At 39.1% G+C, this 1,071,361-nt stretch overlaps 4 protein-coding genes, 2 non-coding genes and 3 pseudogenes across 22 annotated transcripts; 3 read left to right on the forward strand and 6 right to left on the reverse strand.

Moving 5' to 3' along the window:
• Positions 1–3,359: 3,359 nt before the first annotated feature.
• On the reverse strand, positions 3,360–21,423 carry MCM4 (minichromosome maintenance complex component 4). 2 transcript variants are annotated; one of them, XM_078072403.1, is made up of 16 exons: positions 21,196–21,423; positions 20,654–20,818; positions 20,146–20,306; positions 19,950–20,051; positions 19,613–19,708; positions 19,436–19,531; positions 18,064–18,202; positions 15,473–15,693; positions 12,018–12,138; positions 9,643–9,902; positions 8,820–9,185; positions 8,240–8,367; positions 6,935–7,142; positions 5,666–5,894; positions 4,974–5,107; positions 3,360–4,123 (listed from the first exon to the last, which is right to left on the reverse strand). In XM_078072403.1, exons 1-16 carry the CDS (start codon positions 21,263–21,265, stop codon positions 4,031–4,033), a joined length of 2,589 nt encoding a protein of 862 aa, XP_077928529.1. In that variant the 5' UTR covers positions 21,266–21,423; the 3' UTR covers positions 3,360–4,030. The 2 variants fall into 2 exon arrangements, with proteins under 2 accessions (XP_077928529.1, XP_077928528.1); XM_078072402.1 differs by having other exon boundaries at positions 20,146–20,309.
• Positions 21,424–22,163: 740 nt separating this feature from the next.
• On the forward strand, positions 22,164–269,232 carry PRKDC (protein kinase, DNA-activated, catalytic subunit). 7 transcript variants are annotated; one of them, XM_036094045.2, is made up of 86 exons: positions 22,164–22,335; positions 24,037–24,113; positions 24,215–24,307; positions 25,846–25,920; positions 26,681–26,789; positions 27,550–27,662; positions 27,756–27,855; positions 33,962–34,017; positions 34,101–34,131; positions 34,627–34,784; positions 38,235–38,381; positions 40,147–40,311; positions 40,775–40,943; positions 41,478–41,527; positions 42,155–42,280; positions 43,581–43,733; positions 45,466–45,581; positions 45,912–46,071; positions 46,801–46,887; positions 47,328–47,447; positions 47,860–48,019; positions 61,161–61,267; positions 63,523–63,613; positions 64,703–64,866; positions 65,543–65,695; positions 71,326–71,433; positions 81,635–81,861; positions 89,624–89,718; positions 91,216–91,315; positions 92,446–92,579; positions 97,064–97,318; positions 101,185–101,408; positions 102,104–102,315; positions 102,705–102,837; positions 103,277–103,435; positions 104,283–104,486; positions 112,096–112,281; positions 112,674–112,778; positions 113,847–114,014; positions 115,682–115,809; positions 139,355–139,562; positions 142,384–142,562; positions 144,268–144,436; positions 144,709–144,774; positions 145,880–145,952; positions 147,030–147,178; positions 149,316–149,453; positions 149,648–149,767; positions 169,417–169,560; positions 173,503–173,654; positions 174,274–174,405; positions 175,600–175,711; positions 178,184–178,308; positions 178,394–178,543; positions 180,079–180,252; positions 181,082–181,180; positions 182,984–183,191; positions 184,867–185,056; positions 186,214–186,429; positions 191,006–191,118; positions 193,158–193,289; positions 196,248–196,427; positions 206,975–207,180; positions 210,065–210,203; positions 211,078–211,266; positions 212,161–212,385; positions 214,176–214,284; positions 215,891–216,002; positions 237,341–237,530; positions 242,893–243,067; positions 244,442–244,632; positions 245,434–245,614; positions 246,398–246,558; positions 249,864–250,075; positions 251,689–251,776; positions 251,866–252,009; positions 257,452–257,656; positions 259,057–259,124; positions 259,835–260,055; positions 260,373–260,465; positions 262,622–262,711; positions 263,134–263,205; positions 263,279–263,480; positions 264,309–264,497; positions 265,091–265,230; positions 267,370–269,232. In XM_036094045.2, the coding sequence occupies exons 1-86, from the start codon at positions 22,182–22,184 to the stop codon at positions 267,572–267,574; spliced, it is 12,408 nt and encodes a 4,135-aa protein (XP_035949938.2). In that variant the 5' UTR covers positions 22,164–22,181; the 3' UTR covers positions 267,575–269,232. The 7 variants fall into 7 exon arrangements, with proteins under 7 accessions (XP_035949938.2, XP_077928530.1, XP_077928531.1 ...); XM_078072404.1 differs by lacking the exon at positions 260,373–260,465; XM_078072405.1 differs by lacking the exon at positions 112,096–112,281.
• On the reverse strand, positions 104,521–104,661 carry LOC118536847 (small nucleolar RNA SNORA62/SNORA6 family; annotated as a pseudogene).
• A 50,888-nt stretch (positions 269,233–320,120) lies between the features above and the next one.
• Positions 320,121–321,409, forward strand: CEBPD (CCAAT enhancer binding protein delta). The gene has a single exon (XM_036094051.2). The coding sequence runs from the start codon at positions 320,192–320,194 to the stop codon at positions 321,011–321,013; it is 822 nt and encodes a 273-aa protein (XP_035949944.1). The 5' UTR covers positions 320,121–320,191; the 3' UTR covers positions 321,014–321,409.
• A 1,242-nt stretch (positions 321,410–322,651) lies between these two features.
• On the reverse strand, positions 322,652–925,112 carry SPIDR (scaffold protein involved in DNA repair). 10 transcript variants are annotated; one of them, XM_078072411.1, is made up of 20 exons: positions 924,971–925,097; positions 826,713–826,868; positions 825,797–825,863; positions 811,770–811,931; positions 803,439–803,602; positions 663,941–664,185; positions 640,992–641,092; positions 612,002–612,215; positions 471,645–471,840; positions 469,642–469,889; positions 394,917–395,057; positions 363,043–363,130; positions 361,728–361,871; positions 361,576–361,635; positions 347,500–347,686; positions 346,656–346,808; positions 329,749–329,842; positions 328,564–328,678; positions 328,213–328,266; positions 322,652–323,031 (listed from the first exon to the last, which is right to left on the reverse strand). In XM_078072411.1, exons 1-20 carry the CDS (start codon positions 925,001–925,003, stop codon positions 322,876–322,878), a joined length of 2,778 nt encoding a protein of 925 aa, XP_077928537.1. In that variant the 5' UTR covers positions 925,004–925,097; the 3' UTR covers positions 322,652–322,875. The 10 variants fall into 10 exon arrangements, with proteins under 10 accessions (XP_077928537.1, XP_077928536.1, XP_077928539.1 ...); XM_078072410.1 differs by having other exon boundaries at positions 347,500–347,710; XM_078072413.1 differs by lacking the exons at positions 825,797–825,863; positions 826,713–826,868 and having other exon boundaries at positions 347,500–347,710; positions 811,754–811,931; positions 924,971–925,103.
• On the reverse strand, positions 407,050–407,153 carry LOC118531136 (U6 spliceosomal RNA). Its single transcript, XR_004915001.1, has one exon. It is a non-coding gene; the product is annotated as a U6 spliceosomal RNA (small nuclear RNA).
• Positions 855,512–856,237, forward strand: LOC118531134 (cleavage and polyadenylation specificity factor subunit 5 pseudogene; annotated as a pseudogene).
• Positions 925,113–952,415: 27,303 nt separating the features above from the next.
• LOC118531135 (U1 spliceosomal RNA) lies at positions 952,416–952,555 on the reverse strand (annotated as a pseudogene).
• A 46,658-nt stretch (positions 952,556–999,213) lies between these two features.
• LOC118519157 (U1 spliceosomal RNA) lies at positions 999,214–999,377 on the reverse strand. The gene has a single exon (XR_004909033.1). It is a non-coding gene; the product is annotated as a U1 spliceosomal RNA (small nuclear RNA).
• Between the last annotated feature and the right edge of the window lie 71,984 nt (positions 999,378–1,071,361).

The following is a 1,071,361-nucleotide window of genomic DNA, read 5'->3' on the forward strand; positions in this document are numbered from 1 at the left end:
GTCTGAAATTTATTTCAAGAAGCTTTAAAAACTGAGGCACTTGGGGGTTTAGTCAGTTAATTGTCCAACTTTTGATTTCAGGTTGTGGGATTGAGCCCCACATTGGGCTCCCTGCTCAGTGTGGAGTCTGCTTGGGATGTCCTCTCTCCCTTTCCCTCTGCCCCACCCCCCACCCCACTTGCACTCTCTCTCTCTAATATAAAAAAAAAAAAAATCTTAAAAAAAAGTTTTAAAAATTGAATTGCAAATGTATTTTAAGAAATTACCTTAGATTTAATAAGTAATAGCACTCTCTTAAATATGCCCCCACCTGTTTGCTAAGTCATTAAATTCTGGTTTCTTTATTCTTGCAAAATTTTGACTCCTTTGGATGGAATTGATTATATTTATGATGGATACTGGAAGAAAAGCATGTGTATATTTGTGTAAATCAAATAAAGCCATTCTAACTAGCAAGTTTATCTCTCAGGGTCAAAATCAGAGAAAAAAATTCAAGTGGAATATATTATGCTATAGTGTTTTTGAAGAAATGTATTCATAGGAAATTAAGCTGAAACTGTATTGTCCTCGTAAGAAAAACCCATATTCTCCTTATTCTGTTCACACTAACAATACCGAGCACTTACTATACCAGTGTCCTAAGCACTGTAAGTTGGCAGGAAGCCATGAGTCAGGATGTAAGCCTGGCAGCCTGCATCTGTGCTCTCTTAAACCACCTGATACAAATAGGGGGATGCTCTTCAGACCAAGGTAGTGGCTCTCGACCTTTCCTACCCCATACTCCTGAGGGGTATGAGATGCTGCAGCTGAGTCATGAGGCACACCTCTCAGGGAGCATCTGTCAGAATTCAGGGGGCAGAGCTCTAATTTAACACATGCTCTTATTCTTCCATTCCACATCCTGAGATTTCACTGATTTCAAGAATGTTCTCTGATAATTTTTATATCCTCATTCTCCCTTCATAGGAGGCAATTCTCTTTACAAATATGTTAACATACATCTATTGCCAGGCACTGCACTGAGGTGATCACCATCCCTGCTTTCAGAGACCTACAGACCACTGGGCAAGTCATAGATGTGAACAAGAAATTCACCAGGGGCGCGTGGGTGGCTCAGTCGTTAAGCATCTGCCTTCCGCTCAGGTCATGATCCCAGGGTCCTGGGATCGAGCCCCGCATCGGGCTCCCTGCTCGGCGGGAAGCCTGCTTCTCTCTCTCCCACTCCCTCTGCTTGTGTTCCCTCTTTCGCTGTGTCTCTCTCTGTCAAATAAATAAAATCTAAAAAAAAAAAAAAAAAAAAGAAATTCACCAAAATAAAGTTAAATTCACTATGATGGAACCACTCAGCAACAGGATAGCCACATTATTTTCGTTCAACTAAAATTCCCTTAAAACCAAACTACATATACATTTCATTTGCATTGTATAGTATTTCCATCTTGGCATTGAATTAAAAGGTTTAGAAAAAAAAATTACTAATGTATAAACTTCAGGGAGAAAAATCTTAAGTCAACAACTATTTGAGTATACATTATTTCCCAAGCAATTTCAGGTACTGTCAGGACATATTCAATTGCAAATATGGCTTCCAATTTCCTAGGCATTACTGCAGGCTAAGAATTTGGAGAAAGAATCTGTCTTTATTTCCTATATCAACAACTCGGCAGAAGTGTATAATCAGCTCTGGAACTTTATGACACCTTGATTTCTAGCTACCTAGTACCTAGTACCTAGTGGCAGCGATGGAGTGTTTTTTAATTAGTTTATATTTGTACAAGGGACTCATCTTTTTGTGACCTTATTCAGTATGTGATTTAGGGGAAAAGCCAAGAGAGCTCATTCTCAGTGGCCATAGGATGGTTTCCAATTACTTTCAGGTAACTTTGCCTCACAAAACCCTACACGTGTAGTTTTCATGATAATGTATGCTATTTACAGCTTATCAGTGGCAAGCTCAAGTACAGCCTAAGAACCAGTTATCTCTGAATAACTCAAGAGATGTGAGTAAAACTTATTTCTAGTCTGAATAACATGTGGTCACAAGAACACAGTTCAACAGATTCAAACCTCTCCTCAGTAGAACATTTATGAAGAATGTATCACGTGACAGGCACCAAGGAAACTTCTCCGCGTGGTTTTGGAAATGTAAGGAATGTGTCCAAAAGCATTGAACAGTTAAAAACCTGAGTTATAGCCAGAGCATGGCATAGTTACATAAAGTTAAATTTTTAATCAGAAGACTTGACTTTTAATTCCAGCTTCATCTCTTGCTTTGGGTCTTCAGGCAAGAGATGAGACTTCTTGCTTCCTTCATCTATAAAAAGGAAAGACTGAACCTACAGAGTGGCTGACAATTACATATAAAAGGGTGTCCTACACAGTGAGTTCACTGAGGAAACTTCACTAGTAAAGTCACTTGCTGGGCAGTGGGCCTGGATCCTTTGGTGAAGCCCCAACCTAACTACCGCCTCCTTCAAAATATAAGGCATTTTGCAAACCTGTCAAGAACGGCACGTAAGAATGATGACTGACAAAAAGAGTTTGATGAAAATTTGACTCTAAGGGCACCTGGGTGGCTCAGTCAGTTAAGCATCCGACTCTTGGTTTCAGCTCAGGTCATGATCTTGGGGTCATGGGATTGAGCCCTGCGATGGGCTCTGCATTTAGCGCAGTCAGCTTGAGATTCTCTGCCTCTCCCTCTACCCCTCCCCCTTGTTCACATATGCTCTCTCTAAAATAAATAAGTAAATAAATAAATAATAAATAAATAAAATCTAAAAAAAAAAAAAAAGCCTCTAAATATCATTCCAATGTTAACATTTTAATGCTATTTAACCATTCAGTTAGTCCTATCATTTTCTACGATACTGGATTAATGAATGTTGATCCTAAATTATTAAAGAAAAGGCTAACTCATATAATAACTTCAGTGTTTCAGAGATTATTTATTATAGTCCTATTTCCATATAAAATTCCAGCCTATGGTGGTTTTATAAGAATAATGCCTGCTACGGAATGCCTGGGTGGCTCAGTTGGTTAAGCATCTGCCTTCGGCTCGGGTCACAATCCCAGGGTCCTGGGATTGAGTCAGTCTCGCATCAGGCTCCTTGCTCAGCAGGAAGCCTGCTTCTCCCTCTGCCTGCCACTCCCCCTGCTTATGCTCTCTCTCTGATAAATAAATAACATCTTAAAAAAAAAAAAAAAAAAGGATAATGCCTGCTAGGATTGAAATAAATTGGAATTTATAGTGAATTTTTTTTGTGCGTTCTAAAGTACTTACCACTATCATGAATTTCCATGAATATAGTGTTTATTAAAGCTTTTTTTCTTAATGAAAAATAATACCAGATAACCAAATCTTACTTATTCAATCATTTATTTAGGAAAAAGTTTACATATTAGGAAAAAGTAGAAGTGAACCTAGAATCTAATCATTTCCAACCACCTATTTTTTTTTTTTTAAATCTTATGGAAGCCATGAGAACAAGCCTCTAGAAGGAATTACACTTGAGAGCTGTAAGGGGGAGAAAGGCTCTGGTCCTTCATTACCTCACAATGAATGATATGCACTGGCTAAGTTTTATCTCATATTACAAAAACTTCAAGCATACGGATGATTGCCTTTAGAAAGTCCAGCACAAAAAACATGACCCATGACCCAGACTGCCATCTCCAAAAAAGACTGACATCCTCACATATACATACATACATACATATATATATGGCAATACAGATTAAAAGCCCTGGTGCTAAAATAATGGCACTTAAAAAAAAAATAGCCTCTACTGTAAATTGTAAATTGGCACAGCATTTTCACTTAAAATGTTAAACAAGTGAACACATACACTTCACTATGAAAACTGAACCTAGGTTAGGAAATTTTTATGGAGCCTAATAATGACTTTAGGAATCTATTTGCACTGACAGCAACAGTGGCAGCCGATTGGCCCCTATGCAGCACACATATGTACACAACTACAACACCCAAGTGCAGATAAGCCACACACAGACAGCACTGCTCACAAGAGCTTCAGAGCAAGCGGACAGTTTTGCCAGTTACTGTTAAGAAGTCATCATCAGCCAAGGCACGCAGGGCTTCTTCAAACATATCTTTGGTAATAGCCTTGGGGGAAGAGATGAAAACAATTATTTTACATGTCAAGTACTCCCTTAACTGTTAGATACACATTGATTTCAATGTAAAGAATCACCAGTCTCTTTTTTTTTTAGTGGCTATATACATTCCTTAGGTTCTAACTCAGGAGAGGCAACCATTTCCTGTAGAGGGCCTGATGGTAAACAGACAGGCGGGATGTCTACCCATATGGTCTGTAGAAATATAGAAATATCCAACTTTGCCCCTGTAGTGCTAATGCAGCCGCAGAAAATATGCAAGTGAAGAGGCGTTATGAAAGCGGGCAAATGGCTGGACTTGGACCCCCAAGTTCTTTTCACTGGGCAACCCAACTTTATTTACAAAAGGGAACCTGATCATTTCATCATTTAAGTAAGATGCATGGCTAACATGCATGGTTAACACTATGTATAATAGGAAGAAGCTGCAAACATCCTAAATGTCCAACAATTGGTTAGGAAATGATGGAATAGGCATGCAAAGGGATCTTACCCAATCATTATTGTTATTAAGTCTATTTGCCATCACAGATGATGTTAATAGCATATTTTTAATTAAAACCCAAAGAAAAAGCAAGTTATATAACAGTGTAACTCTAATTGACTATGTTCATTTTTCAAAGAAAAGACGTGTACATATACACATACAAAAACTATTAAAGGAATACAGCAAAATTTTGTGATTATTTCTTGGGTTTATGGGTGATTTTACTTTTTTTAAAAATCCAGATCTACATTTAATACTGAAATTAAGGAAAAGACTTAAAAAAACCTTAAAAGTAGTACTAAATTAAAAAAGAAAAACTCCATTATGCAAAAAATACTTATAAAACACCTACTATGTCAGATTGTCCCCGGATGTCTTCAAAAAGTTGCTGATATTTTAGAGCTGGTGTTTTGCCCTTAGATAAAATAAGTTTTTTCAATGCTTCAGCTAACTCTTCTTTCCGTTTACGAGAGGTGGCACTCATTCCTGATTTAAAAGAAATGAAAAAAAAAAATTAATGAAAGTATTTCTGCTACAAGGAATTTGAAATATTTCAAATTTCCATAAATATTTCTTTAGCAGTGTTGCTACAAAAAAAGGTTAGTGGACAGTGGCTGAATGCAAAAATATATTCAAAATTGTGAGTTCTGAACTCTCTGCTGTTTCCAATTCTCTATAAGCCAGTAACTGCTTGTTTCCACTGAAATGCAGTCCACATAATCTGTATAGCAAGTAGACAGCGCTCATTAAGAAATGAATTACTTCTTTAAAATGGACTAACACAGGTGCCTAGATAGCAGAAGAACACTGTGAAATTAGATACAACACTGTGTGTGTGCATGCAGTGTGCTAGGCATATTTTTCTCAACTTTTAACAGATTCTCAAAGAGGCCCTAATCTGAAAAAGGTTAAGAGCCTCTGCCACTTCAAATGATTTAATTGTTAGCTCAAATATGAAATATAAATTACTTGTATGTTAAGTGTATATATATATATGTATTAAAAAATTCTCATGTGCTCTTATGTTCAATGCAAACAACAGACCTGTAGTTAAAATAGATATGTCCACAATGCCAGTCCGGGGGTCAGTGGCAGACTGCTTTAGAGCTTCCCGATGGAGACGTTTTGCTTCTTCAACATCAACTGCTTCAACTTTGCTTGAGAATCGTACTTTAGCATGGGCTTCTGCTAGTCGAATTAATGACTCCAGCTGTCGAGGGTATGCAGAAACCATTCCTCGGCTGCTACCAATCTTCCTCATGTCTACATAAGCCTAGTGTAGACAGGAGAAAAAAAAAAAAACACCCAAAACTCCTTGTAACAATACTTCAATTTTGTGGCTAAACTCTGAACAGTTAGGATTCTATTAAATAAACTACCAGCTGCCAGGTGCAGTACTAAGGGGAATTAGAAGTCGGATCTTAGCCTTGGGCCTTATAGCTCATCAAGAAGGTGGTATCTGATGTGGCTATGAAGAATGAAGAATGGGAGTGGGCAGGGAGGTGTGTGAGGCTGGCACTCAGGGGACATGGTGTGTTGGGGTAAAGGGCAGGTCACAATTACAGCAGAGGACTATCAGAGCGCCTGTCTGAAAAAGGTGCTCAGGCACCAACTCTGGTTTATGCCCCTGCTGAGGGTTCATTTAATGAGTGAGGCATGCAAAGATTACTGGAATAATGAATAATGAATAAATAATGAATAAAGCTGAGTTGTATTAAACTCACATATATATAACATAACTTTATTTTTTTTTGAGCAACTCTCAAGTATATGATACAAATGGAAAATTACAAATCACCTATAACTTTCTTTGAGTATTTTCAGGTGTTTAGTTAGGATGTAAAGCCATCAAAGCACCAAGAACCTTCTTAATATCATAACGTATGAATAACTGAAGGTGTCATTATGCACTGCTGTCCATGTGAAAGGATACTGAAAAGTGAACACCAAGTACTCACAAGTCATTTTGCTTTTTAGAAACAAGCAAATGGAAGCTCAGAAAAATTAGATGACTTCTCCAGAGTTACAAAGTTACTAAGTAGCATAACTTCTATTTCAACTCATGTATTCCGATCTTAAATTCACTGTGCTTAGAAATATTAATTATAAAGAGTTTGTACGACATATATAAAAAAAAATCTTTTCCCCTTTTTTATCTTTGGAAAAGTCAATTTTGCAACGCAGGAGGAAAAAGTAGTTATAGGAAATAGGTTATCAATAAAATTACTTTTTTAAGGGAGATAGTCAGCTAGTTACATTAATGCTACTGGCTATAGGCTCAACAAAAACATTTTTCAGGGTTTAAACACGGACCTCAATGAGAGCCTGGCTGGCTTCCTGGCTCAGACGAGGCATGACCATGCTGTGGGCGTAAGCAATGTAGTCCTTCAGCACTGCCATGTCCATGAACTCCTCCTCCACTTGCTCCTCGCTCTGGTAGTACAAAGCGACGAGGTGGTGGGCCAGACGCCTATCATAGGCTTCGTCCTGAGGGTCCAGCATGAGGAATATCAAATCAAACCTGAGAAAATATTGTAAAAACACTGTTTTCCTGCTTGGGACACCAACACAGCCACATATGTAACTTAAAAATTGCTCCTGGGGATCCTGGGTGGCCCAGTCGGTTAAGCCTCTGACTCTTGGGTTGGGTCATGATCTCATGGGTTGAGATTGAACACTGCATCGGGGTCCGGGGTCCATGCTCAGTGGCAAGTCAGCTGGAGATTCTCTCTCCCCCTCTCTCTCTGCTATCCCCCCTCCCCTAAGTGCTCTCTAATTAAATAAATCTTAAAAAAAAAAATTGCTCCTGAGCCACCTAGGCATGTATAGTTAACATGTGTGTAGTCAGGGCTGCTGAGGGAGAATTAAGAGTCTGCTGTCCAGTTGTCTGGTGAGCCTTCAGATCAATCCCTTTCTCCCTAATCTGGCCCCAGCAGGCACCCACTCTTCTGGCCATTAGGTCTGCCCAGGAAATGGCTGGTCACCAAACAGCTCAGTCAAAGAAGTAAGATTCTTTCAAGGGAACTGTTATTGTAATTTTGAAGACTGGAAGATTTAAAGGAAAAAGCATTTAACTGTTTTGGAAAAAAAACAACAAAACACAACTTTGGGAACAAGTTGAATAATTAAAATCTAAAATCCATTTATGAATACTGTAAATACTATTATAATCTAAAATACTATTTATGAAATACTATTACAATCCATTAATGAAATATTTGTAGCAGTATGGTTGAGAAAAACTGTGGACTACACAACTCTAACAAATTTAATTTTTTAGAACCTTATCTGTCATGTGAAGCTTTTCTCTGTACTTTGATGATATTCTTTAGCAACTTTAAGACTGAGATGAGCAGTAAGTGATGGGCTTCTGAAAAAGATGCCAAGGTGAAATGTGTCCTAACAGCTTCAAAGAATGAATAAATGTTAAGGTGCTACCCACGGCTGAGTAGAGAAACACAGGCCTTGCCATGAAAACCTGACTACCCATGTTAGAAAACTTTGCATTAGAGGGAAGAACTTATGATGCTACCACTTATTGAATTTTATTATTTCCTTTTATCTCAACCTGAAAATTCTACAAATGAGCAAAGTAAGATCATCTTTATGTTCTCATACCTTGATAATAATGTGTGAGGTAGCTGGATATTTTCAATGGTAGTTTTTTTAGGATTCCATTGAGACTCAATAGGATTTGCTGCTGCCAGGATAGAGGTACGGGCATTGAGCTGGCAAATAATCCCAGCCTGTCAGAGAAAACAGTGCAGTTAGAAGCTTCACCCTGGTGCTAGCAGGAATAGCGTGAGCTATCTTCACCTGGTGTGCCCTTTGCCATATATCCACTGTCACCAAGAGCCACACATATCACCTTGGAAGGATGGTATCAACAGATTTATCTGGGACAATGCCATCCTCAGATTCACGCCAACAACTGTATTTTAGACAAATGTATGCTGGAACCACATTCTTCTCAGAAACTAAACCCCCTGCATGACCTTTAGGACAAACTCAAGTTCTGTGAATACCATGTATTAGTGGGTTAGTATAGCAAAAAAGATGAAAGAGGAAATAATCAAAGACATTTAGCTGAAACCCAATAGGAAAAGTATTCATGAGTTTCCCAAAGTTAGAACCAAGGTGAATACAGATGCTACATTTCTAAGTGTGCCCATGTTTACACATGGAGAATGGGCCTCACCTTTGCAATGGAAAGAGTCTGCTGTTCCATGACCTCATGTAGTACTGATCTTGTACTTTCATTCATCTTGTCAAACTCATCAATACAGCAGATACCATTGTCACTCAGGACAAGGGCACCAGTCTGCAAGACAAGCTGCCTTGTCTCAGGGTCTTTCATCACATACGCAGTGAGGCCGACTGCACTGGAGCCTTTCCCGGACGTGTACTGGCCCCTGGGGACCAGATTGTACACATACTGCAGCAGCTGGGACTTGCTGGTCCCAGGGTCACCACACAACAGGATGTTGATCTCAGCACGAAATTTGCCTCTTCCTGTGTGACTAAAATCCTTTCTTGTTCCACCAAAGAGCTGAAGCAAGATTCCCTAAACAAACATGTTTAAACATTCACTTACTACAGAGTAACTGAGATCTAGTTTAAATGTTAGAGGTATTTTCTTATCCTGTGAATAAAAAATTGTAATTAAATTAAGGGAAGGTATAAACACGACAGTGCTTTAAGTTATCACTAACCAGTTTATATAGAAGCACATACAACTGTGCCAGAATGGTGGCCATGTAAATCCCTATTCTGACCCCATCTGGCTTTTGCTATGTTTAGAAACATGTAAGTTCAATGTAGATATGAGGAAATGAACAAGGATGCTGGGATTCTTGTCAACCAACAACCAAGTTAGATGGTGAGCACCTTGCTCTGTGATCAGGCAACAGTTCTTATCCTTTAGGGGTGGGGGGGAGGGTGATGGCAGTAGGGGGGGATGTTCATGCCTTTTGATCTCAAAGAACTATAAATCCTGATCAAAGTTAAAAGTCCACTGCTACCTTCTTTATATCTTCGTGTTCATAAATGCTTGGAGCCAAGGCTGACGCAAGTCTCTCATAAATGTCTGGCTTTCTAGAAAGTTCCTTGAGCAATTCCACACGCTTCTCTGAAAAAAGTTTCTGCTCTGCTTCTTCATCAAGGCCATGCAGACGTTTTGCATCAGTTTTCCGATAGTGAATGACATCAATGTGGGTTTTGTAGACAGACTTCACATTACTCACTCTTGAGTTGACTCGAACAGGAACAGCTCGATAGATGCCTGAGGGCACAACCAAGAGATGCTTTTACCTTCCCTAAATGGCTCATAAACTAGCAGGCAGCACTTAAAAGATCTGAGGGCTGGCAGTGGAAGTGAGCTTTGAGCACACTGCCTTCATGGCCCTCCTAGAGTCAAGGACTCAGGCCTATATTGCAAAGCTCCCTGCTGAAGGGGGCAAGGCAAGTTGGGAAGAACACAGGTTTTTGAAAAAAAGCAGACCTAAAAACATGTTCATCTGTGACCATCCGTTAGCTCTATGATCTTGGGCACCTATCTGAGTATAACCATACTGCACATAATCATTCTGAGATTTAAATGAAATTACTCTGGCTTTAGCACAATGCTGGCCTACAGCTGTGTTCAATAAATAGTATTTTTAAATAGTATTTTCATTTCTCTTAAGTTGAATGTACAGAATCTGCTTAGTAATTACTTGGCTAGAACAAAGTACTAAAATCCTGTACCAAAAATTTGGAAAGGAAATCCTAAAAGCTCTTTTAAAAATGACTCGAATAAATAAATAAAATCTTTTAAAAAATTACTCAAAAATTATTTCACAGACAAGACAGTCTACTGAGTCAAAGGTAAAGATATGGTAAAGGAAAAATTACTACATGTTAATAATAAGAAGTGTTTCTAGGTGAATGGCCATAACCTCACATGCTTCCTAAAGAATGTAATTTAAGAACATTAAAAGAAATAAATGAACAATCAACCCTTCAACCATACCAACTCATTTATTCTCCAAGAAGAAGTTTCCCAAACTGACATTTGTGATGTTTATCTTTTTTGACTTTCAATCTAGAAGGCTTGGACTCTGGGACAATCCAATTTCTTGCTGTTTTCTGAGGAGCAAGCATCTGCTCTCTCTATCACAGGCTTCTCAGCAACTTACCATAGATCACCAATCCTTTTGTTTATTTAGCAGGTCAATGTAATTCTTTTTCAAAACATAAAAACCAGTTTATATGTAACATTCTGAGAGTACACAACCTTCTTCATAGCAAGCTGAATTAGGGATGGATGACTAAAGTGGCCTAGTTATCTTTACTGGTGCTTGCAATGATTCATCATCACAGAACAACATCAATACTTATTTTACATCTATATGGTGCTTTCCACAGCCCCCATCCCCAAATACGTTCACCTGTATCATCAAATTAATTCCACTTGGCAGTTGAGGGTATTACAATAGCAGATTAAACACTTTATCAAAGGATTCAGACAAGTAGGATGGCAGAACAAGGATTGCACATCTTTCACTAATGACACATTCTTTCACGTTGTTAATGGACTACAAGTGCTTTTATAACTTAAGATTGCTATGGGCAGCTGTTGGGCTTCATACTGGGGAGACACATGATGAGAAGTCCCAACTCACTGAATACAACCAACGGGCTACACCAAGAGCCACGGCCACTCCCTGGACTCAGTCCCCACCTTGACCTCAATGAACTGTGCCTGCTGTCCACACAAACACAGCCCCTTTGAGAAACCAGTGCTCATGTTGCTCTGAAGCATCAAGAGAAAGACTGGCATATTCACATGGTACAGTGGAACGAGCACTTTCTTGGCCAGAAGAGAGGAGGAACCCTGTGTCACAGATTCCCATAGAACCTCAGCTACAGTGAGCTGCCAGTCTCTGAATCTCCGCTTCCTCTAAAAATACCATAATGTAACTCCTGTACAGAAGCAAGGTGCTCTGACCCATTTCCTCTCTATAATAAGTAAATGTTAGCCCTTGGCTGTACATTTGGGAAGTAAGTAGCAAATTACTTAAAATTCCAAAATTGGTGAGTGCTGCTTCCTGGAGCTGCTGGTATAACTCCAATCTTAGCAATACTAGTCTTGTCTGAGTTGTTTTTTTAAGATACCAATGCTATCAGGTCAAAATACACTCATAGCTCTGGAACGCTGAGAGCAAAGAGCAAGCAACTGCAAGGACAACGCACTGAAAGGTTCCATACTGCTAGGTAAAGAAGTGATTAAAGCATTACAGGCAGGACCAAGCCTCATGCCAATGAATTCATGACCAAGCCAAAGGATTGACTAAAAAGTATCAAAAAAAAAAAAAGCAAGACATACTTATCTCATTAATACAGCCTTCATTCTTACCTGTAACGTTCACTCTGTCTCCAGGCTGAACCTTGTCAACAAGATCATTGTGAGCAAAAAGGATGACAGTATGAGGCGTCTGCCCTGCAGGCATATCTTCAGGAGACTCTTGAAGTTTGATCTGAAAGAGCAGTGGAAACAGAAAACTCAGGAAATGACAAGCATAATTCAGACAAAACTGCCAGTCTTTGTACCACTCTATTTTTTATGTTTACCACATTTTTATTTTATTAAAAAGATTTCATTTATTTAGAGAGAAAGCATGCATGCATGTGTGTGCACCTGAGTGGGGGAGGGATTGAGGGAGAGGGAGGGAAGCAGACTCCCAGCTGAGCATGGAGCCAGCTGCAGGCCTCGATCTTACAACCTGAGCCAAAAGCAAGAGTTCCACACTCAACTGACTGAGCCACCCAGGCACCCCTACCACATTTATTTTTAAAACACGATTCTTGGGGCACCTGGGTGGCTCAGTCAGTATAATATCTGCCTTTGCTCAGGTTATGATCCCAGGGTTCTGGGATCGAGCCCCGCATCGGGCTCCCTACTCAGTGGGGAGCCTGCTTCTCCCTCTGCCTCCCCCAGCTTGTGTTTGTGTTCTCTCTCAAATAAATAAATCTTAAAAAAAAGTAAAACACCATTCTTTGTTTTTATCTCCAGATAGCTAACATTTTTTTTTTTTTTAAACCTTTAATGTGATATGAACATACATTTTGTAAGGATATTGTGTATTTACAAATTCTCCTATCTGGGGGGTGTGGTCAGTGATTTATGTGACTGTTTTTCGCCATTTCAAGGTTGTAGTGGATATTGCTTTGTATAAATGTTTGTCTAAATTTCTAATTATGTTTTTAGCAGTTACTTCTAGAGATTTCCTGGGTGGAGAAGTACACACTTTTCAGGTTCACGGTTAAGCACTTTTGTGCATCTCTCCTAGTCACTGCGTGCACCTCATAAACACTTAGCCTGGTTACTCATCTAACAGGTATTTGCTGAGCACCTGGCATGTGCTGGACCCTGGTTCTAGGTGTTGGGGACTCCACAGTGAATGAAGTCTTCCCTCAGAGTGGAGTGAGGACAGACATTAACATTTAACAGTGACAAATGTAATGGGCAGAAGAAAAAAAGAGCAAGGAACATGGGCAGTGGGGGTGGAGGAGACGCTTTTCATAAAGCAAGGTTAGGGAAGGCCTTTCTCAGGTCAAGGAACCTCTAGGCAGAGGTCTAGGGGACGTTAGGGAGGAAGCCATGTGTTCTGAATGGTAAGAACAGCAAGTGCAAAGGTCCTGAGGCAAACCTGTGCTTGGCTGAGAAGCCCTGTATAAGGAAGTGGTTGAGACACCATCAGTGAGGTCTGTGGGTACAAAGGTGTGTTGTGGTGATGATGTTGGGCCACATAGTTTGGAGACTACTCTAGGATACTAAGTTTTATTTCAAGTCAGTTTGGGAGTCTTTGAAGCATTCTAAGAAAGAATATTACACTATAAGCTCCTTGGGAGCATGGTTCCACATTTGTATCTCTAGCTCTCAGCACCATGCTGGCATGACTTGAGGTACATTTGCTCCAATAATTGATAGCAGTATTAGATGAAAATTTAGATCTATAATTTTCAATTCTTTGGTTAGTAAAAACGTTGAACACTTTTTCACATTTGCTAATATTTTTCTTATTGAGTCCCCATATGGAAATTAGCTTTGTAGTATTTTCTTTTTTAAAGATTTTATTTATTTATTTGACAGAGAGATAGAGAGAGAGAGCACAAGTAGGCAGAGAGGCAGGCAGAGGGAGAGGGAGAAGCAGGCTCTCTGCTGAGCAGGGAGCCTGACGTGAGGCTCGATCCCAGGACCCTGGGATCATGACCTGAGCCAAAGGCAGCCGCTTAACCGACTGAGCCACCCAGGCGCCCCAACTCTGTAGTATTCTGAACATATTTTATTTAAATTTTAAAAAGTTGTGGGCGCCTGGGTGGCTCAGTTGGTTAAGCGACTGCCTTCGGCTCAGGTCATGATCCCGGAGTCCTGGGATCGAGTCCCACATTGGGCTCCCGGCTCAGCGGGGAGCCTGCTTCTCCCTCTGACCCTATCCCCTCTCATGCTGTTTCTCTCTCTCTCTCTCTCAAATAAATAAATAAATAAAAATCTTAAAAAAAAAAATAAATAAATTTTAAAAAGTTGTTTAAACATTGTAACAAAATTTAAAAAACTTAACAGTCCTTGTCCCTGTGCCTACTTTAACACCATTATAATCAAGACAAATAAATGATTTTGACTTTTCCCACTTATTTCTATGTTGTTTTAATAACTTCATCTTGACATTTTCATTATTAAAGGGGTGCCTGGGTGGCTTAGTCAGTTAAGCATCTGACTCGTAGTTTCAGCTTAGGTCATGATCTCGCAGTTGTGAGACTGAGCCCCGTGTGGGGCTCTGCACTCAGTGTGGAGCCTGCTTCATTCTTTCTTCCTCTCCCTCCCCTTTTGCCCCTCCCTGTGCGCACGCTCTCTCTAAAATAAATAAAATCTTAAAAAAAAATTTCATTAAAGACACAAAAGCCAAACTTCCTTTAAAATGTGTGAGAAAAACTTCAGAAAAATTGTCAACTCATTCTGTACCAGCGGAACAGCTGCAAAATGACAAAATTTAACCAAGTAATTTTTACCAATATATTTTTCAAAATATTTTAAAGTAATCTCTACACCCAATGTGGGGCTCAAACTTCTAACTCAGAGATCAAGAGTCGCATGCTCTACCAACTGAGCCAGTCAGGCACCCCAATTTTTACTGATCGTATGTTTTATATGCTTTTGTCTGATATACTAAATTTTTTTTACAAGCTTAAGTATTTCCTATAGAAACATCTCATGTTAAAATTTTTTTAAAAGATTTATTTTAGGGCACCCGGGTGGCTCAGTCGGTTAAGCATCTGCCTTCGGCTCAGGTCATAAGCCCAGGGTCCTGGGATCGAGCCCCGCATCGGGTTCCCTGCTCAGCGGGGGAGCCTGCTTCTCCCTCTCCCTTTTCCCCTCCCCCATGCCCGTGCATACTCTCTCTCTCAAATTAATAAATAAAGCCTTAAAAAAAGATTTTAGAGAGAGAGGGGAAGGGGGAGGGGTGGGGGAAGGACAGAGGTAGAGGGAGAAAAAGTCTAAAGCAGACTCTGCACTAAGCACAGAGCTGGATGTGGGGCTTGAGCTCTCAAGCTGAACAGAAACCAGACGTTTAACCAACTGTGCCACCAGGCACCCCTCACATTAAATTTATAAGTCAAAAAGTGGAGATAACAGTGAAAGAATGCGTTTTTCTCATTATAAAGTATCTTAGGCCATGAGAACGTGGCATATATAGTAACGACCTGGTGCTCACTGGCAATTAAAAAGGAACATTCCCATCCCAAAGCTGAAACCTTAAGCACTAATATGCCAAAGGGGAGGCCTCCCAGGGTACCCAAGAAGGCACATACCATCTGCTTGTCAGAGAACACAGAGCGGTTGTGGATCAGCGCCATGCTGTGGGTGGTGTGGCAGCGCTCACAAACAGAGGGCTCGGCAATGCGGCCACGGTCAATCTCCACCCGAGCTGTATGCGCACACACTTGGCACTGGAAGAAGGCCTCTTGCATCTCTGGAATCAGCTGGGATGTCCTGATTACCATGCCACTGATGGCAATAAGCTGGTCGATGTCTACAAGGAGTTGGGGAGAGAGGTCAGCTTATCCATCAGCCACTGCCCACAGCCCAGCCAGAGGTGGTCTCTTCCCTGAGCTATATTCCTACCAGGGCAGGTCTGGGTCTGCCATCAAGCCCAGGAGAATCTTACTGGGAGATGCAGAGGTACCTGGGGATGGCTGGGGTCACAGGTAGGTGCTGTGGCCAGGGCATGAATGTTTCACTGGGTATCCTCAGGTCTGGCCTGGGATGCCCTTCCTGTGTTGTCTTCCTTCTTCTCAACTCCGATGGACCTCTGGCCTTCTGCCCCATGGCAGGCATCCACCACCTTCCTGCTCATCTACCCCCTGCTCCCCTCCACCTTCTGGGTTTGCATTAGAAGCTTTACACTTTTGCCTTCTTTGCCCCATGTTCTTCTGCCTCATGCACTGTATCATGTGGAAGTCCTGCTGTCTCAGTGTATGTGAAATGCATTGGCTCCAGAGCCAGATGGTCTGGGCTGAGTACCTGTGTGACCCTGGGGACACCCTTAGCCTCTCTGTGCCCATCTACACATGGCAATAATGGCACCTACCTTACACTTGTTGAAGATTAAGAGCCTGCATACATCAAGCCTAATAAGAACAGTACTTGGCAGAAATAAGCACTATATAACTTAGCCAATCATTACCATCTATATAAGAAAGCCCTTGTATAGAATATTTTTCACTCTTGCTCCTGGTTTGGACTTTCCCTGATAAGAAAACTTTAACCTAACTAATTCCCACTGCTGGTTCCAAACGAGTTATACTGTTACTCATAATCAACAAAACATGGCCTGTAGTTAGCCACAGCTGGCCTTGTAGGTTGTCTCAGCCTTCCAGTACTTATTGCTGTTTCACAAGGTCTTTCCCACTTGGTCTTGTCCTCCCTTCTACCTACTTACAAATCTTCCTTTCTTCTCTCCCTACCGATCCTTATTTTACTTTAAAAAGTAACCTCCGTAGTATGTTACACAAATCAACATAAAAGTTAAAAACTTTTAAAATCAGTTGAGTATCTGGCAATTCCTCTTCCTCTGAAATTATGATAATCTCCAGTCTTACCCTGAAATTCTTCATGTACCAATGCTCTGCCTCTGAAAGACGAACTATAGCACTCTCAGTCTCCTACTTCCTCCAATGTCTCCACTGAATACCCTATCACAGAAGTGAGGTTGGGAACCAATTTCATAAGAAAATATGTATTCCTTTATTCAACAGTGAACTCCAACACTTGCTCCTTTGTTAGCTGTTTCATTTTCTTATAGTGACATTTGTGTCTTTTGCGCATTCATCTATAGGGCTGTTTATAAATTCTCAATAGTTTTTATATCTTAATCTTCACACACGGCAAATACCATGTTTGTCCTGAATTTCACTCTTATGGCCGCTGTCCAGCTTAGGACCCTGCTGCTCCATACTGGAGCTACTATTAAAGTCTCTTAACTGAACTTCAAAATACCTTGCACACTAGACCCACCATGAACTTCTCAAGAGTAGCAAAAGCTTTCTCACTTTCTTCTGAACAAGTATCAATGGCTCCCTACTCACTCTGGAATAAAAATCTGTATTAAATTGGAATTCAAAGCTCTTCAGGACCCAGGCTTTCCAGTCCTCACACAAACATTTCCTCCCTTACTTTCTGCATCAGCCAGCACTTATAACCTGCATATAGCTCTGCTTTGCTTCTGCCTACATCCCCTTTGTGCTGTCCAGTGTGAATTCTGCTTTCCAAATCCTTATTATAATTCAAATTTCTCTTTTACCATGAACTCTTCCTACCTGGGTCTAGCATTCTCCTTCCCTCCCTGGGCTGAGACATCTCCTGCACTGCTCTCTTGTTCTATGTTTTCTTTTATTTACTTTCCAAACTAGATTTTTTTTTTAAAGGTTTATTTAATCATTTGAGAGAGGGAGAGAATCCTCAAGCAGACTCCCTACTGAGTATGGACCTGAGATCATAACCTGAGCCACAATCAAGAGTCGGATGCTCAACCCACTGAGCCACCCAGGTGCCCCCCAAACTAGATTCCTTTCTTAAGCTCCAAAGAAGGGATTATATTTTGTATTTGTTTTCTGCAGTGATTTTGAAAACGTGCCTACTTAGTAACTGTAAAATTATTACATTTGGGCAAGTTCACCTTAAGATAGAGAATTGTCAAGAGTTACAACCTCTTTTATGTAATTTCAGTTAAGTTAAAAGAAGGTAGGGTGGGTTGAAAGGCATATAGGGTAAATGAATCTGCCATATATTTAGTCAATTTATAATCTATTACCACCACTACCACATATACCAATTCTTTTAAAATTCCTTGACGAGAAAAGATTTTATTTTTACGTATTTTCCTGCTATTAAAAAACATTACCTTCTGGATTCAGGTTCCTCATATTTTTCGTCTTTAATGCATTGAATGGTCTTACTTGAATCTGATGTTCTAAGATTGAGTCAGGGTAACGATCAAAGAAGATCTCATTGACAGCCATGTCAAAGGTTGGGATAACTTCCTATAAAAATGAATGTAAAGAAGCCAAGCTGTGTTTATATTTCCATCTTTAGAATTAAATACAAGAAATAAGGCATTTCATATTAGCAAAGTATAAAAACAAATACATCTGGCATAATCCTTAAGTATCATCTCTATATAATCACAAACATGCTGTTTAAAAACATTAGGTACATTGAGACTGAGCTCTCTCACCTCTGCATATTCTCATTTTGGTTAAATGTGGTCATATATATGAAACCTTCACAATGTACTGACATACCTTAGGCTTTTAATTAGTAATGAAAAGTTTCTGAACTCAGAAACTCATAACTTTTATGTTAGGGAACTCGACCAAGGTCACACAGCTATTAAACAGCAAGATCAAGATATAAAACAAATATAGCTGATACTTCAATAATAAAATCTGACATAAAGCTTAAAATAAAAAGGTTATAAGGGTGCCTGGGTGGCTCAGTTGGTTAAGCGCCCGACTCTTGATTTTGGCTCAGGGCATAATCTCAGGGTTGTGAGATCGAGCCCCGTGTCAGTCTCTGCGCTGGGTCTGGAGCCTGCTTAAGATTCTCTTTCTCCCTCTCCCTCTGCCCCTCCCACCCCAAATTAAAAAAAAAAGAAAGAAAGAAAAAGATTACAACACGGTTAACATAATCTGCTACGGACAGCACACAGTGTAATGCATTTATTTATAAAATATTTTTGCTTAAGGGATGCCTGGGTGGCACAGTTAGTTGAGTGTCTGACTCTTCATTTCAGCTCAGGTCATGATCGCAGGATCATGAGATCCAGCCCCAACTGGGGCTCTGCACTGAGCCTGGAGTCTGCTTAAGACTATCCATCCCTCTCCCTCTGCCCCCACACCCCCCGCCACCTCCTGCGTGTATGCACTCTCTGAAATAAATAAATCTTAAAAAAATTTTTTTTTCACTTAAGGTAATTTACTTCATCCAACCCAAGCAGCTATGAATTTTAAGATTCACCATTATTTTAAATACTATTAAGAAACAACCTGCCAATTAGACTATGACCTGCCACTGACAATAATACACATCCCAATTTTGGAAACGTGAAAGTGTGAGGAAATGTTCATCTTAAAGGAGAAGAAATATGATTTTCTTAAGTTGTGGTGCTCTGGAGGCACATTCTTTTTGCTATCCAGGAAATTCTGCTATTCAAAAACCCTCTAGGTGTTCTGGGTGTTTATTATAATTCATCAAGGTCAAAATCAAAATCTTACCTGTGGGTAGCAGATGAGCTGTCTGTATAGATTTTTGTCAAATGATTTTATGTGTTCACAGTTTACATTTAAAAATGGCTCCCCGATGACATTTATCTAGAAGAGAAAACAAACAAGTTATGTTCTGCTGATTGTTTTAAAATGCATTAATTTGATTTTATAAGACTATTTGATTACCTCCCCAAGTCGTTGCATGTACAAAGGTTCAGTAATATCTATGCCAATATTTTCCTCTTCTTTAGCCAGAGGGTCAATAAAACGCTGAAGGAATCTCTTGATGTGGAGAAAAAAAGAGTAAGTTTGATGCATTAGGAATAACAACTACTTACAATGCAAAATATTATGAGTATGTCACTATTTGGAGACAGACGTAAATAGTATTTTTTCTTTTTAAAAACATCAACAATTCTAAGCCACCTAAAATTCTACCCCAGTGTTACAGCTACTGAGGTACTGTTTATAAACCTTTTCTCCCAGCATTTTCAGAACCCTAAAGTATTAAGGTACAGCTCACCTGAAAATTTTCTTTGCATGTCGCCACATTTACATCTGTTCCCCAAATCACAAGTTTTTGGCCTAGAGACTGCTCACTCGCCACTATATCTTCTGTTGCTGGCTATACAGAAAAATATGATAGAACCAGTTAATAGGGAATTACCCATTTTATGTTCCCCAAATGCCCCTATCAGAAGACTGTACTGTGTACTCACCACATCAGACTGCAAATCCACCTGCAGGCCCTTCCGTGCAGACCCCAGGTCAGGCCTCTGCCTCACAGGTGTGCCTCTAACACCACTCCTTGGAGTTCCCTCTACCCGAGAGCTGGGAGTGCCATATGTCAGCGGTGAACTAACGTCAAAGTCAAGGGGAACTGCTATAAAAACAAATTTGAAAGTCTACAATAAAATTCTGGTAGCCTATCAAATCCTAAACTACAGCATGTTGGATTTAAGTCATCTAAGCACAAGAGCAAATAATATTCCTTGTAACCTGTGGTGGTTAAGATTCTGAGGACTATTAAACCTTCTAGTATAAAAAAGCACCAAAACTTTTTTTCTGTTCACTAAGCCCGAACATGTACCTATCTTTGTACTCTTAGTGAACATACTAGCTCATGTCCGGTTACATCAACTACCCGTTAACAAACCAGCAAATCTGACCGGCTAAAGCATCATCCATATATTAACCACAGTAGAACTTAGATCGCCAAAAACATACTTGAGGAATGTATTTGAGCAGGGCTGGAAAATAACATATCCTGCGCGGCAGGGCTCTGCAGGTCAGCTCCAGGTGAGGTCGGCATAGCCTGTAACTCTCCTGTAGAGGTAGAATCTTCGCCTCTACGTCTCTGATATGGTGACGACCTGGCATCTTCACTTCGAGCTTGTGACATAGAACACAGAAAAGATGGCCATCAATTCTCACGTTTGGTCTTCCGGGAGTTCCATCAAGTCTCTTGGGAACAAATACAAACCAAACAAAACAGAGACAAATGGGCACGGACATGCTTAACAATTAGAAAGGGTGGAAACGAGGGCCCAGCACTGCCTGCCTCACAAAAAAAGTATCTGCACACTAGACCTGACAGAGCATGAGCAAATGCCCGCCGTCCTCACATCTTACTCCACCTGGGACTTAAAGACTGCGCTCAGAGCCAGAAATCAGGCGCACAGACCAGGTCTCTCTGTGGTGGCGGGAAAAAGCCAGAAGAGGGGAAGGGAGGGTAACGTGGCGGGCTCGACTCACGGTAAAGGACTTACGCGTCTGCGCAGGGGTCAACCGCCCGCGCCGGCTGCCGCGGCGGCTCGGGGTGGACGCCGGGGAAGACATGGTGCTCGTGGAATCTGCGCGAGAAAAGGGCAGGTTCCACCCGCATCCGCCCCGGCTTCCTCCCTCCCCACCGCACAGATACCCTCTCTGGGCTCCGCAGTCCACACGCTGCTACCGGGGAAACTCGCCTCTGACGTCCGCAGGGTACCCGGACGCACCGCTCTCCTACACCCACGAGCGGTACAAGGTTTCGCGCCTTCGGCACCATTGTCAACGCCCTCGGCGGTGCCCCACCAATCACAGCAGCGCTCTCGCATGGCTCCGCCTCCGGAAGGTGCCACTGTGCACCAATAGGGGGTACTGAACGGCCTCCTTAGGCGCCCCACGGAAGGCAGACTCAAGCCTCGCTCGGTGCCCCCCTCCGTTTAGATGGTCTGGCCCCCTGCTCGACTGCGTTTTCGCGGGAAACCTGGGGAGTCCCGCCAGACTGTGTTCACGGAGGGGTTGATCTACACTGTATTGTTGGCTAAGGAGACTATTCTTTATCCCTTAAGCATCTTCATTTCTAAAGACATTACACATGCATTTTTCACTCTTTATCAAGGGATTACTTCGTAGATCTTGACCCAAGCCTCTAGTTTCTTTTTTCTCTGCCTCCGGTGTTTAGTCAACTCTAATTCACCAGCCATCCTCCCCCTCTATTTCCGGAGGTCAAACCGCTAGATTCCTGTTTCTCTCTAAGCTCCGATGTATGCATGCTAAGTGTATTGTATGCAACACATGCCTGCCAATATCTTAATTGACATCTCAATGGGCTCTTCCTACGGAGAAGACCCCTCTTTTCAGGGTCCCGCGGAAGTTTCCCGCCACCGCGAGCCCCGCCCCTGCCCTGGGAACTCCGCCCTCGTACCCGTGAGCCCCGCCCCCGAGCCCCGCGGCACTTTGGGGCGCACGCGCAGTGGCAGGTCTGGGCGTGATGGCTGACTCCGCGTCTGGTATGCGGGGTTCTCTACTGCAGTTGCAGGAGTCCTTGTCTGCCGGCGACCGCTGCAGCGCCGCGATGGCCAGTTATCAGCTGATCCGGGGCCTGGGACAGGAGTGCGTGCTGAGCACCGGCCCCGCGGTGCTGGGTGGGTACTGCCCCGGCCGCGCCAACGAGGGTCCCAACGCGCTTGCGCGTTTGGGTTTTCGCGTTTCCGGTTGTGCCGGGGCGGCGGGGCCTAATAGTCTAGAGTTTCTGTCGTGGTGGGTTTATCTAACAGTGTTTTGAAAAAGTCCAGTCGTTTGATTCTGGATTGTCGAAATTTCTGTGGTTATGTATAAAAACTGATTTGTCATGCTGCTTTTTTTCTTAGCAGGGTAAAGATGTTTTAAAAGTAAAGTTGGTGAAAATACCCTCAATTTGGCAATCATTGCTATGCAAAGGAGGCAGAGGGAACCAAAGGAATGTATTTTCTTTCACCTTTTTTAAAAGCGCCTAAACCCACCAGTACATTTTTGCAGCTCTTACGTTTGCTGTTCCCACTTCTGAGAAGCATTGCAGAAATATAACTGTATAGTTCTGCAGTTTTAACTTTTTTAGCAGTCCCTGAATGAGAACCTTTTGCTCCTTTGTAGTAAAAGTGCCTCTTTTCAGCACTTTTAAAATATATCATTGCAAGAAAACTTTTGATGCTATCTAGTACCTGTATATTGTCAAGGATATATTATTAATGGGGGGAAGTAAATTTAAAAAAGTAACATGTAAATGCTTTCTAGTCTCAGGGTTTGTGTGTGTGTGTGTGTTTTTTAATTTTAGAGAGGGGGTAGGGGCAGAGAGAGAGAATATCTCAAGTAGATTCTTCACTGAGCATGGAGCCCCATGCAGGATTCCATCTCACTACCATAAGATCATGACCTAGGATGAAATCAAGAGTCCCATGCTTAACCGACTGAGCCACCCAGGCACCCCTAGTCTCAGAGTTTCTAAGTTAGAATTCCTTTTTTGTTCCTTTAGTTAACTTGTTTATAAAGCAGTTCCAAGTTTACTCTGAATGTTTAGTATATGTTTTTTCAGGTGGAAGGTTATAGAGGAATGTATTAGTTTTCTGTTGCTGCAGTAACAAATACCACAAGCTGAATGGTTTAAAACAACATAGGTTTAACAGTCTTAAAATTCTGTAGTTAGAAGCCCAACAGGGGTCTCAACCAAACTAAAACCAAGGCATCAAGCAGGTCACTTTACTTTCTAAAGGCTCTCGTGTAGAATCCATTTCCTTTTTCATTCAGGTTGGCAGAATTCTTTGCAATTATAGGACTAAAGTTCCTTTTTCCTTCCTGATGTTCCCTGCTTGTAGAAGCCACCCTCATTTCTTGAATCATGGCCTCCATCTTCAAAGCCAGCATGGGTCTAGTGAATCCTGTGCTTGAAATCTCTCTTCTCTCCTGTTCTCTTTCCATTTTTCTTCCTCTCCCCTCCACTAGTAAGGGCCCATGTTATTATGTTGGACCCATGGATAATCCAGGATAATCCCCCCCCCTTTTTTAAGTCAACTGATTAACCTTAATTCCATTTGCAGCCTTAATTTCCTTTTTCCATGTAAAGTTAGTGTATTCACACGTGTGATATTGGGATTAGGGCTCAGGTATCTTAGGGTCCGTTATTCTGCCTGTATCATCCCAGTGGAATATCACCTAGAGTTTCCTGTTTTTCTTGTTTAAATACAGCAGCCTTAAGTTAGTGTTTACTTGCTTATAAGGCTGAATTGAGAAACATGCAGCCCATTTAGGGTGGGTTTATGGAGTGCTTCTTGGCAGCTCTCTTACCTTTGTCTTTTTTTTTTTTAATCCAGCGTTACAGACTTCCTTAGTTTTTTCCAAAGATTTTGGTTTGCTTGTATTTGTTCGGAAGTCACTTAGCATTGATGAAGTAAGTTGAAGATTTCATTTTCCTTTTCTTGTACATTCCTTTATGTTGGAGTGACTCTTTCTTGCCCATATTTACTACAATGTTTATTTCTTTCATTATAGTTTCGTGATTGTAGAGAAGAAGTCTTAAAATTTTTATGTATTTTCTTAGAAAAAATTGGCCAGAAGATCACACCTTATTCTCTTGAAATTAAGGTAAGGAGAAAAACGTATCTCATTATATACCAACATCTATTTTAACTTATGCTGTAAGTTAAATTTGGGTTTATATTTTATTCCTGCTTTTCTCATCAAGGAGTTTACTTATTTGTGCTTGATTGTGGACTAGAAATGTAGTGGGCTATTCTTTTTATAGATTTAATAAGGTAAGGCCCTTGTCAGAAACTACTTTGATAACTTTTTGCACATAGGATAAATAATGTATTTTATAAAAAGTCATAATAAATTTGGTTTTTTTAATTGTGAGGAGATTTCAAAACACTAAAAATTTTAAAGAATTCTTCTGCTGGGTAAGATTCTTATTTCATGTCCTTCCTGTGTGCCCTTTGGCAGCAGTTTAAGGTTTGCCTTTCTTGTGCCTCCGTTCTCTTTCCACTTGCCTTCCCCAGGTGTCCTTATAATTTACTGTGGAATTAGTAATCATAAAGTTGTTCTTTCTCAGGCTTGTTTATACTTTGAACAAGTGCCACAAGTTAAGTTGTTTTTATTGGTCCCGAATTGCTTTTAGTTCTTGGATGCTAAGATTTGATGAAGAAGTATATATTCAATCTGGGGTAATTTATAAGAAGCTATTTTATTAATTATAATTAACCCTAATATATGACATAATAATCATCAATCTTTTTTTTAATAGGTTTTAATTTTATTTTCTTTTGATTTCTAGCCTTTTGGGTTTGGAATCCTAACACAGTTGACCCTTGAACAACAGGGGGTTAGAGACATTGACCCCCTACATGCAGTTGAAAATCCATGTATTTGACTTTTGACTCCCCAAAAAGTTAACTACCAGTAGCCTACTGTTGACTGGAAGCTTTACTGATAAACATAAATAGTTGATTAGCACATATTTTGTATGTTATGTGTATTACAGATTGTATTTTTATAGTTGAGTAAGCTAGAGAAAAAATATTCAGGAAATCATAGGAGAAAATACATTTACAGTACTGTACTGTATTTATCGGAAAAAATCTGGGTATCCAAGTGGACCTGCAGAGTTCAAGCCTGTGCTGTTCAAGAGTCAACTGTATTTTAAAAAATTGCTTCAACAATAGAAGTAACTAACATCTGTAGAGTGCTCCATTGTTTACAGAGTTCTTTCATGGTACAGTTTGTCTTACTTATTTTTACCAAAACTCTTTGAGGTAGGTATTTTTAATCTCTTTAGCTCAGAAATGAGACTTAGAAGTTAAGAAACTTCACCCAAAAGTGGAGCCAAGTGGCCTCCTTCCAGAGTGCCTGCTTGTTTTATTAGACTGAGCTGGTCTGTTCCCAACCATTCTTCTCTGAATTGCTTTAGTTACTTTTAAAATTTTTGATGCTTGCTTTCTTGATATATGGCAACAAGTGCTATGGGAGGTATGCATGGAAGCATAACTTTTTTTTTTTAATCCTGCTCACGTGTCCATTTACTTTGTGTTTTTGTGACTATTGCTCCCCTCAGAGATGTACTTTTAGCTGTTGTGAAGAACTGAGATCTTATTGATGATTTTGGTATGTCTCCTTTTAAAACCTAGAATACTTGTACCAGTGTTTACACAAAGGATAAAGCTGCTAAATGTAAAATCCCAGCCCTAGATCTTCTTATTAAGGTAATTGTATTATTCTAAGTACATGTATTTCATATTAAACATACAACTTAAAAAGCAGAAAATTAGAGTTTTAAGTTATGTTTTGAGTGAGAGATGTTGGAGGCTAGGCTTTGGTCACATTGATGTATGGACAAGATTTTCTGACCATCACCTGTTAATACCCTGACCTTTTGCTCTAAGTCTCTTCGGGGTAGCAGAGGAAGGATTTTGGGTTGTGAGGGGAATTAAGAGGAAAAATAAGCAAGGAATGTACAGCTCCTGTTTACTCTCATCACCCTGACTCTTAAAACCTAAGGCTACTAAGAGTTGCCAGAATTCGCATCATTGTAGCTTTGAGTTCTTTCCTAAACCATACCATGAAAGTGGGTCTCTACGTTGTATTTAAGTGCTTCTTGGGTGCTCACTGTCACCTGTTTCTCTCTCAGATGCATCTCTTTTATTGCATCTCTATTTTAGAATTCCTTTGGGTCTTGTTAGTCCTTGTCTTAAGTGCCTCCGAGAGAATGGTTCTAGTCATATTACTGGTTTCTTGGGAAGGTAAATTTAAGTCTACACCCTCTTTCCCTTTGTAACCCCTGTGTTCTACCACCCACCTCAACCTCTGCCTCCCAAATAATCAAGCTAGATAGGAGTGCCGAGAGGCCAAAGAAATCCCTTAGAGACACGTGATTCTGGAGCTTTGTTTGTGTAGAAACAGTGCAGAAGAGGAAGCCTTGTCATTATTTTCCTATTTAGACAATGCTAGTTTGTATTATTTTAGTTACTTCGGACTTTAAGAAGTTCTAGACTCATGGATGAATTTAGAATTGGAGAGTTATTTAGCAAATTCTATGGAGAACTTGCATCGAAAACAAAAATACAGGATACAGGTGAGATGCATTCAAATGTTTTTTTTATTTTTATTTTTTTATTTTATTTTTTTTTAAGATTTTATTTATTTATTTGACAGAGACAGACATAGCAAGAGAGGGAACACAAGCAGATGGAGTGGGAGAGGGAGAAGCAGGCTTCCCGCTGAGTAGAGAGCCCGATGTGGGGCTCGATCCCAGTACCCTGGGACCATGACCTGAGCCGAAGGCAGACACTTAATGACTGAGCCACCCAGGCGCCCCCAAATGTTATTTTTAAATATTTTAACAAATTGACATTAAAAAATTAGTGTAAAACTTAGGTTTTTCTCTATTAAAGCATTTATATGTTTTACAGATGAATCCTTTTTGCTGAAAACAAACCCAAATGGAAATAAACAAAAACATGTGAAGACTTCTGCTTCTGAAAGTTTAATCTTTATGAAATGATTTATTTTAAGTAGGCTCCACACCCAATGTGAACCCACAACCCTGAGATTAAGAGTTGCGTGCTCTACTGACTGAGCCAGCCAGGTGCCCCATGAAATGATTTCTTTAAATAGAAAGCTCACACACAAAAAAAAAACCTCACAACACATGTCAAATGTTACTTAGTTTATAATAGTAGATTGGCATAAAATTTATCAGGAAAGATTCTGGTACATAAAACTAGATATTTTCTATGTCTTACTAGGAAATTACTTTTGAACTAAACACTCATACATTTTTGTTTATTTAAATGTAATTTTTGGCCTTCACTTATCTTAAATTTATTTTTCAGTTTTAGAAAAAATATATGAGCTTCTAGGAGTATTAGGTGAAGTTCATCCTAGTGAGATGATAAATAATTCAGAAAAACTGTTCCGGGCTTTTCTGGGTGAACTTAAGACCCAGGTATGGCACACTTTATGCTGTTCTGCTTCCAAAGATTTGATTGTGTTTTTCTCTTTTTTAATGATACCTTCTTTAAAACACTTTTTTTTTTAGATGACATCAGCAGTAAGAGAGCCCAAACTGCCTATTCTGGCAGGGTGTCTGAAGGGATTGTCTTCACTCATGTGTAACTTCACCAAATCTATGGAAGAAGGTATTGTTTGACTTCACTTGATTTTCTTCTTGGTTCAAAAACTATAATTCTAAAATGAATTGCCTGTTTATTTTTTTGAACTTTTAAACCAATTGTGGATTCACACAGTTGTGAGAAATAATACAGAGAGGTTCCATTTACTCACTTTCTACTACTAGTGATGACCACTTTTATAACTCGTACAGTAGCATAACCAGGATATTGACATTGATAAATCTGCCAACCTTATCCACATTTCACTAGTTTTATGTGCACACCTTTGCATATGCGTATTTCATTCTCTGCAGTTTTATCATGTACAAATTTGTGTATGCATCACCATAGTCAAGATACTAAATAGACCGTCGCCATAAGCACTCCTGCTATCCTGTAATAGCCACAGCCACCTTTCTTCCCCACCACCGCCCTCCCTCCACCCCAAACCACTACTTTTTGACTTGTGAATATGCTGCTAGAAAGTGCAAATACCTGTTGGAGTCCCTGCTTTCATTTTTTGAGGGATATACCCACCAGAAGCGGAATTGCTATATTATATGGTAATTCAGTGTTTAATTTTTTGCCATATTGTTTTGCAAAGCAGCAACAGCTATTTTATATTCCCACTAACTGCATAAGGATTTCAGTTACTCCATATCCTTGCCAATACTTGATATTTTCTGGTTTTTGATAATAACCATCATAATGCATGTGAAGTGGCATATCATTGTGGTTTTCATTTACATTTCGTTTATGACTAGTGATGTTGAGTGACTTTTCATGTGCTTATTGGTTATTTGCATATTTTCTTTGGAGAAATATAATTTAAGTTCTTTGCCCAGTTTTTTGATGGGATCATTTGACTTTTTGTTGTTGAATTGTAGGAGTTCTTTAGGTATTCAGATATCAATTCCTTACCAAATACATGATTTGCAAGTGTTTTCTCCCATTTTATGGGTTACCTTTTTGTCCTCTGATGTGTAACAATTTTTTATTTTGATGAAGTCATTATCTGTTTTTTCTTTTGTGGCCTGTGCTTTTGTCATGTCCATGAAATCATTGCCAAATCACTGTTGAAATGTTTATGTGCCTTTGTAAAAAGTTACTTGGGTGCATATGTGTGTGCAACTCTATTTCTAAGTTCTCTATTCTGTTCCATTGGTCTATGTATTTATCTCTCTGCCAACACCACACCGTCTTTTTGACTATTAACTATAGAGTAAGCCTTAATGTCGAGTAAAGTCCTCCCATTTTATTCTTCTTTTTCAAAAGAACTGCTTTTTTTTTTTAAAAGCTTTTATTTATATGTTTGTCAGAGAGAGAGAGCACACAAGCAGGGGGAGCAGCAGGAGAGGGAGAAGCAGGCTCCTTGCTGAGCAAGGAGCCCAATGTGGGACTCGATCCCAGGACCGTGGGATCATGACCTGAGCCGAAGGCAGATGCTTAACTGACTGAGCCACCCAGGTGTCCCCAAAAGAACTGCTTTTGAAATCATTTATTTATTTATTTATTTTTTAGTGAACTTTTTAAAGATTTTATTTATTTGAGAGACAGAGAATGAGCAGTGGGGAGGGGCAGAGGGAGAGAGAGAGGGAGAAGCAGACTCCCCACTGAGCAGGAAGCCCGATGCAGGACTCAATCCCAGGACCCTGGGATCATGACCTGAGCTGAAGGCTTGACCTGAGCAGACGCTTAACCGACTGAGCCACCCAGGTGCCCCTATTTACTTATTTTTAAGAAAGATTTTATTTATATATTTGAGAGAGAGCAAGAGAGAGGGAGCACAACCGTGGGGTGCAGGGGAAGGGGCAGAGGGGGAAGCAGACTCCCCGCTGAGCAGGGAACCTGATGGGGGCTCGATCCCAGGACCCTGGGATCATGACCAGAGCCAAAGGCAGAGGCTTTGCTGACTGAGCCACCCAGGTGTCCCTGAAATCATTTAAGTGCTGTGCTTTTCCATGTATATTCTAGAATAAGTTTGTGTCTACAAAACACCTTGCTTGGATTTTGATAGTCATTGCATTAAACCTGTGTATTAATCTGGTGAGAACTGACATCTTTGCTATGCTGAATTTTCCAATCCATGAACACAATTTATCTCTCCATTTATTTAGGTCTTCTTTGATTTCTTCCATCAGTATTTTGTAGTTTTTAGGATATAGATTCTTGCCTATGAATTTTAAAGTTTGCTTATTATGCTTTTCTTTATAGTTCTAACGTTTCCTTGTATCTCAAAATTAAAGTTTTAGAGGATAATCTAGCTAGGATGGCATTATATGCTTATGAAATACATTTCTTTTTAAAAGGCAACGAAAACTTTTAACCCTAAAAGATTCTTTAAATGACAAAAAATTCTCTATTTACTCTTCCTTACCATTTCTGTTCAAGTAATTGCCAAATTTTTGTACCTCCTGTGTGTTTGCTTTTATTAGGTTGAAACCCAACATCCAATGATTTTTGACCTACAAAAACAGCAATTTCATGTTTCAACCTAATATTTTTACTCACTCCTCTGTTGCTTACCAAGGATGTTGTAGTAGCTCTATGTGATTTCTCTTCCTTTGTTTTCTCTCTCATCTGTCCCATATTCTGTTGCCAGCTTCCCATTTCATCAGGTTCTGGCTCACAGATCACCCATTTGAAACCTTTATGATTCCCCTGAGATGAGTCACTTCCTCTGGCTTCTGTATTTTCCTGTTACAGTACTTCCTACGATATATTTTTAATTTATCAGGTTATGTGTTTATTTCTGTCACTTGCGCCTGCTGGTAGGTAATGTTGCTGATTTGTCTTTGTATTTGCTTGGCATATTAATTTATATTCAGTGAACACATACAGTTTAAGAAGAATAACAGAACTTATTGCTCATTTACCGTGTGCTAAAGACTATTCTAGAATAGTTGCAGGGAAAATTCCAGTAATAACTCTGGAATTTTCTAGATTAGGAAACTAGAACTAAGACAAGTTGCTTGTCCAAAGTCACACAACTGATGTTGTAGCAGAGTAATGGCTCCCAATGATGTCCTCATTCTAATACCCTGAAGCCTCTAGAAAGAAATACAGCCCTTCTGACACCCTGATTTTACCTCAGTGAGACCCATTTCAGATTTCTCATCTCCAGAACTGTATAGTAACAAATTTGTATTTTTTAAGCCACTCACTTCGTGATAGTTTGTTATAGCAGCAGTAGTAAATTATATAACCAATAAGACTAGGATTTAAACTTTGGTCTGAGGCTATAATTTATAGTTTTTCTGTCATGCCATGATCATGTGACATCAGGCACTAAATACTAATACTAATATTTTCATTCATACAGTATGTGTTCCTTGGGTGCCTTCTATCTAAAGAATGATGAGTTAGGTGTTGGATTCAGTGATCAGAATCACCAGATTCCTACCATCATGAACTCAGTTTAGTAGAGGAAACAGACAATAAATAGATGAATAAGCTATTACAGATTTCAGGGTTCAATTATGCAAACAGTTTGGGTACAGTGAATAGGAATACCAGAGTGTGGAGAGGGTAGAGGATGTATATAGCCTGCTGGTTCTTTGTGAGGAGGCAACAAGAAGCTAAGGCCTGCAGGATGGCAAGGAGACAGCTGGGAAAGAGCTCAGAAGAGCATGCCAGGCAAAGGGACTAGCAAGTACCAGGCCTCAAGCCTGGCCAGCGCACAGTGGTCAGAAGGGTTCAAGAGAACTGGCATGTCTGGAGTAGAGTGGCACACAGAGAGCTGGGGAGAGAGTGCACAGGATGTGGGGTCAGTGTGTGAGGGGATTTTGAGTTGGAATTTTATTTCAAATGGATTGAGAAACCATGTTTTTTCTCTGATGAATAGGTATGGGGTAGTTGATGTTTTACAGGGGTCTGCTTGACTGCTATTGGATGTGAAATTTGTTTTGGCATAGGATTGAGAGACTTTGCTCATGAATGTGGCTGTGAGCAGCTGAAGTAGGTGCAGTGGTGTTTAACCTGGGTGGGGCAGGTTTCAGGCAAAACCTGGCTTTTTGTTTTGGACATGTTTAACCATAGATGCTATGGAGTGTCTCAGCTTAGATGTTAAGGATGGGGTTGTATATGTAAGACTGGATCTTGCAGGAGAAATTAGACTTTAAGATATAAATTTGGAAGTTTTTAGCAAACAGGTAATATGTGAAACTCTGAGTGTGAGTAAGATTAGCTGGGGAGCAGGTGCAGAGAGACTGGGGCAAGGATGTAAGATGCATTGCTCTGGGTGGAGTCTGAATGCAAAGCCACCAGAGCTGCAGAGTGGGTCCAGGCAGGTTCAGTTGAGTGTTAGAGGACAAGCTGGACAGAGCAGGTTAAGGGTTAATAGGGTAAAGACAAGGTGGAATGGAAGGGAGGAAGTGGAGGCTATCTGCAGAAAACCTTTTAGAGAAATCTTAACAGAGGAGACCAAAGAAATGTATAGCTGAAGGGAGACAAGGTGGTAAGAGAGAGTTTTTAGAAATAGATACCGGAATTTGTACATTTATGTTCCTAGCAACACTGCCCATAATAGCTAAAAGGGAGAAATAACCCAAGTGTCCATCAACAGTTGAGTGGATGAACAAATGTAGTATAAACACACAACAGAATATTATTCGGTCTTAAAAAAGGAGGGAAATACTGTCCCATGCTACAACATGTGGACTAGAGGACATTATGCTAAGTGAGGTAAGCAAGTCACAAAGGTATAAATACTGTATGAGGTAGCAGGAACAGGGAAATTTATAGGTTCAGAAAGTAGAATCAAGGGTACCTGGGGCTAGGGGGCAGGGGAGTTAGTGTTTAATGGGTACAGCCTTTCTGTAGGGGATGATGAAAATGTTTTGGGTATAGATAATGGTGGTGAGTACACAACAATGTAAATATTTAACGCCATTGAATTTTACACTTACACAGGGTTAACACTGTAAATACTCTGTTATATATATTTTACCACAATAAAAAAGTAAATACAAGAGCATGCTTGTTGAGGGAGTGGTCCACTAGAAAGCAGAGGTGCACATAGGAGAGCGGACAGTGGAAGGCAGAGCCTGGGAAGGGTCACGGAGGTGATGACCATTCCCACTACTGAGAGCTCAGGCCCTTGCATTCCTGCACCTCACTGTGTTCACCTGAGTCCCCCCATTCTAGACCAACTGTGTGCTGACAAGTACCTCATGCCCTTGAGTCTGTACACCTCTGCCTACATGGTCACTTTTTATTAGTATTAGAATGACCTTTTTTTGAATTAGTTCCCATTCTTTTAGGCCCAGCTCAAGTGCTGCCATATCTGTAAAGCCTGTCTTGAATACTTAATAGCCAGAAGAAATCTCTACTTATATTAGATATGAGGAGCTTTTTAAATATTTCTTTTATGGAATTATCCTACAGACATGCTGATGTTTCTCTCCTCTTAAACCCTCTCTGACCCCTTTTCCCTCTATCTTCTTTGACAGTTGGGCTCTGTTTTTAAATGTATATCAGTCCTTTCGATCAAAGCAAACAATTCTTGAGCCTCTGCTGTTTGCAAGTCACTGTTACAAAGGCAGATAACTTACCGATGAGTAAAGCTTGATTTCTGGACAGCTGCAGTGAATACTGGTGGGAGACAGTTAAACAATTGTGGTGTCTGTCAGGTCAGGATAAGAGTCTTGGATTATACTTGTATAGCTGTTTTATCTTTAGGTGATAAGTTTACTAAGGTCAGAGATCATATTTTATTCATATTTGTAATTCCCATAGTAATTTGGTGTACTGTGTGCTGAATAAAAGCCTGGCAGTACAAGGATGATGATGATGTGCTTGGCCTTATATAATCCTCCATACAACTCTCAAAAAAGCTATATAGTGTCCCTTTTTATAGATAAGAAAACTGAGGCCCTGAGAGATTACCTAACAGAGCTTGTAAGTGATGAGGTGGAATTGAAACCCATGTCCTTGTTACACATTTTTTTCTTACTTTACTGTAGTAATAACTGCAGCAGTCATAGCTTGCAGCTCTTCAGCTGAAATGAATGATTGAAGACGTGATTCCTGAATTTGAGCTGTATGAAATAAAGCTGTTGGTTGTGAAGAGTTTCTGAGGTTAGATGATACTATTGGGATTTGTAACGGAGGCTCCTTTTTGTTTTCTCGCCAGATCCCCAGACTTCAAGGGAGATTTTTGATTTTGCATTAAAGGCAGTTCGTCCTCAGGTAGGATTAATATTACTCTAATTCTTTTATAGCTGAGACTTGCAATTGTCAAACATTGATGGTAATTTTTTTTTTTTAAATAGATTGATCTGAAGAGATATGCGGTACCCTTAGGTAAGATTGTATATTTAACAAGATGGACTATTTCAGATTTTTAAATTAATGTCTTGAGTAAACTTTTGCTTAAACTGTGAATGAGAGTCTTATGATAATGTCTCTGATGTTTCATATATAGTTATTTGGAGGCTCTTGGAGACTTTGTTTTTAGCACGCAAACTCTGGTTAAATGGTCACGCTTAGATTACATGATTTTAAAAAAATTACTTTGGAACATCTTTTAGGGGATCCAGATTGTTTGATACTGATTTTATCTAAATAAACCCTGATCCTACTTCTGAAATTTGTTCTGGGGGTCACTGGCCCATTGATTTAAATGAAGGTTGGCAGTGTTAGAACTCTGATCAGAATCCCTAAGTTATTACAGTATAGTGATAGTGGATCTTCATGAACAGTTTTAGTTTTGACATAGACATATACTTAAAGCTTTCTTAGTTTTTTATTCTGCTTTTTGTTGTTCTGTTTTAAATACAATGGTTTTTGCAATTGCAGCTGGCTTATGCTTATTTACGCTGCATGCATCTCAGTTTAGCACCTGCCTTCTGGACAACTACGTTTCTTTATTCGAAGTACTGTCAAAATGGTGTAGCCATACGAATGTAGAATTGAAAAAAGCTGCACATTCAGCTCTGGAATCTTTTCTGAAACAGGTATTCAACTTTTATTTAAAAATATTTTTTCCATGCAAAAAATTAAATTTCAGTTTTGTGCATGCACATTTGAAACATGAATACAGGTTGATCTATTAGCTTCTGTAGTATTTAAATTAAAAAGCTTGGTTATTGATCAGCTGCATGGGTGGCAGCAGGACTGAAAGAAGGGTAGGAAGATACCAGATCTGATCACAGCCTCAGAGGCAAGACCGGGAGAGTCTAATGGACATGAGAAATGGCAATGAGGAGGTAGAAGGAAGAAAGGCTGGGGGGTCGGGGATCCTCTGAGCCAGGGGCAGCCACGTGGGGGTGAGGAAACATCTCCTGAGAGGTGAGGGCCAGCTGTCATGTTAAGATGTTTGTGTTCCACCTTACTTCGAGAACAAGAAGAATCTATTTGCCCTTGTGTATTTTCCATCTAGTTAGGATGTGATTGTCAAATTGAGCCTGCAAATTTGGAAGTGCATCTCAGTTGGCTAGAGGGAATGTACTTGTGACTCTGAGCATCCAGAGGTGTCTAGAAATACCTGCTGTTCAGGCCAGGTGTTATGGAATTAGACTGGTTGAGTTGTCTCTGATGGAAAACTCTTTTAAGAGTCACCAAAAGTTTTGTTTGGAGCAATGTTATAAATGGTAGTTAAATTTACAAGCTATTCCATGAAGACCTGTCTGAACTGTGGCGCAGACAGTATCCCGTTGTAAGGATATACACAGTCTGTTTATAGGGACTTCAGTTGTTTCCAGCTTGGGGCTATTTTAAATAAAACAGTTAAGAACATTGTGACGAAGTGTTTTTGTGGACATATGCTTTCACTTCTCTTGAGTAAAAACCTAGAAGTGGAATTGCTGGGTCATGTGGTAGGTATATATTAAAATGTAAAAAAACTGCTGAACTCTTTTCAAGCTGCTTCCACCAGTTTAATTCCCACCAGCAAAGCATGGGAGTTTCTGTTAGCCCACATCGTCATCAACACAGGGTGTTGTTGGTCTTTTCAATTTTATCTCTTCTCATGGATGTATGATGTTACCTTACTGTGGTTATAATCTGAATTTCCATGGTGACTATTGATAATGATCTTTTCTTATAGTTACTAGTCTTCTTATATTTTGTGAGGTACTCATTCAGATATTTGGTTTATTTTAAAATTAGGTTGTATGTCTTTTTATAAATGAGTTGTGACAGTTCTCTACATCATTTGTATACAAGTCCTTTTCTAAAAATATTGCAAATAATTTCTCTTCTGTGGCATCTTCGAAAAAGCAGATGTTTTCTTAGCAGCATCTTTGAAAGAGCAGATGTTTTAAAGTTTAAGTCCAGTTTACTAGTTTTCCAACTTGTTCTTCCTTTCTGTGGCCTAAGAAATTTTTGCCTATCTCATGGTCGTAGAGATTTTCTCCTAGTTTTCTTCAAGAAGTTTTATAGTTCATAGTTTTAACATTTACAGTTAGGTCTATAGTCCATTTTGAATTAGTTTTTGTGTATGGTACAAAGTAAGGATTGCAAGTTGATCCCCCATTTTTAGCTGTGAGCATCATTTGTTGAAGACTTTTCTTTCCCCAGTGACTTACCTTGGTACCTTTGTCAAAAATCAATTGATAGGGTTTATTGGTGGACTCTCTATTTTGTTCCATTCATCTGTCTGTCCTTACATCAGTACCTCACTGTCTTGATTATTCTAGCTTTATGTTAAGTGTTGAAATTAAGTGGTGGATGTCCTCCAGCTTCTTTTTTTTCCATTATTATTTTGACTATTGTATGTAAATTTAAACATTGCTCCTGAGGGAAAGAAATTTTTCAATAGATTTATATGAAGTTCTTATAAACATTGTAGGATAGCAGCGTAGAATTCAAAAAAATGTAGAAGGGTACAAAGAAGACTTAAAATCTTCTGGAATCCTACCATTAAGGAAAAAAAAATCACCATTTTAGTGGCATTGCTTCTAGACCTCCTCCTTCCTTTCTCTGTCCCTTACTCTCTCCTCCTTTCTCTCTCCCTTTACCTCCTTTCATTCCCTTTCTTCCCAAGGGAAAGGAATGGGGATGGAAGAAGAGCAGTGTCTTAACATAAAGGAATATTCATAATTTCTGTGACTTTATGATTTTCCATTGTGTTGGGTGTTTTCCTGATAGTGCATTGAGAGCTACATGATTAATTTGTAATGGCAACATAATTGATACATAAAATTATATTTAAGTCCATATTTATATTTGTCCTCTGCTGTTGGATAATTGTTTCCAACTTTTTGCTACTATATGCGGAAAACAATTGGATAATAATGTATAAAAAGGATGTTTGCTGAAAGCACAATAATAAAAAATTAGAAACAGTTTATAAATGTATAAGCATTATAGTTTATTCATAAAGTGAAAAACTATTCTGTGATTAAGTTGATGGTGTTTCCTAACATCTTGAGGAACATGTTCCTGATATGCTTGTGAAGAAGGAAATTTTGAGGCAGTATGTATGATACCCCATTCTTCTAAAATAAATGGGGTTTCATTCAGGATTAGGGTATGTGTTGGTAGGTTGACAATGACAGGTAGATACCTTTTGTCTGCCTTTGATAATTATCTAGATTCTTTCCATACTTGTCTTTGTAGACAGTCTTTATGCTGAAATTAGGAATGATTTTTTTGAACATTTGTATTAGTTCTTGCATTTAGGTTACTGTCGCAGTATGGTAGATGGAGATCAACTTGCTTCTCAAAGTACTTTTTTCTTCCCTTGCCTCACCTAATTCAAGCTTTACAGTTTGTAGCTTATTTTTTTTGAAGGATGAGATGCTTTGTCTTTCTTACTGATCGTGAGTCCTGAGCTCTGTTTTGTGTTGCCCTAATGAGACACTGAGTCTGTTAATTCTGAACTCGCTGGCCGCTGGGCCTGCACGACTCTACACCACGCTGTGAGTTACAGACAAGCTCTAACTATGCTTTCTGCTTCATCAGGGAGCCCAAATTCAAAACCTGGTTTTTGTGCATGTCTTCCTACATTGGCCTGGTCTCTTTCAGTGCCTTTCTCTAGGAAAAAGGCATCACATGTAATAAAGAGAGTGTCTTTTCTAAATTTGGTGCAGCCTAAGGAAATTGAAGCGGTAGTTCTTTATCAATAAAAGCGATTGTGGGGGCGCCTGGGTGGCTCAGATGGTTAAGCGTCTGCCTTTGGCTCAGGTCATGATCTCGGGGTGCTGGGATTGAGCCCCGCATCAGGCTCCCTGCTTGGCGTGGAGCCTGCTTCTCCCTCTCCTTCTGCTGCTCTTCCTGCTTGTGCCCTCTTGCTTTCTCTGTCAAATAAATAAATAAAATCTTTAAAAAAAATAAAAGCAATTGTGTGGAATTATAACACATTGATAATATCTAATTAAACAATGCTAGCCTTTTTACATTATAATAGATTCCTTTGTTTTGCTATTAAATATTTCTAAAAAGTAAATATTATGCAATTGCAGATTTCTTTTATGATGGCGAAAGATGCAGAAATGCATAAGAGTAAGCTACAGTACTTTATGGAGCAATTCTATGGAATCATCAGGAACGTGGATTCAAACAGCAAAGATTTATCCATTGCAATTCGTGGATATGGACTTTTTGCAGGAGTATGGCTCATTAATTTATTCTTTTTATTTCATTTTGAGCATTTAAAGGAATATAATTTATTGCATTTTTGAATAGCATCTCACACTTGTGACAATATTGTTGTTACTTGCTTTGTTGTTAACTTGTTTTTTCAATGCCAACTATGTGCTAGGATTCTGAATACGTATTATCTCAAATTTTCATAACTCTCCTACAAGCTTTTAGGAGTATTATTCCACTTTTCAAATGAGGAAACTGAGACCTAGAGAAATTAAGTAACTTGTCAAAGGACACACAGTTAATAATTTATAGAGCCAAGACGTAAATTCAAGTCTGAAGACTTGAAACAACGTGTTTTTTCTACTGTGCTATGCTGCCCATTATTTATGAAGTAAAATTATAGTTGATGTCACTCAGTGTTTTAGAAAGAGAGGTTCTTGGGGCGCCTGGGTGGCTCAGTTGTTAAGCGTCTGCCTTCAGCTCAGGTCATGATCCCAGGGTCCTGGGATTGAGCCCTACATCGGACTCCCTGCTCCGCAGGAAGCCTGCTCCTCCCTCTCCCACTCCCCCTGCTTGTGTTCCTTCTCTCGTTGTGTATCTCTCTGTCAAATAAATAGATAAAATCTTAAAAAAAAAAATAGGTTCTTACGACAAGTATATTTAAGAATATTGATGGGGTGCCTGGGTGGCTCAGTCAGTTGAGCATCTGACTCGATTTCTGCTTAGGTAATGATCTCAGGGTTGTGAGATGGAGCCCCACGTCAAGCTCTGTGCTGGGCGTGGAACCTGCTTAAGATTCTCTCTCTCCCTCTCGCCTCCCCCTGTCTCTCCCCCACCCTCTCTAAAAAAAAAAAAAACATAAAAAAAAGACTATTGATAATAACTATAGTTATTTCCCTCTTAGTGGATCTCTGTGACTTCTACTTTATGGAGAAAATCACTTCCTACCTCTCTTTCTACAGATCTCCCGATCAGTGTCTACTCCCTTTTTCAGGGTACGAGAGCCCCTCTTCCCAGCTTTCTACTCTCACTACTCATTCCATTTCTGGTCATTTCCTCATTTGCTTCCAAATGATCTTTCCTTCTCTTGGTCTTTTTAATTTTCATCTTCACTTGTCTCTGTTGGCTCCTTTGAATATATATAGGGCAGAAGAACCAGTATGTGAGAAGGCTTAGAGGTAAATGAGAACATGGAATTTTCAATTTTATACACTATGGTCTAACCAACTTAAACTTGTTCACTGTAGTTAGAATATGTTCACAGTGTAGCTGGAGCATGATAGACAAAAAGGGAGAGGACTCTAAAAAGATTAGTCAGATCCTCAGGGAAGCTAGATTAGATCTGAGGTCCAAAGAAGCCTTTGAAAAATCTGAAGCTGAGTAGTAGTATTATCAGATTTGTGAGTTACAAAGATGGCTCTGGGTGTAGTGTGCAGAATGGTATCGTAGCTATTCCAGCTCTGAGTTTACGTCTCAGTTCCCCCTTTAGGTGACTACCTCACGGGGCGCAGACTGCATCTCATTTGTCTTTGATAGCTACCATCTAAGCAATATCTAGAATAGCTGACCATCAATAGATTTTTTTGTGTATAAATACATATTTAGAATATAATTACAGATTATTTTTAAAAGCATCTTTATGAGATATATTGTATTTTATAATTTTCATCTCCATTAAAAAGCTTGTTAATATTCAGCTTATCACATGGCTTAACATGACACCTTAAATAACATTATTTTGACATTGATAAGATTGATAAAGACTTTTGTTTGCCTTTCCGAAAGCCTTGCAAGGTTATAAATGCAAAAGATGTTGACTTCATGTACGTAGAGCTCATTCAGCGCTGTAAGCAGCTGTTCCTCACCCAGATAGACACTGTTGATGACCACGTTTACCACATGCCAAGTTTCCTCCAGTCTATTGCAAGTGTCTTGCTTTACCTTGATACAGTAAGTGAAATAATTAATTAAATTGAGCACGATCTTAACTATTTAATCTCAGTTCGTCAGATAATTTCACGGAGTCATATGAATTGTATGCATTTAGTACAGGCACCATTGTGAACAAGGTGACATTTTTAGTTAGTACTTTGTGTTAATAGAATTATTGTCATGAAAGTTGACTTTTTGTTATCCAAAGCAGGAAAAATTGTTACTTGTTTTATCTTTCTAAAAGATTTAAGATTGCTTCTTGAGATAGAATTGCACCTTAGGTATCGTTCAGACAGCTTTACTCTGATTTTTTTAGGCAATCACAGTAAGTGTTCAGCTTATTAGTAGATTGGATATAAGCCAGGTTTTTCATTTATCTAATATGTGTCCACTTGAGTTGTAATTACTTTGGATATTTGTATTATTCCTATATATATTTATTCCCTCCTCTAACTTTCAGTTTGCTCTCCATTTCTGATAGGTTCCTGAAGTGTATACTCCGGTTCTGGAACATCTCATGGTGGTACAGATAGACAGTTTCCCACAGTATAGTCCAAAAATGCAGTCAGTGTGTTGTAAAGCCATAGTGAAAGTTTTCCTAGCCTTGGGGGGAAAAGGACCAGTTCTCTGGAATTGCATCAGTACGGTCGGTAAGTTTGGAACTCACCCTTGTTTTTATGATGATGAATGACGAATACTTAACATGTTGTTTGATATAGATACCTTTCATATCTTTTTTTTTTTTTTTTTTTTTTAAAGATTTTTTATTTATTTATTTGAGAGAGAGAGAATGAGAGACAGAGAGCATGAGAGGGAGGAGGGTCAGAGGGAGAAGCAGACTCCCTGCCGAGCAGGGAGCCCGATGCGGGACTCGATCCCGGGACTCCAGGATCATGACCTGAGCCGAAGGCAGTCGCTTAACCAACTGAGCCACCCAGGCGCCCCCTTTCATATCTTTTGATGCCCCTTGGAAAACTCATGTTTTGGTGGATCAAAACCTCCTTTCCCATCCTTTTTTTGAACCTTTTTTTTATTCCTTTTGCTTCTGAATCTTAATAATCCAAAATTTTAAACCGAAGAAATTAAACTTAAAGGAAAAAATTGAGAGGTATAGTTACATTCAGTGAAATAATGGTTTGCTTTTTGTTGTTTCCTTTATTTTTGTTTTCATTTTCTTTTTTCAGTGCATCAGGCTTTAATCAGAATATGTTCTAAGCCAGTGATCGTTCAAAAGGTAAATTCCAAATCTAAAGTTTTGGTATTTAGTCTTTCGTCACTGAAAGTTAGAAGTGATACTGGGGTTTTTATTCTGTAAATATACAAAAATGGCCTTTTAGTTATTAGTCATGCCTCACATTTTGAAAAGTGTAAGACATAATGCCTCTCTATTTTTTCAGGTGAATAAACTTCTCCTAAGTTATGGAACATCCTTAAATGTAACTTTACTATTATTTACACATTTTTATAAGAAGGGAATATTTTCTCTCTTGAAACTTTGAGACAAAATGCTTAGGTGTGTCATGGAAGGCATATCTTAGTTACTCGAAGTTACAGGAAATAGGATGAGGTGGAAGATTGACCTGAGTAGGAAAGTGAGATAAATGACTCATAACACATTCCTTGGGTATTGTTTTGAAATATTTGTTCTTGCATCACTATTTTAGTCCCTGTTAGAAAAATCATGATTTCTTTTTCAGCTTGCTTATTATCCTTTCATACTATACTGTCTTCCTCAATCAAATTACAGTCTCCTACTAGTGGGTGTTTTAGCTTAGAAGACTCTGAAAATCAGAATGTAATGGCAGCCTTGCTTATTTTGTGAATCCACCAGTAAATATTGGCATGTTGTTTTCCTGCCCAGGGTGTTGAGTCTGAATCTGAAGATTATCGTGCATCAGGGGAAGTTAGAACTGGCAGATGGAAAGTGCCCACATATAAAGACTATTTGGATCTTTTTAGAAGTCTCCTGAGTTGTGACCAGATGATGGTAAAAATGACTATTTTAAAGTTATGAGAGTACCGTTGTTCCTCTAATTAGTCTCTATAGTTTAACCCTTAGGACTTTCAGAATTAAATTTTACTAACTTTTCCATTGGTTTTTTTTTTTAAGTACTTTGAGTAATAAAAAATTAAAATGGTATAAGAACAAAATTGTACAACTCATGTAAACTTAATAATTGCCGTAGCTGAGTCCTCATTTCATCCATGAGTAGCCAGTGTAGTATTTTTGATGCTAAGTTATTCTTCCTAACAGATCCAGCCTCTTAGGTAACAAAAGTGTAACAGTACTGTCACCATGGGAGAGCTATTCTCTTTTTATTTGTTAAAGATGAAGATTAAAAAGAGATAAATCTCACTGATTCAGTTGGTGTGAAGAAGATTGGTACACAGTTATTTACATTATTTATGATTAGAATAATGCCTCCTGCTTAATGTTTCTGGTAGATCTTTCTCTGATGTCAGCTTTAAGCCTGGTTCTAGCCACCATTTTATCATAGACTTTGACAAAGCATTATAGCCTAGGAAAAACAATTTTTGTCCATAGATGATTTCTATCCTGTGAAAAATCTTAAAGAGTTTTTAGTTGTTTTCGTATTGAGATAAAATAGTATAGCAGTGTTAGTAATTTTACTTAATATTTCTTTCTTATATGTGACATTAGATATTCCTATAGTTTGAGGTCAAGTTCCATAGAATATTTGAGTGAAGGCAGAGTAATTGGTCTATGTTTTTGGAATAGTAGAATATTTTCACTTTTACAGAAATGACAAATTATACTTTTAAGTCCATTCTAAGGATAGGTATACATTTTTTCACATGTATGTATGCTTACATGTGTATATATATGTGCATGCATGCATATTTTTGTGTATATACATAAATGTATAAGCATGTGTATTTTCACAAACATAAGTATATAATGTATGTGTATAGTATACATATGTGTTTTTACACACACACACACACACACACACACACACACACACACACTAAGTGAGATAAATGCCTTGACAAGGATTGGCCTAAATCTTCTCATTTGCCACTGTGTGCTTAGTAAGTATCTGTTACATGCCTGGGTAGGTCATATCTGACTGAAATGATATTGTCCTAGTAATTTAGGAAAGTGTCTACATTTTTCAGCTTGAAAACTTCCAAGTAAATCTGCTGTAGTTTACACAGAAGTTTCTATAATACCTAATTATGTGTATACATATATGCATTGTAATGCTTATACTGATACTTGTTTGCATTAAATTTTGAAGTTTATTATTTTTCTTTATTTAAAGGAGTCTCTTTTAGCAGATGAAGCATTTCTCTTTGTGAATTCCTCCTTTCAAAATCTGAATCGTTTGCTATATGATGAATTTGTCAAATCAGTTTTGAAGATTATTGAGAAATTGGATCTTACACTAGAGAAACAGAATGTTGGGGGACACGAGGTTAGAGGTTTTGTCAATAATAATTTTCCATCATTTTTATACCAGCTCTCTTTGTATGTAAGCATCCAGGGAATAATAGCACATTTGTAGAGTGTTGCAGGAAATTGATTTCTGCGGCATTCATGTGTGTCATTGATACTTTGCTATTTGAATAGCCCAGTGTGTAGAAAATGTTATTCCTATATTTGTTCAAAAAGTAATTTATATGTTTAATATTTTGAAACCACTTATTTTTAAAAAGTTGTTTACTAGGTTTTTACTCATTTCTTAGCAATAGTAAAGAGTTAAGTCTTACTTTGCGTAGAGGTGACTTTTTGTAGTAGGGTAGGGAAACCTGGAATTCCTATTGTTTATAGCTAAGGAAACTCCAAAGTCTGGGTACAAAGTATTAAATGTATTCTTGAGATAGTAGAATATAGGCAATAGGCAGAAAATGAAGAATACACCTTCCCTTTTTTCTGTATCCAGATTTCCTGGCCTGGATAGAAGGTAAGTCATGGTTTAAGGCCGCCAGCTAGAAGCTGCTCTGCTCTTATCTGAGGACAAGTTTTAGTAAAACACTATGGTAATGACACTAGTGTTGAAGGGCTTGGGTTCCAGTGGAAAACATCTAATTTGCTTTTCAGCCCAGTGATTTTTTTTTTTCCCTTAGATTAGATTATGCATGTTAGTACATGTGTACTTCCACTGCAGTACCGTGAAGTTAGACAAGAGATAATGGGGTGGATATGCAGAGGATAAATAAAGGAAGCAGTAAAAGGCCATTTATCACATTGACTGTATTGCATTTGTATTGTTCTATTTTTTATGCTAGTTGATGGGAACACCAGTGTGTGTTCTATTACTTTTTATGCTTTGTTTATGTCTAAAATAATTTCATTGAAAAAGTTGCTGAAGGGGCTTCCTGGAACTGTGTCAGCCAACAAACGTGCTTTTTAGGATACATGTCTTTGTCACTTTCGTTGTCTTCAGTGGCTTCCCTTGCACTTTCTTTCTCTTCTTGTTTTCTGCTCTCTTCTGTTTCCTGATCTTTTTACTTCACCTCCAGGAGGTCAGTGGTCACCTCTGTGAGCATTTCCCAAGTAAGCCTATACTCCGTCTTACCCTCCTTTTTTACAGCTTCCAGTCTGCATTTCTTTTCCTTTTTTTTTAAGATTTATTTATTTATTTGAGAGAGTGTGCTTGTGCACGCAAATTGGGGGAGGGGCAGAGGGAGAGAATCTCCAAGCAGACTCCCTGCTGAGCACAGAGCCCAGCACAGGGCTTTGTCCCAGGACCTTTAGATCATGACCTGAGCCGAAATCAAGAGTCAGCCGCTTAACCAACTGAGCCACCCAGGCGCTCCCCAGTCTGTATTTCTAATTGCTTGTTTAACATTTCCACCTGAGTTTCATAACACAAGCACAGTATGTTCATAGTAAGTTACTGTTACTTAACACGGTCAATTATTCCTCTGGTTCTCAGCTTGAAACCTGCAAGTCATTACTGACACTTTTTGTGTTCTGAAATTCTACCTCTGTCGAGGTTTTTTGCTTCAAAAAGTTATAGTCCCCCCTTTATATTTTGTATTTGCACCAATCACCTCACTTTGTAACTTCGTATGTGTTCTTTTCTTTAATGTTTTCTGCAAGCTCTGTCAGCTTTATTAAATTGTATTAGTTGTAATTTTGAGGACCCATCTGTACCTTTCTCACTTTGATACAATGTTTGTTTGGGTACATCTACTTTTAAGGATGAAAAGGAAGTTACTGGTGTTTGGGTGATCCCGACCTCAGATCCAGCTGCTAACTTGCATCCTGCTAAACCCAAAGATTTTTCAGCTTTTTTTAACCTGGTGGAATTTTGCAGGTATTTTTTAAAATTCTAATTATTTAAGGGTGGAAATCACCAGTTATTAGCTATAATATAGGAAAACCACTTACACAGATGTATGAAATGAAATAGTTTTAAACTCTAAAATTGCTTATATGAACCATTAAAATATATCTATAAACATACCAGCTTAGAATTACCATTGTTTTTCTCTTTAAAAGATGCTCAGGTGGGGAAAAAAGGGAATATGAAAATGTTCATATAATGGAATCATATACCTTTTTGATTATGTCCCTTATAATTTTGAAGCTAAATAAAAATATATGGTAAGAAATTCTACATTAAGCTTTTAATTTGTTTTTACAGAGAGATTCTTCCTGAGAAACATGTAGAATTTTTTGAGCCATGGGTACATTCATTTGCATATGAATTAATTTTGCAGTCTACACGGTTGCCTCTCATCAGTGGTTTCTACAAATTGCTTTCTGTTGCTATGAGAAATGCCAAGAAAATAAAATATTTTGAGGTAAGCTTTTTTTTTTTTTTTGTGGGGACATTGAATATTCTTTTGTTTTTTAGGTTGTATGAGTGTGTATAAAGGCATTATAAAAGATTATAGTATATTGCAGTTTTAAAACTCTTATTTTCCGTACTTTTAAAAACTGATAGTGTGAGTGGCAATTGAATGACACTGTTAAAAAAGTTAATAGCATTTCCTGTTCTGATTTACAAGCACTTGGCTAATAAGGTTAGATTAACAGAGGTTCTCAAAGTGTGGTCTAGGACCAGTATCAGCATTACTTGGGAAATCTATGCCCTTTGCAGGCTTATCTAATCAAAAACTCTGGGGGCAAGGCTGAGCAGTCTGTGCTAACAAACCACCCAGGTCATCTGATGGCTAGTGACATTTGAGAATAACTGAATTAGTATAGCTAACACTCTGTAGTCAATCATGAGTGGTCCAACTGGTTAAATACAGGGTGAGCAGTTCTCTTGGTTCATAGGTGTATGTGTTGGAAGACGGGGAAGGGGGGAATGGATTTAGCTAGGCCTCTGGCTTTTGACCAGCCGTTCACTTTCCATCTTATGCTTTCTCACTGTCCTCTGCCTGAAGTGTTGTCAGAGCCAATTTTTTTTCCTCTCTGCACAAGACCTTGGCAAAGTGAAAATGGAGTCACCCCTTAGAAGTGCTAGATTAGGACACACAAATCCATGATTATTGTTCACTTTACTAATTTACTGCTTTATTCGACAGGGAGTTGGTCTGAAGGGTCAGACACAGTCTCCTGAGGATCCAGAAAAGTATTCTTGCTTTGCTTTGCTTGCAAAATTTGGTAAAGAGGTAACTTTTAAATGATTTTTGCAGTGTTATCATGGGCTATTTAAAAAGGAAAGTATGTTGATAAAAAATCTTAGTGATCATAAATTATCTAATTACTTAAAAATTGGTTTGCTTAATCCAGATTGGGATTAAGGGATTAGGAAACACTGGTAGAGGAAAATCATTGTGTTTCAAAAGTCCCTTGAGTTTTCATGATACACCTTGAATGATTTCAACTTGAAACTAATGGATTCTTTAGCTCTCTTATAATGAGAATTAAGTACTTCAACAAATGAACTTTTCCTCAAGATTAGTGCTTAATTTGTAATTAAGCCATGTCATATAAAAGCTGCATGATCGCTTTTTATATTTGAGAATAAGGTAAATATTTTTTAGTTGATTTTCAAATTATAGGCTCTAGTCAGGTGCATAGCACTGTGTTTCTCTTCTTTCTTGTTAAGGTTTCGGTTAAAATGAAGCAATACAAAGATGAACTTTTGGCCTCCTGTTTGACCTTTATTCTGTCCCTGCCACATGACATCATTGAACTTGATATTAGAGCCTACGTTCCTGCATTGCAGGTAGATGCATGATCTTAAATCCATTTTCTTCACGTGATGTTATGTTTTCTAGAAAACATGGAAATATCAAGGTCTTGCCACTGCAGTCACAGTAGGTGCTTACCCATCAGACACCCCTGGTTATGCCACTTAGTAGCTTTGGGACTTGGGATACTTGGCTTGGCCTCTCAGAGCTTCCCTTACAGGTGGACGTGAGGATTAAACCTATGTGTTGAAAGTCTGCAGTATAACACCAACTACATAGACTGGTGGTGTTTGTTTTCCCAATAAAGACATGGGATGCACCTACTTACCTCCAGAAATATCTGTTAGTAGAAGGGTTTATTCATTAGAAACCAAAACTAATTGGTGTTTTTTCTTTAAATGTTAAATTTCCTACATTTCAGTTTACCCTGTTTGTATTAATATATAGATGGCTTTTAAACTGGGCCTGAGCTATACCCCACTGGCGGAAGTAGGCCTGAATGCCCTGGAAGAATGGTCCGTTTACATCGGCAAACATGTAATTCAGCCCCATTATAAAGACATTTTACCCAGCCTTGATGGATATCTGAAAACTTCAGCCTTATCAGGTAAGGTTTAGAAGAATTGTGATGTGTATCTTAAATAAAGTAGCAATGTAATAACTTCAATAGGACTATTTGTATTTTTATAATTTCTGAAATTTGAACATATTTAAAATAAGTTTGATATTTTTGTTATCTCCCGAATTTAGTCAGTATAATTGGGACATAAGAAATAACATTGGGGGGCGCCTGGGTGGCTCAGTCGTTAAGCGTCTGCCTTCGGCTCAGGTCATGATCCCAGGGTCCTGGGATCGAGCCCCGCATCGGGCTCCCTGCTCCGCGGGAAGCCTGCTTCTCCCTCTCCCACTCCCCCTGCTTGTGTTCCCTCTCTTGCTGTATCTCTCTCTGTCAAATAAATAAATAAAATCTTTAAAAAAAAAAAAAAAAAAAAAGAAATAACATTGGGACATATAATTGAGGTATTAAACCTGTTTTTCATTTTACTCACTTATATCCTACCAAGATTTATAAAATCTTCAAGGGCAAGAGCTCTATCTTTAATATCATGAACTCCTTATAAATCCTAATACACTGCCTTGAAATAAATAAATGAATTGTTAAATGGGAATTAAAACTATAAAAATTCAACACTAATTTTACATTTTGTTGATTTTTATTGGTTTTCCAAATATAATTGATGAAGTACTAATATTAGCCAGTTATGAAGAATTATCATAGTAGATATAGGTTTAGAAAAAGATTCAAAGGGAAAAAATCATTGGCCAGGCAAAAGTATACTGGTCAAGAAAAGTAGTAGAGTTCAGAAGACAGATTTACTTGAACCAGAATGAAGATGAACATTGTTATTAGATGGAGCAAAAAGAAAGATTCAGATTGGAGAAAGACACTGAAATATTGCTAAGAATTTAAACATTACTGTCATGAAAAATTAAGTGAATTAAGTGGAAAATTAAGTGTTAATTTGTACAACTGTATCTATGTAAGTCATTTTTTTGTTCAACTTAAGTTTTGTTGGTTTGGAAACATTTAAGTGGAAGTTGTGTGATACATTTTATTCACTGAGTCTGGTTTTTATGAAAACCTTGATGCATATTCAGAGTTTAAGAAGAGTTGCAATTTTGAGAGATTTTTCTGTAAATGCTAACAATAACAAGCATTATTTAGAGACAAAAAAATATAAGCTAGTTAATGTTTATAGCTTACTTAGGCTTTTGAAATTAACATTATATAAGGATTGCTGTTATTTGAGTAAATCACTAAAATACATGGACTTAGTTTTAAAAATGAATATATCTAGTAGCAAATGGTACTTTTTGCTTTCTGGAATTTAGTTCAGTCAGTCAGCTCATTGAAAAGATTTATGTTTCTTTTGGGGCGCCTGGGTGACTCAGTCAAGCATCTGACTTTGGCTCAGGTCATGATCTCAGGGTCCTGGAATCAAGCTCTGTATCAGGCTTCCCACTTAGCAGGGAGTCTGCTTCTCCCTCTTCCTCTCTCTCTGCCTCTCCCCGCACTCGTGCTCTCTCTGTCTCTCTCTCAAATAAATAAATAAAATCTTTAAGAAAAAAAAGGAAATGATGTGTTTATTTTTTTTTAAAGATTTTATTTTTATTAATTTGTCAGAGAGAGAGAGGGAACACAAGCAGGGGGAGCAGCAGGCAGAAGGAGAAGCAGGCTTCCCGCTGAGCAGGGAGCCCGATGCGGGACTCGATCCCAGGACCCTGGGATCATGACCTGAACTCAAGGCAGACGCTTAACCGACTGAGCCACCAAGGCATCCCATGTTTCTTTTAAATTAATAAGGGAAGATACTGTGATTCTTTTAAGCAGAGGATTTATCTACTCATAAATATGTGTACTGTAGATAATTAGAAGATAGGGAAAAACAGAGAGTGAGTAAAATTAAATAACAAAAGAAAATCCATAATCTTAAAAACTACTATTTTTAGTAATGTTTTATTTGAAATGATCAAACTTTCAGGATAGTTGCATTAATAGTGAAAGGAACTCCTGTATACTCTTTACACAGATTCCACAGGTAAGGTTTTGTTCCCTTTGCTTTATCATTACATGTACTCTCCTTGTATTTCAAGATAATATATGTGTGTGTATTTATACATGACATTTTTTTCTGAACCCTTTGTGAGTAAGTTGCAGGCATCATGGATATTTATGCCTAAATGTTGCAATGTGTATTTCTTTCCTTTTTTTTTTTTTTTTAAGATTTTATTTATTTATTTTAGAGAGAGAGAGCTTGAGCGGGGTGGGGAGCAAAAAGAGAGGGATAGGCAGACTCCACGCTGAGCATGGAGCCTGACGTGGGGCCCAACCCCATGACCCTGAGATCACGACCCAAGTCAAAAATCAAGAGTCAGTTGCTTAACCAACTGAGCCACCCAGGTGCCCCACAGTGTGTATTTCTTAAGAGTGAAGACATTATTTTATATAACCATGGTATCATCAAAATCAGGGAAAATAACATGGATACGTTATTCTTTTCTAATCTACAATCCATATGTAGATTTCTTAGTTGTCCATTTAAGTTCTTTTATAGCTTTATTTTTCCTGGTCCAGAATTCAACCTAGGATCGTGTGTTGCACTTAACAATCATAATGCCTTAGCTTCCTTGAATGTGGGTAGCTCTTCAGCCTTTCTTAGTTCTCATGATGCTGACATTTTTAGATTATAGGCCATTTATTTTCGATGTGGGCTTGTCTGATGTTTTCTCATAATAGGATTCAGTTGTACTATTTTGGCAGAAATACCCATAACTGATGCTGTGGTTTCCTCACAGCATCGTGTTGGTAATTGGTGCCATTACCAGTCACGTTCATTTTGACCATTTGGTTAGTGAGTTTCTGCTCCATCTTTTTCTAACTGTAAAGTGACTGTTTTCCCTTTGTGGGAGTTAGTCATTTGAAGTTCTCTTTCTCTCCTAAAGGAAGAGGTGTGTCCATGGCAGGAAGTGCAGTCAGGATTCTCCTACTCCAGAGTAGGAGTATTCAGTAGGAGTATTCAGTCCTAAGGCCTTTAGGTGGTACAGAGGAAGTTAGGTGTTAGGGTAGCAGTGGTGCTCCCCAGGAACATGAGGAGGACAGCCCTGAGGGGCAGCCTGCATGGGTGTCAGAGCTGGAGCAGAGTGGGGGGGCGCCTACATGTTAGGACAGCCTTATTGGGCATGGGGGTCAAAGCAGGATGGGGAAGGTTAAGCAGATTAAGGTTAATAGAAACTAGGTTTCTCTTTGTTAGAGAAGGGAGTTACAAATAGAGAAGGAGAAAACTAAAGTGAACCCTATGGTATTGGATAGGAAGTGTGAAATCATGGTCCTCCCACTTTCCCTCCCCCCCCCTTTTTTTTTTAAGATTTATTTATTTATTTGAGAGAGAGGGCACATGAGAGGGGGGAGGGTCAGAGGGAGAAGCATACTCCCTGCTGAGCAGGGAACCGGATGCAGGACTCGATCCTGGGACTCCAGGATCATGACCTGAGCCAAAGGCAGTCGCTTAACCAACTGAGCCACCCAGGCGCCCCATCCCCCTCTCTCTTTCTCTTCCTTTCTGGCTCTCTCTCTGTCTTTCTCTCACATGCACACACTTATTTACATACATATATGGATAAGTAAATGTAGAAATAGAAATGAAAGTGTGTGTGTGTGTGTGTATGTGTATGTATATATAATACATGCATACATTTCAGATGAGTCCACTGAAAGGACCTGCCTTGGAGCAGTGATACCTTAATAGTAATGAGCAAACCTATTGCCCAGATTATAGCTTCTAAATATCATTTTACCCTGGGGCGCCTGGGTGGCTCAGTCGTTAAGCGTCTGCCTTCAGCTCAGGTCATGATCCCAGGGTCCTGGGATTGAGCCCCACATCAGGCTCCCTGCTTCTCCCTCTCCCCCTCCCCCTGCTTGTGTTCCCTCTCTCGCTGGTCTCTCTCTGTCAAATAAATAAATAAAATCTTTAAATAAATAAATAAATAAATAAATATCATTTTACCCTAAAAGAAACCAGTACTCCTTGAAGAGATGACTGGCTCCACCTTGGAACAGGGAAAATACAAGATAAACCTAGAATATTGTATTTTCTGAGACATCAGTTCAAAGAATGATGGAGAAATGTCACAGGCCAAATTGGGGATAATTTGGATCAGCAAAAGAAGATAATCACAGGGGAGGATCAAGATGGTGGAGTAGGAGAATCCTGAGTGCACTTCCTCCCATGGACACACTGAAGCTACAATCACATATAGAGCACCTCTCTCTGAGAATGACCTGAGACTAACAAAACAGCTCTTTTATAGCTAAAGATAAAAAGTCACATTGAGACAGGAAGGGCAGAGGTGAAGACTGGCCAAGACCCTTACTCCCAGTGCAGTGACCCACAAGCAGGAGGAATATCATAGGTGTGGAGGTCCTCCCTGAGGAGCAAAGGGTTCAAGCCCTATATTGGGCACCCTTCCCTGGGAACCTGTACCAGGAAGATGAGCCCCATGACATATAACTTTCAAAACCACTGAGACTTAATTCTGGAAGAGCTGGAAGGCTATGAGAAACCAAGACTGCACTTTTAAAGGGCCCGTACACAGACTCACTCACTCTGAGACCGAGCACAGAGGCAGCAGTTTGAAAAGCACCTGGGCCATATGTGAAGGAGATTTATTGACTGATTTAAGAATGTATGCTGGAGGGGTAGAGCTATGTAGGAACTTTCTCTGGGAATGGAAGTGTTGATGGATGCCAGGTCTGACACTCTGTCTTGCTGGCACCAATTACCCTGCCCTGGTTTTCCTCTGTGAACCAGCCCTGTGCAACCTGCCCACCTTGGCAGACACCCCTCCAAAATGGCTCCCACCCCACTGTACTGGCAGGTGACTTTGGCCTGGACCAGTGCTCCCCAACCCCAAGTGGCTCCAACCCCACCACACCCTGTAGGCAACCTCAGCCAAGACTGCCTCCCCACCATCAGCTCCTGCCTTGCAGGGGCAGCCCCACCACCAGTATACCCAGAACAGTCATAGCCGGCCCTCACAGCCAGCAGATTAGATGATACAGAAGAATGGATTAGTGATCTAGAAGACCGGGTGGTGGAAATTACTCAAATGAAACAGGAAAATGATAGGAAAAGAAAAATGAATTTTTAAAAATAAGAATAAGGGCTCTTTGGGACAACATCAGGCATACTAACATAGGCACTATGGGAGTCCAGAAGAAGTAGACAAAGGGGCAGAAATTTTACTTGAATAAATAATGGCTGAAAACTTCCCTAACCTTGGGAAGGAAATAGACATCCAGGTCCAGGAGGCACAGAAAGTTCTAAACAAGATGAACCCAAAGAGGTCCATAGCAAGCCACATAATTAAAATGGCAAAAAAATAACAATAAAATCTTAAAAGCAGCAAGAGAAAAGCAACTAATTATATAGAAGGAGAACCCCACAAGTCTGTGAGCTGATTTTTCAGCCGAAACTTTGCAGGCCAGAAGAGAGTGGCATGATATATTTAAAGTGATAAAAAAAAAAAAAACTACAATCAAGAATACTCTTCCCAGGAGCGCCTGGGTGGCTCAGTCAGTTAAGTGGCTGCCTTCAGCTTGGGTCATGATCCCAGGGTCCTGGGATCGAGCCCCGGATCAGGCTCCCTGCTCATCGGAGGGCCTGCTTCTCCCTTTCCCTCTGCCTGCCACTCTGCCTACTTGTGCTCTCTCTCTATCTCTCTGTCAAATAAATAAATAAAATCTTTAAAAAAAAAAAAAAAATACTCTTCCCAGTGAGGTTATCATTCAGAATTAAAGGAGAGAGGTTTCCCAGACAAACAAAAACTAAAGGAGTTTATCACTATAAACCAGCCTTACAAGAAATGTTAAAGGGACTTCTTTAAGTTGAAAAGCAAGGGCATTAATTAGTAACAAGAACATACATAAAAATACAAATCTCACTAGTAAAGGTAAATACATAGTGAAGTTAGTGGATTAATCACTAAACAAAAGTAGTAAAATCAATTATACCTATGATAATTAGTTAAGAGGTATGCAAAATAAAGAGATGTAAAAATATTGAGTTAAAAAAAAATACTGAGTAAAAAACATGGGGGGGAGTAAAAATGTGCTACTTTTAGAATATGTTCAATCATAAATGACCATCAATTTTTTTTTAAAGATTTTACTTGAGAGAGTGAGACAGAGCATTGGGGGGGGTGGGCGGGAGGAGGCAGAGGGAGAGGTAGAAGCAGACTCCCCACTGAGCTGGGAGCCTGACGTTGGGCTCAATCCCAGGACCCTGAGATCATGGCCTGAGCTGAAGGCAGACACTTAACCCAACTGAGCCCCCTAGGTGCCCCTAGTGACCATCAATTTAAAATAGACTGCTATATACATAGGGTGTTATAAACCTCATGGTAACCACAACTCAAAAACCTATAGTAGATACACAAATAATAAAGAGAAAGGAACGCAAATATGCAGTGAAAGTCATCATATCACAAGGGAAGAGAACAAGAGAAGAGGAAAGGAATGAGAACTGTAACACAACCAGAGAACAATGAACAAAATGGCAATAAGTACATACCTATCAGTAATTACTTTAAATGTAAATGGACTAATGCTTCAATCAAAAGACAGAAGGTGAATGGATTAAAAAAACTAAAACTAAACAAGACCCATCAATATGCTGCATATAATGACTCACGTCAGACCAAAGGACAAAAAGACACATACAGACTGAAAGTGAAGGGATGGAAAGATCTCTGCAACTGGAAATTAAAAAAGAAAAGCCAGAGTAGTAGTATTTCTATTGGACAAAATAGACCTTTTTTTTATTTGAAATTTTATTTTTTTTTAATTTGTATTTTTTGAGAGAGGCTTGGATTGCTATGTACTGCTGTCTTAGGACTGCCTTTGCGGTATCCCATAGATTTTGAACCAGTGTATTTTCATTCTCATTAGTTCGCATGAATTGTTTAAGTTCCTCTTTAATTTCCTGGTTGACCCATTCATTCTTTAGCAGAATGCTCTTTAGCCTCCAAGTGTTTGAGTTCCTTCTAAATTTCTTCTTGTGATTAAATTGAGTTCAAGTTTGAAAGCATTGTGGTCTGAAAATTGCAGGGAATAATCTCAGTCTTTTGGTATCGGTCTAGACCTGATTTGTGATTCAGTATGTGATCTATTCTGGAGAAAGTTCCATGTGCACTGAGAAGAATGAGTATTTTGTTGATTTAAGATGGAACATTCTGTGTGTGTCTGTGTATATATATATACACAGACACACACAGACACATAACAGCGAAGTCCATCTGGTCCAGTGTGTCATTCAAAGCCCTTGTTTCTTTGTTAATCTTCTGCTTAGATGATCTCCATTGCTGTGAGTGGGGTATTGAAGTCCCCTACTATTAATGTATTATTATCAATGTGTTTCTTTATTTTGGTTATTAATTGTTTTATATAATTGGCTGCTCCCACATTGGCATATTTATAGTTGTTAGATCTTCTTGTTGGATAGACCCTTTAAGTATGATATAGTGTCCCTCTACATCTCTTACAATAGTCTTTGGTTTAAAATCTAATTTGTTTGATATAAGGATTGCTACCCCAGCTTTCTTTTGGGGTCCATTAGCATGGTAAATGTTTCTCCAACCCCTCACTTTCAGTCTGGAGGTGTCTTTAGGTCTAAAATGAGTCTCTTGTAGATAGCATATGGATGGTTCTTGCTTTTTTATCCAGTCTGATACCCTGTGTCTTTTGGTTGGAGCATTTAGCCCATTTACGTTCAGAGTAACATTGAAAGATACGAATTTAGTGCCATTGTATTGCCTGTAAAGTCCCTGTTTCTGTAGATTGTCTCTGTTACCTTCTGGTCTGTGTTACTCTTCGGGTCTCTCTTTGCATACAGAATCCCCCTTAATATTCTTGCAGGGCTGGCTTGGTGGTCACATATTCTTCACTTTCTGTCTGTCCTGGATATTCTCTCTCTTTCAGTTCTGAATGACAGCCTTGCTGGATAAAGTATTCTTGGCTGCATGTTCTTCTCATTGAGTACCCTGAATATATCTTGTCAGCCCTTTCTGGCTTGCCGGGTTTCTGTGGATGAGTCTGATGTTATTCTGATGTTCCTCCCTCTGTAGGTAAGGAACCTCCTCTTCCTAGCTGTGCTCTCAGTATAGCTTCTTTTTCTCGATGATTTGCAAGCTTCACTATTATATTTCAGGGTGTTGATCTATTTTATTATTTTATGAGGGGTCCTCTCTGCCTCTTGGACATGAGTGCTTGTTTCCTTCCCCAGTTTAGGGAAGTTTTCAGCCATGATTTGCTCAAATGTACCTTCCAGCCCTCTCTCTCTCCACGCCCTTTTAATCCCAATAATTCTGACATTGGTTTGTTTCAAGGAATCATTAAATTCTCAAAGGCTTTCTTCATGGGCTATTAGTTGTCTTTCTCTCTTTTCCTCAACTTGCTTCCTTTCCATCAGCCTGTCCTCTAGATCACTTATTCTCTCCTCTGCTTTATTGACCCTAGCTGTTAGAGCATCTCATTCATAGCATTTTTTTTTTTTAATATTTTATTTATTCATTTGAGACACAGAGATACAGAGAGAGAGAGAGAGAAAGCATGAGCAGGGAGAGAGGCAGAGGGAGAGGGAGGAGCAGGCTCCTCGCTGAGCCAGGAACCCGATGTGGGGCTCGATCCCAGGACCCTGGGATCATGATCTTGAGCCAAAGGCAGACGCCCAACCATCCGAGCCACCCAGGCGCCCCTCATTCATAGCATTTTTAAGTTCCACCTGATTAGTTCTCATTTCTGCCCTTAGAGATTCTGTATTGTCATTTATGCTTTTTTTCAAGCCTAGCTATTTTTTTTTAAAGATTTTATTTATTCATTTGAGACAGAGCGATACAGAGAGAGAGAGCATGAGCAGGGGGAGAGGCAGAAGCAGGCTCCCTGCTGAGCCAGGAGCCCAATGTGGGGCTTGATCCCAGGACCCTGGGATCATGACCTGAGCCGAAGGCAGACGCTTAATCATCTGAGCTACCCAGGGGCCCCTCAAGCCTAGCTATTAAGTTTATAATTGCTATCATGAATTCTATCTCTGACATCTTACTTATATCCATATTGATTAGCTCTGTGGCAAATAACATTGCCTCTGGTTCTTTCCTTTGTTGTGAATTCCTTCTAGTCATTCTGTCCAGGGAAGGATGAGTGAGCGAATGAACAGAGTCCAAAATGTCAACCATGACCCAAGCAAAATGCACCCTGGAAAAAAATCCAAAGTGGTCGGATGCCACCACAGAAAAACAAACAAAGCCAAAATGAAACTAAACAATAAAAAAGGGTGGGGAAGAGAGACTCTAATCTCACAGTGTGGACAAAGCAGGGTGATACACTTGTTCCTGATTGAATTTTGGTCTGTTAGAAGACACTACATCCCAAAATTGCAAAGAAAGCAAAACTTTATATATGTATATATTTATATATTCAATAAAATTGAGTAGAGTGAAAAAAGGACTGGAGTGAAGCATGTGAAAAAATAGAAGTTAAAAAGTGACTTAAAATGTAAGTGGGTAAAATAAGAATTCAGTTGAAACAGCAAAAAGGTAAAAAAAAAAAAAGAAATGGAAAATTTTAGACTGAAGGATAAATGAGTTGTGAGGAAACACCTGGAGCTCAATTTACTATTTTCTGCTGGTGCTAGAGTTTTACAGTCTTGTGGGATCCATAAGCTTGTCATTCACCTGTTACCTCCAGTCTATCTTCTCGTGGAGGGGTGTGCTGTGTTGCTTCTCAGGTATCTTTGCCTAGGCAGAGTTGGTTCAATGTAAGCTGGTCGTCTGTGTGGCTTCTGTTCCCTGGAAGCTTTCCACGCCTCTTCAGAGGGTCAGAGCAAAAATGGCCATGCCCAGATCTCCAGCCCAGAGCCGCAAGATCGCGGTCCCTCCTCTTCAATAAACCGTCCTGGTCAAACTGTCTCCACTTCTGTGTGCGCCAGACTCTGCAGACTCCCATGGTTCGTGCCCACTGCAACTCTCCAGGGAGGTGGGGAGTTCAAGGGACCCTGGAGTGTCTCTGCGCTTTGTGTCTTTGCAACCGCAAGCGGTTTGGGCTCACGCGCGCACCCTTCTGCGCTGCTCTCAGGTCACGGTTGGGTGCTGCCCTACTGCCCTGTCCAGGGCCGCCACCACCCTGAGAGCTGCTGCCCAGTTGTGGGCACAGCCGTTTCGTCCCTATCGGAATGGTAAATGGCCTGCACCTTCTAGTCCTTTTCAGGGTGCTCAAAGAGCCGTCTCCCTACCGGCCTTGCTTACAGTTTATGTCCACCGGAGATGAGAGTCCCTTCTGGGCCTGCTGACCATAACCAGTTTCCCCACTCCACTTCCTGGGCTCTCTGTCGGTTCAGGCACCCCAGTTCTTTCTGTGTCTCCTGGGATCCGGAAACTACAATGACCCTGAGCCCCTTTTAGAAAGGGATGTCTTTCACTGGAGCAGATTTCTAAGGGTCCCAATTTTGTGCTCTGGTGTTCTGTCACTTTCCAGGAGCCAACTTATGGAGGCTCCCTCCCCCTCCATTTATCTTCCAATAGCTCCCTGCAGATTCACGACTCTGCACCTCTTACCTTGCAAAAAGCAGTTGTTTTTCTTTTCTTTTCTTTTTTTTTTAAGATTTTATTTATTTATTTGACAGAGAGATAGAGAGCACAAGTAGGCAGAGAGGCAGGCAGAGGGAGAGGGAGAAGCAGACTCTCAACCGAGCAGGGAGCCCGACGTGGGGCTCAATCCCAGGACCCTGGGATCATGACCTGAGCCGAAGGAAGCCGCTTAACCAACTGAGCCACCCAGGTGCCCCAGCAGTTGTTTTTCTGCTTCTTGAGTTCCAGATATATTTTCTTACATCTCAGGCTGAATTTGTGGGTGTTTAGAATGGTTTGATAGATACCCAGCTAAATTCGAGGGACCAGATGAAACGAGGTCCCCTACTCTCCCGCCACCTTAAGAATGCCCATTTTTTCTTTTCTTTTTTTTTTTTTTTTAAAGATTTTATTTATTTGCGAGAGAGAGCATGAGAGGGAAGAGGGTTAGAGGGAGAAGCAGACTCCCTGCTGAGCAGGGAGCCCGATGTGGGACTCGATCCTGGGACTCCAGGATCATGACCTGAGCCGAAGGCAGTCGCTTAACCAACTGAGCCACCCAGGCACCCCTTAAGAATGCCCATTTTAAAAGTTTAAACCAAAATTATTAAACTTGTCTCATTTACCAAAGATGTGCCTTAATTATGTAATATGGTTTCCTAAAATGTTTCTGAATTAGTTTTTCTAAGATTTTTTTTTAAGTATGGCACATTTAAAGCCTTATAGTGAATGCTGAAAGCATTTTCACAGAATTACAGGAATATTCATTTTACATTTTACTTGTATAAGGCACAACAGAGCTCTTTAAAGAGACTTTATAATAATACCCTCCAGATATAGGAGAACATTATGCACGTAGGGAGAAGTAAAGGCCTTTGTCAATTCAGGCACATATATACGCCAGCAGATGCAGAGCATATTGCTTCAGTTCTGCAATTTGAGTCATAGCTTAAGAGACTCAAGAGTGAGACAAAACACTGACCAGTCCAGATATCAAAGAGCTGTTTTTCCCAGTGTGTGAAATTCTGAACTAATTTGAGCTCAAAGAAAAAATACCAAAAAACCAAAACAAACAAAAATCCAGATCCTCTCTTTATCTCTGGACCATCAGCTAGTGGATCTCTAACATCTGTACACAAAAGGTCACAAAGTGGTAAGCAGAGAATTCTTAGTTATTGCTCCCACCCATGGAGACTAGCTTATTGGGCATAAGCAAACCAAAAGCACAAAATTATAGAGGGGAGAACTAGACAAAGAGAAAGCAGAGGTAAGGTTCTGTTATCATTTGGGATTCACTCCGGGAGCCAAGAAAAGACATGGCTGGGATTAAACCATCCCTGAGGTGTCTTCCAGCAAAGCAGCTTACCTGGCTCTGTCAGCCAATCCACTGGACATCTCCAGAACTAGTGAAAAATAACTTTATAGCTTTAAAATTGTAACTACATTGGTATAAAGTGCACGTGTCAAAGATTTTATTTAACTCAGTAGTAATAAAGGAACTAGTAAAATGTTAAACTGGCTTCCACAACCTGAATCTAATCATGAGAAAACATTAGACAAATCAAATAGAGGGACAGTATACAAAATTCCTGGCATATAATTTTTTAAGTGTTCAAATCATGAAATTCAAGGGAAGAATGAAGAACTGTTTCAGTTTAAAGGATACTAAAAAGACAGGACAACTAAATATGACATGGTTCTGAACTAAAGATGTTATTAGGATCGATGGTGGAACATGAATGGAGCTGAGGATTAATTGTGGGTCATGTCTCAAGACAAGTATCCAGATTTGGATAGTTGACGTGGCTGTCACATAGGAGAATGTCCTTGCAGGACTGAAATATTCAGGGGTGGTGGGGCATCAGGTTGGTAATTTACTCTTAAGTGGTTCAGGAAGGAAGTTTTGTACCATACTTTAAAATTTTCTCTAAGTTTATGATCATTTCAAAAAAAATTTATAAGGAGATATTTTACAGCTCCTCATTGCTTCTCATTGAGTTTTCACCGTAATAGTTTTAGTGTCCCTTGATGATTATTCCTAATATTCATTAATGCTGTGATGGTTGCAAAATAGTAATTTTCCAACTCCCATCATTCCTGTATACTAGTTGGCATTTTACTATAAGCAGTAACTTTCTTTTCTCACCTATTTTTATTAGTAGGGACTTGTGGATCCTTACTTTTCCAATGACTCTAATCTTTTATTATTACGAATTTTGAAGCTCAGATTGTTTCAGATTTGGCTTTCATATAAAGAATGGGGGCTGGCTGCATTTCTTCAAGCAGCTCCTTACTTCTGGAACCACAAAGTGATTCAGGCTCCTCTTATAAATACAGGTCTGCCCAGTCTCTGGAGTTAGCCACTTCTCCAAGGAACCATGTTCCTTTTAGTAGACAATGATATTTAAACCAGGACAACCACTATAATTTCCTTTTGTTGTCGAAACATTTTAACCATAATTAAAATTAGGATTTTAATGCTTCTATTTGGCAATATTGTGTGTTCCCTAGTATTCATCAAAAAACTGAATGAATGCCATTTAAAATTGATTTTTGTTTACTGTTTATAGATGAGACCAAGAAAAATTGGGAAGTGTCAGCACTTTCTCAAGCTGCCCAGAAAGGATTTAATAAAGTTTTATTAAGGCATCTGAAAAAGACAAAGAACATTTCATCAGTAAGAAATCCCTTATATTTTCTTTACCTTAAACAATGCAGAGATTAGATTCTAATGCTTATGAAAAGTAAAAATCTTCATTTAAAATGTTAATTCTTATATATAAATTGCAGTATAGAAATAATTTCAATATGTTTTTAGCCGTAAGAATGTAAGAAATATTAATTCTTTGGTTTATTGTCTTGATCTTGTTTTCCTGTTTTCTTCACCTTCAGTGGATAATAAAAAGTAGTATGTTTCATATTCAATAAGCAATCAGAATATTGATATTATGGGTATGTAAGAGTGAATCATTTACATACTAGATCTTAAAATACATCATTTTATCAAATTTAATTCATGCCAGTTTTTGTGTTTTTTGGTGATGATTTCTTAAGATCAGGTTTTTGAGATGTGGCGTATAATGTAATAGGAAAAAAAGAATAAAGAGAGAAAACAGTATAGAGAAAATATGTATTTTAGGTATGAAGTGAAAATTAAAATTTGAAAAACTTCTTATGTTTAGAACTGATAATGCAAGCTCCAGGGTAAATTCTTTCTACCTCATTATCTTTGACAGCTTTTGATTGAGAGACTGCATACAACTGGAAATAGCTGTCTAAAATATTTAAATTATTTTATCACATATAAATAAGGCAAGTTAAAATTACTTGAGAATATCTCGAGTTTTGCAAATAAAATTTCTTTACAGATACATAATCCCTTATTCTCTAGGAGAGTGGTTCTTGAAGTGAGGACCCCTGTGGGTTCCAGGGTACAAGGCCAAAACTATTTTTACTCAGTGACATTTGCACTGTGGTGTAATGATGGGTAACACTGTTGGTTCCTTAGCACTTTATTAAATCTTGACCCTTGAAGACATGTCTTTTTAATGTTCTGTGTGATGAAACAGGAAGTATGCATAAAACAGTCTACCGCATAGTGCAGTGTAACAGTTCTCTTCAGGAAAAGCACTTTTGTGATGCTTTGAGCTGTGAGCTCAAGTAGCGACTTATTTCATGAACGCCATTTTTACTTGAAAGAACAACTGACAAGACAAACTGTAGCTATTCAGTATTTGGCAGAGATTTTATCTAAAATAAATAGAGTGAGCCTGTCACTTCAAAGAAAACATTTGAGATTATTTGTTGCCAATGATAAAATTCAAGCTTTTTAAACAAAAATTAAATTTTGGAGGGGCGCCTGGGTGGCTCAGTCGGTTAAGCGGCTGCCTTCGGCTCAGGTCATGATCCCAGGGTCCTGGGATCGAGCCCCACGTCGGGCTCCCTGCTCGGTGGAGAGTCTGTTTCTCCCTCTCCCTCTGCCTGCCTCTCTGCCTACTTGTGCGCTCTCTCTCTCTCTGTCAAATAAATAAATAAAATCTTTAAAAAAAAAAAAAATTAAATTTTGGAAAACTTGAAACCATCACCATGAGCTTGACAGCTTCTCAGTACTTAAAGATTTTTCTGAAGAGACTGGTGATATTAACAAATGTGATTTTTTTTTTCCATATGTAATGAAATGTGTCAACATTTGGAAGATCTGCATAACCAAGTAAACCAATATTTTGAGATGACCAGTACATTATGCTACCAAATCATGCATGGGTAAAAAAAAATCCACTCAAAGTGCAAGATAGACCAATGGATTTTAATGTAACAGACCTTACCACTTGTTCAGTTTTAGAGTAGTGTCAAAGAATAACCACAGTTATCTAAAAAGATTATTAAAATACTCCCCCCTCTTCCAAGTGTGGCCCAAACAACGTATCACCATAGTTGTTTTCTAGTGAGCCAGACAAAGAGATGCACAAATGTGAAAGTGTCACTTTCCTGAGGTTTTTAAATTTTATTTGGAAAATACAGTTACTTTTCCTAAAACTGTGTCATTTGTTAACATGTAACGGGTTTCATATTTTTAAATAAAATAATAACAATGTCAAGGTTTTAATCTCTAGTATGATAAATATTGATAAATATGACCCACTTTAAAAGTTCTTTGGGGATCCTCAGTATTTTTTAAGGGTGTAAAGGGTCCTGCCAAAACTTTGGAACTGCTGGCCTTGGAAATGGATATCTGACTGCAAAACTGGAAAACATGTGACTTCTTTCCATGAATTTGCAATAATATTAACAGCAGTACTATGTAGATATAATGAGCCATTAAGAGACATTAATAACAGAGAGGGTCGTAAAATAGTTTATTTTTTCCTCTCATAATTCTCTTAATTTTTAACTCTGTTATCATCACATGTATATCATTGTTCAAATTTGCAGAATGAAGCACTGTCCTTAGAAGAAATAAGGATTAGAGTAGTACAAATGCTTGGCTTTCTAGGAGGACAAATAAACAAAAATCTCCTAACAGGTAAACTTTGCTTTAAAATAAATTTACCTCTGTAGATGTATTTGTACTTTAATTTGGATGTGTAAAGATCATGGTATATTCTGGTATTTGCTCCTATATGTGATTTATATATTTTCAAATAAGATTACAAAGAACAGTATTTTGCCTAATGAAATGCTTTGACTATACCCATGCAATCTGGATAATTTACTACTAGTTGGGAAAATGTTCTAGCCTGATTTATTAAGTACATTTTCCATCTTGAAACAGAATCTAGTTTGACATTTTTTTAAAAATATTAAACATTGTGTCAGGAATTCAAAGTTAATCTTTTTTAAATCCGATATTCTTACACTAATCAAAAACTAATGATGTAATGTATGGTGATTAACATTACATAAAAAAAAAATCCGATATTCTTAGTATTTGGATATTTTTAGAGTGTTTTTGATTGGAATCAATATTTTAGATTAGTAAAAATTCATCTGTATTTTCAGTTTTGAAATTTCATATTAAGTATACTAGTGACTTTTGGTTATTTAGGAAGTTAGAACCTATACTGAGAAAATAAGTTTTACAAAGGGGAGATTTTTAATAAAAATATTGTTCATTTATCATTTTTCCACATAATACCTAAAATAATTCTTACTGAAAATGGAAATTAAACATTCTAGACTGTTAAATTTGTTTAAAAATAATTTTACTTTTTTTTTTTTTTTAAAGATTTTATTTATTTATTTGACAGAGAGACAGTGAGAGAGGGAACACAAGCAGGGGGAGTAGGAGAGGGAGAAGCAGGCTTCCCGCTGAGCAGGGAGCCCGATGTGGGACTCAATCCCAGGACCCTGGGACCATGACTGTAGCCAAAGGCAGACACTTAACGACTGAGCCACCCAGGCACCCCAAAAAATAATTTTACTTTAAATCAAAGTTAGAAATAGTTTGTCAGTGGTTTCTAATGTTGTAATTACATGTCTGAAGTAAAACAAAAGAGAAAAGGAAAGATGAATAACATACTTAACATGCTCTTCTTTCACTAATGAATTGTAGAGCAATTGCTATTAGAAAGATTTTGAATGAAAACATGCTCTTCCTGATTTTTTTTAACAGTTGCATCCTCAGATGAAATGATGAAGAAATGTGTGGCATGGGACAGAGAAAAAAGACTCAGTTTTGCAGTACCATTTATAGAAATGAAACCTGTCATTTATCTGGATGTGTTCTTGCCTCGGGTCACAGAATTAGCTCTTTCAGCTAGCGACAGACAAACTAAAGTACTTTTATTTTTCATTACACATTATTTAGAATCTCTGCTTTTTAAGACCTGAATTCCAATATCATTAATTTTATATTTTCCATAATATGGTAATTAGACAATGATTCAGTTATCAGAAGTAGTTGTCACTGATAAAAAGGAAATATCTAATAGATAATAACCTGGCAAAACATTAATACACCAAGACCGTTCATAATAGAAAATACAGTACAAAGGGCATTTAAAAGTGATTTCCAATCTGTGCACCGTTATCTCCTTAACCTGGGAGATTAGAAACACATAATCTCAAGTTTTTATGAAATTCATTTGTAAATTTCTGAAGTACTTTAAAAGTATATTTACTAAAAGTGATGGTTGAAAATGTGTTAACAATTGAAGCAAAGTTCTGTAGTAATGGCCACAGTGAAATATATTTCTTTGAATGTACTAGTCCCAATTTGTCTAAATCTTTTAAGTTTCAATTCTTACCTCTTGGATACAGACTAAAGTGCCCAGAGCGTTAATTTTACACAAGAAGTGCTACTTCCAGTTAAGTATAATTATATAAATTTATATATTTTACATCTGCTGTAAAAGGTTTCTTTTTAAAGGGCTAAATAGAGTTAACATTTCAAAATATTCTTCCCTTGTAAACCTGGAAACTTAAACTCGGTTGAACTCCTGGCTTATTTTAGGTTGCGGCTTGTGAGCTTTTACACAGCATGGTTATGTTTATGTTGGGAAAAGCCACTCAAATGCCCGAAGGTGATCAAGGTTTCCCACCCATGTACCAGCTCTACAAGCGAACTTTTCCTGTGCTACTTCAACTTGCATGTGATGTAGATCAGGTAAGTGAATGATTTTGAATCTGACACAGTTGCAAAGTTGGGTCTAGTTCAGTGATCGTCAGAGCTTGCTGCAGGTTGGAATACCCTGGGGATCTTAAAATAAATACTGCTGCTTGGCTGCTGCCCCTTCTGACTGATTTAATTCCTCAGGGATTTGACCTTAGGGATTGGGACTTTTAAAAGCTCTCCTGGTGATTTTTAATGTGCCACAATTTGGGAATGAATCACTGAACAGTTACTGATAGGATAGGCATCTAAAGCTGAGTTGGCAGTCTCCCCTCATGTAGGGACTTACAGTCTCAAGGAGTGAAGGAGAGATAAGTAACCATGTACAAGATTGCAAATGATGACAAATGGCCTCTGCCTGATGAATTTGTGGTAAATTCTCCATTGCTGCAATGAAGGAGAAAAAACTGGAATTCTCAGTTCAGTTGATGAAGCTAGTATATCTCTGATACTAGGGTGCACACATAAAAAAGGAAACTAAATGAAAAACTCATTTGAGGGGCGCCTGGGTGGCTCAGGCGTTAAGCGTCTGCCTTCGGCTCAGGTCATGATCCCAGGGTCCTGGGATGGAGCCCCACATTGGGCTCCTTGCTCCACAGGGAGACTGCTTCTCCCTCTGCCTGCCACTCCCCCTGCTTGTGCGCTCTCTCTCTTTCTGATAAATAAAATCTTAAAAAAAAAAAAAACTCATTTGAAAATATAGATGGAACATTCTTCACCATATATAAATGAATACAATCCAGCAAAGTATTAAGATGTGCTGTGAATAAATAGGATTTTTGTTTAAAACTGGAAATTCACCACAGAATCAGATTTCAGAAGCAGTGATTGTCACCATAGAAGCCTAAAAGGTATTTGTCCTGCTAAACTAGGAAAAGTTTAATGTTACCTTTAATACGATAAAGAATGTCTCCCTGAAGACTAGAGCCAAATCACCCCCAGGCATGAAGCACTAATGCTGCCTTGTGCTTGGGCCAGGACAGAAGCCCAAGGTGAGGAGTGAGTTGGCCTGTTGAGGGGCACCTCCAGCACCTAACCAGAGCAGTTCCTGTAGTATGGAGTGGTTGTTTAGTATTACTTCACATGCACTTAATTAATTATTTGAAGTGGTTAGTATTTGAGCCTCTCACCAGGCTGAGTTCCCTGAGGACAAGGACAGTAGAAAGGAAGGAGAAGAGATTATTATTTTGATTATAATTATTTTTATTAAACCTGGAAAGCCCCAAAATACCAACTGCTAAACTCGAGGAGTTAGTAAAGGAAGAAGCTGATGAATTACAAAATTCTCATATATGAGTATTCTTATAAATACATATATATTTTTTTTTTCTTTTAGAGAGAGAACTGGGGGGGAGGGGCAGAGGGAGAGAAAGAGAGAGAATCTTAAACAGGCTCCACCCTCAGCGTGGAGCCTGACACTGGGCTTGATGTCATAACACTGAGATCATGACCTGCGCCTACATCAAAAGTCAGACACTCAACCGACTGAGCCACCCAGGCGTCCCAGCATTCTTATATATCTTTAATATTAGTATTGACCACTTGGAAAATATGTAAATACGTCTACAGCATCTCATTCATAGCAGCATCAAATATATATATATAAAATGTCTATAAATAAATTTTAATATGCCAGGTGATGTATATTTTATGAATATAAAATGAGCATGCTCTGTACTTGAGATAGAAGAATCAATATTGTGGGGCACCTGGGTGGCTCAGTTAGTTGAGCATCTGCCTTCGGCTCAGGTCATGATCTCAGGGTCCTGGGATCGAGCCCTGCATCGGGCTCCCTGCTCAGCAGGGAGCCTGCTTCTCCCTCTCCCTCTGCCCCTCCCCTTGCTTGTGCTCCCTCTCTCTCTCTCTCAAATAAATGAATGGAATCTTTTTTAAAAAAAAAAAGAAGAATTAATATTGAAAAAATGCCAGCTCTTCCCTAATCAGTCATTAAGTTTGGTATCATTCCAGCAGAAAGCCCAGAATTAATTTCATTTTAACCCAAAAAGTAATCTGAAAGAATAATTGCTTGAGCCTAACCAAGAAAAATTTTGAAAGGGTAGAGTACTAAAGGAAGTCTTGCCTTAGCAGATGTTAAAATGAAACCATGTTAATTATAATAGCATTGAACTAGGCACAGATAGATTGGTGAGAGAATCTTATAGCTGCCAAGTGGACCCATGTGTATACATAAAAATTGTATATATGGTAGAAGAGGCTTTCTAAGTTAGAAATGGATCATTTAGTAAATCATATTAGACCAGTTGGCTAACATGAAAAATTAATTTCAAATTAAGAGAAGGAAAAACAAACTATATTACAGAAAAATGTAATGAGTTATAACATGTCTGTGTGTATCTTTGGATCAGAATGGTCTTTTTCATTGATAAAATATGTTACTTAATATAGAAACACATGAAGCTAAACGTGAATCTCCATCTCATCACCCTTTTCCCACTCTTATTCCCCTGGAAAAGCCACTTTCTCCTCTGCTGAAAGGTTGGTGAATATATGCCCAGATCTTTATAAAAACATGTTTTCACAAACATGCATATTCAAAAACTTTTATGTACAAAATGTGATTTCTGCTACTTGGATGGACTTTGTTATCATTACATTATAGGCATCCTTCCACGTCTTTCCCTAAAGTCTGCATAGAAAGGGAGATTTTCCTACAAAATATAGAAGCAGATATATGGAAGAAAAATATTAACGTCTTGACAGTTTTGACTTTATAAATGCTTAAAAATACTGAATGGCACAAAAAACACAATTTTTCTATGTACATAACGTAGGGAAATTTTCTTGCAACACTCCACTGAGGATAAAAGAGCCTTAAATGGGCAAGTGGATAAAGAACACAAATAGACAGTTGATAAATGAAGAGATATATATGGCCAATGAAAGATACTTTTAAATATTTCATCTTTTTAGTAAACAAGGAAATTCAAATTAAAATGATATTGTTTACATCTTTTGTCAAATATTTTATCTTATTTTTTTATTTTATTTTTATTTTTTATTTTTTTAAGATTTTATTTATTTATTTGAGAGAGAGAGAATGAGAGACAGAGAGCATGAGAGGGAGGAGGGTCAGAGGGAGAAGCAGACTCCCTGCTGAGCAGGGAGCCCGATGCGGGACTCGATCCTGGGACTCCAGGATCATGACCTGAGCCGAAGGCAGTCGCTTAACCAACTGAGCCACCCAGGTGCCCTTTATTATTTTTTTTTTTAAAGATTTTATTTATTTATTTGAGAGAGAGAGCGAGCACAGGCACGGGGACCAGCAGAGGGAGAGGGAGAAGCAGCCTCCCCCGCCCTGAACAGAGAGCCCAATGTGGGGCTGGATCCCAAGACCCTAGGATCATGACCTGAGCTGAAGGCAGATGCTTAACCGGCTGAGCCACACAGGCCGCCCCTATTGTCAAATACTTTAAAAAATTGACAGTGTTTAGTGTTGGCAAGCGTGTAGGGAAAGGACCTTGAGAGTTGTGGCTGGTGGGAATGTGAATGGACCCAGGCTATAGGTGGGCAGAGCAAAAGGCTGGGTGACCTGCACCCTGGTCCAATACTTTGATTACTACAGATGTGCTCAGAACAGTGTATGTGACTTTTCAGTGATTTCTTCCTAATAGTCAAAAATACCTGCATTTCTAATAATAGGATTTGGGCAACTGGATCATGGTATATCTATATATGAGCTATGAGGCAGCTAATAAAATATTGATATAGCTTATGTATTTATATGAAAATACTCAAAATTAAGAGGAAAAGTGGTTACAAAAATGTGTATTTATTTTTACATGTGCATATATGTATATTTATATGTGTGTAAATAAAAATATTTTGAAAGTTACAGTGATTTTGAATGTTCTCAGTCATTATCTTTGGGATACAGGATTGTAGATATAGTTTTCTACATTTTCTGTAATTTCTATAAGGTGTGTATATGTATATATATACATTTGTGTGTATGCATGTGTATTATATGTATGTAATTTACTTACTATGGATAAGAGAGTATAATTCTTTTGGGAAAAAAAAGTGATGCTTTAAGACCAAGTTAAACTTCCACACTTAAAGGTAAGAACTTGGGGCGCCTGAGTGGCTCAGTCGGTTGAAGGTCTGCCTTCGGCTCAGGTCATGATCCCAGGGTCCTGGGGTCGAGCCCCGCATCGGGCTCCCTGCTCGGCGGGAAGCCTGCTTCTCCCTCTCCCACTCCCCCTGCTTGGGTTCCCTCTCTCGCTGTGTCTCTCTCTGTGTCAAATAAATAAATAAATAAATAAATAAATAAATAAAATCTTTAAAGGTAAGAACTTTTACTTTGATTAATCCTAAGGTTAGAAAGATACTCTTTTGGGGAAAAATATCCAAGGGCAAGAGGACTGTGTTGTTTAGTCTGAGTCCCAAGACATTTTACATGGTTTTGACATTATATACATACCAAAGTGCTTCATTCTTGAGCTCAGTGTCAGTGGGGAGATAGAACTCCCCTGGATTTCTTGGTATTTCTACAGGAGCCTTAGCCTTCTGAGACACAGAAATGTTTAAGATACAAAATTTGCCTTCATTTCTGCCATAAACATTTTACTTTTCATATATGAGGATTAGATGTGTAATTATTTGTGTAGGTAATTGCTATGATCCAAAAGGATAATAAGACCTCTTTTAACTACCCAAGAGATCACATGGTCACACCAGACTAGGCCACCACGTTAAGCTCCCAAGGTTCCAGGAAGATGAGTACTGTCTCCCTGGGTATTATCTTTCAGAGGGGAGGAGTCCAGGCCTGGCAGACATCTGGGATTGTAAAAGCCAGAGACCCACAAGGCTCTCTGCTCCTGGAGAAACTTTATTTACATTCTAGAAGGTTGGAGTGAGAACCCAAGATCTTTTCCATCCCAAGCTCCAAGTAGTAAAGATTTTATTCCTTCTTTTTGGCAGGGTGAGAGAGTTGATTCTTTGTCCTTTATCTCTTCTTCTGTGATATGGGCTTTAAAGTTTGTGTACGTAGGGTGTTGATCTGACTTTCATTTTGTCACCACAAGGGTGTGAATCACGCTGTAGGGAACCACATGGTCATTATTTGCCTTTTTTTTGGGAGAGAGAGGGAGAGGGAGAACAGGGTGGGGGGGATGGGGCCGAAGGAGAGGGAGAGAGAGAATCTTAAGCAGGCTCCATGCTAGGCATTGGGGCTCAATCTCATGACCCTGAGATCATGACCTGAGCTGATATCAAGAGTCGGATGCTTAACCGACTGAGCCACCCAGGCACCTGGTCACTATTTGCTTTTTAGTTGAATAATGATAATGTCTCTGATCCAGAATACCTTATATGCATGTTTAGGATCAAATTAATGAAGATAAATATTTTTAAGAAACAAACAATATCTGCCTCCATAATTGAAGAACAATAAGTTTTAGTATGCATATTTTTCTCTGCTGGACTCAGGAAACAGCGAAGAAGAGCTAGAAAGAACATGTTCATCATTGAATTTTAACTAGAAAAGGAAACTAATAAAACCATTGTATTATTACTTAATTTTTCCTGTCATTTAGACAGAACTCTTTCCAATATTAAATTACTTTACCATAAAGAAAATAAACTCTAATGGTATTGTTCTTCAGGTGACAAGGCAACTATATGAGCCCCTAGTTATGCAACTGATTCACTGGTTCACAAACAATAAGAAATTTGAAAGTCAGGATACTGTTGCCTTACTAGAAACGATATTGGTAAGTAATGGTTGATTCTTTTCCTGTTATTTGCATTTACTAGTTATATTTGATCTATGTTTAGAACTTTAAGAAAAATTACCTGTCAAGATATCAAAATGTAGCTTGTAGCTAGGTCATATTGTCTTTTTTCTTTTGTTTTAGAGAATTTGTGAAATGACATTTTAACCGACAGGATGCCATAGTTATTTACTGAAGTGTTACTTTTAAATATCTACAAGCAGTGTGCACATTTTTTAAGATTTACTTATTTGAGAGAGAGAGAGCACACACAAGTGGGGGAAGGGGCAAAGGGAGAGAATCCTCAAGCAGACTCCCTGCTGAGTGCAGAGCCTGACATGGGCCTCAATCCCATGACCCATGAGATCATGACCTGAGCCAAAACTAAGAGTTAGATGCTCAACCGACTGAGCCACCCAGGTGCCCCTGCACATTTTGTTGTTGTTACTTTGTCCTCTTTTTTGGGAGAGTGGTTATAAGTTGAGAAACTTCATTATATTAAGGCTCTGTGTGTGTGTGTGTGTGTGTGTGTGTGTAGAGTAAAAGGAGTGAATAAGAATGTGCTTAGACTTTTCATCAATTGCAATACCCTCTTTAAAAAAAAAAAATCTATAGTACAATAATTAAGAGTAAAAGGAATTTTTTGAGCTTATCCAGTTTTCTCCTGCATTCAGATTCGACAACTAAAGAGCCCTAGAAAGAGTATCCATTTCTGTAGAACTATCCTGAGACTGTAGAGGTAGAATCATTAAGATTTGATCACTAGTTCATTGAAGGCAGAAGCAGGGAGGTCAGCTAAAGCCTTAGTGTCTTTTGACACTGATTTTATTATAATTTTCTGAGCTTTTGCAAATGAGTTTACATTGGATTCCTTTAAATGTCATCATATTTGATTTTACCTGTTTTTTCATCCAATAATTTGGTTTTGTCATATATTGACTTTGGAATCAGAAGCTCCAGTTAAGTGGATAGCAAGTTTGTCCAAACAGACTTCTTTTAATTCCATGTTTTTGTAAACTGATTCCAATTTGAATGTGTGTGTCACTTTCTATTAACTTTGAGAGGAGCCAGAGGAAATAGGGAATTTGACATTGGGCATCTGGACAGAGGAAATAAAGGCAGTAGGTGCTTGGTGTGTTTGTGAGGATTTCGGCTGTTGTGTTTTGCTTGCATGGGAGCATATTGCGAGGCAGGGTGGGAAGACATGTCAGGCAGAGCAGCAGAACATTGCATGTAGGGCAACCACATGCTCCAGTTTTCCCAAGACAGTCCTTATTATACTGGTTGTGTATGTGTCTCTCTTCATTCTCAGAGTTACCCTAGTTGGATGCCATGTTGTGGACAGTGGGAGTTAACTGAACATTTTAAATTAGGATGGTGATATGGTATCTGTGGTTTAATTCCCTGCAGTGTCTACCAGTGACTCTTGCCTATAATAAATACATTTAATTAAATTTAACTTGCAGCTTATTTTCATTCAGATGAATTTATTCTAATGTTTCTATTCTGAAGTTTCTGTCTAAGCTGTTTCTCTTGCCCTCTTGATCCTTGAAGGGGCTTAAGTAAGGGTTTCAGAAAGAAATCAGATAAGATCATGATAAAGTAAAGTGAGATAGTTGAGGAAAGGAAAGGTAAAGGAGGAAATGTGAAGTTGGTACAGCGCTTGAGTGAAAGCATGTCTATAGGTTTCCCAGGAAGAATTGCTAATTCCCTAATGTCACCACATGCTTTATTTACCACTGCTCTGAGAAGCAGTAAGTATCACCTCTTCACATTTCCACAGTTAATTGCTTCTTGAATTCGAAATAGCACTGTAATCAAAGATTTTGCATGTAGCAAATAACTGGGATGTTAGGTAGAAGAATTCCCTTATTTCAGTGTTCAGTATAGTTTTTCAAGTTAAACCTTTCCTACACAGATCTAAGAGGGAATTAGGTCTAGAAGGAAACAAAAACATTCAAATTTCCTTCTGTGCATTTTTTTTCAGGTATTTAAAGATGGCGCCTCTAGGAGACTGCTTTTATGGAAACTTATATTTTCAGAACCACATTTCCATATGATTTTTCTTTTTTTTTTGTTTCTGTATTTCTTTTTCTTTTTTTTTTTATTAACATATATTATTTGTTTCGGGGTACAGGTCTGTGATTCATGGGTCTTAAACAATTCACAGCACTCACCATAGGACATACCCTCCCCAATGTCCATCACCCAGCCACCCCATAACTCCCACCCCCCCTCCACTCCAGCAACCCTCAGTTTGTTTGCTGAGATTAAGAGTCTCTTATGGTTTGTCTCCCTCTCTGGTTTCATCTTGTTCCATTTTTCCCTCCCTTACCCTATGGTCCTCTGTCTTGTTTCTCAAATTCCTCATATCAGTGAGATCATATGATATTTGTCTTTCTCTGATTGACTTATTTCACTTAGCATAATACTCTCTAGTTCCATCTACATTGTTGCAAATGGCAAGATTTCATTTTTTTGGATGGCTGCATAATATTCCATTGTGTGTATACATATATATATATATATGTGTGTATATATATATATATATATATGTATATATATATACCACATCATCTTTATCCATTCATCTGTTGATGGACATCTTGGCTCTTAACCATAGTTTGGCTATCATGGACATTACTGCTACAAACATTGGGGTGCATGTGCCCCTTTGGATCACTACATTTGTATCTTTGGGAAATATCCAGTTGTGCAGTTGCTGGGTCGTAGGGTAGTTCTATTTTAAACATCTGGAGGAACCTCCGTACTGTTTTCCAGAGTGGCTGCACCAGCTTGCATTCCTACCAACAGTGTAGGAGGGTTCACCTTTCTCTGCATCCTCGCCAACATCTGTCGTTTCCTGACTTGTTAATTTTAGCCATTCTGACTGGTGTGAGATGGTATCTCATTGAGGTTTTTTGATTTGTATTTCCCTGATGCCGAGTGATGTTGAGCACTTTTTCATGTGTCTGTTGGCCATTTGGATATCTTCTTTGGAAAAATGTCTGTTCATGTCTTCTGCCCATTTTCTTGATTGGATTATTTGTTCTTTGGGTGTTGAGTTTGATTAAGTTCTTTATAGACTTTGGATACTAGCCCTTTATCTGATATGTCATTTAAAAATATCTTCTCCCATTCCATAGGTTGTCTTTGGGTTTTGTTGATTGTTTCCGTTGCTGTGCAAAAGCTTTTTATCTTGATGAAGTCCCAATAGTTCCTTTTTGCCCTTGCTTCCCTTGCCTTTGGCGATGTTTCTAGGAAGAAGTTGCTGCGGCTGAGGTCAAAGAGGTTGCTGCCTGTGTTCTCCTCTAGGATTTTGATGGATTCCTATCTCACATTTAGGTATTCCATCCATTTTGAGTCTATTTTTGTGTGTGGTGTAAGGAAATGGTCCAGTTTCATTCTTCTACATGTGGCTGTCCAATTTTCCCAACACCATTTGTTGAAGAGACTGTCTTTTTTCCATTGGACATTCTTTCCTGCTTTGTCGAAGATTAGTTGACCATAGAGTTGAGGGTCCATTTCTGGGCTCTTTTCTTTTCCACTGATCTGTGTGTCTGTTTTTGTGCCAGTACCATACTGTCTTGATGATGACAGCTTTGTAATAGAGCTTGAAGTCTGGAATTGTGATGCCCTCAGCTTTGCTTTTCTTTTTCAACATTCCTCTGGCTACTTGGGGTCTTTTCCGGTTCCATACAAATTTTAGGATTATTTGTTCCAGCTCTGTGAAAAATATCCATGGTATTTTGATAGGGATTGCACTGAATGTGTAAATTGTTCTAGGTAGCATAGACATTTTCACAATATTTGTTCTTCCAATCCATGAGCATGGAACATTTGTCCATTTCTTTGTGTCTTCCTCAATTTCTTTCATGAGTATTTTATAGTTTTCTGAGTACAGATCCTTTGCCTCTTTGGTTAGATTTATTCCTAGGTATCTTATGGTTTTGGGTGCAATTGTAAATGGGATCGACTCCTTAATTTCTCTTTCTTTTGTCTTGTTGTTGGTGTATAGGAATGCCACTGACTTCTGTGCATTGATTTTATATCCTGCCACTTTACTGAATTCCTGTAGAAGTATAGTAGTTTTGGGGTGGAGCCTTTGGGTTTTCCACATAAAGTATCATATCATCTGCAAAAAGTGAGAGTTTCACTTCTTCTTTACCGATTCGGATGCCTTTTATTTCTTTTTGTTGTCTGATTGCTGAGGCTAGGATTTCTAGTACTATGTTGAATAGCATGATGAGAGTGGACATCCCTGCCGTGTTCCTGACCTTAGGGGAAAAGTTCTCAGTTTTTCCCCATTGAGAATGATATTTGCTCTGGGTTTTTCATTGATGGCTTTTATGATATTGAGGTATGTACCCTCTATCTATCTAAACCCTCTGAAGAGTTTTGATCAAGAAAGGATGCTGTACTTTGTCAAATGCTTTTTCTGCATCTATTGAGAGGATCATGTGGTTCTTATTCTTTCTTTTATTAATGTTTTGATTTGCGGATGTTGAACCAACCTTGCAGCCCAGGGATAAATCCCACTTGGTCGTGGTGAATAATCCTTTTAATGTACTGTTGGATCCTATTGGCTAGTATTTTGGTGAGAATTTTTGCATCCATGTTCATCAGGGATATTGGTCTGTAATTCTCCTTTTTGATGGGGTCTTTGTCTGGTTTTGGGATCAAGGTAATGCTGGCCTCATAAAATGAGTTTGGAAGTTTCCCTTCCATTTCTATTTTTTGGAACAGTTTCAGGAGGATAGGTATTAATTCTTCTTGAAATGTTTGGTAGAATTCCCCTGGGAAACCATCTGGCCCTGGGCTCTTGATTGTTGGAGATTTTTTTTTTTTTTAAGATTTTTATTCATTTGAGACACAGAGATACAGAGAGAGAGAGCATGAACCGTGGGGAGAGGCAGAGAGAGAGGGAGAAGCAGGCTCCCCGCTGAACCAGGAGCCAGATGCAGGGCTCAATCCTAGGACCCTGGGATCATGACCTGAGCCAAAGGCAGACGCTTTACCATCTGAGCCACCCAGGTGCCCCATGTTGGGAGATTTTTGATTACTGCTTCAATTTCCTTACTGGTTATGGGTCTGTTCAGGTTTTCTATTTCTTCCTGGTTCAGTTTTGGTAGTTTATAAATCTCTAGGAATGCATCCATTTCTTCCAGATTATCTAATTTGCTGGCATATGGTTGCTCATAATATGTTCTTATAATTATTTGTATTTCTTTGGTATTGGTTGTGATCTCTCCTCTTTCATTCATGATTTTATTTGTTTGGGTCCTTTCTCTTTTCTTTTTGATAAGTCTGGCCAGGGGTTTATCAATCTTATTAATTCTTTCAAAGAACCAGCTCCTAGTTTTGTTGATCTGTTCTGTTCCTCTGGTTTCTATTTCATTGATTTCTGCTCTGAAATTTATTATTTCTCATACTCTGCTCGGTTTAGGCTTTTTTGCTGTTCTTTCTTCAGCTCCTTTAGGTGTAGGGTTAGGTTGTGTATTTGAGACCTTTCTTGTTTCTTGAGAAAGGCTTGTATTGCTATATACTTTCCTCTTAGAACTGCCTTTGCTGCATCCCAACAATTTTGAAAGTTGTGTTTTCATTTTCATTTGTTTCCATGATTTTTTTTAATTCTTTAATTTCCTGGTTGACCCATTCATTCTTTAGTAGGATGCTCTTTAGCCTCCATGGATTTGAGTTCTTTCCAACTTTCCTCTTGTGATTGAGTTCTAGTTTCAAAGCATCATGGTCTGAAGATATGCCGGGAATGATCCCAGTCTTTTGGTGCCAGTTGAGACCTGATTTGTGACCTAGGATGTGATCTATTCTGGAGAATGTTCCATGGGCACTAGAGAAGAATGTGTATTCTGTTGCTCTGGAATGAAATGTTTTGAATATATCTGTGAAGTCCATTGGTCCAGGGTGTCATTTAAAGCCTTTATTTCTTTGTTGATCTTTTGCTTAGATGCTCTGTCCATTTCACTGAGGAGGATGTTAAAGTCCCCTACTATTATTGTATTATTGTTGATGTGTTTCTTTGATTTTGTTATTAATTGGCTCATATAATTGGCTGCTCCCATGTCAGGGGCATAGATACTTAAAACTGTTAGATCTTCTTGTTGGATAGACCCTTTAAGTATGATATAGTGCCCTTCCTCATCTCTTATTATAGTCTTTGGCTTAAAATCTAATTTGTCTGATATAAGGATTGCCACCCCAGCTTTCTTTTGATGTCCATTAGCATGGTAAATGGTTTTCCACCCCCTCACTTTAAATCTTGAGGTGTCTTTGAGTCTAAATTGAGTCTCTTGCAGACAGCATATCAATGGGTCTTGCTTTTTAATCCAATCTGATACCCTGTGTCTTTTGATTGAGGCATTTAGCCCATTTACATTCAGGGTAACTATTGAAAGATATGAATTTAGTGCCATTGTATTGCCTATAAGGTGACTTACTGTATATTGTCTCTGTTCCTTTCTGGCCTATGTTACTTTTAGGCTCTCTCTTTGCTTAGAGGACCCTTTTCAGTATTTCTTGTATGGCTGGTTTCGTGTTTGCAAATTCCTTTAGTTTTTGTTTGTCCTTGAAGCTTTTTATCTCTCCTTCTATTTCCAATGACAGCCTAGCTGGTTATAGTATTCTTGGCTGCATATTTTTCTCGTTTAGTGCTCTGAATATATCATGCCAGTCCTTTCTGGCCTGCCAGGTCTCTGTGGATAGGTCTGCTGCCGATCTAATGTTTCTACCATTATAGGTTATAGAGCTCTTGTCCCGAGCTGCTTTCAGGATTTTCTCTTTGTCTCTGAGACTTGCAAGTTTTACTATTAGATGTCGGGGTGTTGACCTATTTTTATTGATTTTGAGGGGGGTTCTCTGTGCCTCCTGGATTTTGATGCCTGTTTCCTTCCCCAAATTAGGGAACATTTGCTAACATTTGCTCCAATATATCTTCTGCCCCCCTCTCTCTTTCTTCTTCTTCTGGGATCCCAATTATTCTAATGTTGTTTCATCTTATGGTATCTCTTATCTCTCGAATTCTGCCCTCGTGATCCGGTAGTTGTTTATCTCTCTTTTTCTCAGCTTCTTTATTTTCCATCATTTGGTCTTCTCTATTACTAATTCTCTCTTCTGCCTCATTTATCCTAGCAGTTTAAGTCTCCATTTTTGATAGCATCTCAATAGCCTTTTTGATTTTGACTTGGTTAGATTTTAGTTCTTTTATTTCTCCAGAAAGGGTTTCTCTAATAACTTCCATGCTTTATTCAAGCCCAGCTAGTATCTTTAAAATCATCATTCTGAACTCTAGGTCCGACATCGTAGTAATGTGTGTATTGAGGAGGTCCCTGGCAGTTGGTACTGCCTCTTGTTCTTTTTTTTTGAGGTGATTTTTTCCATCTTGTCATTTTGTCCAGATAAGAATAGATGAATGAGAGAGCAAAATACCAAAAGAGTAACAATGACCTCAGAAAAATATGCACTAAACAAATCAGAAGAGACCCAAAACCAGGGTTAAAGAAAGGAAAAAAAAGGGAAAGAAAAAAAAAAAGAATATGATCAGGCTGGTGAATAGAACAGAGCCACACACTAGATTTTGGGTGTATTTTGGTCTATTAGAATAAACTGCCTCCCCAAAAAAAAAAAAGAATAAAGTGCCTCCCCAAACTTTAAAGAATAAAACACTTATGTATATACAAAAATAAGAGTAAATACGTTGAAGTGATGGAATATGACTGTAAAGATGAAAATTAAAGATTTTAAAAAGGAATTGATAAGAAGTTGGTTGAAAAAAGAAAGAAGAAAAATTTTAAAAAAAAATGTGATCAGGCAGGAGACTAGAACAAAGCCATACACTAGAGATTTAGGGTATATTTTGGTCTGTGAGAGGAAACTGTATCCCAAAATTTTAAAGAAAGAGAAACGTATATATATACAAAAGATAAGGTTAAATACAATGAAGGGATAGAATATGGTTGTAAAAAGGAAAATTAAGAAAGATTTTTAAAAAGGAATTGGGGGCGCCTGGGTGGCTCAGTCGTTAAGCGTCTGCCTTTGGCTCAGGTCATGATCCCAGGGTCCTGGGATCGAGCCCCACATCGGGCTCCCTGCTCGGCGGGAAGCCTGCTTCTCCCTCTCCCACTCCATCTGCTTGTGTTCCTGCTCTTGCTATCTCTCTGTGAAATAAATAAAATCTTTAAAAAAATAAAAATAAAAAGGAATTGATAAGTTGTTGGTTGAAAATGAAAGAAAAGGGGCGCCTGGGTGGCTCAGTCGTTAAGTGTCTGCCTTCGGCTCAGGTCATGATCCCAGGGTCCTGGGATCGAGCCCCGCATCGGGCTCCCTGCTCAGCGGGAAGCTTGCTTCTCCCTCTCCCACTCACTCTGCTTGTGTTCCCTCTCTCGCTGTGTCTCTCTGTCAAATAAATAAAATCTTTAAAAAAAAAAAAAAGAAAATGAAAGAAAAATTTTAAAAAAATAGAAAATAAAGAAAATTTTAAAAATTAATATGGAAGACTAAAGAATCATGGGAAAAGCACCATGATTTCTATGTGCTGTATTCCCCTAGCTCTGGAGTTTTGCGGTTCTCATTGATTTGTAAACTTGGTCTTGGCTGGATGTTTTTGCTGATCTTCGGCAGGAGGGGCCTGTTGCCATGGTTCCCAAATGTCTTTGCCCGAGGCTGAATTGCCCCGCCCTTCCCGGGGGGGACTAAGTAATCTGCTCAGGTTTGCTCTCGGGAGCTTTTATTCCCTGAAAGCTTTCTCTACAGCTTTGGACAGAGAGAGTGAAAATGGCAGTCTCCCGATCTCTGGTGCTGGAGGAGCCGAGAACTTGGGGCCCCACTCCTCAGTGCGCCCCCAGAGAAAAGCAGTCAATCACTCCCGTCTCCCCGGTCTCTGGCCGCACTCCGTGCTTACCCGGCCTGTGACCGAGCATCTCTATCTCTGGCACACGACCCAGTGTGCAGTCTCCAAACCCAGCAGATCCCTGCAGTGCGCTCCCGCGCCGCTCCTCCCCGGGGAGGAAGGGGAGTCTCCCCGGATCTGCCGCTTGTTGGGTCCCTGCTGGAAGAGCAGTGGCTCGACTGTGCCGCGGATCACGGTTTATGGCAACTCTGAGCTGAGAGCCCACTCCTCGCCTCCGTCTGTGCAGCCGGTTTCCCTGCTCTGATACCTGGGAGTTCTGCCACACTCAGGCACCCCTGGTCTTCCTGTGACCCCGAGGGTCCTGAGACCACACTGTCCCAGCAAGGATTCCACCCCCCGCTTAGTCACTGGAGTCATGTCCCTCATCAGAGCTGACTTCTATAAGTTCCGATTTTGTGCCCCACTGCTCTATCACTTGCTGGTAGCGGCTGACGGAGGCTCCCTCCCCCCGCCATTTATCTTCCCGAATATCGCCTCGGATTCACTTCTCCGCACATCCTACCTTCCATAAAGTGGTCATTTTTCTGTTCAGAGAGTTGCTGCTATTCTTCAATCTCCTGTTGAGCTTGTAGGTGTTCAGAATGCTTTGATACCTATCTAGCTGAATTCCTGGGACCAGACGAAATTTAGGTCTCCTCCTCCACCGCCATCTTGCTTCTCCCCCATGATTTTTCTTTATGTAGCATTACAGTTCTCTTGGAACCCAGAAGGATCTTATTTTCTTTAACCTCAATAAAGCATCTCAAATACTGTTATAAGGTAAAATCACCAGAGAAACTTTTAGGATATAGCCATTGGGTTTCTTCAGGGAAAGGAAGAAATTTTGTTACTACATAATTAAAACAGTCTTTCTTTTTCTCATGGATTTTTCAGTTTCTTAGTTTTTTGTTTGTTTTTTAAAGATTTTATTTATTTGGCAGAGAGGGAGAGAGCAAGCAGAAGCAGGGGGAGCAGCAGACGGGAGAAGCAGGCTCCTCGCTGAGCAGGGAGCCCGATGTGGGGCTTGATTCCAGGACCCTGGGATCATAACCCGAGCTGAAGGCAGCCACTCAGCTGACTGAGCCACCCAGGTGTCCCGTTTCTTAGTTTTTTGGAAAGAAAGTGTTTTCATTATGTCAAAAGGACATTGTTATTAGAGTTTAGTTTCTAAACAATCTGATTGGTTTTACTTGTGCTTATTTTTTCTTGAATAGTGCTCTAAATTAATTTTCACAACATACTGTAGTTATACTCAGAAAAGACCAGGGTGTTCAGTTGACATCTTATGTTTTGTTTTAGGATGGAATTGTACACCCTGTTGACAGTACTTTAAGAGATTTTTGTGGTCGGTGTATTCGTGAATTCCTCAAATGGTCCATTAAGCAGACAACACCACAGCAGCAGGAAAAAAGTCCAGTAAACACCAAATCGCTTTTCAAGCGACTGTACAGCTTTGCCCTTCACCCTAATGCTTTCAAGAGGCTAGGAGCATCACTTGCCTTTAATAATATCTATAGGGAATTCAGGTAAGTAAGCCATATGACAGGGAAGAATATAAAATAAGTTCTTGAAATTTTTAGTAGTGATTGTGAAAAGTGCTGTTTATGTATCCATGTATTCGTATATCAGGCATTTAGTTAACTATTATGTGTCAGATGCTGTGCTATTTTCTGGGGATTAAAAAATGAATTAAAATACAGTTCGCATTCAGGAAGCTCAGAAACTACTGAGAAATACATACAAACATAATACCACAACAGTCTTTTAAATGCAACAGAAGACATAATCTTTGGAGCACAGAAGAGGAGTATCTAAGCCAGCTTGAGTAGGTTAAAGAAGTCTTCCTGTAGTGTTTATACTTAGATGAAGCTTAAAGGATAAATAAATCAGCCAAAGCATTTCAGATTAAAGAAGTGGGGTAGAGATAAAAAATAGGATGTTATATAAGGAGATGAAGACATACTATTTTCCTTGACTGTGGAGTTGGAAGTTTGAAAGGGAGCATAGTGAGACTGGCCTGGAGCCTTTGTTTGTATTGTTAAAAAACATAGGTTACTTCTAGTGACAACAAGTTCCTGGAGTTTTGGGAGAAGAGAGCTGCATGTTTAAATTTCCTCCTAAAATCCACCTGCCCATAGCTATATGGAGAGTAGATCTGAGTGATATAAGACAAGGCCAGGACACCAGTGAAGGGGTTGTTTCAGAAATCCAAAAAAAAAAAAAAAAAAAGAATCATTAGTCCCTGACCTAAGGTTGTAGTAGTGTTTGTTCATTCATTTATTGTTACTTATTAAGAATGTTATGTGCCAGGCACTGTGCCAAATGCTGATGATAAACAGATACAGCCATTCATGAGGATTACATTTAAAAAAAGAGATAGATAATAATTAATCACATAGATAATTGTAAAACTTGTTGCTGAAATCAGTTCTTTTAAGTAGTAGTAGATGATTACAAGTAATCTTATAATGAGGAACCTGACTTTGTTTGGTCCAGATAGTTCTCTCATGAAATGACAGTTATGATAAAGAAGAAGGAACAATTGTAAAAGTAAGATAGATGATAGAGAAGGATGGATGGATGGATAGGAAACTGTGTATGTGTATATGTGTACATGTGCACATTTATATGAAAATTGACTAGAGTTTGAAGCCACTATGTTATTTTTTTTTTAGCTTTTTAAAATTGTGAAACTTATATGTACAGAAGAGTGTTTAAAACATATGTATGAATCTGTCACAATTTTCAGATGACACAGTATTATATATAGAAAACCCTAAAGACTTCACCAAAAAACTATTACAACTAATAAATGAATTCAGTAAAGTTGTAGGACACAAAATCTATATATACAAATCTATTGCATTTCTATACTTTAATAACCAGTTATCAGGATGTGAAATTAAGAAAACAATCCCACTTATAATCACATCAAAAAGAATAATAAAATATCTAGGAATGAATTTAACCAAGGAGATGAAAGACCTATACATTAAAAACCATAAGACATTGGTGAAAGCAACTGAAGAATCAGTGGAAAGATAAACCATGCTCATGTATTGGAAGGATTTATATTGTTAAAATGTCCATACTCCTCAAAGCAATCAACATATTCAGTGCAATCTGTATCAAAATTCTAATGGCATTTTCCATAGAAACCAAACAATCCTAAAATTTGTGTGGAACAACAAAATACATTGAAGAGCCAAAGCAATCTTGAGAACGAAGAACAAAGTTGGAGGCATCATGCACCCTGATTTCAAACTATACTACAAAAGCTGTAGTAATCAAAACAGTGTGGTATTGGCATAAAACAGGTTAATGGAACAAAATAGCCTAGAAATAAACTCATGCAAACATGGTCAATTAATTTTTGACCCAGGAGCGAAGAATAAACAGTGGGAAAGGACAGTCTCTTTACTACCTGCTGGTGTTGGGAGAACTGGACAGCCACATGCAAAAGAATGAAACTAAACTAGTATGTTACACCATACACAAAAATTAACTCAAAATGGATTAAGGACTTGAATGTAAGACCTGAGAAGCCATAAAATTCCTGGAAGAAAACATAGGTGGTATGCTGTTTGACATCAGTTTTGGCAATGATGTTTTGGTTCTAATTCCAAAAGCAAAGGCAACAAAAGCAAAAATAAATATGTGGGACTGTATCAACTAAAAGCTCCTGCATGGCACAGGAAACCACCAATAAAATGAAAAGGTGACAGAAGGTGATCAGTATCACTAATCATCAGGGAAATGCAAATCAAAACCACAAGGAGATATCACCTCATGCCTGTTAGAATGGCTACTATGAAAAAGACAAGAAATAACGAATGTTGGCAAGGATGTAGAAAAAGGGGAACCCTTGTGCACTGTTGATAGGAATGCAAATTGACAGACCCACTATGGAAAATAGTATGGAGGTTCCTCAATAATTAAAAATAGAAGTACCATATGATCCAACAATTCCACTTTTGGGTATTTATCCAAAGGAAATGAAACATTCAAAAAGATGTATACACCCCCACGATTATTGCAGCATTATTTAAAATAGCCAAGATATGGAAAGTGTCCATCAGTGGATGGATGGATAAAGAAAATGTGGTATATGTATACAATGGAGTATTATTCAGCTGTGAAAAAAAGAATGAAATCATGCCATCTGTGAAAACATGGATGGACCTTGATGGCATTATGTTAAGTAAAATAAGTCAGAGAAAAACAAATACCTATGGTCTTACTTATTTGTGAAATCTTAAAAAAAAAAAAAAAAGACAAAATTCAAAGATACAGAGAAGAGATTGGTGGTTGCCACAGGCTGGGAAGAGAGGTAGGCAAAATGGGTGACTGGTCAAAAGGTACAAACTTCCAATTATGAAATAAATAAGTCATAGGGGTGTACAGACATTCCTCATTTTATTGTGCTTCATTTTTTAAAAAAGATTTTATTTATTTATTTGAGAGAGGGTGAGCGAGAGAAGATGGGGGGGGCAGAGGGAGAAGCAGACTCCCTGCTGAGCAAGGAGCCCGATGCGGGACTCGATCCCGGAACTCTGGGATCATGACCTGAGCCGAAGGCAGATGCTTAACCGTCTGAGCCACCAAGCATCCCTTATTGTGCTTCATTTTATTGCTCTTCACAGATACTGCATTTTTTACAAATTGACTTTGAGTAGGCACTACTTTTCCAACATTTACTCACTTTGTATCTCTAAGTCATGTTTTGGTAATTCTTAAATTATTTCAAACTTTTTCATTATTCCTGTATTTGGCATGGTGATCTCTGATGGTGATCTTTGATATAACTCTTGTAATTGTTTTGGGGTGCCATGAACTGCTCCCATATAAAACAATGACCTTAATTGATAAATGTGTGTGTTTTGACTGCTCCACCAACTGGCTGTTCCCCTATCTCTTTCCCTCTCCTCGGGCCCCCCTATTCCCTGAGACACAACAGTTTTGAAATTAGGCCAATTAATAACCCTACAATGGCCTCTAAGTTTTAAAGTGAAAGGAAGAGTTGCACATCTCTCAATTTAAATCAGAAACTAGAAATGATTAAGCTTAGTGCAGAAGGCATATCAAAAGCCGAGATAGGCCAAAAGCTAGGCCTCTTACACCAGTTAGACAAGTAGTGAATGCCAAGGAGAAGTTCTTGAAGGAAATAAAGCTGACACTCCAGTGAACACATGGATGAAAAGGATGTGAAACAGACTTATTGCTGATATGAAGAAAGTTGTAGTGGTCTGGATAGAAGATCAGACCAGCCATAAAACTCCCTTAAGCCAAAGCCTCATCCAGAGCAAGGCCCTAACTCTCTTTAGTTCTATGCAGTGAGAAGGTAAGGAAGCTGCAGAAGAAAAGTCTGAAGCTAGCAGAGGATCCATGAGGTTTAAGGAAAGAAGCTGTCTTCATAACGTTAAAGTGCAGGATGAAGCAGCAGGTGCTGATATAGAAGCTGCAACAGGTTATCTAGAAGATCTAGCTAAGATAATTAATGAAGGTGCCTACAGTAAGCAACAGATTTTCAGTGTAGATGAAACAGCCTTCTACTGGAAGAATAATCCATCTAGTACTTTCATAGCTAGAGAGAAGTCAGTGCCTTGCTTCAGAGCTTCAAAGGACAGGCTGACTCCTGTTAGAGGCTAATATAGCTGGTGACTAAGTTAGAGCCAGTTCTGATTTACCATTCCGAAAATCCTAGGGCCCTTCAGAATTATGCTAAATTTACTCTGCCTGTACTCTCTAAGTGGAACAACAAAGCCTGGATGATAGCCATCTGTTTACAACCTGGTTTACTGAATATTTGAAGCCCACTGTTGAGAACTGCTCAGAAACAAAGATTCCTTTCAAAATATTACTGCTCAGTGACAATGCACCTGGTCACCCAAAAGCTCTGATGGAGAGATATCATGAGATTATTTGTTTTCATGCCTGCTAACACAGTGTCCGTTCTGCAGTTAATGGATCAAAGAGTAATTTTGACTTTCAAATCTTATTATTTAAGACATACATTTCATAATGCTATAGATGCCATAGAGAGTAATTCCTTTGATGAATCTGGCAAAGTAAATTGAAAACCTGGAAAGGATTAACCATTCTAAATGCCATTAATTACATTCATAATTCATGGGAAGAGGTCAAAACATCAACATTCACAGCAGTTTGGAAGAAGTTGATTCTAACCTCATGGATGACTTTGAGGTAAAGGTTTAAGACTTCGATGGAGGGAGTAACTGCAAATGTGAAAAGAGCAAGAGAGCCAGAATCAGAAGTGAAGCCTGAAGGTGTGACTGAATTGCTGCAATCTCATGACAAAACTTTAATGGATGAGGAGTTGCTTCTTATGGATGAGCAAAGAAAGTGGTTTCTTGAAACGGGATCTACTTGTGTTGAAGATTATGTGAAGATTGTTGAAATGATGATAAAGGATTTAGAATACTGTATAAACTTAGTTGATAAAGCAGTGGCAGGGTTTGAGAGGATTGATTTCATTTTGAAAGAGACTCTGCTGTGGGTGAAATGCTACCAAATAGCATCACATGCTTTAGAGAAATTGGGTCTGGAAGGAAGAGTTGATCTATGCAGCAAACTTCTCTGTTGTCTTATCTGAAGAAATTGTCACAGCCACCCAACCTTGAGCAGCCACAAACCTGATTAGTCAACACCAGCCATCAACATCGAGGCAAGACCCTCCACCAGCAAAATGATAATGACTTGTTGAAAGCTCAGAAGATGGTTAGCATTTTTTAGCAATAAAGTATTTTTAATTAAGGTATGTACATTTTTTAGACATAATACTGTTGTGCACTTAATATACAGTACAGTGTAAACATAACTTTTATATGCCCTGGGAAACCAAAAAATTCACTTCACTCCCTTTTTTGAGATAATTGCTTTATTTTGGTCACCTGGAACCAAACTGGTAAGATCTCTGAGGTGTGCCTATACAGTACAGTATGGTGACCATAGTTAATAATACTGTATTGCATATTTAAAAGTTGCTAGGACAGTTGATTTTAAATGTTCACATCACAAGGAAAAAAATTTTGTAACTGTATGGTGATCCATGTTAACTAGACTTATTGTGGTGATCATATTGTAACATACAAATGCAGAGTTATGTTGTACTCCTGGAATTAATATAATGTTATATGTCAAGTATGCCTCAGGTTAAAAAAAAACTCTGTAAAGTTTCTTGAATGATAATAAAACAAGTTTTTGTATACTCACCACCTAGGTTAAGAAATGGAGTATTTTCAATATTTCAGACCTTCCTCTGCTCTGAACTAATCATTCTTTCTTTACGTTACTTATTCCCTTGTTTGTTTTTGTTTCATTTTGTATGTATATACCCTAAATGATATACTTTTGGATTTTGGAAAGCAGTAAAGGTCAGTGTTATCGCTGTTAGGTGAAGTATCCTGGGATATTCTGTTCAGTGGAGACTGGTTTCAGCTTCCATGAAAGATCACAGAAGTGCATTCCAAGGAATTAGAGTGACAAGGTTCATGTTAGTTTTGGGAAGCAGAGCTCTCCAGAATGGTGTGAAGTAGACTACAACTGACATCTGGGAGAAATACTGTCTGAGAGTGTGGACTGCCCTTTAAATTCTGCATCTCAGTTCCCATTGGTCCACCCCCATGTGTCAGGAGCATGTCAAAGGAAAATTCTCTTGTGGGATAAATGAGCACTGTCAGCTGCTCCAGATTGAACATGGACAGGAGAAGAACTTTACCTGATTGTGGTAGGCCAGATTAAGAGGAATTTAGGTTTTCTTCTTTATAGGTTGAAAAATCCGTACTGTGGTGTTTTGGTGGAGACAGCTTTAACAAGTCTCTTTTTTGGATCCTTGCTCACCTGTCAAGTCTGGGTCTCCTTGCCTCTCCTCTTGGATGTCCTCTGTACTTCTTCCCTGTGTTTGATCTTTTGTTTCCTTTTCCTCTCTTGTCTTCCTTTTTGGATACTATTGATTTGTTGGATCACATTCGAAGTGGCTTTTTGAGAAAAGGTGCATGAGTGATAAATTTTTTGAGATCTTGCATGTTGAATACTATAGATAGGAGTTCTCTTGTTTCCTTTCTGCATGCTAATGAACTGTTTTGTACACCTTTCTTTGGAAGCACAGTTTTAGGGCATCATTTTGTCATGTCATTTCTCTAATTACCTATTTTAGTTGGTGTTGATACATAAGCTAAAAACTATTATGCTCAGCCTGGCCTTTCAAGACCCCCCACACCCCAACTTTTGCAATCTCATCACAAACTGCTCTTCCAAGTGAACCTTTTCTTCTAGCTTTGCCGGTTTGCTTGGTGTCTCCTGTGTTTTTCATCTTGCCTCCATGTCTTTGCCCATACCACACATTTATGGGGAATGTCCTTTATTTTCAGTGTCAGATCGAGGTGTGTGACACTAGGGGAGATGTGGAGCTTGTGGAACTCTGACAGGCCCTGCCCCTCCCAGGATTCAAACTTAAAAAAAAAGAAACTGGGACAGTATTCCTGCCAAACCAAGCACCAGTTTGTAATTCTTGTTCTAAGTGCTCTCCGTCCTCCAGCACCTCACTCCAGTTCTGTTTGTTCCAGGAATGCACTCCTTCCCGTGGGCCGTGCAGTGACCCAGCACTTCATCACACAAGTAGAACTTCCAACTTACGCTATTCTCTGAACTCCTCTGAGACTTAGTACCTAGCCCTGTTATTTTATACTTAATCATTTGCTGTCCTGTGTTATTAAGGAACAGATTTTCGAGGGAGAGATCTGCCCTCTGCCCTTCACCCACCCATGAGTTTACTCTATATAAGAAGATGGTCCACAGACATTGTTGATTGAATTAATTATTTTCATGTGCCTGATGTGCTTGTAAGAAGGCTTAGCGTTTACTGTTGGTGTTGACTGACTTTTGGATAGGGTGAGAGCTCTTGAAATTCTTTTATTCTGAAAGAATATGGATGTGGTGTGAGACCTTTTCTATTAATCTTAATGAGGTGTGTGGAAGTGTGGTCAGAACAGTGGTTCAGAGCTTATGTGCTATGAGCAGTTCTACAGATGGAAGGGTACTTGTGTGCACAGAAAAAGCCACTGTTGTCTCTTGGTTTATGTACTTTTTGGTCTGCTCTTGAAGTTTTCTTTGAGAAGTATTTTAGGTTGCTTTATGTTTCAAAACATTTGAGCCATTTTTTTTTAAAACAAGTTTAATTTATGTGTTCTTTGATAACATTACTTTTTTCCCTTGTCACTCCTGCTTTATTGTTTTCCTAGGTGAGGTTCAATATTCTTTATTTTACAGGGAAGAAGAGTCTTTGGTAGAACAGTTTGTGTTTGAAGCATTGGTTACATATCTGGAAAGTCTGGCCTTAGCACACACAGATGAGAAATCCTTAGGTAGGTCTTATCTGAGCTTTTTGTTTGCACACCAGTTCTGTTTGCCTGACAAATCTATAAGAGCTTTTCCACTCAGGGGTTAAGCCTCAAGTAGTTCTCTCATAAGGTGGTGTTTTCTTTTCTCTCATCTCCCATTTAGGATGGTAAGTGTGAAGGGGAGATATGAGATATGCCCCTCTGGTGCCCCTTCAATGCCCACCTCCTCTAAGGCCCACAGATTTTCCAGGGAGTGCCCTTGGTGGCCACTGGGCTTGACCCCTGGCTGGTCAGAGATCCTGCCCAGGGCAGGTGGGACAGTTTTATTGTGCAGCTCCAGTGAAGCCAGCCAGTTACTGTGATGACACGAAATGTGAGAATGTACGATTGCACCATGTAAAGAAAGCTGGGTATGATAACCACTGAGATGTGGCCAGTGTCTCACTGATGACAATTTGAAACGTGGAAAATAGATCTCATTACAAGATTGTGATAAAGCTGTTTTGACCATAATTAAGAAATAATACAAAATAATAAGTCAGACATAGACTTAAATTAGCTAAGAGAGTAATAAATGGTAGTCTTTACAATTAAATTCTGTCTAGCAGGTATTATGAACATCCTGGAATTTCTGGGCTAGAAGTCTTCTTAGACATCTTCCCCAGAGAACACAAGCGACTGATCTAGGTCACATAGCTGTGTGTGGCAGAATGCTCTTTCACTTATCCAGATTTTATTTTGTTTGTTTTTTCAAAAGACAGGTTGAGCTCTATTACTCTTCATGTTGATAGCCTGCTATGGGTAAAAATGCTTAAAATTTAGCTCTTGTCATCAAAGAGCTTAAAATTGTTTATCTTAACAGCTTATATAGGTGAATTTTCTCAACAAGTGAAACTTAACTTTTAAAAATCACTGCCATATTTTCAAAGCATAAAAAGAAAACTTTTTCTCGGTTACAGAACTCAAGTTCTGTAAGGCTCCTTTCCTAAATAACCCGAGATGTCTGTGGATGGTTTTACTAATTTACTTTGGTTCTCCTACAGTGGCTATATTATTAAGCTATCGAATGGCTTAACCTACATAAGAACAAGGGGAGGTCAAGGAATTTATACCCCTTAAATAATAGGCTTAAATTGAGGTAAATAGGATCTGGCCTGGTATGTGAGTTTTGTAATACCCGTAGAGTCTCTTCCACCTCAAATCCATTATGTGAGGCTGTGCTTTGGCTGGCTGGGGACCGGTGGAGCAGTTTCTCATTAGGTGCAGTATTGCTGTGAGTGTGTTTGTGCATGTGCACTATACTATCCTGCAATCTTAAATGTGGGTTTTGTTTCTGTTTTGGGACAATATAAATCATTTATTTAAAATTTGCATTCTGAGGGATGAAACAATATTAACTCTATTGTAAAATTACCTTTTTAGTTAGTTAAAAAACTAGGTCAATAAACTTATAATGCTATTTTATTAATAATAATTAGCTATTTATCTCCTTTGGAAATATATTTTTATACTCGAGAACAGGTACAATTCAACAATGTTGTGATGCCATTGATCACCTAAGGCGTATCATTGAAGAGAAGTATGTATCTTTAAACAAAGTAAAAAAGCGACGTAGGCCACGGTAGGTGCTAATTGCTTCCCTTTTTTATTTTATTTTTTCCAACATAAAACCAATTCTCAGTTAGTAAAAGAATTTGGAAGGAATGTGTGGAAGCATAAAGAATCAATTTTCTAAACAAGGAATGCGTGGAAATAGTCAATTTCCAGGACACTAAAAAGCTTTGTGTTTGAAAATGCTTGGTTTAAGGTATAAATTTGTAACACATTTTATCTGCACTAATTTTGAATACAAATTTGGTGTGGAATTATTTGACTAGAAAATGCATGAGCTATTATGGGGTAAATTTGAAATATAAAAACTGAAATATTGAAATAGTAGCATTTTGACAGCCATGGAATTACAGAATTATGAAATGAAGCTACCCAAAGCCAAAGCAGGCTTATTAACCAGTGGTATCCAGTCTTGACTGTTAATTCCATTCTAGCAAGGTCTTATTCTCCAGAAGGATGGGGTGTGCCATGCATCAGCCCCTCCAGATCTGTGCAGGGTGTCTAGGGAGTCTGCTGGCTGCTACCACTCTGCAGAAGCATTGGCACATGTAAATTAGAAATTAATATTTTCTCTGTTGTTTTAAAATTGATCCCTTCAGATCCTATTGTTAACTTTTGACCTCTCTAGATCATTGGTTCTCAAACTGAAACATGCATCAGAATTACCTGGAGGTCTTGTTAAAGCATAGGTTGCTGCATCCTGCCCCCAGAATCTTTCAGTAGGTCTGGAGTGGGGCCAAGAATTTGCATTTTCTGCCAAGTTTTACAGATAATATTGATGCAGCTGGCTCAGGGACCACAATTTGAGAAACATTGCTTTAGATTTCAAATCCCCCTTTGTTTTAAGGTACATTGAAAAGGAAACATGAAAATATTGGTACTGTTGTTTTAAGAAATACTTTTTAACTTTTCCCTCGAGTTAAAAAAAAAATGAAGGTAAGCAGCATTTAGGACCAATATATTTAACCTGTGACATTTTGATGGCATACTAGTGATAATACATTAAAAATAAATTGAATGCCTTTTGATGAAGTTTTTACATGTGTGGCAAAATTGAGTTTATGGTTTCTGGACTAACATTTAGCTAAATGCTAAATGTTGGGGCATGTGTATTAAATATAGTGTGTTATCTCCATTTAGAGGATTTCCACCTGCGGCATCATTGTGTTTACTGGATGTGGTCCAGTGGCTGTTAGCCCACTGTGGGAGGCCCCAAACAGAATGTCGACACAAATCCATAGAACTCTTTTATAAATTTGTTCCTTTATTGCCAGGTATTGTGATCTTTATGTCCTATAAATTATGGGTTTTGCTGTTACCAGTAGTAAAAGAGATGTATACTTACTTAAAATGTAACCTTTCCATTATATAGATGAGTGTAACAAATAATACGTTCCTAATAAAAAGATAAGTATATTCAGTAATCATTACAGATCATTTGTATGACAAAGGATAAACTATGGGGTGTACATTTATCAAAGATTTATAGAAGGAAAGAAAAAAATCCTATTTTGATGTCAAACGATATAGAGGAAGTAAATTTAGAATTTCCCAGTATCTTTTTTATCCTACTACATTTTTGCTTTTTTATCTCATTTAAAGGAAATGAAGAAGGATAACCAGTGCAGTTAACATGATATTCAGTTAATAGTTAGTGAAATAATGCAGTTGTTTTACTTCACCATGTGATTAATAAGAAATTGCTAAACTACTAAATCTGAATGATCTCAGATTATTGTGATATTAAAGGAAAGCAATGAACCCATGCTTTTTAATAATTATTGCACTAAGCCATTAAACAATACTTACAGACTTGAAATATTACTAAATTTTTTATTACAGGAATAAATGTATTCTGTTTTCTCCAGTTAAGTCCAGACTGAGGTTTGGGAGTGTAGGTGTGGGGAAACTGTGCCTCAGGAGGGACCGAGGCCCTGGCTTCCCCCTATGGAATGCACTGTGCAAGAGTCCAGAACCAAGAGGTGCTACGGTGTCTGGATAAGAAAGGTCATGGTACACTACAAAACATGAGGAAGACCCAGTTCTTTTTAGAAAATAGGGTGGAGTACTACTTTGGGGCTTTTTCCTCATGGAAGAAGTGACAATTACTTGGTATAGTTCTAAAACTTAGAAGATTCTATTCTATATTTTGTTATACTATGGAATGTATTATGATGATATATGCCATAGATTTATATAGCATATATTGCAGTTGTGTTAGTACTACATATACTTTCTGGTATATAAATATTTGTCTATATTTATTTACTGTAATTATATATATAAAGTGGTAATGTGTATTTGGATTTTTAATGTAGAGAATTGTTTAAAAAACATCACTAGTATTTTATATTTGCTTATTGCTTTTAGTTAACAAAGTTAGTCTTATATGTTGTCATTCTTACAATACACCTATAAAGTCCATGAAGATTGGATGGGTGGAAGGGTGGGGCATGTTTTCCTTATTTTTATTTTTATTTTTTTAAGATTTTATTTATTTATTTGACAGGGAACACAAACAGAGGGAGTGGGAGAGGGAGAAGCAGGCTTCCCACGGAGCAGGGAGCCTGATGCGGGGCTTGATCCCAGGACGCTGGGATCATGACCTAAGCCTAAGGCACACGCTAAACGACTGAGCCACCCAGGTGCCCCAATATTTTCCTTATTTTTAAATGAAACTTTGGCCCAGATATTATATGGGTGCAACTGCTAGTTGGCAGATGTTACCTCCCCCCTCGGCGGATCTCTGACTCTCCCTCAGCCCACACAATTTCTAGTGTTGTCAGCTTGACTGATCCTAGACATTTCTATTGTTCTTCTCACTTGCCTACAATAGAGACCTCACGTATTTTCAATGAAATAAGTAGAACTCTGCTTCTCAGAATTGTTTCTGTTACACAAAGGATGCCAAGTAGTAGATGAACCTTGCCCTGCTGCCAATATATATTTTGTATAAAAGGAATGAACATTCCTTCACTTATGCTCCTCTGTGCCCTCCAATGTTGCATCCACCATTCTCTCTCTGTTTTCCCCCCAGTAGTTTTTTTCCCTTAAGTTTTTATTTTAATTCCAGTTAGTTAACATACAGTGTCATACTAGTTTCAGGTATACAGTATAGTAATTCAATAATTCTATATATTACCTGGTGCTCATCATGTCAAGTACACTCTTAAGCCCCACCACCAGTTAAATGATCCTTTAACCATCAGTTTGTTCTTTATAGTTAAGAGTCTGTTCCTTGGTTTGCCTCTTTTGGCCCCATACGTTCATTTGGTTTTTTTGTTTGTTTGTTTTTTAAGATTTTATTTATTTATTTGAGAGGGCACAAGCAGGGTAGGGGCAGAGGGAGAAGCAGATCCTGCTGAGCAGGGAACCCAACATGGGGCTCGATCCCAGGACCCCAGGATCATGATCTGAGCTGAAGGCAGACGTTTAACCGACTGAGCCACCCAGGAGCCCCTGTTTTGTTTGTTTGTTTCTTAAATTCCACCTATGAGTGAAATCACACGGTGTTTGTCTTTTTCTGACCGACTTGCCTAGCATAATGCTCTCAAGCTCCATCCATGTCATTGTAAGTAGCAAGATTTCATTCTTTTTTATGGCTGAATAATATTTATACTACATCTTCCTTATCCACTCATCAGTCGATGGACACTTGGGCTGATTCTATATCTTGGTTGTAAACAATGCTGCCGTCAGTGGTGTGTGTGTGTGTGTGTGTGTGTGTGTGTGTGTGTGTGTGTTTTAAGAGGGTGGGGAGCGGAGGAGGGAGAGAGAATTTCAAGCAGGCTCTACACCCATCGTGGAGCCCAACACAGGGCTCAATTGATCCTACAACCCTGAGATCATGACCTGTGCTAAAATCAAGAGTCAGATGCTTAACCAACTGAGCCAACCAGGTGCCCCACCCCCAGTGGTTTTTAAGGGACAATGTTAGGTGTCTTTTTAGATCAGAAGTCCTGTGTCCTAAAAGAGTACGCTGTTGTCAGGGCTGCTGGGCAACACCTAGATCAGTGGGCCATAATGACAAGTATACAGACATGTCCCTACGACATGTGTCAGGGGCTTCTGACTGCTGAGACTCATGTTGGACAGAAAGCCAGGGTGACAGCAGCCATAGTTCAGAGGAGGAGAGTGAGAAGGAGGCAGGGATTTGGGAAGGTTCCCGGCAATCCAGATGTGTTTTCCCAGGCCTGTCTCTTGGTCCGCATATTCCCTTACCCTCTTCTTTCTCTACACCTGTCTCTCTCTGTCCTTTCTGTCCTTTCTCTTCTATGACTCTTAGCTAGTATTTGATATAGAACTTAAATATTATTTTTACTCATTATTTTATTTTATTTTTCAATATTTAGTGAAAATAATGGAATGTTTAATAGTTCTCCCTAAAACAAACCTGAAAACATGATATTAAATCTTTTACTTCTATAGCGGTGATAGGTATATTTTAACACAATAGGAAAACTACTTCTTTTTACTACATCAGAAATACATTAGTGTTTTGAATTCTTCTCTGACTTCATTAGAATCAGGATGATTTGACCTTTTGAGCGTCACTGATTTCAGAGCATACAAAATAAAATTTAATGTTTTTTCTTTAGTTTAGAAAATGATTAATACCTAAAGGAAAAAATGCTTTTAAAAAGCAGTTAATTCGGGGCACCTAGGTGTCTCAGTCAGTTGAGTGTCTGCCTTTGGCTCAGGTCATTGATCCCAGGGTCCTGGGATTAAGCCCCGCATTGGGCTCCCTGCTCAGCGGGGAATCTGCTTCTCTCTCTCCCTCTGCTGCTCCCCCTGCTTGTGTGTGCACCCTCCCTCCCTCTCTCTCTCTCTCTCTCTCTCTGTCAAATAAATAAAATCTTTAAAAAATAAATAAAATAGGGACGCCTGGGTGGCTCAGTCAGTTAAGCGTCTGCCTTCGGCTCAGGTCATGATCCCAGGGTCCTGGGATCGAGTCCCACATCGGGCTCCTTGCTGAGCAAGGAGCCTCCTTCTCCCTCTGCCTGCCTCTGTCTCTCTCTCTCTGATAAATAAATAAAATCTTAAAAAATAAATAAAATAAAAACATAATTCAACTCTTATTTAATAAAAACTGCATTTAACTGAGTGATAGATGCTATTCTAAGCACTATTTCAAGTATTAACTACTTCAATTCATTTACCCTTTGTAGGAACCTCAGAGGTAGATACTGTTAGGATTCTCATTTATAGATGAGGAAACCGGGACATGAGAGAGGCCAGGTCCACATAACCCGGAAGTAGGATAGGAACTTGAGAGTCACAGTGCTCTTTTTGTGTTCATCCTTTAAATTAGTCCTGAAAAAAAGGGATAACAATTGTCAAGAAAAAAGGCAAGGGAAAGGATATGATGTTTATAACTGTTCAAATGGTATCCAACCATTTTTATAATGTTTAAAGTAACTGAAGAGGATGGCTTTGGTGGAAATACCTTCTTGGCAGTAATTACAGTGAAACAAGTTGTGATTGCTATAGTTAAAAAAAAAAAGATTATCCCTTATCATTCTGACATTGTATTGCTCTGGTAGGTACTTTATATGGGACTTTTATGGAAACTATATTTGAAATACTGTGATATTGCCAGTCTTGTTCTGGTCTGAATATGTTTGTTAACATATCAGACTTTTAATTCTTGTTTTTTATTATTGGGGGATGCTACTTTTAATTAGGCACCATGATTAGATTAATTTTAATTATGTGAAAGTTATTTATATGTGTGTTTTAATCTTGTTTCTTTTTTAAGGCAATACATCCCCTTCTTTATGGCTGAAGGATATTCTCAAGAACAAAGATACTTCCTTTCTCATAAACATATTTGAGGGGGGAGGAGGAGACTGTGATCGGCTGTCAGGCATCCTTGCTCAGCCCACCCTCTTCCATCTGCAAGGGTCGTTCAGCCTGAGAGCTGCCCTGCAGTGGATGGACATGCTTCTGGCGGCTCTGGAGTGCTACAACACATTCATTGAAGAGAAAACCCTTGAAGCATCTGAGATCCTGGGTAGGTAAAACCTACACCCCCAGTTAACTGTGGTCCAGTTCTACCTGGAGTCATTCTGCACAAAAGAGCAATGGGGTGTTTGACTAGACAGGCACCACTGTCTCAGAATCCCAGAAACAAAGGCGATAGCAGGGAGCATTAATTTAGTACTTGCATTCTTGAAGCTCACAGTGAGGGCAGGGTTCTGGTGTATATGACAGCACTGAGGCTACAGAAACCTGCCCAGTCTGTACTTCTGTGCCCTGTTTACAGGTTCTTGATGATCCTTTTATCAAATAACCTTTTGAGGTTTTCATTTGCATATAACACATTAAAAGAGTTCTTCCTGGGTGTCTGGCTGGCCCAGTTGATAGAGCATGCAATTCTTTTTTTTTCTTTTTTTTAGAGAGAGCATGCAAGCAGGGTGGGGAGGGGTAGAGAAGCAGAGAGAGAGGCAGAGGGAGGGAGAGAAAGACTCTTAAGTAGGCTCCACGCTCAGTGTGGAGCTGGATGCAGGGCTCGATCTCATGACCCTGAGAACAAAATCAAGAGTTGGAAGCTTAACTAACTGAGTCACCCAGGCACCTGGAGCATGCAACTCTTGATCTCAGGGTTGTAAGTTCCAGCCCCACGTTGGGTGTAGAGATTACTTAAAAGAATAAAATCTTAAAAAAAGAATGTTTATGGGGGCACTTGGATGGTGCAGTTGGTTAAGCGGCTGACTCTTGGCTTTGGCTCAGGTCTGATCTCACGGTCCTGAGATCGAGCCCTACATTGGGCTCCATGCTCAGCACTGAGTCCGCTTCACATCCTCTGCCCCTCCTGCTAATGTTCTCTATCTCTCTCTCCCTCTCTCAAATAAATAAATAAATCCTTAAATGTTTATGAAATAAATGAATTCTTCCTGACATGAGGCTCTGTAATCTTAATCCATGGTTTTTGAGTAGCATGTCTTTATTTTTCTTACATTTTCCTATTCCTTAGTGTTTTTATTGTAGCATGATGATAATAGTGTTGTTTACAGAGGATAGAATGCAGGGTGGAGTGTTTTGTGTGCTCCTTAGCCCATGCTGGGAAGAAGGAGATGGCAGGCTCCATCCTTCTAGTGACCTAAATGGGACCTCAGAAGGCGGGAGATGGCTCCTGGGAGGTGGGTCTCTCCCAGAATAGAGTACCCGGGAGCGGACCATAGCTGAGAGGTAAGTTGCTCTGGGCTTCGAGGTTCTCTGAGCAGGTTATTTTAGTCTTCAGGGGTTTCACCTAAATCCTCTCTCATGGGCTGAACATCCACCTTACCACTCAGACATGTTCTGTTATTTAAATGATTTTCAGTGTAGACAGAGCATCCATTCTGGTGGTGGCTGACTAAAGGAACTACAAGTCTCTAATTCTGTCAGAGCTGAAGTCTGTATTTCAGGAATTTGGGAGAAAGAACCAGGCTATCTTGTCTTCCTTCTAGCTTGAGGAAGTCAGAGCCAGACATGGCGGGGAGTGTGAAATATGGGTGCGTACACACATGCTCGGGTTCAGGAAAATAGATTCTATGCTTTTGAGATCTGACTCTCTAGCATGGGATTCTGCATGATTCTAGTATGGGATTTTAGAAGGATAGGTCAGATAAGTTCTGAAACTTTAAAAACAGCAATAGTATAGCTGTTCACTTACAAATAGTACCTTAAATTTGTTGTTTTAAGAGATCTATATCATTTTGAAAATTTCTTTTTTTTTTTTTTTAAAGATTTTATTTATTTGACAGAGAGAGACACAGTGAGAGAGGGAACACAAGCAGGAGGAGTGGGAGAGGGAGAAGCGGGCCTCTCGCGGAGCGGGGAGCCTGATGCGGGCTCGATCCCAGGACCCTGAGATCATGACCTGAGCTGAAGGCAGACGCTTAATGACTGAGCCACCCAGGCGCCCCTCATTTTGAAAATTTCAACAAGGAAAAAAAGCATAGGAAATATGTTAACCCCTCTCCCCTAATTGCATTACCCAGTGACAAACACTAAGACAGTATAGTCTTTACTTTTCTAAACTTTTTCTATACATATAATATAGATTTTAATTTTTATTTTATAACATAATGCGATTATTGCATGCTTTACTGTAATTTGCTTTTTAAAAAGAAACTTAACTTTTAAAGAGAAACTTAACATATTGGATGTCTTTTTAGGTCAGTAAATATACCTTGAGCTAATTTAAATGACCACATATTACTAAATTAAGTGAATGTGTCACAATTAAGCAGTCTTCAAACTGTTTTATTCATTTACCTTGTGAGGAGTGGGGAACATTAAAAACAATGTACCTTCTTTCAAACTTGACAAAAAATTCCCCGTTGCTTTCAGTTGTAATTTCTGGTGTATCATAAATGTGGGTATTTTAACATAAAACTGTTAACATTACTTAAAAAATGTATTCAGTGGAGCCTAAGTACTGTAGAGGTTTTTTTATTTAACATCATCAGCCTTAACAGTTCCTTTACTGGAAATTTTGCAAAGTTCTTGAATTATTCTTACCATTCTATACCCTTCACGGTTTTTTTATCCTAAGTCTTCTGTGTTTTTATGCTTATGTTTTTACTCATAACTCTTTGTCTTTGCAACAAAATGGTCTACATGTTATAGGTTTCTTCTGTGTTGCATTATCATTGCATTTGTTATTAGGGCACTTTATGTTTATTACCACTATAACGATATAAGCATAGTAAAAATTTTCTTGAATAATTATTACATATAAAAAGTAAAATTATATGGTTAGAATTCTATTTTTGTTTTGTATAGATTTTACTAAAAAATAACTTGTTCACATAAACAAGTGCCATATTTGAATGGTGCTAAATGAACTTGCTAAAATGCTCATTTTTTTCCACATTTAGCATATCTGTAATTGGAATGTGTCATACAGCCCCTGGTCTGTTGGATTCAAGGATATTTGGTGTTTGAAAATGAAATTCTTAATATTTTTCTCTCATTTCTTTGAATACATAGTGATCTGTCATCAAAATTATTTTTAATGCTCTGTCAAGTTGGCAATTTGATGAACTTAAATTTTATGGAAACAAAGAATTAGAAACCCTCAGACTTACAAAAGCATTTCTTTTTTTTTTTCTTTTAGATTTTTATTTATTTATTTGAGAGAGAGAGCATGAGCGGGAGGAGGAGCAGAGGGAGAGGGAGGAGCAGACTGCTTGCTAAGCAGGCAGCCTGATATGGGGCTCGATCCCAGGACTCTGGGATCATGACCTGAGCCAAAGTCAGACGCTTAACCGACTGAGCCACCCAGGCACCTCTATAAAAGCATTTCTTACTCAGTCATTACCTTTACTCTTTCAACATGTACACCGCTTTTTAAGACTGTCCCTTTGTTTGGGAGGTCTTGACTCTCTGGTACAAAACTACAGTAAGACTAAGGAGAGGAGAAAGTTGTTTTGTCTTTCTTCCATAAACAAGACTGGGGTAATCATGAAAGAAGTAGGGATGGGGGGACAGAGAACCAGTACCTTTGTGTTTTTAGACATGTGAGTTTTATGAAAAAGTCTCTTTGGGAGTTGATGCAATTGTTTCCATAAAAAGACCACTGCCAGAATTTGTTTCTCTGTTGCCTCTTTGAAGGACATTTCAGTTGTTTCTGTTTCTTCATTATTAAAAACAAAGCTAAAATGAACATCCATATAAATACATCTTTATAATTCTGCCATTATTTCATTAGGATAAAATTTCAATGCTGGATCAAAGCATATGAGCTTTTTTAACATTTGATAGAAATTGGTGTGCATATTTTTTAAAGCTTTTTTGAATTTTGACTAAAAGTATATCATGCCTATTTACATTAATCATAGTGGAGTTAGAAGGAAGCATATGTTAATAATTGAGTATAATTTTTTTTAGGTACTGAAACACAGTCTTCACTTTGGAAAGCGGTGGCTTTCTTTTTAGAAAACATTGCTATGCATGATATTACGGCAGCAGAAAAGTGCTTTGGCACTGGGGCAACAGGTCACAGACCCAGCCCACAAGAGGGAGAAAGATATAATTACAGCAAATGCACGATTGTGGTCCGGATTATGGAATTTACCACAACGCTGCTCAGCACCTCCCCAGAAGGCTGGAAGGTGGGTCACTCCTGGTGCTCTTAGTTTGAGGTCAGTACTTGGCACTGGAAAAATATTTTCTAGTACCTATTAAAAGTGGTTTTGGTTTTCTTAGAACTTTCCATTGCTGTAGGAGTTATGTGTTCTTGAAAGTAATAAAATTTTGCATGTACATCAGATTCTTATTGTGTGAATAAAATACAAAATAGTTTTTCTAAATGTTTTATTGGATATTGCATTTTATGCTATGATCAAACGTTTGCCTTAGGAAACATGCATTAACAAATATTTGTAAATGTCTGTGAGGCTTATTATATAAACAAAGTCCAGGCGATGTATCCATTTAATACATACTAAGTGTCTACTCTAAACCAGGGGCCATAAAACTATGGTCCACAGGCCAAATCCCACCTGCTGCCTGCTATTGTAAGGAAGGTTTCATTGGAACTTGTCTAAGCCCATTTGTCCATGTATTGTCTGTGGCTGCTTTCACATTATAATGGCAGTTAGTTCAGCAGCTGCAGCAGAGACCATAGGGCCCACAAAGCCTAAAATATTTATTTTCCAACCCTTTACAGAGAAAGTTTGCCAACCCCTGCCCTAGCCAGGCAAAAATTCCCGGCTTCATGGACCTTACACTAGTGAAAATCTAAGTGCTAACTAATGGATGTGTTTTGTTTTGTTTTGTTTTGTTTTTCCCAAATCATCTTTTACAGCTCCTTGAGAAGGATTTATGTAATAACAAAAACCTTATGAAACTCTTGGTGAAAACCGTATGTGAGCCCTCGAGCATAGGTTTCAATATTGGTGATGTCCTAGTTATGAATCATCTTCCTGATGTTTGTGTAAGCCTGATGAAAGCACTGAAGAAGTCCCCATACAAAGACACCCTTGAGATGTACCTCAAGGAAAAAATAACAGCACAGAGGTGGGCATTCAGATCATGCTTGGGATCAGTGTTGTGTTGGAATTTAAGGTTGTAACATACTCTGGCAGCTGCGTATGTTTCTGCTATAGCCCCATTTCCTAAAGTAAAGGATCTCATCAGTTGTTTGATTTTCATGCTTTCCCTGTACCTTATGGTAAGCAAGCCTCTGATGTGGCTTAGCCCCATGTTGATTTCCACGGTTGGATTAGCTCATGGGCCCTGTGTTCATTGTTAACCCATGTTTGCTTTCCAGGGTCATGTAATGAATTTGAGTGTCAAGTAATCAGTAAACACATTTATAACAGAACACACATAGTTTTTCAGTGTATCCTGCTAGTTTAGTGAGATTAATACTCCTCTCGTTTCTTTTTGTTTTTCTTACATGGCAGCATTGAGGAGCTCTGTGCTGTTGACCTGTATGGCCCTGATGCTTATGTGGATAGGGCCAAGCTGGCGTCTGTCGTGTCAGCTTGTAGACAACTTCACAGAGCTGGTTTTTTGCATGTTGTATTACCATCTCAGGTAACCACAGCCAATCTGTTTTTACATTTCTCTTAGCTTTATTAAGCTAATTAGTTCATTTATTTATATATATGTTTTAAACATCCTGTATGTATAGAATGTGCTGAAGTGGGTGTTATAGAATTACTTGTGCCAGACATGTGTTAACTTAGAATATAAATATAAAAATTTATAAATATAAAATAAAATGAAGGACATTTATATTTCCAACAGCCTTTTGAAGAACTTTAGGGACGAACTGCTATCGTGCCTTTGTGGGTAGGCAGTATAAATGAAAAAATATAGCATAGAAAGCAAAGTTGAGTGAAGATTTTCCTGACGATTAGAATGCAGTCAGTGTTAATGAACACGGATTTTTTTTAATTCATGAAAGGTGTGAAATTGTGTGTTTCTATAAAATATCTTATTACTGGATGTTTCAGTGTTGACTTTATTTTAGTCTGCAGATCAGCATCATTCTGTTGGCACAAAACTTCTTTCCCTGGTTTATAAAAGCATTGCACCTGGAGATGAACGAGAGTATTTTCCTTCACTAGACCCCAGTTGTAAGCGATTAGCCAGTGGACTTCTGGAGTTGGCCTTTGCTTTTGGAGGACTGGTAGGAACAGCAGCTACATGCTATGCTATCCTAATGATGTAAATATATAGTTCACTTACAGTGTGTTTCTAAAAACAAGAATTTAGCTGGAATTTAGTAAGTTCTTAGCTAAGCAAGTACTTTAATAGATTTATATGATCTGACTTCCTTTCTAAAAGGTTTTTTTTAATAAAAGAAATAGGACAATATTCTTCTTAAATTGGGGTTTTGTCTATTGCACTTTGTTTCCAGAAAGACTTTATAAGGCAGAGAACATTTTGTGAATATAAAGCTGAACTGTGTTGACACAGTGGCTTCCTCTTCCCCTGTCCTTTGTGATTTTCAGATGGCTGATTTGGGAGCACCCCTGGAGGATAATTCCAGAGGCACCACAGAAAGATATCTTCATGGATTTTCAAACTGTTCAGGGCTGGTCTCACACAGTCTAGGCTGTAGCTGAGATCTGCTAGCCAGTCCTTTGTGTTCATTCCTTCTACCTGTCTTCCCTTTCCTGTAGCAGAAAGCTCTTCTTTGCCCATTTGTTCACTTAATATAAACAAATCACATGTTTAAATGGTCTAAAAATGCCCTTACTAGCCTCTCCCCTCAAGAGCAACAACAACAAGATTTTCTGGAAATTTGGGAGAAACATGAGTCAAGGAAGATTTCTTTCCCAAAACGAAACCTAGAAAATGCAAGCTTGTTTAAATGTATACAATTCAAACTTGAACCCAGGCCTTCAAATACCAGGTTCTCTTTAGACCTTACTGTGTGATTTTCCACTTCCAAAGGTAGCAGCTTCCCAGGAATCTTTCTCTAATGGGTAAAATACATACTCCTGTCATTGTACCTTTCCTTGCTTTTTCAGTGTGAGCACCTTGTGAATCTTCTCCTGGACACAGCAGTGTTGTCTAAGCCAGCCCCAGGAGTGTCCCAGAGAAACATGGTCAGCTTCTCTCACGGAGAGTATTTTTATAGCTTGTTCTCAGAGACAATCAACACTGAATTATTGAAAAATCTAGATCTTGCTGTATTGGAGCTCATGAAATCATCTGTGGATAATCCCAAAATGGTAATGAATTTTTTTTTATTTTTACTTTTTTTTTACTTGTAGCAAGAATTACCATCAGACTCCACTCATTGGGCCAGAGACCCTTGTGGTGTTAGCCAGAGATTTGCCCCCCACGTCATACACTACTTACACTTGTGAGTTCTTGTGAAATTTTTACTTAAGTGAAGTATGTTTTCTTATATAATGCCTATAAAAAGATTGCCATATTCTTGAAAAATGTCTAAACAAAACAGTTTCTCTTCCCGAAAGGTTTAAAGCTCTTGCCAATGTTTGAAAACAAAATCAAAGGAAAGAAAACCCAGCTTTAATGAACATTTAATAATGTTAAGTGGACATTGAAACAGTGATTATTTTTTTTAATCTCTCACTCCCTCAGAATCTCTAGGCCGAATATTACAAGGCACAGCTATGTAGTATAAACTTTTGTGAAGAAGTGGTTTTGGATCTCATAAGCCTGTCATGAGGCCTGAGCCTGCCTTTGTTTTTGCACCAGCTGCCAGCTGGTTTTGTGCACTCCGGTGCTTTCTGTAATCATGGTCCTTTCACAGGTTGGTACAGAGAGTCATTATTTCCTGTGTGCTCCTGCTGTAGCCCACTTTGCCCCCTCACGTTGAACCTTGGATCTCAGTATTTAATACATAGTTGACTTTGGTTTGCTAAACTTGTAAAATTTTGAAATTTAACCCAGTCTGTAGATGGTCAGGAGCTGGGAACTATTGGGAATGACCATTTTAAGGGAGAATGCATAATTTCCTACTGAGTTAAGCTTTTATTCCAAGCAGTGCTTGTTGTCTGTCATAGGGGAGTATTTTGTGGCAGGTTGTACTAGGTATTTGTATTTAAAGTTAGAAATGAACTTTTAGTAGACCCGTGACACCCAGGAAATAGAACATTATGATCTCTGAAGCTGTTCAGACTTCTGGTGAAGGTAATGGATAAAAACCATACATATTTACCTCTACTTTCTCTTCGGTTCCCTCTAAAGTGACAGAAATGGGTCTTTTTTGTTTTGTTTTTGTTTTTAAAGCACAATGTTAAAAGACACATTAAAGGAGGAAAGACAAGAGTGACAGCATTTTGGAAGCTAGAAAGCAAAAAGACAAGTTATAACAGACTTTAGAGTCCAAGAAAACTGCAGTGTAACATAGTGGTGGGGGATGGGCAGCTGATTTGTGCTGCAGAACCCAGACTTTTTGGGGTCTGGTGATGGAGTCCCAGGCCTCCAGAGTACCAGCAGCAGGATGTGAAGGAGAGGCTGAAAAGAGGAGGACTGTGTGAATGTTAGCTGTCCCCTGCCAGGTCACCTGGCCTTGCCTTGTCCTCAAGGAACTGATCCTTCTGCATTTGAGGACACTGGGGGCAGCCAGATCTCTGGAAGGGATAAGTATCTCTGCACTGGGGCACTCTAGGCAGAGTTGAGTGTAGGATACCTTTTCTTTAAATTTTTTTGTTTTTAATTGAAAGACCTATAAAGATAAGAGTCATGTTCTGTATATAAACACCAGTATTTCTTTGAGCAATGACGTAGAGTTTGAAATACGTCACACTATATAAAAAACATTTTATTATTCCATAAGTGAGAACTCTTGTTTTGTACTTTGATCTCTCAAGTTTAATGTCACTTCTCCCACTCTTCTGACCTTAGTCTCCCACTAGTATTTTTGAACAACCAAAATGTTTCTGGTGTGTGCTGTATTTTTGTATTTTGCCCATTTTTCTTTTGGGGTGAAACTTCTTACTAATTTTTAAGAGATTTTTGTATATTAAGGATAGTAGACCTCTGTCATGTATGCAGAAAGTACTTTTTCCTATTGGCCATTTGTCTTTCAATCTCACTTAGAGTGTTTATTCTATACAGAAGTATTTATTATAGTTAAATTTATAAATCTTCTTTTCTATCATTCCTATCTTCCGTGTCATACTTAGAAAGGCCTTCTTCACCCCAGTATTATCTATCTAAAATCTGCCCATCTTTTCTTCTGTTACTTTCATAGGTTCTTTTTTTAACAAATATAAATAATGCAAAGAGCACATTTGCATATTCTTGAAAGTGAAATTTAGAATCGTTTTTTTGGGTTATCACCTTTTCCACAACATGGTAGGGATTTTAAGTGATAATATACCGAATATTGAGTAAATTTAAACCAAATTGACCTTTTTAAAACATAAGCCTACTTTTTCTAAGGTACGTCTTTCCATTTATTCAAACCTTTACTCATATTCTCAAATTTTTTTTGTCATACTATTATGTAGAATGCTATCATTTTATTCATCTAGTTACTGCACATTTCTTAAGAACATTTCTAGATATTGGATGCTATTCAGTTGTAAATGTAAATGGAACATTTTCCCTTTATATTTTTTTTTTTGAAAGATTTATTTATTTGAAAGAGAGAGAGAGAGAAAATGAGTGGGGGAGGGCCAAAGGGGGTGGGGGAGAGAGAGAGAGAGAGAGAGAGAGAAGCAGACTCCCTGGCTGAGCATGGAGCCTGACACAGGGCTCAGTCTCATGAACCTGAGATCATGACCTGAGCTGAAATCAAGAGTCAGACTCTTAACTGACTGAGCCACCCAGGCTCCCCACCTTTTTATTTTCTTTTCAAGGCTGTGGTATATCAGAAAACTACTGATTTTGTTTATTTTATAACCATTCACATGAATGAATATTCTTTTTCTTTTTTCCAAATTTATGGAGATATAATTGATATATAACATTTTGTAAAAGTTTTAGGTGTACAACATGCTGATTTGATTTAATCAAATTTGATAATCATACAGAATGATTACTGTGATAAGTTTAGTTAATGTTCATCACCTTATATTGATAAAATTTTTTCCATGCAATGAGAACTTTTAAGCACATGAGCATTTTTCGGATATGTGATACAGATTGTTAACTTTAGTCACCATGCTGTACATTACATCTCCAGAACTTAATTATCTTATAACTGGAAGTTGTACCTTTGACCACTTTCATTCATTTTGCCCAACTTCACATCCCCTGCCTCTAGCAAGCACCAGTCTGTTCCCTATGAGTTTGATTTTTTAGATTCCATGTATAAATGATACACAGTATTTAACTTTCTCTGTAGGATCCATTTCACTTAGCATAATGTTGTCAGGGTCAAATCTATGTTGTGACAATTGGCAGAATTTTCTTCTTTATAATGGCTGAAAAAATTTCATTGTATATGTATATACCACATCTTCTTTATTCATCTGTTGATGGACACTTAGTTTGTTTCCATGTCTTTGGCTATTGTACATAATGTTGCAGTGAACATGGGGATGCAGATATATTTTTTAGATAGTGATCTCCTTTTCTTCAGATAAATACCCAGAAGTGGAATTGCCGGACCGTATGGTACTTCTGTTTTTAATTTTTGGAAGGACTGCCACACTGTATTCCATAGTGGCTGCACCAGTTTGCACTCCCACTAGCAGTGCACAAGAGTGCCCTTTTCTTCACATCCTCACCAACACTTTTGTCTTTTTGATGCTAGTTGTTCTTACAGGTATGAGATGATATCTCACTATGGTTTTGATTTGCATATTCCTGATGATTAGTGATGTTGAGCGCCTTTTCATGTACCTTTTGACTACCTGTCTTCTTTGGAAAAATGTCTATTCAGTTCCTCTGCCCATTTTTAAATTAGATTGTTTGATTTTTTTTGCTGTTGAGTTGTATGAGTCCTTCATATATTTTGGATATTAACCCCTTATCAGATACAAGATTTACAGATATTTTCTGCCATTTTATAGCTTGCCTTTTCATTTTGTTGGTGATTTCTTTTGCTGTGCAGAAACTTTTTAGTTTGATGTAGTTCCACTTGTTTATTTTTACTATTGTAGCCTTTGCTTTTGGTGTGAAATCCAAAAAAACAATCATTGCTAAGACCAATGTCAAGGAGCTTATCCCTTAAGGAATTTTATGGCTTCAGGTCTTAAGTTCAAGTCTTTAATACATTTTGAGTTGATTTTTGTGTATGGTGTAAAATAGATTTCAAGTTTCATTCTTTTGCATGTAGCTGTCCAGTTTTCCCAGTACCATTTATTGAAGAGACTATCCTTTCTCCATTGTATATTCTTGGCTTCTTTGTCCTTCATTGTATATTCTTGGCTCCTTGCATGTGTTTATTTCTGGGCTGTCCATTCTGTTCCATTGATCTATGTGTCTATTTTTATGCCAATACTGTATTGTTTTGATTACTTTGACATAGCATGAAATCAGGAAGCATAATGCCTCCAGCTTTGTTGTTCTTTCTCAGGATTGCTTTGATTATTCAGGGTCTTTTGTGGTTCCGTACAAATTTTAGGATTGCTTGTTCTATTTCTATGAAAAATTCCATTGGAATTTTGATAGGGATTATATTGAATCTGTAGATTGCTTTGGATAATACCAACATTTTGGCAATATTAATTATTCTATTCCATGAGTACAGGATATCCTTCCAGTTATTTGCATCTTCAGTTTTTTTCATCAGTGTCTTCTAGTTTTCATCATACAGGTTTTTAATCTCCTTGGTTTAATTTATTCCTAGGTGTTTTATTCTATTTGATGCAATTGTAAATGGGATTGTTTTCTTAATTTCACTTTCTGATAGTTGGTTATTAGTGTATAGAAATGCAACAGATTTTTGTATATTGATTTTGTGTCCTGCAACTTTACTGAATTTATTGATTAATTTTAATAGTTTTTTGGTGGAGTCTTCAGGGTTTCCTATATATAATATGCCATCTGCAAACAGAGACAGTGTTACTTCTTCCCTTCTGTTTTTGATGCTCTTTCTTTCTTTTTCTTGTCTGATTGCTATGGCTAGGACTTCCAATACTATGGTGAATAAAAGTGGTAAGAGTGGACATCCTTTTCTTGTTCCTGACTAGGGAAAAAGCTCTCAATTTTTCACTATCAAGTGTGATGTCAGCTGTACATTTATCATATATGGCTTTTACTATGTTGAAGTATGTTCCCTCTGTACCCGATTTGTTGAGTTTTATCATGAATGGTTGTTGAATTTTATCAAATGTTTTTTCTGTATCTATTAAGATGATCCTATGATTTTTGTCCTTTATTTTGTTAATGTGGTGTATCACACTAATTGATTTGCAGATGTTGAACCATCCTGGCATCCCTGAAATAAACCCCACTTGATCATGGTATATGATCCTTTTAATGTATTGTTGAATTTGGTATGCTGATGTTTTGTTGAGGAGTTTTGCATCTTTGTTCATCAGAGATATTTTCCTGTAATTTTCTTGTAGTTTCCTTGTCTGGTTTTGGTATCAGGATAATGCTGGCCTCATGGAATGAGTGTGGAAGTGTTGACTTGTCTTCTAGTTTTTTTAGAAGAATTTGAGGATTGGTCTTAGTTCTTACTTAAATGTTTGGTAGGATTCACAGTGAAGCTATCTGGTCCTGAACTTTTGTTTGTTGAGAGGTTTTTGATTACTGATTCAACCTCCTTACTATTAATTGGTCTGTTCAAATTATCTCCTCAAGATTCAATCCTGGTAAGTTGTATATTTCTAGGAATTTATCGCTTTTTTTCTAGGTTGTCCAATTTGTTGGTGAATAATTGTTCATAATGCGGGGCGCCTGGGTGGCTCAGTCGTTAAGCGTCTGCCTTCGGCTCAGGTCATGATCCCAGGGTCCTGGGATCGAGCCCCGCATCGGGCTCCCTGCTCGGCAGGAAGCCTGCTTCTCCCTCTCCCCCTCCCTCTGCTTGTGTTCCCTCTCTCGCTGTGTCTCTCTCTGTCAAAATAAATTAAAAAATCTTTAAAAAATAAAAAAAAAAAAAAAAAAATAATTGTTCATAATGGTCTTTTATGATCCTTTGTATATCTTTGGTGTAGAAATACCTTTTTGAAACAAGGAAGTTAAGTGAAAGCCTCCCTGAATTCTGAACTTTGAGGCTTTTAGCTCTCTTCCCCCAGTTTGGCTCCCAGAATATGGTTGGTTAGGTATAATACCTTCAGGCAGGATATCAGAGTATTTTGACAAGCCTAAGAGAAAATGAAGATTAAGTGTCATCATTGCCCAGCCAACCTTCACTGATCCTTATTGCCAGTGACCTTGCCACTGCCCAGTACTTTTAGTCAGTGTCTCAATATGTGCCAACAGCCAGGGAGCACCAGGCATCGAGGAAATGGATTCTAAAAGGGATAGGCAGGTAAAAAGCTATTTGACACAGAGACTATTCAGTGAAATGGAAATGTAAAGAGAAAAGAACCACAGAAATGAAAGAGGACAGCTTATTGACGAAATAAGAATTGCTACTGAAAAGAACACTGAACAAAAAAGAACATTTGAGAATTAAGCATAGGCATCAGAAATTAAAAATGAAATGGGTTTGGAAGATAAAATTTAGAAACTCTCCCAGAGAATAAAGTAAAAAGACAAAACAGAAAGTAATAGAGAAAACATGATGAAACTTGGGATCCACTGATAAGGTCCAGCACCAGGACCTCCTCCTCAGGGGGAAGATAGGCCCTCAAGAGAATGTCCCAGAAATGAAGGCCTTGAGCTTCCAGATGGGAAAGGGCCATTGAGTATCCAGCACAGTGTATGAAAGCAGCTTTACATGGAGCAAATTTCTTGACAATTCAGAACCCCAGGGGCTTCACCATGAGAAAAGATTCTAAAAAGTTTCTGCAAGAGAACCTGATTACATTTTAAAGGATCGAGAAATCAGATGCCGTTTGTCTTTGCAACTGCAGAGTGGACACTAGAAGACTGTAAGCCAAATTCCTTTCACAATTCAGCAAAGAAGATTCCAACCTAGAGTTCTGAATCTGGCTAGACTATCAGTCATGTGTGAGAGTTGAATGCAGATGTTTCAGATGTGCCAGATCTCAAAGGAATCTTATCTCCTGTGCACTCTCATCAGTCAGCCAAGAAAGTGGAAAATGTTGGATCTGGGAAGTTGGCTCAAACACAGAGAAGGGGACCATTCTCCTGGAGGGTGCTGAAGTGACACCCAGAGGGCAGTGATCACAGACATTCCAGAGTGGGAGCTATGTTGCCACTGAGATGGAGCTGATAGACTTCCTGATGTGTTTAGATGTCTTGAGGTGATTTCATTAATTGGGGAGAGTTTGATGGCAAATAATGATAGGCACATTGAAAACAGCAAAGAAAGCAGGCAAGTTAATACTTCAGGGAGATCAGAATGTTGTGTAAAAATGATTGCATTGTCATAATGATAAGAATATTGAATATTAATCTAACCAAAATTAGGATGTCAGGTACTGGAAAGGTGTTGGGACAGGAAATGTGTGTGTGTGTGCAAGCATGTGTATATGCTTCTGTGCATGTGCCTGTATAACAGAGGAGAGTTAATTCTTCCTCTTGTCGAGAATGCTCCCAACTAAGAAAATAAGCAATAGGATGAACATGGTTTCATAAAGGAGACCACCTTATGCTTTTGTGGGAAAATTTACATGTTAAGTTTTTCTTCTCAAATTTGAGGAGTTATGAAATAAATAGCTATTACAGAAATAGCATCTTTATTTTCCAAGAATAGCTTTGAACTGAAAGTAGATTTTGTTATATATCCATCAGTCTTGATACTGAGGATTTTTCTTCAAGTACCACACACACTTATTTCAGGTAAGCACCGTTCTGAATGGTATGTTAGATCAGAGCTTCAGGGATCGAGCCAGCCAGAAACACCAAGGACTGAAACTTGCGAGTACAATTCTGCACAACTGGAAGAAGTGGGACTCCTGGTGGGCCAAAGATTCTGCTCCTGAAAGTAAAACAGCAGTGCTGACCTTACTGGCCAAAATTTTGCAGGTAACTTGAGAAACCTTAAAAAGGAAGTTGTTTTGGGTTCTGTAAGTTTTATCTTTAAAAATGTGATGGAGATTTCTTAAGAAGCTCATTGGTTTGATAAGTAAAAAAATATTTTCACTGGACATTTGCTGATTACCTTACATTTTATACTTTTTCCATTATTATCATTTATATTCATTATCCTTTCCTATACTTTACCTTTTTAGTGTCTTTACATGCATTGTCTTAGCAGATAGATTTAAAATATTTCAGAACAAGAATTGTTAAAATATTGTTGAAGCCGAAGAACAAATTTCTAGATTATTTCTGAAATTAAAAAACTTAGAAACTGTGTTAAAGGAAATTAGAGGCATAATATAGAAATGTATCATGTTTTATTTCCTCTCCTTTAGATTGATTCATCTGTATCTTTTAATACAAATCACAGTGCGTTCCCTGAAGTCTTTACAACATATGCTAGTCTACTTGCTGATCCAAAGTTGGGTTTACATTTAAAGGTAAGTGATGAAAAAGATTTTTCTTTCAGATTACATTCTCCATTATTTTCCCATTTTATATTTTTACATATTTGTGATGTTTTCTGTTTTTTATTATGGAAAATTTCACACATACTCAAAAGCAGAGATTACGTGACCCTTGTGTACCTGTCACTCAGCCTCAATAGCCATCTGTCTATGGGCATGTCTGTTTCAACTATGCAGCCACTCCTACCCTTGAAAGATATCCCTGGCATCATGTTATTTGATCTGCGCATACTTTTTTATGTCTCTCTAAAAGATAAATATAATCACAATGAGTTTCCCATACTTAGAAGAATTAATATTTGTCTTTTCATATGTGTGGTTCAAATTGGCTTTTTTGAGAATTGCTCTATTAGTGAATGACAGAATTTAAACTATTACTCAGTCATTTTTCTATTAATAACTATATCTTGGTAATTTTTAGAGTCAAGAACTTAATATTATAATTTTAAAGTCCTATAATAATTAGATTTTATGTTCTAATAAAATATGGCCTTAATGAAAGACGTCTTTTTAGTAGACCGTAAGGATATTTCTTTGGAATTTTCTGTTCTGTGGTTAATCAAGTTTCTCATTCCTCAGTATGAGGGAGCCTGGGAACTTTCTTGCCACGCAAGGGAGATAAGAAATACCATCTAGTTTCTTTTACTCTTGTTATAAAGTTCTGAATTAGCTCTACGAGAAATATTTATAAATTTTCCCATAGGTTGTTCAGTATGCTCTTTCCACACCAAACTTATCCAGTGTATCTTTATGAGAGTCTGTATTTGTAGAAGGAGAAATCACACAGCATCATCATACAGTGTCCTATTTAATTACACGTATAGCCCTGAGTTGGCCCGCTGGCCTCTAGAGTAGAAGCTGAGATACAGTATTGTGTTCAGGTTGGTTTTCAGTGTAATATAGAAGGTATTCTGAAGTCATTCATTGAATCCACACAATGCTTTATTTGCAAAGCCTTAAGAAAGCAGTAATTTTATTTATTCTATAGGATTCATAAGCCCTGACTGGTGCAATTTCATTATGTCTGCATTGCTCCCACAGGGTCAGGCTGTAATTCTTCTTCCATTCTTCACCAGTCTTACTGGAGGCAGTCTTGAGGACCTTAAGCATGTCCTTGAAAAGCTTATCATTTCTAATTTCCCCATGAAGTCTGAAGAATTTCCCCCGGGAACTCTGCGGTACAATAATTATGTAGACTGCATGAAAAAGGTTAGTGTTTAGTAGTACCAAGTGAAGTTAAAACATTGTATTTCTGTTACATTTCTTGATGAAAAGAAGTAAGTGAAATATTCAGAGCCAGAGAGGTATTGTAACTTTAAGAATTCAGTTCAATTCATTTTGAAAGCTGGGTAGCTGTGGAGGCAGATGCATATCTAAATCCTTTGGAATTCATTCCCTCCCGTTTTAAATTGAAATCTTTTATGCAGAAAAGCATTGTGAAATATTCTATGCATAATGTATAAATTTTGAAAATTAATGCCAAAAAGAGCTAAGAAATAGAATAAAGAAGTAGTGGTTATTTGAGAAACATTTAGTGATTATCACCTATATTATTTAATATATAGATGAAGGTCTCTAAAATACCAGTGGCTTAAACAAGGTGGTAGATTGTTTTTCCGTACTAGATTGTTGTTATTTATAGCAACTATATACAGGTTTCCCCTGCTATCCAGCAGTGGTACATTTCTATGAAAACTTTTGTAAGCCAAAATGTCATAAAGCAAATAAGCAATTACCATTAATTTGTATGGAAATTTTTTGAGCATTCCCAGACCCAAAAAATATCCTCTCTTAGGCCCTTTTGATACCAAAGGACACATCTTGCTAACAGGTGCACAGAATAAATTGAGATAAAGCACAGATGCTCAAAGACAACAGTTCAAAGCTATGGTGGCTTGATGCTGAGATGCTGAGTGTAGTTTCTGGGGAAAGAGCTTGGTGGTGCCACTCTCAATGCTCAGGGTACATGCTGCCTCTAGCTTGCCAGTCACCTTTCTTGAATGGTGCATTCCTGTAATCAGCAGGTCATTAATGGGGTGACATCATTATGTAGGTGCCATCTAAGCATCCTGTTTCCCAAGCAGTCTGTTACCTAACAGTTATAGTATCCGCAAAGATTCTACATAGATCTTTGGTACTTTCTCTTAATGTAAATGTGCTAATGTAAATATAAGTACAGTCACTGAACATTTGAAGGAAGCTTCCAACCTTAAAAGATGTAAACCAACAGGAAAAAGGAACTCAGAGGGAACTGAGTCAACAAAGGGAGATGGGAGGTGAGAACATCAAAGAAACTGTAAGAGTAGTTTCAGAGATGAGAGAAGGTATTGTGTCCGTGAAGTAGAACAAATAAGTGCTCTTGGAAATTAAATATATAGAAGCAAAATTTTTTAAAAATTCACAAAACAGAAGATAAAATTGAGGCTATTTCCTAGAAAGTAGAACAAACAGACATCAAGATGGAAAATGGAGGAGTAGAGAACATTAGATGAACAGCCTAGAACAGCTGCTATGCAGTGAAGATGGTGTGGAAAAGACATGTCTCCAAAATAAAAAAACCCCCAGAGTACCTGGAATGGTGAAGACAAAAACCTCAATAAAGTCACATCATCGTGTAATGTCAGTACCTGGAATCAGATCTTTCAGAAGATCCTGACTGCTGTAAGAGAAAAAACATCTGCAAAACCTTAAAAGAATCAAAACTCAAATATTTAACAAACGTCATTATATGCCAGGCATTCACTGTAGCTGCAGAAATGGCAAAAATGTTAGCATTTGTTACTTCTCTGTGAAACCCGGTTTTAATTTTCCATTTTGTTATTACTGGTAAGAACAAAACAAAAATAAAGATCCAAGAAAATTTTTTTTTTTTCTAGTTTCTAGATGCATTGGAATTATCTCAAAGTCCTGTATTGTTGCAGTTGATGACGGAAATTCTTTGTCGGGAACAGCATCATGTTATGGAAGAATTATTTCAATCTACTTTCAAAAAGATTGCCAGAAAGTAAGTCATTCTATTCTAGTCTGGGACCGGAGACACCATATACTTTTTATTTCTGTGGGGAATTATCTTCTCTGTTCCAAAAAAAGTTGAGTAGCAATTGCAGTCAACTCTTACAACTCAATTTTATTTTGTTTTTCTTGATGGAGAAAAAAAGACTTATTGTGAAAGTTTCAAACATTTTTTTATTGTGAAAGTTTCAAACATATGCAAAGCTAAAGGGTAAGCCTGTAACTGAACATCCAGATCAAACACGCATTAAGCACTTTCCAGCCTTATCAACCCTATTTTAGCCTCTTTTCTTTTGTGCTGTAGTTACTGAAATAAAGCAGATCCCTGATGCCATGTCATTTCACCTCTAATTCTTTTTTTGTTTTTTTTTTATTTTAGTTAACATACAGTGCGTTATTGGTTTCTGCAGTAGAATTCAGTGATTTATGACTTACAACACCCAGTGCTCATCACAAGTGCCCTCTTTAATAAACATTACCCATCTAGCCCATCCCCCACATTCCTCCATCAACCCTCAGTTTGCTCTCTATTGTTAAGAGTCTCTTATGGTGTGTTTCTCTCTCTCCTTTTTTTCTTTTCCCTCTTCCCATATGTTCATCGGTTTTCTTGGGGTGGGGGTGCAGGCAGACGGAGAGAGAATCTTAAGGAGGCTCCATTGTGGGCTCCATCTCATGACACTAAGATCATGACCAAAACTGACTCAAGAAGAAATAGAAAATCTGAGTATATCTTTAATAAATAAATAAATAGAATTACTCATTTAAAATCTTACAAAGGAAAGCCCAGATCCAGATAGCTTCCCTGGTGAATTTTCATCAGATATTCAAAGAAGAAATAAGACCAACCCTTCATAAACTTTTCAGAAAATAGAGGAGAAAGGAATACTTCCCAACTTATCCTATGAAGTTACTATAGACAGATAACAAAGCCAGACAGAAACATTGCAAGAAACGTATAGACCAATATCTTTCATAAATATAGACACAAAATTTTTCAAAAATATATTAAAAAAAAATTCCAACAACATATATATATTCTACAATATAATCAATTGGGATTTGTCCTAGGAATGCAAAACTAGTTCAGCATCTAAGAATCATTTAATAGTATATACTATATTAAAAGACTAAAGGACAAAACCACATTATCATTTCAGTAGATACAGATAAATTTTCGACGAGATCCAACATCCATTCATGATAAAAAGGACAAAGGTCATCTATGGAAAACCAACAGCCAACAAAATATTTAATAGTAAAAGACTGAATGTTATTCTCCTAAGTCTGTGAACAAGGCGAGGGCATTTGCCCTTTTCAATTCAACATGCAGTTTTGGGGCACCTGGGTGGCTCAGTCAGTTGAACTTCCTGGAGTTCAGAACTGGAGGTTCTAGCCAGTGCAGTCAAGCAAAAGAAAGATATAAAAGGCAACCAAATTGGAAAAAAAGGAGCAAATTCTTTTTTTTTGAGAGAGAGAGAGCATGTGTGCATATGTGGGGGAGTGGGGTGGGATTGAGTGGGCCGGGTGGAATGGGGCGGGGGAGAGAGAGAGAGAGGGAGAGAAGCCCAAGTAGACTCCGAGCTGAGTGCAGAGCCTGACTTGGGGCTCAATCCCATGATCCTGAGACCATCACCTAGCCGAGATCAAGAATCGGAAGTTCAACTGACACGCAGGTGCCCCAGAACTCTCTTTATTCACAGATGGCATGAGGTAGAAAATCCTAAAGATCTACAGAAAGCTATTAGAACTAATGAACAATTATAGAAAATTTGTAGGATATAGGATGTTAAAAAATCAATTGTTTTTCTATATATGAGCAGAAAACATATAAAACTATAATTAGGAATATAATTGCATTCATAATATCACCAAAAAGAACAAAGTACTTAATAAATTTAACAAATGAAGTACAAGACTTGTACACTAAAACTTATAGCCCATGTTCATGAACTTGAAGATTCAATATTGTTAACATGGCAGTTGTGTAAATTTAATGCAGTCCCTATAACAATTGTAGCAATACTTTTTTTGTGTGTGCAGTTTAAAATTTTCATTTTAATTATAACTTACTTAGAATATACTCTCTGAGGATACACAGTGAAAGTTTATGTTCTAAAATGCCTTGGTAAATTATTTTTCAATATGTGGTTATTAAACCAATTAGGTATCCTTATTTTAATTAATTTTCAGAAATAGAAATTGTTTATCTTTTGCCTTTTGATCTAATTTTCTTTTTGAAAATATAAAATATTTACATGATTTGGAAGTCATAACTATATAATGAACTGTATTTAAGAGTCTTGCTTCTGTCTGTGTCCCCTCTCTTATTCCTCCTCATCTCCCTTTTATTCCACCTCATATCTTCTACAGATCACTCCATGTCAGTACATAGAGATCTTCCTCAATCCTTTTTTAATTTAAATAACTGTATAATTATTCATTGTACAGAAATAGCATAGTATTTTGAAGCAGATTCCTACTGGTAGACTTTTGGGTTCAATATTTTGCTATTAAAAATAATAACACAGTGAATAGCCCTATGTATATGTAATTTTTTTTTTGCCTAAATATATTTTTTTAAATTTAATTTTATTTTATTATGTTAGTAACCATACAGTACATCATTAGTTTTTGATGTAGTGTTCCATGATTCATTGTTTTTCTATAACACCCAGTGCTACGTGCAATACATGCCCTCCTTAATACCCATCACCAGGCTCACCCATCCCCCCAACCCCCGCCCCTCTAAAATCCTCAGTTTATTTCTCAGAGTTCATAGTCTTTCTTGGTTCGTCTCCCCCTCTGATTTCAGCCCCTTTCATTTTTCCCTTCCTTCTCCTAATGTCCTTCATGCTATTCCTTACGTTCCACAAATAAGTGAAACCATATGCTAACTGACTTTCTCTGCTTGACTTATTTCACTTAGCATAATCTCCTCCAGTCCCATCCATGGTGATGTAAAAGTTGGGTATACATCCTTTCTGATGGCTGAGTAATATTCCATTGTATATATGGACCACATCTTCTTTATCCATTCGTCTGTTGAAGGGCATCTCAGCTCTTTCCAGTTTGGCTATTGTGGACATTGCTGCTATGAACATTGGAGTGCATATGGCCCTTCTTTTCACGACGTCTGTGTCTTTGGGGTAAATATCCAGGAGTGCAATTGCTGGGTCATAGGGTAGCTCTATTTTTAATTATTGAGGAACCTCAACACAGTTTTCCAAAGTGCCTGTACCAACTTGCATTCCCACCAACAGTGTCAGAGAGGTTACTGCCTATGTTCACCTCTAGGATTTTCATGGATTCCTGTCTCACATTGAAGTCTTTCATTCATTTTGAGTTTATCTTTGTGTATGGTGTTAGAGAATGGTCGAGTTTCATTCTTCTGTATATAGCTGCCCAATTTTCCCAGCACCATTTATTGAAGAGACTGTCTTTTTTCCATTGCTTATTTTTTCCTGCTTTGTCAAAGATTATTTGACCATAGAGTTGAGGGTCCATATCTGGGCTCTCTGTTCTGTTCCACTGGTCTATATGACTGTTTTTGTGCCAGTACCATGCTGTCTTGGTGATCACGGCTTTGTAATATAGCTTGAAGTCGGGCAACGGGATGCCCCCCGCTTTGTTTTTCTTTTTCAACATTTCATTGGAGATTTGGGGTCTTTTCTGATTCCATACAAATTTTAGGATTGTTTGTTCTAGGACTTTGAAAAATGTCATTGGAATTTTGATCGGAATGGCGTTGAAGGTATAGATTACTTTAGGCAGCATAGACATGTTAATAATGTTTATTCTTCCAATCCATGAGCATGGAATGTTTTTCTATCTTTTTGTGTCTTTTTCAGTTTTTTTCATGAGTGTTCTGTAGTTCCTAGAGTATAGATCCTTTACCTCTTTGGTTAGGTTTATTCTGAGGTATCTTATGGTTTTTGGTGCTATTGTAAATGGAATCGTTTCTCTAATTTCTCTTTCTACAGTTGCATTGTTAGTGTATAAGAAAACAACTGATTTCTGTGCATTGATTTTATATCCTGCCACATTACTGAATTTGCTGTATGAGTTCTAGTAATTTGGGGGTGGAGTCTTTTGGATTTTCTACATAAAGTATTATGTCATCTGCAAAGAGAGAGAGTTTGACTTCTTTGCCAATTTGAATACCTTTTACTTCTTTTTGTTGTCTGATTGCTGTTGCTAGGACTTCTAGTACTATGTTGAACAATAGCGGTGAGAGCGTGCATCCTTGTTGTGTTCCTGATCTTAAGGGAAAGGCTCTCAGCTTTTCCCCATTGAGGATGATATTCAACTGTAAGTTTTTCATAGATGGATTTTATGGAGTTATGGAATGTTCCCTCTATCCCTATATTCTGAAGTGTTTTACTCAGGAAAGAATGCTGTATTTTGTCAGATGCCTTTTCTGCATCAATTGAGAGGACCATATGGTTCTTCTCTCTCCTCTTATTAATGTGTTCTATCACATTGATTGATTTGCGAATGTTGAACCACCCTTGCATCCCGGGCATAAATCGCACTGAGTCGTGGTGGATGATCCTTTTAATGTATTGTTGAATCCTATTAGCTAGGATTTTGTTGAGAATTTTGGAATCCATATTCATCAGGGATATCGGACTGAAATTCTCCTTTTTGATGGGCTCTATGCCTGGTTTGAGGATTAAGGTAATGCTGGCCTCATAGAATGAGTCTGGAAGGTATCCTTCTGTTTCTATTTATTGAAACAGCTTTAGGAGAGTAGGTATTATTTCTTATTTGAATGTTTGGTAGAATTCCCCAGGGAATCCATCAGGCCTTGGACTCTTGTTTTTGGGAGGTTTTTGATCACCGCTTCAATCACATTACTGCTTATTGGCCTATTCAGGTTGTCAGTTTCTTCTTATTTCAGTCTTGGTAGTTTATAGGTTTTCAGGAAGGCATCCATTTATTTTATTTTATTTTATTATGTTATATTAGTCACCATACATTACATCATTAGTTTTTGATGTAGTGTTCCATGATTCGTTGTTTGCATATAACACCCAGTGCTCCATTCAATACATGCCCTCCTTAATACCCATCACCGGGCTAACCCATCCCCCAACCCCCCTCCCCTCTAAAACCCTCAGTTTGTTTCTCAGAGTCCATAGTCTCTCATGGTTCATCTCCCCCTCCGAATTCCCCCCCTCATTTTTCCCTTCCTACTATCTTCTTTTCTTTTTTAAACATATAATGTGTTATTTGTTTTAGAGGTACAGGTCTGTGATTCATCACTCTTACACAATTCACAGGGCTCACCATACCACATACCCTCCCCAGTGTCTTATCACCCAGCCACCCCATCTTTCCTATCCCCCCACCACTCCATCTTTCCTATCCCCGCACCACTCCAGCAACCCTCAGTTTGTTTCCTGAGATTAAGAATTCCTCATATCAGTGAGATCATATCATACTTGTTTTTCTCTGACTTATTTCGCTTAGCATAATACCCTCTAGTTCCATCCACGTTGTTGCAAATGGCAAGATTTCATTTTTTTGATAGCTGCATAATATTCCATTGTGTGTATGTATATATATATATATATGTGTGTGTGTGTGTATGTATATATATATATATATATACACCACATCTTCTTTATCCATTCATCTGTTGAGGACATCTTGGCTTTTTCCATAGTTTGGCTTTTGTGGACACTGCTGCTATAAACATTGGGGCGCACATAACCCTTGGCATCAGTACATTTGTATCTTTGGGGTAAACACCCAGTAGTGCAATTGCTGGGTTGTAGGGTAGCTCTGTTTTCAACTTTTTGAGGAACCTCCATATGTTTTCCAGAGTGGCTGCACCAGCTTGCATTCCCACCAACAGTGTAGGAGGGTTCCCCTTTCTCCGCATCCCCGCCAACATCTGTCATTTCCTGACTTGTTAATTTTAGCCATTCTGACTGGTGTGAGGTGGTATCTCATTGCAGTTTTGATTTGGATTTCCCTAATGCTGATTGATGTTGAGCACTTTTTCATGTGTCTGTTGGCCATTTGGATGTCTTCTTTGGAAAAATGTCTGTTCATGTGTTCTGCCCATTTCTTGATTGGATTATTTGTTCTTCGGGTGTTGAGTTTGATTAAGTTCTTTATAGACTTTGGAAACTAGCCCTTTATCTGATATGTCATTTAAAAATATCTTCTCCCATTCTGTCGGTTGTCTTTTGGTTTTGTTGACTGTTTCCTTTGCTATGCAAAAGCTTTTTATCTTGATGAAGTCCCAATAGTTCCTTTTTGCCCTTGCTTCCCTTGCCTTTGGCGATGTTTCTAGGAAGAAGTTGCGGCTGAGGTCAAAGAGGTTGCTGCCTGTGTTCTCCTCTAGGATTTTGATGCATTCCTGTCTCACATTTAGGTCTTTCATCCATTTTGAGTCTATTTTTGTGTGTGGTGTAAGGAAGTGGTCCAGTTTCATTCTTCTGCATGTGGCTGTCCAATTTTCCCAACACCATTTGTTGAAGAGACTGTCTTTTTTCCACTGGAAAATTCTTTCCTGCTTTGTTGAAGATTAGTTGACCATAGAGTTGAGGGTCCATTTCTGGGCTCTTTTCTTTTCCACTGATCTGTGTGTCTGTTTTTGTGCCAGTACCATACTGTCTTGATGATGACAGCTTTGTAATAGAGCTTGAAGTCTGGAATTGTGATGCCCTCAGCTTTGCTTTTCTTTTTCAACATTCCTCTGGCTACTTGGGGTCTTTTCCGGTTCCATACAAATTTTAGGATTATTTGTTCCAGCTCTGTGAAAAATATCCATGGTATTTTGATAGGGATTGCATTGAATGTGTAGATTGTTCTAGGTAGCATAGACATTTTCACAATATTTGTTCTTCCAATCCATGAGCATGGGATGTTTTTCCATTTCTTTCTGTCTTCCTCAATTTCTTTCATGAGTATTCTATAGTTTTCTGAGTACAGATTCTTTGCCTCTTTGGTTAGATTTATTCCTAGGTATCATAGGGTTTGGGGTGCAATTTTAAATGGGATCGACTCCTTAATTTCTCTTTCTTCTGTCATGTTGCTGGTGTATAGAAATGCAGCTGATTTCTGTGCATTGATTTCGTATCCTGCCACTTTACTGAATTCCTGTAGAAGTATAGTAGTTTTGGGGTGGAGCCTTTGGGTTTTCCACATAAAATATCATATCATGTGCACAGAGTGGAGTTTCACTTCTTCTTTGCCAATTCGGATGCCTATTATTTCTTCTTGTTTGATTGCTGTGGATAGGACTTCTAAGTACTATGTTGAATAACAGTGGTGAGAGTGGACATCCATGGCATGTTCCTGACCTTAGGGGGAAAGCTCTGTTTTTGAGAATGATATTCACTATGGGTTTTTCATAGATGGCTTTTAAGATATTGAGGTATGTACCCTCTATCCCTACACTCTGAAGAGTTTTAATCAAGAAAGGATGTTGTACTTTGTCAAATGCTTTTTCTGCATCTATTGAGAGGATCATGTGGTTCTTATTCTTTCTTTTATTAATGTTTTGATTTGCGGATGTTGAACCAACCTTGCAGCCCAGGGATAAATCCCACTTGGTTGTGGTGAATAATCCTTTTAATGTACTGTTGGATCCTATTGGCTAGTATTTTGGTGAGAATTTTTGCATCCATGTTCATCAGGGATATTTCTAATTCTCCTTTTTGATAGGATCTTTGGTTTTGCGATCAAGGTGTAATGCTGGCGTGATAAAATGAGTTTGGAAGTTTTCCTTCCATTTCTATTTCTTGGAACAGTTTCAGAAGAATAGATATTAATTCTTCTTTAAATGTTTCCTAGAATTCCCTTGGGAAGCCATCTGTCCCTGGACTCTTGTTTTTTGGGAGATTTTTGATGACTGCTTCAATTTCCTTAGTGGTTATACGTCTGTTCAGGTTTTCTATTTCTTCCTGGTTCAGTTTTGGTAGTTTATACATCTCTTAGAATGCACCCATTTCTTCCAGATTATCTAATTTGCTGGCATAGAGTTGCTCATAATATATTCTTATAATTGTTTCTATTTCTTTGGTGTTGGTTATGATCTCTCCTCTTTCATTCATGATTTTTTTTTTTTTTTATTTGGGTCATTTCTGTTTTCTTTTTGATAAGTCTGGCCAGGGGTTTATCAATCTTACTCTTTCAAAGAACCAGCTCCTAGTTTCGTTGATCTGTTCTGCTGTTCTTTTGGTTTCTATTTCATTGATTTCTGCTCTGATCTTTATTATTTCTCTTCTACTGGGTTTAGGCTTTATTTGCTGTTCTTTCTCCAGCTCCTTTAGGTGTAGGGTTAGGTTGTGTATTTGAGACCTTTCTTGTTTCTTGAGAAAGGCTTGTATTGCTATATACTTTCCTCTTAGGACTGCCTTTGCTGCATCCCAAAGATTTTGAATAGTTATGTTTTCATTTTCATATGTTTCCATGAATTTTTTAATTCTTCTTTAATTTCCTGTTTGACCCATTCATTCTTTAGTAGGATGCTCTTTAGCCTCCATGTATTTGAGTTCTTCCAACTTTCCTCTTGTGATTGAGTTCTAGTTTCAAAGCATTGTGGTCTGAAAATATGCAGGGAATGATCCCAATCTTTTGGTACTGGTTGAGACCTGATTTATGACCTAGGATGTGATCGATTCTGGAGAATGTTCCATGGGCACCAGAGAAGAATGTGTATTCTGTTGCTTTGAAATGGAATGTTCTGAATGTATCTGTGAAGTCCATGTGGTCCCGTGTGTCATTTAAAGCCTTTATTTCCTTGTTGATCTTTTGCTTAGATGATCTGTCCATTTCAGTGAGGAGGGTGTTAAAGTCCTCTACTATTATTGTATTATTGTTGATGTGTTTCTTTGCTTTTGTTCTTAATTGGCTTATATAATTGGCTGCTCCCATGTTAGGGGCATAGATATTTACAATTGTTAGATCTTCTTTTTGGATAGACCCTTTAAGTATGATAAAGTGTCCTTCCTCATCTCTTATTATAGTCTTTGGCTTAAAATCTAATTTGTCTGATATAAGGATTGCCACCCCAGCTTTCTTTTGGTGTCCATTAGCATGGTAAATGGTTTTCCACCCTTTCACTTTCAATCTGGGGGTGTCTTTGGGTCTAAAATGAGTCTCTTGCAGGCAGCATATCAATGGGTCTTGTTTTTGTATCCAATCTGATAGCCTGTGTCTTTTGATTGGGGCATTTAACCCGTTTACATTCAGGGTAACTATTGAAAGATAGGAATTTAGTGCCATTGTATTGCCTATGAGGTGACTGTTACTGTATATTGTCTGTGTTCCTTTCTGGTCTATGTTACTTTTAGGCCCTCTCTTTGCTTAGAGGACCCCTTTCAATATTTCTTATAGAGCTGGTTTGGTGTTTGCAACTTCTTTTAGTTTTTGTTTGTCCTGGAAGCTTTTTAACTCTCCCTCTATTTTCAGTGACAGCCTAGCTGGATATAGTATTCTTGGCTGCATATTTTTCTCGTTTAGTGCTCTGAATATATCATGCCAGTCCTTTCTGGCCTGCCAGGTCTTTTTGGATAGGTCTGCTGCCAATCTAATGTTTCTACCATTGTAGGTTATAGAACTCTTGTCCCGAGCTGCTTTCGGGATTTTCTCTTTGTCTCTGAGACTTGCAAGTTTTACTATTAATTGTTGGGGTGTTGACCTATTTTTATTGATTTTGAGGGGGGTTCTCTGTGCCTCCTGGATTTTGATGCCTGTTTCCTTCCCCAAATTAGGGAAGTTCTCTACTATAATTTGCTCCAGTATACCTTCTGCCCCTCTCTTTCTTCTTCTTCTGGGATCCGAATTATTCTAATATTGTTTCATCTTATGGTATCACTTATTTCTCAAATTCTGCCCTCGTGATCCAGTAGTTGTTTATCTCTCTTTTTCTCACCTTTCTATTCTCCATCATTTGGTCTTCTATATCACTAATTCTTTCTTCTGCCTCATTTATCCTAGCAGTTAGAGCCTCCATTTTTTATTGCACCTCATTAATAGCCTTTTGGATTTCGGCTTGGTTAGATTTTAGTTTTTTATGTCTCCAGAAAGGGTTTCTCTAGTATCCTCCCTGCTTTTTTCAAGCCCAGCTAGTATCTTTATAATCGTCATTCTGAACTCTAGTTCCGACATCTTACTAATGTCCGTATTGATTAGGTCCCTAGCAGTCGGTACTGCCTCTTGTTCTTTTTTTTTGAGGTCAGTCTTTCTATCTTGTCATTTTGTCCAGAGGAGAATAGATGAATGAGAGAACAAAAGGCTAACAGGGTAACAGAGACCCCAGGAAAATGTACACTAAACAAATCAGAAGAGCCCCGAAACCAGGGGGAAAGAAAGGAAAAGAAAGAAAAAAAAGAAGAATATGATCAAATATGATCAGGCTGCTGCATAGATCAGTGCCACACACTAGAGCTTGGGCATATTTTGGTCTGTTAGAAGAAAGTGCCTCCCAAAATTTTAAAGAAAGAAAAACTTATATATGTACAGAAATAATGGTTAATACGATGAAGGGATGGAATATGATTGTAAAGATGAAAATTATAAAGGATTTTATACAAGCAATTGACAAGATAGGAAGTTCATTGAATAAAGAAAGAAGAGAAATTAAAAGAAAAAAAAAAACGTGATCAGGCAGGAGACCAGAACAAAGCCATACACTAGAGATTTAGGGTATATTTTGGTCTGCTAGAAGAAACTGTATCCTAGAATTTTAAAGAGAGAACAATTTATATATATATACATATATATATGTATATATATGTATATATATACACAAAAAATAAGGTTAACTACAGTGAAGGGATAGAATATGACTCTAAAAATGAAAAAGATTTTTTATTTTTTTTTTTAATTTTTTTATTGTTATGTTAATCCCCATACATTACATCATTAGTTTTAGATATAGTGTTCCCTGATTCATTGTTTGTGCATAACACCCAGTGCTCCATGCAGAACGTGCCCTCCTCAATACCCATCACCAGGCTAACCCATCCTCCCACCCCCCTCCCCTCTAGAACCTTCAGTTTGTTTTTCAGAGTCCATCGTCTCTTATGGTTCTTCTCCCCCTCCGATTTCCCCCCTTCATTCTTCCCCTCCTGCTACATTCTTCTTCTTCTTTTTTTCTTTCTTAACATATATTGCATTATTTGTTTCAGAGGTACAGATCTGAGATTCAACAGTCTTGCACAATTCACAGCGCTTACCAGAACACATACCTCCCCAGTGTCCATCACCCAGTCACCCCATCCCTCCCACCCCACCCCCCACTCCAGCAACCCTCAGTTTGTTTCCTGAGATTAAGAATTCCTCATATCAGTGAGGTCATATGATACATGTCTTTCTCTGTTTGACTTATCTCGCTCAGCATAATACCCTCCAGTTCCATCCACGTCGTTGCAAATGGCAAGATCTCATTCCTTTTGATGGCTGCATAATATTCCATTGTATATATATACCACATCTTCTTTATCCATTCATCTGTTGATGGACATCTTGGCTCTTTCCACAGTTTGGCTATTGTGGACATTGCTGCTATAAACATCGGGGTGCACGTACCCTTTCGGGTCCCTACTTTTGTATCTTTGGGGTGCAATTGCTGGATCATATGGTAGCTCTATTTTCAACTTTTTGAGGAACCTCCATACTGTTTTCCAGAGTGGCTGCACCAGCTTGCATTCCCACCAACAGTGTAGGAGGGTTCCCCTTTCTCCGCATCCCTGCCAACATCTGTCATTTCCTGACTTGTTAATTTTAGCCATTCTGACTGGTGTGAGGTGGTATCTAACTGAGGTTTTGATTTGGATTTCCCTGATGCCGAGTGATATTGAACACTTTTTCATGTGTCTGTTGGCCGTTTGGATGTCTTCTTTGGAAAAATGTCTGTTCATGTCTTCTGCCCATTTCTTGATTGGATTCTTTGTTCTTTTGGTGTTGAGTTTGATGAGTTCTTTATAGATTTTGGATACTAGCCCTTTATCTGATATGTCATTTGCAAATATCTTCTCTCATTCTGTCAGTTGTCTTTTGGTTTTGTTGACTGTTTCCTTTGCTTTGCAAAAGCTTTTTATCTTGATGAAGTCCCAATAGTTCATTTTTGCCCTTGCTTCCCTTGCCTTTGGCGATGTTTCTAGGAAGAAGTTGCTGCAGCTGAGGTCGAAGAGGTTGCTGCCTGTGTTCTCCTTTAGGATTTTGATGGACTCCTGTCTCACATTGAGGTCTTTCAACCATTTGGAGTCTATTATTCTGTGTGGTGTAAGGAAATGGTCCAGTTTCATTCTTCTGCATGTGGCTGTCCAATTTTCCCAACACCATTTGTTGAAGAGACTGTGTTTTTTCCATTGGACATTCTTTCCTGCTTTGTCAAAGATTAGTTGACCATAGAGTTGAGGGTCCATTTCTGGGCTCTCTATTCTGTTCCATGGATCTATGTGTCTGTTTTTGTGCCAGTACCATACTGTCTTGATGATGACAGCTTTTTAGTAGAGCTGGAAGTCCGGAATTGTGATGCCGCCAGCTTTGCTTTTCTTTTTCAACATTCCTCTGGCTATGCCGTGTCTTTTCTGGTTCCATACAAATTTTAGGATTATTTGTTCCATTTCTTTGAAGAAAGTGGATGGTATTTTGATGGGGATTGCATTGAATGTGTAGATTGCTCTAGGTAGGTTTGACATCTTCACAATATTTGTTCTTCCAATCCATGAGCATGGAACGTTTTTCCATTTCTTTGTGTCTTCCTCAATTTCTTTCATGAGTATTTTATAGTTTTCTGAGTACAGATCCTTTGCCTCTTTGGTTAGATTTATTCCTAGGTATCTTCTGGTTTTGGGTGCAATTGTAAATGGGATCGATTCCTTAATTTCTCTTTCTTCTGACTTGTTGTTGGTGTATAGGAATGCCACTGACTTCTGTGCATTGATTTTATATCCTGCCACTTTACTGAATTCCTGTATGAGTTCCAGCAGTTTTGGGGTGGAGTCTTTGGGATTTTCCACATAAAGTATCATATCATCTGCAAAGAGTGAGAGTTTGACTTCTTCTTTGCCGATTTGGATGCCTTTGATTTCTTTTTGTTGTCTGATTGCTGTGGCTAGTTCTTCCAATGCTATGTTGAATAGCAGTGGTGATAGTGGACATCCCTGCCGCGTTCCTGACCTTAGGGGGAAAGCTCTCAGTTTTTCCCCATTGAGAATGATGTTCGCTGTAGGTTTTTCATAGATGGCTTTTATGATATTGAGGTATGTACCCTCGATCCCTATGCTCTGAAGAGTTTTGATCAAGAAAGGATGCTGTACTTTGTCAAATGCTTTTTCTGCATCTATTGAGAGGATCATATGATTCTTGTTCTTTCTTTTGTTAATGTATTGTATCACGTTGATTGATTTGCGGATGTTGAACCAACCTTGCAGCCCAGGGATAAATCCCACTTGGTCGTGGTGAATAATCCTTTTAATGTACTGTTGGATCCTATTGGCTAGTATTTTGGTGAGAATTTTTGCATCCATGTTCATCAGGGATATTGGTCTGTAATTCTCCTTTTTGATAGGGTCTTTGTCTGGTTTTGGGATCAAGGTAATGCTGGCCTCATAAAATGAGTTTGGAAGTTTCCCTTCCATTTCTATTTTTCGGAACAGTTTCAGGAGGATAGGTATTAATTCTTCTTGAAATGTTTGGTAGAATTCCCCTGGGAAGCCATCTGGCCCTTGGCTTTTGTGTTTTGGGAGATTTTTGATGACTGCTTCTATTTCCTTAGTGGTTATAGGTCTGTTCAGGTTTTCTATTTCTTCCTGGTTCAGTTTTGGTAGTTGATACATCTCTAGGAATGCATCCATTACTTCCAGGTTATCTAATTTGCTGGCATAGAGTTGCTCATAATATGTTCTTATAATTGTTTGTATTTCTTTGGTGTTGGTTGTGATTTCTCCTCTTTCATTCATGATTTTGTGGATTTGGGTCATTTCTCTTTTCTTTTTGATAAGTCTGGCCAGGGGCTTATCAATCTTGTTAATTCTTTCAAAGAACCAGCTCCTAGTTTCGTTGATCTGTTCTACTGTTCTTTTGGTTTCTATTTCATTGATTTCTGCTCTGATCTTTATTATTTCTCTTCTCCTGCTGGGTTTAGGCTTTATTTGCTGTTCTTTCTCCAGCTCCTTTAGGTGTAGGGTTAGGTTGTGTACTTGAGACCTTTCTTGTTTCTTGAGAAAGGCTTGTATTGCTATATACTTTCCTCTTAGGACTGCCTTTGCTGTATCCCAAAGATTTTGAATAGTTGTGTTTTCATTTTCATTGGTTTCCATGAATTTTTTTAATTCTTCTTTAATTTCCTGTTTGACCCATTCATTCTTCAGTAGGATGCTCTTTAGCCTCCATGTATTTGAGTTCTTTCCGACTTTCCTCTTGTGATTGAGTTCTAGTTTCAAAGCACTGTGGTCTGAAAATATGCAGGGGATGATCCCAATCTTCTGGTACCGGTTGAGACCTGATTTATGACCTAGGATGTGATCTATTCTGGAGAATGTTCCATGGGCACTAGAGAAGAATGTGTATTCCGTTGCTTTGGGATGGAATGTTCTGAATATGTCTGTGAAGTCCATTTGGTCCAGTGTGTCATTTAAAGTCTTTATTTCCTTGTTGATCTTTTGCTTAGACGATCTGTCCATTTCAGTGAGGGGGGTGTTAAAGTCCCCCACTATTATTGTATTGTTGTCAATGTGTTTCTTTGCTTTTGTTATTAATTGCCTTATATAATTGGCTGCTCCCATGTTAGGGGCATAGATATTTACAATTGTTAGATCTTCTTGTTGGATTGACCCTTTAAGTAAGATATAGTGTCCTTCCTCATCTCTTATTATAGTCTTTGGTTTAAAATCTAATTTGTCTGATATAAGGATTGCCACCCCAGCTTTCTTTTGGTGTCCATTAGCATGGTAAATGGTTTTCCACCCCCTCACTTTCAATCTGGGGGTGTCTTTGGGTCTAAAATGAGTCTCTTGCAGACAGCATATCGATGGGTGTTGTTTTTTAATCCAATCTGATAGCCTGTGTCTTTTGATTGGGGCATTTAGCCCATTTACATTCAGGGTAACTATTGAAAGATAGGAATTTAGTGCCATTGTATTGCGTGTAAAGTGACTGTTACTGTATATTGTTTGTGTTCCTTTCTGGTCTATGTTGCTTTTAGGCTCTCTCTTTGCTTAGAGGACCCCTTTCAATATTTCTTGTAGGGCTGGTTTCGTGTTTGCAAATTCCTTCAGTTTTTGTTTGTCCTGGAAGCTTTTTATCTCTCCTTCAATTTTCAATGACAGCCTAGCTGGATATAGTATTCTTGGCTGCATATTTTTCTCATTTAGTGCTCTGAATATGTCCTGCCAGTCCTTTCTTGCCTGCCAGGTCTCTGTGGATAAGTCTGTTGCCAATCTAATGTTTCTACCATTGTAGGTTACATATGTCTTCTCCCGAGCTGCTTTCAGGATTTCTCTTTGTCTCTGAGACTCGTAAGTTTTACTATTAGATGTCGGGGTGTTGACGTATTTTTATTGATTTTGAGAGGGGTTCTCTGTGCCTCCTGGATTTTGATGCCTGTTTCCTTCCCCAAATTAGGGAAGTTCTCTGCTATAATTTGCTCCATTATAGCTTCTGCCCCTCTCTCTCTTTCTTCTTCTTCTGGGATCCCAATTATTCTAATGTTGTTTTGTCTTATGGTATCGTTTATCTCTCGAATTCTGCCCTCGTGATCCAGTAGTTGTTTATCTCTCTTTTTCTCAGCTTCTTTATTTTCCATCATTTGGTCTTCTATCTCACTGATTCTTTCTTCTGCCTCATTTATCCTAGCAGTTAGTGCCCCCATATTTGATTGCACCTCATTAATAGCCTTTTTGATTTCTACTTGGTTAGATTTTCGTTCTTTAACTTCTCCAGAAAGGGTTTCTCTAATAACTTCCATGCTTTTTTCAAGCCCAGCTAGTATCTTTAAAGTGATGATTCTGAACTCTAGATCTGACATTGTACTAATGTCCGTATTGAGTAGGTCCCTGGCAGTCGGTACTACCTCTTGTTCCTTTTGTTGAGGTGATTTTTTCCGTCTTGTCATTTTGTGCAGAGGAGAATAGATTAATGAGAGAACAAAATGCTAGCAGGGTAACAACGTCCCCAGAAAATATACTCTAAACAAATCAGAAAAGACCTGAAGCAGTGGGAAAAGAAAGGGAAAGAGAGAAAAAAGAAAAAGAAAGAACAAAAGAAAAAAGAAAAAGATAAAGATAAAAACAAACAAAAGCAGAACAAAACAAAAACAGAATGTGATCAAATATGATCAGGCTGGTTTATAGATCAGTGCCACACACTAGATTTTGGGTGTATTTTGGTCTGTTAAAAGAAAGTCCCTCCCAAAATTTTAAAGAACGAAAAACTTATATATGTACAAAAATAAGGGTTGATATGGTGAAGGGATGGAATATGACTGTAAAGATGGAAATTATAAAAAATTTTAAAAAAGATTTGATAAGTTGTTTGAAAAAAGAAAGAAGAGGATTAAAAAAAAAAGAAAGAAAGAAAGAAAAAAGGGAGAGAATGTGATCAGGCAGGGGAGTAGGAAAAAACCATACACTAGAGATTTAGAGTATATTTTGATCTGTTAGAAGAAACTATCTCAAGATTTTAAAGAGAGAACAACTTATATATATATGCCAAAAATACGGGTAACTACTATGAAGGAATAGAATATGACTTTAAAAATGAAAAATAAAAATGTTTTTTTTTTTTTAAAAAGGAATTGATAAGATGTTGGTTGAAAAAGGGAAAAAGAAAAATTCAAAAAAAAAAAAAAGAAAAAAGAAAAAAAGACAGTTAAAAAAAATAATTAACTTTGAAAGACTAAAGAGTCATGGTAAAAAAGCCATGAATTCTATGTGCAGTATTCCCCTAGCCCTGGAGTTCTGCCGTTCTCATTGATCGGTAAACTTGGTCTTGGCTCACTGTTCTCGCTGATCTTCTGGGGGAGGGGCCTGTTGCCGTGGTTCCCAAATGTCTTTGCCGGAGGCAAAATTGCCCCGCCCTTGCCGGTCCGGGCTAAGTAATCTGCTTGGGTTTGCTCTCGGGAGCTTTTGTTCCCTGCAAGCTTTCCGTACAGCTTTGGAGGCCGAGAGTGAAAATGGCGGCCTCCCAGTCTCCGCCCCGGAGGAGCCGAGAACTCGGGGTCCCGCTCCTCAGCGAGCCCCCAGAGAAATGCAGTCAGTCACTCCCGTCTCCCCAGTCTCCGGCCACACTCCGCGCTAACCCGGCCTGTGACCGCGCCTTTCTATCTGGCACCCGACCCCGGGTGGAGTCTCCAAACCCAGCAGATCCCCGCGGTGCGCTCCCGCACCTCTCCTCCTGGGGGAGGAAGGTGAGTCTCCCCGGATCTGCCGCTTGTTGGGTCCCTGCTGGAGGAGCAGTGGCCCGACTGTGCCGCGGATCACAGTTTATGGCAACCCCGAGCTGAGAGCCCGCGCCTGGGCTCCGTCTCTGCAGCCGGCTTCCCTGCTCCGATACCTGGGAGCTCTGCCACACTCAGGCACCCCCGGTCTTTCTGTGACCCCGAGGGTTCTGAGACCACACTGTCCCGCGAGGGTTCCACCCCCCACTTCGCCACCAGAGTGACATCCCTCAGCGGAGCAGACTTCTAAAAGTTCAGATTTTGTGCTCCATGGCTCTATCACTTGCCAGAAGCGGCCGATGGAGGCCCCTCCCCCGCCGTCTATCCTCCCGAATATCGCCTCGGATTCACTTCTCCGCACGTCCTACCTTCCAGAAAGTGGTCGCTTTTCTGTTCAGAGAATTGTTGCTATTCTTTTCTTCGATCTCCTGTTGAGTTTGTAGGTGTTCAGAATGGTTTGATCCCTATCCAGCTGAATTCCTGAGAGGAGACGAAATCCAGGTCTCCTACTCCTCCGCCGAAAAAGATTTTTTAAAAAGGCATTGATAAGATGTTGGTTGAAAAAGGGAAAAAGAAAAATTCAAAAAAAATAGAAAAAGAAAAAGAAGAAAATTTTAAAATTGAAGACTAAAGAATCATCGGGAAAAAAGCCATGAATTTTATGTGCTGTATTCCCCCAGTGCTGGAGTTCTACCGTTCTCGTTGATCAGTAAACCTGGTCTTGGCTGGCTCTTCTTGCTGATCTTCTGCGGGAGGGGCCTGTTGCAGTGATTCTGAAATGTCTTTGCCTGAGGCAGAATTCACCAGCCCTTGCCAGGGACCAGGCTAAGTAATCTTCTCGGGTTTGCTCTCAGTAGCTTTTGTACAGTTTTCTGTACAGCTTTGGAGGACGAGAACTCGGGACCCCACTCCTCAGTGAGCCCCAAGAGAAAAGCAGTCAATCACTGCCGTCTCTCTGGTCTCCAGCCACACTCCATGCTCACCCGGCCTGTGACCGAGCATTTCTATCTGTGGTACAGGACGCCGTTTGGAATCTCCAAACCCAGCAGATTCCTGCGGTGCAATCCCACGCCACTCCTCCCCAGGGAGGAAGGGCAGTCTCCCCAGCTCTGCCGCTTGTTGGGTCCCTGCTGGAAGAGTAGTGGCCTGACTGTGTCGCGGATCACGGTTTATGGCAACCCCGAGCTGAGATCCCACACCTTGGCTCCGTCTTTGCAGTCAGCTTCCCTGGTCTGATACCTGGGAGCTCTGCCGCACTCAGGCACCCCTGGTCTTTCTGTGACCCTGAGGGTCCTGAGACCACACTGTCCCAGCAACGGTTCCACCCCCCGCTTAGCCACTGCAGCAACATCCCTCAGTGGAGCAGACTTCTAAAAGTTCCAATTTTGTGCTGCACTGCTCTATCACTTGCCGGTAGCTGGCTCCCTCCCACCGTGGTCTGTCTTCCCAAGTATCGCCTCGGATTCACTTCTCCACACGTCCTAACTTCCAGAAAGTGGTCGCTCTTCTGTTCATAGAATTGCGGCTATTCTTTTCTTCGATCTCCTGTTGAATTTGTAGGTGTTGAGAATGGTTTGATAGCTATCTAGCTGAATTCCTAGGACCAGACAAAATTTAGGTCTCCTACTCCGCCATCTTGCTCTCCTCCGAAGGCATCCATTTCTTCCAGGGTCCTCAATATTAGGATATAGCTGTTGGTAATAATTTCTTTTTTTTTCTTTTTTTTTTTTTTTTAAAGATTTTATTTATTTATTTGACAGAGACAGTGAGAGAGGGAACACAAGCAGGGGGAGTGGGAGAGGGAGAAGCAGGCTTCCCACGGAGCAGGGAGCCTGATGCGGGGCTCAATCCCAGGACCCCAGGATCATGACCTGAGCTGAAGGCAGACACTTAACGACTGAGCCACCCAGGTGCCCTGTTGGTAATAATTTCTAATAATTGTTTTTATTTCCTTGGTGTTAGTCATTATCTCTCCCCTTCATTCATAATTTTATTAATTTGGGTCCTTTCTCTTTTCTTTTGGATAAGTCTAACCAGGGGTTTATCGATCTTATGGGAGATCTTCTTTCAAAGAACCAGCTTCTAGTTTCGTTGATCTGATCTACTTTGTTTCTGCTTTCTAATTCATTGATTTCTGCTCTAATCTTAATTATTTATTTTCTAATGTGTCGCTTAGGCATCGTTTGTTGTTTTTTCTCCAGTTCTTTAAGATGTAAAGTTAGTTGATGAATTCGGGATTTTTCTCTTTTTTTGCGTGAGGCTGGGATGGCTATGTATTTCCCTCTTAAGACCGCCTTTGCAATATCCCATAGGTTTTGGACAGATGTGTTTTCATTCTCATTGGTTTCCATGAATTGTTTAAGTTCTTTGATTTCCTGGTTGACCCCAATCATTCTTGAGCAGAGTGGTCTTTAGCTTCCAAGTATTTGAATTTCTTCCAAATTTTTTCTTGTGATTTGAGTTCCAGTTTCAAAGCATTATGGTCTGAGAATATGCAGGGAATAATCTCAGTCTTTTGGTATTGGTTGAGACCTGATTTGTGGCCCAGTATGTGGTCAATTCTGGAGAAAGTTCCCTGTGTGCTCAAGAAGAATGAGTATTCTGTTGTTTTGGGGTGGAATGTTCTGTATATATCTATGAGGTCCATCTGGTCCATTGTGTCATTCAAAGCTCTTGTTTCTTTGTTGATTTTCTGCTTAGATGATCTGTCCATTGCTGAGAGTGGAGTATTGAGGTCTCTTACAATTAACGTATTGTTATCAATATGACTCTTTATTTTGGTTAACAGTTGGCTTATGTAGATGGCTGCTCCCATGTTGGGGGCATAGATATTTACAATTGTTAGATCTTCTTGTTGGATAGACCCTTTAAGAATGATATAGTGTCCTTCTGTGTCTCTAACTACAGTCTTTAGCTTAAAATCTAATTTGTCTGATATGAGAATTGCTACCCCAGCTTTCTTTTGATGTCCGTTGGCATGGAAGATGGATCTCCATCCCTTCACTTTCAGTCTGAATGTATCTTCAGGTTCAAAATGAGTCTCTTGTAGACAGCATATGGATGGGTCCTGTCTTTTTATCCAATCTGCAACCCTCTGCCTTTTTATGGGAACACTTATGCCATTCACCTTCAGAGTGATTATTGAAAGATATGAATTTATTGTCATCATGTTGCCTGTGAAGTCCTTGTTTCTATAGATTGTCTCTGTAAATTTCTTTTCTATATCACTCTTGGGGTCTCTCTCCTTTTATAGAACCCCCCTTAATATTTCTTGCAGGGCTGTCTTAATGGTCACATATTCTTTCAGTTTCTGCCAGTCTTGGAAGCTCTGCATCTCTCCATCCATTCTCAATGACAGCCTTGCCGGCTAAAGTATTCTTGGCTGCATGTTCTTCTCATTTAATACCGACTATGTCTTGCCAGCCCTTTCTGGCTTGCCAGGTGTCTGTGGATAGGTATGACGTTGTTCTGATGTTCCTCCCTCTGTACGTAAGGAATCTCTTCCCCCTAACTGCCCTTAAGATGGTTTCCTCAGTTTTAAAGATTTGCAAGTTTTACTATTACATGCTGGAGCTTTGGTCTGTTTTCCTTGATCTTGGGAGGGGTCCTCTCTGCCTCTAGGACACGAATGTTTGTTTCATTCCCCAGATTAGGGAAGTTCTCAGCTACGATTTGCTCAAATATATCTTCTAGTCCTCTCTCTCTCTCCACCCCCTCAGGGATCCCAACAATTCTGTCATTGGAATGTTTCATGGTGTCACTTATTTCTCTAATTCTGTTTTCATGGATTTTAAGCTGTTTCTCCCAGGCCTCCTCTTTTTCCATCTTTTCTATCAATTTGTCTTCTAGATCACTAATTCGTTCTTCTGCCTTGTTTACCCTAGCTGTTAGAGTATCTACATTAGATTGGATCTCATTGATAGCATTTTTTAAGTTCTGCCAATTCAGCTCTCATTTCTGCCCTTAGGGACTTTATGTTGCCATTAATCTATTTCTCCATTCTAGCTATCGTCTTTATAACTGAAGTCCATTTCCAACATCTTGCTTATATCTGTATCCATTTGTAAATCTGTGGCAAAAGTCACAGTCTCTTGAGTCGTTCCTATTTTGGGGGGTCCTCCTAGTCATTCTATTGAGGGGTGGTTGAGGGAATATACAGAGTCCAAATTATTCACCACAACCCAAGCGAGATGCACCTGTTTTATAGGGGCCGTAGTATTGTCGGCCTCTTGTTCTCCCAGCCTGTCTTCCAGGGGAGGGACCTGTCATGCAGTTACTCAGGCAACCCTGTTTGGGCAGAGTTGCCCTGCCCCCTGTGGTGGGGGGGGAATTGGGCTCAGTGAAAACCGGTTTTTTGGGGCTTTTGTTGTCTGTTGGCTTTCCCTGGTGGCTCCCCACGTCTCTTCCGAGAGTCAGAGCGGAAGAGACCGTTTCCAACCCTCTGCCTTAGAAGAGAGAGATCGCAGTCTGTTCTTCAGTGAGCTCTCCAGGCCAAGCCATCTCCGTTTCTGTCTGTGCTGCTAAAAACGGCAGCATCGTGAGTTGTGTGCCCCTCAGCGGTGCTCCCAGCTCTCCCTTCCAAGTCCAGGCACATCTTTGCCCTTCTAAAACCACCAGCCACCCCCAGTTCTCACATGTGGCCCCACCACTCCAGGTTTCAGTCCAGGGGGCTGCCCTAAAGTCCTTTCCCCACCTCTACCGGTCTGTGAGTCTGTGCCCCGTCCCCAGCACCAGAGGCTTTCGTGCACTGATGGTGCAGGATCCCGAAGGCTCCCTCCCCCTTCCATTTATCTTCCGATATCTGCCCGCGGAATCACAGCTCCCCGGATCATACCTCGAAACCAACTGCCTGCAATATTCTGTTTGTAGAGATTCAGATATATCTTCTTACATCTCATTCTGATTTTGTGGGTGATCAGAGTGGTCTGGTAGATATCCAGCTCAATTCAGGGGATCAGTTGGAATAAGTTCCCCTACTCCTCTGCCATCTTTTCCTCTCCTTCCTTGCCAATATATCTTTAGCATGGATTCCAAAACATAATTCAAAAGGTAAATGCGTTTGTAATTTTGCCAGCTTTCACCGCATCCCTTTTTTGGGGGCTATAATTTTTTGCATTTCCTCGGCAGTGTACAAGAGTGCCTATTTCATCACAGTCTTGCCAGTACAGTATATTGTGATTTTTTCCAATTTTATAGGTGAGAAAGAATTTTTCAGTGTTGCTTTAATTTATATTTCTCTTATTACGAATGAAATAGAGTATATATTCATATATTTAAAGCTCATTTGCATTTATTTTCAGTAAACTATCTGCTGGCCCGTTTTTATAATCAGATTTTGCTCTTTTTCTTTTCCTCTAACTCCTTTTAGCTTTCTCTGTAAGAGTTTTAAGGCTGTGCATCTCTGCTGTGCTCACTATCAGGAAGCTCCTCAAAAGAATTTAAATCTAAGATAGTGCCCAAATAAATATTACAGAAGCCCATGTAGCATTTAATAGTTTCCTGAGCCTTAAAATTTTATGACTGAATTACCTTCTAAATCAAACATTTTTGCCCTGGTTAATATTTAACTACTGAGTATCAGGATTTTAGAACTGGAAAAGGATTTTAATGATCCTTGAGTCTTAACCTCATATATTTGTAGGTGAGGAAACTAACTCTGTATTCTTGGTTTATAGACAAAATCTTACAGATGATCATTCAACTATCTTATATTCCAGATGAGAATATAAAGGGCCAGATGAATATATCTTTGTATAGGAGATAGGAATGGCAGTTTGTTACTAGGAAGAGACTAGAATTTTTAAATTGTAACTCCTGAGTTTCAAATTCTGGAACTGTGATCATCTTCAGGCCTGAGACTATCCCAAAGCCTTCCAGATGTTTTCTAAAGAAATCAGATTTGAAAGTAAATGAAAACAGTTCTTAATGCCTAAATTTGGCATGAAGATTTCTGGGGACGAGTACCATAATATGGTTCATGTACAAATGTTTCCTGTATTTCATGGTTTTTATGTATAATAATCTTTAAAGTTATTTATAGTCATTGGTGTTTATTTTGCTTGTTATGTGGGTAGGCACTCGTAAAATATTTGTTCAAAGCAGGGATGTTCATATAATTTTCTTTTTTTCTTAGGAGTTCATGTGTCACACAATTAGCCCTTTTGGAAAGGGTGTACAGAATGTTCAAGAGGGACGACCTACTTTCAAATGTTACTCGCCAAGCGTTTGTAGATCGCTCCCTTCTCACCCTTTTGTGGCATTGTAGCCTGAGTGCTTTGAGAGAATTCTTCAGCAAAATTGTGGTGGATGCCGTTGATGTGTTGAAGTCTAGATTTACAAAGGTATTGTACATCTATTATTAAATGTAATATTACTAAGAATTGACAAATCTCCTTGATCGGTGTCCTTAAAAATTGCAGTGTGTTCACTCAGAGGATCTTTAGTGCTCAAGGAGTGTTACCTCAACAGTTTGATAACAATCTGTAGTTACATGGTTCTGCATTAGGTTCCTGAGGGTGCTGTAAGAAATTACCACCAATGTGGCTTAGAACATCAGAAATTTATTCTCTTTTCGTTCTGCAGGCCAGAAATCAGCATCCTTGGGCTTCAGTGAAGGTGTTGCAAGGCTCCAGAGGCCCGAGGGGCAAATCCGTTTTTTGCCTCTTCCCGCTTTTGGTGGCTGCCAGCATTCCTTGGCTTGTGGCCCGATCACTCCTCTCTTTGCTTCTATGGTCACATTGCTCCTCCTCTTCTAATTGCTCTCTGCCTCCCTCTTATAAATATATGATTGCATTTAGGACCCACTTAGATAATCTCCCCATCTCTTTACTTGATTTTATCTGTATAATCCTTTTTTATCATATAAGGTAACATTCACGGTTCCAGTGATTAGAACATGGTTATTTGTAAGGGGATATTATTCAGCTGAATACAGTCTACCTGCACCAAATATTCCCACTTGCAAAATACATTTATCCCATCCCAATATCCCCCAAAGTCTAAATGCATTACCTCATCAACTTTTAAGTCCAAAATTGTGTCTGAATATCATCAGTTCAGAGTCCTAACTTTCATCATTTAAATCATAATGAATCAGATATGGGTGGGATTCTGGGTGTGATCTGTCATGGGGCAAAGTTCTTTCCATTTGTGGACCTGTGAAACTAGAAGACAAATAATGTGTTTCCAGAAGACAGTGGTTCAACAGGTGGGATGACTATTATATTCATTCCTGTTCCAAAAAGGAGAAAATGAAGTAAAAAAGAAGTTAGTGTTCCATAGCACTTTCAAGGTCCAGGCAGGCAAATTCTGTTAGGTTTCGAGACCCGGGAATAATGCTTTGTTGCTTAATGTTCTGCCCCTGGACCAAAGTCTCCATTCTTGGAGTCATTCTTCTTTTTTCTTGAAGGGTAGCATATATTTGCAGCTGAGTAGTTTTATCAATCTGTTTCTTGCCTGTAGAATTCAGGGAGTACAAGAGCCTTTTTTTTTTTTTTTCCCCATTTCATTTTGTCTCTGTCCCTTTCAGTCCAAGCTGGTGGTGTTCCTTCTGGTATGATGTTCTCAAAAACTATAAAGCTCTCCTATTTGTGTCTTGGAGGTTTACTCCATTAGATAAGAGAGTCCTCCACAGATCTTTGATGGATAATGGCATCTCTGTTCCTGGTTCTGCTGAAATGGTTGAGGGCATCCATGAGTACCATGCTTAATTTCTTCAGCACTAGCTCAAGATTGTCCAGCCACATCCTTGTTCTCTCCAGAGCCACTTTTCTAACAGTGAATCTCCTAATGTTAGCATCTTTTACCGTCTGGGTAAGCTGAGAATTTCTCAAGTCATCACATTTTGGTTCTTTTTGCTCAGTAGTTCTTAACTCAATTTATGTCTTGCACCTCACATTGTATTATAAGCAGCAAAGAATTGGAAGCTGACAGCACCTTCAACAAATTTGCTTGGAAATTTTCTCAGCTAAATATTCAAGTACATGGCTTACAAGTTCTGTTTTGTGTGTAACTATAGAACACTTACTCAGCTAAGTTTTCTGCCACTGTAAAACAAGGATCCTCTTTCCTAGTTTCCAAAAATATGTTATTTCCTTTTGAGACCTCACTGGCAACTACTTTAACATCCAATTTCTACCAAAAATGTGTTTATGATGATTGAGATGTTCTATAAGACAGTTTTAGCTTTTTCTGCCATGCTTTTCATTTCCTTCTGAGCCCTCACCACCAGTGCCTTCAGTGTTGGTACTTCTACTAGCAGTCACTATAGGCAGTTGGCTTTTTCTGTCTTGCATGGCAAATTTCTTTTAGCCTCTACCTATCATCTGTTTGTTAGAGCAGATCCAACTCTTGATACCAGAATGTGTATTAGTTTCCTGAATCTTCAGTAACAAATTACCATAAGCTTGGTGGCTTAGAACACCAGAAATTTATTCTTTCCCAGTTTTGGAGGCCAGAAGTCCAAAATTAGTTTCACTGAGCTGAATTTATGGTTTTGTCATGGCTACGCTTGCCCCAGCATCCCTGAATATCCACTCCTTGCCTCCTCCAGCTTCTGGTGGCTACTGGCATTCCTCAGTATGTGGCTACATCATTCTGGCCTCTAATTCTGTCATCACGTTGCCTTTTCCTGTATGTCTTATCCCTCTCTCTGTCCTCTTACAATATTACATGTGGTTTCATTTATGGCCCACAGGAACAACCCAGAATTGTCTCCTTATCTCAAGATCCTTAATCACATTCGAAAAGTCCTTTCCTGCCTTATGAGATTGCATTCACAGGTTCTAGGGATTAGGATGTGGTATCTTTAGAAACTACTGTAAATAGTTGAACATTTTGTTTTTTAATACATTGAAGTTTCACCTGCTATTGTCATGCCTTCGATAAGATTTTCTGCAAAAGCCCTATACTCATGTCCTAAGTTTACTATTTGGACATTGTACATTACTTCCTGCCACACTCAATATAACACATAAGTATTTATACCTATGTTCCTGACCTTGGGTCGTCTCCTATTGAAGTGATTCAATATCTATGTTAAAATTACTTTCTATGTAAAGAGCATTGAATATTAAATATATTTAATTGAATATTTAATATATTCAATAAACTATTTTTCGTGTTTGGTAAGACCAAAGATAATCATCTGTTACCTTTTCTTAGCTAAATGAATCTATCTTTGATACTCAAATCACCAAGAAGATGGGCTATTATAAAATGCTAGATGTGATGTATTCTCGTCTTTCAAAAGAGGATGTTCACTCGAAAGAATCTAAAATTAATCAAGTTTTCAACGGCTCATGTGTTACAGAAGGAAATGAACTTACAAAGACACTTATTAAGTAAGGTTTTAGTTAACTTTGTTATTTGATTTGTATTTGATTTGTTGTATTTGATTCGTTAATATTTTTGATGCATATATTTTTATGCTTGCATATAATGTGAATAAATGGTTAAGTTTGTTTAAATACCAGTTTTTGTAGTTTTCTTGGTTTTTTTCTTATGTACAAACTACTTAGATAGACTTTAATGTAGCAGGTTATTGGGTAGCATGTTTTATCCTATACTCATCTTTTACAAGGAATAAAACTTTTTTCTGTTATTACTGTTTTTTTCCTACCATTTTCCCCCCTTAATAGCTTGATATATTTTTAATGGTATGATTTACAATATGAAGGTATTTTATTTTTCCTGACTGCAATTTGAAATGAAAGGAATGGCAGTATGTTCAAGCAGGTATTCTATAAAATACAAAGTAATCGAATACATTTTCTCTAAAACTGGCCTTCTAATGAAGTTCCCTCCTAGCGAATATTGAATGCACACATTGCCATATCTCATTTTGCATATCCCAAACAAGCTTATCCTTACTTTCCTCTTTACCCTAATTCTTATTTTATATCCTCTGGGAATGACATCACCATCCATTCATTTGCACCAACAAGAGCCCTGTTTTATTTTTCCTTCTTCATCTCTCTAGTCTCCATGCACACCCTGTCAGTCACCAGATCTGGTGGATTTTATCTCCTCAGCCTTCCCAAGACTGGGGCCCTTCTTTCATCTTCCTTCCTTCATACAGTGTTGTAGCGCCTGGTGTTCTTTGGTGAACCACTGCAGTGCAGTCTCCTTCGTAGTTATTCTCCCCACTCCTGGGCTTGTCTCTCTCAGTTTTTCCATACTAATACCTCTGCAGTATGAACCTGATTGTTTCATTCTCCTACCTAAAACATTTCAGACTACCTAAAACACTTTAAAAGAACTTCATTTTCAGTATCAGGGACCAGCAAAATTTTTCTGTAAAGGGCTTGCCTGGTAGTAACTGTTTTCAGGAAATGCGTTTCGTAAGGGTACTCACCTGTCAGGCTGTCTGGTCTCTTGCAACTACTACACAGTACTGGAAAAGCAGCCATAAATAATATGTAAGTGAATGGGCATGGCTGTGTTCTGACAAAACTCTTCAAAAGTAGTTGGTCACCTGGGCACTGTTTGGAGACCCCATCCTGCAGAATGAAGTCTGCGCTCCTTAGCATGGCAGGCAAGCTCTTGTAGGAGCGCACCCCTCTCCACCTTGTGCTCACTGCCAGCCACTGCTGTACCCACCTCATCTTCTGTACACACTGTGTGGCTTAGCTCTTACTGTAAGTGACACTCTTCTCTCTGTTCGTAATCCTCACATACATTTTCCCTTTGACTAACTTAGAATTCAAAACACAGTTCTTATAATTTCTCTTAAAACCTTTTGTTGATTCCTTCACCTGGGTTACTATCCATCCTCCTTGCTTCCATCTCTTAACTTGTTGTGCTGGTTGCTGTTGCTATGCTTACCACAGTGTGGTGAAATCCCTGGACGCTGCCTTTGCCTTGAGATGGGCATGGGTTCAGTGACTTGCTTGTCTTTTATTTCCAGTACCTGGTACTATGCCAGACACAAACTTGACACTCAGAAAAGGCTGAACTGAATTGAGATCCTGTTGTCTAGCACTGTTGGGCTTGAGCAACGATTTCCCTGTTACATGAATTAATTTTTAACCTGGATCTACTCTGCAGATTGTGCTATGATGCATTTACAGAGAACATGGCAGGTGAGAATCAGTTGCTGGAGAGGAGAAGACTTTACCACTGTGCTGCATACAACTGTGCCATTTCTGTTATCTGCTGTGTCTTCACCGAATTAAAATTTTACCAAGGTTTTCTCTTCAGTGAAAAACCTGAAAAGGTAGACTTCTGAAATTTTCACAGTTGCTATCACTATAGGATTTCAAGTTAGACTATATAAATTAAAATTATATCATAATTTGCACGTTCTTATAATATTAAAGATGTAGCTCTTATAGTTCTGCATATATATATATATACACACACACACACATATATATTAAAGCTGAAGTGCTTCCACATGAGTTATTAAGTAGCATTAATTCTATAGTAGCACCAGTAATAAGGATTTCCACTATTCAGATATTTTTATATGATTCTTTGGATTTACAGAACTTGCTTATTTTGGAAAATCTGATTGACCTGAAGCGCTGCTATACATTTCCTGTAGAAGTTGAGGTGAGTGAAATTTTTCAGTGGGTTCCTGAGTTTAAAAAATTTACCAAGTACTTATAGAAAAAAAAAAAGTTATGTTGAACATGTTAAATTCTCAATATTCAAGTCTGCTTTGAACTATAAAATCTGGTAGTTTAATGTAGTTCAGCCCGAGGTATAATCTCAGGCAATTATAAAAAAAATTATCATAACTTGATTTTTCCCTTTCTTAACTAGTAAAAGATAGAAAATGGCAATAAAAGGAGCTATTAGGACATATCCAAGAAGTTGTTTGCTGAGTAAATTCCTCTAGTCAGTGAAATTGAGATCCATCCAGATACAGAATTATAATCCTGTGGCCTGCTTGGGTGATTTGGCAGGATAATGGAGGTGCTGTAAGCAGAAGTCATAGGGATAATTGGAAAACTTGCTGTGGCAAATGTGACAAGCTTGATTTTAGTCACGCTAAGTTTGACATGCCAGCCTCAGCAATTGGTGGGAGGTTGTAGGTGCAGCCTTTCACAGCCCACTGGAAATGGGAATTGGGCAGAGTGCCAGAGCTTGTGCACCATGGTCTAGGTCAGGAGCTGTCACTCATATTAGTGTCCATGGCTGCTGACTTCACCATGTGTGAGTGGTTCATGAGTTCATGTAAATGGTTGCTTCCTGCCTTGTGCCCTTTTGGAACAAGATTGGGAACATTTTTCAAGGTGTATGTTCAAGGAGCAAACAAACAAAAAAAATAGCACTCAGACACTCACTATATGTTACTTCTGAACTTTACTATAGCACTGTAAAGTGCTATGATATACCATAACTGTATAGTTAAGGAAACTGAGGCTCATAGGTCAAGTACAGACTATTGGTAATCTGGGCATGTGGCTACCAGAACTTAGTCTGCACTGCGTCCCAGAGCCCAGAGCGGGGAGGCAAATGCCTCAGTGGGGTTCTGCAGGAAATGCGTTTTGTAAGGGTACTCACCTGTCTTTGTGGATACTTTTCGGTGATTTTAAATTTGATAAAAGTCTTGTTTAAAAATTAATTTTTTTTGCCAAATTGCTACTAAAATTGAAAATGTGTGATCATGATTCTAAAAAGTTTTAAATTGTGTATTTGTTTTGCCTAATAGGTTCCTATGGAAAGAAAGAAAAAGTACATTGAAATTAGGAAAGAAGCCAGGGAAGCCACAAATGGGGATTCAGGTAGGATGTTTTCAAAATGATGAGAATGATTCCAATTTGTTAAGTAACAAATGGTATTTGCTATGTAAATAAAAAATATTTTAAATATCCAAAAACATTGAAATTGAGTTTGAAAAGATTTTAAGTGGCAAGTAGAATTATATTTTGAAAGAAATGCAATTAGCTAAACCTCAGAATGGCCAAAGAGGGCTGAGAAATGGTATGCTTTTCTTAATAGTGCAAGATAGGTTGATAGTTATTTGTTTGCATATGGATTATATTTATATTTTGTTTAAATACATTCAGAAATGTGTTAAAATATAAGTCCCATCCTGCCACTCCTCTGCTCCAAACCTCCCATCAGCTCCCACCTCCCTGAGGACAGAGCTGCCTAAGGCCCCTGACCTGCCTGCTGCCTCCCTGCCACTCTCCTTCCTGCTTACTCTGTTCTAGCAGCACTGTTCCCCTGCCTATGCTTGTAGGCACCAGGCTCACTTTGGCCCCAGGGCATTTGCATGTGATGTTTCCTAAACCTACAATAATCTTAGTCCCAGATACCAGCGTTTTGTTTAATACTAACCTTTGAAGGAAGTTCTCCCTGGCTTCCCTATTTAAAATTAACTGTCTCTTGCTCCGCATGCACCTTGTTTTAGTTTTTTGCTTAATTTTTCTTCACAGCTTTTTTTTCTTGACTTGAGAATAAAATTTGAACCAGTGTTGTAAATTCCTTACATATGTGGATTAGTTGTTTTTCAGTAGTATCTTTTCCCACATCTGTGTTAGACTTTATGTGCAAACTGTACCCCATCAAAATTTTAAATGCAAGGAAATTATGTTACTGTCATATCCAAAAATTGTGTATAGTTTAACTTAATTTCTCTGTCCATGATAGTAGAGAATAACTGCTCAATAATAACAAAACCAAAGGAGGTCTTTCCCCGTTTCCTTTTGCTTTGTTAATCTGGATAATCTGTTGAGAATCACAGAATAGAAAAAAGCCTTAGTTAACACGGTCTTTTAATTTTAGTATCATTTGAGCTTAGAGAAATACATTTTTTTATCAATTTAAATAAATATATTTTCTTCTTTATATTTCAGGTGGCCCTCATTATCTATCTTCCTTGTCATATTTGGCAGACAGCAGCCTGAGTGAGGAAATGAGTCAATTTGATTTCTCAACTGGAGTTCAGAGCTATTCATACCGTTCCCAAGACCCTAAATCTACCCCTGGTCATTTTCGGAGACAGGTGATCACATTTTGTATATTGAAAAATATTGTTGGCATTTGTAAAGGAAGGGGGGCTTCATTGTTAGGGGAAGCCAGTTCTCTGTGGGTAGTCCTCAGACAATAGCGTTTGGAGAATTTACCAGGATCTAAGTCCCAGCCTTCCATCCTATAGGCAATTGGATTTCATCTGTAGGATGAAAGGAGGAAAGAAGGCTCTCTCCCAAGGGTTGATTCACATTAGCCAGTCTCCATGAAATTAGTGTTTGAGGGGCGCCTGGGTGGCTCAGTCGTTAAGCGTCTGCCTTCAGCTCAGGTCATGATCTCAGGGTCCTGGGATCGAGCCCCACATCAGGCTTTCTGCTGGGCGGGAAGTCTGCTTCTCCCTCTCCCACTCCCTCTGCTGTGTTCCCTTTCTCGCTGTCTCTCTCTCTCTGTTAAATAAATAAAATCTTGAAAAAAAAATTAGTATTTGAAATCAGAACTGCATTTAAGGGTCTCCGGTGAGAAAGATAACTACCGTAGAGACTCAGATACCATGCTGATGTGACTGTTGTATTATCCTCTGCAGAAAATGAAGAAGCTGCTCAAATATTTGATGTTATCAAACTGAAATAACTAAATGCATCTGTGTTCACAAATGATAGCTTAACCTCATGAACAGAGCTAGGAAACGTGTAGGTAGATACATATCTGTGCACTTACAGAGGCACACCCATGTGTACAAATGTGTAAAACCATGAGCTCCACAGAACCCATCCAGGGTTCATTCAAGTTTTTCCCTTTCTGGTTTCTTAGACATGCACTGACTCACCTCTTCCTTCCCTCAACCCCTCTGCTGTCCTCTGAACACTGATGCCTTCCTGGAGTGTGTCCTGAACCACAGGCAAGCACCCCACTCTCTCCCTCCCCACTCCCAGACACCGCCAGGCAGCTCTTGTCCCACTCTGGTCTGCCAAAGTGGTTTTTTGCCTGAGGAGGACAGGAGCAGTACAGTGTTTTTGAAGTTGAGTTTGACTGTACTTTATGTTGCCCCTATGTTGGGCTTCTTCCTTTTTAATGAATGCTTCAAGGAGGAACCCATTCATTAATTCTTTCACCCAGATTATGTCGTACGTCTGTGGGGGGCATTAAAAAAGTACAACTTTGTTCTATTATGGCTACATTGTCTAGTGAGACTCATCCTTCATGAATAGGCTATTTACATTGAGGCATCTTGGGTTCAGTCCTCATGCCTTCAATTTGACTGCATGACTTGAGTCTCCAGTTTCAGATCTATCCAATCCTTGTGAGAAGCATCCTGACAAATAATTCTGGCTGAAAAACATGTCGAGTAGATCTGAATGCAGTCAGATACTGTGATTAATTCCTTTGACACCTTACCAGGTATATGGAAAAAGGGACATTAAGATTACTCTGATTGATTTTTATGGCTCATTATTTTTTTTATGTTTCTTATAACCCTGATTGTATAAAATTTACTGTTTATTATTTACAGTTTATTGTTCCACTCTGTGTGTGTGTAAAATTTACTATACGTGTATGTAAAACTTCAGTTCATCATTACACTTATAAAATGATTACCTCTGCTATAATTTCTAAGAATTTTAGGATCAACAGTGGTTTAAAAGTTTTGTTCTTTTATTGATTAAAATTTCAAGGCAAATTAAGGATTTTACATTTTTTAGTTTACTGAGAAAAAAATATAGGTGAAAATTTATCTTACAGTTGTGTTTCAGTAGTTCTGCTTTCTCCATAATGTGGCAACTAAGAATCATGGAGACTGTTGCTCTCAAGGTGTTGAGAGTTCTGGGGCCCCCCAGGACACAAACATTTGGAAAGATCTTAGTGTTTGTACAAAGCAACATGTGTCCGCATGGATGGTGTGAACTAAGTATGACCCCGGAGGGAGTGACCATGCATATAGAGATCAGAGGGAAAATATGTATCTAGAATGTAAGGAAGACATTAGGTCCTGGGTTTGTTTTTTTTTTTAAGTTGTTTAATAAGAAAACCCAACAAATGTGTTTAATATTATTACCAATTTATCATTGTTACCTTACTGTGTGTTTTATGATATTGCCCCAAAAGGCAGAATATCATATACACTAAAATTTTAACAGTTTACTCTGCATCATCGGATTCTTCCCTTTTCCTAGGAGCATAAAGACCCCATGGTCCAAGATGCTGTCCTAGAGTTAGAGATGGATGAGCTCAATCAACATGAATGTATGGCGACCATGACAGCCCTGATTAAGCACATGCACAGAAATCAGATACTACCTAAAGGAGAAGAGGTTTGTTTCTGCTAATCTTGTCTCATTTAATACTGCTTATTGGTATCATAGTAAGAACAAACACTTAATATCGAATACCAAATTCTATATCTACTAAACATTTTTTGTTGCTCATGTCTTTGTCATCGCATAATATCAAAATGTGAAGTTATTTTCTTCCACATTTTAAGGTACTCTTGAATGTATCATTTCAGGGTTCAGTGCCAAGAAATCTTCCTCCGTGGATGAAATTTCTTCATGACAAACTAGGAAATCCATCGGTATCATTAAATATCCGTCTCTTCTTAGCCAAGCTTGTTATCAATACAGAAGAAGTAAGTAATTTATTATTTGCTTAAAAATTCTTTGCAATTAGTAAGAAGGTGGAGGAATAGGAGGACGCTAAGTTTGTCTCGTACCTCGAATGCAACTAGATAGTTATCAAAATCATTCTGAACACCTGAGAAATCAGTAGGAGATCTGAGAAAACAAATGCTGCAAGTTTACCAGTAGAAAAATATGACCACAGGGGTGCCTGGGTGGCTCAGTCAGTGAAGTGTCTGCCTTCAGCTCAGCTCATGATCCTGGGATCCTGGGATCGAGCCCTCAGTCGGGCTCCTTGCTCAATGGGGAGCCTGCTTCTCCCTCTTCCTCTGCCCCTACCCCCCACTCCTGTTCTCTCTCTCTCTCTCTCTCAAATAAATAAGATCTTTAAAAACAAATGACCACATTTTGGAAGGTAGGAGGTATGGAGACTTGAATCCAGTGTGATATGGCTGAGGATACAGCTGAGGGGTGGGAGCCTGCTTAAAGAGAATACCACAAAATATTAATAAGCAATGGAATGCAAAATTGGAACTTTTAGAAGTCTGCTACAGTGGGGCATGTTCCTGGCTTAAAGGTGCTCGAATAGTGAAGCAGGGCAGAATTCCAGGTGTGACAGCATGCTCTCAGGATCCCCGGGGTCTCAAGAAGAACAGGTGGTGCCTGAGTGTGGCAGAGTTCCTAGGCATAAGAGCAGGGAAGCCGGCTTAGAACAGTGAGTTTAGGTGCCGGCTTTCTGCTCTGTGTTGACATAAAGTGTGTAGCAGTCATGCAACCACTTTCCTGGGAGGGGTCCAGCAAAAAGCAGAAATGTGGTGAGAACCGCCCGCCCAGGAAGAACAGCATGGGTCTGCCCCACAGGAGTCCCTAAAATTTGGAGTTTTGAAACTCAGTCTTGTGCCTGAGATAAAAATGCCTGGTCACAGGGCAGGTGAACACAGAGTTCTCATGGAAACTGGGGAGACAAGACTGATTGGTTGCTTCTCTGTGAGGGCTCACTGAAGAGTGGAGGGCGTCTCCACATTCGTCCTGCCCATCAGTGCTGAAAGCCTTCAGGGAGCAAAACAGTGCCACCTAGTGGAGTCCAGAGCTGCTTACACCAAGCCCTACCTCTGCTCATTAGAGGTGTTTTTCCACTAAGGCAAGTCCACCTGAGAATCAGTGCAACAGACCCCCCCCCCCCCCAGAAGACCAGCACAAACAACTCACTCTCACCAAGTTTATTAATCATAGGGGGTTACAAAGCTTCAGCTTGGGGAAAACACTATATAGCATTCTTCACATTTTTATTCATTAGTCTTTTAGTATTCCTTTTTGTTATTTTCTTACTTTTCCAAATCTTTTCTTATTCTTTTAAATTTTTATCTACATATACGCTTTATATATTATTTTTGTTTTCTTTCATTGTATTTTATTTAATAATTATATATGCATATAGATACAGATATAGATATAGATATATCTTTCTTCCTTTCATTCATTCATTCAACATTTTGGGATCTAGTTGCTTTTAACAAGACCAAACACAACCAGGATCTACTTTTATGTTTTGTTTAGTTTGTTTGTTTGTTGTTTTGTTTTCTTTTTTCTGTTGTCATTGTTATTGTTTTTTCTCCTTTTTTTTCTGGACAAAATAACAAGACAGAGAAATTCACCACAAAGGAAAGAACAGAAGGTAGTACTCACTGCCAGGGATTTAATCAATATGGATATAACCAAGATGTCTGAACTAGAATTTAAAACAATGATTATAAAGATACTAGCTGGGCTTGAAGAAAGCATTGAAGGCACTAGAGAATCTCTTACTGTAGAGATAAAAGAACTAAAATCTAGTCAGGCCAAAATTAAAAATGCTATAACCAAGATGCAGTCCCAAATGGAGACCAAAAAAAGAGGGTGAATGAAGCAGAAAAATGAATCAGTAATATAGAAGATAAAATGGATGGAAAATAAGGAAACTGAAAAGAAGAGGGAAAGAAACCTATTAGATCAAGAAGGTAGACTGAAGAAACAGCGATTCCATAAAGCAAAATAATATCCATATTACAGGAATCCCAGAAGAAGAGTGGGAGAAAGGGGCAGAAAGTGTATTTGAATGACTTACAGCTGAGAACTTCCCTAAACCGGGGAAGGAAATAGGTCTTCAAGTCCAGGAGGCACAGAGAGCCCCCCTCAAAATTAAAAATAGATCAACATCTTAACATAGTGAAACTTGCATATTACAAAGATAAAGAGAAAGTCAGGGTGCCTGGGTGGCTCAGTCGGTTAAGCATCTGCTTTCAGCTCGGGTCATGATCCCAAGGTCCTGGGATTGAGTCAGTCCCACGTCGGGCTCCTTGCTCAGCAGGAAGCCTGCTTCTCCCTCTCCCTCCAGTGGTGCTCTCTAGTGCTCATTCGTTTGTTCTCCCTCTCTCAAATAAAGAAATAAAACCTTAACAAAAAGATAAAGAGAAAATGCTGAAAGCAGCTTGGGACAAGAGGTTCTTAACCTACAAGGATAGAGGTATAAGGCTGGTAGCAGACCTGTCCACAGAGACCTGGCAGGCCAGAAAGGACTGACATGATATATTCAACGTGCTAAATGGGAAAAATAGCAGCCAAGAATACTTTATCCAGCAATGCTGTCATTCAGAATAGAAGGAGAGATAAAGACTTTCCAGGACAAACAAAAACTAAAGGAATTTGTGAAACTAAACGAGCCCTGAAAGAAATATTAAAGGGGATCCTTTGAGCGAAGAGAGAGCCCAAAAATAACAAAGATCAGAAAGGAACAGAGACAATCTACAGGAACAGCGACTTTATAGGTAGATAATACAGTGGCACTGAATTCATATATTTCAAGAATTATTCTGAATGTAAATGAACTAAATGCTCCAATCAAAAGATATAGGGTATCAGAATGGATAAAAAAAACAAGACCCATCAATATGCTGTCTACAGGAGACTCATTTTTAGACCCAAAGACACCCCCAGATGGAAAGAGGGGGTTGGGGTGCCTGGGTGGCTCAGTTGGTTAAGCAGCTGCCTTCGGCTCAGGTCATGATCATGGGGTCCTGGGATTGAGCCCTGCGTCAGGCTCCCTGCTTGGCAGAGAGCCTGCTTCTCCCTCTCCCTCTGCCTGCCTCTCTGCCTACTTGTGCGCTCTCTCTCTCTCTGTCAAATAAATAAATAAATAAAATCTTTAAAAAAAAAAATGAAACTGAGGGGATCGAGCACCATTTATCATGCCAGTGGACATCAAAAAAAAAGCTGAAGTAACCATCCTTATATCAGGCAAACTAGATTTTAAACCAAAGATTAGTAAGAGATGAAGGACACTATCTCATAATAAAAGTGTCTATCCAATAAGAATATCTAAGAATTGTAAATATTTATGCGCCTAACTTGGGAGCAGCCAATATATAAACCAATTAATAACAAAATTAAAGAAACTCTTTGATAATAGTACAATAATAGTAGGAGACATTAACACCCCATTTATAGCAATGGACAAATTATCTAAGCAGAAGATCAACAAGGCAACAAAGGCTTTGAATGACACACTGGACCAGATGAACGTAACATATATTCAAAGCATTTCATTCTAAAGAAACAGAATACACATTCTTCTTGAGTGTACTTCCCACATACTGGGTCACAAATCAGGTCTCAACCACTACAAAAAGATTTGAGATAATATCATGCATATTTTCAGGCCACAATGCCATAAAATTTGCAGTGAACCACAAGAAAAACACAAATACATAGAGGTTAAAGAACAGCCTACTAAAGAATAAATGGGTCAACCAGGAAATCAAAGAAGAATGTAAAAAATACATGGAAGCAAATGAAAATGAAAACATTACAGTTCAGAACCTTTGGGATGCTGCAAAGGTGGTCCTAAGAGGGAAATATATAGCAATACAGGCATTGCTCAAGAAACAAGAAAGGTCTCAAATACACAACCTAACCTTACACCTAAAGAAGCTGGGAAAATTACAGCAAATAAAGTCTAGATCCAGCAGGAGAAGAGAAATAATAAAGATTAGAGTAGAAATCCATGATAAAAAAAAAGAACAGATCAACGAAAGTAGGAGCTGGTTCTTTGAAAGAATTAATAAGATCGATAAACCCCTAGCCACACTTATCAAAAAGAGAAGAGAAAGGACCGAATCAATAAAATCATGAATGAAAGGGGAGAGATCACGACCAACACCAATGATAGGCAAACAATTATAAGAGAATATTATGAGCAGTTATATGCCAACAAATTAGGCACCCTGGAAGAAATGGATACTTGCCTACAAGCATATAAACTACCGCAACTGAAACAGGAAGAAATAGAAAACCTGAACAGACCATAATCAGCAAAGAAATTGAATCAGTAATCCAGAATCTCCCAACAACAAGAGTCCAGGGTCAGATGGTCCCCCAGGGGAATTCTACCAAACATTTAAAGAATTAATACCTGTTCTTCTGAAACTGTTCCAAAAAAAAAAAACAAATGGAAGGAAAACTTCCAAACTCATTTTATACAGCAAGCATTACCTTGATCCCCAAAAAGGCAAAGACCCCACTAAAAAGAATTACAGACAAATATCCCTGAGGTACATGGATGCAAAAATTCTCACCAAAATACTAGCTAATAGGATCCTTCAGTACATCAAAAGGATTATTCACCATGACTAAGTGGGATTTATTCCTAGGCTACAGGGGTGGTTCAGCATCTGCAAATCTATCGAGGTCATACACCACATTACTAAAAGAAAGGACAAGAGCCATGTGATATCCTCAGTTTATCTCTCTGACATGAATGGATAGAGGGAACGTTCCTCAATACCCTAAAAATCATATAGGAAAGACCATGCCTATAAAAAGTCATATAGGAAAGACCCACATAAATATCATTGTCAATGGGGAGAAACTAAGAGCATTTCCTCTAAGGTCAGGAATACAACAGGGATGTCGTCTCTCACCACTGTTATTTAACACCGTATTGGAAGTCCCAGCCTCAGCAGTCAGACAACAAAAAGAAATGAAGGGCATCAAATTGGCAAAAAAGAAGTCAAACCTTCACTCTTTGCAGACGACATGATACTCTATATAGAAAACCCAAAGGATTCCACCAAAAAATTGCCAGAACTGATACAGGAATTCAGGAAAGTCGCAGGATATAAAATCAATGCCCAGAAGTCAGTTGCATTTCTATTTGCTAACAGAAGAAGAATGAGAAATCAGGGAATCGATCCCACTTACAATTGCACCAAAAGCTGTAAGATATCTAGGAATGAGCCTAAGTAAAGAGGTAAAGAATCTGTACTCTGAAAACTATAGAACACTCATCAAAGAAATTGAGGCAGACACAAAGAAATGGAACAACATTCCATGTTCATGGATAGGAAAACAACTATTTAAAAACTGTCTATGCTACCCAAAGCAGTCTACACATTCAATACAGTCTCTATCAAAATACCATCAGCATTTATCACAGAGCTGGAACAAACAATCCTAAATTTTGTATGGAACCACAGAATATCGAAATATCCAAAGGAATGTTGAAAAAGGAAAGCAAAGCTGGAGGCATCACAATTCCAGACTTCAAGCTGTATTACAAAGCTATAATCATCAAGACAGTATGGTACTGGCACAAAAAACAAGACACATAGATCAGTGGAACAGAACAGAGAACCCAAAATTGGACCCTCAACTCTATGGTCAACTACTCTTCGACAAAGCAGGAAAGAATATCCAAGCAAAAAAGGATAGTCTCATCAACAAATGGTGTTGGGAAAATTGGACCGCCACATGCAGAAGAATGAAACTGGACCATTTTCTTACACCATACACAAAAATAAAGTCAAAATGGATGAAAGATTTAACTGTGAGTCAGTTATCCATCAAAATGCTGGAGGAGAACACAGGCAGCAACCTCTTCGGCCTTGGCCACAACACCTTTTTGCTAGACATGTCTCCAAAGGCCAGGGAAACAAAAGCAAAAATGAACTGTTGGGACTTCAAGATAAAAAGCTTTTGCACAGCAAAGGAAACAGTCAGCAATGAAAGGCAAGCTACCGAATGGGAGAAGATATTAGCAAACAACATATCAGATAAAGGGCTAGTATCCAAAATCTATAAAGAACTTATCAATCTCAACACCCCAAAAACAAAAAATCCAGTCAAGAAATGGGCAGAAGACACGAACAAACATTTCTCCAAAGAACACATACAAATGGCCAACAGATACATGAAAAAAATGCAACATGTTGGTGAGGATGCAAAGGAAGTAGAACCCTCTTACATTGTCAATGGGAATGCAAACTGGTGCAGACAGTTTCCTCAAAAAGTTAAAAATAGAACTATCCTATGACTGAGCAGTTGCACTAGTAGGTATTTATCTAAAGGATACAAACATAGTGATTTGAAGGGGCACATGCAACCCAACATTTATAGCAGAAATGTCCAGAATATGCAAAATATGGAGAGTGCCCACATGTCAATGGACAGATGAATGGATAAAGAAGATGTGTATATATATATATGCAATGGAGTACTACTTAGCCATCAAAGAAAACTAAATCTTGCTATTTGCAACAACATGGATAGAACTACAGGGTATTAAACTAAACGAAATAAGTGAGAGAAGGACAAATACCATATGATTTCACTCATGTGGAACTTAAGAAACAAAACTGATGAACATAGGGCAAGGGCAAGAAAAATAAAATGAAAACAGAGAGGGAGGCAAACCATGGGAGACTTTTAATTGTAGGAAACAACAGAGGGTTGCTGGAGGGGAGGAGAGTGGGGGTATAGGGTAATTGGGTGATGGGCATTAAGGAGGGCACTTGATGTGATGAGCATTGGGTGTTATATGCCACTGATGCATCACTAAATTCTACCCCTGAAACTAATAGTATATGTTACCTAAGTTGAGTTTAAATAAGAAATTTAAAAACAAGTCTTTGCAGTTACATATATCTACTGACAAGAAAACCCATAATAAAGAAACAAAGGATGACATTTTTGTTCTCTGAATAAGTTAGCCAACCATATTTATTTGTTCAACATCATTCTTGTCATTTTTTTAAACCTGAAAATTAAAATTAATTGTTAAAAATGATCTCTGTATGAATTACATGTGTTAGCAAGTTTATTTTTTTTAATCTTTTTTTTTATTTAAATTCAATTAGCCAAGGTATGGTACATCATTAGTTTCTGATACAATGTTCAATGATTCATTAGTTGAATATAACACCCAGTGCTCATCATATCATGTGCCCTCTTTAATTCCCATCACCCAGTTACCACATCCCCCCACCTAATTCCCTTTCCACAACCATCAGTTTGTTTCCCAGAGTGAAGCGTCTTTCATGGTTTGTCTCCCTCTCAGATTTCTTTCCATTCAGTTTTCCCTCTCTTCCCCTATTGTCCTCTGCACTATTCCTTCTGTTCCACATATGAGTGAAACCATATGATAATTGTCTTTCTCTGATTGACTTATTTCACTTAGCATAATACCCTCCAGTTCCATCCATGTTGATATAAATGGTAGATAGTCATCCTTTCTGATGGCTGAGTAATAATCCATTGTATATATGAATCACATTGTATATTTGAATCACTTCTCTATCCATTCATCCGTTGAAGGACATCTTGGTTCCTTCCACAGTTTGGCAATTGTGGACATTGCTGCTATGAACATTGGGGTGCAGGTGCCCCTTCTTTTCACTACATCTGTATCTTTGGGGTAAATACCCAGTAGTGCAAATGCTGGGGCATAAGGTAGCTCTATTTTTAACATCCTGAGGAACCTTATACTGTTTTCCAGAGTGGCTGTACCAGCTTGCATTCCCACGAACGATTTAAGAGGGTTCTCCTTTCTCCACATCCTCACCAACATTTGTTGCTCCCTGTCTTGTTAGTCTTAGCTATTCTGACTGGTGTAACGTGGTATCTCATTGTGGTTTTGATTTGTATTTCCCTGATGCTGAGTGATGTGGAGCATTTTTTTCATGTGTCTGTTGGCTGTTTTTATGTCTTTGGAGAAGTGTTCATGTCTTCTGCCCATTTCTTGACTGGATTTTTTGTTCTTTGGGTGCTGAATTTGATAACTTCTTTGTAGATCTTGGATACCAGCCCTTTAACTGTATTGTCATTTGCAGATATTTTCTCCCATTCTGTAAGTTGCCTTTTAGTTTTGTTGGTTATTTCCTTTCCTATGCAAAAGAGTTTTATCTTGAAGTCCGAATAGTTCATTTTTGCCTTTGTTTTCCTTGCCTTTAGAGATGTTTCTTGCAAAAAGTTGCTTTGTTCAAGGTCGAAGACGTTGCTGCCTGTGTTCTCCTCTAGGATTTTGATGGATTCCTGCCTACACATTTAGATCTTTCATCCATTTTGAGTTTATCTTTGTGTATGGTATAAGAAAATGGTCCAGTTTCATTCTTCTGCATGTGGCTGTCCAATTTTCCCAGCACCATTTATTGAAGAGACTGTCCTTTTTCCATTGGATATTCTTTCCTGCTTTGTTGAAGAGTAGTTGAGAGTCCATTTCTGGGCTCTCTCTTCTGTTCCATTGAAATATGTGTCTGTTTTTATGCCAGTACCATGCTGTCTTGATGATCACAGCTTTGTAATATAGCTCGAAGTCGGGAATTTTGATGCCTCTAGCTTTGGTATTCTTTTTCAACATTCCCCTGGCAATTTGGGGTCTTTCTGGTTCCATACAAATTTTATGATTTTTTTGTTCCAGCTCTGTGAAAAATGCCAATCGTATTTTGATAGGCGTTCCATTGAATATGTAGATAGCTCTCGGCAGCATGCATTTTCACAATGTTTATTCTTCCAATCCATGAGCATGGAATGTTTTTCCATCTCTTTGTGTCTTCTGCTATTTCTTTCGTAAGTGTTCTGTAGTTTCTAGAGTATAGATCTTTTACTTCGTTAGTTAGGTTTATTCCTAGGAGTATCTAATGGTTTTTGGTGCATTTGTGATTGGGATCGATTCCTTAATTTTTCTTTCTTCAGTCATATTGTTAGTGTATAGAAATGCAACTGATTTCTGTGCATTGATTTTGTATCCTGCCACATTGCTGAATTGCTGTATGAGTTCTAGCAATTTTGGGGTAGAGTCTTTTGGATTTTCCACATAACATATCATGTCATCTGCAAAGAGAGTTTGTCTTCTTTGCCAATTTGAATGCCTTTTATTTCTTTTTGTTGTCTGATTGTTGAGGCTAGGACTTCTAGTACTATGTTGAACAATAGTAGTGAGAGTGGGCATCCCTGTCGTGTTCCTGACCTTAAGGGAAAAGCTCTGAGTCTTTCCCTGTTTAGAATGATATTCACTGTGGGCTTTTCATAGATGGCTTTTATGATACTGAGGTATGTTCCCTCTATCCTTCTACTTTGAAGAGTTTTAATCAGGAAAGGATGCTCTATTTTGTCAAATGCTTTCTCTGCATCAATTGAGAGGATCATATGGTCCTTGTCTTTTCTTTTATTAATGTGCTCTATCATGTTGATTGATTTGCGAATGTTGAACCACCCTTGTATCCCAGGAATAAATCCCACCTGGTTCTGGTGAATGATCCTTTTAATGTACTGTTGGATCCTGTTGGCTAGGATCTTGGTGAGTATTTTAACATTCATGTTCATCAGGGATATTGGTCTGTAATTCTCCTTTTTGATGGGGTCTTTGTCTGGTTTTGGGATCAGGGTAATGCTGGCCTCATAGAATGAGTTTGGAAGTTTTCCTTCCATTTCTATTTTTTGAAATAGCTTCAGAAGAATAGTATTAGGTCTTCTTTAAATGTTTGGTAGAATTCCCGTGGGAAGCCATCTGGCCCTGGACTCTTGTTTTTTGGGAGGTTTTTGATTACTACTTCAATTTCCTTACTAGTTATTGGTCTGTTCAGATTGTCTATTTCTTCCTGTTTCGGTCTTGGTAGTTTATAAGTTTCCCGGAATGCATCCATTTCTTCCAGATTGCTTAATTTGTTTCCATATAGTCTGGTAATAATTTCTAACAATTGTCTGTATTTCCTTGGTATAGTCGATCTCTCCCCTTTCATTCATGATTTTACTAATTTGGGTCCTTTCTCTTTCTTTTGGGTAAGTCTGGCCAGAGGTTTATCAATCTTACTAATTCATTCAGAGAACCAGCTTCTAGTTTTGTTGATCTGTCCTACTGTTGTTCTGGTTTCTGTTTCATTGATTTCTGCTCTATATTTATTATTTCTCTTCCCCTGCTTAGTTTAGGCTTTATTTGCCGTTCTTTCTCCAGGACTTTTAGGTATAGGGTTAGCTTGTGTATTCGGGATTTTTATGATTTTTTGAGCGAGGCTTGGATGGCTATGTACTTCCATCTTAGGACCATTGCTGTATCCCACAGGTTTTAAACTGATGTGTTTTCATTCTCATTAGTTTCAATGAATTGTTTACACTCTTTTTTAATTTCCTGGTTGACCCATTCATTCTTTTAGCAGGATGTTCTTTAACCTCCAAGTGTTTGAGTTCCTTCTAAATTTCTTCTTGTGATTGAGTTCCAGTTTCACAGCATTGTGGTCGGAAAATATGCAGGGAATAATCTCAATATTTTGGTATCGGTTGAGACTTGATATGTGACCCGGTATGTGGTCGATTCTGGAGAAAGTTCCATGTGCACTCGAGAAGAATGAGTAATCTGTTGTATTAGGATGGAATGTTCTGTATCTATCTGTGAAGTCCATCTGGTCTAATGCATCATTCAGAGCTCTTGTTTCTTTGTTGATCGTCTGCTTAGATGATCTGTCCATTGCTCTGAGTGGAGTATTGAAGTCCCCTACTATTAATGTATTATCATTGTGTTTCTTTACTTTGGTTATTAATTGTTTTATATAATTGGCTGCTCCTATGTTGGGGACAATAGATATTTACAATTGTTAGATCTTCTTGTTGGCTAGACCTTTTAAGTATGATATAGTGTCCCTCCAAATCTCATACTGCAGTCTTTGGTTTAAAATCTAATTTTTTAATATGAGGATTGCTACCCCAGCTTTCTTTTGAGGTCCATTAGTATGGTAAATAGTTCTCCATCCCTTCACTTTTAATACGGAGGTGTCTTTAGGTTCAAAATGAGTCTCTCGTAGACAGCATATGGATGGGTCCTGCTTTTTTTGTCCAGTCTGATACTCTGTGTCTTTTCATTGGAGAATTCAGCCCATGTACATTTAGAGTAACTATTGAAAGATATGAATTTAGTGCCATTGTATTGCCTGTAAAGCCCCTGTTTCTGTAGATTGTCTCTGTTACTTTCTGGTCTGTGTTATTCTTCGGGTCTCTCTTTGCGTACAGAATCCCCCTTAATATTTCTTGCAGGGCTGGCTTGGTGGTCACATACTCTTTCAGTTTCTGTCTGTCCTGGATATTCTCTATCTCTCTTTCAGTTCTGAATGACAGCCTTGCTGGATAAAGTATTGGCTGCATGTTCTTCTCATTGAGTACCCTGAATATATCTTGTCAGCCCTTTCTGGCTGTCTGGGTTTCTGTGGATAGGTTATTCTAATGTTCCTCCCTCCATATGTAAGGAATCTCTTCCCCCTGCTGCTTTCAGGATAGCTTCTTTTTCTCTATGATTTGCAAGCTTCACTATTATATTTCAGGGTGTTGATCTATTTTTATTGATTTTGGGAGGGGTCTTCTCTGCCTCTTGGACATGAATGCTTGTTCCTTCCCCAGTTTAGGGAAGTTCTCAGGCTTGATTTGCTCAAATATACCTTCAAGCCCCCTCTGTCTCTCCACCCCCTCTTGGATCCCGATGATCTGATATTGGTTCTTTTCAATGTATCATTAAACTCTCTGAGTCTTTCTTCATGTGCAGTGAGTTGTTTTTCCCTCTTTTCTTTAATTTCCTTTAATTCCATCAGCCTGTCCTCTAGATCACTTATTCTCTCTTCCGCCTCATTGACCCTGACTGTTAGAGTATCCAGTTTAGACTGCATCTCATTCATAGCATTTTTAAGTTCAGCCTGATTAGATCTTATTTCCACTCTTACAGATTCTGTATTGTCACTTATGCTTTTTTCAAGTCTAGCTATTAACTTTATGATTGCTTTCCTGAATTCTGTCTCTGACATCTTACTTATATCCATATTGATTAGCTGTGTGGCAGAGAATACTGCTTCTTGTTCTTTTTTTGGTGAGTTCTTCCTTCTAGTCATTCTGCCCATAGAACGATGAGTGGGCAAATGAACAGAGTCCAAAGTATCAACCACAACCCAAGCAAAATGCACCCTGGAGCTCAATATACAATTTTCCCCTGGTATTGGAATTTTACAGTTTTATAGGATCTATAGGCTTGTTGTCCACCTGTTCTTCCAGTCTGTCTTCTGGGGGAGGAGCCTGCCACACTGTTTCTCAGTTATTCCTTCCTGGGTGGAATTGTCCCACTCCCTGTCAGGGGGATGGACTCATTGCAAACTAGTCTTCTGTGTGGCTTTTTTTCCCTGGAGGCTTTCCACACCTCTTTAGAGGATCAGAACAAAAATGGGCTATGCCCATTCCTCTCTGGCTCAGAGCAGAAAGATTACAGTCTGCCTTCTTTAACAAACCCTCTGGGACAAAGTCTCCACTTCTGTATACGCCCAAAACTGCAGCCTCCCATGGTGCACGCCCTCTGCAACTCTTTCAGAGGTAGTCCCAGGGGCCCTGGAGCACCACTGCCCTTTGTGACTTAAAACCACAACCATCCGGGGGCTTGCGCTTGCACTCAAAGCTCCTGGATCATGTCTGGGTGCTGCCCTAATATCCTTTCTGGGGCGCTACCACCCTGTGAGGTTTTGTCCAGTCACAGGCACAGGTTCCATTCCTTTTCAGGCTGCTCAGGGAAAGAGCGATTATTGACTTGCCGGGCTCGCGGTTTACAGCATCCTGAGCCGAGAGTCCCCTCCTGGGCTTGCTGACCATAACCTGCTTCCTGGCTCCACTGCTTAGGCACTCTACTGGTTCAGACACCCACTTTCGCTTTGTGACTCCTCAGATCCCAAGACCACAATGCCCCACCTAGAATTCTGCCTTTTCATTTCCAGAGCCCCTTTCAGAGAGGATGTCATTCATTCCTTAGAGCAGATTTCTCAGGGTTCCGATTTTGTGGTCTGGTGTTATATCACTTTCCAGGAGCCAGCTTATGGAGGCTCCCTCCCCCTTCTTGTTTATCTTCCAATATCTCCCTGCAGATTCATGACTCCGCATGTCCTACCTTGCAAAAAGCGGTCGCTTTTCTGCTTGTAGAGATCCAGATATATATTCTTACATCTCAGGCGGATTTCGTGGGTGTTCGAAATGGTTTGATAATCTAGCTAAATTCAGGGGACCAGTTGAAACGGGGTCCCCTACTCCTCTGCCATCTTGCTTCTGTCATATGTTAGCAAGTTTCTTATGGCTTCCATCGTAATTGGTTTTAGTAGCAAAAAAAATGTTGAAAATATTCCTGATAATGGTATATGAAAAATAGGTAACTCTTTTAGGTAGGTGCTAAGTTTATCAGTTGGTTTATGTATAGCACCACATCAGGGGAGAGCCTCTTCCACCAGTGGGCTTAGGGTAGATTTTTCAGAGAGCCCTTGAATGATGTGTAATGTGCAGTGGGAATTTATATTCTGTGTAGAAGGAACACTGTGGGGCAGGGATGGCCTCTGAGAGAGCCAGTCATGTCTGCACTGAATGCACAGACCATGGTACACGGTCTAGAGAAGAGTCAGTGGCATGGCTACATATCCTCGGGCAGGTGAGCTAGGCCAGGTTATCAGGATCCATATAGAGGGTGCGGCTCATTTGATGAGCAGTAGGGAGCCACTGATGGGTGCTAGGTGGAATGACGTGATCCAGTTTGCTCTATAGAAAGTCCTTCTAGGAAGCACTGCAAATGTGGGACTGCAACAGGGCCTGTGTTCCTCAGGGTCACACTTGATTTCTAGCTCCTAGGGCTGCTGTAACAAGGGTTACCACAAACTGGGCAGCTTAAACAACAGAAACTTACTGTCTCATGGTTCTGCAAGCCAGAAGTTTGATATCAAGATATTGGTAAGGATGGTTCCTTTTGAGAGCTCTGAGGGAGAATATGTTCCAGGCCTCTCTCCCAGGTTATGGTGGCCACAGGCATTTTTTGGCAAATGGATGGTATTTTTCAAGTCTTCACATTGGCTTTCCTCTCCGCATCTGTTTCAGTATGTACAAATTTTCTCTTTTAATAAGGATGTTGTCATTAGATTAGAGCCCACTGTAATGACCTCTCTTAACTTGATAGTCTTCAAAGACCCTATTTCTAAATCAGGTCATGTTTATAGATGCTGGGAGTTAGTACTTGAGCATCCTTTTGGAGGACACAGTTCAACCCATAATGCTTGGGGTCACACGTGATTTCTGGCTCCTGAGTGCTGACTTGATGGCTACCAAAAAGGGAACTGTTGTCTTTATTTTGGGATGATTTCTTTGTAGGCTGGGAGTGGGTAAGCAGGTTGACAAAGAAGCATGCTGAACTTGTTGACAAATGTGGATCTGAGGTGCCTCTGAGATGTCACTGGGAGATTCCCTGGGACTTGTGCATTTCCAGAGCTCAGGAATGACCAGGGGAATGGGTTCCAAAAGGAGATGTTCCAGACAGCCATTTTTTAATTTTTTTTTTTAAATTTTTAAATTCAATTTAGTTAACATATACTGTATTACAAGTTTTAGGGCTAGAATTTAGCGATTCATCAGTTGGATGTAACACCCAGCGCTCATTCCATCACATGCCCTTCTTAATGCCTGTCACCCAATTACCCCATCCCCCCACCCACCTCCCCTCCAGCAGCCCTCTGTTTGTTTCCTACAGTTAAGAGGCTCTTACGGTTTGCCTCCCTCTCTGTTTCCATCTTATTTTATTTTCCTTTCCCTTACTCTATGTTCATCTGTTTTGTTTCTTAAATTCCACATTTAAGTGAGATCATATGGTATTTGTCTTTCTCTGAATGACATGTTTGCTTAGCATAATATCCTCTAGTTCCATCCATGTCATTGCAAATGGCAAGATTTCATTCTTTTTTTTAAAGATTTTATTTATTTATTTGACACAGAAAGAGAGAGAGCACAAGCAGGGGGAGTGGCAGGCAGAGGCAGAGGGAGAAGCAGGCTCCCCACAGAGCAGGGGGAGCCCGATGTGGGACTTGATCCCAGGACCCCGGGATCATGACCTGAGCCGAAGGCAGTTGCCTAACCAACTGAGCCACCCAGTACCCTGCAAGATTTCATTCTTTTGGATGGCTGAGTAATATTCCATTGTGTGTATATATACGCCACATTTTCTTTATCCATTCATCTAGAGAGTCCATTGTCTTATGGAAAGAAAGATTAGAACTTGTGTTTACATTTATTATTAAAATTTCAACTTTATTTTCCTCATTATTTTAAGTTTTTATTTAAATTCCAGTTCGTTAAAATAAAGTGTATTATTAGTTTAGGTGTACAATTTAGTGATTCAGCACTTATATACAACACCCAGTGCTAATCACAAGCGCACTCCTTAATCCCCATCACCTGTTTAACCCATCCCTCTGCCCCCCACCCCTCTGGTAACCATCAGTTTGTTCTCCATAGTTAAGAGTGTGTTTCTTGGTATTCTTCCCTTTTTTCCCTACTATGTTCATTTGTTTTGTTTCTTAAATCCACATATGAGTGAAATCATATGGTGTTTGTCTTTCTCTGACTGACTCATTTCCCTTAGCATAATACCCTCAAGCTCTATCCACACCGTTGCAAATGGCAAGTTTTCATTCTATTTTATGTCTAAGTAATACTGCCATATATATATATATACACACACATATACAGATACATATATGTATGTGTATACACACACCCCCCCCCACAACTTCATCAGTCGATGGACACGTGGGAGGTTTCCATAATTTGGCTGTTGTTGATCATGCTGCTATAAACATCGGGGTGCATGTATCCCTTCAAATCTGTACTTTTGTATTCTTTGAGTAAATACCTAGTAGTACAATTGCTGGATTGTAGGGTAGTTCTATTTTCAACTCTTTGAGGAACCTCCATACTGTTCTCCAGAGTGGCTGCACCAGTTTGATTCCCACCAACACTAAGAGGTTCTTCTTTCTTTGCATCCTCACCAACATCTGTTGTTTCCTGAGTTAATTTTATCCATTCTGACAGGTGTGAGGTGGTATGTCGTCATGGTTTTGATTTGTATTTCCCTGATGATGAGTGCTGTTGAGCATCTTTTCATGTGTCTGTTAGCCATCTATTCATGTTTTCTGTGCATTTTTTAACTGGATTATTTTTTGGGTGTTTTTATAAGTTATTTTTATATTTTGGATACTAGCCCCTTACTAGATGTGCCATTTGCAAATATCTTCTCCCATTCCATAGGTTACCTTTTAGTTTATTGATTTTTTACTGCTGTGCGGAAGCTTCTTATCTTGACAAAGTCCCAGTAGTTCATCTTTGCTTTTACTTCCCTGCCTTAGGAGACATATCTAGTAAGAAGTTGCTACGGCCAATGTCATGGATTAGTTACTGCCTCTGTTTTTCTGTAGGAATTTGATGGTTTCCTGTCTCACATTTAGGTCTTTCATGCATTTCAAATGTATTTTTGTGTATGGTGTAAGAAAGTGGCCCAGTTTTATTCTTCTGCATGTTGCTAATTTTCCCAACATCATCTGTTGAACAGACATTCTTTTTCCCAGTGAATATTCTTCCCTGCTTTGTTTAGTTGACTATAGGGTTGAGGGTCCATTTCTGGGTTCTGTGTTCTGTTCCAGTGATCTACATGTCTGTTTTTATGCCAGTACCATACTGTCTTGATGACTGCAGCTTTGTCATATAGATTGAACTCTGGAATTATGATGCCTCCAGCTTTGCTTTTCTTTTTCAACATTCTTTTGGCTATTCGGGATCTTTTCTGGTTCCATACAAATTTTAGGATTGTTTGTTGTAGTTCTGTGAAAAATGCTGGTGGTGTTTTGATAGGGATTGCATTGAATGTATAGATTGATTTGGGTTAAATTGACACTTTAACATATGTGTTCTTCCTATCCGTGAGCATGGAATGTTTTTCCATTTCTTTGTATCATTTTCAATTTCTTTCATAAGTGTTTTATAGTTTTCAGAATACAGATCCATTACCTCTTTCATTAGGTTTATTTCTAGTTATATGGTTTTTGGTACAATTATAAATGGATCAATTCCTTGATTTCTTTCTCTGCTGCTTCATTATTGGTGTATAGAAATGCAACAGATTTCTGTATGTTGATTTTGTATTCTATGACTTTGCTGAATTTGTGTATCAGTTTTAGCAGTTTTTTGGTGGAGTCTTTCAGGTTTTCTATATACAGTATCATGTCATCTGCAGATAATGAAAGTTTGACTTCTTCCTTGCCAGTGTGGATGCCTTTTATTTCTTTTTGTTGTCTGATTGCTGTGGCTAGGACTTCCAGTATGGTGTTAAATAACAGTGGTGAGAGTGGACATCCCTGTCTTGTTACTGACCATAGATGAAAAGGTCTCAATTTTTCCCCACTGAGGATGATATTAGCTGTGGGTTTTTCGTAGATGTCCTTTATGATGTTGAGGTATGTTTCTTCTAATCTTACTTTGTTAAGGGTTTTTATCATGAAGGGATGTTGTACTTTGTCAGATGCTTTTTCTGCATCTATTGAAAGGATTTTCTTTTATTATTGTGTATCACATTGATTGCCTTGCAAATATTGAACCACCTTGCGGCCCAGAAATAAATCCCACTTGATTGTGGTGAATGATTCTTTTAATGTGCTGTTGAATTCATTTTTCTAGTATTTTACTGAGAATTTTTACATCCATGTTCATCAGGTATTTGGCCTGTAGTGCTCTTTTTTTTTTTTTAAGATTTTATTTATTTGGGAGAGAGAATGAGAGAGAGCACATGAGAAGGGGGAGGGTCAGAGGTAGAAGCAGACTCCCCGCTGAGCAGGGAGCCTGATGCAGGACTTGATCCTGGGACTCCAGGATCATGACCTGAGCCGAAGACAGTCACTTAACTAACTGAGCCACCCAGGCGCCCAGTAGTGCTCTTTTTTAATGGAGTCTTTGGTTTTGGTTAAAATTTCAACTTTAATTTATTGGTTATACAGATCTTCCTTGACTTAGAATGAGGTTACATCCCAGTAAACCCATCATAAGTTGAAACTATCATAAGCTGAAAATGCATGTAGTACACTTAATTTGCCAAACATCATAGTTTAACTTCACCTACCTTAAACGTGCTTAGAGCCCTTATGTCAGCCTCTAGTTGGGCAAAATCATACACAAAGCCTATTTTATAATAAAGTGCTGAATATCTCATGTAATTTAATGAATGCTGTACTGAAAGTGAAAACCAGAACAGATATATGAGTGCAGTATGGTTTTAAGTGTATCATTTGTTAACCCTTGTGATAGCATAGCTGACTGGGAGCTGCAGGTGCTGCTTGCCTCTGCAGCATCTCGGGAGTATCATCCTGCACATCGCAAGCTCAGGAAAAGATACAAATTCAAAATACAGTTTCTACTGAAAGCATATTGCTTTTACAGCATCATAAAGTCCAAAAATCTTAAGGTGAACCATTGTAAGTCAGGGACTGTCTGTAATTTAATAATAAAGTTTGTATTTGTAAATTATAAATCAACCAGTAGACATATATGGAGAGTGTTCCGACTTTTTTTAACTTATGGGGTGCATAAACAAAAAAGATTTGAGAGCACATAGATTTAAGCTGTAAGAGAATCCCTGAGGAAGCATATTTAATAAAAAACAAAGCAGCAAAGGTTAAGAAGATAGGTAGCTTGAATTATACTTTAGTCTGTTCTTTTACATCAAAATAGCTTTCTCTTGAAATTTCTAAAATAAACTAGATGGAATTTAGTGTATGGATGCATTTTATTTAGATTTCATAGATCTTGGGCAAATGAAGTCTATAACATAGTGACTTCTATAAGAATAAATGAAAAAAAATTAGCCACATGCACCTACCTAATTTTTGTGTTCTCATTTTTCATATACCCTATGCATTTGCATAAAATAACAGAATTCTCTAGAGCCACATATTATTCATATGGGACAAGATTGATATAGAATACTTTCATTTTGATTTTTAAGAGCATAGTTATATCACGTTTTCAATAAAGAAAAGACCAGTAATCCATTTCCTTCAAATTGTGGTTTCAGGGACCCATGAGGAGAGAATTCAACAAAGAATCTGATCTGATTAAGCAGAGTAATTGCTGGAATTTACACCTGTTTCAGATTTAGGTCAAGTCATAATATTAAATTTAGCTGATGAAAGACTTTTTTTTTAAGATTTTTATTTATTTATTTATTTATTTTAGAGACAGAGACAGAGACAGAGAGCATAAGCAGGGGGACGGGCAGAGGGAGAGGCAGAGAGAGAATCCCAAGCAGACTCCATTCTTTTTTTTTTTTTTTTTTTTTTTTTCCAAGCAGACTCCATTCTGAGCATAGAGCCCGACATGGGGCTCAGTCCCAGGACCCCGAGATCATGACCTGAGCTGAAACCAAGAGTCGGACGCTTAACTGACTGAGCCACCCAGGTGCCCCTGGAGGACAGATTCTTGAATTAATATTTTGCTTATTCAAAACAATTTTTTTATATTTGACTTTTAAATTCTCTTGTAGGTCTTTCGCCCTTATGCGAAGTACTGGCTAAGTCCCTTGCTGCAGCTGGTAGTTTCTGAAAATAACGGAGGAGAAGGAATTCACTATATGGTGGTTGAGATAGTGGTTACTGTTCTTTCATGGACAGGATTAGCTACTCCTGTGGTAAGAATGGATACATCTTTTATGCAGTACTATATATCAGTCTCTTGCTGATATAAATGGAATTTATGACAAGCTTCTCCTAATGACAGGAGTCATCATTTTTAGCATTAATTGTCATATTGCTGTGGTGCTGCTATACTAAATGGCCTCATACTGCTTTAGTTCTCTTTTCTTTTGTGTCTGCTTTTGATAATTCCTCTGACTTTGCTTTTATTTTTAAGCTATCAGGTGTTTTTTGTTTGTTGCTTTTCTCGGAGCTTGGAAACTAGATAACTGATTTATTAAAAATACGTGTGAAATAAATGTCAATGGGCCCTGAATATGAGGTCCTGAAAAATTCTGCTAAAACTAATGTCCGTGGATTTTTTGGCATTTGTTTTGCCAGCTTACCTACTTCCCTAATATTGTCTCTAGCCCATTAATGGTTGAGATTGCCAAAGAAGAGTGAGTACCAGATGAATGATACTGTGTCATACTGAGGCAGTCTTGTGGCTTCCCCCAGTACAGATTCGTGTGTGCTGGAGCTTTGCCCATCACTTAAAAACTTTAGCACAAAAGGTTTCATGTAATAGTATCCTGGGAACATTCCTTAATAAACATAATATATGGACATAGAGTTTTTACATGTGTCTATATCTGGATGCGCCTGTCTTATTTCACAGTAAACCGAATTTAGATTTCTTAGCTTTAATGTGATAAAATAATTTGTACTCTGCTAATAACATGAAAAAATTGTGAGTGTATAGTTTAACTTAGGTACCATTGGGAAAGATTGAGTTCAATGTCAGGTGCTTGGCTGAGCTTGAGAAACTGAACTGCTAAGTGTCAGAATAGCTGCATAAAGCAACAGTGAGTCAAAGTGAGAATCAAGTGAAGCCTTTAGTCATTTATTGCGGTAGTACAAGCAAGAGGCTAAAGCCAGAGGAAGCGTTGACTCCCCTTGTCTGTTTCCCCCATGGAACATTACAACATGGTCTGGTCTGATCGAGGTTCAGATGGATTAGCACAGATCTGGGTGTTATCTTACTGTTGAGGGAGCCCTGAATTAAAGGCTCAGCAGTTTTATGGGACCCTGGAGTTGAGAGGAGGGTGAGGGGGAAGGGACGGGAGTGGAAAAGCCCTGGGGACTGAATCAGTGAAGGGAAAAGTGTTCTCAGAGTTGCCCTTCCTCCCTATAAGGAGGTCTCAGCAGAGACCCCTAAAGAAGATAAAGAGACCAAGGAATGAAGATGCCTGGGCTAGGAATGCAAACATGTGACACAGCATGACCATTCTGGGGGTTGCAGGTCATGGATGGCTAGGGGTCTAACTGCAGCTACCCTTGGAGACTGCAGAGCACTGGCTGTGTTCCAGCCTGGTGCATGAGGTTAGCTTACCCATGAGGCCTGCCAAGTAAAGCCTTTTTCACTGCCTGTGGTTGGAACTGAAAAATCACCCATAGGCTTTTCATCAGAATCCGGAAGCTTCAGTAGACTGGCGGATTTCTTTTATAAATGGACTTTTGGATTCAAAAAATGCTTTTCTAAGCATTGCATGTTCATGGATTGGAAGAACAAATATTGTTAAAATGTCTATACTACCCAAAGCAGTCTCCACATTTAATGCAATCCCTATTGCATTAAACAATGCCAACAGTCCTAAAATTCATATGGAACCACAAAAGACCCCAAATAGCCAAAGCACTTCTGAAAAAGAAAAACAAAACTGGAGGCATCACAATCCTGGACTTCAAGCTCTTTTACAAAGCTGTAATCATCAAGAGTATGGTATTAGCACAAAAACAGACACATAGATCAATGGAATAGAATAAAGAACCCAGGGCGCCTGGGTGGCTCAGTTGGTTAAGCGACTGCCTTCGGCTCAGGTCATGATCCTGGAGTCCCTGGATCGAGTCCCACATCGGGCTCCCTGCTCGGCGAGGAGCCTGCTTCTCCAACCCTCCCCCCTCTCATGTACTCTCTCTCTCTCATTCTCGCTCTCTCAAATAAAGAAATAAATCTTTAAAAAAAAAAAAAAAAGAATAAAGAACCCAAAAATGGACCTTCAAATCTATGGTCAACCAATCTTCGACAAAGCAAGAAAGAATATCCAATGGAAAAAAGTCTCTTCAACAAATGGTGTTGGGAAAATTGGACAGCCACATGCAGAAGAATGAAACTGGATCACTTTCTTACACTATACACAGAAATAAATTCAAAATGGATGGAAGACTTTAATGTGAGACCGGAAACCATCAAAATCCTAGAGGAGAACACAGGCAGGAACTTCTTTGTCCTCCTCTGTAGCAGCCTCTTACTAGATACATCACCACAGGCAAGGGTGGGACCTCATCAAGATAAAAAGCTCTACACAGTGAAGGAAACAATCAACAAAACTAAAAGGCAGCCTGTGGAATGGGAGAAGATACTTGCAAACAACTTATCTGATAAAGGACTAATATCCAAAATCTACAAAAAACTTATAAAACTCAACGCCCAAAAAACAAATAACCCAGTTAAGAAATGGGCAGAAGACATGAGTAGACACTTTTCCAAAGAAGACATTCAGATGGCCAACAGACACTTGAAAAGATGCTCAACAACACTCATCATTAGGGATATACAAATCAAAACCACTACAAGATACCACCTCACACCAGTCAGAAGGGCTAAAATTAACAACTCAGGAAACAGATGTTGGCGAGGATGCAGAGAAAGAAGAACCTCTTAGTGTTGGTGGGAATGCAAAGTAGTGCAGCCACTCTGGAGAACAGTATGGAGGTTCCTCAAAGAGCTGAAAATAGAGCTCCTCAAAGAGCTGAAAGTAGAATTCAGTGATTAATCAATCACTTACGAACAACATCCAGTCCTCATCATGAAACTGCCCTGCTTAATACCCATCACCCATGTGGCCCATCCCCTACCCACCTCTCTCTGTCAACCTTCAGTTTCTTCTTCAGTTACCCTACAATCCAGCAGTTGCACTACTAGGTATTTACCCAAAGGATATAAAAATACAGATTTGAAGGGATACATGCACTCCAATGTTCATAGCAGCATTATCAATAGTAGCCAAACTATGGAGAGAGCCCCAATGTCCATCACCTCATGAATGGATTGAGATACATATATACAATGGAATATTACTCAGCCATCAAAAAGAATGAAAACTTGCCATTTGCAACAGCATGGATGGAGCTAGAGTGTATTATGCTAAATGAAATAAGTCAGTCAGAGATAGGCAAATACCATATAACTCATATGTGGGATTTAAGAAACAAAAGATTAACATATGCAAAGGGGGAAAAGAAAAAAGGAGAGAGGGAAACAAGCCATAAGAGACTTTAACTATAGAGAAGAAACTGAAGGTTGACAGAGAGAGGTGGGTAGGGGATGGGCCACATGGGTGATGGGTATTAAGCAGGGCAGTTTCATGATGAGGACTGGATGTTGTTCGTAAGTGATTGATTAATCACTGAATTCTACTCCAGAAACCAATATTGCACTGTATGTTCACTACCTAAAATTTAAATTAAAAAAAATGCTTTTGCTAAGTGAAATAAGTCAGTCAAAGAAAGACAGTTATCATATGATTTCACTCATATGTAGAACGTAAGGTATAGTGCAGAGGACCACAGGGGAAGGGAGGGAAAACTGAATGGGAAGAAATCAGAGAGGGAGACAAACCATGAAGGACTCTGGGAAACAAACTGAGGGTTACAGAAGGTAGGGGGGTGGGGGGATGGGTAACAGAGTGACAGGTATTAAGGAGGGCATGTGTGGTGATGAGCACTGGGTGTTATACACAACTAATGAATCGTTGAACACTACATCAAAAACCAATGATGTATTATATGTTGGCTAATTTGAACATAATACAAAAATATAACAAAAAATATTTTTAAAAAGTGCTTTCCCAGAATGGAATACTGCATATTAATATAGAGTTTCTGTACCTTTTTAGGGTGTCCCTAAAGACGAAGTGTTGGCAAACCGATTGCTTCATTTCCTAATGGAACATGTTTTTCATCAAAAAAGAGCTGTGTTTAGACATAACCTTGAAATTATAAAAACTCTTGTTGAATGCTGGAAGGATTGTTTATCTATCCCTTACAGGTATAAATTTACTAGATTTTGCAATATCATTTATACATTTTTAAAATGTAGCATGTTTAAATGGTGATTACAGTGAAATTTCATTACTTGAAACGATAGAAAAAGGAAGATAATTTGAAATCAAATCATTTGTAAGGGTGTAATATTGCTACTAGTCAAATTACAACCTCTAAAGTTTGATACTAGAAGCACCTGTGGACAGTTTACTGCCTCCAGGTGGCCCCTGTTCCATCTCCCAGCTCACCTCTGGCTTTGCTCACACACTGGGGTTATGGGGTGCCCTCTGCCTTTCACTGTCCCAGCCCAGGGGTAGACTGTAAGACTTTTCTTTGATTCCTTTTAGCACAGCCTGAGGTAAGCTAAAACTTTCCTAAGATTTCAGTATCAACTAAGGGAGAATCGGGGCAAAATTAGATCGTAAGAAATACAGACCTGTCCGTGTTGCACAGCTAGAATAACTTGAATGCATACAAAGAGGGTATTAACAAGAAGGGCGTTAGATGTAGGGAAAGACAAAGTATTTCTTACCCTGAAAATTAGCCATCGAAAATTTTATATCTTCTTGCTGCTTATTTTACTATATGATAACCTATACTTGTTCTTTATGCTTATGTTTCAGGTTAATATTTGAGAAATTTTCCAGTAAAGATCCTAATTCTAAAGACAATTCAGTAGGAATTCAATTATTAGGCATTGTAATGGCCAATAATTTGCCTCCCTATGACCCAGAATGTGGCATAGAGAGCATAAAGTGAGTATCGAGGAGTTTTGGCTTTGCTTCTTTTTTAGGTTAAAGTATAGATGAATTGGATTGACGGACTGGAGTGTGGTCTAATTTTGATAAATGTAAGGACCTAGACCCATGTTAAAAATATTTCTACCAAAATTTAGGTAGTTGGGCTTAGAGGTCATTTGGGAGAAGAAATATGTTAATGGAGTGAATGAGGAAAGTTACGTTTTTCAAAATTAGTGTAATTTTTTTCAAGAGTGATTTAGCAAATAGGAAGTATTAGGTATTTCCTAAAGTCACATTTTCAGCATTTGCTCTGAAAGCGACATGAACTCTGTGGACCATTCATGACCGGATCATGACCTGAAATGGATGCCTGGACATTGTGCTGCCCTGTCGCTGTACTTCTACTGTAGCTGCAGCCCCTGCTCCCTCTATCAGGACCCTTTGCGGGTGGGGGTGGATGCCGCCCAAGTCTGGAGGGGGGGGGTGCTAGTAAGATAATCCTGTACCATCATGGAATGGAAATTCATTGTCCTACTATTTCAGGATTTTTGAAAAGTCAGCGTTCACATCATGGTTACTGGAGATTTCAGCATGTCCCTTCTGAGCTTTTCCCATTACTTTGGAAGTGTCCCACTCTGGTTGGTCCTCCTGTGTTAGCCTCCTGGCACCAGTTGCACCAATCACCTGGTATCATAGACAGACATGTGGCTCCACACAGATTTAATGGGAAATAGTTTACTTTTAGACAAATTACCGTTTTTGAGCTTTGATTCCCCCAATGACAGCCAAACTTGAGGCTAACGTGATGTGGCCTCTGGAGTCTGGGGGCACTGCACTGGTACTCACTCTCCGCATTTTATTGTCCTCCTCTTGTCATAGCAGATGGCTTTCAAGGGTTGTCAGTAAATCATGACATTGGATAGTAGTTTTCTTTTTACTACAGTTTTTATAGCATCCAGCACTGTGTTTTGCTTTGACTACAGCAGGTCCCCTGTGATTGAACTGTGGATTTAATGTGCCTTCCAGGTCATGATGTCAGAGCCTTAAGTACATCTTCATATATGTTTTCACACAAATAATTTCCGTCATGTTTTATGTTTCATATTTTCTCAATTTGTGCTATTAATGTGGTATGAGGAGCAAAGTTGTTATATTTTTATGTCAACAGAATGTAATATTGTGCATGTTTATTTTCTGTATTTGTTACAGATACTTTCAAGCTTTGGTCAGTAATATGTCCTTTGTAAAATATAAAGAGGTATATGCAGCAGCAGCAGAAGTTCTAGGACTTACTCTTCGATATATTACCAAGAAAGAAAATGTGAGTGTGTTATACAATTTTAAATAAATACTTCTTTTTCAGTTTTGATTTATCATAACCCTTGTTACTTATATCCTCTATAAGATAATAAACCAAAGTGGGCATTCTGCATTTATTAATACTCCACTCTTCCCTACTGTATACAGTGCTCAGGGTTTTTTTTAGATTTTATTTATTTATTTGTCAGAGATCGAGAGAACACACACAATCAAGGGGAGTGGCAGGCAGAGGGAGAAGCAGGCTCCCCGCTGAGCAAGGAGCCCGATGTGGGACTCGATCCCAGGACCCTGGAATCATGATGTGGGTCAAAGGCAGACACTTGACCGACTGAGCCAGCCTGGCATCCCCAGTGCTCAGTATTTTTTAAAGAGGACATAAGATTTTTTTAAACACTTGGAAACTTGGTAAACATTTAAAGATTGGTAACTTTTTATTGTGAAAGTCAGGATATGAGTACTTAACCAGCTTTCATTCCTCTGAAGGTAGTGTCAGGATTTCCTTTTGGAGAAAATTACTCTGTTAGATACCTGCTGTGGTTAGTTAGGGCTAAGTTAACTAGTAAAATCCCCCACTTCCATTTTGGGACATAATATAGCTGTCAGACAGGACAGGGCACCTCAGGGAGCTTTCTCAGTCGTGTGTGCCCTGCCCACTTTACAAGATTGTGAGAATAACCTAACTGAATCTTTTAGTGCAATATACATTCAGAGTACTGCAGTCCTCAATAGAATGTAATTATTACAAATGTATGTAAATTTCATGGGCCAGTGTATGGAAATTACATGTTCTAACTTACTTGAAAAAAGCATAGTGGAATGATGCTTACTGCTACATCCCATGATGCTTACTGTCCTCCCATGGTTAGTAAGTGAGGTGCTGCATGTTTTGGAGCCTCCAAAACTACTGTCACTCATTGTGATAAGCCACTCTTGCCACGTCTCATTGCAGTCTGTCCAGGATGACACAGTTGATCATTCCTCCTGATTACCTTTGTTATTCCTTCTAGGACACTCTCTCGGCTCTCTTCCAACTTCCCTGGGAGTTTCCTCTCCCTTCCTTAGTGCCGTATTTCTGGCCACCTCCCTACCTCTGATATTGGTCCTCTTCTCCTTCCCTGCTCCCCTGTCAACCGTCCAGCCTGTGTTTGAAAACTGCCTCTATGTTCATGATTCTCAACTTCATACCTCTAGTCCCCATCCTCTCCTGAAGGAAAAGGTGGAGAGTGGGCTACTTTCACTCTCTGGCTGGATGAGGAGAGGTTTAGGCAAATCAGGAGGTCCTGAGGGCAACCACAGTATCCCAACACAGTGAATTGGACCCCTGCCTATTTTGCTAGTCAGGCATTTATTTGTGTTTAAAAGAAAATTAAGGGAAATAGACCCATTTAGGGAGATCAGTCTTCACTTATAATTTATTTTAGGGATTACCAGCTATTTTTGTAAAATAAAATTTATAAATTCAGAATAACCTTGTTATTATTACATGATTCTAATGTCCCTAGATGTTGGGTTTCAGTTTATATAATATGCTAAGTTTTCAGTACAGATGGAGCAAATTATAGCAGATCCCAGGTTTAATCTCTCTTCACTTAAATTTCAAGTTAGTAAGAATGATAAACACTTTTGTTTTACATAGTTCTCTTCTGAATATAAAATGGTATTGATTTAGTGTAGAAATTAGAAAAACAGAGTGAAATATAAAGAAGTCAGTGAGAGTCACTCATATTCTAACCACGGAATTGCTTTTGGCCCCTGAGATGTAGTCTCCAGTCATCAGTACGTATGTGCATGCACTTGTCTTCTGTTGTTCACCCATATTGTATTCTTTTATAATTTTGGTTATGTATGTTGGGTACTTACTGGCTGGCTCTGGGCTCTAGGGGTGCAGCCAAGGAACAGGGCAGGCCAAGCCCCTCCCTGCCTCAGGAAGATAGCATTTGGTGAGGGGAGATAGACAATACACAAACGAATCTATCATGGTAGATAGTAGTATGTGATGAAGAAAAAACAGGATATAGGGAGATAGACAGTGAGGGGTTGGTTGTTTAGATAAAGTTGCATGAACATTCTGGTTTATGTGAATATTTGACCAGAGATGTGAACACTGGCGTCATAAAATGTGTTTACACAGCATTTAGTCACTGCTTTTTGTTCAGCTTCTCAAATACTCGTTAGCAGTAATCTTTATCAACCTGCCATCTGACAGGGGCTAGACGCCACCAGTGGTAGAAGCACAAAGCAGGCGTGGCTGTGGCCTGGCTCACCCAAACGCACAGCCCCAGGGCCTCTTGTGCCCAGTGTTTATGCCAACCTGGGCATGCTCCTGGCACTATACCCTGTGAACACCTTTACCTTGTAGGTGATAGTATTCAACACCTTCCTTGGGTTCACTTAACTATTCAAGACAAACCTATTTTCAGTAACCAACAGAAGTTTCCACCTTTGTGAATTTGAAAAAAACTTACTTTTTCAGGTATTGGAGGAGTTAGTGTATGAACTGATCATAAAGCAGTTGAAGCAACATCAGAATACGATGGAGGACAAATTTATTGTGTGCTTGAACAAAGCTGTGAAGAACTTTCCTCCTCTTGCTGATAGGTAAGATGTCAGTTGTGGTGGATGTCCTGTTGCGGGAGAGGGTCTGCAACTGCCCTCTTACTCATTGGCCATGTCCACTGTTTAGGTTTATGAACACCGTGTTCTTCCTGCTGCCAAAATTTCATGGCGTGATGAAGACCCTCTGTCTGGAGGTGGTGCTGTGTCGTGCAGAGGAAATAACAGATCTCTACTTACAGTTAAAGAGCAAGGATTTCATTCAAGTCATGAGACACAGGTTAGTGTGAAGCTAGCCCTATATTCTCAGAGGCAGCTGGCTCATAAAATTTTGATTTGTTCAGCTTTCTCCTTCAACTCAGAAAGAACTTGTAGGTTTTCATAAAATATGTATTTGTTAAATTTTAATCAGAATTAAAGGTGGTGGGGCCTGACCCTCCTGCCTCTGCTTACCTGGCACTTTGGGGAAGCCACATCTCAAGCATTGTCTAAGGCTCTTCTCAGATTTAAAATGCATGGTTTTGAGTTCTGTACCCATTTTGCCAACTAGGAGGCTTCCATTATTTGTTAAAAGTGTTCATTTATTTTCACATTATACTATTAAAATAAATATTAAAAGATGCTTTGATCACTTACAGTATTTTTATTTCTCTGTATTTATTTATTTCTCTCTTCTTTTCCAGTCTTGTCTGTATACATATTTTTTTTTAAAGATTTTATTTATTTATTTGACAGAGAGAGACACTGCGAGAGAAGGAACACAAGCAGGGGGAGTGGGAGAGGGAGAAGCAGGCTTCCCACTGAGCAGGAAAGGTCATGACCCGAGCTGAAGGCAGACGCTTAACAACTGAGCCACCCAAGCGCCCCAGTGTATACGTATTTTTTACATAGGGACAAATTATTGATAAATGCCAATAACAAAGAATCTATGTTGTTACATTGTAATATCCTTCATTAGAAATTTACTCAGTATCTACTGTGTGTAAAGCATTAAGTTGGGTGCTTCAAGGAAGAAAAGATACATAAAAACAGGTGTACACGGTAGGGGCCCAGACTACCCTAACTTGCTTCTGACCTGCCAGGTGGCCTGACTAGCACTTGAAATCGTTTTTTCAAAATGTGAGATCCTTTATATTTAGTTTATTTTGTTTGACATTTCAGGTTTTTTAAAATATGCTTTTATTTTAGAATAACTGTATATTTATAGAAAATTTGAAAGATAATACACAAAGTTCCCACATACCCTTCGTCCAGTTTTTCTATGTCACATAATCGTGGTACATTTGTCAAAACTAAGAAATTAACATCAGTAAATTAATGTTAACTAAACTAGATTTTAGGGACGCCTGGGTGGCTCAGTCGGTTAAGCGGCTGCCTTCGGCCCGGGTCATGATCCCAGGGTCCTGGGATCGAGTCCCACATCGGGCTCCTTGCTCAGCAGGGAGCCTGCTTCTCCCTGTCTCCCTCTGCTTGTGTTCTCTCTGTCAAATAAATAAAATCTTTAAAAAAAAAAAAAAAAAAAAATTTAAAAAAAAATAAAATAAAATAAACTAGATTTTATTTGGCTTTTACCAGTTTTCCCACTAATGTTCCTTTTTCTATTCCAGGATCCAATCCAGGATACCACAATGAATTAATTTAGTCATTTTTAATATTCTAGCTCATGATAATTTTTTAAGATATAAGTTTTATGTTTCCGTTGTAACAAATTTTGAAATACAGAATAGCACAAAGAAGAAAATGTTACCTGTCATATCTGAAAGTATAATAAAAGTTGTTAAATTTGTGTGTTCTAAAAAATCTCTCTTGTTACAGAGACGATGAAAGACAGAAAGTGTGTTTGGACATAATTTATATGATGATGGCAAAATTGAAACCAACAGAACTCCGAGAACTTCTGAATCCTGTTGTAGAATTCATTTCTCATCCTTCTCCAGTGTGTAGGGAACAAATGTATAATATTCTGATGTGGGCTTATGACAATTACCGGTAAGGTGTACATTAACTTTTTTTTTTTTTAAGATGGGGGTGGTGGTAGAGGGGCAAAGGGAGAGGGAGAGCGAGAATCTTAAGCAGACACCACACTCAGCATGGAGCCCAACATGGGGCTCAATCTCACGATCCTGAGATCATGACCTGAACCAAAATCAAGAGTTGGACACTTTCCCGACTGAGCTACTCAGGCACCCCACTACATTAACATTTTATATTACTATTTTTAAGGGAGCATTTGGGTGCTTATAGCAATCTGGAACAGATTATAATAATAAAACATTTTTAAACATGATTAATAATTAAAACAAGTTTATTTTAGTATATTGACATGTATCCTTATTTTAACTCCTTTTATGTACCTGTGGGCTTTCAAAATGTGCAGTTACTGGTTGAGTTAGTTAATAGTGTAATTTGTTTTTATAGTTATCCCTTTAAAATTTACAAAATTAAGGAAATGATCTCTGTGGGATGTCTTCATCCTACAGGACTTCCATCACACCACTTCCCGTAGGGTGTGAGCCTGTCCTAGGACCTCTTAGCATTCCCAGGGAGCCCTCTGCAGCCCTCCTCCCATTACCACTCTGCCCCATGCACCTGAGCCCTATCACATTGCAGGTGGAGCTGTGACAGGCACTTGGATAGGCTTGCAGAGGCACCAAAGAAGGGTGTCAGGGTACATACTCATGAGGGTAGGTTCTGCTGTGATTTGGGAAGTTAAAGTACCATGGGAAAAGATTATTTTTTAATTCTGGATGGTGTTGTCGGGATTGCACAAAAGTGATAGACAATATTAATGTTTTGTCATTTTGTTATTTTTTCTCAGAGATCCAGAAAGTCAAGCAGATGATGAGTCTCAGGAAGTATTTAAGTTGGCAAAAGATGTGTTGATTCAAGGGTTGATCGATGAGAACGCTGGGCTTCAGTATGTGCTTCTCCTGGAATAATTGGGCCAGGACAAATAAAGTTAGGGATATTTCTTCCTAGATTTGCACTGAGTATTTTTCAGCAGTTTTAGAATTATATTTATAGTATTGGCATTTTCTTTGCTTTCTCCATTCATAGTGTTTAATAAACCACATTAAGACTTAAAAATCCTGACAAGTTATTTTAATATAAAAGTCTTACAAAAGTGGTATGAATAAAGCTTTCTCTGCTCATGCAGTGAATCAGTGTCTCAAAATGAAAAAATCTGTAATGACGATTATTATGTTTCTCATTTAACTCAAATAGTTGAGATCACACTATACGTATTAATATTGAGTGAAATGTTTGAAACTTTAGAAATAAGAGAAAACCATAATATTGATTATATGGGGAAGTATAAATGATGATTATTTTCTTTCGGGTTTGGCCAGCAAACCCTGAGATGGTGAATGAAAGGATTTCTCCCAACACCTTCGTTAGGAGAAAGGGGAGGCCTGGGGGCCAGACGCTTGAGTGGCGAAAGGCCTTGAGCCAAGCTCAGTCTCCGCTTTTATTGTGAGTTTAACTAATACACCATGTGCAAGGCAAGGAGTTCGTGAAGTATGTGACCACTACAGGTGCCTGTATTTTAAACCCACTCCCTGGATGAGACCCTTGAGCTCAGTAAGAATCCGGCTGCGTTCAGCCAAGAAACTTCAGAGGAGGCCCAGCGTCCGGGCACTCCTCCTTTGATTTTCAATTAGTCTTATCCAGGGAGGCATATACAAGTCAGGTTTTATCTATCCAGGCACTGTGAATCCTCAGTTTTCCTCTAAAATGCCAACCCTGTTAGTTTTATGAGTGTTTTATCAAGTACTAATTATATAAGAAGGGACATAAACTTTTTGTATGGTTCTATATTTCAATTTTCCTTTCTGCCACAATTTTAAACTCATTTTGCTTTTCAGAAATGCATTTGCATTTCATAAGCATTCATAAATTGTAAAACCTAACCTGTATTTTTCTTTAGCAGGGGGAAGGACAGAGGGGGAGAGAGAGAGTCTTAAGAGAGAGAGGATCACACTGTGTGGAGCCCAATGTGGGCTTTGATCTCACAACCCTGAGATCATGACCTGAAATCAAGAGTCAGACTCTTCATCATCTGAGCCACCCAGGCGCCCCGAGCCTAACCTGGTTTTTGTTTTTGTTTTTTTTAAGATTTTATTTATTTATTTGATGGAGAGAGACACAGCGAGAGAGGGAACACAGCAGGGGGAGTGGGAGAGGGAGAAGCAGGCTTCCCGCGGAGCAGGGAGCCCGATGCGGGGCTCGATCCCAGGACCCTGGGATCCTGACCTGACCCAAAGGCAGACGCTTAAGGACTGAGCCACCCAAGCGCCCCCTAACCTGGTTTTTAACTGGTTTAAGTTTTGAATATTTTATGGCACTAATTTTTGGAATGAATTGTTTTAGCAAGACAGTGAAGGAATACATATAATTTCTTAAGGTGTTTTCTCGGTTTCCAAATAGTTAATATTATATACTCATTGAAAACTTCCCAGACAGTAGAGATGAGAATAACATCATCCAGTTTTTCACCTCTTGTTAAATATGTTAAGGTTTTGGAATATTCCCTTCCTTCAGTGCATATTATTGTTCATGACTCAGATTAAACTCTTTATACAATTTTGGGTGTGGTTTTCCTCTGTGTTAAGCTTTATAGAGATGACAAACTGCCTTCTCCACATGACACTGTGTATAGGACATTATTTCTTATTTGCCAGTATCTGAGAAATATGCTTCTTTCCTCTCTGCTTTTCAGATTAATTATTCGAAATTTCTGGAGCCATGAGACTAGATTACCTTCCAATATCTTGGACCGATTGTTGGCACTAAATTCCTTATATTCTCCGAAGATAGAAATGCACTTTTTAAGTTTAGCAACAGATTTTCTGCTTGAAATGACCAGCATGAGCCCAGATTATCCAAACCCTGTGTTTGAGCATCCTCTGTCAGAATGTGAATTTCAGGTGAAGTACTTATCTCTGTAATAATAAATTTTATAAGCTTTTCCTGTCTTTTAGTCAACAAACATTTTCTAATAGAGTTAAACTAGCTGTCTTTTATTGAAATATAAATGATGTATGACATATTAGTTTCAGGTGTACAACATGATTTGATATTTGTTTGTATTGTGAGATGATCACCACAGTAACCCTAGTTAACATCCATCACCACATAGTTACAAATATTTTATCCTTGTGATGAGAACTTTTAACATCTACTCTCTTAGCAACTTTCAAATATATAATACAGTATTATTAACTATAGTCACCGTGCTACACATTCTATCTCCATGACTTATTTATTTTTTAACTGGAAGTTTGTACCTTTTGACCCCCTTCACCCATGTCCCCTTCCCCCCATCCTCTGCCTCTGGCAATTACCAGTCTGTTCTCTATATCTATCAGTTCACTTTTTTTTTGTTTTGATGTTGTTGTTTAGATTCCACATGTGAGATCATGTGGTATTCGCCTTTCTCTGTCTGAAATATTTCACTTAGCATAATGCCCTCAAGGTCCATCCATGTTGTCACAGATGGCAAATTTCCTTCTTTTTTATGATTCAATAATAGTCCATTGTATATGTGTGTATATGTGTACACACACACATACACATCACATTATCTTTATCCATTCATCCATCGATGGATACTAAGGTTACTTCAACGTCTTGGTTACTGTGAATAACGCTGCAGTGAACATAGAGGTACATATATCTTTTTGAGTTAGTGTTTTGTTTCCTTTGGATAAATACCCAGAAGTAGAATAGCTGGATCATTTCTTTTTTTAATTTTTTGAGGACCTCTATACTGTTTTCCTTAGTGTTTGCACCAATTTATATTCCCACCAACAGTGCATAAGGGTTTCCTCTTCTCCACATCCTCACCAACACTTGTCATTTCTTGTCTTTTTGATCATAGCCACCTGACAGATGTGAGGTGATATCCCACTGTGATTTTGTTTTGTGTTTCCCTCATGATTAGTGATACTGGGCTTCTTATTTTACTTGGAATACTCAGCACATTCCTTTCTGAAACACATTTGCTTCAGCCTCATCTGCGCACACTCTTCATATGCTCACACTTGTCCCCCTTTCAGCCTCCACTTAGATTTTCCTTTCTCCATAATGCCATTCTCCTTCCTCATCAGTCGCCCCATCAATTTGGTAGATACCGAGTTTGCATTTTCTCCTGGCAGGCTTAACAACCTGTGATGATTTACATATATGGACGTGCTCACTTCATCTCTGCCAACCTGGGCAGCAGAGCCTGACTGTTTTGCTTGCACTTGTCCTAGTGACTTTCCTAGTGTCAAGCACATGGTAGGACTTTGGAAGGAGTTGAGCCCTTTAGCTTGTTACTGTTGTGGTGCCATTATTGAGGTGGCATTAAGCCATTTAATGCAAAATGTGAAGGAGGAGAAATACGGTTTTTCTCCCCCAGTACTAATCAGTATTTCTAGTTGGCAAATAATTATTTAGTTAAAATTTTTAAATTCAGAAAGGTGGTTCTTCAGCTGCTTCCCACAGAGATACATGAAATTATAGTACATATTTGCTGATAGTAGCAATGGATTTTAATAAAAATATTTCAGTGTTGCTAAAGAAGGACCATTATTTCATTTGGAGCTCTCTTATGTGCAGGAATATACCATTGATTCTGACTGGCGTTTCCGAAGTACTGTTCTCACTCCAATGTTTATTGAGACTCAAGCCTCCCAAAGTGCTCTCCAGGCCCGGACCCAGGAGGGATCCCTCCCAGCTCAAGGGGTGATGGCTAAGCAGATACGGGCCACCCAACAACAGTATGACTTCACACCTACACAAACTGCAGGTAACTGTGCACCTGAACACCTGCCTGCTCTGCACCGGGCAATATGATCTGTGGAAGTGGCCTCCACTGCAAAAACATTGACTGTAAGAGAAGTGAAACAATAATAGTAAAAAGTGGTAAGAACCACAGAAGAGATACATCAGTCAAAGGAGAAAAGCATTGGGGTTACAAGAGTCATCAAATTCTTAGAGTTGGAAGGGGGAGGGCTGAGGAGGAGTGATGGGGAGCTGGTGTTTAAAGGATATGGAGTTTCTGTTTAAGAAGACAGAAGGTGCTCTGGAGGTGAATTGTGGCGATGGTTGCCCAACTGTGTGACACCATAGTACTGTACACTTTAAATGGTTCAAATAGTTAATTTGGTGATCTCTAAATTTTCGGTAAAAAAAAAAAATAGAAAGGGATTATTTTTGACTAGGAAAAACAAAAGTTACAGTACATGTATGTTTTATTTTGGTTTTGTCCAGAAAAATCCATTTAGTGCATCATATTTAAAATCCCTTATCTCAAAAGCAAAGTACTGAAGAGCTAAACCAAAATCATTTACTGTGTTTATAGTTTATTAAACTTTTCTTTTTTAAATCATTCACCTATTTCCTTTGATCAGAGAAGTACAAGTTGTGGAGTAAAATACCTAAATCATTTCATATAAGTATTTCAAATGTTTTTCCCTTAAATGAATTTTTTCATGTTCCATTGGTTCTAGAAGTACGAATGATTTGAATAATTACCATGGATATTTTATGACATTATATTAGAAGTCATGAATCTTTAGTACCTTATAGTAGATACAAAGTATCATTCCTATAATGATCACAGTGGCTTGAAGGAGCGCGTGGGGTGTTTCCTGCTTCACAAATGAGGACACTGAGGCCCAGACACCTAAGCTTCCTCGGGTCGCTCACTAGTAACCTGATAGAGCTTCTGCCTAGTGTCTTTCTGCTGTGACATGGCTGTCTCCCTGGAGGAGCTGTCCCCAGTGACTATGGCACGTGAGCCCGTGGAGGCCCCAGGTGCCACCAGGATGATACATCCCTTGTCACTCACAGTGTGTCTGGCAGTTGGCACTGCTCCAGATGCAGTGCTGGGGTGGTGTGGGCTTGGCAGGGTTGTGCAGTGCTGAGCATGCTGTGACATGCTCTGGTCATGCCTGTTTGTAGATGGCAGAAGCTCCTTTAATTGGCTAACTGGGAGCAGTATTGACCCACTGGTGGATTATACAGTCTCCTCATCATCGGATTCCTCATCTTCCTCCTTGCTGTTTGTCCACAAGAGGAGTGAAAAGTTACAGAGAGCACCCTTGAAGTCAGTGGGACCTGATTTTGGGAAAAAAAGGCTGGGCCTTCCAGGAGTTGAGGTGGATAACAAAGCAAAAGGTAAAGTAAGCTTGCTGAAATATACTTAAAATAAGTTAATGCAGAAGATTAGATAAAGAAAGTACATTTCTGACTGCATTCACGTTTCCTTATAACCTGTGAATAAGCCAATTAAAATTTAATTCGGGGGCTTGGGGATGGCTCAGTCAGTAGAGAATGCAACTCTTAATCTTGGGGTCATGAGTTTGAGCCCCATGTTGGGGGTAGAGTTTACTTAAAAAAATAATAAAATTTAATTCAGTAAATGTTGTTTGGGCACTTACCACGTTGAAAGCCTAGTTTGAGGTGTTCCAGAAAAGCTATTGAGTAAATTGGACTCAGTCCATTCATTTAGTGACTTTCTGAACATCAGGGCTTGGTAAGTAAACAGGTAGGTGACCTTGAGATGAGGCAGAATTAGTAAGTCTCAGAGAGAGAGAATGAGAGAGTGCCAGGAAGACCTTGGGAAGAGGCCGCCTTTGGGACTAGCCTTGGGAGCTAGGGGTGTGGGAAGGGGGAGGGTAAACAAGGACTGAGGCAGGAAGTGTGGAGCATGTTTGGGAAGGGGAGGGGACCCAGATCAGCTTAAGATTGTTTAAGGACTGGCAGGCCTTGTAGAAGTCTAGCCTGTGGGATAAGCCCACTGGGAGCATAGAGCAGACAGCTAGGGATGTGGGCCTGCAGCTTTAGGAGGCAACCAAGGCTTTCTGTAGTGAACCAAGCAGACAGGCAGGGTTCTCTGGATGACCTCTTGGGGGGGGTCTGCATGGAGCAGCATGTGGCGTGCCTGAAGAGGCCCTGGAGGCCAAGGCCACAGGCACCCCCACCCCACCACACACCCAGGGTCCTGGTGGGGAAGATGAGGGGAGATGTGTCACAGGGGCTGCAGGGAAGTGCTAGCAGAGCTCTAAGACCCAGTACTGGCTGAAAAGCAACTCAGCTTTTTATGAGAATGGCAGCTCTGGGAGTGAGTCAAAGCCCAGAGGAAGAAAACGGAGAGAGAGAAAAGGTCCCAACACAGAGCCTTGGGGAAATGCCAACCATATGAATTTAGATATAAAGAAGTAAAATTAGGAGCAAGGATAAATTCCTTTTATTTATTTTTTTCTTTTTTATTAAGTTTTTTATTTTAATCGCAGTATAGTTAACATACAGTGTTTATATTAGTTTCAGATGTACAATAACATAGTGATTCAACAATTCTGTACATCATTACTCAGTGCTCATCATGATAAGTGTACCCTTAATCCACTTCCCCTACTTCACTCATCCCCCCACCCACCTCCCCTCAGATATGCTTTATTTTATTTATTTTTTAAGATTTTATTTTTAAGTAATCTCTATACCCAACATGGAGCTCAAACTCACAACCCCGAGATCAAGAGTTGCACACTCTACTGACCGAGCCAGCCAGGTGCCCCTGATACCCTTTATTTTAAATGAGTAAGGGTAAATTCCTTTAGGAACTAAACACATACATGAAATACCTTCCTCATTTCCAACCACTCTTTTTCACATTTATGTTGCAGATCTGTGGCCATACATAATTCTGTGAATTTAATGTAGGTGAGGTAAATCTAGCTTGCTTTCTCTCATCACTCTGGGTTTGAAGGGGGCTAATGAGCCCCCTCCTGCTCTGTCTGTTCTGCTCCCTGCTTGCTTGCCTCCCACCAGTCTTCTTTCTTTTGTATCCTCTTCCTCTGCTGTTTCTCTGCCAGACTGTCATCCAACCAGAGTGCATAGTTCTCTTGTCCTTCTGTAATTGACGATGAAAGTCCCAAGGTTAAAATGCAGTCCCAGAAAGACTATTACTTTCCCGTGGCTCATGAAGTGTCTTGCTCACCTCAAACCCATGGCACGTACATCTTCCCACAGAATTGTTGAGGTGTGCATTTGGGGCAGCCTGAAGTCCAGTTAATGCTTGATGATTGCCCATGACCCACTCTTCTGAATGGGGAAGAGGCTCAGAAAACAGAGGGAAGTGGCTGAGGATGGCAGCATAGTCCACAACTCAAACTGTTGAGCAGTTTTTTCCGTCTTTATTGACCTTGTATAGAAATTAAGGAGGATAAGAGGTAAAACCTAATTTTTAAACCATTTTCCTTAAAAGTTTTATATATGAATTTGAAAAAACTCATAGAACTGAGTAAGCAAAATGAATACTGTCAGCTATCCATTTTAATTGGATTAATATATTTGAATCTGCCCTTGTACCTTTGTAGATATAAAATATTTCCCATACTGTCTGTCTTCTTTGGGGTTTATGTATTTTCTTGCCTAAAGAGGAATATTTGGAAGTTCATAAAATTTGGTAAATTAATCCTTATTATGATACTATTTATTATTGACATTTAAAAATGAAATTGTAACCTAATTAAGATATCACTTTTCAACCATTATATTCTTTATTACAGTTTCCTTTAGTTATTTGTATCATAGTAATACATGCCTGTAGTTTAAAGAGTCAAATACTTTGCCAAAGCTTTCTAGAAGAAACAGCAACCCTCCCTACCCATTTCCCAAATTCCAGATACAACCACTTCCGTATCTCCAATATTGCTACCCTACCTTTTTTTTCTTTCAGTATTAGTCATTCTCTTTTAGCTTGCATTATGAACATTGAGGCTCTGGCTCCTTCTTGTCCCTCACCCTCACCTACCACACACATACAATGAATTCTTCCTGTGCCCTCATCCTCTGATATAATTATGTCTTAATCTTCGTTTCATCAGTAGTTTTCTCTTATTTTGACTACATAAATACTATGTGTGTTCAAGGCATAGTACTACTATGATTATTTTTCCTTTCTTGTACAATAATTTTTCCTGGGCATTAATAATTATTTTGGTTTAGATTTCTACATATTATTACTTGATTTCCTCTGAGTTGTACCACTGTCTTTTACTTTTACCCAACACATAAATGTTTCATCTCAAAAGAAATCTCTCCTGGAGCTTCTGAGCCACCCTGTTCCAGGCTACTTGCTCTTGGGGTGTCTGCTCAGCTATGGTCTAGAGACCACCTCTTCATCCTGAGGGTCTTTTCACCTCTCTTGGATCTGATTCTTCTTCCTTGGCTTGTTCCTTCTTTCTGGTGAAGCACTTCTCGAGTATTCCTGAGAAAAGGGGTCAGAAACAGCTGTTTTTGATGCTTTGATGGCACTTATACCTGCTGGGTAATTTAGCTATAGAATTTTGAGTGTGAATTCATCAGGGTTCCCTAGTCCCCAGGGTTGGGTTGGGAAACCTGGTGGCATTCATTTTGTTGATTCTTTGTAAGAATTGGACTTTTTTCTCTGCAGAAGATCTTAGGATCCTTTCTTTTAAATCAATTAGGAAATTTCACAAAGGGTCCTTTGGAGCGTGCAGGTCTGTTTTAGTCCGTTTTTCTGGGCACTAGGAGGGTCCTTTCAGACTGCTAACACATTTTCCAGTTCTGGAATATTTTTTCTTGGATGATTTAGTTGATGATTTCCTCATATCAGTTTTCTTTTTGGAATCCTGTTGCTTGGATATCAGACCTTATCAGATCTTGTAATTGTCTTGTTTTTTTTTTTTTTTCCTTTTTGCTTTGTATTCTGGGAAATCACTTTAACCTATCTTCTAACCCTTGCTTTTAAGTTATGATATCATATTTTTAGTTTCCATGAGCATTTTATGTTCTCTGAATGCCTTTCCAATCCTTGATCCACTGTTGCAATTTCTACTTTTGTCTTTTTGATAAATGATAATATTTTGAAATTTTTTTCCCCTGGATGGACTGCTTTCAACAGTTGCTCTTTCTCTGTTGTTTTTTTGTTTTGTTTTGTTTTTTCATTTCTGTCTTTCATGTTTGAAGCTTTCCTCAAAATGTCTGGTGACTTGGCTTTTTGCTTATACTCCCAGATGGGGCACTAAAAAGGCATTTGGAATAGCTACACATTGGGAATGTGGAGGTCAGACTAGACCAGGACACTGAAACTCCTGACGTGTTGATATCGTTGCCTGTGCTTTTGTGCTGGTGGATTACCCAGAGGCAAAATCTCCAGTCTCTTGCCTGCAGACTAGCAGGCCAGGGTGCCAGCACTCTAGACGCCAAGCAGAAGCAGGCAGCTGCAGGTTCCAGAAGCCCTTGTGGTCGCTCGTGGTGTAGTTGCTGTGCCTGCAGCTGTGCCAGCCCTGTGCACCCATGGGCCGTGTGTCCTCTCCCAGGGTCCGCACCTGCAGCACGAGGGGCAGTGCTTTCTAACCACACCTCCTGCTGCAGCCTCACTTTCCTCCCTTCCCGTAGACATGCCTGCTGCTGCCAGGTCCTGAGCCTTCCAGGTCTTCTCCACTGTCCTTGCTTTGTCCCTGTTCTCTGCATGGTGGCACTGGGGTTGGGCTGAGTTAGTTACAACTTTCTACTCTCTAGCTTCCAAAACTGGTTAGTGGTCTCCTCTGCTATTCTCTGTTCTTCATAGACTTATGCCATTAAAACAAAACAGAACTGCTAGATGAAAGTAAAAAATGGAGGTAAGCAAATAATTCTACTTTTATTTTAGGGGATTCTAGAAAGGAGGTAAAGTAAACTACAAACGTCAAATTGGCTATCTGTAACAAACCTTTATATTCTTCAGGTATAGACAATCGGGCAGAAATATTAAGATTACGCAGACGATTTATAAAGGACCAAGAAAAGCTCAGTTTGATTTATACCAGAAAGAGTATTGCTGAACAAAAACGAGAGAAGGTTTGTATCTGTTTCGAGAATTTGAGTGGTCAGAGATATTTATTTTATATCAAAGGATATATACTAAAGAAATAAGTTTCTTGTCAGATATTTCTTCCATAACAAAATTACAGAAGCAGCACTATGAGTTAAAGTTACTTATGAACCAAAGATTATTCCTCTGACTAATGTAGATGTAAAGGACAGTTGTGACTCACTAATGAGGTCATGGGAATCTCGGAATGGGGCCTGTGTGGGCAGTCCTTTGGATCTGCGGTATGTTGTGGCTCACAGGCACTGCCAGGACCTCATCCCTGCCCCTTATCTCAGACTCACTGCAGCTTGGCTTTGTTCTTCTCTGTGACAGCCTGGCTTTCTCCATGTGATAGAGACACAGCCTCCAGTCATTCCTGAATGGTCTTACAACTTTAGCTGCTGGGAAGAATTAGCCAGAGCCTTGACCCACCTTGGGTCTGGAGCCACTGTGGGACCACATTACAACCAGCCACTCTCCTAGGGGTACCTGGATAAAGAGGGAATGGTGAGCCCAGAGAAAGCGGTGAGCAGGCCAGGCGGATGGTCCAGGGTTATCTGCTGAAAGCAGTTGACCTAGCGTGGCATAAATTAAACGTTTATCAAAATGTGGAAATAATGAAAGAGTTTGTTTAGCCATAGCTTCAGTATTACTTACAAATCAGTAATTATGACAAAATTTTCAAGAAAGACAAGATTGTGAGTTAAAAAAAAAAAACCTGAGTTTGTTCTAATTCAGTTTAAATCCTCAGTCACTTAATTAACTTGCAAATCTGAGTATGAAGTAGTTGAATGGTTCCACTATATCTTCTGTGGAAAGAAAAGGTACATTTCATCTTTCTCTTGTCTCTGTAAGTACAGCTATTCTCTTGAAGATGAGGGTCCAAAATCAGTGCCCCACAGTCATCCCACGCTCCTTCTCACTGGCCCCACCACACGTGGAGAGCGTTCTGCTTTTTCCACTCGGAGAAGTAACCACAAGCTACTAATTAAGCCTGAAACCTAAGTAGGTGTGCCTGAAGGAAATAACAAGCAGAATATAAACAGAAGGAAAAGATAAAACCAGGATTGTTGGGTAGAAATCACAGGGAGATATTTTGGTCTGATACAAAGAGAGTCCTTTAAATAATTAATAAATGTGGAATGGCCTGCTGTGTGAGGCCATGCATTCCCTGTGACACAGCTGTTTTCATCTGAAGTGGCTGACCTCTCAGTAAGAATGGCATGGAGGTAATCAGGCATCAAAAGTCCATGCGCTTTATTTGTTGGGAGCATTGTGCTCAGTGTCAGGCACTACTCTCAATGCTAGTGGTACAGAGGCAAATACAATACAAGCATTCATGGAGCTACAACCCAGGGTGTACAACAGAACAACAATAACAAAAAAAATGAATGAGTTAAGATTATAACGTGCAGTGTTGAAATTAAGTGATGACTATGTGTGGGAAGACTGTTAAAGAGGAAGTGAGAAAGCAAGCCTCTGAAGATGATATCTGAGATGGGAACCAAATGATGAGAGAAAAACTGTGAAAAGACATTCTAGGCAGAGATGAACAGGTCCCACAGTCTTGTGTGGTGGGGAGTCGGGGGTGACTCAAGAGCAGGTTCAAGGCTAGTCTGGCCTGAGCAGGTGAGCAGGGAAGGGAGGAGCTGGGATTTAGGGGCTGTGGTGATATCACTGGGCCTGATAGCCAAGGTTTTTTTTTTTAAGAGGAAGTAAGAGGAAGTACAACCCTCTGAGATATGGCTTTAAAAAGTTTTAATTCAAGTTCTCTGAGTTTATAAATATTCACATTATTTTGTGATGAATATTTAAATAATCTTCTTACTACTCATTTGATAGCAATTTTTATTTTGGATTTATTGTCTACCATAGACTGTAGTGACCAAACCATTTTGGATAAAAATTGTCATCAGGATCACCTTTATGTTAAAGATAAGTACTGACCGATTGTTTCATAGTTCATGCACTACAGATTTCTTCAATAAGAATTCTAATCTTCTTTCTTTGGTTCTAATGATTATAGGAGATTAAGAGTGAATTAAAAATGAAGCACGACGCCCAAGTCATTTTGTACAGGAGTTACCGTCAAGGAGACCTTCCTGACATTCAGATTAAATACAGTAGCCTGATCACCCCCTTGCAAGCTGTGGCCCAGGTTGGTCCTTGAATGCTTCATTTTTCTATTGACAGATAAAAACTGTTCAACAGTTTCAGGGGGCTACTATGTGCAAGGAGAAATGGTTGATGCTACACTGTATCATAAATGAGGTGTTGATTTGTCTTTAACAATGGACTTGGTTAAAAGACATTGGTCCAGGTCTTGGCCCTGCTGTTTCCTGGCTCCAAAACTTCTTTTCACAGGTGCAACTCACTTAGAGTCATCTAGAAGATAGACCTGCAGGTGGGATCCTTGTCAAGACATTTAATGCTCTGAGACACAGCTTCTTCATCTATAAAACCAGGGAGTGAAATCTATTTTTCTTACCAGTAATGTTGATCAGTGAAATAATGTGTAATAAATTTTAAAATGCTAAGCCACTTAAATCATTGCTTATACAAGATCCTTTTGGAGGGCTGGGGGGATCAGGAGACTATCAGTTTATGGGTGGGATTAGTATTTTACTTCTCTGTTAATTTTCTTAATAGCAGAGGATTGGAAATATTTTTCTAAGTTGTTAGGGTTGAGAGTGAATGAAGTTTTCTAGCTGAATTCTCTGACAAAAACAGGGTATTTATTCCCTGAAAGCCTAATTAATATTCCTTTGACTTTTATCAAAAAAACTTTAAAAATTATGCTAGGTGCTGAAATATAATGCCATATATTTTATTATATATTATTATATTATATTATATTATATTATATATATATATTATATATAATATATAATATTATTATATTAAATTTTCAGAACTAATATTATGTGTAATAATAAGTTATATCTGCATAGTCTTTTACTCTTTTTTTAAGTTTTTTATTTAATCTGAATAAATATAGATTGACAGGAATTTGCAAAAATAGTACTTAGTCCCATATACTCTTTTTTTTTTTTTTTAGTCCCATATACTCTTTACCTGGCTTCCCCCACTGGTGGTATCTTATTTAACCATAGTACATTATGTTGATCTAGAAATTGACATCGGAACAACAGTGTTGACTGGTGTTAACCATTTTTCCCTTCACACGCGCACGTGTGTGTGTGTGTGTGTGTGATTCTGTGCAATTGTAGCATGCCAACTGATTGATGTAATTACTATCACAAAAGAGCCCTTGGTTGTTACAGAGTGCTTTCACATTTCTTTCATTAGATTCTCCCAGTAATTTTGTGACATAAAGGCAGTTGTTAGACACATTTACAGATGAAGAACTGAAGGTTAGCAAAGAATGGATAATATGGTTCAAACTTTGTATCTTGCTGGGTGTGGAACTAAGACAACACCCCCTCCTTTGTTTTGACACCTGGCCTTGTGCTTTTCTTCACCCCCATTATTTCCCAGTTTTTCTAGTGCATTGCACACATGTATTCACATCACTGCCTCAGAAATGATGCTGCCACCTGCTCTGCTAGGCATGGTTTGCATCTGCCCATGTTGGATAGGTAGGTGGTATGTACTGATGGTAGCAGGTTATAGGCCTGATACAGCTGAGAGACCCATGTCCAAGTCAGTTCATCTCATTGGTGCTTGGAAAATATTAAGATGGTGAATATTGTTTTGAAAAAAACATAACTACATTTTTTCTGTCCTTTGAAAAAGAATGTGTTCCCTTATATTTCTCAAATTCCAGTATTTTATTCAAATGCTATATATGGAGCAACTCCTTCTGGATGCCTGGGACTGCTCTAAGCACTGAGGTGCAGCTCTGGACAATACAGACAAGGTCTCTTCTGCTGTCCAGGGGTTCCCCTTCTTCATCATGAGCATTACATGCTAGAGAACTGAAGACGAGCCTGTAAACTAGCCATTGTCCAGCAGCAGCATTTTGTTGCTCTGAAAACATTATCTTAAGCACCATTGCATTATTGAAACAGAAGGAGCATTTGGAACTCCCTGGGCAATGAGGGAATTTGTGCATACGACTCAAGAATTGGGTTGTAGACATGGGAACCTGTCTGCTGCAAGTTAAGTGAATAAAGTTATCAAACAGATACCATATGAGAGAGTGTGCATGTCAGTAAAAGACCAACCCATGGCAGTGAGTGTCTTCATGTAGTGTAGTATGAGTGATACTTTCTTTTTTTCCTAATTTATATTTTCTGAAATTTTTTATAACAACCATATAACTTTCTGTAATACAAATACATAAATAATAGAGAACACATCAAGTTGTACTTTTTATTCAGACACAGTTTTTATCAAGCAAAATAATTTTCAAATCTTATTAATTCATGCGTTCATGCCTTCCTTTAAAAAAATACAGACACTGCATGCTAGGGACTGTTCTTAGTACTGGTGTCATAGGCACAGATAAAGGATAATGTTCCTGTGGTCATGGAGTATGAGGGTTAAAGCCATAAAAGATTAGGTAGCATTCTGTTAGAGCTGAGTACACCAAACATGAAAACCACAAAAATGGCTACTGATGGTTTTAACAGTTTAAATGGTCATAATGATGGGACTCTGAAATTTTAAATTGGCATTTTATTTAAGCTTATCAGTTATCTTTAGCTTTATGATGATGCTAATATGATGATGGTTCCTAAAAATCTCATTTAATCTTTCTTGAAGATCTTATCAATTACTGCAGTGGTCACTTGATATGCATTATCTTGGCTAATCCTTACCACAACCCTGGGATGTGTTCTGTTATCCCCACTTTCAAGATGAGGTATCTGAAGGTCCAGACTCACCCATGAGTTAAGCTATGTGGCTACATATGTGATTGAGCCAGCTTACATTATTTCTGGGTCCAAAATCCATGATATCACAGGTATATTTGGTTAAATTTCAAATACTAGCCATGTCAATGCCTATTAAAACTTTCTAAACAGAATTGAGATGTAAATTAGATATGCTTGCAACAGTTTGTGTTTTCAAATAAAGCTCTGATAGTATTAGTGAATTATAGCATTTTTACTTCAGATCCTAATTTGTCTTTGTTTTGGATATTTTACAGAGAGACCCAATAATTGCAAAACAGCTCTTTGGCAGTTTGTTTTCTGGAATTATAAAAGAAATGGATAAATACAAGACCAAGTCTGAGAAAAACAACATTACTCAAAAGTTGCTCCAGGACTTTAATCATTTTCTTAACACCACTTTCTCTTTCTTTCCACCTTTTGTCTCTTGTATCCAGGTAAGTTTGTACACATGCTTCATAAATATTGCATTATCTACTTTGCCATCACATGACTGTGTCATAATAACTTCATTTGTTTCACAAACTGAAGCACAGGTGTTTGAGTAGATGTGCTCTGTATGGTTACCTCTTCCCAGATGGGTAGGTGTGATTTATTTGTTGTTTTTTTTCTTAAACAAGCATATAGGGGCGTCTGAATCTTGGTTTCAGCTCAGGTCATGATCTCAGGGTCCTAGGATCAAGCTCCACAACAGGCTCCATGCTCAGCGGGGAGTCTGCTTAAGGATTCTCTCCCTTAGCCCCTCCCCCCCATTTGCACCTGCTCTCTCACTCTTTTTTCCTCTCTCTCTCTAAAATAAATGGATGAATCTTTATTTAAAAAAAAAAAAAAAAAAACCCAAACTTCTATTTGACTGAATAATTAGAAGTCAGCCTTGGTATAAAAGTGCTCTGATTTTTAATAAGCCATAAGCCAGTCCCTTCAGTGTTTTGGTTAAGCCCTGCATGTCCTTATATACTGTGTCACCAGATTATTTCCTGCCTCCCGATTGCCTTCAACAGATGTTGATTGAGCATATTCCTAACTTTGTTCTAAGTGGTGGGGATGGTGAATGAGGCAAAGAAGCACAAATCTCTGCCCTCCTGGAATTACAATGGGTGACAAACAATAAACAGACAAATACAGAAGATAACATGAAGTAGTCTTAAGTGTCATAGAACTTGAGTACTACAGAAGCACTAGTGTAATATAGGGTAGTAATGAAGCAGGGAAGGAGACAGCCTCTTGAACAGGGTGGGGCGGTGGGTATGTACCATGATAGATATTTAGATGGAGTGGTCAGAGAAGGCCTTTCTAAGGCAGTACAGTTTGAGCAGATGTTAATGTAGGCATAGTTTCAGTTACTACTTAAACATGCTTACTGGAAGGTTACTTTTTCATGTAAGAAATGTTTCCTTTGCCGTTCAAAACATGGATCGTTACAAAGTCCCTAATAGAGAACTGTTTCAATTCATTTTAGTATTTAAAAATTTTTTTTATTTAAATTCAATTTAATTAACATAGGGTATTGTTAGTTTCAGAGGTAGTATTTAGTGATTCATCAGTCTTATATAACACCCAGTGCTCATTCCATCAAGTGCCCTCCTTAATGCCTACCAACCAGTTACGCCATCCCCCCACTCACCTCCTCTCCAGCAACCCTCAGTTTATTTCCTATAATTAATTAGGAGTCTCTTATGGTTTGTCTCCCTCTCTGTTTTCATCTTTTTGTTTTTCCTTCCCTTCCCCATGTTCATCTGTTTTTGTTTCTTAAATTCCACATATGAGTGAAATCATATATTTGTCTTTCTCTTATTTCGCTCAACGTAATACCCTCTAGTTCCATCCATGTCATTGCAAATAGCAAGATTTCATTCTTTTTGATGCATGAGTAATATTCCATTGTATATATACACCACATCTTCTTGATCCATTCATCTGTCGATAGACATCTGGCTCCTTCGATATTTTGGCTATTGTGGACATTGCTGCTATAAACATTGGGGTGCATGTGCCCCTTCAAATCACTGTGTTTGTATCCTTTGGATAAATACCTTACTGGTGCAATTGCTGGGTCATAGGGTACCTCTATTTTTAACTTCTTGAGGAACCTCCATACTATTTTCCAGAGTGGCTACACCAGTTTGCATTCCAACCAACAGTGTAAGAGGGTTCCTATTTCTTCACATCTGTGTTTCCTGAGTTCATTTGAGCCATTCTGATGGGTGTGAGGTGGTATCTCATTGTGGTTTTGATTTGTATTTCCCTGATGCCAAGTGATGTGCATTTTTTCATGTGTCTGTTGGCCATTTGTATGTCTTCTTTGGAGAAATGTTTGTTCATGTCTTCTGCCCATTTCTTCACTGGAGTTTTTGTTTTTTGGGTGTTGAGTTTGATAAGTTCTTTATAATATAATAATAATAATATATTTTGGATACTAGCCCTTTATCTGATATGTCATTTGCAAATATCTTCTCCCATTCTGTAGCTTACCTTTAGTTTTGTTGACTGTATCCTTCACTGTGTAAAAGTTTTTTATCTTGATGAAGTCCCAATATTTCATTTTTGCTTTTGTTTCCCTTGCCTTTGAAGATGTGTCTCGCAGGAAGTTGCTGCAGCCGAGGTCAAAAGGTTGCTGCCTGTTCTCTAGGATTTTGATGGATTCCTGTCTCACATTTAGGTCTTTATCCATTCTGAGTCTGTTTTGTTTTTTTTTTTTTAATTTTTTTTTTTTTTAAAGATTTTATTTATTTATTTGACAGAGAGAGAGACACAGCGAGAGAGGGAACACAAGCAGGGGGAGTGGGAGAGGGAGAAGCAGGCTTCCCACGGAGCAGGGAGCCTGATGCGGGGCTCGATCCCAGGACCTGGAATCATGACCTGAGCCGAAGGCAGACGCTTAACGACTGAGCCACCCAGGGCCCCCTGAGTCTGTTTTTGTGTATGGTGTAAGAAAGTGGTCGAGTTTCATTCTTCTGCATGTGCCTGTCCAATTTTCCCAACACCATTTGTTGAAGGGACTGTCTTTTTTCCATTGGATATTCTTTCCCGCTTTGTCGAAGATTAGTGGACCATAGAGTTTGAGGTTCCATTTCTGGGTTCTCTGTTCTGTTCCATTGATCTATGTGTCTGTTTTTATACCAGTACCATACTGTCTTGATGATGACAATTTTATAATATAGCTTGAAATCTGGAATTGTGATGCCTCCAGCTTTGCTTTTCTTTTTCAACATTCCTTTGGCTATTCGGGATCTTTTCTGTTCCATACAAATTTTAGGATTGTTCCAGCTCTGTGAAAAATATTGATGATATTTTGATAGGGATTACATTGATGTGTAGAATCTACTTTGGGTAGCATAGACATTTTAACAATATTTGTTCTTCCTATTCATGAACGTGGAACGTTTTTCCATTTCTTTGTGTCTTCCTCAATTTCCTCATAGGTGTTCTATAGTTTTCAGGATACAGATCCTTTACCTCATTGGTTAGGTTTATTCCTATTATGGTTTTTGGTGCAATTGTAAATGGGATCGATTATCTGATTTCTCTTTCTTCTTCATCCTTGTTAGTGTATAGAAATGCAGCTGACTTCTGGGCATTGATTTAATATCCTGGGACTTTGCTAAATTCCTGTATCAGTTCTAGCAATTTTTTGGTGGAATCTTTTGGGTTTTCTACAGAGTATTATGTTCTCTGTGAAGAGTGAAAGTTTGACTTCTTCTTTGCTGATTTGATGCCCTTTATTTCTTTTTGTTGTCTGACTGCTGAGTCTAGGACTTCCAGTAGTATGTTGAACAATGAGGTAGTGAGGGAGGACATCCCTGTCGTGTTCCTGCCCTTAAGGAAAAGCTCTCAGTTTTTCCCCATTGAGAATGATATTTGCTGTAGGTGTTTTGTATTTGGCTTTTATGATATTAAGATATGTTCCCTCTAACCCTACATGGCAGAGAGTTTTATGAAGAAAGGATGCTGTATTTTTTCAAATGCTTTTTCTGCATCAATTGAGAGGATCATATGGTTCTTGTCCTTTCTTTTATTAATATAGTATATCACCTGAATTGATTTGTGGATGTTGAACCACCCCTGCAGCTCAGGAATAAATCCTACTTGGTTGTGGTAAATATTTCTTTTGATGTACTGTAGGATCCTATTAGCTAGTATCTTGGTGAGAATTTTTGCATCCATGTTCATCAGGGATGTTGGTCTTTGTCTGGTTTTGGGATCAAGGTAATGCTGGCCTCATTAGAATGAGTTTGGAAGTTTTCCTTCCATTTCTGTTTTTTGGAACAGCTTCAGAAGAATAGGTATTAATTCCTTAAATGTGTGGTAGAATTCCACTGGGAGGCCATCTGGCCCTGGACTCTTGTTGTTGGGAGATTTTGGATTTCTGATTCAATTTCTTTGCTGGTTATGGGTCTGTTCAGGTTTTCTATTTCTTCCTGTTTCAGTGGGGTAGTTTATATGTTTCTAGGAATGCATCCATTTTTTCCAGGGTGCCTAATTTGTTGGCATATAATTGCTCATAATATTCTCTTACAATTGTTTGTATTTCTTTGGTGTTGGTTATGATCTCTTCTCTTTCATTCATGATTTTATTGATTTGGGTCCTTTCTCTTTTCTTTTTGATAATTTGGGCTACAGGTTTATCGATCTTATTAATTCTTTCAAAGAACCAGCTCCTACTTTTGTTGATCTGTTCTACTGGTTGTTTTTTTTTTCCTATATCATGGATTTCTGCTCTAATCTTTATTATTTCTCTTCTCCTGCTGGATCTAGGTTTTATTTGCTGTTCTTTTCCCAGCTTCTTTAGGTGTAAGGTTAGGTTGTGTATTTGAGACCTTTCTTGTTTCTTGAGGTAGGCCTTTATTGCTATATACTTCCCTCTTAGGACTGCCTTTGCTGCATCCTAAAGGTTCTGAACTGTTATGTTTTCATTTTCATATGCTTCCATGTATTTTTTAAAATTCTTTAATTTCCTGGTTGACCCATTCGTTCTTTTTTCTTTTTTTTTAAAGATTTTATTTATTTATTCATGAGAGACAGGGAGAGAGAGAGAGGCAGAGGCAGAGGGAGAAGCAGGCTCCCCGCTGAGCAGGGAACCCAATGTGGGACTCGATCCCAGGACCTCGGGATCATGACCCGAGCCAAAGGCAGACGCTCAACCATCTGAGCCACCCAGGCGCCCTACCCATGCATTCTTTAGATGGATCCTCGTTAACCTCCATGTATTTGTGTTCTTTCCAAATTTTCTCTCGTGATTGCATTCAAGTTTTAAAGCTTTGTGGTCTGAAAATATACATGGTATAATCTCAGTCTTTTTGTACCAGTTGAGACCTGATTTGCGACTAAGTCTTGTCATCTATTCTGGAGAACATTCCATGTACACTTAAGAGGAATGTGTATTCTGTTGCTTTAGAATGAAATGCTCTGAATATATCTGTGAAGTCCATCTGGTCCAATGTGTCTTTCAAAGAGTTGTTTCCTTGTTGATCTGCTTAATGATCTGTCCATTGGTATGAGTGGGGTGCTAAAGTCCCCTACTATTATTGTATTATTATCAATGAGTTTCTTTAATTTTGTTACTAATTGGCTTATATATTTGGCTGCTCCCAAGTTAGGGCCATGAATATTTATAATTGTTAGATCTTCTTGTTGGATAGACTCTTTTATTAGGAGGTAGTGCCCTTATTCATCTCTTATTACAGTCTTTGGTTTAAAAACTAGTTTGTGTGATATAGGGATGGCTACTCCAGCTTTCTTTTCATGTCTATTAGCATGGTAAATGGTTCTCCATCCCCTCACCCCTCACTTTCAATCTTTGGGTCTAAAATGAGTCTTAGCATATTGATGGGTCTTATTTTATCTAATCTGATACCCTTTGTCTTAATTGGAGCATTTAGTCCATTTACATTCAGAATAATTCTTGAAAGATATGAATTTATTGCCATGTATTACTTAAGTCACTGTTCCTATAAATTGTCTCTGTTCCTTTGTGATCTTTGTTACTTTTGGGCTCTCTTTTCCCTCAAAGGATCTCCTTTAATATTTCTTGCAGGGCTGTTTTAGTGTTTACAAATTCTTTCAGTTTTTGTTTTTCCTGGAAACTCTTTATCTCTTCTCCTATTCTGAATGACAGCCCTGCAGGATAAAGTATTCTTGGCTGCATATTTTTTCCCATTTAACACGTTGATTATGTCATGGCAGTCTTTTCTGGGCCTACCAGGTCTCTGTGGAAGGGTCTCCTGCCAGCCTTATGTGTCTACTCTTGTAGGTTAAGGACCTCTTGTCCTGAGCTGCTTTCAGGATTTTGTCTTTATCTCTGAAATTTTAAGCTTTACTATATTATGTCAGGGTATTGACCTATTTTTATTGATTTTGTGGGGGATTCTCTGTGCCTCCTGGACTTGAATGTCTGTTTCCTTCCCCAGAGTAGGGCAGGTCTGATCTATAATTTGTTCAGATAAACCTTCTTCCCCATCTCTCTCTTCATCTTCTGGGACCTCTATTACTAAAATTTCGCTTTATGGTATTGCTGATTTTTTGAAGTCTCCCTTCGTGATCCAGTAGTAGTTTATCTCTCTTTTTCTCAGCTTCCTTATTTTCCATCATTTTATCTTCTATATTACTGACTCTGTCTTCTGCCTCATTTATCCTAGCTGTTAGAGCCTTCATGTTTGAGCGCATCTCAGTAATAGCATTTTTAATTTTGGCCTGATTAGATATTTGTTCTTTTATTTCTACAGTAAGGGATTCTTTAGTGTCTTCTATGCTTTTTTCAAGCCCAGCTAGTATCTTTATAATTGTTTTGATTTCTAGTTCCGACATCTTACTTATATCCATATTGATTAAATGCCTGGCAGAGAGTAGTACTGTCTGTTCTTTCTTTTGCAGTGAATTTCTCCTTCTAGTCATTGTATTTAGGAAAGTAGGGGGAAAGAGAAAAACAAAACAGCAAAAACAGCAATAATAACAACAGAAACCTCAGGAAGTTGTTTCTGCTGTATGCTGTGTACACTCTGCTGTTGTGTTTTGGCTGCTCTTTCCCACTGGTCCTTCCTCTACAGAGTTCCTCCTTGCTTGCAGTGGGGAGTGTTTTGACCTTTAAGTACATGTGGTTTGATTTGTTTGTCGTTAAGCTTGTAAAGGAAAAAAGAAAGAGAAGGAAAAAAAAAGACAAAAGAAAACAAAGCCTGATCCAAAACGAGAGAAAGGGAAATGGAACAAAAGTGGATACAAACAGACAAACAATAAACTATAAGCCTGATTCTAGAAAATAAGAAGCAAGGAAGGAAAGAAGAGTTGGGAAAGAAGAAAAGAGAGAAAAAAAGTAGCCAGGTCCAAAAAATAAGAGAAGGAAACAATCGAACCAACAACTGAAAAAAAAGATTATCAGCCTCATTCAAAAAAAGAAGAAAAAGAAAAAAAGAGAAAAGGGAAAAAAATAAAGGATGAAGAATAAAAAATAAGATATAGAAAAATACAAAATGAAAAAAAAGGCTTAGGGGTGGCTGGGTAGCTTAGTCTTAAGCGTCTGCCTTCAGCTCAGGTCATGATCCCAGGGTCCTGGGATCAATCCCCGCATCGGGCTCCCTGCTTGGCAGGAAGCCTGCTTCTCCCTCTCCCACTCCCCCTGCTTGTGTTCCCTCTCTGGCTATGTCTGTCTCTGTCAAAGCTGGAACCAGGTTATAGGCAATCTGCACTCAGCTCTGTCCCCTACTCCCCTCTGTCCCAGAAAAGACTTTGCAGAGGCTTGAATCTATTGTGGCTGACCGCAAAAACTACGGCCAGGTTAATTGCAATGTGCTCCAGTCTCTGCTTTCTGCTCAGTTCAGCTACAGAAAAGCAGCTACTCAGAGTGCACACAGAGGTTTAAGCCTATTGTGGCTCACAGCAAAAAGTTGTTTAGAGGTTTTCTGCCCTCTGTATGTACCTGTGACCCTGCTGTTTGAGCACTGCTCAATGGTTCCAACTGAACTTTGGTCGTTGGAGAGGCAAAATACCTCTTCCAAATGCCCTCTGGAATGGGTGTGATCTCTGCCTGTGCAACCCAGGGGATCTCCTCACTGTGGCTTATTGTGTGGTTCCTACCCACTGGGCTGTTTCCCACTTTCTCCCTCTTCCTGACATAGCTCTGAGAAATGGGTTCTGTCCCCTTTGTGGCCTTGCGGCTTTCCTCTCCCCCAGTTCAGGGCTCTGAACCTTATATCTGCCCCATTCTATTGCTCCCAACTGTGCAGATTGTTTTCTTAATCCTCTGATAGTCCCAAAATACTTGAATGTTGATCTAGCTGTATTTGAAGGACATGGCAAGGTCAGGGTCCCCCTACTGCTCCACCATCTTAACTCCAACCCCCAAAGCCCATTTTAGTAATTTTGTAACTAGTAACCTCCTGGAATAATTTAAAGTATATATTCTTTAATATTATTTGTCAGTAGCTTTGGTTTGCAAACTAATTGTGTAATAATTCCCTGAGATGAAATACTAGGTTTTCCTGTTTTGTTCTTTCCTATGTAGCATGAAGCTATTAATACAGTTTCTTTTTATATATTCTATTTTTATTGGTTTAATATTTACAAGTAGAATTCCTTCTTTGTTTTTTTCTTGGCTACACTAAAGATAAGATTTGAGAAATTGTATTGAATTAGCCAGTATTTCAAAATAAGTTTCTCTTTGCATTGTATTCCTAAGTGATTTTTTAAATTCTGAATTTCTAGTTTTGTCCCTATATTTATTTTAAAAAGCTAGCTTTTTCCATTGTTGTTTGAGAGAGTCATTAACTGTCATTAAGTAAATAAATGACTTCTACTCACTCTGGAGCTTGTTATTTGGCATTGCGTATGGAAAAAGCAGCATGAATGCAAGTCAGTGCCTGCAGTTTGCAGCATTTGCTGTTATGACTTTCTGTTTGTGGTTCATATGTGAAAGTATGATTTTTTTCCTCTCTCCATGGCATCTTAGTACATTTGGCGTGGCATTCATATGAGTTCTTACTCTAGCGAGCACTCTCTTTGAGATGCCACTGCCCAACCATGACATCCCAGAGTGAGTTTCTTGTCTGCTGTATATCCTGTATTTGTCAGACTATCCTCACTAGATCCCTCAGACTGGAAGAGAAATCCATTTAGCCATTTTTCCGTGACACAGTCAGTGACTGGCAAACATATACTAATTTGGTGTCCTACATGTATGCTGTCCATTGCTTGTTTGACCTTTATAAAAATTTGGATTTTCTTTACAAAGCACTTATTGAGGATATTGTATGTGTGCATCTCTATTTAAGAACTATGGAATATTTGAAATGAAGAAATGTATCTTGCCTTCACCTAATACACAGTGAGGTAAGGGTCCAGACAAAGATCATTGTTATTCCAGTAGATCGTCAACATTTGAAAATTAGACTTCATTACTTTATTCTGTTTTGGAATTTATGAAAAGTGAAACCAGCTGAAGATTTCTGGCTTAGCCAATCATTCTTTATAAAGTAAAATGATACTGTCGATGAGATTATACAGAATAGTCAGTCTTCTTGAAAATAGACTTACAGAACTCATTTAAATTATGAGAGTGCATTTACGTATAAAGGAATGATACACCACTAATAGTTGTTTACTTATTTAAAACTTTCAGAAAAGACTTCTATTGCAAATGGGAATAAATCTTAAGCTACATGCAGTCAGGGACAGCATTGTTTACTACAACATCTGGAACATAGAAGGCATTCAGTAAATATAGAATGAGTTGATTCCTTGAAAATTAAAAGTGTATTTATTTTAAAGATTTTATTTATTTGAGAGAGTGAGAGTGATCGCATGTGCACGTGTGTGCCCGTGCACTAGCAGGGAGAGGGACAAAGGGGGAGGGAAAAGGAGAGAGAGAATCTCTCCAGCAGACTCTGCTGAGCAGGGAGCCCAATGTGGGGCTCGATCTCGTGACCCTGAGATCATGACCCGAGCTGAAATCAAGAGTCAGACGCTCAACCAACTGAGCTACCCAACAGCCCCCCAAAATGTATTTATTTTAAAATAGTCTTATGTAATTCAGGATTTCACTCTCTAAATTAGAATGATGATATCTCAAAATCTGACACCTCAGCTAAGACCAAGACTTTGCTGTGTTATTAATTGAAACAGAATTTTATTTGGATTTTCTTTCCTCTACTACTAGTTCCTTCTAAGAGTGACATTTTTGTTTGCTAGCTTGCTTTGGAGAATCTGCATTTTTTCAAGTCCTCTAATGTAGAACTTAAGTTGCCTTGGTCAGACTTAGCACGTGGTCCTTGTATGGCACAGCTGCGAGGAAAGTGTCGTGTTTGTGGCTTAGGCGGGACTGTCTTTACTGTCTTTTCCAGATATCTGCATATATGTGCATGCACAGACATACACACAAGAATTATGTGCACACATGTGGGTTTGTTTTAATGAAAATGCTGCCGTACTATTTATAATGTTCTGTATATTGATTTGTAGCTTATTTTTATTGGTGTATATAGGACTCTCAAATTGAGAGTTACAAAGTAAGGTCATATAAAAATTCCTGAAATCCTCTAATTCAGTATTATTGTGAATAAGTTAGCCCCTAGGTGGAAGGAGATGGGAAAAACGATGCTAAATAGCGTAACAGAGAAAAGTATACCTACTACTTGGTGATTGGATATAAAATCTGTGTTTCAGCTGCTTTTCTCACCTATTCAGGCCAAATATTCCTGGAAACTACAATTGTTGTTTGGATGTATAAATTATATATACAAAATTTTTTATGTTTTGCTAGTGGTTTTCTTGCTTTAAATTAACCTCTGAATTGGAAGTGTAAAAATAAAAGGTCATTTCCTCCTTTGAGCAAGCTGAATGTTGAGGAAATTTTGTTAATAGAATTACACAGAGAAATTTTTGGTTATATCACTACTTACATCAAAATGTTCTTTTATGTTTAGTAAAATGACTTATTTACTTGTGAAGATACAAAGTACCACAGGCAAAATAGCTGCATGTGTTTGTGGTTTCACAGGAAATCAGTTGCCAGCACACAGACTTGCTGAGCCTCGACCCAGCTTCTGTCAGTGCTGGCTGCCTGGCCAGTCTACAGCAGCCTGTGGGCGTCCGCCTTCTCGAGGAGGCCCTGCTCCACCTGGTGCCTCAAGAGCCACCTGCCAAGAGGTTTCGGGGGAGGACTCTCCTCTCTCCTGATGTCGTCAGATGGATGGAACTTGCTAAGTAAGCTCTGTGATCCAGACTGTTGGGAGAACAGTGAATTTGACTGAAGTAATACAGAAAAAACTTCATGCTGGTGGAAAATGAGCAAATAAAGTTGATAGTAACACTTCTGTGAAATTTTTTGGAAAATCTCTCTGGCGAAGTACCATTCCATAAGTCAAGAATAGCTGTCACACAAGGAATGTCTTGCTTCAGGAAAGAGAACATCAGTTAAACCTGTTCTCTCAGTATACAATCTTTTTGGACTCAGGGTGTTATTTACCAAGTTTAGTTTCCTGTAAAGTGTGGCCATAACTTACAGTTTTATATGTTTTTACTGATTTACTAAACTGAATAGAGGGTAATCCATTATTTTTAGCAGGACTCAAACTTTTAGAAACAATTTAATCCAATTACTTTGTTTATTTGGGAAAAACAAGTTCCATTTTGTCATTATGCTGTTTTGCATTATGTCTGGTCTTTTTCCTTACTTGTGGTTTTATCATAAGAAAGCCAGTGCCTAATTCTGAGAACGATGTTAGTTTGAAATTTATAGTGCTGATTTTTAGATCTTCAGGTTTTAGGAAAAAAGAGTAAAGGTAAGGGTGGGGAATCTTTATACTATTTGCTGTTTTAGAATCATTCATATCATAATTGAGCACTATATGTGAGCAATACATTGTATCAGGTGCTGAGAAGAATTAGACATGTCTCCTAGACTAACAAAACTAGCCATCCAGTAGGAAATGTATGTGCTTACATGCATAACTAACCATAGGTGAAATGGAAAGTGGTGAGTTTCTTGAGAGGCAAGATAAATACCAGGGCAGTTCAGAAGGTGCATCTTGGCTAGTACTGATTCTACCTAGTAACCATTTTTATCCTGTTGTTTCAGATGTGTAAGTGAACAGTCAGTAACACTGTATATTTAATATTTTCAAGGAATGAGAAACTCATCCTTGAAACTACATCTAATGTGTATTTACTGGGTAAATGAAGTACACAATTTTTAAGAGCCTAAACTTTAAACATTTGTTTCTAACTTTATTTAATACTTCCTCATACTTTTGGGCACCTGGGTGGCTCAGTCAGTTGAATATCCAACTCTTGGTTTCGGTTCAGGTAATGATCTCAGGGTCATGAGATCAAGCTCCGCTTTGGGCTCCACACTCAGTGGGGAGTCTGCTTGGGATTCTTTCTCTCCCTCTACCCCTTCCCCTGCTTGAGCTCTCTCTGCTCTCTTTCTCTCTCTCTAAAATAAATCTTTAAAAGAAGTACTTCCTTATACTTTTGTGTATATAATATTTTGCATTCCTGGGGCGCCTGGATGGTGCAGTCGTTAGGCGTCTGCCTTCGGCTCAGGTCATGATCCCGGGGTCCTGGGATCGAGCCCCGCGTTGGGCACCCTGCTCAGCGGGAGGCCTCCTTCTCCCTCTCCCACTCCCCCTGCTTGTGTTCTCTCTCTCCCTGTGTCTCTCTCTGTCAAATAAATAAATAAAATCTTTAAAAATATATATATATATATTTTGCATTCCTTTGAAACAGAATACTAAGAACGTAATTTTTGCCTGTTCATGATGTCATGGTCATCATTTTGACCATGTTATAGTGTGTATCATCCCAGGAACATGGGGCCAGTGCAAGGTGGATATGACACTGATCTCTTTTCTGAGTTACTGGAAAATGGTTGTAGTTTCATGTCCTCTTGGGCTTTTGGACTGTGAGCTGTTATCCTACCTCCCATCTCCCACTTATGCCTCTGATTTGTTACCCATAACCCTCTACAAACAGAGCAAAGAGAGGGCCATATCTACTAGATTTTTATCTAAATTTGGAATCCTGGGGCACCTGGGTGGCTCAATCGGTTAAGCATCTGCCTTCAGCTCAGGTCATGATCCCAGGGTCCTGGGATTGAGTCCCGCATTGGGCTCCTGCTCAGCGTGGAGTCTGCTTCTCCCTCTCTCTCTACCCCTCCTCCCTGCTCTTGCTTTCTCTCTCACTTTCTCTCTCTCTCAAATAAATAAATAAAATCTTTTAAAAAATAATAAATAAATTTGGAATCCTTAGGCTCTGAGAGAGCCCTTAGGGCTTTTTCGATGTAGTAAATACATGGGATTTCATACCTGAGAAAGGACCAAACCGGTCCGGAGGAAGCAGTCCTCGCTGGCTGGCCAGGTGATTGCAGCTTCAGGAAGAGATGACATTTGTGTTGAGACTTAAAAGATGGGGGAAAAAATTCCAGGGGAAGGGAACAAACTTATTAACACTTGAGAATATCTTAGTGGGGAAGCTTGGTTGATGGGGTGAAGTAGATTTTTGTTAATGTGAAGAGAGGATTGAGTGCTCTAGCAAATAATAAGGCTGTAAGAAAATTACTTGTCAGTAGAATGGGGATGGCCCATAGCATGTGGATTAAAACATGGTCTTATTAGAACCAGGATTAATTTTTAATGTATGGTGATTAACATAACATAATTAAAAAAAAAAAAGAACCAGGATTAATTTTTACTCACTCTGGATTCTTGACTACGTTCCAAATTTTAGGTATTGACAGGATTTCAAATAGGTCACCCACTGAAATGTGCAATGTTACTATAATGATTAACACAGAATAGTCTTATTGTAATGAGGCAATTTATCCATTGTAAACTTATGATATTTTCAGATTTCACTCTAAATGTACTTTAGAATAATCTCTGTCTCCTGTATGGCTAAAGTAGCAAAACCTAATAGTAACTTCACAATGTCTAAGATTTTATATTTTTATAAAACAAAAATAACATATATCCTTTTTGGCTAACATAATGTGGCCTCTTGATTTAATATCATTTTGTTAGAATAAACACTTTAAAAATATTTGCATATTCATTGATTTGGATTTTTGTTTGTTTGTTTGTTTTTTTAGACTGTATAGGTCAATTGGAGAATATGATGTCCTCCGTGGTATTTTTAGCAGTGAGATAGGAACAAAGCAAGTCACTCAGAGTGCGATATTAGCAGAAGCAAGAAGTGATTATTCTGAAGCTGCTAAGCAGTATAATGAGGTAAAATTGATCTGTAGCAAATATGTCAGTTGCTTAAACACGTTAGTTTTCTGAATGGAAAAACTTCTAGCTTTAGAATTCAGAGCTTCATAATGTTTCAACTTTATTCCTTAGTTTTTACACAAAAATTAATATCCGGGAATAGTTTCATAATAACCAAATGTGAAATAATTATTGCTTTATCTCTTACTCTCTTTAAGAAAACATCACTGAATAAAAGAGAAAGCACTTCATACCAAATACTATAAAACTATAAGATGTTATTTCAGTATCTGCTGTTATTATATAATTCTATTGGGTAGATTGTTTTCCTTCAGTAAATAAAAACTTTATGAAGAGGTAGATAAGAATTGGTTTTGGGAAGATGACTCTAAGGTCAATTTTGTACATTTTGTGTTTTGAGTTGCCAGTGGCTATCCAGGTATAGATGTCTAACAAGTAGTTAAAATTCAGAGTCTGTGATCTGTGAGATTCTTGAATGAGCAGTCCAGGTTGTAAAGTCATCTGCAATTTTCAGTAAATGTTCTATTTTCTAATTTTCAATCTAAGAACTTTTTAAATGGTAAATAACCCACAGTATTGATGTAAATCAAATTTTGGGTCATTCAGACAGAATCTTTAGTTAATTGGCTTCATTTGTAAGTTTCTCAGAGAAATAGTTTCCTCTTGGTTTTTATGTTCATTTGTTCCCATAAATTTGTTTTGGTTTATTTTCTTCCATTCAGTGTTACTCTATTTTCCTTTTTCTCTCCCCTTGTCATAAATCTGAAAATGATTATCCTTAGCATGAATGTTAACACTACCTATAATACAGTGTTTTCATTTATATTCTTTCCAACTTTGTAAAATAAATTTATGAACTTTTTTTCATGAGGCTCTCAATAAACAAGAGTGGGTGGATGGTGAGCCTACAGAAGCTGAGAAGGATTTTTGGGAACTTGCATCCCTCGACTGTTATAACCAGCTTGCTGAGTGGAAATCATTGGCATACTGTTCTATAGTCAGCGTTGATAATGAAAACCCTCCAGATCTAAATAAAATGTGGAGTGAACCATTTTATCAGGTGGGTAGAATTATTTTTTTTAAAGATTTTTTTATTGATTTTAGAGAAAGAGCACGAGCAGAAGGGGCAGAGGGAGAAGGAGAGAGAATCTGAAGCAGACTCTGCACCCAGTGTGGAGCCCAACTCAGGGCTTGATCACACGACCCCGAGACCATGACCTGAGCTAAAACCAAGAGTCAGATGCTTAACTGACTGCACCACTCAGGCATCCCCAGTAGAATTACTTTTCAGGTCACTAAGATAAATATTTTAGATGGTAAGCTGTTTTCTAATTAATGAAGTTGTTTAAAACTTTTAAAAAACAAAGTAGTACTTGTGAAGTATTAGGATATTTGTATAGCCCAACTCTCCCCATGAACTCCATAATATTGTTTAAATCTCTTACCACTTTTGGCTGACCCTTTCCAAATAAATGGGATGCATTTAAAAATAAATATTAACATCCATGCTATGACTTCGTGGAAGAAAATTTCATGGTGTCTCTGCCTTGAGTCACAGGCTATGCATGGGATAGCCCTGACCCCGGGAGTGGGATGGTTCCCCTCCCATGGGATCACCCAGACTCTTGGAGGGAAGCGGCTCACCTGGTTCCCACAATACAGCTGTCTTGGCTGTGCTTGTAGATTCCTCACTTGTATGTAACACCCAATGATCTTTCAGCTAAAAGTGGTTCTCATCGTCTATAGAACATATTCCCATGTATTTTGTGGTTACAAAATGAATAATTTTAAGTGAACGTGTTTTAAAAATTGTAGTTTTAGGTTTGAAACATCAGACATCATCACATTAGCTCTAAATCTTGACCTAAAAAATTATACCGAAGGATATTATAAAATAATTAGGCATATTCATATTGGCTTTCTAAAGTTACAAGTCGAGTCTTCTGTTCCTTAGGAGACCTATCTACCTTACATGATCCGCAGCAAGCTGAAGTTACTGCTTCAAGGGGAGGCTGACCAGTCCTTGCTGACATTTATTGATGAAGCTGTGAACAAAGAGCTTCAGAAGGCTCTTATAGAGCTGCATTATAGTCAAGAATTGAGTCTTCTTTACATCTTACAAGATGATGTTGACAGAGCCAAATATTATATTGAAAATTGCATTCAGATTTTCATGCAGGTAATGCAGATGCACCAGTCTGAAATGTACCATTTCTATGATACTTTTAAAAGTCAGTAAACTCTTGAATAAAAAAAAAAATCAACAAGCAAAAATTTTCATTTACTATTTGATACCACCCATTTCCTTCTTTTCTGTTCTTCCAGTTTCTTCTAAAATCTCTTCACTCTGTCCTTTGTTTTAATGCATTTTTAATCCTTTTTTTTTTCTGTTTTAAAAAGTTCCATTTTTTTTGTTTTTCCTTAGGTTTTTATCTTTCTCACACTGTTAAAGAACACTTGGGGGTAGACTTTTCATCTAGATTGGCTGAATGAAAGTTTGATTGCTTTGTGAAGAACATGAACTAATTTTCCCTGTTCGTTTTTTACCATTGTGCCTTCTTTCTTTTTTGCTTTTATGAGAATCTTTGATGTTTGTTTTTAAAGTCAGTGTCTTTATAGAGCCTGTTAACATTTATCATTGGCTTGTATTGATCAGAAAAGCATACCCACTCATTGTCTTTATTTTGTATTTATTTATTTATTTATTGTTTTATTGTTTTATTTTTTTATTATGTTAGTCACCATACATTTCATCATTAGTTTTTGATGTAGTGTTCCATGATTCATTGTTTTTGTATAACACCCAGTGCTCCGTGCAGTACGTGCCCTCCTTAATACCCATCACCGGGCTAACCCAACCCCCCTCCCCCTTCCCCTCTAAAACCCTGTTTGTTTCTCAGAGTCCATAGTCTCTTATGGTTCATCTCTCCCTCCGATTCCCCGCCCTTCATTTTTCCCTTCCTTCTCCTAATGTCCTCCATGCTATTCCTTATGTTCCACAAATAAGTGAAACCATATGATAATTGACTTTCTCTGCTTGACTTATTTCACTTAGCATAATCTCCTCCAGTCCCATCCATGTTGATGTAAAAGTTGGGTATTCATCCTTTCTGATGGCTGAGTAATATTCCATTGTATATATGGACCACATCTTCTTTATCCATTCATCTGTTGAAGGGCATCTCGGCTCTTTCCACAGTTTGGCTATTGTGGACATTGCTGCTATGAACATTGGGGTGCATATGGCCCTTCTTTTCACTCCATCTGTGTCTTTGGGGTAAATACCCAGGAGTGCAATTGCTGGGTCATAGGGTAGCTCTATTTTTAACTTTTTGAGGCCCCTCCACACTGTTTTCCAAAGTGGCTGTACCAACCTGCATTCCCACCAACAGTGTAAGAGGGTTCCCCTTTCTCCACAACCTCTCCAACATTGTTGTTTCTTGCCTTGTCAATTTTTGTCATTCTAACTGGTGTAATTTTATTTTTTAAGTAGGCTCCATGGCCAGTTTGGAGCCATTGTGGGGCTTGAACTCACGACAGTGAGATCAAGATCTGAGCCAAGATCAAGAGTTGGTCACTCAACCAGCTGAGCCACCTAGGCACCCAAAATTTTGGATTTGTTTAGTACACTCAAGGGGAAGTTTATCGAAGAAGTAATTGACTTCTGTTGTTGGCAGTTTTATATTATAGGACATTGTGATTTTAAAAAATTGGTGGTGAATAGAGGCAACAATGCCTAATTATATTGATTTTACTGACTTTTTTGAACCAAAATGTGATTAAAAACCTAAATTATTTTTAAAAACTTAAACCATTTGTTAATTATTTCTGTGAGCTAACTATTAACTACTCTGAGACACATTTTGTAATTGATGTAGGGTAGTTGTGATATTTTATGTTTTAGGGAACTGTATTAAAATTTAAAGTAGTAAATTGATTTATAAACAATGTTAAATATCTTTTTTCTAGAATTACTCAAGTATTGATGTCCTCTTACACAGAAGTAGACTCACCAAATTGCAGTCTGTACAAACTATAATAGAAATTCAGGAGTTCATCAGTTTTATAAGCAGACAAGGTAATTTTTTTTAACCTACCATTTTTTCTTTTATAATTATGGAAAAATTTTGGTATGATTTTTTTTTTTTACTTAGTGAAAGTACATGTTTCTTAACATATGGGTTAGAAAATACCTTGAGTTCATTCTACAAATACATATTTTGACATCATTGAAATAAATGTTAAAAATGGTCAAGCACTATTCTAGACACTGGGAATGCAAAGCCAAATAAAACATTGCCTAGCTTGAAAAAGCTTTCAAAAGAGTGGGGTAAACCCCACACAGTGTGATCCCTACTGAGGCAGGGAAGTCCCATGTCAAATACGGTTAACAGAATCTGCCCTGGACTGAAGGGTGCAGGAGGCTCCTGGAGGAAGTGCCTGAGTTGAGTGTGTAAAAGACGGGGGGCTCGCAGAAGGTCTGTCTTATAGAAAGCCTGCAGTGTCCCAGATGGGCTGGAAGTTCAATGACTGGGTGCCACATGCCCTGGCCTGAGGGGAGGTGAAGCTGCTGGTGGCAGTGTGCAGACCCTGAAGGTCTCTCTGCTGCCAGCAAGTAGATTTTATCCCGGCACCTATGGGAGGCCACCCAGAGTCAAAGGGAAAGAGTACATCTTTGTGTCAGGTATATATCTTAGTTATAAACTGGAATTTCAGCTTGTATGCTGAATAATTAAAAATAAAAATGAAAGACTCTCTCAGAGTACTAATAAAAATTGGTATTCCTGTATATCTATAGCTAATCATACTCTGCTTTAAATTTGGAGAATTCTTTTTCAAGTACATATTGTTAATGACATAGTAAATGATCACTCATTAAGTGTTTTCTACTTTCCAGGACTTAAGTTAATCTCTTTTTTCTATATTACATAGTTTTTATGAAAGCCTTACAAGATTTAGATTTTTTTCATCTCATTTTATAGAAACATAGGTTAGATAACTTGCCTAACCTAGTGTGCAAAAGATTCTGATCTTGAACCCAGGACTGTCCGATTTAAGCTTGTGTTCTTAACCACTGCTTTCCCACCAATAGAAAGAGAGAAAACTAAAGCTTTAAACATTAGTAATGTGAGATTTAAATTTTCTGAGAGTTATCATGAATCTCTTAAGGCCAGATTGCTTTGTTTATTAATTATTATGCGGTAACCTTGTGCACATACCAGGGTCTGGGGCAGTATTCCGTCATTCAACAGTGATGTCCCTCCAGCTTAAGAGGTGAATATTCACATAAATGGCATAAACCAAGACTATAAGTAGCCCTATGCTGATTCAGATCAGATTTTTGCCAACAAGAAAATTGGCTGCAACCCTATGAAACTTTTCAAGTTTTAGTGCTTTTTTAGATTTTGGAATTGTGGATGAAGGACTGTGAACCTATGCTAAATTTAAAAATTGTATGTTTATTTCCCCAGTCTTACTCTGTGTCCTTAAGAAATTGAGTTTTGATTGTCAAAATGTATTAGATTTACTGCGATATCTTTTTGTTCCTGTTGTGAAAGACAAAACAAAAGTTTTTAATTTGGTCAAGAAATTTGAATTAAGTTTCTATTTACTAATGGCAGCCCAACTTTGTAAATTGGTCTTGTCATTGAGCTGTGGATATAGTCATCTTCTAATATTTTTAGGTAGTTTATCATCTCAAGCTCCCCTTAAGAGACTTCTAAAAACCTGGACAAACAGATACCCAGATGCTAAAATGGACCCAATGAACATCTGGGATGACATCATCACAAATCGGTAAGATGTGAGCTTTTTCATCTGAATATGGATTTTTTTCTGAAATTGCCAGAAAGACTTTTCTCCAAAACTATGGTTTAGGAAAATGTGAGATTTGAGTCTAGTGTAGATAGCTCTCATCTTGCTGATTTCCCATGTAAGTCCTTAGTTCTCAGAAGACTCTCCATTTCAGCAGTGTGTCTTTTGTCCCAGCTTGTCTCCTGTGAGGAGATTGCAGCCCACTAACATTGAATTTGTCATGTGCTGGGAGGTTGGTTATGAACATCCTTCTGGCAGTGAGAGAAGGCAGGGGAGCAGTGGGGGCAGTGGTCCATCTGCTTCTGTCTCAGGGCTGAATGTTAGCTAGTGAAATGGCAGCAAAGAAAACACTGCTCAGTGATTTTTTTATTCTATTATAAATTGGATTTTTGACACTCCTGACTCTGTTACATAACTGTATGTATCACTCTGCCAGGCTTGAGATCATTTCATATGCTCAGTTTTTCCTTGCCCTGTGACAACCCTGGATAATCCATGAGGCAGATATATTTCAGAGACAAGGCAGCAGAATCAGAGACGTTGTGAACTATTTTATGCAAATATACACAGTAACTAGGACTCAAGGACTGTGACGCTATATTCGGTGTGCTTGCCATTATATCCTTTTTTTTAAGATTTATTTATTTATGTATGTATTTGAGAGAGAGAAAAAGCACAAGCAGGAGGGGCAGAGGGAGAGGAAGAGAGAATCTGAAGCAGACTCACACTGAGCTCGGAGCCCAATGTAGGGCTCGATCTCATGACCTTGAGATCACGACCTGAGTCGGACACCTAACCAACTGCACCACGCAGGCACCCCTTGCCATTATATCCTATTTCCTCTGCTGCCATAGTGTTTTTTGTGGGTTTTTTTGTTTTGTTTTTGTTTTTTACTTTTTATAGTTTTTATTTTTTGTATTTTTTTTTTTACTATTTATTTTGAGATAACTTCTTATCTATAGAAAAGTTGTAAGAAAAGTAGAACTCCCTTCTGTATCTATTACTCAGATTCACTGTTTTTAAACATTTTTAACATGTTGCCACATTAGCTTTTTTTTTCTCCCCACACATACATAATTATATTCTGAACCATTTGAATTTAAGTTGCATATATATGTCTCTTTACCTCTTCATCAGTGTACATTTCCTAAGAAAAAGTATTCTCTCATATAACCTCAGTACAATAATAACTTCACTGTTTTCATTTTTAATCTACAGCCCCAATTTCAGTTTTGTCAATAGTCCCGTTAATGTTCTTTAAAGCATTTTATCCCCTTCTAAGACAGAATCCAGTCCAGAATCTCATACTGCATTTAATCAATATGTCTTTCTGGCCTCTTAATCTGAAACATTTCCTCAGCCATCTTTTATGACATTGACACTTTAGAAGAATGTTCGTCAATTTGGGTTTGTCTGTGTAGTCTCACATTTGTATTCACGTGATACATCCCTAGTTAAAATATTACTTAACTAAAGTATTATTCTCAGGGTATCACATCTGGAAGCACGGAGTGTCCACGTGCTTTTTATTGGAGATAGTAATTTTTATTGCCTGGTTAAAATATTGTCTGGTCTCTCACATGGAAAGATGGTCGACATCACTCATCATCAGGGAAATACAGATCAAAACTACAATAAGATATCACCTCATACCTGTCAGAATGGCTAAATCAACAATACAAGAAATAACAGGTGTTGGCAAGGATAGAGGGAAAGGGGAACTCTTTAGCACTGTTGGTGGAAATGCAAACTGGTGCAGCCACTGTGGAAAACAGTAAGAAGGTTCCTCAAAAAGTTAAAAATAGAAGTACTCTGCAGTCTAGCAATTGCACTACTAGGTATTTACCCAAAGGATACAAAAATAATAACTTAGAGGGATACGTGCACCCGAATATTTATAGCAGCATTATCTGCAATAGCCAAAGTATGAAACAGCCCAAGTGTCCATCCACTGACAAATGAATAAAGAAGATGTAGTGTGTGTGTGTATACACACACACACACACACACACACACACACACACACACAATGGGATATTACTCAGACATAAAAAGGAACAAAATCTTGCCATTTGCATTAACATGGATGGAGCTAGAGAGTATTATATTAAGCAAAATGAGTCATTCAAAGAAAGAGAAATACCATATTTATTTCACTCATATGTGAAATTTAAGAAACAAAACAAACAAGCAAAGGGAAATAGGCAAGCCAAGAAACAAACTCAACTACAGAGAACAAATTGATGGTTACCAGAGGGGAGGCGGGTGGGGGGAAGGGTTAAATAGGTGATGGGGATTAAGGAGTGCACTTATGATGAGCACTGGATGATATATGTAAGTGTTGAATCACTATACTATACATCTTTACTGTAACAGTGTATGTTAACCAACTGGAATTAAAATTAAAACCTTAAATACATACATAAGAAAATAAAAAAGCAGAACTCAGAAAAAATATTGTCTGGTCTCTCCAGTGTGTAATGCTTGGGATTTGTTGTTGTTTTAATGCCTAGTTTTTTTCTCACATTCAGCAATGTGAGAGATTCTTTGAAACATGCACATATCCTGCTTCTCATAAGACTTAATCCTTTATATTTTGCATCTGTGCATGCCTGTTAGCCAAAGCCAATCTTGACAATGATAGTTGCAAGGTGATGATTTTCTAACTCCACCACTTGTTCCGTGTTTATCAGTCTACATCTTAGTGTAAGGAAGAGCCTTCTCTTCTCTGTCTATTTATTTACTTACTTAAATTTTAGTTACCAATATAGAATCATGGATTCCAGTTTTATTTAATGGAATATAATCCATTACTGTTCTTATTTATATCATGTTCAAATTGTCTCAGATTTGGCCAGCAGGAGCCCCTTCAAACTGATATTACAGGCACATCTTGCAAAATTATTCCATGTTTTTTCTAGAAATGTTATAGTTTTAGTTCTTACATTTAGGTCTATGATCCAAAGATTATATTTGTAGATGGTGTTATGTTCATATGGCTTTTTCATATGGCTATCTAGTTGTCTAGTCCCATTGTTCAAAAGTCTTTTCATAATTGAATTGCCTCAACAGCTTTTTTGAAAATCAATGACCATATGTGTGTGGGTCTGTTTTTGAATACTCTGTTCTATTACTTGTTTATATATACATTTTTTTTCATATGTCAAACTCTCTTCATTACTGTTGCTTTATGTCTTGAATCACATAGGGTGAGTACTCCAGCTTTCTTTTTCTTTATGAAAATTACTTTGTTTTAGGTTATTTATATTTATATATACATTTTAGAAAACTGCTTGTCAATTTCTACCAAAAACAAAAGCACTGACATTTTGGGATTTTGTTGACTAGATCAAGTTTGGGAATTGCCATCTTAGCAATATAGAGTTCTCCAATTCATGAATATATGTCTTTCTAATTAGGTTTATTTAGGTTTCTTTAAAAAAAAATTTTCTTTTCATTTTAAGCGTACTCTTAATTCCCTTTATCTATTTCACCCACGCCCCACCCACCTCCACTCTGGCAACCCCCAGTATGTTCTCTGTAGTTAAGAGTCTGTTTTTTGTTTGTCTGGTTTTTTTTGTTTGTTCATTTGTTTCTTAAATTCTAGATATGAATGAAATCATATGGTATTTGTCTTTCTCTGACTTATTTCACTTAGCATTATACTCTCTAGGTACATCCATTTTGTTGCAAATGGCAAGATTCAATAATTTTTATGACTGAGTAATATTCCATTGTATACATACCACATCTTTGGTATCCATTCATCCGTCAGCAGACACTTAGGTTGCTTCCATATCTTGGCTATTGTAAATAATGCTGCATTAAACATAGGAGTGCAGATATCTTTTCAAATTAGTGTTTTCATTTTCTTCAGATACCCAGTAGTGAAGTTCCAGGATCACATGGACGCTCTGTTTTTAATTTTTTGAGAAACCCCACCCCCAGTACTGTTTTCCACAGTGGCTGCACCAATTTACATTCCTACCAACAGTGCATGAGGGTTTCTTTCTCTCCACATCCTCACCAATACTTGTTATTTCTTGTGTGTTTTATTTTGGTCACTCTGACAGGTGTAGACAGGTGTAGACAATGAGGTCTACCTCTTAATGTAAGGAAGAGCCTTCTCTTCTCCGTCTATTTATTTATTTACTGATTGTGGATTTGACTTGCATATCCCTGATGATGAGCGACTTTGAGCATCTTTTCGTGTGTCTATTGGCCATCTGTATGTCTTCTTTGGAAAAATGTCTATTCAGGTCCTCTGACCATTTTTAAAATCAAACTATTTGCTTTTTTGGTGTTGAGTTGTGTAAGTTCTTATATATTTTGGATATTAACTCATCACATATGTCATTTGCAAACATATTCTTCCATTCATTAGATTGCCTTTTTGTTTTGTCAGTGGTTTCCTTCACTGTACAAAAGTTTTTTTATTTTGGTATAGTCCCAGTAGTTTATTTTTGTTTTTGTTGCCCTTGCCAGAGGAGACATCTGGAAAATTGTTTCTATGGCTGATGTCAAAGATATTACTGCCTGTGTTCTCTTCTAGGAGTTTTATGGTTTCAGGTCTCATAGTTAGGTCTTTAATCCATTTTCAGTTTATTTTTGTGTATGTTATGAGGAAGTCGTCCAGTTTCACACTTTTGCATGTAGCTGACCAGTTTTCCCAGCATCATTTGTTGAAGAGACTGTCTTTTCCCTCTGTATATTCTTGCCTCCTTTTTCATAGGTTAATCGACCATATGATAAGGGTGGGTTTATTTCTAGACTTTCTGTTCTGTTCCATTGATCTGTGTGTCTGTTTTTGTGCCAGTACAATACTGCTTTGACTACTGTAGCTTTGTAGTATATCTTGAAATCTTGGATTCTGATACCTCCAGCTTTATTCTTCTTTCTCAAGATTGTTTTGGCTATTTGAGATCTTTCATGGTTCCATACACATTTTAGTATTATTTGTTCTAGTTCTGTGAAAAATGTTTTTGGTATTTCGATAGGGATTGCATTAAATCTGTAGATTGCTTTGGTTAGTGTGGACATTTTAACAAGACTGGTTCTTCTAATCCATGAGCATGGAATATCTTTCCATTAGTTTCTGTCCTATTCATTTTTTTTTTTTTAAAGATTTTATTTATTTATTTGACAGAGACACAGCGAGAGAGGGAACAGAAGCAGGGGGAGGGGAAAAGGGAGAAGCAGGCTTCCTGCCAAGCGGGGAGTCCAGTGCAGGGCTCGGTCCCAGGACCCTGGGATCATGACCTGAGCCGAAGGCAGATGCTTAACGACTGAGCCACCCAGGCACCCCCATTTTTTTTAATCAGTGTTTTATAGTTTTCCGAGTACAGATCTTTCACCTCCTTGGTTAAGTTTATTCCTAGATATTTTATTCCTTACAGTGTATTTATTTGTAAATAGGATTGTTTTCTTAATTTCTCTTCTACTACTTCATTATTAGTGTATAGAAATGCCGTAGGTTTCTGTATATTAATTTTGTATCCTACAGCTTTACTGAATTCATTTAATACTGCTAATAGTTTTTTTGTTGGCATCTTTATCGTTTTCTGTATATAGTGTTATGTCACCTGCAAATAGTAAAAGTTTTACCTCTTCCTTTAATTTCAGTGACTTTTTTTTTTTTATAAGGATTCTTAGATGTCTTTTGTTAGATTTGTTCCTAGGTATTTTATGTTTTTCAGCAGTGTTCCAGTTATTTGCTGTTCATATTTTCTGAGTTTTATCTTTTTCTTTTTTTTTTTAACATCACAAATACGATTTTTTATTTGTCACCATTAAATGTCTGACTTTTAAACAGATTCTTGGACTGGTAGCTCATATCCATCAGCTCGTTCAACTTTAGCACCGGTCTCATCCCCAGAAGCTTTTCCAGAACTACTACCTTCACCATGAAGCTCCATGAGCTTTCCCAATTCAAACTTGAGCTTCTTCAGCATTTTTACTTTTCTAACGAATGCATGGGTGTTGAATTTTATCAAATGCTTTTTTTCTGCATCTATTTAATTGATCATATGCTTTTTCTCCATGGTTTATGTTTGTTAGGTCTGTAGTCTCTAGTTTTGTCTATAGTGTTGTGCACAAACACTGTTTCCTTATTGACTCTCTGAATGATCTATCCATTTTGAAAGTGAGATATTAAAGTCTCCAACTATTATTGTATTATTCTCTAATTTTCCTTTTAGTATTTGCTTTATATATTTACGTGCTCCAGTGTTAGGTGCATAAATATTTACAATTGTTATATCTTCTTGATGGATTGACCACTTTATCATTATATAATGACCTTCTTTGCATCTTTTTACTCTGGTTAACTTAAGGTCTGTTTTGTCAGATTTAGTATAGCTACCTCTGATTTTTTTATTTTTTTTATTTTTTATTTTTTGGTTACCATTTGCTTGAAATATCTCTTTCTATGCCTTCACTCTCAATCAGTGTTGTCTTTAAAGCTAAAGTGAGTCCCTTGTGTGCAGCATATTGTTGGATTTTGTTTTTTTTTTTAATTCAGCCATTCTATGTCTTTTGATTGGAGAATTTAATCCATTTACATTTAAAGTAGTTATTGATAGGTAAGGGCTTACTTTTGCCATTTTGTTCTCTGACAGTTTTGTAGATCTATTGTTCCTTGCTTCTTATCTTGCTGTCTTTTGTGATTTGATGACTGTTTGTCTGGATATACTTTGACTTCTTTATCATGATCTTTTGTAATTACTAAGGCCTTTCCTCTGTGTTTACCATGAGACTTACATAAAATACCTTATAATATCCTATTATAAGCTGACAACTGTGATAGCATTTTTAAATTTTTACACTTTTACTTCCTCATGCTCCTCACGTATTAGGTTGTTGATGTTATAATTTATATATTTTTATATTGTGCATCTAATAACAGATCACTGTAGTTATGGTTTTTAATACACTTGTTTTTTTAATTTAAACAGCATTATAAGTGAATTACCACCATTACCATATTAGAGAATCTTTCTTTGGCTCTATATTTACCATTACCCGTGAGTTTTGTATAACTTCACATGTTTTATGATATTAATTAGCAGTGGTTTATTTCTACTTGAAGAACTCCCTTTAGCATTTCTTATAAGCCAGGTCTAGTGGTGAATAAACTCCCTTAACTTTTGATTGTTCAGGAAAGTCTTTATTTCTCCTTCATTTTTGAAGGACAAGTTTGCCAGGTATAGTATTCTTGGTTGACAGGCTTTTTCTTTCAATATTTTGAATATATCATTCCATTGTCTTCTGGCCTGAAAAGTTTCTTTCAAGAACTCCACCTATAGTCTTATATAGAGGTTCCCTTGTATATGATGTGTCACTTTTGCTGCTTTCAGAAAGTCTGTCTTTGACTTTTGATAATTTAATTATGTGTCTTGGTGTAGCCCTGTTCAGATTCAATCTATTTGGGGTCCCTTGGGCCTCATGGATCTGGAAATCCATTTCTCTGCTCAGGTTTGTGAGAAGTTTTCAGCCATTATTGTTTTAAATATACTTTATGTCCCTTTCTCTTCTCCTAGCATTCCCATAATGGGTTTATTATTTCATTTTGCTGCCCCATAAGTCCATAGACTTTCTTTACTCTTTATCTTTATTTTTTTGGGGGGGGAGGGGGCTTCTCTGGTTGATTTCACTGATTCTTCTGCATGGTCAGGTCTGCTTTTGAAGCTTTCTAGTGAATTCATCAATTCAGTCTTAGTATTCTTTGGCTCTAGGATTACTGGTTTTTGGGGGTTTGTTTTGTTTTATTTTGTTGTTGTTGTTATAGAACTTCTCATTTTGTTCATGCATTGTTTTCCTAATTTCATTTAATTGTCTGTTTCTCTATTCTTGTAGTTCACTAAATTTCTATAAAAGTATTATTCTGAATTCTTTTTCTGACATTTCATAGATCTCCATATCTTTAGGGTCATTTATTATAGCTTTGTTATTTTCCTTTGGTGGTGTCATGTTTATCTGATATTTCATGATCCTGATTTCTTACATTGGTGTCTGCACAATTGAGTAAGTTGTCTCCTCCTCCAGACTTTACAGGTTTGCTTTGACAGAAACAGTCCTTCACCAGTCAGCTCAGCTTGGGGTTCTGGATGTGTCAGCTGGTAGCATCCTTGAGCAGGTGGGGATTATCTTAGGATATGTTTTAGGGTGAGGCCACTGCCCAGGTTCTGCGGTTGGGGTAGGGTGGTTGCCACTGGCTGCAAACAACTGAAAAGAACTGCTGACTTGTTTCCCTGCTGAAGTGCAGCTGTAGGATGGTCTCTGCAGTTTCCTCTATTCTCTGGTCAGTCTTCTAGACAGTCAGGACTAGGTACTATACTCAGCAGTGGGCAGGGCTCTGAATTAGCTTCCCCTCACCCCAAGGTGGGACAGCAAATTGGCCCCAAGGCCAGCAGAGCTTTGTTTGGGGGCCTAAATCGGGCAGGGATGAACACTGCATTTTCCTGCCAGAGGGGGCCACGTTTTGCCCTGCAGAGAGGGAGAAGTACTGGCTATTCTCTTTGCTCAAGTACTACTGTAAGTGGAGCTATGGGATGGGCTACACAGCTTCCTGTGTACTCTGGTTAGATTCCATGGGCAGGCAAGCTGAAGGTTCTATTCAGTAGTGGGTTTAAACAAATGAGTTTCCCTGCCCGTGCAGGGTCATTATACAAGCCCCAAGATGGGCAAGTTTCTTGTTTGGGAACCATATTAAGCAGAACTGTGTACCAAGTTCTGTGGCCTGGTGGGCCACTGTCCTGGCTCTGTAGATGGATAGGGCCACCCATCAGGTGCTCTGCTCAAGTGCTGCTATAATCACAGTTGCAGGATGGACTATGCAGATTCCTGGTCAGCTCTGGTTAGGTTGGAGGCTGTATTCAGCAGTGGTGGGGCTATAAAGTCACTTCCTTGTCTGGTTGGGACTTCAGAACAGGTCCTTAGGGCTTGCAAGGGTCTTTGTTTAGGAGACCAAATCAGGCAGAACTGTGCACCAAGCTCTGGTCAGATGGGGTCACCATATTGCCTCTGTAGACACAGGGCTGCTGATCCGGCTCTCCAATTTAATAGGAGTTGCAGGGTTAGCTTCACAGATTCCCAGGAGCTGGGATTAGATAGGATTGGCAGGGTTGGAGGCTGTATTCATCAGTGGGTGGGGCTAATTAGCTTCCCTGCATGGATGGGGGACACGGAACAGATACCAAAGCAGGCAAGGCTCTTATTTGGGAAGCAAATTAGGCAGAACTGTGCAGCAGTTGGGGCCACTGGCTTGGCTCTGTAAACAGGCAGGACTTTCTGCTTGTGTGGACTTTCTGCCCAAGTGCTGCTGGGTTAAGCAGCTTCCTAGGTGCTCTAATCAAGTTTCATGGTCAGGTAGGACAGGACCAAGAGTGACACTCAGAAATAGGTGGTGCTATGAATTAGCTTCCCTCCCCTGGCAGAGTAGCTTGTTGTTTGGGGTCTAACATCAGGCAGACCTGTGCCCTGCCTACTTCCCTGGTCAGACTGGGCCACTGTGTTGGCTCCACAGATAAGCCAAGCCACTGGTTAGAATTTCTACTTGGGCACTGCTATGAGTAGGAACTCAGTCTGCCAAGATCTGAGTGCTGGTTGCTGTAAGCCCAAACCCCCTTTCTGTCACAGTCTGATTCCCAGTCATCAAGTCCTGCTGCAGGTTCCTTCATGATCCCTAAGAGATGAGACCCAAGCGGGCTTCCTGATTTGCAAACTAGATGTCCCTCTTGGGCTCTTTTTTTCCTACTGGAAAAACTTCAGACTTGGGGGCAGAGCCCTCTTGGTGTGGTACTGTCCCATCCTGAGGTAGGGACCATACAGTCATACAGTAGCTACTCCTTTTTCTCTTCTAATGTGATCCATCTGAGTCTCTGTGGTGTTTCAGGCTTACCCCTGTGTTCTAAGATTTTCTCAATGGTGTCTTGTCTATGAATAGTAGTTAGTTGGTTTTGTTTGGTTTTGGTTTTGGTTTTGTTTTTTGAGGGAGACTGAAGTCAGAACTGACCTATGTCACCATCTTGGTGATGCCAGTCCTCCTTGTAGTTTATTACATTGACTGATTTTTGAATATGAAACAAATGTTGCATTTTGAGGGTAAATCTTGTGTCGTTACAATGATCCTTTTTATATATTCTCAGAAATGCTAACATTTTGTTAAGAATTTTATTGTGTATATTCAAGTGGGATATTGGTTTGTAATTTTCTTTTTTATAATGTCTTTGTCAGGTTTTGGTATTAGGTTATAAAATAAGTTGGACATGTTCCCTTCTTTCTTCTTGGAAAAAGTTTATGTAAGAAGATCCCTCTTATTTCTTACGTGAATATTTGATAGAATTCACCAGTGAGACATTAGTAGTTTTCCTTTGGGGAAGATTTTTGATAATGCATGTAATTTCTTTGGTAAATGGGACTATTTAAATTTTCTATTTCTTTTTGTGTCGATTTTATTAAATTGTATTTTTCACTATATTTTTCCATTTCATTTGTCAAATTGTTCACATAAAGTTGCTCATATTATTCTCTTATTTTTTTATTACTTGCAGTATCTGTGGTGGGAACCCCTTTTTCACTCCTGATATTGGTGATTCGTGTTCTCTGTTTTTTCTTGATCAGTCTAGCTAGAGGTTTGTCAATTCTGTTGATCTTCTCAAAGGACCAGCTTTTGACTTTGCTAATTTTCTTTAGTATCTGTGTTCTATTTCATTGATTTCTGGTCTCATCTTTAGTATTTTCTTCTTTCAACTTACTTTTGACTTACTTTGCTCTTCTTTTTTTAGTTTCTTAAGGTGGAAACTTTGATGGTTGATTTTATACTTTTTTCCCCTAATATAAATATTTAAAGTTACATGCATCCCTCTAAGCTCTGCTTGCTGCATACTGCAAATTTTGACATATAGTATTTACATTATCATTTAGTTTAAAATATTTTCTAATTCTCTGGGGCTCTTGGGTGGCTCAGTGGTTGAGTGTCTGACTCCTGATTTTGGCTCAGGTCATGATCTCAGGGTTATGGGATCAAGCCCCATATCAGGCCTTGCACTCAGCAGAGTTTGCTTGAGATTCTGCTTGAGATTCTTTCCCTCTCCCTCTCCACCCCCCCCCCACCACACAGCTTGCACATGTGCTCTCTCTAAAATAAATTAAATAAATAATAAAATCTTAAAAAATATTTTCTAATTCTCATGTGATTTCATTTTTGATCCTTGGAATAGTTATAAGTGCTTTGTTTAATTTCCAAATAGGTGAGGGTTTTTTGTCTCTTATTATTTATTTCTAAATTCCACAGTGGTCACAAAACACACTCTGCATGGTTTTAGCTTTTTAAAATTTATTGAGACTTGTTTTACAGTTTAGCATATGGTCTATTTTAATAAATATACTATGTGTACTTGAAAATCCTGTATATTATGCTGTTCTTAGATGTAATGTTTATAAATTTCAATTAGATCAAGGTGGTTGATGGTAGTTTTCAGAACTCTATGTCTTTATTGATTTTTTTGTCTATCCCATCAGCTGCTGAGATACATAGGGATTTCAAAATCTCTTACTTTGTGAAATTGTCTATTTTTCTCTTTAATTCTATTTTTACTTATTGTATTTTGAACTTTGTTATTAGGCATGTACACATCAATAATTGCTAGGTCTTCCTGATGAAATGTCCTTTTTATTATTATATGTCAATATAATGTATGATGTAGCATATAGTGAAAACACTAATAGATAATATTATATTTTTGCTTTAATATATAAAACAAAACAATCATACATATTTGAAAGAACTTAGAGGAGACAAAAAGTCATTTTATACTTACTATTTCTGATGCTCATTATTTGTTTGTAAAGACCCTAGTTTTCCTCCAATATCATTTACCTTTAGCTGAAAATTTTCCTTTAAGCAATTCTTGTAGTTTAGGTCTGCCTTTGATGAATTCTCTTAGTTTTCCTCTATCTGAAGATATCTTTATTTCACTGTGTTTCCTGAAGAATGTTTTCTGTGGATATCGAATTCTGGGTGGATCCCCCTTCCTCCTCAGCAGTATCGTTTGCCCTCCATGTTTCTAAAGAGAAAGTAATGATTATTCAAATTGTTGTTCCCCTGTATGTAATCTGTCATACTCTTTGACTGGTTTCAGGATTTTTTTTTATCATTGGCTATCAGCAGTTTGATTATGATGTGTTTAGGTATACTTTCCTTTGAATTTACCTGCTTAAGGTTTGCTGAGCTTCTCAAATCTGTACATTTATGTCACTAAATTTGGGGAATTTTCTGTTATTTTTCATCAAATATTTTTTGCTCCAATTTTTCTGTCTTTGTGGAGTGCCCATTTTATATATATTAGACTTTTTGACATTGTCTTACACAGGTCCCTGAAGCTCTGTTCATTTTTATTCAATCTTTTTTTCTCTTTATTCTTCAGATTAGATCATTTCTATTGAACTGTCTTCAAGGTCACTGTCATTTTCCTCTGTTGTCTTAATTCCTCTTTTAAGTTTATGTAGCAAATTTTTTATTAATTAGTTTATTTTTTCGGTTGTAAACTTTCCATTTGGCTTTTTAATACTTACTTTTTCCTACTGAGATAGCTTAAGATAACTTAAAAAGCCTTTCCATTATTTCATATTATTTTTTTGACCTCTTGGAGCATCGTTAAAATAGCTGCTTGGGGTGCCTGGGTGGCTCATTCGGTTAAGCGTCTGACTCTTGGTTTCAGCTCACGTCATGATCTCAAGGTTGTGAGATCAAGCCCTACATCAGGCTCCGCACTCATTGTGGAGTCTGCTTGTCTTTTTCCCTCCCCCTCTACCACTCCCACCCCTCCCTGCTCACTCACTCACTCTCCTTCTAAAATAATAAAATTTTTTTAAAAATAGCTGCTTTAAGTTCCTTTATGATCATTCCAGCATATGGGTCATCTCAGAGTTGAATCTGTTGACTGTCTTTTCTACCGAGAATGGATACATTTCCCTGGTTCTTTGTATATCAAGTAATTTTGGATCTTAGAAATTGTTAATATTATCTTGTGTAGACTCTGAGCTCTATTATAATTCTGAGGAATTATTGCTTTAGCAAGCAGTTAGCCCAGTTAGATTTGGATAGTGGACTGTGTCTTGCCTTCTTGATTTACATCTTAGTTCAGGACTCAAGCCTTTCCTTCACTGTTTCCAGTCAGTCCTACACATGCATATTTCAGGAGGCAGGCTGAAACTTGTGTGGCTTCATTTATAGAATTAGAGGGCTTCTTCTCTGGCTCCTCACTTCCAGGATTCCCACTACAACCTTTGGTCTGCCTAGGTTCCCTTGCAGGTTTCTCCGGGCAGAATACAGCAGGATTCCTTTTGGAATCTTAGCCACTCTGGCTACCATACCCCTTATCAGCCATGGTTACCCTCATGGAAAATCTGGAAAAAGAAAGAGAAAACAAAAACTCATCCTAATGGCAGTCACCTTTGGCCTCCCTGCACATAACAGTCTGCCATCTTGTTTTTCTTTTTAATTCTATTATGTTATGTTAGTCACCATACAATACATCATTAGTTTTTGATGTGGTGATCCAGGATCCATTGTTTTCGTATAACACCCAGTGCTCCATGCAATACGTGCCCTCCTTAATACCCATCACCAGGCTAACCAATCCCCCCTCCCCCCTCCCCTCTAAAACCCTGTTTGTTTCTCAGAGTCTGTAGTCTCTCATGATTCATCTCTCCCTCCGATTCCCCCCGCCCATTTTTCCCTTCCTTCTCCTAATGTCCTCCATGTTATTCCTTATGTTCCACAAATAAGTGAAACCATATGATAATTGACTTTCTCTGCTTGACTTATTTCACTTAGCATAATCTCCTCCAGTCCCATCCATGTTGATGTAAAAGTTGGGTATTCATCCTTTCTGATGGCTGAGTAATATTCCATTGTATATATGGACCACATCTTCTTTATCCATTCATCTGTTGAAGGGCATCTCGGCTCTTTCCACAGTTTGGCTATTGTGGACATTGCTGCTATGAACATTGGGGTGCATATGGCCCTTCTTTTCACTCCATCTGTGTCTTTGGGGTAAATACCCAGGAGTGCAATTGCTGGGTCATAGGGTAGCCTTATTTTTAACTTTTTGAGGCCCCTCCACACTGTTTTCCAAAGTGGCTGTACCAACCTGCATTCCCACCAACAGTGTAAGAGGGTTCCGCTTTCTCCACAACCTCTCCAACATTTGTTGTTTCTTTCCCTGTCCATTTTTGCCATTCTAACTGGTGTAAGGTGGTATCTCAATGTGGTTTTGATTTGAATTTCCCTGATGGCTAATGATGATGAACATTTTTTCATGTGTCTGTTAGCCATTTGTATGTCTTCTTCAGAGAAGTGTCTTTTCATATCTTCTGCCCATTTTTTGACTTGATTATTTGTTTTTTGTGTGTTGAGTTTGAGAAGTTCTTTATAGATCTTGGATACCAGCCCTTGATCTGTAGTGTCATTTGCAAATATTTTCTCCCATTCTGTGGGTTGCCTCTCTGTTTTCTTGACTGTTCCCTTTGCTGTGTAGATTTTTATCTTGATGAAGTCCCAAAAGTTCATTTTTGCTTTTGTTTCACTAGCTTTTGGAGATGTATCTTGAAAGAAGTTGCTGTGGCCGATGTCAGGTTACTGCCTATGTTCTCCTCTAGGATTTTGATGGATTCCTGTCTCACATTGAGGTCTTTCATCCATTTTGAGTTTACCTTTGTGTATGCTGTTAGAGAATGGTCGAGTTTCTTTTTTTTTTTTTTTTTTTTAAAGATTTTATTTATTTGACAGAGAGACAGCGAGAGCAGGAACACAAGCAGGGGGAGTGGGAGAGGGAGAAGCAGGCTTCCCGCCGAGCAGGGAGCCCAATGTGGGACTCGATCCCGGGACTCCGGGATCATGACCTGAGCCGAAGGCAGACACTTAACGACTGAGCCACCCAGGCGCCCGAGAATGGTCGAGTTTCATTCTTCTGCATGTGGCTGTCCAATTTTCCCAGCACCATTTATTGAAGAGACTGTCTTTTTTCCATTGCATGTTTTTTCCTGCTTTGTCGAAAATTATTTGACCGTAGAGTTGAGGGTCTATATCTGGGTTCTCTATTCTGTTCCATTGGTCTATATGTCTGTTTTTGTGCCAGTACCATGCTGTCTTGGTGATCACGGCTTTGTAATATAGCTTGAAGTCGGGCAACGGGATGCCCCCCGCTTTGTTTTTCTTTTTCAACATTTCATTGGAGATTTGGGGTCTTTTCTGATTCCATACAAATTTTAGGATTCTTTGTTCCAGCACTTTGAAAAATGTCATTAGAATTTTGATCCAGATGGCATTGAAGGCATAGATTGCTCTGGGTAGCATAGACATTTTAACAATGTTTATTCTTCCGATCCATGAGCATGGAATATTTTTCCATCTTTTTGTGTCTTCTTCAATTTTTTTCATGAGTGTTCTGTAGTTCCTAGAGTATAGATCCTTTACCTCTTTGGTTGGGTTTAGTCCGAGGTATCTTATGGTTTTTGGTGCTCTTGTAAATGGAATCATTTCTCTAATTTCTCTTTCTGCAGTTGCGTTGTTAGTGTATAAGAAAGCAACTGATTTCTGTGCATTGATTTTGTATCCTGCCACATTACTGAATTGCTGGATGAGTTCTAGTAATTTGGGGATGGAGTCTTTTGGGTTTTCCACATAAAGTATCATGTCATCTGCGAAAAGAGAGAGTTTGACTTCTTCTTTGCCAATTTGAATACCTTTTATTTCTTTTTTTTTTCTGATTGTTGTTGCTAGGACTTCTAGTACTATGTTGAACAATAGTGGCGAGAGTGGGCATCCTTCACGTGTTCCTGATCTTAAGGGAAAGGCTCTCAGCTTTTCCCCATTGAGGATGATATTCGCTGTGGGTTTTTCATAGATGGATTTTATGAACTTGAGGAGAGTTCCCTCTCTCCCTGTACTCTGAAGAGTTTTTTCAGGAAAGGATGTTGTATTTTGTGAAATGCTTTTTCTGCATCAATTGAGGGGACCATATGGTTCTTCCTCCTATTATTAATGTAATCTATCACATTGATTGATTTGCGAATGTTGAACCACCCTTGCATCCCAGGGATAAATCCCACTTGGTCGTGGTGGATGATCCTTTTAATGTATTGGATCCTATTAGCCAGGATTTTGTTGAGGATTTTGGAATCCATATTCATCAGGGATATCGGTCTGAAATTCTCCTTTTTGATGGGCTCTTTGCTTGGTTTGGGGATTAAGGTAATGCTGGCCTCATAGAATGAGTTTGGAAGTTTTCCTTCTGTTTCTATTTTTTTAAACAGCTTCAGTAGAATAGGTATTATTTCTTCTTTGAATGTTTGGTAGAATTCCCCAGGGAACCCATCAGGCCCTGGACTCTTGTTTTTTGGGAGGTTTTTGATCACTGCTTCAATCTCGTTACTGGTAATTGGCCTATTCAGTTGTCAATTTCTTCCTGTTTCAGTCTTGGCAGCTTATAGGTTTGCAGGAAGGCCTCCATTTCATCCAGATTGCTCAGTTTATTGGCATATAGTTGATAATAATTTCTAATAATTGTTTCTATTTCCTTGGTGTTAGTCGTGATCTCTCCCTTTTCATTCATAATTTTATTAATTTGGGTCCTTTCTCTTTTCTTTTGGATAAGTCTGGCCAGTGGTTTATCAATCTTATTAATTCTTTCAAAGAACCAACTTCTAGTGTCATTGATCTGATCTACTGTGTTTTTGCTTTCTAATTCCCTAATCTCTGCTCTTATCTTAACTATTTCTCTTCTGATGTGTGGCTTAGGCATCATTTGTTGCTTTTTCTCTAGTTCTTTAACGTGTAGAGTTAGTTGGTGAATTCGGGATTTTTCTGTTTTTTTGAATGAAGCTTGGATGGCTATGTATTTCCCCCTTAGGACCGCCTTTGCAGTATCCCATAGGTTTTGGACAGATGTGTTTTCGTTCTCATTGATTTCCATGAATTGTTTAAGTTCTTCTTTGATTTCCTGTTTGACCCAAACATTCTTGAGCAGAGTGGTCTTTAGCTTCCAAGTGTTTGAATTTCTGCCAAATTTCTTCTTGTGATTGAGTTCCAGTTTTAAAGCATTGTGGTCTGAGAATATGCAGGGAATAATCTCAATCTTTTGGTATCGGTTGAGACCTGATTTGTGGCCCAGTATGTGGTCAATTCTGGAGAAAGTTCCATGTGCACTCGAGAAAAATGAGCATTCTGTTGTTTTGGGGTGGAATGTTCTGTATATATCTATGAGGTCCATCTGGTCCAGTGTATCATTCAAAGCTCTTGTTTCTTTGTTGATTTTCTGCTTAGATGATCTGTCCATTGCTGAGAGTGGAGTATTGAGGTCTCCTACAATTAATGTATTATTATCAATATGACTCTTTATTTTGGTTAACAGTTGGCTTATGTAGATGGCTGCTCCCATGTTGGGGGCATAGATATTTACAATTGTTAGATCTTCTTGTTGGATAAACCCTTTAAGAATGATATAGTGTCCTTCTGTGTTTCTAACTACAGACTTCAGTTTAAAATCTAATTTGTCTGATATAAGAATTGCTACCCCATCTTTCTTTTGAGGTCCGCTGGCATGGAAAATGGATTTCCATCCCTTCACTTTCAGTCTGGATATATCTTTAGGTTCAAAATGAGTCTCTTGTATGGGGCGCCTGGGTGGCTTAGTCGTTAAGCGTCTGCCTTCGGCTCAGGTCATGATCCCAGAGTCCTGGGATCAAGCCCTGCATTGGGATCCCTGCTCAGTGGGAAAGCCTGCTTCTCCCTCTCCCACTCCCCCTGCTTGTGTTCCCTCTCTCACTGTGTCTCTCTCTGTCAAATAAATAAATAAAATCTTTAAAAAAAAAAATGAGTCTCTTGTAGACAGCATGTGGATGGGTCCTGCCTTTTTATCCAGTCTGTAACCCTGTGCCATTTTATGGGAGCATTTAGGCCATTCATGTTGAGAGTGATTATTGAAAGACATGAATTAATTGTCATCATGTTGCCTGTGAAGACGTTGTTTTTATAGATTGTCCCTGTAAATTTCTGTTCTATATCACTCTTGGGGTCTTTCTCCTTTTATAGAACTCCACTTAATATTTCTTGCGGGGCCAGCTTAGTGGTCACATATTCTTTCAGTTTCTGCCAGTCGTGGAAGCTCTGCATCTCTCCATCCATTCTCAATGACAGCCTTGCTGGGATAAAGTATTCTTGGCTGCATGTTCTTCTCATTTAGTACCCTGAATAGGTCTTGCCAGGCCTTTGTGGCTTGCCAGGTCTCTGTGGTTAGGTCTAACGTTATTCTGATGTTCCTCCCTCCGTACATAAGGAATCTCTTCCCCCTAACTGCCCTTAAGATGGTTTCCTTGGTTCTAAGATTTGCGAGTTTTACTATTACATGCTGGGGTGTTGGCCTGTTTTCCTTGATCTTGGGAGGGGTCCTCTCTGCCTCTAGGACACAAATGTTTCATTCCCCAGATTAGGGAAGTTCTCAGCGACGATGTGCTCAAATACATCTTCTAGTCCTCTCTTTCTCTCCACTCCCTCCAGAATTCCAGTTATTCTGACATTGGAACGCTTCATGGTGTCACTTATTTCTCTGATTCTATTTTCATGGATTCTGAGTTGTTTTTCCCTGGCCTCCTCTTTTCCCTTTTTATCTCTTAAATTGTCTCCCAGGTCGCTTGTTCGTTATTCTGCCTCACGTACCCTAGCTGTTAGATTATCTAGATTAGATTGGATCTCATTGATAGCATTTTTAAGTTCTGCCAATTCAGCTTTCATTTCTGCCATTAGAGACTCTATGTTGCCATTAATTGATTTCTCCATTCTAGCTGTTGTCTTCACAATTGCTAGCCTGAATTCCCTCTCCGACATCTTGGTTATATCTGCATCCATTTGTAAATCTGCAGCATAAGTCATAATCTCTGAGTCTTCTAATTTGGGGGTTCCTCCTCCTAGTCATTCTGTTGATGGGTGGTTGAGGGAATATATAGAGTCCAAATTATTGACCAGAACCCAAGCAAGATGCACCTGTTTTCTAGGGACCTTAGGGTTGCTGGCCTCTTGTTTTCCCAGCCTGTCTTCTGCGGTAGGGGCCTGCCATGCTGTTACTCAGGCAACCCTGTTTGGGCAGAGTTGCCCTGCGCCCCTGTGGCGGGGGATGGTCTCAGTGGGAATCAGTTTATTGGGACTTTTGTTCTCTGGCGGCTTTCCATGTCTCTTTCGAGAGTCAGAGCAGAAGAGACCATTTCCAACCCTCAGCCTCAGAGCAGAGAGATCGCAATCTGTTCTTCAGTGAGCTCTCTAGGCCACACTGTCTGTGTTTCTGTCCGTGCTGCTATAAACTGCAGCGTCCTGCGTTGTGCACCCCTCTGCAGCGCTCCCAGTCCTTCCTCCAGGTCGGGGCACGTCTCTGCCCTTTGTGCTTCTAAAACCGCCAGCCACTCCCAGTTCACATGCGCGACCCCACTTCTCCGGGTTTCCATCCTGGGGGGCTGCCCTAAAGTCCTTTCCCTGCCGGTACCCGTCTGTGAGTTTGTGCTCCGTCCCCAGCGCGTGAGGCTGTCACTCACCGGTGGTGTAGGATCCCCACGGCCAGGCTCCCTCCCACTGCCGTTTATCCTCCGATACCTGCCTGCAGAATCACGGCTCCCCGCTTCGTACCTTGAAACCAACCGCCTGCGATATTCTTTTTGTAGAGATCCAGATCTATTTTCTTACATCTCAGGCTGATTTCGTGGGTGCTCAGAGTGGTCTGGTAGATATCCAGCTCAATTCCGGGGACCAGTTGAAATAGGGTCCCCTACTCCTCCACCATCTTTTCTTCTCACAGTCTGCCATCTTGTATTCACTCTCAGCGATCTCGGGTGGTTGTATTTGGTATTTTATCCAGTGTGTTATCAGCAGAAGGATGGGCTGTAGGATGTATACACTGTCATGTAAGAGCGAGAATTCTGTTATTTTTGGGAAGATGGTTCTCTTCCTGGCTCCAGCCTCACCAGTCTGATACAAGAACATGTCACACACACTAACACTTCTCTGCCTTTGTTTAATTTGTTTCTTCTATCTAGAACTTCCTTACCTCCTCTACTACATGAAATTAAATGCATTTTTCAAAGCCCAGGAAAAAGTCTTTCACTTTGTGAAAACTAATCCACCTCACCTTGTTGCCCCCCCTTCCTATTTCTGTGATCCCAGGGCACTTTACTCATACTGATAGTGTAACATTTATGTTTCAAAGCATGTTTCATAATTATTCCTCAAATATTTATCAAATACCTATCTTACACCACTTTTTCTTGTTTATTCTTTTAACTAAAAACAGTGAAAGCTTAAAAAACAGGAGCTCTTGGGAGGGAGGGGGCTCTTGTGTGTTGGGTAGAGGGCTAGGAACACAGAAGCAGATAGATGACTAGAGAGGCTTGTATCTTGGGAATAACAACAAACAAAAGAAAGAGATGTATGGGACATGCTAGTCTATCTGGCCACAGTGTTTCTAAGAAAATGGAAATTAGTCACTGGATGAATAAAAAACTTAGTTGATATTGATCAGGGATGGATTTTATATGTTAAGGTCCTTGTCAGTGGTATTGACATGAAAATAATGAAAATGAAATCACTAGAACAGTCAGATATGTAAATTACAATACAAATACAAAGAATTTTATAGCAATACAGCCTTATCTTTTCATATCCCCAGTGATTTTAACCTGTTTGCTGCTTTACATGTTTCACCTTTGGGGTAGGGACCTTAGATTAGGAGATATGAAAAGAGAAACGGCTTCTGGCCCAACATAGGGCATGTCACCCATTCATTAAGAGAGAACATTGTGCATTTTAAATGCTTTATTTTGTGGAGGTATAGGCAATAAATGATATCTGGAAAAATATCCTTTAAAGAGTTGGTTAATTAAAGATGGATATTGAGTCTGGTACCTAGAGTGTACATTTACAGTCTAAAAAATTAGCAAAAAAAAATGTTTTTTAATTTATTTACTTTTAGAGAGTGTGTGAGCAGGTGGGTGAGGGTCAGAGGGAAAGGGAAAGAGAGACTCTCAAGCAAACTCTCCACTCAGTGCAGAGCCTGACACAGGGCTCGATCCCACAACCCTGAGATCATGACCTGAGCTAAAATCAAGAGTCGGATTCTCCACTGACTGAGTCACCCAGGTACCCCCAGAAATGAGCAAAAATTTAATAACAGTAGAATTTCTGTCTGTAAATGCCATCTAGTAGCTTCCTATATGTCAAAGATTTCTTTCATGAGTCTCTGGCATTAACTTTCATTTTTCTTTCTTTTGTGTAGATGTTTCTTTCTCAGCAAAATAGAAGAGAAACTTACTCTTCCTCCCGGTGATCATAGTATGTCCATGGATGGTGATAGAGATTCTAGTGATACAGTGGAAGTTCAGGAGCAGGGAGAAGAGGTCTGTTCTCTGATTAAGAACTGTATGTTCTCCATGAAAATGAAGATGGTAGAAAGTGCAAGAAAGCAGGTGGGTACTTATATTTGTGGTCCTCTATTGTAGCACCAGAATTTTCTTAAATTAGCTGTTTTTTTTAACTTAGCTTTTCCTTAAAATCTGAAGCTTAAAGGTAATTGAGTAGTAATTTTTTCTCCTTAAAAGAAAGTAAAATTGAAGAAACAATTAAAATTATCCAGAAGGCTCTAAAGTTTACTGTGTACTTGTTAATCATGAGAAAATAATTATTTTCTGTTATTAAAAAACAAAATAAACCCAACATCAGGTTTGATCTTGTTTAACAAAATCAGTGCTTTCCAGTTAGTTACAAATTGTATTTAGGTTTATTTTGTGGAAATATGTCACTTGATAATATCCTTTCTTGAAAATAAGTATACTTTGCTTATAAGTTGCATATAAACTAAATATATTAAATCACACTTTTCATGTAATTAAATCACATTTTAATATACTGGGGGAGCTTGCTCTTTTAATGACCCTGTATTAATAGATTGCTGTTATAAAGCAAAGAATGTTATTCTAGAAGAAATAATTAATATTTCTGTTTGTAAGTTTAAATGCTCATTTATAGGTTTTTCTTTGAGATGGGTGTTGTATCAGTTAGGAATTTTTATATTTCAAATAACAGAAAACCTGACACAGAGCAGCCTGAGTGAATAAAAGAAATCTATTAGTTCCCATGAATAAAGAAGTCTAGAAGATCTGGCTTTTAAATACTCTGAAATATTATCACCAAGGACCTGCTTTCTCTCCCTCAGTTCTCTCTTCTACCATATTGGTTTTGACCTCAGATTCTTACGTAGTGAGTCCCTCTGGCAGCGCCAGGCTCACCCTTTTTAGTTGGAAATGGCTGTAGATGTTCCATATCTTCCTTCCTCTACACTGTTTTCTTGGAATTAGAGACAGTCTCTCTCTATTTCTTGCAGAAAGAAGGAAGATCTTTTTCATTAGCTCTAATTGCAGCTGGGGCCATCTTCCAAGGCACACAGCTAAGGAGGGGTATGTGTGGCTTCTTAGCAGGAAGTTAGGGTACTTGGGCCAGATAGAGAGACAACGCATGCTACCTAGTGCTGCTCAAACTTCTCCAAAGTGGGGAGGGTCCTGATGAGAGAGAGGAAGGAAATGAGCTACAAGTACATTATTTAGAAATATGTAAGAATCACTAGGATCGCTAAAAACCTTTTATATGACACGGTGGCTTTTCTTAGGAATTTTTTGATAATAAATAAGAGCTATCAATACCAGTTAGCTATCAATACCAGTAATACTGGAGGTGAAGAGAAAAAATAGTTCCAGTCTGAAGATTACATAAAACCTTCAGTGCATTTCAGTTTACCTGCCCATACTCTTCAAAACTCTTGAAAAGTGGAAGTGAAATTTGAGTTTTGCCTCTTCATTACCAAGCACAACATTAGGTGCTGGAGATACCATGCTGAATAAAATATGGACATGTAGACAAACAATTATAGTATGATAATACTAAAGGACAGTCACATGGGAAGGACACCTGACTCAGCCTTGTGGGAACAGAAAGCTTCCTAGAGTTGGAGGTCATATCTAAGTTGGGAACTGAAAGGTGAAATAGGATGGAGGGAATAACGTAGAAGACCCAGGAATGACCCTGGGCATTTGGTTTCCTAAGTAGAGTGGTAGTTGAACTTGAACACCTACTTAATGGCTGTGCTGCTTTGTGCAGGAAGCCCTGGGATGGAGGTGACCGGATAAACAGGTTTTTTTTTTTTTTTTAAGATTTTATTTATTTATTTATTTATTTATTTGAGAGAGAGCACGAGTAGAGGGGGAGAGGCAGAGGGAGAAGCAGACTCTCCACTGAGCAGGGAGCCCGATGTGGGACTCAATCCCAGGACCCTGGGATCATGAGCTGAGCCGAAGGCAGACGCTTAACTGACTGAGCCACCCAGGCACCCCAGATAAACAGTTTTAAAACAGTGTTCTGACTGTAGTGAGAGAAACGATTGGAGGAAGGGCAAAGGGTTGCCCAGCTTCGGTATTAGTCCATGTAATTGATAAGGGCAGCCAATCTAGGTTAGAGTCTGGGAAGTAGAGATAAGTGTACAAGTTCAAGAAAAAGGAGGCATGGATGAGGCACTGTGACTGGTTCTGTTCAGGAGGGGAAAGTAGGATTCCCAGGCTTCTGCCTGTGTAGCCGGGTGGATGGGAACGCAGGAAGAAGAGCAGTTTGTAGGGCAGATGGTGCATTCAGTTCAAGACATATTGAATGTGTGAGGCCTTTAAGACAAGCAAGTTGTGATTTCTATTAGATAATTTGTACATAAGAAATCTAAAGTTCTGGGGTGCCTGGGTGGCTCAGTCGTTAAGCGTCTGCCTTTGGCTCAGGTCATGATCCCAGGGTCCTGGGATCGAGCCCCGCATCGGGCTCCCTGCTCTGCAGGAGGCCTGCTTTCCCTCTCCCACTCCCCCTGCTTGTGTTTCCTCTCTTGCTGTGTTTCTCCCTGTCAAATAAATAAATAAAAATCTTAAAAAAAAAAAAAAGAAATCTAAAGTTCTGGCGAAAAAGAGCTGTGCTTGCAATAGAGTTATGAATGTGATCGGCACGTGGACTGTCACTGAAGCCACAGGAGTGGATAAGGTGAAGAGGACCAGTTGCCAAAACAGACCTACAGCTTTGGGAGGAGCAAAGGGAGAGGTGTCCCCAAAGGAGCTGAAACCAGATTGTGACATTAGAGGATGACCAAGAGGCTGAGCCCACAGGGAGGGGCAGAAATCATCAGTGCCTGCTATCCAGGAGAGCAAAGGCGTGCAGAGACTAAAGTGCCCTTGCATTGAGGGGAGGCTTGTGCTTACTTCAGTGAGAACCATTTCACTGAAGCAGAAGTCAGATCATAGTGGGTAGAAGAAAGATAAGGGTAGAGATATGGGGACAGTGAGCACAGGCTGCTCCTAAGGAAGCGATGATGAGGAAGAGCAAGTGGGCTCAGGGAAGAGTTTGGATTTTTAGGTTGGAAGAGACTGGGGATGTTTAAAGCTTAATGGTAGGGAAAGAATGGACATACGGCGAGGAATAACTAGTTAAATAGGATTTCTTGTGGAGTTGGTGGGGACAGGATTCAGGCAGAGGTGAATGGAAGAACTCCTCTGTTCTCTCTGGGAAGCAGGCAGTGAGGCCCTCTGCAGAGGCTGAGCTGAAGAGATCTGAGAATAGTGGGGGAGTGGTGGGTTATTCTGGGCTGTGGTGGAGGGGCTGGCGAGCCATGGAAGAACTGTCAGTGCTGTCTCTGGTGAGTCTGAGTAGAGGAGCAGACAAGGCATGCACTTCGATGTACCCAAGAGTGTGGTTGTGCCAGGTGGGCGTAACAGGGACAAAGGCTGGTGATCTGAGAGTATTGCAAAGAGAGTGGTGTGAGTAGCTGGCTGGCTTAATTGCACATGGAAGGAAGTAGAAACAGGAAGAAGGCAGGTAAAGTTACCAGAGGTCTTAAGGTTATAAAGCAAACGTAGCAAGAATTTGGTGGGTAGAGTGGGTTTGTAGTCAGAATGGTTATGATTTGAGGTTAGGAATTTGGTGGTGAGGAAGTTCTGAGTAGTGATGAGGATCACAGTGTGGCTAAGAAACTGCACCCAGCAATGTTAGGGGCGGGGTTGGGAAGCTACTATTCCTGCTCTTGTGATCACTGTCTAGCGAGACAAGAGCTGCACTTCCACCCAACAACAGCACAAGATGGTTGAAGAAAAGAGAGGTCACCATGCTAGGAAAGCCTGGAGAAGAAGAGAGATTCTGCCTGGTAGGAGGGCTTGCTGGAGAGGAAGGCATTTGGATGGGGCTTTATGGAAACGGTAGGGTTTGCACTTTGAGAAGAGAAAAAGGTGTATAGATACAAGATATATTCAGACAAAATCATGGAGGTGAGAAGCTGGGAATTGCAGTCTGCTTTGGACATGGTGGCTCAGTTGGAAGCTATATGGATGATTGCTGAGGAAAAAGCAGAGAGACTGTGAAGTCTCAAACTAGGAAAGCGGTGGTAGGAATGCAAACAATGTGAAAGATGCTCTAGAAGTGGTGTAAGAAGCCCCGAGATAGTAAGAATGATGGAGAGGATGCAGCTGAGGATGGCTCAGGTTTTTAGCCTACGTAGTTGAAAGGATAGCAATGAACAAAACATGGGTCTGATGAAAATGTCTTTGAAACTTGGTAGAGAAAGTTTAAAAGACATCCACATAACAACCAAACAAATAAAAAAATAGATAAATGATACATCAAAATTTAGAAATTCCTGTGCCTCAAATAACACACTCAAAAAAGTGATGAGACAACCCATACAATGTGAGAAAATATTGGGAAATCATATATCTGATAAGGGTCTACTACCCAGAACACATAAGGGAACTCTTTATAACTGAACAACAAAAACTCAAACAATCCAACTTAAAAAATGGACAAAGAATTCTAAATAGACATTTCTCCAAAGCAGGTATACAGATGGTTAACAAGCACATGAAAAGATGTTCAACATTATAAGTTATTAGGAAAATGCAAATCAAAACCACACAAGATACCACTTCACACCCACTGTAATCAAAGAGACAATAACAAGTATTGGTGAAGATGTGGAGAAATTAGAACCCTCATACATTGATGATAGGAATGTAAAATGGTGCAGATGCTGTGGAGAACAGTCTGACAGTTCCTCAAAAAGTTAAACATAGAGTTACCATGTTACCCACCATTTCCACTCCTAGGTGTGCAGGAAAAATGAAAGTGTATGTCCACACAGAAATTTGTACGTAGATGTTTACAGTAGTAGTATTCAAAATAGCCAAAAGGTGGAAACAGCCCCAAAATCTATCAATAGATAAATGGATAAATGTGTTCTATCCATGGAACAGAATATTACTCGGCCATGTGAAGGAATAAAGTATGAATACACACTGTAACTTGGGCGAACCTGGAAAAGACTTTGCTAAGTGAAAGAAGACAGATAAAAATCACCACGCTTTCTGATTTCATTGATAGGAAATGTCCAGAATAGGCAAATCCATAGATACAGTAAGTAGTTCAGTGGTTTGCCCATGGCTAGAGGGAATGGGGAGCAAATGCTCATAGATAAAGGGTTTCTTTTTGAGTTGATCAAATGTTCTGCAACTAGATCGTAGTGATGGTTGCCCAACTTTGTAAATGTACTAAAAGACAGAACTGTACACTTGAAATGTGAATTCTGTCCCCGTGATAAATAAAAAGACATCTACATAATTTAAACTGAGGAGATGGGTTCGCTGCTCTAAGGTGAGTTACATCATGCAAAAAGGGAAGCAGGCCAATTAAAAATTTCTGTCAAATAATTTTATTCCTAAGTAATCACCTGTGTGTTATCATACCACTTTCTCTCTTCTATAGCACAGTTTCTCACTTGCCATGAAACTACTGAAGGAGCTTCATAGAGAGTCAAAAACAAGAGATGACTGGCAGGTGAAATGGGTGCAGAGCTACTGCCGGCTCAGCCACAGCCGGAGCCAGGGCCAGAACTGCCCTGAGCAGATTCTCACGGCGCTGAAAACAGTCTCCTTGCTGGGTAGGAGGCTGTTCTTATCTATGTAAATAAGTTCAACAGTACTATTTTATGTTACGTCTCTGTGTCTTTTAAAACTTCTTTTGCTGCTTTATCTGACATTTGGGAATTAAATCTTGTAATAATCTTATTAAATATTTGGAGCCAAGGTACTTTGTATCCTAATAATGCTATTGAATATGGTACTTGGAGATTTTATTTCTTTACTGATCAAATAAAATTGAAATTAAGCTTTTTTATTTAATACGCAAATTATGGGTCTAATAGTTTAATTATTTTGAAAACCTTGTTTACTTACAAGAATTGCCTTTTAAAAAATTGAACATGAAACACCTTTTTCCTCCTCAGCTTTTCTTTTTTTATAACATAGCCTTCAAAACTGAGGGGAGAAAAAAATTTCACTATGTGAGTTTTGGATCCACTCCACCTGCTTTGCTGCCCTATGTCCCGGGGTACGTAGCAGCACTATTACTGACCGTGCTCACAACCATATGACAGGGAATTATATCAGCGTATCAGTCTCAGTAAAAATGCAAATAGGAGAAGCAGGCCTTCCATATTTATCAGGATCAGAAAATCATCCTTATGATTGCTTAAATATTTTTAGGGTTTTTGGATGGGGGGAATGGAGGAGAGGAGGAGGAGTTAGCTGATACTAAGATAACATTAGTACTCCTAATAATAATTCTGCAGTTTTAGTAGTCATAGTATGGCTGTAGTTTGTAACTGTCTTGTGAAATAGTAGGGCCAGTAGTTTTGAACATGTATCTGAGGGTAATCTGGCAGAGTATTCTCATGGATGGATGAGCAGGGCAGAATGGTTGTTGGGACTTGCTGGGTGACAGCCCCTTCTTTTTTGTGCCCCTTCTTGTACCTTCTCTGTAAGCTGCAGGCTTGACCAGGGCTGGTAAGCTCCTTCCCCAGAGTAAGACATAGAACTAGACCTGTACATGCAGCAGCATCTGTTGTTTTATCAGCTATAAATCACATTAGCAACTTAAAAATCTACTCTGGTTATTAATGTATATGCACAAATGCATTAAAAAGAGACATTTTCTTTCCTTTATAATGGATTTAGGTGCTTTGACAAAATGCAGAATGATGGTGCTTGAATAAAAGTTTATTCAGTGTTTTAATTACCTTAGCCTCTGTAGACTTTGATACAATCACTGCTAACAAAGAACATTTTTCATTAATGTGAGTTCAAGAAATTCCCTAACCAATGTTTGAAGCCAGTTTCTTATACTTAACAAGATTTATTTTAATTTCTTAATAGAAAACAACTTTTGTACACTATGAGTATCTTTTTTTTAATTTATGGCATTCATTTATTTCTGAGAAAATCGTGTGTGTATGTGTGTGTTTTTAATCCAACAGGTGAGAGCACATCAAGTTACTTAAGCAAAAATGTTCTGGCTTTCCATGACCAGAATATTCTCTTGGGTACAACTTACAGAATCATAGCTAATGCTCTCATCAGGGAGCCAACCTGCCTTGCTGAAATCGAGGAAAGCAAGGCTAGAAGAATCTTGGACCTTTCTGGATCCAGCTCAGAGAATGCAGAAAAGGTAATGAGTGAATTTTTGTTTGTGTGTTGTACGTCTGTAACGTGCAGCCTTCTAGCTACACAAAAGAAATAATGAGAAATGATGATTGCTTTGTGTTTTGAAAATGTATTTGACAGTTATGCACAGCCAAGTTTCTTATGTGGAAAACTGACATACTCCATGTGTTTCCTGCTTATTTGAATGATATAGATTGTTTTAGTATTAGAAGTGAGAAATTTGTGTTGCATTGATGTGGACAGTTCTTCCAAGAATTTTGTTAGTGGATTTCACCACCAGTCGCCATTCAGATGTCCCATTAGCTTGTGGAGCAAACCAGCCTTTTCCACTTTTTTATGTAGTGTCTGCTTTGCCTAGCTTTTCTCAGATGATTTTGTATTTTCCATAGTTAGCAGCCTCTCCTTATCTCCCTATGCCCACCTCACTTTAGTTGTTAGCCTCACCTTCTTCCTCCTCAATGTTACTACCAACATCTGTGCAGGGCAGTAAGGGTAAAGTGCCAACTTCCATCTCTTCTTCAGTTCCTGACAGGCTGCATGACCCCCTGTTGATCTTTGGTGCCAGCTCTGCATGACCAGTGGACCGTCTGGGTTTTAAAAGTACTGAGGATCAAACTGGAATCGCTCACTGTTTCACAATCAGGGCAGACAGACTCCCTTTTCCATTTAACCAGCTTTCTGTGTTATCTCATGGCTCACAAATCACAAGTATTCTTTCTGTATCATCACAAGTAGAAAGTAGAGTTCTTCCAGAAAATTTAAGCTGTACTCACAGGTTCATAGCTGAGACCTCTGTGAATTCTAGGTGATCGCAGGTCTGTACCAGAGAGCATTCCATCACCTTTCTGAGGCCGTGCGGACAGCTGAGGAAGAGGCCCAGCCTTCCCTCGGGGGCCAGGGTCCTGTAGCCAGCCTCACAGATGCTTACATGACACTGGTGGATTTCTGTGACCAGCAGCTCCGCAAGGAGGAGGAGAGTGCATCAGGTGAATCACAAAAGGAAAAACCATTTAGTTTGTAACATTGTGTTAGCCAAAGTTTTAAGACTTTTGTAGATACTTTAGGTTTCCTGTTTGCTTGTTTTTATTCATTTGTTTATTTAAAGATTATTTATTTGAGAGAGAGAGCACGTGCGCACATGAGTGGGTGGAGGTGCAGAAGGAGAGGGAGAGAGGGAATCTCATGAGCTCAGAGCCAGACGCAGGCCCGATCCCACAACCCTGAGATCATGACCTGAGCTGAAATCAAGAGTCAGATGCTCCTCTGACTGAACCACTCAGGAGCCTCTGCTTGTTTTTAAATGACAGGTATTCTGAGATAATTTTGTCTTTTTAAGAGGCAATGACATCTTCAAGCAACACGACCTGCATATAAACAGAGTCAAGCTATCTTGTCTTTCCACTTGCTTATAGTTTCTACATTTTACTTGTAGCTTTGGTAATATTGGCTTTGTGGCCTGCCTCTTGGTCCTGAAATAAATTCAATAACCAGGAGCTGCTCTATGTTCCCACCCAGCCCAGGAAGGAAACTACGCTGCATGCAGAATGCATGATCCAACGAAGAGTTCAGCTTCAAGATGGAAGCTTTTACATACGGACCAAAACTGCATCTGGTGTTTGTTGATCTAAAGTACTTGTTAAAAAAGAGAACAGTGACATATTACAAAATATAAGCCCAAAAGGGAAATATAGTCATTTGTTAAATTTATAGTTTATGTATGTATAAGTGGATATACTGACCATTGTTTTCTTCTCTCCTGTCCTTGGTAGTTACTGAGTCTGTAGAACTTCAGACGTATCCAGCCCTTGTGGTGGACAAAATGTTGAAAGCTTTAAAACTGCATTCCAGTGAAGCGAGGCTGAAGTTTCCCAGACTGCTGCAGATTATAGAGCTATATCCAGAGGAGACCCTGAGCCTAATGACAAAAGAGGTTAGTGTCTGTATTCTAATGACGAGAACTTTACAGAACTTAGACATGTTTCTGTTTATATCTAAACACATCAGTATGGGCAATGCATATGTTACAGGTTTTCCTAACCAGCATTGCATTTTACTATATTCCGAGAACATATATAATTTAAAGCTATATAAAAGAGTGTTCACATTTACCCATTTTCCTCTGTGGGTGTTGATAAGAAAGAACACTGTGTCTGAACAAGGACCTCAGGAAGAGGAGGAGGTATGTCTGGGACAGAGGTGGGAATTTTCTATAGCACAGTTTGCTGGCCAGAATTACTAAGCTGTAGTCTGGAACATCTGTTGGTGCCTTATGCTCAGTGAGAGGGAGTACATTTCAGCTGGCATCCCACCCCCGGTGACTGTAGTACCTGCTGGCAATACCACGTTCATGAGGATCCCGAGGCCTCCAAGTGTGCAGGGAGCAGCTAGGGTGTGCGGACACTCCCCCACAGTGTTCTGTTCACTACTTGTATGTCCTGTGCAGGCCTCTCCTGACACGGGGCTGCATCAGCCTGCTGTCTTTCTGTTATTTGAGCCATCTGAAAGACTGCTTAATGACTTTTATAGATGTTTAACTGCAAAATAGGGCCAGGCTTTGAGTCGATAACATAATAGTTCAAAAGGGTAACATAGCACTCTGTTGGCTTTACGTAGTAAATTTTTAAACAGTGCTGGTTTCTGAGCTGTGGAGACTCAGTGCCTGGCAGGACTTTACTACATACTCTGACCCTCTTGTGGATTTGGAAGGATGGGATTTTTTTCAATACGTCCTAAAAAGGGGATTAAAGTAACTTCAGAAATGTAATAGATACATGTGTGTATGTTTTTCTTAAAGAGTAGTGAAGAAATGATTAAATAAATTATGATTTTAGTTTTCCCAAAATAATATTTATGTATGGTGAAGATAGCATTTCGAATTTGTGAGGAAATAAATGGAATATTCAGTCAGTGTTGTTATGGCACCAGGGAATCACTTGAGATGGGGAACTAACCTTTATTGAGCACTCCCTGTGAGCTATGTGGACTGATGCCTTTTATCCCCACATACTTTGCTCTTTCCTCATTTAGTAGATGAGGGTAGGAAGCTTGCCATGTTCACTCCTTATACCAACATTCCAAGTGCATCAGATTTTATCTTAAAATTAACACATTAAAAAAGCATTAGAGGAGGGGCGCCTGGGTGGCTCAGTTGGTTAAGCGACTGCCTTCGGCTCGGGTCATGATCTCAGGGTCCTGGGATCAAGCCCCGCATCGGGCTCCCTGCTCGGCAGGAAGCCTGCTTCTCCCTTCCCCACTCCCCCTGCTTGTGTTCCCTCTCTCTTTGTCAAATAAATAAATAAATAAAACTTAAAAAAAAAGCATTAGAGGAAAAAAAAGATACATGAGCAAATTTTGAAAGTGGCCTTGGAATAAAAAGACAAAATCCAGAAGCTGTAAAGGAAAAGAATCAACACTTCCCTGCAGGGGAAAAAAACAAAAATATATACAAAGTTAAAAAAAAAAACTGCCAGAAAAATATTTGCAACACATATTAGAGACAAAGAGCTGATGTCTCCCTCTAAAAAAAAATAGACCAGTAGAAAATGGTCAGAGGAAATGCATGCATGATTTAATATGTAAGGAGAATAAAGATAGACCATTTACCCTTACTAAGAAAGAAACATGAAAATTAAAATTAGATCTTTTCACCTCTCAGATTGACAATAAATTAAAAAAATTCATTGTCTCCTGTGTTGGATTTGTAGTCAACTGAATACACTGTTTTTTAATTGAATATATAATTGACATAACAATATCATAAGTTTCAGGCATACAGTAAAATGATTCAACAATTCTGTGCATTACTCAGGGCTCATCACGACAAGTATAGTTAACATCTGTCATCATACCATGTTATTACAGTATTGTTACTGTATTCCCTATGCTGTACTTTACATCCCCGTGACTTATTTATTTTATAATTGGAAGTTTGTACTTCTTAATCCCCATGAACTATTTTGCTCATCCTGCCACATCCCTCCCCTCTGGCAGCCCCTAGTTTGTTCTCTGTATTTATGCATCTGTTTCTGTTTTTTGTTTGTTCATTTGTTCTTTAGATTCCACATATAAGTAAAATCATATAATATTTGTCTTTCTTTGACTTATTTCACTTAGCATAATACCTACTGGGTCCATCTGTGTAGTCACACATGGCAGGATGTCATTCTTACATAAACCACATCTTCATCATCCATTCATCTATTGATGGACACTTGGGTTGCTTTTATATCTTAGCTATTGTAAATAATGCTGCAATAAACATTAGGGTGCAGATATCTTTTTGAATTAGTGTTTTTGTTTTGAATAAATACCTAGAAGTAGAATTACTAGACTGTATGGTATTTCTATTTTTAACTTTTTGAAGAACCTCCTTACTGTTTTTTCCACAGTGGCTGCACCAATTTCCATTCCCACCAACAGTGCACAAGGGTTCCCTTTTCTCCACATCCTCACCAAAACTTGTTTCTTGTTTTTTGTTACTAGCTATTCTGACAGGTGTGAGGTGATATTTCATTGTGGTTTTGATTTGCATTTCCCTGTTGATGAGTGATGTTGAGTATCTTCATGTGTCTGTTGGCCATCTGTATGTCTTCTTTGGAAAAATGTTTACTCAGGTCTTCTGCCTATTTTTAATCAGACTGTTTTTTTGGTGTTGAGTTACTTGAGTTTCCATTATGCTTTTAAAAAATAAAAATATGAAAAATCATCTTGGAGGGAAATCTAGCAATGTTTTTTTATAGTTGTTAGTGTTCACACAGTAATGTTACTTCTAGAAATTTATCCTATGGGCACACATAGCACAAGTACAAAGAGAGAAACATGTAGAAATGTCCACTGTAGCATTATCTGTAATAGCAAAACTTAGAAAATAACCTAAAAATTCATTATACATCAGTAATTAACTAAAACAGAATACTATACAGCTGTTAAAAAGAAAAGTAAATCTATCTATTCACCTAAGAAAAACCAGCAACAGTATATGTAGTCTGATTCCATTCTTGTAAAGAATGGATATTTGTGTACATACATACAAAACATCTAAAAGAATGGAATGGTGCTTCAGTGGAATAAGAACTAAGAGGGCTGAGGGAGAAAAGATGTTTTATTTTAGACTTATGTCTGTTCTTATGCTTCTGATTATAGATACACATTTTTATATTGGGCACATAATACTTTTATAATAAAACAGTGTTAAAAGTTTTATTCATTATTAAATTACAGCTCTCTTTGTTTTAGATTTCTTCCATTCCTTGCTGGCAGTTCATTGGCTGGATCAGCCATATGGTGGCCTTATTGGACAAAGAGGAAGCTGTTGCTGTCCAGCACACTGTGGAAGAGATTGCTAATAACTATCCACAGGCAATTGTCTACCCATTTATAATAAGTAATGAAAGCTATTCCTTCAAAGATACTTCTACTGGTCATAAGAATAAGGAGTTTGTGGCCAGGTGGGTTGATCAAGTACTATAGGTTATAGAATGTATGGTAGAAGCAAACATATGGGGGCTCAGTCAGTGGAGCACAGGACTCCTGGTCTTGGGGTCCTGAGGTCAAGCCCCATGTTGGGCATAGAGCTTACTTAAAAAAGAAAAAAACAAACAAACACATGGAAGCTTGTGTTTGTCTTCAAATTAATTAGAGCCGTTATTTAAAAAATAGAAAATCTTAGACATCTATTTGTTGAATGTATCTACCCCAGGTATGTTATTTGTCACAGAATTTCTTCCCTTTTTTAAAAAGATTTTATTCATTTATTTGAGAGAGAGAGAGTGAGAGAGAGAAAGCATGAAAGGGGAGAGGGTCACAGGGAGAAGCAGACTCCCCACTGAGCAAGGAGCCCAATGCAGGACTCGATCCCAGGACCCTGGGATCATGACCTGAGCTGAAGGCAGATGCTTAACCCACTGCTTTTTTTTTCTTTTAAAGTAAACTACAGCCAACGTGGGACTCCCAACTTACAACCCAGAGATCAAGAGTTGCATGCTCTACTGACTGAGCCAGCCATGTGCCCCTGAATTTCTTTCCTTTTTTAAAATACATTTCATCTTAGAATGATATTCGTGAAACATTCTGTCTTATAATAGTAACAGTTGACAGTAATAGCTGATTGAGGCAGACTAGATGAGATGCTTTTTGAAATCAGTTCCTGAAATTGTTCTTTAATTCAAAATACCTGGGAAGTCCCTCTTAATAAGGATTCAGTAGGCTGCCTGAAGTGCCATCCTTTTCATTTTTCCTTTTGATTTATAAGTGGAGACTGTTGACATAGCTAGCAATGATGTATTAGTTTTGCAAGAATACTTGGTAAATACATGGTGTTTTAGGCATTCTCTGTTAAGAGCTTTTTTTGTCATGAGTTCATTTGTCTTATTAGAGTGTTTGTTTCTGAGAAGACAAGAGTAAGACACCACTTTTGTCATGGTTTGTGGTGGGTTGGCTGCGCAAATCCCATCTGCCACTGATGGTACACTGCCCACCCCTGGTGGTGTCTCTCAACACAGTCAACTGCAACATGATTAATTTTTTTAAAAAGAAAAAAGAGGGGCGTCTGGGTGGCTCAGTCGGTTGAGTGTCCAACTCTTGATTTCAGCTCAGGTCATGGTCTCAGGATCGTGGGATGGCAAGCCCATTGTCAGGTTCCTTGCTCAGTGGGGAGTCTGCTGGAGATTCTCTCTCTCCCTCTGCCCCTCCCCCACCTTGCGCACGTGCACGCTCTCTCTCAAATAAATCTTTTTTAGAAAAAGGGAAAGGTTTGAAAGTATGTTGAGAAAGTGGCCTTTTCTTTTATAACTTCAGAAAAAGTATGTATCGAACTGTGTACATCAAAATGTGAACATTTGCAAAGAGATTTGCTTTCCCCTTGTCTAAAAAGCTCACCTCTTGATAGAATACATACTTTGTACTTCATCTAATATTGAACAAAATTTTAAAATTGCTCCTTCCCTGGACTATTGGTAATATATAGTTTTATATATGACTATAAATAATTGTATATAAATAAACTGTGGGCCTTGATCTTTGGAGGATGTTTGATTACCTAAACTTGGTAATTGTTTTATAGGATTAAAATTAAGTTGGATCAAGGAGGAGTGATTCAAGATTTTATTAGTGCCCTAGAACAGCTCTCTAATCCTGAAATGCTCTTTAAGGTAATGTAATAGCTTCTAGCTCATAAAACATAGAATTTGGATAAAACCTACTTGCAGTCAACTTGGTTTTTCTTTTTTTTTCTGCACAGGATTGGATTGATGATATCAAAGTCGAACTGGCAAAAACTCCTGTTAATAAAAAAAACATTGAAAAGATGTATGAAAGAATGTATGCAGCTTTGGGAGACCCAAGGGTTCCAGGCCTTGGGGTTTTCAGAAGGAGGTTTATTCAGGTATGGATAGGTGGCAGCCTGCCTTTATAATAATGTAATCATTGTGAAGATCACTATTTATATTTGCTGGTTTGTTAATAATCCTAGTTTTAAAATGTCTGTTAAATTTGTAAACTTTTCTTCAGATCTAATGCTTTCTGAGAGATAGTGATGCACATATTTAGGTGAGATAGTGGCAGGTGGGGCTATTAATAGATAAAACCATGGGGTTTGTATTGTATTCTGTTCTTCATGCTCAAATTTTTAGATTTGAAGGTTATATGTAGTTTAATATATTTGTTAAATTTTTTTAATTTAAATTTTATTAGTTAACATATAGTGCACTATTGGCTTCTGGGGTAGAATTCAGTGGTTCATCACTTACATACAACACCCAGTGCTCACCACAAGTGCCCTCCTTAATGCTGTAGTTTAATATTTTTAATTCTCGTAACAATTTGAATGTTGGATCAAGAAAATATTTGTATTGTGTACAAGTTGGTGACCATTTTGAGCCCTTCCCTCTGTCCAAGGCATACGCCTGGATGCTACAGGACATACAAAGAGAAGACAGACCCAGTTCCTGAATTCAAAGAGATTGTCTGACAAATACAGTATATAAAGAACTGTGGCTTGAGAACAAGTATGATACATGAAATCTGTTTCTGAAGTTGCCCTAGAGTTGAAAGGAAGAGAATACCCCCCAGTTTGGAGGGAATCAGGAGAGCCCCTTGGAGCCAGTAGAGAACAAAATGAACCTTGAAATGTCCAGATTTCACAGCACCATGCCTTGTGCTTGTTGCTCCCTTTACATGGGTTTACCTTCTCTCCGTCCATCTGGAGAACTCACACTTAGACACTTGGCTTATGCATCATTTCTCCTGTAGAGCCTTCCCTGAACCTCCTTACCCAACAAGATTTAGATACTCCTTCTCTGTTGTGTAACACACCATATGTACACCTCTATTAGCATTAATCACTGATTTTTGTTCTAATTCTTGTCAAATTACCTTTGTTTCATAAACTTCAAGAAATATAATAGCATTAGGAGAAGTCCTGGTACTCATATTGCCAGAGTTCTCAAGTTTCACAGTCTCTAGTGCAAAGGAAGATCTTTGTCTCTTCTGGTTTTTTTAAATAACTGCTTTATTAAGATATAATTCACACACCCTATAATCCATCTATTTTAAGTGTACAATGCGGGGCGCCTGGGTGGCTCAGTCGTTAAGTGTCTGCCTTCGGCTCAGGTCACGATCCCAGGGTCCTGGGATAGAGCCCCACATCGGGCTCCCTGCTCCATGGGAAGCCTGCTTCTCCCTCTCCCACTCCCCCTGCTTGTTTTCCCTCTCTCGCTCTCTCTCTCTCTATTAAATAAATAAAATCTTTAAAAAAAATAATAAAGTGTAAAATGCTATAGTTTTTTTGTATTAGTTTTTATTATATTTACAGAGTTGTATAAACATTACACATCAGTTTTAGAACATTTTCTCTTTTTTTAAAGATTTTTTTAAAGATTTTACTTATTTGAGAGAGAGCGGGCACGAGTGGTGGTGGAGGGAGGGTTGGGCAGAGGCAGGAGAAGCAGGCTCCTCACTGAGCAGGGAGCCCAGTATGGGGCTCAATCTTAGGACCCTGGGATCACGACCTGAACCAAAGGCAGTTGCTTAACCGAGTCACCCAAGCACCTCTTTTTAAAGATTTCATTTATTTATTTGAGAGAGAGAGAAAACAAGAGTGAGAGCAAACATGAGGTGGGAGGAGAGTGGGAGAAGCAGACTCCCCACTGAGCAGGGAGCCTGATGCAGGGCTTGATCCCAGGACCCTGAGATCATGGCCTGAGCTGAAGTCAGCTGCTTAACCAACTGAGCCACCCAGGTGCCCCCAGAACATTTTTATCACCCCTGAAAGCCCATACCTGTTAGCAGTTACTCCCAATCCCCCCCCTCCTGTCACCCCAGACAACCACTAAAGTACTTTGTTTCTGTAGATTTGCCTCTTCTGGACATTCTGTATAAATGGAATCTTACAACATGTGACTGGCTTCTTTCACCCAGTGTGATGTTTTCAGAGTTCATCCATGCTGTAGCATGTATCAGTGGTCATTCCTTTTTATTGCTGTATATTATTCTACTGTAAGGACATGCCACGTTGTGTTTATCCTTTTGTCAGTGGATGGACATTTGGAGTGTTCCGTGTCTTAGCTGTTATGAATGCTGCTGCTGTGAATATCTGTGTATAGGTTCTTCTGGGGAGATCCTTGGGAGTGGAAAACCCTTTTTCTCTTTAGCTCTTCCTTTAATTTATGAATTAATTAGACTTGTGGACAGGGATTTTGTCTTGTTCACCTCTTCTCTCCACCTCCTAGAATGCTGCCTGACGTGAAACTGGCATCTTGAATTAGATGAATAATTGGTATAGTTTTGATAAGTAGAGATAGATTTTGGTGGGTTCTTTAGGTACATTTCTACTTAGGGTAGTTTTTGTTAATGGTATGAATGTGGGATCATACAGGACTATCTGTTACCTACATGTGACCAGTGATATATCCTTAAAAGTGAAGATGAAACCAACTCTCTGTACTTCATGTTATGACATAATAGTGCTAGGCTCTACATCGTATCAAATCTGTCTCACAGTACTGAATATACAAGAACCTCAGAACAGGAAATAGACATACTGCAAATATACTTAAAGTCAATGTACTAGCATTAATAAAATTTATAAAATTGTAGAACACTAGATTTGGAAAAGTATTTCTGTTTGTTTTTTCTTAAACCAGTGGTCTACATGTGTTTTCTGTAAAGGTCCAAATTTTCGATTTTCAGGCCATATCATTCTCATGTTACGAGTACTCAAATCTGTCATCCTAGTGCGAAAGCAGCCCTGGACAGTATGTAAGTGAATAGACATGGTCGGCAGGATTCCAATAAAATTTTATTTATAAAAACAGGCAGTGGGCTTTGACTTGCAGGCTGTAGTTTGCCATACCTTGTTCTAAACAAAGAAGCTAGGTCTGACAAACAGGAGACTTGCCCTGTATCAAATGGAGAGAATGGCAGAACGGCAACTGATGCCAAGTCCTCTAGCACAGTGGAACTGGTCCATCACCTGTGAGAAAGCTTTACTGTTCTGCAGCCTTCCCCCATCTGCCCTGCTCTCAGGATGCTCTGACCCCTGCCCCAGACAGAGGGCAGACTATTTCATCATAGTTTGCTATCTGTTTCTCTCCTCAATCAGTGTGAGAATATCGACAGCAGCCCTGTTCATTGGTTCATGTAGAATATTACTGTGCAGTCCCCAGTGAAGACTGAATTCATGTCCATTTCTTTTCCCTCCATGCTGGGTACCAGAAGGCTCTACCCTGGAAATCTATTAGGGTAGATCACTGTTCTTCCCAGCTGTTGCTGAGCACAGCTGCATCCAGCTCTAACCTAGGGAGAGTATCATATCGGCAGAAACATATACCTCCATCATTCCTACCAGGCATGATACTTGTTTTGAGGTTTTAATTCTAGTACCTTGGAAAATCAATCTAGAACTTTCTGCTTCATACCAAATTAACACATAATTCGCATTAATTAAAATAATAATCTACCAAAACAGAATTGCCTCAGATTTCACTTCAGAGGGCATTATGCCATTCACATATGTTGTTGATGCTGATTATGTTTGGGAAATAGCTAATCTGTTCATGTATTCTAAGAACTGGAGATTGTTTCTGTACTTTCAATCCATTTATAGATTAAAGAATAAATTTGTTTTATATATGTCAATTTTCCTGTAATGGATTATCTTAAAATAGGACATATATTTTGTTTATACCAGATTTATGTTTTGGGATGAGTTTTAAATTTGGTAAAAAATTTTTAAAAATTAAAGATGATTGGGGGCGCCTGGGTGGCTCAGTCGTTAAGCGTCTGCCTTCAGCTCAGGTCATGATCCCAGGGTCCTGGGATCGAGCCCCACATCGGGCTCTTTGCTCAGTGGGAAGCCTGCTTCTCTCTCTCCCACTCCCTCTGCTTGTGTTCCCTCTCTCGCTGTCTCTGTCTCTGTCAAATAAATAAATGAAAATCTTTTAAAAAAAAATTAAAGATGATTGGGTAAATCTTGATGACTATTATTAAGCCACTATTAGTGATTCTCTTTTGTTTTTTAGGGTTTTTTTTTGATATCAGGATTATAATTTAAATAAATATTTGAGTAGAGACTAATACAAACAAATATTGGTTATGTGCCAAGATAAAGTACTTCTAATAATTGCTTTTATAAATATAAATTATCTATAAAAGTACAGATTTGAAGGGGTACATGCACCCCAATGTTTATAGCAGCATTATCAACAATAGCCAAACTATGGACAGAGCCCACATGTCCATCAACTGATGAATGGATAAAGAAGATGTGGTGTATATATACAATGGAATATTACTTAGCCATCAAAAAACGAAATCTTGCCATTTTCAGTGACATGGATGGAGCTAGAGTGTATTATGCTAAGTGAAATAAGTCAGAGAAAGACAAACACCATTTGATCTCACTCATATGTGGAATTTAAGAAAGAAAACAGATGAACATATGGGAAGGGGGAAAAGAAAAAAAAGGAGAGAGAAAGCCATAAGAGACCCTTAAAGATAGAGAACAAACTGGGAGTTCACGGAGGGTGGTGGGTGGGGCTGGGCTAAATGGGTGATGAGTATTAAGGAAAGCACTTGTTGCGATGAGCACTGGGTGTTGTATGTATGTGAGGAATCACTGACTTCTACTCCTGAAGCTGATATTGCACTGTATGCTTACCAAAATTTAAATTAAAAAATAATAATAAAAGAAATATAAATTATCTAAATAATGTTTATACTGGCTTGTGATCCAAAATAATGGTTTAAAGACCTTTATTGCTCTTTAGCTCTGATGAAGAATCACAGGCTTTTCATTTTTGTTCAATTACTCCCTTTATTTAGTACCTCGTTCCTAATTACTCCTGCTGTCATAATGATGTAGATTAGTAGGGGCACTTGGGTGGCTCAGTTGGTTAAGCGACTGCCTTCAGCTCATGATCCTGGAGTCCCAGGATCGAGTCCCACATCGGACTCCCTGCTTGGCAGGGAGTCTGCTTCTCCCTCTGACCCTCCCCTCTCTCATGCTCTGTCTCATTCTTTCTCTCTCAAATAAATAAATAAAAAATCTTTAATTTAAAAATAAAATGATGTAGATTAGTAACTAGACAATGGACACAAAGAGGTTAAAAGGTTTTTAAGCCCTTATTAGAACCTATGATTAGAATTTATGATTCTAAGTCATTACTAACTGTATCCTTTCTGTCTTTTCAGAGGAACACAAAAAAAGGCAGGCTTCATTGAGTTTAGAGTATTAAAACATTCAAGGAAAGCAAAAGTATAAATCTAGAACCTTTCCCAAATTTCAAACTAAACATTAATATATAATGTAAATTATTATTAATTTCAGGCTTTTGGAAAAGAATTTGATAAACACTTTGGGAAAGGAGGTTCTAAGCTACCTGGAATGAAACTCCGTGACTTTACCGACATTACCGACTCACTATTTTATAAAATGTGCAGAGACTCAAAGCCACCTGGGAATCTGAAAGAATGCTCACCCTGGATGAGTGACTTCAAAGTAGAATTTTTGAGAAATGAGCTGGAGATTCCTGGTGAGTTTACCCTTGGGGTGACAAAACTGGACTTTAAGGAGAATAGTGGTATAGCAGGGACTCTTTATTTCTAAAAATAGGAATTTTGGGTTCTTGATAGTTACCTTTTTTTTTTTTTTTTTTTAAAGAATTCAAGATTTTGCCATACCTTTTTGTCATTAGGAGAATCTATTACTATTCATGAGTACACTGAACTAATGTCTAATTAGATTATAGTTTTCTTACTTTTCCCGAGTATACAAGTATTCAGACTTCCATTTAATAATGTAACTGGTAATTTCCTCTGAACATACCCATGCTTTGCTCCTAAATAACTTTTCTTCAGAAATGTAGTACAGGTATAAATGCAAATCACTTCCGTGGATGTGTATGTTGGTCCCATTTAAAATGACGAGATAATGATAAATGACTTACCTTCAGGACAAAGAAGTGTGACATTGAGGATAGAGACACACAACAAGTTGTTCTGATGTGAACACAGCATGATTTTTCAAAGACAATCTTTATACATTCCATGTTCTTCACCCTGGAATTTGCCAAAGAAATGTTTTATTATGGTTATTTATATACTTATCTAGTGGATATAAAAACAAATTGGAGACTTTTCTTTGTTATTATTAACAGCTCTGCATTGCATGAAGAAAAACTGAAAATGTAAGCCTCCTCGTATGTAGCTAGATTCTCCTTGAAATAAAGTGTTCTAGCTTAATGCATTATTTTTCCTGTTTGGAATTTGTCTACTCCATTAGAATAGGAAGCTAACTTCCATTAGTCAAATTGAGAAATAATAGCATTACTTAAAACAACTCAAATTTTGGGGGGCGCTTAGGTGGCTCGGTTGGTTAAGCATCCAACTCTTGCTTTCAGCTCAGGTCATGATCTCAAGGTTGTGAGATCAAGCCACCATCAGGTGCCTCACTTAGCGGGGATTCTGCTTGAGAGTCTCTCTCTGCCCCTCTCCCCCACCCCACCCCCCAAACATAGGTGCTCTTTCTCTGTTTCTCTCTTTAACATAAATAAATAAATCTTTTTAAGTCACGTTTTTTTAAAACGAAAACTTTTAGTAAAAAATTGTATCATATAGCTTTTTAAAAATTGTTATTAGCTCGGGGCGCCTGGGTGGCTCAGTCGTTAAGGGTCTGCCTTCGGCTCAGGTCATGATCCCAGGGTCCTGGGATCGAGCCCCGCATCGGGCTCCCTGCTCCGCGGGAGGCCTGCTTCTCCCTCTCCCACTCCCCCTGCTTGTGTTCCCTCTCTCGCTGTCTCTCTCTCTGTCAAATAAATAAATAAAATCTTTAAAAAAAAAAAAAATAATTGTTATTAGCTCAATAGGTATGTGTTAAAAATACAGGGTTCTGTAACAAACTATATCTAAGTAAGGCTTCTGTGGTTTGTCTTAGGTCAATATGATGGCAAAGGAAAGCCAGTGCCAGAATACCATGCACGAATCGCTGGGTTTGATGAGCGGGTAGGTGCCAGTGTTTGTGACTGTTGCCAGTGTTTGACAAGTTTTAGTGAGTAACTGTTGGATGAGGGAAGAGGAAATAGTCATAAATAGCTTTAAGGCCTGTTTCTCTTCATTGTACTCTATTCTGTCCTGAAAGTATTTACATAGGAGCAAATTTCTCATCAGTCACAAATGATTTCTGTAAAGATTGTGAGTGTGGGTCTTCAGGTATAAGAATGACGTATTTGTCTTTACTAAAGAAAAGACAATTTCCCGTCTTGATCTCAAATGCACGGAGTATTCTGATCCCATTACATATTGAATCTCTTAATATAATGCTTCAGTGTTACAAACTCAAAGTGTACAAACTCAATAAATTCTGTGTGTGTGTGTGTGTGTGTATCTATTTTAAAACATACGTAGAGTTAAATTAATTTTAGTAAGTTTGTATGTTGCTCATTACTAAGGATATCCACATTTATAAGCAATTATTTGTAACAAGGGATATGAAGTTTCTAGAGGTACAGCAGTAGGGCATAAACAGGTAACAAATATTTTGCTGGCAGTAGGTTCTCTATTATTTTTCTGTCACTTCACTCTGTCCTCAAGAGAGGTCTCTCTTTGAGGAATGTATGCCAACCAGCCTTACTTTTCCTCTTTTGATAATGATATGATCAGCTGTTTTGTCAATTTCTTAGACTGCATCTAAAATATTTTCATAATTTTTAAAGGTAAAAGTAATGACTTCTATCAGAAAGCCGAAGCGCATCATCATCCGAGGCCATGATGAGAAAGAGTACCCTTTCCTTGTCAAGGGGGGTGAAGACCTGCGGCAGGACCAGCGGATTGAACAACTCTTTGAGGTCATGAATGTCCTCCTTTCTCAGGACGCTGCCTGTAGCCAGAGAAACATGCAGTTGAAGACCTACCATGTCATACCCATGACCTCCAGGTGGGACCAAAGCACATGGTCATTCTAGAACAGATCTATGTGAATGGAAATTCTAGCACTGAGCCAAATCCTTGTTTAAGGTTACAGAGATGGGATTGGAGGTCACTTGACAATTTGGTATTTCAGCTTTCACAAAGACTGGGCTAAACAGAACTAATAAACACTTGTAAACCTATGATTTTCGAATTTAATGTGGAGAAGGTAAATGAAGAACTGACATGAAGAACTCTGTTCTGCTTTGATTCTACAGAACTTTTTTCTAGTGAAGAAAGAACAGTTTAGATTTGTGTTCATAAACTATTTATTCTCCTTTTCAGATTAGGACTAATTGAATGGATTGAAAATACTTTTACCTTGAAGGACTTTCTTTTGAGTAACATGTCACGAGAGGAGAAAACTGCTTATACAAGGTGATGTGGAGCCTAAATACTCCTCCTTCAGCTCTGCCCAGACACATCCAGCAAGGCTGTTACTCCCCAGTCATAATCTCCCTGAGTAATGTTGTTTTATATTAAGTTTCCTCTACCTTGTGTTTCCAGTGACATTTCTGGGTTCCTTCTAATTTGGGGCTCTGAGCCACACCCTGGTTAGTTCTTTTCTCCACCTCTGGCTGGGTGAATAAACTAAATGGAGTAGAGGGTTCCAAACAGTAACTACATAGATTTTTACCACATTGAAAAAAAAAAAGTATTAGCTTTGCAACAACAACAAAAATCTTGAAGGAAATAAAATAATAAGATTAGCAGCTAACATTTGATTAAACATTTTCTGCAGGCTAGGCAGTATTCTCCGTTCTTAATGTGTATAAAGTCATTTCTTTCTTACAAAAACCACAACTTATTAACATCTTTGTACAGATGAGGAAGTTAAGGCCCAGAGAGGTTATGTAAATCGTCCTAGGCTTCTCAGCATGTAAGTGGGCTAGCTAGGATTATTAGTGATTAATTCTAAGTCATGATATTGGTGCTTTTTATTTTTCTTTATCCTTTTATATTTTCCAAGTTTTCAACAATGAACATATATTTTTAATCAGAAAGGGTTTTGTTTTTTGTTTTTTGTTTTTTGTTTCGGTAAAGAAAAATAAGGACAACATTGAAAGACATTTTGAAGGAGTTGACAAGTTTTGATGAGTAACTATTGGATGAAGGAAGAGGAAATGGCGATAAATAGCTTCAAGACCTGTTTCTCTTCGTTGTACTCTGTTCTGTCCTGGAAGTATTTACATAGGAGCAAAATTCTCATCAGTCAAAAATGATTTCTGTAAAATTAAGCATATTCTTATCAAACTCTTGCTCCTGCTAAATATAAGGCTGTGTTTATGAACTTTTAATTTTCGTCATTTGAGTCCTTTGCCTACAGTTGTTTCTGAGTTCCCTGGAAGACAGGGAAACTGATGGACAGTACTTTCTGGAGTCAGGAAGTCCAGATCTCACTTCAGTGCTAACTTACAGTGGTTCTGACTTACAGTAGGAATCTTGAAAAGGTGACTTGCCTTTCCCTTGTTCCCATGCCTCCATTTCTAAGATGGGATAGTAATGTAAAATACATAAAGTGAACATAGGTATTGATGGAGTTTAAGTGCTTTTCAAATACAGAAGTGTATAAATTACTTCCCACTACCTTTTTAAAACAAGGCACTTCCAGCCCCTATTAGTAAAATCATTGCTACTTTTTTCTTAATTTACGTGTTGCAGTTTTCCAACTTAGATTTTCATCCCAAATGAAACTTTGGAGAGAATTTAGACTGAAGTGGAAAGATGTATTGTGAAATTAACTTAGTAGCAACTCAGAAAAGATCCACTTTAAGTGATTGAACTACTAACTTTGTGAAATAGTTCTATCTTTAGATTTCTTTTTAGGAAGACTTATTAAAGCTTTTGACAAACCCCAAAGTGGCAGAACATAAAAACACATGTTTCCAACAGCCCAATATGCGTTTTGTCTGTGAAGTATTACTAAAAACAGCTTTCTAAATTCAATTCAAAGCCATTGTCATTTAAGAAAATATCTTATTGTATTTAGTATGGATTTTGTATGTATCTGCATACTGGAAATGGTGAAGAAAAAATGTGGCAATCCAAAAACAGACTTCATCCATCTCCAACACATAATTTGTGGCCTTTTAGTTTGTAGTAGTAATACGGCTTATCACTTTTTGCCTACTCTGAGTAAGTTGCATGTTGTGCTGTCATCTTGTTGCTATGGTTTTTTTCCACTACCAGATTTTTAGAACCATATGCCTGGATCATAAACACTCACATTTAGTTCATCTTGTTCCTGGCTGTATGAAGTGGAAATTTATTGTATCTGATCATTTTGTGCCTGAATTTTTGCATAGGAAATAGCTTTCGTTTCTTTAGGAGTAACTAAGAATGAATAATGATATATTAAGATTCTAGATCCAGAGTAGCATGGGGTCAGTGTTAATATTAAATATGATTAAAAGTAGTATTTCTTTCCCTGACTCTTCACTATTTTTCAAAGAATTCTTGGTGATCTTTGCCACTGAAATCATTATAATGCTAAATATCTTCCTTGTGCTGATTCCCTTTTTCCTACTTGTTAGTGATCCCAAAGCACCACCATGTGAATATAGAGACTGGCTGACAAAGATGTCTGGGAAATACGATGTTGGCGCTTACATGTCAATGTTTAAGTAAGTTTTGTTTTGATTTTCCTTTTTACTAACTAGTTAATTCTTCTCAAAGTAGCGTGTTACTTTTGTTTCTTAGAAAGTTTTGCCTCGGGCGCCTGGGTGCCTCAGTCAGTTAAGAGTCTTCCTTCAGCTCAGGTTGTGATCCCAGGGTCCTGGGATCAAGCCCCACATCAGGCTCCCTGCTCAGCGGGAGTCTGCTTTTTCTTCTCCCTTCACCTGTCCTGCCCTGCTCGTGTTCTCTCTCTCTCATGTTCTCTCTCTCTCTCTCAAATAAATAAAATATTAAAAAAAAAAAAGTTTTGCCTCAGATCATCAAAACCTAATTATTGGATACTTGAGCTTCAATATAAATAATTTTAAATTTTAAATCTCAAGTCATAGAAATTTGTTCTAATTAGGCATTTCCTATTATTAAATCATAGGGCAGCTAGTCGTTCTGAAACAGTCACATCTTTTAGAAGGAGAGAAAGTAAAGTGCCAGCTGATCTCTTAAAGTAAGTATCCTTCTGACTACAAACAAGTTGGTGGTGTAGCAGAGACTACAGAGATCATGTCTCCCTCCCTCAGGCGGGCCTTTCTGAAGATGAGCACAGGCCCTGAGGCCTTCTTGGCACTTCGCTCCCACTTTGCCAGCTCTCATGCTCTTATGTGCATTAGCCACTGGATTCTGGGCATTGGAGACAGACATCTGAACAATTTCATGGTAAACATGGAGACAGGTGGAATGATCGGAATCGACTTTGGACATGCATTTGGATCAGCTACTCAGGTATGCTCACCTTGCTCTTGTTCTTGGCTGATTTAGAACCATAGTCATAGGACCTTCTGGAAATTGGATGGTTTTTAAGGAAGAAATGACACATCAATTAGCTTGGTTTGTCTTGGTCATTAAATTCGACATTCTTGCAGAATAAGGGATAATCTCAACTTTGTTTTGGCCTTGTTCAAACAGGTTACAGAAGATGTAATGATGAATTATATAATCAAAGCCAAGAATAAAATGTGTTCCTATAAAAAGGGAAGACTAGGGGTGCCTGGGTGGCTCAGATGGTTGAGCGTCTGCCTTCTGCTCGGGTCATGATCCCAGGGTCCTGGGATCGAGCCCCGCGTCAGGCTCCCTGCTCAGCGGGAGGCCTGCTTCTCCCTCTTTCTCTACCGCTCCCCCTGCTTGTATTCTCACTCTCTCTGTCGAATAAATAAATAAAATCTTAAAAAAAATAAAAAGGGAAGACTATAAGGAGGTTTTATGAAGCCCCTTAATCTAAATGTCTTCCACAAGATGTGATACAATATAAATCTTTCCTGTGACATTAAACACTGAATGTTTTCAATTGTACTTGTAAATCTGTGCAGACTTTGTGGTCCTACACACATAGGTTTGTGCATTGCAAAGATGATTGTGTTGATTACTCTTGGGCACAGTGGATTCACGTCTGTGTAGCTAATTCCAAGAAAAGAAGAGTTCATATTTTCACCAACTGTGAATTATTCACTAACTGTGAATAATAACTGTCTATGGAATGATGCTTTGTGCCTTTTCTTTTGAGATTTCTAGTTCATATGTTCTCCTTCTCGTACATTATTTTTTTCTCTTTAGTTTCTGCCCGTCCCTGAGTTGATGCCTTTTCGTCTGACTCGCCAGTTTATCAATCTGATGTTACCAATGAAAGAAGCAGGCGTTATGTCCAGTGTCATGGTGCATGCACTGAGAGCCTTCCGCTCACACTCTGACCTGCTTACTAACACCATGGATGTGTTTGTAAAGGAACCTTCCTTCGACTGGAAAGTAGGCTTGTTTATATGCACTTTTCATTTTTATTACAATATACCAAGGACTGATCTGGCGTCTCTTATTGTGTGATGGAAATACATCAGATTGTATTTATTAAAATATTTACATTGTTTTGTGTAGTATTTCTTAAAATTAACATTTGGGGGCAGTTGGCCTGAAAACCAGGTAAGAGACATAATCTTCATTTGGAGAAAACTGTTGTTTCAAATGAGTATATTTCTAAGAAGGAGTTAATATAGACCCATTGGTGGTGGGTCTGATTTCTGAAACAACTTTTAGCTTAAAATCTGTTCCACGTGAGGTTCCTTGATTTGACACATAGTGCTTTCTTAAATGTTGAGGTTCTTTATAATACAGCCCCAAAAGAATGAAACTTAGTGATGGCATCCTTGATAGGGTGTGATACATAACTGCAGTCCCTCACTGTTATTGTCACAGTTATATGTAGTACTATTAGAAGGTGTATAAAAAGCTATAAAGCTCTCTCCAGTTAAAGATACTTATTTTAAAATCATTACTTGTTCAATCTGTTTGGATGTGATCATATAAACTGTTATAATAAGCAGAGAACATCATGTTCTTTTCAGAATTTTGAACAGAAAATGCTAAAAAAAGGAGGATCATGGATTCAAGAAATAAATATAACTGAAAAAAATTGGTATCCCCGGCAAAAAATACATTATGCTAAGAGAAAGTTAGCAGGCGCCAACCCAGCAGTTATTACTTGGTAAGATGGTTATTTGTGAAGAAAAAAAACGCCAACATGCTGCTAGTTACTGAAGAATTACTAATATATAAAGTCCTGAATACTTTCCATTTAGCATGTGATGTTAGCATTATTATCCTCATTTTACAAATGAAAAAAGCATGGCTTAAGGAGGTTGATTTCTCCAAGGCTTGGGCAGGGTCCGTATCTCTGAATGCTGTGTACTTGGCCTCTGCCCTCTTGGCACAGTGTTCAGGTCAGTACCTGGAATAACCTGTACCAATGTGAGGAACAGCAGGAGCTTTTTTTTTTAAGATTTTATTTATTTATTTATTTATTTGAGAGAGAGAGTGAGAGCCAGCACAAACTGGGGCGGGGGTGGGAGGTGGGAGACAGAAAGAGGGAGAAGCAGACTCCCCCGCTGAGCAGGGAGCCCGACGTGGGGCTCAGTCCCGGGACCCTGAGATCATGACCTGAGCCAAAGGCAGATGCTTAACCAGCTGAGCCACCCAGGCACCCCCAGCAGGAGCATTTTTAGGCAATTACAATAATATTTTTGTATATAAGAGGAGATTTAGATTCTAAATTTGCTTTTGTCCTTTTTAGGACAAAATGTTAATCTTGGTGTGCATAGCACACAGATGTGGAGAATAAGTATGGACTTATTGGACAAGAATCCACACTGGGTTAGCCTTTAGGTTAGCTTCAAAATTTTTTCTTGTTGAGGTCTAAAGCAAACAAATTTATAGAAATGTTTCACAAGAGGGAAAAAAGTTGGACTTTACAATTAAGTAATAGTAAATGGCAATCTATGGTCAGTTGTTCAGGGTACGAATGGTCTTTCCAATAAATGACTCTGGCAAAGGAACAAAAGTGGATCCCTATCTCACACCATACACAAAAATTAATGCAGAATGGATCAAAGACCTAAACGTAAGAGCTAAAACTATAAAATACTCAAAGAAGTACAGGGATAGAGCTTCATGACCTGGATTTGGCAATGACATCTGTCATTTTTAGGTACGACACCAAAAAGCACGAACAAGAAAAGAAAAAAATAGGTAAATTCATCAAAACTTACAAGTTTTGTGCTTCACAGGATACCATCAAGAAAGTAAAAAAGACAACCCCACAAAATGGGAGAAAATATTTGAAAGTCATAGCTGACAAGGGACTTGTATAATACATTAAAAAAAGCTCTTAGAAACTCAATAAAAAGACAAATAACCCAATTTAAAAATGACCAAAGGATCTAACCAGACATTTCTCTAAAGAAGGTATATAAATGGCCAAGTAGCATATAGCATATGGAAAGATTTATTAGTCATCAGAGAAATACAAAGAGAGGCACCACTTCACACCCACTAGAATGGGTATAATTAAAAAATGGAATTTGGGCCACCTGGGTGGCAGTTGGTTGAGCATCTGACTCTTGGTTTCAGCTCAGGTCATAATCTCGGGATTGTGAGATCAAGCCCCAAGTCGGGCTCGGCACTAAGCACGGAGTCTACTTAGGTTTCTCTCTCCCTCTTCCTCTACGCCTCCCCCTGTATTCTGTCTCTGAAATAAATAACTCTTTTTAGAAAATGAAATATAGCACATGTTGTGAAGAATGTGGAGATATTGGAACCCTTGTGTGTTGCTAATATGAATGTAAAACAATGCAGCTGCTATGAAAAACAGTCTGGCAGTGTCTCAAAAAGTTAAATATAGAATTACCACTTGGCCCTGTAATTCCACTCCTAGGTACACACCAAAGAGAAATGAAAGTGTACATTTACACAAAAACTTGTAGACAAATTTTTTAACATATATATATTTTTAATTCTGTTAGAATTTTTATTAGGTGAGCTTTGTTTATTTTTTAAAAATAATCTCTACACCCAACGTGGAGCTCTAACTCACAATCCCTTGAGATCAATAGTCACATGCCCTACCAACTGAGCCAGCCAGGCACCTGTAGACAAATGTTAATAGCAACATTATTCATGCTCTGTGTTCCTACAAATCCAATCTCTTGATTTCAAGGTTTTAAGCCACAGAAAATATTCTATAAGTGATGAGAGAGGGAATGTTTGGGTAGGATAGCTAGGAATGCAGGCAACAAAGGAAAAATAATGAATGGTTCATGTTTTTGTATTTGTTTAATCTTTTTTCCAGTGATGAGCTGTTCCTGGGCCATGAGAAGGCACTTGCCTTTGGAGATTATGTGGCTGTAGCACGAGGAAGCAAAGATCACAACATCCGTGCCCAACAACCAGAGAGTGGACTATCAGAAGAGGCTCAAGTAAAGTGCTTGATTGACCAGGCAACAGACCCCAACATCCTTGGCAGAACTTGGATAGGATGGGAGCCCTGGATGTGAAGAACTGTGGAAGTCAGCAGAAAAAAAGCATGAAAGTGTTCAAAGAATCTCCTAAACTTGGGGCACCTGGGTGGCTCAGATGGTTAAGTATCTGCCTTCAGCTCAGGTCATGATCCCAGGGTTCTGGGATTGAGCCCCAGGTTGGGCTCTGCTCAGTGGGCAGCCTGCTTCTCCCTCTGCCTCTGCCTCTCTCCCCTGCTCATGCTCTCCCTCTCTGTCTGACTCTCTCTCAAATGAATAAATAAAATCTTTTAAAAAAAAAGAATCTCCTAAACTTCCATCTACAGCCATCAATGTGCTGATTTTCCGGAAGCACTGAAGAGAAGAAATCTATTTAGTGGTAAAGTCTTGTGCAAGAGTTCAATCAAGATCATGATAAATAAGTGAATATTGGGATGAATGAATGATTAGGTAATAAAGATTAGGTTAGGATTATAATAGACTTAAAGTGGGAAAACATATATCTAGGCTCATACAAGCATTAAATCAAGAATATAGCATATTATAAATGCTATGACTTAGATAAACCAGCTAAATAAATGGTGTAAGTATGAACATCCCATGCAGTATTCTCATTAGTAATTATGACACATTGGAAATAACACCCAGAAGACTTCATCATTAAGATTTTATAAGAGTAAAGCCAAAAGCATAAATGATAAGGTGTTACATTATATTAGCAGTACAGGAATAATCATGAATGATATGGCTTATAATATTTAGAAATGATTGCTTTTGATATTTTAGGATATTTTTCTAGGCTATTTTCTTGCATTTTATTCTATTTTAGACATTTTATGTTAGATTTGTTCTCTAGAAGAGAAAGTATTTAGGAGAGAGAAAAAACCTTGGTCTTAGCACTCACTTTTGCTACTTACAATAAGAAGATAGATGAAAGTGCCTGGCATCCCAGACTCAGAATTTCTAACTTCAGGAATCACAAGTATGATGACAGGGATAGCACAGAGCATTTCAATTCTAGGAAAAAACACAAAACCCTATGGAAATGAATTCCTTATTTGGGAGAGAAAACATGCATTCTAAAACAAGATCAAATTATGAAACACAAAAATGGCTTCCTTTTCTTCACAGAAACTGCACCCCTCATCTAATCCTGCATGCACCTGAACTGATTTCAGGTTGGCTCTGAGCTTTTATTGTTTCTTTAGACATTTATATTTGGAGATTCTTGTATGCTTTTGAAAAATAATCACCTTAGGAATATGAAACATTTAAATTTTTTCCCAAAGTAGTGTTGTTTCAAAAACAAAATGTTCACATCATGAAATAATTCATTATACTACTCGACAAAGTATTTCTGATAAATACAGGTTGAATGCATTATGATATTAAGAATAAACCATTATATTCTCAACAAATGGTATTATATTAAAAGAAATTTCATCTCAAAAGAAAAATAAGTGATCATGTATGTGAAAATCCAGTATACACATGATCTAGTAAATATTTTCTGCTAAACACAAAAACAACCAGAACAAACTACCTTGGTGTTGATTATAATATATTGTTTAACAACAAATTAACCATCATTTTTGCTTGTCTTGATAATTTGGGATGTATTGACTAGATCCCCATGTTATGGGAAACCCTGTTTTTTAACAACTAGTTTTCATGTCAGTAAAAGATCATTGTTACAAGATGACCATGTATCAGTCCAGTTTCAAAGCTGTCTGCCTGAAATTGTATCCAAACCCATGAGAATGTGGTAAAAAGTTACTGTATACAGCTTTCAGAGACATTTGCACAACTGCTCAGGATGATAAATGATCTCATTACACATGGGGGACTACATGTTTAAGCCATATCTTGTCTCCAAACAGCAACCCTGTGATTCTTGGGTAAGTAAAAATATTTGTTTGGAAACCAGGAAATAAAAGAAGACATCTGTACTGATTATAAGGAAATATGAATAATATCAAGAAGATTTTTGGGGTTTACTATATGTAGGATCACATCATCTGATAATAGTTTAACTTCCTCTTTTTTAATTTGCTTTTATTTCTTTTTTCTTGCCTAATTGCTCTGGCTAGAACATGCAGTACAATGTTGAGTAACAATGGTAAATGTGGGCATCCTTGTTTGTTCCTCATCTTTAGGGGGACATTTTCATCTTTCACCGTTGAGTATCTTCTCAGCTGTGGGACATTTACATAAATGTCCTTTTATCATGTTGATAAAGTTCCCTTCTGTTCTTAGTTTGCTGAGATTTTTATCATCATAGAGTGTTGTCAAATGATTTTTTTTGCATTAATTGAGATGAACTTGTGGTTTTTCTTCTTCATTTATGAATGTGAATTATAATGATTGATATTTAGGTGTTGAACCATCCCAGCATTGCTGGGATAAATCCTGCTTGGCCATGGTGAGTAATCCTTTTACTATGCTGTTGGATTCTGTTTGCTAGTATTTTGTTGAGAATTTTTGAATCAGAGTTCATAAGGGATATTGGTTTCTAGTTTTCTTGTGGAACCTCTGTCTGGCTTTGGTATCAGGGTAATAATGGTCTTTTCAAATGAGTTAGCAATTTTTAACTTCTCAGGTATGTTTTAGAGAAGTTTGAGAAGGATTGGTGTTAACTCTCTTTTTTTTTTAAGACTTCAAAATTTATTTTAGAGAGAGAGAGAGTGTGTGTGTGTGTGTGTGTGTGTGTGTGTGTGTGTACAGATGGGAGGGGCAGGTTGGAGAGAGAGAGAATCCCAAGCAGACTCCATGCTGAGTGTGGAGTCCAACACGGAGCTTGATCTCACAACCCCGAGATCATGACCAGAACCGAAATCAAGAGTCAGATGCTTAACCGACTGAGCCACCCAGGTGCCCCAGGATTGGTGTTAACTCTTAAGTGTTTTATAAAATTCACCAATGAAGTCATCTAGATGTTGGCCAGCTCTTTGTTAGGAGTTTTTTTTTGCATTTATTTTTGTCTTGTTTTTCTTTTTTTTTTTTTAATTGAAGTATAATTAACATACAGTGTTATAGCAGTTTCAGGTGTACAATATAGTGATTCCACAATTCTTTTTTTTTTAAAGATTTTATTTATTTGAGAGAGAGAGAGAGCACAAGCCAGGGGAGAGGCAGAAGGAGAGGGAGAGGAAGAAGCAGACTCCCTGCTGAGCAGGGAGCCCAATGCAGGGCTCAATTCCAGGGCCCTGGGATCATTACCTGAGTCAAAGGTAGACATTTAAATGACTGAGCCACCCAGGCACCCAATTCCACAATTTATACATTTCTCCATGCTCATCAAGGTAAGTATACTCTTGATCCCCCTTTTCTATTTCACCCTCTCCCCCACGCTCACCTCCCCTCTGGCAGCCACCAGTTTTCTGTATTTAAGAGTCTGGGGTTTTTTTATTTGTCTTTTCTCTTTGTTAGTTTGTTTTGTTTCTCAAATTCCACATGTGAGTGAAATCATATGATATTCGTCTTTCTCTGACTGACTTATTTCACTTAGTATAATACCCTCTAGGTCCATCTATGTTGTTGCACATGGCAAAATTTCATTGTTTTTTATGGCCGAGTAATATTCATTGTGTGTGTGGGGGGGGGTGACATCTTCTTTATCCATTCATCAGTCAATGAACACTTGAACTGCTTCCTTACCTTGGCTATTGTAAGTAATGCTGGGTGGCTCAGTTGTTAAGCATCTGCCTTTGGCTCAGGTCATGATCCCAGGGTCCTAGGATCGAGCCCCACATCGGGCTCCCTGCTCAGCAGGAAGCCTGCTTCTCCCTCTCCCACTCCCCCTGCTTGTGTTCTCCGTCTCACTTTGTCTGTGTCAAATAAATAAATAAAATCTTAAAAAATAAATAAATAACCAGAGGGGTGCATATATATTTTCACATTAGTGTTTTCATCTTCTTTAGGTACATAACCAATAGTGGAATTACTGGATCATGAGGAAATTCTATTTTTAATTTTTTGAGGAACCTCCATACTGTTTTCCACAGTGGCTGCACCAGTTTGCATTCCCACCAACAGTGCACAAGGGTTCCTTTTTCTCCACATTCCTAGCCAACACTTGTTTCTTGTGTTTTTGGTATCAGCCATTCTGACAGGTATGAGGTGATATCTCATTGTGGTTTTGATTTACATTTCCCTAATGATCAGTGATGAGTATCTTTTTATGTGTCTATTGTTCATCTGTAAGTTGTCTTTGGAAAAATGTCTATTCAGGTCCTCTGCCCATTTTAATTGGATTATTTGGGCTTTTTGGTGTTGACTTATGTACATTTTGGTTATTAACCCCTTATTGGATATATCATTTGCAAATATCTACTCCCGTTCAGGAGGTTGCCTTTTCATTTTGTTGTTTCCTTTGCTGTGCAAAGCTTTTTATTTTGATGTAGTCCCAATACTTTATCTTTGCTTCTGTTTCCTTGCCTCAGGAGACCTATTTAGAAAAAATGTTTCTATGGCCAGTGTCAAAGAGATTACTGCCTGTGTTCTTCTGGGAGTTTTATGGTTTCCGGTCTCTGTTGGGAGGTTTTGATGCTAATTCAATCTTACTATATATAGGTCTATTTAGACTTTTTTTTTTTTTACGTTATGTTAGTCACCATACAGTACATCATTAGTTTTTGATGTAGTGTTCCATGATTCATTGTTCGCATATAATACCCAGTGCTCCTTACACCACATGCCCTCCTTAATACTCATCACCAGGCTACAGATGTAGTGAAAAGAAGAGACATATGCACCCCAGAGTTCATAGCAGTAATGTCCAAAATAGCCAAACTGTTTAGACTTTCTATTTCTTCTTGACTCAATTTTGGTAATTTAATATTTCTAGGAATTTATCCTTTTTAATTAGGTTATTTAACATGTTAGTATTTTTATTTCTGTAAGGTTGATATTATCCTCACTTTCATTTCTGATTTTAGTTATTTGTGTTGTCTTTTTTTTTTTTAGTCTAAAAGAAAGTATGAGAATTTTGTTGACATATTCAAAGAACTAACTTTTGCTTTATTGATTCTGTTATTTTTCTATACTCTACTTCTATTATCTGTGCTTTAACCTTTATTATTTCATTAATTTTCTAGCTTTGGGTTTAAATTCACTGTTTTTTCTTTAGTTCCTTATGGTGTGGACTTAGGTTATTCATTTGCCATCTTTATTTTTTTTTTAAGATTTTATTTATTTCTGAGAGAGAGCAAGAGAGAGAGAGCGCTCACAAGCAGGGGTAGCGGCAAGCAGAGGGAGAAGCAGGCTCCCCACCAAGCAAGGAGACTGATGCAGGACTCGATCCCAGGACCCTGGGATCATGACCTGAGCCTAAGGCAGATGCTTAAATGACTGAGCCACCCAGGTGTCCCGCCATCTTTATTTTTTTTTATTTTTAATTTTATTAAGTTAGTCACCATAAAATACATCATTAGTTTTTGATGTGGTGATCCACGATCCATTGTTTTCGTATAACACCCAGTGCTCCATGCAGTACTTGCCCTCCTTAATACCCATCACCGGGCTAACCCATCCCCCCACCCCTCTCCCATCTAAAACCCTGTTTGTTTCTCAGAGTCCATAGTCTCTCAGGGTTCATCTCTCCCTCTGATTTCCGCCCCCCTTCATTTTTCCCTTCCTTCTCCTGATGTCCTCCATGCTATTCCTTATGTTCCACAAGTAAGTGAAACCATATGATAATTGACTTTCTCTGCTTGACTTATTTCACTTAGCATAATCTCCTCCAGTCCCATCCATGTTGAGGTAAAAGTCATCAGAAAGGATGAATACCCGCCATCTTTATTTTTTAATGGAGGTGTTAACGTGTAACTGTTGTTTTTGCTGCATTATGTTTTGTCATATTGTGTTTTTGTTTTGATTTGTATCAAAGTATTTTCTGATTTCCTTTTGTGATTTCATGTTTGACTCCATTGTTTTAGGAGTGTGCTAATTTCCAAGTATTTGTAATTTTCCACTTTTCCTTCTAAAGAAGGAATTGATTTCTAGCTTCATTGTATTTTAGTCAGAGAAAATATTTTGCAAGATTTCAGTCTATTCAATTTACTGAGATTTGTTTTTTTTTTTTTTTTTTTTTTTTTTTTTTTAAAGATTTTATTTATTTATTTGACACAGAGAGAGAGAGAGGAATCACAAGCAGGCAGAGTGGCAGGGAGTGGCAGAGGGAGAAGCAGGCTTCCCGCGGAGCAGGGAGCCCGATGTGGGACTCGATCCCAGGACCCTGGGATCATGACCTGAGCCGAAGGCAGACGCTTAACGACTGAGCCACCCAGGCGCCCGAGATTTGTTTGGTACCTAACATGTGGTCTGTCCTGGAGAATGCTCCGGGTACATTTAGAGGAATATGTGTTCTGCTTTTGTTGGGTGGAGTGTTCTATATGTCTGTAGGTCTAGTTGGTTTATAGTGCTGTTCAAGCCCTCTATTTCCTTATTGTTCTTTTGTCTAGATGTTCTGTCTCTCCATTATTGAAATTGGGGTCTGTGCTTTTTTTTGGGGGGGGGGGTCTCACACAAAGTCTATTTTCTGATATTAGTAGCCATGCCAGCTTTCTGTTGGTTACTAGTGCATGAATATATTTTTCTGTGTGTTTTTTTTTTTTTTAACTTTTAATCTGTTTGTCACTTTGGCTCTAAAATGATCTACCTGTATATGGTATATAATTGGATTGTGCTTTTATAATCCATTCTGCCAATATCTTTCTTTGAATTAATGAGTCTAATTCATTCACATTTCAAGTGATTAGGAAGCACTTCTGTCATTCTTCTATTTGATTTCTATAAGTATCATCTTTTTCCCCTGAATTATTCCAAAACTGTTTTCTTTTGTATTTAATCAATTTTGATAATATATCATTTGAAATCCCTCCTTGTTTCCTTTTCTGTATGTTTTTAAGTTTTTACTTACAGTTATTCTGGTGATTGTAATTAACATTCTAAATTTATAACAACATGGATTGAATCGATACTTAGTTTTAATAGTACACAAAAACATTCCTATAAAGCTCCAGCCTCTCTCCCACTTTGTAGTGGTGTTACAAAGTACATCTTTGTGTATTATGTCCCCATTAATATAGAATTATTATATTATTTTGTGCAGTTGTCTTTTAAATTACATAAACAAAAATAGTAGTTATAAACCAATATTTATGTAGTTATATTTATCAGAGTTTCTTGGTAAGCCTTGTAATCTTTTTTTCAAACTGGAAGTTATGAAAATCCTAATGCTGGAAAATTCTTTTTTCTCCCTTCCCTAGGTTTACCATTGTTTCTTGATGGCTGCAGTTGTCTTATTTTTTTTTTCTTGCTTTTTTTTTTTTATTAGTTTCAAAGGTAGGATTTAGTCATTCATCAGTTGCATATAACACCCAGTGCTCATTACATCAAGTGCCCTCCTTAATGCCCATAACCCAATTAATCCTTTTCCACCACCCACCTACCCTGCAGCAACCCTCAGTTTGTTTCCTACAGTACAGCATTTCTTATGGTTGGCTTCACTCTCTGTTTTCATCCTACTTTATTTTTCCTTCCCTTCCCCTATGTTCATCTGTTTTGTTTTTTAAATTCCACACATGAGTGAAAGTATATGGTATTTGTCTTTCTCTAACTGACTTATTTACCATAGCATAATACCTTCTACTTCCATCCATGTCATTGCAAATGGAAAAATTTCATTCTTTTTGATGGCTGATAATATTCTATTATACATACGCACACATATATATAATGATATATAATGGAATATTATTCTATATATTAATATTCCATTAGATATATGTATATAGATAACTGGGCTCTTTACATAGTTTGGCTATTGTAGACATTGCTGCTATAAATATTTGGGTGCATGAGCCCCTTCAAATCACTGTTTGTATCCTTTGGATAAATACTAGGTGGTGCAGTTGCTGGGTTGTAGGGTAGCTTTATTTTTAACTTCTCAAGGAACCTCCATACTGTTTTCCAGAGTGGCTGTACCACTTTGCATTCCCACCAACAGTGTAAGAGGGTTCCCCTTTCTCTGCATCCTTGCCAGCATTTGTTCTTTCCTGTCTTGTTAATTTTAGCCATTCTGACTGGTGTGAGGTAGTATCTCATTGTGGTTTTGATTTGTATTTCTCTGATGCCAAGTGATGTGGAGCATGTTTTCATGTGTCTGTTGGCTATTGTATGTCTTCTTTGGAGAAATGTCTGTTCATGTCTTCCACCCATTTCTTCACTGGATTTTTTGTTTTTTGGGGTGTTGAGTTTGATAAGTTCTTTATAGATTTTGGATACTAGCCCTTTATCTGATAAGACATTTGCAAATACCTTCTCCCATTCTGTAGGTTGCCTTTTAGTTTTGTCGACTGTTTCCTTTGCTGTGCAAAAGCTTTATCCTGATGAAGTCCAGGTAGTTCATTTTTGCCTTTGTTTCCCTTCCCTTTGGAGATGTGTCTAACAAGATTGCTGCAGCCAAGGTCGAAGAGGTTACTGCCTGTGTTCTCTAGGATTTTGATGGATTCGTATCTCACATTTAGGTCTTTCATCCATTTGACTTTATTTTGTGTAAGAAAGTGGTCGAGTTTCATTCTTCTGCACATGGCTGTCCAATTTTCTGAACAGCATTTTTTAAAGAGACTGCCTTTTTTCCACTGGATATTCTTTACTGCTTTGTCAAAGAATAGTTGACCTAGAGTTTAGGGTCCATTTCTAGGTTCTCTATTCTGTTCCATTGATCTATGTGTCTGTTTTTGTGCCAGTACCGTACTGTCTGGATGATTACAGCTTTGTAATATAGCTTTAAGTCCAGAATTGTGATGCCTCCAGCTTTGGTTTTCTTTTTCAACATTGCTTTGGCTGTTTGTGGTCTTTATTTTCCATACAAATTTTAGGATTGTTTGTTCCAGCTCTGTGATAAATGCTGATAGTATGTTGATAGGGACTGCATTGAATGTGTAGATTGCTTTGAGTAGCTTAGACATTTTTACAATATTTATTCTTCCATGAGCATGGAATATTTTTCATTTCTTTGTGTCTTCCTCCATTTCTTTCATAAGTTATTCATAGTTTTCAGAGTACAGATCCTTTACCTCTTTAGTTAGGTGTATTCCTAGGTATCTTCTGGGTTTTGGTATGGTTGTAAATGAGATCGATTCCTTGATTTCTCTTTCTTCTGCCTTATTCTTAGTGTATAGAAATATGACTGACTTCTGTGCGTTGATTTTATATCCTGCAATGTTGCTGAATTCCTGTATCAGTTCTAGGAATTTTTTGGTGGAGTCTTTTGTTTTTTCTACAGTGAGTATCATATTATCTGCAAAGAGTGAGAGTTTGACTTCTTTGCTGATTTGGATACCTTTTATTTCTTTTTGTTGTCTGGTCACTCAGGCTAGGACTTCCAGTTACAGTGTAGAACAACAGTGGTGAGAGTGGGCATCTCTGTCATGTTCCTGACCTTAGGGGACTAGCTTTCAGTTTTTCCCCATTGAGGATGATATTTGCTGTGGGTCTTTTGTATATAGCTTATGATATTGAGGTATGTTCCCTCTATCCCTATCCTTTGGGGAGTTTTAATCAAGAAAGGATGCTGTATTTTATCAAACGCTTTTTCTGCATCAATTGAGAGGATCATATGGTTCTTGTCCTTTCTTTTATTAATGTGGTATATCACATTGATTTGTGGATGTTGAACCACCCCTGCAGCCCAGGAATAAATCCCACTTGGTCATGGTGAACAATCCTTTTAATGTACTGTTGGATCCTATTGGCTAGTATCTTGGTGAGAATTTTTGCATCCATGTTCATCAGGGATATTGGTCTGTAATTCTTTTTGGTGGGGTCTTTGGATTGGGGATCAAGTTAATGTCAGCCTCATCGAATGAGTTTGGAAGTTTTCCTTCCATTTCTATTTTTTGTAACAGTTTCAGAAGAATAGGTGTTAATTCTTCTTAAATGTTTGGTAGATGGGGAACCTAAGTGGTTCATTTGGTTAAGCATCTGCCTTCAGCTTGGGTCATGATCTTGGGGTCCTGGGATCAAGCCCCGTTGTTGGGCTTCCTGCTCAGTGGGGAGTCTGCTTCCCCTTCTACCTCTCTTCCTCCCTCACCCTGCTCATGTTCTCTCTCTCTCTCAAATAAATAAATAAAATCTTTAAGAAAAAATAAATGTTTGGTAGTATTCCGCCGGAAGCCATCTGGCCCTGGGCTCTTGTTTTTTGGGAGATTTTTCATTACTGCTTCAATTTCCTTAGTGGTTATGGGTCTGTTCAGGTTTTCTATTTCTTCCTGTTTTAGTGTTGGTAGTTTATACATCTCTAGGAATGCATCCATTCCTTCCAGGGTGCCTAATTTGTTGGCATATAATTGCTCATAATATTCTCTTATAATTATTTGTATTCTTTGGTGTTGGTTGTGATCTCTCCTCTTTCATTCATGATTTTGTTGATTTGGGTCCTTTCTCTTCTTTTTGATAAGTGTGGCTAAGGGTTTATCAATCTTATTAATTCTTTCAAAGAACCAGCTCCTAGTTTCATTGATTCGTTCTACTGTTATTTGATTTTATATATCATTGATTTCTGCTCTAATCTTTATTATAGATTTAGGTTTTATTTATTGTTCTTTTCCCAGCTCCTTTAGGTATAAGATTAGGTTGTGTATTTGAGGCTTTTTTTGTTTCTTGAGGTAGGCCTGTATTGCTATATACTTCCCTCTTAGGACCACCTTTGCTGCATCCCAAAGGTTCTGAACTGTTGAGTCTTCATATTCATTTGTTTCCATGTATTTTTTTAATCTTTAATTTCCTGGTCGACCCATCCATTCCTTTTTTTTTTTTTCCCAAGTGCTTTATTTTTTTTTAATTTTTTTAATTAACATATAATGTATTATTTGTTTTAGGGGTACAGGTCTGTGATTCATCAGTCTTACACAATTCACAGTGCTCACCATAGCACATACCCTCCCCAATGTCCATCACCCAGTCACCCCATCCCTCCCACCCCCCTCCACTCCAGTAACCCTCAGTTTGTTTCCTGAGATTAAGAGTCTCTTATGGTTTGTCTCCCTCTCTGGTTTCATCTTGTTTCATTTTTCCCCACCCTTCCCCTATGATCCTCTGCCTTCTTTCTCAAATTCCACGTATCAGTGAAATCATATGATAATTGTCTTTCTCTGATTGACTTATTTCACTTAGCGTAATACCTTCTAGTTCCATCCATGTCATTGCAAATGGCAAGATTTCATTTTTTTGATGGCTGCATAATATTCCATTGTATATATATATACACCACATCTTTTTTATCCATTCATCTGTTGATGGACATCTAGGCTCTTTCCATAGTTTGGCTATTGTGGACATTGCTGCTACAAACATTGGGGGCATGTGCCCCTTTGGATCACTACATTTGTATCTTTGGGGTAAATACCTAGTAGGGCAATTGCTGGGTTGTAGGGTAGCTCTATTTTCAACTTTTGAGGAACCTCCATACTGTTTTCCAGAGTGGCTGCACCAGCTTGCATTCCCACCAACGGTATAGGAGGGTTCCCCTTTCTCTGCATCCTCACCAACATCTGTCATTTCCTGACTTGTTAATTTTAGCCATTCTGACTAGTGTGAGGTGGTAACTCATTGAGGTTTTGATTTGTATTTCCCTGATGCCGAGTGATGTTGAGCACTTTTTCATGTGTCTCTTGGCCATTTGGATGTCTTCTTTGCAGAAATGTCTGTTCATGTCTCCTGCCCATTTCTTGATTGGATTATTTGTTCTTTGGGTGTTGTTTGGTAAGTTCTTTATAGATTTTGGATACTAGCCCTTTATCTTATATGTCATTTGCAAATATCTTCTCCCATTCTGTCGGTTGTCTTTTGGTTTTGTTGACTGTTTCCTTTGCTGTGCAAAAGCTTTTTATCTTGATGAAGTCCCAATAGTTCATTTTTGCCCTTGCTTCCCTTGCCTTGGTGATGTGTCTAGAAAGAATTTGCTGCAGCTGAGGTCGAAGAGGTTGCTGCCTGTGTTCTCTTCTAGGATTTTGATGGATTCCTGTCTCACATTTAGGTCTTTCATCCATTTTGATTCTATTTTTGTGTGTGGTTTAAGGAAATGGTCCACTTTCATTCTTCTGCATGCGGCTGTCCAATTTTCCCAACACCATTTGTTGAAGAGACTCTTTTTTTCCATTGGACATTCTTTCCTGCTTTGTCGAAGATTAGTTGATCATAGAGTTGATGGTCCATTTCTGGGCTCTCTGTTCTGTTCCATTGATCTGTGTGTCTGATTTTGTGCCAGTACCATACTGTCTTGATGATGACAGCTTTGTAATAGAGCTTGAAGTCGGGAATTGTGATGCCACCAAACCCATCCATTCTTAATAGGATGCTCTTTGACTTCCATGAATTTGTGTTCCTTCCAAATTTTCTCTTGTGATTGAGTTTTATTTTTAAAGCATTGTGGTCTGAAAAGATGCATGGAATAATCTCAGTCTTTTGGTAGTTGGTAGGACCTGATTGTGACCCAGTATGTGATCTATTCTGGAGAATGTTCCATGTGCATTTGAAAAGAATGTGTATTCTGTTTCTTTAGTATGAGATGCTAAATATATCTGTAAGTCCATCTGGTCCAGTGTGTCATTCAAAGCCTTTGTTTCCATGTTGATCTTCTGCTTAGATGATCTGTCCATTGCTGTGAATGGGGTGTTGAAGTCCCCTACTATTATTATATTATTATCAATGAATATCTTTAATTTTATTATTAAATGGTTTATATATTTAGCTGCTCCCAAGTTAGGGGCATAAATATTTATGATTGTTAGATATTCTTGTTGAATAGAGCCTTTTATTATTGTACAGTTTCCATCTTCATCTGTTATTACAGTCTTTGGTTTAAAATCTAGTTTGTTGGGCGCCTGGGTGGCTCAGTCGTTAAGCGTCTGCCTTCAGCTCGGGTCATGATCCCAGGGTCCTGGGATTGAGTCCCACATCAGGCTCCCTGCTCAGCAGGGGGCCTGCTTCTCCCTCTCCCACTCCCCCTGCTTGTGTTCCTGCTCTCGCTGTCTCTCTCTCTGTCAAATAAATAAAATCTTTAAAAATAAATAAATAAATAAAATCTAGTTTGTCTGATATAAGGATGGCTACTTTCCTTTGATGTCCATTGGCATGGTAAATGGTTCTCTACCCCCTCACTTTCAATCTGGAGGTGTCTTTGTGTCTAAAATGAGTGTCTTCTAGACTGCAATTTGATAGGTTTCTTTTTTTTTTTTTTTTCCAGTCTGATACCCCATCTTTTGATTGGAGCATTTAGATCATTTACATTCAGAGTAATTACTGAAAGATTTGAATTTAGTGCCATTATATTTCCTGGAAAGTCTCTGTTTCTGTAGATTGTCTCTGTTCCTTTCTGATCTTTGTTACTTTTGGACTCTCCCTCCACTCAAAGGACCCTCTGTAGTATTTCTTTCAGGGCTTGTATAGTGGTCACAAACTCCTTTATTTTTTGTTTGTCCTGAACCTCTTTATCTCTCCTATTCTGAGTGACATCCTGGTGGGACAAAGTAATCTTGGCTGCATATTTTTCCCTTTCTGGCCTACCAGCTCTCTGTGGACAGGTCTGCTGCCAGGCTTATGCGTTTACCCTTGTAGGTTAAGGACCTCTTGTCCCACGCTGCTCTCGGGATTTTCTCCTTATATCTGAAATTTGCAAGCTTCACTCTTATGTCGAGGTGTTGACCTATTTTGTTGATTTTGAGGGGGTTTCTCTGTGCCTCCTGGACTTGAATGCCTGTGTCGTTCCCCAGATTAGGGAAGTTCTCAACTATTTGTTCAAATAAACCTTCTTCCCCTCTCTCTTCATCTTTTGGGACTCCTACTATTTGGGTTTTATTTTGCTTTATGGAATCACTGATTTCTCGAAGTCTCCCTTAGTCGTCTAATAGTTGTTTTTCTCTCTTCTTTTCAGGTTCTTTATTTTCTATCATTTTTTCTTCAATATCACTGACTCTTCTGCCTCATTTGTCCTCATTGCTAAAGCCTCCATGTTAGACTGCATCTCAGTAACACCATTTTTAATTTTGGCCTGATTAGATATTTGTTCTTTTATTTCTATAGTAAGGGATTCTCTAGTGTTTTCTATGCTTTTTCAAGCCCAGCTACTATCTTTATAATCATTGTTTTAAGTTCTAGTTCTACATCTTACTTACATCTGTATTGATTAAATCTCTGGTAGTGTGTACTAATTCCTGTTCTTTCTTTTGTGGTGAATTTCTCCTCCTACTCATTCTGTCCAGAAAATAAAGGAGGAAAGAAGAAGAAGAAAAAAAGATGGAAAAAAACAGCAAAAATACCACAACAGAAACGTCAGGAAGTGGTTTCTGCTGTATGCTGTGTGCCCTCTGCTGTTGTGTTTTAGCTGCTCTTTCCCACTGGTTTGTCCTCTACAAAGTTCCTCTTTGCATGTAGTGGGGACTCTTTTGACCTTTAAATAGGTGTGCTTTGATTTGTTTGTCATGTTAAGTCTGCAAAGGAAAAAGGAAAAGAAAAAATGAAAATGAAAAACTATAACATGTCCTGATCCAAGACAAGAGAAAAGGAAATGGAACAAAAACGCATACAAACAGACAAACAATAAACTGATGATTCTAAAAAATAAGAAACAAGGGGCGGGGGGAGAAGAAAAGAGAAAAAAAATAAGCCTGATCCAAAAAATAAGGAAACGAACCAAAAATAAACAAAAGATGGTAAGCCTGAAACAAGAAAAAAAAAAAAAAAAAGATATATATGTTTATAAAGAATAAAAAATAAGAAATAGAAAAAAATTTAAACATTTAAAAATATTAAGAGAAGAGGGGGGAAAAAGAGGAAGCCTGGTCCTATTCACACCAGAAGGTGATGTTTTGGAGCTTTCTTTAATCAGTAGACTTGGCACACACAAAGGGCCTGTGTTGGTCTTCTGAGGAGGAGGCCTGCTGGGCTGGCCCACAAGCTGACTTGTCCTTTTAAGGATGCCCCTGCCAGGCGCTGGGGGTGCAGAGTGTAGTGTAGGGGACTCCAGACTCCACTGGAGGTGCTGTGTTTCTCTCTGAAGTCCTGCTGTGCTGGTGGGAGGAAAGTGGAGGGGGGGGCGGTGTGGAGGAGGTAGAAAATGACGTCATCCAGCCCTCTTATCCCTGGGGAGTGGAACTCCCAGCCACACTGTTCAGGAGCCCTCTTAGAAAAGCAAACAATCTCCTGTGCCCTGAACTTTAGTCAGTTCACTGCCTTTAACCTGTATGTGCCCAGGCCATCAGCACATCTGAAGCCACAGATTTCCTGTATTTTATCCCTGGCCAGTGGCTGGGATTCAAAACTCCAAGTTTTAAAGGGCCTGGTAAGGTGCAAGCCCACTCCTGTACCCTGGAGGAAAGGCTTGAGGCATGTCCAGCACCGTAGTATCCCCAAAAAGTTGTCTCACAGTGCACACGAAGAGGCTAGAGTTTATTGTACTGCTCAGCAAAAAGCTGGAACCCAGCTGTATGTCCCCTACTCCCCTCTGTCCCAGAAAAGCCATCTGAGAGGCTTGAATCTATCGCTGCAGACAGCAAAAAGCAGCAGCCAGGTTATCTGCAATCTGCTCCAGTCTCTGCTTTCTGCTCAGTTCAGCTGCAGAAAAGCAGCCACTCAGAGTGCACACAGAGCCGGTGAGCCTGTTGTGGCTCACAGCAAAAAGTTAAGAGGCTTTCTGCCCTCTGTGTGTACCTGTGACCCTGCTGATGAGCACCGCTCAATGGTTCCAGCTGGCCTTTGGTTCTTTGAGAGGCAAAATACGCTCTTTCAAATGCCCTCTGGGAAGGGGAGTGATCTCTCCCTGTGCGACCCAGGGGATCTCCTCACCACAGCTTATTGTGCAACCCCAACCCACTGGGCTGTTTCCCACATTCTCTGTCTCCACAAAACAGGTTTCACCCCCTCCAAGGCCTTGAGGGTTTCCCCTCCCCCAATTCAGTGCTCTGAACTTTGCATCTTCCATGTTATCTCACTCCCAACTGTGCAAATTATTTCCTTAATCCTCAGATCGTCTTACATGAAAAAATGCTCAACATCACTTGGCATCAGGGAAATACAAATCAAAACCACAATGAGATACCACCTCACACCAGTCAGAGTGACTAAAATTAACAAGTTAGGAAATGACAGATGTTGGCAAGGATGCAGAGAAAGGGGAACTCTCCTATACTGTTGGTGGGAATGCAAAGTGGTGCAGCTACTCGAAAACAGTATGGAGGTTCCTTGAAAAGTTAAAAATAGAGCTACCCTATGACCCAGCAATTGCACTACTAGGTATTTACCCCAAAGATACAAATGGAATCCGAAGGGGCACCTGCATCCCAATGTTTGTAGCAGGAATGTCCACAACAGCCAAACTATGGAAAGACCCCAGATGTCCATCAATAGATGAGTGGATAAAGAAGATGTGATATACAAAAGATTGAGATTATTCCCTGCATATTCTCAGACCATAATGCTTTAAAACTGGAACTCAGGGGCGCCTGGGTGGCTCAGTTGGTTAAGCGACTGCCTTCGGCTCAGGTCATGATCCTGGAGTCCCTGGATCGAGTCCCACATCGGGCTCCCTGCTCGGCAGGGAGTCTGCTTCTCCCTCTGACCCTCACCCTTCTCATGTACTCGCTCTCTCTCATTCTCTCTCTCAAATAAATAAATAAAATCTTTAAAAAAATAAATAAATAAATAAAACTGGAACTCAATCACAAGAAGAAATTTGGCAGAAATTTAAACACTTAGAAGCTAAAGACCACTCTGCTCAAGAATGTTTGGGTCAACCAGGAAATCAAAGAAGAACTTAAACAATTCATGGAAACCAGTGAGAACGAAAACACATTGGTCCAAAACCTATGGGATAGTCCAAAAGCAGTGTTAAGGGGGAAATACATTGCCATCCAAGCCTCACTCAAAAAAATAGAAAAAATCCCAATTCACCAACTAATTTTACACCTTAAAGAACTGGAGAAAAAGCAACAAACGATGCCTAAGCCACGCATTACAAGAGAAGTAATTAAGATGAGAGCAGAGATCAATGAAATAGAAACCAGAAACACAGTAGATCAGATCAACAAAATTAGAAGCTGGTTCTTTGAAATAATAAGATCGATAAACCACTGGCCAGATTTATCCAAAAGAAAAGAGAAAGGACCCAAATTAATAAAATTATGAACGAAAGGGGAGAGATCACAACTAACACCAAGGAAATAGAAACAATTATTAGAAATTATTATCAACAACTATGTGCCAATAAATTAAGCAACCTGGAAGAAATGGATCCTTCCTGGAAACCTATAAACTACTAAGACTGAAACAGGAAGAAATTGACAACCTGAATAGGCCAATAACCAGTAATGAGATTGAAGCGGTGATCAAAAACCTCCCAAAAAACAAGAGTCCAGGGCTCTGGGGAATGCTACCAAACATTCAAAGAAGAAATAATACCTATTCTCCTGAAGCTGTTTCAAAAAAATAGAGACAGAAGGAAAGCTTCCAGACTCATTCTATGAGGCCAGCATTACCTTAGTCCCCAAACCAGACAAAGACCCCATCAAAAAGGAGAATTTCAGACCGATATCCCTGATGAATATGAATTCCAAAATTCTCAACAAAATCCTAGCTAATAGGATCCAACAATACATTAAAAGGATCATCCACCACAACCAAGTGGGATTTATCCCCAGGATGCAAGGGTGGTTCAACATTTGCAAATCAATCAATGTGATAGAACACATTAATAAGAGGAGGGAGAAGAACCATGTGGTCCTCTCAATTGATGCAGAAAACGCATTTGACAAAATACAGCATCTTTTCCTGAGTAAAACTCTCCAGAGTATAGGGATAGAGGGAACATTCCACAATTCCATAAAATCCATCTATGAAAAACTCACAGTTGAATATCATCCTCAATGGGGAAAAGCTGAGAGCATTTCCCTTATGATCAGGAACACGACAAGGATGCACACTCTCACCGCTGTTGTTCAACATAGTACTAGAAGTCCTAGCAACAGCACTCAGACAACAAAAAGATATAAAAGGTATTCAAATTGGCAAAGAAGAAGTCAAACTCTCTTTGCAGATGACATGATACTTTATGTGGAAAATCCAAAAGACTCCACCCCCAAATTACTAGAACTCATACAGCAAATTCAGTAATGTGGCAGGATATAAAATCAATGCACAGGAATCAGTTGTTTTCTTATACACTAACAATGTGACTGTAGAAAGGGAAATTAGAGAAACGATTCCATTTACAATAGCACCAAAAACCATAAGATACCTCGGAATAAACCTAACCAAAGAGGTAAAGGATCTATATTCTAGGAACTACAAAACACTCATGAAAGAAATTGAAGAAGACACAAAAAGATGGAAAAATATTCCATGCTCATGGATCGGAAGAATAAACATTGTTAAAATGTCTATGCTGCCCATAGCATCCATACCTTCAATGCCATCCCAATCAAAATTCCAATGACATTTTTCAAAGTGCTGGAACAAACAATCCTAAAATTTGTATGGAGTCAGAAAAGACCCCAAATCATCAAGGAAATGTTGAAAAAGAAAACCTGGGGGCATCACGTTGCCTGATTTCAAGCTATATTACAAAGCTGTGATCACCAAGACAGCATGGTACTGGCACAAAAACAGACATAGACCAATGGAACAGAATAGAGAGCCCAGATATGGACCCTCAGCTCTATAGTCAAATAATCTTCAACAAAGCAGGAAAAAATATGCAATGGAAAAAAGACAGTCTCTTCAATAAATGGTGCTGGGAAAACTGGACAGCTATATACAGAAGAATGAAACTCGACCATTCTCTAACACCATACACAAAGATAAACTCGAAATGGATGAAAGACCTCCATGTGAGACAGGAATCCATCAAAATCCTAGAGGAGAACATAGGCAGTAACCTCTTTGACATCCTCCACAGCAACTTCTTTCAAGATACATCGCCAAAGGCAAGTGAAACAAAAGTGAAAATGAGCTTTAGGGACTTCATCAAGATAAAAAGCTTCTGCATGAACAAAGGAAACAGTCAACAAAACAAAGAGGCAACCCACAGAATGGGAGAAGATATTTGCAAATGACACTACAGACAAAAGGCTGATATCCAAGATCTATAAAGAACTTCTCAAACTCAACACACAAAAAATAAATAAGTCAAAAAGTGGGCAGAAGACATGAACAGACACTTCTCCAAAGAAGACATGCAAATGGCTATCGGACACATGAAAAAAATATTCATCATCATTAGCCATCAGGGAAATTCAAATCAAAACCACACTGAGATACCACCTTACACCAGTGAGAATGGCAAAAATTGGAAAGGCAAGAAACAACAAATGTTGTAGGGGTTGTGGAGAAAGAGGAACTCTCTTACACTGTTGGTGGGAATGCAAGTTGGTACAGCCACTTTGGAAAACAGTGTGGAGGTTCCTCAAAAAATTAAAAATAGAGCTACCTTATGACCCAGCAATTGCACTACTGGGTATTTACCCGAAAGACACAGATGTAGTGAAAAGAAGGGCCATATGCACCCCAGTGTTCATAGCAGCAATGTCCACAATAGCCAAACTATGGAAAGAGCCGAGATGCCCTTCAACAGACGGAATGGATAAAGAAGATGTGGTCCACATATACAATGGAATATTACTCAGCCATCAGAAAGGATGAATATCAAAATGGATGGGACTGGAAGAGATTATGCCAAGTGAAATAAGTCAAGCAGAGAAAGACAATTATCATATGGTTTCACTTATTTGTGGAACATAAGGAATAGCATGAAGGACATTAGGAGAAGGAAGGGAAAAATGAAGGGGCGGGGAGTCAGAGGGGGAGACAAACCATGAGAGACTATGGACTCTGAGAAACAAACTGAGGCTTTTAGAGGGGAGAGGAGTGGGGGGATGGGTTAGCCCAGTGATGGATATTAAGGAGGGCATGTATTGCATGGAGCACTGGGTGTTATACAAAAACAATGAATCATGGAATACTACATCAAAACTAATGTACTATATGGTGACTAGCATAACAATAGAATAAAATTTAAAAAAATAAATTATGGATATGGAAAAAAAAGATGTGGTGTATGTATGTATACAATGGAATATTAGCCATAAAATAATGAAATCTTGCCATTTACAACGATGTGGATGGAACTAGAGGGTATTATGCTAAGCAAAATAAGTCAATCAGAGAAAGATAGTTATCATATGATCTCACTGATATATGGAATTTAAGAAACAAAACAGGATCATAGTGGAGGAGAGAAAAAACAAAACAAAACGAAACCAGAGAGGGAGACAAACCAATAGAGACTCTTGTTCATAGGAAACAAAGTGAAGGTTGCTGGAGGGGAGGAGGGTGGAGGGATGGGGTAACTGGGTGATGGACAATAAGGAGGGCATGTGATGTAATGAGCACTGGGTGTTATATAACACTGATGAATCACAGACCTGTACCACTGAAACCAATAATACATTATATGTTAATTAATTGAATTTTAATTTTTAAAAAATTGAAAAAAATCTGATCGTCTTCCTAGTTGTTCAAAATAGTTGAATGTTGATTTAGCTCTATTTGAAGAATGAGGCAAGTTCAGGGTCCCCCTACTACTCCACCATTTAATTCCTGAGAGTATTTCTGCACATTTTTAAGGTTTTTTTCTTAGTGGTTACCCTGGGGATTACTATTAGTATTTTAATTTTATAACAACCACGTATTAATTAATACCAACTAAGTAGTATAAAAAAACAGTAGTAAGCAAAAACTACTTTATTTTTATTTTTTTTAAGATTTTATTTTTGAGAGAAAGTACGTTAGCACAAGTTGGGGGAGAGGCAGGGGGAGAAGCAGTTGTGGGATTGAGCCCTGCGTCGGGCTCTATGCTCAGTGTGGAGTCTGCTTCAGATTCTTTCCCTCTCCCTCTCATTCACTCTCTCTCTCTCTCTCAAATAAGTAAATAAAATCTTTAATAGTGATCATATGGTATGTATAAAGTTGGATAAATTAACTTTCTCATTGTCATTATTTCTTTAAAATCTATACAGAATTAAAATTTTTTAATTGTATTTTTAATTGAAGTATAATTAACATACAATAAATACTACATGAGTTTCAGGTGTACAACGTAGTGATTTGAGAACTCTGTACATGTGCTTATGCTCACCACAGCTGTAGCAACAATGTCATCATTGACTATATTCCCTATGCTGTGCCTTTTTCCCCATGACTTATTCATTCCATAACTGGAAGCCTGTATTTCACATTCCCCTTCACCCATTTTGCCCATCCATCTACCCCCTTCCCCTTTGGCAATCACTGGTTTGTTCTCTTTATTTATGGACCTGTTTCTGCTTTTCATTTTTTGCTTATTCATTTGTTTTGTTTTTTAGTTTCCACATATAAGTGAAATTATATGGTATTTGTCTTTCTCTAACTTATTTCACTCATAGATAAACCATATCGTTACAAATGTGTTAAGGTCTCATTCTTTTTCATGGCAGAGTAATATCTCAGCATGTGTGTGTGTGTGTGTGTGTGTGTGTGTGTGTGTACCATACTTTTTTATCCATTTATCAATCAGTGGACACTTGGGTTACTTCCATATCTTGGCTATTGAAAATAATGCTGCAACAAACCTAAAGGTGTATATATCTTTTTGAATTAGTGTTTTTGTTGTTGTTGTTGTTGTTTTTGAATAAATACCCACTAGTGGAATTACTGGATCATATGGTAGCTCTATTTTTAATTTTTAAGGAAACTCCATACTGTTTTTCACAGTGGCTACACCAGTTTACATTCCCATCAATAGTGCATAGGGTTCCTTTTTCTTCATATCCTCACCAACACTTGTTATTTCTTGTCTTTTTTATTCTAGCTGTTCTGACAGGTGTAAGGTGATATCTCATTTACATATCCCTGATGATTAGTGATGTTGAGCATCTTTTCATGTGTATGTTGACTATATATCTTCTGTGAAAAAGTGTCTACTCAGGTCTTCTGCCAATTTTTAATCAGATTATATGGGGTTTTGGTGTTGAGTTGTATACTTCTTTATATATTTTGGATATTAATCCCTTATTGGATATATCATTTGCAAATATCTTCTCCCATTCAGTATGTTGATTTTTTGTTTTGTTGATGATTTCCTTTGCTGTGCTAAAGCTTTTGTTTTGATGTAGTCCCAATAGTTTAATTTTGCTTTTGTTCCCTTGTTATACACATCTAGAAAAATGTTTCTATGGTGAGTGTCACAGAAATTACTGCCTATGTTTTCTTCTAGGAATTTTATGGCTTCAGCTCTCACATTTAGATCTTTAATTCATTTTGAGTTTATTTTGTATATGGTGTAAGAAAGTAGTCCAGTATCATTCTTCTGCATGTAGCTATCCAGTTTTCCCAACACCATTTGTTGAAGAGACTGTCTTTTCACCACTAAATATTCATTCCTCCTTTGACCATATAAGCATGGCTTTATTTCTGCGTTGTCTATTCTGTTCCATTAATCAATGTGTCTGTTTGTGTGCCAGTACCATATGCCACCAGGATTTTGATAGGCATTCCATTGAAAGTATAGACGGCTTTGTGTAGCACGGAAATTTTAACATTAACTTTTCCAATCCATGAACATGGGATGTCCCTCCATTTGTGTCTTCTTTTTTAAAAATATTTTATTTAAATTCAATTTAGATAACATACTGTATTATTAGTTTGAGGGGTAGATTTTAGTGATTCATCAGTTGAATATAACACACAGTTCTCATTACATCAACAGCCTTCCTTAATACTCCATTCCCCCACCATCCTCCCCTCCAAAACCCCATTTGTTTCCCATAGTTAAGAGTCTCAGGATGCCTGGGTGGTTCAGTCGGTTAAGTGTTTGCCTATGCCTCGGGTCATGATCCTGAGGTTCTGGATCGAGTCCGACATCAGGCTCCTTACTCAACAGGGAGTCTGCTTCTCCTTCTGCCTGCCACTCCCCCTGCTTGTGCTCTCTCTCTCTCTGACAAATAAATGAAATCTTAAAAAAAAAGTCTCTTACAGTTTGTCTCCCTCTTTCATTTTTCTTATTTTATTTTTCCTTCCCTTTCCCTATGTTCCTCTGTTTTGTTTCTTAAATTCCATACATGAGTGAAATCATATAGTATTTGTCTTTCTCTGACTGACTTATTTCACTTAGCATAATACCCTAGGTTCCTTCTACGTCACTGCAAATGCCAAGAGTCCATTCTTCTTGATGGCTGAGTAATATTCTGTTGTATATATAAAGCACATCTTCATCCATTGATCTTTTGATGGACATCTAAAGGCTCTTTCCATAGTTTGGCTATTGTGGACATTGCTGCTATAAACATTGGGATGCATATGCCACTTCAAATCACTATGTTTGTATCTTTTGGATAAATACCTACTAGTGCAATTGCTGGGTCATAGGATAGTTCTATTTTTAACTTTTTGAGGAACCTCCATGCTGTTTCCAGAGTGACTTAAACAGTTTGGATTCCCACCAAGAGTGTAAGAGGGTTCCCCTTTAACACATCCTAACCACCATCTGTTGTTTCCTGAGTTGTTCATTTTTTTAATTTAGATTCAATTACCCAACATCATTAGTTTCAGATGTAGTGTTCAATAATTCATCAGTTGCATGTAACTCCCATGCTCATCACATCACGTACCCTCCTTAATGCCCTTCACCCAGATACCCCATCCCCCCACTTACCTCCCCTCCAGCAACTATCAGTTTGTTTCCTATAGTTAAGTGTCTCTCATGGTTTTTTCCCTCTCTGATGACTTCCCAGTTTTCCCTGCTTTCCACTATGATCCTCTGCCCTGTTTCTTATATTCCACATATGAGTGAAACCATATGATAATTGTCTTTCTCTGATTGACTTATTTCACTCAGCATAATACCCTTCAGTTCCATCCACGTCAATGTAAATGGTAAGTATTCATCCTTTCTGATGGCTGAGTAATATTCCATTAAATATATATACCACATCTTCTTTATCCATTCATCTGTTGATGGACATCATGATCTTTCCACAGTTTGGCTCTTGCTGCTATAAACATTGGGGTGCAGTTGCCCCTAGGGATCAATAATTTGTATCTTTGGGGTAAATACCTAGTAGTGCAATTGCTGTGCTGTAGGGTAGCTCTATTTTTAACTTCCAAGGAACCTCCATACTGTTTTCCAGAGTGGCTGTACTACTTTGCTTTCCCACCAGCAGTGTAAGAGGGTTCCCCTTTCTCTGCATCCTTGCCAACATTTGTTCTTTCCTGTCTTGTTAATTTTAGCCATTCTGACTGGTGTGAGTTGTGGTTTTGATTTGTATTTCCCTGATGCCAAGTGATGTGGAGCATGTTTTCATGTGTCTGTTGGCCATTGTATGTCTTCCTTGGAGAAATGTTTGTTCATATCTTCTGCTCATTTCTTCACTGGATTTTTTGTTTTTTGGGTGTTGAGTTTGATAAGTTCTTTATAGATTTTGGATACTAGCCCTTTATCTGATAAGACATTTGCAAATACCTTCTCCCATTCTGTAGGTTGCCTTTTAGTTTTGTCGACTGTTTCCTTTGCTGTGCAAAAGCTTTTTATCCTGATGAAGTCCCAATAGTTCATTTTTGCTTTGGTTCCCCTTGCCTTTGGAGATGTGTCTAGCAAGAAGTTCCGCAGCTGAGGACAAAGAGGTTGCTGCCTGTGTTCTCTTCTAGAATTTTGATGGATTCCTGTCCTACATTTAATTCTTTCATCATTTTGAGTTTATTTTTCTGTATGGTGTCAGAAAGTGGTTGAGTTTCATTCTTCTGCATGTGGCTGTCCAATTTTCCCAATACCATTTTTTAAAGAGACTGCCTTTTTTCCATTGGATATTCTTTACTGCTATGTCAAAGAGTAGTTGACCATAGAGTTGAGGGTCCATTTCTGTTCCATTGATCTATGTGTCTGTTCCATTGATTTATGTGTCTGTTTTTGTGCCAGTACCACACTGTCTTGATGATTACAGCTTTGTAATACAGCTTGAAGTCCAGAATTGTGATGCCTCCAGCTTTGGTTTTCTTTTTCAACATTTCTTTGGCTGTTTGGGGTCTTTACTGGTTCCATACAAATTTTAGGATTGTTTGTTCCAGCTCTATGAAAAATGCTGATGGTATTTTGGTAGGGATTGCATTGAATATGTAGATTGCTTTGGGTAGTACAGACATTTTAACAATATTTGTTCTTCCAGTCCATTAGCATGGATGTTTTTCCATTTCTTTCTATCTTCCTCAAATTCATTTATAAGTGTTCTATAGTTTTCAGGGTATAGATCCTTTACCTCTTTAGTTAGGTTTATTCCTAGGTATCTTCTGGTTTTTGGTGCAATTGTAAATGGGATCGATTCCTTGATTTCTCTTTCTTCGGCTTCATTGTTAGTGTATAGAAATGCAAGTGACTTCTGTGTGTTGATTTTATACCCTGCAGCTTTGCTGAATTCCTGTATCAGTTCTAGGAATTCTTTTGTGGGGTCTTTTGTTTTTTTCTACAGTGAGTATCATATTATCTGCAAAGAATGAGAGTTTGACTTCTTTGCTGATTTGGATGCCTTTTATTTCTTTTTGTTGTCTGGTCACTGAGGCTAAGAGTGGGCATCCCTGTCATGTTCCTGACCTTGGGGGAATAGCTTTCAGTTTTTCCCCAATGAGGATGATATTAGATGTGGTCTTTTGTATTTGGCTTTTATGATATTGAGGTATGTTCTCTCTATCCCTACGCTGTGGGGAGTTTTAATCAAGAAAGGATGCTGTATTTTGTCAAATGCTTTTTTTTTGCATCTATTGAGAGGATAATATGGTTCTTGTCCTTTCTTTTATTAATGTGGTGTATTACATTGATTGATTTATGGATGTTGAACCACTGCTGAAGCCCAGGAATAAATCCCACTTGGTCGTGGTGAATAATTCCTTTAATCTACTATTGGATCCTATTAGCTAGTATCTTGATGAGAATTTTTGCATCCATGTTCATTAGGGATATTGGTCTGCAATTCTCCTTCTTACTGGGGTCTTTGGTTTTGGGTCAAGGTAATGCTCGCTTCATAGAATGAGTTTGGAAGTTTTCCTTCTATTTCTGTTTTTTTTTTTTTTTAATAGTTTCAGAATAATAGGTATTAATTCTTCTCGAAATATTTGGTAGAATTCCCCTGGCAAGCCATCCTGCCTTGAACTCCTGTTTGTTGGGAGATTTTTGATTACTGATTCAATTTCTTTGCTTGTTATGGGTCTGTTCAGGTTTTCTATTTCTTCTGTTTCAGTGTTGGGAGTTTATACATCTCCAGGAATGCATCCATTTCTTCCAGATTACCTAATTTTTTGGCATATAATTGCTCATAATATGCTCTTATAATTATTTATATTTCTTTGGTGTTGGTTGTGATCTCTCTTCTTTCATTCGTGATTTTTTTGATTTGGGTCCTTTCTCTTTTCTTTTTGATAAGTCTGGCTAGGGGTTTATCAATCTTACTAATTCTTTCAAGGAACTAGTTCCTAGTTTTGTTGATTTTTCTGTTGTTTTTTTTTTTTTTTTTTAATTTTATATATCTTTGATTTCTGCTTTAATCTTTATTATGGATCTAGGCTTTATTTGCTGTTCTTTTTCCAGCTCCTTTAGGTGTAAGATTAGGTTGTGTATTTGAGACTTTTCTTGTTTCTTGAGGAAGGCCGGTATTGCTATATACTTCCCTCTTAGGACCACCTTTGCTGCAACAGAAAAGGTTTGAATTATTGTGTTTTCATTTTCATTTGTTCCCATGTATTTTTTAAATTCTTCTTTAATTTCCTGGTTGTCCCATTCATTCTTTAATAGGATGCTCTTTAACCTGCATTTGTGTTCCTTCCAAATTTTTTCTTGCTGTTCACTTCAAGTTTTATAGTATTGTGGTGTGATCTCACTCTTTTTGTACCAGTTGAGACCTGATTTGTGACCCATTATGTGACCTATTCTGGAGAATGTTCCTTGTGCACTCAAGAAGAATGTGTATTCTGCTGTTTTAGGATGAAATGTTCTGAATATATCTCTTAAGTCCATCTGGTCCAGTGTGTCATTCAAAGCCCTTGTTGCCTTATTGATCTTCTGCTTAGATGATCTGTCCATTTCTGTGAGTGGGGTGTTAAAGTCTCCTACTATTTTTGTATTATTATCATTGTGTTTCTTTAACTTGTTATTAATTGGCTTATATATTTAGCTGCTCCCAAGTTAGGGGCATAAATATTTACAATTGTTAGATATTCTTGTTTTATAGGCTCTTTTATTATCATATAGTGTCCATCTTCATCTCTTACACAGTGTTTGGTTTAAAATCTAGTTTGTCTGATATAAGGATGGCTACCCCAGCTTTCTTTTGATGTCCATTAACATGATAAATGGTTCTCCACCCCCTCTCTTTCAATCTGGAGTTGTCTTTGGGCCTAAAATGAGTCTCTTGTAAGCAGTATATTGATGGGTCTTGTTTTTTTTTTTTTTTTTTTTTAATCCATTCTGATACCCTATGTGTTTTGATTGGAGCATTTAGTCCATTTACATTCAGAGTAATTCTTGAAAGATATGAAGTTAGTGCCATTGTATTATCTGTTGTCACTGTTCCTGTAGATTGTCTCTGTTCCTTTCTGGTTTTTGTTACTTTTGAGCTCTCTCTCTTTACTCAAAGGATGCCCTTCAACAGTTCTTGCAGGGTGGTTTAGTGGTCAAAAATTCCTTTAGTTTTTGTTTGTCCTGGAAACTCTTTATCTCTCCTTCTATTCTGAATGACAACCTTGCTGGGTTCCTGGCTGTATATTTTTCCCATTTAGCATGTTGATTATATCATGCGAGGTCTCTTTGGACATGTCTGCTGCCAGCCTATGTGTCTACTCTTGTAGGTTAAAGACCTCTGTCGTGAGCTGTTGCAGGATTTTCTGTTTATCTCTGAAATTTGCAAGCGTCAGTATAATATGAGGAGATGTTGACTTTTTTGCTGATTTTGAGGGGCATTCTCTGTGGCTCCTGGACGTGACTGCCTGTCATGACCTTCCTTCTCCAGATTAGGGAAGTTCTGAGCTATAATTTGTTCAGATAAATCTTCTGCCCCTTTCTCCTGCTCCTCATCTTCTGGGACTCCTATAATACAGATATTATTTCACTTTATGGAATTGCTGAGTACCCTTAGTCTACTTTGTGATCTAGGTCTCTTTCCCTCTTCTTCTTTTCTTTTTTTTTTTTTTTAAGATTTTATTTATTTATCTGTCAGAGAGAGAGCACAAAGCAGGGGGAGTGGCAGGCAGAGGGAGAAGCAGGTTCCCCACTGAGCTAGGAGTCCAATGCGGGACTTGATCCCAGGACCCTGGGATCATGCCCTGAGTCGAAGGCAGATTCTTAACTGACTGAGCCACCCAGGCATCCCTCTTTCTCTCTTATTTTCAGGTTCCTTATTTTCCATCATTTTATCTTCTATGTCATTTATTCTCTCTTCTGCTTTGTTCATCCTTGTTTATATGGCCTCCACTTGGGACTACATCTCGGTAATATCATCTTTAATTCCAGCCTAACTAGATTTTAGTTCTTTCATATCTGTAGTAAGGGATTCTCTAGTGTCTTGTACACTTTTTTTCAAGCCCAACTTGTATCTTTATGATCGTTGTTTTAAATTCTAGTTCAGACATCTTAGTTATATCTGTATTGATTAAATCTCTGGCAGTGTGTACTGTTTTCTGTTCTTTGTTTTGGGGTGAATTTCTCATCATTTTGTCTAGAAAATAAAAGAAGGAAAAAGAGAAAACAACAACAACAGCAATAACAGAAAACAACAACAAGAACAAACAGTAGATCCTGGGTGTGTTTGGTCTGCTTGTGAAAATAAACTAGATTCCAAAATAGGAAAGAAAAACATATGAATAAAATACAATGAAAGGAAACAAAAAATAAAAAATATATAAAGAAAGTATATATAAAAATTAAAATTAAATGAATACAAGAAACAATTAAAAAAATAAGATAATAACTGAAAAAATAATGTAAAGGACTAAAGAATAAAAATAGAAAGAATGGTATATATTGTTTTCCCTAAGAGCTGAAGCTTTACAGCCGTCTATGATCAGTAAACTTGGTGAGTGCAAGTTATTTGTGCTGGTCTTCTGGGGGAGGAGCCTGTTGCCCTGATTCTTAGGTGCACTTGCCCTCCTGGAAATGCACCTCCAGTGTGCAGAAGCAAGGCTTGGTGTAAGTAGTTCCGGACTCCACAAGGTGGCACTGTTTTGCTCCCTGAAGGCTTTCAGCACTGATTGGTGGGATGATATGCCCCACCCCCCTCTCTAGCCCCAGAGCTGATAATTCATGCCCCCTACTCTTCAGTGAGCCCTCACAGAAGAGCAATCAATGACTCATCTCCCTGGTTTCCATCAGAACTCTGTGTTTACCCAGTCTGTGACTGAGCATTTTTATCTCAGGCATGCAACTGAATTTCAAAACTCCGAATTTTATGGACTTCCATAGTGCCGACCTGCCCTGTTCCTCCCAGGGAATGGGGGGCATTTTGCCATGCTTTTGCCTTTTGCTGGACCCCTCCCAGGAAAGCTACAGGACCCTATAGTGGTTTGAAGTTTATGGCAACACAGAACAGAAAGCTGGCATATAGACTCGCTGTTTTCATCTTCCCCACTCTTGTGCCTGGGAACTCTACTGCACTCAGGCAGCCCTATTCTTGTGACACTGGGGATCCTGAGACACTGTCACACCTGGGACTCCACCCCACTTTGCTGCCTGAGCACCTTTGAGCCAAGGACATACCCCACTCTAGCCAACTTCTAAAAGTTTTGATTTTGTGCTCTACAGCTTTGCAGTTGCCTCTTCAAGCAGGCTCCCTCCCCTCTGCTGTGTCCTCAGATATATCTTCCCAGATTCAAGTCTCCACACCTCCTGTCTTCCAAAAAGTGGTTGCTTTTCTACTTGTAGAGTTGCAACATTTCTTTTCTCAGATCTCCAGTTGATTTCACAGGTGTTCAGAATGATTTGATAATTATCTAACTGTATTCCTGGGATGAGACAAACTTAGGGTCCCCCTAATCCTCTGCTATCTTAACTCCCATTTATGTCATCTTTGATTTCTTTCAGCAAGTCTTATAGTTTTCATTGTACAGGTCTTTCACTTCTTTGGTTAAGTTTATTCCTAGGTGTTTTGTTGTTTTTGATGCTATTGTGAATGGGATAGTTTTTATTTTATTTTTATTTTTAGATATTTCATCGTGTGTAGAAATGCGACTGATTTCTGTGTATTGATTTTATATTTTTTAACTTTATGAAACTCTTTGATTATATCCAACAATTTATTAATTGAGTCCCTGGGATTTTCAAGATATCATACTATCTGCAAATAGTGACCCTTTTATTTCTTCCCTTCCAATTTGGATGCCTTTTCTTTGCCTTGCCTGATTGCTCTAGCTAGGACTTCCGGTACTGTGTTGAATACATGGAGAGATACCCTTGTCTTGTTCCTGGTCTTAGAGGAAAAGCATTATATTTTTTCCCATTGAATATGTTAGCTGTTGGTTTGTTTCATATGGCCTTTATTGTGTTGAGGCATTTTCCTTCTATACCCAATCTGTTGAGTGTTTTTATTATAAAATGATGTTGCATTTTGTCAAATGCTTTATCTCCATCTATTGAGATAATAGTATGATCTTTATCTTTCATTCTATTAAAGTGGAGTATCACATTTATTGATTTGCATATGTTGAGCCATTCCTGCATCCCAGGGATAAATCCTGCATGGTCATGCTGTATAATCATTTTAATGAGTTCTTGTGTTCAGTTTGCCAATATTTTGCTGAAGTTTTTGCATCTCTGTTCTTTAGGGATATTGGCCTGTAGTTTTATTGTAGTGTCCTTATCTGGCTTTTGGTATCAAGTTATTACTGGCTTCACAGAATGAGTTTGGAACTGTTCCCTCCTCTTCAATTTTGTGGAAGAGTTTGAAAATGATTGATGTTAGTTCTTTAAATGTTTGGTTGAATTCACTAGTAAAAGCCATCTGGTCCTGAAGTTTTCCATTTGGGGCCATTTTTGATTATTGATTCAATCTCCTTACTCATTATTGGTCTGTTCAAACCTTCTATTTTTTTCCTGTTTCAGTACTGGGAGGTTGTATGATTCTAGGAACTTAATCCATTTCTTCTAGGTCATCAAGTTTGTTGGCAGATGATCCTATGTATTTCTGTAGTGTCTATTGGAATTTCTCCTGTTATATTTCTGATTTCATTTATTTGAGTCTTCTCTTTTTTTCTTAGTTCCACTAAAGGTTTGTCAAGTATATTTATCTTTTTGAAAAAACATCTCTTATTTTTGTTGATCTCTTCTATTGTTTTCCTGGCTTCTATTTCATTTATTTCCACTGTAATCTTCATTATTTCTGCTAATATTACTTCTGTTAGTTTTAGGCTGAATTTGTTCTTTTTCTGATCCTTTGAGGTGTAAAGTTAGATTGTTTATTTTCAGTCTTTAATACTATTATATTATATATAATATATATATAATATAATAGTATTATATATATATAAAATCTTAAAACTGCTTTTGCAGCATCCCATAAGTTATAGTATGTATGTATGTATCCCATAAGCTATAGTATGTATATAGTAAGTTATAGTATGTTGTGTTTCCATTTTCATTTGTTTTGAGATATTCTTTGGTTTCCCTTTTGATTTCTTCTTTGTTCCATTGGTTGTTCAGGAGCATGTTGTTTAGTTTTCATATATTTGTGGATTTTCCAGCTTTCCTCATGTTGTTGATTTCTTGTTTCATGTCATTGTGGTTAGGAAAGTTACTTGGTATGATTTTAATCTTAAATTTTCATAGACTTGTTTTATATCCTATCACATGATCTGTCTTTGAGTGTTCTGTGTGTACATGAGAAGAATTTGTATTCTACTGTTGTTGGGTGGAATGTTCTATAGATGTCTATTAGGTCCTTTTTGTCTAATGTTTGGTTCAAGTGCATGTTTCCTTGTTGATTTTCTTTCTGGATGACCTATCCATTGTTGAAAGTGAGGTACTGAAGTCCCCTATGATTACTTGTTTATTTTCCCCTTTATTTCTGTTAGTATTTGCTTAATATATTCAGGTGCTCCCATGTTGGATGTATATATATTTATGATTTTACCTTTAATAGTGTGTTGTGTACTTCGATATGTTTTCATGTCACTGACTAGTGTCTTTTTATTTTGGCTCGAAGAACTCCTTTCAACCTTTCTTGCAAAGCAGGTACAGTGGTGGTGACTCCCTTAGCTTTTTGGGTTTTTGTGGGAAAGCCATTATTTCCCCTTCATATCTGAAGGGTAACTTTGCAAATGCAGTATTCTTGGCTGGCACTTTTTATGTTTCCACACTTTGAGTATGTTATTTCACTCTTGCCTGGCCTGTAGGATTCTGCTGATAGCCTAATGGGGATGCCCTTGGAGAGTACATTTTCCCCCCTCTGGCTGCCTTTAAGATTACTTCTGTACCATTGATTTTTGACAGTTTCACTATAATGTATTTTGGAGAGGGTCTTTTTGCATTGGGATAACAAGATGATATATTCACTTTATGGAGTTGTACGTTCAACTCTACCCAGATTTTGGGAGTTCTCAGCTATTATTTCTTTAAATATACCCTCTACCCCTTTTCCTTCACTTCTCCTTCTGGAATCCGATTATTCTGATATTTATCTTTTTGATGGAATCGTATAGTTCATGTAGGTTTTCTTCACTCTTTTAAACCTGTTCTTTCATTTCTTCTGTGTTATTTCAAAATTCCTATTCTCCAAGTCACTTACTCTTTCTTCCATCTGGTCTGCTCTGTAACAGAGGCTCTCTATTGCATTTTTCATCTCATTAAATTCTTCAGCGTAAAATTTTCTGTCTGGTTCTTTTTTATAATTTCAATCTTCTTGGAAAATAATTCATTTTGCTCATATATTTTATTCCTGATTTTATTGAATTGCTTTCTTTAATTTTGTTGTAATTTGTTGAGTTTCTTCATAACCACTATTTTGAATTCTATATAAATTAGATTGCAATATTCTATGCCTTTGAGCTTAGTTGCTCATTTTCCTTTTTGGATGCCATATTTCCTTGATTTTTTTTATTATGTCTTGTGGCTATGCATTGATGCTTTCACATGTGAAGTAGCAGACACCTCCTTAACTGTTAATTGCCTTCAGCAGTTGGGGTGTTATGTTCTATAGTATTGTTGTTATGTGATGTCACTCCTATGCTGATGTCACTCTTATGCACTTCCTCTGTGTTTGTGAAAGTAAACCTGCTCCACTCTTCTTGCTCTCTCATGGCCAAATTTTTTTTTTAAATTTTATTTAAATTCAATTTAATTAACATGTAGTGTATTATTAGTTTCAGAGGTAGAATTTAGTGATTCATCAGTTGCATATAACACCCAGTGCTCATTCCATCAAGTGCCCATTACCTGGTTACCCTATTCCCCCACCCATCTCCCCTCCAGCAACCCTCAGTTTGTTTTCTACAGTTAAGGGTCTCTTATGGTTTGTCTCCCTCTCTGTTTTGATCTTATTTTATTTTTTCCTTCCCTTCCCATATGTTCAACTGTTTTGTTTCTTAAATTCCACATATGAGTGAAATCATACGATATTTTTCTTTCTCTGACTGACTTATTTCACTTTGCATAATACCCTCTAGTTCCATCAATGTTGCTGCAAATGGCAAGATTTCATTCTTTTTGATGACTAATATTCCATTGTATGTATATATGTATCACATCTTCTTTATCCATTCCTCTGTTGATGGACATCTGGGCTCTTTCCATAGTTTGGCTATTGTGGACATTGCTGCTGTAAACATTGGGGTGCATGTGCCCCTTTGAATCTTGATGTTTGTATCCTTTGGAATAATACCTAGAAGTGCAATTCCTGGGTCATAGGGTAGCTCTATTTTTAACTTTTTGAGGAACCTCCATGCTATTTTCCAAAGTGGCTGCACCAGTTTGTGTTCCCACCAACAATTTAAGAGGGTCCGCATCCTTGTCGTGTCTGGCTATTGGAAACGTCTCCTTTTTTCCAGAAGGTGGTGTTATAGCTCTGTATAGTTTCTTCCTTGCCCATATACAGTGGCCTGCTTTCTGAGTGTGCTCACCTGTCTACCAGAGCTTGCTCTCAAGTCATACTGGTGATTGTGTGCAAGGAGCCAGCAGGACCGTGGGGGAGAGGTGTGAGTTTAGCATTTGGCATGTTGGGGGTGCCCTTGTATCCTGCAGGGACATCTCCAGGGGTGTCATTCCCAGAGGTTCGTGGGTGGACTTACTTCCAAGTAGAGTCCCTTTAATGGCTTTGAAATTAATTTTCCTTTTTCCCATTATCCTCCCTCCCCTCAGTGGTGAGCTTCCACCTTAGTACTCTGTATGCTGTTGAAGACAGATGGGTTTCTGCAGCTGTGTCCTGCCTGCCTGAGGTAACCAGGCATTTACTTACTAACTTCTGTTTCTCCCGTGGGAAAGGTTGCCTCCACCAGACAAATCAGCTATATTCAGTGTTTCTTTAGGGGAGGGACAGTGTTGGGAAAGTTTCTCCTAGTGTTTCCACTGCAACCAAATTCACTTTTCCCCCAGTAATGTGCTGGAGTTTCCCTTTGGGAAGGTTGGTGTTCTACAATTTCTGTCTCATGTGTGAGTGCCTGCCTTTAGGTCAGCACTCACCCAACTTTGCCTGACAGTGATGGGAAGGGTCCAGGCTGTTTTGCTGGATTAGCTGGTTCTGCAGCCTGTTTGGAGGTTTGTCTGGTTCTTAATGGCTGCACTGATGAGTGAGATGCTTCCTTTTGCTATGTCCCAAAAGACCCCCTAAGATACTTTTGTTTACATATGAATATCTTTTGATTGATTAAAAAGGGAGATAAACAAAAAAGGTATGTCACACTGCCATGTTGCTGATGTTACTCCTATGCATTTTGTCTTTTAAACCAAATAGTAAAACAGAAGAAGAGTTTACAAACCAAAAATAAAATAACACTGGCTTTTACATTTACCTGTATAAAAGGTAGCTATCTTTACCATCCTTCATTTCTTTATATGCCTTTGAGTTACTGTCTAGTGTCTTTTCATTTCAGCCTGAAGGACTTCCTTTAAGATTTTTTGGAAGGGTAGGTCTGCTAGTGAAAAACTCCCTTAGTTTTTGTTTATTTGGGAATGTCTTAATTTCTCCTTCATCTGTGCTAGATATATTCTTTATTGGCATATATTTCTTTAACATGATGCTCCTGACTTCCATAGTTTCTGAGGTGAAATTGACTATGAATTTTATTGAGAATTTCTTGCTTGTCATGAGTCACTTTACTCTTGCTGCTTTCAAGATCCTCTTTGTGTTTGGCTTTCCACAATTTGATTATGATCTTTCTAGATATGAATCTTTTTTGAGTTTATTCTACTTGGCATTTGTTTGGATTCTTTGTTGTGTAGGTTCATGTCTTTCATAAAATATGAGAAGTTGTTGGACTTTATTTCTTCAGATAATCTTTCTGCCCCTTTCTCTCACTCTTCTTCTGGGACTCCCGTTGTGCATGTGCTGGTGTTCTTGACCCAACATCCCATACGTTCTGTTTACTTTTCTTCATTCTTTTATTTTTATGCTTCCCTGATTGGATAATTTCAATTGTCTTATATTCAAGTTTGCTGAGTCTTTTCTTCTGTTTGTTCACATCTATTGTTGTAACCCTCTAGTGAAATTTTCACTTAATTGCAGCTTCAGAGTTTGGTTCTTTTTGATAATTTCCTGAATCTCTTTTTTTTTTTTTTTAAAGATTTTTGTATTTATTTATTTGAGAGAGAGAGAATGAGAGAGCAAGCACATGAGAGGGGGGAGGGTCAGAGGGAGAAGCAGACTCCCTGCCGAGCAGGGAGCCCGATGCGGGACTCGATCCAGGGACTCCAGGATCATGACCTGAGCCGAAGGCAGTCGCTTAACCAACTGAGCCACCCAGGCGCCCTAATTTCCTGAATCTCTTGATAGTCTCTATTTGGTGGTACATCATTCCTGGTTTACTTTAGTTCTTTGACCATGTTTTCCATTAGCTCTTTGAGCATATTTAATACAGTTGATTTATTATTGTGATTATGAATGAAATATAGTTGACATACAATATTATATTAGTTTCAGGTGTACAACAGTGATTTGATATTTATATACATTATGAAATGATCACCATAAATCTATCTAACATCACCTATTCCCCCCATCTCCCCTTTTGCCAACCATCATTTTGTTCTCTGCATTATGAGTCTGTTTCTGTTTTGTTTTGTTTGTACATTTGTTTTTAAGATTCCACATATAAGTGAAATCATATGGTATTTGTCTTTCTCTGTCTCACTTATTTCACTTAGCATAATGAACTCAAGGTCCATCCATGTATTCACAAGTGGCAAGATTTCATTCTCCTTATGACTGAGTAATATTCCGTTGTGTGTGTGTGTGTGTGTGTGTATATACATACATACATATATATATATATATCAATCATACATTTTCTTTATCCATTCATCTGTTGATGGACACTTAAATTGCTTCCATATCTTGGTTATTGTATATAATGCTGCAGTGAACATAGGGGTTCATGAATCTTTCCAAATTAGTGTTTTTGTTTTCTTTGGATAAGTACCCAGAAGTGGGATTTCTGGATCATACTGCAGTTCTATTTTTATTTATTTATTTATTTATTTATTTATTTTATTTATTTTTTAAAGATTTTATTTGTTTGACAGAGAGAGACACAGCGAGAGAGGGAACACAAGCAGGGGGAGTGGGAGAGGGAGAAGCAGGCTTCCCACAGAGCAGGGAGCCCGATGCGGGGCTCGATCCCAGGGCCCTAGGATCATGACCTGAGCTGAAGGCAGACGCTTAACGACTGAGCCACCCAGGCGCCCTGCAGTTCTATTTTTAATTCTTTGAGGAACCTCCATACTGTTTATCATAGTAACTGCACCAATTTTACATTCCCACCATCAGTACAAGGGTTCCCTTTTCTTCACATCCTTGCCAATACTTTTATTTCTTGTCCTTTTGATTCTAGCCATTCTGCCAGATGTGAGGTGATATCTCACTGTAGTTTTGATTTGCATTTCTCTGATGATGAGTCATGTTGAGCATCTTTTATGTGTATGTTGGCCATCTGTATGTTTTCTTTGGAAAAGTGTCTATTCGGGTCTTCTGCCAATCTTTTAATCAGACTGTTTCTTTGGTGTTGATTTGTGTGAGTTCTTTATATATTTTGGGTATTAATAACTTATTGGATATATTATGTGCATATTCTTCCATTCAGTAGCAGCCCCCTTTTTTTTAAATGTTTTTATTTATTTATTCATGAGAGTCAGAGAGACAGAGAGGCAGAGGCAGAGGGAGAAGCAGGCTCCCCACCTAGCCGGGAGCCCGATGCGGGGCTCAATCCCAGGACCCTGGGATCATGACCTGAGCTGAAGGCAGACGCTTAACCATCTGAGCCACCCAGGCGCCCAGTAGCCCCCCTTTTTAAAATTTAAGTAGGTTCTATGCCAAATGTGGGGCTGAACTCATGACCCCCTAGATCAAGAATTGCATGTTCCACCAACTGAGCCACCCAGGTGCCCCTCAGTAGCCCTTTTTAATTTTAATATTTATTTATTTATTTTAAAGATTTATTTACTTTAGAGAGGGAGCATGTGTAGTGGGGGAGGGGCAGAGGGAGAGAATCCCAAGCCTACTTCTAAGCATGGAGCCCAACGCAGGCCTCAATCTCAGTACCCTGAGATCACAATCTGAGCTGAAATCAGGAGTTGGATGCTTAACCAACTGAGCCACCCAGGCCCCTCAGTAGCTCTTTTTTAAATTAAGTTTTTACTTTAATTCCAGTATAGTTAACATACGGTGTTATATTAGTTTCAGGTATACAATATAGTGGTTCAACAATTCCATACATCACTCAGCACTCATCAAAACAAGTGCACTCCTTAATCTCCATCACCTATTGCACCCCCCACCCACCTCCCCTCTGGTGACCATCATTTTGGTTTCTATAGTTAAGAGTCTGTTTCTTTTTTTTCTTTTAATTTTTTTATTGTTATGTTAATCACCATACATTACATCATTAGTTTTTGATGTAGTGTTCCATGATTCATTGTGCATAACACCCAGTGCTCCATGCAGAACGTGCCCTCTTTAATACCCATCACCAGGCTAACCCATCCTCCCAGCCCCCTCCCCTCTAGAACACTCAGTTTGTTTTTCAGAGTCCATCGTCTCTCATGGTTCGTCTCCCCCTCTGATTTCCGCCCCCTTCATTCTTCCCCTACTGCTATCTTCTTCTTCTTCTTTTTTTTTTTCTTAACATATAATGTATTATTTGTTTCAGAGGTACAGATCTGTGATTCAACAGTCTTGCACAATTCACAGCGCTCACCATAGCACATACCCTCCCCAGTGTCTATCACCCACGCATCCCATCCCTCCCACCCCAACCCCCACTCCAGCAACCCTCAGTTTGTTTCCTGAGATTAAGAATTCCTCATATCAGTGAGGTCATATGATACATGTCTTTCTCTGATTGACTTATTTCGCTCAGCATAACACACTCCAGTTCCATCCACGTCGTTGCAAATGGCAAGATGTCATTCCTTTTGATGGCTGCATAATATTCCATTGTATAAATATATATATATAGCACATCTTCTTTATCCATTCATCTGTCAATGGACATCTTGGCTCTTTCCACAGTTTGGCTATTGTGGACATGGCTGCTATAAACATCGGGGTGCACGTACCCCTTCGGATCCCTACATTTGTATCTTTGGGGTAAATACCCAGTAGTACAATTGCTGGATCATATGGTAGCTCTATCTTCAACTTTTTGAGGAACCTCCATACTGTTTTCCAGAGTGGTTGCACCAGCTTGCATTCCCACCAACAGTGTAGGAGGGTTCCCCTTTCTCCGCATCCCTGCCAACATCTGTCCTTTCCTGACTTGTTAATTTTCACCATTCTGACTGGTGTGAGGTGGTATCTCATTGAGGTTTTGATTTGGATTTCCCTGATGCCTGAGTGATGTTGAGCACTTCTTCATGTGTCTGTTGGCCATTTGGATGTCTTCTTTGGAAAAATGTCTGTTCATGTCTTCTGCCCATTTCTTGATTGGATTATTTGTTCTTTGGGTGTGGAGTTTGATAAGTTCTTTATAGATTTTGGATACTAGCCCTTTATCTGATATGTCATTTGCAAATATCTTCTCCCATTCTGTCGGTTGTCTTTTGGTTTTGTTGACTGTTTCTTTTGCTGTGCAAAAGCTTTTTATCTTGATGAAGTCCCAATAGTTCATTTTTGCCCTTGCTTCCCTTGCCTTTGGCGATGTTTCTAGGAAGAAGTTGCTGTGGCTGAGGTCGAAGAGGTTGCTAACTGTGTTCTCCTTTAGGATTTTGATGGACTCCTGTCTCACATTTAGGTCTTTCAACCATTTTGAGTCTATTTTTGTGTGTGGTGTAAGGAAATGGTCCACTTTCATTCTTCTGCATGTGGCTGTCCAATTTTCCCAACACCATTTGTTGAAGAGACTGTCTTTTTCCCATTGGACATTCTTTCCTGCTTTGTCGAAGATTAGTTGACCATAGAGTTGAGGGTCCATTTCTGGGCTCTCTATTCTGTTCCATTGATCTATGTGTCTGTTTTTGTGCCAGTACCATACTGTCTTGATGATGACAGCTTTGTAATAGAGCTGGAAGTCCGGAATTGTGATGCCGCCAGCTTTGCTTTTCTTTTTCAACATTCCTCTGGCTATGCGGGGTCTTTTCTGGTTCCATACAAATTTTAGGATTATTTGTTCCATTTCTTTGAAAAAAGTGGATGGTCTTTTGATGGGGATTGCATTGAATGTGTAGATTGCTCTAGGTAGCATTGACATCTTCACAATATTTGTTCTTCCAATCCATGAGCATGGAATGTTTTTCCATTTCTTTCTGTCTTCCTCAATTTCTTTCATGAGTATTTTATAGTTTTCTGAGTACAGATCCTTTGCCTCTTTGGTTAGATTTATTTCTAGGTATCTTATGGTTTTGGGTGCAATTGTAAATGGGATCGACTCCTTAATTTCTCTTTCTTCTGTCTTGCTGTTGGTGTATAGGAATGCCACTGATTTCTGTGCATTGATTTTATATCCTGACACTTTACTGAATTCCTGTATGAGTTCTAGCAGTTTTGGGGTGGAGTCTTTTGGGTTTTCCACATAAAGTATCATATCATCTGCAAAGAGTGAGAGTTTGACTTCTTCTTTGCCGATTTGGATGCCTTTTATTTCTCTTTGTTGTGTGATTGCTGTGGCTAGGACTTCTAATACTATGTTGAACAGCAGTGGTGATAGTGGACATCCCTGCCGCGTTCCTGACCTTAGGGGGAAAGCTCTCAGTTTTTCCCCATTGAGAATGATATTCGCTGTAGGTTTTTCATAGATGGCTTTTATGATATTGAGGTATGTACCCTCGATCCCTATACTCTGAAGAGTTTTGATCAAGAAAGGATGCTGTACTTTGTCAAATGCTTTTTCTGCATCTATTGAGAGGATCATATGATTCTTGTTCTTTCTTTTGTTAATGTATTGTATCACGTTGATTGATTTGTGGATGTTGAACCAACCTTGCAGCCCAGGGATAAATCCCACTTGGTCGTGGTGAATAATCCTTTTAATGTAGTGTTGGATCCTATTGGCTAGTATTTTGGTGAGAATTTTTGCATCCGTGTTCATCAAGGATATTGGTCTGTAATTCTCCATTTTGATGGGGTCTTTGTCTGGTTTGGGGATCAAGGTAATGGTGGGCTCATAAAACGAGTTTGGAAGTTTTCCTTCCATTTCTATTTTTTGGAACAGTTTGAGAAGAATAGGTATTAATTCTTCTTTAAATGTTTGGTAGAATTCCCCTGGGAAGCCATCTGGCCCTGAGCTTTTGTGTTTTGGGAGATTTTTGATGACTGCTTCAATTTGCTTAGTGTTTATAGGTCTGTTCAGGTTTTCTATTTCTTCCTGGTTCAGTTTTGGTAGTTGATACATCTCTAGGAATGCATCCATTTCTTCCAGGTTATCTAATTTGCTGGCATAGAGTTGTTCATAATATGTTCTTATGATTGTTTGTATTTCTTTGGTGTTGGTTGTGATCTCTCCTCTTTCATTCATGATTTTGTTGATTTGGGTCATTTCTCTTCTTTTTGATAAGTCTGGCCAGGGGTTTATCAATTTTGTTAATTCTTTCAAAGAACCAGCTCCTAGTTTTGTTGATCTGTTCTATTTCATTGATTTCTGCTCTGATCTTTATTATTTCTCTTCTCCTGCTGGGTTTAGGCTTTATTTGCTGTTCTCTCTCCAGCTCCTTTAGGTGTAGGGTTAGGTTGTGTATTTGAGACCTTTCTTGTTTCTTGAGAAAGGCTTGTATTGCTATATACTTGCCTCTTAGGACTGGTTTTGCTGCATTCCAAAGATTTTGAACAGTTGTGTTTTCATTTTCATTGGTTTCCATGGATTTTTTAAATTCTTCTTTAATTTCCTGGTTGACCCATTCATTCTTTCGTAGTATGCTCTTTAGCCTCCATGTATTTGAGTTCTTTCCGACTTTCCTCTTGTGATTGAGTTCTAGTTTCAAAGCATTGTGGTCTGAAAATATGCAGGGAATGATCCCAATCTTTTGGTACTGGTTGAGACCTGATTTATGACCTAGGATGTGATCGATTCTGGAGAATTTTCCATGGGCACTAGAGAAGAATGGGTATTCCATTGCTTTGGGATGGAATGTTCTGAATATGTCTGTGAAGTACATTTGGTCTAGTGTGTCATTTAAAGTCTTTATTTCCTTGTTGATCTTTTGCTTAGATGATCTGTCCATTTCAGTGAGGGGGTGTTAAAGTCCCCCACTATTATTGTATTGTTGTCAATGTGTTTCTTTGCTTTTGTTATTAATTGCCTTATATAATTGGCTGCTTCCATGTTAGGGGCATAGATATTTACAATTGTTAGATCTTCTTTTTGGATAGACCCTTTAAGTAGGATATAGTGTCCTTCCTCATCTCTTATTACACTCTTTGGTTTAAAATCTAATTTGTCTGATATAAGGATTACCACACCAGCTTTCTTTTGGTGTCCATTAGCATGGTAAATGGTTTTCCACCCCCTCACTTTCAATCTGGGGGTGTCTTTGGGTCTAAAATGAGTCTCTTGCAGACAGCATATTGATGGGTCTTGTTTTTCTTATCCAATCTGATAGCCTGTGTCTTTTGATTGGGGCATTTAGCCCATTTACATTCAGGGTAACTATTGAAAGATAGGAATTTAGTGCCATTGTATTGCCTGTAAGGTGACTGTTACTGTATATTGTCTGTGTTCCTTTCTGGTCTATGTTACTTTTAGGCTCTCTCTTTGCTTAGAGGACCCCTTTCAATATTTCTTGTAGGGCTGGTTTCGTGTTTGCAAATTCCTTTAGTTTTTGTTTGTCCTGGAAGCTTTTTATCTCTCCTTCAATTTTCAATGACAGCCTAGCTGCATATAGTATTCTTGGCTGCATATTTTTCTCGTTTAGTGCTCTGAATATATCATGCCAGTCCTTTCTGGCCTGCCAGGTCTCTGTGGATAGGTCTGTTGCCAGTCTAATGTTTCTACCATTGTAGGTTACATATCTCTTCTCCCGAGCTGCTTTCAGGATTTTCTCTTTGTCTCTGAGACTTGTAAGTTTTACTATTAGATGTTGGGGTATTGACCTATTTTTATTGATTTTGAGAGGGGTTCTCTGTGCCTCCTGGATTTTGATGCCTGTTTCCTTCCCCAAATTAGGGAAGTTCTCTGCTATAATTTGCTCCAGTATACCTTCTGCCCCTCTCTCTCTTTCTTCTTCTTCTGGGATCCCAATTATTCTAATGTTGTTTCGTCTTATGGTATCGCTTAGCTCTCGAATTCTGCCGTCGTGATCCAGTAGTTGTTTATCTCTCTTTTTCTCAGCTTCTTTATTTTCCATCATTTGATCTTCTATCTCACTGATTTTCTCTTCTGCCTCATTTATCCTAGCAGTTAGCACCCCCATTTTTGATTGCACCTCATTAATAGCCTTTTTGATTTCGACTTGGTTAGATTTTAGTTCTTTTATTTCTCCAGAAAGCGTTTCTCTAATAACTTCCATGCTTTTTTCAAGCCCAGCTAGTATCTTTAAAATCATCATTCTGAACTCTAGTTCCAACATCTTACTAATGTCCATATTGAGTAGGTCCCTGGCAGTCAGTACTACCTCTTGTTCTTTTTGTTGAGGTGATTTTTTTCCATCTTGTCATTTTGACCAGAAGAGAATAGATTAATGAGAGAACAAAATGCTAACAGGGTAACAACATCCCCAGAAAATATACTCTAAACAAATCAGAAAAGACCTGAAGCTGGGGGAAAAAGAAAGGGAAAGAAAGAAAAAAGAAAAAGTGAAAAAAAAGAAAAAGAAAAAGATAAAAACAGGAAAAAAAAAAACAGAACAAAACAAAACAAAAAAAACAGAATATGATCAAATATGGTTAGGCTGGTACATAGATCAGTGCCACACACTAGATTTTGAGTGTATTTTGGTCTGTTAGAAGATAGTGCCTCCCAAAATTTTAAAGAAAGAAAGACTTATATATGTACAAAAATAAGGGTTGATATGATGAAGGGATGGAATATGACTGTAAAGATGAAAATTATAAAAAAATTTTATAAAAGGAATTGATAAGAAGTTGTTTGAAAAAAGAAAAGAGGATTTAAAAAAAAAAGAAAAAAAAAAGGGAGCGAATGTGATCAGGCAGGAGAGTAGAACAAAACCATACACTAGAGATTTAGGGTATATTTGATCTGTTAGAAGAAACTATCTCAAAATTTTAAGGAGAGAACAACTTATATATATATGCCAAAAATAAGGGTAACTACTATGAAGGGATAGAATATGACTCTAAAAATGAAAAATAAAAATGTTTTTTCAAAAAGGGATTGATAAGATGTTGGTTGAAAAAGGGAAAAAGAAAAATTCAAAAAAAAAAAGTTAAAAAAAAATTAACTTTGAAAGACTAAAGAATCATGGTAAAAAAGCCATGGATTCTATGTGCATTATTCCCCTAGCGCTGGACGTCTGCCGTTCTCATTGATCGGTAAACTTGGTCTTGGCTGGCTGTTCTTGCTGATCTTCTGGGGGAGGGGCCTGTTGTCGTGGTTCCCAAATGTCTTTGCCGGAGGTGGAATTGCCCCGCCCTTGCCTGGTCCAGGCTAGGTAATCTGCTTGGGTTTGCTCTCGGGAGCTTTTGTTCCCTGCAAGCTTTCCGTACAGCTTTGGAGGCCGAGAGTGAAAATGGTGGCCTCCCAATCTCTGCCCCGGAGGAGCTGGAGGAGCCGAGAACTCGGGGCCCCGCTCCTCAGTGCGCCCCCAGAGAAAAGCAGTCAGTCACTCCCGTCTCCCCGGTCTCCGGCTGCACTCCGTGCTCACCCGGCCTGTGACCGAGCGTTTCTATCTCTGGCACCCGACTCGGTGGGGAGTCTCGAAACCCAGCAGATCCCTGCGGTGCGCTCCCGTGCCGCTCCCCCCGGGGAAGGACGGGGAGTTTCCCCGGATCTGCTGCTTGTTGGGTCCCTGCTGGAGGAGCAGTGGCCCGACTGTGCTGCGGATCATGGTTTATGGCAACCCCGAGCTGAGAGCCCGCTCCTCGGCTCCGTCTCTGCAGGCGGCTTCCCCGCTCCGATACCTGGGAGCTCTGCCACACTCAGGCACCCCCAGTCTTTCTGTGACCCCGAGGGTCCTGAGACCACACTGTCCCACGAGGGTTCCACCCACCGCTTAGGCACCGGAGCGACGTCCCTCAGCAGAGCAGACTTCTAAAAGTTCTGATTTTGTGCTCCGCGGCTCTATCACTTGCCAGAAGCGGCCGACGGAGGCCCCCTCCCCCGCGGCCTATCCCCCTAATATCGCCTCAGATTCACTTCTCTGCACGTCCTACCTTCCAGAAAGTGGTCGCATTTCTGTTCAGAGAGTTGTTGCTATTCTTTTCTTTGATCTCCCGTTGAGTTTGTAGGTGTTCAGAATGGTTTGATCCCTATCCAGCTGAATTCCTGAGACCAGACGAAATCCAGGTCTCCTACTCCTCCACCATGTAGAGTCTGTTTCTTGGTTTGTCTCTTTCTCTATCTCTCTTTTTTTTACTTTGCTTGTTTGTTTTGATCTTAAATTCTCCATATGAGTGAGATCATATGGTATTTGTCTTTCTCTGACTGAGTTCACTTAGCATTATACTCTCTAGCTCTATCCATGTCCTTGCAAATGGCAAGATTTCATTCCTTTTAATGGCTGAATAATATTCCATTGTGTGTGTGTGTGTGTGTGTATGTGTATATATACACACACACCACATCTTTTTTATCCATTCATCTATTAATGGGCACTTGGGCTACTTCCATAATTTGAATATTGTAAATAATGCTGCTATAAACATAAGGGTGTTATGTATCCATTCGAATTAGTGTTTTTGTGTTTTTTGGGGTAAATACCCAGTAGTGCAATTACTGGATCATAGGGTATTCTGTTTTCAACTTTTTGAGGAACCTTCATACTGTTCTCCATGGTGGCTGCACCCGTTTGCATTTCTACAAATAGAGCATGAGTGCTTTTCTCCACATCCTCACCAATACTTGTTGTTTCTTGGGTTTTTGATTTTAGCCATTCTGACAGGTATGAGGTGATATCTCACTGTAATTTTGATTTGCATTTCCCTGATGATTTGTGATGTTGAACATCTTTTCATGTGTCTGTTGGCCATTTGTATGTTGTCTTTGGAGAAATGTCTGTTCATGTCTTCTGCCCATTTTTTAAACTGGACTGTTTGTTTTTTGGGTGTTGAGTTGTATAAGTTCTTTATATATTTTAGATACTAACCCTTTATCAGATATGTCATTTGCAAATACCTTCTCCCATTCTGTAGGTTGTCTTTTAGTTTTGTTGATTGTTTCCTTTGCTCCACAGAAGCTTTTTATTTGGTGTAGTCCCAATAGTTTATTTTTTCTTTTATTTCCCTTACCTCAGGAGACATATCTAGAAAAATGTTGCTACGCCAATGTTAGAGAAATTATTGCCTGTGTTCTCTTCTAGGATTTTTATGGTTTCAGGTCTCACATTAAAGTCTGTGATCTATTTTGAATTTATTTTGGGTTGTTTGAAAGTGGTCCAGTTACATTCTTATGCATGTAGCTGCCCAGTTTTCCCAACATCATTTTTTGAAGATATTTTTTCCCATTGGATATTCTTTCCTGCTTTGTCAAAGACTAATTGACCATATAATTGTTGGTTTATTTCTGGGTATTCTATTCTGTTCCATTGATCTATGTGTCTATTTTTCTGCCAGTACCATACTGTTTTGATTACTATAGGTTTGTAGTATAACTTGAAGTCTGGAATTGTGATATCTCCAGTTTTGTTTTTCTCTTTAAATATTGCATTGGTTATTTGGGATATTTTATGGTTCCATACAGATTTTAGAATTGTTTGTTACAGTTCTGTGAAAAATGCTGGTGGTATTTTGTAGGGATTGCATTAAATCTGTAGGTTTCTTTGGGTAGTATAGCCATTTTAACAATATTTGTTCTTCTAATACATGAGCATGGAATGTCTTTTCCTTTCTTTGCATCATCTTCAATTTCTTTCATCAGTGTTTTATAGTTTTCAGAGTACAGGTCTTTCATTTCTTTGGTTAGGTTTATTCCTAGGTACCTTATTCTTTTCAGTGCAATTGCAAATGCACTTAATTTCTTTTTCTGCTGTTTCATTATTAGTGTATAGAAACGCAACAGATTTCTGTACATTGATTTTGTATCTTGCAACTTTACTGAATTAGTTTCTCAGTTCTAGCACTTTTTTTGGTGGACTCTTTCAGGTTTTCTATATAGTATCGTGTCATCTGTAAACAGTGCAAGTTTGGAGGTCTTTTATTTCTTTTTGTTGTCTGATTGCTGAGGCTAGGACTTCCAGTATTATGTTGAATAAAAGTGGTGAGAGTGAAAACAGTAATGTAGGTTCCTCAAAAAGTTAAAAATAGAGCTACCCTGTGACCCACCAATTGCACTACTAGGTATTCATCCAAAGAATACAAATATAGTGATTTGAAGGGGCTCATGCACCCCACTGTTTATAGCAGCAATGTCCACAGTAGCCAAACTATGGAAAAAGCCCAGATGTCCATCGACAGATGAGTGGGTAAAGAAGATGTGGTATATATATGCTATATATAATGGAATAGTACTCAGCCATCAGAAAGAATGAAATCTTGCCACTTGCAATGATGTGGTTGGAACTAGAGTGTAGTATGCTAAGTGAAATAAGTCAGTCAAAGAAAGACAAATACCATATGACTTCATTCATATATGGAATTTAAGAAATAAAACTGATGAACATAGGAGAAGGAAAGGAAAAATAAAATAAGATGAAAACAGGGAAGTAAACCGTAGGAGACTCTTAACTATAGGGAACAAATGGAGTGGCTGGAGGGGACGTGGGTGGGGGAATAGGGTAACTGGGTGATGGGCATTAAGGAGGGCACTTGATGGAATGAGCACTGGGTGTTACATGCAACTGAGGAATCACTAAATTCTACCCCTAAAACTAATAATACACTATATTTTAACTAACTTGAATTTAAATAAAATAAAATAAAAAAATGGCGAGAGTGGACAACTTTGTCTTATTCCTGACCTTAGGGGAAAATTTTTCAGTTTCTCCCCATTGAGTATGATGTTCACTGCAGGTTTTATTAGACCTTTATTATGTTGAGGTATGTTCTCTCTAAACCTATTTTGTTGAGAGTTTTTATCATGAACGGATGTTGTACTTTGTTAGATGTTTTTTCTGTATCTATTGAAATGATCATATGGTGTTTATCCTTTGTCTTATTGATGTGATGTATCATGTTGATTGATTCACAAATATAGCCTTTGTTTTAAAAGTTACCTTAAATGCCTGAAGCCAAAAGTAAAATATATATACCCCCCACCAAAAAAATACACTTCTAGTTTTTGCAGATTGGTTGTTTGCAGATTGGATGCTTAGCTAGGCTTTTATTAATTCTGCTTTAGCTTTCAGTCCCTGAATGAGTGGAGCATGAAGTACAGCCAGAAGTGAAAGACTGGGGTATTGTATGGCCCTTTCTGAATATGCAACCCATCCTGAGCATGCACGTGGAATTCTTGATTTCCTGGCATATGCAGGAGCTTTTAAAAGGCCTTTCCCCCAATCTCTCTCCTTTTCCAAAGGCTTCCTTCTCCACGTTTTTGGTCTTTCTATTGCTTGCCCTCGGTTTTGCTCTTACGTGCTTTTGGCAAATGCCCAAATGCCCCGCCTTGCTCCACTCCCTCGGGGAGTCACTGGACAGATCCAAACACACATCCTCAGTTCCTTGTGAATAGAGTCTGCATTGCTCCCTCTGGCGCTAGCAACCTGCACCAGGAATTCATAGTGCTGTCTTCATGACTGCCAGCAAGCTGGAGAATGGGAGACAGTAAGCAGGAAATTTAAAATGCCACAACACTCTCTTATTGCAGCGGAGGAGCTTCTTTCTTTATTACGCTTTTCTCGGGTTGTTGTAAGTTTTTGGCCAGATTTTACACTTCACTGTGAAGGTTGATTCTGACAGTTTTGCCAGTTGTTCTTGTGGAGCGACAGAGCCCTGATGTCCCCTATTCCACTATTTTTAGTGACTTTGCTCCTCTCATTTTCTTAAAATTACTAATTTGTACTCATATAAAGAACTCAGTCTCCTTTAGATACTGATTTTAATAATATATCACTCTAATGCATATGTAAACAGGAAAATGTAAGCCAGGTATATTGCTTAAGATATTTCTACACTTCACATTCACTGCCTGCCTGCTCTGAACCACTTTTCAATTCAATCTTTGATGTTTGGGCTTTCTACACAACACTGCTCTCTGTTCCCCCTGGAGAGTTTATGATCTAGAACTTCTTAAACTACTTAAACTACTGTCATCCCCAGGACTTCACGCCCAGCCTGTGACACCTGTATACAATCAATGACAAACGTCATAACTGACACATTGGCCAATGGTGACGGTCATATGAATCCCAATTTCAACAAAATATGAAGAAATATACATCTAATAATTGGCAGTATGTGGGATGTATTTTTCTTAGAGACCAGATGAGGAAATGATTAATTTGGCTAACGTGGGACACAGAAAGCAACAGAAAAACACCATTTTGGGAGGGCTAGAGAGTTGATGGAAGGATCTGGCCAGCCAAGCAGTAGTGGAAGAGCCCTGTCAGCAGAACCATCAGCATCACACGGAGGAGACCAGGCAGGTCTCTCGGATATTCAGAGTTGAGTCACATGTCAGTTGCTTGTGGTAGGAAATGGATTTAAAGAAGTGGGCAGTGGAAGGTTCATGCTTGGAAAGTGAAACACTATTGTCTTGGCCAAGGACTTTTCAGAAGATTCTGAGGAACGGAGTAATGTGATGACATCTTCCTCTTCAAAGATCTCTTGGAGGCCTTGTGAGGAATGGATTGCATGTGGAGGACAGATTGTGAGATCTGTGGCTCTGTGGGTGAGCAAGTGTGACAGAAGTGCCATCGAGGGGGTGGCTGAGGAGCTGGGCTTGTGGTAGGGAGGAGGGAGACAGGACCAACAAGTGTAGGCTGACTGGGGGATAAGTCCACTTGACAAGACAGGTTGGGAAGGCAAACCACTTCTCCTTTGTGTTTTTATTATTGGGAATGTGAGCAAATATATGGCAGGTTGGACAACTGACCCACATAATCAAATACCTGTTCTCAGCTCTGGCTACTGTTTAATCTGGGGGCTCAGTCTCACAAATTACAGAGGCTGAAGTGAATGCAGAAATGTTTACCTATCAGAGTAGGTTTTTAATAAAATACATAGGATTTAACAGCACCAGGGATGTGACCCCAATGCACATGGACCTTGTGTTGTTACTATGTTGGCCCTTGTCTTGCCTTTTCAAAATTAATACATTTGGAATAAGGTTTATCCAAGAAAGTCTGTATTTGTAACCTCACTATTGTCTAACATAAAACACGTAAAAATATACCATGTAGTTAAAATTAGCCCTAAGAGAGGTTAACAAAATATATAATGTGATAGTTGAGAATAATAATCTGAAGAGGGCACTAAAGTCAGCCAAGTTTCTTTCCTCTTCAAACTTCATTTTTACATTTTAGATAGCACTGTTCACAAAACATTTGTACTAGACTTTAATTGGGAGGAGACCTGTTCTTGTTTCACATCTTGTGCCATATGAAGTGTGGCAAAATGATCCCTCATTAGAAGTGAGTTACGATCACTGTGTTATGAACCCGCGTTCATAGGAGGAGGAAACCCACGTACTAGAGCATACTGAAAATTTTAAGCATTTTCAGCCTCCTGGATTTCTAAAAGACTGATGTGTTTAGAAAGTCCACAGGCAGTGGACTTCATCTAACATCTCAACTGTGCTCAACATAGATGTGTCCTCATAAACATGGGGAATCCAAAGGCTCCAGTGTTTTACAGGAATGCTTTCTTACTTGATGCCTTCCTTTTGGCAGTTCTGCTCAGAATACCAAAGACTCAAGAAGGCTCAAGTAATTACTTGAAACAGATCCCTAACAATGAGAAATGATGAACAACTCAGTATTTATCTTGAACAAATTTATAGTAGAGCTAGGAAAGGGCAGAAAGTAGAGATTTCAAGAACGGACTATGAACTACCATCAAAAAAACTAAACTGTTTATTATTTTTAAAAAAGTAATTTGCCCTAAAATGTCACAACAGATCCATACTTTGCTGGTCTATGGCCTCTCCTCTAACTCCTTCTGGAAAAAGGAAGAAAATATTGAAATCTAAAAGTGATTATTAATTAGTGCATAATACATTTTAAAAATGTTGGCCTAGCATCTCTTTCAAGCTCAATCCTAATCTGATATCGGAATCTACTAATCTCATTGAAGTTTTATGAGAATATAGTTCCTCTCTATATTCATTTTACATCCTCTAATTGATTGGAGAGGGCTTCAGTAGTGTTTCTATGGGCTCCTAAATAAATAAGAACTAAGAAATTAGTCTGGGTATGCATGAGCCCACACTACATGTGTCACTCGGCTTTACCCTTCATAGGAAATTAATCAGTAGTGTAACATCAACACCGTGTGCCCTCTCCAAGCAATTCTAAAGCAACGGGTTTGTCCTTGTAGGAAACCTATTAAATATCCATAGTACATCATTAAGAAATTACCTCTGGAATTGACTGCAGAAACTCCGGTGCAATTTGTGGAGCATTAGGTGTTTGGACATAAAGTCTGGTGAGTGAGAAGCCTAAGCCAAGCATAGATGTGAGATGGAAGCCATGTTTGAATAGGGACAGTGATTTAATAAATGGAGTTGACCAGAAATGCTTGCTCCAAATTTCTGGAAACTTAATGAACAAAATCAATCCATACTGTGTTTTCATGCATTTTACAGTATGAAGAGCTAGCAATTTAATACTCTATCAGAGCTGCAAGTACAAATCTTCTCTTTCTCCTAAAGACCCAACTGCTTTAGATTCAAAAGAACTTCTCCGGAATACTGAGCGGAGAAAAAGAGCCCGAAACTAAAAATAGAACTGGAGCAGGACACCGCCGCGAGATGGCACTGCTTTAGAAGGGCTAGAAGGGACGTCAGCGCGTGGGGAGCGCGGGGGCCTCCGGTCCGCGTTGCTCTGCGGCGTTGCAGCCGGCCGTCGGGCCTGGTCGGGCCTGCGCGCGCTGGAGCCTGTTGCTTTTAGGGCGGCCGGTGGCTCAGACCTGTGTCGTGACTCCTCTCCCATCTGCTGCGCTTCGCAGTCCCTGCGGCCTGGAAGTTCCAGCTGCGACGCCGAGCTCTGACCCCCAGGGCCTTCGACCCAGATGAGACGGGCCAAATCGGGCCCCGAATTCCTGGAAACGTGCGAAGCCACCCCCCCCCCCCCGCCCCGCGCCCTCCCCGCCGCCCCAGCCGCGGACCAGGGTCCCCGGGACGGGAGCCGTGGCTGGAGAACGTAACCAGGCTCTGTCCTCCGCGCCAGAGCCACCCTCCCCGTTTGGGCTCCCTCTGACGATGGGAACCGGCCCGGGACACGCGCGCCGCGGCCAAGTCCAGGTTTTGATTTCACTGCCGGCTGCGAGAGCGAAGAGTCTCCAAACCCAACAAACAGGAAGGAGAGAAGGAGCCGGAGTGCGGGCAGAGGGAGGGTCATTCCCAGCAGAGGCGCAAGGGCCGGGCCGGGCCGGGGGCGGGGAGGAAGCAGCGCCCCTTCCCCTCCCGCGCGGCCGGGGGTGGGGGCGCGGGAACAGCGGAGAGTACGGCAGCGGCGGCGGGGGGTGGGGGTGGGGGGCTTGAGGGCGGCTCCGGGGCCGGACGGAGTGCTCGGGGCGGGGCGGGGGCTCCCTGGACGCTGCCGCCCGCAGCCCCCCTCCCCGCGGCCCCGGGGCGCCCCCGCGGTTCTGGAGCCGGGGCGGGGCTTGCGCGTCAGCTCGGGCTAGAAAAGGCGGCGGGGCCCGGCCCAGCGAGGTGACAGCCGCGCTCGGACAAGGAACCTGGCTCGACGCCGCCATGAGCGCCGCGCTCTTTAGCCTGGACGGCCCGGCGCGCGGCGTGCCCTGGTCCGCGGAGCCCGCACCCTTTTACGAGCCGGGTCGGGCGGGCAAGCCGGGCCGCGGGAGCGAGCCGGGAAGCCTGTCCGAGCCAGGCGCCGCTGCCCCTGCCATGTACGACGACGAGAGCGCCATCGACTTCAGCGCCTACATCGACTCCATGGCCGCCGTGCCCACCCTGGAGCTGTGCCACGACGAGCTCTTCGCCGACCTCTTCAACAGCAACCACAAGGCGGGCGCGGCAGGCGCCGCTGCCAACGCCCTGGAGCTGCTGCCCGGCGGCCTCGCGCGTGCCCACGGCCCGGGCACAGCTGCCCCGCGTCCGCTCAAGCGCGAGCCCGACTGGGGAGACGGCGACGCGCCCGGCTCGCTGCTGCCGGCGCAGGTGGCCGCGTGCGCGCAGACCGTGGTGAGCCTGGCGGCGGCCGCACAACCCACACCACCCACGTCGCCCGAGCCGCCGCGCTCCAGCCCCGGGCCGAGCCCTGCTCCTGGCCCGGCCCGGGAGAAGAGTGCGGGGAAGAGGGGCCCGGACCGCGGCAGCCCGGAGTACCGGCAGCGGCGCGAGCGCAACAACATCGCGGTGCGTAAGAGCCGCGACAAGGCCAAGCGGCGCAACCAGGAGATGCAGCAGAAGCTGGTGGAGCTGTCGGCCGAAAACGAGAAGCTGCACCAGCGCGTGGAGCAGCTCACGCGGGACCTGGCCGGCCTCCGGCAGTTCTTCAAGCAGCTGCCCAGCCCGCCCTTCCTACCGGCCGCCGGGGCCGCCGACTGCCGGTAACGCGCGCCCCGGGGGCGGGAGAGACTCAACCAACGACCGATACCTCAGACCCGACCGGCCAGGGAGCGGAGCGCGCCCCGCCCGGACGCCGCGAGAGCCGCTTGGCGCCGGCTGCAGTTTCTTTGGGGCGCGGGAACGAAGGAACCTACAGCCTGGACTTAACCACCACTGAACTTCGAGAGAAGCTATATGTGTTTATTTTCCCTTAAATTATTTTTATAATGGTAGCTTTTCTACATTTTATTCCTATTGATGCAGCTAAGGTACATTTGTAAGAAAAAAGACTTTTCAGACAAATCCTTTGTATTGTAGATAAGAGGAAAAGACTGAGCATGCTCACTTTTTTTTATATTAATTTTTACAGTATTTGTAAGAATAAAGAAGCATTTAAAACCACCCGATTCCGGTATTCACAGTGACTCCTGAACGCTGTTTGGCCCCCAGGACCTCGCTGGGGAAGGGCATGCAGCAAGGCACCGGGGAGGCCGCGGGACCCAGGTGTGTGTCCATGAGGGGGAACCAAGGTCCCTAGAAGAGGGGGTCTGCTTTGCTTTTGAAACCAGCCACGGTCTACCTACAAATGTTACTTATCTGCCTAAGATTGGCGAAGCACGACTAAGCTCATGTTAAGCTAGCAGCTTTCTGGTGGAAGGTGCTCCCAAAGAAGTAGCCAGACTCGGGGAGGGGGCTGGCTGGCCAACTGTCCCTGAGCTGATTTAGGGGCTCTATGAAGAAGAGCTGAAGGGCGCCCTAATTTTAGTTGGCTGCTCGAGGGGTAAGGGGGTAGTGGAGGGCTCTGGTTATCCGAAAAGCATGTCTGACTCATCTTTGGCTTTCATGGGACTTTGCTTTCACTTTCCTCAGTCTTAGGTACTGCTTCGAATACATTTCTCAAAAGTGGGTATTAAGTACAAAGTAGTCCTGTTGTAGTAGATGCAAAGGACAGTCAAAAAGCTACTCAAAACCGGCTATCTTGCCAGTCATTGTAATGTTTCAAAGCTTAATCAGGACAAATAAAGTCGTTTGCCTTTCTTCCAGTTAAAGTGGGTACTAGGCACCCTTTCTTGCTCTGGGCTGCTAGGTCTATATCATGTAATTAACCATGGCCTGTCATGATTATATTATTATAAGGGAGGAAACAATCTTCATTGTCTAAAGATAATTTATTCATCATTTTATGTTAATTTAAATCTCTGCCAACAAAGCAAACGATAAGCAATCACTCCTCTTGAATCTGTTATCTTGGCTCTCTGTGCACAGTACCCAGCAAGATTAAACAGGCCTATCTAGAGTGAGCTATCTATACCTCTGTGCAGTATGGTGATAATCACACCAGGTAACTTATCTATACTTTATGGGTAACCGTTCTACCTCTGACACAGTTTCCCAGAACATTTTCCAAAAAATACTAAACTGCAAAATGCTTAAGTTGGACATGTACTGTGTAGAACAGTAACATTACAATTTAGGACAAATGTCTCAGCTTTGCAGGGTATTCTTTGGGACAGTGTTGAATAACTACAAGAAAAACATGTTGAATCATGGTAAAATTTAAACACTTAAAAAATTACAAGTGAACGAAATTTTTTTCTTGCTGTTTTAATATTATTGACTAAGATGAAATACAAAATGAAGACCTCAGGCTTATTTAAGTTTTAATAGCATGTTCCTAAATTTGCAAAAACTAGAAAAAAGTATTTTTGATGTTTAGTTCACAAAATCATCTTACTAACATTTGACCCAGAAAAATCTAAGTTCCATTTCAAGATCATACATTTGCTCTGCCCATAGTTAACAAATAACTACCCCAAGCCGCCACCACCTCCACCACCATTGTGACTGCATCACAAAGTTCACAAATCCTATGGCAACCGGCAGTGTTCGGAAGAGGCTCTTCCTGCACTCAGGAGCTCAATTTCCTCCAATCCAACGCAGCTAGCTGGGTGGGTGGTTATGGACTGGACAAAACAATTCAACAACCCCACCTCCTTTCCGAGGACACTCTTCACTTCATAACTCTGCAGTGATAGAAGGCATGCTGGTTAAAGCAAACAGAGCTAGCCCTGGACATTCTGTTCCCAAAAACACAGAACACCAAAGATCAGAGCATAAGGTCCTTTCCTCAGTCTGTGACCTTCCACTTTTCAAATGGTAAGAACAACATGGGTAAGGAGGAAAAAAAATTAAGGGCTTGATAAAAGCTCTATTTATTATGGCAAATGAAGGAACTCCTTTTTTCTGCTGTTAGTGGATGCAACGACAAGCGTGTCCCACCTGGCTGTCCTACGAGAGGAACTGGGGACAGACATACTAAGGGATATGCCCTGTTCTCTAGCAGGAAGGCTGGGGGCTGGGCATGCATCATGCTTGCAGCTGTCTCCCACTTCCTTTGGGACACTTCCCCAATCTAGCAACACTTCTGGTCAAAGGATTTCCTGGTACTTTGCCCCAAACCTCCCTCCTCAGTTAGGATCCCATTTCTTCTAGAGTAACACTGAGCCAAAAATGTCTATGTTGTAAAAAGCTTTTTCTTCACATTGTTTGATGAGTATCTTATGGTGATTGGTTAATCTTGGCAGGTTTCATCTCTAGATGAGAACTCAGGGCGCTGGGCAGCAGGGGTACCAGATGACTAGGCTAGGAAGGTATGGCAGGGCCTTGGTGGTCTCAAACCTCTGAACATTTTCTTCCTGGGGTGGGGGTGGGGCTGAAAATAAAGAGCAGCTCAAAAGCGTGGGGATAAGTCAGATCTTTGGCTTTACCAGAGACCGAAGCCCTAGAGGGTAATGCGTTCTTTCAGAGACTCCTTTGCTGCCACTTGCAGAGTACTATCTGGGGTACCTCACTCTTCTGGGCAAGACGCTTAACACATCTTTACAGTAGCTCAGTTCAGTATGTTTTAGCTCACCCGTTCCATCATTAATGTGTCTTGGCAAAGGAGATTGAGGCCGGAGGGCTCCGACAACGCAGCCAAAGTCGGCACATGTCTGTGGCTCCTTGGTGCCCTCCCATCAAAGGTGGGCACCTCACTGCCGTCACCCTGGATCCTGGGCTGGGCTCAGTGACTGCTTCTTATGAAGAGTGTGGTGGAAGGGACATTGAGTGGTGTCCCCAGCTTGGTCAGGAAGGTGCCCAGCCTCTGCCTGCCTCTCTTGGGATCCAGACACATGCCCTGAGGGAATCCAGACGGTGTGGCGTCTGGCCTGAGCCCCGGAAGGTCCCAGGCAACAGGAGTACAATAGCCGCCCAGGGACTGAAGGGCGTTCTGTGACTCTAGCCCAGCCGTTGGGGTACCAGCTGATGTCCTGTGGGGCAGAGATGAGTTGTCCTGGCAGAGCCCTATCCAAATTGCAGGTCTGTGTGCAGAGTAAGTGTGGAGGCCACTAAGCTTTGAGATGGTTTGTTGTTGAAGCAATACATACCAGGATCAATCTGGGATGTGAGCACTGCTCTAATGCCAAACCACTGTGATCATTTTGCTTTCCTGTCTTTTAAGTCAGGCATGGTGTGAAACACCGAGCATATTCAATATGATTGGTAGAGTTCAGGCTTCTTTAGTAAAAAAAATCAGAGTACGGTCAACAGAGTGGTTTAATGGAGGGATGGGGGAGTAGAAGTCATAATCAAGACAGGTGAAGAGATGGAACTGGACAAGTCTCTGACTGGACAACCATGGCTGAGACCTTCCTCCGCTTAGCTCATCTGTGACAGATGTCAGGTTCATGGCCCACTGCCTTGATCATTAATCAAGGGCTTGCTATGAACCCATGAGGGGCCTGACCCTGAAAAGATGGCAGAGAACCAGACAGCCACAGGAGTGCTGGTGCGGAAGGCACGCACAGGGCCGTGCAGAGTGAGGGGTTGTTGTCCAGGTCTGGGAGGACTGAGGTAGGCCAGCTGGATACTCCTTTGCTGTCTCTTCCCACTTTAGCTAGCCTTGCACATTTGTGTGTCGGGAAGTAGAAGGCCCAGGCACTCCTACACTCACTTGGGGTAAAAGTACAGAATTCTAACTTGAAAAAAAAGTCAGCAACAGATCATTTCTTTTTACAATGTCAGGTTTCACAGCTAAAGTTTATAATAACTATACCATAGTCAATAATAACTATATCATTTATAAACAGAGATCAAATGATAGATATATTTGGGGGGGAATTAACATGGAAAGGTAAAAAACAATCACACCAGCAAATGCAAACACACTGTTCATATGAATGTAATGAACGTGTAAAATGTGTCTCTATTTTTAAAAGGCACACTATATTTTCCTTTAACTTTTCCTTTTCTGAAAGTAAGGAAACAAACTCCAAATTTCATATTACTGTAATGTGACTTTTGAGAACTGACATGTACAACAGTGGTGAACTCCATTGTTTTCACATCTGTAGCTTGAACACATTAAAGTTATGGCATAAAACTTAACACTCATGTGTCCTAACCAGAAACAGTACATCGGTTCCAGGGAATAGAGTTCTCGTGGAAAGCCTAATTTGATTCTTTGGATTTTGGCCAATGTGCATTCTCACCCAGACAACTGACAGAATCCAGACTGGAAAACTCATGCTCGTGTCTACACCGAGGTCCTTCTTGTACCCATCTTCTATCAGCTTCTTGCAGGTCAGATGTGAAGCCCTGATTATCCACTGTGAGTAAAGCTGGAGGAGGGGGAATGAGTTCTGTCCCTCCAGGTTGCAATTTACCCTAATTTGATTGGCATCAGCTCTGATAACAGAGCACCCAGAAAGGTGATACCTGAGGCTGTTGCCACCCTGTGCCCCTCACCCAGGGCACATGTGCACACACAGGCACACACTCAGGCACACTCATGTACACATGAGCACACACAGGTGTATACACACATTCAAGCACACCCATGGGCAAACCCACCTACACTCAGATACACACACACACACACACACACACACACACACACACACACACACACACACACACACATATGGCCGTACACATGCCCTAGCTCTTTATAAGTAGGGCTTTGCCTACAGGCGTACTGTAGTTAAGAAGTGTAATGTGTGAGAGGTACAAGTCAGCCTCAGTCGGAAGGAAATCAAATGAAGAGGCAGGATTTCTGCCAGGGCCTCCTCCTGGTCTCTGGGTCCCTATAGGGAGTTAGGGTAGTCAAGGGCAGTCCATGGCTGGAGGCTTTCTAGAAGAAGCACCAGGGTGCTCTCCTGGGGAGCCTGCGAGAAACCAGTGGGAGATCAGGCTTGAGCCTGGTAGGGCCCAGTCAAGGCCACCTGAGGAACTGCAGGGCAGGCACTGCACCTCTGTGCTGTGTGGGACTACAGGGAGCTAGGCGCCATCCCAAGCACTGTTGGTTTTTGTTTGTTTAGGTTGTGCGTTTTGGTTCATTTGCTCTGTGTTCTCCTTAAGCAGGAGTTTTCCCCAACACTTTCCCTCAACCTTTTCCATGGAAATATCTTCCCTGATAACTTAGATCTGCCATTTTTAGCACCTGTTTAAAGAACCCTCCAATTCATCAGCCTTACCCAGCATCACGCCCTTCTTTCTTCCTCCTCCCCCACCTCAAAGACAGAGGTGAGGTGACAAGGGATCAGCCAACAGGTACCACTGTGTCATCACACATTAAACATATAAACTTCAGGAAGAATAGAAACATACACATAAGGACCCTGTCACCCTCCCCCCACTCTGTTAGGTGGTCACTTGTGGGGATAACAATGTACCCAACAGAGACCGTGACCGTGAGCCCTGCATTCTTGTTTCTTCAGCGGTAAAATGTGGATCCTGCACCACTGAGATGTTGGAGAGATTAAATAAGGCAATGTGTGAGAAAAGTGGTGAGCATAGTTCTTAGTCCATTACAGTTATTTACTTACATTTTACTTGTAAACAATCAGGGAACAACTAGCTCATAAACCCTCCTACGGCCTGGTCTACACATCAATCCCTACATGTGAAAGAGCCCTTTAGATAAAGGTTTGGTGCTGGGCTGGGGGTGTCACGGAGTTGCTTTAGGGAACTATGCGCAGGCTGGTGGGCTTTATCCCAGGGACGGAGCCGGAAACTCTTTCTAGAGCTCCACAGGCAGTTCCACCCTGAAATCAGGGTTGGAAACCACAGTCAGACCAGTGATCCTCAAGGATCCTATCCATGGATTTATCCACGTACCCAATGAATCCAAACTTTGAGAGCCATGGTTTTGAAGAATGAGTGCAAATGGCTGCCCCGCCTCCTCATGCTGCCAGCCCTTCCTAAGGGGCAGAAGCCCCTCCCAGCTCCAGAGGATGGATAAATTCAGCCTTGTATTCAGACTGCAATCAGAGGTGGAATTTAACCATGGGACCCCATCAGAAAGTTCTGTAGATGATCAGCCCCCTTTTCACCACAACCTCCCCAGCTGGCCCAAGTCTGCTACTTGGATGTGGACCCTAACACTGGCCATGGATAACTTTTGTGACCTGGGGGCTGTGCCCTGGCATCACCCCAGTGGGGTCAGTCCTCAGTGCTCTTCTCTGGGGTTCAGCAGTTCCTGAAGCCACTTGTGGTGCTTTTAATTGGTTTTGACAAGACAGAGGTGACATCTCAAGGACAGAGCTCTCTTGTTTATGAGGGCCAAATTTCACAAGGAAGAAACTGTCTCTAGACTGTAAGTTATATATATTTAGGTGGTGGTTTTCTTGGAGGAGCACACCACTTTACTAAGCCTCACACCATAGTAACTCTCAGGGAAGGCAAAAGAGTTCTGAGAAATAATGGTCAAGTTTCCAGTTACTCAGACTCTGGAATACCTAGCAATTAAAAAACACAAAATGTGTGTCTCAGATATTTCTGTTCTTTTAACATGAATCATGGCAGTAGTACTTGAAATGTTGCTGGTCTAACTATAATCAAAGCCAGGGGGGCATATTCATGTATCTTACTACAAGATTGGTCAGGAAATCACCTCGATTCCAAAAAGGAAAGGATCTCATGAACAGACACAGGTATTTGTCAGGGAGTAAGACTTATCATTGACTATGGTATAGTTATTAACCACAGTAAGACTTATCCTTGTCTTGGTATAGTCTAAACACTTAGCATGCACCCAATGATATTGTGGCACTTTGTTGTAATTGAAAGTACATGGGACAGGGATCTTCACCTGGAGATGATCCACTAACTTGGGGCTTAAGAACACAGGGGTGCACACCTGGGCTGCATGTCCCTGGACTTACCCCATCCTCGCAGGCGGCAAACCTCAGGAGTGAAGAAATACTGGCCTGGGACAGCTGCAATAACAGTGGGGCGGGCTGATTAAACTCCCAGGACTGGGGCAAGAGCTCACGCCCACGCGTGGGGGGTAATGTTCGATCTAAACCACCTTCGTTTCTTTAGCAGCTTCCACCTCAGAGCCTTATGTCAAATGTGAGTGTAAGCCCTGGATGTGGAAAGACTGTTCTCCTGAGGGGTGTCCTTCCCACCCCCTCCCCAGGGCAGGAACAACAGATGCTGCCCCCTTGGCTACTGAGGCAGAGCAGTTCCATGAGGTGGAGTAGGATGCACATGAGCTCCTGCACCGCTCCTACCTTGACCCTCACTGTGCACTGGGGTCGAGATGGACAGTCCAGGAACACCTGCAGGTGCCTTCTGAGGAGAGGAGAGGTGACCACACGGGAGCAGTCCCCACAGGAAAAGGTGCCTCTGTTGTTTGGAAACACACAGGGAAGAGAACACTTGAAAAGGCACAAGTCAAAAGAGTCTAGCAGTAGACAGACATTTTTTTCTGAACCTAAGTGTTTGCTGATATAGAAAAGGGGGATTTACTCTCAGAAACCAAGTTCCTGAAATAGGCCAGAAGAAGCTCAGCCTGTTCTGAGGGATCAGCGTCAGCTTCCGGCTAACCGCTGCATGGGCAATTGACGCCCCAGGGGATGGAAGGGACACTCAGGCAGGGAAGCCTCATTCAAGCTGGGCATAGAGGATGACAGCAAACATCCCATGAAGCAAAGTGGAGGCCCTCTGCTCAGCAAGGGGAAGTCAGGGCTTCCCATCTGCCTGAACAGGAAAACCTACTTCTAATCACCAGTAGCTATGCTCCTTATTGCTACCAAGTAAACCTGTGATACACACTCTTCTTGTCTCTAGAATGATCCAGTGATGACTTGTTTATACATAAGACCACCAACCCAGGAGGCATCAAGAAAACACCTGTGCTTTGGTTATTAAGAAGCAGAAGAGTAATGAGCATGCCCCTTTCAGTCTGTCAGGTGACAAAGTCACCTTGGGAGCCTGGGGAACTGGCTCAGAATGACATTGATACCCAGCCCCAGCTCCCTGAGCCCCAAGGAGGATATGCAGTAACTGTGGTCAGGGAAGGAATGAATGTCTGATTATATAGCTGTTCACTGGTCCCTGGAAAAGTCTGCACCCCTGCAAAAGACAAGCTGTACAGTTACCAAGTTTGTCTCATTTATTCAGGTTTGCCCTGAGTTTTTCTTTTCTCTCCTAACTGATAATAAAGGACCTGAGTACAAAACCTGGCTCTTTTCTCTTTTAAGATGGGAGGAACTGAAAGGACCAGCAAAAATCCCTGTTATAAAGAAGTAAACACACCTAGTGCCATGGCCTCCAAGCGGCAGCGCAGGAACTTAGTTTCCCAGTGGCGGCCCTGCCTTAGCAGGGGAAGCTGGCCCGAGGCAGTGCGGCCGTGGGGCCCCTTGGAATGGCTGCGGCTGCCCCAGGGTCTTTCAGCCCAGCTCCTGCACCCTCACCTGTCTCCTGGGCTCTGTTCCAATCTCTCGTTGCCACACAGGTCGCAAGTGGGCCAGGAGAAAGCAGTGCTCTCGTCCACACCAACCACAGTGCCTAGGCCCAAGAGAAAGCAAAAGCTGGAGTCCAGAGGCAGTGTCTTCCCTCCCAACTTCTCTTTGCCCCTCAAGACATAGATGGTAATGTGAGATTCCTCAGACTTTATTTTTCTCACTTCTGAGTTTATATAAATGTTCCCAAGCTTTTTATAATTTCCATGTACTGCACAAACAAAATTACAACAATAAAAAGTAAGTTTTAAAAGTTGCCCGCATTACTACCCAACCAAGTATTTCCATTGTGCCTCATCTTTTTAGTCTTTTTTTCCAGATGCATATGTACTGAAATCATTATAAGCAAACCGTCAGGGCAATGTCTCATTCTACTTTGTAGGTTGCTGTAGAGCTGTTGTAAGGACTGTCTTATCGATATTCTGTTTAGGTGATGTGTCACGGTTCCCTCCATACTGGACATATAGGTCTGAGGCAGTGGACAACTTTCCACATAAGGCCTTGCCTGTAGTGAGATACCTTCCTTAGGATAGATTCCTGGAAGCAGAATCACTCTGTCAAGAATATGAGTATTGGAGATGCAGAAACACCCTTTCAGAAGGTGTTTCCCACAAGGACTTTCTGATTCACACTTTCACCATCCATTTACAGAGTGCTAGCTTCACTGAGCTGCATGCTAGTATCACCTCAGTATTTGCCTCCTTAATAGGTGTAATGGAATTCCTTATCTTAGTTTCCACTTCTTTGATAAGGAAAGAGAAATATTCTTATTGCTTTGTTCACATCTCCTCTTACGTGATTTCTCTGGTTTCCTTATTTCTTTTTTAATTCAACATTTGTGACTTATTTATTCAACAAACAAATATGTATACAATGCTACTTAGTGTGGGATATATGTGTAGCATAAAAAATGTAACGATGAATGCTACAGTCCCTACTCTTGTGAACTCCATAGTCTGGCCGAGATGAACAAATAATGAGAAAAACATCATGAATATGGGAGAAAATATTCACAAAAAAACACATCTGGTAATGGACTGTTACCCAAAATATACAAAGAACTCTTAAAACTCAACAACACAAACAACCCAATTAAAAGATGGGCCTAAGATCTTCATAGATGCCTCACCAAAGATGATATACAGCATATGAAAGATGTCAAACATCATGTGATTAGGGAAATGCAAATTAAAACAAGGAGAACACCAAAAAAAATCCAAACAATGCAATTAAAAATGGGCAGAGGACCTGAATAGACATTTTTCCAAAGAAGACATTTGGATGGCCAACGGACACATGAAAAGATGCTCAACATCACTCATCATCAAGGAAATACAAATCACAATCACAGTGAGATATCACCTCACCTGTTAAGATGGCTAAAATAAAAAAGATGAGAAAAAACAAGTGTTGGTGAGGATGTGGAAAAAAGGAACCCTAGTGCACTGTTTGTGGGCATGCAAACCGAGGCACCCACTCTGGAAAAGCGTATGGAGGTTCCTCAGAAAATTAAAAATAAATGCCATATAATCCAGTAATTCCCTTACTAGGTATTTACCCAAAGAAAACAAAAACACTAATTTGAAAAGATATATCCATCCCAATGTTTATAGCAACATTATTTACCATAGCTAAATTATGAAAGCAGCCCCAGTGTCCATTCATGGATGAATGGATAAAAAAGATATGGTGTGTGTGTATATATAACAATGGAATATTATTCAGCCATAAAAAAGGAATGAGATCTTGCCATTTGCAACAAAATGGATGGACCTACAGGGTATTATGCTAAGTGAAATACGTCAGAGAAAGACAAATATTATATGATTTCACTCATTATATGATATATGTGGAATCTAAAAAACAAAACAAATAAACAAAAAGCAGAAACAAACCCATAAATACAGAGAACAAAGTGGTAGTTGCCAGAGGAGGGAGGAGTGGGGGGGGATATAGGCTTCCAGTTACGGAATGAATGTAATGAGGATGAAAGCTACAACATAGGGAATATAGTCAATGAAACTGAAGAGCTGTATGGTGACAGATGGTTGCTACATTTGCAGTGAGCATAGCATAATGAATAAAGTTGTCAAGTCATTATGTTGTACACCTGAAACTCATGTAACACTGTGAGTCAACTATACTTCAATAAGTAAAAAAAAAAACCACAAAACAAACAAACAAAAAAACATTCAATAATAACGCAACACTCCATACCTATTAGAATGGCCAAAATCCAGAACACTGACAACACCAAATTCTGGTAAGAATGTGGAGCAACAGGAACTCTCATTCCTGGTTGGTTGGAATGCAAAATGGTATAGCTACTTTGGAAGACATTTTGGCAGTTTCTTATAAAACTAAACATAGTCATACCACATGATCTAGCAATTGCACTTGGTGGTATTTATCCAAAGGAGCTGAAAACTTACGTCCACACAAACACCTGTATAAAGATGTTTACAGCAGCTTTATTCTTTTTTTTTTTTTTTAAAGATTTTATTTATTTATCTGACAGAGAGAGACACAGCAAGAGAGGGAACACAAGCAGGGGGAGTGGGAGAGGGAGAAGCAGGCTTCCCGTGGAGCAGGGAGCCCGATGTGGGGCTTGATTCCAGGACCTCAGACGCTTAACGACTGAGCCACCCAGGTGCCCCTATAGCAGCTTTATTCTTAATTGCCAGAACTTAGAAGCAACCAAGCTGTCCTTTAGTAGGTGAATGGATGAAACTGTGGTACCTCCAGACAATGGAATATTATTCAGCACTAAGAAGAAATGAGCTATCAAACCATGAAAAGACATGGAAAGAACTTAATGCACATTGCTTAGTGAAAGAAGCCAGTTTGAAAAGGCTATATACTACATGATTCCAACTATACAACATTCTGGAAAAAGCAAAACTATACAGTCAGAAAAAAAGAAAAAACTACACAGACAGTAAAAAGATCAGTTGTTGCCAGGTGTTAAGGGGGAGGGAGGGATGAATAGGTGGAGCAGAGGAATTTTAGGTCAGTGACACCATTCTGTATGATACCATAATGATGGATACATGTCATACATTTGTCTAAACCCACAGAATGTACAACACCAAGAGTGAACTCTAATGTAAACTCTGGACTTTGGGTGATTATGATGTGACAATGTAGGCTCATCAACTATAACAAATGTACCACCCTGGTGGGGGATGTTGATAGTGGGGGACACAGTGCATGTGTAGAGTATGGGGAATCTCTTTGCTGTAAACTTAAAACTGTTCTAAAAATAGTCTATTAAAAATTACCATGAAATAAATGCTAAACTGAGAAATGGAAAAGGCCCCTGGAGGTAGAGAAGAGAGGCCCTCTATGCTAGCTTGAGGTCAGGGAATGTTTCCCAAAAGAAGAGACTTGAGGTGGGGCTGCAGGTGGGGTGGAGGGCACAGGCTGACCCTGCACCCTGAAGCAGGGCTGGAGGCCAAAGGGGCATGAAGGAAAGGCAGGTGACATGGCTGTGAGGCTGGGAGACCCAAGTCATCCAGGGTCTTGCTGGGGATTTTAGACCTGGAAGGCATGAGAAGGAAGTGAGGAATTTTAAACAGGAGATTGAGATGGTCTACTTTCTTGAAATGTGAAGCATTACAGATGTCATCTAGATATGCTCGCAAATCACAGACCATTCTTGTTGAAAAGTGGTGAAATTAGACATTTGAAAACAAGTAAGATGTGACCTAAGTTTCCAGAAAAATAGAAGACTCATCCCTCCCACTCCAAAGAATTTCATTCCCCACTAGAATAAGCATAAGGAGAAAATTTATCTGTAGAGGATAAAACAATTGTTACAACTAAGTAGGCTTGATTTACTAAAACGCATTCATGCAATGCCCACTTGAATGACTTTTTAAAAATGAAAATAATAGATCTTGATTGTCCCAGCTAATTTCATTGTCCTTGCAAATCTAATCAAGATTGAGTCAAAGGGATGAAAAGTAAAGTCAATAATGGCTTATAATACAGCCGGAAAGCAGTGTTGACCAATTCACAACAGGCAGAGGCGTAAGTAGGGCCAAGCAGGATGAGCGGCTCCCATTCCATGGGTGGGTGTGCCCAGCAGTACTTAGTGTCCGCTACATGAACTAATAAAAAGAAGACTGCTACCAACTGAAGTTCCTTTTTATCCTAGGATATCTTTGGGTGTTGTTAACTTCATTTACATTTAGATGGGATTAAGCAATTTCCTTCCAGTAGGGAACAAGACACAGTTGAAGAAATCTATTTTATCTAGGGTCTACACACCACTGGAAATGCCTTCTGGTAACTCTAAATAAATTCCAGGGGATTACTGGGAAGTGTACTATTAAACTGTTAGTATCTAGAACATTCATTTATATGAACATCAGAAGGAAAAAAAAAATTTTGTTAGAGTTTGATGGTTTTGACACCACACTCATCATTTGGCTGCAGTCTGCTATTGAAAGCTTTTACTTTCCTTATTTATAGAAATCTCTTGTAATTAGGCTTGGGAAAGGTATATCACATATTTATTAAAACATCTTTTTAAAAAGGTTTTTTCAAAGGCTCCTTCCTGGGAACTGCAGTGGCTCCTTTCTAGTAGGGCACATAGCATCTACATGCTCTGGTATTTTCTTCAGTGACTTTTAACTCTCCGCCACACCCTCCTCTCCAAACTTTTTTTCTGACGGAAATTAGTTGGGGCTCAGAAGTGCTTCCTTCTAGTTAGAGGCCAAAGCCTGGTTTGAAGACAGGACTTGGCCACGCCTTCCCAAGGAGACAGTACAAATGTGCACTTGCTGAGTTCATGCCCACGGTGGTGAGCAAGACCACCACCCACTAGTAAGGGGTGTATTAATAAGTGGCGAGCAATGCAAAGATAGAAAAGTCAATGCTGCAAAACTTTGTCATCCTAAAAAAATAAACTGGGAGGAAGTCTTTGCATGGTCTGGATGCTGATGTTCGGGAAATGAGATGAGAAGTCCTGAACACCCAGGGAAGCAGTGAGCACTATCCCCTCACAGAGGCTCCATTTCCTAGAAGCACTTACGCAGATGGACAGATGTTATTTCTCAGTGTGCAACTGACTCACAGGGCTGTACTCTGAGTTTGTTCAAGCCCTGCCTGGGGAAAATGCTCAATGTTCTACAAGGTCCACACCATTGTTGGAGACCCCGATGCCCAGCTGATTTAGCTGCTGCAGAGAGCTATCCAACTCCCAGCACTGACTTCCTACAGATGATGAAAGAGCCTGCTTAGTGCTATCCTTGGACAAGCCATCACTGGACTTTCTGGTACAGGGATAGGCAGAGTAGGGAAGGGTGAGTTGCTGAGAAGGGGGTATCTACTACTGTTACTTCACAAAGTAGAGAGGACTCTAGCCTTGCATGGCTTTGATGGAGTGGGATCCGGGTGAGCCCACAGCTGGCTGGAGAGCAGGGCAGGGAACCTCTGTGCCTCTCTGTCTGTCCGTGGGATCTGGTCAGTGCCCCAACCTCTGCCTCGGCTGGGGTGTTCCTGCATGGGAGGCTGGGCCAATCTTTGCTATTTTGCAGCTGGGTTTTGTTTTCTCTTAATCCTTAGTTGACTGGTTCTTATCAGAGGATCTGGCAGCACTGTGATAGCAGTGTTTACATATCCACCTGACCCACCCAAAGGCCTGCAGGACAGCTTCAGAGAGAGACCCACAGGGAACTCTACATTGAAATGGTGACATGTGAAGGAAAATAATATAGGTCAGAAACTGGATCTACATAAACTAAAGGAAGTGCATTAGAGAAGGAATAAATGAAGGTAAAAGAAAATCTTTTACATTTGTTATTCTAAATTTATCTAAAATATAATAGTTTATTTAAGTAATAATAACAACAAGGCATTCAATGACAATACCTTATGGGTAAGTGAAGTGAATGTCAGCAATGTTCTAAGGAATGGGAGGGAGGAACTGAGAATATCCTTATAAGATACCTGTATTACCCTGGAAGCAGGCTAGTGTTATTTGAAAGTGGACTTGATTGGTTGTAAGTGTATCTAGGGCAACCACTAAAGAATGTTAAAAAAAAAAAGTGTTAATATGCTGAGAGAGAGGAGAAAATAGAACCATCAAATGCTCAATTAAAATGAGAAAAGGCAGAAAAGGGGTGGGAGATGAAAAAAGAAACAAGAGCAATGAACAGAAAACAATCATAAATATGATAGATATTAATCCAATTATATATGAGTATTGACTTTAAATGTGAGTGGTCTAAAAACACAAATTAAAAGAGACTATCAGAGTGGACAAAAAACAAGAGCTAACTCTATGTTGTCTACAAGAAACCCATTTCAACTATAAAGACACATAAAGATTAAAAGTAAAGTTATAGAAAAAGATATACCCTGCTAACACTAATAAGAGAGAGTTAAAATAGTTAAAATTAATTTCAAGCAGAGCAGACTTCAGATCAAGGAAAATTATCAGATATAGAGAAGAGCATTAAATAATGATAAAGGGGTCAATTTGCCAAGAAGATATAACAATCCTTAATGTGTATGTGCCTAACAACAGACTGTGAAAATATGTGAAGCAAAATGATAGAACTTCAAGGAGAGATAAACAAACCCACCATTATATTTTATTTATTATTCTTTGAGACATCAATACCCTTCTATAAATGACTGACAGATCCAAAGGCAAAAAATCATAAAGACATAGTTGAACTGAACAGCACCATCAATCAGTTGGATCTAATTGACATTTATAGAATATGCCATCCAATGACAGCAGAATAAACATTTTTCTCAAGCTCACATGGAACATCCATCAAGACAGACCACAAAGTGGGGCATAAAACACATTTAAAATTATAGAAATCATACAGAAATCATAGTAAGTATGCTCTTAGACAATAATGAAATTAAACACAAGTCAATAACAGAAAGATAGCTGAAAAACTCCCAAATAATTGGAGATTAAATAATATACTTCTAAGTAACACATGGGTCAAAGAATAAATCTCAAGAGAAATTTTAAAATATTTTGAACTACATGAAAATAAAAACACATCAAAACTATAAAAGCAGTGCTTAGAGAGAAATTTATAGCACTGTATGCGTATACTAGAAGATATCTAAGATCAATAATCTAAGTCTTCATCTTAGGAAAAAAAGAAAAAGAGAAGCAAATTAAAACCAAAGCAAGAAGAATATAAGCAATAACGAAAATTAGAGCAGAAATCAATAAAATTAAAAACAAGAATTCAATAGAGGAATTCAAGAAACCCAAAAGTTGATTCCTTCAAAAGATCAATAAAAATTGATAAACTTCAAGCTAGGCTAATCAAGAATAAAAAATTATTTCTATCAGAAATGAAAGAGGGGCCATAATTACTGATCCCATGGAAATTAAAAGAATAATAAAATAGTGTTATGAACAACTCTATGCCCCTAAATTTGCTAAATTATGTGAAATGGACCAATTCCTTGAAATACACAATCTACCAAAACTCACACAAGAAGAACTAGATGGTCTGAATAGGCTTACATCTATTAAAGAAATGGAATCAATAATTCATAATCTTCTAAAACAGAAAGCACCAGGCCCAGAAGGTTCACTGGTGAATTCTACCAAACATTTAAGGAAGAAATGATACCAATCCTCTAAAATCTCTTCAGAAAAATATAAGCATAAGGAATACTTCTTAAACTCATTCTATGAGGACAGCATTAACCTAATACAAAACCAGATAAAGACATTACATGAAAAGAAAACTACAGAATAACATCTCTCATGAACATAGATGCAAAGTCCTTAACAAAATATTAGCAAATCTAATCCAGTATATATAAAAAAAAAAAGCACCATGACCAAATGTGGGATTTATTCCAGGTATACAAGGCTGGTTCAATATTTTTTTTTAAAAAATCACTTAATATAATCTATCATATTAATGGACTAAAGAAAAAAAATCATATCAATAGATGTAGAAAAATAATTTGATAAAATCCAACATCCAATCATGATAAAAACTCTCAGCAATCTAGGAAGAGAGAAGAGCTTCCTCAATTTGGTAAAGAACATATACAAAAACCCACAGGTGGAATACACCAATAAAGAAGCCTTGTGTAGGAAAGAGTGAATTAAACCTAAATGATTAATATGAGGGTCCCAGGACAATAGCTGAGAGTAGAGCAACTAGTCAAGATTGGTTCAGAGGGACAGAAAGCTCTAGGAGGAAATTACAAAGGAAAACTCCAATGATTTGTCACCATTTTTGGAGATTTGGAAAAAAAAAAGGATGTAGTGCAGGCAATGCAAGGAAAATAAAAGTCAATATAAATTCGTGAGAAATCACACAAGAAAGGAAATAGAAGTGCATTATACTAGTTTCCTGTTCAGTGAAAATATTTATATAATCACAATAATAAAAATGCCACTTATTTATTTTCATCTTTGAAAATCAATCTGTTAAAAAAAAAGAAAAAATCTGTAGACAAAGTGTTCAGGTTTAATTATGGTTATAGAAAAGAATATCATCAATCTTGACAATATAAAGTACAGAAACAACTGTAGAAAGGTGGAAAGAAAGAGTAGAGTAAAAGAAGGGCTGAAGAACTTACAAAGACTTTTTAAGTCTTAAGAAAGACTTTTTCTTTCAAAATATGGAATGAAGAGATACTATCTTTAGCAGAAAGAATGACAAATAAACAAAACCCCTACAGCCGACATCATACTTAATGGTGAGAAAGTAGATGCTTTCCCCTTAAGATCAGGAATAGAGCAAGGAAATCCCCTCGCACTGTTTCTGTTCACTTTATAATGGAAGTACTAGCTAATACAATAAGACACAAAAAGGAAATAAAAGGTATACAAATTAGGAAGAAAGAAAAAAACATCTTGTTCACAGATGACATCGTTTTCTATGTAGAATATCCAAGGAGTCAACCAAAAACCAAATATGACTGTAGCAAGGTTGTAGGATACAAGATTAAAATACAAAAATCAACTGCTTTCCTATATGCTCTCAATGAACAAATGGAATTTGAAATTAAAAACACAACACCAGGGAAGCTGATCCATCCCAACCACCGCCTCATGGCCGCTTATGTGCAGCCCACGCCTGCTCCCACACAGCGCTGCATCGCAGACTACGAGGCTGCCTCAGCTGGGCCAGCTATTGCTGCTCAACAGTCCGGAACCTCACCACCAGGCAGCTAGCCCTCCCCAGCCCCGGGAAGGGAGGCACTGGATGGACCCTCAGACTGAAGGAGCCAGTGGACCTTGGGCTGGATGCACCCTGTATATAGAGCGAGGGGTTATCTGAGAGCTAGGTACTATTGCTCCTTTTCCTGGAGCCAATAAACCTGCTTTTACTCAAAAAACAAACAAACAAACAAAAAAACCCACAAAAACCCCAAAAACACAACACCATTGGGGCGCCTGAGTGGCACAGTCGGTTAATTGTCCAAATCTTGGTTTTGGCTCAGGTCATGATCTCAGAATCCTGAGATTGAGCCCCACATAGGGCTCTGTGCTCAGCGTGGAGTCTGCTTGAGATTCTCTCCCTCTCCTTCTGCCCCTCCTGCTCATGCTCTCTCTCTCTAAAATAAATAATAATTAAAAAAAAAAAAACCCAACACACCATCATTTACATCAACACTAAAATAAGTAAAATACTTAGGTGCAAATGTAACAAAGTATGCACAAGATCTATATGAAGAAAACTTCTTAAAAACTCTGCTGAAAGAAGTCAAATCTAAATAGAGATATCCATGTTCAGGGATAGAAAGACTCAATAGGGTTAAGATATAAATTTTTCCTAAATTCATCTACAGATTCAACACAATCCCAATCAAAATCCCAGCAAGTTATTTTATGGATATAAACAAACTAATTTTAAAGTTTATATGGAAAGAGAAAAGAACGCCTAGAATAGTCAAGACAATATTGAAGAACAAAGTTGGAGGACTAACACTACCCAGATTATTCATAATATCAAAAACAGACATCAACTGATGAATGGATAAACAAAACTTGGTATATCCATGTAATGGACTATTATGTTATAAAAAGGAACAGGGGCGCCTGGGTGGCTCAGATGGTTAAGCGTCTGCCTTCGGCTTAGGTCATGATCCCAGAGTCCTGGGATCGAGCCCCACATCGGGCTCCTGGCTCAGCGGGGAGCCTGCTTCTCCCTCTCCCTCTGCCTCTCTCCCTGCTGATGCTTTCTCTCCCTCTGTATCTCTGTGTCTCAAATGAATAAAATCTTTAAAATAAATAAATAAATAAATAAATAAAACTAAAAAGGAACAAAGTGCTGATAAATATTACAACCTGGTTGAATCTTGAAAATGTTCTGCTATATGAAAGCAGCCAGAAACAAAAATAACACATATGATTCTATCAAATGAATTGTCCAGAAGAAGCAAATCCACTGAGACAGAAAGTAGATTAGTGGTTGCCACAGGCTGGACAGAGTGGGCAGTGACTGCTAATGGACATGAGGTTTCTTTTTGGGGTGATAAAAATATTCTGGAAATAGTGGGGATACTTGCACAACTGCATGAATACACTAAAAAACACGGAGTTGTTTTATAAGGGTGATTTTCATGGTATGCGAATTACATCTCAATTAAGCTGTTATTAAAAAATAGAATGCGGGACACCTGGGTGGCTCAGTCATTAAGCGTCTGCCTTAGGATCGGGTCATGGTCCCAGGGTTCTGGGATCGAGCCCCGCATCGGGCTCCCTGCTCAGCGGGAAGCCTGCTTCTCCTTCTCCCACTCCCCCTGCTTGTGTTCCCTCTCTCACTGTGTCTCTCTGTCAAATAAATAAATAAAATCTTTAAAAAAAAATAGAATGCAACTTCATTTTCAAAGCCACTGAGTTGGCAAAAGACAAAATATAAAATAGGAGATAGTGGTACAACATTGTCAATGTACTAAATGCCACTGAATTGCTCACTTAAAATTTTTTTTTTTACTTAAGTATAATTATGTGTTAAATTACTTTCAGCTGTACAATATAATGATTCAACAATTTTTTTAAAAAGATTTTATTTATGCATTTAACAGAGAGACAGTGAGAGAGAGAAAGAGATCACAAGTAGGCAGACAGGCAGGCAGAGGGAGAGGGATAAGCAGGCTCCCTGCTGAGCAGGGAGCCTGATGCGGGGCTCGATCCCAGGACGCTGGGATCCTGACCTGAACCAAAGGCAGACGCTTAACTGACTGAGCCACCCAGGTGCCCCGATTCAACAATTCTATATGTTGGGGCACTAGTGCCTTTAGTTTTGTACACATATGAGTCTCAAGCAGACTCGGTCGTTAAGTGTCTGCCTTTGGCTCAGGTCATGATTTCAGGGTCCTGGGATTGAGCCCTGCATTGGGTTCCCTGCTCAGTGAGGAGTCTGCTTTTCCCTCTCCCTCTGCCCCTCCCTGTGCTTGTGCTCTCTCACTCTCTTTCAAATAAATAAAAATCTTTTAAAAACAAAACAAAACAAAAACAATTCTATATGTTACCAAATGCTCATCAAGATAAGTGTACTCTTGATCCTCTTTATCTATTTCACTTATACCCTACCCACCTCTCCTCTGGCAACCACCAGTTTATTCTCTCCATTTAAGAGTCTGTTTTTTTGGTCTCTTTTTTTCTTTGTTCATTTGTTTTGTTTTTTAAATCCTATGTATGAGTGAAATCATATGCTATCTCATATGCTTTCTCTGACTTATTTTGCTTAACATTATACCCTCTAGGTCCTTCCATGTTGCTGCAAATGGCAAGATTTCATTATTTTTTATGTCTGAGTAATATTCTACTCCATATATATACACCACATCTTCTTTATTCATTCATCTATCAGTGGACACTTGGGTTCCTTCCATATCTTGGCTATTATAAATAATACTGCAATAAACATAGGGGTGCATATATCTTTTTAAATTAGTGTTTTTGTTTTCTTTGGATAAATACCCAATAGTGTAATTACTGGATCATATGGTAATTCTATTTTTAATTTTTTAAAAAGATTTATTTATTTATTTTTAGAGAGAGAGAGCGAGAGCATGTGCACGAGTGGGGGAGGGGCAGAGGGAGAGGGAAGAATCTCAAGCAGACTCCTCACTAAGCACAGAGCCCGACATGGGGTTCAATCTCATGGCCCTGAGATCATGAACTGAGCAAAATCAGGAGTTGGACACTTAACTGACTGAGCCACCTGGTCACCCCTTATTTTTAATTTTTGAGGAATCTCCGTACTGTTCTCCACAGTGGCTGCACTAATTTGCATTCCCACCAACAGTGCACGAGGGTTCCTTTTTCTCCACATCCTCACTGACACTTATTTCTTGTACTTTTGATTTTAGCCATTCTGACAAGTATAAGGTGATACCTCATTGTGGTTTTGATTTGCACTTCCCTGATGATTTGTGATGTTGAGCATCTTTTATGTGTCTTTTGGCCATCTGGATGTCTTCTTTGGCAAAATGTCTATTCAGGTCCTCTGACCATTTTTTAATTGGATTATGTTTTTTTGGTATTGAGTTATATAAGTTTTTTTATATATTTTGGATATTAACCCTTTATTGGATATATCATTTGCAAATATCTTCTCCCATTCAATAAGTTGCCTTTTTATTTTGGTAATGGTTTCCTTTGCTATGCAAAAGCTTTTTATTTTGGTGTAGTCCCAATAGTTTATTTTTCCTTTTGTTTCCCTTGCCTGAAAAGACATACCTAGAAAAATGTTACTATAGCCAATGTCAAAGAAATTATTGCCTATGTTTTCTTCTAGGAGTTTTATGGTTCCAGGTCTCACATTTAGGTCTTTAATCCACTTGAATTTATTTTTGTGTATAAGAAAGTTTTCCCAGCACCATTTGTTAAAGAGAGAGTCTTTCTCCACTGTGTATGCTTGCCTCCTTTGTCATAGGTTAACTGACCACATAAGCATGAGTTTGTTTCTGGGCTCTCTATTCTGTTCCCTTGATCCATGTGTCTACTTTTGTGCTAGTATTTTGTGCTAGTAGTATGTTTTAATGACTACAGCTTTGTAGATACCTACAGCTGGGATTGTGATACCTCCAGCTTTGTTCTTCTTTATCAAGACTGATTTGGCTCTTTGGGGTCTTTTGTGGTTCCACACAAAATTTTGGAGAGTTTGTTCTAGCTCTGTGGAAAATGTTGTGGTATTTAGACAGAGATAACATTAAATCTGTAGATTGCTTTGGGTAGTATGGACAATTTTTAAAATGGTTATAATTTTATATTTTATAAATCCCACCTATAAATTATTATTTTTTAAAAAATATGAAGTTCTTCAGAAACTAGAAAAATTAGGTCTTCTCTTTCCCTACAAGAATCTACACGTTTTCCTCTTTTTGCATCTCTGTGGCATTCACTGGCTATGGATAATGGGTCAGGTTTCAAACCCTCCTTTAGAAGCCAAACTCTTCAGGTACATATTTTCTCATAATACGGTGCTATGGGTGGTGGTGATTCTTATGGTCTTATAATAACAGGGTCCCATATAACTTTTTTTTTTTTTAAGATTTATTTATTTGAGAGAGAGAGAGAGGCAGGGCAGAAGGAGAGAATCTTAAGCAGACTCCATGCTGAGCACTGAACCTGAAGCAGGGCTCGATCCCATGACCCATGAGATCACAACCTAAGCCAAAATCAAAAGTCAGATGCTCAACCAACTGAGCCATCCAGGTGCTCCAGGGTCCCATGCAGCTTAAGCAGTGTGGATGGGTGGAGGTCCCTCTCAAATGTGGGGCAGAGAATACTGCTGGGAGACTGTTCCCACACCCTTCTCTCTCTTCTGAGCCCCTGACCAATCCTGGGCTCTTAGAGAGGTGAGGGGTGGGACGAGAACAGATGGCAGCCAATGACAAGACAATGAAGGTGGAAGGGAGGCCTCTGGAGGTGGTGGAGATGTGCAAGTGGTAGCAGGTTGTGGGCAGAGTGACAAGGACAGGGTCACAGAGCATCTGCTGCAGGGCGTGTGTCTGCACTGTGTGTTGTCCTCACAGCCTGTGCCCAGGGGCCCAGCAGAGCCAATTCTTGGAAACCCCCACAGTCCACTTAGCCTCTGCAGACTCTCAGTCCTTCCTTCCCTGCACGGTTCCAAACAGCCTGTCAGCAACGAATCCAGCTTTGTACCATAGTCTATCTATGGTGCTGACAGAATTGCTTCATTTAAGAAAACAAATTGATCATACAACCTCCTTAGCATTCTGGGAATAGCAGAACAAGACAGAGCCAACTCCATCCCAAGAAGGCCCTGCCTCCTCCAGCACATAAAGCTTTTACAACTGCCCCTGGCACCTCTATGGGTTTTCCATATGGCCTTCATCTGTCTGGAAGACCTTCACCACTCTGTCTGACAAATCCTAACAGTCCCAAGGCCACCTACCTACTGCCTCACTGGCTCTTGCCCTCAGCCAGCCCTCCTGGTCTGTAGAAGTAGAAGCACTGAGTTGTCATCCTTCTCCACTAGTCTGTGAGTGCTCCAAGCCCCCAAAGCCTCATGTGCATTATCTTATTTAATCCTCAACAATGCTTTAAGGTGTATTCTATTAGCCATGTGTTATAGATGAGAAAATGGAAGACCCAGATGACAGGTGGCTTGTTAAGAGTCTGCTTTCTTCAGGACCACTAGGCTATACTGCTCTCATTTCTCATTTACAATCACAATCTTAGTTATGTTTTGGTACTAACACTAAAAGAAGATGCACAGAAAAGAAAATCCAAATGGCCTCAACAAAATGAATGAGTGCTCAACCTCACAAGCAGGCAGGGGAATGTAAATTAAAGCAACAACAGTGGGATCAGAGTTTTGCTATTCATAAAAATTATAAAAAGATTCAGAAATCTAGTAGTGGGCAAGGCTGGAGGAAATAGGCCTTCTTAGAAATTACTTTTGCAAATGTGAATTTTTGTATGCTTTTTGGAAATTAACTTAATATCTTTTAATATTAAGGATACACCAACAGTATGGCCACTTTGGAAAACACTTACACATTTCTTCAAAAAGGCTAAGCACAGGGTTTCCCATATGACCCAGCAATTCCACTCCTAGATACATACCCAAAATTTGAAAACACGTTGTTCAAACAAAAACTTGTCCATAAATATCCATAGCAGCACCGTTTACAATAGCCAAAAAGTGGAAACAACCCAATGTCCATCAAGTGATGAATGGATAAAACAAGATGTGGTGCAACCATACAATGAAATATTCCAGCCATAAAAAGAAATGAAGTGCTGGGGCGCCTGGATGGCTCAGTTGTTAAGCGTCTGCCTTCGGCTCAGGTCATGATCCCAGGGTCCTGGGATCAAGCCCCACATCGGGCTCCCTGCTCGGCGGAAGTCTGCTTCTCCCTCTCCCACTCCCCCTGCTTGTGTTCCTGCTCTCCCTATCTGTCGAATAAATAAATAAAATCTTAAAAAAAAAAAAAAAAAGAAATGAAGTGCTGATACCTGGTACATCATGGATAACTTTGAAAACATTATGCCAAGTGAAAGAAGCCAATTTTGAAAGACTATATAATGTGTGATTCCATGTATGTAAAATATCCAGAAAAAGCAAATCTATAAAGACAGAAAGTAGATCAGTGCTTTCCTAAGGTCAGGGTAAGGGCTGGGGTGGGAGAGCATAATGGGGAATGACTGACAATGGGCATGAGGTATATTTTTGGGATGATGACAATGTTTCTTTTTAAAGATTTCTTTTCTTTTCCTTTTTTTTAAATAATCTCTACACCCAATGTGGTGCTCAAACTCACAACCTGAGATCAAGAGTTGCATGCTCTACCGACTGAGCCAGCCACGTGTCCCGACAATGTTTTAAATTAGATTGTGGTGATAGTTGCATAACTCTGAATATACTAAAACATTTTAAATGAGTGAATTGTAGCGATGTAAGTTGTATCTCAAAAAAGTTGGTTAAAAAATATATGAACCCTAAGATCCTGAAATCAGCTACTGAAACATCTCAGATGTATCAAAAACACCTAAACTCTCCAAGACAGAGCTAAGATTGTTCTCTCAAAGCTGGCCTCTTCCACCATGTCCTACTCCATTGAACAGTTCTACCATTGCCTTGTTGCCTAAGCCAGAATCTCAGAGGTCATCACATACATTCTCACCCTCCATCTATGCCTTGCTCCCTCTGTACTGAATTCACTACCCAACCTGTCTGTTTCCCCCAACTAAACCCACTTCCAGATTTACTTTGCTTCATCACTTGTCTCACATCTTGGGACTGGTGCTTGCCCTCCCACTTGCTACCACCCAAGGCCCTGGCCCTTCCACTCTGCTCTGCAGAGACAAAACCTGGAGTACCCGTCTCTCTGTTGATGACAGAGTACACTCCTGCTAGGGCCACCAACTTGGGCAGTGGTTGGGCCCTTCAGCCTAATCTCTGGTCACTCCATCCATCCAGATGCCTTTCCTGTCCCCTTCCAGACTCTGGTGCTCCCCCACTCTACCCTGTCAGCAGCCTTTATATGTCCTATTCTTTTTCTGTCAGATATCCTTCCTGCCCCTACTCATTCACCTAATTGGCTACTTCCTATCCTTCAGATCTCAGCACAAGGCTGCTGTCCTTAAGGAGACTACAGTGAGCTCCCTGACAAGGTGAGGTCCCAGCAATCAGCACCTGGAGCACTTGGAACATTGCCGTTCTATACTTGATTGTGTGCACAGCTCATTGAGGTCTTCTGTATGCACTAGAAGTCTAAAAGGCAAGAACCTCTTCTGATTTTGTTTCTTAGGTATCCAAAGTTTGGAACATGTCAGACATAAAAAACTTGTTGAATAAATGAAATGAATATGAAGTATGATATTTAAAAAAATATAAATACCATTTCCACCAGGATTGACCACCCACCTTGAACGCTGCAAACGGAGTTGACCTGAGTGACAGAATCCAGTTCATTGAGCTTCACAGGGCCAGTCAGTTCACAGGAGCAAGCACCGGAGTCCACACCCAAAAGGGGCTTTTGAAGCAAGAGGACACTTCGTTCAACACAAACAATCCGACCTGCCAACAGAGACACTTCAGATCATTGAAGCACTGAAGAAAAAAGTGAGTTCTCCTGCCAGTAAAGACAGTGTCCTTTGCCAACCCCCCTGTGGGCAGAGGGCACAGTTTTGAGGCCCGTCCATTGTATCCAATGACACATGCACTGTACGGAAAGGAAGTGCTAAAGCCACTAGTGTACTAAGCGGGGAAAGCACACAAAACTAGATTCAAATTCATTTTAGAAAGGTGAATTTTGTGGTATGCAAATTATACCTCAACAAAATAAAATAAAAATATACAGTTTGGGCAGGATTCTAGTTTGATTCCCGGCAAAAAAGAGCTAACTGATCTAAGTTTATATTTATAATGTTCTAGCTTTTTGTTTGTTTTAAAAAGTGATGTTCCAGGCAATGGCTTCAAGTGGCTTCTGTACCTGTAATGTGTGCCACCAAGAGACAATCCTTGAGTAACCAATGGCATCTTTCACAGGGAGAGTCAGCCCTGCAGGGGTTCTGGTTCTGTGCAGGTGGCCATGACAGGGGCTAGTGAAAGCTGAGGGCTGGTACCATGGGTCTCTTCCACTCCATGTGCCATGTCCCAGGTGGCTTCATGAAGGGGCCAGCAGTTCCAGAGTAAGGCAAAGCCACAATGCCATTTTATGGCATCTGTCAGTCACCACTGGGTCAAAGCTAGGAAGAAGAAAGCATACCCTGGGCTTGGAGAGTGTCCCTGAAGAGAAAGCTGTGAGAGACAGCCTCGGTGAGCGCTTCCAGGACGTCCTGGCTCAACACACATGAGGGGGCCACACAGACTGGCATGGTTTTGGGGAGGCCAGAGTTATTCTCATCCTGCATCTGCAGGGTGACATCAGTCACCATCAGCCAAATCTCCCTTTGCTGCAGAGGAAGCAAACTGTTTACCTACAATTCAAAGACACAGTCAAGTCTATTAACTTTAATAGCTATTCTTACTATCCAAATTTTTAAAAAATTTTTAAAAATTAATTTTAATGTATTTAATCTAAATATCCAGAATATACTTTCGGCATATAATAAATAGAAACAATAGAGATATTTTTTTTAAACAATGTTTTTTTTTTTTTTTAAGATTTTATTTATTTATTTGAGAGAGAGTGAGAGAGAGAGAGAGAGCACATGAGAGGGGGGAGGGTCAGAGGGAGAAGCAGACTCCCCGCGGAGCAGGGGCCCCGATGCAGGACTCGATCCAGGGACTCCAGGATCATGACCTGAGCCGAAGGCAGTCCCTTAACCAACTGAGCCACCCAGGTGCCCGAAACAATAGAGATATTTTATCTTCTTGTCTTTTTGTACTAAATCTTCAAAATCCAGTGTGTACTTTATTATGTTAGTCACCATACAGTACATCATTAGTTTTTGATGTAGTGTTCCATTATCCAGAATTTTAAAAAAGCAATTATGTTAGATGATTATTACTAACAATTTTAGTTTTCATTCCAACAAATATTTTCAAATATACAATAGACCCTGCCGGTCTTGGTCACTAGCCCCCACTGACATGGCTGTGCCTTGAGAGTGCAAACCCTGTACCTGTTTAAAGGGCTCCTTTACTGGGATACAGTCTGCCCTTCCCTGGCACTACTGTACTTGTCCTTGAACTACTCAGGGAGATTTTCATTGTTCTTTTCCTCCAGATCTCAGAATGTTAATTACCACATTGTTTTATATTTAGCCCATACACATGCTTCTTTCTTGTTAGATTTAAGTTTCCTAAGGATCAGTGATTGTTATGAACTGAATGTTTATATCCACCCCTAAGTCCCCAATTCATATGCTGAAGTCCTAACCTCCAATGTGATAATGGTAGGTGGGGCCTTTGGGAGCTAATTAGGTCCTATGTAGAGCCCTCATGATGGGATTCCTGTCCTTCTAAGACAAGAGTTTGTTTCCTCACTCTGCCCTTCACATCGTGAGGATACAAGGAGATTTCCTATTGTAAACCAAGAGAGTGCTCACTAAGAACCTGACCTGGTGGCACTTTGATCTCAGACTTCAATATTCCAGACCTGTGAGAAACAAACTGTTGCAGTTTAAGCCACGCAGTATATGGAATTTTGCCATAGCAGCCTAACCTGACTGAGACGGGAATACTTGTTACTTGCCCTCAGATTTTATATAGGGCTCTGATATAAAGCAGGTATAAAATATTTGTTGTATCTACAGCAAATTTACTTTTCGTTTTTGTTTTTTTTTAATGTTTTTTTTCTTTTTTTATTTAAATACAATTTTGTTAACATACTGTATTACTACGTTCAGGGGTAGAATTTAGTTTTTCATCAGTTGCATATAAGACCCAGTGCTCATTAAATCAAGTGCCCTCCTTAATGTCCATCACCCAGTTACCCTATCCACCCACCCACCTCCCCTCAACAACATTCAGTTTGTTTCCTACAGTTAAGAGTTTCTTACAGGGGCGCCTGGGTGGCTCAATTGTTAAGCGTCTGCCTTTGGCTCAGGTCATGATCCCACGGTCCTGGGATCGAGTCCTGCATCGGGCTCCCTGCTCGGCGGGAAGCCTGCTTCTCCCTCTCCCACTCCCCCTGCTTGTGTTCCTGCTCTTGCTATCTCTCTGTCAAATAAATAAATAAAATCTTTAAAAAGAAAAAAAAAAAGAGTTTCTTACGGTTTGACTCCCTCTCTGTTTTCATCTTATTTTATTTTTCCTTCCCCCTCCTTTTCCTTCCCTTTCCTTCCTCTATGTTCATCTGTTTTGTTTTTTAAATTCCACATATGAGTGAAATCATATATTTGTTTTTCTCTATTTCCCTTAGCATAATACCCTATAGTTCCAGCCACATCATTGCAAATGGCAAGATTTCATTCTTTTTGATGACTGTGTAATATTCCATGGTATATTATACCTCACATCTTCTTTATCCATCCCATCCCTCTGTCAATGGACACTGCTCTTTCTACAGTTTGGCTATTGTGAACATTGCTGCTATAAACACTGGTATGCAGGTGCTCTTTCTGATCACTATGTTTTTATCCTTTGGATAACTGCAATTGCTGGGTCATAGGGTAGCTCTATTTTTAACTTTTGGAGGAAACTCCAGAGTGGCTGGGCCATTTTGCATTCCCAACAGTGTATCTTTCTCCACATCCTCGGCAACATCTGTTGTTTCCTGAGTTGTTAATTTTATCCATTCTGACCGGTGTGAGGTGGTATCTCATTGAGGTTTTGATTTGTCCTTCCCTGATGCCGAGTGATGTTGAGCATTTTTTCATTTGTCTGTTGGCCATTTGTATGGAGAAATATCTGTTCATGTCTTTTGCCCATTTCTTGGCTGGATTATTTGTTTTATGGGTGTTGAGTTTGATGAGTTCTTTATAGATTTTGGATACTAACCCTTTATCTGATAATACATTTGCAAATATCTTCTCCCATCCCATAGGTTGCCTTTTAGTGTTGTCAACTATTTCCTTTGCTGTGCAAAAGCTGTTTATCCTGATGAAGTCCCAACAGTTCATTTTTGCTTTTGTTTCCCTTGCCTTTGGAGACATGTCTAGCAAGAGTTGCTGTGGCTGAGGTCAAGAGGTTGCTGCCTGTGTTCTCCTCTAGGATTTTGATGGATTCCTATCTCACATTTAGGTCTTTCATCCATTTTGACTTTATTATTGTGTATGTGTAAGAAAGTGGCCGAGTTTCATTCTTCTGCATGTGGCTGTCCAATTTTCCCAACACCATTTGTTGAAGAGACTGTTTTTTTTTTTTCCATTGGATGTTCTTTCCTGCTTTGTTGAAGATTAGTTTACCATAGAGTTGAGGTCCGTTTCTGGGTTCTTTACTCTGTTCCACTGATCTCTGTGTCTGTTTTTGTGCCAGCACCATACTGTCTTGATGATTATAGCTTTGTAATATAGCTTGAAGTCCAGAATTGTGATGCCCCCAGCTCTGGTTTTTTCTTTCAGCATTCCTTGGGCTACTTGTGGTCTTTTCTGTTTCCACACAAATTATAGCATTGTTTGTTCCAGCTCTGTGAAAAATGCTGATGGAATTTTGATAGATTGTTATTGAATGTGTAGATTGCTTTGAGTAGCATAGACATTTTAACAATATTTGTTCTTCCAATCCATTAGCATGGAATGTTTTTCTATTTCTTTCTATCTTCCTCAATTTCATTTATAAGTGTTCTATAAGTTTTCAGAGTACAGATTCTTTACCTCTTTAAGGTTTATTCCTAGGTATCTTCTGGGTTTTGGTGCAACTATAAATGTGACCAATTCCTTGATTTGTCTTTCTTCTGCTTCATTGTTAGTGTATAGAAATGCAATTGACTTCTGTGCATTGATTTTATATCCTGGGACTTTGCTGAATTCCTGTATCAGTTCTCACAATTTTTTTGGTGGGGTCTTTTGGGTTTTCTATAGAGAGTATCATGTCATCTGCGAAGAGTGGAAGTTTGATTTCTTTGCTGATTTGGATGCCTTTTACATCTTTTTGCTGTCTGATCTCTGAGGCTAGGACTTCCAGTACTATGTAGAACAAATGTGCTAAGAGTGAACATCCCTGTCGTGTTCCTGACCTTAAGGGAAAAGCTCTGTTTTTCCCCATTGAGGATGATATTCACTGTGGGTTTTTTGTATATGGCTTCTATGATACTGAGGTATGTTCCCTCTATCCCTACATTGTGGGGAGTTTTAATCAAGAAGGGATGCTGTATTTTGTCCAATGCTTTTTGCATCAATTGAGACGATCACATGGTTCTTGGCTTTTCTTTTATTAATGTGGTGTACCACATTGATTGATTTGCAGATGTTGAACCACCCCTACAGCTCAGCAATAAATCCCACTTGGTCATGGTGAATAATCCTTTTAATGTACTGTTGGATCCTATTAGCTAGTATCTTGGTGAGAATTTTTGCATCCATGTTCATCAGGGATATTGGTCTGTAATTCTCCTTTTAGTGGGGTCTTTGGTTTTGGGAATCAAGGTAATGCTGGCCTCATAGAATGAGTTTGGAAGTTTTCCTTCCATTTCTATTTTTTGAAACAGTTTCAGAGGTGTTAATTCTTCTTTAAATGTTTGGTAGAATTCCCCTGGGAAGCCATCTGGCCCTGGACTCTTCTTTGTTGGGTGATTTTTGTTTTTTGTTTTTTTTTAAAGATTTTATTTATTTATTTTGAAAGAGAGAATGAGGGAGAGAAAGCACACGAGAGGGGGAAGGGTCAGAGGGAGAAGCAGACTCCCTGCTGAGCAGGGAGCCCGATGTGGGACTCGATCCAGGGACTCCAGGATCATGACCTGAGCCGAAGACAGTCACTTAACCAACTGAGCCACCCAGGCGCCCCTGTTGGGTGATTTTTGATTATTGATTCAATTTCTTTGCTTGTTATGGGTCTGTTCAGGTTTTCTATTTCTTCCTGTTTCAGTTGGGGTAGTTTGTATGTTTCTAGGAATGCTTCCATTTCTTCCAGATTGCCTAATTTGTTGGCATATAATTGCTCATAATATTCTCTTATAATTATTTGTATTTCTTTGGTATTGGTTGTGATCTCTCCTCTTTCATTCTTTCAAGGAACTAGCTCCTAGTTTCGTTGATTTGTTCTACTGTTTATTTGATTTCTGTACCATTGATTTCTGCTTTAATCTTTAAAGATTGCTGTTCTTTTTCCAGCTCCTTTAGGTGTAAGGTTAGGTTGTGTATTTGTGTATTTGAGACTTTTCTTGTTTCTCGAGAAAGGCTTGTATTGGTATATACTTCCCTCTTAGGACCATCTTTGTTGCATCCCAAAGTTTCTGAACTGTTGTGTTTTTATTTTCGTTTGTTTCCATGTATTTTTTAAATTCTCCTTTAATTTCCTGGTTGACCCATTCATTCTTTTTTTTTTTTTTTTTTAAAGATTTTATTTATTTATTTGAGACAGAGAGAATGAGAGAGAGAGAGAGCACACGAGAGGGGGGAGGGTCAGAGGGAGAAGCAGACTCCCTGCTGAGCAGGGAGCCCGATGTGGGACTCGATCCAGGGACTCCAGGATCATGACCTGAGCCGAAGGCAGTCACTTAACCAACTGAGCCACCCAGGCGCCCAACCCATTCATTCTTTAGTAGAATGTTCTTTAGCCTCCATATATTTGTGGTCCTTCCAAAGTTTTTCTTGTGGTTGACTTCAAGTTTTATAACATTGTGGTCTGAAAATATGCATGGTATGATCTCAATCTTTTTGTACCAGTTGAAACCTGATTTGTGACCCAGTATGTGATCAATTCTGGAGAATGTTCCATGAGCACTCGAGAAGATTCTGCTGCTTTAGGATGAAATTCTCTGAGTATATCTGTGAACTCCATCTGGCCCAGTGTGTCATTCAAATCCCTTGTTTTGTTTTTGATCTTCTGCTTAGATGATGTGTCCATTGGTCTGAGTGGGGTGTTAAGTCCCCTACTATTATTGTAGTATTATCAATGAGTTTCTTTCTTTTTTTTTTTTTTTTTTAAAGATTTTTATTTATTTGACAGATAGAGACACAGTGAGAGAGGGAACACAAGCAGGGGGAGTGAGAGAGGGAGAAGCAGGCTTCCCACTGAGCAGGGAGCCTGATGCGGGGCTTAATCCCAGAACCCTGGGATCATGACCTGAGCCGAAGGCAGATGCTTAATGACTGAGCCACCCAGGCGCCCCTCTTTTTTTTTTTTTTTAAGATTTTATTCATTTATTTATGAGAGAGAGAGAGAGAACAAGTGGTGGGGAGGGGCAGAGGGAGAGAGAGAGAGAAAGAAGCTGACTCCCTGCTGAGCAGGAAGCCCGATGCAGGGCTCGATCCCAGGACCTGGAGGTCATGACCTGAGCTGAAGGCAGATGCTTAACCCACTAAACCATCCAGGTGCCCCTATCAATGAGTTTCTTTAATTTAATTTAATTTAATTTAATTGTTATTAATTGGTTTATATACTTGACTGCTCCCAAGGTAGGGGCATAAATATTTACAATTGTTAGATCTTGTTGGATCGACCCTTTTATTATGATATAGTGTCCTTTCTCATCTCTTATTACAGGCTTTGGTTTAAAATCTAGTTTGTCTGATATAAGGATGGCTACCCCAGCTTTCTTTTGATGTCCATTAAGCATGATAAATCGTTCTCCATCCCCTCCCTTTCAATCTGGAGGTGTCTTTGGGTCTAAAATGAATTTCTTTTAAGCAGAAAACTGATGGGTCTTGTTTTTTTTTATCCATTCTGATACCCTATGTGTTTTGATTGGAGCATTTAGTCCATTTACATTCAGAGTAATTCTTGAAAGATATGAAGTTAGTGCCATTGTATTATCTGTTGTCACTGTTTCTGTAGATGTCTCTGTTCCTTTCTGGTGTTTGTTACTTTTGGGCTCTCTCTTCGCTGAAAGGATCCCCTTTAATATTTCTTGCAGGGCTAGTTTAGTGTTCACAAATTCCTTTAGTATTTTTTTGTCCTGGAAACTCTTTATCTCTCCTTCTATTCTGAATGACAGCCTTGCTGGATAAAGTATTCTTGGCTGCATATTTTTCTCATTTAGCATGTTGAATATGTCATGTCAGTCCTTTCTGGTCTGTCAGGTCTCTGTGGATAGGTCTGCTGTTAGCCTTATGTGTCTACCCTTGTAGGTTAAGGACCCCTTGTCCTGAGCTGGTTTCAGGATTTTCTCCTTATCTCTGAAATTTGGAAGCTTCACTGTAATATGTCAAGATGTTCCTATTTTTGTTGATTTGGAGGGGGGTTCTGTGTGCCTCCTGCACTCGAATGCCTGTTTCCTTCCCCAGATTAGGGAAGTTTTGAGCTATAATTTGTTCAATAAAACTTCTACCCCTTTCTCCCATTCCTCATCTTCTGGGACCCATATAATACAGATACTATTTTGCTTTATGGAATCACTGATTTGTCTAAGTCTCCCTTCATGATCTAATAGTTTTCTTTCCTTTTTCTTTTCAGTGTCCTTATTTTCCATCATTTTATCATCTATATCACTGATTCTCTCTTCTGATTCATTAATCCTCATTTTTATGGCCATCACTTGGGACTGAATCTCTGTAATAGCATTTTTAATTTCAGCCTGACTAGATTTTAGTTGTTTTATGTCAACAGTAAGGGATTCTCTAGTGTCTTCTATGCTTTTTTCAAGCCCAACTAGTATCTTTATAATGTTGTTTTAAATTCTAGTTCATACATCTTACTTATATCCATATTGATTAGATCTGTGGCAGTGAGTACTAACTCCTGTTCTTTCTTTTGGGGGGTGAATTTCTCTGCCTTGTCACTTTGTCCAGAAACGAAAGGAAGAAAAAAAAAAAAAAGAAAGAAAAAACCAGCAAAAACAACGTAACAATAACAACAACAACTTTAGAAAGTGTTTCTGGTGTATGCTGTGTACTCTCTGCTGCTGTGTTTTGGCTGTTCTTTCCCACTGGCCCGTCCACTACAGTGTTCTTCCTTTGCTTGAAGTGGAGAGTGTTTGTACCTTTAACTAGGTGTGCTTTGATTTGTTTGTCAAGATAAGCCTAGGAAAGAAAAAAGAAAAGAAAAGAAAAGAAGAAAAAAAACGGATGATCCTGGAAAAGGAAAAGCAACAAAAATGCAAACAGACAAAAAACTATAAGCTTCACATCTGCCATGTTCTTTCCCTCTGACTTTTGTTAATCCTCAAATCATATTCCTGGTTGTTCAAAATAGTTGGATGCTGTGTTCCAAGGATGAGGAAGCTCAGTGTCCCCCTACAACTCTGCCATCTTAACTCCAGTAATGATCTTTCTCTTTTATTCTTTATTTTTTATTATAATTTTCTTGTATCTACAAAAGTTATAATGCCATTTTAAGTTCATTATAATGGTTTTTGCCCTTTCCCCTTGGTCAGGGTTTAGGATTCAGTATATCCAAATCGGGCCAATGATTTGCCTGGGAAGACCCTTGTAGTCAGCAGGGCTGGACCATGAGAACCTGGCTGGTCTGAGGTTCCGTTGGTGCTACTGGTGTGGATGGCATAATCAGGCTGAGGATTCCATTTGGCTGGCTGACAGGACTGGGCAGAGAAAGTGACTTGCATGTGAGGAACTGTGGGTTGGGGTGAAGGGGGTAGCTCACATGGTTGGGAGGTTGATTACAGATAGGAAATTAGAGTAATACTGAGGAAAATGAAAGCCATGTTTTCTCACTGTTGGATAAGGGAGTTATAAATACGGAAATAGAGAAACCTAGAGTCAATTCTGTGGTAATGATGTACAACTGGAGATATTGGTATAAAATCATGATTTCAGATATAGATGAATAGATGGAAAGAAATAGGTATGGATTTATGTGCATATGTGCATGAGTTTACACACATATACTTCTTTGCTCTATCTGTTGGGAGGGCCTAGAGACAATAACCTCCCAATAGCAGTGAGCCCATCTAGTACCCAGACCTTTGCTTCTAAATATCATTCTCCATTAAAATCAACCATGGCTCCTTCAAGAGATGGCTGTTTCCAGAATAAAGCACAGATGAGTCTGAAACATCTTACTCTGTCAGAAAGTAAGGAAATACTTAAAGAATGATAGGGACACATCCAAAGGGCTCATGAAGCAGCTTGAATCCGGTAAATTTGAACATCCAAATAAACAAAAGTGAGATTATAATCCATTGAACAAAACTGAGTCCACTGGTCCATACTGATATAAACAGTGAATACATAAATAGGGAAATAAGCACGTAAGTATAGGGGAATGCCAACTACTAAACGTAAAAGGTATGTTGGACTTAGAAAACTACCACTTGACCACTATCAGAGTAATAATTCAGGCAAGATAGTCTCAATGCGTCTTCCTATAAAATATTTGTTACATAGTTATTAATTTGTAAGTATGAGATACTTATTACTTAACTTTAGAGTGGTGAAGCCAGGAAAACACCACCTTTTTTTTCCCTTTCAAGTTCTTATTTAAATTCTAGTTAGTTAACATATAGTGTAATATTAGTTTCAGGTGTACAATTTAGTGATTCATCATTTACATACAATACCCAGTGTTCACTGTAAGTGCCCTCCTTAATACCCATCACCCATTTAGCCCATCCCCCCACCCACCTCCTCTCCGCAACTCTCAGTTCTTTCTTATAGTTAAGAGTCTGTTTTCTAGGCAGCTCTTTCTGCCATGGGTCCTGTCCCCGTGCTTTAATAATTAAAAAAAAAAGTCTCTTTTCTAGTTTGCCGCTCTCTTTTTTTCCCCCTTTGCTTGTTTGGTTTCTTAAATTTCACATATGAGTTAAATCATATGGTATTTGTCTGTCTCTGATGAACTTATTTCACTTAGCATAATACCCTCCAGCTCCCTCCATCCACATTGTTGCAATGGCAAGATACCATATTTTTTGATGGCTGAGTAATATTCATTTGTATATACAGACCACATCTTTAGCCATTCATCAGTCGATGGACACATGGGCTCTTTCCATAATTTGGCTATTGTTGATAGCTGCTATAAACATCGGGGTGCATGTGCCCCTTCAAATCTGTATTTTTGTATCCTTTGGATAAATACCTAGTAGTGTAATTGCTGGATCATAGCATAGTTCTATTTTTAACTTTTTGAGGAACCTCCATACTGTTTTCCATTGTGGCTGGACCAGTTTGCATTCCCATCAACAGTGTAAGAGGGTTCCCCTTTTTCTGCATCCTTGCCAACACCTGTTGTTTCCTGTATTGTTAATTTTAGCCATTCTGACAGGTGTAAGGTGGTATCTCATTATAGTTTTGATTTGTATTTCCCTAACGATGAGTGATGTTGAGCATCTTAGAAAACACCTTCTTAATCAATTGATAAAATACCACAGCACTGGGACAAATCAACTGAGTGCCTCCTGATATGAAGACAGTATTTTTATGTGGTATTCCCGACAAAGATGCGTAACTTGAATCTATTCATGAGATAACATCTGGCCAATCTACATGGAGAGATATTCTATTAATTACTGATCTCTGTTCTTAAAAACTGCCAAGGTCATAAAAGATAAGCGAAGATGCAGAAATATTCAATTTGAAGAAGAAAGAGACATGACAACTAAGTGCAGTGCATGATACTGTATTGGACTGTGGAGTTATAAATGATTTGGGGGGAACAACTAGCAAAATCACATTTTAAAAAATGGTAGATATCTCAGGAAGGGCAAAGATTTCTACAAGATTATCTGCAGTTGGGAGTTTTTCTGACAATCTTCAAAGATTTTAGATACTCTTTGTAAATACCCTGGATTTGGCTTACTATCTCTTTTTTTTCTTTTTTTTAAAGATTTTATTTATTTATTTGACAGAGAGAGAGAGACAGTGAGAGAGGGAACACAAGGGGGAGTGGGAGAGGGAGAAGCAGCCTTCCCGCTGAGCAGGAAGCCCAATGTGGGGCTCGATCCCAGGACCCTGGGATCATGACCTGAGCCGAAGGCAGACGCTTAACGACTGAGCCACCCAGGCGCCCCTTACTATCTCTTTTTCAATCTCTCGATGAGCCAAAATGGTCTAATTTCCTTTTAAATTAACTATCAAATTATCTTTACCATTGGGGTATCCTCTGTAAAAAGATACAAATAACCAATTAATTCAAAGCAGTGCTACCAATCTAATTGTTAAAATTTTATTAAAAATAGAATCTGTTCCACACAAAAATGCCCAATTAATTTTGACAAAGTTGCAAAAGCAATTCAACAGAAGAAGGACAGCCTATCAACAAATAATGCTGGAACAACTGGACATCCACAGGCAAAAAAGGGGAACCTTGACCTAAACTACATACTTTATTAAAAAAATCAACTCAAAATGCAGCATGGACTCAAATGTAAAATTACAAATCTTCCAGAAAAGAACATAAAAGATAAACTTGGGTACCTAAAACTAGGCAAAAAGGCTTGACTTGCCTTTATGACAAAAGCATGATCTATAAGAGGGAAAGTTAATAAATTTGACTGCATAAAAATGAAAAACTCTGCTCTGCAAAACCCCTGTTGAAAGGATGAAAAGACAAATTACAGACCCTGAGAAATATTTGCAAATCATATATCTGACAAAGGCTTTGTATATAGAATATATAAAGAACTTCCAAATTCAGCAGTAAACAAAGAAATAATCCAAACAGAAAATGGGCAAAAGACATGTATAGACCTTTCACCAAAGAAGTTATACAGATGGCAAATAAATATATGAAAGGATTTTCAACATCATTAGTTCTCTGGATGAATCTCTAGAGACAACAACAACAACAACAACAACCAAATAGCTCCCAAAGGAGCTGTTACAGGTCAAATTGTGTCCCTCCAAAAAGATCAACTGAAGTCCTAACTCTAGTACCTCAGAATGTGACCTAATTTGGAAATAAGGTCTTTACAAATTTAACCAAGTCAAGATGAAACCATGACAGCAGGCCCTTATCCAATCTGACTGGTGTCCTCATAAAAAAGGAAATTTGGACACTGATCCACAGAGGTAAGACCACATGAAGACACATAGGGTGAAGATGGCCATGTGCCTGGGGTGATGTGTATATAAAGCCAAGGAAGGCCAAGGATTGCTGGCAAACACTAGAAGCTGGAAGAGGCAAGGGAGGATTTTCCCCAGAGCTGTCATAGAGAGCATGGCCCTGCTGACACCTTGATTTCAGACTTCTAGCCCCCACAAGTGTGAAATGATAAATTTCTGTTGTTTTAAGCAATCTAGTTTTTGGTACTTTGTGCAGCTGGCCTAGGAAACAACACTGATATATATTGCATGGTTTCATTTGTGTAACAATCACAAAATAACATAATTATAATGATGACACCAGATCAGTGCTGATGTCAGTTTCTTGGTTTGGGTGTTGTATGGTGGCTATTGTGGGCATGGGGTGTTAGTATGGGAGAGGGTGTACACTATGTATTTCTTTGAAGTCTATTGTGAATCTATAATTACTATGAATCTAAAAAGTTAGAATAATTTTATTCAAAATAAAAGTTAAGGGGGTGCCTGGCTGGCCCAGTTAGTAGAGCATGTAACTCTTGATCTCGGGGTTGTAAGTTGGAGCCCCAGGCTGGGTGTAGAGATTACTTAAAATATCTTTAAAACTACATCAAAAACTAATGATGTACTGTATGGTGACTAACATAACATAATAAAATAAAATATAACTTAAAAAAATAAAAAAAGTTAAATACAAAAAATATGTCTTTCACTTGCATGATTAGCCATTTGTATAATGGAAATACAACGGAATCTTCTTTGGTAACTCAGGTTCTTGCAGTGACTCATTGTGCCATTCTTAAAGTCAACTGTCACTGTAGAGTGTATAGGTGATTGACTTGACCACACAGTGGCCCTGGGACTTAGCTTATTTCAATTTCTCCCTGAGGAAGCTGGTTTCTGGTGATTCTCTGTCCCACAAAAACAGAATACAGGAGATAGAAAATTTTAGTGCACTGAGGAATCTGTTCCATTGGGTTCCAAGCCCCTACACTTCCTAAATACCACCAATTCTTTGGTACATACACCCACTGAAACCCATACTTGCTGGCAGGCTGCACCTATGTTAGTGGAAGCATATTTCTTGGCAGAAAACTTCGGACAGGAGGGTATCAGTGTTTTCAACCAGCCACAAGGCAGGGTTCCTTCATCCAGTGAGACAGATGATCTGCAGTTTGTCTTGCTCTGTCCTGGTGCTGCCCTTCACTGGGGCCATTGTCAAGACTAGTAGTGGTGTATCTGACACCTGTTTTTTACTTTCCACCTCTGCTGTCAGCTGGGGCTTTGAGCAGGCAAGGCTCTGTGGGCAGGAACATGTGGTATACTGCCCCTGAGGACAGTATTCCATCTGCAGCGTAAATGGCGGCTGCACAGTGAACCACGGCCTGATGTCACGCCCTACAACCTGGAAGGTGTGCTAGAATAACAGGAGTGTGCCAGAGGCCAAGCATGTCTTAACATCCTGAGCGTTCTGCAGACGGTGGGGGTGGGAGGGAGTTCGCAGTCAGCCTTCAGTTTGCTTCAGGGTTGGAAGGTAAGAGACACCTGAGGTGCCTGGACCTCCTCTTCACTATGGGCCTGTCCCTGTGCCTGTTGAGCCACATTCTGGGATGGCTCACAGGAAGCACTGTGACTGACTAATGTCAATCACTCTCTTATTCCTCAGGAGATGTACCAATTCACTAAAAGGTGAACAGAGAAAAGGAAAACAAGGATTGAACAATGGGTTGTTTTGTACACCTCAGGTGACAGATTTACATGGACGTTCCTCTCTGAGTTAAGGTCAACCAGAGGTTTCTTTCTTGCAGAACTTATACCATATGTTCAGCTTGCCAAAAACATCCCTTTCTCTTGTCTGCTTCTTGCTGATCTGTTGAGTGGGAAGGCAGCAAACTAGCAGCTCCTCTAGGCTGCAGCTCCCCAGCTCTGCTGAGGCCTCCCAGGGGCCGCAGGGCTTCCTTCCCCTATTGATGGCTCAGAGTTGTTGGACAGTTCTGACAGGCGCTAAGCTCAATCCTGAGATTCCTTCCTCCCTCTCCTTTCTTTCCTTTCTACAATCTGTGTGCCAGAAAGGAACTCACAGTGCCGGGCTGAGAAACTTTCAGGTGAGCTATGCCTAGGTTGTTTCATACACAGTACTTACCACAGTGGCTGGCAGGCTGCACCTGCACAAGGAATGGATTAATTGCCTCAGCATGGATCATGCATAAATGGATTTTTAAAATGCTTTTCTATTTAGCACCCCATTAATTTCTATGAGAGGTTATCCTTTAATAAACTTTGTAACACCTTATCAGAAAGAGAAAGGAAGAGGGATTGATTACCTGTGGTCTTTGATAAATCACTCTGGCATAGAAACTGCAACGGGTACTAAGATCATTGGTCTGGAAAGGCATTGAAAATGATTAGAACACCCCACAGAGCACACATATACAGTAAAAATAATTAAAGACCCTGTTAGGAACACAGATGTTACCTGGAGAATTTCTCTTAAGAAGCGGGGAACTGGAGGCTGGTAAAGCTTAGAAATGGGGTCTTCTTCAATTATTTCAATTTGCCCCACATTTGGATGAGCAATGAGGATGTAACAGAAGCTAGGAGGAGGCACATGAATTTTTACCTGTTTAAAACGAAGGCAAAGGTAGAACGTAAATATGCTAGTAAAAGATTCAAATACACTATTAAAATCTACTCTTTAATATATAGGTATTTATTCACAGTTGCATTCTATTTCTCTGGAAAGTTGTATAAGAAATAGATTATGTTGTTTATCTCTAGGACCAAGCATAAGAACTTTGATACTTTTTGAATTTACCACAGATTCAAGACTTCATTTAAAAAATTCATTCTTCAGAGTATTCTTGAAAAAACCATTTAGAAACTTTTCCCTCTTAAATAATCTAGAATTGGGCATTTTTATTTTATTTTTTAAATTTTATTTTATTATGTTATGTTAGTCACCATACATTACATCATTAGTTTTTGATGTAGTGTTCCATGATTCATTGTTTGCATATAACACCCAGTACTCCATTCAATATGTGCCCTCCTTAATACCCATCACCAGGCTAACCCATCCCCCCGCCCCCCCAAAACCCTCAGTTTGTTTCTCAGAGTTAGAATTGGGCATTTTTGACAACTATTTTCCTGGTCTAATACTGTACAGAGTCATAGTTTTAGCAGTCTGCTAGGAAGTCAGCTACCACACAAACAAGACAGCCCCCCGTTTTTAGCTTTGGGAGCTATGGCCCAAAGTAGCTGCTAGTCAGTCTGCTGGATAAAACTGAGGATGAAGAAGAAGGGACACATTTTGATCAGTTTTGCTACATGTGAGCAACTACCATAAACAATTTGATGCAGCAGGAAAATGGAAATCCCTGGCTCACCTGGTGGTTGAAAGAATATCCATGGAATTTATTTATTAGGTTATGTGAGTTTGTGCTCTAATTGGTAACTGAGTGTTGGTTCTAATAGTGATTGGGAGGTGGTGGGGAAAACATCCTGTGTCTTAATTAGGACGAGGCTAAGACCCTAATTGTTGCAATGGCATGCAATGGCTGTGGCTTAAAAACATCGCCGTAAATTAACTGCAAGAAGAATGGAATTGCATAAGCAGAGAAAGCAGCCAGAGTTTGGCCTTTGGAGTGAGGTGAGCAAGACTGAATCTCTGTCCTCCTGGCTCTCAGTCCCTGGACCTCCCCTCTTCAGAGATGAGGACTATGGGTGGGGCCTGGCTCAGCAGCCGGCACAGCAGGTAGTGACCAGGGGAAGCTCTTCCGATGGTGGCTTACCTCTTCACAGGCTCGGCCATGGCCAGGTGCTTTCAGAGGCATCACTGGAGGCCACATGGTATCGATCAAACCGAAAAGCCCTGCTGTCCTGGAAAAAGAAAGGATGTTGTCCATAGTATTCATCACTTAAGTGCCTCTTTATGATCTGGTCATATGCAGTTTTGCCTAACAGACACCATCCCTAATGCCAAGGAGACACCATTCAGGATGCGTGGTGATTCAGATGGGGAAGACAGTGTCACACAGACCAACAGGCCTTTGAAACTGCACAAGAACAGGAAGGATATTGTTCATTAAATTATGATCCATCTCCCAATGAAGTATTACACAGCCACTGAAATGGTTACATAGAAAATATTTAAAGATATGGAAAAATGTTTGATACCTTGCTAAGTGAAAAGCAGGCAACAAATGTCTTTATGTATATATCTATGCATGTATCCACATGTAATAAGCCAAAGGAAAAGGAGACTGAAAGATATAAAAAATGATTTTAGTGCGTATCTGAGTAGAGCTTAGAAGTGATATTCACTTTCTTTATTGGGCTTTTATGTGTTTCCTTTTTCCAAAACAGGTATGTGTTACTCACGTAAGAAGAAAATTATCTATTTATCAAATTATCTAAAATAAAGAATAAAGCCAGACACAAAAGGACAAATATTTTGATTCCACTCATGAAGTTCCTAGGGCAGTCAAATTCATAGGGACAGAAAGTAGAATGGTGGTTGCTAGGGGCTGAGGCAATGGGAAATGGGCAGTTAATGTTTAATGGTTTGGAGTTTTAGTTTGGGAAGATGGAAACATTCTAGAGATGGATGAGAGTGATGGATGTACAATAGTGTGAATGCACTCAATGCCACTAAAAATGGTTAAGGTGGAAAATTTTGTGTTATGTACATTTTACCACAATGAGAAAATCCTGTTTTAGTTGCTATAGGTATGAGTGTGTGTGCATACATGCACACATACATGCATATCTCACAAAGGCTTCTTAGATTTTGCTCTAAGTTTCAACAATATTAATATATAATATGTTGTTTACTTTTTAAAAAGCTTGTGTCCTTAATAATTAATGTGACATATTATTATTTCTTTCAGTGTTTAATAGCAAGTACTGTTTTAGGTGCTTACGATCTAGCAGTTAACAAACCCGAACAACTCAGAACCTGAAAATCATGTACTAGAACAAGACTCAAGCACTTCCCCACCTCCTTTTGGTTTCTTACACCAATTACAATAGAAAAAGCCCACGGAGAGTGTGGCCTGTGACAAATACCCAGCTCAGTATCATTCCTGTGAATTTTCAGGTTCTGGGTCAAAATCAAGCACAAAAAATAAGCAAAGGCAGGGAATCACATGCTAAAAAAGGACTGCCTAGTGAAAATTCACTCTCTTCCTCTCAGTTTTTTTTTATTTTTGTGTTTAAAATCTTTTATTTATTTATTTGACAGAGAGAGACACACAGAGAGAGCACAAGCAGGGGGAGTGGCAGGCAGAGGGAGAAGCAGACTCCCCGCTGAGCAGGGAGCGTGATGTGGGACTCATCCCAGGACCCTGGATCATGACCTGAGCTGAAGGCAGACGCTTAACCGACTGAGCCACCCAGGCGTCCCCCTCTCGATTATTTCTGAGAAGTACACTGCTGCAGCTATTTGTGTGAGTGATGGACAGGGTTAGGTGACCCAAGGCCAACTAAGGTCAGGAAAGGCTGTCAGGGAAGGTTCGGAGGTGCGCTCATTTGACTTCTCACTGCCCTTCACCAAGACTAAGGAACTGGGTGGGCCCACTGTGCCTCTGGGTGAGGGGAAGGGAGAGGGAGAACAGGACACGGACTGTCCGCTTTCTCCCTGTCTGCCATGGGCCCAGGACTTCCTGTTCCCGGCTTGGCTCCTTTCTTTTCACTGAGCATGCCTCCTGACTCATGTTCCTCCGCCATCCTCCCACTGTTTGATGTGAGCTCCCCAGGGGATGGGCATGGATTTGTCCCAGTTACATTTCCACTGCTGCAGAGTAGTGCCCAGTTCATATAAAGTGATCAAAAAGACTTGGTTTGGTGAATGAATAACTGACACCCACTATCACAAATGCCTACATACTTCATTGCAGAAATCAGACCTAGCACCTTTTGTTTTTAAAGATTTTATTTATTTATCTGACAGAGAGACACAGCAAGAGAGGGAACACAAGCAGGGGGAGTGGGAGAGGGAGAAGCAGGCTTCCCGCTGAGCAGGGAGCCCGGACGTGGGACTCGATCCCAGGACCCTGGGATCATGACCTGAGCCGAAGGCAGACGCTTAATGACTGAGCCACCCAGGCGCCCCAGACCTAGCACCTTTAATATGCTCATTTCCTATTTGTAAGTCTGAGAAATGCAATGTTCGAGCACAAACAGCTATTTTCTACACCAATAAATAACCTGTTTCTCACTTTAGACCTGACTACATTTCTAAGACAAAACTAAGATGTTACTCAAGCCCCTTGTTTAAGAGGGAGTGGGTGCAGCATGGGCCTTGGAGTCAGACCTGTGTCTCGCTCTAGCTCTGCCTGTTATGTACTATGACATCTTAAAGTTGCTGAATTCCTGGCCCTTCTGTCTCCTCTTCTCTAAAACTGGGAGAGACCAGCATGTAACTGCTGTTACTGCTAGGAGTGAAATAAATAATGCATGTACAGCATCTACGAGGGTTTCTATGCTCAGAATACATGTTTCTGTTGTGTGGAGTCCCATAAACACCATGGCGACAGGGTTCTGTGGTCAGTTAGGGTTGCGGTGTGCAGCATATCTGTGGCTTAGCAGGACACCCTGGAGTGGTAGACTCTGGAAAACCTTGTGTAAAAGACACATGTAAAATCTGGACAAATGGAAGTTTCTTCAATTTATAACCATGAAATCCTTTTTGGTGTAGTCACTATTAATATCCCAAGAAATCAGTGTTCCCTTGGAATTATCTTTGAGAAGTGCTGTACTACGAACATAGTCTTAGAAAAGTTCTATTTGAATTTAATGATGCTAATTTAGAGGATGCTGCTAATGGCTAATTTTAAAAGTTTGTACTGGTTACAAATTTATATTTCAATGTAGACTCTTATGTATAGGATCCCTATGCATTAAATAAAAAGCTTAGTCTTATAAAAAATCAGCTTCTCTCCTGTCGTGGAAAATAGATATGATTCAGATGGCTGTTGTTGCTCTGTGAACTAGAACCTTCGTCTTGGGCAAGACACACGTTCCTCGAAATGACTCCAGCCTCTGAGTGGGACAGACTTTGTGCTGAAGCTAACTTTTGGCACAGTTAGAGTGTATTGTTCTTCCCACTTCAGTTCATTCCCTACCATTCATTTTTGCATAAGGTTTCACTTTGTTGCATAGGAAACTCATTCTTAAAAGCCATCCCTTTAAAATATGTTTAAAACAACAAACAAGCTGCCTGACAGGGTAGAGGCTACCAAAAGTTTATATTTTAATTTTTAAAAAAGTTTACAAAATAAATATTTAATTAAAATAGAGAAAAAGGACATACAAAGTCATTATGTTTATAAATATGATTAAAAAATCTGAAAACGTCATTTTGCCAGAATAAATTTCTTAGGATATATCTTAATTTATAGATTGCATAAAGTGAATCTGCAGAAAAATTTGGGTCACATCTCAGAAAATTAGGCAGCTTCTATAGCTACATTTTTATTTATAGTAACAGATGTGCTTTTTAAATGGGAAGACATCAAGATACATGCACATATTAAAATTATATTTACCAAATTGCACACTTAACATATATTTTGTACATTTCGTTATGTACATATGTACATATCGTTATGTATATATTTTTTACCACAGTAAAAAATTATATTTACCACAAAAAATAAGTAGTATTTTGATTGGGGTCTCTCGGGACTGTTGATAGTTCATAAAAAGGGGTATCCTTTCTGTATGAGATGTGATGCAATATGAACACCCCAAATTCTTTACTGTACCATAGGAACATAGAAGGTGGTATAAACCCCATTTTTTTTAATAAATTTTTTTATTGTTATGTTAATCCCCATACATTACATCATTAGTTTTAGATGTAGTGTTCCATGATTCATTGTTTGTGCATAACACCCAGTGCTCCATGCAGAACGTGCCCTCCTCAATACCCATCACCAGGCTAACCCATCCTCCCAACCCCCTCCCCTCTAGAACCCTCAGTTTGTTTTTCAGAGTCCATTGTCTCTCATGGTTCTTCTCCCCCTCTGATTTCCCCCCCTTCATTCTTCCCCTCCTGCTACATTCTTCTTCTTCTTTTTTTCTTTCTTAACATATATTGCATTATTTGTTTCAGAGGTACAGATCTGAGATTCAACAGTCTTGCACAATTCACAGCGCTTACCAGAACACATACCCTCCCCAGTGTCCATCACCCAGTCACCCCATCCCTCCCACCCCACCCCCCACTCCAGCAACCCTCAGTTTGTTTCCTGAGATTAAGAATTCCTCATATCGGGCACCTGGGTGGCTCAGTCGTTAAGCGTCTGCCTTCGGCTCGGGTCATGATCCCGGGGTCCTGGGATCGAGGCCCGCATCGGGCTCCCTGCTCAGCGGGAAGCCTGCTTCTCCCTCTCCCACTCCCCCTGCTTGTGTTCCTTCTCTCGCTGTGTCTCTCTCTGTCAAATAAATAAATAAAATCTTTAAAAAAAAAAAAAAAAAAGAATTCCTCATATCAGTGAGGTCTTATGATACATGTCTTTCTCTGTTTGACTTATTTCGCTCAGCATAATACCCTCCAGTTCCATCCACGTCGTTGCAAATGGCAAGATCTCATTCCTTTTGATGGCTGCATAATATTCCATTGTATATATATACCACATCTTCTTTATCCATTCATCTGTTGATGGACATCTTGGCTCTTTCCACAGTTTGGCTATTGTGGACATTGCTGCTATAAACATCGGGGTGCACGTAGCCTTTCGGGTCCCTACTTTTGTATCTTTGGGGTAAATACCCAGTAATGCAATTGCTGGATCATATGGTAGCTCTATTTTCAACTTTTTGAGGAACCTCCATACTGTTTTCCAGAGTGGCTGCACCAGCTTGCATTCCCACCAACAGTGTAGGAGGGTTCCCCTTTCTCTGCATCCCCGCCAACATCTGTCATTTCCTGACTTGTTAATTTTAGCCATTCTGACTGGTGTGAGGTGGTATCTCATTGAGGTATAAACCCCATTTTTAAAAGAGATATGTCACAGGGGCGCCTGGGTGGCTCAGTTGTTTAAGCGACTGCCTTCGGCTCAGGTCATGATCCTGGAGTCCCTGGATCGAGTCCCGCATCGGGCTCCCTGCTCAGCAAGGAGCCTGCTTCTCCCTCTGACCCTCCCCCCTCTCATGTGCTCTCTCTCATTCTCTCTGTCTCAAATAAATAAATAAAAATCTTTAAAAAAAAAAAAAAAGAGATATGTCACAAATGAAAAAATTCATACTTTTCAAGTGTACAGTGCACTGATTTTTAGTGTATTCATAGAGTTGTGCAACTTTCACCACTACTTTCAGAATGTTTTATCATGCCAATACTATCCCAGATACACTCCCTGCTGTGCCCATTAGCAGTCACTCTTGCTACTGATCTACTTGCTGTTTTTATGGACATTGTAAATAAATGGAATAATATAATATGTGGTCTTTTGTGTCTGGTCTCTTTCATTTAGCATAATTTTTTTAAGGTTCATCCATGTTATGGCATGTGTCAGTACTGCCCACTCCTTTTTTGGCTGAATAATATTCCATGGTATGGATATTATCCATTCATCAGTTTGTGGACATTTGGGTTGTTTCTATTTCTCAGCTGTTACGAAAACTGCCTCTATGAACATCCATGTACAAGTTTCTGTGTGGACATACATTTTCAGTTCTCTTGGGTAGATAACCTAGGAGTGATTTGCTGGGTCATATGGTAATTCTGTGCTTAACTTTTTGAGGAACTGCCAAACTGCTGTACACAGTGCTGTACCATTTTACATTCCCAACAATGTGGGGGTCATAAATCTAATTCTGCTTTCAAGTTAAATACATGTATTTTCTAAAATTTGGAAACATGAAACTTTGTATCTGGAAGGATTTATAAAAGAATTCTTAGTGGGGTGCCTGGGTGGCTCAGATGGTTAAGCGTCTGCCTCCAGCTGGGGTCGTGATCCCAGCGTCCTGGGATCGAGCCCCGCATCAGGCTCTCTGCTCCGCGGGGGGCCTGCTTCTCCCCCTCCCTCTGCTTCTCCCCCTGCTTGTGCTCTCTCTCTCTGTATCTCTGTGTCTCGAATGAATTTAAAAAAAAAAAAAATCTTAAAAAAAAAAAGAATTCTTAGTATTTTTTTCCTACATTCACTTTTATGCCTTTTGGACTCTGAAATTTTAACAAGAACATGTATTATTTTTTTTTTTAAAGATTTTATTTATTTATTTGACAGAGGGAGACACAGCGAGAGAGGGAACACAAGCAGGGGGAGTGGGGCAGGGAGAAGCAGGCTTCCCGCCGAGCAGGGAGCCCAATGTGGGGCTTGATCCCAGGACCCTGGGATCATGACCTGAGCCGAAGGCAGACGCTTAATGGCTGAGCCACCCAGGTGCCCCAAGAACATGTATTACTTTTATTATCCATCTTGAAAACCAAAAAGTTAGGGCTCTGTTAAAACAGTGGTAATCACTGGAGAGAAGTGTCTTAGAGTGAAAAGAGGATCCTCTTTAGTCACACACAGTTCTGGTCTAAGTCTATTGTGACCCCCCCACCAGTCATGGGGCTGTGGACATGTTTCCAGGGTGGTTGTGGGGACTAGAGAGAATGTATCTTTTGTGCCTGAGTGTGGCATAAATGGCAACGGCTATTGCTATTATTGGTATTTTTAGGTACTTTCAAATAAACTCCCAAAAAAGTAATATCATTTAATTCACAGTTATTTAACTATTACTGCTTTTTAAAACTATTTAATCAGTAATTCATTTGATTAAAAAAAAACTTAGTTTGAACTAACTATAGATTCACAGAAAGTTGTAAAGATAGTAGAGAGATCCTGTGTAGCCGTCACTTTCTTATAAATAGTCTAGGTGTGTAAAGTACTAGCATATAATAAGCTAGTGATACAAGTACTCATAAATGCAAAGTATACTCTTTTCAAAGACACTTACTGCTGTGACCAATAGCATAAGCAGGCTGTGGGATCAGAGATTTCCTTTAAAATGGTTTTCAACTCAGGGCACCTGGGTGGCTCAGTCAGTTAAGTGTCTGCATTCAGCTCAGGTCATGATCCCAGGGTCCTGGGATGGAGCCCCACGTCAGGCTGCCTGTTCAGCAAGGGAGTCTGCTTCTCCCTCTCCCTCTGCCCCTGCTCATGTTCTCTCTCTTGCTCTCTCTCTCAAATAAATACAATCTTAAAAAAAAAAAAAATGGTTTTCAACTCTTCCGCTCTTTCTAACAAGAGTTACGGGGGAGGGGACCAACTTGAGGTCATCTCCAGAAAAAGTCTCATAAATTTGGCATAAGAATCTGAAATGGTGTCAACACTCAGATGCCTCTCTTGGGGTTAATAAGAGTGAAGGTGCCCCAACCTAGGACAAGAATGGTGCACGGAACTGAATAAGCTATGCATGCTCAGAAAACACCAAATGGGTATATCTACTTAGAGAACTTTTGGCTGAGAACGGCAGCTCTCTGGCCCCTGACTCACAATGCTCTCAGTCATATGACGAGTTAAAGAGGACTGGGGTCAGTCCTGGGGCAGCAACAGCAGGCCCTCTGGTTGGCACTGGAAAGGAGGCTGTGAGAGTAAGGAGTGTGACTGAGCACAATATTAAAGAGGACTTTCAGAAATATATACAAATAGATGAGGAAGGAAATGGGGTTCCAGGCTCACTGCCATTTGAAACAATGCTAAGTTTATATATTTTTACACAAATTTTATAAATTCTTTGGTGCAATGAATGATTGACTTCCTCTGGTCTTATTATATCCAGTCTTATTTATCTTGACTGGTAGATAATTAATGCCATTTGGAAAACCAACTACTCAAGTAAGGGAAACTAAGATGTTCCTGGCCCCCAGCACACTGGAAGAAGGTAAAGGTGGCAAGTTTTTCCCTCTGCATACTAGATTAACTGATACTACCTGCTTGCTTGGCCTGTTTTCTGTTATTTTAGTGGCTATTTTCCTCATCTGATACTGTATTATCTAACTACTACTCCCAAGTCTTCACTGGGTAATCTAACACTGCCTGAACCACTTTCTTTTGGGTGTGGATAGAGTGGAATTTGCTCCAGGAGATTTAAACCACAATGGTGCTGTCAACTATAATAGGAAGGCAACATGTAAAGAAGCAACCTGGTCCACTGAGTTAGTTCATACCGAGAGAGATTTTTTTAAAGATTTTCTTTATTTATTTGAGAGAGAGAGAGAGCACAAGACGGGGGAGCGGGAGAGGGAGAAGCAGACTTCCCGCCGAGCAGGGAGCCCGATGCGGGACTCGATCCCGGGACTCCAGGACCATGACCTGAGCCGAAGGCAGTCGCTTAACCAACTGAGCCACCCAGGCGCCTGAGATTTTTTTTTTTTTTTATCAAGCATATATTTTGGGTATAAAATGTTCCTAAAATTTGCCATGTAGTTGGTAATTTCTCCATACCTACTATGATAGTAGTACTCAGAACTCTGAAACACAGATTATCTGAAAAATGGAATACTTCAGACCTATGTTTCTCAAAGTGGGGCTACCCCTGGAGGTCTCTGACACCTTTTTAGGTGGCCCAGAAGGCCAGAACTATTTTCTAAGACCTTATTTTCCTTTCTAATGAGTGCACAGTGGAGACTTCCAGAGGCCACAGGATGCATAATACTACAACAGTTTGAACGCAAGGCAAAAATGATACTCTCTTGTATTCTAATCAGGCAGACATTAAAGAGATCAGCAAACATAAAACAATACTACTCTTCTCACTAAAGTGGTTTTGTTTTAGAAAATATTTTTCATAAAAATGCTATTTATGTTATTATTTAATGGGTTTATTATTGGGAGTTTTAGGTGAACTAATAAATATTTTTTTTCAGTTTTAATTTCAAATATGCTAAGTATTTTTATAGACTCTTTTTAAATTTTTTTAAAGATTATTTATTTATTTATTTGAGAAAGAGAGAGAGAGCACAAGCAGGGGGAGCGGCAGGCAGAGGGAGAAGTAGGCTCCCCGTGGAGCAGGGAGCCCGATGTAGGGCTTGATCCCAGGACCCTGGGATCATGACCTGAGCCGAAGGCAGATGCTTAACTGACTGAGCCACCCAGGCGCCCCTATAGGCTCTTTTTTTTTTTAAGATTTTATTTATTTATTTGAGAGAGAGCAGGAGCACAAGGAGGGGGAGACGCAGAGGTAGAAGCAGACTCCCCACTGAGCAGGGAGCCCCACATGGTGCTCTATCCCAATACCCTGAGATTATGATCTGAGCCAAAGGCAGATGCTTAACTGACTGAGCCACCCAGGCGCCCTTCAAATATGGTAAGTATTAATTAATATAAGCCACATTTAAAAAAATCTCCTTGGGTTCTCATTAATTTTGAAGAGTATAAAGGGCTTCTGCGACCAAGAAGTTGGAACTGTTCTTTAAGCCTTAATGTTGCTTAAGACTGACTCCACCATTTTCCCTTTACGTCTGTCTGTCTCCCTCTATGCACTGGATGATGGCCACCTGCCATTAGAAGACATAGGCTGCACATCTTCCTCCACACAGCACTGGCTCTACGTGCCTGAACTCCTACCCATCAGAAGACAACAAGCTTAAGGAGAAAGAAAAAGAAGGTAACAGGCTTCAGGCATTTCCCTTAAGTTGTAATGTTTAGATATAATCACAGTGCAGTCTAAGAAATAATATCTTCCTTATTCCTGAATCATCACTAATAGTGTTCAACTTAGACAGGAATATTATTTTTAGTTGTAAAGACAACTTTCTACTCTTTGTAAAATTAGGTCAATGCATCTGGTTACTTATAAATAATATAATACTTCTCATCACTTTATACTTTCTTGTGGCCCAACACTCAACAAGAATATAGTAGTTCTAGAAGCAGGCCAATTGGCAGTGTTGAGAAAGACCTATGGGGATCCTGAGGAAGATGTCTTCCTGAGGACGGGAGCAGTTGGGGGGTGCACACTTGCTCCAGGAGAGGAGGCCCACTTCTGGGAATTGCCTGCACTCCCACTGTGAATGCCTTGTCAGTACCAAAGAGAACAGCAAAGGTGAAGCAGTCTTAAGGAGACTATTCCTGCAAGAACCATTGTTAACATTTTTAAAAAAAGATTTATTTATTTATTTGACAGAGAGAGCAAGCTAGGGAGAGTAGGAACACAAGCAGGGGGTGCAGGCTCCCTGCTGAGCTCCCCATTTCCTGAGCTCCTGAGCAGGGAGCCTGATGCAGGGCTCCATCCCAGGACCCTGGGATCATGACCTGAGCCGAAGGCAGATGCTTAACGACTGAGTCACCCAGGTGCCCCCATTGTTAACATTTGTGCAAGAATACAGGTATGAGAATAAGCAGAGGAGTCTCACTTGTAGATGATCAAAACCACTCTAGGAATCCGAGAAGGCAACAAATCCTCTTTTCTAGTAAGGTATTCCCTCTTGAAAATCCAGATATAAGCATAATAACAGCTACTAATAATTACTTGGTAATTTTATCATGGGCCAAGGACTGTTTTTAGCATTTTACATATATTAAGTTTCATCACAACCCTGTTTGTACAGATAAAAATCACAGCAAATTAATTGACTTGCTTAAGGTTACCCTTTCTAGTAACACGTGGTAGTTTAGACTTAGGTAAAAAGAAAGTATTTCTTCAGAGGCCTTACAGCCAACACGTGCCCTCCACTGCCCACGGCCAGGTGCCTGTGGTCTTGCAGGGCTGGCTCCCTTTCCTGCAGTGTTGCTACCTCCTACAGAGGGTCCGTGCCACCCCCACACCACACCATGGGAGAGCACACAGGTTTCCGGAGCCACCACCAGTAAGCAGCAAGAGGCTGAAGCCAACTCCATATCAAACCGCCCCATCAGGATCTGGTGACATTTTACAACTTTCTCATGACTGGGTATCATCTGGGTCAGAGTTATCTCCTATTCGCTACAGCACAGGCATCACAGCACCCGAGAAGATCCTGGCAGTCAGAATGGTAATAGGAGAGCCCTAGGAGAGGAGACTGTGCTGGAGAGAAGTTGGCATTCCCTCATAGGCAGAGCCCCTTGGTCTGTCCTGCCTGGGAAGGTGTGCTGGAGAGGCTGGGAGAAGGGATATGTGCACACACACTTGGGGACACTGGTCTCATCCCCAATGCATTTCTCGACCAGGCAAGGGGAGGTTACACTTGAATGGGGGTCTGAAGAGAAAAAAAGTGAAACTAAAGAATCAATGAAGTCACAGAAAGAAAATTTTCAAAGTAGCTAAATGAGGGACACCTGGGTAGCTCAGTCAGTTAAGCGTCTACCTTCGGCTCAGGTCATGATCCCCGGGTCCTAGGATGGAGCCCTGCATCAGGCTCCCTGCTAAGCCTGCTGAGCCTCCCAGCTTCTCCCTCTCCCACTCCTCCTGCTGGTGCTCTCTCCCTCTCTCTTCCATTTGAGAATTTTTCATAAGCCTTGACTTTCCTTTTAAGAAACCTATGGTTTCTAAATTTCTTCTGTCTAATCACATTTGTTTAATTAATCTAGTATCAGACTCTGCTAGTCATAAATACAGTTTTAACATAATTTAAGAAGAAAAAAGACTGTCTTCCAGAAGGTAGCTTATATCCCTTTATATCCTTTTATGTCATCTTCATTACACTCAAAAGAGAACTTTGAATTAAATAAGCTTTTGTCATGATACTGAAATGTATTTCCTTCAAAAAGGGTTTGGTCTACTAGAGAAGACATTACTAGATGGCCCAGGAGATCCTTAACAAATTGATAGGAGCCATGGAAACCTTGAGATCCTAATAAGATTAGATAACCAGTGATTTAAAATGTATCATTATGCTGGTGAGATGGTAACCTGGGGCAGTCACTTTGGAAAATAGTTTGGCAGTGACTCAGCAATCCTGATCTTGGGAATCTACCCTAGAGAACTGAGCACTTATGTCCAAGCAAAAATTGTATATGAGTGTTCACAGCAGTTATTATTACTCATGATAGTCAGCAAGTGGCAACACCCAAATGTCCATCAACTGATGAATACATAAATAAATCTGGTATATCCATATAATGGAGCATCAGGCAGCCATAAAAAGGAATGAAGTACTGCTACATGACACAACATGGATGAACCACGAAAACATTATGCTAAGTGCAAAAAACCAGGCATAAAAGACCACAGAATATATGGTTCCATTTATATGAGGTGTTCACTATATGCAGATCCAGAGACAGAAAGCAGATTAGTGTTCGTCTGGGGCTGGAGAGAATAGGAAGCAACTGCTAATGGGTATGGGGTCTCTTTTTGGGGTGATAAAAATGTTCTGAAATGAGACAGTAATGATGGTCACACACTTTGTGAATATAAGAACTACTAAATTGTATACTTTTAGAAGGGTAAGTTTTATGGTGTGAAAACAGAATCTCAATAAAGCTGATATCTGAAAAGTATAACTAACTTAAGACAAGGATCTCCAGCAAGGAGACCTCCAACCCCGACCTGAAATAAGTCCAGTGTTACACCCTCTTCAGTTCTGCTTAATGATTTTGCTACAAACATCATCTTTCTTCCCTTTCCTAGAAGCTCTCACCCAAACGAATATCAAAGCTTCCAGAAAACCAAAGGTTGGGGACTTCTGCAATCAAACAGTGATGCTGTCATCTTTACTAGAAAGCTTACACGGGACCCAATAAGCAGTACGAGGGCTGGGAGAAAAGAGGAGAGAGAGGCTGGGCAAAGCTAGACAATCCTTAACACCCTTCTTTTATAATGCCTGCTCTTCCCTTTCCTAAGTCAAGACAGGCAGGATGTGCGGCACTAGCTCTGTGTTCCCCTTGTTGGCGCCCCCACACCCCAGGTGAGCCAGGCATGCTGCTGACCCATGGGAGTGAGTCCATGACCCTGCACAGGCCTGCCATGAACTCTGAGATAGAGGCTGTATGTGTGCTGATGCCCAGTGCTTATGGAAGCTAAGGGGAACATTTCTCTACTAAGAATATCCCACAAATTCTTTATAGATGCAGGATATAACATTTTCCAAGGCTAGTCCACAGAATTTCAGGAAGGTACTTTTCAAACTGTAGATAGCTGGAGAAACTGAAAAAAGTAAATTAAATATACACCTGAAATTAAGCCTTTTGCACTGTTCCTTTCAATCACTGATTAAACTGCTATAATTACGTAAGATAAATTTGTAACTCTGGAATGCTTCACATTTAACAAGATATCTACTACTTATACTTAAAAATGTTCTTCTTATTCTCAACTCTTTCTTCAAGATTTGAGATATAAAAATATTAACTAGCACAATTTTGTATAGAACACGTTCTTTGCAAGTTTCTGTTCTACCTTAGCAGGAAATCTCTCTCTCTCTCTCTCACACACACACACACACACACACACACACACACACACACACGAAAACGTTCTTTGCAGGTTTCTGTTCTACCTTAGCCCGAAATATCTCTCTCCCTCCCTCTCTCTCTCTCTCTCTCTCTCTCTCACACACACACACACACACACACACACACACACACACTCCACTACTTAGTAAATAAGGAATTCCTGCAACATGTTGCTATCTGGAAGTCTGCAAAGTTCTAGGTCTTTCCCATGTCCCAGGTGGTATTTATTATTTCACATGTTCTATTCACTCACCAGTGTGGAGGCAGGAACACCCACATTTCCACAGAAAATCTGTCAGCCCATATTTTTTGATACATGTTTTTTACCAAACATTATTACAAGTATGCTGATACTTGGAAAAAAAAAAAAAGAAACCTGCCTCCTTACAATCTACTATCATGACTTCATATATCAAGTAGCCTCCCTTCTTATACTCTAAGACTGAAATAATTTACAATGGGGTGTCAAATAATGAAGAAGAAAACAGTAAAACACTCTTTACCAAGTGAGTGGACTCCAACCTAATTAATAAATCAATCTGCACTATTGCATGGACAGCTTCAGGGAAAAAACTATGGTGCTGGAAACACAGAGGTACAGGACCTTTCCCCCCAACTACTGGGGCAGGAAGCAATGTTAGCTGCCACCCTCCCCACCCCCATCCCACGCGTTCTGAAACTGGCATTTCTAAGCATATGTCATAGGAGAGGCAGCCTTACCTCCACCCCCACCCTACCCAATCACAGACAGTAACTAAGGGAAGGGATGGTGGTTTATTTTGTAATCAAGCATTTGGCATGGGCCACCGCACCCTGTACCCCTAAGCCCAACCCAAGTACAATCAAACTAGACTATGCTTCAGGATACCATAACAGAAGCAGAATTTGCTTTGGAGCCATTTAAAAGTGTGTTTAAGGTAAAATATTTACTCTTGATGAGCTTTAAGTCCCTCATCTATGAAATGGATAAAATAATACTTGCTTTAAGGGGTTATTTTGAGGATTATATACACGAATGCACAACCAGCATGGTATCTGGCATATGATAAATAGTAGCCCTTGTTATTATAAACACCCTTTTGACTTCTTTTACATTTTACTGTTTCCCTTGATGCCTCAGTTAATCTCATTACCTGTAAGCAGATTTCTTGGACCTGGGGGAAGGAGACCCAGCCTCCCACTGTGCTGGGTGTGGTCCCAGGAGAGCTAAGGGTCATTTCAAAGAGGCTTATGATACTTCATGAGGCCCTGCCTGTAGGGTCACAAAAACAAGTCTAGTTACATACTCTTGGCCCAAGCAGTTCCACTTTGGGAATGCTATCCCCAAATCAAAGTACCATTCATGACCTCAGGGTATGAAAAGATTTCTTAAACAAGTGAAATGAAAGCACTAACCATAAAGGAAAAGATTGACAACTTTGATAAATTAAGTATTTCAGCTAATAAAAAAAAGAACAAAAAGACATGCCACCTATATAACACATAAACCATGTAGAACTACTGAAGAACTCATTTTCAGAATATATAAAGCTCAATACTGCAAAAGAAAAACAAGCAACGACTTGAATAGAGCCAAGAGGGAATACAAATGGCCAATAAACATAGCAAAAGTTTCTCAGCCTCAGTAAGTAATCAAGGAACTGCAATTTAAACCAAAATGAGATTCTACTATAGATCCATCAAGGTGAAAAAGAACATGAAGGGGGTGCAAATCAGAGGTGGAGACGAACCATAAGAAACTGTGTATGGACTCCGAGAAACAAACAGGGTTTTAGAGGGGAGGGGGGTGGGGGGATGGGTTAGCCCGGTGATGGGTATTAAGGAGGGCACATACTCCATGGAGCACTGGGTGTTATACGAAAACGGTGAATCGTGGATCACTGCATCAGGGACTGATGATGTGTTGTATGGTGACTAACATAGCATGGTAAAGTGAAATTAAATTAAAAAAAATAAAATAAAGACAGGATCAGTAAAAGGGATAGTTTGACAATAAACATCTTGTAAATAATTTTGTTTCTCTTTTTTACCTTAGCTGCAGAAACCTCAGAACCAGATCTCAAGTTCAATTATTTCAATTATAATATCCCATGAAGTATGCATGTTTGTGGTATTGCCATGCCGTTGGCACTGAGGATGGAGGGGTGGTTAATTTTCTTTTTTTTGTTTTAATTTAATTTAATTTTATTGTGTTGTGTTGGTCACCATACAGTACATCATTAGTTTTTGATGTGGTGTTCCATGATTCATTGTTTTCGAGGGGTGGTTAATTTTCAATTTCTATTTTATATTTTTGCTATTATTTGTTCTCCAAGTGAGTGGCACTGTAACAAAATTATCTGAGATAAAAATAAATAATAATATAGACTGAAAAAAAATTTTTAAAAAAAGAAAAGAAAAATACTAATTCAAAAAGAAAAAAAGAAGAACAAAGTCTGGAAAAAATAAGGAAAAGACATCTAAAGATACCAAGTAATGGAAAGAAAGTAGAGCAGCAAGAACAGTTTACAGTGCTAACAGGCAAGGAGACTGGAACTCCTGCCTTTGGGAACAGTTTGGCATTACCTACTGAGGGTGAAGAAGCACCCTCCTCCCCACCATGACAGGCACACACTTGTACACTAGGGGCCACACATCACTGGGCTTATGCCACTGTCTGTAATGTCCAGAAATGCCTAGAATGATTATATGGATAAAGAGCCTGTGGTAAGTGCATAAATCTAGAATGAAAATGAACAAACCAGAGTCACCTACAATAAATGGATACATCTTACGAAGTTTATTGGCATAACAAAGTATCAACAACACACGGGGGCTCGACAGGAGGGCCCCCACCCTGAAGTTTCTTGGCTGCTGTGTATGGCTAGGGCCTGTGGTATCTCTTTGGTGAGTGAAAGAAGCAAAACTTAGGAATACACACGTATGGTACCATCTCTATAAAGGTCAAAAATAGGCAAAGCTAACCATATTTTTAAGAATGTACACAAAATGGGGCCCTGGGTGGCTCAGTCGATTGTCTGCCTTCCGCTCAGGTCATGATCTCAGGGTCCTGGGATCGAGTCCCCATTGGGCTCCCTGCTCTGTGGAGAGCCTGTTTCTCCCTCTCCCCCTGTTCTTCTCTCTCTCTGTCAAATAAATAAATAAAATCTTAAAAAAAAAAGAATGTACACAAAATGCTAAAACTATAAAGAAAAACACAGAAGAAATCTGAGGACTCTGATGATCTTCAGCGGAGGGACAGGAGAGGTCACCAGGAAGGACACTTACACTGGGGGTGGCTTCTGGACACGGATCATATTTTGTTTCTTGAACTCAGTAGTGGCTTCATGGGTGTGCTTTATAATCATTCTACACTCTACAATTATGCATTTGTTCATAGTTTGCTATGTTTCACAGTAAAAAAGCTTAATTTAAAAGATCAATAAATAAAGGAGACATGTATATATACACACACAAGGATATTTGTTGCAGCATAGCTTTGAAGCGGCAAAAACTGGAAACAACCTGAACGTCTGTCAGGAAAGGGACATCCTCATGAGATTATTAAATGAAAAAAAGCGAACCCTATCTCTTTGTTTAAAGATGTGTTAACATTCATGAAGAGAGGTATGAAGATCACACTCACTGGAATGAATACCAAGTGGAAAGAAAGATCATTACATTTCCTTTACTCGTTATTTTAATTATTTGAACAGCGACAACCAACAGTGGCTATATTATTATCTCATCTGCAGATAATATTGAAAGTCCAGGGGTGCCTGGGTGGCTCAGTTGTTGAGCGTCTGCCTTCGGCTCGGGTCATGATCTCAGGGTCCTGGGATCGAGCCCCACATCAGGCTCCCTGCTCAGCGGGAGGCCTGCTTCTCCCTCTCCTTCTCCCCCTGCTTGTGTTCCCTCTCTCGCTGTGTCTCTCTCTGTCAAATAAATAAATGAAATCTTAAAAAAAAAAAAAAAAAAAGAAAGTCCTAATGTGAGGCTTTTTACAGATGTGTGGTCCAGGTTCAATGGCCTTCATGACAATCCATTCCATTGTTGGCTATTCTAGGAAGGAAGCAAACTGTCTTTTTTTTTAAATGGTAATGAAGGGCGCCTGGGTGGCTCAGATGGTTAAGCGTCTGCCTTTGGCTCAGGTCATGATCCCAGAGTCCTGGGATCGAGTCCCACATCGGACTCCCTGCTCCTTGGGAGCCTGCTTCTCCCCCTCTGCCTCTCTCTCTCTCTCTGTGTCTCTCATGAATAAATAAATAAAATCTTAAAAAAAAAAATGGTAATGAAAATTACCTTTCTTGGAATTTGTATTTTCATTAATAAGTGTCTAAGTAACTGAAAAAATCTCTAACTAAACCTGAAGCATTTGGTGTAATTATTTACTATGGATCTGATACTATTCCTGGTTACTCAAGATAATTCTAGTATAGATAGCTTATTGCTGTTGTTTAACAAAAACAATGGAAAACACCAAGAATCTAAATTAATACTAACACCACTGACAAAAAGTAATCAGATTTCTTATTTAAGGGCCAGGGACTATAACAATAAAGTGAATGGGAAATTTACAGAAATGAATTCCCCTAAAACTGGAAGTAATTAAATGTCAGCTGCAATACCAAAGATGCTGGCTTTGGAATTTGATGGACCTGGCTTAAGGCCCAGCTCATATACTTGGAGCCAAATTATTTAATTTCAGTGAGCTTCAGGATCTTCATTCAAAATAGAATAACATCACCTAATTTGCCAGCTAGTTGGAGGGTTAAATGAAAGAGGGACCTTACTGACATTGAAACTTTTTCTTTCTGTGCCCCATAATAACAGACAGATACTTCATTGGCAAATTCATAAAGATTTAAGAGTATTCTATCTAAAATTAAAAGTATAAGATTCTCCAAATCTGAAAAGCCAGCTAATGATGGAATATTTAAATGAAGTATTTGATTTCATATTTGAGATTAACAAAAGAACACACTCCCATTCAGCTTCTGAATTATACTGTTACCTGTGCCCTCATGATAATAACTATTGCCACAGGCTACTAACCTGAGAGAGGGAGGAAAAAACTATATTCATATGTAAAATGTTTATAGGAGCAATTACCTCAATAATTACTTTCAAACTATGCTGCTGGAGCCCTAAGGAGCCAGGTAGAGAGGCTGTGGGGGTCTCTACCCATCCACCTCCCAGGTTTAAACAGAACAGCTCCACATGGATTTGTTGTCACATTTCAATTGTACTTTAGATTTCTATTTTTTTAAAAAGTTCAAAAGTTTTAAAACTACTGGCCTACTGGTAGATAATTATGACTTTTGTGAGGAAAAGGACAGCAGGGGGAAGAAAGAGGAATTGTTGAGATTTCCAAGAGAAGGAATGAATGAAAAAGAAAAAAAAATCCTGCCCGTTTACTGAATTCTAGAGTTACTGTGCTGCAAGGCAAATTAACTAGATAAACTGCTAACCTGGAGGGACAGGTACTAGTTGTTTTTATGTTCTTGTATCAGCTGATCTTCCTTCTGGTTTCTTTGATCCTTGTTTTAACTAAATCTCTCTGTACTTTTAATTCCACTGGTTTCATTATCCATTCTTTCCCATTATGACTGGGCAATTGACAAGGCCTGGCAATTTCCAACTGGATTTCTTTTCCTTCCTGGAAAAAAGTGGAACACTTCCAATTTTTAATTACCATTCTTCTAAATTACTCTATTGTCTTTCTCTTTCCATTTTGTTTGTAAAAACAAGACAACAAAGTCAGATCAATTTAGGCCAGATTTCTACTTTTCAGTTAATCAGAAAAGAAAAATAAAGTAGGAGGAAGAAGGAAAGAACCACTGTTTATATGGTGTTTTAGATTGTACAAAACGTTTTTATTTATTATCTCATTAAATTATCCTAACAGCCTTGGGAAGTAAATGCTATTTATTCTGACTGATAACTAAGAATGGAATTAGTTTCAGTCAACCAGCAGACATAAGAGCTAATCTATAACTCAGATATATTGATTCTGAGACCAGTGCCCTTTATCAACACGGAATCCCAATTGCCTCTGATCAGTGTCCAGCAAAGTTCTTGGAAGTATGAGTTTTGTTTTTTAACCAGCAAGTCCCCTTGCATAGGCCTGGCAGATATGGTTATATAATTCCAAGTTAACTTGGTTCTATTTTGTCTCTTGGTTATGGGGGAGTATGTAGTGAAGTGAGGGAGGAAGATCAAATACAGTTTTGAGATTACTACTAAAAAATTTGTTTTATATGGCCAAGAAATGTTTGTGACTGTTTTGGTTCTGACTTTATCATTTGATCATCAGGTTTTCATTGAAAACTATTTAACTGCTACGGAGGACACGGAAAAATAACACTTAGTTCTGAATAGTAGTCTGTTTTTGGTCAAGATAATGGGAAAATAAATTTATGGCTGGGAGAATGCTCTCCTATGGGTGTCTGCCTGGAAGCCTGATGAACCTGTAAGTCACACCATGAAGGCGTTCTTGTTGAAACCTTCCTACTGACTCAAGCAAATGAGGGGGATATCCACCCACTCCAGCAAAAACCTTATGATACTGTTATTGTTTCCAAACTGCTTCCCTGCTAGAATGTAAACTCTCTGAAAACTGGAACTAGGACATCATCCATGTGTCCATAGTAAGGTGATGTGGTAATGAATGAATAAGGGAAGAAAAAGAGACACATAAAAGTCTATAGTCAAAACAGAATTTCTTTATCTAATGGACTACAATGCAAATTTATTTTTATTGAATAGTTTTTCTAAATACTATTAAGGGCAATAATCTTGACAATGGTTAGTGCTTGACCTGTGAAGTTCAAAGAGAATCTCTTAGGTGGTTTGTGGTTGTCATTCAACCTTCCTGTGATCAACCTGGTGGGTGTGCCAAGCCTTGCTGTAATTTGTTGGTTTTTTTCTTTGTATGCTTTAATCAGTGTCTTGATTTTTCACTATCACTGACAATAAAAACAAATTAGAGGAGATATAAAATAGCTTTCTTACCTTAAGGATCTTTCATTGAAAGATAAAGGTGATGAATGATTTCGAGGGGTGCCCATTTTAATAAATCTTTGTCTTAATTTCTCCAAAATAATGGTTAAGCTTAAATAGCTGGCATTTCCTTTCTGAGCCCCTATTCCCTAGTTATCCCTTTTTGAGATATGTGAAATTATGCCCAGAGGTTCCATTTAGAAACTATTCTGCTCCAACTGGACTTATGGAAACATTTGTAGCTGTTTTCATAACTCAGTGTAAGCACTTTTTAGGCAATCAGTTCATTTTTCTTTTGTCCTTTTCAAAAATTGAGGTAAAATTCATACAGCATAAAATTAACCTTTTTAAAGTACATGATTCAGGGGGCATTTAGTACATTGACAATGTGGTGTAACAATCACCTCTATCTAGTTCCAAAACATTTTCATCACCCCCAAGGCAGACCCTGTACCCGTGAGCAGTTGCTCCCATTCTCTCCTACACCCAAGCCCTGGCAGCCACCAGTCTGCTTTCTGTCTTCAGGGAAATGTCTATTCCAGGCATTTCATATAAATGGACTCACATATAATGTGACCTTTAGTGTCTGGCTTCTTTCTCCTAGCATAATGTTTTCAAGGTTCATTCATACTGTAGCATGTGTCAGCATTTCATTCTTTCAACTCAGTTTATTTTTGACTTACTAAAAAACCCTTTTTGTTTGCCACTTCATTTATTCTCTGGAATACATGCCTTCCTTTACTTCTGATTATATTTCTTTTCTTTTTCAGGCTGGGATTATTCATACATTTTTTTTCTTGAGTATAGTTGACAAAATGTTACATTAGTTTCAGGTGTACAACACAGTGATTCAATTTCTCTATATATCATGGGCTATGCTCCGCCATACGTAGCTACCATCTGTCACCAAATAAGGCTATTGCAATATCACTGACTATATTCCCTATGCTGTACCTTTCATTCCCATGACATATTCATTCCATAACTGGAAGCCTGTACTTCCACTCCCCTTCACTGATTTGACCCATTTCCCCCCTCCCCTTTCCCTCTGGAAACCATCAGTTCTTTGTATTTTATAGGGCTGATTCTACTTCCTGTTTGTTTATTCATTTGTTTTGTTTTTTAGATTCCACATATGGTGAAATCATATGGTATTTGTCTTTCTCTGACTTATTTCACTTAGCATAACAGGTTCATCCATGTTGTTGCAAATGGAAAGATCCCATCCTTTAAACAATCTTGACAAAGAAGAACAAAGCTGGAGGCATCACAGTCCCAGATTTTAAGATACATTACAAAGCTGTAGTAGTCAAAATAGTATGGTACTGGCACAAAAATAAACACATGGATTAATGGAATAGAACAGAGAGCCTAGAAATAAGCCCATGCTTATATGGTCAGTTAATCTATGACAAAGGAGGCAAGAATATACAATGGGGAAAAGATAGTCTCTTCGATAAATGGTGCTGGGAAAACTGGACAGCCACATGCAAAAGAATGAAACTGGACCACTTTCTTATACCATACACAAAAATAAACTCAAAATGGGTGAAGACCTAAATGTGAGGCCTGAAACTATAAAAATCCTACATGAAAAACAGGCAGTAATTTCTTTGACAATGGCCATAGCAACATTTTTCTAGATATGTCTCCTGAGGCAAGGGAAACAAAAACAAAAAAAACTACTGGGACTACCTCAAAATAGAAAGCATCTGCACAGTGAAGGAAACTACCCACAAAATGAAAAGACAACATACTGAATGGGAGAAGATATGTGCAAATGACATATCCAATAAGGGGCTAATATCCAAAATATATAAAGAACTTATACACCACAATACCAAAAAAACCAAACAGTCCAATTAAAAAATGGACAGAAGACCTGAATAGGCATTTTTCCAAAAAAACACATCCAGATGGCCAACAGACATGTGAAAAGATGCTCAACGTCATAAATCATCAGGGAAATGCAAATCAAAACTACAATGAGATATCACAGCTTATATCTGTCAGCATGGCTAAAATCAAAAAGAAATAACATGTGTTGGTGAGGATGTGGAGAAAAAGGAACCCTCATGCACTGTTGGTGGGAATGTAAATTGGTGTAGCCACTGTGGAGAACAGTACGGAGATTACTCACAAAATTAAAAATGAACCAATAATTCCACTACTGGGTATTTACCTAAAGAAAACATGAATAGTAATTAAAAGAACATATATGCATCCCTATGTTTATTGCAGCATTATTTACAATAGCCAAGATATCTAAGCAACCCAAGCGTCCATCAACAGATGAATAGATAAGGAAGATGTGCTTTATATATACACATACAATGGAATATTACACAGGCTTGTGATTATACTTCTGTGTTTGCACAGAGGTAGTGTTTTGGGGTTGATATCCAGTTTGTTTGCTTTTTTCTGGCGAAGTTCTAGCCTCAGTAGGATTTTACAAGAGAGCTTTGGAGAACAAATTATAGATTAGATTTTGTCCAAACTTGAATAGGAGTTGGGCTTTCATAAATCACTCATTGGCTAAGGGCCACCTAAACTAAGAGGGACCCAAATTCTCAGATACTTCCAGCTGTTTTCACAGGCAGACAAAACAGTATCTGTGGCTGAGTGCAGTCTTTTGGAGGCAGGGACAGATATGGGCCCACAGATGCAAAAGTACAAAGGAGCTGGGGATGGGGATGGGTACAAAAGAAATGATGGAAGGGCTTTAAGGGGATCTGGTCCAAGGTCAATAGTTGTTTGCTACAGGGATTATTTATTAATTCTGATTAAATGATTCTCAATCTTTAAACAAATGATTCATTTAGTGATTCTGAAACATGTTCATTTTAAAAGAATTGTTCAATAGGCAAACAATTCTGTTCAGATATTAGCTTAGCCAAGGGCTACACTATAGGATATCCTTCTCCTTACTATTTCTCAAACACACCATACACAAATCTGTCTCACAGACTTTGTACTTGTTTCTTCTGCCAAGGTCTCACCCCACAGAGTGAGAAAAATACGACTTTGTGATAGAGGGATTTGCCTGTTTCACCCTGATCCCAGGCTTGCTATCAGTGATTAGATGTTGTGTACCTCTTAATGTGATGCAATATGAAGTATACAACATCATCATAGAGTATTCTTGCCCAAAACTATTTAAATAGACTTTGATCAAACTTTTCCTAACTTCAGGTGTACAATATAAATATTGTTTTATATAGTCAGTGTTACTTGGGAGTACTGGGTTTGCCCACATATTTACCACTTGGTTTGTTCATCCTCCCTTCTTGCACCTCACGCATTTCAGTTTGGTTTAATTGTATCCTTTTGAATTTTCTTATTGGTATTATGTCCCGTATTCTTCTGACCTGGGCTTATGAATTCCTTCCTGTTTTTGTTTTTATTTTTCTAAATTAAACCACTGAATACTAGTGACTATTTAGCTGATAATAAAAATAAAGAAACCAAGCTTTGATGCATGATACGGCTTGGGTTACCTTGTTTCTTCTATACATCTCCTTCTTATCATGTAAAGATCTCCTTGTATCAGAATTAATTAATTAATGTGATTACAGCAAAGCAATCAAATATATAAGGAAGCAATTCAACAGATGAATTCTAGAGTTGTAAATCTAATCATGATTTGTGTGACTTGGGACTGTAACCTCAGATTTCAAAAAGTACTTTCCCTCTAAATAAAAATAAAAGGTATGATTTCTATTAATCTTGGATTAGAATCTAATAAAAATAACTGTCAGTTCACAGTAACAAAGACACTCAGAAATAAAGTGATTAAAGCAAACAATAGTTAGGAAAATAGACATCATCTTCCTAAAATGTTTCTATTTCAAAGAAAAGTTTTGTAGAACTTGTTTTACCTTCCAAAATGCTCTACATTGAAAGTCACGATCTAGCTGACTGTAATCCTTACTTTATAGATCTTACAAGCTTTACTATGTTTATTACGCTCAGCCAAAGATGTATGCTCCATACCTACCAAAGAGATGGCAACTTTGCAATTTTATGTGTAAGAAGATTGTTTAAACAAGAGGTTCAATATTTTCTTTAAGGAAAAGATGTTCAAGTGGAAAAAGTATCTTTGTGTACAAAGCTAAAAATAAAAGCCTCCCTGAAAGGGAAAGTAATAACCTTAAACCTAAAGAGGCCTGAAGGTTATTTGGTCTAGTCATTTCATTTCCAGATGCATCAGGGGCCAGAGTTACTGATACTGGTAGCACAGCCCGGAGTACAATCCAGGTCTCCTGATTTCAAGTTAAGAGTCTTTCCACTCTATGCAGAATGTCCATTTGGGTGCCCTCAAATTAGAGTACACCACAGCAGATAACGGTGTGGGCAGCACAGATATATAAGAAATTCTCTATAATGTCAGGAAAGAAATACATCAGAACACAAAAACAACACATACACAATATTAACCAAGAAAGGTTGAAGAAGGGGGGGGATACAATCTTGAAAAGATTTGCTTAGTTAAACTTCTATTTACTGTTTTATTGTTGTTTATGCTTCCCTGTACAATTGTTTAAATAGAGACCAAAAATAATCCCACTTCAAAGGACAATAGAAAGATTTCATTTTGAATTAAAATACTCATGTTAAGAAACAATGGCAGAGAGAAAACAATAAAATCTATAGGGAAAACACAAAACATACTTCTAAACTGATTAAGGGCTTAAATTAATAGCATGATGCTTGTTTAGTGGGAGCTTCCTTTTGCTTCTTTGAGCATCATTGGTTTTAAGATTTAGTACATTCTCTTTCACTGACATTTTATTCACCTTACAGAAACTTATGTGAACCCCAGGAACAATTTTATTTTTCAAAATCATGAAATTATTATTAAGAACATCCCTGAAAGGGAGGGTTTCCAATCACAGCAATTAACAAGAGTTTCTGGACCTCAAATCCCAAGGAAAGTGTGTAGCTCTTTAAAAGGGTGGCCTTTTTGAAGAGGGAAAATCAAAGGAAGGAAATTACTACGTACGTTTCTTACCCAAGGAGAGCTCTCACCACCACATATTTCCTGTTAAAGGAGCATCTGAAATGGTTCCTCAATAATAACCCTAACCCAACCCAGTCAACTTGCACTGAATAATTCCTAATGATTCCCTTCTACTGCACTTCTCCGAACTCTGGGTCACACCCAACTAGAGTGAAGGCAAAGGTCTCCACAGGAGACTGAACACCCTAGTGTCACATCAAACTGGAGCTTGACCCTGGCCAATCATCCTCACCTCTAAGATGGGAGTGAGAACAGAGTTTTCTCCTTTACTGACTCTTGTCAGGGCTAAAAAGGACAAGAAAATCAAAGTGCAATGCATGGAAAACTTTTTTCTGTTAAATATTAAGTAATGAACATTCACACTCTCCCCCTCCTAGATAAAGTGTTTTCACAGCACAACCCCATGCATGTCCTCTTAGACTTTGTGAGGAAACCAAAGGTCTATGTCCAGAGGTTCACAGAGAGCAGGTTCACAGACCTGCACTGGATGCAAGTCTTGGGGCCAAACGGTTTCCATTCTTCCTGCTAAAATTGAGCTCCAATAATTACCACTAATTACGTACAAAAATATACCTCCAAATCTTGTGGAGGAAAATTCTAAGATAAACCCAAACAACTAATGTCCATTTCACAAATATTTATTATGAGCATGTCATGTGCTAGGAAATATAATGGTGAACAAGAAACAGCACCTGCCCTCACAGAGCCTAACAATGGGCAGAGTAGCTTGAAATACTGGCCACCAGGCATTCTTTTTTTTTTTTTTTTTTTTAAAGATTTTATTTATTTATTTGAGAGAGAGAGAGAGAGCACATGAGAGGGGGAGGGCCAGAGGGAGAAGCAGACTCCCCGCCGAGCAGGGAGCCCGATGCGGGACTCGATCCTGGGACTCCAGGATCATGACCTGAGCCAAAGGCAGTCACTTAACCAACTGAGCCACCCAGGAGCCTGCCACCAGGCATTCTAATCAACGTCAACTTTTACTGATTGTCTACATCATGCAAAGGAATGTGACAATGACCAAGACAAGGTCTGATGTCTTGGTGTGACTCAGAGCCAGGCACATGGTGCAGGACAGCTTGGGAGAGCCATTCCAAGATTCCTCATAAAAGTCTTGATGTTTGTGTACATTATTGCTAAAAAAATGGACACATTCAAACTTATGCCTATGATGTCACTCTTATTTACATTAAAGTATACCTCTGTGGTGGGACACAGGTCAGCAGGAATCCCAAAGAGTCCTGGGCATGGGCATTGAAATGAGTAGCATTATGACCATTGGATGCCCAGGTGGAAGAGGGGAGGAGGTGACCCAGCAGTAACTGCTGCAGGAGATAAAGGAAGTGCTGGGTACAGATAAAGAAGTGCTGGGTACAGGTGCCAGGAGTCTTAATGAAGGAGCATCTTAAGACTGGCCTATGAGGGAAAGGTGGGGCTTAAATAAGGCCCAGGAGAAAAGCAAAGTGTTCTAGGTCTAGGGCATGGCACATGCCTGAGTGGTGGGACTAAAGGTCACAAGTGCAGCAGGCTGGGGACTAGCATGGGGGCTTGTAAAGGACTTTTGAATCCTGACTATGGGGTTAGTATTTGAGCATATTGACTAAACTTGGCTTCTAGTATAAAAATGATCAGTACTTAATCTGTTACCTTGAAAACAAAAGTTGACATTTAAACAGTAACTATTAATTGGATCACTCTCTGAAACGCACCACCCCACACACAAAGTGCCCACCCCTCACTCTATCATGAAAGCTGACCAGACAGCAGTGCTCTCCTTATCTTCAGTCTGGCTCCCAAAGGAGATAATGGAGACAGTCTTCCCTCCCTTTCTCATTCTAGTCCTTAGCCCCAGGCCTTTCCTGTTCTCTTCAGGGTTCCTAAATCTTGACCTGCCCTCCGAACCCCCCTCAAAGGTGGCTGCTATCAGCCCACAGCTCTCTGTATTAGGCACTTGCCAGTCAGTGTCTGCTTGGGTTACCCCTGGCTCTCCTGCTGGTCCATGAGCTCTTGGAGGGAACGGTCTATTTTTACACTCCTGGTGGAGCTGCCTGCAGGTATCAGAAATTAAGATTAGTTTCTAACTGGTTCTTTGTTCTCCTTCTCTCAATTGCTACAGAAGTTTCCAAATCTGTAGCCCTGCCCCAATCTCTCCCTGTATCTTAAATCCATTATAGGTACAACATCAGGATAATCATAACTCCATTTTTATTTTTATTACCTCTTCTTTTCTTCTCTCAAGATCTCACAGAGGCCCTAATTTTCTCTTGGATTGATGCAGAATCCCTAAAAAAAGGACCTAAGGCTTTATCTAGTTGACTTTATACCCCAGTATATTCTGGTTTAGGATAAATCCCAAAAATCTAGTACACAGCTCAGTGCCACAGCCATTAGCCAGGGGCACAGCACAAAGAGGCACTAAATCCTTATAGAATAAATGAGTGAATTATCTTTTCATTTCCTCTTTTGCATACATCTCTCCTGATCCTACGTGTATGTTTTCACAGATAACATCTTACCAATCTGAAGAGAACTTTTCTTTCTGACAGGTCAGGATGTTTAAAGCATTTGTTCTCACTAACTTCTTTTATGAAATCTGAGATTATAGCCAGTTAGGATCTAGTCACTTAAAACATTAACTGCTCCAATATTTGTGTCTGTCTAGTTTTCTGTTCAAAGGGATGCAATTCAAGGTCAAAGAACATGTCAACTGCTTCCTTGTCATTCTGGGTACTCAGGTAGAGCTTTCTGTACATGGTAAGTACTGACTAAATACTCTTCAATAAATCTTCTCTTAAAGGGCCAGTCAACAGATCTAAATCAAATAGCACTTACAAATTAGTGATTTTAGACAGAGATCAGTGGGTTTTAACAAGTTGGGACATAAATACGAGTAGGATTTTGAACTGAATTTCCCCTCCCCCACAAAAAATTTGGGTAGCTATATTTTCCATTTCTATAGGGTTAACACATATTTTTGGAATTCTTTTCCCCCTCAGTATAGCCCTATCATATAAAAATAAAAATGTATAATAATCAACAATAAAAAGATAAAGCTCATACACAGAATTATAACATCAAGGTCATGTGACTTTTCTGCTCATTTGACCCGCTAAACTGCTGCACAGGCCACGTGGGAAGACAAAGGTCAGGGGATGTGCCTTAGGAGGAGTCAGTCACTGGACAAATAGCAGGGAGTGCTCTAGAGAGGAAGAAAGCACAGACAGAGCTCCACAAATATGTTTAATGAGCATGTGTCAGCAGTGTTTTTCTGAAAATTGTAGTTTTTTCCCCTTAAATCTAGGCTATTTTTCTGAGTCTTTTTGCTTTAAGCAGTCAGTATGGACATGCAGCTCCAAAAATATATCAGAGAAATACAAAAGATAGGATTGTTGTTTTTATGCAAGCCTTCCCAAATGAGGCAGGTGGACAGAGCAGCAATCCCCACACACTGGTCCAACAGCACGTCTGTCTGACTCGACAGCTTTGAGGTCATCGGTCCACTTCATAGCCCTTGTGGGGAGTAGTGATTTTCCATCACTAGAAACATGGATCAGATGAAATCTGGTAGCCAAGATCTAAAAGACTTCATGACTTAGCCTAAACACACAACTATTTTCCAACTGGCAAAAAAGTTATTTTCTGTATTCGGTATTGGAAGTATACAATTATAATTAATCATTTTAGCTTGAATTTTGGGAAATAAATGTATTTTGTTAAGGTTATGAGAAGTATATTTTGTTAGAGTTTATGGGAGTTGCCATGAAACACAATAATTTGGGGGAAAATAAAAGAGACAATTTGTGTTTACTGGGCCATGGATGGATGACTGACAATGGATGATATCACTAATAGGCAATTATAACATCCAGCATTCCTAAATGATTTAATAATTTGTTTTGAAGAAATATAGTTTCCAAAAGAACAAAAAGACAATCTAAACATTTATTTGGACAGCTGTGTGCCAAAATAAAATAAAATACGTAAGTAAAGAAATTAATCCCAACCTAAAAAAATCAAATATTTAGTCACAAACCTAAAAGTCTGTAAATGAATTATTTGCAATACTCAGTGCATCTCCTGTGGAAAAAACATTTCCTATGGGAATGTTGTAGATAGTGGTAGGGCTCCCCTTGTAACCCACAAAAAAGTAGATTAAGTCTTAGGAACACATATGACCGTAAAGCATAATGGTAAAGAACATGAACTTTACAGAGCCAAAGACTCGGGATTGCAGTGGCTCTGTCATTTACTGGTAGAACTGCCATAAGAAGTTACATGCTACAGTCTCCAGCAAGAAGTAAGCCTCCCAGAGCAGTCTCTGTCTGGCCTACACCAGGGAAGCTGGCAGCTGGAGCAACTATGCTGCCCCACAGGGAGGATTTCCCGTGATGGGGAGCCCACTTGTATCCTGGTGTGCTCAGGTGGGAGGCTTATGTGTAGAGTTCATGTCGAGGAAGATTACCTCCCACATGGCCCTGATAGAGTTAATGCTGTCAGGTCAATATGCTGGGGCAGCGATACCATTTAAAACTGTACTATAGTCTTTTCAGATTCTTGTAATTCTTTTTTTTTTAATTTATTTTTATTTTTTATTATTTTTTAAAGATTTTATTTATTTATTTGACAGAGAGAGAGAGAGGGAGACAGATCACAAGCAGGGGGAGTGGCAGAGGGAGAGGGAGAAGCAGGCTCCCCGCTGAGCAGGGAGCCCGATGCAGGCCTTGATCCCAGGACCCCAGGGATCATGACCTGAGCTGAAGGCAGATGCTTAACCCACTTAGCCACTCAGGCGCCCCCAGATGCTTGTTATTCTAAAACTTAGGACTAAAATGAGGTTCAGCCTTAATAAAGATAAGTTTCATGTGAAACTTAAGCTTTTCATACATTTAGATACGCTTTCTAAATATCTGGGTAAACCTCCCCCTACCCCCAATCTATAAGGCAATTGCATTATAATACAGCCACCTTTTTATAAACAAAAGGAAGCATTTGTTATAAGACAAATCTGCATGGATCAGTGTTCTTGTGTCTATCTACCCAGGGTTTATAGGGACTCTTTCCATGAAATACATGTTTTTCAGGAAAACAAGCTCTTGGGCAGAGCCATCATTCACCTGCACAGTACCATATGAAAGCCAGATGAGACATGGAGTTATGGTCTCTGGGAATGCTGACTGCCTACATAGGTCAGTCAGGACAACACTCAATAAATGCTCACAATTTAGAATGACCATGGCTAGAATGTTCATTATGCACTGGAAGATGCTATCAATAACTGCTTCAAAATCAGAACATCATATATTCATAATGGGTTTTTTTCTCTCTCAGATACTGGTATAAGCTCAGATGTTACTATAATTAGGTAAAAAATTAACATCAAGAGAGTTAAAATAATACACTATTCAAGTAAAGAGAGATTACAATAAGATAGAGAAAATTGCAAATACACTGTTTACACTAATTCTCTATATGACTGAATAGTTTGATTAAAAATGTTTCTTCTTTTCTCTAATTTATAGATTTAGAATGATTATTGGAGATGTAATAGCCATAGTTTGGACCAGATCTATATACCATTCTACCTTGCCTATCCAAAACCACATTTTAAGGTAGGGTACCATGAAACTTGATAGAGAACAAAACTTTCTTACTATGGAAAGCAAAAAGATGTGACAACTTAAGAATTTTGTTTAAAGCTTATAAAATGCCTTTACAGTAAGTTATATTTTCATTTACATAAACTGACTCATGCAAAGCTATCTTATTTTTTAACAAGGAAAACATGTAGAAAAAAATCTTAGAATTAAAACACACATACAGAACATTTTTTATCTTCTTAATTTTTAATAAAATTAAGAATCACTAAACCTGCATTATTGTTTTTGTTGCCACTTATAATTTTTCCCCTATAAGTACTTTATGGGCTTGACTCAGCTCTGGCCTAGTTTTACAGGCAAACTCTAGGATCTAGTTTATTGTCTTTAAAAATAAGAGATAAGGGGCGCTTGGGTGGCTCAGTTGCTTAAGCATCTGACTTTTGATTTTGGCTCAGGTCATGATCTCAGGTCATGATCTCAGGGTTGTGAGATCGAGCCCCAGTTCTGGCTCCATGCTCAGCAGGGAATCTGCTGGAGAGTCTCTCTCTCTCTCTCTCTCTCTCTCTCTCTTTGCCCCACCCCCCACTTGTGCTCTCTTTCTCTCAAATAAATAAGTAAATCTTAAAAAAAAAAAAAAAAGATAAAACACTAATAAAAGAACCAGCCATTGTAGCAAACTAGATGCTATTAGAGAGTGTCCTCACCTTCCTCTGGTAGCCTTCTGTAGAACCTTCATTCCCATCAGGCTGCAGGACTTTCCTTCCAACTGCTGGTCCTTCAAGATGGTGCCCTCAGAGTGCACTTCACTGAACATCCCATAGGCATCTTGCACGAGAAGGCAGACTCTACAAAAAAGTATTCACATTTTTTTAGGAGACAGTTTTTAATTCACTACAGAGGTCAGGATTTCCTTCTCCTTTGTTAGAAATCCATTGTAATCATCTTCCTGAATGGGTAAATCAAGGTAAAGGAAGTTGAATTCAAATATGCACTTTAGATTTGTACTTAACAGGTGTTTGGGTCACTATCCACAAAATACAGAAGGAAACAGAATTCTCTTTTGGCATAGAACTAAACCCTAAGCCAAATGTGGTTTAAAAGCACACAAAGAAGATCATCCTTTCAAATATAATATATTACCACTGCCCAAAAAGAGATTATCCTCTCTCCCCATTTTTATCCTGTCTGTTATAACAGGAAACATTTCTATTTCGTATGGATGCTCAATACTGAGAAAAGCTTCAGTGTAACACTATGATAAGAACAACAATAAGGGGCTTTCTCTGAGAAGGTACATATTTACAGACATGCATATCCCACAGGATAAAAAACCAGCATCCCTGCTGGCAGCAACACAGACATGATGGATATCCAGTGACATGATGGGATTCCCCCAAACTTTTAAGTTCAAAGGGTAGTACTTATAAAAACCTATTTATGATGGAATTTCCAATCCTCTCACTTCATAATTCAGGTAAATCAAGTCTTATTTATTATGAAATGACACATTCTCAGAAAATATTTACTGAAGCCTAAAAAAAATTAGGCAGTAAATAACACCACCAAATAGACTGTGAGGAACAAAACTATTTTATTTTATTTTATTTTTTAAAGATTTTATTTATTTATTTGACAGAGAGAGATACAGCAAGAGAGGGAGCACAAGCAGGGGAGTGGGAGAGGGAGAAGCAGGCTTCCTGATGAGCAGGGAGCCCGATGCGGGGCTTGATCCCAGGACCCTGAGATCATGACCTGAGCCGAAGGCAGATGCTTAATGACTGAGCCACCCAGGTGCCCCAGAACAAAACTATTTTAAAGATGAGGGTGTACAGTAAAGTGCATGTTAGGAAAGAACAGATGACAAATGATGAACAAAAGAATGCTAAATCTGAAGCAATGAACTTTGTTTTAAAAAAGATTTTATTTATTTATTTGTCAGAGAGAGAGAGCACAGCAGGAGGAGTGGTAGGCAGAGGGAGAAGCAGGCGCCCTGCTGAGCAAGGAGCCTGATACAGGGCTCCATCCCAAGACCCTGGAATCATGACCTGAGCCGAAGGCAGACGCTTAACCGACTGAGTGACCTAGATGTCCATGAAACAATGAACTTTAAATAATGCCTAGAAGCTAGACTTCCCAATTAATTCTCCCAGGTCCACAGGGTCCCCCTGATTCACAACAGAGGCAAAGGTAAATCTTGTCTGAAAGAAATCACCTTTAATTTTATCATTAGTTGTCATGGAGTAAAATCAAATAAACATGTGTTTGAATAAAAATCTCTAGTACAGGGGTGCCTGGGTGGCTCAGTTGGTTAAGCGACTGCCTTCAGCTCAGGTCATGATCCTGGAGTCCTGGGATCGAGTACCGCATCGGGCTTCCTGCAGGGAGTCTGCTTCTCCCTCTGACCCTCCTCCCTCTCATGCTCTCTGTCTCTCATTCTCTCTCTCTCAAATAAATAAATAAAATCTTTAAAAAAAAACCACTAGTATAAGGAAACAAATCATTATGTGTGGGAAGAGTAAAAAATAAAACAAAACAATAGACCTCCTGAGGACTTGACATATTAGAATTAAAAGATATGAAATACTGAATAACTATTTTAAAAAGGTAAAATCACAAAGATATAAATACAAAACAAAAAGCTGTACAACATGACCTGGCAGATTTGAAGAATGAAACAGACTTTCAAAAAGGAAACACTACATTTATTGAAATAAAGAAGTTATTAAATAGGTGTAAACAAACAGTTACATGTACCTGAAGAGTGTGTATATGTGAACTGGGTTATAAATTTGAGTAAATTACCTAGAATGCATGTTGAGAGCTGAGATAAAAAAACATGAGAGAAAAGAGAAGTACAGAGGATAGAATGAGAAAATCTTAATATTTGTCTAATAGGAATTTCAGAAGAACAAAATAGAGGAAGGAGAAGCAATAATTTGTACATTTAAGAACTGCAAATTTTCTCCCCAACTGATGAAAGAAATGAATCCAAAGATACAGGAAGAGAAACAAATACCAAGCAGGACAACTAATAGGAAATCCATCCTAGGACACATACTGTAATAAAACTAGAGAACATCAAACACAATGAGAAGATTCTAAAAGCAAAAAGGGTGAAAAGACCATCTGCAAAGGAATAAAAATTTGATTTACATCAGCCTCCTCAAAAGCAATGAATGAAGCCAGACAACAGTGAAATATTTTCAGAATTCTGGAAGACATTTCAAAACTGTGTACCAGCAAAACTGTCTTTCATGAATGATGGTAAAATAAAGGCATTTTTAGATAAAGAAACACTGCACACATTTTCCACCTACAGAGCCTGAAATATTTACTAGATATGAAGATAATTACTAAAATAATTTCTAAATTATGCATTTTAGGAAGAAGGAGAATATTCTGGGAAAAAGGTCTAAGATACAAGGACTACTCAGCATAATATAAACAAATCAAAACAAACACAGTAGGATAAAATAACACCACCACCAATAATATCAATTAATGAAGGGGGAGCTGAAAAACTGGAAATGGAAAAAAGAATTCAAAGTTCCAAAATTACTGGATACATTACTTGATAATAAGTATTAAAACTATAGGGGCGCCTGGGTGGCTCAGTCGGTTAAGCGTCTGCCTTTGACTCAGGTCATGATCCCAGGGTTCTGGGATCGAGTCCCATATCGGGCTCCCTGCTCAGCACGAAGTCTGCTTCTCCCTCTGCCTCTGCCTGCCGCTCCCCCTCCTTGTGCTCTCTCTCTGTCAAATAAATAAATAAAATCTTAAAAAAAAAAAAAAATAGCCCCAAACTGGAAACAAGACAAATGTTCAGTAATAGCTGAATGGATAAATAAATTGTGATATATCTTTACAGTGGAATACTACTTGGCAGTGAAAAGAACTACTGATACACGATGAATCTTGAAAACATTGTGCTGAGTGGAAAAAAAAAACTATGAAAAGTATATAAAAGGCAAAGTAAATCCACAGTAATAGCAAGCAGATCTGTAGTTGCCTGCAATTGGGGCCAGGAGGGACTGACAGCAGAGGGCATAGGAAACTTTTTGGGGTTATGGAAATAATCTATGTCTTCACCCACTGCTTAAATGGGTGCATTTTATTGTATGTATGTAAACTGTACTGCATGTAAATTATACCTTCAAAAAGTTGTTTAAAGAAAAAAAGGGTGGGGTGCCTGGGTGACTCAGTCAGTTGGGCTCCAACTCTTGATTTTGGCTCAGGTCATGGTCTCATGGTCCTGGGATTGAGCCCCACATCTGGCTTTGTGCTTAGTGTGGAGTCTGCTTGAGACTCTCTCTTGCTCTCCTTCTGCTCCTCTCCTGCTCTCTCTCTCCAAAATAAACAAACAAATCTTTAAAAAAATAATAAATAAAAAAGGGTATAGGAGACAACTTGAAGAAGATTCCACTGGATAAACAGGATAATTATGGAGAAAAGACAGGAAAAGTTATTGGTACCTCTGGTTCCAACTCATTGTGCTAAAAATTGGCAAACAATGGGAAAGAATCAAATGCTTAAAAATCCATTAGAAAAATATTATGGTTTGCAAAGAGGCATTTCCCCTTGTCATTATACACGAACTTTCAAAGGCAAACTGTGATATCATCTAAGCACATGTTTTCTTGCACATCTTCGACAAATACTGAAAACCACTTACTTTTAGAGATAGCTCTCGGAGTATGAAATTATGAATATATTTGGATATTTAAAAAAAGGAAAAATACATTACTGATGTTTCATGAAACAAAACTTAAAATCTTATTCTTTTCATGAAATCTTCTCCATTATAAGGAACCACATACAAACTACTAACTTCACCCTAAAAACATGAGGGTTGAAACTGCTCTCATGTTCTCTTTCTGAGCTATAGCAGGCTCTTAAATACTCCTTCCATGTTTGAGAGAATGAATGAGGCTCTGTTGTGAACACACACAGCAAACTCACATAATACCTAATTGCACAGTGTTCACAGAAATATTCCTTCTTGTATTCAGTCACTAATGCATTCATTTGAAGCTTACTGGGCTTATACTTTGTAGGATATGTAAGGAGGGAAGTGGTCAAATAAAAATATAATTGAGAATCAAATAAAACATTGAGCAACATTAACACCTAACACTAATATAATGTATTATGGCTAATTATAGCATTCTCGTATTATCTATTTAATCCTTCAACTGAGGAAACTAGGCAATATTGATAGATGAGGAAAGTGAGACTCAGAATGTTTAAAAAACCTACTGAAGATAGTAAGGAGGGAGCAGAATCAGGTTTTAAATGCAAAACACTTAATTTGGTATTTTTGTGCCATAATATCACATTACAGTAACAAGTTATATGAATGTAGAAGAAGACTGATTAATTCTGCAGAGTGGAACTGGAGAGAGCATCCCAGAGCAACTAGCATTCTAGTCTGCAAGGCAAACACCAAGAAGGCAACAAGGAATAAACTCATGGCAAACTGCATGCCATAAAATCCAGAATATCTAATCTAATCTTTATAGAGAGGCAATGATTTTTCCCACTGCTAAGTCAAACTATTTAAGATATACATAAACTGTAACTAGTCCATAATGAGGCTACTTATCTAGAAGACCTTTATTCACTCTGTAACTTTCAAAAGATACATTTATTATTTATTTATTATTTATTTATTTATAGAGAGACGGGGGGAGGGGCAGAGGAAGAGGGAGAGAGAGAATCTTAAGCAGGCTCCAGCCCAGCACCGAGTCCAACGCAGGGCTTGATCTCACAACCCTGAGATCATGACTTGAGCTGAAATCAAGAGTCGGACACTTAACTGCCTAAGCCACCCGGGTACCCCCAAAAGATACTTTTAATGTTTGACAAGAATCATATTAGAATATTAAGGTCAGAATGTAAGGGATTTATGCATCATTTTAAAGGCTGCTAGTGTAATATAATGAAAAGTAAATACTCTTCAATTAAATCACTTGAAAATAATTTTATTAACTGTTCGATACTGTATGACTTTAATCTGAACCCCAAGTGGGAAAGAATGAAAGATTACTCTTTCATAATATTGTCTTATTTAAAACAGTATGCCATGTGAAAGCAAGGATGAAAGTATACATTTTTGTGTTGAATTTATAATGTCTTTTTTGGTCCACAGACCATTTCGTATCATAACCTCTCGGAGGGAAGTACTTTAATGTTTTTCCCTCAAAGGCCTATTCACCCCCTAATTACCCCATCACCTGACCTGTCTCTCTGCTCCATGTCTAATTAGGAAGGCTGAGGCAGAACCTTGGGGAATCAGGCTTCATTTCCTAAGGAGGAAGCCTCAGGCTTCCTTTAAGAGGGTTCTTATATCAGCTCAATTAATGCCTGCTTGACTATACTGATGCATCCAGCACTGTTTTTTGTAAGCATTATTGTTTGTTAATATACTCAAAAGTCAAGATGAATATAAAGATCTCCATGGATCTGCTTTGTAAAACTTAGAGACAATTTTTGATTGCTTGTGTTTAAAAGGGAGAGACGAGGAATTAGCTAGTACCTTTTCCTAATATCTGTTATGATATTTGCCTTTATCTCAAATAACCAAGGAATGGTGCTCTTGTTTGTTCTTCTGCCCTAGAGAAGAGATATTAATACTTTCTTTCTCCCTCTTTTGTTCATGCCTGGCCACGCACACTCTTCCACCTTGTCCTGCTCACACAGCTGAAGCTCAGGAGGCGCTCACTGGCTCAGGCCTGAGGTAGAATAACCGTCCTCATTGGTTCAAATGAACTGGAACTGTGTTACTCAATAGACAGTCCAAACCAAAGTTAACTCATCAGCAGCACACAAAGAATTCCACCCTCTTGTTACCGCTTCCTGCTCAGTAAATACTATCTCCTATAATTAGTGCTAGTGTGACAGGTCTGAACAGAAAAGGGACCCCTGATCAACTTGTTTTTCCTGAATCACCAGAGATGTTCCCCATAAATAACATCATATTCAAAGGAACACAAATGGCTTCCCAGGGAGGAAAGAAATGTCATGTTAGTAACTCTGGGACCCTAAAAAAGTTACTTACTGTATGAACTTGAATTTACTCAATATGGGAATAAAGGAACCAACTGAGAGGGCTGTTAGAGCATTCGAGCAATGATACAGGGCTCAGCACAGTGACTGGCACAAATACATCAATCTTTTTCCTTTGCAGGGTCCGTAGGCCAATTTTATAATATAGTTTTCTATTTGTGTTTGATATTTTAAATAGTTTTTTTTTCTAAGATTTTATTTATTTATTTGACAGAGAGAGAGATAGCAAGAACAGGAACACAAGCAGGGGGAGTGGGAGAGGGAAAAGCAGGCTTCCCGCCGAGCAGGGAGCCCAATGCGGAGCTCGATCCCAGGATCCTGGGATCATGACCTGAGCCGAAGGCAGACGCTTAATGGCTGAGCCACCCAGGAGCCCCAATAGTTTTTTGTTTGTTTGTTGCTCTGTTGCTGGTGAATAGAAATACAGTTGACTTTTATATTGAACTTTTTGTAATCCATCAATCTTACTAAAATTATTTGTAATACTTTTTATGAAGTTTTATGTAATCATTTCATCTATGCATAATGACAACTTTGCTTCAGCCTTCCCAATCCTTGTTTTTTAATTATTTATCTTTTCTGGCTGTACGATAGGACCTTCAGCACAATGCTGAAGAGAAGCCAATGATACTGAGCATCCTTATCTTGATTTTGAATAAAATATCTTCAGTGTTTTACAATTAAGAATGATGCCTGCTATAGGGTTTTTTGGTTGATATCCTTCATCAAGTTAAACATTCTTAGTTTGCTGAAAAATTTTTTTAATCATGAATGGGTGTTGAACCTTATCAAATGTATTTTCCATATTAACTGAAATGACTATGTTTTTATCTCCTCTGCTAATGTTGTAAATGACAATTACAGCTTTTTAAGTTATTTTTTAGAAGATTTTATTTATTTATTTGAGAGAGAGAAAGAGCATAAGCAGGGAGGAGGGGCAGAGGGAGAAGGAGAAGCAGACTCCCCACTGAGCAAGGAGCCCGATGCAGGGCTTGATCCCAGGACCCTGGGATCATGACCTGAGCCAAAGGCAGATGCTTAACCAACAGAGCCACCCAGGTGCCCCTACAGCTTTTTAAGTTAAAGCAATTTTTTACTCCTTAGATAAAGCCAAGATCCTATTTGCTACATTTTGTTTAGGAGTTTTCTATGTCCATGAGTGATAATGACCTTTAATTTTGTTTTTCAAATTAGATTTAATTTTATTTCTCATATCAAGACTATTTATAGTAGTTTCATATAATCAGTTGACATGGATTCTTTTTTTCTTTGAAAAATTTGTATAAGATTTGAATGACCTGCTTTTTGAAAGTTTGAAATAATTTACTAAAAAAATGAATTGGATCTAGTGCTTTTCCTGGGAAGATTTTTAACTATCAACTCAATTTCTCTAATGATAATTGGGCTATTTGGGCTTTCTATTTTTTAATTGAGACATTTTGTTAAGATAAAAAAATATATTTTCCTAGGGATTTGTCCATTTGGTCTACATTTTAAAATTAATTAGTTAATTAAGATTTGTAGTATATATGTATATTTTATTAAGTTTTTATTTTAATTCCAGTATAGTTAACATACAGTGTTATATTAGTTTTAGGTGTATAATTAGTGATTCAACAATTCTTACAACGCCGGTGCTCATCACAAGTACACTCCTTAATCCCCACCACCTATTTAACCCATCTCCCCATCCACCTCCCCTCCGGTAACCATCAATTTTCTATAGTTAAGAGTTTGTTACTTGGTTTCTCTCTCTCTTTTTTTTCCCTTTGCTCATTTGTTTTGTTTCTTAAATTCCACATATGAGTGAAATAATATGGTATTTATCTTTCTCTGCCTTATTTTGCTTAGCTCTCTAGCTCCATCCATGTTGTTGCAAATGACAAGAGTTTGTTTTTTTTATGGCTGAATAATATTTGTGTGTGTGTGTGTTTGCATATCTTTATCCATTCATCTACTGATGGACACTTGAGCTGCTTCCATAATTTTGGTATTATACATAATGCTGCAAAAAACATAGGGGTGCATGTAACCCTTTAAATTAGTGTTTTTCTATTTTTTGGGTAAATACCCAGTAGTTTGATTACTGGATCATAGGGTAGTTCTATTTTTAACTTTTTAATGAAACTCCATACTGTTTTCCACAGTGGCTATACCAGTTTGCATTCCCACCGACAGTGCATGACAGTTCCTTTTCCCCCACATCCTTGCCAACACTTGTTTCTTTTTTATTTTAGCCATTCTGACAGGTGTGAGGTGTATCTCACCATAGTTTTGATTTGTATTTTCCTGATGATCAGTGATGTTGAGCATCTTTTCATATGTCTATTGGCCTTCTGTTTGTCTTTGGAGAAATTTCTGTTCATGTCTTCTGCCCATTTTTTAATTGGATTATTTGGGTTTTGGGTATTGAATTATATTGATTCTTTATATATTTTGGATATTAACCCTTTATTGGATATATCATTTACAAATATCTTCTCCCATTCAGTAGGCTGCCTTTTAGTTTTGTTGATGTTTCCTTCACTGTGCAGAAGCTTTTTATTTTGGTGTAGTCCTAATAGTTTATTTTTGCTTTTCTTTCCATTGCCTCAGGAGACATATCTAGAAAAATGTTGCTATAGCTGATGTCAGAAAAATTATTGCCTGTGCTCTCTTCTAGGATTTTTTGGTTTCAGGTTTCACATTTAGGTCTTTCACCCATTGTGAATTTATTTTTGTGTATAGTATAAGAAAGTGGCCCAGTTTAATTCTTTTGCATGTAGCTGTCCAGATTCCCCAACACCATTTGTTGAAGACTGTCTTTTTCTCATTGTATATTCTTTCCTACTTCACTGAAGACTAACTGACTATATAACTGTGGGTTTATTTCTGGGTTTTCTATTCTGTTCCATTGATCTATGTGTCTATTTTTGTGCTAGTACTATTATTTATTTGTATCTTCTCTTTTTCTTTATGAATTTTACCATAGAAATACTTAACATTTCAAAAAGCCAACTCTGGGTTTTGTTTATTTACTGTTCCTTTATGCCATTAATTTCTACTCTTATGTTTATGATCTCCTTTCTATTTTCTTTGTATTTATTCTATTTTTAACTATTTCTTGTATTAGAGGCTTAGCTCATTAATTTTGAGCCTTCCTTCTTTCTAAAGTGAGTTTAGACTACAAAATTTCTTATAAATATCAAACTTTTGTATTTAGTATTTTTATTATTTATCAGTTCTAGGAATTTAAATATTCCTTTATTGTTTCTTTTTTAATCCATAAGTTATTTGGCAGTTTTTAAATTTTTTTTCTATAAGGATTTAAAATACATATTTTTTAAATTAACTCTAATTTAATTGCACTAAGGTGAGAGAATGTGTTTTCTAATAATGATTCTTTTAAATCTATAGAGACTTGTTTTATGGTCTAGAAGATAATCAATTTTTATGAAAGGGTCAAATGAGAAGAATGCATATGGTCCAGTTGTTAAGTAGGGGGTTGTGTACATGATGTATAAGTCACGTTATTTAAGAGTGTTTTTCAAATATTCTCTATCTTTACTTTTTTGTCTGCTTCCCTGATCAGTTATTGCAGTATTTATCCCACAAATCAGAAGATTAAAATAAGAATTTTTTCACAATGTATGTGGGTTAGAAATTCATCATCTTGATGGCAGTTAGTTAGTGCCAGGCCCTTTACTATTTGCATTGTCTTACCCTCAAAAGGCCACAAAGAGCTAGGCTGGCTATTACTATCCTTACTTAGCACAAAAAAGACAGAAGATCAGAAAGATTTGGTATCTTGCCCAAGATTGTACAGCATTAAATAAGAAAATTCAAAAAATAAAATGAATATGTACGGGCGCCTGGGTGGCTCAGTTGGTCAAAGGTTTGCCTCTTGATTTTGGCTCAGGTCATGATCTCAGGGTCCTGGGATCAAGCCTGCATCAGGCTCCCCGCTCAGTGGGGAGTCTGCTTGTTTCTCTCTCCCTCTGCCCCTCCCCCTCCTCTCACACGCACAACTCTCTCTGTCTCTCCCAAATAAATACATCTTTTTTAAAAAATCGAACTTTAAAAAATCAATAAAATAAAATGAATACATAAACATATTTCATATATCTCTTTGAATGTACAAAAATGGGAAATTATCAACATAATTTCCAGAGCTAAGTCTCTATCATATTTCAAGTACAGGTGAAACTGATCTATATATTGCTGTACTTAGCAGTAAGTCTAAAGAAGCATGTGGTCTAAGAGAACTCTCTGTGCTGATGGAATGTAGTCTAATGTAGCCACTAGCCACATGTGGCTAATGTAAGGAACTGAATTTTAGATTTTATTTAATTTTAATTAATTTAAATGTAAATAACCACCTGTGGCTAGTGGCCACCCTATAGGACAGCACAGTCTAAAGGCGTAAGAATAAAGAGAAACCAAAACTCTAAATATTTAATAATTGGTTGAAATCTTTGAAAGAACAGTAAATACAAAGTGACAGTGTAAATGAACAAGAAGTAACAGTCTATTTAAAAATATTTCCAAATTATGTTTTATCAAACACTAAAATTCAAAGATGTTAATAGGTATTCCTTGAAAATCATCACTATCATCAAAATGTTGCTAGCAATATTTTTTCTAAAATATACTTTACCAGATCTATGGAGAAAAATATATCAAAATCACATATAATTATTACTGTGCTCAATTCTCCTTGCAAATATATTTTATACCCTAGAATACCAGGAAATCCCTGACTAGTCACCTAATGAATATATGGTTTTAGGTCTGCTTATTGTGCATAAGCAATATTTAGCACATGGTACCCAGAAGAATTTACCATCTAAAGACAACTAAACATTTCCACATATATGTATGACATTATTTAATATGTTGTGGCTATAAGACATTTATATAGTGCAAACTTATTTCTCATGACTCTGTGAATGAAAAAAATTTTATGTAAGAAATAGGCTTATAATTAGGTCTGGATCAAACAAGTAAAAAGCTAGACTACTTCAAAATGAACAACTGGAGCCTACCAAAAATGAGGGGATGAGTTGCTTAAGATAAAACAATGTTCAATCCTACTGACTTAACCTCAGGATTTAAAGACCAAAAAGAAAGTGTGAGGCAAGTTATTTGTTTCTTTTGAAATTTTGAATATTGTCCCATTGCCTCTGGCCTCCATTATGTCTAATGAGAGGTCTGTTCTTATCTCACTGGGTTCTCTTATTATATAATGAGTCATTTTCCACTTGTTTCTTTTAAGGTTTTCTCTTTATCTTTGGTTTTCAACATTTTGACTATGATATGTCTGGGTATGAAGCCCTTAGGTCTATCCTACTTGAAGCTCTTGAACTTCTCAGATGAGTAAAGTTCACCAGTCAAATTTGAAACATTTCAGCCACTATTTCTTCTGCATTTTTTTTCTTCTGATATTTTTTTCTGCACCCTCTTCCCAACTCCCCTGACTTTTTGGCATACCCATTACATGTATGTTGGTGCACTTAATGATGTCCCACATTTCTATGAGGTTCTGTTTTATTTTCTTCATTCTTTTATTTTCCTCCTTAGGGTATTTGCCATTTGGGAGATTTCTATAATAATACAGAAATGATTTATTTGGGTGTGCCCTAATTCTTCATAAAGATTGAGTTATTTAAAAGTCTTCACAAACCTTTTAATCTCTAAAATACTCTGTGGTAGTAAATTTGAGATTAAGTTTTAACATCCTATTGAAATTACCATTTGCTTTTTGGGAAGAATTTTAAATTTGATGAAAGTCTTCAAAATATGTAATGCTTTACAAATTTGTGTGTCATCCTTCTGAAGGGGCTATACTAATTTCTGTACCATTCTGATTTTAGTATAAGTGATACCAAAGTGAGCATTCATCATTTTTTTTTTTTTTTTAATTCTCTCTTCTTCAGATTGTGCAAGCTCAATTACTCTGGATTCATGTTCTCTAACTTTCTTCTGTCAACTGAAGTCTACTGTTGAGCCTAGCTAGTGAATTTTTCATTTTAGTTATACTTTCTAACTCCAGAATTCCCATTTGGCTCTCTTTTATAGTTTGCATCTTTTCAGTGATATTCTCCATTTGATTAGACCCTGTCATCATACCACCCTTTAATTCCTGAGACATGGTTTCCTTGAATTCTCTGAACATATTTATAATGGCTGCTTTGAAATTTTTGTCTGCTAAGTCCAACATCTGGGCCCCTTCAATTGCCTGCACTTTTTCGCCCCCTGTATATAGGTCACACTTCCCTGTTTCTTCACCAATCTTGTTATTTTTTGTTGACAACTGAGCATTTTTGATAATGTATTGTGGCAACTCTAGATATGGATTCCTTCCTCTACCCCAGGGGTTGATGTTATTTGCATGGTAGTTTATTCAGTTGTTTGCTGGCTTGTCTGAACTACTTTTTCCTACAGGCTTCAGTATCTGATGCTCCTGCCCCCAATTTTTTTTTGTTTGTTTGTTTGTTTTTAATCTTTTCACATGCCCCTAGGTCAGCATAAGCCACTTTTTGGTGAAAGGTTATGATTTAAACCCCTTGGAAGTTAGATTTTTACTCTTTGCCATTGGATGTACATACCTTGGAGATTACTATTATAGTTCAAGGAAATAGGTTTTTGCCCTCATCCCTCTCCATTAGGCAGGGCTTATATTGTCCCTCTTTAATCACTCCTGTGAGGGTATGGCCGTGGGCCTGCCAGACTGCCAGGGATGTGTGTCATTTATTTTAAAGTCTGGCTTCTTAAGAGTTGCTCCTGGGTCAGAGCAGCTTATTGTTCATCTAGTGTGGCTGGAGGTGGTGCTGAGGCTTGCAGTGTCAGTGAGGCTTGCACCCTGTGGGTTGCTCTGACTGCTCCTGACTGGGTGCAGCCAAGCACACCCTTCTTGACTCCGAAAGTTTTACTGTGATACTAGGAGGGTTCTCCTAGGCTGTGTCTTTTCCCTGATGCTGTTAAACTTCTGATTGCTTGGCCATTTCCTTGTTGATATAGTATCACAGAGTTACAGGCACTCTTGGAATTGCTCTTCACCAAGATCCCCATTATTTTCAACAATGCCCTTGGGCACAGAATTGTACTCTGTTCCAAATAAAGTCAGCCCTCTCATACAGTGCCTTAGAGCCCTTCTTCCTTATAACCTGTTTTCCTCTGGGCAGAACCTCTGAGTCACTCATAGAACTGGAGGATAAAGACAGTGTCCCCTTCTCCTGGAGTTACACCTCTGCTCTAAAGTGGGTTCTGGGGGTGGTGGTGGTGGCACTGGTCTGGGGCTGTCTCTCTGGTGCTTCTAGCCTAAGGGGGAATTAGGGTAGGACAATTGGGCAAGTATTCTTGGCCTACCACACTTGGGGTAGAGATACAACATGGGCTAGGAGATCTCCTACAGTGAAACTGTACCCTAGACTGTGAGCTGAGGGGAGAGGGGACATCCTGACTGCAGTCCTAGAGTAAGTGCCCCACAATAGTCTTCATAAGACATATTGGGTTGGTGGGGGGTTAGGTCATGGCTCAAGGGCCACAGACTCTTTGTTCTTCCTAAAATTTAGTAGATTCTCTTGATTCTATTGATGGAGTGTTTCTCCGTTTACTATATGCTTTAGAAAATTTCCTGAGGCTTTAAATTATTAGTGTTTTTAAGCTTTCTCCAGTTAAAATGTTTATTAGGGAGAGAATCCACTGTGTCTTCACTCTGCTATTCCAGAAGCCAGTCTTCCGTTTTTATCTTCAATGTACTTCCATTAGAAATAATGATCCTCTGGATATATAGCATGTGCTGTGTAAGAAAACATAATGGCTCTTTAGCCATTATTTATAAGTTTTGGGAGTATCTGGAAACTTTCCATTCTGAATTTGTAGACTTAAGTGTGAGTCGTCCCTTTTTTCCTAAAAGACATCTTGATTTGCTTGAACACAATAAAGGAGTCTAGTACAAAATTACCAAGTCAGACAAAAGAAGTACCGTAGATGCAGTGAGGCACAGAGGTCCACAGAGTGATGATATAAACATCATAATATTCTTAATAACAATGGCACTTATGGGTTTTTCACTGTACACTAAAACAGTGCCCTGGCTTTTTGCTGAGCAGAGAGCCTGTTGTGGGGCTTGATCCCAGGACCCTGGGATCATGACCTGAGCTGAAGGCAGATGCCAAACGAACTGAGCCACCCAGGCGCCCCTAAGCGAGTCTTGAAGAAGGACAAGCCAATCATGCAAAAGGTTGAGAGAAAAGGACTTAAAAGAGAGAACAGAGCATATACAAAATCCTGTGATGGGATAGAGCTTTTCCATGTTTAAGAAATTGAGAGAAGGCTAGAAAATAAGAGAGGGGGGTGGAGAAAGAAAGAAAGAAAGAAAGAAAGAAAGAGAAAAAGAAAAAAGAAAGAAAGAAAAAATATTAGGAAAGTGATAATAAGGTAAAGACTAATATTTGGTGATTTCAATGTATTATTCTTTTTTTCAATGCATTATTCTTAACTTAAAATCAAAGTTACATTTATAATAAAATTAAAATGTTGATAAGAATTTGTAAAGAAAGGAGAAAATGGAATGGGGAGGAAAGCACTGGGTTGGGGGAAGGAAAGAGAGGCATCATTCTGTGGAGTCACGTGGTTGACATGGCTGGCACAGTGATGCCTGACAGTGGCTGGGCGTAAAGGCCGTACGATGGCCTTGTGGAGCCTGACCTGATAGGGGAGCAGAGATGGTAGATAACTGGCATGTGTGCTAGCCAGCACACCCACCTCCTGCCATCAATGAGTCAACAAAGGGGTGACACTAAAAGGTGTTAGATAAAAATTTTTGTTTCAGAAATACAATGCTTGGGACAGGGTGGAGGATGGCTTGAACAGAGAACTTTTAGAGAAGGTCTCCTTAGGCCAGTATGAGTTCATTGCTCTAATCAATGACAAATGTCTGATAGGAAATAGTGAAGTTACGAAGTGGTGTTCACAGGCCATGTTCAGCTGGTTGATATGTTTTCTTTGGCTTATACAGTGTTAAAACATTTATAAATTAGTTAAGAAATACCAAACACTGGGAGATTTTATACAAAACTCCAATTTACTGTTGTCTGGCAGCACTGGGTCAACACTTGTGGATGAGGCACGAGCTTGTCAGTTCATCTTGTGGCCCCCACCCCCACCTTTGATCCCCAACCCTCATACAACTGCTGTTCTCTCTTGGCCTCTTTGGCCTCTATCAGCATGTGAGTATGCATTAGGAAAACATTTCAAGGAGGAGACAGAACTCGGTAGTGATGATGGGTAAGGGTCAGGGAAGAGTCTACACTGGCCTAAGCTCTCTAAGGAGGTAAGCGGTAGTGGAGAGTAAAGGCAGCCTCAGGGACAGGCAGACTAGATGTGGGTTAGAGAAGTTGTACAATCCAAAGGCTGGTCAAATGACTTGAGCCATTTAGCAGACAGGACAGAGCTAATTAACACAGAACATGGAAATCCAAACTGCTCAGTGGAGGATGCAACTCAAAGCAGGGTGGCAGTGGAGTGGAGGGGTTGGAGTTCCAGCCTTTCCACTACCACTGACAGACCATAGTGACTCTCTGGCTGACAGTCCTCTTTTGTAAGACATATTTCCTGCTAATTCTCTAGAGGCCTTTTCAATTATTTTAGTCTAGGATAGAATAGAACAGCATCTGAGGTCTCTGAGCAGACACTGTAACAACATATGGCCATGCGCAGCAGGATAACCAGTAGACACCAGCACTGTCCTTAGTAAGCTCTGAAATACTGTGAACTTAGCTGCTAGCCAAGTCACATGAAGATTAGGAGATTTGACATTTTTTTTTTTTTAAGATTTTATTTATTTATTTGACAGAGAGAGACACAGCGAGAGAGGGAACACAAGCAGGGGGAGTGGGAGAGGGAGAAGCAGGCTTTCCGCTGAGCAGGGAGCCCGATGCGGGGCTCGATCCCAGGACCCTGGGATCATGACCTGAGCCGAAGGCAGACGCTTAACGACTGAGCCACCCAGGCGCCCCGAGATTTGACATTTTATTTTATTAATTTTTAAAAGATTTTATTTATTTATTTGAGAGACAGAGAGAGCAGAGGGAGGAGCAGAGGAGAAGGGAGGCTGACAAGCAGATCTGCGCTGAGCATGGACCCTGATGCAGGGCTCGATCTCACAACTCTAAGATCATGACCTAAGCTGAAACCAAAAGTCCACCGATTAAGCCACCCAGGTGCCCCAGGAGATTTGACATTTTAAAGTTATGTGATGGGTCAGTGTTAATAAAATTGAGTTTCTACTTTGGGAAGCAGTTGAGTATACCCTTTTGCTTTCCTGCTCTAGAATACTCACTGGACAAGGCAGATGTGCACATTCCGTAATACCAAATCTGTGCTGCCAGTGATGGGCAAGCTAGGCCTCAGGCCACAGGTGACACTTCACACTCCACCTGGCATTGAGCACTGTTGGTAGGTACCCTATGTCTATCATGAGAGGGACACTGCTATTTTTAGAAGTGATTAACTTAGAACAGCAGAGAGAAAATGTCTCACAGGGAGGAAGTAGGATGTTAGTGGTTTGAATAAGAGCCTCAGAACTGTATTCGTTCCATGAGACAGTTTGGCATTCAAAATTCTTGGAATAAAGATCTGGCAAGTGAATGCCACTTATTTAAAATCAATGTTTCACCCATGTCTAAAATGTAGACCCTCATCCACGTAAGATCCCTCCTCCCATTTCCATGATTTTAAGCATGTGGTGCAGGGGAGCAGCAGGTCTACAGAAGAGGGGCTCTGTTTTGAGCTCTGCTGTTTTAAATAGTATTTATTTATTTATTTAAGAGCGAGAGTGAGTGAGAGAGAGCACAAGCTGGGGGAGGGGCGGAGGGGCAGAGGGAGAGGGAACACAAACTCCCCGCTGAGCAGGGAGCCTGATGTGGGACTCGATCCCAGGACCCTGGGATCATGACCTGAGCTGAAGGTAGACGCTTAACCAACTGAGCCACCCAGGCGCCCTTGAGCTCTGCTGTTGATGGATGTGAGCCCCTGGCTACACACCTGTACAATCCAGATTTACTTAAGTCTACTTCACACCCACTAAAAGCTTGTACTTCATCTGTGCTCAAAATCTTGGTTTCCTTTGCCCACTAGGCAAATTTACTATGACAAATGCAGTTAATGGATAAGATTATTCTCTAATCAGGTGGCCGCTCTCCTAAGTCTGTAAGCACGTATGTGCACCTTGGTGAAGAGGCTTGGAGAAAAGTGCTTGATAACAGCACAAAGGCACACTATCCCACACAGGAATGGCATTGCCATACATGAAACCAACCTGTGAATGGCCTTGTGATGCTGCCCTTGTCATCCAGCTACTGCAGTTCTGTTTGAAAGGTAAAGCTCTACTCTGGGTGAAGCAAGAAACAATCATGAAAATACCCAGGGTCTTCAGTTTGCCCCTGCCCCAGCCAGCCACACCCCACTCCTCCCCCTCCCAGCGGGGGGGGGGGGCGGAGAGGGGGAGGGCGGAATAAGATAGCAGTCAAAAAGTAGTTCAAGAATCTCCTGTTTCAGCCATCAGGAGTCATTTGGCAGGGTTTTGATTCTATGCGTTTCTGAGCCATGAGGGTGAGGCCGGGACCATGTTGGAAGAACTGACTAAAACTGGTGCCAAATGAAACTACATTCCACAGTACATTCCCAGCAGCATAAAATAATACAGATAAGAGGTTCACTGTTCACATTCATAGCATGTTGGAGGTATAAAAGTCCATTATGGAGTTAATATTTGTCTTTAAGAATGTTTTTTTCCTTCTCTTACCAGCTTCATGGCAGATCATGCTAATTAGAGGATACTTTAAGAATTCTAAAAATTCATGTACTGTTAATCTGCAAAAGCAAGAACAAAGCACAAGGAATAAGGAAAACAAAACTGTTGATCTGTGGAGGGAGTTTCAGTGAGACTCTAATTTAATTCCTCTTTGAAGTTTCAAATGCTCCTCCCCAACTTTTGAAAAATATTCATTTTTCCCCTTCCTTTCACTCACTGGCTCAGTTTCATAGAAACACAAGAGAAACAGTAGACTTGTGTGTATGCGTGTGTGTGTGTGTGTGTGTGTGTGTGTGTGTGTATGCGTGTACACCGAGAGGGGAGATTACGTGAACATGTGGGATGTTTACCCGGGTTATGGGAGCAGTTCTTAGCAGTCCACCAAGAATTCCCGGAATCAGAGTCAGTCCGGCCGCTTTCTTCTAGGTCAGTGTCAACTTAAGCAGCCTCTAAAGATCAACAAGGTTCTTTCTCTCCACATAATTTCTTACTAAGCCTCCATTTTAAGGAAGAAATTGGAGGACACAGTGAGGGGGAAAAAGCAAGAGAAAGGAAAAGGGAGAGGGAGAAGAGGGAGAAGAGAAGAGAGTTTGGATATGAAGGGGGGGAGGAAAAGTCACAGAAAAGAGGGAGGGAAGAGGGAGAAAAGCAGGAGAGAGAGACAGCAGAGGGCTGAGTGGGTGGAGGGCCTTTCCCCAGCTCCACCAACCCACTCGGCAGACGGGAAACCAGATACAGCAGGACATTGTGTTCTTCTCCTGAAAAACAACCACACTGCGCTCCTAAAGTAAACAGTTAATCCTGTTGTTTATCTTTGTAACATGAGGAGATGTTAACAGGATGATTTCTCCTGCACAGAAATGTGGTTTTTATTCATTTAAAAAAATCATATTTTCTCTTTGATAAAATAAAATGTGACATATAAACTTTCTAATATCAGTGAACAGGAAGGAATAACAATCTTTCTTCGCTAAAAGTGACTTAACTAAAGGATGCCAAAAAAGGCTGAAAAAAGCCTTTTCTTCACTCAGACATCCTATTTATTTTTGGAAAATACTGCATTACTGAACCAAACCAAGTCAAACCAAAACAAAACCTGCTATAAGTTTGGTCCATCCCAAACTTTGATTTTGGGTATTGCTTGTAGAAATAAGACTATAACTGGGCCAAGACAAGAGTAAGAAGAGTACGTTTTATATGTTAATATTAGTTTGCCCACAGAACAAATTTTCAAAGATATATAGTTATTCTTATACATTTTTACTAACTGAAATTTTTATGGAGTAATTGTGGATTCACATACAATTGTAAGATACGCTATAGAGCTCATATGTTCTCAGTTTCCTCCACTAGTGTACTAGCAAATAATGGTACAACATCACAACTAGGATATTGACATTGATACAATCCACCAATCTTATTCAGATTTCACAAATTTTACTTGTGCTAGTGTGCATGTGTTCGTGCGTGTATTCAGTGCTATAAAGTTTTACCACCTGTGTAGGATCCCATATCCAGCACCAGTCAAGAAAGTGAACAGTTCCATCACTACAAGGATCCCTTAGGTTGCCTTATATAACCCACTTCCCACCATCTCCCCACCCCATCCCAACATCTAGACACTATTAATCTGTCCTTCATTTCCAAAATTCTGCCATTTCAAAATGTTATAAAAAACAGAATGATCTAGTATATAATCTTTGGGATTGGATTTTTTGCCCCTCAGCACAGTTCCCTGGTGATTAATCCAAGCTATTATGCCTTTTATTTCTATAGCAGCTTTGAGACATAATTTACACGCCATAAAATTCACCCCATTAATAAAAGCAGTAAGTGGCAAAATACACATAATATTTACCATTTTAACCATTTTAAGGTGCAATTCAGTGGCATTAAGTACATTCACAGTGTTCTGCAGCCATCAACACTATCTTATTCCAGAATATTTTCATCATCCCAGAAGGAAATCTCAGTCTACTAAAGCAACCTCCTCATCTTCCCTCCCCCAAGTACCTGGAGACAACTAATCTACTTTCTGTCTCTATGCATTTGCCCATTTTGGATACTTCACATGAATGGAATCATGCAATATGTGGCCTTTTGTGTCTGGCTTCTTTCACTTAGCATAATGATTTCAAGGTCATTCACATTGTACGTCATTCATTTTTGTTGGTGAATATTCCATTTTGGGGTTATTTCCACTGTTTTGCATTTATGAAATAATGCTGCTAGGAACATCTGTGTAGGAGTTACATGGATATATGTTTTCAATTCTCATGGCTATATACCTAGGAGTGGAATTGTTAGGTCACATAGTAACTCTATGTTTAACATTTTTTTTAAAGGCTTAAAATGTATTTTACTAAGTTGATGCTACATTACTGATCCATTTCTCAGAAAAACTCCAAAGATATCAGGGACAAATAAAACATGGTGTACCAATAAAAAATGCACAGTGTAAGTACCTAAGATAGGCACACAGCAACCCTGTTCCTAAGATTGTACTATGCCTTTCAAGAAAAGCTGTGAACAAGAACATCATAGACAAAAAAGGGCCAATCCTGGGTTGTCCTTACCCAAGAAAAAGATGGAGGCAACTTAACACAAGATTTTTAAAAAATATACTAAAATGAAAATCTCTAAGAGAAAATGTCTTCCTTAGGACATGATGGGGTAATATATAGGATATAACAGAACTGTATGTATGTCGTCTGTGACCTCTGTGGACATTTGCCTGAATTCCCACCTGTGAGTGAATGGAGCAAGAGGACTAAGGTCATTGGGGGATGTTTTCGTGGTGTATGTGGCAATGTCTCTGGGGTTGCGAGGTATAAGAATGAGAAAGCAAAGAGAAGAGGATGGACAAAGAATGGAATGATCAAAATTAATGGGGGCTCTAACTGGATCCATTCTGTCATGGTTCCACCCTGCACCCAGGCCCTCAACAATCACCTAACACTTCAGGAAAGCACCACACAGAATCCATTAATTAAATAATATACCACACAGAACTGATTTGTTAAGTATTGCTCCTCCCTTCCCCTCTATATTTGACTTTTGAGGAACTGCCAAACTGTTTTACGAGGTGGCTGCACCATTTTACATTCCCACTAGCTGAGTATGAGGGTTCCAATTTCTCCACGTCCTCACTGATACTTATTATTGTCTGCCGTTTTTATTACGGCCATACTAGTGGATGTGAAGTAGTATCCCACTGTGGGATTTGGTTTGCATTTCCCTAATGACTAATGATGTGGTCATCATGTACTTCTTGGACATCTGTATATCTTCTTTGGAGAAATGTCTATTCAAATCCTTTGACCATTTTTTATTTGGGTTATCTTTTTATGTTGAGTTGTATTAGTTCTTCATATATTCTAGATACAAGTCTCCTATCAGATATGTGATTTGCAAAAAATTTCTCCCATTCTCTGGGTTGTCTTTTTATTTTCTTGGTGATGTCCTTTGAAGCACAGAAGTTTTTAATTTTGATGAAATCCCATTTATGTATTTTTCTTTTGTTGCATATGCTTTTGGTGTCATATGTAAGAAACCACTGCCTAATATATAAGGTTATGAAGCTATATTCCTATGTTTTCTGAGAGTTTTATAGTTTTTCATTCTTACATTTAGGTCAATGATCCATTTTGAATTTACCCTTGTGTATGGTGTGAGGCAAGGGTCAACTTAATTCTTTTGAATGTGTGAAGGGAAAGGGAGGGGAGGGGAAGGGACGGAAGGGAAGGGAAAAAGAAAAGTTTCAACCCTGCAGAATAGAGGATTTATTCAGAGTTTTAGAGTCTATCATTGGCAAAGAGTTGTACAAATGCATCTATGCTCCCTAAGGTACACAGACTAAAATCGCTGCTGTATTTATTTAGGTCCAATCAATATAGAGCAAATGTCACTGGCCAGTATCTTATTTCATCTAGTTCCATTACTTTACCATCATTATGCAGAGGACTCCCAAAGCTCTATGCCTTCTGATCCAAACTTGTTCTTCCTCCTATGCATTACCTCTTTGTGTAATGTGGCCCCTACCATTCTGAGTCACTGTTTCAAAACCTGAGAGCACTCTTTATTTCCTTTTTTTCACATCCAGTTGCTACAGCCTATCCATTTTACCTTCATATTTATCTTTTTAATATCATTCTTCCTTCTCATTCCTGTTATCATTATCTTGTTTTGCTTGTGACCTTTGTTGCCCAACAATTTTCATAACCTCATTCTTCCTTTTTTTTCTAACCCCTCCTTAAGGGATAGAGTTAATCATGTCACTCAACTAATCATGGACCTTCAAAGGTATCCTAATGACTTATACATGTCTCGACATATGTGTGTGAGTCTAAGAAGATCAAGTTCCTACAACCATTTCCCTATCTGAGTCTTGGCTCCCATTAGTTTCTCTAAACTAATCTGATATTCCTTGTCACTTCCACTTGTCTAAGTATGTTTATTTTCAAAGTCAAACTCAAATTCCATATCTTTCATGAAGATGTCTCTCATTCCAGTAGTGAAAACAATTCTTCCTTTTTCTTTGTAATCAAAGTGGGTTTTTTTGCCTTTATTTTAGTTCTTATCACATTCTGCTCTGTATTATAAACATTTGAATAGATCCTTTTTTCTCTACTTTTTGCCTGGAAGTTTCTTTATTTTCCCTTTTTTCATTAAGCTTTTAATTTTAATTCTAGTATAGTTGAAATACAATGTTATATTAGTTTCAGGTATACAATATAGTGATTCAGCAATTCTATACATTACTCAGTGCTCTGTACTCTTAATCTCCATCACCTATTTCACCACCCCCCCAAATTCCCTCCTGGTAACCATCAGTTTGTGCTCTATAGTTAAGAGTCTCTTTCTTTCTTTTTCTTTTTTTAATAAAGATTTTCTTTATTTATTTGACAGAGAGACAGCGAGAGAGGAAACACAAGCGGGGGAGTGGGAGAGGGAGAAGCAGGCTTCCCGCTGAGCAGGGAGCCCAACGCAGGGCTTGATCCCAGGACCCTGGGATCATGACCTGAGCCGAAGACAGACGTTTAACGACTGAGCCACTCAGGTGCCCCAAGAGTCTGTTTCTTGGTTTCTCTCTTTTTTTCTTTCCTTTGCTCATTTGTTTTGTTTCTTAAATTCCATATGAGAGAAATCATATGGTATTTGTCTTTCTCTGCCTTATTTTGCTTAGCATAATACTCTTGAGCTCCGTCCATGTTGTTGCAAATGGCAAGATTTCATTCTTTTTTAAAAAAACATTTTATTTATTTTTTTGACAGAGAGAGAGCAAGAGCAAGCAAGTACAAGCAGGGGGAGCAGCAGGCAGAGGGAGAGGGAGAAGCAGGCTCTCTGCTGAGCAAGGAGCCTGGTGCAGGGCTCGATCCCAGGACCCTGAGATTATGACCTGAGTCAAAGACAGATGCCTAACTGACTAAGCCACCCAGGTGCCCTGAGATTTCATTCTTTTTTATGGTTGAATAATATTCTATGGTATAGCTATACCCCCTCTAATTTAGCCGTTCATCTATTGATGGACACTTGGGCTGTTTTCATAATTTCACTATTGAAATAACGCTGCTAAAAACATACGGGTGCATGTATCCCTCTGCATTAGTTTTTTTGTATTTTTGGGTAAATACCCAGTAGTGTGATTGCCGGATCACAAGGTAGTTCTATTTTTAACTTTTTGAGGAAACTTTATACTGTTTTCTACAGTGGTCACACCAGTTTGCATTCCTACCAACAGTGCACAAGTGTTCCTTTTCCCCACATTCTCACCAACGCTCGTTGTTTCTTGGGTTTTTTATTTTAGTCATTCTGACATGTATAAGGTAATATTTCATTGTAGTTTTAATTTGTATTTCCCTGATGATACACAAATAAATCCACAATTATATGGTCAATTAATCTTTGACAAAGGAGTAAAGAATATACAGTGGGAAAAAGATAGTCTCTTCAACAAATGGTGTTGGGAAAACTGGACAGTTACATGCAAGAGAATTAAAATGGACCACTTTCTTATACCGTTCATACAAATAAATTCCAAATGGATTAAAGACCTAAATGTGAGACCTGAAACCAAAAAAAAAAAAAAAAAAAAAAAAAAATCCTAGAAGAGAGCACAGGCAGTAATTGCTCTGACATCACCCATAGTGACATTTTTCTAGATATGTCTGCTGAAGCAAGGGAAATAAAAGCAAAAATAAACTATTGGGACTACATCAAAATAAAAAGCTTCTGCACAGTGAAGGAAACAATCATCAAAACTAAATAAAAGTCAACCTACTGAATGGGAGAAATATTTGCAAATGACATATCCAGTAAAGGGTTAGTATCCAAAATACATAAAGAACTAATACAACTCAAATCCCCAAACCCAAATAATCCAATTAAAAAATGGGAAGAAGACATGAACAGACATTTCTCCAAAGAAGACAAACAGATGGCCAACAGACATATGAAAAGATGCCTAGAAGTTTCTCAGGGGCAGGGATTGTATTTCTTATTCCTTATGTACCCAACACAACTCTTAGCTCAGAGCTTTATACATTACAGATGATCCACATATGCTTGGTATACCAAGTTGAATTAATAAGTATTTTTTCAGGCTTTTTGGGGATAGAAGGTATAAGCTGTAGTTCCTACCCTCAGGAACAGTAACAGGTACTTAAAATGCTTTCTACAGGTAATTCATAAGGTGAGACTTCTACATTGTTCTCAAGTATAGATATGGGAAGGGAAGTATTAGTATTCCAGTGAAATACTAAGTTAGAACAAAATAAATGCAGGAAAGGAGGGAGGGAGGAATATTAGCTAAGAAAGTATTACTCAAAATGTGCCAAATTAACTCAGCAGCCCTGGGCTGACTGTGGTTTTGTTTTCTCTCAATTTATTCCCCAACTCCTCTCGAATGAGGGGTCATTTGGTATTCTCACTCTTCTGTGTCTACTCAGCACTGAAACCTGAAGAGACAAAGGTCTATGACTGAGAACAGAGTAAGGAACAAGGCACACAAGGGGCATAGTTTTGATAGTGCCATAGGTAAGTTATAGTATCCCACTGATTCCTCTGGATCACCAAATAGTATGTCAGCAAAAGCAAGAGTCATCACAGCCTTTCTCAACCAGGATTCTGCAAGGGAATTGAACCCTAAAACTCTGAGGCTGTACTGCATGTAATGAGTAAGAACCCTCCATTGCATCTGAAATGGCACCAGTTATGTGCACTTAGGAGAAATGAGAATAAACTTCAGGGTTCTATACTCCCAATGTGGGAGCCAGTTTAGAGTAAATGAACCTGAGAGTAAACAGCACTACTGTATCGGGCCCTATTGAAACAACAGGGAACAGTGTTTAATCATTCTCGGATGATTTCCTTCTGAATCAGGGTTTCAACACTCTAGGCTGAGTAACTGGCCTAGAAACTCGTCCTACCAATGCAATGGCTTATAAATCATCTGTTTGTGAAGTACATGTACATATTCTACCTACTCTGACTCTACCAAATAAAACACAAATTACCGAGGCAAAAGGCAAACATATACGGCTTACTGGTTTTTTTCTGAAATATCAATGGTGATTTTCTAAATTCTGCAATCCTAAGAATATCTGTTCTAGAAACAGTATTACTGAGAAAAATATTAAATTGTTTTACAATATTTTATAATAAAGTAATTTCAATTTCAAAGACTAACCCATACTCAGTTTACTGTATTGAGAAGAGACAAGGGGTCATTTTTAGAAGACAACTCTATTTCTCAGAGAGAAGGAAGTTTCTCACGTATGAATTTGTTCCATTTCCAGCCCGCCTACCTCAGTACATAGGACTGCATGCCACACCAGCTGACAGTCCACTGAGCTTCTTACCCACCCTCAACTTCCCACCTAACCCGGGCACCCAGGACACCCACTGCCTACAGGTCTTTCTTTTGCAATGACTACTGCCTATCCTACATCTATCTGTTCACTCTCCAAACACCAGCTTTCACATGTAGACTAGCAAACTAGCATACTCTGAAAGTTCAGAGCAGTCTCCTTTCAGCTGGTAACCTGCTCTGCGCTCTTTCCTGCCAACCTTCTAGAAAGTATGGGCTTCGCTTATTTCCATTTATTCACCTCTTATTTGCTTTTGTGATAATTTAGAAGTTTTTGGAAACAATCTCAAATTTATTAAAAGTTCTAAATACAGTACAAAGCATGTTTTTTTCCTGAATCATTTGGGAATAAGTTTGTACAAACAAGGACTTTCTCTTACATAACTGCTATACAACCATCAAAGGGAGGAAACAAACACCTAATTCTCAGACCCCACTCATGCTTCACCCATTGTTCCAGTCATGTCCTTTGTAGTAAAAGGAGATAATTCAGAATCATGTATTGCATTGAGTTGTCATGTCTCTTTAATCCTCTACAATCTGGAAGAGTTTCTCAGCCTGTCTTTGACTTTCATGACCTTAACATTTTCGAAGGATACAGGCCAGTAATTTTGTAGTGCACAAACCTTCAATTTGGGTTTGTCTGATATTTTGTCATGATGAGATCCAGCCTATGTATCACTGGTAAGAATAACACAAAATTGATGCTATGTTCTTTTAAATAGTTGGTACAATATTTCAATTTGTCCCATTACTAATGATGTTCACTTACTACTTGATTAAGGTGATGTCTGCCAGGCTTCTCAGCTATTTCCTTCTGAAATTTAAAAAAATATTGTCGGGTAGATACTTTCAAACTATGTAAATATCCTATTCCTTATCAAATTTTTAAAAAAGATTTTATTTATTTGTCAGAGAGAGAGATAGCGAGAGCAGGAACACCAGCAGGGGGAGTGGGAGAGGGAGAAGCAGGCTTCCCGCTGAGCAGGGAGCCCGATGTGGGGCTTGATCCCAGGACCCTGGGATCATGACCTGAGCCGAAGGCAGATGCTTAACGACTGAACCATCCAGGCGCCCCCCTTGTCAAATTTTTAATTCATTCATTTTTATATATGAGTGTGGACTCATGGATTCTTATACTATGGGCTATAATCCATAACTATTATTTATTTTCATGTTCAAATTGTCCCAGATTTTGCTAGTATCAGTCCCTTGCAAGCTAGCTCCTGTATCCTTTTGATGTCTCCATTGTTCTCTGAGAATGTTCTTACTTTCTGACATAATGAAATGTAATGTTCAAAGCTCATCTTATATTTTCTCTCATCCAAAACTGTAATCAGCGATTTCACCAAGGAGCCCTGGTTTCTTTCAGATATTTAAAAGCTAATATCTGCGTGCTAAATGTGCTCATTGCTACCAGAGTATCACTGCCTCAGGACCTCTTAGTAGACAGAGCTAGGGAATACACACACACACACACACACACTCTCTCTCTCTCTCTCTCTCTCACACACACACACACAGTAATACACATTTACTTCTGTTTATTCATCCATTCATCTATTTTGAAAACTATGAGTTGACACCACCATGGGGTTCATTCCAGTTTTCTCCTTTTCTACATTTTGTTAACTCACAGGTACCTCAAACTCACCACGTCTAAAACCAAATATAATTTTTCTAGTTTTCTCCAAATCTGTTCACCCTCCTAAATTTCTCATCTCATTTAATCACACCATGTATTTTGTTGCCCAAACCTTAGAATCCTTCTAGATTCTTCCTTTCCCTCCACCTTCCACATCCATTCATGGAGTCCCACCTTTTCCACTTCTCAACTATTTCCAGATGTGCACCATCTTTTTATCCATTAACAGACGAGTTAGACTTCTTGCTTTTCACACAGGCATTTACAGTTACTTCCTCTTCTCTTCAGAAACTTCCAGTGTATGACATGTATCACATGTAGAGAAAAATCTGAAGACTTTGCTATAGAAAACTAGAACAAAGTTCCAGATCTTCTCATGACCAGAACACTGACCCTATTCCTCCTATCTTCATTTACAATGTATGAAAAGCCACACTGGCCTCCCTGCTGTTTTGTAAACAAGCCAAGCATGCCCATGCCTTGCAGCCTTTTGCACTCACCCTCTCTGCCTGGGATACTCTTCCCCCAAACACTTGCAAGGTTTGTTCTCTCACCTCCTTTGGAATTTTTCTCGAATATTATCTTCTCAGTGAGGCTTTCCTTGATCCTTAGGTAAAAAGAGTAACCACTCAACATTCACTATCCCCTTATCCAACTTTATTTAAAGCCATAACCACTATTACTTTCTTATACTGTATCCCTTTGTCTGCTGTCAGTCTTCCCCAATATTCCATTAATTCCATTAGCACATAGATTTTGGTTTGTTTGTTTTAAAGATCTTATTTATTTGACAGAGACAGAGTGCATGCGTGTGCACAATAGGCAGAGGGGCAGGCAGAGGGAGAGGAAGAGGCAGGCTCCCCACCCAGCAGAGAGCATGACGTGGGGCTGGATCCCAGGATCCCGGGGTCATGACCTGAGCCAAAGGCAGATGCTTAACTGACTGAGCCACCCAGGTGCCCCAGCACATAGATTTTGTGGGTTTTTTTTTTTTTTTTTGGTCTTATTTATTGTTGTATCCCTAACACCCAAAACAATGTGTGACACATGATAAATATTTGGCGAATGAATTGTTTCCTCATGGTCTTTAGTTACAAGTAGATTAATATTCTATCATGTAGTATGTCATAATTAAATAATTCTCCTTATACTGGATATTTAGGTTGCTTCTTCCCCTCCCCCCCGCCATTATAAGGCACTGCTACCACGAAGAACAGTGTGTGTGTGTGTGTGAATTTTTTTGTTTTTCATCAGTTAAATTTCTAGGGATTACTGGGTCAAAGAGTATATCTTTATTGCTATATGTTACGTACTGCTCTCCAAAATAGTTGTAATGCTTAAAAATTCCAATAGCAATAACTGTGCATAAAGAGTCCTATAATTTTTCTAAATAATATATATAATTCAAAATTTTAAAGTATTACAGAAATATGTGACATGAAGTTTCCCTCCCCTTCTTGTCCTCCATTCTCCTAGTTCCCATATGCTTATACAGATATTCTCTGTAATTTGTATTTTACATATCCTTCCTCAGTTTCTCTCTCTCTCCCTCTATCTCCCTCTTCCTCCCTCCCCACCCCATGTATATATATTCTCCAAGGAATATAGCACATTTCAAATCTGCTCCTTGTTTTTTGCATATAACCAATGTCATAAATTTTTCTTTCTTTTTTTTTAGGGAGGGGGAAGGGCCAGAGGGAGAGAGAGGATCCCAAGCAGGCTCCACGTCTAGCACAGAGCCCAATGCGGGGCTCAATCCCACAACTCTGAGATTATGACCTGAGCTGAAATCAAGAATCAGATACTTAACCAACTGAGCCACACAGCGCCCCAATGTCATAATTTTTTTCTATATCAGTTCATAGAATGCTTCCTCATTCTTCTTTTTGTAACTGCATAGATAGCTGTATGGCATTCTATTATATGGATGTACTATAATTTAATTTTAATCCTCTAATGATGACCATTTAGGCTGTTTCCATGCTTACTATCCCAAACAATGAGGCAAAGAATAACCCTGTACTTCATATGTATGTAAGTGTGCCTGTAGGATAAATTCCAAGAGGTGGAAGTGCTGGGTCAAAGAGTTAATGCACTTAAAATTTACACTCCTGCACACATGCACAGCCCCCCCCATATTTACATATGCATACTAACAAAGCCATCTCTATGGGGGTAGTAACAATTTATTCTCCCTCCACCAATGTGAGAGGGTGCTTGTTTCCCCTTAGCCTCACCAAACAAATGTTACTAAAGTTTTGGATTTCTGCAAATTTGATAATAGTGTTTTTAAAATTTGCCTTTCTGCATTATGACACATTGAGTATCTTTCTATATGCTTCTTTTTATCTATGAATTGTGTGTTCATATCCTTTGCTCATTTTTATTTTGGGTTATTGACTTTTCTCTAATTTTTTCTGTGGGCACTTTCCATATTAGAGAGATGGGCTTTGTAGTATGGATTGCAAATATATATTCCCAGTTTGCTCTACTTTTGACTTTACTGTGCAGATTTAATAGAATTTATTAATATTTTCTTTTGGAGCTTTTGGATGTTAACTGACAGTTAGAAAAAACTTCCACTTCAAGATAATTCTCCCATGATTTCCTCTAGAATTGTTTTAGCTTTTATGTTTAAATCTTTGATCCATTTGGAATTTATCCTGGTGTGGGATAAGGGATACAGATCCAATTTTTTTTTTTTCCAGATGGCTCATCTGTTGTCCTTGCACAATTTACTGAAATGGTTAATTTTTTCCCACTTTTCTGAAATATGTGTATTATTTACAAAATTTCTATGCATCTGGGACTGTCTTTTCTGTTCCACTGGTTTATCTATTACATTATGGGAGGAAAATCCTTTAATTTAAAAAAAAATGGCTTTCATTAAATGAACAAAGGAAAAAAAATACAAACCAAAAAACAGACTCTTAACTATAGAGAACAAACTGATGGTTACCAGAGAGGAGGTGGGAGTGGGGAAAACAGATGAAGGGGATTAAGAGTACACTTATCTTGATGAGTAAGATATGAAATTGTTAAATCATGATACTGTACATCTGAAACAAACATGTTAAGTATAGTGGAATTAAAAAATTTAAAAAAGAAGTGGCTTTCATCAATTTCTGCTTCTAGTAGCTAGATGTTATTTATCTTACAGCGTTTTTGTGAAAAATAAAGGAAATAACTCCTGCCTGGGCCCAGTGTCTGACTCTCATGTCCTAATCTCTCTTCCACTGCAAGTTCATATCAAATTTGATTTTTCCAGCTCAGTGTTTAATGGGACTTCCATCTTAACAAAGCCATACTGGAACTCTAGGCTCCCATTGCTAAATCTCCCAAGTCCCCTCCGTCTTAGTAACCGACAACCACCAAACCAATAACCTCATACTCATCCTCCCTTCCCCCTCCACTACCCCACACCCAATCATCAGCAAGTAACATGCACTCCATCTTTAAAACAGACCCCAACCTTTCAGCTTTTAACACTTCCTCACTAGCACTCTGGTCCAGCCATCAGTCTCATCTGTCTGGATTGCTGACACAGCCTCCTCATTTGTTTCCTGTAGTCTTGTGCCTCCATATTCCATTTCATCTAGCGCAGCCAAAGCAATCTTTTCAAAGTACGGATCAGATCACATCCATCCCATGTTTAAAAGCTTAAAGGCTCCCCATCACACTTGGTATGAAGCCGCCTGCCTCTCCTCTGTGCTCATCTTCTGTGATGGCCCCTGGGTTCACTAAGCCCCAGCCCCACTAGCTTCCCTCCTGCTCCTTGAACGTACCAACTTCATCCTTCTGTAATAGTTGATCTCTTTGACTGGAAAGTGTGTCTCTCAGAGCTTTTTACCACAGGCTCCACCTCTTCATTCAGGTCCTTACCTCAAAGGGCTCCTTCCTAGGCTTTCTCTTACTAGTTATTCCAAATGACTTTGAGGCCCCACCCAGGTTATTCCGTATCACAACATTATTTCCCATAATGACAACAATGCCTTTTGAGCACCTAATTAACGAGAGAGAGAGTTGACTTTGTCCTCCATTCAGATTTATGCTGTGCTTGGTTGGGTCCTATCTCACCCTCCTTGCCAGGTGTGCAGGTTTAAGGGGGTGGCTGGGGAGGTCAACAGTGGAGGGTGCAATCCTCAGGGAACTTCCTCATTGGTAACCCCCCCAGTACTGGCTTGGCCATGTGACTAGGTTTGGTGTGAGTGGGAGTCATTGATAAGGACGAGCCACCAGCACTCTGCCCTCAGTGCAGCCAAGACAGACTGAGGGTGGAACCCACAGGTTTCAGAAATGAGAACACCACACCCTAAGCCTCTGTTGACACTGTGCTTAGAGTTTAAATAGTGCAATTAAAAAGTGCTACATGTCACTATGATGAATGACCTAAAAAAGTTTATATACTTGAATAAAACATATCATGGAAAAAACCCGACCTTTAATAAATTGATAGGATGTGTTGGGTATTGCTCTCCAAGGTCACAGTAGTATATAGCTGAATTAATATTTCATTTGGGGCAGGAAGAAAAGTCTTTCCATTTTAAATAACACTGTTCAAAGTTTTTTCATGGCAAATGCTTTTTTTTTGGTATATAATATATAGGAAATATTTCATTAACTATTGAATTGCAGCTTTTTGTAAATTAGAAGATCACAGTTATAAAAGTATAGAGAAGAACACCACCGGATGCAGAACTGAAAATAAAAAGTATTTTATCTACTAATCATCTAAATATTAGTATTTTCCATCAGAAATAAGTAGATGTGGGCTAAATTTGGCTTAAAATAACTTCAACTTAAAAAAAAATTCCATAGTTTGTATATGTAAAATCCACATTTTAAGGCTTTTGTAAACCTCAGCAGCTATCTATCCATCAGATATTGGCTAAGAAAACCAATACGCTAGCAAGGGCTGTCACTGCAGTAAAACAAAGTAGAATAAATAAGTGTATTCTAGATTCAGTCAGTACACAAGATTCAATATGCCAGAACCTTCACATATGAATGAGATCCATTCCAAGAACTTGATAATTTCCCACATTTACAAAGATTGAGAATATCTGTACACATTTTTGCCTTCTACCAAATCACATTTTTGTTGAATTTTCCGTGAACAGACACATAATTCAAAACTGCTTTTTTCAACCTTCACTGAAGTTTCCTCTCTTACTGATGATCTTTTTTAAAATAAGAAAAACATGAACACTTTATAAGAGTTACTGTTTATTAGAGGTCTCAGAGAAAAAGACGCAGTGCTGGTGCAGGTCACTCGCTTGGCTGCATATAGCAAGCCTAAGGCAATTTCTTACTCTGACAAAGTCACCACCATTTACTACGTGCCTTGCATGGACTACAGGGCCATTCTCAGCCAAAGCTATGAATGCTAATCATTGCATGCAAGGGGCCACTCTAATATGTGCAGATACCACTTAGCCCAGAACACCACACCAAGGCCTGTCACTGCCACACAGACCTGCCATTGCTTCTAGGCCCCAGCAGTCTGTGGCTAGGTCAGATCAGATCTCCCAAAAGTGCTGGTTTCCTTTCCTCTGCCCAATATGTCCTCTGACAAATATTGCAGTTTACTTCACCACTGAACAAGAAGTCATTTTGGGTATTTGTTAACTTCTAACCTAGCTTTTCCATGTGTTGGGTTGGGTAAAGTTGAGACAGTCAGCAAGGCTTCTGTGTGTGGCCTAGTTCCTGGACTTCATTTGGTCCATCCTCTCTTGAGGGTTTGTCCTTATCACCTTAGAGGCCAAATAAGGAAAAGCAGCTTTTAACGACATGCATCCATTTGTGCTTGCTTTATTACCACCACTTTTTACTTAAAAGTTTCAAGAACTCGCAAGCCCTTAGTACTATTATGCTTAAGCACTTACTTTTAATAACCTCACCATCATTGAACACTTATTTGTAATGGTCATACTCTTTAAAAATGTCTCATCTTGGGGTACCTGGGTGGTTCAGTCAGTTAAGCGTCTGACTGTTGATTTCGGCTCAGGTCATGATCTCAGGGACATGGGATTGAGCCCCACATCTAGCTCCGTGCTCAGCGGGGAGTCTGCTTCTCTCTCTCTCTCCCCCCACCCAACCCTGGCCACCCCCCAACTCACAACCTTCTCTGTCTCTAAAATAAATAAATAAATCTTTAAAAAAAAGTCTCATCTAAAGAAGGCACTCAAGTAAATCTGTTGAATTGAATCTTGCTTCAGAGATAAAGCAGAAAATGAACCTAAGACAAACATTATAGAAATAAAAAATATTCAGAAATAACATAAGTGTTGCAGAGAGAAAAAGTCAGGATTGATTAGTTTTACTTATCTCATTTCTTAATTTATAGAGTATTTGCACTAAGATTTGCTTACTTAAAAAATTTTTAAATTGTACCTCAACTGTGCATAACTATTTTCAGCATCTACTAATTAAATTTCCCTTTTAAATCACAGCTCAATAGTTGTAGTCTATACTATAAGATTTTATAGTTTTAATACTTTTTTTTTTTTAGATTTTATTTATTTGACAGAGAGAGAGAGCACAAGCAGGGGGAGTGGCAGGCAGAGGGAGAAGGAGAAGCAGGCTCCCCGCTGAGCAGAGAGCCTGATGTGGGGCTCGATCCCAGAACCCTGGGATCATGACCGGAGCTAAAGGCAGACGCTTAACCGACTGAGCCACCCAGGCGCCCCTACAGTTTTTTTTTTTTTTTTTTTAAAGATTTTATTTATTTATTTGAGAGAGAAAGAATGAGACAGAGAGAAAGAATGAGAGGAGGGAGGGTCAGAGGGAGAAACAGACTCCCTGCTGAGCAGGGAGCCTGATGTGGGACTCTATCCTGGGACTCCAGGATCACGACCTGAGCCAAAGGCAGTCGCTTAACCAACTGAGCCACCCAGGTGCCCGCCCCTATAGTTTTAATACTTATTATCAAGTAATGTATCCAGTAATTTTGGAACTTTGAATTCTTTTTTTTTTTTTAAGATTTATTTATTTCAGAGAGAGAGAGAGCACGTACAAATAGGAAGGGCAGAGGGAGAGAGAGAGAGAATCTTAAGCAGACTCTGCTCTAAAGTGCAGAGCCCAATACGGTGCTCAGTTTCATGCCCTTGAGATCACAACCTGAGCAGAAACCAAAAGTTGGATGCTCAACCAACTGCGCCACCCAGGCTCCCAAGGACTTTGAATTCTTTTAAAAAAACAGAACATTAAGGTAAATGATAGAAATATATTCTGCATTCCATAGCTACTGGCATTCTAAAATGAAATTTTAGGACTGTGGGTCTTTGCTATTTTCCTCTACTTCCTTCCTACATTTTTACTTCTCTCTTCCTAGTGAGTTCTTTCTAACTTTTTTGGTGGATATGAATGATTCCAATTGCCCTCTATGGGCCTCCCTAAATTCCAGAGACTGGGAAGCAAATGCTACACGTCTGGGGTTCTCTTTGGCTAAAATCCCTGATGTGACTTAGGGCCTGTCAATTCAAAGTCAGAAGTGATACCAAGGCAGAGCGCTTGATTTTTGCTACTTCTGCTAGCAAGCATAATAGTGACAAAGATCTCAGGATTTGGCGAATTGCTTTGAAGGGTTAAAAGGCAAGAATGAGGCTTCTAGTTTGTTGATTCAGCTTGTAGCCCACAGTGTGACTCTAGAGTGGGAAGTAGTAATGACAGCTTTCTGATCATGCAGCCCCCTACTGTTAGTTATGGCTCAGGAGTTGGTGGAGAACTGAAGCACCAGACCTCTGGTTGTAGAAGAGAGAGCAGCTCCCACGGTGGCCTGCCTCTTCAGTGCTGCTTTGATAGTCTTTCTTAAAAGTTCAGCACAGAATCTGTTTCTTTAGTTTTCCCAATGATTCTATAAGCATCCTGAATCCTTTAATAAATCTCTTTCTGCTTAAGTTGGGTAGAGTAGACTTTTTTCTCAATGAGCCTGATTTCCTTTGATATGCAGATTCTAATCAGAAGTGGAATTGTGGGGTAAGGGAACTGTATATACTCTTCTCTGGGTAAATTAACAACAACTAAAAAGGCAAAAACAAAATCAGAAACAAAATTAATTTGGTGTTCACTTTTGTAGAAATACTGTATCTTCCTGAGGCAGGTTTGAAATCAGAAGCAGAGACCTAATTACATTTTTGGACTTGGGGGGGCGCCTGTGTGGCTCAGTTGGTTAAGCCTCGGCCTTCGGCTCAGGTCATGATCCCAGGGTCCTGGGATGGAGGCCCACACGGGCACCACCGGGCTGCCTGCTCAGCAGGAAGCCTGCTTCTCCCTCTCCCACTCCCCCTGCTTGTGCTCCCTCTCTCGCTGTGTCTCTCTCTGTTAAATAAATAAATAAAATCTTAAAAAAAATTTTTTTTTTGGACCTGGGTCTCTTACTAAATATAATTGTTGTGATGACTTCTGCAAGAAAACATTGTATGTGTCAACAACTACAGAATTTCTACATGGGAATCCATCCTGAGAAAATGCCAAAATGAGTGACACGGCAAAGGAAGAGTACACTCAGATTAATTTTTATATTTCTTTCTATTTATTGCTTAGCACAATTTTCATTAAACAATCACAATTAAAATACTCTTCAGCTAAGGATCCCAAGTTTCTTACGCTAAAAATGCTCTTACTATTTGACAGCCAGTAGTTAAAATACCTAGTTCCTACCTGGCCAAACATTATATATATTTTTTATTAAAGATTTATTTATTTATTTGAGAGAGACAGAGAGAGAGAGCGCATGAGCGAGAGGTGCAGTGGTAGAGGGAGAGAGAATTCCAAGCAGACTCTGTGCTAAGCGCAGAGCCTGATGAGGGGGCTCAATCTCACGACCCTGAGATCAGGACCTGAGCCGAAACCAAGAGTTGGATGCTCAACTGATTGCGCCACCCAGGTGCCCCTGCCCAAACAGTATTTTAAGAAGTATTTGAGAATGCACACTCTTTCAATACCATAGCCACAGATCATAGAAACTATAGCATCTAGGCACCAGAGGCTCATAAAATGAATGGTAAGCCATTCAAGGGAGCCTTATGTCAAATAGGGACTATTCATGCAGATGATATCCTGAAATGATTTAGAGTATGTGATAATGCTGTCATGTAAAGAAGCCCAGCAGAGGACATAAAAGAGGAGAGAGGCCCACTCAGGGATCTGGAATGGCACAGAGTCACTGAGGCTCACAGACAGAAGTTCTTATATAAGCTCCTTCAGAAATGCTTCATGATGATAGTAAATCATAAAAGTGTCATTGTGTCACCACAGTATCACCATTGGTTGTGGTGATACTGAAAACTATCTGAGAAACAAGAATGAAATAGTAAATGAGTACAATAATTTTAAAAAGCTCTATCTATAGAACAATTTTGAGAGAAGGATCTTTTCCCTGGGCTACTGACAATCCCTCCAGGTGGTGAGAGTTACATATCAAACATTCCAAAACAGAGCATTCTTACTTTTAAAACTTCTATCTGGCCATGATTACTGAAGTTAGTATAACTTCTATAATGTTTTAAAGTGAAAGTGTATTTTAAGTCATTCTTCAACAAAAAGAACCTGAGCTCCTCGGAGAAATGGTTGATTCTTGGACTGCGGCAGGAAATATACAAAATAAGCTTGGAGTATCCTGTAGCGCTAGAAAAGAAAAGAAGTGCTCAAAACAAAACAAAACAAAACTGAAAACCCACAAGGATGGGAGTATGGCTAAGAAACAAGGGAGTTGATTGAAAGAGCTTCAGTGGCAAAAGCTGGAAGTTTGAGCAACAAAATAAATACAATAGTATTGAATTATCACCCAAAGTATAAAATAAATATTCACAAGTCCATACTGATATAAATAATTGAGTAAATGAGTGGGGGAGAAGAATTCCAAATAATTATTCCACCATCATGAAGGGGGATCCCAGAATTCACCCCTCCTTAGGTGTGGGTTATACCTAGTGACTTCCTTCCAAAGACTTCAGGATGGAAAGGGGGTAAAAGTATAACTTTATAGTGGAGAAACCTGACAAGAACTACCTCAGCAAAATGATCAAGGCCAATATCAACAATGATAAGTCATGTCAACATGTATATATCTTTGATATGATGTGATGAAAACATCACTTTACCTCTGTGATCTTCCTCCCAAGAACCTATAGCCTCAGTCTAATCATGAGTAATAAATCAGATAAATTTCCATTAAGGGAATTCTATAAAATACTTGACCAGTGCTCCTCAAAACTGTCAAAGTCATCAAAAAACAAGGGAAGTCTAAGAAACCGTCACAACCAAGAGGAGCCTAAGGAGAATGATTACTAAATGTAATGTACTATTCTGGATGGGATCCTGGAACAGAATAAAAACAATAGGTAAAAATCTAAAAAAAATGTGAAAAAATTAAGTACTTCAGTTAATTAAAAAACATCACATTGACATACTTTCAAAAAGCAGTACAGATCTGTATCAGACATTATAATAGCCTATGTAGACAATGATAAATGTCTACATAGATTCTAGGACCCCCTGCCCTAAAGCTGAGGCCCCTGGTAGAGATTTGGTGATCAGTACACTGGGAAGGGATAATTCTCTATTCCAGTTTTATTGAGATATAATGGATGTATAACACTATATTAAAGGGTACAGCATACACTTTTCTTGACTAGCGTGACTATTTTATTATTTTGTCACTAGTACATGTTTCCAAATTGCTACAATTTCAGATTTAATCTTATTTCTTAGTATAGCATTCACCAATTCCTTAGGAAGTGTTTCTGAGTAAATTTCTCTACACATAGGGAAATAGTTCCCTTTGTGGGTGGGTTCTCTTGCCCAAGGCTACACAGAAAGCCAGCAAGTATGTCTGTCCGATTTTTACCCACTGGGAAGTAGGTGAGCATGCCGACTTCCTATTACCTCCCAGAGGTCAGAGGCAGCTTGGCACCAAACAGCTGCTTCTTAGGGTAATCTGTTTTTATATTTGATGCTTGGTTATAGTTCTTTCACAGTTCTTTTAACTGATAACAGAGCAAACCTCAGGGTCCCATTCTCAACTAAAGTGTTACCTGATGATATATATGCTTTCTGGGTCAAGGTGTTTAATTAAGAGTTATAGTCAGAAATACAAGAGATTCACTGGAAACTTTAGTTATCCCCATGGATGGTAAAAATTTTCTTCCAGTTGTTTAATACTCCATTATTCCATTTCTGTGGGGCTGACAAACTGGAAAGCAAAAAACAGAAGCAGTGATCTTGTTGACAAATGTTTTGTGAAAGGTAAGTCAATGAGTGCTGCACAGGCTAGGTGGTACCTGGACAGGTCCTGGGCCAGGTGAGAGCAGTTCCCTGGTGCCTGTCACGCCTGGGCCGGGCAGTCAGGTTATCCTCTGGCTCAGGCTGGAGCATGATGCTCAAGGAGAAATAGTGACTTTAATGAACATCTTTGCTGATTTTAGGGTATATAAAGAGTGCAGGTTTTCCTTTGGAGGGACACCGTGAGTCAGAATATGAAGTCTTCTCTCTCACTTTTATATCTGAAAAAATTCTTTTTTCTTTGTTTTTAAAAGCTGCATCTGGGATCCAGATGAGAATCTAGACTAGACTTGAGATTATTTTTTTTATTAACATATAATGTATTATTTGTTTCAGGGGTCCAGGTCTGTGATTCAACAGTCTTAAACAATTCACAGTGCTCACCATAGCACATACCCTCCCCAGTGTCCATCACCCAGCCACCCCATTCCTCCCACCCTCCTCCACTCCAGCAACCCTCAGTTTGTTTCCTGAGATTAAGAGTCTCTTATGGTTTGTCTCCCTTTCTGGTTTCGTCTTGTTTCATTTTTCCCTCCCTTCCTCTATGATCCTCTGTCTTGTTTCTCAAATTCCTCATATCAGTGAGATCATATGATACTTGTCTTTCTCTGACTGACTTATTTCGCTTAGCATAACACCCTCTAGTTTCATCCACATCGTCGCAAATGGCAAGATTTCATTTTTTGATGGCTGCATAATATTCCATTGTATACCACATCTTCTTTATCCATTCATCTGTTGATGGACATCTAGGCTCTTTCCATAGTTTGGCTATTGTGGACACTGCTGCTATAAACATTGGGGTGCATGTGCCCCTTCAGATCATTACATTTGTATTTTTGGGGTAAATACCCAGTAGTGCAATTGCTGGGTCGTAGGGTAGCTCTATTTTCAACTTTTTTTTTTTTAAAGATTTTATTTATTTATTTGACACAGGGAGAGAGACAGCTAGAGAGGAACACAAGCAGGGGGAGCAGAAGAGGGAGAAGCAGGCTCCTGGCTGAGCAGGGAGCCTGATGCGGGGCTCGATCCCAGGACCCTGGGATCATGACCTGAGCCGAAGGCAGATGCCTAACGACTGAGCCACCCAGACGCCCCTATTTTCAACTTTTTGAGGAACCTCCATACTGTTTTCCAGAGTGGCTGCACCAGCTTGCATTCCAACCAACAGTGTAGGAGGGTCCCGTTCCCCTTTCTCCACATCCTCACCAACATCTGTCGTTTCCTGACTTGTTAATTTTAGCCATTCTGACTGGTGTGAGGTGGTATCTCACTGAGGTTTTGATTTGGATTTCCCTGATGCCGAGCGATGTTGAGCACTTTTTCATGTGTCTGTTGGCCATTGGATGTCTTCTTTGGAAAAATGTCTGTTCATGTCTTCTGCCCATTTCTTGATTGGATTATTTGTTCTTTGGGTGTTGAGTTTGATAAGTTCTTTATAGATTTTGGATACTAGCCCTTTCTCTGATATGTCATTTGCAAATATCTTCTCCCATTCTGTCGGTTGTCTTTTGGTTTTGTTGACTGTTTCTTTTGCTGTGCAAAAGCTTTTTATCTTGATGGAGTCCCAATAGTTCATTTTTGCCCTTGCTTCCCTTGCCTTTGGCGATGTTTCTAGGAAGAAGTTGCTGTGGCTGAGGTTGAAGAGGTTGCTGCCTGTGTTCTCCTCCAGGATTTTGATGGATTCCTGTCTCACATTTAGGTCTTTCATCCATTTTGATAGACTTGAGATTATTTTTAACTTACGTTCACTATGCTTTTTTCAAGTCATACTATTGCCATGTACTCTGAATGAATATGCCTCATACAATATTAAGTGATAGCAATGATGAATGCAATTAGTAAAAAGCACTCTCTGTCTCCTTCCCTCTCTCTTCAACCACACTTAGTGAATGTCTGCCCTGCACTAGGCCCTGGTTCCTATGCTAGGGATGCAAACCTCCATGAAACAAATTTCTTATACTGATGAAGTCTGCAGTCCTGTGGGATCTACAGAAAGATGAAGTCAGATTTTATTTTGAAGTAGCTCATGAGATATGCCCAAAGTAGGGAAAAGTAAGAAATACTCCAAATCCAAAACTTTTAGTTTAAAATTCAATGCATAGACACCAATCAGAATGGCTAAATAAAAACATACTGAAAAAAAACCAAAAAACAAAAAACTGAGAACACCAAATACTGTTGAGGATGCAGAGAAACTGAGTCACTCATAGATCGCTGGTGGGATTGTAAACTGGTCCTGCCACTCTGGAAACAATCTGGCAGTTTCTTATTAAATTAAACATGTAACTATCCTATGACTGAACAATTGCACTTTTGGGCTTTTATACCAGAGAAATGAAAACTCAGGTTCACACAGAAACCTGTACATGAATGTTCATAGTAGCTTTATTCATACTAGTCAAAAACTAGAATCAGTCTAACTGTCCTCCAACACTGAAATGTTAAGTCAAACTGTGGTAGATCTATACCATGGAGCACTACTTGGCAAAAAACAACAAAAAACAAATCATTGATGCTTGCAGCAACTTAGAATTATGCTGAGTGAAAAAAAGCCAATCCCCAAAAATTATGTACTGTATCTTCATACAGTATTTATATAATATTCTTGAAAAGAGAAAATTAGAGAAATGGAGAACAGTTTAGTGGTTGCTAGGGCCTAGAGTGGGGAGGGGGGGTGAGCGAAGTACACTGGGAGGAAGGTGGGGCAGAAGGGAAGTAGATGTGGTTATGAAAGGACAACAGGAGGGAGCACTGTAGGTGATGAAGATGTTTAGTGTCTTGATTGTGGTGGCCCATACATGAACCTATATGTGTAATAAAATTGCATAAAACTAAATACACAAATACATACAAGTTAAATGGGAAATCCAAACAAGATAGGTAGATTACATCAATGTAATATACTGGTTGTGATATTGTAGAATAGTTTCACAGAATGTTAACTATGGCTGAAACTGGGTAAAGGATACATGGGGTCTCTCCTGTATTATTTTTCACAACTACATGTAACTCTACAATTATCTCAATAAAATTTCCAATTTAAAAATGACAAAACAAGAAAATAGCACAATGTTAAAAACTTTAATGAACACATTTATAGCATTCACTACCAAAATATGCCTGTGGCCTCTGTGTCAGACAACAATTAAAATCAATTAAAATTGCTATTGGTTCCATCATAAAAACATCTACCACCTAGACACAAAAAAATAGTGAGATTCAAAGTGAGCATCTGTCCAATTAAAATCTTTTTATCACAACTTTGATTTGGTAATAAAGCAAGTTTAAGCATCTATAATACTAATGGAGATTAGAACCTGAAGATGGACATGATGGAATCTTCCCAGTCATGTTCCTCCATGGTACTATGTGAGCTACTTTCATTCACTGCTCAGGAAGATCAAGGAGATGTGTCCACGGGACCCATACCAAGGGCTACACTTTCTCTCTTCTGGGTCTGATCCAAGTGGTAACATTTTAATCTTAAAATATATAAGTAACAATTCTACACAGTGGTATCTGACTAGAAGTGATTTTTCTTCCCTCTCTTTTTTTCTTCTTCACTTCATGTTTGACATCTACTTTTCCACATCTTTATGCCTGATTTGTTTTTTTAAATTATCATTTCCATGTCTAATCTTAAAAAGGAAAAACAATTTTTCTACATCTCATGCACCACAGGCAGCATGGCATGAAGGCCTTACAACAGCAGATTGGTAACACTTCTCGTTTTCATGGCCCTAACTGGTTCTGTTATCATTCCTTTCCTAAGGAAAAAGCATCTTAGTCCTTTCACTGCTACCCACACAGCTAGAAAAAGCAAGAGGTAACACTGAAATGCTCAGTAACGTTTTTTTTTTTCATCTAAAAGTCTAAACAACTTTCTGATTGAAAAGATGATTTTTAAAGCATGTGACTCTTGATCTTAGGGTTGTGAGTTCAAGCCCCATGTTGGGTGTGGAGTATACGTTAAATAAATAAATAAATAAATAAATAAATAAATAAATAAATATGTTTTAGACATCAAAAAATAGTGTTATTAATACTAATTTTCTAAACACCTGATTACAGACACTTGTTTCAACAGCTGGGTTCTTTACAAGTGGAGCTGACAGTAATTGCTCATACTTCAAATAAAAATATGACTAGTATTTCTTCTATTATCTGTACCAGTGCAGGTTTCCATTCCAGTGAATAAGAACAACCATTTTTATATGACTAGCGGTTCTAAATGATTACTGTTCTAGTGAGCTACAGGATGTGAAACAAGTTAGCTGCTACATTTATAAAATCAAGTTACTCTGTGCCCTTATTTGCTTTAAAGGCTCAGAGTCACATGGACCTGGTTTTGAGTTCTAATTTAGCCTGAGATGAGTCTTCAATCTCCTGCCCTTTCAGCAGACTCCTCTAAGCAAGGGGAACACTCACACCCACCTCTCTGAGGTGCTGGCCTTTTCCATTACTGCCGTGCAGAGTGCCACCAGCAGGTACTACGTGGATATTTTACATGCTTTTTTTCATTAGTATCTCAAAAAAAAAAAAACAAAGAAAAACACAAGTGCTTGGGATATCATTAGTTCCCAACAAAATTCTCTTCTTCTCCCCACTGATCCATAGTCAAATTGAAATGTTGCATAAAGACTATTACGGTTTGCTGACATTCTTTGGGCTAAGAACAAAATGTTTCATGATCTCAACTTACAAGAAGTATTATAAAAAAGACTAGAAGAGGGGCACCTGACTGGCTCATTTGGTAGAGCATGTGACTCTTGATCTTGGGGTCGTAAGTTTGAGTCCCACATTAGGTGTAGAGATTTAATAAAAAAATAAATAAATAAGAGTAGAAGATAACATACAAAATGATTATACAGGGGATGGAATTAGAACAGTTTTTCTGTTTATGCAAATTTTGAAACTTTCCATAGATGTCACTGTATTGCTTTTATTATTTAAAGTTACACTAAAAATATTAATGGACCAGGCTGTCACTGCGCGGTCATATTATTTCATGCATAAGAGGGGCTGTGAGCACAAACAGTGAAAGAGTGCAATGATGAGCAACACTTCTTGTATTTTGAGTTTTGCCAAGCCTAGCCCATGCCTGGGTACCATGTGTTAACTCTCAAATTTCAGACCAGGCAAAACTTCGCCGTTTTTTTGAAAAAGATGGGATGGTAGTTCAGCTTGGTATTTCACTATCAGTGTAGTCAACTACAGAGCAGAACATGTCAAAATTGAATTAAAATGTAAATATCTGTTATGGTATGTAATGAAAAAAGTTGTGAAAAAACATTTCCTAACCCCCGCCATTTTTCTAAAAATAGTCCATTCCAAAGGGTTTAATTCAAAATAAGTTCCATTTGGGTGTTGGGGAGGGGGATGTGTGTGTGCAGAATTCTCTTTTACATCTGTGACTCCTGCAAAAATATCTGGCAGTACATTCAGTTCTGTGTCTTAAAACCTCACAGGGCCAATTTAAAAATAATATTATAAATGCTCATGGTTATCATCACTTAACTAATCTAAAGCAATAAAACTGTTGGACCTTTAGTCTTCCCAGATCATCCTGAGGTAACGGCTGAATTCTGGCCTCTGGTCTCATTAGAAAGACTTAGTTTGTCACAGAGTAAATTTCGTCACAGAGTAAATTTCATATAAAACAAGGAGCTGTATTTCACTGCCTTTCAGAAAATAAACTACAACTATCATTGATAACTATTTTGATTCTCTGAATTTTTGGTGAATTGTGAACTCTGAAAAGTCAAAAAAGAATTATTTGTCAACTCCCCATTTCTTTTATATATGTTCTGAGCAAATAAAATCTAAATCCATTTTCCAGATACAAATTTCCTCTTTCACCATTTGCCCAATATATTTATTATGATGACTCATGAATCTAGTACTCTTCTGTGCTACTTTTTAATTTTAAAAAATGCAGTCATATTTGTGTGGTTTTAAAATTTGTGTGGTTTTAAAATTCATTAACTAATACACTAAATATGCAATATCAGGAGGTAAGACCCAAGTGATTATAAACAAATACCTACATTTTAATTTAAGAACTGTTCATAAATTGATCCTAATATAGGTTTCCCTTGAAATCTATTGTTACAACTAAGCTCAAAGCCTTAAACCAAAGACTGTGATCTTTATTCTCCCAGTGTTATAAGACCATGGGGCAATCACAGTTCAGGTCTGGAGGCTGCCCCAGGGAAGAGCAGAGACTTGGGGCTCACATTCTCCCCTCTATCAGCCAGTGCCTACAGGAGCTTCAGCAGTTCAAGAGTGGTCAGAAATTTGGGTGCCCTCACTGAGGTGTGCCTCAGTCTCTTTACGGTTCTCTCTCTTTGTATGGAGTCCCTCATTCCTCTCCTGCCTCTCCCTTCCCTGAGGATGCCTGGGGTTGGTCCCATTTTTGGTCTAATAGTCTACAGTTCTCCCTTTAAGGCCTCTAATTAATTATTTAATTAATTATTTTTTATTTATGTTCAATTAACATACAGTGTATTATTAATTTCAGAGGTAGAATTTAGTTATTCATCAGTAGCATATTAACACCCAGTGCTTATTCCATCAAGTGACCTCCTTTTTTTTTTTTTTTAGATTTTATTTATTTAACAGAGAGAGAGAGAGAGAGCACAAGTAGGCTGAGCGGCAGACAGAGGGAGAGGGAGAAGCAGGCTCTCCGCCGAGCAGGGAGCCCAATGCGGGGCTCGATCCCAGTACCCTGGGATCATGACCTGAGCCGAAGGCAGCCGCTTAACCGACTGAGCCACCCAGGCGCCCCTCAAGTGACCTCCTTAATGCCTATCACCCAACCCTATCCCCCCATCCCCCTCCTCTCCAGCAACCCTCAGTTTGTTTCCTAGAGTTAAGAGTCTCTTATGCTGTGTCTCCCACTCTGTTTTTGTCTTATTTTTCCTTCCCTTCCCCTATGTTCATCTGTTTTGTTTCTTAAATTCCACATATAAGTGAAATCATATGATATTTGTCTTTCTCTGACTGACTTACTTTGCTTAGCATAATACCCTCTAGTTCCATCCAGGTCGTTGTAAACGGCAAGATTTCATTCTTCTTGATGGCTGAGTAATATTCCATTGTATATGTATGTGTATATGTATGTGGGTGTGTATATATATATTTATATCTTCTTTACCCACTCATGTGTCAACGGACATCTGGGCTCTTTCCATAGTTTGGCAAATGTGGACATTGCTGCTATGCACATAGGAGTGAATGTGCCCTATGTTTGTATCCTTTGGATAAATACCTAATAGTGCAATTGCTGGGTTGTAGGGTAGCTCTATTTTTAACTTTTTGAGGAACCTCCCTACTGTTTTCCGAAGTGGCTGCACCAGATTGCATTCCCACCAACAGTGTAAGAGGGTTTCCCTTTCCCCACATCCTTGCCAACATGTATTGTTTCCTGAGTGGTTAATTTTAGCCATTCTGACTGGTGTGAGGTGGTATCTCATCTCATTGTGGTTTTGATTTGTAGTTCCCTGATTAAGGCCTCCAATTTAGTATGACTGGCACTGTGTCTTCCTTCCAGTGGTTATAGCCATTTTACATTTTTTTGAGTCAACAGTGCTAATAAATGGACTTGATCTACACCCCACATGATTAAGAACCAGTCATGTTGCATTAGCTACACAGGTTGACCTAAAGAGCAGGGGGTTACAGGTCAAGTGACATTTGCTGAATAAGAAGTTAGTAATCTATTCTCTAGAACATTTAGCCCATATGCACCTCTCAAAGTTAGATATGTGAGCCAAGATGAATGTGTGGGTAACTAAGAGAAGCTACATGTCCTCAAGTTCTACTGCTCTGGAAAAGGTCAGCTGTACAAAATATCAGAAGGCAGCTCCAAATTGCCCTTGGACCAACGTAAGTATATCTATCATATGTACAATCAATAATGCTATTTCACAGCAATCTAAAGCTCCCAAAGCACTTTACACATCTCTTCAACACTATAAAACAATGTGTAAAATATATTATTCTCTCTGCTTAATAGTGAGAAAACTAAAGCTCAGAAGCAGTAATTAAGTTGCCCAGTATACTAAGACCATGTGGAGTACCAGAGCTGACACTGGAATTTAGAGACTTTCATTACAAATGCTAGATTCTTTCTCACTCCCCTTTACTGCTTTTCTCAGGATGTACATTAAACATTGCTTTCATTCATATTTTTATACTATTCACACTTACTCATCGTGTGCTTTCTATTTCCCCTGGTGTTCATTCTCTCACTTGTAAACCATAAATCCTAGTATAAAGGTTGTGATTTTTATCTTACCGTGGGGTTCATAAATTTGGTATACTATCTGTATCATTTTGTAATTCAACATATTTGAGAGACAAAGTATGCAGAGAAATCCCAACATTTCTAAATGTCACATCATTTTACCCCATGGGACAGTAGCTATTTTATCTGAAAATTAATACATTAAGCCCTGTGATTTTACACATTCTTTTCTGTATGTAGTTCAAAAATGCATAAGCATAGAGGCGCCTGGGTGGCTCAGTCGGTAAAACGTCTGCCTTCAGCTCAGGTCATGATCCCTGCGTCAGGTTCTCAGCTCAGCAAGGAGTCTGCTTCTCCTCTCCCACCCTGCTCATGCTCTCTCTTGCTGTCTCTCTCCCTCTCAAATAAATTAAAAAAAAATACATAAGCATATACTTGTACCTTCAAGTGTTATTTTGATGTGTAGGGTAGGAAGTTGAAACTGTAGTAAACAGTGGCTGAAAATTCTCTTATCCTTCAAAGGAAATACAAGATAAAAAAAAATTTACCTATTTGTATGGGTCATGGGTTGGCAAACTATGGCCTATCGGCCAAATGCTGCCTGTCACCTGTCTTTGTAAATAAAATTTTATTGGAACTCAGCCACGCCCATCTATTTACATACTAGTATCTACAGCTGCTTTCACACTACAATAGCTGAGTTGAGTAACTGTAACAGAAACTGTGATGTGGCCTACCAAGTCTAAGCTACTGTTTTTGCCAACTCCTGGTCTATATAAATGAAAAAAAAATTAAGACTTACTGTGTGGCAGGCAATGCATCTATGTTACCTCATTTAATTCCCTAAACCATCCTGTGAGGTGGGTGACAGTTGAGTACCTATCACCGTACTAACACATGTAATTACTAAATCTCCAATACTGTCATACTCTATTCTGGGGAAAACAAAAGTGGAAGGGGGAAAGGGGAAGAATCAAGGACAATTTTTTCTTAGGATACCTACCCAGGCTGGGATCCTATGAGAGATGGCTGTATCTCTTCAAATAGCTGCTCTATTAAAGAAATAATCTTAGCCCTCATATTTTCATGACTTAATCATTTAGCACTTTTCAAAGGCCTAAGTTCACTTTTGCAAATAAATTAAGTTGAAAAGGGGATATATTTTCTAATTTCTGATGAGACTGATACAGGAAGTAGCTGAGGCTTACAGATTCTTGGTCAGATCAGAATACTGGCTAAATTGGTTTATTCTTTAATCTCCAAACAAGCTACACAAGAATCCAATAAACTGTTCAAAATGTTTTCCATTTCCCATTTCCATTTCTCTACATAGGAATGAATATATAATTAATAAATATAATATAAATAATATATATATTCATTTCTATATTTTATTTCTTCATTTCTGTATTTAACTTGTTAGGAATCATTTAAATAGAAATATGTATAGATAGAAATATATATATTTTCATTTCTATCTAGCTATTAATGATTTCCTAAAAAGTTAAATTTTGCCTTCAGTCAGACTTCAACTCATGAAAAGCTACAGCAATATGAACAGTTCTGTTTAACTTATCCAGAAATGGTTGGGTAAATTATTCTCTACCCCCTTTAGGATGATGATGCCTTGCTGTGGCTAGAGGAAAAACAACTTTCTCCACCCAGTTTTTAAGATACTGATGGTAGAACATCCTAGCTTTCTTTAAAAGCATAATCTAAGGAAGCATAATCTGTGAAGGATGGCTAGTTTAATACAGAAAGCTATCTATATTTTTGAGTTCCTTGTTTGTTTTCAAGGATGGACCTCAGGGAGTTCCTGTATTTTAACGGAGCCATTCTAAATCACATCCCATGACAGACTGAGTGAGTTCATGTAAACACAGTCAGCGGTATCATGAGTAACAAAATCTGTTTCCATCAGAAGCCCTTTATCCTGCGTAAGAGACCTGTACACTAATGGGCGGCCAGCCGAGGCTAACATTAATCAGCTACAGCTGGTTCAATGCTATAAAAAGAACTAATGAAAACACAAATGCTAACCCTCTATTCCACTTCAGCCAGTACGTCAAGCCTGCACAAAGACAACGGTTTCCAAATACTCTCTGTGAATGAACTGGCCAGGCCTGGTTTTCTGAAGTTGTTTACTGAACAGTGTGTGCAAGGACTCAACTGAGCACTGAGGTGGGGGAGGGCAGGAATCGCATGATCTATTAGTGCACAAAGCCAACTTTCCGAATGATCTTGGATTTAGTTCTATAACAAACAGGAGGCAGAGAAAATTTTCAAAAGCAGAACTAACGTACTTTGAGCAATTTCTTAAATACACATGCACACACACACAAATACACACTTTGATTACTTAGGGTTTTGTTATGAAAATGTATTATTAAATCTGAGATAAACTGATGGCTTATCAGATATTCTAAATTCTTAAGTAAATGTAAATATTTTCTTGTAAGGTGAGTTACTTTCCAGGAGGAAGCAATCTGATGAAGAAATTGTCACTATTTTAATTCTTTATATAACCTAAAAGATCTAGACTTTTAGTTAGTGCTAGAAGGGACCATGGTAATTTTCTCCCATCTTGTCATCTCACAAATGGATCATCTGGGGCTCACAGAATCCTTAGCCTGCCTGCCTCAGACCACACTGCTTGGTGGCATGAAGAACCTGGATATCCTGGCACCCAACTGTTTCTCTACTCCATCTTGTGCTAGACGTGGCTAAATGAACATAGCCAAGAAAAATGAACAGAGTGCCTGGCTTACTTCATAATATCATGGGTTTTGACCTAACCCAGCCTTTTAATGTATGAGGTTATTTGCAATGTCAACTGAAAATTTAGGGAGTTTCCTTGGCCTTTTTTCATGTTCTTGAATAGGCTGAAAGTGTTATTCAGTAAACTATTCTGCTGGATAAAAGGGCTTTTGCCTTGGACATGCAGGGCTGATGCTTGCTGCCAGAGACATTAATCTGCAGTGCAGATGCTAATTCATATGTCATCACCACCTCTCCTCAGGACTCCAGTCCTGCATTTCCATCTGCCTATGTGACATCCCACCAGGGTGTCCTGTCATCAGGTCCATTTCTACATTCTGCTGAGGCACTCACATGCAAATTAATGTCAGATACCAAACCACAAATCCAGGAAGCTCAGAGAATACCAAGCAGGATAAATGCCAAAAATAACCCCAAAACCCTACACCTTGCCATATTCTTTTCAAATTACAGCAAATGAAAGATAAAGAAAAAATCCTTGAAAGAGCCAGAGGAAAAACAACACCTTACCAAAAGATGAACAAAGCTAAGAATTATATCTAACTTCCCCCAGACATCGCTCAAGCAAGAAGACAGTTAAGTGAAATATTTAAAGTGCTGAGAAAAAAAAAAAAACCCACCAACCTAGAATTCTGTACTGTGAAATTATCCTTCACAAGTGAAGGAGAAATTAAAAACTTTCTCAGATAAACAAAAATTGGAGTAACTTGTAACCTTGCAAGAAATGATAAAACAAGTTCTTCAGAAGGAAGGAAAATAACATAGGTCAGAAACTCAGAAAGAAAGGAAGAGTAACGAGGAAGGAACAAGTGAGGTTAAAATAAAACTTTTATCTTAATTCTTAGTTAATCTAATACATAAGTTTGTTCAAAATAATTATACCAATAATATATTCAATTATATATGTTTATGTATAAACCTTACGTATATATGTGCATATATATATATGCTTATGTATGCTTATATATAAGTGAAATGAATGACAGCAAAGGATGGGAAGAAGGAATTAGAATTATTTTGTTTGTTTGTGTTTTTTGGTTTTATTTATTTATTTGACAGAGAGAGACACACTGAGAGAGGGAACACAAGCAGGGGGAGTGGGAGAGGGAGAAGCAGGCTTCCCATGGAGCAGGGAGCCCGATGCGGGGCTCGATCCCAGGACCCTGGGACCATGATCTGAGCCGAAGGCAGATGCTTAACGACTGAGCCACCCAGGCGGCCCTAGAATTATTTTGTTATTATAAGGTACTGACACTACCTGTGGTCAGTCTTATTTGATAGTATACTTGTATTGGTTGTAAATGTATACTGCAAATTCTAGGGCAATCACTAAAAAAAATTTAAAAAAGAAGTATAACTGACATGCTAAGAAAGAAGAAAAAAGGAATCATATAAAATGCTCAGTTAAAACTACAAAGGGGACAAAGGAGTGGAGGACAAAAAAGAAAGAAACAACGGCAACAAATAGAAAAAAGCAATGAATATAGCAGATATTAATCCAACTATCACTAATCACTTTGAATGTCAATGGTCTAAATGCACCAATTTAAAGGGATTGTCAGAGTGGATCAAAAAAAAAAAAAAATGACCCAACTATATCTTGTCTACAAAAAACTGACTTGAAATATAAAGACACATATAAATTAAATAGATGGAGAAAAATATACCACGCTAACATAATAACATGGTTATGGTATTATGATATCATAATTTTTAAAATACTATGCTAACACTAATGAAACCAAAGCAGGAGGGGCTATTTTAAATTAATTAAAAAAATTTTAATTCCAGTATAATTAACATACAGTATTATATTAGGGAGCTAATTTAATTTTAGACAGAGCAGACTTCAAAGGTAAGTAAGGTTATCAGAGATAAAGAAGGACATTACATAATGATAAAGGGATCATTTCTACAAGAAGACTTTAACAATTCTTCATTTATATGTCTGACAAAAGAGCATCAAACTACATGAGACAAAAACAGAACTGCAAGAAAAAAACAGATGAATCCACTATCATAGCTGGAGACTTCAACATCCCCTTTCTCACAAATGGATATATCCAACAAGCAGAAAAGCAGCAAGGACATAGTTGAACTCAACTACACTATCAATTAACTGGATATAATTAGAATCTATAGACTACTTCATCCAACAGTGGCAAACTACACATTGTTCTCAAGCTCACATGGAGCATTCACCAAGACAGACCACAGTCTGGGCCAGAAACCACAATGTAACAAATTTAAAGAATAGGAACTATACAATGTTTGCTCTCAGTGGAATTAAACTAGAATTCAATAACAGAGATAACTTGAAAATCCAAAATATATGGAGATTAAAGAACAAACTGCTAAATAACACATGGGTCACAGAAGAAATCCTAAGAGAAATAAAAAAATATTTTTAAGTAAATGAAAATGGAAACACAACTTACCAAAACGTGTGGGATGATGCCAAAACAGTACCTAGAGGGCAATTTATACTATTGAATGCATTTTTTAGAAAAAAGAATAATTTAAAATCAATAATGTAAGTTTCCATCTTAACAGATTATAAAAAGAGCACACTAAATCTAAAGTAAGCAGAAGAAAAAAATATAGAGAGCAGAAATCAGTGAAACTAAAAATAAGAAATCAATAGAGAAAATCAATGAAAACAAAAGCTGATCCTTTGAAAAGATCAATAAAATCTATAAGCCTCTAGCCAGGCTAACTAAGAAAAAAAGAGAGAGGACACAAATTACTAATATCAGAAATGAGAGAAGGCACATCACTACAGATCCCAAGGAAATTAAAAGTATACTAAAGGAATACTATTAACAACTGTATGCCCACAAATTTAATAACCTAGATGAAAAAGACCAATTTCTTGAAAGACACAACCTGCCAAAATTCATATAAGAAGAAACAGATGATCTGAATAGGCCTGTATCTATTAAAGAAACTGAATCAATAATTCAGTCTTTCAAAATAGAAAGCATCAGGCTCAGCTGGGTTCACTGGTGAATTTGATCAAACATTTAAGGCAGCAATTATTCCTGTCTTTCAGAGGATAGAAGCAGAGAGAACATTTCCTATCTTATTCTACAAGGTCAGCATTACCCTAATACCAAAACCAGACAAGGATATTACAAGAGAGGAAAACTATAAACCAATATATCTCCTCAATATAGATGCAAAAATCCCCAACAAAATATTAGCAAATCATATCCAATAATGTGTAACAGGAATTATATACCATAATCCCACCAAGTAGGATTTTATGCCAGTTAGGCAAGGCTAGTTCAACATTTGAAAACCGGTTAAAGCAATTCATCACATCAAGGGACTAAAAAAGAAAAATCACATGATCATATCAATAGATTCAGAAAAGCATCTGACAAAATCCAGCACCCACTCATGATAAAAACTCTCAGTAAACTAGAAATAGAGAACTTTCTCAACTTGATAAAGAGTATCTACAAAAAACCTACAGCTAACATCATACTCAATGGTGAGAAACTAGAAGCTTTCCCACTAAGATCAGGCACAAGGCAAGGATGCCCCGTCTCACCACTAATTTTCAACATTTTACTGGAAGTCCTTGCTAATACAATAATGCAAAAAAAAAAAAAAAAAAAAAAGGAAATAAAACGTATACAGATTGAGAAGGAAGGCATAAAACTGTCTTTGTTTACAGATGACATGATCATCTATGTAGACAATCTAAAAGAATTAAAAAAATAAAAACCTGGAACTAATAAGTAATTATAGCAAGGTTGCAGGATACAAGGTTAATATATAAATGTCAATTGCTTTCCTATATACCAACAACAAACAAGTGCAATTTAAAATTAAAAACACTACACCATTGGGGCACATGGGTGGTACAGTCGTTAGGTGTCCGACTCTTGGTTTCAGCTCAGGTTGTGATCTCCGGGTTGTGAGAGTCAGGCTCTGCACTCAGCATGGAGTCTGCTTAAAAGACTCTCTCTCTCCTCCTCACCCTTGCACTCTCTCTCTCTCTCTCTCTCTCTAAATAAATAAATAAATAAATAAATAAATAAATAAATAAATCTTTGACAAAAATAAAAACACTACCATTTAAATTAGCATCCCCCAAATGAAATACTTAAGTGTAACAAATTATGCACACATGCACATAAGAAAATCTACAAATCTCTGATGAATGAAATCAAAGAACTAAATAAATGGAAATTTATTCTATGTTCATGGGTAGGAAAACTCAATATTGTCAAGATGTCAATTCTTCCCAACTTGATCTATAGAGTCAATGCAATCCCAATAAAATCCCAGCAAGCTATTTTATGGATATTGACAGAATGAATCTAAAATTTATGGATAAAGACAAAAGACCTAGAATAGCTAACACAATATTGAAGAACAACAAAGTTGGAGGACTGACACTAGCCAACTTCAAGACTTACTATAAAGATACAGTAATCAACACAGTGTGGTACTAGTGAAAGAAAGAGAAATAGATCAATAGAACAGGATAGAGAGCTGAGAAACAGACCCCTCTAAATATAGTTAACTTATGTTTGACAAAGGAACAAAGGCAATACAATGGAGCAGACAGTCTTTACAATAAATATGCTTGAACAACTGAACATCTACATGCAAAAAAATAATCTAAAAACAGACCTTTATATCCTTCACAAAGCTTAACTCAAGATGGATCATAGAGCTAAATACAAAATGCGAAACTACAAAACTCTTAGAAGATAACATAGAAGAAAACTTAGATGATCTTGGGTATAGTGATGTCTTTTTAGATACAGCACCAACCAAATAAATGATTCATGAAAGATATAATTGATAAGGTGGACTTCATTCAAAGAAAAAACTTCTGACCTGTGAAAAACAATGTATAAAGAAAATGTGACACAAGCCATGGACTGGGAGAAAATATTTGTAGGACATATGTGATAAAGTACTCCTTTACAAAATTTACAAAGAATTCTTAAAACTCAACAGTAAAAACACAAACAACCTGATTAAAATATGGGCCAAAGACCTTAACAGATACCTCACAGGGTACACATGCGCACACAGATGGCAAATAAGCATATGAAAAGATGCTTCACATCATATGCCCTGAGGGAAATACAAATTAAAATAGAAATGAAATACCACTACACATCTATTAAAATGGCCACAATCAGGAACACTGACAAACCTAATGCTAGTAAGGATGTGGAGCAACAGGAGCTCCCATTCATTGCTACTGGGAATGTAAAATAGTACAGCTACTTTGGTAGACAGTTTGGCAGTTTCTTACAAACCTAATTCTACTCTAACCATAAGATCCAGCAATCACACTCCTTGATATTTATCCAAAGGAGTTGAAAATTTATGTCTACACAAAAACCTGCACACAAATATTTACAGCAGTTTTATTCATAATTACCAAGACTTGGAAGCAATCGAGATGTCCTTCAGTAAGTGAATGAATAAATAAACTGTAGCACATCAGACAATGGAATATAATTAAGCACTAAAAAGAAATGAGCTATCAAGCCATGAAAAGACAGAGAAACCTTAAATGCATATCATTAAGTGAAAGAAGCCAATCTGAAAAGGCTACAGACTGTATGCTTCTGACTACATGACATTCTGGAAAAGGCAAAACTATGGGGATTGGTGGGTGACAGGGGTGGGACAGGGGAGATGAATAGGCACAGCATAGAGGCCTTTTAGAGCAGTGAAAATACTCTGTATGATATTATAATGATGCATATTTGTCATTATACTTTCCTCTAAACACATAGAATGTACAATACCAATTGTAAACCCTAATGTAACATATGAACTTTGGGTGATTATGATGTGTCAATGGAGGTTCATTCCTGGTTTAAAAAAAGAAAAAAAAAAAAAAAAAGTACCACTCTGGCTAGTGATGTTGAGAAGAAGGTATATGGAATATCTTTGTACCTTCTTCTCAGTTTTGCTATAAACCTAAAACTGCTCCAAAAAAATAAAGTCTTAAAAAAGAAAGTGGGGAGGAATAGCATAATTGTTAGATGACAGAATCAGGATTAAAACATTGAATTGGTTCATGGGCTGAATCTGCCAAAACAAAATTTAAGAGAGATAAATATAAGGTGCTGCACTTGGCTCCAAAAAGAAATCAACTCCAAAAGCAAGGACAGAGAAGCTCATCAGCAACTTCAGAGCCTTTAATATAGGAGAACAACTAGGATTATAATGAGAACCAAGTATCATGTGTGTAATATGCTATCATGCATAAAAGTAAACAGATTCTACATGACCCCAAGAGGAAGTGTCAGTTCCAAGGGTCAGAAGACCCAGGAAAAGAGATTTAGGCTCAAGATAGCAGAGACATTTCTTAGAGTGAGAACTGTACATGAATGGGCTGTGGCAGAGTACTTACTGTGTCTGCCACAAGAGGAGTCCAATCCTGCTGCAGCTGAGACTCAACTATCAAATCAATAACTTACAACTGGTATCTATGGACCAATCTAACTCTAAGATTCCATGATTCTATAATATTTTTTATTAAGAGACATTTAAACCAAAAACACAAACTAATCAAACCAAAGCTGAATAACCCTATTACCTGGAAAGAAATATTCAGAGGTTCATTGTGTAGAATTGTATCTTGGACCACATGAAGGTGATTCCATGACTAAGAATAACTCGAAGTGAGGTCAACTATTAACAAACTTAAAGCTAACAATCAGTTCTGTTTTAGATAATTTACTACAAAAGGTTTTTGTAAAAAATAAGTAACACATTCAAACTCTTTCTCTTCTTCTCAACCACCTGGTTCTCCTGCCATGGGACAAATAAAGTTACCAACTTTTATGTATACTTCCAGATATATTTTATGCATATAAAAAGCATTTAAGTCCATATTGACCCCCAACCTTTGTTTTAACCAAATGGTAGTATATTTTGTATATTGTTTTGGACTTTGTTCATTTGTTTTAATAGTACATCCTTGAAGATCATTTCATATTGATACACGAAGAGCTTTCACATTCCTTATTTTTAAGTGACAGCATAATATTCCATTTTTGACATGGATATGGCTCCTAAAATAAGTTGTAATTCCTCATGAATAAAGCTGAAGACCAATGGAATTAACTAGTAACCATTACTTTTACTTTATTTATTTTTTGTCAGAAAAGTACTTTATTTTTTTAGAAAAGTACTTTAAATGAGTTACAACTGTATACGTAATATCTTTAATAGGGATACATAGAAGTATGTTATTTTTATAAATTCTGTCTAAAGTATTTTATACTAAGCATTGTTTCTGTGAGCCTGTATTTCATTTTTCCATGGTTCATATTAATTTAGAAATTGTGGGGGAAAAGTTCAGTCCAGAATGAATTATATCATTAATCAGCAATCCTACCATTCATTGTACATATATATAAAAAAAGAGTATCATCTTTGTGTATTTCCTCCCATTACACTCTCTTTGCATGCATCCATAGTAGGGGCAAAAATATATGTAATGAACATATTTTGTAGAACTCCATTCCTGCCTCTAAGGTTGTGTGTAACCATTACTTTTAAAGTCAGTTACTTAGTTGTTCTTACCTCAATGTACACAGTTATCTTTAAAAAAAATCTTATAATTATATAAAACAGTATCTATAGATTTTTAAAAATAAGACCTTATAGAGAGGAATAAATTGCTTCCCAGGTAATTATGGGAAAATAACACATTTGTTTATCTTCTTTTCTACATCTTTTGAGAGTTTACAATTAAAAAATTAAATCATGAGAAAATATAGCTATATGAAGAAAAATTAACTCCTGTTAAAATTTAGATAGTGCTCACTGTGCAGCCAATCATCCTTGGAAATATTTTATTTTATTCAGTTTGAGTTGATGTATGCACCTAAAGAGGAAAAAACACTTATAATTCAAGTGATTCAAAGTTTGAATACATTCAGTTTGGCTTTCTTTCAAGACTGAATAAAAAATGGCTAAACTGTTTTGAACTAATCGGAAGACAGGAAAAGCCTTACAGTGATAGATACACCTTTCTTATGAAAGCTAAAGAAATGGAAGATATTTAATTAATTAAAAAAAACCCAGCTGGGCATATCAAATAGAAATGATACACTGGAGGGATTCTGATTAAAATACAAACCACAGTATAAGAAGCCTATTAACTCTGTAGTGATCTCTTGACTTCAGAGATCATCCAACACTAAACTTTTACAGCTTAGTTGGTGACTAAAGGTACACTGCGGCCTAGGTGGCTGTCAGTTGAGTGCCCAACTCTTGGTTTTTGGCTCGGGTCATGACCTTATGGGTTGTGGGATCGAGCCCCTAGTCAGACTCCGTGCTCAGCGCACACACTCTCTCTCTCAAATAAATAAATAAAATCTTTATTTGAGAGAGAGAGAAAGATAGAGAGAGAGCACAAGCAGGGGGAGGGGCAGAGGGAGATGGAGAAGCAGACACCCCACTGAGCAGGGAGCCCCACACGGGGCTCATTCCCAGGACTCTGGGATCATGACCTGAGCTGAAGGCAGATGCTTAACTGACTGAGCCACCCAGGCGCCCCTAATATAAATCTTAAAAAAAAAAAAAAAAAAGACTTCAAAGACTGCTCAGAAATTTGGCTTGTATGTTATCTCTCCTCTGCTCCTATAAAAGTCAGAAATGCTCTTCCTTCATACTCCCTTAGGTACCAATGAAGGTAACAGTGTATGCTCCAGCTTTGCTCCAGGACTTTATGAAATGGGTGTTAAAACATAAATTAATTTTTTAAAATTAATAAATTAATTTTTAAAAATTTTAAAATTAATAAATTTTTTTAAAAAGTAACTTCACAGTATAGAAACCCAACAAACCCTAACTCAGTTAACAATCAAGGTTAACCACAACAGAGATATGTTGTTGATACCATGTTGATAGTAGTATGTACCTCTGTTATGATGTAATGAAAATGACACTTTACCTCCATGATCTTCTACCCTGAAACCCATACCAGTATAAATATCAGAAAAACACAAGTTGTAGGGATACTCTACAAAATACATGGATAGTAATCCTCAAAACTGTCAAGGTCATTAAAAAAAAAAAGAGTATAAAATTGACAGTCTAAAGTAGGCTAAGGAGACATGACAATGACATGTAATGTGGTATCCTGAATGGGATCCTGGAACAGAAAAAGGACATTAGGGAAATTCTGAAGAAATCTGAATATAGTATGGATTTCGGTTAATATAGTATCAATATAGTATAGTAATATTACAGTATATAATATAGTATAATATAGCAATATTAATATAGTACAGTAATAATATAATATCAATATCGGTTTAATAAGTGTGAGACTGTATCATACTAATATAAGATGTTAACAATAGGGAAGCTGGGTATGGGGTATGTGGGAACTCTCTATTATCTTTGTGAATCCAAAACCACTCTAAAATAAGAAGTTTATCAAGCTTAATTAAATAAAAAAGCAAAGATATGTTTATAAATTCCCATTACAGAGAATACTACTGCAAAGAAGGATCAAGGAGAATGGAAGTAGTTGCATAACCTGATGACTCAAAGCATTATTTTAATAATTTCGTTATAATACACTCTCTACCAAGAATCATCAAATGTAAGTATATTCTCTGATTCCTAACCATATAATGCATAATACAAAAAAAAGTGGATTAGGCTATGCAGGAAAATCATTTGACAAAATCCAACACCCTTTCATGATGAAAACATACAACAAAGTAGAACAAGGGAACATCCTCAATCTGATAAAGGGCACTTACAAAAAACGAAAAACAAAAACCAAAAAACAAAAAAACCCAACCAAACTATAGTTAACATTATACTCAATGGTGAAAGACTGATTCTCTCCAGATATTCTACTCAGAAGAATTAGTTAAGAAAAAGAAATAAATGGCAAATAAATTGGAAAGAAATAAGTAAAAATATTTCTTTTACACCTGATAGGACAGTTGTTATAAAAAAAAAAAAAGAAAGAAAGAAAATAACAAGTGTTGACAAGGATGTGGAGAAACTGGAACCCTCATACATAGCAGTGGGAATATAAAATGGTGCATCTGCTATAGAAAATATTCTGGTGGTTTCTCAAAAAGTTAAACACAGAATTACCATATGACCCAGCAATTCTACACTTAGGGCTATACCCAAGAGAAATGAAAACATGTCCATAGAAAAACTTCAAGACAGATGTTCATAGCATCATCATTCATAATAGCTACAAAGTACAAACAACCCAAATATCCATCAGCTGATAAATGGGTAAACAAAATTTGATATATCTCTATGATGCAATTTTATTCAGCCATAAAAAGGCATGAAGTACTGATACATGCTACCACATGAATGAACCCTGAAATCAGTATGCTAATTGAAAGACATCAGACACAAAAAATCACATATTGTATGATTCCATTTAAATGAAATATCCAAAAAGGTAAATTCATAGAGACAGAAAGCAGATTAGTGGTTGTTAGGGGCTGGGAGAGGGGGTTTATAAGGGAAGGACTGCTTAAAGGGTACAGGGTTTCCTTTAGCATGATGAAAATGTGTTGGAACTATATAGAAATGGTAGTTACACAGCATTGTGAACACACTAAATACCACTCAGCTGTATACTTTAAGATGGTTTATGTTACGTGAATTTCATCTCAATTAAAAAAACTTAAAAAGAAAAGATAATGTGTGCACAAACACAAAATTCTTATGTTCTAACAGGCATTGAAGGAGCCTGTCCCATAGCATCTAGTTTCTTCTCCCCAGAGGCAGGGACTACAAACAGTCCTTTTTTAATTTTAATATTTAATTTTTATTTTTTAAGTAGGCTCCATGCCGAATGTTGGACTTGAACTCATGACCATGATATCATGAGTCATATGCTCTACCAACTGAGTCAGCCAGGTGCCCCAACAGTCTCTTCTTATGTAAACTTCTAAGTAGTCTATTCATAGAGGCATATATGAATATCTATGTGAAAATAAGCGTATTCATTGTTTTTATTAAATGTTAGCCGAGCAGGCTCTCTCCAAACAAGGGAGGTGGTGGAGTCACACTACGGCAGGGCCAGAAAGCCCTCAGAAATGGGGTTTCATTAATGTGCCTCAACTCCTCAGGCTGTACTCTCCCCCATTTTCCACCCACCCAAAAAGCAGATACCAGATACTCTTCTTTAGGAAGCACCTGGAAGAAATTAAAAATTTAAACATAAAGGTCAAATGCTAGAGAGCCTCCTGTGATGAATGACATGTGCTACCAAACACAGGTTTCCCCTGCTTTCTGGAAGTAGAGCATTCCTATTAAAACTTTCGTCAGCTGAAATGGCATAATTTACTTTACCATTAATGTATGTGGAAAATTTTTTTAACATTCCCCGACCTCAAAAAATAACCTCTATTAGGTTTTTCTGACACATCACTGGGACACATCACACATCACTAACAAGTGCACAAAATAAATCGAGATAAAGCACAGATGCTCACAGATAAGTTCAAAGCCATGGTGGCTTGATACTGAGTGTAGTTCCAGGGAAGGAGCTTCACAATGCCAGCCCTGGTGGGCATGTGCTGCCTCTAGAATAGCTCGCTGCAAAACAAATGCTGAAGGCTATTTTTGCTTTTCATTTTCACTTTTTTTCATAAAAGCAAAACTCCTCTTTAGATTTCTTTTGGTTAGCAAAAACAGGCACTAATGTAGGTCTTTTGTAAAAGCAAAGTGATGTAATGTGAACTTTGGAAAAATGAGGGAAACCTGTATACAGTAACCTTTGTGCAAAGTATATCATTTTAGGAAATCTCATTCTAGTATTTTCTGAAGAGAAGATGCTACATTAAGGAACAGAACAAAAACTGGGATTACTTACATTCAAAAATTGTAAAGATAAGATTTACTGGTATCCTTCCTGTCTTTCCAGTTTTCCACTTTTTTTTTGTTTCAAGTTTTAATTCAAATTCCAATTGGTTAACATATAATTTTCCACTTTTCTATAGCTCACGTAAAGAAAGGCCCTCAAGACCTTCAGATTTTCCCCATTCAATGTCTGTGGTTTTCTTGGATAGCCAGTGTTCTTATATTGTAACTTATCTGGGTGCAAAGACTCGAGGTACAGAGTTGAATAAGCTAACTCTAAGTTTTCCAAAAGTCTATTTAAGTGGTAAAACACCCAGGAGATTTTTTTTTTAAAGATTTTATTTATTTATTTGACAATTAGAGAGAGAGAGAGAGAGAGCACAAGCAGGGGGAGTGGCAGGCAGAGGGAGAGGGAGAAGCAGGCTCCCCTCTGAGCAGGGAGCCCGATGTGGGACTCAACCCCAGGACCCTGGGATCATGACCTGAGCCGAAGGCAGATGCTTAACCAACTGAGCCACCCAGGCGCCCCAATTTTGATATTTATTTCATTCTTCTTCCCACTCCCAAACATACAATATAGTCTGGTCCTTTTTATGCCTCCCCCACAACCTCTGGAGCTTACAACACCTGCACTCAGATTCCTACCAGGGAGAGGAAGGATAGTCATCACTTAAGGGGAACAAAATAGCAGGGCAGGACACATAGCTCACACAGCAGCTGTGAGATTTTGAGCTACTGAAGACCTGTAAAACCTCTCCGCACCATCTTCCCCTGGATGACTCAGTCTTCCTTTTTGTTTAATTCAAATCATGAGTTCCTTCCTTTTCAAGTAATTAAGTTTGGTTTAATGTTAAAAGTTAGGTTTTTTGTTTTTATAATTTTAAAGATTTTATTTATTTGACAAAGAGAGCACAAGTAGGCAGAGCCGCAGGCAGAGGAAAAGGGAGAAGCAGGCTCTCCACTGAGCAGGGAGCTGGATGCGGGGCTCCATCCCAGGACTCTGGGATCATGACCTGAGCCGAAGGCAGACACTTAATGGACTGAGCCACCTAGGTGCCCCTAAAAGTTAGGTTTTCATCCTTTCATCTTTTACCTGTGGCTGCTCAATTTTTTCTTGACATCTCTTAGTTCTGCATTAATTGTAACAAATGCTTTCAAACTCTTAAATCATCACCAACTGGATTCTTTTCCTTTCTTTATAAATCCTCAGTCAAGAGCTGCTCTTGTTCCTCCTTTGCCACCTCCCTAAGTGCCCCTCCTTTTTCCTCCTCCTCTTCCCTCCTTCTTTACACTGAATGAACACTCTGTAGAGGCCTCTAGTCCAAGTATCTCATTTTCTGTAAGACTGGTGCGGACTAGACTTTACCTTTTTCCTAAAGCAGAGTATTCCTGGCAATTCTTACTGCACTAAGTGTCTTTAGAGAAACAACAGCATTGTAGAACATCTCCATGGATCAGTTCATCCTGAGAAAGAATACATAGCCTCCACAGCTACTACTTTTCCCCATCTACACATAGTTGTTAAGTGTCTACTACATTCATGGTCTGGTACCAAAATATGATGAGTCACAGACCTTGACCCCAGAGGGTCGTCTATACTCACAGCACAAGGCTGTTGTCATTCCTTTTGATCTTTTGATCTTTTCCTTCAAGTCTATCAACAACTTAATATATAAAAAAAACCATGGGAACTTTCATTTCAATTTCCTATTATCAACAGGCTCATTAAGGATATTCAAGATATGTCAGTTATAAATGTAAAGGACATGATCAAATGACATGGGCTGGTATCATAGAATATTAATTTAGTTTTTTTTAGGGGGGAGGGGCAGAGGGAGAGGGAGAGAGAATCTTAAGCAGGCTCCATGACCAGCAAGGAGTCCGATGTGGGGCATGATCTCATGACCCTGAGATCATGACCTGAGCTGAAATCAAGAGTTGGATGCTTAACGGACCAGGCGCCCATGAATATTTAAGAACATAAACATACTGCTTTCAAATAATCTACAATTCTAATTCTATTCTGAAACATTTGAAATTTTAATCTGCTAACTGCACCTGACACTAGATCAATAAAAAAATAAAAGCTTAAAGAAAAGATAAAGGGTAGAAAAATGGGTCCATTTCCTGCCATCTAGAATGGGAGAAATGATACAAAGAGACATAATACAGTGCTAACAGTCATAAATGTGAAAAAAAGAGGTGTAAGAGAAATATATTTAGGAACATATATAGTAGGAACAGTATACGCAGAAAAAGCATTAATGAATACTACCACTACTACTTCACATAATCCTTACCAGCAAGGACTTTACAATCTTATAGTAAAGACTGACACATCTGTAACTAACTATAATACAAAACCTATAATAGTTATAAAACAAATAGTGTTAAGAGCATTTACGAGGTGTCAGGCATTTTATAAACGTTACGTCATTTAATCTTCAAGTTTGAAAGTAATGGTACTAACTTTATGGGGCTGTTGTGAAAATGAAAAGAGTTAAGGGACGCCTGGGTGGCTCAGTCGGTTAAGCGTCTACCTTCAGCTCAGGTCATGTTCCCGCGGTCCTGGGATCGAGTCCTGCATCAGGCTCCTTGCTCGGCAGGGAGCCTGCTTCTCCCTCTGCCTGCTGCTCCCTCTGCTTGTGCTCTCTCTCTCTTTGTCAAATAAATAAGTAAAATCTTAAAAAAAAAAAAAAAAAAAGAGTTAAGATCTACCTACCTACCTACCTACCTTTAACCAAAAAAAAATATAGCTAAGTAGTTTTTCATTCTACCATCTGAAGAAGAGGCCAGCTCCATAGGGGAAATGAGGAGAGATTCCATGGGGCAAGTGGTATAAGACTGGGTAGTGAAGGATGCATAGGACTTAAAGAGAGAAAAATAGAAGAAGATGGGCTACCATAACTGCACCAAAGCATCAAACAATGATTTCTTTTTCCCTGCCTTAAGATACTTGAAAGAATTGCCAGGGCAATTAAGAAAGAATAAGAAATAAAACCTACCCGGATTGGAAATGAAGAAGTAAAACTATCTTTATTTAAAGATTACAAAATTTCACATATGGAAAATCCTAATGAATCCACTAAAAAACTATTAGAGTTAATAAACAAGTTCAACAACACTTCAGCAAATAGGTCCATATATGAAAGTCACTTGCATACCTATACATTAGCAATAAATAATCTAAAATTAAATTAAGAAAATAATTTCATTTAAAATAGCATAAAAGAATACTTAAGTATAAATTTAACTAAAGAAGTGTTAAGACTTGTACTGAAAACTATAAAACACTGTTGAAAGAAATTAAAGAACTAATGAAATGAGAAGGCATCCCATGTTTATGGATCCAAAGACTAAATATTGCTAAAATGATAATTCTTTTAAAAATAAATAAATAAATAAATAAATAAAATGACAATTCTTTTCAAAGTGATCTACAGATTCAACATAATCTCTATCAAAACCCCAATTGTTTTATTCCAAAATTGACAAGCTGATTCTGAAATTAAAATGTAAATCTAAGAGACTAAGAATTCCCAACACAATCTTAAAAAAAAAGTTAAAGGGCTTACACTCTGATTTCCAAATGTACTATTAAAGTTTTAGTAATTAAGATCATTATGGTACTGGCATAAAGACAGATATATAGGTCAATGGAAGAAAATTGACAGTCCAGAAATAAACACTTATATCTGTGGTCGACTGATTTTCGACAAGGGTACCAAGAAAAAGAATAGTCTTTTTAGTAAATGGTGTTGGACAACTGGATACACACATGTAAAAGGATGAACCCCTGCCTCATACCACACACAAAAATTAACTCAGATGGATCATGGGCCTAAATACAAGACTATAAATTGTAAAACTCTTAGAATAAAATATAGGAGTAAGTTTTCATAATCTTGGATTAGGCAACTGTTTCTCAGATGTGACACCAAAGCACAAGAGAAAAAAAAAAGATAAATTGGACATTATTAAAGTTATAAACTTTTGTGTTTCAAGGGACACTATCAAAAAAGTGGAAAAAATACTCCACAGAATGGGAGAATATATTTTCAAATCATATATATGATAAGAGACTTGTAACCAGAATAAATAAAGAACTCTTACAATTCAACACAAAAGGGACAAATAACCCATTTAAGAAAACAAGCAAAGGATCTGAAGATGCATTCTCCAAAGTAGTATACAAATAGTCAAAAAGCATATGAAAACACGCTCAACATCATTAATCCTTAGGGAACTGCCAAGTCAAAGCAACAAGGATATACCACTTCACATCCATTTGCATGGCTATAATAAAAAAGACAATCACAAGTCTTGGTGAGGATGTGGAGAGATTGGAGCCCTCATACACTGCTGGTGGGAATGGAAAATGGTAGTTTCTTTGGAAAACAGTTTTAACTCTTCATAGAATTAAACACAGAGTTACCATATGACCCAGCAACTCTACTCCTAAATATATATTCAAGAGAACTGAAAACATACATTCACAGAAAGAACCTGTACACAGATGTTCATAGAAGCACTATTCATATTGCTCAAAAGTATGAACAACCTAGATGTTCATCACCTGATAAATAAACTGAATAAGGCATACCCATACAATGGAATGAAATACTGATACATGTCACAACATAGATCAACATGGGTGAGCCTTGAAAATATTGTACTACGTGAAAGAAGCCAGTCATAAGACCATACATTGTATAGTTCCATTTATATATGTCCAAAACATGCGAATCCATACAGATAGAAAATTAGTGGTTGCCACAGGCTGGGGGAAGGAGAAGTAAACAGTCAATGGGTCTGAGGTTTCTTTTTGAGGTCACAAAGTTGTTCTAATATTAGATTACTGTTATAACTGCAAAACTCTGTAAATATAGGACTGCAAAGAAAATATGGCAAAATGACCTTGGTATATCATACAGACCACCAAGAATTGTCTTAGAGAGGAAGTAAGCAAAAGTTAAGAGCTGGGTAGCTGAGACTGAAGTGTTTATCTAAGACTTATGAATACAGAGCTAATGATTAAAAGATTCACTGAGAGAGCACAAGTAAGGAAAATCTAAAGAATGGGATATGGTTCATATCATTTATAAGAATACATTAAAAAAATGAATCCCCGCTCTCATATCTTTTGCACTGCAATAAAAATACTCAAGTCATTGAAAAAGAGTTAATTCCAACTTTTCTACAACATGAAGAAGAAAAGAAACTTCAGAAATAAAGTATGGATAACAATAACAACCTTATGAGAGTATGATGCTAAGTAGGTTAATCATCAGAATCACTCCACAGATTCTGGTATGTGGTAGTATGTAGAAGCAGAGCAGGTGAAATGGTGCTGTGTACTGTTGAGGAGATGGAGTCTTTCCTTTGGGCTCTTTCATCACTGACACATATGTATCCCTGTTCTGGAGAAAGAATGCCATGCCACTCCATCTCTATGCACAGAAAAGGAGACATAAGTCCACTTTATCATCCAGTCATTTAATAGGAAGAAAAGCAAATGTTTATAAGCAGGGAGAAGAGTTGCATGCACCTAGGGAGACCTGACTGGTGAGCACACAACTGTGGAATCAATGTGCCACAGCTTACAGCCTTCTCATCAAAAGGAATCTTGCAAACTTGATACAAGTCTTTCTCTACTGTCCAAACACACACAAAAGCTAATCATCATAAAGGACACTAATCATCACATCCACAATCTACTAATTCATGTTCCTCATTCTGCTTTAATACTGTATCATTTTCACCATCAGAAGTCTGGGATGTCTTTAAATGCTTTAGACAAAGACAAAAATATACCAGCCATAATTACCAGCACCATCCAATACTGGACCCAGCACTAGGGCAGTTTTCTGCCAAGTGTTTATTACAGAGGAATTTTTATGTCTCCATTATTTAGAAGGCAGTAGTCACATTTCATATGTATGAGTTTATATAAATGTTTGTTTTCTAAAGTAAATGAGCAGCAACTCCTTGTTGATGGGGGGGGGGGTGTGTGCAGCAAGGGGGGCGGTGCAAAAGGAGAGGAGTAAAAACCACCTTCAATCAAGCTTCTCCTGCAGCCAGGCCACAGACTCAACTCTAACATGAATGCTGGTTTGTAATATGATCTTCTTCTTTGTTTATTTTAGGTTTCTATTATTGTAACAATATTATTTATCAGTATTTTACAATTTTTAAATCTTTGCACTTGCTTTTAAAGAGCTAGTGAGCCACCTTCTATTGAGTCCTTATATGAGAAGCATAATGCTAAACACATTACGTATATAATCTCAGTTAATTTTCATGAACCTGGATAATGGAAAGAAATAATTCCAATTTCATAAATAAGGAAACAGAATTTGCCCCATCTTCCTACTAAGTGGCAGAATCAGCATTTGAACCTAGACCAGTCTGATTCCAGACCTTCTGCTTTTCCCATTAATGGTCTGCCTCTACCTCAATTTTTAAAAATTTTAATTCCAATATATTTAACAAAGAGTGTTATATTAGTTTCAGGTGTACAATATAGTGATTTAACAATTCTATATACTACTCAGTGCCTATCACAATAAGTGTACCTCAATGCATTTTTAAAAGAAAAATGGAACCTATACTGGAAACCATGGACAGAATGCCCTCATGAGTTTTGTTGTTCTGCTGAACATTTGACATTCTCATTCTCTTATGCATCAACAAAGCACTTGTTATCAGAACCTGTCCTTCCTCCCCACCTCCCACTCACTCTTCAACTCCCCACCAACTAGCTTCCAGTCTCACCTCTCCCTTGCACCTTCTGTTCATAAAGTTACATAGGAACTTCTCAGCAATCCATTGTACATGTTTTCAGTCCTTATTTTATTAGGCTTCTCTGCACCACCAACTTAGCTGCCACTTGCACACATGGAAAATCCTGTATCTTAGGTGCCTGCCACAGTACATTGGGTTTTCCTCTTCTACCATTAGCCCTTCCTCTTTAGTCTCCTTTGCTGGTCCCATCTTCTACCTGTTTTCCAATGCTACAGGACTTTAGATCTCTATGCTAGCATTTCTTCTTTTCTTCCTGTCTACTTTTTCCCTAACGTGATCTCATCCGCCGCTCTGGTTTTAGAGACTTACTAGCTGTGACACAACACTCCTAGAAGGGGTGTGGAGTGGAGGAGCAGGAGAAACCACCTGGGATGAGGGCTGGGGGTATCTGCCTTTCACTGCATGCCCTCTAGTGCCTTTGGAGCTCCTCAACTAGCTACAGGCTGAAAACTGCCAAATGTTTATCTCCAACCTAAGATCCTTCTCTGAATGTGAGATCTTTATATTCAACTTTCTCATCTGACACCTCTCCTTAGATGTCTCAGGAATCTCAAACTAAACAGGCCCCAAACTGAATTCTTAAGCTTCCCTCCAAACCTGTTCTTATCCCAGTTTTTCTCACCTCAGTAATTAGCTCATCATTCCACCAAGCAATCAAACCAAGCATCATTTTTATTATTTCCTTGTACTTCCCTCTCCCCATACCCAATCCATTCTCAAGTCTTCACACACACCTAGAATGTGATCCTTCTCTCCACATCCCAGTGGTGCCACGTGAGACTCAGGAGCCGAGGCTGACTTGGGACTCCTACAGTCTGCCTCTTCCTGGTCTCTCCACTCCCACTGGGACCTGGTCCATGTGCCTCCTCCTCTTCCCAAACCATTTTCCATCTGACAACTAAAGTCATTTCCAAACAGGTAAAGTTTATTTTGGGTCAGTGGACAGCCATGGCAAACACTACAGACCATGTGTGTAGCCTATGGCTGGCCTGCCTCTCTGGGCTCTCCCACTGGCCCACACATCTTGGCCACATCAGCTTCTCCCTCCTGTCTAGGAGCTTTCAAAGGTTTGTTTGTTTTTTGTTTTTTTAAAGATTTTATTTACTTATTTGAGAGAGAGATAGAGAGAGACAGAGCACAAGTGGGGGGAAGGGCAGAAGGAGAGGGAGGAGCAGACTCCCCGCTGAGCAGGGAGCCCTACCTGGGGCTTGATCCTGGGACTCCGGGATCATGACCCGAGCCAAAGGCAGATGCTCAACCGAATGAGCCACCCAGCACCCCTACGAACTTTCAAAGGTATTCTCTCTTCCACTGCAATTCTCTCTCATCTGCTTTTTAGCTAACATCCACTTATCTTTCAGGTGCCAGCTTAAATAGTACTGCCTTACAATACCCATCCTTGAATCCTCTAAACTAAATCCTGCCCCTTCTCCATTGGTCTCTTTCCTAGTGTCCTACTTTTCTTACCAGAGCACATATCACAACTTATAGTCATAAATGTATTTGTTTTTAATTGTTTTGTGTGGGACTTCCCCACTGGACTATGCTCCAGGATCATAAGGACAATGTCTGATTTTGTTAATCACTGAGGACCCAGAACCTAGCCTAAGACAATGGTGGATTTTTTAAAAATTTTTCCTTAGTGAAAAGGAAGAAGAAATACAGGAGAAGAGACTAAAGGAAGAGTCAAAAGATGAAAAGAGAAAATAAAATATCAAGGTTTGGAGAAAAAAAATGAGCTCTTTTCCTGAGTTCAGCTCAATGAATTTCCATACAACTATAATGCATGATAACTATTAAACTGGGAGGTTCTGTCATTCCAGCTTTTTGTCCAAACATAAGACCACTGAGCAAACTGTTTGAATTAAATGCCCTCACAAAAGACTAACTGTCCCATTATCAATACTTCTGCAATGACAGGCAAGAAAGAATGTACATCTCTAAAAGATAAAATTAAATTATTTGTCCACAAGTTAAATATCTGAAGGAGAGAGGAGCAGATGTTTCAGAAAGGGAGAAAGAAAGTCAATATTTAATGGCAACCAGCATGGATGGGGAGTGAGGAAACATGATCCAGGGACTGCTCTGCCATGAGGTAGGGAGTCACCAGGGAATTCACTTACTTTTTCTTTGCCTCAGTTTCCTCTATTATAAATTATCTCCAAGACCAGTGCTCCCTTTCTGCTAAAAAAAAAAAAAAAAAAAGCCTATTGCTTTATTAGTCATGCATTTATTTAACATTCACTCGATATTCAGTGATTCTAGATAAAGGTGGGTTTGGGCTCTGAACAGTCTGCCTAGATTAGTGCTTAGGGAGTGCTTTCGAGGTTGCTTTTTGTTACTTTTGATTTTAGTGATTTATAAAACTTAAGTTTGTATTGGTTATTCTGACCTATAACACCTTGAGAAACTTTGTAGAAGTGTTTTCTTTAATAGCTTGAGTTAAAAGAAGTCATCCAGAAGAACAAGGGACAGGAGTTTCTTACATGTTATATTTCTGAAATCTAAAGTGTGTGTGTGTGTGTGTGTGTGTGTGTGTATAATCTCAAGTGTATATATATATGTGTGTATGTGTGTGTGTATATATATGTGTTTTAAAGATTTATTTATTTGTTTTAGAGAGAGCATGAGCACGTGCAAGTGGGGGAAGGGGCAGAGGGAGAGAATCTTCAAGCAGACTCCCCAATGAGTGTGGAGCTGGACGCAGGACTCTATTCCACAACCCATGAGATCACAACCCGAGCGGAAACCAAGAGTTGGATGCTCAACCAACTGAGCTACCCAGACACCCCTGAAATCTAAAGTGTATTTAGATAATGTTTCACAGCTCAGAAGAAATGAGCCTTTTGACTGAACCTATGTGACCCTGTTCAGGACTGGCTGGCTCCAAATGAATTTCCTTTTATTTCGAAGTTGGCAACAATCTGGCTGTCTACCATCAGAAGATGAGGTCTTACTGATCTTAGAAAAGTGAGACTGCTAAAGCACTGGGAACAGATTGAGATAGACACCTATGGTTGAGGCACTAAGTACACTTAGATATAAGACTCACCACAGTGCTCCATAAGGAGTCATCTGGCCTCGTTTGGGCAGAAAAGAGAGAATTATTGTGGCAAAATATTTACCATATGACAGAGTCATTTCTTTTTTTGCAGGCCTTAATTTCTTAGAATATGGTAATTTCTGGCACTTTATGGAAAACACATAGTGATCAACATTGTCTTTCAGTTCACTGATAGAAGGATCTCGGGGGCATAGCCAGTTATGGCAAGAGAGCAGACCTGGAGCTGCCCTCAGTGTAAGGGGTCCCTATGCCATTTCCCCCGTCTGCTGCAGTCATGCCTCTGGATGAGAATGACTCCCATGTGCTGCACAGGAGTTCACCCAAAGTTATAGGTAGAAACTGTAAGTAGAAAAGAAAGGAATCTTCCGAACTATAAACTTAAGTCTTTTAATAATGTTTTCTTTTATATACATGCTACATGTATATAAATGAAAGTCTACATTAGCAAACATGTTTCTAAATGATCCTCCAAAGTAGATATTTTAATGCTTTTGATAATATATAATATGCAAAGAATTAGTACAGTGTTAAGTATAATTTTACTTCTATATTAATTTTGTTTGTAAACTGGAACTTAATCATTATTATAGCATTATGAATCTAGAAAATATTAATAATCAGTTTTACAATAATACCTTTGTGTACCCAAAAGACATCTCAGAAGCCTTGTCCTCAAACCCAAGCTCAAATGCTATGATTTTCTGTTCAAAGGTTCATTTTCTTACACAATCCAATCAATTCTCCCCAATGACTGGGCACTTTCACTACTCCTGCTGCCCAGGATGACCTGACCCCCCAGTCAGGCTTAATCTTAATCAATCACAGCTTGGTCCTAACTCAATTTTATCCCCTTTCTTTCAGCTCCATACTCTCTACAACCCTGACATGTTTGGGATTCTATATCTTATGATGTTATTCTTTTTGTCCACCTGTATAACTGTCAGCAAGTAAGAACCTCTCTGAGGCTCAGTTTCCTCATCTGTGAAATGGGACTAATATCCTCTAGTCTCAGCATTGTATAATCTCATGTGTGTTACAGGAAATACAGCACACACAACGCATATTTAATTACATCTGAATAACTGAAAATAACAAGTTATTTTCTTGTTTTTGAGGTTTATGCCTGGCCTTTTTTCAATCCACAACTTAGCACAGTCTCATTTAATATGTCCCAGTGTATGTTTAAGGTACAAATCCAAAACATTCATAATGCCAGCCATTGGCAGCAATTCACCAGAAGTTAGCTTCCAATTCTTTTTTTTGCTTAACAAGTAAAACAAGTACCACCAAAGGAGCTAGAGGGACAGGATTCAAGGTGTCCATTGCTTGTGATTACTCCTAAGGAAGCAACCTCACTGTCAGTTTCGCCTTGCTTTCTCATCATTGTGACTCAGTCCCTGCTGTCCCCAATCTCCTCTGAGTGTGTGGTCTGTGTGCTGGGCTGGAGAAGCTTTACGAAGATCATCATTGCTTAGGTTACCCAGTATTTCCTTCTCCAAAGCCTAATGCTGGACACATTCCACGAAAAACATAAAATAAAACCTATGTCTGATCTATAACTGGCTCAGATCTATTTAGGTTTACCACAGATTTAAGTTAAAGACTACAAGACTGGTCTACACCTACAAGTTAAAAACCCTAAAACTGATATAATCATTTCAGACATACACATATTCCAAACAAAATAAAATTAAAATTTTTCCTATAAATCCAAAAGAAATATTCTCTAACTCTACACCTAAAGAGACTTTTTGAAATTCATAGGACTTTCAAATAAAGTGCCACCCACCTGAAGAGGATTCATAATTAACACAGAAATGTTTCTTGTCGCTTTTTTTTTCTTTTTAAAGACCTTATTCATCCATTTGACAGAGAGAGACACAGTGAGAGAGGGAACACAAGCAGGGGGAGTGGGAGAGGGAGAAGCAGGCTTCCCGTTGAGCAGGGAGCCCGACGCGGGGCTGGATCCCAGGATCCCGGGATCACGACCTGAGCCGAAGGCAGATGCCCAACGACTAAGCCACCCAGGTGCCCCTCTTGTCGCTCCTTCTGAATGGTATCAGAAGGCACTATAAGAATAGGATATTGTAATTACTGTTTCTTCAATATGTGTTTTAAGAGTAGATATATAAAAAAAAGGTTGATGAACTGGCATCTATACTTTTAATTTCTATTATAAGTCCATCTCACTGCTTTGAAGGCAGTTTCACATAGAAAGTAATATAACCTCAAAAGGTTATACCAAGGCTCTGACATAAATAAACTCTTCAGTCAATGACATGACTACAGCTATTTGAAAAAACACAGAAAGGGCATAAATACAAGTAAAAGAAGATATCATTCCCATAGTTAGTATGAGCAAAGTACTTTGAATTATGGGTTTGGCTTATGTAGCTGTGCTGTCCACCAAGGTAGCCACTAGCCACATGGGGCTACTTAAAATAAAGTTAATTAAAATTAAATAAAACTTGAAATTTAGTTCCTCAGTCCCATTAGCCATATTCTGAATGCTCAGTAACCATACGTGGTCAGTGACTACCTCACTGGATAGTACAAATATACACCATTTACATCATTGCAGAAAGTTCTATTAGGTAGTGCTGAAATAGGTTAGAATAGCACTCTTTGAAAGCCATAGATTTACTAATTGCTGTTTATTTACTTAGGTTTTTAAGATACATAAACCTTGACAGATATTGCAGTGGTCATTTTCGGTATGGTAACCCTATGTCCTGGCTTTTCTAGAATACCAGTATTTCTTGTCTATATTACTTCCAATAACATGAACCACTAAAGGTAAAAGTAAATGTAACAAATTAAATTTTTAGTAGGACTTTTTATATTAAATAAACAGATCAGACTCCTTTGTCACACAACGTGTCCCAAATTTTGATGCAAGAAGAAAACAAAAAAATAAAAACTCACGTATATGGTGAATGCAGCCAAGAGGCTCTACTTTCTCCAGGAGGAGTCTCTACTTTCTCTAAGTGACCCTAGCACCCATGCCTGTGTCTTAATTACTCACCGAACTCTAGGTGGGTCTGATCCAGGTGGAGCAGCTGAACCACCTCCCTGCTGATATCTGCAGGGAAGATAGTAAACTCTCTGTACCACTACTCGGACCCCAACTCCTGACCATGTGGCAGCACCCTGGCTTTCCACTGCATCCAGGAGAGAATCCCTCAGGGGAGCTTGGGCTGGGAAGCGCTGTTTGGCTTCCTCATGTCCGTGGGTGCAGTCTGTCCACATTGTAGTGAGACCACTACACATTACCTGGCCAAGACATGCAAAGGGAACAATTTCAGTTTAACTCATAACAGCATGGTATGTACCAAATCATGACATTATGAGGCAATCTTCTGATATAACTGCAGAACGCCAAAGGAATGATGAAGATAAGACATTGCATGTGCCTCTGTGTCTGCCAGGTAACTAATGCTGTTGAGGAGGGCAAGGTGAGCAAGATAATATGGGAACCACAGTGTTTCCAATCCATAGAAGCACAGATCATTTTGGGTCTTTGAAAACATGTAAAGTCCTGCTATTACAATACTTCATGGTAATCTAGAAAATTTTTCTTTTATGAGGTAAACAATCCCAACAGGACAAACTAAAAAACAAAAGAATGACTAGGGTTTCAAAATTAAGTCATTATTAAGTGCTTGTTGTGTGCAGTCTACTAGGCTAGACACTTTACAGGCTCATGTAGCCTCCCAACAACCCTTTACAATAATATTAAATATCATAATAAGATAACACTTCTAGAGGACATTCCAGGTACTTTTCTTTAGGTACTGTACTTATATAACCAACATATTTAACCTCATAACTACCCAAGTGGGTAGATTATATCATTATTACCATTTTAAAGATAAAAATATTGAAACACAGAAAAATTATGTATATTGCCCAATGTTACTCAGCAATAAGTGGTTGAGGCAGAATTTGAACCAGGATTCCTGGTTCTAAAGCCTATATTCATAACCATGATGTTATACTGCAGCTTCATTGTCACTGTTGTAAGACAAAAATGTTATCTCAAGAATTTAATATCAATGGCTATTTACAACTAAATGTTAAAGCAGTAATGCACTTTGAGTCATAAATTAAATTAATTAGAGAGCCCTCTTTTCCCCATTATCCCCTTCAGATACTTCTTTTGATAATCAAAGGGAGAGTATGCTTGTTGACACATTTACAAACAAGATGCAACTTTGTCTACTTTTTTTCTTTTTTTAATTTAAGATTTTATTTATTTATTTGTCAGAGAGAGTGAAAGAGAGAGCACAAGCAGGGGGAGCGGCAGGCAGAGGGAGAAGCAGGATCCTCGCTGAGGAAGGAGCCCAATGGACCTGAGCTGAAGGCAGACACTTAACCAACTGAGCCACCCCTACTTTTCTTTTTCTTATATCCCCTCATACAGTCTGTCAGCCTTAGCATTCTGTTCAGTGCTGATTCAGCTAACTGGGTGAACCTGAGATGGTGCACATGGAGTCATAGACACTTACAGCCTGGAATGATCCCTGGAGTGCCCTTCATGCCTTCTATGAGTGAAATTTAGTGGTTCCCTAAATTTATCTTGGCCAATGATCATGACTCAGGGCCAATAAAATTTCAAAAAACAATCTACAGCATATAATTTCAAGTTTATGCAGTTCTTTTTATCCCAAGGGATATAGATACTGTGAAAAAGAAAAATATAACTTTTTAATTTGATAAGTAAAAGGCTGAAGCAAAATTCTTAGGTAATTACAAAATGAGAATAAAAAAATAAAAAATCATATATTTTGATAGATTAGGATAAAGATTAAAAAAATACAATTATATAGATGAAATACTGTGAAATGACTACTACCAAATACTGAACCACTTCATACTTTCTTCAGGCATAACAATAATAACAAGATGTTCTAGCATATATATTTACTGAATATTTGAAGGGGAACCAAAGGTAAACATCTTTGCTTATACCTTTCAAATCCATTATTATTACAAAGCATAAAACATCTAAAACAAATAAAAATTTACCTGGCTTTCAGGTGATTTATATGTTAGATTCCTAAATCTAAACATCTGAGCCAAAGTGATACTTCTTCTTGGAAGGGGTGTGTCCCAACACTGTGCTTCATGTATTATTTTTGAATCTTCTTTGGCAACAACTTTCTGACAAAAATAAGTATTCAGAATAACAGGGCAACTTCCATTTGGTATAATAAGCTTTTGCCTGAAAAAGAGAAAGAAATATAATAGTTTACAGTTACAGTTTATTTACAATGTTGGATTTCCCTCATGTTCTTGCTAAATCAGGAATACAAAGGGCAATGACTCACCTCTATGGACAGATAAAACCAAGTTAGGCCACTAAGTGACAGCTACAGATGAATGAATGGATAGAGAAAACGTGGTACATATATACACTGGAATATTACTCAGTCATAAAAAGAATGAGATCTTGTCATTTGTAACATGAATAGACTTAGACAGTGTTATATTAAGTGAAATAAGTCTGACAAAGATAGGCAAATACCATATGATCTCACTTAAATATGGAATCTAAAAACAACAGAAACAAACAAACAAAAACAAAACAGTCTCATAAATACAGAAAACAAACTGGTAGTTGCCAGAGGGGCTGGGCTTGGGGTGGGGAGATGGGCAAAATGGGTGAAGGGGATTCAGAGGTACAAACCTGCAGTTATAAAATGAATAAGTCATGGGGATAAGAAGTACCACACGGGGGACATGGTCAATAACATTGTAAAACTTTGTATGATGACAGATGGTAACCTATCATGGTAAGCATTGTGTAATGCACAGAACTACCAAAGCACTGTGTTGCATACCTGAAACTAATGGGATATTGTATGTCAACTATACTTCAATAAAACAAACAGACAAACAGAAGTGACACCCACCCTCACATGCTCAAGAGGGAATGCCAATGGAATTAATTTTACTTTTCCAGTGCAAGTCTGTGTCAGGAGAGGGGGAATGGAAGAAGGCCATGTCATGTCACTGCCTGGGCTTGAGCTCCCTCAGGTCTCCTACTCTGGTAGATGATTGCCTTGGAGAAATGCAGGGAGTGAGCAAAGACTATCAACAGGCTCAAAAATTGCCCAGACATTAAAATAAATGTTACTTACAAATGAAACCTTCAGACACTTTGACAGCTCTAATCTTTCAAAGAACATGACATCAAGACCCAAAGGAGCTTCTACCTTCACTATCAAATAGAACACAGTCACAGAAATGCTTCACATTTAAGTTGAAAAGGAATGTGGGGACACAACAGACAAAATTCTCCTGGTCCCTTTCAGACATCTGATTTGACATCTTCAACACTCATTCCTTAAAGGAGGTAGTGCTGCTTAACATTTAGGAAAATTTAGGACTTCTACTTCTGGGAAGGTGGGAGTAGACATACTTTTCCCTAATTTATCCTCTGAAGCACAACTAAAATGGCTAACATTACATATCAACTAAACCTAAGACACTGAGAGGTGGAAAAAAGAAGAAGGCATACCAGCCAAGCCCTGGAGACCTTGAGACCTAAGGAACAACATAGTGGTGAGTTCCTGGGTTTTCTGTTTTCTTATATCCCAGACTTCAGACTGAAGAAGATGGCAACATGATACAGCAATGGGTACAGATAAAAAAGTCTTCTACAAAAGCTTACTCTCTCCAACTAAAGGCTACGAAAGAGACAGCCTAGTATAATACAAAACTTTCAGAAAATGACTGCTCTAATCTAGGCAAACATCACAGAAAAACCTGTGACTCACCATCATACACACCAGAAAAGGGTGAGTGGGGAGCTCAGACTTGCACTCTCATCAGGCTGTAATAAAAAGTCTCGATAGCCCAGATGGGGTGGTGTGAGAGAAGGCAGGATAGAATGTTGGGACTTCCATCCCTGCAGGCTTATAATGAGCCTTCCCTGATCAACTCCCCGCCCCCCAACACACACACACCATGACAATGGAGATCACCTGGGGGCCTGGACTTCTATCCCCCCCAACCCCCCCCCCCCGACATCAGTAACCAGTACTCCTGGCTACCCTCTATCCTCACACCTTCCTCCAGTCCTCTCAGTGGAAGCCATGTGGGAAGAAGCACCCCTGGCTCTCCCAGCAAGGGTGATATCAGTGGAGGCCTAGCAGGAAGCTGGAACTCACATCTACCTAGCAGTAACAAGGAGTCCTTTCCCCCTCAGCATTAATGGAGGCCAAGTGGAGAATTTGGACTTCTTCCTCCACCTGGCAGTAACAACCCCCCTCCCCACTCCCTCCACTTCTCTTCTCAGAACAGTATCAGACAAAGCACCCTAAAACAGATTTAAATAAGATCCAGAGTCTCATAATACCTCAAATGTACAGGTTACCATCTAAAGTCACTTCTTATACTAAGAACCAGGAAAAATCTCAAATGAAAAAAGATAATTAATAGATGACAATGCTGAAATGACACAGGTATTAGAATTATTTGACAAAGATTCTAAAGTAGCCATTATAAGCATGCTTCAATAGGCAATTATGAACACACAGAGACAAATGAAAAGACAGAAAGTCTCAGCAAAGAAATAGATTTTTTTAGAATGGAAATTTTGAACCGAGAAATAAAATGAAAATAAAAACTCAATGGATGGGTTCAACAGCAGAATGGAAGAAACAGAAAAAATCAGTTAACCTGAAGACAAAAACAGAAATTAAACAATATGAACAACAAAGAAAAAATAGACTTAAAACAATCTGAACAGAACCTCAAGATCTGTGGGAAGGATGAAATAAAAATAGATATATACAGGTAAATACAATAGGCTTTCCTACTCTTCTTGGGTTTTCAAAATTGTATTTAGAGTTGCAGCAACAATTATAACACTCCCTGATATAGTTCTAAATGAATATAAAAACAATATTTAAGAAAATCATAGTTGAGAACAGTAAAGGGATATAAGAGGTAAGGTTTATACACTTCATAAAAACTGGCAAAATGTTGACTCAGTAGACTGTGATAAAATTTAATCCTTAGAGCAATCAATAAAATAGCTATAAAAAGAGATATACACAAAAATATTATAAATAAAATAAAATAAAATTATAAAAAATGTTCAAGTAACCTACATGAAGCCAGGAAAAAGAAAACAGAAATGAAAAACAGAAAGAGAATGTAGAGAAGACAAAAAATAAAAAGGTAGCGCTAAGTCCTAACACATCAATAATTATATTAAGTGTAAACGGTCTAAATAAACCAAGTAAAAAACAAAGATTAGCAGAGTGGATTAAAAAAACATGATCCATCTATATGTTGTCTATAAGAAATTCACTTCAAATATAAAGATATAGGTGAAACAAAAGTAAAAAGATGGGGAAAATACATCACATAAACATTAATAAAAGTATAGCAGGGGGAAGGGTATCATATGAAGTAGGCTTTAGAGCAAAGAAAATTATCAGAGACCAGAGGGACATTACATAATGACTTTTACCAAATGTGCAAAGAAGAATTAACACCAATTTCATACAATCTTTTTCAGAAAATAGAAGAGGAGGAAATACCACCCAATTCATTTTATAAAGCTAGTATTACCCTAATATGAAAACCAGATAAAGACAGTGCCAAAAAAAAAGAAAAAAAAAGGAGAAGAGAAAGAAAAAGAGAAACCACAGACCAACATACCTCAGGAATACAGATGAAAAATCCTTAATAAAATACTAGAAAATAGAATTCGGAAGTGAGTATAAGGAAGTATGCAACATGACAAAGGGGTTAATTCCAGAGATGCAAGTCTCATTTGATATTTGAAAATCACCTCCACCACATTCAAAATGAAAGAAGTCATATAGCTCATCAGTAGATGCAGAAAAACCACTTTACAGCATTCAACACTCATATAATAAAACAAAAAATCAGAAAACCAGAAATACAGAACACCCTCAAGTTGATAAAGAGCATCTACAAAAATCCTACAGGTAGCATTATAATTAATAGTGAAGGAATGAATGCTTTCCATCTAAGAAGGGAAACAAGGCAAGGATGTCCATTCTCACCACATTTTCTTTTCTTTTTTTGTTGCTAAAAAGAGGCCTATGTTCTTTCTTCACATACAGGACTTCGAATACTTTTACAGCATTTCCCACAAAGAATGAGAGGAAATGTCAAGAAAAGAGTGAGAATTATTTACATTTTCCAAATGGAAGCAAGGAGACTCCCAAGGGCATATGAGGTCATCAGAACTCTGGGTTGCAAGCCCCATTTACTCTTGGTTCTGCCACCAACACCATCAGGGGACACAGGAGGAGCCACAAGTGACAAGCCTGCTAACCTCAGTTCCAGCTGTGGGCCCTAAAGCAGCCCATAACCCAGATCTAGCTGGGTTTACAAACCACATATTTGATATCTAATATCACATATCTGATAAGGGATTAATATCTAAAATATAAAAGAAACTCATACAACTCAATAGCAAAAAAACAACCTGATTAGGGGTGCCTGAGTGGCTCAGTTGGTTAAGCGGCTGCCTTCGGCTCAGGTCGTGATCCTGGAGTCCTGGGATCAAGTCCCACATTGGGCTCCCTGCTCAGCAGGGAGTTTGCTTCTCCCTCCAACCCTCCCCCCTCTCATGCTCTCTCTCTCCCTCTTTCTCTTTCTCTCTCTCATTCTCTCTCTCTCAAATAAATAAAATCTTAAAAAAAAAAACAAACCTGATTAGAAAATGGGCACAAGATCCGAGTCAATGTTCCTCCAAAGAAGACACACAAATGACCAACAGGTATATGAAAATGTGCTCAACATCATTAATCATCAGGGAAATGCCAATCTAAACCACAAGGAGATTTCACCTCACACATGTTAAGATGGCTATTCTCAAAAAGACAAGATATCAAGTATTGTTGAAGGTATGGAGAAAAGGAAACCCCTGTACACTTTTGGTAGGAATGCAAATTGGTACAGTCATTATAGAAAACAGTATGGAGGTTCATAAAAAAATTTACAATAGAACTACCATATGATCCAGCAATTCCATTTCTGGGTATATGTCCAAAATAAATGAAATCAGGATCTCAAAGAGATATCTGAACTTCCATGTTCATTTCAACATTATTCACAATAGCCAAAATATGGAAACAACCTTTGTCTGTTGACAGATGTATGGATAAAGAAAAAGTAGTGTATATATGCACATGTGCATGTGCACACACACGAATAATATTCAGCCATAAAAGAGAAATCCTGTCATTTGTGAAAACATGAATATGGAGAAACCTGGAGGACATTATGCTAAGTGAAATAAACCAGACACAGAAAGTTAAATACTTCATAATCTTGCTTATATATGGAATCTAAAAAAATTGAACTGCTAGAAGCAGAGAGTGGAATTGTGGTTAACAGGGGCTACAGGATGGGGAAAAAAAGAGCTATTGGTCAAAAGATACAAATTTTCAGTTATTAGATGAATGCGTTCTGGAGATCTAATGAACAGCATGGTGACTATAGTTAATAATATATTATATAGTTGAACTTTGCCATGAAGTAGATCTTAAGTGTTCTCACCACACATACAAGAAAAGGTAACTAAGTGTGGTGAAAGATACATTAATTAGTTTGATTGTGGTAGTTATTTTACAACGTCTATCAATATATATCAAACCATCACCTTATACACTTTAAATATATACAATTTTTATGGCCCATACACCTTAACAAAGTTGGAAAAAAATAAAATTTATATGGAAAGGTAAAGGAACTAGAATATCTAAAACAATTTTGAAAAAGAAGAATAGAGTGGGACAAATCACTCTATCTCATATCAAGACTTAACCATATAGTTACAATAATCAATACTGTATGGATTTGGTAGAGGAATAGACAGATCAATAAAGCGAATAGAGAACCTATAAGTAGACTCCACAGATATGCCCAACTGATTTTTCACAAAAGTGCCAAAGCAATACAATAAAGGAAGTAGACTCCGCATATTCATAGTCAGAAAAGTATGAGCTTCAAATGAAGTCTCAAACTTCATATGAAATTTAACTCAAAATTAATCATGAACACAAATGTAAACTATAAAGCCATAAAACTTTTAGGAAAAAAAAGACACAGGAGAAAATCTTTAATACTTAGGCTAGACAAAGTATACTTATGAGATTAAAAAAAAAATTACCCATAAAAAGAAAAAGAAATTGACAACTGGACTTCATCAAAACTAAAAACTTTTGCTTTGAGAAAGACCTTGTTAAGAGGACAAAAAGAGGTGGGGGTATGGGGGAACTGGGTGATGGACATTAAGGAGGGCATGTGATGTAATGAGCACTGGGTATTATATAGGACTGATGAATCACTGACCTCTACCTCTGAAACCAATAATACATTATATGTTAATTAATTGAATTTGAATTAAAAAACAAATAAATTTTTAAAAAGAAGATAAAAAGAGAACCTACAGAGGTAAGATATTTGCAAATCACGTATCCAAGAAAGGACAATGACCTAGAATATATAAAGAAATCTGAAAACTGAGTGTGAAAAAATGAACAATTAGAACATGGACAACTGTCACGAATAGACAATTCACCAAAGAGATATACAAATGGCAAATTAGTACATCAGAAGATGTTCATTGTCATTAGCCATTAAGAAAACACACATTAAAGCCACAGAGGTATATAGTACCTCTATACTATCCAAATGGTTAAAATAAAACATAGTGATACCACCAAAAGCATCACTTTTGCTGGATTGCTCAAACATTGCTGGTGGGAATGTAAAGGAAAAATTTTGGCAATTTTGGAAAAACATTAAATATGCAATTACCATACAACCCACTGCACTCCTGGGCATTCATTGCAGAGATGCAAACTTATGTTTATACAAAAACCTATGTAGGAATGTTCATAGCAGCTGTATTCATAATAGTCTACAACTGGAAACTTAAATGTCATCATTGGGTAAGAATGGTTAAGCAAACTGTTAAATCCACATCACAGAACACTATTCAGCAATAAAAAGGAAGGAACTATTGATACACACAACAACATGGATAAATCTCCAGGGAATTATGCTGAGTGAAAAACAAATAATCCCTAAAGAGATAGAGAACATATTAGCGGTTGCCAGGGTTTAAGGGTCTAGTACATTTCCACATAATCAATCCAAATACAAATTTGCAAGTGAGGTTTTAAGCCTATCGGCTATAGGTATGGTAATCAGAAGTAAAAAAATTATGAGAGATGGAGACAGAGTTAGACACACACACACACAAAGAGAAGAGAGGAAGGGAGGGACAGAGAGACAGATACAGAGTCAGCAAGAGGCTATAATAAGAGAGGAAGGGTGGGGCACAGTGTCTAGCACTGTCTGGGTACAAATGTAAATATGTTCCACACAACAAGATGGATGAAAGCTGTCATAAACTTCCAGCCTTTTCTTTCAAATTAATTTTAAAAAACTAAGATAAAGTAATACTATTTTAAGAACTAAGTTAAGAAGAAAGTACTAGTAAAATTTTTATACTTAGAACCTTTCAGTTTACAGATAAACATTACCAATATTAGAACTATGTTCTGCCTAATTCAGTCTTGTTTAAGGCTGTTAAGGTTAAACTGAATTAAAAATAGCAAACCAGGGGTGCCTGGGTAGCTCAGTTGGTTGAGCCTCCGACTCTTGGTTTCAGCTCAGGTCATGATTTCGGGGTCATGAGAGTGAGCCCTTCATCGGGTTCCATGCTCAGCATGGAGTCAGCTTGAGATTCTTTCTCCCTCCCTTTCTGCTCCTCCCCCGCTCACATGCACGCACTCTCTCAAATAAGTAAATAAGTAAAATCTTAAAAAAAAGAAAATAGCAAACCACTCCAACGAAGTGAAAGCTTAATTTAGCCTTCTCTCTATGCTACCAATAATCCCTAAAATTTTCAAAATTATTTTAATGAATTTAACCTTCTATTTATTCTACTTAGCTCAGGTCCAAAAAAGGATATCTTCCTTACTTAAATAATCACTTTTTCAAAAAGAAGGTCAATTTGCTGATTTCAATAGCATTAGATGTTCTTTGTCTCCTGGGTAGGACCACATGGCTAATTATGAGCAATTTATCTGCAAAAGTGGCATAATTTACAAACACATATGCAAACCCAAAAGGGGCTCATTTTTTTGATCTCTTGTTGATAAAGTGAATAAACTCAGGATAGATGCAGGATTATTGCATCAAAATGAATAAAAAGCATTAATATATTTGGCCTGCCCTCAATGCAACTACACTAGATAACTGTACAAATATACCCATGATCTCAAGCATTATATTCTTGGTGTTTTTGCTCATTTCCCTCCATTTCCTTCTTATTTATGAGCAGACTTGAAGGGCCTCTTAAAGTGTTTCAAATGCCTTGCTAATCTCTATTATAAAGCTCACATTTTTATTAGCTAATAAAAATAAAGTTTAACACTCCATATTTTAATATTTGCCTATTAGAAACATAGGTCTCCTTAGCCTGGTGATGGGTATTAAAGAGGGCATGTAGGGCGCCTGGGTGGCTCAGATGGTTAAGCATCTGCCTTCGGCTCAGGTCATGATCCCAGGGTCCTGGGATCGAGTCCCACATCGGGCTCCCTGCTCCTTGGGAGCCTGTTTCTCCCTCTGCTTCTCTCTCTCTCTCTGTCTCTCATGAATAAATAAATAAAATCTTTAAAAATAAAAAAAAAAGAGGGCATGTATTGCATGGAGCACTGGGTGTTATACACAATGAATCATGGAACACTACATCAAAAACTAATGTAATGTATGGTGATTAACATAACAATGAAAATTTTTTTAAAAAAAGAAACATAGGTCTCTTTAATGCTTATAGCTCCCATATTCTAATTTTCCTTTGTATTTAATGTTCAGTTCTATATGAAAATATTCAAAACATATTCTTTTTATTTATTTATTAATTTTTTATTTTATTATGTTATGTTAGTCACCATACAATACATCATTAGTTTTTGATGTGGTGTTCCACGATTCATTGTTTTCGTATAACACCCTGTGCTCCATGCAGTACGTGCCCTCCTTAATACCCACCACCGGGCTAACCCATCTCCCCCACCCCCCTCCCCTCTAAAACCTGTTTGTTTCTCAGAGTCCATAGTCTCTCATGGTTCATCTCTCCCTCTGATTCCCCCCCTTCATTTTTCCCTTCCTTCTCCTAATGTCCTCCATGCTATTCCTTATGTTCCACAAATAAGTGAAACCATATGATAATTGACTTTCTCTGCTTGACTTATTTCACTTAGCATAATCTCCTCCAGTCCCATCCATGTTGATATCAAAACATATTCTTGATAAAAAAATTAACTTTGAAATTTTACAATTCATAGTAATCTGATAAGGAAGGTTGACCTGGCAGGAATCCCTTTTAGCAATAAAAAGATAGAACTCTTTTAATTTCAAATGGGGAAAAAATGAAGTTAGCTAATAGGCAATTAACAAAAGTAAACATTAAAGTGATGCAGTTGGAAAGAACGATGTCCTTAATTAAATGTGTATCATTTTGCAATATCACAGCATTTCTGTTTACTTACCCAGCCCTCCACCTTGGTAGCAAAGTTAGGGTTAACCCAAATTCAGAATCTTCCAGATTCCCAGAAATTATAGAGATGATAATAAACAGTGTCATCCCAAACAGGCAGATTTTTTAAAGTTTTAAAAACTTTTTTAAATCATTAAAAAAGACTTACCTTGTAACTATTAATCTGGACCTCTTTTATAATTAACAAGTCACTACAAATTTAGCAAAAAGAAAAGTTTTAACTATTTTGAAATGTGGCTGAGTAATTATATATTTTCAAAAATAGCATATATATATCAGTGTTGTTAGCTTTGCTTAAAAGAAAGGAAACCCAAGGTAGAAATAATGGTTATTTGGCCCAGCTGTAGGGCTCTGAGAGCGACAAGAACCCAGGCCATGCTTCTGAAGCATGTGGCCAGCTCATCAACCCCTGCATCTTCTGCAGAAAACAAGGGGGAACACTTATTTTAATGACGACACAAATGTTTATTTAATTATACATAAAACAAAAATACTGAATATACACATTTAGTAAAATTGTTCCTGATTCAAGCTAATCAAACTGAATTAGTCTAGAATAGAAATGATTTGTAAGGATGCTTAGTTCATTACTTTAAATCACAAATTAAAATTATAGTCGTTAGAAAAGAGAAAGTTTTGGCAAGTCTTCTGAAATAGAAATAACTAATTTTTTTTTAAATTAAGGTACAATTGACATATCATGTTATATTGTTTCAGGTATACAAAATGAATCATTATTTGTATATATTGTGAAATGATCACAGCAAAAAGTCTAGTTAACATCCATCACCATATATAGTTACAAATTTTTTCTTGTGATGAGAACTTTTAAGATCAACTCTCCTAGCAACTTTTTTTTCTCTTAGCAACTTTCAAATATACAATATAGTATTAGTAACTATAGTCACCATGATGTACATTACATCCCCAGGACTTACTTGTTTTATAACTGGAAGTTTGTGCTTTTTGAACCCCTTCACTCATGTTTTCTGCCCCCACCCCCTGCCTCTGGAAACCACCAATCTGTTCTCTGTATCTTTGGGCAGGTATGCCTAATTTTTGACTAGCACATCACTTGTTTCTGTACAAATAGTACTGAGATCTGAAAACAATTGATTCTCTAAGGTAAACACACTTGAAATCTTGTTCAAATTTCTCATGCACTCGCAAGTACCTTTTATCTTCAAAGTTAACTACACAGGTAAACATAATCTAACTAGATCCATAGGATCATATTTCTGAATTAGGGAATCTGAATGAGGTTTAAAATGATTTAGCATAATATAGGAAGTATAAAATTTCAGTCACAGATACAACTTTTTACACTCAAGAGGATCTGGGAAATTAATTCAAATAATAACACAACTAATAATAAGATTTGGAAGGGTAGTAGATACTGAAAGACTTTAAAACCCGTATCTAGGTCCATTTGATTCATTTCACTCTTTTTACTGAACATCTATGATGTGCCAGGCACTAGGAATCCAGTCAGAGACAAGAAGGTTGAGTGGACGGTTTTACTGCAAAGGAAAAGGATGTTACTGAGATAGGATACCCCAATGGAGGACCCTCTGTGAGTAATCCCACTGCGGTTAGGGAAGTCTTCCCAGGAGAGGGAGCCAGATGAGGGGTGTCATGGATCAGGGAGGGTGAAAGCACAAAGAAGAGATGCATGGAGGCCTCCAGAGGCTGCCCAGTGGCAATGACCACAATTTAATTTCAATGTGATGAACAAATATGTCACACTACCACATCACTGAGTCTCTTCAAAAAAAAAAAAAAATTCACACGTTCATTTTCCTTTACTAGCAGGAAAAGGAAGTTAGAGCTTTTCAGCATCCACATCCATGGTTCCATCATTATTTCTCTAGATAGTATGACCTCTCAATTTCATTTTATACTGCAATCCAATACTAACTGCTATGGACCTTACAATCATCTCTTGATGTATTTTATCGCTACAAATGTTATATGATGGCCAAAAAAGAAAGTTTACAGAGCATGTATGATTAAGATTAATATTATAGCATATTTAACTAGTATTTCTAAAGATCAAACTGAAAATAAAAACAAACCTAAGGTGTTAAACCTCACTTGACAAATCATACATACAACCAACCACACCAGTGAACATTATCATGACACTGAAGAATATGCATTTACTTTCTAGTAAACTCTCAGAGAATCCTTGAGATGGCAGCAGGGTGGGCTAAAATATGGGAGAGTTATACACACAAATGAAATACACAAAAAACTGGAAAGTATGTCTTCAAAGGAGTCCAAGTACTAAGGTTTCTGGTAGAAATCTTGTTTGTTTGTTTGTTTGTTTGTTTTTAATAGAGAATACTGTATGTTTGGGGCACCTGGGTGGCTCAGTCGGTTAAGAGTCTGCCTCGGCTCAGGTCGTGATTCCAGGGTCCTGGGATGGAGTCCCGCACTGGGCTCCTTGCTCAGCAGGGAGTCTGCTTCTCCCTCTCCCTCTGCTGTTCCCCCTGCTTGTGCTCGCGTGCGCGCTCTCTCTCTCTCTCTCTCTCTCCGATAAATAAATAAATAAATAAATAAATAAATAAATAAATAAATAAAATCTTTAAAAAAAAGAGAGGATACGGTATGTTTAATAAAAATGACAATTTGTCAAAATATTTTCTGAAAACAGAAATGACTTCTCAAACACGTTTTGCATTAAAAACCATTTCCATTTCTCCTCACCTGAGAATGTTATATATAGAACTCAAGTAAACAAGAAACAATAGACTTAAAAAAAAAATGTCTTGAGATCAGAGAAGGAAAACCATGTGAAATATTTTTTCATTTTCTATCATTTCAAAGGTTGACAATTCTATCACTATCAACACTGACAAAGAGTGAAATACCCTGTAAACAACTTGTTTTCAGGAACATTGTGAGCAATGTTTCTTTTATTTTCCCACTAGTTATGTATTCTCAAATTTTTTGTGTCTAGCAACTGATTAAATCAAGACTATATTTTGCCCTGAATAGGTTGATAAGGGTGATGGTAATTGACACATAACCCCTTAAAAAGCAAACTGTCTATTCCGAACCATAAAATAAGGTCAATTTGCTTGTTTACTATCCAGGAAGAATTCATGCAAATCTGTGATGGGAGCAAAAGGATTAATGGGTTAATAGGATTAATGCAGTGACCCAAAGAAAACAAAGACAAACAGAATTTTCTTTTCTTTTCTTCCTTCTTTCCTCTACCTTCTTTCCTTCCCTCTTCTAATGGCTAACTAGCTAAAGAAGATTGCACTAGGAACTGTAGTTGCCTGAAGAACATAATCTAGGTTTAATTTTTCTTTTCACTGAAGACATGCTTGGGAGAAACCAATCAATTTTGTTTACAGTTTAGTTTCATCTCTACGCCTTACCTACCCCAGGCCCAAATCTGGCTAGTGTATATACCAGGAGAGGCTGGGCCATTGGGTGGGGAGTGGAGAGGGCTTACGTCCATGTAGGGCCATACATCAGTGAAGCACCAAAGTGCAGTAAAACATTGTTTGTGCTACAATAGAAGGAACATGGGCTTCTATGGGGAGGCAGAGGGTAGACTTCTCCGTATTATTTAAGTCTCTTCTAAAATGTCTCTGTGAGAGGTCTTGATGGGCTGGTTCAACAATAACAAAAACAAAAACAAAAAAATGTTGTTTGAATGAATGTCAGTCCTTCTAGCTTCCTTGGGAAAAGTTGTGCATTGAGAGCGCTTTTCACACTGATGTGTTTGTGTCTGTTTCTACAAAGAAATCCTCAACTACTAGAATATATCAGCTGTTTCATTTTTATCTTTGTTTTTTGAATGCCAAACAGTACTTGACATCAGCAAGGAACCCAACAGATTTTCCTAAACTAATGAACAAAAATTTATTCCTATTTACCAGATATATGTATAAAGAAATGAATGTGACTTTTAAATAGCTAAATCAGACCTACTGTAACTGAGTCCAGAAGTTCCAAGTAGGAATCTGGGAATGGTACCAATTTAAAATAAGGGCTTGGAAAAATGAAAGCTCTAAAGGGAGAGCATCCAGGCCCATGAATGTCTACTGCATAGCACGCAATAATTTGAGAGGCCAGAGAGAGGATATGGGTTTTGGATCTAAGATGTCTTAGATTTAAATCCTGGTTTTGCCACTTATTAGCTGTGTAGTTGTGGACAAATTCCATCTACAACTCCGTTTCTATAAAATGGGAGTATTAACAGTAGCTAGAGGTACTCCACAGATGTCTTGTGAGAATGAAATGAATGAACCGATGTGTTCTTCATTCAGCTTCACACCTGCAAGGGCTCAGGGGATGAGGCTGTCAGTGCCGCTGCTGCTGCGACCGTGAGTTTTACCTTCAGTCATTACACATTAGTCACTGTCTACTGGGCGGCAAAGACCAGGGTTATTTAGTGTTATTTCCAAGGCCCATTTTCTTTTTCCTCCTAAAGATTAACTAGAATTAGAGGTCGCCAGAAGCAAATATTACTTCTCTGTTACCCACTCATATGCTAATTTGCCTAACACCTTTCCTGCTACTGATACTCACTGCTTAAGATTCTGCTAGGTCTTACTGCGCTGGCCTACACTCTTAGTACTCAGTCCTTTCAGTCTTCACTCCATAGGATAAATATGACTATCCCAATCTTCAGAGGAGGCTAAATAACAATCATTTCTACACCACGGGGCCATTCCAGGGCTGAAATACAAACAAACCGGCTTTAAAGCTAGTCTGTTCTTTTTCCAGGGCTACCTCCCTGGAACAAGAATGGGACTCACCACTTGGACACTGGCAAGAAAGGTCCTGCCATTATTCCTGGAGGAACCAAAGCATGAGAAGGGGAAGTGATACATATTTACAGGAGCTGGTTAGCTAGCCCACAGGATCAGATCAGGCTAACAAGAATGCATGAAATTTAGGTGGGACTACAGGAGATTACGCTTCTTGTTCATAGCTATCAAGTGCTAGGCAGTTTGACAAGCTGCAATGGAGAGACTTTAAATTTAATTGCACAAAGGTCCCTGGTGATAACAGAACTTTTAGAGCCACTTTCTACACCTGTGCCTATAAGGTAGCCACTAGTCCTTGTAGCTAATCAAATTTAAATTAAATAAAATAAATTTTAAAATGCAATTCCATAAATTGCATGAGCCACATTTCTAGTATTCAATGTGGCTAGTGCTTATCATAGTGGACAGCACATTTCTATCACTGCAGAAAGTTCCATGCAGCTATCTGAGAATTCTGATTTTCAGGATAAACAATACCACATTCTACTCATCAGTAAATGCTTTTTGATCAATTGATTACTTGATTGATCGGATTTGAAAGGGGCTACTATACCCAGTGACTTCTAAGGCTAACTTCACAAACTTTAGGACCACCCATGTCCCCTACTCTGGACACCTACACCAGTGCATGGGCACTAAATCTAAGTTAGTGACAAGACAATGTTAATGATTTTTGTTATGAATTTTTAAAAATAGCAAAATATCCTGCCCATCTTCTCAGTCATTTAAAGAGTGAATGGACACTCTTTCTCCCCCCCAAAAATCAGATTTAAGAAAAATTTAAAGGGGTGCCTGGGTGGCTCAGTCAGTTAAGTGTCTGTCTTCGGCTCAGGTCATGAGCCCAGCATCGGGCTCCCTGCTCAGCAGACACCCTATTTCTCCCTCTCCCTCTGCTACCCCCCCTGCTTGTGCTCACGTGCTCTCTGTCAAATAAATAAATAAAATCTTAAAAAAAAAAAAAGAAAAATTTAAAAACAGAAGTTCTAGGAAATCTCTCAAAACTGAAGAATTAAGCCAATTTCAGAAATAAGAACTTTTAGGCTTATACTTTATTTTTAACTTTTTTACTGTGTTCAAATGTCTTTCTTTTACCTTCCTATCCAAATTAGACTAAGAAACTGCTAAAAACCACTGCAGAACACTGACATTTATAATTGCGTGTGCCATTTTTGAATTCCCAGAATACACTTTGTCTAATTCCCCTTTTATCCAAATAAACCTAACATTGAGGAGCAGTTTATTTCTGTTTGAAAGTGAATAGTATAGTAAATAACATTTAAGATGAATTCATAGAAGGGTATAAAATATGAGAATAAACTACCTTTGTAAAACAGAAGTCTAATTCTCTTGACAAACATAAGACTCTGATCTGATCATTTCCTTTTCAAGGCACAGGGCCACCGGGAATGGCAATTTAAAGAAAGAACCACCATGTTTCTGGCAGTGGTTGTAAGTTTTATTTTCAAGGTACAGATCCCCCACTTTTATTTGGTAATGAAAATTCTGCCAGAACTTGACAGGAAATACAAGGAGAACAAAGCAGGAAGAAAGGCCTGGTCTGAAGTCACACTGACTTGGGTTTAAATTCTAGCTCTGCCACTTATTGCCTATTTTGTTTTAATCAAATTACTTCAATTTCCAGAACTTTTTCATATCTAAAATGGGGATCATACATACCTAACGGTGTTACTGTGAGATTAGTTACATATATACAAGCTACACATGCAGATGACTTACATATAATGCCTGGCACATAGACCAGCTATTCTTTTAAACAGGAGCTAGGATTACTAGATACTGGCTATTTCTAAAATCTCTAGAGGTTAACATAATTTTTACAATGCAAGATAGGTCATCTTAGAAAAATTAAGTTTTCTCTGGGTTATTGTAGCGTATCCACTTCTATATACAACTGGGTAATTAAAGGTCTTAGAAATGTTCATATGGTTTTACTCAACAAAATCACTGTAAAGAATCTATACCAATGAAATAATCAGAGATGTGAAGAAAAATATCTATGTATAAAAATATTAATTATACTCATTTAAATAGAGAGATATAGCAAAGAATCTAAATTTCTAACAAAAAGTAGAAAAATAAATCATGAAACAGCAATACAAATGATAGCATTAAAAATCCTAATTCAAAAAATATATTTAATGAAATTGTGGGTTATACCGTTGTTGTTATACTGCTGAATTAGAAAAACAGACTTAGGCCTATAACAACTATGTGATCCCAAGATGGTAGGACTATATCTTACTAATATAATGTTCTTAGAAAGACAAAGTGCTAGAACAATCTGCACCAAAAAATTAAGCAATTTATCCCTAGATGAAAGGATTATATACAGGTAACTTTTTATGTTCTTCTTTGTATTACTGTATCTTTTTTCTTCCCACAATAAAAGTGTATTTTTTTAATATGTATAAATAAACATTTAAATAAATCTTTTCTTGGGGCGCCTGGGTGGCTCAGTCGTTAAGCGTCTGCCTTCGGCTCAGGTCATGATCCCAGGGTCCTGGGATCGAGCCCCACGTCGGGCTCCCTGCTCTGCGGGAAGCCTGCTTCTGCCTCTCCCACTCCCCCTGCTTGTGTTCCCTCTCTCGCTGTGTCTCTCTCTGTCAAATAAATAAATAAAATCTTTAAAATAAATAAATAAATAAATATTTTCTTTAATAATAAATTGCCTTAAATAATTGGGTAAATTATGTAACAATCACTTCCTATTTGAGTAACTCTCAAATATGACCAAACTGACCCAAGCTAGGACTCAACATTTTCTTCATATTTTCTTTTCCCTAGCATCACAATTTTATCTCTCTCTCTCTCTCATTTTAGATTTGTGCTATGACAGTACCATCTCTCTACAGAGTTGGGTTTGTGACTCTAACACACAAAAGGCTGATTATCACCTTTCAGCTACTTTGCTGCATTAAAACATGTTCCACTAGGTCAACGAAGCACAAGGCTATGGCTGGGTTTCCTATAGGTATGTTTCCTATTTCCTGGGTAAAGGATTACACCTGTTCTGTTCAATGTTTTTTGAAAACCAGAAGTAGGAATCTTTATAACAAAATACATGCATTAACAAGTGAAGTGCACATTGCAGTCCTGAAAGAAATCTGGATACCTTAGTATCAGTTATGACCGGTCCTTATCTTTAAGGATCATTCTGACACTGAGTTGTAAGGCATCTCCTGAATATAAACCTAAATGTATTTGCATGCTTGTCAGCATTACTTCTCCCAGACCAATCTTAAATACTTATCTTTATAGTCTTTATCTCCCAGTGTGACTCCATAACAGAAATTTTAAAACCTTAGGCATGAATCAGAACCACAGGCTTGTTAAAACACAAATTGTTGCACCCCACCCCCAAAGTTTCTGATTCAGTGGGTCCAGGGTGGGGCCCCCTTGCTGGCATTTTTAACAAGTTTCAAAGAAATGCTGATGGTGCTGGTCCTACAGCCATACTTTGAGGATTAGTATTCTAGAAAAACACACATAGCCATTTGCACAAGTACCTATAATGCACCTCAAGCTTACCCTGACAAAACACCTGCCCAGGATCAGGACTTAGCACGCGTGATAAGAAGCATTTCTATGGAGGCCTTCCGGTTTGGCCGGTACTTGTAGGAAAGCAACACTTCCTCCTTTGAGTTCCATCACATCTGGTCAAGCTTTGAAATCATTACAGCTGTAGTGTTTTAATGCTTTAACTTGTTGACATGAACAGCTTGGCTTTCTCATCCCCTAATTAACAATAAAGATCTTATTCCATGCAGCAGAAGAGATAAAAATTATCCAGCAAATCTCTGGGCCCACAGCTCAATTGCTGCAGAGAAAATTACAATTTGACACTTTTCTTCACTTGACTGAGGTAACAAAGCCTCCTATGCACCTCATCTGTAGTATCAATAAGTCAACAGTATACACATTTTTAGAAACATCCAATATGCCATTCCACATTTTTTCTAGGTGTAAAGCGTCTATTCAGAGCAGCAGGGTGGCATAGCAGAGAGAACACAGAATGTAAGTCTAGAGATTTGGGTTCAAATCTCAGTTTTGTCTTGTACATGCCAAATGATCTTGATTATATCACCTAAACAGAGTCCATTTTGTCTTGTGTATGGGTACAGTAACATTTGTTAGAGCATTTTAAGGAATAATGGATATGAAACTATTTGATATATTAAAATGCTTTGTGTAAAATATTTATTATTCTTCAAAGACCTTGGGCTTATAAAAATTATTCCAGAAAACTTTCAAAATAGTATTTTTCCCATAACAAACCATTTACAACTATAATTTCAATACAATTTAATGTAATTTAAACAAAACAATGATACTTTTTAAACTACTGAAACTGAGAAATCTTGGGGTGCCTGGTGGCTCAGCTGGTTAAGCATCTGCCTTTGGCTCAGGTCATGATCTCAGGATCCTGGGATCGAGCCCCACGTTGGGCTCCCTGCTCAGCTGGGTGTCTGCTACTACCTCTCCCTCTGTGTGCCCTCTCTCTCTCTCTCGAATAAATAAATAAAATCTTTTTTAAAAAAAAGAAATTGAGAAATCTTTGGTGTATCGTTTTTAATCAGAAATATATACATTTTTAACACACAGGTAACAAAGCCTATTTCAACTCTAGGATGTTAATAACCACAAACCTCAACTGTGGGAACCATCTTCAAAGAATACGGAAATAAAAAGATGAAGTGCCAATACCCAAGACAAGCAAATGGTCAGAGTTGGTGACTCAGTTTTTACTTAAGCTAATTTTTACTAGAGCGCTCAGAAGAAGAAACTGGCTTAGGACAGGCTGAAGATTTACTGATTTTAAATCAGTAAAAGCAGCTAGGCAGTGGTTTGGTTTGTTGTCTAGTTTTTAAATTCTAGTTGAGATGAAATGTTGATTAAAAAACCACTTTAGAGGGGGAGGAGCAACATGGTGGAGGAGTAGGAGACCTGGATTTCATCTGGTCCCGGGAATTCAGCTAGATAGGGATCAAACCATTCTGAACACCTACGAACTCAACAGGAGATCGAAGAAAAGAATAGCAGCAACTCTCTGAACAGAAAAGCAACACTTTCTGGAAGGTAGGACGTGCGGAGAAGTGAATCCGAGGCGATATTCGTGAAGATAGACAGTGGGGGAGGGGGCCTCTGTCAGCCACTACTGGCAAGTGATAGGGCAGTGGAGCACAAAATCGGAACATTTAGAAGTCAGCCCCGCTGAGGGCGTTGCTCCAGTGGCTAAGTGGGGGGTGGAACCCTCGCGGGACAGTGTGGTCTCAGGACCCTCGGGGTCACAGAAAGACGAGGGGTGCCTCAGTGCAGCAGAGTTCCCAGGTATTGGAGCAGGGAAGCTGGCTGCAGAGACAGAGCTGAGGAGTGGGCTCTCAGCTCGGGGTTGCCATAAACCATGATCCGCAGCATAGTCGGGCCCCTGCTCTTCCAGCAGGGACCCAACAAGCAGCAGATCCGGGGAGACTCCCCTTCCTCCCCCGGGAGGAGTGGCGCGGGAGCACACTGCAGGGATCTGCTGGGTTTGGAGACTCCACATGGGGTCATGTGCCAGAGATAGAAATGCTCGGTCACAGGCTGGGTGAGGACGGAGTGCAGCCAGAGACCAGGGAGACAAGAGTGACTGACTGCTTTTCTCTGGGGGTGCACTGAGGAGGGGGGGCCCTGAGTTCTCGGCTCCTCCGGGGCGGAGATTGGGAGGCCGCCATTTTCACTCTCGGCCTCCAAAGTTCTATGGAAAGCTTGCAGGGAACAAAAGCTCCCGAGGGGAAACCCGAGCAGATGACTTAGCCCGGACCTGGTAAGGGCGGGGCAATTCCACCTCCGGCAAAGACATTTGGGAACCACGACAACAGGCCCCTCCCACAGAAGATCAGCAAGAACAGCTAGCCAAGACCAAGTTTACTGATCAATGAGAATGGCAGAATCCCAGCGCTAGGGGAATACTGCACAAGAATTCCTGGCTTTTTCCCCATGATTCTTTAGTCTTTCAAAGTTAATTTTTTTTTTTTAACTTTCTTTTTCTTTTTCTTTTTTTTTGAATTTTTCTTTTTCTCTTTTTCAACCATCTTATCAATCCCTCTTTAAAAAAATCTTTTTTATTTTTCATTTTTAGAGTCCTATCCCTTCATAGTAGTTAACCTTATTTTTGGTATATGTATATATATAGATATATAAGTTGTTCTCTCCTTAAAATTTTGGGATACAGTTTCTTCTAACAGACCAAACTATACCCTATCTCTAGTGTATGGCTTTGTTCTAGTCTCCTGCCTGATCACATTCTCTCCCCCTTTTTTTTTAAATCCTCTTCTTTCTTTTTTTAACCAACTTCTTATCAATTCCTTTTATAAAATTTTTTATAATTTTCATCTTTACAGTCATATTCCATCCCTTCATCATACTAACCCTTATTTTTGTACATATATAAGTTTTCTTTCTTTAAAATTTTGGGAGGCACTTTCTTCTAACAGACCAAATTACGCCCAAAATCTAGTGTGTGGCACTGATCTATGCACCAGCCTGATCATATTTGATCATATTCTGTTGTGTTTTTTTTTGGTTGTTTTTATCTTTATCTTTTTTCTTTCTTTCCCTTTCTTTTCCCCCGGTTTCAAGTCTCTTCTGATTTGTTTAGTGTATATTTTTCTAGTGACGTTGTTACCCTGTTAGCATTTTCTTCTCTCATTCATCTATTCTCCTCTGGACAAAATGACAAGACGGAAAAAATCACCTCAATAAAAAGAACAAGAGGCAGTACCGACTACCAGGGACCTAATCAATACGGACATTAGTAAGATGTTGGAACTAGAGTTCAGAATGATGATTTTAAAGATACTACCTGGGCTTGAAAAAAGCATGGAAGATATTAGAGAAACCCTCTCTGGAGAAAAAAAAGAACTAAAATCTAATCAAGTCGAAATCAAAAAGGCTGTTAATGAGGTACAATCAAAAATGGAGGCTCTAACTGCTAGGATAAATGAGGCAGAAGAAAGAATTAGTGATATAGAAGACCAAATAATGGAAAACAAAGAAACTGAGAAAAAGAGAGATAAACAACTACTGGATCACGAGGGCAGAATTCGAGAGATAAGTCATACCATAACACGAAACAGTGTTAGAATAACTGGGATCCCAGAAGAAGAAGAAAGAGAGAGAGGGGTAGAAGGTATATACAAACAAAAACTGTAGGAACTTGCAAACACAAAACCAGCCCTACAAGAAATACTGAAAGGGGTCCTCTAAGCAAAGAGAGAGCCTAAAAGTAACATAGACCAGAAAGGGGTAGAAGGAATTCTGCCATTCTCATTGATCAGTAAACTTGGTCTTGGCTAGCTGTTCTTGCTGATCTTCTGTGGGAGGGGCCTGTTGTCGTGGTTCCCAAATGTCTTTGCCGGAGGTGGAATTGCCCCGCCCTTACCAGGTCCGGGCTAAGTCATCTGCTCGGGTTTCCCCTCGGGAGCTTTTGTTCCCTGCAAGCTTTCCATAGAACTTTGGAGGCCGAGAGTGAAAATGGCCTCCTCAAAATCAATAAAAATAGGTCAACACCCCAACATCTAATAGTTAAACTTACGAGTCTCAGAGACAAAGAGAAAATCCTGAAAGCAGCTCAGGAGAAGAGATCTGTAACCTGCAATGGTAGAAACATTAGATTGGCAACAGACCTATCCACAGAGACCTGGCAGGCCACAAAGGACTGGCATGAGATATTCAGAGCACTAAATGAGAAAAACAGGCAGCCAAGAATACTATATCCAGCTAGGCTGTCATTGAAAATAGGAGAGATAAAAAGCTTCCAGGACAAACAAAAACTGTAGGAACTTGCAAACACAAAACCAGCCCTACAAGAAATACTGAAAGGGGTCCTCTAAGCAAAGAGAGAGCCTAAAAGTAACATAGACCAGAAAGGAACACAGACAATATACAGTAACAGTCACCTTACAGGCAATACAATGGCACTAAATTCATATCTTTCAATAGTTACCCTGAGTGTAAATGGGCTAAATGCCCCAATCAAAAGACACAGGCTATCAGATTGGATACAAAAACAAGACCCATCGATATGCTGTCTGCAAGAGACTCATTTTAGACCCAAAGACACCCTCAGATTGAAAGTGAGGGGGTGGAAAACCATTTACCATGCTAAAGGACACCAAAAGAAAGCTGGGGTGGCAATCCTTATATCAGACAAATTAGATTTTAAGCCAAAGACTATAATAAGAGATGAGGAAGGACACTATATCCTACTTAAAGGGTCTATCCAACAAGAAGATCTAACAATTGTAAATCTCTATGCCCCTAACATGGGAGCAGCCAATTATATAAGCCAATTAAGAACAAAAGCAAAGAAACACATCGACAACAAAAGAGTAATAGTGGGGGACTTTAACACCCCCCTCACTGAAATGGACAGATCATCTAAGCAAAAGATCAACAAAGAAATAGACTTTAAATGACACACTGGACCAAATGGACTTCACAGATATATTCAGAACATTCCATCCCAAAGCAACAGAATACACATTCTTCTCTAGTGCCCATGGAACATTCTCCAGAATAGATCACATCCTAGGTCACAAATCAGGTCTCAACCGGTACCAAAAGATTGGGATCATTCCCTGTGTATTTTCAGACTACAGTGCTTTGAAACTAGAACTCAATCACAAGAGGAAAGTCTGAAAGAACTCAAATACATGGAGGATAAAGAGCATCCTACTAAAGAATGAATGGGTCAACCAGGAAATTAAAGAACAAATGACCCAAATAAATAAAATCATGAATGAAAGAAGAGAGATCACAACCAACACCAAAAAAATACAAACAATTATAAGAACATATTATGAGCAACTATATGCCAGCAAATTAGATAATCTGGAAGAAATGGATGCATTCCTAGAGATGTATAAATACCAAAACTGAACCAGGAAGAAATAGAAAACCTGAACAGATCTATAACCACTAAGGAAATAGAAGCAGTCATCAAAAATCTCCCAAGAAACAAAAGCCCAGGGCCAGATGGCTTCCCAGGAGAATTCTACCAAACATTTAAAGAAGAATTAATACCTATTCTTCTGAAACTGTTCCAAAAAATAGAAATGGAAGGAAAACTTCCAAACTCATTTTATGAGGCCACCATTACCTTGAACCCAAAACCAGACAAAGACCCCATCAAAATGGAGAATTACAGACCAATATCCTTGAGGAACATGGATGCAAAAATTCTCACCAAAATCCTAGCCAATAGGATCCAACAGTACATTAAAAGGAGTATTCACCACGACCAAGTGGGATTTATCCCTGGGCTGCAAGGATGGTTCAACATCTGCAAATCAATCAATGTGATACAATACATTAATAAAAGACAAGAACCATATGACTCTCTCAATAGATGCAGAAAAAGCATTTGACAAAGTACAGCATCCTTTCTTGATCAAAACTCTTCAGAGTATAGGCATAGAGGGTACATACCTCAATATCATAAAAGCCATCTATGAAAATCCCACAGCGAATATCATTCTCAATGGGGAAAAACTGAGAGCTTTCCCCCTAAGGTCAGGAACATGGCAGGGATGTCCACTATCACCACTGCTCTTCCACAGAGTATTAGAAGTCCTAGCCACAGCAATCAGACAACAAAAAGAAATAAAAGGCATCCGAATCAGCAAAGAAGAAGTCAAACTCTCACTCTTTGCAGATGATATGATACTTTATGTGGAAAACCCGAAAGACTCCACCCCAAAACTGCTAGAACTCATACAGGAATTCAGTAAAGTGGCAGGATATAAAATCAATGGCTTTCGTATACACCAACAACAAGACAGAAAAAAGAGAAATTAAGGAGTTGATTCCATTTACAATGGCACCCAAAACCAGAAGTTATCTAGGAATAAATCTAACCAAAGAGGCAAAGAATCTGTACTCAGAAAACTCTAAAATACTCATGAAAGCAATTGAGGAAGACAGAAAGAAATGGAAAAACGTTCCATGCTCATGGATTGGAAGAACAAATATTGTGAAGATGTCAATGCTACCTGGAGCAATCTACACATTCAATGCAATCCCTATCAAAATACCAACTTTTTTCAAAGAAATGGAGCAAATAACCCTAAAATTTGTATGGAACCAGAAAAGACCCCGAATAGCCAGAGGAATGTTGAAAAAGAAAAGCAAAGCTGGCGGCATCACAATTCCGGATTTCCAGCTCTATTACAAAGCTGTCATCATCAAGACAGTACGGTACTGGCAAAAAAACAGACACATAGATCAGTGGAACAGAATAGAGAGACCAGAAATGGACCCTCAACTCTATGGTCAACTAATCTTCGACAAAGCAGGAAAGAATGTCCAAAGGAAAAAAGACAGTCTCTTCAACAAATGGTGTTGGGAAAATTGGACAGCCACATGCAGAAGAATTAAACTGGACCATTTCCTTACCCCACACACAAAAATAGACTCCAAATGGTTGAAAGACCTAAATGTGAGACAGGAGTCCATCAAAATCCTAAAGGAGAACACAGGCAGCAACCTCTTCAACCTCAGCTGCACAACTTCTTCCTAGAAACATCGCCAAAGGCAAGGGCAGCAAGGGCAGAAGAGAACTATTGGGACTTCATCAAGATAAAAAGCTTTTGCACAGCAAAAGAAACAGTCAACAAAACCAAAAGACAACCGACAGAATGGGAGAAGATATTTGCAAATGACATATCAGATAAAGGGCTAGTATCCAAAATCTATAAAGAACTGATGAAACTCAACACCGAAAGAACAAATGATCCAATCAAGAAATGGGCAGAAGACATGAGCGGACATTTTTCCAAAGAAGACATCCAATGGCTAACAGACACATGAAAAGGTGCTCAACATCACTCGGCATCAGGGAAATCCAAATCAAAACCTCAATGAGATACCACCTCACACCAGTCAGAATGGCTAAAAGTAACAAGTTAGGAAATGATAGATGTTGGCGGGGATGTGGAGAAAGGGGAACCCTCCTATACTGTTGGTGGAATGCAAGCTGGTGCAGCCACTCTGGAAAACAGTATGGAGGTTCCTCAAAAAGTTGAAAATAGAGCTACCCTACGACCCAGCAATTGCACTACTGGGTATCTACCCCAATAATTCAAATGTAGAGATCCAAAGGGGTATGTGCACCCCGATGTTTACAGGAACAATGTCCACAATAGCCAAACTATGGAAAGAGCCAAGATGTCCATCAACAGATGAATGGATAAAGAAGATGTGGTATATATATACAATGGAATATTATGCAGCCATCAAAAGGAATGACATCTTGCCATTTGCAATGATGTGGATGGACCTGGAGGGTATCATGTTGAGCGAAATAAGTCAATCAGAGAAAGACATGTACCATATGACCTCACTGATATGAGAAATTCTTGATCTCAGGAAACAAACTGAGGGTTGCCGGAGTGGTGGGGGGTGGGAGGGATGGGGTGGCTGGGTGATAGACATTGGGGAGGGTATGTGCTATGGTGAGTGCTGTGAATTGTGTAAGACTGTTGAATCACAGACCTGTACCTCTGAAACAAATAATACATTATATGTTTAGAAAAAAGAAGAAAATAGCAGGAAGGGAAAAATGAAGAGGGGGAAATCGGAGGGGGAGACGAATCATGAAAGACCATGGACTCCGAGAAACAAACTGAGGGTACCAGAGAGGAGGGGGATGGGGGGATGGGTTTGCCTGGTGATGGGTATTAAAGAGGGCACGTACTGCATGGAGCACTGGGTGTTATATACAAACAATGAATCATGGAACACTACATCAAAAACTAATGATGTAATGTATGGTGATTAACATAATAAAAAAATGCTTGAAAAAAAAGACTTTATCAATAAACATCATAGTAACTATTCATATGAATAATAATTTGCAAATAGATTTAGATCATTAAAGATTAACAAAGGCAACAAGGTAACAACATACTTTAAAAGGTATAAAAAGGAATTCTAGTAATGGTCACCATACATAATGTAGGTCAGCTCAACAGAAGCAGATAATGCTCATATGTAAAAAATGTTTTAATGGTAAATCTTTTGATTTCAACAATAAAAACTGAGATGGCACAAAATATGAGGAACAGACTATAGTATCTGAATAGTGTACTGAGAACAGAAAGGGATAAAAGTAAATGAAATGGACTGAAAATTGTTTTTCTAAAATCCATGAAATGTCCCAAACTGAAATTTCAGTTGAAAAATTATGAAATTCAGAACAAAAGGATTCACGCTAAATAGCAATTAAAAATAATTTGGGAAGACAATGATCACAGAAGAGCTGAAATTGACACTACTAAAATAAAAGAATCAGTAAAATAAGACCGAGAAATATTGTCCTCAAAAATTACAAAGCCTAGGTTTAATTATTACCACAAATAGGCAAATACTAAGCTTAGTCTAGCTTCAAACAGAACAAACCTCAGTTAAACTAGATAAATGTGCAACTCTGGTTAAAGGACACTGCTTTAAATTACACAAGGAATAAGAACATTCTGGGATCAAAATTCTATTTTACAGAGAAAGCATAATTTCTCTTGAATGGCACCGCTTATTTTCACAAACAAACAAATTAGGGCAAATAAGGACAGCAGAAACCTCACAGTGTCACATAGCAACCAGAGCACAGCAAAACCATAGCAGGGTGTGTCATATGCTAACATCAAAATAATACCCCAAGGTGAGCTTCAACCACCCATGAGAGAGGCAGTACACTAACCAGAGTCAGAAACACATACACAGTTTTTGATCCTTGGAAAGTAAGACTGTTCCCCTTGAAAAGGAAAACTTTCTCTGAGATGCTAGAACTATCTGAATGCTGTAAGTCCCAGTAAGGATTAATCAGGGGAAGGGATGAAACCTCCCAAGCTTAGTTTCTCCTCTGACTTGCTCGCATTACCTTCTACCAGACTTGGCCCCTCTGACATGTCCTTCTGAGAGCTGCCTGGCTCTGGCCTCAGATTATAATATGGCCCCCACAAATGTGGATGTAGAACAGGGGCATGTTTGGGCAGCCACCACCCTCATTACAGACTCAACACACTCTGACACTGCCAAGTTATCACAGAAGATTTCTTTTTTTTTTTTTTTTTTAAAGATTTTATTTATTTGACAGAGACAGAGATAGCAAGAGCAGGAACACAAGCAGGGGGAGTGGGAGAGGGAGAAGCAGGCTTCCCGCCGAGCAGGGAGCCCGATGCGGGGCTCGATCCCAGAACCCTGGGATCATGACCTGAGCTGAAGGCAGACGCTTAACGACTGAGCCACCCCGGCGCCCCATCACAGAGGATTTCTAAGCATGCCCTTTCTGAAGGAGAAGTATGGAGCCACAGAGAAGTCAGTGTACCATTATACTGTCAACTCTCCATCCTTGAAGGCTAGTCATACAAGCTTGAAACATAAACTTAGCTAACAACCACCCGCCTCTGCATCCACCTACACTTCCATGTCTCCCCAGGTGCGAGATTGCCCAGTACTGTGCTGAACCGTCTAGGGGACAATCAGGACAAGCAGCTACTGGACTGACTCTGCTCTCAAAAGTTCATCGTGTAGAAGTTTCACTTCATAATTTAGACACCTTATTTTATTTTATTTATTTATTTATTTATTTATTTTTAAAGATTTTATTTATTTGACAGAGAGATAGCGAGAGAGGGAACACAGGCAGGGGGAGTGGGAGAGGGAGAAGCAGGCTTCCCACGGAGCAGGGAGCCCGATGCGGGGCTCGATCCCAGGACCCTGGGATCATGACCTGAGCTGAAGGCAGACGCTTAATGGCTGAGCCACCCAGGCGCCCCTAGACACCTTATTTTAAATAGAACTTCAAGTCATTTCAACTATAGGCTAATCTGTGTTAAACTTACTATTTAAATCTTAATGTGAATTACTTTTTTTTTTTTTTAAGATTTTATTTACTTATATGTCAGAGAGAGCGAGAGAGAGAGCACAAGCAGGGGGACTGGCAGGCAGAGGGAGAGGCAGGCTCCTTGCTAAGAAAGGAGCCCAGTGCAGGACTCAATCCCAGGACCCTGGGATCATGACCTGAGCCAAAGGCAGATGCTTAACTGACTGAGCCACCCAGGCATCCCTGTGAATGACTTTCTGCTTAACAGATACAAAATGTTCTTGTTTGCTAATATAAAGACAAAGCACATAAAGATTTGTTTTCATCAATGATGGAGTCATTCTCTTCTATTCATAGGATATTGGTCACTTAATGCTCTTCTCTTTCTGGACTCTATTTAGTGGGCTTCCTTGGGGGCAGGCGATGGCAAAGCTCTAGCTCCAAAAGAGACAATGGTCAATGTGTGTGAGGGTATGAGAGAGAAACAGACCCATATGAATGGAAGCCTTTTCCATATTCCATTTTTGTCTTTAAAACATTTCTCATTTGCAAAGCAGATATCCAAAGAAAACAATATAAGAATCAATTGTATAAGTGTTTATATCTTTTTTTACAAGTTTATTATTGATAATATCTACTAACTGAATTCTTGGCTCCCTAAAATTTATATATACATAAAGATTTATGTATGTTAAGGTTGTAAACTATCACTCTGAGGAGCTATAGTATTTATACCTTGGTAAAGATTTACAACACTAAAGATTATCTAGGTTCTATGACAAAATAAACCAAATAGATTACTGATATTATATTCTAAATAGTCTGTAGCATCCTCTCAGGAAAACCAAATAATATCCAGGTATTTTATATTATTTCAAAGTTTAAACTATTTCAATTAATTATTCTCCAGGACATTTACTGAGCAGTTATTATATACAAGAAATTACTCAGTATACCAACAGATACAAATAAGAAGAGGATTAGCTTGATAAAGAGTTTGGTCTATTAGGAGAGGGAAAGCATAATAATGTATATTGTTATTATGTTTATCATAATGTTTAATAATTATGTTTATTATTACAATGATTTGCATTTTATACATTAGTTAAATGAGCACTTTATAAATTACTTTTCCTTAAATGACCTCATATGATTCTTACAACTATCCTGGAAGAAAGTTAGCTATACAGAATTATCTTCATTTTAGAGGTGAAGACTGCATGATTTGCACAGCAGATCCATAAAAAGGCCAAGACTGACATCAGGGCTCCAGACTCCTAAGCTGGTAGTGATGGTATTATGGTATGACTGAGCTTATGAGACAAGTAAAGGGAGCCAACCACAGCTAACAATTCATGCTTCCTATGTGCCTGACACCTTCCAACTCATTAACTCCTGTACACCTCATAGAAGAGCCTCTGAGGCAAAGAGAAGCACAGTAATTCCCTAAAAGTACACAGCTAATAAGCTGTGGACCAAGATTTGAATACAGGCAGTCTGACTTGACAGCCCATGACCTTAATTATTACTTTTTTTTAATGATCTAAATAAATAATTATAAAAAAAGAAAAATAATAATTACATGTCAAGACTGAACCGTGAGGAAATAAGGTAATCAGAACAAACCAATTACTAGTATGTAGATTGAATCAGTAATCAAAACTTTCCCAACAAACAAAAGTCCAGGACCAGACAGCTTTACTGGTGAATTCTACCAAACATTCAAAGACGAATTAATACCAATTGTTCTCAAACTCTTCCAAAAATTAGAAGAGGAGGAGACACTTCCAAATTTTCTTATGAGGCTAACATTACCCTGATACCAAAACCAAAGATGCCATAAGAAAAGAAAATTACAGCCCATTACCCTGACGAACATAAATGCAAAACTTCTCAACAAAATATTAGCAAACTGTATGTAACAATACATTAAAAGGATCATACACCATGATCAAGTGGGATTTATTCTAGGGATGCAAAGATGGTTCAATGCCTACAAATCAATGTGACAAACAACATTAACAGAATGAAGGATAAAAATCATATAATAATCTCAATAGATGCAGAAAAGGCATATGACAAAGTTCAACATCCATTTATGATAAAAACTCAACAAAGTATGTATAAAGGGAATGTACCTCAACATAATAAAGGCCATCTACGACAAGCCCACAGCTAACATCATACTTAACAGTAAAAAGCTGAACGCTTTTCCCTCTAGGATCAGGAACAAGACAAGGATGCCCACTCTTGCCTTCTCATTCAACGTAGCATTGGAAGTCCTAGCCAGAGTAATTAGACAAGATAAAGAAATAAAAGTCATCCAAATTGCAAAGGAAGAAGTAAAAGCATCACTGTTTGTAGGTAACATGGTATTATATATAGAAAACACTAACGACACCACCAAAAAGCTGTTAGAACTAAGAAATGAATTCAGTAAAGTTGCCAGATACAAAATCAATATACAAAAATCCATTACTTTCTATACATTAACAACAATCAGAGAAATTAAGAAAACAATCCCATTTACAATTGCATCAAAAAGAATAAAATACCTAGGAAGAAATTTAACCAAGGAGGTGAAAGACTTCTACACTCTAATCTAGAAGACACTAATGGAAGAAATTGAAGAAGACACAAATAAATGAAAAGATATCCCATACTCATACTCATGGACTGGTAGAATTAATACTGTAAAAATGACCATACTCCTTTGAGTAGTTTTGAGCAATTCAGTTTAATCCCTACCACAATTTCAATGACATTTTTCACAGAAACAGAACAATCCTAAAATATGAATGGAACTACAAAAGACGCCAAATAGCTAAAGCAATCTTGAGAAAGAAGAACAAAGCTAGAGGCAGCATGCTCCCTGATTTTGAACGGTATTACAATGCCAGAGTTATCAAAACAGTATGGTACTGGCATAAAAACAGATAGATCAATGGAACAGATAGAGAGCCCTCCTCCCAAAACCCCCTTCACAAATATGGTCATTTAACTTGTGGCAAAGAAAGAAGCCAAGGATATATAATGAGGAAAGAAAAGTCTGTTTAATAAATGGTGCTAGGAAAACTAGACAGCTACATGAAAAAGAATGAAACAGGACCACTATCTTATACTATATACAAAATCAATTAAAATGAATTAAAGACTTAAACATAAGGCTTAAAACCATAAACTTCCTACAAGAAAACATAAGTGGTAAGTATGCTGACATTGGTCTTGGTGATGATTTTTTGGATTTGATACCAAAAGCAAAGGCAATAAAAGCAAAAATAAACAAATGGGACTATATCAAACTAAAAAGCTTCTACACAGCAAAGGAAACCATCAAGAAAGTCAAAAGGCAACCTACAGAATGGGAGAAAGTATTTGTAAAATCATATATCCAATAAAGGGTTAACATACAAATATACAAAGAACTCATGTAACTTAATAGCAAAATAATAATCCAATTAAAAATGGGCAGAGCGGGCGCCTGGGTGGCTCAGTTGGTTAAGCAACTGCCTTCGGCTCAGGTCATGATCCTGGAGTCCCGGGATCGAGTCCCGCATCGGGCTCCCTGCTCGGCAGGGAGTCTGCTTCTCCCTCTGACCCTCCTCCCTCTCATGCTCTCTGTCTCTCATTCTCTCTCTCAAATAAATAAATAAAATCTTTAAAAAAAAAAAAAAAAAAAAAAAAAATGGGCAGAGGATCTGAATTGACATTTTTCCAAAGAAGACAGATAGATGGCCAACAAGCATATGAAAAGATGTGCAATATCATCAGTCATCAGGGAAATGCAAATCAAAATCACAATGAGATATAACCTCATGCCTGTTAGAATAGCTGGTATCAAATAACAAGCATTGGCAAGGATGTGGAGAAAAGGGAGCTCTCGTGCACTGTTAGTGGGAATGTAAATTGGTGTAGCCACTAGGGAAAACAGTATGGAGGTTCCTCAAAAAATTTTGAAAAGAAATACCATACTACCCAGCATTTGTACTTGTGGGTATTTATCTGAAGAAAACAAAAACATTAACTTGAAGACATATGTAGCATTATTTACATTAGCCAAGATATGGAAACAGCCTGTGACTACTGACCACTGATGGAAGAATAAATAAATGAAATGTAGTGTGTATATTATTTTATTTATTCAATATTAAACATATTATATTATACACACACAATGAAATATTATTTGGTAATAAAGAATAAATATTGCCATTTGTGACCAAATGGATGGAACTTGATGGCATTATGCTAAGTGAAATAAGCCAGACAGAGAAAGACAAATACCATAAGATCTCATTTATATGTGGAATCTTAAAAAAAGAAAAATTGAGCTCATAGATACAGAGAACAGACTGGCGATTGCCAAAGGTGGCAGTGAAGGGAGGGCGAAATGGGTGACTGTGGCCAAAGGTACAAACTTCCAATTATGAAATAAAAAAAAACATAGGGGTATACCATGTACAACATGGTGACAATAGTTAAGAATACTGTTTTACATATTTGAAAGTTCTCATTACTAGAAAAATAAATTTTAAATATGTGATAGATGTTAACTAGACTTATTGTGGTGACCATTTCACCATATATACAAATATCAAATCATTATGTTGTACATCTAAAACTAATATAATGTTATACATCAATTATATCACAATACAAAACTTCAACAGAAATACAATTTTTATTTTATTTAATATTTAAATACTTAAATAATAATATTTAAAAATGTTTCTAAAAGACTAGAATGACACAACAAAGATCTTTATTTTCACTTTTTTTATTATGTTCAGTTAGCCACTGAATAGTATATCATTAGTTTTTGATGTAGTGTTCAATGATTCATTAGTTAGTATAACACCCAGTGCACATCACAACATGTGCCCTCCTTAATACCCATCACACTGTTACCCCCTCCCCCCACTCCCATCCCCTCTGAGACCCTCAGTTCGTTTCCCGGGGTCCATAATCTCCCTCTCTGATTTCTCCCCCTTCAGATTTCCCTCCCTTCCCCTATGGTCCTCAAGCTATTGCTTATGTTCCACATATGAATGAAACCATATGATAATCGGTTTCACTTACTTCACTTAGCATAATCCCCTCCAGTTCCATCCATGTCGATGCAAATGGTGGGTATTCATCCTTTCTGATGGCTGAATAATATTCCACTGTATATATGGATCACATCTTCTTTATCCATTCATCTGTTGAAGGGCATCTCGGCTCCTTCCACAGTTTGGCTATTGTGAACATTGCTGCTATGAACATTGGGGTGCATGTGCCCCTTCTTTTAACTACATCTATATCTTTGGGGTAAATACCTAGTAGTGCAATTGCTGGGAATGCAAGCTGGTACAGCCACTCTGGAAAATAGTATGGATTCCTCAAGATGTTAAAAATAGAGCTACCCCACGACCCAGCAATTGCACTATTTTCACTTTTAAAAAGTAAATAAACAGTATTTCCTTAGACATACTTGAGGAACTTGGTGTAAACATTACTCCAATATTGTAACTTGAAGTTGTTTCGTTTTACTGCCCAAAGTATGCAAGTCACCCAAAGAGCAAATTAGACATGGTCATTCAATTTCTTTTACACAAAGGAAATCAATCTAAAATAAATTTGTACCCCATTTTATTTAATATTCCAACTATTAAGAAAAACTGCTAAATAAATAGCTTAAATTGAGCAAGGAAATACTTTTAGAAATTCATTTGAGAAATGATGAAATAATATATTCATTATATGTGTGAAACTATTTGATTTTAAGAAGTCTTTGTATTTAAGAAAAGCACATGTACACAATGAATTATGAAAATGTACTTAACTACCAAATTCTATAACAAGTAAATATTTGAATGTGATTTCTTTTTTTTTTTTTTAAGATTTTATTTATTTATTTGAGAGAAAGAGAGTGTGTGTGCAAGAAAGAGAGAGAGAGAGCACAAGCAGGGGAGGAACAGAGGAAGAAGCAGACTTCCTGCTGAGCAGGGAGCCCGATGCAGGCTCAACCCCAGGGATCATGATCTGAGCCAAAGGCAGACACTTAACCTACTGAGCCACACAGGTGCCCCTTGAATGTGATTTCTTAAAAGGATTAAACGGTCCTTAAGTCTTAGAAGAATTAGGTTTAAGTTCCTTTTCACACTTCGAAGATTTTTTTTTTCTTAAAGATTTTATTTATTTGACAGAGAGAGACACAGCGAGAGGGAACACAAGCAGGGGGAGTGGGAGAGAGAAGCAGGCTTCCCGACGAGCAGGGAGCCTGACGCGGGCTCAATCCCAGGACCCTGGGATCATGACCTGAGCCGAAGGCAGACGCTTAATGACTGAGCCACCCAGGCGCCCCTTGAAGATTTTTCTGTACCAAAAGATATCAACCTTAGACTTAACAGGAAAGTAATCAGGTAGCTGAAAGAATAGTCAGAGATCATGTTAAATAGGTATTTCCTCCCTCTTATTTCCAACAAGAGCAACTAAAAAAATTTTCAGACAGTGATCACCCAAAAGTGTCATTCCTATTGAAATACCTACTAGATTAATTTAGAGACAGTGAGCTTTTTTAGGAATGTTATTACAAAACTGATAGCATTCAAGATAAAGATTTGGGTCTTTTCAGATCCCAAATCTTATTTTCTCATACGACTACCACCTAGACTACCCCCAGCATGTGACTGTCCTGATTTATTGTGTACAGAGGGGAGCCCAAAGGTCACATGGAGCCCCAAGGCAGAGTAACAAGTGGTGTGTTCTAATAGAGAGAATATGGGCATTGGAATCAGAAAGACTTGAGCTTAAGGAGGCCTATATGACCTGGACCCATCTCTTCCTGGGATTTTGTGAGAATTTAATGTTAGAATTTATAATAATACGTATAAAAGAACAAAACACATAGTGGTCCTTGGTGAGGATGACTTATTTCTTTCCTTCACTGGTGGAGATGACATATCAGTAAAGTACTGTTTCTAATTAGCTCAATAATTCTAAATACCAGGAAGCATCTTTGCTATAAACAAAAACAAAAAACAAAATAAAAGACCTGTTATAAATCCAAAGGGTGTTGAGAAATTCTCTCTAGACTGCAGTCAGAAACTTTCCTGATAAAATGTACAAAGACTAGATTTGAAGTGCATTCAGACTGGATGGTCAGAGCATGGCTGGAGGGGTGGTTTAAAAGGGGTGGGAGATTGCTCTGGGTAGCACAGACATTTTAACAATATTTATTCTTCCAATCCATGAGCATGGAATGTTTTTCCATTTTTCTGTGTCTTTCTCCATTTCCTTCGTAAATGTTCTATAGTTTTTAGAGTACAGATCCTTTACCTCTTTGGTTAGGTTTATTCCTAGGTATCTTACGGTTTTTGGTTCAGTGCAATCCCTATCAAAATACCATCGAAATTTTTCACAGAGCTGGGGCAAATAATCCTAAAATTTGTATGGAACCAGAAAAGACCCCGAATCACCAGGGGAATATTGAAAAAGAAAACCAAAGCTGGTGGCATAACAATGCCAGACTTCATGCTATATTACAAAGCTGAAATCATCAAGACAGTATGGTAATAGCACAAAAAGAGACATATAGATCAATGCAACAGAACAGAGAACCCAGAAATGGACCCTCAACTCTATGGTCAACTAATCTTGGACAAAGCAGTAAAGAATATCCAATGGAAAAAGGACAGTCTCTTCAATAAATGGTGCTGGGAAAATTGGACAGCCACATGCAGAAGGATGAAACTGGACCATTTTCTTACAGTGTACACAAAGATAAACTCAAAATGGATGAAAGACACCAAAGTGAAATTGGAATCCATCAAAATCCTAGAGGAGAACACAGACAGCAAACTCTTTGACCTCAGCCACAGCAACTTCTTGCTTCTTGTTTCCCTCCAAAGGCAAGGGAAACAAAAGCAAAAATGAACTTTGGGACTTCATCAAGATAAAAAGCTTCTGAACAGCAAAGGAAACAGTCAAAACTAAAAGGCAACCTACGGACTGGGAGAAGATATTTGCAAATGACATATCAGATAAAGGGCTAGTATCCAAGATCTATAAAGAACTTTTCAAATTCAACACCCAAAAAACAAAAAATCCAATTAAGAAATGGACAGCAGACATGAACAGACACTTCTCCAAAGAAGACATACAAATGGCCAACAGACACATGAAAAAGTGCTCCATATCACTTGGCACTAGGGAAATACAAGTCAAAACCACAATGAAATATCACCTCACACCAGTCAGAATGGCTAAAATTAACAAGACAGGAAACAACAAATGTTGGGATGCAGAGAAAGGGGAACCCTCTTACACTGCTGGTAGGAATGCAAGCTGGTACAGCCACTCTGGAAAACGGTATGGAGGTTCATCAAGAAGTTAGAAATAGAGCTACCCTATGACCCAGAAATTTCACTACTATGTGTTTGCCCCAAAGATACAGAAGCAGTGATCCGAAGGGGCACCTGCATCCTAATGTTCATAGCAGCAATGTCCACAATAGCCAAACTGTGGAAAGAGCTGAGATGTCCATCGATAGATGAATGGATAAAGAAGAAGATGTGGTATATATATATATATATACACAATGGAATATTACTCAGCCATCAGAAAGGATGAATACTTACCATTTACATCGACATGGCTGGAACTGGAGGGTATTATGCTCAGCAAAATAAGTCAGTCAGAGACAGACAATTATCATATGGTTTCACTCTTATGTGGACTATAGGAAACAGGCAGAGGACCATTGGGGAAGGGAGGGAAAACTGAATGGGAAGAAACCAGAGAGGGAGCCAAACCATGAGAGACTCTTAACTATTAGGAAACAAACTGAGGGTTGCTAGAGAGGAGCTGGTTCGGGGGATGGGGCAGTTGGGTGATGGGCATTAAGGAGGGCACATGATATGATGAGTACTTGGTGTTATACGCAAGTAATAAATTATTGAACACTACATCTGAAACTAATGATGTACTATAAGTTGGCTAATTGAATTTAAAGAAATTAAAAATAAATAAATAAATAAATAAATAAATAAATAAAAGGGGTGGAAGATGAGACTATGATAAAGGAGTGTGAGTAAGTATTTCCTACAGCTTAATCCTAAAACCAGGCATGTCCTGTAACAAATATAAAGCATTAAAAAAAAAACTCTTTAAAGAAGCCTCTATACATTCATGTATGGGGAAAAATAGGTCCTTTTTCCCTTGAGATTAAAAATTGGTAAACACATCAAGTCAGCTCTGGACTGCACATTATCTGTAGCCTTCTGACACCCAGCAGTCACCTAAGGTGATAATGGCATTGGTTAGCTTTCTCTTTGCTGACTCTGGGACCTTCCATTGATGGAGGACCCTGTATATTTGGCCCCAAACATTTGTCTCAGCTGGGGGTGAGAGTGGAGAGTGGACAGAAAGACTATGTCAGGTCTCAGGGCAAGGCCACATTTCCAGGTCACATCAACTGTTCTCATTTTACCCCTTAGGAAAATTAAATGTTAAAGCGGCCTCTGTTGAAATTGAGAATACGCAGCCTCTACCATCATTTGTTACATAGGTAGCATCAATATAAACAAAAGTTATTTAAAATTGGGTATCTTTTTATTTATTTATTTATTTTATTTTTTAAGATTTATTTGACAGAGAGAGACACAGCAAGAGAGGGAACACAAGCAGGGGGAGTGGGAGAGGGAGAAGCAGGCTTCCCGCAGAGCAGGGAGCCTGATGCGGGGCTCGATCCCAGGACCCTGGGATCATGACCTGAGCCGAAGGCAGACGCTAACGACTGAGCCACCCAGGTGCCCCATAAAATTGGGTATCTTTTTATATCAGTGGAATATTATGGTATCAGTAAGAATGGTCACAAATACAACTCAGAAGAATGGACATATGTATATTATATAATGCCAAATAGAGAAGAAAGTTATGTCTAAGGCTGCAGTTAAAAATCTAGGTGAATCATACTTTCATGGACGTGAACATTCCAAGATATATATAAAAAAGGAAGGACAGAAGCGAAGAAAGAAGTATCTTTTTCTGGTTATAAAAATAATAAATGACCATTAAATGAAACCTGGAAAAATAAAAAAAATGGAAAGGAGAAAGAAAATCATTAGGCAGACAGCAATGAACACTATGGTATAATTGCTTCTCTCTTTGAATATATTTCAGAGTTGTAATCATGCTTCACAAGGAAAATTCAGTATTTCACTTCTCAGTGTTATTACACAAATATATATCAATATAATTAATATCATAATAAAATACAATGTGTCAATCATTATTTATAAGGCTTCATGCTGACCTATAGGATCCCTTGTATATGGGATGGGCAGGAGGTGGGCAGATACTGGGAGAGATGAGATGCGGGACCTGTCAGAGACACAGGGTGAGGAACTCACCAGAGACAGATGGAGTTGAGGGACCTATAGGAGAGGCAGGGATAAGGCAGGGGAGGAACAGGGGTGAAGCAGGAATGATCACTACAACCAGGATGTAAGCTGGAGAAAGCCAATGGATCAAAAAATTAGTTGGTAAGGGATTTACTATGGAGTAACTGATCTCAGAAGCAAAGTGCAACTGAAGATCACTTGCAATGGGCTGAGAACAGAATGTAAAATCTGCCCATGGAAAGAGAGGCTGCTGCTTGATTTTTCAAGCTGCAAAGGGAAGGAGAGTTATGAGGCACAGCTTGAGGCAATATGGCTCATAGTTAGGTGGACAGAGGGAAGGGCTCAAGGGAGCAAGGCACTGAGAAGGTTTGAGGATTAAATGTCAGGATGTTAGAGTAATTCTGCCTGGCTGCATGTGGAAACTCCAAAATAAATATAATACTTGAAAATACTTGAAACACTGATATGCTGCCATGCAGATATGTCCAACACTTCATAAGCCCTGGTACTATAACCACGGTGCATGCCAGGAGTTTGATTTGAATGTATGTAGTGTTCAAGCCATTATTAAATTCATAGCAAAGATCTTATGAAGCACCTGTTCCACGCCAGGCATTCTGCATTCTTTACCTCAGTGAACAATTATGCTTATCCTACCAAGGAGGTGCTGTTAGTATCACAAATTTAAAGTTGAGGAAACTGAGGTGGAGATAATTTCCCAAGATTACAAAAACAGGAACAGAGAAGCTGGGTTTAAACTAACTCTGTTTCAAGCAATCTAACACTATACCTAGAAAGGATACCTTCCAGGCACAAAAGAATTGACTCAGTTTCATTTTACAGTGGAGTCCAAAGGGACTGTTTGAAGTGAAATGCTCATTTCTTTGGAGAAAAACACACACAGGTACTAACTCTTGAAGTGGTAAAATGTGGGAATCACTGTGGACTTAAGAATGGGGAGGGTATATGCTATGGTGAGCGCTGTGAATTGTGTAAGACTGTTGAATCACAGATCTGTACCTCTGATGCAAATAATACATTATATGTTAAAAAAAAAAAGATAGCAGGAAGGGAAAAATAAAGAGGGGGAAATCGGAGGGGGAGACGAACCATGAGAGACTACGGACTCCGAGAAACAAACTGAGGGTTCCAGAGAGGAAGGGGGGTGGGGGGGTTGGGTTAGCCTGGTGATGGGTATTAAAGAGGGCATGTACTGAATGGAGCACTGGGTGTTATGTGCAAACAATGAATCATAGAACACTACATCAAAAACCAATGATGTAATGTACGGTGATTAACATAACATAATAAAAAAAAGTTAAAAAAAAAAAAGAATGGATAGATGACCCCAATATAAAGGGAGAGCAGTAAGAAAAAAATTACTCTTTTCTGATTATAAAAGTCATACAACAGCCATTATAGATAACTTGGGAAAATCAGAAAAGTAGAAAGAAGAAAAAAAAATCATTAATAGGCTGCCAGCCATAATGAACATATTGGTGTAATGCTGTAACTCTGGTGTAATATGTAAAAGCAATTACATGGGGCTTCTTGGACTTTTGTCCTGGAGCAAACCCAAGAGATGTCTGGCAAACTGTCTAAATAGTCTGAACTTGTTGGCGGAAACTGGAAGGCTTTTCAGGGAACTGAGAATCCCAAAGGAACTGCTAGATGCAAGAGGACAGCTGCAAGTTGGATGAGAGAGAAAGAACATGCTCAGTTGTCTGGCACCTAAAGACGGAAGAATAGAACCTAAGTGGCTAACTTGAGGAACTCTAGAAAAGATGCTGCACCCCAAGAATCTGTATAACCAGCAGGAAGAAGTCTTCTCCTGGACCCACCAGTACTGTGTGTGAAAAGATATATTTGGAAAGAATAGTCAAAACTGTAAAAATACCCCACAAGGTAAAAGGACAGCAATTCCTATCAGGAGAATTGGGTAAATGTCAAGTTTCACATTGACATTAGCATTTTATAGTTTAAGAAAGAGTTAATACCAGGGAATACTATGAAATATTGTTCAGTTTAGCCAACAAAAATGACCACTTTTGATAAGATCACCTGAAATTTTAATCAGGTATGGCCTATCAACATTAACATAAGCAAGGAAATTTTACCACTTTAATCTGTGTCTATTTTCCCCAAAGGGAATACGCATTTTGCTTTAAATAGATATAACACTGCATTAAATGTTATTCTTATCAGAGGGTGGTCATTCACAGGTTACATAAAAGTAAAATCAACAATCAAAGTTTTGTTTGTATTTGGTAAAGTCAACCTGATCTGAAAGAGAAAACTTGAATTTGGGTCATAGAAACAAAATGCTACCACATAGAGTCTTTCCTACCAAGACTTCTTTCACTGTTTATTTCAGTTCATTTCTTCACAAGGAGAGTACGAGCCTGTGAATATGGCACCACATGCTTCTGCCCCTCGTCCTCATCTATATACCCACTCCAGTAAGCAAAGGGGATGCTTCTGTGTCAACCTGTACTGTGTTGCGTCTCTGCCCAACTACCACTGCATAAAAACTGAAAGACCTCCCCAGGTGTCAGTACCATCCCTCTTCAGGAGAGTGTACAATTGTTTCTTTATGCTGTCATGGACATTTTATAGATGGGAAAACAGAGGCATGAATGACCAGGTGACTGGCCCGCAAGGAGTCCCAGAGCTGAGGAAGGGGGACCAGCTCAGGTTGACTGGGCTATGCAAGCATCTGTTTCCAGGGGAATGCATGTGTGTAAGTGAAGAGAGACAACCACATCTAGGCAGGGTGCAATTGCTTTTTAAAACTACAACTTGCAGTTTTAGTCACATGGCACACTAGAATATAGATACAGATAATTAAATGAATCAAGTTTGTTCAGTACTGAATTGCTATTAATCCAAAAGCTATGTAACTTAAAAATATCCACTATTTATATAAGTGACTTTTTTTACCTCTTTACACCCAAACTTTATTTTCCTTTTGTGTTAAATGGCTAATTATCTAAAGGAACACTCCATGATAAAGTAGTGACAAACCAGAGAAATAAATAAGAACAAACATTCTTCAAAGACTAAAACAAACCACGTCACCAGCAACCACAAAGGATATTAAAGTCTACGGATAAGGATAAGCGTCAGATACTGCTCAAGATATACCAATGCATATTTCGCTGGACTGTTACAAGGTTAATGTGGAATACAAACTCTGCCTCATGTTTTAAAAACAGCAAAATTTGTTACTTATTCAGAACTGGGTTTGTAAAGAATAATCATCCACAAGTTCTGAGTGTAACCTTAACTTGCCCACTATTTACTGGTATCTTACTGGAATAAAGACATTGCAGGACTTTTCCTCTTTGGGAGGAAAATAATTTGTGTTCAGTTGGAGCTATGTAAAGGCTCAAGACATTTGCTATGTAAAGCATACAAGACATTTGCATGCTATAAATATTTGTATCAAAGTTAAAAAAAAAAGCTGTGTCTGTTTTAAGAATATTAGAACTGCACACAGCACAGTACCCTTCTGCAACAGAAGCATCAAATTATAAAACTGGTTCCTCAATCAATTATAGAGCTCACAAGTTTGGTACATATAGAAGGAGATCATAGGTGTCTTTAGTAATACACCACAGATTCATCAGCTTCAAACTGACATGAACCTATGCAAAATGTTGACCAACAGCATAAGTTAAGAATTTAAAAGGTAGCCATGTAATGGAGCATTCAGGCTACCTAGGAAGAGTTAAGCCAATACTGGTTTCTACTCTCCCATTATTTGCAATTTGATATAGTAGCAATGATGCAGCTTAAGATGTTTTAAACAATGAGAAATATATACATTGAAGACTATTTCTGACTTGCATCCAGTTTAGGAAATAACCAAACATGGTGTACAGATGAGCACAAAAGACACTATCCTTCACTCTCTACCATTCATAATCTCTCTGCAACTGCCCTTTTTGTTACCACTTCAGAACAGAGGTTCAGTGGCTGGCCTGTTCTAAGAAAGCATAAAGGCTTATTTTTTGGTGTTCAGGGATGTTTTTCCAATTTATTAAGACATTCCTGCCCCCAAACACCTAGAGTTCTCTTCTTTTCCCCATCCCTCACATTCTCCCCCTCGGGGGACATATGTCCACAGTATCTGAATTGGATTCAAAATTCTTTTTCTCAGAGAAATGATGTTATAAATGCGGTTAAGGAGAGATGAAGTTTTGTTATCAGTAAAATGTTAGAATACATTAGTGTGAAACAGACTTTTGGGGGCTAACCTGGGAATGGAACCATAATTTCTATTACTGTTCTTTGGGCAAATGCAGTCTAAGTTCCAAGACAAGAAGTTATGGGAAGCAACCCATTCATACTTTATGGGGGTGTAATTTGGGGTCAGAGTAAAAAGTATACAAGGTGGGGACATGCAAAGATTCTAATTTAAACTTACTAATCCTATTCCTACCACCATAATTATCTGTGACACCTACAGGTTTAAATTACAACATGTAGTTGGGCATTATTTGTTTATGTGTATGCACAGGATTTCATTCTGAAGGCCAGATATGTTACTATAATACACATGTGTTCCAGAAAACAAACAGCAGGAATTTTTCAGCCCAAATATCTAGGCCCCAGATGACAGTTCTGGCTTGGGAGGCACAGCTCACCCTGCATTTAGAGGAGATCATACCCAGCATCTCCCCTGGAGAATGAGGCCAGGGAGTGGGCGGAGTGGGTGGAGGCAAGCTGGGAATCAGTGTGGGACCATCGTAAGGGCCAGCTAAACCAGGGACACTCAGAGAAACACCCCCCTTCCCTGATCCCTCAGAGCCCATCTGAGGTCAGCGTGCCTTCAGATCACAGTTGTGGGTCTACACTTGAGGTCACTAGGCTTACGGGTTAGTTTTCATTAGCTGTCTTTTCTTTGGCGCAGCAGAGATAGAAAGTTGTCCCTGACCGACAATAGATTATGTAAAGGGAGTGCGTATGGCCTTCAGGAGCTTTAGGAAATGGGCACCTACGTCACATTAGAACTCATTAACATGCCTGAAACATGTCTACTTGTCTAAGGATTTTGATTCTATTATTTTATTCAGTTCTTATAACAACCTTGTCAGGTAGATAGGGTACTGTTAATATTCTTACTTAATAGATGAGAACTGTTCATAACTGCTTTGCGCTCAGTGACAGTGTGATGTTCTTTCTATGCTACAGTGATTTTTACCAAATGTAGTAAAAACTCACATACATTGAATGCCTTGAATACCCAATCCCTCAGGAGAGGAGACAAACTAAATATAGAAAACCACAGGTTTCCCTTTATATCATATAGTCCAAAGAATAAACATGCCTTGACTTCCAATCCCAACCATTATTATCTCCATTAAAATGCAGTGTACACAGAAAGGAATCTGAGCTCTATTATATTCTAGCTCTCAACAGTATAGAATTAAAATATTATATATTATATATATATATATAATATATATATCATGTTACTAAATCACTGATGGATCAAACGAAAAGTTACTAGACCACATCATTATAGGCAAGTATTTACCTCCCCAGTTCCTGCTGTAGAGTGTGCCGATGAGATTTTAGTGATGGGAGAGACTGGAATTACATCTTCTATTTTTTTCACCTCATACAGTATGCAGGAAGTGCTAGAGATATAGTAGGCACCAATAGATACATGTTGAAGTAACTTTTTCTCAGTTCCTTCAGAAAGTCATTCTCATCCTGGCACTGTTATTTTATCTAATAGAGTGCTATGGCTGAATTCATTTCTCATATTTTCTCATTGTTTTTTTTCTTAAGAGTATATATAATGTCTTCAGAAATCTGTGCTTTTAGGGCAATAAAATAATGATCCTGAATACGGACTTAAATAGTCACCTACAGGTTTAAATTACAACATGTAGTTGGGCATTATTTGTTTATGTGTATGCACAGGATTTCATTCTGAAGGCCAGATATGTTACTATAATACACATGTGTTCCAGAAAACAAACAGCAGGAATTTTTCAGCCCAAATATCTAGGCCCCAGATGACAGTTCTGGCTTGGGAGGCACAGCTCACCCTGCATTTAGAGGAGATCATACCCAGCATCTCCCCTGGAGAATGAGGCCAGGGAGTGGGTGGAGTGGGTGCAGAAAGTCAAAGCAAAGCAGAGATAAAAGATACAATAAAAAGGGAAATGATTATATAACTTGTTTACTTATAAGTACTGTAGATTAGATCATGACCATCTAAGATTTAGGAAAAATCTATGAGGCAATGAGAAAGTTTCAAAGGAAATTGAAAAATACACTCTACTAAAGGAAAATGACAATAACTACACATCAAAATTGGTGGGATGCAGATAAAGCAGTGCTGAGAGGAAATCTTATAGCATTAAATGCATGTGTGAGGCAAAGTTTCAAATCAATAATCTACACTCCCTCATCAATGACACAAAAAGAAGAGCAAACTAAACCCAAGCAAGCAGAGAGAAGGAAATAATATACATAAGAACAGAAATCAATAAAGTTAAAAAAAAATAGAGAAAATCAATGAAACAAAGAACTGGTTCATGGAGAAGGTCAATTATATTGACAAACCTCTGGCAAGACTGACCAAGAAGCAGAAGACACAAACCACAGGGCTCCTGGGTGGCTCAGTCTGTTGAGCATCTGACTCTTGATTTTGGCTCAGGCCATGATCTCTGGTTTGTGAGATTGAGCCCCCCACTGGGGCTCTGCACTCAGCAGGGAGTCTGTTTCTCTCCCTCTGCCCCCCCCAAAGAAAAAACAAATCTAAGAAAAAAAAAAAGACACAGATTACCAATATCAGAAATGAAATAGGGAATATTACTGCACACTCTGCAGAAGACATCAAAAGGATAATAAGGGAATACTACAAACAATTCTACACACATAAATTTGACACTTTAGATGAAATGAACCAATTCCTTGAAAAAATACAAACTACCACAACTCATACATTATGAAATAACTCCTATCATTCATGATATCTGATGATTTTCAGATTTATCTCCTTGCTTGCATTTGTTAGCACTCTTATCCAGGTATCTATAAGATGACAAATGGTTGAGTACTCATCTACCCACTCCCATATTTCCTCTTTAGCAGTCTTGATAATTCAAAAGTAGCAGGTAAGACAGGACTGCTTACAGAATTTTTCTTTCTAAAGGAATTAAGAAAACTTGCTTCAATGTCTTGTTGAGATTTTCTAGACCTTCATTTGATAAAGGTCTCCAGAATTGGGTGCTTGGTTTCTTTCAGTAAAGATCAGATGTAGGTATGTGATGTGTGTGCATTTGTATACATATATACATAAACATGTTTTCTAATAATTTTAATTACTGTGAAAATGAGATAAAACTGTTTCAGAACCTTTATTTGAAATGTGCAATACTGCCATACACCTAATTCTGAATGTTGCTGATACCAACATAAAGAAAAATTAAGTATAGTATTTAAAAAAATTCTCCTACTCACTACTATACTTTAAATTATTTCAAAAACATGTCCTTTCACCATGAGAAGATATGCACAGTCTTGTGGTGATGAGCAAAAGCACCTGAGTGGGCTGATGCCAACTGGGCCACTTACTAGCAGTGTCCACTTGAGCAAGTTTCCTAACCTGTGAAATAGGGGTGGCAGCAGTTTCTAACCATAGGATTACTGTGAAGATCAGATGAAATCATTCATGCAAAGAATTCAGTACAAAGACAAGTTTATAGTATGTTCTTTTAAGAGTGTTAATTTAAACTGTTATTTTTCACTCCAAGTAAAATCTGAAAAATGTCCATTATCCATTAATTCACCTCATAACTACTTCATGAATACCTACTATTTCCCAGACACAAAGTTTCATAAGGCGTCTCTGACTTAAAGGTGCCTACTCCCTAAGGACAGTAAGGGAAAGACACGAAAAGAAGAAAATTTCTATAGAGTATGGCAAGTGGTACAGGTAATACTGTAAATCATGCAGGTGAGAGGTATGTTTTGGAAAATGGGAGTTCCAAAATGCTGGTCTTAATGCAGAGTGGAGTTAGAGAAAGTTCTCAAAAGGAGGTGATGCCAGATCTCAGTCTTGAAGTAAAAAGTAGAATGGTAGGCTGGCTACTAGAGCAGAAGAGTGCTGGGGACTGTCGAATAGAAAGTCAAAATATCTTTTTTTTTTTTAAGATTTTTATTTATTTATTTTAGAGACACAGCGAGCGAGCAGGGGGAGGAGCAGAGGGAGAGAGACAAGCAGACTCCACGCTGAGTGTGGAGCCTGACTCGACCTTAAGATCATGACCTGAGCTGAAATCAAGTTGGATGCTTAACCAACTAAGCCACCCAGGTGCCCCAAGAAGGTCAAAATACTTTATTATATTTTTGTAATTATAGTTTTTGAATACATTTCCTGGTAAGGTAATACAAGCTTTCAAAAAATCATTCTATAGCTATAGAAATACTATTTATTAAATTTATTTTAAAAATACTACTAATTTTTAAAAAGTAAATTAAAATAGCTCTTCTGTTTTCTTTTCTCTTTCCATTTATTTGACTATAAAAGTCAGCACATTGTTTTTTGGATACTTTCCTCTGTGCTGCAGGCCAGTTTACCCATTCCCAAACAAATGAGAAATCTAGAGAACTACTGACTCTGTTTCATTAGAAAATTATGGTCATAAGTGATCCTTATGACCTTTTCCTGATAGTATCCATAAAAGTGTTTAAAACTCACCTATTTCACCCATCCCCCTCTGGCAATCTTGTCCTCTGTATTTCAGTCAGTTTTTTGTCTGTCTCCTTTTTCTTTGTTCATTTGTTTTGTTTCTTAAATTCTACATATGATTGAAATCATATAGTATTTGCTTTTTTCTGACTTATTTTGCTTATTTAGCATTACACTCTCAGATATATTCATGTTGTTGCAAATGGCAAGATTTAATTCTTTTTTATGTTGAGTAATATTCCATCATATATATACCACTCTCCTCTTAGTTCCTGCCCTCTCTCTCTCTTTCTCTCTCATCTATAGAATTTACTTCTTTTTTTTTTTAAAGATTTTATTTATTTGACAGAGCGAGCAAGTGAGTGAGCAGGCAGAAGGAGAGGGAGAGGGGGAGGGAGAAGCAGGCTTTCCGTCCAGCGGGGAGCCTGATATGGGACTCGATCCTTAGGCCCATGGGATCATGACCTGAGCCGAAGGCAGACGCTCACCGACTGAGCCACCCAGGTGCCCCTAATTCTTCCTTTAAAAGCTGGATTAAGATACGGAGAAATTTGGTCCAATGCAGTAGTAGGCATGGGCTGGGTCCCCACTCTCAAAGGAGAATGCAGCTGCTAACAGGCAGTCCTAATTGGGTTTCAGGTCTGAGAATAAGCAATCAAGACACCAACAGACAGCCTCCCTTAAGAAAAAGGGATTCTTAAGGAAGAAAGCAAAGGACCTTAGATTGTTACGTAGCAAGCTCCGTCTCTCAGGACTGCTGGATAGGAATCTCCAAAAAGGTTCCATGCACCCTCACTACACCTGACTCTTAAGACTTCCAGGAATCAGTTTTTTTTTAAAGCAGGGAGTTCAGCTAGAACATGGCTCTTGTGTTTCATAATTAGCTTGTCATTTTGTAATTATTAGATATAAAAGTGAACATACAGTTGAGGTAATGCTTTATTGTACATAAGTTTCTTCAACTGATTCACAAGTTTAACAGTCTAATGATCAGACCCTTCCTCTTGTGGAGAGGGAGAGGAGGTCTGTGGTGTGGGAGAAATGTCCACAGTTCCCTAAGTTAAAGAAAAGTGATTTCCACTAGCCATCACTCCATTTTTTAGGTTTCTTCTTAACCCAGCTTCTTGAAAGAATAATTGTTTGGCTCAACCTTCAGTTGTACAGTTTCCCCCAAGGCAGTCCATTAAAACACCTCCAGTCCAGTCACTGATGACTCCATGGTGGCTAACTAAAGGGGCACTTTCTTATTTCATCTGTTGACCACCTTTTTTCCCCTGGATACTGGATAACTATCATCCCCTCTAGTCCCTGCTGCCCCTAACCAGTGGCTCATTGCTGAGGGTCCTTCTTTCCTCTTCCCTCTCTGCACATTTCTCTTGCTTGGACCCTACAAGCCTCACTTCACATGATGGTCAACCCCATGTGCTCCCCCCAGCTCCATACCTACCTGCTGATCTACAACTTGGGCCTGAACATTTTGTTTGCCCTCTACTCTAACAATTGATTGGATCATATGAATTTTAAATGAACCTGTCAAACATGGAACTAGAAGTTTTCTCTGGCTTCAGTATTACCTATCTTGGTTAACACCCCCATCAGCATGCAATTATCTAAGTCAGAATCTGGAATTTGTCTTAGACTCTTCCCTCTTCCTCAACCAAACAATCCTTCAGGGGTACTTTCAACTTTAATCACCCTCCTAAGGCTTCTCTCACAACAGTCTTCTAAGTGGCCACTCTGCCTACCTCGAGCTCATTTCTCACGCTGCTGCCAGACTGCCCACTGGACGCACAAACCTGTGCTCCTCTCACTACATCCCTGCTCCATGCTCCCTCCCATCAAAGGGTAATAGAGCATGCTGTTGAAATATTACTCAGATATTTAAGTTGTAGCAAGTCTGTAAGAATGGATTCATCTACTTCTCCTTGCAATTCTACCAGTTTTTGCCTCACATGTTCTGATAGGTCTGTCATTAGGCACATACACATTGAGGGCTGTTATGTCTTCTTGGAGAAGTGGCCTACTGATCATTACATAATGCTCTTCTTTACCCTGATAATTTTACTTGCTGTGAAGTCCGCTTTGTCTGAAATTAACATAGCTACTCCAGCTTTCTTTTGATGGATATTAACATGGTAATGCTTTTTACATCTCTTTAAAAGCTTTTAAAACTAAGGTGTAATTGACATATAACGTATTTGTTTCAGGTGTACAACATGACTTGATATTTGCACATACTGCAAAATAATCACAGTAAGTCTAGTTAACATCTGTTATCATACCTAGTTGCAAAATTTTTTTTTCTTTTGATGATGACTTTTAAGATCTCCCTTAGCAACTTTCAAATATGCAATATGGTAAGTATTATTAAGTATACTCACCATGCTACACATTACATCCTCCTGACTTATTTATTCACAGCCAGAAGTTTGTACCTTTGGACCCCCTTCACTTATTTTGTTCACCCCTCTAACTACCTTCCCCAGCCGGCAACCACCAATCTGTTCTCTGTATCTATGAGCTTGGCTTTTTTTTCTTTCTAAAGATTCCACGTTTAAGTGAGATCATACGGTATTCATCCTTTTCTGTCTTATTTCACTTAGCATAATGCCTTCAAGTCCCATCCATATTACAAATGGTAGGATTTCATTTTTTGTGGTTGAATAGTATTCTACTTCTTTTTATCTGTCCATCCATCCATCGATGGACACTTAAGTTTTTCCTCATCTTGGCAATCGTAAACAATGTTGCAATGAACATAGGGGTGCACGTATCTTTTCGAATTAGTGTTTTTGTTTCCTTCAGATAAATATCTAGAAGTGCAATTGCTGGATCATATGGTATTCTTATTTTTAATTTTTTGAGTAACTTCCAAACTGTTTCCTACAGCAGCTGTAACAATTTACATTCCCTTACAGTGTCATTCCCTTACTTTTGATCTGTGTTTTTATATTTAAGGTGAGTTTCTTATAGATAACTTGGTTGTTTTTTCCACTCTGTCAGTCACTGTCTTTTTTTTTTTTAATTTTTTTATTGTTGTTACTGTTCTCTATTTATTGCTCTTGCTCTTTGTTCCTATTATTGTCCTACCCACTTTCTGCCTTCTGTGGCTTTGAATGAGTATTTTAGTTTTCTCTTAACATATGAATTATACTTCGTTCTAAAACTTTTTTAGTGGTTACCCTTGAGTTTCCAATATATATTCCCAACTAATTCAATTCATTTTCAAAGAACACTATATCACTTTATGGGTAGTGTATACACTTTATAACAAAGTATTCCCAACTCCTCCCATCCCTTATAATATTGCTGTCATTCATTTCACTTATATATAAAATCACTGAATACATTGTTGGCATTGTTTGGAACAAATGATTATTTAGATCAATTAGGAATAAGAAATATATTTTATTTTACCTTTACTTATTCCTTCTCTAATGCTCTTCCTTTCCTTATGTAGACCCTAACTTCTGACCTTTCCTTATTTCTAAAGAATTTCTTTTAATGTTTCTTAGAAGGCAGTCTATGTCAACAAATTCCCTAAGATTTTGTTTGTCTGAGCTAGTGCTTCTCTTTTACTTCTGAAGAATACTTTTGCTATATTAGGATTCTAGACTGATGGGTTTTTTTTCCTGCTAATACTTTAAATATTTCATTACAACCTCTTCTTGCTTGCATGGTTTCTGAATAGAGTGTGATGAAGTTCTTATCCTTGCTTCTCTATAGGTAAAGTGTTTTTTCCCCTCTGGCTTCTTTCAAGATTTTTTTTTTGTCTTTGATTTTCTGTTTGAAGAGGGTACGTGTAGGTATAGATTTTGTTTTGTTTTTCCTGCTTGCTGTTCTCTGAACTTCCTGGATCTGTAGTTTGGTCGCTCTCATTAATTTTGGAAAATTCTCAGTCATTATACATTGCTTCAAATATTTCTTTCAGTCCTTTCTTTCTTATCTAGTATTCCCATTACATATGTGTCACACCTTTTGTAATTGGTCCATGGTTCTTAGGTATTATATTCCCCCTTTTTCATCCTTTTATTTTTCTTTTTGCATTTCAGTTTTAGAAATTTCTACTGAGATTTCTTCAAGCTCACTGATTCTTTCCTTGGCCATATCCAGTCTATTGATGAGCCCATTAAAGGCATTCCTCACTTCTGTTCTGGTGTCTTTTATTTCTAGCATTTCCTTTTCATTCTAGAAAAGAAAAGGGTTTTGGGATGCCTTGGTGGTTCAGTCAGTTAAGCGTCTGCCTCCGGCTCAGGTCATGATCCCAGGGTCCTGGGATGGAATCCCACATCGGGCTCCTTACTCAGCAGGGAGCCTGCTTCTCCCTCTGCCTGTTGCTCCCCCTCTTTGTGCTCTCTCTCTCTGACAAATAAATAAAAAATCTTAAAAAAAAAAAAAAGAAAAGGGTTTCTATCTCTTTGCTTACATTACTGTTCTGTTCTTGCATATTGTCTACTTTTCCCGTTACAGCCCCTAGCATATTAATCATAGTTGTTTTGAATTCCTAATCTGATGAATTCTTTTCTTTCTTTTTTTAAAGAGAGAGAGGGGAGGAGAAGCATAAAAAGAGGGGGAGAGAGAGAGAGAATCTTAAGCAGGCTCCACCCTCAGCACAGAGCCAGAGGAGGGGCTCAATCTCAGGGCCCTGAAATCATGACCTGAGTGGAAATCAAGAATCCGATGCTTAACTGACTAAGCTGCCCAGGCGCCCCCCTAGTCTGATGAATTCCAACATCTCTTCAATATCTAAGTCTGGTTCTAATGCTTGCTGTTTCTTTCAAACTATGATATTTGCTTTTTAGAGTGCTTTATAATCTTTTACGGAAAACCAGACATCAAAGGATCTAAGGAATACATGCCCGTGGCATGAGGTTTTGTGTTTATGCTATCTTTACTGTTTGCTGTAGCTATGGTTGTCAAAAGTGAAATTTTTCTCTGGTGTTTGTTGCTCCTATTGTATTTTCATTTCCATAGAGACTTCTTAAAATAAGGTCTGAGTTACATGATTCTTTCAGATTTATTTCTCTGTTATTAGGGCTCAGTCTGGATTGTGAACCTTCCAGGTACTTCTCAGCTTTCCCCGCTTAGGTGAGGTAAGAAGACTAGAGGGACCGGGAGTTGAGCATTACCCTTCCCCCACATCAGCTGGGTTTTGATAAAACCCCAATAGGTCAGGCTCTGGTTAAATAGTTTCTCTTGAGGGCAGGTCTGTTAAGAAGAACAGAATGCTCTGGCACATTTCAAGATGGCTACAGTTCCCGTCCCTGCATTGGAAGCATGAAGGGATATTTCTCAGATCTTCACTGTGAGAGCCTGGTAGGGCTTCTGGAAGTAGAGCTCACAGAAGTATGCTTCTCCCCCACCCCTCCAAGACTGGTGCCCCTGAAGTTTTTAACTCTTAACCTAATCCATAGAGTCTCTAGCAATTTGTCAATTATACTTAAAAGTTTTTCTACCCTGATACTAGTTCCATGGGTGTGTTTCCTCCTGGGCTTCTGCTCTGGGAAGATGTGTCTCTGCATCCTCTTGTCTGCCTCTCCAATTTTGGGGGTAGTGGTATGCCCTATGACTCTGTTGGACCTAAAAGGGTTGATGATTTTGCTTTTTTAGCTTTTTTCTTGTGAAAATAGGTATGATGATTTCCAAGTTCCTTATATGTCAGACCAGAAACTGAAGTCAGAACTCCTGTTTTTGACTGCTTCATTTTGGCCTCTGTAAACACTCTTGTTAGCATTCCTAGATGTCCACCTCTGCCACCCGTGCAGCACTCTGTGCTTGGCTTTGGGACTCCTGTCAACCATTTCTTCACTTCTGTACTTGTGGTTCTTCTGAACACCAGACAGCCGAATGTTCCACTTCCATAAAACATCCAGGCAGGAACCTGGTTTTTTTTCTTTTTGTTCACATTCTGCTGCTATATGACAGTTAGCTGGCTTTTATCCAAAAGGAGACAGTAGGTTCCCTGTGCCCAAAATCTGTGTCTTAAATGTTCTGATTTTTCTCTTAGTACCTAGCAAAGCAGTAGCAAGGTAGCAGGACTCTTTGTTAATAATAAACTCAAAATTTATTGATATTTATCCAATTAAATATTCAAATTTCTTCCAATTATATAAAAAACTAAATCTAAAGAAAAGGTAACCTGGCTCTAGTTCAATGGGCCAGACCAGAATTAAATGATAAAATCAGGATAGCAAGAAATACATATGCTGCAACATCACTAGGGCAGGATGGTGTCACTGACCCTCAGGCATCATTTCTATACTCCTTATTTCAGTACCATGTGGCACTGCCTCAACGTGAGGAAGCAGACCCTGGGAACAGCCACCAAACAGGCCAGTCTTCCTTTCTGTCCTTTCTCCAAATTAAGAGGTTGGCTCTCAGTTTAACTCAGGAGAATAACTCTAAATATATTACTCTTAAGGGCACTCAGACTGGTGCCATTGTACCCTTCTGGACATCCTCACATTTAGTGAAGAAATAATCCTTTCTATACACATTCTGCCAAGTTTTGTCAGGTGTTATCATGGAGATACCTGGAGTGACAATGAGCACACTGAGTCATATTCTTTATTACTCCAGGGAGAAGGGATAAGCCCCACAGATCCTACCCACAAATCCAGAGGGCAGCCTGCATGACCTGGGGTTCCCTCCAGGACAACTCCGTGGGCACACTCAGGTTGGACTAGCCAGCAGTGCCACCACCCTGCCTTGTGATTTCTCCTTATAGAAGTTTTCTTTATACACAAAACTTTGAAAAGAGGGAAAACATAAAATCCCCTACTTTTTCACCTGTATTTATTAGCAGAATAGGAGACAGACCAGTCTTTGTGTTGTTTTGTTTTAGGCTTTCTCTTATTCTGGTAAATGGAAAATCAGGATTCTCCACAGAATCATGTGACACAAGGCAGCAAACAGCTGCCCTCTAGCACGGTATGTAAATGAACTCAGTCACCCTTTGGGTTTTCCCCTCTTCTTTCCCTGCTCTTTATGGAGGACACAGAATCATAGGGAGTAACTAGCTTAAGTTTGCTCTGTACTTTAATAGCAGGCAGGAAGCCAAACTGCAAATACAATGACTGGATTCAGTTTTACAAGCAAACACTGGAACTGAATTCACCCTAGTCCGGGAAGAATGCCTCGGATCAGAACTAGCAGGAAATCCAATTCAAAACAGGGTGTGTCATCTTTAATTCACAGTATGGCCTTTACACCTTTAATGAAGTCCTTTGGAAATAAAAGCTTCCTTCTGTTAAAGGTCCACACAAAAGACTAAATTTTACTCAAATGATATCAGAAATGCTGTGCAGGAATGTCTGCATTCCCACAACTTGCACACTAGGAAGAGAGTGTTAGCTGTGCTCTTTCTCCTTTGAATACTGATTATAAAGTCTCAGAAGATATTAATACTTACTTAACTCTCCCAACTCCCTTCCAACCTCTGACCCCTCTCTTACCTCATGTACTATCAACTCCCTTCTTATTCTCTGGGTCATTTGAATAACTGAATATGAGAACTCTTGGAGATCCTGAGAGAATGAGGATAGTCACATACTCTGGACCAAACACCCCCTTCAATGTGCCAGGAGGTTTACATGCCTGTCTCTTGTGCCTCTAGCTGGAGAGCACAGCACTCTGAGAAGGGACAAATGCAAATGCCTAGAGTCTGCAGTTCCAGCAGGGGAGTTCAGGAGAGGTCAGGACCTCATGCCCAGCTGCCCATGGTGGGGTCTTACCAACACTGTGATTATAGGAGCCCACAGGGATTGCTGTCAGGCACGTGTAACAGTGAGCTAAATGCCCGTGACAAACATTCTCATTTGGGTGTATGGGAGGAGAGAACAGAAGAAATAAGTATGAAATAAAGACTTCACAAACTTAAAGCTTTTGGTGAGGAATAAGAAGCTGTGGGGTAGCAGGGGGAGGATATTTCTCATCCCCACAATGGCATTATTTTATGCGAACTCAACATTTTATGTAATTTATACCCTCAGGTGTAGAGTTGCCAGATTTACCAAATAAAATATAGGATGGTCAGCTAAATGTGAATTTCAGATAAATGATGAGTAACTTTTTAGTGTAAATATGCCTGCTATCTTAACTGAAATTCACATTTACTTGGGTACCTTCTATTTTATTTGGTACCCTACTCAGGTGTCAATTCTAACAAACTGATGATTCCTAAAATAACCTGTATTTCAAAATACAAATAAAAACTCAGTGCTGAGATTGCAGGATTGTGAATCAAACCAATGCCAGCAAGTTGTGCCTGACACTTCATGACACTCAGTTCAGCCATCACTGTTTTCTCATGGGGATGTGGACAAAGATGCCATCTCTTCACCCAACGACAGGAAAACAGATGGGCCCACAGTTCTGTAAAAAGACTTTGCAATAACTCTTAAATACTAAAATTTTAACACCAGAGAAACTAGGTTATGTAATGGTGTATACCACACTTCTGTTTTCCTGAGGAAGTTAGCACTTCTTATTGAGAAGACTGTGGCTTGCTTGTGCTGTTTATTAATATTAAAAGAAAACATGTTCTTTTGCATAGTCAAACAGAACAGTATGTAATAAAGAGAAAAGAGTGGCAAACCTGGATGTGAAGTGTTTTACATCAGGGATCAAGTGTAATCTGTATCACCAACCAACATGAAGGCAGATTTGCACTGAAGTCAAAAGGACAACAGCCCCCTGGAACTGCAGCCTGTATTGCTCTGGACTCCAGATAATTTCTTTAAGTTGGTGGCTATACTGAGGAATTTCTAAACAGCTCAAGTGTTAAAGTTATGCCTTTTAAACCTCTGTATTCAGTTGGTCTTTTCCCCTAAAACACACACACTCTTCAAACTTCCATGAACAATGGGAATGTGCCTTGCTCTACTGTATCAGAGGTTCTCAGTCTATACTGGTTCTGTGTTTGGCCACAGAACAGACATTCTGGGCCATAGTCCTGCTAAAGACCACCTCTGGGTGATGCCTCAATCTTACTGATTTGGTTAGGGTCAAATAGAACAAAACAGGTTTTCAATAAAATACCAAGAAGATTCACAAAAAGGAATTTAGGTGAACATATACCAAAATAGTACCAAGGTTCAAATTCTAAAAGAAAAACTCCCTTTAAAAAAACCCTAATTCTTAACGTTAAATGTTGCTTTTAAAACAACGTGGCAAAAATATCATTAGATTATTGTAGACTTCACAGATAATATATATTAAAGAGTTTTGTCAGAAATAGTAATACTAGGGGCACCTGGCTGGCTCAGTTGGTAGAGCATGTATGCGATTTATGATATTTGGGTCCTGAGTTAAAGCCCACTGGGAATAGAGCTTACTTTAAAAAAAAAAAAAAAAGAAAGAAATAGTAATACTACCAGGAGGAAAAAAAAATCCATCCAAAACGAAGGACATCCAGTAAATAAAACACTTTTTAGGATTAAAAAATAAGGACAAACCATGTTTTAAATATTCAACAAATACTTTCCACTTTTGTCTTTTTGAAAGAGCAAAGCAATAGAATATTATGCAGACAACACAGTGATATTTTGTGATTTTTGATATTAACACATTTGTACCCAACCCACCCTCTGCAGAGGGGGAGATGTTGGGCAGGGGAGGGGGGACTGGTCAGCCTAAGGTCACTCTGGCAGCCAAGCACAGCAGAACTTCCTCTTTCCCTTTGAGCTCACAGGCCCTAGCATTTCCAAGCTGGCTCTGACCAAATCTTTAGCAGCTTTTCCTGCTGCTGACAACCAAATGAAAATAAATGAATTTTAAAACGGTTATTTTCTTCACAAATTTGGGGAAAGAGACCATATAAGAAGAAACACATGTGGGTAAATACAGTCACGTATTATTAAGGATGCTGCAGAAACCAGAGAGCCAAAGTACACGCTTAATCTAAAACAACGAAGCAGGGCTGGAACAGGATGATCCTTTTAGTGCTAAAATTCTTTTTCTCCTGCTCATACATTTCTAAGAACTAGGAACATCCTTCATTAACACAAAATACTGTCCTATCTTGCTGATTAGATTTCCATCTATAAAAACTAACTGGAATGTTTTCAAATATGAAATGGATTTCTCCTCTATTAGAACAACAGAAATGTCTGGGTATTTTTTTCCAGTATCTTCCTTGTAGGTTCTGTATTTTCTTCATTTACAGCCATGCACATTCCATAATACCCAGGACAGAAATTTCTGGTTTTAATTATTTGTTCTTAAAGAGAAAGTAGTAAGGAAAGGACGATATATGAAACATAGTTATCACTAGTTTATTAGCCAAAGCAACTTCAATCAAATCTCTACAGTAAAACTGAGTGAGGTTATCCTCAAGTTTTACTTGGTGCCATCCCCCCTAAAAATAAGTCAAACTTCTGATGCCTAAGTGAATTCTATCTGATTTGCCTCTAATTTGACACTCCACTTTTAGGAGCCTCTCTGCTGGCAGATGATTTGGTTCCAACATTCACTCTCAAAATGCTACACATGCATTGTCCTCTGAAGAAGGGAAGCCTTTTTACTCTTCTTCAGAGCAAGGCCATAGCCATATTTATATGGAACTGTATTGCACTGCAAGACAAGGTAATGCTCTTCTCTCAAAAGGAAGGTTCTGCAGTCATGTCCCTGGAAAATTTTTGAATCTCATCCAGTTTGTTTACATTTTCTCAAGGTCATTGTCATTTTCTCCTGTCATTAACAGACCATAGGAGACTCAAGAAAACTTGACTAGGTTACCTGTGTGCTAAACACTAATGCAAATCTAAGACAAAATTGGCTTTCTGAAGCCAGTTAACCAGAATACCACTCTGGAGTCTGATATGCCCAATGTCACACAGCTTTGTGACCCCTACTAGTGGTAGGACATTTAGCAAATTATTTAATCTCTGACTTCAGTTTCCCCATCTGCAAATTTAAGAAGATAATGCCTCCCTTACACTGTGTTAGCGATTAAAAGATAGAATAATCTACACAAAGTATTAAATATGACCAGCTTCTTTTTTAAGGAACACATTAAGAATTTTCATGCCAACTGCAGCACACCAACTTGGGCTGCCAACGATTGGACAGGGAGAGGTAGGAATCGGCTCAGAGACCACGAAGGAAAAAGGGTACAAAGATTCTTAAGGTTAAATTTTAAAATGAACAAACAAAATACTCTGGAGCCAGACTTCTTGGAACTTGCATGATACAAGCATAAAATTTAACTATTCAAGTTGTGTTCAGTTCATATCAAACAAAAACTCAAAATGTGTAGCAGTTTCAATAGGAAGTAAAAGATCAACTGAACAGGTCTCTGCCACCCCTGGGCTCACTCACACATGTTAAACTGACCATTAACAAACTAGGGAGTCATCAAAGAGCTACGTGATCACTAGAGTGCTTATAAAACATGTCTCCCCATGTTATTAGAGGCATATCACTCTAAAATTCCTTTTCAGAATTTCACAGGAAAACTGAGAAAGAAAACTAACTAAAAGTCAAGTAACAGATACTCCATATTCAAAATCTATGCAATGATGGGGCACCTGGGTGGCTCAGTCGTTAAGCGTCTGCCTTCAGCTCGGGTCGTGATCCCAGGGTCCTGGGATCGAGCCCCGCATCGGGCTCCCTGCTCTGCAGGAAGCCTGCTTCTCCCTCTCCCACTGCCCCTGCTTGTGTTCCCTCTCTCGCTGTGTCTCTCTGTCAAATAAATAAATAAAATCTTTCAAAAAAAAAAATCTATGCAATGAATCTGTATTATCCGCAGTAAAGTTGAGGTTATACTTTGGTAGCTAACTCTCTTCCTTCCCCCAGGATTCAAACTGAATCTGTGCTATACTGAGGATGCAAGAGTTTAATACAATGGCGAGGAGTAAAATTAAAAAATCTGTTGGACTTTGTGCTTATGGACTAGCTTAGTTGTCTTTGAAACTGATCGTGAATTTTGGTTTTGAATTTTTTAATATCTTGTCTCCCCATCAAGCTTATTTATTTATCAAAAAGATTTATTTATTTATTTTATAGAGAAAGAGAGCACAAGAGAGAGCACATGAGTGGGGGTAGAGGGAGAGAATCCCCAAGCAGACTCTCCGCTGAACACAGAGCACAACATAGGGCTCCATCCACGAGATCACGACTCCAGCCGAGATCGAAAGTCAGACGCTCAACCCACTGAGCCACCCAGGTGCCCCTAAAGCATGTTTGTTTTTGAATTATTCATACACTGACGAAGCAAGGCACTAATTTTGGGCAAGGTTTATAGACTATCAACACAATGAAACAGAATATAGAGCAAAGAAATAAATCCTATGATGTAAAGGAATATAGTATGTGATAAGAGAAACATTTAAAAACATCCAGGGAAGGATTATTCAGAAAGTGATGCTGATACAACTATTTGGAAAAAAAAATATGAAAATTGATCCCTACCTCATTTTTTTAAAAGATTTTATTTTTTTATTTTTGCGAGAGAGAGAGCAGGAGTGAGGGTGGAGGGGCAGAGGGAGAAGCAGACTCCCTGATGAGCAGGGAGCCCGACGAGTGACTTGATCCCAGAACCCTGGGATCATGACCTGAGCTGAAGGCAGACACTTAACCGACTGAGCCACCCAGGCGCCCCCTACCTCATTTTATACACCAAAATATAATGTAGATGTAGTCAAGTTAATTACAAATAATAAGACCATAAAGTTACTAGTAGAGAAATAAGCATTTTGTTGATTTCATGATTTCAAGATGTCCTCACTGTACAGTAATAATTTCACAACCTTTTCTTTTCCAGTTATTTAATGTCTACATATTGTAGCTTTAGATTAAAAGCTCAGTTTTCCCAAGAAAACTAAAAACGAGTGAAATTGAAGATAATAATTTTAGATAATGAATCTAACACAAATATAGCAAAAGACTATGGTGTAGCAAAATTAGCTAATTAGAGGAGAACCCACTCTCTTTCTCTGAACCCTCACAGAGTAGTGGCCATCTAGGGTGACCTGTGGTCACAGATGTGCACATCACATCAAGTAACCAGTGTTTGTGGGCAAGGGGAGGACTAGAATTAGAGAAAGCTTGATGAGGAACTCTTTGCATCTTTGCTCCATACTTCTATTTTGCAGGTAACAGAAAGTAATTGTTTACTGGGGGTATTTCAGAATTTTAAAATGTATTATGTGCTCAACATCACTATTCATTAAGGAAATGCAAATCAAAACCATGATGACATACCACTTCACACCCATTAGGATGGCTATTAAAAAAAAAAAGAAAAATAACAAGTGTTGGTGAGGATGTTGAGAAATTGGAACCCTCGTGCATTGCCAAAGCTAGACTTCAGGAATGAAGAGCATCATGGCTTCTTGAAAAGCAGTCATATGCCAGAAACTTGGTGTGCTGTTTGTAAGCTGTATGCATGCATATAAGGACATAATTTGCAATATATATTTGTATTTATTAAATTTTCCTTTAAAACAGTCTTGAATATCTCTGTCTTACAGGTATTTCCATTTCCCTCATCTCCTTCATTAGACTGTTTTCTTAGCATTGCCTACTCAAATTACTTTCAATCATCAACTCTGACAGCTTTGGAATGATATCAAAAAGATCTCACAGAATTTAGCAGATTTGAGTATCCTCTTCCTTTATGCCTCACTGTACTTTTAGATTTTACCACAGCAGCTGTAAAGGAACACTACACATATTTATGGACATATAATACCCCTCTGGTCTGCCAGCACCCACCACACCGCCCCCCTCCACCTCCACCAAAGAGAGAACAAGGAGCACATCTTCTTCACATCCTCAGTACCTAGTCTGTCCTGACACAGAGCAAGTTACTCATAAGTATTTGTAGAATTGATGGGTGAATGCATCTGGGATATATTAACTATGAGACCAGAGGTCACTATAGAAGGTGAATTTTTGTTATGGAAAGTCCCTCTTCCCCAAATCTAGCAGTCATTTCCATATCAAATGAATGAAACAGAAATTTCAATCAGTAATTTCAGATTTGGAGAATTTAACAAATGTAAAATATCCAGGACAAAGACAGGCACATTAAAGGCAACAAATCCTAGTTTTTCCCTTAAATCCTGCCAAATAATATTTTTAGTTTTCAGTAAATTTTTGCTATTAGATTCAGGGTTTTCTAATCAAAGACTTTTATAAAAGTATATGGTAATATGCAAAGTATATGCAATACTATAAGCCTTTTTCTGGACCAATCTCCTAGCTGCAAGCACCTCTGTGACTGACCTATTATAGACCCTGCAGTTAGTCACCATCCCAGCCTGTGGTGCCACAGGGTTCACCAGTGGGGCAAGAGGCAGAAGAGAACAGTAGGTGACTATAGCAAAATTCTAGTAACAGACTTAGAAAAACACACATTTAGACACACACCTAACCCTAGAACTTTTAGTCATTTTAAAGCTATTAGTGAGGCTCTTATCCCAAGCAACAGTCTCTTCCATCCCCACCGCACGTCTAAAAATAAAATAGTACATTACAGAGGCATATTTTGCTTGCTTCAGCCAAGAGATCAGAAAACCCCCCAAGCCCTACTGTAGCTGGATCAGTCCATTGTATACTATGAGTCAGCACTTCTCTACAACTCTGGAAATTCCTCACCAGCAACATGACCTACAACAGGAAGCCAACTTTCCATTTCAATGTATAACAGGAAGTATTCAAACACATTTCACCTAAACTGAAGAACTGCTGTTAATATAACTGCTGTTACACATCAAAATAATTAAAAATCTACAGAAAGGCATTCATTTAATAAATACTTTTTTTTACCTGAAAGTACACAGACACAAATTTTGATTTGCTAAACCAGTAAAATGGATTTGAACAAAGGTACTTCGGTGGCCAGAAGACAGGAAAATACAAATTAGGTTTAAAATTTAACTCAATTACTGTCCAATTTTCTGTTGCACACATTATTGCAGAGTTGCATGACTCTGGCAAAACCTATGTTTATTATATTAAGAGTTTGCCAAGTTTTGTTTTGAATATCTGGCTTGGCCAGTAATGTGATATACAGAAATAATAATAGAAATGTAAATATTTTGAGAAAAAAAACCTCTACAACAAATACTTTAACAGATATACCTCTTCCCTCAACTAATGGCTTGAAGTTATTCGATTAGCACAAAATATACTAACAGGTTCCAGAGATTTTATGTCTCAGAAGTGACTTTTTAGGAAATTAACAGACCCTAAAACAGCCTGTACATGAAACTCATGCACAAGGGTGACTTCCTTGCTTTGCCCTAAGAAAACTGCCTTCGTAGTTAAAATGTCAGCTACAAGAAGTTGTTTTTCTATAATTCTTAAAGAGAGTTTCAAAATTTAAGTTCAGTAAAAAGCCAAATAGCTCAGCTATTACAGTCATTAATAAATGTATTTAACATTCGTGCAGCATCAGAATGCAAGACATCTGGTTCTAATTTCAATTTTGGCTCAGAATAAAAGTGCCTCCCCCACAATAGTTTGATTATAAACTGTTCTTTTCCTCCTCTCTTTTTTTCCTCTTTGGAAGCTGTTGTCCTTCATTCTTGCTGGAAGCCACCTGACCATTGCCAGGAAGAGGAATGCAAAACATTCCCAGGAGCGGCTATGACGTAAGCACCACATTCCACCTCTCCGCGGTCAGGGCTGTCGGGAAACTCCAGCCTCCAGCAAAATCCCTCAAATGAGATAACAGCTGAGGCCTGCACTAAATCATACTAAAAACTCCCATGTTCTGCTTTAAAGATGGATAGTTAAAGAGAAAGAGAATGAGAGAGAGACAGACAGACGGAGGAAGGGAGGGAAAGAGAACAGAGTTGGCTTTATAAGGCACATTTACTGTTAATCTTCAAAACCGTCCGTTAATTTGTTCCTAGGAGGGAAAACAAGGAACAAATGATTTAACCACAATGGCAGCAGACCAATCACCTTAGGATTGGTGTGTAGACAGGGTAAGATAAACAACAGAATAGGCTGGGCTTCAACTTGCAGACCTTTCTCAACCCCAACAACTGGTTTCCAAAGCCCCTTACAGAAGAGACAAGTTCTACTGAAGGATGCTTTAGACATGTTAAGAAAGTAGTAGATGCATTTTCTCTAAAGAGAAATATTCTAAGATAGAAACTGAAAGGTTTAAATATTGAAGAAAATGCTAGCATAAACATAATCCTCTTACATACAATATTCACTTGTAACTTTCTAAATTCTGTCAACAAGTATATTTTAACATATTAACAAATATATTACACATATTTTGTACTGTTTTTTGCACATATTATGTGATATATTATCCCATGCTATATTATGATCTTTTTAAAAATTTTTTTAAATTTTATTTTATTATGTTATGTTAGTCACCATACATTACATCATTAGTTTTTGTTGTAGTGTTCCATGATTCATTGTTTGCGTATAACACCCAGTGCTCCATTCAATATGTGGCCTCCTTAATACCCATCACCAGGCTAACCCATCCCCCTAGCCCCCGTCCCTCTAGAACCCTCAGTTTGTTTCTTAGAATCCACAGTCTCTCATGGTTCATCTCCCCCTCTGACTTCCCCCCCTTCATTTTTCCCTTCCTACTATCTTCTTCTTCTTTTTTTTTTTAACATATAATGTATTATTTGTTTCAGAGGTACAGGTCTGTGATTCATCAGTCTTACACAATTCACAGCGCTCACCATAGCACCTACCCTCCCTAGTGCCCATCACCCAGCTACCCCATCTCTCCCAACCCCTCCACTCCAGCAACCCTCAGTTTGTTTCCTGAGAGTAAGAGTCTCTTATGGTTTGTCTCCCTCTCTGGTTTCATCTTGTTTCATTTTTCCCTCCCTTCCCCTATGATCATCTTCTTGTTTCTCAAATTCCTCCTATCAGTGAGATCATATACTTGTCTTTTTCTGACTGACTTATTTTGCTTAGCATAATACCCTCTAGTTCCATCCATGTCATTGCAAGAGTTCATTTTTTGATGGCTGCATAATATTGCATTGTATATATATACCACATCTTCTTTTTCCATTCATCTGTTGATGGACATCTAGGCTCTTTCCACAGTTTGGCTATTGTGGACATTGCTGCTATAAACATTGGGGTGCACATGCCTATATTATGATCTTCTATACTTTATGAAACTCTAAGACTATAAAATGCTTCTTGGGGAGAAGAGGGGACCCATTATAAAAAAATGCTTTATACACATAATTTTTTGTTGTTGTTGCTGTTAAATGATGTCCTTGGAATAAATTTGAAGGCATGGATAACTAAATTATGAAATTTCTTATGGCATTAGCTATATGCTGCCATATTGATTTCCAAAAGAACTATACTCAATTATAAGACAATTATAAGCTTCCTGTATCCATTGTCCTGTAACTTGGTCAGCATTTGTGTGTATATTCACAAATAACTGCACATATAGTTGGCATATAATAACTTGTCAAAGATACTTTAATCTATATTTTTCTGATTAATAATTAGACTGAAGTCCTTCATGAGTTGAGTTTTGGACAATTTTTGTGGTTAGAATTTTTAGAAAAAAAATAGTACAGTTGTAGGTATTATCAAAAACAGATTTTACCAATCCTTCGAAATGCTAAATAAAGAAACACTGAATTTGGGACCTGAATGAACCAGCTAGGTATAGGCACAAAAATTATTCAAGTATAGGTAAAAAGATAGTCTTATTATGTCTCTTTTATGGAAAAGATAATGTAGTAGGATGACATGCTATAGACTGGTTGAACATAATGCTACATGTTAGGTTTAAGTTGGTGTGGCAAACATATGAGTCTTGACCTGGTAGACATAATGCTCTCTCCCCTAGATGACAAACGAAAAGCCCAGAAAACAGCAAAGAATTCTAGGATGGGCCTGCAGTGATATTCGAAGAATTTGGTATTATTTTTATAGTCACAAAATGGGAAATCTTCCTAGAGACTGAATGGAAAGGTTTATAAACACTAAGTATTTATTGCAACCTACAACTTAAATGTAGTTTTCAATAATGTTCTGGTTTGCCTTTAGAAATTACAATTTGAATATTACAATGTGTTAATCACAGAGGAGAATATTTAATCCAGGTTGCTTTGATAAAGAAACTGCTGACCCCAATTATTCAAGATGGAATGCATACCAATGACTGTGTTTGTTGCTCATGGAACAAACTGTGGAATGATGCAAAAGAACTGTTAGACCAGTTGGCCAAGAATGTGTTTCCCTTTGGCATGTCACTGTAACAGGGAGGGAGGGAGGTAGGATGGGATCCTCCCTCCAGCCTTGATGAAAAAACATAACATCTGTCCTCATGGTTTCAACACTGAAAGTCACAGTTAATTCTTGATATTTTGATAGTATCCACACACTGACATTATAGTCAATTTGAAAAAGAAAACAGTACCCACCTTTTTTATTCATTCACTCTCCTTTGGGTACCTCTCAATCATTCTACTATACTCTTTCAGCAAGGAAGCACTGTATGTAATTAAGACAATCCACTTTGTTAACATAATGAACAGGCTCTCCAAATGAATACTGTGCCTTACTAGTTTCTTTTCTAGCCTGTCTTTTAGAATAATGCCTGAAAGCCAGGTGTCCAATGACCAGATTCTAAGAAAAGATACCCAAGGCCCCATAGGACACTCTATTTACATACAATGTCTATTTCCACTAAACCCTTTACACTTGCAGGACTAATGATCCTAGCACCCTTTGTCAAAAGATGAAGTGTTTAAAAGCTGTAATTATGCTAAACAAAAAATTGTAAACAGTTTTCATGACAGAATATATATTCTTCATAAATGCACACAGATGTTCTGCAGAATATACCATATGATCAGTAAAATTAAAAAGACTGAAATTATACAAAATATCTTCTTTGACTACAACGGAATAAAATTAGAAATAAATAGTACAAGGAAATCTGGGAAATTCACGAATACATGGAAATTAAACAATGCACTCCTAAATAACTAATAGGTCAATGAAAAAATAAAAATATTACAAATTATTTTGAAAGGAATAAAGTGGAAAATACAACACAGCAAAACTTATGAGATACTGGTAAAGCAGTGTTCAGAGGAATATTTATAGCTGTGGATGCCTATATTAAAAAAGAAGAAAGACATAAATCAACCTCAGCTTCCATAATAAAAATACAAAAGAGTAAACTAAACCTAAAGCAAGCAGAAAAAGAAAATCACAAAGATTAGGCAGAAATAAGTGAAATAGAGAACAGAAAAACAAGAAAAAAAATCAATAAACCAAAAGATGGTTTCTTGAAAAGATCAACAAAATTCACAAACCATTAGCTAGACTAATCAAGAAAAAATAAAAGAAGACTTAAATGGCAAAAATCAATAATGAAAGAAGAGATGGAAGCACTACCAACCTTACAAAAATCAGAGGGATTATATGGAATACTTCAATGTAATAATATGAGACACCAACAAATTGGATAAGTGAAATAAAATGCGTAAGTTCCTAGAAAGACAAAAATTACCAATACTGACAGGTAGAAATAGAAAATTTTAATAGACCTATAAGAGATCAAGTCAGTAATTTTAAAACTTCCCAAAACCAAAAGCCCAGGCTCAGATGCCTTCACTGGTAAATTCTACATTTTTATTTTAAAAATTTTTAAAGATTTTATTTATTTATTTGACAGAGAGCGAGAAAGAGAGAGAGAGCACAAGCAGGGGGAGCAGCAAAGGGAGAGGAGAAAGCAGGGGCTCCGCTGGGCAGGGAGCCTGATGCGGGCCTTGATTCCAGGACCCTGGGTTCATGACCTGAGCTAAAGGCAGATGCTTAATGGACTGAGCTACCCAGGCGCCCTCCACCACATTTTTAAAGAAGAATTAATATCAACCCTTCACAAACTCTGCCAAGAAGTATCACAGAAGGGACTACTTCCCAACTCATTGTACAAAGCCTGGAAACACATACCACTTCAGTGTGACCTTACAGAAATTCAGACTCAGCCATTTTATCAGAGTACAAAGCATTTCTCTAAACATAAAATTTAATCCTCTATTTCACTTAAAAATTTCATTTTTCCTTGCATGAACTAAGATTAGAAATTTAAAATCTAGGGCCACCTGGTGTCTCAGTTGGTTAAGTGTCCCACTGTGATTTCAGCTCAGGTCATGATCTCAGTGTCCTGAGATCAAGCCTGACGTTGGGTTCCGGGCTCATGCTCAGTGAGGAGTGTAGCTTGAGATATTCTCCCTCTTCTTCTACCCCTCCCCCCACCTCTAATAAATACATAAACCTTTAAAAAAATAAATTTTAAAATCTGTTTGCCACAATTACTCTTCTGTAAAAGTGTTTTTTTTCCTTAAAGATTTTATTTATTTATTTGAGAGAGTGAGCGAGCACAGAGGGAGAAGGAGAAGCAGACTCCCTGCTGAGCAGGGAGCCCGACCTGGGGCTCAATCCCAGAACCCTGGGGCTCAATCCCAGGACCCTGGGACCATGACCCAAGCCGAAGGCAGATGCTTAACCAACTGAGACACCCAGGTACCCCTCTACTGTAAAATAGTTTAATTTATATACTTGCTTCATAGAATTCTTAAATAAATGAAATACCTTAAAGGAACTTAGAACACTGTCCAGCATTTAGTAAATTTTGAAAAATTACCTTATTTCTTAATAACTATCATTTTAATATTCTGCATTGTTTAGTATGAGGCTTGGCATTCTGTGATCTGTGTATTTTCACTTTCTGATTTGTTCAATGTCAAATTTCTCTGTGATTTTCAATTCAAAAGTTCTGACACTGCATGTTCATAATTACAACACATTATGTCAGAAGTGAATTTGATAATTAGTAGGCACTCCATATTTATTAAAATGTTTGGGGGTTTTTGAGTTCACATTTATTACAGACAAAAAGAAATCATTAGGGATTTCCATCCACTTACCTCAACCTGTATCTGAATAATGACATAATTTAATCCCAAATGTTTATTTTAAATATCTCAGTATTAAATATATCAACATATTTTTCAACTATCACGTTGTTCCTTTATTTAGAAATGTAAGGTTATTCTTTGCTTCCAAAGGCTGGATTATAATCTTTATATTTCATGTAAGAATATCAGCAATACAGTAACAAATAATTTTCTCTAGTGTCATTTAAGTGCTTATTCATTAAACATTTTCTCATTATAGCATTTAAACAACAACAAAACACTTTTCTAGAACAAGGAATTTAGGTTTATTTTCTCTATACATTTGCAAAACACTTAGGACCAACAAAGAAAGATAAATAAAAACTTCTGTGAAAATAATTACAATTAAGGAAAAAAAAAAGGCCTTAAGAGGGATTAGTGCCTTAGTCCACTGTGCTACAGAAACTCTGATTGGTCCAAAGAATTGAAAAGATATTTGGAGGACATAATAAGAGGCCAAAGAATGAAAAATTATTGAGGCAAGGGCCTTGAAGTGGGCCAAAGTGGGGAACTGGAGGCCAGAGGTGAGTCTGGGTAGAGGGAGAGGACCCTGCTGGTGGCTCTTAGGTGTCGGCTGGAGAGGATGAGTGTACCCATGAGGAGGCATCAGTGGAGGAGATCCACACATAGCATGTGGAGGTGTAGGACCTGGGTGACCCATGGAAATCCAAAAGGAGGCCCCCATGAGGGCATGCCCATTAGAGGAGGTCCAAGATGAGGGATTCCCAGTGGTGACTGGGAAGATGGCTACCCCACAGAGCCTGGGGGTATCCTAAGCCATGAGGGCCATGGTAACCTCATACCAGAATTAAAGATATTTCAAGAAAAGAAAACTACCAACCACTATCTCCTATGAATAGAGATGTGAAACTGCTCAACAAAATATGAGCAAACCAAATCCAGCAACATATTATTAAAACAATTATACATCATGAGTAAATATGCTTTATCTCAGGAATGCTATGTTGGTTTAATACTTGAAAATCAATTAACCATATTAAGGGAATAAAGGACAAAAAACACATGATCTGAATAGACACAGAAAAGTCATCTGATAAAATCCAACACATTTTCATGACAAAAATTCAACTAGGAATACAAGAGAACTTTCTCAATCTGACAAACAGCATCTATAAAAATCTTACAATTAATATCATATGGTGAATACAACCCAGCAATTGCACCACTAGGTATTTATCCAAAGGATACAAAAATGCTGATTTGAGGGGCACATGCAACCCCAATGTTTATAGCAGCACTATTGACAATAGCATAGAAAGAGCTCTATAGAAAGAGCTCAAATGTCTATTGACTGATGAACAGATAAAGAAGATGTGGTGTATATATACAATGGAATATTACCTGGCAATCAAAAAGAATGAAATCTTGCCATTCGCAATGACATGGATAGAACTAGAGTATATTATGCTAAGTGAAATAAATCAGAGAAAGACAAATACCATATGATTTCACTCATATGTGGAATTTAAGAAACAAAACAGATGAACATAGGGGAAGGGAAGGAAAAATAAAATAAGACAAAAATTCAGAGGGAAGCAAACCAGAAGAGACTCTTAAATACAGAGAACAAACTGAGGGATGCTGGAGGGGAGTTGGGTGGAGGGCTGGTCTAAATGGATGATGGGCATTAAGGAGGGCACTTGTTGGGATGAGCACTGGGTGTTATATGTGATGAATCACTAAATTCTACTCCTGAAACCAATACTACACTATATGTCAACTAACTTGAATTTAAATTAAAAAAAAAAAAAAAGAGGGTGGCTCAGTCGTAAGTGTCTGCCTTCGGCTCAGGTCATGATCCCAGAGTCCTGGGATCGAGCCCCGCATCGGACTCCCTGCTCAGCGGGAAACCTGCTTCTCCCTCTCCCACTCCCCCTGCTTGTGTTCCTTCTCTTGCTTTGTCTCTCTCTGACAAATAAATAAATAAAATCTTTAAAAAAAATGGATACATAAATTAACAGAAAAGAAATGACCCTCATCTGTGGTCAACTGATTTTCATCAAGGGTGCCAAGAATAATCTTTTCAACAAATGGTGGGGGACAACTGGATATCCACAAGCAAAAGAATAAATGCAGACCTCTTTCTTACACCATCTATTAAAGTTAACTAAAAATGGATCACAGATCCAAATGTATGAGCTAAAACTATAAAACTTTTAAAATAAAACATAGGGGTAAATCTTCATAACCTTGGATTAGGCAATGACTTCTTAGATATAACACCAAAAGTACAAGTGACAAAAGAAAAAAATAGATAAACTGGATGTCAGTGAAATTAAAATTGTTTATGCTAGAGGACACCATCAATAAAGCAAAAAGACAACCCACAGAAGGGACAAAATATTTGCAGAATATTTGAATCCAGAATATATAGAAAACTCTTACAATGCAATAATTAAAAGATAAATAACTCAACTAAAATATAGGCAAGGGACATGAATAGGCATTTCTCCAAAGAAGATATACAAATGGCAAAGAAGCACATGGAAAAGATACTCAAAATCACTAGTCATTAGAAAAATGAAAATCAAAACTACAATGAAATACCATTTCATATCTACTAAGATGCCTATTATCAAAAAGACAATAACAGGTGTTGGTGAGGTTGTAGAGAAATTGGTACACTATTCATTGTTGGTAAAGTAAAATATAAAATGGTGCAGTCGCTTTGGAAAATGGTCTGGCAGATCCTCAACATGTTAAACATAGTATCAGCATATGACCCAAAAATTCTACTTCTAGGCATATACCAAAGAGAAATGAAAATGAAAATTTATGTCCACATAAAAACCTGCACATGAATATTCCAAACTTGCACATGAATATTCATTGGCAGCATTATTCATAATACTCAAAAACGGAAACAACCCAAATATCCATCAACAGATGAATGGATAAACAAAATGTGGTATATCCAAATAATGAAATATTATTTGGCCATAGAAAGGGATGGAGTATTGATAGATACAAGGATGAACCTTGCTACTATGCTACATGAAAGAAGCCATTTACAAAGGACCATATTGAATGATGCCATTTATATGAAATTTTCAGTACAGGCAAATCCAAACGGACGGGGCATAGATGACTGCTTGTCTAGTGCTAGGGGCTTGGGGTCAATGAAAAGTGAATGCCAATGGTCACTTCTAGGATGATGAAAATGTTCTAAATTGACTGTGGTGATAGGTGTACAACTCTGAATATATTAAAAAAAACCACTGACATTTTAAAATGAATTGTATGGTATGCTAATTATATCTTAATTTTTAAAAGCAGCTCTCATACAACTCTGTATGGATTATGCCTTGTTTTACTGAAATGATTTTAGATGGTGCCTATACCATCTAAGAGGAGAGGGAAAGAAAGTGAGGTGAGAATCTCAATATACCAAGTTCCAACTGATCTGGATATGATAAAATTCTCATTTGGTGAAAGTCAGGTCAATTCCTTGACATATGTAAATATGCATTTATAAGAATGCTTGTAGGTACCAGCAGCTCTAAAATGCATGGTGCTTGGTAGCAGTATTGCTACCATGCTTTTTAATCTGATCAGATCCTTGCTCTATGCAATACACATACAAGATAGCAAGATAAAATTACAAGCAGTAACTTAAAAAATATTGTCAACTGAAATACAATTGGCTACAACAATCCTAAAGATTCATTCGGATGGCTCTATCTCAACATGGAGAAAGTTACAAGAACTACCAGTAGCCCCATGCAACCTCCCCCTCACTAGAGTGAAAACATAAATCATGGCCAGATCACACGAGTAAACATTAAAAGATGCAAAAGATACAAAATTTTTCATTAAAAGATGCAACATTTTTTCAAAGGTAGACTAAAAAAACAAAAAGCATTTCACTTCAATCCTAGAACTAGCAGGGTAAGCAAATTCCTCGAAAAGTGAAAGTGAAAGAAATCCATGGATTTGGCAAGTCCTGTATGCCTGTGTAAAAGGAGGAGGGTCTCAATCTCATATCCTAACAGCCACTGTAAGATCCATACACAGTGGCATGCCACTAACATTTATTTATATATTCACTGATATACTGCATTTAAAAAATGCTACATCTCATAAAATATGGATTTCCTTCACAAGTTAATAAAATTAATTGGGGGGGGGCACCTGCGTGGCTCAGTCAGTTAAGCGCCTGACTCTTGATTTTGGCTCAGGTCATGATCTCAGGGTTGTGAGATTGAGCCCTGTATCGGGCTCCATGCTCAGTGCTCTCCCTCTGCCTTTCCCCCTGCTTGCACTCACATGTGCTTTCTCTCTCTGAGTAAATAAATAAAATCTTAAAAATAAAATAAAGTAAAATAAAATAAATTAGGAAATTGTTCTTCAGGTCCATCGGTCTCATTTATTCTCCTGGATAGATCCTGTTTATAACTTCCTGTATTTGGAAGAAGATTTTTCACTATATCAAAAGTCTTTAAAAATGTAATTTTTACATGGAATATAAATCTAAAAGGAAATTTTGACTAGGCCAAAAACTCTTCACCAATAGTCCAAATGTCAAACAAAATATTTTATAACTCTAATAATAGGTTAGATTCTATTAAGCCTCTGGAAAATACCACCTTAAAAATATGTATATGTGTGTGTGTATATATATATATATATAAAAGTTTGTAGGTTTTTGTAAATTTATAAATTTGTCCAAACCTATAGCATGCACACCATGGCCTCCGAGTAATAATAATATATCAATGTAGATTTATCAATTGTAATAAAGGCAGCACTCTGATTAGTGATGCTGATAATGACAGAAGCTATATATATGTGTGGGAACAGAGGGTATATAGGAAAACTGCGTCTTTGGCTCAATTTTGCTGTGAACCTACTAGAGCTGCTCTAAAAAATAAAGTCTATTTTTAAAAAATGGAGTTCTCACTAAAAGGGCAGAATTTAAAAGATACCTTTAAAAAGTAAATTCAAATTCTTACTAAAAAAAAAAATCTTTAAAAGAAGGAAAACAGTAAAGAAGTATACAATAATTTATCATTCCTTTCCTTTTCTCATAAGAGCCCTTTGGAGAGTTTTTCACCAAAAAACGGAACTGCAGAGGTGTATCAAAAGTGTCATGTCCGGGGCACCTGGGTGGCTCACTCAGTTAAGCGTCTGCCTTCGGCTCAGGTCATGATCCCAGGGTCCTGGGATCCAGCCCTGGGTCAGGCTCCCTTGTCAGCAGGGAGTCTGCTTCTTCCTCTCCCTCTGCCTCTCCCCATTGTGCCCCCACCCCAGGCTTGTGCTCTCTCTCCCTCTCATTCACTCTCTCAAATAAATAAATAAAATCTTTAAAAAAGAAGTGTCACGTCCAAAGTCAAAGCCATTTGAGTTTGTTAAAATAATAATAATAAAATAATAATACATACATCTATGTAAATAAATAACTGATGAAAACAGCAAACACTATCTAAAAATGAACCATGACACCCAAGCAGTTGGTATAAGAGATAGCTCTAACACATGTGCCCAGAATCTCATTCTCCTGATTCACCTGGTGCTACAGGTGGCAAAATGACAGAGAAGAACCCAACCACTGAGGCATTCATGGAGGGCCTTATGAGAGCCATGTCTACAGTGCAGGGATAAGGCATGCCCTGTGTGGCCCTTCCTAATGGGGAACTGTAGAGCAGGAGGGAAACAGCCAGGCAGTGAGAGAAAACTATAGTTGGCCTAAAGAATTTGGAAAAAAATCATTCTCAAAGTTGAAAATGCTAATATATAAGAATTACCTAAAAGCTGACTGCAAGACATGTATGTATATCACACATGACAATTTTTCAATTTTTATTTGGTTCCAAAATGAAGTTTTAAAGAATGGTTCTGTTATTTACTCCTCCCTTCTGCTTTTTGAAGGAAATATTAAATTCTTTTAAAGGGATGTTCTATTTATAACAAATGAAGCTTTGTATTAACTTAAAAAAAGAAAAAGACTTATTTTTTAGTTCTAGATAGTAAACATCTAGCTACCTAAGGACTAAAATCTTACCATAATAATATAAAGAAGACCAAAATCTTAAAAATTTACCAACTCCTGGATGAAAAAGTGTCTTTAAGGAGTTGTCACTACATGGACCAGTTTTAAATCCAATGACACAATAGAAAAAAAAAAAAAATAGAACCTCCTCATCTTCTGAGCATAGTGAGTGGACCCCCCTGCCATGCTTTGACTGGGCAGGCTGCTGGGCCTGCTGATCTCTACCAGGCTCCAGGTCTGCCTCCAGCACTAGTACAAGTTTTCAACTTTTATTTCACAGTACTGCTGAAAGATAAATAGGCCTGAAAAATGTTGGGAAGATAAAGGCAAGTCTTAATTACTACTAAGAATTGGCCTGTTAACGTTTTCCTATTTGATTCTGAAGTGTTAAAAATAAAGTACAACACTTAAAAGAACAATCTATTTTTTTTTTTTAAAGATTTTATTTATTTGACAGACAGAGACACAGCGAGAGAGGGAACACAAGCAGGGTGAGTGGGAGAGGGAGAAGCAAGCTTCCTGCTGAGCAGGGAGCCCGACGTGGGGCTCGATCCCAGGACTCTGGGATCATGACCTGAGCCGAAGGCAGATGCTTAATGACTGAGCTGCAAAGGCGCCCCATATTTTTGGAGTCCCATAGCACTAATTTTCTCTCTTAAATGTTTTCCAGGAAATACATTTTTAAAATCTCTTTAAATTAGAATGAGTCTAGAAGCTTTCCTTCCGTTTCTATTTTTTGAAACAGCTTCAGGAGAATAGGTATTATTTCTTCTTTGAATGTTTGGTAGAATTCCTCAGGGAATCCCATCAGGTCCACTCTTGATTTTTGGGAGGTTTTTGATCACTGCTTCAATCTCGTTACTGGTTATTGGCCTATTCAGGTTGTCAATTTCTTCCTGTTTCAGTCTTGGCAGCTTATAGGTTTCCAGGAAGGCATCCATATCATCCAGGTTGCTCAATTTATTGGCATATAGTTGTTGATAATAATTTCTAATAATTGTTTCTATTTCCTTGGTGTTAGTCGGGTTCTCTCTCTTTTAATTCATAATTTTATTAATTTGGGTCCTTTCTCTTTTCTTTTGGATAGGTCTGGCCAGTGGTTTATTGATCTTATTAATTCTTTCAAAGAACCAGCTGCTAGTTTCGTTGATCTGATCTACTTTGTTTCTGCTTTCTAATTCACTGATCTCTGCTCTAATCTTAATTATTTCTCTTCTAATGCATGGCTTAGGCATTGTTTGTCGTTTTTTCTCCAGTTCTTTAAGGTGTAAAGTTAGTTGGTGAATTCGGGAATTTTCTATTTTTTTTGAGTGAGGCTTGGATGGTTATGTATTTCCCCCTTAGGACCGCCTTTGCAGTATCCCATAGGTTTTGGACCGATGTGTTTTCGTTCTCATTGATTTCCATGAATTGTTTAAGTTCTTCTTTGATTTCCTGGTTGACCCAAACATTCTTGAGCAGAGTGGTCTTTAGCTTCCAAGTGTTTGAATTTATTCCAAATTTTTTCTTGTGATTGAGTTCCAGTTCCAAAGCATTATGGTCTGAGAATATGCAGGGAATAATCTCAATCTTTTGGTATCGGTTGAGACCTGATTTGTGACCCAGTATGTAGTCTATTCTGGAGAAAGTTCCATGTGCGCTCGAGAAGAATGAGTATTCTGTTGTTTTAGGGTGGAATGTTCTGTATAGATCTATGAGGTCCATCTGGTCCAGTGCGTCATTTAAAGCTCTTGTTTCTTTGTTGATTTTCTGCTTAGATGATCTGTCTATTGCTAAGAGTGGAGTATTGAGGTCTCCTACAATTAACGTATTGCTATCATTATGACTCTTTATTTTGGTTAACAGTTGGCTTATGTAGATGGCTGCTCCCATGTTGGGGGCATAGATATTTACAATTGTTAGATCTTCTTGTTGGATAGATCCTTTAAGAATGATATAGTGTCCTTCTATGTCTCTAACTACTGTCTTTAGTTTAAAATCTAATTTATCTGATATGAGAATTGCTACCCCAGCTTTCTTTTGAGGTCCGTTGGCATGAAAGATGGATCTCCATCCCTTCACTTTCAGTCTGGATGTATCTTTAGGTTCAAAATGAGTCTCTTGTAGATAGCATATGGATGGGTCCTGTCTTTTTATCCAATCTGCAACCCTGTGCCGTTTTATGGGAGCATTTAGGCCGTTCATGTTGAGAGTGATTATTGAAAGATATGAACAATGGTCATCATGTTGCCTGTGAAGACCTTGTTTTTATAGATTGTCCCTGTAAATTTCTGTTCTATATCACTCTTGGGGTCTTTCTCCTTTTATAGAACCCCCCTTAATATTTCTTGCAGGGCCGGCTTAGTGGTCACATATTCTTTCACTTTCTGCCGGTCTTGGAAGCTCTGCATCTCTCCATCCATTCTAAATGACAGCCTTGGCGGATAAAGTATTTTTGGCTGCATGTTCTTCTCGTTTAGTACCCCGAATAGGTCTTGCCAGGCCTTTCTGGTTTGCCAGGTCTCTGTGGATAGGTCTGATGTTATTCTGATGTTCCTTTCCGTAGGTAAGAAATCTCTTCCCCTCAACTGCCCTTAAGATGGATTCCTTGGTTCTAAGATTTGCGAGTTTTACTATTACATGCTGGGGCTTTGGTCTGTTTTCCTTGATCTTGGGAGGGGTCCTCTCTGCCTCTAGGACACGGATGTTTGTTTCATTCTCCAGATTAGTGATGTCCTCAGCTACGATTTGCTCAAATATATCTTCTAGTCCTCTTTCTCTCTCCACCCCCTCAGGGATCCCAATAATTCTGACATTGGAATGTTTCATGGTGTCACTTAGCTCTCTGATTCTATTTTCATAGATTCTGAGTTGTTTTTCCCTGGCCTCTTTTCCCTTCTTGTCTATTAATTGGTCTTCTAAGTCACTAATTCGTTCTTCTGCCTCGCTTACCCTAGTTGTTAGATTATCTAGATTAGATTGGATCTCACTGATAGCATTTTTAAGTTCTGCCAATTCAGCTTTCATTTCTGCCCTTAGAGACTCTATGTTGCCACTAATCGATTTCTCCATTCTAGCTATCGCCTTCACAATTGCTACCCTGAATTCCATCTCTGACTTCTTGGATTACCTTAATCCCCAAACCAGGCAAAGACCCCATCAAAAAGGAGAATTTCAGACCAATACCCCTGATGAATATGGATTCCAAAATCCTCAACAAAATCCTAGCTAATATTGGATCCAACAATACATTAAAAGGATCATTCACCCGACCAAGTGGGATTTATCCCCGGGATGCAAGGGTGCTTCAACATTCGCAAATCAATCAATGTGAGAGAACACATTAATAAGAGGAGAGAGGAGAACCATATGGTCCTCTCAATTGATGCAGAAAAAGCTTTTGACAAAATACAGCATCCTTTCCTGATTAAAACTCTTCAGAGTATAGGGATAGAGGGAACATTCCTCAAGTTCATAAAATCCACCTATGAAAAACCCACAACAAATATCATCCTCAATGGGGAAAAGCTGAGAGCCTTTCCCTTAAGATCAGGAATATGACAAGGATGCCCACTCTCGCCACTATTGTTCAACATAGTACTAGAAGTCCTAGCCTCAGCAATCAGACAACAAAAATAAATAAATAAATTCAAATTGGCAAAGAAGAAGTCAAACTCTCTCTCTTTGCAGATGACATGATACTTTACGTGGAAAACCCAAAAGACTCCACCCCCAAATTACTAGAACTCATACATTAATTCAGTAATGTGGCAGGATATGAAATCAATGCACAGAAATCAGTTGCTTTCTTATACACTAACAATGCAAGTGTAGAAAGAGAAATTAGAGAAATGATTCCATTTACAATAGCACCAAAAACGATAAGATACCTCGGAATAAATCGAACCAAAGAGGTAAAGGATCTATACTCTAGGAACTACAGAACACTCATGAAAGAAATTGAAGAAGACACAAAAAGGTGGAAAAACATCCCATGCTCATGGATCGGAAGAATAAACATTGTTAAAATGTCTATGCTACCCAGAGCAATCTATACCTTCAATGCCATCCCAATCAAAATTCCAAAGACATTTTTCAAAGCGCTGGAACAAACAATCCTAAAATTTGTATGGAATCAGAAAGACCCCGAAACGCCAAGGAAATGTTGAAAAAGAAAAACAAAGCTGGGGGCATCACATTGCCTGATCTCAAGCTATATTACAAAGCTGTGTTCACCAAGAGAGCATGGTACTGGCACAAAAACAGACATATAGACCAATGGAACAGAATAGAGAACCCAGATATGGACCCTCAACTCTATGGTCAAATAATCTTTGACAAAGCAGGAAAAAATATGCAATAGAAAAGACAGTCTCTTCAAGAAACAGTGCTGGGAAAACTGGACAGCTATATACAGAAGAAAGAAACTCGACCATTCTCTAACACCATACAAAACACCATCAAAATGGATGAAAGACCTCCATGGGAGACAGGAATCCGTCAAAATCCTAGAGGAGAACATAGGCAGTAACCTCTCTGACATCGGCCACAGCAACTTCTTTCAAGATTCATCTCCAAAAGCTAGTGAAACAAAAGCAAAAATGAACTTTCAGGACTTTATCAAGATAAAAAGCTTCTGCACAGCACAGGAAACAGTCAACAAAACAAAGAGGCAACCCACAGAAAGGGAGAAGATATTTGCAAATGACACTACAGATAAAGGGTTGGTATCCAAGATCTATAAAGAACTTCTCAAACTCAACACCCAAAAAACAAATAATCAAGTCAAAAAATGGGCAGAAGACATGAACAGACACTTCTCCAAAGAAGACATATAAATGGCTAACAGACACATGAAAAAATGTTCATCATCATTAGCCATCAGGGAAATTCAAATCAAAACCACACTGAGATACCACCTTACACCAGTTAGAATGGCAAAAATTCACAAGGCAGGAACCAACAAATATTGGCATGGATGCAGAGAAAGGGGAACCCTCTTACACTGTTGGTGGGAATGCAAGTTGGTATAGCCACTTTGGAAAACAGTGTCGAGGGGCCTCAAAAAATTAAAAATAGAGCTACCCTATGACCCAGCAATTGCACTACTGGGTATTTACCCCAAAGATACAGATGGAGTGAAAAGAAGGGCCATATGCACCCCAATGTTCATAGCAGCAATGTCCACAATAGCCAAACTGTGGAAAGAGTCGAGCTGCCCTTCAACAGATGGATGGATAAAGATGTGGTCCATATATACAATGGAATATTTCTCAGCCATCAGAAATGATGAATACCCAACTTTAAATCAACATGGATGGGACTGGAAGAGATTATGCTAAGTGAAATAAGTCAAGCAGAGAAAGTCAATTATCATATGGTTTCACTTATTTGTGGAACATAAGGAATAGCATGGAGGACATTAGGAGAAGGAAGGGAAAAATGAAGGGGGGAAATCGGAGGGAGAGATGAACCATGAGAGACTATGGACTCTGAGAAACAAACTGAGGGTTTTAGGGGGAGGGGGGAGGGGGGATTGGTTAGCCCAGTGATGGGTATTAAGCAGGGCACGTACTGCATGGAGCACAGGGTGTTATACGAAAACAATGAATCATGGATCACTACATCAAAAACTAATGATGTACTGTATGGTGACTAACATAACATAATAAAATAAAATTAGAAAAAAATAAAATATCTTTAAATTATATCTTAAAATAGCTAATTATGCTATTCGTGGCATTAACTGATTTTTTTTTTTTTTTATTGGTTATAGGTTTAAAGGTAATGAACAACTTTCAACCTATATGGAACAAGTGAGTTTTTCTACAGTAGCATCCCAAATTATAGCAAATTCTGTAATTGAAGATCTGTTCTCTGTATGTTACTGTGCCATATCCATAGTTCCTGTTCTTAAGGAGCTAGCAATCTGCAAAGTAGGAAGATAGGAGAAACCTAAGGAACAGCTCTTACATCAGGAGAATATGACAGATGCTATATGAGACACTAATTTTAAAAAGCAAACAAATAAGCAAGCAAGCAAACAAACAAAATATGGTAAATTTTCAAACACTGGAGAGAGCCCAACCAGCTGGAAAGAATCAGGACAGACTTCATGAGGAAATGGAATTTGAGAGGTCTTAAGTGAAGAGTTAAGACATTCCAGGCAGAGTAAGGGGGGAAATACCAGGAATATTAAGTTGGTTCATTAACTAGGCCACAGAACAAATAACAGAGCAACAGAAATACAGTTGGAAAAGTTCTATGAGGAAATCATAACTTGTGCACTAGGAAGCACTGCCTATAGTTGTATGCTACAAGGAACTACCTAAGGATTGTGAGCAGATGAGCAGCATGGCCAAAGGTATGTTTCCAAAATTTGTATCAGGGTTGTGGCAACACTAGTGGTAAGATACAAAATGGTTTGGAAAAAAAAAAAACAAAACAGGACCCAGAAGTGGGCAGGTACCAGCTGGAAGTCATCACAATGGCTTAGACAAGGAGCAAAAACGTAGCAGTCAAAATGGAAAAGAAAGGGAACTAAAGAGCTATTCTGGAGGGACAGTTTATGAAGGCTTAGGCACTTATTTGTCACTTATAATTTGGTATGCGAAGTTAACCAGATTCCTCCAATCACCAGGAATAAGGATTACTCCTTATTCGTTAGGGCTAAAATGTACCATGGCTGACCTGTTTCTAAGAGATGAGAGAGCTGACAGATTTTTCAAAACTAATCCCTATATAAAGGTTTTCCTTGGTCTATTTTGCAAGATACTTGGTTTTATAGCTTGGGAAGAATAAAATGAGGTGTGTGGGCAGCATGGGCCACTCTCACCACATCATGTGGTGTCTTTGTATGTGGCATGGGGAAGGAGCAATTCTGATGTACGGAGGTTTAGTTATCCAGACTTCATGTATCAGGTTAGGGAGCAAGGGCTCCTGGAGAACTATACTTGGAACTACCCAGGGGTTGAGTCACACTGGATAAAGGTGGAGACCTTGCTACCTCCTACACTTCCTGACCTTCTGTGGCCTGGTTTCCTTCCATCACTTTGCAGGTGGTTGTGTGCTAAGAGACCTTGATATGGAATTATTTTAAAAACAAAAGGCTTGGGGTGCGTGGGTGGCTCAGTCGTTAGGTGTCTGCCTTCAGCTCAGGTCATGGTCCTGGCATCCTGGGATCGAGCCCCGCATTGGGCTCCCGGCTCAGTGGGGAGCCTGCTTCTCCCTCTCCCACTCTCCCGCTTGTGTTCCCTCTCTAGCTGTCTCTCTCTGTCAAACAAATAAATAAAATCTTAAAACAAAACAAAACAAAGCCAAAAGGCTCAATAATGGTCTACCTGAAATCTCAGCATGCCTATATCCCATCCCTTTTGGGAACACTAAGATAAATAGCAGAGAACAACTCTGAGTAGTTGCCACTGAGCCTCCATGTTTATATTTAAGTCACGTTCTTTGCTCTCTGAAACTAGGTTTTGTGCTTCCTAAGATAGCGTCTCTGCTTCATTGTTTTATTTTGGAATATTTTCAGACTTACAGAAAATATGTAAGAACACTCTCATGCTATTGACCTAGATTGGTGAATGGTGAACCTTTCATCATATTTGCTTTGTCACCTTCTCCAAACACACATGCATATACATATTACTGTTGTTGTGATTGTTGGTTACTATTATCATTTTGCTGAATCACAGAGAGTGATTTCATGGTCATCATGGTCATTTAGTTAGAAAAAAAATTTTTTAAAGCAGTTTTAAGTCATAGCAAAATTGAGGGGAAAGTACAGAGATTTTCCATATATGCCTCACCCCTACACATGTATAGCTTCCCCCATTATCAGCATTCCCCCAACAGAGTGGTATATTTATTACAATTGATGAACCCTTATCAACACATCATAATTGCCCAAAGTCCATAGCTTACAATATAGTTCACTCGTGGTGGTGTATATTCTCTGAGTTTAGAAAAATGTATAATGAGTGATATGTATCCATCGTTGTAGTATTATACAGACTATTTTCACTGCCTACAAATTCTCCGTGCTTCTCTTAGTTATCCTTCCCCCTCTCTTCCACAACTCTTGGCAACCACTGATCTTTTTACTGTCTCCCTAGTTTTGTCTTCTCCAGAATGCCATATAGCTAAAATCATACAGTGTGTGGCCTTTTCAGATTGGCTACTTTCATTCAGTCATTTGCATTTAAGGTTCTTCCATGTCTTTTTATGGCCTGATAGCTCATTTTCTTTTCGTGTTGAATAATATTCCGTTTTCTCGATGTACTGTATAGTTTATTCACCTACAAAGGACATCTTGGTTGTTTTCAATTTTTGGCAATTATGAATAAAGCTGCTGTAAACATCTATGAGCAGGTGTTTATGTGGATATAAGTTTTCAATTACTTTGGGTAAATACTAAGGAGCACAACTGCTGGACTGTATGGTAAGAGTGTTTTTATTTTTTGAATTAATTATTTAGATTTTATTTATTTGTTTGAGAGAGAAAGAGCACAGAGGGAAAGGGAGAGGGAGAAGCAGACTCCCCGCTGAGCAGAGAGCCCAGGACCCTGAGATCATGACCTGAGCCAAATGCAGATGCTGAGCTGACTGAGCCTCCCAGGCACCCCTAATTTTTAATTATTTTTTAAAAGATTTTATCTATTTATTTGAGAGAGAGGAAGAGAAGAGCTTCAAGTGGGGGGAGGGGCAGAAGGGGAGGAAGAGGAGACAAGCAGACTCCACACTGAGTACAGAGCCTGACACAAAGCTCAATCTCATGGCCCTGAGATCATGACCTGAGCTGAAATCAAGAGCCAGATGCTCAACCAACTGAGCCACCTAGGCGCCCCGAGTATTTTTGTAAGAAATTGCCAAAGCGTCCACAGAAGCTATACCATTCTGCATTCCCACAAGCAATGAATGAGAGTTGTGGTTGCTCCATAGGCTTTCCTGTTGTCAGTGATCTATATTTTGGCCATTCCAATAGGTGTGCAGTGTCGTCCCACTGTGGTTTTAATTTGCATTTTCTTGATGACATATGATGTGGATTGCCATCTGTGTATTTTCTCTGATGAGGTTTCTCTGTTAAAGTCTTTGGCCCATCTCTTAATTGGGTTTTCTTATTGTTGAATTTAAAGAGTTTTTTGAGTATTTTGTTTTTGGGGTTTTTAAATGTAAATTTTGTTAGTTACCATACAGTGCAATATTGGTAAGTAGAATTCAGTGATCCATCACTTATATACAACACCCAGTGTTCATCACAACAAGTGTCCTCTTTAATACCCATCACTCATCTAGCCCACCCCCAACCCACCTCCCCTCATCAACCCTGTTTGTTCTTTATCATTAAGAGTCACTTACGACTTGTTTCCCTCTCTCCTTTTTTGCTTTCCCCCTTCCCATATATTCACCTGTTTTCTTTCTTAAATTCCACATATGAGTGAGATCATATGGTATTTGTTTCTCTGACTGACTTATTTCACTTAGCATAATACACTCTAGCTCCATCCACATTGCTGCAAATGGCAAGATTGCATTCTTTTTGATGACTGAATAATATTCGATTGTATGTAAATATCACATCGTCTTTATCCATTCATCAGTTGATGGACATTTGGGCTCTCTCCATAGTTTGGCTATTGTTAATAATGCTGCCATAAACACTGGGGTGCATGTACCACTTTGAAACTGTATTTTTGTATCCTTGGGGTAAATACCAGAGTGGTTCAATTGCTGGATCACAGGATAGTTCTATTTTTAACTTTTTGAGGAAATTCCAAACTGTTCTCCAGATATATGCCCTATACTTTTCACAAAAATTAACTCAAAATGGTCATAAACTTAAATGTTAAATGTAAAATTGTAAAACTCCAAGAAGATTATACAGGAGAAAACCTAAATGGTCTTGAATATGGCAATTACTTTTTAGATAAAACATCAAAGGCATGATCCATGAAAGAAATAATTGACCAATTGGACTTCATTAAAAATAAAAACTTCTGTGTAAAACAGTATCAAGAGAATGAGAAGACAAACCACAGGCTGGGAGAAAATATTTGTAAAATACACATCTGATAAAGGACTGTTACCCAAAATGTATAAAGAACTCCTTAATATCTATTCTATTATATCCACCATGTTCTGCCCTGGGGGAAGGGCAATGCTGGTGATGAATTTGGCTTGTGGAGGCACTGCACACAGGACTATGAGTTTCATCCACCACAGCCAGGTACAGCTGGATCCACCATAGGTTAGCAGGTCCACCTCGTTGAGCCTTACCAACAAATTCACAGTAGCTCCAAAGAGCAATAAAAGAAATGACCTGCCCAGATTATTTTGGGAGACTGACTCATTTGGCCTCCAAGTGTTAATGCATATAAAGAACCTACAAGATAAGTAAGCTCTCCCTAAAAGCTCCCATAGTAGGTACCCCTTATCCATGGGAGATTCGATACATTCCAGGACCCTAGAGGATACCTGAAACCAGATATTTCCAAACTCTATATATGCTATGTTTTTCCACATACGTACATACATACCTATGATAAAGTTTAATTTATAAATTAGGCACAGTAAGAGATTAATAATAATAACTAATAATAAAGCAGAACAATTACAATAATACTGTAATAAAAGTTATGTGAATGTGGTCTCTTTCTCTCAAAATATATTATTATACTGTATTCATCCTTCTTATGATGTTGTAAGATGATACAATGCCTCCATGATGAGGTGAAGTGAGGAAGGTATTGTGAGATGGTGTTAGGCTGCTATTCCCTGCTGACAATAAGCTACGAAGTGGATCATCTGCTTCCTGTTGGAGGCTTTCTGTGAGTAACTGAAACCACAGAAGTAAAACCAGGGTAAAGCTGGATGGACTACTATTACTATCATCGCTACTATTATTTCTATTTGGTTTCTCACTTTGGTGAAAATAGCAGAACTTCAAAGTCCATTTGACACCTTTATTTAGTGACTTCTTTGTGTCAGTCTATCTTCCCTTGTGGTGAACTCGTACATCCCCATCTACAGAAATTCATTCTTGAAAACCAGTTCAAATTATTCTAGAAGTGACAATCACTGAAATAGTTTGCTAACTTCAGAAAGAAGTACCAACGTTTTTAGTAGGAAGCTCTACATAGTGACTTACCAGAGTCAACTTTGGGTATCAAAATTTGAGAGCTTTCTCTAGATAAAACTCCAACTCTACCCCATCTCTATCCCAACATTCTCCTAACCATGCTTCCAGGAATGCAAATGAGCTACTTCATTGATCAGAAGGAGACCAAGAGTTTTAGATCATAATTATATCCCTCAATGGCCTTACAGCAACAATTATTGATTTTTTTTTTTTTTTAAGCAGGCTGCATCCCAGTGTGGAGCCCAGTGTGGAGCTTGAACTCACAACCCTGAGATCAAGACCTGAGCTGCGATAATGAGTCAGATGCTTAACTGACTGAGCCACCCAGGTTCCCCAGCAATTACTGATTTTATTTTGGATCATAGACCATTGTGAAAATGGGATATAAAGAGGTCTTCTCCTTAGAAAAAAGTAACATACACACACATTTCACATATTGTCTGTTTTAGAGACAAAACAGTGGTACTGTTCATCAACTTCCTTGTCTTGTCTTTGGGGTTCAGATTCTCACTCATGTCCTTGGGGCATAATCTGTGTGACCACCTATCCTAAATGGTCTATATATTCCTCTAGGCTGACTGCTTTTGGGATGGCAGTTACCCCCATGGATCAGCACTTGGTACTGGTAGTACTCAGTACCACACAGAATATTATTCAGGGCTTATTAGAATCAAGAAAAGCAATAAGCCTGACGGTTTGGGGTATGGATTAGCTTCACAGCTTATCTCTTATGCTGCCATTTTCTATTAACTCTGTTGAATGGCAGTAAATAAAAAGGACAAAGTTAATATAAGCTAGATGATATAAACTATAAGGATTTTAAAAAAATTTTTAAAAGATTATTTATTTATTTGTCAGACAGAGAGAGAGAGAGAGAACACAAGCAGGGGGAGCGGCAGGCAGAGGGAGGAGCGGGCTCCCCACTGAGCAAGGAGTCCGATATGGGACTCAATCCCAGGTACCTGGGATCATGACCTGAGCCGAAGGCAGACGCTTAACTGATTGAGCCACCCAGGCATCCCAAAACTATAAGGATTTTTTTAAGAGATTTTATTTTTAAATAATCTCTCCACCCAATGTGAGGCTCGAATTTATAACCCGGAGACAGATAAAGAGTCGCATGCTCTATTGACTGAGGCACCCAGACAACCCAAACTATAAGGATTTTTAACAGATAAAAATAAAGCCAAAAAAAGGGAGCTTAATTTAAAAGAAATAACTGAACAAAGATCTAAGGATATAATAAAATCTGTTCAAAAATAAGACAAGCCTAAGAATATAATAAGAGTCACACACAAAAGCAACAGTGATAAAAAAAAAATTAAGTTGTATGGCCTTTTGAATAGGAACTGGTAAAATCTTTAAGGCTGAGGCAGCTAAAGAACAGGAAAGCTGGACTTGCTACCATGACTCTGGGCAATGCCCCACTGCAGAGGGGCTCTGAGATCCATATTCCTGGCAAAACAGCCCTAGAATAAGCAGCTTTCGCCTTCACATACACATTATCATAAGCCAGGTAGTTGACATTTGTTTTTAAATATTCAGTTGCTTATTCCCTTTTCATGTTTTCAAAATTCATTACAATATACAATCTACTTTCTAAAAAAAAAAAAAAAGGGAAAAAACAGAGACAATATCCAAACTGATATTCTTGGTATTATTTATTATCCAATAAACTATCAACCAAATCGAAGATTTATGGGGTTAGAGATGACATGGTAAGATTTACAGGATTGAGGAAGAAAAGGAGCAGAAAAACATAAAAAAATGGCTTCCCATGAAGACTGAACTGGGGAAAGAGGCAAACAAATCCAGACTGGGAAGGTCAAAGGAATCAAGGGGCTGAGCCTTTCTTTATATCCTACTAACCTCTCATCAGTGTTTGGAAGCATCTCTGAAGCCTATTTCTGGGATCAGTGTTCCAGTGGAGCCCAATATAAAATTCTCTTATGACACCTCTCACTTGTAGTTGCCTATTCCATTATTCTCTCCCTTACCAGACAGTTAGGTAGGCACCTATGTACCCTATACAGAACAGTTGTCCCATGAATATTTGCTGGCCCTGTACATGAGAATGGAAAGCAACAGCACCATTAGGAGATGGTATCCTCTAGAAATAATGAGATATTTAAGCTTGAAGAGATTAAGATTCTCAAAGGGCAAAATGAAAGAGGGCAGCAATGTCAATCAAAGGGTGATCTGGGTCTTAGAAGCAAATAAACGTAAAAATGAAAATTTCAAAGGGTATAAGTAAACACTGGATGGAGCTGCAAATTTCAGGTGCCACAGTAACATGGAGCAGCATAAGCAACAGGAGAAGAAAAATACATACTTTAGATACAAATATCTTTGTGCAAATTCACCCTGCACGTTACATAACTATAAACTGAGTACTCACATTAAAGGTAATAGATGTTTTAACATAAAGAATCATCCCAAAATATATACCTACTCTGAGGAGAGTAACGTATGACCAAAGTTGGTTTTAGATTACATTAAAAGTGACATTGTCATCCATCTGCAATTACTGCTCAAAGGAAGGCAGATCACTGCAATACCTAAAATGTAATTAATACATTAAGAATGAAGAGTTGTTTGATATAGTCCCACTTGTTGATTTTTGCTCTTGCTGTTTGTGCTTCTGGTGTCATATGCAAAAAGAAATCATTCCTAAGACCAAAGTTGTGAAGTATTTTCCCTATGTTTCCTTCTAGGAGTTTTAGGATATCAGGTCTTTGATACATTTTGAGTTCATTTTTGTGAGTAGTGTATGATAGGGGTCTAATTTCACTTTTCTGCATGTGTTAATCCAGTTTTCCTAACATTTGTCGAAGAGACATTCCAAACTTAAAAGCTGCTGCACAAGAAAAGAAACAACCAACAACAACAAAGAAGTCAACCTACGGAATGGGAGAAAATTGAGGAGAGGCAAGATGGAGGAGGAGTAGGGGACCCTATTTCAACCGGTCCCCTGAATTTAGCTGGATATCTACTAAACCATTCTGAACACCCATGAAATCAGCCTGAGATGTAAGAATATATATCTGGATCTCTACATGCAGAAAATCTCCTGTAGTCAGGAGGTATGAAGGGCAGAGTCGTGATTCTGTGGCAGATATCGGAAGATAAACAGAAGGGGGAGGGAGCCGCCATAAGCTGGCACTGGGAAGGTGATATAACACCCAGAGCGCAAAGCATCCCACACTGGGGATCGGGCACAGACTCGAAGACCGGTAGCAGTGGGGAAAGGACTTTAGTGCAGCCCTCAGACAGGATCCAGGAGTTGTGGGTGTGCCTGCAAACCGGGGGTGGCTCACGGTTTTAGAAGCACAAAGGGCAGGGGCAGGCCCCGGCCGTGGGATCACATCTGGGAGAGTTGCTGTGGGGCGCACCCCGAGGGAGACTGCGGTTTTTAGCAGCACAGACAGAAACGTAGACTGTGTGTCCTGGAGAGCTCAGTGAAGAGCAGACTACAATTTGCTCTGGGTCAGAGGTTTGGGTGCAGTCATTTCTGCTCTGACTCTCAGAAGAGACAAGGAAAGCAGCCAGAGAACAAAAGCTCAAAAAACCAGTTTCGAATGAGCCCGCCTCTGCCCTTTCCCCCCACCGACAGGGGACAGGGCAACTCTGCCCAAGCAGGGTTGAATGAGTAACAATGAGGCAGGCCCATCCCCAAGAAGACAGGCTGGAAGAACATGACAACCCTAGGGTCCCTATAAAACGAGTACATCTTGCTTGGGTCAAGGTTAATACTTTGGACTCTGTACATTCCCTCAACGACCCCTCAACAGAATGACGAAGAGGAGGAACCCCCAACAAAGAAAAGAATCAGAGACTATGGCCTCTGCCACAGACCTAATGGAGATGGATATAAGCAAGATGTCAGAGAGAGACTTCAGAGTAGCAATTATGAAGTTGATATCTAGGCTTGAGAAAAATATTAGTGACAATATAGTCTAAGGGCAGAAATGAAATCTAATCAGTCCCAACTTAAAAATGCTATGAGTGAGATGCAGTCTAAACTGGATATCCTGACAGCCAGGTTAAACGAGGCAGAAGAATGAATTAGTGAAGGGGAGGAGCAAGATGCAGGAGGAGTAGGAGACCTAAATTTCGTCTGGTCCCCGGAATTCAGCTACATAGGGATCAAACAATTCTGAACACCTATGAACTCAACAGGAGATCGAAGAAAAGAATAGCAGCAAATCTCTGAACAGAAAAGCGACCACTTTCTGGAAGGTAGGACATGTGGAAAAGCGAATCCGAGGATAGTCGGGAAGATAGATGGCAGGGGAGGGGGGCTCCGTCAGCCGCTACCAGCAGGTGATAGAGCACAGAGCACAAAATCGGAACTTTTAGAAGTCAGCTCCGCTGAGGGACATTGCTCCAGTGGCTAAGCGGGGGATGGAACCCACGCTGAGACAGTGTGGTCTTGGGACCCTTGGGGTCACAGGAAGACGGGGGTGCTTGAGTGTGGCAGAGCTCCGAGGTATCGGAGCAGGGAAGCCAGCTGCAGAGAAGGAGCAGGGGAGTGGGCTCTCAGCTCCGGGTTGCCATAAACCGTGATCCGCGGCACAGTCGGGCCACTGCTCTTCCAGCAGGGACCCAACAAGCAGCAGATACAAGGAGACTCCCCTTCCTCCCGAGAGGAGCGGCGTGGGAGCGCACCACAGGTATCTGCTGGGTTTGGAGACACCACACGGGGTCGTGTGCCAGAGATAGAAATGCTTGGTCACAGGCCAGGTGAGCATGGAGTGCGGAGACCGGGGAGACGGGAGTGACTAACTGCTTTTCTCTGGGGGCGCATGGAGGGGGGCGGGCCACGAGTTCTTGGCTCCTCCGGGTCGGAGATTGGGAGGCAACCATTTCACTCTTGTCCTCCAAAGCTGTATGGAAAGCTTGCAGAGAACAAAAGCTTCCAAGAGCAAACCCCAGCAGATGACTTAGCCCAGACCTGGCAAGGGCAGGGCAATTCCGCCTCCGGCAAAGACATTTCCGAACCACGGCAACAGGCCCCTCCCCCAGAAGATCAGCAAGAACAGCCAGCCAAGACCAAGTTTACTGATCAATGAGAACAGCAGAACTCCAGCGCTAGAGGAATACTGCACATAGAATTCATGGCTTTTTTCCGATGATTCTTTAGTCTTTCAAAGTTAATTTTTTTTTTAACTTTCTTTTTCTTTTTTTTTTTTTTGGAATTTTTCTTTTTCCCTTTTCCAGCCAACATCTTATCAATCCCTTTTTAAAAAAATCTTTTTTATTTTTCATTATTAGAGTCCTATTCTATCGCTTCATAGTAGTTAACCTTACTTTTGGTATATATATGTAAGTTGTTCTGTCCTTAAAATTTTGGGATACAGTTTCTTCTAACAGACCCTAAATCTCTAGTGTATGGCTTTGTTCTAGTCTGCTGCCTGATTACATTCTCTCCCTTTTTTTTTAAAATCCTCTTCTTTTTTCAACCAACTTATTATCAATTCCTTTTATAAAATCTTTTATAATTTTCATCATCACACTCATATTCCATCCCTTCATCACATTAACCCTTATTTTTGTACATATATAAGTTTTTCTTTCTTTGAAATTTTGGGAGGTACTTACTTCTAACAGACTTTGGTCTAGTGTGTGGCACTGATCTATGCACCAGCCTGATCATATTTGATCATATTCTGGGTTTTTGTTTTTTTTGGTTGTTTTTATCTTTTTCTTTTTTCTTTCTTTCCCTTTCTTTTCCCCCGGTTTCAGGTCTCTTCTGATTTGTTTAGTGTACATTTTTCTAGTGACATTGTTACCCTGTTAGCATTTTGTTCTCATTCATCTGTTGTCCTCTGGACAAAATGACAAGACGGAAAAAATCACCTCAAAGAAAACAACAAGAGGCAGTACCGACTGCCAGGGACCTAATCAATACGGACATTAGTAAGATGTAGGAACTAGAGTTAGGAATGATGATTTTTAAAGATACTAGCTGGGCTTGAAAAAAGCATGGAAGATATTAGAGAAACCCTCTCTGGAGAAATAAAACAACTAAAATCTAATCAAGTCAAAATCAAAAAGGCTGTTAATGAGGTGCAATCAAAAATGGAGGCTCTAACTGCTAGGATAAATGAGGCAGAAGAGAGAATTAGTGATACAGGAGACCAAATAATGGAAAACAAAGAAGCTAGAAAAAGAGAGATAAACAACTACTGGATCACGAGGGCAGAATTTGAGAGATAAGTCATACCATAACACGAAACAGTGTTAGAATAACTGGGATCCCAGAAGAAGAAGAAAGAGAGAGAGGGGTAGAAGGTATATTGGAGCAAATTATAGCAGAGAACTTCCCTAATTTGGGGAAGGAAACAGGCATCAAAATCCAGGAGGCACAGAGAACCTCCTCAAAATCAATAAAAATAGGCCAACACCCCAACATCTAATAGTTAAACTTACAAGTCTCAGAGACAAAGAGAAAATCCTGAAAGCAGCTCAGGAGAAGAGATCTGTAACCTGCAATGGTAGAAACATTAGATTGGCAACAGACCTATCCACAGAGACCTGGCAGGCCAGAAAGGACTGGCATGAGATATTCAGAGCACTAAATGAGAAAAACAGGCAGCCAAGAATACTATATCCAGCTAGGCTGTCATTGAAAATAGAAGGAGAGATAAAAAGCTTCCAGGACAAACAAAAACTGAAGGAACTTGCAAACACAAAACCAGCCCTACAAGAAATACTGAAAGGGGTCCTCTAAGCAAAGAGAGAGCCTAAAAGTAACATAGACCAGAAAGGAACACAGACAATATACAGTAACAGTCACCTTACAGGCAATACAATGGCACTAAATTCATATCTTTCAATAGTTACCCTGAGTGTAAATGGGCTAAATGCCCCAATCAAAAGACACAGGCTATCAGATTGGATACAAAAACAAGACCCATCGATATGCTGTCTGCAAGAGACTCATTTTAGACCCAAAGACACCCCCAGATTGAAAGTATATAGCAACACAAGCCTTTCTCAAGAAACAAGAAAGGTCTCAAATACACAACCTAACCCTACACCTAAAGGAGCTGGAGAGAGAACAGCAAATAAAGCCTAAACCCAGCAGGAGAAGAGAAATAATAAAGATCAGAGCAGAAATCAGTGAAATAGAAACCAAAAGAACAGTAGAACAGATCAATGAAACTAGGAGCTGGTTCTTTGAAAGAATTAACAAGATTTATAAAGCCCTGGCCAGAATTATCAAAAAGAAAAGAGAAATGACCCAAATCAACAAAATCATGAATGAAAGAGGAGAGATCAAAACCAACACCAAAGAAATACAAACAATTATAAGAACATATGAGCAACTATATGCCAGCAAATTAGGTAATCTGGAAGAAATGGATGTATTCCTAGAGATGTATCAACTACCAAAACTGAACCAGGAAGAAATTGAAAACCTGAACAGACCTACAACCGCTAAGGAAATTGAAGCAGTCATCAAAAATCTCGAAAAAACAGAAGCCCAGGGCCAGATGGCTTCCCAGGGGAATTCTACCAAACATTTAAAGAAGAATTAATACCTATTCTTCTCAAACTGTTCCAAAAAATAGAAATTGAAGGAAAACTTCCAAACTCGTTTTATGAGGGCACCATTACCTTGAACCCCAAACCAGACAAAGACCCCATCAAAAAGGAGAATTACAGACCAATATCCTTGATGAATATGGATGCAAAAATTCTCACCAAAATCCTAGCCAATAGGATCCAACAGTACATTAAAAGGATTATTCACCACGACCAACTGGGATTTATCCTTGGGCCACAACGTTGGTCCAACAACAGCAAATCAATACAATACATTAATAAAGAAAGAAAAAGAACCACATGATGCTCTCAATAGATGCAGAAAAAGCATTTGACAAAGTACAGCATTCTTTCTTGATCAAAACTCTTCAGGGGTTTAGATAGATAGAGGGTACATACCTCAATATCATAAAAGCCATCTATGAAAAACCCACAGCAAATATCATTCTCAATAGGGAAAAATTGAGAGCTTTCCCCCTAAGGTCAGGAAAACATGGCAGGGATGTCCACTATCACCACTGCTCTTCAACATAGTATTAGAAGTCCTAGCCACAGCTATCAGAAAACAAAAAGAAATAAAAGGCATCTGGATCGGCAAAGAAGAAGTCAAACTCTCACTCTTTGCAGATGATATGATACTTTATGTGGAAAACCTAAAGACTCCACCCCAAACCTGTTAGAACTCATACAGGAATTCAGTAAAGTGGCAGGATATAAAATTAATTCACAGAAATCAGTGGCATTTCTATACACCAACAACAAGACAGAAGAAAGAGAAATTAAGGAGTCGATCCCATTTACAATGGCACCCAAAACCATAAGATACCTAGGAATAAATCTAACCAAAGAGGCAAAGAATCTGTAATCAGAAAACTATCAAATACTCATGAAAGCAATTGAGGAAGACACAAAGAAACGGAAAAACGTTCCATGCTCATGGATTGGAAAAACAAATATTCTGAAGATGTCAATGTTACCTAGAGCAATCTACACACTAAATGCAATCCTTATCAAAATACCACCAACTTTTTTCAAAGAAATGGAGCAAATAATCCTAAAATTTGTATGGAACAAGAAAAGACCCCGAATAGCCAGAGGAATGTTGCAAAAGAAAAGCAAAGCTGGCGGCATCACAATTCCGGACTTCAAGCTTGATTACAAAGTTGTAATCATCAAGACAGTATGGCACTGGCACAAAAACAGACACATAGATCAATGGAACAGAATAGAGAGCCCAGAAATGGACCCTCAACTCTATGGTCAACTAATCTTTGACACAGCAAGAAAGAATGTCCAATGGCAAAAAGACAGTCTCTTCAACAAATGGTGTTGGGAAAATTGGACAGCCACATGCAGAAGAATGAAACTGGACCATTTCCTTATACCACACACAAAAATAGACTCAATATGGTTGAAAGACCTAAATGTGAAACAGGAGTCCATCAAAATCCTAGAGAACACAGGCAGCAACCTCTTCGACCTCAGCTGCAGCAACTTCTTCCTAGACACCTCGCCAAAGGCAAGGGAAGCAAGGGCAAAAATGAACTATTGGGACTTCATCAAGATAAAAAGCTTTTGCACAGCAAAAGAAACAGTCAACAAAACCAACAGACAACCGACAGAATGGGAGAAGATATTTGCAAATGACACATCAGATAAAGGGCTAGTATCCAAAATCTATAAAGAACTGATGAAACTCGACACCGAAAGAACAAATGATCCAATCAAGAAATGGGCAGAAGACATGAATAGATGTTTTTCCAAAGAAGACATCCAAATGGCCAACAGACACATGAAAAATTCTCAACATCACTCGGCATCAGGGAAATCCAAATCAAAACCTCAATGAGATACCACCTCACACCAGTCAGAATGGCTAAAATTAACAAGTCAGGAAACAACAGGGGCAGGGATGCGGAGAAAGGGGAACCCTCCTACACTGTTGGTGGGAATGCAAGCTGGTGCAGCCACTCTGGAAAACAGTATGGAGGTTCCTCAAAAAGTTGAAAATAGAGCTACCCTACAAGCCAGCAATTGCACTACTGGGTATTTACCCCAAAAATACAAATGTAGGGATCCGAAGGGGTACGTGCACCCCGATGTTTATAGCAGCAATGTCTACAATAGCCAAACTGTGGAAAGAGCCAAGATGTCCATCGACAGATGAATGGATAAAGAAGATGTGGTGTATATATATATACAATAGAATATTATGCAGCCATCAAAAGGAATGAAATCTTGCCATTTGCAAAGATGTGGATGGAACTGGAGGGTATTATGCTGAGCGAAATAAGTCAATCAGAGAAAGACATGTATCATATGATCTCACTGATATGAGGAATGCTTAATCTCAGGAAACAAACTGAGGGTTGCTGGAGTGGTGGGGGGTGGGAGGGATGGGGTGGCTGGGTGATAGACATTAGGGAGGGTATGTGGTATGGTGAGCCCTGTGAATTGTGTAAGACTGTTGAATCACAGACCTGTACCTCTGAAACAAATAATACATTATATGTTAAAAAAAAAAGAAGATAGTAGGAAGGGAGAAGTGAAGGGGGGGAAATCGGAGGGGGAGACGAACCATGAGAGACTATGAAGTCTGAGAAACAAACTGAGGGTTCTATAGGGGAGGGGATGGGGGGGTGGGTTAGCCTGGCGATGGGTATTAAACAGGGTACGTTCTGTATGGAGCACTGGGTGTTATATGCAAACAATGAATCATGGAACACTACATCAAAAACTAATGATGTAATGTATGGTGATTAAGATAACATAATAAAATTAAAAAAAATTAAAAAGAATGAATTAGTGAGCTAGATGATAAGATCCTAGAACAGAAAGAAGCCAACAAGGCCTGTGATAGACACCTAAAAGCCGAAGAGATCAGACTGAGAGAGATTAATGACACCATGAAACATTCCAATGTCAGAATTACTGGGATCCCTAAGGGGGTGGAGAGAGAGAGAGGACTAGAAGATATATTTGAGCAAATCATAGCTGAGAACTTCCCTACTCTGGGGAAGGAAACTAGCATTCGTGTCCATGAGGCAGAGAGAGCCCCTCCCAGTTCGATGAGAATAGACCAACGCCCTGACATATAATAGTAAAACATGAAAATCTTAGAACGAAGGAAGCAATCCTGAAAGCAATTAAGGGGAAGAGATATCTTACCTACAGAAAGGAACATCAGAGTAACATCAGACCTGTCCACAGAGACCTGCCAAGTGAGAAAGGGTTGGCAAGACATATTCAGGGTACTAAATGAGACGAACATGCAGCCAAGAATACTTTATCTGGCAAAGCTGTCATTTAGAATGCATGGACAGATATGGAGCTTCCAGGACCGGCAGAAACTGAAAGAATATGTGACCACTAAGCCGGCCCTGCAAGAAATATTAAGGCGGGTTCTACGAAAGGACAAAGACCCCAAGAGTGATATAGAACAGAAATTTACAGAGACAATCTATAGAAACAAGGACTTCACAGGCAACATGATAATAAATTCATATCTTTGAATAATCACTCTCAACATGAACGGCCTAAATGCTCCCATAAAATGGCACAAGTTGCAGATTGGATAAAAAGACAGGACCCATCCATATGCTGCCTACAAGAGACTCATTTTGAACCTAAAGATACATCCAGACTGAAAGTGAAGGGATGGAGATCCATCTTTCATGCCAACGGACCTCAAAAGAAAGCTGGGGTAGCAATTCTCATATCAGACAAATTAGATTTTAAGCTAAAGACTGTAGTAAGAGATGCAGAGGGACACTATGTCATACTTAAAGGGTCTATCCAACAGGAAGATCTAACAATTGTAAATATCTATGCCCCCAACATGGGAGCAGCCATCTACATAAGCCAACTGTTAACCAAAACTAAGAATCATATTGATAATAATACTTTAATAATAGGAGACCTCAACACTCCACTCTCAGCAATGGACAGATCATCTAAGCAGAAAATCAACAAAGAAACAAGAGCTTTGAATGATATATTGAACCAGATGGACCTCATAGATATATACAGAACATTCCACCCTAAAACAACAGAATATTCATTCTTCTCGAGCACACGTGGAACTTTCTCGAGAATAGAACACATACTGGGTCACAGATCAGGTCTCAACCGATACCAAAAGACTGAGATTATTCCCTGCATATTTTCAGACCACAATGCTTTGAAACTGGAACTCAATCACAAGAAGAAATTTGGAAGGAATTCAAACACTTGGATGCTAAAGATCATCCTGCTCAAGAATGTCTGGGTCAACCAGTAAAGTAACGAACTTAAACAATTCATAGAAACCAATGAGAACAAAAACCCATCAATGCAAAACCTATGGGATAGTGCAAAGGTGGTCCTAAAGGGGAAATACATAGCCATTCAAGGCTCACTCAAAAAAGTAGAAAAATCCCCAATGCACAAGGTAACGTTACACCTAAATGAACTGGAGAAAGAAAAGCAAATAAAACCTAATCCAAGTAGGAGAAGAGAAAAAATAAAGATTAGTGCAGAGATCAATGAAATAGAAACCAGAAAAACAGTAGAGTAGATCAACAAAACTAGAAGCTGGTTCTTTGAAAGAATTAATAAGATCGATAAACCTCTGGCCAGACTTATCCAAAAGAAAGAGTAAGGACCCAAATTAATAAAATTATGAATGAAAGGGGAGAGATCACGACTAACACCAAGGAAATAGAAACAATTATTAGAAATTATTATCAGCAACTATATGCCAATAAATTAAGCAACTTGAAAGAAATGGATACCTTCCTGGAAACTTATAAACTACCAAGACTGAAACAGGAAGAAATTAACAATCTGTATAGGCCAATAACCAGTAATGAAATTGAGGCAGTAATCAAAAACCTCCCAAAAAACAAGAGTCCAGGCCCTGATGGATTCCCAGGGGAATTCTACCAAATATTTAAAGAAGAAATAATACCTATTCTTTTGAAGCTCTTTCAAAAAATAGGAATAAGGAAAATTTCCAAACTCGTTCTATGAGGCATTACCTTGATCCCAAAACCAGACAAAGACCCCATCAAAAAGGAGAATTACTGGGGCGCCTGGGTGGCTCAGTCATTAAGCGTCTTCCTTCGGCTCAAGTCACGATCCCAGGGTTCTGGGATCGAGCCCCGCACTGGGCTCCCTGCTCCGCGGGAAGCCTGCTTCTCTCTCTCCCACTCCCCCTGCTTGTGTTCCCTCTCTCGCTGTGTCTCTCTCTGCCAAATAAATAAATAAAATCTTTAAAAAAAAAAAAAAAAGAGAATTACAGACCGATATCCCTGATGAACATGGATGCCAAAATATTCAAGAAGATCTTAGCTAATAGGATCCAACAGTACATTAAAAGGATTATCCATCACGACTAGGTGGGATGTATTCCTGGGATACAAGGGTGGTCAACATTCACAAGGCAATCAGTGTGATAGAGCACATTAATAAAAGAAAAGACAAGAAAGATATGATCCTCTCAATTGATGCAGAAAAAGCATTTGACGAAATACAGCATCCTTTCCTGATTAAAACTCTTCAGAGTGTAGGGATAGAGGGAACATTCCTCAATTTCATAAAAACCATCTATGAAAAGCCCACAGTGAGTATCATTTCAATGCGGGAAAAGCTGAGAGCTTTTCCCTTAAGGTCAGGAACAGGACAAGGATGCCCATTCTCACCACTATTGTTTAACATAGTCCTAGAAGTCCTAGCTTCAGCAATCAGACAACAAAAAGAAATAAAAGGTATTCAAATTGGCAAAGAAGAAGTCAAACTCTCTCTCTTTGCAGATGACATGATACGTTATGTGGAAAATCCAAAAGACTCTACCCCAAAATTGCTAGAACTCATACAGCAATTCAGTAATATGGCAGGATACAAAATCAATGCACAGAAATCAGTTGCCTTTCTATACAGTAACAATGCAACTGTAGAAGGAGAAATTAGGGAATCGCTTCCATTTACAATAGTACCAAAAACCGTAAGATACCTAGGAATAAACCTAACCAAAGAGGTAAAGGATCTACAGTCTAGGAACTATAGAACACTTATGAAAGAAATTGAGGAAGACAGAAAAAGATGGAAAAACATTACATGCTCATGGATTGGAAGAATAAACATTGTTAAAATGTCTATGCTTGCCCAGAGCAATTTACACTTTCAAAGCAATCCCTATTAAAATACCACTGGCATTTTTCAAAGTGCTGGAACAGACAACCCTAAAATCTGTATGGAACCAGAAAAGACCTTGAATCGCCAAGGAAATGTTGAAAAAGAAAAACAAAGCTGGGGACATCACGTTGCCTGCTTTCATGCTATATTAAAAAGCTGTGATCACCAAGACAGCATGGTACTGGCACAAAAACAGACACATAGAACAGAATAGAAAACCCAGAAATGGACCTTCAACTCTATGGTCTTCGACAAATCAGGAAAAAGTATCCAGTGGAAAAAAGACAGTCTCTTCAATAAATGGTGCTGGGAAAATTGGACAGCTATATACAGAAGAATGAAGCTGGACCATTCTCTTACACCATACACAAAGATAAACTCAAAATGGATGAAAGACCTCAATGTAAGACAGGAATCCATAAAAATCCTGGAACAGAACAAGGCAATAACCTCTTTGACATCAGCCACAGCAATTTCTTTCAAGATACATCTCTAAAGGCAAGGGAAACAAAAGCAAAAATGAACTTTGGGACTTCATTAAGATAAAAAGCTTCTGCACAGCAAAGGAAAGAGTCAACAAACCTAAGAAGCAACCCACAGAACGGGAGAAGATATTTGCAAATGATATTACAGATAAAGGACTGGTATCCAAGGTCTATAAAGAACTTCTCAAACTCAACACCAAAAAACAATCAAGTCAAAAAATGGGCAGAAACCATGAACAGACACTTCTCCAAAGAAGACACACAAATGGCTAACAGACACATGAAAAAATGTTCATCATCATTAGCCATCAGGGAAATTCAAATCAAAACCACACTGAGATATCACCTTACACCAGTGAGAATGGCAAAAATTCACAAGGCAGGAACCAACAAATATTGGCATGGATGCAGAGAAAGGGGAAAGGGGAACCCTCTTACACTGTTGGTGGGAATGCAAGTTGTACAGCCACTTTGGAAAACAGTATGGAGGCTCCTCAAAAAGTTAAAAACAGAGCTACCCTATCATCCAGCAATTGCACTACTGGGTATTTACCCCAAAGACACAAATGTAGTGAAAAGAAGGGCCATATGCACCCCAATGTTCATAGCAGCAATGTCTACAATAGCAAACTGTGGAAGCAGCCAAGATGCCCTTTAATAGACGAAAAGATAAAGATGTGGTTCATATATACAATGGAATATTTCTCAGCCATCAGAAAGGATGAATACCCACCATTTGCATCGACATGGATGGAACTGGAGGGGATTATGCTAAGTGAAGTAAGTCAAGCAGAGAAAGATAATTATCATATGGTTTCACTTATTTGTGGAACATAAGGAATAGCATGGAGGACATTAGGGGAAGGAAGGAAAAACTGAAGTGGGGTAAGTCAGAGGGGAAGACGAACCATGAGAGACTATGGGCTCCAGGAAACAAACAGAGGGTTTCAGAGGGGACGTGGGTGGTGGGATGGGGTAGCCTGGTGATGGGTACTAAGGAGGGCACAGGTTGTAATGAGCACCGTGTGTTATGCACAAATAGTGAATCATGGAACACTACATCAAAAACTAATGAGGTACTGAATGGTGAGTAACGTAACATTAAAAAAGAAAAAAAAAAGAATGGGAGAAAATTTTAGCAAACCAAATACTAAATGAGGAATTAATACCCAAAATACATAAATAACTCATATAACTCAACAACAACAAACACCTGATTAAAAATGGGCAGAGAAACTAAATAGAAATTTTTCCAAAGGAGACATCCAAATATCCAACAGGTACTCAACATCTCAAGATTCTCAACATCACTAATCATTGGGGAAATGCAACTCAAATGCAAAAATGAAATATCACTTCATACATGTTAGGATGGTTACCATTAAGTAGATAAAGATAACAAGTGTTGGTGAGGATTTGGATAAAAGGGAACCCTTGTACACTGCTGGGTAAAAATGCAAATTGGTTCAGACACTATGGAAAACAATATGGAGGTTCCTCAAAAAAATTAAAAATAATGCTACCTTATGAACCAGCAGTTCTATTTCTGGGTATATACCAAAATGAAATAAAAACAGGATATTGAAGAAAGAAATGAAATTGCATGTTTATTGTAACATAGTCACAAAAGCCATGGTATAGAAACAACCTAAGTGCCTTTCGATGGATGAATGCATAGACATGATATATATATATATCATATATATCTAATCTATGTATAATGATACATATCAATATATATCATAAATCTATCTATCTATAGCACACAGATGAATATTATTCAGTCATGAGAAAGGAAATCCTGCCATTTGTGACAATCATGGATGAATCATGAGGGCAATATGCTAAGCAAGATAAGTCAGAGGAAGACAAATACTCTAAGATAACACCTATATATAGAAGGTTAAAAAAAACCCAACAAACTCTCTAAAAACAGAGTAAAACATGGTTACCAGGGGCTTGAGGGTAGAGAAATAGGGGAGATATTGTTTGAGGGTACAAACTTGCAATGAATAGTAAATAAGTCCTAGAGATCTAATGCATAGTATAGTGAATACAGATAACAATATTGTATTATGATCATCAAACTTGCTAAGAGACTAGCTCTTAATTATTCCAACCACCAAAAAGAAAAGATCATCATGTGAGGTGATTCTATTACAATCACAATCATAATACAAATATATAAATGTATCAACATGTACATCTTAAATTGACAAATATATGTCAATAAGAAAAGAATGAAAAACAGGTACTAAGAGGAAGAAACTTCCTCTTAACCAACTTCAAATGGTCCTTTTACAGGTTTTTTTAAACTCATTTATGCATGCTTAACCTTGTGGATCATATATTCAGCCCAGTCATTCACACCTGCTGGTCTCCTAAAATTGCTTTTCTAGCTCCACCAGTTCTTTTTTCCTTTAGTATTTATTCTAATAGTCATTCAATACAGGTTGGGTGCAAAGTATAAAGCAGGTACTATGCTAAAGGTCAGAAATTCACAAACAAAATAATGCCAGTGACAGAACAAACTGCACAAGTGGAGGGAAAGAAGAGGCCATATAATGGAATGTAGGAGGTGCAGATATGTGACTTGGGGGAGAAAAGGATCATGGGTGATATAGAGCAGAGGGAGCCCTGATCACCAAGAGAGGAGAGAGGGAGAGGGAGAGAGAGGGAGAAAGAGAGAGAGAGAGAGAGAGAGAGAGGTGCACACAGGGGATCATACAAGGGAAACACTTCTCCAAAGCAACTGACTGGGAAAACAAGAGGGGTTAAATTTTTACAACCAGTGGAGCTCAAGGACTGGAATTTTAGAGGTCCATGCTTTGGGTGGTGTGGAGCAGGGGGTGGGGGTGGGCAGCACGGTAGTGCTCCTGTGGAGGAGGACAGATAGGCTGGTAGTGCAGACCCATTATCTGGGATGTTCTTGGACGCACTGGGAGAGATGTTTCTCCCTTCTTGGAGCACATCTGGGAGAGGTGGCATTGCCTCTCCGGAGACAAAAGAGCCAGTGGGTGCCATTACATCCCCCCTCCCCCTCCCACCCCAGCATAGGCTCAGAGACACCTGCTGAGGACAGCTAACCTGGACACCAGCTTTCTGCTGTGCTTTACTCCAAACTCCAAGCTCCTGTGCCTTGGTGCAACTGCACTTCTGGGATAAACCTGCACCAGCCACAGTGTGGGAAGACCTTCCCCCAGAGGACCAGCGTGGGACTGCACTAGGACAGTTCCCTAAAGTTTGGAGTTTTAAAACTCAGCTGGTCTGCCTGGAATAAAACACAAGTGCATTGCACTGCCCAGACACAGAGAGGGTGAAGACAGGGATCTGAGGGATGCCTGGGATATGCGAGGAAAGATTGTGTACTCTTCTGTTAGGGCTTACTGGACAGAGAACTTCCCTCCCTGGGTGGAGGAAGGAAGCTGGAGCCATTTCCCTCTCCAACACCCAGCATAAACTAACTTCAGTAAGCAGCACAGTGCCAACAGTGGTTGCCTAAACCTCTTACACCAAACCCTGCCTCCCTGCACTCTACAGGTACTGCTTTACTAGGGAAAGTGTGCCTGAGAACCAGAGCAGTGGACCCCTCCCCCAGAAGACCAGCACAACCCCACCCCCAACCCCTCACACACCACGTCTACTGATCATAGAATGCTGCAAAGCTACAGCTCTAGTGGAAATAATAGCATCAGGTCTCATTTAACAAGAAGACCAGAGCACACCTAGTTAAAACTCACCACACACTGACCAGAGTCCAAACACTACCCACTGTAGGGAATGAGAAACTTTGAAGAGGACTGACCTGAGGGAAAGAACAGACAAAACACAGCAGGGTGCACACAGGATACACCAGAGACACTTCCTGAAGTGCAAGGCCCTGGACAGTATAGGACCTCTTCTTTATAAAGCCATTACTCTCAGGAGAAGGAAACATAAAAGGCTTTCCTAACACAGAGAAGACAGAGACCTAGATAAAAATGCCAAAATGGAAGAATTCATCCCAAAAGAAGAACAAGAAAAGCTCATGGCCAGGGATCTAACCAAAACAGATATAAGTAATATACCGACTATAGAATTTAAAGCAACAATCATAAGGATGCTTGAGAAAAGCATACAAGACACGAGGGAGTCCCTTATCACAGAAATAAAAGACATAAAAACTAGTCAGGACAAAATAAAAAATGCTGTAACAGAGATGCAAAACCAACGGGATGTAACCACCACAAGGATGGAAGAAGAACGAATAAGTGATATGGAAGATAAAATTACAGAAAATAGTGAAGCTGAAAAGAAGAGGGTAAGAAAAATATTGGATCACACATGTGGACTTAGGGAACTCAGTGTCTCCCTAAATCATAATAACATGTGCATTATAAAAGTCTCAAAAGAATAAGAGAGGGAAAAGGGGACAGAAGACATATTTGAGTACATTATATCTGAAACTTCCCTAATCTGGGGAAGGAAACAGATATTGAAATCCAGGAGGCACAGAGAACTCCCACCAAAATCAACAAAAACCAGTCAACACCAAGACATTATCTTAGTTAAATGTGCAAAATACAGAGATAAGGAAAAAAATCCTAAAAACAGCAAGATAAAAGAAGTCCCTACCTTACAAGGGAAGACAAAAAAGGTTAGCAGCAGACCTCTCCACAGAAACATGACAGGCCAGAAGAGAGGGGCATGAGATATTCAACATGCTGAATGGGAAAAATATGCAGTCAAGAATACTCTATCCAGCAAGGCTGACATTCAGAATAGAAGGAAAGAAAAAGAGTTTCTCAGACAAATAAAAACTAAAGGAGTTCATGATCACTAAGCCAGCCCTGTAAGAAATATTGAGCCATGAGTGGGAAAGAAAGACCAAAAGTGACTAGAAAGAACAGAAATAACAACTTAACAAGTAATACAATGACACAATATTTATATTTATCAATAATCACTCTGAAGGTAAATGCAACTTCTTCCTAGACGCAGTGCCAAAAGCAAGGGAAGCAAGGGCAAAAATGAACTATAGGGACTTCATCAAGATAAAAGCTTTTGCACAGCAAAGGAAACAGTCCATAAAACAGTCCATAAAAATGTCTTATCAGATAAAGGGCTAATATCCAAAATCTATAAAGAACTTATCAAACTCAACACCCAAAAAACAAAATGTTTCTTGACATGGACAAAAGACATGAACAGATATTTCTCCAAAGAAGACATACAAGTGGCCAATAGATATGTGAAAAAATGCTCCACATCACTTGGCATCAGAAAAATAGAAATCAAAAGTACAATGAGATACCACCTCACACTTGTCAGAATGGCTAAAATGACCAACTCAGAAAGAACAGAAACCAGCGAGAATGTGGAGAAAGGGGAACCCGCTTACACTGTTGGTGGGAATGCAAAGGGGTGCAGCCACTCTGGAAAATAGTATGGAGCTTCCTCAAAAAGTTAAGAATAGACTCTGGAAAACAGTATGGATCTTCCTTAAAAAGTTAAGAATAGAGTTACCTATGGCCCAGCAATTGCACTACTAGGTATATCCAAAGGATACAAAAATAGTGATTCTAAGGGGCACATACACCCCAATGTTTATAGCAGAAATGCCCACAAGAACCAAACTATGGAAAGAGCCCAGATGTCCATTGACAGATGAATGGGTAAAGAGGTGTTTATATATATATATATGTATATATATATGTATTTATATATAATATTATATATGTATATTATAAATAATATTTATATATAATATATATGTATATAACATAATATACATATTTTTATATATATAATATATATATATATATATATATATATATATATAGCCACAGAATATTACTCAGCCATCAAAAAGGATGAAATTTTGCCTTTCATGACATAGATGGAAGTAGAGGGTATCATGCTAAGTGAAATAAGTCAGTCAGAGAAAGACAAATACCATATGATTTCACTCATAACTGGATTTAAGAAACAAAACAGATGAATGTAGTGGAAGGGAAGGAAAAATAAAATAAGATGAAAATTGAGAGGGATGCAAAGCTTAAGAGATGCTAAACTCTAGAAAACAAACTGAGGGTTGCTGGAGGGGAGGTGGGTGGGGTGAACAGATAATTGGGTGATGGACCTTAAGGAGGGCACTTGATGTAATGAACGCTGGGTGTAATGTGCAACTGATGAATCACTAAATTCTACCTCTAACACACACACACACACACACACACACACACACACACACATTAAACTTGTGCCACATTTGAAGGTACTCACGGCGTCATATTATTCACATAGCCTAGAGTTCAGAAATAGACTAGAAACAACTAGAAAAATAGAAAGAAAATAAGGAAGGAAGGAAGGGAGGGAGGGTGTTATCTTTAGCAAAACTGAATGTTAAAGGAAATCCTGAGATGTTCTGAGGAGAAAATATTTTATTTATTTATTTTTTAAAAGATTTTATTTATTTGACAGAGAGAGAGAGACATCACAAGTAGGCAGACAGGCAGGCAGAGGGAGAGGGAGAAGCAGGCTCCCTGCTGAGCACAGAGCCCGATGGGGGGCTCAATCCTAGGACGCTGGGATCATGACCTGAGCCAAAGGCAGACACTTAACCGACTGAGCCACCCAGGCACCCCTGAGGAGAAAATATTTTAAAACAAGAATTTATACCCAGCCAGAGAGCATTCAAATGGGAGGGCAGTGATATTAAAGTGTTTGTACTCACACAAGGACTCAGAAATGGACCTTCTCTAGAGTTAAGATTTGTTCATGGATGATTTAGAGAAAATGAATATTCAGTCCAAGGAATAAAAAATATAGGATAAATAATGGTAAGCAAAGAACCCAGTAAAACTTATAGGTAAGTAGAAATACATATTGAATAAACTTTACAAAATCTAAAACTAAATTCTTAAATGATTACAGCACAAAAGTAATGAGAGAGAAGGGGGAAATAATAGCGTGCTAAAATTTTGCCTTTTGGTAAGAAAAGATATAGAAATAAATAAATTTTAGAAGTTCATAGGGGTGCCTGGGTGGCTCAGTCAGTTAAGCGTCCAGCTCTTGGTTTCAGCTCAGGTCATGATCTCAGGGTCGTGAGATGGAGCCCCACATGGGGCTTGAGATTCAGAGACTCTCCCTCTGCCCCTCCTCCCACTCATGTGTACACATGCTCTTTCTCTCACTAAAATAAATAAATAAGGTATTTTTAAAAAGGAAGTTTATAGATTAGTACATGTTTATTTTTATTAGGTAATCTCTACATCCAATGTGGGGCTCAAACTCACAACTCTGAGATCAAGAGTCGCAGGCTCCACCGACTGAGGCAGCCAGATACCTCAGATTAATACGTTTAAATGTGCATGTTAAAATTGTAAGAATAACCACTTAAGCAATAGAAAATAGATGAAATAACTTCTAAAGCTAGGAGAGGAAAAGAATATGGGATGAAAAAAATCAATCTATCTAAGAAAAGGAAGAAATAACATCTTAAACTTGTAACAACCTAGTTTGAATAATGCCATTTTAGTTTCAATATTACATAAAATCCTCTGCTCTTATACACCTGTCTACTGCCCTTTATGTTGTTATCATCACAGCTTACATCATTATACAACATAAGCCCATTAACAAAGATTTATAAATAGTGGTGCAAGCATTTGCCTGTTACATGAGAAAAGAGAGAAATTACAAATAATACCAAAATTAAAAAAAAAAAAAAACACCCATAAGTAAAGACCACTGGTAGCAATCTCCTGGAATTTAGAAAAAATTCCTGTGAAGGCCATCTACCTGTGAAGCAACACTTTAACTTTTTAATGCCTAAACTCCCAGTTGCAGCAGCTCTAACACAACTATCATATACTGACATGATACCTTTAAGTAGACCCAAACATATGGAGTGAAAGCAGTAGCTTTACTGAGTTTTTTCTAAGGGCCACTACTAAAACTATATATCCTCTTGCAATTTTTCAAGTTAAAATGTTTGTGTTACAATGGCAAGCCTTAACCTGATCCTGTCTGATATCAATAGGTTATTGAGTGCTAGGAACAATTTCTGGAAGAAAAACTTCAAAGTTTTTCTTAACAGCTTATATTTCCACTTAAGTAATATTTAATTTTTAAAAGCTAAAAATAGAATAAAATGAAACCAATAACTAAGTAAATAGACCTTCTTGTTTTCTAGTTAGAATACTGTATTAGTTTAGATAGAACAGTCATAGTCATCTATCTCTTATCTTTTGGGGGTCATTTCATATGTGTCTTCTTGGCTCTAGTATCAATATGCTTATTATTTCCTTTCTTCTCCATGTTTAACACTGGACATAAAGCCAGCATTATATTCTCCAAGAGATACAAATGATAAGAAACATGTAGCCTTTTAAATAACATTTACTTCACAGAAAAGAGTTATACTCAAATGCTCAGATACATAAGAGGTTAACAATTATCTAAAAATAATCATCAAAGAATGATATTCTCCTTGAAATTTTATTATAATAGAATTTATTTTTTAAATTAGTACATAATTTTAAAGATCACCGCATAATGTTTATTTTTCATTTTTTAAATTTAAATTCAATTAGTCAACATATAGTACATCATTAGTTTCTGATGTAGTGTTCAATGATTCATCACTTGTATATAACACCCAGTGCTCATCACATCTCATGCCCCACAAATTATTTTAATTATGAATCACCAGTCTAACAAACACAAGTCTATTCCTCAATAATTGGTATGATTCTTACACAAAAGGAAGGAAAGAAGTTAAAAGCAAAACTGTGTGAGACAACAGGACAGAATGCACTATCCATCATGAGTACATTCTAATCAGGGTATGTTTCTGGAAAACATGAGGCTATCAGGAGGATGGTGAACTGAGTTTGGATGCTTCTGCTGGGCCACTAGCCTACCTTCCTTAATCGCTTTCCCTAAACTAGGGGAAAGGGTAAAGGTAACAATAGCTCAGCTACATTTGTCCCCAGGGCAGCATTTCAAGACAATATTGCTGCTTTCAAATAATCCAGTTAAAATCTTCCTTTCCCAACACATTTCTCCTATTTCCCACTGTCACTTCCTCAGCATTTAAAGAGAATCTATGCAACACTTACTTTCAGAACATAAAGTTTCTTCCTCAGAGATCTAAAGTAACTTAGCAAATATTAAAGAATTTGTTTTCTATAAAAAAGTGTCCATTATACTACTGGTAAAAACAATAACAGATACAACTCAAGCAGATCTGAGAGCCAAGAATTTTGAATTTTAATTATGAGCCAGCCACAGACTGACTCAGTTTCACCAAACTATACTTAAACTGTATAAACTCTGCATTCTCATCTGTAAAGTTAAAGTGTAATGGTGAACACTCTGGACTCTGAAAGTGACAAATTCCACTGACATCCCATGAAAGAGAACAAGTAACAAATTAATTCTCTGTTGGACTGGATTCTCATTTCCTAAATTAAAACAATTATTTCTAAGATCCTTAGGATTCCAGAGAGAGGGAGGGGCAGAGGGAGACAGAGAGAGAGAGAGAATTTTAACCAGGCTCCACGCCCAGCTTGGAACCTGATTCAGGGCTCAAGATCACGACAGGGAGATCATGACCTGAGCCAAAACCAAGAGTCGGATACTTAATCGACTGAGCCACCCAGGCACCCCCAAATAGACATGTATATTTTCTGTTGCCAGGGGACTAAGGTAAACTTTGGAAAGGGAATATAGATTCAGAACTCTGATTTTACATTACTGACTTGTCTGAAAGAGATAATATGCAAAATGGTGACTCGACCTGTTCACAGATCTCCTAAAGGCAAAGAGTTGACCTTCAATCCCATCAGAAAGAGCCCCAATGTTGAGAACCAACACCGAGACTGTGACATTGTGATGGGGGTTGGAATAATCTTTTAGGGATTGGCACTCCTACTATTCCACTCTTTGGATTATTTTCATAAGATTGTATCCCTAAAATAGCAAGGGATGGCATTTTTACTGAGCAAACTTATTGAATAAGCTCATAATTTATAGACATTCATATTCAAAATATTACTTTTAAATCTTTTCAAAACATCCATGGATGCTTTGAGATTTTTGTATCCTTCTGATCAATTTTCATTCTTCTTTTTTTTTTAATGAATCTATTCTTTTATTCATATACACACACATCTGAGTAGGGGAAGAGGCTTAATCTTTTCAAGTTTGGGGGCTGCTGAAGGTCTTTATCCCTGTCCCCAGAAGGGTAGCTTCTGTGCCTGGATGCTGTTCTCCAGAGGTGGCTGGATTCAGAGGACGGGAATGACCTCCCACTTGCTCTATAGGAGTGGGCATCTGTGCAAATGTGCCTGAATCACTTTTGCAAATTGCAAGCACTTGTACTAAAAAAGAAGATCCTGTGCTGATGAATCCAGCCCTTCTTACAGGCGCCTGGTGGGTGGAGTGGGTGCAACCTGGCACTAATCCTGGTTCTTCTTCTAGAACAACCACCTGTGACCACGAGCAGGACACAACCTCAGCTTCCTCATCTGCACATGAGGTTATCTTGCATCACAGAAGGTTAGTGGGCACTAAATAGAGTTGTGTGACACTAGCACAAAGCCAGGCCTGCTGCAGATGCTTAATAAATAAGAACTACTGCTCTGCACAGGTGGAAACTTTATATTTGCCACACATGAAACCAGGTCAAGAGGCCAGTTTGTGGGGGTCTCCAGGAAAGTAGGAAGACCCACTTGGCTAGTGAAGCCTATATTGGGCTTAACACACAATTGTTTCTTGGACAAATGAGTGGAAGTAAACTTCTTTTTGAGCACTTTCTAAGAGCTAGCTGTGGTACTGGCTCATATAAATTCCACATAAATTATCTCCCTTAATTCTGTCCACAAACTTGTGGGGTCTTCTGATCAATTTTTTTTCACCTAATAAGGAATGCTGAAGTGACTTTTTACAGCATCACCATTCCAGGCTGTGAAAGAGAATATGTCTCACGTAAAATCAATTGAAGTTCAGTGATCATGCCTGCTTATACATATTTCTCCTTGTCTGCTTGGCAATAATTTAGCAGGAGAGTTCTAGTGTTAAGCAAAGACTACCTGTCTTTGCTACTATTCTATATACTATTGCTATATACTATATACTGTCCTATAAGGCTGTGGAAAGAGGATGAAAACTTCCTAAGCATTTTTATATTTTATTTTATTCTGGGTATGAAGATCTAGTAAACTATGTGCTTTTATACCTGCAAATACTAGCATACATATCCCCACCCCCATTTCTGCTTCCTCAAAAATGAGCTGGTTTTCCAAATTCAAGATTTTCTGGGAAAACATAGGGATCATATGATCATACAGGGCTTGCAAAGCCAATTTCCACTTATGCCACAGATACTAGCCTTGCACTCAAGCTCACAGTGAAGGAGGAAAGACAGAGGTATAAACTGTAGGTGATTTTCTATTGAATGTGCTAAAATGGAGGCATGTGGAAGGAACCATGATGGCACACAAGAGTGAGAACCAAGTTTGCCTAGAGTTGGGAGGAAGATGGCAAGGAAGGTACAAAGAAAAGGAGCAGGAAAAGTCTATGTTTTGACATGTACCGGGGGCAGTATGTGAAAAAACACTACAGGCAGAAAGAACAGTGCCCACAAAGAAGGGGAAACACTCAGTGACCACAATAAGCCATTACTGTTTTGACAAGACCAAAGACCACCTCTATTCTAACCTTTGTCTTATCTTCTAGATTATTATGTTGAAATTAATAAAAAAGGAAAAATTAAGAAAAGCTTTTTTATTCTAGCTGAGACCTATATGGGTCTCATAATATGCATTAAAAACCTGTTCAGGCAGATATCCTTTCTCCTTGATAATTTTCTAAATGGTGCCTGGGAACTCATCTGCTTCTTCTTGGTCAGCAGAAACTCCTTCTCCTGTTATCTTCACGTTTTTGAAGCCAAACCTCTTTCTAAGATTATCAAACCATTCTTTGCTGGCATTAAATTCCAGCTTTAGATCCTTCAACTTCCTTTTGCTTTAAGTTGTCATATAATGTAATTTAATAATATAATTTAATAGTGCATCTTTATGTTTGTTTACATTTCTTTCAACTGCTAATCGAAATCTGTGTGTGAGTAAGTTTTGATAAATTTTAACTTTTTATAATGGATTTGTGTAGGGGATAGAATATAGAAGCATATTATGCTTCTATAATGTGAACACACAGAAGGTGAAAAACATGATTGTTTCCAAGATGTTTTAAGCAAGAAGAAATCTATATTAAATTGTGAAATACATTTTTGTTCATATATATTATTTAACCTGATGGCTCCCAATGTGTTTGTGATCTGAAAGAATTAGTGTGCTAAGTGGAGTGTTCTTAAAGAGGGACATACACTGGGAGAGCAATGCAGTGACACCTCTCTGCATAGGAGCTCACAGGTCAGTGTACCTTGGTGGCAGGGAACTCAGGGACCATGCTCACTAACACCCCACCCCTGGAAGACCATGGCCAGAAAGCAGAAATTTTTTAAACAGTGAAACTTTTTGTTTGCTTTTCCAATCTTTCTGTTGCGATCAAGAGTATTCATGGGCCAACTGGGAGGCTGCATTAGATATGAAACATTCCATTCATTCAATAATGTTTAATATTTAACCATAAGTTTATTGCTTTAACTGTAATGTTCTTAACAGGGCTTCAAGGCTGGATCAAAATTGGCTGCATGTTGTTGCATTAAAGTTACTTATGTTGAGATCATGATGTCGAGCCTCTCTAAAGTAAATAAACCTTGCTTTACACAGAATAAAGTATCCTCTGACCTTAATGCATGACATATTTTCAGAAACAAGTCAATAGTAAATCTCAGATCTAGGACTTCAATTTGCCCCACGTGTATGATCTCAGTAGGCAGTGCCATACTTGATCCTTTAATATTTACAATACTCTGCAAAATTACTTCACCATTCCCTCTGGAATTTTCACTTAAGTTTTACATGATTTTCACAGTCAATCACTGCATGAAAGTTGAAGTCTCCAAACAGTAGTTATGCAGTTGACCCTTGAATAACACAGGTTTGAACTGCACGGGTCCGCCTATACATGCATTTTAAAAATAAATATGTTGAAAAACTTTTTGGAGATTTGTGACAATTTGAAACGACTTCCAGACAAACCGTCTAGCCTGGAAATATCTAAAAACTTAAGAAAACGTTAGGTATGTCATAAATGCATAAAATATATGTAAATGTTAGCCTATTTTACCATTTACTACCATAAAATATACACAAATCCATTATAAAAAGTTAAAATTTATCAAAACTTACTCACACACAGATTTCGATTAGCAGTTGAAAGAAATGTAAACAAACATAAAGATGCACTATTAAATTATATTATTAAATTACATTATATGACAACTTAAAGCAAAAGGAAGTTGAAGGATCTAAAGCTGGAATTTAATGCCAGCAAAGAATGGTTTGATAATCTTAGAAAGAGGTTTGGCTTCAAAAACGTGAAGATAACAGGAGAAGGAGTTTCTGCTGACCAAGAAGAAGCAGATGAGTTCCCAGGCACCATTTAGAAAATTATCAAGGAGAAAGGATATCTGCCTGAACAGGTTTTTAATGCAGACAGAAGTGCCCTAACCTGGGTGGATAAAAAGAAAAAAAAAAAAAAAAGCTGCAAAGGATATTTATTAGTAAGGAAGAGAACCAGGATTTAAGACAGGAAGGAATGGCTAACTCTACTGTTCTGTGCAAACGCAGTCAGGGTTAAAATCAAGACTACCCTTATCTATAAAGCTGCTAACTCCTGATCCTTGAACGGGAAAGATAAACACCAGCTGCCAGTGTTCTGGTTGTAGAAGAAGGCCTGGACAATGAGAACACTTCTCCTGGATTGATTCTATTGATGTTGAAGTCACGAAGTAGTTTGCCAGTAACTGACTACCTTTTCAGTTCTTTTGATATTAAAAAATGGCCCTGGCCACAGGAGTTCAACAATGAAAGGGCTGAAACAGTCTACTTGTCCACAAACACATCTCTAATTCAGCCTCTAGACCGTGATGTCATAAGGCCTGTTAAGTCTCATTACACATGGTACTTACTCTATGGAAATGATTGTCAACACCATGGAAGAGAACCCCAAGAGAGAACATCATGAAAGCCTGGAAGGATTACACCACTGAAGATACCATCAGTGTCAGAGAAAAAGCCATGAAAGCCATCAAGACACAAACAAAACATTCCTGCTGGAGAAAAGTGTATTCAAATGTTGTGTATGACTTCACAGGATTTAGGTCAGAGCCAATCAAGGAAATCATGAAAGAGATTGTGGATATGGCAAAAAAGGTGGGGGTGTGCGAAGGCTTCACGATATGGATCTTAGAGAAATTAAAGAACTAATTGACACTACACCAGAGGAATTAACAGAAGACTTGATGCAGAGATGAGTGCTTCCAAACCAGCTCCAGACAACGAGGAAGAAGACATAGATGAAGCAGTGCCTGAAAACAAATTGACATTAGACAGTCTGGCAGAAGGATTCTGATTATTCAAGACTGCTTTTAGGGGCGCCTGGGTGGCTCAGATGGTTAAATGTCTGCCTTCAGCTCAGGCCATGATCTCGGGGTCCTGGGATGGAGCCCCCATCAGGCTCCCTGCTCAGCGGGGAGTCTGCTTCTCCTCTCCCTCTGCCTCTCCCCCAGCTCATGCTCTTTCTCTCTCAAATAAATAGTCTTAAAAAAAAAAAACTGCTTTTGCAACATGGACCCTTGTATGGTAACAGGCATTGAAACTAAAGCAAGAGGTGGACTGGTATCATATAGAAACATTTTTAGAGAAATTAAAAAGCAAAAAAGTCAGATGGATATTAAGATTTATTTCCATGAAGTTACACTGAGCGTGCCTGCCTCTCCTTCCCCTCCTTCTACCTCTTCCACATCCTTTGCCTCTGCAACATCTGAGAGAGCAAGACTAAATCTTCCTCAACCTCTTCCTCCTCAGCCTACTCTAATGTGAAGAAAATAAAGATGAAGAATTTATGATGATCCACTTCTACTTAATGAATAACAAATAATTATCATGCCGTATGGTTAATAAACTTAGCTGTGGTGTATGTGTGCAAGTATCTTTGCATTAAAATCTAATAACTGTACGAGACAATTTTGTGTCATCATCATCATTGCCTACGTATTCACTGTGTAGAACATCATGTACAAGACTCATATGGAAGGGGAAAGGCTATCATTACATAGGCATAAGGTGAGTGATATTTAATATAAAATTAATAACATGTTAGTTTCATACTGCTTTATAACTTTTCTTCCAAAGAATTATATTGCTGTACAGTATGCCTCTTTCTCTTAGAATTGGAGATCATTGCATATCAGCCTATCATCAGATATAAGTGTTTTTTTTAAAAGAATGTTAACAATGTTTCCAATACTATATTATGAATATGACTGTGATATGGTACACCGTAAAATTTTGTAAGGATTCATTCATTCATTATTGTGTAGGCTAAGCTACATGAGGCAATTTTATTCATTACAATAGGCCACCATACTGCAATCATATTGCTGCTTTTTTGTTAAAATATGTGAACTGTTAAACCTGTAAAATAGTGAATTTTTTCCACATTATCTTTTCATTTTTGATGTTCAGTGTTAGTAAAACATATAACATCTACAATGTTTTGTATTATATAAGACAATATTGATGTAGGTTCTAACAGACAGATGAGCCATCTTGTAAACAGATGACTTAAACTTATGGTATTGATAAATACAGTACAGCACTATGAATGTATTTTTTCTTCCTTATGATTTTCTTTCTTTTTTTTTTTTTAAAGATTTTATTTATTTGGGAGAGAGACACGCAGATAGAGCATGAGCAGTGGGGGAGGAGGCAGAGGGAGAGTGAGAAGCAGGCTTCCCACTGAGCAAGGAGCCTGATATGGGACTCAATCCCAGGACTCTGGGATCATGACTGGAGCTGAAGGCAGACACTTAACCAACTGAGAAACCCAGGTGCCTCCCTTATGATTTTCTTAGTAAGATTTTCTTTTCCCTGGCTTACTTTATTATAAGAATATACAGTCTATAAAACATACAACATACAAAATATGTGTTAGTTGACTGTCTAAGTTATTGGTAAGGCTTTTGGTTAAAAGCAGGATATTACTAGTTAAGTTTTTGGGGAGTCAAAAATTATGCAAAATTCCAACTGTGTGGGGGTTGGCACCCCTAACCCCTTCATTGTTCAAGGGTCAATTATAATTATGTTTCTATAGTGTCACAGAGAAACATAAGTGGAAACAGTTGGGTTCATAATGGACTATTTATCATTTATCCTCAGTCACCTTGTGAAAAAGGCACATATAATATCATCTGCCATGTTACAAATAAACATAATGAGACTCAAAGAAATGACCAGAAATGTAGTGTTGGGCCTTAAACTCTGGCAAGTGTATGCTCAGTACTCTTCCCACCAACATTCCTTGAATCTAAGGAACCGACGTATCTCTTTGTTTCCATAGGCTGCTCAACCCAGTAACAATCTCCTGGATTCTGGTCACCACTCCTCTCTCTGCTGCCACCTTATCACGGGTCACAACACAGCATCTACTGTTAGGTAATATTAATTGCCAACTCTTCTTGAGCCTCATGACGGGACTCTGCAGGGTGACAATCCATTATTCCAGCCTCTTCTTCTCTTCTCAGAGAGAGAGAGACAGTGGAGAGGGAGGGGTAAGCCTTGTTCAGTACTCCTACTAAAAAATACTTTTACAAGTATTTTTGCTGAGTTCTGCTTTGTGAGACAGAAAAAGGTCTTACCATGGGCTTTCCTTAGTGAGTCTTTTTGCTTAGGTTTCTTGGTATAGAAAATAGGGGAGAAAAAAAGTAACAATCCTGAAGGGCTACTGTGAAGTTAAATAAGATTCAGAAACTGAGCACTATACCTGGAATATAATGAACACTCATGCAAATGTTAGCAATGGTCATATTTGTAGTATTTATAAGTTTAATGATGAATTAGTTGGGACATCACTGGAATTTTGGAATCTGTGAACTCATATATTTAAACTTTACAACAAAGGGATTAAATGACCTTAATTCAATATACCCATTCTTAATATTAGTATCAAACTAAATTTTATTAAACATTCTATTTAAATTGGATTTATATATTTATAGATACAGTGTGCCTCTACATCCACATGTGTACTGCAGAAGTATGAATTTTGGTAAAATAACCGATTTATGAACTAAAACAAACACCAGAGAATAAGTAGCTCTTTTAGCTGCTCCCTTCTTTTTTCTGTGCTTGTTTTTATTGTAGTAAGACAAACATGAATGTTACCATTTTAACCATTTTTAGGTGGGCAATTCAGTGGCATTAAATGTATGCATAATGGTGTATAACCATCACAACTATCTATTTCAAGAACTTTTATCATTAGCCCAAACAGAAACTCTGTACCTGTTAAACAGTAACTCTCCATTCCCCTCACTCCTTAGTAATTTCTATTCTACTTTCTATCTTTATGAATTTGCTTCTTCTAGATAACTCATATAAGGGGAATCAAATAATATTTGATTTTTTGTATATGGCTTCTTTCATTAAGCATATTTTCAAGATTCACCCAAGGGGTAGCATATATTAGAATTTCACTCTTTTTTAAAGGATGAATAATATTTAGTTATATGTATATACAATATTTTGTTTATCTATTCATCTGATGTTAGCATCAGGGGGTTGTTTCCTTCTTTTGGCTATTGTCAATAATGCTGCTATGAATACTGGTTAACAAGTATCTATTTGAGTCCTGGTTTTCAATTCTCTTGGATATATATACTCAGGAGTGAAATTGCTGATATATGGTAATTCTGTTTAACTTTTTGAGGAAGAGCCAAACAATTTTCCACAGCAGCTGTGCCTTTTAAAATTCCTACCAGCAGGGCAGAAGAGTTCCAATTTCTTCACATCCTCATCAGTATTTGTTATTTCCCATGGTCTCTGATTGTAGCAATCCTGATGGGTATGAAGTGATATCTTACTGCGGTTCTGATTTGCATTTCCCTAGTGACTAATGATGTTGAGCATCTTTTCATGTGTTTATTAGTTGTTTGTATATTTTCTTGGGAGAAATATCTATTTAAGTCCCTTGCCCATTTTCAAATTGCATTGCTGTAGCAGTTCCTTATAAATTGTGGATATTAATCCCTTAACAGATATATGATTTGCAAGTATTTTCTCACATTCTGTCAGTTGTCTTTTCATTTTCTTGATACTGTCCTTTGATGCACAAATGTTCTTAGTTTATGACAAAGTTTGATTTATCTATTTTTTAAAAATTTCCTATGCTTTTGGTGCCATATGCAAGAAATCGCTGCCAAATCCAATGTTATGAAGATTTTCTCCTGTATTTTCATCGAACAGTTTTATAGTTTTAGCTCTTCAGTTTAGGTCTTTGATTGTTAGTTAATTTTTGTGTATGGCCCAACTTCCTCCTTTTGCATATGGCTATCCAGTTTCCTATCACCATTTGTTGAAAAGTCTGTTCTTCCGCATGAATTTAGTGCCCTTGTCAGAAATAATTTCAGCATATATAAGGGTTTATTGTGGGTGTCTCTAGTCTATTCCATTGTTCCATATCTCTGTCCTAATGTCAATACCATATGGTTTTAATTACTGTAGCTTTGTATTAAGTTCTAAAATGAGGAAGTATGAGTCCTCCTGTTTTCCTTTTTCAAGATTATTTTGGCTATTTAGGATTCTTTGATACTCCATATGAATCTCAGGATGGGTCTTCTCCATCCAGAAAAAAATGCTATTGGAATTTTGATAGAGATTGCCCTGATTCTATAGATTTCTTTGGGGACTATTGTCATTTAACAATATTAAGGCTTCCCTCCAATTCATGAACATGAAATGTTTTCCATTTATTCATGTCTTTCTTAATTTCTTTCAGCAAAGTTTTATAATAGACTTGTAGTAGTATTACTTCTATGTGTAGAAGTCTTAGTATTCTTAAGTATTTTATTCTTCCTGATGCTACTGTAAATGGAATTGTTTTCTCAATTTCCTTTTCCAGATTGTTCAGTGCTAGTGTAGAGAAATACAACTGCCTTTTGCATGTTGATTTGTACCCTGCAACTTTATTTATTACCTCAAACTGTGTGTGTAATCTTTGGGGTTTTCTCTATATAAGATCATGTCATCTGTAAGCAGAGAAAATTTTACTTTTTCCTTTTCAATCTGAATGTCTTTACTTTCTTTCTCTTTCCTAACTGGCCTATCTAGAATTTCCACTACTATTTTGAAAAGAAGTGTTGAAAGCTGGTGAAACTTGTCGTGTTTCTGATCTTACAGTTCTGATCTAAAGCTTTCAGTATGATGTTAGGCTGTGGGAATTTTATGAATGTTCCTATATCAGGTTGAGGAAGTTCTTTTCTGTTCCTAGTTTCTGGACTGTTTATAGTAATAAAAGGGTGTTGGATTTTTCTTTTTTCAAATGCTTTTTCTGCATCAATTCAGATGATCATATGGTTTTCTCCTACATTCCATTAATATGGTGTATTAAATTACATTGATTTTTTTTCATATGGTAAACAATCCTTGCATTCTGGTTATAAATCCCACTTGGACATGGTATACAATCATTCTTTTCATATGCTGAATTCAGTTTGCTAACATTTTCTTGAGGATTTTTTCATCAATATTCACAAGGGATATTGGTCCCTAGTTTTTCTGTATTATTTTTCTCTAACTTTGGTATCAGAATAATGCTGTCCTCATAGAATGAACTAGTAACTGTACCCTACTCCTCAATTTTTAGGAAGAGTTTGAGAATGGTATTAAATCTTCTTTAAGTGTTATGGAGAATTCACTGGTCATGCGTTTTTCTTTGTTGGAAGATTTTTGATTACTGATTAATCTCTTTAATAGTTATAGGTTTGTTCAGATTTTCTATTTCTTCATGAGTCAGTTTTGATAGATTTGTGTGTTTCTGGGAAACTGACCATTTCATCTAGGTTATCCAATTTATTGGTGTCCAACTATTCATACTATTTTCATAGTCCTTTTTATTTCTGTAAAATCAATAGTTACGTGTCCCTCTTCATCTCTGACTCTAATCATTTCAGCCTTCTGTTTTTGTTTCTTTTATTTTTTTTAATAATTTTTAAAAGATTTTATATATTTATTTGAAATAGAGAGAGAGAGAGGTAGCAGGAGCGGGGGGAGCGGCAGAGGGAGAGGGAGAAGCAGTCTCCCTGTTGAGCAAGGAGCCCCATGTGGGGCTCGATCCCAGGACCCCGGGATCATGACCTGAACTGAAGGCAGAGGCTTAACCGACTGAGCCACCCAGGTGCCCCTGGTTTTTGTTTCTGAGGCAGTCTAGCTAAATGTCAATTATTTTGATATTTTCAAAGTGCTAACACTTAGATTAACAGATTTTTTTCTACTTTCTTTCTGTCCTCTATTTTTTAAAATCTCCACTCTAATTTTATTATGTCTACCCTTCTGCTGGCATTGGATTTAGTGTGCTCTTCTTTCCTTTAGTACCTTAAGCTGCACAGATAATTTTCTTCTTAATTTTAAGGTGTATGTTTACATTTACAAATTTCTAATGACACAGTGTTTTTGCATTGTAAATTTAGGTGTGTTTTGTTTTCATTTTCATTTGTCTCAAGGTATTTTCTAATTTCTCTTGTGACTTCTTCTACCTTTGGCTGTTTAAGACTGTACTGTTAATTTCCACATATTTATTAATTTTCAGTTTTCCTTCCATTTGTAATTTCTAGTTTTAGTCTACCGTAAACATGAAAGATACTTTTTAATTTGAATTTTTTAAACCTAAGATTTGTATATTTGTTTCCTAGGGCTACCATAACAAAATACCACAGACTGGGTAGCTGAAAAACAGAAAATTATTTTCTCACAGTTCTGGATGCTGTGACTTGTAAGTCCAAGATCAAAGTGTCTGCAGGTCTGGTTTCTCCTAAGGCCTCTCTCGTTGGTTTGCAGATGGCCACCTTTTCACTGAGTCCTCACATGACACTTTCTCTGTGCACATGCATGTCCTTCTTATAACAGCACACCTATCATATTGGATTAGGGCCCTACCACATGACTTCATTTAACCTTATTACTAACTCTTAACGTCCCTATCTCTATTGTCAAACTGTGAGTTGTACAGGAGTGTTTAGAAATTTTTTTTTTTTTAAGATTTTATTTATTTGACAGAGAGAGACACAGCGAGAGAGGGAACACAAACAGGGGGAGTGGGAGAGAGAGAAGCAGGCTTCCTGCCAAGCAGGGAGCCTGATGCGGGGCTCGATCCCAGGACCCTGGGATCATGACCTGAGCCGAAGGCAGGCGCTTAACGACTGAGCCCAGGCGCCCCAGTGTTTCGAAATTTAACATGAGGGGCACCTGGGTGGCTCAGATGGTTAAGCATCTGCCTTCGTCTCTGGTCATAATCTCAGGGTCCTGGGATTGAGCCTGCATCGGGCTCCCGGCTCAGTGGGGAGCCTGCTTCTCCCTCTCTCGGTGTTCTCTCTCTGTTTCAAATAAATAAATAAAATCTTTTTCTAAAAAAAAGAAATTTAACATGAATTTTGGGGGCACATAGTTCGGCCCATAATAACTTGTTTTGTGGCTTAACACATGGTCTAGGTTGAAGAATGTTCTATGTGCACTTAAGAAGAATGTACACTCTGCGGTTTTGGTGTGGTGTTCCATATATGTTTATTTGGTCTAACTAGTTTATTGTGTTGTTCCAGTCTTCTGTTTCTTATTGATCTTCTGTTCTGTCCATTATTGAAAGTGGGATATTGAAGTCTGTAGGTCTATTTCTCCCTTCAATTTTTCAATTTTTGCTTCATATATTTTTGGGGCTATTTTGTTAGGTATATGTATGTTTATTTACTTGAGAGGGGGTGGGGAGGAGCAGAGGGAGAGGGAGAGAGAATCTTAAGCAGACTCTCCACTGGGCATCGAGCCCAACTCAGAGCTCAATCTCAGGACCCTGAGACCATGACCTGAGCCAAAATCAAGAGTTGGACACTTAACCAAATGAGCCACCCAGGAGCCCCAGGTATGTATATGTTTAGAATTGTTACATCTTATTGTATTGAACCTTTTATCAATATATAATATCTGTTTTTGTCTCAGCCTTTTTAAATTTAAAGTCTATTTTGTCTGACAATAATATATCCACTCTGGTTCTCTTCAGTTACTATTTGTATGGAATTATATTTTCTTTTCTTTTTTTTAAAGATTTTATTTATTTATTTGACAGAGAGAGCGAGAGAGCCCAAGCAGGGGGAACAGTAGAGGGAGAGGGAGAAGCAGGCTCCCCGCCAAGCAGGGACCCGATATGGGGATCGATCCCAGGACCCTGGGATCATGACCTGAGCCAGAGGCAGACGCTTAACCATCTGAGCCACCCAGGTGCCCCTGGAATTATATTTTCTTATTCTTTTACTTTCAACCACTTTGTGACCTTATATTTAAATTGAGTCTCTTGTAGACAGCATATAGATGGACACTGTTATTTTTTTTTGAAATCCAACCTGCCAATCTCTCCTTTTTAATAGTTTTGTTCCATCCATTTACATTTAATGTGATTACTGATAAGGAAGGATTTATTTCTGCCATTTATCTATTGTTTTCTGTATACCTTATATGTTATTTTTGTTTTTCAGTTCCTTCAATATTTTACAGTAAAATATTAATAATTATATATTAATGTTAATAATTATGTATTTAATATTTAGTTGATTTTTTTGTAGTGTACATTTTAATTTCTTCCTTCTTTTCTTTTGTCTATACTTTTTTAGTTATTTTCTTAACATTTGCCTTGAAAATTACAACTAATATCTTAAACTTATAATAACCTACTTTGGAAAAGACCAACTAAGTTTCAATAGTATACAAATACTTTGTACCTGCAGTACATCTCCTTCCCTCTCCCTTTATATTGTATTGTCATAGGTTACATCTTTATACACTGTATTCCCATTAACATATAGGTATGATTATTGGTGCATGCATTTTCATGTTAAATAATGTAGCCAATATTATAAACAATACCCAAAGTACACTAATACTGGCTTTTATATTTACTTCCGTAGTTACCTTTACTAGTGTTCATTTTCTATTTAGGTTCAAGTTGCCAAACATTTCACCTGAAGGACTGCCTTTAGTATTTCTTGTAGGACAGGTCTACTGGTAATGAACACTGTTGGCTTTTGTTTATCTGTAAATGTCTTAATTTCTCTTCCATTCTTGAAAGAAAGATTTTGAAAGACATACAATTCTTGGTTGAGTTTTTTTTTTTTTTCCAGGATATTTTTAAAGATTTTATTTATTTATTTATTAGAGAGAGAGAGGGAGCACACAAGTGGGGGAGGGTAAAGGGAGAGGGAGAAGCAGATTCCCCGCTGAGTAGGGAGCTTGACGCGGGGCTCAATCCCACAACCCTGTGATCATGACCTGAGCCGAAGGCAGACACTTAACCGACTTAGCCACGCAGGTGCCCCCTTCCAGGAATTTAAATATGTCATCCAACTGCTTTCTGACACCATTTTTTTCTTTAAATGAGAAATGTATCTCAATATTTTTGAGGATCCCTTGTGCATGACATGTTCCTTTTCTCTTGTCTCTCTTCCTTGGATTTTAAGAATTTCACTGTAATATGTTTTGGTGTGGTTTATCATTCTTGGAGATCGTTTAGTTTCTTGGATATGTTTATTTATGCCTTTCCTCATATTTGGAAGGTTTTTGGCCATTATTTCTTCCAATATTTTTTCTCATGTTTCATTTTCTCTTTTCCTTCTGGTACTCCTATAAAATATATATTCTATATTTGATGGTGTCCTTCAGGTCCCTTGGGTGCTGTTCATTTCTCTTCTTATTTCTTTCTGTTCCTCAGACTATACAAGTTCAATTGTCCTATCTTCAAGTTCATTGATCTTAAGTTTCACTTGTTCAAATACGCTGTTCAAACTAGAGAGTTCAAAACTCTCTAGTGAGTTTTAAAATTTAAATTATTGTATTTTTCAGCTCCAGAATTTCTTTTTTAAAAAATTCTTTTTGTATCTCTATTGAAATTTTCATTTTGTTCACATATTACTTTCCTTATTTCCTTTAGTTTTCTATCTATGGTTTCCTTTAATTCATTGTACATATTTAAGACAGTTGATTTCACATCTTTGACTAATAATTCCAATGTCTGGGCTTCCTCAGTGATGGTTTCTGCCAAATTATTATTATTTTTCCCATTAATGGGCCATTCTTTCCTGTTTCTTTGTGTATTTTGTAATTTTTGTTGAGAAGTGGACATTTGAGTATTATTTTGTGGTAATTCTGGAAATTTAATTGTCCCATTCTTCAGGGATTGCTGAATCTTACTTGTTGAGGGCTGGATTCATCTGTTTGACTTTTCAGTACTATTTTTTCAAGGTGTGTGTTCCTTGTCATATTTGGTGTCTGCTATTTCTATTCCATTATCTCTGTAGTCAGCTAGTGATCTGATAAAGATTTCCTTAAATGTTTGGCTCCCAAAAGGGAAAGTAGACAAATACTGTCTCTTTAAATCTCTTGGAAACCACTTCAGCCTGTGGGGGTTGAAAAAATGTCCACTGGCCTCTGTGCCAGTTCCTCAGTGATCAAAAGCAGCTTTCAGCAATCAATACACAACCCTGATATATTGCCTACCCTGGCTCCAGCATTCTGCACCAGGATTCTAAGACTGAGGATATGGGATGGTAGCTACTACCACTTGACAGGCTGAAATTCCTCCAAATTTACTCTTTATCAAAGTCTTCCCTGGAGTTACAAATGTTCAACTACATTCAGCTCCTACCAGTGCACTAGTTGTTTAGGTGAAAGTGTTTCCTACCCCACCGTTTTTTGAGACATCACTACTCTTACTTCTTCTCTTGACACATTTTCTTAGATTAAGAAAAATGTGATCATTTGTTGCTCCTGTTTTGCTTACATGTTTCCCTCTGTTTTGGCTTTCCCCTATTGTAAAATGTAATGGACATTTGCATATTAGACTCTGAGCAGTCTGACAGTATATTAACTAGTCCATATTTAAGTAGCCTTTCCCAAAGTTATTTGAGTGCAGAACCTTTTGGTTGTATTCCTATGAAGATCCCATGGAATAGTGTTCTGTAGCTGATAGCTGCTTTTCTTCTTTTCTCATGAAAGCATAAATGATTGATTTTGTTCTCTCTTCCCTTCTACGTTTTCAGATTTTCTAGATTACTATCATGGTATTCATTTTCTTCCTTTTCTCACTGCATTAGTTTTCTTTCCTATTTATTTCCTCTCAAGACATCCTGTAATTTTGGTGGGAAAAAAACTGCCCTTCTGGCTGTCACAACAGGAAGTCAGTACGACCCAGGAAACAAGCCTTCCATCTTTAATATTGCTTTACTCCTAGCAATAAGTGTCAGTAACATCTTCATTGCAAAGAATCCCAGGTGGCAAATATAAAGGAGGAACAAAAGCAGCTGTGAATAAGCCTATGGGTTCTACCTTGGTCCTCTGGCACTTACCAAACATGGGTTACACTGAAAACCCAGACCAGACCAGCTGACAAGAGTTTCTCTTTTGGCATCACAATCTCTTTTATGTTTACTCAGGGCTTTAGCTATTGCTGGTCTCAAGAAGGTACTGTTGATTGTGCCCCCCAAATCAACCCAAGTCTCCCCATTTTACAACATGGCATCATAACTCACTTGTTTCCTCAAACAAAAAACTTAGGAGTCTTCCTTGTTTCTTGACTTTCATTCACATAGCACATCAAAACTATTAGCAAATCTTGTTGCTTCTGACTCCAAAATATATCCCAAATCTGCTGTTTACCATACTAGTCCAAGTCATCATCTTCCTTACACTCGAGCTACTTCCAAAGCCTCCAAGATGCCTTTACTCTAGCCTTCTACAGTCAGTCTCCACAAACTTCAAAGTGTGAACCAGATCACATCTCTCTTCTCCTGGACAGCAGGGAAGATTCAATACCAGCTCTTTATAACATTGTACGCAGGTTCTCCAGCCTCACTTGCTGCCGCCCCTGCTTCAGAATTTCCACTTGATCCATCTAACACTATATATATCCCTGCAAACACCCTACACCACCATGCCATTGTGGCCTCTTGGGACTTTGCTCATTCAGTCTTTTCTACTTCAAGCCCTTATAATCCCTTCCATTGTTCTTTCCAATGTAGCATTCGCAGCTTGGATAGGGGATCACCAACTCCAGGAAGCTACCCTTGACACTCTTAAACTGTACTCTCCCCAGCATGCGTGTATGTGTGTGCGCACACACACACCTCTACTGACCTACCTATCAATTGTACTGCCCTCCTCACTGTCCTCACATCCCTCATACAGAGCTCTATTTTTATACATTCTAGAGGCCTCTATAACTTGTTTATATTACCTTTCTCTTCCACCACACTGTGAGTTCCTTAAGGGCAGAGATGATTTGTCATATTTGTTTGTTTGTTTTTGCTTTTTATGTATTTTTGAGAGAGAGAGAGCCCATGAGTGGGAGGAGAGGCAGAGGGAGAAGCAGACTCCCCACTGAGCAGGGAGCCCAATGCAGGACTCTATCCCAGGAACCTGGGATCTTGACCTGAGCCAAAGGCAGACGCTTAACTGACTGAGCCACCCAGATGCCCTGATTTATCATTTTGAATACTGTATCCCCATTATCTAGCACAAGGCCTTTTATAGCGTATGTAAAAATTCAATAAATGCTTCTTAATGACTGTACAAATCAATGAAATACACTGATATATCCTCTCATTCAAATAGGGAGCATAAGAAGACTGACAACATCTTGATGATTATTTAATACTCAACACTGATCATATAGTTATTGGATGTCTACTATGTCTGGCATTATTCTAGTCACTGGAAATACAGTAGGAAAAAAGATTGACTTAAAAGTTCTGGCTAATGTAATAAGACAGAGACAGGTAAGGAAGCTTAAGTATTAGGAAGGAAACAAAATTATTATCATAAGTGATATAACTATAAATAGAAATGTTTTATTACATAAAACAGGCATACAAATAGATAAGAAAGTCTGTAGGACCCCAACAAATATGAGTAAAAGTTGAGACAATGAATTCTCAAAAAAGAATGTGTCATTAGTAAATAAATATAAGAAAAAGTATTCACTTTGACCAGGAGCAGGTACTCTACTATGAGGTTTATAGATAACTATATCAAGATATTACAGCAGTGACAGTAACAACAAAATGTATACCTTTAATTGACTAAAACAGTTCCTAAAATCTACTCTGAAAAGCAATCTGAAATATATACTAAATTATATACATGTGTATGTCTATTAAAGAGTTATTTATGTTAGAAAAAATGGATATATACTACATGCTGATAATATAGAAAAGAATAAAGAAATAATATCATAATGTGTAGTCATTAAAAATGTTGAGTGTTGGTTGGTTAAGCATCTACCTTCCACTCAGGTCATGATCCCAGGATCCTTGGATCGAGCCCCACATCAGGCTCCCTGCTCAGTGGGGAGCCTGCTTCTCCCCCTTCCTCTGCCCCTCTCCTCCCCTCGTGCTCTTTCTCACCATCTCTCTCTCTCTCAAATAAATAAATGTCTTTAAAAAAAATAGTTGAGTCTGTATTGATGTGACTGCTGAGAAACTGGCAGCAGTGGGAACATTTATAACCTTGACAGATTACTAAGGTAATAATATATTGAAAAGCTCAAAACCCACCATATTCTCTAAGCAAGAATTTTTTTCTTTTTTTAAGTAGGCTCCATGCCCAACATGGGGCTTGAACTTGTGAGCCCAACATCAAGTCACGTGCTCTACCAACTGAGCCAGCCAGAGCCCCTCTAAGCAAGAATTTCTACTTTTAGAAATATCCTAGGGGCACCTGGGTGATTCAGTCGGTTAAGCCACTGCCTTCAGCCTAGGTCATGATCCCAGGGTCCTAGGATCAAGCCCCGCATTGGGCTCCTTGCTCAGCAGGGAGCCTGCTTCTCCCTCTCCTCCCCACTCGTGCTCTCTCTCGCTCTCTCACTATCTTTTGAGTCTCTCTCTCAAATAAATAAATAAAATCTTAAAAAAAAAAAAAGAAATATCCTAATATCATTAGATGAGAGGATAGGCACTTTCATTCAGTACTGTTTCAAACAGCTCAAAATGGCAAGCAACCTTAAAAACTCAATATGGAACTAGAGGGTATTATGCTAAGTGAAATAAGTCAATCAGAGAAAGACATGTATCATATGATCTCACGGATATGAGGAATTCTTAATCTCAGGAAACAAACTAAGGGTTGCTGGAGTGGTGGGGGGTGGGAGGGACGGGGTGGCTGGGTGATAGACACTGGGGAGGGTATGGGCTATGGTGAGCGCTGTGAATTGTGTAAGACTGTTGAATCACAGACCTGTACCTCTGAAACAAATAATACATTATATGTTAAAAAAAAAAAAAGAAGATAGAAGGAAGGGAAAAATGAAGGGGGGGAATCAGAGGGGGAGCAAACCATGAGAGACTATGGACTCTGAGAAACAAACTAAGGGTTCTAGAGGGGAGGGGGGGTGGGGAGATGGGTTAGCCTGGTGATGGGTATTAAAGAGGGCACGTATTGAATGGAGCACTGGGTGTTATATGCAAACAATGAATCATGGAACACTACATCAAAAACTAATGATGTAATGTATGGTGATTAACATAACATAATAAAATAAAATTAAAAAAAAAACTCAATATAAGAGACTGCTTAATGATATATCCATATAGTGAAATACTAAGTAGCCATTAAAAAGATGATGATATAGACAGATATTCATGATAATGGGGAAAGTCAGATTTCATGCCTTCCCCAGATTAGGATGCTTATTGTAACGGGGGAAAATTATCTGCCACACAGTGTACTAACAAATATTTTTGAATGAAGGAGTGAATGAGTGGGTAAGGTAGGAAGTGTCCTAGCTGTCCCCTGATACACTACCACATACTCATCTTTTTCTGGTGCTCATCCTGGCTTTAGATCTGGTAGTGGGTCATATTCAATTAGCCAGATGAGTTCTACCTCCCTCTTTCTACAACTAGCATCACAGAAAACTTCTTTCTTCACATAAAAAAAAAAAAAAGTGTTCAACTTGCTAAAATATTTCTTTGTAATCATATTTAAAGCTTTTAGTTTCCTTTAGTAGTAAACTTTGTTTATTCATTAATTGATAAATGTTAAAACTATGTGATGGGGACATGAGATTGATCACACTTTTATTTTTGTATGTTTGAAATTTTATACATTCATGACTTTTTTTATAAGTTGCTTAGTGTTACATAATTCTATGACTATTTCATAATACAATTAATCCTAGGCAAGGCATCTTACTTCTAAATTCATTCCCAGATTTATTCAGACAAAATAACATTACATCTTAAAGGAATTCAATAAGAATTTATTAAGTAATATATAAAGAGGGCTCTAAACTCCTTTGGATAAACAACCATTTTACAACTAAACCCACATTTATTACTAAAGGACAAATGGAATTGTCTGAAGTCTACTGATTGTTTTTAAAACTGTTTCCATGCTAAAAGCCAGTTTGAATGAACACAAAAGTCTTTTCGTGGGAAAAGAGCAGACAGCCTACAAGGAAAAAAAATATTTAAGGTGGAAACTTGTCAAATTTCCATTAAAAAAAAAAAAGACTAGTTATTCTTATTATTTTGGCTTTTTTTTTTCAACTATCAGGGTTTTTTGTTTTGTTTTTTTTTTTTTGTTTGTTTGTTTGTTTTTTGAGAGAGTGTGCAAGCAGAGAGGGGCAGAGGGAGAGGAAGAGAGTATCCTAAGCAGGCTCCATGCCCAGTGCAGAGCCCAATACAGGGCTCGATCCCATGACCCTGAGATCATGATCTGGGGTGAAATCAAGAGTTGGATGTTTAACTGAGCCACCCAGGCACCCCTAACTATGAGCTGTTTTTAAGTGACATCTAGACTAGCTTCAGGTAACATTTGGATAACAAAAAATAAATTCTTAATTAAAATACAGAAACTTCCAAATTATTAAGACAGATAGCCCAAATCACCTATACAAGCATACTGATAAAATCATCTTTCAAAACACTTCCCATCCATCTCTCTTCCTAAAGTACCTAAAAAATACTATTATGCTTTCTTTAAATTAAAAAAGTATCTTTTTGAGAAAAATCTATATGTATATATAACAAGACATAATACAATTCAGGAAGCTATTTAGATGGTTGTCACGTTCTCTGAGAGACACGGGAACAGTGAAATCAGGTGATTGACCAAATTCACAACATTGAAATATCCAGCAGAAAAGTGCTAATTTTTATGAGTGTTATGAACCGAACTGTGTCCCTCACAAATTCATATGTTGAAGCCCTAACCTCTGGTACCTCAGAATGCGACTATAATATGGAGATAATTACCTTTAAAAAGGTAATTAAGTTAAAATGGGACCACTTAGGAAAGGCTCTATTACAACTGGTATCCTTATAATGAGAGGACACTTGGGTACACAAAGAGACATCAGGAGCATGGGCCGACACAGAGGAAAAACTACTTGAGGACAGAGCAAGAGTGTAGCTATCTTCAAGCCAGAGAGAGAAGCCTCAGTGGAAATCAACCACTGGTACCTTGATATTGGATTTCCAACCTCCAAAACTGTGAGAAAATAAACTTCTGTTGTTTAAACCACCCAGTGTGTGGAATTTTTTTTTTTTTATGGGAGCCCTAGAAACTAATAACAATAGTGTGTCAAGTTTGTCTGCTGGGTAATGAGAAGGTAGCCAAGGAAGGAGAAGTGGTAATGCTCCTCCTACCCAAATGACCCTGACTGCTCCTCCTGTCTCAGTGACCCTGAGTGCGGTTTTATGACCCGCTCTCTGCAAAACTACACTGTGATATAGATATTTTTCTAGGAGAGGAAATAAAAATTTCTTTCACTATGTGAAAGATGTGCCGAGATGTGCAGAAACTTATTTATTTATTCTTTTTTGTTTGTTTGTTTTTTAAATTTTTATTTATTCATGAGAGACACAGAGAGAGAGAGAGAGAGAGGCAGAGGGAGAAGCAGGCTCCCAAGGAGCAGGGAGCCCGATGTGGGACTCGATCCCAGGACCCTGGGATCGTGACCTGAGCCGAAGGCAGACGCTTAACCATCTGAGCCACCCAGATGCCCATAGATTTTAAGGTTTTAAGCAAAACATTTATGACAATATCTTTTGTACATAATTGAATATTTTTAAAGGATAAAGTCCCAGTAGCAAAAGTTCTGTATCAAAGTATATTCACATTAACACCTGTAACATATTGCAAAGATACAAATTACACCTCCCACCAACATTTGAGAATGACTGGTATTTTAAAATTTTGCCCAAGTATCTTGCTTTATATATTTAATACTTCTATAAATGAATTTTCATGTGTTTGTATTAAATGTATTTATATATTCATTTCCTTCTTTTGAGATGGTGATTTTGAGAAAGGTCCCAATGACTCCAGAGAAATTTATCAAATTACATCTATTTCAGATATTTTCACTTTTGTGGATTTACTAAAATTCTTAGATAGCATTAATATCTGGTACCATTTGCCTTGGATAACACAAGCATTCTAAGCTATCTTCCTAGAGAGCAAAACTCATTTTCTATTGGATGGCATAATATATAAAAACAGTAAGATCTCACGTATTAAAATGAACAAATACAGGATTTCATTTCACTCTTATTTTATAACCTATATTCCATTTATAGAGCAAAAAATCTCAAATTGAAAACCATAAGAGAAACACGAGAGGAAAAAAATAACCAAATCAAGTTTAGAATTAACAATCTCTGCATATAGAACCACAGAAGAAATTCCATATAATTCCAGACAGAAAATTTCCCCTAAAAGAATGACAGGTGCCCGGCTAGCTCAGTCAGTTAAGTGTCTGCCTTTGGCTCAGGTCATGATCTCAAGGGCCTGGGATGGAGCCCTCGGTGGCGGCAGGCTCCCCGCTCAGCAGGGAGTCTGCTTCTCCCTCTCTACCTGATTCTACCCCTGCTCATACTCTCTCACTCTCTCAAATAAATAAAATCTTTAAAAAAAAAAAAAAAAAAAGAATGACAGACACAAACACCAAGGCAGTTGCCTCAGTAAGACCCAGACCTAAAAACATTCCAAGGCCAAATGATAATAACTCATCCACTTATAAGGTCTAAGGAGATAAGGTCTAAGGAGCCAGTGGGATTTGGAATTTTTTTGTAAATACAAATCTTTACAGATAATCTTGATCTAATTTTACTTCTTATGAGCTCAAGAAAGTGTCCAACACATTCAATACCTCTAAAGCATCTTCCCTAAAGAACACTCACACTTAGATACTAATTCTTTTTATTTAAAAAATGCATCATTTAATAAAGGGTTTTTTTTTTAAGGCAGGGGGAAGGGGCAGAGGGAAAGGGAGAGAGAGAATTTTAAGCAGGCTCTGAGATCATGACTTGAGCTGAAATCAAGTCAGATGCTTAACCAATGAGCCACTCAGGAGCCCCAGAATGTGTTTTAAAATATATAGGCATGCACAAAAATATTAGAAGTTGAGGGAGGAGATTAAAAACAAAGAATAGCAAATCACCCTTGCCACCATAGATGAACTTAGACTCTACTGAAAGCAAGACCTAAATTACACAAAGGAGCAAAACTAGGGTAAGAAAGAAGAAGATGCTTTAATGAGGACAGATTTCTGAAGGAAGACAGATTCCAGAACACTGGTGTTCTGATATATGCTGCGATTAATTCCATCAGCATGGGGAAGGGAGGCGTATCCTACCAGAGCCTGACCCAGAGACTGCTTTTTAGTCCTATTTCATGAATTTATCAATTTAACATGAAGCCAATAAATGGTGCTGGGACTCCTAAGTAGTCATTTGGGGAAAAAAATGCATTTCCTACTTTATCTATTACATAAATATAAATTCCAGGACTCAAAGATTTAAATGTAAAAATTTTTTTCCAACACCATTTGTTGAAGAGACTGTCTTTCCAGTGGATACTCTTTCCTGTTTTGTCTAGGTATTTATCCAAAGGATACAATAATAGTGATTCAAAGGGGCACATGCACCCCACTGTTTATAGCAGCAATGCCACAATAGCCAAAATATGGAAAGAGCCCAGATGTCCATCAACAGATGAATGGATAAAGAAGATGTGAAATATATATAAATATATATATAAGTATTACTCAGGCATCAAAAAGAATGAACTCTTGCCATTTGCAACAACCTGGATGGAACTAGAGGGTATTATGCTAAGTGAAATAAGTTAGTCGAGAAAGACAAATATCATATGATTTCACTCATATGTGGAATTTAAGAAACAAAACTGATGAACATAGGGGAAGGGAAGGAAAAATAAAATAGGATAAAAACAGAGAGGGAGACAAACTGTAAGAGACTTTTTTTTTCCTAAAGATTTTATTTATTCTTTTGAGACAGAGATAGAGAGAGAGAGAGCATTAGCAGGGGGAGAGGGAGAAGCAGTCTCCCTGCTGAGGCAGGAGCCCGATGTGGGGCTCAATCCCAGGACCCTGGGATCATGACCTGAGCCGAAGGCAAACGCTTAACCATCTGAGCTACCGAGGCGCCCCTGTAAGAGACTCTTAACTATAAAGAACTGCGGGTTGCTGGAGGGGAGGTGGGTGGGGGGAACAGATAACTGGATGATGGGCATTAAGGATGGCGCTTGATGTAATGAGCACTGGGTGTTATATGCAACTGATGAATCATTAAATTTTACCCTGAAATTAATAATATACTCTATGTTAACTAACATGAATTTAAATAAAACCAAAAAATAAATAAGTAAATATATAAATAAATGTAAAAATTTTCAAGTAATTAATCCATAAAAATATTAGAATAAAACAAAAAATAAATTTTTAATCTCACAGCAAGAAAGGTCTTAACTTCTTTACTACCTATGATATAAAATGTAGAAACTACAAAAGATAGATAAATTCAGTCATGGAAAAACAGACTACCCTGCTTTTCAAAACCAAACAAACAAAAAAATCCCTACCCCCTAAAAAAGTTGAAAGACTAATGACAAACTGGGATAAAACTCATTGTAATGTATATGACTGGCAAGGAGCTATTTTTATCATTTCTAAAGAGTTGATACAAATCACTAAGATAAAGATCAACAATCCAAGAGAACACAGGTCAAAAGTCATCAACAGGCATTTCATAGAAAATAAAATATAAATGGTTCTTAAATTCACGGAATGAAGCCTAAGCCCATATTACAGTAAAAGAAATGCAAATTAAAATTATAAAATTTATTTTCTAGTTTTTAAATTGGTGAAGATCAATACAGTAGGTTAGTAAAAGGAAAACAGGCACTTTATGTACTGCTAGTAGTAATGTAAAATGATGCCATTTGATAATGTCTGCTAACATTAAAGAGGTATATATCCTCTGATCCAGCAATAATACTTAATCTTTCAGCCCTTCCTCACATATGTAGAAAATGATGTAGTCCTGTTCGTAGTAAACAAAGAGGAGGAGCAACCTACATGTTCATTCAAAGGGTCTGACTGAATAACAATTGTATCTTTAAATCAGAAGTCAGTGCCAAAAGAATGTAGCAACTATTTATATACTAGTATGCTGTTACTGAATGATCCCCAAGATGCATTTTTAAAACAGAAAAGCATGGTACACAAGTATTGTTGGATACCGTTTTTGTAAAAAAAGAATAATGGCAGGAAATACATAAGTAAGTTTATATTATATATGCATCTCTATATATAGTTGTGAGTGTGTCACACACACACACAATCTCTGAATGGTATGTAAGAAACTGGTATGAATGGTTCCTTTGTGGGATGAGAATTGAGTGGCTGGGGAGAGCAAATATGGGAAGAAGACTGATGGTTCACTGTATATCCTTTGATACCTTTTGAAATCTGTATCATATGTTTTAAATACCTATTAGAAAAACCAATTAAATATTTTTTAAATGGAAGGTGAAAACCCATACTAAAAGTATGGAGATTTAGAGGCACTATGATGCTATAGGGACCTACATAACGATTCTGAGTTTAACTTTGTCCACTTTAGCTTATCCAAGTTAAATCAACGTGATACATCACATTAACAAGAGAAAGGATAAAGAAATATGATCATTTCAATAGATGCAGAAAAAGCATTTGACAAAGTACAACATCCATTCATGATAAAAACCCTCAACAAAGTAGGGTTAGAGGGAACATATCTCAACATAATAAAGGCCATCTATGAAAAACCCAGAGCTAACATCCTACTCAATGGTGAAAAACTGAAAGCTTTTCCCCTAAGATCAAGAACAAGAGAAAGATGTCCTCTCACCACTTTTATTCAACATAGTCCTAGCCATGATAATCAGACAATTGAAAGAAATAAGAGGCATCTAAATTGGTAAGGAAGAAATAAAACATTCACTATTTGCAGATGGCATGTTACTACATTTGGAAAACCCTACAGATTCCATCAAAAACTACTAGAACTGATACATAAATTCATTACGTTTGCAGGATACAAAATCAATATACAGAAATCTGTTGCATTTCTATACATTAATAATAAAGTAGCAGAAAGAGTAGTTAAGGAAACAATCCCATGTACAACTGCACCAAAAAGAATAAAATAGCTTGGAATAAACTTCACCAAAGAGGTGAAAGACCTGTACTCTGAAACTATAAAACACTGATGAAAGAAACTGAACATGACACAAAGAAATGGAAAAACATTCCATGCTCATGGATTGGAAGAACAAATATTGTTAAAATGTCATTACTACCCAAAGCAATCTATAGATTTAAGGTAATATCTATCAAAATACCAACAGCATTTTTCACAGAAATAAATAATCCTAAAATTTATATGGAACCACAAAAGACCTCAAATAGCCAAAGCAATCTTGAAAAAGAATAAAACTGGAGGTATCACAATCCCAGATTTCAAGACATACCACAAAACTATAGTAAATCAAAACAGTATGGTACTGGCACAAAAGTAGATACATAGATCAATGAAACAGAATAGAGAGCCTGGAAATAAACCCATGATTATATGGTCAATTAATCTATGACAAAGGAAACAAGAATATGCAGTCTCTTCAATAAATGGTGTTGGGAAAACTGAACAGCAACATGCAAAAGAATGAAACTGGACCACTTTCTTACACCATACATAAAAATAAACTCAAAATGTATTAAAGAACTAAATGTGAGACTGTGGTGTGTGTGTGTGTGTGTGTGTCTATAAAATAAATCTGTATATTATTCAGCCATAAAAAATAATGAAATCACATATGGAATTTAAGAAAAGAAACAAAGAAAAAAGAGACAACCCCCCCCAAAAAACAAAAAAACAGACTCTTAAATATAGGGAACAAACTGGTGGTTACCAGAGGGAAGGCTGGTGCAGTGATGGGTGAAATAGGTGAAGAGGATTAAGAGTACTCTTATTGTAGTGAGTACTGAGTAATGTACAGAATTGTTGAATCACTATATCATATACCTGAAACTAACATAACACTGTACATTAATTATACTGGAATTAAAATAAATAAATTAAAAAAATATATATAAATAAAATGAAGAAAACATATAGGGGCAAAAGCCAGGATCCAGAGTACACTAATGTTTCTTTTTTTTTTTCTCTTTATTTTTTTATTATTATGTTATGTTAATCACCATACATTACATCATTAGTTTTTGATGTAGTGTTCCATGATTCATTGTTTGCGTATAACACCCAGTGCTCCATACAGAATGTGCCCTCTTTAATACCCATCACCAGGCTAACCCATCCTCCCACCCCCCTCCCCTCTAGAACCCTCAGTTTGTTTCTCAGAGTCCATAGTCTCTCATGGTTTGTCTCCCCCTCCGATTCCCCCCCTTCATTCTTCCCCTCCTGCTATTTTCTTCTTTTTTTTTTTTAACATATAATGTATTATTTGTTTCAGAGGTACAGGTCTGTGATTCAACAGTCTTACAGAGTACACTAAAGTTTCTAAATGTAGTTCCAAACACAACTATGCTGGAGTTTTCAGTGTCTCACCGTAAAAAACTCAGCATAGCTTGAATATACATTTTTTTTGTTGAAATACAATAAATGAAAACATAAACTGTTGTTGTATATAAGCAGATAAAATAGGACACTCCGCAAAAATCAAATATTCTCAATATTACTGAGTTTTACTATAAGTTTCCAGAAAGGACTTCCAATAAAACAGTTGAAAGAACACAAGAAATTACAGGAACAAGACCCTAGACAGTAGGAGCACTGTCAGGACAGGGAGGAAATTGCTCACTCATTCCATAGCAAAATTCTAAACTAAAATACTTTAATTTGCCTGATTGTGAAAACAAAGTAGGAAAGGACAATAAATGGTGTGGAAGGAGGTAGTTTCCAATTTTAGGTATGGGACCAAAGGAAGGACTCTTGAGAAGGTGACATCTGAGTAAATGCCCAGAGAAGATAAGAAAACTGCAAACCATGCAGACATGGGGAGGTGTGGAACAGAGCACCCCAGCACAGGCAAGAACCCAGCACAGGCAGGGGTGCCTGGGTGGCTCAGTCGGTGAAGCGGCTGCCTTCGGCTCAGGTCATGATCCCAGGGTCCTGGGATCGAGTCCCGTATCGGGCTTCCTGCTCGGCGGGGAGCCTGCTTCTCCCTCTCCCTCTGCCTGCCTCTCTGCCTACTTGTTCTCTCTGTCAAATAAATAAATAAAAAATCTTTAAAAAAAAAAAAAAAAAGGAACCCAGCACAGGCAAGAACCCAGGCACCAGGGGGAAAGTGGTGTGGAACCTGAGGACCAGAGTGGAGTCCCGGGTGGCCACGATGGAACTGGGGAAGGAGAAAGGGGTGGGAGATAAGGCCCCAGAGCTCAGGAGGGGTTTGTGTATGAGGTGAACAGACACTGGGGCGTGTGGAGACAAAAAGCGGTATGACAACTTCATATTCACAGCTTTGCTCCTTTAGTCATCTTGAAAGAGACAGAAGGAGAGCATGGAAAGAAGCAAGGAGATGATTTAAGAAACTATTGCAACAATCCCGAGGACAGACAATGATTACCTGGAAATGTTCGAAGAGTAGAGGTGGCAAGAAGTGCTGGACTCTGTGCATTTGGAAGTGGAGCTACCAGGAGGTTCCCACAGGCAGAAGGGAGATTATGAGAAAAAGAGGAGTTGATGATATGTGGAGGAACTATAAGAAGGTGGTTTCCATTTCCTGAGTTGGAGAAGAGTGGGGAAGTGGAGGGAGGGTCAGGAGCTTGATTCTGCCATGTCTTCAGCACCCAAATGGAACCATGGCTGAGGCAATAAGGAATGCTGCTCTGGTGATGGAGCAGAGGATGGGTCTTGGGAGGGATCAGTGTGCAGCTGGCATTTGAAGTTACAAGATGAAATGAAAGCACCAAGCGGGTGAGGTGGACAGGGTAGAGAAGAGGTCAGTACTGAGCCCAGCAGAGCACTTTAGTACTGAGAAGCCAGAGAAAGGCATGAGGAGGAGCACAGCAGAGGCAGGCAAACAAAGCAGGAGTGAGCACTAACTGCAGGGAGACATGAGGGCCACACAAGTGACCACAGGAGAAGCAGCATGGAGGTCACTGCCAATGCCAGGGGTGTGGTATGGGGAGTGCTGGGCTGGAAGCCTGAGCAAACAGGCTCAGTAGAGAATGGGAGGCAATATGGCCATGGTGGGGAGAGGAAGTACAGTCAAGATGAATTAAAAAAACATTTTTAACATAGTAGAAAAATAATGGCATGATTTTAGTATGATGAGAAATTTCAGAGAAGAGAATTAATGGCATTGTATTCTTATTTTTTATTTTATTTATTTATTTGAGAGAGAGCACAAGCACAAGCAGTGGTGGAGGGGCAGAGGGAGAAGCAGACTCCCCACTGAGCAGGGAGCCTGATGTAGGGCTCGATACCAGGACCCTGGGGTCATGACCTGAGCTGAAGGCAGACATTTAATGGACTGAGCCACCCAGGCGCCCCATTTGTATTGTATTCTTGAGTGAGCTACACAGAAAGACGGTTGGTCATTACAGTATTAATTCATAATATCCTCAAACTGAAGACACCTAACTATCAACAGAAGAACAGATGCATTAATTGCATAAATTAATATAATGGAATACTTCATAGCAATAAAAATGAACAAACTGCTAAATATAACAACACTGATGAATCTCACAAGCATAATATTAAGTGAAAGTAGTCAGGCAAAAGAGAATGCATATTGTATGATTACTGCATGGTTCTTTTTTTTTTTTATTCATTTATTTGACCCAGAGAGAGACACAGTGAGAGAGGGAACACAAGCAGGGGGAGTGGGAGAGAGAGAAGCAGGCTCCCCACTGAGCAGGGAGCCCCATGTGGGGCTCGATCCCAGGACCCTGGGACCATGACCTGAGTCGAAGGCAGAAGCTTAACGACTGAGCCACCCAGGCGCCCCTACATGGTTCTATTTATACGAAGTTCTCAAACATTCCAAGGACTCTATTATATCATAAGTCAGGATCATAGTCACCTGGTGTGGGAGGGAGAGGGAGGAAATGAGAGGGGGAGGGGGTGACCCCAGGTATGCACTGCATTCTATTTGTTGGACTGGATAGAAATTACATAGTCAGGGCACCTGTGTGGTTCAGTTAGTTAAGCAGCTGCCTTCGGCTCAGGTCATGATCCCAGGGTCCTGAGATCTAGTGCCACATCAGGCTCCCTGCTCAGTGGGGAGTCTGCTTCTCCCTCTCCCTCTGCCCCTCCCCCCTGCTCATGCACACATGCTGTATCTCTCTCCCAAGCTCTCTCTCAAATAAATAAATAAAATCTTTAAAAAAAAAAAAAGAAATTACATAGTCACTTTGTGATTATTTGTAGAAATGTATTCTTATAATTTATGTATGATCCTGTATGTATCTTATACTCTTCAATAAAAGATACATTAAAAAACAAAACAAAACAAAATAAATGATATCCGCAGCCTGTTAGTGGAAGAATTTAAGTAAAGACTGAGAATCACTCACTATGGACACTGAAAAAAAGATCCTTGTGGGAGGGATGTTTAACTTTTAAGACCTGTAAGTCAACTTCAAAACTAAGAATTTAGCAGATGAATGAAACTTCTAAAAATTTGCCAATAAAATTAATAGATAGCTCTTAAAACAAGGCTGCTCAAAGGTTCCCTCAAAAATAGTAAGATTTTCTTCTTTTTGTAGTAAAAATAACAACCTATAGAGAAGCAAACATGTGTCCTTAAAAATAATTTGATTCATTAATGACCATTTATGCTTCTAAAGATCAAACCCTCCTATGTCTTAATATATGCTTTTCATCCCTCCCAAAGTGATTAGCAAAGAAATATTAATGTGCATTATCATATTGTCACATAATGCCTCTTAACTAAAACTGTATTTCTAAGAAAGACAAAAACAATAACAGCCAGATTTTATAAGACACCACTTAGACAGGAATCTTGATATGGTTGTTTCTACCTCGCCCCTCTGTCCTCAAATTATCAAAAATTTCCTGCCAAAAGTACAGACAAGCATTCAAATACAGGTCAGTGCTTCTGTTACATAAAATCTATGTCAAATTCTGGCTTCCTTCTCCTGGCATTTCTCCATAATAAGGTGACAAAAATGTTCATCATAAAAACATCTTTTGAGACAAACTCACAGTTAGTGACTGCTGGAATCAGTTCTTTGCACTCACCAGGGAGGGTAGATATGGACGATGTCTTGGGGATGTCCCCTGAGGTGGCGAGCAGTCTCCTTGGTGAACAGAACCTTCAGGCCAGTCCTAGGGCCCTCACCTTGAGAAGGGTTGTTGGCCTGCAGCCCTGCTAAATGCTCACACATGGCAACTTGGATGGTGCATTCCTCATGCAGCTCTAGAATTTTCACAATTAATACACCCGATTTTCTACCTAGAAGGTGAAAAAAAAAAAAAAAAGCAAAATGAAGTATAACAGACATATGGTCCAACTGTGAATAAAATGTCATGAAAAAAAAGAACTAATTAAGATTGCTTTATTCACCTCGAGAAAATGGTTTGTATACTTTGTAACGTGTAGACCCTAACACACTCACTGTAACATCTTTTTAATCAGAATAACTTACCTGTTGCATTTTAAGCAACATAAAAAAGTCTTCCATCATAAAGAAACAGTCTTGCATACACAGAAGACTCAGAACCATCATTTCACAGAGCATGTTTTTACACCAAAACTTTAACTCTTTTGATAACCACAACAAAGGGAGTAAGATTACTTATTGATTCTTCTTTCTTATATGCTCCCTCTACCTCATTAACTGCTTTGATTTTCTACTTCGGAAATGATACAGGAGACCGGCTGGTTGCAAATGTTCTAATGATCATAAAGATTAAAGGTAAGAATTTCTGAGGAATGCTGAATGTTAGGGCTCGAGATTTATATAGATGGAATTTAATCTAAATTTAAATACTGGCTCTCTGATTAATTAAGTTCGGTCAGGATAGATAGCATTTCAACATTTGTTTTCTCATGTGTAAAATGGGGATCATGCCACCTGCCTCAAAGAACATTTTTAAGAATTAAATGAGAGAACTGAAGTTGACAGTGTGCGTAACCTAAAACCCATGTGTGTCCCAGAAACTGTTACAACACCAGGAGACCTAAATAAGGATGCATACCTCAGTACTGTTTATAAGAGCAGAAAACTGGACCCACCACAAATCAATAGGAGGAAGGGTAAACCATGCTGTGTACATACAACAGAACACCATGAAGTTAGCAATAGTGGACCTGGTCTATATGTATTAGCATGGAGAGATCTCAAAAACAAGAGGGTATAAACAAGATAATGTAGAGTATGATACCCATAATGTTATTTTTTTTAAGCACAGAAAACAATAAAGTATTGTTGAGGATACATATGTAACACAAGTATATAAATACGACTAGCAGGATACATAGAAACACATACCTAAGGAGAGAGAAAGGAGCATGACTCAGGATTTCACACTTATCTGCCATACTGTTTCTATTATAAAAATATGCGAATCAAAAAGACAAAAGATTAAAATGTGTTATTAATCCCAGGTGGTAAGTATACTTATGTTTTTCTATTACTTTGTTTTTTAATTTAAAAAAATAAATGAAATGAAATAACAAAAGCTAAGTGTCTAGCATAGTACCCTGCTAATAATGATAATAGACACTGACTGATATGAGTTTTCTTTAGTGAATAATAAAAATTAATATTAAAATAGCACCAACATTCTAGTTATATAATTTAATTTCATTTCCATTTCTTTCTCCCCTTCTTCTTCATTTTCCACTCACCCCTAATTTTCCATTCCTTCCTTTCTCTAAGTGCCAACAGCATGTGTTCACATATTAAGCAAGGCCACACCACTGAGCACTGTCTTGAACTACTGTTTCCTAAGGTATGTACCTATCTTGCTACTATTTCTTAAGGTAAGGAAGGAAACAGAATGGGGGAAGGATATGAACAAGCACAATGTCAGGCTGGCGGTACTAGTCACTACGGGGGAGGGAAGTAGAGGATTGAAAACAAGTATTACAGAAAGGCACTAACTAGGAAGTAAGCACTGAGTCTTCTTCTGCCATAATAGTTGTTACTTTAATAAAAAGTGGCTCACCCTCAGCTGATGAATAGGAAAAGAAGTCAGGTCGCTCTGGTACATACACCACTTTTCCCTTGTAGGGCAGCCAGAGCAATGGGTGGAGAATTAGGGTCTTTAGCAGCAAAGGGAAATGCCCTAGGTTTAAATGCAGTAGCTACAGGAGCATTTGTGGACAATATAAGAATTTTTATTTTTTTTATTTCTTTAAAGATTTTTTTCTTTATTTGACAGAGAGAGACACAGTGAGAGGGAACACAAGCAGGGGGAGTGGGGGAGGGAGAAGCAGTCTTCCCACGGAGCAGGGAGCCCGATACGGGGCTCGATCCCAGGACCCTGGGGTCATGACCTGAGCCGAAGGCAGAAGCTTAACGACTGAGCCACCCAGGTGTCCCTATTTTAAGAATTTTTAAAACTTGTACCTGTAGTCAGACCCCATCCCTAAAACTGTGCAGTAGGCATGGAACCTCTCCCATCAACCAATGACAGCAGCTGTTGTTCAGAACTCCAGCGCCCATGAAATCAGATGGTCTGGCAGAGCACATCCTCTCGGCTCTGTGTGGCTAAGTGTCTGCCTTGGCAGCCTCCAGACACACTCAGTGGTCTGCCTGAGCTGCACAAGTTCTCTCCTTGGGTACTAATTATCATCTTATGCAGCTCTGACTAAAAGTGAAATAGGTTTTCAGCAGTCTGCCCAATCCTACAGTTCCCATAGACCTTTGACAGATTGTATGAAGGTAAGACATTGTAGAAACATAGTTATTATAGCAGAAATACCTATATATCTAAGATGAATCATACTGCTACTAACTACACTCTTTGAAGATTTTTATGATAAATCCTGGCAATATTTCTAAAACTATGGTTTCTGCTGAAGATAAATAGCACTAAATAACTTGTAAAATAAACATGCTTCATGGTATTAACTATCACCACAGCCCAGGCACTGCAGCACAGAGTAAACATTCTTTTTTTTTTTTTTTATAGATTTTATTTATTTATTTGATGGTGGAGGGCATGAGCATGAGCACGGGGAGGAGGCAGAGGGAGAGGGAGAAGCAGACTCCCCGCCGAGCAGGGAGCCTGACGCAGGGCTCGATCCCACGACGCTGAGACCATATATGAGCTGAAGGCAGACACTTAGCCAACTGAGCCACCCAGACATCCCCAGAATAAACATACTTAGTGGTACTATCACCACAGCCCTTGTGTACTGTGGCAAAGAATCAGCACACTGTATGGTATTTCAATAAGCACACTCTATGATGCACTGCTGTGTAGAAAAAACATGCTTTATGGTAGTATCACTAGAACTCTGGTGTACTGCAGTGTAGAATAACTATCTATCTTAACACAGATCTATCTATCTATCTATCATCTATGGTATCGACTATCATCCTTGTGTACTGCAGCATAGAATAAACACACTGTATGGTACTGACTATCACCAAAGTCCTGGTACACTGCAGCATGCCTGGTGACTTAAATGGACTTGGTGAAGAATGCTGAGCAGTGCCATCTAGGCTGTACCACGGGGCTAGAACAGCACAATGTTCTCCACGAAGCACTCTAAAGTCTCTCATAGAAAATGTCCTCCAACACAGCCTTAGGGAGAAACCAGTGGCCTGCCTTCCCTAAAGAAATCAAGGCAGCGTAATTTCCACTTTGTGTGAGGGATAAAAGAGTAAAAAGCAACCTAAGACAAACTGTGTATCTGAGGCAAGCTTTCAATCTGGGGATAAGAGATACTGGTTTTACAAACAAAGATTAATTAAATGGGTGGTACGTAAAAGGCATTTCTGTGCCAGCAAGGCAACATTTTGCATAAATGATGTTAAGACTCAGTCAAAATATCACTTTGACGAGCAAGGGATTACTGAATCCCAGCCAGAAGCAACTATTCCTTCCCTTTTGAAATCCTCAAATACCTTACTTATACTTATCTTCTTTTTAACAGTGTCCTCATCTTTAAATGGAGACAGTATTAGCCATTCTCAAGAACACTGCAAACATCAAGAGATGTAACACAAAAAGCCCATAGTGCAGGGCCTGGTCCATCACACATGTAATAGCAGCAGCCATTGTCACCATGGTCACTATCAATGTTATTAACTTTCCAAGGCATTTTCAAATCTATTATCATATTTGACCTACAATAACCCTATGAAATAGATAAGGAAGATATTAATCTCCCTTTTTGGCAGATAAGAAAACTAAAAAAGTTACTTGCTCACATGACTTTCTTAAGATCAGAGAGAATTACTGGCAGGTCTAATCCTAGAAATTGAGTGTCCTTACAAGTCACGGACCAAAATGTCTCTCAGGTAAATGCTGGTTAAAGATAGGAAATTGTGAGTGATGCTTTTTCCCTACTTTATTATGTTAAAATATAAGACTTGTTTAAAATGTAAAGAAAGCATATCCATTTGAGAAATGGAGGCTCTCACTATGGCTGGACATGGTCAGAGTGTCAACACTGATTATCGCACTATAAAAGAAGAGGATAACTTTGTCACAGTACTAAATACTGATGAGTAAGTGCCACAAAGATCAAATGGAGAGCATAAATAGTAATATATAACACCAAAGACTTTAAATGATTAAGAAAGAGGAATAAAAGGATTCATATAGAAAGTATACTACAGGATATAGTAATTTCTATCCATATATATGAATAGCAGATAAAACAGTTCTTAGTTAAAAATGGAAAATATTTAACTTAAAGGCTAACATTTGCCAAATGAATGTGTGAATGATTTATTTTATTAGCTAACTGCTCTTAAAAAAATCTGGTCTTAAATGACTAAGAGGTCACAAAAGAATCAAGTAAATGATAGAAGAACAAAATGTATCTGAGACTCCTGGGTTAAATGACTTCTTTGAAATATACAGGTACTTGAAATATACAGGTAGCCAGGGTCCATTTACATGCAAAGTCAACTCCTAAATAGGTTATGTTGATGAATTAATATATAATGATAACTTCATGAATATTTATATTAGAAATACTATACAAGAAATTAATGAAAATTGTACAAGAAAGTACCAAGTGAAACTAGTTAGTATGTGGGGATATTGAGATGTTGAGATATTGAAGTGATCTTCCTCTAGAGGACAGAAACATCTCTAAGTTTTTCTAAGAGAAATACTTTTCATAATATATTTGTTGTACTCGAAGTTACTCCACTTAACTAACCAAACATTGGCTACGTAATAATATGGAATTTCGCCCTATATTATTACTCTCTCTTTATCTTCATAGATATCCCATTAGACTAATCTACACAGCATCTTGCTTTAAAGTATATGGCCTACTATTCTCTGAAACTGGTGCTTTTTCTCTTCTTCAGGTCAAAACATCAAAAGTGCCCACCATTCCTTTTTCCCTCAGTCCTCACCCATCATGTACTTGTACACACAGATGGACCGACAGACAGACAGACACACACACACAGGTTGGGGTGACAGCACAGCAAGCCTTGGGGATGGACATCAGGGGATTTTAAAGTCCACCTGTTTCCAGCACAGGTAGGACCTCTTTCCTTAACAGATACTTGACACGGTTACCACCAGCTGTGATTATTACAATTATCCTTGTTGTACTCACTCTGGATTACCATGGTATAATCAGTTCACATTTTATTCTTTTTAAAGGTATTTTATAGCTTCCCCCCACCCAACCCCCAAAATGATACATGCTTCTAGGACCAAAATGGTCTTATGTGGGTGCTTCTGTTAGTTACTTGTAAAATTTTAAATAATACCTTTAAATAACTATGTCCTATTCTATTAATTTCTGCTATATATATAGATACCAAAAACTTTAAATGATTAAGAAAGATGAATAAAAGGATTCATATAGAAAGTATACCACAGAGATCTAGTAATTTCTATCCATATATATGAATAGTAGATAAAACAGTTCTTAGTAAAAATGGAAATCCCAGCCTTGTAAAATGAAGAAGGAATACATTCGAATGAGAATATCCCTATCCTCAAGTTCAAATGATTGGCTATAGTACTTCTTATGTTCAGTTAAGCCCTCCAAATGCCAAAAGAAACAGGATGGTATTCTGGTGACTTCAATATCCCCACTAGAAGTCTCAGCTTTCCCCAAAAGTTCAATCCACCCCTTCAGAGAAGAGTCCATTCTTATTCTGGCTAGGACTAAATGGAGTCTGCCTAAACCTGGGTGGCAGGGGATAGGAGATCAGATGACAATGGTCAAGCAGAGAGAGACAAGGTCTTATACCATTGTGTAGACTTGGCTTATTTCCTATGAGTGTGATGGGAAGCCAATGAGGAAGGCACATAATCTGCTTTGCCGAGAACAGACCGAGGATAGAAAGGAAGAAATAGGGAGACCAGTTAGGAGGCTACTGTGGCAACCTAGGAAAGATAACAGTAGCTTGTACCTGGGAAGTGGGGACAGAGTTGGTGAGAAGTGGTTGGAAACTAGATATATTTTGAACATAGAGCCAAAAGAACTTGTTGATGGACCGTAAATGGGAAATGAGAGAAAAGAGTCAAGAATGACTCCAATGTTTTGGCCTGAGAAAGTAGAAGTACAGAGTTAATGTTTACTGAGACAGAGAAGATTTCTAGATGATCAGCTTTCTTTGTGTGTTTGTGTGTCGGGGGAGGGGGTGGCCTTGACAGGGGAGAATACTGGTAATGAAGACATCAGTTTTGGATATATTAAGATTGAGGCCTCTTAGTTAATACAATAGCCTGGCCTTAACTGACCTTTCCAGTCTAGCACCTGGCCATTCTAATCTATGGTACATAAGGCCCACTACAGTACTCTTTTTAAGTATAAATTTAATAATAGCCACCCCTGTGCTTGAACCCTTCAATGGCTATCTACTGGATAAAATCCAAACTACTTTCCATTGTATAGAAAGGCCTTTGTTACTGGTTATTTCTTGCTGCTCTAATCTCAAATTCCCCAGCTCTACTCAAGTATTTTTAATTATTTCTTTAAGAAGGTGAAAACTAGACCATACTTTTAAGAAAGAGTTTCATCATCATCTCCCTGGTGAACTCCGTGAACACAACTTTCTTTTTCCATCCAGCTGAGTTTATTGCTCTCCTTTATGTCATCACTGCACCTCTTACTTACCAACATTTTCACACATAAAATGAATACTTTTGTCTACTAAACCATAAACTCAGTGCTGAATCTGGATCAGTACCAATAAATATGTATGAACTAAATGATGTAAAGATGTAAATACAAATTGATGTAAAGAACTTTGGCGACTATTTTACTAGCCTTAATTTCACTGCTAACCAAGATGATTTTAACTTACTTCCCCTTCCCTAAACTGGATGTGATATGCATCCAGAGAATGTAAATTAACTGTGATTCAAGTGATGCTCCAAGAAGAAAAATAAACAACACATTCCAAATCAAATCCAAATGATGTTTTATCTATTCACTCTTTGTATCTTATCACTGTTTTTTTTCATTAACATGCACTGAAATCTGAATTGTATTTGTTTGTACATAATAATACTATCTTTTATTTTGAGAGGTTACAACTATGCCTAATTTTACCAATGATTCCCAAACACCTAGCAATATTACGCTCCTGTGACTATTCAATGTGTGAGACTCTTATTAATTGCAATATTGCGTTATTGTTTGTTAAAACTAGTTTCTGAGTAAATTTTGTAAGCTGCCATCAGATTCATTTCGTAATTTCATGATAAAATTCAGAAAGCTCCAAGCAGTAGGTCTAGATTATAATACCTAAAAACTATATTCTGAGGAAATTAGTATCTTTATCCTGTAAACAGCATAATTTTGTTTAAAATTTATGTTCTCCCATAAAATTTTAAGTCATCTGGCAATGATGAACAGACACATTTGTTAACCACAAGTGCTTACTGAACTATAAACAATTGTGCTTTCACTTCTTAATTCCACATTTTTTTTGCCTTTTCACCCAGTTTAAAATATTCTTCTCTAAAAGCCACAATAATCCTAAGCATGAAACAGAAATCTGAAACCCAACTCTTAAAAAAAAAAAAAAGACTAGACAATACTGACCAGGCGATTGGAATGTTCATTACAGTCTGTAGTAATGAGAACAATCAGAATTTAGCAAAGCACACCAGCCACCTGGGATCACAGTGTCACAGTGCTACCACCAGGAATGTCACTGTGACTTGTTCTGCAGAGGTAGCTTGTACTGTTTTGGGAAAGGGTGAAGAGGTAATAGAAGGTCCAATTTTTTAAGAAATCCAAGTAAGAAAAAACTATACAAAGGTTCCAGGGAGACAGATTCCTAAGCAAAGTTTATACAAAACTGGACAAGAAGGGGTACACTCTGGATTGAATTTGTGTCCCCCACAAATTCATATGTTGAAGTCCTAATTCTCAGTGTGGCTGTATTTGGAGATAGAACATCCAATAAAGTAATTAAAGTTGAATGAGGCCATAAGGTGGGGCTCAGATCTGATAGGATTAGTGTCCTTATAAGAAGAAACACCAGAAATCTCCCTCTCTCTCTACCAAGCATAGAGAAAAGACCACAAGAGCACACCACCAGAGAGCTGCTGCTTACAAACAAGGAAGAGCAGAGCTCTTACTAGAAATCTATGACCATGGTGGAACCCTGATCTGCTGTTTAAGCCACACAGGTATTTTGTTATGGCAGCTCAAGCTAGGTACTGCCGTAACAAATACCTAAAAATGTGGAAGTAGCTTTAGAGCTGGGTAACAGGTAGAGGCTGGAGGAGTTCTGAGGTACATTCTAGAAATATGTATGTTACGGGTAATTCTGGTGAAATATCAAACAGAAATGAGGAGGAGATTATTAGAAACTGGAGGAAAGGAGATTGCTATGAACTGAATGTTTTGTATCCCATCAAAATTCATATGTTGAGGTCCTAATCCCTAATGGTGTTATTTAGAGGTGGGGCTTTCAGAAATAATGAAGTCCTGAGGATGGAGCTCTTATGAATGGGACTGGTCTCTTACAATGAGACAGAAAAGAAATGATCTCTCTCTTTGCCATGATACAGCAAGAAGGTGGCCATCTACAAACCAGAAAGCTGGCTTTCACCAGGAACCAAATCTACTGGCACCTTGAACTTGGACTTCCCAGAATCCAGAACTGTGAGAATTAAATACCTGTTGTTTAAGTTACTCAGTCTATGGTATTTTCTTACAGCAGCCCAAACTGATTAAGACAACAATTTTTGTTATAAAGTAGCAAAGAACTCAGCTGAATTGTGTTCCAGTGTTGTTGCTTTTTTAAAGATTTTATTTATTTATTTGTCAGAGAGAGGGAGAGAGCATAAGCAGGGGGAGCAGCAGACAGAGGGAGAGGGAGAAGCAGACTCCCCGCTGAGCAAGGAGCCCAATGTGGGGCTCCATCCCAGGACCAGAGGATCATGACCTGAGCCGAAGGCAGACGCTTAACCGACTGAGCCACCCAGGCGCCCCTGTTCTAGTGTTCTGTGAAAGACAGAACTTGTGAGCCACGAGATTGGACATTCAGCAGAGATTTCTAACTAAAATGTAAAATGTATAGCCTGCATCCTCCTGATTTCTTAAGAGTAAAATTCGAGAGGCGAGAGATGAATTGAAGAAGGAATTGTTAAGCAAAAAAGGAAGCAGCACTTCAAGACTTGGAAAATTCTCAACCTGTCCATATTGAAAAAAATGAGAAAGCATGTTGGAAGAGAACACCAAGGGTGTGACTAGACAATCACTTGATAAAGAGATTGTGGGATGTAGGAGCAAAAACACTGCCATTTGAACTGAAGGAGACATACACCAGAAGGAATGAAGGAAGGCTGTCAGACTTCTTACATTCTGCAGGACAGGACAATAGGGCTATTCTTTTGTGAATGTGCATGATCCTTCAAAAAAGGATGAGGAGATCATCAGGGCTGCCACTCACCGCAGGGCTGATTATTTCCCCTGGTTTCCAAAGTATGGGTCTACCTTTTTGGTTTAGGTGGGCCAAAATGTCCCCTCCTTGCCTCAGTGGTGAGGTCTTTGCAGAAAGCCCTAAGGGTGCAAGGCCCCACAGAGCCATGGGGATAATCCTGGCATCCCAGTAGACCTGGAGGGCAGAGCACTGAACCAAAGGGAATTCTCCCTGAGCCTTAAAATCTAATGGAATTTTCCATGGTAGTTTTTGAACTTACTTGAGACTTATCACCCATTTCTTCCTTCCCATTTCTTCCTTTTGAAATGGAAATGTCTATCCTATACCTGTCCCAGCATTATATTTGGAAGCACATAAACTTGTCTGGTTTCACAGGCTCATAGCTGTTGAGGAATTATGCCACTGGATGAATGGTACTTCGACTCCCACTCACCTCTGATTTAGATGATATTTAGATGAGACTTTGGACATTAGACTTTAAGTTGATACTGGAATGACTTAAGACTTTCAGGGCTGTTGGGATGAAATGAATGTATTTTGCATGTGAGAAGGGCATGAATTTTGGGAGGCCTTGGGCAAAATGCTTTGGACTGAATGTTTGTGTCCCCCCAAATTCATATGTGAAGTCCTAATCCTAACCTTCCATGTAGCTATATTTAGAGATGGTGCTTCTAAGGAAGGAATTAAGGTTAAATGAGGTCATAAGGATGGGGGCACAGATTCATTAGGATTAGTGTCCTTATAAGAAGATGCACCAGCAGTCTGTCTTTCCTCTTGTGCACAAAGAGGTCATGTGAGCACACAGCTAGATGCAGCTGTCTATAAGCCAGGAAGAAAGCTCTCACTGGGACTGGATCATGGTGGTTGACACCTTGATCTCAGAATTCCAGCCTCTAAAACTGTGAGAAATAAATGTCTGTTGTTTAAGACCCCTGATCTGTGGCACTTTGTTATGGCAACCTGGGCTGACTGAGACAGGGGCCATTACAGGTTAACCTTTCCAAGGAGTGAAGTGTATAGGACCACTGAATGTGCATACTGCCCCTTCCACTCTGAGTACTCACAAAGCAAGGTCCTCTTTATTAAAAAACTTCCTCACTTAAAACACCTTATTTCCTAACACTGTAGGTAATATTTTTGGCCCATAAAATAGGTTTTAAGTGGTGTCCAAAAATCACACTGAAAACAACTTTTAGGCTAAAGAGAAAGTATAGAAATAGATATCTAAATATCCCTTCTTTAAATGTAACATCAACTGAAAAATAAATCTGTTGAGAAAAATTTCAGGAATCATTAAATAGCAACTAATTGTGGATGATTAGAAGAATGCTCTAGAGTTTAGAGGCTCACACCCACCATCCTCTAAACAATACTGAAGAAGCCCAGAACTGCATGTGCATCTGTACAGAACAGCACACCCTCTACATGTGGTAACACTATAAATCTGTGTAGCAAAAAGAGCTGAAAATACACTTACTGATGCACTCACTAACAGAGTCCAGGGTGCCACTACTTCCATGTTATTCTTGATACTTATTCCATATCAACCCTCAACCCACTCCCCCTCAGTAACAACTATTAATACAAAAAATAATGGAATGAATGGTTAACACTTTTATCTCTGAACATTTAATGAGATAAATTACCAGCTGCTGTTCTCTATTTTTAATAAAGGATATTCTAATGAACAACTTCTAATTCATTAGTTAAGTCACTTTATATTAGGTCAAAATGGGCAAAACCTACAATTAACCAGAGCAGTGCACGTCCTAACGAGTACAGCAAATTCACAACTACTAAACAAAAGTATTTTAGTCTTGGGTGCTGTCTCTTTTCAACAACATTATAACAAACACTAACAGGGGAGAGGGGAGGAAAGGAGAAGGGAAATTAGCTTAAGGATTAAAATGAGATGATGTCATGAAAATGCCTCTTTCAAAAAGCATGCAGGGAGAGACCAGAGAGTTCCAATCACGGAAAAAGTGCAAGGGATGTAAAACACGTACAGGGACTCCTTAGTGAAAAATGCTCAGAGTGCGTTTACATGGAAACACCACACAAGACAAGGTAAAACAGCAAGACAGAATTTTAAAAATAGAAAGAACCCAACGTTTAACAATTTCAACTCTTATCAGTAAAGAAAGTGAGGCACAGATCACATGACCCACATAGGCTTTTGGCTCTGGCAGAGCTGGGACCAAAACCAGTATCTCCCTACTAGGACCATGTTTGCACTCAGATGTCATGTAATGTTTTTAAACTCACCACTGACATCTATTTATTTATTTCATAAACACTTCTTGAGGTACCAGGCACTGGAATTGCTAGGTAAGCCCTATATATTTTTGCAGCACTCTGCTCAGTTATTATTTACTTATACTTTGTATAATTACAGTATAACAAGATACTGGCAGTAAAATTACAGACAAAGTGAGAAAAGTATATTAGGCCCAGTAGCCAAACGTATCATGAAGGACATAGCTGACCCACGAAGGAAGTATTTAGTGTTGTGCACATGTGTGTGGTAGCACAGAAAGGGGGCAGTGGGAAATGAGACTACACCAGGTAGGCTGGGCCAAGAATGTGACCAAGAATGCCACACAAGACAGCTTAAAGGTGGTGAACACTTATTCCAACGACAAGAAAGAGTCAAAAGAAATTTTAAAGCAGAAGCGTGAAATTATCAGATTTGCCTTTTAGGATGATGACCCTGATAGGCTGAAAATGAGGAAAGGTCAGTGGCAGGGAGACCAGATGGAAACTGACACAATCATCCAGGCATGAGGGACTCTGAGCCTTAACTAGTAGCAGATGGGATAAATGAAGAGATCTGACTTAAGAGACAGTTCTGAGGCTGAATCACCAGAATCTAGGGGTGAGATGGATTGAAAAAAATGTACAAGAAAGTCCAACTGAAAACTGCTCAATCAATAGACCAGGGAAGGCAAGTGCTGGGGCATACTGGGTCTGTGGAACCTGCAGAATTCTTAGGTGTTGGTGGGGCTGGGGCTGGGCCAAGAAAGGCAGCAGGACACAGAATTACCAAGCTTCCTGGCAGTCCTTGGGGAGGCAGCATAGAGATCCTCGATTACCCATCAAGGGCATATAGGACAGGAAGAGGGCTAGGACAGAAGTCTGAGGAACATCTGCTGAAGCTGCACACAAAAGAGGAGCCAGCAAAGAACCAACAAGGAAAATGAAAAAGAACCAACAAGGAAAATGAACATGAGAAGAGGCAAACCAGGAAGGAGCACTATCCTTAAAGCAAGGGTGACCAGCTGTGTTGAGTGCTGCAGAAAGATAGCAATTAATGGAAATGAAGCATCACACTAGGATGAAAAGGGGTGTGAAAGCAGGCCTCCTGGCCACTCATTTAAATCACTATCACAATACAAGAACACAGCTTCTAATTTTTTTACAACTTTACAAGGCATTTTACTAATCCAAGAACTTGTTTTTTCTGTGTGCAGGCTGAAAAGGTTCCCATTTGTTAAGAGGAAAATTTACAAGTGCATCTGTTCAGAAATATAGGTGGGACTGTGTGATGAGCTGGAGCCCATTCTTAGATCACTTTCTTTTAGTACGATTCACACTGGTGACCAAACAGTTCTACCTGGCACTCTTCCTCGGCAATCTCTGCTGAAAGATAGGCACAGACAAGTCTGGGCTTGTCCTCTCAAGCCATCTACTCCAGGCAACAGGTCCCAAGTGCAAAACCTATAACCCCTTTGAAAATAAAAATGAGCTGAAGAAATCTGGAAAACTAGATTGGTGGAAAGGTTAAGACGACAAACATAAGATTTCACAGCATGGACAAATGCCAGTGTGATACTGAACTAGGCTAGAGAGTAAAAAAGACAATCGGTTCAAGAAAGCCAAAAAAAAAAAAAAAGCTGCCCTGCCAGTATCAATACTTTCCTAATGGTTGAAATCAGGGTTTTTAAGATGTAGATAATGTTCATCATTGACAAGGTCCCAACTGAACACTGCGAATGAATTTTTATTTATTGAACCACATATGGAATGCAACAGGAAACATGTTTTACCTACTACATAATTCATTCAGAATGGGCTAACTGTGCAGTCTTATTTTTGGATCATTTACAACAGAAATAAAGATTCTTTTAAACCTCAGGCCTATGAGAAAACAATCTTAAAACTGTAAACTACTATTCTTCTTTTCATATAAAAAGAAATGGAGACAGCATAAATTAAGTAAATCTACAGGGAAACCGAAAGCATCACTGAATTCTGCTGTGTCACCAAACCACATTTTATAGATTTTTTACATAGAAAAATTCATAAGAAATAACTTATTTTTAAGAATTGAAGGTAAAGGGGCGCCTGGGTGGCTCAGTCGTTAAGCGTCTGCCTTCGGCTCAGGTCATGATCCCAGGGTCCTGGGATTGTGCCCCATGTCGGGCTCCCTGCTCAGCAGGGAGTCTGCTTCTCCCTCTCCCACTCCCCCTGCTTATGTTCCCTCTCTCGCTGTCTCTCTCTCTGTCAAAAAAATAAATGAAATCTTAAAAAAAAAAAATGAAGGTAAAAATGGATGTGGCAGAAGCAGCTAAAGTGTGACAGGTACACTAGCCAGAGAGCTGAGTTTGGTATTAAGCATTCCTTCCTCTATTTCTCAGATCCCATCATTTATTTTTAATAAAGTTATGAAATAAATTATGAAAGTCCTCTGTTAACTTACACTTAAAAGGATCATTGGAAATTGTAGTTATTTAGGACATGAAATCACAGCTCTAACAGTGGACAAACTAATATCACAGTTTGTTTCCTGACTTGACTACCTCAGCCTAGAGTATTCATGTGAATTCTTCTTGCAGATGATGGCAAAGAACCATATTAAATACCATGGCTACAGTAAAATGTGGGTAGAAAAGAGACAAAATAAAGCTTAGACATGTAATTGGCTTTCTGGTTTTATTGGTTAGAGGGAAGCTGGAGATAATCCAGAGACAGCTCTCTTGACCCCAAAGGAAAGGGGAAGTTAAGAAAAGGAACTACAGCAAACCCTCTCCAGCCAAACTGTAGTTGACCCACACTGAGTAGGTCATAGCAGTGTCCCTTCAATTGAAACTAGGGTGGTAAATAAGGTAGATCAGGGAGTTTAAGAAAAGAATTTAAATGACTTTTTAAAGACTCTGGACTATAAAACCAACAACCCTTCTTCAATCCATGTCATTCTCATTCTGTAAATCTAAATAAACATACACTGTTTTATAAACTTGTCCTATTATGCCCAAAATCCCCTATGTCCCTACAGAAACAAAATATTTAAAAGGCATAAAGTATTGCCCCAAATTGGACAAATTAAATGAACAGGTCACCACAGCTCTCTTTCCTAATTTTAAAAACACCGCTACAGGAGACTTAGATGAAATCATATGTATTTACTAACAATTATTTTTCATCTAAATAAAGGGCTCTTAATTTGCCAATCAACTTGCTTTGGTAGGAATAATCAGCCTAACATTTTCTACCCCAAATTATTCTTTAATTATGAGAAAATACTGCAGCAAAGATAAGTCTTTTAGACACACACATATCTACACAGGATTCTTGACTCTTCTTCCTGCTCACACCACTGTTTCTGTATAGAAAATGCTGGCCCTGACATTCCTTCTTCCTCTCTTGACCACTCAAGCAGTGAGTCTGAAAAATGACCCCATTTTCAGGGGCTTCCCAGCCTCAGAGGGGTCCCTTGAAAGCAATGAGAAAGAGGCAGGGGCCATATTTCTAGCTGCCTGTTCCCAACAGGGCCAAAGGGACCCTACTTCAGGTCCTGCAGCCACTACTCCTGAGCTTGGCCAGAGGGACTCTGGGGGCAGTGGGTGCCCTCAGGGCCAGTGTTCTTCCATTCTCAGCCTTCCTTTGCATCAAGAGCACGGAAATGTCTGTGTAAGGTTTGTGCAGGTAACAAGGAGAGCCCCAGGAGGAGTGCCTAATGGGAACTTGTAGTGTCAGAGATTACAAAACAAAGCCTCTGAGCTTGTTCACAGCTGATCACGCTCAAGGACAAACAACACCTTATACTCTGAGTTTCGAAAACCTGCCTCACTGGAAAAACCAGGCTCATTATTGAGCTATTCACCTCCCGATACAATGGTACACATTTTAGTAGTTCATAAGTAAAATCCAAGGTGCTATTTGCTACCTCACATTTTTCTCCCTTCTTCTTTAATTATAAAAGCAATATATTTGATTTTGATAAATTTCTTCTTTTATAAAAGAAATTCTGTCCCAACACCTTTTGCTTTATTTTTATTTTTTTAGATTTTATTTATTTATTTATTTGAGCGAGAGAGAGACAGAGAGAGAGAGCACAAGCAGGGGCAGCAGCAGAGGGAGAGGTAGAAGTAGGCAGGGAGCTTGACACGGGGCTTGATCCCAGGGCCCTGAGATCATAACCTGAGCCGAAGGCAGACGCTTAACCGACTGAGCCACCCAGGCACTCCTCAACACCTTTTCTAATGATAACCTTTGTTTGCTGGTTTTCTACAATTTTATAATATTTACTAATACTTCCAAACTGTTATACAATGTGAAGAAAGCCTAAAAGCATTAGAGTTGCTCCAGAGCACTATCCTGAGTATTTATTATAGTTGATCATCAGCACAAGGAATAGTATATGGATTCCTTCTATTTCTCTTGAAATTGTATAAATAAAATATTCTTCAAGGAGTAATTCACTGTAGTCACTCTCTCTACAATTCCTAAGGACTAATACACTTTATTTCTTCTGGTCTTGTTTCTTTTGTCTGATTTTCCAAAAAGCACTTCAATAAGTAAAATTTTACAGACATTATTAAAACATCTTCAAGTGCAAAATACTGTTTTGCTTCCTTCTAAAGAATAAAGCTTTACTATTTTAAATAAGAAAGCAAGAAATAATTAATTATAATGCTATAACAGGGTCAGACAGCTATGTCAGTGGTGGCAGGATATATGTTGCTTAATAAAAGCTTGAATAAATGAATAAAAGAAATAAGAGTAGTAAGAGTAATGGTGGTTATAGTGGTACTTACTTTATATGTACATGTTAAGCTGCATGTCTACATTTTCTGGTCTTATTTCTTTGTGTTATGTTTCAACACAAAATATAATTGAAGAAAAGGAAATATTCACATGGTAAAAAGGCATTTAAACAAAAATTCTGTTGCATCCCGAATTTTCCAAAGGTTTAAATTGTACTTTTATATTTCGTTGCCTGAATATAATATATACTAAGTAAATTGCCTCTTATTGGGCTTCAATAATAACCTTAAGAAATCTTCCAATTATAATGATTTTGCACAAAAGGAAAAACACTTAAAATATGGGCTATTCAGGGGGCCTTCTCACGGAGCCTGCTTCTCCCTCTCCCATTCCCCCTGCTTGTGTTCCCTCTCTCGCTGTGTCTCTCTCTGTCAAATAAATAAACAAAATCTTTTTTAAAAAAAATATGGGCTATTCAGGCCAACAGGTACATGAAAAGATGTACAACATCACTAATTACTAGGGAAATGAAAATCAAAACCACAGTGAGATATCACCTCACACCTGTTCGAATGGCTAGCATTAAAAAGAAAAACAGTAACAAATGCTGGCAAGGATGTGGAGAAAAGGAAACCTTTGTACACTGTTGGTGGGGATGTAAATTGATATAACCACTGTGGAAAACAGTATGGAAGTTCCCCCCCAAAAATTAAAAATAGAGGGGCACCTGGGTGGCTCAGTTGGTTAAGCGTCTGTCTTCGGCTCAGGTCGTGATCTCGGGGTCCTGGGATCGAGCCACGCTTCGGGCTCCCTGCTCAACAGGGAGTCTGCTTCTCCCTTTCCCTCTGCCTCTGCCCTGACTCATTCTCTCTCCAATAAATAAATAAAGTCTTTAAAAAAAATTAAAAATAGAAATACCATATGATCCAGCAATTCTACTTCTGGGCATTTATTCAAAGAAAGTGAAAACACTAACTTGAAAAGATATCTGCACTCCCATGTTCACAGCAGAACTTTTTACAATAGCAGAGATATGGAAACTACCTAAGAGTCCATCAATAGATGAATGGATGAAAAAAATGTGGTATGTGTATATGTATATATATATATATATATATATACACATGCATAGATACACACACAATAGAATATATATATATAAAATAATGGAACACTAATGGAATACTATTCAGCTATAAGAAGGAAATATCCTGCCATTTGTGACAACATGGATGGACCCTGAGGGCATTATGCTAAATGAAATAAGTCAAAGAAAGAAAAATATTGTATTATCTCATTAATAGGTGAAATCTAAAAAAAATAAAAACAAAACAAAAAACAAAAAATACCCAAATTCACAGCGAGAGATCAGATTTGTGGTTACCAGAGGTGGAAGCGAGTGAGCACACACGTGTGCACACATGCATGTGCATGCATATGCATGTGTGTGTGTGTGTGTGTGTGTGTGTGAGGGGAATTGGATGAAGATTATCAAAAGGTATAAACTTCCAGTTATAAGATATATAAGTACTAGGGATGTAACCTACAAAAGTGACTACAGCTAATGCTAAAACAGTAAATCCTAATAGTTCTCATCATAAGAAAAAAATATTGTTTTTCTTTTTTATTTATTTTTTTAAAGATTTTATTTCTTTATTTGACAGAGAGAGACACAGTGAGAGAGGGAACACAAGCAGGGGGAGTGGGAGAGGGAGAAGCAGGTTTCCCGGCTGAGCAGGGAGCCTGATGCGGGTCTCGATCCCAGGACCCTGGGATCTGACCTGAGCCTAAGGCAGACGCTTAACGACTCAGCCACCCAGGCGCCCCTCCTTTATTTTTTTTATATCTATATAAGATGATAGATGTTAACTGAACTTATTGTAGAGTAATTTTATGATATTTGTATGGCAAATATTTATGCTGTATACCTTAAACTTATACATTGCTTTTCTCAATGAAACTGGGGAAAAAATAGAAACAGGAAAAAACTGGGCTCTTCAAAATCTCAGTTAAACAAAATATAATTTTTCTGGCAAAAATTACTAAAGAACAAAACCTCTAATGTTTCATAAGTAGTTAGCCATCTTCCTTTGATAATCTGTCCTAGAACATAGAGGCTGTAGGTACCCATTATAAATCTGAAGCTGTATTCCATGGCCTGTCTAGTGTGTAGTGCCCACTCTCACTCCCTCACAAATCCTTTACTATGCCAACCTGCACCTATATTCTTTCTTTGCTTATCATCTACCCACTGAAATAGAAGTTCTATATGTGCAATGACCAGATCTTGCTTATTCATGGTGCACAGTGTCTGGTACACAGTAGTCCCTCAATAAGCACTTGTTCAATTAATAAATAAACAATTACCTGTCTAGCTCCTTATTTGTGACCCTCTCCTGCAAACATCCATTTCCACCACGAGATTCTAAGCACCAGTAAAGCAGGAGTATGGGAAAAGAACATGGATTTCAGATAACTAAAACCAAAACAGAAATATAGGCACAGGGGCACCTGGGTGGCTCATCTGTCGGTTAAGCATCTGCCTTCAGCTCAGGTTATGATCCCAGGGTCCTAGGATCGAACCCTGCATGGGGCTCCCTATTCTGCGGAAAGCCTGCTTCTCCTTCTCCCTCTGCCTTCCACTCCCCCTGCTTGTGCTTTCTCTGTCAAATAAATAAATAAAATCTTAAAAAAAAAAAAAAAGAAAGAAACGAAATACAGGCATAAAAAATTTTCCTCTGCATAAATGATGTACATGACAATTTTATAGAAAAAGACACTAAATATTACTTAGTTGTTTACCTTCTACAATACAACTTAAAGGAGAATCAATGTTTTCAATTAGCTAATTGAAGCGACCTTAAACATCCAAAAAAGCTCCGCAAAACAAAAAACCCCACCCCACATTGTTTGTTTAACAATAGGCAGTGACAAACAGGATTTAAAAGAGTAGTGGTCCTGTCTCCCATTCCCAAATCAGCTTTCTTCATTTAACAAACAATTTTTGATTCTATGGACTAACAATAGAACATTCTGGGTACTTTTATAATCTGGAAGGCATAGTGCAGTTCTGAAGGGTTCTGGAGATGATTGGTGACATGAAGAAGTGTGTAGGCACTGCCTCACTCAGTGCTTGGCGGGAAGGAGCATTCAGTGGGAGCCATCACTTATATTATCTGCATCAATCTGAACTCCAGTCTCACCTATTTGCATCATCTCTGAAAAACTTTCAAGTCTGGTATCCAGAAATCCAGGAAGAAATAACAAATGGCAATTTTCCCCCTAAATTCAGAGACTGTTCTCTGGAGGAGAAAAGAACAACAAATAAAAACAAAAACCCCATAAAAAAATAACAAAACCTTTGAAGGGGACATGTGTAATAAAATGTGACATTGGAAAAACAATAAGGAAGTGAATATAATTTTGTAAAAATCATGGTGGGAAAATTAAGGAAATAATTATTCTCAATGCAAAGAGACTAGGAAATTAAAATAATAAGAGAAAAGAGAAAATAAGAACTCCTGAAATCTGAACATATTTACTTTAAACAGATACACTAATAGTGCACAGCTAACTAATAGAGTATGGCAGTTGAATAACTCTGTGAATTTTAAGGAGACTCAGTACCTTGTCCAGGTGAACCAGCATGGGCATTCTACCAACTAACTGGGGAGAGGTTCCTGAGGGGCTGGCTAGTGGTGTAAGTGGAAAGCAAGGTTTCCCTGGTGGCAGTATCAAGATGCTGTTGAGCAGTGTGGGAGAAAGGCACTACAGAAGTTATAATGTTTTGTGGCCTACACTTCACAAAATTTCAGCTGACCGTGACCCAGTGGCAAAAAATAATAATAATAATAATAAAAATGCTAATACAAAAGCTATTAAATACTAATACCAATATGAATAACTAAATTCATTCTTTGCTCTTATAATACTAATACTAATGTAAGCTCAAGACAACATATTTATTATGTTTGAAACACATACACATGCACAGAAAACCTACATCATTTTTACCTTCTCAAGCATATCAAAGGGTGTTCCAAAGTGAGAACTCACACACACATGCTTAGTGACCACTCTCAACATATTTGATAGCCACAAGTTGAGGAAAAAGAAAATTCAGAGAGAATTCTGCTTTGGACACCAGTAAATGCTACTGCACTTCACTGATTTTACTTGTTTTCTCCAACCCCACCCCACAATCTTTCTCAAATTTAGAGTGAAGTTTTCAGAACAAAAATCTCATAGTGAAAAATAATTTATCTGAAGAACTTTTTTTTTTTTCCACTTACCTTTTTTCCCCCCTACTCTCTTCCTAAGCAATACAAGGAGTTCACAGGTTTTGTCCATCCAAGAATATCCTTAACTATTTCTGGTTTAAAAAACTTAGATATCAAACATTGTGAATGTATTTGTCACGCTCTTACTAAACACAGGTTGAACAAGGGATCGGGGCATAGACTTTGCTACACTCATATCTCCAGAACTCAGTCATGCCACAGGCATATATTCTCAGTGCCTGCCTGGATCTGCCTCCCAACAACCTAGGTAGAACAAGATGGGCTATGATCAGAAGCTACTGACAGTCTGATGCAAATCCGGCTCTGCTACCTGCTGGCCAGACACACGGGGCTGTGCCTGTCCACATTCTCTTCATCTTTAAATAGTATCAGAAGACCTAACTGGAAGGGTTATTGTTAGGATTAAATGGATTAACAAGCACTTGAAATGCTTTGGATATCACATAATAAAAACTGGCCATCACAAAGCAGTGTTGGAAAACTGTTTCCTCTCAAAAAGGAAGAAGAAAAATAGAATGGTTCCTGAAGAGAAATCTAGGAAATATTTTTCTTCTGCTCTATAATCATCCATTCCCTATTCCACAGCCACATTTCAAAATGCATTTCTAAGGCATCACTTGGAAGGTGGGCGAGGGGTGGGGATGGGCAAAATAGACAAAGGGGAGTATGAAGTCCAGTTATAAAATAAGTAAGTCATGGAAATGAAAAGTACAGCACAGGGAATATAGTTAGTATAGTTAACAAAATAATGTAATAATATTATATGGTGACAGACGGCAACTACACTTATGGTGAGCACTAAGTAATGTATAGAATTACCAAATCATTAGGTTGTACACCTGAAACTAATATAACATATCTTAATTACACTTCAATAAATTTTAAGAAAATTCAATCATGGCCTCCAGGCCTTGAGTGGTCAGGCCTCTGGCCCCCTCTTCTCCGCCTGTCAACTCACACATCCATCTACATTAGCATTTATGTGCAGCACACACACTTCTCTGTCTTTAAATGGCCAACCTCAGTCCCTCCTTAATGATCACAAAAAAAAAAAAAAGAAAAAAGAAAAACAGCCAAGGAAATAGGCACACATTTAAAATTTATTCAAGTCTGAAGAACCTTGAGATATGTCTTTTATACTGAAATGTACTCAAAGGTAGAAACAGGGAAAACAAAACTGATTATTAAATGGTATAAGTGGGAGTTATAAAATAGCCCAGAAAAGTAAGCTATACATGAGGGAAGCAAAGAAAAATTAAAATCCACAAAGCAAAGGTGTTAAGGAAATTTTTATGTTATGTTAGAAATATTCAGTGAAATATTTGATATTAACATGCAACGTCTTATAAAACTAGACATGCAGGGGCACTTGGGTGGCTCAGTTGTTAAGCGGCTGCCTTTGGCTCAGGTCATGATCCTAGGGTCCTGGGATCGAGCCCCACATCAGGCTCCCTGCTCGCTGGGAAGCCTGCTTCTCCCTCTCCCACTCCCCCTGCTTGTGTTCCTTCTCTCGCTGTGTCTCTCTCTGTCAAATAAATAAATAAAATCTTAAAAAAACAAAAAACAAAAAACTAGACATGCACTTACTATAACACCTGGTAATTTCTCCCCTGATCATTTATATCAGAAAAAGAAAAACCTATGTTCACTCAAAAAGTTGTACACTAATGTTCATAGCACCTTTATTTGTAATAGCCCAAATATGGAAATGATCAAAATGTCCCTCAGCATGTGCACAGTTAAACGAACTGGTACATTCATATCATGGACTACTACTCACCAATAAGAGGAAGTTGACTATTGATATACATACAAACTTGGATAAATCTTGAAGGAATTATGCTGAGTGAAAAAAAGCCAATCCCGAAAGGTTACACACCATATTATTCCATTTGTATAACATTTTTGAGATGACAAAACTATGGAAATGGTGAGATTAGCAGTTGTGAGGTGTTAGAGAGGAGGGTAGGAAAGAGGTGGCTGTGGCTGTAAAAGGGTAGCATGAGGAATACTTGTGGTGATGGAAGCATGAGGAATTCTTGTGGTGATGGACTGTTCTGTATCCAGACTGTGGTGATGGGCATCTTAGTCTATACATGATAAAATTACATAAAACACACACACAAACTCACAAGTATATGTAAAACTGGTAAAATCTGAATAAGGTCAGTGAATTGTATCCTGGTTTCATATCCTGGTTGTGCTATCATAATATAGTTAGGAAAGATGTCATTGTTGGAGGAAAGCAGGCGAAGGGCACAGAAAATCATTCTGTATTGTTTCTTACAACTGCATGAGTTACATGTCAATCTACAGCTATCTCAAAATAAAAAGCTTTCAAAAAAGGCAGAAAGATGTGTTGGAGACAATCACTCAAACGTTTCAAATCAATAAGGAAGTGCACACCCCTCCGCATTATGGATTAATTAGATAATACTCTTCAAATGGGAACAAATGTAAGAAGAAAGGCCTCAAGTAAATAATTACAATCGACACATTAATTTTGTAAACCATTACTTCTCATGTCTGAAAGAGATAAAGATAGACTGAGTGAGATATGCTATACTTAATATCTAACCAAAAGCCAAGATGTGGTTCATAAAAGTACTACTAATTCCTAGATTTCTCAGTAAACCCATTAGAAGAAGGGAAAGCCAAGCCCGATGTATTCACCTGTTCAGTCAAAATTAACCTAGGATGAACAATCCACTTCCGTCTGTGAGAAATAAAATGGAACTCTGACTGCAGTACCTTGTAAACCCAAAGGTACATCCAAACCCTAAGGAAGAGGAGGAGAAGCTGATTTTGCAGAATAATGCCGTGTCTCTTTCTTTTCCCCATCTATTGAGTGCTGACTCTGCCCTGCAGCTGTATGTGCTCCCATGAAGTATCAGATTTATTGTTAGCACAAGCTCAACAGTTGAGGTACTACTATTACACTCACTTATGATAGGGAAATTAAGAGGCTCAGAGAGTTTAGATTAATAATATAGATATCTTAATAAATCCATCATTAAATCTCAGCTATTTACTAAATTTTCATTCTTGGGATTGGGGTTAGAAGGAACTACCTCTATTTAATATTAATACATTTTTCTTTTATTTACTCAGTTACTATAAATATGTAGAAATAAGAAATGTAAACTGAAAGAAAAAGCTTCTGCCAGGCCATAAAGTAAACAAAATAGTGAAATTTTCTTCCTAATCCATGTTTATAATAAGTTGTATCAAAAGGAATGAGAAAAATGGCACGACGTATTACAAGACACCAAGAAGAGGATCTAATAGACCTGAAAAATAAGAAATTCATCTAAAAGAAAGGAAAAATAAAATCCAAATCTCAGTCGGTAGAGAACATGACTCTTGATCTCAGGGTTATCAGTTTGAGCCTCAGGTTGTGCATGGAACCTACTTAAAAAACAAAACAAAGTAAAACCATTGGAGATGGGCACATTCATATACCAAAGTAATGGATTCATTTTTGACTCTGTGTTTTTGTTTCATTTTGCCTTTGTCCTTTATTCATGGTATAATTGATATACCCTCTATCCCCAAATTATAAGGGACATTCCAAATAAACTATTTGGTGCTTCTGAGCCAAATAAAAGGTCATATTTTTCCCCTTCATTTCAGGCACATAGTCACACTTGTTTGACTTGATATTTTCCTATTCCATCTTCCAGAAGATAACTGTCTCTAGTCTGTGCTTGACAATTTGGTCAATTCACTGTAATGAGAAACCTGGACAACAATGTAGAATGACTTCTAGTGTATATTAACATGAATAATTAAGAAGACAGTCTGCCACCTCCCTATCAAAATCATAAGATTTTAGGGTATCCTACACAAGATTCATGATTTATAACCTTCAAATTTATGTCCTAGACTCCTTAAAATAGTGCTGTCTCAAGAATGTGATATGGTCCTTCACACTGAAAGACTACTTTTTCCCCAAACAAAATCACATTTTATCAGTATTTCTAATTTTGCTGGTTCCTTAATCACTTGCCTTCTTAAATCCTTTCTCCAGCCCAAACAGATCATCTAATGAAGGCCCACACGGATTGGTGAATAAGAACATGGACTACAGAGTAACCTCAAACCTGGGCTTACTCATCTATACCATATATTCATTCGATCTACAGCTTTTTTCTTTTTTTAATTTATTTATTTGAGATAGGGGGAGAGAGAGAGAGAGAGAAAGAGAGGGAGAACGAGCAGGGGGAGCAGCAGAGGGAGAGGGAGAAGCAGCCTCCCCGCTGAGTAGGAAGTCCAATGTGGGGCTCGATCCCAGGACTCTGGGATCATGACCTGAGTGGAAGGCAGGTGCTTAATCAACTGAGCCACCCAGGTGCCCTGACCTACAGCTTTTTCATCTGGAAAATAAGGAAAGCAAATTGAATCTTAGAGCATTATTTTGCATACTAAATGATTTAATATATAGTAAGCCCTCAGCATTATACCTACCATACAGTAAACCTTCAAATGTGATACAACAATGACAAGGACAATGTTGAAGGAGGAAAGAAGAAGCTATTTTTCTCCAATTATTTCTTAGGAATTTATGGTCCAAATTAAAGTTTGACCAATTCTTCCTCTCATCTTGATGATATTTACAATATTGCAAGGCTATAGAGTCAACAAAATTCAGGAGAGATACCATACTGGACACATAAAGTCCAATCTGGGGTGTTTGTTTATTCCTTAATGTAATATCAAGAGCAAATTGGTAGAGGAGTGAAAAAATTATTTTTATGAGGCAAAAAGTGATCCCACTGAAAGAGCATGACACTGGCAGTCAGGTGGCTAGGGTTCTAGCCCTGTTTCTTCCGTTAATCTGAAAAATCAGAGCAAGTCATTTCCCTCTTCTAGGCCACATACTCTCTCCATCCCCCAAAAAGGAGCTGATACTATAAGATTTTTAAGAACCCTCAAGAATTAACATTCTACCTTTTTGTTAGGGAAAGGAAAAAAGGCTGTGGCATGAACACTAATGTAGCATATAGATGGCACTTCCAATGTTCGGCCTTTTAAGTGTACAGTGGCCAGACTCCAAGGAAAAGCTAAGTATCCCAGTTACTCTGTTTGCCATCCTCTTCTTGTCCTCCGTTCTTCCCATCTTGTTTTTACCATTTTGTGGCTTATGACCCCATCCCAACCTCTCAATATAAAGCTAGTCTATATCACTAAGAAATAAAAGTTGCCGTACTGAAATTTAATAACTTAAATATTTATATCCACTCAAAAAGAAATCCAAGCTTACTATTCTCTTATATGATTACTTCAAAGGAAGGGAGGCAAAAGCAGAACAGGAACAAAGAGAAATAGATGGCAAAGCCTTGTTTTTCTGGTTCAAGCAGAACAAAAGAAATTTTAAATGCATAGAATCCCAAACTAAATTGAAAATGACACAAAGCTAAACAGAACTAGTTAGGGGCGCCTGGGTGGCTCAGTTGGTTAAGCAACTGCCTTCGGCCTAGGTCATGATCCCAGGGTCCTGGGATCGAGCCCCACATCGGGCTCCCTGCTCAGCGGGGAACTTGCTTCTCCCTCTCCCTCTGACTACAGCTCTGCCTACTTGTGCTCTCTCTCTCTCTCTCTCTCTCTGTGTGTCAAATAAATAAATAAATAAAAAAAATCTTAAAAAAAAAAAATTAAAAAAAAAAAAATAAAATAAAATAAAAAATAAATAAATAAAAAATAAACAGAACTAGTTAGAGGTGGAGGTGAATAGATTATAGGAGAAAGTGATCTCTCCAAGTCAAGTACATTCATATTTGAGAGGTTAAGTATGTATATATAAGTATTTATAAATAGGAGAACATGAAAGATCACTAAAATGAGATAATATATTATTAAACCATAAATGGTACTTGCTAATTTTTATTAAATAAGTCTTAATAGAAAAAGATCACAAGTTAATCATAGGGCTAGTATAGTGCTATTTATTATATTCTACTTCAACACTGATTAGTTCCAGGATGGATACATGTCTCAGCAGATCAATGAAAATCACTTCAGAATTTCTGGTAAAATACTGAAAAAGAAAGCCTTCTTTTTATTGGACTTGTAGCTGTGAGTTACCACATGGAAAAGACCTAACAACCTTTTCAGACCAATATACCTGAAGCATGAAATCTTCTCCCTGTGGCTTTCAATTATAAGTACTATTAAATTCTTTTTTGTGCTTAAGCCAGAGTATTACTGACTTCCCTGAGTAATACAACTTGTCAACCTTTATATATGCTTGGCTTTCTGACTAATCAAATGAGTTGTAAAGATGATTATTTAATATAATCCTTGTTTTAAAAAAATGATAAGATACAAAGTAATAAATGTAACAACAGGCTGATCCATAGCACCGTGTAACAAAAAAAGTATTCTTGGGTCATCCTGATATGTATTATAATACTCTAATACAAGAATGTGAAAGAGAAAAGACAGTTGCTAAAAGATAGCTGGAAAGGATTTTATTTTATTTTATTTTATTTTATATTTTATTTTATTTTATTTTTTTATTTTATTTTATTTTTTATTTTATATTTTATTTTATTTTATTTTATTATTTTATTTTATTTTATATTTTATTTTTTATTTTTTATTTTATTTTATTTATTTTTTATTTTATTTTATTTTTATTTTATTTTATTAAGATTTATATATTTGAGAGAGAGACAAACAAATGAGTGGAGAAGAGGGAGAGATTATCCAAGCAGACTCCTGCTGAGCATGGAGTCCTATGTGGGACTTGATCTCATGACCCATAAGATCAGGACCTGAGACAAAACCAAGAGTCAGGCACTTAACTGACTGAGCCACCCAGGCACCCCTATTTTATTTTTAAGATTTAAAAATTTTAAGTAATCTCTACACCTAACCTGGGGCTCAAACTCACAACTCTGAGATCAAGAGTCAGATGCTCCATCAACTGAGACACCCAGGTGCCAGCTGAGAAGTATTTTAAAGATAATAAATGAGATCAGACTTAAAAAAAGTCTTCCAGAGAAATGTGCAAGAGTTGACAACATACTAGTTCAGTATTCTACCTAGCACTCTTGTTCTATTTTGCATTCTAACATTTGCCAAAATAACCTGTGAGCCATTCCAAGGATCCCCCTGGAGAGAAAACTATTAATAGATTTGGAATAGACACCATGTTCACCCACTTCTTCCCCACCTCCTGATGGAGAGACCACTCAGGAAGAAACCATGAAAAAGAACACAGTCTCACAGGAAAGGAAGCTTTTCTAGGTATATGAAGTATTTTTAAGATCAAACAGTTTGTTAAGAAACAAGAGTTTCCAGTCACTTGCTTGTAGTAGCAACTTACAAACTACATCTTGCAACTCATTAGAACGAACCTACATCAATTTAGTGAGACTAGGATTATGGTAAAAATAAAAGAGAATGAAGAGTATATCAAACCTAGTAAGGTTAGTGCTGTTTATAAAATGTTTGTCTCAGGGGTGTGAGTGTGTGTGTGTGTGTGTGTGTGTGTGTGTGTGTGCATGTAAGTCATGTGTGCGCTGGGAGAAGACATAAGATGTATTTCTTACTAGGGGTCGCAGTCACAAAAGTCTGAAAGCTACTGGCTTTCAGATACAGCAAAAGATACAACAAAAGAAAGGCCTAATACAGAACCCTCCAAGTAAGATCAATAATAAGTCTTCTATTGAACTGTGAGAAGTTCTATGGGGAGGGATCAGTAGACCTTGTAAGAACGGACTCATCTTTCAGAAAAATTTCTGAGACCTAAAGGACACCTGGAGAAAAAGAAAACGTCATGAAAATAGTAATGATCAAATTTATATATCTTAATGTAAAATACTTTCAATTGGCACATTCTTTACCCACAGTCTCAGATGTCAGTGCAGGCCTTACCTGAAAGTGTCTTTTGGTAAGAAACACACTGATGTCTCCACAAAGAAATGGCAGATCTCTCTCGATTCTGCAGGCCATTTAGTCTTTCTGCTAGCCCGCCTCTGTTTAATGAATTATAATGTATTAAGTTAGTTAAAAGAAACGTTTCAAAATAGTTGGAACATTTATATTTTATACTCTCCAACCAGAGACAAATAGATTAAACATACAAATCCTAACTTATTTGGCATTACATCGTCTTCCTAGAGGCCCAATCCTCCTAGATCAGTAATTTTTTAAAGATTTCTTAGAAGCTCAGTTTCTGGATTCTTAGAAATACAAGCTACTTTCAGATCAATTTGACTTCCTTTCTATTCTTTCCTAGTTTATTTATCCCATAAACATATACGGATCACTTCTTTCCTGTTCTACCTAGCAAAGTGCTAGATGCCAGGAATGCAAAGAAGGCAATGAGCCATGCCATGGGGGAGCCTCACAATCTGACAAAACATATAAATTAAAGTGTGGTCAGAATTGTAGTCAAGAATAAAACCTGCAAATTGCTGATAGGCAATACATTAAATAAGAAAATTTGGGTATGGGCTTATTATTTGGACCACAGAGACAATTGAGTATTAATCACAAGCACACAGCAAGGATACCAACATTATAAAAATAAAAAAAACTTCCATGTATGGCAAGAAGATGATTCATAAAAATGGACATACTTCATAAAAACCCTTCCCCATCAATGAATAATATATATATTATACCATTATATATTACTACACTAATATATCAATTATATTATTATAATATTTATATATTATATATAATATACATTATATATTATAATTACATATTGTTATATAATTACATTGTTATATATTATATGATATAATAAATAAGTATATTTTATATTAACATAATACAATGCTTATATTAACATATATTAAATCATATATAATATGTATATTCATTTATATGTATATTATAAATACATATGAACATATATAAATATTTTTGATTCAGTAAACTACCTAGGGTCAGAGAAGTCAGCAGCTCCTAACACATCTGTGCTCTCAAGAAAAGTCAGGTTCAGTTGTTAACCACCATATGACCACATGCTACATAATTTATCAATATATTATCTCATACAATTATGTACCAGCTCACTGATCGTTTCAGTACACAGATAACGTACTGAAGATAGATAAAAGAGATCATTTTATTCTAATAATATACCTTTATAAAGAAAGAACAAATATCAATAATTACCAAATAGATGATAAAAACCAGAGCTTAGAGAGAGGTTAAGGAAATTCTCCAATATTACATAACTAGCCAGATGATGAAATAAGTTGTTGAAACCAGAAAAGACTTATCATAGTGCCCAGCATTTAAACCTTCAAGAAATAGTCATTGGTGTTACTGATTTTGTTATGATTTTTACTTGCACCTTATGCTCTTTCCACTGAAATGACTGAAAGGTCTTATTTTTATACATATTATGTATATTATCATACTACCTACTTTGTTTTTCTATAGACACTTGTTTTCCAATGGCACTATTATTTCTGAATGTGTAATATATAAATATATATATATATAATTCTCATAATCACAAATATGCCAAAGAACCTCTACTTTATAAAAATGTCTATCTCTACTTAATATATGTGTAAGCTCCGCTTCATAGCCTTCTGTTTACAGAAAGTAACTCATTTATACTCCTTTTCTAAACAACATTATAAAAGTAAGTACTATTGTCATCCTCATTTTACACATGATAAACTGAGGCACTGAGAAATTAAACACCTATGCAAGGTGAGACATGTAATAAGTGGCACACCTGGATGCACACCCAGGCAGTCTGGCTCCAGAGTTCATAAGCTTAGCTTCAATGATATATCAACTGCCTCTTAGAAAGTACTACTTAAAAAGAAACTCATAATAAATACAGAAAAAAAAGCAAAACACTGTATTTTTTGTACAATGATCTAGACAGTTATTTGTCAAATGTTGGTTTTTCAATCCTATGACTGTGAAGAAAAGAAAAAAGAAAAGAAGAAAAAATGCAATCTGAAAGCAGTATACAGTTAAGGCCACATCCCCAAGTAAACTGTAGAATCTCACAAGTAAACTGTAGGAATTAGAAGATGAAAAGTAAAAAGATAGAGTAAAAATAAATGCAGAACAGTTCTCTGCATGTGGGAATATCTAGAGCCATAAGATAGAATCAGCATTTGAGCTTGCTTTTAGTTATTAGGAGCTGTACTGGTGCTTCACAGAATATCTCTGTTCCAATCTGCCCAGAGAAATTCTCATCATATGCAACAAAACTTAGGAATGGAAACACCATGACTTCTATTCAACAATCATAATTCTAGTAAAAACCTGTACCACATTATTTTTTTTTAAGATTTTATTTATTAATTAGAGAGAGAGAGAGTGCAAGCGAGAGAGCACAAGCAGGGGGAGCAGCAGAGGGAGAGGGAGAAGCCAACTCCCCACTGAACAGGGAGCCTGACCTGGGGCTCGGTCTCAGGAAAGGCAACTGCTTAACTGACTGAGCCACACAGGCACCCCCATACCACATTATTTAAAAAAAAAAAAAAGTCATGCAGGCAGTTCAATAAGGCTCTGTTTGTATACATACAAATTAACTTTTTTTTTTAAGTTCCACTGAAGTATAATTGACAGATTTACTAAGATATTTAAAGTGTATATTGTGGTGATTTGATATAAATTGTGAAAGGATTCCTCCCATCTAGTTAATTAACAAATCCATTACCACACATATTTAACTTTTGTGTGTGTGTATGAGAATATTAAAGCTCTACTCTCTTAGCAAATTTCAACTGTACAATACAATGTTAACAACATTAGTCACTGTGTTTTACTTTTTCTTTTTACACTAATGTCAGATTTTTTTTTTTTGTTCTTCAATCTGAAAACTATTATAGGTTATCAAAGCTCAAAGGTAGTAGCTATTACTGTATTTTACTTTAAATCCTCAGAACTTATTCATCTTTTACTTTAAATCCTCAGAACTTGTTCATCTTATACCTGGTACCCTTTTACCACATTCTCCATACATACACAACTGGCACTGGCAACCACTTTCTTACTCTCTGTTTCTATGAGTTTGACTTCTTTTTTGTTTTTAGATTCCACTTAATAAGTGATACCATGCAAGTACTTATCTTTCTCTGTCTGGCTTATTTCACTTTGCATAATGCCCTGAAGGTCCACCTATGTTGTCACAAATGGCAGGACTCCCAGCTTTCTCATGACTGTATAATATTCATGTGTGTGTGTGTGTGTGTGTGTGTGTGTGTGTGCGCACGCACGTGCACATCACATCTTCTTATCCATTTATCCACCGGCTGAGATTAGGTTGTTTCCACATATTAACTATTCTGAATAATGCTATGATAAACATGGGAGTGCAAATATTTCTTTGATATCCTGTTTTCATTTCTTATAGATTTACTACTGAACAGTGAACTGGTAGATCATAAGATAGTTCTGTATTTAATTTTTTTCTTAAGAAATCGCCATACTGTTTTCTATAGTGGCTGTACCAATTTACATTCCCACCAACAGTGCACATAGTTTCTCTTATCTTCACATCCCCACCAGTACTTGTTATTTCATCTTTTTTTCCCCCTAAAGATTTATTTATTTATTTTACAGAGAGAGAGAGTGCACACATGCACAGGAGCGGTGGGGGGAACAGAGGGAGAAGAGCAGACTCCCAATGAGCGTGGAGCCCAAGACAGGGCTTGATCTCATGATCCTGAGATCATGACCTGAACTGAAATCAAGAGTCAGTTGCTCAACAGACTGAGACACCCAGGCTCCCACATCTCTTGTCTTTTGATGATAACCAATCTAACAGGTATGATTGAGATCTCTGAATTTTGTCTTACATTACCTTGATGATTAGTGATGTAGAGCACCTCTTTCATGTACCTGTTGGCCATTTGTATGTCTTCTTCGATAAGTATCTATTCAGTTACTCTGCCCTTTTTTAATTGGATTGTTTTCTTTGCTGAGTTGTAGGTGTTCATTATGGATTTTGGATATCAATCTTTTAATAGATGTATAATTTGCAAATATTTCCTCCCTTTCAGAAGAATGCCTTTTTCATTGTGTTAATGGTTTTCTTTTTTGGTGTAGAAGCTTTTCAGTTTGGTGTAGTCCCACTTGTTTATTTTTGCTTTAATTTCTTTTGCTTTTGGCATCAAATCCAAAAAATCATTGCCAAGATCTATGTCAAGGAACTTACCCCCAAGTCGTCATCTAAGAGTTTTATGGTTTTGGGTCTTAAATTCAAATCTTTAATACATTCTGAATCAATTTTTGCGTATTGTATAAGATCATAGTCTAGTTTCATTGTTTTGCATGTGGCTGTCCAGTTTTCCCAGCACCATTTATTGAAGAGACTGTCCTTTCCCCATTGTATATTCTTGGCTCCTTTGTCACAAAGAAATTGACCATATATGCATAGGTTTATTTCCAGACTTTCCATTATGTTCCATTGAAATATATGTCTATTTTTATACCAGTACCATACTGTTTTGATTGCTACTGCTTTGTGATATAGATTGAAATCAGGAAATGTGATGCCTCCAGCTTTGTTCTTCTTTCTCCAGATGGTGTTGGCTCTTTAAAGTCTTTTGTGGATCCATGCAAATTTTAAGATTGTTCTATCCCTGTGAAAAATGCAGTTGGAATGTTGACAGGGCTTGCACCGAATCTGTAGATTGCTTTGGGCAGTATTAACATACTAACAATATTAATTCTCCCAATCTATGAACACATTTATTTTTTACTTCCTTGATTTCTTTCATCAGTGTCTTATACTTTTGAGTGTACAGTACTTTTACCTCTTGGGTGAAATTTCTTCCTATGTATATGAGCGAGGGGAGGGGCAGAGGGAGAAGGGGAAGGAGAAGCCAACTCCCTGCTGAGCGGTGAGCCTGACCCAAGGTTCAATCCCAGGACCTTGAGATCATGACCTGAGCTGGTCAGATGCTTCACCAACTGAGCCACGCGGGTGCCCCTCTTCCTAGGTATTTTAATATTTTGATGCAATTATAAATGGGATTATTTTCTTAATTTCTCTCTTGGATAGTGTAGAGAAATACAACTGATTTCTGTGTATTGATTTTGTATCCTGAAACCACTGAATTCATTTACTAGTTCTAACAGTTTATTGCTGGAGTCTTTAGGGTTTTCTACATATAATATCATGTCATCTGTAAATAGAGACAGTTTTATTTTTAACTCTGCAATTTAAATGCCTTTTATTTCTTTTTCTCGCCTAACTGCTTTGGCTAGGACTTCTAGTAATCTGTTGAATAAAAGTGACAAGAGTGGGCATCATTGTCTTGTTCCTCATCTTAGGAGTATCATGTCTGTTGTAGGCTTATTATATGTGCCTTTTTATGTTGAGGTACCTTCTATACTCAAATCATTGGCATTTTTTCTTATGAATTGATGTTGACATTTGTCAAAAGCATTTTCTGCATCTATTGAGATACTCATATGATTTTTCTCCTTCATTTTGTTAATGTGGTATATATATCATGTTGATTGATTTGTGTATGTTGAACCATCCTTGCATCCTTGGAATCAATCCCAATTGATCATGGTGTATGAACCTTTTTTCAATTTGGTTTACTAAAACTTTGTTGGGGATTTTTGTGTCGATGTTGAACAGAGATATTAGTCTGTAATTTTCTTGTGGTGTCTTTCTCTGACGTTAGTATCAGAATAATGCTGGCCTCGTAAAATGACTTTGGAAACGTTCCCTCCTCTTTTATTTTTTAAAAGACTTTGAGAAGGATTAGGTAGAATTTGCCAGTGAAGGCATTTGTTTCTGAACTTTTCTTTGTTGGGAGGTTTTTGATTACTGATTCAATATCCTTACAAGTAATTGATCTGTTCAGATTTTCTATTTCTTCTGCTTCAGTCTTGGTAGGCTATATGTTTCTGGGATTTATCTATTTCTCTTAGGTTGTCCAATTTGTCAGTGTATAATTGTTCACAGTAGTTTCTCATGACCCTTTGTATTTCTGTGGTATCAGTTGTAATGCCTCCTCTTGCATATCTAATTTTATTCATTTGAGTCTTTTTTCATTTCTTGGTATGTCTAGATAAAGACTTATCTATTTTTTAATCTTTTCCAAAAATCGTCTCTTAGTTTCATTGATAGTTTCTATTGTCATTTTAGTCTCTATATCATACACTTCTACCATGATTTTGATTATTTCCTTCCTTCTACTAACTTTGGGCTTAATTTGTTTTTTTATGATTCTTTGAGGTATAAAGTTACATTGTTTACTTCAGGTCTTTTTTCTTTCTCTTACTAAAGGCATTTTTAAAAATTTTTTAATTTAAATTCAATTAGCCAACTTAAAGTACATCATTAGTTTCAGATGTAGTGTTCAATTCATCAGTTGTGTATAACACCTAGTGATCATCACATCACATGCCCTCCTTAATACCCATCACCCAATTACCCCATCCCCCTCCATCAACCCTCCCTTCCAGCAACCCTCAGTTTGTTTCCTATAGTTAAGAGTCTCTCATGGTTTGTCTCCCTCTTTGATGACTTCCCATTCCCCCCCTTCCTCTATTACCTCTGTGCTGTTTCTTATATTCCACATATGAGTGAAACCATATAATTGTCTTTCTCTGATTGACTTATTTTGCTCAGCGTTATACTCTCCACTTCCATCCATGTTGATGTAAATGGTAAGTATTCATTCATTCTGATGGCTGAGTAATATTCCACTGTACATATATACCACATCTTCTCTTTATCCATTCATCTGTCAATGGACATCTTGGCTCTTTCCACAGTTTAGCTATTGTGGACGTTGTTGCTATGAACACTGGGGTGCAGGTGCCCCTTCGGATCACTACATTTGTATCTTTGGGGGTAAATACCCAGTAGGGAAATTGCTGGGTCGTAGGGTAGCTCTGTTTTTAATTTTGTGAGAAACCTCCATACTGTTTTCCCGAGTGACTGCACCAGTTTGCGTTCCCACCAACAGTGTAAGAGGGTTCCTCATTCTCTACATCCTCGCCAACATTTATTGTTTCCTGTCTTGTTAATTTTAGCCATTCTGACTGGTGTAAGGTGGTATTTCATTGTGGTTTTGACTTGTATTTCCCTGCTGCTGAGTGATGTGGAGCATTTGTTCATGTGTCTGTTGGTCATTTGTATGTCTTCTTTGGAGAAATGTCTGTTCATGTCTTCTGACCATTTCCTGACTGGATTATTTGTTTTGGGGGTTTTGAGTTTGAGAAGTTCTTTATAGATCTTGGATACTAGCCCTTTATCTGATATGTCATTTGCAAATATCTTCTCCCATTAATATAGGCATTTATCTCTATGAACTTCCCTCTTAGAACTGCTTTTGTTGCATCCCATTAGTTCTGGTATATTGTATTTCTATTTCTTTGGAATTGAGATTTTTTTTATTTCTCTTGTGATTTCTTTGACCCACTGGTTGTTCAGGAGCATGTTTTTTAATCTCCATGTATTTGTGAATTTTCCAGTTTTCTTCCTATAATTGATTTCTAGTTTCAAACCATTGTGGTCAGAAAAGATGGCTATGATTTCAATCTTCTATGTTGTTAAGACTTGTTTTGTGGTCTAACATACGATCTAGCCTGAAAAATGTTCCAGGTGCTCTTGAGAAGAATGTGTACTTTGCTGTTCTTAGATGTATTGTCCTATAAATGTCTGTTAAGTCCATCTGATGTAATGTCTCTAAGTCAAATGTTTCCTTAATGATTTTATCTGGATGATCTAGCTATTGTTGAAAGTGGGGTGCTGTAGTCCCCTAATATTATTGTATTTCTGCCTTCTTTCATATCTGTTAAATTTGCTTCATATATTTAGGTGCTCCAATGTTAGGTACATACGCATTTATAATTGTTCTATCCTCTTGATGAACCGATACCCTTGTGATTACATAATGATCATGTTTTTATTAGAGTTTGTGGCTCAAAGTCTGTTCTGTCTGATATAAGTATAGCAACCCCTTTGGGTTTCAATTTTCACAGAATATGGTTTTCTATTCTTTCACTTTCAGTCTATGTGCTCCTTTAAGGAATGAATGAGTTTCTTAGAGGCACATATAGTTGGGTTTTATTCTTTTAATCATTCAGCCACTCTATGTCCTTTGATTGGAGAATTTAATCCCTTTATATTTATAAGTAATTGCTGAAAGATAAGGACTTACTATTGCCATTTTCTTAATTGTTTTTTGCCTTTTTGTAATACAATTGTTCTTTTCTTCCTTTCTTTGTCTCTTCCATATTAATTTGATGATTTCCTATAATAGTCTGTATTGATTCCTTTCCCTTTATCTATTACAGTTTTTTTAATAAGATTTTATTTATTTATTTGAGAGAGAGAGAGCACAGAGGGAGAGTGAGAAGGAGAAGTAGACTCTGCACTGAGCAGGGACCCCAATGTGGGGCTTGATCCCAGGACCCTGAGATCAAGACCCAAGCTGAAGGTAGACACTTAACCAACTGAGCCACCGAGGCACTGCTTATTACAGGTTTTTACTTCGCAGTTACTATGAGGCTTAAGACACCTTATATTTATAACAGTCTATTTTAACCTATAACAACTTGAATTCAAATGCAGACTAGAGCTCTATATATTTATTCTCCCCTGTTACAATGTTTTTGATGTCACAAGTTACATCTTTTTATCTTGTTTAGCCATTAACAAAATTTTTGTATAGATTTTTTAATACTTTTGTTTTTTAATCTTCATACTATAAGTGATTTACCCACCACCATTACATCATTAGAATATTCTGAAATTAACTACATATTTACATTTACCGATGAGATTATACTTTCATGTTTTCCTGTTACTCTTTAGTGTCCTTTTGTTTCAGCTTGAACAAGTCCCTTTAACATTTCTTGCAACACTAGACTAGTGTTGATGAACTCCTTTAGCTTTTGCAGTTGTGTAAAACTCTTAATTTCTCTTTCAGTTCAGAAGGACAACTTTGCTGGGTAGTGTATTTTTGGTTGGCAGCTTTTTTTCTTTTAGCACACTGAATATATCATGCCACTCCCTACCTGACTGCCAAGTTTCTGCTAAAAAATCCACTGACTAAAAATCCATGGGGGTTACCTTGTACATAACAAGGTAAATTTTCTCTTGCTGCTTTAAAAATTCTCTTCTTGGGATGCCTGGATTGCTCAGTTGGTTAAGCGTCTGCCTTTGGCTCAGGTCATGATCCCAGGGTCCTGGAATCAAGTCCCACAATGGGCTCCTTGCTCAGCAGGGAGCCTGCTTCTCCCTCTGCCTGCCGTTCCCCCTGCCTGTGCTCTCTCTCTCTAATAAATAAATAAAATCTTTAAAAAAAATAAAATAAAAATCTCTTAACTTTTCATAATTTAATTATGTTTCTTGGTGTGGGTCTCTTGAATTCATCTTATTTATAACTCTGTGGACTTCTTGAAACTAGATGCCCATTTCTTTCCCCAGATTAGGGAAGTTTTTAGCCATTATTTCTTCAATAAGCTTTCTGCTCCTTTCTGTCTCTCTTCTTCTGGGATAACTATATTGCAAATATTCATCCACTTGATGGTATCCTTTACGTCCCTTAAGGTATCTCTGGTCTCTTCCATTTTTTTTTCCCTTTTTGTTCCTGTGTTTGGATGAATTCCACTGCCCAATCTTTGAGTTCACTGATCTTTTCTTCCAGCTGATCTAGTCTTTTGAATTTTTCTGTAGTTACTGTATTCTTTTCAGGTCTGTGGTTTCTGTTTGGTACATTCTTTTATTTTCTATCTCCTAAAATTCTCACTTTGTTCATGCATTATTCTCCTGACCATAGTAAACATCTTTATGACTATTATTTTGCACCCTTTGTCAGACAAATCACTTATCTCCATTTCATTAAGGTCTGTTTCTGGAGTTTTTCCTTGTTCTTTTTTTGGAACATGTTCCTGTTTCTTCATTATCCTTGATTCTCTGTTTTGGTTTCTATGCATTACGTAAAACAGCCACTCTTCCAGTCTTTATAGAGTGGTCTTGTGTAGGAGATGAACCTTATTGTTCAGCCTGCCCTGAGCTCTTAGTTGTCTCTTTGTGGAAGTCAAAACTCCCTTTTTTTTCTTAGTAGCTCCCAGTAGTTGTGGGTGCCAATACCTGTCAGTGTGCCAAAGGGTAGGATCTCAGTCAGCACTAGATATAAGCTGACTGAAAGCTGAACCCTTAGTCAGCAGCTTTTAAAGTATGTAAGCAGACTTCTTTCAGGGAAAGACTAGGAGCTGGGCATTTTTCTCTGCTCCCTCTGTTCTGAGTCCTCAAGGGATAGCCAGGTAAGAACTGCTTCCTTGTTTGCTACAGACCCGTGGGACCCACAAACCACAAGTCCCCCTAGTCATCAGAGCCAGGAGATCAAGAGATGTACCCTCTGGGAGACACTAAAGATCTACAGGGTGCACGGAGATGTCATCTGCTGACCTCCCTGATCTCTGGGGAGGATGACAGTCAGTACCTAGGTGTGTGCTAAATTAGAAGCCTGATCCTCAGGCAGCAGCAGCTTTTAAAGTACACAAATAGGCAGCTTTCAGGAAAAGACTGGAAGATGGGTGGTATATACTCCCTCTGTGCTGAGCCCTGGAGGGAAAACCACAACAGGTCCAAGCCAAGTGAAGAATAGTTTGCTATAGTCTTGTGGGTCTTGTGGACACAAGCCCTGTTTCAGAACTAGGTATTTTGGGGGCTCATCTCTCCAGTGAAAGTCTTAAAAGTTGGGGTGCTAGATGCTGGGTTCAAACTCTTTGCTTCTCATGGAAAATTAGGGAGTTATGAGTTCCCTACCTATTGTATGTCACTATGCCAGGGGTGGGATTTATGGCTAGAGCGTGTCTTACCCTTTCCTACCCCTTTCAATGTGGGTACCTTCTAATTCATCCAATGTATAGGAGTCCCTCAGTTTCTGGATTTTTTACAAGAGGAACTGCTTCATGTGTAGCTATAGATTTGGTGTCTTCATGGGGAAGGTGAGTTCAAGAGGTTCTTATATTGCCATCTTGGATCAGAGCCTCCAAATTGACTATTTTCAATACAGTCACCAAAGTTATTTAGAGATAAAATTCAAAACACCAATGGAGAAAAAAAATTCACTAAGCAAGTTAAGATATTCTAATTATCTTTTATATAAAAAAGTTGATTGGTAACCTACTTGAAAAGATTCCTGGCATCAATTCAACAGGGCTAAACATTTTTTCAAAAACAATATGAAGTGAAAAAGAATAAAGATTCAAAACTATTCCAACATTTCCAGAAAAAAAGCTCATTGAAATATTTTTAATATGCTATATAAGTAAAGAAAAAAATAATTTAAATAAATGTAGTATAATATTTTCAAGTTTTGCTTTCTGTTAGATATAACAGACATTGTGAAAAATAACCTGATGATAACAATGGAGAAATATGGCTTTGTTATTGAAAACATACTTAAATATAAGACCAATTTTGCATTGACTTTTATTAGTTATGACTTAAACACAATGAAGCCATGAATCAAAAAGATAAAAATTAAAAAACAACAAAAAGAAAGCCTAAAGAGATTGAGTAATAGTTCTCTATGGGGCAAAGCCAAGGGAAAAGGCCAATGTTTTCCAACATTGAAATGCCAATAACTACTTAACTTGATCTTTACTAGTGAGCAATTATCAGGTTAAAAACAAAACAAGAGGAGGAGCAAGACGGCGGAGAAATAAGAGACCTAAATTCCGCCTGGTCCCAGGAATTCAGCTAGATAGTTATCAAACCATTCAGAACACCTACAAACTTAACAAGAGATTGAAGAAAAGAATAGCAGCAATTTGGGGCGCCTGGGTGGCTCAGTTGGTTAAGCATCTGCCTTCAGCTGCGGTCATGATCCCAGCATCTTAGGATGGAGCCCCGCATCAGGCTCCCTGCTCAGTAGGGAGCCTGCTTCTCCCTCTCCAGCTCCCTACCCCCACTGCCACTTGTGTTCCCTCTCTCGCTATCTCTGTCAAATAAATAAATAAATAAAATCTTAAAAAAAAAAAAAAAAAAAAAAGAATAGCAGCAATTCTGTGAACAGAAAGGCGACCACTTTCTGGAAGGTAGGATGTGCAGAGAAGTGAATCCGAGGCGACACACGGGAAGATAGACGGGGGGCGGGGGGGGGGGAGGAGCCTCCATCAGCAGGCTACCAGCAAGTGATAGAGCAGTGGAGCACAAAACTGGAAATTTAAGAAGTCTGCTCTGTTGAGGGATGTTGCTCCAGTGGCTAATCAGGCAGTGGAACCCTTGCTGGGACAGTGTGGTCTCAGGACCCTCAGGGTCACAGAAAGATTGGGGTGCCTGAGTGTGGCAGAGCTCCCAGGTATGGGAGTGGGAAAGCCAGTGGCAAAGATGGAACTGAGGAGTGGGCTCTCAGCTTCGGGTTGTCATAAACCGTGATCCATGGCACAGTTGGGTCACTACTCTTCGAACAGGGACCCAACAAGCGGCAGATCCAGGGACCTGTCCCCCTCCTTCCCTGGGAAGAGCGGCACGGGAGCACACCACAGGAGTCTGCTGGGATTGGAGACTAAAAACGGGGTCATGTGCCAGAGAGAGAAATGCTCGGTCACAGGCTGGGTGAACATGGAGTGCGGTCAGAGACCAGGGAGACAGGAGTGATGGACTGCTGTTCCCTGAGGGCTCACTGAGGAGTGGCGCCCTGAGCTTTTGGCTCCTCCAGGACCAGAGATTGGGAGGCCACCATTTTCACTCTCCTCCTCCAAAGCTGTAAGGAAAGCTTTCAGGGAACAAAAGCTACTGAGAGCAAACCTGAGCAGATTACTCAGCCTGGCCCCTGGCAAGGGTGGTGCAATTCCGCCTCAGGCAAAGACATTTGAGAATCACTGCAACAGGCCCCTCCCCCAGAAGATCAGCAAGAACATCCAGCCAAGACCAAATTTACCGATTAATGAGAACGGCAAAACCCCAGCACTGGGGGAATACAGCACATAGAATTCATGGCTTTTTTCCCCCTGATTCTTTAGTCTTTCAAAGTTAATTTTTAAAATTTTCTTTATTTTTTCCTTTTCTTTTTTTTTTAGTTGAATTTTTCTTCTTTCCTTTTTCAGCCAACATTGTATCAATTTCCTTTTTTAAAATCTTTTTTAATTTTCATTTTTACAGTCATTCTATCCCTTCATTGTATTTAACCTTATTTTTAATATACATGTAAGTTCTTTTTTCTTTAAAATTTTGGGATACAGTTTCTTCTAACAGACCAAAATATATCCTAAATCTAGTGTATGACTTTGTCCTAGTCTCCCACCTAATCAGTCTCTCCTTTTTTTTTCTTTTAATATTTTTTTGTTCTTTTTTTCAACCAACTTATCAATTCCTTTTTTAAAATCTTTTTTGGGCTCCTGGGTGGCTCAGTTGGTTAAGTCACTGCCTTCAGCTCAGGTCATGATCCCAGAGTCCCGGGATCAAGTCCCACATCGGACTCCCTGCTAAGCGGGGAGTCTGCTTCTCCCTCTGACACTCTCCCCTCTCATGCTCTCTCTCTCTCTCAAATAAATAAAATCTTAAAAAAAATAGATAAAATCTTTTTAAATTTTCATCTTTACAGTCATATTCCATCCCTTCATCATATTTACCCTTTGTATATATATGTAAGTTTTTCTTTCTTTAAAATTTTGGGAGGCAATTTCTTCTAACAGACCAAAATACACCCAAAATCTAGTGTGTGGCTCTGTTCTATTCACCAGCCTGATCACATTCTTTTCTTTTTTTTCCTTTATTTTTCCCCCCAGTTTCAGGTCTCTTCTGATTTATTTAGTGTATATTTTTCTGAGGTCATTGTTACCCTATTAGCATTTTGTTCTCTCATTCACCTTTTCTTCTCTGGACAAAATGACAGGACGGAAAAACTCACCTCAGAAAAAAGAACAAGAGGCAGTACTGACTGCCAAGGACCTAATCAATATGGACATTAGTAAGATGTCGGAACTAGAGTTCAGAATGACAATTATAAAGATACTAGCTGGGCTTGAAAAAGCACAGAAGATACTAGAGAATCACTTTCTGGAGAAATAAAAGAACTAAAAATCTAACTATGTTGAAATCAAAAAGGTTATTAACGAGGTGCAATAAAAAATGGAGGCTCTAACCGCTAAGATAAATGAGGCAGAAGAGAGAATTAGTGACATAGAAGACCAAATGATGGAGAATAAAGAAGCTGAGAAAAAAAGAGATAAACTACTGGATCACAAGGGGAGAAGATAAGTGATACCATAAGACAAAACAATATTAGAAATGTTCTGTACTCAGAAAACTACAGAATACTCATGAAAGAAATTGAGGAAGACACAAAGAAATGGAAAAACGTTCCATGCTCATGGATTGGAAGAACAAATATTGTGAAAATGTCCCCGCTACTTAGAGCAATCTACACATTTAATGCAATCCCTATCAAAATACCATCAACTTTTTTCAAAGAAATGGAGCAAATAATCCTAAAATTTGCATGGAACTAGAAAAGACCACAAATAGCCAGAGGAATGTTGAGAAAGAAAAGCAAAGCTGGTGGCATCACAATTCTGGACATCAAGCTCTGTTACAAAGCTGTCATCTTCAAGACAGTATGGTACTGGCACAAAAACAGACACATAGATCAATGGAACAGAATAGAGAGCCCAGAAATGGACCCTCAACTCTATGGTCAACTAATCCTTGACAAACCAGGAAAGAATGTCCAATGGAAAAAAGACAGTCTCTTCAACAAATGGTGTTGGGAAAATTGGACAGCCACATGCAGAAGAATGAAACTGGACCATTTCCTTACACCACACACAAAAATAGACTCAAAATGGATAAAAGACCTAAATGTGGGACAGGAATCCATCAAAATCCTTGAGGAGAACACAGGCAGCAACCTCTTCCACCTCAGCCACAGCAACTTCTTCCTAGAAACATCGCCAAAGGCAAGGGAAGCAAGGGCAAAAATGAACTATTGGACTTTCATTAAGATTAAAAGCTTTTGCACAGCAAAGGAAACAGTCAACAAAACCAAAAGACAACCGACAGAATGGGAGAAGATATTTACAAATGACATATCAGATAAAGGGCTATTATCTAAAATCTGTAAAGAACTTAGCAAACTCAACACGCAGAGAATAAATAATCCAAACAAGAAATGGGCAGAAAACATGAACAGACATTTCTGCAAAGAAGGCATCCAAATGGCCAACAGACACATGAAAAAGTGCTCAACATCGCTCGGCATCAGGGAAATACAAATCAAAACCACAATGAGATACCACTCAGACCAGTCAGAATGGCTAAAATTAACAAGTCAGGAAATGACAGATGTTGGCGAGGATGCGGAGAAAGGAGAACCCTCTTACACTGTTGGTGCAGCCACTCTGGAAAACAGTATGGAGGTTCCTCAAAAAGTTGAAAATAGAGCTACCCTATGACCCACCAATTGCACTACTGGGTATTTACCCCAAATATAGAAATGTAGTGATCCAAAGGGGCAGGTGAACCCCAATGTTTATAGCAGCAATGTCCACAATAGCCAAACTATGGAAAGAGCCTAGATGTCCATAAACAGATGAATGGATAAAGAAGATGTGGTATACATACAAACACACACACACACACACACACACACACACACACACACACACACAATGGAATATTATGCAGCCATCAAAAAAAAAATGAAATCTTGCCATTTGCAATGACATGGATGGCACTAGAGGGTATTATGCTAAGCGAAGTAACTCAGAGAAAGACAAGTACCATATGATCTCACTGATATGAGGAATTTGAGAAACAGACAGAGGATCATAGGGGAAGGGAGGGAAAAATGAAACGAGAAGAAACCAGAGAGGGAGACAGACCATAGAGACTCTTAATCTCAGGAAACAAACTGAGGATTGTTGGAGTGGAGGGGAGTGGGGGGAATGGGGTGGCTGGGTGATGGACATTGGGGAGGGTACGTGCTATGGTGAGCGCTGTGAATTGTGTAAGACTGATGAATCACAGACCTGTACCCCTGAAACAAATAATACATTATATGTTAATTTAAAAAAATAAATAAAAGCAGGTGGCTCAGTTGTTAAGTGTCTGCCTTTGGCTCAGGTCATAACCCCGGGGTCCTGGGATTGAGCCCCGCATTGGGCTCACCACTCTGCGGGAAGCCTGCTTCTCCCACTCCCCCTGCTTCTGTTCCCTCTCTCGCTGTGTCTCTCTCTGTCAAATAAATAAATAAATCTTAAATAAATAAATAAATAAATAAAAGCCAAGCTTCTCAAAAAACAAACAAACAAACAAAAACAAAAAAGGCAATTCTTTTAATCACTGCTCTATTCATTCTAGTTAAGGAAAATCTATTACTTACACCTGTTTTTTTGTGCGTGTGTTTTGTTTTTTGTTTTCCTTAGCAGCAGTTTATTTCTCAGGTACTCTGTTGTCCTTCTGTGACAAAAGTTGGTGATCTTTTATTGTGAGGATTATAGGGCATCAGTATTCTCAGCATTTGCATAAGAGTTCACTTCAACAAACCAAATATTTAATGCAAAACTTTCTTTGATCATTATTAGACAACTAGCTAAGAGATTTTCCTCTCTAAATGCATGATGCTCTAGTGCTTTCATTACAAAGCAGCCTATGAATCAAAATGTTACCTTTTTCCCTGCTTCAGAAGGAGGTCAACAAACTGCCATCATGGGCAATCATAAGCTTTTCTAGTCAGTTTAGCAAAGCTGGCTCCTATTGTCAAGGGTCTTCCAGTTTGAAAGCCTGAGACTGACAACCCTAATCACATCAAACTCATTTTTAATATTTAAACACATTAACATTAAAGGAATGGCCACAAAACAGACATCCCTTATTTAGTTATCATTTAGAAATCACAAGAAAACAATCATTTGCATATTGCTGGAGTTGCTTCAATCATCAGCAAAAACTCTTATGTCCTCAACTTCTTTGAATGTTCCTTTCATCTTACTCTTCCCCTGAGGACAACCTGGCAATGACCTTAAATTGCAGCTGCCCTCCCTTCCCTCCTTTCTACCCAATGAACATGGAGGGCCAGGAAGAGACAGTCTTGCTCCTCACAAAGGCTTTCAGTTCCCTTATACTTCAATTGTGAAGCACAGAAAGAGAGGAAGAGTCCACCCCTACCCAGAGGCAGGCACCTTCAGGGCTGTCCCACCCATCCTTTGGAGCCTTGGGCTTTAGGCTACCGTTCTTGTTGATTTCAGTGCCTACCAGGCTTCTAATACCTTAACTTCCCCATTCCATGAAGTCCTCCCCCACCTCACCTCAGCCACTCATCTGCCCCATTCATTCTCTACGTCTTTAAGTTACAAACTGCTTCCCTCCACTAATTCAATGCTGAGCACCCATCATTCTTACCTGTCTAGTTTATTAACTCTAGTTTCAGCACTTTAAAGGTGTTTGACCAACCTCTTCCCAATCTAGAATAGGCTGGTCCTACCCCCCATCTCTTTGTACTCCACACCCTGCCTGTTACTATTTCTGACCTTACCTGGTCTAGATTTCATGGTCCAATATTACAATCACTACATGGAACTTTTATTGACTACTTTCATTGTAATCAATTACTGGACAATCTCAAGCTCTGCCTGTTCCACATTTGCAGCCCCACAATTCAATCCATATTGACTGATCTCAAACTCAAAATGACAACTCTCAAGAGAACCTTATCTTGCCAGACAATCCTAATATACATCCCTTGTCCACTGACTCCCCCACTACAGGACTATGTCATCTACTCTCATTCTTCATTCCTCCAATGCCATCTCCTTGTCGTTACTCTAAGCTAATGAAGATACTTTCCATTTCACTGACAAAATGGAAGTGATCAGAAAGAACTTGAGTTCCCACTGCCATATATAGCTACCAGCAACCTGCACCTGAGGACGCTCTGCCCTCCCATCTGTTCACGGATGTCTATGTTCCTGACCTGGCATACCCCTCCATTTGCACACTCCTGTCACCAAATCAGACACAATACCAATAGTTATCCTTTCTTTCCCCTACTGAGGACCTTCCCCATCAATATACAACATGTGCTGTAATTCCCACCCATAAAAAAAAAATCTCAATCTCCACATTCCTTCTAGTTAACAACCAGTTCTCTACACCTCTTATAGCAAACTCCACCAACGAATTTTCTATTCATGCTGTCTTCAGTTTCTCTTTTTCCATTCTCACTTAAACCCACAGCAGCCTGGCTTAGCCCAACCATACCAATGAGAAAGCCCCACATTCCTTGACTTCCACAGTGCAACCCAGCAGCATCCATCACAGTTGGTTGCCCTTTTTCCTTCCCAAAGACACATCTTTACCTGACTTCCAGGACACCACACTCTCTTAGATTCAATTCCTCCCACAGCAGCTTCTTCCTCTGGGCCCCAACCACTGCAGAATGCCTATGGCTCAGGCCTCATAGACAGATATTCCTTTTAATCTGCATTTGATCTCCTGCAAACTGACCTTGTTGGTGCTTTAAAACCATCTGGACATAGGAGCCTACATCTAGCACCAGCACTGTCAATGAGGTTCAGACCCATATCCTATTCAGATATATAATGTACAAATGAACATGGTCAAAAGCCTCATGATTTCTTTCATCTATTTCTTACAGTTTTCCGGGTAGAGCTCTTTCATCTCCTTGGTTAAATTTATTCCTATTTTATTGTTTTTGATGCTATTGTAAATAAGACCATCTTTTTAATTTATTTTTCTGTTAATCTGTTGCTAGTGTATATACAGATCTGCCACTGATTTTTGTATGTTAACTTCATATTCAGCAACTTTACTGAATTCATTGATTAGATCTAAAAGTTTTTCAAATGGAGTCTTTAGGATTTTCTCTATATATAGAATCATGATGAAAAAAACTGCAGACAACACAAATACATGGAAAGATATCCAATGTTCATGGATTGGAAGAATTAATATTGTTAAAATGTCCCCAACTACCCAAAGCCATCTATAGATTCAATGCAATCCCTATCAAGATTTCAATGGCATTTTCACAGAAATAGAAAAAGCACTTCTAAAATGTGTATAGAACCACAAGAACCCCAAATAGCCAAAGCAATCCTGAGGAAGTACAACGAAGTGGGAGACATCACACTGATTTCAAGCTATATGATAAAGCTACAGCAACCAAAACAGTGTGGTATTGGCATAAAAACAGACAAATAGACCAAAGGAACGGAATTAAAGCCCAGAAATAAACCCATGTATAAAGAGTCAACTAAAATTTGATAAGGGGACCACGAATACCCAATAGAGAAAAGACAGTCTCTTCAATAAATGGTGCTGAGAAAACTGGATATTTACATATAAAAGAATGAAACTAGACTCCTATTCTTACACTACTCACAAAAATTAACTCAAAGTGGATTAAAAACTTAATCCATAAAACCACAAAACTCCCAGAAGAAAATATAGGAAAAAAGCTCCTTGACATGGGTCTCAGCAATAATTTTTTGGATGACACTTAAACCACAAGGAATAAAATGAACAAGTGGGACTACATCAAACTAAAAAGCTTCTGCACAGCAAAAGAAATAATCAACAAAATGAAAGGGCAGCCTACAGAATAAGAGAAAATATTTGCAAATCACATACTTGATAAGGAGTTAATATACAAAATATATAAAGAATTTATACAACTCAATAGCAAAAAAAACAATTTTAAAAATCGGCAAAGAACCTGAATAGACATTTTTCTAAAGAAGATATTTAAATGACCAACAGGTACAGGAAAAGGTGTTCAACATCACTAATCATTAGGAAAATACAAATCACCACAATGAGACATTACCTCACACTTGTTGGAATGATTATCATCAAAAAGGCAAGAGATAACAAATTCTTGTTAAGATACAAAGAAAAAAAAACTCTTGGGCCCTGTTGGTGGAAATGTAAGTTGGTGCAGCCACTATGGAAAACAGTACAGAGGTTCCTCAAAAAATTAAAAATAGAACTACTATATGATCCAGCACTTCCACTGCTGGGTATATATCTGAAGGAAATAAATCACTATTTTGAAGAGGTATCTGCACCCCCATGTTCACTGCAGCATTATTTACAATAGCCAAAAATGGAAACAATCTGAGAGTCCACTGACAGATGAATGAATATAGAAAATGTGGTACATATACACACACACACACACACACACTGCCTGGATTATTATTCAGCCACAAAAAAGAAGGAACTCCTGTCATTTGTGACAACATGGGTGGACCTTGAGGGCATTATGCTAAGTAAAATAAGTAAGACAGAGAAAGATACATACTGTATGATCTCACTTGCATGTGGAAGCTAAAAACAAAACAAGAATAAAAACAAAAAAACCCCATCACAAACTCATAGAGAAAAAGATCAGATTTGTGGTGACCACAGGTGGCAGTGGGGGACAGAACTGGAAGAAGGTGCTCAAAGAGTACAAATTTCCAATTATAAGATAAATAAGTATTGGACATGTAATGTACAACATGAGGACTATGGTTAACACTGCTGTATGGTATATTTGAAAGCTGCTGAGAGAGCAGATCCTAAAAGAGCTTATCACAAGGAAAAAAACATTTTTTCTTTTTTTTTTTTTGGTATCTATATGAGGTGATGATGTTAACTAAACTTATAGTGGTCATAATTTCAGAATATACGTAAATCAAGTCATTACACTATACACCTTAAACAGCGCTGTATATCATTTATATTTTCATAAGACTGAAAGAAAAAAGAACACAATAAATGTAAAAAGAGATTATTACTACTAAAAATGCAGACCAAATTTCCACTTTTAAAAACTAATGGGGTAGGTGGGTGACATAATATGACCAACTGATAGAACTGAACACACAAAATAGAAACCTTCATACCAAACCTTCTTGCCAAATACACCTGTACACATATAAAAGAATTCAATGCCAAACAGCAAAAGTAGTGGGAAAAAAAATCCAATTTTTGTTTGAAAATATAGAAGCAAAACAGTATTAAAAACTCAGACCCCAGTAAATAAACTGTAGAAAGAATGTATATGGTCAATTTACAATAAAGTAAAAGGCTAACAATTCCCTCCCTCAAAATAATAATAATAATAATAATAATAATAATAATAATAAGGCCTCATGATTTTCTCACCAAGAAAAACCAAACCAACCAACCAACCAACCAACCAAAAAGAAAAACCAAATAAAACAAAACCATCTGATCCTCTACACCACCCTCTTGCTTCACCTTAGGCAATGTCAGCTCCATGAAATGCCCTTTGCCACACCTCTTAGCTAGTCTTGATCCCTATTTTTATCTGGTTTCTTTCCATAAAGTTTATCTTCTTTTGACATTACTTCTACTTTACTTCTTGGGTCCTCATCACACACTCCCCTCCACAGTCAGGGCTGTAGTTGCTATGTCTCCAGGATATGCAACGGTGCCCAGCACATAGTAGGCCCTCACTAGGGTTGGGGACATGGCTTTCTGTAATTGCGTGGCATCAACTTCAACAAGGACATTCAAATCCCTCTAACTGTCTTCCTTTCCTGTTCTTTCCAGAAACTAATATAAACCACCACCATTCTCTTTTGATGCTTGAAATTTCTCTGCTTTGGGCATACAGCCTTCTGAGTTATTTTATGTTAACATATACATATGGTGAATAGGCATGAACTGACCCACCATGCTACATCCATCCCACTAGACTCTGACATCTTTATGCTTGTCCCTCTACTCCTACACTTAAGATGGGCCTCTCCTCTCCTGATCCCCCTCCCCTACTTCCTTCCCTGGACACTGATAGAGCAATTATCCCTAACCACTGTGTCTCCGTTGGGTCCTCCTCATTATTCTCTAAATAGGCCTCATCTTTCCTCTGGTGACTCTCTGGACCTGAGATCCCTTTCAAGCCACTAGCAGCTAATCTCCACATCTGACTTCTCGCCTGAAATCCTAGTCCTAGCAGAAGAATCATAGCACTGTCCCTACTCTTTGTCTTGGACACTCCTTGAGTCATGGGTCCCTGGCTTCCTCCCCTGCTAGTTCACTAACATTGCCATTGAGTTCTCAGTATACACTGTACCTGACCGCCTCTTGACATAAACATTTCCTAAACAGATCTAAACCTGTGTTTTTCCTTGCCACATTTACTCTTTCTACTGAAACTCCTTTTTCCTTGAAACTCTACTAAGTTTGCTTTTATGGCACTGCTTCCCACAAGTTCTCACTTTCATTGAAATTTTGTTTTCTTTGTTTTGTTCTAATTTAAAACACAAAGAGACCATGTATTACACAGGGTTGGGACATGGCTCTTGGAAGGCATACCCCTATCCCCTTCACATGTCCTGCTTGACCCCCATGGCCTGGCCCTTATGGTTATTCATATACATACCAACCAGTTTCCTATCTGGGTGTCTTTGCTCTCTCATACATCTTTGCATTTGCAAGTGTTCCCTTGGACAATCTCTGTAACCATATTTGTAAAAATAACCTGAATATATTTATTTCTATTTCCCTCTTTATAATATAACTTATTCAAAAACAGGAATAGTCATTTACTTGTCTTAACTGTCTAAGTATCTGGAATACTGATGCTCAATAAAATTTGATAAACCCAAATAACCAATCCCACTAAGGATTAATCATGTAAGCTGTTATGACTGAAACAGTGAATGCTTGACTTGGATAAACGGTTCCCTAAATCATCTCCAGAAATTAGAACTTCTATAATTGCTTATCGAAGTTACAATTCTGTTCTGTCAATTTTCTTCCCCAAGTAAACAAGTTTAAGTATTTTTAAATTAACAATTCAGGTATTTGGATTTTAAAGAAAGATAACAACTTAAAAAAAAAAAAGGATTAAAAAAAAAAGGTGTAATTTAACCTTAGAAGCTTCTTCTTGTTTGCTGATGTGTCTGGAATCCTGGGAAACGTCTGTTTCTGGGGTGTGTACAAAATGGTCTCTGCAGATTTCACCCTCTGCTTTATCAGTTTCTCCATCATCTGTCTATCATCAGATCCAAAATCCATGTGGTATTTGGGAGAGGATTCTGAATCAATGAACAAGACATTCTCTGAGTCATCTTCCTTTTCACTATCTGATGAATATTCCAAAATTTCTGTAGAACTCTGAAAGATATTAAAAGAAAGGCAGTTAAATTTGGAGAACTCTTTATTTAAGTCCATATTTACATATGCCTTTATTCCATTTTCTCCTGGTTATATTCATTGAAATAACTTTGTAAATAGTTATTTATAGGTTAAACTTTTATTTTGAAATTACTATCAACAGGTCCTATTTAAGAATACGAGTCATTGCCTCTTTTTCCTAACATTTCCTAAAATGTTTCTTACTTTCTCCTACTCAAATTTCTAATTCAAAATTTTTTTGAAAAGTGGATTATAAAACAGAGATCATATCATATAGTGAATCCTGGACAGGAGAATCAAAACTTTTTCTGTGATGTCTTCTGTTTTTACTTAGACACCCACTAAAATATTTAAATGTGGTAGGTATTTTATTTTCCCATTACTTGGTTTTGCAAGTCAGTCCCATTTTGTTCTAACATCAGCAACAATTTATCCTTCAACATTCTAATTTTCCAGTGTATTAGTTAGCTCTTCTAATTTAATACCTTTATAAAAATTTAAATTTATTAAATGAAAACAGTACATTTAGTTGAAATGGATCTTCTGTACCCACTCAATTTGTAGGGTAGGCACGGGGTCCTTCATGAGGAGCCCTGTTTATTTTGATGGATCAACATGGACTATGTCCCTGGCACTGTAGCAGACCCTTGGTTTAAGAGAGGATACAAGTGTATGAGGGTTACTGTTGGTTAAATCGGTGTGCGTGTGAACTAGTATGTGAGTGTGCAGGGTAGCACTAGAGTTTTCATCATTTGCTAATCTAATCGTAAGACAAAAAGTTTACTACATGTGGCCTTTTCTGAGGATTTTATAGTCAAATCCTTTTTAAGAGCTTAAAAAGGACATCACTCATTCCCACATCTCCAAAAAACTGCCTGGGTAGTCACCTGTTACTAGGCACATTTAAAATAAGAAAAAGTAAATGAAAAAACTTCTCAAATAGCTTAGTTCCACTATACTTTTCACAATCTCAGTTGTATGCTTAAATTACTGCAGGTAGCTGATAACCCATTAATAAGCACTAGACTCACATGTTTTCCCCACAGCACAAATTCTGAATAAATATTAATAGGCCACAAAAAGAACCAAGGCAGTTTAGACTAAAAATTAACTTGCTTGACACTAAAAATCTGCATACATTGAGAACTCCAAATTCAATTCATCTTTTTGTTATGAAATTAGTGCCCTGAAGTTTTACACTTCATCCTAAAGCAGGGTTTCTCAACCTCAGCACAATTGTCATTTGGGCTGGATAATGTGGTGGGAAGTCTCTTATGCATTGTAGGGTTGTTTAGCAGCATACCTAGCTCCTACCCACTAGAGAATAGCAGCATGATCGCACCAGTCATAACTATCAAAAATGTCTCGAGACATTGCTAATGTCCCCTGGGAGACAAAAATCACCCCTAAGTATGAACCATTGTCCGAGAAAAATGTCAGCAAATAACCAACCACATTTGGCCTGTGCTGGAGACTCACATCCAGAAGTGAAGGGGACATAGCACTTCATGGGGATGGAGAGGTCAGAATGAAACGCATTAGTACCCCCTTCTCTACGGGGATACATTTCAAGACCCTCAGTAGATGCCTGAAACTACAGATAGTACTGTATCCTATACAGACTATGTTTTTTCATATACATACATACCAGTAATAAAACTTAATGTCTAAATTAGGCACAGTAAGAGATTAACAATAACTAGTAATAAAATAGGATTATATTGTAATAAAATTTATGTGAATGTGGTTTTCTCTCAAACTCTTATTGTACTATATACTCACCCTTCTTCCTGTGATGATAAAATGCCTACTTGATGAGGTGAAGTGAGATAAATGATGTAGGCACATGACGTAGTGTTAGGCTACTAATGACCTTCTGATGATAAGTCAGAAGGAGGATCATCTGCTTCCAGACTGTGGTTGACCCCAGGTAACAAACCATGGAAAGTAAAACCACAGATAAGGGGGATTACTATAGTTACAAAACAATGTGTTAGAAGTACTGTAACCGAACTATTGCTCAGGCTCCATGGGGAACATGTAAGAGGAACAAAAAAATCCAAATGGGGCACAGGGAGAAGGGAAGAAGAACTGCCACCTAAAGCTGAATGCTAAGTGTAAGTTAATTAGACAGAAAGAAGAGCAAGTACATTCCAGGGAAAAGGAACAGGAGGAACATGAATATGAGGCCAGAGAGAATGGAGCACGTGCACGAAAATCTACAAGTAGCAGCCAAGAGAGGTTGTATGAGGACCTTGAAAACCATAGCAGGGCATTTGGCTTTATTCCGAGGCAGTGGGGGAATCACTGGCAGTTTCCACAAGGGCTAACAAAATCAGATGTTAATATGGAATGATCATCCAAACCACATTCTGAACAACAGACTCTAATATGGAAGAGAGAAGGTATCAAAGACTGCCAGTAGGAAAGGAGCTGGCTAGAGGTTCTTCATAATCGAAGCAGAACACAAAGAGGATGTGAGTGGGAGTAAGAATAGGAGAGGTACACTTGAAAGAAAATGAGGGAAGAGATGTAACCACACTTGAAGATTCTCACATGTGAGAAAGGAGAGTGAAGACATATTCAAAGAAGACCCTAAGCATCTGTTTGGGCAACCAGAGAAGTGTGCTCACCTAGAAAGGGAATTCAGAAAATAATCTGTAGAGGAGTAGTTGCCAATATACATTTGGTTTTGATATGTTAATGTTCTGATGCTTATGGAACAGCTGAGATAAAAGTGGCCAATAGGTAGTAGCTTTATGGGTCTGGAGTTTTAATAAAATGATACGGGATAGAGATATAACTTCAGGAATCATCAAAACAGAAACTGTGCATTAAAGTATGTGAGGTAGAAAAGACTGTTCCTCTAAATTCTGTAAAAGTGAGAAAAGAAGATCCAGGCTGGAACCGTGGGAATATGATCACCATTTAAGCTGTATTCAGGTGAGAGGAGACAGAAGTTTCGGATTTGAGAAAAAAAGAGATTGCACAGTTTTAAGAAAACTATGAGACCTTGGAAATAGTGTGCTATAAAGAATAAATGATGCAAAATGGTCCAGCCACTTTGGAAGACAGTTGGCAGTTTCTTACTAAACTAAATATACTCTTAAAATAGAATCCAGCAATCATACTCCTTGGTATTTACTGAAAGGAGGTGAAAAGATGTTCACATAAACACCTGCACGCAGATGTTTAGATCAATTACTCATAACTGCCAAAACGTGGAAGCAACCAAGTTGTCTTTCATTAAATGAATTAATAAACTGTGGTACATTCACACAATGGAATAGTATTCGGCACTATAGAGAAGTGAGCTATCAATCCATGAAAAGACATGGAAGAACCATAAGTGCATAGGACTAAGTGAAAGAAGCCAAACAAAAAAGGATACATACTGTATGATTCCAACTATGTTACGTTCTGGAAAAAACAAAACTATGGAGACAACAAAAAGATCAGTGATTGTCAGCAATTATGGGGCAAAGATGAATAGGCAGAGTACTCTTGGACAGTGAAAATACTGTGTATGATATAATGATGAATATATGTTATTATGCATTTGTACAAACCCACAGAATGGACAACACCAAGAGTAAACCTTAACATATACTACGGACTTTGGATGATTATGACATGCCAATGCAGATTCATCAATTGTAACAAATGTACAATTCTGGTAAGTGATGCTGATAATGGGGGAGGCTATAGATGTGTCACGGCAAGGGGTATATGGCAAGTCTCTAGATCTTCCTCTCAACTTTACTGTAAACCTAAAACTGCTCTAAAAACATATTAAAAAAAAAAAAACCAAAAACAGGAATAAATGGAAGGGGAGGTGAAAATAGGAGACCTGGTAATTCTTTCAGGAAGCTTGGAAATGCATACTTTAATTTCTTTCAAAAATAGAAAAGACAACATAAAAAGACACATTTGCCCAGCTACAAACAATTCATATGACAAAGTTGAAGATAAAATCATGAAAATAAAAGTGTACTCCAGACTCGAGTGTATCTTCCAACCACAACCATGAGCTTTAAATGAATTTCCTCAAGGAAGAATTTTTTTTTAATGATTTTATTTATTTATTTGACAGAGAGAGAGAGAAAGTAAGAGAGAGAACACAAGCAGGGGAAGTGGGAGAGGGAGAAGCAGGATCCCCACCCAGCAGGGAGCCTGATGCAGGGCTCGATCCCAGGACCTTGGGATCACGACCTGAGCCGAAGGCAGACTCTTTAAAGACTGAGCCACGCAGGCGCCCCATCAAGGAAGAATTTAATAGCATTAAGATGGGTAAGGTTTAATAGAAATTTAGGTAGTAATTCAACAATTCCATATACTACCTGGTGCTCATCACAACAAGTGCACTCCTTAATCCCTATCACCTATTTCACCCACCCCCACCATCCTCCCCTCTGGTAACCATCAGTTTGTTCTCTATAATGAAGAGTCTGTTTCTTGGTCTGTCTCTCTCTTTATTTTCCCTTTACCTCTGTTATGTTTCTTACATTCCATATATGAGTGAAATCATATGGTATCTCTCTTCCTCTCCCTGACTTATTTTGCTTAGCATTATACTCTGTACTTCCACTAATGTCATTTTTATAGCTGAATTAACATTCCATTGTATATATTTACATCCATTGTATACATTTACATTGTATATATTTATATGGATACATCTTTTTTTAAATTTTATTTTATTATGTTATATGTTATATTAATCACCATACATTACATCATTTGTTTTTGATGTAGTGTTCCATGATTCATTGCTTGCGTATAACACCCAGTGCTCCATTCAATATGTGCCCTCTTTAATACCCATCACCAGGCTAACCCATCTCCCGACCCCCCTCCCCTCTAGAACCCTCAGTTTGTTTCTCAGAGTCCATAGTCTCTCATGGTTCGTCTCCCCCTCCGATTTCCCCCCCTTCATTTTTCCCTTCCTACTATCTTTTTTTTTTTTAACATATAATGTATTTTTGTTTCAGAGGTACAGGTCTGTGATTCATCAGTCTTATACAATTCACAGCACTCACCATAGCACATACCCTCCCCAATGTCTATCACCCAGGCACCCCATCCCTCCCACCCCCCACCACTCCAGCAACCCTGTTTGTTTCGTGAGATTAAAAATTCCTCATATCAGTGAGATCATATATGTCTTTCTCTGATTGACTTATTTTGCTTAGCATAATACCCTCTAGTTCCATGCACGTCGTTGCAAATGGCAAGCTTTTTTTGATGGCTGCATAATATTCCATTGTGTGTGTGTGCGTGTCTGCGTGTGTGTGTGTGTGTGTACCACCTCTTCTTTATCCATTCATCTGTTGATGGACATCTTGGCTCTTTCCATAGTTTGGCTATTGTGGACATTGCTGCTATAAACATCGGGGTGCACGTACCCCTTCATATCACATTTGTATCTCTGGGGTAAATACCCAGTAGTGCAATTGCTGGGTCGTAGGGTAGCTCTATTTTCAACTTTTTGAGGAACCTCCATACTGTTTTCCAGAGTGGCTGCACCAGCTTGCATTCCCACCAACAGTGTAGGAGGGTCCCATTCCCCTTTCTCTGCATCCCCGCCAACATCTGTCGTTTCCTGACTTGTTAATTTTAGCCATTCTGACTGGTGTGAGGTGGTATCTCTTTGTGGTTTTGATTTGGATTTCCCTGATCCCGAGCGATGTTGAGCACTTTTTCATGTGTCTGTTGGCCATTTCGATGTCTTCTTTGGAAAAATGTCTGTTCATGTCTTCTGCCCATTTCTTGATTGGATCACTTGTTCTTTCGGTGTTCAGTTTCATCAGTTCTTTATAGATTTTGGATACTAGCCCTTTATCTGATGTGTCATTTGCAAATATCTTCTCCCATTCTGTCGGTTGTCTTTTGGTTTTGTTGACTGTTTCTTTTGCTGTGCAAAAGCTTTTTATCTTGATGAAGTCCCAATAGTTCATTTTTGCCCTTGCTTCCCTTGCCTTTGGCGATGTTTCTAGGAAGAAGTTGCTGTGGCTGAGGTGGAAGAGGTTGCTGCCTGTGTTCTCCTCTAGGATTTTGATGGATCCCTGTCTCACATTTAGGTCTTTCATACATGGATACATCTTTATCCATTTATCAGTCATTTTAGCCATTCTGACAGGTGTGAAGTGATAGGTCATTGTAGTTTTGCTTGTATTTCCCTGATGATGAATGATGTTGAGCATCTTTTCATGTGTCTGTTAGCCATCTTGATGTCTTCTTTGGAGAAATATCTGCGCATGTCTTCTGCCCATTTTATAACTGGATTATTTGTTTTGGAGTACTGAGTTTTATAAGTTCTTTATATATTTTGGATACTAATCCTTTATCAGTTATTGTCATTTGCAAATACCTTCTCCCATTCCACAGGTTGTCTTTTAGTTTAACTGATCGTTTTCTTTGCTATGCAAAAGCTTTTATTTTAATTAAATCCAAAAGTTATTTTTTTCTTTGTTTACCTGGCCTCAGGAGACATATCTAGAAAAAAGTTGCTACAGCCCATGTCAAAGAGGTTAGTACCTGTGTTTTCTTCTAGGATTTATATGATTTCAGGTCTCACGCTAAGGTCTTTAATCCATTTTGAATTTATTTTTGTGTATGGTGTAAGAAGTGGTCTAGTTTCATTTTTTTACACATAGCTATTCAATTTTCCCAACACCGTTTGTTAAAGAGACTTTTTCCCATTGGATATTCTTTCCTGATTTGTCGAAGATTAATTGACCAAACAGTTAAGAGTTCATTTCTGGGTTCTCTATTCTGTTCCATTGATCTGCTGTGTTCATTTTTGTGCCAGTACCATACTGTTTTGAATACTACAGCTTTGTAATATAACTTGAAATCCAAAATTGTGATGCCTCCAGGTTTGCTTTTCTTTTTTCAAGACTGCTTTGGCTATTGGATCTTTTGTGGTTCCATAAAACTTTTAGAATTATTTGTCCTAGTTCTATAAAAAATGCTGTTGGTATTTTGACAGGGATTGCATTAAATGTATAGATTGCTTTAGGTAGTATATAAATTTTAACAATATTTGTTCTTCCAATCCAGGAACACAGAATGTTTTTCCATTTCTTTTGTGTCATCTTCAATTTCTTTCATCAATGTTTCATAGTTTTCAGAGTACAGGACCAGTCTTTCATCTCTTTGGTTAGGTTTATTCTTAGGTATCATATTATGTTTGGTGAAATTGTAAATGGGATAGTTTTCTTAATTTCTCTTTCAATATAGGTGTATAGAAATGCAACAAATTTCTGTGCATTTATTTTTATCCTGCAACTTTACTGAATTTGTGTATCAGTTCTAGTCATTTTTTGGTGGAGTCTTTTGGGCTTTCTACATAGAATATCATGTTTATTTGCAAATAGTGGAAGTTTGACTTCTTCCTTGCCAATTTGGATGCCTTTTATTTCTTTTTGTTGTCTGATTGCTGTGGCTAGGACTTCTGGTACTATGTTGAATAAGAGTGGATATCCTTGTCTTGTTCCTGACCTTAGGGGAAAAGCTCTCAGTTTTTCCCCATTAATGATGGTGTTAGCTGTGGGTTTTTCATATATAGCTATTATTATGTTGAGGTATGATTCCCTCTATATGTATATTGCTGAGGGTTTTTATCATGAATCGTTGTTGTACTTTGTCAAATGTTTTTTCTGCATCTATTGAAATGATATGTTTCTTATCCTTTCTCTTATTCATGTGATGTATCCCGTTGATTTACGAATATTGAATAAATCCCTCTTGATTGAGGTGAATGATTTTTTTTAATGTATTGGATTCTGTTTGCTAGTATTTTGTTGAGAATTTTTGCATCTGTGTTCATCAGCGACAATGGCCTGTAGTTCTCTTTTGTAGTGGTGTCTTTATCTGTAGTGGTATCTTTGGTATGAGGGTAACGCTGCCCATAGAATGAATTTGGAAGTTTTCCTTTCACTTCTATTTTTTTTGGAATAGTTTGAGAAGAAGAGGCATTAACTCTTTTTTAAATATCTGGTAGAATTGGCCTGTGAAGTCTTCTGATCATGGACTTATGTTTGTTCAGAGTTTTTGATTACTGATTGAGTTTTTTCACTGGTTATCAGTCTGTTTTCTATTTCTTCTTGATTTAGTTTTGGGAGTTTATATGTTTCTAGGAATTTATCCATTTTTTTCTAGATTGTCCAATTTGTCGGCATATAATTTTTCATAATATTCTCATAATTATTTGTATTTTTGTGGTGTTGGTTGTTATTTCTCCTCTCTCATTTGTGACTTTATTAATTTGGGTCCTTTCTCTTCTCCTTTTGATAAGTCTGACTATAGCTTTATCAATTCTATTGATTTTTTTTCAAAGAACGCGTTCCTGGTCTCACTGGTCTGTTCTATTGTTTCTTTAGTTTCTATATCATTTATTTTTGCTCTAAACTTTATTGTTTCTTTCCTTCTGCTGGTTTTAGGTTTTGTTTGTTGTTCTTTTTCTAGTTACTTCAGGTATAAGGTTAGGTTACTTATTTGAGATTTTTCTTGCTTCATGAGATAAGCCTGTATTGGTACAAACTTCCCTCTTAGAACCATTTTTGCTGCTGCAGGTCCAAAGGTTTTGGACCATTGTGTTTTGTTTTGTTTTTTAAAGATTTTATTTATTTATTTATTTGAGAGAAGGGGTAAGGGGCAGAGGGAGGAGGAGAGAATATCAAGCAGACTCTGCACTTAGTGTAGAGACAGAAGCAGGGCTTGATCCCACAATCCTGAGATCACGACCTGAGCTGAAACCAAGAGTCAGTTGCTCAACCTACTATGCCAACCAGGTGTGCCAGGACCGTTGTCATTTCATTTTCATTTGTTTCCATGTACTTTTCTATTTCTTTTTATTTCCTGGTTGACTGGTTCATTATTATTTATCCTCCATCTATTTATGGTCTTTATACATTTTTTCTTGTGGTTGATTTCTAGTTTCATAGCATTGTGATCAGAAAAGATGCATGGTCGACTTTGATTTTTTTGAATTTGCTGAGGCTTGTTTTGTGGCCTAGCATATGCTCTATTCTGGAGAATGTTCTATATGCATTTAAAAAATTCTACTGTTATAGGATGGAATGTTTTGAATATATCTTTTTAATCCATCTGGCCCAGTGTGTCATTCAAAGCCTCTGTTTCCTTGTTGATTTTCTGTTTAGATGATCTATAGATTTGAGTGGAGTGTTAAAGTCCCCTACCATTATTCTATTATTATCGATTAATTCCTTTATTTTGTTATTAACTATCTTATGTATTTGGGTGCTATGTTGAGGTGCATAAATATTTACAATTATTAGATCTTCTTGTTGGATTGTCCCCTTTATTATTATATAGTGTCCTTCTCTGTCTCTTGTTACAGTCTGTTTTAAAGTCTATTTTGTTGGACGTCTGGGTGGCTCAGTCGATTAAGCATCTGCCTTCAGCTCAGGTCATGATCCCAGGGTCCTGGGATCAAGTCCCACATCGGGCTCCTTGCTCAGTGGGGAGCCTGCTTCTCCCTCTGCCTGCCACTCCCCCTGCTTGTTCTCTCTGACAAATAAATAAAATCTTTTTTTAAAAAAGTCTATTTTGTCTGATATAAGTATTGCTACTCCTGCTTTCTTCTGACATCCATTTGCATGATAGATTTCTCCATCCCTCACTTTCAACCTGCAGATGTCTTTATGTCTAAAATGAGTCTTTTGTAGGCAGCATCCAAATGGGTCTTGTTATTTTAACCATTTTGTCACCCTATCTCTTTTGAATGGGAGTTTAGTCTATTAACATTCAAAGTAACTATTGACAATATGTACTCATTGTGATTTTATTTGTTTTGTGGTTGTTTCTGAGATTTTCTCTGATCCTTTCTTGTCTTTCTCTCATGTTTTGCTGATTTTGTTTAGTGATATATTTGGATTTCTTTCTCTTTATTCTTTGCATATTTATTAGTGGTTATTGATATATGGTTGCCATTAGGTTTGTATATAACCTCTCCTGAATATAGCAGTCTATATTAAGTTGATGGTCATTTAATTTTGAACCCATTCTTTCTGTGCCTCTCTTCCCCATGTTTTAGGTATTTGTTATCATATTTTACATCCTCTTATTTTGTGAGTTCCTTGACTGATTCTTTTAGAGAGATATTCAGTTTTACTGATTTTGTGTTTCCTACCTTCACACTGTCACTTTCGATCTTTCCTTTCCCCTCAACAAGTCCCCTTTAATATTTCTTTCAGAGTTGCTTTAGTGGTTATATATTCCTTTAGTTTTTGTTTGTCTGGGAAACTCTATCTCTCCTTTCATTCTGAATAATACCCTTGTGGGACTGAGTATTTTTGGCTGCATATTTTTCCCATTCAGCACTTTGAATATATCATGCCACTCCCTGTTAAAAAAAATCCCCTGCTAGCTTTATGGAGTTTCCCTTGTATGTTACTGTCTTTATTTTTTTCTTGATGCTTTTTTTTTTTCTTTATCACTATATTTTGCCATTTTAATTACAATATGTCTTGGTGTGGATCTGCTTTTGTTGATTTTTTTGGGGAGTTCTCCATGCCTCCTGTATTTGGTTATCTGTTTCCTTCCCCAGATTAGGGAAGTTTTCAGGTATTATTTCTTCAAATAAATTTTCTGCCCTCTTTTCTTTCTCTTCTTATCCTGTAACTCCTATGATACAAATGTTATTACATTTAAAGGAGTCACTGAGTTAAGTCTATTCTCATTTTGCCTAATTCTTTTTTCTCTTTTGTTCAGCTTGATTACTTTCCATTACTCTGTCTTCTAGATCATTAATTCATTCCTCTGCTTCTTCCAGCCTGCTCTTCATTCCATCCAGCATGTTTCTCATTTCATTTATTGAGCCCTTTATCTCTGCTATGTTATTCCTTATCTCTGTGTTAAGAGTCTTCCGTCTTCTTTTTGTTTTCATGAGTATCCTTATGATCAATGCTTTAAATACCCACCAGGCATGTTACTCATATCTGTTTCACTTAGATCTCTGGCCATGCACCTGTCCCATTCTTCCATTTGGGATATATTTCTCTGTCTTCTCATTTTGTCTAAGTCTCTGTACCTGTTTATGTGTGTTAGGAAAGTCAGCTATGTCTCCTGTTCTTGAGGGTAATAGCCTTATAAAGAAGAGGTCCTCTAGTGCCTTACCATGTATCGCCCCCCCCCCCCCATTCCCCAGGGCCTGGTGCTTCCAGGCATGTCTCCAATGTGTACTGTGTGTGCTCTGTTGTTTTGTCCTGGCCACTTTATCTTTCAGGCCAGTCGTCTACAGAGACTCTCTTTGCCTACCATGGGCAGTGTTTGGCCCCTGGCCTGAATGTAGTGCATTTTAACTAGGTGTGCTCTGGTCTGCTTGTAAAATGAGACCTGTTGCCACTGCTGCCAGAACCAAGGCCTTACAAAACTCCCATGTCATGAGAACCAGTGTGAGCAGGGGTTTGGGCTGGTCTTCTGGCACTGGGACTGAGGCAAACAAGACTGGGAAGGGTGGTTCTGCTGGAGCATTGTGTGTGGGGGGGTGCTTGATGTAAGCATGTTAGGTAGAAGTGTTAGCACTCTGCTGGTTCCCGCAGGTGGCCCTGTGCTTAAGAAGGGTGGCAGAGGGAAATGGTGCTGGCCAGTTCCTTTGTTCCTGGAGGGTTCTCTCCATGAACACTGCATTTCTGGGACATGCACCAAAATGAGCAAATAACCTCCCCACTGTGTGTCCCAGGCACTCTTCAGATCACTGTTTACATGCTTTATGTCTGTGGGTTCCTTGCCAGCCTTCACTCCAAGAGCAGCACAGTGCCCTCCAGGCTCTATCACAGCCAAGCCCATTGACCTCTGAAACTCTAAGGCTTTAGGGGCACTTGGCTGGCTCAGTTGGTAGAGCATGTGACTCTTGATCTCTGGGTTGTAAGTTAGAGCCCCACACTAGACGTAGAGATTACCTTAAAAAAAAATAAAATCTTAAAAAAAAACAAAACCAAAAACTCCAGGCTTTAAGCTCTGCTGGTTGTCAGAAGTCAGGAAATTCCACCTCTCTCACTTTCCAAGCCAATTGCTATGGAGATTCATTTTCTCCCTCTGTGCTTCCCTGTGTGTTAGTCTGTCTCTTGCCCTTCTCTGTGACAGTGGCCTCCTCCTGACTACAGGAGCCACAGATTGCTTCTCCCCTAGACCGTGTCCCCACACTTCCTACCCTCTTTGATATGGCCTCTTCTCTACCTTTAGTTGTGGAGTTTGTTTTGCCAGTCTTCAGGACAATTTCTGGGGTATTTAGGATGATTTGATAGTTATCTAGTTGTACTCATGGGATGAAGCAAGCCTAGAGTCCTCCTATTCCACCATCTTCCTCTCTTCTTGTACTTTTTAATTTTTATTCTGACAGGTATGAAATATTTCACTCTTAAGTTTGCATTTTCTTGATTATTGGCTCTTCATATTTCTTTTTCAGTGAATTGCTTATTCATATACTTACCCGTATTTCTACTAGGAGATACATTTACTTTTTACTCATATGGGTCTAAATGATGCATAGATTGAGAGGTCATCAGAAAACCATTATTACAGGGGTGCCTGGGTGGCTCAGTCGTTAAGCGTCTGCCTTCGGCTCAGGTCATGATCCCAGGTCCTGGGATCAAGCCCCACATCAGGCTCCCTGCTCCTTGGGAAGCCTGCTTCTCCCTCTCCCACTACCCCTGCTTGTGTTCCCTCTCTCGCTGTGTCTCTCTCTGTCAAATAAATAAAATCTTTAAAAAAAAATTAAAAAAAAAAAAAAAAAAGAAAACCATTATTACAATTTAAAAATGACAGAGGAAGACCCAGTACATAAAACTGAAATCCCTTCTAGTACCTTAAGAAAATTTTCTCAACCAAAGATTTTTTAATCATTATCTCTGGTAGATTGCCTAGTGCTACACAGTCACCCAGTTTACTTGGGCAACATTTTTCTTCCTTGAAAATTTTTATTCTTTACCAAATCATCTTTATATAAAATGTCTTACTTTACTTCAATACTGGATCTCAAGTACCATGATAAAGCTTTATTTTTTTTTCTTTTGAAACACTTATATTTTCCAATATTTTTCTCCTGTTCCCTTTAGAAAGCTAACCAACTGGTGCCCTCTTAAAACTTTCATATAAAATTACTTCTTTCAGGTATACAGCCTTCCAGTATTACAGAAATAATACCGACAAGTAAATCTGGATCTTTTATAGCAGAAAATTTACTGCAGTGGTCAAATTCACAGAGCCAAAGAGTGACTATGTAGCTACAATCATTATTTGCTAATGTTTGAAACATAATACACTTATTAGTATTGTAGTAATACTCAAACATAATACACTTATTAGTATTAGTATCAATACTAATAAGTGTAAAACTCCCTGTGTTGGAAATAATATCTTCCAACACCCACAGAGATTAGGTGTGTGTGTAGAGAGAACACACATGTTCTCTTACATAAAAACAAATGAAGATCTAATAACTTCAGAACTGGGAGACACCTGAATTAGTGACTAAATATCACAAATGACAAGATTAAGATATGAGCAAGGAGTAGTTCCTGTGAAATCAGTCACCAAAAAACAATGACAACATTGTAAACTGTCTGTAAACTGAAACCATCTGCAACTTATCAAAATCATGAAGTGTTCAAAACTTTCTCAGTTTCCAAAAGTGAGCAATACTGCTATAATAGACAACTGTCACAATTTATTTCTGATTTCTCTTTTCAGAGAACTATTGATGGAGGAGATAGCCTTCAACATCCAAGCAGTCACAGGTGTGGCCTCATCCATGTCTAAGCAGCCATGTGTCTACTATGATTTGCCTCAGGTAGACAAGTCACCAAAGTTGGGCCAGTAAGATTTTTAATTGAGAGATATAGAGTCTGGGAAGCAGAAGCTAAGACACACTAATGGCTAATCTCTAAATGAAAGATCCATGATTTCCTGCTGGTGAGGTTCCCAGAGCTGCCCTGAGACCCGGTTCATCCTTCACCTTTATCTTAGATTCCTTGGGATACACAAATATGATTCCAATAAATTTCTTCTTCTTCTTTTAAAGTAGCTAGTTTTGTTTTCTGTTGCTTGTAACCAAGAGGCTTAATATCTGCTAAATATCTCCAAGAAGAAAAAATTTTCTATTAAACAAATATTTATTCAGTACACACTATGTGCAAGATGTTATGCAAGAGAGAAAATTTGAAACATAGTTCCATAAATAGCTTGACATCAAATAAAGGAGATATTACAAGCATGGTTCACATTAAATGTTACAAGTGGGCGAAGAATGGAGCCCTTATTTCTGTCCCATCTGAAACCAGCATACATACCAGGAGAGATAAAACCTACACCAGGTCTCAAAGCATTGGAAAATTCCTTTTTTCTTTTTTTTTAAGATTTCAATCAGAGAAAGACATGTATCATATGACCTCACTGATATGAGGAATTCTTAATCTCAGGAAACAAACTGAGGGTTGCTGGAGTGGTGGGGGGTGGGAGGGATGGGGTGCCTGGGTGATAGACATCGGGGAGGGTATGTGCTATGGTGAGCGCTGTGAATTGTGCAAGACTGTTTAATCACAGACCTGTACCTCTGAAACAAATAATACATTATATGTTTAAAAAAAAAAAGAAGAAGAAGATAGCAGGAAGGGAAAAATGAAGGGGGGGAAATCGGTGGGGGAGATGAACCATGAGAGACTATGGACTCTGAGAAACAGAGGGTTCTGGAGGGGAGGGGAGTGGGGGGATGGGTTAGCCTGGTGATGGGTATTAAAGAGGGCACGTACTGCATGGAGCACTGGGTGTTATACGCAAACAATGAATCATGGAACACTACATCAAAAACCAATGATGTAATGTATGGTGATTAACATAACATAATAATTTTAAAAAAAGATTATTTTAGAAAGAAAGAGCACGAGTGGGGGCAGGGGGAGAGACAGAGAGAGAGAGAGAGAGAAGCAGACTTCCCACTGAGTGTGGTGTGGAGCCCAATGCAGTGTTCGATTTCATACCCCTGAGGATCATGACCTGAGATGAAATCAAGACCAACTGAGCCACTCAAGCGCCCCTGGAAAATTCTTAATAGATGAAAATGAGAAGAGAGAAGAAATCACGTAAGTCAGGAAACTAGAATGGATATTCAAGATATATAAACAAGTCCAGATAAAGTTTAGGGTTCACACTAGGAAATGAGACAATAAGAATAAGATAATAAGAATATAAGCCTACAGATTGGGTGTGCGTGTAGAGAGAACACACATGTTCTCTTACATAAAGACAAATGAACAAACCTATCATCCATGGGGAATATGCTCAAATTTATTTCTTAGACTAATGATGGGCAAATTCTTTCACATGCTTTCAAGGTAGCTTCTAAGTACCAGTGACTGGTCTGAGTCAGTGGTAAAGTCCATGCATTCAGACTTGTTTCTGTTCCCAACCCCACTGCTGAAATGCACTAACAAATTAAGTTGTGATAACATTTTAATGTACTAAAAGTAATTCAATACAATTCATTTTTGGCCTACTACTTTAATAATCACTATTCTAAAATTGTTTGGTAACCAATAGTGCTAATGAAATACTTCAGAGGAAGAGTCAATTGGTTCAAGTGATGAACAAAGGAGGCCAAATTTAGAGACAGGATAGTGGTGCTACGAAAGGAAACAGAGAATACCTTCAGGAGCAAAGAAAGGGAAAAGAAGATATTATTTCCAACACAGGGAGTTTTAAATGATCACAGGACTAGCACAGAGACATACAGCCACCTGGCAAGAGGCTGGAATGCGGGTGCCTGGGTGGCTCAGTTGGTTAAGCGACTGCCTTCAGCTCAGGTCATGATCCCGGAAGTCCTGGGATCGAGTCCCGCATTGGGCTCCCTGCTCAGCAGGGAGTCTGCTTCTCCCTCTCACCCTACCCCCTCTTGTGCTCTCTCTCTCTCTGTTTCAAATAAATAAAATAAAATCTTTAAAAAAAAAAAAAAAAAAGAGGCTGAATGCATCTGCTTGGTAAAGAGGTCATTGGAGAAGAAATGATCCAAGACACCAACCTTTAAGATGCCTGAGTTGTGGACACACGTGAGAACAAACCAGCCACAGCATTCTACCTCCTGAGCTCCCTGAACATTAAGGAGTATTTATGTGACTGTAGCCTCATCATAGACAACCTCTTTCAGGTTGTAGGATAGGGATCACAAAGACTCCATGACTTCCATTACTTTCAGGGATTCTTTATTTTGATATTCTATAATACTATACAGCCAAAATGATAAGAAAAAAGACCCCATCTCTCTCCTTTAAAATCTGCCAGTTATTTGGTAATGCACACAACATCTGGGCAACATAAAGAGCTGGGATAAAATAAGAAGCACATACATATGCTTACATGAGCTGATTAAAAAAAAAAGTAAAAAAAATATACAATTTTCTAAATAGGTGTTTATTCAATAAGCACTGTTTTTCCTTTAAAAAATAAATTTTAAATAACTATCACAATTTTAAATTTAAAAATTAATTAGCATAATGCTTTATGCAATTCATCTCATACCTTTGAAGCTAATGTAATCCTATCTACAAATTTCTTCATGGAATGTTTAGGAAAGATTCCTGTTAGTGATCTCCCTGAATAAAGAGCTACTCCTGAACTGAAGTGTCCCAATTCCTGTATATCAAATCTAAATCTAAATCCATGTATGAAAGTCTACATGAGTAGGGTCCTCTTAGATAAAAACTGTGTCTACTACTAACAAAGTCAAAAAATAGAGTCTAATTACAAGAATAAGTAGTACCTCCATGGTAAAGTTACCTCTATGACAAATGAAACCAATCAGCCAGATCAAACACTGCTCTCTAACATTTAGAAATTTAAAGCTTTTAACTCTGAAATGTATTGAAAGGTCACACTAAGAGCAATAATAGAATACTAGTAATAAATCACCACTTCTTAGTTTTAAATGACACCTTTGTAGCTACTTACTAACTCAGCTGGTAAAACAAAGAAAAGGAAAATAGTAACTAAACTAAACCATTCTTTTAGATAACCAATTGTAAGACAGAAAACAGCTCACTTGACTCATATTTCATGCAAAACAAAAGTCTCAAGCCTTTGTTTTCAGCCCAGGTGAGAAGGTGTCCATGAGGGGAGGGGAGGCAGGTTGGGGGTGGGGGTAAGTGAAGACACCTTGTATGCCTGGTGGTAAGGGGGCAGGTGCTGGCTGCACCCTGACTTGCAGGGCCAGGCATGTTCCCCATGCCACATCCTACAGTACACTGGTTTCTGCTCTCTGAGACTTCCCACTCAATTACTGACCAGGCCCAGACCTGCCCTTGTAAGATCTTATAAGATCACCAAGAGTCGGGCTATGCTAAGTTCACCATGTTTATTTTAGGTTCAGCCTCCCTTTCTTAAAGTCACACTACAAATGAGAACAGTAGTGGCATTTTAAGGAAAGAACAAAAGGATTTTAAGGCTCTGCCTGCTCAGAAGCTTTTAAATCTAATAACCACTAAATGTTTTTAGGGAAGGTAGAAGGTAAGGGCAACAGCAAAAATGCCATAGGAGATAAGCCACGGCAACTGTGGCAAACAAAATGACCAAAACCAAGACAGCTCATAAAAATTAAAGGGAATGAAAGAGTACTGGTGACTGATAAACCAACAAATTTACTTAGCAAATGCCTTTATTTCCACTCCCAATATTAAAATGGAATTTACTCATTTAACAAATTAACTGAGTGCCTACTATGTATCAGGAATCATTCTGGGTACAATGATTATAGTGGGGGAGGCACCAAAATTCATATCCCAGTGGTCTTTAAATTCCAATGGAATCACATACACACCCCTTAATTAACATGGTCTGTTTTCTGGCTAGTTATCAAGAACTGCACAGTTGTGTGGAATAGCAAAAACACCAAAAATGGAAAGATTATATATATCAGACTCCCAGTGCTCACAGAATTTTATTTTCTATTGGGATTAAAAATCAGTAAACACAACACAATTCTAGACAACAGAGACTTAAACTATTGATAGGAGATATACTTTCACTATTTACTTGGTATGTTTGTGACTGAAACTTTATCCATGAATATTGGAGTCAGCTAGTGAGGAAAAACAAAAACAATAGATTTTCTCACACGCTGAAGAAAAAAAAAATCTTTTCTGAGCTAAACAGGTTTAACAAGCTACTCCCATGGTCACACCTTTGTAAACCACTTGGCTTGCCCTCCTCAAATATGTTTCCAAGCTCAAATTCCAGCCTGATGAGAATGACGGAACTCAAGTCCTATCGACCTGATCTTAAGTTCCAAAGAGCCTGCTCTGAGGAACCCAAAGAGAAAATGAGAAACATCAGGACAAGGCGCATCTTAAGAGAAAGGGAGAGAGAGAGAAATTACCATGCTGTAGAAAGAACCTACAGGGTCAGTCATAGTTCACCAAGCACAGCTGAGGATGGAGAAGGTCAGAGCATACGCCCAAGGACAAAAATCCACAGCAAACAAGTGGTGACCTGCCCAGAACCAGGTCCACATAGCCTGGCTACAGTGATTATAGAGGACAAGAAAGAAAAGCGCCCCCTTGTCCGAGGAAGACAGTATATAATTGTAGAATATGGATACAGTCTGTGATACAACCTATCCAGCCATTTTCTCTGTTTCAAAACATGTTCAGAGAAAGACACAGCCCTGCACACTCAGGTAGGGGCAGCACACCTTGTCCCCGGTCTGCTGAAGGGTCCTCCAACTCAAACCTACACTCAAAACTGGGGCCTCAAAATTAATAGAGAAGCCAAATGAGAGCGTGTTCTAAAAATTAATCTGTTCACTTATGCAAATGGAACCAGAGGCAGGACACAGTCTGTTTCTGGTTATGAGCTAGGCTTTTTTTTTTTTCCCCCCAAAACAAAGAACTGAAATCTTACACAATGGTGGACTGGGGAGGGAAGAAAATGGAAGAAAATCAGAGAAGCCTAGAGAAGGTAGAAAGAGCTTCAACAGAAATATGCCAGGTAAATGCCCTAAGAAAACAAAGGCAATAAAGAAAAGCAAAAACAGTACAAAGCAAGTATACAGCCCTGTACAGCAGACCTGCGATGTGCCTCTCCAAACACAAGATCCATGTTAATAGGTATTAAGAGAAAATGATCTCTACAATCAAATCAGTTTGAATAAAGTAGGTTGAATAAAATTAAATTGTAAGATTTCTCAGGAGCTTTTATTTATTTTTTAACTTAAATTCAAATAGTCAACCTAAAGTACATCATCAGTTTCAGGTGTAGAGTTCAATAATTCATCAGTTGTGTATATCACTCAGTTTTCATCACTCGGGAGCTTTTAATATGCCCATGTGCATTGTGACCTCTAAGAGGGGGCTGTAATATGTAGTGTTTCCTAAACATATTTGACTACAATTTGCCCAGTTTTTCACTGAGCATCTCATGGAACTGAAAATTGTAAAAACTTTTTATACTTTAATCATTTTAACGGAAATCCCTCAGAAGTGAAGTTTTCCATAACTTATTCTACTTCTATCTTCTTAAATATCACATGCTCAATACAGTTTAATATTTTCTCCACAACTCACAATTATTATTGTGGATAACCATTATTTTGGACTGTGAGGTACTGCACTTCTGCATATGCCAGATGGGTTTCCTTCCCTCCATTTACAGACTGTTGCTGGCCTCAATTCCTATCCAGGCCCAAGTCTACACAGACCACTTGTTTGCCTAGGGTTTAGACACCAGGAAAGAGCAAAGCTCCATGTTGGACATCTGGACTACAATGATTAATAAAATACAGATTCTGCTCTTTAGAGGTTTATATCTGGCTACTTTTTCAAAACTGAGTTGAGCCACTAACAGCCCAAAACACTCACTGCAGGAGTACCTAGGTGGCTTAGTCGGTTAAGCATCCAACTCTTGATTTTGGCTCAGGTCGTGATCTCAGGGTTGTACGATCCAGCCCTCCATCAGGCTCTGTTCAGCAGGGGTCTGCTTGAGATTCTCTCTCCCTCCCCATGGGTCCCTCCCCCCACTTGTGCACACACACGCGCGCTCTCCCTCTCTCAAACAAATAAATAAATCTTAAAAAAAAAAAAAAACTCACTGCAAAGCAAATCTACTATCAGTTACTTCAGAGGCCCAGGGCCTCCTTCTACATCCATGGTTAGGTGAAAAGGCCCTAATCAGATTTCAGGTAGATGGCTCTAACCACATCTTATACATACAGGAAGATACTTCCTCAAAATAATCAAACTTGATCAAATAATCCTCACAAGATTCCTTTGAGATGAAAGTAGGCAAACTAGGTAAACTGTGAAGAACCATGAGAGACGATGGACTCTGAAAAACAAACTGAGGGTTCTAGAGGGGAGGGGGGTGGGAGGATGGGTTAGCCTGGTGATGGGTATTGAGGAGGGCACGTTCTGCATGGAGCACTGGAATCATGGAACACTATATCTAAAACTAATGATGTAATGTATGGGGATTAACATAACAATAAAAAATTATTAAAAAAAAACAACTAGGTAAACTGAAACAGAGGAAGATTAAATGATTTATATGCAGTTGTCCAGAGTCACACAAGTTAAGGCAATAATCTCAGGAATCCCCACTATCCACATAGTATCCTACACACACTATACCAGGCTCTGTCTAGAAAATGCCAGCCAAAATAGGGGAAATATTTTATAGATACACACACACACACACACATGTATATATATTTAACTTCAGCAGCTACAAATATGCAGAGAGGCATAATGAATTATCTCTAAAGAAGAAATTTGTTCTCATTATTTTTCTATAACTATGAGGTTCAATAAAGGTAATACATCAAGTACTTTAATATTAAGTAATTTAAAAGGTATAATGTTTCATAATGCTTATTTCATCATTATTTCAAAAACTAAGAGAATATTTAATACATTGCTGGGAATGTTACTGGCCACAATGAGCTAAAATAATATTATGGAGATAAGTTATCTCTGCAAATCATTACTCTTTGACATTCATGCAAGAACATGAACTATGAAAAAAAGTGCCAGACTGTTTCAGTCTGTATAAAAACTAGAAAGAGCAAAGGTAGTCCTGGAAACTTCTCTCCTGAGAACATATTTTGTTTAAACTGTGAATCCAAACAAAACAATGTTTATTTTGGTGAGATTTTAAAGACTCATGATACTATAAAGTTACTCTGGGCTTGATTTATGAAGTCATGTAGGTAATTTCTTACTTGAAAATAAGATAATGCTGACTAAAATAATCAAGTTACTAAAAGAACCTATTTGAAATATAATTGTAACTAGCATTATATCATATATATAAAGCTATATATATATATATATATATATATATATATATATATATATATAACTAGCAGAACATTTACAGCTAGCAAACATTTTGTGTTTATTTCTGAACATAAACCTTGTGTTTCTGACCACTTATTATGGGACATGCATGAAAATGTTAACTCAGTAGGTTGAGTTGGTACAATCATGTGTATTCTCAGAAGGGCCTGTTTTCCTGACTGGCCACTGACTGGTACTTGGGAATTGATCTCTTGGAGTATTGTGACAGAACTGTTTTGCACACTCAGTACCTTGGCCACACTGTACTATTTTGTCTAGATAGTCTGTGCAAACAATGTAATTTGTGGTGAACATCTGCTTTCTTTCTGAGGGACTGGAGTTCCACTGCAGTCATGCAAGCACAGTTATCTACATGATGGAACCCCAATAAAAACTAAGCGATCTTCCCTGGTAGACAACACTTAGCACATGTTGCTGCAATTCATTGCTAGAGGAATTAAGTGTGTACTGTGCAACTACCCCGGAAGAGGACTCTTAGAAACTCGTGCCTGGTTTCATCTGTGTTGCTTCTGGTGTACCTTTTCCCTTTGTTGACTTGACGTTGTGTCCGTTGCTGTAATAAATCATAGCTTAAGTATAATGACTTCAAGCCCTATGATTCCTTCCAGCAAACCACTAACCCTGAGGATTGTCTGAGGGATCCCAGACACAAAGTTTATAAGATTTTATTATTTTTAACACATTTTCCATCATTTGAGTAGAATCAGAGGTACAAGCTAATCTAATCCTGGTAATCATGTATGGCTGGATATATTTCTTTTAATAATGTATATTCAAGACAGAAATATCATTCCCCATCCATGGAAGCTATTTAAGGTTAGATGAATATTGTTTTAAAGCAAATCACCATCTACATAGAGGCTGGCAAAATTTTCTGTAAAGGACCATACGGTAACTATTTTAGGCTTTTGAGTCTTTTACAAATACTCAACTCAGAAATTGTAGTATGAGAGCAACCACAGATAACACATAAATGAGTGAGGGTGGCTAAATTCCAATAAACATTTGCAAAGACAGGTAAGGGGCCTGATTTGGCCTGCAAGCTATAGTTTGCCAACCCCATTGCAGAATAAGTGAGTTTCAATAAAAATGACTTTTCCCAATTTCTCTTCTAGGTAAGGAAAATTACAGATTAAAAAAATAATAAAACAAATGAAACTAAGGAAAATACCAAGATTTCTTCTATTACTCAATGAATAAACACAAATTGTCTAAATTAAAACTATAAATTAATTTTATTTTATTATTTTTTTAAATATTTTATTTATTTATTTGACAGAGAGAGACACAGCGAGAGAGGGAACACAAGCAGGGGGAGTGGGAGAGGGAGAAGCAGGCTTCCCGCGGAGCAGGGAGCCCGATGCGGGGCTCGATCCCAGGACCCTGAGATCATGACCTGAGCCGAAGGCAGACGCTTAACGACTGAGCCACCCAGGCGCCCCTATAAATTAATTTTAAAGTTCAACTTAGTATTTACTGATACCCACTGTGACCTCAGTACAACATTAGTTATGAAGAGAAAACCCACATATAAGATTCTGCTCAGGAGTGCCATTCAGTTGAGCGACCAACTCTTGATTTCAGCTCAGGTCATGATCTCAGGGTCATGGGATCAAGCCCTGTGTGTTGGGCTCCACGCTCATTAGGGAGTCTGCTTGGGATTCTCTCTCTCCCTCTCCCTGCAGCCCTCTCCCTGCTTGCGCGCACCACTCTCTTTCTCTAAAATAAATAAAGAAATCTTAAAGAACAAAGAAAAAGACTGCTCACTGGCACTGGGATATCCCTAGGCTGTTTGACATTCCGCTACACTGGTTTTCTTTTTTTAAAAAAATTTTTATTGTTATGTTAATCACCATACATCATTAGTTTTTGATGTAATGTTCCATGATTCACGGTTTGTGCATAACACCCAGTGCTGCATGCAGAACGTGCCCTCTTTAATACCCATCACCAGGCTAACCCATCTTCCCACCCCCCTCCCCTCTAGAACCCTCAGTTTGTTTTTCAGAGTTCATCGTCTCTCATGGTTTGTCTCCCCCTCCGATTCCCCCCCCTTCATTCTTCCCCTCCTGCTATCTTCTTCGTTTTTTATTTTTCTTAACATACATCGCATTATTTGTTTCAGAGGTACAGATCTGTGATTCAACAGTCTTGTACAATTCACAGCGCTCACCATAGCACATACCTTCCCCAATGCCTATCACCCAGCCACCCCATCCCTCCCACCCCCCACCACTTCCGCAACCCTCAGTTTGTTTCCTGAGATTAAGAATTTCTCATATCAGTGAGGTCATATGATACATGTCTTTCTCTGATTGACTTATTTCGCTCAGCATAACACCCTCCAGTTCCATCCACGTCGTTGCAAATGGCAAGATTTCATTCTTTTTGATGGCTGCATAATATTCCATTGTATATATATAGCACATCTTCTTTATCCATTCATCTGTCGATGGACATCTTGGCTCTTTCCACAGTTTGGCTATTGTGGACACTGCTGCTATAAACATCAGGGTGCACGTACCCCTTTGGATCCCTACATTTGTATCATTGGGGTAAATACCCAGTAGTGCAATTGCTGGATCGTATGGTAGCTCTATTTTCAACTTTTTGAGGAACCTCCATACTGTTTTCCAGAGTAGTTGCACCAGCTTGCATTCCCACCAACAGTGTAGGAGGGTTCCCCTTTCTCCGCATCCCCGCCAACATCTGTCGTTTCCTGACTTGTTAATTTTAGCCATTCTGACTGGTGTGAGGTGGTATCTCATTGAGGTTTTGATTTGGATTTCCCCGATGTCGAGCGATGTTGAGCACTTTTTCATGTGTCTGTTGGCCATCTGGATATCTTCTTTGGAAAAATGTCTGTTCATGTCTTCTGCCCATTTCTTTATTGGATCATTTGTTCTTTGGGTGTTGAGTTTAAGTAAAGTTCTTTATAAATTTTGGATACTCGCCCTTTATTTGATATGTCATTTGCAAATATCTTCTCCCATTCTGTCGGTTGTCTTTTGGTTTTGTTGACTGTTTCTTTTGCTGTGCAAAACCTTTTTATCTTGTTGAAGTCCCAATAGTTCATTTTTGCCCTTGCTTCCCTTGCCTTTGGCGATGTTTCTAGGAAGTAGTTGCTGAGGTCGAAGAGGTTGCTGCCTGTGTTCTCCTCTAGGATTTTGATGGACTCCTGTCTCACATTTAGGTCTTTCAATCATTTGGAGTCTATTTTTGTGTGTGGTGTAAGGAAATGGCCCAGTTTCATTCTTCTGCATGTGGCTGTCCAATTTTCCCAACACCATTTGTTGAAGAGACTGTCTTTTTTTCCATTGGACATTCTTTCCTGGTTTGTCAAGGATTAGTTGACCATAGAGTTGTGGGTCCATTTCTGGGCTCTCTATTCTGTTCCATTGATCTATGTGTCTGTTTTTGTGCCAGTACCATACTGTCTTGATGATGACAGCTTTGTAATAGAGCTTGAAGTCCGGAATTGTGATGCCGCCAGCTTTGCTTTTCTTTTTCAACATTCCTCTGGCTATGCGGGGTCTTTTCTGGTTCCATACAAATTTTAGGATTATTTGTTCCATTTCTTTGAAAAAAGTGGATGGTACTTTGATGGGGATTGCATTGAATGTGTAGACTGCTCTAGGTAGCACTGACATCTTCACAATATTTGTCCTTCCAATCCATGTGCATGGAATGTTTTTCCACTTCTTTGTGTCTTCCTCAATTTCTTTCCTGAGTATTTTATAGTTTTCTGAGTACAGATCCTTTGCCTCTTTGGTTAGATTTATTCCTAGGTATCTTATGGTTTTGGGTGCAATTGCAAATGGGATCGACTCCTTAATTTCTCTTTCTTCTGTCCTGCTGTTGGTGTATTGGAATGCCACTGATTTCTGTGCATTGATTTTATATCCTGCCACTTTACTGAATTCCTGTTATGAGTTCTAGCAGTTTTGGGGTGGAGTCTTTTGGGTTTTCCACATAAAGTATCATATCATCTGCAAAGAGTGAGAGTTTGACTTCTTCTTTGCCGCTTTGGATGCCTTTTATTTCTTTTTATTGTCTGATTGCTGTGGCTAGGACTTCTAATACTATGTTGAGTAGCAGTGGTGATAGTGGACATCCCTGCCGCGTTCCTGACCTTAGGGGGAAAGCTCTCAGTTTTTCTCCATTGAGAATGATATTCGCTGTGGGTTTTTCATAGATGGCTTTTATGATATTGTACACTGGTTTTCTATTACTTCATATCAAATTACTACAAACTCAGTGGCTTAAAACAACACCCATTTATTAGCTCTGTTCTGTTACTCCAACTTTATCTGGACAAGCAAGAGTGCAGGCATGGCACGGTGGGTTCTCTATTCAGGGTCTCCCAAGACTAAAATCAAGGTGCTGGGTGGCTGCTTTCTCATCTGGAGCTCAAGATCCTCTTCCAAGCTCACGTGATTGTGGCAGGACTCAGTTCCTTGCAGTTGTCAGAATGAGGTCCCTGTTTTCTTACTGGCAATCAGCTGGGGGCTACTCTCAGCCCAGATTACTTTCCATATAATCCTTTCTGACTGACTTTCTCCACATCTGTCCCTAATCCTATTTTTGAAATTTCCCAGAGGGACAAGAAGAAAAAGATAGCTCAGTAGAAACCACCACAACACCTAGAATGAGCAAAACAAATTAACCTAAAAGAGCACATGACAACAAGTCAAGAACAACTCAACTTTTATTAAAAGAAATAAAAATAACGTGATTATCATGGTTGACAACAGCACTTCAAAAGTAAGCCTCAGGGGTAAGCACTTTCCACAACTTATTTCTCCTAGGCCTGTGCCCCTGGACATTTATTAATATCTGAAAGTCATTACCTTTCAAACTTTCTCTTAATTTGGAATTTCAAAAAATGGAACTTATGCCAGAAAACATTTCTACATAATCAAATATTAACGTAGGTTTTGTAGAAATTTTAAACAATGGTAACTTGGGCCTACTACTAAAATCCTCCTTGATTTGCAAATTCTATAAAATGACTGACTGATTTTGGATCTATTGAAAACCAATGAACTGATCTGTCTAGCACAAATACTTGGAAAGCCCACATAATGAAAAGCATCGACTTTTTTCTAAACAAACAATCATTCAACTAGACTACTGCTAAATTTTAAACCTGGAAATCTCAAATGCTTTGAATGCATTTCTCCTTCAAACTACCAAAATCAGACTAATCACTAAAGTATACCAACTCATATATCTACTTTTCTCTGCACTGTAGTGTGAAACTTATATTGGATTAGAAATGTTTGAAGTACTCTAAATAAGTGTTACCATGTCTTTTGAAATGAAAACTGTCAATTTAAGGGATTTGCTTATGGAATTTTTTTAAAACTTTTTTTTTTTTTTATTAAAACTTTCAATTAAGAGAAGGTTGTAATCCCTATCATTTATCTTTAATTAAAACTAGCAGCACTATTTGAAATACTACTTTTCTGATGACTGGAGATTTTCAATCAAGTTTTTAATACCATTTCAGGAATATGTTCCACAGCAGTGATCTAAATAGTTTACTGTTTACTCCCATTTTCCACAATTACATCACTAGCTTAATAATTAAGGAATACATTCTTGAAGACCTTATTCTAATTCTAACCCTTGTACCTCTTCCTTTTCATTTCCCTTTTGCCTAGCATAGTACCTAACTCAAGCTAGGAATTTTAGACATTGTTTTAATTTTTTCAAGTTACATAGCATTTGGAAAAGTGTTATTCCTGGCACAAAATGGCTCACTTTTTATACTAATTAAAAGAAAATTTTAATTCACTGTCATGTCTGTGAAAAGAAATGCTCTAGGCAATATGGGAAATACAAAAATTAATAAGACATCTTGATATTGATGTAGTAGAAAATGAACCGGCACTTGAGTCAGAGACCTAGTTGTAAATTCTAGCTTTAAGATCTACTAGTGGTATAACCTGGACAAGTTTTTAACCATTCTGAGCTTCAATGTCTCAAATTATAAAAGAGGAACAATAGTATCTACTTCACAAAGTCATCATAAGGATTAAAAGAATATAAAAAGCACTATAAGGTATTTAAGAACAGGAATAATATCTGGTCTTACTTATCCCCAATGTCCAGCACTGGCTATGCAAATTATAAGACTTTCTATCCTTACTCACCAAGCAAACTTTACATGTATACCAGACATTGTTCTAGGCTGGGGACAAAAAATAAATGAGACAGTTACCTTAACCTCAGAAACTGACAATGTTGAAGGAACAGAAAAGCAAACACATCAGTGAAATAAAGAGTGACAGGTATTACGGTAAATGTGAGGGCATGGGAGGATTCACAGGGAGCAAGGGCTCAAGTTTATGGGCAAAAGCTGATGGGAAAGTCTTCCCAGAAGAGGTGACTTGAAAATGAGTACATCTTTCACAGGTGAGACAGAGGTTGGGAAGAAGAGGGCACTCTACGCAAAGACAACAGCAAGAACAGAAATATGGAGGAATAAAGAGCCTGCCATGTTTGGAGAGCTGTGATATAATTAATATGGCAGAGCCAGAGGGAAATGATTTAAGGAGTTAGGATAAAAGGTGACTGCCATATCCCAGAAAGTTTCAGGTAGAGGATTTCTAACCACCTGGTAGAATTTAGCCATCTATATATGAGTGATCCCTATCTTTTTTTTTTTTTGTAAGCAACCTACTTTATTTTCATGATCTCTTTTGATCCTTACTATAGCCCCAAGATAGGTAGTATTATACTCACTTTATAGAGAAGGCCCAAAAAGGTAAAGTAATTTGCTTCCAGGTACAGAGTAATTACAACGTGGACTCCAACCTGGCCTATCTGAACCCATGCTGTCCATGCTCTTAAGTCTTACGCTCTGTCACAGTTTTCAAATTGCTTTTGACCACAATATACACTTCAGCAGGCAAGACATACATGTCTACAATTGAAACAACAGTTTCATGAGGCAGCATATATACTTCAATGGTTTTCATTCTCTTCCCTTTAAAAAAAAAAATCTGATTGTAGTTGTAAGGAAGAACAAATGATCAGTAGTGTCAATGCTCCTGATAAGCCATGTAGGATGAGGATGGAGAGTTTGCCTTTGGATTAAACCTAGTGTAGTTCCTTGGTGGCCTTGGGGAGTAGTACTGTTGGGGAAGGAATAAAGCTAGACAAGAGATGGAGGAATGATATTAGAGAGACATTCGAGATAGCAAACTTAGAGATGAATCTCAAGGAATTTTACTTTTCATGGGGGCTGGGGGGAATGAGACGGAACCTGCAGGAAAAGCACAGTCAAGAAAGGTGTGAGTTTTGTTTTGTTAAATATGGGAAAAGAACTCTCCCTGTCTTTTGCAAGCATAAATAAAAAGCAAGTAGCTTGACATTCAAGGCCCTCATCATCTTAATTCTCTAATCTCGTTTCCTACTGCTCTTCCATTAAAAAAAAAAACCTAACTGAGCTGCACCAAATTACTGAAGTTCCCCAGAATGCTCTGCTCTGTCCTGCACTTCCTTGTCCTTCCCTTCCCTCCCCTCCCCTCCCCACTCCTCTCTCCTCCCCTCTCCCCTCTCCTCCCCTCTCTTCTCTTTTCTTCATACTATTTCTTTTTCCTGGAATTTTCTTCCTCCTTCTTGCCTACCTGGCAACTCCTACTCAATGTTGAAGACCTGGAGCATCCTTCATCTATGAAGCCTTTCTGTCCACCCCTGACATTCTATGTGAATTTTACTGAAAGCATCCACAAATCTACCATCTAGATTCTACCTTTAATATTTTCCTATACTTCCATGTATCTACTATGGAGTCTTTCCTAACCCACAGAGGTTTTTTTTTTTTTTTTAATCACCACACATTGTACCCATTTCTATACACTAAAACTATTTGTATACATGTCTGTCCTTTCCTTGAGATTATAAACTTCATGAAACCCTAACCAGGTTTCTGTATGCATGGCTCCAAGAATATAAATTGACATAGAGAAATATACTGTAGGAGAGAATGTGAAATGAATTAATTTTGGCCACATTACTTACTGAAAACTTCTCTTTATCTAATCCCTGAATAACAAGAGCAGGAAAAAAATTTTTTTTCATAATATACCTTTCCTTTATGTGTTGAGAGCCCTAGGGGCAACTGTTCCATTTGAATATCAACAAAGGGGAAATAAACTTTGTGCCACTTCTGCAGTTGACAGAGAAGGAAACTAAAGAGGTTCCTTCTGCTTTGGGAGGAGAGCAGACAGATTTCTTTCTACATTAGGTATCATACACATAATAAGACCCTCCGAGAGACCACAGCCAAAATTTTAAGAGAATGTTCATTTGAGAGGTTAACCACTCTGTTCTGACCCATTGTTTTATCTAGGAAACCATCTTCTCAAAAGATAATCACAAAATCAGCACCTGCACAGAAAAGATAAGATTAATAGTACACAACAGACTGTGCAGAAAACAGGAGAGAATGGAAGATAAAATACATGGAGATTTCTTTCCATTCTGTTAAAGAAAAAGACTCATACAATTGGACAGTGGGGAAACACACAAAACATCTTAAAAATAAAAACAAATAGACAAATCAAAAAAGTCACTGTTGGAAATCAATGAATTTAATATGCCCATAAGGGAAAACAGCACTGGACAATAGGATCTTTTTTAGACTATCATAAAAAGATTTTCTTTCCCCATGTACTTTGTTTCCCAGATGATTAGCCTCTTGAATGTATTCTTAGAAAAGAAGTTCTTTCTACAAAGTGTCCTCTTCATAACTGCCATTCAGAATATCAACTGCCTACCATGACACAGCAACCAAGAAACATGAGGCTTTTGTTGGAGACAGTCAACTTGTGATTTCCTGCTAGACTTTCTCAATTCATAGGATGATGAAATGGCCTAGTGTTGCAATGCATTTATGGGTTTAGGTAAAAACACAGGACATCCAAGACAGAAGTGGCAAAAGAGAACAGTACCCAGCAGGAAGTTGTTCCTACAAAGGAAATTGCAGTTTCTAAGATGAAGGGGAAGTCAAGAGGGAAAATTAAGTGTCTTAAGAACTTGAGAAAATATTGAAGAAACTACTTATGGTCTCAAATATAGCTAAAACATTAAGTAGTATATTCACGTTATCATTAAATGTAAATCTGAAGCTTTGCCAATGCAGTTTGGGGCAAAGCTCGCCCACAAAAGTCAAATCATGCCTACGTTAACTGTCTTTCTGTTAGGACCTGTAGCTCTCCTCTCTTCCTTACAGAAAGCTCTTCTGGAAAAATGTCTGATGTTATTGACAGAAAGGGACAGAGGAAGAACACACACTCATATGCTCCTACACACTGTAAGAATCTTGGTCATGTTTCTCTTCGTTTTATGATGTCCTACAATGTCCTCTTCATGTACAAGCCCATCCCACAATAAGCTTCTAGTCTCTATATACCAAACGGCTAACTTCTCCTAACATTTATTTCCACTTGCTCACAAAATGTACCCTACATTATATACATTATACGTTATACGTTATATAGAATAGCCCAAGCTATCATTTTTACTCTAATACAATTTTCACATAATAAGGCCTAAGGAAACCCTGGTAGGAGTTGTTTCTACCCCTATCATCTGTACACATTAGAAATTCAATAGCAACTTCATACCCTGCCTACTTATCTCTCTTTAAAAATTTTATCATGCCCAGAATTCTTTTACTGATGCTTCTAAATTATGCACAGATCTTTTCTACCATTAAACATTAGGAAACAGTATTACAGACATGTTTTTAGTTAATAGTAAGCTTTATAAATACTTACTAGTGGTATTAAAAAGAAACCATTAATTTTTCATAAAAGACCACATGACTTTGTTTCCTGTGTACGGAAAGTGAGTGTAAAGTGTGTCCACCATGCCACTTTCCCTCTTTACATCAAGACCACACCACGATCACCTCTGCAAGACACTGTGAGGTACTAAGGATCTGCTGTTTATTCTAATCACTCAAATCTTATTTTAGTATTCACTATTCTACTCTGAACAATCTGAATTCAGGACTGGAAATCTCCCTAGCAAAATCATCTTTTTTATTTTTCAACTCCTTCTGACTCTGTAATAACCACTGATTTCCATCATCCTGCAGTTTCTAATTTGGCTTTTGAATCACTGTGTTCTTATCATCTCCATCTTCCTTTCTTCCCTGTTTTTCTTCAGCTGTCCTTTTTTCTCCAACTAGTATTTCATAATTCCTTCCTTACCTTCATTCATTTAATAAATGCTTACTGAATACCAAGTATTCTGTTAGATGATGCTGCTACAACACCTGAGTGAGACTCATGCTGGTTATGGACAGGGAATAACAATGTAGTACACTAAGTGCTGTGAAAGGAGTGAGGACTAGGGTGCCATAGGGCACAAAGCCAGACCCAGGGGTGGAGGTCAAAGAAGAGGTTTCGGTGGTGCAGACGAACCTGTGAATATGCTAGGACATACCAGGTGGCAGAATTTTTTGCCAGCTATTTAACTTCCTTATATTCCCATATTCCCTCTGTCTTAAATATATGAGTTTATATAATGATGTATAACAGCTGTCCCCATCAATCACTGTTCACAAACTTTGTATTAGGTTTCTACTTCCATGTAAACAAGTTACCACAAACTCAATGGCTTATAGCCACACTCATTTATTAGCTCATTGTTCTGTAGGCCAGAAGTCTTGCACATTCTAACGGAGTCCTCTGCTCAGGGTATCACCAAGTTGAAATCAAGGTGTTGGCTAGGCTTAGTTCTCCTTTGGAGGGTCTGGAGAAAAACCCAATTCCAAGTTCATTCTTCTTGGCAGAATTCAGCTCCTTGTGGGTTTATGATTATTTCCCTGCTGGCTGTCAGCCAGGGTTCATAATGAGCTTATAGATGCTGCCACATTCCTTGCCTTGTGGCCCCTTCCAACTTTAAACCAGCAGTAGTACATTAATCCCTCCCTGCTTCCAACCTCTGACTTTCCCTGTCTCTGATCTCTAGATCCAGATTTAAATGGCTCATGGGATCAGGTCAGACCCACTGAGGATCAATTCTCTTCTTAAAGTCCACTGTGCCACACAACAAAACCTCATCATGGGAGTAAACTCCATTCTACAGTCTCAGGGATTATGCAAGGTACAACAGGGAATAGGGATGTTGGGGGCCATTTTAGAATTCTACCTACCACAGTTTATAAAGAAAACATAAAAACTTGGCATCCAAATACTTGGCATCAAGCAAGAATTTCATGGCACTGATTAAAAATATGGTACTTGGATTCTATGTAAGATTTTTTTTTTTTTAAAGGTTTTATTTATTTGACAGAGAGAAAGACAGCCGGAGAGGGAGAAGCAGGCTTCCCGCGGAGCAGGGAGCCCGATGTGGGGCTCGATCCCAGGACCCTGGGATCATGACCTGAGCCGAAGGCAGACGCTTAACGACTGAGCCACCCAGGCGCCCTGATTTTTTTTTTTTTAAGATTTTTTAATTTATTTGACAGAGAGAGACACAGCGACAGAGGGAACACAAGCAGGGGGAGTGGGAGAAGGAGAAGCAGGGAGCCTGATGTGGGACTCGATCCCAGGACCCTGGGACCATGACCTGAGCCTAAGGCAGATGCTTAACAAACTGAGCCACCCAGGTGCCCTATATAAGGATTTTATTTTTCAATCCTGACAGTGCAATAATAAAAAAATTATAGACAACTCTCAAAATCTCTTTCTCCAGCCCCTTTACACTTAATCCACTCATCTTTACAAATGTCTGAGACATTTATATTTGAATATCTCAGTCAATGTCTCATGTAAAACTGAATAACCTTCTTCAGAGTTACCTCTTCAGCCCTCCAGGATCTCAGCCTTAGCACAATTATTTTATCTTTTACTCTATGTTCTCTTTGACATCAAACTGAACTGAAACTAATTCATCAATAAACAACAATTCACTCTCCCTTCCATTCTCAAGAACACTCTGTGTCTAGAACGGGATCATTAGAAACACTGGTCTCCTAACCTGACCTCCCTGCCATTTTCTTCTCTTTTTGTCCATGTACACATGGGCCCATCTTAACTAACATGTCTACCAATAAAGTCCCCAACCCAGGAACCACAGCGGCCCCTCATTCCAGCACTCAAGGCCAACACCCAGCCATTCCCTGGGTCCCACACTCCTACTGGACAGCACATGTCTACCTCTTGGCCACCTCCCTTTCTCATCCCAGCCACAGGCCTCTGCTCAGGGCTCTTTCAGCAAGACACACCTCAGCCTTGAGGGGTCAGCTCCACAAAGGCTTTTCTCACTCTCACCTACAACCTGCCTCAAGCTCTCTGCACCCATGAAACCCTGGTGTTCTCTGTCTCGCTCTTCTCCTACCACTGTTTAATAGGGTCATTAACCATCCCCACTATATTAAGAACTCTGTGTGTGTGTGTGTGTGTGTGTGTGTAAAGTATACACACATATACAGCTGACTCATGTTTGAACTGTGTGAGTCCACTTATAAGTGGATTTTTTTTAATACAGTACAGTACTGTAAATATATTATCTTCCTCATGATTTTAATAATATTTTTTCTCTAGCTTACTTAATTTATAAGAATACAATATGCAATACATATAACACAGAATGTGTTAATTGACTTCTTATCAGTGAGGCTTCTAGTCAACAGTACGTTATTAGTAGTTAAGCTCTAGCAAGTCAAAAGTTATACTCAGGGTGCCTGGGTGGCTCAGTTGGTTAAACGACTGCCTTCGGCTCAGGTCATGATCCTGGAGTCCTGGGATCGAGTCCCACATCAGGCTCCCTGCTCAGCAGGGAGTCTGCTTCTCCCTCTGACCCTCCCCCCTCTCATGCTCTCTCTCTCTATCTCATTCTCTCTCTCAAATGAATAAATAAAATCTTTAAAAAAAAAAAGTTATACTTAGATTTTCAGCTGCATGTGGGGGGCGGGGGGGGGGGATCAGTGTCCTTAATCCCTGCATTGTTCAAGGGTCAATTGTATATTGTTTCATATCCTTCAGCTTCTTAGGCAGCACACACAAGAAGCTAAACAGTTCTTTTCTCCCACAATCCAATCGACATCTCCATTCCTAACTTTTCATCTGTTTTTATAATCCCTTTCTCTCCTTGCTTAGAAGAACAGTCTTTAGAGGTTGATAAAGTAGGCATCCACTCTGGTCTCTATAGGAATGAGGTAGTAGTATAAATAACACTCCAGAGTTGCATACAAGTCAATTTATTTAATGTTTAAATTAAATAATATTTAAGACTCTTAAAACTGGAGTAAACAGATTCTAGGAAAATAAACTACTTCTAGAAAATAAATGAAAATAGAAATAAAAAAATAAAAATAGAAAATAAAAGTACTTCTAGGAAAATAAATTACTATTAAGGACACAGAGCATAGGAACCTTCAAAGTAAGAAGAGGAACAGAACTTGGAAAACATGCATTTCACATGCAGAATAGCATGTGCATAAGAGCAATTCTGTTTCATAAGAAAAGATGGGAAACAATCTGAAAGTCCACCCACAGAGGAATGGCTAAATGGATGAGGGTATCACTACATGCTGGAATGCTGCCCCATGGTGGTAAAAAGAAGGAGACTTCCTGAGTCTTCGGCACACTAAATGTGTACTTCAATTGCAGAGCTATGTGATAAGCATGCTGCCATTTGTCTAAAAGAGCTGGGTAACAGATCTTCATATACATCCACTTTGCCTGTTGGAGGAAGGAAACTGGGTGAATGGGGACAGGAGTTAGGAGTGTCATCCTTTCCTATGGCATATGGACCTTATAAACCTGGTACCTAAGCTGGGGCAGAGTTACCTCTGCAAATGTGGGAATGGGGCAAACTCATCTACATTTTCTTCTAAAGCTCAATGGTCCAGAAGAAGCTTGATACTTCCAGAAATATGCATATATGTCTTTACCTGACCCAGATTCTCTGGCAGAAGAAAACAAGCTAATAAATAATATGCCCCCAAACATTTGTGGACTCCTTCTTTAGCTACAGGTGCCATGCTGTACACAGCACAGATACAAGCCACAGGCCTGCTGTGAGGGCAGAGGAGGAGGCATGCAGGGGGTTCTGCCTAGGTGGCATCCACACACAGGAGGGTAGCTACCTCATGGTAAAGACCATCCAGTCCTGCCATTTGCAACCACACAGACAGGCCTTGAGCACACTGTGCTAAGGGAGAGAAAGTCAGACAGAGAAACAAAATACTGTATGATATCACTTATATGTGCAATCTAAAAAAGCCAAACTCATAAAAATAGAGAACAAAATGGTAGTTCCCAGGAGATGGGAGCTGAGGGGGACAGGACAGATGTTATCTAAAGGTACAAACTTAAAACGAGGAGCAAGTAAGTCCTAGAGACTGAAATGTACAGTATAGTGAATACAGACAACAATATTGTATTATAATCACCAAACTTGTTTAAAAATTAGAAGTTATCCCAACCACTAAGAAGAACTGAGAATTATATAACGTAATAGAGGTATTAACTATCGCTACAATGGCAATCATATTATATATGTAAATATATCAAAGTAACATGTATGCCTTAAATTTACACACTATTGTATGTTGAATATATTTCAATTAAAAAAATTAAAAACAAACTAGAAATGAAAAGTATCTATGTGCTACCTGCCTATGGGTATGCAGGGAAAGTTTGGAAACTCACTTAAGGCTCTGAAGTATTTATGGATCCAAGACAAGCTCTGACCACAAACTCAGAGGGAAGAAACTTACTTATTAAAGATGAAGCTGCACTTTAACAAACATTTTTGGATTATGAGGCCTGTTTTACCAGAAATGCCACTGAAAAAACTTCCAGAAAAACACACAGTATTTTAGAAATTCAAATCATAGCCTGTAAGATTTGTTATAACTGAAAGAAATCAAAGGTAGACTGGATATTTTCCAAATGAGAATTCTGTTTGTGAACTGAAGAGAAAGTGGGGCCTGCCAACTGGTAATTAAACAACTGAGCAGACTTAACCAACTAGTGGATTGGTCCCTCATCCAGGAGTAGATTCCACACCTATGTGTAAGAAAAACAAAACTTGCTTTGAAACTGTAAGATCAAAAACATTGCTTGGCAGATGTTAACTAGACTTAATGTGGTGATCATTTTGCAATATATACAAATATCAAATCATTATGTTATATACCTGAAAGTGATATGTCAATTAGACTTCAATTTAAAAAAGAGAAAAACCAAAACACCGCTTAGAGCAACAGTTAGGGTTGTTCTGATAGCTTTCAGGCCAGATTAGGCCAGTGATGGCAACGGTTCTTTTTGATACTTCCAGAAATATGCATATATGTCTTTACCTGACTCAGATTCTCTGGCAGAAGAAAACAAGCTAATAAACAATATGCCCCCAAACATTTGTGGACTCCTTCTTTAGCTACAGGTGCCATGCTGTACACAGCACAGATACAAGCCACAGGCCTGCTGTGAGGGCACTCTTCAAGTGAACTTCAAGTGAACTTCAACTGAGAGCTGCCAGGAGTTTCAAGCTCCAGAGTCTGGGCCAAGGAAGCAAGAGGTACCTACAGGAACACTCAGCTCACAGTACTGTTGGCTTGATGGCCAAGAGGGTAGAAGCCATCCAAGAGTTTGGAAGAGGCTAGGGTCAGTTTTAAGTCTACAGGATTAAAGTAATCACTTACTGTTCTAGGCAAAGTATGTAATATACTCTCATCATAAGCCAAATGTTTTATTTCATAATTAACTTTAGAACAATACTTTTATAGGAGCTATAACTGAACACTGAGAGCGTATTCCCCCTTCTCCATGTGTGCCTTTGAAACAGTAAGCCAAGTGTATTTAGGACACAGATTCCTACCTTTGAATGAAGCAACAGACTCTATAGACATATCAGCCACCTTCATGTCCCCAAAATAGCTTGCAGAGCTTTGCTGGAAGAGAGTGATTTTACTTTATCCACTGAGAGACAGAGGGAGAAAGGCAGCGAGGGAGGATTGAGAGAGAGTATCACCTAGATTTTGACAGCAGGTTGCCATATTCTCCTGACTAAATGTGAGCTCTGTGGCCCCCACGCTGAATTGCTGCACAGAGCATATTTCTACTCTTCTGAATAGCAAAATCAGAAAATGAGTGTTTTTTTAAAGTACTACCTTGGTAACATGAGTTACTATCTATTATGCTTCCAAACATAAGCAAGGAAACTAGCCACCTAATGCATGTCCTTCTTGAGATCACTACCAGAGGCTAGGGCAGCAGACAAGGGAAAAAGAGAAACCAAAAAAAGCAGAGTTTGAAATATTTTTCTACCTAAATAAACAAAAAACCCTGTAATTTTTATGCCTTTTAATTCCTTCAGAGATACTTTTTTGCACGAATTAGCATATGGGACTCCCCTGGAGCTCACTGTGACATGACCCCCAATAAACTCACTGCTTTGTCAGCTCACTAGATAAGAGAAGGAGACGTGTGGGCTGACCACTTGAAGGTGGGACAGGATTTGGTAAGTACAGATTTGATCTATAATAAGGCGATCCCATGCTTGCTTCAGCAGCACATATACTGAAATAGAATTGGGTGATTTCAGCCGGAAAAAAAGAATATGGGTAAAGATGGGTGGAAAGGGCCTGAATTCTCCCTGTAATGTTTTACTTCTCAAGCTGAGTAGATTTGTGGGTGTTTGTTCTTTTTCCTCTTTACATTTTTTGTGTACCTACTTCATTTCATTAAAAAAAAAAAAATAGGAAATACAACGTATATTCTACAAACAGAGGAAACCTAATATGGCTAACATGTAAACATGTGGACAAAAAGCAATGGAAGAAAATGTTTATAGGCCCACACGCTAGTACCGGGTGAGACAAGCTCCAAGCAGCCTTGTAGACCACAGAGCACAGAGGAAGAAAGACCTATTGGTCCAACTCTCACTAGTAACACTGCAATAGCATTTTAAAATGGGAGCTTTTGATCCTGCTGCACATCACAATCACTGCTGGTCTTTAAAAATAATACAAGTGGTTTTGTCAGTACCATGAAAGAGAGGGAGGCCAAGTAACTTCGCAGCCTCTCAGGCATAACACCACATCTGTTCTCCAAGACAGCAAGGAAGGCCTCTACTATGCCAACATCAGAGGAATATGCACATACATGCACCCTTGTCCAGGCACACATACACACACACACACACCCCCCCCACACACACTGTACCCCTAGCACTCCATTTCCACTTCTGTTGGGCTTCAGCACCCATGCTCACACTTCTACACTGGCCACCAATATGCTTTCCTGGGGTCACTCTGGTTACTCCAAGAACTAAACCTCAGATTGTCAAAAAGATGTGAAACACATAGAGCCTGTGGGCTAGACAAGTGCACCAAAGGGTAGTCCAGGAGCAAATGCTGTGTCCCCGATGACTGAGGGTTCCTGACATTCATCACTATGGGCCTGCTCTCTCAGATCATATTAAGCCAATTAAGTGAAATCTGGCCTCAGGCTATTGTTTCTGCCCTTGACTCCTAGCCTGCACTCATGGGCCCTGAGTTCCTGATCTCCCCCTACACCATGCTAGCTCCAAGGCCACTCTCCTACAGACAGGCCTCAGCACAGCTCTTCACCTCACAGCAACTCTCAAATCACAGAATCAACTGCAGAGCTTATTAAAATAAAGAGTGGCTGGGCCTCTCCAGGTCTTGACTGGGAGGTCTGTGGTAAGCCCTAGAAATTTAAGTTCCTAGGTTTTGCTGCTGTTGCTGCTTGGAGAACCACTGCTCTATGTAGTACTAGCATCTGAATATTTGGTTTTGATTTTCATTCCTGTCCACCTAACAGCCTTATCCAGTCCAAGCTTATAACGTCTCCTGGGACAGTGGACTCCCGAACTAAGCTCCCAATCAGGCCTTTCCTGGGAGCCACAGTATGTCACAGATCCACAAACCAGGATCAATGTACATTCATCTTGTCTTCTCCTTACTAGTGGTCAGATGGATGGAAGGCATGGAAAGCATGATTTATTTTTTTTTTCCAGATGTACGACTTGTGATTTGACAAATTCATACATTATGCTATGTTCACCACAAGTATAGCTACCATCTATCCCATTACATTGCTATTACAGTATCACTGACTATTTCCTTATGCTCAGCTTTTTGTTCCTGTGACTTACGCATTGCATTACAACAGGCCTGCATCTCTCCCCTTCATCTGCTTTTGCCCAATCCCCACCCTCTCCCCTCTGGCAACCATCAGTTTGTTCTCTGTATTTATAGTTCTTGTTCTGCTTGGTTATTTCTTCTTTTTAGATTCCATTTATGAATGCAATCATATGGTATCTGTCTTTCTCAGTCTGAGTTATTTCACTTAGCATAACACCCTCTAAGGCTCGTCCATGTTGTCTCAAATGGCACAATCTCATCCCCTTTTTATAGCTGTGCAATATTCCATAGTACATACACACCGTATTTTCTTATCCATTTTCCACAGTGGCTGTACCATGAACTGAATTATTAATAAAATAACTTGCTGCCATGACAAACTCATATAGCACTTTACCATTTACAAAGCACTTTTATCCTCAGTTGCCCCACCTGAACTTGACAACAAGTTCTTTTTTTTTTTTTTTTTTAAAGATTTTATTTATTTGATAGAGAGAGACACAGTGAGAGAAGGAACACAAGCAGGGGGAGTGAGAGAGGGAGAAGCAGGCTTCCCGCCGAGCAGGGAGCCCGATGCGGGGCTCAATCCCAGGACTCCGGGATCATGACCTGAGCTGAGGGCAGACACCTAACGACTGAGCCACCCAGGCGCCCCTTGACAACAAGTTCTAATAGTAGATATTACTATTCCCTTTCAGGGATGATCAAACTGAAGTCAGAGAGATTATGAACTTACACAAGGTCACAGCACTAGTACTTTAGATACCTCCTTTTATATAACTGTGGTCATTTAATCCATTTATCAGTTATATATTTTTTTGTGTCATCAGTATCACTCATCACTTATTTTCAATATTAAAAAGTGCAACAGCATTTAAGCAAGGTGTGAAAAAATATGTGAATACTTACCATAAACACTAAATAAATGCTGGCTGACTCAGTCTTATCCATCCTACCATGAATGCAAACAGCACCAAAGCAATGTTTATGATCCGACAGTCCCAAGAACAAGGCTGACAGGCATAAAACAACCAGTGGACAAAGTTTTGTTTTTAGTTTTTTCCTTAAAAAGAGTTTTTCACTTGTGGTTTCCATTTTTCATTTGAACTAGTTACTTACACGTAGAAATTGGGAGATTTCACTTACAGATCTGGATTGATAGTTTCTCTTGAAATTGAGAATTCTGGCAAAGCTGGAAGCACATTCTTGCAAAGCAATAGCTGGCTGGAGCTTGTCTATCATCCTTGTGTTCAACAAGGGAGGCCTTTCCAGTCCAGGAGGTTTGCACCACCCACCTGGGTCCACAGGCATTCAACAAGCCTCCTGCCCTGGAGCTTGTTCTTACATAGTTAAAATTAATCAATAACAAACAAGGTGAGCAGAATAAACTTCTCCAGGCTCACAGAATTACAGTTTTAGAGTGATAGAGTTTGGCTGTCTAGGGACTACTGAGAACTAACTGGCCACACAGCAATGAAATGGAGAGCCTGATTCTTATTACCTGTCTTCTGAGAAAGCCAGTCTCTCCATTTCTGTAAAATAGTGATAAACCGTCCCACCCTCTTTCACACAGTTTTACATATATGCATATGTATAGACATACAATACAGTATGGAAGCCAATCCTGACCACACTGTTATGGCTTGCTGTTACTGAGGATCCATTTTTTTGTAGCAGGAAGGGTACCCTCGGAGGATAAGACTAATGGAACATTCCAAAATGAGAACTACCATTCATGACATATTTTTGAGGCACACAAAAAAACACACAACACAAAACAATGACTATATTTTCTTCAGAGATGGAATGATCTCCACCCTGAATTATAGGACACTTATAAATGCTATAGGGTATAATGTTGAGTGATCAAAATCTCAATTTTTATCTGCAGTGGTAAGTTAATTTTCTAGGAAAAGGGGGAAAAGAATTAAAACAAATTCATACCCCACCCTCATCCCTGCAAAAAAGGTAAGACATAAAATCACTATCCTGTATTCATCAACTCTCTTTTAATTTTTGCCCCTATAGGTATAGCCCAAAAGAAAGGCTGTTTCAGGCTCCTTTACAAAGTGCTCTGGTGCACAAAACTGGGACCTGGTACTCCCAAACAGCCTTCACCTGTGGTACTTTTCAAAGAAGAGAAGCTGTTGAAGTTTGTAACAGAGTGTCCCAACATAGCGATAACAGAGGTGATATAAATTCTTTATCTAATGTGCTATCATGAATAATATGAAACAGAACAATACTAGAATTTATAAAAGTAAAAGGGTCTGACACCTCTGTGGCTGATTCTCATCACCTTTTGTCTATGAAATTTCAGGCACACTACAGTTAGTATCTTAAAATGAAAATAAATTACACAAAAATGTTAACTCTACCTCCAGCTATAGAGACTATAGAAAGTTTATTGTGATTATGAGTTAGTAATGCAGAAAAAAATCAATAAGATATATGTGTGTATCCTACATTGTAATTTCTAAATGTAAATATCTATGGGGAGGACTAAAACCCATAAAAAAAGAAAGGAACACAAAATCTTTAAAATTTTCCCAAAGAAGTAGTATAAGGGTCAGATAGTGCTCTTAACCTGAGAAATTCTTATCAAACCATCTAAGCCAATGCCATTCCATGTTTAGAGACAACCACCCAGAGGAAAAAGAGTGATTTTATTTAATCATTTTCTTTTCACAAGACAGTTGGGGGGTTGGAGAGTAGGCATAGCGAGTTCTTAGCCTCAAATCTTAATGTTAAATTAAGAAAATCTGTGTTAGGTCCTGCCTCCTGCCACCACAGGAAAATGGACCAAACTCTGGAGTAAGTGTACACTGTAAAGCTATCATTTTGTTTTGTTTCTTTTGTTTTTCAACTTAACATTTATTGCAAACTCACCATAGGCAGTTGCCAAGTCCTCAAAAATACAAAGCTTTGAACACACAACTTCACTGTCAAGGACTGCAGAGATACACTAACTATAAAAACAATTTTGTGGAAACAAGTGGGAGAGAACAGTAATTTGGGTGAGGAAAAGATGACACTGGAGGGTTTGGGATGGATATTTCAGCATAAGCAAAGGTTCCGAAGTGTGAAAATATGGTCCACTTGAGAATCTCCTCTCCCCAAGCCCCCATGCCTTGAGCTTTCTTTTTACCACTGCCTCCTTTATTTCTGTTTTTCCTATTTCATACTTTCAGCTTATTCAACTGCCTTGCCTCTAGTTCACCCATCTTTCTACCCACTACAACTTTTCTGGGGAGCGTTTTAGCAAAGATACTTTGTATTTTAATGTTTTCAATGTAAAGCTGTCATTTTTGATATATAGTTATTTGGGAAAAAGTGAGATAATCTCTCAATATTCTTTTTTTTTCTTAATTAAAAAAAAGGGGGGTCTCCTGAAAGCCCAATTTACGTGTTAACAAATTTGATAAATAAGGGTGGCAACTCTTCACCAGGTTAGAGAACAAAGATTATCAGAATAAAATACATGTAAGCCACATGTATTTTAGTGACTAAACACTCACAAATATGCTAAAACCACAGATAAGTGTATTATATTTAATGTTCTCTAATATCATTTACTGACCTTTATGCAGCTTTAAAACTCTACATCCTCAACACATAAGAGAGCTATCTTTGCTTTCTCCTTATTTCCTCCCCATTTCCTTACCCAACTTTTTTTTTCAGAACTTCAAATTCTAGACTATGAATTTCCTTCTTATAAGTGAAAAACAAAATAAAAGCACATATATATGGAAATGAGTTTGAGGCTCACTGTGCATTCCTTCTTAGAAGTTCAGCTCAATAAATCAAAAGAACCAGAAACTGTATGGTGAATAAAATAAATGCTATCTTGATACTACAGAAAGAATGTAATCCATAACCACAGTGAAATGATGGAGTAAAAATAAAAGAAATTTGACTTATGCAAATATTCTCCTTCTCTTGACCTTCCTAAATCCCTCCACTTTGGTCATTTGTTCAGATAGATATCCTAGAACCTAGTGAGATATCTTGAAAAACTACCAGATATACACTGAGCAGAGCAGAGCACTGTCTCCCACACAGGCAAGAAAAGCACAGCAAGTTCTGACAGGTAGTGAGGGAGTGGGTGTTAGGAACCATGGTGGAATGATTTTCCCTCCCTCGGATCCAAATACCAAAGTGTGCCAAGGCCCAGAAATTTGGATGGAGGACTCTAAGTAAAAGATGAACAAGAAGCAAGCTACTATAGACAATTTAATGTGTTCTCTTATAAGCTTGGTTGATAAATTCATACTCTTTCCCCTATTCTTTAATCGCCTACTTATTTAAGAATCAAACCTTTTACATGAGCACTCAACTTAAACTGACTAGTGGAACACAGGAGATTCTCCTTCTTTTATGATCTAATTCAAAGACTCCATTGGTTGTCCTCATCTGCCCCTTCCCAGCAGAGTAATGCCAGGCAAGTTTTTAACTTGAGATACAGTCATGTTATTCAAGATGCAAAATAAAGACAGTAATATTCATCTCAACAGGGTCATTGTGGAAACTAAATGAGAAAATATATGTAAAACAGATTCTGTGGCACCCCTACATATTAGGTAGTCACCCACAAAATAGCAGCTGTCATTACTATACAAGTTTTAAAAACTGAAGTTCTGCATCCAAGATTTCCTAGGGCTTTATACATATATTGGTCTTACTTTGGGTTTAAGACGGAACCCCTCCCTACCACTGCCCATGACAAATGGGTGGTCTGTTCAGTAATGCTTTTCATTAAAATTTCTTCTGGAAATATAAGTTATACAGATCATAACCACATATTCAATCCATGGAATACATTAGTTTTGTTAATGAGCCAGTCTACTTAAAATTTAATTGTCACACAAAACCCTGGTAATAGGTTTTCAAATGACTGAGCCATATGATCACGCGTGCTTGTTACATACTCATTTCTTTAACTATTTTTCCTAATTAAGTACAGAATCTTTCTCCAGTTAATTTTTCTCAGCTGAACATTCTGGTTATATCAGGATGCATACTTTAAGTATTCTCAACTATGTACTGATGGACACTCAGAAGAAGCTGTTACTAAATGCGAAATTATGCTCCCATGACAGCAACTCCAATCTCTTAACTTTGTCTTGTCACCCTCATTACAGACATACAACTGTGATAAAAGTAGAGAAATTTAAGGGAATAAATATAGAATAAAAAAATATAGTATCACCAATTCTGTTTTCATGAGACTTGAATATTTAGTTATATTTAGGTATAGGTGTTTAATTCAAGAGTATATAAGTGTTTTGTCACCAGTTTTTAAAGAAATCGCTGCCACTATCATCCATCTGCATGCCTTGCCTCTACTTTACTCATTCATTCCTTCACTCATTCATGATGATCCCAGACCTCAAGAAACTCGCAGTCTAGCTGGGAAGAAAGGCAGGTAAAGCAATGATCACTGGAAGCTACGACAAAGGGCACTGTGGAAGTAGGAAGAGCACTACCATGGTGTAATACCCAAATCCCAACTTTCAACTAACAACTACAGTGTGCCTCATGAGGAAGGAGAGGAAGGAAGTAATATACTCCTTCCAATATTTAACATTCTAAGGTTTTCTGAGAAATTCATGCATATTCAATCCACATCAAAAATATTTAATGCTGGGGGCAGGTGGGTGGCAGTCAGTTAAGCGTCTGACTCTTGGGTTTTAACTCAGGTCATGATCTCAGGGTCCTGGGATCGAGCCCCACATCGGGCTCCACACTCAGCGTGGAGTCTGCTTGAGAGTCTCTCTCTCCCTCTGCCCCTCCTGCTCGTGCTGTCTCTCTAACATAAATAAATAAAATCTTTAAAAAATATATTAATGCTGTTCAGAGGTACTTGAAAGTACAATAAATGATTATTTTTGTCAAACAAAGATTTGATAGGGAAAAAAAGTTTCTTCCATTCAAGCTTCATTGAAAGCCCAGCCAATGTAACCCATGCAAAAAAATGTGCCAAAGAAAGTTTACATTAGAGCTTTTTGATAACATGTTTCGTTTTACATACTTAATGTGTCTGTCAAAGCATATATTTTTGATTTATTTGTTTCATATATTTTTATAATATAAAAGCATTAATGAATAAGAAAGACAATGATCAATCACAAAACAGAAACATTATCAGACATTAGCCAAGAAATCATATATTTGAACAGACACTAAGGCAAGTCTTTAAAACCTTCAACAGGGGCGCCTGGGTGGCTCAGTCAGTTAAGCATCTGCCTTCAGCTCAGGTCATGATCTTGGGGTTCTGGGATCAAGCCCTGCCATCAGGCTCCCTGCTCTGCCAGGGGCCTGCTTCTCCCTCTCCCTGCCTCTCCCTCGCCAACCCTGCCACCTGCTTGTGCTCTCTCTCTCTCTCTCTGTCAAAAAAAAAAAAAAAAAGAAAAAAAAACCCTCAACAGTATCAACACAAACTAATCACCTTGGTTAAATGCTGCAATGAATAGGAAAAAAGTTTTCTTCTGATGGTCTAGTGAGCTAGTTATAAGGCAAGATATGTTTGTTCCCTCATTTCCACATATGTAAATTAAATATTTTTAGAAGAAATGTGATTAAATATGTATAATTTTCAGACATAACTCCTCTAATCCTTAGCTTTCTATATACTTATTGCATTCTGAATACAACAGAATCAAAGCATTTCTGTGACTGGAAAACAATGATAGTAAATGAGAAAAATAATGAGAAAGAGCCATTCCTTCCAAAAAATGAAGGAATACTTAAATATACTTAAATATATCTTGGTGATATACATTCCTTATCAAACATTGTACTTTTCCTGCTTCTAATTCACCTTTCCTAATTTTTGGTCCATATATGTGACTAAGAAAAGCACTTTCTGAGTATGTGTTCTCTTCAACGGTTTAACCGAATACCTTAAATGATACAGCAGAGTCCATATAGTACATACTATATACTTGTCTGGTATGGTTAGGTGAGTTGTGATATTTCACCAGTTCAGGCATGGCCAGTCAATTAGGTGATAGCAGTATCAAGCACTGTTTACATACGAAGTCTTAAAACAAAAAACCATCTCCCTGAAAAATAATCTTGTTTTAAAACAATTTTCTAGACCCACCTAACATGCAAAGACAAGAGGAGCATTCCTCACTCAGTTCAGGACCTACACTGAAACTTATCTGAATGAACTTGACCCTGGTTGGCAGCAAGCCAACAATCTTCGTCACTGAATGACTTAACAGGAACACTGTGTTCTTGACACAGACACCAAAAAAGGGTGTTGAAATCCATGCTAAAAAGAATCTCAGCTTACATTTTAAACCAATTTTTAAATATAATGATAAAAGATACTTAAATATGATAAGGCATTTTCAGTGTTTGGTTCATGTTTATTTTAGGTAATTTTTTATCCTTACTCCATTTGGGTCACTTTCAATGCTTCCCTGAAACCCTCCCCCAAGCACAATGAACCTATGCTCTGTCCCTCCTCCTGTGCCTCCTCCTCTAATAATGTACCTGGAAAATTCCAAAGCACCCTGAGCTGGCGTATTAGGGAGGGACAGCAAGTAAAGCCAGAAACAATGTATTGACTCACTTCCGCAAAAAGCCCTGGAGAAAGATGTGGGCCACAGTTCAGTTCTCTCACGCGATGCAGTTAGAACAGGTAAGAGGTAGTAAAGTATGTCATTCCCAAACAGGTTATGTTAACTCATCCACAAAGGTAAGATGCAAATGAAAAGGCAAGTAAAACACAATTTGGCAGGGAGTCTATATACTTCCCTTTGGAAAAAAACTCTAGTCTTTTCCTTTAGTTTTTGCCATCTTCCTTTTCTCCTGCTCCAAAATCCAGGTCTCCAAAAATGCCATCCACTATAACATTAAGATAGTTTGTTCTCACCATTAGCTGAAAGCAGTCCACACTCATCTCATACTTTGGGGGAACCCTACATAAGTCCTAGTGTGTTCCGAGTGAGTAAGACTCAAACTACAAAACATTCAGCAGTCTACATTGGCAGAAATAACAAAATGACTGTTTTTTTTTCACCCTTAAACCATTTAGTTTTTAGTCTTACTTCTTTACTAATTTTACAGGCCTCAGGCCTGTGTGATTAACAAATATTTGGAGGGAAAATATTTTAAAGTCATACAAATATATTCTGTTTCTCATTATTTTTAATATTCACTGATGGACCTTGCCTTCAGCAATTACTACTGTCGTAAACTAAAAGATGATTTTCTATTTCCCTCATTCCTTCTACATTTATTAGAATTCCTAAGGAAAAGTTGTTCTTTCTCTACTATTTATTCAATCATGTATCTATATCAGTATGGACTTAAATATATTTATTTGGGGGGGTTATAATCCAGTATTATCATTCTTCACTTCATTGCTCCAATTGTTCCAGCTTTGGCCACACAGAACACTTTCAGATTAAATGTGTCCTTTGGATCTTCCCCTCCCAACCTCTTCTGAACACTTCCTTATTTTCTGACAATACAGGATGTTCCAGGCACATCTTGTATTTTCTCTGTCCTGGCCACAGATTCAGCCATTTTACCAAGGAGCCCTGGTTCCATTCATTAGAGTGTGGTATTAGAAACCAAGATCTAGGAACTAGGTGTGCTTATTGCTTACTGCTTCTAGGCCCCCTCAATGGACAGAGATAGGAAAGTAAACACATACATTTATTTCTACATTACCTTCTTAAATCCATCTACATATGTGTGTGTGTGTGTGTGTGTGTGTGTTTTAAAGCACATACGTTCACAATGATACACTGAACTCCAATATAGCACCATAGAGTTCATTTTAGTATTTCCCATTGCTTATTCGTAACTTCTTTCTCCCCTAGGTCTCAATTTCTACAATGTGAAATATATTTACTTACTTCTTCAACAGCAGTACACATGCAAAGTATTTTCAAAATTGCTAAGCCATACAGCTATGAGAAACAAACTTACCAACTACAATAAAGTGTATACAGTTTTTGTCTTTAGCGTTACAGAATTTAATCCAAGATTGCTTTCCCAATTACTTAGGTCAGCTCCCCTCTCCTCAAACCTTTCAGTGAAGTTATATCATCTACCACAGTCTGTATCCATTTTGAGATCCCCCTGACAAACCCCTGATTTATTTAGTTGATTTATTTAAATGTGCATGAGGAAAATTCACTCTTTGGGGTGTACAGTTCTGTAGATTTTGACAAATGCATAGAGTTGTGTGTCCACTGCCACAGCACATGAAGGACAGTTCCCACGCCCTAAAAACTCATGTTGCCCCATTGCAATCAATCCCTTAGCCCAACCACTGATCTGTTTTCTATCATGACAGAATTGTAACATACTTGGTTCTGGCTTCTTTCCCTTAGCTAAATGCATTTAAGATTCATCCACATTGTTGCTCAATACTCAGAGTATTCCATTGTGTGATGCATCCATTCACCTGCTGAAGGACTTCTGGTTAGGTACCTAGAATTAAGACTACTGGGTCATATGTTAAATATATCCTTAACATGTGTGTGTGTGTGTGTGTGTGTTTATTTATTTGAAATGTTTGGCATATAACATCATTAAATTTAAGATATACAACATGTTAATTTGATACATTTATATATTGTAATATAACTGTCTTGTAGCAATACTACCTCTATTAAATCACATAATTATAATTTCTTTTTTGTGGTGGGAATAAGATCTAGTCCACTTATCAAGCTGATGATTATAATACAATATGGTTTTCTATATTCACTAACCTAGGACTTACTTGTTAACTAGTTACAAGTTTGTACCTTTACACAACATCTCTCCTATTCCTCCACATTCTAGATCCTGGTAACTACCATTTCACTCCGTTTTTATGAGTTTGGTTTGTTTTAGATTCCACATAAAAGTACTATCATGAAGTATTTGTATTTTTCTGTTTGACTAATCTCACTTAGCACAATGTCCTCAGTATCAATCCATGTTGTCACAAATGGCAGCATGTCCTTATTTCATGTGGCTGAATAATATTCCGTTGCATACATACCACTTCTTCTTAATCCATTCATCTGTTCATGGGTCACTTAGGTTGTTTTCCCATCTTGGATTTTGTGAATAATACTGCAGTAAACATTGGAGTGCAAATCTCTCTGATACTCTGTTTTCATATCCTTGGATATATACCTAGAGGTGGAATTGCTGGCTCACAGGGTAGATTATTTTTGAGTTTTTGAGAAACCTCCACAACTGTTTTCCACAGTGGATGAAATAATTTACATTCTCATCAACAGTGTACAAAGGTTCTCTTTTGTCCACATCCTTACCAACACTTGTTATCCCTCATCTTTTTGATAATAGCCATACTAACAGGTGTGAGGCAATCTCTCATTGTGCTATTCGATTTGCATTTTCCTGATGATTAGTATTCTTAGGCATCTTTTCATACATTTGTTGGCCATTTGAATGACTTGTTTGGAAAAATGTTTAGTTCCTCTGCCCATTTTTTTAATCTTACTAGTTTTTGTTGTTATTATTGAGTTATAGGAGTTCTTGTTATGTTTTGGATACTGACCCTTATCTGATATCTGATTTGCTCACATTCTATAGGTTCTCTTTTCATTTTGTTTATTATTTCCTTTACTGTGCTAAAGCTTTTAAATATGATGTGGTTCCACTTACTGATTTTTGTTCTTGTTACTTGTGATATAACTTTTTGCTCTTGTTATTTGTGATATAGCTTTTGGTGATACATCCGAAAAGTCAATGTTAGCCAATGCTAAGGAGCTTCCTCCCTGTATTTTCTTCAGGAAGTTTTATGGTATCAGGTCTTATATGTGAGTTTTTGATCCACTTCAGGTTAATTTTTGTGAGAAGATAGAGATTCAGTTTCATTTTTCTGCATGTGGTTATCCAGTTTTCCCAAATTTATAAAAGAAATTATCCTTTCTCCATTAGGTATTCTTGGCTCCCTTATGGAATATTAGTTGACTGTATATGCCAGAGTTTAATTATGGTCTCTCCATTCTGTTCCATTGGTATGTGTCTATTTTTGTGCTAATACTATAGTGTTTCAATTACTATAGATTTGTAGTATAGTTAGAAATCAGGAAGTGTGATACTTCTGGTTTGTTCTTCTTTCTCAGGATTGCTTTGACTATTCGGGGTTTTTTGTTCCATACAAATTTTACTATTTTTTTTTTTTTCTGTGAAGAATCCCATTCAAATTTTGATAGAAATTTTGTTGCATCTATAGATGGTCTTGGGTAGTATGGACATTTTCACAATATTAATTCTTCCAATCTATGAACATGAGACATCTTTCTGTTTTTGTCTTTTTAAAATTTCTTTCAAGTTTTCATTGTGCATATCTTTCATTTCTCTGGTACAATTATTTACAGATACTTTACAGGTTTTGGTGCTATTGTGAATGGGACAGTTTTCTTTATTCCTTTTGCAGATGTTTCATTATTAGTGTATAGAAATGAAACAGATTTCTGTATATTGATTTTATATTCTGCAAGATCACTAAATTCATTGATTTGTTTCAACATGTTTTTGGTTGAGTCTTTGGGATTTTTCTATATACAAAACTTATATCATCTGCAAATAATGACAAATTTACTTCTTCCTTTACAAATCTGGATACGTTTTATTTCTTTGCATTGCCTAATTGCTCTAGCCAGGGCTTCCAGTACTGCATTGAATAACAGTGGTTAAGAGCTGTCTTCTTCCCAGGCACCTGGGTGGCTCAGTCAGTTGGGCATCCTACTCTTGGTTTCAGCTCAGGTCATGATCTCAGGGTCATGAGATCAAGCCCCATGTCAGGCTCTGCACTCAGTGGGGAGTCTGCTTGAGATCCTCTCCCTCTCCCTTTCCCCTCCCCGTTTTCTAACATAAATAAATAAAATCTTTAAAAAAAAAAAAAAGAGTTCTCTTCTTCCTAATGTTAGAGCTTTTCACTGTTCAGTGTGATGTTAGCTGTGGTCTTATGGCCTTTATTATATTGAGGTATATTCCCTTTATACATACTTTGTTGAGAGTTTTTATCATAAATGGATGTTGTATTTTGTGAAATGCTTTTTCTGCATCCACTGAGATGATCATATGATTTCTATCTCATTTCATTAATGATGGATTTGCATATGTTGATCCATCTTTCCATCCTAAGGATAAATCTTTTCAGTATGTTTTTGAATTTGGCTCGCTTTATTTTGTTGAGCATTTTTGCATCTATGTTCATCAGGGACATTGGTCTATAATTTTTTTTTTTTATACTGTCCATATCAGGGTAATGCTGGCCTCAGAGAGTAAGTTTGGAAGTATCCCCTCCTCTTCAATTTTTTGGAAGAATTTTAAGAGGTTTGCCATTAATTCTTTTAAATGTTTGACAGAATTTGCCAGTGAAGCTATCTGGCCCTGAGGTTTTCTGTGTTGTGAGGTTTTTGATAATGGATATAATTTCTTTATTTGTTATTGGTCTGTTCAGATCTTCTATTTCTTCCTGATTCAGTCTTGGTAAGTTTGTTGGAATTTATCAATTTATGTTATCTAATTTCTGTCATACAATCATTTATAGTAGTCTCTTAGGATCTTATGTTGCTCTCATTGCAACACTTGGGAGTACATATAAGGAGTTAGCCACATAGTTGGGAGAGGTGTGGGTTTAGCACTCGGGGCCCTGGGGGTGCCTGTTTGACTGGCAGGGAGACCCTCAAGTGGAATACTTCATAAAAGTTTGTTTCCTCTTATTCTTGTAACTCATCAGGCTGGCTGCTATGTGTTTCTGTAGTATCAATTGTAATGTTCCCCTTTTCACTTCTAATTTTATTTACAGGCATACCTTATTTTATTGCACTCCACTTTATTGCTCTTCACAAATACTGCATTTTTTTTTTTACAAATTGGAGGTCTCTGGCAACCCTGCGTCAAGACTGGCACCATTTTTTCCAACAGCATTTGTTCACATTATGTCTTTGTGTCACATTTTAGTAATTCTCACAAACTCAAACTTTCATTATTATATTTGTTATGGTGATCTGTGATCACTGATTATGACCCAATGAAAACTCAGATAATAGTGAGCATTTTTTAGCAATAAAGCATTTTTAAATTAAGGTATGTACAATTATTTTAGACATAATGCTATTGCACACTTAATACACTATAGTATACTATAAACATTACGTTTATATACCTTGGGAAAACAAAAATTCATTTAACTCACTTTATGGCAATATTTGTTTTATTGCAGTGGTCTGCAACCAAAGTTGCAAAACCTCTGAGATATGTCTGTATTTCAGTCGTCTCCTTTTCTTAGTACTCTAGCTTAACCTTTGTCAAATTTGTATCTTTTCAACAGAACCAGCTCTTAGTTTCATTTGATCCTTTCTATTATTTTTCTGGCCTCTATTTCATTTATTTCTGCTATGCTGTTTATTATTTCCTTCCTTCTGCTAACTTTGGCTTAATTTGTTCATCTTTTTCTAGTTCTTTAAGGTATAAAGCTAGGTTGTTTGAGATCCTTCTAATTTTTAATAGATGCATGCTGCTATAAACTTTCCTCTCAGAACTGCTTCTGTGGAATCCTACAGGTATTGGTGGTTGTTTTTCCATTTTCATTTATTTTGAGATAATTTTTTTTATTTCTTCTTTGACTCAATGGTTGTTCAGAAGTGTGTTTAGTTTCCACATATTTGTAGATTTTCAAAGTTTCCTCTTGTTGTCAATTTCTGGTTTCTTTCCATTGCTGTCAGAAAATAGTTTGTATGATTTCAGTCTTCTTAAATTTGCTAAGACTTGTTTTATGTCCTATCATTATGATCTTAGAGAATGTTCCATGTGCACTTGTGAGGAATGAGCATATTATTGCTGTTGGATGAAATGTTCTATATATATCTATCTGTTAAGTCCATTTGGTCTAAAGTATGTTTCAATTCCTATGTTTTCTTGTTGATTTTCTGTATGGATGATGTATTCATTGTTAAAAGTGGGGTACTGAAGCCCCATACTATTATTGTATTGCTATGTATTTCTACCTTCCAATCTGTTAGTATTTGCTTAGTAATATTTAGATGCTCTGATGTTGGGAGGGTATATAATTGTTATACTTATGTACTGAATCCTTTATCATGATAAAATGTCCTTCTTTGTCTCATTTTCATTTTTGGCTAAGTATATTTTGTCTGATAGAAATCTGCCTACTCCACTTTCTTTTCATTTCCACTTGCATGGAATATCTTCTTCAATCCCTTCACTTTGAGGTTATGTGTGTCTTCAGAGCTGAAAAGAGTCTCTTATAGGCAGCAAAAAGCTGGGACTTGGTTTTTGTTTTTTTTTTTTTTTTTTAATTTTATTTATTTATTTGACACAGAAAGAGAAAGAGCGCGTGCACAAGAAGGGGGAGTGGCAGGCAGAGGCAGAGGGAAAAGCAGGCTCCCCACAGAGCAGGGGAGCCCGAGGTGGGACTCAATCACAGGACCCCGGGATCATGACCTGAGGCGAAGGCAGTCGCTTAACCGACTGGGCCACCCAGGCACCCTTTTTTTGTTTTTTTTAACCCATCCAGCCACTCTGTTCCATTTGGTGAATTCAGTCCATTTACTTATCAAATGATTACCTATATGCAAAGACTTACTACTGCCATCTCAGTGTTTCTTTTCTGGTTGCTTTAAATCTCCATTTGTTCTTTTTCCTCTGTTTCTGCATAACCTCACAAATTGGCAGTATTCCATGGTGGTATGTTCTGCCCCCCACCTTTTTTTATGTTTTGTGAATACACTTTAGATTTTTGCTTTGTGGTTACCATGAGGTTTACATAGAACAGCTCAAAAATAACAGTCCAATTTATGCTGAAAGCAACTTATCTTCACTTGGTCATAAAATCTTCACCCTTTTATGCCTCCCCTTTCATATTTTTGATGTCACAATTTACCTCTTTTTCTACTGTGCATTTGTTAACAAGTTACAGTTATAATTATTTTTAAGACTCTGCCTTTAATCTTATACTATAGTTGTTAATACATTAACTTATTACAGTATTGGAATTTTCTAATCTGACTATATTTTTCACCTTTACCAGTATGTTGTATACTTTCCCATGTCATTGAACTGCCTTTCTGAGTTTTCTTGTAGCTTGTTGAATTTCTTCAATACAGCTATTTTTAATCCTAAGCTAGATCACAGTATTTTGTGTGTTTGGGCTCAGTTGTTGGGAAATGATTTATAACTTCTGGTGATGGCATATTTCTTTCTTTCTTTTTTTTTTTTTAGTTCTTTATATTTTTGTGTTGCTGCTTTCACACTCAAATTATTTTTGTTGGTTATCTTTAGATTGTGGTACTGCTCCTTGGTGTTGCTTCCCTGGGGTTTCCTAGGTTTATCGTGGACAGACCTGCTCCACTCTTCTTGCTCCCTCTTGTGGCAGAATTCCTAACCATTGTGTTTCCTCTTATTCTTTAACTCATCAGGCTGGCTGCAGGAAATCTCTTAGTTTTCAGAAGGTGGTGCTATAGCTCCAATTTGTGGTTTTTCCCCCCCTGCCCACTGACCCTGGATGATTTTTCTGATACCTGCTCTCATTGCAACACTTGGGAGTACATATAAGGAGTTAGCCGCATAGTTGGGGGAAGTATGGGTTTTGCACTCGGAGCCCTGAGGGTGCCTGGTGGGGAGACCCTCAAGTGGAATACTTCATAAAAGCTTGTGGGCAAAATTCCCACTGACGAACTAAAGCAGAAAATAAGAACCACATTCCTTTAATGCTCTTTGATATTCTTACCTGCTTCCTTCCCTTTCTCCTCTCTTCCCCCATGTCATGGAGGTCCTGCCTCAAAGTCAGGGTGCTTGTATAGAGAAATGGATTTATCTGGTTCCACACACACAACTAGTATAGCTGGGTATTCACTTACCATTTTGTACCTCCTGTACAGAAGTCTCCACTGACAGCTTACCTCATGCGGTATCAACTTGAGGAAAGAGAAGGCTCTGGCAGAGTACATCCCTCTCTACATGCAAACCTGTGTCTATATTGCTCTCAAGCTGTGCTGGAATGTCCTCTTAAGCAAAAAAACTTCTCCAAATTCTTTCCTGCCTATGGGTATCTGCTCAGGTAAATGCTCTCCAGGGTTTTTTCCCTGACCAGGGAAGTCAGAGTGGAGCAAGTTCACTGACTCCCTCAATCCACAGCCCTTACCATCTTGTTTATTTTCAGATGCATAGGTAGGCTAGAAACCTCCCAGGTCCCTAGGCATGGGTGCTAAAGGTACTTTTGTTTGTGAATGGATGTCTAATTATTTGTTAAAAGACAAGAGAAAGGAGGAATGACTCATATGGCCATGGTGCTGACATCACTCATCAGTATATCCTTAACTTTATAAGAAACTGCCACACTGTTTTCCAAAGTAGATGTATGATTTTGTACTCCCAAAAGAAATGTGTGAGCACTCCAGTTACTCCTCATTCTCATTAGCATTAGTTGTTGTCAAGTTGTTTGGTTTTTGGTGGTTTTTTTGGTTTATCTCCAAAAAGAGTGGAGATAATACCACTTTTATTTTCCTATTTACTTCTTAGTTTTAAAACCCTAATCAAATTTTTATAATGGAAAAAAAATTTTTTAGGGAAACCTACACAGTAAAAGTACTTTATTCTCAAATTTATATGAAGTAATTTTAAAAAGTGAAGAAAACAAAGATCAAACCTAACAAAAAATAAAACAAGGCTACAATCTTTAAAACATTTCCTAGGAGAAGTATTAACACGGAAAACATAGCATCTACTTAATTAGACATAATATCAAAATACTGGCATAATAATGCTAGGATAGCTAGATAATGATCCTGGAGTGCATATGTCTTAACAATTTCCAATCCGATGGAACCCTAGATGAAACCGATAAATATATTCTTTACAACTTACCTATACGTTCTGAAAAGTCTGTTCATAAGTATGACCACTGGTTTTATGAACATGCAGGGATCAAACCCACAAGTACTATGTTAGTACAGTATTGCTTAATGATAGAAAGGAAAGGCAGGCAAGAGACATCTGCTCTAAAGATAAGTAAATATTGCAAAACCAGTAGGCATAAGAAAGGCAATAATAAGAAGGGGAGTTTACAATGTATACCCCCCAAAAACTCTTTAAAAAATAAAAATCAGGACTTATTTCAAAGGACAATAGAGGATAAATTAGAAACATGAGTAACTGTGCTCCCATTATGACTAGATAACATATGGCAAAAACTCTAAAGAGGAAAGCAGTGAGGCCAAAGAAAAAGCCATGAGTTAGCAGTTATTCTATCTGTTTCTGTCCCTGGACCTCCTCTTTGTCCAGATAATTTCTCCATTTATCAATCATGGGTCATTGAGAGTTTACTTCCCTAATATTCAGATGATTCTATGTGAAAATAATCATATAGATAAGTTCAGGTAAGATGGCAAACAGGGAGGCTGAGCTTACCCCATCCCATGAATACACTGAGATAAGAGCTACATATATGCAACTAACTCTGAAAACGATCTAAAAAATGGCAGAACAGACCTCCTACAGTTGATCATACAGAAGAAGCCATAATGAGAAGGGTAGAAGGGGCAGAGACAAGGATGGGAACCAAACCCTCTGGTGAGACTAATCACAAGCAGACTAATCACAGCACAAGGGCCATGACAAGCACAGAGAAGCAAGATGATCAGACCCCACACCAGGTACTCCAGGCACTAGGGACCTGCACTAGAAAGACAAATCCTCATAATTTCTGGCTTTGAAAACCACTGGGGCTTAACTTTGGGAGCTTTAGAAATCAATGGGGCTTAACTCCAAGTACTTTAAAAATCATTAGGCTTAACTACAGGAAAGCCAAAAGTTGATAGGAAACTTAGTCCCCAATCTTAATAAGCTAGCATAATTAATAACTTGGCCCAAGACACAGCACAGAAGCAGCAGTTTGAAAATTACCAGGGGTATATGTGAAAGAGACTTGTTATTAATCTCAGAACATGAGTTGGAGAGGCAGGGGTCTTCAGTGATAGAAAGGAAAGGCAGGCAAGAGAGTGATGGTGGGTGCCATTTCTCTTACCCTCACCCAGCCTACATGGCTGGACACTTGCAGAAGCCAACATGCACACTCTCCATCTACCTTGCAGACTCACCCCATCCAACATGCTGAATACAGCAGGCTTTCTCCAAAGTAGCTTCTACCCACCATACACCCTGTAAGCACCTAGGGCCAGTACAAGTCCAAAGTGACTCTTACCCTGGGGAGAAGGGAAGATAACCCCACACACGTACCAACATGCCTGTAATTCCACCAGCCAAGCATCTCAGCTAGCTGCACAGAGAGTCAGCCCTGCTATTTGGTACACCCATAACTGTGGCAGAGAGGCTGAATGCAGACACCTAATTTGACTGCTGGCCCTACCTAGCATTAAGGCAGTAGCAGCCTCAGCAGATAGGCTTCTCAACAGCACAGGAATCAAACCCTGCCCAGTATGCCTACAGCAGGCAAACTGGGTCATTGCAGCTGCCTAACTGAAGGCAAGTGCAACTCAGCCAGAACAGTAGGGTATAAAGAGCCCACGCAGGAAACACTTCTGAAGTACCTGGTTCTGGTGACCAGAGGAGACTGCACTACAGAGCACCAGAGGACTTCTACACAAGGCCACTACTTTCCAGACCAGGATATGTAGCTGACCTCACTAACACACTGAAATAAACACAGAGAGTTAGAAAAAATGAAAACACAGAGGACTATGTCCCAAATGAAAGAATATGACAAAATCACAACAAAAGAGGTAAATGAAATGGAGATAAGCAATATGCCTGATTAATAATTTAAAGTAATGGTTATAAAGATACTCATGGGAATTGAGAAAAGAGTGGATTGAAGTCAGTGAGAACATCAACAAAGAGATCAAAAATATAAAAAAGAATCAGTCAGAGATGAAGAATTTAAAAACTATAAAAAATACACTAGAGGGAATCAATAGCAGATTAGAAGAGGTAGAAGACCAGATCAGCAATCTGGAAAAAAAGGATAATGGAAAGCAACCAAGCTGAGGAGCAAAAATAAAAAAGAATAACAGAAGCAAGAAAAGGTTAAGGGAACTCAGAGACATCATCAAACATCCCATTTGCACTACAGGGATCCAAGGAGAAGACAGAAAAGAAGGCAGAATGCTTCTTTGAAGAAATAATAGCTGAAAACTGTCCTGACGGGGGAGGGGGGGGCAGATATCCAGAGTGAAGAAGCATAGAAAGCCACTAACAGGATTAACCCAAGGAGGTCCACACCAAGACACATACTAATTAAAATGACAAAAAGTAATGATAAAGAAAGAATTTTAAAAGCAGCAAGAAAAAAGAAAACAGTTACATACAAGAGAAACCCCATAAGGCTATAAACTGATTTTCAACAGAAACTTCACAGGCCACAAAAGAGTGGCATGATATATTCAAAGTGTTGAAAGGAAAAACCCTGCCTCCAAGAATACTCTTCTTAACAACAACTTTAACATTTAGAATAGGAGAGATAGAACCTCCTAAACAAACAAGTTACAGGAGTGCATCACAACTAAACCAGTCTTACAGGAAATGCTAAAGGAAATTCTAAGTGGAATGAATAGGTCCTCATTAGGGATGCCTGGGTGGATCAGTCAGTTAAGTGCCTTCAACTCAGGTCATGATCCCAGGGTCCTGAGATTGAGTCCCGCATTGGGCTCCTTGCTCATCGGAAGACTGCATCTCCCTCTACCTGCCGCTTCCCCTGCTTGTGCTCTCTCTCTCTCTGACAAATAAATAAATAAAATCTTAAAAAAAAAAAAAAAAAAGGCCCTCATTAGAAGAAAGTTATAAAAGACAGAAATTTCACAGGTAAAACCAAACATATAGTAAAGGTACTAGATTAGTCATTTATAAAGCCAGTAAGGAGGGTAAAACAGAAAAGTAGTCAAATCAATTATATCTACAAAAATTAAATATGTAGAACAAAAAGATGTAAAATATAATAATATATACATAAAATGTTAAGGGGGAAGTAAAACTTTAGTGCTTTTAGAATGTGTTCAAACTTAAGTGGCCAACAACTTAATAGACACATGTTATATATGAATCCAATGGTAAGCATAAATAAAAACCTATAAAAAATATAACCTATAATAGATAAGCAAAAAAGAGAAAGGAAGCCAAGCATAACACTAAAGGAAGCCATCAAACCACCAAAAAAAAAAGGAAAGCAAAAGAAAGGAACAAAGAACTACAAAAACAACTCAAAACAATCAGCAAAATGACAGTAAGTGCGTACCTATCAATAATTACTTTGAATGTAAATGGACTAGATGTTCCAATCAAAAGACACAGGGTGACTGAATGGAAAAAACAAGACCCATGTATGTACTGCCTCCAAGAGACTCACTTCAGACCTAAAGACACATACAGACTAAAAGCAAAGGAATGGAAAAACATACACCATGCAAATGGAAACAGAAAAAATAAATAAAAAGCTGGGCAGCAATATTTGTATCAGTCAAAACAGACTTTAAGACAAAGACCATAACAAGAGACAAAGAAGGACACCACATAATGACAAAGGGATCAATCCAACAAGAGGATATAACAATTATAAATATCTACGCACCCAATGTAGGAACACCTAAATACATAAAGCAAAAATTAACAAAGGGAGAAATTTATAGTAATATAATAACAGTAGAGAATTTTAACACCCCACTTACATCAATAAATAGATCAGCCAGACAGAAAATTTATCGATTTGGCTCTGAACGACACATTAGACCAGCTAGACCTAATAGTTATACACAGAACATTCCACCCAGCAGAAAACACATTCTTTTCAAGTGTACATGGAACATTCTCTAGAATAGATCACATGTAAGCCACAAAACAAGTCAATAAATTCAAGAAGATTGAAATTACATCAAATATCTTTTCTGACTGCAATGGTATAAAACTAGAAATCAATTACAAGAAAAATCTGGAAACAACACATATACATAGAGGCTAAACAATTTGCTACTAAACAACTAACAGATCAGCCAAGAAATTAGAAGAAATTTTAAAAAATAAATAAAGAGAGACAAATGAAAATGAAAATGCAAAGGTCCAAATCTTTGGAACAAAAAAGCCTTTCTAAGGAGGAAGTTTATAGTGATATAGGCCTACCTCAAGAAATAAGAAAAATCACAATAACCAAACCTTCCACCTAAAGGAGACAGAAAAAGAAAAAACACGACCAAAATCTAGAAGGAAAGAAATAATAAAAATTAGAACAGAAATAAATGAAATAGAGACTAAAAAGAACAAGAGAAAAGCAATAAAATCAAGAGCTGCTTCTATGGAAAGAAAAACAAAATTAATAAACCTTTAGTCAGATTCATCAAATAAATAATATCAGAAATAAAGGAGGAGATATAACAACCAATACCACAGAAATACAAAGGATTATAAGAGAATGTCATGAAAATTTATATGCCAAAAAATGGGCCAAACTAGGAAAAAAATGGATAAATTCATAAAAACATACACTCTTCCCAAACTGAATCAGGAATAGAAAATTTAAATGGACTAATTACTACTAATAAAATTGAATTAGTAATCAAAAAAAAAAAAAAAACTGCCAACAAACAAAGTCCAGGAGCAGATGGCTTCACAGGTGAATTCTACCAAATAAAAAGGGGAAAAAAATTTCTAGACTCATTCTAAAGGGCAGCATTACCAAGATAACAAAACTAAACAAAGACACTACAAAACTAGAAAACCACAGGCCATTATCTCTGATAAACACAGATGCAAAAATCCTCAAAAAAATATAAGCAAACCAAATTCAACAATACATTAAAAAAAACCATTCACTATGATCAAATGAGATTTATTCCAAGGATGTAAAGGGAGTTCAGTATTGGCAAATCAATCAATGTGATATATCATATTAATAAGAGAAAGGACAAAAAACATATGATCATCAATATAGATGCAGATAAAGCATTTGACAAAATACAATGTCCATTCATGATAAAAACTCTCAAAAAAGTGGGTTAAGAGGGACCATACTACAACACCATAAAGGCTGTATATGATAACAGCTAACACCATACTCATGGTAAAAACTGAAAGCCTTTCCTCTAAGATCAGGAACAACATAAGGATGCTGACTCACCACTTTTATTCAACACAGTACTGTAAGTAGCTGTAGCAATCAGAAGAGAAAAAATGCAACCAGATTGATTTAAAAAAAAAAAGAAGTAAAACTGTTGCTACTTGCAAAAGACATAATACTACATATAGAAAATCTTAGACTCTACTAAAAACTAAGAACTGATAAATGAATTCAGTAATGTTGCAGAATAAAAAATTGACATACAGAAATCTGTTGTAGTTCTATACGCTAATAGCAAAGTTGCAAAAAGAGAAATTAAGAAAACAACCCCATTTACAATTGCACCAAAAGAATAAAATGCCTAGGAACAAATTTAACCAAGGAGGTGGAAGACCTATCTTAAAACTATATGACACTGAAGAAAGAAATTGAAGATTACACAAATAAATGCAGAGGTGTACCATGTTACAGAACTGCAAGAAATATTGTTAAAATGTCCATACTATGCAAAGCAATCAAAAGATTCAATGCAATCCCTATCAAATTAGCAACAGTATTTTTCACAAACTATGACAAGTAATTCTAAAATTTGTATGGAAACACAAAAGAACAATAACCAAATAGCCAGAGCAATCATGAGAAAGAAGAGCAAAGCTAGAGGTATCATAATCCCAGATTCCAAGATACACTACAGAGCTGCACTTATTAAAAAAGTATGAGACCCATACAAAAACAGACATAAGTTTATGGAACAGAACAGATTGCCCAGAAATAAACCCAAGCCTATATGGTCAATTAATCTATGACAACGGGGGCAAGAATATATAATGGAGAAAAGACAGACTCTTCAACAAATGGTACTGGGAAAACTGTGAACAGCTACATGTAAATGAATTAAACTGGACCACTTTTCTACACCATACAGAAAAATAAACTCAAAATGGATTCAAGACCTAAATATGAGATGTGAAACCATAAAAATCCTAGAAGAAAACGCAGGCAGTAATTTTTCTGACATTGGCCTTAGCAACATTTTTCCGGATATGTCTCCTGAGGCAAGGGAAACAAAAGCAAAAATAAACTATTGGGATTACACCAAAATGAAAGCTTTTGCACAGTAAAGGCAACAATCAACAAAACAAAAAGGCACCCCAGGAAATGGGAGAAAATATTTGCAAATGATCTATCCAATAAAGGGTTAATATCTAAAATACATAAAGAACATATACAACTCAACACCAAAAACCAAACAACCCAATTAAAAAATGGGCAGAGGACAATAGACATTTTTCCAAGGAAGACATATAGATGGCCAATAGACACATGAAAACATGCTCAACATCACTCAACATCAGGAAAATGCATATCAAAACCACAATGAGCTATCATCTCACACCAGTGAGAATGGCTAGTATCAAAAAGCCAAGAAATAACAAGTTTTAGGGAGGATGCAGAAAAAAAGGAACCCTTGTGCACTGCTGGTGGGAATGTACATTGGCACAACCACTGTGGAAAACACTATCGAGGGTCCTAAAAAAATTAAAACCAGAAATACCATATGATCCCATAAATCCATTACTGGGTATTTACACAAAGAAAACAAAAACACTAATTCAAAGAGATATATGCTACCCTATGTTTATTGCAACATTATTAATAAGAGCCAAGATATGTAAGCAACTTAGAGTATCCACTGACAGATGAATGGATAAAGGTGATATATATATATCCAACAGAATATTACTTCACCATATAAAGGAATGAGATTTGCCATTTACAACAACATGGATGGACCTAGAAGGTACTAAGGTAAGTGAAACAAGTCAGAAAAAAATACATTATGATTTCACTTGTATATGGAATCTAAAAAATAAACAAAAAACTGGACTCTTAAATACAGCGAACTGGTGGTTGCCAAAGGAAAGGTACATGGGGGGGGTTGGGTAAAATAGATAAAGGGGAGTAAGAGGTAAAAACATCCAATTATAAAATAAATAAGTGACAGAGATTAAAGTACAACACAGGGAATATAGTCAATTATATTGTAATAACATTGTATGGTAACTATACTTACTATGGTAAGCACAAACGGTATAGAACTATTGAATCAATAATGTACACCTGAAACTAATATGACATTGTATATTAATTATATCTCAAATTAAAAAAAGAAAAGAAGCATACAGAAATATCTGCAAAATAGGCAAAAGCCCCTACATTTATGCTAAATTTTGGTAAAAACAGCCTTCTATAACAGTTTTCCTAAATACAAGATTTTATATGAAGTATCTTTTTCAAGACCATTAGAAACAGGAATAGAGGGTGAGAAATGCGGGTGAGGATAAAATAGAAGGCAGAGTTGCAATGAACATATTCTTAAAACTATTTGGAAAATGACAGAAAAAGCTAAAGCAAAATATACCTATCTCCGAGAAACATGTTCTTGTGTCATTTTTGGCAAGGTAGGCGGGACAGGAAATGGGGGTAAGAGGTAGGATTACAGAGTAAAAGACTCATGTAGGAACTGCTGATACAACCAGGTGAGATAATACCAATATTTTCTATATACTATGGCAGGAAATTATAATGGATGCAATAAAGCTTTAGAAAAGGAATTAGGAAAATATTCCTGGAGGTACACAGGAATATTCACTGAAGTTGAATCCATGAGGGACAAAAGTTACTGGAGGCTCTGGAAACTAGGGGACCCAGGGAGCTGGTGTAAATAATTTAAAATTTAGACAACTTAAATCAGGGATAAAGATGTAGGTATAGAAAAATAAAATTATCCTTTGCATTAAAATTACCTGCAAAAAGGTAAAACATTTCTTTAAAGTGAGAAATGAAATTTTGGAAATGGAACAGTAAATTGAACTTAGCATTGCATATTATTACAATATAAATGCATACAATATATTTTTTACTTATTTTCAAGGTCTTTTAAGCAAACAAAAAACATACACATCTATATCTCAAAAGCCCTAAATTACAGCCAAAATCAGTATTATTTTTCCCATAGGTTTTAAGTTGCTTAAGCAATAATTCTTCTATTACAAGAGATCTTTAATAACATAAATCTCACAACTGGAAAGAAAACACTGTGCTACTTCATAGGCTTGCTGTGAGAAGTGAATGATATGAAGTATGCAAAAATTAGAAAAGTCTCAAATACACAATACTGTTTCAACCCCAACTATTCTAGTACCAACTGGGTATACCACAATTCAATTTTCATCCTAACTTCTCCAAAACAGCACAGAATCCACACATTAAGGTCAAAGTATGGCACAAAACTGTCTTTACTTTACACCAGCCATAGGTTCCATTCATCCCCATGTTGACTAGCTACAACCCCCTGCTGTTTAATAATTTACTACAACAACTCACAGAACTCAGGAAACATATGAAAAGAAACTACAGTTTTCTTATAAAGAATACACACAAGATGGAGTCTGGGAGGGTCCCAGATGTAGCGCTTCCTTGCCCTCTCCCTGTGGAATCAGGCCCTGTCAACCTCCCAGTAGTATGATGTGCTCACTAGTCAAGAAGGGCCAGAGCTTCAGTGTCCACAGTTTCTACTGGAGGTTCATTACTTAGGAACGATTGATTAAATGACTGGCCTGACTAAGTATCAGCCAAATGGAAGTCTCAATCCTCTCTTTCCTTGGTGTTTCTGGTGAACAACCTCCAACCTGAAGCTATTTAGAGGCCTACTTCAACAGCATAAAGAAGACATCTTATCCCTCAGGAAATTCCATGGGTGTGTAAAACTCTGTAGTACTAACTGGGGACAAAGACTAGATGTATTCTTTCTTATACCACAGAGAGACCTAAAGTTAAATCTCACCTCTTCCACCTACCAGCTAGAATCCTTAGATAATTTAACTGCCTTCCAGGTCTTCCACTTGTATCTCTGTAAAAGAAGAATACTAGATGCCCTGTGCAACTGTAGAGAAAATTAACTAGAATAAGCAAGAAGATGGCAGGCACAGAAGAATGAGCATAAGCTTTACATCAGTCCTGCACTCAATTCAGGTCCTACCACTAATTAGCTATGTAACCTTGAGCTATTCTTTTATTCCCTATGTCAAAGTTGCTTGCTTGCTTCTTTTTTTTTTCTTTCCCAAAGTTGCTTTAGTCAGAAATATTCTAACATATCTACCTCACATTCTGGGGAAAAACAGGACTACTCCAAGCTGTTATAAGAAAACATCATCCATTACCACGCTCACAGCAATGGCAGATCATCTAAACAGATCAACAAGGAAACAAGGGCTCTGAATGACACATTGGACCAGATGGACTTCACATATATACAGAGCATTTCATCCTAAAGCAATAGAATACCCATTCTTCTAGAGTACACATGGATCATTCTCCAGAAGAGATCACATACTGGGTCACAAATCAGGTCTCAACTGATACCAAAAAACTGGGGTTATTCCCTGCATATTTTCAGACCACAATGCTTTGAAACTTGAATTCAATCACTAAAGGAAATTTGGAAGGCACTCAAACACTTGGAGGTTAAAGAGCATCCTACTCAAGAATGAATGAGTCAACTAGGAAATTAAGGAATAATTTAAAAAATTCAAGGAATCTAATGAAAATTAAAATACAACTGGTCAAAACCACTGGAATACAGCAAAGGTGGTCCTAAGAAGGAAGTACATAGCCATACAAGTCTCTCTCAAAAAATCAGAAAAGTCTCCTTTTTAGGGAGCAAGATGGCGGAGGAGTAGGAGGCCTGGATTTCGTCTGGTCCCAGGAATTCAGCTAGATAGGGATCAAACCATTCTGAACACCTACAAACTCAACAGGAGATCGAAGAAAAGAATAGCAACAACTCTCTGAACAGAAAAGCAACTGCTTTCTGGAAGGTAGGACGTGCGGAGAAGTGAATCCGAGGCAATATTCGGGAGGATAGACGGCGGGGGAGGGGGCCTCCGACGGCCGCTTCTGGCAAGTGATAGAGCAGCGGAGCACAAAATCGGAAATTTTAGAAGTCGGCTCTGCTGAGGGACATAGCTCCACTGGCTAAGCGGGGGGTGAAACCCTCGCAGGACAGTGTGGTCTCAGGACCATCGGGGTCACAGCAAGACCGGAGGTGCCTGAGTGCGGCAGAGCTCCCAGGTATCAGAGCGGGGAAGCCGGCTGCAGAGACGGCCGAGGCGCGGCTCTCAGTTCGGGGTTGCCATAAACTGTGATCCACAGCACAGTCGGGCCACTGCTCTTCCAGCAGGGACCCAAGGAGTGGCAGATCCGGGGAGACTCCCCTTCCTCCCCCGGGAGGAACGGTGTGGGAGCGCACCGCAGGGATCTGCTGGGTTTGGAGACTCCACACCAAGTCAGGTGCCAGAGATAGAAACGCTTGGTCACAGGCTGGGTGAGCACGGAGTGCGGCTGGAGACCGGGGAGACAGGAGTGACTGACTGCTTTTCTCTGGGGGCGCACTGAGGAGCGGGGCCCCGAGTTCTTGGCTCCTCCGGGGCGGAGATTGGGAGGCCGCCATTTTCACTCTCGGCCTCCAAAGCTGTACGGAAAGCTTGCAGGGAACAAAAGCTCCTGAGAGCAAACCCGAGCAGATTACTTACCTGGGACCGGGCAAGGGAGGGGCAATTCTGCCTCCGGCAAAGACATTTGGGAACCATGGCAACAGGCCCCTCCACCAGGAGATCAGTGAGAACAGCCAGCCAAGACCAATGTTTACCAATCAATGAAACAACAGAACTCCAGTGCTACGGGAATACTGCACATAGAATCCATGGGTTTTTTTTACCATGATGCTTTAGTCTTTCAAAGCTAATTTTTTTTTAACTGTCTTTTTTTTTTTTGAATTTTTCTTTTTCCCTTTTTCTACCAACATCTTATCAATCCCTTTTTGAAAAAACATTTTTATTTTTCATTTTTAGAGTCATATTCTAACTCTTCATAGTAGTTACCCTTATTTTTGGCATATATATATAAGTTGTTCTCTCTTTAAAATAATGAGATAGTTTCTTCTAACAGATCAAAATATACCCTAAATCTCTAGTGTATGGTTTTGTTCTACTCTCCTGCCTGATCACATTCTCTCCCTTTTTTTCTCTTTTTTTTTAAAAATCCTCTTCTTTTTTCAAACAACTTCTTATCAATTCCTTTTATAAAATTTTTCAAAATTTTCATCTTTACAGTCATATTCTATCCCTTCATCATATCACCCCTTATTTTTGTACATATATAAGTTTTTCTATCTTTAAAATTTTGGGAGGCACTTTCTTCTAACAGACCAAACTACACCCAGAAACTACTGTGTGGCACTGATCTATGCACCAGCCTGATCATATTTGATCATATTCTGTTTTTTTTCTTTTTGTTTTGATCTGTTTTTGTTTGATTTATCTTTTTCTTTTTCTTTTTTCTTTCTTTCCCTTTCTTTCCCCACGGCTACAGGTCTTTTCTGATTTGTTTAGACTATATTTTCTGGGGATGTTGTTACCCTGTTAGCAATTTGTTCTCTCATTCATCTGTTCTCCTCTGGACAAAATGACAAGATGAAAAAAATCACCTCAACAAAAAGAAAAAGAGGTAGTACCGACTGCCAGGGACCTACTCATTACGGACATTAGTACGATGTCGGAACTAGAGTTCAGAATCATCACCTTAAAGATACTAGCTGGGCTTGAAAAAAGCATAGAAGTTATTAGAGAAACCCTTTCTGGAGAAATAAAAGAACGAAAATCTAACCAAGGCGAAATCAAAAAGGCTATTAATGAGGTGCAATCAAAAATGGAGGCTCTAACTGCTGGATAAATGAGGCAGAAGAGAGAATCAGTGATATAGAAGACCAAATGATGGAAAATAAAGACGCTGAGAAAAAGAGAGATAAACAACTACTGGATCACGAGGGAAGAATTCGAGAGCTAAAGAATACCATAAGAGGAAACAACATTAGAATAATTGGGATCCCAGAAGAAGAAGAAAGAGAGAGGGGGGCAGAAGGTATATTGGAACAAATTATAGCAGAGAACTTCCCTAATTTGGGGAAGGAAACAGGCATCAAAATCCAGGAAGCACAGAGAACCCCTCTCAAAATCAATAAAAATAGATCAACACCCCGACATCTAATAGTAAAACTTACGAGTCTCAGAGACAAAGAGAAAGTCCTGAAAGCAGCTCGGGAGAAGAGATCTGTAACCTACAATGGTAGAAACATTAGATTGGCAACAGATCTATCCCCAGACACCTGGCGGCCAGAAAGGACTGCCATGATATATTCAGAACACTAAATGAGAAAAATATGCAGCCAAGAATACTATATCCAGCTAGGCTGTCATTGAAAATTGAAGGAGAGATAAAAAGCTTCCAGGACAAACAAAAACTAAAGGAATTTGCAAACACGAAACCAGACCTACAAGAAATATTGAAAGGGTCCTCTAAGGAAAGAGAGAGTCTAAAAGCAACATAGACCAGAAAGGAACACAGACAATAAACAATAACGGTCACCTTACAGGCAATACAATGGCACTAAATTCATATCTTTCAATAGTTACCCTGAATGTAAATGGGCTAAATGCCCCAATCAAAAGACACAGGCTATCAGACTGGATTAAAAAACAAGACCCATCAATATGCTGTCTGCAAGAGACTCATTTTAGACCCAAAGACACCCCCAGATTGAAAGTGAGGGTGCGGAAAACCATTTACCATGCTCATAGACACCAAAAGAAAGCTGGGGTGGCAATCCTTATATCAGACAAATTAGATTTTAAACCAAAGACTGTAATAAGAGATGAGGAAGGACACTATATCCTACTTAAAGGGTCTATCCAACAAGAAGATCTAACAATTGTAAATCTCTATGCCCCTAACATGGGAGCAGCCAATTATATAAGCCAATTAAGAACAAAAGCAAAGAAACATATTGGCAACAATACATTAATAGTGGGGGACTTTAACACCCCCCTCACTGAAATGGACAGATCATCTCAGCAAAAGATCAACAAGGAAATAAAGACTTTAAATGACACACTAGACCAAATGGACTTCACAGACATATTCAGAACATTCCATCCCAAAGTAATGGAATACATATTCTTCTCTAGTGCCCATGGAACATTCTCCAGAATCAATCACATCTTAGGTCATAAATCAGGTCTCAACTGGTACCAAAAGATTGGGATCATTCCCTGCCTACTTTCAGACCACAATGCTTTGAAACTAGAACTCAATCACAAGAGGAAAGTCGGAAAAAACTCAAACACAGGGAGCCTAAAGACCACCCTACTAAAGGATGAATGGGTCAACCAGGAAATTAAAGAAGAATTAAAAAAATTCATGGAAACCAATGAAAATGAAAACACAACCGTTCAAAATCTTTGGGATGCAGCAAAGGCAGTCCTAAGAGGAAAGTATATAGCAATACAAGCATTTCTCAAGAAACAAAAAAGGTCTCAAGTACACAACCTAACCCTACACCTAAAGGAGCTGGAGAAAGAACAGCAAAAAAATCCTAAACCCAGCAGGAGAAGAGAAATAACAAAGATCAGAGCAGAAATCAATGAAATAGAAACCAAAAGAACAGTAGAACAGATCAATGAAACTAGGAGCTGGTTCTTTGAAAGAATTAACAAGGTTGATAAACCCCTGGCCAGACTTATCAAAAAGAAAAGAGAAATGACCCAAATCAACAAAATCATGAATGAAAGAGGAGAGATCACAACCAACACCAAAGAAATACAAACAATTATAAGAACATATTATGAGCAACTCTATGGCAGCAAATTAGATAATCTGGAAGAAATGGATGCATTCCTAGAGATGTATCAACTACCAAAACTGAACCAGGAAGAAATTGAAAACCTGAACAGACCTATAACCACTAAGCAAATTGAAGCAGTCATCAAAAATCTCCCAACAAACAAGAGCCCAGGGCCAGGTGGCTTCCCAGGGGAATTCTACCAAACATTTAAAGAAGAATTAATACCTATTCTTCTGAAACTGTTCCAAATAATAGAAATGGAAGGAAAACTTCCAAACCCGTTTTATGAGGCAAGCATTACCTTGATTCCAAAATCAGACAAAGACCCCGTCAAAAAGGAGAATTACAGACCAATATCCTTGATGAACATGGATGCAAAAATTCTCACCAAAATCCTAGCCAATAGGATCCAACAGTACATTAAAAGGATTATTCTCCACGACCAAGTGGGATTTATCCCTGGGCTGCAAGTTTAGTTCAACATCCGCAAATCAATCAAGGTGATACAATACATTAACAAAAGAAAGAACAAGAATCATATGATCCTCTCAATAGATGCAGAAAAAGCATTTGACAAAGTACAGCATCCTTTCTTGATCAAAACTCTTCAGAGTATAGGCATAGAGGGTACATACCTCAATATCATAAAAGCCATGTATGAGAAACCCACAGCAAATATCATTCTCAATGGGGAAAAACTAAGAGCTTCCCCCTAAGGTCAGGAACATGACAGGGATGTCCACTATCACCACTGCTGTTCAACATAGTATTAGAAGTCCTAGCCACAGCAATCACACAACAAAAAGAAATAAAAGGCATCCAAATCGGCAAAGAAGAAGTCAAACTCTCACTCTTTGCAGAGGATATGATACTTTATGTGGAAAACCCAAAAGATTCTACACCAAAACTGCTAGAACTCATACAGGAATTCAGTAAAGTGGCAGGATATAAAATCAATGCACAGAAATCAGTGGCATTCCTATACACCAACAACAAGACAGAAGAAACAGAAATTAAGGAGTCAATCCCATTTACAATTGCACCCAAAACCATAAGATACCTAGGAATAAATCTAACCAAAGAGGCAAAGAATCTGTACTCAGAAAACTATAAAATACTCATGAAAGAAATTGAGGAAGACACAAAGAAATGGAAAAACATTCCATGCGCATGGATTGGAAGAACAAATATGGTGAAAATGTCAATGCTACCTAGAGCAATCTACACATGCAGTGCAATCCCCAACAAAAGACCATCCACATTTTTCAAAGAAATGGAACAAATAATCCTAAAATTTGTATGGAACCAGAAAAGACCCCGAATAGCCAGAGGAATGTTGAAAAAGAAAAGCAAAGCTGGCGGCATCACAATTCCGGACTTCCAGCACTATTACAAAGGTGTCATCATCAAGACAGTATGGTACTGGCATAAAAACAGACACATAGATCAATGGAACAGAATAGAGAGCCCAGAAATGGACCCTCAACTCTATGGTCAACTAATCCTTGACAAACCAGGAAAGAATGTCCAATGGAAAAAAGAGTCTCTTCAACAAATGGTGTTGGGAAAATTGGACAGCCACATGCAGAAGAATGAAACTGGACCATTTCCTTACACCACACACAAAAATAGACTCCAAATGGTTGACCTACATGTGAGACAGGAGTCCATCAAAATCCTAAAGGAGAACACAGGCAGCAACCTCTTCGACCTCAGCCGCAGCAACTTCTTCCTAGAAACATCACCAAAGGCAAGGGAAGCAAGGGCAAAAATGAACTACTGGGACTTCATCAAGATAAAAAGCTTTTGCACAGGAAAAGAAACAGTCAACAAAACCAAAAGACAACCGACAGAATGGGAGAAGATAGTTGCAAATGACATATCAGATAAAGGGCTAGTGTCCAAAATCTATAAAGAACTTATCAAACTCAACACCCAAAGAACAAAGAGTCCAATCAAGAAATGGGCAGAAGACATGAACAGACATTTTTCCAAAGAAGACATCGAAATGGCCAACAGACCCATGAAAAAGTGCTCAATATCGCTCGGCATCAGGGAAATACAAATCAAAACCTCAATGACATACCACCTCACACCAGTCAGAATGGCTAAAATTAACAAGTCAGGAAACGACAGATGTTGGCGGGGATGCGGAGAAGGGGGAACCCTCCTACACTGTTGGTGGGAATGCAAGCTGGTGCAACCACTCTAGAAAACAGTATGGAGGTTCCTCAAAAAGTTGAAAATAGAGCTACCATACGATCCAGCAATTGAACTACTGGGTATTTACCCCAAAGATACAAATGTAGGGATCAGAAGGGGTACATGCACCCCGATGTTTATAGCAGCAGTGTCCACAATAGCCAAACTGTGGAAAGAGCCAAGATGTCCATCGACAGATGAATGGATAAAGAAGAAGTGGTATATATATACAATGGAATATTATGCAGCCATCAAAAGGAATGAGATCTTGCCATTTGCAACGACGTGGATAGAACTGGCGGGTGTTATGCTGAGCGAAATAAGTCAATCAGAGAAAGACATGTATCATATGACCTCACTGATATGAGGAATTCTTAATCTCAGGAAACAAACTGAGGGTTGCTGGAGTGGTGGGGGGTGGGAGGGATGGGGTGGCTGGGTGATAAGACATTGGGGAGGGTATATGCTATGGTGAGCACTGTGAATTGTGCAAGACTGTTGAATCACAGATCTGTACCTCTGAAACAAATAATGCGATGTATGTTAAGAAAAATAAAAAACAAAGAAGAAGACAGCAGGAGGGGAAGAATGAAGGGGGGGAATCGGAGGGGGAGACGAACCATGAGAGACGATGGACTCTGAAAAACAAACAGAGGGTTCTGGAGGGGAGGGGGATGGGGGGATGGGTTAGCCTGGTGATGGGTATTAAAGAGGGCACGTTCCATATGCAGCACTGGGTGTTATTCACAAACAATGAATCATGGAACACTACGTCAAAAGCTAATGATGTAATGTATGGTGATTAACATAACAATAAAACAATTTAAAAAAAAATAGAAAAGTCTCAAATACACAAGCTAACCTTAACCTAAAGGAGCTGGAAAAAGAACAGCAAATAAAACCTAAACCAAGCAGGAGAAGAGAAATAATAAAGATTAGAGCAGAAGTCAATGAAATAGAAATCAGAAGGACAGTAAAAGAAATCAATGAAAATAGAAACTGGTTCACTGAAGGAATTAATAAGATCAATAAACCCCTAGCCAGACTTATCAAAAAGAAAAGAGAAAGGACCCAAATTAATAAAATCATGAATGAAAGAGGAGAGATCATGACCAACACCAAGGAAATACAAACAATTTTAAGAACATATTATACCAGCAATTCATGCAATCTGGAAGAGATGGATGCATTCCTGGAAACTTAAAAACTACCAAAACTGAAACAGGAAGAAATACAAAACCTGAACAGACCCATAAGCAGCAAAAAATTGAAACAGTAATCAAACATCTCCCAAAAAACAAGACTCCAGGGCCAGATGGTTTCCCAAGGGAATTGTAACAAACATTTAAAGAAGAACTAATACCCATTCTACTGAAGCTGTTTCAAAAAAATAGAAATGGAAGGAAAAATTCCAAACTTGTTCTGTAAGGCCAGCATTACCTTGATCCCAAAATCAAAGACCGCACTAAAAAGGTGAATTACAGACCAATATCCCTGATGAACAAGGATGTAAAAATTCTCACCAAGATACTGGCCAATAGGATCCAACAGTACATTAAAAGGATTATTAACCATGACCAAGTGGGACTTATTCCTGGGCTGCAAGGGTGGTTCAACATTTGCAAATCAATCAGTGTCATACATCACAGTCACAAAAGAAAGGACAAGAACCATTTGATCCTCTCAATTGATGCAGAAAAAGCATTTGACAAAATACAGCATCCTTTCTTAGTTAAAATTCTCCTCAGTGTAGGGATAGAGGAAACATACCTCAATATTATAAAAGCCATCTATGAAAAACCCACAGCAAATATCATCCTCAATGGGGAGAAACTGGGAGTGAAAAGCTCCCCTAGGGCAGGAACACAACAGGGATGCCCAGTCTCACCACTGTTGTTCAACATAGTACTAGAAGTCCTGGCCTCATCAATAGACAACAAAAAGAAATAAAAGGCATTCAAATTGGCAAAGAAGAAGTCAAACTCTCACTCTTTGCAGATGACATGGTAATTCATGTGGAAAACCCAAAAGACTCCACCCCCAAAATTGCTACATTTCATACAGGAATTCAGCAACATGGCAGGATATAAAATCAATGCACAGAAATCAGTTTTATTTCTATACACTAACAATGAGACTGAAGAAAGAAAAATTAAGGAAACGATCCCATTTACAATTGCACCAAAAACCATAAGATGCCTTGGAAATAAACCTAACCCAAGCGGTAAAGGATCTATACGCTAGAAACTACAGAACACTTCTGAAAGAAACTGAGGAAGACACAAAGAAATGAAGAACATTCCATGCTCATGGACTGGAAGAATAAATACTGTTAAAATGTCTATGCTACCCAAAGCAATCTACACATTCAATGCAATCCCTATCAAGACACCATCAGTATTTTTCAGAGAGCTGGAACAAATAACTATAAAATTTGTATGGAACCGAAAAGGATCCCGAATAGCCAAAGCTGGTGAAATCACAATTCCAGACTTAAAGCTATATTACAAAGCTATGATCATTTACAGTATTTATACTGGCACAAAGAGAGACACATAGATCAATGGAACAGAACAGAGATCCCAGAAATGGACCCTCAACACTATGGTCAACTAATCTTTGACAAATCAATAAAGAATATGGAATGGAAAAAAGGACAGTCTCTTCAATAAATGGTGCTGGGAAAACTGGACAGCCACATGCAGAAGAATGAAACGACCTTTTTCTTACACCATACACAAAGATAAACTCAAAATGGATGAAAGACCCCAAAGTGAGACAGGAATCCATCAAAATCCTGGAGAACACAGGCAGTAACCTCTTTGACCTCGGCCACAGCAACTTCTTGCTAGACATGTCTCCAAAGGCATGGGAAACAAAAGCAAAAATGAAATATTGGGACTTTATCAAGATAAAAAGCTTCTGTACAGCAATGGAAACAGTCAACAAAACTAAAAGGCAACCTACAGAACAGGAGAAGATATCTGCAGATAACATTACAGATAGAGGGCTAGTATCCAAGATTTATAAAGAACTTCTCAAACTCAACACCCAAAAAACAAAAAATCCAGGCAAGAATAGGGCAGAAGACATGAACAGACATTTCTCCATAGAAGACATAGAGATGGCCAAAAGACACATGAAAAAATGCTCCACATTACTTGCCACCAGGGAAAGACAAATCAAAACCACAATGAGATACCACCTTATACCAGTGAGAATGGCTAAAATTAACAAGACAGGAAACAACAAATGTTGGCAAGGATGTACCCTGCTGGTGGGAATGCAAGCTGGTATAGCCACTCTGGAAAATGGTATGGAGATAGCTCAAAAAGTTAAAAATAGAGCTATCCTATGAACCTGCAATTACAATACTGGGTATTTACCCCCAAGATACAGATGCAGTGATCTGAAGGGGCACTTGCACCACATATGTTCATAGCAGCAAGGTCCACAATAGCCAAACTGTGGGAAGAGCCAAGATGCCCATCAACAGAAGAATGGATAAAGAAGATGTGGTATATATATATACACTGGAATATTACTCAGCCATCAGAAAGGATGAATATTTACCATTTACATCGACATGGATGGAACTGGAGGGTATTATGCTAAGTGAAATAAGTCAGTCAGAGAAAGACAATTATCATATGGTTTCACTCATATGTGGAATATAAGAAACAGGGCAGAGGACCATTGGGGAAGGGAGGGAAAACTGAATGCAAAGTCATCAGAGAGGGAGACAAATCATGAGACTCTTAACTATAGGAAACAAACTGAGGGTTGCTGGAGGGGAGATGGGTGGGGGTATGGGGTAACTGGGTGATGGGCATTAAGAAGGGCACATGATGTGATGAGCACTGGGTGTTATAAGCAACTGGTAAATTGCTGAACACTAAAAAAAAGAAAAAAGAAAAAGAAAAAAAACATCATCCATTGACAATAACTAAAATGTAACACTACAACAAAAACAGAAATGTAGAAAAATGGAACACAAAAAAGAACACAGGAATAGATACTCACATGTGAAAAGCTAATATATTACAAATTCAATGTGCCAAAATATGGGGAAAAAGAATCAATAGCTAATAAATGCTACTAGGGAAAGTACATAGACTTGAACTTATACTTCACACCACAGTAAAATTCCAAATACATTAAAGTATTTTAAATGTTTTCAAATCCAAATATTCTAAAAAAGATTAACAAAATAGAATGTTTATCTCAATAATAATTACCTTAACTCTGAAGAAAATTATGAAAGACTCTCCTATAGTAAAATTGTAAATTTGTGTACCCACTGTGCATACTTTTATAAAGCACTTATATTTTTAAGATATTTATATAAATGTCTGTCATAATTCTCCATATTATATACCCCAAAGGGATATATAAAACATAATGAGAAATCAAAAAGCAAACAAAAATTTCAAGTTCACTAAAATTTTTAAAATACTTATCAAAACAACTATTGCTCTATTCTATGTCTGTTAAATGAAAAAAGAAAGAAAATTATTTTCACTGCCATTTCCAACCTACAAGCATAGTTCTGATCTTTGGTGCCTTCTGTTCTTACCCACATAATTTCAGGGATTTCCTTTGTTGCGGACACAGAAAGGGTTAAGATTTAATGAAATGGGGAGTGGCATACATTAGTGGGTCTCTTTATTTTAAAAATCATGTTATTCTATATAAAAGTATACAGAAATCTCTTGCAAACTATACAAAATCCTCCTCCTCCTCATGCAAAATATTGGTATGAATAATAAACTTTTATAATACTCAGCTGACCAAAGTAGCCCAAAATGAAAGGACCACTGCCTTCAGGCAAACATATAGCACATTCTTTCCAAAAATGTTCAATTGGTTAGTATCTACTTTCACTTGATTCCAAAGCTCCCTTCTCTGGAATGCCTTTCTAGCCATTTTCAATCCTATAAAGTGCTTTCTTTGCTCAACTTTTCTACAACTCTCATTTGACTATAAATTCTCAAAAATATTCTGTAAATAATTCATTTCTAAATAACAATACTTATTAGTATAATCAAAATGCCAAATAAGGTATGTAACAGACATAGATGGATAACAGGATAAAAAACAGACAAACAAACAAGGAGAGGTTACAGAAAAATATTTCTGATGTGTTCGAATATTTTAAGGCCTAAGTTCATTCACAGTCCTGTCTCTATTCTCACTGGTTCGACTCTAAGGAAATAATTCACCAGAAAAGAGATAAGTGCAAGTCTGTATATGTCTATCTGTATGTAGACATCTTTAATAACAGTGAAAATATGGATAATCCAATCCAACAAATATTAATTATAACAAATATTTAAGTACCTATATTTAGGGCTGGGAATAAAGTAGTGAATAAAAAAAGACAAATTCCCCACTTTTATACTGTAAGTGAAAAACAGATAATATGTAAGTTATATAGGGGCGCCTGGGTGGCTCAGATGGTTAAGCGTCTGCCTTCGGCTCAGGTCATGATCTCAGGGTCGTGGGATTGAGCCCCGCATGGGGCTCCCTGCTTGGCAGGGAGCCTGCTTCTCCCTCTCCCTCTACTGTTCCCTCTGCTTGTGCTCTCTCGCTCTCTCTGTCAAATAAATAAATAAAATCTTTAAAAAAAAAAAAGATTAAAAAATATATATATATGTTATATGTGAAAATAATTTCTTAGGAGTGCCTGGGTGGCTCAGTCAGTTAAGAATCTGCCTTCGGCTCAGGTCATGATCTCAGGGTCCTGGGATAGAGTCCCATATTGGGCTCCCTGCTCAGTGGGGAGTGTGTTTCTCCCTCTCCCTCTCTGCCCCACCTTGTGCGCATGTGCTCACTCTCTCTCACCCTCAAAAATATAAAATATTTTTTAAAAATTAAAAATTAAAAAATAAAAGATGGGTTTATTAATGTACAACTATGTTCAGAAGAAGCCAAAAACTGAACAACTTTGAGACACTTGGTCATATCTTCCCTCCGGAACTTCCAGCCACGCAAGACAATGCCCCAAATGTATGCATTCACTGACCAAGCTCCATGATCCTCTTTTGTGTTAGAAACTGTTTATCCAGTTGGAAGGTAAAGAATGAAGGCACAACACAAAATTGTAACAGCCACTAAAACCGATAAACATGAAGAACTGGAAAAAACCCACAAAATTATATCACGACTAGATTATAATTATGCAAAGACTACATTTACTCATGGATAAAAATTAAAGCAACAGTAAAAGAATGTAGTTATGTTACACTCAAGAGCTATTGCACTTAAAAATTTTTTGTTTTGTTTTAAATAAAAACGGTGAGCTGTTTATTTCATCTCTCTAAATAGATCCTAAAAATGGTAAAGAATATCTTTATTTTCTGGGTTGTTTAAGTAAATATCCATTTTCATAGGCCTTAGTACTCAATCTACTAATCTTCAGATAAATGAGAAAAATGTGGAAATTATTAAGAAAAATAATGGTTAACTTCATAAAAAGTATTATGGATAATTGCCATCTTCAAATATTTTCTTTGGCTTACAATCATAGAAACGTGGTAGGTCAATTAGTTCTCAACAGAAACACGGTTGATCATTTCTCAGTAAGAGCATGACCAGTTAGTTCTTGATAAAAACATAAGTTAATGCTAAATAGAATCATGGTAAATTAGCTCTCAATAGGAACATGGTAAATTAGTTCTCAATAGGAACATGGTAAATTAGACATAAGGAGTAATCTTATCAAAACACAACCTCAAATATATTTCTAAAGTTCCAAAAATGTAATTGTATGATATTGTGTCAAATATTATGAGTGGTGAATAATCTCCTACAGAATATTTAAAATAGAAATCAGCAAATACTACATTTGAAATTATTTTAGTATATGTTAAATAGTCCTTACCTATTGAAGGTTGCAATTATTAATATCCTATCATAGTTCCTTTTTTCTACAATCCAGGACCCCTCGTAGGCACTCATACTGAGACAAGGTTCACAGATCTAGTTAAACAAATTTTTACTTCCTCATAGTGAAAAAATCACCCATGAAGTTTCACTCTTCAAAGTAAATAATATCTTTATGTAAAGTACAATAATTCAAGCTCAACTGATTTTACTCGTCTGTCCTTCATAAACATTCCCTATTCTCAGTTGGCTACAATTTAGGCTAAAAGAATGCCAATGCTGACATCCCACCAACAACTTGGCCCATATCTACTAATGTAACTGAGCAGGGCCACCCCTAGGGAATGTGGAGGCCATAAGAAAATAATTTTTGTGAGGTGTCTGTCTGAAAAAATAACCTGATTTTATAAAATTCATGAGTCCATGGGAGCTACAGTGATTTATCAACGAAGCTTTAAAATACTGGGTAGAAATACTTATTATTTATTATCTAATCATACCCACGAATATTCTTTATGGTATCTAAACACCATATCTGTGTTCTTCATTATCATATGTACTATTCTTGGCTAATTTTTTAACTCCCACCTAAGAAAAAGGTAAAAATACTGTTGTTACTCAGGATGCTATGGTTCTTAGGACATGCTGGTATTAAAGCAACATATGGGGGGGGCAAGATGGCAGGAGTAGGGGACTCTGTTTAAACTGGTCCCCTGAATTTACCTGGATATTATCAAACCATTTTGAACACCCACAAAATCAACCTGAGATGTAAGAATATATATCTGGATCTCTACAAGCAAAAAAGCACTGCCTGTTGAGAGGTGGGCAGAGTTGTGAATCTGTGGGGAGATATCAGAAGATAAACAGAAGGGGCAGGGAGCCGCCATAAGCTGGGGCCTGAAAAGTGATATAACACCAGAGCGCAAGATCAGAGTCCTTGGAAATCTGCTCTGGTGAGAGACATCCCTCTCTCAAAGGGGCTCTGGAAATGAAAAGGCAGAATTCTAGGTAGGGCATGGTTGTCTCAGGATACAGGGGACCACAGAGCAAAAGGAGATTCCTGAAACGGTGGAGGGCCCGTGTTGGAGCCAGGAAGCAGGTTTTGGTCACCAACAGCGGGAAGGGATTCGCAACTAGGATCACCAGAAACCATGAACCCAGTGGGTCGATAGCCGTTCTTTCTTAAACAGCTTGAAAAAATCTGGAAATAAGCACGCATGAAAGGGCAAAAACTCACAGAGCAGTATTGGCTGGGAAGGGGCTTTAGGGCAGAACTGAACCAGATTCCGAAGCCGTGGGTGCATGTGCAAGCCCACAGCCACTTGCGGTTTTAAAAGCACAAAGGACAGAGATAATCCTGGGCCCCTGAAAACACTCTTGAGAGTAGCTGTGAGAATGCACCAGGGGAAGCGGCAGTTTTCAGCAGCGCAAGCAGAAGTGGAGACTCTCTGTCTTGCAGAGTTTATTAAAGAGGGCAAACTGCAAATTCTCTGCTCGGGATCAGAAGTTTGGCTGTGGCCATTTTTGCTCTGATCCCCTGAAGTGGCGCACAAACACTCCAGACAACAAAAGCCAAAAAGAAGTCTGGTTTCCACTAAACCCATCCCCCTGCACCGTGGGAGGCTGCGGTATTCAGCAGTGCAAGCAGAAGTGGAGGCTCTCTGTCCTGCAGAGTTTACTAAAGAGGGCAAATTGAATTTTCTGCTCTGGGCCAGAGGTTTGGCTGCGGCCATTTTTGCTCTGATTCCCTAAAGAGGCGCGGAAAGGCCCAGGGTACAAAAGCCACCCAGAAGTCCAGTTTCCACTGAGCCCACCCCCCATACAGGGGGTGGGGCAACTCCACACAGCTGAGAAACAGAGTGGCAGGCCAATCTCCCAGAAGACAGGCTGGACGAATGGTGGATGACAATCCTTTGGATCCTATAAGACTGTAAAATCCCAACAAAGGGGGAAAATTGTATCTTGAGCTCCAGGTGTGGCCTCATGACTTGTTAACTTTTCAGATATAATTTTCCATTCCTTTTATTTCTTTCTTTCCTTTTGTTTTTTTCCTTTTCTCATGCCATTTTCCCCTACCGTATTCTTCCTTATGCCTTCAACTCATTGCAACTAGATATCTATTATACCAACTCATTTTTGCATATGCACTTTTTAACTTGTGTTTTTACACACCTATATGCTTTATTTACACCTATATTTTTAATACATATATGCTTTTAGCCTGTTTTTCACTCTACTCAGTTTTACCTTTATATATATATGTTTTACTTTCCTAGTGACTTTGGTACGTAGTGTCCTCTAACACACAGACCAAAATACACTCAGGAACAACTAAAACACCCTGTTTTGTCCACACTGAGAGATTATAGCCACCCTTTCCCTCTCCCCATTTTTTCTTTATTTCCTCTTATGTATGTATATATTTTTTTCCCTTTTTTTCAATTTTTAAATATTATTCTTGTATTTTATTTTGGCTTTGTTTTTTTCAGTGGTGACATCCAACCACCCCAGATTTTGCTAGGGTGCATCTGACTTGGGTTGTGGTTGGTATTTTGGACTCTGTACAGTTGTTCAACCATCTATCGACAGAATGACTAGGAGGAGGAACTCCCAACAAAGAAAAGAACCAGAGACAATGTCTTCTGCCACAGAACTAATGTATATGGATATAAGCAAGATGTCTGAGACAGACTTCAGGAGAGCGATCATGAAGTCAATAGCTAGGCATGAAAAAAGATTTAGTGACAATATAGAATCTTCTAAGGGCAGAAATGAGACCTAATCAGGCCGAAATTAAAAATGATATGAATGAAATGCAGTCTAAACTGGATACTCTAAAAACCAAGGTAAATGAGGCAGAAGAACGAATTAGTGCCCTACAAGATAAGCTGATAGAAAAGAAGGAAAATGAAGAAGAAAGGAATAAAGAGCTAGTGGCACATGTGATTAGAATTAGATCAATGACGCCATGAAATGCCCCAATGTCAGAATTATTGGGATCCCTGAGGGGGTGGAGAGAGAGAGAGGATTAGAAGGTATATTTGAGCAAATCATAGCTGAGAACTTCCCTAATTTGGAGAAGGAAACAAGCATTCGAATCCAAGAGGCAGAGAGGACCCTTCCCAAAAATCAATAAAAATAGAGCAACACCCTGACATGTAATAGTGAAGCTTGCAAATCGTAGAGCCAAGGAAGCTATCCTTAGAGCAGCTAGGGGGAGGAGATATCTTACGTACAGAGGAAGGAACATCAGAGTAACATCAGACCTGTCCACAGAGACCTGGCAAGTCAGAAAGGGCTAGCAGAACATACTGAGGGTACTAAATGAAAACAACATGCAGCCAAGAATACTTTACCCAGCAACACTGTCATTCAGAATGGATGGAGAGATAAAGAGCTATCAGGACAGACAGAAACTGAAAGAATATGTGACAACCAATCCAGCCCTACAAGAAATATTAAAGGGGAATCAACAAGAGAAACCCCAAGAGTCACACAGACCAGAGAGAAACAGAAAACCTACAGAAACAGGGACGTTACAGGCAATACAATGGCACTAAATTGATATCTTTCAATAGGTACTCTCAAGGTGAACGGGCTGAATGCTCCCACCAAGAGACACGGGGTGTCAGATTGGATAAAAAAGCAGGACCCATCCATACTGTCTACAAGAGACACCCCCCAATTGAAGGTAAAGGGATGGAAAACCATATACCACGCCAACGAACCTCAAAGAAAGCTTTTCAAAAGAAACCTGGGGGGCGCCTGGGTGGCTCAGTCGGTTGAGCGTCTGCCTTCGGCTCGGGTCATGATCCCGGGTCCTGGGATCGAGCCCCGCGTCGGGCTCCCTGCTCAGCGGGAAGCCTGCTTCTCTCTCTGCCTGCCACTTCCCCTGCTTGTGCTCTCTCTCTCTCTCTCTATCAAATAAATAAATAAAAATAAAGAAAATTTTTTAATAAATAAAAATATTAAAAAAAAAATAAAGAAACCTGGGGTAGCACTTCTCATACCAGACAAATTAGATTTTAAACCAAAGATTGTGGAAAGAGATGTAGAGGGACACTATATCATACTTAAAGGGTCCATCCAAAACGAAGAGCTAAGAATTGTAAATATCTAGTGCCCCCAACATGGGAGCAGCCAACTACATAAACCTATTAATAAAAAAATATAGAAACATATAGATAGTAATGCATTAACAGTAGGAGACCTCAACACTCCGATCAACAAAGAAACAAGAGCTTTGAATGACACATTGGACCAGATGGACTTCGTAGATATATAGAGAACATTCCATCCTAAAACAACAGAATATTCATTCTTCTCGAGTGCACATGGAACTTTCGCCAGAATAGACTGCATACTGGGTCACAAACCAGGTCTCAACAGATACCAAAACATTAATATTATCTCCTGCATGGGCGCCTGGGTGGCTCAGTTGGTTAAGCAACTGCCTTCGGCTCAGGTCATGATCCTGGAGTCCCGGGATCGAGTCCCACATCGGGCTCCCTGCTCAGCAGGGAGTCTGCTTCTCCCTCTGACCCTCCTCTGACCCTCCTCCCTCTCGTGCTCTCTGTCTCTCATTCTCTCTCTTGCAAATAAATAAAATCTTAAAAAAAAAAAAAAAATTATCTCCTGCATATTTTCAGACCACAATGCTGTGAAACTGGAACTCAACCACAAGAACAAATTTAGAAGGAACTCAAACACCTGGAGGTTAAAGGACATCATGTTAAAGAATGAATGGGTCAACCAGGAAATTAAAGAACTTAAACAATTCATGGAAACTAATGACAATGAAAACACATCGGTCCAAAACCTATGCGATACTGCACAGGCAGTCTTAAGGAGGAAATACATAGCCATCCAAGCCTCTCTCAGTAAAGTAGAAAAATCCCAAATGCACAAGTTTACCTTACACCTAAAGGACCTGGAGAAAGAAGAGCAAATAAAGCCTAAACCAAGCAGGAGAAGAGAAATAATAAAGATTAGAGCAGAAATCAATGAAACAGAAACCAGAAGAACAGTAGAATGGATTAATGAAACTAGAAGCTGGTTCACTGAAAGAATTAATAAGATGGATAAACTGCTGGCCAGACTTACTCAAAAGAAAAGGGAAAGGACCCAAATTAATAAAATTATGAATGAAAGGAGAGAGATCATGACTAACACCAAGGAAATAGAAACAATTATTAGAAAACATTACCAGCAACTATATGCCAACAAGTTAAGCAATCTAGAAGAAATGGACACATTCCTGGAAACTTATAAACTATTTATAAACTTATAAACTACCAAGACTGAAACAGGAAGAAATACACAATCTGAACAAACCAATAAACAGCAAGGAAATTGAAGCAGTAATCAAAAACCTCCCAAAAAATAAGAATCCAGGGCCAGATGGCTTCCCAGAGGAATTCTACCAAACATTTAAGGAAGAAAAAATACCTATTATACTGAAGCTGCTTCAAAAAATAGAAAGAGAAAGAAAACTTTCAAACTTGTTCTATAAGGCCAGCTTTACCTTGATCCAAACACCAAAGACTCCTCTCAAAAAGGAAAATTATAGACCAATATCCCTGATGAACATAGGTGCTAAAATACTCATCTAGCCAATAGGATCCAACAGCACATAGAAACTATTATTCGCCATGACCAGGTGGGATTTATTCCTGGGATGCAACGGTGGTTCAACATTCGCAAATCAATCAACATGATAGAGCACATCATTAAAAGAAAAGAGCCATATGATCCTTTCAATTGATGCAGAGAAAGCATTTGACAAAATACAGCATCCTTTCCTGATTGAAAAGAGTACAGGGATACAGGGAACATACCTCAATATCATAAAAGCTATCTACGAAAAGCCCACAGCGAATATCATTCTCAATAGGGAAAATTTGAGAGTTTTTCCCTTAAGATCAAGAACATGACAAGGATGCCCACTCTCACTAGAAGTCCTAGCCTCAGCAATCAGACAACAAAAAGAAGGGGCACCTGGGTGGCTCAGCTGTTAAGTGTCTGCCTTTGGCTCAGGTCATGATCCCAGGGTCCTGGGATCAAGCCCCACATCGGGCTCCCTGCTCAGCGGGAAGCCTGCTTCTCCCTCTCCCACTCCCCCTGCTTGTGTTCCCTCTCTCACTGCCTGTCAAATAAATAAATAAAATCTTAAAAAAAAAAAAGAAATTAAAGGCATTCAAATTGGCAAAGAAGAAGTCAAACTCTCTCTTCACAGATGACATGATACTTTATGTGGAAAACCCAAAAGACTCCACCCCCAAGTTATTAGAACTCATACAGCAGTTCAGCAAGGTGGCAAGATACAAAATCAATGCACAGAAATCAGCTGCATTTCTATACACTAACAACGTAACTGAAAAAAGAGAAATTAAGGAATCAATTCCATTTACAACAGCTCCAAAAACCGTAAGATACCTAGGAATAAACCTAACCAAAGAGGTAAAGGATCTATACTCTAGGAACTATAGAACACTTATGAAAGAAATTGAGTAAGACACAAAGAGATGGAAAAACATTCCATGCTCAAGGATTGGAAGAATAAACATCATTAAAATGTCTATGCTGCCCAGAGCAATTTATACTTTCAATGCAATCCCTACCAAAATAACACTGACATTTTTCACAGAGCTGGAACAAACAATCCTAGAATTCGTATGGAACCAGAAAAGATGCTGAATTGCCAGGGGAATGTTGAAAAAGAAAACCAAAGCTGGGGGTATCACGCTGCCTGACTTCAAGCTGTATTACAAAGCTAAAGTCATCAAGACAGTATGGTATTGGCACAAAAACAGACACACAGATCAATGAAACAGAATAGAGTCTCCAGAAATGGACCCTCAACTCTATGGTCAACTAATCTTCGACAAATAAGGAAAAAGTATCCAGTGGAAAAGAGACCGTCTCTTCAATAATTGGTGCTGGGAAAACTGGACATCCACATGCAGAATGAAACTAGACCATTCTCTTGCACCATACCCAAAGATAAACTCAAAATGGATGAACAATCTCAATGTGAGATAGGAGTCCATCAAAATCCTGGAGGAGAACATAGGCAGTAACCTCTTTTGACATTGCACACAGCAACTTCCTTCAAGATATATCTCTATAGGCAAGGGAAACAAAAGCAAAAATGAACTTTTGGGACCTCTCCAAGATAAAAAGCTTTTGCACAGCAAAAGAAACAGTCAATAAAACTAAGAGGTAACCCATGGAATGGGAGAAGATATTTTCAAATGACATTATTGATAAAGGGATGGTATCCAAGATCTACAAAGAACTTCTCAAACTCAACACCCAAGAAACAAATAATCCAGTCAAGAAATGGGCAGAAGACATGAACACACACTTCTCCAAAGACATACAAATGGCTAACAGACACATGAAAAAATGTTCAACATCACTAGCCATCAGGGAAGTACAAATCAAAACCACATTGAGATACCACCTTACACCAGTCAGAATGGCCAAAAATAACAAGACAGGCAACAACAAATGTTAGTGAGGTTGTGGAGAAGGGGGAACCCTCTTGCACTGTTGGTGGGAATGCAAGCTGATACAGCCACTCTGGAAAACAGTATGGAGGTTCCTTAAGACGTTAAAAATAGAGCTACCCTATGACTCAGCAATTGCACTACTAGGTATTTACTGCAAAGATACAGATGTAGTAAAAAGAAGGGGCACCTGCATCCGAATGTTTATAGCAAAAATGTCCACAATAGCCAAGCTGTGGAAGGAACCAAGATGCCCTTCAACAGATGAATGGATAAAGATGTGGTACATATATACAATGGAATATTACTCAGCCGTCAGAAAGGATGAATATCCACCATTTGCATCAACATGGATGAAACTGGAGGGGATTATGCTAAGTGAAATAAGTCAATCAGAGAAAGACAAATTACCATATGGTTTCATTCATATGTGGAGCATAAGGAATAGAGCATAGGACCACAGGGGAAGGGAAAGAAAACTGAATGGGAAGAAATCAGAGAGGGAGACAAATCATGAGAAACTCTGGACTCCGGGAAACAAACTGAGGGTTACAGAAGGGGGGGTGGGATGGGGTTACCGGGTGATGGGTATTAAGGAGAGCATGTGCTGGGATGAGCACTGGGTGTTATATGCAACTAATGAATCGTTGAACACTACAACAAAAACTTATGCTGTACTATATGCTGGCTAATTGAACATAATGAAAAATATAAAAAGTAATATAAATTCCAGTTAAGATTCACCAGTGAAAATAAATAAAATAAAATAAAAACAACATACATCTGTTGAGTTCCTTAATACCATTTAACGTTGGTTACATAATTACTAATGTCACAATATCTTTCATTACAATGCCTATGAATACTAACTTCCATTGTCTCTCTGAAAGTTTGTTAGATTTTTGTTTGTTTGTTCGAAAATCTCAAGTCTTAACCAAAATATGCAGGAATGTGTAAATGATAACTTGCTTTCTGGACATGTTGAATTTACTGCTGGGATTTCCTAGCATAAAAGTAGAACACATCTTCTAACCATGTCTACTCTTGAACTCTTCATACCATGATCACTACTAAATCATTACTAGAATGTGACCTCTCTCAATGGGGAATGCAAGTCTGCCTCCCACAGATGACCACGAGGAAGAGGACATGGGTCTACTCACCCAGGGGAGAGATGTGGGACAAGAGGACAGAAATGGAAAGGCTCATTCTAAAATACATATGGAAATGTAAAAAACCCAGAATAGCCAAAACAATCTTGAAAAAAAGAAAAGGATTAGAGAACACTTAACTTCCCAATTTCAAAACCTACTACAAAACTATGGAATTAGCATAAAGATGCACATACATATAGATCAACAGATTAGACTATTGACCTAGAAATAAAATCTATACATCTATTGTCACCTAATCTCTGACAGGTGTGCCATGATCTTTAAATGGGTAAAGAAAGGTCTTTTAAACATATAGTGCTGGGGCAACTGTAAATCCACATGTGAAAGAATTTGGACCTACCTAACACCACCTGAAAAATCAACTCAAAATGGACAATACATCTACATTTAAGAGCTAAACTACAAAAACTCTTAGAAGAAAATATAGATGAATTATCCATGATCATGTATTACACAGTGGTTTCTTATATATGACATGAAAAAACACAGTCAACCAAAGAAAAATTGATAAAATAAACTGTTTAAAAATAAAAATGTCTGTGCAACAAAATACAGTATCAGAAAGTGAAAAGACAACTCACATATGGGAGAAAATATTTCCAAATCATGTATCTGATAAAACTTATTTATATACACTATATATTCAGAACTTGTACAACTCAACAATAAAACCAAATAAGCCAAGTGAAAAGTGGGTAAAATATCTGAACAGACATTTCTCCAAAGAAGACATACAAGTGCTCAATAAGTACATGTAAACCAATAAGCTAAATATCATCAGCCATTAGAGAAGTGCAAATCAAAACCAAAATGAGGGGCACCTGGGTGGCTCAGTCGTTAAGCGTCTGCCTTCGGCTCAGGTCATGATCCCAGGGTCCTGGGATCGAGCCCCGCATCGGGCTGTCTGCTCAGCGGGAAACCTGCTTCTCCCTCTCCCACTCCCCCTGCTTGTGTTCCCTCTCTCGCTGTGTCTCTCTCTGTCAAATAAATAAATAAAATCTTTAAAAAAAAAAAAAAAACCAAAATGAGATACCACTTCATACCCACTAAGAAGGCTGTTTATTTTTTTAAAAGATTTTATTTATTTATTTGAGAGAGAGTGAGAGAGCATCAGCAGGGGGGAGGGGCAGAGGGAGAGAGAGAAGCAGGCTCCCTGCTGAGCACCCAGGCACCCCTAAGAAGGCTGTTAAAGAACAAAAAAGGAAAAATAAAACCTTGGAAAATAGGCAATGGCTGCTTTATCAAAGATGTGGAGAAACCAGAACGCTCATAAACTGCGAATGGGAAAGTAACATTGTCCAGCCACTCTAGAAAACAGTCTGAATGTTCCCAAAAATGTTAAACATACAGTAACCATTTGAACCAGAAATTCCACTTCTAGGTATATACATAATAGAACATAAAACTGACGTTTATAGAAAATCTGGTACCTGGGGGCGCCTGGGTGGCTCAGTTGGTTAAGTGACTGCCTTCGGCTCAGGTCATGATCTCAGGGTCCTGGGATCAAGCCCCGCATTGGGCTCCCTGCTAGGTGGGAAGTCTGCTTCTCCCTTTCCCCCTCCCCCTGCTTGTGTTCCCTCTCTCACTGTCTCTCTCTCTGTCAAATAAATAAATAAAACCTTTAAAAAAATAATAAAGAAAATCTGGTACCTGAATTACAAGAAGCAGTATTCCTAACAGTCAAAAAGTAGAAAAAATCCAAATGTGGATCAACTGATAAATAGAAATTTTTTTTTTAAAGTGATATATCTATATTGGAGTATTACTTAGCCACAAGAAGAGTGAAGTACTAATACCTGCTACAACATGCATAACCCTTGAAATTATGCTTAGTGGAAGAATCCAGACACAAAAGACCACATATTTTATAACTCCATGTACTTGAAAGTTTAGAGTAGACAAATCCACAGAGACTGAACATAGATTAGAGAGTTCCAGCATAAAGCAAAGGGTAGAATGGGAATTGACTACTAATGAGCACAGGGTTTCTTTCTGAGCGGATAAAAATGTTCTAGAATTAGAAAGTAGTGAGAGTTGCACAACCTTACTTTATAAATATAACTAAACATCTCTGAATTGTACATTTTAAAAGGGAAAACTTTTTGTTGTTTGAATTATATTTCAACATTTTCAATGTAAAGGTTGGTATGATGACAATGTTTCATTAAATGAAGACTATCACTAAAGATAAATTATAAAGTACAACCAAACAGAAATCCTACAGATGAAAAACACAATAACTGACCAGAAGGGCTTAACAGTAGAATAAAGCTGGAAGAAGAATGATTTGATGAACCTGAATAATAAAGATTATGAAGAACAGATTAAAAAAATGAAAATAAACTCTATGAAAAATATGGAACACTTTTAAGTGCATCAACATACCTGTAATGGGAGTATAAGGAGATAAAGGAGCAGGAAAAAAAAAAAAAATTCCAAGAAAAAATGGTTATAAATTTACCAGATTTAATAACAAATATAAACCTACATATGTAGGAAGCTCCAGAAACTCCAATAAGATAAATACAAAGGGATTCACATCCAGATACATCATACTAAAAATGTTGAAAGTGAAAGAAAAAAATCTTAAATGAAATAAGAGAACAATCACTATCATATGCAAGTGAACCCTCATAAAATTAACATCTGATTTTTCATCAGAAACAAAGGAGACCGGAAGAATGGTGACACACTAAAAGTGCTAAATTAAAAAAACAAACAAAAAAAAAACTGTCAACCAAAATTTTTATATACAGTGTATCTATCAAAAATGAAGGTAAAATAAAATATTCTCAGATAAACAAAAATTGATCAATGGTAGCAGACCCACCTTACAAAATATAATAGAAGACATTAAGCCTGAAAGCAAATGACTTCATAATCCACACAAATCCACATGAAAAAAATATTGTCAATGAAATTACCTAATTTTTAAAAAATATAATGTGTATTCTTTCTCTTAACTGATTTGAAAACCAATTGCACAAGACAATATGTATAATTATACTGCTGGACCTATAACACATAGAAATGTAATGTATCTGTCAATAATATAAAGGAGGTAGGTGCAAACAAAACTGTACTGAACCAAGGAAATGTTCACCAGATGATAATGTGATTCCATGGAAACCAATGAAGAGAACAAGAAATGATAAATGAGAAAGATTATATACCACTTTATAAATATATGCTTGCCCTCCTTTCTTCTCTCCACTTCTATAAAAGACATAAAACTATATTAATTTATAACTGTAACAATGCATTAATGGGTTTGTAACGTATACAGATATAATACGTATAACAATAGTAGCACAAAGAAGGGTGAAAGGGAATAGAGCTATATATGAGACATTTCTAACTTACTGGAATAAAATTATTATATATCTGAGGAACATATACAGCTATATTAAAGTGTATATGGTAAACATGAGAGCAATCTCTGAGAATCTAAAAATATTTAGAGAAAAAAATCATTAAAGGAATTATATGTTACAAAAGGAAAACATCACTTTCATGCAAAAGAAATCAGAAAAAAAAACCAGAGTGGGGGGAAATGGTATACGGGATTCCAGGGAAGATGACAGAGTAGGAGGGCCCTAGGCTAACCTTGGCCCACAGATACAACTAGGGACTACTCACACCACTGTAAAGAACCCAGAAAATGACCCAAAGACTGACAGAATAAACTCCACAACTAAATGTAGAGAAAAGGCTACACTGAAGAGGGTAAGAAGGGCAGAGACACTGTGGGAAACTAAAGGGTCTTGCAGGATGTGGAAAGGGAAAAGAAATAGACCCTCATGTCAGAGTGCCCGCAAGGGGAAGACAAATCCCCATACCATTTGGATTTAAAAATCAGAGGTGCCAATTTTCATGAGTTCTTACAACCAGTGGGACTTAAAACCTGGAAGTTTAAATGATCAGCTGGCTTGGCTCTGGGAGAACTGGGACGGCAAGAAGAAACTGATTCGCTGCCCTTAAAAAGACAGCACAACAAAGCCCATAGAGATGCAGCATAGAAGCAGCAGTTGGAAAGGTGACTCAGGCATATATGAGTAAGAGTTATTAACTATGGTAATCTCAAAGCCTGACCTGGAAGGAACAGAAATTGTTGGGTAATTCCTCCAGCAACAAAGGAACTGGCAGGTGCCATATCCCTCCCCAGCTCAGCAGCGTAAAAATATGGCCACCTACAGGACTTACTACATAACTTAGCACTGCTGCCCTATGTGCTGTCCACCCCACCACCACAATGTGCTTCTATCAATCCACCCCTCTGGACAGCCCTGCCACATTCTGGGCATGGCAGGGCTGCTCCCACAAAGGAACAGCAGCACACAAAGCTTCCTACCACTGTCACCCAACCCAACCCAAACCAACCCCAACTACATCCACCAACACGCCCCCTCCAGGTGCTGTGCTTCCATTGATCAACCCTCCCCAATATGCACTTGGCTAGAGCCCATACAGAGTGCTGCTGTAGGCCTGACAGTGTGCAAACACCCCCTACAGTGCCCAGCACTATCCCGAAGTGACTCCTGTCCCAGAAAGAAGGAAAGATAACCACAAACCAGTCAGTCAAAGGCTCCAGCAATGGGCTGGAGGCCCACAAGTGTTCTGACTGCAGGTTCTGCACACCAATGAAACCTTCTCAGGGCACGACACAGGGAAAGCACTCCGCAGTTTCGTGCTACTGCAACTCTGGCAAATGTCTACTCTGACTCAACTCAAGCCCAACGCATCCCCAGACTGGCTCACTAACAGCACAGGGAACAAACACTACCCACAACAAGCAAAGAGAGCTACTGCAGACAATTGGACTGAAAGAAAAAACAGATAAGCCACAACAGCAAGGCACATGCATCACATGTGAGATGTACCTGAAGTGCCAAGTTATGGTAAACAAAGGACACAACATGGCAGGGCACTATAGGACTTCTTCATAAGGCCATCACTTTCCAATGTAGGAGATGTAGCTATCTTTCCTAACACATAACAACACACACAGAGATGGAGACAAAATGAAGAGGCAGAGGAGTATGTCTCTAATGAAAGAAGAGGACAAAATCACAGCAAGAGACCTAAGCGAAATTGAGATAAGTAATATGCCTGAAGAGAATTTAAAATAATGATTATAAAGATACTCCCTGGACTTGAGAAAAGAGTGGAGGACATCAGTGAGACCTTTAACAATGAGATAAAAAAGAATCAGAGATGAAGAACATAATAAGAACTATAAATGAAATTAAAAATACACTAGATGCAATGAACAGTAGACTAGACAAAGCAGAAGAATTTATCAGCGACCTGGAGGAGAGAATAATGGAAAGTAATCAAGCTGAGTATGTGAGAGAACAAAAAAAAAATTATGCAAAATGAGAACAGACTTAGGAAGCTCAGCAACAGTACCAAGCCTAATAACATTTGCATTACAGTGATTCCAGAAGGAGAAGAGAAAGAAAAGGGGACAGAAATTTGAAGAAATAATAGCTGAAAACATCCCAAATCTGAGGAAGGAAACAGAAATCCAAATCCAAGAGGCACAGAGATACCCCAACAAGATAAACCCCTGGAGATCCAAAACAAGGCACATAATTAAGATGGCAAAAAGTAATGATAAAGGGAGAACTTGAAAAGCATCAAGAAAAAAGAAAGCAGTTACATACAAGGGAAACCACATAAGGCTATAAGAGAGTTTTCAGAAGAAACTTAGCAGACCAAAAGCAAGTGGAATTATAAATTCAAAATGCTGAACGGAAAAAAATCTGCAGCCAAGAATACTCTATCCATCAAGGATATAATTCAGAATAGACAGAGAGATAAAGAGTTTCCCAAATAAAAGTTAAAGGAATTCATGACCACTAAACCAGCCCTACAAAAAATATTAAAGAGGACTCTGAGTGGAAAAGAAAGACCACAAGCAGGAGTAAGGAAAGTAGGAAGCACAAAAGCAATAAAAATATCTGTAAAAAATCTGTTAAAGGACTCACAAAATAAAAAGATATAAAGTATGACACCATATACCTAAAACATTGGGGAGAAGAGTAAAAAATGGGTTCAAAGTTAACCAACTATCCACTTAATATAGACTGCTATATGCAGAAGATGTTATACACAAACCAAATGGTAACCACAAATCAAAAACAATACATATGCAAAAAATAAAGAGAAAGGAATCCAAATATATCACTAAAGAAAGCCAACTAATCATGACGGAAGAAAACAAGAAAGGAGAAACACTATAAAAACCACCATAAAACAAGTAACAAAATGGCAATAAACATATATCTATCAATAATTACTTTGACTATAAATGGACTAAACCCTCCAATCAAAAGACATGGGGATGGGGTGATGATATAAAGAAACAAGACCCATGTATATGCTGCCTACAAGAAATTCATTTCGGACCTAAACACACATATGCACACTGAAAGCAAAGCGGAGGAGTTAAGATAGTGGTGTAGTAGGGGGACCCTGAATTTGCCTTGTCCTTCAAATACAGCTAGATCAACATTCAACTATTTTGAACAACTAGGAAGGCAATCAGTGGATTAAGGAAACAATCTGCACAGTTGGAGAGAGAGAAGTGGCAGATGGGAGATTCAGAGCCCTAAATTGGGGGAGAGGAAAGCCAGGAGGCTGCAAAGGGAAATGAACCAATTTTGCTGAGCAAAGTCAGGAAGAGGGAGAAAGTGGGAGAGAGCACAGCAGGTTGCGACTGCATAATAAGCCAGGGTAAGGAGATCCTCTGGGTCGCACACTGAGAGATTTGTTTCCCTTCCTGGAAGGCATTTGGAAGAACTTACGTTGCCTCTCCAAGGACAAAAGGCTAGCCAGGGAGCCATTGAGCAGTGCTCAACAGCAGGGTCAGAGATGGCACAAAGGGCAGAAAACCACTTAACAACTTTTCCTGTGAGCTTAAACTTCTGTGTGCTCTCTGAGCAGCTGCTTTTTTGCAGCTGAACTGAGAAGAGAGCAGAACTGAGCTGAACTGAGAAGAGAGCAGAGACTAGAGCAGATTGCAGATAACCTGGCTGCCCCTTTTCACTATCTGCCACAATAGATTCGAGCCTCTGTGACAGCTTTCATGGGACATAAGGGAGTAAGGGACTTAGTCGAGTGCAAACAGCCGATAACCTGGTTCCAGCTTTTCACAGAGCATTACAATAAACTCTAACCTCTGCATGTTTCCCGACAGGACGGTGCTAAGCACACCCTGAGCCTCTTCTCCAGGGGATGGGAGTGAGGCCATACTTTACCAGGCCCTTTAAAACTTGGAATATTGAATCACAGCCACCAGCCTGAGATAAAATACAGCGTTATCTGTGGCTCTGGGCAAGCCAATGATCCAGGCACAGACAGTTTAGTGCAGGGAACTGATTAAAGTCCAGGACACAGGAGATTGTTTGCTTTCCTAAGAGGATCTCTTGAACAGTGGGAGCCAGGAGTTCTGCTGCCCAAGGACAGGAGGACAGGGTGACACCACATTCTACCTCTTCCACCATCCCTCATTCCTCCTTCCCACTAGCACAGTGGGACTTCAGAGAGAAACAGTGCCTCCAGTGGAGTCTGGAGTCCCCTACACTAAACACTGCCTCCCTGGGACTGGCAGAAGCTTCTTTAAAAGGGCAAGTAGGCTTGTGAGCCAGCTCAGAAGGACTCTCCCACAGAAGACCAAAAACCCCCCACATCCACAAAGTCTACTGATCAAGTAAGCTCCAAAATATCAGCTATCGGTGGAAACAGAACCCCGCTTTTTTTCTTTTCTTAATTTTCTTGAATTTTTAAAAATTTTTTATTTTCCTATTTCTTATTTGTATTCTTTATCCTTTATTATATATATACACATATATTTCTACTTTTTTTTCTTTTTTTTCCTTTTTTTTTAATAGGCTTATAATCTTTTGTGCATCTGTTGGTTCGTTTCTTTCCTTTTCTATTTTTCGGATCAGATTTCTTTTTTTCTCTCTCTTTTCTTCATTCACTTTTCTCTTGTCCTTCCTTTAGAATCAGGCTTATGCTTTATTATTTGTCTGTATGCATTTTTTTTAAATGTTTTATTTATTTATTCATGAGAGTCAGAGAGAGAGAGACAGAGAGAGAGGCAGAGGCAGAGGGAGAAGCAGGCTCCCCGCCTAGCAGGGAGCCCGATGTGGGACTCGATCCCAGGACCCTGGGATCATGACCTGAGCCCAAGGCAGACGCTTAACCATCTGAGCCATCCAGGCGCCCCTGTCTGTATGCATTTTTGTTCCGTTTCCTATTCTCTCGTCTTAGGTGAGGGTTTTGTTTTTGTTTTCTGTTTTTTCTTTTTTCTTATTTTCTTTTCTTTTTTCCTTTACAGGTTTAACTTGTACAAACAAATCAGAGCACACCTACTTAAAGGTCCAAACACTCCCAACTACAAGCAAGAAGGAACACTGTTAAGGACCAATGGGAAAGAGCAGCCAAAACACAACAGCAGAGTGTACACAGCATACAACAGAAACACTTCTTGAAGTTTTTATTGTTGTTGTTATTATTATTGTTGGTTTTGTTCCTTTCCTCCCTTCTTTTCAGGACTCAAAGACTAAAAGGACAAATCTACCACAAAAGAACAGGAGGTAGTACTCTCTAACAGGGATTTAATCAATATGAATCTAAGTAAGCTGTTTGAACTAGAATTAAGCAATCGTTATAAAAATATGAGCTGGGCTTGAAAAAAGCATAGAAGACACTAGAGAATCCATTACTGGAGAAATAAAAGAACTAAAATCTAATCAGGCCAAAATTAAAAATGCTATTACTGGGATGAAGTCAAACATGGAGGCTTTAACAGTGAGGATAAATGAGGCAGAAAGGGAGTCAGAGATATAGAAGACAAATGGTGGAAAATAAAGAAGATGAAAAAGACAGAAAAACAACCACTGGATCACCAGGGAGACTTTGAGAAATCAATGATTACATAAAGTGAAATAATACTGGAATGATAGGGGTCCCAGAAGATGAAGAGAGAGAGAGAGAAGGGAGGAGTTTATTTGAATAAATTATAGCTGAGAACAGACATTCAGGTTCAGGAGGTACACAAAACCTCCTCAAAATCAATAAAAATAGGTTATTACCTCAACAAATAATAGTGAAGCTTATAAATTTCAGAGATAAAGAGAAAACCCTGAAGCAGCTTGGGACAAGGTCTTTAACCTACAGGGTAGAAATATAGGGCTGGCAGCAGACCTGTCCACAGAGACCTGACAGGCACAAAAGACTTACATGATATATTCAATGTACTAAATGGGAAAAATATGCAGCTAAGAATACATTAGCCAGCAAGGCTGTCATTCAGAATATAAGAGACAAAGAGTTTCCAGGACAACGAAAAACTAAAGGAATTAGTGAATAATAAACTAGCCCTGCAAAAATATTAAAGGGGATCCTTTGACTGAAGAAAGAGGTGAAAAGTAAGACCAGAAAGGACCAGAAATAATCTATAGACAGTAACTTTAAAGGAATTACAATGGCACTATATTCATATCATTCAAAAATTACTCTGAATGTAAATGGACTCAAATCCCCAATCAAGACATAGGGCATCAAATTGGATTAAAAAAAAAAAAAAGACCCATCGATATGCTGTCTATGAGGGACTGATTTTAGACCCAAAGACACCTCCAGATTGAAAGGGAGAGGGTGGAAAACCATTTATCATACTAACGGACATCAAAAGAAAGTTGGAGTAGCAATTCTTATATCAAACAAACTAGATTTTAAGCCAAGGAATGTAAAAAGAGATGAAGGACACTATATCATAAAAAAGGGTCTATCCAACAAGAAAATCTAACAATTGTAAATATTTATGCCCCTAACTTGGAAGGAGCCAAATATATAAACCAATTAATAATAAAATTAAAGAAAATCTTTGATAATAATACGATAATAGTAGGGGACTTTAGCACCCCATTCACAGCAATGAACAGATCATCTAAGCAGAAGATCAAAACAGAAACAAGGGCTTTGAATGACACACTAGACCAGATGGACTTACCATATATTTAGAGCGTGTCATCTGAAAGCAACAAAATATACATTCTTCTTGAATGCACATGGAACATTCTCCAGATTAGATCACATACTGGGTCACAAATCAGGTCTCAACCAGAACTTAAAGACTGAGATTGTTCCATGCATATTTTCAGACCACAATGCTTTAAAACTTGAACTCAATCACAACAGAAAATTTGGAAGGAACACAAAAACATGGAGGTTAAAAAGCATCCTACTAAAGAATGAATGGGTCAACCAGAAAATTAAAGAAGATTTTTTAAAATACATGGAAACAAATAAAAAGGAAACACGACAGTTCAGAACTATTGGGATGCAGCAAAGGTGGTCCTAAGAAGGAAGTATATAGCAATACAGGCCTTTCTCAAGAAATGAGAAAAGTCTCAAATATACAACCTAACCCTACATCTAAAGGAGCTAGCAAAAAGAATAGCAAATAAAGCCTAAACCAAGCAGGAGAAGAGAAATAATAAAAACTAGAGCAGAAATCAATGATATACATATCAAAATAAAAACAGTAAAGCAGATCAATGAAACTAGGAGATGCTACTTTGAAAGAATTAATAAAATTGATAAATCTATAGCCAGACTTATCAGAAAGAAAAGATAAAGGACCCAAATAAATAAAATCATAAATGAAAGAAGAGAGATCACAACCAACATCAAACAAATACAAACAATTTTAAGACATATTATGAGCAACTATATGCCAACAAATTAGGCAATCTGGAAGAAATGGATGCATTCTTAGAAATATAAACTACCCCAACTGAAACAAGAAGAAATGGAAAACCTGAATAGACCTATAACCAGCAAAGAAATTGAAACAGTAATCCAAAATCTCCCAACAAACAAGAGTCCAGAACCAGATGGCCTCCCAGCAGAATTCTACCAAACATTTAAAGAAGAATTACTACCTGTTCTTCTGAAACTGTTTCAAAAAATAGAAATGGAAAATTCCAAACTCGGTTCTATGAGGCCAGCATTCCCTTGATCCCAAAACCAGACAAAGACCCCACCAAAAAGGAGAATTACGACCAATATCCCTGATGAACAAGGATGCAAAACTTCTCACCAAGATACTAGTCAACAGAATCCAACAGTACAAAGGATTATATGAGATGCCTGGAAATAAACCTAACCAAAGAGGTAAAGAACCTGTACTCTGAAAACTAGAGAACACTTATGAAAGAAATTGAGGAAGACACAAAGAAATGGAACAACATTCCATGTTCATGGATAGGTAGAACAAATATTTTTAAAATGTCTATGCTACCCAAAGCAACCTATACATTAATGCAATCCCTATCAAAATACCACCAACATTTTTCACAGAGCTGGAACAAATAATCCAAAAGTTTGTATGGAACCACAGAAGATCCCGAATAGCCAAAGGAATGTTTAAAAAGAAAACCAAAGCTGGAGGCATCACAATTCAAGACTTCAAGCTGTATTACAGAGCTGTAATCATCAAGACACTATGGTACTGGCACAAAAAAGACACACAGATCAATGGAACAGAACAGAGAACCCAGAAATGGACCCTCTACTCTATGGTCAACTACTCTTCGACAAAGCAGAAAAGAATATCTAATGGAAAAGGATAGTCTCATCAACAAATGGTGTTGGGAAAATTGGACAGCCACAAGCAGAAGAACAAAACTGGACCACTTTCTTACACCATACACAAAAATAAAGTCAAAATGGATGAAAAACCTATATGTGAGTCAGTTATCTATCAAAATGCTGAAGGAGAACACAGGCAGCAACCTCTCTGGCTTCAGCCACAGCACCTTTTTGCTAGACACGTCTCCAAAGACAAGGGAAACAAAAGCAAAAATGAAATATTGGAACTTCCAGATGAAAAGCTTTTGCACAGCAATGGAAACAGTCAACAAAACCAAAAGGCAAGCTACCAAATGGGAGAAGATATTTGCAAATGACATTACAGATAAAGGGCTAGTATCCAAGATCTATAAAGAACTTCTCAAACTCAACAACAAAAAACAAACAAACAAAAAAGCCAGTGAAGAAATGGGTAGAAAACATGAACAGACATTTCTCCAAAGAAGACATACAGATGGTCAAAAGACACATGAAAAAATGCTCCACATTGAGATACCACCTTACACCAGTCAGAATGGCTAAAATTAACAAATCAGGAAACAACAGATGCTGGCAAGTATGTGGAGAAAAGGGAACCCTCTTACACTGCTGGTGGGAATGCAAACTGGTACAGCCACTCTGGAAAACGGTATGGAGGTTCCTCAGAAAGTTGAAAACAGAGCTACCCTACGACCCAGCAATTGTAGTACTGGGTATTTACCCCAAAGATACAAAATGTAGTGATCCAAAGTGGCACCTGCACCCCCATGTTTATAGCAAAAATGTCCACAATAGCCAAACTATGGAAAGAGCCCAGATGCCCATCAACAGATGAATGGATAAAGAAGATGTGGTATATATACCACACACAATGGAATACTACTCAGCCATCAAAAAAAAAAAAAAAATGGAATCTTGCCATTTGCAACAACGTGGACAGAACTCCAGGGTATTATGCTAAGTGAAATAAGTCAGAGAAAAACAATTATCATATGATTTCACTCATATGTAGAATTTAAGAAACAAAACAGAGGATCATAGGGGAAGGAAGGGAAAAACAAAATAAGACGAAATCAGAGAGGGAAACAAACGATAAGAGACTCTTAACTGTAGGAAACAGAGGGTTGCTGGAGGGGAAGGGAGTGAAGGGATGGGGTAACTGGGTGATGGGCATTAAGGAGGGCACTGGATGTAATGAGCACTGGGTGTTTTATGCAACTGTTAAATCACGAAACTCTACCTCTGAAACTAATAATATACTATATGTTAATTAATTGAATTTAAATAATAATAATAAACAGAAGATGTAACAACCATATATATATGCTCCCAACATCTGAGCACCAAAACATATTAAGGAAATACTAATAGGTCTTAAGAGAGAAATAGACAACAATACAATAAGTAGGGGACTTCAATATCCCACTATTCACAGTGGGTATATTGTCCTGACAGAAAATCAAGGAAACATTGGAAATTGAACCATATTTTAGAATAAATGGGCTTAACAGACACATATAAAACATTCCACACAACACACATTTTTCTCAAGTGCATGTGGAACATTCTCCAGGATACATCATATAATAAGCCACAAAACTATTATTACCAAATTTAAGAACACTGAAATCATACCAACTATCTTCTCTGACCACATGGCATAAAATTAGAAATCAATAAGAAGAAAGGGAGTGTATCTTCAAATATACGGAAACTAAACAGCACATTTCTAAACAACCCATGATTCAAAGAAATCAAAAAGGATATAAAAAGTTATCTCAAAAGAAATGAAAATAAAAATATAATGTATCAAAATTTTGGGGATAAGCAAAAGCAGTTCTGAGAGGACAGTTTATAGCAATAAACCCATATCTTAAAAAATTAGATCTCAAATAAACAATCTAGCTTTACACCTTAAGGAACTAAAAAAAGAGCAACTAATTAAGCCCAAAGTTAGGAGAAGGAAATAATAAAAATCAGAGCAGAAATAAATAAAATAGGAACCAGAAAAACAACAGAAAGGATGAATCCATGAAACTTAAAGCTGGTTTGTTGAAAAGATTAAAAAACTGACAAACCTTTAACTAGACTAAGAAAAAAAGACAGAAGACTCAAATAAATAAAATTAGAAATGGAAGAGGAGACATCAATTCGTATTACAGAAATACATAATTATAAGAGACTACTATAAATAATTATATGCCAACAAATTACATAACCTAGAAATGGGTACATTTCTAGAAACACACAAGATTCTACCGAGACTGATTTAGGAAGAAATATAAAAATCTGAACAGAGCAGTAACAAGTCATGAGATTGAGTCAGTTATCAAAAAATTCCAACAGAGAAAACTCCAGGGCCAGACAGCTTTATTAGTGAATTCTACTGAACATTTAAAGAAGAATTAACAGCAATTCTCCTCAAAGTGTTCCAAAATATGGAGGAAGAGGAAACACTTCTAAACTCATTCTACAAAGCCAGTATTACCTTGATACCAATACCAGATAGACAGACATCACAACTACAGACCAATATCCCTGATGAATATAGCTAAAAAAAATTCTCAACATGTATTAGCAAACCAAATTCAAGAACAAATTAGAAGGATCATATACTATGACCAAATAGGATTCATCCCTGGGATGCAAGGATAGTTCAATGTATGCAAGTGAATAAATGTAATCCACCACATCAATAAAATGAAAGATCAAAATCACATGATTATCTGAATGGATGCAGAAAAAACATCCTTTCATGATAAAAAAAACATTCAATAGACTTGGTATAGAAGGAACATATCTCAACATAATAAAAGCCATATACAAGAAACCCACAGCTAAGATTATACTCAATGGAGAAAAATTGAAAGAATTTCCTCTGAGATCAGGAACAAAACAAAGTTGGCTATGCTCACCTATTCAATATAGCACTGGAAGTCCTAGCTAGAGCAACTGGGCAAGACAAAGACATAAAAGGCATCCAAATCAGAAAAGAAGAAGTAGAGGCACTGGGGTGGCTCAGTTGGTTAACTGACTGCTTTCAGCTAGGGTCATGATCCTGGAGTCCCAGGATGGAGTCCTGAACTGGGCTCCCTGTTCAGCAGGGAGTTTGCTTCTCCCTCTGACCTTCCCCCATCTCGTGCTCTCTCTCTCTCTCTCTCAAATAAATAAATAAATCTTAAAAAAAAAAAAGTAAAACCGTCACTATTTGCTGACTCTGATCTTGTATACAGAAAAATCCCATAGTCCATCAAAAAAAAAAACAAAACAGGAATTAATCAACAATTTCACAAAAGTTGGTTACAAATCAACTTACAGAAATCAGTGGCTTCCTTTACACTAATGATGAAGCACTGGGAAAAGAAATAAGAAAACTATCCCAATCACGATAGCATCAAAAACAATAAAATACTTAGTAATAAATTTAACCAAAGAAATGAGAGATCTGCACAATGAAAACTATAAGACTTCGATAAAAGATATTGAGCAAGACACAAACAAGTGGGAAGATAGCCCATGTCATGGATCAGAAGAATAAATATTATAAAAATGGCCATACTGCCCAAAGCCATCTATATATTCAACACAAACCCCATCAAAATACCAAAGGCATTCTTCACAAAAATAGAATAACAATCCTAAAATTTGTGTGGAACCACAAAAGACCCCAAATAGTCAAAGCAATCCTGAGAAGAAAGAACAAAGCTGAAGGTATCACACTTCCTGATTTCAAACTATACTGCAAAGTCATAGTAATAAAAATAGTACGGTACCATAAAAACAGACACATTGCCCAACAGAACTGAATAGAGTCCAGAATTAAATCCTGGCATATACAATCAACCAATAATCAACAAGAGAGACAAGAACACCCAGTGAGGAACAACAACAAACAGTGCCTGGAAAACTGGATAACCACATGCAGAGCAATGAAATTGGACCTCTATCTCATACCACACACAAAAATTCAAAACTTAAGACTTAAACATAAAACTTGATTCCACAAAACTCCTAGAAGAAAACATAGGGGAGAAGTTCATCAATACTCATCTTGGCAATGATTTTTGGATGATGCCAAAAGCACAAATAGCAAAAGCAAAAATCAACAAATGAGACTACATCAAACTCAAAGCTTCTGCACAGTAAAAGAAACAAGTAAGAAAAAGGAGATGGCAGACTAAAGAATGAGAGAAAATATTTGCAGACTACATATTAGAAAAGAGATTAATATACAAAATACATAAAGAACATAATTTAATAAGAAAACCACAAACAATCCAATTAAAACATGGGCAGAAAAATTAAACAGACATTTTTCCACAGAGGGCATCAAAATGACCACCGGGCACATGAATAAATGCTTAACATCACTAATCATTAGGGAAATGCAAACAAAAATTACAATGAGATATCACCTCACACCTGTTAGGAAGGGACAAGTACTAGGGAGGATGTTATTGAAAAGGAACACTTATACACTGTTAGTGGGAATGTAAATAAGCCCAAAGACTACATTAGACAATATGGAGGTTTTTCAAAAAATTAAAAATATATCTACCATATGATCCAGCAATTCCACTTCTAGTTATATACTCAAAGAAAATACAAATAGGATTTTGTTGAGATATATGCACACCCATGTTTATCACACATTATTCAAAATAGCCAAGATGGGGAAACAACCCAAATACCCATTGATGGGTGAAAGAATTTTTTTTAAAAAAAGATGTGGCATATATAGACACAATGGAATATTACTTGGTCATGAGAAAGGAGGATCTGCCATTTGTGACAAAATGGATAGACATTGAGTACATTATGCTAAGTGGATAAGTCAGACAGAGACAAGTACTATATGATATCACCAATGTGGAATCTATAAAAATCAAACTTGGAAAACAACAGAGGGTAAAATAGTGGTTACCACATGATGGGGAGTGAGGGATAAGATTTATAGTGTGTAAGGGTAGAAACTTTAACATTAGTAAAATAAGCCATAAAGATGTGATGCACAATATAATGACTATAAACAATAATACTGTACTATAACAATATAATGATAAATACTGCTTCAAATGGCAATCAAATTATAATATATAAATGTGTCAAAGTAACATGCTGTATACCTTAAATTAACAAAGTGTAACATGTCAAATTTATCAAATAAAAAATAGATGGGAGTCACAATCTTTTTAAATAAACAAACAAATAAAAAACCCCACAAGGCTTCTGGTAATACTAGGTATTTTAAAAAAGAAAGTGATAAGTCAAGTTACTTAATGGAAGAAAATATTTGCCAATTATATATTTGACAAGGGTTTACTAACTAGAATATATTTTTAAAAAATCCAAACTCTCCCAACTCAATAAGAGAAAAAAAAAACCCAATTAAAAAATCAGTAAAGGACTTAAACAGCCATTTCTTCAAAGAAGATATACAAATGACAAGGAAAACATGGTTATCATCCTTAGTCATTAGGGAAATAAATACCCAAACCACAATAATATACTACTTTATACCCATTAGAACTGTTACAATAAAGTTTTTTTAAAGAGGAAAATATATGATGGTGAGGAAGTAGAGAAATTGGAACACTGTGCATTGCTGGTGAGAATGTAGAATAATGCAATCGCTATGGAAAACAGGTTAGTGGTTTCTCAGTGAGTTAAATATAGAATTGCCATATGACCCAGTAATCCCAGTCCTTGGTATATACCCAAGAGAATTTAAAACAGGTACTCAAACTAATATTTATACACCAATGTTCTTAGCAGCAATATTCACAATAGCCACAGGGTGGAAAAACCCAAATATCCATCAACAGAGAACTGATAATTTTGGTATATTCATACAACAGAATATTATTTGGCCATAAAAAAGAATGAAGTACTGATATATGCTTCAGTGTGGATGAACCTCAAAAACATTATTCTAAGCAAGAAACCAAACACAAAAGGTCACAAACTGTATGATTCCATTTATATGAAATATTCAGAACAGGTAAATTTACTGAAACAGAGAGAAGACTGGTATTCCTGAGGTGTGGGGTAGGGGGGATTTGGGAGTGGATGCTTAATGATATGGTGTTTCCTTTTTGGGTGATGAAAATGTTTTGAAATGAAGCAGAAGTGGTGGCTACACAACATGCTACAATGTATTGTCACTGAAATTACTTTAGAAAGTTAATTTTATATTATGTGAATTTCACCTCAATAAAATTTTTTTAAATAAATCAAGAGATCTGGGGTACCTGAGTGGCTCAGTTAGTTAAGCATCTGCCTTCAGCTCAGGTCATGATCCCAGGGTCCTGAAATCGAGCCCTGCATCAGGCTCTCTGCTCAGTGGGGAGTCTGCTTCTCCCTCTCACTCTGCCTGCCACTCTGCCTACTTGTGCATACTCTCTCAAATAAATAAAAAAATATAAATCTTAAAAATAAATAAATAAATAAATTGAGAGATGCGATGACCAACTGCATGTAGCTAAGAAGTGTATGTGGCAAGGATAACAGATACTAAAGTTTCTTTGAACAATTAAGTGTGTAGACACCCCAATAAGAGAAAAGAATCACAACAATCAAAGTGTATCAATTTAACAACATGTTAAAATGTATGGTCCAATAAAATAAGAAAAGAATAAGAAAAAATAAATGGATAATGTCTCACACTATTTTTCTTCCATAACTGACTGCTACTTATGGCCAGTGCCCTGTGCCATATCCTTTGTGAGATAAGCAACTTTAATAATTAAAGTACTATTCTAATACATTTTGTATATTTATTTATCATTTTGGTATATTAAACAATTAACATACTTTTACTTGAGACAAAAATATATAATCATCCCTTTGACCCCAGTGTATTATTTTAGTTATTTTTAAAAGAAAATCAGTAGCAACTGGAGTGCTAACAACTAAAAGAGGAAGATTATAAAATAATGGGTTTCACCATTTATACAGATTAAGTGGCTTGTATGAGACTAAATGACCTGACATCAGAGGACTTTCCAAATAAAGGGGCACACATAGGTTTTCTTGAAAAGAACTTCAAAAAGTAGAATAATAATTTCAAATTCAGAAGGTGACACTAGTGTTAATGGGCCTCCCCTATCTCACCAGTAATTGCCTCTACTCATTCTACCCTGACTTCTTTGACTAACTTCTTGTCAGTTCCTGCTTACTCTCCTCAAGTGATCAGTTTCTCCAGCTCCCTGTTGAAGGGCTAGTTTTAAACTACAGTCATATCATCAGAGCCTTGGAATCTCCTCTTTTAAACTGTCATAACAGACAGCCCTTTCCAGCCCTGTCAGAAGGCAATACCTGCAAAAGTTAGAATGTTTAGGGAAAAAAAATCCATAGTGTGACATTTCTTAGGATAAAACAAGTCACCTAAGTTAGTCTTTCTTAGGCTATAACTTGGTGAACTTGGGACCGATTCTAAAATTCGTATTTAAATGCTGTACCAATGGAAATGGGTACATTCAATCAAATGGAAAGCAAACACTCACACTTTATTGTATAAAAGAAATTGAGTGGATGTAGGCTTGATTCTTTTGTGTAAAGATACAGAAATGGTCAGAAGAAGAGAGAGTAAAGTTGTATGACCATCATCTTATTATCAACTTTAGTTCTATAAGAAGCCTTCTTTCATCTCCTTGGATAACCTCTGAAATAGAGCTGACAGCCATGGAACGTTCAACAACCTAGATGTCTCACAGGCATTTAAGGTAAAACAGAGGAGACAGTCCCACATCAGCGTATCAGGGGACCCAAGACTGGCAGAGTCTTCCATTCTTTCAGAAAGAGCACAAATCCCAGATGCCTCTGTCATAGCTGCTGTAACTACAGCAGCCAGAGAAGAAAAAAAGGGAAAGATTTTTCTGGAGCACCAAAGAAGATGTCTTTTTGGGTTTGAAACTCAAAAAGTAAATCCCTCCCAAAATATTTATAATCTGAAAAACATTTTCATTATAATTAGTGTTTTAAAAATTGCTGGTATTTGAAAAAGGAAAAATAAACTGTGACAAAACTACTGAAATAAATCCATGAGAAATAAATCTTATCATTCCATTCCAATTTCTCATTCTAATTTCTCTTGTGGGCTCATTTCTTCATACTTTTAATAATTTTTACAACTACCCATACTATTTTTTTTCTTCTTGCCCCAGAAATGTAGATTCAGAGTGAAGAGAAAATGAAATTTCCTTGTGTTGGCTTTAATTTTAATATAGTACCTCTAACTGCTCTCCAAATCAGCATCCAATGCTGGTTTTCTCCCAAACATTCCAAGGTGACATCAACAACCACTGTACATCAACAACCCACTGTACATTTTCAATCTCTAACAGAAAACCCATATTCTTAAGAAAAATCAGTTCTCTGTTTATCAAAACTACAATGAGATATCACTTTACACCTGTCAGAACGGCTAAAATCAACAATACAAGAAACAACGGGTATTGGCAAGGATGCAGAGAAGAACACTCTTGCACTGTTGGTGGGAATGCAAACTGGTGCAGCCACTCTGGAAAACAGTATGGAGGTTCCTCAAAAAGTTAAAAATAGAGCTACCCTACAACCCAGCAATTGCACTAATGGGTATCTACCCCAAAGATACAAATGTAGTGATCCAAAGGGGCACCTGCACCCCCATGTTTATAGCAAAATGTCCACAATAGCCAAACTGGGAAGAGCCCAGATGTTCATTGACAGATGAATGGATAAAGAAGATACACACACACAATGGAATATTATGCAGCCATCAAAAAAAAAATGAAATCTTGCCATTTGCAACAACATGGATGGAACTACAGGGTATTATGCTAAGTGAAATAAGTCAGTCAGAGAAAGACAATTATATGATTTCACTCATAGGTAGAACTTAAGAAACAAAACAAACAAGCAAAGGGAAAAAAAAAAAAGAGAGACAGACAATCCAAGAAACAGACTCTTAACTATGGAGAACAAACTAATGGTTTCCAGAAGGGAGATGGGTGGGGGGGTGGGTTAAATAGGTGATGGGAGTATGAAGTGCACTTGATGTGATGAGCACCAGGTGTTATATGTAAGTGTTGAATCACTATATCGTACACCTAAAATTAATATTACACCGTATGTTAACTAAAATTTAAATAAAAACTTAAAAATAATTAATTTTTAAATTTTTCTTTATAATACTATTATAGGCTGAAATGTGCCCCCCCAAATTCACACATTGAAGTCCAATATGCTCACAGACTATGAATGTAGCATCATGTATGAAGTATCTCTTATAATATTTCTTCAATTAATAGAGTTATCCTTTTATTGCTGTAGGGGTTCGCTATACAATCTGGATACAAGTCCTTTACAGATAAATGTTCTCTATCTCTTAATGGTGGTCATTTTTTTTATTGTGATTAATTTTAATTTACGGTAGTTTTAATACTTGTTGCTTTTTATAGCCTACCAAAGAAAGCTAAGCCTATTCTCTACTTTTTCTTCTAGAAGCTTTCCGGCTTAACTTTTACATTTAGATCCATGATCCATCTTAAGTTTTGTGTATGTGAGATAAGGGGTCAAGGTGATTTTTTTATCTATGTGAATATCTAATCATTCCAGCACTATTTGTTTAAAAACCTCTGTTTCCCCCATTGGATTGCTTTGTCAAAAATAATTTCTCAACTCTTATGCTGTTCCATTGATCTATCTGTATATCTTTATCCACTATCACAATCTTGATTACTATAGCATTAGAGTAAATCAGGTAGTGTAAGTTAATGAAGTAATTCTTCTTCAACACTGCTCTACAAAACCTAGATCCTTCATATTCCCATATGAATTTCATAATCAGCTTGTCAATTTCCACCTAAAGAGAAGAGGCCTGCTAAGATAATGACTTAGCCACATCAAGGTGGGTGGGAGAGGCGGTGATGCAGTCTTGCCATAAACCTGACCTCAGTGCAGTAAACCACAAATGGGAGGGAACTAACAAACCCAGAGCTTCTCCCTGCAGAACCAAAGGTTTGTACCCCACATCAGGTACCCCAACTTTTCCGATCTGCACCTGAGAGATTATATTCAAAACATGTGGCTTTGAAAGCCAACTGGCCTTGGAGCTGTACCAAACTGAGAAACATCTCTTAAAGTGGTCATGCTCAGACTCACTCATCCTGCAGCCCAGCCCAGAAAAAGCTGTTTGAAAAGCACCCAGACCCTATGTCAAAGAAATACATTTGCTAATCTTAGAGTGTCATCTGAGAGGCCATAGCCTGTTGGGATACTCTCAGGGGAAGGAGGTGCTGCTGAGCGCCATTGTTAAGTTCTCCCTCTAACTTACTAAAGCTAGTAGGTCCCTTTTTTTTTTTTAACGTTAGACTTTTTTGTTCACCGTGGATGCCATCTTTATCCTCCAACCGGTGCGCACCACTTTTGTACTCTCCCTCTGTGTTGCTAAAGTCAGCAGGCACCATTTTTCTTCTTCCTTAGATGGTAGGTACCATCTTTGCATGCTCACTCGGCCACACTCTGCAGCACCACTATCTCCTGAAGGGGAGCTTTTACACACATCTGGTGCCCCAGTTTTTGCAGTCGCAGCCCAGGAGTGCTCCTTGATAGCCTGGCTCTGGTGGCCACGGAGGCTTGTTTTCTTGGATCCCATGGTACTCTACAGTCGGACACAGTTCTTGGCAGAATACCACCCCTAGGGCTCTGCACACATAGCAGAATGAAACACACCCCTAGTCTTTCTGAGAAAGTGGCCTATTTGCTTGTCCAAGAAATTTGGCTTGAGGGGTAGGTTTCTGGTCTAACACACATTTAGGTGCCCAAAGACATGCTTTCAGGAAAACAGAGGCCATTGGGTACAATCTTTGCACTTTGCCTTGCTCTAACTTACTAGTATCTCTCCGAAAGAAGCTTATACCCTTGTCTGGCACCTTGATTTTCAGAGCTGCTGCCACAGAACATGTCTACATCACCTGGCTCTAACGGCCACTGGGGCTTACACTCACAGGTCTCATAAGATTGTCACCAATGGTGAAAGAGTTCTTAAACAGTTACCACACTCAGGACACAGCAAGAGGCAAAAGACCCAGGAGCTCAATCCATCTGTGAAAGATGCCTACAAGCATAGCATCATAGCTACAGCCTGAGGGACAGGCTGCTAATTAAACGTACATCTAAGGGCTGATTGTAAACCTGACCAGAGATCTCAGAAGATGGGCACTGTGTTCATATTCACCCTCAGTTGCAATCCAGAGCACCAGTCTCTTGGAAGGGAGCTCTTACATGTGTTTGGTATCCCACTTTTTACATCTGGTGTCCTCGTGTTTATGGCTGCCACACAGGGGAGGCCCCTTGAATGCTTGGTTCTGGTCAGGCTCTGGCTCTGGCCAGGGGGGGCCTGTATTCCTGGCTCCCATAGGACTTTTAACAATTGGAGGGACAGTTCTTGGTAGGGTGCCACCCCCAGGGCACTGAACAAACAACAAACTGAAACACACCCCCCACCCTCCGGTCTCTCTGTTGAAAGAGACCCATTTGCTTGTCTCGGTGCTTCAGACTGATGAACAGGCTTCAGGTTTGGCATACACCTTAGAGGTTATGGAGGCACTCACACGGAACACAGGTAGAGGAACACCATCATTGCGCCCTCCCTCTCCCTCACTATAGTTTGCCAGTATCTCCCAGAAAGAAGTTATACACTAGTCCAGAGTGTTGATTTTTGAAACTGTTGTTCACAGCACAACTCCAGATCTCATGCTATGGTGGCCAGCAAGGCTTAACCTTGTGGTCCCACAGAACTGTACGTGTAAACATACATAACATACATGTTTTGCATATATATATAAGATATATATATATATATCTTATATATATATGCATACTTTAAAAGTATTGCCTAAAGATCTGGCTTCCAATCAGCCTGGATTTAGGCCTTAGCTGAGATATTCCCCTCTGGGACATGGATACGTGCCCCTTGGCACACCCTCAATAACTGGGAGCTATTAAGAATAAATTAGGCTGCTTGGAAAATCATAAAGGACCAAGAGACAACCAAGAACTAGGGAAAGGTTGAATGTCAAAGGTTCATCTCCTACAACAGACATTCTTCCGAGACTGGGAGAGTTGACTATTTCATTTAATACACAGAAACAAACACAAAGAGTCAAGCAAAATGAAGAAACAGGAATGTGTTCCAAATGAAAAAATAAAACTCCCCCCCCACCAAAAAACCCTTAATGAAACAGAGGTAAGTAATTTACCCAATGAAAAATTCAAGTAATGATTATTAAGATGCTTTCTGAATTTGGAAGAAGAATAGATAAACACAGTGAGAACTTCAAAAAAGAGTTAGAAAATATAAGAAAGTACCAAATGGAAGTCATAGAGCTGAAGAATGCAATAACTGAACCAAAAAATACACTAAAGGGTTTCAACAGCAGATTGGATGAAGCAGAAGAATCAGTGAACTCAAAATAGGGCACTGGAGATCACCCAATCAGAGCAGCAAAAAAAGAATGAAAAAAAAATGAAGGGACTAATTGGAAAACATCAAACAGACTTAAAATTCACACTATATCTGTCACAGAAGGAGATGGAGAGAGAAAAGGGTAGAAAACTTACTTGAAGAAATGAATAAAATGGCAGAAAATTTCCCTAACCCAGAGAAGGAAACAGACATCTTATTCTAGAAAGTTCCCATTAAGATGAACCCAGAGACCCACACAAAGACACTTTCTAATTAAAATGTCAAAAGTTAGGGGCACCTGGATGGCTCAGTCATTAAGCGTCTGCCTTCGGCTCAGGTCATGATCCCAGGGTCCTGGGATCGAGCCCCACATCGGGCTCTCTGCTCAGTGGGAAGCTTGCTTCTCCCTCTCCCACTCCCCCTGCTTATGTTCCCTCTCTCGCTGTGTCTCTCTCTGTCAAATAAATAAATAAAATCTTTAAAAAAAAAAAAAGTCAAAAGTTAAAGACAAGGAGAAAATCTTAAAAGCAGCAATAAAAAACTGTAACAAGTATTAAAAAAAAAAAAAAAAAAGACTATAGCAGATTTTCAGCAGAAGCTTTTCAAGCCAGAAGGGAGTAGCACAATATAGTCAAAGTGCTGAAAGGAAATAAACTTCAACCAAAATACTTCACACCCAGCAAAATCATTCAGAATTGAAAGAAAGATAAAGAATTTTCTGGGCAAAGAAAACCTAAAAGAGTTCATCTAAACCAGCATTACAAGAAATGTTAAAGGGATTTCTTTAAGCTGAAAATAAAGCTGAAAATTTTCCAGAAAACTGGAAAATTCACAAATATATGGAGATTAAATAACATGCTACTGAACAACCAATGAGTCAATGAAGAAATCAATGAGAAATAAAAAGATACCTTGAGACAAATGAAAATGGAAATACAATGTACCAAAATTTATGGGATATAGCAAAAGCAGTTCAAAGACAGTTCAGGAGATAAATGCTTACCTCAAGAAAGAAGAAAAATCTCAAATAAACAACCTAACATTACACTAGAAAAAGAAGAGCCAGTCCAAAGTTAGTAGAAGAAAGGAAATACAGAGTGGAAATAAATTAAATAGACTAAAAAGATAATAAATAAGATCAATGAAACTAAGAGTTGGTTCTGTGAAAAGATACACAAAATCAGCAAACCTTTAGCAACGACTCAGCAACAAAAAAAGAGAGGACTCAAAATCAGAAATTAGGGGCACTGGGTGGCTCAGTTGGTTAAGTGTCTGCCTTCAGCAGAATCGAGCCCCATGTCCAGCTCTCTGCTCAGCGGGGAGCCTGCTTCTCCCCTGCCTGCCATTCCCCGTGCTTGTGCTTGCTCCCTCTCTCTCTCTGTCAAATAAATAAAATCTTTTAAAAAAATCAGAAATTACAACTACATACAAAGAACCACAAAATACTATTATATGCCACAAACTTTACAATCTAGAAGAAATGAATAAATTCCTAGAAATATTCAGAAAGGAACTACAGTCATAAAGAAATAAGAAATTTTAAAAGACTGATTACTGGGGCGCCTGGGTGGCTCAGATGGTTAAGCGTCTGCCTTTGGCTCGGGTCATGATCCCAGAGTCCTGGGATCGAGCCCCGCATCGGGCTCCCTGCTCAAGTGGGGAGCCTGCTTCTCCCTCTCCCTCTGCCGTGCTCTCTGGCTCTATCTCTCTGTCAAATAAATAAATAAAACCTTTAAAAAAATAAATAAATAAATAAAAATAAAAGACTGATTACTAGTAAAGAGATTGAATCAGTAATCAAAAATCTCCCAATAAACAAAAAAGTCCAGGACCACATGCCTTCACTGGTAAATTCTACCAAACATTTAAAGAATTAATGGCAATCTTTCTCAAACTCTTTCAAAAAAAAGAAGTGATGGGTACACTTTTGAACTCATTTTATGCAATCAGCATTACCCTGATATCAACACCATACAAGGACACCATAAGAAAAGATAGTTATAGGGCAACATCCCTGCTGAACATAGATGTGAAAATTTTCAATGAAATACTAGCAAACCAAATTCAACAATACATTTAAAGGCTCATATACCATGATCAAGTGGGTATTATTCCAGGGATGCAAGGTGGTTCAACATCTGCAAATCAATCAACATGATACAGCACATAAACAAAATAAAACATAAAAATCATATGATCTTCTCAACAGATGTAGAAATAGCATGACTGAATTCAACATCCATTTATGATAAAAACACTCAACAAAGTAGATATAGATGGAATGTACCTCAACATAATAAAGGCCATGCTAATATCATACTCAATAGTGAAAAGCTGAAGCTTTTTGTCTAAGATCAGCAACAAGACAAGGATGCCCACTCTCACCATTTTATTCAACATAGTATGGAAGTCGTAGCCAGAACAATTAGGCAAGGAAAAGAAATATTAGGTATCCAAATTGGAAAGGAAAAGTAAAACTGTCAGTATTTGCAGATGACATGATATTATATAGAAAACCCTAATGACTCCACCAAAAAAACGGCAGAATAAATGAATTCCATAAAGTTGCAGAATACAGGGAACCTGGGTGGCTGAGCTGGTTAAGCAACTACCTTCAGCTCAGGTCATGATCCTGGAGTCCCAGGATCAAGTCCCGCATAGGGCTCCCTGCTCAGCAGGGAGTCTGCTTCTCCCTCTGACCCTCCCCCCTCTCATGTTCTCTCTCTCTCATTTTCTCTCTCTCAAATAAATGAATAAAATTTTTTTAAAAAAAAGTTGCAGAATACAAAATTAATATACAGAAATTTGTATTTCTATACACTAATAACAAAGTAGTAAAAAGATAAATTAAGAAAACAATCCCATTTACAATTACATAACAAGAATAAAATACCAAGGAATAAATTTAACCAAGGAGGTGAAAGACCTATGCAATGAAAACTATAAGAAACTGATTAAAGTAATTAACAAAGATAAATAGATATTCCATTCTTATGGATTGAAAAATTAATATTGTTAAAATGTTAACAGTACCCAAAGCAATCTATAGATTCAATGCAATCCCTAAAATTTACAATGTCACTTTTCACAGAAATAGAACAAACATTCCTAAAAATTTGTATGGAACAACAAAAAAACCCCAAAACCAAAACAATCTTGACAAAGAACAAAGCTAGAGGTATCACAATCCCAGATTTCATACTGTATTACAAAGCTATAGTAATCAAAACAGTATGGTCCTGGCTTGAAAACAGACAGATGGATCAACAGACCAGAACAAAGAACCCAGAATCAAACCCACCTATATGTGGTCATTAATTTATGACAAAAAATTAAAGACTATAGAATGGGGAAAGAACAGACATTCCCTTCAATAAATGATGTTGGGAAAACTGGACAGCCACATGCAAAAGAATGAAACTAGGATATGATCTTACATTATACATAAAAACCAGCTCAAAATGGATTAAAACCTTGAATATGAGGCCTCAAACCATAAAACTCCTAGAAGAAAACATAGATGGTACACTCCGCAATATTGGTCTTGGCCACTGAGTTTTTGGATCTGACTGCAAAAGCAAAGGCAACAAAAGTAAAACTAAACAAGTATAACTATATCATGCTAAAAATCTTCTGCACAGCAAAGGAAATCATCCATAAAATGAAAAGACAACCTACCGAATGGGAGAATATATTTGCAAATCCTGAATCTGATATATCTGATATAACATCCAAAACATATAAAGAACTCATACAACTCACTAGTAGAAAAACAAACTAAAAAACAGAGAACCTGAACAGACATTTTTCTAAAGAAAACATACAGATAGCCAAGAGACACATGTAAAGATGTTCAACATCATCAGGTAAATGCAAATCAAAACCACAATGAGATACCACCTCACACCTATCAGGATGGCTTTCATCAAAAAGACAAAAAATAACAAGTATTAGTGAGAATGTGTAAAAAAGGGAACCCTTATGTACTGCTGGTGAGAATGTAAATTGTATAGGCACTATGGCAAACAGTATGGAAGTTACCCAAAAAATTAAAAACAGAACCACCATATGGTCCCGCAATTCCACTTCTGGGTATTTATGTGAAGAAAACAAAAATATTAATTGGAAAAAATATATGCCACCCCTTCATTCACTGCAGCATTATTTTCAATAGACAAGATATGGATGCAATGTGTCCATCCATAGATGAATGGATAAAGATGTGTATATATAATATATATACACACACACACACACACACACACACACACACAATGGAATAGTGTTCAACCATAAAAAAAGGAAATCCTGTTATTTACGACAACATGGATGGACCCTGAGGCCACTAGGTTAAGTGAAATAAAGACAGAGAGAAAGTAAAACACTGCGGGATCTCACTTACATGTGGAATTTTAAAAACAGCATAACCAAGCTCACGGATACAAGGAACAGACTGGTGGTTGCCAGAGGTGGGGGCCGGGGGTGGGACAAAGGACTGAAGGCATAAAATAATTAAGTTATGGAGATATAATGTACAACATGTTGACTACAGTTAATAATACTGTACTGCAGGGGCACCTGGGTGGCTCAGTCAGTTAAGCATCTGCCTTCAGCTCAGGTCATGATCCCAGGGTCCTGGGATCGAGCCCCGCATCGGGCTCCCTGCTCAATGGGAAGGCTGCTTCTCCCTCTCCCACTCCCCCTGCTTGTGTTCCCTCTCTCGCTGTCTCTCTCTCTCTCTCTGTCAAATTAATTAATTAATTAATTAAAATCTTAAAAAAATAATAATAATACTGTACTGCATATTTGAAAGTTGCTAAGAAAGTAGATCTTAAAAGTCCTTATCAAAAGAAAAAAAATTTTTGTAACTATGTATAGTGACAGATGTTAACTAGACATTGTTGTGACCACTTCACAATATATGCAAATATGGAATCATTATGTTGGTATACCTGAAACTTATATAATGGAATATGTCAATTATACCTTAATAAAAAAAACTTTTCAAAGCTATATCAAGTGGTGTTCTTATAACTTGAAATAAGAGAAAAATCATTATTACAAATATGGATCTGGTCTTTTACAATTAATGCAAGCTTAGAGTGACTTAAAGTAATACAATGAAGACTGTCATAGGTACTTTAAAAAATGCCCATGGAGGGCCGCCTGGGTGGCTCAATCGGTTAAGCAGCGGACTCTTGGTTTCAGCTCAGGTTGTGATCTCAGGGTCATGAGATTGAGCCCCACGTCTGGCTCCGCACTCAGCATGGAATCTGCTTAAGTTTCTCTCTCCCTCTCCCTCTGTTCCTCCTCTGCTCTCTCTTTCTCAAATAAATAAATCTAAAAAAAAAAAAAATAATACCTGTGGGGAAAAAATGATTTTGATCACATTAAATCTGTAGATTGGCTAGGGAAAATTACAGTTTTAATTCCAAATACTTGGACTTTTCTGCATATCTTATTATTAATGATTTCTACTTTAAATTCAACCATGGTTAGAAATTACAGTCCTCAGAATTTCAAACTTTTGAAACTTATTGAGAAGTTTTATAGCCCAATATATGATTTATCTTGGTATGCATATCATGTGCACTTGAATGGAATGTGCATTCTATTGTATTCTAGTTACATGTGATGTTCTACAAATGTCAATTAGGTCAAGGTGGCTGATAGTGGTTTTCAGATCCTTTATGTTCAAACTGATTTTTTTTTTTGGTCTAGATTTTCTATAATTTATAGAAAGTATGGTGTCAAAATTTCTAGCTATGATTACAGATCTTAAGCACTTACAAATGAAGGGGGGGAAAGGAGGGAGAGACAAACCATGAGAGACTATGGACTCTGGGAAACAAACTGAGGGTTTTAGAGGGGAGGGGGTGGGGGGATGGGTTAGCCCAGTGACGGGTATTAAGGAGGGCATGTATTGCATGGAGCACTGGGTGTTATACACAAACAATGAATCATGGAACACTACATCAAAAACTACTGATACTGTATGGTGACTAACATAATTAAAAAAAAAAAAAAGCACTTACAAATTTGTGGCTGATATGTCTTCCTGGTGTTACCACTATGAAATGCCCTTCTTTATCTCCAATAACACTGTTTGAAATCTATTTTACCTAATATTAATATAATCACTCCAGCTATCTTATAATTACTATTTGCATGCTACATCATCTTCCGTGCATTTATTTTCAATCTATGTCATTACATTTTTTTTAAGATTTTATGTATTTATTTAAGAGAGAGAGAAGGGGCAAGGGGCAGAGGAAGAGGAACAAGCAGACTGTGGGCTGACCTTGAAGCCCAATGCAGAGCTTGATCCCACGACCCAGAGACCACAACCTAAGCAGAAATCAAGAGTCAGACACTCAACGGGCTAAGCCACCCAGGCATCCCTGTGTTATTACATCTAAAACACATCTCTAGTAGACAACAGATAGGGAGGTCTTGCATTTTACCAATGTATCAAGCTCTACCTTTTCAGTAAATACTTTATCTATTTTCATTTAATGTAATTGTTGATAGGGTTAATCTAGGTCTATAATTTTGCTATTCATTTCCTTTTTTTTAAAGATTTTACTTATTTGAGAGAAAGAGGGGAAGGGAGAGCACACACAAGTGGGGGGTGAGGGGCAGAGGGACAAGGAGAAGCAGACTACCTGCTGAGCAGGGAGCCTGATGTAGGGCTCCTCCATCCCGGGACCCTAAGATCATGACCTGAGCCCAAGGCAGATGCTAACCGACTGAGCCACCCAGATGCCCCTATTTGTCTTCTTTTCATCTCATCTGTTTATATTCATCTGTTACTACCTTTATACCTCCTTTTATATTCTCTGAATACACTTTAAAGTCTACTTTGATTTCTCTATTGTTTTTTAGCTATACTTATTTGTATTTTATTTTTTATTTTTAGTGTTTGTTGTAGGAATCATAACATACACCTTTAACTTTAGGGCATATAATTCCATCTACCTAGCCCAATCCCTCATTCTACAACTGTCATATTACAACAACATATGCCATAAATGCCATGTTATAGTGTTAATGTTATAATTTTTGCTTTAAATTATCAGGTTTAACTTTTCTTAGTAGGTGGGGAGATGATTCCACCCTGAAGATGTGGACCTTCCCGTCAACCTGAAGAACTTCCTTTAGCATTCTTATAATGTTTATCTGCTGCAATGAAATCTTCTAATTCTTGTTTATCTGAAAAGGTTTTTATTTTGCCTTCATTCTTAAATGATATTTTCACTGACAGAATTCTGGGTTGATTTGTTTTTCCAGCAACGTAAAGGTGTCTTATAGCCTGCTAGCCAGCACTGTTTCTGATAAGTAGTCAGCTATCATTTATTGTTATTGTATCAGTTCTCAGGGTGCTTTCAAGATTCTTTATCATTTCAACTGCTTGACTATGACGTGCCTAAGTGTGATTTTCTTGTACTTATTTTGTTTGGAGATCACTGAGCTTCTTGAATATGTAAATTTATGCCTTTCACCAATTTGGGGTAATTTTCAACCATTATTTTCCCAAAAATTTTTGCTCCGATTTCTCCTCTCCTATACATATAGGACTCCATTAAAATGTGTTGCTAGATCTTTTGATATGTCCTCCCAAGTCACTGAGGCTAACTTCATTTTCTAAAATCTTTTTTCAATTTTCAGATTAAATGATTTCTACTGATCTATCAAGTTCATTGACTTCTTTCCCAATCTTCTATAATCCTGTATAATGAATTTATTATTTCAGGTATTGTACATTTAATTATAAAATTTTCATTTGGTTCCATTTTTGTGTCTGCATTCATTATGTGCATATTTTCCTTTATGTCCCTAAACAACAGCTGCTGATTCTAATACATGAGTCATATCAGGGCCCATCTCAATTAATTGCTTTTTCACTTTAAGTCATACTTTTCTGGCTGGGATAACAGGGTGACAGTGAGAGGAGGAACATTTATACTAAGAGAAATTGACAAAGCTCCTGCCCTCGTATCTCATTAGCTGAAGTTTAGACAATTAAGAAGGGAGATGTTGGAAAAATAAGGATGTAAATTCTGAAACAGATGCTATAAATTATATGGGCACATACTTTCATAGAGAATAAAAACCAAAATATGCTTGTTATGAGATCATGAACACATATATCATGTATCTATCATATATAGATCATATATATAGGCATTACCTTGTTTATTGTACTTCACCTTATTGAGTCTCACAGATACTGCATTTTTGCAAGTTGAAGGTCTGTGGAAAGCCTGCATCAAACAAGTTTATCACTGCCATTTTTCCAACAGCATTTGCTCATTTTGTGTCTCTGGGTCACATTTTGGTAATTTTTCAAATTCACAATATTGCAAACTTTTTCATTATTATTGTATTTGTTACAGTGATCTGTGATCAGTAATTATCAGTTGCTAAAAGCTCAGATGATGGTTAGCACTTTTTAGCAATAAAGTGTTTTTTAATTAGTAGTAGACTATTTTGTTAGACATAATGCTATTGTACACTTAAGAGACTACAGTATAATGTAAACACAACTTTCACATGCCCTTGGAAACCAAAAAATTCACTTGACTCACTTTATTATGGTATTTGCTTTACTGTGGTGATCTGTAATGGAACCTGCAATATCTCCAAGGCAGGCCTTGTATAAACATAAATTATAATATAAAATAACCAAAAAATACACATTCCTCAATATAACCTCTAACATCCCTCCTTTTTTACTATGAGAACACACTAGAATATGGATTTCTTCTGAAGTGCAATGTTTCTATAATGAAATCTTTAAAATATAATAAAAAAGCCATTACTAACAACTCCAGATTTCCTTTACAATCATTAAATTTTGTAGGTTTTTATATAAACATAATTATATTTGAGAGCCAGTTTCTAAAATGTGTTTTTGATCATAATTATTTCAAGTCCATATACGATGTATGCAATGAACAGTTCTTAGACATTAACAATTAGTACATATTTAGTCACATCATTTTATTCCAATTCACCATTAAAACTCATTAAAAGTGAAATTAAATGTATTACTTCCAAATTTCTATATAAACAAATGAATAAAAATAAAGATAAAATTACAAACATGCTCATAAATTTAGAAATATTTTCAAGATCACTTTGTAAAGGGTTACAATATACTCCCATGTAAGAATACAAAATTTTGTTTATCCTTACTTTGTTGAAACTTTTCCATATTTCATCTTCTATGAGATATTGAATCATTTGTTCTACCACTACTGTTAACTATACAAAGAAAACATCTATTTCATAACAATGACTATGTATTTCAAATTTGAAAACCTCATTTGTTTTCTCTTTAAAATTTCATGAATTACTTTGAGATCTTTCATTTGTGTCAGCCAGCTTCTGCTGCACACCTTCAACAAAAACCTGAACCTTATTCAGGTTATCAGATATTTATTATGCCTGTTAACTTGCATAGGAGTCACTACGTAAAATACATGAGAATTACATAAAGCTCACCTAAATCCAACTTCCTTCACACTTCCTAGAAAACTGTAGGTTATGAAGAGAAATCACTGCTGTGTCTCTGCTGCCCTCTACAGGATGGGTCTTGGAAGACACATAAGTTGTGAAAACCCAGACAGCCATACCAACCAGTAACAGAAAGCAACATCAATAATCAACTATATTTGTTAAATGTGCTAAAAGACGACATTACAAAGAGAAGTTATTGCTATTCTCTTTGATTTCTATCATGCTTTTCCTCCAAGTAGTTTAACATGTAGTTAAACTGTTACACTCCAAGGAATACAACCTAAGTAATTAAGAGAATTTGGGATCAGATTCCATGAGTTAGAATCTCATTCTGCCATTTATTAGCTATATCTCCATTCCCTCATCTATAAAATGTAGTAATAACATCTAGCTTACATGATTGGCACTTCAGTAAAGTGCTAACATATAGTAAAAACACAGGGTTATTGTGTTATTAATGTTATTATTGCTATTACTATTATTGACACTATAACAAAATGGCCAGGACCACAGCTCAGAAACTAGAGCACCTGAGTTAGAATCCTGGCTCAGTCATATACTACTTTATAAACAAAGAAAAATTACTTAATCTGTCTGTGCCTTAGAATCCTCTGAAAATTAGGGATGATAACAACAGTTCCCACCTCACAAGAGCGATTATGAGGTTTAATTAAGCTAATGTACATAGCACAGCACTTAGAAGAATGTCCCACAACAAGGAAGAATTCATAATGTTAGCATGTGCTATTATTACGAGTTCAGTTGCCTTTACATAAGCACTACCAGAACTCTGCTCCAGAGAATTGGCAAAATTATGCTCACAGGCAAGACTGTTTCCTAAATCAACAACATCGCTCATGTCAGCCTGGGCAAGGGATTCAAAACAGACCTAAATTATAATCAATGTTTCCCACTGAGTGAAAGTATGGTTCTCCCACAGAGTTAAGTATCCACACACCATGTATGTTCTATTTCTACAAACATTCATGAATGAGAGACAAATAGCGTATTCTTCATAAAACTTATTCAATAGTAAAAGAATAAGTGAGAGTTTGCTTCTGGAGAGCTAATAGTTACAAAATTCCTAATTATAGTGTAAATCGTCCCCCCTTCCATTTTATTCAATGTACATTTAAACATTATAACAGACACTGCTGACATCCTACTCATATCTCCTCCCCTATCTTCAGTAATGCTGGCTCTATCTCCAATTTCCAGCGATTCCAATTCTTTGCCTCAGAGATTTCTCTGGCTGCCAGAAGCCATTCTTCCCCACCTGTGCAGTAGTCTATAAGAACTAGGAAATACTCTATCGCCCAAATTCCACCAAGGGCCAGCCCATAACCAATGAATGAAGGGATCTACATATAAATAACCCAGCTTTCTTGCCCCTTCCCTGTCCCTCTGATGGGATAATTCTGAGGCTCCCAGAGTTTGACAGCAGTGCTAAGCTACAGGTGCCCACAATAATTAATGATCCCTTGATTGGCTGCTATCCCATCCCAGGCTCATTTGCTCACCACTACTAGGTGTTCTCAGGGCATGCTTCTATGCAAATTCAAAGACAAATAATAAACTGAATACAGACAAGTCCACAAAAACCACACATCATATATTTTACTTTTTTCAACCTACCTGAAATGTTGAATAAACAAAAGAGGAAGGTTAAGATATCAGCATTAAGTGTTAGGAAGGAAGTGCTAGTGTGACTGCAAGACGCTGGGCAGAGCATGCAGGTATGAGTTAGTCTCCTGAGGGCAGATGCCAAGACACCATCAGCTATAGAAGAGATTCACTGAAGGAAGCACCTGCAAACGTTTATAAAGGGGAGAAAGCAAGAGTCAAGGAGAGATTTAAGACCACAGTGCAGGTCTGAAAACTATGAAAGGAGGACAAGGAAAGAGAACTGGGTAGGAAGAGTCTCAGACTGCAGTGCAGCCCATCGGTAACATGGCCCTAGTACAAACAAAATGAAGGATCCTGAAGGATGGCAGTTGGGACTGTCAATCAATTATGTTCCTTGCAACTGAAGATCTGAGTGCACACTTCCACAGCTGCACTGCAGGGAATGATGATGCAAAGTGACATTATCGCAACAATTTGAAAAATGTGTCTAAAAAAAACTTCCTTTCCTCCAAGATTGTTGGTTATCAATATGTACTACTGTTTTGCATGATTATATACTTCATATAATGCAGTATCAAACTGTACATATCCTTTGGCAAACTGGCTTACTGCCTCAATATTATTCAAGATGATAATATAGCTCTCTACTATATACAAAACAATCTGGCTGTGTTCATATAAAATTAGCTTACTTTCAGAAGTTTTTTCTCTTCTAAACAATGCTACAATGAATAGTCATGTATATATATTCCACTAGGCATATGTGAAAATTCCTCTGAAGTGGCTTTCAAATATTTTTGCTTAAGAACAGTAAAAAAAATACATTACATATTGTAATTCAACACACATATACTAATAAATGTAACAATATAAAATTGCATGAAAATACTGTTACTAACTCATACATTCTAATGTAGTCTGTTTTATTCCACTGTATTTTTAAAACTCACTGAATCAATTACCCACTATGGGTCATAAGCCAGTTTGAAAAACTCAAGGATATTTATCTAAGAGCACAACTGCAGGGTCATAAATTATGAATAACTTCAGCTTTATTAGAATTTACCAAATTACAAAAATGACTAAAGCAATTTACATTCAACAGCAACTATTCCTATTGATACACATTCCTGACATTGGGCACCATCACCTTCCTTTTAGTGTTTTGGTAATCTCATTAATATGTAATATTTCATTTTTAATTTACACTCCCCCTACTACTAGTGAGACTGAGCATCTTTTCACATACTTAGTAGACATTCAGGTTTCTCTTTCCTACTCATGACCTGATTTTCATTTGGGCTATGTCTTTTCCTTACTGGTTTGTTAAAGTTCTCAATATATGCTGGATACTACTACAGAATGTCCTTTTAGAAAACATTTTTTAATGCAAGCAATAAATGTACTTGGTTCAAAATTCAAAATAGCATACAAGGTTACTCGGTAAAAATAAGTTCTAACCACTCTAGAGATGAGATAGTCCATAGAAACACATATTCTTTCCATTTCTTTCTTTTTTGTTTTTTTTAATTTAAATTCTGTTAGTTAACATACAGTGCAATATTGGTTTCTGGAGTAGAATTCAGTAATTCATCACTTACATACAACACCCAGTGCTCATCACACAACTGTCCACTTTAATACCCATCACCCATCTAGCTGATTCCCCACCCACCTCCCTCTAACAACCCTCAGTGTGCTCTCTAAAGAGTCACTTATGACTTGTTTCCCTCTCTCTTTTTTGCTTCCCCCCCTTCCCATGTTCATGTTTTCTTTCTTAAATTCCACATATCAGTGAGATCATATGGTATTTGTCTTTCTCTGACTTATTTTACTTAGCATAATGTACTCTAGCTCCATCCACATCATTGCAAAAGCCAAGATTTCATTCTTTTTGAGAGCTGAATAATATTCCATTGTATATATATACCACATCTTCATCCATTCATCAGTTGATGGACATTTGGGCTCTCTCCATGGTTTGACCATTGCCAATAATACTGCTATAAACAGTGTATGCACACCTTTGAATCTGTATTTTTGTATCCTTTGGGTATAGTCTAGGAATGGAACTGCTGGACCATGGGGTAGTTCTATTTTTAACTTTCTGAGGAAACTCCATACTGTTTTCCAGAGTGGCTGCACCAGTTTGCATTCCCACCAACAATGCAACAGGGTTCCCTTTTCTCTGCATCCTCACCAACACCTGTTGTTTCTTGTGTTGTTAATTTTAGCCATTCTGACAGGTGTGAGGTCTCATCATGGTTTTGATTTGTATTTTCATGATGATGAGTGATGTTGAAAATCTTTTCATTTGTCTGTTACCATCTGGATGTCGTCTTTGGAAAAGTGTCTATTCATGTCTTCTGCCGATTTCTTAACTGGATTATTTGTTTTTTGGGTGTTGAGTTTGGTAAGTTTGCTATAGATTTTGGACACTAACCCTTTATCAGATATGTTGTTTGCAAATATCTTCTCCCATTCTGTGGGCTGCCTTTTAGTTTTGTTGATTGTTTCCTTTGCTGTGCAGAAGCATTTTATCGTGAAAAATCCCAATAGTTCATTTTTGCTTTTGTTACCCTTGCCTCCGGCTAGATGTCTAATGAGAAATGACTGTGGCTGGAGTCAAAGAGATTGCTGCCTCTGTTCTCCTCTAGGATTTTGATGGTTTACTGTCTCACATTTAGGTCTTGTATCCATTTTGAATTTATTTTTGTGTACGGTGTAAGAAAGTGGTCCAGTTCTTCTGCATGTGGCTGTCCAACTTTCCCAATACCATTTGTTGAAGAGACTGTCTTTTTTCCATGGATATTCTTTCCTGCTTTGTCAAAGAGTAATTGACCATATAGTTGTGGATCCATTTCTGGGTTCTCTATTTTGTTCCATTGATCTATGTGTCTGTTTCTATGCCAGTACCATACTGTCTTGATGACTACATCTTTCTAATATAGCTGGAAATCTGGAATCATGATGCCTCCAGTTTTTTCTTTGTCACAATTGCTTTGGCTATTCATGGTCTTCTGTGGTTCCAAACAAATTTTAGGATTGTTTGTTGTAGCTCTGTGAAAAAGCTGGTGGTATTTTGATAGTGATTCAATTAAACGTGTAGATTGCTTTGGGTAGTATAGACATTTTAAGAATGTTTGTTCTTCCAATCCATGAGCATGGAATATTTATCCATTTCTTTGTGTCCTCTTCAATTTCTTTCATAAGTGTTCTGTAGTTTTCAGAGTACAGATCTTTTACCTCCCTAGTTAGGTTTATTCCTAAGTATCTTATTGTTTTTGGTGCAATAGCAAATGGGATTGGTTCCTTGATTTCTTTTTCTGATGCTTCATTATTCGTGTACGATTTCTGCACATTCATTTTATATCCTGTGACTTTGCTGAGTTCCTGTATCAGTTCTAGCAATTTTTTAGTTGAGTCTTTTCAGGTTTTCTACAGAGTATCATGTCATCTACAAATAGTGGAAGTTTGACTTCTTCCTTGCCAACTTGGATGCCTTTTCTTTTTGTTGTCTGATTCTTGAGGTTAAGACTTCCAATACTACATTAAATAGTAATGTTGAGAGTGGACATCCTTGTTTTGCTCCTGATCAAAGAGTAAAGGCTTTCAGTTTTTTCCCCACTGAGGATGATATTAGCTGTGGGTCTTTCGAATATGGCCTTTATGATGTTAAGGTTTATGTTCCATCAACCCCTATTTTGTTGAGGGTTTTTATCAAGAAAGGATGCTGTACTTTGTCAGATGCTTTTTCTGCATCTATTGACAGGACCATATGGTTTTTATCCTTTCTTTTATTAATGTGGTATATCATGGTTTTTTAAAATTTTTTTAGAAGATTATTTATTTATTTGACAGAGAGAGACACAGCAAGAGAGGGAACACAAGCAGGGGGAGTGAGAGAGGGAGAAGCAGGCTTCCCGCAGAGCAGGGAGCCCGATGTAGGGCTCAATCCCAGGACCCTGGGATCATGACCTGAGCCGAAGGCAGACACTTAACAACTGAGCCATCCAGGCGCCCCCATGTGGTATATCATGTTCATAGATTTGCAGATGTTTTTCTGTTTTTGTTTTTTTTTGCTTTTTAAAAAAGCTTTTATTTAAATTCCAGTGAATGCTGTTTCTTTTTTTTATTATGTTATGTTAATCACCATACATTACATCATTAGTGTTTGATGTAGTGTTCCATGATTCATTGTTTGCGTATAACACCCAGTGCTCCATGCAGTACGTGCCCTCTTTAATACCCATCACCAGGCTAACCCATCCCCCCAACCCCTCCCCTCCAGAATCCTCAGTTTGTTTTTCAGAGTCCATAGTCTCTCATGGTTCGTCTCCCCCTCTGATTTCCCCCTCTTCATTCTTCCCCTCCTGCTATCTTTTTTTTTTTTTAACATATAATGTATTATTTCAGAGGTAGAGATGTGTGATTCAATAGTCTTACACAATTCACAGCGCTCACCATAGCACATACCTTCCCCAATGTCTAGACATTGGGGAGATTTGCAGATGTTGAACCACACCTGCAGCCCAGGAATAAATCCCACTTGATCTTGGTGAATAATTCTTTTAATGTACTGTTGCATTCGATTTGCTAGTATTTTATTGAAAAGGTTTACATTTATGTTCATCAGGGATATTGTCCTGTAATCCTCCTTTTTAGTGGGGTATTTGTCTCGTTCTGGGATCAAGGCATGCTGACTTGGCAGAATGAGTTTGGAAGTTTTCTTTCCATTTCTATTTTTTTCTTCTTTTTTGGAACAGTTTGAGGAGAATAGGTATTAACTCTTCTTTAACTGTGGGGTAGAATTCCCCTGGGAATCCATCCGACCCTGGACTTTCGCTTGTTGAGAGATTTTTGATTACTGATATAATTTCTTTGCTGGTTATGCGGCTGTTTAAATTTTCTATTTCTTCCTGTTTCAGTCTGGTAGTTTGTAGGTTTCTAGGAATTTGTTCACTTCTTCCAGGTTGCCCAGTTTGTTGGCACATAATTTTTCACAGTATTCTCTTTATAACTGTATTTCTGTGGTGATGGTTATGTCTCCTCTTTCATTCATGATTTTATCTATTTAGGTCCTTTCTCTCTCTTTTTTTTTTTTTGGTAAGTCTAGCTAGGGGTTTATCAATTTTATAAATTCTTTCAAAGACCGGCTCTTAGTTTCATTAATCTGTACTACTGTTTGTTTTCTATATAGTTTATTTCTGCTCTAATCTTCATTATTTCCCTTCTTCTGCTGACTTTAGGCTTTATTTGCTGCTCCTTTTCTAACTCTTTTAGGTGTAAGGTTAGGTTGTGTATTTGAGACTTTCCTTGCTTCTTGAGGTGGGACTGTATTGCAACTTAAAACTGCCTTTGCTGCATCCCAAACGTTTTGGACCACTGTGTTTTCATTTTCATTTGCTTCCATGTACTTTTTTATTTCTTCTTTAACTTACTGGTTAATCCAATTATTCTTTAGTGGAACGCTCATTAACCTCCATGTATTTGTGGTCTTTCCAAATATTTCCTTATAGCTGACTTCAAGTTTCAGAGCATTGTGGTCTGAAAATATGCATGGTATGACCTCAATCTTTTTATACTTGTTGAGGGCTGATTTGTGACCCAGTATGTGATCTATTCTGGAGAATGTTCTGTATGCACTCAAAACGAATGTGTATTCTGATGCTTCAGGATGAAATGCTCTGAATATATCTGTGGAGTCCATCTGGTCCAGTGTGTCATTCAAAGCCCTGTTTCCTTGTTGATCTTCTGCTTAGATAATGTCCACTGCTGTAAGTGGGGTGTAAAAGTTACCTACTATTACTGTATTATTATCCATGAGTTTATGTTTATTATTAATTGATTTATATATTTGGGTGCTCCCAAGTTGGGGGCATGAACATATACAATTGTTAGATTTTCTTGATGGATAGATCCCTTAATTATGATACAATGCCCTTCATCTCTTGTTACAGTCTTTTGTTTTAAAATCTAGTTTGTCTTATCTCAGTATGGGTACTCTGGCTTTCTTTTGACATCCATTAGCATTATAGATGGTTATCCCTCCCTCCCCTCACTTTCAATCTGCAGGTTCTTTAGGTCTAAAATGAGTCTATTGTAGGCAGCATATAGATGGATCCTGTTTTTTAATCCATTCTGATATCCTGCGTCTTTTGCTTGGAGCATTTAGTCCATATACATTCAAAATGATTACTGAAAGATATGAATTCAGCACCACTGTGTTACCTGTACAGTTGGTGATTCTGATGATGTTCTCTGGTCCTTTCTGGTCTTTGTTCCTTTTGGTATTTTTTTCCTCCACTCATAGGGTCCCCTTAGTATTTCTTGCAGGCCGGTTTAGTGGTCATAATCTCCTTTATTTTTTGTCTAGGAAACTCTTTATCTCTCTATTCTGAATGACAATCTTGCTGGATTGAATACTGGAACACTGGAGTAATTCCAACTCATCACATTGAATATTTGCTTCAACTCCTTTCTGGCCTGCAAGGTTTCAGTGGCCAGATCTGCTGCAAACCTGATCTGTCTTCCCTTGTAGGTTAAGGACTTTTTTTATCTTGCTGCTTTCAGGAATCTTTCCCTATTTTGTGAATTTGACTATGGTGATGGTTGGCTCTTTTTGAATTTAATGGGATTTCTCTGTGTTTTCTGGATTTTGATGTCTGTGTCTTTACCAGGTTAGGGATGTTTTCAGCTGTAATTTGTTTGAATAAACTGTCCCTTTTTTTCTCCCTACATCTTCTAGGACTCCTATGATACGAATGTTATTTAATAAGTAGCTGATTTCCCTAAGTCTACCTTTGTGATCCATTACCTGTTTCCTTCTTTTATTCAGCTTCCTCATTTTCCATTTTATCTTCTATATCACTGATTCACTCCAATGATTCATCTGTCCTCATTTTTATGGTCTCCATTTGGAACTGCATCTTGGTTATAGCATTTTTAATCGGCCTCACTAGATTTTGGGTCTTTTATCTCTGCAGTAAAGGATTCTCTACTGTCTTCTATGTTTTTTTCAAGCCCAGCTGGTATCCCTGTAATCATTGTTTTAAATTCTAGTTAGCTATATTGATTAAATCTCTGGCTGTGAGTACTACCTGCTATTCTTTTTTCTGGGATGAATTTTCCCATCTCATCATTTTGTCCAGAAAAGAAAGGAAGATGGGGCACTGGGTGGCTCAGTCAGTTAAGCCTCTGCCTTCAGCTCAGGTCATGATCTCAGGGTCCTGGGACTGAGCCCCATGTCAGGCTTCCTGCTCAGCAGGGACTCTGCTTCTCCCTCTCCCTCTGTCCCTCCCCCACTTGTGCTTACTCTCTCAAATAAATAAATAAATAAATCTTAAAAAAATAAGAATCTAGATCCCAAAGAAATATAAAAATAAAATGCAATAAAAGTAAACAAAAATAAAAATATAAACAACTTTTAAAAAAAATTGCAAAAAATAAGAAAATAAATGAAAAAGAAGTAAAGAATAAAAGCCCAAAGGAGGCTAGATACTATTTTCCCTTAGAGCTGAAGCTTTGCAGCCCTCTATGATCAGTAAACTTAGTGTAAGCAAGTTGTTTGTACTGGTCTTCTTGGGGAGGGGCCTGTTGCACTGATTCTCAGGTAGACTTGCCCTGGGTGGGGGGGGGCGGGGGGGAGAGGCAAGGAGGCAGGGCTTGGTGTAAGCAGCTCCAGACTCCACCAGGTGGCCCTGTTTTGCTCCCTGAGGGCTTTCAGTGCTGATGGGCGTGTGGGATGAATATGGTGGCACCCCACTCTAGCCCCGGAGCTGAAAATTCGCATTCCCCCACTCTTCAGGGAACCCTCACAGAAGAGCAATCAATCACTCTTGTCTCCCCAGTTGCCATCAGAACTCTGTGTTCACCCTGCCTGTGCCAAGCTTTTTTATCTCAAGAATGCACCTGAGTTTCAAAACTCCAAATTTTAGGGACTCCTATGGCGCAGACCTGCACTGATTCCCTGGGGAGAGTCTTGACAGGCCTCTGCAGACCCATCCCAGGAAAAGCAGGTGAATGACCACGCAGCAGTTCACGGTTTATGGCAATACAGAGCAGAAAGGTGGCACCTAGACTCACTGTTCTCAGCCGGCTTCCATACTCCTATCCCTGAGAACAGTGCAGCACTTAGGCACCACCCACTCTTCTTACAACCCGAGGATCTTCAGACCACGGTGTCACACCTGGGATTCCACTCCACTTTGCCACCTGAGCACCTTTAAGTGAGGCACATTCCCCCACTGTAGCTGACTTCTAAAAGTTCCAATTTTGCACCCCACTGCTTATAATACTTTTGTGGTAGCTTCCATAAGCAGGTTCTCTCCCTGCCGCCATCGAATCCACAGCTATATCACACAGGATTCAAGTCTCCGCATTTCCTACCTTCCAAAAGGTGGTCACTTTTCTACTTGTAGAATTGCAGTTTTTTTCTCTCAGACTTCTGATTGATTTCCCAGGTGTTCAGAATGGTTTGATAACTATCAAGTTGTATTCAAGAGACAAGACAAACTTCGGGTCCCCCTAATCCTCTGCCATCTTAACTCCTCTAAACCCTTTCCATTTTTCTATACAATTATTCTATATCCTGTTTTGTCATTTAAAAAGGTATTTTGAAAATTATATCATAAACACATGGAACTACATCTTTCTTGCACTTAAACTTATCAGTTTTACTGAAGTATATAACTTAAGCATACTAAAATACACGTACTGAACATATTCAATTTGACAAGTTTTGACATGTGTATATTCCTTTGAAACTATTACCACAATCAAGATAATCAATATTTCCATCAGCCCCACTTTCCTCATGTCCCACTTTCCTTCCCCCATCTACCTTCAGCCCAGTCAACCACTGACCTGCTTCCTGTCACTATAGAATCATTTGTATTTTTAAGGATTATATATAAATAAAAAAATACAGTGTATACTCTGCCTCATTCACTTGAGGGACCTGCGGCTAAACTGTGAAGGTTAAGTTATATGGACCTTGACTTTTGAGCAATGAGGAACCATCAAAAGTATTTCAGTAAGTGAGTGATAAAGTCATAATTTTTATTAAGATAAATCTACTAAAAAGACATCAGCTAAGAAATTAATTATGATGCTACTGAAACAATACAGAGAATAGGTGAAAGGGCCCAATTTAGGGCAGAAGTTCTGAGGATGTTAGTTTAGAGGTCAAATCTGCACGACCCAGTAACAAAACAGACTCAGGCAGTGAAAAAGGAAAGTTATTAACTAAGACCAAAAACACACAAACAGGATAAGCTTGCATTAAAAAGAAAAGAAAGGATATGGCCTGGGACCCCTTTGACTTACAGTAACTTTAGAACATTGACGCAAATATGTCATTAGGCAGCTGTAAACCCACATGGAATTCAGGACAGCAACTGGGTTATAGAAAGATTTAACAGTTATCAGCACTTGGAAGAAAATGTTGCTTGAGAAGAAAATAAAGAAAATAACAATCTTTGTTCCCATATGAGGAAGAGAATGGAAGAAAAGGAGACAGGAGTTAAGGCCATAGAGAATACCACTGTGATTAGACAGACCACAAATCCAAAAGGATTTTCGTTATATTGTAGGAATGCTTCTCAATGCCTACTTAGAGAAATTCATTTTTGAGTCAATGGATTCAATTTATTTATTTCAAATGACGATGTAGTATGTTATGCTTTAATGAACAAGTTTATTAAAAAGGTATACTTCATGACAATTTACATGGAAGAAGTCTTGAATTTTTTAAATACAAAGCAAGCCAAGGTCATCTCTTTTCTATGACCATATCTTTCAAAGTTCTGCCCATTTGCATGCTTCTTCCAACATAAGAAAGCAATCAATGTAGATTGGGAGGCATTCAACCAACACCTGAATATTTCTATGGCAAGATTTCAATCACTGATGCCTTACTACGTAAATAACTTGTTTGCAGTTACATTATCTTTTCTAACAGTTTCCTTATCTGAAAATTGGGCATAACCACATCTACTTCACAAGATTGTTTTAAGGCTTAAATGGAAAATGTACTGCTGTAAACTAAATGTTGAAACCTAATCCCTTATGTGATGGTATTTAGAGGCGGGGCCTTTGAGTGGGGCCCTCATGAATGGGATTAGGACCCTTATAAAAAGGCCCCAGAGATCCCTTACCCCTTCCAACATGTGAGGACACAGTGAGAAGACAGCCTTCAATGAACCAGGAAGCGGGCCCTCAACAGACACCATATCTGCCAGCACCTAGATCATAGAACTTCCCAGCCTCCAAAGCCGTGAAAAATAAATCTGTTGTTTTAGCTACCCAGCCTATGTATTTTTGTTATAGCAGCTCAAACGGACTAATACATGTACATAAAGCAACTAGTATAAGACCCAGTATATATGTTCAATATATGTGATCTGTTTCTGTTTTGTCTTTAAGGAAAAAGCCACTGACTGCTATATTTTTCTTGTTTTTTATTTAAATTGTGAAATAAATGCAACAAAGAAGAAAATAAACGTCTCCAGTAATTCTACTACCCAGATATGCTTTTTACATTTTAGAGAGCTATGGATGCTTACCATTTACTTCTTATAACTATATATTATTCAAGAGCTTCCCTGAAAAGTCTGTGTCATACTGTAATTTGTAATTTTAACAAGGTATGAATTGAACTGAAAGCACTATAAAACCTGAGTGCAGGAGTTTCTCAGTTAAGTAGTGAACCCAGACAATCACCCAGCAAGCTTGATCTATGCAGCATTAGTCTTTCTCATAGTCGTGGTAATTTACAGCAGCTTTCAAAGGATGAACATATCCTCAGTTCACAGAATATTTCTCTCAAAAAAAGCCAAGAAAAAAACTAAAAGTTCTAATAAACTTATTTTCTAATAAAAAAATTAAAGTTTGTGACAAGAGTAAAATACTAAATTTTTTATTTAGTGATGGCAATAATCTATGATGAGAACAAATCCATCATTCATTCTATTCAAAATAAGGAAAAGGAATTCATAAACTAATTTTATTAAATGCCTCCTTATCTTATCAGTACAGAACCTGCTCATGAAATATCAGATAAAACTCTAAAATTATAAAAACAAGTAGCCTATGATATGAAGCTCTGCACAAAACTCCCACCTTTCTCAACAGAAATGAGGTGCTTTAAAAAGCCAAATGCATGAAGTAACAGATATTTCAGCCACTGAAACCACCACCACAATTAATATTAAGAAAAAATTTGGGGGCGCCTGGGTGCCTCAGTCGGTTAAGCATCTGCCTTCAGCTCAGGTCATGATCCCAGGGTCCTGGGATCGAGCCCCATGTCAGGCTCCTCCTTGCCCAGTGAGGAGCCTGCTTCTCCCTCTCCCTCTGCCTGCCACTCCCCCTGCTTGTGCTCTGTTAAATAAATGAATAAAATCTTAAAAAAAAAAATTTTAAGGGATGCCTGGGTGCCTCAGTCGGTTAAGGATCTGCCTTCAGCTCAGGTCATGATCCCAGAGTCCTGGGATCAAGCCCCATGTCAGGTTCTCTGCTCAGTAGGGAGTCTGCTTCCCTCTCCCTCTGCCTGCCCCTCTGCCTGCTGGTGTACTCTCTCTCTTTCTAACAAATAAATAAATAAATAATCTTAAAATGTGATATGTACTAAAGTAAGACCATGCTATCACAGAAGGTCTTCTTTCATACTGAAGAAGTTCATAGAAATAAAGGGTTACTAGTCTAGTCCCTATATTGAAAAGTCAAGAAAAACTTTTAGGTCATGGCACAACACTTCCTGGTCTGATTAGATATGATTTATTCCAAGGGGTTTTGGTAGTAGTCTTGGGATTCTCCATGGTCCTTTGGGATCCTCGAGTTAAGATTTTACTGCATGTACAGTAAGTCTTTTGCTTTATCATTTAGCGTTCTCTCTAGAAACATTTTTATCATTTCAACAATAAAAAGTCCTCAAAAACATAAAATTTAATGGTAGAAAAATACTTTAAAATAAAGATATACTTTTTCATTTTTTATTGTGGTGAAATATACATAGCAAAAAAATTTACCATATTAACCACTTTTAGGTGTACACTTCAATGGCATTAAGTACATTCATGTTTATAACCACTACCACTAACCATTTCTAGAACCTTTTCATTATCCCAATCAGAAACTCTGTACACATTTAAAAATAACTCCCCTTACTCTTCAGCCCCTGGTAACCTCTATTCTATTTTCTGTTTCTATGAATTTGCCTATTCTAGGTACTGCATATAAATTGAATCATACAGCACTTGTCCTTTTGTGTCTGGCTTATTTTATCTATAATAAGGTTTTCAAGATTCATCCATATTGTAGCATGTATTAGAATTTCATTCCTGTTTTTCCTTTGAGAGAGAGAGGAGAAGGGGGAGGGGCAGAGGGAGAGAGAGAATCTTAAGTAGGTTCCATGCCCACCATGCAGAGACCAATGTGGGGCTTGATCTCACAACCCTGAAATCATGACCTGAGCCAAAATCAAAATCGGACACTTAACTAACTGAGCCAGCCAGGCACCCCAGAATTTCGTTCCTTTTTAAGGCTGAATAATAATCCACTGTACATATATATAACATTTTGTTTATTCTTTCATCTGTTGATGGACATTTGGGTTGTTTCCACCATCCAGCCATTGTGAATAATGACGCTATGAACATCGATGTACAAGAATGTTTGAGTCCCTGCTTTCAATTCTTTTGGGTATATATCCAGAAGTAGAATTGCTGGATTATGTGGTAATTCCACGTTTAACTTCTTGAGAAACCATCAAACTTTCCCACAGTGGCTGTACAATTTTACATTCCCACCAGCAATGTACAAGGATTCCAATTTCTCATTTTTTTTCCATTTATGGATAATAGCCATCCTAATGAGTATAAAGTGGTATCTCATCATAGTTTGGATTTGCAACTCCCTGATGACTAATGATGATGAGCATCTTATCATGTGCTGGATTGCATGAAAGATCAGGAAGGTGGCCAAGATGGAATAATAGCAAATGGATTTGTTCTCCCACTTAAAACACCAAAACAAACAAACAAAAAACAAAACAGAGAGAGAAAGAGAAAGGAAAGAAGGAAGGAAGGAAAGGAGGGAGGGAGGGAAGGAAGGAAGGGAATAACCCAGACAAAATACATGAAACAATGGTTTTCAAGAAACTGAACATCAGGCAAGAACATAATTCCTAAAAGTCAGGAAATAAAAATTGAGTTCTACAATTGCCCTAGCTTACTTTCTTAAGAAAATTTCCAAACCACACAGTAGAAAAGGGGAACTGAGGTGGAGCCCATGGGAAGAGACAGAACTGAGAGTCCACAAAAGTAGCTAGAGTTCACAGGATGGAGTAACAGAAAAACCAGAGCTACTTAGAAAACTACAGCAATCCCCCCTTCAATTATTCAGCAGAGTTCTGATCAGCATGTGCGATCAGTATACAAGTGAAAGAATCATCTGGAGAACAGCACCCAGTGCTCACACAGGGTCAGGACACGGCAGCTATTCTTGCCAGGCAGACTGAAAAGTAAGAGCATTAGTAGAATACTCAAAAAGATAATGGGACATAATACTGAACACTTCTCCAGATCCATCTAATAAGTCATAAAGCAACATCCAAAGGATGAAACTGTTTCCAAATAACTGCACCTGAGAATAAAGTCCCAAAATATTTAAAGACATTTTAAAAAATCCAGCACCCAACAACATAAAATTCACAATGTCTGGTATCCACTCAAAAATTTTCAGGCATGTGGAGAAGCAGAAAAATATAACCTACAATGAAGAGAAATATTAATCAACAGAAACAGACACAGAAATAACACAAATGGTAGATTTACAGAAAAGCCACTAAAACAACTATTATAATTATACTCTATATTTTCAAAACATAGAAAAAAATATGAGGTTAAGAATGATAATATAAAAAGATTCATATCAAACTTTAAGAGATGACAAATACACTGGATAGTATTAACAGCAGATTAAACACTGAGAGAAAAAAGATATTAAACTTGAAAAATATAGCAATAGAAACCATTAAAAATGAAAGGGGGGGTGAACACAGCATCAACGATCCCATGATACAACATGAAGCAGCCTCATTAATATACCTATAATTGTAGTCCAAAAGGAAAGGAAAAAGGATGTCAGAAAAAAAAATGTTGAAGGCAAAAACCTTTCCAAATGTTATGAAAACTTTAAACCCATTATGTGAAGAAGAGAGTTAACAAAGCTGACCTAAGATGGGTATCCTTAGAAAGGCCTGCTTATAATGTTGGTCCTTGCCTACCTCTGGTTATTTAGACATCAGGAGAGTTACCATCAGTCCCTAATGGTAAGAGTGGCTCCCTCTGCCTAAACTGTGCAAACAATATGGCTTAGGCTGAATACCTGTTTGCCTTCTTAAAATCTGAAATTCTAATACATGCAAGGCAGAGAGAGTGCCTACTTTACCAGTCCCCAATAAAAACTCTGGGCACTGAGTCACCAATGAGCTCCCCTGGCAGGCAACACTTTACAGAGGTTGTCAAAACTCATTGCTAGAGCAATTAAGCATATCCTGTGTGACTCCACTACAATAGGACTCTTAAAATATTGCTGATTTTGCTTTGTATTGTTTCACTATAATAAATCATAGCCCTGAGTATGACTGTACACTAAATTCTGAGAGTCCTCTTAGTAAATTACCAAACCTCAGCAAGGGCTTGGACCCAATTCACCACATATTCAAAAAGCTTGATAAACTCCAAGCAGAATACGACATGCAGGTATAATCACAATCACACTGCTTAAAAAAGTGATAAACAGAAAATATTAAAAAATCAAGAATGAGAGGGGAGTCTGGGTGGTGCAGACAGTTGAAGAGCTGACTCTTGATTTCAGCTCAGGTCATGATGTCGGGTTCCTGGGACTGAGCTGTGTGCTCAGCACAGAGTCTGCTTAGAATTCTCACTCTCCCTCTCCTGCGCCTCCCTACACCTCTCTCAAATAAATAAATCTTTTTTAAAAATCAAGAATGAGAATAGCTTCAGGCTTCTTGACAGCAACTCTGGAACTAGAAGACAATGAAATAATGCCTTCAAAATTCTGAAGAAAAATAATTTCCAACCTAAAATTCTATATAAATTATCATCCACTTATCAAAGTGTGATAAATGCATCTTCTGACATGCCATTTATCTTCCATAAATCCTCTCTTGAAAGCTATTAGAAGATGTGCTCAATCATACTGAGAGTGAAAACCAAGAAAGAGGAAGACATGGAATCCAGGATAAAGTTGCTCCACATTGGAGAGAAGTGAAGGGAATTACCAGGAAGATGATGAAGAGAGACCTAAGGGTGGCTACATCCACAAAGCAGAAAGGATGAGTTCAAATTAGAGCAGCTAGGAAATTGTGGGAACAAGTTCTCCAAAAAGACAAAACTGCTAGAATGCCTACTTTGCCTGAAAAACCTTAACAGGAGAGCTAAACAATGGCAAAAACTTAGTTTTATTAACAATAAATAAAGTTGGGCAAACAAAAACCCAAAGTAATTAACTCCAAGTAAAACGAAAGTTGTGAAGGAAAAATAATCATAATTAATATTTGCCTTTTACGAATATTATGCAATGCTGAATACTAATCTAACCAAACCATGATACATGTGTCCTGGGAGAATGGAGGAATGGGAAAAGTTCAATGTGTAGCAGGTGGAGGGAGTGGGTGAGGAGATGGTTACCCATATTTAGAGGTGCATTATAGGCCTGTTTATTTAGAGACAAGGAGGTAAAGAATGAAAGAATCACTAAGAGTCAAAAGTGACTGTCCTGGAAAAAGGAATTAAAAATGAAACATCAAAAGGCTATGATTAACAAATGTATAACCAGAATGAAAAATTTTGAGACAACTGGTTCTTACCTTCATAAGCTCAGAGAGCCTCTCTTCACTAGTCAAAGAATGATTGCTTGAACAAGAAGCACAGTCTGATATTTCCACAACACTCTCACCGTCTTCAAATTCATTATACTCACTAGTATCTTCCCTGTCACTGTCGATCTCCCAGTCAATAAACTGTAGTTCATCTAAAAAAATATAATTTTAAACAATTTTACATATCCTTATATATATATAATAATTTTATATATCCTATATATATAAAAAAATACAGGATATATATATATATTTTCTTTATTCTCAGTAGTTGAAAACATCCATAATGCTGAGTAATTTTTCAAAATATGTATTAAGATTGTGAAAACTCTATTCCTACTCTTATCTCTAGCCATCCTGTTTCTCCTATCTACCCCTACGCCAATTCTCAGGTAACTACTTTTATTAGTTATTTTTGTATCTTTCTATAGTTTTTCCAGCATGTTCAAGCAAATAAAATATACTATAATTTTTTCCTCCTTTTTGATACACTTTTTTTTTTTTTTACTTAACAGAGGTTTTCCATATCAATAACAGGGAGTATCCTCATTCTTTTCTACAACATAGTATTCTACTGCATAGTTGACCCACAGTTTATTTAATCAGTGTTCTTTTTTTTTTTTTTAAGATTTTATTTATTTATTTGACAGAGAGAGAGGCAGCGGGAGAGGGAACACAAGCAGGCAGAGTGGGAGAGGGAGAAACAGGCTTCCCGCCCAGCAGGGAACCCAAAACGGGGCTTGATCGCAGGACCCCAGGATCATGACCTGAGCCGAAGGCAAATGCTCAATGACTGAGCCACTCAGGTGCCCCTTTAATCAGTTTCCTATTAGCAGACTTCTTAAAGGATTTTCACCTAAAACTTTTTTAATAGATTTTGCATCAGTAAAACAAGTATAATTTAGTTTTTAGTTTACTTTATAAGCATTGTTATCTAGGTGCTACTTTTGCAAAATTTAATTTGGAAGTTAAATTATTTTCATATAGCAAATAACCAAATTTAATCTATTTTTAAAGAAATAAACGTAGTTATTAAGGATAAATTAATCTCTGAGGTATCTATGAGGCATATAACATAAACCTCTCCTACACTACAAAGCCCAAGTATTCTCTCACAGCTACTTCAGCAACTCAGAGGGCTAGTAAGGTATCTTGGCCCTATTTCAGAGGTCTAATAGCAACAATCTTATTTCCAGATAGAAGTAATATTAAAAAATAAAATAACTTACTAGCTTTAATACCTGAAAGGGAATTCAAAATAAAAACCAAAAAAGACGAGAAATATTTAAGCTAAGGGTAAAAGTATGGAATAAAGCAAACAAAAATGTAAGTCTTCTTTTATCTGATACTGTTGTTCCAGAACATAAAAGTCCACTATAGTGACTATAAAAGACTGGAGGTCAGACCAGTCTGAGAGAAGCAGATACGTAATGGCAGTAAAATAACTGCAGGAGCCACTTTTACCATTAGGGAATGGCAGGGAAAAACCACATGTAACAACACATTTACTCATGGAAGCCAGGCAATGGAACACATAAAGAAATTCTCCAGGCTGCTGAACCATCACAGCAGAAAACCATGGGAAAGGCAGAGTTCTGAGGAATGCAAGTGCCCCCAGAGCTACTATATTTTTGTACCATTTGTTTATTTATTCCTCATTCATTCAATAAAATCAGTGCCTACTGAGGGCCTACTACACCATCCTAGACACTTATACAATACCAAAATAAACAAACACAGGAGATAATACAGAACACTGTTCCTACCCTGGAGAAGCCCATTGATGAATAACATTTATATTGCAGTTGCTGAGTGTTATAAAATGATATAACACAACGCAAATTAATAAGATCTTTCATTCTTCACAATAATTTTATGAAGCAGGCAAGACAATTACTGTTAGACTAAAATTTGCATTTTATAGATGAAGAAACTGAGTCTCCAAAAAGTTAAGAAGTTTTTTCAAAGTTATGTAAAAGACAAATGGAGGGGGAAAATTTTTTTTAAAAAAGAAAAGATTTTGACAATTTTAATTCAGGGCTCTTCCCTCTCAATCTCAATTCTGGGCCTTAAGACACAGAGACTCTAATCCAATACAGCTGGAAGGAGGTCTGGGTATATTATGTTTAAAACTCACCTGGTAACTCTGTTAAGAAGCCAAGTCTGTTAAGCACCAGAACAGTGTTGAAGCACACAGAACTGAAGTTAGACATCCCTGACTATAAATATTAATTGGCACACTTGTTAACTATATGACTCTGGGCAAGCGATTTGACTTCTCTGAGTCCCAATTTCCTTCTGTAAAACGAGGGTACTCAGCTCACATGATGTAGTAGATATAAAAGGAAATAATATACATAATGTCCAGCCAAGTGTCTGGGGTAAAACAAGAAACTGATAAACAGTAATTAAAGGTAAAAAGGAGTGAGGGGAGGAGGAGAGGGAAAAGGAAGAGAGAAGAGAAAGATAAGCCAGCAGTTACACACACGATTACATACACTCCAAGGGATCATTTACTTGTTCCCTAATAGTCAACTTCCTTAAAGAAGTCAACAATTCATTAACTCATTTCAAAGTAATTAGCTCAAAACACCTTTCCATTCTTAGAATTTTGAAAAACACTATGTCTTTTAATAGAGAAAGACATACACAGTTTTTTGTTAAGAGCAGCTTTAATAATTCACAAACCATACTATCCACCCATAAAAAAACATAATTTTAAATAACAAAATGTTCTTAGATGTGTAAAGACCAAGAGTTACATAACAATGCATTTCATTTAATATGGTGGAATTAATAAAATAAGCCCTATGAACTTATGTATAACCTTAAAATACCACCTCACCTGTTTATTACTAGAATGTCAATGGGTAGTTACCAAGATGGCATACAAAGTGGCCAAAGGTATATAATCACCTTCCACAGGGTTTGTCTGTATAAAATTACCCTTAACCAAGTAAACAACTCACATGAAGCTTATTTTGAAAGCATTAAGACTTTTAAATACTCTAGATGAGCTTTATCTTCTAAAATCTGTAAAAGGACATGATTTTGCTAATTCTAAGTCTATGGTTCTCAACTCGGGATGATTCTGACCTTCTGCGGATATCTGACAACATCTGGAGACATCTTTAGTTGTCACAACTAGGGCTGGGGGAGGGATGCCTGGGTGGCCCAGTCGGTTAAGCGTCTGCCTTCGACTCAGGTCATGATGCCAGGGTCCTACATCGGGCTCCTTGCTCAGTAGGGAACCTGCTTCTCCCTCTGCCTGCCGCTCCCCCTGCTTTTGTGTGCACACACACTCTCTCTCTCTCTGACAAATAGATGAATGAAATCATAAAAAAAAAAAAAAAAGAAAAAAGAACCACCCAACTGGGGCTAGTGGAGCTACTGTCACTAGTGAACAGAGGCCAAAGATGCTGCTAAAAACCCTATACTGCACAGGAAAGCCACCCCTCCATACAACAAAGAATTTTCTGGCCCCAAATGGCATTAGTGACAAGGTTGGGAAACTTCACTTTAAACTGTCAAAAACACATACAATATAAAATACCATCAGAACAGAAACTTGTGTTATTTTTCTATCACACATTTACTATAATAGTATTTAAGGAAAACAGGTCAGCAAGGGGCAATATAGGTATAGCATTATACATTAGAGACCCTAAGTGGAATCCCAACCAATTCCACTGTTCAAGCTTAAGTTGTTACCTGTAAAAATAGTACTTATTATATTTATCTCTTAGAGTTGTTGTGAGAAATACTAAATGAGAAAATGTTACTGGGGGCAGAGCAAGATGGCGGAGGAGTAGGAGACCTGGATTTCGTCTGGTCCCAGGAATTCAGCTGGATAGGGATCAAACCATTCTGAACACCTACATACTCAACAGGAGATCGAAGAAAAGAATAGCAACAATTCTCTAAACAGAAAAGCGACCACACTTTCTGGAAGGTAGGACGTGCACAGAAGTGAATCCGAGGCGATATTCGGGAAGATAGACGGCGGGGGAGGGGGTCTCCATCAGCCGCTTCTGGAAAGTGATAGAGCAGTGGAGCACAAAATTGGAACTTTTAGAAGTCGGCTCTGCTGAGGGACATCACTCCAGTGGCTAAGCGGGGGATGTAACCCCTGCGGGACAGTGTGGTCTCCAGACCCTTGGGGTCACAGAAAGACCAGGGGTGCCTGAGTGCGGCAAAGGTCCCAGGTATCAGGGCAGGGAAGCCAGCTGCAGAGATGGATAAGAAACACATCGACAACAATAAATAGTGGGGGACTTTAACACCCCCCTCACCGAAATGTACAGATCATCTAAGCAAAAGATCAACAAGGAATTAAAACTTTAAATGACACACTGGACCAAATGGACTTCACAGATATATTCAGAACATTCCATCCCAAAGCAACAGAATACATTTTCTTCTCTAGTGCCCATGGAACATTCTGCAGAATAAATCACATTCTAGGTCACAAATCAGGTCTCAACCAGTACCAGAAGACTGGGATCATTCCCTGCATATTTTCAGACCACAATGCTTTGAAACTAGAACTCAATCACAAGAGGAAAGTCGGAAAGAACTCAAATCCATGGAGGCTAAAGAGCATCCTACTAAAGAATGAATGGGTCAACCGGGAAATTAAAGAAGAATTAAAAAAATTCATGGAAACCAATGAAAATGAAAACACAAATGTTCAAAATCTTTGGGATGCAGCAAAGGCAGTCTTAAGAGGAAAGTATATAGCAATACAAGCCTTTCTCAAGAAACAAGAAAGGTCTCAAGTACACAACCTAACCCTACACCTAAAGGAGCTGTAGAGAAAACAGCAAATAAAGCCTAAACCCAGCAGGAGAAGAGAAATAACAAAGATCAGAGCAGAAATCAATGAAATAGAAACCAAAAGAACAGTAGAACAGATCAACTAAACTAGGAGCTGATTCTTTGAAAGAATTAACAAGATTGATAAACCCCTGGCCAGACTTATCGAAAGAAAAGAGAAATGATCCAAATCAACAAAATCATGAAAGAAAGAGGAGAGATCACAACCAACACCAAAGAAATACAAACAATTATAAGAACATATTATGAGCAACTCTGTGTCAGCAAATTAGATAATCTGGAAGAAATGGATGCATTCCTAGAGATGTATCAACTACCAAAACTGAACCAGGAAGAAATAGAAAACCTGAACAGACCTATAAACACTAAGCAAATTGAAGCAGTCATCAAAAATCTCCCAACAAACAAGAGCCCAGGGCCAGGTGGCTTCCCAGGGGAATTCTACCAAACATTTAAAGAAGAATTAATACCTATTCTTCTCAAACTGTTCCAAAAAATAGAAATGGAAGGAAAACTTCCAAACTCGTTTTATGAGCCCACCATTACCTTGATCCCCAAACCAAACAAAGACCCCATCAAAAAGGAGAATTACAGACCAATATCCTTGATGAACACGGATGCAAAAATTCTCACCAAAATACTAGCCAATAGGATCCAACACTACATTAAAAGGATTATTCACCACGACCAAGTGGGATTTATCCATGGGCTGCAAGGTTGGCTCAACATCCGCAAATCAATCAGTGTGATACAATACATTAATAAAAGAAAGAGCAAGAACCATATGATCCTCTCAATAGATGCAGAAAAAGCATTTGACAAAGTACAGCATCCTTTCTTGATCAAAACTCTTCAGAGTTTAGGCATAGAGGATACATACTTCAATATCATACAAGCCATCTATGAAAAACCCACAGCAAACATCATTCTCAATGGGGAAAAACTGAGAGCTTTCCCCATAAGGTCAGGAACATGGCAGGGATGTCCACTATCACCACTGCTATTCAACGTGGTATTAGAAGTCCTAGCCACAGCAATCACACAACAAAAAGAAATAAAAGGCATGCAAATCGGCAAAGAAGAAGTCAAATTCTCACTCTTTGCAGATGATACGATACTTTATGTGGAAAACCCAAAAGACTCCACCCCAAAACTGCTAGAACTCATACAGGAATTCAGTAAAGTGGCAGGATATAAAATCAATGGCATTCCTATACACCAACAGCAAGACAGAAGAAAGAGAAATTAAGGAGTCGACCCCAATTACAATGGCACCCAAAACCATAAGATATCTAGGAATAAATCTAACCAAAGAGGCAAAGAATCTGTACTCAGAAAACTATAAAATACTCATGAAAGCAATTGAGGAAGACAGAAAGAAATGGAAAAACGTTCCATGCTCATGGATTAGAAGAACAAATACTGTGAAGATATCAATGCTACCTAGAGCAATCTACACATTCAATGCAATCCCCATCAAAATACCATCCACTTTTCTCAAAAAATGTAACAAATAATCCTAAAATCTGTATGGAACCAGAAAAGACCTTGAATAGCCAGAGGAATGTTGAAAAAGAAAAGCTAAGCTGCCGGCATCACAATTCCGGACTTCAAACTCTATTACAAAGCTGTCATCATCAAGAGACTATGGTACTGGCACAAAAACAGACACATAGGTCAATGGAACAGAATAGAGAGCCGAGAAATGGATCCTCAATGCTATGGTCAACTAATCTTCGACAAAGCAGGAAAGAACGTCCAATGGAAAAAAGACAGTCTCTTCAACAAATGGTGTTGGAAAAATTGGACAGCCACATGCAGAAGAATGAAACTGGACCATTTCCTTACACCACACAGAAAAAGACTCAAAATGGATGAAAGACCTCAATGTGAGACAGGAGTCCATCAACATTCTAAAGGAGAACACAGGCAGCAAACTCGTCAACCTCAGCCGCAGCAACTTCCTCCTAGAAACATCACCAAAGGCAAGGGAAGCAAGGGCAAAAATGAACAATTGGGACTTCATCAAGATAAAAAGCTTTTGCACAGCAAAAGAAACAGTCAACAAAACCAAAAGATAACCGACAGAATGGGAGAAGATATTTGCAAATGGCATATCAGATAAAGGGCTAGTATCCAAAATCTATAAAGATCTTCTTAAACTCAACAGCCAAAGAACAAATAATCCAATCAAGAAATGGGCAGAAGACATGAACAGACATTTTTCCAAAGAAGACATTCAAATGGCCAACAGACACATGAAAAAGTGCTGAACATTGCTCGGCATCAGGGAAATCCAAATCAAAACCTCAATGAAGTATCACCTCACACCAGTCAGAATGGCTAAAATTAACAAGTCAGGAAATGACAGATGTTGGCGGGGATGCGGAAAAAGGGGAACCCTCGTACACTGTTGGTGGGAATGCAAGCTGGTGCAGCCACTCTGGAAAACAGTATGGAGGTTCCTCAAAAAGTTGAAAATAGAGCTACCATATGATCCAGCAATTGCACCACTGGGTATTTACCCCAAGGATACAAACGTAGGGATCCGAAGGGGTCCGTGCACCCCGATGTTTACAGGAGCAATGTCCACAATAGCCAAACTGTGGAAAGAGCCAAGATGTTCATCGACAGATGAATGGATAAAGAAGAGGTGGTGTGTATATATATATATATATATATATATATATATATATATACATACACACACACACACACACACACACACACACACACACACACACACACAATGGAATATTATGCAGCCATCAAAAGGAATGAAATCTTGCCATTTGCAGCGATGTGGATAGAACTGGAGGGTGTTATGCTGAGTGAAATAAGTCAATCAGAGAAAGACATGTATCATATGACCTCACTGATATGAGGAATTCTTAATCTCAGGAAACACATTGAGGGTTGCTGGAGTGGTGGGGGGTGGGAGGGATGGGGTGGCTGGGTAATAGACACTGCGGAGGGTATGTGCGATGGTGAGCGCTGTGAAGTGTGCAAGACTGTTGAATCACAGATCTGTACCTCTGAAGCAAATAATACATTATATGTTAAAAAAAAAAAAAAGAAGAAGAAGATAGCAGGAGGGTAAGAATGAAGGGGGGGAATCGGAGGGGGAGACGAACTATGAGAGACTATGGACTCTGAAAAACAAACTGAGGGTTCTGGAGGGGAGGGGGGTGGGAGGATGGGTTAACCTGGTTATGGGTATTAAAGAGGGCACGTTCTGCACGGAGCACTGGGTTTTATATGCAAACACTGAATCATGGAACACTATATCAAAAACTAATGATGTAATGTATGGTGATTAACATAACATAATAAAAAAAAAGAAAATGTTTCTAAAGGGCTGAGCCTAGAGGAAAGGACTCAGTACAGTTATCACTAATACTGTTAGAAAAGGAAAGAAGTTTTTTCCAATATTGAACCCAATATATACCAGAAAGAGGATTTCTTACCAAATTATCAGTTTACCTTCACTGGCCCCATCTTCTGGATATAACCTGTCTATTCTAGAACCATGTCCATTATGTCTCTGTGATTTAAAAAGTGTTTTATCCTCATCGGACAGATCACTTTCACTGGAACTCCATGTTATATCTATAAGCTCACCGGTACTCTTAGATGCAGTAGTTTCTGTTAAAGAAAAAGAATATATATAAACACAATCAACTGATATAGTTATTTGTCAGAATGAGATTTTATGCATGTTACTCTGCAAAAGTCACAAATAACAAAATTCTGATGATAGTGAAAACAATGTCTTATATTAGATCATCCTGCCTAAAGTTCTTTGTGCAACCTAAGATTCTTTGAATTAAAACCAAATTTTAGGGGGCGCCTGGGTGGCTCAGTCGGTTACGTGTCTGCCTTCAGCTCAGGTCATGATTCCAGGGTCCTGGGATTGAGCCCGCATCGAGCCCCGCATCGAGCCCTGCATAGTGGGAAGCCTGCCTTTCCCTCTGGGTCTCCCGCTCATGCTCTCTCTCTCAAATAAATAAATAAAATCTTAAAAAAAAAAACAAAAACCAAATTTTAAGAAGAAACAGAAGAACTAATTAAGTTAAAAAAAAAAACAAGGAAAATGACTGTAGGCCAAATGAAAACTCAAAAAAAACACAAAAACAAAAAAACCTTGAACTAATTACAGAATTATAACTTCCTAGAATATTTGATGAAACCAAAAGAAAAAGACAAAACACAAAACAAACCACAAAACCAATACTTATGTACAACAGGAATGCTTCTGTGTGCCTCCTGTGCCATATTAGGAGCCCTAGTAGCAGTAATGTGCTTAAAAACACTTAACAACAAACTCTTTTTTAACTAATTTTGTTATTTTGAAGTAATAGTAGATCCACATCCAGTTGTAAAAAACAATAGAGAGAGCCCTTGTATGTTTTACCCAGTTCCTTCAATGGTAACATTTTGCAAAACTATAGTGTAACATCACAACTAGAATGCTGATTCTGGTATCTACAAGACACAAAACAATTCCATCACCATGATGACACCTTGCATTACCTTTCTAAAGCCATGTCATAGCCACCCCGCCTACCCCAATTCTTAACCTCTAACAACGAATCAGCTTTGCGTTTCTGTAATTTTGTCATTTCAAGATTGATATATAAATGGAATCATACTATGTGACACTTCAGGATTGGTTTCTTTTACTCAGCATAATTCCTTCAATATTCATCCAAGTTGTTCTGTTTCTCAATACTTTCTATTACTGAGTAGTATTACATGATATGGATGCACCATAGTTTATCCATTCACCCACTAAAGGGCATCTGTGTTGTTTCTAGTTTGGGGTTATTACGAATAAAGCTGCTATGAACATTGCACACAGGGTTTTATATGAATGTAATTTTCATTCTCTGGGATAAATATCAAAGGGCAATTGCCAGGTTGTATGGTAATTGCATGTTTAGTCTTATATGAAACTGCCAAACTTTTCCAGAGTGACTGTACCATTTTACAGTCCCATCAAGCAATGTATCAGTTTCTCCATATCACTGACAGCATTTGGTGTAGTCACCACTTTTTATTTTAGCCATTCTATAATAGGAAACCTAGAAAGAACGGGGCTACTCCTTCTTGATGTAACAGGAAGTGAACAGGAAACTTTACTGATACTGATCAGAAAAGGAATATACACCTAAAAAAAATCACTTTTTTTGCTTATATTTATAATTGAGTTATAATGCTAAAACTTAAAAAAGTATCTTAGACACATTTCAATGAGATTAAGAGGTTAGATATTATAATTCAAGTTCTATGGAATGCGTGGTCTGAAAGACAGCACAAATCATGAAAAGAAAAATTAAATATTATATTCGAGGTATGTCACGGTATAACAGTGGCACACAAAAAAGGAAATGCTCCACTTTCTGTTGATCAGGAAAACAGATTCACTGAAAAAATGATGTCTGAAAAAACAGCACTTACAAAAGCACGAAAACAAAATAATTATAAACATTTACTGAACACTTACTTGGTGCCATGAAGGTCCAGAATTACTACTTGTCTACCTTCAAAATATAAAATTAAAAATAAACTAAACTTCATCCATATTGATTTAAATAGCTAATAAAAACTAAGCTGTGTATTTACTTGCAAAAGACATTATCATATCAGTCCCTTATATTATTATGCATCTGGAAGAGTAAACTGAAAATGAAGGAGTGGAATACCACAGATAGAAAGTTTATATCCCTTTAAATTCACAGTGCTGAAACTTAGTCCCCAGTGTGTGGGATTAAGAGGTAGGGACTTTGGAAGTGATTAGGTCATGAGGGTGGAGCCCTCATGAATGGGATTAGTGCTCTATATAAAAAGACCCAGAGAAATTCCTGGCCCCTTCCTCCATGTGAGTCCACAGAAAGATGGTACAGTCATGAACCTGGAAGTGAGTCTTCACCAGACACTGAATATACTGGACCAATTTCTGCCATTTATAAGCTGCCTAGTCTATGGTATTACTGGTCTATTACTGGTCTATTGGTCTATTAGTCTGATCAGACTAAGACAGGAAAGAAGTAAAGTTATCGCTATTTTCAGATTACATAATGAATTCATGGAATTCATAAACCCATGAATTACAGACACTTTATATAATTTATGTAGATAAAACCACTACCAGGAATTTTTTAGTAACTCGTTTTATTTGCTGAAAATGGTGGCCTTGAAATCAAGACCCATTCCAATGAAATTCTAGGAAGGACATCAGCTAGACTATGAATATAGCTACAACAGGTAAACATTTCTGGGCGCCCTTTGTAAGCCAGGCATTGTGCTAGCATGTGGCATTACAGGCTGAATTGTGTTATCCCAAAAGTCATTCATATGTTAAAGTTCTAACACTCCAGCATCCCAGAATGTGATTATTTGGAGAGAGGGTTTTTACAGACGTGATCAAGTTATTCTAATACGACAAGTGTCCTTATAGGAAAGGAAAAATCTGGACACATGTGGGGAGTGAAGACAAGTATGAAGAAACACATAGAAAGACAACCATTACAAGCCAAGGAAAGAAGCCTAGAGCAGATCCTAGAAGGAACTAATCCTGCTAATACCTTCATTTTGGACTTCTAGGCTCTAGGACTGTGAGATAGTAAGTTTCTGTTATTCACACTACCCAGTTTGCATACTTTATTACTGGTACTTTATTATGGCTGCCCTGGCAAACTAATACACCTAAGGATATATAGAAGAGCAACAGAGAAAGCTCTGCCCTTAGGAAACCAATGGTCCAAAGAGGAGAAAAGCAGTTCAACAAATATAACAAAAAAAATTTAGCGATGCCTCTCAAGGAGCAGGAGATTTCTAACCTCAATAACAAAAATTTTAAGAAAATAGTCTGTAGGGCATTTAGGGAAAAATAATTAAACACTAGTTCCTTTTTATTTTATAGTTTCACTTTGTTTGGTTAAGTATATAAATATTTTTTTTAAGTTCTGCTTTTTAAAGTAAATCATCTACAAAGGTTCCAGGCTCTTATTTTCAAGTATATATCTTCCTTTGTCTTCCTTCTCCCAGTCCTTCCCATTGCCTGTTTCCTCCCCTATTCAATCTTCTCTTGTTACAGTGCCTTACAGATGAGGAAATAGAGACATGGAGACATATCTCCCCTTTTGTGCACACTCTCCAAAAGTATGTTCCGCCACTTCTGCTTCCCAGCTCTCACAAAAATATTACTTCCACACCCTAAAATTTGTGTTAATATTATGTCTTAAACTAATACTTTAGAAGCTACTATTGGGGAGCTTGGGTGGCTCAGTCAGTTGAGTGTCCAACTCTTAGTTTCAGATCAGGTCATGATCTCAGGGTCGTGAGATCAAGCCCCATGTCGGGTTCCACACTGGGCACAGAGCCTACTTAAGATTGTCTCTCTCCCTCTCCCTTTGCCCCACCCCTCTCTCTCCCTCTCTAAAAGGGGGGGGAGGGGAAGCTACTATTTTAAATATGAACCAGTTCTAGGAAATGCCTTGAGTCCCTCCTTCCAATCAATTTCTGTTTGCAAGTTTTTGTTAAATTATTAACAATACTTTCTTGCCTTAACAAGCACTTATGCTGTAAATAAAGTAATTATACACTGATACAAGTTCTTTCAGCATTTCAGAATGTATTGATCATTCTATGGAGTACAAAGTACAGCTGGGTGGGTCGAACATATATTGGCACAGGGAAACCATCCCAAAAGATCTTTCTGTAATTAAACACAAAATCACAGCTTATTTTGTATTTCTTTTTTTCTTCAAGTTAAATTTGGCTATACTTGCTTAAAATCACCAGAAAAAGATAACAGCCACATTTATAAAAGAAAATCATTTCTACATACATTATGACAGTTTAGAAATCAGAATTAATTAATCCTTGAAACTCACATCATTTGGCAATAATAACATGAAAAGTTAAATTCTGCAGGTCCATCCAAATATTATGGAATAACAAAAGATGTGTGCCAGTTTATAACATAGTGTTTTATGAATTTAAAAAACGGGAAATTTTATTTTTCTTTTTCATAAAAAGAACCCCCTAAATATTAGTGAAACAATTATATAGCTCTTGACAACCAGGGCTGCCGCCAGTCCTCCAAAGAGTTCCATTTGGGGAGAGGAGCAAGATGATGGAGGAGTAAGAGATCTGGATTTCATCTGGTCCCAGGAATTCAGCTGGATAGGGATCAAACCATTCTGAACACCTACGAACTCAACAGGAGATCGAAGAAAAGAATAGCAACAGCTCTCTGAACAGAAAACGACCACTTTCTGGAAGGTGGGACATGCGGAGAAGTGAATCCAAGGCGATATTCGGGAAGATAGACGGCGGGGGAGGGGGCCTCCGTCGGCTGCTTCTGGAAAGCGATAGAGCAGAGGAGCACAAAATCGGAACTTTTAGAAGTCGGCTCCACTGAGGGACGTCACTCCAGTGGCTCAGCGGGGAGTGGAACCCTCGTGGGACAGTGTGGTCTCAAGACTCTGGGGGTCACAGAAAGACCAGGGGTGCCTGAGTGCAGCAGAGCTCCCAGGTATCAGAGGGGGGAAGCCGGCTGCAGAGACGGAGCAGAGGAGTGGGCTCTCAGCTCGGGGTTGCCATAAACCGTTATCCACGGCACAGACGGGCCACTGCTCTTCCAGCAGGGACCCAACAAGTGGCAGATCTGGGGAGACTCCCCTTCCTCCCCCGGGAGGAGCGGCACGGGAGCCCATCGCAGGGATCTGCTGTGTTTGGAGACTCCACACGGGGTCACGTGCCAGAGATAGAAACGCTGGGTCACAGGCCGGGAGAGCACACAGTGCAGCCGGAGACCAGGGAGATGGGAGTGACTGACTGCTTTTCTTTGGGGGCGCACTGAGGAGTGGGGCCCCAAGTTCTCGGCTCCTCTGGGGCAGATATTGGGAGGCCAGCATTTTCACTCTCATCCTCCAAAGCTGAAGGGAAAGTTTGCAGGGAAAAAAAGTTCCCGAGACCCTGGACTGGCAAGGGCGGGGAAATTCCGCCTCCGGAAAACACATTTGGGAACCATGGCAACAGGCCCCTCCCCCAGAAGATCAGCAAGAACAGCCAGCCAACACCAAGTTTACCGATCAATGAGAACGGAAGAACTCCAGCGCTAGGGGAATAATACACATAGAATTCTCGCTTTTTTACCATGATTCTTAAGTCTTTAAAAGTTAATTTTTTTTAACTTTTTTGTTTTTTGAATTTTTCTTTTTCCCCTTTTCAACCAACATCTTATCGATCCCTTTTTTAAAAAACATTTTTATTTTTCAGTTTTGGAGTCATATTTTATCCCTTCAGAGTAGTTAGCCTTATTTTTGGCATATATATTTAAGTTGATCTCTCTTTAAAATTTTGAGATACAGTTTCTTCTAACAGATCAAAATATACCCTAAATCTCTAGTGTATGGCTTTGTTCTAGTCTCCTGCCTGATCACATTCTCTCCCTTCCTTTTTCTTTTTTTTTTTTAAATTCTCTTCTTTTTTCAAACAACTTATCAATTCCTTTAAAAAAATCTTTTATAATTTTCATCTTTACAGTCAAATTCCATCCCTTCATCGTATTAACCCTTATTTTTGTACATATATACGTTTTTCTTTCTTTAAAATATTGGGAGGCACTTTCTTCTAACAGACCGAAATACACCCAAAATCTAGTGTGTGGCACTGATCTATGCACCAGCCTGATCATATTTGATCATATTCTGTTTTTTCTGTTTTGTTCTGTTTTGTTATCTTTTTCTTTTTCCTTTTTTTTTTTTCCCTTTTTCTTTTTGCTTTCTTTCCCTTTCTTTTCCCCCGGTTTCAGGTCTTTTCTGATTTGTTTAGTATATATCTTCTGGGGACATTGTTACCCTGTTAGCATTTTGTTCTCTCATTCATCTATTTTCCTCTGGACAAAACAACAAGACGGAAAAAATCACCTCAATGAAAAGAACAAGAGGCAGTACCGACTGCCAGGGACCTAATCAATATGGACATTACTACGATGTCGGAACTAGAGTTCAGAATGATGATTTTAAAGATACTAGCTGGGCTTGAAAAAAGCATGGAAGTTATTAGAGAAACCCTTTCTGGAGAAATAAAAGAACTAAAATCTAACCAAGTCAAAATAAAAAAGGCTATTAATGAGGTGCAATCAAAAATGGAGGCTCTAACTGCTACGATAAATGAGGCAGAAGAGAGAATCAGTGATATAGAAGACCAAATGATGGAAAATAAAGATGCTGAGAAAAAGAGAGATAAACAACTACTAGATCACAAGGATAGAATTCGAGAGATAAGTGATACCATAAGACGAAACAACTTAGAATAATTGGGATCCCAGAAGAAGAAGAAAGAGAGAGAGGGGCAGAAGGTACATTATAGCAGAGAACTTCCCTAATTTGGGGAAGGAAACAGGCATCAAAATCCAGGAGGCACAGAGAACCCCTCTCAAAATCAATAAAAATAGGTCAACACCCCGACATCTAATAGTAAAACTTACGAGTCTCAGAGACAAAGAGAAAATCCTGAAAGCAGCTCGGGAGAAGAGATCTGTAACCTACAATGGTAGATTGGCAACAGACCTATCCACAGAGACCTGGTAGGCCAGAAAGGACTGGCATGATATATTCAGAGCACTAAATGAGAAAAGTATGCAGCCAAGAATACTATATCTAGCTAGGCTGTCATTGAAAATAGAAGGAGAGATAACAAGCTTCCAGGACAAACAAAAACTAAAGGAATTTGCAAACACGAAACCAGCCCTATAAGAAATATTGAAGAGGTCCTCTAAGCAAAGAGAGAGCCTAAAAGCAACATAGACCAGAAAGGAACACAGACAATAAACAGTAACAGTCACCTTACAGGCAATACAATGGCACTAAATTCCTATCTTTCAATAGTAAACCTGAATGTAAATGGGCTAAATGACGCAATCAAAAGACACAGGCTATCAGATTGGATACAAAAACAAGACCCATCGATATGCTGTCTGCAAGAGACTCATTTTAGACCCAAAGACACCCCCAGATTGAAAGTGAAGGGGTGGAAAACCATTTACCATGCTCATGGACACCAAAAGAAAGCTGGGGTGGCAATCCTTATATCAGACAAATTAGATTTTAAACCAAAGACTGTAATAAGAGTTGAGGAAGGACACTATATCCTACTTAAAGGGTCTATCCAACAAGAAGATCTAACAATTGTAAATCTCTATGCCCAAATCATGGGAGCAGCCAATTATATAAGGCAATTAAGAACAAAAGCAAAGAAACACATTGACAACAATACAATAATAGTGGGGGACTTTAACAACCCCTCACTGAAATGGACAGATCATCTAAGTAAAAGATCAACAAGGAAAAAAAGACTTTAAATGACACACTGGACCAAATGGACTTCACAGATATATTCAGAACATTCCATCCCAAAGCAACAGAATACATTTTCTTCTTTAGTACCCATGGAACATTCTGCAGAATAAATCACATCCTAGGTCACAAATCAGGTCTCAACCAGTACCAGAAGACTGGGATCATTCCCTGCATATTTTCAGACCACAATGCTTTGAAACTAGAACTCAATCACAAGAGGAAAGTCGGAAAGAACTCAAATCCATGGAGGCTAAAGAGCATCCTACTAAAGAATGAATGGGTCAACCGGGAAATTAAAGAAGAATTAAAAAAATTCATGGAAACCAATGAAAATGAAAACACAAATGTTCAAAATCTTTGGGATGCAGCAAAAGCAGTCCTAAGAGGCAAGTATATAGCAATACAAGCCTTTCTCAAGAAACAAGAAAGGTCTCAAGTACACAACCTAACCCTACACCTAAAGGAGCTGGAGAATGAAAAGCAAATAAAGCCTAAACCCAGCAGGAGAAGAGAAGTAATAAAGATCAGAGCAGAAATCAATGAAATAGAAACCAAAAGAACAGTAGAACAGATCAATGAAACTAGGAGCTGGTTCTTTGAAAGAATTAACAAGATTGATAAACCTCTGGCCAGACTTATCAAAAAGAAAAGAGAAATGAGCCAAATCGACATAATCATGAGAGAAAGAGGAGAGATCACAACCAACACCAAATAAATACAAACAATTATAAGAACATATTATGAGCAACTCTGTGTCAGCAAATTAGATAATCTGGAAGAAATGGATGCATTCCTAGAGATGTATCAACTACCAAAACTGAACCAGGAAGAAATAGAACCCTGAACAGACCTATAACCACTAAGCAAATTGAAGCAGTCGTCAAAAATCTCCCAACAAGAGCCCAGGGCCAGGTGGCTTCCCAGGGGAATTCTACCAAACATTTAAAGAAGAATTAATACCTATCTTTCTGAAACTCTTTCAAAAAATAGAAATGGAAGGAAAACTTCCAAACTCGTTTTATGAGCCCACCATTACCTTGATCCCCAAAACAGACAAAGACCCCATCAAAAAGGAGAATTACAGACCAATATCCTTGATGAACACAGATGCAAAAATTCTCACCAAAATACTAGCCAATAGGATCCAACACTACATTACAAGGATTATTCACCACGACCAAGTGGGATTTATCCATGGGCTGCAAGGTTGGCTCAACATCCGCAAATCAATCAATGTGATACAATACATTAATAAAAGAAAGAGCAAGAACCATATGATCCTCTCAATAGATGCAGAAAAAGCATTTGACAAAGTACAGCATCCTTTCTTGATGAAAACTCTTCAGAGGTTAGGCATAGAGGGTACATACCTCAATATCATAAAAGCCATGTATGAGAAACCCACAGCAAATATCATTCTCAATGGGGAAAAACTGAGAGCTTTCCCCCTAAGGTCAGGAACACGGCAGGGATGTCCACTATCACCACTGCTATTCAACGTAGTATTAGAAGTCCTAGCCACAGCAATCACACAACAAAAAGAAATAAAAGGCATCCAAATCGGCAAAGAAGAAGTCAAACTCTCACTCTTTGCAGATGATACGATACTTTATGTGGAAAACCCAAAAGACTCCACCCCAAAACTGCTAGAACTCATACAGGAATTCAGTAAAGTGGCAGGATATAAAATCAATGGCATTCCTATACACCAACAACAAGACAGAAGAAACAGAAATTAAGGAGTCGACCCCAATTACAATGGCACCCAAAACCATAAGATACCTAGGAATAAATCTAACCAAAGAGGCAAAGAATCTGTACTCAGAAAACTATAAAATACTCATGAAAGAAATTGAGGAAGACAGAAAGAAATGAAAAAACGTTCCATGCGCATGGACTGGAAGAACAAATACTGTGAAGATGTCAATGCTACCTAGAGCAATCTACACATTCAATGCAATCCCTATCAAAATACCATCCACCTTTTTCAAAGAAATGGAACAAATAATCCTAAAATTTGTATGGAACTAGAAAAACCCCAAATAGCCAGAGGAATGTTGAAAAAGAAAAGCAAAGCTGGCAGCATCACAATTCTGGACTTCAAGCTCTATTACAAAGCTGTCATCATCAAGACAGTATGGTACTGGCACAAAAACAGACACATAGATCAATGGAACAGAATAGAGAGCCCAGAAATGGACTCTCAATGCTATGGTCAACTAATCTTCGACAAAGCAGGAGAGAATGTCCAATGGAAAAAAAGTCTCTTCAATAAATGGTGTTCAGAAAATTGGACAGCCACATGCAGAAGAATGACACTGGGCCATTTTTTTACACCACACACAAAAATAGACTCCAAATGGTTGAAAGACCTCAATGTGAGACAGGAGTCCATCAAAATCCTAAACGAGAACAGAGGCAGCAAACTCTTCGACCTCAGCCGCAGCAACTTCTTCCTAGAAACATCACCAAAGGCAAGGGAAGCAAGGGCAAAAATGAGCTATTGGGACTTCATCAAGATATAAAGCTTTTGCACAGCAAAAGAAACAGTCAACAAAACCAAAAGATAACCGACAGAATGGGAGAAGATATTTGCAAATGGCATATCAGATAAAGGGCTAGTATCCAAAATCTATAAAGAACTTCTTAAACTCAACACCCAAAGAACAAATGATCCAATCAAGAAATGGGCGGAACACATGAACAGACATTTTTCCAAAGAAGACATCCAAACGGCCAACAGACACGTGAAAAAGTGCTCAACATCGCTCAGCATCAGGGAAATCCAAATCAAAACCTCAATGAAGTATCACCTCACACCAGTCAGAATGGCTAAAATTAACAAGTCAGGAAATGACAGATGTTGGCGGGGATGCGGAGAAAGGGGAACCCTCCTACACTGTTGGTGGGAATGCAAGCTGGGGCAGCCACTCTGGAAAACAATATGGAGGTTCCTCAGAAAGTTGAAAATAGAGCTACCATATGATCCAGCAATTGAACTACTGGGTATTTACCCCAAAGATACAAATGTAGGGATCCGAAAGGGTACATTGTAGCACCTGATGTTTATAGCAGGAATGTCCACAATAGCCAAACTGTGGAAAGAGCCTATACGTCCATCAACAGATGAATGAATAAAGAAGATGTGCTATATATATACCATGGAATATTATGCAGCCATCAAAAAGAATGAAATCTTGCCATTTGCAGCGACGTGGATGGAACTGGCGGGTGTTATGCTGAGCAAAATAAGTCAATCAGAGAAAGACATGTATCATATGACCTCACTGATATGAGGAATTCTTAATCTCAGGAAACAAACTGAGGGTTGCTGGAGTGGTGTGGGGTGGGAGGGATGGGGTGGCTGGGTGATAGACATTGGGGAGGGTATGTGCTATGGTGAGCGCTGTGAATTGTGCAAGACCGTTGAATCACAGATCTCTACCTCTGAAGCAAATAATTCATTATATGTTAAAAAAAAAAAAAAAAAAAGAAGATAGCAGGAGGGGAAGAATGAAGGGAGGGAAATCGGAGGGGGAGACGAACTATGAGAGACTATGGACTCTGCAAAACAAACTGAGGGTTCTGGAGGGGAGGGGCGGGGAATGGGTTGGCCTGGTGATGGGTATTAAAGAGGGCACGTTCTGCATGGAGCACTGGGTCTTATACGCAAACAATGAATCATGGAACCCTACATCAAAAACCAAAGATGTAACGTATGGTGATTAACATAATACCAAAAAAGAAAAAGTGGGAGCAGGGGTCGTCAAAGAAAATATACGCTTTTCCTCTTCTGTGTAAAGAAACATGTATAGAATATCTCTTAAATTCATAGAAGTCTATGATTATTACTAATTACAAAAGCTGAAGAAAAAGACATTGTTTTGCTTACAATATGATTGCAGTTTCTGAGTCCTACCCTAATGCAGAGGCATTCAATAGATATTCTGAGCCAAAAATGAAAAAAAATAAAATGAACAGTATTTTCAGCTACTTAATCTTGGTTCAGAATTTCAAAGTATACTTTGGTAAAAACACAATAATTTTATTAAGAATCTTGTGCTTCATCTTTCACTAGCTATTTTGTAATAGGCATAAACGTTAGTCTTAAATTTATTGTACATTTTTAATTCAGGTTAGAATTTGTGTGTGTTTGTAAAAAGGTTTTGAAATCAAATTTAAATATTGTTATTGCCAGAAAGGCCAGTAAATTTACCTAATAAAAAAAATCCTTCTATCAAAAAAAAAAAGGAATGAAATCTCGCCATTTGCAACAACGTGGATGGAACTGGAGGGTATTATGCTGAGCGAAATAAGTCAATCAGAGAAAGACATGTATCATATGACCTCACTGATATGAGGAATTCTTAATCTCAGGAAACAAACTGAGGGTTGCTGGAGTAGTGAGGGATGCGAGGGATGGGGTGGCTGGGTGATAGACACTGGGGAGGGTATGTGCTATGGCGAGCACTGTGAAGTGTTGAAGACTGTTGAATCACAGACCTGTACCTCTGAAGCAAATAATACACTATATGTTAAAAAAAAAAAAAAAAAAAAAGAAGAAGAAGAAGATAGCAGGAGGGGAAAAATGAAGGGGGGTAATCGGAGGGGGAGACAAACCATGAGAAACTATGGACTCTTGAAAACAAACTGAGGGTTTTAGAGGGGAGGGGTTGGGGGGATGGGTTAGCCTGGTGATGGGTATTAAAGAGGGCACGTTCTGCATGGAGCACTGGGTCTTATACACAAACAATGAATCATGGAACACTACATCAAAAACTAATGATGTAATGTATGGTGATTAACATAATAAAAAAAATTTTTTAAAAATAATTATATAGCTCTTATTCACAGAAAGTTTTCCCACTCCGCAGAATTTTTAGCAAGCTTTCACATAGCTCTTTTTGCCATCGGACATAACAGCATTTGCTGCCATCAATTAAGCAACTACTAAGTGCAAGCCTTTGAAATAGACATTTTATTACTTTCTTTTTGTTAACAATAACCCAATGAGCCACACATTCTTATGCGCATTTCCCAGATGGAGAAACTAAGGCTTAGTGTGTTTAGCTTCTTTCCCAAGATCACACAGTCAGGACCCCTAGGGGCAAAGGAGATCCCTAAGGTCTCAAGCACTGAATTTCCCTGCTTACCCACTGAGTGTAGCAGGAGAGCCAGCAGCCGCCCTGATACCCCTTTTTCTTCCTTACTAACAACAACATAGATATTTAAAAATCTTTAACTTCACTGAAGTCCCTTTAGTAGAGGTGACCCTATATAACAGGTTCTGGCCAAAGGTAAAGGTCCTTGGGATGGAATTACTTCCCAGAAGAAAAGTATACCTGGAGAAAATCCTTAGAACCTACAGTCTTCCTGAGAAGTAGGCCCAGAGAATTTAGCTTCCACCTCATGACCGCAAGAACAAACTCCGCACTAAGGCTGCAGAACTCGGAACACATCTGACTCCCTGAACTTCTTATTGCAGGAGATAAATTCAACCCCATTTCTTCAAACACTCTAAAAGTTTCCTACTATCGGGGCGCCTGGGTGGCTCAGTCATTAAGCGTCTGCCTTCGGCTCAGGTCATGATCCCAGCGTCCTGGGATCGAGCCCCGCATCAGGCTCCCTGCTCGGCAGGAAGCCTGCTTCTCCCTCTCCCATTCCCCCTGCTTGTGTTCCCTCTCTCGCTGTGTCTCTCTCTGTCAAATAAATAAATAAAATCTTAAAAAAAAAAAAAGTTTCCTACTATCTGTATCTGAAAGCTTTCCCTAACTAATTCACCAAGTAAGAATTTCATTGCCTGAAACAGTATAGTCCTTTTATCATAGGTCATAACTGTTATTTCCCAAATCAGAATTTTTTAAAATCCTGGACCTGTGAGCCTAAGCTAACCTACTGAGCTCTGCTGATAACAGTAAACCCAGGAAGGACACATAAAAAATTTTAATAATTATCGATAGGAGGCAAGAAAAAAATGGGGTAAATAGTGACAAAGATGAGAGATTTCTCAAAAATTACCTTTTTACACTTTGATGTTTTTAAACCATAAATATACAGTCTACCCAAACTATGTAAATAAATCAAAGAAAGATATATTAGCCTTATACCATTTCTGTCAAGAAATCAACAAAATTTTACCTTTCTTAGGTCTAGGGGATAATTCGAGGTGCTTTTCTGTAACAATCTTCTTTTCAGCTGTTAATGACTGCAGGAAGATGACAATAATAATAATAATGATAATGTAGTAATTTATGTGAACAAGGGCTAAAACCAAAAATATTTTGTAAAATACTCAAAACCTTAAACTATACCCTCCTTAAAATATGCCTCTCTTTTATTTATATTTACCAATAAGTATTCCCAAAGCACATACTCCTCATACATATATAAATGTATTTTTATGTTCTACCAGAATCTAAACAGAGAACTAACCATTAAGAGTTTGTAACAGTATTCCATTTTGTACATATCTATAAGTATTTCAAAATTAGCATATATACAAATATTAACCAGAATATCTTGTTGCCAAAAGATCCTGAGTATACAAGCATTTCATAAATGTACTTCTTGTGAAGAGTAGGATGCTCAAAGATTTCATCTTCTAAGAAACTTCTCAGTAGGTATCCTACATTTACAAAGAAGTACAAAGGTTGGGCCTGGCATAAAGAGGTGATTATTAACTTGCCACAATTACTAAGGGAATTCAAGGTTGAAAAAAGAAGACTGTACCGGGACGCCTGGTGGCTCAGCCAGTTAAGCGGCTGCCTTCGGCTCGTGTCAAGATCCTAAGGTCCTGGGATCCAGTCCCACATCCCCACATCAGGCTCCTTGCTCAGCGGGGAGCCTGCTTCTCCCCCTGCCTGCTACTCCCCCCGCTTGTGCTCACTCTCTCTCGCTCTCTGATTTAAAAAAAAAAAAAAAAGACAACTGTGCCAATTACTGTGTCCTGAAATAAGGTAGGGAGTTCCAAAGAAATATAATTACAGTGGCCTAAACACTCAGGAATCTAAGTATCCTTTGGCATTCAAGGAAAACAATTTTATAATTACTTTACCAGAGTCTCAGAAGTGTCCTGAAATCCTTCTCCACATCTGAGCCATGCTTCAGAGAGGGAAGCAGCTGCCCCCACTGTCCTGAGACCTGCTCTTCTGAACCTCAGTGGACTCCCTCTTGGAAAGGATGGGTATTCTATATCCCAATTTCTATGTCTCTGTAGAGATGGTTTTTAAAGAAAAAAAATGAAAAACAAAAATCAAATAAACTTCATTGAATATACGTTAAGTTGACATTCCTGTGGAAACCCAGGAATGGCAATGGTGAAGGCATATGTTTTGAATGTCTCTGAATCCCCATGTAAAAAAAAAAAAGTAACAAGAAAGCACATAAACATGTACAATTAGAGAACAAATTCCAAAATACAAATAGGTAAGGACAAATATTCAACCCTCCAAAAGTCCTGCATATGATTCTATCTGAGAGCAAACCTGAGAGAAGTGAAGGAGCAAAGGAGGATCTGAGTACATAGACATGTGGTGTTCACTAGGAAGTGGAGCAGGCAAGCTGAGAATGAAATGGTACCTGAAACAGGATGAGGACAAGGGTTCCACCCAAGAAGATCCAAAGGAGTAGGAGCAGTCTAGGACATTTAGCACTGGTCAGCCAGGACTACCTTCTTGGACTGGGCCTCACACTGCAGAGAAATTGCTGGCAGTGGAATCTGCTCAGCAGCACAGGGATGGTAGAGACAAAGAAAAGAAAAGGTCCAGATGGAGTGGAGGAAGGGAACTGAGCCAGAAAATATCTAAATAACAAATAAACATATGGCCATATTTTTGCAAACTACAAGAAAACAACAGAAATTATCAAAGCTATTTTGAATCCTGCCTTCTTCTAAAAATGCACAGAAACTATAACATAAAAATAGGCAATAGAAAGGGATCAAGGTTAAATCCAGTACAAAGTCATAATTAGAAAAAACAGAATGGAGCAGAATAACATTCCAACACACAAAGAAAGCATACTAAAGACATGTTGATAGAACAGAAAAAGTGTAGCCTATTATTTCAATATAAGACAACATATTTAGATTACAAAAAGTCAGAAATGAAGTAACAAAACTTAAGCAGTAGAATAAAGTTAAAAAATCAGCTGAAGGAAAGAGCCCAGATGTCCATCCACAGATGAATGGATAAAGATGTGGTTTATATACATGATATACAATGTACATACAATGGAATGAATATATACACACACACACACACACACACACATATCCATACAATGGAATGTTACTCAGCCATCAAAAAGGATGAAATCTTGCCATTTACAACAACATGGACGGAGCCAGAGTATGTTATGCTAAGTGAAATAAGCCAGTCAGAAAGACAAATACCGTGATTTCACTCATATGTGGAATTTAAGAAACAAAACAGATGAACATGGGGGGAAGAGAAAAAGAGATGCAAACCATAAAACAGACTCTTAACTACAGAGAAAAAACTGAGGGTATCTAGAGGGGAGGTAAGTAGAGGAAAGGGTTAAATGGGTGATGGGGATTAAGGAGAATACTTGTGATGAACACTGGGGTTATTGTATGTAAGTGATGAATCACTAAATTCTACTCCTGAAACTAATATTACACTGTATGCTAACTGGAATTTAAATAAAAACTTGAAACAAAAAATAAAATATTCTCTCAACATGGAAAAAAAATCAGCTCAGGAAAAAAAGACTAAACTGGAAGGAATCCAAAAGCAAGTAGCTATCACAGATATCTTAAAAAAGTAATAAGAAGGAAATTTTAAAGTTCACCTACCTCCAATGAAGAAAGTAAAAGTATTCAAGAGAAACAGAGTGATCAATCAAGTCTCTCTTGTGATCCAACACAGAGATAATAGCAATCCCTGAAGAAGAAGAAAACCAAGATAATGGGACAGAACAAATATTAAAAACTGCAATTCCAGAAAAACTTTCCTGAAATCTTAAAAAAAAAAAAAGGAAACTGCATATTGAAGCACACCACATACCTGGTAATATCAACCCAGAAGCAATCAAAACCAAGATATATCCTATAAAACAGATCTTTAAACAAATGCTTTGAACATCTAGGGAAAGGGATAAATGACTTACAAATGAATAAAAATTACCTTATCATAGGATGTTGACAGCAACTTTATGCCAGAAAAAAAAAACAGAAAAGTGTATTTAAGATACTCAAGGGAAGAAAATGTGAGTGAAGGAGTTTTATCTAGCAACAGTGATAACACTGATTTATTTTCTCCAAATGTTTTTGTATAAGTTTTGTTTTTTTTTTTACAAATGTCTACAACATGCATTCATTTCATAAGATTTTAAATTTGCATTTTATTTAAGGAAAATCTTTTAGATTTGTATCACAAATCAAATTAAGGTCAACTACTATAAGTTGATCACCTGAATAATACAAAAAAAACCCTCATCAACATCATTGTGGTTAAAAAAGAAATGAATTAAGATTAAAATACACCAGTAAAACTTCCGTAACTAGAACAGAGGGAACAAATCCAAAAAACAAATTCAGCCATAACATAGATGGTATTTTAATATGTAAGAGCCCTAAGCATATTCCTCTTTATGTAGAAATTCCTATGGCAGGGCAGGACTACAAAAGGAAGCATCTATCCTCAAGACGGTATTTACCCTCCACTAGTGGCAGTTTCCCCTGACACCTCTGAAGAAGCTCGCTTTGTTAACTAGAACAGTAAATAAAGAGGAAGATAACATTTGGTCTCTTTTGAGCCAATTTTTTTTTTTTAACTCCAGAATACTCTTTAATGCATTAAATCAGCCCAGGTCAGCTCTGTAAACGAATGGGTGACATGGGGGAACAGGACAGGGAAGTACAAGATGAGCCTGAAATATCCTGAACCAAACAGTAAGAAAGCACTCAAGGAATGAGAACATGTCATAAGGACACATGAGCCTGCGTGAATGGCCTCTCACTGGCCAAATGTGGAACATTCCTGCACCAAATAAATAATGACAGTAAAGGATTATAACCTATTGAATAAAATAGGCATATGAGTCTACATTGATATAAACAGTGGATTTAGAAAATTATCAATGAAAGCTGAAACTAGTAGGTGACAGTCTAATGATGCAGAGGATATTTACATGCTCATGAAGCATCTCCCCACAAATTACTTATTAATTCCAAAGGGAAAAACAGTAACTTTAAAGTGGGGAAACCTGCCAGACACCACTTTAATCAAGTAACCAGCATCAAGTGTGTCTTGATTGGAGGCACTGAAAAGAACACAAGATTTCTGTGGTATTCCTACCAGAGAGAAATAACCTAAATCTAAACTGGGGAAAATATCAGACAAGACCACAATAACTGGACTGTACACCTCAGCAATGACAAGGTCAAGAAATACAAAGAAAGTCTGAAGAACTGTTTCAGATTAACAGAAGATTAAAGAGGCATGGAAAGGAAATGAAATGTATGATCCTAGACTGGATCTTGGACCAGAGGAAAAAAGGTCATTATTAGGCAATTGATAAAATTTGAATATGAACTGCTGACTAGGTAATAATATTGTATCAGTTTTTAATTTCTTATTTTTGTAATTATACTATGCTTGTGTAAGAGAATATCCTTATTCTGGAAATAAATATTTAGGGGTAGAGGTACAGAAAAAAAATTGATACACACATGCATGGGGAGAGAAAGAGGGAGAGGAGGGGGAGAAAGATGAAAAGAAAGAGAGAGAGGAAAAAAATAATAAACTAGTGAAATGGAGTAAAGGGTTATATTAGTTTCCTAGGATTGCTGTAACAAACGACCACAAACTCAGTGGCTTAAAACAACATAATTATTCTCACAATTCTGGAGACAAGAAGTCCAAAATGAAGGTGTTAGCCCCTCTGGAGGCTCCAGGGAAGAATCTTTCCTGGCCTCTTTCTCCCAGCAATCCTTGCCTTCATTGGATTGTGGCTGCATCATTCCCATCTCTGCCTCTGTCATCTTGTGGCCTTCTCTCCTACGTGTCTCTCTGTGTATCTCCTCTTCTCACAAGTCACTGGGATTTAGGGCTCACTCTAATGCAGTAGAACTTCATCTTAACTAATTACATCTGCAAAGGTCCTATCTCCAAATAAGTCTACCTTCTGGAGTTCCAGGTGGACAGGAGTTTGTAGAGGACACTATTTAACCTATTTACAGTTCCACCATAAGAAACTTCGTTACACTATTCTTCCAACTTTTCTGTAAGTTTGAAATTCTGTCAAAATAAAAGTTACAAAAAAAAAAAAAAAAACCCCACTAAATAACTACATAAGCCCAGGATGATCCCAGCAAGAAGAGAAATATAGTCAATTTTCATTATCCATAGTAGTTATCATTCAATAAAGTCACCACAAACAATGAATAGCAAATACTGAACCACTATTTCTAGGGGAAATACAGGATTGATTCCTGTCAGTATACAACCTTATTTTATGTGTGTTTCTGCTTAAAAACACCTTATTTAATATATATAGTTGATTCTTTAACATTGAACTCATGGCCAACAGCACTATAACTCATACCTGAACAAAGCTGATCTAACATGAATTTTCTCTGTAAGGCACATCACAGTTGTTCTGCACTTAGGGACACTAGACAGCACCTCAGAACTACGCTTGGGGGCCATTTTATACAGTGAAATCACACAAAGCACAAAACTGTGAAAAACATGGCATTAAGTAGACCAAGAAAGGACACACTTATTTACAGTGTAAAGAGCTGGAACAAGCAGGCAGAATGGGCCCTTGTTCGACCTCAGCTGAGAACTTACACGTCAAGCGACTCAAATTTTTCTCTGCTCTACACATGTCCACAAATTACTGTAAAAGCACCACAAGCATTGATTTGGGGATTACAAATAAATTTGGGGAAAGAGGGGAATTTGTTAATACAGAATCTGAATAATGAGGATTGACTATACTTTGAATAGAACTTTAAAAGGAAGCGATTGAAGTGGTTAAAACACAAGTGTTTCATTGCTTCATTGTTTTACTATCCAGCCCCTCAGAAACCACTTTTCCTTCTTGTTGCTGCTCTGCTCAATTTTTCATTTCTTTAGATACACCATGCTTATGAATTTTATTTATTCATTTTGAAACTTTACTCCCTAAAAAAGTAAATGCATGCCACCATACATCTTTGGGCTACTCCCCCTGGAAAGTTTCTAAATAGTATTTGTTTGGGGTATCATTTAAAAAATTTGGGGAACAAATAAGATATCTAACTGAATGCAAAGGGGAGTTTTCTTGAGTATCTGAATAAATCCCAACGGCTCAAGCCATATACTTGAAGAATGTAAATGCTTTTGCACCCAGGAATTTACATACATTCAGAAGAGATAGTGACTCAGGGATGCTCAAGTCTGAGGAACAGATAGAAAGTTTTAACCAAGTTGGCTAGTTAGCAAGCACTGTGAGGCTCAGGGCTCATTCTATCAAATATTTGCCCATTTGTTTCTTCAGAGGTCTTTCCTTCCCTCAGGTAACGGAGCATTTCTCAGGCCTGTCACTCACTGCTCTGGTTACATTTGACTGGTCCTTTGCTTCTCTAAATTTCATCCATACTCAGATTCTTTAGGGACTAGAACCCTCTAATTAATATAAATGACAGAAATATGATGTTCTTATCTTCAGTCAACATTTATTGAGTGCCCAGTGCATGCAGACACTCTGCTAGGCCTCAGGGATACAAGATGAGCAAGAAAGACCCTGCTCTCCAGTACCTCAGGCTGTGATGAGAGAAACTCTCCCACAAATCTGATGACATGAAAGCCTGAGCCCAAGTTCAGAAACTGGCTAGCCTGGCCTTCAACGTTACTTTTCATCCATCCCCTCCACTCCCCCAATCAATCTGTTCTCCCCCTTCACACACTCAACAGAGCCTGCACATTTCCACCACCATAACTGCATCCATGGCACTCTTTGCTGGAAATCACCTCTCCACTCCCTTCAGTCTCTCCAACTCTGTCACAGATCAATGCTCTTCTCGTCCATGAAATATCCCCCAATACCTCCACATACATACCTCCTTCTGTGAAGCCATCATGTCTCCAGTATATTCTACTCCTTCCATTAGAACAATAGCAGGAGACATGTGCCTAATCATCTCATCACCTCAGTGCACAGTGCTCCCCTCACAGAGGTACTCATTAAAATGACTGCTAAATGAGTATGTAAATTATTTATCATACTAATCATCACTGCATCACAGATGCTAATGATATCTAAAGTAAATCAGACAGTAGGCATAAGCTTAAGGGGAAATTCAGTATACTACATTTCCATTTTATCCATTGAATGTAACAATACCTCTACCACAGATCCCTTTACACTGTTAGTAATCATTGTATATGTCTCTCTCCAGTGTTTATTCAGCCATAGAGGAGGCACTTACAATGCAGCTTCACTGGCCTTCTCACCGAGCCATCTTTTTTTTTTTTTTTGAGGTTACTGGAAAAGATTCTCTTCTTCCCAACTTGGTCAAGGATGTGACCCCAAAGCAGCCAGCAGCCTTGTCCTATACCATATGAAGAAACCTGAGAAAGTGATAAGAGGTACAAGTTGTGCTCCAGGTTATAGGCCAAGCATTTGAGCAATCCAGGTGCCCAGGGGCTGTGAGCTGCAAGTCTACCCATCAATCTTTTGTACCTTTGTCCAGTTTAAGTTACGCTTCAATCACTAGCTACTGAGCTGAACTATAGCACTCAGTTTATGTTTCTCCCAAACTGAAGTGATTCACTGAGCATTCTGAAGGTATACAGCTAAAAAGTTTTCCCCCTTCAATGACCTTAGGTTCTAAGAATATGCATTAGAGTGGAGGCCAAGATTGGATTGATGGACTCAAAAATAAATTAGTAAGAGAATGTTTCCTGGTGAAAGCTGGTTTTGACTCACATGAGGGAAAAAATGTACTTTGGTGATGGCTATACACAGGTCCTGGATTTTCCAGGATAGTCCTAGTTCCAAATATCCTGATTTATTACCCTCCCAGAGCACAGAAACATCAAGGCAATTTCACAAGCAGCACACAAGTCCTTATAGACCACATGTTCAGGTTTTGCTGTCAGAATGCTGTCAATGACCTGTGCTACTTGTTGGCCACATTAACAATGGGCCAGGTTATCTTCTCAAGACACGTTTCTGCATCTGTAAAATGGAGATAACATACTTACCTCAAGACCATTATGAAGATTAAATTGGTACTAATAACAATCCTATGTAATAATAGTACTATAGACCACAATTACAAAAGGTAGAAGAATAGTTAATTAATATTCACAAGTTAAAATGGGAATGTGCTTTAGACATTTTTAATAAAGATGCTTTATTTTCACATGCTGTGATTCACAAAAATATTGCTTTAATCTAATGACTTACTTCAATATCTCAAATCCTAAAAGAAAAGAAAAAGAAACTTCCTGATTAGAACTCCGTGGCCTCTCCAAGTTTAAGGAACAGAAAGGAATTAAATGAAAAACTCAGTGGAATAGGCCAGTCTATTTCTAGAGTCAAAGTCACTATTCCATAAGCTACAGCCCTGTGACTAATACACTTGCCTTATTTTTCTCCTAGGCTGGTCAGGCAAGTGAATTAAGAAAATAAAAGTATTAGAACAAACCTGAGGAGAAAAAATTTGTAAGTAAAATGAATTTTCATAAGGCACAATGAAATTTTTGAAAACTGCCTGTAAGGTTCATGATAACTTTGTCCATATATTGTTTTCTGCCAGGCTGCCTTTTCAATATCTTCAGCCTGACAAGATGGGCCCCTCAAAACTTGGCTCAAGGATTACCTTCTTCATGAACCTTCAGGAACCTTATACCCCTCAGTGATCCTCCTTGAAACTATTCCTTTGGGAATTACATACTACTTCCTATAGCACTTCCATTGTTACTACACAGAATGTTATTTTCATGTTTGTCTTCAATCCCTCTAAATCCAGGACTTCACTTATAATTTATGTTCTATATGTGACAAGTTCTAAAAGAACTAGCTTCTAGAACTTGCTGGTTTATCCATTATTTGCTGAATATATACTTGCAATACATGTTAAATACGTCTAGAGGCTACCTAAATCATTGCTCCATTTAAGGACGTCCATGTCTATACTAAAGTTTTGATTATCTTTTCCACTCATAGAAGACTTACAGGAAAGAACCCATAACCATTCCAAATGGTTTTTAAATGTTCAGTCAAAAAAGCCTTGAATCATGTACCAGCTTCAATTCATTTCTTCTTCTGTCATCAGAGAAAATAAAGCAAACAGCTGGTTGCCATATTTTGTATAGCCTTCATATACTTTCAAATTAAAGATTACTATGGCCTAAGTTGTAAATGCCTGAAATATGCCAATTATGCTTAGAGTCACACTAAAATAACTGCCTGCTTTTGGTATCTTAAAATACCAAAACTAATCAAACAACCCAAACTTATTTACCATAGGTATTCTAGAAGACTTTGAAGCTAGAATCCTAACATCTGGCAATCTGGTCCTCTTGTTTTCATTCGTCTAAACAATCTGGAACTCCCTAATATAACGATGTTGGGAATATGGTGATATGTTTTATTTCAACATTTAAAAAGAAATGCAGAATTATTTTCCACTCACTCTGTATACCAGATCAGAATACCATTTGTCTGAAACTTTTTTTTCTGAAGTGGAAAATTCCTATGCTAGAAACCAATTTCCCATGCCAAGCTACCTACAACACCATCCCCTCCCTCCCCTACCCCCCACACACTTGATATGACTTTATCCAAGCATTTTTTAAGATTTTATTTATTTGAGAGAGAGACAGAAAGAGAGAGAGAGAGAGAGAGTGGGGTAGGGGTATAGGGAGAGGGAGAAGCAGACTCTCCTGCTGAGCAGGGAACCTGACGTGGGGCTCGATGCCAGGACCCTGGGATTATGAACTGAGCCGAAGGCAGAGGCTTAATGGACTAAGCCACCAAGGCACCCCTAATCCAAGGATTTAAAAGACAAAAATAATGACAACTGCTAATGTATCACAGTCTGGGTCCAGTTTTATTTTATTAATCACTCCCCACTCAAAAGCAATTGATGGATTTCCTGCTTCCTCACTGTTAGCAAGTTGAGGCACAATAACCTATACACTCAGACTGTGATAGATTTAATCTTATACAAAGGTAAGATATCATCAAGATCCCTGAAAAGGCTCTAAATTCAAGTCTCTGTCCCTCATTCCCTCAAAGTCCTCTAACGGAATCTCTGCCGTATGGTTCAATACTAACCCTCCTACTTTTCAAAACAGGAAGTCTGAATAAAATACAACAGACTTTAACTTAAGAGCAATCACTTAAAAAGGTGCTAAGCCAGTCTTTCAATTAAGTCTCTTACCTAATTTAAAGCATCTCACACATACTTCTGTAATCACATACTGCTAAAGCACAACAAGCTCCAATGAAAACAGGCACAATTATTTAGCTAGACTGAATGTTTGTATCCCCCCCAATAATTTATATGTTGAAACCTAACCCCTACTGTGATAGTGTTTGAAGGTTAAGGACTTTGGGAGGTGATTAGGTGATGAGAATGGAGCCCTCATGAATGGGATTAATACCCTTAATAAACAGGACCCAGAGAGATCCCTTCTGTTTCTTCCACTATGTGTGGCTGCCTAAGAACTCAGAAGCAGGCCTTCACCAGACACTGAATGTGCCATTGCCTTCATCCTGAACTTCCCAGCCTCGAGAACTGTAACAAATGTGTTGTTTATAAACCACTCAGCCTATGGTATTTTGTTACAAGCAGCCCAAATAGACTAGGACAATTTAGTAGGTGCCAGACACTATAGCAAATGTGTCATGTATATTACCTCATAAAGATTCTAGATGACATAGTATACTGAAATGAATAGTACCAATCCTATGTTATAGATAAAACTAAGTGTTGAAGAGATTATCTAAGATCATACATCTATAAATGGCAGAGCCAGGATAAAAATCTAGGCTAGTCTAAGCCCAAGGACCATAGTCTCAATAGGGCCACATTTTTCTACAAATGAGAAAAGATCCTCCTACTCAAGTCACTATACTTCAATCTACCGAAAAATTGTCATAATATATTGATTAGGAAATACACTTTATTACCATCTACTAGAAGAGTATCATAATAAATACACATTTTTCAGGACTTAATTATGAATGGGACCTCTGAGGGCACTGCAGGTCTCAACCTGCACAACTAAATACAGCCGTTCTGGTGGTTAAAAGCAAATGGAATTTCAACATATTTTTATTATTATTGAAAACTAAATTCAACAAACTGGGCTTTATAATAGTTCAAGTACAGATGACACAGATATATATCATGAACCCTGTCCTCAAAAAATAAATATGATCAATGGGTATGTTACAAAACACAATAACATGGAATGAGAGTAATATCAAAGTTAGTAAAAGGCAGTATGAAGGATGGAAAGATTAATTCTAAAAATCATTTTTTTAACTTCTCTCATTCAAGCCTTATGGTAACTCTGTGAGTTAAATAGGACAGGAATCACATACTTCAAAATGGGGACATTGAAAGTGCATTAGTGAGAAACATTTGTGAATTAAAAAAGAGGATTTCTGTTTGTTAAAATGTGGGCTCTCAAAGTGTGAAAAGAAAGACAACCATGAGTAATGCACTTCTTAGGAAAAAACTGAGAAGACAAATGTATAATAAAGAATTTAACCTTACTAAAAATGAGGTCTGGCCTTTGTTGTTGGCTTCTGGGAAATAATCCCTAAATCCTTGAAATATCATGGCTGAGAGGGTATCTTTCTTTGCCTGATGACCTCAGTTACACTGGATGGTCTAACAGTGTGATTTAGGGTGGGGGCTAGCCATAACCTATAGTGTTAGCATAGGGACTGGTGACACCAGAAAGACAATGTGATTTAGAATGGGGGCTCTGGGTCACACACGGAAGAAGTAGAAATGGAAGACAGAGATCAGCTATGTGGGCAATCAATCATGCCCACAAAATGTTGTCTTAGTCTGTTCAGGCTGCTCTAACAAAATACCATAAACTAGATGCCTTATAAACAACAAACACTTATTTCTCATAATTCTGGAGGACAGAAAGTCCAAGATCAAGGCATTAGCAGATTCAGTGTCAGGTGCTGGTGATACCTAATGAAGGCTCACTTCATAAATGATGCTATCTTCTGACTACAACCTTAGAAGGCAGAAGGGATTAGGGATGTCTCTGGAATCTCTTTGATAAGGGCACTAATCCCATTCATGAGCTCCACCATCACAACCTAATCACTTCCGAAAGGGCTCATGTCCAAACACTAGAATATTGGGGATGAGGTTTCAACAATAAATGGGGTGGGACACAAATATGCACTCTACATCAAAGGCCCCAATAAAAACCACGGCTCAGGTGAACTTCCTTGATATTATCACACTATACATATCAGAAAATTAACCATTCTGACTCCAGAGAAAACAAGAGAAGCTCCGTGTCTGAGACCTTTACTGGATTCTGCCCTATGTGCTTCTTTCCTTGGCTGATTTTAATCTCTATCCTTTCTTTATAATAAACTGTAACCACGGGTATAATAGCTCCCAGCAAATTCTGTGAGTCTTTTTAGTGAATTATTAAGCTTGAGGTTGGCTTTGGGGACTCTGGGAGCCTGAAGTTGGTGTCAGAGGTGACAGTGATCTTACGTGGGGCAACTGGCTAAAATTCTAACTCCTCACAAGAGAGACAGTAAGCTAGATAAGAGGAGGTGTACTTCACAGATCAAAAGAGAAGCCACAAATGAGATTAATGAAGAAGAGGAGTGAGAAGAATGACTAATTAAGTAAAATAAAGTTCAGATTTAAGAATGATTTTTTTGGGATGCCTGGGTGGTTCAGTAGGTTAAACGTCTGCCTTCAGCTCAGGTCATGATTTCAGGGTTCTGGGATCGAGTCCCCAATCTGGCTCCTTTCTCAGTGGGGAGCCTGCTTCTCCCTCTGCCTGCAGCTCCCCACTTGTGTGCACTCGCTCTCTCTCTCTCTCTCTGACAAATAAATAAAATCTTAAAAAAAAAAAAAAGAAAGAATTTTCTTCTTTTAAATATTAGGAAGTAACCTAGAATATACATCTAAACCTGAGGAGCTATGTTTGAAAAAACAGCCAGAGGGTAAAAAAGGGAATGTTAAGAAGTCTAACAAAACTGGGGCGCCTGGGTGGCTCAGTCGTTAAGCGTCTGCCTTCGGCTCAGGTCATGATTCCAGGTCCTGGGATCGAGCCCCGCATTGGGCTCCCTGCTCCGCGGGAAGCCTGCTTCTCCCTCTCCCACTCCCCCTGCTTGTGTTCCCTCTCTCGCTGTCTCTCTGTCAAATAAATAAATAAAATCTTTAAAAAAATAAAAAAATAAAAAATAAATTAAAAAAAAAAAGAAGTCTAACAAAACTGCAAAAGACATCAGAGTTGAACTGGAAAAACAAATAGCACTCTCCAGGTACCAAAAAAAGGGAGAAGAAAACAAAAATATATTGGAATTTGTAATATGCACATGTGAGCATACCCATACAAACACAACATATAACCCTGAAGCAGGTTCTGACACTCTGACCACTTAGTGGACTGTAACAGTATTAATACCACTAAAGAAACAAAACAAGTGAAATGCTAAGATGACTTGAGGCCACTGTCTTCAAGGAGTTCCTAAATCCTTGAGAGATAACAGCAAAAGTGATCAGCCATAAAGCAAATTAAGTCCCTGCTATCCTATCACAAAAAGAAATAGTATTCCATGTTTTTACTATCCTACTATGCTAGGGTAGAATTGAAAGAGCCCAGTATAAACAAAGAGAAGTGAAAGTCTGAGACAAAGGTCTTATCTATTGCATACTGGAACAAATTACTTAACACCTGAACAATTGACTGGCTATTATACTCGACACCTTTTTAAGGATATCTTCCATCACAGATTTTATAATTCTGAGTGACTGGTAAATAGCTATTAAACAAAGATGTTCAATGAATGAAATATCTGAATCTCCATATCCTCATATGTAAAATACAGGCATTTAACAGCATGACCTCAAACATTCCATCAAGCACTAAAATTCCATAATTCAAGTGACCATGATCTCAAAGTCAAAGGGCCCCAACTTATCCAACCTTGCTAACACCAATATAAACAAATATTTGCTTCATCATCTGGCCCTGAAATTTACAAATTGTACTCTTATAACAAAAAAGATGAACTCTGGAACCTAGCTGAAAACTTACAACAGGGAGAGCCTTGGTGAAGAAAGCAGCTACTACTTTGCAGTAAAAGAACACCATGGCATTTTAAATTGCACACCTACCACCCCTTGCACACTAGGTCAGCAGGGGTCATGAAGACAGCAGCTCACACTCCTGGTACACGTTACTAGTACCAGGGAAATAATATGGACTTTATTGTAAAATAATTGTGCTTGTGTGTTTCGACCTGTCTTGTGGCTCCCTATGGACCAAAGCAAGGGTTTTGGTTTCCCTTTATTCCATACAGCTTGGAGCATCTCCCAGGCAGGGGCAGCTTCCTGTGTAGTGTTTGCCAAAAGGACTTAAAGAAACAATTACTGGCCACAGTAATCTAGGGCAAGAGATAACAGAGGGACAAGAGTAAGACAGAATGAAATGCCTGAAAAAGGACAGGTTGTGAAAGGAGATACAAGGATGAAAAATGCTATTAAAAGCTCTTGGGGTGTACACAATAGCCAAAATATGGAAAAAAACCCAGATGGAAAACTGGATAAAGACAATCTGGTGTGTGTGTGTGTGCGCGCGTGCACACATGCAGAATATTACTCAGCCACAAAAAGAATGAAATTTTTGTGATTTGCAACAATGTATATGGAACTAGAAGGTATTATGCTAAGTAAAATAAGTCAGTCAGAGAAAGACAAATACCATATGATTTCACACATATGTGGAACTTAAGAAACAAAACAGATAAACATAGGGGAAATGAAGGGAAAATAAAATAAGATGAAAACAGAGAGGGAGGCAAACCATAGGAGACTCTTAACTATAGGAAACAAAAGGAGGGTTGCTGGAGGGGAGGTTGGTGGGGGGGATGGGTAATTGGGTGATGGACATTAAGGAGAGCACTTGAAGTAATGAGCAATAGCTGTTGTATGCAACTGATGAATCACTAAATTCTACGCCTGAAACTAATACTACAGTATATATTAGTTAAGTTGAATTTAAATTTTTTAAAAAAAGCTCTCTGGTATACAAAGTAATCAAGAAAGCTACAGGCATCCCCAGCATGCTTAGAAAAGGCTTGAAAACACCCTAAACCTTTATTTCTAGTTGACAATCAGGTTCCATGCAAGCAGAAAGTGAAGGTTAACGTACAATCATAAATAGCCTGGCTACATGCTGAAGGAATGCCCCAACACAGAGCCAATCTGCAAACCTAGAGAATTTTTTTTCCTGTTTCTTTTCATTTGAGGAAATTGTCAAAACACTAGTTTACAAAGGACTACAGACTTCAGTGGTAACATAAAACTTCAAGTTATAGTTTGGAAAAATCAATAAACAACAACCCATAAGCAGCAACAACAAACTTGTAGAAGGGGAGAATCTGATTTCCAGAAGAGTCACGTTATAATCATGACCAGTTTTAAACAAAATTTAAACAAGCATGTGAAGAAGCAAGAAAGTATAATACACACTGGGAAGTACAGACACTGACTGAAAGAGACAAAGACATTTAACTGCCTTAACTATACTTACTCAAAGAGATATAGGAAACACAAGTCACAAAAAAAAAAAAAAAAAAAAAAACTAAAGAAAACTAAGAAGGGGAAATATCAATGTAAAAAATAAATAATGTCAATAAAGAAATATAAATTATAAAAATGAACCAAATAGAAATTCTAAGACTAAAAAATATAACTGAAACAAAAATTCACTAGAGGGCTTCAACAGCAGATTTGAACAAGAAAGAAACAGTGAATTTGGAGATAGATCAACTGAGCTTATCCAGTCTGACAAGGAAAAAAAAAAAATGAAAAGAAATGAACAGAATGTAACAGACCAGTATGTCACCATCAAGGATAACAATATAACCCATAATGGGCATCCCAAAAAGAGAGAGAGAGACAGAAAGGGACAGAAGAACACCCGAAGAATAAAAATGGTTAAAAATTTCTCAAGCATGATGGAAGACATAAATGGACACATCCATGAAGCCCAACAAATTCTAAGAAGGACAAACTCAAAAAGATTCACATTAAGATACAGTACAAACTACTGAGAGTCTAAAACAAAGAGTGAGTTTTGAAAGCAGCAAGAGAAAATAAATTTGTCACATAAAAAAGGTCTTTAATACAATTAATGGCAGATTTATCATCAGAAACCAGGGAGGTCATAAGGGAGAGGGATGACATCTTTAAAGTACTGAAAGGAAAATATGTCAAGGACTAATTCTATACCCAGCAAAACTAGCATTCAAAAATGAAGCAGAAATTGAGACATTCGCAGATGAACAAATGTTGTGGGAATACATAACTAGCAAACTGTCCGACAAGAGATACTGAAGGGAGTTTATCAGGCTGAAATAAAAGAACATTAGACAGTAACGTGAAGGCATACACACAAAATGAACACTGATAAATACAGAAACATAGGTAAACATACAAGCAGTAATATTGCATGTTTTTGGTTTTTAACTTTTTCCCCCATATGGTTTTAGAAATAAAGGCATAAAACAATAACTACAAGTTAATATCAATGGGCACACAATGGAGAAAGATGTCATTTGTGAAACTAATATAAAGGGAGGCCTTAGAGCTATACTGGGGAAGAATTTTTGCTATTCCACCTAAGTTGGCATTAATTCAAACTGGACTGTTATGAATTGCAGATGTCACCTATAAGCTGAAGAACAACTAAAGAAAAAAAATAAAATTATAAAGAAAAAGCAACAAAAAGGGAATCAAAATAGTACACTACCAAAAAACAATCTTCACAAAAAAAATGTTCACAGCAGCAGTAATGGAGCAACTGAAAAATAAAAAAGGTATGACAGATACAGAAAAAATATAAAAATGGCAGAAATCTTTCATTCTCAACAATAAATTTAAAAGTAAAGAAATTAATCTCTCCAATTAGGAGGCAGAGATCGGCAGAACGTATTAAAAGAGCTCAATACCACTTTATGCTATCTATAAGAGATTCTTTTTAGGTACGAAAACACACATAGGTTGAATATAAAAGGATGGAAAAATACAATCCATGCCAGTAATAAACAAATGAGTGCCAGTGTGGCTCTATATCAGACAAAATAGACTTTAAGATAAAATTGTTAGAAAAGACAAGGTACATTTTATGTTGATAAAAGGGCCAATCCATCAAGAAGATATAACAATTACAGAAGTATACACACCTAACAACATAGAATACATGAAACAAAAACTGACAGAGTTTAAGGAAGAAATAGAGAGCTTTCAATAAACTTGGAGATTTTAACATCCCACTTTCAGTAAAACAACTAGACAAAAATAATGGATTTGAATGGAAGAGTTTGAATATACGATGAACTAAAACCTTTTTCTTTTAAGATTCTATTTTTAAGTAATCTCTACACCCAACGTAGGGCTCAAACTCATAACCCTGAGATCAAGACTCACATGCTCCACCAACTGAGCCAGCCAGGCAGCACCCCCCCTACTAGACTTTATACACATATATAGAATATTCTACCCTACAAGAGCAGAATACAAATTTTTCTCAATTGCACATGGAACATTCTCTAAGATAAATTTATGGAAGTCACAAAAATAAGCCTGAATTAATTTAAAAACAGTGAAATCATACAAAATACCTTCTTCAGCAAAAATGAAATAAAACTAAAAATTAACAAAAGGGAAAATGGAAAACTAACAAATATGTAGAAAATAAAAAAAAAAAAACTTAAGCAATAAGTGGATCAAAGAACTAGAGGAGGATGGGAGCAAGATGGTGGAGGAGTAGGAGACCTGGATTTCGTCAAGTCCCAGGAATTCAGCTGGGTAGGGATCAAACAATTCTGAACACCTTCGAGCTCAACAGGAGATAGAAGAAAGGAATAGCAACAACTCTTTGAACAGAAAAGCGACCACTTTCTGGAAGGTAGGACGTGTGGAGAAGTGAATCCGAAGCGATATTCCAGAGGATAGATGGCAGGGGAGGGGGCCTCCGTTGGCCACTACTGACAAGTGATAGAGTCGCGGAGCACAAAATCAGAACTTTTAGAAGTCAGCTCCAATGAGGGACGTCGCTCCAGTGGCTAAGTGGGAGGTGGAACCGTCGCTGGGACAGTGTGCTCAGGACCCTTGGGGTCACAGAAAGCCTGGGGGTGCCTGAGTGTGGCAGAGCTCCCGGGTATCGGAGCAGGGAAGCCGGCTGCAGAGACAGAGCCGAGGTGCAGGCTCTCAGCTCGGGGTTGCCATAAACCGTGATCCGCGGTACAGTTGGGCCACTACTCCTCCAGCAGGGACCCAAAAAGTGGTAGATCCGAGAAGACTCCCCTTCCTCCCCCAGGAGGAGCGGTGTGGGAGCGCACCGCAGGGATCTGCTGGGTTTGGAGACTCCACACCGAGGCAGGTGCCAGAGATAGAAATGCTCAGTCACAGGCCGGGTGAGCACTGAGTGAGGCCGGAGACCCGGGAGATGGGAGTGATTGACTGCTTTTCTCTGGGGTCTCACTGAGGAGTGGGGCCCCAAGTTCTCGGCTCCTCTGGAAGGAGACTGGGAGGACACCGTTTTCACTCTCATCCTCCAAAACTATATGGAAAGCTCGCAGGGAACGAAAGCTACTGAGAGCAAACCCGAGCAGATTACTTAGCCGGAGCAGATTACTTAGCCCGGATCCGGCAAGGGCGGGCAACTACACCTCTGGCAAAAACATTTGGGAACCACGGCAACAGGCCCCTCCCCCCCAAAATCAGCAAGAACAGCCAGTCAAGACCAACTATACTGATCAATGAGAACGGAAGAACTCCAGCTCTAGGGGAATACTGAACATAGAATTCATGGCTTTTTTCCCATGATTTTTTAGTCTTTCAAAGTTAATTTTTTTTTAACTGTCTTTTCTTTCTTTTTTTTTTTTTTGAATTTTTCTTTTTCCCTTTTTCAACCAACATCTTATCAATCCCCTTTTTAAAAAATATTTTTTATATTTCATTTTGAAGGTCATGTTCTATCACTTCATAGTAGTTAACCTTATTTTTGGAGTATATATTTAAGTTGGTCCCTCTTTAAAATTTTGGATACAGTTTCTTCTAACAGATCAAAATATACCCTAAATCTCTAGTGTATGGCTTTGTTCCAGTCTACTGCCTGATCACATTCTCCCGCATTTCTTTTTTTTTTATAATCCTCTTTTCTTTTTTCAAACAACTTCTTACCAATTCCTTTTATACAATCTTTTATTTTTCATCTTTACAATCATATTCCATCCCTTCATCATATTAACCCTTATTTTTGTACATATATAAGTTTTTCTTTCTTTAAAATTTTGGGAGGCACTTTCTTCTAACAGACCCAAATACGCCCAAAACTAGTGTGGCACAGATCCATGAGCAACCTCATCATATTTGATCATATTCTGTTTTTTTCTTTTGTTCTGTTTTTGGTTTTTTTGTGTGTTTGTTTTGTTTTTCTTTTTGCTTTCTTTCCCTTTCTTTCCCCTGGTTTCAAGTCTTTTCTGATTTGTTTAGTGTATATCTTCTGGGGATATTGTTACCCTGTTAGCATTTTGTTCTCTCATTCATCCATTCTCCTCTGGACAAAACGACAAGATGGAAAAAATCACCTCAACAAAAAGAACAAGAGGCAGTACCGACTGCCAGGGACCTAATCAATACGGACATTACTACAATGTCAGAACTAGAGTTCAGAATGATTTAAAAGATACTAGCTGGGCTTGAAAAAAGCATGGAAGTTATTAGAGAAACCCTTTCTGGAGAAATAAAAGAACTAAAAACTAACCAAGTCGAAATCAAAAAGGCTATTAATGAGGTGCAATAAAAAATGGAGGCTCTAACTGCTAGGATAAATGAGGCAGAAGAGAGAATCAGTGATACAGAAGACCAAATGATGGAAAATAAAGACGCTGAGAAAAAGAGAGATAAACAACTACTGGATCACGAGGGCAGAATGTGAGAGATAAGCGATAGCATAAGATGAAACAACATTAGAATAATTGGGATCCAGGAAGAAGAAGAAAGAGAAAGAGGGGCAGAAGGTATATTGGAACAAATTATAGCGAGAACTTCCCTAATTTGGGGAAGGAAACAGGCATCAAAATCCAGGAGGCACAGAAAACCCCTCTCAAAATCAATAAAAATAGGTCAACACCCTGACATCTAATAGTAAAACTTACGAGTCTCAGAGACAAAGAAAGTCCTGAAACCAGCTCGGGAGAAGAGATCTGTAACCTACAATGGTAGAAACATTAGACTGGCAACAAACTTATCCACAGAGACCTGGAAGGCCAGAGAGGACTGGCATGATATATTCAGAGCACTAAATGAGAAAAATATGCAGCCAAGAATACTATATCCAGCTACGCTGTCATTGAAAATGGAAGGACAGATAAAAAGCTTCCAGGACAAACAAAAACTAAAGGAATTTGTAAACACGAAACCAGCCCTACAAGAAATATTGAAAGGGGTCCTCTAAGCAAAGAGAGAGCCTAAAAGCAACATAGACCAGAAAGGAACACAGACAATATACAGTAACAGTCACCTTACAGGCAATACAATGGCACTAAATTCCTATCTTTCAATAGTAACCCTGAATGTAAATGGGCTACATGATGCAATCAAAAGACACAGGCTATCAGATTGGATACAAAAACAAGACCCATCGATATGCTGTCTGCAAGAGACTCATTTTAGACCCAAAGACACCCCCAGATTGAAAGTGAAGGGGTGGAAAACCATTTACCATGCTCATGGACACCAAAAGAATGCTGGGGTGGCAATCCTTATATGAGACAAATTAGATTTTAAACCAAAGACTGTAATAAGAGTTGAGGAAGGACACTATATCCTACTTAAAGGGTCTATCAAACAAGAAAATCTAACAATTATAAATCTCTATGCCCCTAACATGGGAGCAGCCAATTATATAAGGCAATTAAGAACAAAAGCAAAGAAACACATTGACAACAATACATTAATAGTGGGGGACTTTAACACCCCCCTCACTGAAATGGACAGATCATCTAAGCAAAAGATCAACAAGGAAATAAAAACTTAATTGACACACTGGACCAAATGGACTTCACAGATATATTCAGAACATTCCATCCCAAAGCAACAGAATACATTTTCTTCTTTAGTACCCATGGAACATTCTCCAGAATAAATCACATCCTGGGTCACAAATCAGGTGTCAACTGGTACCAAAAGATTGGGATCATTCCCTGCATATTTTCAGACCACAATGCTTTGAAACTAGAACTCAATCACAAGAGGAAAGTCGGAAAGAACTCAAATCCATGGAGGCTAAAGAGCATACTACTAAAGAATGAATGGGTCAACTGGGAAATTAAAGAAGAATTAAAAAAATTCATGGAAACCAATGAAAATGAAAACACAACTGTTCAAAATCTTTGGGATACAACAAAGGCTGTACTGAGAGGAAAGTATATAGCAATACAAGCCTTTCTCAAGAAACAAGAAAGGTCTCAAGTACACAACCTAACCCTACACCTAAAGGAGCTGGAGAATGAAAAGCAAATAAAGCCTAAACCCAGCAGGAGAAGAGAAGTAATAAAGATCAGAGCAGAAATCAATGAAATAGAAACCAAAAGAACAGTAGAACAGATCAATGAAACTAGGAGCTGGTTCTTTGAAAGAATTAACAAGATTGATAAACCCCTGGCCAGACTTATCAAAAAGAAAAGAGAAATGAGCCAAATCGACATAATCATGAAAGAAACAGGAGAGATCACAATCAACACCAAAGAAATACAAACAATTATAAGAACATATTATGAGCAACTCTGTGTCAGCAAATTAGATAATCTGGAAGAAATGGATGCATTCCTAGAGATGTATCAACTACCAAAACTGAACCAGGAAGAAATAGAACCCTGAACAGACCTATAACCACTAAGCAAATTGAAGCAGTCGTCAAAAATCTCCCAACAAGAGCCCAGGGCCAGGTGGCTTCCCAGGGGAATTCTACCAAACATTTAAAGAAGAATTAATACCTATCTTTCTGAAACTCTTCCAAAAAATAGAAATGGAAGGAAAACTTCCAAACTCGTTTTATGAGCCCACCATTACCTTGATCCCCAAAACAGACAAAGACCCCATCAAAAAGGAGAATTACAGACCAATATCCTTGATGAACACGGATGCAAAAATTCTCACCAAAATACTAGCCAATAGGATCCAACACTACATTATAAGGATTATTCACCACGACCAAGTGGGATTTATTCCTGGGCTGCAAGGTTGGCTCAACATCCGCAAATCAATCAATGTGATATAATACATTAATAAAAGAAAGAGCAAGAACCATATGATCCTCTCAATAGATGCAGAAAAAGCATTTGACAAAGTACAGCATCCTTTCTTGATGAAAACTCTTCAGAGTTTAGGCATAGAGGATACATACCTCAATATCATAAAAGCCATGGATGAGAAACCCACAGCAAATATCATTCTCAATGGGGAAAAACTGAGAGCTTTCCCCCTAAGGTCAGGAACACGGCAGGGATGTCCACTATCACCACTGCTATTCAACATAGTATTAGAAGTCCTAGCCACAGCAAACAGACAACAAAAAGAAATAAAAGGCATCCAAATCGGCAAAGAAGAAGTCAAACTCTCACTCTTTGCAGATGATATGATACTTTATGTGGAAAACCCAAAAGATTCCACCCCAAAACTGCTAGAACTCATACAGGAATTCAGTAAAGTGGCAGGATATAAAATCAATGGCATTCCTATACACCAACAACAAGACAGAAGAAAGAGAAATTAAAGAGTCGATCCCATTTACAATTGCACCCAAAACCAGAAGATACCTAGGAATAAACCTAACCAAAGAGGCAAAGAATCTGTACTCAGAAAACTATAAAATACTCAAGAAGGAAACTGAGGAAGACACAAAGAAATGGAAAAACGTTCCATGCTCATGGATTGGAAGAACAAATATTGTGAAGCTGTCAATGCTACCTAGAGCAATCTACACATTCAATGCAATCCCTATCAAAATACCATCCACTGTTTTCAAAGAAATGGAACAAATAATCCTAAAATTTGTATGGAACCAGAAAAGACCGCAAATAGCCAGAGGAATGTTGAAAAAGAAAAGCAAAGCTGGCGGCATCACAATTCTGGACTTCAAGCTCTATTACAAAGCTGTCATCATCAAGACAGTATGGTTCTGGCACAAAAACAGACATATAGATCAATGGAACAGAATAGAGAGCCCAGAAATGGACCCTCAACTCTATGGTCAACTAATCTTCGACGAAGCAGGAAAGAACGTCCAATGGAAAAAAGTCTCTTCAACAAATGGTGTTGGGAAAATTGGACAGCCACATGCAGAAGAATGAAACTGGACCATTTCCTTACACCACACACAAAAATAGACTCAAAATGTTTGAAAGACTTCAATGTGAGACAGGATATCATCAAAATCCTTGAGGAGAACACAGGCAGCAACCTCTTTGACCTCAGCCGCAGCAACTTCTCCCTCCCAAAGGCAAGGGAAGCAAGGGCAAAAATGAACTACTGGGACCTCATTAAGATAAAATCTTTTGCACAGCAAAAGCAACAGTCAACAAAACCAAAAGACAACTGACAAAATGGGAGAAGATATTTGCAAATGGCATATCAGATAAAGGGCTAGTATCCAAAATCTATAAAGAACTTATCAAACTCAACACCCAAAGAACAAATGATCCAATCAAGAAATGGGCAGAAGACATGAACAGATGTTTTTCCAAAGAAGACATCCAAACGGCCAACAGACACGTGAAAAAGTGCTCAACATCGCTCGGCATCAGGGAAATCCAAATCAAAACCCCAATGAGGTATCACCTCACACCAGTCAGAATGGCTAAAATTAACAAGTCAGGAAAGGACAGATGTTGGCGGGGATGCAGAGAAAGGGGAACCCTCCTACACTGTTGGTGGGAATGCAAGCTGGTGCAGCCACTCTGGAAAACAATATGGAGGTTCCTCAGAAAGTTGAAAATAGAGCTACCATACGATCCAGCAATTGAACTACTGGGTATTTACCCCAAAGATACAAATGTAGGGATCCGAAGGGGTATGTGCACCCTGATGTTTATAGCAGCAATGTCCACAATAGCCAAACTGTGGAAAGAGCCAAGATGTCCATCGACAGATGAATGGATAAAGAAGAAGTGGTATATATATACAATGGAATATTATGCAGCCATCAAAAGGAATGAAATCTTGCCATTTGCAGTGACGTGGATGGAACTGGAGGGTATTACGCTGAGTGAAATATATCAATCAGAGAAAGACATGTATCATATGACATCACTGATATGAGGAATTCTTAATCTCAGGAAACAAACTGAGGGTTGCTGGAGTGGTGGGGGGTGGGAGGGATGGGGTGGCTGGGTGATAGACATTGGGGAGGGTATGTGCTATGGTGAGCGCTGTGAATTGTGCAAGACCGTTGAATCACAGATCTGTACCTCTGAAGCAAATAATACATTATATGTTAAAAAAAAAAAGAAGAAGAAGAACATAGCAGGAGCGTAAGAATGAAGGGGGGGAAATCAGAGAGGTAGATGAACCATGAGAGACGATGGACTCTGAAAAACGAACTGAGGGTTCTGGAGGAGAGGGGTGTGGGGGGATGGGTTAGCCTGGTGATGGGTATTAAAGAGGGCACATTCTGCATGGAGCACTGGGTGTTATACACAAATAATGAATTATGGAACACTACATCAAAAACTAATGATGTAATGTGTGGTGACTAACATAACAATAATAATAAAAAAAGAACTAGAAAGAAAACATAAGGGAAATCAAAACTACTGTCAGAAGAATGAGAATGAGAACACAACTTTCCAAAATATATGGAATGCAGTGGAAGCAGAGCTCACAGGAAAATTTACAGATGCAAATGGCAAGATTAAAAAGAAAGATCCCCCTTGTTTGAGGAAAACGGCTGCATCCTCGAGACGGACTGGGAAGCAAGGGTTTTGGGTGAATGTGGTAACCTGCCTCTAGACTTCCAGCCTCCAGGGACGCCTGGGTGGCTCAGATGGTTAAGCATCTGCCTTCAGCTCAGGTCATGATCCCAGGGTCCTGGGATCGAGCCCCACATCGGGCTCTGCTCAGCAGGGAGCCTGCTTCTCCCTCTCCCTCTGCCTGCCTGTCTGCCTACTTGTTATCTCTCTGTCAAATAAAATCTTTAAAAAAAAAAAAAAAAAAGAAAGATCCCAAATCAACAACCTAACTATACACCTTAAGTAATGGCGTGGGGCGGAGGGGGGCAAATTAATCCAAAGGCTAGCATAGCAAAGGAAATAATAAAAATTACAGCAGAGATAAACAGACAAGAGAAAATCAGCCAAAATAACGGTTCTAGGAAAAGATCAACAAAGGAAAAACCTTTATCTAGATTGATGAAGAAAAGAAGATAGAATATTAGATAAGTTGCTCAAATAGGAAATAAAAGTAGGGACATTACTGCCAAACTTACAGAAATGAAAAGGATAAGAGAACCATATTGTGGAGTTATTCTTAGAAAATGTATTTTGTAAACCCTAAGAGGTGATTGTGGAAGCAGCTGAAAAGTCAGCAGTGTTCCTGATCTTAGGCTATTGAGCGTAATGGCCTGGTATGAACAGGATCCCATGATCCCCTGGGGCAGGGCATAGGTTTAGAGCTATAAAAGAATGTAACTCTCAATCCCCCTTCCTGCACTTGGCGATTGCTAGCACAAACAATGCGCTCCTCCCTTATTCCATGACTGTCTCCCTGCATGCCGGCATGTAAGGGAGGGTGCAAGCCTGCTTTACGGCTCCAAGAGAGTTGCCATCCCTTTGTACTCCTTTCCCATGCTTTGGTGCATCTGTCCTTGCTTTTCTGATAAATAAAAGCTATGTGCAGAATTTAGCTGCTGCTGCTCTCCCTTATAGAGGCAGCCCTGCAGGGCCACTCAGATTGGTGTCTGAGAACTTTATTTTGGTGTATGACAACACCATATGAACGACTGTTTGACAAAAATTAGATAACCTAGATGAAGTGGACAAATTCCTGGAAACATAAAAACCACCAAAATTGACTAATAAATTAAAAATTTGAATAGACGTATAACAAGAAATTAAATAATCAAAAACTTCCCAGCAAAAAAAAAGTGTAGGACCAGATGGCTTCAATGGTGAATCTCATCAAAAACTTGAAGAACTGGGCGCCTGGGTGGCTCAGTCGTTAAGCGTCTGCCTTCGGCTCAGGTCATGATCCCAGGGTCCTGGGATCGAGTCCTGCATCGGGCTCCCTGCTTGGCAGGAAGCCTGCTTCTCCCTCTCCCACTCCCCCTGCTTGTGTTCTTGCTCTCGCTATCTCTCTCTCTGTCAAATAAATAAATAAAATCTTTTAAAAAAATTTAAAAAAATAAAATAAAATAAATAAAATAAATAAAAACTTAAAGAATTAATAAGAACAATTCATCTCAAATTCTTCCAAAAAATACGAGGAGGTAATACTTTCTCTGAGACCAGCATACTCTGATAAACATACCACAAGCACCCCCCAACTAAACCTTAAGACATATACAGAACACTCTACCCTACAAGAGCATAATACAAATTTTTCTCAACTGCTCATGGAACACTTTCTAGGATAAGTAAATCATATAAACATATCACAAAAGAGCCACAGAACAATATCCCTTATAAATAGATTTATTTTAAATCTGCAATAAAGACTAGCAAACAAAATTCAGCAACATTTTAAAAGAATTCTATACCATGATCAAGATTTATCCTGGACACATATGGGTAGTTCAATATATCAAAATCAATCAGTGTAACATACCATATTAATAGAACAAAGGGGAAAAGATAATCTCTACTAATGCAAAAAAAATTTGACAAAATCCAATGCCCTTTCATGAGGAGAGGAAGATGGTAGCGGAATGGGAGGACCTAAGGCTCACCTCCTCCCACAAACACAAATAGATAATGATCAAATCATCCTAAATGCCCCAGAAATCATCCTGAAGACTGACAAAACAAACTTCACAAAGGGAGAAAAGAGGCCACATCCAAGAAGGTAGGAAAGGCAGAGACATGGTTTAGGGGAGAAACGGATTAATCATGGGTGCTACAGAGGTGAGGGAATTGTGGTCATGGAGAAGGGTGTGAGAGGCAAGAGCACAAAAGGAAACACATAGGAGAATGTTTCCCCAAAGCCACTGGCTTGGAAAACGAGAGGAGCTGAATTCTTTGAGTTCCTGTGACCAGCAGGAATTAAACCCTAGAGTTTTAAAGGTCAATGGGCTTGGATGGGATAGAACCCTGAGGGCACTGTGCTGCTCCTGGAGAGAAGGCAGGCAAAAAACCCAGGGGCAGACATCATGCAAACAAGGATCTGAAGAATACCTGGGGCACACAATAGGGATATTACTCTTCTCAGAGTATGTCCCTGAGAGGCAGTGTTCACCCCTCTCGGAACAAAGGAGATGGCCGGCACCATTTCCCACCCCTCCCTCCCTGTTCCTCAACATAAACATATGGCCACTGTGGGAAACAGCACAGTACTGACAACTGCTGCCTAATTTGCATACACCATGCCCCAATGCCCCAACCCCTGCACTCTGGTGGTACTGCCCTTCTCCATCAAGCTTGCCTCAGTCCCAGCACAGTGGGCTCCTCCCCCAGAAGACCAGCACAAACCTATGCCCACACTAGATCATCCGACCAGAGAGTTCTACAGGACCTCAGTTCTGCTGGAAGTGGTTTCAGGTCTCATTTCACAAGGAGACCAGAGCACACCTAGTTAAAACTCACCACATTCGGGCCAGGAACCAAACACAGTCCACAGCAGGCAAAGCGTCTCTGCAGATGACTAGCCTAAAGGATAAAACAGCCAAAACACAAATGCAGAGCACAAACAGTGCACACACTGGAGATACTCTGAAGCACTAGGCCCTGGGCACTACATGACCTCTTCTTCATAAAGCCATTACTTTCAGGAGCAGGAAATATAACTCTTTTTTCTAACACAGAGAAGGCAGAGACCTAGACAAAATGCAAAGATGGAGGAATTTATCCCAAATGAAAGAACAAGATAAGGCCACAACCAGAGATCTAAGAGGAACAGATATAAGTAATGTGTGTGACGGCTAATTTAAAACAACAATCATAATGATATTCACTGGGCTTAATAAAAGAATAAGAGACATCGGTGAGACCATTACCAAAGAGATAAAAGAATTAAAAAAGAATCAATCAGAGATGAAGAGTGCAATAAGTGAGATTGGAAAACAGGCTTGATGCAATGAACAGCAGGCTGGAAGAAACAGGGGAATGAATTAGTGAACTAAAAGACAAAATAATGGAGTGTAATGAAACTAAACAAAAGAGAGAGGGAAGCATTATGCAACATAAGAAAAGACCTAAAGAACTCAAGGACTCCATCAAACGTAATAAAAATGTTATTACGTTTTGGGGGTGCCTGGGTGGCTCAGTTGTTAAGCATCTGCCTTCGGCTCAGGTTATGATCCCAGGGTCCTGGGATCGAGCCCCGCATCAGGCTCCCTGCTCAGCAGGAAGCCTGCTTCTCCCTCTCCCACTCCCCCTGCTTGTGTTCCCTCTCTCGCTGTGTGTCTCTCTCTGTAAAATAAATAAATTCTTTAAAAAACAAACGAACAAAAAAAACATAATAACATTTGTATTATAGGAGTCCCAGAAGAAGAAAAGTCAGAAAAAGGGGTTGAAATTTTATTTCAAGAAATAATAGCAGAAAAGTTTCCTGATCTGCCAAAGGAAACAGACATCTAGATCCAGGAGACACATCAAAATCAACAAAAGCAGGCCAACATCAAGACAGATTGTAATTAAATTTGCAAAATATAATGATAAAGAAAAAAATCATGGAAGTGGCAAGACAAAAGAACTCCTCAACATACAGGGGAAAAGCCATAAGGCTAGCTGAAGATATCTCAACAGAAATTCCACAAGCCAGAAAAGAGTGGCACGATATATTAAAAGTGCTAAATGGGAAAAATCTGTAGCCAAGAGTTCCCCCAACAAACAAAAACTAATAGAGTTCCTGACCACTAAATCAGCCCTGAAAGAAATATTAAAGAGGGAACTCTTGGAGGGGAAAGGAGACACCAAAAGTGACAAAGACAAGAAAGGATCAGAGAAAATCTCCAGAAACAACAATACAACTAATATAACACAGTACTACATACATATCCATCAGTAATTACCCTGAATGAAAATGAACTGTGTTCCAGTCAAAAGATACAGGGTATCAGAATGGATAAAAAAATAAGACCCACCTATATGCTGCCAACAAAAGACTCATTTTAGACCTAAAGTCACGTGCAGATTGAATGTAAGGGGATGGAGAAACTTTAATTATGCAAATGGATGTCAAAAGAATACCAGAGTGGCAATACTTATATCAGACAAATTAGACTTTAAAACAAAGACTGTAACGGGTGTGCCTTCGCCTCTTCTTGCGCTCTCATGATAATGGTGGGCGCCATCTGCTGAAGTGGATGCCAATTACCACTACCGGCACAGGGAATGTCTCCCTGCCTGCCCCACTTCCTCTTGCCACCAGTACTCGAGCTCACCAGCATGTCCATGGTGCCTCCCAATCGCTCACAAAACAGCTGGCCCTGGGGATCAGCCAGTTCAGCAACAAGTACATCCAGCAGACCAAGCCCCTCACCACTGAGGGTACCATTAACCTGTAGCCTCTTACAAATTATACTTTTGGTACAAAAGAGCACCTCTATAAGAAGGACAGCTCTGTTGCAGCCAGATTTCAGCACACGAGGGAGGAATCTGATAAAACTGGATTGAGAAGGACTGCAGAAGGGGTTCTTATTGTACATGAGCACCAGCTACCACATGGGTTACTGCTACAGCTGGGGACAACTTTCTTCAAATGACCTGGTGGCTAACCGAGGAGAAGATGAAGTTGAAGGACTAAAACAATTAATGACAGAGAAACTGGGTCGTCAAGATGGAGTCCTACAAGACTGGGTCATTGATGACTGCATTGGTAACTGTTGGAGACAAAATTTCTAATCTCCTCGGTATCCATATATTCCTGCACATATTACAAAACTTAAGGAACATAAGAAGTGTTTTAGGTTCAACATCAAGAGAAAGCCTTGCTTGCAGTCCCTAAAAATTACAAGCTTGTAGATGCACCATTGTTTGAATTGTATGACAATGCACTAGGATATGAACCCATCATTTCTATTCTCCCTCAGCTTCTGAATAGGTTCAATTTTATATACAATTGAATTCCTGCACAGTGGAGAAGTAAAAGAAGCTGTCTCTGTGAGCACAGCTATACACAGTGTAGAATAAACACGGTAGAAAGTTGTTTTGTTTGTTTATCTCTTTCACAATCCCTAAATTGTTACCTATTTTCTTTTGTTTGACTAGTAAAGTTAACATGAAGAACTGGATAGTGATGTAAACAAATGTGATAATGTTTAATTTACTTTTGGTTCTACTCATACTTTCTTGCAAAACATTAAACAATATGAATTTCTTCCTATGTGTATTTTTTTTCACATTAAACTTGTAAAATTCTTTAAAATAAATAAAAATAAAAATAAATTTTAAAAGGATTATAACAAGACAAAAGAAAGGCACTACCTAATCATAAAAGGGACAATTCAACAAGAAGATATAACAATTGCAAGTATTTATACACTCTAAGTTGGAGCACCCAAATATATAAAACAATAAAAAACATAAATTAATCAAGAAGAGTCCCTTATGGCAGAGAGTTCCAAGATGGCAGAGTAGTAAGAGAACCCTGAACTTGCCTCGTTCTTCGAATACAATCGGATCAACCAACTATTCTGAACAACTAGGAAGAGGATCGCAATCTGCACAGTTGGAGTGACGGAATTTGGCAGAAGCAAGGCTCGGAGCCAAGAACTGGGGAATTAGGAAGCCACATGGCTGGGAAGGAAAGGGAGCCCGGTTCACAGAGCAAGGCAGGAAGAGGGAGAAAGTTGGAAAGATTGCAGCGGTTTGTGACTGTACAATAAGCCATGGCAAGTGGATCTCTGGGTTGCTCAGGGAGAGATTGCTCCCCTTCCTGGAGAGCATTTGGAGGAGCATACTTGTCCTCCCTAGTGACAAAGGGACAGCCGGCGAGCCATTGAGTGGCGCTCAGTACAGGGTCAGAGGGGCGCGCAAATGCAGAAAACCTCTTAACTTTTCGGGAGCCACAAAAGACTTAAACCTCTGTGCGCCCACTGATCGGCAGCTTTTCTAGGATGGACAGAGCAGAACCGAGACTTTACTGATCATGGGTAACCTGGTGGCTGCATTTTGCTGTCTGCCACACTAGATTCGAGCATCCGCAACAGCTTTCCTGGGACAAAGGGGAGTAGAGGACTGAGTCAAGTGCAGATGGCTGATAACTTGGCTCCAGCTTCTCGCTATACATCACAATAAACTCTGGCCTCTGCAGGCATACTGTGCAATGGCTTTTAGGGAACAGGACGGTGCTGGGCAAGCCCCAGCCTCCCCACCAGGGGAAAGGGGAGTGGGCATACATATTACCTGGCCCTTTGGAGTTCTGAATCCCAGCCACTGGCCAGAGATAAAATACAGGAGATCTGTGGCCCTGGGCATGCTGAGGACCCGGACACAGACAGGTTAGGGCAGGGAACTGAGATTGCTCACTTTTCTAAGAGGGCCATAGGAGATTGCTCACTTTTCTAAGAGGGCCTCCTGAGCAGCAGCTGCCAGGAGTTCTGCTCCACAGCGACAAGAGGGTGATGTGACACCATATTCTACCTCTTCCACCACCCCTCCCTCATCTCGCCCACGAGCACAGACTACAGAGAGAAACAGAGCACCTCCAGTGGAGGCTGGAGTCCCCTACACTAAACCCCACCCCCCTGACCTGACAGGAGCATCATTATAATGGCAAGTCAGCTTGTGAACCAGCACAGCAGACCTCTCCCTCAGAAGACCAACACAAATCTCTACATCTACTAAGTCTACTGATTAAAGAAAGTTTCGAAACATCAGCTTCCAGATTAACTTCACAAACAAATCAAAGCACAGCTACTTAAGGAACAAACACTCCAACACTACAAGCAAGGATTCTGCTCAGCGGGGAATCTGTTTCTCCCTCTCACTCTCCCTCTATGTACTCTCTCTCGGGTTAATCAATAAAACCTAAAAAAAAAAAAAAAAAAGAATTATCCACCATGACCAAGTGGGATTTATTCCTGAGCTACAAGTGGGGTTCAACATTCCCAAATCAATCAATGTGATACATCACATTAATAAATGAAAGGACAAGAACCATATGATCCTCTCGATGCAGAAAAAGCATCTGACAAAATATAGCATCCTTTCTTGATAAAACTCACCACAATGCAGGGATAGAGGGAGCATATCTCAATATCATAAAAGCCATGTATGAAAAGCCTTCAGTGAATATCATTCTCAATGGGGAAAAACTGAAAGCATTTCCCCAAGGTCAGGAACAGGACAGGGATGTCCACTCTCACCACTGTTGTACAACATAGTACTAGAAGTCCTAGACTCATCAAGCAGACAACAAAAAGAAACAAAAGGCATTCAAATTGGCAAAGAAGAAGTCAAATCTCACTCTTCACAGAAGACATGATGCTTTATGTGGGAAACCCAAAAGACTCCACCCAAAAATTGCTAGAACAGGAATTCAGCAAAGTGGCAGGATATAAAAACAATGCACAGAAATCACTTGCATTTCTATACACTAGCAATGAGACAAAAGAAAGAGAAATTAAGGAATCGATCCCATTTACAATTGCACCAAAAACCGTAAGATACCTAGGAATAAACCTTACCAAAGAGGCAAAGGATCTGTACTCTAGAAATTACAGAACACTTATGAGAGAAATTGAAGAAGACACAAAGAAATAGAAAAACATTCCATGCTCATGGATTGGAAGAACAAATATTGTTAAAATGTCTTTACTACCCAATCCAATCTACACAGTCTATGCAATACCTATCAAAATACCATCAACTTTTTTTCATGGAGCTGGAAAAACCTAAAATTTGTATGGAACCAGGAAAGACCCCAAATAGCCAGAGGAATGTTGAAAAAGAAAACCAAAGCTCATGGCATCACAATGCCAGACTTCAAACTATATTACAAAGCTGTAATCATCAAGACAGTATGATACTGACACAAAAACAGACACATAGATCAATGGAACAGAACAGAGAACACAGAAATGAACCCTCAATTCTATGGTCAACTAATCTTTGACAAAGCAGAAAGAATATCCAATGGAAAAAAGGAAAGTCTCTTCAACAAATGGTGCTGGGAAAACTGGAGAGCAACATGTAGAAGAATGAAACTGGACCGTTTTCTTACAGCATTCCAAAAAAAATACTCAAAATGGATGAAAGACCTAAATGTGAGACAGGAATCCATCAAAATCCTAGGGTAGAATACAGGAAGCAACATCTTCATCTTCAGCCACAGCAACTTCTTGCTAGACATGTCTCCAAAGGCAAAGGAAACAAAAGCAAATATGAACAATTTGGACTTCACCAGGATAAAAAGCTTTTCCACAGCAAAGGAAACAGTCAACAAAACTAAAAGGCAACCTGGGATGCCTAGGTGGCTCAGTCGTTAAGCGTCTGCTTTCAGCTCAGGTCATGATCCCAGGGTCCTGGGCTCCCTGCTCAGCAAGGAGCCTGCTTCTCCCTCTACCTGCCACTCCCCCTGCTTGTGCTCTCTCTCTCTGTCTGGCAAATAAATAAACAATAAAATCTTAAAAAAAAAAAAAAAAAAACCTAAATGGCAACCTATGGAATGGTAGAAGATATTGGCAAATGCCTTATCAGATAAAGAGTTAGTATCCAGGATCTATAACTTATCAAACTCAACACCCAAAAGACAAATAATCCAGTCAGGAAATGGGCAGAAAACATGAATAGACATTTCTCCAAAGAAGACATACAAATGCCCAACAGACACATGAAAAAATGCTCCACATCACTTGGCATCAGGGAAATCCAAATCAAAACCACAATGAGACCACCTCACACCAGTCAGAATGGTTAAAATTAACAAGTCAGGAAACAGCAAATGTTGGTTACGATGCAGAGAAAGGGGAACCTTCCCCATACACTGTTGGTGGGAATGCAAGCTGGTACAGCCACTCTGGAAAACAGTATGGAGGTTCCTCAAAAAGTTAAAAATAGAGCTACCCTATGACCCAGTAATTGCACTACTAGGTATTTACCCAAAGGATGCAAATGTAATGACCTGAAGGGGCACCTGCACCCCAATGTTTATAGCAGCAATATCCACAATAGCCAAAGTATGGAAAAAACCCAGATGTCCATCGACAGATGAATTGATAAAGAAGATGTGGGGGCGTCTGGGTGGCTCAGTCGTTAAGTGTCTGCCTTCAGCTCAGGTCATGATCCCTGGGTCCTGGGATCGAGCCCCACATCAGGCTCCCTGCTCGGCCGGAAGCCTGCTTCTCCCACTCCCACTCCCCCTGCTTGTGTTCCCTCTCTCGCTGTGTCTCTCTCTGTCAAATAAATAAATAAAATCTTAAAAAAAAAAAAAGAAGAAAGAAAGAAGATGTGGTGTGTGTGTGTGTATACATATATATAATGGAATATTACTCAGCCATGGATGAAATCTTACTGTTTACATCAACGTGGATGGAACTAGAGGGTATTATGCTAAGTACAATAAGTCAGAGAAAGAAAATTATATGATTTCACTCACGTGGAACATAAGAAACAAAACAGAAGACCATAGGGTAAGGGAAGAAAAAATAAGACGAAATCAGGAAGACAAACCTTAAGAGATTCTTACCTATAGGAAACAAACTGATGATTGCTATAGGGTAGGTAGGTTGGTCAATGGGTAACTGGGTGATGGGAATAAGGGCACATGACATAATGAGCACTGGGTGTTATATGCACCTGATGAATAACTGAGCTCTACCTCTGAAACTAAGGACACACTCTATGTTCATCAGTTGAATTTAAATTTAAAAAAAAGAAATTAATCAATAATAATACAGTAGTAGTAAAAGACTTTAACACTCCATTCACATCAATGGACAGATGTTCTAAACAGAAAAATCAACAAAGAAACGATGGCTTTGAATGACACTCTGGACCAGATGGACTTAACAGATACTCAGAACATTCTATCCTAAAACAGCAGAATACACATTCTTTTCAAGTGCACATGGAACATTCTCCAGAACAGTTCACATATTAGGTCACAGAACAGGCCTCAACAAATATGAAAAAACTGAAGTCATACCATGCATTTTTCTGACCACAACATTACAAAACTAGAAATCAACCACAAGAAAAAATTTGGAAAGACCACAAACACAGGGAAGTTGAAGAATATGCTACTAAACAATGAATGGGTCAACCAGGAAATCAAAAAAGAAATAAAATACATGGAAACAAATGAAAATGAAAACACTACAGTCCAAAACCTTTGGGATGAAGCTAACACGGACCTACGAGGGAAGTATATCAATACAGGCCTACTACAGAAAGCAACAAAAATCTCAAATACACTAACTAACCTTACACCTAGTGGAGCTCAGAAAAGAACAACAAATACAGCCTAAAGCCAGTAGAAGGAAAGAAATAATGAACATTACAGCAGAAATAAATGGTATAGAAACTAAAAAAAAACCCACAAAAACAAAAACAAAAAACCACACACAAAAAAAACAAAAAACAATAGAGATCAATGAAAACAGGAGCAGGTCCTTTGAAAAAAAATCAATAAAATTGATAAACCCCTCACCAGACTTATTAAAAAGAGAAAGGACCCAAATAAATCACAAGTGAAAGGGGAGAATTAACAACCAACACCACGGATATACAATTATAAGAAAAACTATATGCCAACAAATTGGACAACCTAGAAGAAATGGATATATTCCTAGAAACATATAAACTACCAAAACTGAAAGAGGAAGAAATAGAAAACATAAACAGACAGATAACCAGCAAAGAAACTGGGTCAATAATCGAAAATTCCCCAAAAAGCATAAGTCCATGACAGATTGCTTCACAGGCAAATTCTACCAAACATTTAAAGAAGAATTAATACCTATTCTTCTCAAACTATTCTACAAAAATAGAAAAGGAAAACTTCCAAATTCATTCTATGAGGCCAGCATTATCCTGATACCAGAACAAATAAAAACACCACTAAAAAACAGAACGACAGGCCAATATCTCTGATGAACATAGATGCAAAACTTTTCAACAAAATACTAGCAAACCTAATCCAACAATATATTAAACAACAACAACAACATTCACCACAATCAAAAGGAATTTATTCCTGGATTGCAAGTGTGGTTCAATATTTGAAAATCAATTAATGTGATACACCACATTAATAAAAGAAAGGACAAGAACTGAAAAGACATTTGACAAAGTATACATCCATTTATGATAAAAACCCTCAACAAAAAACCTCAAAGTAGGTTTAGAGGGAACATACCTCAACATAATAAAGCCACCTATGAACAACCCACAGTGCACACCATCCCCTATGGGGAAAAACAGATTTTTCTGCTAAGGTCAGGAAAAAGGACAAAGATGTCCACTCTCACCACTCTTACTCAACATAGTACTGGAAGTCATAGCCACAGCAACCAGACAACAGAAAGAAATAAAAGGCACCTAAATTGGCAAGGAAGAAGTCAAACTTTCATTATTTGCAGCTGACATGATACTCTCTATAGAAAACCCAAAATATTCCACCCAAAAAATGGCTAGAACTGATTTATTAATTTAGTAAAGTCACAAGATACAAAATCAACACACAGGAATCTGTTGCATTTCTATATACCAATAAAGCAGCAGAAGAAATGGAAATTAAGGAATCAATCCCATTTACAATTGTACCAAAAACAATAACTTACCTGAGAACAAACCTAATCAAAAAGGTAAAAGACCTGTACTCTGAAAACTATAAAACACAGATGAAAGAAATTGAAGATGACACAATGAAATGGAAAACATTCCATGCTCATGGATTGGAAGAACAAATATTGTTAAAATGTCTATACTACCCAAAGGAATCTACACATTCAATGTAATCCCTATCAAAATACACCAGCATTTTTACAGAGCTAGAACAGCAATCCTAAAACTTGAATGGAACCACAAAAGACCCCAAATAGCCAAAGCAATCTTGAAAAAGCAAAAGCAAACCTGGAGGCATCACGATTCCAGACTTCAAGTTATATTACAAAGCTGCAGTAATCTAAACAGTATGGTACTGGCACAAAAACAAGACACATAGATCAACAAAATTAAAACCCAGAAATGAACCCACAACTATATGGTCAATTAATCTTCAACAAAGCAGGAAAAAATAGCCAATGGGAAAAAGTCTCTTTAACAAATGGTATTGGGAAAACTGGACACCAACATGCAAAAGAATGAAACTGGACCACTTTTCTACACCATACACAAAAATAAACTCAAAATGGATGAAAGACCTAACTGTGAGACCTGAAACCATTAAAGTTTTAGAAGAGAATATAGGCTATAACTTCTTTGACATAGGCAATAGCAACTTTTTTTCTAGATACATCTCTCCTGAGGCAAGGGAAACAAAAGCAAAAACTTCTGCACAGGGAAGAAAACAATCTACAAAACTAAAAGGCAACCTACGGAATGGGAGAAGATATTTGCAAAAATAGCCCCATAATCTGATGAAGAGTTAGTATCCAAAACATAGAAAGGACTTCTAAAACTCAACACCCAAAACACAAATAATCCAGTTAAGAAATGGGCAGAAGACATGAATACGTTTTTTCAAAAGAAGACAATGAGATGGCCAACAGACACATGATAAGATGCTCAACATCATCAGGGAAATGCAAATCAAAGCTACAATAAGAGATCACCTCATACCTGTCAGGATGGCTAAAATCAAAAACACAAACAACAGGTGTTGGTGAGGATGTAGAGAAAGGGGAACCCTCTTAAACACTGGCGCAGCCCCTTTGGAAAACTGTATGGAGGTTCCTCAAAAAGTTAAAAATAGAGCTACCCTACGACCCAGCAATTGCACTACTGGGTATCTACCCCAAAGATACAAATGTAGTGATCCAAAGGGGCACCTTCACCCCAATGTTTATAGCAGCATTATCAACAATAGCCAAACAATGAAAAGAGCCCAAATGTCCACTGACTGATGAACGATAAAGAAGATGGGGTGTATATGTGTATACACACACACACACACACACACACACACACAATAGAATATTACTGTCTTAAAAAAGAATTAAATCTCGCTATTTGCAACAACATGGTTGGAGCTAGAAGAGTATTTGCTAATCAAAGTAAGACAGAGATAGACAAATACCATATGATTTCATTCACTTGTGAAATTTAAGAAACAAATGAGCCAAGGGGCAAAGAGAGAGAGAGAGGCAAACCAAGAAGAAGACTCCTAACTATAAAGAACAAATTTATAGTTACCAGAATGGAGGTAGGTGGTGAGACAGGTTAAATAGGTGATGGGTACTAAGGAGTGCACTTGCTGTGATGAGCACAGGGTGATGTACGGAATGTTGAATTACTATACTGTACACCTGAAACTAATAGTACACCGTATTTTAACTTACTGGAATTAAAATAAAACTTTACCAAAAAATCCGACCCCTTTTCATGATAAAAACACTCAACAACTAGGAATATAAATGAACTTCATTAACATCACAAAGGGATTCTACAGGGGGCGGGGGCACAGCTATCATCATACTCAAGGGTGAAAGACAAAAGTTTTCCCCCTAAGATCAGAAAAAAAGAAGGATGCCTGCTTTCACTAGTTGTATTAAACACTATACTGGATGTTCTACCTAGAGCAATTAGGCAATAAAAAGAAATAAAAGGCATGAAAATTCAAAAAGAATATTATCTATTTCTGCAGACGACAGGATCTTATATATATGTGTGTATATATATATATATATATATATGACTCTAATGACCCCCCACACACACAAACTATTAGAGCTAGTAAATTCAGCAAAGTTGCAAAATACCCAAGATAAACATATAAAAATCAGTTGTATTTCTACACACCAGCAATGAACAATCCAAAAAGAAAATTAAGAAAACAATTCCATTTACACTAACTAGCATCAAGAGAGTAAGATATTTAGGCCAACATTTAACCAAGGAAGTCAAACACTTGTACATAGAAAATGAAAAATCACTGCTAAAATAAAGAATAAATGGTGGGGCGCCTGGGTGGCTCAGTTGGTTAAGCGACTGCCTTCGGCTCAGGTCATGATCCTGGAGTCCCTGGATCAAGTCCCGCATCGGGCTCCCTCTCGGCAGGGAGTCTGCTTCTCCGTCTGACCCTCCCCCTTCTCATGTGCTCTCTCTCATTCTCTCTCTCTCAAATAAATAAAATCTTTAAAAAAAAAAAAAAAAAGAATAAATGGAAGGACATCCTATGTTCAAGGATGGGAGGATCTGAACTTGTTAAGATTGCAATACGACTCCAAAGCTATCTACAGATTCCATTCAATCCCTATCAAGTCCCTATCAAAATCCCAATAACCTTTTTTTTTTTTTTTTTTTTGCAGAAATGGAAAAGGTAATCCTGAAATTCATATAAAGTTTAAGGAGCCCTGCACACCAAAGTCAATCTTGAAAAGAAGAGTAAAGTTGAAGAACTCATATTCTAATTTCAATACTTACTACAAAGCTACATTAATCAAAGGAATGTGATGCTGTCATTAACAACAGACCCATTCCATGGAACAGAATTCACAGTCCCTGAGAAACCATAAATCTATGGCCAAATGACTTTTGACAGGTCAAAAGATGACTTTCCTCAATGTAAGAAAAACAGTCACTTCAACAATGATTCTGGGACAACTGGATGCCACATGCAAAAGAATAAAGCTGGACCCCCTACCCTCACAACATACACAAAAATTAATTCAAAATGGAGCAAAGACCTTAATGTAATAGCTAAAACTCTACAACCCGTAGAAGGAAACAGGAGTAAATCTTCATAGCCTGAGTTAAACAATGGTTTCATAGATATGACACAAAAGGACAAGTGACAAAAAACAGATAAACTTCATCAAAACGTAAAACTTAAGAGTTTCAAAGCAAGTATGAAGAAAGTATAAAGACAATACAAATAATGGGAGAAAATACTGGAAAATCATATATCCAATAAGGGTCTAGTATCCAGAATATATTAATAGCTCCTACAACTCAACAACTCAGTTTAAAAATAGGTAAAAAATTGATGGACATTTCTCCTAAAGCACACCAATAATCATATGAAAACATGCTCAACCTCATTAATCACTTGGGAAATAAAAATCAAAATTATAATAGGAGATATTAACTCACACCCATTAGGTAACTATCAAAAAATATTAAAGATATTGGCAAAGATATTAAAAAAATAGAACCCTTGTGCATTGCTGATGAAAATACAAAATGATGCAGTAGCTGTGGAAACCAGAGCAGTGGGACCTCAAAAAATTAAACAGAGCTACCAAAGGATTCAGCAATTCTACTTCTGAGCAATTCCACTTCTATCCCAAATAAAAAGTGGACACTCAGACAGATATTTATATACCAATGTTCTTAACAGCTTTATTCACAATTAGCTAAAAGGTGGAAAACAATTCAAATGTCCACGGACGGGTGAATGCATCAATAAAATATAGCATAGACATATACTGGAATATTACTTAGCTTCACAATGAAATGAAATTCTGACACATTGTTGGTTAGCAACCTCAGGAGTTCTCTGGATGGAATTTGAAACTGGCCCCCATACAGGGAGAAATAAGCATACCACTTCAGATTGGTTAAGTGATGGTTTTAATAAGCAGAGGAACTTACATACAGTGCTTCTCTTGGGTGACCACAAGATGAACAGATCTCTGCCTCCACCTACCAGAATCTTAAAAGTTTATATAGAGGGTTGAGTCATAGATATAGTCAGGGTTGAGTCATATAACAGGGTTGAGTCATATATATAGTCCATATGGTCTCAATAACACATTACTTACTCAAGGCTATATCCTTGAAGAAGCTCCCCATATGGAAACAGTGCGCAGAACATACATTCCAAGTGAAAACAGGTAAGGAGACTCCAATTGCCCAAGTCCAGATCACAGGTAAATCAATGTCATATCTCCTCAATGATCCTACTCTAAAATTCCACCTCTCATGAGCAGCTCTTACAATCTTACATTCCCCCTCTTTTCCAGTGTGCCCTGAATGGTCAACAAGGGATTTCACTAGCAGGGAGCTACCTGGCTGCACTGGGGGCAGATACCACAGCAACATTACACATTAAGATAAAGATTCCCAAAATAAGTAATAATATTTTCCATCAAGAGCCCCATAATCCAAACCACTGACTTAAATAAGTCCCCTAGGCTGAGATCAGATGACTCAGAGTGCTTACTTATGTCCTCATGTGTTTTAATAAAGATGATGTATTAGCAGACTCATCAGGTATGAACACACATCTTTCTGCTTGGATAATGGCAGAGAGTGCCTCCTTGCAAAGTAGTAGTAACACCCAATGCCATCCTATTTTGGAGGACGGCTTTTCTCATTAGAGACATTTCAGTGTTCAGTATGGATAGCTTCGTCAGCTATAATTATAGGCTTGCTGGGTGAATTTAGTAAGGGCTTCTGGGTGCTATAATGTCCTCCAGGCCAATGAAGAGAACAAAAGACCACCCAAATGATCGTACTCACAGAAAACAGAATGCACCATCTGGGTAAGTTACTTTGCACCCCTAAGTCAGAGGAAATTACTTCACACCCCTAGGTGAGACAGAGCTCTTGAAAGCACTATAGGCAGTATGTACAATACCCACTTGGTACAGTTCTTGGATACTTTCTCCTACTTCCTTATGCACCCCCAAACACACAAATTTATATTGTTTGACAGTTACCAGTCTTCAAGGATAGGGAGTAGACTTAATGGTTTCCAGTTGCCATTTCCCATCAGCACTGGTGTGATTATTCTAAACTGGAGGCAGAATTCGCTGAGAGGTCTGCAGTCTGATTTTGCACAATGTCAATACCTAATATGGACTCTGGTGTTGGAGAGGTGGATACCTCACATTCTCATGGGGGATTATGCCCTATTTGCAGTATCAAAGGTACTTTCCTTCCCATAACCATTTGTTCTCTGTAACCACTGATGGCACTAAGGGGACCAGAACTTCTGAGGGTTAGCATATATTAAAAGTACATTTGACTGCAATATCAACCACAGCAATCACCTTTTATTTATTTCTAGGGAACCAGCAAATAGTGAGCTCAATCTGGAACCCCCAACCTCTTCCAGTGGCCCCCATCCCAGAGGCAATCTTAGCCTACACCCTATAATCAGGATGTGCCCTCCTAGCTTTGCAAAGTGGCACACTAAGGTCTCCAACTTATTATCCTGCTCTCCCACCTTGTTTGTTAGCACCAAAGGACCTGTGTATCCTTCTCTAATCTCAGCTCTGCTTCCAAATTTCCAACTTGAACTTCAGCCTCTAGATGGACAATGTTGGCCAGCCAAACTGTCCACACTAGAGGCCAGCCCACTGCAGTAGCCATTCATGTCCCTTCTTTGCCCTGGTGTGCTATGAGCAGTTCCTCAAACAGACACATTAAACCAGCCAGAGTTTTTAGGGCATCCCCGTACTCATGCAGTGGTCCACAAGCATCTAACATACAGACCACCATGCCTCCCCACGTAGAGGTGACAGCCAACCCGGGATTTCTCCCACGAATGCCTCTTTCCTAAGACCCATTTCTTTCATCTCCTAGCTGGCTCACCAATTGTTGGTTAGTAACTTTGAGAGTTCCCTAGTTGAAATTTAAAACTGGCGCCCATACAAAGAGAGCAAGGAAAGAATGAAGAAAGAGGCAGACCACTCCAGAGTGGCAGGTGTTAGTTTTAATAAGGGAACTTACAAACAAAGCTAATCTTAGGTGGCCACAAGACAAGTAGATCTCTGCATCCACCTGCCAGAATCTTAAAGAGTTTATATAGAGGCCTTAAAGCAGTTCAGACATATATACACATCCATAGAGTATAAATAAAACATTACTCTCTCAAGGCTGTATCCCTGAAATAGATCCCTGTATAGGAATGGGTGAGCTAAACATAGATTGCAAGGACAGAGAAGGGTGTTAAGAAGCCTCCCATTGCCTGAGTTCAGCTTGCAGATTAACCAGTGGTCATCTCCTCTTGATGACCTCCTCCAACACACATGCTACAACATGAATAAATCTTGAAAATCTTATGCTCAGTGAAATAAGCCAGACACAAAAGGTGAAATATTGAATGATTCCACTTACATGAGGTACGCAGAATAGGCAAATTCATAGTGACAGAAAGTAGAACAGAGGTTACCAAGGGGCTTACTGGAGGGGTAATAGGGAAATTATTATTTAATGGATACAGAGATTTTATTTAGGGTGATGAAAAAGTCCAGAAATGGATAATAGAGACTGTTGAAAATAAAACACTATGAATGTATAATGCTACTGAATTGTACATTTAGGAATAGTTAAAATGGTAACTTGTGTATCATGTATATTTTACTACAACTTAAAAAAAGAAACAGAAAATAACAAGTGTTGGTGAGCATATGGAAAAATGAAATCCTCATGCATTGCTGGTGGGAATTAATGGTGCAGCTGCTGTGGAAAAAAGTTTAGTGGTTCCCTGAAAATTAAACATAGAATTACCATATGACCCAGCAATTCCATCCCTAGCCAAAAGAACTGAAAACAGGTGTTCAAATAAAAACTTATACAGGAATGTACACTACAGTACTATTTACAATAGCCAAAAGGTGGAAACCTCAATGTCCATCAACACATGAATAAATAAAATGTGCTACTGTAATACCGTTATTGATAATAAATATATATTTGGCCATTTACATGATCAAAATACATTTCACATATATATTTGGTCTTTGTCCACAGTTCCTGGCTCAGAGCTCCCAAACCCTTCGGAATTTCTTGAACAATAAGAGTGATGATACCATCTTTTATCATAATATTTGGTCTCTTGTCCTCAGTTCCTGAAAACCCTTTAGAGCCATAGAGGTGAAATGGGTATCTTGTTATGCCTACCAAGACCCTCTCCATCACAACTGGATTTATGTTAATAAGGTGACTTTTGGAAAGCACCTAAGGATGAGGGACTGGTTGCCAGGCGAACCAACCATGATTAAGGAGTTAGAACTTTCGGTCCCACTCCCCAATTTTTAGAAAGGGGCAAGGGGTTAGAGGCTGAATCAATCACGTCTATGTAATGAAGACTTCATAAAAACCCAAAAGGAGGGTGTATGAAGAGCTTTCAGGTTGGTGAATGAGAACACTTCCATGTGCCACCATGCAGGGAGTCCCAAACTTCATGAGGACAGAAGCTCCTTTGTTTGGGAACTCACCCTTTCTCTTCATCTGGCTGTTGAGTCTATCCTTTAATATCCTTGGTAATAAATCAGTAATCTAGTAAGTGAATGGGTTTCCTCAGTTCTCTAAGCCTCTCTAGCAAATTAATCAAATTTAAGGAGGGGGTTGTGAGAACCTGTAATTTATAGCCAGTTGGTCAGAAGTGTCAGCAAGCTTTCTTGCTCAACTATAGATTCCAACAGATAAAACCACAAATAGACAAGACTGCTTAACTCATGCTCTAACTGAAATCCATTGTGCTTATTTATCATACTTTCTTGAGGCATCAACAAAGATGTTTGACAAAGACCAGAACATTCCAACTGCCAGGCCAGAAAAGCCCTGATAGCAACAGAATGCCTATAAGACTACATCCCACATGTCCCTTTCCCTACCCATGATCATGAGCTAAACACATACCAACCCCTATCCGTGATCACTCTACCTGCTCTCTTGCACTTACCCCTCTGAACCTCTCCCTATAAAGCTCTAGGTATCTATCTTGCCAGTGGAGAGGCCAGTTGTTAAGGATTAAGCCTGCCACCTCCCCTCACTGCCAACACCTTAAATAAGTGTCTCCCTTTCTTGAGCTTGTTCACAGCAACAGTGTTGGCAAACTCAACCAGGAGCTATGCTTTCAATTTGTCCAGCCCCTCAGGGATTCCCCAGGATGGAGCAACTGGCCACAGCAGCACACAAGGGCTTCCTAAGTTGGTGGCTATGACCAATCGATAACAGAAGCACAAGTAACAACCTGGGCTTGCGATGACATCTGAAGTAGAAGAGTCTTATGGGACTTGGCCCTTAACCTGTGGAATCTGATGTTATCTCTGGGTAGACAATGTCAGAATTAAGTTGAATTGTAGAACACTCAGTGGGTGTCAGATTATTGCTTGTTGGTGTGGGCAAACCTCCCAACCTACACACTGGAATTGTATCAAAAGCCTTTAGGCATAAACATACAACGGATAAATGAAAATACAGTTAACCCTTAAACAACATGGGTTTGAACAACACAGTTCTTCTTACAAATTTTTTTCAATTAAGTATCTTGGAAAAAATTTTTGGAGATTTTTGAACAAACTCACAGATGAAACACATAGCCTAGGAATACTGCAAAACATTTTTACAAATTAGCTAATATTATTATAAGAATACAGTATATAATACATACAATATACAAAATGTGTTTCTACAATTTATGTTATCGGTAAGGCCATCTTCCAGTCAACAGCTGTTACTAGAAGTTAAATTTCTGGGGGGTCAAAAGTTAAATTTGAATTTTCAACTAAGTGGGGAAGGGAGTTAGCACCCCAACCACCCCCACTGTTCAAGAGTTAACATGCTGGTACATGCTTTAAACATTGTATTAGGTGAAAGAAGTCAAAAAGCCACACATACTGCATCATTCTATTTATATGAAATATCCAGAACAAGTAAACAGAGACAGAAAGGTAGTCAGTGGCTGCCAGTGATTGGGACAGGGGAGGGACCGTTAGTTTCTACGTAATTAAGGGGCTTATTTTGGGGATGATAAAAAAAGTTTTAGAACTAGATAAAGGCAATGGTTGCACAACACTGTAAATATACTAAATGCCATTGAATTGTACACTTTAAAATGGTTAATTTTATGGTATGTGAAAAGCTCCATTTGAAAAAATATGAGATGTTTGATTTTTAAGACTCTACTTACTTGAGAGAGAGTGAAAGAGGGAGAGAGAGCACAGAGGGAGTCAGAGAAAGAGAAGCAGACTCCCTGCTGAGCAGAAATCCTGGATCGTGAACTGATTCGAAGGCAGACGTTTAACCAACTGAGCCACCCAAGCTCCCCAAGATGTTTGATATTCATTGAAGAAATCTTAAAATTGAAATAATGTGATAAACCATCATTTGAATGGGGAAACTGCCTCAGAAATTTCATGGCATATGCTTCTATTCAAGCGGGAATGAACACATAATTCCTTTCTCACTGAAATTCAGAGATAATTGTTTAGATGACTTTTTTTTAAGTTTAGAATTCTCTTTGGTTTTTTCTTTTTCTTTTTTTTATTACGTTCAGTTAGCCAACATATAGTACATCATTAATTTCTGATGTAGTGTTCAACAATTCATTAGTTGAATATAACACTCACTGCTCATCACAACACATGCCCTCCTTAATACCCGTCACCTGTTACCTCATCCCCCCACCACCCTCCCTTCTGTAACCCAGTTTGTTTCCGGGAGTCCATGGTCTCTCATGGTTCGCCTCCCCCTCTGATATCCCCGCCTTCAGTTTTCCCTTCCCTCCCCTAATGTCCTCTGTGCTATTCATTATGTTCCACATATGAGTGAAACCAAATGATAATTGTCTTTCTCTGCTTGACTTATTTCACTTAGCATAATCCCCTCCAGTTCCATCCATGCTGATACAAATGGTAGGTATTCATCCTTTCTGATGGCTGAGTAATATTCCATTGTATATATGAACCACATCTTCTTTATCCATTCATCTGCTGAAGGACATCTCAGCTTCTTCCATAGTTTGGCTATTGTGGACATTGATACTATGAACATTGGGGTGCATGTGCCCCTTCTTTTCACTATATCTCTATCTATGGAACAAATATCCAGTAGTGCAATTGCTGAGTCATAGGGTAGCTCTATTTTTAAGGTCTTAAGGAACCTCCCTCCATACTGTTTTCCAGAGTGGCTGTACCAGCTTGCATTCCCACCAACAGTGTAAGAGGGTTTCCCTTTCTCCACACCCTCGCCAACATTTGTTCTTTCCTGTCTTGTTAATTTTGGCCATTCTGAATGATGTAAGGTGGTATCTCATTGTGGTTTTGATTTCTATTTCCCTGATGGCTAGTGATGTTGAACATTTTTTTCATGTGTCTGTTAGCCATTTGTATGTCTTCTTTGGAGAAGTGTCTGTTCATGTCTCCTATCCATTTCTTGACTGGATTATTTCTTTTTTGGGTGTTGAGTTTGAGATCTTTATAGACCTTGGATGCCAGCCCGTTATCTATAATGTATTTTGCAAATATTATCTCCCATTCCGTGGGTAGCCTCTTAGTTTTGTTAACTGTTTCCTTTGCTGTGCAAAGCCTTTTATCTTGATGAAGTCCCAAAAGTTCATTTTTGCTTTTGTTTCCCTTGCCTTTAGAGACATGTCTTGAAAGAAGTTGCTGTGGCCGATGTCAAAGAGGTTACTGCCTGTGTTCTCCTCTAGGATTCTGATGGATTCCTATCTCACATTGAGGTCTTTCATTCATTTTGAGTTTATCTTTGTGTATAGTATAAAAAAAATGGTCCACCTCCATTCTTCTGCATGTGGCTGTCCAATTTTCCCAGCACCATTTACTGAAGAGACTGTCTTTTTTCCACCGGATATGCTTTCCTGCTTTGTGGAAGATTAGTTGACCATAGAGTTGAGGGTCCATTTCTGGGGTCTCTATTCTGTTCCATTGATTTATGTGTCTGTTTCTGTGCCAATACCATGCTGTCTTGATGATCACAGCTTTGTAATACAGCGTGAAGTCAGGCATCGTGATTCCCCCAGCTTTGGTTTTCTTTTTCATCATTCCCCTGGTGATTCAGGGTCTTTTCTGGTTCCATACAAATTTTATGACTGTTGGTTCTAGCTCTGTGAGAAATGTCAACGGTATTTTGACAGGGATTGCTTTGAAAGTGGTACATTGCTCTCGGCAGCATAGACATTTTCACAATGTTTACTCTTCCAATCCATGAGCATGGATTGTTCTCTTTCGGTCTTCCTCAGTTTCTTTCTTAAGTGTTTTGTAGTTTCTACAGTATAAATCCTTTACCCCTTTGGTTAGATTTATTCCTAGGTATCTTATGGTTTTTGGTACTATTGTAAATGGATTCGATTCCTTAATTCTCTTTTTTCAGTTACATTGTTAGTGCATAGAAATGCAACTGATTTCTGTGCATCGATTTTGTATCCTGCCACCTTGCTGAATTGCTGTATGAGTTCTAGTAATTTAGGGGTGGAGCCTTTTGGGTTTCCACATAAAATATCATGTCATCTGCGAAGAGTGAGAGTTTGACTTCTTCTTTGCCAATCTGAATGCCTTTTCTTTCTTTTTGTTGTCTGATTGCTGAAGCTAGGACTTCTAGTACTATGTTGAACAAAAGTGGTGAGAGTGGGCATCCCTGTCGTGTTCCTGACCTTAAGGGAAAAGCTCTCAGTTTTTCCCCACTGAGAATGATATTCACGGTGGACTTTTCATAGATGGCTTTTATGATAATGAGTTATGTTTCCTCTATCCCTATATTTTGAAGTTTTAATTAGGAAAGGATGCTGTATTTTGTCAAATGCTTTCTCCACATCAATTGAGAGGATCCCATGGTTCTTGTCTCTTCTTTTGTTAATGTGCTCTAAAACGTTGATTGATTTACGAATGTTGAACCACACTTGCATCCCAGGAATAAATCCCACCTGGTTGTGATGGATAATCCTTTTAATGTACTGCTGTATCCTATTGGCTAGGATCTTGTTGAGTATTTTGGCATCCATATTCATCAGGGATATTGGTCTGTTATTCTCCTTTTTGATGGAGTCTTTGTCTGGTTTTGGGATCAGTGTAATTCTGGCCTCATAGAACGAGTTTGAAAGTTTTCCTTCTGTTTCTATTTTTTTGGAACAACTTCAGTAGAATAGGTATAATTGCTTCTTTAATGTTTGGTAGAATTCCGCTGGGAAGCCATCTGGCCCTGGACTCTTGTTTTTTGGGAGGTTTTTGATTACTGCTTCAATTTCCTTCCTGGATATTGGTCTATTCAGATTGTCTATTTCTTCCTGTTTCAGTCTTGGTAGTTTATAATTTCCAGGAATGTGTCCATTTATTCTAGATTACTTAATTTGTTGGCATATAGTTGCTGGTAATAATTTCTAATAATTGTTTCTATTTCCTTGGCATTAGTCATCATCTCTCCCCTTTCATTCATGATTTTATTAATTTGCATCCTTTCCCTTTTCTTTTGGATAAGTCTGGTCAGGAGTTTACTGATCTTATTAATTCTTTCAAAGAACCAGCTTCTAGTTTGGTTGATCTGTTCTACTGTTTTTCTGGTTTCTATTTCATTGATTTCTGCTCTAATCTTTATTATTTCTCTTCTCCTGCTTGGTTTAGGTTTTATTTGCTGTTCTTTCTCCAGGTCCTTTAGGTGTAAGGTAAGCTTCTGCATTTGGGATTTTTCTACTTTTTTGAGAGAGGCTTGGATGGCTATGTATTCTCATTAGTTTCAATGAATTGTTTAAGTTCATCTTTAATTTCCTGGTTGACCCAACCATTCCTTAGCAGGATGCTCTTTAACTTCCAAGTGTTTGAGTTCCTTCCAAATTTCTTCTTGTGATTGAGTCCCAGTTTCACAGCATTATGATCTAAAAAATATGCAGGGGATAATTTCAATCTTTTGGTATCGGTTGAGTCCTGATTTGTGACCCAGTGTATGGTCTATTCTGGAGAAAATTCCATGTGCACTCGAGAAGAATGAGTATTCTGTTAAAGTTTTAGGGTGGAATGTTCTGTATAGATCTAAAAAGTCCATCTGGTCCAATGTATCAAAGCTCTTGTATCTTTGTTGATCTTCTGCTTATGTGTCCATTGCTGTGAGTGGAGTGTTTAGGTCTCCTACTATTAATGTATTATTATGTATATGTTTTTTTATTTTGGTTATTAATTGGTTTATACAATTGACTGCTCCCATATAGGGGGCATAGATATTTATAATTGTTAGATCTTCTTGTCGGACAGACCCTTTAAGTATGATATAGTGTCCTTCTACATCTCTTACTACAGTCTTTGGATTAAAATCTAATTTGTCTGATATGAGAATTGCTAGCCCAGCTTTCTTTTGAGGTCCGTTGGCATGGTAAATGGTTCTCCATCCCCTCACTTTAAATCTGGAGGTGTCTTTAAGTTCAAAATGAGTCTCTTGAGGACAGCTTATGGATGGCTCCTGCTTTTTTATCCAATATGAAACCCTGTGCCTTTTCATGGGAGCATTCAGCCCATTTACATTCAGGGTGAAAGATATGAATCTAGTGCCACTGTATTGCCTATAAAGTCCCTGTTTCTGTATTTTTTCTCTGTTTATTTCTGGTCTATGTGACTCTTGGGGTCTCTCTTCACTTACAGAATCTCCCTTAATATTTCTTATAAGGCTGGCTTGGTGGTCATGTATTATTTTAGTTTCTGCCTGTCCTGAAAGCTCTTTATCTCTCCAACCATTCTGAATGACAGCCTTGCTAGATTAAGTATTCTTGGCTGCATGTTCTGAATATGTCTTGTCAGCCCTTTCTGGCTTGCCAGCTTTCTGTGGACAGGTCTGATGTTATTCTGATGTTCCTCCCTCCATATGTAAGGAACCTCCTCTCCTTGGCTACTCTCAGGATGGTTTCTATGGCTGTAAACTTTGCAAGCTTCACTATTATATGTCAGGGTGTTGATCTATTCTTATTGATTTTGGGAGGGTTCCTCTGTCTCATGGACTTGAATACTTGTTTCCTTCCCCAGATTAGGTAAGTTCTCAGCTATGATTTGCTCAAATATACCTTCTAGCCCTCTCTCTCTTCCTCCACCCCCTCAGGGATCCTAATAATTCTGACACTGGAACGTTTCATGGCGTCATTAACCTCTCCAATCCTTTTTCACCTTTTTCATGTGCTACCAGCAGCCTAGCAGCCTATGTTTTCCTCAACTTCCTTTCCATCAACTTATCTTCTAGATGACTGATTCTCTCTTCTACCTCATTTACCCTGGCTGTTAGAGGATCCAGTTTAGATTACATCTCATTCATAGCATTTTTTAGTTTGGCCTGATTAGATCTCATTTCTGTTCTTAGAGATTCTATATTGTCACTAATGCTTTTTTCAAGCCTAGCTACTGATTTTACGATTGCTATCCTGAATTCTATCTCTTACATCTTGCTTATATCCATATCCATTAGTTCTGTGGCAGAGAGCACTCTCTGTTTCTTTTCTTCATTGAGAGTTCCTCCTCCTAGTCATTCTGTGGAGGGATGGTTGAGTGAATGAACAGAGTCCAAAATATCAACCACGACCCAAGCAAGATGCACCCTTGCAAAATCCAGAGTGGTGAGAAGCCATCACAGAAAAACAAAGCCAAAATGAAACACAAGAATAAAATTTAAAAACTTTTTAAAAAGGGGGGAGGCGTAAGGGGACTATAATCTCTCAGTGTGGACAAAGTAGGGTGTTCCAGTTGTCCCTGGGTGTATTTTGGTCTGTGTGTTAGAGGACACTATGTCCCTAAATTACAAGGAAAGTAAAACTTATATAAAGGTAAAATTGAATAGAGGGAAAAAAGACTAAAATAAAGGATATATCTATTAAAAATATAGGTGTGAAAAAATACAAGTTAAAAAGTGACTATGAAATATAATTTGATATAATAAACATCTAGTTGAAATGAGGAAAAGGTAAAAAGAAAAAGAAAACAGAGAAAAGGCATAAGAAAAAAGAAAAAAAGGAAAGAAATGGAGAATTTTATCTGAAAATTAAAGAAGTCGTGAGGCCACACCTAGAACTCAATATACTATTTTCCCCTGGCGTTGGGATTTTATAGTCTTATGGGATCCACAGAATTGTTGTCCACCTGTTCTTCCACCGGTCTTTGGGGGATGGGGCCTCCCACGCTATTTCTCAGGTAACCCTGCCTGGTCGGAGTTGCCCTGCCCCTGTCAGGGGGGCCAGCTCAGTGGACACTGGTCCTCTGTGTGGCTTTTGTTCCCTGGAAGCTTTCTGCGCCTCTTCCGAGGATCAGAGCTAAAATGTCTACACCCAAACCTCTGGCCCAGAGCAGAAAAATCGCAGTCTGCTCTCTTTAATAAACCCTCCAGGACAAACAGTCTCCACTTCTGTATGCACTGCCCAAAACCACAGCCTCCCATGGTGCTCACCCACAGCAACTCTCTCAGAGGTAGTCCCAGTGGCCCGGGAGTGCCACTGCCCCTTGGAATTCTAAAATCACGAGTGGGCAAGGGCTCGCAGGTGCACCCAAAGCTTCTGGATCATGTCTGGGTGCTGTTCTAATGTCCTTTCTGGGCCACTATTGCCCTGTGAGTTTTTGCCCAGTCGCAGGTGCAGGTTCCAGACTTTTTCAGGCTGCTCAGGAAAAGAGCAGTTACCAACCGGACTGGATTGTGGTTTATGGCTATCTGAGCTGACAGTCCCCTACTGGGCTCGCTGACCATAACCTGCTTCCCGGCTCCACTGCCTGGGCACTCTACTGGTTCAGGCACGCCCTTACACACTGTGGCTCCTCGTATCCCGAGACCACAATGCCCTACCTAGAATTCTGCCTTTTCATTTCCAGAGTTCCCTTACAGAGAGGGACATCTCTCACTAGAGCAGATTTCTAAGGGTTCCAATTTTGCACTCTGTTGTTATATCCCTTAAGCCAGCTTATGGAGGATCCCTCCCCCTTCTGTTTATCTTCTGTTATCTCCCTGCAGATTCAGGACTCCGCATGTCCTACCTTGCAAAAAGCTCCCGTTTTTCTGCTCGTAGAGATCCAGATATATAGTCTTACATCTCAGGCTGATTTCATGGGTGTTTGATAGATATCCAGCTAAATTCAGGGGTCCAGTTGAAATGGGGTCCCCTACTCCTCCGCCATTTTGCCTCCTTCTCTTAGATAACTTTTCTTACAAACTAAAATGCTCAATTACTGAACCAGACAATTTATAATTACCAGAACTCAAGTGAAGCCTTAATAGTTCATCTCTTATCCCTTGTACCCATTGTTAAACTACTTGTTCATAAGTTATCTCTATTCCTTTCAACCAGCCCCATCCTATTTGGCTTCTATGATCTCAAAGTTTCAGTAATCTCTTTGCCAGCTCCAACTCTATTCCTGTCCTTTTACTTGAACCTGCTGCTCACATCTCTCCCTTGACATGCCTTCTCAGTATGCTCACCTCAATGTTTTATTGTTTACAGGACTTTCCATGTAGATATAAAAACATTACTTAAGAGTAAAGAGAATAAAATACTATAGCTATAGTATTTCCCAGTACTTTACCAACTAGAAAACAGTCCTACTAAAACACATCAATTTTCAACTTCTATTCATTCTTCCCCTTTATGCTCAAAGTCAAATGGAAGATTATAAATAGTTCAAGAGGAAGCATGCCTCTAGGCATTTGAATATGCTATTGTAAAATCCTGGGGTACTTATACCTCTTTTTCTATTGGTTACTTCATTTCTCATCCTTCAGTTCTCCAGAAAGTCTCCACTTATCCTTGATACTGTTATCTCCATCATGTGCTCCCCTATGTGACACATAACTCACTTGATTGTAATTACTTATTACACTATCTTCTTTAAGCACTATACTTGTGCTGTCCAAATCAGTAGCTACTAGTCATACTTATGTGGCTAAGTATGAAAATACTTACATGAAATATGGCTGGTGCAACTGAGGAAATACTTATATGAAATATGAAAATACTTATATGAAATATGGCTGGTGCAACTGAGGAATTTTATTTTATTTTAATTAATTTAAACTTAAAAATCAAAAAAGAATGAAGTATTTTTCCATTAAACACAAATTTATTGTTTTGGTAGACTAGATTTCACCTTAATCATTTATTCCGTAATATGTTATTATAATGTTAAAGTGAGCATGTACTTTTTACTTTAATGTGCTACTATAAAACCTAAAATTACAAAGGTGGCATTCCATTTTACCTGCATATGACAGGTACTGAATAAGTAACTACTTATCTTCATTTTACAGATAAGCAACCTAAGACCCATTCAAGTTAAAACAACTTTTCCAAAGACACACAACCATAGTAGTAGAACTTTAAGAGAACCTAAGTCTCTCACTCCTAAGAATATACAACACTGCCCCTAAAATTAGGTTTTGGTCATTTAAATTTACAAATACGTCAACTGAGGAAACGTTAAGTGTTGGTAAATCTTGAGTCAAATTAATCCTTTATTTTTTATGTTATTATTATTAACACTTTCCTTAATATTTAAAATGGCTAAGATCTCATTACAAGAAAAAAAAATTGTAGATATGTATGGTGACTGATGGTAACTAGGCTACTGTAATCATTTTGCAGTGAATATAAATAGTTAATCCTGTTGTACACCTGAAAATAATATAACTATAACTTAATTTTTTTTCATTCTTTAAAAGCTGAGATACTTCAAAGTCAGTACACTGGACACAGTCTGTAAAGCTAGCCAGTAATTAACCAATATCAAGTATATGGATGGACTAGTTTCACTTCAGGAATTACAAACTCCAGTTAAATTCCTGGTTTGGAAAAGAGACATGAGAAAGGAATAAATACTAGCTACCGTTTACTGAGCACTTATTTAATCATAGAGTATACAATTTAATCCTCCCCAGACCCAGTGAGGTCAAAATTCTAATTTTACAGATGAGAAAGCAGAGGCTTCAGGAGGTCAAGAAATCTGCCCATGTTCACACAACTAATAAACAGCAGAGCCAGGATTCACATATTGGCTAATATAACTCCACAATCTAAACACTAACCATTAAGCCAGCATCTCTTAAAATGCAATCCAACATCTGACAAGGGGTTAACATCCAGAATATATAAAGAACTCCTACAACTCAACAACAAAAAGACCAACAACTCAATTTTAAAAGGGCACAGTACTTGTATACATGGCAATTAAGCACATGAAAAGGTGCTCAACCTCACTAATCATTAAAGAAATGCAAATCAAAACCACAATGAGATACCACTCCATACCCATTAGAACGGCTACTATCAAAAATACAAAAAATAACAAGTAGCAGCAAAGATATAGAAAAACTGGAATCTGTGCATTGTTAATGGAAATGCAAAATGATGCAATCATTCTGAAAAGTATGGTGGTTCCTCAAAACATTAAACATCAAATTACCATATGATCCAGCAATTCTACTTCTAGGTATATACCCCAAAGAAGTGAAAGCAGGGACTCCAACATATATTTGTATACCAACATTCATACCACCATATTCACAATAACCAAAAGGTGTAAACAACCCAAATGTCGATCGGACATGGACGAATGGATAAACAAAATGTGGTATTTACATATAATGGAATGTTATTCAATTTTAAAAAGGGAGAAAATTCTGACGCATGCTACAACATGGATAATCTTGGAGACATTATGCTAAGTGAAATCAGCCAGACACAAAAGGACAAGCATTGTATGATTCCACTTATATAAGGCCCCTAGTCAAATTCAGAGTCAGAAAACAGAACAGTGGTTGCCAGACTGGGGAGAAAGCAAGAATATGAGCTGTTGTTTAATTGGCAGAGTTTTGGTTTGGGATGATTAAAAAGCTCTGGAGACGGATGCCAGTGACAGCTGTACAACAATATGAATGAATGTACTTAATGTAAGTGAATTGTACACTTAAAAATGGTTAAAATTGGAGAATGTATGTTATATATATTTTACAATTTTTACAAAAATGCCATCTAAGGACCATGTGTAACAGAATCACGAGGTATACTTTTATAGATACCTAGGTCCTCAAATCCTAAATCAGAATTTTTAGAAAGGAGAGGCTCAAGAATCTACATTTTAACAACCATCTCAGGTAATTCTTACACTATTATATGGACTAGAACTCAACTTGTATGTATAACAAACATAAAGCATTCTCAGACTCAAATTCAAAACACAAACTTCTCTGTGCATGCTTTGCAATTTTTTTATCAGAGTAAATTAAGTATAAACTGTTGGGTAAAAAAGAAAAAATATACAGACTGTTGAGTTTAAAAAGTCTGAGGAAGAAACTTTTAATGCATTCCATTCCAGTGGCTTGAGGTTACAAGAAGGAAATTCTCAATAGAAGAAAAGGATCCCAGTCATGAGACACCCAATATTCTAATTTCTCCTACCTTGCCTTGTTCCATCACTTTATGCATCATTACAGACTGAAAAATTAAGTGCCAGGCACCAGGTTACAAACCAGACACAACCATTCTGAGTCTTTTGATCACACTTATTTGTCATAGTTCTAACCTTAAAATAGGCATTGTTGTATTGTGCTGCTTTTGTTTGCTTAATAGAAACTTTCTATTACTCTACAGAGGTTCTACTCTTTATAAGAATGGAAATTAAAACCTACAAGTTTATGAGAAGCCAATGGAAATCTTATTTACATATAAGAATACATGTTCTGCTTCTGATTTTATCAGAATGGAATATTCAGATTGATTTTCAAAAAACATGTCCATGTAATACTAATGACATTAAGTTTAAAAAAAAACAGCACATCAATTTTGTAACAGATATAAGCATCCATAAAAAGCAGGAAATATATCAAAATGTTTATATTACCTGTAGACTTATAAATGATATTTCCTATTGTGTTCTTTAGAGAAACTCTACAATGATGTGTATTATTTTTATCAGAAAATAGAATTTTTTAAAACTTTTAAACTGCACCTATTAAAATTCTACTTCTCTAGCTTGAGTCTTGTTCCAAAAGGAACATAGTAAGTGCTCCCCCTGCTGGCTACATAAACAGTTCCCAAAAAGTAAGAGCAATAGTTAGAAACTAATGAACATTTTATTTATTTTTTTTTTTTAAAGATTTTATTTATTCATTTGAGACACAGAGATACAGAGAGAGAGAGAGAGAAAGCATGACCAGGGAGAGAGGCAGAGGGAGAGGGAGAAGCAGGCTCCTCGCTGAGCCAGGAGCCCGATGTGGGGCTCGATCCCAGGACCCTGGGATCATGACCTGAGCCGAAGGCAGACGCTTAACCGTCTGAGCCACCCAGGCGCCCCACTAATGAACATTTTAAATTAAATTGTGTCAAAAGGCAATGATAGTCAGACTATGAACTTCAAAGTAATTTGACACAAGTTGACAAGATATCAGAAAACAACCTAACTACTCACTTCCTATTCTTTCTTCCCTAAATTCCTCTAGTTACTCACCCAATTTCTTCATACTTGTAAACCTTTTTCTCCCTATATATCAACCCATTATCTATTCTGATTACCCAGGTAATGAAGCAGAGTTTTATGTATTAAGAGTCTGAATTAAGTTTTAACTTGCTTGTCCCAAATACAAATATGGCCTTCAATATCCCTAGCTCCAAGCCATCCCTATTTATATTTTAACCAAGCTGAGTCATTTAAAACAAAATGGATATTAGAAGACAGTGGAGCAATGCCTTAAAAATTCTGAGGAACACTGATTTTCAATCTAGACCTCTATACTCAGCCAAATCATTAATCAACTATGGGAATAAAATAAAAACATTTTCAGATATGTAAAAACTCAAAAAACTTACTTCTAATATACCCTTTATTAGGAAGATACTGGAGGATCTATCACAGTAAAAGGAGGAAAGAAGCTATATTACCTGACTAGTGACAGACATAAAGCTTTTAAAAATACATATAGGTAAATGAAGAATGCAAAGAAAAATATACAATTACTACTCTATAAGAAAAAGTTGCACAAGAAGGAAACATTTAGTACACTACTTGATTCTTCAATGGGCCACGTTTGTGTGACTGTAGTATTAACATTTCCTTCTGATTTAATGGGAAGTTATAAATATAAAGAATAAGAGAGGGGCGTCTGGGTGGCTCAGTCAGTTAAGCGTCGGACTCTTGATTTTGGCTCAGGTCATGATCTCAGGGTCGTGAGATCAAGCCCCGCGTCAGGCTCCACACTGACCATGGAGCCTGCTTAAGATTCTCTTTCTCGCTCTCCCTTTGACCCTCTCCCCTCCCACTCACACTCATGCACTCTCTCTAAAAAAAAAAAAAAAAAGAAAAGAAAGAAAAAAAAAAGAATAAAAGCTAAAAATGTGGAATGATGTTCATGTAACAGAGAGAAATCTTCATCTACCCTACTAGGTAATCAATAGTTTAATAATATAGACTTTTTTTTTAATAAAATAAATGCCAAAAGAAATAGCTAAAAGACTTTAAAAGTGATTGCCAAACTTCTAGACAAGATGGTATAGACCCATTTCTCCCTACTTCTCCCCACTTGGAACAACTATAATCCCTGAAAATAACATAAGAGACTTGTGAAAATTCTGAAAAGAATTGTGGAAGGTGGTAAGAAGGCAATAAGCTGATTTGGGAGCCCACGACAGGAATAATGAAGTAAAAGGGTGTCTTACCAACAGAAGAAGGTGATGTACACCCCGTGTTTCATCACCCCCATATTAGCTCATTCCTCCTAATCAAAAGGGAATCTCTTCAACATCAAGCAAGCCCAGCACCACCAGAACAGGAATCTCGAGCCCTATAAGTGAGAAGGGAAGCTGGGCCTGAGACACCCCTCCCCAAAAGAGAGATATCCAGGCAGTCAGGCAGCAGAAGCATAGGGATCTCACCACAAGAAGCAGCCCAATCTGGAAAGCCTCTTTGTCCCCATGGCCCTCTCCTCATCTCAAAGACAATGAGGGTAGCCAGGGGACACCTGCAAAAAAGACATAGCCACAACAAGCAATACAGCCAGAAGTGTCTTTGACCCCAATGGACCCAGATTTCCTTCCCTACTAGAAACTGCAGGACAAAAAAGAGGGGAGAAGGAGAGACAGAAGTACCAGTAAGGGAGATCTCTACACAACAAACATAAAGCCCAAGAATCACTATCTCTCATAGGTATAGGGGATCCCAACACAACAAATACCCAGCAAGAGAAGCTGCTGGTCCCTGTGTGCCTAAGAATCTCTGAGCTCAGCCTAGGAACTTCCACCTCTTCCCTCAGGTTATTGGCACGAGAATTGCCAAGCAGTCCAAAACAACATCACAAAGTTCTAAAAATTAAACTATCATCAGAACCACAGCCCACAAAAATAAGCCAGGATCTATGTGCTAAATATTAGTAGGGTACCCACCTGCTAAAATAAAACAAATAATATCCAGCACCCCCTAAAATAGATAAAATGTCCTGAATACAACTGGAAATCAGTTTTTATACTAAGAACCAATACTATCAAAAGAAAATGAGAAAAGACAACAAAATGATGCTGACAATTAAATGAATCTGATTCTGGAATTATCTGGTAAAGATTTTAAAGTGGCAACTGATTTCAACAATCAATTGCAAATTCTCTTGAAACAGTGAAAAAATAGAAGGTCTCCCAAAAAAAGGAATTATAAAGGACCAAATGGAAATTATATAACTACAAAAAAGTACATACAGATTGAAAAGAAAGAAAAAAAACTACAGAGACATGATAGTCTACATTGGAAATCCCAAGAAATCCGCAAGAAATGTCTAGTACTAATAAGTGAGCTCAGTAAAGTCAAGACTGTGAACCTTAAAAGAGCCAGTTTGTTTCACTAGCAAAATGGGTTTATCTGGAAATAGCAGAGGAATTACAACTCAAGATATGCAAGCTATGGCAATCCATTGGCAAGTCTGGAGACCAAAGGGGAAGAACTTTACAAAGAAAAAGAAGTTGGAAGGAGTGGCTTTGAATGAAAGTCCAATGGAGGAAAGCGAGAGTTCAGGGTGGTAACAGTTTCTCATTGGCTGAGCTTGTCCTGCACAGGGAGAAATTCTTCCTCCTGCAAGGTACTTCTCTTCCACTGGGGTCTGCGACTGATGAGTGGTAGGATGTGAGAGCTCCCATTTCTGACCTCCCATCTCCATTCTAAATGAGGTTTCCTTTATTCAGTTTTCACATTTCCCCCTTTTGGTTAGGATCTTTCTCTGAAAGCATTACTGCTCAAGTCAGGTTTTCCGTACTTAGTGGTTTTGTTCCTTGGTGCTAGGAAGAACTTTTCCTGGTTGTTGTGCTGCATGTCAGAGGGAAAGTGCACAGCAGCTGGAAACCATTTAAGGACACATTAGAGTAACAAGGAAAGTTAGAAGGGAGAATGCTCAGCATTTCTTATCTAAGATCTATAGTCTTATCAAGGTCATACACATTAGAGATCACCTCAAAACATCTGGGTATGTCACTTCTACAAAAGTTTGACAGCCACAGGTACAAGGCTTAAAAATAGTTATACAAAGCAGAATCAAAAGTAATATGGGAAATCTAGTTTGTATAATGGTTCTAAACTAGGAGCCCAGACCTGAAAGTAACCAGCTAAACAGATCAAAAGATGAGAACCATTAGACAAAATCTGATTTAACTAATGGGCTTATTCTCTGCTCTAGTGTAACTGAACTTCTATCTCTCCAGAGGCATTCATCCATGTGCAACAGGTGGTATTTGCTATTGCACAAACACTTCCTTGTTTAGCAGGTAGTAATCAAGGGCTATGCAACTGTTCAAGACTACTTTAGCCAAAGAGCCAAGTGATCACAGTTGGGCTGCTACTGTTCTGGCTGTGGAATCAGCTAGCTCTTCTAATGTTAAGGACTGATTTTTGATCAAGCCCTCACTGGCACTTACTGCAACCCAGGGGAAAATGGCTCTCCCTATGGAGGCAAACCCACAGTCATGTATGCCTCTTGGAAGTTCCTTTTTAAAAAAGCCATAGAGGTTTAACAGGGCAGACCAATGGGAAGCTTCTGATATATTACGGATGTTGAAAAGAACAGTTAAACATCCCAATAAACGATGACCTCCAATTCCCCAGCTATCTAAACATTCATATGCCCATGGGTACTGCTGTCCACTATAGACAAAAAACTGAAACCAGGTGGACTGCAGAGGACTACAGCTAACGTCTGCTTATTGACGGGTCCATTTGCTGGAATTTCCTGATTAACCTTTCAAGCATGGATGACATTCTGTGAGGTTCCATCCCACTGTTAAAAGGGTCTTTTCTAAAATCCTTGCAATGAGCATGTAGCCCATTTGTATCTCTCTTGAGTTCATGGGAACAGATCAAAACAAAGGTAAGACCAAGGGATCTCCAAAATCATTAACAGATGAAGGTTTCTGATGACAGTCCAGATCCTCTTAGCCAATACAAATGATAATGTTATCTTTCCAGGCCAATGCCAGAGTAAAGGAAAGAAAGAAAAGAAGAAAAGGCTTCATGTTTAAAGTAGGAAATCTGGCTCTGACATCTTGGAAGAAGGCAGTCTACTTTGATGTCTGATTATCATCTTCCTCCTTAAGGTCTCCAGCATTGCACAGGATCACATGACAGGTGGAAACTTCTTCAGCTGTGAAACATGTAGTTAAGGCTCAAGTCCCTGAAGTTTAGCTGCCATCTGGGTAATGAGAAAGAGTTGGTATTGTCTGTTACAAAGAGATTCAAGGGCAGTCTTAGTTGTTAGTGGGTCTTAATCAGAAGGCTGTGTGAGAAAACCAAAAATGTTGGTTTTGAGAATCATAGCCAGGTATTTCAGGAAAATAGAAGAATTCAGGATCCAGTCCAGTTTACAAGTATATAACAAAACCTCAAAGTTAATGAACAACATTAAAATCTAATATAGACAAAGATGGAAACATAATTTTTGTCTCTATAATTATCCCCATTTTTAACCAAAGATAATCACAGTAAAACTTGTTTGCATTAAACTTGGCCTAATTATTCTCATAAGTGTAGCATGAATAGCAACTGACCATATCAGTTCTTTATTAAGACTACTTTGCTGAACTTTTCATAAAGAGTCTCAGACTGACCTTTCAAAGCCTCTGAAGCCAGGAAGCCATGCCAAGGACTGGCCAACAGATTTACCTGCAATACCATTTCAGTCAAAGCTATAGTACAGCCAGTGTCTCCAATTGTATCCTATTATGAAAGAACAGATTTTTATTGAACTTACGCAAATAACTATATAGTCATGAAAAGAATACTCAAAAGAGCTTCCAAATTCTGGAGAATCAAGTAGAGAGAAAACTATCAACTGTTTTGACCTTAGTTTACAAAGGTACTCTTTATCAAATTGCTGTTAAGTCACAAATAATTTGAGAAAAGGGTTTTCTTAAATCTGCATACAAAAACAAAGAATCAAGGAACCAACAGTGTTTCAAAGAGTCATAAAAATTATAATCATCCTTCTCAGTTCATTCATTCCCACGTAATTAGCACTTGTTCTGCTCAAATCCAGTTTTTCTACTAGTTCTGGAAATTCTTAGTTCAGTTTTAAGGTCTTTATCAGAAACCTGTACTTGTTGAAGGGGTGCAGGATGAGATGCCCCAAAATATGCCACTTTAGCAGACTATTTTGAGTTAAAAGTATTAAATACCCAACAGATGCAGGTAAAGTACTCTGCCTCACCCATAACTGCCTAAATTTACATTGGAAAGGAGAGCCTGCAACATGAAGAAAGCCATTAACAAAGAGCCCCCTTTACCTAAGGAACTCATCTGCATAAAAGGGTAACTGTTTTTCCAAACATCTACTTTCTTGCTAATGGTTTCCTCCCCTTTGTGTCCTCAGATCCTACCTCATATAAGTCTCATGTTGCCTCATTGTCTTTGAAATTTCATGTCTGTGTGGATTCCCCATTCCTATGCCTATTAAATGTTATTTTCTCCTGTTAATCTGTCTCATGTCAATTTGATTCTAAATCCAGCTAGAAGGACCATAGGGCAGAGGGAGGTCTTCCTCCCCAACATTGTCAAAAGTCCTTTCCATGAATCTCTTTGAAGATGAGGCACTTTTGCAGAATACTTTTATTAAAGCAACAGAATAAAACAGTAACTGTAAAGACTTAAAGATGCTCATTATTAAACACCTAATGAGAGATTAAGTATAACAGAACTGACAAATTTGGTTATTTCTGTAACATGCAACATTTTAAAATAATGAGAACTATGACTTACAAGTAACATTATACCATATCAGAGATCCAAGAATCTCACACAATTTCTGGAACACTTACAACATATATCTATGATATATACAACATACAATATATATAAGAATAAATACAAAATAAGGCTCAGTAATACTTTTTTGACAATGCTTCCTGATGTAGAAATGTTAGGGTTCAGAGCAGACAGTCAGGAAAGGATTCTTGAGACATCTTTGGTGCAAGAAGGTGGTTTTATTGAAGCACGGGGACAGGACCCATGGGCAGAAAGAGTTGCACTAGGGTTGTGACAGATGACTGATTATGTACTTTCAAACTGGGAGGGGGTTAGGGATAACGTAAGTCTCTAAGGAATTTTTAGAAGCAAGGTTTCCAGAACCTTGAGGGGCCTAGCTTTTGTTAGGAGAAGGTCATTTAGGGGCGCCTGGATGGCTCAGTCGGTTAAGCGGCTGCCTTCGGCTCAGGTCATGATCCTAGGGTCCTGGGATGGAGCCCCTTGTCGCGTTGGGCTCCCTGCTCAGCGGGAAGCCTGCTTCTCCCTCTCCCTCTGCCTGCCGTTCTGCCTACTTGTGCTCCCTCTCTCTCTCTGTCAAATAAATAAAATCTTTAAAGAAAAAAAGAAAAGGTCATTTATTACTGTCTAATAAAACCTTAGCCATGAGAACCTTCAGATGTATATCAGTGGGCCACATGGTTGGAGGATGACTGCTAACATATATATGTGGTGGGGGTGGAAGAAATAAAGGAAGTCTCCAAAGGAATTTTTATATGTTAAAGTAGACTTACAGGATCCTGGGGCGTTGGGATAATGTTAAGCTAAGTTTGCCTTTTGCCCTTAGCAAAGTGTCAACATCAAGGCAGCTGAGTTCCTAGAGGAAGGTCACTCTACCTGTTCCTAGAGGAAGGTCACTCTACCTGTGTCAATGGGTTGTATGCAGTAAGGAAATTTAATTTTTTTCTTTTGCCTTTTGTTTCCCATTATCACTTCCCATATAATGTAACAAATCAGATTAGCCTGACTAGTTTAATGTTTTCTTTTTATAATGAGAAAGAACAAATCTTTGGAATTATTCCAGGAACACTCTGGAATATCCCAAAGTTGGCTTGGAGTTAAAAAGACTTCATTTAGAATTTGGTTTTGAGGGGTACTTGGCTGACTTAGTCGGTAGAGCATGCAACTCTTGATCTTGTGTTTGTGAGTTAGAGCCCCACATTGAATGTAGAGATTACTTAAGAAATAAATCTTTAATAAAAAGAATTTGATTTTTGGAAATTTGTCAAAAGAGCAACTTTTTTTAATTCCTCAAAGAATTGGGTTGCTGTCAAATGATCTCACAGGACTATTACAGCCACTCACCTATGTTAAAATGCTTTTCTTTCCTGCTGGGTACACTTAAGGGAGAAGGTGTAAAAAAATTCCTCTGAAGCTCTGAATATCACCTTCCACCTTGACCAAATATCTGACTATGAAGTTATTATTAAATCCTTTCAAATATTTCACCAGGTTTCAGTCAGGACAAACAGTAAATATTTCTGGCAGCATTAAACAACCTAAAAGGTGTCCCCAAAGTTGGTACGAAAGATATTATCCACACCAAGACCTAGAGTCACTCCCAAAGAGAGCCAACAGCAAGGACAGATAACCTGAATGTCCCAGGCAAACAAGTTTTTTCAAATAAGACAAGCAAGAAAGCAATAGTAATCCCTGAGATAGAACCAACTGGTTTGGATTTGGAAAGAAACAGACAATGTGAAATTTTATTTCCCTTTCTGGACCAGGCTCAGGGGGTAATCTATTTCCAAAAACTTTTAAAAATCCTCTCTGGATTTATTTAAGAAATTCTTTAACTATAGCTCTTAGTTCGTTTGGCCTTTGACTAAGGAGTGAAAGATATCTGAAAAGGATTGCCTGCAGCCTCAGGTGCTCTTGTTCTAAAAGGCAACTGTTCAACACTCTCTTCAGAGTGAAAAGGAAATTCAGACAGAGTACAGAGGACAGCAATATGAGTTGCATCTTATACATCAGTCTTGAAGTTTTTTTTGAAGGTACCTTTTATCTCTTTAATTTTTTATCACCTTTTGCAAGGAATATTCAATGAAACTATTTTGGAATTTTGAAACTTTTAGAGGCTGCTGCATGCCAATTAAAATCGGTATTTTCATTGTTTGTCAATTTCAAAGCCAACACTTTTTAATTTAATTTGGTTTTGAAAAAAACAAGTTGGCAAGACTGACATACAGGTTCCTGAAATTCTAGCATTAGCCAAGTTGGTCCATTTAGTTAAGAATGTGCATTAGGGGGCTCCTGGGTGGCTCAGTCAGTTAAGCGTCCAACTCTTGATTTTGGTTTGCGTCATGATCTCGGGGCCCCACATGAGGCTCTGCACTCAGTGGGGAGTCTGCTAGAGATTCTCTCTCTCTCTCCCTCTGCCCCTGTTCCCACTCACAAACACACTCACGCACACGTGCTCTCTCTCTCTTAAATAAATAAATAAATCTTTAAATAAACTGTGCATTAGAAGAGACCCTAGCTTTTAACATGAAACAGGGCAAAGTCCCTGAAGGGGGGGGGGGGGGGCTCTTCTGAGTTAGATTCGAGGATTAGGATGGCACTACTCAAAACCAAAGTTAAGGAAAACAAACAAGTATTCACCAAAAACAACAAAACCTTCACAAAAACTGAAAGAACAAAGCTTTAAAACAGACCCCAAATCTAGAAAGCTCAAACCATAAAAGCTTGAATCAAAGAGAAAACTTACCTTCAAACTGCAAGGTTAGCATGAAAGCAATGAGCTTAACAGGCTCACTGGATACTGGCACCTGTTTATTCACCAACCTTAGAGTTGTTGGGGGTCTTCTCTAGGTCCCACTTTTCTATTACACCAAGTAATATGACCTTAAAAGTAAAGCAGCCAGTTTTGTTTTACCAGCAAAATGGGTTTATTTGGGAAGAGCAAAGGAACTACAATTCAGGATATGCAAGCTATGGCAAACTATGCTCAAAGGAGGGGAATGTGACATTGTAGAGAAAAGGAGGAAGCTGGAAGAAGATGCTTTGAATAAAAGTCCACTGGAGAAAAGCAAGAGTTCAGAGTGCTGATAGTTTCTCACTGGCTGACTTGAGTTAATTTCTTACTGGCTGAACTTGTTGATGGACAAGCACAAATTCTTCCTACCTTCTGCAGAGTAGTAAAATAGACTTCTTCCTGTTGGAAATGCAAGATGTCTCTTTCTCTTGCGGTACACAATTGATAATGAGTGGTGGGTTGTGAAAGCGCCCCTTTCTGGACTCCCAACTTCATTGTAAATGAAGTTTCCTTGACTCAGTTTAACAGAATATAACATCAGTGCATAAAAACCAATCTAATTCTAAATACTGAAAACAAACATGTAGGAACTAGAAATTTAAACACAGTAAAACTTAGAATCAAGCCAAAGTAAGTGAAATATTTTGGCATACACTTAGCAAAATGTGTACAACATCTGTATGGTAAAAAATCCAAAATGCCCATGAAAGAACCCAAAGAAGTCCTAACAAATGGAGAGATAAACTAATATTCATAGATTGGAAGATTCACATAATAAAGATGTCTATCTGACCCTAATCTATAGCTTTAATTCATTTACTATCAAAATTTCAGCAAGGATTTTGTGGACATTCACAAGTTTAACTTTATAAAAATTTAGATGGACAGATATTATTCAGGGAGGCGGAGCAAGATGGCAGAGGAGTAGGAGACCTGGATTTCGTCTGGTCCCAGGAATTCAGCTAGATAGGAATCAAACCATTCTGAACACCTACAAACTCAAAAAGAGATCGAAGAAAAGAATAGCAACAACTCTCTTAACAGAAAAGTGACCACTTTCTGGAAGGTAGGACGTGCGGAGAAGTGAATCTGAGGTGATATTCAGGAGGATAGACGGCGGGGGAGGGGCCTCCTTCGGCCAATTCTGGAAAGTGATAGAGCATGGAGCACGAAATCGGAACTTTTAGAAGTCTGCTCCGCTGAGGGACATCACTCCAGTGGCTAAGCGGGGGATGGAACCCTCGCGGGACAGTGTGGTCTCAGGACCCTCGGGGTAACAGAAAGACCGGGGGTGCCTGAGGGCAGCAGAGCTCCCAGGTATTGGAGCAGGGAAGCCGGCTGCACAGACGGAGCAAAGGAGTGGGCTCTCAGCTCGGGGTTGCCATTAACCGTGATCTGTGGCACAGTCGGGCCCGTGCTCTTCCAGCAGGGACCCAACAAGCGGCAGATCCAGCGAGACTCCCCTTCCCCCCCACAGGAGGAGCAGTGCACGAGCACACTGCAGGGATCTGCTGGGTTTGGAGAGTCCACACGGGGTCGAGCGCCACAGATAGAAATGCTTGGTCACAGGCCGGGTGAGCACGGAGTGCGGCCGGAGACCGGGGAGACCGGAGTGACTAACTGCTTTTCTCTGAGGGCTCGCTGAGGAGCGGGGCACCAAATTCTTGGCTCCTCTGAGGAGCGGGGCAATTCCACCTACGGCAAAGACATTTGGGAACCACGGCAACAGACCCTCCCCCAGAAGATCAGCAAGAACCGCCAGCCAAGACCAAGTTTACCAATCAATGGGAACGGCAGAACTCCAGCCCTAGGGGAATACTGCACATAGAATTCATGGCTTTTTTACCATGATTCTTTAGTCTTTCAAAGTTAATATTTTTTTTTAACTGTCTTTTTTTTTTTAATTTTTCTTTTTCCCTTTTTCAACCAACATCTTATCAAACCCTTTTATAAAAAATATTTTTATTTTTCATTTTTAGAGTCATATGCTATCCCTTCATAGTAGTTACCCTTATTTATGGCATATATATATAAGTTGTTCTCTCTTTAAAATGTTGAGATACAGTTTCTTCTAACATCAAAATATACCCTAGGGGCACCTGGGTGGCTCAGTTCTTAAGTGTCTGCCTTCGGCTCACGTCATAATGCCAGGGTCCTTGGATCAAGTCCCACATCGGGCTCCCTGCTCCACGGGAAGTCTGCTTCTCCCTCTCCCACTCCCCCTGCTGTGTTCCCTCTTCTCGCATTCTCTCTTTCTGTCAAATAAATAAAATAGAATATTTAAAAATATATATATATACCCTAAATCTCTAATGTGTGGCTTTGTTCTAGTCTCCTGCCTGATCACATTCTCTCCCTTTCTTTTTCGTTTTTTTTTTTAAATCCTCTTCTTTCTTTTGTCAAACAACTTCTTACCAATTCCTTTTATAAAATCTTTTATAATTTTCATCTTTACAGTCATATTCCACCCCTTCATCGTATTAACCCTTATTTTTGTACATACATAAGATTTTCTTTCTTTAAAAGTTTGGGAGGCACTTTCTTCTAAAAGACCAAAATACACCCAAAATCTAGTGTGTGGCACTGATCCAGCCTGATCATATGTGATCATATTGTTTTTTTATTTTGTTCTGTTTTTGTTTGTTTTTTATCTTTTTCTTTTTCTTTGCTTTTTCTCTTTCCTTTCTTTCCCTTTCTTTTCCCCTGGTTTCAGGCCTTTTCTGATTTGTTTAGAGTATATTTTCTGGGGATGTTGTTATCCTGTTAGCATTTTCTTCTCTCATTCATCTATTCTCCTCTGGACAAAATGACAAGATGGAAAAAATCACCTCAACAAAAAGAAAAAGAAGCAGTACCGACTGCCAGGGACCTAATCACTAAGGACATTAGTATGATGTCGGAACTAGAGTTCAGAATGATGATTTTAAAGATACTAGCTGGGCTTGAAAAAAGCATGGAAGTTATTAAGAGAAACCCTTTCTGGAGAAATAAAAGAACTAAAAACTAACCAAGTCGAAATCAAAAAGGCTATTAATGAGGTGCAATCAAAAATGGAGGCTCTAAAGATGTCCATCAACAGATGAATGGATAAAGAAGATGTGGTATATATATACAATGGAATATTATGCAGCCATCAAAAGGAATAAGATCTTGCCATTTGCAACGACGTGGATGGAACTGGAGGGTATTATGCTGAGCGAAATAAGTCAAACAGAGAAAGACATGTATCATATGACCTCACTGATATGAGGAATTCTTAATCTCAGGAAACAAACTGAGGGTTGCTGGAGTGGGGGGTGGGGTGGGAGGGATGGGGTGACTGGGTGATGGACACTGGGGAGGGTATGTGTTCTGGTAAGCGCTGTGAATTGTGCAAGACTGTTGAATCTCAGATCTGTACCTCTGAAACAAATAATGCAATATATGTTAAGAAAGAAAAAAAGAAGAAGAAGAATGTAGCAGGAGGGGAAGAATGAAGGGGGGGAAATCGGAGGGGGAGAAGAACCATGAGAGACGATGGACTCTGAAAAACAAACTGAGGGTTCTAGAGGGGAGGGGGTTGGGAGGATGGGTTAGCCTGGTGATGGGTATTGAGGAGGGCACGTTCTGCATGGAGCACTGGGTGTTATGCACAAACAATGAATCATGGAACACTATATCTAAAACTAATGATGTAATGTATGGGGATTAACATAACAATAAAAAAATTAAAAAAAAAAAAAACTAAAAAAAAAAAAAAAAAAAATGGAGGCTCTAACTGCTAGGATAAATGAGGCAGAAGAGAGAATCAGTGATATAGAAGACCAAATGATGGAAAATAAAGAAGCTGAGAAAAAGAGAGATAAACAACTACTGGATCAAGAGGGCAGAATCTGAGAGATAAGCGATACCATAAGATGAAACAACACTAGAATAATTGGGATCCCAGAAGAAGAAAGAGAGAGGGGCAGAAGGTATATTGGAACAAATTATAGCAGAGAACTTCCCTAATTTGGGGAAGGAAACAGGCATCAAAATCCAGGAGGCACAGAGAACCCCTCTCAAAATCAATAAAAATAGATTAACACCCCGACCTCTAATAGTAAAACTTACGAGTCTCAGAGACAAAGAGAAAATCCCGAAAGAAGCTCGGGAGAAGAGATCTGTAACCTACAATGGTAGAAACATTAGATTGGCAACAGACCTATCCACAGAGACCTGGCAGGCCAGAGAGGACTGGCATGATATATTCAGAGCACTAAATGAGAAAAATATGCAGCCAAGAATACTATATCCAGCTAGGCTGTCATTGAAAATAGAAGGAGAGATAACAAGTTTCCGGGACAAACAAAAACTAAAGGAATTTGTAAACACGAAACCAGCCCTACAAGAAATATTGAAAGGGGTCCTCTAAGCAAAGAGAGAGCCTAAAAGCAACATAGACCAGAAAGGAACACAGACAATATACAGTAACAGTCACCTTACAGGCAATACAATGGCACTAAATTCCTATCTTTCAATAGTAACCCTGAATGTAAATGGGCTAAATGATGCAATCAAAAGACAGAGGCTATCAGATTGGATACAAAAACAAGACCCATCGATATGCTGTCTGCAAGAGACTCATTTTATTTTTTATTTTTTATTTTTTTTAAAGATTTTATTTATTTATTTGAGAGAGACTCATTTTAGACCCAAAGACACCCCCAGGTTGAAAGTGAAGGGGTGGAAAACCATTTACCATGCTCATGGACACCAAAAGAAAGCTGGGGTGGCAATCCTTATATCAGACAAAGTAGATTTTAAACCAAACAGTGTAATAAGAGATGAGGAAGGACACTATATCATACTTAAAGGGTCTCTCCAACAGGAAGATCTAACAACTGTAAATCTCTATGCCCCTAACATGGGAGGAGCCAGTTATATAAGCCAATTAAGAACAAAAGCAGGGGCGCCTGGGTGGCTCAGTCATTAAGCGTCTCCCTTCAGCTTGGATCATGATCCCAGGGTCCTGGGAACGAGCCCCGCATCGGGCTCCCTACTCCGCGGGAAGCCTGCTTCTCCCTCTCCCACTCCACCTGCTTGTGGATGTTAGCTCTTTCACTATGTGTCTCTCAAATAAATAAATAAAATCTTTAAAAAAAAAAAAAAAAGAACAAAAGCAAAGAAACACATCAACAACAATACAATAATTCTGGGAGAATTTAACAACCCCCTCACTGAAATGGACAGATCATCTAAGCAAAAGATCAACAAAAAATAAAGACTTTAAATGACACACTGGACCAAATGGTCTTCACAGATATATTCAGAACATTCCATCCCAAAGCAACAGAATACATTTTCTTCTCTAGTGCCCATGGAACATTCTCCAGAATAGATCACATCCTAGGTCACAAATCAGGTCTCAACCGGTACCAAAAGATTGGGATCATTCCCTGCATATTTTCAGACCATAATGCTTTGAAACTAGAACTCAATCACAAGAGGAAAGTCAGAAAGAACTCAAATACATGGAGGCTAAAGAGCATCCTACTAAAAAATGAATGGGTCAACCAGGAAATTAAAGAAGAATTTTAAAAATTTATGGAAACCAATGAAAATGTAAACACAACTGTTCAAAATCTTTGGGATGCAGCAAAGGCAGTCTTAGAGGAAAGTATATAGCAATATAAGCCTTTCTCAAGAAACAAGAAAGGTCTGAAGTACACAACCTAACCCTACACCTAAAGGAGCTGTAGAGAAAACAGCAAATAAAGTCTAAACCCAGCAGGAGAAGAGAAATAACAAAGATCAGAGCAGAAATAAATGAAATAGAAACCAAAAGAACAGTAGAACAGATCAACAAAACTACGAGCTGGTTCTTTGAAAGAATTAACAAAATTGAAAAACTCCTGGCCAGACTTATCAAAAAGAAAAGAGAAATGATCCAAATCAACAAAATCATGAATGAAAGAGGAGAGATCACAAAAAACACCAAAGAAATACAAACAATTGTAAGAACATATTATGAGCAACTCTGTGCCAGCAAATTAGATAATCTGGAAGAAATGGATGCATTCCTAGAGATGTATCAACTACCAAAACTGAACCAGGAAGAAATAGAAAACCTGAACAGACCTATAACCACTAAGCAAATTGAAGCAGTCGTCAAAAATCTCCCAACAAACAAGAGCCCAGGGCCAGGTGGCTTCCCAGGGGAATTCTACCAAACATTTAAGAAGAATTAATACCTATCCTTCTGAAACTGTTCCAAAAAATAGAAATGGAAGGAAAACTTCCAAACTCGTTTTATGAGCCCACCATTACCTTGATCCCCAAACCAGACAAAGACCCCATCAAAAAGGAGAATTACAGACCAATATTCTTGATGAACACGGATGCAAAAATTCTCACCAAAATACTAGCCAATAGGATCCAACACTACATTATAAGGATTATTCACCACGACCAAGTGGGATTTATCCATGGGCTGCAAGGTTGGTTCAACATCCGCAAATCAATCAATGTGATACAATACATTAATAAAAGAAAGAGCAAGAACCATATGATCCTCTCAATAGATGCAGAAAAAGCATTTGACAAAGTACAGCATCCTTTCTTGATCAAAACTCTTCAGAGTATAGGCATAGAGGGTACATACCTCAATATCATAAAAGCCACCTATGAGAAACCCACAGCGAATATCATTCTCAATGGGGAAAAACTGAGTGCTTTCCCCCTAAGGTCAGGAACACGGCAGGGATGTCCACTATCACCACTGCTATTCAACGTAGTATTAGAAGTCCTAGCTTCAGCAATCAGACAACAAAAAGAAATAAAAGGCATCCAAATCGGCAAAGAAGAAGTCAAACTCTCACTCTTTGCAGATGATATGATACTTTATGTGGAAAACCCAAAAGACTCCACCCCAAAACTGCTAGAACTCATACAGGAATTCAGTAAAGTGGCAGAATATAAAATCAATGGCATTCCTATACACCAACAACAAGACAGAAGAAAGAGAAATTAAGGAGTCGATCCCATTTACAATGGCACCCAAAACCATAAGATAGCTAGGAATAAATCTAACCAAAGAGGCAAAGAATCTGTACTCAGAAAACTATAAAATACTCGGGAAGGAAATTGAGGAAGACACAAAGAAATGGAAAAACGTTCCATGTGCATGGATTGGAAGAACAAATATTGTGAAGATGTCAACGCTACCTAGAGCAATCTACACATTCAATGCAATCCCCATCAAAATACCACCCACTTGGGCGCGTGGGTGGCTCAGTTGGTTAAGTGACTGCCTTCGGCTCAGGTCATGATCCCAGAGTCCAAGGATCGAGTCCCGCATCGGGCTCCCCGCACAGCAAGGAGCCTGCTTCTCCCTCTGACCCTCCCCCCCTCATGTACTCTCTCTCTCTCTCTCTCTCTCATTCTTGCTCTCTCAAATAAATAAATAAATCTTTAAAAAAAAAAAAATACCACCCACTTTTTTCAAAGAAATGGAACAAACAATCCTAAAATTTGTATGGAATCAGAAAAGACCCCGAATAGCCAGAGGAATGTTGAAAAAGAAAAGCAAAGCTGGCGGCATCACAATTCCAGACTTCAAGCTCTATTACAAAGCTGTCATCATCAACACAGTATGGTACTGGCACAAAAACAGACACAAAGATCAATGGAACAGAACAGAGAGCCCAGAAATGGCCCTCAACTCTGTGGTCAACTAATCTTCGACAAAGCAGGAAAGAATGTCCAATGGAAAAAAGACAGTCTCTTCAACAAGTGGTGTTGGGAAAATTGGACAGCCACATGCAGAAGATGAAACTGGACCATTTCCTTACACCACACACAAAAATAGACTCAAAATGGATGAAAGACCTAAATGTGAGACAAGAGTCCATCAACATCCTAAAGGAGAACACTTGCAGCAACCTCTTTGACCTCAGCCACAGCAACTTCCTCCTAGAAACATCACCAAAGGCAAGGGAAGCAAGGGTAAAAATGAACTACTGGGACTTCATCAAGATAAAAAGCTTTTGCACAGCAAAAAAAACAGTCAACAAAACCAAAAGACAACCAACAGAATGGGAGAATATATTTGCAAATGACACATCAGATAAAGGGCTAGTATCCAAAATCTATAAAGAACTTCTTAAACTCAACACCCAAAGAACAAATGATCCAATCAATAGGCAAAAGACATGAACAGACATTTTTCCAAAGAAGACATCCAAACAGCCAACAGACACATGAAAAAGTGCTCAACATCGCTAGGCATCAGGGAAATCCATATCAAAACCTCAATGAGATACCACCTCACACCAGTCAGAATGGCTAAAATTAACAAGTCAGGAAACGACCGATGTTGGCGGGGATGCGGAGAAAGGGGAACCCTCCTACGCTGTTGGTGGGAATGCAAGCTGGTGCAGCCACTCTGGAAAACAATATGGAGGTTCTTCAAAAAGTTGAAAATAGAGCTACCATACGATCCAGCAATTGAACTACTGGGTATTTGCCCCAAAGATACAAATGTAGGGATCCAAAGAGGTACGTGCATCCCAATGTTTATAGCAGCAATGTCCACAATAGCCAAACTGTGGAAAGAGCCAAGATGTCCATCGACAGATGAATGGATAAAGAAAAAGTGGTATATATATACGATGGAATATTATGCAGCCATCAAAAAGAATGAAATCTTGCCATTTGCAACGATGTGGATGGAACTGGACGGTCTAATGCTGAGCGAAATAAGTCAATCGGAGAAAGACATGTATCATATGACCTCACTGATATGAGGAATTCTTAATCTCAGGAAACAAACTGAGGGTTGCTGGAGTGGTGGGGGATGGGAGGGATGGGGTGGCTGGGTGATAGACATTGGGGAGGGTATGTGCTATGGTGAGCGCTGTGAAGTTGCAAAACTGTTGAATCACAGATCTGTACCTCTGAAGCAAATAATACATTATATGTTAATTAAAAAAAAAGAAGAAGAAGAAGAAGATAGCAGGAGGGGAAGAATGAAGGGGGGAAATCGGAGGGCGAGACGAACCATGAGAGACTATCGACTCTGAGAAACAAACTGAGGGTTCTAGAGGGGAGGGAGGTGGGAGGATGGGTTAGCCTGGTGATGGGTATTAAAGAGGGCACATTCTGCATGGAGCACTGGGTGTTATATGTAAACAATGAATCATGGAACACTACATCAAAAACTAATGATGTAATGTATGGTGATTAACCTAACACACACAAAAAAAAAATTTAGAGGGACAATCCAGTAATCACACTACTGGATATTTACCCCCAAAATACAAAAACAGTAATTCAAAGGAATGCTTGCACCCCTGTGTTTACTGCAGCATTATTTATAATAGTCAAGATATGGAAGCAGCCCAATGTCCATCAACTGATAACTAGATAAAAAAGACACGGGGTGTTTGTGTGTATAACTATATAGAGAGAAAAAGATACACAAACACACATATATAATGGAATATTACCCATAATAAAGAATAAAATCTTTACAATTGCAATGACATGGATGGACCTACAGAATATAATGCCAAACAAAATACGTCAGAGAAAGACAAGTACCATTATGATTTCACTCATATGTGGAATTCAAGAAACAAATGAACAAAGGAAAAAGATAGATAAAACAAGAATCAGACTCTCAACTATACAGAATAAACTGATGGTTACTAGAGGGGAGGTGGGTGAGGGGGATGGGGGAAGTTAGGCGATGGGACTTAAAGAGTACACTTATCAGGATGAGCACTGAGTAATATACAGAATTGTTGAATCACTATATTGTACACCAGAAACTAATATAACAGTATATGTTCACTAGAATTAGAAAACAAAAAATACCTACCTTGGCAAAAGAATAAAGTGGAAAATTACTCTATCCAATGTTAAAACTATTATATGGCTACATTAATCAGAACAGTGATTTTGGCAAAGAAACAGAAACACAGATGAGTGGGGAATTTTAAAAACCGGAAACAGACACTGACATATGTGCTCAACTGGTTTTTAACAAAAAATTAAAAATAATTCAATGAAGGAAGAACTAGACTTTCAGTATATAGTACTGCACAACTAAATATCCATAAGCAAAAAAAAAAAAAAGATTTCCACCTAACATCTTATACAAAAATTAACTGAAAATATGTGACAAACTTGAATGGTAAGAGTCACCTCCTAAACAAGGCCACTTTATCAAGAATGGTAGAAGTACATTTCTGCCTATTACAGAAACACACAGAGTCAAGCAAAATGAGGAAAGCAGGAATATGTTCCAAATGAAAGAACAAGATAAAACTTCAGGAAAAAAAATAAGGCATAAAAAACTAATTTACCTAATAAAGAGTTATAAGTAATGGTCATAACAAAGCTCATCAAATTGGGAAGAAGAATGGATTAAGCACAGTGAGAACTTCAAAAAAGAGATTAAACAAGGGTAAGAAAAGTACCCACTTAAAGTCAAAGAGCTGAAAAATAACTGAAAAATACACTAGCAGGGTTCAAAAGACTAGATGAAGCAGAAGGATTAGTGAACTGGAAAACAGGGCATTGGAACTCACCCAATCACAGAAGGAAAAAAAAAAAATGAAAAAAGTGAAGATAGCTTACTTACAAGACAACATCAAGTGGTATAACATTTGCATTATAAGGGTCCCAGAAGGAGAGAGAGAGAGAGAAAGAGTCAAAAAACTTATCTGAAGAAATAATGGCTGAACACATCCCTACTTTTGGTAAAGAAAGACATCCAGATCCAGGAAGCCCAGAGAATTCAAAAAAAAGATGAACCAAAAGAACTGCAACAATACACATTATAAACAAAATGCCAAAAGTTAAAGACAATGAGAGAATCTTAAAAGCAGCAAGAAAAAAACAACTTTTTATGTACAAAGGAAACCCCCATAAGACTATCAGCATATTTTTCAGCCAGAAAAGAAGGGAGTGGCACAATATATTCAAAGAACTAGGAAGAAAAAGCAACTTACAACCAATACTATACCTGGCAAGGTTATCATTCAGAACTGTAGGAGAGAGAAAGTAGTTTTCCAGGGAGAAAAAAAAAATTAAAGGAGTTGATCACCACGAAACCAGCAACAGAAGAAGTATTAAGAGACTTCTTCAAGCTGAAAAAAGGCACTAATTAGTAACAAGAAAACATAAAAATATAAATCCCACTGGGAAACATAAATATGTAATAAAGGCAGTGGATTGATCACTTATAAAATTAATGTGAAGGTCAAAAGATGAAAGTAGACAAGACCACTAAAACAGATAAGGCAAAAACAAAATAAAAATATGTAAAATGTGGCATCAAAAAAATTAAACTGGGGGGTTGGAGAGTGTAAGGAATAAAAATGTAGGTTTAAAACACATTCAAACTCAGGCTATTATCAACGGTAGGTAGATTGTTATATGTGCAGACTATTATATGTGAGCCAAAACCAAAAACCTACAGTAGATAATGAGAAAGAAAACTAAGCATAACACTAAACAGAGTCATCAAACCACAAGGGAAGAGAGAAAGAGAAGAAAAAAGGAACAGAGAGGAACTACAAAACAGCCAGAAAACAATTCAACAAAACGGCAGTAAATACATAACTATCAATTACTTTAAATGCATGTGGACTAAATTCTCCAATCAAGACACAGAATGGCTGAATTGATTTAAGGAAGAAAAAAAAAAACTATACTACCTACAAAAGACTCACCTGAGATGTGAGGAGGTACACAGACTGAAAGTAAATGGATAGAAAAAGATGTTCGATGTACTGGAAACCAAAAGAAAGCTGGGATGGCTATAGTTATAAGAAACAAAACAGACTCTAAAAGAATGTAATAAAGGACAAAAAAAGGGTATTACATAATGATAAAGGTGTCAATCCAAGAAGAGGATATAACATTTCTAAATACTTATTACATACCAACAAAAGACCATCCAATTATAAAAGCAAAAATTAACAAATCTAAAAAGAAATTGCCAGCAATAGAATAATAGTAGGTGACTTTCATACTCCACTTAAATCAATGGATAGATCACCCAGATAGAAAATCAACAGGAAACATGAGCCCTAAATGATACAATCAACCAGGCAGACTTACTGGATAAATACAGAACATTCCAGCCAAAAGCAAAAGAATACACATTCTTCTCCAGTGTATTTGCAACATTCTTCAGGATAGAGCGTATGTCAGAACACAAAATAAGGTGCAGTAAATTTAGAAAGATTAAAATGTCAAGGATCTTTTTCAACCAAAATGGTATGAGCCCTCTTACAGAAAACAGAAATCAAATACAAGAAAACTGGAAAACTCACAAATATATAGAGCTTAAACAGGCCACTGAACAACCAATAGGTAAATGAAATCAAATGTGAAATCAGAAATAACTTGAGACAAATGAAAATGGAAATACTACATACTAAAGGCAGGATGCAGCAAAAGCAGTTCTAAAAGGGAAGTTGACAGGATACATGCCTACCTGAAGAAACAAGGATGGAGGATATGTATCATACACATACACACACACCATGGAATAATGGTCATAAAAAGATAGAAATCTCACCAAGCATGATAATATGAATGGATCCTGATGATTTTATGCTAAATGAAATAAGTGAGACAAAGACAAAAACAAACACTGTATGATCTCACTTATATGTAGAATCTTTAAAACAAATGAGCAAAACAAAACAAAAAACTCAGAGTAGAATGGTGGTTACGAGGGGAGGAGGGTTGAGGGTGGGTGAAATTGGTGAAGGGGGTCAAGAACTATAGACTTCCAGTTATAAAGTAAATAAGTCATGGAAATGTAATGTACAGCATAGTGACCGTAGTCAATAATATTGTACTGCACATTTGAAAGTTGCCAAGAGAACAAATCTTAATCACAAGAAAAAAATATTTTGGTAACTTTTTGTGGTGATGGATGATAACTGACTTACTGTGGTGATCATTTTGCAGTGTACACAAATAACAAACCATAATGTTTATAAAACCTAGTTTATAAAACCTAAAACCAGAATGTTATATTGCCAATTAAACATCTATTTTTAAAAAATGGGTAAAAGGGGCGCCTGGGTAGCTCAGTTGGTTAAGCGACTGCCTTCAGCTCAGGTCATGATCCTAGGGTCCCAGGATCGAGTCCCACATCAGGCTCCCTGCTCAGCAGGGAGTCTGCTTCTTCCTCTGACCCTCCCCCACTCTCATGTGCTCTCTCTCTCTCTCATTCCCTCTCTCTCGAATAAATAAATAAAATCTTTACGGAAAAAAAAAAAAAAAACGGGTAGAAGACATGAATGGATAGTTCACCAAAAAGGATGGATGGCAAATAAGTACACAAAGACATATTCAACATCATTAGCCATCATGGAAATATAAACTAAAATCAGGATTAGTTATCAGCACACACTTACCAGAATGGCTAAATTAAAAAATGTGATGGTCAAACTTGCAGAATAAGGAGATGGACCTCTAATAACCCACTCCTCCATAAAAGGAATGAGAAGAGTGACAAAAATAGTCAAAATCTAATTTTTCAGAGCTTAACTATAAGCTCTTAACAATCTCAATAGCATTTACCCAAGGAAACAGCTGAATCTCAACAAGAACAGGAAACTTTGTGGTGTTTTAACTTGCCCTAGACTCATGCCCCCTCTCTAGCTCCATGGCAGCCTCAATAAAACACTAATTTCATAACCAGAGTAGCTGTGCAAACCAGCAGCCTAGCAGTCACAGGAGAGAGGAAACTAGGCTTAGAGCTCCTCACAAGGCCCTATCCCCAGAGTACTATCACTATCTGACCTGCCTGGTAGCTTTTGGGAAAAAACTTATTCATGGGACTTAAATTTGATTCAGCAGTTCTTCGGTGGGAAAGCCCTATCCCCAGGCCATTTCTTTAAAACAATCAGCAGCAATGAATTATTAATTATAAATTATTACTAAGCAAATTATTACTGCAGATATCTGAAGCAGCAATAGTGGTTTAAGGAACCAAGACTGGCCAAAAATACCTAAGAAGGAAGATCTGGAAAATGTTGTCCATAGGTAGTCAATGCTACTATTGGTGTAGGGCTTTGTTTTCCACTTGGCACTCTTTAGCTCACTGATGTGGATCAAGCTGGTGGGTGACAGGAGAAAATGACTTCACCCTGTCCTCTTGTCTCTGGACAAGAGGAACATATTCCTCTGTTTCCTCATTTTACAGGTGAACTGACATATTCTTTGGGATCTTGAATGCTATTTGTATGAACAGAACTGTGCGTGCTGAGGAAAAAAAGTAAGAAGGCCCAAATCCCTCAACTCTGGAAAACCTTGAGGCCCTGTACAAGGAGAAAGTAATGGTCAAGTTAATTATAAACTGCCAGAGGACAGAAGGCATGCCTCCAAAAAACACAGAATCCCTTGGTAAAGGATGATAGACTTACTGACTCAAGGCACTTAAAGAAATCTCTGTTCTTTTTTTTTTTTTTTTTAAAGATTTTATGTATTTATTTGACAGAGAGACAGTGAGAGAGGGAACAGAAATCTCTGTTCCATTCAGACAACTAAACTAACCATATAGTGTCTTTTTGTAGCTACACACAACAGAAAATACGAACTTTACAAAATTAGCGGAGAAAAGGCATTAAACAAAGCAAATTGCAACAACAATAACAACAAACCTCTGGGGAGGGAGTAAGGGAACTTAATGCCCAGAGTTGTTACATTATATTATTTAAAATGTTTAGTCTTCACAAAAAAACTGAAAGATACATGAAAAAATAGGAAAATATGACAGGGAAAGAGCAATCAAGAGAAAATGTACCTGAGGGAGCCCAGAAGTTTGATTCAGGAGACAAAGACTTTAAGTCAACTGTTACAAATAAGCTCAAAATTCAAAATAAGGAAATTATGTCTAAAATACCTTATCATTATGAAAATGCCTCACCAGATAGAGAATATAAGGACATATCAATCATTTAACAAGGAAAAAAAAAAACAGAAAACAATACAATCAAATAGAAGTTTAAGAGTTGAATAGTACAAAAACTAAAACGAAGCAGCTGTTAACATAGACAAAAAATTTGAGCTAGCAGAAGAAAGAATCAGCAAACTTTAAGACAGGACAAAACACAGAGGAAAGGTAAATGGCAGAGAAGTAGGGCGACCCTAAGCCTGTCTCCTCAGTTGAACACAGCTAGATAAAGATGGGATCATTCTGAATACCTACAAAATCAATCAGAAATATCAAAGAACAAAACTCTACATCTACAAACCAGAAAAATGACCCATGGAAGGTAGGAACTGCAGAGACCCTGGGAGAAAAGAGCGGTAGATGCTCCCCAGGGAGGAGCCCTGACTGAAGAGGGAGTAGCAAAGAGACAGAAAAAGCATGGGGGAAAAAAGAAAAAGAGAAAAAAGTGAAAACAAGCACAGCGAGCTGCACAAGAAAACTATTGCTCAAAACCACTGATGGGGGGGAAAGGAGAGAGTTACCACCAGTTTTCTGTAGATAGCAGAGGGCAGATTCTGAGAGTTACCATCAGTTTTCTGTAGATAGCAGAGGGCAGATTCTGAGAGTTACCACCAGTTTTCTGTAGATAGCAGAGGGCAGATTCTAAGGTATCAGAGGATTGTGACATAGCCAGGTTCATGCTTGGGGAACTGAATGGTGCCCTGATGGGGGAGCAGAGTTGAGACCCACCAGCACGCAGCCTAAGGATCCCCAGGGTCACACAGGGAGAAGTAGTTCCCCTGCTTGGAGTGCATTTGGGAGAGGTGACATGGCCTAAATGTCCAATCAAAATACATAAGGTATCAGAATGGATTAAAAAAAAAAACCCAAGACCCACTGATATACTGTTTATGAGACTCATTTTAGACGCAACAACACCTCCAGATTGAAAGTGAAGGAGTGGAGAAACATTTACCATGCTAATGGACATCAAAAGAAAGCTGGATTAGCCAACCTTATATCAGACAAACTAGATTTTAACCCAAAGACTGTAATAACAGATGAAGAAGGACACTACATTATAACAAAGGGGTCTATCCAACAAGAAAATCTAACAATTGTAAATATTTATGCCCCTAACTTGGGGTAGCCAAAGATATAAACCAATTAATAACAAAATTAAAGAAATTCATTATTTACAATATAATAGTAGTAAAGGACTTTAATATCCCATTCACAGCAATGAACAGATCTTCTAAGCAGAAGATCAACAAGGAAACAAGGGCTTTGAATGACACAATGGGCCAGATGGACTTCACAGATATATTCAGAGCATTTCATCCTAAAGCAGAATACACATTCTTCTCAATTGCACATGGAACATTCTCCAGAACAGATCATATCCTGAGTCACAAATCAGGACTTAACTCGTACAAAAAGACTGAGGTCATACCCTGGACACTTTCAGACCACAATGCTCTGAAACTGGAAGTCAACCACAAGAAGAAATTTGGAAGGACCACAAATACATGGAGGTTAAAAAACATCCTACTAAAGAACTGAATGGGTCAACAAGGAAATTAAAGAAGAATTTTAAAAATACATAGAAGTAAATGAAAATGGAAACACAACAATTCCAACCCTTTGGGATGTAGCAAAGCCGGTCCTAAGAGGGAAGTATATAGCAATACAGGCCTTTCTCAAGAAACAAGGGAAGTCTCAAATATACAATCTAACCTTACACCTAAAGAAGTTGGAAAATGAAAAGCAAATAAAGCCTAATTCCAACAGGAGAAGATAAAAAATAGATCAGAGCAAAAATCAATGACACAGAAACCAAAAAAAAAAAAAAAAAAAAAGTAGAACAGAGCAATGAAATTAGGAACTGGTTCTATGAAACAACTAACAAGATAGATAAACCTCTAGCCAGACTTACAAAGAGAAAAAAGGAAGGACACAAATAAATGAACTCATGAATGAAAGAGGAGAATCACATCCAACACCACAGACATAAAATTATAAGAGAATATTATGAGCAATTATATGCCAAAAAATTAGGCAATCTGGAAGAACTGGATGCATTCCTAGAAACAAATGAACAACCAAAAGTGAAACAGGAAGAAACAGAAAACCTAAACAGAACCATAACCAGCAAAGAAATTGAAGCAGTAATCAAAATTTCCCAACTAACAAGAGTCCAGGGCTGTATGGCTTAGCAGGGGAATTCTACCAAACATTTAAAGAGAATTAATACCTATTCTTCTGAAACTGTTTCAACAAACAGAAATGGAAGGAAAACTCCCTAACTCATTCTCTGAGACCAGCATTACCTTGATCCCAAAACCAGACAAAGACCCCATCAAAAAGGAGAATTTACAAACCAACATCCCCAGTGAACATGGATGCAAAAATTCTCAGCAAGATACTAGTTAATACAGTAAATTAAAACACTATATTAAATTCACCACAACCAAGTGGAATTTATTCTGGGGCTGCAGGGGTGGTTCAACATCAGCAAATCAACTATTGTGATACATCACATTAATAAAAGAAAGGACAAGATTCATATGATCCTCTCAACTGATGCAAAAAAAAAAAGAAAAATATTTTTTGACAAAATACATCATCCTTTCTTGATTAAAACTCCCCAAAGTGTAGAGATAGAGGGGACATGTCTCAATATCATAAAAGCCATATACAAAAGACCCACAGCGAGTATCATCCTCCATGGTGAAAAACTGAGAGCTTTTCCCCTAAGATGAGGAACACAACAGGGATGTCCACTCTCACCACTGTTGTCCAATACAGTACGGGAAGTCCTAGACTCAGCAATCAGACAACAAATAGAAAAGGCATCCAAATCGGCAAAGAAGTCAGACTCTCACTCTTCGCAGACGACATGATACTGTATGTAGAAAATCCAAAGACTACCCAAAAATTTCTAGAACTGATAAAGAAATTCAGCAAAGTCACAGGATATAAAATCAACCCACAAAAGTCTGTTGCATTTCTATATACTAACAATGAAGCAGCAGAAAGAGAAATCAAGGAAATGATCCCATTTAAACCATATCAAAAACCATAAGATACCTAGGAATAAACCTAACCAAAGAGATTTCTGTACTCTAGAAACTACAGAACACTAATGAAAGAAATGGAGGAAGACACAAAGAAATGGAAAAACGTTCCATTTTATAGGAAGAACAAATATTTTTAAAATAAAACCAATATACACATTCAATTCAATCCCTATCAAAATACCATCAACATTTTTCACAGAGCTGGAACAAATAATCCTGAAGTTTGCATGGAACCACAGAAGACCCCGAATAGCCAAAAGAATATTGAAAAAGAAAACCAAAGCTGGAGTCATCACACTTCCAGACTTCAAGCTGTATTACAAAGCTGTAATCATCAAGACACTATGGTACTGGCACAAAAACAGATACATAGATCAATGGAACAGAATAGAGAACCCAGAAATGGACCGTCTACTCTATGGTCAACTAATCTTTGACAAAGCAAGAAAGAATATTCAATGGAAAAAAGACAGTCTCTTCAACAAATGGTGTTGGGAAAACTGGACACCCACATGCAGAAGAATTAAACTGGACCATTTTCTTACACCATACACAAATAAATACGAAATGGATGAAAGACCTAAATGTGAGATAGAAATCCACCAAAATCTTAGAGGAAAACACAGTCAGCAACCTCTTTGTCTTCAGCCACAGCAACTTCTTGCAAGACACATCTCCAAAGGCAAGAGAAACAAAAGCAAAAATGAACTATTGGGATTTCATCAGGATAAAAAGCTTTTCCAAAGCAAAGGAAACAGTCAACAAAACAAAGGCAACCTATGGAATGGGAGAAGGTATTTGCAAAGGACATACTGGATAAAGGCCTAGTGCCCGAGACCTATAAAGAACTTATCAGGGCACCTGGGTGGCTCAGTTGATTAAACACCTGCCTTCCACTTACATCATGACCCCCAGAGTCCTGGGATGGAGTCCCGCACCAGGCTCAGCAGGGAGTCTGCTTCTCCCTCTCCCTCTCCCTCTGCCTCTCCCTCCTGCTCGTGCTCTCTCTCTCGCTTGCTCTCTCAAATAAATAAAATCTTAAAAAAAAAAAACTTATAAAACTCAACACCCAAAAAAAACAAAGTCCAGTCAAGAAATCATCAAAAGATATGAACAGACATTTCTCCAAAGAAGAAATACAAATGGCAACAGACATATGAGAAATTGCTCAACATCACTCAGCATCAGGGAAATACAAATCAAAACCACAATAAGATTCCACCTCATAACAGTCAGAATGGCTAAAATTAAGGAAACAACAAATGTTGGTGAGGATGCAGAGAAAGGGGAACACTCTTACACTGTTGGTGGGAATGCAAACTGGTGCAACCACTCTGGAAAACCATGGATTCACTCAAAAAGTGAAAAATAGACTTACCCTATGACTCAGCAATTGCACTACTAGGTATTAATCCAAAGGACACATAGTGATTTAAAGGAGCTCATGCAGCCCAATGTTTATAGCTGCAATGTCCACAATAGCCAAACTATGGAAGAGCCCAGATATCCATCAACAGATGAATGGATGAAGAAGATGTGGAGTATATATGTATATACAATAGCATATTACCCAGCCATCAAAAATATACAAATAGGGGCGCCTGGGTGGCTCAGTCGTTGAGCGTCTGCCTTCGGCTCAGGTCATGATCCCGGGATCCTGGGATCGAGCCCCGCATCGGGCTCCCTGCTCCGCAGGAAGCCTGCTTCTCCCTCTCCCACTCCCCCTGCTTGTGTTCCCTCTCTCGCTGTGTCTCTCTCTGTCAAATAAATAAATAAAATTTAAAAAAATATATATATATACAAATATATGTAAATATATATACACATATATGTGTGTGTATAATGGAATATTACTCAGCCATCAAAAAGAATGAAATCTTGCCATTTACAATGATGTCGATGGACCCAGTGAGTTATGCTAAGCAAAATAAGTCAGTCAAAGGCAAACACCATATGATTTCACTCGTGTGGAATTTAAGAAACAAAACTGATGAACATAGGAGAAGGGAAGAAAAAATAAAATAAGATAAAAACAGAGTAGAACACAAATCACAAAAGACTGTTAACTATAGGAAACAAACTGAGGGTTACTGGAAGAGAGATTGGTAGGGAGAAGGGATAATTGGGTGGTGGGCATTAAAGAGGGCACTTGATGTAATGAGCACTGGGTGTTATGCAACTGATGAATCACTAAATTCTACCCCTGAAACTAATAATATACTATATGTTAACTAAATTGAATTTAAATATAAAATTTTTTAAAAAGTTGAAAAATGAAATTTAAGGAATCCCTTAAAAAGGATTATGAAATTTTATTTTAAATAGTTCTGATGAAGTGCCCCCCTTCCAACTTAATTTATGTGGAAGATATGACCAGTTTAGTATTCAATAACTTCACTGATATTTACTAACGTATCTATAACACACTAATAACTAAAGGAGCAGGTCTAACTTTGTTCCCATTATGTAACAGCATAACTTATAATATGTCATTTCATTTTTTTTTTTTTTTTGCTTTTGTTTCTATGTCTGTGTTATGGGTGAGGCTTGATTCATCTTTTTTGCATGGGATCTTAGAGGATTAAAGAGGAAATGATAACTTAAAATGTTTTTATACTTGAAAGATAAATGAGTATAAAGATTCAATTTATATGGAGCTTAAAATAGTCACCTACCTTCTCCCTTCTCAGACCAATCTTTTAGAATGGAATATTACTCATAGTTAAAGGATTAACTTAAAATATACTTGTCTTTAACTCACTTGATCTGAAAGTACAGTTTTCCCTAAATTTCTTCCCATTTTTATAGGTAAAACATTAGAGGAACATAGCAAGGGGTAAGCTTTTCCATTTTATTTTTTATTGAACCTGTGCTGGGAATGAGTAGTTTTTCTTTGCCTTTATACTTGGTGAGAAGTCAAAAGAGAAACTGAAGACAAGGTAGATTATCTTCTTAGTTTAGTCTCTTTCATCCCAGCTCTTACTTCCTGCCCCATCCTGCTTTCCTTACTGTCCGGATTAATTAGGTAGCCGATTTTATTTTATTTTATTTTTTTTTAATTTTTTTAGTAATCTCTAAACCCAATGTGGGGCTTGAACTCACAACCCCAAGATCAAGAGATGCATGCTCTTCCAACTGAGCCAGCCAGTAGCCCCAATAGCCTGCCATTGTAACGTTTAAATAAAAGTCACACATTTCTACTTTGAAAACATCATAATCACTCTTCACTTCAGAGTTTGCTTTGCTTCTCTGTACGGTTATACCTTAGGGATCTTTTTCCTCCTTTAAATTACTGATAAAAATGATCTTGCTTTATATGTTGTATATTTTGAAAGCATATTATTTTGTTAAATATATATTAGAAAAGATAAGAAAGGCAAGGAGGTAGAATGATTTTTATAAATCTGCATGGATTCATTTTAGATCTGTAGATAACGTGTTTTTTTTCAACTCTGTTTAGTTAAGGTGTACAGTATTTATTTAACCTTTCTAGTCAACATTTTAGAAAAAGTCTATGCTTTTGAAATGAGGGAAAGAGTCACTGACTTTGAAACCACCATTTTCCTTTTTAAAAAAATGTCATTTTTTGCTTTGGTTTTTGATCATCAAAGATAATTTTGTAGGTTAAACAGTCTGGATGCAGTGATCTTGAAAAGGGAGACTTTGTTTAAGTCCTATGTTCACCATGAATATTGAAACTGTTTCATGATATCATATGGGTTTTTTTGGTTTGTGTTTGATACAAATGAGTTTATTGACTAAATATTAGCTTAATAAAGAATTATAAACCTCAGAGAAGAATAAGAGTTCAGCAAAGTTGCAAAATACAATCTCAATATAAAAAATCAATTGTATTTACACATACTAACAATGACCAATACATAAATGAATTTTAAAAATTGCGCTAATAAAACCATAAGAAACTCGAGAGAATAAACAGAGGGTTCCTGGAAGGGAGGTGGGTGGGGGGAGCTAAATGGGGTGATGGGTATTAACGAGTGCTCTTGTGATGAGCACTGTGTGTTGTCTGCAAGTGATGAATCATTAAATTCTACCCCTGAAACTAATAATACACTATATGTTAACTATCTCAAATTTAAATAAAATCTAAAAAAAAAAAAAATGCACTAATAGTACCAAAAAGAATAAAATACTTAAGGAATAAATGTAACCAAAAAAGTGCAAGACTTTCAAAGTGAAAACTATAAAATACAGTTGAAAGAAATTAAAGATCTAAATAAAATGGAAAGACAGCCCATGTTCATGGATTGGAAAAGGAAAACAATTTTTTCTGAGAGAGTGAGAGTGTGGGGGGAAGGTAAGAGGGAGAGAGAGAATCTTAACCAGGCTCCATTCCTAGCATGGAGCCTGACTATGGTCTCAATCTCATGACCCTGAGATCATGACCTGAGCCAAAATCAAGAGTCGGACCCTTAACCAACTGATCCACCCAGGTGCCCTGGAAAACTTAATATTAAGATAACAGTACTCTCCAATTAATCTACAGACTTAATCCAATAAAAATCCCAGATGGCTGTTTGCAGAAGTTGACAAGCTGATGTTATTATTCACATGGAAATTCAAGGAACCCCAAACAATTTAAATAATCTTAAAACCTAAAAAAATTAGAGACTTCACAAGCTACAATAATTAAGAAAGTACGGTACTGGCATAAGGACAGCACACACATCAGTGGAAGAGAATTCATAATCAAGAAATAAACTCCTACATTTATGGTCAATTGAATTTCAAAAAAAAATAAAATATAGTGGAAAAAGAATAATCTTTTCAACAAATGGTGCTGGGACAACTGGATATCCACATGCATAAAAATGAAGCTAGACACCTTATACCACACACAAAAATTAACTCAGAGTGAACCAGTTTTAAGTGAAAAAGCTAAAACTATAAAACTCTAAGGAAAAAAATCTTAGAAATAAATCTTCATGGAGCACCTGGGTGTTTCAGTCAGTTAAGCACCTGCCTTCAGCTCAGGTCATGATCCTGGAGTCCCAGGATGGAGCCCCACATCAGGCTCCTTGCTCAGCGGGGAGTCTGCTTCTCCCTCTCCCTCTGCTCCTCCCCCACTCATGCTTGCTCGATCTCTCTCAATCGCTCACTCTCAAATAAATAAAATCTTTTTAAAAAGGCGGGGCACGCCTGGGTGGCTCAGTCAGTTAAGCGTCTGCCTTTGGCTCAGGCCATGGGATCGAGCCCCACATTGGCTCCGTGCTCGGGGGGCGGGAGGGAGTTCTCCTTCTCCCTCTGCCCCTCCACCTCCCACTACTTGTGCTCTCTCTCTCCCTAATAAATAAATAAAATCTTTAAGAAAATAAAAGAGGGGCGCCTGGGTGGCTCAGTTGTTAAGCATCTGCCTTCGGCTCGGGTCATGGTCTCAGGGTCCTGGGATCGAGCCCCACATCGGGCTCCCTGCTCCATGGGCAGCCTGCTTCTCCCTCTCCTACTCCCCCTGCTTGTGTTCCCTCTCTCGCTGTGTCTCTCTGTCAAATAAATAAAATCTTAAAAAAAAAAGAAAAAAAGAAAAGAAAAGAAAAAAAAAGAAATCATGATCTTGGGTTAGACAATAATTTCTTAGGACACCAAAAGTATAAGCAATGAAAGTAAAAACAGATTGGACTTCAAAATTTTAAAATACTTGTGCTTCAAATGACACCATCAAGAAAATGGAAAGATAGCCCACAGAATGGGAGAAAATATTTGCAAATCATATATCTGATACAGGAGTGGTATAAGAACTTATAAAAAACACTTTATAAAAGTAAAAAGATAAATAACCCAACTAAAGCATGGGCAAATAACTTAAATAGGTATTTCTTCAAAGAAAACATAAAAATGGCCAATAAGCACTTGAAAAGACATTCAATATCATTAGTCATTAGGAAAATGTAAACCAAAACCAAAACAATGAGGTAACACTTTCTACCCATTAAGATGGCTAAAATCAAATGATAGGCAATGACAAGTGTTGACAAGGACGTGGAGAAATTAGAATCCTCATTCCTTTCTGATGAGACTATAAAATGATGCAACCTCTTTGGACCAAAGTTTGGCAGTTCCTTAAAATTTAATCACAGAATTACCATATGACCCAGCAATTCTATTGGTATGTTTATAGCCAAGAGAAATGAAAACTTAGGTCAACCCAAAAACTGGTACAGAGAGGATCATAGTATTACTCCTAACAACCAAACGTAGAAATAATCCAAATGTCTATCAACTGATGAATGGATTTTTTAAATGTAGTATATCCATGCAATGGAAAATTATTCAACCATAAAGAGGAATAAAGCAACAACGATGGGTGCACCTTGAAAACATTACGCTAAGTGAAAGAAGCCAGTATAAAAGACCAGATATTATTCCATTTATATGAAATGTCCAGAATAGGCAAATCCATACAGACAGAAAGTAGCTTTGTGGATGTCATGGAGTTTTTTTTTAGGGTGATGAAAATGTTCTGTAATTAGAAATATTTGCCCAACTCTGTGAATACACTAAAAACCAATGAACTGTATACTTTAAAAGGACAAATTTATTATCTCTGAATCACTCACACATTGCCAGTCACTGTAATATTGTACAGCCACTGTGAGAAACAGTTTATTATAAAACTAAACATCCAGGGGTACCCAGCTGGTTCAGTCCATAGGGCATGCAATTTTTGATCTCGGGTTGCAAGCTTGAGCCCCACATTGGGTGTAGAGATTACTTAAAAATGCAATCTTAAGGGACACCTGGGTGGCTCAGTTGGTTAAGCATCTGCCTTCGGCTCAGGTCATCATCTCAAGGTCCTGGGATGGAGTCCCACATTGGGCTCCTTGATCAGTGGGGAGCCTGCTTCTCCCTCCGCCTGCCGCTCCCCCTGCTTGTGCCTGCGTGCGCGCACTCTCTCTCTCTGACAAATAAAATCTTTAAAAAATATATAACCTTAATAAAATAAAACTAAACATCCAATTACCATATGACCCAGCAATTATATTCTTGGGCATTTATCTTAGAAAAAAGAAAACCTATGTTCAAACAAAAATCTGTACACAAGTGTTCATAGCAGTTTAGTCATAAGAGCCAACAGTGGAAACAGTCCAGATATCCTTCAACAAGTAAAATGTTGAGCCAAACTGTAGTACATTCATTCCATGGAATACTACTCAGCAATAAAAATGAACAAACCAACTTGGATTAATCTCCAGAGTATTATGTTGAGCGAAAAAAAAAAAAAAGATCCCAAAAGATTATAAACCATACAATCCATCTCTGTAACATTTTTGAAATGACGCAATGTTTAAAATGCTAGGGGTTAGTGGTGGGAGTTACTGGAAGGGAGTGGGTATGATTGATTATTAAAGGGATCCCTGTGCTAATGGAACTGTTCAGTATCTTTAGTGGTGGTGGATACATGACCCTATACATGTGTAAAAATGTACAGAACTAAATACACAAAGTCTAGAGAAATCTGTACAAGATAATTGGATTGTATTAATGGCAATATATCTGTGGTGATGCTGTACTACAGTTTTGTAAAATGTTACTACTGGAGCAAACTGGGTGAAGGATACAGGAGATCTCTATTATTCTTTACAACTGTATGTAATTCTATAGTTATCTCAATTTTAAAAAAGTAATTGCCTCTCAGGGACAGAATTAAGTACAGGAAAGAATAGGGCAGGGATTGCTGGTTTTCATGAGAAACTTTTTTGTACTATTTTATCTTATTTGTAAGCATATATTATTGATTAAAAAGAAAGAACACCTTCTCCCTTAAATGATGCATATATGTGAAGTACTTGACAATAAACATTAGCTCTCTTTCCCTTCCATTTTAAGGATAATGTAGACTAAGATGTCAATACTAAGTAGTCTAATTCTGAATAGAGCCACCAGTAAGTCATCCAATGAGATTATCAAGGACTAAAATTGGAACCTTAAGGTATTCCTACCAAGATAACTATGAGAGAATCCCTCACCATCACTGAACAACTTTAAAACTAAGCCCTCTTCCTAGTCCTTCTTCAGCAAGCTGAAAGAAGTAATTCCAGGGAAATCTAGAGGCAAAGTAATAGAGGATGTATGATAGGTTTGTCCTCATATAAAAATCCTTTCATTATCATGGTGTTTTATTATTATTAACTGCTTTCATTACCGCTAACACTGAGTGCTTATGTGTTCAGCATATCATTTCATGCATTCTCATCATTTAATCCTCATACTAATGCTGAAAGATATAGGTATTATTTCCATTTTGTAGACAAAAAAACTACAACTTAGAAATGTTAGGTCTTTGCCCTAGTCAGAGAGCTAGTAAGCAACGTCAATATTTTCCCCCATGCACATCTAATTACAGAAATAGGGATTCTAGCCACTGACTCTGCCTTATCTCATCTTAACAAAAGTGCCTAACAATAACTATAATGTACACCTTCCACACAAAGAAGGTACCACTGGCTGAGTTTCTGACTGAGTATTTGGGAATTCTCTGAGTATCTGGGAATTCACTGGGACATTTTTAAGTCTCAAGCCCATTCATTTTATCAGTCACTAGCTTGCTCCCAATCATGTCTCCCCTACCATTCTGCACTCTATGGCCAACAACTCCAGTATTGCCTTTCAAGCATTAAGACTCCTTCCCTTCTACCAATTCACTTTACCAATCACCAATCCACAGGGCTACTGTAGAAAGACCCCAAAATGAGAACTTCCTTCCTATTTTCTTATTACATATCCTTGGGCAATGCTGGTAAACAGTCTTAATCATTCCCTAGCTCTCTATTCACACACACATACACACAATCACATACATACACCAATTCCATACCCACACTTCCCTTTACTTCTCCATGTCACTGTCATAGCTCAAGTCATCACATCTTCCCCAAGGTTAAAATCTGAGTTCTCCTTCCCTATGGTCTCAGAGTAAAAATGTTCCTAGTCTTCAAAATTAAGCCCTTTCTGTAACAGAATCCAATCTTTATAGTAAAGGGTCCTTATTTTCTCCACTGGCTCCATCTTTCCTGCTTCAAAGAAGGAAAATGTTTCCTTTCTTGAGAAACACTTTTCACTTGAAATGTAGCCCTGTGTACTCTTCAATTCAAACAGACATATACACTGCATTTAATTAATACTTACCACCATACCCTTGTCATTATGCAAGAAGCACCAGAAATAAAGTAAGCTTTTTGATGAGAACCCAAAAGATTAAGGAAGGAGGGTGTCACCAGGAAGATATAATTTCCCTTTTCTCCCTTTTAGGATCTTGCCAAGATAGTTTTTCCTTCGGTGGGAAAAGAGTGGAGAGAACAGGGAGAGCTACAATTCAGTCTGAGGAGGTAAAAGGAACCGTGAGTAAAGGGGAAGACCAGGAAATCTCAAAAGGTAAGCAACTGGGAGAGAAAGGGAGTATTTGTGGTCATTCCTGGCTTTTAGCAAGGAAAGGGAACACAAAGCATAAAGGAAAAAAGAACTTGAAGCGACAGTGAGGGGCCTAAGTCAGGAGGGAAGAAAGAACTAAAATACTCCTAGCCTTTGAGCAACTGCCTTCCACAATCTATCCCCTGGGCTGAAGTTTCACATATCTGTACATCCTAACTCAGGTAAGAAGCAACTAATTCTCCTCAACCTTTCTGTTTTTCAGAGGTTCAACTTCTGGATCACCATTGATTCTCCCCTCTTCATCTTTCAATTTCAGTGCCTATCTCCTCTTCCATTTATAATTTATCAACTCAGTCCTCTCCCAACACCATTCCCAATTCTACTGCTTTAGTCCATGACCATATCAACTGTCATCTTAAGAGTCCAGAAAGATTTCTGTGGCTTGTCCAAAATCACAAAATTAGTTATTTGCAGAGCTGAGGCTGGTACCCAAGTCTTCTAAGTTATTTCCCTATGTTTCTTCAGAGCTAGAATACTTGCAAATCTGGCTCCTGGGTGGCTCAGTCATTAAGCGTCTGCCTTCGGTTCAGGTCATGATCCCAGGGTCCTGGGATCGAGCCCCACATCGGGCTCCCTGCTCTGCGGGAAGCCTGCTTCTCCCTCTCCCACTCCCCCTGCTTGTGTTCCCTCTCTCGCTGTGTCTCTCTCTGTCAAATAAGTAAAATCTTAAAAAAAATAAAAAAAAGAATACTTGCAAATCTTCTGAACTAGTACCCCTTCCATTCATTCATCAGATATTTATTAGGTACTTAATATGCACAAGGGGTTATGGCAGGTGCTCTGGGGGACATGGCGTGAAGACATAATCTTAAAATGTCTACGTTATTAGGATAAGTACAAGTAAACCTAATACAAGACATGAAGCTATAAGAATGATATGTACAAAGTTTCACAGGAATACAGAATAAAGTCCATTTACAACTGGGATGATCAGAAAGAAGGTGGGATTTGAGGTGCACCTTGACAGATGATCAAGGTTCCAATAAGCAGAAATGGAAGAAATGGCATTACTCCAAACCAAGAACATGAGTAAATACCAAGAAGCAAGAAAGTACCGTGAAAACAGTCATTTACTTTACCTAAAGGATAAATAATGAACAAAGTTAAGGAATAAGGTATGGCCACTTTGTAGAAGCTGTGAATAACAGGATGAGAGCCTGAACAAAAGCAAGGTCTGGAAGTGACTACCTGCGTACAAATCCTGGCTTCTTCACTTCATTGCTTTGTGACCTTGGGCAAAGTACTTAACCTCTCTGCTATACCTCAGTTTTCTTGTCCATAAAATGAGACTAACAGAACCTGTTTAATAGGACTGTTGAATTAAATAAGTTAATACATATCACGTATTAAGTCCAAAATAAATGATTATGTAGTCAATAAGAAGTAAAATGATGCTTAAGCAGAGGAATAACAATATAATTAAAGTGATTTCTCTAAGGGAAAGTCATCTCAGAAGATGGAACAGGAACATGCTTCATGGCTGGTACCACAAAACCACTCCAAGCAGGGAGTACTTTGGACCTGACCTAGGGTGGCAGAAAAGGGAGGGAAAAAAACCTGAGGATCTGTACTGTGGGAATCTGGCCAAGCTCCCAGAGTATATGTGGAGCAAACTAGTTTTGGTCCAACAAACACTAAAATTACTTGGCCCCTAGACTCCTACTATAAAATAAGAATAATAGTCAGAATTTGCTAAGAAAAAAATTTTCATAAGGACTAAATACTTTGACATAAGGACACTGAACCTGACAGCAATGAGAAAAATGCATAGTGCTAACTACTGGTGACCCAGACATGGATAAAACAGATATGTGTTTCTCCTCGTGGAATTTGGAGCATGTTCCCAGTGGAGTTCAGATGGTATTCTTTGACAAGACAGTGAACTCTTCATGATTCTAACAGAGTCTTTACCCCTTTGCTTCAAACCTCTTGTATTTTAGAGATACATTTTATTATAACATCTTTATGATAACTAGAAATAATTTTAAATAGGAAGTATGTGATTGAAAATTGTGCCTTGTTATCTGTTCTTACCATATTATAATTTAACCAAGAAAGTTGAGAAGAGTGAAAGCATATGTATTAAAGTAAGGGAAATGTACAATTCACCTTGTAACCATTGATAACACCTTATATAATTTTCCCAGACTGGTTTATCATGTAACAATAAAGAAAACTTTTCTAGGGGAAAAAAAAAAAAAAACCCTGGGGAAAAACTATTGGGGTAGCTAGCCTCCAAGATGGCTCCCTATCATTCCTACCTTTTAGCATTCACATCCTCTCTAGTCCCCTCTCACACTGTACCAGGTTGATCTGTGATGAAGAGAACAGGATGGAAGAGATGGTATGTCACTTCTGACACTTATAAAAGACACCAGGGCCTCTTTCTTAGCCCATCCCTCTCTCTTTCTCTTCAGAAAGCCAGTTGCCATGTTGTGAGAACTGCACTATGGAAGTGGCAAGGAACTGACCCTTGCCAACAAACAGATGGGTGAATTTAGAAGTGGATCCTACAGCCTCAGTGACCCTTTGACTGCCACTTGTAGGAGACCCTGAGCTGGAACCAGCCTGTTGACCCATTCCCAGATTTCTGACCTTCAGAAACTATATGAAAAAATAAGCATTTGTTTTAAGCTGCTTCAGTTTTGAGATAATTCGTTAAACAGCAATAGATCACTAATACAATTATTGAAAAGAAAAACTGATAAGTTCCTGAGAGTCTCAAGTCAAAAACTAAGATTTCTAAGTTAGGATGTAATGTGAATGCCTGACACTAAATTTTTCGTTGCCAAGGCATCCATTTTAGAAGACATCATCTTGAATAAACATAGCACCAGTTACATGACAATTACTAGCAAATCGGCATGATAAGGAATTAAGCCGTCCCTCCCTCCTCAAGAAGGTCCCGCTTTCAAAACACCTTTCAAAACACCCTCGATAACCTACAGTTAAACCTACATAACTGACCATTTGAGTGACCCTGCTTCTTCCTTCTGGTGCCCTAATTCCCACTCTTAGGCTTTAAATTAGCCAATAAAGGGGCACCTGGGTGGCTCAGTTGGTTAAGCAACTGCCTTCGGCTCAAGTCATGATCCTGGAGCCCTGGGATCGAGTCCCGCATCAGGCTCCCTGCTCAGCAGGGAGTCTGCTTCTCCCTCTGACCCTCCCCCCTCTCATGTACTCGCTCTCTCTCATTCTCTCTCTCTCAAATAAAAATAAACAAAATCTTTAAAAAATAAATAAATAAATAAATAAATAAATTAGCCAATAAAGAATTAACCTCCAAAACCCTAGATATCCCACCCTCAGACCCTAATAAAAGCAGACCCCAAGTTCTCTTGCTCTCCTTCTCCCCCAGCCTCCCTCAACCTCGCAGTGTGGCCCTTGGGTGTGCAATATAACCTCCAGGACCTGTGAGTAATAAATCTCATTCCTCAAAGTTCCCTGATGGATTTTGCTGAAGTGCATCCTGCAATCATAATAACCACAAGGTCTGCTCAGCCACAACAGTGGCTCTGGTTGGGAGAAATGGCTTGCTACAAGTAATGTGGGGGCCCAGGCAAGTGCCTCAGGCATTCCTAGCCAAGCATCACTATGAATAGGATGAGACCAACACAACGCAAAAGAAACTATTAGGGCTTAGTGGACTAAGGATATGAAATTGATGACTTCATGATACACTGAGTTTAAACTGAGCTCAAGGAAAAGTCAGCTATATAGAGTGACAGCTAACATCAATCTATGAGATTGCAGAGAACAAATTTATAAAAAAAAAAAAAGCACAAGGTCAAAAATTAGAACATGGCAGGAAAAGAGTAAAGAGAAGTAAATAAGGGGTGCCTGGGTGGCGGCTCAGTCAGTTAAGCATCCAACTCTTGATTTTGGCTCAGGTCATTATCTCAGGGTTGTGAGACTGAGCCCAGAGTCCAGCTCTGCACTCAGTGGGGAGTCTGCTTGAGATTCCTCCCTCACCTCCTGCCCCTTCCCCCACCTCATGCACTCACACTCTCCTCTCTATATAAAAATAAATCTTTAAAGAGAAGTAAATGAGCAGATGCAAGACAGGAAGAGAATCAGGATAGCAAGTCAGGCACACTTGCCCCCCTCCTCAAAAAAAAAGAATTAAATAAAAGTAAGTGATGTGTCAAATGCTACAGTGACCATGAGTTAACAATTTCATGTAATTCCTTGATTTTTTTTCACATTTGAATATTTCTGGAATCAGAATGTGTCTTACAATCAATAGGTATGTTTGACATAGGTTTCTTTTACTCCCTATAATCAGTTACAAAATTCACAGTGTCTGACAACTGATGATATTCCAGAAGCAAAGAAACATAATAAGCAAGTTAAACCTGTATATGTGGACTATTTTTTCAAGAAGGTTTTTTTATTTTTGTTTTGTTTTGTTTTTTGTAAAAGGAAAAGGAGTCAAAAAGGATGCACTCAGAGACATCTGGGTGGCTTAGTCAGGTAAGCCCAACTCTTGATTTCACTCAGGTCATGAGATCAAGCTCCCCTCCCCGCCCCCTCCCCGCCCCCCCGCCGTGGGCTCTGCGCTGAGCATGGAGCCCCCCTTCAGATTCTCTCTCTACCTTTCCCTCTGCTCCTCCCCCCTGCTGGAGCGCTCTCTCTTGGGGGAAAAAAAGAAAGCACTGTTTGCTTTTTAAAATTTTGTTTTAATATGATGAGACAAGCATATTTGTAAGCAAGGAACTTAGAAACAGCTTAAAAAGGTAATGGACACGTGAGTGCCAAGACAAACACAACTCACGGAAGAAAAAGATGTACTCACAAATACAGGTACAATCATCTAAATATCATTAATGCAGTACTTCCTTTACACGTACTCCGTGTCCAGACACTGTGGTTTAAGTTGGTATACACAGTTTGGCAGCGGTTAGCTTTAGACTCCTCTCCCACTGACGCAGGAATAGAAGATTCAGAAACAGTTTAGAATAGAAAGGAAAAGTGTGGCAACAGAGATCTCTGGGGAAAAAATGGTACATCCATTCCAATATCCACCGCTGTCTTCGTGTGTACCGGACAGTCAAAAAGAGACAATGCCAAACACTAGAGAGCGTAAATATATCTCACATGCTAGTTCCAGATTCAACTCCTGTTGCTCACTTCCATCACCTCTCCGGCTGCGACCTCTCGCCTTTCCCAGAGAAGTGGCTCTCCCCTCCGCACCTCCAGTGGTTTTTCTCCCGGCCCTCCCATCCCACCCGGAAGGCGCGACCCCGACGGCCCGCGGAGGCCTCAATACGCACACCTGTGCAAGAGACCGACCTCAGAAGAGGCAAACCGCGACGTGGGTTCTATCCATGCTCACCCACGGAAGATGCCGCAGCCTAGCCTAAGATCACCGTCTACACAGCGCCCACCTCTCACCCCTACCAGCCTGAGGCCAGCCACGCGCTCCTTGAGCTCCGTTTGCCCGGCCCATGGGGAATAGAGGGGAGTGGGGACACACTGGCGCGCGGAGGGGGAAGGAGGAGGGCGCTCCAGAGCGACCAGCAGAGACAGCGCAGAGACCGCACGCTTGGCCTGACGCGGGTTCCCAACCCAGAACTTACTTACCTTCCGGCCACTAGAGCTACCGCTGCTGGACATCTCCAGGTACACCGCCTCCGCCCACGCGCTCAGGCTCCCCAAAGGCGCGCTCCTTGCTCAAGGCGCCGGAAGGCTGCGCGCCTCCGAACGCTCAGGGCGCGCCATATCGCGCGCTGCAATTGGCGGGCGCTCGGGCAGGGGGCGCGGCTTCTCCGGGCGCCCTGCCCTCTCGGCTCTTTGCGCCACGCGTGCGTTGCGATTGGAGGACGCTCGGGTGGGGGGCGGGGCTTCTCAACCACTCGACTGCACAGACTTAATATGGCTGGGTTGTGACTGGAGTCGTCAGTGTTCACCACCTCTGTGAGTACGCTGCTCATGGCACTTATCGCTGAGGCTTGGGATTCTGTGGAGGGAGCTCTGGGAGGACTGCATTGCTGCCCACGGAGTTCCTGGTTGGGGAGCTGCTGGGCGGGTTCTTGGCGGGGGGTCAGACTCCAAGTGTTTTTCAAATAAAGTTCTTAGGTGGTCTGTTTTGTCAAGCAACAACTGACCTTAAATAAAAACTCGAGGGGCCCCTGGGTGGGTCTAGAGTTATCACTAGGACCAGTGGCCAGCTGACACCCAGAACTAATAATGAGCAGAACCAAAGGAAGTCTCTGGGGGCCCAAGACCTATTAAATCCCTTTAAAAAGGGGAGGATTTTGGCAGCAAACTGTCAGATTTTTCAGACCTGACCCCTCTATGTCTGACCACTTCATTTTTTTTTTTTAAGATTTTATTTATTTGATACACAGAGAGAGAACACAAGCAGGGAGAGCGGCAGGGAGAGGGAGAAGCGGGCTCCCTCAGCAGGGAGCCCGATGTAGGACTCGATCCCAGGACACTGGAATCATGACCTGAGCCGAAGGCAGACGCTTAGCCACCCAGGCGTCTGACCACTTCAAAAAGGCAACTGCCGCCCAAGGCTCAGCGGGATTGATCTCCACACAGAACCGAGATCCTTCACTGCTTGAACATAATAAGCAGTAAGTGCTGAGAGCTGACCAGACTAGACAGAGGCCCTATCTCAACTGCAGTGCCCACAGACTTAGCGTTTGGTTCGTTAACTTCCTACACCTTTCCATTATCTTGTTTGTTGTGTGGTTTGTCTTATGCCCTGCTCTGTGTGCTGTGTAAGAAGCCAAGTATAATCAATCACATGGTGAAATATCATTGAGTTTGGAATCCTGAACCTGCTTTATAATTGTGATTTAACTTTGCTTTATGATTGAATAAAGCTTGACATTGTGAAAAGACACAGCTCGTGTGTGTGCCTTCGTAGCATGCTCATGACAATGGCTGTCAGTTAAGCCTCCAACTGTTGATCTCAGCTCAGGTCTTGATCTCAGGGTGGTGAGTTCAAGCCCAAGGCTCCCAGTGTGGAGCCTACTTAAAACAAAAAACAAACAAAAAAACTTTGAAGTAGGCTACAAATTCGATAAGCAATACTTAAGGAATGGTTCTCAAACTGGTCAAACCAAAAGAAAGGAGTGTTCTTTCCCCATCTCTTGAAGTGGGGGTAGGTTAGGTATCCAGAGCAGAAATTCTCAAATTTAGGACAATTAAAATCCCCAAGAGGATTTGCAATAACAGGGATGACTAATTTCGGATTCTGTAGGTCTAAGGTGGTGCCAGAGAACTTGTATTTCTGACAAGTTCCCAAAAGTTATTTGATGGGGAGAACAAATGTAAAAGACATAGAAAAAAAAAATTAAACTGCTTTCCAACGTACAGCCATTGACAAGTACTTGAGACAGGCAGGAGTATAGCTGCGTCGACGTTAATACTTTGCTAGATAGAGGCAAAAGGCAACCTTAGCTTAACATTAGCCTGACCTTCAGGATCCTAAGGCCATACCACCCTGGACGCGCCTGATCTCGTCTGATCTCGGAAGCTAAGCAGGGTCGGGCCTGGTTAGTACTTGGATGGGAGTCTCCTTTAACCTAAAAATTCCTTGGGAAACTTCCTTTATCTCGGTCCACCCCCCAAGATATATGTTAGCAATCATCCTCCAAGCATATCGCCCACGATACACATCTAAAGGGTCTCATGACAAAGGTTTTACTGGATAGTAAATGTAGTAAATGACCTTTTCCTAACAACAGCTAGCCTCTCTAGGTCCTGGAAACCTTGCTTCCAAATTCCTGAGAGACTTACACTATCCCTAACTCACTCCCAACTTGAAAGTATATAATCAGCCATACCTCACAACCCCAGCACAGCTCTTTCTGCCCACACGTCCTGTTCCTATGCTTTAATAAAACCATCTTTTTGCACCAAAGACATATCAAGAATTCTTTCTTGGCTGTTTGCTCCCAAACCCCAACATTTTCACATCAATATTGTTAATGCTGGTCCTGTAACTCACTTTGGGAAGTAGAGGCAACCACCATTTCTTAGATCCCACAAGTGTCTCAGCACTTTGAGAAGTAAATATAAAACAAAACACAAGGGGAAGAGGAGCTGGGACTGAGTGGAAACTGAATTAGATCATGAAGCCTAACTAGGTAGGAATATTCTGTAATAAAAGCGTCTGTTGTAGAAAAACCTAAAATGATGATTTAAGCAAGTTGAGAAAGTGTCAGCCTGGGGAAGAGAAAAGAATTCTTTATTGTACCCTCAAAAGTATAGTGGAAGTGGAGTTTGGTCTTCTGCTTCAATTTATCCATCTTCCCTATACATCTGCCATTGTTGCCTCAATTAGGCCTTATAACACAGTTTGACCATCTTATTCCATCTCTGCTTTGGCTCTCAATTTTATATCTACAATCAGACCTCTCCATGCTGCTCAGCTATAGCCCCTTAACACTACCTGCTTGTCATTGCCACCTGAATGTCTGAGAAACTCTTCAACCTAAATTTTTCTCCTCCCCAAAAATGATAATTCTCCATCTCAGTAGTGGCACTGACATCCATCCAGTAGCTCATGCTGAAACCTGGGATTTTCGTGAACATTTTTGTCTCTCTTATCAAAATCCGGCCTGTCCCACCTCCCATTTGTAAATTTCTCAGCTATCCACTCATTCTCCACTGCCACTACCATATTCCAGGCCACTAATTTCTTTTGCCCAAACTACTCAGTAGCTTCTAACCAGTATCCACTAATACAGTCTTGCCCCCATCTACCATATACATAGAATCCATTCTCCATATACACATTCCAGTGATGTCTATGCTGTCCATATTAGTCTTCCTTTCAGTTGCCAAATGTACCCTGGGGCCTCCGGGTCTATGGATCTGCTACTCCATTTGCCTGAAAGGCTCTGGCCTTCTTCTGCCATGTACCTTCATACACAGCTATTGAAAATTGTTGACCCTGGGAGATAGGTACATAGAGGTTTAATATATTACTACTTCTACTTTTCAAACATTTGAAAATAATTTTTAAAATTTTAAGTTGGGGGTGCCTGGGTGGCTCAGTAGTTGAGCATCTGCCTTCAGCTCAGGTCATGATCCCAGGGTCCTGGAATCGAGCCCCGCGTCATGCTCCCTGCTCGGCGGGAAGCCTGCTTCTCCCTCTCCCACTCCCCCTGCTTGTGTTCCTGCTATCGCTATCTCTCTCTCTGTCAATAAGTGAAATCTTTAAAAAAAAAATTTTAAGTTGAGATTTTTAAAAACTAAAAACAGAAAACAAACAAAAACAAAAACAAAAAGAAACAAACAAAAAACCCAGAACTCGATCTTAGTTTCTCTGAACTCTCAAAGCTGAGCCTCCCTGTTCATTTTTATGGACCCTACGCTTCTTTGAAGGTGTTATAATAATCATAATCTAAAAATTGTAATTATCATCTGGTTCCACCTCCACCAAAAGGTAGTACCATTTCTGTCTTCTTGACCTTTATATCCTCAGCACTTAGCACAATGTCTTCCATATACAAAGCACTCAGATATTTGCTTGAATGAATGAATAAACTAATAATTATTAAATAATTATTTCTAATAATTTGTTTGAGGTCTCACAGCTACAAAGTGTTTAGGATTAGAACTCATGTGTGACACCAAGGTCCATGTTTTCTCCATTCTACCATTCATAAAATAGTATAATTATGAGGAATTTTCAGTTGAACAGAGAGGCTTAGCAAAAGTCAATTATCCATAAGAAAGATAAGCCTGTGCTGGAATGCATTTTTGAATATTTGTCTTGTCAACAAATATTTGATGCCAAAACATAAAAACAAGTGCAAAAACTTTTCTTTTAACTCTTTTCTCATCAAACTTTTTGGCCTAGTTCTTGTTTTGCAGATATCTAGGGTTTTTTGTGTGTGGTTTTCACTCTGCTTACAAGGATCCTAAGGATTCCATAAAAGGGCCATTGGAGTCTGTGATGGGGGCAACAATCACAACAGATCTCTACTATACCACCAGGGCAGCTCTTCTTCCCTCTGTTTTAAAAATAGGGTGAGACTTCATATAAAGAAAAATATACATAAGGGAGAAATGTTTGAAATCTACTAGTCTATATCCTTTTCTAGCCTCGTAGTTAAGAATGCAGTGGACTACAACTGAAGCCAAGGTTTGAATGTGAAAAAATGAAACTGTAAAGGTATCAGAATAAATAATAATCAAAATTCATTTACAATCTTGGGGGGGTGTTTCTAACTATGACTCAAAATTCACTACTCATGATAGAGAAGATTGATATACTCCTCATGATACAAAAGATTGATATACTCCTCATGATACAAAAGGTTGATAAATTCCACTGTGTAAATGCCTTAATTTATGCATGGCAAAAACTACAACAAATAAAGTAAAAGACAAATGACACAGTAGGAAGAATACTTGACACTCCTCTCATGTAAAAAAAATACTCCCCTAAAGTATAAATTACTCTTGAAATCAGGAAAAGAATGACCAACAACCCAATAGAACATGGGCAAAGACATGAAGCGTTCAAAGAAAAAGGGACACAAATACCCTTTATATATATGAAAAATGTGGCACCTCGTGAGAAATACAAATTAAAACTGCACACTGAAAATATTGGTTAAAATCTAAATATTTGATAAAACACATTAGGGTAAAGGCATTCTCATAAACTGCTAATGGAAGTACAAAATCATAACACCCCTATCAAGGGGAATTTGGCAATATTTTTCAAAATTACAAGTGCATTTATGCTTTAAACTAGTAATCTCCTTCTAGGAATTATTTCTACAGATATACATGCACACATATGAAATGATATGTATATAAGGATATTTATTGCAGTATTATTTGCAACAGTAAAAGACTAGAAATAACCAAAGTACTCATTTACATAAAGGAGACTATCAAATAACCCATGGTACACCTTCACAATGATCCCTAGGATATATTTTAAAAAGCAAAGGGCGGAATAGAGTTCATAGCATGTTGCCTTTCTAAGGGTATGAAATCAGGGAAAGACTTATTATTTGTATTTGCTTGTGTCTGCATGAAGATACACATATAGAAGAAAAAAACCTTATTTTATTTTTTTTCATCTAACATCTTCTTATCTTTTTAAAAAAATATTTTTACTGGGGCGCCTGGGTGGCTCAGTCGTTGAGCGTCTGCCTTCGGCTCAGGTCAGGATCCCAGGGATCTCTGCTCATCAGGAAGCCTGCTTCTCCCTCTCCCACTCCCCCTGCTTGTGTTCCCTCTCTCACTGTCCCTCTCTCTGTGTCAAAATAAATAAAATCTTTTAAAAAAAATATTTTTATTTAAATTCAATTAACCAACATATAGTACATCATTAGTTTTTTTTTTTTAATTTTATTATGTTATGTTAGTCACCATACAATACATCATTAGTTTTTGATGTAGTGATCCACGATCCATTGTTTTCATATAACACCCAGTGCTCCATGCAGTACGTGCCCTCCTTAATACCCATCACTGGGCTAACCCATCCCCCCTCCCCCTTCCCCTCTAAAACCCTGTTTGTTTCTCAGGTCCATAGTCTCTCATGGTTCATCTCTCCCTCCAATTCCCCCCCCCCCATTTTTCCCTTCCTTCTCCTAATGTCCTCCATGTTATTCCTTATGTTCCACAAATAAGTGAAACCATATGATAATCGACTTTCTCTGCTTGAATTATTTCACTTAGCATAATCTCCTCCAGTCCCATCCATGTTGATGTAAAAGTTGGGTATTCATCTTTTCTGATGGCTGAGTAATATTCCATTGTACATATGGACCACATCTTCTTTATCCATTCATCTGTTAAAGGGCATCTCGGCTCTTTCCACAGTTTGGCTATTGTGGACATTGCTGCTATGAACATTGGGGTGCATATGGCCCTTCTTTTCACTACATCTGTGTCTTTGGGGTAAATACCCAGGAGTGCAATTGCTGGGTCATAGGGTAGCTCTATTTTTAAATTTTTGAGGAACCTCCACACTGTTTTCCAAAGTGGCTGTACCAACTTGCATTCCCAGCAACAGTGTAAGTGGGTTCCCCTTTCTCCACAACCTCTCCAACATTTGTTGTTTCTCTCCCTGTCCATTTTTGCCATTCTAACTGGTGTAAGGTGGTATCTCAGTGTGGTTTTGATTTGGATTTCCCTGATGGCTAATGATGATGAACATTTTTTCATGTGTCTGTTAGCCATTTGTATGTCTTCTTCAGAGAAGTGTCTTTTCATATCTTCTGCCCACTTTTTGACTTGTTTATTTGTTTTTTGGGTGTTGAGTTTGAGAAGTTCTTTATAGATTTTGGGCAAATATCTTCTCCCATTCTGTGGGTTGCCTCTTTGTTTTGTTGACTGTTTCCTTTGCTGTGCAGAAGCTTTTTATCTTGATGAAGTCCCAAAAGTTCATTTTTGCTTTTGTTTCACTAGCTTTTGGAGATGTATCTTGAAAGAAGTTGCTGTGGCCAATGTCAAAGAGGTTACTGCCTATGTTCTTCTCTAGGATTTTGATGGATTCCTGTCTCACATTGAGGTCTTTCATCCACTTTGAGTTTATCTTTGTGAATGGTGTTAGAGAATGGTCGAGTTTCATTCTTCTGCATGTGGCTGTCCAATTTTCCCAGCACCATTTATTGAAGAGGCTGTCTTTTTTCCATTGGATATTCTTTCCTGCTTTGTCAAAGATTAGTTGACTGTAGAGTTGAGGGTCGATTTCTGGGTTCTCTATTCTGTTCCACTGATCTTTGTGTCTGTTTTTGTGCCAGTACTATGCTGTCTTGATGATCATAGTTTTGTAATAGAGCTTGAAGTCCAGAATCGTGATGCCACCAGCTTTGGTTTTCTTTTTCAACATTGCTTTGGCTATTTGGGGTCTTTTGTGGTTCCATACAAATTTTGGGATTATTTGTTCCAGCTCTGTGAAAAAAGTTGATGGTATTATGAAAGGGATTGCATTGAATGTATAGATTGCTCTAGGTAGCATAGACATTTTAACATTATTTATTCTTCCAATCCATGAGCGTGGAATGTTTTTCCATTTCTTTATGTCCTCCTCAATTACTTTCATGAGTGTTCTATAGTTTTCTGAGTACACATCCTTTGCTTCTTTGGTTAGATTTATTCCTAGGTATCTTATGGTTTTGGGGGCGATTCTAAATGGGATCAATTCCTTAATTTCTCTTTCTTCTGTCTCATTGTTAGTGTATAGAAATGCAACTGATTTCTGTGCACTGATTTTATATCCTGCCATGTTGCTGAATTCCTATAATAACTGTAACAGTTTGGGGGTGGACTTTTTGGGTTTTCCACATAAAGTATCATGTCATCTGCAGAGAGTGAGAGTTTAACTTCTTCTTTGCTGATTCAGATGCCTTTTATTTCTTTTTGTTGTCTGATTGCAGAGGCTAGGACTTCTAGTACTATGTTGGACAACACTGGTGAGAGTGGACATCCCTGCTGTGTTTCTGATCTTAAAGGAAATGCTCTCAGTTTTTCCCCATTGAGAATGGTATTCACTGTGGGCTTTTCCTAATGGCTTTTATGATATTGAGGTATGTTCCCTCTATCCCTACATTCTGAAGAGTTTTAATCAAGAAAGGATGCTATATTTGTCAAATGCTTTTTTCTGCATCTATTGAGAGGATCATTATGGTTCTTGTCCTTTCTTTTATTGATGTAGTGAGGATGTTGAACCACCCTTGCAACCCAGAAATAAATCCCACTTGGTCATGATGAATAATCCTTTTAATGTCCTGTTGGATCCTATTAGCTAGTATCTTGGTGAGAATTTTTGCATCCACGTTCATCAGGGATATTGGTCTGTAATTCTCCTTTTTGGTGGTAATTCTCATCTTTGTCTGGTTTGGGGATCAAGGTAATACTGGCCTCATAGAAAGAGTTTGGAAGTTTTCCTTCCATTTCTATTTTTTGAAACAGCTTCAGAAGAATAGGTATTAATTCTATTTTAAGTGTTTGGAAGAATTCCCCTGGGAAGCCATCCGGCCCTGGGCTCTTGTTTGTTGGGAGATTTTTCATTACTGCTTCAATTTCCTTGCTGGGTATGGGTCTGTTCAGGTTTTCTATTTCTTCCTGTTTCACTTTTGTAGTTTATACGTCTCTAGGAGTGCATCCATTTCTTCCAGATTGCCTAATTCGTTGGCATGTAGTTGCTCATAATATGTTCTTATAATTATTTGTATTTCTTTGGTGTTAGTTGAGATCTCTCCTCTTTCATTCATGATTTTATGTATGTGGGTTCTTTCTCTTTTCTTTTGGATAAGTCTGGCCAGGGGTTTATCAATCTTATTAATTCTTTCAAAGAACCAGCTCCTAGTTTCGTTGATCTGTTCTACTGTTCTTTTGGTTTCTATTTCATTGACTTCTGCTCTAATCTTAATTATTTCTCTTTTCCTGCTGGATTTAGGCTTTATTTGCTGTTCTTTCTCCAGCTCCTTTAGGTGTAAGGTTTGGTTGTGTATTTGAGACCTTTCTTGTTTCTTGAGAAAGGCTTGTATAGCTATATACTTCACTCTAGGACCACCTTTGCTGCATCCCAAAGGTTTTGAACAGTTGTGTTTTCGTTTTCATTTGTTTTCATGAATTTTTTAATTTCTTTAATTTCCTGGTTGACCTATTCATTCTTTAGTAGAATGCTCTTTAGCCTCTGTATATTTGAGTTCTTTCTAAATTTCCTCTTGTGATTGAGTTCCAGTTTCAAAACATTGTGGTCTGAAAATATGTAGGGAATAACCCTAATCTTTTGGTACTGGTTGAGATCTGATTTGTGACCCAGTATGTTCCATGTGCCCTTGAGAAGAATATGTATTCTGTTGCCTTAGAATAGAATGTCCTGAATATATCTGTGAAGTCCATCTGGTCCAGTGTATCATTCAAAGCCCTTGTTTCCTTGTTGATCTTCTGCTTAAAAGATCTGTCCATTGTAGTGAGTAGGGTGTTAAAATCCCCTAGTATTATTGTATTATTATTGAGGTGTTTCTTTTTGATTTTGTTATTAATAGGCTTATATAATTGGCTGCTCCCTTGTTAGGGGCATAAATATTTACAATTTTTAGATCTGCTTGTTGGTTAGACCCTTTATTATGATATAGTGTCCTTCCTCATTTCTTATTACAGTCTTTGTTTGAAAATATAATTTGTCTGATAAAGGATCGCAACCCAGCTTTCTTTTGATGTCCATTAGCATATAAATGGTTTTCCATCCCCTCTCTTTAAATCTGGAGGTGTCTTTGGGTCTAAAATGAGTCTCTTGCTGACAGCATATTGATGTATCTTGTTTTTTTATGAAATCTGATACCTTGTGTCTTTTGATTGGGGCATTTAGCCCATTTACATTCAGAGTAACTATTAAAATATATGAATTTAGTGCCTTGTATTACCTGTAAAGTGACAGTTACTTTATATTGTCTCTGTTCCTTTCTAGTCTATGCTACTTTAGGATCCCTTAGAGGATCCCTTTTAATATTTCTTGTAGGGTTGGTTTGGTGATCACAAATTCTTTAAGTTTGTTTGTCCTGGAAGCTTTTTATCTTTCTTTCTATTTTGAGTGACATCCTAGCTGGATAAAGTATTCTTGACTGCATATTTTCCTCATTTTGCACGCTGAATATATCATGCCTGTCCTTTCTGGCTTGCCTTGTGTCTGTGGATAGGTCTGATGCCAATCTAATGTTTCTACCCTTGTAGGTTACCGACCTCTTGTCCTGAGCTGCTTTCAGGGTTTTCTCTTTGTCTCTGAGATTTGTAAGTGTACTGTTATATGTTGGGGTGTTGACCTATTTTTATTGATATTGAGGGGGGTTCTCTGTGCCTCCTGGATTTTGATGCCCGTTTTCTTCCCCAAATTAGGGAAGTTCTCTGCTATAATTTGCTCCAATACACCTTCTACCCCTCTCTCTTTTTCCTCTTCTTCTGGGATCCCAATTATTCTAATATTGTTTCACTTGATGGTATCACTTATCTCTCGAATTCTCCCCTCGTGGTCCAGTGGTTGTTTATCTCTCTTTTTCTCAGCTTCTTTATTCTCCATCATTTGGTCTTCTCTATCACTAATTCTCTCTTCTGCCTAATTTATCCTATCAGTTAGAGCCTCCATTTTTTTTTATTGCATCTCACTAATAGCCTTTTTGATTTCAACCTCATTGGATTTTTTTTTTTTTAAGATTTTATTTATTTATTTGACAGAGAGAGACACAGCGAGAGAGGGAACACAAGCAGGGGGAGTGGAAGAGGGAGAAGCAGGCTTCCCACTGAGCAGGGAGCCCGATGCGGGGCTCGATCCCAGGACCCTGGGATCATGACCTGAGCCGAAGGCAGACGCTTAACGACTGAGCCACCCAGGCGCCCCTCAACCTCATTGGATTTTAGTTATTTTATTTCTCCAGAGAGGGATTCTCTAGTGTCTTCTATGCTTTTTTCAAGCCCAGCTAGTATCTTTATAATCGTTATTCTGAACTCTAGTTCCGACATCTTACTTATGCCCATACTGATTAGGTCCCTGGCAGTCAGTACTCTTTTTTGAGGTGAGTTTTTCTGACTTGTCATTCTATCCAGAGAAGAATAGATGAAGGAAAGAACAAAATACTAAAATGGCAACTATGACCACAGGGAAATCTACACTAAACAAATCAGACAAGACCTGAAACTGCAGAAAAGAAAAAGAGAGAGAGAGAATATAATCAGACAAGTGAGCAGAATAGAGTAATACACTGGATTCTGTGTGTATTTTGGTCTGTTTTTTTGGAAAACTAGATCGAAAATTGTAAAGAAAGAAAAACATTTATGTATAAAAATAAAGTTAAATACAATGAAAGGATAGAATGTAAGTGTAAAAATGGACATTAAAAGACAAGAAATAACAAAAGAGAAAGAAAACCAACAACAACAAAAAAGGAAGGGATATAAACAGACAGGTGAAGAGAATAGAGCAATACACTATCTCCTGAGTGTATTTTGGTCTTTTTGTTAGAAGAAACTACATCTCAAAATTGTAAAGAAAGAAAAACTTATATATACAAAAATAAAATTAAATACATTGAAAGCATAGAATGTAACTGTAATGATATTTACATTTGGAGTATTTACCCCAAAGATACAGATGTAAAAAGAAGGGGCACGTGCACCCCAATGTTCATAGCAGCAATGTCCACCATAGCCAAACTGTGGAATAAGCTGAGGTGTCCTTCAACAGATGAATGAATAAAGAAGATGTGGTTTATATATACAATGGAATATTAACCATCAGAAAGGATGAATACCTCCCATTTACATCAACATGGATGGAACTGGAGGGTATTATGCTAAGTGGAATAAGTCAATCAGAGAAAGACAATTATTATATGGTTTCACTCATATGTGGAATATAAGGAATAGTGCAGAGGACCATAGAGGAAGGGAGGGAAAACTGAATGGGAAGAAATCAGAGAGGGAGACAAACCATGAGAGACTTTGGACTCCAAGAAACAAACGGTGCAGAAGGGAGGGGGCGGGGGAATGGGGTAACCAGGTAATGGGTATTAAGGAGGGCACATGACGTGATGAGCACTGGATGTTATATGCAACTAATGAATCATTGAACATTATGTCATAAACTAATGATGTACTATACCTTGGATAATTGAATTTAAATTAGAGAAAAAAAAACCAAAAAAAGGAAGAAGACAAAGAAAAAAAAAGAAAACAACAAAAAAATTGAATATGATCAGACAGGTGAATAAAACAGAGCCATACACTAGATTTTGGGTGTATTTTGGTCTGTTACAAGAAACTGCATCCCAAAATTGTGAAGAAAGAAAAACTTACATATATACAAAAATGAGATTAAATACAATAAAGGGATAGAGTGTAAACATAAAAATGAAAATTAAAAAAGATTTTTAAAAAGGAGTTGATAAAGTAAGAAATTGGTTGAAAAGTAAAGAAAAAGTTAAAAAAAATTAAAATTGAAAAACTAAGGAATAATGGGGAAAAAGCCATGAATTCTATGTGCTGTATTCCCCTAGCACTGGAGTTTTGTAGTTCTCATTGATGGATAAACTTGGTCTTGGCTGGATGTTCTTGCTGATCTTCTGGGGGAGGGGCCTGTTGTGTTGATTTTCAAGTGTCTTTGCCCCAGGCGTAATTGTGCCGCCCTCGCCAGGGGCCCAGGCTAAGTAATCTGCTCCAGTTTGCTCTACGTGACTTTTGTTCCCTGAAGCCTTTCCACGGAACTTTAGAGGATGAGACTGAAAATGGTGTCCTCCTAATCTCCCACCCTGGAGTGGAAAGCTTAGAGGCCCCACTCCTCAGTGAGCCCTCAGAGAAAAGCAGTCAATCACTCCTGTTTCCTTGGTCCCTGGCCACACTCCATGCTCACCTGGCCTGTGACCGAGCATTTCTATCTCAGGCAGGGAGGAAGAGGGGTCTTGCCTGTCCTGCCGCTTGTTGGGCCCTTGCTCAGAGAGCAGTCACCCAACTGTGCTGCAGTTCACGGTTTATGGTAATACGGAGCTGAGAGCCCACTCCTGGGCTCACTCTTTGCAGCAGCTTCCCTGCTGCAATGCCTGGGAGCTCTGGCGCACTCAGGCACCCCAGTCTTCCTGTAACCCAAAAGTCCTGAGACCACACTGTCCCAGCTAGGGTTCCACCCCTGCTTAGCAGCCTGAGTGATGTCCCTCACCAGAGCAGACTTCTAAAAGTTCCTACTTTGTGCTCCACCGTTATATCACTTGCCAGTAGGTGGCTGATGGAGATTCCCTCCCGCTAAGGTCTATCTTTCCATATATCGCCTTGGATTCATTTCTCAACTCCTACCTTGCAGAAAGTGGTCACTTCTATTTGTAGAGTTGCAGCTATTCTTTTCTTAGATCTCTGGTTGAGTTTGCAGGTATTCAGAATGATTTGATAGCTATCTAGCTGAATTCCTGGGACCAGATGAAATTAAGGTCTCCTACTCCTCCTCCATCTTGGACTTTTTTCTGCCTATTTCTTGACTGGAGTTTTTAGTTTTCGGGTGTTGAGCTTGATAAGTTCTTTATAGGTTTTGGATACTAGCCCTTGGATAAGTCATTTGAAAATACCTTCACCCATTGCATATGTTGCCCTTTAGTTTTATTGACTGTTTCCTTGGCTGTGCAAAAGCTTTTTATCTTGATAAAGTCCCAATAGTTCATTTTTGCCTTTGTTTCCCTTGCCTTGAGGATTTGTCTAACAAGAAATAGCTGTGGCCTAGGTCAAAGAAGTTGCTTACCTGTGTTCTCCTCTAGGATTTTGATGCATTCCTGTCTCACATTTAGGGCTCCCATCCATTTGGAGTTTATTTTTGTGTATGGTATAAGAAAGTGTCCAGGTTCATTCTTTTGTGTGTTATTTAACATAGTCCTGGAAGATCTGGCCTTAGAATCTAGTTGAAACTGCACTGTGCTTAAAACCATGTGTCAAGTCCCTTCATTATTCCCTTCATTAAAATATGAGTGTTGTAATGTGATATAAGTGATATAACGTGTAGAACAACTAGGAAAAATCCATGTGTTTACCTCCTTGAAATGACACTCTGCTCAAAGTGTCCTTCAAGTAATGTCTTTTTTCTTTTGAACCTTTTGTGAAGACACATTAGTGAAAAAATGTGCTTAACTCCTTGAGACTACTCTGTGCTTAAAGCATCATTTAAGTAACAACTTTCTTTTTCACATATATGTTCATAAACTTATGTGTATAAGCCCTAGAAATTGGCCTTGTATTTAATTCCTTGAAACTATAATGTACTTAAAACATCTTCAAGTAACGTCAGTCTCATAAAGTTAAGCAGTATTTTCACACCTGTAGTTTTAACACAAGGAAATGGCTTTGTCCTTATTCTCTTGAAACTACACTGTTTTTAACCATACTCCAAGCAACATCTTGCTTTCCTTAGAATATAAGTGTTTTTAACCTATGTGAATAAGACTACTAAAAGCCATTTGTTGAACTCCTTGTACCATCACTGTGCTTAAACCACTTGCCAAGGAACATCTTCCTTTCATGAAGATATATTTTTTCACTAAGATGTAAACCAACTGAGCCACCCAGGTGCCCCTGTAAGTGTTTTTAAACTTATGTGTATAAATACAAGGGAAAAGGCATGTGTTTAACTCCTTGAAACTACGTTATGTTTAAAGTGTCCCTAAAGTAACATCTTTCTTTCATTAAGACATAAGAACTTTTTGTGCTGGGTTTCCAAGATGGTGGAGTAGTAGGGGGATCTGGAACTTGCCTTGTCCTTTGAATACAACTAGATCAATATCCAACTATTTTGAACAACTAGGAAGGGGATAGGAGGAGTAAGAAAACAATCTGCACAGTTAGAGGGAGAGAATTTGGCAGAGGCGAGGTTCAGAGTCCTGAATTGGGGGATTGGGAAGCCACATGGCTGGGAAGGGGAGGAAGCCTGGTTCACAGAAAGTCAGGAAGAGGGAGCAAGTTGGAAAGAGTGCAGCGGGTTGTGACCACACAATAAGCTGAGGTGAGGAGATCCCTTGGGTTACTCAGGGAGAGATTGCTGCCCTTCCTGGAGGGCATTTGGAAGTGTGTATTTGGCCTCACCCAAGACAAAAGGCCAGCCTGGGAGTCATGGAGCAGAGCTCAGCAGCAGGGTCAGAGGGGGTGCTCAGAGGGCAGGAAACCTCTTAACTTTTCAGTGTGAGTCACAGTAGGTTCACAATTCTGTGTGCTTACCCATTGGCCACTTCTCTGGGGTGAACTGAGCAGAGCGCAGAGACTGGGGAAGATTGCAGTTTAACCTAGCCACCCATTTTGCTGTGAGCCACAATAGACTTAAACCTTTGTGCACAAAGATGTTATTTGAAAGATGCTCTCTACACAGTGTTGTTTCAATGAGTTAGGTATAAGGCACATTCCCTACACTACCACACATACATTTGATAAGGCTACTATCTTCATGATAGATATTAGTTGTAAGATGCTTTTCTACACAGTGATGTTTGGATGAGGGAAATAGTGGCACATTCTCTATGTTTCCACAGATATATTGAAAAATGCTTCCATCTTCATGAATGAGGATGTCAGTTGAAAGATGCTTTCTACAGGATGCTCTTTCTTTTTCCTTTCTTTTTTTTTTTTTTTCTAATTTAAATTCAGTTAGCCAAGGTATAGTACATAGGGTACTGTTTCATTGACTTAAGTACATGGCACTTTCCTTATGTTTCCACACATACATTTGAAAGTACTTCCATCTTCGTGAAAGAAGATGTTAGTCGAAAGATGCTTTTTACATAATGTTGTTTCAATGAGTCAAGTATATGGCACTTTTCTTATGCCTCAACCCGTATATTTGAAAACGCTATTATCTTCATGAAAGAAGATGTCATTTGCAAGATGCTTTCTACACTGTGCCATTTCATTGAGTTTAGTATTTTGCACTTTCCTTAGGCATCCACAGATACATGTGAAAATACTTCTATCTGCACGAACCCTGATGTCCGTTGAAAGATGCTTCCCACACAGTGTTGTTTGAAGGAGTCAAGTCTATAGCAGCTGCCTTATACTTCCACTCATACATTTGAAAACACTTCTTTTTTTTTTTTTTTTAAAGATTTTATTTATTTATTTGACAGAGAGAGAATGAGAGAGAGAGCACATGAGAGGGGGGAAGGTCAGAGGGAGAAGCAGACTCCCTGCCGAGCAGGGAGCCCGATGCGGGACTCGATCCAGGGACTCCAGGATCATGACCTGAGCCGAAGGCAGTCGCTTAACCAACTGAGCCACCCAGGCGCCCTGAAAACACTTCTAACTTCATAAAAGAAGATGTTAGTTGAAGGACGCCTTCCCCACAGTGTTGTTTCATGGAGATAATTATTTGAGACTTTCTTTATGCATCCACACAGACACTGGAAAACATATCTTAATGAAAGAAGATGTGAATGAAGGGTGCCTTACACCCCCTTTGGTTGCAGTGAGTTAAATATATGGAAGTTTCTTTATGCTTCACACAGACATTTGAAAATGTTTCTATAATCAGATAGAACCTGTTAGCTGAAAGATGCTTTCTACACAGTGTTGTTTCATTAAGTATATTGAGACCTCCTTATGCTTCCACAGATACATTTGAAAGCACTTGTATCATAATGAAAGAAGACATTAGTTGAAAGATGCTTTCTACACAGTGCTGTTTGATTCCAGTATATGGCACTTTCCTTATACATCCCCACACATACATCAGTAAACACACCAAACTGCATGAAATCACAAGATTTAGCCCAAGATTACATGAGATCTGGTGAAGGCAAGAGGTGGCTTATCCTGCTGACACACACACAGATAGCCTTAACATGTCGAATGCCTCGAAAAGCCCCCCTGGAAGCCTGCCTGTGTTTTCACATGTCCAGCTCTTGGGCCGGTTTTCCTGAAACTTTGTGATATTTGTTCATAGATCGCATGAGATTAGCCCTGAGAACTCATGAGATTTGGGTCAAGGTGTCATGGGCTGTGGCCTGAGATCCAGTGCAAATTTCCCCATGATTTCCTGAGCTCAACCAAAAGAAAGAGGTGGCTTCTGTCTGCAGGTGGTGACTCTCACACAAACTGTCCTGAAAAGTTGAAAGCCTGGGACAGCACCCAGGGAGCCTTCCTGGGTGTACAGATGAGCCAGCTCCCAGGCTCCTGGCCTCTTCCTGTAACTGATGCCTTCCCATGTCTCTCCCTTCTCACGTAATGTCAGTAAGGGACCTCGAGCCCATTCATCCATAATTCAGTGCTGGGTTTGGACCCCAACATCTAAATGGCATCTGTGGGCTTTGTGGAATGCCAGGTGTTCCCACGGTCCCCCAGACAGGAATGTCCAATGGCTAGCTATTATGCTGCACAAGCATCAAGGTTAGGCATTTCCTACCCCTGCTGAGTTCCGGAGAGACTTCTCCCCAGGTCTCATGGGATTTAGTTATAGATCTTGAGAGACATGCCCTGATGTCTCAGGGGATTTTGGCCCATTTCCATGGAGTGGACGTTGATCTCACCAGATTTGTCAGAGTACTCCTGAGATTTAGAATGAGGATTCCTGAGAGACAGCCAGAGAATTCTGAGATTGGCCCCAGATTACTTGAGATCCTGCTAAAGAAAGAGTTATATTTTCTTTTTATTCTGGGGTGTTGTGAGGTAAACACGGAGAGCTTAATGTGTTCAAAGACTGGGACTGCCCCCAGGGAGCCTGCCTCTGTGTTCACATGTCCTTCCCTAGGGCACATTTCTTCTGCCTTCTCCTCTTATCCTCCTGTTTCTATCTCCTCTGGTTTAGTGTGAACAAGGGTCCACAAGGATGATTCATGCTGAATTCGATGCTGCCTTCTTAACTGCTCTTCACCCAGGATGCTGAAACACCAGGGATTTAGGTGTGAGATACCTCGGTCTTCTTGCAGGTCATGTCTGGGACCCATTAGGAAACCGGTCAAATTGGAAGTTCTGCCCAGTCCTGGCATGTGCATCCCCTACTGACAAAGAGCTCCAATCAGGCTCTGCTAGGGAGTGCCAGATCCTCCCAAGTGCCGTGAAGTTTGGCCACAGACCCATCGGGGTTTAGCTCTAGATTTAAATGGCTGGGCATGAGATCTCATGAGATATGGATGAGATCTCATGAGATTTGGACCTAGATCTTGGGGGATTTGGATGAGCTCTCCTGAGATTTGGACCCAGACCTCACGAGATTTTCCCCAAGATGGTGTGAGGTCTGGCTCTAGAAAGAGGTATATTTTCTTTCATTTCTGGGGTGTTGCGATGCTAATAATTTGAAAGCCTGGGAAAGCCCCAGAGAGCATGCCTTTGTGCTCATTTGTCCTGCTTGGGGTCCCCTTGCTTCTTCCTTCCACTCCAGCTCCCCTGTTTCTATCACCTCTGGTTGAACATGAATAAGAATCCACCAAGCCCATTCATCTGACTTCTGCTCCCTTCGTACATACTCTTCACCCAGGATGCTGAAACACCATGGATTTGGAGTGAGGCACTTTGTGTTTTCCCTGCACGTCGTGTCTGGGGCCAAGTAGGTACTATTCAAGTTCTGCCACATCATGGCATGAGCCATCCCTACTGACATAAGGATCACAATTTAGGCTCTGCTAAAGAGTTCCAGATACTCCCAAGGGCCCGGTAGATTGGCCTCAATGGCTGGGCCTATGGTCTCATGAGATTTGGAGGAGATCTCACAAGATTTGAACTGAGGTCTCCCGAGATTTTCCCCCAAGATCACCTGAGGCCCAGGAAAGAAAGAGGTAACTTTTCTTTTTTGCTGAGGGGTTGTGAGGTGAAGACATACAGCTTTAATATTTTCAAAGCCTGGGTATGCCTCAGGGAGCCTACCTGTGTGCTCACTTGTCATGCTCGGGGTCAGGAGGTGGGGGAAGGGGACATTGCTTCTTCACTCCAGTGGTGCTTTCCTGTTTCTATCACCTCTGTTTGAGGGTGATTAAGAGTACACAAGGCACATTCTTCCTGAATTCAATGCTTCCATCATAGCTGCTCTTGACCAGGATGCTGAAACCCCAGGGGTATGTGGGAGACACCTTGTGGCTTCCAGCAGGTCAGGTCTGGGACCAATTATTCACCCTGACATTGGAAGTTCTGCATAATCCTGGCATGTGCATTCAGTACTGACATAAGGAGTGCCAAGAAGGCTCTGCTAGGGAGTGCCAGTTCCCCCCAATGGCCTGGGTGTTTGGCCACAGATCCATCAGGTTTTGGCTCTAGATGTCAATGGCTGGGCCCAAGATATCATAAGATTTGGATGAGATCTCACAAGGTTTGGCTAGAAATCTCTTGAGATGTGGGTGGGATCTGATGAGATTTAGACTGAGATCTCAGGAGATTTGGAAGAGATCCCATGAGATTTGGACTGAGTTCTCACGAGATTTGGACTGAGTACTCACGAGATTTGGACTGAGATCTGGAGAGATTTAGATGAGATCTCATGAGTTTTAGACAGACCTCACCAGATTTACCCCCAAATCACCTGAGGTCTGGCGAAGGGAAAAGTATATTTTCTTTTTTTTTTTTTTTTTCCTGGGGCATTGTGAAGCTAATACAGACAACCTTAAAGTTTTGAAAGCCTGGGAAAGCCCCCAGGGACCCTACCTCTCTTTTCACCAGTCCTGCTTTCGGGCCTTTTGCTTTTTCCTTCCCCTACTGCCTCCTGTTTCTCTCACCTCTGGATGAGAATGAGTAAGAATCCACTGTGCCCATTCATCCTGAATCAATGCTCCCTTCTTACCTGCTTGAAGGTGGGATGCTTAAACACCAGATATTTAGGTGTGAGAGACACTTTGTGTCTTCCTGAAGGTCGTGTCTGGGACCAATTATGAAAGTAGAATTCTGCCCCATCCTAACGTGCATTCCCTACTGACATAAAGAGTGCCAAGAAGGCTCTGCTAGGGAGTGCCAGTTCTCCCCAAGGGCCAGGGTGTTTGGCCACAGATCCATCAGGTTTTGGCCCTAGGTGTCAATGGCTGGGCCCAAGATATCACGAGATTTGGATGAGATCTCTAAAGATTTGGACTGAGATCTCACAAGATTTTCCCCAAGATCATGTGATGTCCGGCTACAGAAAGAGGTATCTTTTCATTTTTCTTTTTTTCTGGGTGGTTGTGCAGTTAATACAGACAGCCTTAATGTTTTCAATGCCTGGGAAAGCCTTTGTGCTCACTTGTCTTGCTTGGGAGGTACATTGCTTCTTCCTTCTCCTCCTGCCCTCCTCATTCTTCATTTGGGTTTAGTGTGAATAAGTGTTCACCAGGCCCATTCATTCTGAATTCAGTGCTCCCTTATTACCCCCTCTTCCCCCAGGATGTTGCGATACCAGGGATTTAGGTATGAGACAGCTTATTTCTTTCTTCACGTTGTGCCTTGGAGCATTTTTAAACTGGAGATATTGGACGTTGTGCCCACTTCTGGCATGTGCCAACCCTACTTACCTAAGGGGCACAAAGCAGGTTCTGCTAGGGAGTGCCAGTTCCATCCAAGGGCCTGAGAGCTTTGGCCAGAAACCTCACAAGTTTTGGCCCTAGACCTCACTGGCTGGCCCAAGGTCTCATGGGGCTTGAATGACATCTCACAAGATTTGGACTGAGATCACATGAGATTTGCCCCAAGATCGCATGAGATCTGGCAAAGCCAGGAGCTGGCTTCTTCCTGCAGTTGGTGAATCTCACACAGTCTGTCCTGAAAGGTCGAATGCCTAGGATAGCTCCCAGGGAGTCTTCCTTTGTGTTCAGATGAGCCAGCTCTCAGGCTCCTTGACTCTTCCTGTAACTAAAACCCTTCAGTGTCTCTCCCTTCTCACGTAAAGTCAGGAAGGTTCCTCGAGCCCATTCATCCCTATTTCAGTGCTCTGTTTGGACCTCAACATCAGAATGGCATCTGTGGGCTTTGTGGAATGCCAGGTGTTCCCAATTTCCCCAGACAGGAATGTCCCTGTGCTAGTGATTATGCTGCCCAGGCATCTTCTCCCACTCTTTACGTTGTCTTTTGGTTTTGTCGACTATTTCCTTTGCTGTGCAAAGACAATTTATCTTGATGAAGTCCCAGTTGTTCACTTTGGGTTTTGTTTCCTTTGCCTTTGGAGACGTGTCTAGCAAGAATTTGTCAAACAGGTTGCTGCGTGTGTTCTCCCCCAGGATTATGAAAAGAGGCTCAGCTCAATATCACTCGACATCAGGGAAATACAAATCAAAACCACAGTGAGATACCACCTCACACCAATCAGAATGGATAAAATGAACAACTGTGGAAACAACAGATGTTGGTGGGGATGTGGAGAAAGGGGAACCATCTTAAAGTGTTGGTGGGAATGCAAATTGGTGCAGCCCTCTGGAAAACTGTATGGAGTTTCCTCAAAATGTTACAAATAGAGCTACCCTATGACCCGTTGATTGCATGCCTAGGTGTTTATCCAAAGGATGCACACATACTGATTTGAAAGGGCATGTGCACCCCATTGTTTATGGCAGCAATGTCCACAATACCCAAACAAATTCCCTATTCCCAATTTTATTGTGGATTTTTGGCCTTCCTTGTACCATTTCCATCCCCTTGCTGATTTTTTATTTAGGGTTGATTTACATATGGGGGCCTGGGGGATTTTACCCACATAGCCAGCACCCAAGGATTGGTTGTGAGTTCCCACTTCGGTCCTGTACTATATGAGAGCATCCATGTCTGATATCCCAAAGGAAAGGTGGCCATCCTCTCCTTGAGCTTGAGATGCTCCTTCTGAAGAACAGAACTGTCACCAATATGCTGCATGCTGAAGGATCTGGTGAGTTCAGGAAGTGCCCTTTCAAGGCATATTGCACCATGGCCTGCATCCAAAAGCTTGAGCATCAGCTGGGAGTCCCAACGTACTATACCTGAATCACTGCAGCCTCTATCCATTCATGGGAAGAGCAATTAAAAGAAGCTAACACCAGATTTCCCTCTCTTTCTGAAGGAAGAATGCAGAATTCTTGCTGACAGGGCTCCCAGGTGTAGGCAATGGAGATTCCCCACCCCCCCACCCCCACCGCAGTCACCCAAGCCCACAGTTGTTTCTCATTCCTGGGAATGAGAATTGGGTTGCTAGGAGATTGTCCTAGTCACTTCATTAAAAACATTATGTCTCATCTCACCTCTAATAAACACATTTGGCTCACCATATATCTATTTCCATCCTCTTGCACTTTTTCAGTCTAGGTTCACCCTGTGGGCTATTCAAATCCAGTGTCTCAGAGCAATATCCTCTTCTTTAAACTGGGAAGTCTGGAAGATTCCTTGTGACTGTGGGGAAGTGTGGGCCATGGGGCCCCCTTGAAATTTAGTTTCAGAACTATATTTGCATGAGGAGACCTAAGGCATTTGAAGGTTCCAAACAGTGAATGTGTGTGTGTGTGTGTGTAGGCTTGGTCAGAGGATTTTAGAAGGTGCTGGCCTTACTTCTTGGGTAAGGAGAAAAAACTAGACATCTCATTACAGATTTAGCCCATTCCCATTTTAAATGTAGATTATTGGCCCTTCTTATATACATTCCTATAGTCTTGCTGATTTTCTATCTAGCTCTTTGTTCACATTCGGGCTGGAAGGTGCTTTTACTCACAGCCAGCACCTAGGGATTTCTGGTGAGTTCCCCTTCTAGTCCTCTGTGAAGTGAGAGAATTAGTGTCTGTTATGCAAATAAAAAAATGGTTGGTCCTCTTGTCCCTGAGCCTGTGTGGCTGCCTTGGGTAAATGTGTGGATGGGTGGTCAGGGCACATCTCTCCCCAAACTGATTGAGAAGCCTTCATTCTGGAGAACCTAGTTTGAAAAAAGATCAAAGGAATGGAAATGGACACCGAGGGAATGAGGACTTTCTTAGTGTTGAGAATAAAATAATGTTGAGAATAAACTGTCTAACAAAATCTCTTTGCAAGCTGGCAGTCTCAGGACTAAGAAAGGCCTGTTGGCTCAGGCAATGGGAAACCTCCTTTGGCTACATCTGGGGGCCAAGTAAGCAAGAGGCCTTCATTCTTCATTCTGGATTTGGATTTCTCTTGCCTTTCCTCTTGTGGGAAATATACACAAGTTATTTAGGGTTACCACATTGGTTCTCCCAGCTGATGATGTATTTGGAAATGGTCATTGGAGCAGTATTCCTTGAAAGAGCTCTTTCTACACTGACCAGGTCTTGGAGCATAGTGCACATGTATGATCTCTTTGCTCTTCAGAATGAAGACATCTCTGTCACCCAGGGGAGGAAGACAAGCTGGCTACCAATCACAGCATTTAAAACAGCAGGACAAGAACCAAGCACTCAGAGGCAGGAGGGGAATCTTTCCTTTTGGCTCTCAGATACTTATTGCTCTCACATAACAGAGGATCCGAGTGGGAACTTGCCACCGACACTGGGCACTGGCTGTGTGATGCCTACCCTATTACCCCTAAATGTAAACCAACCTAGGCTACAAAAACAAAAAGAGGATGGATGGGAATGGCTCAAATTTCCACACCAATTATGCTCGCTTAACACACAAACAAACTGAGAACTCGTCAAAATCTTCAGATGATGGCAGTGTGAGTGAGCGCTCCATCAGCCCTGAATGTGAGCAAAGACCTAGTTAGAAATACGGAAGATTGTGGGAATGTCTACTAAGAGGTTCCACGTTCTACATTTCACACAGGAATGGGAAAAAAACAAAAACAAAAAACCTGGGAAGGAGCGAACTAACTGTTTCCCATAGCCCCAGGAATGAGGCCACCTCCCACCCAAACCCTATAGTTTGGCCTACACACAAACATTTTCTGCTGAGCCCCTTCAAACACCCAAAGTTTCCTGATGTCCAAATTGTTCTGAAACCAAATTTTTAGGGGCCCTGTGGCACAACATATTCCACAGTCCTAAGAACTCTGCCTGAGTCCCCACTTTAAAGCAGAGGACATTGCTCTGAGACACTGGCTCGGAAGGGTCCCTTGGGTTAATCTAGTTTCAGATAAAAAGAAAAGGGTAAGGGCACCTGGTTGGCTCAGGGGGTTAAGCATCCGACTCTTGGTTACAGCTGAGGTCACGATCTCATGGGTTGTGGGATGGAGCCCCATGTCCGGCTCTGTGCTCAGCGGGAAGTCTACTTGAAGATTCTCATTCTGCCCCTCCCCCAACTCATGTGCACTCTCTATCCCTCTCTCTCAAATAAATAAATGAACCCTAAAAAAGAATAAAAGGGTCAAAATGAATACACCAAAGGTTAAAGTTCATTATGAGAGATGAGAATGGCCTAATGTGGTGAACAGAGTTGCACCATCTCCTGACAAGACCATCTCCTGGCAAGACGGCCACCTCCAGAATAGCTGACATCTGTGAACTTGGGCAAAGAGAAATCGCCATTGTTTACATATGGGAACCCTGTCAGCAAGAGACCTACATTCTCCCCTCAGAAAGAGAGGGAAAGCTTCTGGACTTAGCTGTTTTCCCTACCTGTCTCACTGGTGGATAGAGACAGCAGGAGGAGTTCAACAATGCCATGTAGGTGCATGCCACTGATGCTCAAGTGTTTAGGATGGGACCTTGGTGCAGGATGCCTTGAAAGGGCATTTTCTGCACTAACCAGGTCCTGGAGCATATGGCATATGCACGGCTTATCTGCTCTTCATATTGAAGGCATCTGGATCAGCCAGGGGAGGGAAGGAAACTGATTATTGGGCACTATGCTTACACCAGCCATCCAAGCAAGTGCTCAGGAACATGAATGCCATTGTTCTTTTGGGATATCAGACACTGATTGCTCTCCCTTACCACTGGATCAGAGTGGGAACTTGACACCAATCCTTGGGTGCTGGCTGTATGGGAGCCCCACCACCCCTGGATGGGAACGAGGCCTGGTTAGAAATTATGCAACAATATGGGAATGGCTACAAAAAGAGTTAAGTTCTACATTTCAAAGAGGAATGGGAAATATCGGGGGAGGTGTCTTCACGTCCATTTGACCCAGAGATGAGACCAGCTCTTTTCCCAAGAGGGATGGCCCAGCCTACACACAAACTTTCCTTGCTGGGCAATGCCATGGGAGGCAAAGACAGCAAGTCAGGGGGCAATCATTGAACAGGGCCTGCTACTCACACAGTGCTGGGAATAGAGAAGATAGACGAGCAAAAGGAACCCTCCTAATTCCCGAGGCATAGGGTGGAGGACTCAGGGAGGTCTTGCCATAGTACTGGCAACTCGTTAGCCCTCCACAGAGCACTGCTCTGGACCACTGAACAAATCATTAAAGCAACACCAGAAATGATCATGCTGTTTCCAAGTAACTTATATGGGTCTCTGTACAAAGCTCAATATTACAGAAAACAAAAACATCCAGCAACTAATAAGGTAACCTTCATACTGTCTGGCATTCCATCCAACAGTCTGAGGTATGCAGAGAAGCAGGGGAAATGAGCCCTTATGGGGATCATTCATTCATTCATCTGAAAATGACCCAGAGCTGACACAGACGTGAGAATCACCCAAGAAGGACAAGAAAGCATTTCTTAAAACTGCATCCCATTGGTTCAAAACATTCAACAGATACATGGAAAATGTAAAAAAGAAGACTCAATCTCACGTTAAGAGATGGAAACCACAATGTCTGAAAGGAAATGTACTGTGAGGGGCTGACGACAATTAGAGAAAACAGAAGAAAAAAGTTTGATAGGAATTCTGTGGAATCTGCAGATCGTGGTGTTGCCTTCTTAACCACCTTAACCCTTCCAATCCATGAATACAGGTTGTCTTTCCACTTCTTTAGGTCTTCTTTACTCTCTTGCAGCAATGTTGTATAGTTTTCAATGTACAGGTTTTGCACATCATTGACTCAATTATTCTTAGATACTGTATTCTGGTGGGTGCTATTGTACATGGAATTGTTTTTTTAGTTTCCTTTTCCGATTGTTCACTGCTAGTGTATAGAAACACCTGATTTTGTCTGTCTTGTACCCTACAACTCTGCTGAATTAGATTATGGACTCTAGTAGCTGGGGGGTGTGTGTGTGTACATGTGTGCGTATGTATTTGGTATTTTTCTCTATATAGGAGCATATCATCTGAAAATACAGATACAAATTGTCCCTTGAAAAACCTGTGGGTTAGGGGTACAGATTCCCACAATTGAATATCTGTGTATAACTTATGACTCCCCCAAAACATAACTACTAATACCCTACTGAAGCCTTACATATAACAAAAAGTTCATTAACACATATTTTGTATGTTACTTGTATCATATACTTTATTCTTAGGATACAGTGAATTAGAGTGAAAATGTTATTGAGAAAATCATAAGGAAGAGAAAATACATTTACACTACTATACTATATTTATCCAAAAAAATCCACCTATAAGTGGACATATATTGTTCAATTCAATTTGAAACAACGTTGTTCAATTCAAATCAAACACATATTGTTCCCCAGTCAACTATAGTCTTATTGCTTCCTTTTCAAATGTTTTCCCCTCACCTTCAGGTTTTTAAAATTGATTTATAGTTGATACACCATGTGACATCAGTTTCACATGACAACATAGTGATTGGATAATCTATAAATTATGTTATGCTGACTAGAAGTGTAGCTACACTCTGTCACCATGCAGAGCTGTTATCGTACCACCGAGTATATAATATGAGATCTATCCTCTTAACATTTTTTTGAATCTTCACTGTGGATGATGTTTTGACAGAGTGTAGAATTCTATGCTCTACCCCTCCCCCCACCACTACCATGGGCCATCTTAGGAGGTTCCCTATTTTAGGTCATCTCAGCCCCGATCTTGGACCAGGATGCTCAGCCTAGACCACAGAAATACAGATCAGCCAAAACCCTTCTTTGCAAGCCCAGCTCCAATTTGAAGGACCAGGGTGACTTCACCAGGATGAAGACCCAGGAGCTGGCCCTATATAGGCAGTCAGAAAAGGGCAGTTCCCCCTAAACCCAGCCCAAACTCCCCCATTTTGACTTAGGAGAAGGTTAATGGCACCACAGGCACTTTTCCCTATGCTGAGCTGGGGAAGGGAGCCTCAGTGCCAGTGCAGGAGGGAGCATCAAAAGGAACCTTTGCCTGTTAACCTAAAGGTTGAGGGGTAGAGTCCACCCAGGGGACCAAGCCTACTTAAGATCCATCTAGATCTTGCCAGCTGCTTTTATGTGTCCTACAGCCCTCACTTCCTCCCTGAATCTCCAGCCAGCTCCTCCCCGCCCCCCTTGGGGGAGGGAGGAAGGAGAAAGGACGCTGACTTGTGTTCTGTGGGAAGTGAAAGAAAGCACCTTTGCCTGGTACTGAAATGTAAGCAGAGATACTGAAGGGCTCTGGTGGGCACTCAGCGCACTGCTCTATGAGAGACACCAGGAAAAAACCCGACACCCAAGATGTTCTTTATGACCTGCCGACAGAAACTCTCCCGTGCATTTCTGATGAGAAACAGCGGAAGCCAGCTTCTCAAGGAAGGCGGCGGCACCCACCTCCCTGTATTGGTGTCGCCATGGTCAAGGATGTGGTCCTCCAAAGTGAGAGAAAAAAAAAAAGGCAAATAGAAACCGTTAGACATCCATCTCCAGGGGAGAGTGCAAACGCAGTCCCCTACTATCACAATTCATGCAGTCAAGTTTCCCACATTTGGGGAAATCATAGGGCAGCGCCTCTGCAGTGCAACGAACAAGTCTCACTCTGGGAAAACCACCTGCCAGGTAAGAATGACTCACTCCGCCTCTGCCCCACACCAGCCTCACCCGCCTTCCACCATACACACACGCTCACTCGCCTAGCTACACCCCAAAGCCCTCACACCCACTCCTGTCCCAAGCATCCTCACCCTCCACACAAGTCTTCCTAATACAGTGTAAGGAACAGCTCTGCTACTTCCACAGCCCCGAAATTCTACCGCAGAGAACCGCACCCCAACGTTGTCTGATTTACATCAGACACGCCCCATCCATGACATCAAGGGCCTTGCTTCCGTCCCTCCCCCACCCCAATCCCGTCTCCCTGCCCCCAGCTACCCTCTCACCTTGGATTTCAGTTCTGATGCCCCTCCTCCTCCTCCTCTTTCCCCTCTTCATTTCCCCCTTCCTTCTCCTCCTCCTCCTCCCCCTGCCTCGGCTTCCTTCCTCTCCTTCCCAGTCTCCTCCACCTTCTTCTCTCCAGCCTGATTTGGTTACCACTCTCCCTCCCCCTGCAGCTCTGGCTCCCGACATCCACCACCCCCCCGGCCCAGCACAGGGAAGGCTGCGCCAGCTTGAGAGGAACATGAGCGAGGATTTTCCACCAGCCGGTCAAGCACAGATACAAACCCCCCCTCCCTCTCGTCAGAACCTGGTTTGGAGGAGACAGAAGGCGATGGCTGCACCTGTGGAGCTCAGCCAGTTCCCCACGCACCACCACCCGCCCCTCCAGGCCTGGACGGGGCGGGGGGGGGGGGCAAAAATCAGCAACCTCTGGGCACTCCGACTGACACCTGCCCGCAACACTCCATACACTGAAAACAGCCGGGGGCCTGCTTCTTCGCCAAGCGGCCTCCTAGGGCAGGGATGCGACGCCCTCTCGGGGCCACCTGGGGAGGCGCACAAGGATCCCCTGTTGAGGGCTGGGCAGAAGGAAACCATCCCTTCTGCTCACTTAGACCAGGCTCAGGAGTTCACAGCAGGGTGTTAGTGGGGTCCCAGGCGCCCCACTCTGCCACCGCCTTCCCTCCCTCCACCGCTGGGCGTTTACCCTTGGATGAGATTTCTGCAGTCAAAGTCGGCCTTTCAAGGGAAAAAAGCCAGGTTTGGAAAAGGAAACAAAACAACTACTCCAAAGATACATACTTGGGCAATTTTATGGTCATAGATGGAGCGCCCTAGGGTTCTGATTTGCCTTTGTCTTGATTGCGCCTTGAGGTAGTGGTTTACTTTTACCGGACTGTTGAAATTAGAAAAGATTGGGGGGGGGGGGCAACTTTAGTTGTCACCTGAGTTAATAGTGTGGTTGATGTAGAAAAGATGTTGGGGTTCAAAGCCGAGGGCCAAGAAAGAATTCTTAAGAAGTCTTTGGTGCAAAAAGGTGGTTTTATTAAAGCATGGGGACAGGACCTGTGGGCAGAAAGAGCTGCACCGGGGTCATGAGGAGTGACACATTATATACTTTCAAGTTGGGAGGGGATTAGGGATAGCGTTGTCTCTAGGAATTTTGGAAAGCAGGGTTTCCAGGACCTTGAGGGAGCTAGTTATTGCTGGGAAAAGGTCATTTATTACCGTCTAATAAAACCTTAGTCGTGAGACCCTTCAGATGTATATTGGCGGGCCATATACTTGCGGGGGGGGGAGGTGATTGCCAACATGTATCTTGGGGGTTTAGAAATAAAGGAAATTCATAAAGGAATTTTTATATGTTAAAGTAGGCTTAAAGGATGCTGGGGGGAGGGAGGGCTCAGGCTAGGATTGCCGTTTGCCCTTAGCAAAGTGTCAACATCGAGGCAGTTGAGTCCCTAGAGGAATGTCACTCTGCCTGATTCAAAGACTTGTCAATGAGCTGTAAGTAGTATGGAAATTTAATAATTTTTCTTCTGCCTTTGCTTCCCACATCATTTCCCCCTGAACAATTTTGACCCTTAAATCTTTAAGGTTGCTGAGGGTGGAAGGTCTCATCTTTGTAACTTCTTCCTGCTGAATAGGGGTGTAGAGCTGTCCCTACACATGGGTCAACATTGGTCAGTTGGGGCTTATATAGATATAGGAGTTATAAAAGGCAGAGGCAGCTGAATCCAAGGGAGACTGCATGTGTGGATCTTCCCGAGTGGAAAGGATCATCTGTTGGCTTGAAGTTATGGCAGTGAAGGAGTCTTTTGCTAGTTGACAAAAATCCTTTTCCAGTCCAGAAGTTTAACCAATCATGAAAGGAAAGAGTGAGATCCTTTAAAGCATCAATTTGTGTATTCATGTCAGAAATCCAGAAATATCTTGTGGTAATCTGGAATATATACATAGCATTTTGTTTTTATTATAGCACAAATTCCACATTGTGTAGCAGTTAAAACATCTAATACCATTCTATTTTGTAGAGTATCACTTAGGGCTTTGACCATGTACTTATTAAGAGCTTCCATGTGCCAAACAACACCCTCCAGTCCCAAAGAGGGAACAAAGATGGATGTTAGTTGGTCATACCAATGAGACATAGAACATGTCCACCATTGTTTTAAATTTGGAAGTTTGGCTGGGTTGGTAATGGATTTAATAATGCATCCATGTATCCAGGCAAAACCCAGAGCACAGTGGCCTATCCAGCCTGGGGGAAGTCATGAACACAAGTTAGAGCCACATAGCCATTGGGTCCCCTTATGAGACAGTCATCTGATTCTGGGCCTCCTTTAACTGGCAGTCAAGTTATCAAGGGCTATTCAGTTTTGGAGGGCCATCTTTTGAATGTGTAATAAAAGACAGTCTGTTATTACTTTGTAGGGACCAAGGGAGTCCAAATCTAGGGACAATTTCTCTTAGCAAAGTTTTTGTCACCTCAGTGGCCTTTTTACCCAAATGAGTAACTCGGTGTAAACCCTGCATTACCTTCCATTGGTTATTTTTGGGTATAAAGATTTTTCTCTTATTATTAACAAGCCAGTCCTGTGCATTTCTTGGTCTGAATAGACTGAACTTATGGACTTTATTGGAGTTAAGACTGGTAAAAAACTTACCATTTGTTTATTTTGTGCTGCCTGATTGGCTGCACAGCCTAGTGAATTGTTTCCTTTAGATTCTAAGGTCATATCCTTATGTCCTTTGAGGTGAATTACAGCTACCTCGTTAGGTATGTGTACAGCCTCAAGAAGAGTAATAATTTCAAGGAGTTATGGCTTGATTATGATCCCTTCTCTTCCAAATTGCTCCATGGGCACATAGGACTAGGAAAGCATATTTGGAGTTAGTGTAAATATTAATTTTTAAGGCTTTGGTAATTGCAAAGCAGGAGTGAGCACTATAGCATACTTAGCTTTTCTTATTCCTTTTTCCATGAAACTATTGCCAATGGTAAACCAACTGTCATCTGCACTTTTTAAATGTGGTTGAATAGAATAAACAAGATCAATAACCTCTGAACAGTTATGTTCTATAGAAGTATGACGGTCAGGTCCAGGCATAAGGGTAGCTGGGTTTAAAGTCTGACAGGTTTCAAGTATTATTTCAGACATATCTATAAGTATAACCTGGTATTTAATAAGTCAACCTCCCTTTGGTTTCAAAGACACTCTGGACCTGATGTGAAGTCATTACAATCAGGGATTGTCCCATAGTAAGTTTTGAGGTTCCTACCGGGAGGATTGTTGTATACTTGGCTAAAGTCTGTGTTTGCAATTGTACCTCAATAGAGGTGGCTTTTAGGATAAATATGGCTAAGGGATAATACCATCAAGAAGACCTCTTTGAGGTCCAGCATTAACAATATCCTAATTACAAGGAATCACTGGCAAGTGGGAGAAGACTTGTCTCAGGAGATAAGGACATCCCCAAGTGCATTATCCAATCCAATCATAAAGAAAGTAAGGTCATCCATAGCTCCATAAGTCCATAGTTAACCCAATGGAGTGGGGGTATGCTCTGGCCTTTAAGGATCAATTTTATCATTCCAGCCTCACAGAATTGGTCAAGGTGATAGCTGAGTTATACAATCATTGGGGAATCTATCCCATTTTTCAGCTGTTGAAATAATCATATGCCCATGGGGTCCTGTTATCCCCACAGAATAAAAAGCACAAAGATTGTCTATATGAGCGATCCTGAAATTTCTCTGAAGCTTACCTCAAGTTGTCTAGCTTAGGTAAACAACAAACATTTAGAGACCATCCGATCTAGAATTTAACATCCACAAAGGTGTGTTATTGAAATATAATTTTTCTCTCTAAAATCACCCTTATTTCTAGAGATAGCCAAATCAGGACTAATTTATTTGAAAAACAAGTCCAGTTTTAACGACCTTAGCCTAATGATTTAAGAAGCTCAGCAAGAATAATGATTGATCATATAGATCTTTTAGATTCTCATTGTGAAAATGTCTATGCTGCCCAGAGAAGTCTACACTTTCAATGCAATCCCTATCAAAAATACCATCGACATTTTTCACAGAGCTGGAACAAACAATCCTAAAATTTGTATGGAACCAGAAAAGACTCCAAATCGCCAGGGGGACTGTTGAAAAAGAAAAGCAAAGCTGGGACATCACAATGCCTGACTTCACGTTATATTACAAAGCTGTGATCATCAAAACAGCATGTTATTGGCACAAAAAAAGATAAATGGACCAGAATAGAGATAAATAGATAAATGGACCAGAATAGAGACCCCAGAAATGGACCCTCAACTCTATGGTCAACTAATCTTCCACAAAGCAGGAAAGTATATCCAATGGAAAAAAGACAGTCTTTTCAATAAATGGTGCTGGGAAAATTGGATAGCGATACACAAAAGAATGAAAGTGGACCATTCTCCTACACCATACACAAAGATAAACTCAAAATGGATGAAACACCTCAATTGAGACAGGAATCCATCAAAATCCTTGGCCCCAACAACTTCTTTCAAGACACGTCTCCAAAGGCAAGGTAAACAAAGCAAAAATGAACTATTGGGACTTCATCAAGATAAAAAGCTTCTGAACAGCAAAGGAAACAGTCAATAAAACTAAGAGGCAACCCACGGAATGGGAGAAGATATTTGCAAATGACATTACAGATAAAGGGCTGTATCCAAGATCTATAAAGAACTTCTCAAACTCAACCCCCAAAAACCAAATAATCCAGTCAAGAAATGGGCAGAAGATGAACACACACTTCTCCAAAGAAGACATACACACGGCTAACAGACACATGAAAAAATGTTCAACATCACTAGCCATCAGGGAAATACAAATCAAAACCACAATGAAATATCACCTTACGCCAGTTAGAATGGCTATTAAAATTAACAAGACAGGAAACAACAAATGTTGGCGAGGATGTGGAGAATGGGGAACCCTCTTACACTGTTGTTGGGAATGCAGGCTGGTACAGCCACTCAGGAAAACAGTATGGAGGTTCCTCAAAAAGTTGAAAATAGAGCTACCATACGACCCAGCAATAGCATTACTAAGTATTTACCCCAAAGATACAGATGTAGTGAAAAGAAGGGGCACATGCACCCCAGTGTTCATAGCAGCAATGTCCACAATAGCCAGACTGGAAGGAGCCAAGACGTCCTTCAACAGATGAATGGATAAAGAAGATGTGGTTCATATATACAATGGAATATTACTCAGCCATCAGAAAGGATGAATACCCACAATTTACATCAATATGGATGGAACTGGAGAGGATTATGCTAAGTGAAATAAGTCAAGCAGAGAAAGACAATTATTGTATGGTTTCACTCATGTGGGGAACATAAGGAATGGTGTGGAGGACCACAGGGGAAGGGAGGGAAAACTGAATGGGAAGAAATAAGAGAGGGAGACAAACCATGAAAGACTCTGGACTCTGGGAACCAAACTGAGAGTTACAGAAGGGAGGAGGGTGGGGGTATGGGGTAACCAGGTGATGGGTATTAAGGAGGCCACATGTTGTGATGAGCACTGGGTGTTGTATGCAACTAATGAATCCCTGAACACTACATCAAAAACTAATGATGCATTATATGTTGGCTAATTGAACATATTAAAAAAAAAGATCTTTTAGAATCTGCTTTGCTGGAACTTTTTATAAGGAATCTCTACATTGAACTTTTAGTAGCCTCTCCAGGCCAGAAGCCGAGCCTTGCCACCAGACATGCCTGTGATACCTGAAGATGTGGGTGGATTCCTCTTCTTGAGGTCTCCAATATACCCTGAGGTTCCTGCACCTGCCAGGAAGTGACATTCTTTACTCACCTGGTGAGGCAGCTGGGAACTTCCAAGGGGCTTTATGGCTCCATGTGTCATAAAGTCAACCTTAGTTCCTCAAAGCTGTTTGGTCATATCTGAATCTATGCATGTCTCTCTCAAATATGACATTCTAGTCAAAGCCTTGGTAAAATAACCAATGTTTCCAATGGTGTCCTATTACAAGGAGAACAGATCTTTATTGACTTATGCAAATGATTATGATTGCCATGGAAGAAAGAATACTCACTGAGACCTTCTGAATTTCAGAGGGTTTAGGTAAGAGAAAAGTTAAATGCTTCAATTTGTTCACAAGTGAATACTTTATCATGTTTCTGTAAATCATAGATCTCTTAAGAGAAAGTTTCCTTAATCTGGGAGAGTAAACATTAGAGAACCAGCAATGTTTCAAACAAGAGTCACAAAACTATAATCATCTTTTTAGTTCATTTAGTCCCATATTACTAATTCTTGTGTAATTTGAATGCAACTTTTTAGTCAGAAATTCTTACCCATTTCAGTTTTATGATCCTAAAGATATTGAATACATGTTTTGTCCTAAAAGTCCTTTCTATGCACCTCCTTGAAGATGAAACTTATTTTGCAAGAGAATAAGAACAATTATAAATGACAAAACTCAGAAATGGACATTGTTGATGATCTGATATGAGAGTTCATTATGATGCAATTGACAAGGAAACTCAGTTATTTCTGTGACACATAACACTTCGATAATCAGAATATCAAGTGATGACTACATACCAGAAGGCAATATACCAAATAAATAAGCCTAATTAGTCAAGGAGACTGTTTACGATTTAAATCTTGGGGAAGTTTGTTAAAACCTTAGAGAGTTTTAAAGCACATGCCTAAACAGGTTTAGGGATGGTCAAAGACCTGATAAAGGCAAAACATAGAAACTGCTTTTTCTGGGCAAAGAGAAAACAACTGTGTACATTTTCTTATCAAGGGCAGACCAACAATTCAAGAAAACTTGTCTTTTTGAACAGAGAGAAAACAGACTTTCAATCTTACATCAGTGTACTTTATAATCCATTCATTTCAATCTTAGTCTGTCCTGACCACACCTAAAATTCCGTTCCAAAGTTTTCCCATCACAAACCTCTACAACCTTCTTTGAATGCAGATTTTGTCCCAAGCAATTTCTTTCCAAACAACCAGTCTCATTTAGGATAAAATTACCTTCTTTTCCCTTCAACAAATATGCATTCCCATTCCTTTTATCTTTCTTACATGTCTTCTACTTTTCTACATACAGAGTTGTTTCCCTTATTCCCATCAATCTTAATTACATCTAGCACAATTTTGCACTCTTAGAAACCTTAGTCTCCAGTGAAGACTAAGTAGTAAATGATTGTGAACTGTTTCACCAGAATTCTTTAGATAGCAATTTTATGAACCGGTTAAGCACAAAGCATCTTTACCACCAGACCCAAATATCTTTAGTTTTTTTGCAATAAGAAGTCAAAAAGCACAAACCTATGTCCAATTATCAGGGATTTAGCACTTTATCCTGTTTGGAAAAGACCTAGATGTCCCATGAATTTAATCCCATTTATCATTCAAGCAAAACCTTAAAGTTTCAGGTTACCAAAGACTTTGAAAGTTATCTTAACAATTACCTATGAACACTTGGAGACAGATGAGATTAACCACCATTTCAAGTCATCTTTTTGCTAACAAATTGCAACAGAGATAATATGAGCTTATTTGACCTTCCGCAAACCTCGATAGAATAAAAGTTTTACATTTAGTGCTGATAACTTTAAAGACATGTCTATCTTAATTAATCTGAAAAACTTAGTTTAAATACTGAATTATGTTCCACCTGGATCCTTCCCATTGTCAATTTTCACCTGAGACACTGGTCAGGAAATCTGGATTGGGCGGTGTTAGGTCCAGGGGGTGCTCTTTGCTCCTTGATAGGGAGGGGAGTTGGAGCCATGGTGCCTAAGACACTGAGGATAGTACAGAAGTCAGTGAGGCAGGCTGCCCCCAAGGTGGTGCAGAAACAGGAGAAGTAGGAGGGGGAGACAGAAGAGGCAAAGTGCTGCCAGAAGGCAGAGAAAGGGTTTCTGGTTTTAGAGCTCATCAGCTCCAAAAAAGAAGCAGACAGCATGTTTTCCTGCCAATTGGGGGGGGGGGGGCGGTGAATAGGCAGTCCATGTCGGGCCAGAGAAGACAGGGAATTTCCTGGAAACAAAGGGAGTTTCAGCAGCTGCTTGGGAATATTCCTTAAAGTCCCCATCCCGAGGTAGATTAACCACAGTTGGCTCCAACTGTAGCCATTAACCCAGGAAATGAGTGAGGGAGAGGCCCCCACATCTATTAGGAGGAGGAACAGTGAGAGAGAGAGAGTCAGAGTCCCCTTTGCTAGGGAGGGCCTGTGTTTCCTCCTGCAACCTGGGTTTATTTGGAGGAGGCCTATTTAGATAATTATCCAATATGTTGGGAGGGGGTTTACTAGCCAGCCACATTTGGGCAAACACATTCTGCCTTGTTTCCTGCAGAAGAGATCTAACTGACAGATCCTACTGAGGCCATGCAGTGTTGCAGGAGCTCAGTACTTTCCTAAGTTTTGCAATCCGAATTGTTTCCAGTGGGTTAAAAGGCACCCCAAGGGAGAGTCCTTGGGAACCAAAGAAGAAGCATACTGAGGACAAGCTCCCAGAAAAGTAAAGACTGTCCATTACTAAATCCCCCCCCAACTCCCAGGTGGCATCCCACACAGGATATGTCATTCCCGTGTGTGAAAAGCGACTGGAGGCATCCCTTAAACAAAAAATCACTATTGATCACAATCCTGCCTCCCTGTGAAGGCATTCCTGCCATAAAAGGCCCCAGAGGAGGGATGCCGGCATCCCTCCCCTACCCAATCACATCCTAGGCTGCTGATGGGTGCCTGGTGAATGGACTGAAATACCATGCCGTGCCATCCTATGCCCTGAAGGTTGCATACTACCCTGCCATTTTTAACCCATGGAAAATACTAGAAGAAAAGTTTCACAAGGGGGAAATTACCAAATTTTGTAGTTTAAGTAGTTAGTAGAGGACATTGACAGAAACAGTAAAGATAGAAGTCCATCATGATCTAAGTGACATTCCAACACATGTGGTCTTTACAGCCCAACTTCCCTAGGAAATGGTCCCCGGTTGGGTTTTAATTCAATCGGGTACTGGTTTTGGCCAGCTCCCAGTGGAGGTCCTGGGGTCAGAAGCGTCTAGACCAGGGATGTGAAAGGGCTCACATTAATCAATCAGGAGGAAACCTTACTCAGGAGTCAAGATTGGCAGCCATCCTGGTGACTTAGGTGGCTGTCCCATGCCAAGACAGACAATTTGTATAAGGACAGGAATAAAGAGAGGGCATCAAGTTTCTCGGTCTTATTACCATTCTGGCCAGGGTATAAACTTCCACCCAAAAGGCAGCCTGTCCCTTCCCCGTAGAGTAGCCACCGGCTAGAGGATTGCAGCCTGAGCAATTGGCATGTAAGTGTTCCAATAAGACCTCATTCTTTGAAGGGCCCCTGAAATGAGAGTAAAGGAAGAGAAGAGAAAGTACTTACCAAGTTTGCACCATGGCTCAGAGTCCAGATGAGACTCTGGACTCAAAAGACCCACGTTGGCCTGCAGGATCCTGAGGCGGGGGGGGGGGGGGGGGGGGGGGGGGGGGGGGGCTAGGAGGGAGGGGTCAGGCTAGGATTGCCTTTTGCCCTTAGCAAAGTGTCAACATTAAGGCAGTTGAGTCCCTAGAGGAATGTCACTCTGCCTATTTCAAGGACATGTCAGTGGGCTGTAGGTAGTAAGGAAATTTAATAATTTTTCTTCTGCCTTTGTTTCCCACATCATGGTGGTTGGCAGTATAATACCAAATTTTGTAGTTTAAGTAGTTAGTAGAGGACATTGACAGAAACAGTAAAGATAGAAATCCATCATGATCTAAGTGACATTCCAACACATGTGGTCTTTATAGCCCAACTCCCCAACTTCCCTAGGAAATTGTCCCCGGTTCTCTCTAGGAGGTCCCCATGCTAATACCAGGAACTTGTGCACATGTTCCATCACACAGCAAAAGGGACCCTGCAGAGGTGCTTATGTTAAGGACCTAAAGATGGGGAGATGATCCTGGATTCTTCAGGTGGCCCCCTGCAATGACAAGGGGGTCTTAAAACTGCAAGAGGCAGAGAAGGATGTCAGAAGGATGCTCTGTGAGGAGGACTCTGCCTACTGGGCTGGGGCTGAGCATGGAGGAGGGGCCTCTAGGAGCTGGAACAGGCAAAGAGACACATTGTCTTGTTAACCTAAAAAAATAGAAACCTCCAGTTATTTTACCAGCAAAAATGGGACTTGTGGGGAATAAAAGGGAAAGGTGATCTGGGACAAACAAGCTGTGGCAAAACCATAGGTGAGTCTGGAGAACAAAGGGGAGATAAGCTCTTCTTTTTGGAGAAAAAGGGTCAGTTGGGAAGGCTGTTATAAAAGTCCATCGGGGTGAACTGTGAGTTGGAAGTGTGCTGGCGACTCCCTGGGGGACAAGGCTAGCGTTTCTTACTCTGGCCGGGTTAGTAGAGGCCTATCCATGTGCGATGTCAAGTCCCTGTAAGGTCAGATCAGTCTCTTCCCCTGGGGGCTGCGATGCCCTAGGAGGTAAGGAGGGCGGAGGAGCTCCCTTGCTGAAGCCTCAGGACTGCATTTTAGTGAGGTTTCCCTTGACTTATTTCCACCGTCTCCTAGAGCCTCCAGAAGGGAAGGTGGCCCTGTGGACATTTGATTTTAGTCCAGTGAGATCCTTGTTGGGACTTTGCACCCTTAGAACTGTAAGATAAAAAAATGTGTTTTCTTTTAAGGCACTACATTTATGGCGACTTGGTATCACAGTAATAGAAAACCAATGTAAGTGTCTAGCTCATTCACCTCAGTGGTAATGAGATCTGGGGGATGTGATAAATTCTGTACAAATTCTGCAGGTTGTCTGTCTTAGGTCGACAGGTCGACGCTAGTTTTATTAGTGTTTACGTGTTACCTTTAGGTAATTGCTGATGTGATGTGGGCCAGGAGCAAATGGTCAAGAAAGAATTCTTGAGGTGTCTTCAGGGCAAAAAGGTATTTTTATTACAGGTCAGGTTCAGGACCCCTGGGGAGGAAGAGTTGCCCTGGGATTGTGACGAGTGATTGATGATATACTTTACGTTGAGGGTAGAGGGTAGAGATAAAGAAGTTTCCAAAGGGATTTTTAGGCATTAAAGGAGACTTCCAGGATCCTAGAGGTCTGGCTATTTTCTAACTAAGGTGCTTTTTTGCCTCTAGCAAAGCATTACCATTAAGGCAGTTTGAGTTCCTGGAGGAATGTCCTGCTCTGCCTGTCTCAGGTATGTATCCATGGGCTGCAGGTTGTAAGGAAATTTACTTTTATCTACATTTGATTTGCCTTTGTTCTCCTCATCACCTGCCATCTTTTTTCTTTCCATTCTTTTCTGTGGGATTCACAGTCTGTTCCCTGCAGGGACTCAGCAAGATTCTTATGTGAATTATGCAAAGTGGAAGCCATTGGTGGTCATACAGAAAGATTATTAATTTTTAAGAGTGAGTTCTGTTACTTTCACAGGGAGGGGTAGGACGTAACTTACAAAAAAGTTAAAATTGGGCAATCCTCCCACCAAAGGTACATTTTTGTTGCAAGGAGTTCTCTTAAGGCACAGAGCTACTTTTCAACATTTCACAAAGGGTGAAATGCAACGGTTTTAGGGCTTTTCCCCAAAACTGATCTGTGACTGGATCCTGAGCAGAGTGAGGTTTATATGATGTCATATGCTGTTACTTTCCTAAATGGTATATACCTAAAATGAATTTTGTAGAAGCAATATTTGAGTTCTCCATTGATTACTGACTATAGCATCAGTGCCCGCCAGCCCTGGCAGCACAGGGATGGAGGAGGAATTGCTGGGATGCTGGAATAACCACAGGGCAACATGGTCTTGCACTTGGTTTCCTTGTCTTTTTTTTTTTTAAGATTTTATTTATTTATTTATTTATTTATTTATTTATTTATTTATTTATTTATTTGACAGACAGAGGGAGAGAGCACAAGGAGGGGGAGCAGCAGGCAGAGGGAGAAGGAGAAGCAGGCTCCCTGCTGAGCAAGGAGCCTGAGCAAGGAGCCTAACGTGGAGCTCAATCCCAGGATCCTGGGATCATAACCCGAGGCACAGGCAGGTGCTTAACTGACTGAGCCACCCAGGTGCCCTCCTTTCCTTGTCTTAATAGTTTACTGACTTTCATCCATTCTGCTGATTGGGCCAGCGAGTTCCTCTATACTGACAGCCAAAGGCCTTCATGGAAACACTTGAACAACAGAGTGAGAGCAGATGCAGGGTCACTCCATGGACTATACAAGTAGGAGGCATCCCTATCTCAGGTGTGTCTTTTCTTTTTTTTTTTTTAAGATTTTATTTATTTATTTGACAGAGAGAGACACAGCTAGAGAGGGAACACAAGCAGGGGGAGTGGGAAAGGAACAAGCAGGCTTCTTGCAGAGTGGGGAGCCCGATATGGGACTCGATCCCAGGACTCTGGGATCATGACCTGAGCCGAAGGCAGATGCTTAATGACTGAGCCACCCAGGCACCCCAGGTGTGAGTCTTTTCTTGGGTCTTTTTGTTACTGGTGGTGGTGGTGATGGTTGTGAAGACAATAATGGAGGGTTTTGTTTGTTGTTGTTGTCTGTGATTTTTAACTCTTTCTAGGAAACAATTGTGGAGTAATAGCTTTATAGTAATTCCTGGAAGGAAAAAAGACATAACTAAGGACTCTTCCCAAGGAACATTTGCAGATCTCTATGCCAACATTTATGGAAGGACTTATACACGTTTCAATTAAAGGTTATCAATCAAAGTAAAACAACTGTATTTATACTTTTGGGTCAATGTTAGAGAACAACAGCTTTAAACTGTGGTCTGCAGCCCACCTGCACCAGAATCACCTGGGGTATTTATGTAAGAAATGCAGATTCTGGGGCCCCACACAATGAAATCTCTTGGTTTGGGACCCTAAGGCTCTCCAAATCTAAGAACCAGTCTCTTATATTTTTAGATTGGGGATTCTTAAAAAATGACAGAGAAGGCAAAACTTCTTTTAAACTTAGACTTCAAGCATTAGACTATGACCTTCTTAGGGACAGTGTGTCTTTCCTACTCTTACACACTCAGCCTAGAGACCGGTGATGAAATCAGAAACAGAGCAGGTGAAGAAAAACATATTTCTTTTTATTTATTTATCTATTTATTTTTTAGTTTTTGTAGTTTTTAATTTTATTATGTTATGTTAGTCACCATACAATACATCATTAGTTTTTGATGTAGTGATCCACGATCCATCGTTTTCGTATAACACCCAGTGCTCCATGCAGTACGTGCCCTCCTTAATACCCATTACCGGGCTAACCCATCCCCCCTCCCCCCTCCCCTCTAAAACCCTGTTTGTTTCTCAGGTCCATAGTCTCTCATAGTTCATCTCTCCCTCCAATTCCCCCCGCCCATTTTTCCCTTTCTTCTCCTAATGTCCTCCATGTTATTCCTTATGTTCCACAAATAAGTGAAACCATATGATAATTGACTTTCTCTGCTTGAATTATTTCACTTAGCATAATCTCCTCCAGTCCCATCCATGTTGATGTAAAAGTTGGGTATTCATCTCTTCTGATGGCTGAGTAATATTCCATTGTACATATGGACCACATCTTCTTTATCCATTCATCTGTTAAAGGGCATCTCGGCTCTTTCCACAGTTTGGCTATTGCGGACGTTGCTGCTATGAACATTGGGGTGCATATGGCCCTTCTTTTCACTACATCTGTGTCTTTGGGGTAAATACCCAGGAGTGCAATTGCTGGGTCATAGCTGCTCTATTTTTAAATTTTTGAGGAACCTCCACACTGTTTTCCAAAGTGGCTGTACCAACTTGCATTCCCAGCAACAGTGTAAGAGGGTTCCCCTTTCTCCACAACCTCTCCAACATTTGTTGTTTCTTTCCCTGTCTATTTTTGCCATTCTAACTGGTGTAAGGTGGTATCTCAGTGTGGTTTTGATTTGGATTTCCCTGATGGCTAATGATGATGAACATTTTTTCATGTGTCTGTTAGCCATTTGTATGTCTTCTTCAGAGAAGTGTCTTTTCATATCTTCTGCCCACTTTTTGACTTGATTATTTGTTTTTTGGGTGTTGAGTTTGAGAAGTTCTTTATAGATTTTGGATACCAGCCCTTTATCTGTAGTGTCATTTGCAAATATCTTCTCCCATTCTGTGGGTTGCCTCTTTGTTTTGTTGACTGTTTCCTTTGCTGTGCAGAAGCTTTTTATCTTGATGAAGTCCCAAAAGTTCATTTTTGCTTTTGTTTCACTAGCTTTTGGAGATGTATCTTGAAAGAAGTTGCTGTGGCCAATGTCAAAGAGGTTACTGCCTATGTTCTTCTCTAGGATTTTGATGGATTCCTGTCTCACATGGAGGTCTTTCATCCACTTTGAGTTTATCTTTGTGAATGGTGTTAGAGAATGGTGGAGTTTCATTCTTCTGCATGTGGCAGTCCAATTTTCCCAGCACCATTTATTGAAGAGACTGTCTTTTTTCCATTGCATGTTTTTTCCTGCTTTGTCAAAGATTATTTGACCATAGAGTTGAGGGTCCATATCTGGGTTCTCTATTCTGTTCCATTGGTCTGTATGTCTGTTTTTGTGCCAGTACCATGCTGTCTTGGTGATCACTGCTTTGTAATATAGCTTGAAATCGGGCAACGGGATGCCCCCTTTCTTTTTCAACATTTCCTTGGCGATTCGGGGTCTCTTCTGATTCCATACAAATTTTAGGATTGTTTGTTCCAGCACTTTGAAAAATGTCATTGGAATTTTGATCGGGATGGCATTGAAGGTATAGATTGCTCTGGGTAGCATAGGCATTTTAACAATGTTTATTCTTCCGATCCATGAGCATGGAATATTTTTCCATCTTTTTGTGTCTTCCTCAATTTCTTTCATGAGTGTTTTGTAGTTCCTAGAGTATAGATCCTTTACCTCTTTGGTTAGGTTTATTCCGAGGTATCTTATGGTTTTTGGTGCTATTGTAAATGGAATCATTTCTTTAATTTCTCTTTCTACAGTTGCGTTGTTAGTGTATAAGAAAGCAGCTGATTTCTGTGCATTGATTTTGTATCCTGCCACATTACTGAATTGCTGGATAAGTTCTAGTAATTTGGGGGTGGAGTCTTTTGGGTTTTCCACATAAAGTATCATGTCGTCTGCAAAAAGAGAGAGTTTGACTTCTTCTTTGCCAATTTGAATACGTTTTATTTCTTTTTGTTGTCTGATTGCTGTTGCTAGGACTTCTAGTACTATGTTGAACAACAGTGGTGAGAGTGGGCACCCTTGACGTGTTCCTGATCTTAAGGGAAAGGCTCTCAGCTTTTCCCCATTGGGGATGATATTCACTGTGGGTATTTCATAGATGGATTTTAGGAACTTGAGGAATGTTCCCTCTATCCCTATACTCTGGAGAGTTTTAATCAGGAAAGGATGTTATATTTTGTCAAATGCTTTTTCTGCATCAATTGAGAGGACCATATGGTTCTTCTCCCTCCTCTTATTAATGTGTTCTATCACATTGATTGATTTGCGAATGTTGAACCACCCTTGCATCCCAGGGATAAATCCCACTTGGTCGTGGTGGAAGATCCTTTTAATGTATTGGATCCTATTAGCCAGGATTTTGCTGAGGATTTTGGAATCCATATTCATCAGGGATATCGGTCTGAAATTCTCCTTTTTGATGGGGTCTTTGTCTGGTTTGGGGATTAAGGTAATGCTGGCCTCAGAGAATGAGTTTGGAAGTTTTCCTTCTGTTTCTATTTTTTTAAACAGCTTCAGTAGAATAGGTATTATTTCTTCTTTGAATGTTTGGTAGAATTCCCCAGGGAATCCATCAGGCCCTGGACTCTTGTTTTTTGGGAGGTTTTTGATCACTGCTTCAATCTCGTTACTGGTTATTGGCCTGTTCAGGTTGTCAATTTCTTCCTGTTTCAGTCTTGGCAGCTTATAGGTTTCCAAGAAGGGCTCCATTTCATCCAGATTGCTCAGTTTATTGGCATATAGTTGTTGATAATAATTTCTAATAATTGTTTCTATTTCCTTGGTGTTAGTCGTGATCTTTCCCCTTTCATTCAGGATTTTATTAATTTGGGTCCTTTCTCTCTTCTTTTGGATAAGTCTGGCCAGTGGTTTATCAATCTTATTAATTCTTTCAAAGAACCAACTTCTAGTTTCATTGATCTGATCTACTGTGTTTCTGGTTTCTAATTCATTGATTTCTGCTCTAATTTTAATTATTTCTCTTCTAATGCGTGGCTTCGGCGTCGTCTGTTGCTTTTCCTCTAGTTCTTTAAGGTGTAGAGTTAGTTGGTGAATTCGGGATTTTTCTATTTTTTTGAGTGAGGCTTGGATGGCTATGTATTTCCGCCTTAAGACCGCCTTTGCAGTATCCCATAGGTTTTGGACCGATGTGTTTTCGTTCTCATTGATTTCCATGAATTGTTTAAGTTCTTCTTTGATTTCTTGGTTGACCCAAACATTCTGGAGCAGAGTGGTCTTTAGCTTCCAAGTGTTTCAATTTCTGCCAAATTTTTTCTTGTGATTGAGTTCCAGTTTTAGAGCATTGTGGTCTGAGAATATGCAGGGAATAATCTCAATCTTTTGGTATCAGTTGAGACCTGATTTGTGACCCAGTATATGGTCTATTCTGGAGAAAGTTCCATGTGCGCTCGAGAAGAATGAGTATTCTGTTGTTTTAGGGTGGAATGTTCTGTAAATATCTATGAGGTCCATCTGGTCCAATGTATCATTCAAAGCTCTTGTTTCCTTGTTGATTTTCTGCTTAGATGATCTATCCATTGCTGAGAGTGGAGTATTGAGGTCTCCTACAATTAATGTATTATTATCAATATGACTCTTTATTTTGGTTAACAGTTGGCTTATGTAGATGGCTGCTCCCATGTTGGGGGCATAGATATTTACAATTGTTAGATCTTCTTGTTGGATAGACCCTTTAAGAATGATATAGTGTCCTTCTGTGTCTCTAATTACAGACTTTAGTTTAAAATCTAATTTGTCTGATATAAGAATTGCTACCCCAGCTTTCTTTGGAGGTCCGCTGGCATGGAAGACGGATCTCCAACCCTTCACTTTCAGTCTGGATGTATCTTTAGGTTCAAAATGAGTCTCTTGTAGACAGCATATGGATGGGTCCTGTCTTTTTATCCAATCTGCAACCCTGTGCCGTTTTATGGGAGCGTTTAGGCCATTCACGTTGAGAGTGATTATTGAAAGATATGAATTAATTGTCATCATGTTGCCTGTGAAGACGTTGTTTTTATAGATTGTCCCTTTAAATTTCTGTTGTAGATCACTCTTGGGGTCTTTCTCCTTTTATAGAACCCCCCCCTTAATATTTCTTGCAGGGCTGGCTTAGTGGTCACATATTCTTTCAACTTCTGCCGGTCGTGGAAGCTCTGCATCTCTCCATCCATTCTAAATGAAAGCCTTGCCGGATAAAGTATTCTTGGCTGCATGTTCTTCTCATTTAGTACCCTGAATAGGTCTTGCCAGGCCTTTGTGGCTTGCCAGGTCTCTGTGGATAGGTCTGACGTTATTCTGATGTTCCTCCCTCTGTACGTAAGGAATCTCTTCCCCCTAAGTGCCCTTAAGATGGTTTCCTTGGTTCTAAGATTTGCAAGTTTTACTATTACATGCTGGGGTGTTGGCCTGTTTTCCTTGATCTTAGGAGGGGTCCTCTCTGCCTCTAGGACTTGAATGTTTGTTTCATTCCCCAGATTAGGGAAGTTCTCAGCTACGATTTGCTCAAATACATCTTCTAGCCCTCCCTCTCTCTCCACTCCCTCCGGGATTCCAATTATTCTGACATTGGAACGCCTCATGGTGTCACTTATTTCTCTGATTCTATTTTCATGGATTCTGAGTTGTTTTTCCCTGGCCTCCTCTTTTCCCTTTTTATCTATTATACTGTCTTCCAGATCGCTTATTCTCTCTTCTGTCTCAGTTACCCTAGCTGTTAGATTATCTAGATTGGATTGGTAGCATCCAATTGATAGCAATTGATAGCATTTTTAAGTTCTGCCAATTCCCCTTTTATTTCTGCCCTTAGAGACACTATGTTGCCATTAATTGATTTCTCCATTCTAGCCACTGTCTTCACAATTGTTAGCCTGAATTCCATCTCCGACATCTTGGTTATATCTGCATCCATTTGTAAATCTGCAGCATAAGTCATAATCTCTGAGTCTTTTCTGTTTTGGGGGCTCCTCCTCCTAGTCATTCTGTTGATGGGTGTTTGAGGGAATGTATAGAGTCCAAATTATTGACCAGAACCCAAGCAAGATGCACCTGTTTTCTTGGGACCTTAGGGTTGCTGGCCTCTTGTTTTCCCAGCCTGTCTTCTGTGGGAAGGGCCTGCCGCGCTGTTACTCAGGCAACCATGTTTGGGCGGAGTTGCCCTTCGCCCGTGGTGGGGGATGGGCTCAGTGGGAATCAGTCTTTGGGGCTTTTGTTCTCTGGCGCCTTTCCCTGGCGGCTTTCTGCATCTCTTCCGCGAGTCAGAGCAGAAGAGACCGTTTCCAACCCTCTGCCTCAGAGCAGAGAGACCTCAGTCTGTTCTTCAGTGAGCTCTCCAGGCCACACTGTCTCCGTTTCTGTCCGTGCTGCTATAAACTGCAGCGTCCTGGGTTGTGCGCCCCTCTGCAGCGCTCCCAGTCCTGCCTCCAGGTCAGGGCACATCTCTGCCCTTTGTGCTTCTAAAACCGCCAGCCGCTCCCAGTTTGCACGCGTGTGACTCCACCGCTTGGGGTTCCGTCTGGGGACTGCAGTTCGCATGCGCATGACTCTGCTGCTCGCCGCTCGGGGGTTCCCACCCAGGGGGTTGCAGTTCACCGGCGGGACCCCGGCGCACGGGGTTTCCGTCTCGGAGGCTGCAGTTCGCCTGTGCGCGACCGTCGCTCCGGTTTCTGTCCAGGGGGCTGCAGTTCGCATGTGCGCAACCCGCCAGTCTGGTTTTCCACCCCGGGGGCTGCCCTAAAGTTCTTTCCCGACACTACCGGTCTGCGAGTCTGTGCCCTGTCTGCAGCGCGCGAGGCTGTCACTCACCGGTGGTGTAGGATCTCCACGGCCAGGCACCCTCCCACTTCCGTTTATCCTCCGATATCTGCCCGCAGAATCACAGCTCTCCGCTTCGTACCTCAAAACCAACTGCCTGCGATGTTCTGTTTGTAGAGATCCAGATCTTCTTACATCTCAGGCTGGTTTCATGGGTGCTCAGAGTGGTCTGGTAGATATCCAGCTCAATTCCGGGGACCAGTTGAAATAGGGTCCCCTACTCCTCCGCCATCTTTCCCCCCCTCCGAAAAACATATTTCTTTATACACATTTTACTTTCATAGCCACCAAAAAGACTATGTTTCTTTTTAAAAAAAGATTTTATTTATTTATATGTTGGAGGGAGAGAGAGAGTGCACACAAGCAGGGGGAGCAGCAAGCAGAGGGAGAAGCAGGCTCCCCGCTGAGCAAGGAGCCTGATGCCAGACTAGATAGCATGACCCTGAGATCATGACCTGAGCCGAAACCAGACACTTAACTGACTGAGCCACCTAGGCATCCCAACACTGTGTTTCATTTCTTCTAATAGACCCTGTCCACCAATTATGTTGCCCTCAGCATATCACTATAGCAACATATATAAATATCTATCGTACATTTATGCACATGTACGTGCCTTCTAAAGCACTGTCAGGACACAGACTAGGTTTTCTCACAACTGGGGTTTCTCAGGTGCCACTTAAAAATGATCACTGGTGGGGGGCGCCTGGGTGGCTCAGTCGGTTAAGCGTCTGCCTTCAGCTCAGGTCATGATCCCAGGGTCCTGGAATCTAGTCCTACATCAGGCTCCCTGCTCAGCAGGGAGCCTGCTTCTCCCCCTGCCCCTCCCTCTGCTCGTGCTTTCTCTCTCTCTCAAATAAATAAATAAAATCTTAAAAAAAAAAAAAAGATCACTTGTGGGGCGCCTGGGTGGCTTGGTTGGTTAAGCATCTGCCTTTGGCTCGGGTCATGATCCCAGGGTACTGGGATCAAGCCCCTCGTTGGGCTCCTGCTCAGCAGGGAGCCTGCTTCTCCCTCTCTCTGCCTGCCACTCCCCCTCTCCTCCTGCTTGTGTGCTTTCTATCAAATAAATAAATAAATAAAATCTTTCTTAAAAAAATGATCACTGGTTTGTCTTACGCAGGACTTTCAATGGGCTTGGCCTGGCCATGAGTCCCAGCTCCCCAGAGAGGAGTTACGGTGATGAAAGGGGACAGCATATTTAGAGTGAGCTGGACACACTTCGGAGATCACAAAAGAATGGAAATAGGAGGTGGTAGGCTAAGCAGGAGATGGTATGTGGAAAGTCACTGCTTTCACCATGTACATTCGAAGCATTCAGGAGCTGCGTTGTAGACTGACACCCAGCCTAATGGTGTCCTGGCTGAGTTGGCCCCAGGGAAGCATGGGTCTGGGGGTCGTGCTGGCTGAGCCCCACTGGCCCTCAGGGCACCACTGTCACTCATGGGCTTTAGAACGGGTTGAGGAGCTCCCTTGTGGGGACCAGGTGTCCCATCTTGTAGAAAGCAGGGTCCTGTGTCCCCTGAGGTGACCATCTGAGTATAGGCACTAGAGCGAGAAATGGCCGTTGCTAGTTCCCAGGCCAAGGCAGCGCTTAGAAGTAGTGTCATGAACTCCTCTATAAACCGTGCATGTTTTGCTCAGTGCTGGGCTGAGCAGACCCTGGTGGATGGTGTTCTTCAACCACAAGAAAAGCTGTCTGCCCTCTGCCCTCCTCCACCAGGCTGGCCTCCGACTCTTCCTGGACCCTCCAGCAGGTGTGGAGGAGTGGGGTCCAGGTCTCTTCAGCAGATTGGGATCTACACAAAAGGGGGGGCAGGCCCATCTTTCCTGCTGTTTGAAGGACCTCTTGTGGCTCCTCTTCTTGTGTGGCTCCAGAAAAGCAAGGGTAACAAGACTGGGGTGCACAGCAGAGCCCTTAGGGACTTCATCTGGAGACAAAAACGGAACATGGTGAGAGTCCAGGATCAGGGCCTGCTGGTGGCTCCCTGAGCTGCAGTGAGCACTGGGCGGTGGCAGAGCCAGGAGATCAATGAGATCCTGTCAAGGAGGATGTGCCCAGGGGAAGAGGTGTGGTCCTGAGGAGACACTGGTGCCACCAGGCTAGAGGGAAAGTTCCCCACCACCTTGGACTGGTGATGGCGATGCTCAGAGCCACTGCACATGAGGTTCTCAGATCCCACACTCCCTCTTCATGGGCCAGTTCACTCCCCAGTTCACTTGGAGCAAAATGATGGCTTTTGTCACCTCCCGGGAAATGAAGTGCTTAGTATGAAACATGCCCATGTAGAAACAGCCTGTTGTAGGAAGGAGAGGATGTTGTGCAGGGAAGTCCCCTGTTAAGTTCACGTCCCACTTAATGAAGAGAAAGAGGGGCCCAGTCAGCAGGGAGTTCAGAGACATACCCCCCCGCCCCCGTCTAGTGCCACATCTTACAGATGAGGGGCGGCAGGGTCACCGACACTGAGGGGCCAGCCACAGGGCCGGTTTGTGACAAGCCTGGGATTAGAACCCAGGCCTTAGGCCCTTTCCGTTAGTCTCTGGGAAGTGCAGAGGAAACTTCCGAACAAGGGGAAGCCAGTGGATGTGTGGAGATGTTGCGTTACCCTTGCTGGGACAGGAATAAGGCTTTACAGAGGCCATCTTGTAAGTGTTTTTCTAAAGAGGCTCAGTAAAGAAAGGAATCATCAGAGAAGAGCAAAAGGGAATTAGCTAAAAAAAAAAAAAAGGAGGTTGAAGTCATGGCTGGACCCATTTTCATACAGTGGGATCAACATTCTCTCAGGCTACATAAGGAACATTCCTAGGAATAGGCCCAATTGCTTATGGTAGAGCTTTAAGTTCAAGGCAAAAGCTTTTTCTGATTTACAGCCATTTGTTCCAGTTCACATGTTCCTTTAGGGTACTTGCTAGGGAATGTGTTAGTATTTCAAGTAAACGTGCAGAATGTCTGTCATATAGATAAAATATTTCTTTGAAGTTTCATTTTTATTTATTATCAAATTCCCATTTAGGTCAAGAAGACCCAATGTTTTTCTTTGGTAAAATAAATATGAAAACTGAATTGCTGTTCTGAGCCCGATAGACTGTGCAGTAGAATCAACCAATTTGATGGCATCTTGGGTTTATTTTGTCATGAAGTGAGAGGTGCTACAGGAAACACTGGAGCTGGCCTCAGAGCCCTTTCCTGGAAGCTAATTCAGAGGCAGACTCCCCATGTTCTCTGATCTTGGGAATCAACTCACTTGCTTTCCTTGGACTCCTGACTGGCCTAAAGGAGAGAAGAAGTGGGGTGAGGAGAGAAGAGGGTGACAATGTGACAGAGAGCCGAGATGGCAGGGGAGGGATGAGGGTGGGAGAGGTGATGGGGAGGGAAGCTACAAGGACACTTAGTGAGGACCCGAGTCCTAGGGGTGGACTGGAAATCCTCTCCTGAAAAATCAGAGTGGGTCAGGGATCATTGCAGACTCTGAAGATAGGTGGGAATGGATTTGGGCTGGGTTCTGTGGCTCTGGTGGGTGCAGCAGTCTCCTTACCTCCAAGTCCTTGCCTCCTTCAAAATATCATGTGTCCTGGTCCCTGAAACAACAAAACAGCCCAACAGGACCAGCTGGGCCCATACTTGCCTGGTGTGTTCTAAAGTATGTCTTTCTGGTTGCTCAGCTCAGGGTCTCCTGCTGCTCCCATGTGCCCCTCCCTCTGCATCCACAATTACTCACGGCACAGGAGGTTTGGGGACATTACATCAGTCTGCACCCCCTCCCCCAGTCTGTCTGGTCACAGTCCATCTGTAGCACAAGTGGGGAGTCTGGAAGTCCCCCCACCCCTAATTTCCTCTCCCATCCCCTGGCTCAGGGGTACCCACACTGGCTGAAGATGAACTGCTCAGTGCTCTCCTTCTGCTGGTTGGTGGTCTTCAGATGCTCCACTGTGCTCTGAAGGAGACTCTCCTGTTTGGACAGTTTGGTTCTCAGTTCCAGAAGTTCCCTTTTCATAGACTGTCCCTGGAGAAGGGAAACAGGCTCTCTGTCAATGGTCAGAAGGCCTAAAGCACCCCATGCATTGTGGCTCTTGAAAATCAAAAGTGGGATTCTATAATCTTCTCAACTATTTCTGGACTGGAGTCCCCCCATTAAAGCCTCTAAAACCCTCCAGCTGAGGCCAGCTTAGAATGAGGCCATTAGGTTGGAACACTGAGAACCTGGGAGCCCCCATGCAGATGGACACAGGCCTCCACTCCTGTTCCTGAAGAGAACCAAGGCAGCTCCAGAACTCCTAGCGGTGGCACAAGAGCTCACATTTAGCACTGACATCAGTTCTAGTGCCCTGGCATCAACAGATAAGACTTGGTAGTTGGGAATGTTATGCCTGGGGAGACAGTCTGCGATTTTGTAAATCTTTTGACCAACTTCAAGATGGCAAAACACCCTCTCCCTTGGAACTGGCATAGTTTGGTCCCATAAGGTGTTAGTGATATTATTCTGGCCTTAGAATCATGTCACCAGGGCCTGGGAGGGGGGTAGATTGAGAAACCTTGCTGTCCAGGGTCCCACCAATCAGAACCCAGTCCTCAAGGCTGAGGGCACCAAGGGGGATGGGGTCTATTTCCTGGCAGTTGAATTTCCCAGGTTGTGGAAGTAGTCCAAGAGATGTTGCTTGAATTTTGTTTTGAGTTGTGTGGAAGGGCTGAGAGGCTTGAGAAAAGAAGGGGTGTGGAACTTTTGGGGGGAGCAAAGTGATTATGTTTGTACATTGTGAAGCATATGGGCATATGAAGCTATGCTGGGATGGAAGGTTGAAACATCCTACATATTTTGTAAGATAAAACAGAGGTACTGGATGTCCCTTTTTCACAGTGGGGCTTTTTTTTGTTTGTTTGTCATATGCTGACCCCTTCTGTTTGCCCAGTGCAAGTAGTCTGTCTTTGTATTTTTCAGACTTTGGTGCTGTGTTCACCTACTCCCTATTGAATACAAGCTCAAATATCTGGCTTATTTAGTGTTTTAGAAAGTTCAGACAAGTTCTGTTGAAGTGCTTTTGGGAGGCAACTCTTAATAAGCAAACCTAACCAGTACCATTCTGTAAACCCTTGGGTTATACAAAATAACTGAACTTAGGGACAGCAGGGGGTGGGGAGTGTGGTGGGTAGGACAGGTGCTGCTCCTCTACCATGGGGTGTGCGTGTGTGTTTGTATAGATGTATCTGCTTATTTCCCTGACTTCCACCCCCTCTTTAGATTTCCTGCCTTATATGCAGATAGCAATACCCCCACTCACAAACAGTATCCAGCCCTGTTGCCACTGCTTAGCAGGGAAGGTGCAGGTGTATTTTCTACCAATAAGATGAGAGAGACCCCGTGAGTGGAGCCCTTTCTGGGGTCTCTTTGGAAGCAGCCCTGCAGTGCCTGGAGGGGGGCTAGGAATCCCTGCCCCTCCTTTAGGGCCTAGGTTGCAGTCCAGAGATTTGACACATCTGATGGCTTCCCTCTCTTCCTAGGGAACAGAAGTGAGCCCTGGGTTCCGTGTTACCCATGAGACACCCCAGAAAGGCTCTGAGAAGAAAGCCTGAACTTCCCATGAGGCCAGTTTGTATTCAAGCTCATCCTTCCTGTGGAAGACATTTGAGAGAATAGAAATGAGCAGGGCACGCTCACATGCTTTAAGGATCCATGCCCACTGGCAGAGGACAGGTTTTCACCACAGACCTCACAGCACCATCCACTCAAGCCCCTGCACAAGGGGTGGTGGGTCTCCTTCACTCTCCCCCAGGAAAAACTGTCTCAGAAAAGCTGACAAGATGGTGGCAGTGGAGCAACAGGAGAAACACACCTTCCCACTTTCCCTTGCAACCCTCGGGGGGACCTCGACTGGTTGTTGGATGGGTCCTAAGAGCTGTGGCTGCCTCTGTACAGTGCCCCCCAGCAGCGGAGGCTGACCCGGGTTTGATGGAGGAGGCGACACTCACTGCTGAAGCCCCTGGGCAAGGCCAGGAAGGAGGCTCCCCGGTGGAGAAGTCCCAGGGGGTTAAGACACACCTGCAGAACACCATCCTCCTGCCAGAGATGGTGGGCAGCATGGTGAGTGTCTACAATAGCTAGACCTTCAATCAGGTAGAAATCAAGCCCGAGAGGATTAGTTACCACCTCGGTGACGTCTCTATCACCTACAAGCCTGGGAAGCAGGTTAGCCCCTGCATAGTCATCCTGGAACCACCCACGCCTCCAGCTTCATCCTTCTCAAGTAGCCTGTTGGGCCAATAAGGGCACAGGCTTGTCTTAAAAATAACAAAACAAAAACTGCCCTTAGACCCGGTGCAGTGCTGTGGCGCCTGGGTGGCTCAGAGTGTTGAGCGTCTGCCTTTGGCTCAGGTCATGATCTCCAGGATTTGGAGATTTCTGGAATTGAGCCCCACGTCGTTGAGCTCCCAGCTCGGTGGCGAGTCTGCTTCTTCCTCTCCCTCTGATACTGCCTCTCCCCTTCTTTGTACTCTCTCTCTCTCAAATAAATAAATATTTTTAAACAATTTTTATTATGTTATGTTAGTCACCATACAGTACATCATTAGTTTTTTTTTTCTTTTTTTTTCAATTTTATTTTAGTATGTTATGTTAATCACCATACATTACATCATTAGTTTTTGATGTAGTGTTCCATGATTCATTGCGTATAACATCCAGCAATTGCACTACTGGGTATTTACCCCAAAGAAACAGATTTAGTGAAAAGAAGGGTCATATGCACCCCAATGTTCATAGCAGCAATGTCCGCAATAGCCAAACTGTGGAAGGAACTGAGATGCACTTCAACAGACGAATGGATGAAGAAGATGTGGTCTATATATACAATGGAATATTGCTCAGCCATCAGAAAGGATGAATTCCCAACATTTGCATCAACATAGATGGAACTGAAGGAGATTATGCTAACTGAAATAAGTCAAACAGAGAAAGACAATATCATATGGTTTCACTTATTTGTGGAACATAAGGAATAGCATGGAGGACATTAGGAGAAGGAAGGGAAAAATGAAGGGGGGGGATCAGAGGGGGAGATGAACCATGAAAAACTATGGACTCCGAGAATCAAATTGAGGGTTTTAGGGGGGGTGGGGTGGGGGGATGGGTGAGCCCAGTGATGGGTATTAAATAAATCTTCAAAAAATAAAAATATAAAAAGAACTGGCGCAGTGCTTTGTAAATACAAACTTTAAGCGTTTTCTTACTTCAAGGTTTCACCCTGGCTCTGGCGATTTTCTACATTCTGTAAAAGTCTGTGTTTAGAATCTAGATGACCTCTCTCAACTTGATTTTATAATATGAGAGCCACACCAGTACAGACTCAGGGGAACTGTATTTACTCTCTTGCCTGAAAAAACAAAGCAACTAAAAAGACACACAAGATGCATGAAATGCAGATTTCCAAGATACATCAAGCAAAGAAGACAGCCTTCCCAGACAGGGAAACACACAGGTGAGCGGAGCCCTACAGCTGCTCCAAGGTACTGCCTCCAGAGAGTTTCCAAGCAAGGCATGGGGGGAGGGGAAACTGAGAGGAGCCCAGTGGACCTCCTGGAATTGAGGACACTGAGCTGAGAGGACAGCGTCCTGGGGAGGACAGAGCTGCGGAAAGTCACCTAGCCAGAGCTGTGGAGGGGCCCTGGGGTGGCGTGCAGCGTGGTCCTGCTCAGGGCCTCCATGGGAGGCAAGGACAGCAAGTCAGTGGGCAATCATTTGAAAGCCTTAGAGGGAACAGGGCCTGGCGCTCTCACAGGCAAAATGACCCCTAATCAGGAGACAGATCAATCATCTGAAAATAATCCAGAGCTGACACAGATGTGAGAACCACCAGAAAAGGACATTAAAACATTTATTATAACTGTTTTCCATCAGTTGAAAATGTTAAATAGGTAAATGGAAAATATAAACAAGACCCTATCTTTTTTTAAAAAGATTATTTATTTATTTATTTATTTGATAGAGAGAGAGCACAAGTAGGCAGAGAGGCAGACAGAGGGGCAGGCAGAGGGAGAAGAGAAGCAGACTCCCTGCTGAGCAGAGAGCCCGGTGTGGGGCTCTATGTGGGGTTAGATCCCAGGACCCTGGGATCATGACCCAAGCCGAAGGCAGATGCCCAACCAACTGAGCCACCCAGGCGCCCGACCCTATCTATCTTTATGAGATGAAAACTACAATGTCCAAAAGGAAATGTACTGCAAGGGATTGACAGCAATTAGAAAATGCATAGGAAAAAAATTTTGATAGCACTGTATTGAATCTGTAGATCCCTTTGAATAGTATTGCCATATGAACTACATTCAATCTTCCAATGCATGCATCCAGCTTTTTTTCCCATTAGGTCTTTAATCTCTTGCAGCAATGTTTTATACTTTTCAGTGTACAAGTCTTGCTTCTCCTTGAATGAGTTTATTCCTAAATATTTTACTGTTTTGGGTGCTATTGTAAATGGAATTGTTTTCTTAATTTCCGTCTCAGATTGTTCATTGTCAGTGCATAGAAACACAAATGATTTTTGTATATATGGTACCCTGCAACTTTATGGGATGAGTTTATGGACTCATATTTTTGTGTGTGGAGTATTTGAGATTTTTCTATATTTAGGAGCATGTCGTCGGTAAATAGAGATACAGGTTGACCCTTGAACAATGTGGGGTTAAGGGTGCTGAGTCTCAAGGTCAAAAATCTGTGTATAACTTTTGACTCCCCCAAAACCTAACTACTAATAGCCTCTTGTTGACTGAAAGCCTTACTGATAACATAAAGAGTCGATTAACCCATATTTTGCAAATTATATGTATTCTACACTGTATACTTATAGAAGTAAGCTAGAGAAAAGAAAGTGTTATTAAGGAAATCATAAGGAAGAGAACATGTATTTAGAGTAGTATGCTTTGTTTATAAAAAAATGCATGTATAATTGTACACATACTGTTCCAACCTGTGTTGTACAGGTCAACTGTAGTTTTATTTCTTCCTTCGCACACTCTTTTTTCTCACTTTCAGTTTTGAAACATATTTTGGCCATGTATAGAATTCTATACCTCTGCTTTGGGCCACCCTGGGGTTTTGCCAGCAGAGAGGAGCAGTGACAATGGGAGTTTCCCTATTTTGGGTCACCTCAGCCCTGGAGTCTTGGATCAACATCCATAGCCTAGGCCAAGGAAATAGGACTAGCGGGAGCCCTTAGTCTTTGCACACCCATTCCATTTGGAAGGACCACAGTGTCCCCCTGAGGCCCCTGCAAAGAGGACTCACAGCACTGGAGCTGCCCCTGGCAAGAGGCCAGAGCCAGTCTCTCCCTCTCTCCTACCCTCCCTCCCTCTCTCTTACTCTCTCTCCCTCTCTCCCCTTCACACTCCAGGTTGCCTACACCCCATCCTTTTGCTCCTCTTCAGCTTTCCACGTGCACCTGTTTCTCTGCCACCAGCATTCCAGGCTGAGGCCGCTAAGCTGTTCTGGGTGGGGAGCTCAGTGTTGTTCCAGGTGTTGCCTCTAGACATTTCTAAGAGGTTTGCTTGAATCTAAATCAGCTGCTAGGATAAAGGTTTTTTAAAGAACAGCCGATGTGAAAAATCTAGGTTCCTCTAGGAATGAAGACTCAGAGTGGCAGTGGAATTCTCAGTGCCCACCACCCCTGTGGCAGAATTCACCCTTCACCCAACATTTAGTGGGCGCCTACTAGGTGCCAGGCTCTGCTCTGAGCAAGGGGCTGCATGGTGAGTAGACCCCAGGTCCTGCCTCATGGAGCCCTGCTCTGCAGGCACAGAGAGAGAGAGTGGCATGTAGGGGCACAGGTGGTCTGGCCCCCTGCCCCTGCATGGGGGACTCATGGTGAGTGCGACAGGTGACACGCGGGGAAGAATGGCAATTGGAAGTCTTCAGCCCAGGAGGTTGGTCTTCATTCCTAGAAGGGCAGCTTTGGGGCTGCAAGAGCAGGTGGGGAGGACTCTGGGCCCTGCTTTCCTGCATCTGAGTGCCTGCTGACTCCAGCTCAGTATCAATGTGCAGATGCGCCCAAAGAAAAGACTCAGTGTCTCAGGCCTGGGTGGGTTGGATGGGGCAAGAGGAATTTGAAATCTCTTTTCAGCTGGAGATGGCAGGGACCAGGAGTTTCTTCCCATTCTATAATATCAACCGTCAGTCTCATGCTAGCTCCCCTCCGTGGTGGTCAGTTGGCGCCTTTGGCTGTTACCCTTCAGGTTGGTGGCTAGAGCCCACCCAGGGGACCAAACCTACTTAAGATCCATCCAGATCTTGCCAGCGGCTTCCATGGGTCCTGCAGCCCTCACTTCCTCCCCGAATCTCCAGCCAGCTGGTGCCCCTGTCTTTCCTGCTGCCCCCTGGTCTCCTTGGGCCACCTGGAGGGCTCCTCCCTTAAGTTGTCTGCCGCGTGGTGGATTCCAGGGGAACTGCCGGGGCGGAGGCTGAAGGCACAGGCACTGAATCCCTGACTCCAGCTGGGAGGTCAGAAACCAGGCTCTGAGTCACCACCTACTGGGACTCCAGGATGTGGCCCCTCACCAGGCAGTGTTTGCCTGGAGACTCCAGGACCCATTGATGTGGGACTCTCACCTTTTATCTTTTTTTAAAATGAAATTTACATACAATAAAGCTAACCCATTGTAAAAGTACCCTACAATGACAGAATTGTTCAGCTAGTACCCTAGTTTGTTTTAGAGGCTTCCTTCACCTTCCCACACTCCCTCCAGCCCCTCTGCAGACAATCTCTGCTCCCTCCTCCAACCCCAAGCAACATTGATCAGCTTTCTGTCTCTATACATTGCTCTTTTCCGGACATTCCATACAAATTGAATAAGACACTATGTAGCATTTTGTGACTGGCTTCTTTCACTTTAGTATAATGTTTTTGAGGTTCGTCCATGCTGTAGCTTGGATCAGATTTCTTTGCTTCTTATTTTGCTGGATAGAATATATATATACTTTATATACTACATATATACCACATTTTGTTTGTCCATTCACCAGTTGATGGGCATTTGTGTTGTTGGTCCACATATAAGTGAAACCATATGATAATTGTCTTTCTCTGCTTGACTTATTTCACTTAGCATAATCATCTCCAGTTCCATCCATGTCAATGCAAATAGTGGGTATTCATCCTTTCTGATGGCTGAGTAATATTCCATTGTATATATGAATATGTATATAACCATGCATTATATGTATATAACCACATCTTCTTTATCCATTCATCCATTGAAGGGCATTTCAGCTCCTTCCAGTTTGGCTATTGTGGACATTGCTGCTATGAACATTGGGGTGCATGTGCCCCTTCTTTTCACTACATCTGTATCTTTGGGGTAAACACCTCGTGCTATTGCTGGGTTGTGGGGTAGCTCTATTTTTAACGTCTTGAGGAACCTCCATACTGTTTTCCTGAGTGGCTGTACCAGTTTACATTCCCACCAACAGTGTAAGAGGGTTCCCCGTTCTCCACATCCTTACCAACATTAGTTGTTTCCTGTCTTGTTAATTTTTGCCATTCTAACTGGTATTTCATTGTGGTTTTGATTTGTATTTCCCTGATGGCTAGTGATGTTGAACATTTTTTCATGTGTCTGTTAGCCGTGTGTATGTCTTCTTTGGAGAAGTGTGTGTTCATCTTCTGCCCATTTCTTGACTGGATTATTTGGTTTTTGGGGGTTGAGTTTGAGAAGTTCTTTATAGATCTTGGATACAGCCCTTTATCTGTAATGTCATTTGCAAATATCTTCTCCCATTCCGTGGGTTGCCTCTTAGTTTTATTGACTGTTTCCTTTGCTGTTAAGAAGATTTTTATCTTAATGAAATCCCAACAGTTCATTTTTGCTTTTGTTTCCTTTGCCTTTGGAGACATGTCTTGAAAGAAATTGCTGTGGCCAATGTCAAAGAGGTTACTGCCTGTGTTCTCCTCTAGGATTTTGATGGATTCCTGTCTCACATTGAAGTCTTTCATCCATTTTGAGTTTATCTTTGTGTGTGGTGTAAGAGAACAGTCCACTTTCATTCTTCTACATGTAGCTGTCCAGTTTTGCTAGCACCATTTATTGAAGAGACTGTCTTTTTTCCATTGGATAGTCTTTCTTGCTTTGTCAGAGATTAGTTGACCATAGAGTTGAGGGTCCATTTCTGGGGTCTCTATTCTGTTCCATTGATCTATTCTGTTTTTGTGCCAATACCATGCTGTCTTGGTGATCACAGCTTTGTAATATAGCTTGAGGTCAGGCATTGTGATGCCCCCAGCTTTGTTTTTCTTTTTCAACATTCCCTTGGCAATTTTTCTGGCTCCATACAAATTTTAGGATTGTTTGTTCTGGCTCTTTGAGGAATGCCAATGGTATTTTGATAGGGATTGCTTTGAAAGTGTAGACTGCTCTGGGCAGCAGAAACATTTTCACAATATTTATACTTCCAATCCATGAGCATGGAATGTTTTTCCATCTCTTCGTGTCTTCCTCAATTCCTTTCATAAGTGTTCTGTAGTTTCTAGAGTATAGATCCTCTACATCTTTGGTTAGGTTCATTCCTACATATCTTATGATTTTTGATGCTATTGTAAATGGAATCGAATCCTTAATTTCTTTTTTCAGTTACATTGCTAGTGTATAGAAACGCAACTGATTTCTGTGCATTGCTTTTGTATCCTGCCACCTTGTGGAATTGCTGTATGAGTTCTAGTAACTTGGGCATGGAGTTTTTTGGGTTCTCCACATAAAGGATCATGTCATCTGTGAAGAAAGTTTGACTTCTTCTTTGCCAATTTGAATACCTTTTATTTCTTTTGTTGTCTGATTAGTGAGGCTAGGACTTAATAGTACTATGTTGGAAAATAATGGTGAGAGTGAGCTTCCCTGTCGTGTTCCTGACCTTAAGGGAAAAGCTCTCAGTTTTTCCCCATTGAGAATGATATTCACTGTGGGCTTTTCATAGATGGCTTTTATGATATTGAGTTATGTTCCCTCTATCCCTGCACTTTGAAGAGTTTTAATCAAGAAAGGATACTGTATTTTGTCAAATGCTTTCTCCGTATCATTGAGAGGGTCATATGGTTCTTGTCTTTTCTCTTATTGGTGTGCTCTATCATGTTGATTAATTTGGGAACATTGAACCACCCTTGCATCCCAGGAATAAATCCCACCTGGTCCTGATGGATAATCCTTTTAATGTATTGCTGGATCCTATTGGCTAGGATCTTGGTGAGCATTTTGGCATCCATGTTCATCAGGGATATTGGGTCTGCAATTCTCCTTTTTGATGGGGTCTTTGTCTGGATTGGGGATCAGGGTAATGCTGGCCTCATAGAACAAGTTTGGAAGTTTTCCTTATATTTCTATTTTCTGAAACAGCCCCAGTAGAATAGGTATAATTTCTTCTTTAAATTTTTGGTAGAATTCCCCTGGGAAGCCATCTGGCCCAGGACTTTTGTTTTTTTGTGAGGTTTTAATTACTGTTTCAATTTCCTTACTGGGTATGGGTCTGTTCAGATTGTCTATTTCTTCCTGTTTCAGTCTTGGTAGTTTATAAGTTTCCATGAATGCATACATTTCTTCTTGATTGCTTAATTTGTTGGCATATAGTTGCTGGTAATAATTTCTAATAATTGTTTCTATTTCCTTGATGGTAGTCGTGATCTCCTCCTTTCCATTCATGATTTTATTTAATTTGGGTCCTTTCTCTTTTCTTTTGGATAAGTTTGGCCAGTGGTTTATCTATCTTATTAATTCTTTCAATGAACCAGCTTCTAGTTTCATTGACCTGTTCCACTGTTTTTCTGGTTTCTATTTCATTGATTTCTGCTCTGATCTCAATTATTTCCCTTCTCCTGCTTGGTTTAGGTCTTTAGTTTCTGTTCTTTTTCCAGGTCCTTTAGGTGCAGGGTTATTGTGTGCACTTGGAATTTTTCTAATTTTTTGATAGAGGCTTGGATAGCTATGTATTTCCCTCTTAGGACCTCCTTTGCAATATGCCATATGTTTTGGACTGATTTGTTTTCATTCTCATTAGTTTCCATGAATTTTTTAAGTTCTTTAATTTCCTGGTCGACCCATTCGTTCTTTAGCATGATGTCCTTTAACCTCCAAGTGCTTGAGTTCCTTCCAAATTTCTTCTTGTGGTTGAGTTCCAGTTTCAGGGAATAATCTCAATCTTTTGGTATCGACTGAGACCTGATTTGTGACCCAGTATGTGGTCTATTCTGGAGAAAGTTCCATGTGCACTCAAGAAGAATGAGTATTCTGCTGTTTTAGGATGGAATGTTATGTATATATCTAGGCAGTCCATCTGGTCCTATGTGTCATTCAAAGCTCTTGTTTCTTTGTTGATCTGCTTAGAAGATCTGTCCATTGCTGTGAGTAGAGTGTTAAGTCTCTTACTGTTAATGTATTATTATCAATATATTTCTTTATTTTGGTTATTAGTTGGTTTATGTAATTGCTTGCTCCCATGTAGGGGGCATAGATATTTACAATTGTTAGATCCTATTGTTGGATAGAACTTTTAAGTGTGATATATATAGTATCTCTCTACACCTCTTACTACAGTCTTTGGTTGAAAATCTAATTTATTGATATGAGGATTGCTACCCCAGCTTTCTTTTGAGGTCCATTAGTGTGGTAAATGGTTCTCCATCCCCTCACTTGCATTCTGGAGGTGTCTTTAGGTTCAAAATGAGACTCTGGTAGACAGCATATGGCTTGGTCCCACTTTTTTTTAATCCAATCTGAAACCCTGTGTCTTTTCATGGGGGCATTCAGCCCATTTACATTAGGAGTAACTAAGTATTGAAAGATATGCATTTAGTGCCATTGTATTGCCTATAAACTCCCTGTTTTTATAGATTTTCTGTTTCTTTCTTGTCTATGTGACTCTTGGGTTTCTCTTCGCTTATAAAATTCCCCTTAACATTTCTTGCAAAGCCTGCTTGGTGGTCACATATTATTTCAGGTTCTGCCTGTCCTGAAAGCTCTTTAATCTCTCTATCCATTCTGAATAACAGTCTTGCTGGGTAAAGTATTCTTGGCTGAATGTTCTTTTCATTTAGTACCCTGAACGTCTTGCCAGCCCTTTCTGGCTTGCTGGGTTTCTGTGGACAGCTCTGAGGTTATTCTGATGTTCCTCCCTCTGTACGTAAGAAATTTCTTCCCTTAGCTGCTCTCAGGATAGCTTTCTTGGGTCTAAGATTTGCAAGCTTCATTATTACATGTTGGGGTGTTGATTTATTTTTATTGATTTTGGGAGGGGTCCTCTCTGCCTCTTGGACAGGAATGCTTGTTTCCTTCTCCAGATTAGGGAATTTCTCAGCTATGATTTACTCAAATATACCTTCCAGTCCTTTCTCTCTCTGTCCCCTTGTGGATCCCAATAATTCTGACATTGGAATGTTTCATGGCATCGTTGATCTCTCTAAGTCTATTTTCATGGGCTACTAGCTGCCTATCCCTATCTTCCTCAGCTTCCTTCCTTCCTATCAGCTTATCTTCTAGATCACTGATTCGCTCTTTTGCCTCATTCCTCATTTACACTGGCTATTAGAATAATCAGTTTAGACTGCTTCTCATTCAAAGCATTTTTTTATTATGTTATGTTAATCACCATACATTACATCATTAGTTTTTGATGTAGTGTTCCATGATTCATTGTTTGTGCATAACACCCAGTGCTCCATTCAATATGTGCCCTCTTTAATACCCATCACCAGGCTAACCTATCCCCCACCCCCATCCCCTCTAGAACCCTCAGTTTGTTTCTCAGAGTCCATCATCTCTCATGGTTTTTCTCCCCCTCCGATTTCCCCCCCCTTCATTTTTCCCTTCCTACTATCTTCTTCTTCTTCTTTTTTTTAACATATAATCTCTTATGTGTTTCAGAGGTACAGGTCTGTGATTCAACAGTCTTACACAATTCACAGCACTCACCATAGCACATACACTCCACAATGTCTATCACCCAGCCACCGCATCCCTCCCACTCCCAACCACTCCAGCAACCCTCAGTTTGTTTCCTGAGATTAAGAGTTCCTCATATCAGTGAGATCATATGATACATGTCTTTCTCTGATTGACTTATTTCACTCAGCGTAATACCCTCCAGTTTCATCCACATCATTGCAAATGGCAAGATTTCATTCCTTTTGATGGCTGCATAATATTCCATTGTATATATATACCACTTCTTCTTTATCCATTCATCTGTCGATGGACATCTTGGCTCTTTCCGTAGTTTGGCTATTGTGGACATTGCTGCTATAAACATCGGGGTGCATGTATCTCTTTGGATCTCTACATTTGTATCTTTGAGATAAATACCCAGTAGTGCAATTGCTGGATCGTATGGTAGCTCTATTTTCAACGTTTTGAGGAACCTCCATATTGTTTTCCAGAGTGGCTGCCCCAGCTTGGATTCCCACCAACAGTGTAGGAGGGTTCCCCTTTCTCTGCATCCCCGCCAACATCTGTCATTTCCTGACTTGTTAATTTTAGCCATTCTGACTGGTGTGAGGTGGTATCTCATTGAGGTTTTTTTTTTTTTTTTTTTTTTTCTCATTGAGGTTTTGATTTGGATTTCCCTGATGCCGAGCGATGTTGAACACTCTTTCATGTGTCTGTTGGCCATTTGGATACCTTCTTTGGAAAAATGTCTGTTCATGTCTTCTGCCCATTTCTTGATTGGATCATTTGTTCTTCGGGTGTTGAGTTTGATAAGTTCTTTATAGATATTGGATACTAGCCCTTTATCTGATATGTCATTTGCAAATATCTTCTCCCATTCTGTTGGTTGTCTTTTGGTTTTGTTGATTGTTTCTTTTCCTGTGCAAAAGATTTTTATCTTGATGAAGTCCCAATAGTTATTTTTGCCCTTGCTTCCGTTGCCTTTGGTGATGTTTCTAGAAAGAATTTGCTGAGGCTGAGGTCGAAGAGGTTGCTGCCTGTGTTCTCCTCTAGGATTTTAATGGACTCCTGTCTCACATTTAGGTCTTTCAACCATTTGGAGTCTATTTTTGTGTGTGGTGTAAGGAAATGGTCCAGTTTCATTCTTCTGCATATGGCTGTCCAATTTTCCCAACACCATTTGTTGAAGAGACTGTCTTTTCTCCATTGGACATTCTTTCCTGCTCTGTCAAAGATTGGTTGACCATAGAGTTGAGGGTCCATTTCTGGGCTCTCTATTCTGTTCCATTGATCTATGTGTCTATTTTTGTGCCAGTACCATACTGTGTTGATGATGACAGCTTTGTAATAGAGCTTAAGTCTGGAATTGTGATGCCACCAGCTTTGCTTTTTTTTTTTTTTTTTTTTTTTTTCAAAATTCCCCTGGCTATTTGGGGTCTTCTCTGGTTCCATACAAATTTTAGGATTATTTGTTCCATTTCTTTGAAAAAAGTTGATGGTATTTTGATAGGGATTGCATTAAATGTGTAGATTGCTCTAGGTAGCATTAACATCTTCACAATATTTGTTCTTCCAATCCATGAGCATGGAACGTTTTTCCATTTCTTTGTGTCTTCCTCAATTTCTTTCCTGAGTATTTTATAGTTTTCTGAGTACAGATTCTTTGCCTCTTTGGTTAGATTTATTCCTAGGTATCTTATGGTTTTGGGTGCATTTGTTTTTTGTTTTTGTTTTTTAAAGATTTTATTTATTTATTTGATAGAGAGAGCAAGAGAGCACAAGCAGGGGGAACAGTAAAGGGAGAGGGAGAAGCAGGCTCCCCGCCAAGCAGGGATCCCAATGCAGGGCTCGATCCCAAGACCCTGGGATCGTGACCTGAGCCGAAGGCAGATGCTTAACCATCTGAGCCACCCAGGCGCCCCTTGGGTGCATTTGTAAATGGGATCGACTCCTTAGTTTCTCTTTCTTCTGTCTTGTTGTTGGTGTATAGGAATGCCACTGATTTCTGTGCATTGATTTTATATCCTGCCACTTTACTGAATTCCTATGTGAGTTCTAGCAGTTTTGGGGTGGAGTCTTTTGGGTCTTCCACATAAAGTATCATATCATCTGCAAAGAGTGAGAGTTTGACTTCTTCTTTACCGATTTGGATACCTTTTATTTCTTTTTGTTGTCTGATTGCAGTGACTAGGACTTCTAGTACTACTTTGAAGAGCAGTCGTGATAGTGGACATCCCTGCCATGTTCCTGACCTTAGGGGGAAAGCTCTCAGTTTTTCCCCATTGAGAATGATATTTGCTGTGGGTTTTTCATAGATGGCTTTTACGATATTGAGGTATGTAACCTCTATGCCTATACTCTGAAGAGTTTTGATCAAGAAAGGATGCTGTACTTTGTCAAATACTTTTTCTCCATCTATTGAGAGGATCATATGGTTCTTGTTCTTTCTTTTATTAGTGTATTGTATCACATTGATTGATTTGTGGATGTTGAACCAATCTTGCAGCCCAGGAATAAATCCCACTTGGTCGTGGTGAATAATCTTTTTAATGTACCGTTGGATCCTATTGGCTAGTATTTTGGTGAGAATTTTTGCATCCATGTTCGTCAGGGATATTGGTCTGTAATTCTCCTTTTTGATGGGGTCTTTGTCTGGTTTGGGGATCAAGGTAATGGTGGCCTCATAAAACGAGTTTGGAAGTTTTCCTTCCATTTCTATTTTTTGGAACAGTTTCAGAAGAATAGGTATTAATTCTTCTTTAAATGTTTGGTAGAATTCCCCTGGGAAGCCATCTGGCCCTGGGCTTTTGTGTTTTGGGAGATTTTTGATGACTGCTTCAATTTCCTTAGTGGTTATAGGTCTGTTCAGGTTTTCTATTTCTTCCTGGTTCAGTTTTGGTAGTTGATACATCTCTAGGAATGCATCCATTTCTTCCAGATTGTCTAATTTGCTGGCATATAGTTGCTCATAATATGTTCTTATGATTGTTTGTATTTCTTTGGTGTTGGTTGTGATCTCTCCTCTTTCATTCTTGATTTTATTTATTTGGGTCATTTCCATTTTCTTTTTGATAAGTCTGGCCAGGGGTTTATCAATCTTATTAATTCTTTCAAAGAACCAGCTCGTAGTTTTGTTGATCTGTTCTACTGTTCTTTTGCTTTCTATTTCATCTCATTCATAGCATTTTTAAGTTTGGCCTGATTAGATCTTATTTCTGCCCTTAGAGAGTCTATATTGTCACTAATACTTTTTTCAAGCCTAGCTATTGATTTCATGATTGCCATCCTGAAGTCTGTCTCTGACATCTTCCTTATATTATTATCCATTAGTTCTGTGGTGGAGACAATGTCTCTGGTTCTTTTCTTTGTTGTGAGCTCCTCCTCCTCCTAGTCATTCTGTCGAGGGATGATTGAGCGAATGATCAGAGTCCAAAATATTAACCATGACCCAAGGTAGATGCACCCTTGCAATACCCAGAGTGGTCCAAAGCCACCACCGAAAAAACAAAGCCAAAATAAAATACAAGAATAATATTTAAAAATGAAAAAGTGTTTTTAAAAAAGCAGGATGAGGGGAAGGGGGCCATAACCTCTCAGTGTGGACAAAACAGGGTGTTTCAGTTGTTTCTGGGTGTATTTTGGTCTCTGTTAGAGGACACTACATCCCAAAAATCCAAGGGAAATAAAACTTGTATATATGAAAAGGTAAAACTAAATAGAGTGAAAAATGGGCTAAAATAAGGCATATATCTATAAAAAATATAAGTGTGTAAAAATTCAAGTTAAAAAGCGACTATGAAAAATGAGTTGTTTTAATAGACACCTAGTTGAAATGAGGAGAATATAAAAAGAAGAATACAACAGAGGGGAATAAAAGCATGAGAAAAGGGGAAAAAGAAAGAAAGAAAGAACAGAAAAGGAGAATTAAATCTGAAAAATAAACAAGTCATGAGGCCACACCTGGAGCTCAATATAGAATTTTCCCTGGGTGTTTGGATTTTACAGTCTTAGAGGATTCATAGGATTGTCATCCACCTGTTCTTCCAACCTGTCTTCTGGGAGAGGGGACTGCTGAGCTGTTTCTCAGGTAACCCTGCCTTTGTGGACAGGGGGATGGGCTCAGTGGAAACCAGTCTTCTGTGTGGCTTTTGTTCTCTGGGGGCTTTTGGTGGAGCCAAATGGCCAAAGCCAAACTTCTGGCCCGGAATAGAAAATTCACAGTCTGCCCTCTTTAACAAACCCTCCAGGACAAAGAGTCTCCACTTCCACATGCACCACTGAAAACTGCACCCTCCCACAGTGCGTGTCACAGCAACTCTCTCAGTGGTAGTCTCAGGGGCCCGGGAGTGCCACTGCCCTTTGTGATTCTAAAACTGCCAGGGGCTGCTGGCTCATGCGTGCACCCGAAGCTCTGGAATCAGGTTTGTGTTCTGCCCTAAAGACTTTTCCCAGCCACTACTGTTCTGCAAAGTTTTTGCCCAGTCACCAGTGCAGGTTCCAGATTTTTTCAAGCTGTTCAAGCAAAGAATGGATATCGACCCGCTCAGCTCGAGGTTTATGGTGATCCAAGCTGAGAATCTCTTCCTGGGCTCACTGACCATAACCTGCTTCCTGGCTCCAAAGCTCGGGTCCTCTAGCATTTCAGGAATCTCCTTTTGCTCTGTGGTCCCTCGTAACCTGGGACCACAATGCCCTACCTAGAATTCTGCCTCTTCATTTCCAGAGCCCCTTTCAGAGAGGGCTGTCTCTTACTAGAGCATATTTCTAAGGGTTCTGATTTTGTGCTCCAGTGTTATATCATTTTCCAGCCAGCTTATGGTGGCTCCCTCCCCTTCTGTTTATCATCCAATATGTCCCTGCAGATTCACCACTCCACACATCCTACCTTGCAAAAAGCAGTCACTTTTCTGCTTGTAGAGAACCAGATATATATTCTTACATCTAGGCTGATTTTGTGGGTGTTCAAATAGTTTGATAGATATCCAGCAAAATTCAGGGGACCCTTTTGAATGGGGTCCCCTACTTTTCTGTCATCTTGCCTCCCAGACTGAAAGCATCTTTCAACTACCATCTTCCTTCATGAAGATAAAGCATTTTCCATTATATCTGTGGAAACTTAGGGAATATGCCATTATTTAACTCATCAAAACAACAGTGTGTAAAATAGCATCTTACAACTAACATCTGTCAGGAAGATGGTAGCCTTATCAAATATATGTGTGGTAGCATAGGGAAAGTGCCATATGCCTAATTCATTGAAACATCACTGTGTAGAGAGCATCTTTCAAATAACATCTTTATGCAAAACTGTTTAAGCCTATTGTGGCTCATAGCCAAAAGGGGCAGCCAGGTTATCCACAATCTGTTCCAGTCTCTGTGCTCTGCTCAGTTCACCCCAGAAAAGTGGCCAATCAGTGAGCACACAGATTTTTTTTATCTTCCTTATCCTTTTTTTTATTATGTTCTATGTTCAATTAACAAACATCATTGGTTTTTGATGTAGTGTTCAACGATTCATTAGTTGCAGATAACACCCAGTGCTCATCACAACATGTGCCCTCCTTAATACCCATCACCCGGTTACCCCATCCTCCACCCCCCTCCCTTCTGTAACCCTGTTTGTTTCTCAGAGTTGGTAGTCTCTCATGGTTTGTCTCCCTCTATGATTCCCCCCTCTTCAGTTTTCCCTCCCTTCCCCTATGGCCCTCTGTGCTATTCCTTATGTTCCACGTGTGAGTGAAACCATATAATTATCTTTCCCTGCTTGACTTACTTCACTTAGCATAATCCGCTCCAGTTCCATCCATGTCGATGCAAATGGTAGGTATTCATCCTTTCTGATGACTGAATAATATTCCACTGTATATATGAACCACATCCTCTACATCCATTCATCTGTTGAAGGACATCTTGGCTCATTCCAGTTTGGCTATTGTGGACATTGTAAGCACAGAATTTTGAGGCTACTGTGAAGAGTAAGCTCAGGTCCTGATTTCATCGGTGGTGAGATAGAGCCCAGACTAGGGCTCCATGCTCAGGAGGAAGTCTGCTTGAGATTCTGTCCCTCTCCCTCTGCCCCTCCCCCCACTCACTTTCTCTCCCTCTCTCTCAAATAAATAAATAACTCTTCAAAAAAAATTTTCCAGACTATTTTCTAGAGTAATTGTACAATTTAACATTCCCATCAGCAGTGTATGAGATTTCTAGCTCCTACACATCCTTGCCAATATTTGGAATGGAGATTCTTTTCACTTTTGCCATTTTGATTGGCATGTAGTGGTTTAAATTTGCATTTTCCTAATGGCTAATGAAGTAGATCTTGTCATGTTCTTATATGCTTTCCATATATATTCTTTGCTGAACTGTCTTTACAAATTGTTTACCCATTTTATTTTATTATTTTATTTTTTTAAGATTTTATTTATTTATTTGAAAGAGAGAGAGCATGAGGAGGGTGGAGGGCAGAGGGAGTGGGAGAAGCACACTCCCAGCTCAGCAGGGAGCCCAATGGGGGTTGGGGGATTGGCTTGATCCCAGGACCCTGAGCTCATGACCTGAGCCAAAGGCAGTTGCTTCACTGACTGAGCCACACAGGTGCCCCTCTTTTACCCATTTTTAAATTGGATTGTTTGTCATCTTATTATTGAGAGTTCCTTCAATGTTCTATATAGGAGACCTTTATCAGATATGTAATTTATAAATATTTTCTACCTATATGTGACTTGCCTTTGCATTCTCTCACCGATGTCTTTTGAAGAGCAAAAGTTTTAAATTCTGGGGCACCTGGGTGGCTTAGTTAGGCATCTGCCTTCAGCTCAGGTCATGATCCCAGAGTCCCAGGATGGAACCCTGCATCAGGCTCCCTGCTCAGCAGGAAGTCTGCTTCTCCCTCTGCCCCTCCCCCCTTCTCATGCTCTCTCTCACTCTCTCTCTCAAATAATTAAATAAAATCTTTTTCTAAAAGTTTTAAATTTTGATGAAGTCTAGTTATCAATTTGTTCTTTCATTAATTACAATTTGGTATCATATCTAAGAAATCATTGTCCAACTTAAGCTTATATAGATTTTTTAAAAGATGTATTTATTTAATTTTAGAAAGTGACTGAGAAGAACTAATCTGTACTGAGTATTTACTCCCTACCAGGCACTGTGTTCAGTGCTTTACCTGCACATCTCATGTAACACCTGGGACAACCCATGTAGCAGAAACTCCTATTGGACCCATTTTGAAATGAGAAACTGAACCACAGGAAATTCAAGAAACTTAGTCAGAGTCACACCGCTCCTCAGCCAACTTTGCACCTATATTTTGTCTATCCAGAGTGCTCTCTTTTTATGACCTCTATTGTAGGGATTTCCAGGGAGAAAACAATCCCAGCCTCTGATGCCCTGAACTGCTCTGACACTCTCCGCCTGTTTGGTTCTCATGCTGGAAATTAACAATCTCATAAATGGAATATCAACCTCAGACAAGATTACTCTAAAATGACACAGTACAAGGCTACCTCATGATTCTGAACAGGCCCAGCCAAAACAAAGGTATTGTGCAACCTACAAAATCCCAAACATCCTCCTCTTTTCATAAGGAAATGACTGCGTCTTCTCACTCCACTCATAGAATTGCCAGTACTAACAGTAGTATTCCATATAGAGCAAACCCTTCTTCCTTCCATCCTCCCCCAAAGCCCAGATCCTAGAATAGGTTCTTTCTAATACCTTCTTCCTGGGGTGTGTTCTTCCTGGCTGCAAGGAATAAAACCCCCAGCATGTTTCATGGGAGGTGTATTCCTGGTGATTTGGCTTAAGGGAATTGCCATCAACTAAGGCTATGCCAGGGCATCAGGGAACAATTTTTCACTCGTGCGTCGTGTCACAGATTTCCCAAAAATAAACGTACTTCTTCAAGGTAAGATTGCTCACTGTACTTCGTCTTTTCTTATCCCTGCTGTTTTCCTAACTATGAGAAATTGTATAACACGTGATAGTGAGTTATGATAGACGGGGTCTATCCCGTTTGGGATTGAATGAGAGCTGTCATAATCCTGAACTTCCAGGGAATTGATCACAAGGACCACAAGGTAGCAGGGCAATATGCCTTTGGGCTTTTGGAGTTGCAAATGGGCACGTGCAAAAGAACAATACATGGTTTTGGAAGATATTTTAGCAAAAAAATTAGCCATAAAGGCCACAAAATATTTAATCCATAATCCACCAGTCACTCTGTACAGAGATTATCCTGCTTTAACTTTGGTCAATGGTAACTATTTTAAGAAAAACGAGAGAATTGCATAAGAGCACATCCAATGAATATGGGGATGACATAAAAGGTTGCATTGCCAAATCAGTCCCCTCAAATCATAAATCTTACCCAGTATCAAGTTTTACTCACATTTTCAAGGGTAAAATTGTGAGGTACCAGCAAAGCAACTGAGACCACCAACACTAACTGCAAAAACCTGCTTCCCACATGAGGACATGCTCTGGCCCAGACGAAACATATATGGTCTCTAAGTGACGTGTGAGCTCCCCACACAAAGTGGAGCTGTTTGGGGTGATTTCCCATGGTGATGCTTACATAGCTGATGTGACAGTTTCTAGGGAACAAAGCCATATTAATCCACAGATTCTTGGTTTGGTTCCCTAAATAGTTCTGCACAGACCAGATACACCCTCCTGAAAATATACCTTAAGGGGGCCCTCCCAAAAGTAACCACCCTTTAGGTGTTTGCCAACAGGTTCTTCACTAAATGTTTACAAAGAAAATTGACGGGGATTCAATCACTCCTCCCTCCCTCCCTTCCTCCCTTCTTTCCTTCCTTCCTCCCTCTGTCCGTCCCTCCATCCCTCCTTTCTTTCCTTCCTTCCTTCTTTCTTTTCTTCCTCTCTTCCTTTCTCCCTTCCTTCCTTTCTTTTTTCTTCCTTTCTTTCCAGGCCAGGCCCACTAAAGGGAAATGAACAACTGCAAAGAACACTGTTTCCCTTCTTTTCCCCACATTGTGTAGATAGAGTTTGTTGGCACCCCTTGTAAATCAGCAACAATTCAATTTTCTTTACCTGGGAAAAGTTATGTAGGGAATATATATATATTTAAAAATGAAATGCCATGGTCCTCTCTGGAATCATAACCCACTTATGAGCACACTTTATTTAACCATCCTCTCCCCATTTCTCTTTATTACCTGTGTCACCTACATCTTTCCCCAATGATGGAGCCACCTCAAATGTACTGCTTAACCTGGAGGTGGGGCCAAAGAGAAGTGCACACATGGCTAGAATGCTACAAGCATTTAGAAAGGAACCATGAGAGACTATGGACTCTGAGAAACAAACTGAGGGTTCTAGAGGGGAGGGGGGTAGGGCGATGGGTTAGCCTGGTGTTGGGTATTAAAGAGGACATGTATTGAATGGAGCACTGGGTGTTATATGCAAACAATGAATCATGGAACACTACATCAAAAACTAATGGTGTAATGTGTGGTGATTAACATAACATAATAAAAAAAAAGAAAGAAAGGAGCCTAAAGTACCATTAGGAATAAGCACTGCCACATTTAGTGGTATGGATTTTAGGTTTGGTACTGATATCAACTTCCTTGTACAAATATGTTTAGACTCAAGAGTGAGACCATGGGATCAGACAAAATGAAAGAAAACTGTGCCAAGTGTGAAGATACTAAGTTACCAAAGTTACTCTGAGTTGTGTAATTGCTTTGTCCCTTAGGCCCTCATTTCCACCTGCAGAACCCAGAAAACGTTCAATAGAGTCTCCACTTGCCATCAAATTCAATCTGAGGACACAATAATATAAACTGTTAACCCAAACTTTCCATTTTTTCCTTAACCTGTATTGAATGCAAGGTATTTCAATTGCCCATTCCCATTTTAGGTGAGATTGCAGTGAAGGCACAGAGTAATGTGGTACATCCAGGTAATATTCTGTTTCTTGGTTTACTTCTGTACTCAGCATGTCAACTTTGTCTGCCAGTGGACCTCTGAACACACACAGGAAACCCAACAAATATTAAAAATATAGGGTCTCTGGGTTGATCTTGGGAAAGAGGCAACATTTAGGATTCTCTCAGGGCTCAGAAAGGCTCTTGATCTGCAAGGACCATGGTAGCTGCCCCAATTTCCATAGGGGGTGTAACTCTGGATTCCTGATGCATGCACCTTATTTAATTTTTATTTATTATTTTTATTTAATTTTAGCTAAGCTCCATGACCAGTGTGGGGCTCTAACTCGTGACCTTGAGATCAAGAGTTGCATGCTCTATTGACTGAGCCAGCCATGTGTCCCTCTGGGCAGCTTTGATGGCCAGGCACATACCACGATTTTCATGTTAGCAGAAAGGTTTAAAAATCTAGGAAATGCCTTCAATCTGCTCCACTCCTACTGGGCATGTTTCCTGAGTTCCTGCTATGTGCGAGTCCTCTTTCCCACCTACCCATAGAAAACCCTCTAGGAACCCAACCCAGGTCCTCTGGGATCCCTTTTATCCTTTTTGTGTAATCCTCTCCTGCTCTCAATGTGTTTGTGCTTCTAAAGACAGGGAGTAGGACTGCCCTGGGGCTCCTGGATCTCCTTTGTACCCAGTCCCAGAGAATGGGGAGTACATGCAGTATACAACCACCAGCCCCATTTATCTCCCCTCCTGAAAGGCACTCAGCCCATCTCTAACAGTGCAGGAGTGTGAAATCCCCTTTCCTGGCCTGGGGGAAACTAACTCTGGAAACAAGTTACCTCCAGGTTCTCCTACACCTGTCAGGACAAATCTCCCCCAAGGCTGTTGGAAATCAACATACACAGTAATGAACTCAAAATGGTCATTGTGGTTTTCATCTCTTAACATGAGATTTGGACTTTTTTTTTTTTTTTTTTTTTTTTACAATTTCCACGTATCTGCTGAATGTTTTGTACATGATGGGATGCAGTTACAAGAAATGCTTTCTTGTCCTTCTTGGTGATTCTCACCTTGGTGTCAGCTCTGGGTCATTTTCAGATGAGTGATCTGTCTCCTCATGAGGGCTCATTTCCCCTGCTTCTCTGCATACCTCAAACTGTTGGATGGAATGTCAGACAGTGTGAATGTTACCTTATTAGTTGCTGGATGTTTTTGTGTTTTCGATAAAACGCAAACACGACAACCAAGGTTTCTTTTCTAAACCTGCAGATAGAAACTCTCCTACATTTTCTATGAGAAATAGCGAAAAGCTGCTCCTTCACAAAGCAAGCCTGAAAAATGGCGGTGCATTTCTCACTCCACTGGTGTCACCAGGGTCAACTCTGTGGCCCGGCAATGCAAGAAAAAAAAAAAAAGCAAGACGAAAAGCAAAAACACTTTATTGTTACACACCCGTTACCAGGGGAGAGCGCAAACACAGTCACCCACTACTACAATTTATGCAGTCGAGTTTCCCACCTTTGGGGAAATCTCAGAGTTCAGCACATCCTCAGTGCAACGGACAAGCCTCGTTCCGGGAAAACTGCCTGCTTGATCGTGGTATCTCCCCTGCCAGGTAAGTGTGACTCGCCCTACCTCCTCCCTACACCAGCCTCACGCGCCTTCCACCTACACACAAGATCACTCGCCTAGCCACACCCTAAACCATCAGCACCTATTCCTGTCCCAAGCATCCTCACCCTCCACACAATACTTCCTAATACAATGGAAGCAACAGCACTGCTACTTCCACAGCCCCGGGAATTCTGTCCAGAACCGCACCCCAATGTTGTCTGATTTTACATCAGACACGCCGGGTCCATGACGTCAAGGGCCTCGCCTCAGTCCCTCCACCCCAACCCCTTTCCCTGTCCCCAGCTCCCATCCCACCTTGAATCTGTTCTGACGTCCTTCCTCCTCGACCCCCTCTTCCCTCCCCTCTTCCCTCACACCCTTCTTCTCTTCCGCCTCCTCCCACTGCCTTGGCTTCCTTCCTCCTCTTGCCAGTCACCTGCGTCCTGATTTTGTTACCACTTCTCCTCTGCCTCCCTGCAGCTCTAACCCCCCACCCCTACACACACACACACACACACACACACACACACACACACACACACACACACAGCACTCAGCACAGGGAAGGCTGCCCCAGCCAGACAGGAACATGAGGGAGGACTTTCCACCAGCCAGAGAAAGGCAGATATGTATCTCTCTCGCTCTCGCTCTCTCCTCAGAACCTGGTTTGGAGGGGACAGAGTGTGATGGCTGCACCTGAGGAGCTCAGCCTCCAAGCCAGGCCCCACCCAACCCCCCAGGCCTGGACACCCTTGGGGGGGGGAGTGGGACCAAAAGTCCGCAACCTCTGGCCACTCAGGATGACACCTGCCCGCAACACCCCAAGCGCTGAAAACATCTGGGAGCCTGCATCTTCACTAGGCAGACTCCAAAGGAAGGGTCGCGGCCCCCCTTCGTGGCCGCCTGGGGGAGGTGCACAAGGATCCCCCTGTTGAAAGGAAGGGGCAGGGCAATGGAAACCATCCCTTCTGCTCCCTTAGACTGGGCTCAAAATTCATAGCAGGGGATGAGTGGGGTCCCAGGCGCCCCACTCAGCCACTACCTTCCCTCCCTCCACCGCTGGGCACTTCCCCTTGTGATGAGGGAGCAGAAGACAAGCTGAAGACAAAGCTTAAGCTGACACCATGCAACCTCCCCCCACCTCCCACTCCTGGCTGGGATATGTGTGATATTCTTCTATGGAGCTCCCAACTGTCCTAATGTCAATGCTGTACTAGATGGGAAAAACAACCTTAACTTGACATGGCAAGGCCTCCTACAGTATCCTGTGAGTTGTTAACATTTGAAAATCCTTTTGAATCTCTCTTTTCCTTACCTCCTCCAATTCCCAAGTATATAATCAGCCATCCCTCACAACCCCAGGGCAGCAGCTCTTTCTGCCCTACTGGTCCTGTCTGCCTTTCAAGGGGGAAAAAAAAACAGCTTGGGAAACAAAGCCAAAAAACAACTACTCCAAAGAGCACTTGGGCAATTTTATGGTCATGGATGGAGTGCCCTAGGGTTCTGATTTGCCTTTGTCTTGATTGTGCCTGGAGGTAGTGGTTTATTTTACCAGACTGTTGAAATTAGAAAAGATTGGGGGGGAGGCGCATCCAAATTTACTTGTCACCTGAGTTCATAATGTGGTGGTGGGGAGAATAATGCCCCCTCCCTAAGAGTTCCCCATTCTAATGCCAGGAACCTGTGCGCAAGTTCCATCACACAGCAAAATGGACCCTGCAGAGGTGCTTATGTTAAGGACCTTGAGATGGGGAGATGATCCTGGATGCTCCAGGTGGCCCCCTGGAATGGCAATGGGGCTTTAAAACAGGAAGAGGCAGGGGCGCCTGGGTGGCTCAGTTGGTTAAGCGACTGCCTTTGGCTCAGGTCATGATCTCAGGGTCCTGGGATCGAGCCCCGCATCGGGCTCCCTGCTCGTGGGAAACCTGCTTCTCCCTTTCCCACTCCCCTTGCTTGTGTTCCCTCTCTCGCTGTCTCTCTCTCTGTCAAATAAATAAAAATCTTTAAAAAAAAAATAGGAAGAGGCAGAGAAGGAGGTCAGAAGGATGCTGTGTGAGGAAGACTCTGCCTGCCGTGGCTGGGGCTGAGTATGGAGGAGGTACCTCTAAAAGCTGGAACAGGCAAAGAGACACAATGTCTTGTTAACCTAAAAAATAGAAAGCACCAGTTATTTTACCAGCAAAAATGGGACTTGTGGGGAATAAAAGGGAAAGGCGATCTGCGACAAACAAGCAAAACCATAGGTGAGTCTGGAGAACAAAGGGGAGGTACGCTCTTCTTTTTGGAGAAAAAGTCAGTTGGGAAGGCTGTTATAAACTGAGTTGGAAGTGTGCTGGCCTCTCCCTGAGGGGTCAAGGCTAGCATTTCTTAACTCTGGCCGGGTTAGTAGAGGCATATGCCTGTGCAATGGGTCAAGTCCCTGGATGGAGTTCTGGTGAGATTTGGATAAGAGCTCATGAAATTTGGACTGAGACCCTCACGAGACTTGGACTGATCTCACGAGATTTAGCTAGAAGTCAGGAGACATGTGTGAGAGATCTTACGAGATTTAGATTAAGATCTCACAAGATTTGAAGGAGATCTCATGAGATTTGGACTGAGTTCTCACTAGATTTGGACAAAAATCTCAAAGACTTGGTTAGGAATCTCATGAGACCTAAGTGAGCTCTCACAAGATTGGACGGGTTTCTTCAAGATTTGGATGAGATCTCACAAGATTTGGACGGACTTCTGGTGAGACTTGGATGAGATCTCATGAGATTTGGACTGAGTTATCATGAGATTTGGCCTAAGATCACACGATATTTTTGTAGAAATCTTGTGAGAGTGTGTGACATGTTCAAGATTTGGACTGAGTTTTCATAAGATTCGAGCTGAGTTCTTACCACATTTGGACTGATCACAGAGATATAGCTAGAGGTCTCGTGAGACGTGCATGAGTTATCATGAGATTGGGACTGAGATCTTTCAAGAATAGGATGAGATCTCATGAGATCTGGACTGTGTTCTCTCAAGACTTGGACTGATCTCACATATTTACCTAGAACTCTTGAGAGAATGGTGAGAGATCTCAAGAGATTTGGATTGAGATCTGGCAAGATTTGAAGGAGATCACATGAGATTTGGACTGAGTTCTCCAAGATTTGGACAAAATCTCAAGGATTTGGTTAGGAATCTAGTGAGACCTAAGTGAGATCTCATGAGATTTTGGTGGATTTCCTTCGAGATTTGGATGAGATCTCACAAGATTTGAATGGACTTCTGGTGAGATTTGGATGAGACCTCATGAGATTTGGACTGAGATCTGGCAAGACCTGGATGAGATCTCACGAGATTTGGACTGAGTTCTCACGAGATTTGGTCTGAGATCACACAATAGTTTTGTAGGAATCTTGTGAGAGGTGTGTGACGTGTTTGAGATTTGGACTGAGTTTTCACAAGTTTTGAGCTGAGTTCTCACCACATTTGGACTGATCACAGAGATATAGCTAGAGGTCTCATGAGATGTGCATGAGCTATCATGAAATTGGGACTTAGATCTTTCCAGAATAGGATGAGATCTCATGAGATTTGGACTGTGTTCCCTCGAGACTTGGACTGATCTCACGTATTTACCTAGAACTCTTGAGAGAACTGTAAGAGATCTCACGAGATTTAGATGGAGTTCCTGTGAGATTTGGACGGGCTTCTGGCAAGTTTGGATGAGCTCTCATGAAATATGGACAGAATTCTGGTGAGATTTGAATGACATCTCACGAGATTTGGACTGAGACCTTCACAAGACTTGGACTGATATCACAAGATTTAGCTAGAAGTCTTGAGACATGTGCAAAGATCTCATGAGATTTATATTGAGATATGGTGAGATTTGAAGGAGATCCCACAAGATTTGGGTAGAAATCTTGTGAGACATGAGTGAGATTTCACAAGATTTGGATGGTCTTCTGGTGAGATTTGGATGAGATCTCACGAGGTTTGGAAAGAGATCTCATGAGATTCAGACTGAGTTCTCTCAAGATTTGGACTGAGCCCTGTTGAGATTTGAATGAGAGCTCACAGGAATTAGAATGAGTTCTCACGAGAGTTGGATGAGATCTCACGAGATTTGGAGTGAGATCTCATGAGATTTGGGTAGATCTTGCTAGATGTTTGGTGAGCTCAGGAGATTTGGATGGAGATCTGGTGAGATTTGGAAGAGATCTCACAAGATTTGGACTGACTTTTTAGGAGATTTTAACTGAGGTTTCATGAGATTTGGATTAGCTGGCGACATTTGAACTGAGATCTCATGATATTTGGACAAAGATTGGTGAGATTTGAATGAGATCTCACGAGATTTGGACTGTGATCTGGTGAGATTTGGGCAGAAATCTCAGGAGATGTGCATCAGATCTCATGAGATTTGGACTGTGTTTTCACAAACTTGGATTAAGATATCATGAGATTGGGGTAGAAATCTGGCAGAATGAGATCTCAAGATTTTGGGACTGAGACCCTCACGAGGCTTGGACGGATCTCACAAGATTTAGCTAGAGCTCTTGAGACATGAGTGAGAGATCTCACGAATTTTAGATTGCGGTTTGGTGAGGTTTGAAGGAGATCTCACCAGATTTGGACTGAGTTCTCATGAGATTTGGACAAAATGACAGAGATTTGGGTAGAAATCTTGTGAGACCTGAGTGAGATCTCACAAGATTTGGACGGAATTCAGGCAAGCTTTGGATGAGATCTCATGAGATTTGGATGGAGTTCTGGCATGATTTGAATAAGATCTCATGAGATTCAGACTGAGACCCTCACGAGACTTGGACTGATCTCATGAGATTTAGGTAGAAGTCTTGAGACATGAGCGAGAGATCTCACAAGATTTAGATTGAGATTTGGTGAGATTTGAAGGAGATCTTATGAAATTTGGACTGAGTTCTCATGAGATTTGGTCAAAATCTCAGAGATTTGGTTAGAAATCTTGTGAGACCTGAATGAGATCTCATGAGCTTTGGACAGACTTCCTGTGAGATTTGGACGAGATCTCATGAGATTTGGAAGGACTTCTGGTGAGATTTGGATGTGATTTCATGAGTTTTGGACTGAGTTCACATGAGAATTAGACTGAGATCTGGGGAGATGTGGACTAAGAACTCATGAGATTTTTGTTGAAATCTCATGAGATGTGCATGAGATCTCAGGAGACTTTGAATTGAATCTGGTGAGAATTGGATGAGATCTGATGAGATTGGACTGAGTTCTCACAAGATTTGGACTGAGATTTGTTGAGATTTGGACAAAGACCTCAAGAGATTTGTGTAGAAAGCTCACGAAATGTCAGTGACATCCCATGACATTGGACTGAGGACTGGCGAGACTTGGATGAGATCTCACGAGATTTGGACTGAGATCTGATGAGACTTGGATGAGATCTCATGAAATATGGACTGAGCTCTCATGAGATTTGGGCTGAGTTCTCATGAGTTTTGGGCTGAGCTCCCACCATATATGCACTGATCACAGAGATTGTTAGATATCTTGGAAGAGGTGCGTGAGCTATGATGACATTGGGACTGAGATCTGGCAAGAATAAGATGAGATCTCATGAGATTTAGACTGTGTTCTCACGAGACGTGGACTGATCTCATGAGATTTAGCTAGAACTCTTGAGAGAAGTGTGAGAGAACACAAGAGATTTGGATTGAGATCTGGCAAGATTTGAAAGAGATCTCATGAGATTTGGACAGAGTTCTCATGAGATTTGGACAAAATCTCACAGATTTGGGTAGAAATCTTGTGAGACCTAAGTAACATCTCACAAGATTTGAGACGGACTTCCTGCGAGATTTGGATGAGATCTCACGAAATCTGGTTGGAGTTCTGGCTAGATTTGAATGAGATCTCATGAGATACGGACTGAGATCCTCATGTGACTTGGACTGAAGTCATGGGATTTAGTTAGAATTCCTGAGAAAAGTGCCAGAGATCTCACGAGTTTTAGATTGAGATCTCACGAGATTTAAAGGGGATCTCATGAGATTTGGAATGAGTTCTCATGAGATTTGACAAAATCTCAGAGATTGGGTAGAAATCTTATGAGACCTGTGTGAGAACTCATGAGATTTGGACAGATCAGGTGAGATTTGGATAGATCAGGTGAGATTTGGATGAGCTCTCACAGATTTGGAAGGAGATCTGGTGAGATCTCACGAATTTTGGCCTGAGACCCTCACGACACTTGGACTGATCCACGAGAATTAGCAAGAAGTCTTGAGAATGTACGAGAGATCTCATGAGATTTCGACTGAGATCTGGTGAGATTTGAAGGAGATCTCACAAGATTTGGGCTGAATTCTCGAGATTTGGACAAAATCTCAGAGATTTGGAAAGAAATCTTGTGAGACCTGAGTGAGATCTCATGAGATTTGGATGGACTGCTGGTGAGATTTGGATGAGCTCTCATGAGATATGCATGGAGTTCTGGTGAGATTTGAATGAGATCTCATGAGATTTGGACTGAGACCCTCAGGAGACTTGGACTGATCTCAAGAGATTTAGCCAAAAGTTGTGAGACATGTGGGAGAGATCTCAAGAGATTTAGATTGAGATCTTGTCATATTTGAAGGAGATCTCATGAGATTTGGACTGAGATCTCATGAGATGTGGACAAAATTTCAAAGATTTGGTTAGGAATTTTGTGAGACCTAAGTGAGATCTCACAAGATTTGGACAAATTTTGGTGAGACTTGCATGAGATCTCACAAGATTTGGACTGAGTTCTAGCGAGACTTGCATGAGATCTCACGGGATTTGGACTGAGTTCTCATGAAATTTGGTCTAAGATTGCACGATAGTTTTGTAAAAATCTTGTGAGAGGTGTGTGATGTGTTCGAGATTTGGACTGAGTTTTCATGAGATTCGAACTGAGTTCTCACTGAATACAGAGATTTAGCTAGAAGTCTCCTGAGACGTGCATGAGCTGTCATGAGATTGGGACTGAGATCTTTCAAGAATAAGATGAGATCCCATGAAATTTGGACTGTGTTCTCTCGAGACTTGGACTGATCTCACATATTTACCTAGAACTCTTGAGAGAACTGTAAGAGATCTCACGAGATTTGGATGGAGTTCCTGTGAGATTTGGATGAGATCTCATGAGATATGGATGGAGTTCTGGTGAGATTTGAATGAGATCTCACAAGATTTGGACTGAGACCTTCACAAGACTTGGACTGATCTCACGAGATATAGCTAGAAGTCTTGAGATGTGTGCAAAGATCTCACAAGACTTAGATTGAGATATGGTGAGATTTGAAGGAGATCCCACAAGATTTGGGTAGAAATCTTGTGAGACCTAAGTGAGATCTCACGAGATTTGGATGGTTTTCTGGTGAGATTTGGATGAGATCTCACGAGGTTTGGAAGGAGATCTCATGAGATTTGGGCTGAGTTCTCATGAGATTTTGACATAATCTTAGAGATTTAAGTAGAAATCTTGTGAGACCTGCATAGAACTCATGAAATTTGGATGGACTTCCTGTGAAATTTGGATAAGATCTAATGAGATTTGGAAGGAGTACTGGTGAGATTTGAATGAGATCTCACGAGATTTGGATGGACTTCTGGTGAGACTTGGATGAGATCTCACGAGATTTGGCTGGACTTCTGGTGAGAATTGGGTATGATCTCACAATATATGGAAGGAGTTCTGGGGAGACTTGGATGAGATCTCACGAGTTTTGGACTGAGTTCACATGAGAATTGGACTGAGGTCTGGTGAGATGTGGACTAAGGACTCATGAGATTTTTGTCACAATCTCTCAAGAGTTGCATGAGATCTCAGGAGACTTTTAATTGAATCTGGTGAGAATTGGATGAGATCTGATGAGATTAGACTGAGTTCTCACAAGATTTGGACTGAGATTTGTTGAGATTTGGACAAAGACCTCAAGAGATTTGTGTAGAAAGCTCACAAGATGTCAGTGACATCTCATGACATTGGACTGAGGAGTGGTGAGACTTGGATGAGATCTCACAAGATTTGGACTGAGATGTGGTGATGCTTGGATGAGAGCTCATGAGATTTGGACCAACTCTCTGAGATTTGGGTAGAAATATTGTCAGACCTGAATGAGATCTCATGAGGTTTGGACGGGCTTCCTGCGAGATTTGGATGAGATCTCACGAGTGTTGTACTGAGATCTCATGAGATTTGGATGGAGTTCGGGTGAGAGTTGGATGAGATCTCATGAGATTTGGACTGAGGCCCTCACCAGACTTGGCCTGATCTCACGAGATTTAGGTAAAAATCTTGACACTTGTGCAAGAGATCTCATGAGATTTAGACTGAGATCTGGTGAGATTTGAAGAAGATCTAATGAGATTTGGACTGAGTTCTCATGAGATTAGGACAAAATCTCAGAGATTTGGGTAAAGTCATGTGAGATCTGAGTGAGATCTCATGAGATTTCGACTGAATTCCTGCAAGATTTGGATGAGATCTCATGAGATTTGGACAGAGTTGGTGTGAGATTTGAATGAGATCTCACGAGTTCTGGAATGAGTTCTCACGAGAACAGGATTGAGATCTGGCGACATGTGCACTAAGAAACTCACGAGATATTTGTTGCAATCTCGCGAGATGTGCATGAGATGTCATAAGAATTTGAATTAAATCTGGCCAGAATTAGATGAGATCTGATGAGATTGGACTGAGTTCTCACAACATTTGGACTGATATTTGTTGAGATTTGGATGAAGACCTCATGAGATTTGTGTAGAAATTTCACGAGATGTCAGTGAGTACTCATGAGATTAGACTGAGGACTGGAGAGACATGGATGAGATCTCATGAGATTTGGACCAAAATCTCAGAGATTTGGGTAGATATCTGTGAGACCTGAGTGAGATCTCAGGAGCTTTGGACGAAATTTTGGCGAGACTTGAATGAGATCTCACGAGTGTTGGACTGAGTTCTCCCAAGATTGGACTGAGATCTGGAGAGATGTAAACTGAGAAACTCATGAGACTTTTGTTGAAATATTGCCAGATATGCATGAGATCTCACGAGACTTTGAATTAAATCTCGGGGGAATTGGATGAGATCTCACAAGATTTGGACTGACTTCTCAAGAGATTTGGACTGAGATTGGTTGAGATTTGGACAAAGACCTCACAAGATTTGCATAGAAATCTCACAAGATGTTGGTGAGATCTCAAGAGATTGGACTGAGGAAAGTTGAGAATTGGATGAGATCTCATGAGACTTGGACTGAGATCTAGCAAGATTTGAATGAAATCTCAAGAGATTTGGACTGAGTTCTCATGAGATTTTTGCAGAGATCTAGTGAGAGGTGTCTTAGTTCTCACGAGATTTGTACTGTGTTCTCATGAGTTTTGGGCTGAGTTCTCACCACATTTGGACTGATCACAGAGATTTAGCTAGAAATCTCATGAGACGTGCATGAGGTATCATATTTGGACTTATCTGACGAGAATAGGTTGAGATCTCACGAGATTTATACTGTGTTCTCATGAGACTTGAACTGGTCTCACAAGATTAAAGTAGAACTCTTGAGAGAAGTGTGAGAGAACTCAGGAGATTTGAATTGAGATCTGGCTAGATTTGAAGGAGATCCCACGAGATTTGGATTGAGTTCTCACAAGATTTGAACAGAATAACAGATATTTGAGTAAAAATCTTGCGAGATCTGAATGAAATCTCTTGAGATTTTGACTGAATTCCTGCGAGATTTTGATGAGATCTCACGAGATTTGGATGGATTTCTGGTGAGATTTGAATGAGATCTGATGAGATTTGGACTGAGACCCTAACGAGACTAGGTCTGATCTCAATAGATTTAGCTAGAAATATTGACACATGTGCAAGAGATCTCATGAGATTTACATTGAGATCTGGTGAGATTTGAAGGAGATCTCATGAGATTTGGACTGAGTTCTCATGAGATTTGGACTAAATCTCAGAGATTTGGGTAAAAATCTTGTGAGACCTGAGTGAGATCTCAGGAGCTTTGGACGGGCTTCTGGCGAGATTTGGATGAGATCTCACGAGTGTTGGACTGAGTTCTCATGAGAATTGGACTGAGATCTGGTGAGATGTGAACTAAGAAACTCATGAGATTTTTGTTGAAATTTCACAGGATGTGCATGAGATCTCACAAGACATTGAAATAACCCTGGTGGGAATTGGATGAGATTCGACAAATTTGAACTGAGTTCTCACAAAATTTGGACTGAAATTTGTTGAGATTTTGATGAAGTACTTGTGAGATTTGAGTAGAAATCTCACGAGATGTCAGTGAGATCTCAAGAGATTGGATTGAGGACTGGTGAGACTTGGAAGAGATCTCACGAGATTTCAACTGAGTTCTCATGAGAGTTGGACAAAATCTCAGAGATTTGTGTGGAAATCTTGTGAGACCTGAGTGAGAGAGCTCATGAGATTTTGACTGAATACTGCAAGATTGGGTGAGATCTCATGAGATTTGAATGGAGTTCTGGAAAGATTTGAATGAGATCTCACAGGTTTTGGACTGAGTTCTCACGAGAATAAAACTGAGATCTGGTGACATGTGGACTAAGAAACTCAAAAGATTTTTGTCAAAATCTTGTGAGATATGCATGAGATTTCACGAGACTTTGAATTAAATCTAGTGAGAATTGGATGAGATCCAACAAGATTTGAACTGAGTTCTCATGAGATTTGAACAGAGATTTGTAGAGATTTGGATGAAGACTTCATGAGAGTTGTGCAGAAATTTCAAGAGATGTTGGTGAGATCTCACGAGATAAGACCTAGGAATGGAGAGACTTGGATGAGATCTCACGAGATTTGAACTGAGTTCTCAGGAGATTTGGACAAAATATCAGAGATTTGGGTAGAAATCTTGTGAGTCCTGAGTGAGAACTCAGGAGTGTTGGATGGACTTCTGGCAAGATTTGGATGAGATCTCATGAGTGTTGGACTGAGTTCTCACAAGATTTGGACTGATCTCATGAGATTAAGCTAGAACTCTTGAGAGAAGTGTGAGAGATCTCAGGAGATTTGAAATGAGAGCTGGTGAGGTTTGAAGGAGATCTCACGAGACTTGGACTGAGTTCTCACAAGATTTGGACAAAATCTCAGATATTTGAGTAAAAATCTTCTAAGACCTTAGTGAGATCACATGAGATTTTGACTGAATTCCTGCGAGATTTTGATGAGATCTCACAAGATTTGGACAGAGTTCTAGCAAGATTTGAATGAGATCTGATGTGATCTTAACTGAGACCCTCACAAGACTTTGCCTGATCTCACGAGATTTAGCTAGAAGACTTGACACCTGTGCGAGAGATCTCCCAAGATTTACTTTGACATTTGGTGAGATTTGAAGGAGCTCTCACGAGATTTGGACTGAGTTCTCATGAGATTTGGGCAAAAGCTCAGATATTTGGTTAGAAATCTTGTGCAACCTAGGTGAGATCTCATGAGATTTGGATGGAGTTCTGGTGAGATTTGGATGAGATCTCACAAAATTTGGATGGAATTCTGGCAAGATTTGGATGAGATCTCATGAGTTTTGGATTGAGTTCTCATGAGAATTGGCGTGAGATCTGGCGAGATGTGAACTAAGAAACTCATGAGATTTTTGTCAAAATCTTGTGAGATGTGCATGAGATTTCAAGAGACTTTGAAATAAATCTGGAGAGAACTGGATGAGTTCTGATGAGTTTGAACTGAGTTCTCACAAGATCTGGACTGAGATTTGTTGAAATTTGGATGAAGACCTCATGAGATTTGCGTAGAAATCTCATGAGATGTGTGTGAGATCTCAAGAGGTTGGATTGAGGAATGGTGAGAATTGGATGAGATCTCATGAGAATTGGACAGAGATCTGACAAGACTTGAATGAAATCTCATGAGATTTGGACTGCGTTCTCATGAGATTTGGTCTAAGATCTCATGAGATGTTTGTAGAAATCTCGTGAGAGGTGTGTGAGGTCTCATGAGATTTGGACAGACTTCTCACAAGTTTTGGGCTAAGTTCTCAACACATTTGGAATGATCAGAGATTTAGTTAGAAATCTCATGAGACAAGCATGAGGTATCATATTTGGAATGAGATCAGGTGAGAATAGGATGAGATCTCACGAGATTTGTACTGTGTTCTCATGAGACTTGGACTGATCTCACGAGATTAAGCTAGAACTCCTGAGAGAAGTGTGAGAGATCTAAGGAGATTTGAATTGAGATCTGATGAGATTTGAAGGAGATCTCACGAGATTTGGACTGAGTTCTCATGAGATTTAGACAAAATCTCAGATATATGGGTTAAAATCTTGTGAGACCTGAGTGAGATCCCATGAGATTTTGACTGAATTCCTGTGAGATGTCAATGAGATCTCATGAGATTTGGACTGAGTGCTCACAAGATTTGGACAATATCTCAGAGATTTGGATAGAAATCTTGTGATACCTAAGTGAGATTTCATGAGCTTTGGATGGAGTTCCTGTGAGATTTGGATGAGATCTCATTAAGTTTGAATGGATTTCTGGTGAAATTTCAATGAAATCTCATGAGATTTGGACTGAGGCCATCGCAATTTTTGGCCTGATCTCACAAGATTTAGCTAGAAATCTTGACACATGTGTGAGAGATCTCACGAGATTTAGATTGAGATCTGGCATGATTTGAAGGAGATCTCATGAGATTTGGACTGAGTTCTCATGAGGTTTGGACAAAATATCAGAGATTTGGGTAGAAATCTTGTGAGACCTGAGTGAGATCTCATGAGATTTGGACTGTATTCCTGTGAGATTTGGATGAGATCTCACAAGATTTGGATGGAGTTCTGGTGAGATTTGAATGAGATCTCACGAGTTTTAGACTGAGTTCTCACGAGAATAAGACTGAGATCTGGCAACATGCGGACTAAGAAACTCATGAGATCTTTGTCGAAATCTCGTGAGATGTGTGTGAGATCACACGAGACTTTGAATTAAATCAGGCAAGAATTGGATGAGATTCACCGAGACTTGGAAAGAGTTCCCATGAGATTTTGACTGAGATTTGTTGAAATGGATGAAGACATCACAGGATTTGTGTAGAAATCTCACGAGATGTTGGCGAGATCTCAAGAGATTGGAATGAGGAATGGTGAGAATTGGATGAGATCTCACGAGATTTGGACAGATTTCTGTGTGATTTTATGAGATCTCATGAGATTTGTACTGACACCATCATGAAATTTGGCCTGATCTCAGGAGATTTATCTAGAAATCTGAGACATGTGTGAGAGATCTCACGAGATTTAGTTTGAGATCTGGTGAGACTGGAAGGAGATCTCATGAGATTTGGACTGAGTTCTCATGAGATTTGGACAAAATCTCAGAGATTTGGGTAGAAATCTTGTGAGACCTAAGTGAGATCTCAGGAGCTTTGAATGGACTTCTGGCAAGATTTGAATGAGATCTCATGAGTGTTGGACTGAGTTCTCATGAGAATTGGACTGAGATCTGGTGAGATGTGAACTAAGAAACTCATGAGATTTTTTTTGAAATCTCACGAGATGTGCATGAGATCTCACAAGACTTTGAATTAAATCAGGTGAGAATTGGATGAGACCTGACGAGACTTGGAAAGAGTTCTCACAGGATTTGGATGGAGATTTGTTGAGATATGGATGAAGACATCACAAGATTTGTGTAGAAATCTCATGAGATGTTGGCGAGATCTCAAGAGATTGGAATGAGGAATGGCGAGAATTGGATGAGATCTCACGAGATTTGGATGGATTTCTGGAGAGACTTCAAGGAGATCTCATGAGATTTGGACTAAGACCATCACAAAATTTGACCTGATTTCATGAGATTTAGCTAGAAATCTTGAGACATGTGTGAGATCTCACGAGATGTAGATTGAGATCTGGTGCAATTGGAAGGAGATCTCACTAGATTTGGACTGAGTTCTCACAAGATTTGGACAAAATCTCAGAGATTTGTGTAGAAATCTTGTGAGACCTGCGTGAGATCTCATGAGATTTTGACTGAATACCTGCGAGATTTTGATGAGATCTCACGAGATTTAGCTAGAAGCCTTGACACATGTGTGAGAGATCTCACAAGATTTACTTTGAGATTTGGCAAGATTTGAAGGAGAGCTCATGAGATTTGGACTGAGTTCTCATGAGATTTGGAAAAAATCTCAGATATTTGGATAGAAATCTTGCACGAACTAGGTGAGATCTCAGGAGATTTGGACGGAGTTCCTGCAAGATTTGGATGAGATCTCATGAAATTTGGACAAATTTCTGGCAAGATTTGGATGAGATCTCACGTTTTGCACTGAGTTCTCATGAGATTTTTGAAGAAATCTTGTGAGAGGTGTGTGAGTTCTCATGAGATTTGGACTGAGTTCTCAGAAGTTTTGGGCTGAGTTCTCAACCCATTTGGACTGATCACAGAGACTTAGCTAGAAATCTTATGAGATGTCCATGAGATATTGTATTTGGACTGAGATCTGGCGAGAATAGGATGAGATCTCACGAGATTTGTGCTGTGTTCTCATGAGACTTGGACTGATCTCATGAGATTAAGCTAGAACTCTTGAGAGAAGTGTGAGAGATCTCAGGGATTTGGACTGAGATCTGGTGAGATTTGAAGGAGATCTCACGAGATTTGGACAAGATCTCACGAGATTTGGACAAAATCTCAGATATTTGAGTAAAAATCTTATGAGACCTGAGTGAGATCTCATGAGATTTTGACTGAATTCCTGCAAGATTACGATGAGATCTCATGAGATTTGGCTTGAGTGCTCACAAGATTTGGACAAAATCTCAGAGATTTGGATAGAAATCTTGTGAGACCTGAGATCTCACGAGATTTGGACGGAGTTCCTGCTAGATTTGGATGAGATCTCACGAAATTTAGACAGAGTTCTGGCGAGATTTGGATGAGATCTCACGAGATTTGTATGGATTTCTGACAAGATTTCAATGAAATTTCACGAGATTTGGACTGAGACCATCACGAGATGTGGCTGATCTCACAAGATTTAGCTAGAAGTCTTGAGACATGTGTGAGAGTTCTCATGAGATTTAGATTGAGATCTGGCATGATTTGAAGGAGAACTCATGAGATTTGGACTGAGTTCTCATGAGATTTGGACAAAATATCAGATATTTGGGTAGAAATCTTGTGAGACCTGAGTGAGATCTCAAGAGATTTGGACTGAATTCCTGTGAGATATGGATGTGATCTCATGAGATCTGGATGGAGTTCTGGCGAGATTTGAATGAGATTTCATGAGTTTTGGACTGAGTTCTCATGAGAATAGGACTGAGACCTGTGACATGTGGACTAAGAAACTCATGAAATCTTTGTCGCAATCTCACAAGATGTGCGTGAGATCTCAGGAGACTTTGAATTAAATCTGCAGAGAATTGTTTGAGATCCATCGGGATTTGAACTGAGTTCTCACGAGATTTGGACTGAGATTTGTTGAGATTTGGATGAAGACCTAATGAGAATTGTTTAGAAATCTCACTGAGATGTTGGTGAGATCTCAAGAGATTGGACTGAGGCATGGTGAGAATTGGATGAGATTTCACAAGATTAGAATGGAGTTCTGGTGAGATTTGAATGAGATCTCACAAATTTTGGCCTGACTTCTCATGCGTTTTGGTCTAAGATCTCACGAGACTTTTGTAGAAATCTCGTGAGAGGAGTGTGAGGTCTCACGACATTTGGACTGAGTTCTCACAAGTTTTGGGCTGAGTTCTCAACACATTTGGACTGATCACAGAGATTTAGCTAGAAATCTCATGAGACGTTCATGAGGTATCGTATTTGGACTGAGATCTAGTGAGAATAAGATGAGATCTCACAAGATTTGTACTGTGTTCTCATGAGACTTGGACTGATCTCACGAGATTAAACTAGAACTCTTGAGAGAAGTGTGAGAGATCTCAGGAGATTTGAATTGAGATCTGGTGAGATTTGAAGGAGATCTCATGAGATTTGGACTGAGTTCTCATGAGATTTGGACAATATCTAAGATATTTGGGTAAAAATCTTGTGAGACCTAAGTGAGATCTCATGTGATTTGGACAGAGTTCCAGCGAGATTTGGATGAGATCTCACAAAATTTGGACAGAGTTCTGGTGAGATTTGAATGAGATCTCACAAGTTTTGACCTGAGTTCTCATGAGATTTGGTCTAAGATCTCACGAGAATTTTGTAGAAATATGAGAGGTGTGTGAGCTCTTACGAGATTTGCACTGAGTTCTCACAAGTTTTGGGCTTAGTTCTGAAATCTTTTGTACTGATCACAGAGACTTAGCTATAAATCTCGCAAGTCGTCCATGAGGTATCATATTTGGACTGAGATCCAGCGAAAATAGGATGAGATCTCATGAGATTTGTGTGTTTTCGTGAGACTTGGACTGACCTCATGAGATTAATCTAGAACTCTTGAGAGAAGTGTGAGAGATCTCAGGAGATTTGAATTGAGATCTGGCGAGATTTGAAGGAGATCTCACGAGATTTGGATGGAGCTCTTTTGAGATTTGAATGAGAGCTCACAAATTTGGACTGAGACCCTCAGGAGATTTAGACTGATCTCACGAGCTTTAGCTAGAAGTCTTGACACATGTTGCAAGAGATCTCATGAGATTAAGATTGAGATCTGGCAAGACTTGAAAGAGATCTCATGAGGTTTGGACTGAGACCCTCACGAGATTTGGACAAAATCTCAGAGATTTGGGTAGAAATCTCTTGAGACCTGAGTGACTTCTCATGAGATTTTGACTGAATTCCTGCGAGATTTGAGTGAGATCCCACCAGATTTGGACTGGACCCACACGAGACTTGGACTGATCTAAAGAGGTTTAACTAGAAGTCCTGACACACGTACAAGAGAGCTCATTAGATTAAGATTGAGATCTGGTGAGGTTTGAAGGAGACCTTACGAGATTTGGACTGAGACCCTCACGAGACATGACCTGATCCCACAAGATTTAGCTAGAAGTCTTGACAGAAGTGCAAGAGATCTCATGAGCTTTTGATTGAGAGCTGGCAAGATTTGAAGGAGATCTCATGAGATTTGGACTGAGTTCTCACGAGATTTGGGCAAAATCTCAGAGACTTGGGTAGAAAGCTTGTGAGACTTGAGTGAGAACTCAGGTGTGTTGGATGGACTTCTGGCGAGATTTAGATGTGATCTCACGAGTGTTGGACTTAGTTCTCATGAGATTTGGGCTCAGATCTGGAGAGATGTGAACTATGAAACTCATGAGATTTTTGTCGAAATCTCGTGAGATGTGCATGAGATCTCACAAGACATTGAATTTATTCTGGTGAAATTGAATGAGATCCGATGAGGTTTGGACTGAGTTCTCACGATATTTGTACTGAGATTTGTTGAGATTTGGATGAAGACCTCATTAGATTTTTGTAGATATCTAACGAGATGTTGGTGAGATGTCACGAAATTGACCTGAGGACTGGTGAGAGTTGGATGAGATCTCATGAGATTTGGATTGAGATCTGGCGAGACTTGGATTTGATCTCATGAGATTTGGACTGAGATCTGGCAAGACTTGGATGAGATCTCACGAGATTTGGACTGAGATCTGGCAAAACTTGGATGAGATGTTTCGAGGTTTGGACTGAGTTGTCATGAGATTTGGTCTAAGATCTCATGAGATTATCTAGTGAGTGCTGTGTGAGGTCTCACGAGATTTGGATTGAGTTCTCACGCATTTTGGGCTGAGTTCTCACCACATTTGGACTGATCACAGAGATTTAGCTAGAGATCTCACAAGACGTACATGAGCTATGATGAGATTGGGACTGGGAATCAACAAGAATAGGATCAGATACCACGAGATTTGCACTGTGTTTTCACAAGATTGTCTTGATCTCACGTGATTTGGATGGAACTCTTGAGAGAAGTGTGAGAGAACTCAAGAGCTTTGAATTGAGATCTTACGAGATTTGAAGGAGATCTCACAAGATTTGGACTGAGTTCTCATGAGATTTGTACCAAATCTCAGAGATTGGGTAGAAATCTTGTGAGATCTGAGTGAGATCTTATGAGATTTTGATTGAATTCCTGCAAGATTTGGATGAGAGTTCATGAGATTTGAACAGAGTTCTGGTGAGATTTGAATGAGAGCTCACAAATTTTGGACTGAGACCCTCATGAGACTTGGACAGATCTCACAAGATTTAGATAGAAGTCTTGACACATGTGTGAGAGATCTCGTGAGATTAAGATTGAGATCTGGTGAGACTTGAAAGAGATCTCACGAGATTTGGACTGAGTTCTCACGAGTTTTGGGCTGAGTTCTCACCACATTTGGACTGATCACAGAGATTTAACTAGATACCTCATGAGACATGTGTGACCTATGATGAGATTGGGACTGGGAATCAGTGAGAATAGGATGAGATCTCATGAGATTTGCACTGTGTTTTCACAAGATCATCCTGATCTCACAAGATTTAGCTAGAACTCGTGAGAGAAGTGTGAGAGAACTCAAAAGCTTTGAACCGAGATCTTTTGAGATTTGAAGGAGATCTCATGAGATTTGGACTGAGTTCTCACGAGTTCTGGGCTGAGTTCTCACCACATTTGGACTGATCACAGAGATTTAGCTGGATATATCGTGAGACGTGTGTAAGCTATGATGAGATTGGGACTGAGAATCAGCAAGAATAGGATGAGATCTCATGAGATTTGGACTGTTATCTCTCCAGACTTGTCCCGATCTCATGAGATTTAGCTGGAACTCTTGAGAGAAGTGTGAGAGAACTCAAGAGATCTGGATTGAGATCTGGTGAGATTTGAAGGAGAGCTCACGAGATTTGGACTGAGTGCTCACAAGATTTGGACAAAATCTCAGATAATTGGGTAGAAATCTTGTGAGACCTAAGTCAGGTCTCACGAGATTTGGACAGAATTCCTGCAAGATTTGGATGAGATCTCATGAGATTTGGACGGAGTTCTGGCGAGATTTGAATGAGATCTCATAAGATCGGGACTGAGGCCTCATGAGACTTGGACTGATCTCACGAGTTTTAGCTAGAACTCTTGAGACAAGTTTGAGAGATCTCATGAGATTTGGACTGAGTTCTCAGGAGATTTGGACAAAACCTCAGAGATTTGTGTAGAAATCTTGTGAGACCTGAGTGAGATATCATGATAATTGGACTTAGTTCCCCACGAGACTTGGGCTGATCTCATGAGATTAACTAGAAGTCTTGACACATGTGTGAGAGATCTCATGAGATTTAGATTGAGATCTGGAGAGATTTGAAGGAGAGCTCATGAGATTTGGACTGAGTTCTCACGAGATTTGGACAAAATCTCAGAGATTTGGGTAGAAATTTTGGGAGACCTGAGTGAGATCTCATGAGATTTTGCCTGAATTCCTATGAGATTTGAATGAGATCTCACCAGATATGGATTGAGACCCATATGAAATTGCACTGATCTCATGAGATATAGGTAGAAGTCTTGACACATGTGTGAGAGATCTCACGAGATTTAGATTGAGATCTGGGGAGATTTGAAAGAGATCTCATGAGATTTGGATGGAGTTCTCATGAGATTTCAATGAGATCTCACCAGATTTGGACTGAGACCCTCATGAGACTTGGACTGATCTCACAAGCTTTAGCTAAAGTATTGACACATGTGCAAGAGACCTCAGGAGATTAAGATTGAGATCTGGCAAGACTTGAAAGAGATCTCAGGAGATTTGGACTGAGATCCTCACAATATTTGGACAAATTCTCAGAGATTTGGGTAGAAATCTTGTGAGACCTGAGTGAGATCTCATGAGATTTTGACTGAATTCCTACAAGATTTGAATGAGAGCCCACCAGATTTGGACCGAGACCCACACAAGGCTTGGACTGATCTAAGAGGTTTAGCTAAAAGTCTTGCCACACATGTGAGAGATCTCATGAGATTAAGATTAAGATCTGGTGAGGTTTGAAGGAGACCTCACGAGATTTGGACTGAGACCCTCATGAGACATGGCCTGATCTCTTGAGATTTAGCTAGAAGTCTTGACACAGGTGTGAGAGATCTCATGAGATTAAGATTGAGATCTAGTGAGACTTGAAAGAGATCTCACGAGATTTGGACTGAGACCCTCACAAGTCATGGCCTGATCTCATGAGATTTAGCTAGAAGTATTGAGACAAGTGGAGAGATTTCATGAGATTTTGATTGAGATTTGGTGAGATTTGAAGGAGATCTCATGAGTTTTGGACTGAGTTCTCACGAGTTCTGGGCTGAGTTCTCACCACATTTGGACTGATCACAGAGATTTAGCTAGATATATCGTGAGACGTGCATAAGCTATGATGAGATTGGGACTGAGAATCGGCAAGAATAAGATGAGATCTCACGGGATTTGGACTGTTTTCTTGCGAGACTTGTCCCGATCTCCCAAGATTTAGCTGGAACTCTTGAGAGAAGCGTGAGAGAACTCAAGAGATCTGGATTGAGATCTGGTGAGATTTGAAGGAGAGCTCACGAGATTTAGACTGAGTTCTCAGGAGATTTGGACCAAATCTCAGAGATTGGGTAGAAATCTTGTGAGATCTCATGAGATTTCAACTGAATTCCTGCAAGATTTGGATGAGCTCTCACAAGATTTGGACAGAGTTATGGCGAGATTTGAATGAGAGCTCACAAATTTTGGACTGAGACCCTCAGGAGACTTGGACAGATCTCACATTATTCAGGTAGAAGTCTTGACACATGTACGAGAGATCTTATGAGGTTAAGATTGAGATCTGGTGAGAACTGAAAGAGATCTCATGAGATTTGGACTGAGACCCTCATGAGATTTGGACAAAATCTCTGAGATTTGGGTAAAAATCTGGTGAGACCTGAGTGAGATCTCATGAGATTTTGACTGAATTCCTGTGAGATTTGAATGAGATCTCACCAGATTTGGACTGAGACCCACATGAGACTTGGACTGATCTAAGAGGTTTAGCTAGAAGTCTTGCCACACGTGTGAGAGATCTCATGAGATTAAGATTGAGATCTGATGAGATTTGAAGGAGAGCTCATGAGATTTGGACTGAGTTCTCATGAGATTTGGACAAAATCTCAGATACTTGGGTAGAAATCTTGTGGGACCTAAGTCAGATCTCACGAGATTTGGATGGAATTCCTGCAAGAGTTGGATGAGATCTCGAGATTTGGATGGAGTTCTGTGAGATTTCAATGAGATCTCACGAGATTGGGACTGAGACCATCATGAAATTTGGACTGATCTCACGTGCTTTAGCTAGAAATCTTGGCACATGTGCAAGAGATCTCATGAGATTAAGATTGAGATCTGGCAAGACTTGAAAGAGATCTCACAAGATTTGGACTGAGACCCTCACGAGATTTGGACAAAATCTCAGAGATTTGGGTAAAAATCTTGTGAACCTGAGTGAGATCTCATGATATTTTGACTGAATTCCTGTGAGATTTGAATGAGATCTCACTAGATTTGGACTGAGACCCACACAAGACTTGACTGCTACAACGAGGTTTAGCTAGAAATCTTGACACACGTGCAAGAGATCTCATGAGATTAAGATTGAGATCTGGTGAGGTTTGAAGGAGACTTCACAAGATTTGGACTGAGACCCTCACGAGACATGGCCTGATCTCATGAGATTTAGCTAGAAGTTTTGACACATGTGTGAGAGATCTCATGAGATTAAGATTGAGATCTAGTGAGACTTGAAAGAGATCTCACGAGATATGGACTGAGACCCTCACAAGTCATGTCCTGATCTCTTGAGTTTTAGCTGGAAGTATTGAGACAAGTGGAGAGATCTCATGAGATTTCGATTAAGATCTGGCGAGATTTGAAGGCGATCTCACGAGATTTGGACTGAGTTCTCACAAGATTTGGACAAAATCTCAGAGATTGGGTGGAAATCGCGTGAGACCTGAGTGAGATCTCATGAGATTTTGACTGAATTCCTTCGAGATTTGAATGAGATCTCACCAGATTTGGACTGAGACCCGCACGAGACTTGGACTTATCTAATGAGGTTTAGCTAGAAGTCTTGACACATGTGCAAGAGATCTCATGAGATTAATATTGAGATCTGGGGAGACTTGAAAGAGCTCTCACAAGATTTGGACTGAGAGCCTCATGAGACATGCCCTGATCTCACGAGATTTAGCTAGAAGTATTGACACATGTGCGAGAGATCTCATGAGATTTCGATTGAGATCTGGCGAGATTTGAAAGAGATCTCACGAGATTTGGACTGAGTTCTCATGAGATTTGGACAAAATCTCAGAGATCTGGGTAGAAATCTTGTGAGCCCAGAGTGAGTTCTCACGTGATTTGGACAGACATCTACCGAGATTTGGATGAGAACTCATGATGTATAGACTGAGGTCTCATGAGAATTGGACTGAGATCTTGGGAGATGTGGACTATGAAACTCATGAGATTTTTTTGAAATCTCACAAGATGTGCAGGAGATCTCACAAGACTTTGAATTAAATCTGGTGAGAATTGGATGAGTACAGACAAGGTATGACTGAGTTCTCACAAGGTTTGGACTGAGATTTGTTGAGATTTGGATGAAGACCTCTCCAAATATGTGTAGAAATCTCACAAGATGTCAGTGAAATCTCATGAAATTGGCCTGAGGACTGGCGAGACTTGGATGAGATCTCACGAGGTTTGGACTGAGTTGTCACGAGATTTGGTCTAAGATCTCACGAGATTATCTCATGAGAGCTGTGTGAGGTCTCACGAGATTTGGACTGAGTTCTTACGATTTTGGGGCTGAGTTCCCACCACATTTGGACAGATCACAGAGATTTAGCTAGATATCTCGTGAGACGTGCGTGAGCTATGATGAGATTGGGACTGGGAATCGGCGAGAATAGGATGAGATCTCATGAGATTTGCACTGTGTTCTCACAAGATTGTCCTGATCTCACAAGATTTAGCTGGAACTCTTGAGAGAAGTGTGAGAGAACTCAAGTGCTTTGAATTGAGATCTGACGAGAATGGAAGGAGATCTCATGAGATTTGGACTGAGTTCTCACGAGATTTGGGCCAAATCTCAGAGATTGGGTAGAAACCTTGTGAGATCTGAGTGAGATCTCATGAGATTTTGACTGAATTCCTACAAGATTTGGATGAGATCTCATGAGATTTAGACAGAGTTCTGGTGAGATTTGAATGAGAGCTCACAAATTTGGACTGAGACCCTCATGAGACTTGGACACATTTCACGAGATTTAGTTAGAAGTAATGAAACATGTGCGAGAGATCTCATGAGATTACGATTGAGATCTGGCAAGACATGAAAGAGATCTCATGAGATTTGGACTGAGACCCTCACAAGTCATGGCCTGATCTCATGAGATTTAGCTAGAAGTATTGAGACAAGTGGAGAGATCTCATGAGATTTTGATTGAGATCTGGTGAGATTTGAAGGAGATCTCACGAGTTTTGTACTGAATTCTCACGAGTTTTAGACTGAGTTCTCACCACATTTGGACTGATCACAGAGATTTAGCTAGAAATATCACCAGATGTGCATGAGCTATGATGAGATTGAGACTAAGATCTGGTGAGAATAGGACGAGACCTCACAAGATTTGGGCTATGTTCTCACGAGACTTGGACAGACCTCAGGAGACTTAGCTAGAACTCTTGAGAGAAGTGTGAGAGCATTCAAGAGATTTGGATTGAGGTCTGGCGAGATGTGAAGGAGATCATGTGAGATTTGGGCAGAGTTCTCACAAGACTTAGACAAAATCTCAGGTATTTGTATAGAAATCTAGTGAGACTGAAGTTAGATCTCACGGGATTTTGACAGAACTCCTGCAAGATTTCGATGAGATCTCACCAGATTTGCACAGAGTTCTGGTGAGACTTTAATGAGATCTCACGAGATTGGGAAGGAGACCATCACGAGACTTGGACTGATCTCAGGAGATTTAGCAAGAACTCTTGAGACAAGTGCCAGAGATCTCACGAGCTGTAGATTGAGATCTCACGAGATTTGAAGGAGATCTCACAGATTTGGACTAAGTTCTCATGATTTGGACAAAATCTCAAAGATTTCGGTAGAAATCTTGTGAAACCTGAGTGAGGGCTCATGAGATTTCGACTGAATTCCTGCAAGGTTTCGATGAGATCTCATGAGGTTTGGATTGAGTGCTCATAGGATTTGTTAAAATCTCAGAGATTTGGGTAGAAATCTTGTGAGACCTGAGTGAGCTCTCCTGAGATTTTGACTGAATTCTTGCGATATTTGGTTGAAATCTCACGAGATTTGGATGGAGTTTTGGTGAGATTTGAATGAGACCTCACGAGGTATGGACTGAGTTCTCTTGAGAATAGGACAGAGATCTGATGACAAGTGGACTAAGAAACTCATGAGATTTTTGTTGATATCTCACGAGATGTGCCTGATATATCATGAGACTTGAATTAAATCTGGAGAGGATTGGATGAGATCCAAGGAGATTTGGACTGAGTTCTCATGAGATTTGGACTGAGATTTGTTGAGATTTGGATGAAGAATTCAAGAGATTTGTACAGATATTTCACAAGATGTTGGTGAGATATTAGGAGATTAGACTGAGGACTGGGGAGACTTGGATGAGATCTCACAAGATTTGGACTGAGTTCTAACGAGATTTGGACAAAATCTCAGAGATTTGGGTAGAAATCTGAGTGAGAACTCAGGTGTGTTGGACGGAACTGTGGCAAGATTTGGATGAGATCTCATGAGTGTTGGACTGAGTTCTCACGAGATTTGGACAGGTCTGGAGAGATGTGAACTATAAAACTCATGAGATTTTTGTCAAAATCTCGTGAGATGTGCATGAGCTCTCACGAGACACTGAATTAAATCTGGCGAGAATTAAATAAGATCCAATGAGGTTTGGACTGAGTTCTCACGAGAGTTGGACTGAGATTTGTTGACATTTGGATGAAGACCTCACGAGATTTGTGTAGAAATCTCACGAAGTTTTGGTGAGACCTCAAGAGATTAGACTGGGGACTGGCGAGACTTGGATGAGATCTCATGATATTTGGACTGAGTTCTCACAAGATTTGAACAAAATCTCAAAGATTTGGGCAGAAATCTTGTGAGAACTGAGTGAAATCTCATGAGCATTCGACTGAAATCCTTCAAGATTTGGATCAGATTGTCCAAGATTTGGACAGAGATGTGGCGAGATTTGAATGGGATCTCACGAGATTTGAATTGAGACCCTCACGAGACTTGGACAGATCTCACAAGATTTAGATAGAAGTCTTGGCACATGTGTGAGAGATCTCATGAGATTTAGATTGAGATCTCATGAGATTTGAAGGAGATCTCAGGAGATTTGGACTGAGTTCTCACAAGGTTTAGGCAAAATCTCAGAGATTTGGGTAGAAATCGTGTGAGACCTGAGTGAGACCTCATGAGATTTTGACTGATTTCCTGCTAGATTTAGGTGAAATCTCATGAGATTTGAATGGAGTTCTGGCGAGATTTGAATGAGATCGCACGGGTTTTGCACTGAGTTCTAATGAGAATAGGACATGTGGACTAAGAAACTCACGAGATTTTTTTCGAAATCTCGTGAGTTGTGCGTGAGATGTCACAAGAATATGAATTAAATCTGGCGAGAATTGGATGAGATCCGACGAGTTTTGGACTGAGTTCTCACGAGATTTGGATGGAGATTTGTTGAGATTTGGACAAAGACCTCATGAGATTTGTGCAGAAATCTCACGAGAGGTCAATGAGAACTCTCGAGGTTAGACTGAAGATTGGCGAGCCTTGGATGAGATCTCATGATATTTGGACTGAGTTCTTACAAGATTTGAACAAAATCTCAGAGATTTGGGTAAAAATCTTGTAAGACCTGAGTGAGATCTCAGGAGCTTTGGACGGACTTCTGGAGAGATTTGGATGAGATTTCACGAGTGTTGGACTGAGTTCTCATGAGATTTGGACTGAGATCTGGAGAGATGTGAACTATGAAACTCATGAGATTTTTGTCGAAATCTTGGGAGACGTGCAGGAGATCTCATGGGACTTTGAAATAACCCTGGTGGGAATTGGATGAGATCTGATGAGTTGGACTGAGTTCTCACAAGATTTGGACTGATATTATTGACATTTGGACGAAGACCTCATGAGATTTGCATTGAAATCTCACGAGATGTCAGTGAGATCCCAAGAGATTGGACTGAGGACTGGTGAAACTTGGATGAGATCTCACGAGATTGGGACTGAGTTCTCTCGAGATTTGGACAAAATCACAGATATTTGGGCAGAAATCTTGTGAGTCCTGAGTGAAAACTCATGAGAATTTGACTGAATTCCTGTGAGATTTGCATGAGATCTCACAAGACTTGGACTGAGTTCTCACGAGTTTTGAATGAGATCTCACGAGATTTGGATTGAGACCCTCACAAGACTTGGACTGATCTCACGAGATTTAGATAGAAGTCTTGACATATGTGCGAGAGATCTCATGAGATTTACATTGAGATCTGGCAAGATTTGGAGGAGATCTCATGAGATTTGGACTGAGTTCTCATGACATTTGGACAAAATTGCACAGATTTGGGTAGAAATCTTGGGAGACCTGAGTGAGATCTCATGAGATTTTGACAGAATTCCTGCAAGATTTGGATGAGATCTCATGAAGTTTGGACTGAGTTCTCGCAAGAATAGGACAGAGATCTGGCGACATGTGGACTAAGAAATTCAGGAAATTTTTGTTGCAATTTCACGAGATGAGCGTGAGATATCATGAAACTTTGAATTAAATCTGGCGAGAATTGGATGAGATCCAACGAGATTTGCAAGGAGTTCTCACGAGATTTCGACTGAGATTTCTTGAGATTTGGATGAAGACATCATGAGATTTGTGTAGAAGTCTCACGAGATGTCGGCGAGATCTCAAGAGATTGGACTGAGGATTGGTGAGACTTGGATGAGATCTCATGAGGTTTGGACTGAGTTCTCACAACATTTGGACAAAATCACAAAGAATTGGAGAGAAATCTTGTGAGACCTGACTGAAATCTCATGAGCATGAGACTGAATTCCTGCAAGATTTGGATGATACCTCACAAGATTTGGACAGAGTTCTGGTGAGATTTGAATGAGATCTCACGAGATTTGGATTGAGACCCTCATGGGACTTGGACTGATCTTACAGGATTTAGATAGATGTTTTGACACATGTGCGAGTGATCTCACAAGATTTAGATTTAGATTTGGTGAGATTTGAAGGAGATCTCGTGAGATTTGGACTGAGTTCTTTTGAGATTTGGCCAAAATCTCATAGATTTCGGTACAAATCTTGTGAGACCTGTGATATCTCACGAGGTTTGGACTGACTTCGGTGAGATCTGGATGAGATCTCATGAGTTTTGGATAGAGATCTCATGAGAATTGGCCTGAGATCTGGCGAGATGGGGACTAAGAGACTCACGAGAGTTTTGTAGAAATCTCGTGAAACGTGCGTGAGATCTTGTGACATCTTGAATTAAACCTGGCCAGAATTGGATGAGATCCAATGAGATTTGGACTGAGTTCTCACAAGATTTGGACTAAGATCTGGCAAGACTTGGATGAGATCTCACGGTATTTGGACTGTGTTCTCACAGGACTTAGATCTCACGAGCTTTAGCTAGAACACTTGATAGAAGAATGAGAGATCTCAAGAGATTTGAATTGAGATCTGATGAGATTTGAAGGAGATCTCATGATAATTGGACGAGTTATCAGGAGATTTAGGTAGCAATCATGTGAGACTTGAGTGAGATCTCCTGGGATTTTGACTGAATTCCTGCAAGATCAATAAGATCTCACAAGATTTGGACGGAGTTCTGGTGAGATTTGAATGAGATCTGATGAGATTTAAACTGAGACTCTCACGAGACTAGGCCTGATCTCACGAGATTTAGCTAGAAGACACATGTGTGAGGGATCTCACAAGATTTACACCGAGATTTGTCGAGATTTGAAGGAGATCTCAAGAGATTTGTACTGAGTTCTCATGAGATTTGGAGAAAACCTCAGAGATTTGGATAGAAATCTTGTGAGACCTATGTGAGATCTCACAAGATTTGGATGGAGTTCCTGTGAGATTTCGATGAGATCTCACAAAATTTTGATGGAGTTCTGGCAAGATTTGGATGAGATCTCATGAGATTTGGACTGATTTCTGGCAAGATTTCAATGATATCATACAAGATTTGGACTGAGACCATCTTGAGATTTGGCCTGATCTCACGAGATTTAGCTAGAAGTCTTGAGACATGTGTGAGAGAGCTCATGAGATTTAGATTGAGATCTGGCATGTTTTGAAGGGGATCTCATGAGATTTGGACTCAGTTCTCACTAGATTTGGACAAAATCTCAGAGATTTGGGTAGAAATCTTCTGAGACCTAAGTGAGATCTCATGAGATTTCGACTGAAGTCCTGCGAGATTTCAGTGAGATCTCACGAGATTTGGATGGAGTTCTGGTCAGATTTGAATGAGATCTCATGAGGCTTAGACTGAGTTCTCACGAGAATAGGACAGAGATCTGGTGACATGTGGACTAAGAAACTCACGAGATATTTGTTCGGATTTGAATGAGGTCTCATAAGATTTGGTTGAAGATCTCAGAAGATTTGTGTTGAAATCTCGTGAGATGTGTGTGAGATCTCACAAGATTTGGACGTAGATCTGGTGATATTTGGATGAGTTCTCATGAGAGTTCACTGAGTTTTCATGACATTTGGACTGAGATCTCATGAGATTTGGACTGAGATTTCACAATTTTTGGACTAAGATCTCATGACATATGGGTAGAAATCTTGTGAGATGTGCTTGAGACCTCACAAGACTTGGACTGAGATCTGGATAGATTTGGATGAGATCTCATGCATTGTGGACAGATCTCACCAGCTTTACCCCCAAATCACCAGAGGTCTGGTGAAGGGAAGAGGTGTATTTTATTTTCTGGGGTGTTGTGAGGCTAATACAGACAACCTTAAATTTTTGAAACCCTGGGAAAGGCCTCAGGGACCCTACCTCTGTTCTCACCAGTCCTGTCTTGGGGCCTTTTGCTTTTCCTTTCCCCTACCGCCTCCCGTTTCCCTCACCTCTGGATGAGAATGAGTAAGAATCCAGTGTGCCCATTTATCCTGAATCAATGCTCCCTTCTCACCTGCTCGAAGGCAGGATGCTTAAACAACAGATATTTAGGTGTGAGACACTTTGCGTCTTCCTGAAGGTCGTGTCTGGGAACCAATTATGAAAGTAGAATTCTGCCCCATCCTCACATGTGCATTCCCTACTGACATAAGGAGTGCCAAGAAGGCTCTGCTAGGGAGTGCCAGTTCTCCCCAAGGGCCAGGGTAATTTGACAGATCCATCAGGTTTTGGCCCTAGGTGTTAATGCTGGGCCCGAGATATCATGAGATTTGGATGAGATCTCTCAAGATTTGGACTGAGATCTCCTGAGATTGGTTGAAATCTCAAGAGATTTGGACTGAGATCTCACAAGATTTTCCCCAAGATCATGTGATGTCTGGCTACAGAGAGAGGTACCTTTTACTTTTCTTTTTTTCTGGGTGGTTGTGTGGTTAATACAGACAGACTTAATGTTTTCAATGCCTGGGAAAGCCTTTGTTCTCACTTGTCTTGCTTGGGCGGCACACTGCTTCTTCCTTCCTTCTCCTCTTCCCGCCTCATTCTGTCATTTGTGTTTAGTGTGAATAAGTGTTCATCAGGCCCATTCATTCTGAATTCAGTGCTCCCTTATTACCCCCACTTCCCCCAGGATATTGCAGTACCAGGGATTTAGGTGTGAGACAGCCTGTTTCTTCCTTTATGTCGTGCCTGAGAGCATTTCTAAACCTGGAGATATTGGACGTTGTGCCCACTTCTGGCATGTGCCATCCCTACCTACCTAAGGGGCACAAAACAGGCTCTTCTTGGGAGTGCCAGTTCCATCCAAAGGCCTGAGAGCTTTGGCCGGAAACTGCATTGGTTTTGATCCTAGATCTCACTGGCTGGCCTAAGGTCTCACTGGGCTTGAATGACATCTTATAAGATTTGGACAGAGATCACATGAGATTTGCCCCAAGATCACATGAGATCTGGAAAAGCCAGGAGCTGGCTTCTTCCTGCAGTTGGCGAATTTCACACAGTCTGTCCTGAAAGGTTGAACGCCTAGGATAGCACCCAGGGAGTCTTCCTGTGTGGTCTGATGACCCAGCTCTCAAGCTCCTTGACTCTTCCTGTAACTAAAACCCTCCTGTGTCTCTCCCTTCTCACGTAATTGTCAATAAGGTTCTTCCAGCCCATTTATCCCTATTTCAGTGCTCCGTTTGGACCCCAACACCAGAATTGCGTCTGTGGGCTTTGTGGAAAGCCAGGCGTTCCCAGGTTCCCCAGACAGGAATGTCCATGTGCTCGTGATTGTGCTGCCTAGGCATCTTCTCTCATTCTTTACGTTGTCATTTGGTTTTGTTGACCATTTCCTTTGCTGTGCAAAGGCTTTTTATCTTGGTGAAGTCCCAATTGTTCATTTTCTATTTTTTTCCCTTGCCTTTGGAGATATGTCTAGCAAAAATTTCTCAGACGGGTTGCTGCCTGTGTTCTCCCTTAGGATTATGAAAATAATCAGCTCAACATCACTTGGCGGTCAGGGAAATACAAATCAAAACCAAAATGAGATACCACCTCACACCAATCAGAATGGATAAGATGAACAACTGTGGAAACAACATATGTTGGCAGGGATGTGGAGAAAGGGGAACCATCTTACACTATTGGTGGGAATGCAAACTGGTGCAGCCCTCTGGAAAACTGTATGGAGTTTCTACAAAATGTTACAAATAGAGCTGCCCTATGATCCATCGATTGCATGCCTAAGTGTTTATCCAAAGGAGGCACACATATTGATTTCAAAGGGCACAGGCACCCCAACGTTTATGGCAGCAATGTCCACAATACCCAAACCAATTCCCTATTCCCAATTTTATTGTAGACTTTTGGCCTTCTTCGTACCATTTCCATCCCCTTGCTGATTTTTTTTTTTTAAGATTTTATTTATTTATTTGAGAGAGAGAATGAGATAGAGGGAGCATGAGAGGGGGGAGGGTCAGAGGGAGAAGCAGATTCCCTGCCGAGCAGGGAGCCCAATGCGGGACTCGATCCTGGGACTCCAGGATCATGACCTGAGCTGAAGGCAGTCGCTTAACCAACTGAGCCACCCAGGCGCCCCCCTTGCTGATTTTTTATTTAGGGTTGGTTTACATATGGGGGCCTGGGTGATTTTACCCACATAGCCAGCACCCAAGGATTGGTTGTGAGTTCCCACTTCTGTCCTGTACTATGTGAGAGCATCCATGTCTGATATCCCAAAGGAGAGGTGGCCGTCCTCTCCTTGAGCTTAAGATGTCCTCCTTCTGAAGAACAGAACTGTCACCAATATGCTGCATGCTGAAGGATCTTGAGCTTGAGATGCCCTTCTTCTGAAGAACAGAACTGTCACCAATATGCTGCATGCTGAAGGATCTGGTGAGCTCAGGAAGTGCCCTTTCAAGGCATATTGCACCATGGCCTGCATCAGCTGGGAGTCCCAACGTACTATACCTGAATCACTGCAACCTCTATCAATTCATGGGAAGGGCAATTAAAAGAAGCTAACACCAGATTTCCCTCTCTTTCTGAAGGAAGAACGCAGAGTTCTTGCTAACAAGGCTTCCAGGTGTAGGCAATGGAGATTTCCCATCACCCAAAGCCACAGTTGTTTCTCATTCCTGGGAATGAGAATTGGGTTGCTAAGAGATTGTCCTAGTCACTTCAATCAAAACATTATGTCTCATCTCACTCTAATGGACACACTTGGCCCACCATATATCCATTTTCATCCTCTTGCTCTTTTTTGGTCTAGGTTCACCCTGTGGGCCATTCAGATCCACTGTCTCAGAGGAATAGCCTCTTCTTCTTCCTTTTTTTAAATTTTTTTATTGTTATGTTAATCCCCATACATTACATCATTAGTTTTAGATATAGTGTTCCATGATTCATTGTTTGTGCATAACACCCAGTGCTCCATGCAGAACGTGCCCTCCTCAATATTCATCACCAGGCTAACCCATCCTCCCACCGCCCTCCCCTCTAGAACCCTCAGTTTGTTTTTCAGAGTCCATCCTCTCTCATGGTTCGTCTACCCCTCTGATTTCCCCCCCTTCATTCTTCCCCTCCTGCTACATTCTTCTTCTTCTTTTTTTCTTTCTTAACATATATTGCATTATTTGTTTCAGAGGTACAGATCTGAGATTCGACAGTCTTGCACAATTCACAGCGCTTACCAGAGCACATACCCTCCCCAGTGTCCATCACCCAGTCACCCCATCCCTCCCACACCACCCCCCACTCCAGCAACCCTCAGTTTGTTTCCTGAGGTTAAGAATTCCTCATATCAGTGAGGTCATATGATACATGTCTTTCCCTGATTGACTTATTTTGAAATGCTCAGCATAATACCCTCCACTTCCATCCACGTCGTTCCAAATGGCAAGATTTCATTCCTTTTGATGGCTGCATAATATTCCATTGTATATATATATATACACACATACACCATATCTTCTTTATCCATTCATCTGTTGATGGACATCTTGGCTCTTTCCATAGTTTGGCTATTGTGGACATTGCTCCTATAAACATCGGGGTGCACGTACCCCTTCGCATCCCTACATTTGTATCTTTGGGGTAAATACCCAGTAGTGCAATTGCTGGGTCTTATGGTAGCTCTATTTTCAACTTTTTGAGGAACCTCCATACGGTTTTCCAGAGTGGCTGCACCAGCTTGCATTCCCACCAACAGTGTAGGAGGGTTCCCCTTTCTCCGCATCCCCGCCAACATCTGTCATTTCCTGACTTGTTAATTTTAGCCATTCTGACTGGTGTGAGGTGGTATCTCATTGAGGTTTTGATTTGGATTTCCCTGATGCCGAGTGATATTGAACACTTTTTCATGTGTCTGTTGGCCATTTGGATGTCTTCTTTGGAAAAATGTCTGTTCATGTCTTCTGCCCATTTCTTGATTGGATTCTTTGTTCTTTTGGTGTTGAGTTTGATGAGTTCTTTATAGATTTTGGATACTAGCCCTTTATCTGATATGTCATTTGCAAATATCTTCTCCCATTCTGTCGGTTGTCTTTTGGTTTTGTTGACTGTTTCCTTTGCTTTGCAAAAGCTTTTTATCTTGATGAAGTCCCAATAGTTCATTTTTGCCCTTGCTTCCCTTGCCTTTGGTGATGTTTCCAGGAAGAAGTTGCTGCAGCTGAGGTCGAAGAGGTTGCTGCCTGTGTTCTCCTTTAGGATTTTGATGGACTCCTGTCTCACATTGAGGTCTTTCAACCATTTGGAGTCTATTTTTGCATGTGGTGTAAGGAAATGGTCCAGTTTCATTCTTCTGCATGTGGCTGTCCAATTTTCCCAACACCACTTGTTGAAGAGACTGTCTTTTCTCCATTGGACATTATTTCCTGCTTTGTCAAAGACTAGTTGACCATAGAGTTGAGGGTCCATTTCTGGGCTCTCTATTCTGTTCCATTGATCTATGTGCCTGTTTTTGTGCCAGTACCATACTGTCTTGATGATGACAGCTTTGTAGTAGAGCTGGAAGTCTGGAATTGTGATGCCGCCAGCTTTGCTTTTCTTTTTCAACATTCCTCTGGCTATGCGGGGTCTTTTCTGGTTCCATACAAATTTTAGGATTATTTGTTCCATTTCTTTGAAAAAAGTGGATGGTATTTTGATGGGGATTGCATTGAATGTGTAGATTGCTCTAGGTAGCATTGACATCTTCACAATATTCTTCCAATCCATGAGCATGGAACGTTTTTCCATTTCTTTGTGTCTTCCTCAATTTCTTTCATGAGTATTTTATAGTTTTCTGAGTACAGATTCTTTGCCTCTTTGGTTAGATTTATTCCTAGGTATCTTATGGTTTTGGGTGCAATTGTAAATGGGATCGACTCCTTAATTTCTCTTTCTTCTGACTGGTGTTTGGTGTATAGGAATGCCACTGACTTCTGTGCATTGATTTTATATCCTGCCACTTTACTGAATTTCTGTATGAGTTCTAGAAGTTTTGGGGTGGAGTCTTTGGGATTTTCCACATAAAGTATCATATCATCTGCAAAGAGTGAGAGTTTGACTTCTTCTTTGCCGATTTGGATGCCTTTTATTTCTTTTTGTTGTCTGATTGCTGTGGCTAGGACTTCCAATACTATGTTGAATAGCAGTTGTGATAGTGGACATCCCTGCTGCGTTCCTGACCTTAGGAGGAAAGCTCTCAGTTTTTCCCCATTGAGAATGATATTTGCTGCAGGTTTTTCATAGATGGCTTTTATGATATTGAGGTATGTACCCTCTATGCCTAAACTCTGAAGAGTTTTCATCAAGAAAAGATGCTGTACTTTGTCAAATGCTTTTTCTGCATCTATTGAGAGGATCATATGATTCTTGTTCTTTCTTTTGTTAATGTATTGTGTCACGTTGATTGATTTGCGGATGTTGGACCAACCTTGCAGCCCAGGGAGAAATCCCACTTGGTCGTGGTGAATAATCCTTTTAATGTACTGTTGGATCCTATTGGCTAGTATTTTGGTGAGAATTTTTGCGTCCATGTTCATCAGGGATATTGGTCTGTAATTCTCCTTTTTGATGGGGTCTTTGTCTGGTTTTGGGATCAAGGTAATGCTGGCCTCATAAAATGAGTTTGGAAGTTTTCCTTCCATTTCTATTTTTTGGAACAGTTTCAGAAGGATAGGTATTAATTTTTCTTTAAATGTTTGGTAGAATTCCCCTGGGAAGCCATCTGCCCTGGGCTTTTGTGTTTTGGGAGATTTTTGATGACTGCTTCAATTTCCTTAGTGGTTATAGGTCTGTTCAGGTTTTCTATTTCTTTCTGGTTCAGTTTTGGTAGTTGATACATCTCTAGGAATGCATCCATTTCTTCCAGGTTATCTGATTTGCTGACGTATAGTTGCTTATATGTTCTTATAATTGTTTGTATTTCTTTGGTGTTGGTTTTGATCTCTCCTCTTTCATTCATGATTTTGTTGATTTGGGTCATTTCTCTTTTCTTTTTGATAAGTCTGGCCAGGGGTTTATCAATCTTGTTAATTCTTTCAAACAACCAGCTCCTTGTTTCATTGATCTGTTCTACTGTTCTTTTAGTTTCTATTTCATTGATTTCTGCTCTGATCTTTATTATTTCTCTTCTCCTGCTGGGTTTAGGCTTTATTTGCTGTTCTTTCTCCAGCTCCTTTAGGTGTAGGGTTAGGTTGTGTACTTGAGACCTTTCTTGTTTCTTGAGAAAGGCTTGTATTGCTATATACTTTCCTCTTAGGACTGCCTTTGCTGCATCCCAAAGATTTTGAACAGTTGTGTTTTCATTTTCATTGGTTTCCATGAATTTTTTTAATTCTTCTTTAATTTCCTGGTTGACCCATTCATTCTTCAGTAGGATGCTCTTTAGCCTCCATGGATTTGAGTTCTTTCCGACTTTCCTCTTGTGATTGAGTTCTAGTTTCAAAGCATTGTGGTCTGAAAATAGGCAGGGAATGATCCCAATCTTTTGGTACCGGTTGAGACCTGATTTGTGACCTAGGGTGTGATCTATTCTGGAGAATGTTCCATGGGCACTAGAGAAGAATGTTTATTCCATTGCTTTGGGATGGAATGTTCTGACTATGTCTGTGAAGTCCATTTGGTCCAGTGTGTCATTTAAAGTCTTTATTTCCTTGTTGATCTTTTACTTAGATGATCTGTCCATTTCAGTGAGGGGGGTGTTAAATTCCCCCAGTATTATTGTACTGTTGTCGATGTGTTTCTTTGCTTTTGTTCTTAATTGGCTTATATAATTGGCTGCTCCCATGTTAGGGGCATAGCGATTTATAATTGTTAGATCTTCTTGTTGGATAGACCCTTTAAGTAGGATATAGTGTCCTTCCTCATCTCTTATTACAGTCTTTGGTTTAAAATCTAATTTGTCTGATATAAGGATTGCCACCCCAGCTTTCTTTTGGTGTCCATGAGCATGGGAAATGGTTTTCCACCCCCTCACTTTAAATCTGGGGGTGTCTTTGGGTCTAAAATGAGTCTCTTGCAGACAACATATTGATGGGTCTTGTTTTTTAATCCAATCTGATAGCCTGTGTCTTTTGATTACGTCATTTAGCCTATTTACATTCAGGGTAACTATTGAAAGATAGGAATTTAGTGCCATTGTATTGCCTGTAAGGTGACTGTTACTGTATATTGTCTGTGTTCCTTTCTGGTCTATGTTGCTTTTAGGCTCTCTCTTTGCTTAGAGGACCCCTTTCAAGATTTCTTGTAGGGCTGGTTTTGTTTTTGCAAATTCCTTTAGTTTTTTTTTTGTCCTGGAAGCTTTTTATCTCTCCTTCAATTTTCAATGACAGCCTAGCTGGATATAGTATTCTTGGCTGCATATTTTTCTCATTTAGTGCTCTGAATATGTCCTGCCAGTCCTTTCTGGCCTGCCAGGTCTCTGTGGATAAGTCTGTTGCCAATCTAATGTTTCTACCATTGTAGGTTACAGATCTCTTCTCCTGAGCTGCTTTCAGGACTTTCTCTTTGTCTCTGAGACTCGTAAGTTTTACTATTAGATGTCGGGGTGTTGACCTATTTTTATTGATTTTGAGAGGGGTTCTCTGTGCTTCCTGGATTTTGATGCCTGTTTCCTTCCCCAAATTAGGGAAGTTCTCTGCTATAATTTGCTCCATTATACCTTCTGCCCCTCTCTCTCTTTCTTCTTCTTCTGGGATCCCAATTATTCTAATGTTGTTTCGTCTTATGGTATCGTTTCTCTCTCGAATTCTTCCCTCGTGATCCAGTAGTTGTTTATCTCTCTTTTTCTCAGCTTCTTTATTTTCCATCATTTGGTCTTCTATCTCACTGCTTTTCTCTTCTGCCTCATTTATCCTAGCAGTTAGTGCCCCCATATTTGATTGCACCTCATTAATAGCCTTTTTGATTTCGACTTGGTTAGATTTTAGTTCTTTTATTTCTCCAGAAAGGGTTTCTCTAATAACCTCCATGCTTTTTTCAAGCCCAGCTAGTCTTTAAAGTGATGATTCTGAACTCTAGATCTGACATCGTACTAATGTCCGTATTGAGTAGGTCCCTGGCAGTCGGTACTACCTCTTGTTCTTTTTGTTGAGGTGATTTTTTCCGTCTTGTCATTTTGTGCAGAGGAGAATAGATTAATGAGAGAACAAAATGCTAGCAGGGTAACAACGTCCCCAGAAAATACACTCTAAACAAATCAGAAAAGACCTGAAGCAGTGGGAAAAGAAAGGGAAAGAGAGAAAAAAGAAAAAGAGAAAAAAAAAAAAAAGAAAAGAAACAGATAAAGATAAAAACAAACAAAAACAGAACAAAACAAAACAAAAACAGAATGTGATCAAATATGATCAGGCTGGTTTATAGATCAGTGCCACACACTAGATATTGGGTGTATTTTGGTCTGTTAAAAGAAAGTGCCTCCCAAAATTTTAAAGAAAGAAAAACTTATATATGTACAAAAATAAGGGTTGATATGATGAAGGGATGGAATATGACTGTAAGGATGGAAATTATAAAGAATTTTATAAAAGGAATTGATAAGTTGTTTGAAAAAAGAAAGAAGAGGATTTAAAAAAAAAAGAGGAAAAAAAAGGGAGAGAATGTGATCAGGCAGGGGAGTAGAAAAAAACCATACACTAGAGATTTAAAGTATATTTTGATCTGTTAGAAGAAACTATCTCAAAATTTTAAAGAGAGAACAACTTATATATATATGCCAAAAATACAGGTAACTACTATGAAGGGATAGAATATGACTCTAAAAATGAAAAATAAAAATGTGTTTTAAAAAAGGGATTGATAAGATGTTGGTTGAAAAAGGGAAAAAGAAAAATTCAAAAAAAAAAGAAAAAAGAAAAAAAAGACAGTTAAAAAAAATAATTAACTTTGAAAGACTAAAGAATCATGGTAAAAAAGCCATGAATTCTATGTGCAGTATTCCCCTAGCACTGGAGTTCTGCCGTTCTCATTGATCGGTAAACTTGGTCTTGGCTTGCTGTTCTTGCTGATCTGGGGGAGGGGCCTGTTGCCGTGGTTCCCGGGGTCCCGCTCCTCAGTGAGCCCCCAGAGAAAAGCAGTCAGTCACTCCCGTCTCTCCGGTCTCTGGCCACACTCCGTGCTCACCCGGCCTGTGACCACGTGTTTCTCTCTCTGGCTCCCGACCCTGGGTGGAGTCTCCAAACCCAGCAGATCCCGCGGTGCGCTCCCGCACCGCTCCTCCTGGGGGAGGAAGGGGAGTCTCCCTGGATCTGCCGCTTGTTGGGTCCCTGCTGGAGGAGCAGGGGCCCGACTGTGCCGCAGATCACGGTTTATGGCAACCCCGAGCTGAGAGCCCGCGCCTGGGCTCCGTCTCTGCAGCCGGCTTCCCTGCTCCGATACCTGGGAGCTCTGCCACACTCAGGCACCTCCGGTCTTGCTGTGACCCCGAGGGTCCTGAGACCACACTGTCCCACGAGGGTTCCACCCCCCACTTAGCCACCAGAGTGACGTCCCTCAGCGAAGCAGACTTCTAAAAGTTCCGATTTTGTGCTCCGCAGCTCTATCACTTGCCAGAAGCGGCTGACGGAGGCCCCTCCCCCGCCGTCTATCCTCCCAAATATCGCCTCGGATTCACTTCTCCGCACGTCCTACCTTCCAGAAAGTGGTCGCTTTTCTGTTCAGAGAGTTGTTGCTATTCTTTTCTTCGATCTCCTGTTGAGTTTGTAGGTGTTCAGAATGGTTTGATCCCTATCCAGCTGAATTCCTGAGAGGAGACGAAATCCAGGTCTCCTACTCCTCCGCCATCTTGCTCCGCCCCCCCTCTTCTTTTTTAAAAAAATTTTTTTAAAGATTTTATTTATCCATTTCATAGAGAATGAGAGAGAGAGAGCATGAGAGGGGGAGGGTCAGAGGGAGAAGCAGACTCCCCGCTGAGCAGGGAGCCCAATGCGGGACTCGATCCGGGGACTCCAGGATCGTGACCTGAGCCAAAGGCAGTCGCTTAACCAACTGAGCTACCCAGGTGCCCTGAATATCCTCTTATTTAAACTGGGAAGTCTGGAAGATTCCTTGTGACTGCGAGGAAGTGTGGCCCACGGGGCCCTCTTGAAATTTAGTTTCAGAACAATATTCGCATGAGGAGACCTAAGGCATTTGAAGGTTCCAAAGAGTGAATGTGTGTGTGTGTGTGCATGTGTGCGTGTGTGTGTGTGTGTGTGTGTGTGTGTAGGCTTGGCCAGAGGATTTTAGAAGGTGCTGGCCTCATTTCTTGGGTAAGGGGAAAACTAGACATCTCATTACAGATTTAGTCCATTCCCATTTTAAATGTAGATTTTTGGCACTTCTTATGTACATTCCTATAGTCTTACTGATTTTCTATCTAGCTCTTGGTTCACATTCGGGCTGGTGCTTTTACTCACAGCCAGCACCTAAGGATTACTGGTCAGTTCCCCCTCTGGTCCTGTGTGAAGTGAGAGAATTAATGTCTGTTATGCAAATAAAAAACGGTTGGTCCTCTTGTCCCTGAGCCTGTGTGGCTGCCTTGGGTAAATGTGTAGAGGGGTAGTCAGATTGAGAAGACTTCATTCCAGAGAACCTAGCTTTGAAAAAAAAGATCAAAGGAATGGAAATGGACACCGAGGGAATGAGGACTTTCTTAACGTTGAGAATAAAATAATATTGAGAATGAAGGGTCTAGCAAAATTTCTTCTCAAGCTGGCAGTCTCAGGACTAAGAAAGGCCTGTTGGCTTGGGCAATGGGAAACCTCCGTTGGCTACATCTGGGGGCCACGTTAGCAAGAGGCCTTCATTCTTCCTTCTGGATTTCTCTTGCCATTCCTATCATGGGGAAAAGATACCCAAGTGATTTAGGGTTAACAGATGGGTTCTCCCACCTGATGGTGTATTTGGAAAGGGTCACTGGAACAGTATTCCTTGAAAGAGGTCTTTCTACACTGACCAGGTCCTGGAGCAATAGTGAACATGTGTGAACTGTCTGCTCTTCAGAATGAAGACATCTCTTCACCCAAGGGTGGGAGACAAGCTGGCTACCAGTCACAGATTTAAAACAGCATGACAAGAACCAAGCCCTCGGAGGCAGGAGAGAGGAATCTTTCCTTTTGGCTATCAGACACTTAGTGCTCTCACATAGCAGAGGATCCGAGTGGGAACTTGCCACCAACACTGGGCACTGGTTGTGTGATACCAACCCTATTACCCCTAAATGTGAACCCAGCTAGACTACAGAAACAACAGGGGGATGGGAATGGCTCAAATCTCCACATTACAAATGGAAATGAAAGTTACCTGGGATTGAGATGTCTAACTTCATCTGCCCTTGCCTCCGAAAAAAGGCAAGCTCCCACCCAAAATCTCTGGCTGTGCCTACACACAATTTTTCAGCTCATTCAACCCCTCTAGCCTTGGGGCCCTGTGGCACAACCTATCTCAGGGACTCGGTCAGATTCCCCAGTTTCAATCCGAAAATATTGGTCTGAGAACACTGGCTCCTCTCAATGGCCCCAAGAAAGAACTTAGTTTGAAAAAAGAGCACAGGGAAGTATATATGTGTGCAAAGAGACAAGGTTCTTTATTGATCCAAGAAGGAAAAAGTTTTACATTTCAAATGGGAATGGAATAAATTTGGGACCGAAATGTTTAACTTAATTTCTCCTTACCCCAGAAATGACACCAGCCCCCTTCCAAATCCTCTGGCTCAACCTACACACATTCTCTGGTGGACACCTTCAAATGCCCTGGGTTTCATGATGTCCACAAAGTTCTGAAACTCAATGTCAAGTGGCCCTGTGGTCCAGGGTATCCCACAGTCCCAAGAACTCTGCCAGACTCCCTAGATTAAGGCAGAAAATTTGGTTCTGAGACTCTTCCGAATGTTCCCCTAGATTGAATCGATTTTGAAAAAAAAACAGCAAATAAATGGAAATGGACACATGGAGGGCCAAAGTGCTTCATGGAGACAACAATGAGATAATATTGAAAATGAAGGGGCTAGCACAATGTCCTAACCATCTGGCCATTTTAGGAATATGAAACTCCAGTGCTTTGGCACAAAGGGAAAAATCCATTGGCTACACCTGGGAACTGAGTAAACAAGAGGCCTTCTTTCCTATTTTTTAAGAGGCAGAGAGAGAGAAAGAGAGCACTCGGGGTGCGGGAGAGGCGGAGGGAGAGAATCTCAAGCAGTCTCCACGCCCAGCACAGAGCCTATGTGGGGCTGGATCTCACAGCCCTGAAACCATGACCTGAGCCAAAATCAAGAGTGAGGTGCTTAACCACCTGAGTCACTCAGGTGCCCCAAGACACCTTCATTCTTCCTTCGCAAAGAGAGGGGAAGCTTCTGACTTTGGAGATATTCCTGTTTTTCCATCCGTGCACAAAGGCAGCAGGGATTCAGAGGTACCAGGCTGCAACTCCCAACTGATGATCAAATGTTTGGAACTGCTACTTGGAGCACTATTCCTTGAAAAAGCTATTTCTGTACTGAACAGGTCCTGGAGCATAGTAGGCCATGCACAACACATCTGTTTTTTCAGAATGAAGGCATCTCAATCAGCCAGGAGAGTGTGGCAAGCTAGGTCCCCATCTCTGTGTTTCCTCAGCTGACCAAGAACCCGGTGCTCAGGGACAGAAGGGCAAACTTTCCTTTCCAATATTACGCACTGATTTTTCTATCTTAGCACAGGTCCAGAGTGGGAACTCACCACCAATCCCTGGGTGCTGTGTGAGTTAAAACACCATGGCTCATGAAGATGACCCAAGACCTTGTTAGAGAAACAGTAAGGACATGGGAATAGCTACAAAGAGTGCCAAAGTGCTACATGTCAAGTGGGAATGGGATGCATCTTGCAAGACAGTATCTACCTTTGCTTCCACTTGCGCCAGAAATGAGGCCAGCTCCCTCCCAAAACCTCTGCCAGAGCCTACACACAAACATTCTCTGCTGGACCCCTTCAAATTCCCTAGTCCTCCTGATGTCAATGCACTTCTGAAACCAAGTTACCAGAGGTGTTTTGACCTAACCTATCCCATAGTGACAAGCATTCATCCACACAGTTCAGTTTCAAGCACAAGATATAACTCTGAGACACTAGGCCAGCCCCCAGGGAGAACCCAGTTGGAAAAAAAGAACAAAGGAATGGAAATAGATACACAGAGGGCCAATGTCCTTCATTAGGGATGAAAATGGGATCATGTTGAGCATGAAGTGACTAGCACAATCTCCTAACAAGTTGGCAGTTTAGGGAATAAGAATCACCCGTGGACTTGGGTTAAAGGAAACTTCCATTTGCTACCCTCAGAAAAGCTTTAGCCAGAGGCCTGCATTCTTTCTGCATGAATGGAAGGGATGTTTCTGGTGGTGGCTGTTACTCCTGCTTTTTAAAGGTAGCAGGGATTCAGGGGTAGCAGGTTGGTTCTCCCACCTGATGACCAAGTATTTGGGAACTGTTTCTTGGTGCAGTATTCCTTAGAAAAGTTCTTTCTGTACTGACCAGCTCCAGGGCCATGCTGCCCATGTGGGAATGGTCTGTTCTTCAAAAAGAAAGCATCTCAATCAACCAGGGGAGGAGGCAAGCTGGCTACCCATCACTGCACTTACCTAACTGGCAGAGAACCTAGGGCTCAGCAACAGGAGTGCCATAGTGGCTTTGGGAATACCAGTTGCTGACTGCCCCTTGCTTAGCACAGGACCAGACTGGGAACTTGCCACACTTCCCTGGGTACTGGCTGTGTGAGTGACAGCACCATGGCCCCTGATGGTGACCCAAGACCTCATTAGAAAAATAGCAAGAAAATGGGAATATCTGCCATGGGAATCAAAGTTCTATATTTCAAGTGGGAGTGACATAAATCTGGGAATGAGAGTCTAACTTTGTTTTCCCTTGCTCTACAAATGAAGGCAGATCCCCACCCCAAATCCTCTGGCCATGCCTACACACAAATATTCACTGTTGGGTACCTTCAGATGCCTAATCCTGCCACGGTCAAAATAGTTCAGAAGCCATGGTAAGAGGGGCCCTGTGACCCAAACTATTCCAAAGTCTCAAGGACTTGGCCAGACTCCCAGTTGAATGCAGAGGGTATCACTCTGAGACATTGGATCTGGACAGCCCTCAGGGAGAACCTAGATTGAGAAAAGTTCAAAGGGATGGAAATGAAATGCTTGGGAAGCCAAAGTCCTTCAATAGAGATGAGAATGGGATAATGTTGAAAATGAAGTGACTTGCATAATTTCCTAGCAAGCTGGCTGTCTCAAGACTAAGAAAGGGTGGCAGGCTTGTGCAAAGGGAAACCTCCACTGACCAAACCTGGGAGTCCTGTTAGAAAAATCCTGCATTCTTCCTTCAGAAAGTGAAGGAAAGCTTCTGGCCTTTGCTGCTTTTCCTGCCCTTCTAACCAGGGGATCCGGGCAGTGTTAGTTCATTACGCACTGAGGCTCAAGTGTTTGGAACCAGGCTTTGGGGTAGTGTCTGAAAGGACTCTTTCTGCACTGACCAGGTCCTGGAGCACGCTGTGCATGTGCCAACCGTCTGGGATGGAGTAGGAGGAATTTCTGGGATGCTGGAATAACCACAGGGCAACTTGGACTCGCACTTGGTTTCCTTGTCTATTTTTGTAAAGATTTTATTTATTTATTTATTTATTTATTTATTTATTTGACACAAAGAGAGGGAGCACAAGGAGGGGGAGCATCAGGCAGAGGGACAAGGACATGCAGGCTCCCTGCTGAGCAAGGAGCCTGAGCAAAGCAGCCCAACATGGAGCTCGATCCCAGGACCTGGAGGCATAGGCTTGAGCCACCCAGGCTCTCTGCTTTCCTTGTCCTAATAGTTTACTGACTTTCATCCATTCCCCTGATTGCGCCAGCGATTTCCTCCATATTGACAGCCAAAGGCTTTCATGTATACCCGGGGGTTTCAGGAGAACGTGGGGAAGGTGTGCTTCTTCTGTTGCTCCACTGCCACCATCTTGTCAGCTTTTCTGAGACAGTTTTTGCTGGGGGGGAGTGAAGGAGACCCACCACCCCTTGTGCAGGGGCTTGAGTGGATGGTGCTGTGAGGTCTGTGGTGAAAACCTGTCCTCTGCCAGTGGGCATGGTTCCTTAAAGCATGTGAACATGCCCTGCTCATTTCTATTCTCTCAAATGTCCTCCACAGGAAAGATGAGCATGAATACAATCTGGCCTCATGGGAAGTTCAGGCTTTCTTCTCAGAGCCTTTCTGGGGTGTCTCATGGGTAACACTGAGCCCAAGGCTCACTTCTGTACCCTAGGGAGAGAGGGAGGGCCACCAGTTGTGTCAAATCCCTGAACCCCCTTCTGCTGTCCCTAAATTCAGTTATTTTGTATAACCCAAAACTTTACAGAAAGGTACTGGTTAGGTTTGCTTATTAAGAGTTGCCTCCCAAAAACACTTCAACAGAACTTGTCTGAAATCACTAAAACACCAAATAAGCCAGCTATTTGAACTTGTATTCAATAAGGAGTAGGTGAACACAGCACCAAAGTCTGAAAATACAGACAGACTGCTTGCACTTGGGCCAACAGAAGGGGTCTGCATATGACAAATAGAAAACAACAAAAAAAGGCCCACTGTGAAAAAGGGACCTTCGCTACCTCTGTTTTATCTTACAAAATATGTAGGATGTTTCAACCTTCCATCCCAGCATAGCTTCATATGTCCATACTCTTCACACTGTACAAACATAATCACTTTGCTCCCCCCAAAAGTTCCACACCCCTTCTTTCCTCAAGCCTCCCAGCCCTTCCACACAACTGAAAATAAAATTCAAGCAACACCTCTTGGACTACTTCCATGACCTGGGGAATTCAATTGCCGGGAAATAGACCCTTGCCCCCCTGGTGCCCTCAGCTTTGAGGACTGGGTTCCGATTGGAGTGACCCTGGACGGCAAGGTATCTCAATCTATGCCCCACCCCCCTGATGACAGGATTCTAAGGCCAGATTAATATCACTAACACCTTATGGGACCAAACTATGCCAGTTTCAAGGGAGAGGGTGTTTTGCCTTCTTGAAGTTGGTCAAAAGATTTACAAAATTGCAGAATGTCTCCCCAGGCATAACATTCCCAACTACTAAGTCTTATCTGTTGATACCAGGGCACTAGAACTGATGTCAGCACTAAATGTGAGCTCTTGTTCCACTGCTAGGAGTTCTGGAGCTGCCTTGGTTCTCTTCAGGAACAGGAGTGGAGGCCTGTGTCCATCTGCATGGGAGCTCCCAGGTTCTCAGTGTTCCAACCTAATGACTTCATTCTAAGCTGGCCTCAGCTGGAGGGTCTTAGAAGCTTTCATGGAGGGACTCCAGTCCAGAAATTGTTGAGATTATGGAATCCCACTTTTGATTTTCAAGAGCCACAAACCATGGGGCGCTTTAGGCCTTCTAACCATTGAAGAGATCCTGTTTCCGTTTTCCAAAGACAGTCCATGAGTAGGTAATTTCTCAACTGAGAATGAAACTGTCCAAACAGAAGAGTCTCCTTCAGAGCACACCGGAGCATCTGAAGATCTCCAACCAGCAGAAGGAGACCATGGAGCAGTTCATCTTCAGCCAGAGTGGGTGCCCCCAGCCAGGGGATGGGAGAGGAAATTAGGGGTGGGGGGTACATCCAGACTCCCCACTTGTGCTACAGATGAACTGTGACCAGACAGACTTGGTGTGGGGGTTGGGGGGTGCAGACTGATGTAATGTCCCCAAATCAACTGTGCCATGAATAATTGTGAATGCAGAGGGAGGGGTACGTGGGGGCAGCAGGGGACCCTGAGCTGAGCGACCAGAAAGACACACTTTAGAACACACCAGGCAAGTATGGGCCTAACTGGTCCTGTTGGGCTGTTTTGTTGTTTCAAGGACCAGGACAGAAGATGTTTTGAAGGCAAGGACTCAGAGCTAAGGAGACCACTGCACCCACCAGAGCCACAGTACCCAGCCCAAATCCATTCCCACCTATCTTCAGAGTCTGCAATGATCCCTGACCCACTCTGACTTTTCAGGAGAGGATTTCCAGTCCACCCCTAGGACTCGGGTCCTCACTAAGTGTCCTTGTACCTTCCCTCCCCATCACCTCTCCCACCCTCATCCCTCCCCTGCCATCTCGGCTCTCTGTCACATTGTCACCCTCTTCTCTCCTCACCCCACTTCTTCTCTCCTTTAGGCCAGTCAGGAGTCCAAGGAAAGCAAGTGAGTTGATTCCCAAGATCAGAGGACATGGGGAGTCAGCCTCGGAATTAGCTTCCAGGAAAGGGCTCTGGGGCCAGCTCCAGTGTTTCCTGTAGCACCTCTCACTTCATGAAAAATAAATCCAAGATGCCATCAAATTGGTTGATTCTACTGCAGTCTATCGGGCTCAGAACAGCAATTCAATTTTCATATTTATTTTTCCAAAGAAAACAATTGGGTCTTCTCAACATAAAAGGGAATTTGATAATAAATAAATATGAAACTTGAAAGGAAACATTTTATCTATATGGCTGACATTCTGTTTACTTGAAATACTGACACATTCCCTAGCAAGTACCCTAAAGGAACATGTGAACTGGAGCAAATGGCTCTTTCACCTTGAACTTAAATCTCTGCCATAAACAATTGGCCCTAGTCCTAGGACTGTTCCTTATGTAGCCTGAGAGAATGTTGATCCCACTGTATGAAAATGGGTCCAGCCATGACTTCAACCTCCTTTTTTTAAGCTAATTCCTTTTTGTTCTCTGATGATTCCTTTCTTTCCTGAGCCTCTTTAGAACACCTACAAGATGGCCTCTGCAAAGCCTTTATTCCTGTCCTAGCAAAAGTAACGCAACATCTCCACACATCCACTGGCTTCCCCTTGTTCGGAAGTTTCCTCTGCACTTCCCAGAGACCAATGGAAAGGGCCTGTGGCCTGGGTTCTAACCCCAGGTTTGTCACGAACAGGCCCTGTGGCTGGTCCCTCAGTGTCGGTGAGGCCGCAGCCCCTCATCTGTAAGAGGTGGCACTAGATGGGGGGTGGGGGGGAGGTCTCAGCTCCCTGCTGACTGGGCCCCTCCTTTTCCTCAGTAAGTAAATGGGATACGAACTTAACAGGGGACTTCCCTGCACAGCATCCTCTCCTTCCTACAACAGGCTGTTTCTACATGGGCATGTTTCATGCTAAGCATTTCAGTTCCCAGGAGGTCACAAAAGCCATCATTTTGCTTCAAGTGAACTAGCCCATGAAGAGGGAGTGTAGGATCTGAGACCCTCGTGTGCAGTGGCTCTGAGCATCGCCATCACCAGTCCGAGGTGGTGGGGAAGTTTCCCTTTAGCCTGGAGGCACCAGTGGCTCCTCAGGACCACACCTCTTCCCCTGGGCACATCCTCCTAACAGGCTCTCACTGAGCTCCTGGCTCTGCCACCGCCCAGTGCTCACCACAGCTCAGGGAGCTACCAGCAAGGCCTGATCCTGGACACTCACCTTGTTCTATTTTTGTCTTCAGGTGAAGTCCCGAAGGTCTCTGCCATACACCCCAGTCTTGTGACACTTGCCTTTCTGGAACCATGAAAGAAGAGGAGCCACAACAGGTCCTTCAAACAGCAGGAGGTATGGGCCTGTCCCCCTTTTGTGCAGATCCCAATCTGCTGAAGAGACCTGGACCCCACTCTTCCACACCTGCTGGAGGGTCCAGGAGGAGTCGGAGGCCGGCCTGGTGGAGGAGGGCGGAGGGCAGACAGCCTTTCCTGTGGTTAAAGAACACCATCCACCAGGGTCTGCTCAGCCCAGCACTGAGCAAAACATGCACGGTTTATAGAGGAGTTCGTGACACTGCTTCTAAACATTACTCTGGCCTGGGAACTAGCAGTGGCCATTTCTCGCTCTAACGCCTATCCTCAGATGATCACCTCAGGGGACACAGGACTCTGCTTCTTACAAGATGGGACACCTGGTCTCCACAAGGGAGCTCCTTGGCGCGTTCTAAAGCCCACAAGTGATAGTGGTGCCCTGAGGGCCAGTGGGGCTCAGCCAGCAGTACTCCCAGATCCACGCTTCCCCAGGGCCAGCTCAGGCGGGACACCATTAGGTTGGGTGTCAGTCTACAATGCAGTGTCTGAATGCTTCGAATGCACATGGTGAAAGCGGTAGCTTCCCACATGTCATCTCCTGCTTAGCCTAGCACCTCCTATTTCCATTCTTTCGTGATCTCCGAAGTGTGTCCAGCTCACTCTAAATATGCTGTCCCCTTTCATCACTGTAACTCCTCTCTGGGGAACTGGGACTCATGGCCAGGCCAAAGCCCATTGAAAGTCCTGTGTAAGACAAACCAGTGATCATTTTTTAAATAACGATTTTCTTTATTTATTTGCCAGAACGAGAGCACATAAGCAGGAGGAGAGGGGGAGGAGCAGGCAGAGGGAGAGGGAGAAGCAGGCTCCCCGCTGAGCAAGGAGCCCAACGAGGGACTCGATCCCAGTACCCTGGGATCATGACCCGAGCCGAAGGCAGATGCTTAACCGACCGAGCCACCCAGGCGTCCCACCAGTGATCATTCTTAAGTGGCACCTGAGCAGCCCTAGTTGTGGGAAAGCCTAGTCTGTGTCCTGACAGTGCTTTAGAAGGCGTGTAGAAGTGCATAAATGTATGATAGATATTTATGTATGTTGCTATAGTGATATGTTGGGGGCAACATAACTGGTGGACATGGTCTGTTAGAAGAAAGGAAACACAGTCTTGGGATGCCCGGGTGGCTCAGTCAGTTAAGTGTCTGGATTCGGTTCAGGTCATGATCCCAGGGTCCTGCTATCCACTCTGGCATCAGGCTCCTTGCTCAGGAGGGAGCCTGCTTCTCCCTCTGCTTACTGCTCCCCCTGCTTGTGCACGCGCTCTCTGTCTCTCTCTCCACGACAAATAAATAAAATCTTTTTCTCAAAAGAAACACAGTCTTTTTGATGGCCATGAAAGTAAAATGTGTGTAAAGAAAATACAACATTTTTCTTCACCTGCTCTGTGTCTGATTTCATTGCCAGTCTCTAGGCTGAGTGTGTAAGATTAGGAAACACTGTCCCTAAGAAGGTCATAATCTAGTGCTTGAAGTCTAAGTTTAAAAGAAATTTTCCCTTCTCTGTCATTTTTTAAGAATCCCCAATCTAAAAATACAAGAGAGTGGTTCTTAGATTTGGAGAGCCTTAGAATCAGCAGTGGAGATCATAGGAGCCACTTCCTGAGTCCTAATCCCAAGAGATTTCATTGTGTGGGGCCCCATAAGCTGCATTTCTTACATAAATACCCCAGGTGATTCTGGTGCAGGTGGGCTGCAGACCACAGTTTAAAGCTTTTGGTCTCTAACATTGACTCAAAAGTATAGATACAGTTGTTTTACTCTGATTGATAACCTTTAATTGAAAAGTGTATAAGTCCTTCCCTTGGGAAGAGTCCTTAGTTATGTCCTTTTTCCTTCAAAGAATTACCATAACGCTATCACACCACAATTGTTTCCTAGAAAGAGTTAAAAACCACGGACAGCAACAACAAACAAAACCCTCCATTATTATCTTCATAACCATCACCACCACCACCAGTAAAAAAAGACCCAAGAAAAGACTCACACCTGAGGTAGGGATACCTCCTACTTTTATAGTCCATGGAGTGACCCCCACATCTGCTCTCACACTCTGTTGTTCAAGTGTTTCCATGAAGGCCTTTGGCTGTCAATATGGAGGCCCAATCAGCAGAATGGATGAAAGTCAGTAAACTATTAAGACAAGGAAAGCAGAGAGCCTGGTGGCTCAAGCCTGTGCCTCAGGGTCCCAGGATTGAACTCCATGTTGGGGCTCTTTGCTCAGGCTCCTTGCTCAGCAGGGAGGCTGCTTGTCCTTGTCCCTCTGCCTGATGCTCCCCCTCCTTGTGCTCCCTCTCTTTCTGTCAAATAAATAAATAAATAAATAAATAATAAAATCTTTACAAAAATAGACAAGGAAAGGGGGCAGAGCAAGATGGCGAAGGAGTAGGAGACCTGGATTTCGTCTAGTCTCAGGAATTCAGCTGGATAGTGATCGAACCATTCTGAACACCTACAAACTCAACAGGAGATCGAAGAAAAGAATAGCAACAACTCTCTGAACAGAAAAGCGACCACTTTCTGGAGGGTAGGACATGCGGAGAAGTGAATCTGAGGCGATATTCGGGAGGATAGATGGCGGGGGAGGAGGCCTCCGTGGGCCGCTTCTGGCAAGTGATAGAGCCACAGAGCACAAAAATCAGAACTTTTAGAAGTCTGCTCTGCTGAGGGACGTCGCTCCAGTGGCTAAGCAGGGGGTGGAACCCTCGTGGGACAGTGTGGTCTCAGGACCCTCGGGGTCACAGCAAGACCGGAGGTGCCTGAGTGTGGCAGAGCTCCCAGGTATCAGAGCGGTGAAGCTGGCTGCAGAGACGGAGCCGAGGCGCGGGCTCTCAGCTCGGGGTTGCCATAAACGGTGATCCGCGGCACAGTCGGGCCATTGTTCTTCCAGCAGGGACCCAAAAAGCGGCAGATCCAGGGAGACTCCCCTTCCTCCCCTGGGAGGAACGGCGCGGGAGCGTACCGCAGGGATCTGCTGGGTTTGGAGACTCCACACCGAGTAGGGTGCCAGAGATAGAAACGATCAGTCACAGGCTGGGTGAGCATGGAGTGCGGCTGGAGACCGGGGAGACGGGAGTGACTGACTGCTTTTCTCTAGGGGCTCACTGAGGAGTGGGGCCCCGAGTTCTTGGCTCCTCTGGGGCGGAGATTAGGGGGCTGCCATTTTCACTCTTGGCCTCCAAAGCTGTACGGAAAGCTTGCAGGGAACAAAAGCTCCCGAGAGCAAACCCGAGCAGATTACTTACCCGGAACCGGAAAGGGTGGAGCAATTCTGCCTCCAGCAAAGACATTTGGGAACCACAGCAACAGGCCCCTCCCCCCAGAAGATCAGCGAGTACAGCCAGCCAAGACCAAGTTTACTGATCAATGAGAACGGCAGAACTCCAGCGCGAGGGGAATAATGTACATAGAATCCATGGCTTTTTTACCATGATTCTTTAGTCTTTCAAAGTTAATTTTTTTTAACTGTCTTTTTTTTTTGAATTTTTCTTTTTCCCTTTTTCAACCAACATCTTATCAATCCCTTTTTTAAAACACATTTTTATTTTTCATTTTTAGAGTCATATTCTATTCCTTCATAGTAGTTACCCTTATTTTTGGCATATATATATATAAGTTGTTCTCTCTTTGAAATTTTGAGATAATTTCTTCTAACAGATCAAAATATACCCTAAATCTATAGTGTATGGTTTAGTTCTACTTTTCTGCCTGATCACATTCTCTCCCTATTTTTTTCATTTGTTTTAATCCTCTTCTTTCTTTTTTCAAACAATTTCTTATCAATTCCTTTTATAAAATTTTTATAATTTTCATCTTTACAGTCATATTCCATCCCTTCATCATATCAACCCTTATTTTTGTACATAAATAAGTTTTTCTTTCTTTAAAATTTTGGGAGGCACTTTCTTCTAAAAGACCAAAATAAACCCAAAATCTAATGTGTGGCACTGATCTATGCACCAGCCTGGTCATATTTGATCATATTCTGATTTTTTATTGTTTTGTTCTGTTTTTGTTTGTTTTTATCTTTTTCTTTTTCTTTTTTTTTCTTTTTCTCTTTTCTTTCTTTCCCTTTCTATTCCCCTGGCTTCAGGTCTTTTCTGATTTGTTTAGAGTATATTTTCTGGGGATGTTGTTACCCTGCTGGCATTTTGTTCTCTCATTCATCTGTTCTCCTCTGGACAAAATGACAAGACGGAAAAAATCGCCCCAACAAAAAGAACAAGAGGTAGTACCGACTGCCAGGGACCTACTCAATACGGACATTAGTACGATGTCGGATCTAGAGTTCAGAATCATCACTTTAAAACCCATGACTAGCTGGGCTTGAAAAAGCATGGAAGTTATTAGAGAAACCCTTTCTGGAGAAATAAAAGAACTAAAATCTAACCAAGTCGAAATCAAAAAGGCTATTAATGAGGTGCAATCAAAAATGGGAGTGCTAACTGCTAGGATAAATGAAGCAAAAGAGAGAATCAGTGATATAGAAGACCAAATGATGGAAAATAAAGAAGCTGAGATAAAGGGAGATAAACAACTACTGGATCACGAGGGAAGAATTCGAGAGATAAGCGATACCATAAGACGAAACAACATTAGAATAATTGGGATCCCAGAAGAAGAAGAAAGAAAGAGAAGGGCAGAAGGTATATTGCAGCAAATTATAGCAGAGAACTTCCCTAATTTGGGGAAGGAAACAGGCATCAAAATCCAGGAAGCACAGAGAACCCCTCTCAAAATCAATAAAAATAGGTCAACACCCTGACATCTAACAGTAAAACTTACGAGTCTCAGAGACAAAAAGAAAATCCTGAAAGCAGCTCGGGAGAAGAGATATGTAACCTACAATGGTAGAAACATTAGATTGGCAACAGACCTATCCACAGAGACCTGGCAGGCCAGAAAGGACTGGCATGATATATTCAGAGCACTAAATGAGAAAAATATGCAGCCAAGAATACTATATCCAGCTAGGCTGTCATTGAAAATAAAGGAGAGATAACAAGCTTCCAGGACAAACAAAAACTAAAGGAATTTGCAAACACGAAACCAGCCCTATAAGAAATATTGAAGGGGGTCCTCTAAGCAAAGAGAGAGCCTAAAAGCAACGTAGACCAGAAAGGAACACAGACAATATACAGTAACAGTCACCTTACAGGCAATACAATGGCACTAAATTCCTATCTTTCAATAGTTACCCTAAATGTAAATGGGCTAAATGCCCCGATCAAAAGACACAGGCTATCAGATTGGTTTAAAAAACAAGACCCATCAATATGCTGTCTGCAAGAGACTCATTTTAGACCCAAAGACACCACCAGATTGAAAGTGAAGGGGTGGAAAACCATTTACCATGCTAACAGACACCAAAAGAAAGCTGGGGTGGCAATCCTTATATCAGACAAATTAGATTTTAAACCAAAGACTGTAATAAGAGATGAGGAAGGACACTATATCCTACTTAAAGGGTCTATCCAACAAGAAGATCTAACAATTATAAATCGCTATGCCCCTAACATGGGAGCAGCCAATTATATAAGCCAATTAAGAACAAAAGCAAAGAAACACATCGACAACAGTACAATAATACTGGGGGAATTTAACACCCCCCTCACTGAAATGGACAGATCATCTAAGTAAAAGATCAACAAGGAAATAAAGACTTTAAATGACACACTGGACCAAATGGACTTCACAGACATAGTCAGAACATTCCATCCCAAAGCAATGGAATAAACATTCTTCTCTAGTGCCCATGGAACATTCTCCAGAATAGATCACACCCTAGGTCACAAATCAGGTCTCAACCGGTACCAAAAGATTGGGATCATTCCCTGCCTATTTTCAGACCACAATGCTTTGAAACTAGAACTCAATCACAAGAGGAAAGTCGGAAAGAACTCAAATACATGGAGGCTAAAGAGCATCCTAGTAAAGAATGAATGGGTCAACCAGGAAATTAAAGAAGAATTTTAAAAAATTCATGGAAACCAATGAAAATGAAAACACAACTGTTCAAAATCTTTGGGATGCAGCAAAGGCAGTCCTAAGAAGAAAGTATATAGCAATACAAGCCTTTCTCAAGAAACAAGAAAGGTCTCAAATACACAACCTAACCCTACACCTAAAGGAGCTGGAGAAAGAACAGCAAATAAAGCCTAAGCCCAGCAGGAGAAGAGAAATAATAAAGATCAGAGCAGAAATCAATGAAACAGAGCAAAAGAACAGTAGAACAGATCAACAAAACTAGGAGCTGGTTCTTTGAAAGAATTAACAAGATTGATAAACTCCTGGCCAGACTTATCAAAAGGAAAAGAGAAATGACCCAAATGAACAAAATCATGAATGAAAGAGGAGAGATCACAACCAACACCAAGGAAATACAAACAATTATAAGAACATATTTTGAGCAACTCTATGCCAGCAAATTAGATAACCTGGAAGAAATGGATGCATTCCTAGAGATATATCAACTACCAAAACTGTAGCAGGAAGAAATAGAAAACCTGAACAGACCTATAACCATTACGGAAATTGAAGCAGTCATCAAAAATCTCCCAAAACACAAAAGCCCAGGGCCAGATGTCTTCCCAGGGAAATTCTACCAAAGATTTAAAGAATAATTAATACCTATTCTTCTGAAACTGTTCCAAAAAATAGAAATGGAAGGAAAACTTCCAAACTCGTTTTATGAGCCCACCATTACCTTGATCCCAAAACCAGACAAAGACCCCATCAAAAAGGAGAATTACAGACCAATATCCTTGATGAGCATGGATGTAAAAATTCTCACTAAAATACTAGCCAATAGGATCCAACAGTACATTAAAAGGATTATTCACCACGACCAAGTGGGATTTCTCCCTGGGCTGCAAGGATGGTTCAACATCTGCAAATCAATCAACGTGATACAATAGATTAACAAAAGAAAGAGCAAGAATCATAAGATCCTCTCAGATACACTAAAGCATTTGACAAAGTACAGCATCCTTTCTTGATCAAAACTCTTCAGAGTATAGGGATAGAGGGTACATACCTCAATATCATAAAAGCCATCAATGAAAAACCCACAGTGAATGTCATTCTCAATGGGGAAAAACTGAGAGCTTTCCCCCTAAGGTCAGGAACATGGCAGGGATTTCCACTATCACCACTGCTCTTCAACATAGTATTAGAAGTCCTAACCACAGCAATCAGACAACAAAAAGAAATAAAAGGCATCCGAATCGGCAAAGAAGAAGTCAAACTCTCACTCTTTGCAGATGATATGATACTTTATGTGGAAAACCCAAATGACTCCATTCCAAAACTGCTAGAACTCATACAGGAATTCAGTAAAGTGGCAGGATATAAAATCAATGCACAGAAATCAGTGGCATTCCTATACACTAACAACAAGACAGAAGAAAGAAATTAAGAAGTTGATTCCATTTACAATCGCACCCCAAACCAGAAGATACCTAGGAATAAATCTAACCAAAGAGGCAAAGGATCTCTACTCAGAAAACTATAAAATACTCATGAAAGAAATTGAGGAAGACACAAAGAAATGGAAAAACGTTCCATGCTCATGGATTGGAAGAACAAATATTTTGAAGATGTTAATGCTACCTAGAGCAATCTACACATTCAATGCAATCCTTATCAAAATACCATCCACTTTTTTCAAAGAAATGGAACAAATAATCCTAAAATTTGTATGGAACCAGAAAAGACCCCGCATAGCCAGAGGAATGTTGAAAAAGAAAAGCAAAGCTGGCGGCATCACAATTCTGGACTTCCAGCTCTATTACAAAGCTGTCATTATCAAGACAGTATGGTACTGGTACAGAAATAGACACATAGATCAATGGAACAGAATAGAGAGCCCAGAAATGGACCCTCAACTCTATGGTCAACTAATCTTTGACAAAGCAGGAAATAATGTCCAATGGAGAAAAGACAGTCTCTTCAACAAGTGGTGTTGGGAAAATTGGACAGCCACATGCAGAAGAATGAAACTGGACCATTTCCTTACACCACACGCAAAAGTAGACTCCAAATGGTTGAAAGACCTCAACGTGAGACAGGAGTCCATCAAAATCCTAGAGGAGAACACAGGCAGCAACCTCTTCGACCTCAGCCGCAGTAGCTTCTTCCTGGAAACATCACCAAAGGCAAGGGAAGCAAGGGCAAAAATGAACTATTGGGACTTCATCAAGATAAAAAGCTTTTGCACAGCAAAAGAAGCCGTTGACAAAACCAAAAGACAACTGACAGAATGGGAGAAGATATTTGCAAATGACATATCAGATAAAGGGCTAGGATCCAATATCTATAAAGAACTTCTTAAACTCAACACCCAAAGAACAAATAATCCAATCAAGAAATGGGCAGAAGACATGAGCAGACATTTTTCCAAAGAAGACATCCAAATGGCCAACAGACACATGAAAAAGTGTTCAACATTGCTCAGCATCAGGGAAATCCAAATCAAAACCTCAATGAGATAACACCTCACACCAGTCAGAATGGCTAAAATTAACAAGTCAGGAAATGACAAATATTGGCGGGGATGGGGAGAAAGGGGAACCCTCCTACACTGTTGGTGGGAATGGAAGCTGGAGCAGCCACTCTGCAAAACAGTATGGAAGTTCCTCAAAAAGTTGAAAATAGAGCTGCCATATGACCCAGCAATTGCACTACTGGGTATTTGCCCCAAAGATACAAATGTAGGGATCCGAAGGGGTACGTGCACCCCAATGTTTATAGCAGCAATGTCCACAATAGCCAAACCATGGAAAGAGCCAAGATGTCCATCAACAGATGAATGGATAAAGAAGAAGTGGTATATATATACAATGGAATATTATGCAGCCATCAAAAGGAATGAAATCTTGCCATTTGCACTGATGTGGCTGGAACTGGAGGGTATTTGCTGAGCATAATAAGTCAATGAGAGAAAGACATATATCATATGACCTCACTGATATGAGGAATTCTTAATCTCAGGAAACAAACTGAGGGTTGCTGGTGTGGTGGGGAGTGGGAGGGATGGGGTGGCTGAGTGGTAGACCCTGGGGAGGGTATGTGCTATGGTGAGCACTCTGAATTGTCTAAGACTGTTGAATCACAGACCAGTACCTCTGAAACAAATAATACATTATATGTTTAAAAAAAAGAAGAAGAAGATTATGTGGGGGGGAGACTATGGACTCTGAAAAACAAACTGAGGGTTCTAGAGGGGAGAGGGGTGGGGGGATGGGTTATCCTGGTGATGGTTATTAAGGAGGGCACGTTCTGCATGGATCACTGGGTGTTATACGCAAACAATGGATCATGGAACACTACATCAAAAACTAATGATGATATGGTGATTTACATAATATAATAATAAAAAAATGTAAAAAATAAAAGGAATAGAGATGGAAGCCATGCAACCTGTAATCACCCTGTGGAGTTGGAGAGTAGGATTCCAGTGAAAACCTGACCCTCCGCCTGACAGTGTGTCTAGTCTTGAAACCAAACCTTAATTCTGAACTTCATGCTAGTGCTCGTCCTCCACTCAGCCATCAGCGCAGAATTCTGCACTGCCATCCTTAGCTCCTACCAGCTCCTGGACTGTAACAGTAACACTACTGCTGTCTGTGGTCCAGACTTGAGCCCAACCATTTGCATGAGGGTGCAATGGATTCGGGACACTTGACCAGACTAAACAAGGAGCATGGAAGGATACTGTGCTACTTGAACCCCTCTGGGTTGTTGGTGGAGAGCATGATTGTAGCGAAAAAAAGAAAACCCATCAATTTTATGAGCATCTCAAGAAGGGGGGGCAAGATGGTGGCAGAGTAGGGGACCTTGTTTCATCTGGTCCCTTGAATATCTGGATATCTATCAAACCATTCTGAACACATACGTGATTTCAACTTGCAATGTAAGAAAATTTATCTCAATCTCTACAAGCAAAAAAATGACTACTTTTTGCAAGGTAGGAGATGTGGAATCTCAAATCTTTGGTGGAATTATTGTAAGATAAATGGAAGGTGGAGGGAGACTCCATAAGCCAGCCACTGGAAAGTGATATAACACCGGAGCACAAAATTGAGACCCTTAGAAATCTGCTCCAGTGAGAGGCATCCCTTTCTGAAAAACGGATAGGGGATGAATAGGGCAAATTATAGGTGGATCACTGGGGTCTCAGGATCCCAGGAGACTCAGAAAGAACAGGGGAGCCTGAACTGATAGGATGCCCAAGCAGTGGAGTGGGGAGACTGAGCTGAGAAGGAACTTCCAGCTCTGGTCGCCAAGAACTCCTCATGAGCCAGACTGGTAGGGAGACCGCTTTTTTCCTGAGTACCCTGAAAAAGATGAGAAGGTTCAGGCTGTTTAACATCGCAGGGCAGATATGAAACAGCTGTGCCCATAACTGGGCAACAGCTCTCAGGGTGGCAGCCACCGTGGAAAGGAATCTTAGGGCAGCACCCAGCCGTTACCTGGGACAGTGTAAGTAGGTGCATAGGCGAGCCCACAACCACTCATAGTCACAGAGACACAAAGTGCAGAGATGCTCCTGGGTCATTGGAACTCCTCCTGGGAGAGTGGCAGCGGGCATGAACAACGAGATTTAGTAATATGGCACACACTAAGGCTGCACCCATGACTGGGCAACAGATCTCAGGGCAGTGTGACCCCAAAAGGACACTGGGGTGGCACCCAGCCATAACTTGGGATCAGTGGAAGAGGGTGAATGTGCGAGCCCACGGCCGCTCACAATTGCAAAGGCACAAAGTGCAGAGATGCTCAAGGGTTTCTAGATCTCCCCTATGCAGCTGGTTTGAATAGCATAGTACATACAGAAATGGAAAGGGTTTGACCTGGAGGGTTTATTGAAGAAAGGTGACTGTGACATTGCGGCTCTGAGCCAGAGATTCTCGCATGGCCATGTTTGCTCTAACCCTCTAAAGAGAAGCAGAAATCTGCCAGGGAACAAAAGCCACACAAACGACCAGCTCACGTTAAGTCCATCTCCCTGACAAGGAGTGGCTAAGATGCCTGAGAAACTGAACAGCAGGCCCCTCCCCCAGAAGATAGACTGGAAGCACAGGTGAATGATAAGCTTATTTCACACAGGACTGTAAAAATCCAGCACCAGGGGAAAATAATATAGGAAGCTCCAGGTTTTCCCTCAAGATTTGTTTGCCCTTAAGGCTAAAATGTTACAATTCTTTTTTTGTTTCTTTTAACACACTTCCCTTTTCATATAGATTCTTATTTCCCATCTTATGTTTTTAAGTGGCTTTTTAACTTTTTTTTTTCACAACTACATTTGATACATTTATGCTCCATACTAGTCCAATTTTCACTGTATTCAATTTTATCTTGATACATAAGTTCTGATTTCTTTGAAATTTTGTGATATAGTGTCTTCTAACATACAGACCAAAAATCAATCAGGAACAGGCAGATCACCATGCTTTGATCACCCTGAGAGATTATAGTCCCCCGTTTTTTCTTGTTTTGGATTATCTTGGCTTTGGTGCATATCTATGGGATATTCCAACCACTTCAGATTTTTTTCTAGGGGGCATTCTGCTTGGGTTATGGTTGATATTTTTGGACTCTGTTCATTTGCTCAACCACACTTTGACAGAATGCCTAGGAGGAGGAATTTCCAACAAAGAAAAGAACCAGAGGCAATGTCCTTTACCACAGAACAAATGGGTATGGATACAAGCAAGATGTCAGAGATAGAACGCAGGATAGCAATCACGAAGTCAATAGCTAGGCTTGAAAAAATCATACATGACAATAACAATCTCTAAAGGCAGAAACGAGATCAAGCAGGCCGAACTTTAAAATGCTATGGAAGAGATGCAGTCTAAATTGGATGTTCTAATAGCGAGGGTAAACGAGGCAGAAGAGAGAATAAATGATATAGAAGAGAAGATGATGGAAAGGAAGGATTTTAAAGAAAAGAGAAAAACAACCCATAGCCCATAAAAAGGGACTGAGAGAATTTAATGATACACTGAAAAGAACCAATGTCAGGATCATTGGGATCCAAGAGTGGTGGAGAGAGAGAGAGAGAGAGAGAGATAGGGCTAGAAGGTATATATTTGGGCAAATTTGGGCTGAGAATTTCCCTAATCTGGGGAAGGAAACAAGCATTCATGTCTAAGAGGCAGAGAGGACCCCTCCCCAAATCAATAAAAATAGATCAACACCCCAACATATAATAGTGAAGCTTGCAAATCTTAGAGCCATGGAAGGTATCTTGAGAGCAGCTAGGGGGGAGAGATTTCCTACTTATGGAGAGAGGAACATCAGAATAACATCAGAACTATCCACAGAAACCTGGCAGGCCCGAAAGGGTTGGCAAGATATATCCAGGGTACTAAATGAGAAGAAAATACAGCCAAGAGTACCTTATCCAGCAAGGCTATCATTCAGAATGGAAGGAGAGATAGAGTTTCAGGACAGAGAGAAAATGAAAGAATCAATGCTGTGGAGATACTGCGCTTTAGCTAACATTGCCATTCCTGAGGCTGGAGGAATTTTACAGTGTTCGTGTATGAGAGACTGGGGAAGGGTGCCATACGTGAAATGCAGTTAGAAACAGGATCATGCAGATGGCAGCTGTCAACTCACCTCTTGTTTATGAGGCTCGTATCATTGCCTCGTGTGTGCGTGCGGTCCTAAAGCCAGGCACGTAACTCGAGGAAACAACACTGTAGGACTCCATGCTTCACCTTAAATAGCCTTTCCTGAGAGTGGAAGCATTTAGTTGTGTGCGTGCGTGAGAGCACTGCAAGGGAGTCCCAAAGCTAATTCCGAGGGAGGCTCAGGCCGTGGCAGAAGGCAGCACATGACTCCCCACCTGTTTCATCAAGCTAGCACTGCGGCCCCACTTTTGCATGGAACTCTAATCGCTTGCGTTCTCACTCGAACAAACAGCAGTGTACAGAGAACGTGCTTTAGCTACCATCGACCTCCCCGTGGGAGGAAGCAGTTTACGGTGCACTCTGGGTGAGAGCCTAGGGGACGTGTTCCACACGTAAAATCGAGGGAAAAACAGTCCGGTAAGGAAGGCAGCTATCAATTCACCTCTTGTTTATGAGGCTAGTACGGTTGCCCCGGGTGTGTCTGCAGGCCTAAAGCCAACCACCTAACTCAAAGGAACAACTCTGTAGAGAATTCCTGCCTTGGCTAAAATAGCCATGCCTCAGGGTGGAAGCATTTTGCTGTGTGCATGCGTGAGTGCACTGCAAGTGAGTCCAAGACCATTTTCCGTGTGAGACTCAGGCCCCAGCAGAAGGCAGAACACGACTCCCCGTTCTTTCATGAAGCTAGCACTGCAGCCCCACTTTTGCATGGAAGTCTTATCGCTAGCATTCTAACTCGAAAAAACAACACTGTAGAGGGATCGTGCTTTAGCTAGCTTCGCTGTTCTGGTGGGGGGAAATATTTTCAGTGTGTGTGCAAGAGAGCCTGGGAAATGACCGCATAACTCACTCTGAGAGAAATGGCGTCGTGCAGAAGGCACCTCTAGAATCAGCTCCAGTTTCAAGAAGTTAGCACTCTTTTTGCATGTGTGCATGAAGTCCTAAGTTCCAGGCACCTCCCTTGAAGGAACAACACTGTAGAGAAACCGTGCTTTAGCTACCATCGACCTCTCTGTGGGAGGAAGCAGTCTACGGTGTACTGTGGGTGAGAGCCAGGGGACGGGTTCCATACATAAAATTAAAGGAGACACAGGCCGCTATAGAAGGCAGCTCTTAACTCACATCATGTTTATGAGGCTAGTAGCGTTGCCCCGTGTGTGCGCGAAGGCTTACAGCCAACCACCTAACTCGAAGGAAAAACTCGGTAGAGAATCCGTGTTTCAGCTAAAATAGCCGATTATGGGGGTGGAAGCATTTTGCTGTGTGCATGCGAGAGAACTGCAAGGGAGTCCAAGGCCATTTTGCGAGTGAGACTCATCCCCAGCAAAAGGCAGAACACGACTCCCCATTTGTTTCATCAAGCTAGCACTGCGGCCACGCTTTTGCATGGAAGTCTAATCACTAGCGTTCTAACTCGAAAAAAACAACAGTGTAGAGAAATGGTACTTTAGTTACCGTCGACCTCTAGACAGAGGAAGCGGTATACAGGGTCCCATGGGTGAGAGCCTGAAGAACAGGTTCCCAAAGTGAAACCAAGGGAGAAACATGTCCGGGCAAAAGGCAACTCTGGACTCAGCTCCTACGACCTGAAGCTAACACTACTGCTCCATGTGTGCTTGGAATGGTACCTGCTCGACACTGACTTGGAAGAAACAAGCCTGTAAAGAATCCCAGCTGCAGTTCATTCGCCTACGAGGCTACTAACATCAAGAATCAATGCTGTAGAGTACTGCACTTTAGCTGACATTGCCGTTCCTGAAGCCAGAGGAATTTTACAGTGCTCGTGTATGAGAGACCGGGGAAAGGGTCCCATACGTGAAATTGAGTGAGAAACAGGCCGGTGCGGAAGGCAGTTCTCAACTCACCTCTTGTTTATGAGGCTAGTACCCTTGCCCTGGGGGTGCCTGCAGGCCTAAAGCCAACCACCTAACTCAAAGGAACAACTCTGTAGAGAATTCCTGCTTCAGCTAAAATAGCCATGCCTGAGAGTGGACGCATTTTGCTGTGTGCACGCGTGACCGCACTGCAAGTGAGTAAAACCATTTTCCGTGTGAGACTCAGGCCACGGAAGAAGGCAGAACACGACTCCCCACTTGTTTCATGAAGCTAGCACTGCAGCCCCACATTTGCATGGAAGTCCAATAGCTAGGGTTCTAACTCGAAGAAACAACACTATAGAGAAAACGTGCTTTAGCTACCGGTGACTTCTCTGTGGGAGGAAGCAGTTTAGGCTCTACTGTGGGTGAGAGCCTGGGGACGGGTTCCATTTCGTAAAATCGGGGGAGAGAGAGGCCGGTACAGAAGGCAGCTCTCAACTCACATCATGGTTATGGGGCTAGAACCGTGGCCCAGGTTGTGCGTGCAGGCTTAAAGACAGCCACCTAACTCAAAGGGAAAACTCGGTAGACAATACGAGCTGCAGCTAAAACAGCCGCACCTGAGGGTGGAAGCATTTCGTTTTGTGCATGCGTGAGAGCACTGCAAGGGAGTCCAAAGCTTTTTGTGAGTGAGACTCAGGCCCCAGCAAAAGGCAGAGCAAGTCTCCCCGTGTGTTTGATCTAGCTAGCATTGCAGCCCTCCTTTTGCATGGAAGTCAAATCCCTAGCGTTCTAACTCGAAGAAACAACAATGTACAGAAACCGAGTTTTAGCTATCGACGACCTCCCCGTGGGAGGAAGCAGTTTTGGGTGTACTCTGGGTGAGAGCCTGGGGACGGGTTCCATTTCGTAAAATCGGGGGAGAGACAGGCCGGTACAGAAGGCAGCTCTCAACTGAGAGCATGCTTATGAGGCTAGTACCGATGCCCCGGGTGTGCGTGCAGGCCTAAAGCCAACCACCTAACTCGAAGGAAAAACTCGGTAGACAATCCGTGTTTCAGCTAAAATATCCGCTCCTGAGGCTGGAAGCATTTTGCTGTGTGCTTGCGTGAGAGAACTGCAAGGGAGTCCAAGGCCATTTTGCAATTGAGACTCAGTCCCCAGCAAAAGGCAGAACACGACTCCCAATGTGTTTCATCAAGCTAGCACTGTGGCCCCACTTTTGCATGGAAGTCTAATCACTAGCGTTCTAACTCGAAGAAACGACAGTGTAGAGATAGCGTGCTTTAGTTACTGTCGACCTCTCTGTGTGAGGAAGCAGTTTAGGGTGTACTGTGGGTGACAGCCTGGGGACGGCTTCCATTTCGTAAAATCGGGGGAGAGACAGGCCGGTAGAGAAGGCAGCCCTGAAATCACAGCATGTTTATGAGGCCAGTACCATTGCCCGGGGGTTGCGTGCAGGCCTAAAGCCAACCACCTGACTTGAAGGAAAAACTCGGTAGAGAATCCGTGCTGTAGCTAAAAGAGCCGCTCCTAAGGGTGGAAGCATTTTGTTGTGTGCGTGCGTGAGAGCACTGCAAGGGAGTCCAAAGCTTCTTGCGAGTGAGACTCAGGCCCCAACAAAAGGCAGAACTCGACGCCCCGTGTGTTTGATCTAGCTAGCACCGCGGCCCCAAATTTGCATGGAGGTGTAATAGCTAGCGTTCTAACTCAAAGACACAACATTGTAGAGAAACCGTGCTTTAGCTATCGACGACCTCTCTGTGCGAGGAAGCATTTTAGGGTGTACTGTGGGTGACAGCCTGGGGACGGGTTCCATTTCGTAAAATCGAAGGAGAGACAGGCCGGTACAGAAGTCAGGCCTGAAATCACAGCATGTTTATGAGGCTAGTACCATTGCCCCGGGGTTGCATGCAGGCCTAATGCCAACCACCTGACTCGAAGGAAAAACTCGGTACAGAATCCGTGCTTCAGCTAAAACAGCTGTCCTGAGGGTGGAAGCATTTTGTTGTGTGTGTGCATTAGAGCACTGCAAGGGATTCGCAAACCTAATTCCGAGGGAGCCTCAGGCCGCTGCAGAAGGCAGCACACGACTCCCCACTTGTTTCGTCAAGCCAGCACTGCGGCCCCAATTTTGCATGAGGTCTAATAGCTAGCATTCTCACTCGAAGAAACAACACTGTAGAGAAACCGTGCTTTAGCTACCGACGACCTCTCTGTGGGAGGAAGCAGTTTAAGGTGTACTGTGGAAGAGAGCCTGTAGACGGGTTCCATTTCGTAAAATTGGGAGAGAGACAGGCCAGTACAGAAGGCAGCTCTCACTCACATCATGGTTATGGGGCCAGTACAGTTGCCCCGGGAGTGCGTGCAGGCTTAAAGCCAACCACCTAAGTCGAAGGAAAAACTCGGTAGAGAATCCATGCTTCAGCTAAAACAGCCGTTCCTGAGGGTAGAAGCATTTTGCTGTGTGCATACGTGAGAGATCTGCAAGGGAGTCCAAAGCCATTTTGCGAGTGAGACTCAGTCCCCAGCAAAGGTAGAACATGACTCCCATGTGTTTCATCAAGCTAGCACTGCGGCCCCACTTTTGCATGGAAGTCTCATCACTAGCATTCTAACTCGAAGAAACAACAGTGTAGAGAAATCGTGCTTTAGTTACCGTCGACCTCTAGACGGAGGAAGCGGTATACGCGGTCCCGTGGGTGAGAGCCTGGGGAACGGGTTCCATAGTGAAACCGAGGGAGAAATAGGTCCGGGCAGAAGGCACCTCTGGACTCAGCTCTTGCTACCTGAAGCTAACACTACTGCTCCATGTATGCTTGGAATGCTCCGTGCTTGACACTGACTTGGAAGAAACAAGCCTGTAAAGAATCCCAGCTGCAGCTCATTCGCCTACCAGGCTACTAACACCAAGAATCAAGGCTGTAGCGTTACTGTGCTTTAGCTAACATTGCCGTTCCTGAAGCCGGAGGAGTTTTACAGTGCTCGTGTAAGAGACCGGGGAAAGGGTTCCATACGTGAAATGGAATGAGAAACAGGCCGGTGCGGAAGGGAGCTCTCAACTCACCTCTTGTTAATGAGGCTAGTACTCTTGCCGCGGGTGTGCCTACAGGCCTAAAACCACCTAACTCAAAGGAACAACTCTGGTGAGAATTCCTGCATCAGCTAAAATAGCCATGCCTGAGGGTGGACGCATTTTGCTATGTGCATGCGTGAGCACACTGCAAAGGAGTCCAAAATCATTTTCCGTGCGAGACTCAGGCCCCGGAAGAAGGCAGAACACGACTCCCTGATTTTTTAAAGAAGCTAGCACTGAGGCAACACTTTTGCATGGAAGTCTAATAGCTAGCGTTCTAACTCGAAGAAACAACACTGTAGAAAACCGTGCTTTAGGTAGCGTAGACCTCTCTGTGGTAGGAAACACTTTAGGGTTGGCTTGAAGCCTGCACGCACAGCCGGGGCAACACTGCTAGCCCCATAACCATGATGTGAGTTGAGAGCAGCCTTCTGTACCAGCCTGTCTCTCCCTCGATTTTAGGAAATAGAACCCGTCCCGAGGCTCTCAACCACAGTACACCCTAAACTGCTTCCTCCCACACAGAGGTCGACGGTAGCTAAAGCACGGTTTCTGGACACTGTTCTTTCTGCATGTTAAAACGCTAGTGATTAGACTTCCATTCCAAAGGGGGGCCGCAGTATTAGCTAGATCAAACACATGGGGAGTCGAGCTCTGCCTCTGCTGAGGCCTGAATCTCACTTGCAAAAAGCTTTGGTCTCCCTTGCAGTGCTCTCACGCACGCACACAGCAATATGCTTCCACCCTCAGGAGCGGCTGTTTTAGCTGAAGCACTGACTCTACCGCGTATTTACGTCGAGTTAGGTGGTTCTCCTTAAGCCTGCATGCACAGCCGGGGCAACGGTACTAGATCGATAACCATGATGTGAGTTGGCAGCTGCCTTCTGTACCGGCCTGTCTCTCCCCCGATTTTACGAAATAGAACCCGTCCCCAGGCTCTCAGCCACAGTACACCCTAAACTGCTTCGCCCACAGAGAGGTCGACGGTAGCTAAAGCACGGTTTCTCTACAGTGTTGTTTCTTCGAGTTAGAAAGCTAGCTATTAGACTTCCATTCAAAAGTGGGGCCGCAGTACTAGTTTCCTGGAGCAAGTGGGGAGTCGTTTTCTGGCTTCTTCTGGGGCCTGGGTCTCACAAGGAAAATGGTTTTGGACTCACTTGCTGTGCACTCACGCATGCACACCACACAATGCGTCCAACCTGAGGCATGGCTATTTTAGCCGAAGCAGGAATTCCCTACAGAGTTGTTCCTTTGAGTTAGGTGGTTGGCTTATGGCCTGCAGGCACACCCGGGGCAAGGGTACTAGCCTCATAAACCAGAGGTGACTTGAGAGCTGCCTTCCGCACCGGCCTGTTTCTCACTCCATTTCACGTCTGGGACCCTTTGCCCGGTCTCTCGTACACGAGCAGTGTCAAATTCCTCCTGCTTCAGGAACGGCAATGTTAACTCAAGCGCAGTCACTCTATAGCATTGATTCTTGGTGTTAGTAGCCTGGTTACTAGGCATCCAGGCACACAGGGTACAGCAGTGCTAATCTCCTCAAACAAGAGGTGAGTCGACAGCAGCCTTCCTTCCAGGCCTGCTTCTCACTCCGAGTTACGTTTAGGTTCCATTTCTCATGCTTTCACAAACACACACAATAGATGAAGTTCACGCTCAGGAAGGGCGATCTTTGCTGAGGCACGGGTTCTCTACAGTTTTGTTCCTTTGCGTTGCGTGGATGGCACTGAGGACTCCACGCACACACGGGAGAGCCGATCTAGTTTCCCGAAACAAGAGTTGAGTCGATAGGTGCCTTCTGCCCATGCTTATTTCTCCCTCCGAATTCTGCTGGGACTCCTTCCCCAGGTTTGCACTCAAGCAGACTTGAAAATGCTGCCACCCTGTGGAGAGGCGAATGAGCTGAAGCTGGGGTTCTTGACCGGCTTCTTTCTGCCAAATCAGTGTGGAGCCCTTAGCATTCCTATGCACACATGGAGCCAAAGTGTTAGCTTCAGGTAAGAAGAGCTGAGTCGAGAGGAGCCTTCTGGCCCGGACTCCTTCTCCCTCGGTTTCACGTAAGGAACCCGTTCCTCAGGCTCTCACCCACGGTAGCCTGAAAGTGCTTCCTCCCTCAGAGAGGTGGATGGTAGCTAAAGCACGGTTTCTCTACCGTGTTGTTTCTTCCATGAAGAACGCTAGCGATTAGACTTCCATGCAAATGTGGGGCTGCCGTGCTAGCTTGGTCAAACACATGGGGAGTCGTGTTCTGCCTTTCGCTGGGGCCTGAGTCTCACTCGCAAAAAGCTTTGGACTCCCTTTCAGTGCTCTCACGCACGCACACAACAAAATGCTGCCACCCTCCGGAGCAGCTGTTTTACCTGAAGCACAGGCTCTCAACCGAGTTTTTCCTTCGAGTTAGGTGGCTTCATTTCAGCCTGCACACACACCCTGAGCAATGGTACTAGCCCCATAACCATGATGTGGTTTGAGAGCTGCCTTCTGTACCGGCCTGTCTCTCCCCCGATATTACGATATTGAAACCGTCCCCAGGCTCTCAGCCACAGTACACCCTAAACTGCTTGGCCCGCAGAGAGGTGGACGGTAGCTAAAGCACGGTTTCTCTACAGTGTTGTTTCTTCGAGTTAGAAAGCTAGCTATTAGACTTCCATTCAAAAGTGGGGCCGCAGTACTAGTTTCCTGGAGCAAGTGGGGAGTCGTTTTCTGGCTTCTTCTGGGGCCTGGGTCTCACAAGGAAAATGGTTTTGGACTCACTTGCTGTGCACTCACGCATGCACACCACACAATGCGTCCACCCTGAGGCATGGCTATTTTAGCCGAAGCAGGAATTCCCTACAGAGTTGTTCCTTTGAGTTAGGTGGTTGGCTTTAGGCCTGCAGGCACGCCCCGAGCAAGGGTACTAGCCTCATAAACAAGAGGTGAGTTGAGAGCTGCCTTCCGCACCGGCCTGTTTCTCACTTCATTTCACGTATGGGACCCTTTCCCCGGTCTCTCATACACGAGAACTATACAACTCCTGCGGCTTCAGGAACGGCAATGTTAGCTAAAGCGCAGTAACGCTACAGCATTGATTCTTGGTGTTAGTAGCCTGGTAGGCGAATGAGCTGCAGCTGGGATTCTTTACAGGCTTGTTTCTTCCCAGTCAGTGTCGAGCACATAGCATTCCAAGCACACATGGAGCAGTAGTGTTAGCTTCAGGTAGCAAGAGCTGAGTCCAGAGGTGCCTTCTGCCCGGACCTATTTCTCCCTTGGTTTCACGTATGGAACCCGTTCCCCAGGCTCTCAGCCAGGGTACTCCGTGTAATGCTTCCTCCGTCTAGCGGTCGATGGTAGCTAAAGCACGGTGTCTCTAGAGTGTTGTTTCTTCGAGTTAGAACACTAGCTGTTAGACTTCCATGCAAAACTGGGGCTGCCGTGCTAGCGTGATGAAACACATGGGGAGTCGTGTTCTGCCTTTCGCTGGGGCCTGAGTCTCACTCGCAAAAAGCTTTGGACTCCCTTGCAGTGCTCTCACGCAGGCACACAACAAAATGCTTCCACCCTCAGGAGCAGCTATTTTACCTGCAGCAGAGTCTCTCTAACGAGTTTTTCTTTCAAGTTAGGTGGCTGTGTTTAAGCCTGCACACACACCATGGTCAACGGAACTAGCCCCATGACCATGCAGTGAGTTGAGAGCTGCCCTTTGTACCGGCCTGTCTCTCCCCCGATATTACGAAATGGAAACCGTTCCCCAGGCTCTCAGCCACAGTACACCCTAAACTGCTTAGCCCACAGAGAGGTCGACGGTAGCTAAAGCACAGTTTCCCTACAGTGTTGTTTATTCTAGTTAGAAAACTAGCTGTTAGACTTCCATGCAAAAGTGGGGCTGCCGTGCTTGCTTGGTCAAACACATGGGGAGTCGTGTTCTGCCTTTCGCTGGGGCCTGAGTCTCACTCGCAAAAAGCTTTGGACTCCCTTGCAGTGCTCTCACGACGCACGCAACAAAATGCTGCCACCCTTAGGAGCAGCTGTTTAACCTGAAGCACAGGCTCTCAACCGAGTTTTTCCTTCGAGTTAGGTGGCTTCATTTCAGCCTGCACACACACCCTGAGCAATGGTACTAGCCCCATAACCATGATGTGAGTTGAGAGCTGCCTTCTTTACCGGCCTGTCTCTCCCCCGATATTACGATATTGAAACCGTCCCCAGGCTCTCAGCCACAGTAAACCCTAAACTGCTTGGCCCGCAGAGAGGTGGACGGTAGCTAAAGCACGGTTTCTCTACAGTGTTGTTTCTTCGAGTTAGAAAGCTAGCTATTAGACTTCCATTCAAAAGTGGGGCCGCAGTACTAGTTTCCTGGAGCCAGTGGGGAGTCGTGTTCTGGCTTCTTCCAGGGCCTGGGTCTCACAAGGAAAATGGTTTTGGACTCACTTGCTGTGCACTCACGCATGCACACCACACAATGCGTCCACCCTGAGGCATGGCTATTTTAGCCGAAGCAGGAATTCCCTACAGAGTTTTTCCTTTGAGTTAGGTGGTTGGCTTTAGGCCTGCAGGCACGCCCCGAGCAAGGGTACTAGCCTCATAAACAAGAGGTGAGTTGAGAGCTGCCTTCCGCACCGGCCTGTTTCTCACTCCATTTCACGTATGGGACCCTTTCCCCGGTCTCTCATACACGAGCACTATACAACTCCTGCGGCTTCAGGAACGGCAATGTTAGCTAAAGCGCAGTAACACTACAGCATTGTTTCTTGGTGTTAGTAGCCTGGTAGGCGAATGAGCTGCAGCTGGGATTCTTTATAGGCTTGTTTCTTCCCAGTCAGTGTCGAGCACATAGCATTCCAAGCACACATGGAGCAGTAGTGTTAGCTTCAGGTAGCAAGAGCTGAGTCCAGAGGTGCCTTCTGCCCGGACCTATTTCTCCCTTGGTTTCACGTATGGAACCCGTTCCCCAGGCTCTCAGCCACGGTACTCCCTGTAATGCTTCCTCCATCTAGAGGTCGATGGTAGCTAAAGCACGGTGTCTCTAGAGTGTTGTTTCTTCGAGTTAGAACACTAGCTGTTAGACTTCCATGCAAAACTGGGGCTGCCGTGCTAGCGTGATGAAACATATGGGGAGTCGTGTTCTGCCTTTCGCTGGGGCCTGAGTCTCACTCGCAAAAAGCTTTGGACTCCCTTGCAGTGCTCTCACGCACGCACACAACAAAATGCTGCCACCCTCAGGAGCAGCTCTTTTACCTGAAGCACAGGCTCTCAACCGAGTTTTTCCTTCGAGTTAGGTGCCTGTATTTAAGCCCGCACACACAGCCTGGGCAACGGTACTAGCCCCATAACCATGATGTGAGTTAAGAGCTGCCTTCTGTACCGGCCTGTCTCTCCCCCGATATTTCGATATTGAAACCGTCCCCAGGCTTTCAGCCACAGTACACCCTAAACTGCTTCGCCCACAGAGAGGTCGATGGTAGCTAAAGCACAGTGTCTCTACAGTGTTGTTTCTTCGAGTTAGAAAGCTAGCTATTAGACTTCCATTCAAAAGTGGGGCCGCAGTACTAGTTTCCTGGAGAAGTGGGGAGTCGTTTTCTGGCTTCTTCCGGGGCCTGGGTCTCAGAAGGAAAATGGTTTTGGACTCACTTGCTGTGCACTCACACATGCACACCACACAATGCGTCCACCCTGAGGCATGGCTATTTTAGCCGAAGCAGGAATTCCCTACAGAGTTGTTCCTTTGAGTTAGGTGGTTGGCTTATGGCCTGCAGGCACCCCCGGGGCAAGGGTACTAGCCTCATAAACAAGAGGTGAGTTGAGAGCTGCCTTCCGCACCGGCCTGTTTCTCACTCATTGTGTATATATATACATAATGGAATATTATGTTTCTCACTCATTGTGTATATATATACACAATGGAATATTATGCAGCCATCAAAAGGAATGAGATCTTGCCATTTGCAACGACGTGGATGGAACTGAAGGGTATTATGCTGAGCAAAATAAGTCAAACAGAGAAAGACATGTATCATATGACCTCACTGATATGAGGAATTCTTAATCTCAGGAAACAAACTGAGGGTTGCTGGAGTGGGGGGTGGGGTGGGAGGGATGGGGTGACTGGGTGATGGACACTGGGGAGGGTATGTGTTCTGGTAAGCGCTGTGAATTGTGCAAGACTGTCGAATCTCAGATCTGTACCTCTGAAACAAATAATGCAATATATGTTAAGAAAGAAAAAAAGAAGAAGAAGAATGTAGCAGGAGGGGAAGAATGAAGGGGGGAAATCGGAGGGGGAGAAGAACCATGAGAGACGATGGACTCTGAAAAACAAATTGAGGGTTCTAGAGGGGAGGGGGGTGGGAGGATGGGTTAGCCTGGTGATGGGTATTGAGGAGGGCACGTTCTGCATGGAGCACTGGGTGTTATGCACAAACAATGAATCATGGAACACTATATCTAAAACTACTGATGTAGTGTATGGGGATTAACATAACAATAAAAAAATTTAATAAAAAAAAAAGAACGCTTGCTATTAGACTTCCATGCAAAAGTGGGGCCGCAGTGCTAGCCTCAGGAAACAAGTGGGGAGTCGTGTTCTGCCTTCTGCCGGGGCCTGAGTCCCACACGGAAAATGGTTCTGGACTCACTTGCAGTGCGCTCACGCATGCACACAGCAAAATGCGTCCACCCTCCGGCATGGCTACTTTAGCCGAAGCAGGAATTCTCTACAGAGTTGTT

Source organism: Halichoerus grypus, chromosome 5 (assembly GCF_964656455.1).
Source record: "Halichoerus grypus chromosome 5, mHalGry1.hap1.1, whole genome shotgun sequence".
Classification (NCBI taxonomy): domain Eukaryota; kingdom Metazoa; phylum Chordata; class Mammalia; order Carnivora; family Phocidae; genus Halichoerus; species Halichoerus grypus.

Bases quoted from the DNA above. Each gene is read 5' to 3' on its own strand.
- MCM4 (XM_078072402.1), bottom strand. From the start codon at position 21,265: ATGTCTTCCCCGGCGTCCACCCCGAGCCGCCGCGGCAGCCGGCGCGGG. The intron at 20,310-20,653 runs GTATGTTTTTGG...TTGTTTTTATAG, and splicing joins TGCTCAAATACATTCCTCAA to CAGTTCCCCTTGACTTTGAC. The intron at 19,532-19,612 runs GTAATCAAATAG...TTTCTCTTCTAG, and splicing joins ACATGCAACGACTTGGGGAG to ATAAATGTCATCGGGGAGCC.
- PRKDC (XM_036094045.2), top strand. From the start codon at position 22,182: ATGGCTGACTCCGCGTCTGGTATGCGGGGTTCTCTACTGCAGTTGCAG. The intron at 196,428-206,974 runs GTAAGTTTGTAC...GTGGTTTCACAG, and splicing joins CTTTTGTCTCTTGTATCCAG to GAAATCAGTTGCCAGCACAC. The intron at 246,559-249,863 runs GTTAGTGTCTGT...TCTTTGTTTTAG, and splicing joins TGAGCCTAATGACAAAAGAG to ATTTCTTCCATTCCTTGCTG.
- CEBPD (XM_036094051.2), top strand. From the start codon at position 320,192: ATGAGCGCCGCGCTCTTTAGCCTGGACGGCCCGGCGCGCGGCGTGCCC.
- SPIDR (XM_078072410.1), bottom strand. From the start codon at position 925,003: ATGTCCAGCAGCGGTAGCTCTAGTGGCCGGAAG. The intron at 664,186-803,438 runs GTAAGAACCAGT...AATATCTTTCAG, and splicing joins GGCTCTCTGAGCTTATGAAG to AGTTCTACAGAAATTTTGGA. The intron at 363,131-394,916 runs GTGAGGACACTC...TTCTTTTTCCAG, and splicing joins CAGAAGGCTACCAGAGGAAG to GACAGCAGGGCTTTTCGGTT.